Source organism: Penicillium arizonense (genome assembly GCF_001773325.1).
Source record: "Penicillium arizonense strain CBS 141311 chromosome Unknown PENARI_contig003, whole genome shotgun sequence".
Lineage (NCBI taxonomy): Eukaryota > Fungi > Ascomycota > Eurotiomycetes > Eurotiales > Aspergillaceae > Penicillium > Penicillium arizonense.
The window spans coordinates 246,100-1,313,687 of NW_019173280.1; the positions used below are offsets into that span (position 1 = coordinate 246,100).

The 1,067,588-nt window shown below is 49.3% G+C and overlaps 401 protein-coding genes across 401 annotated transcripts in view, besides 4 other annotated features; 197 read left to right on the plus strand and 204 right to left on the minus strand.

Annotated features, from left to right (window-relative positions):
* PENARI_c003G05820 (ribosome biogenesis protein URB2) overlaps positions 1–1,247 on the plus strand; it is a gene marked incomplete at both ends in the record, with an annotated part of 4,505 nt that extends 3,258 nt beyond the window's left edge. Inside the window, one exon of the mRNA XM_022628403.1 lies at positions 1–1,247. This exon is cut by the window's left edge and continues 3,187 nt beyond it. Within this exon, the coding sequence (XP_022491997.1) occupies positions 1–1,247 (1,247 nt within the window).
* Positions 1,248–1,623: 376 nt separating this feature from the next.
* On the minus strand, positions 1,624–3,418 carry PENARI_c003G09239 (copper fist DNA-binding domain-containing protein; the record flags this gene model as incomplete). Its single annotated transcript, XM_022628647.1, has 3 exons — positions 1,624–3,116; positions 3,167–3,327; positions 3,384–3,418. The coding sequence occupies 3 exons, from the start codon at positions 3,416–3,418 to the stop codon at positions 1,624–1,626; spliced, it is 1,689 nt and encodes a 562-aa protein (XP_022491816.1).
* Positions 3,419–3,904: 486 nt separating this feature from the next.
* Positions 3,905–4,890, plus strand: PENARI_c003G11497 (putative mitochondrial outer membrane protein (Sam35); the record flags this gene model as incomplete). The annotated part of the gene is made up of 3 exons (XM_022628797.1): positions 3,905–4,147; positions 4,208–4,447; positions 4,495–4,890. The coding sequence occupies 3 exons, from the start codon at positions 3,905–3,907 to the stop codon at positions 4,888–4,890; spliced, it is 879 nt and encodes a 292-aa protein (XP_022491794.1).
* Positions 4,891–5,764: 874 nt separating this feature from the next.
* Positions 5,765–5,930, minus strand: PENARI_c003G00289 (uncharacterized protein; the record flags this gene model as incomplete). The annotated part of the gene is made up of 2 exons (XM_022628015.1): positions 5,765–5,770; positions 5,826–5,930. The coding sequence occupies 2 exons, from the start codon at positions 5,928–5,930 to the stop codon at positions 5,765–5,767; spliced, it is 111 nt and encodes a 36-aa protein (XP_022491765.1).
* A 702-nt stretch (positions 5,931–6,632) lies between these two features.
* PENARI_c003G02240 (cell division control protein 14) lies at positions 6,633–7,552 on the minus strand (the record flags this gene model as incomplete). Its single annotated transcript, XM_022628158.1, has 2 exons — positions 6,633–7,246; positions 7,303–7,552. The coding sequence occupies 2 exons, from the start codon at positions 7,550–7,552 to the stop codon at positions 6,633–6,635; spliced, it is 864 nt and encodes a 287-aa protein (XP_022491713.1).
* A 686-nt stretch (positions 7,553–8,238) lies between these two features.
* Positions 8,239–9,408, plus strand: PENARI_c003G07664 (FPP/GGPP synthase family protein; the record flags this gene model as incomplete). Its single annotated transcript, XM_022628536.1, has 2 exons — positions 8,239–8,594; positions 8,658–9,408. 2 exons carry the CDS (start codon positions 8,239–8,241, stop codon positions 9,406–9,408), a joined length of 1,107 nt encoding a protein of 368 aa, XP_022491557.1.
* Positions 9,409–9,839: 431 nt separating this feature from the next.
* PENARI_c003G09395 (Smr domain-containing protein) lies at positions 9,840–10,781 on the minus strand (the record flags this gene model as incomplete). Its single annotated transcript, XM_022628660.1, has 4 exons — positions 9,840–10,188; positions 10,244–10,494; positions 10,603–10,703; positions 10,748–10,781. 4 exons carry the CDS (start codon positions 10,779–10,781, stop codon positions 9,840–9,842), a joined length of 735 nt encoding a protein of 244 aa, XP_022491746.1.
* Positions 10,782–12,292: 1,511 nt separating this feature from the next.
* On the plus strand, positions 12,293–13,503 carry gpaA (guanine nucleotide-binding protein subunit alpha gpaA; the record flags this gene model as incomplete). Its single annotated transcript, XM_022628485.1, has 4 exons — positions 12,293–12,410; positions 12,463–12,805; positions 12,855–13,411; positions 13,460–13,503. 4 exons carry the CDS (start codon positions 12,293–12,295, stop codon positions 13,501–13,503), a joined length of 1,062 nt encoding a protein of 353 aa, XP_022491923.1.
* Positions 13,504–14,274: 771 nt separating this feature from the next.
* PENARI_c003G04362 (uncharacterized protein) lies at positions 14,275–15,382 on the minus strand (the record flags this gene model as incomplete). The annotated part of the gene is made up of 2 exons (XM_022628302.1): positions 14,275–15,156; positions 15,227–15,382. 2 exons carry the CDS (start codon positions 15,380–15,382, stop codon positions 14,275–14,277), a joined length of 1,038 nt encoding a protein of 345 aa, XP_022491656.1.
* A 348-nt stretch (positions 15,383–15,730) lies between these two features.
* On the plus strand, positions 15,731–16,528 carry PENARI_c003G00322 (uncharacterized protein; the record flags this gene model as incomplete). Its single annotated transcript, XM_022628020.1, has 2 exons — positions 15,731–16,209; positions 16,258–16,528. The coding sequence occupies 2 exons, from the start codon at positions 15,731–15,733 to the stop codon at positions 16,526–16,528; spliced, it is 750 nt and encodes a 249-aa protein (XP_022491705.1).
* Positions 16,529–17,021: 493 nt separating this feature from the next.
* On the minus strand, positions 17,022–17,516 carry PENARI_c003G08053 (uncharacterized protein; the record flags this gene model as incomplete). The annotated part of the gene is made up of 1 exon (XM_022628565.1): positions 17,022–17,516. The coding sequence occupies one exon, from the start codon at positions 17,514–17,516 to the stop codon at positions 17,022–17,024; it is 495 nt and encodes a 164-aa protein (XP_022491416.1).
* Positions 17,517–18,632: 1,116 nt separating this feature from the next.
* On the minus strand, positions 18,633–20,523 carry PENARI_c003G11563 (acyl--CoA ligase; the record flags this gene model as incomplete). Its single annotated transcript, XM_022628801.1, has 4 exons — positions 18,633–18,858; positions 18,918–19,021; positions 19,084–19,372; positions 19,463–20,523. The coding sequence occupies 4 exons, from the start codon at positions 20,521–20,523 to the stop codon at positions 18,633–18,635; spliced, it is 1,680 nt and encodes a 559-aa protein (XP_022492038.1).
* A 519-nt stretch (positions 20,524–21,042) lies between these two features.
* On the minus strand, positions 21,043–26,641 carry PENARI_c003G06337 (nucleoporin; the record flags this gene model as incomplete). Its single annotated transcript, XM_022628440.1, has 4 exons — positions 21,043–22,401; positions 22,457–25,534; positions 25,585–26,521; positions 26,574–26,641. The coding sequence occupies 4 exons, from the start codon at positions 26,639–26,641 to the stop codon at positions 21,043–21,045; spliced, it is 5,442 nt and encodes a 1,813-aa protein (XP_022492112.1).
* Positions 26,642–27,192: 551 nt separating this feature from the next.
* PENARI_c003G08804 (bifunctional anthranilate synthase/indole-3-glycerol-phosphate synthase) lies at positions 27,193–29,451 on the plus strand (the record flags this gene model as incomplete). The annotated part of the gene is made up of 1 exon (XM_022628612.1): positions 27,193–29,451. The coding sequence occupies one exon, from the start codon at positions 27,193–27,195 to the stop codon at positions 29,449–29,451; it is 2,259 nt and encodes a 752-aa protein (XP_022491789.1).
* A 767-nt stretch (positions 29,452–30,218) lies between these two features.
* Positions 30,219–31,417, plus strand: PENARI_c003G01679 (BRCT domain protein; the record flags this gene model as incomplete). Its single annotated transcript, XM_022628114.1, has 5 exons — positions 30,219–30,396; positions 30,454–30,663; positions 30,728–30,763; positions 30,823–30,929; positions 30,986–31,417. 5 exons carry the CDS (start codon positions 30,219–30,221, stop codon positions 31,415–31,417), a joined length of 963 nt encoding a protein of 320 aa, XP_022491639.1.
* Positions 31,418–32,168: 751 nt separating this feature from the next.
* Positions 32,169–33,092, minus strand: PENARI_c003G11659 (snoRNA-binding rRNA-processing protein IMP4; the record flags this gene model as incomplete). Its single annotated transcript, XM_022628810.1, has 2 exons — positions 32,169–33,038; positions 33,087–33,092. The coding sequence occupies 2 exons, from the start codon at positions 33,090–33,092 to the stop codon at positions 32,169–32,171; spliced, it is 876 nt and encodes a 291-aa protein (XP_022491421.1).
* Positions 33,093–33,529: 437 nt separating this feature from the next.
* Positions 33,530–36,824, plus strand: PENARI_c003G05761 (putative regulator of nonsense transcripts; the record flags this gene model as incomplete). Its single annotated transcript, XM_022628399.1, has 2 exons — positions 33,530–33,753; positions 33,803–36,824. 2 exons carry the CDS (start codon positions 33,530–33,532, stop codon positions 36,822–36,824), a joined length of 3,246 nt encoding a protein of 1,081 aa, XP_022492103.1.
* Positions 36,825–37,536: 712 nt separating this feature from the next.
* On the plus strand, positions 37,537–38,463 carry PENARI_c003G12514 (alpha/beta fold hydrolase; the record flags this gene model as incomplete). The annotated part of the gene is made up of 1 exon (XM_022628861.1): positions 37,537–38,463. One exon carries the CDS (start codon positions 37,537–37,539, stop codon positions 38,461–38,463), a length of 927 nt encoding a protein of 308 aa, XP_022491961.1.
* Positions 38,464–40,210: 1,747 nt separating this feature from the next.
* On the plus strand, positions 40,211–41,598 carry PENARI_c003G05310 (bZIP transcription factor; the record flags this gene model as incomplete). The annotated part of the gene is made up of 2 exons (XM_022628368.1): positions 40,211–40,334; positions 40,388–41,598. The coding sequence occupies 2 exons, from the start codon at positions 40,211–40,213 to the stop codon at positions 41,596–41,598; spliced, it is 1,335 nt and encodes a 444-aa protein (XP_022491871.1).
* A 933-nt stretch (positions 41,599–42,531) lies between these two features.
* PENARI_c003G03678 (DUF4396 domain-containing protein) lies at positions 42,532–42,978 on the minus strand (the record flags this gene model as incomplete). Its single annotated transcript, XM_022628252.1, has 3 exons — positions 42,532–42,539; positions 42,639–42,899; positions 42,966–42,978. 3 exons carry the CDS (start codon positions 42,976–42,978, stop codon positions 42,532–42,534), a joined length of 282 nt encoding a protein of 93 aa, XP_022491702.1.
* Positions 42,979–45,069: 2,091 nt separating this feature from the next.
* Positions 45,070–46,030, plus strand: PENARI_c003G11950 (putative C2H2 transcription factor; the record flags this gene model as incomplete). Its single annotated transcript, XM_022628828.1, has 2 exons — positions 45,070–45,380; positions 45,436–46,030. The coding sequence occupies 2 exons, from the start codon at positions 45,070–45,072 to the stop codon at positions 46,028–46,030; spliced, it is 906 nt and encodes a 301-aa protein (XP_022491541.1).
* A 474-nt stretch (positions 46,031–46,504) lies between these two features.
* PENARI_c003G01816 (uncharacterized protein) lies at positions 46,505–46,878 on the minus strand (the record flags this gene model as incomplete). Its single annotated transcript, XM_022628127.1, has 2 exons — positions 46,505–46,511; positions 46,652–46,878. The coding sequence occupies 2 exons, from the start codon at positions 46,876–46,878 to the stop codon at positions 46,505–46,507; spliced, it is 234 nt and encodes a 77-aa protein (XP_022491287.1).
* A 666-nt stretch (positions 46,879–47,544) lies between these two features.
* On the plus strand, positions 47,545–48,564 carry PENARI_c003G04824 (dual specificity protein phosphatase family protein; the record flags this gene model as incomplete). Its single annotated transcript, XM_022628335.1, has 1 exon — positions 47,545–48,564. The coding sequence occupies one exon, from the start codon at positions 47,545–47,547 to the stop codon at positions 48,562–48,564; it is 1,020 nt and encodes a 339-aa protein (XP_022492081.1).
* Positions 48,565–49,353: 789 nt separating this feature from the next.
* PENARI_c003G10309 (uncharacterized protein) lies at positions 49,354–51,507 on the plus strand (the record flags this gene model as incomplete). The annotated part of the gene is made up of 2 exons (XM_022628722.1): positions 49,354–49,920; positions 49,981–51,507. 2 exons carry the CDS (start codon positions 49,354–49,356, stop codon positions 51,505–51,507), a joined length of 2,094 nt encoding a protein of 697 aa, XP_022491841.1.
* A 564-nt stretch (positions 51,508–52,071) lies between these two features.
* On the plus strand, positions 52,072–54,813 carry PENARI_c003G03538 (putative SNF2 family helicase/ATPase PasG; the record flags this gene model as incomplete). The annotated part of the gene is made up of 4 exons (XM_022628244.1): positions 52,072–52,212; positions 52,284–53,105; positions 53,156–53,909; positions 53,963–54,813. The coding sequence occupies 4 exons, from the start codon at positions 52,072–52,074 to the stop codon at positions 54,811–54,813; spliced, it is 2,568 nt and encodes an 855-aa protein (XP_022491725.1).
* Positions 54,814–55,209: 396 nt separating this feature from the next.
* end3 (cytoskeletal adaptor protein SagA) lies at positions 55,210–56,550 on the minus strand (the record flags this gene model as incomplete). The annotated part of the gene is made up of 3 exons (XM_022628216.1): positions 55,210–55,949; positions 56,009–56,243; positions 56,311–56,550. The coding sequence occupies 3 exons, from the start codon at positions 56,548–56,550 to the stop codon at positions 55,210–55,212; spliced, it is 1,215 nt and encodes a 404-aa protein (XP_022491499.1).
* Positions 56,551–56,882: 332 nt separating this feature from the next.
* On the minus strand, positions 56,883–57,809 carry PENARI_c003G02616 (mitochondrial K+-H+ exchange-related family protein; the record flags this gene model as incomplete). The annotated part of the gene is made up of 3 exons (XM_022628174.1): positions 56,883–57,217; positions 57,268–57,323; positions 57,373–57,809. 3 exons carry the CDS (start codon positions 57,807–57,809, stop codon positions 56,883–56,885), a joined length of 828 nt encoding a protein of 275 aa, XP_022491774.1.
* A 309-nt stretch (positions 57,810–58,118) lies between these two features.
* PENARI_c003G10798 (phospholipase D regulator) lies at positions 58,119–59,269 on the plus strand (the record flags this gene model as incomplete). Its single annotated transcript, XM_022628751.1, has 2 exons — positions 58,119–58,344; positions 58,401–59,269. The coding sequence occupies 2 exons, from the start codon at positions 58,119–58,121 to the stop codon at positions 59,267–59,269; spliced, it is 1,095 nt and encodes a 364-aa protein (XP_022492021.1).
* A 159-nt stretch (positions 59,270–59,428) lies between these two features.
* Positions 59,429–60,037, minus strand: PENARI_c003G06826 (cupin domain-containing protein; the record flags this gene model as incomplete). Its single annotated transcript, XM_022628474.1, has 1 exon — positions 59,429–60,037. One exon carries the CDS (start codon positions 60,035–60,037, stop codon positions 59,429–59,431), a length of 609 nt encoding a protein of 202 aa, XP_022491698.1.
* A 1,078-nt stretch (positions 60,038–61,115) lies between these two features.
* culA (cullin culA) lies at positions 61,116–63,723 on the plus strand (the record flags this gene model as incomplete). The annotated part of the gene is made up of 6 exons (XM_022628062.1): positions 61,116–61,153; positions 61,219–61,288; positions 61,366–61,382; positions 61,445–61,515; positions 61,581–63,478; positions 63,535–63,723. The coding sequence occupies 6 exons, from the start codon at positions 61,116–61,118 to the stop codon at positions 63,721–63,723; spliced, it is 2,283 nt and encodes a 760-aa protein (XP_022491606.1).
* Positions 63,724–64,494: 771 nt separating this feature from the next.
* Positions 64,495–67,513, minus strand: PENARI_c003G00885 (uncharacterized protein; the record flags this gene model as incomplete). The annotated part of the gene is made up of 10 exons (XM_022628061.1): positions 64,495–65,997; positions 66,048–66,185; positions 66,236–66,276; positions 66,328–66,373; positions 66,546–66,625; positions 66,676–66,739; positions 66,803–66,830; positions 66,905–67,147; positions 67,245–67,349; positions 67,458–67,513. 10 exons carry the CDS (start codon positions 67,511–67,513, stop codon positions 64,495–64,497), a joined length of 2,304 nt encoding a protein of 767 aa, XP_022491561.1.
* A 619-nt stretch (positions 67,514–68,132) lies between these two features.
* On the minus strand, positions 68,133–69,682 carry sakA (mitogen-activated protein kinase HOG1; the record flags this gene model as incomplete). Its single annotated transcript, XM_022628357.1, has 9 exons — positions 68,133–68,238; positions 68,287–68,470; positions 68,529–68,607; positions 68,656–69,012; positions 69,064–69,163; positions 69,211–69,254; positions 69,303–69,432; positions 69,509–69,556; positions 69,627–69,682. 9 exons carry the CDS (start codon positions 69,680–69,682, stop codon positions 68,133–68,135), a joined length of 1,104 nt encoding a protein of 367 aa, XP_022491534.1.
* A 1,893-nt stretch (positions 69,683–71,575) lies between these two features.
* Positions 71,576–72,907, plus strand: gpaB (guanine nucleotide-binding protein subunit alpha gpaB; the record flags this gene model as incomplete). Its single annotated transcript, XM_022628447.1, has 6 exons — positions 71,576–71,702; positions 71,757–72,102; positions 72,151–72,279; positions 72,329–72,458; positions 72,509–72,747; positions 72,808–72,907. The coding sequence occupies 6 exons, from the start codon at positions 71,576–71,578 to the stop codon at positions 72,905–72,907; spliced, it is 1,071 nt and encodes a 356-aa protein (XP_022491650.1).
* A 2,460-nt stretch (positions 72,908–75,367) lies between these two features.
* On the plus strand, positions 75,368–78,366 carry glpV (glycogen phosphorylase; the record flags this gene model as incomplete). The annotated part of the gene is made up of 8 exons (XM_022628642.1): positions 75,368–75,546; positions 75,612–75,624; positions 75,672–75,707; positions 75,758–75,819; positions 75,870–75,973; positions 76,021–76,098; positions 76,145–77,910; positions 77,959–78,366. The coding sequence occupies 8 exons, from the start codon at positions 75,368–75,370 to the stop codon at positions 78,364–78,366; spliced, it is 2,646 nt and encodes an 881-aa protein (XP_022491490.1).
* A 323-nt stretch (positions 78,367–78,689) lies between these two features.
* PENARI_c003G06195 (uncharacterized protein) lies at positions 78,690–79,811 on the minus strand (the record flags this gene model as incomplete). The annotated part of the gene is made up of 3 exons (XM_022628429.1): positions 78,690–79,265; positions 79,328–79,653; positions 79,757–79,811. 3 exons carry the CDS (start codon positions 79,809–79,811, stop codon positions 78,690–78,692), a joined length of 957 nt encoding a protein of 318 aa, XP_022491861.1.
* Positions 79,812–80,199: 388 nt separating this feature from the next.
* On the minus strand, positions 80,200–82,506 carry PENARI_c003G10299 (ATP-binding cassette long-chain fatty acid transporter PXA2; the record flags this gene model as incomplete). Its single annotated transcript, XM_022628719.1, has 4 exons — positions 80,200–80,278; positions 80,326–81,223; positions 81,271–81,907; positions 82,000–82,506. The coding sequence occupies 4 exons, from the start codon at positions 82,504–82,506 to the stop codon at positions 80,200–80,202; spliced, it is 2,121 nt and encodes a 706-aa protein (XP_022492122.1).
* A 567-nt stretch (positions 82,507–83,073) lies between these two features.
* PENARI_c003G04390 (putative cell wall biogenesis protein Mhp1) lies at positions 83,074–86,847 on the minus strand (the record flags this gene model as incomplete). The annotated part of the gene is made up of 3 exons (XM_022628305.1): positions 83,074–83,729; positions 83,783–86,710; positions 86,796–86,847. 3 exons carry the CDS (start codon positions 86,845–86,847, stop codon positions 83,074–83,076), a joined length of 3,636 nt encoding a protein of 1,211 aa, XP_022492035.1.
* A 1,825-nt stretch (positions 86,848–88,672) lies between these two features.
* PENARI_c003G08634 (uncharacterized protein) lies at positions 88,673–90,028 on the minus strand (the record flags this gene model as incomplete). The annotated part of the gene is made up of 3 exons (XM_022628603.1): positions 88,673–89,127; positions 89,181–89,235; positions 89,288–90,028. The coding sequence occupies 3 exons, from the start codon at positions 90,026–90,028 to the stop codon at positions 88,673–88,675; spliced, it is 1,251 nt and encodes a 416-aa protein (XP_022491722.1).
* A 475-nt stretch (positions 90,029–90,503) lies between these two features.
* PENARI_c003G01496 (kinetochore subunit FTA4 family protein) lies at positions 90,504–91,700 on the minus strand (the record flags this gene model as incomplete). Its single annotated transcript, XM_022628101.1, has 5 exons — positions 90,504–90,813; positions 90,880–90,942; positions 91,000–91,168; positions 91,258–91,558; positions 91,617–91,700. 5 exons carry the CDS (start codon positions 91,698–91,700, stop codon positions 90,504–90,506), a joined length of 927 nt encoding a protein of 308 aa, XP_022491332.1.
* A 130-nt stretch (positions 91,701–91,830) lies between these two features.
* PENARI_c003G02007 (HAD family hydrolase) lies at positions 91,831–92,665 on the plus strand (the record flags this gene model as incomplete). Its single annotated transcript, XM_022628140.1, has 2 exons — positions 91,831–91,884; positions 91,940–92,665. 2 exons carry the CDS (start codon positions 91,831–91,833, stop codon positions 92,663–92,665), a joined length of 780 nt encoding a protein of 259 aa, XP_022491954.1.
* A 2,024-nt stretch (positions 92,666–94,689) lies between these two features.
* On the plus strand, positions 94,690–95,199 carry PENARI_c003G00591 (uncharacterized protein; the record flags this gene model as incomplete). Its single annotated transcript, XM_022628037.1, has 1 exon — positions 94,690–95,199. One exon carries the CDS (start codon positions 94,690–94,692, stop codon positions 95,197–95,199), a length of 510 nt encoding a protein of 169 aa, XP_022491855.1.
* A 2,968-nt stretch (positions 95,200–98,167) lies between these two features.
* PENARI_c003G07373 (FAD-binding oxidoreductase) lies at positions 98,168–99,914 on the minus strand (the record flags this gene model as incomplete). Its single annotated transcript, XM_022628515.1, has 5 exons — positions 98,168–98,448; positions 98,503–98,711; positions 98,767–99,200; positions 99,257–99,727; positions 99,783–99,914. 5 exons carry the CDS (start codon positions 99,912–99,914, stop codon positions 98,168–98,170), a joined length of 1,527 nt encoding a protein of 508 aa, XP_022492140.1.
* Positions 99,915–102,294: 2,380 nt separating this feature from the next.
* Positions 102,295–104,907, plus strand: PENARI_c003G06387 (uncharacterized protein; the record flags this gene model as incomplete). Its single annotated transcript, XM_022628443.1, has 7 exons — positions 102,295–102,366; positions 102,424–102,500; positions 102,593–102,758; positions 102,820–103,364; positions 103,417–103,520; positions 103,609–104,525; positions 104,746–104,907. The coding sequence occupies 7 exons, from the start codon at positions 102,295–102,297 to the stop codon at positions 104,905–104,907; spliced, it is 2,043 nt and encodes a 680-aa protein (XP_022491551.1).
* Positions 104,908–105,537: 630 nt separating this feature from the next.
* On the plus strand, positions 105,538–106,572 carry PENARI_c003G01150 (aldo/keto reductase; the record flags this gene model as incomplete). Its single annotated transcript, XM_022628080.1, has 1 exon — positions 105,538–106,572. One exon carries the CDS (start codon positions 105,538–105,540, stop codon positions 106,570–106,572), a length of 1,035 nt encoding a protein of 344 aa, XP_022492015.1.
* A 423-nt stretch (positions 106,573–106,995) lies between these two features.
* PENARI_c003G11576 (histidine phosphatase family protein) lies at positions 106,996–107,830 on the plus strand (the record flags this gene model as incomplete). The annotated part of the gene is made up of 2 exons (XM_022628804.1): positions 106,996–107,051; positions 107,104–107,830. The coding sequence occupies 2 exons, from the start codon at positions 106,996–106,998 to the stop codon at positions 107,828–107,830; spliced, it is 783 nt and encodes a 260-aa protein (XP_022491603.1).
* Positions 107,831–107,888: 58 nt separating this feature from the next.
* On the minus strand, positions 107,889–108,367 carry PENARI_c003G00396 (L-rhamnose mutarotase; the record flags this gene model as incomplete). Its single annotated transcript, XM_022628023.1, has 3 exons — positions 107,889–107,972; positions 108,037–108,173; positions 108,238–108,367. The coding sequence occupies 3 exons, from the start codon at positions 108,365–108,367 to the stop codon at positions 107,889–107,891; spliced, it is 351 nt and encodes a 116-aa protein (XP_022492017.1).
* A 998-nt stretch (positions 108,368–109,365) lies between these two features.
* PENARI_c003G09125 (MFS transporter) lies at positions 109,366–111,300 on the minus strand (the record flags this gene model as incomplete). Its single annotated transcript, XM_022628636.1, has 6 exons — positions 109,366–109,373; positions 109,552–109,716; positions 109,776–110,599; positions 110,657–110,932; positions 110,986–111,065; positions 111,127–111,300. The coding sequence occupies 6 exons, from the start codon at positions 111,298–111,300 to the stop codon at positions 109,366–109,368; spliced, it is 1,527 nt and encodes a 508-aa protein (XP_022491883.1).
* A 1,030-nt stretch (positions 111,301–112,330) lies between these two features.
* Positions 112,331–114,135, minus strand: PENARI_c003G10832 (aminotransferase-like domain-containing protein; the record flags this gene model as incomplete). The annotated part of the gene is made up of 4 exons (XM_022628756.1): positions 112,331–112,591; positions 112,683–113,845; positions 113,908–113,941; positions 113,989–114,135. 4 exons carry the CDS (start codon positions 114,133–114,135, stop codon positions 112,331–112,333), a joined length of 1,605 nt encoding a protein of 534 aa, XP_022492003.1.
* Positions 114,136–115,725: 1,590 nt separating this feature from the next.
* On the plus strand, positions 115,726–116,983 carry PENARI_c003G05983 (fungal specific transcription factor domain-containing protein; the record flags this gene model as incomplete). The annotated part of the gene is made up of 3 exons (XM_022628416.1): positions 115,726–116,147; positions 116,202–116,568; positions 116,624–116,983. 3 exons carry the CDS (start codon positions 115,726–115,728, stop codon positions 116,981–116,983), a joined length of 1,149 nt encoding a protein of 382 aa, XP_022491905.1.
* Positions 116,984–117,171: 188 nt separating this feature from the next.
* Positions 117,172–120,813, minus strand: niiA (nitrite reductase niiA; the record flags this gene model as incomplete). Its single annotated transcript, XM_022628261.1, has 8 exons — positions 117,172–118,177; positions 118,229–118,386; positions 118,440–118,912; positions 118,971–119,173; positions 119,224–119,825; positions 119,878–120,417; positions 120,485–120,632; positions 120,692–120,813. The coding sequence occupies 8 exons, from the start codon at positions 120,811–120,813 to the stop codon at positions 117,172–117,174; spliced, it is 3,252 nt and encodes a 1,083-aa protein (XP_022491324.1).
* Positions 120,814–121,380: 567 nt separating this feature from the next.
* On the plus strand, positions 121,381–124,337 carry niaD (nitrate reductase NiaD; the record flags this gene model as incomplete). Its single annotated transcript, XM_022628822.1, has 6 exons — positions 121,381–121,639; positions 121,691–121,790; positions 121,846–122,104; positions 122,174–122,409; positions 122,481–123,394; positions 123,448–124,337. The coding sequence occupies 6 exons, from the start codon at positions 121,381–121,383 to the stop codon at positions 124,335–124,337; spliced, it is 2,658 nt and encodes an 885-aa protein (XP_022491358.1).
* Positions 124,338–124,630: 293 nt separating this feature from the next.
* PENARI_c003G12569 (tubulin gamma complex associated family protein) lies at positions 124,631–127,545 on the minus strand (the record flags this gene model as incomplete). Its single annotated transcript, XM_022628865.1, has 2 exons — positions 124,631–127,371; positions 127,428–127,545. 2 exons carry the CDS (start codon positions 127,543–127,545, stop codon positions 124,631–124,633), a joined length of 2,859 nt encoding a protein of 952 aa, XP_022492108.1.
* A 190-nt stretch (positions 127,546–127,735) lies between these two features.
* On the plus strand, positions 127,736–128,814 carry PENARI_c003G04619 (EAF7 family protein; the record flags this gene model as incomplete). The annotated part of the gene is made up of 4 exons (XM_022628320.1): positions 127,736–127,934; positions 127,993–128,138; positions 128,203–128,404; positions 128,468–128,814. The coding sequence occupies 4 exons, from the start codon at positions 127,736–127,738 to the stop codon at positions 128,812–128,814; spliced, it is 894 nt and encodes a 297-aa protein (XP_022491511.1).
* A 329-nt stretch (positions 128,815–129,143) lies between these two features.
* Positions 129,144–130,617, minus strand: PENARI_c003G05617 (isocitrate dehydrogenase (NAD(+)) IDH2; the record flags this gene model as incomplete). Its single annotated transcript, XM_022628386.1, has 5 exons — positions 129,144–129,935; positions 129,992–130,114; positions 130,167–130,253; positions 130,399–130,464; positions 130,531–130,617. 5 exons carry the CDS (start codon positions 130,615–130,617, stop codon positions 129,144–129,146), a joined length of 1,155 nt encoding a protein of 384 aa, XP_022491381.1.
* Positions 130,618–130,887: 270 nt separating this feature from the next.
* On the plus strand, positions 130,888–134,043 carry PENARI_c003G08121 (exocyst subunit SEC5; the record flags this gene model as incomplete). Its single annotated transcript, XM_022628570.1, has 2 exons — positions 130,888–133,254; positions 133,306–134,043. The coding sequence occupies 2 exons, from the start codon at positions 130,888–130,890 to the stop codon at positions 134,041–134,043; spliced, it is 3,105 nt and encodes a 1,034-aa protein (XP_022492109.1).
* A 131-nt stretch (positions 134,044–134,174) lies between these two features.
* On the minus strand, positions 134,175–134,860 carry PENARI_c003G05892 (uncharacterized protein; the record flags this gene model as incomplete). The annotated part of the gene is made up of 2 exons (XM_022628411.1): positions 134,175–134,677; positions 134,737–134,860. The coding sequence occupies 2 exons, from the start codon at positions 134,858–134,860 to the stop codon at positions 134,175–134,177; spliced, it is 627 nt and encodes a 208-aa protein (XP_022491661.1).
* A 777-nt stretch (positions 134,861–135,637) lies between these two features.
* Positions 135,638–138,058, plus strand: PENARI_c003G02892 (uncharacterized protein; the record flags this gene model as incomplete). The annotated part of the gene is made up of 2 exons (XM_022628195.1): positions 135,638–135,895; positions 136,013–138,058. The coding sequence occupies 2 exons, from the start codon at positions 135,638–135,640 to the stop codon at positions 138,056–138,058; spliced, it is 2,304 nt and encodes a 767-aa protein (XP_022491800.1).
* Positions 138,059–139,621: 1,563 nt separating this feature from the next.
* On the minus strand, positions 139,622–141,423 carry capA (adenylate cyclase-binding protein; the record flags this gene model as incomplete). The annotated part of the gene is made up of 4 exons (XM_022628793.1): positions 139,622–140,600; positions 140,652–140,953; positions 141,006–141,261; positions 141,377–141,423. The coding sequence occupies 4 exons, from the start codon at positions 141,421–141,423 to the stop codon at positions 139,622–139,624; spliced, it is 1,584 nt and encodes a 527-aa protein (XP_022491678.1).
* Positions 141,424–141,780: 357 nt separating this feature from the next.
* PENARI_c003G08750 (uncharacterized protein) lies at positions 141,781–143,065 on the plus strand (the record flags this gene model as incomplete). Its single annotated transcript, XM_022628609.1, has 4 exons — positions 141,781–141,835; positions 141,882–142,142; positions 142,203–142,285; positions 142,334–143,065. The coding sequence occupies 4 exons, from the start codon at positions 141,781–141,783 to the stop codon at positions 143,063–143,065; spliced, it is 1,131 nt and encodes a 376-aa protein (XP_022491521.1).
* A 132-nt stretch (positions 143,066–143,197) lies between these two features.
* Positions 143,198–143,572, minus strand: PENARI_c003G06518 (uncharacterized protein; the record flags this gene model as incomplete). Its single annotated transcript, XM_022628454.1, has 3 exons — positions 143,198–143,255; positions 143,316–143,498; positions 143,550–143,572. The coding sequence occupies 3 exons, from the start codon at positions 143,570–143,572 to the stop codon at positions 143,198–143,200; spliced, it is 264 nt and encodes an 87-aa protein (XP_022491426.1).
* A 281-nt stretch (positions 143,573–143,853) lies between these two features.
* On the plus strand, positions 143,854–145,065 carry PENARI_c003G06457 (mitochondrial 54S ribosomal protein mL44; the record flags this gene model as incomplete). Its single annotated transcript, XM_022628448.1, has 1 exon — positions 143,854–145,065. One exon carries the CDS (start codon positions 143,854–143,856, stop codon positions 145,063–145,065), a length of 1,212 nt encoding a protein of 403 aa, XP_022491649.1.
* A 437-nt stretch (positions 145,066–145,502) lies between these two features.
* On the minus strand, positions 145,503–146,507 carry PENARI_c003G04501 (basic secretory family protein; the record flags this gene model as incomplete). Its single annotated transcript, XM_022628310.1, has 1 exon — positions 145,503–146,507. One exon carries the CDS (start codon positions 146,505–146,507, stop codon positions 145,503–145,505), a length of 1,005 nt encoding a protein of 334 aa, XP_022491280.1.
* Positions 146,508–147,792: 1,285 nt separating this feature from the next.
* Positions 147,793–151,998, plus strand: PENARI_c003G10304 (uncharacterized protein; the record flags this gene model as incomplete). The annotated part of the gene is made up of 5 exons (XM_022628721.1): positions 147,793–148,248; positions 148,302–148,420; positions 148,483–148,691; positions 148,747–149,569; positions 149,622–151,998. 5 exons carry the CDS (start codon positions 147,793–147,795, stop codon positions 151,996–151,998), a joined length of 3,984 nt encoding a protein of 1,327 aa, XP_022491618.1.
* A 1,565-nt stretch (positions 151,999–153,563) lies between these two features.
* Positions 153,564–157,643, plus strand: PENARI_c003G08092 (ABC transporter ATP-binding protein; the record flags this gene model as incomplete). Its single annotated transcript, XM_022628569.1, has 1 exon — positions 153,564–157,643. The coding sequence occupies one exon, from the start codon at positions 153,564–153,566 to the stop codon at positions 157,641–157,643; it is 4,080 nt and encodes a 1,359-aa protein (XP_022491804.1).
* Positions 157,644–158,793: 1,150 nt separating this feature from the next.
* On the plus strand, positions 158,794–159,609 carry PENARI_c003G02236 (uncharacterized protein; the record flags this gene model as incomplete). Its single annotated transcript, XM_022628157.1, has 1 exon — positions 158,794–159,609. The coding sequence occupies one exon, from the start codon at positions 158,794–158,796 to the stop codon at positions 159,607–159,609; it is 816 nt and encodes a 271-aa protein (XP_022492106.1).
* A 1,026-nt stretch (positions 159,610–160,635) lies between these two features.
* On the plus strand, positions 160,636–163,389 carry PENARI_c003G03444 (uncharacterized protein; the record flags this gene model as incomplete). Its single annotated transcript, XM_022628236.1, has 3 exons — positions 160,636–160,752; positions 160,811–161,309; positions 161,366–163,389. 3 exons carry the CDS (start codon positions 160,636–160,638, stop codon positions 163,387–163,389), a joined length of 2,640 nt encoding a protein of 879 aa, XP_022491498.1.
* A 750-nt stretch (positions 163,390–164,139) lies between these two features.
* On the plus strand, positions 164,140–166,266 carry PENARI_c003G09914 (putative flavin-binding monooxygenase; the record flags this gene model as incomplete). The annotated part of the gene is made up of 5 exons (XM_022628694.1): positions 164,140–164,755; positions 164,810–164,916; positions 164,990–165,525; positions 165,593–166,046; positions 166,105–166,266. 5 exons carry the CDS (start codon positions 164,140–164,142, stop codon positions 166,264–166,266), a joined length of 1,875 nt encoding a protein of 624 aa, XP_022491706.1.
* Positions 166,267–167,699: 1,433 nt separating this feature from the next.
* Positions 167,700–170,148, plus strand: PENARI_c003G11086 (Zn(II)2Cys6 transcription factor; the record flags this gene model as incomplete). The annotated part of the gene is made up of 7 exons (XM_022628767.1): positions 167,700–167,920; positions 167,981–168,251; positions 168,308–168,402; positions 168,471–169,051; positions 169,105–169,224; positions 169,286–169,567; positions 169,622–170,148. The coding sequence occupies 7 exons, from the start codon at positions 167,700–167,702 to the stop codon at positions 170,146–170,148; spliced, it is 2,097 nt and encodes a 698-aa protein (XP_022491953.1).
* A 658-nt stretch (positions 170,149–170,806) lies between these two features.
* PENARI_c003G05859 (putative MFS multidrug transporter) lies at positions 170,807–172,758 on the plus strand (the record flags this gene model as incomplete). Its single annotated transcript, XM_022628407.1, has 7 exons — positions 170,807–170,864; positions 170,920–171,077; positions 171,141–171,554; positions 171,617–171,746; positions 171,808–172,050; positions 172,103–172,150; positions 172,202–172,758. The coding sequence occupies 7 exons, from the start codon at positions 170,807–170,809 to the stop codon at positions 172,756–172,758; spliced, it is 1,608 nt and encodes a 535-aa protein (XP_022491477.1).
* Positions 172,759–173,391: 633 nt separating this feature from the next.
* PENARI_c003G06927 (uncharacterized protein) lies at positions 173,392–175,717 on the plus strand (the record flags this gene model as incomplete). The annotated part of the gene is made up of 3 exons (XM_022628480.1): positions 173,392–173,464; positions 173,511–174,798; positions 174,850–175,717. The coding sequence occupies 3 exons, from the start codon at positions 173,392–173,394 to the stop codon at positions 175,715–175,717; spliced, it is 2,229 nt and encodes a 742-aa protein (XP_022492148.1).
* A 1,365-nt stretch (positions 175,718–177,082) lies between these two features.
* Positions 177,083–179,303, minus strand: PENARI_c003G10302 (fungal specific transcription factor domain-containing protein; the record flags this gene model as incomplete). The annotated part of the gene is made up of 3 exons (XM_022628720.1): positions 177,083–178,135; positions 178,197–178,957; positions 179,186–179,303. The coding sequence occupies 3 exons, from the start codon at positions 179,301–179,303 to the stop codon at positions 177,083–177,085; spliced, it is 1,932 nt and encodes a 643-aa protein (XP_022491788.1).
* Positions 179,304–179,957: 654 nt separating this feature from the next.
* Positions 179,958–181,109, minus strand: PENARI_c003G03375 (uncharacterized protein; the record flags this gene model as incomplete). Its single annotated transcript, XM_022628231.1, has 2 exons — positions 179,958–180,491; positions 180,549–181,109. 2 exons carry the CDS (start codon positions 181,107–181,109, stop codon positions 179,958–179,960), a joined length of 1,095 nt encoding a protein of 364 aa, XP_022492008.1.
* Positions 181,110–181,902: 793 nt separating this feature from the next.
* On the minus strand, positions 181,903–182,247 carry PENARI_c003G12053 (uncharacterized protein; the record flags this gene model as incomplete). The annotated part of the gene is made up of 1 exon (XM_022628834.1): positions 181,903–182,247. The coding sequence occupies one exon, from the start codon at positions 182,245–182,247 to the stop codon at positions 181,903–181,905; it is 345 nt and encodes a 114-aa protein (XP_022491388.1).
* Positions 182,248–183,102: 855 nt separating this feature from the next.
* On the minus strand, positions 183,103–184,590 carry PENARI_c003G05132 (putative nucleoside hydrolase; the record flags this gene model as incomplete). The annotated part of the gene is made up of 5 exons (XM_022628359.1): positions 183,103–184,026; positions 184,087–184,121; positions 184,181–184,350; positions 184,403–184,506; positions 184,558–184,590. 5 exons carry the CDS (start codon positions 184,588–184,590, stop codon positions 183,103–183,105), a joined length of 1,266 nt encoding a protein of 421 aa, XP_022491932.1.
* A 1,953-nt stretch (positions 184,591–186,543) lies between these two features.
* On the plus strand, positions 186,544–187,674 carry PENARI_c003G07400 (uncharacterized protein; the record flags this gene model as incomplete). Its single annotated transcript, XM_022628518.1, has 1 exon — positions 186,544–187,674. The coding sequence occupies one exon, from the start codon at positions 186,544–186,546 to the stop codon at positions 187,672–187,674; it is 1,131 nt and encodes a 376-aa protein (XP_022491321.1).
* A 443-nt stretch (positions 187,675–188,117) lies between these two features.
* On the plus strand, positions 188,118–189,357 carry PENARI_c003G03186 (protein ERV29; the record flags this gene model as incomplete). The annotated part of the gene is made up of 5 exons (XM_022628215.1): positions 188,118–188,284; positions 188,417–188,529; positions 188,630–189,123; positions 189,172–189,236; positions 189,285–189,357. 5 exons carry the CDS (start codon positions 188,118–188,120, stop codon positions 189,355–189,357), a joined length of 912 nt encoding a protein of 303 aa, XP_022491956.1.
* A 2,519-nt stretch (positions 189,358–191,876) lies between these two features.
* Positions 191,877–192,947, minus strand: PENARI_c003G07878 (uncharacterized protein; the record flags this gene model as incomplete). The annotated part of the gene is made up of 1 exon (XM_022628553.1): positions 191,877–192,947. The coding sequence occupies one exon, from the start codon at positions 192,945–192,947 to the stop codon at positions 191,877–191,879; it is 1,071 nt and encodes a 356-aa protein (XP_022492126.1).
* Positions 192,948–194,221: 1,274 nt separating this feature from the next.
* On the minus strand, positions 194,222–194,573 carry PENARI_c003G00781 (U6 snRNA-associated Sm-like protein LSm8; the record flags this gene model as incomplete). The annotated part of the gene is made up of 2 exons (XM_022628049.1): positions 194,222–194,493; positions 194,549–194,573. The coding sequence occupies 2 exons, from the start codon at positions 194,571–194,573 to the stop codon at positions 194,222–194,224; spliced, it is 297 nt and encodes a 98-aa protein (XP_022492116.1).
* A 675-nt stretch (positions 194,574–195,248) lies between these two features.
* On the minus strand, positions 195,249–196,583 carry PENARI_c003G08189 (putative proline-rich, actin-associated protein Vrp1; the record flags this gene model as incomplete). Its single annotated transcript, XM_022628572.1, has 2 exons — positions 195,249–196,388; positions 196,464–196,583. 2 exons carry the CDS (start codon positions 196,581–196,583, stop codon positions 195,249–195,251), a joined length of 1,260 nt encoding a protein of 419 aa, XP_022491729.1.
* Positions 196,584–196,792: 209 nt separating this feature from the next.
* Positions 196,793–198,049, plus strand: PENARI_c003G08387 (uncharacterized protein; the record flags this gene model as incomplete). The annotated part of the gene is made up of 1 exon (XM_022628584.1): positions 196,793–198,049. The coding sequence occupies one exon, from the start codon at positions 196,793–196,795 to the stop codon at positions 198,047–198,049; it is 1,257 nt and encodes a 418-aa protein (XP_022491313.1).
* A 335-nt stretch (positions 198,050–198,384) lies between these two features.
* Positions 198,385–199,281, minus strand: PENARI_c003G02187 (60S ribosomal protein uL1; the record flags this gene model as incomplete). The annotated part of the gene is made up of 4 exons (XM_022628154.1): positions 198,385–198,647; positions 198,713–198,906; positions 199,022–199,199; positions 199,263–199,281. 4 exons carry the CDS (start codon positions 199,279–199,281, stop codon positions 198,385–198,387), a joined length of 654 nt encoding a protein of 217 aa, XP_022492053.1.
* A 316-nt stretch (positions 199,282–199,597) lies between these two features.
* On the minus strand, positions 199,598–200,344 carry PENARI_c003G10323 (uncharacterized protein; the record flags this gene model as incomplete). Its single annotated transcript, XM_022628723.1, has 1 exon — positions 199,598–200,344. The coding sequence occupies one exon, from the start codon at positions 200,342–200,344 to the stop codon at positions 199,598–199,600; it is 747 nt and encodes a 248-aa protein (XP_022491754.1).
* Positions 200,345–201,171: 827 nt separating this feature from the next.
* Positions 201,172–201,678, minus strand: PENARI_c003G07767 (uncharacterized protein; the record flags this gene model as incomplete). Its single annotated transcript, XM_022628542.1, has 1 exon — positions 201,172–201,678. One exon carries the CDS (start codon positions 201,676–201,678, stop codon positions 201,172–201,174), a length of 507 nt encoding a protein of 168 aa, XP_022491910.1.
* A 1,378-nt stretch (positions 201,679–203,056) lies between these two features.
* On the plus strand, positions 203,057–205,191 carry PENARI_c003G04302 (uncharacterized protein; the record flags this gene model as incomplete). The annotated part of the gene is made up of 8 exons (XM_022628295.1): positions 203,057–203,299; positions 203,368–203,396; positions 203,452–203,491; positions 203,542–203,824; positions 203,873–203,986; positions 204,040–204,368; positions 204,417–204,812; positions 204,868–205,191. The coding sequence occupies 8 exons, from the start codon at positions 203,057–203,059 to the stop codon at positions 205,189–205,191; spliced, it is 1,758 nt and encodes a 585-aa protein (XP_022491693.1).
* Positions 205,192–205,791: 600 nt separating this feature from the next.
* arfA (putative ADP-ribosylation factor) lies at positions 205,792–206,529 on the plus strand (the record flags this gene model as incomplete). The annotated part of the gene is made up of 4 exons (XM_022628676.1): positions 205,792–205,939; positions 206,012–206,256; positions 206,316–206,381; positions 206,437–206,529. 4 exons carry the CDS (start codon positions 205,792–205,794, stop codon positions 206,527–206,529), a joined length of 552 nt encoding a protein of 183 aa, XP_022491585.1.
* Positions 206,530–207,161: 632 nt separating this feature from the next.
* PENARI_c003G06252 (DUF3405 domain-containing protein) lies at positions 207,162–209,591 on the plus strand (the record flags this gene model as incomplete). Its single annotated transcript, XM_022628433.1, has 1 exon — positions 207,162–209,591. One exon carries the CDS (start codon positions 207,162–207,164, stop codon positions 209,589–209,591), a length of 2,430 nt encoding a protein of 809 aa, XP_022491369.1.
* Positions 209,592–210,518: 927 nt separating this feature from the next.
* On the minus strand, positions 210,519–211,111 carry PENARI_c003G04871 (uncharacterized protein; the record flags this gene model as incomplete). Its single annotated transcript, XM_022628340.1, has 2 exons — positions 210,519–210,551; positions 210,641–211,111. 2 exons carry the CDS (start codon positions 211,109–211,111, stop codon positions 210,519–210,521), a joined length of 504 nt encoding a protein of 167 aa, XP_022491559.1.
* An 872-nt stretch (positions 211,112–211,983) lies between these two features.
* PENARI_c003G12200 (uncharacterized protein) lies at positions 211,984–214,538 on the minus strand (the record flags this gene model as incomplete). The annotated part of the gene is made up of 4 exons (XM_022628844.1): positions 211,984–211,991; positions 212,170–213,965; positions 214,156–214,438; positions 214,514–214,538. The coding sequence occupies 4 exons, from the start codon at positions 214,536–214,538 to the stop codon at positions 211,984–211,986; spliced, it is 2,112 nt and encodes a 703-aa protein (XP_022491405.1).
* A 981-nt stretch (positions 214,539–215,519) lies between these two features.
* PENARI_c003G08704 (uncharacterized protein) lies at positions 215,520–215,837 on the minus strand (the record flags this gene model as incomplete). Its single annotated transcript, XM_022628606.1, has 1 exon — positions 215,520–215,837. One exon carries the CDS (start codon positions 215,835–215,837, stop codon positions 215,520–215,522), a length of 318 nt encoding a protein of 105 aa, XP_022492011.1.
* Positions 215,838–216,495: 658 nt separating this feature from the next.
* Positions 216,496–218,156, minus strand: PENARI_c003G01714 (uncharacterized protein; the record flags this gene model as incomplete). Its single annotated transcript, XM_022628119.1, has 4 exons — positions 216,496–217,138; positions 217,187–217,458; positions 217,513–217,613; positions 217,946–218,156. The coding sequence occupies 4 exons, from the start codon at positions 218,154–218,156 to the stop codon at positions 216,496–216,498; spliced, it is 1,227 nt and encodes a 408-aa protein (XP_022491796.1).
* A 660-nt stretch (positions 218,157–218,816) lies between these two features.
* On the minus strand, positions 218,817–220,193 carry PENARI_c003G04140 (TauD/TfdA family dioxygenase; the record flags this gene model as incomplete). Its single annotated transcript, XM_022628280.1, has 4 exons — positions 218,817–218,973; positions 219,040–219,345; positions 219,398–219,884; positions 219,935–220,193. The coding sequence occupies 4 exons, from the start codon at positions 220,191–220,193 to the stop codon at positions 218,817–218,819; spliced, it is 1,209 nt and encodes a 402-aa protein (XP_022491659.1).
* A 1,200-nt stretch (positions 220,194–221,393) lies between these two features.
* On the plus strand, positions 221,394–223,445 carry PENARI_c003G11232 (fungal specific transcription factor domain-containing protein; the record flags this gene model as incomplete). The annotated part of the gene is made up of 4 exons (XM_022628782.1): positions 221,394–221,527; positions 221,636–221,876; positions 221,939–222,073; positions 222,135–223,445. 4 exons carry the CDS (start codon positions 221,394–221,396, stop codon positions 223,443–223,445), a joined length of 1,821 nt encoding a protein of 606 aa, XP_022491635.1.
* Positions 223,446–223,613: 168 nt separating this feature from the next.
* On the plus strand, positions 223,614–224,754 carry PENARI_c003G08362 (NAD(P)-dependent oxidoreductase; the record flags this gene model as incomplete). The annotated part of the gene is made up of 5 exons (XM_022628580.1): positions 223,614–223,643; positions 223,696–223,884; positions 223,941–224,272; positions 224,336–224,643; positions 224,744–224,754. 5 exons carry the CDS (start codon positions 223,614–223,616, stop codon positions 224,752–224,754), a joined length of 870 nt encoding a protein of 289 aa, XP_022491304.1.
* Positions 224,755–225,115: 361 nt separating this feature from the next.
* On the minus strand, positions 225,116–226,123 carry PENARI_c003G10196 (dihydrodipicolinate synthase family protein; the record flags this gene model as incomplete). Its single annotated transcript, XM_022628715.1, has 2 exons — positions 225,116–225,652; positions 225,728–226,123. The coding sequence occupies 2 exons, from the start codon at positions 226,121–226,123 to the stop codon at positions 225,116–225,118; spliced, it is 933 nt and encodes a 310-aa protein (XP_022491604.1).
* A 286-nt stretch (positions 226,124–226,409) lies between these two features.
* On the plus strand, positions 226,410–227,893 carry PENARI_c003G01340 (uncharacterized protein; the record flags this gene model as incomplete). Its single annotated transcript, XM_022628092.1, has 5 exons — positions 226,410–226,706; positions 226,769–227,243; positions 227,307–227,549; positions 227,615–227,704; positions 227,784–227,893. 5 exons carry the CDS (start codon positions 226,410–226,412, stop codon positions 227,891–227,893), a joined length of 1,215 nt encoding a protein of 404 aa, XP_022491646.1.
* Positions 227,894–228,271: 378 nt separating this feature from the next.
* PENARI_c003G04246 (uncharacterized protein) lies at positions 228,272–229,882 on the plus strand (the record flags this gene model as incomplete). Its single annotated transcript, XM_022628289.1, has 2 exons — positions 228,272–228,639; positions 228,694–229,882. 2 exons carry the CDS (start codon positions 228,272–228,274, stop codon positions 229,880–229,882), a joined length of 1,557 nt encoding a protein of 518 aa, XP_022491838.1.
* A 543-nt stretch (positions 229,883–230,425) lies between these two features.
* PENARI_c003G03931 (uncharacterized protein) lies at positions 230,426–234,714 on the minus strand (the record flags this gene model as incomplete). The annotated part of the gene is made up of 8 exons (XM_022628265.1): positions 230,426–231,246; positions 231,301–231,502; positions 231,558–231,836; positions 231,897–232,003; positions 232,060–233,156; positions 233,210–234,371; positions 234,425–234,610; positions 234,672–234,714. The coding sequence occupies 8 exons, from the start codon at positions 234,712–234,714 to the stop codon at positions 230,426–230,428; spliced, it is 3,897 nt and encodes a 1,298-aa protein (XP_022491414.1).
* A 488-nt stretch (positions 234,715–235,202) lies between these two features.
* On the plus strand, positions 235,203–237,313 carry PENARI_c003G06542 (flavin-containing monooxygenase; the record flags this gene model as incomplete). Its single annotated transcript, XM_022628458.1, has 7 exons — positions 235,203–235,519; positions 235,589–235,801; positions 235,859–236,016; positions 236,070–236,165; positions 236,225–236,361; positions 236,425–236,791; positions 236,850–237,313. 7 exons carry the CDS (start codon positions 235,203–235,205, stop codon positions 237,311–237,313), a joined length of 1,752 nt encoding a protein of 583 aa, XP_022491526.1.
* Positions 237,314–237,931: 618 nt separating this feature from the next.
* Positions 237,932–240,983, minus strand: PENARI_c003G12255 (uncharacterized protein; the record flags this gene model as incomplete). Its single annotated transcript, XM_022628847.1, has 4 exons — positions 237,932–238,692; positions 238,759–239,701; positions 239,754–240,167; positions 240,234–240,983. The coding sequence occupies 4 exons, from the start codon at positions 240,981–240,983 to the stop codon at positions 237,932–237,934; spliced, it is 2,868 nt and encodes a 955-aa protein (XP_022491285.1).
* A 1,724-nt stretch (positions 240,984–242,707) lies between these two features.
* On the plus strand, positions 242,708–244,612 carry PENARI_c003G01801 (uncharacterized protein; the record flags this gene model as incomplete). Its single annotated transcript, XM_022628126.1, has 7 exons — positions 242,708–242,880; positions 242,967–243,160; positions 243,209–243,321; positions 243,627–243,728; positions 243,777–243,936; positions 243,996–244,306; positions 244,361–244,612. 7 exons carry the CDS (start codon positions 242,708–242,710, stop codon positions 244,610–244,612), a joined length of 1,305 nt encoding a protein of 434 aa, XP_022491719.1.
* Positions 244,613–244,962: 350 nt separating this feature from the next.
* Positions 244,963–246,725, minus strand: PENARI_c003G00677 (putative MFS sugar transporter; the record flags this gene model as incomplete). The annotated part of the gene is made up of 5 exons (XM_022628042.1): positions 244,963–245,351; positions 245,422–245,945; positions 246,000–246,237; positions 246,296–246,636; positions 246,688–246,725. 5 exons carry the CDS (start codon positions 246,723–246,725, stop codon positions 244,963–244,965), a joined length of 1,530 nt encoding a protein of 509 aa, XP_022491637.1.
* Positions 246,726–248,776: 2,051 nt separating this feature from the next.
* On the plus strand, positions 248,777–250,956 carry PENARI_c003G12288 (uncharacterized protein; the record flags this gene model as incomplete). The annotated part of the gene is made up of 5 exons (XM_022628849.1): positions 248,777–249,047; positions 249,116–249,706; positions 249,765–250,572; positions 250,637–250,889; positions 250,942–250,956. The coding sequence occupies 5 exons, from the start codon at positions 248,777–248,779 to the stop codon at positions 250,954–250,956; spliced, it is 1,938 nt and encodes a 645-aa protein (XP_022491682.1).
* Positions 250,957–251,871: 915 nt separating this feature from the next.
* Positions 251,872–252,786, minus strand: PENARI_c003G02024 (mitochondrial import receptor subunit TOM22; the record flags this gene model as incomplete). The annotated part of the gene is made up of 3 exons (XM_022628144.1): positions 251,872–251,922; positions 252,138–252,427; positions 252,678–252,786. The coding sequence occupies 3 exons, from the start codon at positions 252,784–252,786 to the stop codon at positions 251,872–251,874; spliced, it is 450 nt and encodes a 149-aa protein (XP_022492092.1).
* A 329-nt stretch (positions 252,787–253,115) lies between these two features.
* Positions 253,116–254,936, minus strand: PENARI_c003G03510 (mitochondrial-processing protease subunit alpha; the record flags this gene model as incomplete). The annotated part of the gene is made up of 2 exons (XM_022628240.1): positions 253,116–254,771; positions 254,835–254,936. The coding sequence occupies 2 exons, from the start codon at positions 254,934–254,936 to the stop codon at positions 253,116–253,118; spliced, it is 1,758 nt and encodes a 585-aa protein (XP_022491688.1).
* Positions 254,937–255,332: 396 nt separating this feature from the next.
* Positions 255,333–257,480, minus strand: PENARI_c003G03449 (acetoacetate--CoA ligase family protein; the record flags this gene model as incomplete). Its single annotated transcript, XM_022628237.1, has 2 exons — positions 255,333–257,183; positions 257,256–257,480. The coding sequence occupies 2 exons, from the start codon at positions 257,478–257,480 to the stop codon at positions 255,333–255,335; spliced, it is 2,076 nt and encodes a 691-aa protein (XP_022491496.1).
* Positions 257,481–258,551: 1,071 nt separating this feature from the next.
* lcb2 (putative serine palmitoyltransferase 2) lies at positions 258,552–260,555 on the plus strand (the record flags this gene model as incomplete). Its single annotated transcript, XM_022628039.1, has 1 exon — positions 258,552–260,555. The coding sequence occupies one exon, from the start codon at positions 258,552–258,554 to the stop codon at positions 260,553–260,555; it is 2,004 nt and encodes a 667-aa protein (XP_022491278.1).
* Positions 260,556–262,257: 1,702 nt separating this feature from the next.
* Positions 262,258–264,226, minus strand: PENARI_c003G09117 (uncharacterized protein; the record flags this gene model as incomplete). The annotated part of the gene is made up of 2 exons (XM_022628634.1): positions 262,258–263,917; positions 264,006–264,226. The coding sequence occupies 2 exons, from the start codon at positions 264,224–264,226 to the stop codon at positions 262,258–262,260; spliced, it is 1,881 nt and encodes a 626-aa protein (XP_022491968.1).
* Positions 264,227–265,300: 1,074 nt separating this feature from the next.
* On the minus strand, positions 265,301–266,620 carry PENARI_c003G02359 (PQ-loop repeat-containing protein; the record flags this gene model as incomplete). The annotated part of the gene is made up of 1 exon (XM_022628164.1): positions 265,301–266,620. One exon carries the CDS (start codon positions 266,618–266,620, stop codon positions 265,301–265,303), a length of 1,320 nt encoding a protein of 439 aa, XP_022491848.1.
* Positions 266,621–268,971: 2,351 nt separating this feature from the next.
* PENARI_c003G11756 (SH3 domain-containing protein) lies at positions 268,972–271,503 on the minus strand (the record flags this gene model as incomplete). Its single annotated transcript, XM_022628816.1, has 7 exons — positions 268,972–270,066; positions 270,118–270,272; positions 270,329–270,698; positions 270,748–270,821; positions 270,869–271,021; positions 271,071–271,409; positions 271,476–271,503. 7 exons carry the CDS (start codon positions 271,501–271,503, stop codon positions 268,972–268,974), a joined length of 2,214 nt encoding a protein of 737 aa, XP_022491858.1.
* An 894-nt stretch (positions 271,504–272,397) lies between these two features.
* On the plus strand, positions 272,398–274,362 carry PENARI_c003G07783 (serine/threonine-protein kinase; the record flags this gene model as incomplete). Its single annotated transcript, XM_022628543.1, has 1 exon — positions 272,398–274,362. One exon carries the CDS (start codon positions 272,398–272,400, stop codon positions 274,360–274,362), a length of 1,965 nt encoding a protein of 654 aa, XP_022492129.1.
* Positions 274,363–275,121: 759 nt separating this feature from the next.
* PENARI_c003G03970 (mitochondrial 54S ribosomal protein uL15m) lies at positions 275,122–276,165 on the minus strand (the record flags this gene model as incomplete). The annotated part of the gene is made up of 2 exons (XM_022628267.1): positions 275,122–275,782; positions 275,858–276,165. 2 exons carry the CDS (start codon positions 276,163–276,165, stop codon positions 275,122–275,124), a joined length of 969 nt encoding a protein of 322 aa, XP_022491345.1.
* Positions 276,166–276,867: 702 nt separating this feature from the next.
* On the minus strand, positions 276,868–278,722 carry PENARI_c003G09656 (uncharacterized protein; the record flags this gene model as incomplete). The annotated part of the gene is made up of 3 exons (XM_022628675.1): positions 276,868–277,955; positions 278,009–278,282; positions 278,336–278,722. 3 exons carry the CDS (start codon positions 278,720–278,722, stop codon positions 276,868–276,870), a joined length of 1,749 nt encoding a protein of 582 aa, XP_022492070.1.
* Positions 278,723–286,826: 8,104 nt separating this feature from the next.
* Positions 286,827–288,685, plus strand: PENARI_c003G04837 (uncharacterized protein; the record flags this gene model as incomplete). The annotated part of the gene is made up of 3 exons (XM_022628337.1): positions 286,827–287,169; positions 287,237–288,547; positions 288,612–288,685. 3 exons carry the CDS (start codon positions 286,827–286,829, stop codon positions 288,683–288,685), a joined length of 1,728 nt encoding a protein of 575 aa, XP_022491621.1.
* A 1,681-nt stretch (positions 288,686–290,366) lies between these two features.
* On the minus strand, positions 290,367–293,226 carry PENARI_c003G04085 (dynamin-related GTPase MGM1; the record flags this gene model as incomplete). The annotated part of the gene is made up of 3 exons (XM_022628274.1): positions 290,367–290,797; positions 290,851–292,869; positions 292,929–293,226. The coding sequence occupies 3 exons, from the start codon at positions 293,224–293,226 to the stop codon at positions 290,367–290,369; spliced, it is 2,748 nt and encodes a 915-aa protein (XP_022491933.1).
* Positions 293,227–293,687: 461 nt separating this feature from the next.
* On the plus strand, positions 293,688–295,002 carry PENARI_c003G11949 (glutamine amidotransferase subunit DUG3; the record flags this gene model as incomplete). The annotated part of the gene is made up of 4 exons (XM_022628827.1): positions 293,688–293,702; positions 293,751–293,846; positions 293,927–294,659; positions 294,713–295,002. 4 exons carry the CDS (start codon positions 293,688–293,690, stop codon positions 295,000–295,002), a joined length of 1,134 nt encoding a protein of 377 aa, XP_022491791.1.
* A 332-nt stretch (positions 295,003–295,334) lies between these two features.
* On the minus strand, positions 295,335–296,105 carry PENARI_c003G02016 (putative alpha/beta hydrolase; the record flags this gene model as incomplete). Its single annotated transcript, XM_022628142.1, has 4 exons — positions 295,335–295,366; positions 295,423–295,723; positions 295,781–295,976; positions 296,035–296,105. The coding sequence occupies 4 exons, from the start codon at positions 296,103–296,105 to the stop codon at positions 295,335–295,337; spliced, it is 600 nt and encodes a 199-aa protein (XP_022491664.1).
* A 1,117-nt stretch (positions 296,106–297,222) lies between these two features.
* PENARI_c003G03486 (esterase/lipase family protein) lies at positions 297,223–298,693 on the plus strand (the record flags this gene model as incomplete). Its single annotated transcript, XM_022628239.1, has 3 exons — positions 297,223–297,264; positions 297,379–297,527; positions 297,583–298,693. 3 exons carry the CDS (start codon positions 297,223–297,225, stop codon positions 298,691–298,693), a joined length of 1,302 nt encoding a protein of 433 aa, XP_022491434.1.
* Positions 298,694–299,815: 1,122 nt separating this feature from the next.
* PENARI_c003G06711 (chitin synthase export chaperone) lies at positions 299,816–300,928 on the minus strand (the record flags this gene model as incomplete). Its single annotated transcript, XM_022628466.1, has 3 exons — positions 299,816–300,001; positions 300,052–300,623; positions 300,691–300,928. The coding sequence occupies 3 exons, from the start codon at positions 300,926–300,928 to the stop codon at positions 299,816–299,818; spliced, it is 996 nt and encodes a 331-aa protein (XP_022491920.1).
* A 7,434-nt stretch (positions 300,929–308,362) lies between these two features.
* Positions 308,363–308,901, minus strand: PENARI_c003G01083 (uncharacterized protein; the record flags this gene model as incomplete). Its single annotated transcript, XM_022628076.1, has 2 exons — positions 308,363–308,370; positions 308,424–308,901. 2 exons carry the CDS (start codon positions 308,899–308,901, stop codon positions 308,363–308,365), a joined length of 486 nt encoding a protein of 161 aa, XP_022492073.1.
* A 2,815-nt stretch (positions 308,902–311,716) lies between these two features.
* On the minus strand, positions 311,717–314,265 carry PENARI_c003G06261 (arrestin family protein; the record flags this gene model as incomplete). Its single annotated transcript, XM_022628435.1, has 3 exons — positions 311,717–312,394; positions 312,449–313,512; positions 313,563–314,265. 3 exons carry the CDS (start codon positions 314,263–314,265, stop codon positions 311,717–311,719), a joined length of 2,445 nt encoding a protein of 814 aa, XP_022492104.1.
* A 2,379-nt stretch (positions 314,266–316,644) lies between these two features.
* Positions 316,645–317,673, minus strand: PENARI_c003G03069 (uncharacterized protein; the record flags this gene model as incomplete). The annotated part of the gene is made up of 3 exons (XM_022628207.1): positions 316,645–317,358; positions 317,439–317,564; positions 317,614–317,673. The coding sequence occupies 3 exons, from the start codon at positions 317,671–317,673 to the stop codon at positions 316,645–316,647; spliced, it is 900 nt and encodes a 299-aa protein (XP_022491909.1).
* Positions 317,674–318,205: 532 nt separating this feature from the next.
* On the plus strand, positions 318,206–319,917 carry PENARI_c003G03875 (uncharacterized protein; the record flags this gene model as incomplete). The annotated part of the gene is made up of 5 exons (XM_022628257.1): positions 318,206–318,568; positions 318,703–318,810; positions 318,861–319,508; positions 319,558–319,687; positions 319,736–319,917. The coding sequence occupies 5 exons, from the start codon at positions 318,206–318,208 to the stop codon at positions 319,915–319,917; spliced, it is 1,431 nt and encodes a 476-aa protein (XP_022492120.1).
* Positions 319,918–320,763: 846 nt separating this feature from the next.
* PENARI_c003G08862 (PIG-Y family protein) lies at positions 320,764–321,927 on the plus strand (the record flags this gene model as incomplete). The annotated part of the gene is made up of 1 exon (XM_022628616.1): positions 320,764–321,927. The coding sequence occupies one exon, from the start codon at positions 320,764–320,766 to the stop codon at positions 321,925–321,927; it is 1,164 nt and encodes a 387-aa protein (XP_022491875.1).
* Positions 321,928–322,137: 210 nt separating this feature from the next.
* On the minus strand, positions 322,138–323,444 carry PENARI_c003G08483 (acyl-CoA thioesterase; the record flags this gene model as incomplete). Its single annotated transcript, XM_022628591.1, has 4 exons — positions 322,138–322,142; positions 322,241–322,506; positions 322,576–323,066; positions 323,181–323,444. The coding sequence occupies 4 exons, from the start codon at positions 323,442–323,444 to the stop codon at positions 322,138–322,140; spliced, it is 1,026 nt and encodes a 341-aa protein (XP_022491357.1).
* Positions 323,445–324,309: 865 nt separating this feature from the next.
* On the minus strand, positions 324,310–324,822 carry PENARI_c003G04035 (mitochondrial 37S ribosomal protein bS6m; the record flags this gene model as incomplete). Its single annotated transcript, XM_022628271.1, has 3 exons — positions 324,310–324,619; positions 324,690–324,721; positions 324,799–324,822. The coding sequence occupies 3 exons, from the start codon at positions 324,820–324,822 to the stop codon at positions 324,310–324,312; spliced, it is 366 nt and encodes a 121-aa protein (XP_022491377.1).
* Positions 324,823–325,037: 215 nt separating this feature from the next.
* On the plus strand, positions 325,038–325,836 carry PENARI_c003G02109 (glycine decarboxylase subunit H; the record flags this gene model as incomplete). The annotated part of the gene is made up of 3 exons (XM_022628149.1): positions 325,038–325,173; positions 325,318–325,380; positions 325,523–325,836. 3 exons carry the CDS (start codon positions 325,038–325,040, stop codon positions 325,834–325,836), a joined length of 513 nt encoding a protein of 170 aa, XP_022491921.1.
* Positions 325,837–326,188: 352 nt separating this feature from the next.
* dscA (ubiquitin-protein ligase dscA) lies at positions 326,189–328,615 on the minus strand (the record flags this gene model as incomplete). The annotated part of the gene is made up of 1 exon (XM_022628713.1): positions 326,189–328,615. The coding sequence occupies one exon, from the start codon at positions 328,613–328,615 to the stop codon at positions 326,189–326,191; it is 2,427 nt and encodes an 808-aa protein (XP_022491833.1).
* A 504-nt stretch (positions 328,616–329,119) lies between these two features.
* Positions 329,120–329,503, minus strand: PENARI_c003G05872 (putative NADH-ubiquinone oxidoreductase 14 kDa subunit; the record flags this gene model as incomplete). The annotated part of the gene is made up of 2 exons (XM_022628409.1): positions 329,120–329,355; positions 329,470–329,503. The coding sequence occupies 2 exons, from the start codon at positions 329,501–329,503 to the stop codon at positions 329,120–329,122; spliced, it is 270 nt and encodes an 89-aa protein (XP_022491509.1).
* A 289-nt stretch (positions 329,504–329,792) lies between these two features.
* On the plus strand, positions 329,793–333,913 carry PENARI_c003G07884 (uncharacterized protein; the record flags this gene model as incomplete). The annotated part of the gene is made up of 7 exons (XM_022628554.1): positions 329,793–330,014; positions 330,078–331,335; positions 331,373–331,650; positions 331,819–332,093; positions 332,277–332,841; positions 332,899–333,064; positions 333,735–333,913. 7 exons carry the CDS (start codon positions 329,793–329,795, stop codon positions 333,911–333,913), a joined length of 2,943 nt encoding a protein of 980 aa, XP_022491560.1.
* Positions 333,914–334,657: 744 nt separating this feature from the next.
* On the minus strand, positions 334,658–336,283 carry PENARI_c003G11260 (guanosine diphosphatase; the record flags this gene model as incomplete). Its single annotated transcript, XM_022628784.1, has 3 exons — positions 334,658–334,715; positions 334,771–336,118; positions 336,169–336,283. The coding sequence occupies 3 exons, from the start codon at positions 336,281–336,283 to the stop codon at positions 334,658–334,660; spliced, it is 1,521 nt and encodes a 506-aa protein (XP_022491289.1).
* Positions 336,284–336,633: 350 nt separating this feature from the next.
* On the plus strand, positions 336,634–337,443 carry PENARI_c003G12102 (putative translation initiation factor IF3; the record flags this gene model as incomplete). The annotated part of the gene is made up of 1 exon (XM_022628835.1): positions 336,634–337,443. One exon carries the CDS (start codon positions 336,634–336,636, stop codon positions 337,441–337,443), a length of 810 nt encoding a protein of 269 aa, XP_022491643.1.
* A 474-nt stretch (positions 337,444–337,917) lies between these two features.
* On the plus strand, positions 337,918–339,416 carry PENARI_c003G04980 (translation elongation factor Tu; the record flags this gene model as incomplete). Its single annotated transcript, XM_022628347.1, has 4 exons — positions 337,918–338,080; positions 338,137–338,165; positions 338,226–338,488; positions 338,549–339,416. The coding sequence occupies 4 exons, from the start codon at positions 337,918–337,920 to the stop codon at positions 339,414–339,416; spliced, it is 1,323 nt and encodes a 440-aa protein (XP_022491281.1).
* Positions 339,417–340,195: 779 nt separating this feature from the next.
* On the plus strand, positions 340,196–342,522 carry PENARI_c003G10639 (uncharacterized protein; the record flags this gene model as incomplete). The annotated part of the gene is made up of 3 exons (XM_022628740.1): positions 340,196–340,265; positions 340,322–340,588; positions 340,643–342,522. 3 exons carry the CDS (start codon positions 340,196–340,198, stop codon positions 342,520–342,522), a joined length of 2,217 nt encoding a protein of 738 aa, XP_022491795.1.
* Positions 342,523–342,935: 413 nt separating this feature from the next.
* Positions 342,936–345,798, plus strand: sey1 (dynamin-like GTPase SEY1; the record flags this gene model as incomplete). The annotated part of the gene is made up of 4 exons (XM_022628258.1): positions 342,936–343,084; positions 343,186–343,635; positions 343,695–345,439; positions 345,503–345,798. The coding sequence occupies 4 exons, from the start codon at positions 342,936–342,938 to the stop codon at positions 345,796–345,798; spliced, it is 2,640 nt and encodes an 879-aa protein (XP_022492119.1).
* Positions 345,799–346,565: 767 nt separating this feature from the next.
* Positions 346,566–347,189, minus strand: PENARI_c003G01921 (uncharacterized protein; the record flags this gene model as incomplete). Its single annotated transcript, XM_022628135.1, has 1 exon — positions 346,566–347,189. One exon carries the CDS (start codon positions 347,187–347,189, stop codon positions 346,566–346,568), a length of 624 nt encoding a protein of 207 aa, XP_022491890.1.
* A 3,783-nt stretch (positions 347,190–350,972) lies between these two features.
* Positions 350,973–353,024, plus strand: PENARI_c003G03878 (uncharacterized protein; the record flags this gene model as incomplete). Its single annotated transcript, XM_022628259.1, has 7 exons — positions 350,973–351,055; positions 351,141–351,598; positions 351,665–352,026; positions 352,080–352,229; positions 352,307–352,530; positions 352,605–352,697; positions 352,781–353,024. 7 exons carry the CDS (start codon positions 350,973–350,975, stop codon positions 353,022–353,024), a joined length of 1,614 nt encoding a protein of 537 aa, XP_022492118.1.
* Positions 353,025–353,500: 476 nt separating this feature from the next.
* On the plus strand, positions 353,501–354,548 carry PENARI_c003G12404 (uncharacterized protein; the record flags this gene model as incomplete). Its single annotated transcript, XM_022628855.1, has 2 exons — positions 353,501–353,708; positions 353,776–354,548. 2 exons carry the CDS (start codon positions 353,501–353,503, stop codon positions 354,546–354,548), a joined length of 981 nt encoding a protein of 326 aa, XP_022491566.1.
* Positions 354,549–355,347: 799 nt separating this feature from the next.
* ccpA lies at positions 355,348–355,816 on the plus strand (the record flags this gene model as incomplete). The annotated part of the gene is made up of 2 exons (XM_022628755.1): positions 355,348–355,362; positions 355,412–355,816. The coding sequence occupies 2 exons, from the start codon at positions 355,348–355,350 to the stop codon at positions 355,814–355,816; spliced, it is 420 nt and encodes a 139-aa protein (XP_022491605.1).
* A 1,463-nt stretch (positions 355,817–357,279) lies between these two features.
* PENARI_c003G08911 (MARVEL domain-containing protein) lies at positions 357,280–357,911 on the plus strand (the record flags this gene model as incomplete). The annotated part of the gene is made up of 3 exons (XM_022628619.1): positions 357,280–357,315; positions 357,366–357,587; positions 357,669–357,911. 3 exons carry the CDS (start codon positions 357,280–357,282, stop codon positions 357,909–357,911), a joined length of 501 nt encoding a protein of 166 aa, XP_022491425.1.
* Positions 357,912–358,656: 745 nt separating this feature from the next.
* Positions 358,657–360,101, minus strand: PENARI_c003G10557 (cation efflux family protein family; the record flags this gene model as incomplete). The annotated part of the gene is made up of 2 exons (XM_022628736.1): positions 358,657–359,727; positions 359,787–360,101. The coding sequence occupies 2 exons, from the start codon at positions 360,099–360,101 to the stop codon at positions 358,657–358,659; spliced, it is 1,386 nt and encodes a 461-aa protein (XP_022491368.1).
* Positions 360,102–361,137: 1,036 nt separating this feature from the next.
* PENARI_c003G03687 (SMP-30/gluconolactonase/LRE family protein) lies at positions 361,138–362,220 on the minus strand (the record flags this gene model as incomplete). Its single annotated transcript, XM_022628253.1, has 1 exon — positions 361,138–362,220. One exon carries the CDS (start codon positions 362,218–362,220, stop codon positions 361,138–361,140), a length of 1,083 nt encoding a protein of 360 aa, XP_022491913.1.
* A 1,214-nt stretch (positions 362,221–363,434) lies between these two features.
* PENARI_c003G01948 (sugar porter family MFS transporter) lies at positions 363,435–365,122 on the plus strand (the record flags this gene model as incomplete). The annotated part of the gene is made up of 5 exons (XM_022628136.1): positions 363,435–363,505; positions 363,564–363,907; positions 363,961–364,697; positions 364,739–364,952; positions 365,001–365,122. 5 exons carry the CDS (start codon positions 363,435–363,437, stop codon positions 365,120–365,122), a joined length of 1,488 nt encoding a protein of 495 aa, XP_022491989.1.
* A 1,851-nt stretch (positions 365,123–366,973) lies between these two features.
* Positions 366,974–367,793, plus strand: PENARI_c003G07200 (SDR family NAD(P)-dependent oxidoreductase; the record flags this gene model as incomplete). The annotated part of the gene is made up of 2 exons (XM_022628506.1): positions 366,974–367,032; positions 367,085–367,793. 2 exons carry the CDS (start codon positions 366,974–366,976, stop codon positions 367,791–367,793), a joined length of 768 nt encoding a protein of 255 aa, XP_022491482.1.
* A 1,542-nt stretch (positions 367,794–369,335) lies between these two features.
* Positions 369,336–371,290, minus strand: PENARI_c003G09099 (amidase; the record flags this gene model as incomplete). The annotated part of the gene is made up of 8 exons (XM_022628633.1): positions 369,336–369,463; positions 369,511–369,895; positions 369,944–370,093; positions 370,150–370,272; positions 370,339–370,457; positions 370,519–370,789; positions 370,837–370,977; positions 371,033–371,290. The coding sequence occupies 8 exons, from the start codon at positions 371,288–371,290 to the stop codon at positions 369,336–369,338; spliced, it is 1,575 nt and encodes a 524-aa protein (XP_022492069.1).
* Positions 371,291–372,742: 1,452 nt separating this feature from the next.
* PENARI_c003G00013 (uncharacterized protein) lies at positions 372,743–372,943 on the plus strand (the record flags this gene model as incomplete). Its single annotated transcript, XM_022627997.1, has 2 exons — positions 372,743–372,763; positions 372,818–372,943. The coding sequence occupies 2 exons, from the start codon at positions 372,743–372,745 to the stop codon at positions 372,941–372,943; spliced, it is 147 nt and encodes a 48-aa protein (XP_022491329.1).
* A 162-nt stretch (positions 372,944–373,105) lies between these two features.
* PENARI_c003G05405 (glutamine synthetase family protein) lies at positions 373,106–374,756 on the minus strand (the record flags this gene model as incomplete). The annotated part of the gene is made up of 5 exons (XM_022628374.1): positions 373,106–373,136; positions 373,189–373,869; positions 373,922–373,974; positions 374,023–374,285; positions 374,396–374,756. The coding sequence occupies 5 exons, from the start codon at positions 374,754–374,756 to the stop codon at positions 373,106–373,108; spliced, it is 1,389 nt and encodes a 462-aa protein (XP_022491409.1).
* Positions 374,757–375,150: 394 nt separating this feature from the next.
* On the plus strand, positions 375,151–377,770 carry PENARI_c003G10804 (uncharacterized protein; the record flags this gene model as incomplete). Its single annotated transcript, XM_022628752.1, has 6 exons — positions 375,151–375,379; positions 375,431–375,654; positions 376,023–376,601; positions 376,655–377,127; positions 377,175–377,598; positions 377,657–377,770. The coding sequence occupies 6 exons, from the start codon at positions 375,151–375,153 to the stop codon at positions 377,768–377,770; spliced, it is 2,043 nt and encodes a 680-aa protein (XP_022491571.1).
* A 745-nt stretch (positions 377,771–378,515) lies between these two features.
* Positions 378,516–380,300, minus strand: PENARI_c003G00126 (fungal specific transcription factor domain-containing protein; the record flags this gene model as incomplete). The annotated part of the gene is made up of 3 exons (XM_022628004.1): positions 378,516–379,325; positions 379,487–379,648; positions 379,719–380,300. 3 exons carry the CDS (start codon positions 380,298–380,300, stop codon positions 378,516–378,518), a joined length of 1,554 nt encoding a protein of 517 aa, XP_022491492.1.
* Positions 380,301–380,463: 163 nt separating this feature from the next.
* PENARI_c003G09607 (uncharacterized protein) lies at positions 380,464–381,202 on the plus strand (the record flags this gene model as incomplete). Its single annotated transcript, XM_022628670.1, has 3 exons — positions 380,464–380,761; positions 380,818–380,922; positions 380,988–381,202. 3 exons carry the CDS (start codon positions 380,464–380,466, stop codon positions 381,200–381,202), a joined length of 618 nt encoding a protein of 205 aa, XP_022492047.1.
* Positions 381,203–383,167: 1,965 nt separating this feature from the next.
* Positions 383,168–383,915, minus strand: PENARI_c003G07118 (pectate lyase; the record flags this gene model as incomplete). Its single annotated transcript, XM_022628499.1, has 4 exons — positions 383,168–383,174; positions 383,219–383,499; positions 383,549–383,685; positions 383,735–383,915. The coding sequence occupies 4 exons, from the start codon at positions 383,913–383,915 to the stop codon at positions 383,168–383,170; spliced, it is 606 nt and encodes a 201-aa protein (XP_022492034.1).
* A 3,730-nt stretch (positions 383,916–387,645) lies between these two features.
* Positions 387,646–388,628, plus strand: PENARI_c003G02961 (oxidoreductase, short-chain dehydrogenase/reductase family; the record flags this gene model as incomplete). The annotated part of the gene is made up of 3 exons (XM_022628201.1): positions 387,646–387,695; positions 387,766–388,314; positions 388,385–388,628. The coding sequence occupies 3 exons, from the start codon at positions 387,646–387,648 to the stop codon at positions 388,626–388,628; spliced, it is 843 nt and encodes a 280-aa protein (XP_022491382.1).
* A 72-nt stretch (positions 388,629–388,700) lies between these two features.
* On the minus strand, positions 388,701–390,164 carry PENARI_c003G07292 (fungal specific transcription factor domain-containing protein; the record flags this gene model as incomplete). Its single annotated transcript, XM_022628511.1, has 3 exons — positions 388,701–389,528; positions 389,578–390,033; positions 390,066–390,164. The coding sequence occupies 3 exons, from the start codon at positions 390,162–390,164 to the stop codon at positions 388,701–388,703; spliced, it is 1,383 nt and encodes a 460-aa protein (XP_022491828.1).
* Positions 390,165–390,462: 298 nt separating this feature from the next.
* PENARI_c003G01881 (uncharacterized protein) lies at positions 390,463–391,962 on the minus strand (the record flags this gene model as incomplete). Its single annotated transcript, XM_022628130.1, has 1 exon — positions 390,463–391,962. One exon carries the CDS (start codon positions 391,960–391,962, stop codon positions 390,463–390,465), a length of 1,500 nt encoding a protein of 499 aa, XP_022491854.1.
* Positions 391,963–393,714: 1,752 nt separating this feature from the next.
* PENARI_c003G08600 (MFS transporter) lies at positions 393,715–395,625 on the plus strand (the record flags this gene model as incomplete). The annotated part of the gene is made up of 3 exons (XM_022628600.1): positions 393,715–394,116; positions 394,178–394,567; positions 394,618–395,625. 3 exons carry the CDS (start codon positions 393,715–393,717, stop codon positions 395,623–395,625), a joined length of 1,800 nt encoding a protein of 599 aa, XP_022491322.1.
* Positions 395,626–396,083: 458 nt separating this feature from the next.
* On the minus strand, positions 396,084–397,435 carry PENARI_c003G09002 (putative acid phosphatase; the record flags this gene model as incomplete). The annotated part of the gene is made up of 3 exons (XM_022628626.1): positions 396,084–396,119; positions 396,173–397,186; positions 397,244–397,435. The coding sequence occupies 3 exons, from the start codon at positions 397,433–397,435 to the stop codon at positions 396,084–396,086; spliced, it is 1,242 nt and encodes a 413-aa protein (XP_022491544.1).
* Positions 397,436–398,884: 1,449 nt separating this feature from the next.
* Positions 398,885–400,133, minus strand: erg6 (sterol 24-C-methyltransferase; the record flags this gene model as incomplete). Its single annotated transcript, XM_022628248.1, has 3 exons — positions 398,885–399,779; positions 399,838–399,872; positions 399,930–400,133. The coding sequence occupies 3 exons, from the start codon at positions 400,131–400,133 to the stop codon at positions 398,885–398,887; spliced, it is 1,134 nt and encodes a 377-aa protein (XP_022491608.1).
* A 388-nt stretch (positions 400,134–400,521) lies between these two features.
* Positions 400,522–401,736, plus strand: slt11 (Pre-mRNA-splicing factor ECM2; the record flags this gene model as incomplete). The annotated part of the gene is made up of 2 exons (XM_022628574.1): positions 400,522–400,659; positions 400,723–401,736. 2 exons carry the CDS (start codon positions 400,522–400,524, stop codon positions 401,734–401,736), a joined length of 1,152 nt encoding a protein of 383 aa, XP_022491364.1.
* Positions 401,737–402,082: 346 nt separating this feature from the next.
* PENARI_c003G05440 (LYR motif-containing protein) lies at positions 402,083–402,585 on the minus strand (the record flags this gene model as incomplete). Its single annotated transcript, XM_022628377.1, has 3 exons — positions 402,083–402,177; positions 402,265–402,441; positions 402,510–402,585. The coding sequence occupies 3 exons, from the start codon at positions 402,583–402,585 to the stop codon at positions 402,083–402,085; spliced, it is 348 nt and encodes a 115-aa protein (XP_022491469.1).
* Positions 402,586–402,809: 224 nt separating this feature from the next.
* Positions 402,810–404,261, plus strand: PENARI_c003G01001 (putative ribosome associated DnaJ chaperone Zuotin; the record flags this gene model as incomplete). The annotated part of the gene is made up of 3 exons (XM_022628072.1): positions 402,810–402,962; positions 403,023–403,163; positions 403,215–404,261. 3 exons carry the CDS (start codon positions 402,810–402,812, stop codon positions 404,259–404,261), a joined length of 1,341 nt encoding a protein of 446 aa, XP_022491309.1.
* Positions 404,262–404,681: 420 nt separating this feature from the next.
* PENARI_c003G12220 (PQ-loop repeat-containing protein) lies at positions 404,682–406,937 on the minus strand (the record flags this gene model as incomplete). Its single annotated transcript, XM_022628845.1, has 7 exons — positions 404,682–404,689; positions 404,751–405,024; positions 405,095–405,298; positions 405,361–405,378; positions 405,432–405,485; positions 405,994–406,362; positions 406,407–406,937. The coding sequence occupies 7 exons, from the start codon at positions 406,935–406,937 to the stop codon at positions 404,682–404,684; spliced, it is 1,458 nt and encodes a 485-aa protein (XP_022491806.1).
* An 897-nt stretch (positions 406,938–407,834) lies between these two features.
* Positions 407,835–408,230, minus strand: PENARI_c003G06624 (NmrA-like family protein; the record flags this gene model as incomplete). Its single annotated transcript, XM_022628463.1, has 3 exons — positions 407,835–407,950; positions 408,005–408,125; positions 408,195–408,230. The coding sequence occupies 3 exons, from the start codon at positions 408,228–408,230 to the stop codon at positions 407,835–407,837; spliced, it is 273 nt and encodes a 90-aa protein (XP_022491992.1).
* A 460-nt stretch (positions 408,231–408,690) lies between these two features.
* Positions 408,691–409,017, plus strand: PENARI_c003G06509 (uncharacterized protein; the record flags this gene model as incomplete). The annotated part of the gene is made up of 1 exon (XM_022628452.1): positions 408,691–409,017. The coding sequence occupies one exon, from the start codon at positions 408,691–408,693 to the stop codon at positions 409,015–409,017; it is 327 nt and encodes a 108-aa protein (XP_022491851.1).
* A 620-nt stretch (positions 409,018–409,637) lies between these two features.
* Positions 409,638–410,615, plus strand: PENARI_c003G12125 (uncharacterized protein; the record flags this gene model as incomplete). Its single annotated transcript, XM_022628837.1, has 2 exons — positions 409,638–409,889; positions 409,965–410,615. The coding sequence occupies 2 exons, from the start codon at positions 409,638–409,640 to the stop codon at positions 410,613–410,615; spliced, it is 903 nt and encodes a 300-aa protein (XP_022491978.1).
* A 298-nt stretch (positions 410,616–410,913) lies between these two features.
* PENARI_c003G10551 (gamma-glutamylcyclotransferase family protein) lies at positions 410,914–411,306 on the minus strand (the record flags this gene model as incomplete). Its single annotated transcript, XM_022628735.1, has 1 exon — positions 410,914–411,306. The coding sequence occupies one exon, from the start codon at positions 411,304–411,306 to the stop codon at positions 410,914–410,916; it is 393 nt and encodes a 130-aa protein (XP_022491327.1).
* An 890-nt stretch (positions 411,307–412,196) lies between these two features.
* On the plus strand, positions 412,197–412,739 carry PENARI_c003G11106 (uncharacterized protein; the record flags this gene model as incomplete). The annotated part of the gene is made up of 1 exon (XM_022628770.1): positions 412,197–412,739. The coding sequence occupies one exon, from the start codon at positions 412,197–412,199 to the stop codon at positions 412,737–412,739; it is 543 nt and encodes a 180-aa protein (XP_022491371.1).
* A 1,423-nt stretch (positions 412,740–414,162) lies between these two features.
* PENARI_c003G04708 (SNG1 family protein) lies at positions 414,163–415,662 on the plus strand (the record flags this gene model as incomplete). The annotated part of the gene is made up of 4 exons (XM_022628325.1): positions 414,163–414,280; positions 414,330–415,415; positions 415,466–415,480; positions 415,643–415,662. The coding sequence occupies 4 exons, from the start codon at positions 414,163–414,165 to the stop codon at positions 415,660–415,662; spliced, it is 1,239 nt and encodes a 412-aa protein (XP_022491771.1).
* A 727-nt stretch (positions 415,663–416,389) lies between these two features.
* Positions 416,390–418,203, plus strand: phoD (phosphate:H+ symporter; the record flags this gene model as incomplete). The annotated part of the gene is made up of 3 exons (XM_022628697.1): positions 416,390–416,910; positions 416,962–417,455; positions 417,506–418,203. The coding sequence occupies 3 exons, from the start codon at positions 416,390–416,392 to the stop codon at positions 418,201–418,203; spliced, it is 1,713 nt and encodes a 570-aa protein (XP_022491306.1).
* Positions 418,204–418,845: 642 nt separating this feature from the next.
* On the plus strand, positions 418,846–419,973 carry PENARI_c003G03315 (uncharacterized protein; the record flags this gene model as incomplete). Its single annotated transcript, XM_022628225.1, has 1 exon — positions 418,846–419,973. One exon carries the CDS (start codon positions 418,846–418,848, stop codon positions 419,971–419,973), a length of 1,128 nt encoding a protein of 375 aa, XP_022492095.1.
* Positions 419,974–422,024: 2,051 nt separating this feature from the next.
* PENARI_c003G09143 (uncharacterized protein) lies at positions 422,025–424,268 on the plus strand (the record flags this gene model as incomplete). Its single annotated transcript, XM_022628638.1, has 10 exons — positions 422,025–422,169; positions 422,226–422,278; positions 422,336–422,608; positions 422,662–422,739; positions 422,792–423,187; positions 423,242–423,272; positions 423,328–423,352; positions 423,444–423,733; positions 423,790–423,875; positions 423,930–424,268. The coding sequence occupies 10 exons, from the start codon at positions 422,025–422,027 to the stop codon at positions 424,266–424,268; spliced, it is 1,716 nt and encodes a 571-aa protein (XP_022491951.1).
* Positions 424,269–424,793: 525 nt separating this feature from the next.
* Positions 424,794–425,249, plus strand: PENARI_c003G02015 (uncharacterized protein; the record flags this gene model as incomplete). The annotated part of the gene is made up of 1 exon (XM_022628141.1): positions 424,794–425,249. The coding sequence occupies one exon, from the start codon at positions 424,794–424,796 to the stop codon at positions 425,247–425,249; it is 456 nt and encodes a 151-aa protein (XP_022491665.1).
* A 671-nt stretch (positions 425,250–425,920) lies between these two features.
* On the plus strand, positions 425,921–427,063 carry PENARI_c003G07847 (uncharacterized protein; the record flags this gene model as incomplete). Its single annotated transcript, XM_022628551.1, has 5 exons — positions 425,921–425,965; positions 426,022–426,337; positions 426,413–426,520; positions 426,592–426,816; positions 426,873–427,063. 5 exons carry the CDS (start codon positions 425,921–425,923, stop codon positions 427,061–427,063), a joined length of 885 nt encoding a protein of 294 aa, XP_022491583.1.
* A 349-nt stretch (positions 427,064–427,412) lies between these two features.
* PENARI_c003G00641 (uncharacterized protein) lies at positions 427,413–429,660 on the plus strand (the record flags this gene model as incomplete). Its single annotated transcript, XM_022628040.1, has 5 exons — positions 427,413–427,516; positions 427,573–427,871; positions 427,930–427,986; positions 428,039–428,837; positions 428,916–429,660. The coding sequence occupies 5 exons, from the start codon at positions 427,413–427,415 to the stop codon at positions 429,658–429,660; spliced, it is 2,004 nt and encodes a 667-aa protein (XP_022492131.1).
* A 2,183-nt stretch (positions 429,661–431,843) lies between these two features.
* PENARI_c003G11877 (GATA-like domain-containing protein) lies at positions 431,844–432,719 on the plus strand (the record flags this gene model as incomplete). The annotated part of the gene is made up of 3 exons (XM_022628823.1): positions 431,844–432,067; positions 432,126–432,345; positions 432,405–432,719. 3 exons carry the CDS (start codon positions 431,844–431,846, stop codon positions 432,717–432,719), a joined length of 759 nt encoding a protein of 252 aa, XP_022491568.1.
* A 1,274-nt stretch (positions 432,720–433,993) lies between these two features.
* Positions 433,994–435,471, minus strand: PENARI_c003G02305 (T6SS phospholipase effector Tle1-like catalytic domain-containing protein; the record flags this gene model as incomplete). The annotated part of the gene is made up of 2 exons (XM_022628160.1): positions 433,994–435,155; positions 435,221–435,471. 2 exons carry the CDS (start codon positions 435,469–435,471, stop codon positions 433,994–433,996), a joined length of 1,413 nt encoding a protein of 470 aa, XP_022491448.1.
* A 2,231-nt stretch (positions 435,472–437,702) lies between these two features.
* On the plus strand, positions 437,703–438,482 carry PENARI_c003G04827 (sugar O-acetyltransferase; the record flags this gene model as incomplete). Its single annotated transcript, XM_022628336.1, has 3 exons — positions 437,703–437,806; positions 437,871–438,107; positions 438,158–438,482. 3 exons carry the CDS (start codon positions 437,703–437,705, stop codon positions 438,480–438,482), a joined length of 666 nt encoding a protein of 221 aa, XP_022492082.1.
* An 858-nt stretch (positions 438,483–439,340) lies between these two features.
* Positions 439,341–440,027, minus strand: PENARI_c003G08007 (uncharacterized protein; the record flags this gene model as incomplete). The annotated part of the gene is made up of 3 exons (XM_022628562.1): positions 439,341–439,565; positions 439,628–439,972; positions 440,022–440,027. 3 exons carry the CDS (start codon positions 440,025–440,027, stop codon positions 439,341–439,343), a joined length of 576 nt encoding a protein of 191 aa, XP_022491810.1.
* A 431-nt stretch (positions 440,028–440,458) lies between these two features.
* PENARI_c003G00456 (T6SS phospholipase effector Tle1-like catalytic domain-containing protein) lies at positions 440,459–442,186 on the minus strand (the record flags this gene model as incomplete). Its single annotated transcript, XM_022628028.1, has 1 exon — positions 440,459–442,186. One exon carries the CDS (start codon positions 442,184–442,186, stop codon positions 440,459–440,461), a length of 1,728 nt encoding a protein of 575 aa, XP_022492080.1.
* A 1,237-nt stretch (positions 442,187–443,423) lies between these two features.
* Positions 443,424–447,150, plus strand: PENARI_c003G02651 (peroxidase/cytochrome P450 family protein; the record flags this gene model as incomplete). Its single annotated transcript, XM_022628176.1, has 8 exons — positions 443,424–443,768; positions 443,838–443,935; positions 444,012–444,253; positions 444,303–445,369; positions 445,467–445,999; positions 446,049–446,703; positions 446,755–447,034; positions 447,089–447,150. The coding sequence occupies 8 exons, from the start codon at positions 443,424–443,426 to the stop codon at positions 447,148–447,150; spliced, it is 3,282 nt and encodes a 1,093-aa protein (XP_022491447.1).
* Positions 447,151–448,288: 1,138 nt separating this feature from the next.
* Positions 448,289–449,446, plus strand: PENARI_c003G06437 (serine hydrolase domain-containing protein; the record flags this gene model as incomplete). Its single annotated transcript, XM_022628444.1, has 1 exon — positions 448,289–449,446. One exon carries the CDS (start codon positions 448,289–448,291, stop codon positions 449,444–449,446), a length of 1,158 nt encoding a protein of 385 aa, XP_022491554.1.
* Positions 449,447–453,524: 4,078 nt separating this feature from the next.
* On the minus strand, positions 453,525–455,435 carry PENARI_c003G00867 (S53 family peptidase; the record flags this gene model as incomplete). The annotated part of the gene is made up of 3 exons (XM_022628058.1): positions 453,525–454,241; positions 454,294–455,264; positions 455,327–455,435. The coding sequence occupies 3 exons, from the start codon at positions 455,433–455,435 to the stop codon at positions 453,525–453,527; spliced, it is 1,797 nt and encodes a 598-aa protein (XP_022491900.1).
* A 1,955-nt stretch (positions 455,436–457,390) lies between these two features.
* Positions 457,391–459,272, minus strand: PENARI_c003G08390 (flavin-containing monooxygenase; the record flags this gene model as incomplete). Its single annotated transcript, XM_022628585.1, has 4 exons — positions 457,391–457,858; positions 457,910–458,632; positions 458,692–459,065; positions 459,113–459,272. The coding sequence occupies 4 exons, from the start codon at positions 459,270–459,272 to the stop codon at positions 457,391–457,393; spliced, it is 1,725 nt and encodes a 574-aa protein (XP_022491783.1).
* Positions 459,273–460,191: 919 nt separating this feature from the next.
* PENARI_c003G02856 (uncharacterized protein) lies at positions 460,192–460,898 on the minus strand (the record flags this gene model as incomplete). Its single annotated transcript, XM_022628193.1, has 2 exons — positions 460,192–460,469; positions 460,550–460,898. The coding sequence occupies 2 exons, from the start codon at positions 460,896–460,898 to the stop codon at positions 460,192–460,194; spliced, it is 627 nt and encodes a 208-aa protein (XP_022491983.1).
* A 1,289-nt stretch (positions 460,899–462,187) lies between these two features.
* On the plus strand, positions 462,188–464,832 carry PENARI_c003G06306 (trehalose-6-phosphate synthase; the record flags this gene model as incomplete). The annotated part of the gene is made up of 3 exons (XM_022628438.1): positions 462,188–462,210; positions 462,268–464,744; positions 464,795–464,832. The coding sequence occupies 3 exons, from the start codon at positions 462,188–462,190 to the stop codon at positions 464,830–464,832; spliced, it is 2,538 nt and encodes an 845-aa protein (XP_022491683.1).
* Positions 464,833–465,933: 1,101 nt separating this feature from the next.
* On the minus strand, positions 465,934–467,642 carry PENARI_c003G04346 (uncharacterized protein; the record flags this gene model as incomplete). Its single annotated transcript, XM_022628301.1, has 2 exons — positions 465,934–467,411; positions 467,489–467,642. The coding sequence occupies 2 exons, from the start codon at positions 467,640–467,642 to the stop codon at positions 465,934–465,936; spliced, it is 1,632 nt and encodes a 543-aa protein (XP_022491625.1).
* A 1,085-nt stretch (positions 467,643–468,727) lies between these two features.
* On the minus strand, positions 468,728–468,889 carry PENARI_c003G01909 (uncharacterized protein; the record flags this gene model as incomplete). Its single annotated transcript, XM_022628134.1, has 2 exons — positions 468,728–468,818; positions 468,843–468,889. The coding sequence occupies 2 exons, from the start codon at positions 468,887–468,889 to the stop codon at positions 468,728–468,730; spliced, it is 138 nt and encodes a 45-aa protein (XP_022491925.1).
* Positions 468,890–470,168: 1,279 nt separating this feature from the next.
* Positions 470,169–471,113, minus strand: PENARI_c003G05723 (uncharacterized protein; the record flags this gene model as incomplete). Its single annotated transcript, XM_022628396.1, has 1 exon — positions 470,169–471,113. One exon carries the CDS (start codon positions 471,111–471,113, stop codon positions 470,169–470,171), a length of 945 nt encoding a protein of 314 aa, XP_022492052.1.
* Positions 471,114–474,611: 3,498 nt separating this feature from the next.
* Positions 474,612–475,136, minus strand: PENARI_c003G03238 (putative dUTPase; the record flags this gene model as incomplete). The annotated part of the gene is made up of 1 exon (XM_022628221.1): positions 474,612–475,136. The coding sequence occupies one exon, from the start codon at positions 475,134–475,136 to the stop codon at positions 474,612–474,614; it is 525 nt and encodes a 174-aa protein (XP_022491960.1).
* Positions 475,137–476,565: 1,429 nt separating this feature from the next.
* Positions 476,566–477,171, plus strand: PENARI_c003G09986 (DUF4334 domain-containing protein; the record flags this gene model as incomplete). The annotated part of the gene is made up of 3 exons (XM_022628698.1): positions 476,566–476,573; positions 476,637–476,913; positions 477,010–477,171. The coding sequence occupies 3 exons, from the start codon at positions 476,566–476,568 to the stop codon at positions 477,169–477,171; spliced, it is 447 nt and encodes a 148-aa protein (XP_022492050.1).
* Positions 477,172–478,539: 1,368 nt separating this feature from the next.
* Positions 478,540–479,153, plus strand: PENARI_c003G04531 (uncharacterized protein; the record flags this gene model as incomplete). Its single annotated transcript, XM_022628313.1, has 3 exons — positions 478,540–478,654; positions 478,721–478,768; positions 478,828–479,153. 3 exons carry the CDS (start codon positions 478,540–478,542, stop codon positions 479,151–479,153), a joined length of 489 nt encoding a protein of 162 aa, XP_022491711.1.
* A 257-nt stretch (positions 479,154–479,410) lies between these two features.
* PENARI_c003G09306 (uncharacterized protein) lies at positions 479,411–480,401 on the minus strand (the record flags this gene model as incomplete). The annotated part of the gene is made up of 2 exons (XM_022628654.1): positions 479,411–480,082; positions 480,141–480,401. The coding sequence occupies 2 exons, from the start codon at positions 480,399–480,401 to the stop codon at positions 479,411–479,413; spliced, it is 933 nt and encodes a 310-aa protein (XP_022491442.1).
* Positions 480,402–481,019: 618 nt separating this feature from the next.
* On the minus strand, positions 481,020–482,279 carry fhpA (flavohemoprotein; the record flags this gene model as incomplete). The annotated part of the gene is made up of 1 exon (XM_022628125.1): positions 481,020–482,279. One exon carries the CDS (start codon positions 482,277–482,279, stop codon positions 481,020–481,022), a length of 1,260 nt encoding a protein of 419 aa, XP_022491476.1.
* A 1,665-nt stretch (positions 482,280–483,944) lies between these two features.
* Positions 483,945–485,023, plus strand: PENARI_c003G08223 (uncharacterized protein; the record flags this gene model as incomplete). Its single annotated transcript, XM_022628573.1, has 3 exons — positions 483,945–484,268; positions 484,316–484,616; positions 484,668–485,023. The coding sequence occupies 3 exons, from the start codon at positions 483,945–483,947 to the stop codon at positions 485,021–485,023; spliced, it is 981 nt and encodes a 326-aa protein (XP_022491363.1).
* A 947-nt stretch (positions 485,024–485,970) lies between these two features.
* PENARI_c003G02688 (putative GABA permease (Uga4)) lies at positions 485,971–488,169 on the plus strand (the record flags this gene model as incomplete). Its single annotated transcript, XM_022628180.1, has 5 exons — positions 485,971–486,052; positions 486,131–486,298; positions 486,781–487,656; positions 487,710–487,907; positions 488,054–488,169. 5 exons carry the CDS (start codon positions 485,971–485,973, stop codon positions 488,167–488,169), a joined length of 1,440 nt encoding a protein of 479 aa, XP_022492090.1.
* A 215-nt stretch (positions 488,170–488,384) lies between these two features.
* Positions 488,385–488,939, minus strand: PENARI_c003G07624 (putative GPI anchored protein; the record flags this gene model as incomplete). The annotated part of the gene is made up of 1 exon (XM_022628534.1): positions 488,385–488,939. The coding sequence occupies one exon, from the start codon at positions 488,937–488,939 to the stop codon at positions 488,385–488,387; it is 555 nt and encodes a 184-aa protein (XP_022491839.1).
* A 1,185-nt stretch (positions 488,940–490,124) lies between these two features.
* Positions 490,125–493,006, minus strand: PENARI_c003G00475 (glycoside hydrolase family 55 protein; the record flags this gene model as incomplete). Its single annotated transcript, XM_022628029.1, has 3 exons — positions 490,125–491,753; positions 491,804–492,455; positions 492,507–493,006. The coding sequence occupies 3 exons, from the start codon at positions 493,004–493,006 to the stop codon at positions 490,125–490,127; spliced, it is 2,781 nt and encodes a 926-aa protein (XP_022492113.1).
* A 1,618-nt stretch (positions 493,007–494,624) lies between these two features.
* Positions 494,625–495,135, minus strand: PENARI_c003G04534 (uncharacterized protein; the record flags this gene model as incomplete). Its single annotated transcript, XM_022628314.1, has 2 exons — positions 494,625–494,868; positions 494,939–495,135. The coding sequence occupies 2 exons, from the start codon at positions 495,133–495,135 to the stop codon at positions 494,625–494,627; spliced, it is 441 nt and encodes a 146-aa protein (XP_022491710.1).
* Positions 495,136–496,818: 1,683 nt separating this feature from the next.
* PENARI_c003G08124 (uncharacterized protein) lies at positions 496,819–498,836 on the plus strand (the record flags this gene model as incomplete). The annotated part of the gene is made up of 5 exons (XM_022628571.1): positions 496,819–497,036; positions 497,124–497,737; positions 497,798–498,050; positions 498,103–498,225; positions 498,275–498,836. 5 exons carry the CDS (start codon positions 496,819–496,821, stop codon positions 498,834–498,836), a joined length of 1,770 nt encoding a protein of 589 aa, XP_022491715.1.
* A 1,702-nt stretch (positions 498,837–500,538) lies between these two features.
* On the minus strand, positions 500,539–501,888 carry PENARI_c003G09948 (MCT family MFS transporter; the record flags this gene model as incomplete). Its single annotated transcript, XM_022628696.1, has 3 exons — positions 500,539–500,545; positions 500,612–501,498; positions 501,562–501,888. 3 exons carry the CDS (start codon positions 501,886–501,888, stop codon positions 500,539–500,541), a joined length of 1,221 nt encoding a protein of 406 aa, XP_022492132.1.
* A 350-nt stretch (positions 501,889–502,238) lies between these two features.
* PENARI_c003G02725 (fungal specific transcription factor domain-containing protein) lies at positions 502,239–504,717 on the plus strand (the record flags this gene model as incomplete). The annotated part of the gene is made up of 4 exons (XM_022628182.1): positions 502,239–502,312; positions 502,445–502,919; positions 502,972–504,588; positions 504,637–504,717. 4 exons carry the CDS (start codon positions 502,239–502,241, stop codon positions 504,715–504,717), a joined length of 2,247 nt encoding a protein of 748 aa, XP_022491736.1.
* Positions 504,718–505,204: 487 nt separating this feature from the next.
* On the plus strand, positions 505,205–507,751 carry PENARI_c003G08978 (threonine/serine exporter family protein; the record flags this gene model as incomplete). Its single annotated transcript, XM_022628625.1, has 1 exon — positions 505,205–507,751. The coding sequence occupies one exon, from the start codon at positions 505,205–505,207 to the stop codon at positions 507,749–507,751; it is 2,547 nt and encodes an 848-aa protein (XP_022491310.1).
* Positions 507,752–509,755: 2,004 nt separating this feature from the next.
* On the plus strand, positions 509,756–510,097 carry PENARI_c003G09603 (uncharacterized protein; the record flags this gene model as incomplete). Its single annotated transcript, XM_022628669.1, has 1 exon — positions 509,756–510,097. One exon carries the CDS (start codon positions 509,756–509,758, stop codon positions 510,095–510,097), a length of 342 nt encoding a protein of 113 aa, XP_022492048.1.
* Positions 510,098–510,594: 497 nt separating this feature from the next.
* Positions 510,595–512,079, minus strand: PENARI_c003G01956 (uncharacterized protein; the record flags this gene model as incomplete). Its single annotated transcript, XM_022628137.1, has 1 exon — positions 510,595–512,079. The coding sequence occupies one exon, from the start codon at positions 512,077–512,079 to the stop codon at positions 510,595–510,597; it is 1,485 nt and encodes a 494-aa protein (XP_022491944.1).
* Positions 512,080–512,479: 400 nt separating this feature from the next.
* On the minus strand, positions 512,480–514,903 carry PENARI_c003G10497 (anoctamin family protein; the record flags this gene model as incomplete). Its single annotated transcript, XM_022628731.1, has 4 exons — positions 512,480–514,207; positions 514,255–514,549; positions 514,612–514,765; positions 514,813–514,903. 4 exons carry the CDS (start codon positions 514,901–514,903, stop codon positions 512,480–512,482), a joined length of 2,268 nt encoding a protein of 755 aa, XP_022491341.1.
* Positions 514,904–517,209: 2,306 nt separating this feature from the next.
* Positions 517,210–518,396, plus strand: PENARI_c003G04329 (magnesium transporter CorA family protein; the record flags this gene model as incomplete). Its single annotated transcript, XM_022628298.1, has 2 exons — positions 517,210–517,745; positions 517,811–518,396. The coding sequence occupies 2 exons, from the start codon at positions 517,210–517,212 to the stop codon at positions 518,394–518,396; spliced, it is 1,122 nt and encodes a 373-aa protein (XP_022491279.1).
* Positions 518,397–519,065: 669 nt separating this feature from the next.
* PENARI_c003G00121 (aromatic acid exporter family protein) lies at positions 519,066–521,949 on the minus strand (the record flags this gene model as incomplete). Its single annotated transcript, XM_022628003.1, has 5 exons — positions 519,066–519,180; positions 519,233–520,041; positions 520,096–520,185; positions 520,238–521,888; positions 521,942–521,949. The coding sequence occupies 5 exons, from the start codon at positions 521,947–521,949 to the stop codon at positions 519,066–519,068; spliced, it is 2,673 nt and encodes an 890-aa protein (XP_022492055.1).
* A 40-nt stretch (positions 521,950–521,989) lies between these two features.
* On the minus strand, positions 521,990–522,467 carry PENARI_c003G02553 (uncharacterized protein; the record flags this gene model as incomplete). The annotated part of the gene is made up of 4 exons (XM_022628170.1): positions 521,990–521,995; positions 522,085–522,214; positions 522,264–522,365; positions 522,418–522,467. The coding sequence occupies 4 exons, from the start codon at positions 522,465–522,467 to the stop codon at positions 521,990–521,992; spliced, it is 288 nt and encodes a 95-aa protein (XP_022491366.1).
* Positions 522,468–524,356: 1,889 nt separating this feature from the next.
* PENARI_c003G07080 (uncharacterized protein) lies at positions 524,357–526,669 on the plus strand (the record flags this gene model as incomplete). Its single annotated transcript, XM_022628496.1, has 4 exons — positions 524,357–524,360; positions 524,436–526,331; positions 526,377–526,563; positions 526,615–526,669. 4 exons carry the CDS (start codon positions 524,357–524,359, stop codon positions 526,667–526,669), a joined length of 2,142 nt encoding a protein of 713 aa, XP_022491686.1.
* Positions 526,670–527,630: 961 nt separating this feature from the next.
* On the plus strand, positions 527,631–528,379 carry PENARI_c003G01450 (WW domain protein; the record flags this gene model as incomplete). The annotated part of the gene is made up of 2 exons (XM_022628097.1): positions 527,631–528,210; positions 528,291–528,379. 2 exons carry the CDS (start codon positions 527,631–527,633, stop codon positions 528,377–528,379), a joined length of 669 nt encoding a protein of 222 aa, XP_022492036.1.
* A 500-nt stretch (positions 528,380–528,879) lies between these two features.
* On the minus strand, positions 528,880–529,408 carry PENARI_c003G11259 (class I SAM-dependent methyltransferase; the record flags this gene model as incomplete). Its single annotated transcript, XM_022628783.1, has 2 exons — positions 528,880–528,884; positions 528,976–529,408. The coding sequence occupies 2 exons, from the start codon at positions 529,406–529,408 to the stop codon at positions 528,880–528,882; spliced, it is 438 nt and encodes a 145-aa protein (XP_022491687.1).
* Positions 529,409–532,529: 3,121 nt separating this feature from the next.
* Positions 532,530–533,219, minus strand: PENARI_c003G01281 (glutathione S-transferase family protein; the record flags this gene model as incomplete). Its single annotated transcript, XM_022628087.1, has 1 exon — positions 532,530–533,219. One exon carries the CDS (start codon positions 533,217–533,219, stop codon positions 532,530–532,532), a length of 690 nt encoding a protein of 229 aa, XP_022491594.1.
* A 2,780-nt stretch (positions 533,220–535,999) lies between these two features.
* Positions 536,000–536,437, minus strand: PENARI_c003G02331 (extracellular guanyl-specific ribonuclease RntA; the record flags this gene model as incomplete). Its single annotated transcript, XM_022628161.1, has 2 exons — positions 536,000–536,374; positions 536,423–536,437. 2 exons carry the CDS (start codon positions 536,435–536,437, stop codon positions 536,000–536,002), a joined length of 390 nt encoding a protein of 129 aa, XP_022491874.1.
* A 1,228-nt stretch (positions 536,438–537,665) lies between these two features.
* Positions 537,666–543,371, minus strand: PENARI_c003G08006 (uncharacterized protein; the record flags this gene model as incomplete). Its single annotated transcript, XM_022628561.1, has 12 exons — positions 537,666–538,072; positions 538,121–538,492; positions 538,546–538,640; positions 538,697–538,876; positions 538,930–539,087; positions 539,150–539,276; positions 539,325–539,436; positions 541,741–541,784; positions 541,845–542,187; positions 542,231–542,604; positions 542,667–543,036; positions 543,080–543,371. The coding sequence occupies 12 exons, from the start codon at positions 543,369–543,371 to the stop codon at positions 537,666–537,668; spliced, it is 2,874 nt and encodes a 957-aa protein (XP_022491809.1).
* A 492-nt stretch (positions 543,372–543,863) lies between these two features.
* PENARI_c003G03525 (uncharacterized protein) lies at positions 543,864–545,104 on the minus strand (the record flags this gene model as incomplete). The annotated part of the gene is made up of 2 exons (XM_022628243.1): positions 543,864–544,044; positions 544,107–545,104. The coding sequence occupies 2 exons, from the start codon at positions 545,102–545,104 to the stop codon at positions 543,864–543,866; spliced, it is 1,179 nt and encodes a 392-aa protein (XP_022491291.1).
* Positions 545,105–546,121: 1,017 nt separating this feature from the next.
* Positions 546,122–547,567, minus strand: PENARI_c003G12037 (putative nuclear envelope protein Brr6; the record flags this gene model as incomplete). The annotated part of the gene is made up of 2 exons (XM_022628832.1): positions 546,122–546,442; positions 546,494–547,567. 2 exons carry the CDS (start codon positions 547,565–547,567, stop codon positions 546,122–546,124), a joined length of 1,395 nt encoding a protein of 464 aa, XP_022491479.1.
* A 325-nt stretch (positions 547,568–547,892) lies between these two features.
* Positions 547,893–548,909, minus strand: cwc26 (putative cell cycle control protein (Cwf26); the record flags this gene model as incomplete). The annotated part of the gene is made up of 1 exon (XM_022628338.1): positions 547,893–548,909. The coding sequence occupies one exon, from the start codon at positions 548,907–548,909 to the stop codon at positions 547,893–547,895; it is 1,017 nt and encodes a 338-aa protein (XP_022491991.1).
* A 204-nt stretch (positions 548,910–549,113) lies between these two features.
* PENARI_c003G09311 (MGMT family protein) lies at positions 549,114–549,691 on the plus strand (the record flags this gene model as incomplete). The annotated part of the gene is made up of 3 exons (XM_022628655.1): positions 549,114–549,228; positions 549,286–549,412; positions 549,541–549,691. 3 exons carry the CDS (start codon positions 549,114–549,116, stop codon positions 549,689–549,691), a joined length of 393 nt encoding a protein of 130 aa, XP_022491870.1.
* Positions 549,692–550,254: 563 nt separating this feature from the next.
* PENARI_c003G07800 (serine/threonine-protein kinase) lies at positions 550,255–552,189 on the minus strand (the record flags this gene model as incomplete). The annotated part of the gene is made up of 5 exons (XM_022628546.1): positions 550,255–550,692; positions 550,738–550,972; positions 551,020–551,092; positions 551,182–551,987; positions 552,035–552,189. 5 exons carry the CDS (start codon positions 552,187–552,189, stop codon positions 550,255–550,257), a joined length of 1,707 nt encoding a protein of 568 aa, XP_022491636.1.
* Positions 552,190–552,798: 609 nt separating this feature from the next.
* Positions 552,799–553,908, plus strand: PENARI_c003G10693 (metallophosphatase domain-containing protein; the record flags this gene model as incomplete). The annotated part of the gene is made up of 1 exon (XM_022628745.1): positions 552,799–553,908. One exon carries the CDS (start codon positions 552,799–552,801, stop codon positions 553,906–553,908), a length of 1,110 nt encoding a protein of 369 aa, XP_022491845.1.
* Positions 553,909–554,714: 806 nt separating this feature from the next.
* Positions 554,715–555,083, plus strand: PENARI_c003G00855 (uncharacterized protein; the record flags this gene model as incomplete). Its single annotated transcript, XM_022628056.1, has 3 exons — positions 554,715–554,811; positions 554,893–554,992; positions 555,053–555,083. 3 exons carry the CDS (start codon positions 554,715–554,717, stop codon positions 555,081–555,083), a joined length of 228 nt encoding a protein of 75 aa, XP_022491422.1.
* Positions 555,084–555,734: 651 nt separating this feature from the next.
* PENARI_c003G11633 (glutathione S-transferase family protein) lies at positions 555,735–556,823 on the minus strand (the record flags this gene model as incomplete). Its single annotated transcript, XM_022628809.1, has 3 exons — positions 555,735–555,740; positions 555,876–556,213; positions 556,268–556,823. The coding sequence occupies 3 exons, from the start codon at positions 556,821–556,823 to the stop codon at positions 555,735–555,737; spliced, it is 900 nt and encodes a 299-aa protein (XP_022492123.1).
* A 1,626-nt stretch (positions 556,824–558,449) lies between these two features.
* On the minus strand, positions 558,450–561,803 carry PENARI_c003G06243 (uncharacterized protein; the record flags this gene model as incomplete). The annotated part of the gene is made up of 4 exons (XM_022628432.1): positions 558,450–558,842; positions 558,950–561,147; positions 561,200–561,461; positions 561,519–561,803. The coding sequence occupies 4 exons, from the start codon at positions 561,801–561,803 to the stop codon at positions 558,450–558,452; spliced, it is 3,138 nt and encodes a 1,045-aa protein (XP_022491836.1).
* A 3,282-nt stretch (positions 561,804–565,085) lies between these two features.
* On the minus strand, positions 565,086–566,441 carry PENARI_c003G07077 (NAD(P)/FAD-dependent oxidoreductase; the record flags this gene model as incomplete). The annotated part of the gene is made up of 3 exons (XM_022628495.1): positions 565,086–565,232; positions 565,287–565,589; positions 565,638–566,441. The coding sequence occupies 3 exons, from the start codon at positions 566,439–566,441 to the stop codon at positions 565,086–565,088; spliced, it is 1,254 nt and encodes a 417-aa protein (XP_022491370.1).
* Positions 566,442–567,157: 716 nt separating this feature from the next.
* PENARI_c003G00937 (uncharacterized protein) lies at positions 567,158–568,462 on the minus strand (the record flags this gene model as incomplete). The annotated part of the gene is made up of 1 exon (XM_022628063.1): positions 567,158–568,462. One exon carries the CDS (start codon positions 568,460–568,462, stop codon positions 567,158–567,160), a length of 1,305 nt encoding a protein of 434 aa, XP_022492041.1.
* Positions 568,463–569,199: 737 nt separating this feature from the next.
* On the minus strand, positions 569,200–570,614 carry PENARI_c003G08392 (MCT family MFS transporter; the record flags this gene model as incomplete). Its single annotated transcript, XM_022628586.1, has 3 exons — positions 569,200–570,159; positions 570,230–570,371; positions 570,430–570,614. The coding sequence occupies 3 exons, from the start codon at positions 570,612–570,614 to the stop codon at positions 569,200–569,202; spliced, it is 1,287 nt and encodes a 428-aa protein (XP_022491782.1).
* Positions 570,615–571,975: 1,361 nt separating this feature from the next.
* PENARI_c003G09159 (MFS transporter/fungal specific transcription factor domain-containing protein) lies at positions 571,976–574,427 on the plus strand (the record flags this gene model as incomplete). The annotated part of the gene is made up of 3 exons (XM_022628640.1): positions 571,976–573,303; positions 573,549–573,798; positions 573,858–574,427. The coding sequence occupies 3 exons, from the start codon at positions 571,976–571,978 to the stop codon at positions 574,425–574,427; spliced, it is 2,148 nt and encodes a 715-aa protein (XP_022491528.1).
* A 1,508-nt stretch (positions 574,428–575,935) lies between these two features.
* On the plus strand, positions 575,936–578,319 carry PENARI_c003G02215 (GMC family oxidoreductase; the record flags this gene model as incomplete). The annotated part of the gene is made up of 7 exons (XM_022628155.1): positions 575,936–576,155; positions 576,211–576,336; positions 576,387–576,630; positions 576,680–577,142; positions 577,198–577,269; positions 577,335–577,704; positions 577,769–578,319. 7 exons carry the CDS (start codon positions 575,936–575,938, stop codon positions 578,317–578,319), a joined length of 2,046 nt encoding a protein of 681 aa, XP_022492076.1.
* A 654-nt stretch (positions 578,320–578,973) lies between these two features.
* Positions 578,974–580,572, minus strand: PENARI_c003G02828 (L-lactate dehydrogenase (cytochrome); the record flags this gene model as incomplete). The annotated part of the gene is made up of 3 exons (XM_022628190.1): positions 578,974–580,050; positions 580,101–580,414; positions 580,467–580,572. The coding sequence occupies 3 exons, from the start codon at positions 580,570–580,572 to the stop codon at positions 578,974–578,976; spliced, it is 1,497 nt and encodes a 498-aa protein (XP_022491464.1).
* Positions 580,573–583,639: 3,067 nt separating this feature from the next.
* PENARI_c003G05791 (putative MFS monosaccharide transporter) lies at positions 583,640–585,314 on the plus strand (the record flags this gene model as incomplete). The annotated part of the gene is made up of 2 exons (XM_022628400.1): positions 583,640–583,733; positions 583,783–585,314. 2 exons carry the CDS (start codon positions 583,640–583,642, stop codon positions 585,312–585,314), a joined length of 1,626 nt encoding a protein of 541 aa, XP_022491431.1.
* A 758-nt stretch (positions 585,315–586,072) lies between these two features.
* On the plus strand, positions 586,073–587,380 carry PENARI_c003G04006 (Rab family GTPase; the record flags this gene model as incomplete). The annotated part of the gene is made up of 3 exons (XM_022628269.1): positions 586,073–586,118; positions 586,278–586,498; positions 586,601–587,380. 3 exons carry the CDS (start codon positions 586,073–586,075, stop codon positions 587,378–587,380), a joined length of 1,047 nt encoding a protein of 348 aa, XP_022491812.1.
* Positions 587,381–588,630: 1,250 nt separating this feature from the next.
* Positions 588,631–592,533, plus strand: PENARI_c003G00136 (DUF3431 domain-containing protein; the record flags this gene model as incomplete). Its single annotated transcript, XM_022628006.1, has 5 exons — positions 588,631–588,676; positions 588,726–590,062; positions 591,375–591,790; positions 591,856–592,425; positions 592,476–592,533. 5 exons carry the CDS (start codon positions 588,631–588,633, stop codon positions 592,531–592,533), a joined length of 2,427 nt encoding a protein of 808 aa, XP_022491620.1.
* A 268-nt stretch (positions 592,534–592,801) lies between these two features.
* PENARI_c003G05944 (uncharacterized protein) lies at positions 592,802–594,186 on the minus strand (the record flags this gene model as incomplete). Its single annotated transcript, XM_022628414.1, has 2 exons — positions 592,802–592,809; positions 593,397–594,186. 2 exons carry the CDS (start codon positions 594,184–594,186, stop codon positions 592,802–592,804), a joined length of 798 nt encoding a protein of 265 aa, XP_022492102.1.
* Positions 594,187–594,374: 188 nt separating this feature from the next.
* Positions 594,375–595,474, minus strand: PENARI_c003G09713 (zinc-binding alcohol dehydrogenase family protein; the record flags this gene model as incomplete). The annotated part of the gene is made up of 2 exons (XM_022628682.1): positions 594,375–595,075; positions 595,138–595,474. The coding sequence occupies 2 exons, from the start codon at positions 595,472–595,474 to the stop codon at positions 594,375–594,377; spliced, it is 1,038 nt and encodes a 345-aa protein (XP_022491393.1).
* Positions 595,475–595,758: 284 nt separating this feature from the next.
* On the minus strand, positions 595,759–596,616 carry PENARI_c003G00873 (putative short chain dehydrogenase; the record flags this gene model as incomplete). The annotated part of the gene is made up of 2 exons (XM_022628059.1): positions 595,759–596,267; positions 596,331–596,616. 2 exons carry the CDS (start codon positions 596,614–596,616, stop codon positions 595,759–595,761), a joined length of 795 nt encoding a protein of 264 aa, XP_022491445.1.
* A 994-nt stretch (positions 596,617–597,610) lies between these two features.
* On the minus strand, positions 597,611–598,567 carry PENARI_c003G11757 (NmrA-like family protein; the record flags this gene model as incomplete). Its single annotated transcript, XM_022628817.1, has 1 exon — positions 597,611–598,567. One exon carries the CDS (start codon positions 598,565–598,567, stop codon positions 597,611–597,613), a length of 957 nt encoding a protein of 318 aa, XP_022491478.1.
* A 2,047-nt stretch (positions 598,568–600,614) lies between these two features.
* PENARI_c003G08534 (zinc-dependent alcohol dehydrogenase family protein) lies at positions 600,615–601,822 on the plus strand (the record flags this gene model as incomplete). The annotated part of the gene is made up of 4 exons (XM_022628594.1): positions 600,615–601,037; positions 601,088–601,169; positions 601,231–601,588; positions 601,645–601,822. The coding sequence occupies 4 exons, from the start codon at positions 600,615–600,617 to the stop codon at positions 601,820–601,822; spliced, it is 1,041 nt and encodes a 346-aa protein (XP_022491460.1).
* Positions 601,823–602,436: 614 nt separating this feature from the next.
* On the plus strand, positions 602,437–604,729 carry PENARI_c003G01269 (sodium:solute symporter family protein; the record flags this gene model as incomplete). Its single annotated transcript, XM_022628086.1, has 4 exons — positions 602,437–602,724; positions 602,776–603,037; positions 603,090–603,367; positions 603,425–604,729. The coding sequence occupies 4 exons, from the start codon at positions 602,437–602,439 to the stop codon at positions 604,727–604,729; spliced, it is 2,133 nt and encodes a 710-aa protein (XP_022491623.1).
* A 343-nt stretch (positions 604,730–605,072) lies between these two features.
* PENARI_c003G06893 (class I SAM-dependent methyltransferase) lies at positions 605,073–605,942 on the plus strand (the record flags this gene model as incomplete). The annotated part of the gene is made up of 1 exon (XM_022628478.1): positions 605,073–605,942. One exon carries the CDS (start codon positions 605,073–605,075, stop codon positions 605,940–605,942), a length of 870 nt encoding a protein of 289 aa, XP_022492043.1.
* Positions 605,943–606,289: 347 nt separating this feature from the next.
* Positions 606,290–607,515, minus strand: PENARI_c003G11630 (amidohydrolase family protein; the record flags this gene model as incomplete). Its single annotated transcript, XM_022628808.1, has 3 exons — positions 606,290–606,439; positions 606,482–607,264; positions 607,507–607,515. 3 exons carry the CDS (start codon positions 607,513–607,515, stop codon positions 606,290–606,292), a joined length of 942 nt encoding a protein of 313 aa, XP_022492124.1.
* A 524-nt stretch (positions 607,516–608,039) lies between these two features.
* Positions 608,040–609,008, plus strand: PENARI_c003G03677 (uncharacterized protein; the record flags this gene model as incomplete). Its single annotated transcript, XM_022628251.1, has 2 exons — positions 608,040–608,317; positions 608,372–609,008. 2 exons carry the CDS (start codon positions 608,040–608,042, stop codon positions 609,006–609,008), a joined length of 915 nt encoding a protein of 304 aa, XP_022491704.1.
* Positions 609,009–609,547: 539 nt separating this feature from the next.
* PENARI_c003G10761 (uncharacterized protein) lies at positions 609,548–610,963 on the plus strand (the record flags this gene model as incomplete). The annotated part of the gene is made up of 1 exon (XM_022628750.1): positions 609,548–610,963. The coding sequence occupies one exon, from the start codon at positions 609,548–609,550 to the stop codon at positions 610,961–610,963; it is 1,416 nt and encodes a 471-aa protein (XP_022491617.1).
* Positions 610,964–612,500: 1,537 nt separating this feature from the next.
* Positions 612,501–616,073, plus strand: PENARI_c003G05398 (MFS transporter; the record flags this gene model as incomplete). The annotated part of the gene is made up of 5 exons (XM_022628371.1): positions 612,501–613,168; positions 613,218–613,525; positions 614,650–615,032; positions 615,153–615,442; positions 615,494–616,073. 5 exons carry the CDS (start codon positions 612,501–612,503, stop codon positions 616,071–616,073), a joined length of 2,229 nt encoding a protein of 742 aa, XP_022491998.1.
* A 205-nt stretch (positions 616,074–616,278) lies between these two features.
* Positions 616,279–616,731, minus strand: PENARI_c003G05833 (uncharacterized protein; the record flags this gene model as incomplete). The annotated part of the gene is made up of 3 exons (XM_022628405.1): positions 616,279–616,389; positions 616,445–616,554; positions 616,614–616,731. 3 exons carry the CDS (start codon positions 616,729–616,731, stop codon positions 616,279–616,281), a joined length of 339 nt encoding a protein of 112 aa, XP_022491565.1.
* Positions 616,732–617,054: 323 nt separating this feature from the next.
* abr2 (laccase abr2) lies at positions 617,055–619,066 on the minus strand (the record flags this gene model as incomplete). The annotated part of the gene is made up of 6 exons (XM_022628704.1): positions 617,055–618,102; positions 618,153–618,275; positions 618,323–618,493; positions 618,543–618,713; positions 618,773–618,828; positions 618,875–619,066. 6 exons carry the CDS (start codon positions 619,064–619,066, stop codon positions 617,055–617,057), a joined length of 1,761 nt encoding a protein of 586 aa, XP_022491886.1.
* Positions 619,067–619,978: 912 nt separating this feature from the next.
* Positions 619,979–620,438, minus strand: PENARI_c003G04712 (cupin domain-containing protein; the record flags this gene model as incomplete). The annotated part of the gene is made up of 2 exons (XM_022628326.1): positions 619,979–620,354; positions 620,413–620,438. The coding sequence occupies 2 exons, from the start codon at positions 620,436–620,438 to the stop codon at positions 619,979–619,981; spliced, it is 402 nt and encodes a 133-aa protein (XP_022491335.1).
* Positions 620,439–622,507: 2,069 nt separating this feature from the next.
* PENARI_c003G00843 (uncharacterized protein) lies at positions 622,508–622,842 on the minus strand (the record flags this gene model as incomplete). The annotated part of the gene is made up of 2 exons (XM_022628054.1): positions 622,508–622,585; positions 622,642–622,842. 2 exons carry the CDS (start codon positions 622,840–622,842, stop codon positions 622,508–622,510), a joined length of 279 nt encoding a protein of 92 aa, XP_022491873.1.
* A 224-nt stretch (positions 622,843–623,066) lies between these two features.
* Positions 623,067–624,942, minus strand: PENARI_c003G06438 (uncharacterized protein; the record flags this gene model as incomplete). Its single annotated transcript, XM_022628445.1, has 5 exons — positions 623,067–624,187; positions 624,241–624,422; positions 624,487–624,614; positions 624,667–624,737; positions 624,789–624,942. The coding sequence occupies 5 exons, from the start codon at positions 624,940–624,942 to the stop codon at positions 623,067–623,069; spliced, it is 1,656 nt and encodes a 551-aa protein (XP_022491552.1).
* Positions 624,943–627,668: 2,726 nt separating this feature from the next.
* PENARI_c003G02954 (FAD-dependent oxidoreductase) lies at positions 627,669–629,206 on the minus strand (the record flags this gene model as incomplete). Its single annotated transcript, XM_022628199.1, has 3 exons — positions 627,669–627,763; positions 627,817–628,505; positions 628,578–629,206. The coding sequence occupies 3 exons, from the start codon at positions 629,204–629,206 to the stop codon at positions 627,669–627,671; spliced, it is 1,413 nt and encodes a 470-aa protein (XP_022491817.1).
* A 409-nt stretch (positions 629,207–629,615) lies between these two features.
* On the minus strand, positions 629,616–630,581 carry PENARI_c003G08243 (uncharacterized protein; the record flags this gene model as incomplete). The annotated part of the gene is made up of 3 exons (XM_022628576.1): positions 629,616–629,623; positions 629,655–630,198; positions 630,249–630,581. The coding sequence occupies 3 exons, from the start codon at positions 630,579–630,581 to the stop codon at positions 629,616–629,618; spliced, it is 885 nt and encodes a 294-aa protein (XP_022491461.1).
* A 970-nt stretch (positions 630,582–631,551) lies between these two features.
* Positions 631,552–632,451, minus strand: PENARI_c003G04755 (palmitoyltransferase YKT6; the record flags this gene model as incomplete). Its single annotated transcript, XM_022628330.1, has 6 exons — positions 631,552–631,587; positions 631,642–631,734; positions 631,788–632,157; positions 632,220–632,243; positions 632,300–632,358; positions 632,431–632,451. 6 exons carry the CDS (start codon positions 632,449–632,451, stop codon positions 631,552–631,554), a joined length of 603 nt encoding a protein of 200 aa, XP_022491403.1.
* Positions 632,452–632,819: 368 nt separating this feature from the next.
* PENARI_c003G09543 (RNA helicase SLH1) lies at positions 632,820–638,852 on the plus strand (the record flags this gene model as incomplete). Its single annotated transcript, XM_022628666.1, has 1 exon — positions 632,820–638,852. One exon carries the CDS (start codon positions 632,820–632,822, stop codon positions 638,850–638,852), a length of 6,033 nt encoding a protein of 2,010 aa, XP_022491483.1.
* A 1,812-nt stretch (positions 638,853–640,664) lies between these two features.
* On the plus strand, positions 640,665–643,168 carry PENARI_c003G07297 (acyl-CoA desaturase; the record flags this gene model as incomplete). The annotated part of the gene is made up of 2 exons (XM_022628513.1): positions 640,665–640,797; positions 642,291–643,168. The coding sequence occupies 2 exons, from the start codon at positions 640,665–640,667 to the stop codon at positions 643,166–643,168; spliced, it is 1,011 nt and encodes a 336-aa protein (XP_022491303.1).
* Positions 643,169–643,814: 646 nt separating this feature from the next.
* On the minus strand, positions 643,815–648,201 carry PENARI_c003G03520 (uncharacterized protein; the record flags this gene model as incomplete). The annotated part of the gene is made up of 4 exons (XM_022628242.1): positions 643,815–644,246; positions 644,306–644,373; positions 646,250–647,321; positions 647,374–648,201. 4 exons carry the CDS (start codon positions 648,199–648,201, stop codon positions 643,815–643,817), a joined length of 2,400 nt encoding a protein of 799 aa, XP_022491290.1.
* Positions 648,202–649,774: 1,573 nt separating this feature from the next.
* On the plus strand, positions 649,775–650,569 carry pfy1 (profilin; the record flags this gene model as incomplete). The annotated part of the gene is made up of 5 exons (XM_022628346.1): positions 649,775–649,802; positions 649,869–649,884; positions 650,037–650,121; positions 650,220–650,354; positions 650,438–650,569. The coding sequence occupies 5 exons, from the start codon at positions 649,775–649,777 to the stop codon at positions 650,567–650,569; spliced, it is 396 nt and encodes a 131-aa protein (XP_022491880.1).
* Positions 650,570–651,128: 559 nt separating this feature from the next.
* PENARI_c003G00685 (uncharacterized protein) lies at positions 651,129–651,812 on the minus strand (the record flags this gene model as incomplete). Its single annotated transcript, XM_022628043.1, has 5 exons — positions 651,129–651,425; positions 651,478–651,493; positions 651,558–651,606; positions 651,662–651,688; positions 651,782–651,812. 5 exons carry the CDS (start codon positions 651,810–651,812, stop codon positions 651,129–651,131), a joined length of 420 nt encoding a protein of 139 aa, XP_022491440.1.
* A 965-nt stretch (positions 651,813–652,777) lies between these two features.
* PENARI_c003G09245 (uncharacterized protein) lies at positions 652,778–653,335 on the minus strand (the record flags this gene model as incomplete). The annotated part of the gene is made up of 1 exon (XM_022628648.1): positions 652,778–653,335. The coding sequence occupies one exon, from the start codon at positions 653,333–653,335 to the stop codon at positions 652,778–652,780; it is 558 nt and encodes a 185-aa protein (XP_022491532.1).
* Positions 653,336–653,489: 154 nt separating this feature from the next.
* PENARI_c003G02074 (DASH complex subunit DAD4) lies at positions 653,490–654,057 on the plus strand (the record flags this gene model as incomplete). Its single annotated transcript, XM_022628148.1, has 5 exons — positions 653,490–653,498; positions 653,690–653,746; positions 653,797–653,841; positions 653,894–653,978; positions 654,029–654,057. The coding sequence occupies 5 exons, from the start codon at positions 653,490–653,492 to the stop codon at positions 654,055–654,057; spliced, it is 225 nt and encodes a 74-aa protein (XP_022491697.1).
* Positions 654,058–654,414: 357 nt separating this feature from the next.
* Positions 654,415–656,837, plus strand: PENARI_c003G04906 (actin-related protein ARP5; the record flags this gene model as incomplete). The annotated part of the gene is made up of 4 exons (XM_022628343.1): positions 654,415–654,607; positions 654,665–654,985; positions 655,039–655,979; positions 656,031–656,837. 4 exons carry the CDS (start codon positions 654,415–654,417, stop codon positions 656,835–656,837), a joined length of 2,262 nt encoding a protein of 753 aa, XP_022491857.1.
* A 1,784-nt stretch (positions 656,838–658,621) lies between these two features.
* PENARI_c003G07146 (MARVEL domain-containing protein) lies at positions 658,622–659,399 on the plus strand (the record flags this gene model as incomplete). Its single annotated transcript, XM_022628502.1, has 4 exons — positions 658,622–658,771; positions 658,838–658,941; positions 659,012–659,134; positions 659,204–659,399. The coding sequence occupies 4 exons, from the start codon at positions 658,622–658,624 to the stop codon at positions 659,397–659,399; spliced, it is 573 nt and encodes a 190-aa protein (XP_022491652.1).
* A 577-nt stretch (positions 659,400–659,976) lies between these two features.
* On the minus strand, positions 659,977–664,421 carry nte1 (lysophospholipase; the record flags this gene model as incomplete). The annotated part of the gene is made up of 2 exons (XM_022628387.1): positions 659,977–664,210; positions 664,267–664,421. 2 exons carry the CDS (start codon positions 664,419–664,421, stop codon positions 659,977–659,979), a joined length of 4,389 nt encoding a protein of 1,462 aa, XP_022491352.1.
* Positions 664,422–665,386: 965 nt separating this feature from the next.
* PENARI_c003G04407 (putative vesicle-mediated transport protein (Imh1)) lies at positions 665,387–669,091 on the plus strand (the record flags this gene model as incomplete). The annotated part of the gene is made up of 3 exons (XM_022628306.1): positions 665,387–665,536; positions 665,587–666,037; positions 666,096–669,091. 3 exons carry the CDS (start codon positions 665,387–665,389, stop codon positions 669,089–669,091), a joined length of 3,597 nt encoding a protein of 1,198 aa, XP_022491486.1.
* A 286-nt stretch (positions 669,092–669,377) lies between these two features.
* PENARI_c003G09995 (GNAT family N-acetyltransferase) lies at positions 669,378–669,988 on the plus strand (the record flags this gene model as incomplete). The annotated part of the gene is made up of 2 exons (XM_022628699.1): positions 669,378–669,459; positions 669,504–669,988. The coding sequence occupies 2 exons, from the start codon at positions 669,378–669,380 to the stop codon at positions 669,986–669,988; spliced, it is 567 nt and encodes a 188-aa protein (XP_022491580.1).
* A 386-nt stretch (positions 669,989–670,374) lies between these two features.
* PENARI_c003G08070 (anoctamin family protein) lies at positions 670,375–672,820 on the plus strand (the record flags this gene model as incomplete). The annotated part of the gene is made up of 5 exons (XM_022628567.1): positions 670,375–670,453; positions 670,526–670,679; positions 670,745–671,033; positions 671,088–671,519; positions 671,564–672,820. 5 exons carry the CDS (start codon positions 670,375–670,377, stop codon positions 672,818–672,820), a joined length of 2,211 nt encoding a protein of 736 aa, XP_022491348.1.
* Positions 672,821–673,617: 797 nt separating this feature from the next.
* On the plus strand, positions 673,618–674,877 carry PENARI_c003G09922 (uncharacterized protein; the record flags this gene model as incomplete). The annotated part of the gene is made up of 4 exons (XM_022628695.1): positions 673,618–673,671; positions 673,895–673,910; positions 674,063–674,331; positions 674,383–674,877. 4 exons carry the CDS (start codon positions 673,618–673,620, stop codon positions 674,875–674,877), a joined length of 834 nt encoding a protein of 277 aa, XP_022491987.1.
* Positions 674,878–675,520: 643 nt separating this feature from the next.
* On the minus strand, positions 675,521–677,358 carry PENARI_c003G02621 (GMC family oxidoreductase; the record flags this gene model as incomplete). The annotated part of the gene is made up of 3 exons (XM_022628175.1): positions 675,521–676,470; positions 676,531–677,247; positions 677,316–677,358. 3 exons carry the CDS (start codon positions 677,356–677,358, stop codon positions 675,521–675,523), a joined length of 1,710 nt encoding a protein of 569 aa, XP_022492000.1.
* Positions 677,359–678,522: 1,164 nt separating this feature from the next.
* Positions 678,523–679,213, minus strand: PENARI_c003G07982 (uncharacterized protein; the record flags this gene model as incomplete). Its single annotated transcript, XM_022628559.1, has 2 exons — positions 678,523–678,772; positions 679,146–679,213. 2 exons carry the CDS (start codon positions 679,211–679,213, stop codon positions 678,523–678,525), a joined length of 318 nt encoding a protein of 105 aa, XP_022491732.1.
* A 948-nt stretch (positions 679,214–680,161) lies between these two features.
* PENARI_c003G07252 (uncharacterized protein) lies at positions 680,162–681,154 on the plus strand (the record flags this gene model as incomplete). The annotated part of the gene is made up of 1 exon (XM_022628509.1): positions 680,162–681,154. The coding sequence occupies one exon, from the start codon at positions 680,162–680,164 to the stop codon at positions 681,152–681,154; it is 993 nt and encodes a 330-aa protein (XP_022492097.1).
* Positions 681,155–682,443: 1,289 nt separating this feature from the next.
* On the plus strand, positions 682,444–683,902 carry PENARI_c003G11137 (M20 family metallopeptidase; the record flags this gene model as incomplete). Its single annotated transcript, XM_022628773.1, has 3 exons — positions 682,444–683,402; positions 683,459–683,598; positions 683,679–683,902. The coding sequence occupies 3 exons, from the start codon at positions 682,444–682,446 to the stop codon at positions 683,900–683,902; spliced, it is 1,323 nt and encodes a 440-aa protein (XP_022491475.1).
* A 715-nt stretch (positions 683,903–684,617) lies between these two features.
* PENARI_c003G03545 (uncharacterized protein) lies at positions 684,618–686,465 on the plus strand (the record flags this gene model as incomplete). The annotated part of the gene is made up of 8 exons (XM_022628246.1): positions 684,618–684,742; positions 684,791–684,884; positions 684,942–685,009; positions 685,062–685,118; positions 685,164–685,322; positions 685,371–685,740; positions 685,794–686,201; positions 686,265–686,465. 8 exons carry the CDS (start codon positions 684,618–684,620, stop codon positions 686,463–686,465), a joined length of 1,482 nt encoding a protein of 493 aa, XP_022491556.1.
* Positions 686,466–686,638: 173 nt separating this feature from the next.
* On the minus strand, positions 686,639–687,668 carry PENARI_c003G10679 (alpha/beta hydrolase; the record flags this gene model as incomplete). The annotated part of the gene is made up of 2 exons (XM_022628743.1): positions 686,639–687,454; positions 687,504–687,668. The coding sequence occupies 2 exons, from the start codon at positions 687,666–687,668 to the stop codon at positions 686,639–686,641; spliced, it is 981 nt and encodes a 326-aa protein (XP_022491859.1).
* Positions 687,669–689,066: 1,398 nt separating this feature from the next.
* Positions 689,067–693,336, plus strand: fphA (putative sensor histidine kinase/response regulator; the record flags this gene model as incomplete). Its single annotated transcript, XM_022628718.1, has 2 exons — positions 689,067–692,957; positions 693,025–693,336. The coding sequence occupies 2 exons, from the start codon at positions 689,067–689,069 to the stop codon at positions 693,334–693,336; spliced, it is 4,203 nt and encodes a 1,400-aa protein (XP_022492037.1).
* Positions 693,337–694,163: 827 nt separating this feature from the next.
* Positions 694,164–695,354, minus strand: PENARI_c003G09281 (uncharacterized protein; the record flags this gene model as incomplete). Its single annotated transcript, XM_022628650.1, has 2 exons — positions 694,164–694,973; positions 695,136–695,354. The coding sequence occupies 2 exons, from the start codon at positions 695,352–695,354 to the stop codon at positions 694,164–694,166; spliced, it is 1,029 nt and encodes a 342-aa protein (XP_022491787.1).
* Positions 695,355–697,696: 2,342 nt separating this feature from the next.
* Positions 697,697–700,087, plus strand: cat2 (bifunctional catalase-peroxidase Cat2; the record flags this gene model as incomplete). Its single annotated transcript, XM_022628342.1, has 3 exons — positions 697,697–697,752; positions 697,839–698,199; positions 698,267–700,087. The coding sequence occupies 3 exons, from the start codon at positions 697,697–697,699 to the stop codon at positions 700,085–700,087; spliced, it is 2,238 nt and encodes a 745-aa protein (XP_022491928.1).
* A 674-nt stretch (positions 700,088–700,761) lies between these two features.
* PENARI_c003G10100 (uncharacterized protein) lies at positions 700,762–704,229 on the plus strand (the record flags this gene model as incomplete). The annotated part of the gene is made up of 1 exon (XM_022628708.1): positions 700,762–704,229. One exon carries the CDS (start codon positions 700,762–700,764, stop codon positions 704,227–704,229), a length of 3,468 nt encoding a protein of 1,155 aa, XP_022491480.1.
* Positions 704,230–704,846: 617 nt separating this feature from the next.
* Positions 704,847–706,109, plus strand: PENARI_c003G00809 (uncharacterized protein; the record flags this gene model as incomplete). The annotated part of the gene is made up of 1 exon (XM_022628051.1): positions 704,847–706,109. The coding sequence occupies one exon, from the start codon at positions 704,847–704,849 to the stop codon at positions 706,107–706,109; it is 1,263 nt and encodes a 420-aa protein (XP_022491819.1).
* A 709-nt stretch (positions 706,110–706,818) lies between these two features.
* On the minus strand, positions 706,819–707,994 carry PENARI_c003G05248 (zinc-dependent alcohol dehydrogenase family protein; the record flags this gene model as incomplete). Its single annotated transcript, XM_022628365.1, has 3 exons — positions 706,819–706,825; positions 706,899–707,024; positions 707,075–707,994. The coding sequence occupies 3 exons, from the start codon at positions 707,992–707,994 to the stop codon at positions 706,819–706,821; spliced, it is 1,053 nt and encodes a 350-aa protein (XP_022491701.1).
* A 330-nt stretch (positions 707,995–708,324) lies between these two features.
* PENARI_c003G10992 (uncharacterized protein) lies at positions 708,325–709,389 on the minus strand (the record flags this gene model as incomplete). The annotated part of the gene is made up of 5 exons (XM_022628760.1): positions 708,325–708,393; positions 708,460–708,577; positions 708,646–708,748; positions 708,875–709,246; positions 709,353–709,389. The coding sequence occupies 5 exons, from the start codon at positions 709,387–709,389 to the stop codon at positions 708,325–708,327; spliced, it is 699 nt and encodes a 232-aa protein (XP_022491943.1).
* Positions 709,390–709,738: 349 nt separating this feature from the next.
* PENARI_c003G07798 (Zn(II)2Cys6 transcription factor domain-containing protein) lies at positions 709,739–711,202 on the plus strand (the record flags this gene model as incomplete). Its single annotated transcript, XM_022628545.1, has 1 exon — positions 709,739–711,202. The coding sequence occupies one exon, from the start codon at positions 709,739–709,741 to the stop codon at positions 711,200–711,202; it is 1,464 nt and encodes a 487-aa protein (XP_022491670.1).
* A 971-nt stretch (positions 711,203–712,173) lies between these two features.
* Positions 712,174–712,633, plus strand: PENARI_c003G02019 (uncharacterized protein; the record flags this gene model as incomplete). The annotated part of the gene is made up of 2 exons (XM_022628143.1): positions 712,174–712,301; positions 712,360–712,633. The coding sequence occupies 2 exons, from the start codon at positions 712,174–712,176 to the stop codon at positions 712,631–712,633; spliced, it is 402 nt and encodes a 133-aa protein (XP_022491666.1).
* Positions 712,634–712,828: 195 nt separating this feature from the next.
* PENARI_c003G12570 (FAD-dependent oxidoreductase) lies at positions 712,829–714,206 on the minus strand (the record flags this gene model as incomplete). The annotated part of the gene is made up of 3 exons (XM_022628866.1): positions 712,829–713,216; positions 713,273–713,651; positions 713,714–714,206. 3 exons carry the CDS (start codon positions 714,204–714,206, stop codon positions 712,829–712,831), a joined length of 1,260 nt encoding a protein of 419 aa, XP_022491990.1.
* A 550-nt stretch (positions 714,207–714,756) lies between these two features.
* On the plus strand, positions 714,757–715,196 carry PENARI_c003G05117 (uncharacterized protein; the record flags this gene model as incomplete). The annotated part of the gene is made up of 2 exons (XM_022628358.1): positions 714,757–715,008; positions 715,080–715,196. The coding sequence occupies 2 exons, from the start codon at positions 714,757–714,759 to the stop codon at positions 715,194–715,196; spliced, it is 369 nt and encodes a 122-aa protein (XP_022491963.1).
* A 1,059-nt stretch (positions 715,197–716,255) lies between these two features.
* Positions 716,256–716,843, plus strand: PENARI_c003G07381 (uncharacterized protein; the record flags this gene model as incomplete). Its single annotated transcript, XM_022628516.1, has 1 exon — positions 716,256–716,843. The coding sequence occupies one exon, from the start codon at positions 716,256–716,258 to the stop codon at positions 716,841–716,843; it is 588 nt and encodes a 195-aa protein (XP_022491631.1).
* Positions 716,844–717,079: 236 nt separating this feature from the next.
* PENARI_c003G05704 (fungal specific transcription factor domain-containing protein) lies at positions 717,080–718,359 on the minus strand (the record flags this gene model as incomplete). The annotated part of the gene is made up of 2 exons (XM_022628393.1): positions 717,080–718,063; positions 718,120–718,359. 2 exons carry the CDS (start codon positions 718,357–718,359, stop codon positions 717,080–717,082), a joined length of 1,224 nt encoding a protein of 407 aa, XP_022492019.1.
* Positions 718,360–719,721: 1,362 nt separating this feature from the next.
* PENARI_c003G01666 (isopenicillin N synthase family dioxygenase) lies at positions 719,722–720,809 on the minus strand (the record flags this gene model as incomplete). The annotated part of the gene is made up of 3 exons (XM_022628111.1): positions 719,722–720,387; positions 720,436–720,600; positions 720,654–720,809. 3 exons carry the CDS (start codon positions 720,807–720,809, stop codon positions 719,722–719,724), a joined length of 987 nt encoding a protein of 328 aa, XP_022492066.1.
* Positions 720,810–722,367: 1,558 nt separating this feature from the next.
* On the plus strand, positions 722,368–724,242 carry PENARI_c003G00408 (uncharacterized protein; the record flags this gene model as incomplete). Its single annotated transcript, XM_022628024.1, has 7 exons — positions 722,368–722,408; positions 722,469–722,716; positions 722,772–722,861; positions 722,916–723,127; positions 723,179–723,653; positions 723,708–723,916; positions 724,009–724,242. 7 exons carry the CDS (start codon positions 722,368–722,370, stop codon positions 724,240–724,242), a joined length of 1,509 nt encoding a protein of 502 aa, XP_022491720.1.
* Positions 724,243–724,956: 714 nt separating this feature from the next.
* On the minus strand, positions 724,957–727,793 carry PENARI_c003G07491 (uncharacterized protein; the record flags this gene model as incomplete). The annotated part of the gene is made up of 5 exons (XM_022628525.1): positions 724,957–725,882; positions 725,966–726,363; positions 726,421–726,470; positions 727,074–727,177; positions 727,241–727,793. The coding sequence occupies 5 exons, from the start codon at positions 727,791–727,793 to the stop codon at positions 724,957–724,959; spliced, it is 2,031 nt and encodes a 676-aa protein (XP_022491784.1).
* A 276-nt stretch (positions 727,794–728,069) lies between these two features.
* On the minus strand, positions 728,070–729,925 carry PENARI_c003G00757 (beta-xylosidase; the record flags this gene model as incomplete). The annotated part of the gene is made up of 4 exons (XM_022628047.1): positions 728,070–728,378; positions 728,435–729,138; positions 729,196–729,603; positions 729,661–729,925. 4 exons carry the CDS (start codon positions 729,923–729,925, stop codon positions 728,070–728,072), a joined length of 1,686 nt encoding a protein of 561 aa, XP_022491507.1.
* A 2,207-nt stretch (positions 729,926–732,132) lies between these two features.
* PENARI_c003G11194 (uncharacterized protein) lies at positions 732,133–734,531 on the plus strand (the record flags this gene model as incomplete). The annotated part of the gene is made up of 8 exons (XM_022628779.1): positions 732,133–732,463; positions 732,512–732,813; positions 732,865–732,939; positions 732,992–733,219; positions 733,278–733,769; positions 733,833–734,137; positions 734,196–734,275; positions 734,359–734,531. The coding sequence occupies 8 exons, from the start codon at positions 732,133–732,135 to the stop codon at positions 734,529–734,531; spliced, it is 1,986 nt and encodes a 661-aa protein (XP_022491967.1).
* A 1,182-nt stretch (positions 734,532–735,713) lies between these two features.
* Positions 735,714–736,655, plus strand: PENARI_c003G05406 (uncharacterized protein; the record flags this gene model as incomplete). The annotated part of the gene is made up of 4 exons (XM_022628375.1): positions 735,714–735,863; positions 735,921–736,300; positions 736,353–736,417; positions 736,474–736,655. 4 exons carry the CDS (start codon positions 735,714–735,716, stop codon positions 736,653–736,655), a joined length of 777 nt encoding a protein of 258 aa, XP_022491410.1.
* A 225-nt stretch (positions 736,656–736,880) lies between these two features.
* Positions 736,881–741,329, plus strand: PENARI_c003G06643 (putative RNA helicase/RNAse III; the record flags this gene model as incomplete). Its single annotated transcript, XM_022628465.1, has 7 exons — positions 736,881–736,979; positions 737,032–737,060; positions 737,114–737,162; positions 737,219–737,471; positions 737,526–737,673; positions 737,734–738,585; positions 738,851–741,329. The coding sequence occupies 7 exons, from the start codon at positions 736,881–736,883 to the stop codon at positions 741,327–741,329; spliced, it is 3,909 nt and encodes a 1,302-aa protein (XP_022492029.1).
* Positions 741,330–743,061: 1,732 nt separating this feature from the next.
* PENARI_c003G07552 (pyrroline-5-carboxylate reductase family protein) lies at positions 743,062–743,962 on the minus strand (the record flags this gene model as incomplete). The annotated part of the gene is made up of 2 exons (XM_022628529.1): positions 743,062–743,354; positions 743,413–743,962. The coding sequence occupies 2 exons, from the start codon at positions 743,960–743,962 to the stop codon at positions 743,062–743,064; spliced, it is 843 nt and encodes a 280-aa protein (XP_022491892.1).
* A 1,032-nt stretch (positions 743,963–744,994) lies between these two features.
* Positions 744,995–746,563, plus strand: PENARI_c003G06953 (glutathione synthetase; the record flags this gene model as incomplete). The annotated part of the gene is made up of 1 exon (XM_022628484.1): positions 744,995–746,563. The coding sequence occupies one exon, from the start codon at positions 744,995–744,997 to the stop codon at positions 746,561–746,563; it is 1,569 nt and encodes a 522-aa protein (XP_022491922.1).
* Positions 746,564–746,725: 162 nt separating this feature from the next.
* Positions 746,726–748,335, minus strand: PENARI_c003G00296 (amidohydrolase; the record flags this gene model as incomplete). Its single annotated transcript, XM_022628017.1, has 5 exons — positions 746,726–747,236; positions 747,299–747,352; positions 747,405–747,611; positions 747,669–747,913; positions 747,964–748,335. The coding sequence occupies 5 exons, from the start codon at positions 748,333–748,335 to the stop codon at positions 746,726–746,728; spliced, it is 1,389 nt and encodes a 462-aa protein (XP_022491298.1).
* Positions 748,336–749,213: 878 nt separating this feature from the next.
* On the minus strand, positions 749,214–751,106 carry PENARI_c003G12126 (uncharacterized protein; the record flags this gene model as incomplete). Its single annotated transcript, XM_022628838.1, has 5 exons — positions 749,214–749,455; positions 749,577–749,788; positions 749,839–750,357; positions 750,407–750,684; positions 750,741–751,106. 5 exons carry the CDS (start codon positions 751,104–751,106, stop codon positions 749,214–749,216), a joined length of 1,617 nt encoding a protein of 538 aa, XP_022491474.1.
* Positions 751,107–751,735: 629 nt separating this feature from the next.
* Positions 751,736–752,839, plus strand: PENARI_c003G09433 (glycoside hydrolase family 88/105 protein; the record flags this gene model as incomplete). Its single annotated transcript, XM_022628662.1, has 1 exon — positions 751,736–752,839. The coding sequence occupies one exon, from the start codon at positions 751,736–751,738 to the stop codon at positions 752,837–752,839; it is 1,104 nt and encodes a 367-aa protein (XP_022492133.1).
* A 242-nt stretch (positions 752,840–753,081) lies between these two features.
* PENARI_c003G04999 (uncharacterized protein) lies at positions 753,082–753,521 on the minus strand (the record flags this gene model as incomplete). Its single annotated transcript, XM_022628350.1, has 2 exons — positions 753,082–753,147; positions 753,204–753,521. The coding sequence occupies 2 exons, from the start codon at positions 753,519–753,521 to the stop codon at positions 753,082–753,084; spliced, it is 384 nt and encodes a 127-aa protein (XP_022491292.1).
* Positions 753,522–755,460: 1,939 nt separating this feature from the next.
* PENARI_c003G10123 (aldehyde dehydrogenase family protein) lies at positions 755,461–756,953 on the plus strand (the record flags this gene model as incomplete). Its single annotated transcript, XM_022628710.1, has 2 exons — positions 755,461–755,490; positions 755,547–756,953. 2 exons carry the CDS (start codon positions 755,461–755,463, stop codon positions 756,951–756,953), a joined length of 1,437 nt encoding a protein of 478 aa, XP_022491586.1.
* Positions 756,954–757,868: 915 nt separating this feature from the next.
* Positions 757,869–759,353, minus strand: PENARI_c003G06465 (uncharacterized protein; the record flags this gene model as incomplete). Its single annotated transcript, XM_022628449.1, has 2 exons — positions 757,869–758,527; positions 758,591–759,353. The coding sequence occupies 2 exons, from the start codon at positions 759,351–759,353 to the stop codon at positions 757,869–757,871; spliced, it is 1,422 nt and encodes a 473-aa protein (XP_022492077.1).
* A 540-nt stretch (positions 759,354–759,893) lies between these two features.
* On the plus strand, positions 759,894–760,507 carry PENARI_c003G03360 (uncharacterized protein; the record flags this gene model as incomplete). The annotated part of the gene is made up of 3 exons (XM_022628229.1): positions 759,894–759,991; positions 760,054–760,149; positions 760,213–760,507. The coding sequence occupies 3 exons, from the start codon at positions 759,894–759,896 to the stop codon at positions 760,505–760,507; spliced, it is 489 nt and encodes a 162-aa protein (XP_022491572.1).
* Positions 760,508–761,290: 783 nt separating this feature from the next.
* On the minus strand, positions 761,291–761,798 carry PENARI_c003G06483 (GNAT family N-acetyltransferase; the record flags this gene model as incomplete). The annotated part of the gene is made up of 2 exons (XM_022628450.1): positions 761,291–761,510; positions 761,650–761,798. The coding sequence occupies 2 exons, from the start codon at positions 761,796–761,798 to the stop codon at positions 761,291–761,293; spliced, it is 369 nt and encodes a 122-aa protein (XP_022491609.1).
* Positions 761,799–762,092: 294 nt separating this feature from the next.
* Positions 762,093–763,482, minus strand: PENARI_c003G02574 (putative endo-1,4-beta-glucanase; the record flags this gene model as incomplete). The annotated part of the gene is made up of 4 exons (XM_022628171.1): positions 762,093–762,485; positions 762,549–762,723; positions 762,777–763,128; positions 763,203–763,482. 4 exons carry the CDS (start codon positions 763,480–763,482, stop codon positions 762,093–762,095), a joined length of 1,200 nt encoding a protein of 399 aa, XP_022491400.1.
* A 1,213-nt stretch (positions 763,483–764,695) lies between these two features.
* On the plus strand, positions 764,696–765,991 carry PENARI_c003G02110 (cobalamin-independent methionine synthase II family protein; the record flags this gene model as incomplete). The annotated part of the gene is made up of 2 exons (XM_022628150.1): positions 764,696–765,178; positions 765,266–765,991. 2 exons carry the CDS (start codon positions 764,696–764,698, stop codon positions 765,989–765,991), a joined length of 1,209 nt encoding a protein of 402 aa, XP_022491494.1.
* Positions 765,992–766,405: 414 nt separating this feature from the next.
* PENARI_c003G04987 (5'/3'-nucleotidase SurE) lies at positions 766,406–767,404 on the plus strand (the record flags this gene model as incomplete). The annotated part of the gene is made up of 3 exons (XM_022628348.1): positions 766,406–766,577; positions 766,625–766,719; positions 766,781–767,404. 3 exons carry the CDS (start codon positions 766,406–766,408, stop codon positions 767,402–767,404), a joined length of 891 nt encoding a protein of 296 aa, XP_022491726.1.
* Positions 767,405–767,909: 505 nt separating this feature from the next.
* PENARI_c003G06844 (NPP1 family protein) lies at positions 767,910–768,823 on the plus strand (the record flags this gene model as incomplete). The annotated part of the gene is made up of 4 exons (XM_022628477.1): positions 767,910–768,133; positions 768,195–768,259; positions 768,329–768,655; positions 768,723–768,823. 4 exons carry the CDS (start codon positions 767,910–767,912, stop codon positions 768,821–768,823), a joined length of 717 nt encoding a protein of 238 aa, XP_022491667.1.
* Positions 768,824–769,936: 1,113 nt separating this feature from the next.
* On the minus strand, positions 769,937–771,703 carry PENARI_c003G08382 (putative MFS transporter; the record flags this gene model as incomplete). Its single annotated transcript, XM_022628582.1, has 2 exons — positions 769,937–770,228; positions 770,286–771,703. 2 exons carry the CDS (start codon positions 771,701–771,703, stop codon positions 769,937–769,939), a joined length of 1,710 nt encoding a protein of 569 aa, XP_022491493.1.
* A 984-nt stretch (positions 771,704–772,687) lies between these two features.
* PENARI_c003G00977 (putative rhamnogalacturonase) lies at positions 772,688–774,488 on the minus strand (the record flags this gene model as incomplete). The annotated part of the gene is made up of 7 exons (XM_022628069.1): positions 772,688–772,776; positions 772,830–773,135; positions 773,189–773,402; positions 773,457–773,591; positions 773,649–773,856; positions 773,919–773,997; positions 774,050–774,488. 7 exons carry the CDS (start codon positions 774,486–774,488, stop codon positions 772,688–772,690), a joined length of 1,470 nt encoding a protein of 489 aa, XP_022491971.1.
* A 600-nt stretch (positions 774,489–775,088) lies between these two features.
* Positions 775,089–776,579, plus strand: PENARI_c003G00272 (sulfatase family protein; the record flags this gene model as incomplete). Its single annotated transcript, XM_022628013.1, has 1 exon — positions 775,089–776,579. The coding sequence occupies one exon, from the start codon at positions 775,089–775,091 to the stop codon at positions 776,577–776,579; it is 1,491 nt and encodes a 496-aa protein (XP_022491455.1).
* Positions 776,580–777,185: 606 nt separating this feature from the next.
* Positions 777,186–778,872, plus strand: PENARI_c003G09010 (ankyrin repeat domain-containing protein; the record flags this gene model as incomplete). Its single annotated transcript, XM_022628628.1, has 2 exons — positions 777,186–778,761; positions 778,841–778,872. The coding sequence occupies 2 exons, from the start codon at positions 777,186–777,188 to the stop codon at positions 778,870–778,872; spliced, it is 1,608 nt and encodes a 535-aa protein (XP_022491282.1).
* Positions 778,873–780,796: 1,924 nt separating this feature from the next.
* Positions 780,797–784,866, plus strand: PENARI_c003G01672 (uncharacterized protein; the record flags this gene model as incomplete). Its single annotated transcript, XM_022628112.1, has 11 exons — positions 780,797–780,899; positions 780,966–781,048; positions 781,101–781,267; positions 781,317–781,402; positions 781,464–781,716; positions 781,785–781,832; positions 781,883–781,964; positions 782,017–782,047; positions 782,106–782,238; positions 782,289–783,592; positions 784,049–784,866. The coding sequence occupies 11 exons, from the start codon at positions 780,797–780,799 to the stop codon at positions 784,864–784,866; spliced, it is 3,108 nt and encodes a 1,035-aa protein (XP_022491703.1).
* A 560-nt stretch (positions 784,867–785,426) lies between these two features.
* Positions 785,427–786,857, plus strand: kat1 (putative 3-ketoacyl-CoA ketothiolase (Kat1); the record flags this gene model as incomplete). Its single annotated transcript, XM_022628102.1, has 4 exons — positions 785,427–785,497; positions 785,550–785,730; positions 785,801–786,377; positions 786,430–786,857. The coding sequence occupies 4 exons, from the start codon at positions 785,427–785,429 to the stop codon at positions 786,855–786,857; spliced, it is 1,257 nt and encodes a 418-aa protein (XP_022491842.1).
* Positions 786,858–787,019: 162 nt separating this feature from the next.
* On the minus strand, positions 787,020–788,063 carry PENARI_c003G09911 (putative zinc metalloproteinase; the record flags this gene model as incomplete). The annotated part of the gene is made up of 1 exon (XM_022628693.1): positions 787,020–788,063. One exon carries the CDS (start codon positions 788,061–788,063, stop codon positions 787,020–787,022), a length of 1,044 nt encoding a protein of 347 aa, XP_022491707.1.
* Positions 788,064–788,918: 855 nt separating this feature from the next.
* On the minus strand, positions 788,919–791,341 carry hsp88 (Hsp70 chaperone Hsp88; the record flags this gene model as incomplete). The annotated part of the gene is made up of 5 exons (XM_022628318.1): positions 788,919–789,206; positions 789,260–789,565; positions 789,617–791,057; positions 791,123–791,154; positions 791,267–791,341. 5 exons carry the CDS (start codon positions 791,339–791,341, stop codon positions 788,919–788,921), a joined length of 2,142 nt encoding a protein of 713 aa, XP_022491644.1.
* A 619-nt stretch (positions 791,342–791,960) lies between these two features.
* Positions 791,961–794,316, minus strand: chsD (chitin synthase D; the record flags this gene model as incomplete). The annotated part of the gene is made up of 3 exons (XM_022628811.1): positions 791,961–793,965; positions 794,045–794,211; positions 794,263–794,316. 3 exons carry the CDS (start codon positions 794,314–794,316, stop codon positions 791,961–791,963), a joined length of 2,226 nt encoding a protein of 741 aa, XP_022491763.1.
* Positions 794,317–795,010: 694 nt separating this feature from the next.
* Positions 795,011–796,296, plus strand: PENARI_c003G06935 (tRNA maturation protein LHP1; the record flags this gene model as incomplete). The annotated part of the gene is made up of 3 exons (XM_022628482.1): positions 795,011–795,328; positions 795,386–796,146; positions 796,203–796,296. The coding sequence occupies 3 exons, from the start codon at positions 795,011–795,013 to the stop codon at positions 796,294–796,296; spliced, it is 1,173 nt and encodes a 390-aa protein (XP_022491283.1).
* A 316-nt stretch (positions 796,297–796,612) lies between these two features.
* PENARI_c003G06281 (Dabb family protein) lies at positions 796,613–797,117 on the minus strand (the record flags this gene model as incomplete). Its single annotated transcript, XM_022628437.1, has 4 exons — positions 796,613–796,673; positions 796,735–796,870; positions 796,938–797,024; positions 797,099–797,117. 4 exons carry the CDS (start codon positions 797,115–797,117, stop codon positions 796,613–796,615), a joined length of 303 nt encoding a protein of 100 aa, XP_022491773.1.
* Positions 797,118–801,139: 4,022 nt separating this feature from the next.
* PENARI_c003G04333 (alpha/beta hydrolase) lies at positions 801,140–802,054 on the plus strand (the record flags this gene model as incomplete). Its single annotated transcript, XM_022628299.1, has 3 exons — positions 801,140–801,197; positions 801,259–801,641; positions 801,698–802,054. The coding sequence occupies 3 exons, from the start codon at positions 801,140–801,142 to the stop codon at positions 802,052–802,054; spliced, it is 798 nt and encodes a 265-aa protein (XP_022491296.1).
* Positions 802,055–802,545: 491 nt separating this feature from the next.
* PENARI_c003G05633 (uncharacterized protein) lies at positions 802,546–804,704 on the minus strand (the record flags this gene model as incomplete). The annotated part of the gene is made up of 8 exons (XM_022628388.1): positions 802,546–802,856; positions 802,924–803,291; positions 803,350–803,709; positions 803,781–803,871; positions 803,922–803,987; positions 804,205–804,338; positions 804,401–804,490; positions 804,661–804,704. 8 exons carry the CDS (start codon positions 804,702–804,704, stop codon positions 802,546–802,548), a joined length of 1,464 nt encoding a protein of 487 aa, XP_022491351.1.
* Positions 804,705–806,732: 2,028 nt separating this feature from the next.
* On the minus strand, positions 806,733–808,058 carry PENARI_c003G06949 (AA9 family lytic polysaccharide monooxygenase; the record flags this gene model as incomplete). Its single annotated transcript, XM_022628483.1, has 1 exon — positions 806,733–808,058. The coding sequence occupies one exon, from the start codon at positions 808,056–808,058 to the stop codon at positions 806,733–806,735; it is 1,326 nt and encodes a 441-aa protein (XP_022491355.1).
* A 2,446-nt stretch (positions 808,059–810,504) lies between these two features.
* Positions 810,505–814,823, plus strand: PENARI_c003G04264 (putative membrane-tethered transcription factor (SPT23); the record flags this gene model as incomplete). Its single annotated transcript, XM_022628291.1, has 3 exons — positions 810,505–811,131; positions 811,182–814,625; positions 814,692–814,823. 3 exons carry the CDS (start codon positions 810,505–810,507, stop codon positions 814,821–814,823), a joined length of 4,203 nt encoding a protein of 1,400 aa, XP_022491808.1.
* Positions 814,824–815,640: 817 nt separating this feature from the next.
* Positions 815,641–817,055, plus strand: PENARI_c003G06520 (alpha-hydroxy acid oxidase; the record flags this gene model as incomplete). Its single annotated transcript, XM_022628455.1, has 7 exons — positions 815,641–815,689; positions 815,823–815,856; positions 815,922–816,024; positions 816,077–816,320; positions 816,383–816,610; positions 816,660–816,913; positions 816,975–817,055. 7 exons carry the CDS (start codon positions 815,641–815,643, stop codon positions 817,053–817,055), a joined length of 993 nt encoding a protein of 330 aa, XP_022491877.1.
* A 611-nt stretch (positions 817,056–817,666) lies between these two features.
* Positions 817,667–822,122, plus strand: PENARI_c003G02665 (putative TMEM1 family protein; the record flags this gene model as incomplete). The annotated part of the gene is made up of 4 exons (XM_022628178.1): positions 817,667–817,703; positions 817,766–820,308; positions 820,357–821,433; positions 821,490–822,122. The coding sequence occupies 4 exons, from the start codon at positions 817,667–817,669 to the stop codon at positions 822,120–822,122; spliced, it is 4,290 nt and encodes a 1,429-aa protein (XP_022491941.1).
* Positions 822,123–823,537: 1,415 nt separating this feature from the next.
* Positions 823,538–825,026, plus strand: PENARI_c003G08331 (oleate delta-12 desaturase odeA; the record flags this gene model as incomplete). Its single annotated transcript, XM_022628579.1, has 2 exons — positions 823,538–824,528; positions 824,611–825,026. 2 exons carry the CDS (start codon positions 823,538–823,540, stop codon positions 825,024–825,026), a joined length of 1,407 nt encoding a protein of 468 aa, XP_022491676.1.
* A 1,240-nt stretch (positions 825,027–826,266) lies between these two features.
* On the minus strand, positions 826,267–828,097 carry PENARI_c003G01468 (putative DNA repair protein (Rad57); the record flags this gene model as incomplete). Its single annotated transcript, XM_022628099.1, has 2 exons — positions 826,267–827,632; positions 827,697–828,097. The coding sequence occupies 2 exons, from the start codon at positions 828,095–828,097 to the stop codon at positions 826,267–826,269; spliced, it is 1,767 nt and encodes a 588-aa protein (XP_022491600.1).
* A 4,035-nt stretch (positions 828,098–832,132) lies between these two features.
* Positions 832,133–833,897, plus strand: veA (sexual development activator VeA; the record flags this gene model as incomplete). Its single annotated transcript, XM_022628709.1, has 2 exons — positions 832,133–832,259; positions 832,312–833,897. 2 exons carry the CDS (start codon positions 832,133–832,135, stop codon positions 833,895–833,897), a joined length of 1,713 nt encoding a protein of 570 aa, XP_022491734.1.
* A 1,340-nt stretch (positions 833,898–835,237) lies between these two features.
* PENARI_c003G06272 (putative nuclear RNA binding protein) lies at positions 835,238–837,412 on the plus strand (the record flags this gene model as incomplete). Its single annotated transcript, XM_022628436.1, has 1 exon — positions 835,238–837,412. One exon carries the CDS (start codon positions 835,238–835,240, stop codon positions 837,410–837,412), a length of 2,175 nt encoding a protein of 724 aa, XP_022491411.1.
* A 469-nt stretch (positions 837,413–837,881) lies between these two features.
* PENARI_c003G00853 (uncharacterized protein) lies at positions 837,882–838,718 on the plus strand (the record flags this gene model as incomplete). Its single annotated transcript, XM_022628055.1, has 1 exon — positions 837,882–838,718. The coding sequence occupies one exon, from the start codon at positions 837,882–837,884 to the stop codon at positions 838,716–838,718; it is 837 nt and encodes a 278-aa protein (XP_022491423.1).
* Positions 838,719–839,008: 290 nt separating this feature from the next.
* PENARI_c003G08065 (putative MFS transporter) lies at positions 839,009–840,616 on the minus strand (the record flags this gene model as incomplete). Its single annotated transcript, XM_022628566.1, has 6 exons — positions 839,009–839,181; positions 839,228–839,282; positions 839,352–839,424; positions 839,475–839,667; positions 839,768–840,297; positions 840,375–840,616. 6 exons carry the CDS (start codon positions 840,614–840,616, stop codon positions 839,009–839,011), a joined length of 1,266 nt encoding a protein of 421 aa, XP_022491896.1.
* Positions 840,617–841,878: 1,262 nt separating this feature from the next.
* PENARI_c003G04478 (glycosyl hydrolase family 79 C-terminal domain-containing protein) lies at positions 841,879–843,558 on the minus strand (the record flags this gene model as incomplete). The annotated part of the gene is made up of 2 exons (XM_022628309.1): positions 841,879–842,684; positions 842,748–843,558. 2 exons carry the CDS (start codon positions 843,556–843,558, stop codon positions 841,879–841,881), a joined length of 1,617 nt encoding a protein of 538 aa, XP_022492014.1.
* Positions 843,559–846,219: 2,661 nt separating this feature from the next.
* PENARI_c003G12477 (uncharacterized protein) lies at positions 846,220–847,555 on the minus strand (the record flags this gene model as incomplete). The annotated part of the gene is made up of 6 exons (XM_022628859.1): positions 846,220–846,260; positions 846,316–846,907; positions 846,976–847,011; positions 847,076–847,220; positions 847,278–847,360; positions 847,421–847,555. 6 exons carry the CDS (start codon positions 847,553–847,555, stop codon positions 846,220–846,222), a joined length of 1,032 nt encoding a protein of 343 aa, XP_022491879.1.
* Positions 847,556–848,418: 863 nt separating this feature from the next.
* PENARI_c003G06727 (uncharacterized protein) lies at positions 848,419–850,334 on the minus strand (the record flags this gene model as incomplete). Its single annotated transcript, XM_022628467.1, has 4 exons — positions 848,419–849,729; positions 849,931–850,177; positions 850,224–850,259; positions 850,312–850,334. 4 exons carry the CDS (start codon positions 850,332–850,334, stop codon positions 848,419–848,421), a joined length of 1,617 nt encoding a protein of 538 aa, XP_022491338.1.
* A 216-nt stretch (positions 850,335–850,550) lies between these two features.
* PENARI_c003G11133 (WD40 repeat domain-containing protein) lies at positions 850,551–851,803 on the plus strand (the record flags this gene model as incomplete). Its single annotated transcript, XM_022628772.1, has 4 exons — positions 850,551–850,591; positions 850,641–850,806; positions 850,856–851,503; positions 851,558–851,803. The coding sequence occupies 4 exons, from the start codon at positions 850,551–850,553 to the stop codon at positions 851,801–851,803; spliced, it is 1,101 nt and encodes a 366-aa protein (XP_022491785.1).
* A 715-nt stretch (positions 851,804–852,518) lies between these two features.
* On the plus strand, positions 852,519–855,014 carry PENARI_c003G05731 (thioredoxin domain-containing protein; the record flags this gene model as incomplete). The annotated part of the gene is made up of 4 exons (XM_022628397.1): positions 852,519–852,614; positions 852,662–852,779; positions 852,829–854,331; positions 854,383–855,014. The coding sequence occupies 4 exons, from the start codon at positions 852,519–852,521 to the stop codon at positions 855,012–855,014; spliced, it is 2,349 nt and encodes a 782-aa protein (XP_022491337.1).
* Positions 855,015–856,645: 1,631 nt separating this feature from the next.
* PENARI_c003G01325 (CAP domain-containing protein) lies at positions 856,646–857,622 on the plus strand (the record flags this gene model as incomplete). Its single annotated transcript, XM_022628089.1, has 2 exons — positions 856,646–857,208; positions 857,268–857,622. The coding sequence occupies 2 exons, from the start codon at positions 856,646–856,648 to the stop codon at positions 857,620–857,622; spliced, it is 918 nt and encodes a 305-aa protein (XP_022491463.1).
* A 1,459-nt stretch (positions 857,623–859,081) lies between these two features.
* Positions 859,082–864,857, plus strand: PENARI_c003G10094 (uncharacterized protein; the record flags this gene model as incomplete). Its single annotated transcript, XM_022628706.1, has 12 exons — positions 859,082–859,514; positions 859,564–859,593; positions 859,646–861,589; positions 861,651–861,719; positions 862,486–862,607; positions 862,693–862,836; positions 862,905–863,287; positions 863,377–863,587; positions 863,656–864,257; positions 864,310–864,341; positions 864,413–864,705; positions 864,774–864,857. 12 exons carry the CDS (start codon positions 859,082–859,084, stop codon positions 864,855–864,857), a joined length of 4,347 nt encoding a protein of 1,448 aa, XP_022491902.1.
* A 993-nt stretch (positions 864,858–865,850) lies between these two features.
* PENARI_c003G00976 (RTA1 domain-containing protein) lies at positions 865,851–867,011 on the minus strand (the record flags this gene model as incomplete). The annotated part of the gene is made up of 4 exons (XM_022628068.1): positions 865,851–865,989; positions 866,053–866,127; positions 866,180–866,660; positions 866,735–867,011. The coding sequence occupies 4 exons, from the start codon at positions 867,009–867,011 to the stop codon at positions 865,851–865,853; spliced, it is 972 nt and encodes a 323-aa protein (XP_022491970.1).
* Positions 867,012–867,558: 547 nt separating this feature from the next.
* PENARI_c003G04739 (uncharacterized protein) lies at positions 867,559–868,131 on the plus strand (the record flags this gene model as incomplete). The annotated part of the gene is made up of 1 exon (XM_022628329.1): positions 867,559–868,131. The coding sequence occupies one exon, from the start codon at positions 867,559–867,561 to the stop codon at positions 868,129–868,131; it is 573 nt and encodes a 190-aa protein (XP_022491367.1).
* Positions 868,132–868,898: 767 nt separating this feature from the next.
* Positions 868,899–869,244, minus strand: PENARI_c003G11441 (SUMO family protein SMT3; the record flags this gene model as incomplete). The annotated part of the gene is made up of 2 exons (XM_022628794.1): positions 868,899–868,958; positions 869,035–869,244. 2 exons carry the CDS (start codon positions 869,242–869,244, stop codon positions 868,899–868,901), a joined length of 270 nt encoding a protein of 89 aa, XP_022491894.1.
* Positions 869,245–870,408: 1,164 nt separating this feature from the next.
* Positions 870,409–873,721, plus strand: PENARI_c003G06526 (nucleoporin Nup84/Nup107 family protein; the record flags this gene model as incomplete). Its single annotated transcript, XM_022628456.1, has 5 exons — positions 870,409–870,468; positions 870,514–870,751; positions 870,800–872,812; positions 872,864–873,170; positions 873,217–873,721. The coding sequence occupies 5 exons, from the start codon at positions 870,409–870,411 to the stop codon at positions 873,719–873,721; spliced, it is 3,123 nt and encodes a 1,040-aa protein (XP_022491876.1).
* A 278-nt stretch (positions 873,722–873,999) lies between these two features.
* PENARI_c003G05837 (putative urea hydro-lyase/cyanamide hydratase) lies at positions 874,000–875,064 on the minus strand (the record flags this gene model as incomplete). Its single annotated transcript, XM_022628406.1, has 2 exons — positions 874,000–874,205; positions 874,419–875,064. 2 exons carry the CDS (start codon positions 875,062–875,064, stop codon positions 874,000–874,002), a joined length of 852 nt encoding a protein of 283 aa, XP_022491564.1.
* Positions 875,065–876,037: 973 nt separating this feature from the next.
* pmcA (putative P-type calcium ATPase) lies at positions 876,038–880,309 on the plus strand (the record flags this gene model as incomplete). The annotated part of the gene is made up of 1 exon (XM_022628079.1): positions 876,038–880,309. One exon carries the CDS (start codon positions 876,038–876,040, stop codon positions 880,307–880,309), a length of 4,272 nt encoding a protein of 1,423 aa, XP_022491950.1.
* Positions 880,310–880,815: 506 nt separating this feature from the next.
* On the plus strand, positions 880,816–882,256 carry PENARI_c003G07600 (uncharacterized protein; the record flags this gene model as incomplete). Its single annotated transcript, XM_022628533.1, has 2 exons — positions 880,816–880,995; positions 881,069–882,256. The coding sequence occupies 2 exons, from the start codon at positions 880,816–880,818 to the stop codon at positions 882,254–882,256; spliced, it is 1,368 nt and encodes a 455-aa protein (XP_022491807.1).
* A 90-nt stretch (positions 882,257–882,346) lies between these two features.
* On the minus strand, positions 882,347–883,846 carry PENARI_c003G09485 (uncharacterized protein; the record flags this gene model as incomplete). Its single annotated transcript, XM_022628664.1, has 3 exons — positions 882,347–882,746; positions 882,886–883,472; positions 883,691–883,846. 3 exons carry the CDS (start codon positions 883,844–883,846, stop codon positions 882,347–882,349), a joined length of 1,143 nt encoding a protein of 380 aa, XP_022491522.1.
* A 575-nt stretch (positions 883,847–884,421) lies between these two features.
* Positions 884,422–886,128, minus strand: PENARI_c003G04105 (uncharacterized protein; the record flags this gene model as incomplete). The annotated part of the gene is made up of 4 exons (XM_022628277.1): positions 884,422–884,556; positions 884,612–885,371; positions 885,419–885,642; positions 885,697–886,128. 4 exons carry the CDS (start codon positions 886,126–886,128, stop codon positions 884,422–884,424), a joined length of 1,551 nt encoding a protein of 516 aa, XP_022491596.1.
* A 3,300-nt stretch (positions 886,129–889,428) lies between these two features.
* PENARI_c003G08552 (tubulin beta chain) lies at positions 889,429–891,238 on the minus strand (the record flags this gene model as incomplete). The annotated part of the gene is made up of 8 exons (XM_022628596.1): positions 889,429–889,462; positions 889,516–890,210; positions 890,260–890,715; positions 890,781–890,835; positions 890,890–890,931; positions 890,999–891,024; positions 891,099–891,122; positions 891,227–891,238. 8 exons carry the CDS (start codon positions 891,236–891,238, stop codon positions 889,429–889,431), a joined length of 1,344 nt encoding a protein of 447 aa, XP_022491545.1.
* Positions 891,239–891,653: 415 nt separating this feature from the next.
* PENARI_c003G03163 (U2 snRNP complex subunit CUS2) lies at positions 891,654–893,122 on the minus strand (the record flags this gene model as incomplete). The annotated part of the gene is made up of 6 exons (XM_022628212.1): positions 891,654–891,824; positions 891,876–892,031; positions 892,087–892,186; positions 892,240–892,658; positions 892,723–892,836; positions 892,931–893,122. 6 exons carry the CDS (start codon positions 893,120–893,122, stop codon positions 891,654–891,656), a joined length of 1,152 nt encoding a protein of 383 aa, XP_022491484.1.
* Positions 893,123–893,853: 731 nt separating this feature from the next.
* On the minus strand, positions 893,854–895,520 carry PENARI_c003G06777 (ammonium permease MEP2; the record flags this gene model as incomplete). Its single annotated transcript, XM_022628470.1, has 5 exons — positions 893,854–894,199; positions 894,254–894,928; positions 894,991–895,245; positions 895,305–895,369; positions 895,437–895,520. The coding sequence occupies 5 exons, from the start codon at positions 895,518–895,520 to the stop codon at positions 893,854–893,856; spliced, it is 1,425 nt and encodes a 474-aa protein (XP_022491740.1).
* Positions 895,521–898,638: 3,118 nt separating this feature from the next.
* sskB (uncharacterized protein) lies at positions 898,639–902,706 on the plus strand (the record flags this gene model as incomplete). The annotated part of the gene is made up of 2 exons (XM_022628035.1): positions 898,639–900,395; positions 900,447–902,706. The coding sequence occupies 2 exons, from the start codon at positions 898,639–898,641 to the stop codon at positions 902,704–902,706; spliced, it is 4,017 nt and encodes a 1,338-aa protein (XP_022492010.1).
* A 3,400-nt stretch (positions 902,707–906,106) lies between these two features.
* PENARI_c003G00356 (GID4/VID24 family protein) lies at positions 906,107–907,232 on the minus strand (the record flags this gene model as incomplete). The annotated part of the gene is made up of 4 exons (XM_022628021.1): positions 906,107–906,173; positions 906,232–906,589; positions 906,656–906,806; positions 906,870–907,232. The coding sequence occupies 4 exons, from the start codon at positions 907,230–907,232 to the stop codon at positions 906,107–906,109; spliced, it is 939 nt and encodes a 312-aa protein (XP_022491307.1).
* An 891-nt stretch (positions 907,233–908,123) lies between these two features.
* Positions 908,124–908,903, minus strand: PENARI_c003G04190 (mago nashi family protein; the record flags this gene model as incomplete). Its single annotated transcript, XM_022628287.1, has 7 exons — positions 908,124–908,138; positions 908,194–908,319; positions 908,379–908,466; positions 908,520–908,583; positions 908,635–908,730; positions 908,780–908,817; positions 908,872–908,903. The coding sequence occupies 7 exons, from the start codon at positions 908,901–908,903 to the stop codon at positions 908,124–908,126; spliced, it is 459 nt and encodes a 152-aa protein (XP_022491300.1).
* A 317-nt stretch (positions 908,904–909,220) lies between these two features.
* On the plus strand, positions 909,221–912,302 carry PENARI_c003G06231 (coatomer subunit beta; the record flags this gene model as incomplete). The annotated part of the gene is made up of 5 exons (XM_022628431.1): positions 909,221–909,525; positions 909,588–910,008; positions 910,061–910,450; positions 910,503–912,108; positions 912,160–912,302. The coding sequence occupies 5 exons, from the start codon at positions 909,221–909,223 to the stop codon at positions 912,300–912,302; spliced, it is 2,865 nt and encodes a 954-aa protein (XP_022491470.1).
* Positions 912,303–912,823: 521 nt separating this feature from the next.
* PENARI_c003G11776 (uncharacterized protein) lies at positions 912,824–914,446 on the plus strand (the record flags this gene model as incomplete). The annotated part of the gene is made up of 3 exons (XM_022628818.1): positions 912,824–912,920; positions 912,976–913,026; positions 913,125–914,446. 3 exons carry the CDS (start codon positions 912,824–912,826, stop codon positions 914,444–914,446), a joined length of 1,470 nt encoding a protein of 489 aa, XP_022491834.1.
* A 378-nt stretch (positions 914,447–914,824) lies between these two features.
* Positions 914,825–915,885, minus strand: PENARI_c003G11182 (ribosomal RNA processing 1 family protein; the record flags this gene model as incomplete). The annotated part of the gene is made up of 3 exons (XM_022628778.1): positions 914,825–915,615; positions 915,673–915,780; positions 915,840–915,885. The coding sequence occupies 3 exons, from the start codon at positions 915,883–915,885 to the stop codon at positions 914,825–914,827; spliced, it is 945 nt and encodes a 314-aa protein (XP_022491748.1).
* A 745-nt stretch (positions 915,886–916,630) lies between these two features.
* Positions 916,631–921,722, plus strand: PENARI_c003G04364 (uncharacterized protein; the record flags this gene model as incomplete). The annotated part of the gene is made up of 11 exons (XM_022628303.1): positions 916,631–917,525; positions 917,574–917,625; positions 917,681–917,697; positions 917,748–918,318; positions 918,371–918,454; positions 918,503–918,562; positions 918,635–918,824; positions 918,882–920,303; positions 920,356–920,759; positions 920,812–921,437; positions 921,499–921,722. 11 exons carry the CDS (start codon positions 916,631–916,633, stop codon positions 921,720–921,722), a joined length of 4,545 nt encoding a protein of 1,514 aa, XP_022491655.1.
* Positions 921,723–923,809: 2,087 nt separating this feature from the next.
* Positions 923,810–926,029, minus strand: PENARI_c003G10488 (uncharacterized protein; the record flags this gene model as incomplete). Its single annotated transcript, XM_022628729.1, has 2 exons — positions 923,810–925,772; positions 925,824–926,029. The coding sequence occupies 2 exons, from the start codon at positions 926,027–926,029 to the stop codon at positions 923,810–923,812; spliced, it is 2,169 nt and encodes a 722-aa protein (XP_022491555.1).
* An 864-nt stretch (positions 926,030–926,893) lies between these two features.
* Positions 926,894–928,690, plus strand: PENARI_c003G09745 (uncharacterized protein; the record flags this gene model as incomplete). Its single annotated transcript, XM_022628685.1, has 1 exon — positions 926,894–928,690. The coding sequence occupies one exon, from the start codon at positions 926,894–926,896 to the stop codon at positions 928,688–928,690; it is 1,797 nt and encodes a 598-aa protein (XP_022491695.1).
* A 539-nt stretch (positions 928,691–929,229) lies between these two features.
* PENARI_c003G03599 (uncharacterized protein) lies at positions 929,230–929,610 on the plus strand (the record flags this gene model as incomplete). The annotated part of the gene is made up of 2 exons (XM_022628247.1): positions 929,230–929,368; positions 929,438–929,610. 2 exons carry the CDS (start codon positions 929,230–929,232, stop codon positions 929,608–929,610), a joined length of 312 nt encoding a protein of 103 aa, XP_022491827.1.
* Positions 929,611–930,379: 769 nt separating this feature from the next.
* PENARI_c003G04180 (glycoside hydrolase family 16 protein) lies at positions 930,380–931,533 on the minus strand (the record flags this gene model as incomplete). The annotated part of the gene is made up of 3 exons (XM_022628285.1): positions 930,380–931,042; positions 931,106–931,380; positions 931,434–931,533. 3 exons carry the CDS (start codon positions 931,531–931,533, stop codon positions 930,380–930,382), a joined length of 1,038 nt encoding a protein of 345 aa, XP_022491731.1.
* Positions 931,534–933,511: 1,978 nt separating this feature from the next.
* PENARI_c003G03126 (uncharacterized protein) lies at positions 933,512–937,993 on the plus strand (the record flags this gene model as incomplete). Its single annotated transcript, XM_022628210.1, has 5 exons — positions 933,512–933,972; positions 934,028–935,388; positions 935,445–935,698; positions 937,720–937,856; positions 937,954–937,993. 5 exons carry the CDS (start codon positions 933,512–933,514, stop codon positions 937,991–937,993), a joined length of 2,253 nt encoding a protein of 750 aa, XP_022492111.1.
* Positions 937,994–940,765: 2,772 nt separating this feature from the next.
* PENARI_c003G08537 (Zn(II)2Cys6 transcription factor) lies at positions 940,766–943,519 on the plus strand (the record flags this gene model as incomplete). Its single annotated transcript, XM_022628595.1, has 4 exons — positions 940,766–940,910; positions 940,992–941,099; positions 941,171–941,562; positions 941,819–943,519. The coding sequence occupies 4 exons, from the start codon at positions 940,766–940,768 to the stop codon at positions 943,517–943,519; spliced, it is 2,346 nt and encodes a 781-aa protein (XP_022491459.1).
* Positions 943,520–943,649: 130 nt separating this feature from the next.
* Positions 943,650–945,251, minus strand: PENARI_c003G06831 (uncharacterized protein; the record flags this gene model as incomplete). The annotated part of the gene is made up of 1 exon (XM_022628475.1): positions 943,650–945,251. One exon carries the CDS (start codon positions 945,249–945,251, stop codon positions 943,650–943,652), a length of 1,602 nt encoding a protein of 533 aa, XP_022492128.1.
* Positions 945,252–945,836: 585 nt separating this feature from the next.
* Positions 945,837–947,829, plus strand: PENARI_c003G04213 (uncharacterized protein; the record flags this gene model as incomplete). The annotated part of the gene is made up of 5 exons (XM_022628288.1): positions 945,837–946,059; positions 946,205–946,683; positions 946,752–946,972; positions 947,031–947,403; positions 947,542–947,829. The coding sequence occupies 5 exons, from the start codon at positions 945,837–945,839 to the stop codon at positions 947,827–947,829; spliced, it is 1,584 nt and encodes a 527-aa protein (XP_022491438.1).
* Positions 947,830–948,168: 339 nt separating this feature from the next.
* Positions 948,169–950,417, plus strand: PENARI_c003G07877 (DUF2264 domain-containing protein; the record flags this gene model as incomplete). The annotated part of the gene is made up of 2 exons (XM_022628552.1): positions 948,169–948,952; positions 949,072–950,417. The coding sequence occupies 2 exons, from the start codon at positions 948,169–948,171 to the stop codon at positions 950,415–950,417; spliced, it is 2,130 nt and encodes a 709-aa protein (XP_022492018.1).
* A 2,120-nt stretch (positions 950,418–952,537) lies between these two features.
* Positions 952,538–952,855, plus strand: PENARI_c003G05652 (uncharacterized protein; the record flags this gene model as incomplete). The annotated part of the gene is made up of 1 exon (XM_022628390.1): positions 952,538–952,855. The coding sequence occupies one exon, from the start codon at positions 952,538–952,540 to the stop codon at positions 952,853–952,855; it is 318 nt and encodes a 105-aa protein (XP_022491317.1).
* Positions 952,856–954,977: 2,122 nt separating this feature from the next.
* On the plus strand, positions 954,978–955,409 carry PENARI_c003G01547 (ankyrin repeat domain-containing protein; the record flags this gene model as incomplete). Its single annotated transcript, XM_022628104.1, has 1 exon — positions 954,978–955,409. One exon carries the CDS (start codon positions 954,978–954,980, stop codon positions 955,407–955,409), a length of 432 nt encoding a protein of 143 aa, XP_022491780.1.
* Positions 955,410–956,298: 889 nt separating this feature from the next.
* Positions 956,299–956,871, minus strand: PENARI_c003G00881 (WD40 repeat domain-containing protein; the record flags this gene model as incomplete). The annotated part of the gene is made up of 2 exons (XM_022628060.1): positions 956,299–956,305; positions 956,459–956,871. 2 exons carry the CDS (start codon positions 956,869–956,871, stop codon positions 956,299–956,301), a joined length of 420 nt encoding a protein of 139 aa, XP_022491681.1.
* A 1,682-nt stretch (positions 956,872–958,553) lies between these two features.
* Positions 958,554–959,270, plus strand: PENARI_c003G08371 (uncharacterized protein; the record flags this gene model as incomplete). The annotated part of the gene is made up of 1 exon (XM_022628581.1): positions 958,554–959,270. One exon carries the CDS (start codon positions 958,554–958,556, stop codon positions 959,268–959,270), a length of 717 nt encoding a protein of 238 aa, XP_022491747.1.
* A 60-nt stretch (positions 959,271–959,330) lies between these two features.
* Positions 959,331–961,601, minus strand: PENARI_c003G06539 (fungal specific transcription factor domain-containing protein; the record flags this gene model as incomplete). Its single annotated transcript, XM_022628457.1, has 6 exons — positions 959,331–960,076; positions 960,132–960,397; positions 960,455–960,643; positions 960,716–961,139; positions 961,354–961,428; positions 961,514–961,601. 6 exons carry the CDS (start codon positions 961,599–961,601, stop codon positions 959,331–959,333), a joined length of 1,788 nt encoding a protein of 595 aa, XP_022491452.1.
* A 1,030-nt stretch (positions 961,602–962,631) lies between these two features.
* Positions 962,632–963,594, minus strand: PENARI_c003G02729 (uncharacterized protein; the record flags this gene model as incomplete). Its single annotated transcript, XM_022628184.1, has 6 exons — positions 962,632–962,635; positions 962,685–962,818; positions 962,880–962,885; positions 962,957–963,258; positions 963,323–963,387; positions 963,449–963,594. The coding sequence occupies 6 exons, from the start codon at positions 963,592–963,594 to the stop codon at positions 962,632–962,634; spliced, it is 657 nt and encodes a 218-aa protein (XP_022491737.1).
* A 508-nt stretch (positions 963,595–964,102) lies between these two features.
* On the minus strand, positions 964,103–965,593 carry PENARI_c003G08326 (uncharacterized protein; the record flags this gene model as incomplete). The annotated part of the gene is made up of 1 exon (XM_022628578.1): positions 964,103–965,593. The coding sequence occupies one exon, from the start codon at positions 965,591–965,593 to the stop codon at positions 964,103–964,105; it is 1,491 nt and encodes a 496-aa protein (XP_022491872.1).
* Positions 965,594–966,889: 1,296 nt separating this feature from the next.
* Positions 966,890–968,485, minus strand: PENARI_c003G11717 (uncharacterized protein; the record flags this gene model as incomplete). Its single annotated transcript, XM_022628814.1, has 1 exon — positions 966,890–968,485. One exon carries the CDS (start codon positions 968,483–968,485, stop codon positions 966,890–966,892), a length of 1,596 nt encoding a protein of 531 aa, XP_022491917.1.
* A 472-nt stretch (positions 968,486–968,957) lies between these two features.
* On the plus strand, positions 968,958–970,612 carry PENARI_c003G02823 (flavin monoamine oxidase family protein; the record flags this gene model as incomplete). The annotated part of the gene is made up of 2 exons (XM_022628188.1): positions 968,958–969,246; positions 969,330–970,612. 2 exons carry the CDS (start codon positions 968,958–968,960, stop codon positions 970,610–970,612), a joined length of 1,572 nt encoding a protein of 523 aa, XP_022491465.1.
* A 1,153-nt stretch (positions 970,613–971,765) lies between these two features.
* On the plus strand, positions 971,766–972,521 carry PENARI_c003G05575 (uncharacterized protein; the record flags this gene model as incomplete). The annotated part of the gene is made up of 3 exons (XM_022628383.1): positions 971,766–971,889; positions 972,077–972,334; positions 972,478–972,521. The coding sequence occupies 3 exons, from the start codon at positions 971,766–971,768 to the stop codon at positions 972,519–972,521; spliced, it is 426 nt and encodes a 141-aa protein (XP_022492063.1).
* A 228-nt stretch (positions 972,522–972,749) lies between these two features.
* On the minus strand, positions 972,750–974,222 carry PENARI_c003G00505 (Zn(II)2Cys6 transcription factor; the record flags this gene model as incomplete). The annotated part of the gene is made up of 1 exon (XM_022628031.1): positions 972,750–974,222. The coding sequence occupies one exon, from the start codon at positions 974,220–974,222 to the stop codon at positions 972,750–972,752; it is 1,473 nt and encodes a 490-aa protein (XP_022491519.1).
* A 245-nt stretch (positions 974,223–974,467) lies between these two features.
* PENARI_c003G10701 (Gfo/Idh/MocA family protein) lies at positions 974,468–975,710 on the minus strand (the record flags this gene model as incomplete). The annotated part of the gene is made up of 3 exons (XM_022628746.1): positions 974,468–974,475; positions 974,526–975,578; positions 975,674–975,710. The coding sequence occupies 3 exons, from the start codon at positions 975,708–975,710 to the stop codon at positions 974,468–974,470; spliced, it is 1,098 nt and encodes a 365-aa protein (XP_022492078.1).
* Positions 975,711–976,906: 1,196 nt separating this feature from the next.
* Positions 976,907–978,807, minus strand: PENARI_c003G05485 (GMC family oxidoreductase; the record flags this gene model as incomplete). The annotated part of the gene is made up of 3 exons (XM_022628378.1): positions 976,907–977,121; positions 977,180–978,394; positions 978,462–978,807. The coding sequence occupies 3 exons, from the start codon at positions 978,805–978,807 to the stop codon at positions 976,907–976,909; spliced, it is 1,776 nt and encodes a 591-aa protein (XP_022491531.1).
* Positions 978,808–979,356: 549 nt separating this feature from the next.
* Positions 979,357–980,310, minus strand: PENARI_c003G09755 (alpha/beta fold hydrolase; the record flags this gene model as incomplete). The annotated part of the gene is made up of 1 exon (XM_022628686.1): positions 979,357–980,310. The coding sequence occupies one exon, from the start codon at positions 980,308–980,310 to the stop codon at positions 979,357–979,359; it is 954 nt and encodes a 317-aa protein (XP_022492125.1).
* Positions 980,311–981,937: 1,627 nt separating this feature from the next.
* Positions 981,938–983,167, minus strand: PENARI_c003G04548 (uncharacterized protein; the record flags this gene model as incomplete). The annotated part of the gene is made up of 2 exons (XM_022628315.1): positions 981,938–982,238; positions 982,293–983,167. 2 exons carry the CDS (start codon positions 983,165–983,167, stop codon positions 981,938–981,940), a joined length of 1,176 nt encoding a protein of 391 aa, XP_022492105.1.
* Positions 983,168–985,052: 1,885 nt separating this feature from the next.
* Positions 985,053–986,436, plus strand: PENARI_c003G12422 (glycoside hydrolase family 28 protein; the record flags this gene model as incomplete). Its single annotated transcript, XM_022628856.1, has 5 exons — positions 985,053–985,304; positions 985,370–985,792; positions 985,853–985,982; positions 986,044–986,128; positions 986,184–986,436. 5 exons carry the CDS (start codon positions 985,053–985,055, stop codon positions 986,434–986,436), a joined length of 1,143 nt encoding a protein of 380 aa, XP_022491764.1.
* Positions 986,437–987,488: 1,052 nt separating this feature from the next.
* PENARI_c003G01696 (NAD(P)/FAD-dependent oxidoreductase) lies at positions 987,489–988,953 on the minus strand (the record flags this gene model as incomplete). The annotated part of the gene is made up of 2 exons (XM_022628117.1): positions 987,489–988,337; positions 988,387–988,953. The coding sequence occupies 2 exons, from the start codon at positions 988,951–988,953 to the stop codon at positions 987,489–987,491; spliced, it is 1,416 nt and encodes a 471-aa protein (XP_022491487.1).
* A 428-nt stretch (positions 988,954–989,381) lies between these two features.
* Positions 989,382–991,058, plus strand: PENARI_c003G01067 (aromatic amino acid and leucine permease; the record flags this gene model as incomplete). Its single annotated transcript, XM_022628075.1, has 1 exon — positions 989,382–991,058. One exon carries the CDS (start codon positions 989,382–989,384, stop codon positions 991,056–991,058), a length of 1,677 nt encoding a protein of 558 aa, XP_022491417.1.
* A 555-nt stretch (positions 991,059–991,613) lies between these two features.
* PENARI_c003G10682 (putative 2-haloalkanoic acid dehalogenase) lies at positions 991,614–992,336 on the plus strand (the record flags this gene model as incomplete). Its single annotated transcript, XM_022628744.1, has 1 exon — positions 991,614–992,336. The coding sequence occupies one exon, from the start codon at positions 991,614–991,616 to the stop codon at positions 992,334–992,336; it is 723 nt and encodes a 240-aa protein (XP_022491384.1).
* Positions 992,337–992,454: 118 nt separating this feature from the next.
* Positions 992,455–995,019, minus strand: PENARI_c003G08921 (fungal specific transcription factor domain-containing protein; the record flags this gene model as incomplete). Its single annotated transcript, XM_022628621.1, has 7 exons — positions 992,455–993,430; positions 993,485–993,655; positions 993,724–994,319; positions 994,380–994,465; positions 994,518–994,759; positions 994,913–994,942; positions 994,991–995,019. 7 exons carry the CDS (start codon positions 995,017–995,019, stop codon positions 992,455–992,457), a joined length of 2,130 nt encoding a protein of 709 aa, XP_022491823.1.
* A 1,200-nt stretch (positions 995,020–996,219) lies between these two features.
* PENARI_c003G04568 (GNAT family N-acetyltransferase) lies at positions 996,220–996,892 on the plus strand (the record flags this gene model as incomplete). The annotated part of the gene is made up of 2 exons (XM_022628317.1): positions 996,220–996,371; positions 996,433–996,892. 2 exons carry the CDS (start codon positions 996,220–996,222, stop codon positions 996,890–996,892), a joined length of 612 nt encoding a protein of 203 aa, XP_022492075.1.
* Positions 996,893–997,127: 235 nt separating this feature from the next.
* On the minus strand, positions 997,128–999,065 carry PENARI_c003G05530 (GMC family oxidoreductase; the record flags this gene model as incomplete). Its single annotated transcript, XM_022628382.1, has 1 exon — positions 997,128–999,065. The coding sequence occupies one exon, from the start codon at positions 999,063–999,065 to the stop codon at positions 997,128–997,130; it is 1,938 nt and encodes a 645-aa protein (XP_022492002.1).
* Positions 999,066–1,000,086: 1,021 nt separating this feature from the next.
* On the minus strand, positions 1,000,087–1,000,901 carry PENARI_c003G12444 (uncharacterized protein; the record flags this gene model as incomplete). Its single annotated transcript, XM_022628858.1, has 3 exons — positions 1,000,087–1,000,160; positions 1,000,546–1,000,818; positions 1,000,865–1,000,901. 3 exons carry the CDS (start codon positions 1,000,899–1,000,901, stop codon positions 1,000,087–1,000,089), a joined length of 384 nt encoding a protein of 127 aa, XP_022491939.1.
* Positions 1,000,902–1,003,346: 2,445 nt separating this feature from the next.
* On the minus strand, positions 1,003,347–1,004,936 carry PENARI_c003G03631 (uncharacterized protein; the record flags this gene model as incomplete). The annotated part of the gene is made up of 1 exon (XM_022628249.1): positions 1,003,347–1,004,936. One exon carries the CDS (start codon positions 1,004,934–1,004,936, stop codon positions 1,003,347–1,003,349), a length of 1,590 nt encoding a protein of 529 aa, XP_022491634.1.
* Positions 1,004,937–1,006,319: 1,383 nt separating this feature from the next.
* PENARI_c003G11035 (type I polyketide synthase) lies at positions 1,006,320–1,013,828 on the minus strand (the record flags this gene model as incomplete). The annotated part of the gene is made up of 8 exons (XM_022628762.1): positions 1,006,320–1,006,471; positions 1,006,531–1,007,203; positions 1,007,262–1,011,598; positions 1,011,671–1,012,598; positions 1,012,660–1,013,022; positions 1,013,076–1,013,344; positions 1,013,406–1,013,550; positions 1,013,619–1,013,828. 8 exons carry the CDS (start codon positions 1,013,826–1,013,828, stop codon positions 1,006,320–1,006,322), a joined length of 7,077 nt encoding a protein of 2,358 aa, XP_022491286.1.
* A 1,460-nt stretch (positions 1,013,829–1,015,288) lies between these two features.
* On the plus strand, positions 1,015,289–1,016,406 carry PENARI_c003G09902 (zinc-binding alcohol dehydrogenase family protein; the record flags this gene model as incomplete). Its single annotated transcript, XM_022628692.1, has 2 exons — positions 1,015,289–1,015,400; positions 1,015,466–1,016,406. The coding sequence occupies 2 exons, from the start codon at positions 1,015,289–1,015,291 to the stop codon at positions 1,016,404–1,016,406; spliced, it is 1,053 nt and encodes a 350-aa protein (XP_022491696.1).
* Positions 1,016,407–1,016,520: 114 nt separating this feature from the next.
* PENARI_c003G12551 (uncharacterized protein) lies at positions 1,016,521–1,017,458 on the minus strand (the record flags this gene model as incomplete). The annotated part of the gene is made up of 3 exons (XM_022628864.1): positions 1,016,521–1,016,638; positions 1,016,719–1,017,299; positions 1,017,357–1,017,458. 3 exons carry the CDS (start codon positions 1,017,456–1,017,458, stop codon positions 1,016,521–1,016,523), a joined length of 801 nt encoding a protein of 266 aa, XP_022492028.1.
* Positions 1,017,459–1,018,914: 1,456 nt separating this feature from the next.
* On the minus strand, positions 1,018,915–1,020,991 carry PENARI_c003G05488 (uncharacterized protein; the record flags this gene model as incomplete). Its single annotated transcript, XM_022628379.1, has 2 exons — positions 1,018,915–1,019,140; positions 1,019,196–1,020,991. 2 exons carry the CDS (start codon positions 1,020,989–1,020,991, stop codon positions 1,018,915–1,018,917), a joined length of 2,022 nt encoding a protein of 673 aa, XP_022491530.1.
* A 2,271-nt stretch (positions 1,020,992–1,023,262) lies between these two features.
* On the minus strand, positions 1,023,263–1,027,604 carry PENARI_c003G07138 (hybrid sensor histidine kinase/response regulator; the record flags this gene model as incomplete). Its single annotated transcript, XM_022628500.1, has 4 exons — positions 1,023,263–1,023,269; positions 1,023,326–1,023,527; positions 1,023,587–1,027,095; positions 1,027,486–1,027,604. 4 exons carry the CDS (start codon positions 1,027,602–1,027,604, stop codon positions 1,023,263–1,023,265), a joined length of 3,837 nt encoding a protein of 1,278 aa, XP_022492058.1.
* Positions 1,027,605–1,028,768: 1,164 nt separating this feature from the next.
* Positions 1,028,769–1,032,758, plus strand: PENARI_c003G00039 (GAF domain-containing hybrid sensor histidine kinase/response regulator; the record flags this gene model as incomplete). The annotated part of the gene is made up of 3 exons (XM_022627999.1): positions 1,028,769–1,028,845; positions 1,028,944–1,032,452; positions 1,032,508–1,032,758. 3 exons carry the CDS (start codon positions 1,028,769–1,028,771, stop codon positions 1,032,756–1,032,758), a joined length of 3,837 nt encoding a protein of 1,278 aa, XP_022491362.1.
* A 707-nt stretch (positions 1,032,759–1,033,465) lies between these two features.
* Positions 1,033,466–1,033,786, minus strand: PENARI_c003G00147 (uncharacterized protein; the record flags this gene model as incomplete). The annotated part of the gene is made up of 3 exons (XM_022628007.1): positions 1,033,466–1,033,482; positions 1,033,537–1,033,720; positions 1,033,772–1,033,786. 3 exons carry the CDS (start codon positions 1,033,784–1,033,786, stop codon positions 1,033,466–1,033,468), a joined length of 216 nt encoding a protein of 71 aa, XP_022492031.1.
* Positions 1,033,787–1,036,321: 2,535 nt separating this feature from the next.
* On the plus strand, positions 1,036,322–1,039,154 carry PENARI_c003G11878 (beta-glucosidase; the record flags this gene model as incomplete). The annotated part of the gene is made up of 7 exons (XM_022628824.1): positions 1,036,322–1,036,403; positions 1,036,460–1,036,708; positions 1,036,771–1,037,128; positions 1,037,190–1,037,545; positions 1,037,605–1,038,263; positions 1,038,319–1,038,710; positions 1,038,779–1,039,154. The coding sequence occupies 7 exons, from the start codon at positions 1,036,322–1,036,324 to the stop codon at positions 1,039,152–1,039,154; spliced, it is 2,472 nt and encodes an 823-aa protein (XP_022491497.1).
* Positions 1,039,155–1,039,320: 166 nt separating this feature from the next.
* On the minus strand, positions 1,039,321–1,041,136 carry PENARI_c003G10856 (fungal specific transcription factor domain-containing protein; the record flags this gene model as incomplete). The annotated part of the gene is made up of 3 exons (XM_022628757.1): positions 1,039,321–1,040,077; positions 1,040,234–1,040,487; positions 1,040,543–1,041,136. The coding sequence occupies 3 exons, from the start codon at positions 1,041,134–1,041,136 to the stop codon at positions 1,039,321–1,039,323; spliced, it is 1,605 nt and encodes a 534-aa protein (XP_022491973.1).
* Positions 1,041,137–1,041,616: 480 nt separating this feature from the next.
* On the plus strand, positions 1,041,617–1,042,865 carry PENARI_c003G10091 (Gfo/Idh/MocA family protein; the record flags this gene model as incomplete). The annotated part of the gene is made up of 3 exons (XM_022628705.1): positions 1,041,617–1,042,103; positions 1,042,174–1,042,453; positions 1,042,511–1,042,865. The coding sequence occupies 3 exons, from the start codon at positions 1,041,617–1,041,619 to the stop codon at positions 1,042,863–1,042,865; spliced, it is 1,122 nt and encodes a 373-aa protein (XP_022491903.1).
* Positions 1,042,866–1,043,205: 340 nt separating this feature from the next.
* PENARI_c003G06071 (Gfo/Idh/MocA family protein) lies at positions 1,043,206–1,044,387 on the plus strand (the record flags this gene model as incomplete). The annotated part of the gene is made up of 3 exons (XM_022628421.1): positions 1,043,206–1,043,251; positions 1,043,303–1,043,662; positions 1,043,726–1,044,387. The coding sequence occupies 3 exons, from the start codon at positions 1,043,206–1,043,208 to the stop codon at positions 1,044,385–1,044,387; spliced, it is 1,068 nt and encodes a 355-aa protein (XP_022491825.1).
* Positions 1,044,388–1,045,053: 666 nt separating this feature from the next.
* On the plus strand, positions 1,045,054–1,046,750 carry PENARI_c003G12197 (uncharacterized protein; the record flags this gene model as incomplete). The annotated part of the gene is made up of 3 exons (XM_022628843.1): positions 1,045,054–1,045,101; positions 1,045,164–1,046,014; positions 1,046,090–1,046,750. The coding sequence occupies 3 exons, from the start codon at positions 1,045,054–1,045,056 to the stop codon at positions 1,046,748–1,046,750; spliced, it is 1,560 nt and encodes a 519-aa protein (XP_022491753.1).
* Positions 1,046,751–1,050,500: 3,750 nt separating this feature from the next.
* On the plus strand, positions 1,050,501–1,053,758 carry kin1 (putative serine/threonine protein kinase Kin1; the record flags this gene model as incomplete). The annotated part of the gene is made up of 3 exons (XM_022628081.1): positions 1,050,501–1,051,070; positions 1,051,130–1,051,757; positions 1,051,816–1,053,758. The coding sequence occupies 3 exons, from the start codon at positions 1,050,501–1,050,503 to the stop codon at positions 1,053,756–1,053,758; spliced, it is 3,141 nt and encodes a 1,046-aa protein (XP_022491543.1).
* Positions 1,053,759–1,053,964: 206 nt separating this feature from the next.
* Positions 1,053,965–1,053,968: a sequence feature (Short protein (PENARI_c003G00946, OGE56110.1) was converted to a misc_feature.).
* A 58-nt stretch (positions 1,053,969–1,054,026) lies between these two features.
* Positions 1,054,027–1,054,070: a sequence feature (Short protein (PENARI_c003G00946, OGE56110.1) was converted to a misc_feature.).
* Positions 1,054,071–1,056,407: 2,337 nt separating this feature from the next.
* Positions 1,056,408–1,058,176, plus strand: clrD (uncharacterized protein; the record flags this gene model as incomplete). The annotated part of the gene is made up of 3 exons (XM_022628459.1): positions 1,056,408–1,056,500; positions 1,056,671–1,057,592; positions 1,057,653–1,058,176. 3 exons carry the CDS (start codon positions 1,056,408–1,056,410, stop codon positions 1,058,174–1,058,176), a joined length of 1,539 nt encoding a protein of 512 aa, XP_022491946.1.
* A 524-nt stretch (positions 1,058,177–1,058,700) lies between these two features.
* Positions 1,058,701–1,058,706: a sequence feature (Short protein (PENARI_c003G06789, OGE56701.1) was converted to a misc_feature.).
* Positions 1,058,707–1,058,769: 63 nt separating this feature from the next.
* Positions 1,058,770–1,058,829: a sequence feature (Short protein (PENARI_c003G06789, OGE56701.1) was converted to a misc_feature.).
* Positions 1,058,830–1,060,160: 1,331 nt separating this feature from the next.
* Positions 1,060,161–1,060,721, minus strand: PENARI_c003G02756 (uncharacterized protein; the record flags this gene model as incomplete). Its single annotated transcript, XM_022628186.1, has 1 exon — positions 1,060,161–1,060,721. The coding sequence occupies one exon, from the start codon at positions 1,060,719–1,060,721 to the stop codon at positions 1,060,161–1,060,163; it is 561 nt and encodes a 186-aa protein (XP_022491406.1).
* Positions 1,060,722–1,061,480: 759 nt separating this feature from the next.
* The window catches only part of cch1 (calcium channel protein CCH1), a gene marked incomplete at both ends in the record, with an annotated part of 6,490 nt that continues 382 nt past the window's right edge, over positions 1,061,481–1,067,588 (minus strand). The window contains 3 exons of the mRNA XM_022628568.1: positions 1,061,481–1,063,246; positions 1,063,299–1,066,320; positions 1,066,381–1,067,588. The exon at positions 1,066,381–1,067,588 is cut by the window's right edge and continues 382 nt beyond it. Coding sequence (XP_022491803.1) covers positions 1,061,481–1,063,246; positions 1,063,299–1,066,320; positions 1,066,381–1,067,588 — 5,996 coding nt within the window. The remainder of the gene's footprint in view (positions 1,063,247–1,063,298; positions 1,066,321–1,066,380) is intronic.

Sequence of the window (1,067,588 nt, forward strand, 5' to 3'; positions counted from 1 at the left end):
ACATGAAATACGTCAAAGACCAGTGCAGGAAGCAGAAGCTGGAAGAGACCATCACTCTCATCAAAACCATTGATGCACTGGAAGACTTCGAGGATCTAGCTACCAACAACATTGAGGTCGAGAAGTTCTTGTCCAAGATCGAAAACTACATGGAAATGTCCATTGATTCAGGGCCGTCCCGTTTGATTCGACGCCGCCTTCTCGCCAGCAAAGGACCTGAGAAGAACATCGCTCAACCAGTCCTTCAATGCGCCGAGACTCTAACCCTCCAGTCTCTCTACGCCGAGGACCAGCAGCTTTTCATCCGAGTCACAACCGAACGGTTCCGCTCTATGCCCATGGAGAAAATCGCCCAGGCAATCTGCGAAGTAAGAGGACTTGGCTTGATTGGTCAGGACGCAGGATACAGACTCCTAGTGATCTATCTCGCCATAGCCTCGATCCCTCCCGTAGAGGATAAAGAGAGCGCCACAGCCAGAGAACTATCCCTCCTCTGCACAGCCCTCGCCGAAGCCATCCCACAGAGCACAAGCATCGACCAATTTTGTTTCGCATCCGAATGCCTGGACCTCCTCCTCCGCACCCACACCCGCAGTCTATCACAATGCAACATCGACGCCATCCTCGCCGCCATCGCCAGCGCCTCCTCCAAGATCGGACCCCAGATCTCCTCTGAATACTCCCCAACAATCTACACCCGCCTCTGCCGACTGATGGGCGTTGTCCTAAGCCTCCAACGCCTAAAGATCGGCGGCCGCTTCCACCTCGTCGTAAACGCCATGCAACGCCTCCTAGGCTGCCTCTTCGCACGCTCCCGCAAGCGCGGCCGCTCAGCTCGCTCCCAAACAACCCTCTCGCAGCCCTTCTGGCTCGCTCCCCTGGAAGCCTCGCACGCAACATACTATACGCGACTCCTCACCTCGCTCTGCGACCCAACGGTGTCGTCCGTGTTACGTCCGCAGCCAGGTGCATCCCGCGAAGCCCTCACGGACCAAACGAAGAAAGCAAAGCGCATTGCCGGGCAGTACCTGCAGTACGTCATCATGGAGTATGCGCAGTGTTCTTTGCGGGGATCGTTGTCGCCGGAAGTTAAGGCTGCCATTATGCCTGGACTGTATTCTGCTTTGGATGTTATGTCGCGGGAGTCTATGCGGGCTCTTAATGCTGCGCTGGATGTCTCTGGTCGGGCTGTGTTCAAGTCGCTTTATGATGACTATGTTAAGTTCGGCAAGTGGAATAAGGCTTGATTTTTTTGGTTGGGAACACTGTCTTTTATGTATACTATTCTATATTTTGTTTAAGAATTATGATATCCCCAATGCATTGATGATCATACAGAATTGGTGCTAGAGATGTAGTGTAGATATCCGTATTAAGATAGGGGATAGAGGGCCATTAGCGCCCAACTAGGTTCAATTGCCTACTCTGTCTGATTGGTGTGTTGGAAGGAAAGAAACCAAGAACAAAATTGTCAGAGTGGGGAAATGACCCGATAATTCCATTCAAACAAGCAATCAAATAGTAGCCGTCTAGGGTAAAATCTAGATAGGGTATCAAGGGAAATCATAAATCATACGGGGTCAAAGTAGGTTAGAGCGGAAAAGAGAAGGGAGAAGAGAACATCTAGATCATCGAAGTCTCCATGGTGCGCGGGCTCAAGCATGGCACAGTCAGATTGTCCAGCACGGGGATTCGTGAAGTCGGAGTAGCAGAACTTGTATGTGGAACATGAGGAGGACCTTGCTGTTGCTCTGATTTTTCCGGGAACGGGTCTTCGGGAATCGGCGTATCCAGAGAGAAGCCGTTGTGGCCGCTATGTGTAAGACAGCCCACGCAACTGCAGTCACTTCCACATTGACAGCTCCCTGTCACGTCGGAGCAAGCGCTTGGTAATCCGACTGGGTATTCCAGAGTGTAGTACTCCGAAGGGTGCATCAATTGATGATTTAAGCTGGGATCAGCCAGAGGGGAGGAGTAGCCGCTGGGCATGGCAGAGTTAGGATCTGAATATCCATCGAACGGGTTGTGCTGGAACGCATGGTCTATGGACGGGGTGCCCTGCATGTAATAGTTGAATGGAACTGGAGGTGTAGACCCCTGGAATGGCGAGGATTGATAAGGGTTGATGGATTCTGGGGTTTTGTCGTCGCCGTTGAAGGTAATCATGGCACCCATCTCTTGAACGTGCTTTCGTGTTGTAGTGTTGAATGGGTGAGCAGCACAACCCAGACACTGACAGTCCTCTCCACAGCGGCAGTCGTGACAAGGGTCATCACTTGCTGCTGCTTGCATGGGGTAAGGTGAATGAGAGTGGTTGAGCATGTAGGGACCCATGGGTGGTTGCGAGATTCCCAAACCGTTCATTGGGTTGTTGTATCCCATCGACGGCTGTGTGGCCACATTGAGTGGGTATCCACCGTTCGAATTTGACGGCTGAGTGTTTGGCGGAGGCATTGCGTTCTGCGAGAACCCATTTTGGAAGATTGGTGCTTGGGAAGGTGGTTGACTCATGGCGGACATGTAGTTCCCATGAGTAGACATCGTCTGGTTCCCCCATGAGGTCATTTCTGGCATGCTGAACGGCATGTACATTTGAATTTGACTATCCCAAGTAGCAGGTTGCTGGGATTGGTGCTTTTCCACATTTGAGTGCTGAGGTTCGGTGGCGGAAGGGCGGGACCCGCAGCAAGACCCTCCATTCTGAGCCGGAGCCGCAGCTGGGGCTGGGGCTGGTGCTGTGGCTGTAGTAGGCGCCTGGGGCTTTGTCGAACAACAGCTAGACACTGGAGGGGACTGTGATGCTTCCCTCGAAGACTCTTTGGGTGATATCGCCGTGTGGTTTTGCGTGGCAGAAGGTCTGTATGAATCTAGCCCAGATTGGGAGAAGTTTGGGAAGTGGTTTGGCGTTCCATCCTCAATCTTGAGATTGTCTGGCATATTTTCCAATGCCCTTGCAATATTTTCAGGTGCTGCTTGCATGGTACTTTGTCTTCTTCCAGACTTTTGAACCTTGCCCGGGGCCGGAGAAGATGTGGAAGCCAGGGTAGGTGGGGACTGAGTTGATTCATTGCCTTCCATAGGAACTTTATACAATGGCCGGCATAGACAGGATGAGCCTGGTGCGGTTAGTACAAGGAGACAAAGGGTATGTAACAAAGATGTCTACCTTTAGGTATCCGGACCATCACGGCATATGTCTTCTGGCAACTACAAGTTCCTTTTGGATGGGGACATTTTGCTAGAGGTCGCCCAGCTTTGGGGACCTTCATCATGAGTCTATCAAAGTGTTGGCATTTCGACGATCGGTGACCTCGAATGCATGGTTCGCTGGTATGACACTTTAGCCTAGCTCTATTCACAATCGAGACGGGATATATTCTTACCAGGACCACTTGGCGCCTTCTTCATCGAGAGGCATACTTGCGACAAGATGTTGGGACCAGGATATTGACCAACGTTGTCAGACGAAGTGATTCGTAATGTCGCAAACGCAGTGGGCAGGCTTAGCGCGTAATCGATACCCCGCGCATGCGATCGCCGTTCTCACCAAAACTGTCAGACCCGCACTTTGCGACGAAATTAAGCCATGTGTCAAAGTGTATGTCAAAATTCTCGAGGGAAGGTCGTATGAGGGAAAAGGTGGAGTCGAGAGCGGAGTGGATATGAGCGTTGCGGAAAAGACCAGGGATACACCATGCGATATCAGAGACAAGACCGAGCAGAGGTAACGAGTCCTCGAGTCCTCGAGTCTGATCTGAGTCTGAGTCTGTATAGATCGCGAAAGGAAAGAAGAAAGAAAAGGTGCGGGGAGACTCGGGGCCTGTTTACGTAATCCTTCCTATTCGGGATCCTGAATTGTTTCGATGACGACCTCGGAGCTTTGTCTCGTCAACTAACCGTCGCAATGCCCCCCAAAGGCCAGGAAGGTGACAGCAGTGCTAGCACCGACAGCAACTCCAATTCCTTCTTTACGGTCCCGGCACCTATCAAGCGCCTCTTCGACAAGTTCCCGTTGACCACCTATCCCGCCAACGAGCTCCCTCAACGCTTTCAGCCGAACACTGCCAACCAGCTGTTCGTTTTCACCGACGCGCGCGGTGCACGACATGGCCGACCTTCCTTCAACCCCCAATGTCTCAAATGGCAGGTTCGTGGCCCAGATGCAAGGGCGCATGGCCGTCGGAAACCATGCTAATGGATGCTCTAGGCCTACCTGAAATTCGTCGGAATCGACTTCGACATCACCGCGTCCAACAACCATGCATCACCCACTGGCGCCCTTCCATTCCTCCTCCCTGCACTTCCGGCAGACACATTGAACCCAATTCCATCACACAAGCTCCAGAAGTGGGCCATTGAACAAGTTCACTGCGAGGAGGAACAGCAACTGAACCTCCGGTTTGAGGTGTATGCCTCGCTGCTGGACCACCGGATACGCCATGCCTGGGTAGGATCGACTTCAAACTCGAAATCAGGACCGACTAACGTATCTAGTTATACATGCTCTACTTGGACAGCGAGAACTTCGACGCCGTCGCCCGCCGACTTTACGTGGAACCCGCAACAACCAACACCGTCGTGCGCGCCGCTCTAAGCCACCAGCTCCAGCAGGCCGCCCGCGACGAGCTCCTCAAAAACTCACGATACATCGACGCCGCCGACCTGGAAGGCGATGCGGGTGGCGCATTCGAGGCGTTATCCACACTACTCGGGGAGGACGAGCACTTCTTCAGCCGACCAAACCCAGGTCTCTTCGATGCCAGCGTTTTCGCATACACGCATCTGATCCTGGACGACACGCTAGGCTGGAAAAAGAACCGGCTGGCACAGCTGCTCAGGGAACATCCCAACCTTGTACAACACCGCGACAGACTACTCAAATTCTTCTAAATGTACCACTACCAGCGACTTGTGAATTCGACGGGATTTTTATTCGAATAATATCCTATTGACCTCCGTCTTATTCGTATCCATTCACGCTGTTTCACTTCTTGCTAAAACAAACCCCAACCCATTTCTTAGCCCTCGCACCCAGCACCTCCCCCAACGCCTCATCAACACCTCTAACCAAAACCCCATCCTGATTACAGCCAACAACATGTTCAAGCTTGAACCCCTCCTCCGCAGCCATAGCCACTACATCCCCAATCTGGTGACAATAACTCGTAGGTTGAATCTTAATCCGAGTCGCCGGATCCGTGAAACCCGCCTGACTGCGCATCCCCATATCAGCATGCATATTAGTAACCAAGAGATATGCACCAGCTCTCATAATTGCCGATGCGGCAGTGAAGAATTGCTGAAGTGGGATATGTTCCGGTACAAGTGTAGATATGACACCCACTGCCCCGGCTGTAGGCTCACGCAAAGAAGCAGGTAACTGCTCCATGGTAGGACATAGAAGATCAAAAATTCCCAACGACACGGCCGGACTTGGATTCTCTGTCCCGATATGCTTTTGAATGGTGGTGCGTGCGACATCCAACATACCGGGTGAAGCATCTAAACCGACGATTTCGAAATGGTCTGCCCCTGCATTTGATTATAAAGCGTCTACCAATGGAATTGTATTCCTGCCAGTTCCACAGCCGAGATCTACGAGGGTTGCTCGAGATGTTCCGGCGGTTGCTGGGACTCGGAAGCGAGCACTGACACGATCGAGGAATTGGGGAAGCAGAGCTCGCATTTCAATCGTATTTTTTCAAGTCGTTGCAGGAAATTCCCATCCGTGTCGTAGACCAAAATATAATTTAGGTATTAGCATTTAATCCTCAAAACGTAAAGCAGATGTTCAGAGCATATAGCATCTAAATATATATACACACCTTCGCCCACTGATCATAAGCCTGAACCGTATCCAAATACCTCGCCGCCTGCCCATCAGCAGCAGAAGACCGATCCGCCAATAATTCCTGAATAGTTTGTGCCATTTCGGATAGTTGTTTTAAGATTGGATACTGTTACCCCCGGCTACAGGGTACTTGCGGGGATATATACAGTGGTTTGGCGCTAATGCTTGTCGCTTCTCCACCCTGTAGGTCGGGTTTGGCTATACACTAAAGTCCGTTTGAGTCAGTAAAGTGACTCATACTCTAAAATCTGTAGATATTGCCTCGAATAGAACGAAATGGAGGTGAGGAAATACACTAATTGGGTGGTTTCCCGGGGAATGGATAAGCTTCGAGGAACCCTGGAACCAGATTGAGATCGAGATCTACATCTACATCTACACTGCATAGACTATGCAAGTATACATCTACATCAATATGGAACATTCTATCATCGAGTGTATATAGCATTGGAAATAGTCACAGAGAAAAATCGTACACAATCATGTCGCCATTAGAGAGACAAGGGAAAAAAGGCCAAAGGCCCAATAGGGAAACACAATTCCAGAATTGGAGTGAGAGATAAAAAAAACAAGCCAAAAGAGAGAGAAACAACAGTCCAGGGAATCCCCGAATAGCCGTACCGGACGGACCAAAGTCAAAGGCTTGCAAAGAAGAAGAGAAAAAAAAAGAAGGGCTAAAGAAGCAAAAGCAGAAAATAAACACCAAAAAACGCAGCGAGCATCGCGCATACTTTTTCGGTCATGACACTGTGAGTCAATCATAGCCATTTCGTGGTACAATTCAATAGACGGTCGCACCAAATGGCGCCGTCTCCTTCAAATCCTCCACCAAATCCTCAACGTTATTTAAATACCTCCCCAGAAGAGCCTGCTTCTCGTCGGTAGTGCGGGTATCCCGATTCATCTTAGCAGCCGCATGCGCAGCACTATGCGCACTGCGCGAGAAAGGCGCATTGGACAATTTACTCGGGCTGCGCTGCAGCCCAGGCGGAGGTGAGATAGGAGCGTGGGTAGGTGTCTCGGGCATGAGGTAGAAGTAGAGGAACTCGACGAGTTTGAGCTTGACTTCACGGGAAGTAGCACGCTGCTTGAAAAGCGAAGTCACGGTTAACAGACCGTCGAGGTCCTCGAAGGTGCGGGTGTTGGCGGGACAGTCTAGGAGGGCGGTGACGAGGGTGAGGAGGGTTGCGGATTGCACAGCTGGGCAGTTGATTGGGTCGAGGAGGTCGAGGAGGAGGTTCATGTAAATCTCGCGGGCGAAGAGGGAGCGCGAGCCTGGGTGGAGGAGGAGCGAGCCTTGGATCAGGTCTAGTGTGCAGACGATGAGCATGTCGTTTGTGCCGTTGCTGCCTCGGCCGAGGAGGTGTTCGAGACAAGAGACGAGGCGCATGGCGACTGGTGGATTGTTAATGAGATTTGTTTGGCTGAGTTTAGTTCGGATGGAAACGTACTGTTCCATTGGAAGCTTTCTTGTAGTTTTGAAAATTCGCGAAAGGCTGGGTCATCGCGTAGATCGGAGAGTGCTTTGGGCACAGGCTGGGGTGTATCGGCCAGACGTGATTTCCGCCGGTCAGACACGGGTTTTGGTTTGGATAGACATATTTGTGCGAGAAGACCCTCGACCTGACGCAGGCCCTTTCGGATCTTGCTGGGCTCGTACGAGGAGAGATAGTCAAACGAGTGCGCCAGCAGAGCCTCCATGAAGATAGATCAGAGTGATAGATAGAAATGATAAACCCCAGGAAAAAACAAAGCAAGCCATCAAGGTCTTATATCAAAGAAGTGTCAGTGGACCCCGATGAGGTCAGTTGGGCCCCTTCGCAGGTAAATAAGCTGCGTTGCCGTGACGACCCCCTAATAACCAAGGAACTCATCACACTTGGTGTGCTTAGCCGCCCAGATCGACTGATGGCGTTAATGACAATCGAGTTTAATTTAATTATAGGAAAAATCCCTGTCTAGTCTAGGCTTTGGCTAGGGAATATAGGGTGAGCTTATGTTTGCCTCGACGGCCACCCCGGTTGCTATGTGAACACTCAACAATATTCATATGCTATCCTTACCTGTTTCCTTGCGTACTCGCAGAGATACTTTAGTTACTCTAGTACATGTGATATATCAAATATCGCCGAGGTCTCTGCATATCAAATGATGTATCTCGGTCTTCTAGTATTCTAAGTTACTACTAACGTTACTACTACTACTACTACTAAACTACAAACACTGCTAAACTACCAACTATTAACTACTATCTAATATCTAATATCTACCATTACTAATGCTATCCCTTCATAAAGTCTGACAAATATGCAGGCATCAAGTGGCTGTCAGTTGTCTCCGCATTCTGCCCCTCCATCTTCCGTCACCCACCATATGATTCAACCACCATGAGTTCAACCAACATGAGTTCACCACCAAGTCCCATCCCCCCTCGCACCAGCTCCATGGGCGCAACAAATGGGGGGAGCCCGTCACACCGACACAGGTCATCAGTAACAGGAGAATCCTCCACGAAACACCGGCGCAACAAGTCCAGTGTCGATGGCACCAAATACAAAGATGGAACGTGGTCGGCCAAGAACGAAAAGATCCTGATAGGACCGTACGACTATATGCATGAGCACCCCGGGAAGGATGTACGACGACAACTCATCCAAGCCTTCAATTCCTGGCTGCAGGTCCCAGCAGAGAGCTTGGTGATCATCACCAAGGTAGTGACCATGTTACACACCGCGTCCCTTCTGTGAGTCACCCTCCAACCTCCAACCTCCACAATCCAAATACTAATCCTGCTCCGCGTATCCAGAATCGATGACGTCGAAGACAACTCCATCCTCCGCCGCGGCATCCCAGTCGCACACAACATCTTCGGCACAGCACAAACAATCAACTCAGCCAACTATGTCTACTTCCTAGCACTACAAGAAGTACAACAACTCAACAACCCACAAGCAATGGACATCTACATAAAAGAAATGCTAAACCTGCACCGCGGACAAGGAATGGACCTCTTCTGGCGGGACACACTCACCTGCCCAACCGAAGACGAATACCTAGAAATGGTAGGCAACAAAACAGGCGGACTATTCCGACTCGCAGTGAAACTCATGCAAGCCGAAAGCAAGACCGGCAAAGACTGCGTAGCGCTGGTGAATGTCATGGGCCTTATCTTCCAGATCTGTGACGATTACCTCAATCTCTCGAATACGGTGTATACGCAGAATAAGGGGCTCTGTGAGGATTTGACCGAGGGCAAGTTCTCATTTCCTATTATTCATAGTATTCGCTCGAACCCATCGAATCATCAGCTGCTTAATATTCTTAAGCAGAAGACGAAGGATGATGAGGTCAAGAGGTATGCTGTGCAGTATATGCAGAGTACTGGCAGTTTTGGGCATACACGGCAGGTTGTGAGTGATTTGAGGGATAAGGCTCTGGGGCTGATTGAAGCTATTGATGAGACGCCGAGGGTTAATGGGGCCGGGGATGGGCAGATGGTGCGTGCTATTGTGGATAAGATTGTCGAGTCGACGTTGTTGGATCCTAGTGCCCATTGATGTGATGGGATGGGGGTGGCTTTGTTGGATATACAGAGTCTCCTGTCATGCTTTGCAATTTGGTTGTATAGCTATGAGGTTACGAAGATATGATTCATGCTACGACACTATTCACCTGGAGTGGAGTAGAGTTGGTGTATGTAGTGGAGTATGAAGTAAATGTGCTCGATAGTATATGATTAATGTAAACGGCTATCAAGTATCAAGAAAAATGCCCTTGTTCACTTCCACGTTCATGGGTATATAACAGTCCCCCATCATGAGTGTGTCCAGGCCGAACCCAGATAATGCATCTGGCAGTCTAAACCGAAAGCAACGGAAAAAAACAGAACAAAGAAAAGTCATCAGACCAATTATCATGCATGCATATACACGTATATCCAAACACCAATATCACACCAATATCACACCAACATACAAGTAGTAACACCTCACATAACAACACAGCAAGCCTTCTCCAGCTTCCGCAGAACCTTGGGCAAGATAGCATTAGCCAACTTCTCAAGCTCGTCAGGCTGGTTCTGGTTCTGGTTCTGGTGCTGCTGGTGTTGCTGGTGTTGCTGGTGACCCTGCTGACCAGGGTACTGGTGCGAACCCTGGTGTCCCTGCTGGTGACCACCATAAGGCGGCATAATTGCCTCTCCACCAGTCAAGTTGACATAAATACGACCAGCATTATCCTCAGTGGCATATTGCAAACCGAGTTCACGGCAGACCTGCTCGACACGGGGCTTGATCTTTTGGACGTGTTGGGCGGAGTGGTTACCCTTGCCGACGATGCTGAAAAGAGTCAGTATCAGTCTCATCCCTTTGATATAAGATGAAGAGAACATACACATGAAGATGACTCTGCCCATGTGACTTGGCATATTTGATACGCTCTTCCAGAATCTCCTCCGCCTCCTCAACAAACTGACCATGCAGATCAATGGTATCATCGGCAACGCGCCCACTGGCGTTATTCTCCCGGAAGATAAACTCAGACGCTTGCTTGTTATACTCCTCCATCTTGCGACCGTGCGCCTTTCCTTCTTCAGAGAGCTGCTTCGCGCCGGCGCCATCACCGCTCGAGTATGCTTCCTTGGACTGCGGTGGGTGTTACGTTAGCCAGGGTCGGTTTAGGTACGTATGTGGTTCGATTCGATTGTTCAATTGCAGTCGCGGGCTGGAATCGAAATCACCGGAATTGCATACCCGAGAGAAACATTGTCCGCGCTTGGAGGCTTCCTGGCGCGCGAGATCGCGGAGTCGATCGTACTCGGCTTCGGCGTCGCTGCTGTTGTCGTGGTTGAAGGCTGGATTGTTAGTTGATGTTTGATTCTCGGGATGCTTGACTTACCCCTCGGGCCCATGTGGGACATTTCGTAAGACATGGTTGCCCCTGATCGCGGTCTCCCAGGCTGTTACAGTACGGAGTAAGTGATAAGGGAAGGGGAAGCTTTGCAGTGGGGCCCCGAAAAATCAGATCGATCTTGGGGATTTCCAAGGTTCGGGTTTTTGCTTATTGCATTCACTTCGGTTGTTATGATTTCTATAGAGTATAGGCTAAGTTATATAATATTACTAAATTGTTAGTTACTATAGCATTACTATAATATTTAATAATATATAATTCATTTACGATATCCCGATTGGTAAACCAGGACGGATCTACGATGTCCAAGGTATAGCCTGAAGATCCACTAAATCCATGGACGCCTCCAGGGCTGTACGGGCGTACCGAGTACGAGTACAGAATGGAGTTCTGTATCTGGAGTAATAGTGTGGAACTCCAAGCCTCTGGTTTACCTTTCCCGAATTCAGGGCAGGCTCAATAGTCTCTCGCAACGCGGTGGAGTATACAGTACAATGCTCATGTATAGAAAACGACTAGAAGCACTAGCCAGTGGGTCAACCAGTGCAGAACTTCAGGAGATGTCCAAGATTTGGCCAGTTCTCCTCCCATGTAACGCTATTGCAGATCGCTGTTTTAAGCAATACGCACACTAAATGTACTGTTATAACTACACTGAAGACAACATGCGACAGCGTCACTACAGAGTACACGTAGATATACAGTGGACTCCACTAGATAGCGATCCACGGATATGCAGCTGCAGTTACATGTACTCCGTACCTGGTACTGTATTGGGTTATCCACTAAAGAAGCCACAAAGAAGTATCAAAGAAGAAACAAAGAACCCCTGGCGCACATGCTTCAGACCGAAACGATCTGAGACGCTGATGTGAGGTCAGACCGAATCAGAGTAAATAGGGGCTGATTGTTTACGGAACTGGCTTGAATTGGCTAGATCTATTCACGTCAGCACATATTACACAGTACAGGCTAACTAACATCATAATGTTCTACTGATTTTATACTCTCAAGTATAAAATACAAACCTCAAAAGGGGGTTGCTCATCAGTCTCCACCTCAACCAATCAGACCAGCTGAATAGTTGTGTACTGGCCTGTACTGGCTGGTAATATATACCCGATACCCGCCTTTCTCGCCCCCAAAACAGCTGTATTGGCAGTGTATTGGCCGCGTATCCCCTTTTGCTGAAACTTCCCAATTTCCCCCTCTAACCCCTTACCTTCATCCTTCTTCTCTCTCTGATCGTCTCTTTCTATTCTTTCCTTTAATCTCTATTGTTTTTGTCCATTTAAGGTGAGTTTTCTGTTTCTTTGCCCTGGGATCTCCTTGCGTCGACACGCTTGCACAGATTCTGAAACGTCTCCTGCTTCTGCTTGTACCACCTGCCCTCGAACCTGAGATCGGAAGAATTTATTTCAGCTTATTTCAGCTTGCTGACAATTGATCAGACCCTCCGTAATCGATCAAAACCCCTGCCTCTCGAGACCCTTTTCACACCGTTGATTGCGCCCACTACAAACCGCCAAAATGGGTTGCGGAATGAGCACTGAGGACAAGGAGGGGAAGGCGCGGAACGAGGAGATTGAGAACCAGCTCAAGCGCGACAAGATGATGCAAAGAAACGAAATCAAGATGCTGCTTCTCGGTATGATATGCATCCTGAGGCTCAGACGCGGAGAACTGACATGCGAATACAGGAGCCGGAGAGTCGGGCAAGTCCACAATCCTCAAGCAGATGAAGCTCATCCACGAGGGTGGATACTCTCGTGACGAGCGCGAATCGTTCAAGGAGATTATCTACAGCAACACCGTCCAGTCCATGCGGGTAATTCTCGAGGCCATGGAGTCCCTGGAGCTTCCCCTGGAGGACGCTCGCAACGAGTACCACGTGCAAACCATCTTCATGCAGCCCGCTCAGATTGAGGGTGACAGCATTCCCCCCGAAGTCGGCACCGCCATTGGCGCTCTCTGGCGCGACACCGGTGTTCAGGAGTGCTTCAAGCGCTCGCGCGAGTACCAGCTGAACGACTCTGCCAAATAGTGAGTTGCAAAGTGCTTGCAGCGCGATGGATTTGGCTAACTTTTTCAGCTACTTTGATTCAATTGAGCGCATCGCCCAACCCGACTACCTTCCCACCGATCAGGATGTCCTCCGTTCCCGTGTCAAGACTACCGGTATCACCGAGACCACATTCATCATCGGAGACCTGACATACCGCATGTTCGACGTTGGTGGTCAGCGTTCCGAGCGTAAGAAGTGGATTCACTGCTTCGAGAATGTCACCACCATTCTCTTCCTGGTCGCCATCTCCGAGTACGACCAGCTGCTCTTCGAAGACGAGACCGTGAACCGTATGCAAGAAGCCTTGACTTTGTTCGACTCCATCTGCAACTCCCGGTGGTTCGTCAAGACCTCGATCATTCTCTTCCTCAACAAGATCGATCGTTTCAAGGAGAAGCTCCCCGTCAGCCCTATGAAGAACTACTTCCCCGACTACGAGGGCGGTGCCGACTACGCCGCGGCTTGCGACTACATCCTCAACCGTTTCGTCTCTCTCAACCAGGCCGAGCAAAAACAGATCTACACTCACTTCACCTGCGCCACTGACACCACCCAGATTCGCTTCGTCATGGCTGCTGTGAACGGTAAGACCCACATCTTCTATAGTAAGAAACATCGCTGACATACCATAGATATCATCATCCAAGAGAACCTCCGTCTCTGTGGTTTGATCTAATGAAACCGTTTCCGTGACGAGTGTCGATAGATCGCATGTTTTCATTAACCGGGGCTGATCGGAACCGCCGGTCAAAAGCCTCGTTTCAAGATCCCGGCGTTGAATTCCTTCTGCTTTGCTTTTCCTTTCTCTCTTCTTCTTGATTCTCCTTTTCCTTTCTCATCTTCTAATTGTCTCATCCTTGACACGATATCTAGCCGGTTTTTGTGTTTTCCTTTGTCACTCCTGATATCCACGACAGAAAACAAGGAGTGCGCGAACTCCACGGGCTCACCCTCCACCCCGTGGTCTTGTTTTCCTCAATCCTTTCTTTTTGTTTGATCCTTTCCTGCCACTTTCTTACCTCTTTCCACTTTTTTCTTTTTTTTTTTAACCTGTCTGATTTGAATGCTGGATATCCTATCATCTTGTGGTGCCCCCTCTTCTTGTTTATCTTGTATGTAACCATACCGTCTTCCCCCATCATTTTCCTTGGTCTCTCGCGTCCGTTGGAAGCCTCGAGCGACCATCTGGGCAAACTAGGCACGGGGAAATGGCAGGATCCGCGGATTTTCATGTCTCCTTCTCATGTGTCATGCCAGGTCGGTCGTTGGGTTATTTTCAGAGTTCAAGAATTGAATCTAGGGTTCTGACTCTTAATTTGTTATGTCAACTCTTACAGTATATCAGTAGATCAGTAGATACTGCCCGCCCCAAACAGAGCCAATACATGTCAAAGTAGTAAGCTTCAAATGGGTATCTATGCACGATGTCAACATCAAGCCATCCGACCTAAAACCTCAACTTAGGCCCAACAAAAACAATCAAAATAGCAACAACCCACAACCCAAAAATCCAAGCATAAAGCATCATCCGCCCCCACCAACCCTTTCCCTCCGTCATCTTCCTCAACAGCCCCATCCTCTTCCCAGCAGCCTCCATAGTCGTACTCGTCCGATCAATCCCAGAAACAGCGCGGTCAAGCGCGGATTTCTCGCCTTCAAGTGTAGACTGGAAAGTCTTCGACGAGGACTTGAGTTGTGAGGCTAGCGTTAACAGGGAACTGGTTAAATCCTCTTGTTCCATTCGATGGGTACTGAGTTCTTTTTCGGTTGCTGGTTTCGATTGGGTATTGGTATTGCTGCTGGTTGTTGTAGCAGTTGGTTTTTCAGACGTAGACGAAGATGTAGAGGTCGGTGTTGCGGATGGAGTATTCACATGCCGATTCCGCAAAGTAGGAAATTGAGACGACGCAGTCGCAGACGTAGGCGTCGGCTCCGTAAGTGTAATACTCGGACCGGACATATCTAAAGACGCCGTCGTTGTTGAACTGCCTTCATCCATCTCATCCCACTGCGGTTCAGTCGTTCGAATCGGTGCGGGTTGGTGCCTGGTCTGCGGAGAAATAGAGGCGATAACCTTCTCTTGGGATATAGGCTTGGAGAATAGCTCCTTCCATTCATCTTCGCCGTCTTGATCTTCTTCGTCGTCTTCCTCATCCTCCTGCTTCACCTGCGCCTTGGCATCCTCTTCGTCGAGAATCGATTGGATCCGCTTGAGGAGTTGTCTATCGCGCGCGATCTCGGCTTGTGCTTCGTGTTTGCGGTCGAGGGGTTTGAGTTGCGGGAGAGCGCGTTCCAGTTGGGTTAGGAGGCTGCGGGCGTATTCCACGTTCTGGGGTTAGGTTAGATATTGACTGAGAGGTATGGGGTAGGGCTGTAGGAGTGGATATGGTTGGACTCACCTTGTTTATGCGCATGCGCTGGTATTCGGATTGTTGGAGGGAGCGCCGGTCTGTGCCTGGGGAGAGGAGGTTGTGTTCGAGGCGGGTGAATAGACGGGCGACATTGAGAAGGGCGAGGTCTGGAGAACCCTCTGTTGGGAATGCTGTAACGGTCATGATTGGAGTCAAGTGTGAAGACGGTAGTACGTAGATGTAGCGTGGTCATGACAGGATGACTCAGCTCAAGACACAGCCCGACAATGGTGGCGAGTCTAGTCCTTTTCCAGCGTCTAGTCCTTCTCCAGCAAATAGACTTCCGTGCTTGAGGTGGGCTACTGGCTAGTGGAAAACACAAATATGCCTAACTAAGGATTGAGGCATAGGCGTGGCGTGTAGGTCACCATATCCTTCGATTCTTTTTTGTATAAATGTACCCCAGCATCCGGTTTTGTACTTAAGTTCCCTGAAACCCAGATGGCTTTCAGTCTTCAGTCTTGTTTCTTATACTTCTTTTATTATACTAAGATGGCTAGTCTCTCCATTGGAGACATTGTTCTCTGCAGTCAAATCGCTTACCGACTCCTCACCGCTGCAACAACAGGTCGGAAGAATGCACCACGCGACATAAGGGAACTCGAGCATACACTATTAGCCTTGAATTTCTCACTTACTCATCTTCAAAAGGCCTCCACTGTGATCTTGTCTAGAAACACAAACCTGGAACCCGATGCTGCCGATATACAAAAACACTTGGGGGTTATGGTTCGCTCGTGCCGCCAAACCCTAGAAGATCTCGAACGAATGACCGCCAAATACCGCGACACTATGAAAGACTTCACTTCAATCCAGAGCATTGATAGTCCTGGCTACGCCTCTCTAGTCACACTCAAGATACAATGGCGGAGATTCATGTGGGACCTCCGAGGGGAGTCATTGACCCGCTATCGACAAAAGCTTGAGACCCATAGTGCTGCAATTAACCTTATGTTGAACACTTGCATATGGTTAGTCCCTGTCCACTATCTCCATATATTATCCTAACAGCATCCCAGGTCCACCGCCGATCGCATCGAGGAAGACAGCAGGCGTCAAGGCCAAAGATTAGAGGAACTACTCCACGAAGCATCCAATTTCAACGGCATATTCTCTCATCTCATGCAGAGTATCCACCTTCCCATCGTATCTCATCGGTACTCAATATCTCCTGTGTCCTCCCCATCCTCGGTGCTATCCGGCTCAACACTGAGGGAGGATGATCCTAGTGAGATATATACTCCAGACAATCATGGCCATATGGTATCCAGTCAGATTAGAGCTCAATAGCCAAGTCTCTCTCGTTTGCAGCACAAGGTTTGACACAATGTTGCAGTGTCAACTGCGTTCCAACCCTGGCATGTTTGTAATGGAGTCTAGGCGTTCTGTGATCTATATTTCAGCCCAATATCCCATTTCCCATTTCTACCTCCATTTTCAAGTCTGTTATATAAGGCATAAAAATTGTTATCACTTTGTCCTAGACCAACGTTCAACATGGGACGTGGGGCATACGATACAACAGGCGTGACAAGTAAGCCACAAATAGATCCACCAATAAAGTCACACGCTATGTAATTAAGGAAAGACTGCATGCACGGGTCATGTCATCATAAGAGAGCAGGAACAATAAAAAATGACAACATAAGGCAATAACCAGGAAAACAGCAAATCAAAGCGAGAATCCCAACAAAAAGCAAAACTGATCACTTGCAAAAATGCCAGCAAAACCACCCATACTTAATCATGAAGGAAGGTGATCCCCCATCCCTATAACTGTCGGCTAATTGTACTCGACAACCACCCGCTTCCAAGTTCGCACACCTTCAAAATCCTCCTCACGCATCTGCTGAACCGACTCATTGCACTTTCGCGCCATTCCCATCGTTTCAGGTGATGCCGTCCGGGAAGAAGCGATGTCATTCATCCCAAAGTTCGAGCTCACACTCTTCTGCTCTCGAGCCTGTGCAGCAAGGGCGCCACTGCTCGGAAAAGGACCCGACTGCGACAGAGGGCGGAGAATATCGCACGCAGAGGCCGGCAGCGCAGCGGAGAAAAAGCCATCGCTCTTTTCCATATTGGAAGAATAGCGCCAGGAGTCCGAATCAGGTCGTGAAGTAGTAGAAGGCAGTCTCCGGCGTCGAATTTTGATATACAGTCGAACAAGAACAAGACTGAGCAGCGAGAAGCTGACCACACACAAAACCGGAAAAGCTAGCCACGCCGTCAGCAGCGGAAGATAGACAGACAGACAGTCAGGAGCAGGGATCAAGCTCATGGCGAGATCGGTGGGATACAGAGAGTACCCAAGGGAAATAAGTTGAACTGACCCCAATAGTAAACCGGGGGGAAACAGCTCAACTTAAAGACGCGGGGCAAAACAAGGCGACCAGGGATCCTCGACAGAGTTTACCGAGTGAGAGGGCCTGGTATTGTTTAATTTGAGACTATACGCGGACACTGCCCGGGATGGCGGCGTATGAGGCGAATAGTGGCGAATGGGGGAGTCAGGGACAGGGGTTGGGCTGGATTAGGTCTATATAAGATCTCGACTACACTAGGGCTAGAAGCCAAGCTAAAGAGACGTAGTTGTGATGCCAATGATCGACGGGACGTATGGCGGGGGCGATGTACTCTGTATGTGTATAGAACAAAGAAACATTACAAAACGAACCACACGGTTCAGAGATTGAACTTTAAAACAGACTCTGCATTACAGTACATTCCTGTAAGGATCAAGGTGACGGATCAGAAACCTTGGAAAAGTGTCTCTAGCAACGAAAGTGTGTGGATAAATTGCCAGCCAGCCCTCTCATCTCAGCTGCCGTTTGACACGCCACCATCGTCTTAGGTATAGTTTAGGGTTAAGAACTATACTGCCTACAGTAAGTAAGCCACTACGCAGACCGCATAGTTCCCTCGATTTGGAATTAACCCGAATAAAAACAGGAAATTCACGATCCCAGAGGCTCGGTTGCGGAGAAAAACCTCCATGTGCTGTCGATCATGACAAAGTTGCATTTCGTCGAGATCGTAGATCGCGACTTTCAGCTGGCGCCTGCTCTTTAGTCTGTAGTTAGGGCCCGCTAAGCGTTCCCGCGCGTCGAATCACAGGGGGAACAGCCCTGCTCGGCTATTATAGGCGCCCCCTTGATGTGGCTAAAGTGGACTAAAGTGAACTAAAGTAAATTCGGGCGTTTTTTCCTTTTCTTTTCGCCCCATCAGGTTTTTAATGGCCTGTCGTGCACTGTTCATGTCCCGACACTGTGGATCTCTCACGGCGGATCTCCTATACTCTCCCGCGGGGTCTTGTAGATACACGATGATCAATATGGACAGTCTACCATTTGTATTTCTGTTTCAACTAACAATTGTAAATATACAAAGAACAATACTAGAGCTTCGCCGCAGGCTTCAATTCCTCCTTAGCCTGCTCACGCAGCTTGTTGCGCAAGATCTTGCCCGATGGATTCTTTGGTATCGCATCGAGGAATACCACTCCGCCTGTAATCCGCTTGAACGCGGAGACCTTGCCCTCCATGAACTGCGTGATATCGTTGGCTGTAGCGGATTGGCCCGGGTTCAGGACAATATATGCCCGAGGACGCTCGTCATTATTACTATTCTTGTTAGAAATGATAGATAGAATGGGAGGCAAATTGCAGACATTGACACTTACATGACTGCTCCGACGACTGCGACGTCTGCTATGGCGGGATGCTCGAGTAGCAGAGCCTCTAGTTCGGCGGGCGCTACTTGGTTGCCCTTGACTTTGATCAATTCCTGCATAAGTTATTGTTAGTTCCGTGTTACTCCCCTCTTCCCTCTGGCTCGCAGGACTATACCTTCATTCGATCCACAACGTGGAATTTCCCCCGATCATCCACATAGGCAATATCACCCGTTCGCAGCCAGCCATCGTCCGTCAGAGTCTCCTTGGTGGCTTTCGCGTTGCGCCAGTAACCCTTCATGATATTCGGCCCCCGCACCCACAGCTCGCCACGCCGGTTACGCTCCAACACCTCAGCACCCTCAGGCGTGACGATCTTCGCCTCACAGTTAGGATTAGGCTCACCGACAGATGCAGAGGTACTGGTCTGCGTCGGATCCCACCCAAGCACAGAACATGTCGCCCTAAAACAAACAATTAGCTCCCAACTTCCATCAAACGAACATGTATATATATGTGAAAGAAAGGGGGAAAAAAAAAAGAAATAAACTCACTCAGTCATCCCCCAGCCCTGCTTAACATTAATCTTCCCAGCAGGCCACAACCCCTCAACAACCTCACAAACCTCCCTCCCAAGCGGCGCAGCCCCACTACCAACAGACTCAACACTAGAAAGATCAAAGTCCTTAACGGCAGGATGTTTAGCCAGCGCAACAACAACGGGCGGCACAAGAATATAATCGGTAATCCGGAACCGCTGCGTATATTCCAGCATGCGCACGAAATCAAACTTGGGCATGATATAAACGGGCGTGGCGCGGTACAGCGCAGCTGCAATAAAGATATTCTGTGCCATTGCATGGTACATAGGCAAAAAGCATAACCAGCGAGCGCGGGTCAGACGAGCCTCGTAATCCGGCTTTAGAGTAGGGAGGTGGCAATATTGGAGCATATTGGCGACGTAGTTCTTGTGGGAGATTTCGACGCCCTTAGGGCGGCCGGTTGTGCCACTTGAGTAGTTGAGAGCTAAAGTGCGAGATGAGAGGGATGGTGTGTCCAGGATATCCCAAGTGAAGGCGGCGCCTTCTTCTGGGTATGCGACGAGGTCGCTCCAGTAGGGGCAGGGACAGTTTGGTGGTGGGGATGTGTGGCCATCGTAGATAGCGTTGTCAAAGGCGAAGACCCGGGATAGAGGGAGATTGGCTTGTTTAGCGGCTTCCAGGCCTGTTTCTAGACTGGCTGTTGCGCAGAGGAGGTATGTAGCGCCGCTGTCTTGGAGTTGGTAGGCGAGTTCTCTGGCTACGAAGGTTGGGTTTGCACCGGTGAAGATGCCACCGGCCATTACTGTACCCATGAAGACTACCGGGAAAAAAAGGTCGTTTCCTGAGAAGAGGAGGACGCGGTCTCCTGGTTGGAGGCCTGCTTTGCGCAGGCCGGCTGCGAGCCGTTGGCTCCAGAGGCGGAAGTCATGGGTTGTTAGGTAGTGGGTTTCTGGGCGGGCTGCTTCTAGGTAGCATTTTTGGGTTTTAGACAGGGCGGCCGTGGGGGATTTGAGGAGGAGAGATGCTAGATGGGTGTCGGGGATGTCAATTGTCCAGCGGGATTTGTAGGGCATCGTGACTTGGCGTGTATAAAGTTGGGATGGATATGTGTGGATAGGCTTATATGCAGTCTAGTAGGAGAGAAAAGAAGTATTTATGGCACTGAGCCCTTCAAATAGGGCTATCCAGCACAATTCGCGTAAATAGTTGATAGTTCATAGTTCCCCCGCATAGTCGGTTATGTATGCGGGGAACCCGAGGCGCTAGTATGGAGCCTCGGTGTTCACACTTATATAGGCTATATATAGTGTGGCTGTTTGCTTTATAAGTGAAAGAAATACTCGAACAGCTTAATGAATCTGTATAGTGGCTATGAATATACCTTGGAAGAACACTGATATAAACCGGGCCGATTGAGCTGGTGATATCATCGGGGGAACTCCGGCTACAGGCTACCCCTACACCAATGAGAATTGGAACAATGCAATAGTTTTATTGAGCTCCGGCATGCATAAAATAATTCATCTGCTACACCCCATCCAGCCCAGGTAATACGGAAATAGTGAAAAAAAGCAAAGGCTATAACGACATGTTCATGAATCCTCCTTGAGACACCCAAGTGCCGCCTTCATCTGATTGACAACCTTCTCCTCCAACCGGTTTTCTGCCCCAGAAGACGAGCTGAGAGGCTTCTTCCGGGTCCATTCAATCTCCTTATCACACGTTGGGACAATGCGAGCCCGCAGAACAGAGCGGCGGCCAAGCAGTTCCTCAATATCTTCCTTGACCTGCATCTTATCCCACTTGAGAGCCTGAATGGCCTGAGTGTCAATTCCAGCACTGGCGCCGGCCTCTCGGTATCGGTCCAGGATGTGGGAGATCAGAGCGAGGGAATTGGCCTCGGAGGCCATGCCAAGCGTTATCCAGTTCGAGGATGGTGCGATGGCGACGCCCGCATGCGCGGTGGAGAATGCGTCCGAGGCACGGGTTAGACGGCCTTCAAACTGGTTCAGGAAAGCGGCAACTTCTGGTGCGGTGCGCATGACACTGTAGAGGAGGTTCAAGCATAGAGGAAGGAAACCTCCAGTCCAGATAGCGAACAGGCGGGGAACTTGATCGAAGGGTCCGAACCCTTGGGTCTGGGAGAGGAGGTTTGTGAGACGGCAGGTAGAGAGCTTCATCAAGACTGCCTCAACGGCCAGGTGTTCTGCGAGCATGGGCAGCGTTGACATCTTGACGAGGATCGAGACACTGTGTTGGGCGTAAACAGGGTCACCTGCCGCGGCTAGTTGATCGGCCCAAGAGAAGAGCGTTGTTGCATGGCGAACAGTCTCGTTCTCCTCAATGTGGTACACGATATGCTCATACAGGCGATCGGCGTTCTTCACTTGCAAGACCGTCTGGAGAATGGCAATGATGATGGAAAAGTCCTTTGTTGTGCACTTTTCAGGCTCGTCGTGCAAATACGTGGTGAGAGTTCTGAAGCCCTGTGCCACAATCGTCTTTACAATTTCCACGATAACCGTCAGATCCGACGAAACCTCGGCCTTCTTGTTGATGACCTCGGGGGCCGCGCGAGAGGGACCGTCCAGGTGGAACTGAAGGGCAAGGAATAGCACATTCAGGAGAGACCGGAAATAATCTGTGTCGTCATGGATCAGAGCATCTTCATACGTCGGGTGCCGGGCTCGCAGTGCATTCCAGGCGATTTCAAGTAGCTGGAAGACCTCGGCACCTCTGGCACCCACCTCAACGAGCAGCTGGAGGAGAGCTTGGGCGAAGTCAACGCGCCTTTGCTTGATTCTTTCAAAGATGGCCTCGGAAGCACTGCTTTCGGTATTGGCGATTAGGCAGTTTTGCGCAACAATTGCCATTGACTTTCGGATTTCGTGATCGGGCATGAAGTCCCTGCAATGCTCGATGGCAAAGAACTTCCAACTGTTGAGAAGATCCTATATCCAGTTAGACACGGCGATGCATGTTAGTGTTATTAGACCAAAGACTTACCACCTGTGCCTCGACAAGAGACAGGTTGATATTGGCGCGCTGGAACTCATCGGCAAACCCACGGTTTCGGCTTCCAGCCCAGGCAAAGTCGTAGGATAGCAGCTTCTCTGCCATACTCAAGTCGTAGTAGTAATCTTGTCCAAGAGTACGAGCTTCGAGGAATGTTCTCTTGAAGTCGTCAATTTTGCAACCCGAGTATCGATTCTCGAAGTTCTTCTTCAAGTTGGCATGCAACGACGAATTGTAAGCGGAAACTTCAACCGCGCCATGAGAAAACCAAGATATCAATGGAATCATAGTTTTGATAAAGCTTCGGTCGTTCACTTCCTTTGCAGAATGCATGTAGACAGCGCAAAGGTCCGCGACAACAGCCGCTATCCGTGTGCTATGGATTTGGTCCGCCACGGGTAATTTGGCGATCTTCAACTTTGAGACGTGGTTGATAATGCTAGTGAAGAACTGGGGATGTTTGCCGAGATGAGGAGTGGCCCACGGCCAGTTTTCTTGTGCACGAGAGACAAATTCGAGCAAGGCCAAAGCCACCTGTGGCTCCAGTTGGTCGATGTGGGACAACTTCTCGAGCGCCATCTGCAGGAAAGGCGCACTTCGCATTCTTAGTCCATCGGAAGAGACCTCCTTCTTCAGAGTCTGACGAGGAGATGCTCCCGTCAAAATGAACACTGCAAGCCACTGCTGGCGCTTGCTGACGAATGTTGACAGAAGCTGCCATATTGCGAGTTGCAAGGATGTATCACCCAAAGGCTTGTCAAGCTGTGATAATACGTCAAGGAACAGGCAGGAGGACTCGGCCCCAAGGTGGCCAACAAGGGATGGTGGCTCGTTGTCTGGAATTGAAGCAGCGCTGGAGACCAAAATCTCGAGCATCGACACAACCGGTAATTTGAATGCATCGTGCAGGGCATAGAGCTTGACAAGAACCGGGCTCGCCTTGAACAACTGTTCCTCCAGAAGGGAGGTAGGCTTCTCAGCCAGTTGCGCTGCCTGCACAAGTCTGATACAAAGCCGCAGTGTTGAATTGACCTGGTTTTCGACTAGGTTGAGGTATCGAAGGTGGAGTGTGGGAGGAGCTTGAAGACCTTCAGTGATCAATCGGAGAATTGGGTTGAAAGTCAGGTCCGTTGTCGACTGAGGTCGCAGCGCATCCAGGATGTAAGCTGCTGAGGTAGAAAAGACACCGGTAACCTTCGAATCCAGCTTGGGACTGTCATTGATCCCATAAGCATAGTACAAAACGCGTTCAAACGATGCAGCAAGCATGGAGTTGACCTTGAACCTTTGTTCAGGTAGGTTGAACCTCCAGCTTCCGTTGCTGTTGAAGATCTCGACCATCACACGGGTGAAATTCAACAAAATGTTTCTCATGACATGAGAAGGAATACCCGCACTCCAATCAGACGCAATTGACGATTTACTTGACACACTGCTCGGGCTCTTCCGCAACACTGCTCGGGATGCCGCATCATCGACGACTGCTTCGACGAAATCGACGCAGCTGACCAGGAACGGATATTCACCAGAGGGAACCTCCATCGCTGAGATAATTGCGCTCATCATGCCACCTTTACCGTCGGACCCAATGAAACTGCTGCGTCCGAGGAATGGCCATACGCGGCTGGGAAGGACCTTGATAAGGGCTTTCATGAAGCCTAAGCATGCCATGGCTGCACTTGAACATTTGGTTGGGTCTCCTCGAGAGCCAATATTCTGCAGGTTGCGCTCGAAAATGTCGAAGACCACTGATATGATGTCGCCCTGCTTAGACAGCCCATCGCTAGCCAATTCCAAAATTCGCTTGCCACTGGTCGCTTCGGTACTTGAAGTCTTAGAATTGGCTATCAGTTCTGTCAAGAGCGCAATGATATCCGTGCCTGTGTCATCGGTCCATCCAGGCGACTGTCCACCATTTTCGCTCCATTCTTCAAGCCAGCTCCCCAAGAAACTCAAGCAGGAGTATTGATGTACCCACTTGATGACCGCTGGTTTCGAATCAGAAATGACCTGGCCAATTGTTTGAGTGGGAAGTTGAGAAGAGCCACTGACAACTAAAGCATTGCTTGATGCTCTCTCGGAATGTTGATGGCGAGATGCAACCTCGAACATTGGGAGGGGTTGAAGCAAAGCCACAAAGTTTGCGTCCTCGTCCTCTCGAATGGTTGCATAGCCTTGGAAATGGGGCTGCATGATCTGCGTGAAGGACTGCATGTTTTCCACCTCGTCTAGGATCTCTGGCAAGCCATCCTCATTCCAACTGTGTCCACTAACAAGAACCCGACAAAGTCGCAGAAAAGGTGAAGTTTCATAAGGGAAACGTGACCGTGCGACATTGAAGATGCTGTCCATCAGAAAGCGGTCTTTGGCAAATACACACTTGGGATCACTGGCGGGCCCTAAAGAATCCAAGTCCCTTAAAAAGCCACTGTCATCGTCATCCAGAATTGCCAGCACGGATTCCACAACATCTGTATACTCCAGATACATAATTGCAAGTCGGATGGAGTCAATGAGGCACAAGCGGATCCACCGGGCTGTCAGGCCATCGTCGACTGCTGACATTGATCCGATCTTTGAAGAGAGGATAGTGATGGTATTGAAAACCGATTCTTTGACTGGATCGGATGTTAAGATAACGATCGATTCCTCGGCAGTGTGTATCGGGGTTCGGGCACAGTCCAACAAGTCTTCCCAAAGCGAGTGTTCTAGGCCTTGGGATGATCCTGCGTGTTGCGTGTTCGATTGGAACGAATCGATGGCTGTGTTAAGCTGCACCTGCTCTCTGGTCTCCTTGTCTTCGGTTGCCAATTCTGCGATAGTATGGAGAATTAAGCCCCACGAAAGTACTGCTGGATTTGCAAGGACGACATCCTCGCACACACCGAGGAAGGTTTCATTGATTTTGGAAAGCTTCTGTTTGGATAAGAAGTACGGTTGCGACGAGTATCCGGAATACTTGCGACTCGTGAGCGACTCAATGACTTCGGGGATCTTAAGGAAGGCCAATGTGGTAAGTGATGCGAAAGCTTGGAGGGGCAGCAGCACTTCCTCTGGTTGCTGACAAGGCTACAAGCGTGTTAGTATGCAAGCTTACACATTATAATTCTGACACTTACCACTTGCTGTGTCTGTAAGAAGCCATATTCGGTCATGAGCTCAAGCCAGGACAGCAGGAGGTCTGCTGTTGGGATTTCCACCGAGGCCGAAAGCTGGTGGAACACAAGTTGCAAGATGTGAACAACTTCTTCCACAATGCTTGTTCTCCAGATGCCTTCAATCTCCTCATTGCTCTCTGCTGCACTCAGCCAACCACCATCACGCCCCAAAGCCGTCAACCGACTGCGTATTGAGGTGATGGATTCCTGGACGAATTGGTTCAATCCTGCACCTGACGATTTGGGCTGGAAAATAGTGGCCCCCAGCTTTTGCAAAGCGAGCTTGCGCTTCGAGCTGGCTGATGAAGTTGAGCCATTGTCCGGAATAAAATCATGCAAGGACAGAGTAAGTAGTTTGCGAAGTGTTTTCAATACATGAGTTGCCTCATAAAGATACAACTCACGCAACCGCAGACGTCTCTGCTCCTCTGTGTCAAATGACGAGATGCCCTCGCCTCGGCCTGTCTGGCTCAGAACAGCGGCCAGGTGGGGGCCGGCCAAAGAGCCACGAAAATTCTCGGTTCCAGTCGCGCTTTGTAGACTCGTCGCCTCCTCGCTAGAGAAGCCGAGGTTGAGGCGCGTCGCTGGGCGGTCCTGCCATTCCAGCACAGCGATCCGAAGAGCAGCGATCTCGTCGATCCCAGCCTTTTCGCTCAACCACAAAGCGTCGGCTTTGATTTCCTGAAGATTGAAGGAGCTTTGGCCATTGGTCTCGACGTGAATAGCAGCAGTTTTGGAATCGAATTCGGATTTGGATTTCGCTGAAGGGGAAGGAAACGGTTTCAAGCTCTCGGAAAGCAGGCGAATGCTGTCGGGGTGTGAAAGAAAGGCGTTGATAGCGCCTCCATCGGCATGGCCTTCAGGGTCGAGGGTGTAAAGAAAAGCTCTTTTCCAGGATCTGCAGCGTGTTAGCATATGCGTATATTATCGTCGGACCAAAGCAGACGCACAAGAGTTGAACGTCCCCGGAGAAGCACTTGTCCAGGGACGGGAAATAGGCCTCCGGGACGGGAGCCATTTGGGGCAATTAGATCATCATAGGATAGAAAGAAAGGGAAGAGCGAGGCGACACCACGGAAGGGCACGAGAGGGTAAAGAAAAGGGTGGAGGGGGAGCGTGGGAAGCTCTTGACTTGAGAGGGAGCTTCAAAAGAATATTCAGCGCGACTGGGTCAACAATCAGGTGCCGACTGGTTGTACGGGCGACTATTGCGGCCACTATGACAATAATATGTAACTGTTGATACTGTGATGATTCAGACAAGATTTTCCCTTCATGAATTGTCAAACTAAATATTAACATTTCTATTCACTTTTTGAACTCTTGTTCCCAAAGCAACATCAATAGAAGTAAAGAAATGCTCATAGCTTATGGCCGCAATTGTTCTCCGTAGCCTATTTGGACTTAATGCCAGGCGGTGAGCGCCGGCATTCAACCCGATATTCTTTCTGAGTCACGTCCATGCGACAGGAACATTTCTGGTCTGATTTGCAAGGAGTCTAGGGTTCTGTGGAAGACCATTTTGACCAATCTATATTCCTAACTCCCAATCCCTCAGCATCCGTGGCTATGGCGGACCTTGTCGACCACTCCCCCCACCATCCCACCAGCGCGGCAAAATTGGCCAGCGCCTCCAATGTCATCCTGATCGATAACTACGACTCATTCACGTGGAACGTCTATCAGTATTTGGTCCTCGAAGGTGCTACCGTGACCGTTTACCGCAATGACCAAGTTACCGTTGAAGACTTGATCGCGAAGAAGCCTACCCAGCTGGTTATCAGTCCCGGCCCCGGCCACCCAGAGACCGATGCAGGAATCAGCAATGCTGCAATCCAATACTTTAGTGGAAAAATTCCTATCTTTGGTGTCTGCATGGGTCAACAGTGTATGATCACTTCATTTGGTGGCAAGGTGGATGTCACCGGCGAAATCCTTCATGGAAAGACCTCAGTATTGAAGCATGACGCCAAGGGTGTCTACCAGGGATTGCCAACTTCGCTCTCGGTCACTCGGTACCACTCTCTCGCCGGAACACTCTCTACCGTCCCTGAGTGCATGGAAGTTACCTCGTGGGCTGAATTGGAGGATGGCAGCGGCAAGAACGTTATTATGGGTGTGAGGCACAAGGAGCTCACCGTGGAGGGCGTTCAATTCCACCCCGAGAGTATTTTGACAGAGTATGGACGTACTATGTTCAGGAACTTCCTCACTCTCACCTCTGGTACTTGGGGCAAACCCCAGACCGCAACTCCCGCAGCACCGGTGGACAAGAAACTCTCTATTTTGGACAAGATCTATGCCCACCGCAGAAATGCTGTTGCCGAGCAGAAGAAGGTCCCTGCATTGCGCCCGGAGGCTCTACAGGCTGCATACGACCTAAACATTGCACCCCCTCAAATTTCATTCCCTGCACGATTGAGGCAATCGGACTATCCACTCTCCCTGATGGCGGAGATCAAGCGTGCATCACCCTCAAAGGGTATCATCTCGGCCGATGTGTGCGCTCCTGCCCAGGCAAGAGAGTATGCCAAGGCTGGAGCTAGCGTCATCTCTGTCCTCACAGAGCCAGAATGGTTCAAGGGCACCATTGATGACTTGCGGGCTGTCCGTCAGAGCTTGGAAGGACTTACTAACCGACCGGCAGTTCTCCGAAAGGAGTTCGTATTCGACGAATATCAGATCTTGGAAGCACGCCTGGCCGGTGCTGATACTGTTCTACTTATTGTGAAGATGTTGGACATCGAGCTCTTGGCCAGACTGTATCATTACTCTCGCAGTCTTGGCATGGAACCTCTGGTTGAAGTGAATACACCCGAGGAAATGAAGATTGCCGTTGATCTTGGTTCCCAAGTGATTGGCGTCAACAACAGAGATCTGACGAGCTTCGAAGTTGACCTCGGAACCACAAGTCGCTTGATGGACCAGGTCCCTGAGAGCACAATTGTGTGTGCTCTCAGTGGAATCCTGGGACCCAAGGATGTGGAATCATATAAGAAAGAAGGTGTCAAGGCAATTCTTGTTGGCGAGGCTTTAATGCGGGCCCAAAATACCTCTGCTTTCGTCGCGGAGCTTCTCGGTGGTTCCGACAAAGATCTTGGCGGTGTCTCGAGCTCTCCATTGGTCAAGATTTGTGGTACTCGTACCGAAGAAGCAGCTGTCGCCGCCATTCAAGCGGGTGCAGACCTCATTGGCATCATCATGGTTCAAGGCCGTTCGCGTCTTGTCCAAGATGATGTGGCCCTTCGCATTTCCCAGGTTATCAAGTCGACACCCCGTCCAGCCAATGTCCCATCACAGCAATCAACAAAAGCTACGCCACTGGAATGGTTCGACCACTCTACTAATGTCTTGCGTCATCCTTCCCGCGCACTTCTTGTGGGTGTTTTCATGGACCAACCGCTGTCATATGTCCTTTCCCAACAACAAAAGTTGGGACTCGACGTTGTGCAACTGCATGGCTCTGAGCCACTGGAATGGGCCAGCTTGATCCCAGTCCCCGTCATCCGCAAATTCGCTCCCGGCGACATTGGCATCGCACGCCGCGCATACCACACTCTTCCCTTGTTGGATTCCGGTGCGGGAGGCTCCGGTGAGCTGCTGGAAGAATCCGGTGTGAAAAAGTCTCTCGATAGTGACGACGGACTGCGCGTCATTTTGGCTGGCGGCTTGAATCCGGACAACGTGGTCGAGACCGTGAAGAAGCTGGGCCAGTCTAGCCAGAAAGTAGTTGCTCTGGATGTCAGCTCAGGCGTCGAGACCAACGGCTCCCAAGATTTGGAGAAAATCCGGGCCTTTGTGAAGGCAGCCAAAAGCATTCGGCAATGATTAAGGAACCATACTTTTCATTTCTCGGTATATTTTTTTTCGGCCTCAATTCCTTACTTCATTTTCAATGCATCATGAATCTATGCTTTAGATGAATACACCATCAGCCATTTCGGTTTTTATATCTTTTCAGTCCACTCTCACTTGCGCTGGTTTGATCATATACCAGTGGAAACCCCAATCCTCATTGTTCTTGTACCAATATGTCCCTTAGTACCTTCCAACATAGTCTTTCTTCGCCGTTCTACTTCGTGCATCGAACCACCGTCGCTATCGCAAAATCTCAACCAACTAGAACCACAGGCAGACCAGCAGCGACTGGAGACAGTCGTCTCAGTCTTCTCAGTCCCTATTGGGATTGCCTCTTCTAGGCGTGTTTCATATCGACTCCATATTCTCGAAGAATACTGAGGCCGTCTGCGTCCTTCTTCGCCTTCGTTCACTTTCACTTGATCTGATATTGCCCCAAGGGGCTTTTCTGACTCTTCCTTCCATCAGGATCGATCGGTGATGCCTAGCATCCTACTTACTCTCTCTACCTCCACCCTTGGCGAACAGTTATTTGCTTTCCTCCAATAAACCGGGCATACAGATCCCAGGAATTATTCGGAGAAGCTGAAAAGTTCTCTTTGCAATACATCTGGGCCTCGCCTTCAATATACATTTTCGAGGACTTTTCGCCCTCAGCACCAGTCCTTCAAGCAGCAGAGACCCAGAACGCTCACGAAAATATCCAACAAATCCACCAGCTTTGGCTGATCTCCACAATGGGGAAGACATTTGCGCGCATTCATGCCGCAATCACAGGCAAGTTTGAGGGTGGCATCGGCGAGAAGATTCCGCAGTGGATACGAGCAAATGGGGGAGAGTTCAGCCGGGACGTCAATCCTCGCGTCACTCATTTGATCACAACGGAAGAAGCCTTCAAGCAAAATGTCGAGCCAGGTATGTTTGTGTCATCGCGAAACCCCGTCGAAGTATTGAGCTAAGAACCGAATACAGTGAAGGATGCGAACAAGCTCGGGATCAAGATCGTCAGCTACGATTGGCTTGATGACTCGCTTTTATCCCTAACTCGCCGGCCCAAGGGTGAGGGACTTTACCTTTTGAAGAATATCGTCAAGGCGGCGGCAAAGAAGGCAAAAGTACCCAAGACACTCAACAAGGTTGCCAAGTCTCAGGCTAAGCCAAAGGCCCCAAAACGTCCTATCGGTATTTTTTGCTCTTACTCTGTTGAAATCCGGTCGGCGAATGCACTGATATTGATATATTATAGTTGATCCATTCATCAAACCCAGAGGCAAAAGAAGAGGTAAGTACTGCTCCGCCATCATATCAAATATCAAGCTAACGTTTATTTGAACCTTTCAGCGGTGCGTCAAGAATACTTTGACAGCTTCACGGGAACCCTCTACAGTGCCACCATGTTCCGCAGAGCTCAACCATCAACCACGGCGAGAGAAAAGTGCCAGCTGACAGTAAGTGATGACCACCATTACAGTGGCAGTAAAGAACCATTACTGATCAATTCAAGGTCTACGAATCACTTTCTGAGCCACACATGTACTCAACATACATCAAATTCAGCCGTACCGGCAAATCCTCCGTCGAGGTCCTGACCCCACCGAGAAACAGCGTCCAGCTCGCTGTCAACATCTTTAAGATGCACTTCAAGATTCATACTGGCAAGGAATGGGAAGACCGGGCTGATGGAAAGATCCTACCACCCAAGAAGGATGCTGATGGAAAATCTTTGCCGGAACATGCTGGTTGGTTCTTCCTTGAGGAACACAGAAGTATTCTCGGCAGCTTCATGATGGGTTCGCAGAACATGGATACTCGTGCAGCGGATGACAAGACTGGAACCAATGCCTTGGCTGAGCAGGGAAAAAGCGATACCTCAGTGGAAGCGATGATCGATCTCGAGGGCGAGGAAGAGGAAGAGCGCTACGGCAACGGAGAATAGGCAGATAGTGGCGCCAGTGGTGAGAAGTCCGAGGAAATGGAGCTTGGGGATGGAGATTTCATCGCGAAGGAGTCTGATCAGGAGGGCGATGGAGCCGCAACCCAGGCCATGATTAAAGTGCTGGTATAGTGCCACTCATGAAGTATTTACATAGCCTCCACGAAGAATGATATTACTAGCTTACAGCCTTTGGGGTTAAAAAGGTACAACAGGGGTCATAATTGTGGTGCCATGAAGTATTGAACGGTCTCTACATGAAACTCTCGAAGCGAGTATACTGTTTACAGAAAGTTTTCACCCTATATTGGCCTCTCTTTTGCCACTCTTTTTTGCCCTTTTTCGAGTGCCTCGGGTTCATCATTTAGGCTCGTGTTTTCCAATCACTAACATTCCAGTAAACCATCCTATACGCCTAAACACGGCCAATCAAGGTCGAGCTACAAAGTATACGTGCACGTGACGTCGACATGGCTCCCTTGGGAACTTAAACCGTCCAAGGTAGCTAGTTTTGCCAGTCGATTTACCGTCAATTAGCGTTGTGGTGTAGATTTGATGCGTTGCATTCCATTTTGGGATCAAAATATATGATCCACATCATTTAAACAGGGTATAAAGACAATAACACAAGAAAGAACCCTTCTAATTGCCCTTTAACACCAGATACGCCAGTCGATCATCAATTTGACGATGTAAGGTTCTGTCTTTTTGACCACCCACGCCACAGACATTGAAGTGATGCGAATATGAAAGATTACAGGTAATCCTTCTTCTTACTGGTTCTTGTGTATTGAGTAAGGGCCCACTCAACATCACCGCTAGAGCCCTTCTCCAAGGTGCCTCCACGGATTTCGAACAGGCGCATAGTCATGCGTGGGCCAACCTCGGCCAGCTCCACATCGCGGTATCCAGTCTTGACAAAGACATGGTGGCGCACCTCGATGTTATCATCCTTGTTCACAAAGCTGACAACACGGTTGCCGACCTTGCCAGTCTCACGGGGCGGGAAGAGATGCTTCAGGATCTGAACAACACGGGCACCCAGCTTAGTGGTGAAACCCTCAAAGACCAGGTGCGGGTAGCTCTCCGACACGGTACCACGAGCAGAATTCGGGATATCTGCGCGCAGAACGACGTTGTGAAGGGAGAAGCTGGCAGTCGGGCCGTGGGGGAGATGTGAAATGGTGAGGGCGGTGGGAGTACCACGGTGCTCGTGGAGGAGGAGCATGTCTGTCAAGGCGGCGGAGGTTGCGCTGGAGACCATATCTCCCAGAACGAGGGTTCCACGGTTGAGACGGATAGCAGTGGGGAGAAGAAGACGGATTTCCTTTGCGAAGGCACCGAGGCGAGCAGAGGGGGAGCGAGAAGTGGTGACCAGAGGACGGGGATCGATAATTCCGGATGTTAAAACGTATTCGTCGTCGATGTCCATCTCAGTGTCGTCTTTTGATTCGTCATATTTGAAGTCCGCTCGAAGAGCCTTATCGTCTGCAATCGTGGGATCCAAAGGCTTTCCAGAAGCCAATGAAGCTTTCAGCTGGGCTCTTTTCTCAGCAATGGAGGCATCGCGGAGCAGCAGAGCTCTCCGGTAGAGATAATCGCGACGTTCGCGGGTTTGACGGCGCTGTAGACAATGAGTATAATGTCAAATTTCCATGCGATGGGTACTTACCAGCATTTTGTCGAGTTGGAGAATGTTGAAGTGAGAGGCGGGTAACTTTTTTTTTCTTAACTCCGGGGCTGCGTCTTTGGCTCGTCTGCGTAGCCGGAGTGGGATCGCACCGATAAAGAATCTGGGTTGCGGAGGGCTTCTCATCTAGACAACCTCACCTCTCTTTTGTTCGAGAGAGCTTGATGTATGAGATCACACAGACTTTCTGATGATATATTGCTAATGCTTACATGTCTAGTTCTCACCCCGCTCCTCTACCCCTCCGGCCCTGACTGCAACCCTCCAAGGACGACCGGATTGTCCTCTACGCTCTTTTATTGCTTACGACTTTCAACTCCTTTTCTTGCTTTCGCTTGCGCTTTCAGTTTTTCAGTTTTTGTTTTGCTTTCGCGCTTCTTTCACTCCGAACCTATCACCGCCAACTTCCCAGATCAGCATTCATAATGAGCTATCGGCCGGAAGATCCCTCAACGGGAGTGGAGATTGATGAGCATGACCAGACTGCACTTGGCCGCGCAAGGCCGAGGCTTCACGACGACGAAGATGAAGGCTCCGATACCTTTGAAGACGACGATATGGAAAGCACAGTGGGTGCGCCAGTGAATGGGAACCAGAAGAACCAAGGACATGGCGATGAAGAAATAGAGCTTCCTGTCCATGCATGCGCGTGAGTCTCGCCTCTCTTCTTTATATGAGATTTTACTAAGATTTAATAGATACTGCGGCATCCATAACCCCAGCAGCGTCGTCAAATGTCTTTCATGTAACAAATGGTTCTGCAGTGCTCGTGGAAACACCTCCTCGTCCCATATTGTCAACCACCTTGTCCGCGCTCGCCATAAAGAAGTTCAGCTTCACCCGGCATCCTCGTTGGGTGATACCATCCTCGAATGCTACAACTGTGGCACCAAGAATGTGTTCTTGCTTGGATTCATCCCCGCCAAATCAGATACAGTGGTTGTGCTTCTTTGTCGTCAGCCCTGTGCCTCTATGCCTTCCTCCAAGGACATGAACTGGGACACTTCACGCTGGCAGCCACTTATCGAGGACCGCTCTTTCCTCCCCTGGTTGGTGGGAGCGCCCACTGATCAAGAACAACTCCGAGCCCGCCACCTCAGCCCACAGGTTATTGCCAAATTGGAAGAAATGTGGAAGGAGAACAGCAATGCGACCCTCGAGGATCTTGAGAAAGCCACCGCAGTAGATGACGAGCCTGCCCCAGTTCTACTTCGCTACGATGATGCCTTCCAGTACCAGAACATATTTGGACCACTCGTTAAGATCGAGGCTGATTACGACCGCAAGTTGAAGGAATCCCAATCTCAAGACGGATTGATCGTGCGCTGGGATCTCGGTCTTAACAACAAGCATCTTGCTAGCTTTGTCCTGCCCAAGCTCGAGCTGGGAGATGTGAAGCTGGCTGTTGGTGATGAGATGCGCCTCAAGTACAACGGTGAACTGCGTCCCAAGTGGGAAGGAGTTGGATACGTTATCAAAATTCCTAACAACCAATCTGATGAGGTGACCATTGAATTGCGCGCCAAGGGCGATCACAAGTCAGTTCCAACCGAATGCACTCACAACTTCATGGCAGACTATGTCTGGAAATCCACTTCCTTCGACCGCATGCAATGCGCCATGAAGACATTTGCCGTTGATGAGATGAGTGTCTCTGGTTACATCTTCCATCGCCTTCTTGGTCATGAAGTTGCGGCTGCTCCCATGAAGACACAGATCCCGAAGAAATTCAGTGTTCCTGGTCTGCCTGATCTGAACGGCAGTCAGATTAACGCAGTGAAGAGTGTTCTGCAGCGCCCCCTCAGTCTGATCCAGGGTCCACCTGGAACTGGTAAGACCGTCACCTCAGCCACCATCATTTATCACCTTGCCAAGATCAACGGAGGTCAAGTGTTGGTTTGCGCTCCATCCAACGTTGCGGTTGACCAGCTTTGCGAACGTATCCACCGAACAGGTCTCAAGACTGTCCGTGTCACTGCCAAATCCCGTGAGGATGTAGAGTCTGCCGTTGGTTTCCTTTCACTGCACGAGCAGGTTCGCATGAACGACAGCAACATTGAACTGGTAAAGCTCAACCAGCTTAAGGCTGAACTCGGTGAGTTGTCTAGCCAGGACGAAAAGCGCCTGAAGCAACTTACCCGGTCTGCCGAGCGCGAAATTCTCACCAACGCGGATGTCATCTGCTGTACTTGTGTGGGTGCAGGCGATCCTCGTCTCTCCAAGGGCAAGTTCCGTACTGTTCTGATTGACGAGTCTACCCAATCCGCCGAGCCGGAGTGCATGATCCCGTTGGTTCTTGGTTGCAAGCAAGTTGTTCTGGTTGGTGATCACCAGCAGCTTGGCCCTGTTATCATGAACAAGAAGGCCGCTAAGGCTGGCTTGAACCAGTCTCTGTTCGAGCGTCTCGTTATTTTGGGCTGCTCTCCTATCCGTTTGAACGTTCAGTACCGCATGCACCCGTGTCTTTCGGAGTTCCCCTCGAACATGTTCTACGAGGGCTCTCTGCAGAACGGTATCACTATTGCTGATCGTGTTCGCCGTGATGTGGACTTCCCCTGGCCCATCATTGATGACCCCATGATGTTCTGGTCCAACCTGGGCAACGAAGAAATCTCCGCCTCGGGAACCTCGTACCTGAACCGTACCGAAGCAACCAATGTTGAGAAAATTGTTACCCGTTTCTTCAAGGCAGGTGTGCAGCCCAAGGACATCGGTATCATTACTCCCTACGAGGGACAGCGTAGCTACATTGTTAGCTCGATGCAGGCAAATGGTACCTTCAAGAAGGAGCACTACAAGGAGATTGAGGTCGCATCTGTCGATGCCTTCCAGGGCCGAGAGAAGGATTACATCATTCTATCTTGTGTGCGTTCCAACGACCACCAAGGTATCGGTTTCCTGAGCGATCCTCGTCGTCTCAATGTCGCCCTTACTCGTGCTCGTTTCGGTCTGGTCATCCTCGGAAACCCTAAGGTTCTCTCTAAGCATCCCCTGTGGAACTGCCTTCTGCAGCACTTCAAGGAACGACACTGTCTCGTCGAAGGACCCTTGTCCAACCTTCAAGAGTCTTTGATCCAATTCAGCCGTCCCAAGCAAGCCTACAGAGGCCCCCAGCGCTTCCAGATGTCTTTCAGCCAGGCTAGCAATGCCCCCAACAGCGCTGTCAATGGGCGCAACGGCCATCGCAATGAGTATCATGACTCTGGATCTGTGGTCGGCTATATCCCCGACGATGTGTCTTCAGTTCACTCATCTGCTCTTGGTGGCGTTGGTCTTCCCTCTGGTTACCCGCCTATGTTCCAAAACTTCGGCGATGGCTGGCCTTCCGTCTCTGGTGGTCGCCGTGCAAACGGTGGCCGAGCGAAGGGGGCTCCAAGTGTGGCTGGAGAGTCCGTCGCTGCCACTGAGTCCGACGTCACCAGCAGCATTGTTGATGGACGTAGCGTTGACCAAGGCGGTGTCAGCCTCGCTGGCCTCAGCATCAACGACATGAACAAGCAGCCCAGTTTGAGCCAATCTGACCGTCTGAAGCGCTATGTGGAGTCTGGTGGACGCGAGCCTTACAGAGCTGGAGTTCCCGACAATGGAAGCATCTTCGGAGGTAGCTCAGCCAGCATTCGCGTGACCCGCGGTGCACCCGGTCAGAACATTCACGATGACGATGACGCTCGCAGTGTCTCCACTGCTTTCGCCAGCCAGGTCGGCGGTAACTACGACTGAGTGAACACCCTCGTATAAAATACGTCTCAGGGCAATCTCCAACAGATTCATTCTCCTATCACTCGGAGAAACAATGTCCGCAATAGCTACCAGGGTTCTTTCCAACAGAGTCTGCCCGCCAGTTTCTTCCATGCCGATCAGAACTTTGGATCGGTGAAACCAGGACTTTTCGGATGCTCATTCTTGGCTTCGCTTAACTGCCAGAAGAGCACCGGTACGTCGGTCGAAGGACAGCCCTGGGTCTGATCCCTCGTCATTGCCACCTCAGTATTCCTACAGAGCGTGACTTTCAGACGGATACGACGATGATCGCCCAGTATTTTTCTGTTCAAGAAATTTACAAGCGTCTCACCCGTCGATTTTCGATGCTCAGTTCAGATAGCCCCGGTAGCAATTACCGGGCGACTCTGCGAATGTTTCCCTGCCCCTTGGCCTTGATTCATACTTGCCACAGTAACTCTATCGCTAAGACTGTCAGGTATCTAGCTCAAACAAAATCAATGCCAATTATCATCCCAATCGTACTCGTATACGTAGATATGAAATCCAATATTTTTACCTCTAATTATCAAAGTACCAAGTGATTCATCGGCTATATAATTTACTCGGTATTCTTAGGGCTAATCCGTTGCCCCGCTTTGGTCCCTTCAGCCCCCTCATACCTCAACATCAAGTCCTGGAATCTCCAAATCAGCCAGCCCGATCAGCCAAGATGGAGACCTCGATGATTTCAATCGGGACACACCGGCTCTCCTACTCAATCACTGGTACCCCGCGAGGCCCCGATGATCCTCTAGTGGTAATCATCCCAGGATCAGGCGATGTCGCCTCCAGCTACACAGCTCTAGAACCACTAGTATCCCAATTCGCCCAAATACTCCTATACGACCGCTCAGGTCTAGGAAAAAGCGAAAGCGGACCGAATCGCATCACGGGAGTTGCATCCGCAATAGAATTACACAGCCTTCTCCAAGCAACTCAACAACAAGGTCCAATAATCCTAGCCGCCCATTCCTACGGTGGTCTCGTCGCAAGAGAATATCTACATCTCCACCCAGAAAGAGTCTGTGGAATGGTTCTCTTCGAAACCGCAACCGAGAACAACCTCGATTTCTTCCAAGTCCCGGATCCGAATATTGCCGCCGTACTAGGTGACCTCAAGTTATCCCAGATCACAGGCTTGCGAGCAGACTCAGTTCTAACCCGAGATCAATGGCGGCAAAGGGCTATGGAGATGGCGCGTGGTGCTGTTACCGGAGAGGCAGAAGCAAATTCTGCTGTGGAAGTTTGCCAGACACTTGGCGAGAAGAAGCAGTTTGAACGACAGGCTTTAGGTGATAAGCCTTTGAGCGTGATACTTTGCAAAAGTGTGACGGAGTATGAACGGATCTTTGAGAAGGGCGTCGAAGCGGGTAATGGGACGACAGCGCAGCAGAGGACGTTTCGGAAATTGTTGGATGGGTGGGAGGTAGCTGCAAGGAGGCTAAGTGAGGAACAGTTGCGGCTTTCTTCGAGAACTCATTTTGTTTATTTGCCAGACTGTGGGCATAATGTTCATCTTATCAGACCTGATGTTGTGGCTGAGGAGATTCGGTGGGTGCTTGATATGCTACGGGACAGAGGTGTTCAGAAGCTTTAAATTTTATCTAGGGCTACCTCGGCATTTTCACCCAGTTGATTTTGTGCGTCAGATAATGCGTCCATGTGCCTACCTGGTGCAAGACCCAAACTTCAAGGAGCGTATACCACTGTCCGTCTCTCGGCATTCGAACACCCCCAAATGGTAGTCTTCTCGTGACCTGGGTTCCGGATCTTTAATACCTATTACCAAGGAGGTCTGCGCTGGGTAAGGAAAAGTTTACATCGAGCAATTCTCTTCATCTAACGAAATCACGTTGTATTTCCTTCCTCCCGAGGTCTGATGTGAATCCGTTCATCCTCTCAATTGATATTCTTTCTTGTTGATGTAAGTGCAAGAACACCACAAGGTCTATCACAGAAGCAATCAATATATTGTTTCTTCCAAGTAATATTCATAACTTTGTTCTGGAACTCATTCATCATCTTCATATCCTCCGCCGCCATCGTAAACAGGAACCTTCCCTAGACCAACTGACGGACAAATCTCATGCATGGAGAAGCAAGTGAGTTGACGAGCCGCTAGGTCATAGAGACTATCAATTTGTACTCTCATGAATCCCCGATAGAGGTTGGCGCAATAGCTATTACTCTCCGAATAGCTAGGATCAATTATTCCCACGAACCCCATCCTACTAACCATGCCCATCGTACTCCCACCCCTCTGAACCTCAGGGTTATCGTAAGCCCGCATAATCGATTGCAAGCAGTTTCTGTCAATAACAAGACATGCCGTAAACCGAGGTACATCATCTCCGACTTCAACCCCTAATGATTCTAAATGTGCGTTGAACTCTGCACGGATCTGGTCCGATGACGCCCCGTCCCAGCGCTCTCGATCTTCAAGAATGACGCTCTTATATGTCTCCTTAATAATAGTTTCGGGGAAAGGGTCTTAGCCCGCGTACCGCTTTCCATCGATGTGATCGATCTCCCAATGGATATAACGGGTAATCTTATCGAGACAAAAGGTCCACACTTCATCTGATTCAGGGGTATAGACAGTGCGATAAATAATAAAACCCCAAGGCCACTTAAAGTTGCCTATAAAGTTCACCGATGTACGATCATCGTCTTTCCACCAGGGCTGCTGAATCCAGCGTGCTCGGCGTTCATCGTGAGAATCATAAACTCCGGATGAGTCCAGCGTTCAGGCCAAGAAGGGTGGTGGAATGACTCGTCGTCCGAGGACGAGTCATTCGCTATGGAAACATCTGGTTGAGACATGGTGATAATTGGTGTGCACAGGGGTGCAATGAGGAAGTTGAGTGAAGTGAGACAAATATTTGGGAAGAAATGAAGGGCGTAGACAAGTGTCTTGGCAAAATTCCTAGACAATTTAAAGAGGTGATTTCGATCCGCTCTGTAAGCGAGACTTGTAGTCCCTTGTATTGAGTTACCAGAGTAGGACTAGTGGCGACTGAGTGTGGATATCGTGGGGAATTTGGCGTTGGATTCTACAAAGCACAAACCTGACGATTCAAAGATATAACTTATACCAAGTACCAAATCTTGTATATTCGTGGGACAAGTCTATTGAGAGTTATCCTCAAGCGTTAATCGAAGTCCGTGCCGACAATTGATCTCCAACGTGCTTGTATTTGGCTGTTGCTGACGTACCCATTTCACAGCCTTGGAGCTTATTCTGACCACACCTCATCTTCTTTTACTCGCCTCGATCGATCGGCCAGACTTGGGCTTCTCATTACGCCAACATATTTCTCGACCAAATTTGGCTCTTTGATACGATGTCATCCCTGACTCAAGGGGACGTGCAACAGAGTGAAAGCGTGGCAAAGGAGAAACGAAAACCCGTCCGTCGCGATCCGGAGAAGAGACGACAACAGAATATCAAGGCTCAGAAAAAATATCGTGAGCTTACGCTTGGTAGTCTCTGAGAGTTCGAGTACTGATTATTTGCTTAGGGGAAAAGCTTCGTGAGCGCCTAAACCATCTCGAGGCACTCGAAGCCTCGCAACGTGGTTCTGTTGAAGAAATACTAGCTGTGAGCACAGCTACATCTCAAGCGACTATAACTGAGGGATCATATATCACTACACAAGACCCATCAATTTATGATACTTCAGTCATATACGCTCCCAGTCTAACCTCAGGGACTCAGGATTTCCATCACATTGTCCCACATTTCGAGGATAACTGGTCAGCATTGAGTACGTGGGACTCCACGGCAACTATTTCACAGTCCGACGGCACCTCAACAGTGCCAAGCATATGGGGATCTGCAACACATACCTTACAATCAGAGAACAATACACCACCATCACTAAGTCCATGGGACACCACAGCACTCTTTTTACGGTCATTCGGCACCCAATCTACAACGGGAGTGTCGGATCCCATAGCCATAACCCACGTCGATCCTTCAGTTGTGATGTGCGAAAAACACAATGACAGCTCAGACCCATACTGGACAACGAACATAGATTGTGGCTGCTCTATTCCACACATCCAAATACGAACACAAGGCCCGGATCCATTTACCCTGAGAGGTTTCCGACTTTTGAGTTTCACACCGACTGCACGTATAGCAGATCCATATGTCAATACCCTTCGGCTCGAAACGGTGTGCACAATCGCAGCATTGTTCAATCTGGGGATGCATATTGGTATTACCCAGGAGATGATATGTGCTGAAGATTGTCGCTCGCCGTTTTACCGCTCCGGCGCGAAGTCTGATCATCCCATTGAAGCAAATACCATTGGCACGGTGAAGGGAATCTTCAAGGCGCTGAAGCCGGATCTGAGACCCAGCAGTGAGCAGATTACCGTCGAGCACCATCCATATATTGATATTCTCCCCTTTCCGACATTGAGGAAGAACCTCATCAGGCACCAACATCTAGAAGAATTTGACGAGGATCAGTTCTTTCTCGATCTTCTGACTGGCTTGGTATGCTGGGGAGGGGCAGGCGTGGGGAGGAGGGATCGAGATCAGTCCACTGGGTTTGCTTCGACAGGTACACCGTGGGATGTCCGCAGTTGGGAAGCTAAAGTGTGGTTTTTGAAGAAGTATTGGACACTGCTAGGTGGAGAAGATGGAGAGCTTGTCCGGCAAAGTGAGTGGTGGCGTGGTATTCGAGGGGAGGACACGCCGACGGAAATTGAAAGCGTATAGCAAGACGAATATTTGGTGTCAGGCAAATCACTCAGTTAGTGAGTCTTACTCTTCAGACCAAAACATTTATAATTTACTTCGACTTTTTCTTGGTCAAAATCACCTTTCTTTCGCCTTTTGACAAAGCCTTGGTGTTCAGCATCGTTTAGACCTCATCCAAAACAAGGATGGAAACTTGGTATAAGCTAGGAATCGAGTTCGAAAACCTACTCACAGCTGATGAATTTCCCCGCCTTGGGCAAGGTGACGAACTGCCTTTTTCTCGATATCTGCATAATCTATTTTGAATATGCTATTGATGTCCTTCCCCAATGGCTCGACGAGACACCCCGGCTGCTCCATCCACGGAATAGCTGGGTGAGTGCATCTCTTGAAGAAAACTCATTGACTGAGTGTTGGGATTGCATCCGTGAATGTAAAACCACTGATAATCTCGTTCAGGTCAAGAACAACAGTTTCAAATACTCTGCTTGGAAATTTTGTCCTCTCTTGAGTTTCCGAGGAGGCCGCTGCAATGCCAAACGGACTATCGAGTTCCGAAGAGCGCCATGGATAACAAGAGCAGATGGGTGTTTGGCATGGGTGGAGTTTGTTGTTTCTTTTATTCATGCCTCCATTTTTCCCAAGGCGAAGTTGGGTCGTTACATGCTTCGTGAATACAAGCTGGGGGTCAGTGGCTTGTTTCAGTACATCACGAGCGTTCCGCTTCCTGGCTGCAATCGCGGGAGTTTGGAAAGGCTTTTGCGGGGAGGCGTGGATCGGTGATTCCTGTGACCCCGTATGATACATGAGAGTGGAATTCCCGTGGCAAGAAAAGTACCAGGTCTTAGACGGGATTACTAGATGAACGAAAAAGGAAGATGAACCTAAACTGATAGAGAGATAGAGAATCAAATATTATCCGCGATAATATCCAAAAGAAGTAATAATACGCTATGAAGCTAGTATACAAAGCTTTTGAAAATAGTCCAATACAGCATACAGGGCACATACCCAGCCACACCACAACTAATGACACGCTTTCCCATACTTTCTCAAACGCAGATAGTTATAAGGCAAAGGCGCCAAATACCCAGCCCCCATCGAGACAACGGCGGCCAACCAGAACTTCGGATCGCCAAAAGCAACCAATCCACCCGTCAAATGATAATCGACAGCATTTTCCGCAATCTCCATGGCCAACATCGAAACCATGCTCATACCCATAGCAGTACGAGTAGCCCTTACCCAAGGAAGCTGGTCAGCCCCACGATGGAGCAGGACTGTCTCGAGGATGATGGAAGTCGTGATACCAGACGCCACTGAGTCGATTGTTAGCAGGGGTCACATTATAAGCGGAATATCTGGATATAGCGAAGGGGGCTCACTCGACATGGCCATGATGCTGCTCATGCCCAGTTCTGGGTAGTAGGTTTGAAGAATCCATAATGCAGCGAAATCGCCAGTTGTACAACCTACCAGACAGCGGAGAGTGTTGATTCCTGCTCGGCGCCAAGTAGATTTGCAGGTCCAGAATGGGAGACGGAGTGTTGACAGGGGGGTTGATGAGGGGTTTGTAATAGGGCTCTGGCTTTTGCAGGTCTTTCCTTCCTGCGGAACATTCGAAGAAGGCTCTTTATGACAAGCTCGTGTAGGACGGATGCTGCTGAAGGGGCGTAGAGCGGCCCAACAAACCCCGGGGCTGCGTACGGTGAAGCGCGAGTGGCGTATTGGATTCATGTTGCGGAAGATTCAAAGATCTATGCACTTTCAAGCAATGGTTTATACAAAACTCGTCGAGACAGAATGAAGCCGTGCTAGGTGGAAAGAGTGGAGCTTGGTTCTGGGCCTGTAGCACAAATGCCGCATTCAAATAATCAGATATGGCATTCCTCGTACAAATATCCCAGTGTGAGTGGAAGTTGAACTCTGGAGCTTAATGATGTTGCAATCGGTGAATCAAAACATGCGAGTTACTATACAATGTGAAGACAGAGTACAAAATGCGAGTTCACCCTTGGACGGCTATCGAGTGGGGCGGGAAGACTAACATCCCATCTCACCCAACAGCGCCATTCACGCATTTAGTACGCTTGGCGTGGGTTCTTTTGCCAAACAGGCTCGGTCTCATGATGGAACATATTGGATGGCTGAGTTTTATGCTTCGTCATGCCGGGCAGTGTACAAAGCAATTTCTTGGAAAAGGAATATCCTACTACATTGTACATGAAACTAGAGATTCTCAAAATAGATAAGCATGAATATAGGGCCTGGTCAAGGCGCTGACATGCAGATCTTGATGCCCAGCCGGAGGCAGTGTTTATTAGGCAGTACTATTCTTCACGACGCACATCCCCCGCTTAGCCAAGAGGGTCTATAGACTCCGCAAGGGATTTTGTAACAGAGTTAGTAGTTTGCATCCGATTCTGAGATGAGCTGCTCTACATTCTATAGGTGCTTCTTCCTTTTAATTGGGTTTCTCGGTGTCTTCTCTGTCTTTTTTTCTGAACTTGGTAACGTTGAGTGTGTTGTTGTCAGAGCTGCAAGATTCAATCTTTTGATTCTCTGGCATAGCCATGATAGCCACGCAATCATTATTCTTTTGCCATCAGAACAACGCCGAATGTTCTGTTCCAATTGTCATCAAGGTCTGCATAGCCGGGTTGACGAGAACGGGCTCTCACTGGATCGCTTCCTGAACATTGCAATGTAAGTGCCTTTTTATAGAAACGCTAGCTGCGTGTACTCGAAAACGAGCCTATTGATCCTTTAAATATTAGATTGTTGCAGCCTAACATCGGGCATAGTGAAGATCCATTGCAGCGCACTGCCCGATGCAGACCGCTTATATAAGAGTCACGTGTACTCACCGCCACACGCCACGATTGCTTCCGATGTTCGAATGTTCCACCAAGCCTTGGGAGTTCGGATGTGAGTGGCGATCCCTGACAGCCGGATGGCTGCCTGACAGGCCCAGGGCTTGATACCTAAACCGGATCCGCCGACTCGGACAACAGGATTGGTAGTAACTATGAGTCACTGCTTGCTAAGCGCCACTGTAGACGTGGGATATCTCCGGCCAAGGGCCGAACAAGGGATTAATAGAAAGGGATTATCCAAGTATCCTGCATATATATATAAGCTCTGGCCAGTGATGATATGTACTTCAGCTGTTCGGCATCTCCGCTACGAAAAAAACAGACAAGATCAAGATCGGCTGCGCCACAGTGGCGTCCGAAAGCACCTGACGCAACCGACCAACGTATAAATAGCCTGACGGATGCCTTGCTACCTGAAAATTTTGGCAACTCCCCATCCTCTGATATACATCCATACCTCGCCCTCTTTCTACCAATTTATTTCAGACCTTTCATAAACAAATCTTCGCACTTTCTTCTTGTCTCAACCATTCAGTCTCTCTGATTTTGTGGTTGTGAATTAAGACGCGTCTTTCCGGTATCTCTCTCAGTGGTGTGGGGTCAACTTCGCGATATGGGCGACGGCTCTGACTATCCTAGTCCAAGAAGTGAGGGTCCTAACGGAGCTCTTGCTGCTTCCATCCTTGCCTCTGCCTCTGAACAATCTCCTCCATCCGCCAGAATGTCTACCCACCACAGATCAAACGACTACGCAATTGCCAAAGTACACAACGAAGGGGGCATGAGCTACCTCGACGCCACGCGCCCACGTCTCTCTGTCCGACGCGCTCGCGATCCCCCCAAAAACTCCGAGGGTCAGATCTTTTGCGACCACCTCGATTGTCAAGCTGCTCCCCCGACGTTCCGCCGTCCTTGTGAATGGAAGTAAGTACAACTCTAGTTTCGTCTCTTGGCGCGTCAAATACTAACTCGGTTGTAGTAAACACATGGACAAGCACGATCGCCCCTACAAATGTTATGAGCCTAACTGCGACAAGATTCAAGGCTTCACATACTCCGGCGGCTTACTACGTCACCAGCGCGAGGTGCACAAGAAGAACACCGATGCCAAGAAGGCCTTGATGTGCCCATACAACGATTGCAACCGCAGCACTGGCAATGGATTCACACGCCAGGAGAACCTGCGCGAGCATCTTCGCCGCCGCCACATGCACAGTGACGAAAACGCCCCGCTTGTCGTGGACATGCCTTGGGACCGCGCAACAGAGCTGGAGGGCGTCGAGGGTGTCGAGGGTGTCCGTGCCCCATCTCTCCCTGTGACTGGTATGAAGCGCCGACACGATTCTCACGACGGTAATCTTCCCGAGACGGACGAGAACGGCACCGATCTCCACCATGAAGTGAAGCGCCTGCGCCGTGAGGTCGAAGAGAAGGATCGCCGCCTGGAGGAGCTGGAGCGAATCGTTGCCGGCCTTCAGCAGGCTATCCCCCAGCAGCCCCCGACTGAGCCCGACCTGCAGCCTCTTTCTCAGCCTCTTTCTCAGCCCACTCCTCAGGCCGCCCCTCCTGTCTAAGCTTGCCCCTTACGGTTCAGACAGTCTACGGGTCGATTTGCATCATGTGGGTGTTTATTGAAGCAAGCAATAACGGGCTTCAAAATAATTTTCTTCTGTTTTTCTTGATATGTGTAGCATTTGGGTTTGGTTTTTCTGGCTCTCCCAGATTGAAGTGTTTGCAAAGGGTCAACTGACCTTTCCTTGTGGCGTTTAACTTGAGTGACGAGTTCATATGGGCCAGGCGGTGTTGTCTTCAGAGGTGGTTTACAGCTTTGTCTCGCCTCATATACCCGGGTATTTGTTTCAATGTATCTTTTATTCTTTCGTTTTATGTTTTACCCATATTGCTTACCCTAGTGTTTTCATACAATCTCCTTAGCTACACTATTGTTTCTCGTAAACACCTGTAGTAAAATTGTCCCCACTCTACTAGGCACTTCCATCTCTGCATCAGGATCCGGGGGTCATACGACGTGACACATGAACTGAACATTAACGACTTCGAGGCATCAAATCTCAGCTCAACAACCGTAGTACAAGGCAGCCAATAACGTAGCACAAGAAGTCGATTCCTCAGGCGCCCAGGCGCCCATCGTATATCTCCAGGCAAACGTTCAGCCACCCCATCGGACCCCTTACCTCGTGGATACCCACGAGGCCCTCACGAGGGCCTTTGACGGGTGCACGGTCATCTCAGAGTGAGATATAGCCCCACTGACATCCACATCGGCATCTAGATGCCCGGCGTTAGGAGACAAGGCCGCTGTTAGGCGGTCGTTCACGGAGCTTGCGGTCTCCCGGCGGCTCACGAGGCACCACATCCAGTCATAGTCATGCCCTCGGGCAGTGGCACTTGAGCCTAGCATGACTCTTTCGCTAAGGTGACAACGCTAGGCTGTGACTCATTATCGCTTGTGTCGTGGCATGCTTGACTCGATGTGAGGCTGATCAACGCGCTGTAACCTGACTAGCTTGTTGGTGTCATGGATATGAGATGTGAGTTTGTCTTTTGTCATTGAGAGTTCAAAGAAAGATCCTATTCTCTGAGTCGACAGTGTAGAGCTCTGTATGCGGAAGTGTAGCCGAGAGGCCGCATCCGATAAGATGTCTTACCTAATCATCACGTTGATCCAGCCTCTCGTTTGCTTTGAAGACAATCCTTGTAGCTTCAACCAAAGGAATTCTGAATAAAGGGGTTTGAAGGGCTTCCGCTTGGGACTGCGGGGGATTTGGACGCACTACGACTCGGGCAATGGTCAGTTGCCCTCAACTCAACATCCGCAACCAACCACCAGACTTCATAGCTCGCTCGCTATATGGCATCAACACTCAACATCTTACAAGTTATAGCCCGAGTGAAGGCAAAGGAGCCCTTGCTTTCAGTTTCAGACCTCTCTTCGTGAACTCAGAGCATATTCCATCATCTGCTGAGCCACCAACACGGCAAGACGTGAAACGAGGTCCAACATTTACATCACCTCATAGGCCGCAGCGCCAACCGCGGCTCCATGGTCGGAATCTCACAAGGCACCATGCCTACTAGCAACTCATATAGGGAAGTCCCAATGTCACAAATGGACCAATCCCACTATATTCGCACGCAAGAATACACATCTACCCCGCGGTATCCGAGCACCAGCTCCCCCGCGTTAAGCAACTTCTACGGATCCAGCGGCGCGGGGGAGACAGACACAGTAATCGTGGACACAAAGTCGCTAGACCGATCAACGCACGAATTCGCCGAAGGCGAGTTCGTCTGCACGAACTTCTTCAACCGCGTCAATCTAGGCGGGTTCACGCGCCGCTTCAACTCCCTCCAATGGAGCTACGAAATGCGCCGGCAGGCGCAGTCCATTCTGCCTTTCTTATCTCTGGGTCCTTCTTCGTGTTTACGGGACCGCGATTACATCCGCAGTCAGGGATTCACGTTACTTCTCGCTATCCGGAATAAGCATTCGGCCCAGGCGCGTCTTGTTTCTGGTGATAAGGCTGCTGCAGAGGTAGGCATCATGGCGGATACGATTGACGTGCTCGATAATCAAGAGTTGATCTCTGCTTTTCCACGTGCTATCCGCCGCATCAATGATCACCTCGCTGGCACAGATACGGATCCTAACTCCATGGCCTCAGAAGACCATCATAAGAGGAAGGTATTGGTGTTCTGTGAATCGGGGAATGAACGTTCAGCCGGTGTTGTCATCGCCTACATCATGGTCATGCTCAATGTCGACGTTGTCGAAGCTATCCACATGATCCAGCAGCGTCGGTTCTGTTCTTCGATCGAGGATCCGATGAAGCGTATCCTGGAGGCCTTTGGCTCGATTTTATCTGCGAAGCGTGATGTCGAGCGGTCTAGGCATGTTGCTGCTCCGCGTGGAGCTGCAACTCTGGCGCCTCCGTCTCCGCCGCAGGTTCTTACGAAGAAGAGGAGTTTCCAGGATCATAGAGATGATGGCCTTGCTCTTGGGGATGGGGAGATGGATGTTGATCAGGAGGATGCTTGGTTTTCTGAGCGGAAGCCGAATGCTCCATTCCAAGACCGCATTGTGTGAGGGGTTGCCCTCGGGTACTCGAGGACATTGATTGTTTACTGGGTGTTGAATGACGGCGTCTTTGCTCTGTTTCTAAGCCAGGAGGACAGAGGCGCTCGGGACCTCTATTGCTGTAAGACTAGCTGAGCCGTGGGTATATTAACCACATTGCTTAGATGGTCTGGCTATATCTTTATTTATGCTTTATTGCTTCATGTCCCTTTCATGCAAATACCCAGCTGCAAATGACCATTGTTATTCTATTGTCTTCAGGTAAAATTTCATTGAAATGGTGTCCATCAGCCACAGGAGTTTGTATCCTCATCCATATAACCTGTATATCAGTATGTGTCTCGATCTATGGCCAAGACGAAAGACGCGGTCAATATCTAAGTCAGTCAAGTATCACGGTGCGCATATGCAGGTTAGTCAGTTCAAACACCCGTCTGGACTTGACCTCAGATACAACCACCGTTGCCTACCATATATTTCCTCTTTCAGACGGGACTTCGCGCTGTCTTCAAATCTCTCGAGGCAAACACTTCCTACGCATTTGTCTCCACCCCACGCCCCATCTCCTTCCCCCCACGCGTAGCCCTATCTCCATCACTTTCAGGCCTCATGCTCAGTTGCTTTCGCATATGACATGAGGCGCATCAGTGCCATCGTAAGTTCCCACCTTTGCGATTGACATCTCTGCGATTGAAAGCCTGACAATCCGAAGTTGCGCAAAGGCCTTCGTGAAAACTGATACAGATTAACCTGACTTTCTCACCTGAAATCCAAACGTTACCACATGCTCACTTCAAAATGAGTGGGATGAAGCTGCGCGACAGCATTCGCGCGCCAGTTCGCTATGGCGATGGCGAAGCCCCGGAGATCCCAACGGCTCGTAACGTGCTGCACATAGGACTCGACGATGGTGATGATGATAACGTGGAACTGAGTGACTCGGGCAGACCGCGTCCACAAACGAAGCGCAACTCAACCACAAAGCCCTTCGACCCCAACATGCCGCCTGCTGCGTTCCCTTCACTTGACAGGCCCCATGCGAACCCACAAGTCCGTCGACTCATCATCAAAATGCCTCAACCACGACGTCACAGTGGTACTGACCTCCCTCCTCCTGCTGCTGCTGCGCCTCAACAGAAACGGAGAGTGACATGGTGTCCCACTACGGTGGATATGGTCCCAATGGATAACCTTGAAAACCATGTCGCCAGCAACAACGATTCGAACCCGGTTTATGTGCGCAACATGGCGATTATGGCTGGTGCAGCCTTGAAGGACCCGTTTGATACTAGCGACGAGGACGAGGACACTGCCATGAGCGACAATGAGAACTTACCTGATCCCACACAGGTACTCCTCAGCAAGGTAAAAGTTTGCGGCTTGTAATGAGATTGACGGAGACTGATGTCAGTGGGGTGATGTTAGATCCCGAACCCAAAATGGAGCGAGTTGAACAATGCACTGCAGGTGGAGATAGTGGACAGGGCGATGAAGACCATGACCTGGAGGACAGTCTGCACCAAGCTCGAGCTGGGACCGGAAGATCGCCAGAAACTTGCAGAATACATGGATACCCGAAACAAGCAAATCGAAAGAGAGAACAAGCGGCTGGAGGAAATGCGGAACAAACAACGCGTGGCGTTGATGAATATTGACAACAGCGACATCAAGATATTCGCTCCACCGCCTCAGCTAGTGCTGCAACGGATAATGCGACAGGCTACGCGAGAGTCACTATTGGATCGGACCATGTACACGGATCTGATGCTGTGCACATCTGGGGATGTTTTGGCAGCCAGACAGTATCTGCATCAACATGGACTTCCTCGCAACTGGGCCGGCGACTGGGGCGATGGCATGATCGAGCTGCGAGAATCCGCAGTCGACTCCCAGGACCCAGATCAATTCGAATGGAAAGACGAACTGAAAGTGACCCCGCCCTTCGACACTGACAAGCGCCGCGTTAACCCAGCAGTGCAGGCTAGAACCGACTTCATCCACGATGTTGGCCTGAGCGGGAGTGGGATCATCGACCCCAGGGCGCTGACACGACACAGTGCTGACCCAAAGCCTATCCAGGACTGGGGTAAATACTCCGGCCACTGTTATCCAGACCCAGCGGACCCAACGGGAATGGACCTGGATTCGAGTCGGACAAACCCTCGACGCCCAGGAATCGTCAAGTTGAAGGTCGGTCGGCAGAGGGCGGCACAGATCCAGCAATACGAGAGAACAGGCACCAAACCCTATGGGTGGCCTGCGTATGGGCCAAGACCATCGCCCATCACTCTTTCCGCGGAAATCGAAACTCCAACCAGGGTGCGTCACAATCCTCTTGGACCTCAGTTCAGCCCCTGGCCCAATACACCGGGTATTCAGCAACACAGTACCCAATACGCGCCTCAACCTCCCACTTCCTTCAGACACAGAATCCCTACCGTCCAAGAGAACAGTCCCTTTAGCAGATCCCTTGGAGGAAACTGGTTCTTCAGAGACCTCGGCTATGCAGAAAGCCAAGCGAGATTCAAACAACGCATGCAGCAAGCACATCTTAGCATGACAGAAAGACAGGGACGCGCTCAAGCCCAGCAATACGACTTCCAACCCAAACCACGCGTTTCGGGCGTTAGCGCTGGAGGCATTCCATACCGACGCACACAGCCCTACGCAGCAGTGCAGAACATTGCAAACGCCCAGGCAATGGTTTCTCGGGCAGTTCCGCAGACCTATCAGTATGACGCTTTCTGGTATGAGCACCAGAGGGCGAGGGCCATAGGTAACGGAAGCGGCGCGATGGACGAGTTTGTTTACAGTGGTCCGATCATCATGCCCGAGGAGGAGGAGGAAGAGGAGGACCCTAGCTTGGCTGATCTGAGCTTGAGCTCTCATACGGAGGCCTCCATTGATGAGATGATGATGGTGTCCACTGATTCATGTTCCCCTTCGCAGTAGAGGGTGGATTCGGATGCGGAATGATTTGAATGATATGGACAATCTTGTCCCCATGTAAGATTAGTTGTGTGTATGAGTAGATGGTTTTTCAAAGAGAGAGAACTTTACAAGTTGCCAGTGCATGTAATTTAGTTGTAGTTGCTCAAGTCAATAGTCAACCTTAATATAAACCTGGTCCGTGCGTCAAACGCGAAAATGCCGCGTTTGAAGGCGGCTGAGTATGCATTGCATTTTCGCCGCACGCTCGTTTGTATCGTTTGAAGTATAGGATTTCTGACTGGGTTTTGGGAAAAAATCGCGAAATTGGGTGTTCGATTCTATTAGCTCTCTCCGCGCCCACGCGAACCACTTTCCTCGCAACCGCTTTGCCCCTTCGCAGTACTCTGTACATGACGTACTTTCACAACCATCGCGATACCTTACACTGCCCATCCTCCATTGATACATCTACTCGATGATATTTGTCCGATACCATCTTTGCGGTTTGCGATGAGTACCTCCTTGACCCCCACCGATTCCCGTGCGGGCACAATGCAACCCGAGTCAACCGTCCCATCGTCCCCCATGACGAGTGCGACGGACGCGGACGAGATTAATCCTCCCAAAGAAGAGGAGGGCCATCAAAAGGAAGAAATGACCGATGGCGAAGATGAGGAGCTGGATAGCAAGGCGAAGGCGTTGATGCACTTGCTGAAGACCAGTTCAGTACGTTGTCCACTGACGCACTCCTGGACGTGACATATTGCAGCCAATCTAACATCGTGTCTTTTCTGCAGGTCTTCGTCGCAATTATGTCGGATAAGATGAAAAAACAGCAGGAAGAGGCTCGCTTGGCTGCAACCAAACAGCGTGAGCAACCCGCAGAAGATAAAAAGAAAGCGAAGGCTGCCCCCGAGCCTCAGCGACGAGCCACACGCACCCGTGCGAACCAGGATTCCACTCCTAAGGGAAAGCCCGCAAGCGACGGAGACAACGGAAAGAAGACAGAGGCGAAACGTGGTCGGCCCAAGCGGGCATCTGCTGCAAATGGCAGCTCGATCTCGAATTACTTCAAGAAAGCCGATGTGGAAGTCACTGAAGACAATCCATCTGTCCAGCAGGCTCTCGAGAAAGCTGCGAATGAATTTGAAGCAAAGCCTACTGCTCTGGGTGAACAAGAGTTGGTTGCTACACAGCAGCCTGGGCTCGTGACTGGTGGCACAATGCGCAAGTACCAACTTGAAGGGTTGGAGTGGCTTAAGTCGTTGTGGATGAACGGACTGTGCGGCATCCTTGCTGATGAGATGGGCCTTGGAAAGACAGTCCAGGCCATTTCCATGATTGCTTTCTTGAAAGAGAAGGAGGTCTCAGGGCCTTTCCTGATCGCCGCGCCATTGAGTACCTTGAGCAACTGGGTTGATGAATTCGCAAGGTGGACTCCAGACATTGAGACGGTTCTTTACCACGGTACCAAGGAAGAGCGAGCCGTCCTTCGAGAACAGCAAATGAAGGTCAAGAATCAGGCGACGATGAACTTCCCTGTTATTTGCACATCATACGATATCTGTATCAATGATCGCAAGTTCCTGTCACAGTACCAATGGCGGTACATTGTTGTTGTATGTTTGTTCGAATGACCCGCACCTTCAAGATGCTAATTGATCTATAGGATGAGGGCCACCGCCTCAAGAATATGGACTGCAAACTGATGCAGGAACTCATGACATACAATTCTGCCAACCGACTGCTCATCACAGGAACCCCCCTGCAGAACAATATTTCCGAATTGTGGTCCCTACTTCACTTCCTTCTGCCTGAACTGTTTAATGACCTTCGCTCTTTCGAGACTTGGTTTGACTTCTCTTCAGTCTTGGACAAGAAGGGTGAGACCGACGATGTTGTCGAGAAAAGGAAGCGCAAACTGGTGTCCAGTATGCATGCAATTTTAAAGCCATTCTTACTTCGGCGTCTCAAGACGGATGTCGAGACATCCCTACCTAAGAAGCGGGAGTACATCCTGTACGCCCCTCTCACCTCCGAGCAGAAGGATCTCTACCGAGAGATCATTACTGGAACTGGGCGCAAGTACCTTGAAGACAAGGCCCTAGAACGTTTGACCAGCAAGAGCGCTAGCTCCACGCGCTCTCAAAGTCTGAAGCGCAAGAGAAGTGGCAGTGAAGAAAGCACTCCATTTAAGAGCATGAAGTCCAGCGAGACTTCCACGCCTGCTCCTGATGGCCCTATCTCCAGCCGAAGCCGTCACCGTCGCGGTAAGCGCCACGAGTACAAAGAGCTCACTGACGGTGAATTCGACGAGACGCTGCGGAAGATGGAGTTGGGACTTGAGGAAGCCCGCGAAGAGGTTCAGCCGAGTGACACTGAGCTCGAGGAGCAGGAACTTGCTCGCAACTTGAAGCTTGCCAGTAAGTCTCGGTTATCAAACATTTGCCCGTTCAATTGCTAATATCGCCTACAGAGAAAGAGATCGGGCAAAAGAAGATGCAGAACCCAGTCCTGCAGGCTCGTCTTGCGTGCAACTCACCCCACAACTTCTACTGGCCCTGGATGGACGAGTCCTCAACGGTGGACGAGACCCTTGTATCAGCGTCCGGCAAGATGCTCCTGCTCGACCGCCTAATCCCCTGCCTCCTCGCGAAGGGTCACAAAATCCTTATTTTTTCGCAATTCAAGACTCAGTTAGATATCATTGAGGAATGGGCCACGGAGCTCCGATCTTGGAAATGCTGCCGCATAGACGGTGCAATCGCCCAAGCAGACCGCCGAGCCCAGATCCAAGATTTCAACACGAAGAATAACCACAAGATCTTCCTACTGAGCACTCGAGCGGGCGGCCAGGGAATTAACTTGACTGCCGCGGATACCGTTATTCTCTTTGACTCGGATTGGAACCCCCAGCAAGACTTACAGGCCCAGGACCGAGCTCATCGTATCGGTCAAACCAAGCCTGTAATAATCTACCGCTTGGCCACCAAGGGTACTGTTGAGCAAACCCTCCTAGAGAAGGCAGATGCAAAGCGTCGCCTGGAACGCCTGGTTATCCAAAAGGGCAAGTTCCGCTCGCTTCTCGATCCCACCGCTACCTCGCAAGATGTCGATGAGCTGCGCCGCGTTCTCGGCGAGAACGAGTTCGAACGGTTCGAAGTCGGCAACGATCCCGAGTCGATTCTCTCTAATGAGGATCTGGAGATTCTCACTGACCGATCTGAGGAGGCTTACGCCCGTGCTGAACAAGGCCTTGACCGTAATGGAGCTGCGTTCGTTGCGGTTGAGACCAAGCGGGACGTTGGGGAGAGCATTCTCTCCTAGGCGTTTGTGGCTGCGGATGGCCAGTTATTGTGGCAATGTACAACATCGTGGCGTGGCGGGTTTTCTATTTGTTATGGAGTAGGATGGGGAGGAGACTTTTGCCTGGATTTGTGAATGGCGTTTGTTCGTGCATGATAGAGTGCATTTGTAAGAGTACATTACATGTATGCATACTGTTCAATACAATGTTTAGATTATTCCAATACACATTTTTGCAATTAGCAAGATGCAAAAGTAATATAATAAAGATCCATTCAGCGCCTGAAGCTCCTCAACAAGGGAATGGCTGTACATGAGAGTTGGAGAACAGAGAAAGCAGGGCAATATGCAGCCAAAAATCCATGGAAAGAAACAATATTAGACCGACGGCATCGCAAGCTCAAACCAAGCAACCGATCACCGCCGAGCCTTCTCATCCTCAATCTGGCTGCGCAGGTCCGAGAGAACATCATGCCGTTGAGACATATGGCTCTTCAACCCCTCAACCTGCTCCCCAACAGTCTTAACATCCTCCCTCAGCCGCTCGAGATCCTGTCCATCCTTTGAACGGCCAGTACCCTCACGCAGCTCGCGCAATTCCCGCTCCTTATATTCCAACAACTGAAGCGCTTCCTTCTTAATAAGAACCCAATTAGGCCGGCCGTCATTCCGCGACCCATTACGTCTCGACTCCGAAGCCTTATTGGCAGAGCTAAGCTTACTCTCCAGCTCCGCCAATTCCCGGCGCAGCCGCACCTTCTCCCATTCCTCGTCTTGGATGGTTTCACTGAAATCCGTCCCCTTGGGCTGGTAAGTACCCTTGCCACCAACCCCCAGCCGGCTTAGGTAAGTGTCACCGAACTTGGCCTTGCGGCCAGTACGTGTCTCAGTGTCGCCATCTGCGCCATAGCGCTGTGCGGGACGGACCTTGTCGACTTGATAGTCGATCTGGTTGTGCTCGAAGGAGGCGCGCAGGGACGCCGGGATGGTGCGCGGGATGCGGAAGCCCTCGTGGCGGTAGTTGAGGATGTGCAGGAAGGCGAGCGTGGCGTCTTTGTTGATTGCGGGAGAGGCGGAGGGGTTAACGAGGTTCCAGGCGGAACGGACGTCCGTGTCGGGGACGTCGAGGGATTCGTAGAGCGGTTGTAGTTGTTGGACTGGGTTTGTTAGGTTAGCCCGATGGGTTCGCTGGGGTTTGTATGGGGGGCTCGCTCACATTCTACTTGGCCGCGGCCGTTCCGGTTGGCGTCGTAGATCTCCGTGTACTTTGTCTTATCATTGGGCTTCATGTACCAGTCGAAGCCGTCCTTCAGGCCCAGTGAATCATCTTCGTCTTCTATCCGCTCGAACTGTTCTTGGCCACTGCTGAGTGCGCGGGTAGCATGGACGAGATGTGACTTGGACTCTGGGACGAGCCAATCTGGAAGGACATTAGGCACTTCTTGTAGTTCCTGTTTGGCGATAAGATGGGTGCGTCAGATTAATCGGGCAATTGGTAAAAGGGGAGGCACGACATACCCCGTTGACTAGGTCGAATACTAAGCGCATTGCAACGCAGAACTCCTCAAAGTCCAGCTCTCCGTCTCCGTCGACATCGGCAATGTCCCAGACCTTCTCGAGCTGGTCATCGCGCAGCCGGCTGTTCCTCAGCACGGAGGCGGCTTGCGAGCTGTTGAGGTGTTTCTGGCCATTTGAGAGTGAGGCAAAGATCTCCCAATAGCGCTCAATCTCCCATTGCTCGATCTTTTTGGCAGACATGGTGAATGGAGCTCCGATGAATAACCGGGGTGGAGGGTGAGGCGGCAACAATGGGGGGAGAGCCGGATTTACCTACTTCCGCCAGGGGCTCTGAGGTCATTGCTATACTTCAGTCTTCAGTGTTGACTACTGTACAGTAAGTCTGCATGATATCTTATTTCTATATTTCTAAGTATAGCACGTGTTCGAATATTTATTTTGTTTTCATTGTATTATGGTACAAGATCTCCCCGGGTATGACAAGAGTTGAGTAGGGGGAATGCTCTAGATATTCTCTTATCCAGACGCAAGTCTATTGATCTTCAGTGAACTGCATGATTAATTCCTTCGCATTATGAGCTCTTCTTCTCATCGTTTTGCTCCGCATTTTTGGCCTTTGCAGCCTCGAGCTGCTCCCTGACCTGGATAATTGCTCGCTCGGCCTCCAACGCGAGCTCTGGCGCCTCTAAGATCGTGGCTAGCTTCTTGGCATCTGACATCTTCAGCAAGATACGATCCTCGCTCTGTTCAATTTCTTCGATGACCTCGGAGTGTGGTGTATCGATCTTGGCACTGTCAAGCGCTCGGGATGCGCGTTTGGCATACAATTGTTCTAACGCGGGGAAAGAGATAGGGTTGAGGAGATTCTTTTCAACGAGGTGTTCGAGGTGTTTTGAGCCATTCAATGCTGCATCTTGTTAGCTTCGCGTCTCAAAATCGACTCGAAGATCAACCAACCGCGCCAATGGGACCAGCCCCGGTAGGCCACATAGAAAAAGGGAATGTTGGGGATCCTGCTGTCTGTCAGTATCTCCTGTCTGTGTTCCATCTGCCTTCACATACACTGGAACCAGTCCAAAGGGTGCGGTAACGGGCGCAAGGAAGAGACTCCACATCATCTTCTTCTTGTGAAGCTCCTGTCTTTCCGTAGCGATAGTGCGCAGCAGACTGGTGATTGTCTCCTGTCGCACTGCGTTCCCCGGGAACAACACATCAATCTTGTTCTCCCCGTGGCTATTATCCAGTCGCTTCTGTGTTTCGAAAGAGGGAATGCTTTTAAGACCCCATTCTTCGTATGGTATCCGTTGCTGGACTCGGTTGCCCCAGGTCACAAGGTGCTTCTTCCACCCTTTTTCAGCTTCCTCCCACTTGGCCCAGGTCTCAGCTGCCTTTGTAGTGACTCGATCGAGGACTGAAAGCTCTTTCGCCATGTCTTTTTGCAGTGGTCGAGCGTAGATGAGGACCCGACTCGTCGAGATCGGGATCAGGAAGAGGCGCATCGCGACGGGGTTTGGCGATAAATGCGCGATCGCAGTTAAGTGTGTAGATGGAATGAATATGAAAAACTCAAGCAGATAGTAGTTCACTGAAGAGCAATGGAATTGTGTGTCGAAACTTTTGTGGGTTAAAGGGATGCGGGAGGTGTAAGCAGGTTTGGAGACGTCATTTCCCTACCCTTTCTCGACTCCCCCAACTTTGACATCGGACATCTTTTGGGGCAATTGGAGCTGGACTCTCAGCACGGGTAGTGATGCGAACCGCTGATTGACGCTTCCCGATCTTCCCGAAAGCTCTCTCCTATACCCGACATGAAGAACGACAGCGCTACAGGGCGTATCTTCAGCGAGAAGTTAGCAGAGAAAATCCCCCGGGCAGTCCCTGAGACATCAACTCCTATACCGGGCCATCTGATCATCGATACCGACTCTGCTGTTCGCAATGGCGGTGATCCACCAACCACATCGGCGCGTATAGACGGCCAGACAGCAGAAGAAGTCGCCCACTCGCAGCGCTCCGCCTTGCGAACTCTACCTGGTAAGCTTTTACTCAATACTTGGATCTGATCACTTGCTAACAATGGGACTGTCTAGCCTGGATTCGATCTGTCGAGATCGAGCAGGACGAAGAAGAAGCTACTGCAACCGACCGTTTACTCCCTTCCCAACCAGGGGACGCATTTGTCGCCCAGCACAACCACTCTCCCTACGCGTCATCCAAACCTCAACGCGCTCGTTCAAATACCAACGGTCTATTCGAAAATGAACCTCTGCCGGCTGAACGTGAGTCCCGCTGGGTGACATTCTCGCGCACCATTCAATACCCCCGGGAGGCAGGCAGAGAGGAAAAACGTGTCTCAGCAGACTGGTTGAACGAAAATCACTGTGATTACTCGCAACCATGGCGCGGTAAGCACCTGGAGGGCGATAGCCCGGAGTATCCGCTACATAGTGGAGGCCGCAGGGAGATTTGGTTCAAGCGCTTCCACAACACACTCCTACGAAGTCCAATAGTACCGATGGTTCTTCGGCTGACTGTTTGGTGCTTCTCGCTCTCTGCGCTGGCTCTAGGTGGTTCAATTCAGCACATGGCTGACAATTTACATCACCCTCAAGGCCCTTCGGCTTTGATGGCAATTATTGTCGACGCGGTCGCTTTAGTTTACCTCGTCTATATCACCTTTGACGAGTATACATCAAAGCCTTTGGGCTTGCGGTCACCCTCGGCCAAAGCACGGCTGATTCTACTTGACATTTTCTTCATCGTCTTTGATTCCGCCAATCTTAGTTTGGCGTTCGCTTCTCTTTCGGAAGTGACGGGCTCCTGTACCGAAGCAGAGGTCAACCAGGAGATCGACCCCCGCAACGATGGGATTTGCGTGCGACAAAAAGCACTCGCATCTGTCCTGCTAATTGCCTTGCTGGCTTGGCTGATGACATTTGCGATAAGTGTTCTCAGGTAAACAACACCCGTATCCCCGGACTGATGTGCTTCACTACTAACACTTGACTAGACTTGTTGAGAGAGTGACACAGTGAAACATGTGTGTTACTGTTCTTGTTTTCTCAAAGTTAACATTTGATTTCTTGCCATATTAGCGATCCTTGCCTTACAAACTTTGCTAGACATGCAGAGCAGGCCCGTCGACACCGTACAGCGGGTCACGTTGGAACCAGGCCACATTATTTATGCTCTGCACCTTCGCTTTCTCGTTTGGTTTCCCATAGCACATATCCCACTGCTTGCCGGGAGGATAGGCGCCGACCATTTGAAACTCCTCCTGGTTCCCATGCAGGTCCTCCAAGAGCCGATGTCCAACTCCCGCAGGAACAATAATCAGATCGCCGCGCTGAACGCTCGGTTCGAATCGCTCGGGATTATCCTCGCCACCAAAGCAAAGACGCGCGCTCCCCGACACGACTCCGAGTACTTCGTGTGTCGTGGAATGGAAATGGGTCTGGCTGTACATGGTATATACCCATTGCGGTATAACTTCAGCCACTTCTTCCAGATGTGCCTCAAGCTCCGCGGATGTAGCGTTGAAAGCTCCGTGGTATATCATGAGTGGTTTGGATTGGATCGATGTATTCGGGATGTTGCGCCATTCTGAAATCTGGCGAATGGTTACGTGGATATTGGACTGTGGGGTTATTGTCATGTTGAAACGGCGATGCATAAGAGAGGAGTTTGGAATAGACAAGCCAGCAGCATGATATTCAAATGACGTCATTGTGGGTCGATATAAGGTTAACGGCGATTTGATACTCCAATCTCCCATCTCCCATCTTCCATCGTCCATCTATAGATTCATAGATCGATATTGGATGGTGTAGAATGTCTATAATCTCTGTGATTAATCTCAAGGCCACTGGTATGGTCTTATCCATACTGACAGCCGTGCCATTGTATAGCGAATCCGCCTGCTCCATGTTATCCTGTACAGGACCTCGATATACAATCCCAGTAACCATATTATACTCTAAAGGCCGGCTGCTCTTGGTTCTATTGTTCCACTTTGGCTATTTCGGGACGTTTCTGATGAACATGAGATTAAACCAGAACTCTACAACATGTAGAACTACTGAACGGACCACAGTTTCCATTTCGGCCCGATAGTGCAGCTTCTGGTTATTTGGGCCACAACCTTGGAAGTCTTTGATCTTACATATCAAAACTTGCTGCCAGAGCCATGAATGTGGATGCCGCAATAGTCCTAGTAAAGAGTGATCTATCATACGAGAGTGACTATACATTTCAGTGCACAAATATGGATTAAATAATATAGGAAAATGTCTGTGGGAGCAATTATAACCATAGACTACCTTGAAAATACCAAATCAAAAAAAACCATACATGCATTCAACACAAATGTTCTAGATGAAGGCGATGATGTAGATTTGGGAAAGCTCCGCCACCTCACCGCCTGCGGCAATAAGCCATCCCCACGCTGGACCTTCTCAGCCTCATCACTCTGCTCCCCTTCATCTACTTGATTTCTTTTCTAAATTTCCCTTCAGATTGACTGGATAGGCTGTATATTCCTGCCATCCTTTGATTTCGCCTTCTCCAACCCCGCTGCGCGCCCCTCCTCCCAAGCGCCGAAGTCATTTGATCACCTCGAAGATCTTTGAGGCGTGACTTGTGGCGCTGCAACCACCTTGAGGTCATTCCATAAGGTGTGTAATTTGCAGTTCGCTACAACGCACGAACTTTTTCTGACTACGCGGTCAAGTTCTCCAACCTCGACTTCCCACCTTGCCTACAAATCCGACCCGACTTCGCCCCTTGCAATCGCGATGTCTCTCACGATGCCGCCGGTGCCCCACAAGGATGACCTCGAATCTACGTGAGTTGATGATAGCAATGGACGGCTGGGGTTCGAATGTGCAGCGTGGGCTAACTTTGTGCTAGGTGGTCTTTTCTTGAAGCGGGGATCGAGAGCGTGATGCTCAACCTGGACGCAGGTATCGATATGAAAACTGTAAGTGGAAGTCCCGGTGTCTCGATCTCTCACATGCCGTATTAAATTATGGAAGCTGACTGGTTCTGCACGTTTAGTACATGGGTCTCTACACGTGTGTCCAAGTTTTGAAACTCCTGGCTTCCATCTGGTACCGTGCTCACAAACTGATTTTAGGGCTGTCCATAACTTCTGCACTTCACAAAAGGCCGTTTCCAGTGGTCAAGGCTTGCAAGCCCAACGTGGGGGTTCGTTTTCCTTTAAATCTCATCAAAATGCCTCGGCTTGCGACCAGCGCTGACCTTTAAACCAGCCCATTTGTTGGGCGAGGAACTCTACAAGCTACTAGGCGAATACCTTTCCCGTCATCTCGCCGAGGTGTATAAGCAATCACAGAGTCACACCGAGGAAGGCCTGCTTGGCTTCTACATCCGCGAGTGGTACCGCTATACGACCGCCGCCAAATATGTCAACCACCTTTTCCGTTACCTCAACCGCCACTGGGTCAAGCGTGAGATCGACGAGGGCAAGAAGAACGTGTTCGATGTGTACACTCTGCACCTGGTCAAGTGGAAGGAGGACTTCTTTGAGAATGTTCATGAGAAGGTCATGGATGCTGTTCTGAATCTGATCGAGAAGCAGCGAAACGGAGAGACCATTGAACAGTCCCAGATCAAGTCTATTGTCGACTCATTTGTATCCCTCGGCCTGGATGAGAATGACAGCTCCAAGTCAACACTCGACGTCTACCGCACATATTTCCAGAAGCCTTTCATCGCCGCTACCAAGACCTACTACGAGAACGAGTCACGGCAGTTCGTCGCAGAGAACAGCGTGGTGGAGTACATGAAGAAGGCCGAGGCTCGTCTTGACGAAGAGAAGTCTCGGGTTGGTCTGTATCTGCATCCTGATGTCACCAAGAGCCTTACCGATACCTGCCTGGATGTGCTTGTCACTGCCCACTCGACCCTGCTGCGCGATGAATTCCAAATCTTGCTCGACAACGAACGCCAAGAGGATTTGGCTCGCATGTACCGACTGCTTTCCCGTATCAAGGAGGGCCTGGACCCTCTGCGTACCACCTTTGAGAACCATGTCAGACGGGCCGGCCTCGCTGCTGTTGAGAGGGTGGCCTCAGATGGAGATAACTTTGAACCCAAATTGTACGTTGATGCTTTGTTGCAGGTCCACACGCGCTACCAGAACCTGGTTGATGATGCTTTCGCTGGTGAATCCGAGTTCGTGCGCTCTCTGGACAACGCTTGCCGCGAATTTGTCAACCGAAACCACATCTGCAAGGTCAGCTCTTCCAAGTCGCCCGAGCTGCTCTCGAAATACACAGATTCGCTACTCAAGAAGGGTTCCAAATCTGCGGAGGAGTCCGAACTTGAGGAGATGCTCTTGCAGGTCATGACTGTCTTCAAGTACATTGAAGACAAGGATGTCTTCCAGAAGTTCTACACGAAGTCCTTGGCCAAGCGGCTGGTCCACACCAGCTCAGTCTCTGATGATGCAGAAACCAGCATGATCAGCAAGCTGAAGGAGGCGTGCGGTTATGAATACACCAATAAACTGCAACGCATGTTCCAGGACATCCAGATCTCCAAGGATCTCAATAACAACTACAAGGACTGGCAGGACAAAGTATTGGATGATGATGATCGCAAGAGACTAGCCGATGCCCAGTTCCAGATCCTAGGAAACGGTTTCTGGCCTCTTAACGCGCCGACAACTCCATTCCTTGCACCGCCCGAGATTGTCAAGACTGCAGAGCGGTTCCAGAAGTTCTACTTTGATAAGCACAGTGGCCGCAGGCTGAGCTGGCTGTGGCAGCTATGCAAGGGCGAAATCAAGGCCAACTACATCAAGAACGCCAAGGTGCCTTACACCTTCCAGGTTTCGACCTATCAAATGGGTATTCTGTTGCTCTTTAACGAGACTGATACTCTTTCCTACACCGATATTGAAAAGGCCACCACCCTGGCCCCCGAAATCCTCGACCCCAACCTCAGTATCTTGTTGAAGGCCAAGGTCCTCATTGCTAGCCCAGAGGGTGCCAAGCCCGAGCCCTCTACCACGTTCACTTTGAACTACAACTTCAAGAACAAGAAAATCAAGGTCAACCTTAACATTCAGATCAAGTCTGAGCAGAAGGTAGAAACTGAGGATACACACAAGACTATAGAAGAGGACCGGAAGCTCCTGCTTCAGGTATGTTCCGATGAACTCACCCTACACCCATTAATCCGTTCTAATAATCCCTTTAGTCCGCTATCGTTCGTATCATGAAATCGCGAAAGAAGATGAAGCACGTCCAGCTGGTACAGGAAGTCATCCAACAAGTCAAGTCTCGCTTCCCACCCAAGATCCCCGATATCAAGAAGAACATCGAGGCCCTCATGGAAAAAGATTATATCGAGCGCATGGACGGCGACGAAATCTCTTACATTGCTTAAACAAACTCGAACTGTCCCTCAATCAACAACATCGCCATCTTGCCTCTTTTCTTTTTCTCTTTTTCTACTGATTCCTATCGTCCCATCCGGACAGCATGTTCCTATACCCCCTTGTCGTTCCCAGCCCGCCGTCCACCAACAGCGAAACGGGGAAAACTCGCACGGGGACATTGATATCCTGCTGATCTAGACTGGGGTAGGTAGTTAACAGCTGGATTAAGGCGGATAGGAGCATAGGCATTTCTCATTGTGTCGATTTATTTTTCATGTTTCCATCTTCATAGCGCTGAGATGACACCTCAATGATGACCTAGTTTTTATTTTTGCTCATTGCTTTTTTGGTCTTTACGGAATCAGAAAAATAGACAAATATTAATTTTTGAATCTAGATTGGTTGCTATTATAATGTCCTACTAGATGTGATCTAAGTTGACTAAGGTATGTATAACGGTGGACGAGTGCGACCTGCTAGCCATAACTCTGGTCAATACATGCTAGCCATCATCATAGATATAATCTTAACAGAAATGAAACCTTGAAGAATAGAGCCGATGAAACGGACTTGATCATCTATATAATAAACAGGAAGGAATCAGGTAGAGGTTTGTTGGTTCGTATACCAAAAATGCAAAAGCGCGTTAACGATGATACAATGCGAATGCGAATGCAAATGCAAATCCCAATGCCAATGCCAGAAAAAAGAACAAATACAAGAACCAATTCCCAGCTCCTCAATCTGAAGCAGTATCCAAGATTGTACATCCGAATTCATTACACATCCCCCTTAACAGGAAGAGCAGTGAACGATCCATCACGCGTATGTCCACCACCAGAAGGAGGCATATCCTCCTTCTGATTCCGACTCTGACTCTGATTCATACCCAACCCAAGACCCTCATTAGGCGTAAGAGCCACGGACGAGAAACCATCCGCATCAAATGTATCCGTGTCTCGCTCGACCTTCTCCTGCGTACGGGTCTGGGGATCACCACCCCGATCCCGATCCTGATCCTCCTTTTCCTCAGCTCCCTCCCCATAAGCCGGGAATCCCTGTGACAAGGGAGACTTGGGGAACGGCACATCAGCAGACTCAGACGTGGACGACTCATCCCTGCGCTGTAATTCGGCGCTGTCGCGCCGTAGGAGGATATTACTCCACCGTTTCCTGCGGCTGACGCTGCGTGTTAGACCGCCTTCGGTGGTGCTATCGATGCTTCCTTCGCTTCTGTGTTGGATTGAGCGGCGACGGCCACGGTCACGGTCTGATTCAGCGATTTCGGTTACGACGGATAATGTTGATGCGGAGGGCGAGGTTATACCCGCTGCTGTGTTTGAGCTCTGGATTGCATTTGCATTTGAGTTTGCGTTTGCGTTGGGATTCGGGCTTGGAGAGGCGCTGCGCTTGTCTTGCCATTCGCGACGTTTTTCGCTCGCCCATGAACCCCACGAGCTGAAATACGCACCTGCTCTTTGGCTTGCTGCGCTGACGGAGGCTTGGGCTTGAGCCATGTCGACTGAAGCGCGAGGGCGGGAGTCGGGGTCCATTGTTGCAGTTGAAGTTGAAGTTGAGGGGGTAGGAGAGGCGGGGGTTTCTTTGTCGATGGATGCGCGTTGGGGTTGGGCTTGTGCTTGTATTGCTTTTTCTTCGTTGCGTTTGCGTTGGGCCTCGCGCATTGACTCGATGTCGGACCAGAAGCTGTTAAAAGCAGCTGTTACTTTCTTTTGGCCGGTTGAGAAGTGGCGGTTCAGGGCTTCGCGGCCTTCGCGGACGCGTTCGTCTAGGTGGAGGTCTGCGACTTGTTGGGAGAGGCGGCGTTGGATGTCCTCCATTGTTAAACCGCCGGCGCTTGGGTGGCGGGGCTCGGTGATTGAGAAGAGGAGGGCGTCGGAAGTGAGGCGAGAGAACATGGCATAGTTGGATGTTGTTTGCCATTGAGTTAGGAATTCCATGTTGAAGTCGATTGCTGGGTCTCCTTCTATGTTGAAGTTCTGTAGTTGGGTTCTGCTGCGGTTGGATTCCCCGGTAGTGCATGAGGAAAGCTCCTCGTGGTATTTCATCGAAGATAACAAGGCCAGCAGGTATTCTTCGAACTGGAGTCGAATGAACTCTTCGGAGCCCATGAAGCCAAGTGTCTTTGGTCTTGAAGGATGCTCCTCATCCCAGGTGTCATTGACGATTTGAGTAAGCAGGTCAATCCAGCGTCTGTCAGCTGCGGAAAGGGCAAGGGCAGTACGCAGAGAAGGGGAGTTGATGACGATACTGTCTTCGTCAAGCTAGTTGCAACTGTCAGATATGGTGTTCCGTGGGGAATAAGGCAACTTACGTTGATTAAAATGTCACTGTAGCGGTCCTTTTGCTGTAGGAGCAGCGAGTTGGTTGAGCCCACCACGTAGGATTTCGTCCCATCATCCGCCAGCAGATCTAGCAGCTGCAGAGGTGTATAGGGGCCGAACATGCTTCCCTGGAGACGAGTTAGCAGAAGCCAGAGAATGCATTCGTTGTACTTCTTACCTTTCCAAAAATCTGTAACGGCAGACCCATGTATGCCAACACTAAAGGGTTAGCAAGCAATTCGCAATCCAACGCCTTGAGATGAACCATACAAGAACTTCTGTCACTCGTCTTGAGAGATGTAGGCTTCTCAACAGTCTGAGAATAGGTATCAAAGGAAGGATCCGCACAGTCCTGGAGACTATTGATGAGGCCGGGTATTAAAGATATAAGAGAAAATTGTATCATGCACAGGCGTTCACAACGCGTTCCAAAGAAAAGCATCTGCATTTATCAGCACTGCTCTGGGGTAAATGACAGGGCCACATACCTTGGGTTGCAACAGCAGTCCCTTGAAGAGAACCAATGTCTGATATTTGAATTCATGAATCATCTCCCGAAGTGAAAGTCCTAGCAGAATCAGCAAAATGTCACATAGCCAGACCAGACAGCATTCTTACCCAAATTTTGATCTTTCGGGCCATCGTCATTCGACAGACTAATCACCAATCCCTCGCGGAATTTCTGAAATCATATTAGCACACCATTCCACCACATCGCTGTAACCGGTCTGTAACCGGTTCATACCTTCAAAATATCAATATCCGAGAAGTCACTAATATCAGCCCCAATTAGCCCCTATCGTTCCACATGCACGGTTCAAGCCATCGCGGGCAATATCCCACATACCATTGCGCAAACCAAGCAGAAGTAACAACAGACAGCTTCTCCCTCAATTGACCAACCCGCTGCGGCGTATCCGTAACAACCACCACAGCCTTTTGTACCGTTGACCGAGTAACATCAGGAGGGCGATTGGTGAGCAGGCTCGAGTCAAGCTGACGAGAACAGGCAATACCAAATAACGAAGTCGCAGGGAGAGTATCCGATTCCTTTCGGCGCAGTGTAAAGTATGAGAATTCCTCAGTCGACCTGCAAATCAACCGGTTAGTTGGTCTGGCGCAAAGTGGGTGCTTCGTTTGGTTGTGGATTGGCCACGGTCAGGGAAAGGGATAAAGGTGGTTCGTACAGATGCGCGCCGTCGGAGAGGGCCATAAATGGTAGCAGGGACCAATCATTTTCGACTGCTGGGTCGGTTCCTTCGTCGGCGATGCAATGTTCAATCTCGGGGCCGCTGCAGATGTCTCAGTCAGTAGGGTTTATTGTGGGGCTGCCAGCGCTTGTTTAAAGTATCAAGTTTCACTTATATGGAGTCCGGGGAATCAAGTGCTCGGTGGCTTACCGTGCATGGTGGAAATCAATCACCAACACAATTGGGTCTTGTTTATGGACAGCCATGGCGCCGGGTCATGGAAGATGGAATCTGGGCAGGAAAGGTAGCTTCAGACGCTTGAGAAGTGATAGCTTGGAAGAGAGGAACTGGTGCTAGGTTGTACTGAGGTTCTTGTCCTCCAAAGCCACAATGTTTCCCATGAAGATGAAGTATCGCAGATCGCGAAACAGGGGAAAATGATATGGTTATCGCGCACGTTGTGACTGGCCGGGGGTGTGGGCGGTGAGTAGCCCCGCCAATCTAACTTGACCCTCAATATCGCCAGTTTATATTGATCACTTAGTTACTTGGTTGTTTAGTTACTTATGTAGTTGTCTAGCTGTTTAATCACTGTTTAGTAGTATTGTAGTAAATTAAATTGCCGAACAAAAAAAGTCAGGTGCCCATCGTTCAAATCAGATCCCCTCATTTCTCCGAATCACCAACCATTTCTGACGACGCCGAATGAGCTATGGACAAATAATTCCAGAAAGACAAAGACAAGGTAGAGAATAAAAATCAAAGATAAAGATAAAACAATGCCGAACTTCACATCTTTTGAAAGATTTATTGAAAGATTTAGGCAGGGGAGATCTGAGACTGATATCAAGGGCAGGGTGTATTATGATGGACACGCAATTATCACTATGCGTATGTCTGAGCGTCGTTACCCTGTACTGCGCCTTCCATCAAAGCCTGACCGGCCTCGTTGCCTTGTTCAATGTTGTGGAAGTCGAGGATCTCGGAGTACCTGAGCAATGTAAGTAAGAGAAAGAGAAGGAGCGAGCGAATCACGTACATCATAATCTTCCAAGTATCCACGGGCAAATCGGCATCATTGAATGACCAATCGAACTTTTCTTGTGCAACAGGCTCATCGGTGGGGTCGTGGTAGGGGGCCAGGTACTCGTGGGCTAATGCGTCGGGGGCTTGAATTCGCTGTTTCGGGTTGAACACCAGCATCTTCTCGAGCAGGTCAACCGCTAGATATACAAGTAAGCGCTTCGTCCAGAACGAATCCATTCCAATCGAGTGACGTACCATCGGCATCAGCGTTCTTGAACTTATTCGCAAGCGGTTGGCGCTCGCGCTTTGGTAGAGACTTGACAAATCGCAGGGTCTGCGTCTTGTTAGCAGTTTTCCGTCCTTCACTGGGATATTCACTTACATTCTCGCTGCAAATGGTTTGAATCACATCATCTGGGGGAGTGCCCAACAGCTCAGTAATGATAGAGAACTGGTTGACATGGTCCTTTCCGGGGAAGAGGGGTTTGCCCTCCAACATCTCGGCGAAAATACAGCCCGCACTCCAGATATCCACCTCAACATCATACTTTTGCCAAGTGAGCATGATCTCGGGCGCTCGGTAGTATCGTGTTGAGACATAACCGGTCATCTGGGGGTCCTGGATGCGAGCCAGGCCGAAGTCGCAAATTTTGAGATCGCAGTTTTCATTTATCAGGATGTTGCTGGGTTTGAGATCCCGGTGAACAACACCGGCGGAGTGCACATATTTCAAGCCACGCTATCAAAAGGTCAGATTCGGATCGGCAGCGGGTTCCCGCGAAAGTCTTACCAAAATTTGGTATAAGAAGTACTGAATGAATTGCTTTTCAAGGGGACGCGAAGTCAGGAGTCGGTGAAGGTCGGTACCAAGAAGTTCGGTGACGAAGTAACTACGGGAATTAGCGTGACGCCCCCACTTTCTGATAACAGATCGTACATGTCTTCCAGAGGCGAAATGAAAATATCGCTCAAGCTGATAATCTGCGCAATGTCAGCATCTCGAATTCACGTAGTACAGGTAGTACAGACGTTTTCGTGGCGGAGATGTTTGAGCAGCTTCAGCTCCCGATAAGTGCGCTTGGATAGAACGGGAGTGCTGAAGGGCTTCATGATCTTCTTGACAGCGACCGGCTGGGCGGTCAATTGGTCTTTCGCAGAACTATCTCGTTGGAATCCCGGTTAGCACGTTCTTAAGCCTCGATATGTAGCCTCGTACGACACAGGATGCAACATACCAGACTAGTCCGAAGGCACCCATTCCCACCGGTTGCAATTCCGTATACCTAAATCAAGAGTCAGCTCTGAACACACTGCGAGAGGACTGCGCGCCTCCCCGCCTGAAGGACTGCGAACCGGCTGGTGATCTCAAAGGTGGTGCCGAAGATCTGGGCACGCACGAATTCCGCCATGATGAAAGAGGGTACGGGTACGGTATTCGTGAGGAAGTCAAGTTAGGAGTCAAAAGAGGGATGAAGCCGAGAAAGGGGCGCAAAGAGCAGAGTGTGTGGGGAAGTGAAAAGCGCAGAAAACAAGGAAGGTATGACGTCCGCTCGGGACCAGGTTTTGGGGCTGACTAAGATCTAGATCTCGCTTTTTATATCTCTTAACTTTCCTGTTCTCGATCATACTCCTATTGGATTTTATGCTCTTATCATCTTTCCTCTCTCTGTCTCTTCCTCTTTATGATATATTGTGTTGCGTTGTTCTGCTCTTCTCTCTCTTCTCTTCTCTCTCAACTTCGCTCCACACCTACGTGGCCTAGACCGGAACAGATCCCGGACTCATTTTCCACCCATTGAGATATGTAGAAAGCCTCAACTTGGACTCAAGATTAATCTGCGCTTAACTGGGTGGTATTTGGGCCACTTCGATCTATAACCCCTCATCTCAATAGAGTCAAGATATACATCTACTGAATCGAAGCTACTCCCCTACCCTACCCCTCCAGGAAGTAATATCCGGTCTGGACCATGTACATCACTCAGCATATCAGATGCACTGCACATGTACACTAAGCCCATTCGGATATGTGTGACGTGGTGGGGCTTGGAATATTTTGACCATGTCATCACCGCTATCTCCCTGGACATATATATTGGGTTGGGCATGGGTGTTTTACAAGAGCCTCCTGAAAATTTAGCCAACTCTTCTAGCTCAACTATACGTTGATATGTTTCGGGACTGTCTCAACCGGTGTTACGGATCTAGCTGAGACCTGTGAAACAAGACCTGCCACGCTACTGCAGGCATGTAACAAAGGCCTTTGAAGGATAAACATGACTGAACAAAGCTGCAGCTGCATTTAAACTCTGGAACTGCCCTTTGTGGTTTCATGTTCCTGTATTGGGACAGAGGGTACTCTGTATATATATATATATCTCGCCCCTGCCCTCTCCCTCTATACTCCCGAGTGTTTGCTTTTTCCGGGTATTACTTGACCTGGTCACAGTGGCGGAATTGACTTCCACTGGGTCAGTGCCCATTCACAGCAAGTTACCGTACAGAGACGAAAAATGACCACAGTTCCATCTCTTACCTGGTATAAATGTGGAGAGACGAGAGACGCTCACCGAACAACCCCGCCAGGATTCAACTGATTGCCTGAGGCAGAAGACCCCGAATTTGCGTCACTCTCTACTAAGAGAATACGGAGGACATCACTCCTTCTTCAGAGATTTTCCAACGAGCTGTTTATAGAAAAAAAGGAAAAAAGACTCTGGGAACGAGGGTGACGCGGCAGCGGTTGAAACCCGTTCAGCCGAATGATCGCTTCGAGTAGACTTTCGTTAGTCGACCAGGGTTGGATCTGACTAGGGAACGTGCCCAACTGTCCCCCCGGGTTTTCCCTTTCCCTTCCCTTACCTATGTCACCTATACCTATGTCCTATAGCTCCTATATCCTAGATCCCATCAAATAGTGTCCCTATACTAAAAATAATACTCGTAATATACCAGGCTAAAGGGTTGATTCCTATACACTACCTGAGTCAGCATCTCCGCAGCATTTCTCGCCCCCTCTCCCGCCCCAGCTATACTCCGTACCTCCTTCCGATCTGGTCGCAATTCTTACCTCACCTGTCACCTCTCAACTGTCACCTTTCACCTCTCACTTACCACTTCTCGCAAAGTACCCTCCCCACACCTCCCTTTACTACTCTCCCGATACTCGCTGGTCGCAGCGATTTTTACTTTGTGAAACTGCCTTCTCCTAAGGCTCCGGCCGTTTGAACCGGCAGACACCGCTCGTGCCGCGCGATTGATGAGTCTAGTGCCTGCTGGCCTGGCACTTTAAGGCGCTCGCGATGGGCTCCTGTTTCAGCTCAGAGTCTGGGGGGGACGCCGAACAGAAGAAACGAAGTCAGATGATCGACCGCAAGCTAGAAGAGGACTCAAGACGACTACGGCGAGAATGCAAAATTCTCCTTTTGGGTAGGCTCTGACGGAAGAGCTGGCTTGGGCCCTGGGCTAACTGGCAAACCGCAGGTTCCGGAGAGAGCGGCAAGTCCACGATCGTGAAACAGATGAAGATTATCCACCAAAATGGCTACACCGTCGAAGAACTGGCACTGTATCGCTTGACGGTCTACAAGAACCTCCTGGATTGCGCCAAAGCGCTCATCGGAGCCTACCACTATCTCCAGCTCGAACCCTCCAGCCAAAAGGTCCAGGATTACATCGCATTCATCGAAGAGTACAACGTGGACCCGGATCCCAACACTACGCTTGATCCGAAAATCGGCGACGCCATCACATATCTCTGGAATGACCCCTGCACATCAACGGTTTTGGAACATCAGAACGAGTTCTACCTGATGGACTCAGCGCCATAGTAAGTGCTTCAACCACGTCTCAGGGATAAATGCTTACATGCGACTAGTTTCTTCGACGAAGCGAAACGAATAACCGCCCCCGACTACATTCCGAACGTCTCAGACGTACTCCGCGCAAGAACGAAAACCACTGGTATCTACGAGACCAGATTCACAATGGGGCAATTGAGCATACAGTACGTGGACCGCAAGACTTGCGATTTGGGACATCCTAACCAGTCACAGCATGTTCGATGTCGGTGGCCAACGCAGTGAGCGAAAGAAATGGATTCACTGCTTCGAGAACGTCACCTCTATCATCTTTTGTGTCGCATTGAGCGAATATGATCAAGTACTGCTCGAAGAGAGCAATCAGGTATGGGACTCCAACTACCGAGTATTCTGGATCGAAGCTGACAATCCTAGAACCGAATGATGGAAAGTTTAGTGCTCTTCGACTCCGTGGTCAACTCTCGATGGTTCATGCGGACAAGTATCATCCTCTTCCTGAATAAGGTCGATCTGTTCCGCCTGAAGCTACCCCGATCGCCCTTGAGCAACTATTTCCCCGATTACTCGGGCGGCAATGACGTGAATCGTGCTGCCAAATACCTGCTCTGGCGATTCAACCAAGTAAATCGAGCACACCTGAACCTCTACCCGCAGTGAGTTTACCCGGCCCTTCGCGATATCTCCATGCATATCTGACCTGTCTTTTTTTCTAGTCTCACCCAGGCCACCGACACAACCAACATTCGCCTGGTCTTTGCAGCAGTCAAAGAAACCATCCTACAGAATGCTCTGAAAGACTCGGGCATTCTATGATCACCTCGCCATCTCCGAGACTCAGTTTCGCGATTAACCTCCCCTCCCGCCTCACAACCTTACGACCATCCCACATCACTTCTCAACGTCGCTTTTGGTGTTATTTGATACCACACTCCCGATTACCCGAACAGCTCCACAACGACCAGTCATACCCTTTTCAATTTCCAACTTCCACACTTCCCTATTCTTGCTTTTGACCAGCTGCAGGCGTTTATGGCGCCTTTCTCGCTTCCAGAACTGATATTTCAGGCACTGGCCCAGGGAAAACCCTTGTTTGGTATCTGCGAGGTGGTATTACTCCTTTCCTAAAGAATCCAATGCCCCATCAGGGGTCTCAATAGCATGCCTGTGAAACCATTCATGGTATCGTCCACCCTGCAATGCTCCTTTCTATTCCTCTTGTATCTCTCCTCTGTCTCTCAATTAGCCCCAAACGAGCGTATTGCCAACCCGAAAAGTCGCCCGATATGTTGGTCTCGACCTTTTAATTTATTTACTCGGATATCCTCATGGGGCTTTTACTAGCTAACCATTGACTCGTTCTTCTCTTCTATTCTTCTATATGTTCGTTATATCTCTTGCTTTTGCCCTTGCTCTGTTCCAGCCTCATTTCCATGCATACCATGGCGGCTCCAATATAATGTGCCATGTTTGCCTCTGATATCTCTCTCCTTCTTCTACCTTTGTCTTGTATTCTCTTTCCTTATTAGCCTATTTACCAACTCGCAGCCAGGAGAGTTTTCTCGCACCGTGCTTTCTGATTTATTTCCCTTCCTTCCGGGTTAGTCCTGCTGTATCCCCTCCAGCTTTTGGTTCTCAACATCCAGACTATCTTTCCTGTTTAGTACTGCAAGAACGGTACTGGGCTTTCCTTGGTCGAAACTATGGCTGGATCCGTTGTTGGCTTGTAGCATACTCATTGTCTGATTATGATTTCTGTTGCACAGTGGGACCGTAGATCGGGGCGTGATATGTCTGGGCAGTGTGCTCTCTTTACTAATAGCCTGGATATCAAATCACTCCCGTTTGGGTTGCCTTTATTCTGGAATGCTGCTCGTTGGTCAGAACCTTTCGTATACAGAAATTCATCAGCTTTTGTCATGTTATGACCTAGTTGCAGGATGAACCACTCAGCGAAGTTTGGTCTCTCACAGTGAAAACAGTCATCCAAATCACCGCAGACCACATGCCCACCCTTCTACAGGCCTATGCCGTCTGTACCTGTGCTCCCAGCCCGAAATATATGCTCGTATTGAAGCAGCCACTGAACTAATTTTCTTCAAGAACAGCCCTGACTAAGACGCAGGCAGTCTCCACCTCGCACCCCCATGCAACCCAGCAGCCACAGACATCATAGCTTAGGCCCAGCCCCGCTAATAAGAGCTGCTTTGCTCAACACCTCTCTTCCATCCCTCGAGGTTATATTACTGTTTGTCTATGCACTCCCCCCGCAGCGAGATCATGCAACCGACCGCGGGGATTGCGACTAACTCAACCAGCAGTAAGACTAAGAAAAGCATGGACATGCAAGTCCACACCATACACTGAGCATATCTTACATACTTCTAAGGAATGTAAGTACATCAAAGTATGTGAGAGAGGCGTGGAGAGAAAGAAAGAGCAGAGAATCATTGATCTACATGGCCCCCTCATATCCGCTCAAAACTACATGTTCCAGACAGCTTAGCTTCCCCAGAAAGCGAATTAGTTAGGAAATGACCGGCGCCAGTGTTGGTTCTAGCTCCCATCCGTGCAGGGGTCTCCCATCTGCGCGTGGACATCATGCGGCATTGGGTATGCAATACGCCTGTATGTGGCGTTCGCGGGGTATGGGTAACAGCTTGGAGGAGGGGAAGGACCGACTGTATGTACATGTTTTGTAGGAATATAAGCTGGATATGGGATATTAGATACATTGGAAAGGGTTATCTTTCCACATGGCGACGAGACAGGTATTTCCGGATGTACTCGGGTAGGGTTTGGGAATCTATAGAGCCGTATTGGGGATGTAGTGATTGTACAGGGCAAGTATACGGGGACAGGGACATGGGAAAGTATCCAAATATGCAGAGGAGAAAAGCAGGGAAATGAACATGGCATGATGAGGAGTATAATACCTATACTACCTATACTACCTATAGCTACGTAGCTGTATACTACTCATTGACGGCACGTCGATAAGCTCAGTACCCGCTCTCCGCATGCGGCGATATAGATATACAGAGTTGATTAATAGTTAATGATTAATTGAATTATAGTAAATTTATTAATTAAATAGCTAGGTAAGTTATTGAGAAATGTCTAAACTAAAAAAAGTAGATGGCCTGACGGGATCCGAGGGTGTCACCAGAGTCATGACTGCATGAACTGCACTTTCCCCTCTTTCCTTTTAACCTCCCTCCCACTCTCTATTCTTTCCTCTCTATTTCCCTTCTACATTCTACATACATCCTCACCATGGCCGAGTCTGAACCCCGTCGCGAGCGGAGACCCTCCGTTGGAGCTCCCATTGCCGACCTTCAAGGTCCCGTCGGCCCCGGATTTAGTCGTCCCAAGCACAAACGCACCTACACTGGTCTGGGACCAGCTGAGATCAAGAGTGTGGAAGCCAGTATCCCTGAACCACTGCGAGAGGCGTGAGTACTTGTTTGTGTTGTATCTTTGTCTTGGATTTGGGGTACTGACCATTGCAACCCTGCAGCTGGAAGAAACATGTATGCAATCAACTCTCGGATTTGACTAATGCTAATCTTCCAATTAGTCCGCAAATGAATTTACGAACAAAGAGGAATTTGAGGTCAGTGCTGGATATTATTCATTATTCGCCTGATCGCTGACACCTTATAGAAAGAGCTTGTACGCCACATCGAGACCACGCTTGCTCGTTCGCTGTACAATTGCGACGAGTTGTAAGTTCACTATACCCTTGGTCATGACTTGGCAATTGATTTGTTTCCAGGGCCGCGTACTCCGGCACTGCGCTCGCTTTCCGTGACCGGTTGATCATCGAGTGGAATAGGACGCAGCAGCGTCAGACTTTCACCGACCAGAAGCGAGTCTACTGTAGGTGCTTAATTACTTGACCAACGTAATTGCTAATCCATTTCCAGATTTGTCTCTTGAGTTCCTCATGGGTCGTGCTTTGGACAATGCTATGCTCAATGTTGGATTGAAAGAGGCCGCTCGAGGTGAGTTGTGCAGCAGTCGTGACATGACAACACTGACACGTACTAGAGGGATTGAGTGATCTCGGCTTCCGAATCGAGGACGTTATCGACCAGGAGCACGATGCGGCTTTGGGCAACGGTGGCCTGGGACGTCTCGCGGCGTGTTTCTTGGACAGCATGGCAACGCTGAACTACCCTGCATGGGGATATGGTCTGCGGTACCGCTATGGTATCTTCAAGCAGGAGATTATCAATGGATACCAGGTGGAAATCCCAGACTACTGGCTTGACAACAACCCTTGGGAGTTCCCACGGCACGAAATCACAGTCGACATTCAATTCTATGGTAATGTGAAGAAGTACCAGGGAGAGAATGGCAAGATCATCCACTCATGGGAGGATGGCGAGATTGTTCGAGCAATTGCATACGATGTCCCCATCCCCGGGTACGGTACCAAGACGACCAACAACCTCCGCTTGTGGTCCAGCAAGGCCAGCAGTGGAGAGTTCGACTTCCAGAAGTTCAACGCTGGAGATTATGAAAGTGCCGTGGCAGACCAACAGAACGCTGAAACAATCTCGGCTGTTCTCTACCCCAACGATAACCTCGAGCGGGGAAAGGAGCTCCGTCTGAAACAGCAGTACTTCTGGTGCGCTGCCTCGCTGTTTGACATTGTCCGGCGATTCAAGAAGACCAAGAGAGCTTGGAGCGAGTTCCCGGATCAAGTTGCGATTCAGCTGAACGACACTCACCCCACACTTGCCATTGTAGAGTTGCAACGCATCTTGATTGACAAGGAAGGTCTGGAATGGGATGAGGCATGGAACATCGTGACCAAGACCTTCGCGTACACCAACCACACCGTTTTGCCCGAAGCCCTGGAGAAGTGGTCTGTTCCACTGATGCAAAACTTGCTCCCTCGGCACTTGCAGATTATCTATGAGGTGAATCTGTATTTCCTGCAATCTGTTGAGAAGCGATTTCCCAAGGACCGGGACATCCTGTCGCGCGTCTCCATTATTGAAGAGTCGCACCCCCAGATGGTGCGCATGGCCTATCTGGCCATCATCGGCTCTCACAAAGTCAACGGTGTAGCTGAGTTGCACTCGGACCTTCTCAAGACCACTCTTTTCAAGGACTTTGTGGAGATCTATGGAGTCGACCGCTTCACCAATGTCACCAACGGCATCACTCCTAGACGTTGGCTGCACCAGGCGAACCCTCGGCTGTCTGCTTTGATTGCGGATAAGCTTGGCAGTTATGATTTCCTGAAGGATCTCACACTTCTTGACAAGATTGAGGCATTTGTTGACGACAAGGCCTTCCGGGAAGAGTGGGCGGAAATCAAACGGGAGAACAAGGCGCGACTTGCCAAGCATATTAAGGCTACTACTGGATTCGACGTGAACCCCAACGCTCTGTTTGATGTGCAGGTGAAGCGTATTCACGAGTACAAGCGCCAGCAGCTCAACATTTTCGGCGTCATTCACCGCTACCTGACCATCAAGGACATGACCGCCGAACAGAAGAAGAAGGTGGTGCCTCGTGTTTCCATCTTTGGAGGCAAGGCTGCTCCAGGATACTGGATGGCGAAGACAATCATCCACCTCATCAACAAGGTGGCCGAGGTTGTGAACAAGGATCCGGAGATTGGTGATCTCTTGAAGGTAATCTTCATCGAGGACTACAACGTCAGCAAGGCCGAGATCATTTGCCCCGCCTCGGATCTCAGCGAGCACATTTCCACCGCCGGTACCGAAGGCAGTGGTACTAGTAACATGAAATTCGTCCTGAACGGAGGTTTGATCATCGGTACCTGTGACGGAGCTAATGTAAGATAATCCCCACATCCCAACCATATCATACTAACCCTAATCTAGATCGAAATCACCCGCGAAATCGGCGAACAGAACATCTTCCTCTTCGGCAATCTCGCCGAAGACGTCGAGGATCTCCGTCACCGACACTTCTACGGCAATTTCAAGCTTGACCCCCAGTTGGAGCGCGTCTTCAACGCAATCAAGGGCAACACATTCGGCGACGCTGGCGACTTCTCCGCCCTCACCAGTTCCATTGAGGAGCACGGCGACTACTACCTCGTCTCAGACGATTTCAACTCCTACATCACCACACACGAGATGGTCGACGAGGCATTCCTCAACAAAGAGGAGTGGCTTGCTAAGTCGATTAGCTCTGTGGCGCGCATGGGCTTCTTCTCGATGGATCGTGTCACTAACGAGTATGCGGATAGCATTTGGAATGTTGAGCCGCTGAATGTTGAGGAGTAGGCTGGTAGTACTACCTACAGTCTCGAGATTGATTTCGTTTGCATGATTTATGGATTCATCAGGACTTTGCATTCACATTGGTATAATCAATTTGGTTTATTTCCTACAACCACAACAACTATCATTAAGAAACCTTGTAATATATCGTATGATTTTATTTTATATTCAATTGATCTATCCAGGACTTCTCTTTGAACAATACCGCCCGGAAGATTCTATCTCTAGACATTATTCATGACAAACATTGAACATATCACCCATCCATGCAGAACAAACAAATAGAATATCAAACCAAACCAGAAACTCAAAACTAAAAAACCAAACTAAGCAGAAGTCTCATCCCCTTCCTGAATAGTCGAAGGCTTATGACCCTGCGGCAAAGCCGAAGTATTCAAAGGCTCCGAAAAGGTCTCGGGCCAAAGGAACATCTTCTCCTCGTTAGAAGGCGTAGCAGCTGTCATAAGCGTCGGAACAGCCTCCTTAGAAGAAATCCGTCGCCACATATTAGCACGAGGGTTATACCGCACCGGTTTACCAACACCACCCGTCTTCTTCTGATCTTCACGCGAAATAGCCTCAACCTCGCGTTTGATATCAGAGAAGGTATCGAAGGGCGTGTAGGGGATACCGTGCTCGATGCAGTGTTCTTCGAGGCGGAGGCCGCGGCGTGCGAAAAGGACGTCTGCTTCGCGGGCGGCGGCTAGGTCGGAGACTCCGTCGCCAATGAAGACGATCAGGGGGATTTCGTCTGGTGTGCATTCTGCTTGGGCTTGTTGGCGGGCTGTGTTTACGCTCATTGCTTTGTCGTGGCCTGATTCGGAGGCGTCGCGCCAGACGGGTTTCCAGGGACTGCCGTCTACTATTTGGACGTCGTTTGCTACGATATCGATTGAGGAAGCCTAGTTTGGTTTTTGTTAGTTTTTTATTTGGATTTGGATTTGGGATTTGGGGTTTGGTTTACCTCTTTCTCGCCGAGGAAGATATCAAGGACTCGCTGCAGGATTGGCTTGAGACCGGCGCTGATGATGTTGAATGGGAAGCCGTTTTCGGCACAGTATAGGTGGAATTCTTGGAAGCCCGGGTCGATTTGGAGGTTCTTTTCCATGACATCGAAGCCGTCGCCGAAGGGGATTGTTAGGGATCCCCACATGTCATCGGAGATGTCACGGAAGGATCGTTCGCCGGTTTTGAATTGCTCTTCTAGTTTGTTGCGGTAGGCGGCACCGCAGCCATGGTGGTCCACTAGGATGTGGCCAGTATCTTGCATGAAGATTGTGCCATCGAAGTCTAGTTATATTTAGCATTGGTACTTTTTTGCGATTGGGTAGGATTGGAGGGTTTTCCCGGATTGGGGTTGGACAGGACAAGGATGGGGGTTAGAGGTTCGTACCAGAGAAGATAATGATCTTTCTCTTTTGATCGACGGGCTGCGCTTGTTGGGTCATTTTATACAGTCTTAGGGAGGAGAGTATGTAACTATAGTGAACTGGAAGTAGAAGGATATGTGAACTATAGGAAAAGGGAAAAATGTGAAGAAACGGATAAGGCAATGTAAGTAGCCGTTCATCCGGACATGTCGTACCTTGGTCAAGTCGTGGCAAACAAGACAGGGACAATGACGTCGGTGAACGACATCAGTGTGGGCCGAGGAAGCGGTGGGTCTTGCCGAGTCTGCAGCCACTGATTGGATAGTTCAGATCCCGAGAGCCGAACTGCCGTCAAGGCATGTCCCGAGAGGATGTGATTGGCTGGAAAGAATGGGGGCTGTCATCTATGAAAATACATCGTACATTTGAACGCTAAGATACAAGTCAAAATAGGGTAAATTAGGGTCTAGATAGCTGTCAACTCGGCGATCCGACGTTGCAGCTCTGGCACCGCTCGTAGCTGCAGGTCCAACTCTTCCTTCTCACTATAACAAAGTCAGCAATGATTAACCACGAATATCGGGTAACTTACTCTTCCAGTTTCAGACGCCGCTCCCAGTCCAGACCGGTAAAGATATAGCCTCCCTCTCCGTCGAACTGCAGGATCTTCTGGTGATATTTCCAGAGGCTGCGTCGATGTGAGACTGTCATCAGTGTGGTGCCCAGCTTTTTGGCCGTCTCATACATGACCTTCTCAATCTCCAAGGTTACTGAGGACGTACACTCATCCAGGATGGCGAACTTGGGCCGGTGGTAGAACAGACGAGCCATGGCAATGCGCTGCTGGAGACCACCAGACAACACATCACGCCACTCTTCCTCTGCATCCCAGCCTCCAGGGCGGTCTACGACGGACGCGATCTCAACCACAGAAAGAATGTCATAGAGATCGGCGTCGGTGATACCCTTGGCACGCATCTCACGAACTCCATCTGGATAGATGACCTGTTGCCGCAGAGTTCCACGGGATAGATATGGTCGCTGTGGGATGTAGAAGATGTCCTGGAAGGGAGGCTTCTTCACTGTTCCTCCGTACACCGGCCAGAGCCCACCCAGGATCCGGAAGAGAGACGATTTACCGCAGCCGTTGGGTCCAACAATCAAGAGATGCTCACCAGGGTGGACAGTGAAGGACAACTTGCGCACCAAGACGTCTCCATTTGGTGATACAATCGGTACGTCGGTGAACTCGATGGCGTCGCTCTCCATGACTTCGCCTCGACCAGACAACACAGCTGCATTCTCCTCGGTAGAGGCAGAGGATACCAGCTTCTTCTCAAATCGACCAGCCAGGAGGTCGTCCATAACTTCCAACAAAGACGAGACACGCGATGTGTAGCCAGCAAGCTCCGAAATCTCCTTGTAGGAGAACATTAAACGGCCAAAGGCATCTGATGAGGAAAGCAACATCCGACGGTTCGTGACAAAGCCTAGTACAATCAGCATAAACACACTAGCCCAGAGGAAACAAACTCACTTTCTGTGTGATCTCCCATACTGTGAGTGGTCTGTCCAGGAATCTTGAAGAAGACAGGCACACTGCAGAGAACCAAACCCAGAGCACCCCAGAAATACTTGATCACAAAATCCTCCATGAACCCATGATACAGTCTCCTGCGCAAAATGCGATTCACATGCTTGATAAGAGTAAAGTACCCCTTATCCAGGGTATCCTTCTCAGCTTCGTGGCCGTGGTATAGAGCCACCTCTTCATTGTAATCGATAAGCCGCGAGTGCAAGAACCGGAACTCACCCTCCAAGCGAGCCTCATCCGCCACGTATTTACCAAATGGCGGAGTCAGCATGCGCATGACGTTGGCTGACAGCTGCACGAGCAGACTCATAATGAACAATCCTTCTCCTCCCACATTCTTTGACAGGGAGTAGTTGTAAATAGCCATATCGAGAATCGGCTTGGCCAAGTTGGAGTATAGTTCAGCCAGACTATCCGAGAAACGAGACACATCGACCGTGACAAGCTGGTCGGGGTTCTTGATGCGGTCGTCCAAGGCGGAGATAGCATAGAAGGTCATATTAGACAGATACTTCTCATGGATATAATCAGTAAGACGCTTGCGATAGCTCAGTGCGAGCTTGCATTGGTGGTATGAGAGCTAAACCGACAAGCGATCAAGTCAGCAAGAAGATCGACCGGTCGCATATGCGATACTAGCCGGATAACTCGACGTTATCACCAACAACTCACCATAGAATTAGTAAAAGTAGCAGGAACAGCGACAATCATCCACCAAACAAGGCCCAGTAAGAAATCCTTCCCCTTACCGCGCACCAAGTTGCTCACGAGTCTTCCATCCAACTCAGCAACATACAAACTGAGTAGGGTGCGCAGGACCAAGAAAACACTATGGCTAACCAGCAAGCGTAGCTCCTTACTCCGCCACCCAGGGATGACGATCTTCAGCAAGCGAAGCAAATGCTTAAAGAACTCGCGGTTGATCTCGACTCGCTTCTTGCGGGGTTGTTCTTCGTCGCCGAGACTGCTGGTGCCGGGCCGTCGGCGGAGCTCGACTTGCTGGGTCGCGGCTTTCTGTTCGGAGATTGCATTATGGATTCGCTTGGCGAGCGCTGCGAAGAGGGCTAGATAGACGGCGCGAGAGATGCGGGTGCGGTGACGGAGGTAGAGAGTTGTTAGGCTCGAGAGGATCTGTTTGATGGAGCGCTCGGGCGGTAGCAGTTTGGACTGAACGGCCATGGCGATGCTGTTGTTACTGTTCAGCCGGAATCTGGGGCATACATGACCGTTCACAATGGGAGTTGGAGAGTTGGTGAGAGTGAGAGGTGAGGAGAGGAATGACGGAGGTCCTGACATGTGATACCCCAGAAACCCGGGGAAGTCCAACCGAGGAACTTCAACTGCCACAATACAACTATAAGTACTCCGTACAACTGTGGGAATAACCCCCAAGTCTCGAGTATACAACGAGATTACAAAACTCGAGCGCAAATTAAATGCTCGAATTTGTCACTTGAATCATTTATTATTAGGATATCCGTGAAACCCGCCCGTTTCAGGCTAAATTGGTACTTGCAGTCGATTACATACATGTGCACATATACAGAATGACAAAATGACGATAAAGTAAAATGCTGGAACAAACTGCCCCCTTGTGTCAGTCATATATACAATAGACTGCAGGCTGTCGGCAGATCAACAAAGACACGCGCATAGGTATGTACAGGTATTGGGAAATAACGTTAAAAGTTCAAGTCGTAAAAAAAATACATAATAAGCTGAGATGATATGACCTAAATGTAAAAGTTAAGGGGACTTGGCCTCTGATTCATCAGAGTCCTTCTTATGTTCTGGGTTGTTTCGAAGCCGAAGACCACTGTTGATCTGGGCAGCGATCTGGGACTGCTTGAAGCGCTCGAATCCTTCGGCATCTTGTCGCTGGACGGCCCAAAGTTCGTCAACGGTGGTGCCGAGTTCCTCGAAGGCCCTGTCGTTTTCGAAGTTGTCGAAATTGGACAAAGACTGCTCGTCGTGGAGACGATCGAGCTTCTGGCGGAGAGCGACGATGTGGGAATCGTCGTTATCTTTGTCTTCGTCGCCAGAGCCGGGGGCGAGGGATGGTTTGAGAAAGTCGCGGCGGAGGTTCTGGCCGATACGATGAATTTGACCTTCCTGGGAGGTCATGGCACGAGAGTGGAGCGAAGTCATGGAGCTGGCGCGGGACAGGCGGACGGCATAGTGGTCGCCATCTTCCTCGTCGGCTCCAGTCTCGTCAAGTTGGCTGTTGTTCAAGTTGCCACCAGTAGCCATGGAACCAGTGCCGTCTTCATTAGAGTGTTGGGAACTAGTATCGGGGGCTGGGACAGCGGGTGCGGTTTGGGGACTGATGCGAGTTTCTGGGTACTCGTCCTCGAAGCGCTGGATCATCCTGTGCAAGGTGACATCCAAGAATTGCAAGCGGCCTGAATGAAGTTAGCATATGACACCAGACCTATTAAACAATTGCCCAACTTACGGTAATTCGCATCATTGCCAGCACGATCCTCACGAATGAGAGCTGACTGAATCCGAGTTCTGATATTCCGGGCCGATTCAAGCAGATTCTTCGACATGTCACGGGGCCGTTTGCTAACAACACTGCGAGACTTGCGGCGCCTGGGAGTTGTAGTGCCACTTGCCGGTGCAGAGTGATCCCCAAGAGCCTCGAGACCCTGCTGGTCCAGATTTCCGAGGCAAACGCCCAATGCCTTGACCACACCTGTACCGCCAATAACATAGTCCTCGTCTGGAGCCACCTCGTCATCCTCGTCACACGGCTCTTCGGAGGGGAAACTATACCCGACAATGTGTTGCAGGATTTCAGGCACAGGAACATCCTTAGCTCCAAGGTGATCGAAAGAGTCGGAAAGCTCTTCCGCAATGGCACCCCCTTCGAGATTTCGTAGCGAGTAGGCCACGATCTGCGATGCCAGGGCTTTGACAACTTCGTTGTTTTCGGCGCTGGGTACATCGATATCGACTGCAATGATGGTTCGTGAAACACGCACAGCGGCCATCATAGACGCATATACAGCACATGCCTCTTCCTGGGCAACAGCATCGGTGGTAGAGGCCAGGTCCTCGATTTGTTGGTTTTCCAGAATATTCAAATGACAAAGACTGGGGCACTCTGGAAGCACCTCGGCAAGACCAATGACATGATCTGGGGTGAGATCGACATCAGCCAAATGGAAGCGCTTCAAAGACGGCATCTTTGGCAAGAAGCGACGGAATGCCCCAAGAGCACTGGGCTGAGCTGAGAATAACTCGCGATTGTGAGAGAAATCGATGAAGCGGAGGTTGTGGATCTGGGCAAGGGCTTGGAGCAGTGGATAGATCACTGACGGGTTCAAGGAACAATCGGCTAGACTCAAAGCCAAGAGTGGCTGCTCAGGCTCAATCGCATTCGTGACAAGATCAAGATCATCCTTGATGGCGTTGCCACCTAGGTCCAGGCCTTCACACTGACCGATCTTGAGATACTCAACCACATGTTCCAATCCCTCTCTCGTCAGACCGTTGTTGGCGAAGCCGAGCCTTCGCAAGCCCATCTTGGTGCTTGCCTGGCAGATTTGTTGGACGGCATCAACCGAAGGATAGCACTCACTCATAAGCAATTCTTCAAGGTGATCACCACCAAAGCGCTCTGCCAGGGCACTAGCGAAGACAGTGCTCACATCAACTGTCTGTGGCTGGGTTTGACCTGGTGCGCCAGAGCCACCGATCGCAATCTGACCACGAGGGAAAGGAATGCCAGACAAATCGATGGCTTTCAAAGATTTAGACAAGTGAATGAAGAGACTAATGTGACGCCATCCTTCTCGTCCAATCTTAGGATTGTTCTTCAAAGAAAGCTTTTCCACAACACCATATCTTTCATGATCCTTAACACCCGGGGACTCGGGTCTTCGAGATCGTCTCCGTCGGTAGCGCATCTGTTCCACTGTCTTGGTAGAAAGCAGACCTGCAAGAATGGCACGCACGGACGCATCCGTTAGTGCGCAATTTTCAAGAATCAACTTGCGGACTGGGACAACAGCAAGCCAATCACTGAAAGTTGTTAGGTCCTGCGATGTCATCGGGAAGTTGCTGAGATCCAGAGCCGCCACTGTACCGGGAGATTCAGCCAATGTTGATGAAGGTTTGGAAATCTCGTCAACCACTCTCTTGAGAACGGGCGTTTCGCGCAGCTGACAGCATCGACGATAGATGCGCACAGGATCGGTTGTCGGGTGGCTTTGCGTTTTGGATCGAGAGACGCCTGGCGGTGATGCTTGAGGTTCCTCCTCGTCATGCTCGGCATCCAGTTGCAATGGTACCGAGCCGTTTGCCACCGCTTGCCGCCGCTTTCTTTCCTTCCGTTCTTTCCGCTCTGCCTCCGACCGTTTCTTTTTCTCTTGCTTCCTTGTTGGATCAGTCCCTTCGCCATTTGGAGCAGATTCGGTAGATGGTTTGGGTGCTGTGGTGTCTTTGGGGGGAGAAGAAGACTGGGTAGCCGCATCGCGTGTAGCCTGAGCAGGAGCCGGTGGAGAAGCATCCTTTTCAGCCAAGGCAGTTTCTGGATGTTTCAAGGCGGCTGCTTCCTCTTTCCCCTTCGACTTGAGATCTGCCTTCTTAGACTTGTGGGTATTAGACTCGGGGAGAGGCTGCCGTAGTTGGTTGGTCGGAGGAGCTTCCTCGTCGTCATCGCGGTGTGATATTCCCGCAATTTCCACGTCCACACAGAAAGCCACACGGTTTAGTTTAGCCTGGTTTAGGTCTGGGACTTTGCATCGGTGTCGATTCTGGTCGATGTTCATCACACGACGCGGGCAGATGGAATCATTGGGATTCAACTTGGGCAAACCACCAGAATTGGACGAAAACTTGCGCAGAGCATTGTGAATAAACGACGCGCCTTTAGGTGATGTCGAATTAAACGGGTTGGAGTCGTCTTTTTTCTCCTCTTCCTTGTCCTTCGGGGAGTAGGCAGCGCCGAACGGATTGTGTGTGTCGAGGGGTGAAGTCGTTTTCGGACTTGCAGGACTAGATTTTAGACTAGATTGCGACGGCGGCGTAGACCCAGACGAGAATTTCGAGCTCAAATTGGATATCCAGGAGTTTCGTCGTCCAATGGGCTTCGGGTCGCTTTTTCGCGAAGCCGGAGATGGCGTGGATGCCTTTTGCTCCTCATTCTTCTCCGCTGGTTGTGGCTTCGATTCTACTTGCGTTATATCGCTCTGAGGGGCTTTCTTCGGCTCCGAGGAAGGGAGAGGGTGTGCCGGTTGCGCCGGGCTACTGTTGGATCGATTTCTCCGGTGCGACTTGGGAGGGGAGGATGCTGGCTGCTCTGTGCCAGCTCCGGGTCCCGGCCTTTCACTAGTCGTAGTCGCCGAATTCACAGACTTCGTGCGAGATAAATGGTCTGAATCAAGTGTCAGAAGTGTTATCTCCAAGGCCTGCCATACCCCGGGTTCGGAGAAATCGCTTGCAAGGAAAGTCGGACGTACCTTTCTGTGAATGATGAAGCCAGCTCACGTCCACGGTCTGAACGCCCTCCATGTTGAGATGACCTCGCTCGATCTTAATGTTCAGAAAGACTGAGTCCGGAGCAGGTGTCGAGGTTGGTCAGCGGTGTGGCGTTGTATGACGGGAGTGACTGAATAGGATCTAAATCGTATGACGCATTATTGACTGTTCCCCCACTTCTCATGGATGATCGCAAGAAGACGGTTTGAAGAGACAAATCAAGTGGACAGTACTAAAACCGCGCCAGAGGACAGCAAATGGAAGTGCCGCAATGATGTGCCGTATGATCTGCGACCGAGGGTTCCGTTATACACCGCTACAGGAAATGACAGCGCATGGCCATTGGGAGTAACGAAGAATGCATAGTGAATCAAGAAAGAAGATTTCCAGAAGGAAAAGCCCAGGAGACTCCGGATGGGGTAGTTTAAGCAATGGAATAAGGTGACATAATAAGGTAATTGGGCCGGGGGGAGGCTCCACTGAGGCACGTGAGCGTCGAGTCCCGTATCATATCCACGTGACCCAGTACGTACTGTATGGTAATTGTGAGGCTCTGTTGGTTACAGGGTCCCCAAGGTAATAGGAGCCTTATATCGATATCGTTAGGATCTATTGGGATGCCATAATATTCTTGTTTAATTAAATTCTTTAGATCTGACTTTGCTCCTGGGATCCAAATGTAGGATTCCCATTCCACTGATCAGCGCTGCTAGTGAGAATTAGCCCTTTATGGCTCAAAATTCTTCTTGTTACAGTGGATCCTGCTCTCACCGATCCTACCTCCCAATGATCGGCTATATCGAATAGATCTCTAGTGAGTGCCCTCGATAAGTGAGACGAGCGCTGACTAGATATTTGCGACACGCATCGCTTTTCTGAGAATCTGAGATGACCTAGCAGGAACGGGGTTCACTGATAGGTATCAGTTAGCGTAAATATATTGTGCATATACCCCTTCCTCCACATCAATTGAACTTGTAGCCCCTTTGGTTGGTGAAGAAATATAACTGTGGATTCGCCAAACTTCAAAATTTACAGTAGGATTCTAAAGACACATCTATAGCAATGTGTACCTCATAATCAATAGAGTGTATCACTTATTCCCTAAGCCCAGCTCAAACATAAATAGGCTGCTTCCCATGCCCGGATTTTGAAATAGACAAAACACCCTTCCTCCGTCTAATAACAAGTACACACCTCCCTCTCTCTCCTCCACCGTATCCAAAATGATGCTCAACACTTGACCATCTTCGCCTCCAACTTAATAATAATAGATAAAGTACGGTATACAGAAATAATTATAACTTACTTATTAGTAGAGTCAAGATACGGTAATGCCAAGATATAAATTTGCTGCTAAGTTACTCAACATCATCCTTCATTGTTATACGTGTATTGAGTTAAGTTACAGTTCACTTTGCAAGATGCGTTTTACAGGGCTGGTCTGACGTTAGAGTTGTTGGTCAACATTGAATATGAACACAAAAGCTCACAACTTACTCGAGCTCTACAACTCAGTCCTATAAGCATCGACCAGCACGGGGGGGGAGCAATGGGTTTTACACTAAGACGGCCGGAGATGACAGGTTGTACCATAAGGTGATTGCATTGTATGAACCATTAATAGCAAATCATTACCTACAGGTACCGGTGTCGAACACACCGAGCCGATGATCATTTGAACGCACAAAAAAGACGGGTATCCGCGATGAAAACGCCTAAAAACGCCTCGCTAGGACCGAGAGTGTCCTGCCGATAAAAAATAAATCGCCTCCGAATGGTATGCGATGAAAGAAACAGTCATCACAGCGTCAAGGGGGATTAAGGCCATTCCGCACATAGCAATGGACCCATCTTCTTACTCCAGACCAGGGATATCCTTGAGATATTCCCAACCGTACTCCTCCTCTTTAGCCTCAGCCTCCATGCCCAGTGCAAAGCGGTAGGCGCGGACTTCATTCTGCAGACCGGAGATGATCTTAGTGGGGAGGTCGTCTTCCTCGCAGCGCAGGCGGTAGGCAGTGCGGATCATTTCGGCACACTTCATGGTTTGTGCATGCCAGTGGTCGCGGTCAAGACGGCTCTCCAGGTGGGCATCGCGCTCGGCTTGAAGGAGATTGTTGTAGTGGCGCTTCTGAGCAAGGTAGTGCATGTTGTTGTTCTGGCAGTAGTTGCGAATCTGCTCGACCATGACTCCCACGGCGGTTTGGAATTCGAGAATCATCTTGTAGTTCTCCTCGCGATGGTGCTTGTGGTTTGCAGATACGGACTTCTCCTTGGCCAAGGCGCGCTCGAGTTCGGCGACGCGGGCAGCTGCTGTCGGTTAGTAATCGCAATGGATGGGGGTTTCAAAAAGGTCTGCGTACTAAGATTTTCGCCGTTCTGGTCACCCGAGCGAGAACTGTCGGCGATGCCATTCTTCTGCGGACGTGTAAGCTCATGTCACAGCCGAATGTTCTCAGATTCCACTTACCATGATCTCCTCCGCGTTGGCAACGATGTTCTTGGTGACATCCCGGTTGTTCTTCAGGACATCACTCAATTCGACGACCATCTCGTAGAGATGATGCAAGTCCATCTGGTGACCAGCGTTCATAGGCATGCCACCCATGCCGCCCATGCCGCCGCCGCCGATCTGAGTGGTGGAGGAAGCGTGGGAAAGGGCGGGAGACGGAGTCTGACGAGGGGGAATATTGGGCACGGCATTGCTATCGCCATAGCCGGTCGAGCCCGCGTAGATGCCAGAGTTGGGAACGTTGCTAGACATGGTAGCGGCGTTCATAGAGATGTCGGCGTTATCGAAAGCACGGTTCAGTTCCTCAAGTGAAGGATCGTTGGGGTTGAAGGTTCGGGGAGTGCCGTTATCCTCGTCGTACCAGGAGGCGTGATTCTGAACGCCTAGGACCTCCGATTGAAACTTCTCAAGGTCACGGCGAGTAACGTGGGTGGAACGACGGCGATGCCCACGCGCGAAAGGCGCCTTGGAAGGGGAGGAAGAAGTGGCACCCTCGATGGTGGCGGATGGGCTGATTTCAGTATCGCTATCGATCGCGTTCTCGGAGCTCTGATCAGATTCACTGGTCGGGGAGCAAGCAACAAGCGTGTTGTGCTGGGGATTCACGCTAGTCCCACATGGGACTAGATCACCACGTGACAAGCCACGTAATGGATGGCGCCCCTCGACCAACTCCCTCATCTTCTCAAGAGCATTCATTTTTAAAAAGAAAATGGTCAATCCTGGGGCCACGAAGAAATGGATAAGACTTGCCCCTCGAGGAACCGGTTTCCCAGTCTGTCAAGTGGGGCAAAGCCTATTTCTTTCTCGACCGACGGAGAACGAGTGTGTAGGTGTAATAGATCAATGACGGTGATTTACACACAGAACGGACCCCAGAACGAGATGCCCTCGATTAATTGGCACGTGCGTCCTATATCAAAATCTAACCTGAACGCCTGTGGCCACATCTAGCACATCCCATTACTTTGGATTTGGTACGAGGCTATATTTGCAAAAGGCACCAGATATATACAAAGGGCATCGGCATCGTAACCAGGACAACGAAGACTACGCATCACAAAACTTCATGCAAGTTCAGAATAAGAAAAAAAGATAGGAGGGTTCAATTGATTCTGTATCGCAACCGCAAGTAAATTCATTGTATGCAATTAGCAAGGGGTATTTCAGTTCGTCAAGTCATATCCATCAAGGCCTCCAATCTCTGAGCAGAGCCCGGTAGCGAGTACTCGTGGGTTTCAGGGATATCGCTGCTTCGTGTCTGCTGTGCAATCCTGCCTCCAACTCTTGCAACCAGAATTCGCATTTTCTCTAATTCTTGAACAAGCTCACCATCCTTGGTGATAAGGTTTGGTTGGATATCTTTTGGGGGGTCTTTGAACGGTTCAAGCAATCGCTGAAGATGCTGTAATTGATCGAGGCGCCGTTGGCGTTGCTGCCGTTGACTATCGAGGCTAGCCAGGCGCTCACGGAGCTGCTGGTATCTGTGCAACTGGTGTCAGGCGGGCGGAACTCCAATAGGAGGAAATCGGAATACATTGCAGACTAACCTTGTATTCTGTTCTTCGCTTGGTTGCTGGCCTTCCAGCTCAACAGGCAGCTTTGTGATGTTCCTAGTTCATGTTGGTCAGACCCTCATTACACTTTGCGTAGAGCCGGCTTCGTCTCACATTTGCCTTGACAAATCTGCGGTCTTTTCAACACCTCGGGCAAAGACCCTCCGACTGCGAGCATCTTGACTGACCGAGGTCCAGTACAGACTTGCAATCTGTTGGGCGACGTGATGTATTGCTTGTGATGAATAAACAACGCGGTTGTGCTGCTTGGCGGCGGCATTCACTATGAAATGGTTAGCCCCATGAACATCCCAGTGAAATAGGATTTGAAGCCCAAAAAAGGCCATGGGGGATTGCGATTGGTGCTCTGACATTTGTGTAGGACATCTTCAATGACCTTGGGGTTCAGATCTCCCTCTTCGGTTTCGGTGGCATAGTTCCGCCAGTCTTCAGGTAGGTCGAGACTCTCGGACAAGATGCGGACTTGAGTCCATATAAAGGCAGATTTCAGCTCAACGATCGTTCGACCTGACTCCATCTCGGGATTGTTAGAGAAACACCATTGAGCCTCGCGCAGAAAGCGCGCCTTATCGATAAGAGGCACGTGACGCCTCCGCAAATGGGATGAAGAGTTGCCATTTGACAACGGGTCATATTCTTTTGAGAACCCTTTCTGGATATATCAAGAGAAAGACCCTTATTATCCATGCAGTCAAAAGTGGACCGATAACGCCTGTCGAGGTGGGGAGCATATCCTCGGTCTGAAGTGCAGCGATCGCCAGTACCTCGGCAATCTGACCGTCTCCAGAGTCCATATTGATTCAAGTAGTTCAGATCCTTCTGAACCCAAGAATTCTAGGCCATTCTACTTTCAGTGTCAGCTTAAATTCAAGCAGCTCTCGCACTTCCTGCCATTACCGCTATTAGCCCTGTTGTTATCTCAAGATGGCAGAGACCAAACGCCCGGTGGGCCTATTGTTCGACATTGGAGGAGTGTGTGTAAGTCAACCACTCGGCCCAAACATCTACAACCTAGTTACTAACTATATTGTAGGTTGTATCGCCATTCCAAGCCATCCTAGACTACGAGATCGCCCAGAATATCCCACCAGGATGGGTCAATTTCAGCATCTCACGAACAAAGCCGAACGGTAGCTGGCATAAGCTGGAGCGGGGCGATATCAAGATGGATGCGGACTTCTTCGCAGGCTTCAATACAGACCTAAGAAACCCTGATCTATGGAGACAATTCCACCAACAACTTCAGACGAAACAAGGCACCAGTTCGACCACCATTCCTCCCCTGCCAACGGTGGATGCCGAATGGCTCTTCTGGGAGATGATGCGGATATCGCGCACTCCAGACCGATATATGTATCCGGCTCTGAAGAAACTCAGAGAGTCTGGTCAATTCTTGATGGGGGCTCTATCCAACACTGTTATATTTCCCGATGGACACGAATACAATAAAGATGTCTCCGGGGTCAAGTCGCAATTCGACTTTTTCATTTCCTCCGCACATTCAGGCCTTCGCAAACCTGATCCGAAGATCTATCAGGTGGCGTTACAGGAAATGGATACTCTAGCTAAGAAGCGGGGACTGCCGGGGACTAACCCCAACGATATCGTCTTTTTTGACGACATCGGGGAGAATCTGAAGGGAGCAAAGAAGGCCGGTATGCGTACGGTCAAGGTCACTCTAGGAAAGTCTCAAGATGCAGTCAAGGAACTAGAGAAGCTCACTGGTCTTCAATTGCTGGAGGACCAGGCACGTCTGTGATGTAAAGGGGAGACTTTGTGTTGAGAAGTCCTAGATGATTATCGAAAATAGGAAGAGTATTCAAATAACTTTCAATAATGGTTATTATTATTTTTTCTGATTTTCCCTTCATTTGTGGTGAATTAATTCCGTTGTGGTGTTGGGGCCATACAAAATCCGATGTTCCCTCGTCGCCGACCACAATTCTGATGGGAGATGCAGCCACGCGCTAAGCGAAAACCCGCACAAATTGGCCCCACGAAATTTTTGTTCTTCTTCCTTGACCATCCCTCAGCACCCTCGACACCGTCAAAATGGTGAGTTGAAACTGGCTGAAAATGCCTTGATCTTTATATCCTCTCCCTTCGGAGCCGGGTCCCTGCAAGCTGCTTCGGCGTGATTTCTGAAGCGTTAATTGCTGACTCGTGATGTCTTCTACAGCCTTTCACCAAGACTGTCAAGAACGACGCCTACTTCAGGTGAGTTATTTCCACACCAGTTTATCCGCTGCGATTTACTAATAAATTTTAGTCGCTACCAGACTAAGTACCGCCGTCGCCGTGAGGGTAAGACCGACTACTATGCTCGCAAGCGCCTGATCACCCAGGCCAAGAACAAGTACAATGCGCCCAAGTACCGCATGGTCGTTCGCTTCACCAACCGCGACATCGTTACCCAGATCGTCTACTCCGAGATCTCCGGTGACAAGGTCCTCGCCGCTGCCTACGCCCACGAGCTCCCCAAGTACGGCATTGACCAGGGTCTGACCAACTGGGCCGCCGCCTACGCCACCGGTCTTCTCCTCGCCCGCCGTGTCCTGAAGAAGCTCAACCTTGACGAGCAGTTCAAGGGTGTTGAGGAGGCCACTGGTGAGCACACCCTCACCGAGGCCGTCGAGACTGAGGACGGTGAGCGCCGCCCCTTCAAGGCCTTCCTTGATGTCGGTCTCGTCCGCACTTCCACCGGTAACCGTGTGTTCGCCGCCATGAAGGGTGCTTCCGACGGTGGTATCTTCATCCCTCACTCCGACCGCCGTTTCCCCGGTTACGACATTGAGGAGGAGACCCTCGATGCCGAGACCCTCAAGAACTACATCGTCGGTGGCCACGTCTCCGAGTACATGGAGAACCTTGCCGATGAGGATGAGGAGCGCTACAAGTCCCAGTTCGTCAAGTACATTGAGAACGAGATCGACGCTGGTGACCTCGAGGAGATCTACACTGATGCCCACAAGGCCATCCGCGAGGATCCCTTCAAGGCTGACGAGAACGCCGGCCCCAAGAAGTCCAAGGCCGAGTGGAAGGCCGAGTCCAAGAAGTACAAGGTCCAGAAGCTCACCCACGCCCAGCGCAAGGCCCGTGTCGAGCAGAAGATCAAGGAGCTCTCCCAGTAAGAGGATCGCTTCTTATCTTTCTCAAAAGTTCCACCAAAATTCAAGAGGGAATTGGCTACTGCCGGCGTTTTTTTCGATGTGATGTAGTTTGACGGATCATGGACATACCACTGTTTTTTTTTACGAGGTTTTTCTGGGAGCAATTAGTTCGGTGTTCATTCAAGGCAATTTCTTTACTCAGTTCTAACTGCTCCCGTCAATGTCCATCAGTCTTGTTCCCTCATGTGCTTCCTTGCATCTGCTTGTAGATGGGACCCGTAGTGTTCGTAAACCCTCTAACCCTCCGTATCTGCTTCAATCCAACAAAGACATGCCATTGATTTATGCCAGTCAAATTGACTCGACATACTCGACATACTCGACATACTCGACATGAAGCGCAGGATGTAACTTAAACATATCATGAAACAAACTGCCCCACCCACGATCCCTGCACTGCCAGCACAGAGTACCTGGTGACCACAGTACAGTAAAGGACAAGAGATCTGGTGTCTCAATAGTTTGCTATCCTCACATCATCCAGGGGGCTGTTAAATAATACAATCATTACAATAGTACCCATGTTCATTATTAATATTCCGGAGACGCTAACAGAAGAATTGGATGATCCCATATCGCTCTCCGCCTATAATCCCAACAACCAACCAACCCCATGAAGAGATATCAGCAACACACACACGCAAGCTGGCACCGAGCCAACGCAGGCAAGCTCGAATGCCCATGGTGTCTTGAGAATCCTTCTTTGCAAGACAATGCCGGTCCCCCAAGCCGACCGCAGTCCAAACTGCGCACGCGGGTGCCAACTCGCAATGGGCACAGCAGAATGGGGACTGTCTCGCCTAGTCTTTCTGTTCGGACTGAGCAACCTGTGAAACATAAACATGAGAATGACAACGAACACGAACACTATGATCATCATTCTTTCCCTGCCGAGGGTCAAGTCGCCGATGCTCAGGTTGAAAGTCAACGTCACACCGCCGACTCTGCTGATGCTGATGCTGCGCATGTTGAGAATGACGTCGCCTCGAACGTGGAAAATGCTAGTCATGTTCATGAGCAGGATGGGCAGAGCTTGAATGGGGCACAGGACGATAGTGCTCTTGTTGCAGACCGCCAGTTCTCTCCTGAGATATCCGATGACCGGACAACTTCTGAGCAATGAATGCTTGTCCAAAGGTGGGTGTCAATTCGTGCATCGATGGTCTTATTAGCCACGTCATTTATATATATATATGCTAATAGGGTCATGATAGTTCCATATCCCAGTGAATTGCTTCCGATGACGTCGAGCCATGTGCGGTTGGGAGAACAAGACCTTTTTTTTTTTTCAATGGATTGGAAAAAAGGAAATTGGTAGTGTTGATTATGTCGAGTATTAGCTATATATATTATAAATGATTGGATAACCTCATGATTGTGCAAATTCTTATGTATCAAACAAAGGAGTCTGAGTGAAGCGAGAATTTCTCATGTTCATATCATTGCAAAAAGAACATGACACCGAAGACAGAAAGAACTGAAAGACCAGTCGTACTCTAGTTGCTAGGAAGCCTACAGGGACGAATCATTGCTAGAACAGGGAAATGTACTGCCAAAGGGATCCTTTCAATAGGGGGGAGGTTACGGGCGATCTTCGGCTTCATAATCAGCTTTGCCTTTTTGAATGGGGTGGTTTCAGGGATACCAATTGCCGTCCTTTGGACCTGCAACCTTGATTCTGGCATCCAGGATGCTGTCAGCATCGCTATTGTTTGTATTGTTCTGTTTATCGTCGGGGTCCCATTTTGGTTCAAATCAAAACCAGAATTTTGCAACGCGTTGCCCGACTTGATCATTCACGGAATGCATCAGACACCTCAGGGGGCCAAATTGGCATTGATACGTTTGACACTTATCGCTACATTCGTTGCTGTGCCTTTGGCACTAATTTGGCCACGCCCACTAACTAGTGGCATCAAGAGTGGACTGACAGTGGGGATTTTGATGCTTGTAGCTTTTTCCCCTGCTAAGTACCTGTTTTTTGTGGGTCTTAAGAGGGTGGCCTTACCCCATTCCCTATTGGTATACGCTTAGTAGTAGCAAAATCTTTTCTGCATTAATGGCTTCTGTTTGAGGACAAAGAACTACAAGCCCGCTTATGCCGATGTCTTTTTAAAATGAAAATTTGAATAACCCGACAGAGACAGAGTGCCCAAAAGAGATTTAGTGGAATATATTGAAACTGATACTTTGTAGCGCAGATATACCATATTTATCGCATATGTCAATACTGCTAGAATTTTAGGTCAAAAAAACCCACTAGGCAATATATTGTCATTGTACCTGTATAGTAAATCAAAATGTTGGAACAACAGCCAATAGCAGAATACAGTCAAGCGGCATGCACTAGTATAGACATGGTTAGCATATTGTGCTCCTCAGCTCGCCCATCATCTGAGATACACTCAAATTACTCAAATTAAACCTCTGAAGATCACTATATGATCCCCTGGAAGTGCCATATTCATTCCTCAAATTAGCATATTATCATCCCCCCAACTGTGTGGGCTCTTTCAACCAAAGGCATCGCAGTCGATTTTAGTTTAGTTCTAAGTACGTTCAAGAGATGCAGTTCGCAATGTGTGCTGACGCGATGCACCGCAATACACAGAGATTCAAAACCAATCTCGTTTATCACCGGCTTTACATGATACTGGTAATAATTGTAATTATCTTGCTGTGTGAGTGAGCCAGAAGAAGTTCATGATCTCCCGCCATTTTCGACTAATTCATCCCCGAAGCCATCTTGCTCGCAGGATGTTCTTCTTCCAACAGTCTTAGAAATGCATATCTGCTGTCGCTAGTATATACAGCAAAAGCGACTCCGATAACTTCATCCCCCAGACAAGTGAGCTCAGCTATTGCACATCCCATCCACAACGTGTCGCAAACTGGAAATGGGACGATGCTTGAAGTGCGAGCGGGATACATAGGATCTGCGTAACGCAGAGCCATCCAGGACGCATTTGCTCCAACAACATAAACGCGTTGGCAAATTTGATTAAGACCGAAAAGACCTCTGTCATCGACAAAACAAGCGTGGAAATTATACCCAACCTTTCAATCTGATCATGATTGCGAATGAGTTCAAGGAAAGAACTGTATTCGATGGACTGATGTAAGTCCCACTCTGGCTAACATATCCATATTCTAATATTCTTGGGACATGGTTATATCGTGGTTGCCTTAATATTTACAGCGGGTGCTGACTTTGCCTTTCGTCTAATTTCCATATTATGGCAACATACAAATAGTAGTTCTACGGCGACAATGGCAGAGACCCACATGGTGCAATCGCAGGACATGCGGGAGTCAGGGCGACGGTGCTGGGATGGGTTTCCATAGCACTGATTGCCTTCATTGGTATCAGGATCCTCGTGATGGAACAGAGTATCAAACGCATTGAAAATTTCGGAGACGACGCCTCCTACACTGTCAAATCCTCCAGTCTAACATCATGACGAGAAGAAGTTCCAGTTTCAGACTTTCATCCATTATTCAGCAACTTCGATCAGGTTCATCGATATTTCTTACAAAGAAATTCCACTCTTTTATCTGACTGGGCAATTCCAAGTGAAGTTTAATAACAAAGAATATTTGATTGGAGAATCGAGAAGCACTTAAAGTCGGCACTTTCCTACTTTCACTAGTAGTAAATCTCGGCCTTCCGTTAACTGTTTTATCGCAATAATACAATTGCCTCTTAAATGTCTCACAGATACACAGATAATTTCCTTCTATCACTTTAGCCACTCGCAAATGGGCGAAAAAGAGGTCAAAAAAAAAAGAAGCAAAAAAATGTATTCCAGTGTAGGCCCTGATGTAGGCTCGAATTCTACAGAGCGTATCAAAGATAATACTGAGTACAGCGCGGACGAGGCTAGTACCGAAGTAGCCCAGCTGTTTATAAGTATTGCGCTCATTTGTAGTTTAATAAAAAGTCAGTGCTTTGGGTCCAATACAGTAATCGTCTTCGTTAACACTGTAATATGAAATCAGGACCGTGTTCTCCTCAATGTAGTGAAGTGACACAAAAAAAGCCCCGAGGACCTCGCTTTCTCTGTCTTGTCCACAGGTATGTACACATTCAGCTAGAGCAGTTTCCTAAAACCTCTCCACAGACCTTTTGAGGTAAAGACACCCTTAGGGTCTACTGCCATTTGAATTTGCTTCAGTCTCTGCATATTCTCTCCACCGTAGCCAGGGAAAACCTCATCAGTCTGTGCTGCTGAGGCATAGTTGATGTAGCGGTATCGGTTTGCAACTCCCAGCTTCTCAGCAGCTGATTTGACCCTTTGAACAGTGTTTTCTGTCATGCTGTTGACAGCGGCATCACCGCTGGCATTGGTCCAAGCCGTAGAAATTAGGATAACTGAAATTAAATCAGTATTTCGCAGTAGCCATGAGACTGGCAGTTATAACTTACGGAAAAGGGGCCCATCTGTGTCAATACCCAGAGCATTACCACCTCTCTGCTTCATGGCCGTAATGGCGTTTTTCTGAATGGGATAGCAAATGAAGTTTGGAGTCAGGCCTTTAACAGACTTGATTTTCTTTACCTCCTCACTGAAAATCTTGAGAGCCTGAGTGAGAAAGGGACGAGATGGCCGCACACTGAGCGTAGCAAACAAATTTCTAGGACCAAGTCAATAAGGAGCCCAGATAAAGACCACTACATAGGATCACTCACCTTGTGACACCCATGGGCTCGGGGCTACCGGTCATATTGCCCATGGTGGCAATCCTTGGGGATCTTGTCAATGGAGTGATTTCATTAATGTTGCTGAAAACTGGCGGGTTCATAATCGGTTTCGCGTAGCGCTGGTTGCCCATCAATGTGAAGTCATCATTTTGAGGGCTGTAGGCATAATAAAAGTCGTAGGCCGTCTCAACATCGCTCGAAAGCTCATCACCAGTCCAAAGGTCGTACACCTGGTCGAGGACTTGTTCGCTTTGATTGTTGTGATAGCTTGTCGCAGCAGTGAAAACTGGACCTTGAGAGAATGTGCGAACGGTGAAGGCAGTGACAATACCGAAATTGTTACCTCCTCCTCGGAGAGCAAAGTAGAGATCAGGATGATCATAATCAGAGACGGTCGTGATAGTACCGTTGGCAAGGACAACCTGAAGTCAGGTCAGTGATTGGTTAACAGAGAAGATTGTAAAACCTAAGAACATACCTCATATTCGAAAACATTATCGAGAGACAAGCCGTACTTGTTGGAGAAGGGCGATGTCCCTCCACCCAGGGTAAACCCGCCGACGCCGACAGTGCCAACCCTTCCACCGACAAAAGAAAGACCGTGAGAATCTAGATCTCGGTACACTTTCGCGGTAGTTGCGCCGCCTCCAACACGCGCTTTGGTGCCGTCTGTCGAGACCTCAACGTTGTTTATTCGGTCAAGGTCTATCGTGACACCGGCCACAGAATTCGAGTCATCCCGATGTCTTGAATGGCCACCACCTTTGACGGCAAAGTTACACCAATGATGAACTAGAATATCTAGCACACGGGCAACTTCATTTGCGTCGGAGGGCTCAACGCGACAAGCCGGGTGAACCTCTTGCTGCTTAGCATCCCAAATGGTGAAATTTTGATCGTTGTCGGGATAATGGAAAGCAGAGCCAAAGGTGGCAGACAGTTGGGTGCACTTTATGACAATGTTAGAATGTTAGAGATTTAAAAAATGCTCAAAAAGTGCCTACCGCTTGGTGGCAGCCTACAGAGACTGTCTCGCTCAATTGACTGCTTCCCTGCTCAGAGGCGCCATGATGCTTTAGACTCACTGCGTTACTCGAGGCAAGCAAAGAGCCTAAGAGTAAGACTCTGCGTAGCATAGTAGATGGAATGAAGTGGAAAGTCAATATAGGATTGAGAATGCTGAATGTCTCGTCACTTCTAGCTTGAAGTCGAGAGGCTGGTTATATCCATTTCAAGAGGCCAGGTGGTGAACTATATAACTTTGGGAATATTTGCCAAGAAAACGCGGAGAGGAAGTTATTCACCAGGAACCCCTCCTCAGAACAAGCCAAGTGAGGCCATGCTAAACCATGACGCGTTGAGAATGCAGGTCCGCAATAGCTCCAGACTTAAAACCCCAAGGTTACAGCAGAAGATCCTCATACCCGTCGGCCGATGCGGGATCCATGTACGAGCATCGGTAGACCTTCTGTAGTTGACTGACAATGTGGGCTATTCTTTGAAATACGACTAGCAGCTTCGAATGGGGGTTCTCGAACCTTAACAGATGTAGATTGACTTGATGCAAGGATCGGCCTTCTGTACATTTCATGGACCCGAGAGCTCTAATATACACCCGGAGCAAGGACCCTGCTAGGCACCATGTAAAGAGCCAAACGGCAAATCAAGGAAGGCAGAGATCGGCACGCACTAACTGCAGATGCAAAAGCACCGGAGTGAAAATGAGTAGCCAACATTTGTATCTGGTGAGGACTAGTGATAACTTCAAAAGTGCTGCTGCCTCTGGTGTGTTTTCAGCGTCAACAAACGCCTCCCCTGGGTTTGATTAATGCTCCGAATTAATTTGAAAACTAAGGATAATCCCTGAGAAATAAGGTATCCGAGTCGTTTCTAAGGTATGGTTTTCACGTTGCAGATTACGCAGCAAATGTTTCGGCCTTGCCATAATAGTCTCATAGGAAGGGCCCTTGGCGACCAAAGTGAAAATATTCTGTGAACTCTGCTATGCGATAGTTTCGGCCGACGTATCAAGGAAATCCCATATAATAGCTTCCTGCATACTTGCTATTGGTTTGCTGCTTTATATGGGTCCTCATCGGCCGACGTGACTTCTTGGCGCTTTTTTGGCTGTTTAATACCTTGAACTGCTAGAGAAATAATTGTACTTATGGCTGTTGATCATTCTAGAATTCCCTTTTCGAGTTTTCGTTTTCTCTTAAAAAATCAGTACGACCAAACGAATAATTCTAAACTGTCATCTGCCGACCTCGAAAAACCAGAAAACAATTCAGCGCTGCCATGTATCTCCTATGGCGTTTGAGCGTCATTTTATTTGCAGAAGAATCCTTTGCGCTCGTTGCAGCGGCGCAAAGTTCTTTTCGAGATATAGTCTCGGCCGACATCTTCCTGTCAACAGTGGAAGGATTAGGCCATTCTACTTCCCGTGGAATGCCCTTGTTATCGAGGTGCTCACTTGACCTGTTTGATCTAAAAAAAATCGACTATAATACGATATTTGACGGTGCCTATGGTTCTGAATTCACAAACGTCATTCTCACTCTCTGCTCTGACGAGGGTATACAAATACCTTGGAAGAGGAATGGTCGATTTGAACCGTCATATCTGGATCAGCTGGCTGAGCAGTGTTGTTCAGATACTATCAATGGGCTTGAAGATGTTTCACTCAGACGGAATCCGTAGGAGTTCCTTCTCCACAGAGGATCTTTTTCCTCTCGGCTTCCGTGTGTTGTATGTTGTTCATTGTTAAGTTTGTTTACAAATGCAAGGGAGAACAGAAACCATAGACAAGACCACAAGATATATGTGGACAAGGGCAAACTTGTTCTTGGTCCTCTATGTACTCTATCTCTTAATATTTCTACAAGAGCCTAACTGATCGTTTTTGATGAATTTGTTCCGTGTTGGAGCTACCCCACCTGGAAACCCGAATGATAACTATCTGATAAACAACGAAGGAGTCAAATCCAAATGTTCCCTTCTTTTAGACAAACACTTCACATAAACTTTTACTTTTTGCATGGAAACTGCTACTAATACATACTCAGTTCAAAGTTCGCCAGATGGTCTAGACATTCTCGGCTAAACCCCGGCTTAACTCCTATGAGCTTCCTTGCGTTCGTTTTCTCCACTTTTCAGTTGCCCGTTGAAGACTTCACGAATCGGCTTGGCGTCACTTGCGGGTGGCGTTGCAAGTACGGCGCAATATTCGTGAAGGAACGCTGGGCGGCGTTACAGTGAGAGCCTAGGTATGTTACACTAAAGTTGTCCACTCACTTTGTTTCAACATGTCAGGTCAGATTTCCGTGCGATAGAAAATACAGCATAAATCGGTAGACCCTGCCAAGTTGAACAAACCTTCCCCAAGGTTCAGGCCATCAAAGATGACTAATACACTGGCCGCCAATTCGCGTCTCGGCGTTGTTCTTCTCGGCGTTGTTCTTCATCTCCCAAGCTTCTCTCTTTTGACCTTACACCGACTTAGTATAGGCATTGACCATGCATCTCTCGGCCGCCAGTCGCAAGCGTCCTGTAACGGCCTGCACAGAATGTCGCCGTAGGAAACAAAAGGTACCCGGCAATTAGATATCTGTCGGGGTACGTTATTGGTCGCTAACTTGTCAATAGTGCGACCGTTTGAGGCCGTGCAACATGTGTACCGGAAGAGATGTTACAGAGAAATGTACATATGATCATTTAGAAAGGTAAGGACTGGTTACAGTCATCTGTAATCGCATTATGCAGTCTCCGTATCAGCGTATGAAGTTTTTCGATTAACGAACTCTCCTAAATGAAGCTCTGATGAAGGATCGACCGTCAGAGCGGAGCTACCATCACCGCAAAGTTCACTGTCCACAGCGGATAATGGCCAGACTTCAACACCGTTTATGGAGCGACCATTTCAAAATCAAATCGGATATGCTCGACCTGGCGGGGAAAACACCCTGTCAGAGTTGTATGAAGTCAGTCTCGAATCCTCTTCCTAGTCGCTGTTCATGACTATGACTGATATAGATGAGACAGGTTATGGGGGACGATAAGGAGCTCCAGGCTTTGAATTCCACAAACATCATGCCTCTACATCCACCGACACTGCGACTCTTCTCAGATCTTTGCGCAAAACTACCTCAGCAGGCAGTCACAAGAGAGCTCATTGAGATTTTCTTCTCGGAGGCCAACTGGTATTTCGCAGTACTCGAAAAGCAATACTTTGAGAAGCTTTACACTTCCTGGTATGCTCTTAGCAACCATCTTATGGCAAATGGACAACCCGGAGGATTGCCACCCGATCTTCTCCACTTCCCAGCACTGATATTTCAGATCCTTGCTGTTGCTTTGCAGTTCGCCCCATTAGACATGCCTTGCCTCCAGTCTTTAGGAGTTGACAGCTTCGCTGCGCGTGACCGTTTATCCGGTAACTTTTCGGAGAGAGGGGTGGCGGCTCTTCGCGTTATGGAAACAGATGGGTCTACATTAACTACTGTGCAGAGTAACTTGATGAGGGCATTATGGCTCAAGAATTCCAGTCGAGGAAGAGAAGCTTGGCACGTACTTGGTGCTGCAATCAGGTAAGATTTGTTGGGCAGTCATAGAAGAATTTTCTAACCCGTTATTCAACAGGATGGCTCAAGATTTGGGACTTCACAAACAATCCAAGATCTTTCAAAAACCACAATCTCCATTGGAAGATACACTCAGTCAACTGTGGTACGACGAGTACAAACGTAGGCTATGGATCAAATTATACTGTTGGGATAGGTTGGGCTCTCCGAACTATGCTACGGCTTTTATTTGTAACATATGCTAACAGAGACAGCCACATGGCGTTCGCTTTGGGCTGGCCGCGAACTATCAATAGCAGTGATTGTACGATCGTGCCACCACTGGACCGCGATATACCGGCAGACCCATCAACAACAGTACCAATGGCTCTATTTCCGCATGAACCGCCCTCATCTTTCACACCCCATCTCTTTCAGTACGCCGTCTGTCAACAGATCCATGAAGCAATGTCACTAGGCGTCCACAAACGCCACCCCGAGAACTACACCTTGGTCGAGACCCTTCATCACCGTATCCTCTCTTTGCTGAGCGGCTTGCCGCCTGTACATAGGCCGGTGAACCCGGACAGATCCTGGGATCTAACCCACGTCCATATTCCCAAACAGCGCCAGCAAATAGCAACTGCCGCCCACTCATTTTTAATGGCCCTCCACAGACCGCATTCGAAGATACGCGTGGCTAGTCGCAACGCTGCTATTGAAGCAGCCTTAGCCACATTGGATGCGCAAGAATGTCTTTTTGATCTCATGGCCACACGGTATTACAGCATCTACGCACTCTCCGTCTATACTGTCGACGCCGCTATTTTCCTCTCCGTCACTATACTCGAATACCCACCCTCGGATCCTGGCCTATCACATCGAATTCAACGTACAATAGAGAAGGCCATACATCGCCTCGAACTGGCGCAGGACAGGGTTTCTTTAGCAAAGTCGGGGTTGCTAATTCTGAAGCTCTGCCACTCAAGAATACAACCCATGACACAGTTTCAGCATAACATGCCCAGAACTACTGTTCAACAACCCTCACAAATACTGGACAGTATATCTTCCGGAGAGACACAGATCGATAATGAGCCTAGCCATTATTTATTCCCAGCACCTGGCATCATGCCAGAATTTGCGACCAGTGGAGTTGACAATGCGGCTATGTTTGACGATATTACGGTATCAAATTTTGACATCGAATCGTGGGTGCAACAGATGAACGAAATGAATGGTCTTGGTTGACCGTTCATCCTGAAAATATTTAAAAAGCCATGTACACTTTCCTGAGAGATTTTTACTTAATTAAAAAATCGACTTCCAACCCCTCTTCTAGGCCAATTCGTTGGCCATTTTCCAGTGACCTTTCAAATGTCCAATGCTAAAGTAATCGTCCTTCAAGCTTGGTGCTACTACTTACATTCAGTTAATGCTCGAAGTCCAGCACAACCTTCGCAGTATCACAGTTGTTGAATCTGGCGAAGGCATCCGGTGCGTCTCCAATATCGATGACATCGCTGACGATGAACCCGAGTCTCGCTTTGGCCGAGGCGACCAGATGTAAAAGCTGTGGTGCAAGATCCAAGGGCCGTGAAATACCAACCCCCTACTGAAATCCGCCGCCCCAAAAGTCCACGAGAGAAAGTTTAGTGTGAGTCTGAATGGTGGAAGCCCGAGATTGACTTGCGATATTGCCGTGCTTATGGCTATAAACACCCACATTGCCCGTGCCGCCATTGGTTGATGTGACTGCTAGCATATTCTGGACGATGATATCCGACTGTATGGTTAGGTTCCAATTTACCTGCTCGAATCCAGCGCAGTCGAGGCTTCGAGCAACGCCATCGGGTTCCAATGCCATTGTCTCCTAGTATCCATCAGACTATGCGGACATAAAAAGTATTATGTGATCCAAGATTGTGTTCGGCCGAAGACCCACGTTGGTGAGTCCAGCAATCCCCATCGGCCGATGTGATGACTTCATTTCCGTTATGTCCGTCGCTCAATTTGTAGCCTCTCATGTCCCATAAGGCAGAGAAGTTTACTGCTATCTCCGATAGGAAAGCTTTTTCATTAACTCCGTTAGCTGCTGAAGATACAAAACCTTTCCCAGTGCTCCCAGTGCTCCAGATTTTACTGACTTGCAAATAATCCACGCCTCTCTTTACTCTCTCCTTTAATCAATCAACCCAACATGAAGTACGTGCAACTTGGCAGCAGCGGTCTCCGCATTGCCCCCATTGGTGTGGGATGCATGAGTTACGGCAACCCCGAGGGCCGTTTCAACTGGTCCATACCGGAAAAAGATGCCCTGCCAGTTTTGAATCATTGCTATGAGTCTGGCCTGAACTTCTTCGACACCGCAAACGCTTACTCCAACGGTATTTCCGAAGAGATCCTGGGCAAGGCGATCAAGGAATACAACTGGCGCCGCGAAAACATCGTCATCGCAACCAAGCTGTGGGCGCCCGTCGGTCGTGGCGACGAGCAGCCCATGGCAATGACAGATGAACAGAAGGACAACTCCGGCTACGTCAACCAGTATGGTTTGAGCCGAAAACACATCTTTGAAAGCATCGATGCCAGTCTGAAGAGGCTCGACCTGCCTTACGTCGACTTGCTCCAGATCCACCGCTTCGACCCAAACACTCCCGTCAAGGAAACAATGGAGGCACTTCATGATGTTGTGAAGTCCGGCAAAGTGCGCTACATTGGTGCTTCATCGATGTGGGCTCATCAGCTCCTTGAGTACCAGTATACCGCTCGCCTCCATGGCTGGACCGAGTTCATCTCGATGCAGAACCTTCACAACGCTATCTACCGCGAGGAGGAACGCGAAATGTACCCTGCCTGTGCCAAGTTTGGGATGGGTGGTATCCCCTGGAGTCCCATCGCGATGGGCTTCCTTGCCCGGCCCTGGCATGAGTTCTCGACCACTTCCCGCGGGGAGGGTCAAGGGCAGGGTTTCCTCGGACAGCCCATGACAGAGGCAGACAAAAACGTCAACGAGCAGATCGAAAAGATCGCCAAAGAGAAGGGTGTATCCATGGCGACTGTGGCAATCGCCTGGTCATTGTCCAAGCCCTTTATCACGGCTCCAATCTTGGGATTGAGTAAGAAAGAGAGAGTTGATGAAGCAGTTCGTGCTATTTCCCTCGAGCTTACCCCCGAGGATTTGAAGAGCATTGATGACCTGTATGAGCCCAAGAAGGTTGTTGGACATTCATGAAGGGGCATGTGTATATAGCTACAAATGTGCATATAGGGGCCCAATGTCGTGTTGACATGCTCGGTCGGCTTTTTGATCTTTCAGCCTTTCCAGAAGATGGATAAAAATCAAGTATTTTTTAAACCTTTGAAGGGAGTAGATGGGGCCTTACTTGCCTGTTTGCCTCTATTTTATCATGGCCTGGGGCTTAGGCCTCCGGCCCCATATAAGTACCTGGCAGATCCAAGTCTCTTCTTGTTTCTAATTTCATGATTCATGTGCTTATGGCTTTGTATGACCGTATGATGTTTGGCCACTAATATTTTATAGCGATCAAAGAAACGTGTAGGTTGACTCCCTAAAACGGCTAGCGCGTTTCTTTGTATGCATCGTCTTCGCGATTTCCCATCTCGCCAGGTTCTCTGAACTGCACTTGACATCGCCATGCGCCTATTTCTCATCCGTCATGGTGAGACCGTGGACAATGTGGCGAAGGTCTGGTAGGTTTACGCGCAATTCCAGATTCTTGCATGCACTGACTTTTCGGGACAGCGCCGGCAACACTGACTCAGCCCTCACCAACCACGGCATGCTGCAAATTGAATCTCTTGGTCGGCATTTTGCCTCCAGCCAAAGTAGAGTCAATACGATATTTGCTTCAGATTTAAGTCGCGCGCGAATCACAGCAGAAGGCATTTGTCGCTTTCAGACACCCCTGCCAAATCAACCACGCATATCGCCCATATTAACTGACAGTTTGCGAGAAAGACACTACGGGAAAATGGAAGGCAAAAAGTGGATTCCTTCTGGTTCAATAGAAGAGAGTGGCATTGAGTCCGATAGGTCTATGATACAACGAGCCAACAATTTCCTCAATGAACATCTTCTTCCATTGATCCTCGATGATCCACACTCGGTCGACAATGTGGTAATCATTGCCCACGGTATCCTCCTCAGAAGACTATGGACTTGCCTCATGGAGCTTGTCAACCCAGCCGATGTTCATACAGCCCCCGAAAAGCAATTTGATCTCGCGGTTGTCGCAAAGCCTGCATGGTCAAACACCGGTGTTACAACGGTTCTCTTACGACAAAACCGGGTAGCCGATTCCCGTCAGCCACACACCCTCTTGCACGGCTGGTCAATAACCATCCTAGATATCGACAACAAGGACCATCTCGCCAATGTCTCTCGCACTCGAGGTGGCATTGGAAGTGCTGCCCACGACGCCAAGCAAAGAAAGGTCGACCGGTTTTTCAAACGAAAGATTTCTCCCTGAAGTTGTGAACCTGAGAATATGTACAGTCTTTTGAAAATCATCATTATGACAGAGCCTTTTATTCCGTGTAAAACACCTCGTCCAATACCTTCCACCAGCCGGGTCCATCTGCACTGCTCACTGCGCCGGGAATGGGGCTGTCCTGGTATCACCGTTTATGTTAGCGTTTTCACCCGTTTCCCTTCATTGTTAATTTTGAGACATACCTGCATTCCGTCGGTCATAGCCCACCACTCCCTGATCTTTGGGTTTGCCCGCATGAGCTCCATATCGCCTTCAAAGTCTGTACCGACATATTTGAATGTAGCGAATAGAGTGCGATCGTTGTCAAAGAAGATTGAGTCTAGTTGATACCAAGAGATCATGTTAGCCTAGATCCAAGTCCCAGTTTTGAGTGTAAAACGTACAGTCTTTGATATTGCAGTCCTTGATCTGTTGAAGGACTTCAGGCCAAACGTTGGCGTGGCATTCCTTGTATGCCGCCACAGCAGAGGGCTTCAGGTGAACAATCTGGGCGATACGACGGACAGGTCCCATTTTTGTGATAGCCTGCGTCAACAATTTAAAAGAAGTGATACATATAAAATACAGATACAAGTCCCCGAAGAAAGAATATTAAATCATCCCACCTCGCACCCCGCGTTCTCGCCGCAGCGTTAACCCGCACTCGGGGTGCACTAACCCGATGTAGTGGAGACCGCTGCCAGAGCCCCATACCCCCAGCATCTTCACCGGCTAGCTCCTATGTGTGCAACCGACCGGCGAGGTTTTAGTAGACCAGCCGCCTCGAGATTTATACATTACTCTAATATCTATCGTGAAGGTGATAACAAACCCGTGCCAACTGATTGATTTTACTGATGGACTCTCAACGCTAATTATATAGACCCTATTACTGAGATAGTAATGTGAATACTGCGCTTTATGAAGTAGCACAAAAATGGCAGTTATAGGCCATAAGTCTTTTCACACCCCCACCTTTGCAGAATACCATTTTAAAACAACTACAACAAGAGGCAGAATGGAGCAACGAATATGCGCCGCTGTTTTCATTCGTGGCAGTATTCATATTATGCTTGTTAGTGATCAGCCAGGGCCGGTGGAAACAGGCTCCGGTCATGTCGATCATCGCAGAAGCTGGCTACGTTGTCACCTATTTGTGACATAGCCCACCAGCTTCAGCTCTCAAGTTGCCAACACCGTCGGCGCCTTCACGATTGGCGTGATAGGCAATCTTTATAGCCGTCTATGGCATGGCCATGCGGCAACATCTATCTTGCCGGGAATCTTTTGTACTAGTGCCATCATGGCTGGCGGCCTCGGGGCCTCTTCTAAGTGGCAAATCTGCTGACGAGACCCGGACAAATGTATCCAGTACAATCAACCATACTGCCTACACAGAGTATGCGGTGGATTCATCCCGGATCTATACAGTGGATCCGGGGTTTGATATAGTGGAAGGATCAATTGGGATAACTGTGGGATCGTTCCTCGCAGAACTACTGATCTATCCGTTTGTAAAAAGACGGAGTGAATTATTCAGCTTCTAGTGCTCACGATGAGTCTATTAGCGATTTGTTTAAGACTTAAGACTCATAGTAGCTACATGGAAACAGAGGGTAGCTCGAAAACTAGATATAACTGCATGACATGTATGAAGTGGAGTTTGACATCGATTCGTTATTAAAAAAAACTTAGTTATTCGCATTAAGACATCTGACTTTTGGGAACAGGGCGGATCCAAGAGACAGCCAAGTTTGCCCCCAAGGATATGACACCGATGATCCACATCGATCGCTCATAGTGAGCTCCATTATATCTAAAAACAATGGCAAAGATAATTCCTCCAAGGTTACCAAAGGCACCAACAATTCCAGAGACGATGCCTATTAATGAAATGTCAGTATGCGAACATGATTTGAAAGAGTGGAACGCAAAGACTTACCATTAGCAAATGGATGAACATGAGGCACAACGGCGAAGTTAGCACCATTGCAGGCCTCAAGGAAGAAAGCCATTCCAGCGATAAGACCGAACATGGCAGACTCCTTCGTCGGATTGGATAATCCGATCGCAAGCTGGAATGCGCCCATAGCGAGTCCCAAAAATGTCAATAAAAGTTTCTTCGACCAGACATTATCAGTAGCCCGGTAAACCAAGTCACCAAAGAGACCACCCATAGGACGGCAGACTACATTCAGCAGCCCGAACATGGCAGCCCATTGACCAGTTTCAGTCTGACCCATGTGTGGGAAGTTCTTCTCATAGTAAGATCCCAGGATTGAGTTGATGGCGAGCTCAGATCCAAACGAGCAGGCATAGGGAATAGCAACGGCCATTGTGGACAGACTCAAAGCCACGTTGAGAGCTTCCTTGCGAGATGGGGCGACGACAGTTTCTTGTTTGAAGATGTTGTCCATCTGTCCTACTGCGGAACTGTCCTTGTCCATAACCTGTGGTGTCTGGGCGCCCTTCTTCTCGATATCTATTGTTGCTGGGTTGTAGGGTGTGGTCATTCCACTGGAGAATGTGCCTGTGTTAAGGTCGACGATGTTCCCATCCAAGGGCGTCGCAGTGCCGCTCGACTCCTTTGCCCAGAGGTGTCTTTCAGACCATTTTCCTGTGGGCGTGTCTTCGCAGAGGAAGAGCATGCACATGGCGACGACGCAGATGATAATGAACGGAACAATGTAGGCGACGCGCCACGCTTTGTGGGAGGGAAGACCGCGGGATTGCATGAGGGAGTCATATATGGCTGGCATCACGAAGCTGAAATATTGCTGTTAGTATGAATATGATTGGATGGTGACTGAAATAAGAACTTACTATGTGATTCCTCCACCTGCATTACCCCATCCTCCGGCCAGGGAGTTGGCTGTACCAACAATCTTCTTGTCGAAGAAACCTGTACACCAGACCTGGCATGGAACAAAAGTTCCTCCTAGGATTCCAACGAAGAATCTTAGAGCAATCAACCCGTTTGCGTTGGTGACAAGACCAGCCATGGCAGTAGGGATTGCTCCACAGAGGAGAAGTCCTACAAAGACCAGGCGTGGACCATAGCGGTCACAAAGTGGTCCTGCCACAAGCCGCACGAGGAGCCTTGATTCAGTCAGCAAGGATCCTTCCTGTGGTATAATTTTTCGGTGACTTACGTGGCGAGGAGTGCAATAATGTTGGAGTTGGCGACTTCTGCTTGCGTCATGTGCAGGTCTTTTTTGATAGTGACTGTCAACTAAAACATTATGTTAGAATTATGATCACGAAGATTTATCATTCTTGCACCATTGACTTACCAGTGGCGGGAATGCATACCATGACAGGAATGCGACCATGAAGCCAACCCATGAGAAGAAGAATACTCGTCCATATTGGTCGAAGGGGTTCAATATAGGAATCGATTTGGCCTTTCGGGTGCTTGGGTTGACCTCCGGTGAGGCAAAAAGAGTCTTGATAAAACTCATTGCCATGTTGAGGAATTCGATGTATAGTTGAGGAAATTTAATTAAGCGACGGGGTCTGGGGCTCAAGGGCCGATATATAAGTTAAAAGTGGCTCGAGTATCTTGATACAGCTTCTTGATTGTTGATTAAGAAGAAAGAAGACCGCTGTGATAATTGATAGAAATCGACGTGAAAACGAAAGTAGATACGAGGAACTATATAATCGTCAGTGATGCTCAGGTCGCGGAGGCATGGTTCTCAGATGACATGCAATAACAACAATCAACGCCATTATCTGTCGCATAGCAGATCGGCAGAATATTGTGGCTAGGCGCTGTCAATAGAAAATGGTTAGTAAAAGGCAACGACCACCCTGATCCGAGTATATCCCGGGTCGCTGATTCGATAAGACATTGTGAATCAAGGCTGTGATGATCCAATGATCCAATGATCACTCACCGGCAGATGTACCGATTGCTCCAGAATTCATTCCTCAAAGTGCCGCGGCAGCCTGTGCTGCAATTGTGGTAGAGATAAGGTGTGTACCCGGAGAACCTATGGTAGTCGGGATGCATAGAATTCCCGAGCCAAGAATAGAGGCAAAAGACAGATAAATCAACTCTATTGTAACTCCGCGGAACACCATAACATATAGCATTGCTAATGCAATAATATTATTACATGACTCCGGGGGTGGAACACTCCACTCCGTCAGGAACCTGGCAGTTGATAAACGCGCGCCCTCTCATTGGACCCTGGGCTGGCTGCGATAGGCACTTGGGGGCAAAGTCAGCCCAGCGGGTCTGAGGATCCCGTCGATCTGGTCTCCGCGGAGATATTTAAACTCGACTGGAGTCTCTATGGGGCTGTCTGAACAATGGTGGACCCTGATGATGACCTAATGTTCAATTCGACCTTGGAACCGTTATCCCAAAGTGGACGAATTAGGGTTTCGGTATAGAATGCGGAACTCGATACCTCGATACTTCTATATTCTTTCATTCATTAAAACGTGAGGTATGTGACAGATCATTTAATCCAAATACTCTTCTGAAATTCATTGGTCAATGTGGTAAGACTGGCGAATCGCCTCGCCAAATCGCTGGATAGCAATACCCATAGCCTCCTCGGTTGCACTTGCATATGTCGCACGGAAGAACATACCTCGTGCCGGCGTGCTTGGTTCAGCTCGGAACCAGGTGCCACGAGCACAGAGGACGTTGTTCTTGATGGCTTGATCAAAGATTCCTCCTTCGATGTCTTCAATTGAGCGGCCGGGATAATCCGGGTGCTGCAACGGATCTAACTTCAGCCAGAGCTATGGGTATATGTCAGCAGTTGTAAATACATTGAGCATGACCATCGAGGGAAGTAGGGGCCAAAGTCTGCCAGCGCGAGGGAAAACTTACGAACATGCCTGTTGTAGGCGGACTCCAACTGACAACAGATTTTGGCAAGTACTTGTCGCAAGCAGCAAGAAGCATGTCTCTCTTCTTAGTATAGCTGTTCTTCAATGAAATCAGCCACTTCAGATAACCTTCATGGCCCCAAGTCTCGTCGAGCAATTTCCAAAGCATGATCTGTGAAACTCCACTAGGTCCCTGGTTGGCAACCTCGGCATGCCGAATGAAACGCTCAATTATTTGCGCACTCGCAGTAACCCATCCCAATCTCGAGCCCGGCACGAGGACCTTCGAGAAGGAATCCATGCGCAGCACTCTGCCATCAACATCGAGACTCAAGTACGACGGCACAAGCCCGGCAAGGAAAGTTTCGACATCCTCGGAGACTTCAGGACTATCAATCTTCTTGCCTTGGTATGGAGGCATTTGAATGAAGTAGTATGGCTCGTCCTCGATGATGAAGATATCGTGTTTCTGGCAGACGGCATAGATGGAACGACGTCGCTGGAGACTCTGAGTCGCGCCGGTTGGGTTCTGTCCCGAGGGAATGGTGTATAAAACATGCGGTTTACGACATCCACGTGACTTCTCATCCCACGAACTGAGAATTTCATCCATGCTGTCCGGAAGGAGTCCTTCATCATCCATTTGAACACCAACCGGCTTAATCCCTTGAGGGAGGAAGGTTTCCAGCGCCGTGGAAAAGCTATACTCTTCGGTAAGAATAGTGTCACCCCTCTCGCGATCACAAAGCATACGAATAGTCTGCTCAAGAGCACCGGTGCTTCCGACTGTCGGGCAGACCTTCCAATCGGCATAGGGCGGGTTGTACACCAGCTCCGTGTGCTCGGTGATGAACCGCATCATCTGAGGAGAACCTGTGGCCTGGCCATAGTTGAGGGCAATGGAAAGATCATACTCGGAGATTCCAGCTTTCACGTCATGCTTCCCGATGCTGACGGTCTGAGTCGTGGGACAATCTGCCGAGGCTAAATCCTTGCTGGGGAAGTCGTGTGGCATGGGCACACGGAAACTCCAGTCATAGAATGGGAAGCACTCGCTGGATGGGAGTCCACCTCCGAGCGAGACCATGTCGGGATTGTTGATGTAACCAGCGGCCTGTTTGAGAATGCATAGCGGCCGGGACAGGCTCTCTTTGCTGAGATGAGCTAGATGTTTCATTAGCCATTGAATGCAACCAGAAAATGATTCTAGAGGCCCAAGTCCTTACAGTCCCAGCATTTGGCGTTTGGCTTATTGGATGCCTTTTGCGTGTCAGAACCAGTTTATAAGATCGAGTCATTCCTCTTACCGGCGCCTTGAAGTTCTCACTGTTGCATACAGCAGCTACACCAGCAACAAGTTTTCCAGCTTCGGTTCTTCTTTCCTGGATGCTGTTCAAGAACTTCCGCTTTTCCATGGCTTCTGTGCCGATAGAGTGGGTCGCAAAAGAAGGCATTGTGGCTTAAATAGAGCAAGACGACCCAAAAAGTAGCAATTGAACGGATCAGGACAACCCCTGGCTTGAACTATTCAAAATAAATTGCTACCTTGAGTGGTATTTAAAAGAAAGAATCCCTTGTGGGAAATGAAATTTCGAGACCCAGCGAGTATCAAAGCCGACAACTGGACTCGAATCCGAGTCTCAAACCCGAGCCTTGTATCGAACCCAACCAGTTCTCATATCTTTTGCGGTGGCGACGAAAGGTAAGGGAATGGAAATTAAATCTTTGTTTTTGTGTAACGTTTTTCGTCATGACCAAAAGTGTGTTTCGTTGCATGAATATATTCAAGTGAACTAGGATAACATTGATTATATGAATGTCGTCACAGGAAACCTGTCAAACTTGATGAAAATAAACGCGTCAGGGCCCGGGCTTCTTACAGACATCTCTGCTGCCTACGGTGAACATCATAACACAATGTAGGCCATATGTAAACGCAGAGAAGGATTTATTGTTGGAAAAGAGCCTCCTGGCACGGGACCTCGGAATTGACGGAAATGATGACTCAGCAAACCCAGTCCCGACATCATTCCCGACGAGTTCCGAGCGACAAAACGCGCTTGTTAATGCGAGATTTGACTGGAGTATCGGTATGCGCTCAAGTATCTCATGTGCATCATGCCGGTAAGATCCAATTTACCGCCCACTTAGTTCCAGAAGCTCATTAATATTAGGAGATCGAAAGTGAAATGCATCCACTCGGGGACAGCGCCATGTCAGAGGTGTCGGAAATCGGAAATTGATGGCTGTGTACTCAGCAGACCGGTAAACAAGACACCTCAAAAGCCCAGGCGCAGGCCTAAGTCTACCAATCATCCCTATGAACGACCAATTCAGCAGGATGCACCCGAGCCGCGTCGGACAAGGCCCTCAGAAGAAGTGGATACTACAGTTCAACCTGATGCATCAAGCCCTGGTCAATGTATAGACAAGTCGACAGTCGACAGACATCTTACCAATATTTCAGGGGATGTCATCTTGAAATCATTGAATGGATTCACTGGGAAACACCCAGAACTTGCAATCCTAAACCATGCAGCTTTTGTCAAAGAATACCAGTCGTCACCAATCCCACCCGAAAGCAAGATTGTACTTGCAGCTATATTGGCTTCATCCAGGTCCCAATTTTCACTTCTCAATCTTCCATGGGTTGATTCGTTGCTACCCAGAGAGCATTATGCCTATTATGCGCATGAGATGCTGTCTGAATGGTCTTTCAAGCCACCAAAGCTCCAGGTTGCACAGGCTCTGTTAATCATGAGTCTTTACGAATGGGGATCCCGAGAATTTCATCGAGCGTGGATCTATTGCGGTACCATTTATCTCAGCCTGCGTAACGAACAATGATCTAACACCGCACAGGAATTGCAATCCGGATCATGCAAGCTCTGAATAGTCTCAGAGTCGCACCTTATCCCCTTGATCCAACACCCCCAAGTCAGCGGGATGCCATCTCAGTTGCGATTGAGAACAGGACATTCTGGGCTTGCTTCATCATAGACCGAATGGTTAGTTCCGGAACCTATAACCCACCTATGCTACCCATGTCAGAAATGGATAAGCTCAAAATAACTCGCCCATTGAGTGCTGTCGAGTTTGCATTTGGACCTTCCGACCTCTCCTCTCAACAAACAGGTCTTGACCCCAGTTTTGCGACTGCACGACACGGACAGACTGCACCTTTGGACATAACGCAATCGTTTGAGGTTCTCGTCGCTGGGTATGATATATGGGCCCACGTAATGACCTTTATTTTCAATGATGGGCGACGCGCACCGGGAATGTGTGCACCGCAGAATTGCCCGTGGGCACTGGAATCACCATGGTCTAAAACGATGCGTCACCTTGAAGAGTGGAGGGCCAGTCAACATCACAGACTCCACTATCCGAACAACAGCGTTGTGGCTCATACCACTTTAGGATGGGGCGAATCTTTCACGTATATCAATTTGCTCTATTACACTTCGTACGAGCAGTATATTACCTAATGCCGGAGATAAATGCTAACGGTGTTTGACAGTACCATCATGCTCCATCGCGAGTATTTTCCTTTCTTACCTACACCGGCATCTGTTCCTAGAGGCCCAGTCGATCAGCCGACCCTCGAGGCGGAAGCACCAGAAGGCTGGTGGGATGAAAGCGCCTCGGTGCTTTTTGGCGCAGCAGAACAGATTGCCAAACTATTGCACGATGCCTCCGACTGTGGATCAGAAATGCTTATCCCATTTGTTGGGTTCTGTGCTTTTTCTGCGGCATATATGAACCTTTATGCCTTCCTATTTCCACAAATGAATCTTGGCCGCAGTCCAGATGCAGAAACTCATCTCAAGTACTGCCTTGCCTATCTTGAAAAATTCAGACATGTGTGGAAGCTTGGTGAAAGTTGGGTCAGTACCGAGTTGTCTCATCTCACTGTTCCAGACTAACGATTGCTACGCAAAGATCGCAACTATCAATCATGCAACCATTTTGTATCAACGGGCAGCATCCGACAAATCACGATACCAAGGAAAGACGCGGAAGGATTTCAATGTTTTGCACCAATCTTTACATGAATTCCGCGTGCCTGATAGATCTGATCAGCATCTCCAGGAGATTGAGGGCGCGGAAGCAACTTCTGTCCCGTTGATTCCTGATCCCGTCCTGGAATCTAATATTGGATCTGATATGCTAGATCTGGACATGCCTCTCAGCAATTTACTGAATGAAGTCAGTACGTATGCTCATGAGCAGGGCATGTGGTCACATTGGTGGCCTCCATTGGACGAGGTCAACCTGGCACCTCACGATATACAGCCATAAAATGCCGGACCTTGTGGAACAGATATACCCCAATCTATGAGGTTGACAAAGCAATATATTGACAAAAGCTGAAAACCAGTCATCATTTTCAATCAAACTATATGACATTTCAAAAGATATCCCAACACCGCCATGCACCAAATGCATTTAATCGCAAAATCTTAAACGATACATCAACCCCCACGCATCTACCAATCAATAGTCTTCGCTGGCTGCACAGCTGGCGCGCGGGAGAGGATATTCCCACTAGAAGCCTTCTTCCCCTTCATCCCCTTGAACTTCTTATCAACCTTATGGAACGGATCCTCGCTCTCATCCTTTCGAATCTTCCATTTCTCTGTTCCCAAAACCCCATCCAACTCCTCAATTGGCGGAAGCTTCATATAAACCCAGCCATCATCCCTCTCCTCAACAGGGAACGTAGCAATATTCATACTCTCATCATTAGAGCACCTGCCAGCCTGCTCGCCATTGAGGTCGAAGTTCCGTTTATGATACGGACACGAGACCCAGTACTTGCCCGCATCATCATCACCGACAAGACCATCGGAGAGAACAAATGCTCGCTTGTGAGGACACATCTGTTGAGTCGCATAGTACTTGCCCTTGATCTTGAAGACGGCAAGTTGTGTATCCCCGCGCTTGACATTAGCCGAGGAAACCTGCGGCGGCTCGTCGGAGAAGTGGTCTGCGCGAACAACTGGTTGCCAGGATACACTTGACCACTGGTGACCTTTGAAATCCTGTTGTTCTGTGGAGTCCTTGGGCCAGTATGTTGGGCGCTGCTGGGATCGTTCTTGGACTACCTCGACTGTCTCGACGGTGTCGTCTGTGTTTGCGAATTGCTGGAAGACTTTGCGACGTTTGGGGTCTTTGACTGTCTCGGTCCATTCGCAGAAGTAGCTATCGACCAGCTCATGCATCTGTCTTTCCATGTCGGCGCATATACCGAGTTTGTCCTCGACGATGACCTCTTTGAGGTAGTGAATTCCGCCAGGCAAGTTCTCGATCCATCGGGCTGTTCGTTGGAGTTTGTCGGCGGTGCGAATGTAGAAGATTAGGTATCGGTCGATAATGGGCATTACCATTTCTGGTGGCACGTCTGTCACGAGAAGCTCGGCGTGTCTGGGCTTTGCGCCTCCGTTGCCTCCGACAAAGATGTTAAACCCTTTTTCGGTTGCGATGAGTCCGAAACTGGTAACTGTTAGTACGAAGCAACCTCATCATCATCTAGGAAGCGCTCACTCTTTGTTTTGGGCCTCTGCGCACTCTCTCACGCAGCCAGACACGGCGCCTTTGAACTTGTGTGGTGCGCGAATACTTTTGTATCGCTCCTCCAGGCGGATCGCCATGCCGACACTGTCACCCACACCAAAGCGACACCATGTGGTTCCAACACAACTCTATAATTTCGAGGTCAGCCAAGTACCATATGAACCGAAGCGCTTTTACGTACCTTGATTGCTCTCAGGGCCTTCGCATATGCATGTCCACTCTCCATGCCAGCATCCACAAGTTCCGTCCAGATATTGAGAAGATCCTGCTTCTTCGCTCCGAACATATCAATTCGTTGAGCTCCAGTGATCTTACAATAGAGACCATATTTCTTCGCCACAGATCCAATGGCAATGAGCTTATCGGCTGTGATTTCTCCACCAGGAACTCGGGGCACCACGGAGAATGTGCCGTTCCTCTGGATGTTGGCAAGAAATTTGTCGTTGGTGTCTTGCAAGTCATTGTAGCCCTTGTCCATAACATGGGGGTTGAACAGACTAGACAGGATGGATCCGATTGCGGGCTTGCACAATTCGCAGCCAAGAGAATCTGGATTCTTTCCGGCGGTTTTCATCACATCGACGAATGTCTTCAGTTGCTTGATCGCCACGATGTTGTATAGGTCGGCTCGTGAGTAGGGGATGTGTGAGCACACTGCGCCAGTTAGCTATGACTGGAGATCCTGTGGGTGTGATATAATGATATAACTTACGGTTATTGGAGATCTCCTGTCCCATGTCCAACATCGTCTTGTTGAAAATTGACTGTACCAGCGGCATGCAACCGCCACATCCTGTGCCAGCCTTGGTACAAGACTTGACCTCCGCGATAGATGTGCAAGTGCCGTTTTTCACATTGTCAACCACGTCGCCTTTGGTCACATTGTGGCAGGAGCAGATCTGCGTGCTATCGTCACTGCGGGTAAAAGTTAGTGCTGATCGTCATATACCAGTACGAATACTCACAGGTCATCTGCATTTTCCTCCCCGCCACTCTGAGCACCAAGGATGAACTGACTTGGTGGGACCTCGAGCTCCTTCTGCAGTTTCACCATCTGGTTCAACTTCAGATAGTCCTTGGTATCTCCGATCATCATGCCACCTAGCAAGAACTTGCCGTCCATGGTAAACAGATACTTCTTGTATACGCCAGCAAAAGGATCTTTGTATGTCAAAGCCTTGACGGGCTCATCGCGTAAAGGTTCTTCAAAGCCAGGAACAGCCGATGGCCGGCGACCAGGGAGGAATTTTGGTCCATCTCTGTCAGCGAAAAAATCACCGAAGCTCGCGACATCGACTCCGAGCAATTTCAGCTTGGTGCTGAGATCCGGTCGTGTGAAGCTTTTCTGTGCCTTTCGAGGGTTCGTGAGGTTGAAGGCAAGCACATCTGCCATTTCAATTCCCGGCGCAATGATTCCGAATGTCTGGTTTTCCCAGCTCGCGCATTCACCGACGGCATAGATACCCGGAACGGAGGTTTGCAGATTCTCATCAATCACGAACCCTCCACGCTCGCCACACTGGATGCCAATCCCACGACCCAGTTCGTCTCGGGGCTGAACACCGATCTTAACATCAATTAGCACTTATTCCAAGATCCAGAGCAAGCGGATAGCATACCGCAAAGCAGATACAACAACAGTCAATCCTCTCCCCGTCCTCAAAGGTGATTCCCACAACATTATTCCCCTCATCCGTATGGACAACCTTCACCCTCTTCTCGTGAAGGACATCAAGTCCTAACTCCCGAATCTTGCGTGTAACCAGCGACCCCGCATCGCCATCAAGCTGTCGCGCCAACACCCATCTATTCCGATCGATCAATTTGACATTCCCGAAGTCTTCCAGGTCAGTCATCGCCTTTGCGGCTTCCAGTCCGAGCAGACCGCCACCGACCGTAACGGCCGTTTTGCCTTTATGCTTGGAAGCGAAGTCAATCAGCCGTTCCAGATCTGAGATCGTGCGGTACACGAAGACACCATTGGCATCGTGGCCTGGTGTTCGTGTAGGAAGGGTTGCGTCGGATCCTGTGGCTAGGACAAGGATATCGTAGGATATTATGTCGCCTGTTGATGTCTGGACGGTTTTGTTTGTGGGGTTTATTTCAGTGACTCTTGTGTTTAGGTGGTGGTCAAAGGCTCGTTCTTTGAATGAGCCGTACTAGTTGATATAGTTCGCAGTTAGGGTGACTGCCTCTTGTTTCCAAATCGGAGAAGTTGATACTAACCCATTCTTTCGGATTCAGGTATAGATCTTCGATCTTGCGGTGTTCGAAGAACGTCGAAAGCCCCACGCGGTTGTACGCTACGTGAGACTCTTCTCCAATAACGACGATATCGTATTTTCGATCTGTGTCTTGTTTGATAACTTTCTCGCTATTGATCGTCGATTGTTAGACGCTGACGCGAACACTTAACGTGGCGACAATCCTTACATGAATGAGATGGCAACCATTCCCAGTCCAACAACAACAATCTTCTCTCTGTGGACATTGTTTGCTGGACTAGGACTGCCGTCAACCGGCTCGCCATGTCGTAGCCCGTCGAGTACAGGCATGATGTATAGTATGCAACTGAAGATAGGAGAAACTACGGAACAGGGCCATAATTCTAGTTTTAAGAAACTGTAATCGCTAACTTTTACAACTGTAATACTGTGACACTCACATTGTACAGACAGATTGAGGCTAATCATGCAATGCCGGGGGAAACAGGAACGTCGATCACAGATAACCGCAGTGGCGTTGGATCTCCGCGGAGGTTCATACTAATCAGGGCTACTGTGATTGGCTACTGTTAGGGCTTGCTTATCTCGACAACACGAGATAACACTCACCACTTGACTATACAATGAGGTTATATTGGCGACTGTCCGCGGAGATGGACGTGTGGCGACTGTGGGGGATTTTCTCTGCTTACCATGTACTGTGACCCTCCAATGGTGCAGCGGTGAATATATGGGTGTTTGCTGGTTGTACGTCTGCAATCTGCGTTTTTGTTACAATTATTCAATCGTTTTTTGTCGAGTGTCTTATTCTCAAATCTAAATACAAAGGCATCATTCTATATCGCCATACTATATCGACAGAAAACAAAGTAGTGCCAGAAGCCTCACAATAGCACCATGGCCACAATCACCACGCAAACAAAACCAGAGGACACAATCCCTTTCAAAAATGGACACATCACAGTGGAAGATATAATTCCAAGTCCAGCAGAGCCAGATATTCCTCTTCCACCACCATCAAAAAATCCCGTCGACATTCTAGATGCGGATAAAAACACACCGGACAACCATGTACCTCGCGACCCACGATTGATTCGATTAACGGGTGTACATCCATTCAACGTCGAGCCGCCGTTGACCGATTTATACAAAGAAGGTATGGCAGCCTTAATATCCTAAGAACCGGCTTAAAGACTAAATCCACAAGGCTTTCTTACATCCCCGGAACTATTCTATGTGCGGAACCACGGGCCAGTGCCCCAAGTTAACGATGTAGATATTCCAAACTGGGAGATCAGTATTGAAGGGTTAGCATAGCCACCTCCATATCTTTATGTCCCAGAGAGCTAACAACTAAATCAGGCTAGTGGAGAAACCCTTAGTCCTCAACTTCCGAGAAGTTCTCCAGAAGTACGACCAGATCACAGCACCGATCACACTCGTCTGTGCTGGAAACAGACGAAAAGAACAAAACACAGTCCGCAAGTCGAAAGGCTTCTCATGGGGTCCAGCGGGTCTCTCGACAGCCTTATTCACGGGTCCCATGATGGCAGATATAATCCGTAGTGCGAAGCCACTCAGAAGTGCAAAGTATGTGTGTATGGAGGGTGCTGACAAGCTGGTGAGACAACCCATCCTACCACTGGGAGAAAGTGTGTCAGACATAGGCTAAGGCTAATATATCCCACAGCCTAATGGCTTCTATGGAACATCAGTCAAATTGAACTGGGCCATGGATCCGAACCGAGGAATTATGCTGGCCCACAAGATGAACGGCGAAGATCTTCGACCTGATCATGGTCGGCCCCTGCGAGCAGTGGTACCGGGTCAAATTGGCGGACGAAGTGTGAAGTGGTTGAAGAAGTTAATTTTGACGGACGCGCCCAGCGATAACTGGTATCATATCAATGATAACCGAGTCCTGCCGTGAGTGTCTTGTTCTTTCGTCATCCACTGCAGTGGTTCGATGGCTGGGGTTATTTGACTGACAATGCCAGAACGATGGTGTCGCCAGAGATGTCTGCTCAGGACCGCAAGTGGTGGACTGATGACCGATATGCCATTTATGATCTCAATGTCAACTCTGTTGCTGCGTATCCTCAGCACGAAGAGGAACTTGATCTAGCCATGGCTGGGCCCACCTATACGGCCAAAGGATATGCGTATGCTGGTGGAGGGCGGAGAATAACAAGAGTTGAAATCTCTCTCGACGGGGGCAAATGTACGAACATCAGCTATGATGATAACCTCAAGGTGGACAAAGCTAATACTTGTGTTTTTCTTCCAGCCTGGCGTCTCTGTGAGATCGAATACGCAGAAGACAAATATCGAAATTTCGAGGGCAACCTATTCGGCGGCAAGGTAGACATGTGGTGGAGGGAAGCAAGTTTCTGCTGGTCCTTCTGGTCTCTAGAGATCCCAGTCTCGGACCTGGAAGCCAGCGATGCAATTCTCGTCCGGGCAGTGGATGAAGCACTTGCTGCCCAGCCACGGGATATGTACTGGTCAGTCTTGGGCATGATGAACAATCCCTGGTTCCGAGTCACAATCACAAAAGAAGGGAACATTCTCAAATTCGAACATCCAACACACCCAAGTAAGGCCGGAGGGTGGATGGAGAAAGTCAAGAAATCCGGTGGCGATTTGCTCAATGGTAATTGGGGTGAGCGGGCTCAAGGCGAGGAACCCGTTGAGCCTGAGCCTGTGAAAGAGATCAATATGAAGAAGGATGGCGTGAGCAGGCAGATTGATTTGCAGGAGTTGAAGGCGAACAGTACGAGTGAGAAGCCCTGGTTTGTTGTGAATGGGGAAGTATACGATGGCACCGGTTTCCTCCTCGGACATCCAGGAGGAGCGATCAGTATCACATCTTCCGCTGGTCTGGATGTATCGGAAGACTTCCTTGCAATCCGTAAGTTACACGGCAAACAGTCTCTATTCATTTCATCGCTAAAGACCTCCCAGACAGTGAAACCGCCAAGGCAATGATGCCCGACTATCATATTGGCACACTAGACAAAGCATCTCTTGAAGCACTCAAGAACAACTCAACATCAGATTCAAACGAGCCACGCCCAGTATTCCTCCAATCCAGAGCATGGACCAAGGCCACACTCACCGAGAAAAGGAATGTATCCTGGGACACGCGGGTCTTCATCTTCGACCTGGAACACGACAAACAAACCCTCGGTCTACCAATCGGTCAACATCTCATGATAAAGCTCCCAGATCCATCTACCAAGGAAGCAATAATCAGATCTTACACGCCAATGTCAGACACGAATCTGGTAGGGAAGATGGAGTTACTCGTGAAGATCTATTTCCCAACAGATACAATCCCAGGAGGAAAAATGTCCCTGGCCATTGATGCCCTCCCCATCGGTTCTGAAATCGACTGCAAGGGCCCGACAGGTCGATTCGAGTACCTCGGCAACGGCCGGGTCGTTATCAGTGGGAAAGAGCGCCAGCTGCGCTCTTTCAAAATGATCTGCGGTGGAACGGGTATCACGCCCATCTTCCAAGTCCTGCGGGCTGTCATGCAGGATAAGGAAGATCCGACGACGTGTGTTGTTCTCGATGGGAATCGATTGGAAGAGGATATCTTGTGTCGAGAGGATCTTGATGCTTATGTTGCGGCTGATAGTCGGAAGTGTACTGTTGTGCATACGCTGACCCAGGGCTCTGATGCCTGGACTGGGCGACGGGGTCGGATATCTGAGGAATTGCTTGCGGAGTATGCTGCGCCTGAAGAGCAGAGTATGGTTTTGATCTGTGGTCCGGGACCTATGGAGAAATCTGCTCGTAAGATTCTTCTTGAAAAGGGCTGGGCGGAGTCGGATCTTCATTTCTTCTAGATTTGGACTATCAGCCGTCTTGTGGGGTATGCATTGGAGCAGGGGTCGTTTGTGTTGATTTGTAAATGATTGGCATGAAAGCCTAGGGTTGAGCATTGAATGGTACGGATATAAAGACATTGGGATTGAATTTGCATAAAGGATTGTATTTGATAGATATTTCGTGGATCGTGAATCATAATGTGGGATTTTTTTCATGGAGAGCTTGCGGTAACAAAATGACCAAGAACAGATCCATGCGATTTTGTACATGTATCACCTCTTCTCAGTCCATGGCGAATGACTCGGTCTGGTTAGTAGTATTCCTTCAGGTCTAATCTCACACGGAGATGCTCAAAGACACTGGTTGGCTCCGTGTGCGACGAAAAGAATGCTCCCGACTTAGCCATAGATTTCGAAGTGGCCTTGCCAGACTCCAAACTGCGCAGATAGCCAACAAACGCAGATGTCTGTTTGCGGAATGTTTGGTACAAGTAGAGAGCAGCTCCTTCGGCCTCGTGACGCAGCCCGCTCCCATCTGCCTTTGATAGTGGACTGAAGGCGAGGATAGTGCCGAAAATCGATTCGAGCAATTTGGCCGCCTGCGCGTGTCGCTTGCTTAGGAAGAACGCAAATAACATCTGGTCAAGCATATCCTCATGGTAGTCGCGAAGTCTTGGTACAGAGTGAGCCGCTTCGATTGTGCCGTCGATATCACCACGGTCAAGACAGTACTCGATTTTGGCGAGTGTCTCTTGGAAGCGTTGCCAGATCGATCCAACGCCAACATGGAAGCAGTAGTCGCTAACTGCTAGAACAAAGTGCTGAGCATCCACTCGGAACTTTTGAAACACGTTTCGTGTGTCTCCTGACAGAGATCCTCGCACAGTCGAGTCACGGACGAGTCCTTTGACAACGGAAACCATACGGAGCAGCCGAAGCAAGTGTTTGAAAAGGCGATCATACTTATCGAGAGACCGCGCAGTAATGATGGCCTCGAGTGCTTCCGGCGGGGTGTATTGTAGACGAAGGAAGTCCAGAGCTTCGATTGAGCTTGGATCCTTGCATTTGTCTATTTCTTCGTTCGATAATTCTCGAATGCCGAAGCTAAGCCCACCCGGCATTTCATTATCTTTTTGATTCTGGCCCTTTTCGGAATCCTCCGCATCTGCGTTACCGAAGTAACAGTCTCCCAGAAGGCCGATTAAAACGAGGCGCAACTCTGAACTGGCTGGTGGCCAAGTGTCTCGACTCCCGAGTCGTAAGCCAGTGTCCACGCCGCTGCGTATAACACCAGCCTTCCTTTCTCCACTTTCCATTTCTGAGTCAAAAAGGGAGTTGGACAGGCGCGACACGAAGGAGCCTTCTCCCAGTAGCTGGAATCGCCATTGTAGATTTAGATTATGTCTCATTTGATGTTCTTTGAAGAGATGGTGTAGGCATGAGTAGTCGATGAGAAGGGCTTGAGACGAGATGATCGGTGCAAGGGAGAGGTGGAGGCCAGATGTCAACTCTGGACCAAAATGGCTTGTCTGCTCAATAGGCTCGGGCTCGAACCTCCGGGCTTTGTCAAGCAGTTGATTGAAAATATCCCTCGAAAGAGCGTTTCGGTTTGTGACAGGCCCCGAGAGGTATTTTTCATCATCTATGTCAAAAAGCTCAAAGGTCCCCTCGATAGCACTTGCGTCCGCCGATTGTTTGGCACCCTGCGTGAGTGCTTCGGATGGAGTGGTTGAAATTGCTGGCTCCCCTCGGTGATATCTCTTGATCTCAGCGCGAAGTTTCGATTCATACTCCTGGGCCTTCGTGTGAATGTGCTCGATGTCAGCCCAGGAAGTCGCACAATGCAGATGAAGATGACCAGCTCGGGAAAGAACATCATGCCGTCCGATAGGATGATTTGGATGTGATCGCTTTAACATTCGAAGGCTTCGACCGCTTTCGAAGATGGATTGCGCTTGATCAGCTGGGACGAACGATGGCATATGGTCTGCTTGAAATTCGTGCTCGATTCGTGCCGGTCCGGTTTTGAACTTGCCAGGTTGATGGATCGCTCGTTCGACAAAGGTTTTACCACCAGTGATTGATTCTTCAAGCGCGGCATCTTCTGGTCGAAGCCCGATCCAACCGTCGATGAATTTGAACCACGGCTCGGTCACTCGAATCACTATCTCATGCAACAGGTTCTCCATCCAGCCAAAACTCTGAGCAAAGGAGGCTGCACGTTGCGTGACAATTGATATGATTTGCGCATCTGAGGAAGCCTTTTGAGCTGTGCCAACAATAGCTGCCAAGGCACCCATCAGATCCCCGCAGCGGTCAAACAGGCCCCTAATTTGCAGCAGTGAGGCGAGTTGTTGTGAATGTCCAAAGATCTGTTGCTCGAGATTAAAGATGATGACAGCTATTGTGCGGCTCAAAGTGAATAAAGCCGACAGTTCTCTGCACTTGGCTGGAGGATCTTGCGCGAACAATCGCATCTGGTGCATATTAGTGCCACATTGTAGCACATATCCAACGACATCATCCAATGCCATAGAGCTGACACCAGAGACCCGAATATCATTTATCTCTTTCTCGAATTGACTCGTGATTTCGTTGTATCGAAAGAAGGCTGACTTCCAACCTAAGCCCAGTCGAAGCAGAGATCTAACGTACACATCCGTTTGAACCAGTCGAGTCGGCGTCTGCCTTTTCATAAGTGTTTGCTTTGCCATCGCTGCATCAAATCCCCTCGCGCCCGATTCACTGAAGTAGGCAGACACTGGCTCTTGAAATGACCTCTCCGTATATTTTTCCCACGATTTCTGCGGGGTGACTTGAGCATCGTCTTCGCGTAACAAGTCCAAGGTCCAAATATTTTTGGATTCTTCGGCTGCAGCTGCTGCAGGGTCAGATGGCGCATCAGACAGGCCGTCTATGGAGGGATTGATGATTGAGTCGGTAGCCGATTCGGGCGGTTCCAAATCGCTTGGAAAGAAGTCGAGCTTCCATAGTGAGGTATTAATCTTCTCTTTTGGTTCGGTAGGTGTCTCAAAGCAAGATCTCGGAATTTCTAAGCAAAAAGCCAATGTTATTGACAGTTCTGAAAGATTTCTGGTTGGGCCTTACCAGGTAGAGTAGCGTTCCACGGTAGAGACTCTAGCGGCTGTAGAGCTTCTACGCTGAACTTGGAGAGCCTCCAGAGACTCTCACTGGAGAACGGATCCAGCTGATCACATTGGTCCATAGCGAGACCATACTCATTGCATGAGAGGTGAACGCGCGAGTCCCGCGACGGAGATGGCTATCGCAGTGCACGGACCCTTGATAACAGAAAGTGCGTCGCCTGCCTCGAAGCTCAACCATCACCTTCGCCCTCCCCTCCAATTCAGCCCAACAGACCTCTTTTGGTCCCTGATTCCAATATCCAAGTCGCAATGCCTCCAAGAAAGAAAACAAAGCGCGCGCATTCGCCCACACCACAAGATGATACGACGGCGCTCTCAAGCGCAGGCACACCCGGATCAAACGACAGCGTCGGCAAACCAGACACAGAGTACGACCTCATCTCAGACCCGTGGACAGACGAGCAAGAAACAGCCCTGCTGAAAGCGATCATAAAATGGAAGCCAGTCGGTGAGTGTAATTGGCGCAACTACTGTGTCGACAGCGCTGCTAACCGTTTCGGTCCCAGGCCTACACAAACACTTTCGGATGCTGGCAATCTCCGATTACCTAAAGAGCCAGGGGTATGCGCCCTCTACGGCGGAACATATGCGGATTCCCGGGATCTGGAAGAAACTTGGTACATTGTACAATCTGGAAGCGCTTGATGAACGTGTAAGTGAAGCTAGATGGCTTGTTCGCGCTCTTCTTCATTTGCTGATGTGTAATGCGCTTTTAGGAAGATTCGGTAATCACCGATGCCAACGAGGACGATGAGGGGTCGAGCGAGATGTACTGTGCGTTCGAGCTACCGTACGATGAATATGGCGATATGATGTTTGAGAGACGGTTAGCCATGGAAGGCTCTTCTTCGCCGGTCACCAGTCGTGCGAGCCGAGCAGGTGAGTCGCGGCGAGGTAGTACAGTCGCCGATACAGATGGTAAGTTTGGGTATCACATGCGTCCGTTGTCTTAAGACCGGGACTGACACCTGTCTCCTATAGAACCACGGTCTTCGCCGGCCCCATCTCGAGGTCGCAACGCCAACCGGAGCGCGCGTACCTCGACAAGGGGAACACGCTCCACTAGACTGCAGGTTGAGATTGGCACAGGGAGCCAAGGCAAGGTATCAGATGAAGGTGGTGATGGCGATTCAGAAGAAGATACCGGTGCAAATGATGAAGACGATGAAGAAGGAGACGAGGTCTCGGATGCCAACAGTGACGAGGAAGAAGGTGATGGCGAGAAGGGGGGTTCTCGCAGCACTCGAGCGCAAACCTCTCGATCCAAAGCTAAGGATAAGAAGCCTTCGGGTGGTACTGCGACGCGCAGGACAGGCCGACGGCGTTAATATGAGTGGGATTTTTTTTTCACTTTTAAGCTTTTATACCTATGGAGTTCGAGGGGCGTTTAATTTTCAGTGAGGTGTACGATTATGCAGGCATCTTGTATACTTTATGGCCTCTGGCATGAGCAACCAATGAATACTCAATCAGCATGCGAACCACCACAGCGGATATATAATCAAGAAGAAAACTTCCGAATTCGCGCAAGAATTAAGCACATCATAGTAACCACAAACGTAGGTATATTTCGATCGCTATAGGTCTAATGTCGTTCGAAGGTACAAAGGGAATAGATCAAAGGGTCATAGTACAGAGGATCGGAGCAGCGACTCGATTACAGGCGCGAAATGATAGCCTGAGCGTACTCGTGGGTCTTGGCCTTACCGCCAAGGTCACCAGTGAGGGCCTTGCCCTCGGCGAGGGTGTCGAAGGTGGCCTTCTGGATGCGGGCAGCGTGGTCGTGGAGACCCATGTGCTGCAGCATCATGATGGAGGACAGGAGCAGAGCAGTGGGGTTAGCGAGTCCTTGGCCAGCAATGTCGGGAGCGGAACCGTGGACGGCCTCGAAGATGGAGCACTCGTCACCAATGTTACCGGAGGGGGTGAGACCGAGACCACCGATGAGACCGGCGCACATGTCAGACAGAATGTCACCGTACAGGTTGGGCATGACAAGGACCTTGTCGTTGTAGGGGGTGGGGTCGGTGACGATCTTCAGGCATGAGTTGTCCAGCAGCTCAGCGTCGAACTCGACGTCGGGGAAGTCCTTGGCGATCTCGCGGGCGGTGTTGAGGAACAGACCGTCGGACATCTTCATGATGGTGGCCTTGTGGACGACGCGGACCTTCTTCTTGTTAATGGACTGCGCGTACTGGAAGGCGAAACGGAGGACACGCTCAGATGCCTCCTTGGTGATAAGCTTGATGCTCTGGACGACACCATCGACGACGACGTGCTCAATGCCGGAGTATTCACCCTCGGTGTTCTCACGGATGAGAACGGTGTCGACGTTGTCGTAGGGGGTCTTGTAGCCAGCAATGGACTTGCAAGGACGCAAGTTGGCGAACAGGTTGAAAGTACGACGGAGAGTCAGGTTCAGGGAGACGTGACCCTTGCCAACGGGGGTCTAGAAACATTGTTTAGTGTCGCAATTCAACTGCAACGTAGGTGGTGTTGACATACAGCGAGGGGACCCTTCAGGGCGACGAAGTTGCGGCGGACAGAGGCAATAGCATCGTCGGGGATGGCGGTCTTGCCGTCCTTCAAGATGGGGGTAACATCAACGGATTCCCACTTGACGGGGGCCTATAATTGATTTAGTGTCTGTTGCAGGGTCGATATGCTGAAAGATCGCTACCTTGGCGGCCTCGAAAATGTCCTTCACGGACTGAGCGATCTCAGGTCCAATACCATCACCCTCAATCAGAGTAACAGTGTACTTGCCCTATTGCAAAGAAAGGATTGACATTAGTATTGTGTACTTTTACGCGCGATCATGGTCATTGGCATCGAATTGTGGTCGGTGTGCGCAACGCGGCTGGCGCCGGCATGCATGAAAAAAAACGGGTTCGGCGGAACAAAAAACGTACATCAGAGCCCTTCTGGCCCTTGAACTTGGCGACGGCCTCCTGGGCAGGGCTGGCGTAGAATCGCACCTAATCAAAACAAGAAACGTCAACCAATTGAAGATTTGCGACTGAAGGCGTAGAGGGGGTTGGTACCTGCGAAATGGGAGCAACAAAGCTGGGAGCCACGCGGGGGAACCGCAGGGTCTGACGAGCAGCAGAGAAATTCCGAGCAGCAAGCATCTTGAACGTCGGGGATGAGGTAAAGATAGAGGTGGTGGGGAGGAGGGAAGAAGGAGAAGGGGAGAAAGAATCAAATCTCTCGGCGCCGCCCCGATCCGACCGGGACTCTGACCGCATTGGTGGTTTGATGTTCCCCCGGGCCGAGTCCACTCTCTATCCGCTGCTCCAGGGTCTTGACAGCTATATCTAATACACTGTACATGTATCTGGAAGCTTGGAGATCTTGATTTCATTGCTCTCTTGTTTCTTGCTTGTTCCACGCCTGGCAACATGGCCGACCTCGACGTCGCGAGCCACTACAACCTCCCTTCAGAGTTCCCCGAAGAATGGCCGGCAGCTCTGGACGAAGCCGATCAGCTTGACGAAGAGCCCCTCCAGAGAGCAGACTCTCGTCCGCGTAAATCGCGATACTTCGCCCTTGAACGCAGTCCCAGTGATTGGAGAAACAACTTTGGTTCACGACGAGGGAAGGAAGGCAGAGACAATGCGCAGAGTGATGAACCCGACCCATTGGGGACAGGCGACAGCGTCCTTCGCATCCTCAAGCAGCGCGGGGTACCCCTAGAGGAGGAAGGTGGCCAGCGATCCCGGTTCCTGCTATCATCGACGTCGTTCTCCCCCGCACTCTTCCTGTCGCAAGTGCATTCCCAGGCATCCATCGAATCGCTCATGGGTGGCTTGGACAACCTCTCGCAATCGATCGATCAAAAGTCCGCGTCGCTGAAAGTATTGGTAGAGGCCAACTTCGAACGTTTCGTCCGCGCCAAGGCAACCATCGATGCCGTCTACACTGAGATGAGGAACCAGGGCATGGAGAAGGAACCAACCCTAGCTCCCCGCAGGTCAGGACACTTCCGGAGCTATTCAGGTCAAAACCGCAGTCCATCACCAGCTCCAGTGGTGACTCCCAAGAAAACGGCGCTCACGAAAGAGAGCGAGTACGGCATGAAGGGTATCCGAGGTCCTTTGGTGGAAGCTTCTGTCAAGGCTGAGGAGGTATGGGGGCCAGCTCTTGGAGGTCGAGAACGAGAACAGGTACTGAAGTCGGTGGTTGAGACGATGGAGAAACACCGTGAAGCCTATGAGATTGGAAGTCTTCTGTCCAAGTCTATCCAACAACGAGATTACGATTCTGTTTTCGAGCAATATACCAGAGCCAGGACGCTCGCCAATGGAGCTAAGAATATCGCAGACCAAGCTTCCAGCACCCGTCGGCAACTGAACGACTCTGAAACGCATACTATCTTGACCATGGGCCGCATGTGGATGGATGTTGACCAACAAATCCAGGATTTCAAACGCGATCTCTGGAGGCGACTTAGTGATGCACCCACTACATCGACCACGAGCACTGCCTCTGGGCCTGTGGAAGAGCATATGGAACTGATCGGGGCTTTGCTGGAACTGGGCGTCGAGGACAACCCTATTTGGACGTGGCTTCAAAGTCGCTATGAATTCCTGAAATCTAAGATCACATTATTCTGTGACCGATGCAAGGTCGAAATTGAAATATTGAGAAGACGACTTGCTGCTGGAGAGAGGCCAACTCCACAGGCTACGGCATCCTACCTTCGCCTGGCACCTCGTGATGGCTCAGCAGATTCGCCGGAGAGACTGGACACTGATCAAGTCATCGAGCTCTGGGAATGTGTACAAGCGTTTTTAACCAGACTTCTTTCGTCGCAGAGCGGTTTACTGGGAGAGGTGTTGGATTTCTGGGAAGTAGCCCAGTCTTTCATCGATGGCAATCGACAACGGCTTCTACCTGTCGGTTTTGAGGGCGAGAGCCGCAAACACCACCGACTCTCAAGCAGCAGCGTCAAGGAGCTGGAGACAGGCGTTGTGGAATTGGTCAACCTTATTCGACAGAACGTCCTGGCCCTCTTCACAGAGCTTCCAACCGAAGATGTCTCCTTGCTCTTTACCCCGGTTCCGGCAAGTCCATCAAGCCCCGAGACAAGAGGCATTACCCCAACAGAATCTCGCTTCAAGCTGGATCCGAAGAACCTACCAATGCCTGCCCCGAAACTGGGAGAGCCCTGGGAGGAGTTTGCCTTCTGGCCGCCGTTCTCCAATTCACTGAGTGGAGTGCATTACTTGAGCAAATTCCTCATCATCTTGGGGACCGCTGCCAGTGAAATGGCGGCCCTACGGCCGGTTGCTAGCGCTGGGAAATCGCATGATCTGCTCAAGTCTCTTGTGAGTGTATCTAGGGAGCGTTGTGCCCGTGTGGCATGCGCTGCTTGGAGCAAAGATGCAGAGATTTGCAAGATGCTAGAAGATTGGACCCGCGATTTGGATAATCGAGATCTAACCAAGATGCCCGGGTTCTTTGTGGCTTTCGAGGGCGCTATCCTTGCAGGCATGCAGAAGATCCTCTATATTTCAGAGGCAATGGCAAAGCCAGGCTCTGTGGATGTTATCACTCAGCCGCCTGCGAAATTGCTTCAAACGGTGCGCTCTCAATTTGTATCAAGTGTCTACAAAGCACTGAGCGGGCTGGTCGAAAATGCTGAGCGTCCGACAAGTGTTGAGGAAGAGAATGAATGGGTCATTGCTCGCCCAGCAATCACGAGTCAAGCCACCGATGCTGCCTTGTCTGTTCTGTCGGCGGATTCTGTAGATTCATGCAACAGGGTAAGTATTGGCGCCGTTTTTATTGCGACCAGATCACTAACCACAAAACAGAACGTCCGAATCCTCCTCACCCTCTCAAATCTCAAGGCCCTACAGGCTGAATATGTTCCACAACTAATCTCCAACTTTGAGACTGCTTTCTCTGTCAAACTAACTGAAGAGGCCAAGACTGTCCGGGACGTACTCAGCCAAATCGAAGACCGACTGTTCCAGTCATATGTCAACCCAACCACCACCATATTAAATGATACCATCACCGCCGGCATTGGATCCCCTGACTGGGTGCCTTCGATCGATCGACCGGAGCAAGTTCGACCCTATGTCTACAACACTATGCTGACCATGGTGCTCGTCCACACCGAGATCTCCACGACCATCCCGTCAACCGTATCGCCGACCACCAACTTGCATGTCTCCAAAGCATCTTCTAAACTCTTGGCCACCGTATTGACACACCTCGTGACGCAAATTTGTTCATCCCTGCTCGAGGCCTTCCGTGCTCGTTCCTCCTTCTCGCTAGCCGCTTTGATGCAAGCAACCCTGGACACGGAGTTCATCGCACAGTCACTATCACAATACGCAACCGAAGAAGCATCAGGCATGCAAAGCCAAATCTACGTCGAGCTAGATGCCCGCACAACAAACGAAGCACGGGTGAACCTCCAATCCGAACTAGGAGAAATGAGAGGCATCCTGAAAAGACTCAGAGACAGGACGAAGGGCGAGTTTGCCTGTTTCAGGAAACGCAGCTCCAATAGTTCCAAGTCCTCCAACACTCTACAGACATAGCGAGACAACAGCTTAACTTAAGTAACGATATATTGAATTCTCCATAAACTTTTTCACTTCCAAACGGGTATCACGAAAACATAGTCCACGCCACATACACATGTAGCTCTCCCTTCCTGAACCACCCCCATCTAATTCTGACCAACCATCCGCTGCACCCGACTCAACAGTGCATTACTCTCCCTCCCCAACCGTCTCTTCCCAAACTGATCCGGCCGCTTCGCGCGAAGCATAGCCTCACGCTCCTTCTGCTTCGCCTCGCGATCCTTCCTCCGAGCCTCAGCAGCCCTCCTCCGCTCCTCAGCAATCTCCATCTCCTTCGAAAAAGCTGATGGCTTAGGTCGACGCTCCCTGGGCCGGCCCTCTCCCCGCGGACGCCGTTCTGGTCTAGGCGCGCGCGCAGGTGCGGGTTCGGGCTCGGGCTCGTTCAACATGGCGATGCGATCTGGGTGAAGTTCCAAAGTGGTAGCCTCTTCGGTGGGCGTTTCATCCTTCTTTTTGGCTTCGGCGTCTTCGTCTACGTAGGTGTCGTAGACGGACTTTTGCGGTGCGTTGGCTTCTTCTTGGGCTTTGATCTTTGCGTAGGCTTTCTTTACTTTGGCTTTTTGGATCAGGTCGTTCTTGATCTTTTGAGCTGTTGCAAAAAGCATGTTAGTCTTGGATATGTCTGGCGGGGGACGCTGGTCTGCTTACTCTTTCGTCGATATGTGCCATCTGGGAGGTTCGCCGGTCCGACGCTGAAGCCCTTGCGCTTCTTGACTGCGGGGGGTTTGGTTGCTGGTGCAGGATCGCCATCGTGTGTGCGTTTCGGTGCCATTTTGGAAGGGTTTGACTGTCAACAGCTGCTGGAGTTGGGGTTGTGTTGTGTTGGACTTCGACGGAGAAGGAAAAAAAAAAGTGGCGATCTCCGCATGGAACTCCGGCCTGACCACGGTCAAAGGTATACAAGACATGTTGAACAACAGAGAGGTATACTATTGTTATGCTACTATTTATCTTACGTTGATGAGATCCAGAAACAATTACAGAATCTACAACTTTTTTTTTTTTTGTTTTTCTTTCCTTTTTTTGGTTGTTTACAAACAATTCTGATCTGCCCATATTATAGTCGCTCCTCACACCTTTCGTCGCTTTCCCTTTCTTCCAACTCACCAACGACTTCGAACTGCTTCATTAAGCCAGTCTGCAGGTATTCTTGCTGCCCGATTCCCATGCTTTGTCCAAAAACAGTCGCAGTTGCATCTCAACGTCACTACGTCACATGACGTCTGAGTCAGGATCTCCATGATCGACGCTCAACGCTCAAAGCCTTTTCTTTTTTTCTTTCTCTTAACTTAAAGATTTCGCAGACTGGGCAGCAATCCAGGCAGTACAGGCAGTACAGGCAGTACCATTGCATGCGACGGAAGTTCATCCCATGACGTGATCTATATAACTGCTGTGTTTTCCTCGCCAATCACTTCAATATACCCGAATCATCCTGCCACACCGCATCCAACTTCCCCGATCGGCTCTCGTTTCAGATGGTGCTCGCCACGTCTCCTGAGATGTCACACTTATCATCCCAGACCTCTTAGTCTGCCCTTATCACGCCATGCCCCTCTTTCGAGATCCGGATCGGCGGCGCCATTATCTATGGTCACCGGACCGTAGTGGACGGGAACAACCAACTACAGGGTCCTCTCAGTCCCTCAATGATCTTCGCCACCAAGATTGCACAGAACCTGTCCCTGACTATACAGAGGCTTCGTTGCAGTCAACGGAATCGGACATGTCAGGACCGTGGGCCAATGATCGGGAGGAGCTCATACATCGTATCAAGGAATCTTCGCCTTGGAGACTTCAACCCTCGGTATGTGGGGCCTTTGCCAGACCTCTCTTGGGATCTACTTCTTGTGTTTCGGGTTTTTGTTGTTGTGTCCCTTTGTCTTCTCCTTCGCTCAGGCCGTGAACTAACATTTATCATTAGTCCACGGACAGGGAAGATGATGACGTCTTCATGCCCCGCAGGTCACAGGAACAGCATCAAACTGTATTCGGGCAACATCAAGAGCCTTCCATCGGAAATCAACATCGCATAGATGAGACGGAGGAACTGGGATCGCCGGCCGATATCCAGCGACCTCGGTCAGCGTTACACTCAGGCGACTTCAGGGAAGGTGCCACAGATCACCATGATCCACCAACGCCCCGACCTCTATTTAAGGAGCGAGACACAGCTTCTCCTTTTGCTCACTTGAGTTCTTCTCCTACGACTCCTTGGTTTGAAGCTCCGGCATTTTCGTCCTTGCGAACCCCAAACACATCAAATCTGCAATCCAATCCGTTCGCCGGGAACACCCGTGCTCGGGCACCTTCGCTGGGTTCGTTCTCGTCAAGTTATGTCCTCAAGGCTCCAACAAGTCCGCTGGTGTATCAAGCAAATAACACGGACCTGGACTTTTCGCCTCGCATCGAGCCCGTGGGTGTTTCGGAGCCTTCAGAGAAAGCGAACCGTCGCCGGACTTTACCGCCAGAGACTTTCGGAAATCTTCAACTTTCCCTGCCAAGCCAACATGCCATGAACATTGGCAGTCCATCCCCGCCCGGGAGGCAGAGGGATTTGTTCGCCAATCAAAACTCTCATCCTCGCCGTTCATTGACTTCAGCCTATAGCCTTCAACTTGCACCGTCACCTGCGGGTCAAGTCCTGCCATCTCATTTTAGAAGGCCATCTCTGAGCGGCGACAACTCGTCTAAACCGCATGCTCCAATGGTAGGGTCTTACGAGGAGTCGATCTTGCGGGGACGGATGTCCATGAATCCTTCCAAGCCGCTGGATTTCACGGCTCAGATCGGTGTACTGGGGAAAGGCAAATGCAAAGGTCATCTCAAGTGCCCGCCACACGTTACGGTGCCTTTCCCAGTTGTCTTTTACAGCTACCCGACTTCAGGCAGCGGACGGTCTATCTCAGATGACAACCCAAGTCCATATGTAGGACAAATTGACCTTGAGAACTCACTTCCTAAAGAGAATGAAAATCCAACTAGACGTCGCAGGCGGCACACAAGTCCAGCAGGGCACCGGGAAGGCATGCCTGCTACAGACGGAGCAAACACTTCCCGAATATCCGAAGCAGACAGCCGTCGCCGCAGAGAAAAGAAGAGCCGCAGGTCCGAATCACCTAAATGCCCTCCGGGAGGGTCCTATCGAATACCGCAGCAAGGCCAGCTACAGATTATAATCAAGAACCCTCACAAAACAGCGGTTAAGCTGTTCTTAGTTCCATATGATCTCAGTGATATGGAGCCTGGTACAAAGACCTTCATTCGGCAACGCAGTTATTCGGCTGGTCCGATCATCGACATGCCGCTCAGTGCACGAAAGAACTTTGGGACCGATCGTCCGGAAGCTTCTTTGAATGCCACGGAAGATCCGCAAGATAAACCGACTTTGCGATACTTGATTCATCTAAATATTTGCTGCCCCGCACGTGGACGCTTTTACCTGCATTCGAGCATCCGGGTGGTATTTGCCAATCGTGTCCCTGATGGCAAAGAGAGGCTGAGGAATGAAATTCAAAATCCTGAGCCTCGCTATAGCCCATACAAACCCTCTCGAGATTCTTCGCAAGCGACGAGCACAAATGCTCGAGGGGCGATTGAGAAAGCATATCGCAGGCGGAGTGTCGGCCAGGGAACAATCCATTCTCTTCGTCCTCATCTGTCGTCACCAGGTGGCCTTCCCTCGCAGCTGGAAGTTCCAACACCTACGGATCTTGACGGTTCCTCCCACCTTAGCCCGCGCTCGCAAACTACTTCTCTGTATCACAAGCTCACCAAAGATGAGGTGGGATATGGGGGCCACCCTTTCATCCCAAGTCAGACTGGCCCGGAAGTTGGGGAGAGCTTGCTTGCCAAAAGACTTCGAGGCCTCGACGTCCATCGAACCGAATCATCCCCAGTAGATGAGCGTCATCCGCGCACACTGGACTTCCGCAATCAATTCCACCCCTCTCATAACCATCATCATTGAACGAGAGCCTAGCGCCTTGCTCTCCTCCTCCTTCTCCTCCTTCTCCCCGTCTTGTACGGATCTCGTTCGGCCACCTCATCGGTATAATAACCATCTCCCACCTCCTTGTATCGTGACTTTGACTTGATATGTAACTCAAACCTTCAATCTACTGCAAGTTTAGAACAGGACAACAAAACCAAAAACATCAAAAGAGAAGAAAACCAACAACTTGACACACCAAAGGCGCACCGGTCTGCAGCCGAACGCTGTTTATACTAACCCACATTATAGCATCGACAACTCTCCACATCCACGCACAAGCGATGAGTGTTTTCATGTCTCCTTTTATCATTTGGACATTTGTTTCTGTTTGCAATGTTCATGCTCTTTTGGTGTATATGGGTTACTCAGGCGCTTGGGCTGTTGACTATCCCCCTTCTTTTTCTTGGTCTTTAACCATATTGGAGGGGGTTTTTTCGGCGTACATATCATCTAGGCTATCTCGGTGAATTTTGGAATCGAGGCTCTTGAATATATAGCATCATCTTAAAAGTAGGTATGTGGACTCTTGGTGTCTATCTCGCTGGTGCTTAACATAAATTCCCTCCTGGATACTATCCTACGAAACATTGCCCAGAATGCAATCTCACAACATTGTGACGTCTAAGATATGAAGCATTCGTTTACTTCCTTTAACTTCTAAAACCTGGTCCCTAGGATATAAATGACCCTTCAATGGCATATCAATCACTATAATCTTTTTACGCACCTCAAAGCCCTCCTACACTCTTCCGAGATCTACTGTACTCCACGTCCGCAAGGGTTGAGAAAATGAAGTTCCTATGGTTCCACCTACTGTATTCGCCAGTAGCGACCTACGGAATATGCCCGACAGGATGCGCAGCAGTCGTCTCTTGTAGGGAACCATATTAGTAGTCACCGCGCCTGATTCCGTACTTGGCTGTAACGCGGCGTTGGGGGATTATCAAACTTGAGAAGGGTTTGTTTCTTTCTGGGCTTGACAGGGGGAAAGTCAGAAGCATTGCGAAAGGACGAAGATGGACAGGAGAGGACAGTCCTGGTAGGTGGTTTCACTCTGAGTTAAGAGGTTAGTTGGTTTTGTTTTGGTGCTATTGGAAGTATTTAATTGTTGATATGATATATGTCTTCTACCTGATTTTCCGAAATACTGTAGGGCGACCCTAAACGGACTGTAGTAATCATAATATGGAATTTTGCCGTTTTTTAAGCCCCTTTTATGTGGTACAAGGTTGGTGGTAGATTTATCTCGATGGTGTTCTGTTAGGGGCCTTTGGCATCGATCTACAAATTAACACATCTCGCTTTCTGTCGCTATCCGGAAAGGAGGTTTCAAATATTCAATCAAAAAGACAAAGAATGGGCATGTCTGAGATCCTGCGATTTCTATCTACAGAGCGCTAGATATAGCAATCAAAAATTATCAAAAGAGTCCAGGCCTAGGACGAAGTACGACTGACTTCTACCAAAGAACAACGCGAATTAAGAATTCTGTAGCCTAGGAAGATTGCCTCTTCCTGGGAACTTGAATTTGAACTCTGCTTAACCAGCGTGCTCCACAATCTCGCTCACCAGCACACCATCCTTGATGTAGCTCTTGAACTGCTCGGGCAGAGGGCACTCCTTAGTGTCATCATCAGTGCCCTCCTTAGGAGGAAGGTTGATGTTGACAGCAGAGGATTTGCTGGTGAAGATCTCAGTGTTGAGACTCTGCTGGCTAAGGTAAATGGTAGCGCCGTCAACCTGATCCAACAGCAGGGTAGGGGCAGTGCCGTCGATCTGGAGAGCGAACTTGGGACACTTGATAACATCAAGGCTGCTGACCAGGGAGTCGACGATTAGAGAGAGGCCATTACAGTTGTCGATGGCGATGGCGTTGGCCTTGTTGGTGACCTTGATGATGGTCTTGTTGCAGCGGGTGATCAGGATAGACTGGTTCTGCTGCGCGGGGATCTCGACGATATCACCGGGGTTGTCGAAGTTCTCGATGAGCCACTTGTTTCCCTCGAGTTCCTTGCGAGGCGGCTTGCGCGTGCGCATGTTCTCGGGCTTAGGCTTCTTGCTAGGTGCAGGAGACTTCCCGCGGGCGGCGCTGGAGCCCTCTGTGACGGTCGAGCCGGCGCGCAGGTTGGGGTTCTTGTGGGTCATCTGTGACTTGTCCACCTTGCGGAGGCTGGAGGTGATAGCCTCGCCCTGGTTGAGCTGGTCGAAAACAGCGCCCATATCTGGAGCCGGAGCTGCAGGGGCGGGAGCGGGAGGAATGCCAGGGGGAGGTGGTGGGGGAGGAGCACCACCACGGGGCACATTGAGAGAAGGCACTGGGGGAGGGGGAGGAGGAGGAGAAAGGGCACCGCCAGCGGGGGAAGCAGGTCCGCCCTTGGCCTGCTTCAAAGCTTCCAGAGCGTCAATTCCGTTCTCGTTGTTCCAAGTCAGGCCCTTGGGGAAGTGCTTCTTGAGGTATTCGGCGAGAGCCTTGAAGTTCTGATAGTAGGCCTTGATGTAGTCGACATGTGTACGGTCCCTGTCAAAACGTCAGCGCATAGATCTTGCGACATATCACCGAGGTACTCACTTGTCCTTGTACTCCTTCAAGACCTTGTTTCCATAGTACTCAATGCCACCAATCATGTCCGCGACGAATTCCGCGGGCTTGCTCTCAAAGAACCAGGCGAGTGCAACAATGCCCTCTGCGACAGCGCTGAGGTGGTTGAAGAGCGGAGACGCACGGTTTGACTCGCGGATGTTGTTAATGCTGTCCGAGGCTTTGTGCAAATCTGTCATCAGCTCTGGGGGCTGGGTATCGGGCTTCTTGGCCTTTGTCACGACGTAAAGATAGGTGCGCTCGGCTTTGAAGGCTTGCAGAACGGCTTTCGACTAGACTGTAGTCAGTAACTACTCGTTGCGAAAAGATACCAGGCGAGCTTACCTGTTCAGCGACCAGACCGCCAATCTTCTCTCCCAGGTTCACAAAGTTCTGAACATCGCCCTTGATCAATGCATCGAAGTCTTCGATCTGAGGCGGGACCGGGGCAGCCACAGGAGCTGCGGGTGGAGGAGGGGTGGGCTTAGGTGGTTCGGGAGTAGCGGGCACCGAAGATGAAGCGCCGCCCATGGACTTGGGTGAGCTGGGGTCATCGAGTGACATCGCCATGTCCTCCAAGCGGGAGGTGGCTGCCTCGAGCCTATAAACCGGAGTGTATTGTCAGTCAAGAATACGGAGGAATTGTCACACAGCTTAGACGGGATTTAAACATGGCTCAATGCGATAGCGACACTGCGCGCAACGAGGGTACATACCGCTTGATGAGGGTGGTGAAATTATGCATATGGCCGCCTGACGCCATGATAGGCAACACGTAGCTCCAACGGTTGAAGCGAAGAGGATGGAGGAAGTGGGTTGGGTGGATAGGAAATGCAGGCAATAAATAGACAATCAAGTCTCCTGCAATTTATCAAAGGCAAGTCGAAGCAACAGGGGAAAGAAAGAAGAAGTTGGAGCTCCTGAAGGTAGGTCCGGGCTCCATACATTACGTATGTACGGTACGAGGCCATTGGCTGACAGAATGATGTTTCGGTGTATCTTTGGTATTCGCATTACGATATGTATCATTGATCCACTTCAGAACTTGATAGACCTTTGTTCCTCTTGTTCTTCTCTGCCATTCTTGTTATAGATCACTTAGAGCCACAGGGATATAGCCATGGCTCAGGGTCAGCATGAGGTCGATTTCTGCACTCTGGGGATGTTCATCCTAGGTATGCTATCTCCGTTCAGTGCGGGACATGGGCTCACACTGTCTAGATGATATTGACTTTGGTGGCTCAAGACCTGGGGTCAAGAACATTCTCGGCGGGGCGGCCTCATTTGCAGTCGTGGGTGCTCGCTTGGTTTCAGGCTCAGAATATGCACAATCCGTGAGCTGGATTGTTGATGTTGGCTCTGATTTCCCTCCTGAGACCCTTGACGTGATCAAATCATGGAATACAGACTGTCTTTTCAGGGAGGATTTCAGTCGATTGACTACGAGGGCCTGGAATGGATATCATCCAAATGAGAAACGAGGTAAGTATCTATGGATGTAATGATATATCCTTAGAATGGAAGTCCTGATTGACCCCGCAGACTTCAAATACTTGACTCCCAAGTTGAGGCTCGAGCCTGAGATGCTATCGGATACTCAAATGTGGTCTAAGACATTCCATATGGTCTGTTCTGCATCCCGTTGTATCTCTATAGTCCAACATGTCTTACAGCGGCGAGAAGAATTGCACAAGGCAGGCAAAGCGCCGTCCACGTTGGATGCCTCCAAGCGGCCCGTCTTTGTCTGGGAGCCCGTTCCTGACCTCTGCACCCCGGAGGAACAAGAGAAGTTCTTCTCTGCAAACCAAGCCGTGGATGTCGTGAGCCCTAACCATATGGAAATTGGTATGATGTTTGATCAACCCGGTTGGACCGAGAACAGTGACGAAAGCCAAAAGCTGGTCCAAAAGATTATAGACTCCGGCATTGGCCATGATGGAAATGGTTTACTGGTTATCAGGGCAGGAAAGGACGGTAGCTACGCTTACTCTAAGATCAGTAAGATCTGGCTCCCGGCATATCACCAACCTGATGCTTCTGGCGCTACGTCTGTGCTTGACCCCACGGGTGCGGGCAACTCGTTCCTAGGTGCACTAGCTCAGGGTATGGTGTCTACAGGCCGAGAGCCATTCCAGGCTATCGATTCTGTTCTATCGCACTCCGAGACCTGGAAAAAGGCCCTCAACTCTTGGGGTAACTTCCAACACCACCCTATGGCACTTATTTGCGCGACCGTTGCAGCAGGCTTTGTGGTGGAACAAATTGGTGTGCCACAGATCGATGTTGATGGAAACGGAAGGGAATTGTGGAATCAGTCTGAATTCACGGAACGGGTCCGCCTGTACACGCAGCGATTATTGAAGACACTTGAGGAGTCTCCTCAGAAACACCTATTGACCAATTGATCAATGGCCGAATGAGGAACGCCGTTTTATTGTCGTACAGCACACAAATGAACAAATAGTAGAAAAACACGAAAAGAAAAGGCTCCGTCTTGGTTCAAGTCCTTCCATAACCGCCAATATCCTGGGTTTTCTTCATGAGTCGTTCTTGGCGGCTTGCTGCTGCTCATGCTCGCGGATCTGCTTACTCCAGCTAAAGTGAGGAAACATGGGTCAGCATCAGAGACAGGGTGATGGGGTCGGGGTGACCAACTATCGGCTGGGGAAGAACCGGCCGGGCTCGGGCATCTTGTCGCGGTATTCGCGCTCGGCGCTGAGGCTGAAGGCAACGGCAGCGACACCGATCACAAAGGCGCCCATGATCGCAGTGTTGGCCCTCCAGTTGGCTGGCTGGGCGTACCAACCACCAGCGGGGGACCAGACTTCCTTGGGGTACCTGTCCGACTCCTATTAGCATCTGGCGGGGTTGTTCGTGGTAAGAACATACGGGATCTTTCCACCTCCACCCATTGTGACGAAGATGCAATTGAAGGGGTTATTGAACGGGGAAAGCGAGCGTAGGGCTAGATAGTTCTTGGAGGTGGAAGCCGAAAGGTCCGTCTCAATCGCAGGTCTGCCGCCAAGCCACTAGAGCCGAAACTGGATTAGCGCGCTCTCACACGACCTGGACATCCCGTGACTGCCGCGACAATTTCTCTTCCTCTCGTTGACGGCCAGTTGATTGCGTTGCGATTCTCCCTCCCCCGGTATAATTTTTCTTTTTTCGTTCCCAATTCCTCACAATCGCCCAGATGAAGAGGCTGCAGCTCCAAAGATGGAGCAGCTCAGTCCTTGGGCCGCGGACTCGGACTGTTAACCGTCTGCATCAACACATGTACGGCCAGCGGTGTCAATCAACCGCATCCCCGATCCAAAATGGTGGTGTCCCTGAAGACTCAATTATCGAGGACTCAGCTCCTTTGGACGAGAAACTGTCGGAAATTGTTCGCCTGTCTCACACTCGTCACTCACAACTCCAATATCCCTCTCCCACAGTCGAAGCAGCTCAACAATCCGCAAAACTTGCTGCCCTCCACGCTCGACTTTACCTTCCCTCCAGATTACCCGTCGAGACGCTTGCACGAACACTAGTTGATGCTTCTGCCGACCCGAACACAAACTTCAACAACACATCACTGGCCACCCTCGGTCATGACCTCCTTTCCTACTACGCCACAGAGCACCTCATCTGCACCTACCCTCGCCTGCCGCTGACTGTGATCTTCGCCGCCATGTACGCATACGCTGGTCCCAAGACTCTCGCTGCCATGGCTAGAGAATGGGGTGTCGAACTGGCCTCCGCGCCAGGTGGAGAGGTCGACCCCGGTCTGTTGCAGTTCCAAAGACTCGAGCCTGGCTCTGAGGTCCCCGAGACCCCAGCTTCTGACACAGTACGGCCATATGAACAACAGTTGAACTGGCGGAAAACGGTGACTTCCAAGGTCTTCTATGATGATGAATTCGGTGACCCGATTAAGGGAACGCCAAACACCACCGCGACTGGCGTCACGACCGAGCAGGCCAGCGCAGAATTTGTTCGTGCAGTCATGGGTGCTATCTACTTGCACGCCGGCCGTGCCGCCGCCAAGCGATTCTTTGAGCAGCACTTCCTTTCACGACATCTCAACATTTCAGAATTGTTTAACTTCCGCAAGCCTGCCCGTGACCTGACCCGGTTGTGCGCGCGCGAGGGCTTCGAGCGTCCAGTTGCCAAGATTATCAGCGAAACTGGTCGTAAGAGCAGACACCCCGTCTTTGTGGTTGGTATCTTCTCCGGCAAGGACAAGCTTGGCGAGGGCGCTGGCGCCAGTCTGATGGAGGGCCGTGAGCGTGCTGCTGTTGCTGCGCTCAAGGGTTGGTACCTCTACAGCCCGCTTTCCGTCCGTGTGCCCAGTGCCATGGAGGAAGCATCCGCTGCTCCCTGGAAGCCCGTCCACGTCGACTTGGGTGAGGTTGTTGTTTAAGGTGTTGGTGCAATGGGATGCCTTGGTTCAAAGGCACGGTAACATATTATTTCATGTCTCTTTTTTGTCATTGCTTTCCTTTTTTTTCCGGTGTGCTATTCTTTCGCATTTCGCATGGGAAGCTGGCCGGCGGTTAAAAAGAGTCATCTATCCTGTCTTCTACATGACTGGACCCTGTACATTATGGGACTCTCAATCCCTTCGATTCATCTGGTGTCTTCTTTTTTCCCAATTTCCCTTACTGTTATATCATGTCTTTTCGTCTGCTACACTCTCCAGTTAAGCTCGGTCAAACGACAGGTGATGAAGTTGGTGTTGGCCCTGTCATTCAAATATAGAAGTGCCCTCAGATATCCATCGAATGCACACCAAAATCATCTAATAATGGTTTTTCTATTCTGCTGTAGATTACCAATTCAGCTAACTTATATCTTCCGTCACTCTGGGTTAACAATCTCATCCTCCCAATTCCCACTACTGCTCCCAGCACATGCTGGATCATCCAAATAACACCCATACTCCTCCCACAAGTCCGCAATCCCTGTCCCAAACAAACCCTTCCAAAACCCAATACGCCTACCCACAGCCTCATCCCGTTCTTCATCCCCCTCACCAACATACCCAACCCTAAGCAACCGATCATTAACCATCCCAACAGCCCCCCTCCCAACCCTCACATCCTCAAGCCAAGCCAAAAAGTAAGCCGTGTGCTGATAGCCCATATCCCACTTCTCAGGCCTCTCATCTTTGGACTGAGGCTTCTTCCAATGGGGCGGCTCAAGCCCAGCCTTCAATCTCACAAAATCCGCAATACCCTCAATCAGACCACCCGGCGGACGAGGTATACCGCCATTATCATCATCTCCATCTCCATCATCGTCTTTATCATCCGAACCTGGTGGAGCAGTATGCTGATAACAGTGAACTAACTCATGCGTAAGAACACCAACTAACTCATGAAGCGGATCATCTTTCGATGTACAATACTGAACATAAGGAAGCGAGACATGGATCTCCTTGTGTGCATCGTCTAGCTCCGTGCCTGTTGTATAAGCCACACCGCTATAATCGCGGAGGAAGACTGTCACGGAGCGAGTCTGGGGAATGCTGGGTGTGAACTGGGGTCTGTGGGGGGGTGGTCTTGATGTATTGGAAGTGCTTGGTTCTGGTGATGTGTATAGGTAATTGATTATGTTGGTCAGGGCTTGGTCTAGTGTTGATCCAATGTCTGGGATGAAGGCGAGGAAGACGCTTGAGGCTGGGTGGCGGAGGTCTTGGATGTGGAGGCGGAGTTTTGGTTTTGGTTGGGGAAGCTTGGTCTTTGTGAGGCTGGTTTGTGTTTGCTTTTCTTCTGTGCTTTTTGGGGGTTGGTGCTCTTGATGTTTGAGGTTGGGGATTGCAGAGGCGGAGGGTTTAGGCGGAGGAGAGCCTGAGGTTCTCATTTTGATGTTGTGGGTTATCATCGATGGTCTAGTTGGTAGTCTTGCAGTTCTTGTCTAGATTGTTGGTTCTTTGAGGAGTGTGGTGAGTGAAGTATGTCCTCCAGGGCTGAATGCGGAGGAAGGTGGGGTTGACTATATGCGGAAGCTGACGGCACAAACTTGATATTCATGAGCGTAAATATCGAGGTTCTGTTTATTTATACTGACCGAAGGTACTCTTAGATCTCCGCCATTTTTGGTCTCTTATGGGGGGGTTTAGATCTAAAATAAGCACCTTACGGTGATCTGCCTCCAAAGTATGATCCACTTTGACGATCTCGTGGGGTTATAATGCAGGGTTTTATGATTTAAATCAATTGTATGTCCTGGAACAAAGCGATTGGATGTGGTTCAGACCGCAAGTTGGTCTTTGAAGTGGATTGGTGAAGTCTTATGTTATTATACAGTGTTTATATATCTTTCACGGGTATCATACTCCGTAAATTGCCTAGAAAACTGTAGACAGGCTTCTATTTCGGATTGAAGGAACATTAATTGATCACTTGTCCCTATATTACTAGAGCAATCCATTCACTCATTTACTCCTAAACAGTACTGTTATAAAATTGTGCATGGCGTTGCCATTGCGACCATTAGTGAGAAAAGTGGTAAACAAACGGTAGAAACAGGATTGGGCCTAAGTTGCGTTCAGCCCAACAGATCTGAGGGTTATTTCGTACACGAGTAAAAGAACTATTACGGAACACAATCTCAACTTCATTTCCAAGGAGTATCATTGTATTCGCACCCCTTTACCCCTACTTGCACCTACTTGTCCCTCGCGCTTATCGGGACGCGCTTATCGCCCCTTGTTTTCCTCCTTCGCAACATCCCACCTGCAACACATCCATCGCTTTGCGCTCTCCAGCTTTGCGCTTCTGTATGTTATCCTTCCCCTTGTGAACTGTTCCTACTTAACGCCTGCGATCCTGTCCCCAATCTCTTCTTCATACCCTGCTCCATCTCCCGCATGTCCGCGCGATTCTCCGTCCTCTGCCTATAAGCCAGTCCATCTGAGCGCATTCATATGATCTGCCCTTATTTCGCGTCACTGTTACCTTGAGACTTTGTGCCATTTGCTCTGGTATTGGAGCCTTGCTAACTTTCCCCCTGGGCAGTGTCAAAGCCGACAACCAAGTCTCCTACCATCCACAGTGGACCCCGATTTATCCGACCACTGCATACAAATTGCGTCCTATTTGCATGACCTGTTCTACCTAGGACGAACCGAGATCTGACTCTCGAAATGGAGGCGAAGGCTTCAGAGCTTTTGGCGGCCTTCAAGAACCCCAACCTGTCTGTTGATTCAAAGGTCGCCTACTTAACTAGTGTCAAGTCCGATATCAAACAAAAAAATGTCCCAGAGGGCGCCATTCCTACAATTTTCGAAACATTGCGCCTCGCCATTAGCTCCCAACATTACTCGGTCTGCGGCGCAGGGTTTTCTACCCTCGGCCACCTCCTGAAGCGCCTCACCATCCAAGATCAGCAGCAATGGATCGTCAACCAAGCTCGCAACTTGTACACCCTCTTGTTAGAACGTCTAAACGATCACAAAGAACGGATCAGAGCCCAGGCTGCGTCAATATTCACCGATCTGTGGCCCGTGGCAGGCAGTGAGGTCGAGTATTATGTTCTAGAGGTCGCATTGATCGGGAAAAACCCTCGAGCCAAGGAAATGAGTATGCTTTGGCTGTCAAATGTAGGTTGATGCACCCAGAAATGCTTGACGTATATTGACTCGCAAATGTGCAGATGACCAAAAGCCATGGCTTGTTATATCGCCAACACGTTCCTTCTCTGGTTGCGTGCTTAGAAGACGCCGACAGTGCCGTTAGAGATACGGCCAAGTTGGTCGTAATCGAGCTATTTCGGTGAGTGATTGCATTCCCTGTGCTTGAGTCATTTTCATCGAATGACTGACCATAAAATCCAGCTCTGGACCGGCGAGAGCAAAATCTGATCTGCAGAAGCAAATCGCGGCCCGCGGAGTGAGAAAATCTATCGCAAATGCTATTCTCACGGCCATAGGCATAGGTTCTGTTGAACCTGAGGCTGCCTCATCTACACGCCCAATTTCTCGCGCTGAACGCCCGATCTCAGTTATGTCATCTCGTTCACACGCCGTGGACCACCCCGAGGATGGTCAGTGACGAATACCTAGAACCTTAGCGTTGACAAATTACTGACTTCTCTACAGAAATGGAGCCCGTTAAGAGCCGCCCAGCCTCAAGGGCCCATCGCGAACGACCGACTGCCCCTTTGGCATCTGCAGAACCACCAACCTATCACCGATTTCAGACGCCGGCTGGTGAGCCACCGGCTCAAAAGCCATTACCTGACGATGATGGTCTGGAGCCATTTGACGTAGCTTCAGCTAGGGATGTTGATGATCTTGTGCGTGACATGCTCCCGTGGTTTGAGGGGAGGGAGTCCGAAGATAACTGGTTAAAGCGTGAAAAGAATGTCATTCTTTTCCGGAGAATTACACGAGGCAATGCGCCGCGTGACTTCACCCAGACCTATATCAATGCCACAAAGACACTCCTTGATGGTATTTTCAAGGTAGTCAATTCCCTTCGAACCACAATGTCTACCAATGGAAGTCTCCTAATCCAGGATATCGCCCGCACATGTGGTCCCAGAATCGACTCGATGGTTGAGATCATCATGCAGAACCTGATGAAGCTCTGCTCAGCGTTGAAAAAGATCGCTGCTCAGAACGGAAATGCAGCCGTTGACGCAGTCATTGGAAATGTATCCTTCAGCATTCGCCTTTTGCAGCATGTATCCTTTGCCTCTCAGGATAAGAATGTTCAGCTGCGTCTATTTGCCACAGGATGGCTCACAACTTTGATCACTCGACAGGCTCACCAGAAGAGCGCGGTTGAACATGGTGGCGGTCTCGATCTCATCGAGAAGGCTATTAAGAAGGGTCTCGCAGATGCCAACCCTGGTGTACGTGAGGCAAGCCGCAGTACCTTCTGGACCTTCTTCTCTGTATGGCCTGAGCGTGCCGATGCGTATGTTACCCCTTATTCTGTCCATATACTTGATTTGCTAACTTGCCTAAAGGATAATGAATTCTCTCGATGCCAAGTCACGGAATTTACTTGAGAAAGATTCGTCGAACCCGAACGGTGGCCCGAGGCCCGCTTCTGTATTGCCTGCGAAGAGCCCCGCCAAGAGTCGTACGGCCCTCCAAGAAGCTATTGCTGCCCGCAAGAAGGGTCAGATGCCTTCTCGTCCAGAGTCAGCTCAACCAGCTTTCCCTGAGGCAAAGCCACAGGCTGCTGCCAAGACTACCCGTACTGTGCCCACCGGTGCTCCCCTCTCTTCTTTGTCATCGGCACCTATGCGACCTGGCATGAAGCCCCGACGGGCAGAGTTGAGTCGTCCTGCAACGGCAGATCCATACGCCCGTCGCCCCGAGTCACGAGCTCAATCTACCAACAACAGCTCTGCCAGTAAACCGCCGACTAGCTCTCCTCGTTCTGTGAGGTCTAAGCCATCGACACCTAACACGAAGCCCCTCGCAGCTCCCCGTATTCGCCCCCATGAGTCGAACCCGAATGGTACGGCGAAGGGTAGACCTAAGAAGCTTGATTTATCAAAATCCAAGTCTCACAACGATCTTGGGGCAGCCAGTCATGCCCGCAGTGATTCGAACGACAGTTTGACCAATCATTCTTCTGCAAGAACTCCTCGAACCCCTCGAACCCCTCGCTATGACAGTCATCTTAGTGCATCTGAAGACCAATATTCGCCAGCCCAAAGCTCGCCAGTATCTGCAGTGTTCGGTAGTCCCCAGTTGTCTGCCTCACAACCTATGCTGCACTCGGCGCCGGATGGCCCTCATGCAAGCTCGGTTCCCGTTGATGAACCGGAGCCAATGGTGCTTGAGGAATATGCTGAGCCTGCTGTTATGCCACCATCACCACGGATTGCCGAGCCAGACGTCGCTGCACCCATTGATCCGCATTTGATTCCTGTCCCTGAATCTGTTTCCAGGCCTCTTCCGGACTCAATGGTCATTTATGAGGATCCTGCCACACCGACAACACCTACGACACCTACTCGGGACCAGAATGAACTATCTGGGAATGCTCACTCAATTGGCCACCTTACGCCTTCAAGATCTTCCATCCCCATGCGTTCTCCCATTCGCCCTCCCGTGCGTTCTCCCGTCCGCCCCGAACAGCCTGAACAGGACGTAACCGAGCCCGAGAACATGTTAGAGGATGCCCCGGCTTCAGTAATGGCATCGGCCAAAAAGCCCACCCCTGATTTGGCACCTAGCCATGACTCGGTTATGAACTCTGAAGCCCGAACTCCATCTCCTACGCGCCGTGCACCGCTTCAACCAAGCCCATCCCCAACAAGGGGCCGTGTTCAGCCAGCAGCTTCCAACATCGTCACCGGGGTTGATTCGATGGATCTTCAAGATCCTCCTGTAGGTTCTCCCGAGACCCATGGCAACGACGAGAATGCAACTCCCCACACGGGCAAGGTTGTAGACTTGCCCGTACCACGATCTGCAGCCAAGCCGACTGCTCTTGAGGAAGTGCCAGTCAATGAAACAACACCCCGCTCCGCCGATGTGAGAGACCGATCTTTCGAAGCAATGTCTCAATCGGTCCTCTCCCACTCAACAACATCCGACGACTCCCCGCGACGCACTCGGAAGTTCAATGACCGTCACCGCAGCCCCAGCCCGCGGTCCAAAGACCCAGTGAACGCGAGGGAGATGATTCACAAAGGCCTTGCCCGTATTGCGTCAAGAACCATGGAGCCCTCAGGATACCGGAAACTGCAAGCACTCTTCCAATACCATGGAGATGAGATCGTGCCTCGCAGCCAGGAATATAATGCGATGCTGGAGTCCTTGCTAGGCGAACTCGAAGCAGTTCCCACCAGCCGTAAGGACCACGACGTTAAGACCCAGGTTCTAGCCACCATCCGGTCCATGCTCCTGCGGACCCGTGAGCACTTCCACCCCTACGATACGCGCGCGATGTTGGCTTTCATTCGGGCCCGCCAACACTACGAGTCCTCATCCCACTTTGTCACCTGCCTGGAGGAAGTGACAGACAAATTAGTCTTCCTGACCCTCCCCCAGACTGCCATCGCTGGTGTCTTGCAGGCACTGGATCTCGGCGACGAAGAAGAAAATGACGAGACTCACCGCTCTATTATTATGGGTCTTAGCACTATCCAGCAGTCTCTCTCCCGTCCCCGAGTTGAAATTGCCGATGACCTGCTAGCCAGCATCGGCGCTGTCGTGATGCAACAACTGGGACACCCCCGACCTGGTGTGCGCAAGAGCGCCACCGAGCTTTGCACATTCCTGAACCTGACCTTTGGCTCAGAGCGTGTGCAGAAGGTCACCCAGCCTCCCCGCGAGGGATCTCTCAACCTTCTTACTTACTTCATGGCTCGCCGATCCCAGTAGAGTCTAGGTTTCTTTGGTTAAGACGAGATATGCGTGACAAAAAATGGCGTGCGGGTGGCGCTAGCCGCGGGGTTTCTGGTTCTTGTTTCGGTTCCCATTCTGTTTGTATGCTTTTTTTCCTGTGTTGTACATATACTGTTCATAATCAAGAGCTTGGAGTTCAAATCACTGTACAAATATCAACGTAGTTGCGGCTTTATCGGCAGTCTGTCCCACGGTACAAAAAGCGTTGACCTACTAGTTGGCTGAGCACAACCTATCACGATGAGAACTGGGCAGGATACTCCACATGACAAAGATGGGACACAACTTAACATACAAAATCGGAAAGACCTACAACAAATGGGTAGCTCAGTCGGAAAGAGCATACCTTGGACTTGCAATGCCTATGAATAATAATACAGGAATCAGGGAGTAATGTTGCATTAACCCATAGCCCCGACCTAAACAACAGGCAACGATCGTCAAATTTATTCCCGCGGTCAGACGTGGACCCTGGTTTTAGTGGAGACACGGCAAATTCCAAGACTCGCACCTTGCGTTTCAAGGTTTTGCTTTGACTGAGTTTTCAATTTTGCACTTTGGCGTGAATCTAATCTGATTGATAAAATGATTGATAAAAGAGGACGCCACATCCGTGAATCTACATCTACGTCTTATAAAGGGATATGGCTAACACAATAAAAGAGCATAATATAACACACTAGGAATAAGCATTCAATTCGCATCCTAGCACAGACTGACAAAACCAGCGTAGCAAGTCACAACCCCTCTAATACCCGTGACCGAACAAACCCTTGAATAAACTTCCACTTCTGCACGCACAAACTTATCAGATGGAGATAAAAAGACAAAGTGGAGGGGGATAGAAAACAGAAAAGGGGTTCTGCCATCCACTGCTCACAACCTCATTGGACGAAAACCCTTCTTATGGATTCGATGGAGAACGTTACAGCACTCTTGCCCTTGGCACGATGCCAGCTCCCAACATTCTCCGAGGCCGGAGGGGCAACACGAGATTGATGACTTCCATTCTGGGAATCGATCTTCGAGGCCTAAGATCCTGTTCCCGCCTTTTGGCGTTCTGAATGGCGGCATTTGGGTGTCGGTTTGCTCCACTTTGCGCGACGGACTTTGATCGGATGTCGGAGTTGGGGAGTTTGCGGGTTTCGTTCCTGGTTTCTTCGCTTGGGCCTTTCCTTTTGGTGGTTGGTGGGATGGGTTCTTGCTTTTCTTGCCCTTTTTCTGTGCCTTTCTGTACTCTATACTTCTTCCTTGTCTTGCGGAGTCGCTGTGCGCTCTGCTTTTTGTTACGGAGTCTCGTTTATGGAATTGCCGAGTTACGTCAATCAATGGACTTTGTTTGAGTGGATCTTTTGTTCTGGCTGTGGGATACCTATTTATTCCCACCGTTAAAGACGGTTGCTAGATCTTGTCGAGTCCGTGGCAGGACCGTTGTTCCGTTGCGTACACTAGCTGGCTAGTGTGAATCAAAGATATGTCGTCAGAGAAAGAAGATATATCAGAGAGGAAGAGGTCCCAAGTGGTATGTCCACGGCCAAAAGATGCCCAAGTATAAAACTGACCATGTCAAGGCGAAGTACTTGAACAAGTGCATTCCCACTAAGCAGGGCCTCGGCAAATTCTTCTCATACACCCGACTCCTTTTCTCCCTCGATTACACAAAGACCGATGTCCTCCTCATCGTAACCGCTGTCTTCTTCGCCGTCGCAGCAGGCATCCCCTTCCCACTCCTCGGTATCGTCTTCGGTGATCTAATAAACGACCTAAACACGGCTACCTGCGTCCCATCCGAAACATCAAATACCGACGTAACAGGCTCAGTACGCACAAAAGTCCTCTACGTGATCTATATTACCATCGCCAATTTCTGCTTTATCTATATCCACTGCAGCTGCTGGAGTTTGATCAGCGAACGCATTGCCCGGCGATACCGTCGCCGCTACTTCGAAAGCGTGATCAGGCAAGAAACGGGCTATATCGAGAGTCTACCAGCCGGAGATGTCGTTTCCAGACTCGTGGGGGATATCGAGGTCGTGCAATCGGGTACCTCGGAGAAAGTCGGTTTGGTCATTTCTACCGTTTCATATTTTGTGACTTCGTATGTCGTTGCGTTCATCAAAGTCCCGCAGATTGCGGGTATGTTGATGTCGGTGGTGCCATGTTTCTTTGCAATGACTTATGTGGGAGGGTATTATATCAAGAAATATGGTGGGCTGATCAGCCAGCGTGCTAATGCTGCTACGTCTATTGCCTCTTCGAGCTTGTCGCATTTGATGCTGGTGCATGCTTTCAACGCGCACGATCGACTAGAAAAGTTGTTTGCGGATTATCTCTCCGAGTCTCGGATAGATGCTCTTAAGAAGGCTGCAACCCATGCTTGCCAGTTGGGATTTCTTTATTTCGTTGCTTACAGCGCCAATGCCTTGGCTTTCTGGGAAGGTGCTCGTTTGATCGCGGACTCGGTGGAAGCTGGCGGGACGGGGGTGTCAGTGGGTGCGGTATATACGGTCATCTTCGTCCTGATTGATGCTTCGTTCATTCTCAGTCAAGTTGCGCCATTTGTTCACGTCTTCGCTTCCGCGGCTGGCGCAGCTGATAGACTACTCGAGGTCATCCATCGTGAATCGAACATTGATGGGACATCCGATTCTGGTGATAAGTCTGCACCTTTCAATTCCGGAGACATCACTTTCCGAGATGTGCACTTCACATACCCGTCTCGCCCGGACGTGCCTGTTCTCAAAGGTGTCGACTTTGCCATTCCGCCTCGGAAACACACTGCAATTGTTGGTCCATCTGGTGGAGGCAAGTCGACCATTGTGGCCCTTTTGGAGCGTTTCTATGATCCCCTGTCTGGAGAAATCTCCATTGGAAACCAAAACTTCCGTGATTTGAACGTGAAGTATCTGAGGGGGAACATTGGCTTCGTACAACAAGAACCATCATTGCTGGACCGCTCAATTCTGGAAAACATCGCCTATGGACTCGTCACCTCTGCAGCTGAACACCACCAATCCTTGGCCCCCTTCATCTTCGATTCCACTCTCCCTGACCTAGTCGCCCAACTTCGCACAGGTCTTTCAGAAAAGAAAGCACTTGAAGGTCATGATCCTAAAGTAGCTGAGATCGTGTCTTTAGTACGACAGGCTGCCACCAGCTCAAATGCTTTGAGCTTCATTGACGCCCTACCACATGGCCTTGCTACAACCGCAGGCTCATCTGGCAACATGCTGAGTGGAGGCCAGAAGCAGCGCATTGCCCTAGCTAGAGCTCTAGTGCGAGAACCCACATTGCTCATCCTCGATGAGGCGACGGCAGCATTGGATTCCACCAGTGAACAATTAATCCAAGAGGCACTGGCCAAGGTGTCGGAACGCGTGACTACTGTTTCAATTGCACACCGTCTCGCCACGGCAAAGGATGCACACAAAATTGTAGTCATCCAAAAAGGCAGAGTGGTTGAAGAAGGACCTCATGCAGAGCTAGTCGCAAAGGGAGGTTCATATGCTGAGATGGTCCGCCTTCAGAATCTTGGGAAGTTGAGCATCGGTACGCTTAAACAGGATCCTATACGCCAAACCAGAGAGACGGCCATTATCGAGACATTGCCAGTGGATAACAAGGAGGCTTTATTGGATATTCTTGGTGCCGATGTCACGGATGAAACTTTGCCTGCATACGAGGGTGTCGTCAAAAAGGAGACCAAAAAAGAACAGAAACGACGCGAGAAAGAGCTCAAGGCAAAGAAAAAGCCCAAGCGCTCGGGTTGGTTCACCACAAAGTTCACTTGGTCTCTACTGCGTCCGAATATGCACTTCATCCTAATTGGCTTTGCGATGTCCGTCATTATCGGTGGTAGCTATTCCGCCGAGGCCGTCATCTTCGGACATACAGTTGGCGCCTTGAGTCCCTGTGGTGGAGCAGACGGTATCCGATCAGGTGGAAGCCTATACGGACTACTATTCTTCATTATGGCTCTGATTGAGCTAGGCGCAAATGTGATCAGCGGCTGTGCATATGGCTGGGCAGCCGACAAGATCCTCTACCGGATCCGAGTCCTGTCACTACGATCTCTCTTGAACCAGACTATGACGTGGCATGGTGATGATGATCGCTCTCCGGGAACTCTCATCACATACATCACCGGTGATGCCACTGCATTGAGCAGCATCACTGGAACAACCATCGGGCTGTTGCTGGCTACTGCCGTCAACTTGGTGGCTGGTATGGTGATATCGTTCGCTATTGCGTGGAAGATTGCTATCGTTCTTCTGCCCACGATCCCTGTGCTCCTGATCGCGGGCATGATGAAGCTACGCACCCAGGCCCAGTTCGCTGAACGACACCAGAAGGCTTTTGCGAAAGCGACAGCCATTACTGTTGAAGCTGTCAGTAACATACGGGCTGTGTCGGCATTTTCCCTGGAGAAACAGTCCTATGCAGTCTATGAACGGGCACTCAAAGCCCCGTACCGCGAGACATTGAAGTCGATTGCCTTTGGCAATGTTTTCCTTGCAACGGCGTTCAGCATTAGCAATCTTGTCTATGCCCTAGCCTACTGGTGGGGTACTCGGCAGATCATCGCTGGACTCTACTCTCAGACTCAATTCTTCATTGTGTTGCCGGCTCTTTTGTTCAGTACCCAGTCTTGCGGACAGATGTTTGCACTTGCACCTGATATCTCCAAGGCTGGACTAGCAGCATCGAACATTGCTGAGCTGCTCACCACCCGATCCAGCGACGAGGAGCTGAACTTTGAGACGAAGGGCCAGAAAGTCGACGTCAATCTTCTTGAAGAGAAGATACCTGACCCCGAAGCAGCACACCCAGAACAGCGCTTGCTCAACTCAACCGAAGCACCTCCAATGATGAGCGGTATCGGTGCCGAGCTCCAAAACGTCCACTTCGAGTATCCCTCCCGACCCGGCCAGCCCGTCCTCCGCGGTCTAAGCCTAAGAATTCAGCCCGGTCAATTTTGCGCCCTCGTCGGCTCCAGCGGCTCTGGTAAATCAACAACATTCGCCATGCTGGAGCGCTTCTACCGTCCAGAGTCCGGTGCAGTAATAATCGACGGTGTCAATATCACCCGGCAACTAGGCACAAAATTCCGTGACGACATTGCACTCGTCCCACAAGAAAACGTCATGTTCGAAGGCACAGTCGCATTCAACATCGGCCTCGGAGCCCGACCCGGCCACCAGCCAACACAAGCCGAAATCGAAGAAGCATGTCACATGGCCAATGTCCACGAAGTGATAATGGCGTTACCTCAAGGATACCAAACGCAATGCAGCCACGACGGAAAACAATTCTCGGGCGGACAGAGACAACGGCTATCAATTGCCCGAGCGCTTGTTCGTCGGCCGCGCATGTTACTTCTCGATGAATCGACCAGTGCGTTAGATGTTGAGTCCGAGAAGAGAATCCAGGAGGCGCTGGCTACGCTTGCTGGTCGTACGACCATCGTTGCTATTGCGCATCGGTTGAATACTATTCATCGGGCTGATTGCATTTATCTTATTGAAGATGGACGTTGTGTTGAGCAGGGGACTCATGATGAGCTTGTTCAGGCTAGTGAGTCTTATCGGACGAATGTTATTCATCAGTCGTTGGAGACTTGATATTTGGGGGTTTTGTGACATTTTGGATTGAAGTTTTGTGTATAGCGTTAGAATGAAAGATCAAATATAGACGAACATATATACGGTTCACACCACTGCTATTGCTCTTCCTGTTCCTCTCATTACTACTCCTCCCCGTTGGCCTCCGCCTTCCCCTTGCCTTTCTCACTGTAAGACAACCTTTTAAGATATTGCGCCATGTTATCGAAAATCCCCCTTTCTGTCCCTCGTAAATCCTCGTGTCCACGGTTCCATGACAGAAATCCTCCCTGGTATGAGAGGTGGTTTAGCAATGCGTTCTTGCCTTTCTCAGACTGCACCATAGCTATGATACGGGCGACACTTGGGGAATGGGCGTGGCGCGTAGTGTATCGACGTTGTCTGGTGTCATTGGTGGTTCGGCGGCGATTGATTCCGCTGGGGCGTTACGACGCCAGCCCTGGTGTAGCTTCGTAGTTCTACTTTTCTGGTTCTAATTCCAAATATCTATGTAGTTCTTTTCTTAGGGACCTTCACCCAAGCTTACTAAATAGGCAGAGTGGTCGTGATACATATAAATAATCACTAGAGACAACTAGACCCAATAATAGGTTTCTCAGATTATAAACATGAGCCATGTTCTTTGAAACCCCTACCGTTATATAATCTATATAGTCAACCCACTATTTCTAAACAACTCGATGATGGGAAAAGGGAAATTGAAAAAAGAGAGGCCAATGAAACGGTATACTCGCTTCGAGGCTTTCGCGTAGAGATCAGTGGTACGTATACTCTTTATGACCCTTGTTGTATCAAACCTGCAATAGAGCGCGTTATATCCTTGAATCCGAGGTTGAGATATATAGAAAACAAAGAATGGCCTTGTTCTTTTGTAAACTTGATGTTCTTCGAACAAAGAACAATAAGACTCGTTGACAATAAGCATTGTCTTGGGATCATCTTTGAATGAACAAGAGCAAAGAGAACGCCTCTTTGAGATCAAATTTAGCCCCGCAGACGACGGATGTGATAGATATATAAGCCCTGGTTTCTCCACAGGAAATAGGATCATATACCTTACTATTTCACTAATTTTACGCAGTGAGCTTCGTTACCCTATACATTTCCGTTCCACAAATAATATATAACCACGTTGACTAAATATTCAACTATGCCACCTCAACCTAAAGTGAAGAAGGACATCAAGCTCCCTATTGAGTTCAACCCCGGCCCTAGAGTACAGCTTCCAACTAGGGTGAATTCCGAAAGAGCCCACGAAGAGGCTTACCGCGCTTGGTATTCTATCCCCTATCAACCTGCGTATCATGGAGATGCCCTGGCAGCCCTAGAAGGAAGATCCACAAAGAGGGCCCCAACGAGGACCATAAAAAGGACTCATGAAAGTACTCGTGAAAAAGCTACAGAGAGGACCCAAGAAAAGGCCCGGACTCCCCAGACACTGTGCCATGTTATGCGACGAGCGATTACTAACTATAAAATCAGAGATCTCTCTTTGCCCAAATTGCTATTTGAACTTCGGCGTGAGAACGGTCCCGTGACAGGGATCAAGGTAGAAGATATGCACAAATTCGTGTGCGCATCACACCTTGTTTGGGAGATGTGCTCTGCGCTCGCACAGAACGGCGACGATCCCAAATGGACAGAAATGTTCAAAATCTGGGAACCGCAGTATGCGGAGGTTAGGGCTCAGATTGCTTCTTGTAAAGGCAAGACTAGGTTCTCTGTTGTTATTCCTCCCCCTCCGGTGGATCTTACAATTGTTGAGCATCGCGCTCATCTTGCTTCTGGATACGAGCGGAAAATATTTGAGTTAGCGGGAACCGAGTTCGCCTATAGCAGTTCCTTGCATCTGTGTGATGATCTGTGCGAGCTTCGCAAATATCTCACTGTCCTTTCAACTCGTCCTAAGTGGGGGTCATTGAGCATCACTTTCCGGCATGAGCCTTGGTTCCCGGAGGGAAGGTGACAAACTAGCCCTAATTGTCTAGCTTTAAATAAGTACTGAACTACACTACGCTTTGATCATTCTGTTCAGCCGTAAGGTCAATACCGTTTTTCTTCAAAGATACATTCGGGTGCTATTCATAGGATAACTCTAAACTTTTATACACGATGGACAGAAGTTAAAAAGATTCTAAAGCAACGAGCTAGAAACACAACGATTGTTCCAAGCATCCTGAAGGCGTCATACTGCGTGCTCTGCCCCGCTCGAACGGGAGAGCCGTGGTACCACTGAATTACTGTAGATTATGGAAAATAGCGAGAGAAAGAGTATGCGGCGCACGCGTAATACAAGTGTGTAGCTTCATGTTAGAACATTGATCATAGGATGAGTTAGTTAGTCAGCTTGCCCTAAGCTAAAGTATACATAGAAAGTCACTTAACTTAGTTATGCATGTACTATGTATATTGGAGCACTCGCCAGTTTCAGCTGCTCTGACATCCAATAAAAGAGCATGGAGAATTGTGCCCATCGAACCTCTGCAAAAGGAGAGAACATTTTACTTGGCGGCCCACGGTTACCACAATGCCGGAACCGAACGGGAGAACACCAAAGAAGGGATAATATGCATCCCTGATGCTTCAGGTTAATATAGGGAAAAATCTCACCGAATTGCATTGACAACATTCTTTACTATGTGGCGCCGTCTACATAACGTTACTCCGTACACATGGTGTTCCCCGGCGACATGTTCATCTCGGCCGTGCCGTGCCTAATCTCCGTGGAGCCACTCATATGTAGAGACCCTTTTTTCGTGGCTTGATCGACAGACCTCAATCGAAGAAGATCGGCGACTATCTACGCCGATCATCTACAATACGAGATCTTAGTGCACAAAAGATCCATTGAAGCATACCATCGGTATATATGGGCGGGTAGGGGTGGTTTTTCATTTTGTTCCGTTCATTCTTTTCCATACTCGTCACTCCTTGATTTACTTCCCAGTCGCTCTTTTCGGATCTTTTTTTTGATCCAGTCATTCTTTTCAATATGGCCCCTGTTTGGTCATGGGTGGGCGCCTTCCTAGCAGCCCTGCCGGTGGCTCTGGCAGGACATGGCGACCCTATTGCCCAAAAATACATCGTCGAGTTTGCTGATTCCAAGACTGTTCGTCTACATATTAGCGCCGCCATGGCAAATTGCATAGATATACTAATTTATACAGTCCTCAACCAGCTTCCTCTCCACACTGAATGCCCACGGCATTCCTGCCAGTCTCAACCATGACTTGTCCTTTGCTCTCTTCCATGGCGGATCTTTCACTTTGCTCGACGACCAGAGCGAGGCTGCCATTGTCAAGCAGATCTCCTCGTGGCCTGTGGTCAAGAAGGTCTCCCCCGTCCGTGAGCTGTACCACCCCAAACGCGACGCTACGAGCGTTGCCCATGGCGCACCCGCCCGCCGTAATCCTCCCTCTCATGGTATCCGACGCCGTGACACGGCAGGTCACGAAGGCAACGATTACCCTCACATCATGACCGGAGTTGACAAGTTGCGCCAGCAGGGCTACCTAGGAACAGGTATTCGCGTAGCAGTTGTTGACTCCGGCGTTGACTACAAGCATCCCGCGCTTGGAGGCTGCTTTGGCAAGGGCTGCCTGGTTGAGTTCGGCTTCAACTTCCTTGACAACACTACTGACCCGTGGGAAGGCCACAGTGGACATGGTATGTTTACCTTCAGGGATGCAGTATATCTGGATCTTTCAGCTGATAGCCCGTAGGTACTCATGTCTCTGGACTGATTGCCGCTCAGCCTAACCCCTACAACTTCACCGGCGTGGCCCCGAATGTGACTCTGGGTCACTACAAGGTCCTTGGAACGCCTTCAGTACACACCGGTACCGACATTGTCGCTGCCGCTTTCAAGATGGCCTACGAGGACAAAGCAGACATCATCTCGGCATCGTTTGGCACGTACAAGGGCTGGAGTGACGAACCGTGGGGACAACTGATCCAGAAATTGGCCGAGGCCGGTCTTCCCTCATTCATTGCAAGTGGCAATGACGGAAGTTTAGGTCTGTTCCTGGCCTCGAATGGCATCGACAACTCCGCCGGCATCGGCATCGGATCCTTCAACAACTTGTATAGTCCCCTGCTGCTGACTGGAGCCTCATATTCCACCCGAAACACCACCAAGGAATTTGGCTGGCAGATCGCGGGTACACACGACTTCAAAAATGGCACCTACTCTCTCTACCCGAGCAGCCTGAATGCATCCGTCGTGGGTGATTCTTGCAAGCCGTGGACGGCAGGCCACCCCGACGTCTCCGACAAGATCGTGCTCATCCGCTATGGTGGCTGCAAAGGCAGTCAGCAGCAGGCCAACGCGGTGAAGGCCGGTGCTAAGAACATCCTGTTTTATAACAATGTACCAGGCACCTATGAGCTCCCCGTTCAGGACCCTGGTCTGGTGGGCCTGGGAATGGTCTCTTCCCAGACTGGCGCGAACTGGGTGAAACTGGTCGCATCTGGAGCCAACGTCACCCTGCACATGACTAGCGAAAAGAACTCCAAACCCTTCTTTACCAATGAGAAAAACCCTCAATCTGGTGGCCAAGTTAGTGATTTCAGTCAGTGGGGCCCCAGCAACGAGCTCCTCCCTGTGACAGCAGCCTCAGGGGTCGGTGGCTTCATGCTGTCGACATGGCCGGTCCTTGAGGGCAGCTACGCCATCGACACCGGTACCTCGATGGCGACCCCCTACGTTGCTGGCTGCATTGCTCTCTTGATGGAGGCTCGCGGCAAGGGCAAAGTGACTCCTGCTGAGATCAAGTCTCTGTTGTCGACCACTTCCACCCCGAATGTGTTCCATGATGGCGTTATAGCCTCACCTTTCCTGGCCTCCGTGGCGCAGCAGGGAGGTGGCCTTATCGATGCCTACAAGCTTGTGCACACCACCACCAAGTTCAATGTAAGCACTATCGCCTTCAACGACACCGAGCATATCGCCCCGGCATATATCCGCATCAACAACACCGCCTCCGAGTCGCGTGTCTACACTGTCAGCCATGTGGGCGCCGCTACCGTCTACGCATTGTCCGACAATAGTTCCATCCCCCAAGTAAACAAGCTCGGCAAATTCGTGGACCGCACAACCGAGGGTGCCTCGCTGAAGTTCAGCTCATCCAGCGTGCGCGTGGCCGCCGGTGGGTCGGCTGTGTTAAAGGTCACTGCCACCCCGCCCAAGGGTCTCATCGCCCGTCGCATCCCCGTCTACAGCGGATTCATCACGTTCAACGGGACCACCACGAATGATTCTTTCTCGGTTCCATACCTGGGCGTTGCCACCGCTATGCGCAACGTGACGATCCTAGATACCACGCAAGGTAGCAATTCTCTCATCGACAGCAGCACCCAACAAGCCGTCCAGGCCAACCACCAGTTCGTCGTGCCGGGCGAGAACGACCCGATAGACCGCGCGAACACCAGCTACCCCATCTTCCAGACCAAGCTTTCCATGGGAACGGATCTGCTCCTCGTCGGCGTCAAGCCCGCCAACAGCCACGCTATTCTCCCAGTGCAGGCTCCCCGGACAGCCCTCCCCCGGAGTGTTGATGGCGTGACTGGCCCAAGCCCCACATCATGGACGGGCGAATTGGCAAACGGATCGTATGTCCCGGCCGGCAATTACTCTTTGGTTGTGCGTGCGCTGAGGATCTTTGGCAACCGCACTAACCCGAGTGATTATCAAACCGTGCGGTCGGTCAATTTTGGGATCACATATGCTCCCCCAGCCAACAATTAGCTATAGAGCTGTTCTAGCAGGTGACGGACCTCAGCATGCCTTTCTATATGCTCAGGCTTTGGCTTTTATTGTCCGTTGGGCAACTTATACATTCGTATCTGTCCTATTGTGAATAGGGGATGGACGGAAGTTATTATCAGTTATATTATTTTCATTACCTGGTTCACAGACTGATCTACCGTACAAGTCGTTCTCTTACCCTAATCTATAATTAGACATCGCGATAAATTGCCTGTTTCCTTCCCTCTATAAGAAAATATGACCTGAAAATCCCGGAAACCCCAGTTCACAGTAGTCTTGGCATTGGCGATTCTGCACGTTACCGACTAAACAAGTATAAACAGCCCTGTGGCGTATCCACAAAGAGTAAAAGTGCCTGAATATACCACATTTAGAAATGATCCAGAACCGATCGCCAGGTATTCCCTTTAGGGCGACAATCAGCTCGGCCGACCTGCTTGGATAGTCTCGGCAGCCATTTCCCCGATCTCCCCACATACTTCGGGGAGGAGTCCGCCCTGACGTTTGTTACTCCACGTTCACGGAGATACGCCGTGGGGTTCGCTTGAGTTGCCAGGAAGCTCCGGCAAAACGGCGAAAAGGAGGGGGTGAGAGGATATAAAAATGGCGAAGGAACCATTGTACGACGCAGAATAAATCATTTCTTACGCGGAGCTATACCGTCGTCGCAACGTCCACCTCCATTGACCACGACACGCACATCCAATACAATATAAGAATCCCCCCAAAATGGCAACAACATTAACAGGTGGAAACCCACACATAATCCAACTCCCAAAAACACCCCCAAACACCCCCTCGGACCCACGCACAATCGCCCAACAATGGCTCTCAACCCTTTCAGCGCAGCTATCGCACCCAGCCACGCTGAACATCGCAGACATATTCCACACAGAGTCCTGGTGGCGCGACATGCTCGCGTTAGATTGGGACATGCGCACCGTGCATACAGCGCCGCAAATCGCAGAATTCCTTAGGCAGCACCAGAGCAAAGCGCAGCTATGCGGATTCCGACTGCAAGACCAGGGCCAGTTCCAGCCGCGCCTGGAACAGGTTGTCTCAGGGCTGAGTTGGGTTTCTTCGATGTTTTTCTTTAAGAGTGCTGTTGGGACTGGGACTGGGATGCTGCGGCTTACGCAGGGTGCTGATGGGGTTTGGAGGGCTTATGCTGTTTATACTTCGTTGCAGGAGTTGGAGGATGCGAGGGAGCCGTTGGGGAAGTTTAGGGCTGAGGGGACGACGGAGTCTATGCCTGGTGGTTTGGCTGGGGGGACTTGGATTGAGAGGAGGGACAGGCAGAGGGAGTTTTTGGATGGGGAGCCGACTACTTTGGTTGTCGGGGCTGGTAAGGGTTGTTTTATTTAATTTAGGGGATTGTTTAATGCTGATACTTGGATAGGTCAGGCTGGTTTGAATATGGGTGCGCGGTTGCAGAGTGTTGGGATATCGTGTCTGATCGTCGATAAGAATGACCGCGTCGGTGATAATTGGCGTAACCGGTACAGGGTGAGTAGAGCGAGAGTTGATGAGGACATCGGAAATATAAGAAAAGAATTGCATACTGATTCTCGACATTCAGACACTGGTTACCCACGATCCAGCCGAATTCACACACATGGCCTACCTGCCTTTCCCACAGAACTGGCCGCAGTTCACACCAAAGGACAAACTGGGCGACTGGTTCGAAGCATATGCGAGCATTATGGAGTTAAATGTCTGGATGAAGACATCCGTGGTCTCAGCAGACTATGACGACGCCATTGCAAAGTGGACAGTAGTTGTTGCTCGCGGTGATGGCTCTCAACGGACGCTGCGTCCTCGTCATATCGTTTGGTGTACTGGTCACTCTGGCGAGGCACGTATTCCCTCGTTCCCCGGCCAGGAGTCCTTCCAGGGCAGGGTATATCATGGCAGTCAGCACCGTGATGCCTCGGAGTCGGATGTCCGGGGAAAGAAGGTGATCGTTGTCGGAACTGGAAACAGTGGCCATGATATTGCGCAGAACTATTACGAAAACGGGGCCGATGTTACCATGCTGCAGCGCAGTGGGACATATGTCCTGACTGCCGATAAGGGTGTCTTCATGATGCATAAAGGAATGCATGAGGATGGCGGGTATGTTCTTCTCGCCTATCTTTGCCTCGGTGAATTGTGCCTTCATGATACTAACGGAATATCCCAGGCCCCCAACTGAAGAATGCGACATCGCTACAGAAAGTCTCCCCTGGCCCGTTCAACTCGCCTTGAGCGTCCACTTGACGAAGCGTATCGCCGAAGCTGAAAAAGATACACTAGACGGGCTCCGCCGCGCCGGCTTCCAACTTGACTTCGGTCCCGACGGCGCCGGTATTGCACGCGCATACTTCACCCGCGGTGGAGGCTACTATATTGATGTGGGATGCAGCCAGCTCATCATCGACGGCAAGATTAAAGTGAAGCACAGCCCAGGCGGCATCAATGGCTTCGGAAATCGGGAGCTACAGTTGGCAGATGGCGACTCCCTCCCAGCAGATATTGTCGTTCTCGCTACCGGATATGATAACATGCGTACGACTGTGCGCAAGGTCTTGGGTGATAAGGTTGCAGACAGATGTTCCGATGTTTGGGACTTGGATGGGGAGGGTGAGGTCAATGCTGTATGTATCCATTTCTTTCTTTTTGTTTCAATGTTTTCTTTGCTAATCCACTTCTTAGATGTGGCGTCCCAGCGGCCATCCGGGCTTCTGGTATCATGGAGGAAATCTGGCGTTGTGCCGTGTTTACTCCAAGTTCCTTGCACTTCAGATCAAGGCTGTTGAGAGTGGCCTGTCTCCTGGAATTAGACAGCAGAGTATGAACAGAGAGGCCAAGATCTAAGATAGTTTCTCTTGAAAACTGGATTTTATAACTTCCCCGAAGCGAGTATGCCGTTTCATGTATTGTTTTCGCCCTGCTTGGCCTCTCATTTTTCCACCTCTTTTTTGCCCATTTTCGAGTGTCTCGGGCTCATCATTAGATTGTATAAAGGAGGGGGAGGAGGGATTGTGAAAGGACTTACGGCCTATGACTGTATGAGATGATTACATATCAGATTACATTAAGAATGGGCGACATTAGAAGGACCCCCATATTTCATAATTGGACCCTAGATAACGGCTTTGTAGCATGAGGGTTTCTACCCCATCAAGATCCGAATAGAGAGTCCTGAAACAACATAGAAGGGGAGGCAGTCTGATAGTAGTGACGTGCTATCTTACTAAATGGCTCTTTGAGGCCTAGGTTCGTTCTTTGCGAGGCACCCACATCCTCCAGTTCCCCGAGGCAAAAGGCTAGTCGGATTAGCCTGTGAGCGAAAGTAATAGGACGGGAAGTGGGTGTGAGATCAGGTATCTGCGAGTCTTCCCCGGAAAGGGAATGGCTGTGCTGATGCGAGGACTGCAGTATCTAAGTGGAGCATTGTGTTGCTTGCCGCCGGTGAGAAAAACCAAGGCGACATGGGGAGCAGGCAAGACTGAATAGAGATATCCGGTGAGCGATGAACCTCTAGAGAGAGTCGTTATTAGCCAATTACCCGTAAGGATGAGCATCCTGTAGCATCAAATGCGAAAGTCTTGATATGCTTTGTTGCCACTGCACTTGAGTTGGGTTCCTCCGCTGCTGGATGAGCTTATGCACCATTTCTTCGACATGCTTAATAGGATGCCCAAATCCTTTGTGGGGATCAAATGTGCTTTCTAGTATCTCCTGGCTTATGCATGGAAAGCCCCGACCTTGACAATACACGCAGGCCGAGTTGGAGACCAGCCCAAACTCACACCTTCGCTTGCGATGCTTGCACTCCCAGCAGCTGAATGTGCCCTTATGCACTTTTCTTCGCTTGAGGCTCGGCTCATCGCTCGCTTTGGTTTGGTCCGTGACTTTTGCTGATAACATTCGGCAGTCTAAGATTGTTCAGGCTGAGACGAATTGTCAAGATTGGGGCCAGAAAGGGGCCATTGACTCTTTTCCCGAGCAAAGCACAATGGTTTTTCAGTCGCTCAGTTTTCCCCATTCAAACCACCAACGGCTTTGATGCTTGGTCTTTGAGGGCATATAGATGAGATGTGGAAGGGCGGAATGTGCCGCCTTCCTAAAATGACAACGCGGGCCGGTAGCACGTGACCGGGGTTTTAGCCACCTCCGGCTAAACCATTTGGCACTTCATGTTGTCAGCGATTCGAGACAGTGAAGAGCTGTTTCAGACATCTTGATCCTCGTGGCTAACCTGTGGAATATTTCTGTTCTGGAAAGCTGTGAAAAACGACGCAAAAATGAGCGAAAGAGGTTCGGAGATCGTCTACCGGGCGGAAAATATTCCGATTCGCTTCTTCAAGGCATGTCGATGGTGCAGGAGACAGAAGATGCGGTGCGATGCGCGCAGTCAAACCCCTTGCTTCCGCTGTCGCTCCACCGGTCGGGACTGCATTCTGGATCCTATTGATGACGGCCGGCGCCGAAGTGACCGTCGGCGGAAGACTACAACCCCCGCGAGGTAGGACCTTGAATAGCATAAACATTGCCGATATGAAGCGAGGCTAATGTATCATTATAGGAGCCAAGTCAATGCTTCTCCAGTTGATCAGCGCACTGGGTATCATACTCCGGCCTCAAGAGACCAAGGATTCTCTCCAGCCACTGTTCACGATGGTGGCTTTGAAACTTCACTTGACTCTTTGCCCGAGTCTACTGGCCTGAAGAGCCTTCAAAGGTCATATACAAGCGACCACAATGGACCAGAACATCAGCAGTTGAGTCCAAATGAAATGATTGCACCTGCATCCGCGGTGCACTCCATGTCAGTGAATCTGCTGGGCTCAAATGATGTAAGTGATGCCTTTTTAGTAATAGGAGAACTTCTATATATTCTGACTGTGTTTAGATATTCATGGACAACTCAAACAAAGGGGATTCCAGAGGCGATGTTGTTGATCGAGGAATCGTCAGTGAGGAGCTCGCTCGCTCGATGTATGACCGGTATGTCAAACATTCGCCTTTCTGAGATGTATTATATTCCAGTGCCTCATAACTGTTATTTGATACAGATTCACAGGGGGCTCAAAGAACTACCTTGGACTTTTTGACCCCATTCGCGACACATTCGACTCTATCCGGTCACGGTCATTGTTTTGCTTTACAGTAATCATATACCTCGCCAGTCGCGCTGTATCTGATCTACGTGGAGATACACATCTGCAGCGTGTTTTGCAAGATGAGGCACAGCGTTTGGCAGAAGACAGTTTCTTCGAGCGACCCACTAAACTTGAAACAGTGCAAGGAATGATTCTCCTGGCAGCTTATTCGGAGAAGACCTGGTTCTCAATCGCCCTCATTCTTCGCACAGCATTGGACTCTGGCTTGGAGAAGTCACTTGACACATTATTATCACAAGAGACTGTCCCCCGGAGCTCTCTCTCCGCTTCTATGGCTGAACGTCAACTCGTATGGCAAACACGAACTTGGCTGATCAGTTTCACCTTGGAATTAGACGTTGCATCTGGCACTGGACGCAAGTCTCGCATTGCCGAGGTCGATGTCTCAAAGCTACGCCGATTCCTTGAATATCCTCTTTCTCTGCCCGGCGACATGCGAACAGTTTGCATCATTGAACTTCATCAGCTACGAGGTAGGCCTATTAACTATATCTTCGTCTTTTGGAAAATGGCTAATCAGAAACAGGCAATTACCGCTTTGCTATTGACAACGTAATGACTGTCGATGAAATCGTTTCAAACAAGCTACCATCCATTATGACCAGACTCCAGGGTTGGTTCGCAGCGTGGGATGAAATCCACAATAGTAAGCATTTTGCGGACATCAACTATATTTGAAATTTGGTCTGACTAAACGTGACGTGAAGATAATGGTTTTCACGAAGGGGCGTTCCAACGCAGTAGCCTGAAGCTTATGTTTAACTACGCCAGAATATTTGTCCTCTGTGCTTCGCTCGCACGGATTCAGAAGCTGCAACCGACATACGCAGACTCGAGCTCTGAAATCCTTGATCAGAATGTTGTTGAACTATGGCGGTCCCTTGCAACGACAATCATGGACCAATTAGGATTTTTGATCAATGAGCCATCCTATCGTTGTCAATTAGCATGGTCCCCGACATATCCGGCTTTGACCATTGCGTTCGTCAGTAAGTCAGCTAATCTCACAGAATTACTCACACACCTTGCTAATATGAGGCTAGCAACATTCGCCCTCCGAATAGCGAGGTGGCGTCCAAATTTAATCAACCAAAATCTCCTACTAGAAAGAGCAGAAAGGATTTGCGATTTCCTGAAACAGCCCCCTTATCCTGACATCCACCGGACAGTCTCAATCTTTGTCAACTACGCACGTGCTCTGATTGCTAGTCAGCGCCCACAGAGCAGCAATGGAACAGACGCGCCCAACATGTCCGATCAAGGTGACGGGCCACATGCGTCGTACTGTGACGGCCCTATGGTTGATGCACCTCCTCCACCAGGAGTGGGTCCCCTCGACGATCGCTACAGGAACGGGCTAAACACCCATACTGATAAGGATTCAAATACGGTCTCAATGCCAAGTGGCGATACATCTGCGGCCAGACCGCCCCTCTCTCGGCTACCCGGCACGATGGAGGCACCAAACTGGACTGTATCAAACTCCATTGCGGATTCATTCGGTCTTTTCGAAGAAGGACAGAACGACATCTTTGATTTCTTACCAATGATGCCGTCGATGCCACAATAGTTATAATTCGTTTGCACATACTTAATTACGATAATTTTTTATACTGAGTTACTTCGGTTCATCAATTTGTGTATCGGGCTACATTGTGTCCTGCCATGCAACTAAAACGTTGTACAGTGGAAATACGTGGCCTGGTATACTAGACCCTGAAATCGGCATCACAAACACCAAATTGGGCCGCCACGCAGTCCAGTTTGATCTTCACATGGAGGTTTTAGTCACACTAGTCCCTAGATCCATTCAAAATACCTGTATAGCGATCAATTCCTGCGTCGGCGCCTCCCGTCCAGGCCCGGGTCCTGACCGGCCCCGCGGGTGGATTGCCCTAAGACCCGGTCCCGGGTCGGCGCCGGCTCACATCGCAAAATTCTCGAAGTATACCACGCTCATTGGCTTGCTGTCTGCTCCAACATGATAAATCGAGGCATTGCGCATGGCCAACGAGTTCTGGCCATGATGAGTCAATGGGTTTTGAAGATTTTTAACTGGGTCCGTCAGTGGCTTTGATGAGGAAAACTTTGTTGTGCTAATATATGTAGCGGTAACATCCTCGTCTACCAAACTTCTGAAATACAAAATAAGATCATACTTTGATTTCAATTGCATGCCTCATCTACCTTGTCATTCATGAGTTGCTTTGTCTGTTTTATGATCTAAGATGGCTATAGAAACCAAACAATCCTTAACAGCTCAAATAGCAGCTATACTTTCCTCAGGTACGACCAACGTACTTTCTGTTAGCTCCTTCCTCATATTTCTGACATACAATAGGCAAGAACCACAAATCTGCTGAGAAACTTAGCCCTCCAACAACACTCGAAAAACATCACAAGGGAGATGGAAATTACTCAATAGTCGAACTGTCACAAGATGAACTCCTTGTCGAGTTCCAAGAGGGCTCACCAGAAAGTCCACCAAACTGGGCATTTGTAAGTACATGTACTCACTATATTATCACCAGAAAGCAAAATAGAAGCTAAGTCGCCAAACAGAACAAAAAGTTTTACAACGCGGTCGTGGCCCTATTTGTGGTTCTCAATAGCGGCATATCATCTGCACTTCCCAGTAATGCAGTCCCCACTATCATGCAAGATTTCAACCAGTCCGGAGACTCGCAAAAGGTGTTACCCACGGCTGTATTCCTCATCGGCTATGTGCTTGGACCTCTTGTTTTCAGTCCATTGAGCGAGACCATTGGGCGGAAACCCGTGCTTGTGTGGTCATTTAGTATTTTTGTCTTGGCGACACTTGGATGTGCTTTTGCACCAAACTGGCCTACTCTTCTTGTTTTTCGATCTATTTGCGGCCTAATGGGTGCTGCGCCTCAGACTGTTATTGGTGGTGTCTATGCAGATATGTTTGTGGATCTGCGGAGTCGGGGTCGGGCTATGGCATCATATATGTCGGTACGTTGTGCGAGCAATATTGATCCAACTTGAAACTCCGAAGGTGCTAACATGAAATATAGGCTGCGAGCTTTGGCCCGATAATAGGGCCTATCATCTCTGGATGCTCTGTCAAATATGGTTGGCGATGGACCTTTCGTATTGACTTGATCTTGACCGGCACTACCTGGTTGGCTCTTCTATTCATGTCGGGTATGAGAATTATTTCGCTATGGGATATGGATTATTGGCTGACTTTGAATCAATCGGACAGAAACATTCACGCCATTCCTTTTGAAGCAGAAGGCCGCTAAACTAAGAAAAGAATCGGGCTTCAATGGATACTTCACAAGACAAGAGCTTGACTTGGACTCAAGTTTTACGACTATGGAGATTATCACTCGTCCTATCACGATGCTTATTACCGAGCCTATTATCCAGTCTACTGCCATCTACATCTCTCTTGCATATAGTCTGGTCTTCTTCTACTTCCAGGCATATCCGATTATTTTCCAAGGTACGCCCGCTGATCAAATGGGTTGATTGGAATACTAACAACAAGGTTGCAGGTGTCTATGGGTTTGACGTGGAGAAAACATCTTTAACATACATTCCAAGTAGGTCCAAATAATAGCCATACTACAAGATATGAAACTAACCAGACACAGTTGGCATCGGAGCCGCATCCTCGGGCATGGTAACTCTCTACTATGACACAATTTATGAGAAAGCCAAAAAGCAAGGGAAAGAATGGACCTCCAGCCCCGAGCTCCATCGACTGCCAATGTCATTCATCGCCGGTCCATGTATTGTCGTCAGCATGTTCTGGCTCGCATGGACAGCAAAGCCAAACATTCACTGGGCCGTGCCTGTGATGTCCGGCTTGGTCTTCGGATTTGGATACCAAATCATTTTCATCTCGCTTCTGACATATGTCACCGATGCCTACGGAATTTATTCGGCCAGTGCATTAGCGGCTTCTGTCATTGTGAGGAGCATTGCTGGTGCGCTGTTCCCGCTGGCTGCAGGTCCGCTTTACAAGTCACTTGGAGTATCATGGGCTACTACTCTACTTGGATTTATTAGTCTGGGTTGCATTCCTATTCCGTTTGCTCTTTTGCATTGGGGTCCCTGGATTCGAAAGAGAAGTCCCTTCTGTCAACGTCTCCTCAAGGATAAGCTGAAAGCAAGTGGATCGAGTACGCCGGTGGAAGTGGAAGTATGAAGGGGTTTGGACGATGGTTCTGTCGCATTGCATCTACGCCTTTCGTATTCTTTTGAGCGTTCTTTTCATTTCGGGTCCTTGGCTCGTTCATTTGCTGCATGGGTTGGGCACTACGGATATAATGACTAATAGAGATTTAATAATGAGGTTCTGTTTGTGTTTTAAGATTTTTCTCAATTCGAGCATTCGAATTCTGCTAACTTACACTTGCTCCGTTATAGGCCTCTCAGGGGCTCAGTCAGTTGAGGAACAATAATTAAACCAATGTCACTCGATACCTTTCTATGGTATTCTCTAATAACTCCATAGCAGTATACCAGTGGATTCGAATGATCACAGAGTTGAACAAAGAGTTGCGATAGGGGTCGGGGGGTTTGCCGCGCCACTAAAACTGCTAATTGTCACTAGGCAGTTCGCTTAGGACCCTGATGAGATTAAAATTGAGGTTTTGTAGGCAGCCAACGGGGGCCAAAACCCCAAGACAGTCTAGATCAAACATTACACTAAAACCTCACCAATCACAGCCTGTTTAGTTGCGGCTCTAACCATTCGCCTGACATGCATCGCAAACGCCTTTAAGAACCGCCGTTCTCTCCTCTGTTCTAATCTGGCCTCCCCTGAGAAGTAGACAAAATGTATTCTCATCTAGAGGCCCCCGGTACCGCCACCACAATCGCCCACTGCAAGGCCCAAGATCTTCCCATCGGTGCGCCATCTCCGCCCACTTCCGCGACACATACTAATTATTGCAGTCGATCGTATTCTTGAGCCTCAAACGATCGTCCACTTCTTGGAATTTGCTCTTGGCCAAACTCCACTCCCAAATGGCACCCAACCAACTGTAGTTCGCTTGACGCAAGAAGAACTCCCATCTATTCAGGCCAACTTCCCCCCAGGCTCAGATGGCAACTCCATCATTCATCGTGTTATGGCGCGAATTGGGTCCGACGAAGATGAAAGGCGCCTTTGTATGATCGGCAAAAACATTCAGTTCTTGAAAACGCGATTGTGGGAGGGCGTCATCCCCATGACCCAACAGCGATGGCAAGAGAAGCAGCTCCACAAGCCTGACCATTTTGACTTCGCCTGTCAGCACCTCACTGCTGTCATAGCTGTGTTTCAGTACCTGAATACTCCGTCTGTCAGAAACTACCTGCGCAGCACATTTAACTTGATCTATGATCATTGGACCGAGGCGGATACTTTGCTCAATCATCGCAGAGCAGAGAGGGGCGAGGAGCGTATTAGTGTCGCCGGTCTCTGGACAACGTATATGGCTGCGCACTTCGAGATGATGACCGAGCGCGCTCACAGATGGGTGACAGTACAGGTGAATGCTCTGCGCACTCCCCTGTTGCATAATCTCAAAGAACACCGGCCATTGAATGAAGATGCTGGGCCGGATCGATTGCAGTGGAGATTCACCGACTCGCTGCATATGTTGTTGCAGATTGCTGCAGATGCAGATTACACCATTATGATTCCCATGGAAGGCTTCAAGGGGTACACCGCTCCTCAGCGGACCGGTCCCAAGGACCTGCATGCGGAGGACTGTCTCAGGCGGGGAAAGGCATACCACGACCGCTTGAAGCTCCTCACTCGCGAGTACGTGGTTAGAGATATCAGGTCATTGAATGTTCCGGGCCCTGGAGGGAGTGGACATCGCAGCTCAACTTCTGGGGAATCATACCACGAGTCAGCCATGGCTCAAATCCAGGGTCAAAACCAATTGAGAAGGGAAATGCGTGGAGCGCCGACTGAGCCTATCCCAAGGGAGCCCTGGATCCCATCCGCTGAGAAGATGATCAAGGCTTCACGAGAAACTAACAGCGATGAAAAATTCGGGATGGCGGTTTATCGGTTAACCTATGGACAGACCGAGACTGAATGGGCGGCATTTGTCAAAAAGCTGGATGCGCACGTCTCTGACTGGGGAAAGGGTCAGACGGGCAGCAGTGCTATCAAGCCACATCTGAAACTCCACTGGTTCGACGGAAAGGATCTTGGTATTCCCGAAGGCGATATAGATGCAGCCAAGAAGTGAGTTATGATGTTAACCCTGTCAACATTCCCAGTCTAACCCTCACCTAGACACTTCAACAGCACAATCAAGAAAGAGGAAGACCCTCAAAACCCAAGAATAGAGACGAGGGCCTTCTTTGCCATTGACTCAGCCTCTTACGCTTCATACACAACCAATTCATATGGTCCCTCAACATCAATGGTTATCCCGGGTGACTTTGCCGGATTCCTTCTGGCCGTTGACCCCGATTTCGATCCAGAAGAGGGCATCGAGCGACCTGATGAGTCACCAGAATACAGCGGTCAAATGCGTGTTTTAGGGAGCCTAATCTGGAGCGATCTGTACTCCTTATTCTCATCTCAAACAGCACAACTCGAAGACTTCTGGCCACTGGCAATGGAACACCCGAATCAGGTGTACGTCGGACCGACAGTACCATGGCAACTATACACATGGAGAAAACAAAGTCAGATGCGCTGGGAGTTGCTACGCGAAGTGGTAAACTACGGGAGACGCAAGATGGGACTCTCAGTACCGCCTCGTCCACCGGTACCGGTACGGGCACCAGAATCTACACCTACACACTCACCAGCACCACCCCCACAACAACCGGAAATGCCAGGAGCTGACCAGAACAATTGTTCTGCTTCGATGAATGCGACGGATCCACCCGAAGAGCGGAGTCCTATTGATGCCGCTCTTCGCACATACATGCTGAGTGAGTTCCGGAGATACTTGCGCGCCAATGGCCAGAATGTCCAGGCAGCCATGGCTACTGAGCTACTCGGCCTACAACCCGGTGAGCAGCCGGATGGGGAGCGCATGCGGCGGCTGGCGGATGAAGAGGAACGGCGGCAGGAGCAGCGGAGGAGAGATGGGTTACCTCAAAGTGATGAGGAACGGGAAGAGTATCAACCTGACTGTCCTTTGCAGTAGGTGTGCTGTTGAAACTCGAGGTTAATGTAAAATATGCCATTCGCTCGTCGTCTGTATCTTTTGGGTGTGGAGATATTGTTTCTCCTGTATTGACATATGTAGCACTTCTACATTAGTGCCATAAGTCTAGAAATTACTTGAGTATTACCGTACAGTTATTATCAATTTAAATTCAAAACATACTGCACGTAAGATATTCAGCTGATCTGGGAAAGATGCCTCTAGATTCTTCCTCGTTCCCTGAGATTTGCCCTTTCCAGCGGAGCGTCTAGCCAGAGGGCCAAAGTACGAAGTCAAGAGAGGCACAATTTACTGTCCGGACAGGACTGGGCTTTAGCTGTCCACTGCACTGACAGCTTATTCCACCAAGGATATGTCCGTGGCGCATTGTTAGACAATACGTCTATGAACGCTGGCTTACGCTTCTCAAAGAAGGATGCCTTGAATTCAAGGTGGTCCCTAGCCACAGCAAGCATACATAATCCGAGCAGAGAGCCATTTCCTTCGGTGTACACGTACCTCTCGCCGAACATGTCATACAACAGTGGGCTATCCACCAAGTGAATCTTGTAGTAAGCTATTGATGATTAGCTGCCTGTGAGAGCGCTAGAAATGGGGGTATATACTTTCTTAACTACCGCTTGGGTTATATGACGATAGGTGTCTGCTCCTGAGCGGCCACGGAATGGTCCAGAAACAGCAGCTTTCAATACATCTGCGGCTGCCGACTATCAGATATTTGACGAACTTCCGTCACAATGTATTGAAAAGCATACCAACGGACAACCAGCCAACAATAGCATCGATCCTTTCCCACCGTGAGAGTTGGCGAGACACTGTAAATTTGAGGATAACATAAGCAATGGCTTCAAGCGAAGATATTCAAGCTCTCGCACAAGTTGAAAGACCGGTTAAGTCGACCAACTAGAAGTTTAAAGAGTGACAAGAAATTACTATAGCAACGTGAGAATACGCTATTTCCTAGCCTTTGCTTCTAGGAACCAGTAGGTAGCAGTGCGATTATCTTCGGAGAATTTGAAAGAGCAGAGACGCAAGATGAGATCAAATAGGCCGATCAGTCTGAGCATTGGGGTGAGCGAGCAGGTTGCTCAGTGAGCTGCTCAGAGTCGCTCTGTGAGTATCGCGACTTTTGTTAAACAGTTCACTGATGTGAAGAATCGACATGGCAAATGTGATTCCCAATAATAATAAATAGTACAATTTACTATCACCAAATATCCTGAACGGGGCCTGTCAAATTTCACAACTTCCCTACAAGGACCGGCATTCCAAATCCCTCATGATACTAGTGGCTATCTCCAGTCATGTAACTCTTTGATTTCTGTTCTATATACAGAAAAGCAATCAAATCTCTCCATTAAGCAAGCCAAGACTCTGCGTCAAATAATTCCAATCAGAATTCTCAATGAAGCTAGGATCCCAAACATTCATATCGAACCCCCCATCCAACCGCATCGCACTACCACCATCACCGTATACAGCAGTATCGTCAGCAACCTGCTGACTTGAATGCAAAGCTTCGTGAGCCTGTCTATTCCGCAAAGCCTTCTCTCTCAACCGTACAATCAGAGGCCACTTCGCGCCGGGATCGGGAATCAATGAATCCTCCTCCGTGATATCAAAGAGCGTATTGACCACCCGCCACGCTCGTTCAACATGTGGTCCGGTAGGACAAACACACAGCGTCCAGAGAATATATGTGAGAGGATGGAATCCCGTGAATGTACTAGTTAACCACCGGAATCCACGCAATAACTCGTCGGTGTGGATTTCCAATCCCAGTTCAATAGCGTTACAGGCCAGATCGAAGGATCCTTGGGAAATGCCGCGATCTAATGACGTTGCCGCAGGACCCTGGGAATGGATTATCTTCTGTCGAATGCAGACTTCTGCCTTTGCAAGGAGGAGTTGTCCGAGGAGGAGTCCAATGCGCTGGATTGGGATATCGGGATCGCCGTGCTTGAGGTATTTCTCATGGATCTCTCTTCTGAAATCGGCGATTGCTCCGCTGGGATCTGTCGATCCTTCCAGGGTGCGCAGCAGCATTGGCCTCTTTCTGTTGACTTCCATTATTATTAGTGAATAGGTCATTTCCGTCCACCGGGACTGGGATTCGACTGGACTTTCATCCAGCCCGGACAAATTTCCGTCATCGATGTTTAAGGGCAGTTCTGTATCTCCGTAGTCGTTTTCGGGGACGCTCAGTCCGTGATCTTCTGCGACTCGGGAATCTGCAGAATGGATGTGCCACCAAAGTCGTCGTCGCAATTCACATTCTAGTTGAGGGAGTTTGAAATGCTTGCCGTCACGTTGTAGACCAATTGACTGCGCAGCTCGCATGGTCATACCCTGTAATGTCCAACCGGATCGACCGCTATTACTGTAGCGGAAACATGTCTATAAACCATCTAGTTAGCCACACACCATCCAACTCAAGAGAACGAACACAACCACTAACCTGATAAATTACCATCGCCTGCAACGAGGTAATAGTAGGAGCATCCAAAAACTCAGACTGATACAACGAAATCTCCATCCCCTGCTGATACTTCCTCAAATCAAATTGCAAACTCTCATTCTGTGTATCATCGGAGATGAAAGCAGTAGTGGCAGCAAAGTAAATAGCAAAAAGCAAAGCACGCACATCTGGCTGCACACTCTCCGGCCGATTAATAGCAGCAAAGATACGTGGCTGCGTCGAGGGGATGTGCAGGACTTTAATTAGGGGATCAACACGGCTAAGGAATGCCTGCCATAGCAGAGTCGCCTGCCATCGACTCGGATATAACTCTTTAAGATCAACCTGAGCCAAGAGCGGATTCGCAATGAGACCCTCTGCACGCAGAACCGGTGGACGGTGCGGACTGCTGTAATCACTTGGCGATCCGATAGCAGATTGGAGTTCTTTTTCTTTGTCTAGAACTCTTGAGAGGAGTGGTTCGTTGATATAGCGGCCGTCTTTGGAGAGGAAGCCTTGATCGGGTGGTCTTGATCTGGCGGCATCCGATTTGTCAATGAACGGCAATGTACTTGTACTTGCGCTTCTACCGGCCGTCGAGTTGGATTTTACATCCGAACTGCCATCTGTTGATCCACGCGGTCGTTCATTGACCATCGCTGCAATGGACCGCTCCAGCTGTTCCAGCCGTGCTGCAACTTCTGTCATACTCTTCTTCGGGGGTTGGCGCTTCACTCGGCTCGGACCAGGGTATTGGCATGCTGTGTTTTGTCGTATGCATCTGCTGCAAGGGGTTGTCCTGTCACATTTTAGTTTGCGCTCGTGGCAGCGTAGGCAGGACCGCTCTACGTTGTAGCGGCGTTGTGGTTCCATCTCGGTGGATGCAGTAGAGAGACTGCCATGTATTGGTTTTTGTCGGTGATTTTTTGTTTGATTCACACAGTATTTGTTTCAATATTCGCGATCAGAACTTGAAGTCTTTCGATTACGGTGGTTCGGCTTTCGGCCGTTGGTGAAGCGCCGAGCGCCGAGTCCAGTTGTGGCCTCAGGTGTCTTTGCTGGCTCTGCAGTATAAATTTCTGATTCTCTGCATTTATTAAGATCCATGTTGAATTTCGATTTAATTGTTGAGGCTCTCTTTACATGTTTTCGACTAAATGCAAGAGACTATTGCGATATGCCGGTTATAAAATAAACCTGAGCAAATTTCTAAGTTGACAACCGTGTTCTAGTTGAAGCAGCTCGCTAAAAGTTGAAGCAGACTGACTATTATAACTAAGATACAATAGCGAGTCCGTCTCAACCAGAACCATATAATGGCTAACATTAGCGGGTCTGCTTCAACTTTTAGAAAGTCCGTTTCCACTAGAGCCCATATTATAACCAAGATTAGCAAGTCCACTTCAACTAGATCACGGTCAAGCGAGTCTGTTGTAGTTCAGGCTTCAACGAAAGAGAAAGAATAAAAGAGGTCTTTATATCGAGCTTCAGTAATAGAGAACAGCTCTATACAAATAATAGAAGAAGCATTGAAAGATTCATTCATTATGTCCATGCTTCTCTCTTCACTGTTCTCCAAATAACAGGTTGACAATCACCGTGACAATCTTCAATATTAATAGAAACTTTGATTTAATCTCCCATAAACCCATATATAAATGCCCAACCTAGTACAAACTCGCTAACCAAACACCAACCCATTCCGATAGTATTAAGGAACGCTATAACCACATAAGAAAAACAAACTCAAAGAAAGGGGGATCATGAAATAAGCAAATCACGAACACTCATTCCCTTCCTCCGCTGCGATTCAGGAAGAACAACAGGAGCAGTCTCAGGCGGGGGAATAAGAGCTGTACCAGCCGAGAAATGCTCATTAATAGAATCAGCCGTCCCCCTCCGATCCCTCGTCAACATAAGCAACGCAGCCGAAGCCTCATGATCAACACCCTGAAGCTCATGCATCTTCTCCTCAGAAGCCCAAATAGGACCTAATGCCGGACTGGGGAGGACAGATACAGTTTCAGGGATTGTTTGTGCAGACGGGATCTGGGTGCGAGGGGAGAAAGAGGGGGATGTATCGGGCATTTGCATGGCTTGATCGAAGCAGACTGGTGATGCGGATGAGGAGTAGGAGTATGTGGATGATGATTCGTGCTGCATTGATTCTGGACCGCCTTCCATGATGAATTCTGGGGACGTGGGGGAAGGTGGGGCGGCCGGGGTACGTGATGGGCCTGCGGTTTTGAGGTCGCGGATGCATTTTTCTAGATAGTTGACGTAGTCGATGCTTGCCTGATGAGGTTTTTAGTGTTATGGTAAGTGAGTTTTATGGAGGAGGCTTGAGCGTACCTGCAGAATGGCTAGCTTATGCATCTCTTGTCCCGTGCATGCGGGAATCATATCCTTCAACGTCCCGAACTCCTCATTCATTTTCGACCGTCGACGCCGCTCAATGAGACTGTGAGCCGTCTTGCGAGCAATCTTCCGTCCTGCAGCACTAGTAGCACTAGGCTGCTTCTTCTTCGAAGTAGTAGTGTTGGCCGCCTCATTGGAATCGTGGGGCGAGCCCTTGCCACTATCCTTCGATTTCGATGAACTCTTTGACGCAGCCGGAGACTTCGGCTTCATCTGAATAATCTTGCGCGTGCGAGTAGGAGGTGGGGGCAAATCAAAGTCCTCAAGCGGACGCTTGATACCATTACCTGAGCGAGCAGCTTGGGAAGCACGCCGGTCAGACAGATCTGGTGATGTAGGTGAAGCAGGCACATAGGACGGATCGGAGCGAGAGGAGCGTCTACTCTCATCTTTTGGGCTCAATGCGGCAGGAGGCAGAGCAAAGACATCGGTGCCCTCGGGCTGGTCTTTGATGATGAACTCGCCAGACATGGCGGGGGTTGGAGGGAAAGACATTTCGAAGAGATGCAGTCGTGTGTAATGGAGAGAAAGGTCAACTGCAAGGGATCCCAGGCTATTATACCGTTCTCGATGCTCATAGAGTGTCGCGTGCTTATTTGCCCACGAGCCACAACGGGCGCCTCTGATTGGTCAAGTGGAGCTCGTGCCTCAGGGAGCAACGGGCATTTGCTGGTTATTTGTGGGGCTCGAGCTTATCACGATGTACTCGGTACTTGCCCCATTAAGGATCCCCTGACTGACTCCCAGGTACTCGGTACAAGACAGGTTGGGGGATCAGAGAGGTAGCCTAGCACGTGCAGTCTCTCTCTTCACTCCTTCTCCTCCTTTTCGTTGAACTTCGGGTCTTTGGTGATCATTTACTGCTCTGAGCTATAGTCGTGGCAACTTCCAGCAACTCGGGGGTTTCAGGGCACATGTGTATCTAATCGGCAGTTTCCTCGACTCTGCTCTCCGAAGTGAGCACATGCACAGTTCCACTCTCAACATGATCTACAATCATATAATAGTAATAATCCCAATTGGCTCAATTCAATGCTTAGAGATAGGAGATATACTATCAACTACAGCCCGCTATTACTTTTCACTAATAAAACAAAGTCCTTCAATCATAGCGCATGTTCCATAAAACTCAGACCATAGGCCCCCTTCTCCCTTTTTGTCTTTTATACACTCAAATACGGAAATTAGCAGGATTGCACTTCTCCGTGCAACCCAAATAAGCCGACCAACTAAACGAACCAGCCAAGTTAGCATCTCCTCGACCCAAATCTAATTAAGAAAGAAAAGCTCACCAGAACGCATCATCATCCGGCACAGCCAGATTACAAGTCTGCGCCTCCAAAGAACAAAGCTCATGACAATGATTAACATTGACATGGTTAATACCATGCGAAGCGGGACGAGTATGAATAGGAGCACGAGCATGCGTAGCATTCTTAGCGGACGCGGTAGAAAGAGGCACTCGACCACGTGTACCAGTACCGGTCCTCGTAGCGTTATGGGCACCGGTTGCATTGGTGGGTACGTGAACTGGGATGCGGATGCCGTGGTATGGTCCTGACAGACGTGGTATTGCGGCTGCTGTGCTGGCGAATGCAGCTGCCGTTATGGTGAGGAGGGTTGTGAAGTGCATTGTGGAGGATAGTAGCGTGCTCAAAAGGTTGGTATAGAGCAGTAACGTTGGAAGTATTGACTTTGATGTCTAAGTGATTGGGTTCGTTTGGTATGAGTCTAGGGTGGCGTCTGCGTTGCTTTATATAGACGTAGCTTTGATGGCTTCCATATTCCGGGGCTGGCTGTCAGGCCTGTTAGGAATTTCCTGGATTGCAGTGTTGCGTATTGGCGTTTTGGGAGGAACTATAGTTGTAGTTGGCACGGGTGATCACTGGGTTACCGCATTCCACATTCCTGGAGAGGTGTTGGCTTTCCTTTCTCTTTTTGGCCTGTTGCTTTACTGTATGTATTAGCAGTCTCTACTATGTACGTGCGAAAATTATAACATACATGTCTGTTGATTAGTATCGATATACTGGTGCGCGATACAAATGGTTGACCATGATAGCGAGCCTCATTTCCATGCGAAGTCGACGTACCACATAGTCCCTACATACCAATGGGTGGCGATCACCAACCCCTAACCCAATAACATTCGCAAAGAGAAAATAGAAACGAAGCTTGACTCAGTTCGGCTTCATAGCATGTGGATCTTGGCTTGATATGACAGGACGACCGGCTAACGGGCACGGATGGTAGTAGAAAAAGTTCCTAGCTTTCATTCCAATTGGTAAAAGATTTCAGGAGGCTGAAAGCTTTTATACCCTTGTATGTGTTCTGTTCATTCTAATTAATCTCCATTTGGATAGTAGTTTCTAGCAAGCTCTAACATTCAGTAATGATCTAACAAAGGATGCATGGTGTGTAGTCGTTTAAATATCAACAAATATATGCATCTATATCTCCCACATGAACAATCCCCATCATAACAGATCTAACTAAACAACCTCTGGATAATAATCTCACCAAAGTTCTCCTCGGCGGGCGACCCATCCATCCTCCAGATACGGTTACCAGCACTCCCACTCAACCAAAGTCCATGATCACTGGAGCTCTCCTCTTCGCCTTCAATACGGTGCCGATTCCGACGATCAATAACACACATGCCGCGAGTCCACTGACCCAGCGTATCAATGCGAATATCCTCAGGCGAGTTCTCAGAAGGAAGCCACTTAGGATCCTCAGCGGTAATCGCATACCAAACACAGACAGGATCATGCATGCTCAGCTGAGCAGCATCGCCCTCATGGCCTCGGTGCAGGCGTTCCAGGGTCTTGAAGGTATGGCCCATGAAAGCGTCGACCCATTCAGCCAGCGGGGATCCACTCGCCAGGAGGGGCGTGATGGCCTTGCGGAATTGGCCACGGGAGAGGTTATGGCGGAGTGTGATATCCAGAGGGAACAGACGCAGGGTAAGTTGGCGGCTGAGCTTTGATGGGTAGGGGGGAAGTTTGCCGTTCTTAGTTGGTGGGACTGTTGTATGTGGGTTTGGCGATGTCAGAGCGAAGACTCGGGCGGCAGCTACAGCGTCTGCGTAGGCATTGAATTCGCCCATTGGTGTTACATTTCCGGGCTGGTTGATTGCGCCACCCATGACAACTACCTCTTTTACTCGGAGGAAAGTTTCGGGGTCTTCCGCTGCAGCCAGAGCCAGGTTCGTGAGTGGGCCGACTGCGACCAAGGTCACCGAGTCCAGCTCGTTGTCACGGAGTACACGGAGGATCTCTTTGTATGCTGGTAGCTTGGATGGTGTGAAGGCACGCTCACTATCGGAGGCTGTGGCAGGTGGAACGCCTGCATGGTCAATGGTGGTGTGGAATAGATGCTCCCAAGCCTCCGTGGGGGTGAGATGTGGGTGCTAGATAGATGTCAGTTCACTTTTCTTGGATTGTATATGAAGATATGGAATTTCACATACACTGGCATGGATACCACCGAGCCCATCGGTTCCGTCTGCAAAAATACGTCAGAAGGGAGGCGCAGAGCTACTTCGCTCAAACAGAGACACATACGGAAGTAATCAGCCAGCATCTTCTGATCCTCGAGGGGATTCTCAGCACCGACGGCGATAATAGGACGGTGGGCTCTCAAGGCGCCGAAACCTTCGGGCCGGCCTTTCTCACGGCGCCACTGCATCTCCCGCTCGATGATGTGGAACATTGAGACAGCATTGCGAAGACAACTAGATTACACTTAGTGAAAAGTCTAGTAGGCGAGTTCCTGTAGAACCTTACTTCTTTACTTCGATATTTCCAAAGGTCAATGAGATGAGCAGAACCTCTACCTCCTCAGGCGTGGCGGAAAGTGCCAGCAAGAGACCGAGGATATCGTCAATGCCCTGCTACAGTTAGTGATAGATCTATCGACTCATAGATCAAAAAGTGCATACCGGGTCGGTGTCGATAATAATCTTCTTTCCCATATTTGAGGTGTTGTTAAAGCTTGGAAGCTTCGAAGTGGGAGCTTATCGGTTATCAGCGGGGTTGGCAGATGCCCCTCGGAGGGGGCAACTATTACATTTATATGATTCTGCGCCTATTGGCCACCTATGCTTAGGGCGGCTCCGGCCCAGGGGTTTAATGGTCTGTGTCAAAGCGTATGAGTCTAAACTTCTCATCCGCCTTCCTTCTTCCCTTTTTTTTTTTTGTGTGTGTGTGTGAAGATATGAATATATATCGCGCTTCTACCCTCGAAACACACGTTCTTAGTTGTCATGATCCGTTAAAAATTGATTATTTGGTTTGTGTTAAATCCGGTGCTCGATGACTGAATTACTATGATAAAACGTTAAGTTGTCTTTTCAAAGTTGCGGCGAAAGTCAAACCCCGACGGAAACCGGGGGTATAGATCTAGCAGCAATATATAGACTACTATGTCACGCAGTTCAAAAGCATGTTCCATCAAACTGATAGTCCAAGATAGTTTCTCTTATAAAAGGCAAATGTTTATAATAAAAGTTGGATAGGGAATCAGAAAAAGCAATATTCCAAGACTCAGGGGTGAAATACACCAAGGTCGGTATACAAAGATGCATTCATGCACCTGGACCCACAAAACGCCCGGGGATAGTCGCTCAGCCTAGAGTCGACTGCTCTCAAGTCACCGTATATCAATGGAGGCTATTCGCGATGCTCTTATATACTCGGCGCTATAATCTACATTCGTCTACGGTCTACCTCTAGATCTCTGTTGCCAGTTAGCTTATACCGAACTACGGACCGTAAATGTCTAGGAAACATGATGGTTGCCTATATCCCTACGCGGATCGCTACACGGGCCCACAAATAGCTTAACCACAGCACGGTTCTTCCAGAGAATGTGCGCTCTCCTCTTGGACATATCGATTCCGGGGCCGGTGTTTGTCTAGTTTGCTCCGGATGTCGGGATTACCTGCACGATATGTACAGGACGCCACTCCATGCAGGTGCATGACGGGGTGACCAATCCAGAGACTCCTGCAATTGTTCTCGGCTGCAGTGGTGGTTGGCCAGGGATGTACTTGGCACTTAGACCTAATATCCGTGCATTCTCTTCGTGACCTCGTGGCCAACGCGAGGGCTTCTGCAAGGGATGGAGAGAGATCCCCTGCCGGAGATCCGTGAAGCTTCGGGAAGACTGTAAACATAGGATGTATGAGAAGGCGGAGAAGGTAAGGCGGAGACGTGGCCTTACAATCATACAGTAACTTACCTGACAGGTGTGGGAGTTGGGAGCCGAGACATATTACAGTACACATACATAACATTAACCATTATAACAATTAAGTTATAGACTGAGTAGGAAATGTGACATGAGAATATATTTAGTCAAGATAGAAAGAACAATTAGTCTAGATTGGCCAAATATCAAGGCCAAGGGCTTGGGAGTGGCCAAATTACCATTACAATACGTGACACGACCCCTTTGGATCACTCTGTCCTTTTCTCGACTCCTCTCCTTTCCCTCTTCCTCACTTCACGTTCTTTTGCGCCATTGCGCTCTTTCTTTCTTGCCATCTGTCTGTTCTCCCAACCGACGTCTCGTTTCCTCTTGACACGGTCCCTGTAGGATTTGACAGCAACAACGCCCCGAGTTGGATTTCCATTTTGGCAATCTGTCCCGGGTCGCATAGTGTCGATCAATTCTCCGGAGCTTTTCATCTGTGAGCTTCACTTTTGACATTGGCGAACACAATTTGGTGAGTTACTGGCGCATTTATCTTAATCTCGAATGCGCATGCTAACACAGTCGCGCGTCCCCAGTTTTCCGTCCCTCCTCCGACTCCTGGTCCTCCATCCTCAACAATCCTCCCCCCTGACAGGCTTCTGTCTGATAGTAAGTTCGAGGCTACCCACTTGCTAGCCTTGATGGTACTGACTGATGAGTGCACAGCACAATGAATCCATACATCAGCTGGGCAATCCTGCTCGTTGTGGCAGGTGGTCTGGGTTGGTACTACACCAATGGCAACACTCCCAAGGCCAAGGCCGTGGTGCGATCTGCCGTCGAGAAGACCGAGTCTACAGTAGCCCCCAAGAAAGCGAAGCGCAAGTCCAAGCCTGCCGAGGCTGCTAAGAAGCCCGAGGTGCAGACCGTGGTCTCCCCTCCCACCACCGAAGATGAGAAGCCCGACGCGGAGATTGATCACAAGGAAATGGCCCGCCGTATGGCCGGCATCAAGACTGGTGCCCCCGCCCAGCCCGCTCCCTCCAAGAGCCAGAAGAAGAAGACAAAGAAGGCTTCTCAGCTCGAGGTCAGCGACACTCGTGCCTCTTCCACCACCGGCGCCGAGGGTGACGATGATCTGTCCCCCGCTCCCTCTCCTCAGGTGAACGCAACTTCCTCCGCCGGCTACGTGTCCGACATGCTCGAGGCTCCCGCCCCCGCCGCCAGCGTTCTCCGTGTTACCGGAAACGTCGAGAACCAGCCTAAGAAGCAGAAGGTCCAGAGCTTCAAGGAAGTGGAGACCAAGAAGCAGCGTCAGAACCGTCTCAAGAACGAGGCTCGCAAGCAGCAGGTCCAGGAGGCTGAGGTGGAGCGCAAGAAGCTTCTCGAGAAGCAGCTGCACACCGCTCGTGAGTCTGAGCGTCGTGAGGCTGCCCGGTCCGCTCCCGCTGCCAACGCTTGGCAAACCCAGGAGAAGAAGAAGCCCGTCACCAACGGTGTTCACGCTGCTGCCGCTCCCGTTGCCCCTGTCGTCCCCGCCTCTACCGTTTTGGACACCTTCGAGGAGCCTGCTCAGCCCAAGAAGTGGGCCCAGAACCTTCCCTCTGAGGAGGAGCAGATGCGCCAGCTTGGCGTTGCCAACGGCGACGACGAATGGACCACTGTCTCCAAGAAGGCCCCCAAGAAGAAGGGTGGCAAGACTGACGAGAGTGTCAGCGAGACCAGCGCCTCGGAGAGCCAGTCCGCCCCCGTGGCCCCTGTCCCTGTTGAGCCGCGCGTGACTGTGACCCCTACCTACCTTCCGGATATCCTTCGTTCCCGCGAGAAGGGTCACCCCTTGGACTCTGACTGGGCCGCGTGATTTTCTATCTCGGCCATGTTCTATCTTCTGAACTGTATTTATTACCCATTGTTTGATTTTTTTTTTGGCGTTTTGTGGGTGTCTCATACACCTTCCCCTCGACCACGAGCGGGCTGGAGGTCGCATTACATGTAACAGCGAATTTGGCGGTATCCTCAAGTTGTGGACCAGGGCCGCGAAAAAGCAGAATTGCGGGATCTGATGTGTATGTTTTGATTCTAGCTATTGCAATGAAACCATCTCTATGCAATAAATGCGCAAGAATGTAGAGAGTCAATAGTATATAATGTTGTGTCGTCACTATGCCTAATGCGGTTTAGCGGCGAGTTCCGGGCATCGTGGCCTGAAGTGGCTTTGTATACAGCTCCACCTTGGTATTTACACCCTCTTTTCTTTCCCAACTCTCTTCACCGACATCTCTCTTTCAATTCTCTACCTACACCATGGCCCAGATCCGTGGCACCGCGGGCTACAACCTCGGTCACCAAAACCCGTTCGGCGGGCCCGGTAGCGCAGATGCCACCAACGACCCTAGTCCGCTCGACGCCATTCGCGAGCAGACAAGCAAGATTGAAGACTGGCTGGACACGATGGCCGACCCAGTGAAGCCGTACGTCTCATCCGCACTCACTCGACTCACTCGACTTGAAATATCCGATTTTTCGCGTCGTGGCTCGAGTCGCGAGAAAGCTCAAAACAAGGGATCCCGAGACATGCACTGACACCGTGTTCTTTTTCTCAGGTACCTCCCTGCTATCGGCCGATTTCTGATTGTTGTCACCTTCATCGAGGACTCGCTGCGCATCCTGACACAATGGAACGACCAGCTCCTCTACCTCCGTGACTTCCGGAAGAGTAAGAACCCTCTGCTCGGACCCTGATCCTGCACGCCTCAAGCCGATGCCCACATACACCATCTAGATTGTGTCTAACGCGATGTTTGCGCTGGTTATAGTTCCCTGGGGTATCACACACACGTTCCTGATTGTCAACGTCATTGCCATGTCTGTTTGCTCGTCCCTCGTCATCGCCCGCAAGCGCACCGAGTACGCCGTGGCTGGTCTGCTGGCTGTTGTTATTACGCAGGGTCTTGGATACGGTCTCATCTTCGACTTGAATTTCTTCCTCCGCAACTTAAGTGTTGTTGGTGGTTTGCTTATGGTCCTGTCCGACTCGTGGGTGCGCAAGAAGTTCGTTCCCGCCGGTTTGCCTCAGCTCGACGAGAAGGATCGCAAGATGTACGTCCAGTTCGCTGGTCGTGTGCTTCTGATCTTCCTGTTCATTGGCTTTGTATTCTCCGGCGAGTGGAGCTTCTGGCGCGTTATTGTCAGTCTGTTCGGTCTCGTTGCTTGCGTCATGGTCATTGTTGGCTTCAAGGCCAAGTGGAGTGCTATCATTCTTGTTGTTCTCTTGAGTTTGTTCAACGTTTTCGTTAACAACTTCTGGACTGTATGTTTCCCTCGAATATTTGCTTGTTTGATTACTGACAATTCCCAGCTGCACGCCCACCACCCTCACAAGGACTTTGCCAAGTACGACTTCTTCCAGATCCTGTCGATTGTGTATGTATTCTCAATCCCAAGCCAAGTCCAATTCTAACAAATCTCCAGTGGTGGTCTGCTCCTCCTGGTCAACATGGGCCCCGGCCAATTGAGCATGGACGAGAAGAAGAAGGTCTACTAGAGTAGAGGGAGGCCGAACACTTTCCCTTTTCTCTATATAACTTACGGATCTCGACAAGCCAACAATCGAAATGAAGGGACGACAGAATAACGGGCGACACAGCTCTGCGGGCTCCGAGCATCTACAGTCTCCCTCGAGCCCTTGATCAGTTGAGGCTTCGTGTCCGTGATAGGCGTTCTTGCATTTGGGATTTTCAGGAGCCGATGAACTCAAATCATCGTGCTCTGTCTATTTTTGTTTCATTTTGAATTTTGCCTCACGGTCTGCTCGAGATCAAAAAGACATGATATGATTGTCTGCCTGCATACGATGTTTTTGCATTTGAACTGCATTTATCACGAACGACAAGTTGAATGGAAGATTTATCCGAGTTTAATGCACTTTGATACATAATAACACTCATCTTGAGTACAAGACGAGGTTAAAACGGCTTGAAAATGTCGAAGCTTGACAATAAGATTATCTCGGGAAATTATATAGGCGACATGACTGTATACCCTAAGATCTACCTCTTCTTCACCATCAACAAAACGCCCTCCCCCTTCCCCTTAACAACCATCTCCTCAGGAACTCCAACCTCAAACACCTCTCAGCCTCCCTCATCAACCTAACAACATCCCCCTCGGTCTCAACCAACCCAGGATTAGCCTCTCGCCATCTGGTAACAGGACTAGCAGTACCCATAGCAACCTGAAAAACGTCCAAACTCTTAGCCCTCTCCCCATGCATCAAAAACTTATTGCCAGCAACCCCAGTATCAATCCCACCCTCAGTCCCCCACTCCATCCGAACAAAAGTCTCCAACTCAAAACGCCCATCCTCACTCACACTCCCACACTCCCAAGGCAAAGGCCAACATAAAGCCCCCTAACAAGCCGATTCCCCTCCCCAATAAACGGCTCAAGCTCCCGCTCCCAGATAGCAGCCATAGCAGCCCGTATCCCGTCAGCATTAGGCATATCATCAGCCAGCCTCTCAACATTCATCGCCCAAATCGCTACCGTGCCACCAGGTCTAAGTAACTGGCCCGCGCGTTCCCAGAACCGAGGTATATCAAACCAGTGAGCAGCCGTAGCGGCAGTGATCAAATCAACACTTCCGTCCTCAATCTCCCATCCCGCCAGATCTGAATCCCTTCCCAAATCCTCAGCATTATCACAATAAAACTCAATCTCATCCCCAGACTCAGTCTATATCCGGGGTTAACCTCATACTTAGATGAGGTGATTTGGGCAATTCCAAGCTTGTTGATTGATATAGGAACCCCAACGTCCCTTGAACACATAGAAGGCAGCATTGGCCTCCCGCCATTAAGTCCTTAGCAATATCAAAAGCATCCAACCCTATATCGCTTCCTAGACCAACCAAAAACATGTACAGCCCTAACAAGAACACTGGACGAAACACCCCCCCGGGGGAGGACTTCGAGTACGAAGGAAGCGAACCCTCAACCATCGAGCCGATCTCACGATGTCACAATCGCAGTCCTACCGGTTCATCTCTGCCACTTCGACGGCTTGTTCATTGGACCCTTTTTGGTTTTCTGTTAAGCAACCTTCCTGTCCTGCTGATGGCGATGGGATCAATATATTGGAGAAATGGATATAAATAAGAATGAAGGATGGCTCTAGTGTTGATTCTAGTGCTCGAAGTCGGGTTTGGGTGGATGTGTTCGAGTAATTAAGAGAGGGAGTTGGTGAATTGGGAAGGAATGTAGAGTTAAAGACTGTAAAAAGAGTACTAGGTTACGAGCTTGTTTGGAAGATGAAATGGAAGCGGGATGAATGTTTCTCTAAATTTCTTAGGTAGCTTTTGTGGATGGCAAGTTTGTATACGGACAATCATATTATAATCCTTATCAAGTGCATCAGTAATTGCACAAACTATTTCAGCATACAGCGTGTTCATTGATACAGAACCCTAGCGCGAGAGACTGCAGCTTGTCGAGCCATGTCTAAGTTCATTACCAACGGAGATAAACAGGGACAACACCCAACATCAACAGTGTAACGAAAAAGGAGAAAAAACATCAATTGGTAGAACGCTATGTACTGGCAACCCAAACAACGAGAGGGAGTGATTATGGTACAAGGAAAAGGAAAAAGATATCTAGGGAAGGGAGTGTAGACGAATCGAAAAGCGAAGTCTGAAAGGCGGGGGAAACAAAAAGATAAGAAAGAATGTGGGAGAAGGATAGGTAGAGAGGATGCTGTCGTGGGAACTGGCCCGCATTTTGGTGTTGTGCAGTTGCGTTGTCCTTTTTTGTACTGGACCGGCCAGGTACGTGCCCAGGTTGAATCTGGGCCTTGACAGCAGAGGGCGTGTAGAATGTGAGACATCAATGTGATCACCCAGCAACGAGGTGTGGATGTGAGGAACCACAGATAGAAGAAGAAAATCAAATGCTCGCTGGTGGTGAATGCTTCAAACGCTGGGTAGTTAAGAACGGTAGGGGAAGCTAAAATAGATATGCGGTTTTTGAGAATGTTGTGTGGTCGGATGGTAGAATGTAAGAGCGATTAGATGTCCATGCTCCAGCGCCAGGGACGGACAGGTTGTAACGAGCCCAGACCGACTTCATCGCGGTCATCTTCGTTGATCTCCAGATGCAGTAGGTGGATATTTTTGTTATCCTTGTGCATTGTTGAAAGCGTTTTGGAGATCTGCGGACGGTAGACCTTGTCATAATCATCCGCGGCTTTCGATTGTGGCCGTGATCTTGGGGTATCAGGGTACTTCCAATCCATACTAGGAGATCGATCATCGGTGTTTGTAGAGAACATAGAGTCTGATCGAGAGTGTAATGTCGGGTCGAAATCATCATTGTCGACACGGAGTCGACTTAAAGATGGTTGGCGTGGTAATTGTTGTTCTGTGGTATCAGACGGCCCATCACCGGGCTTGTTGCTGGTCTCTTCCTTGGCCACGTTCTTCGCGGCCTTGGAACATTGCTCGTCAGCCGCTCCACTAATACTATCACGAGCCGGCACATTAAAACTTTCTTTTCCGGCCATCACTCGGGCACTTGGCGGTGGCTGTAGCATCCATCTTGTTTCAGCCCGGCTGCAAGGTCCACTAACAATGGGTGGATGGAGATCGTTCACGGGAGGCACACGGGCGATGTAGTACTTCGAAGTTTCGTTCGGGTCCGCACGGCCACGACCAGAGAACCCAATGGACGAGCCTTGCACTTCCTGGCCCCAAAGCGGTTCATCTTCTCGCTGGTATCGCATAGATTTCCACTTCTCGCCGAGCGGGTGCATCAAACCACCACTCTTGTCCTTCTTCAGCTGCGAGCTCTGGTCCGTATGCCAGCTATCGGTGCGGTGGTTATTGTTTCGAAGACCACCTCGGCGGGCTGGAGGCCCAGGGCCCAAGGCGATCTCCTCTCGCCAGCCTACATTGGTGCTGAAGGGGGTTGGTTGCGGGAACGGCCGGGGTTGGTCGGTGACGATCTCGGTGCATTTCTCCCTCTCTCGCTGTGCTCGAATGGCGTCCTTCTTACGTTTTCGACGGTCGACACCCTCGGCGCAGGGGGTACAGGTAACGTAGTAGAAGACAGCGGACTGGGCGCCCCGATAGAGCCACATGGCCGACGCGGGGGCGGGGATTCAGAATAGAATTGATTCCTGGCTTATAGGGTAAACAGACACTCACGACGGGCTGTCAGCCCGGGAGAACTGCTGGATTTGACCCGGTATTCGCTCGTTGTGTTGCAGTGATACTATCGGACACATGAGGGCTGAATGGAGCGGATAGGGGGAAAGCCGCGGAAAGGGGAGAGGGGAATTGGAGATCGCCCAGCGATCGTTAAATGAAAAGGTAAGAAATAATTCAAGAGAGAGAGAGTAGGGTGAGAGGGTAAGAAAGGAAGACGAAACGCAATTAGGAGGTTTGAGGGGGGTCGGTTCTTTCTGCCTGGTGTTTCGCCTTTAGTTTCTCCCGAGTAGTCAACGCTGCTTGCAGCCCAACCTATGCATATGTGCTGACCGCTCTGCTTTCTAAGTTAAGTTACTACTAAGTATGGACATGTACAGTAATTTAACTTGCACCAGCTCATATGTACACCTCACATTGCCACCGGAACTGCCCTATTATGTGCCAAGGCACAGGGGCATGCGATCGGGGACGCCAGGAGGGGCTTTAGATTTGAATGCTGACCTGCATTGTGATACGAATGCCCAGAGTACGTCCAGGGTAAATTACTTCTCTTTCGCATTAATTTTTTATCATATAACCCCTGTCCCAAGCCTTGGCGTCTTGCCGCGTGGAGTACAGACGGGATGTAGCCGCAAACGTCTAATCTCCTGAAAAGGAGAGATAGAGAGTAAAAAGATAGAGTAGAAAGATAGAAAGGTAGTGTTTATGCAAGCCCCTAGATGCAATGTAAGATGACATTCTTCCTCGAAGAACGTAGGGGTTTTGGCCCCAACCTCCCGCCTCATACTTGGTGAATGGAGTACAATCCGACCCCTGTTGCCAATCTCTGTGCTCTGTGCTCTGTGCTCTGACCCCTGCAAAGCTCATTTGACCAATGCGAGAATGCCGAGCTCATAGAAAACTCATTTGAAGCCCTGATGTATCTTGGATTGCATCATTGCATGATGTAGCAAAACCGCAGCTCGCAGATCGCCAGAGCGACCAGAGAAAACAATTCAAACGGTGGATCGACATTCAACACCGTACAAGCGCGTAAAGGTCACATCCACGGTGGATGTGCATGACATGCCAAGGGTCTCTCGCAACACCGGCAAACTCCAGGCCCGAGTCATCGCCTCGCTGGATCATTATATCGCATGCAAATGGTTTCCCTCCCAGAACGCCCGAAAATCGACAATCGAAAATATCCTCGTGTAGCGACTGCTCATGCATTCTTTGTGTCCCTGATTACCTCACCCTTCACCTTGGCCCAGTCAATATCACTGTCGATTTTCTCGTCGACTTCACCGCAGATTACCACATTATCTCCGCGGATCAAGTAGAGGCCGTGCTCAATTTGAGATGAGGGCTCGTCATCATCTGGGGTGCGGATGATGCGTTCAATGGTGTTGGAGAGGACGAGGTTGGTCAGTTGGTCAGTTGACAGCAGTGTCCCGAGGAGTGTGCGGCCGTCCACTGTGAGAATGAGGACTTGTTCTGTTTGCGCGGGTTAGCTGTGGAACTCATAGGTTAAGTGGGCTGTAAGACTCACTATTTATGTAGTGGCTGAGGGACATGGTGGGCGGTTAAACAGTGCAGAGGATATCGGTTTGAAGGTCGATTGGATTTAATTATGCACTGCTGGGTCGTGTATCAATCCTTGTGTCAAGCTCGATTGTGCTCCTGCAGCCGGACCTGGGGGGTATCCGTTTTGCGTTGCGTGGGTGAAGAGAAGCCGTCGTTCACTTCACGTTGTCCGTCACTTCGCGCAAAAAGCGTTCGGCCGATATTAAAGGTTTGAAAATGATCGTGTTGTTCTGGAGAAAAGATAAGATAGACTCGGGGAGGTCGCGGAGGTTTGTTGGAGGAGGGTCAAGCTGTCAAAGCTGTGTTCAAAGTCGGCGCCACTTCAATGCGAAATGAGGGCAAAGGCTTAACGGGTATCAAGTTGTAAAGTGGAGTTCGTGTGGACAATAAGATAGTAAAGGAGGATGACACGACTTGCGCAACGGATAGGACTAGTTGGACTTGACTTGGTAGTTTTCCATTGACATCTCCGATTCGATCACGTGCAGAAAGCTTAGCTTGGACTCAGATAGGAAGACTGCTCTACTCCGTGATATATTGCTCACCCAAACAAGTAGAAAGAGGTTGCTACAATAATATGGTTTACACGAAGCTATAAGAAAAATGTATGTGTAGCAATTCACTATGTGTGCACGATATCGCCCGCAATTTCCCATGCACTCGAATCAGCCTCTCAAAGAAGCCAAATCCAACGGCACACTGCTGCCTCTTCCAGCACGGTACCTGCGTTCTCCACCGACAAAAGGCCGTGGCTTGGGCAGCAAACCATCGCCATGGAACTTAAATCGAGTATCTTCTATTCGGACTGCGCCATGTGTTGAGGGACTGCGAGAGCTTGGCGCAGGGGATGATCCACCATTGGTGAGTGTGTAAGCACTGGGATCCAGGGTAGCAAATGGTTCATGAGAGGGAGGGTGAGAGGTAACGGGAGATGGGGCTGAAGGAGGACCACTCGGAGGCGGTGGTGGTGGAGCTCCTGGAGCAGATGATGGAGGTGGTGGAGGAGGCGCTGAAGGTGATTGATGGCCCAGGGCGGAGCGGGCAGCCTGCGCGGCAATTGATGGGGGTGCTGATGGAGGAGGAGGTGGTGGAGGTGTTGATCTAGATGGTGCCGGCGGCGGGGGAGGTGCCCGACTCGCGGGGGCTGCTGGAGGAGGTGGCGGGGGACCGGACGGTTTTCTCGACGCAGGCGGAGGAGGGACCTTGCCTGGTGGTGGGGGAGGAGCGCGCGGAGGTGGCACTTCTGGAGCCTTTGCAGCTGGTGCAGATACCGTAGATGAAGGTCTTGAAGCAGGTCTCGGGGGAGGCTTTTTCAAGCCGGCAACCAAAGGATTGACTGGCGGTGCGGGTGGTGATTCCGTGGATGGTGGAGGGGGTGGTGGCCTAGCCCCAGGAGGTCTGGGTGCTGTTGGAGGTTTAGGTGCCGGGGCAGCAGGCGGTCGTCGCAATTCGCCATCAGACATATATGGCGATTCGCGATTGGCACCTGTATCAACTCCCCCACGACTGCGTAGTTTGGGCATTCCACCTGCAAATAAACCACCTAGTTGAGCTGCAGGTGCACCAGCCCCATCACCTCCCCCGGATACTCCTTCACTGTTGCTTCGCAATCGGTTCGCGGTTTGGCCGGAGGGAACAGGTGGTGCAAGACCAGCCGGGGGTCTCATGCCAGGAACAGGAGGCGCGCCCGCAGGAGGAGGAGCTGCAGAACCCCCTCCTGTCTTGCCTAGTACAGGCGCTGATCGATCATTGGTGACTGCCTTCTTCAGCCTCGCGCCTTTGTGAATATCAGACAAAAGTGCGCCCTATTGTCAACCAGTCAGCCTCCCTTGGCAACAAGAGCCTAATGGCTATATAGATTGAGCTTCCCATCGACTTACCCGATCTTTAGTAACCCCTTTTGGCGGTCTATTTGGGAGGTTTCCTGGAGGGGGCGGCGGGGGACCGCCAAAACCTCCCGGCGGCGGCGGCGGCGGGGGAGGAGGCGGTGGTGGTGGCATGATAGGGAGGAGCAGTGAGAGTATCGGATGGGAGAGATAAGTTCGAGAAGATCAAGATGTAAGGATGGGCAACTTGAGCAGAAAAAACAGTTGTTAGGCAGAGAAGTAAGAAGACGTCAGGGTGTACGGGGAAGTGGACAGCGCCGGGGCGAAGTCTCCGCTTAGAACATCTCCCATCGAAAATCACCTACCAACACCCACTCGCCGCCATGAAAAGAGTCGCCTTAACAGCCCAAAGGGGAGCCCGGCCAAAGGGCTCGATCTGTCAATTGTGTCAATTCTCGACTTCTGCCCGTCGCGGTCTCCCTCTCGAGCGACCAACTCCCGAGAGTCGATCCCAGGCATCCGATCTCCGCCTACAGGAGTCGAAGCGTAGTAGCCGGTTGACCTTGAACTCTCCCTTACTCAATGCGCGCCGATATGCTTCCGCTTCAGCCCAGACGGACCCAAAGGTGGCAATTAAAGAAATCGCGCAGGATGCATCTGCCGTGCACAAATCGGACGCCGTGCCTGCCAACGAGGTAGTGTTAGGATTGCTACAAAGATGTCGACGAGTTGCCGAGTCCCTGGTCTCGCCATCGTATCAAAGCGAGGGGTCATCAACTGGCAAGGGCAATGCGATCTCTTCCCTACTGGACCTGGAGGAGAAGCAAAACGCCGCAAAGAGCAAAGGTCAGGCACAGTCCTCACAACAGCCTGACCCGCAACTCGCAGAGTCGCTCTCACAGATCGCCAATGCACTTATGAAGGATGAGAAGGTCTTCATTTCACCCGAAGCCCTGGAGTGCTACACCGAGACACAGACCCTCCTACGCCGGGCCGAGCACTTCCCTGAGATCTTCCACCTCTACGCCAACAAACCCGTACCAGAGGAGAACAGCTCCCCAGTGAAGTTCATCAAAGCCAACCCGAAGAGCGTCAACAGCGCCATACCCGCTGAGCTAGCCAACAAGGCCCTGGAAGTTGCCATCGCGCAGAAAAACCTGTCGCTAGTATTAGCCATCATCGACAACACCTTCTGCGCACCGGCCTTCCACCGCGCAAAGGTCTTCAAGAAAGCAGGTGTCCCCCTGGTCGGTCTGGCTGCTGCCCCTGCTGCGTGCTACGCCGTGGCATCCTGGGCAGCCACCTTCCAAAACACAATGGATCCAAATGTCGCGACTGGAATCGCGTTCGCTGCGACGCTGGCTTATGTCGGTGGTACTTCGTCCATGGGTATCTTGGCCATTACCACGGCTAATGACCAGATGGAGCGTGTTGTATGGATCCCTGGTATCCCTCTGCGGCAACGGTGGTTGCGTGAGGAGGAACGCGCTGCTATGGATAGAGTTGCTGTTGCGTGGGGTTTCAAGGACCCTTATATGCGTGGTGAAGAGGTTGGTGAGGAGTGGGAGAGTCTGCGTGAGTTTATTGGTATGCGCGGCATGATTCTGGATAAGACGGAACTCATGCAGGGTATGGAGTGATTGGATTACCTGTATGTACCATAGAACCATCTATTTTTATGTAACTAGCAATGTAATGTACAACATTGAATCTACAAGACCACAACTATCATTCCTTTCGCTTTATGATGTCATCCCGCCATTGTGATTGCGGCTGCGAGCACTCTTATGCATATGTTAGCAGAAAGAGTACCGGAATGAGGCGAATTTACGTTTACATTTACAATAGACAATTTACGATATCAAATATTGAGACCAACTATGAGCTTCATATTTTTTTTTCAGTCGTGAGACTAAGACTTAAACCCAGTTCTCAATCTAACTATAAACTCCAGCGCAGCGAAGCGACAGAGCATCTAGTAGACGCGGTGGGGAGGAGACATGGAAGCCTTGATGACAAGGCTGCCAACGTTCTGCCAGCCCTTCTTGAGGAGGGAGACAAGGTAGTTGATGGCGAGCATCAGGTTGGCAACAATGGCCTCCTTCTCCATGTCGACGTTGCCGATGGCAACACCGAGACACAGGACCTTCTTAAGCTGGAACTTGATGGTGGACTTGACGTCGGTAACCTTGGCGGCCATGTCCTCAGCGTGGGAGACGGGGGTGGGGAACTTGCCAGCTGTAGACGGAGTCAGTATGCGAAAATTTTGGATCATTGGTAGGACGAATCGCAGAAAGACATACCCTTGGAGAGACCGGGACCGAGCAGACGGGGAATCTGCTTGATCAGACCCTCGGAAGCGAGGAAAGCATCGTACTTGCGAGCGAGCTTCTTGATGAGCTTCTTGTTCTTGTTGAGCTTCTTCAGGTCGTCAACGGACATGGCATCGAGACCGTGGTGCTTGGCACGATCGAGATCGTGCTGGTCACCAAGAATACTGTAAATCGCTGTTAGCTGCATTATTCGATTATTTTGCTCTGCTATGTCGATATCCGTCGCTTCCGAATTCATGGATGCAAAGAATTTCGATTCGCGGGGTCGGGAAAACGCACCAGATGGCCATCTGAGGACGGGGGACGGTAGGCAGCTTGATGGTACCAGAGAAACGCTTGTCACGCTGGGGGTCGTAGTTCTTCAGACCGATCTGGAGCTCAACGGTCTCGGTGAAGTTACGCTTCTTCTCATTGAGAGAGTAGTTGAGAAGGTTCTCGACATTCTGGCGCACTCCGGCTGTAAGAGACAAGAGCAGTTAGTGGCAAGGTCAAGTACAGTGTAGCAGAGATTCAAACATACCGACTGTGATCTTCGACATGATTGCTACAGTCTTCCAAAAGAAGTTGAAATTCTTATGGTATGGCTCTGCGCTGAATGCTTAAGAAAAGAAATTGTCGAGGGCCGTGAATTTCTCCGCTTGTGGGTGTGGGCTGGCGCTAAACTGGATAAGGCTTAGCGGTGCCCTAAATTTGACGCTGAGTCATCTCTAACATCAGGCAACAAGGCATCAGTCTACTTCGTAACCGTGAGTATAATTTCCTACATCAGACAGTTCAACAGAGAAATTGTCAGTAACCCTTCCTAGTTAGGTCAATTAGATATTCACTGATTACATGCAGTGTACAGCTGTCTATCTATTCATCCATCTGGAGATTAACGTCTCGTACCATCGCCGTGTATGGTGACGAATCCATCACTGACTCTTCCCTCGCCTCAAATCCCACTTGCTCATAGAATAGTTGTGCACTAGTGGCTGCTTGACTGGCCTGAAGGACGATGCTTGCATTCCACGCTCCCAGGTTCTTGGCTTCATCGCGTACATGACCAACTGCGGCTTCTACCAACTGCTGACCGTGACCCTTTCGTCGAGCATGAGGCAAGACAAACATCCCCGCAATGAGATAAACAACATGAGCACCTGAATAATCACGTGGCTTCAGGGCCTGTTGGGGTACGTCTTTTGCTTTAGTGAAAAGATCCCAGGTTTGAGATATTGCATCGCCATCTTGTCTAGACCATATTTCCGGTCCGAGGAGAGTGACTGTGCCCACCCATTCAGTCTGAGGCAAATTTTGAAAGCCCTTTGCTTTTGAGTGGTCACTCCCAGTAGTATCTGGACCTATAGTTTTGCTTGATATCTTATCATTACCGTCAAGGACGGAGACGAACGTCTTGGCAACGGGGTTCTGGATTCGAGATCGCCATATATCCAAAGTGAACTGTGATTCTCGTTCAAATGTGGAAGAAAAGGAGTTTGGATCTGACAAAAGACCTTGGAGTCGGAGGCCCTTGTAATGGTTGGCTATGTCATCGAGATCAGCGGGTGTAGAAAAGGTTTTTGGGAGAAGTATGACTTCTGGTGTACGATGCGAGGAAGACATTGTGCAACTTTTTGATTCGGGTACAGAGAATGCAATATGGACTTCACAAATAGATGTGCGATATTTTCATGTCTTTAACACACGAAATGAGTAACTTTGAAAGTATTAGTGCGGGGTGACTCATAGTTCAATGGTGTGGCTGCGACAGGGAGCTTACTACAAATACGAAAGAGAAATATCGCAATTAATTTTCATGTGAAGGCCTCTACTCGTAACCATTACCCATGATCCTCAAATTGTAGCCTTGAAGCGTGCATCAGGCCGCTCCAAAATGACTATGACAATGCACCTATGCGGGCACAGACGGCATCAAAGTCAAGTCTAGATCCTGCCAATCCCAGATCCGATCAACTGCCCGATATCCCCATTTAAAGTATTGTCTTATCGCAAGTACGCCTACTCAAATAAAAAGAGCACATTGGACCGCAGACATGGTTGCCTACATCGAAAGGTACTATTAATTACAATTGCTTAGACTACCTTGCCTTCGCAATCTGGTCGATGGAGCCGAACGCGTTTAGATTAACCGAGCTTGACCTCCAAGCTGATGCACTGGTCCAAAGCGGGCATCAGAAGCCTGATCTTGTTCATGGCGACAAATAAAGGAAGCGCTTGCATAGCCACAAAATTACGGATCTGGCATGGAAAACCGCCACAATTAGACAGGTGACAAGACCGATTCACAATGAAATAAATAATCAGTCGTTATCAAGATCATCCCTTCTGTTGTCTCTGGATTCTGCTAGTCAAGTTCTGGGTTATAATCTTGCTGCCGGGGATACACATGCCATCCATTTAGAATACGAGGATCAACACCTTCAAGAACATTAAGTCCTGGCAGTTTGGCGTCTTTTTCCACGCGCCAGTTGCTCAACTTGGGTATCGACATCCAGATCAGAGTTGTGGTCGAGATAGGGAGCACCTGGATGCATGGCTTGTCCGCGCCCGTAAATCCGGAGAGACTCAAGGGTAGGCGGGATAAGATCAACCAGATTTAAAGATTTTGAGTCAATGCGGCTCTTGCCGTCTCCTGCACCACGAGCTAGATAGCATAGTGTATGGTCTCCAATAGTTAGATGCTTGAGTTGTGGAAAGTCTTTCAAGGAGACGCGCGGTGGTGGAGGAATTTCTGGTGCGGCTATCTCCCGCAGTTCGTCTGTCCATAGCTCGTCATATTCCTCCTGCTCCTCATTGCCGATCCCTGCATCATCATCAGGTTGATATTCCTCATCATAGAGTTCCTCCTGAGGTGTATAGCCCTCCATATCCAGATTCGTCTCCAGGGTCTGCCCATACATCCAAAGGGACTTAAATATTGGAGTCACGCGTGACATGGGTATATAATCCTCGGGCATACAACGACCCCCAACGGTGTTAGTAAACCTTTCCAAAGTCTTGACAGATTCAATTATACGGCAAAGATCCCAAGTTATCATCGCAGATCGTGTAAAGCTAATCTTGCTGTAGTTGGCGGAGCGGGGAGGAGGCGGTATTCCGGCTTCATTGCTCTACATTGACAGCTTGAAGGCTACCGATTCAAGGGCTGGTAATTTACGAACCATGTCGAGCCGATGAAAATATTCCTCTTCCATATACTCGTTGTGTATGTCAAGGTAATCGTGAGGGTGGAAGCTAATGTTTCAAAACATAAATTTTGGCAGTACATGATGCGGATGGGCGAGCTGGTTGTCCTGCCTTTTGATCCACCATTTTGCTAGGTGAATAGGGCATCTGTAGACTCGGAGCTATTACCGAGTATCGGGTGTAGTTGCGTGCATTGAAGAAATTGAGATTTCATCTGTAAGAATATGCTGAGACCAGAAAGGGTCGTGGGTGATAAAGAGCCGCTGCGGACCGCCCCGCATTCCGTTGGCGATACGTGCGTAGTTCCAAGGTTAGCTCCATACTACAGTATTACTCTTTAGTTTAAACGTGTTTAACTTTTTGATATGTGCATTATGTTATCCTAGCTATGGTACTTAGTGTTTAAGATAAAATTGTTCGGAAATAATAAGCGCCGGACCCAAGATCTAGATCAACACAAGGTCATACTGCATATCAACACAAGCAACAAATAGCTGAGGACTATTAAATTTAATGATATCACTCAAAAAGCGATCAACTGGACACACACAAATATATGCAGATCCTTAGATTCGTCATGCACATCTGACCTACACCTAGCATGGAAGCAATATATATCCATACCAAACACTGAGGTAGTACTAGCTAACCGCTCATCTGACACCCAAACAGTCAAGCTTCAGTCAAGCGGGGCAAGTGACGCAAAACGCAATACAATAGGCCAAAGAATATCTGAAGAAACCCGAACAAACCTAGGTAAAATGAGCTTGACAGAATGTTGGGGCGGATGATCGTGGCGCTTAAGCGTGACCGTCAGCCTCAGATGACTGCGGTTCATTTTAAGACCTGCAAGTCCCCCAATTCCCGTTCCATAACTTGAACTGATATTCTTCTTATTTCCAGGTTTCTTGATTTGTGTTGATTTGACTTAGACCGGCAGGTATATGTACAGTATACTCCTCGTCCGCACGGGACGCTTGTATGACTCTTGCCGTGACCAGCCTTCTCCTCTACACCCTACACCCCGTGACACAACACGACCTGTCTAAATATTGTATGAACTCTGTGTTCTCCTTTATCGAGTCTTCATCTTTTTCAGCGTTTCGCATACTGTGATTTTTCTCCATCATGGCCGAAACTGTGTATTCTCGCGATCCTACAGCGCCCCTGGACTACTACTCCAGTCTGGATGGTGGGGGTCCACTGGTGGATAAATTTAAAGACATCGATGACAAGATCCAGTTTATTACTGCTATGCGCCGACTTGAGGATCCACTGACGGGGAATTTCGTGCTGGATTTTGGGAACGACGATGCGTGGTGTGCGAGCGATTTGAATACGGAGGAGTTCAAATTATTGCTTGGCAAGCCGGTATGCTTCTGATTTGGATCTGCACCCCCTGTGAATATATGAACAGGAGCTGATGGTTTACTTGACAGAGAGCCAAGTGTTTTGGTACACGGTGGATGTAAGCGCTATTGTTACTTTCCCGAGAACGAGTGCTGTCGGGCTGACTGCTACAGTAATATCTGGGCACCAGAGGAACAGAAGGAAACCATTAAGGTGAGAGGCTTCATTTCTATTTTGTGATCAGACCGAGCTAAATTAATCAGGCTATTACTACACACTACGGAGTATCAGAACGACTACAGGGGATGATGTGTACAGAGCCAGTGCGGCCTGCACCACCACCGGCAACGCCATCACCAAAGAAGAGATTCTCACAATCGCGAGACTTCGAGTCCTCAATTCATGAGATTGATGACCCCGAGAATGCGCTTAAGAATATCTCCGACCATGACCAAGCGCATGAGTCTGCATCATTCAAAAACTTGACTTTCGCACAAGTCACCGACCAGATCTGGCATTTTTCGTCTGTGGATCATGGTCCACGATGTGAGTTGGTTCCCCAGACGGGTCGAGATGCATGCTAAACAGAGTTAGACACTTGCATCGGTTATAATACTTTATTTGTGATTCCCAAGATTCCAATGCCGAATGGCAAGGGTCTTCCAGATGGAAAGAGGCTTTGGACTTGGTTAATCCAATGCGATGATGGTATGTGATTTGTGGGATATAACGTGAAGCAGAGTAGGCGCTGACTTGCCCAGGCACGATCGTTTCGATTCAAGAGAACCCGTTCCCAAGACCGGAAGTGATGCCCTTGATAGAGAAAACCAAGCCCGTTCTTGATATCGTGCGCCGAAACGTCCGATTTATCTTTGCCGGCGTGTCAAGACAGCACTTAGCCATGTCGGAAAGCGAGTCGCTAATCACAATCCGGGTACGACATTTCAACGACCTCGGGCCCGACCAAGCCAATATCAAGCAAGAGGATGGACCGAGTTTGCTCTTTTATTATATCTTCGACGACTGGGTATCAAGTTACGGTCTGATTGCGAAGCGGGAGCACAAATACGGCGTTGCGCTCGAGGAACTGGTAAGTAGCGGACGTTAGTAAATGTCGGATATAGCTGACTCTGTGCAGAGAGGCCAGATGCTTGAACGCCCGATCGTGGACCTAGTGAACGAATTGCACTGGTTGGGCCGGCGACTCGCAGTTCTCAAACGGTTATACCAGAGCTACGAACTCATTATGCGACGCCTGCTGCAGCGACAACGTATGCTCCGCGACGAAGCTCGCTCTTTCCACCCCACCGCATTCCCGTATGGTGCCACCTTTGGTGATATGGAGTTTGTCGAATTGCGCCAGTCCAGTCTTGTGAGCAACACCGGTATACCCAGTACCACGGACAAATCAGTGGGGGTGCAGTTGAGCTCGACGGCCGTGGCGCGGTTCGAACGGTTGGTGGATCGTATTAATCTGTATTGTCTGAGCGAGATTGAGAGCTGTCTCAATGAGAAGGAGTCCATGACGTTCCTGGTGAGTATTCCCCGTTTCTCAAATGTCCACATGTGGACCACTGCTGACTCCACAGAACTTCAATTTGATCGCCCTCAAAGACTCGCAAGCCGTTGAGAAACTGACCCGAATCACTATCCTGCTGGCGAAAGCGACCATTTTGTTCCTACCCGTCAGCCTGATGAGTGCATATTTCTCGACGGAACTCAAGGGCGTGAAGGGTGGATACACCAAGACGGATTACTGGGCGAGTTTCGCGGTGATCTTCGTTGTGTCCATTCTGCTGTTGACAGTTTTTGGATATGCTAGCGATACGGTGGAAGGCAGGACTATTTATCGGTCTATGGCGAAGACCTTCTTTCGGACCACACGCAGGAAGATGATGGGGACGGAAAGATGAGGATAAACACCATGACGCGTGTTGTGGGCTGGAACCATGGCTCTTTTTCTGCCCAGACGGTGAGATAAGTTCTCGGCCTTGGGGCCTTGAGGCCTGGGAGCCTGGGAGCCTGGGAGCCTGGGGGTATTTGACTTACGGGCCAACACCGTGTCCTTTTTGATACGCCCCATTCTTAGGCACCTACTTTAGTACAGTAGACAGAATAATAGCTTATTTCGAGGCTGTGTAGATAGGCAGTGATATTGTCTGATTCTCACTCTTTTTTATACTCCCCTGACGTGCTCCCACCTCACAAGGCAGTCAGATTGGGTGACAAAGCCTCCCGCGTATTTCGTAAAACAAAAATACACAATTCCCCCTTAGTCCTTAAGTCTCTTAGTCTTAATCTCTTGACACTTGACTCTCACTCTTGATTCTTCCCCTATCTCTTCCCCATCCACCTTATACCTTTTTCTGCCGGTAAGTGACTCGGTGGCTCGTGCCCGCCCCCCCCTGACCCTCTGACCGACAAGTCCACAACACGTTTTCCAACCCCTCCGCTTTTCCCTTTCAACCATATCCCTTGATATCTGACCTCAACCCAGACGTCCTTCCACAAATATGGGTATCACTTTCTCGCGGCTGTTTGACAGACTATGGGGTCGCAAGGAGATGCGAATCCTGATGGTCGGTCTTGATGCCGCCGGTAAGACCACCATCCTCTACAAGCTCAAGCTTGGTGAAATCGTCACCACCATCCCCACGATCGGTCAGTCCGCCCTTCCACCCGCGCGCTGGGTTCGCATATCCACCCCCGACATTGGAAACTGATTTGGTGCAGGCTTCAACGTCGAGACCGTCGAATACAAGAACATTCAGTTCACCGTGTGGGATGTCGGTGGTCAGGACAAGATCCGTCCTCTGTGGCGCCACTACTTCCAGAACACCCAGGGTATCATCTTCGTGGTCGACAGCAACGATCGGGATCGTATTGTCGAGGCCCGTGAGGAGTTGCAGCGCATGTTGAACGAGGACGAGCTCCGTGACGCTCTCCTCCTGGTCTTCGCCAACAAGCAGGATCTGCCCGTGAGCACCCCCGATTGATTCCCAAATCGATACATCAGACTGATTCCCCGCTTTTCTAGAACGCCATGAGCCCCGCCGAGATCACGCAGCAGCTTGGTCTCCAGAGCCTTACCCGCCGCTCCTGGGTAAGTGATCCATTGTCCCCTATCTCCCTATGGCGACCATCGCTAACCCGTCTAGTTCATCCAATCTACTTGCGCTACCACTGGTGACGGTCTGTACGAGGGTCTCGAATGGCTCGCCGATGCGCTCCGCAAATCCGGACGTGATTAAGCTATAATGCGAACGAGAATCGGGGATGTAGCGAGGAAGACAGAAATCTGCAAATGATGATGACAATGGGGAGTTCTTTGCGAGGCCATGACGTTCTTCGTAGGGGGTGTTCTGCTGGCTTGTTCTCTTCAATGGCCATTTTCCTCCTATGCTATTAGCCTCATTTGTTTTTCCAAAAATTGCTCTCTGTTTTACTTGGTCCAGAGATCTGTACAAGTATGGTAAACCGAATATCGAGGCAATGGCAAATTAGTTCTCCATTTTTAGAAACAAACTATATGCGTAACTCATTCTTGGCATTCCCTGGACTTGTTGTATTTTATAGACAAACATTGACATTGTTAGTATATTTGCTACAGAGTAGACTGCTAGTACACTGCCGGCTGTATTGTGTTGTTCCCCCACTGACGTCGTGGACAGGATACTGGGGTTTGCACACTGGGCCGATTGCCTGGCCGACGATCGCCAACAAGCCCGCCAACATACGCCTCATCGCGTGCATCCTCATTTCCCTTCAACAACCCCCCCTGATTCACGATCCTCCAGTTCTCAATCCCTATATTCGTCACAAGTAACCTCAACTAATTGAGTGGTTCACCTTGTTGTTCAATGTTGACGTCCTGCCTGGCATCATGACCGTCCAGGCGAGGAGGCACTCAGCAGCCTACAAGTCCCCATCACCCTATAGCGCCCGACAAGATACAGATATCGAAAAGCAGCCCACTCTCGGCCGCCACACATACCACCACCACCCGAGCGATGACTCCGACGACGAATCGCTAGACGACGACTCCAACGTCGCAGACTCGTACCCGCCGCCCGTCGTGACCGGCGCAGGTCTCCGTCGTGCCCAAGCAGGTGTCGGCTTTCGCGTGCCCCAGCGCATCATGCGATGGCTGTGCTTCGCTCTCTTCGCTGCGCTCGTCCTCTTCATCCTCACTCTCTTCCGCTTCACTCTCTCTGGCTCCGTGTCACAAGTCGCAGTGGAGCTGCCCAAGGTCGTGGCATCGAAGCCGCCACAATGGGAGAGCTTCCCTTTCCTGTCTCGCTATGAGGGTGGACTGTCATCGCTGGTCTCTCGCAAGGACAATGTCCCTGAGTACCCTGGCGATGGCTCTGAGGAGCTGGCCCTGCGGACGGACCAGAGCGACGAGCAGGAGGAACAGGATGCCAACAAGGTGAACAAGAGAGATCTGAGACTTAGTATGCAGAGCTCTGTGTTCAATCCTTACCCTGATTACCAATCGCCGGAGTACGTGCAAAAATATGGCGAGAAGCGGGAATGCTTCCTCGACAAGGAAAACACACTGCGGGTCCCGTCTGTCCAGAGCTACCCCGGTGTTCCAAAGGGCTTCCCGGAGCCGGCTATGGGCTCGAATACAATGTTGGGTATTCGGGATGACATGTGCTTTGACCGATTTGGTCGCCTGGGCCCTTACGGATTTGGATACGGAGCCAAGAAAGGTGGCTCTGGAGCCGGTTTGGAGGGCCATCGTGATGGTGCTGAGCGTGTGTGGGAAGACGTGCCCCCTGTTGACTTCCGGCCGGTGGATTGGGCTGGTGCGCAGAACCGCTGCCACGCAGCTAACCGCCACCGATTCAATGCGCTACCGGAGCCGCGTCTTGAGCGGTTCGTTTCCATGCCGGTGGGCGTTCCTAAAGTGAATATTCCCGAGCCTGAGGAGGATTCTCGCACGGCGCCGCCCAAGACTGGAGCTGAGAAGTTGCCGCGCACTGCGGTAGTTATTCGCACTTGGCACGACTTTGATTACTCTGCTGAGGATATCATGTACCTGCGCTCTGTGATCTCGGAGCTCTCACTCAACTCTGGTGGCGAGTATACCGTACACTTCTTGGTTCATGTCAAAGATACCAACTTGCAGATCTGGTCGGACGATGAGACTTACCAGCGTGTGCTGCATGATTCCTTGCCTGAGGAGTTCCGTGGCATGGGAACCCTCTGGTCAGAGCCCCAGATGGCACTCATGTACCCCGGTCTGGAAGAAACCAATATGCGCGGTTTGCCAATTCACGGCGTCTACCGCAGCACCTATATGCCCATGCAATACTTCGCCTTCCAACACCCAGAGTACGACTACTTCTGGAACTGGGAGATGGATGCTCGCTACACCGGTCACTGGTACCACCTCTTCGACAAAGTCGGCGAATGGGCTAAGAAGCAGCCACGCAAGGGTCTCTGGGAACGCAATGCCCGCTTCTACGTGCCCTCCGTACATGGCTCGTGGGACGATTTCCGCCAAATGGTCCGTGTGCAGACCGAAATTGGCACCAACTCAAAGAACAACATTTGGAGTGCCATGAAAGAAGGATCCGATAAGGGCAGCCCTCTTCACCAGTCAGGCGACCGATCAATCTGGGGCCCCGAACGTCCCGACGAACGAGACATTTTCGAAGTCGAAGGCGAAGGCATCCCGCCTACAAGCATGGACAAGGACCAATACCAATGGGGCGTTGGCGAAGACGCCGACCTAGTCGTCTTCAACCCCCTCTACGATCCCGAAGGCACAACCTGGATCCTGCGCGATGATGTAACGGGTTACAACCGTGAAAAGGGCATGCCTCCCCGTCGCACGGCAATCATTACCGCCTCGCGTATCTCTCGAAAACTACTCACTACTATGCACCGCGAATGCTCTCTCAAGCGCCACAGCATGTTCTCAGAAATGTGGCCGGCCACAACAGCCCTCCATCATGGCTTCAAGGCCGTCTTCGTTCCGCACGCCGTGTATGTCGACCGCCGCTGGCCGACGCGCTACCTTGAGTCCGTGTTCAACGCCGGCCGGAACGGTGCTTCGGGCGGTGCCCGTACTTCCATCTTCGGTGATCGCGAACACAACTTCCGCGGCACGACATGGTTCTACTCCGCAGGATTCTCACCAAACCTCTGGCGCCGCTGGCTTGGACTGCGAGTTGACAATGATGGCGGAGAGCAGCAGGAGCTTGCAGGCGAGGGGCGGATGTGTCTCCCCCCTATGCTATTGCACCCTGTAAAACAAGTAAATATGATCATTGATGACGGGGAGAAGGCCGAGGACCGATAATAGCCTCGCCTCCCCACCATACCCCAAGTTGCGTCTGGTTCCACACTACCCTACCCTAACTTGTATAATGCCCCCAACTCCCACTCCCACTCCCACTCCCTCCCATCCCTCACAGCGACATATTGTCAGCCACGTTTTGATCTCTTCTCATGTCCGATTTTGGTGCGAAAAAGGCGTTCCATTTGCGGTTATACGGGCCTATCTGGCTCATGATGCATTCCCGATTTTGATCCTCTAGAGTTGAAACTCTACATTGTTGTTGTTGCTGTTACTGTCTTCCGGTTCTAGCAATTAGAGACTTCCTCTAGAATGTGATTGGTCTCATTTCTGCCTAGCACTAAGTTAGGTAGAATGCAGATTCCTCTCGTTTTTCTGTTTTTTTGGTTAACGTTAGATGGATTGGATGGGATTGGTTGATGGACATCCTACGACACTGCCTACTAGGACTTGATTTTTGGTTATAGATTGGATGGTCCTATGCACATAATTCATATTTTTGGGTTCGAGTTTGGTCTCGGTTTTTCGTAATTGTGTAGTCTGGATGATTTGATTTGATTTGATCACTTAGATGAATGATAGAAATGATAGATGTCGTTAGCTAGTAGTTGAATAGATCAGATGCGATATGACATGCAATGCAGTACGCCAGAACAGAACACCATACCCAAATAGCAATGCAGATATAATGTAAAAATCAATAGAAAAGCAGACCCAACCTTCCCAACTAACCATTATCTCGATAAAGTCGGACAAGAAAACCTCACACTATGCCCACTCCTCTTATGCTTCCCACCACTATCACCACCATTCCCATTACCCCCAGAAACAGAAGAAACAACCACACTAGCAGATGGCAACCTCTTCGACACCCCCTTCCTATCCACACCCCCACCACCACCCCCATTAACGCGCGTAGTGGAAACCTCCTCAGAACAAGACCTCATAGACCCCAACGGACTCCTAGCCACAAACTCAGCCGGCGCAAAACAAATCGAACACTCATAAACGCCAGCCTCATCAAGCCCAAACTCAAGACACGTCCTACAAACCCGATGAGCACATTTAGTCAAGAGAACCTCCATAGCCTCGCCATCCCCAACGCACGTATAGCAAAAATGCGTTGGATACTTGATGCGTGGAGATGTCTGGATCATGCGGCGTTCGATTTCGCTGGCTAGTTCTTTTCCTTTCTCCACGCGTGCGCGGAGGAGGTGGACCTTTTTGCGAAGGTTTGCTAAGGTGTGCGGGTTGTAGGGGTTGTCGGCTTGGTTGGTGGTTGATTTGGTGACTGGCACTGGCACTGGCTTATGGAGGGTTGGAACAGGCTCTAGGAACATGACTGGTCGGAAACGTTGTGAGATGGGTCTACTAGCCATGCATTGTTGTTCTAGGAGCCAGCGTCGTCGGATTTGGCGGTTTAGGAGGACTGTGTAGATTATGCTGAGGGCTTGCCAGGCGCGCCATTCGGATATTGGGTCGAGAGGGGTTGGGGTTGGGTCTCTGGTTTGTGATCGGGACATTGAGACAATATCAAGTATATATCAGGTACAAGTAGAAGTAGGTTGAAGTTTTAGTTCAAGTCGTTTGAAGAGGATTGCTGTAGTTGTAGCGAGTATGCGCAACGGCCTCACAACCCTAACTTGACTCCAGTCTGAATCACAATATCGCACCAACTGCACTGGTACCTGAAGCTCCTCTTTTATACATGCAGGGACTATGCAGAAACTCAGCCACAGCCGTCGGAAATCGAAAATATAGTTTCGGCCGGAGCGCAGGTACGAGCCACAGCCCCCGATCTATGTCATACCCCAGACCGAACGTATGCGAGTAAATTGAGTCTTCTTACTGGCTAGATTTTGGACCCTTGGCCACCTTAGCCGAGCGGAGTCTTCCGGCCGATTCTGGCTGTTAGTTATACTCCTATTCCGGTGAGTTGACCCATGGATTGCGGCTCGGTGACACCGGGTTTCCGCCACCTCGGGTGAAGCCGAGGATTTCCCGCACTTTTCTCTTTCGGTTTCTTCTTTGGGTTGCTTTTTTACCCTGTCTTTTTCCTTCGGTTGGGAACTGCTTGGGAAAATTTGTTATCAGATTGCCACTCGGGGAATATAGAGTACTAGCCGCATAAAGCCTAATTATATGGGTGAAGAACTCGGGATCTCGGCTACAATTATGATCATGGATCTAGAAGGAGTTCGCTTAGATGATGTTCCTAAGTTTTTCCTTGTTACGTTTCCCTCGGAGAGCGACTTCAGATCTGGTTGCGGTCTAGACTGAGGTCCGTACCGAGGCTATGGATCTTCACGCCTCGGAGTGGACTATATGTCCGCTGTCTACTTCTCATTTCTTCGTCATTTTGAAAATACTGCCAAGTTGAAATGCAGAGACTCCACTAGTGTTCTACTATCTCTAGCTCTTTTTCGGCAATATATATCCGGACTGGTCTTTGTAATCCTTTACACCAGTCCACATGTGCCAAAACCCAACTTGTGCCAATGTATCATAAGTTATGCACCCTCTCTCACATACACAACCCGTGATGTCAACTTATCAACCCCCTCATTCCCTAACACCCCACTCTCGAACTCGGCATATCGCCAAGATGAAATCGACACTCCCTTGAACCGGAAAGTATACAGACACCTAGTTCCAGAACTCGACCCAAGACTCTTGGCAGCTATCACATACTCCCCCGGAACAGCCTCTTGACCTCTCCTTTCTCGCCACAGAGGCTCCAACTCCAAATTCTGGACAAGTATACCAGCTGACAGTTTGTCTGCCAAGTCAACTGACCAAATTTCGATTCGAGAGGTAGCGGTATCAGACGCTGTCTCGGCCAGGCGCATGATAAACCGTTTTCTTTCCTGCGGGGTTGCATGCTCAATCGGGGTATTCTCCTCGCAGAGATATTCTCTGTCGTATACAGGACTGGTTGGATACCGCGGGTAGAATGTAAGATTCCCAATGAACCCTCCACTCTCAGAAGCATTTGAACCGGCGGTTTGCTTGGTGGATCTCCATGACCCATGCAGAGCACGAAAGATTGCTGATGCGGCAGCCTTTTGTGCTGCGTCATGATGATAGGTTAGACTATCTCGCAAGTCATCCAACGTTCTCACAGCCTCCTTGTTCCAGACAGCGAGGTCTTCGTCTCGATTGGACCGTGTTGTCTCAGTGCCATAAAGATACCGAGCTGGAACAACAGGTCCAGACCGGCTATCACCCGATAGTATAGAACGTTCAATCCCCAAGTCCCTAGCAAAAGACTCCATCAATCCCACATAATCCGCCATAGGAAATTGACCACGAGCAAAATGTGGATCAGCCCGTCTAAGACTCCGAAGTCCTTCCCTCTGATCATGCGTTTGGCAAACAACAGCCTCATCCTGCCCGTACCACAGTTTCCCCAGATATCTCGCTTGCATCTCCATAACACCCCAATAAGGACCACGGTAAAACCCAACAAAACCAACATCTGGAATTTCAGAGCGGACAGTACCCCCTTTATCCAGGATCAAAGGTGAGAAGGGATCTCCTGTGGAGTATTCCAGAGCAGACAATACATCTTCTGGTAACAATGAGAGGGATTTGTAAGGCATAAATCCCGTAGCCATGACAATAGCTGCCACATTATCTATCATCACTGCATCTCCATTGGACAGTATGCACTCGACCGAAGCGAGTTTAGTATCGGGGTTCGATTTTACGGAAACAACCCGGCCCATGGCTGCTTGGATCGTCCCAGCTCGCACGAACTCGGCATAGTCATTTCCTATAGCAACCCACGGTGGCTGGACCTTCTTATCACTATCCTGTGTGAAACCCATATGACCATATCTCTCATAGTCGCTCCCAAGCAAAGTCTGGAAATAGCTGTTGGTCTGGATTGCTTTTTCTTCTGTGATAGGACCTAGCGCGTATTCGATCGAGCCAGGTGGTCGACGGGCTAGATCGTACATTGCCAAGTCCAAGGGTAGGAATGAAGCAGTTTCTTCGGAATCCTGGGGGAGATAGGTTGGGAGAGCCCAGAATGATCTTGAGTGGATGTGGTGGACTTTCGCTGCAGAGGGGTGTATTTGCTCAGTTGATAGTGCGGTTGAGGACTGGTGGAGGGCTACGGCGGATGCAGCTTCGACCCCTGACATGCTGCCGCCGATAATGACGATTTGGCCTTGGGAAGTGACATCCGTGAGATTGTCTCGCTCACGGTGAAGGGTAGAACTGTGAATGACCCGTCCAGGAAATTGATCTAGACCTGGTATATCTGGGATATACTGCTCGGCAAAGTAACCTGAGGCTATAACCAGTAGGTCAAAGTCTTCTGAAAAGACTTTATCATCAGGAGAATCGAAGTATGTCTGATCTCCATGTGCACTAGGTAGCACTGAAATCAGCATCCGCTTCACCACCACGAAGAAAATATCCCACAAACCTTTCCTTCACCCATTGAACAGTCCACTTCAAGGTCTTCCGATCCCTCACCGATCGCTCCGTCCGCACAACTCTATGCCCTAACTTTAACACATCCCGAGGAATATACCGCTCAGCATAACAAGCCAGATACCTACCAACCTGACTAGCCCTCGGAAACAACGGCAAGTCCTCACCAGGGAATACAGACCCCCAAGAAAGATCGGAAAACGCAACGGTAAAACGACTAAGATTCGTCCGCATGCGCAGATCTAATGTACCCGGCGTGCCATCAATCTTGGTATCAGAGGCTGGAAACCCTGCCGGCCATAGACCGCCGATCTCATGTCGGCTGTCAAATATGACTGGGGAGAATGTTCCTTGGGGGAAATTGTGTAGAAGGGTTTTGGCTGTGACTAGACCTGAAGGGCCGGCGCCTGGGTTGGATGAGATGTTAATGTGAGGTTATGAGATCGGGAATGGAATGGCTGTTTTAAGATATTGGAGCTTACCGATTATAGCTACCCTCTTGGTCATTTTGTCTTTACTTGTTTGTAGACGGGCATTCACTGTCTGGGATGTTCGCCCGATGTTGTTGGAGCTGTCGTTGATTAAGTTACCCCGCCTATTGATCCACTCAGTTGGACACATCGTGGGTCTGTTCTTCGCTATACTACGAAGTAGTTATATCCATGTTGGATAGTATGTGTGTGATGTATATATTATCCTTATGCTATTTAGGCACCGTTTTGTGCGTTTGGAAGTACCAATTTGTAAGGTAACATTGTACATTATAAGTTACCGGAAGCAGGGAGGTATACCCCGGCTGTCCGCAACCTTGGCAAGAGGGTCGAGTAACACCTATTTAGTAGCAAACACCTATTTTAGCACCAATCAACCAACTCCTGTGTTAAATGGAGAATAAACCGAAGACAATGATATAAGCCAAGGATCTAGACTGACTTCGGTGTCACTAATACCGACTCCTCCATTTCAAAGGCCTAACACCTTAACTGTCCAGGATATAAGTCATAATAAATCTCATAATATTAACATTATCAAACTGACACCTGTCAGAGTGCATATAATCTAAACCCCCAAAAGAATGTCCCAATAATGCTCAAAACATAGCGAATGGCGTCCCGTCTCGGCATACATACTCCATCCACGTCATGACGTTGACGCCAAGCATAACCCGAAAGGAAGTACCCAGAGGGGAAAGTCGATGATTTACCCCATGAGGCAAGCCAAGATCACTACGGCTTGGGCCCCGAATCGCCAGGGATTGACTTTCTGATCGTATTCTGGGCTCTGGGGTGCGGGGGTTGGTGTTGTGGAGGTGATCGAAACGTCGAGAAAGAGTCTAGCGTATCTTTGTCGCATGTACATGTAGCTCTGTCGCATTCACATTTGCATTCCCACAGCCGAACTCGCATTCTGATGTCCATTCTCGTTCTCACTTTCATTTCCATTCTCATTCTCATTCTCGCTTGAATGGTATGTATGTGTTGGCGACAATCATGATACCCGCTGGAGCCACTCGGTGACTTGGATTTCGGGCGAGTTCAGACTGGGTTTGCAGGCTTCGTTGCATTCTTGTTCTGTGACGAGCGTGTCGACGTTTCGTTCGGTCAGAGGGATCTTGTATTGGTTCTTTTTTCGGAGGAGTTCTTTCTCTGCGAGGGCAGAGGGTGATATCTTGGAGAGGGTATTTCGGAGTCGTTGGATGCCTCCGGAGACAGAGCGTTGGATTGGAGGTGGACCAAATGGATGGTCAACCTTCCAGGGCCCTTCTGAGGGCAGTGACTGCGTGCCTTTCTTGGGAGATCTCGCCATGGTGAACGGGGGTGATCTGGTATAGAGGTGGAGAGGGACTGGCGGCAGCGGGCAGTTTAAGTAGGAATTATTGGCTCTTGGGAGTCTTTCTGGTACTATTTATGCGGGACCTGCGGGGGGCGTGCCTCTCTTTTTATTGGAGCTGGCGAGCCCATGGAGTTTGCGATGCATTAGTCGCCCGCTCCACCTCCTCTTATGGGACAAGGATGTTCGCTATGGAATGCGAATGAGCTTAACTGATCGACTGCTCATAGTTGCTCCGTACGTCGAACGAGAATTCAGTGAAGCCTGCTACGTCATACGTCATGTCGGGAGAAGATGCCGATCCTACTGTAGGGGTGGGGCTTGGCATAAACCTGTTCCACGGAGTATGTCAGGATAGGAGAATCGACCCAGGGAAATGGTCATCTCTGGTCAAATAGAAACTGAAGAAAAACGCCGGACTAATGTCACATTGCTGTCAAACCGCTCTCGTTCGTCGGCATCACCGTCAAAGTCAATTTGTTCCAAAGTTGTCTACTCCATGTGATCAGAATGCCGGGTGAGCCTAAACTAGTGTGATCTAGATGATCTAGCTAGAGTAGAGTTATTATCACACTATCACTGCCAAATCTATACAAATGTATAGCACTTCGACTTTATTGCACCTATATCTATCTCAATAAGTAAACCTGAAACTAGGATGGTCATCTCCAAGATTCTCCAGCTCCTCCCGCGGCCACTGGTATCGATGATCCCTCTTACCCTGCTCACGGAGACGATTCTCACGGTGCAAATAAGTGAAGAAGACAACACACGCCAGACCACAAATCCACACCATACCCAAACTCACACCGAAACCAGTAGCATAGGTTGGAGCCTCCGAATCAAAAAAGACATTGCTGGCAACCAGACCGCCACAATTACCAAATCCGATCTGCATAGCCGACGCAATCGATTGCTTATAATGCCCAGCCATGTTGTTGCTAAGCCAGCCCATTAAAATTGGCTGTGTCATGTATCCTCCGCCGGTGATGGCATACAGGGCAAAATATCGGGCACCAACGGGCACTGACTTCTGGCAGATCAAAATCACATACCCAATTGTGGCGATGATACAGCCTGTCAATGTAAATGCGAATCGATGGCGCAGTCGATCGCTTGCGAAGGCTGTGGCTAGTGCGATCACTGTCGCGACGATGTAAATTGGGATACTCATGACTTGGGCTCGAACGGATGTCCAGCCGAGTTGTTTGAGAATTGTTGGGGTGAAAAAGGACGAAGCGTAGCCAGTGTTTACAATACCAAAGTACATGATCGGCCTGTAGATGTCAATATGTGTTAAACCTGAAACAGGACACAATACTCACCCCAGATAAAGCTTGATATCCGAGAATGTACGCTTGATTGCTGGCTTGTCGAAGCGGTTCATTTGCGCCTCTCCATGGTCATCCGATAGTCTCTGAAGCAGCAGAGCTCGCTCTTGGTCATTCAAAAACGATGCTTTCTCTGGCCAATCCACAATAAGGAACTTGGCAACAATAGCAGCAATGACCGTAACTAGACCTTCTATGATGAAAATCCAGCGCCAGCCGCTAAATCCTGCCACACCATCCATCTGGGCGATAGCATAGGCGAGAAGCTACAAATGATGTTTCAGCTCTGAACGTATCACAACCACACAGGACATACATACTCCACTAACTGCGCCAGCCAGAATGCTAGCACTGAAGAAGACATTCAATCGCCACTGCAATTCATGACGCTTGTAATACATAGCAATCAGATAAATGCAACCTACTACATTAGTGAAGATCAAGTGAGAGATCAAGAGCGACACACCTGGCATGAACCCTGCTTCAAACAACCCCAACAAGAAACGACATGCAACGAGGCCACCGAAACTCTTAGTTACACCTTGGCAGATTGTCACAATTCCTAATATCATTTAAAGTCAGCGCAACCCTCTCTCGGCTCAGTTTGGCTGTTCATACCCCATAAGCACATAATCCCACTCAACCACCACGACGGTGGCACTTTTCTCAAAACGAGATTGCTGGGAACTTCAAAAAGAATATACGGAATAAAGAAGATAAAAAGCGCAATATTATAATCATGGCCTTTCATACCCAGATCTTTCTCTAAACCTTGGAGTCGGGCATTTCCAATATTGATCCGGTCAAGGAAGGCAAGCAAGAAAAGGAACATAAGAATCGGAACAACGTGGATGTCAAGTTTCCAGAGCAGTCGTTTCTCCGCTGAGCGATCCAGCTCTGGTATTGAAGATTGAGACTTGACATCTTCGACTGTTTCATGGTCGCATTCTTTTTCAGGATCCATTTTGGATATGGTAGGGGATAATGATAAAGTGATCCGAGTGGATCCGATATCTCAATGTGTAAGGTTACATCGAGTATAACACACTGCGGAAAGTGAGCTTTTTAAATACAATTTGGCCTGCAGTTGATTGCGCTGTAAAACCGCGTTGACTGGGGAAATCCGGGGTATTGCTGATCTTCCCCCGCACGGCCATCTGGCGCTCATTCCGCCTTTTTCTGTAAAAGTGAGAATTAGTTCCGCTGTAGAGAATGCCAAGAGCGCCCACACATACCTTGGTTGTTATTGGTGTTTGCACGGGCTTGGGAATAGGGTGTCACAATCACATCTGCAAAGTTGGTCCACCTCTAAGCTTCAATATATTGATCTTAATGCAAACAGAGACCCCAGGTTCAAAGCGGGGCTTTTTCCTCATGTTTCCGATACGCTTAGGATACTACTTTGCACTGGGCGAAGTTGTATAGTACAAGTGCGGAACGGTACTCCGGAATGATCATTCCGCATGTTGTTTGCCCCCACCGCAGGATGTGTTTGAACAAACCTACATGAGATATCAAAAAGATACAAACAGCCAATAAGCATGTAGCCGAAGATAATACTGAATAGGTCTAGATCTGCGATTTCAATATTGATCTGACATTCCATGCACTCATGACCTATTGTTCAAGATCCGATATTCCTACGAAGAGCAGGCTCCAAAGGGAAAGTCTGCTCGTCCTCTGCAACATCCTTGAAAACCGTATCCCAGCGATTCTGAAGCTGCCGGGGTGTTTCCCATGCATTTTCAGGGTCTCGCAACCAAAGTCTCAATAGATGACGCCTAATACAATCATGCCGTTAGCAGTGTGATAAGATGCCTCGAGGCGTATAAGAAATTCCAACTCACTCCTGGCCAGGCTCATCTTTGAATCCATTACGAGCATGGAAAATACTGAGGTTATTCACATATTGAACATCACCTTTCTGGAAATCCAGAGAAGCTCTATGCTCTTCCGCCAAGAAGTGCAGCGCGTCGAGTGCCTCGGCTTGAGCTTCTGAGATAGGAGGAATATCCTTTGACCGGGGTTGAGCCAGGAAGCCAGTAAAGTATCTGCGGGCGTATTGAATAAGAACGCGCTCGGGTGTATTTGCCGTAGCAGGCTGATGATACAGCAGAGGGCGGAGAGTATAGGGCTTGGACGGATTGTTGAAACTGGGTATATTAGTTTGCAAGGATTATTGTCTTTTACTTCGGGGGCACTTACCCATCGACTGGCCAGTCCTGAGACAAAGTGTGAATAAGATCCGGTCTCTCCTTAGCCAGGATATTATAGACGTGCCAGCTACTAGACAGGTAGCTCTCGCCTCCTTCCGCGGCTCGGTTGAGACACAGCAGTGAGATGATATCGCCGGCGTCGGTATGGAAAACCTGCTTATCGGCCGTGTTCGAGGGCGCACCGATCTTCTCCCGCTCAGTTGTGCTAGTGAGGTCTTTGATATGTGATATCACAGGCGAAGTGCCGTTGGCCAGTCGGGTATCCTGCTGGCGCCCGCGGATACTTCCGATATGAGACGATACTCCAGTATAGATAATGATATTGTCTTCGCGGGAGTACTCATCGATACGCAGGCCTCGGAGAACGACAAAACCGCGACCAGTGTGGATTTCCTTTGACAAGTCACGCAGTGTGGGTCGAAGAGTAGGAAGAGGGAAGGTTGACTGGTTGATATGTCCCAGAGGAAGGTTGAGAGCTGGTCAAATTAGAAAAAAGCCGATACTGATCATTTGGACAGTTATATACCTTTGAAGCTTTTCAGAGCAGCATCTATTTCATCCAACTCACCATCCTTCAACTGGTAAATCCAATCATCCCGTTTCTCAACATCCTTTCCTTCCCAAACTAGTGGTGATATGAGCTGCTGTGGAAACCCCGCGGGCAAAGAGGTCTGTAGAGTCTCAGTCTCCTTGCGGCGACGTGTACGCTCTTTATATTTCTCGTATTCCGGGTGATACTGAATATCAGGTTGGACGGGTACGGTGATAGTCTCAGTAGCAGACATATTGGATATGTTAATATCGTTCGTAGTGGTCAAAAGTGTGATAAGATGGATAGTCACCGAGAGAGAGAAGTGGCCCTTTAAATGGCGAAGATTGATAAGCCTCACTTAGGTCTTAAATATTTGTGATCGCGACATAGCCGTGTCACTCAACAAAAATGTGTTAGTTATCACGACATCAACCCCGCAAAGCGCGAGATAGCCAGTGAAGTTAGGAAAATTAGTTTACAGCGGGGTCTCAGATATTTGGATAAGAACAATAAATTACAATACCTCTAGCAGAAGTCCTCTAGTTTCTTGAGGCTACTTTTTTTACAAAGTGTTCAAAAACGGCTACGAAGCCGGCGGTAAAAAGAGATGAGATGAAAGGTGAAGCTATCTATGTCTCCCGAGGTAGAACAGTTGTATAAAGGTGCTTCTAGTATATCTCGGTCTATAGCTACGATGGCACCATCTAAACGCGATCGACGCAATGTCGTCTCGGGATTAGCGTCCAATAAATAAGGCAGAAATCGTAGAGCAAAAAGTGAGGGCCTCTCAACACCTCCATCCTCCGACCGACATATTGAAACTTCATATTACAATCTATACAAAATCCAACAAGATGTTCCTTCAATGTTATGAAGTTCAGCTTATCAAGTTAAAGTTGAGGCGGAGAAAACGGCACGTGAGCCCATTAGTCAAGATCGTCTTTCCCCAGCCTCTGTATTCGATCCCCATAAATGAATGAAATGAGTCAAACAACTAGCAACATCTCAGACATGACGAGCGGCAATCGCGTCGACCTGCATCGTCCGTTTCCGTGTGATAAATGCTCTAAAACTTTTACGCGGAGTGTAAGTACCCCAGCTCCTTATCTCCTCTGCCTAGTTCTGACGCCGATCCGATCTGCCGCAGGAGAATCTACAGCGGCATAAGCGTGCACGTAAGTCTGCATGAATTTTCCTTCATAGAAAACCAAATATTGATGCCCTATAAGGTCATGGCGGCGCTTCGCGCAAGGATTTCCAGTGTGGCAGATGTCATGCTCGATTCTCTCGAAGGTCTTGTTTCCACTTTCATGCCTGCCATGCATTGCAATAAAACTGATAATTTTGCAGCGACGTATATAAACGACATGGTGATCGTTGCCGTGCGACAGGATCTCCCATTCAGACATCTCAGCCTCATGTGCCGTGGGAGGGTATGCATACCCCCCCGGCAATGGTCGGCATAACATCACCTTTGACCACCAATTCCAACCCAGCCAAACCTGTCGTGACCGACGAAGCTTTTTGGGAAGAGCACAGTACATTTGCTACTGAATTACCCCAGAGTCTCTCATCTCCCTCGCTGAGGTATGCTTGCCTTGAGCTGATCTGTATTAATTGCGTCCGATGCCGTTCCACAGTAAGGGGACTCATCGATTGAAATGACACGTCTAACAACGGAAACTTAACACACAGTAACCACGCCAATAACGAAGAAACATACGTCAAGCAGTATTTTGAGCATTTCCATCCGTCTTTCCCTCTGTTGCATCGACCTACATTCACTGTATCCTTGACGCCAAAGTTATTGCTGGAGGCCGTTACTGTCATTGGAAGCTTATTTTCTCCCAACTTATATGATCATGTGGAAACGCAAGCCCTCGCACAGTGGCGTCAAGGTATATGGCAAAGTGGACAGGAAGAGCTCCGGCATATGGTATATGATGAGCCTCACTATCGTGTTGTATGAGAGCAACGTTCTAATCGATTTTGAAATAGGTTTCCTTGAATTGCAGTGAGATCAGACAGCCCTGGGTCATGCAAGCGTGGCTTCTCTATATAATCTACGGGGTATACGCAAGCGAAGCAGGCCAATTCCAGACCGTGAAAAAGATGCTACGGCAACTTATCGATGTCAGTATTGTCTTCTGCAATTTCCTTTCCCCCTTTCACCTAGACTTATTTTTTGATATAGGCTGTACGCGAAATTGGTCTGTCCCAACAGGGTATCGCTATGCCAGATGCCCAGTCTTGGATGTACCAACATGATTTCAATTCATCCAGAGATGATTCGCAAACTCTCTATACACGGTGGATGTCCTATATTACCACTGAATCGATGAGACTGTCGCTGTATACTCTAGTCTTCCTGGACTCACACACATTTTCGCCCTGCAACTCTCGGCCGTTGATGTCACCGATGGAACTTGGCTGGGAGCTTCCCTTCCCTATCAATTTGTGGGAAGCCAAAAACTCTGAGATATGGCTTTTGAGATTCAATGAGAACTTTGGACTTTCGACTTTTACAACAGCCAACAGTCTGTTACACGGGCCACGCGGCGTTGGGACCGCCTCTCTGACAATTGCTACTCAGCAACTCATGACCGAAACACCGGACTCGGAACTTTTATCAGCGTTAGAGGCATCCCCCTTTGCCGCTTTTTGCGTTCTGACGAACATGGGTGCTCTTGTGCGGGACTTTACGCGGTGTTACTATCAGATGCCACCCAGTCCATCCGATCCGAATCCATTCCATATACTGACTCAGGCTCAGAATAAACAAGTGCACACGGCAATAGAAGCAATTACGAAGATTGTCAAGAAGCAAGCTTACACTGGTGACAGCCCCCAGTTTCTTCTATGGAGAACGAACGAGCTCTTTATCTCTTCTCTCAAGATCAGCTTATGTCGCCCCGATCAGCTCTTGGTAGGAGGCATTGTGGATAACAGTTTGATAGCTGGGATGGCTGCTTCCACTCACCTGACCCAAGGGAACCTTGTCGCGATCCGACGGTCAGCACCTCTTGTTCTTCATCATGTCGGTGGCGATGAGGGGATTTTGGCTCTTTTGAATGATCTATCTGGCGCATTTTCCAGAATCTCCGGGGAGGAGCAGGATAAAGTGGTCCGCGAAGCACCATGGGTCACCGTGACCAGTTACGGTGTTTTATTATGTATCTGGGGAGCGCTCAAACGCGCAAGCACCGATATCCGACACCACTTGAACACGTTCAACGAACTCCCAAAAACCTCGGAATCCTGCATGTTGATCTTCAACACCCTCATGGAGTCCGCCCTTCTCAATTTCTCCACAGAGAATGATCGGGTGATCCGAGACCCCCGCTTATGGACTATGGATCGAGAGGCTTTCGTTAGTTTGCTCGATGAAGGCGAGTCACTATTTGTCAATTTAATCAAGGCATTCTGTCAGCGAAGATCCGTGTGGGGGATCGGGCCTTCCATGCTGGCTGTGTTGGGCGAAATCCCGGGTACTGGGCCCGAGTGAACCCGTCGTCCGAGCGAGTGGACGGTGGGTACACCAAGTGGAGCTCCACATCCCATTCGGCTCCTTAAGTTCGGTCAACCTTAAATCGCAATCCGTTTTAAACCTGCGAGGAAACTAAAGGCTTCCGGAAAGTTTTGGAATCGAGCAACTGCAATCTAAAGAGCCAGAATGACATCATCGACTCTGAGTGTTGGCTGGGTAGGTTATCATCCCTTATTTGGTCGCTCATTTGCTGACCAGGCGTCAATAGTATGGCCTTGGATCGATGGGGCTGGGAATGTCCCTCAATCTCCAAAAATATCTTCTGAGCAACAATTTGTCGCCACTTCGTTACAGCAACCGCACTTTGTCAAAAGGTGATCGTCTTCGTGATGAAGGAGCCATACCTGAAGAGAAGTTCGAAGATGTCGTCCAAAACTCGGATGTAATTTTTACAATGGTAGGAGGTGCATTTGTTTGTTACAGGATGTGCGCTGTATTGACGAAGACAAATAGATTTCCAATGACGATGTCCTAAAGGAACTAATTAACAAGGCCCTGGTCGCGGGCGATTCATTGAAAGGCAAAATATTTGTAGACACTTCTACTATTCATCCAGAAACGTCAGAATGGGCCACATCGCGCCTAAGTAAACACGGAGCAGCGTTCGTAGCTGCTCCAGTGTTTGGTGCTAGCCCCGTGGCAGCCGCTGGGAAGCTGATCTTCGCGGTAGCCGGACCTGCTATGGCAGTTGAGACAATCAAGTCTCTTATCATGAACGTCATGGGACGTAGCATCATTGATATGGGAGAAGACGTGCGAAAATCCAGCCTCCTCAAAATTTCCGGGTAGGCATCAGCTCAATCTTTGAAGCAAGCATCAACATTGAGCTAATTCATTCCTTTGTCCAGGAATATTCTCGTTATCAGCTTCATGGAAGTGATTGGCGAAGCGCAAGTATTTGCCGAAGTGACGGGGCTTGGCAATCAACAGTTGGAGGAATTTATTGGCAATATGTTTGGTCCCGTGCTCGAGAGCTACTCAAAACGTATTACTACTGGCGCGTATGCACCGCCGCTGGACACGTCTCCCGGGTTTGCAGCCGCCCTTGCAAGCAAAGACATGAACCACGCTCTCTCCATCGCTGCCAGTCATTCAACTCGTCTCCCAACGCTCGAAACTGCATCACATCGTCTTATGTCAGCACGAGAATATGCTGGTGAGTGCTTGGATAGTTCAGCCATGTATGGTACAGGGCGAATGGAAGCGGGCCTGTCATTTTGGAGCGAAAACAGTCGACAGGGAAACTGAGTCTTTAGCTTCTGACTAAATAGAACGTTTATGTGTTTGTACTTAAACTTGATCTAAGGTTCACTCAACGCTTCCTGGCTTGATTCCTTCCCTAAAAATAGAACCAGGCCATGTACGTTGCCTTGCGCGTGAACCAGCTATTGACAGCGTTAAGCTTTGACGCCTGGTTATTGATGTAGCAGTGCTATTTCTACAGACAGCTTAAATTGCTATGTGATTGCAAATTTCACCCCCAAGTCACAGAATTCTCATTGGCAGAATTTAGGATCTTAACCAGATACTATAGACTGTTTCTCATTTTCTTTCTTCTAACTCTTAGATTTCATGTTAACATATTCATTCCAGAATATACAAGTCGCCCCTGCCAATCCCATGCACCTTTACAAACGTTTCTCCAGATCAACCACCTCACTTATCGGAGCCACAATTCCTTGGCTCAAAGTCGAGATTGTTGTGTTCCCTAGTGGTCTGCGTCCCCGGCCCGTACCGTATCCGAAATGATGGGACACGATAGCTTTGACACCCGCAATGCCCACCTTGGTGAGGGCCCAGTCTGCATGACTGAGCTTGGACTGAAGCTGTTGTGCTGCCTGAAGCTCGCCCTTCTCATAGTACCGCAGCACCTCCACATGCAGCTTGGGTACAATATTGGCGAGTGCGGCAATAATCCCGTTCGATCCAGCGACGAGCGCGGGTAGGAAAAAGTCGGACTTTCCACCAAAAGCAGCAAATGATGTCCCTGAAAGTGCTGATGAGACACGTTGGAGCTTTCCAACATTGCCGCAGGTGAGCTTGCACCCGACAACATTTGGATTGGACTCGGCTAGGCGGATGATGGAGTCGGAACTGATGTCGATACCTCCCGTCACGCCAGGGAAGTTGTATATGAGAATAGGAAGCTCGGATTGAGTTGCCACCTGCATTTTCAGGTATTGTTAGACCATCAAAACACGAGAGACGGATTTCTTTTTCAGGATATAGAAAGATCTTACATCATGGAAGAAGCCTTCAATAACGGATGCATTCATGGCTGCAACCCAGTATGCCGGTGGCAACACGAGAGCGAAATTGGCACCGGAAGCTTTAGCCTCTGAGATATAGGATAGCGTTTCCCGCACACTAGGTGCGCCGCAACCGACAATCAACTGCAATCCTGTATAGCCCAGATGGTCAAGGTGGTCGCGGACAGCGCGCACCAGAGTCTTGCGCTCGCTATGATCCAGATGAGGAGCCTCTCCATTGCTTCCCTGAAGCACAATCCCAGCGACCCCGCCTTCGGCCATGCGCTTTGCATGAGCCAAAGTGCTTTGGAGATCGAGGGACTCGTCCTCCTCGAAGAAGGTTACTAGTGGCGTATAGACGCCGAAGTTGGGCTTTGCTGGTGCCATTTCGTTGTGATTTTTGAATGTGAGGATTGAAGAAATGCTGACAGTATTTAGCGCCTGACTGCTATTTATTGCTCCCACCTTTCCTCATATTCATCGAGCTCGACTGGTGATTGTCTTGTCGGTGGAGCTCCACCTCGTTGTCCATCGCCGGGCTCCGCTAGTATTCATTGAAAGGCACATAACGCAATCAAGGCTAATATAACTAACTGCATTGAATTTTTGCTGTTTCCTCCTTTGCTGAATATTCTACTTACATTCAAAAATTACTTACCCCCTGATCGGCACAATGAGCTCTGTTTCTCCTTCGTTTTTCGAGGTCGTGAGCTATACGCCCCCGGACGCTATCTTCGAGCTCACCAAAACATACAATGCGGATCCAGTTGCGCGCAAAGTAAATCTTGGGCAAGGGACATACAAAGACGAAAATGGCAACCCTTGGATCTTGCCCGCAGTGCGATCGGCAAAAGAGAAGATCAAGGACTCCAACCATGAATATCTCCCGATTCTAGGGCTCCCATCATTTCGGACACTGGCTGCGGATTTGGTCTTTGGCAAGCATTCTGCCGCAATCCGGGAAGGCCGAGTGCGTAATATTCATCTTCTTTCAGACGGTCAATCCGGTATTGACTTCTTGGGTTCCTCTAGGTCGCATCCTGTCAAGCTCTGTCCGGTACAGGGGCACTCCACATCGCCGGAACAATGCTTAAGCAGGTGTTAGGTCGCGATACAACCGTGTATATAACCAAGCCTAGCTGGTCGAACCACCGCCAGGTTTTCGAATCAATTGGCTTCGCAGTCCAAGAGATCAATTATTCGTCTAGTGCCGGTGTCGACATGCAATCATTGATCCAAACACTGAACGAGGCAGCCCCAAAGTCCATCTTTGTGTTTCATGCCAGCGCCCATAACCCAAGCGGCTGGGACTGCAGTCCAGCCCAATGGAAACAGATCGGTGCTATTGTGAAGGAACGGCAGCTCTTTCCCCTTTTTGACGCCGCGTACTTGGGATTGACTTCGGGCGACTACGATCGCGATGCATTTGCCATCCGATATTTTGCCGATGAGCTTGGTCTTGAGATCGCCGTATGTCTTTCTTTTGCCAAAAGTATGGGACTATATGGTATGAAGATGATTCTAGTGCTATTCTTTCCCCATCTTATGCTAACCTGTGCTGAATGTTCAGGCGAGCGTGTCGGAATGTGTGCCTTTTCGTCGAATACTCCCACTATCACAGCTGCCGTCGAATCAAGTCTGGCACGAATGATCCGTGCTGAAATCTCTAACCCCCCTGCATTCGGCGCGCGCATCGTAGCTGCGGTTCTGGAAGACGAGGAGCTTTACGCGCAGTGGCGGAAAGATCTCGTCACAATGAGTTCGCGAATCGCAGAAATGCGATGGCAATTATATCAAGGATTGGCTGAACTTCGTACGCTTTCCGTCCTCTCGGTCGCTTTCAGGATTTGATATGGAATACCACTGATGGTTTCTTAGGCACCCCTGGAGACTGGAAGCGCATCACCGAACAAAAAGGGATGTTCTGCATCCTTGGTCTCACCCCGGATCAAGTACACTATTTACAAAGTAAGTGAATGGAAACCAGGTGTTCCGAGGCGCAATTATATTTGGCCTGAGAGGGCTAGCTGACATGTGTCTGACATAGAGGAATACCATATCTATATGGCCGAGAGTTCGAGGGTATCTATTGCGGGGCTCAACGGGTCTAATGTTCGGTATGTCGCCGAATGCATCAATCAGACAGTGAAGCGATAAGATGGATTATCGTTGTCGGTGGACTGTGTCAAGTATCAGATATCATAGATAGTCCCAATGCCGGATAAGTAAATTGATATTTGCATCGGCTATTCCCGGGCGCATAAAGGTTAGGGTTACGTGGAACGCCAACCAATATAAACTTTCGAATAAGAACCTTCTGATAAGCCCGTCCACAAGCGCCAAATGGAGCTCCACCAGAGATATGTCCACCTCCACAAAGTCCGGGGTACAGCTTGGAGCTTGGCCCCTCCCCCATAGGCTATCAAATGCCCTTCCAATAACCCAATATCAGGAGGGGATTTAAAGAGGAAGCCATTGCTTCATGGTTCTGGCATTCCGAGGCACTTTTGTACAGGGTGCATCAACTGAGACAACATGACCACAGTGTCAAACGATATGAAGCTATCCGAAGTTCCATCAAAGCGTGACACGGAGCAAGCGGTCATGGACGTTCAGGATGGAGACCTGAAGCAGCAGGAGATCCGGGACATCGATCCTGCTCTCCAATTCATGGACGCAGAGGAGATTGAATATACTCCCGACGAGGCCAAGAAGGTTTTATCCAAAATCGACCGAGTCCTCATGCCCTTGCTCTGTTGGGTCTATTTGATTCAGTTTGCCGACAAAACATCATTGAACTATGCCTCGCTTATGGGTATTCGGGAAGACACTCATTTGGACCCCCACTCGCAGCAATACAGCTGGGTCTCGAGTATTTTCTATGCTGGATATATTTTTTGGGAGTAAGTCTGTTCTCCTGCTATTATCTTCTACAGGTTGCTAATGTATGAGCTTAGATTCCCCACCACTTATCTGCTTCGCCGTCTGCCCATAGGCAAATACAGCTCAGTCAATATCCTGCTCTGGGGTATCGCACTCGTCTGCCACGCAGCCACTCATAACTATGCGAGCCTACTGTGCGTCCGTTTCTTCCTAGGCGCATTTGAGGCAACCGTAACGCCGGCCTTTGTCTTGTTCACTTCTTGCTGGTATAAAAAAGAGGAACAAGCCAGGCGCATGGGCTTGTGGCTCAGTTGTAACGGATTGGCCCAGCTGCTTATCGGGCCCATCGCATACGGCCTAGCTGGTGTACACGGAACTGCCATCGCTGTCTGGAAAATCCTCTTTTTGGTATTTGGCCTGCCGACTGTCCTAACGGGTATATTATATCTTTGGTACATGCCCGACAATCAAATCCAGGCCCGGTTCTTGAATCATCGCGAGAAGCTTATCGCCATTGATCGCATTCGGGGCAACTTCCAAGGAATCGGCAGTCATACATGGAAATGGCCCCAGTTTTTTGAAGCATTCCGCGACCCGCGCACCTATCTCTACGTGCTATTCTCGCTGCTGATGAATATTCCCAACGGAGGAATCACGACTTTTGGCTCTATCATCATTAGCTCCTTTGGATTTTCCAATCGGATGTCCCTGATTTTGAACATGCCAATGGGCCTCGTGGACATTACTTGTAAACTGGGACTGACCTATCTCTCCGATCGGTTCTTTGATCGCACCCTCTTTGCCATAATCGCCATTATGATCCCCATGATCGGCGGTATCATGATGACTGTGATCCCCCTTGATGCCAAAGCCGCCTTGCTGGTAGGATACTACTTCATCGGTGCCGCTGGAACTGCCTGGTGTCTCGTTATGGTGATGATTTCGAACAACACTCTAGGGTACACCAAGAAAGCGACAGTGAACGGCCTCCAGATCTTGGCCTACGCAGCCGGAAACTGGATCGGTCCTCAAACATTCCGCTCAAAGCAAGCGCCTGAGTATTTCGATGGCAAGCTGATGGTCGCCATCATGTATGCTTTGGCAGGGGTCACCTTGGCAGTAATTCGGGTAATCAACATCGTGGAGAACAAGAGACGCGACCGCAAGGCGATCGAGGACCCTGACACTGCGCATGCTGCCCCTGGCTCTGAATTCCTGGATTTGACTGATTTCGAGCAGCCAGCCTTTCGCTATGTGCTGTGATTTTTTACGCTTGAACAGGGATCGTGGTATCTTTATTATCTTTCATTCGAGGCTTTCCTGGCTGAGCTTGAGGATCCAAGGCGGAATATTTGTTTTCAATCGGAGTGTACCGCGTTAGGACTTGGACTTTTAAGATACTTCTGTGATAGTAGAAACTTCAACCTCCACAGCTTTTGTTTGAAATCTACGTATTCTTCCAATCACTTGTTAGCACAACCTTTCAATAAACCAGGTAGACTTTAGCTATCATGCCAGCCTACTCTCCAGTTTGAACACTATGGGGGCGAAACCTGAGCTCGAAAGCATGCAAGAATGTCTATCATCAACATTCCTCTTCTAGTACATTGGAATAATTCTTGCGTTCAGTCCTGCTGTTTCTTCCACAACTTCCGTCTTTGCTTTTTTTTGGTAAAAGTTCTTAACTTTTGATTAGCTGGAGCCCGACTCTTTTCATGCATATCGAATACTGTTTACCTGGACCCGAGAGAAGGATAATACATTTAGTAAAAGAAATAAATACAAAATGTCTAACTACGTATACTCCTAGACCTCCTCTGCCAAGCTCCGATTGGCGGCCACACTACCGTTGGCGATAGGGACAAACGACGGCATGACCGTTGACTGATCCACGCTAGATTGCTTTGGCTCCCCAGGGACTCCATATCCTCCACCACCAGGGGTTTCAATAACGAACCGGTCCCCAGGTTGGACGCGGATCGAATTTTTACCACCAACGGAGATATGCCGGCCAGCCTTGGTGATCCATGTGTTTTTCCCGCGCTTGCCATCAGCACCGCCTGCCATACCGTAAGGCGCAAAGCTGCGGCGTTCGGAAAGGATGGACACAGACATCGGCAGCCGCAGCTCAACATCTCGGATAACGCCTTCTCCTCCAGGATACATTCCGGCGCCGCCACTCCCGTCACGAAGACTGAAACGACGCAGAATCACCGGATAGCGGCGTTCTAGTGATTCGGGGTCTGTGATGCGCGTGTTGGTCATGTTGGTATGCACGCCGCTTGTGCCAGCCCAGCTGGGGCCTCCACCACTCCCGCCAGCGATGGTTTCATAGTATCCGAACCCATGCTCTCCATCATTGCCGAAGGTGAAATTATTCATGCACCCTTGACTGGCAGCGCAGACCTTGAAGCTCTTGAAAATGACGTCCACGATCCGTTGCGAGGTCAATACGTTACCCGCGCACACTGCGGCTTCGAAGCTCGGCCGCAACAGCGACCTGTCAGGAACGATAATCTGTACAGGTTTGATGCAGCCGTGGTTGAGAGGAATGTCAGAGTTAACCATACAGCGCAAAGCAAAGATGACTGCCGAGTTGCAGATCGCAATTGGGGCATTCCAGTTTCCTACAGTCAATCAGTTATTGAAATTTCAGTGGTGAGCCATTCAGATAAACGTACCATAAACCTCTGGACCCGTTCCTGTAAAGTCAAAGATGGCGGAACCATCTGATGGGTCAATGGTTACTTTGAGCACGATCGGGGTCCCGTCGTCCATGTAGTCTACCGCGGATATCTCTTCTCCATTGCGATCATGGGCAAGACGCTTCAAGAGATTCCGCACGGCGAGCTCAGCCGAGTCTTGAACTGCGCGCATATACATCTGTTTCAGTTAGCCTGGTGGTCCATTATATTCTTGCGTCATCAATGGTAATTACCTGAACTACATCCATAGAATATTCCTGGATTAGTTGGCGCACGAGACGGATGCCACAGTGGTTTGCAGCAACCTGCGCTTTCAGATCAGTGACGTTATCCTGGAAGCATCGGGATCCACTGGAGCCTGGGAAACGCGCAGGCTCTACGCACAACATGCGGTGAAGCTCTTCCTCATCGAAATGGCCAGCGCGCACAAGCAGGTACGAATCAAAGACTGCGCCCTCTTCAGATAATAGCTTTGACAAGGGTGGCATTGAGCCAGGAAGTATGCCCCCGACCTACGGAAGTGTGTTAGTCTATGGATTGCTTGGAGTACTTGGAGCATGGAGAGAACTTACGTCGGCGTGGTGACCGCGCGAAGCGGCCCAAAATATTATGTCCTTTCCATCAGAGTCAAAGACAGGGGTAATGACCGTGAGGTCAGGAAGATGGACACCTCCAAATGCTTCATGATAACGCGTTAGCTGCTGGATCCACTCGTATTTGACTTGAGATACCTACCTGGTGTATTGGAGAGCAAAACATCACCATCCTGCAGCTTGCCCTGCCACTCGGCAATCTGTGATCTGACTGCAAAGGCCATACTCCCGATCATGGCGGGTACATGGGGTGCGTTGGCGACCAAGTCTCCTTCGGGTGTGAAAATCGCACAAGTGAAATCCAACCGCTCTTTAATATTGGCACTGATGCTGACGTTTTGTAAAACGCGTCCCATCTGCTCTGCAATGCCCATAAACCGATGGCGGAAAATGGAAAGTTGAACTGGGTCAATGACCTCTGCACTCGTCAATTTTGGACCTGAGGAGCTCACATCCAGGACCAGTACATCTTGTGTCAATGTCGCCTTTGATTGCGGGCTGACCAAGATTGTCTGGGTTTTGTCAATCACGAAGGCTGGTCCTGAGATCTGGCATCCATCGCTCAAGCTGTCAAAATGGTATACTGGTGTGTTTACCCATCCCATTGGACTGAAGTAAGTGGATTCATATGATTTGGGAACCGGGGCCACTGATCCAGACACGAGTTTGGGAGGGGAATTCAAAGATTTGCCCGAAGGCATTTCAGAGAATACACTGGTGCCAATCGCCCGAACGCGAATAGTGTCAACATACACTGCGCGGTTAGTTGGAGTGAATCCAAATTGCTGATGATGAGCTTTGATGAATTCTTCCCGAGGGTCCCCAGAGCTATCCAGGGAGACCATGATTGAAGTCTCGCTACCATCGTATCTCATATTCAGGAAGCGGCGGGTCTGAACATTGTTAAATGGTTGCATGGACTCATTGCCTCGGGTGGTGTCTGCGAGAATTTCCATGTCTCTGTATATCGTTTTGGACGTAGAGTCGTCAAAGACTTTTGCGCATACCCGCTCTTCCTCATGCACAAGATCTGCCAATCCAATTCCATAGGCAGAGAGGATAGAGGAGTATTTATGGATCAAAACTCTCCCAATACCCAGGGCTTCGGCTATAGCGCAGGCATGTTGACCCCCTGCACCACCAAATGACGCGAGGTGATGCTTTGCAACATCATAGCCCTTGGCTTCGGTCAAACTTCGAATGGGTCCGCACATTGCCGAGTTAGCGACCTGGAGGAAACTGCAAGGAACTTAGTGGCCGAATCTGGTGCTTGTATTCTGGATATTACTCACCCATCCGCTACCTCTGCCCACGTCAGTGATTTACCCGTCTCTTGGTTGATAGTTTGAGTGAGATCCTTGAACTTGGCAAGAACAATCTCTCTGTCCAATGGTTCATTCTCATTAACTCCAAACACCGAGGGAAATTCCCCTGGAAGCAACCGCCCCAGTGCCAGATTTGCATCTGTCACAGTCAAAGGACCTCCTTTACGGTAGCAGGCCGGCCCAGGATTGGAGGTGGCACTTTCAGGACCAACTGACATGAGACCATCTTTCCATGCCAGTATACTTCCTCCACCAGCCGCGATAGTATTCACATTGAGTTGTGGGGCTTGAATCGCGATCCCAGCAGTCGTCGTTTCAAAGATATGATCCAGTTCGCCGTCGTATCGACTAACGTCGGTGCTGGTTCCTCCCATATCAAATCCAATGACAGGGACTTGATCTTCTGCGTCGAAACACGTTTGGGAAAAGCCGATAACACCTCCTGCCGGCCCAGAGAGAATAGAGTGCAGCCCAGAGAGTTTTGACGAGGGCACCAATCCACCATCTGACTGCATGAACTCCAATCGCGTCCCGGACTGGTCGATATTAGGAAAATTCCTTGAGAATTGTTGCAAGTATTGTTCGATGTTTGGAGTCAGGTATGCGTCGACTACCGTGGAATTTCCTCGTGGGACAAGTTTTGGTCGAGGTGAGGTTTGATGTGAGAGAGATATATATTCGAACCCAATCTCGAGCGCCAATTCGCGAATCTGCAACTCATGAGTTGGGAAGATGTAAGAATGCATGAGGCACACCGCCAAGGAGCGGAACCCTTTTTTATATATATCTTGCAGATAAGTCCGAGTACTTGCCAAGTCGATAGGCTGCAGCACTTGAACAACCTCACCAGAGGTACCAATGATCGACTCGACTGGCTCTGGAGATTGCAGCTTCACGGTACGGAGATTTGAGTCACTGCATGCCCCAACCGTCACGCGCTCTTTGACTTCAAAGACGTCTGTGTACAGCGGTTTTGATCGTCGAATTGACAGATCGAACATGTACGGTCGGCTTTGATTGCCAATATACAAGATGTCCTTGAAGCCTTCGGTGACAAGTAAGGCTGTGCGCTCGCCTTTGCGCTCGAGTAGCGCATTAGTTGCAACCGTTGTGCCCATACGGATCCATTCTGTTCAATTAGCACCAAAGTAACCAAACATGGTTCTGAGCGATAACTCTTACCAACATCCTTAAGATCAAGTTCAGAGCCTCTTGGAATTGAAGTTTTATAGTGTATCTCCAAAACGCGACGAATCGCCTCAGTTGGCGCGTCGGCATAGTTCTTCGGGTCGACAGACAAGATCTTCACTAGAATATCGTTCCCGTTGATCACTTTGCAAATACAATCGGTGAAGGTTCCTCCGCGATCTGGTCATACTAGTCAATACTACAGCAGGAGATACACTGAGGGTTGGGGTTCAACTCTCACCAATGGAAATGCGCAACGGCTTCTTGTTGGTACCTTCAGGCATCTTGGATGTGATTACAGGCTCAGTAGAATACAGCAGAATTGGTGGACGAGGTGATCAACAGGCAGAAAGGGGTAAGCGTGTCTATTAGAGGTCTTAGGTGGCTTATCATGATTAAAGTACAAGTCCATGACTAGTTGTAGATTGACGATCATCCACCCCTCTTCGCCCTTCTCTCCGTGGTGGAGATGGTGGAGATGGTGGAGAGGGAAGAGAGCCCTGGAGAGGAAAGTGATAAGGCTGGTGGAGCTCCGCTCCGCCACTCCAGCGACGCGGAGCTCCACCACACCGACGCAGAGCTACAGTTTGGAAGCGCGACTCCAATTGTCCACTATCCATTCTGCAAACTAAGCACAAAATGTAATGAAATACGCGCTAACGGGAAGAATCTCATAAATGCATCAATCCCGCGCCTTTGCATCTCCATGATTTGATGAGCGAAGCACTCTGATCATCTCTCCACTTTATTCATCCTGCTTCTTCTACCCAAAATGGGATCTATCGGTGACTATAATGAGCTCAAGGCGGCCAATGGAGTTGGAAATGGGACTAAGCCTTATGAAATCGTGGAAGAGCCAAGCCGATACCGTCGCAAAATCCGTATCATCGTGATCGGAGCTGGCGCGAGTGCGTTAAACTTTGCCCACGATATCGACACAAGCCCGTTAGATACAGAACTGGTTCTTTATGAAAAGAACCCAGAGATTGGTGGCACTTGGTATGAGAACCGCTACCCCGGATGTGGATGTGACATTCCTTCCGTCAACTATCAGTTCTCATGGGCTCCCTCTCCAGACTGGACCTCCTTGTAAGTGCAGTCAAGTACCCGTCTTATTCGAATAACTAAATGGGCATTCAACTTACCGGGTGTTGGTAGTTACTCGGGTGCACCTGAAATCTTGAAATATTTCAAGGGCATTGCCGACAAGTACGGGCTTCGGAAATATATTCGCCTGGACCACAGGGTGGTAGGTGCGACTTGGGTTGAGCAGGATCAACAGTGGCATGTAAAAATCCAAAAAGGAGATAATCCTGAAGATGTCTTTGAGGACAAAGGTCACATATTGATCAACGCAAGTGGTGTGCTGAAGTGGGTATCCTTTTTTTTTTTTTACGGTTGTAAAATGATGAGACTGACGTACTTCAGCAAATGGAAATGGCCCGCGATCAAGGGCCTGGAAACCTTCCAGGGCCCTAGACTTCATAGTGCACACTGGGACGACAACGTTCAATTGCAGGGGAAACGTGTGGCTGTTATCGGCTCAGGCTCCTCTGCAGTGCAAATCGTTCCGAGCATTCAGCCCAGTGAGTTTCGTTGGTTTAAAGCGCGAAAGGAAGTATATTAACGGCCAATATAGAGGTGTCATCTCTCAAATGCTTCATTCGCAGTGCCTCGTGGGTGACTGCCGGTTTTGGCCAACGGTTTGCAGGAAAAGGGGGATCAAATTTCAAATGTAAGGCTTTCCTCAAGCGGGCCTTATTAAACCTCAACCCGGAATACTGACAATAACAGATAATGAGAAGCAAAAAGAGATACTGCGGAATGACCCTCAGAAATACCTGGCATATCGCAAGAAGATTGAGTCTGAGCTCAACTCCCGTTTCCGATTCATTCTCAATGGATCCGAGGAGCAAGCAAACGCGCGAGCTGTAAGATTCCCGTCTCGACCCAGTACACTTCTAGCCATTCCTGACAAGACAAAAATCTTTTAGTACGCGGAGAAAGATATGCGATCCAAGCTTGCCGGTTGTCCAGAGATCGCAGACTGGATTGTCCCGAAGAATTTTGCAGTGGGCTGCCGACGACCTACACCCGGAAATGGATACCTCGAGGCGCTTTGCAGCGAGAACACCTCGGTTGTCAGTCAATCCATTGAAGAGTTTACCCCCAAGGGCATTAAGACTGCGGACGGGGTTGAGCACGAGGTCGATGTTATCGTGTGTGCTACCGGCTTTGATGTCAGTTGGCGGCCAGCGTACCCGACAATCGGCCGGAAATCTCGTAGTCTGAGTGAAGAGTGGAAGAATGTTCCAAGGACTTACCTTTCCATCACAGTTCCACACTTCCCCAATTACCTCAGTGAGCCCCTCCGCGCCCTCAGCCCTAAAGTGTTGGGATGCTAATTCCGACTGAACAGTCTTCAACGGTCCCTTTGGCCCCTACGGCCACGGAAGTTTCCTTCCAATCACGGAGACCCTATCAAGACACTTCCTCCAAATCCTTGAGAAAATGTCATCGGAAGGTGTGACTTCTTTTGACCCCAAAACTGAGGCGGTTGCGGATTTCTTTGAACACCACCGAAACTTCATGCCTCGTACCGCATGGACATCTCCATGTCGTTCTTGGTTCAAGCAGGGAACGGTCGATGGGGAGGTGATGATGTGGCCGGGCTCGAGAATTCATTTCTTTGAAACCATGAAACAGCCCCGTTGGGAAGATTACAACCTCAGTTATACAACCTCTAATCGGTTTGGCTATCTTGGCAACGGTTTCGCTGCACGCGAGTTCGATGGAAGCGACTTGTCGTGGTATCTGGGTACGATTGACGGGAATGAAAAAGCGCATCTCCCCGACGAGTATTTTGAGGACTTCATGGTTTAGTGGACTCTGGCACAGACAGAATCAAAACACATTTGGGGACATTATTAGCTTCCAAAGCAAGTAAATTTAGACACATTAGCTGTAAAAAGTCTGGCAATAGTTTTGAATGTCTTCCTAATCATCTTCATACATGTGCTTCTATAGCTCTTTCTGATTCCTTGGTGCCTTGGAAATTTTTTCAAATTCCGTGATGTGTTGAGAATGAGACCGTGTATTTATTCTCTTTCTTCGATGGAGGGGAACCGCTTTAGTGTCAGTTGCCCGGAAACTTCGGAAATGTTTTACAGTGTAAGTCAGACTGGAAATCTCTAATACTTGATATGGATATACTCAAACAGAGTTGATACGAAGTAGACCGGCAACTGTCGCCGAGGCTTAACTGTCTTGACTAAATCTGACGAGAGAGACCGTCAGCATGAAAGATTGATGCTGACTTCCTTTCTTCTATCCTTAACTGGCTGTTTGTTTCTCTTCTGTAAAGTGGACACTTGATATAGCCAAAGGAGGACGAAAATTTATTTGATCAGCTCGAACTCTACCAGTGTAAGTAGCGAAGTATATGCAATTCTTTTAGATTTAACTCACAACACATTGTCTTCATGACTTAAGGACAATGGTCTATCGTAATGTCCACTGCTCAACTACATCAGCCAAGCTATCTTCGTCTCCAACATTGCCTGGAAAAATGATCAATGGTAGGTCAGTCCATTTGACCTTCCGTCCTCCTTGATCTTGACTCTTGAAATCTTCCTCCTTCTGGCACCACCAAACGGGAACCCCAGGCGCCGCCTGGCCTAGTACTCTTGCACGTTTTATGGCTATACCAGCTGTCGCTGCATCAGATGATGTCACGCCTCCCTTCGCTAGCAGGTAACGAGGGCAAACGCTCAAGTGGCGGACAATGTGTACCAAGGCATTCGCGGCCAAGTTGTTGATGTCCATGTTCGTTATTTTTTCTGAAGCTTGCGATCCCCAAGAATTGACAGAATCCAGTGTCACAAGATCTCGGCTGGTCATAACCAGCACATCCTTGCCATCTTGGAGGTCTCCAGACGCACATGCAACAATGTCTTGCAACACGGGTGAATGACGAAGCATTGTGGGGATGTCGGGATATTCCTGGAGCTCGATCAATAGGGCTGGCACTTCCACAGTGAGAGTTGTTAAATTGCCCCCTGATCTCTGGATCAATGATTGAACTTGCTTGGTGGACTTGGGAACATAGGAGCCCGCTATAATTAGTCCTCCGGTACGTCTCACAGGTTTGAACGTTGGGATCTGTCTCGGTAAAAGGACGGGTTTTTCTGGGATCGCGAGGCGACTAGATACAAAGCTCGCCCCAGTTCGATAGGCAAAACGGAGTTTGTGCTTTCTGCGGACTGTAACCAAGAAGTAAGTTTGAAAGAACTATATGCCGTAAATGAACCAGAAACAGGGATGCTTACCTTCCAATAACGCCAGGCTGAACATAAGCATATCCTCGGTTTGGACTGCGTTAACGATCAGGATTCCACCTTTAGGCACTAGAAGCAACTTTTGTTCGATTGCGGAAATTCCTCCGAGTCTGATGTCCTCCAATGTGACAGACACTATGTCTTTGCTGGAAAATCGTGATCCTGCTTTTTCACGAACCCACTCTCTGAGATTTGAGGATCTGTATCCAAAGGTTCTATCCTTGGCGAATGGAGTCTTTGCGGCTGGGACCAGGGTATCTCGGTCACCCACATATTGTATGTCGTCGATAGTATAGCGAACACCTGGTCCAAAAAATGGTGCGAGAATCCATGCATCGGGAGAGCCAATCGTATCAATAAGCGATTCGACTTCTTCCAGGAAATGGCCACGCAATGTAGAGTCTCCCCGAAGGACGACTTCGAACTTTTTACCAGTCATATCAGCCGCCCGGGAAACGTTTCGCAGTATTTCACTGACTAGTGTGCGAGCTTCGTTGGGAGGCAATGCGCGACTATTGGTCAAAATGAAAAAGCCTCCACTCTCTGACCGGAACTCTGAGGCCAGAAGATCAACATCCCACATGGTGAGGACATTAATATCGTGGCACGTCTGCGTTCCTGTTGGGTCATCGTCAAGAACAACGAGCTTGAAGTCCTGCTCAGCCCGTAAATGGTCTTGAATACTGCATAGGAGGTTTTCAACATTGTGCTCAAGTTTAGGCAGTTTGGAGAACAATTCCGAGAGAGGAACTGGGTCATATTCGGTAATATGCAAGGGTTCGACAGAAAGATTTGATGTTGTCCATAATTTGAAGAGCGCTGCTTGACCTTCCCCGCCCAGGCCATAGGTCACAGCCTGTTGTAATAGCTGGAATGTAGTAGCTGTGAGTTGAAGAGGATAATTATGTGTTTGGGCGAGGGTCATCACTTCTTTCTGTCGATTTGGTCAGTTACGTCGATCGAAGCTTTGAATAGGAAAGACCTACCAGCTTGTTCCGTGTCTGTGTGATGGTGTTTCCAGATAATAGGTCGCCAGCCAAAATCTTTGAGGCAACATTTTTGAAGGATTCACTAGCACCAGCGGCATTTGAAATAATTGATGTAAGGGTGTTGGTCGAAATGCCGAGTTTCTTTCCGAGGGCCAGAGCTTCAACCGCTGCTAAGGTGTGGACAGTCTCCAGTAACTGGCATATCAATTCAGATGCGCGCGCAGTATCAGGACTCTGGTAATGTGTTGCTTCCGAAACCAGAGATGGAGTTTCTGCTAGAAAAATTCGAACAAGACTCGCATCGTCGTCTTTTTCATATCCCATCCGCGCGGCATATTGATAAAGTCGTTCTGTCGCAGACGCTATATAAAGAGGGAAATCCTGAAGGAGACCTTCCGAGGTCACGATTCGCTGATGTAGGTGTCAGTGGAAGAGACTTAATGCTTCCCTAAGGGTTACTAGGGGTAGAAAGCTTACCATATCCTTAACAAAAATACTGATAGCGGAGTGAGGTGTCCAGTCGTTGGAGAGCATATGAGTTACTCGATTCTCAAACATCCAACTACACGCTGGGCCTTTTAGAACAGTCTCATATAACTCCTTTGTGTTCACTCCCAAGGTTGCAGCTAGCCCCATTGCCTCTGCAGAGACAGCAATATGAATACCGGCAAGGTGCTGGTTGACAAGTTTGACCTTGTTCGCGGCGCCTAGTCCTCCATCAATCTCGTATAGATTCTCGCTCATTGACTTTAAGATTGGCTGAGCGGTATTCAAAACATCCGTCGGGCCCGATGATAGAATGGTCAGCGTTCCTCGAGCGGCACGTATGGTTCCACCGGACACAGGACAATCCAACAACTGTATGTCTGCTCTTTGGAAAACTTGGTGGATGCGGTCCAAAATTCCCACCGGAAACCCTGGAGCAACAGTTGAGCACAATATGACAATCGCGTTCTGTGTCAAGCCAAACACTGCGCCCGTTGTATCGGCGAAAAATGCATCGTCGGTCTGCGCAGAATTCGCAACCATGCAGATAACAACGGACGCCCCTTGAACGCATTCCCTTGGACTAGAAGCGGCTGCACCGCCCATGGCGAGCAGTTTCTCTAGGGCCATGGGATTGACATCGAATCCGGTCACAGCGAAACCGTCGTCGAGCAAGTGTAGGGCCATTCCCATTCCCATGGCACCCAACCCGATGAAGGCAACCCTTTGCTTAGAAGCCATTCTCGTCAAAAGTTTGGCTTGTATATTTCAAGTGTATTGAAGTCGAATTGGAGGAGGTAGATATAACAGTCAGGGCATGCGAAATCCACTGTTCTATTTAGACCTGACGAAGTGACGAGACGTGGCCCCGATCTTTTTCGTTCAACAAGTTTGTCGGGAAATTAGTGGTTTGCCGTACTAAATATCCCATTTTCGCAACCATATCCAAGTCACTAGATCTAATTGCGTACGGTAGAGGCCCCCAGCAAGGGTGTTGACGGGGGAAAGTGAGCTCCACCACTCCACCACTCCACCGTTTCCCGGTCACTCCACCACTCTCTCCCGCCACCGTCCATGTCCCTCACTTTACTACCAGTTCTCATCGACCCGGCATAGACTTGCGCACCGTAGGGAAACAAAATGTGATTTTATTGAAACAACGAGAGAATGATGGCGAAAAAGTACTGGATTTGACTCTGTTGTCTCGCAATTAGCGTATCTCGACGCACCAGAGGCACAAATGTTGTATTCTCTCGATGAGCGCAAGTCTGGTGAATACATTTCAAGTACAGGTTTAGCGCCTTCCAAGGTTGATTCAGTGAGCTCTTCTCAGTGGCGTCCTTTCCTTGATAAATCGTTTTAATTCACTTACAGCGCAGGGCTACACATCAAAATCTGACACAGCCACGGGCTGGCGATTTGCATAGACAATCTATCGAAAACAGAAATAAAATACAAGTCTGGAAAACCTTCTTTGCACAACTCACTGATGACCCAAGCTGCAATAACGAACTTACTTGAACCCGGGATAGCCTTGATCCGCCGCAGGGTTTCACTATCTCCTTCATGCCATTGCCGGAATACAGCCGATGACGAGAGCCATTTGCAGATTCCTGCCAGGTATGAGCCGCGGTGCTTGCGTGTGTTCGGTTTTCCTCTTGGCCGTAAGGAGTCGATTGAAGCCATTCCTGATCTTGATGAGGTCCTCGCCTGGCAAAGGGAGATAGAACCACGTCAATATGCCGAAGTAGAGGTTAGCAGTAGATACTATCGCTAAGTTAAAGGAGTTTTATTCGCATTGAAGACCTCTTGCATGGTTTTCGTTGCTGGAGGTTATGAAGACCCAATTATTGCTCCATTCAAGTGGTACAATTAAAAAGCAAACAAAATGCTCGACCCTAACGCTACGCAGTCGCGGCCCTCGGATGAGCTCGAAATGGAGATTCGAGAGGCCTAGGTGCAGGTCGCAAAGCTGAGACGGCAGTGGCGGCAGAAGAAATATGGTATGTAGAGCTACCTAAGTAGTTGCTCGGATGGATCTCTTTACTGACACCGGGTTATTCCCCCAAAATCTTTGAGTAGGACGCCTTGTGTTGCAAGGGGGCGAGTTTTAAACTGTTCACTAACACCGCTGTTATGTCTATGTTCTTTTGTTCTTTTGTTCTTCGGAATTTTCGATCGTATTATTGTCTTATTGTTACGGCAACTAAAAAAAGGAAAATGTACCTAGTGAATGAGAACGATGAAGAGAGAGGTAAGAAGTATACAACAATGCTATAACCCCTGTAACAGCTAGTCGAGGGGTTCGATACTTAGCAATGTAGTACAACCCCCTCGCATATCTCCATCCAATGGTTGGCTGCGTTGCCCCCATCACGCGCTATCAACGGAAATAGCGTCTTAGCCTTAAATTCTAATTAGATCGTTCTTTATAACTCTAGGAGCTCATATCAACGAGAAACAACATGGCGAAGAATCAAGAGCCTTGTAGTTCAACTCAGCCGTTCATCACTGATGTTTCTGACGAAGATGGACCCAAATCCAGCCCCCTGATTAACGAGTCAAATATCTTGCAAGGGCGCCAGATCGGCGTCTTTGGTGCTATTTCGCTGATTGTCAACAAAATTGTCGGAGCCGGGTATGTCCCATTTGTGTCCTCTTTGGTTGGTTTTTAGAGATACTGACTCCAATGAGAATATTTTCCACTCCTTCTTCTATCTTCAGACTGAGTGGCAGTCCCGGGATGTCCCTCATCCTTTGGGTGATCGCAGGTGCAATATCAACATGCGGGGCAATGGTCATGCTAGAATTCGGCACTATTATCCCTAGATCGGGAGGCATGAAAGTTTACCTTGAACGATCCTTCTCGCCAAAGCTATTGATCACATGCATCTACCTATTTTACTGCGTCTTCCTACGTGAGTACTATTTTCCACGCATTGGTCTATAGCTCTAACAAAACGCAGAGGTATCGTCAGGTAACGCCATAACTTGCGCATCCTATCTTCTCAAAGCTGCTGGCGTTGAGTCAACAACATGGAAGCTTCGAGGCTTAGCAGTTGCCGCTGTTTCCTTTGCAGTGTGTATTCATATCGTTGCCCCACGTGTTGGTCGAGGCTTGCAAGATATAATGAGTGCAATGAAGCTATTTATCCTTCTTTTCATTGTTTGCACTGGTTTTGCCGCACTCGGGGGCCATCTTAACGTCCCAAATCCGCATAATTTTGATTTATCTACATCTTTCCAGGGAACGTCAAAGAACGGTTATAACGTTGGCACGGCATTGCTGGATGCCATCTTTTCGTTTCAGGGATACGATAATATGAACATGGCAAGTACCCTTGCATTACAAGGACGATCGGGTTTTGCTGACCAAGGATATAGGTTCTTTCCGAGGTCAAAAACCCACAAAGGACTCTTCGGATTGCGCTACCTACAGCTATGGGTAGCATTACAGTTCTCTATGTTCTAGCAAACATCGCTTATGTAGGTGGTCTTTTTGCGGTTCTTTTCCATATCTAACTTGCCTTTCAGTTCGCCGGTGTATCAAGAGAGGAGTTTAGAGATTCCGATCTCACCATTGCCGCATCTCTCTTCAACAACGTCTTCGGCGAGTCGGCTGGCGCAAAAGCTCTTCCGGCGATGGTTGCAATATCCGCCATAGGTCACCTTCTAGGAGTCGCTTTCACTGTTCGTAAGTATTACCAGGACAAAATATGATACTGCGAAGCATTTACTCATCTTTAACCATAGCACGAGTGATCCAAGAACTAGCGAAAGATGGCATTATGCCATTCCCAGATATCATCATGCAAAATCGACCTTTCCGAACACCTGTCTGGTGTCTATTAATCCATCTGGCCATGACAACTCTCTTCATCTGTGCCCCTCCCGCAGGTGACGCATTTGAATTTGTTGTCAGTCTCAATTCATATCCGACAGTGTTACTTCTCACCGCTGTCACTATCGGATTGATTAAATTGCGGGTGTCAAAAGAGGAGGATTCGCAGTCTGCTTTTACCGTTCCGTGGGCTGTTATTGCTTTCTATCTAGCTGGAAATATTGTGAGTATCTTTCTCCGTTAACAAAGCTATAATTTCTACTAACTAAATTTTTAGTTTCTTCTTGTCATGCCTTTTGTCCCACCACCAAATGGCAAAGGAAATACCAGCCTTCCCTATTGGCTATCTCCGGTTGTTGCCCTGGCCATTCTCGCGCTAGGCATAATCTACTATGTTGGTCGTTTTGTTTTGCTACCGTGGATCTTCGGATATCAACTTGGCTTCGTTACTGTCGATCTCAGTGATGGATCTCAAGTATCAAGGTATCAGATAATGAGGACCTGGGTGGCTTGCCCGGTCATGAATTAAGCAATTCCATATCTACAACTAGGGTTGTAAGACTTTTCCCGCCTCCGCCTTTGTATGATCTATATGATAAACCCGAGGCACTCGAAAATGCGCAAGAGGTGGAAAAAGAGAGGTCAAAATAAGGCGAAAACAGTGCATGAAATGGTACACTCGCTTCGAGGCTTTCGTAGAGAAACTGCCCAATACTTCATGGCATTGTGTACACATTTATCCTGAACGGTATGATATTTCCGAGAAGCACGGCTAGCGCACTTTCATTAAAGACTAAATGCCGTACATAGCAACAAATCCGGTATCGTTATAACATTTTCGAAACAAACAACCCACCAATAAAGTGGTATTAGACACAATTACTTAGAGCCGACATTCTCAACAGTAACGGCACCAGGCTTTTCGCTTCCCTCGTGAGTCATCTGAACTCCTTTCTGGTGGGCCAGCACCTCCTCTCCTTGAGCAACGTGATTAGCGCCGCCGAACAGGGTATCGATCTCCTCAAGAGAGACCTGTTTGGTCTCTGGGATGAAGAAGAAGACGAATGCGGCAAGTAGGAAGTTGATTCCAGCGAACATATAGAAGGCGAAGAAACCTTCGTTGTCGAGGAAGATGGGGAAGAATTGCTGGACGATGGCATTGGCGACGTTCTGGGTCTGCGAGGCCATTCCCACGGCTTGGGCGCGGACGTTCATTGAGAAAATCTCGGATGTCCAGATCCACACTGTTGCGCCCCAAGACGGCTTGTCTGTTAGGTTGTGTTAGTTGTGTTTCTTTTTTTGAAGATGATGAGATGAAGAGTGGTAGGGTCAACTCACAGAAGAAGATAAACAGGAATAGTAGGAACACAATAGATATACCGACAGGCTCTGATTTCGCTCCGTTGGCAAGAGAAGGGGTTTCGGTTTCGACGGCGGAGACAACAATCATGCAGAGACCCATGCCGATACCACCGACAATCAGAAGGAACTTTCGGCCAAATCGATCGACAATCCATACAGCGTTCAGGGTGAAGATAATTCCAAAAGTGGCGTTCAATGCGTTGATGAGAGCAATCTGGCTGCTGCTAGTGAACACCTTCTGGTAGATCTTGGTGGAATACGAGTTGAGCGAGCCTTGTCCGGTAATTTGCTGGCCGGCGTTAAGGATCAGTGCCAGACCCATACGCTTGCGAAGTGACTTGTCCTTCCAGAGAGCGGAGTAGTTGCCAGAGATAGCTTCCTTCTCGTATTCGATGGCCTCACGGATCTCCAAGAGTTCTTGCTCTACTTCTTCCTCAGTATCACGGACTTTGGAAAGAGCGGCGCGGGCCTGATCGATTTTGTTTCCTCTTTGGATATACCTGTGAATGGTCAGTATTAGATATTACTGACAGAAAGTATGCATTCACACTCACCAACGGGGACTACCAGGGATAGTGGGAAGGAGTATAAGAATCAGCACTGGAACCAGAAGCTGGAAAATGACGACCATCTTCCAGTCCCACTCGCCCAGACTGGCAGTATGCTTGGTGCAGCCGAAGTTGATCCAGAAGCAGATGAATGATCCGACAGAGTAGAACATCTGCCAGAAGGTCATGATCTTACCACGGATCTCGGGCGGTGCCAATTCACCGATATAGATAGGACCGGCGGCTATAAAGACTCGCAGTTAGCTCGTGGACAGTGAATCAAACACAGAAGTAACACTTACTCAGCGCGATACCCTGCCCAATACCAATGATACATCTACCTGCCAAAAAAAGGGCAATGTTGTGTCGAGGCGTAAACGTCTGCATGAATGTGGCAATAATAACCAGCACACAACCAATACCCATTCCAATCTTGCGGCCCAAGAAGTCGGCACAGGGACCACCAAGGAAGAAACCTCCAAAGATGGCGCCGACCGTGTACGCCGTATTAATGGAGCCAATTGTGTTTGCGTTTGGTTTGTTCATCCATGCTACCCAGTTCTTGGACCCTTGGACGGAATTGAAAACAGATGCATCGTAACCGTAAAGCACCATGCATGATGCGGCAACGAGAGAGATGTACCTGCAGCCTGTGTCAGATTTTGACTCATGGATTAAAGCACATTATACTAACCAATTGAAGGCTCTTTTTCTGCTCATTAAAACACCCATCCTGGCGGTTGTGAGTAGGACACTGAAGGAACGGGGCTGATTAAAGAATAGGGTTGAGGTATGTAGTCGATACCCTATGGATAGCACCACACTCCGGCCTTATATGGCAAACAGTGACCCTCGAGTGAAGGGAGAAAGTAGCCAACAAACAATATGAAACTCTAGGGGCGCAGGAGCGGGCCCAGATATATAAGTAATGCTTAGTGCCTTCCGGGGGGCAAAGCCATACCCAGCCCATGTGAGACCTAAAAGCCATGGCATAATCGGACCATCCCCAGAAATCACAACCCCGGACACGCTAAGAGCAATTTGGCATTTTGATAATGGGGTAGCTATTCTCCAGGATCGCTGAGTGGTGGGGTATCTGAAGTCGAACCGCACATGGCAGGGTGTATCTCAGCCCTGGTTCAATTTCGATTGGCTTGAAGCTCCCTAGATTGACTGGTGCGGACCTGGGGTAATGCTGATCTGGGGTTCGAGGATATTTTTCGTGGTTGTTCCGGTGAGATGAATAGTTCGGATTTCCACGAATCGGCGGTCTGGAGAAGGGAGGCTTGGGAGAAAATCGACTCCACCAATAGGGTAAATGGTCAACAAAGCAAGGATAAAAGAACCTGGAAGAATCAAAAGCCAATGCCAAAAACAGGTAAGAGATTATAAGCGAAGCTTGGCTCCAGGACCCATTTGACTCGTTCCCGCGATGAGTTTGAGTTAGGGCTGATTCGCAGTTCTATGTGGTCATGCGATCACCACTTATCCAATGTTTTCCAATTGAGCACGAAATAAGTACGATTAGGATAGACTTGAGGTTTTAAAAGAATGTATACTAATATCGCCCATTCACATTTTCCTGGGAGAATTGTACGCCATCCAAATGGCCAACTCCAACCCTTTTCTAGTCCTTTTTTTGGCCGTTTTTGAGCGGGGTTCCGACAGTCTAATACTAACCTTCCCGGTGCCTAATAAATATACCCACTCCTTCTGTGCCTAGTTAGGATGTATCAGTAAGTTAGTATTAAGAGCTACAACATAGCGAACATAGAGGTAGCTAGAAAGTCAGCTACGTAGCCGTAACTGATTCTATAAACCGAGAATGAAGAGCCATGTTTCGCATGACTTGGATGGATTATGTTTAGAATTTCTATCACGAAACATGCGCTCAAAATGAACTCATATTGCGGTTTCCGATCTATAGCCCTAGAGGTTGGGGACCTATGTAGGCCAAATAGGGCAGATAGATATATAAATGTACTTATATATCCGGCGAGGGCTCTCTATGATTTGTGTACGTCCGCTAATCATATTGCCTGTCTTTGTGGGTAAATTGTAGTGGAAGAGGGCGGTCGGTCCCTAAATGGTTGGACAGCTAGTCGGAAAGAGCGTAAATAATGCATAAAACGGTATACTAGCTTCGATGCTCGTGGATGCCTGCAGGATGTAAGAGACTGTCCGATAATAAAACTGTTTCTTCGTACATGTATATCCGCGTTCTTAAGCTGGGAATACCCGTGATATTTCCCAACTGTACTTCTAATATGGTCAAATGTATGTTGCGCGTTTTTGTATGTGAACTAACCGCAAAAGTCTCCAAGGTTACTTTCTCTCTCAGTAAATGTTAAGATATATATCGCATTTTTTTCGCTGGAAGTATGCGCAAAAGTTTACCAAAGATGCTTCAAATTGACTCATTAGAAAATGTTCAGATGTACATCGCGTGTCTTCTTGCGGGAACTGACCGCAACATTTTCCTAGCAGTACACAATCAATTTCACTCCATAGATTCCGGAAGCCTATGGTAAGTTCCTATAGAAGAACTGACGCGCCCAATAATTGCGACTAGTTGCTGCTTTCTATAATGTTCCCCGTATACTAGAATATTGATCACGTGCTCTCGTGACGCCGTAACGCGCCAGACAAAGTCCCCGCAGTGGCAGCGTTATACCGTACCTCTTTGAACATGGCTGTCGCTTTTTGATATTGCTACATATAAAAGCAACTGGACTGCTCCCGGTCCTCTTCGATCCCGCAAACGCCGAAAACGCCGAAATACGATGGCACCGCGCAAAACGACCAAAAAGCAGACGCGATTGGCCTTTGCTTCGGCCGCGGCACTTTCTGGTGCAGCGAGTCCGGAGCAAAGCAGCCGATATTCCACCCTCCAATACGGCAAACCAAGCTCAGGGACATATCGCGCAAAACCCCACACGATCGAATCCAGCGCAACAGGGACCAAGTCCAACCAGCGAGCAAAGCCCAAGAAACAATCCCGACTTCCCGCCCAAGCTACACAGGCTGCTCCGAAGTTCAGCGGAACAATCAAGAGTGAGCATTTTGTCTATGTCTACAACAGGGCCTGCTTTCAATATTAACCAGATGAATTGCCTATACAGACGAACCAGAACCATCCCTCGATGACGAAATTCCCGTCTCTCAGCGAAAGCGAGGTGCTCGATCGGACGTGCAAGTGGTATTAGACAACGCTCCGTCAAAATTCAACAAGTCCGAGAGTTCGAAGAAATCAGGGCGAGGACTGCAATCTTCGCACAAAGACAGTGCAAACACAGGCATTTCGGAGGAGCTGTCTAGCTCGCGCCAGAAACTGAAGCGCAAGGCCACAAGCTCACCTACCGTGCTAAGCGACTCGGACGAACCAATCATCCCATCGTCTGTCCGGAAGCGCAAGCCTGACCAGGAGGAAAGCACACCGGTTAAACCATGTCAGGAAGAAGATGATGATTCCGACGTACCGATTCGGTCTTCGGCGGTGAAGAGACTCAGACGTGGCCAGGAGCAAAGAATACCGATTGAAACCAGCGGAGAAGAGGATCATGACTCTGATGAACCGATTCGGTCTTCGCCCGTGAAGAGGCTCAGGCGTGCACAAGATATACACACTCCTCAAACCCCAAGAACTGCGCGCAATATTTCGGACCAGGCCAAACTTGATATCGCGGAGGATCTTGAGGACCTCCAAGACTCAGGTATGAGTTGACCGGTGTACGAATATGCTTGAATTATGCTAACGCGAATCATGTATAGCTGTTCGAAAGAGCCGCACACGTGGTCATGTTGCCGAATCTGCCCGAGACAAGAGATTGAAACATCTCGAAACCCTCCGGCGCAGACGAGCCGGTCTGAAAGAAGAGGAAAGCGAGGAGGAATCTGAGGAAGTGTCCGATTCAGACGTACAAGAGGTCGACCAAAATGGCAATCAAATCAGCCCGTCCACTCGCAAAATCAGCTGGCAGCAACATGATGTGGACAGCGACGTGGAATCTGCCATTGCCGCCAACGAAGACCTGGACCGTTACGAAGACGACTTTGTCCTCGAAGACGAGCAGAACGACCTCGGCGTTCCAACCGAGGGCATTCCGCTTGAATTCACCCGACACGCATACAAACAGCCAAAGGACTACTTCCGCGATGTGGTCTACTGGATGGTCCAGAACAAACTCAACCCGGCCTTCCCCCGCTCAGACCCGATGTTCAAGATGGCATTCATGAAACTCGAAGACGAAGTCAAGGGTCGATCTGGCTCCCAGCTCATTTCCTCGGTCTGGAGTCCTCAGTTCATCTATGCCATTCAAGCTCGTCCGTCTATGGATATCACTTCCTATCCCACGGAAGAGGACCATCCATGCGATGCTTGTAGACGTTCTGGTCACCCTGCATCCGCTGATCTAACGCTATACGGCAAAGCCTATTCCCTGGAGACACTGGAGCCGCTGAACGACGACGACAGTGACGAGCAGTCCAAGGAGGATGATGATAACGAGAATGATGGCAACGACCGAGACAGAGATGGTCATATAATTCCACCCGAGGGTACCCATTTCTACCTAGGAAGGTAAGTATCCTCAGCATCGAACAACAATCTTGACACGTCCTGATCCCACTAACCATTTCGATAGAACATGCAAGGGCAGAGCTGAACTTGCACACACCCTCACGCACTGGCGCTACCACCTCAACGAATGGGTTATCGATTATCTCGATGGCATGGGCCATATGGCAGACGACGAGATTCTCAAGCGGAATGATATGAGCGCTAAAAAGAAGACTCGTAATGCCAATGATGTCCTTGATGAGATGGTTGCGGGTGGTATAGTCGATGGGCTTTGGCGCGATTTCCATATCAGTCTCCGGTCTGCGCGCGAAAAAGAGGTGTGTCTTTAATCCGTGGCATTTGAGGCCTGTTTGCTGATCTGGTTTCTAGTCTATTTATGCTTGAGATGGTTCTTATCACATCTGGTTTCACGGTTTCACGGTTTTCATGGTTTTCATGGTTAGAAGAATGTGCATGCTGTTCTACGCTACACATCTTCGAATGGCATTCATATGCCGACATGGATGCGGCCCCTGACTGATTTGTTGGTTGCGCCGCTTCCCTTTGCAAGATTTGGGAGACCAAATCTTTATTTCTTTTGTTCAGCCCCTTTCCTAATGATACCCCCCTTTTCCCTTCCCTTTTCTGTTCATTTTCAGCGTCGGACTTGCTCTAGGTTAGCTTAGAGCTAGCAAGCACATGGTCCCTCGGTTAGCGGTTTCCCTTTGTTTCTACTGCATTGGTAGCTAGCTACCTGGAGCATTGTCCTTTGGCCCAGAGCCATGGATAGTATTCTGGTCTAATTAGTTATCTACATATCAAGGGTCTTCTGCAAATCATTACATATCTAAGAGGAGTTAAGATAACTGCCATGACAAAAACCCCTTCATTTTTCATTACTTAGACATGCAGACGAACAGTAGAGAAGGAAAAAATTGTGTATAGAGAAACAAGAAGGAAGATGTCTGGGGTTGTACAAATACATGCATGCATAAGCTGCCGGAGCCAAAATGTCAAAAGGCATGAGAGATGCGGAGATAGAAAAGAGTCAAAAAACAAAAGGCATGACACACACAAGGTCCGAACAAAGCGAGCCGCGACAAGAAGAGAGCTGGAAGGGCGATGCTCTTGATCGCCCTTCCCGGATCCCTTTGGTTGAGATTTGGCCAGAATGGGATGTGCTCTCGCTGCGTATATACGAGGTTTCCCTGTCGTCCCTGAAAACTGCTTGGCTGTGCTGTTTCCAGACTGTCAACTTTTGACGTTGGAGCTCGGGTCGCAAGGTCTGTTGCCAGTTCCTTTGTTTTCCGTGTTATTAATTTACAGAGTGGGTTGAGCCTGCTTCTCGAGCTCGGCGCCAGGGGTGAGCATCTATTTCATTTTCAGTTAGCAAACCGTTTCATGATCAAAGCCGCAGGAACTTGAGATGAAAATGATTTTCTTCCCATAGTAAAATACTCGAGGCGATTGCACGTGTCATTTGCGCAGATGACACGAATCGAAATCCGAGGCCATCCCGCCAATTCCAGACAACCACCGAAAAATCATAACAAGAAAGACAGAAGAGGACAGATGTGTAAACATACCTCGTTAGCACCCTTGATCATACCCTGCTCACGCTCCATCTGGATGTACTGCTCCTCCTCAGCGTAAGCGAGCGCGAAAGGAACACCGAGCAAGAAAGCGCTGGTGCTGATAACCCAGAGAGCCTTCCCGCTGAAAGACAGGCTAGACTTGGTGAGAGATGTGATGGAGGAAACGGAGTCGGTGATGGTGCGGCGGGCGGAGGGGGGGATGATGTCTTTCAAGGCGGCGACACGCTCGTACAGAGACTCGGCATCGAGCTCGATGTCCTCATCGTTGGAGATCTCGGAGTCTGTGGATCATCGAGGGTCTTGTCAGATAGGTGTTCATTCGCGGGTAGATGTGTTCATTTCCCCAGTTTGGGTCTCGTGTTTGGGAGGGTTTGAAATGGGGGCATTGGGATTGGCAATGGTAATGATGATCGAGAGGGATAAGAACGGAAAAGTCTTCCAGCAGGGATGCAATTGGACATTGTGCAGATGACAATGGCCCGATGCGAGTTTCCGGGGTAGAGGGTATGGGCGTGAATCCGGGATACTAACCAGTGTCTGAGTAGTCCTCGTCATCGTCGGAGACCAGGAGAGCATCGTCCTTTGTGGTGGAGGGCTTCTCGGAGAAGTGCTCATCTTCGACCTCGGTGAGCTTGACCATTTTGGGCGGTGTTGGATAGGGATAACGGAGGGGATCAAGTTGAAGGTGATGGTTGATGATGGAAAGTCTCTCTGCGAATCGTTCCGACTTTTTTGCCGAAAAGCGGCGAGGAGCTTGGACCCACATATAACGATGTCATGTTCGCGTTTCTATGTATTGCATGGACTGTTTCGTGTATTTTCTGTTTATATTTATAAAAAGAGGGGTGTATTCTACAGTGTCGATATTCTGGTCATGCTCTATAATTACATATCATCCTCTAGATGCGACTTCCTACATGACCCATTATATCCGACTACAATCTGGCCTCGAGGCATAGTTGAACCAAATTACCTCCGGCCAAGCTGCCACCGGGAAATCCGCTCCTGGATCTCTTCCCAGGGGAAAGGACGCAGCTTGTAGCCCTCCAGTTCACCTTCCTGCAGTACAACAGTAGGCTGGCCAGTACCCTTGCCATTGTTGTGAACCTGGCCACCAAAGACCTGGCGAGCCACACGGCGGAGATCCTCAACGGTGAGAGCCTCAATCTGCTCGCACATCTCCCGAACGCCGACCTTGCGGCCGTGGACCTGCACCTGGCGTCCAAGGTCCTCCAGCTCGACCATACGAGACTCGAGGTTCATCAGCAGCGACGAGCGGAGCTGGTTCTTCGCGCGGTTGACTTCCTGCGCCTGAAGAGCGGTATATCCAGTGTCCAGAGTCAAGGACTGAAGCTCACGGCACATGACCTCGAGCATCTGGTTTGTGCGGGTGGGACTGCACGAGGCAGAGATTCCGAATATTCCGCTGTCGGTGTAGCTGTGGTTGAAAGCAATGCAGCTCTCGACCCAACCGTGCTGGTTCAGCACGTTGGTGTAAAGTCGCGAGTACATGCCCTTCCCGGGTCCACCAGCGGAGAAAGAGCCACCACCACCGAGGAGGGTCTGGAGGGTAGCGAGGGCATAGATATCAGGCGAGGAGATGGGGAGGGCCTCGAACGCAAGGTGGATGTGACTCAACCGAGGAAGCATGGGGCTCGCTGGTGGGGGAATCGGAGGGAGAGCGATAAAGCCACCAGTATAGTGAGCAGGTTGTCTAAGGTTGAGAGCGGAGGGCTCAACCAGGGACGAGTGAAGAGGCTCGACTGTAGCATGGTTCTTGGAGGAGGAAAGGTGCTTGAGGAAAGGAAGCTTGGACAAAAGCGAGGATTGCGTCGTTTCGGAAGCAGCCGGGCTGCTGATAGTCGATGTGGGTGTGAACTGAGGAACGGTTGGAACCTGGCCCTCCTGGGCAGCCGCTTGGGAGTTGGACAGCGAAGTTTCGATTCCGGAGCCAGAGAGCACGGGGCCCTTGGACTTGCTGGTGTCATTTGCCTTCATGTCTCCAAAGTATTGCTCGGTTAGCTTCACGGCCTCGGCGTGGGGAACTCCGGCAAAAGCGATGACCATGCGGTCCGGGTTGAAGAACACTTCCCGGTAACGCTCCACCACTGCCTTGTTAATCTCGCCTAGTCGTTCCTCGGGACATAGGAGAGGGTTTCCGAGGGTGTTGTTGCTGAAAGCGGTCATGTGCACCAGCTCCGGGAGGATAAGTTCAGGCTTCGCCCAAATCTCGCCAATCTCATACTCCGCCACGGCGAGCTGTTGGAGCACTTCCTCATCGGTGATGAGAGGGTCCCGAATAGTCTCTGCTAGCAGACCGAGTGTTGTAGGAACTGCCGAGTTGAAGCTAGCAGACTGGTACATCAGCGACTCGCGGGACGAGGCGCACTGGATGTTGCCGCCCAGGCCCTCAAGAGTCTCCAGCATATCATCTGCGCTACGAGACTTGGTTGATTTGAAGGCTAAGCGATCCATGATGTGGCTAACACCGCGCAGACTGGCATCTTCATAACGGGATCCGGCATCGACGTAGACTCCGACACCCGCGAAGGGACCCGGTAATGATTCCGTGGCAACGCGTACGCCATTGGGGAGAGTGGTGATTTGTTCAAGGTCGGCAGGATCCTGCAGATAAAAGGTTATATTAGTTATTTTGAGCATAGGTGCAATGTGTAGGCGATTAGTTACCCTGGCCGACTCATTGGCAGTAGAGAAGCTTCTTGACACAGAGCGAGGAGCTCGAGTCAGAGGCTTCGCGGACTCAAGGGCCCGCAATGCTGTGCGGCGCATGATGTCTGAGTATTTACAGGTGTGACAGCCCGCAAAATTGAGATGGCTTGGTACACCTGGTAATTCCGGGGGAGGTGATGTAGATTGTCAGCGAAGAATCGTAATGGAGCCTTGATCCGAAAATGCTTAGATAATCGGTTGTATGATCCTCCAACATCGAATCGATTTTCGTGATATTAATAATAAGTTCGATCCAGATAGTTGAGTATATACTATGACCCCGAGGCTCAATTTCATCTCATAATTTTTTACTCAAGACTTCCCTAGTGCAGGTGCAGCTTGCTTATCAATACGTGAGGTCTCGAATTTACACACGGAGCTATGATGACATTTAGTACCATCGATGATAGAACATAACAATCTCGTCAATTTTGGATCTAAACAGACATCTAATAATTAAGGGTACTCCGAAACCCAGTTCCGGTACCAATCTAGACAAGAAGCATTCGCAACGCTCGCCCCAATCTTAATATTGAGTCCGCACAGAATCTGCTTGACAGCATTCTCAACTTTCTTGCCATTGGACGTTACAGGGATCTCAGGACAGGCATCAATAACACCAGGGACATGTCGGGGACTAAGCTCCTTCCGAATAGTAGCCTGAATGCGAGCGGCAAGGTCCGACGGCATGTCAGACTTGCCGGAAGCAAGACGGACAAACAAAACGACTGTCTCATCTGTATCGATGCCCTCTCGACGGCGACCAATGCATAGAGAATCTTCGACCTCGTCGGCGAAATGCTTGAGGAGAATGTTGTAGATCTCAGCACTGCCAAAACGGACACCAGAGGGCTTAAGGACACCGTCACTGCGGCCCAGCATCACCACGCCGCCAGTCTGGGGGTTCAAGCGCACGTAGTCACCGTGGTGCCAGACTTTGGGCCCGAAGACGTCGAAGTAACTCTTCCGGTACTTCTCCAGGCCAGCCGGCCCGGGTGGCCAGAACATGACTGGTTGGGCGGGAAAAGGTGTAACGCAGACAAGATCGCCAGGCTCGCCGGTTTCACTGATATCATTCCCGGCATAGTCGAATACTGAAATATCCATGCCCAAAGAACGGCATTGGATCTCTCCTTTATAGACGGGGAGAATTGGACATCCAGAGCAGAACAGAGAAAGAATATCTGTGCCACCAGTGATGGAGCCGAGCATGATATCGTGATGAATAGAAGAATAGATATACTCGAAAGTCGACGGCGCCAATGGGGAGCCAGTACTGAATATGGCTCTTAATGACTTGAGCGACACTGGCCGATGGGCATGTTTGCGCGGATTCAAAGCAGCCTGCTCAAGCAAGGAGAGGTATTTGGCAGATGTGCCAAAGTGTGTGATCTGAAGCTCCTCAATCAGTCGAGGCATCGCCATTTCTCCTTTGCCACCTTCAATGTCGAATGGCCGGAATGGTGAGCCATCGTAAAGGACGATTGTTGCACCGCTGGCCAATCCGGAAACTAGCCAGTGCCACATCATCCAGGTGGTTGTTGTGAAGTAGAACAGGCGATCGCCAGGACGGATATCGCAGTGGAGAAGATGCTCCTTCTTGTGCTGTAGTAATGTACCCAAAGATCCATGAACAATCGGCTTGGGGGCACCGGTGGTACCAGATGAGTATAAGATGTAGACCGGATGCTCTGGCTTCAAGCTTGCGAATTCCAGTGGCGCCTGTGAGTTCTGAACATTCGCAAGGAAATCTCCATAGACCATTGACTTCCCGTTGGCAGGCTTCAGGTCATTAAGGTTGACCTCCAATTCCGGGGCAGTCACAAGAAGCACCAATAGCTCCAGATCTGGCAACTCGGAGACAATCTCCCACACCTTGGCGTGCGAGCCATGCACCTTACCATTATAGAGAGAGCCATTGTCAGCAAAGAGGATTTTGGGCTGAATCTGCTTCAAGCGCTCTAGAACTGCATGCACACCGGTATCTGGAGACACCCCAGTCCAATAGGCACCAATCGAGGCTGCGGCCAACATAGCCACCACCGTGTAAACATGGTTGCCTACAAAGCCGGCAACACGATCACCAGACACTATGCCTGCTTCTTTCAGGGCGTTGGCGCATAGCCGAACTCGCTCTCGCAGCTCTTTCCATGTGATTAACTCGCGGGCTGCTTCGGTAGCGCTAATTACTGCCACGGAATTCTCATCCGGCGCACATGCTGGGTAAAGGAGATTCTCGGCAAAATTCAGAGTGCTACCTTCAAAGAATGAAGGTCTGGGGAATAGCACATCTTTTGTGTCCAGCACCTATAGAGAGGGTCAGCATTGTGACACAGTAGGGAGACCTAGTCATTGCGGGGGTTAACAGGTATTACTGACTTGCTGATATGGCTCGTGGGCCTTGATTTTCGTGTAATGCCAAATCTCTTCCCAGAATTGACCTGGTTCAGAGACACTCCAGTTCCAGAGGGTCTGGTAATCATCCAGGGAGAAGCCGTGCTTCTTGTTGACCTTGGTCATAAAATCAAAGATCTGGGTTGACTCCGGAGCAGAGGGCCGCCAAAGCTCTTTCGACTCCGGGTCAAGGCTCTGAATATGAGGCATGATTGAATTGATTGCAGTCGAAATGCCCACAATGTGAAATCAAGCGGGGGACTGAGAATCCTAGTAGACTGAACAGCGAAGTCGTTCAATCAATCTCGAATGCCGTGTAACGATTTATTACCTGTTGAGCAAAGTGGCAACTGGATTCGATGTGATGTATGGATTGAAGCTTGTGATAGGCTTGACAGGGGTTTTCCAAGCTTGACATGCAAAGAGTAAATCCCATGCAGATGCAGATGCCCCAACAGGGGAGGCGGATATAGTCGGGTATTGAGTTACCGATCTCCGCGGCACTTTATCCGCAGTCCACGGATGGGAGTATGAATAGGAGACCTTTCTCTACAGAGGACTCCATACGCATATCGACATTGATATGTCACATTCTATGGTGACAGTAACAGTGACAGTGACAGTTGAAGCCTCAGGTGTCTACTATCTAACGTTTTCGTCCATGAACGTCATTACTATAAGTCAATGTCAAGGTCAATTGGGAAAAATAGAATGAGAAGCTGTTGTCAACTGTCTATTATCTGTTGTCTATTACTATTCACTAACCAGCGCCAACATAGATATAACTTATAGTATACTACAGAATAGTCAGGGGAAGACTCGGAGCCGAAAACTTAGTGTGAAAAATTGCACTTGTATTATTATGTAATAATACCTCCTTACCAGGTAGTCAGCCAATCACTTGCACTATTGCATGTATTCTGTATTTCGCGATTACCAGGAGGCCTTGCAACACGCTCATCTTATTTACCTTGTCAGACTCTCTCCTGACAACTGTGAACCTCACTCAAGTTTCCCTTCGAGATTGGTCTTTTCGTCATTTGAACGTAGGGCTGTTTGCCCCTTGTTCGTTTCTTCCCATTCCACGTGCTTTCCCAGGTTTGCAAGCTCAACCGGAGTCCTCGGATCCCCAAAGTACGTCTGACGCTTTTCGAGTCTCGACTTGAATCTACCTGACGCATCACGCAGACTTGGACGACTAACCGCTGTGTTCAGATAGCCGGTTGTTAGAGATCCTCCCGGTAGTCCCTGCCTCACCTGAGAAACTCGCTGTTTCCTGCGATGCCTCGTCGGTTTAGCAGCAACTCCTCCAACGACACTTCCACCTCGCCGTCCTTTTCGCCTTCTTCGGGAAAGGGCGGTATCTCCAAGGCCACCACGGTCAAGTCCAATCGTCTCTCCCAATTCTTCTCGGTCTCTCCCAAGTCCAAGGAACAGACGCCAAGTGGGCACTCCCAACCTAATACTTCTCCGCCGATCAGTTCGGCATCACTGTCCTTACCGACGATATCGTTATCAACAGCTACAGCGGATAGTCTAAACATGGACGAGCTGCCCAAGACTCTCTTCCAGCCCCCAACTCCGGAGGAGGCCCGTCGGCAGGCCAAGCAACATGCCCAGTTTGGTCAGATCGGTCACCCCAGTCACCGGTACACCAGTCGGCACCCTGGCGGTGACTTCCCGGAGCCGGTGATGGACGAGCCGCCTTATTATTACCTCCTCACCACCTATATCAGCTACCTAATCCTAATTGCTTTCGGACACGTGCGTGATTTCTTCGGCAAGCGTTTCCGGGAAGAGAACTACCGCCACCTCAAGCCTCGCAATGGATACGGTGCCCTCAACAGCGATTTCGACAACTTTTACGTGCGTCGTCTGAAATTGCGTATCAATGACTGCTTCGAACGCCCCATTACCGGTGTTCCCGGCCGAACTGTGACCCTGATCGATCGGGCCACGGATGACCACAACCAGCACTTTTACTTGACCGGCACCACGACCGATACACTGAACTTGAGCTCGTACAACTACCTTGGTTTCGCTCAGTCAGAAGGCCCCTGTGCCGATTTGGCGGAGGAGTCGATCCGGAAATACGGAATCACAGCCCCAAGTACCCGCGCGGAGTCCGGCACCCAGGATATGCACGTTGAAGTCGAGGATTTGGTCGCCAAATTTGTTGGCAAGGAAGCTTCCATGGTTTTCTCCATGGGATTCGGTACCAATGCCACCATTTTCCCCGCCCTCGTCTCCAAGGGTTGTCTCCTGATCTCCGATGAACTCAACCACGCTTCGATCCGTTTCGGTGCTCGTCTCTCCGGTGCATCCATCGCCATGTTCAAGCACAATGACATGCGGGATCTCGAATTACGGCTTCGGGAAGCTATCTCTCAAGGTCAACCTCGCACCCACCGCCCGTGGAAGAAGATTCTGGTTGTGGTCGAGGGTCTGTACTCGATGGAAGGCTCCATGTGCAACCTTCCTAGTCTTGTGGAACTGAAGCGCCGTTACAAGTTCAATCTGTTTGTTGATGAGGCCCACTCCATTGGTGCCATCGGTCCCAATGGTCGCGGTGTCTGTGATTACTTCGGCATCGATACCGCCGAGGTGGATATTCTCATGGGAACACTTACCAAGTCGTTCGGTGCCAACGGTGGATACATTGCCGCAGACAAGGTCATGATTGACCAGCTCCGAGCCACGAACCCTGGTGTCTTCTACGGCGAGTCACCCGCACCGGCAGTTCTTTCCCAGATCGCCTCCGCTCTGCGTATCATCAGCGGTGAGATGGTCCCCGGCCAGGGTGAGGAGCGACTGCAGCGCTTGGCCTTCAACTCGCGATACCTTCGTCTGGGTTTGAAGCGTCTTGGCTTTATAGTGTACGGCCACGACGATTCGCCAATCATCCCTGTTCTGCTCTTCAACCCGGCTAAAATGCCTGCATTCTCCCACGAGATGCTCCGGCGCAAGATCTCCGTTGTTGTTGTCGGCTACCCGGCTACTCCACTAGTTTCATCCCGTGCTCGTTTCTGTGTCTCTGCAGCCCACACCAAGGAGGACCTGGACCGTGTTTTGACTGCCTGTGACGAAATTGGCAATGTCCTCCAGCTGAAGTTCTCCACTGGTATTGCTGGTGGTGCACTCCCTGCCGCCGAACAATCTGCTCCTCCCCCGGAGATGGAGAAGGAATGGCGCCGCAGGCGCTCAGAGCACATCACCCCTCCTCGCTGGCGTATCGAGGATGTCATCCGCCGCGGTGTTCAGGATGTCAAATCCCCCTTGTTTTAATTGACTTGTTACACCTGTCAGTCGACGTGATGTTGTCTTGAGTTGTACAGCTTTGAGATGAGTCTTCAGGCAGAGTTTGCTTCACGAGCGCGGTTGGTGCTGGTCACGCCGTGTCACGGTCATGATTCCATGTGCTCCTTTTTGGTCTTTGGTTGTCTGAGTTCCCGTGCTTTCCATTAGGCTTTTGTCTTATGGCATGCGCACTAAAGCGGGAAATGAAAACTGAACTCAGATGTCTAGAGCCAGAAAAGGGAAAAACCATGAAAAAGCAAAAAGAACCAAAACGGTCATGAGTTACCAAGCAACGAATGGATATGCCTCGTTTCTCCCCACATCATCTTTCCACTCTTGCTCCTTTCCCCTTTCTTGCATCCATACAATTCATCTCGTCCACGTGTCACTACTTTCTTGTCATTGTCCCCCCTTTTAACCTTAAGATATTGCCTAATACTGCCTTGCCTATTCAGCTTCCCACTCTTATGTTTGTGTTCGCATCAGTAGACACAGACCTAGAATCCGGGACTGTCGAGCAGGTATCCCTGCTTCGATGCACATTATGTATAAGTATCATTTCGCATGCAGGGCAAAGGCTGGCTCCTTTTCGCTTCTTGTCTTTTCTTTTTGCTTACCCTTTCTCTCCGTGATCAATGTTTGTCTTCTTTTTGGCTATAGATATGAAATGGGACCACGGACTTTAGGATATATCTAATAAGTTAACGTTATTTTATATGCAGCTTGTACAACAAGGGTCATAAGTCTTTTCACACTCTCACCTTTGTATGATCTAGATGATAAACCCGAGGCACTCAAACACAGGCGAAAAAGAGGTGAAAACATAGCGGCCAAAGTAGGGCGAAAAACAATATATAACGGTACGCTCGCTTCGAGGCTTTCGTATAGATACTGTCTAATACTTCATGGCAGTGTGTACACATTTATGACCGCTGTTGTATGTCCACTCCCCTCTGTTCTGTCGTGATTCTCGAAGTGGAGTTGGAAAATAGTGAATTCAAAGGAAGAGTGTAGATATTAGTTAATGTAATGTCCCCTCGGTAATCGTATTGATAAACAGAAAAACAGCGTACCTGGCATTGTGCTTAGGCTTTGAGATAATGATTCGGGGTTTGTATTTCTGGCTAGATGCTTGTCATAGAAAATCAAGTGAGATCAGGGCAGGCTGGGCCTCTTATGGATGCGGTTACTACATGCATGTCCACTCCAGTGCCTACCTCAACGTGCATAGCGTTATGAAAGCAGTCTACAAGTCTTCTATCATTTGACATGGAATTCTTCATTCTCCACAGACTGAGCTATATACAGTTACGGTTTACGATGCAAGATCCATGCAATACAGCTATTGCCCTTATTCTGTGCAGGTCCCAGCGCGATGATTAGCCGTAAAGTGTATAGAGTGCGAAGGTGTAACTGGTTCTAAGAACTATACAATCTCCCTCTGTGCAACACATGCCTACTTGCTCACCGGGTAGCCCAATATCTCGATGTTGGGTGCTTCTACAATATAGTCACCCCGGGAGTAAGATTTCAGGAGCGTTCATTACATTACCCTAATGACTAAATATCAATATCGATGTTAATATCAGTGTCAATCAATTCATAATTACAGTAATCCAAGCCCAGCCTAAACCAAGCAGGAGGATAGGATGATATTACTCATCTATCCGACACGTTCGAATATATGCACTCAAAGGAAAAGAGCAAAGGCAGCAACAGCGCCAAGGGCACAGACAGCGCCGGAGATGGTACGCGACGAGGCGCCGTTGAATACAGGCGATGGGCTGCTGCTAGCAGTGGTGCTGGCGGTGGTACCGCCGATAAAGCCGGTGATAGTGGTACCGGCATCAGCGCTAGAGCTAGAACCGGCACTAGCACCGACACCGGCAGCACCAGATGGTGTGGCGATGGGCGAGACCTTAGCTGTGGAGGAGATGATGCGGGTCAGGCTTGAGGGAGTGTTGGATCTAGTCGAAGCAGTCAACTCATTCGAACCAGCACCGGCACCCGAGCCAGATCCAGATCCAGAAACACCAGTCTCAATAGCACCGCTAGCACCACCGGTAGCTGGACCGGTAACAGTAACAACAGAGAAGACAGTCGAAGTCCTAGTCTCAGTACCAACAACAACGGTAGTAGTAGCAACAGGAACCGACGTAGTGTGAGCGGCACCAACAGCAGTCGTAGTCGAAGCCGGTACAGCAGTGTTAATACCAACGGGGACAGTAGTAGTTCCGGCAATAAGAGTCTCGGTCTTAACGTGTGTCGTCTTGTCGCGGGCTGGGCAGTTGGTGACAGTGGCTGGGCATTCGGTCACGGTTACGGTTCTTGTTGAGAGGATTGTTGAAGTAGTGTAGAACTCGCCGTTGCCACTGCCACTGCCACTGCCATTACCGTTTCCGTTGCCGTTGCCGTTGCCAGCTGCGCCAGTAGTGTGCGCGTCCACAGCGGTGGTTGTGGTGCTGCTCTCGGCAACAGGGCAGACGGTTGTGGAGACTAGGATTGTCTCTGTGGTAATGTAGGTTGTCTTTTCGGTGGCAGGACAGTTAGTGACAGTTGACGGGCACGCTGTGATGGTCTCAGTGCGGGTCTCAAAGACAGTGGAGGTGGTCACATCCTGGGTAGGAGTTCCGGCAGGCGAGGAGGTGACCTGGGTGGGTGTAGCCTGGCCGGCGCCGGAGGACTGGATATCACTGCTAGAGGCAGTGTTTGCAGGTCCGGTGACGGTGATATGGATGGAAGACGAAGGGGAGGACGAAGGAACAGAAACCGGGATGGTATTAATTCCGCTCGACGAGGATCCGTTGGAGCTGGGCTCAGCGGATGGGGAAGCAACTGGACTGCTGGATACACCAGCACTGGCACTGCTTGACGATCCAGAGTCGTGGGAGCTAGGTGACGTAGAAGAAGACGCAGACGGAGAAACAGGCGTCGAAACAGGCACACTAGAGGCAACAGGAACAGAAGAAGGAGTCTGAGCCGGAGTCGAAACAGCCACCGAAGAAGATGAAGCCGAAGAGCAGACACCTTCTAGAACAATATTATCAACATCGACAACAGTCGACGAGGCATCAGCATTGGGACACTCAATCAGGATCATAACATCAACATTCGAACCATCAGCAGGCCACTCCGTCGAGATGGTCACGAACTCCGGATTAAACGAATGGGTACTGTCATCAACAGTAGCGCCATTAAGCATAATCTCCACATCACAAGTTGACGCTAGGCCATTGGGACCAGTTGTCTGGCGGTAATCCATAGAGAACTTGTAAACCTGTCCGCTGAGCGCACCGGAGATGGCATGGTGCATGAAAGTCTGTGAGCTGACTTGTTCCGAGTTCAAGTGTCTAGATCGAGGACGTTAAGTTAGTATAACATGCATGACCAGCAGGGTTGATATCCATATCCAAGTATGAACATGTATGAGCAACGAACAAATAACCGTTCTGGACACTCCCACCAGGAAGGACTGTCCACGTAGCCCCAGATTCAATATCAGTATCATCGAAGGAGCCATTCTCAATCAAGTTTCCGGATCCGCAGCTCGTCAAAGTAGAAGTAGACGCCACGGCGGCAGGGGTCGTCTGCGGCGAAGTGATAGTAAGAGCAGCAGCTGGCAGGACATGGGCAAGCCACATCAAACGAGCAGGGACCATCATGATTGCGATGGTATGTTTGTAAAAAGTAATCTCAAAACGAATGGACGGGTGCAAAACACCACTACAAGACGGACGACGAGTAAAAACGAAGCGACACGGGGTCGTTGTCCGAATTTGCAATAAGGAATGCCGGAAAAACGGTCCTTGCGGGTCTTTTGACGGGGACTTTATATATAGATGCTAAAAATGCTAGGCAAGTTCTGGGGTGATGCTATGACACTTGTGGTTTTGCCATCGGGCTTAGTGGCGTTGACTCCACTCGGAACGTTAGTCCTGGTCTGTCTGGCAAGTTGTAGCGAGAGTCTTGGCTAATACTGGGTTGGGGTATTGGTTCCTGCATGGCTTTGGCTGGTTCTGGCCGGGGGAATTGGGCTTGTTTCTGTTGTGTGCATCGGGTGGCTGTTGAATGGGGGAAATTGGGGACTCGTGTTGGCCGAGTTAGGGCTTGGGTTTGGGGTGTCAGCGGGCGGCTATATTTCTCTTGTCTCAGTGGCTCGGTTGCTCAGTTGCTCAGGGGCAGTGATTTGGTGGTTTGTCACTATTGCCCATTATAATCCGATTTGAATAAGTTATCTAGAATTAACAAATTGATTGATTTACATCAATTCAAGTTTTCTGGCATTGCGGCGATCAGGAACCGATCGATCCGAGCTCGGCCAAGCTAACCACATCTTGGCCCCATCAGCACTAGGAGAAAATGTCCACTCGCGGACTTGCCCTTCGGCTAACGTTAAGGGTTTTCAATAGTCGGTCTATTTTTGAACGTGCGCTATGGGCATGTCTCGGTCCTAGCCGATGAGAGAATATGATATGTATGCATTGAACCTCAAAACCAAACACCCATAGGAAATCCCCTATCTATGCTATCCAGCCCAAAGAAAAGGCAGACACACTCGATGTAGTAAATCCGAAAACGCCAAATAACTGAGACAAATGATGCCGAACAGGAAAAATAAAGAAAAAAGAGGATCGATTTGATCCAGTCATGTCATCATGCAATGCATCGTGCCTGCTCCACTCTAGAAAGGTGAACAGGGGAAAAGAAAGAAAACATTTATAAAGGAACGTCATTTAGACCGTGCCATACCGGCCACGCTCCGCGCCAAGCAAAGCCTGACCCTCATGCGATCGCGAAAGATCTCTCGACTCCCGCTCTGGTGAAGTGGACGGAATCCAGCCACGCATCCAACCACGAACGCGTTTCCAGCTGCTCCGGCCACGCTTCTGGTCGCCTCCCTCAGTACTAATGAAGCTCTCGTCGTCCTCGGCATCCGGGCCATCGCCGTACATGAGGAATTGAACACCCATGAACCCATCCAGCCCAAGGACACCGAACGCACCAAGGAAGAATGGGAGCGAACGTCCGATCCATTCCCAGCGGTCATTGCCGTGATTATCGGCCCAACCGCCGCCGCCGTACGGCGCGAAATCCGACCAGGCGTTCGGGTTGGTGAGAAGGGAGGTGGAGTAGAACAAGTTTCCGCAGAACGCGGCCATGAAGAGCAAAGGGGAGAGGCCTTCTGTACTCTTGCGCTGGTAGTTCTTGTACAGCTGAGGAGGGCGCGAACCGAGATAGAGGAGTGTTGACATCCAGGAGATGATACGGCCGACAATCTCGAGAATTGTCTCGCTGGATGCGTGGGAGATAGGCGGGTGGGGCGCTTCAGTGGGAGCGGCGTTGGCAACCATAGCGCAAAGAAGCGAGGCGATCAGCATTGTCCGCGGCAGTACGAAAGGTGCACTCTGAGCACTGCTGCCCACTCGTACGGAGCGGCGTGAGGAGCCCAGTTTCTCGTTTGAGTAGGAGGCTGTCTGGTCGGTCGAGCTGAGGGTTGAACCGGTCTGGATACCCATATCCTTTGCTTCGGAAGCCTTGGTGTTCATGTCGACTGCTGCTGGTGTGCGGTGGCTTCCTTCGTGGCCAGGAGGAGATACACCTTGAATGATTTCTCGGCCATCTGAGTCGAAGGGGTGCAATAGCTCGTCATAGGCTCCATTTCGACGAGCTTTCAAGTGGGTGTACCAAAAGAACTGGAATACCATGGTGATGTCAACCAGGACATAGTAGCCTGCTACCACGACCTGCCATCCCGCCTGCCGGGTGAAGAGTGCTCCAACCAGGTTGCTTGCATCCCCTAAACACCAGATCACCAGGAAGAATATGGATAGCCCCGAAGTTGACTGCAGCTGAAAGTTCTTGAATATTTGGGGCAGTTGGGCGAAGAGCCAGGAGACAATGCTGAGGGTTCCGAGAACGGAGGAGATCGCCGCTAGAGGGGTGGGGATGCAGATGTGGAGATGCGAGGAGACGGCGGTCAGGAAGGGCGAAGTCGGTTCACAGTGGTCGGGCAGTGACGCAGAAAGGAGGCTGTGTAATAATGGAGGAAACATGGTCTATGTATGTGTATATCTAATGTCGAGCTGTATCGTGCCGATGTGATGTGCACAGTGTGTGCACAGGGCGGATACGGGGTGAAAGCGATAGGCGATAAGCAATCCGGGGTAGTAGGGAGAGTAGGTGAAAGAGGAAGAGCAGGAAGTACAGTCTAAATCTAAGAGTAAACAAAGCCAAGAAGTAATAAAGGAAGAGAGAGGAGGAACCGGTCACACTGAAGTGTCACGAGAGCTCCCTTATCTCGGGGCTGATCGGATGACTCATGATAAGGGTCCGGGGTCCTATCAGGCGTGGGGAAGTATGTGAATCATGTAAATCGCCCCATTTAGTAACATTACTTGAATACCTAATAGATGAATGTAACATTAAAAGCTTTATATCTGTACGTCATCATTTCTGGCAGATATGAAGGGTTGAATTAGAATAGTATAAATGGATCAGATAAGGAATTTGCTGCCTCCATTAGGGATGTCAACCTTGAAGCATTTGTTTAGTCTCCAAAAAGTCGGCAACCCAAGAGTTCTAAGTATATGTATGACTACTAGTGATGGCTTAACAGGTGATGTAACAACATGGAACTTGGAAGCCAAAAGGTGGTCATAGGGTAACTTGCCCTTTGGCAACTTTTCTATGGCTGTACTCAATCAAACAGTCAATATGTAATTTTGGCTTATAGTGCCCTACTGTTGCTTTTGATATCATAGACAGTGCTGGGGTGACTTCATTCAATATACGAATATCGCATAGAAACTCGATTGGCTAAAGATTTATATCGTGGTCATAACGTTGTAAAACTCCACATATCAAGATACAAAGAACTAACAAATACAAAGACAAAAAGGAGAGTAACAAGAAACAGCAGAAAAATGAGCTCATTGTAGACCGATATCAAGCCCGTCAAGTATCATAAAGCACAACTCATATCCAGACTCGAGGTCTGAATTGCATAACCAAAGAGAAAGAAAAACCATCGAGACGCGAACCATTTCACCACTCAATACTCATCCTCACCCCGATGTCTCGAGTGACTACCATGATGAGAACGAGAATGAGAATGATGCGAATGTCCACTATGCCCACTATGATCACTATTCCTCGAATGACTCCGATGATGATGTTGGTGATGATGATGACCATGTTTTCCATGCCGGTGCTCAGACTCATCATCCCGATCATGTTTCTTATGATCCTTCACCTTATTCTCAAGGAAATTCCCCAGAATCGCACCGCCAATGGCACCAAGCAAGCCATGATCCTTCTTATGGCCGAAGTAATACCCAGCCGCACCACCAGCCAGAGAACTCCCCAGACCACGATCAGTCTCTCTGTCCGAGCCCTCATGTTCATTGTCAGAGCGCTGTCCTCTCATCTCGTCGCGGCGTGTATCATGGTCTGATACGTAGACTGCGGGCGGGTGAGGGCTTGCAGAGGGTGTGTAGCGTGGCTGCTCGGCTGGGTGGTCGTTGCTTGTTTAAGTCAGCATCGAGACATGTATGGATCTATTTGGTCTTGTGTTGGTACTTACTAGTATCCAAAGTTCTCGCCGCTGCGAGCATACGGGTTCGCTGGCGCACCGGGAGCAAGGTAGTTGGGCTGACCAGTAGAAGCGTGACTTCTGGGCGCATAAGGTTCCGCAGCGAGGTTGTACGGGCTGGACTGTGGGGGATAGACATGGCCCTGGTCTTGGGTTGGCTGTGGTTCTGCGGTTCCGTATGGCTGTTGGTATGGATTTGCATTGTGTTGAGACTGATCCTCTGGAGGATAGTAGCTTACGCCGCCCGGGGCGGGCGTGGAGTACGAACTGTATGGGTTGTATGGATCTGCCATGGTTAAAAGGTGAGGTTGGAGTTGTTGGAGAAGGAAATGGTTTATATGTCAGACTGTCTGATGACTAGAGGGGTTATACATCATGGCGCGGCTGACCTGCCCGCACGACCCTCTGGAATGCGCTTGCCCTCCAATGACTTGTCTTTGTCGTAATGTTTATTTATTCTACAAAGGATTGAGATTTGATACGTCATCTTAACAACTGCAGATGACAGAATGAAATGAAGCAGAGAACTAAACACGGATGAGTCGGGGGTATTCCGGTGAAATGAAAATGATGGAAAACATGTAAACAGGGCTGGCCGTGAGGACATTCAGAATCACATCGCTCAACCAAGACGATGGAAAATGCAGAAATTTGCGCCAAGTGGGTGGCAAGGTAAACGAAAAGAAAAGGTGAAAAGAGAGAAGGGCCGGCCAAAAGTGATGCGCCCAGCACATTCAAAAGCCTCCTGGCGGTGCCGCCAAATCAGCGACCCTGGAAATCTATCAACAGAAGTGATGAAACATATACACCCAACTAGGTTGGGTTCTGCATGTTTCGCGCTGAGGCAGAGCTACTGGTGCGTTGTGACATCCAGTTCACAAGCATCTCATCAAGCTGGTTGTTCATTTCCTTAAGTCGCTTGCTTTCCTCCTTGAAGAGTCGACCAGTAATGGGGTGGTCGGGACCAGCAGGAGGAACATTTGATTTGTCATGGACAATGATAAACAAGTCGCGAATGTCGTTTTCTTCGTCCATGTATGATCGTAGACTGGAGTCGCTCCAGGTAGGTGTATCCACGGAAAGAGTGTCCATAGATCCAGGAGTAGCGGTGCTACCCTTGTGGTAATTGGTATCAACTCCGGGCGAGGACGGGGGTGATGGCGGTGAAAGAGACCGCACTCCTTGCGGTGAGGCGTCTAGGGTCAAGCCTGGGGCGCCAACAGGGATGTATCCCTCCACAGGAGAAATATTGACGGGCGACTCGGTCCCATGATCTCTAGATGCAAACTTAGGAGTGAACTTCTGAGGTGGCGATGTGAGAGAGGATGATTCGGTTGCGCGAGAAGATTCACTAGGACCTCTCCATTGCACTTCACTAGATGTGCGTTCAACAGGCGAAGCCAAGGCGTTCTTGGATTCAACAGGAGTGGCAAAGGGATCCCTAGAAAGACTGTGTTGGCTGACAGGAGATGACAGTACAATGTCGCACTCGAAGGCTTCCTCTTCCTGCGAGGTCACCTTTCGGATGGTCTTGTCGCCACTCTGTTTGGTCTCATGCTTGGAATATTCGGCCATTGCAGGGTCCAGCTCCGTGTCAACCTTCATGATCCCTGGATGCTGCTTCTGTAGCTTTTTGTTCGTGTCCTTCTGGGATTGAGGTTGATGTTTGATGGGTCGTTGTTCAGGTGACAAGGACTTTGATGAAATGGACTCCATCGAGGTCTTTGGTTGGGGCGATGTGCACGCGTCTGCCGGAGATTTCTCTCCCTCGTCGACTTCATCTTTGCTCTTTTTCCGCTTGAATAGTCCGCTGAGCATTCCAGGTTTCTTATCCTTTCGCTTCTTGTCCTCCTTGATTTTGTCCTGTGAGTTGGATCCCTTTTCAATGGACTCGAAACTTCCACGAGGCTTTACCAGAGTTAGCATGCTGGTTTTTTGGCCATTTCGTGAAAAACTTACCTCTTTCCACTCGGCCAAGCCACCACCGCCGCCGCCGGATTCATCACGCAGCAAGTTGGGGGTGAGAGAAATCTTCTTGGGCTCGGCTGTGTCGTCTTTGAAGAACGAGTCGGTGTTTCGTACAGTGCCATTTCTGGATCTACTGACAGTGGGTTCTGTTTTGCAAAGTGAGTTTCAAATACCGCCCGAGAACAATAGAGAGCGTTCTTACCTTCCGATTCAAAGAATTCTTCACTTGATGGGCGTCGGTCAGAGATTGAACGCTGTGATTCAGATCTGTCTTGCGAACCCTGGATATCGGTATGTTCTGCTGTCTTCTCTTTCTGTCCCTTGGGGCGGAGTGGTTCGACGACAATATCTTCGCTCTGATCTTGCGCATCTTCCTCTTCTCCGTCGAGGGTCTCATCGTCGTTGAAAAAGTCGCCATGTTCGGAGTCTTCGTCGCTGGAATATTCGACGTCCGATGCTTCAATGTATGTAGGAGGTGCGAAATTGACGTTCTTTGCGTTCCGGCGGCGCATGGCCTTCTTCAAAGGATTCTTCGACTTCTCGTTGTTATCGCCCAACATGGTCGCAGAAAGCTATTAGAATTAGAAGCGGCTTCGAAAACACTCTAATGGCAGCACATACATCCACGTTTCTGTGTTTATTCAATCTGGCCAGTCTTTCGGTTGGCGTTTCGATGTGCTCCGCGGGGAGGTATCCTGTTCGAGTCAATAAAAGCCACATGAAACCGATGAATACGACATACCGATGCTCCCATCCTTCACCACGCGAACCAGCCACCAATAGCTGTTGCTATCATCAAGAAGAACCATAGTATCGCCCTTGGCAGCATTTGCTTGCCCATCGACAGTAGCGACGAAGTTGTGAAGCGCATAAACGAATTCGAAATCGATATCCTCTGTACATCGTCAGCAATGGTCTTCTCAAGAGTCACCGAGATTCCGCACCATCATCAATACTGGGAGAGCTGGATATTTTGTCCATCAAATCGTCGTCCATCAGATCATCACTTTCGCCGTCTGCCAGATCACCGTCTTCGTGGTCGTAGTGGTCTCCGTCCTCATCTTCATCGTCATCGGGCTCGCGATATATGTCCTTTCCATTGCGGTATTCATTGTTCTTGTCGGGTCCACCCTTTATTTCCGACTTCGAATCTTGATCCGCTTGACGGATGGCGAGCTCTTGATGGGGTGCAGGCCGGCCGCTCCCAAGAGGCTCTGGGTGTTCGGGTTGTTTAGAGTGATCTTGTGCAGAGGGCGCATCGTGATCTTGGAGATCCAAGGTATCTAAGAGACATAGCGGTCAGTACTCAACTACGGAACCTGGCTTCGCGACAGACGCATAAAACATACCAGCTCGGATTATCTGGGGTCTTGTCATGTTGCCGCTTAAAACGAGTGTGTTATCGAGGACAATTGAAGTGAAACAAGTGGTGGGTGCAAGGAGTGACTAGCGGTCGAGAAGTATGGAAGTTGAAAGAGAAGCGCCGGACAAACAATGTGCGCGAGTCTCCGGAATTCCTGAATCTCGGAGCGGCACGAGTAACAGGCGGTCAACTATCGGTCAGGGTCACCAAACAGACGTTGAATTGACCTGAAGGAGAGACAGCACCCTTAGAGAATAGTGGGGGCTGGTCTGCGCTGCACGTCCTCAGCACAGGCGGGCGACACGAGGTGGACGCAAAGAAAAAGAATTACTGCCAGAGTGACATCAAGAATGAGACAACAACAAATGAACAAAGAGGTGTCGACGTCAAGTCTGAATAGGGTCTCCTTTCACGTCCCCAGTAACCAAAAGGAGGTGCTTCCAAAACAAGCGCCCCTTGCGCGCGGCTAACCATGGCTCTGTGACCCCTGAAACTGTCCCATTTGGGAATTTAGGGCTTAGGGCCAGAGTATCAGATGAGGTCAGCTGATCTCGGGACTTCCCGGGTGGAACCGTTAAGCTCATTCGCTGCGTCATCATACAACCCGATTTTTCCCAGTCCCCTCCCCAGGTACTTTACCAATACCTCACTTTTGATTCCCTCTGCTATACCTTTATTTGTACCCACTTTGAATCACTTCGACCTTTTTCTTCACATTTGGTCTTACAAACTCTTCATTTCTACCTCTACTGATAGTATCAACCGTTTTGTCCCCACTTCCGACGCTATCACCCCCGCAATATTCGTTTCAAGAAACACACAGCACCGCAGAGGGTTGTATAACCCTCCTGCAGGCCTGTTCAGTGCTCACAACAACCGACATAGCCTTCTCCGTGCCCTGTTAGGGCATGGCGCACACTGAGAGGAACGGACTTGCGCATGGATTGGCAGGCTTGAGGATTGAAACTTCATTTCATCGAAACAACCCCCGATGGGGGAATGAAGATGGGAGGAGAGCGACAGAAGAGGGCGATGGTATCGAGAGCGACCACATCAATGAATCTCATGATTACAACGCGCGTCGCCGCGATACTGATGAAGACCACAGTGTGTTAAGTGATCTCCACTCAGCGACCCCTCCCATTTCTGTCCCTCGCCCAGACGAGCAACCAACGGACAACGATGAAGACTTCCCCCACAAGCCCGACGATATCGAAGGCTCTCCACTCGATAGCTATTTGCAATCCCGTCGACCTTCTATCAGTTTCAACCCGAAGGTCTCTGTGGACTCGGGTAATCAGATCCCTCTGGAGGAGCCACTTTCGACTGGCGATGTGAAGGACCGACCACCGCAACGATTCGAGTCTCGCAGCTCAGGACTCAGAAACGCTCTTTCCCAGGATGACGAGTCCATCGATTCGCAGCACGACTCTTTGAGGAGTTCCAAACGATCGCAGGATCGGGGCTTCCCGACCGGACAATCCCGACCGCAGCCCTTTGTGAAAGCCGAAGATGCTTCAGCCGCGGGAACAGAGCTGGATCATCCGACGTCACTTACGTCGCAATCAACAGTCTCTCCGACTACGAGCGAGCTGCGAACACCGCCCGATGATTCCAACTCGACGATGCTGTCGCCGTTTTGCGTGGCCTCGCCAAATCAATCTTTCCCATCGCCAGAGGATCGCAGCTCCTGGTCCGGGAGCATCATGACCCCTTTCGGAAGTAAGCCTCGCAATTCTGCTCTCGACCGCAGTAGCAGTCTTCGCAATCCTACGCGGCACAGTTCACGACGATCCACTGCCTCCAGTGGGAAATCGCCTGCCAGCATGTTTCTTTCCATGTGGAGCACCCATGAAGAGCCTGCTCCACAGCCCGATGACGAGGGGCAAATGGTTGGAACAGACTATGTCCTTGGAAAGCAAATCGGGTTTGGAGGTTTCAGCACCGTGAAAGAGGCCTATAAGGTTGAAGAGCACGGTGAAACCAAACGACTTGCAGTCAAGATTGTAAAAAAACACATTACAGACCGAAGCGAAAAGGAAAATGATGAAGTACAGGCAGAGTTCGACCACGAAGTGCGAGTCTGGCGGTATCTAAACCACCGGCATATTCTTACGCTCGATGCTGTGTACGAAACAGAATACGCCACGTTTTGCTTCACCAAGTTTGCTATTGGTGGTACACTTTTCGACCTTGTGCGTCAAAACCGATCAGGTCTTGACACACCTCTTGCAAAGAAATACACCTACCAGTTAGCCAGTGCTATTCGCTACCTCCACGAAGATGCCCACGTCGTTCATCGAGACATCAAGCTTGAGAACTGCTTGCTCGATCCCATCGAGGCTGCAGACGGCACAACTTCTTCGACCTTGATACTTTGCGATTTCGGGATGGCAGAATGGATGTCCATCGACGATGGCGGCAACTCCCCGGATCCCTACGACGATGCCGCTGACCGTCCCCCGCCCAAACAAATCGGTCCCGCGGGCTCCAGTACCAGTGTCGCAGGCAGCTTGGAATATGCATCTCCCGAACTACTCCTATCAGAAGACGGGGTGATCCACCCTTCAGTCGACATCTGGGCATTTGGTGTCATCGTCTTCACTGTCGTGGTTGGTTCACGTCCCTTCCAAGATGCATTCGCACCTCGCATCCAAGCAAATATTCTCAGCGGCACCTGGAACCAAGATGCAGTTTATGGTGGAGTTACAGACCCGGCTCGTCGCAAGGGTCGCCAGGATGCTCTCGACCTGATCCGAGGCTGTCTCGAAATGGACATGAACAAGCGCTGGACCATCAGTGACATCATGTCATGCGCTTGGCTACGTGAAGTCGCCGAGACTGAACCCTCCGACACCGTGTGGAAACTATGAACGTCTCCAGTTTCTATCACTCTATACCCAATGTCCCTCTATTCCATCCCTCCACGTCCCATACGCTTCAACAGACTGGGAGTGTCACTTCATCTACATCAATCCCGGTATATATAATGTGATGGCTCCCCATGGTTTACAGGCGCTGTTATTGAGAGTCCTTCGACCACTTATGATACCCATTCGTTTCTTCTTCTTCAAACTGTCAGCATTTGCCGTTATTAACGATCTATTCTCGATATCCATTTTCACAGCGCGTTCTTCATTTTGGGTTCCTTTCTTTTTTTTTGCTTTTTCTATCTCGGGTTAGGTATTGGGTCAGGCATCACGAGACGGACGATTATGATTTTTACATGCGGGATGACACTCATGGCGTTCCTTTTTTTTTCCTGTTCAATTTTTTTTTTATGTGCTGTACTTGTACACGTGCGGGTTCTGTTCTTGCGTTGTACCGCTGGATTTATGTGTTCATTCGATCTGTGAGATATCTGCTTGGGTGGCTGGTCCGTCCTGCTCATAGGAAAGAATGATATGGCTATGCTCGTGCAATCTATACTCTACATGAATAACGAGTCTCTCTAGGCTAGTAGCCCTACTAGGTAAAGAAATAAATGTAAAGACTAAATTTCTAAATTGCATAGCCAAACATATCCAACAGCTATTGATACATATACAAAAATGGGTGTACTCAAAACAGATGCAACATGCACAGTAGACACAGTAGGGAGACAAAAGGCCAAAAGAACCCTATCAAACCATCTACCAGAGTCTGTTCTCCGGCAAGACCTTCTTCTTCGTAACACCAGCAGCAGACTTCCTCTCCTCAGAAGAACGGAAGAATAAACTAGGACCCTCAGAGCCCTTAAGCAAATGACTCAAATAACCGCGATGCGCAGGGTCACGATAGTACTCAATATCCCGACGTTTAGTCGGGTCAGGAAGTCGATACTTGCCAGTAGCAACCTCCAAAACATCAACATCAACAGCCTGAGCTGGAACCCCCTCTCCAGAGGCCTGAGCAGTCTCGGAAGGCTGCGCAGCGCGATAAGCCGCCGCAGCAGCCTCCAACAACCCCTGTGACCCAGACTTCAAATCCCACTGCTCAGAAATAAACGAATGCGTCTCACCAGCCAGAATGCGTCGGATAGAAGAAGCAGTGTAGTAGCGCGTGGTGACAGAACCGCCAAGAGCCTCGATGGCATTGATAGCGGAGGCGGAAGCGCGCGAGGCGACAATGTGAATGGGTTGTTTTAGGGAGTCGCCGCCATCGCCTAGGATTTTGACACCGTCGATTGGGCGGTTAATGCAGCCAGAGCTGTGGAGTTCTTTTACGGTGATTGGGAGGGATGGGTTTAGGCGGCCTTGGTCGATCCAGGATTGGATGCGGTCTAGGTTGACTGTTGCCATGTCGACGGAGAAGCTGGAGGAATCCGACTATATTAGAGGCTGTTGCTATGGGTGGTTAGGGGTTTGGGAAGAGTTGTGCAGGACTTACATGTTGACACCACCACGTTCACCGTGGACGATGATATCCTTCGTCTGACCACCATTGAAGCGAGCGGGGACTTTGCCGTGCTGGCCCTGGCCCTTGTGACCGCGACCGGAGGTCTTACCCTTGCCTGAGGATGGGCCGCGACCTCTCCGGATGCGCTTGTTGTAAGCGGAGGGATTGTCGGAGAGAGAGGCTAGGATTGAGGCATTGCGGGATTGCGGGAGGAGGAAGGCTAGCGGAGAGGATTGTTGGAGGATGGGCCTGGCGGCAAATTGCTGTAGCTGCGATGGCAGCGCCATCAGTCGGGGCATGGTGTGACGATGGTTCTTGGTTGGGTTGGTTTAGGGACGGAGTCTCGAGATTCTCTGTTCCGGTGGGTCATCTTTGTTCCGGTCCCGGGCCCTAACTCTACAGTTTTGATTTGACTTGGCTGTTTGTTCACTTAGGGAAACTCAGGAATTATTGGTCTTTATTGTTGGGTAAAGAGTTTATGCAATTTCATATGCATTAATCTATTAGTGTGTTCAGGTCATTGAGTGGTGACATTTTACCAACGATGACCATGCTTCTACTCCATGATCTATACTTCATTGCGAGAAAGGGGAAAAAAAGCACTGGGTGGTAAAATCTAGTGTCATATGCTCTTAGCTTAGTCTGCGGGGGCAGTAACTAGCAACTCCATGTATGCAAATGCAAGTAGCAAAAAACCGATAATGCTCGAAGGGCACCTCCAGAGAATAAACCAGGACTAACGCCGAATATACCAACCCCGACTGTAAGTGTGTCCGGGGAGGCAAGCAAATCTAAAATGAAACGCCCAAGAGATGCAAGATAGAATCGTGAGAAGCGAAAAGTCAAAGGTGTGTACAGGAGTAGATAGAAAAGACAAGCAAGAGAAGGGGATAAAAAGATGTACAGCGAATGAGAGTTTTTGGTTGGCTTCTCGTCGAGGTCGTAACGCGGTGAAGTCGTAAACAAGGAGATGGGAGTTGTAAAATGAGTGAGGTGAGACGTCAACCAGAGTAACTGGTCGGCGGGTAAATAGGTTGGAGGTAAGGAGCCTGGCTCCACGCGTCAGGCTGGTTATAGGGTAAGAGGCCGGTCTTGCGGGAGGTGTGACCCTTGCCGAGCGGCTGGTAGTGCATGTGGTCAAACGGCACACTGCGCTGCTGCTGGAGGGAGCTTGACGGAGGTGGAATCAACAGGGTGTGGACGGAGCGCACAGGCCGGTAAGGCGAGTTGCGGTTGGCGAGGAAGAATGACGGGGAGAGATGTGTCTGAGGGGTGTGGACGGAGTAGGCGGAAGCAGCTGGTGAAACTGCAGCAGAGGACACGCCGAAGGGGCCCTGGTGGTGTCGGCCCAGGTCGGGAAGCGAAGGCGTGTACATGCCCGATGTCATCGAAGGCACGCTGAGGGGAGGCATCTGCTGCCAGTTCGTAGGCCGGTTGTAGATAGGAGGCATGATAGCAGGGAGTTGAGAAGCCGCATTAGGAGGAAGCGACTGAGGCATCGGATTGGAGGTGGGAAGATGAGGAAGCGGGAGACGAGATGAATTTCCGACCATTTGTGCCACCGGGGCAGAGGTTGGAGTCGGAACTGGAGGCAGAGTAGGCATCGCATTCATGGTCACCGGGACCGTCATACTAGGAGCAGAGGTGGCGGAGGACACTGCAAGCCGCTTAGTTGGGTGCAATTCATCATCCTCATCGCGGCTGCGTTTCCGGGAGCTTCCCATCGCAGGCTGTGGCGGGAGGCTGTATGGCAGTCCGTTCAGAGGCATATACCAGTTGGGTTGCGAGTGGGGGCGGAACGAGTCGGTGCCCGGAGGCGACGGCAACTTGGAGGATGGCGACTGCGACTGCATCCGGGACGGCGATATTTGGAGCATAGGTGCCGATTCGGTAGGCAACATTGACGCTTGGTTGAAGTATTCACCGAACAAACCCAGCTTGGTGTGCCACCGGGCCCATGCAGCCTCCGAGGAGAACAGGTCGTAGCGGATGTTGCTGAGGAACTCGACCTCCATGATGTGAATTTCATGCACAGCAATGCCCGACACCTCAGCCCACGTCTTGTTAGTGTAGGTGTTGTCGTCCAGAACTAGGCTGAGTCAGCATCTCCAATCTCCGGGCGGTGAAGCGATAAGAACTCACATTTATTGCCAAGCATCAACGCAACCGTCATCAAGCGGAACTCGCTGCCTTTCTTGCCTTTGACCCCCGAGTTGAACTTCTTCAGTCGGTAGATAAATAGCAGTGCCAGTAGAATGACATTTTGGCTAACTTGTGTAGTCGATAAAATTGTAGCCACCCATTTCTGAAATCCGGGAGTAGGCATCGCTTCGGCGACCAGGGAAGGCACAGGATGCTGGCGATCTTCGATGGCTTGCAATTTGGAGGTCTTTTCGAACCAGAATAGGCAGGTCATCTAGTGACGATTAGCATGATCTCGCTTGACAAATAAAACTTGTGAATGCTCACCTGAGCTGCAAACTCGGCCAGGTTTCCCTTGCTGTTGTTGATGGACGAGGGTATCCGGAGTTGCGATCCTGATGTATTCGACTTTTTTTGCGCAGTTGGCACCGGGGCTTCCTTAACCGGTGCCGAGTGACTTTGCGGTTTCATAGCGGCCATCATCGATGATGAGATAGAATCGAACGGGCGATGACTGTAGAGGTGGGAAGGCATGCCGTTCGGCTTCCCATATGCAACTGATGGCATGGCATTGTAGGTGACCCCGGTCATGTCGCTGGGAGGTGTAGGTAGACCGTTCCGAAAAGGAACAGTCCAAAAAGCCGAGGTATCCAGGGCCTTGTCCTCAGTCAGGGGGAGAGTTGTAGAAGAGTGGAAGTCGGCAGTTGAAGACATAGGGAAAGAATGGAAGGTCGACACATGTGGTGTTTAATGGCGGTTTTTTTAGGAACCACGATCAAAGCAAATCAAAGGCGGAGAGAGCCGAGTTTTTAGTGACCCATGTTCCTATTCAGTGAGTAGTCCCCCTCAATTGGAATGCAATCAAGGAGAAAAGGGTGTGAATATAGACCAGAGGGGCAGAGTGAATGATGTATATAGAGTGACCACGATAGGCCTAAGGAAGATAAACCAGTAGAGATCCAAGCTCCACAAGGGAAAAATAATAATAAAAAAATTCAAAGCGGAAGCGAAAAATAAAATAAATTGACAAAAATTATAGCAAGTCAAAGCATCATATCCAAGTCCCACCCGGAGAAAGCGAGAGCCAGAGTTTGACCCGGACGCAGGTCCAGGTTGATCCTCCTTTCGTTTGTCCGGTTTGGTCAATCTAGATTGTCTTGGAAAATAAAAGGAAAATGAATTAAAAAAATGTAAGTGGGTGTGCCTAGAAAGGTAGGTGATGTTGACCCCAAAAGCGAGGACTGTGTTCGGAACGACTAGTGAAAATAATATGGAAAAAAGTGAAAATCTGAATTCTAAGTGAAATGAAAGAAGTGAAGTTTCATAGGTTACCAAGAGTGAAGGCCAGAGGTTTAGTACAGTAAATTACGCAAAAAACCGTGTTATGCGAGGTGGGAAGTGCAAGCATGTACGCCTCCGTCCTGCAAAGAAAAAAGGGCTAAAGGGGGGGTGGGAAGAGAAAAGCAAAGGGTAAGGGCACCAATAATGGGAGAAAGAAGATCACTTGAGGCCCAGGCAGGGATAACCGCTAAGAATGGTGCATTCTTATGTAAGAAGGCAAACCGTGTCTGTTATCGCCAATAAGAGGGAAGTATAGGGAATACCGGAATCCACCTCTTAACTCGAGTATTTCCCATGTCCCGTGTACGACCGGAATCCCATGGTTGAGTACCCCCCGACTTCATTCGTCGAATTTCTTGGTTTTATTAGTCTCTATAAGCCGAGGAGGGCAGCTTTGGCCCTGGTTTCACTCCCGACCCATCTAGACAGCCTTACACCTCACGTAAGGTGCTGGATCGGCATAGAATTGGCACACTCCCTCTACATTACTACCTAGACGCATGCAAAGATATACTCTTGCAAACCTTCTCTAGGGATCATCGGACAGTCACTTCCACGCCACCAGTTCACGAAACCAGGCAACGGTTGTAACTCCCAGACTAGTTCTCAAGCCCTTGGCGTTAACCCAGAACCGGGCCAAGGTGAGCAGAATTGGGAAAAAAAGTGGCCTCCACTCTCGGGATTCTGAGCCACCGCCACGGTTTTTCTCGTTTCCAGAACCCCAGATAGGTGGAGCAAAGAGAAGTTGCCAGGTCGGAGTTAACGCGGTGCGAGGACTGGTCACAGTCATACGGATCAAAGGCTTCTGAGTGGCCACATCTCTCTCGCTCTCCTTCTCGCACGTCCTCTGTGGGTCTAGGAAAGGAGTTCAATGGATCCCAATATTTCCTTGCCACGCCGGTTGCGGTACTCGCTTTCGCATTTTCCCAACCCCGACTGCTCCACACACGGCTTTCACCTGTCGCCTGTTGCGGGAGAGTCTGTTCACTCAGATTCATAAAGAAATTGCACTGTAGCAAAAAAAATATATACGAAATTTTCTGCCCTTGGACGGCTTGGAAGGGTCGGAATGAAGTATTCACCTCCCCGCCGCCCCCGATCCTTTCTACCTTTGACTATTGGCGAGTGGAAACACTCTCCTAGCAAGGAAATAACACGACAAATCCCCACGTACTGTAGTCACGGGGCTTCAAACATCCCCGTCCGAATAGCAGTACAAAGTTTCCGGTTTAAAAGCCCAAGTCCCTCGGAGGGGGCTGGGAGAATCCAGCTGAAGCCGATCACTTCCATACATAAGTGGCAGCCTTTCCAACCGGGTTGTTCCGTCTGGACTATCACAAGGATGCTTTTGTGGCTATATTAATTACGCAGTACACCTTCATCATTACACAACGGGCGGGGCTTTGATTCCGCGCTGCGTCCGGCGTCAAGTTCCTCTTTTAAAACTTTTTTGATTATTGTAACCTATCTCATGCGTCAGGGAATAAAAAATCAAGGCAACATTTTGTTACCCGGATATGAACGCCGTGTTCTGTCCCTCTTACCCAGCACGGCTCCTTGCATGTTCCCCCATCCTTGCGGATACATGTAGTAACCGAGCACTACTTGAGATGTAAACGGCATAAACAATAGTCTCACTCCTTATAACCGACCTGTGACTCTCTCTCCCCCTGTTCAATCTATCCTTTCCTGCGCCTACATGTATGTCCTGGCGGCTGCTGCGGATTGTTGCTTCCGAGGCATCGGTTCAAAGACAATTAATGTTCTTCCTGGCGTCACTTGGTCCACTTCTGGAGAAATGGAGAAAACACAAGAGTCAGACTCAAGACTCAGACTCAGACTAGGATCGCCGGGTTGAACATGGATCCTAGTCCCAACAACCTAGGGGTAAACCGACACTCCTCCGCTGATCAGGCCCTTTTCACTTGCTGTGTGGATTATTACCACATTAATTTATCTGACGTAGAGAGCAACCCGTGCTTATACACACCACACGGGGTGGGACTGTTCGTGCGAGACTGCTTGGCACCGATCCATGGATATCTCTATACAATCTCATCTCTCAGGGGTCTACGGAGTACGCCACCGACAATCTCTGAGCCTCGACCCTCAGTGTACAGTCTAGTAACAGCATCGCAAGGGCATATGCAGCTGCAACAACCAGGGCACGGAGCCTTGTGACAAAAACAGGTCATCTCGAGCCATCAGTTGATGCCTTTGAGGCTGATCGCAGATTCGAGACTGTGCTTCAGCCCCGCGCAGGGGCCAAAGGGAAAGGTCAAAGGGGGTGAGATGAGATGAATCCACTCCCCATCCACACCAACAGAGCACAAACTCCTACTAGAACTAGATAACACCGAAATTAGCCTTTGCCCGGATTCGTGTCTGCATTCTGAAAGCGCCCCGAGAGCAACTTTGCACATCGAAATGCATCGTGTTTGCCTTGAACTTTGGCTTTCCCCCGCTTAGGGAACGGTGTAGAGGTTGCAATTACTATGCAGTAGTATACAGTTAGTATAGCATAGTGTGGGGTGATACCTATTACGTCGCCTGCCTCAATGTCTCAAGAGATTATCTCTCTTCTATTCTTATGAGTCTAGAGCGTGGAGCAATATTCGCCAATCAGACGGACTACATTCCTTTCCGGTGTCCGACTGCATAAAAAAAGATTATTCTTCTGCCTTACGGATACAGAGTACACTCGCTATACATTTTGTGGAGTCGCCAACGCGTACAGTATTTCACCCTTGACTTACATCCTCCCGTCTACATCCGGGAACCGCCACAGACTTTCTGTCTTGGTGTTGGGTTTGAGAGAAAAAATAGAACCAAATCTGATCTCACTTTCCATTGATTTGATTTGATTACATTTGATGTGCCCCGTACCGTAACCTGTTTCAGCTACACATTTACAGTACAAGCCGCGCTGTCCCGCCTATAGGAACCGCCTCTCATTCTCCCGCTACAATTCAAGGCCCGGGGTGTCGCAATGCCAGGTACAGACCCGAGGTAAAGCTGGGCTTGTTTCCAACTAGGTGGTAGGTGGTCCGGGGGCTTAACAAAGGTCCAAAGGTCCAAAGGTCCAGAGGCCTCTCTGAATGGAGCCACTTACCCAGACTAGGATATTTTGTCTCTCTTTTTGCCTTGGTGGGGGCGGGTGAGATATGAGATGTGAGATGAATACTCATAACATGTACAAGGAATACATGTGGGATCGCAAGGCGAGGGGCGGATATGCGGCAATTCGAGTTCAAAGAACCTTCACTGTTGATCCATGGATGTGATCGTCATATGTCGGCCGTCATGCACATCTCATACTTCCCGATTTAAATTCCAACAAAGAATCGGGAATGATTCAATGACTTTGATTTGTTTACAATTTATTCTTGATTTGATCCCACCACCTCATCATTCACTGAAACCAAAACCAAAACTCGGTCCAAAAATATTCATGTGGCTGATAACGCCTGTTTTCCATTCAAGGCCGCAGGCGGAGCGCCATCCTTGCCCATAGCCAGGGAACACGGGCCAGTGGCGGGATCCCTTTGGCGTAACCGCCATCCTTTTCGTGTTCCGTCATCTTTCATTTCACTTTTTCGGCACTCGCGGGTTGGGGCAATTACTCTCTATACGATCGCTTTGGCTTTGTTCGAGCCCGGGTTTGGGTATCCGAGGTGGTGAGTGGTGAGCCAATGCTATGTCTGAAACTTGAAACTGGGACTTTGGTGACCGGGGCTGTACTTGGATCAATACAAAACTAATTGTTTTAGATGGCCTCATTGGTTTGTTATTATTTCGGTCTTGGTCCTGGTTTTGGTGTTGGATTTGCCCGGGTTACTTACTGACCAGTATCCGCTCTGGTTCTGATTCAGCTTCTGATTCAGCCTCTGGGTCTAGTTCTAGTGCTAGTTCTGGTTCCGGTTCTGATACTTTGTTTGTCTCGATCTACATATCGAGACCTAATCCCGGACCAAAGGGATTCATTCAGTCACGAAACGCTTTCAACCGTTGTCGTACATCGCACCAAGGACCAGGTCCAGATGTCCTCGGATGAAAGCTGTCAGTTGCATACCGGCCCGGGCTCTCTAGTCAATGGGTAGAAATGCCTCGGAATGCGAGGGCCTGATTGACGATTGACGGTTGACGTTGGTCCGGTGCATTCTCATTCTCATTCGCTTCACTTTCGGACATGCATGTCCATTTACACGTGGAGTCTGAATTTCTCAACTCGCCCGACGGCCAATGAGTATCTTCAATTGGGCGTGGAAAAGAACTTCCGACGCGAAGTGGCTTCCCGTTGACTCGAGACAAATCGAGCGGCTCGGCCTGTCTTCACGGGTACTGGCATGTGAGTCGGGTTTGATATGATCGTGCTCGTTCTCGTGCAGGAGAGCTCTTTAAGGCTCACTCTGGGCCATAGCTCGTTGGAGCCTCGCATTTCCGACCGATGATTGACATCAAGCATCAACAGTCCACAGTCACTGCTGCTTCTGGTGTACATGCATACTCGAACTGGAACAGTACATGGCCTTGGGTTGGATGGAGGCTCTCCGCCAACCAATCCAAACATCCAACGCCCATTACATTCAAATACGCACGCCTAGTGCATATCACTAACTCTCCAGCCAACGTCGCCAATACAAGTCAGAATCAATATATAGTCGCAGGGCAGATTGTTAACATACTCACCCAGCTATACCCCAGAAAACTGTGCGGATACACGGCTCCAAAAGCCGCGGCAATATTCCGGCATTACGATCCAGCCTCCTGGCTACAGCTATACACAATGGAAACATGCATGCTCGGATCCAAATCACTGTATCCCATGAACTGCCCGCATCCTAAACCCGTAAAGGACAGTACTGTAGAGCGAGTGTTTGTATAAGTCCCCCGTCGCACAAGCAAACGCACCCACCTAGGCACAGTCATCTCAAACATGAGCGAGCATAAGCACAAGCATAAGGGGTGCCAAACTCAACCACACAGTAAAACGAAAAACAAGGACTTGGAATGCCGAAACAAGGATCTCCCCCTGCACCAGAATACTGTATGCACGATGTAGAATATAGACTAGACTGCAGCCGAGCGCCGAAGATGTGATATGTGATATCTTGTCCGACACGGAGTCGCCGACAAACTTGCACATCCAATACACATCGAGACCCAGATCCAAATCCAACCCAAACCTAGATCGGTAAATACTGTTGAAGAGCGACAGAGGTGGTGGTACAGTCATAGGCCATAAGTCCTTCATATCTCCACCCGTACATGATATACATGATTAACCTATCATTTTAAACCTCTATAATCGAGGGTCTCAAAAATGGGCGAAAAAGAGGTGATAAAAGAGAGGTCAAAGTAGGGCGAAAACGATGCATAAGACGGTATACTCGCTTCGAGGCTAGGTTTCGTGTAGAGACTTGTCCAATACTTCAAGGCACCGTATACACATTTATGACCCTTGTTGTATTCAAGACTTGAGACAGCTTGTACTAAATCTTACCTGGATAAGAACACACATGAATACACACACTTGTGCCCTCAACCTCAATCAAACAGGGTATGGTATATCAGCAATCAACAATCACCAAACCTAGGACAAACACAAGGACCAATTCTCCCAGCCCTTCAATCTCCAGCTCCCAGCGTGTCTCTGCCTTGCTTACTTGCATACGGTGTAGGCAGACATTAACGCCGTCCCATTTCCAATCCGGCTGAACTGTAACTCGGAGAGGCGGGTAGCACCTGTCATATCTCTCATATCCCATTACTCGTTACTCATGTTCATAGCCATAAAACCCATATATGATGTCGAATATTGCATCCAAGGTTACATTGTACCGTTTGAGGGGGTTTGCTGTTAGCTGCTCTTACTTCGTGGGTTCCGATGTAATCGTTGTCTATATGAGTCTTAGGTATCCGGGTTAGTATATTGTGCTACTGATACTGGGTCATCGTTCTTTTTTCTTTTTTTCCCCTTGCGCTCTGTGTTCTTGATGGCTGGCTGGCTTCAGAGCTCGCGGAGTGTAGGTATACGGTTGCTCTGGATTGGGATATATTAGCTTATGGCTGTTCTTGTTCCTTGTCGTTGTTGCTCGAGATGTGTCCCGGTGATTCCTCGGTAAGATGATGATGTCTTGATGGATATCCTGGTTCCATGGTTGAGACACATCGTTAGAGATGGTGTGTTCATATGGGTGTCTTGCAATGCGTCCACGTCTCATGATCTATTGATGACTCGCGTGTTTGCGCTGATATGAGGATAATACGAACAGATGATATCCCTGGACTAACATCTGATTGGCCGATCGACTGATCGATAGATACTCCAAGCAAAGTTTTAGTATGACATCAATTGATCATGGGCTGGAAAACTTGTTTGAAAATATGTTGATGGATGATTACACCCGCAGAGACGAGTCTACAGTTCCCAGCATTTCGGAGCCCAGTCGCGCAAAGAGATCATTTGCAATGCTACGAGATCTCCCTGTCCATCGGAACCAAGTTTCATCCATACTATACACACTTGCCCGAGTGACATCAACTCACATTACAGGACCCGGCAGAAGACGGTACCACATAGCGGACTATCGGCAGTAGCACCCAATTGACAGTGAAACTGAAGGCGTGTGTCGCCGATTGGGCGTTGCAAAGCCCTACAGAATGACAATCTACCGACTATGGCCGAACATTGCAATAAAGTCAATCCCGGAAGGTTCAGATGGGAGAAATCGGATAGTGACGCAAGTGGATCTTGGATTTCCCCAGATTTTGATTCGCACAATCAGCTCTAGCGCCGGTTGTGGACGGGTGTCAGAGACGGAAATCTATTGTCGTCTGGAAGTGCTCTGTATATTGTTGACCCATCGAAATTGATAGGCGGGTAAACCCGGTAGGGAAAAGGTGGGGGAAGAGATCGTAGGGCTGGGAATATTGTAGTGATGGGGGGTAAGTTAACGTTAATAAGTTTTGAGTCATATACAGTATCTTCATCCCGGGTGTATAATTCACCAAGCGCAAAGTCGCTAGTATTCCCCTATTGGGGATCTTCTCCTCAGCGCGGTTAATTTCTCCTCACCGGGGCTTTGTCCCCTCAGTTCTCCAATTTTCCCTTTTTTTTTTTTTTTTACTTGCCGAGTTTGACACTAATTAGGCAATTTTGCGATATAGCTGTGCTTGGATGCAATCCGCGAAATTATATGTACGTAGTCCAGCTTGTCATCGCACACAAATGAAGCTGTGGTTAGTTAGGTTGGCAGAAAAATCGAAATCGAAGTAAATAGTACCTTGCTTAGCTATAGGAAGCACGCCATTGCGTAGGTACCCAGTACACGGGAGCCCCCTTTGGTCCGGCCACACCGATTCGCCCAAAACAGCAACGCGATCAGATGCTTATCAAAGATTTTTCCTTGATATAGGGAGCTTCTCTTTCTTCACTTCCATCCCTTCTGGTAACATCATTTTTGGTGCTTCCACAATGGCTGGCAGTACGCGAGCAATTCGCTCTCAGATGGCTTCCATCATGCAGCTGTCCTCGGTGTCGCGCCGGTCGATCTCGACATCCTTTCGCGCACCGCTCCAAGCTACCAAGCCTACCTCTATCTCGCGCATCGCTCGCCGTGGCTACGCTGATGCCGCTCCCACTCCTTTGCCCGCCCCGCAGCCCAAGAAGCGCTTCAGAGTCCTCCGCTGGGCCTGGCGTTTGACCTGGCTATCCGCCATTGGTCTGACCGGTGCTGTCGCATACAGCATCCTTGAACTCCGTCAACCTCCCGAGCAGTTCACGCCTGACCCAGAGAAGAAGACTCTGGTCATCCTCGGTATGTTTCAGTTCAATCGCCGATCGAGCCCGGCTGGATTGTCGCTAACGTGAGCTGTTTTTTGCAGGAACTGGCTGGGGATCCGTTTCCCTCTTGAAGAAAATTGATACCGAGAACTACAACGTTGTCGTCGTTTCCCCCCGTAACTACTTCCTGTTCACTCCCCTGCTGCCATCATGTACCACCGGTTTGATCGAGCACCGCTCGATCATGGAGCCTATCCGCAACATCCTACGCCACAAGAAGGCCAGTGTTAAGTTCTACGAAGCCGAAGCCACCAAGATCGATTATGAGAAGCGCGTTGTCTACATCAGTGACGATTCCGAGATCAAGGGTGATATCGCCCATACTGAAGTTCCCTTTGACATGCTCGTGATCGGTGTTGGCGCCGAGAACGCTACTTTTGGTATCCCCGGTGTTCGCGAGAACTCCTGCTTCCTGAAGGAAGTCGGTGACGCTCAGAACATCCGCAGGCGTATTATGGATTGTATCGAGACTGCTTGTTTCAAGGACCAGACCGAGGAGGAGGTCAAGCGCCTGCTGCACATGGTTGTGGTTGGCGGTGGCCCCACTGGTGTCGAGTTCGCCGGTGAGCTCCAGGATTTCTTCAACGACGACCTCAAGAAGTGGATTCCTGAGATCAAGGACAACTTCCACGTCACTCTCGTTGAGGCCCTTCCCAACGTTCTTCCCATGTTCTCCAAGCAACTGATTGACTACACGGAATCCACCTTCAAGGAGGAGGCTATCACTATTCGCGCCAAGACTATGGTCAAGAAGGTTACCGACAAGTACATCCAGGCCGAGGTTACCAAGCCCGATGGATCCAAGGAACTCGAGACTATCCCCTACGGTTTGCTCGTCTGGGCCACCGGTAACGCTGTCCGCAACGTCGTCCGTGACCTCATGAACCAACTCCCCGCCCAAGCCAACTCCCGCCGCGGTCTTGCCGTCAACGAGTACCTCGTTGTGAACGGTACCGAGAACGTCTGGGCCGTCGGTGACTGCGCCATTGCCAACTACGCTCCCACCGCTCAGGTCGCCGGCCAGGAGGGTGCTTTCCTGGGTCGTCTCTTCAACACCATGGCCAAGGCTGAGGCGCTCGAGAAGGAGCTTGAGAAGCTCTCCGAGCGCCAGGCCCTTGCCAAGGGTGAAGAAGAGCGCAACCAGATCTTCGACGAAATCCGTGAGCGCCAGAAGCAGCTCCGCAGAAACAAGCAGATCGGTCCCTTCCAGTACTCGCACCAGGGTAGCTTGGCCTACATTGGTAAGGAGCGTGCCGTGGCCGATATCAGCTGGCTGAGCGGCAACATCGCCAGCGGTGGTACCATGACCTACCTTTTCTGGCGCTCCGCCTACCTGAGCATGTGCTTCAGCAGTAAGTTAAATTCCGTCCAAGTCAACATCTATAACTATAGACTAAACACTAACATTCTGTCTAGCTCGCAACCGTGTCCTGGTCCTCACCGACTGGGTGAAGGCTAAGCTCTTCGGCCGTGATGTCTCCCGGGAGTAAACAACTCCAGTTCCGTCGACCGTCTGTACTATTGCCAAACACCACATTACATTCTCTTTCTTTCGCTTCCCTCATCAGCGGCACGTTAACACCGTGTCTTGCCACGCCACCTCTACTTCTACCACTTCTTTACGCCCCCCCTACACTTGTCTCTCTACTTTCTCTTTGCAACTGCAGCCGTGATAGACTTATCCATTTCCCTGTCTTATTTATCATGACCCTGCCATTGGTGCTAATTCGCCATCTTCGTTTCGCTTTCGGTTTCTTTTCTTGGGGGCTGTACTCTATAGGAATATATAGACTGGGTCTGGAATCGTTGTCTTGAACCTGTTACTCTTATGAACTCCTATATCTCTGTCTTGTCCATGTAGTATCTAGTTCTATGCATCGGCGGGCTTCTATAGGGTTTAGGTATTTAAATTTACTGTATTTAGGCTGATTACTCTCTGGAGTACTGAACAGTCTCTACACGAAAGCTCCGAAGCAAGTAGACCGTTTCATGGATTGCTTTCGTCCTACGTTCGCCTAGGATATCGTTGTGTGAGAGCACATCCGATATCATTAGTATAAGTTCCACTGGAAGTCCGTTCAACGAGTTTGATTTGACAATGACGGACTGATGCCAAAATTTCTTCTAATGTAAGAGACGAATGAGGTAGGAAGTGGCCGACGAAGGCACGAGTGCTGTCGTTTCTGAGCCACGTTTCTTAGAGCCTGGTCAGCCATTATGCTACCCGAGGCGTCTTATAATGTGGATGGCCAGGGTTGTTGCTCGGGCTAAACCCGCGGGCTTGATGTGAAGCTTTGTCGTACTAGAAAGGTTGGGTCAGCCGGTATGTTCTATGTTATCCTAGGCGCCCTGAAATGTAGACGGCAAGTGAATGGCAGCGGTTATTGTTCGGGCTAATTTCTGGAACTCGGCGTAGAGCTTTGTCGTACTTGAATGTTATCTTGGAGACTAAGAAAAAATTCACGGTTGGAAAGTGATAGAAGTGACTGATTAAAAACAGGGAGTAATAACGAGGCATGGAACTCATGGAACCAAAAAGACAACAGTGTCTATGGAATTCGCAATGTTTCTCCCGATGCATCAACCTTATTCTGAGGTCTGTGGCTGGCGTACTATAACAGGGGCCATGTATGTGTATACAGTGCCATGAAGTATTAGACATTTTCTCCCACGAATGCCTCGAAGCGAGTATACCATTTCATGCATTTTACCGCCCTACTTCGGCCTCTCTTCTTTCACCTCTTTTTTTGCCCATTTTCGAGTGCCTTGGGTTAATCATATAGATTATATAAATTATATAAAGGTCGGGTGTAAAAGGACTTACGATCCCTGTTGTATATCATTATCAAGCTACTAATTAAACGGATGAGACCAATTAAAGATTTTGATCAACTAATTGATAGGCTCAAAAGAGGCCTACTGAGTGCCCTAGTACGGGATATGTACATTGACTTCAAATTGTCTAAAGATACACAAGACTACCCCAACAAGAGCGAGAACGGGAACGGGGAGAAAGGGGAGAAAGGGGAGAAAATGGGGAGAGACGAACACGACAAAAAGGGTAATATGAAGACTAGCGAAGAAGGTATCGAAAACTCCAGACAACAGAAAAAGGGTGTATCAGAGAAAGAAAAGGGGAGAAAAGGGTAGAGAAGGCCGGCCATCATTATCTTAGAACAAGCCCCAACGACTCCGTGTTTCCTTGCTAGGGGGTGCACGCTCTGGAGCCCGACTACGGCCGTCGAGTTGTCGGACACTTTCGATCTTCTGTAGAGCCAGTTCCAGCAGCTCTTTCTTGCGGATGATGTCGAGGTGGCGGCGGATACGAGGATCCTCACGGGCAAAGCGTTCGACCTCGGCGTCGGAAAGGTGTCGTCCAAGTCTTGCGTCAAGCTCGCGGGGGAAATTATAGTAGAACTCGGAGAGGAGTTCAACGTTGAGGAAAAGCACGGCCGTTGAAGTGAGCTTGTCTGCTACCACATCCAGGAAGACTTCTGGGCAGTAGTACTTGTTCTTTTGCGTGGCGCATTGCTTGGAACGAACGGCTAGAAGTCTCATCTTGATCAAGTCGGCACGGTCACGTAGGAAGAGGCCCTCTCGCCCTAAGATATGCATGTTAGTATATGTGAATGAACAAGACGGCGGAAAAACTAACCTCTTTCTAATAGGGCAGCACTGAATCCACCGGCGCCACCCTCACCGTTGCCCTCTAGTACAACCTCGCCCTTTCGCACGCGGTCGATGAAAGAGACTACGTCTTTCAGCTTCCGTTTTCCGACAACGTCTTCCACATGCTTCATGGCTGACTCGCAGTGCTTGAGCTCGTCCTTAAGAACCCTGCCCACGTTGTCTCTGCCCTTGGCCCACTCGGAGTCTTCCACTTCGATCTCAAACTTGTATGGCTTTATGCAGTTTTCCACTTGGTCACTGGTGCTAAAAAATCTGTCGTTTAAGATAGAATTGCACGCATCTGTGATTTGCTTGTGGGCGCCGGGGTGGGAGGCGAATGTAGAGGAGGCGAGGAGTTGGTCGACATGGTTGTGGAGAGCATTGGCAACGACAGTGGTAGCCAATCGACCAATTCCAAGTTTTGTTAATGAAGAGGTAGAGGCATCTAGCTTCCGGTGCCAGTAGAGAGACTCGGGGTCAGACTTGGGAAGGTCCTTGAGCGAATCCAGTTCCAGCATAGGAGGGTCTAAGTCTTCAACTGGCTTATTCCAGTAGCGCTGCGCCAGAATATCCATGACCCGCTGGTCCAATTCGGCTTTCAGCATCTCCCGGACCTGGGGTCGGCCAAAGCTTTCCGCAAATGCCTTGAAGGAATGCTTGAAACTGTCAAGGCTCTCGGCCAAGTGAGACTCTGCGCTCAAGGGTCGATCATTATATTGAACCTTGAACTCGTAGGTTGCTTCCTCAAGTTCCTGACTGATGGCATCCCTTGTTCCAGCCAGGCTGGATGCCATGGTTTGCTCGAGAACGTGCATCAGTGTCTTACGTAGCGTCGAGACACCCACCGAGACATCGGAGTGGGGACCAAATTCGCCAGGATGAGAAGAAAAGTAAGCATGTTCGTTCTTGAGAATGGCGCTGGTGATGTTCCCACTGCCTCTGGAGAACAGAGCATTCGTCTGAGGGATGCGGCTGACAACGCCCACGTAACCAAGTCGGAGGGGGTACTTCTTATCAGAGAGAACGTCATGGCCACGTTCTGGGCTCACAAGGTCCATCTTCGTAATCACACCGATAGTCCGTTCACCCCGAGGGTCGACTCGGCGGCTGGCTCGGAGTGCTGTAGAGTTTGCCAAGTCAACGTCGGCGGCCGAGATCGCCAGAATGACATTGGGGGGTTGGATGTATTTATCGCAAAGGTCACTGATCTTTTGCTTAAGCTCCGGGGGTTGGTCATGGCCAGCAACCTGGATATAACCTGGTAGATCGATCATGGAGAGATCAGGAACATTGGGAGAATAAATTGTGAGTTGAATAGGATCGTCTGTGACACAATCCTTTTCGGGGACAGAAAGGTTGAGGTCTGTGAGGGTGCGCTGAATTTGGGTGAAGTCTGTGATCTTGCCGAGTCCTAGAGCTGGGAATTCACCATATTCCGACTGGGCGTTAGGGGTATTGACCAAGGTCAGTTCAATGGGCCGGCGAGTCACCATGTTCGAGCCCTTGGGCAAGAATTCATGACCGACGATGGCTTCGAGAACCGAGCTCTTGCCCGAAGATTGGGATCCGATGACGACGATTGACGGCAATGTAAGTGTGTCGGATTGGCCGATTGTCTGAAGGATGTTTCGAATCTCGATCATCTTGCGCGTGAGAAGCATCATCTGGTCGTCCTCCGCAGCGTCCCTCGCCGGGCGTACGTCTTCCTCTCCTGGTTGATCGTAGCCGAATGCCGAAGTAGTGGCGGCGGCGGCGGCAGCAGCAGTTCCAGCCCGACTTTGTTTCGGTTCCTTGTCCCCACCACCTGACTCGCCCTTTTGAGACTCCTCATCGAGACGGAGGATCTTCTGCAGCCACTCGGGGATATCGAGGTCTTCGGTCGTTTTGCTCCACCCGCGTTGTGTCTGATCCGCCACATCCTGCAGTCCCTGGAACAAAGTCGATGCTGTGTTCCCCGCAGTCTCCGAGGCTTGTTTGAAAACATCCATCGCATAGTTCCCGGCCTCTAAAGAACGTATTAGTCCATGATCCCACCGCAGATAACCTAGTTATTGAGAAACGTACGGGTTGCTTGGTATTGGAAGTAAGCCAGACCCGCGATTGTTGCGCCTCCAAACATCGCCGGAACCCTGACAAGCTTCAATGCCAGCTTGGGAAGCATTCGGGCAAACGAGATTGATCGAACAGCCGGTACATTATGAATGGCATTTGAGCCTACTGGCCATGCGCGTCCTCTGAGAGCAGCTCCACCATCTGCGCGTAGCAGACCTCCAGTCCTCGAGCCTGTATTATGAATATGGCGAGCAAGATGCCCGTTCCGCAAGAGCGGGCCAAGTCGATGGGAGAGGATCCTCCCACTCATTGCGATGGCATTCAAAGATGGAAACAAAAGTGAAGTCTACGGACTACGGACCACTGACATCAAGGATAACAATCCCCGTGACTTGCGTCAGTGGCCGCTTCGTCTCCCGTATAAATTTGAGTCACGTGGCGCATGACGTGATGGGCAAGGGAAGTGATTGTATCCTTTATTGTTGATTTGATAAATTCATTCTTCTTTGTTCTTCATATCTTGAGTTTACGCGCCGTCTCCAACTGTTATTCTGTGGGATTGTGATTGGGCCGCGTAGGCATCTCACCAGTTCCCAACAGTCGGTGACTCTTCATCTCCCACCCCACGAAATCGACTATTGATTGCATTGGACTCACCACAAGCACCCTACTATTTGGAGTATAATAGTGCTACAATTTTGAAAGACTAGGTGCATAGATACGTGGGATTCCACTAAGTATCATTCGATCTGCATTTGATCGACAGCAACCATGTGCCGATTCCTGGTAAGAGCATCTCACCGAGTTCAAGTCCAAAGCTAATGTCTCAAATAGATATACAAAGGACGGAATGAGATCCGGCTCAGCAAGCTGATCACGGAGCCAAGTCATTCGATCCTAACTCAATCTTATGATTCACGTCTGAGACTGGTAGGCTTCCCCGTCAGCTGGATGTCACAGTCGGCCCATTGGAGTGATCAATAGCGCAACCAACTAACACAGAACTTCAGGATAACCGTCGACCTGTCAACGGTGATGGATTTGGTGTGGGCTTCTACACGGATCCCAAGCTTGGACCTGAACCTTGCATCTTTACCTCGACACTTCCCGCATGGAACTGCGAGAATCTTGAACGACTCGCCTCAAAAACGTGTTCGGACCTCATTTTTGCGCACGTGCGAGCAACCACTGAAGGTGCTCTTGCCGAAAACAACTGCCACCCATTCCAACACCAATCCCTGATGTGGATGCACAATGGTGGCATTGGTGGATGGAACTACATCAAGCGCGCACTCGGAAGTTCACTAGCCGACAAGTGGTACCTGGGTGTGAAGGGTGGCACTGATAGCGAATGGGCATTTGCTCTGTTCCTTGACCTGCTAGAGAAAGAAGGAGTAGACCCGAGCTCTGACCCCGGCCCGGAGGGATTTGGACAGGCACGACTTCGTCGCGTTATGATGAAAACCATTGCTCGTATCAACGAAATGGTTCGGGAGATTCCTGAGAAGTATAACGTCACTGGAGTCGAGACTCGGAGTCTCTTGAACTTCGCTGTGACTGATGGCCATACTGTTATCTGCACTCGGTATATCAGCAGTAAGACAGACGAGCCTGCAAGCTTGTATTTCTCTTCTGGCACAAAGTGGAAAGAAGGAGAGACAAAAGGTCACTTCAAGATGGAACGACACGACAAGGGTGCCGATATTGTCTTGGTAGCCAGCGAGCCTATCACTTTCGAACGACGTGAGTACTCCATTGTCTTCAGGCGAATATTGGTCATACTAATCTCGAACCAGACAATTGGGTGTCTGTTCCTACCAACTCTGTTGTAACTATTCACAAACAGACTGTGATGTTACACCCGATTCTTGATGAGTTCTATGACGAGGATCTCAACCACGACCGTTCCTCCTGCTTTGCCGTATCCAAGGGCCTTGTCAGCACTGCTCCTGGCACTACAGTCCCACCACAAAAGTCGACCGAGCCCCGTGGCCCTTCAGCATCAGCCAATGCCATTGGAGGCACTGGTGCTGCCTTGGACGACATTCGGCCCTCGCATGCCACGGAATGTACTGTTTCGCACTAAGTCTGACATAAAGGCGATGTCCTTGTCGTTAAACCCGAGATACAGTCTCAAAATTGCAAGCATTGTCTTAACACGGCGTCGGGAACCAAACATGTTTACAGATCTCTGGTTCAGGTTGGAGTTTATCAGTTGGAATGGAGCGTTCTTGTCCGTGTGATCTTTCGGGAAATATATTTGCATCATCTAAGCCCACAATGTTTCTTTCAATTAAAGTATAGTTTTTGAAACTAATTGGAATCCTTTCCCGTTAGCCAAATATCAATTGTATCATTGAGTTGGTCGAGGTTTGAACGCTGAATCTTAGTATACACGATTGAACCATCCAACGCTTTCTATTCTTCATCCCGTAGGAAATCAACAACAGCTAAGACAAATCAAAAATTAGCTTGCAATCTCGAACCCACTGGACCAATGATTTACCTTTCCTAAATTCTTCAGGACGATCTTGAACAATCCAATGTCCACAATCGATGTCGACGATCTTCGACTGGGGGAAAAGGGACGAGATGAGCGGGAAAGCAGTATCAGGTATATAGTGACTCTGAAGGCCACGGAGAAACAGAGTAGGAGAGTTGAATTTCAAAAACGCGTCCTTGTCCGGGAAATCACCCAGTGGCCCCATCGCCTTCTCTAGGATATCTAGAGGAATGCGTAAATGCAAGTGAGGCTGATCCTTGCTTTTGACAAAGTTGCTTAGGAGCCATAGTCGTACCGATGGCGACTGGTTTTAGCTGTTAGCCATCTTTATGGCAATTGGCAAGCTTGCCATGCAACTTACCGTTTCGTATTCACGGAGAATCGCATCTGCTTCTAGATGAGACTTTACTTTGGCGCCCTCAGCTTTTGCCATTCCTTGAAGATACTTTGGAAAGTATGACTTCAACGGCAAATGTATTGGGCCGTTGTCGATAGCAACGACTTTCGATACGAGGTTTGGATAACGGAGAGCAAGCGTCATGGCTGTTTTTGCACCCCTGAGATCAAAGTTAGCCATGAATCATGGGAATTAAAGCCGAGGTAGAATCTATTCACATTGAGTGGCCAATCACCGCCGGGCGTTCAAGTCCATGGTTTTGGATAAATGACTCAACATCCAGCGCCATGTCGACATAGTTATGGCTGGGGTGATGGCCTGAATCTCCATGGTTTCGTAGATCCTATTCCGGAGTTAGATTTGCCAATGTGATCTGAATGAAACAGTACTAATGTGTAAACATCTCGAGAGAGCTCACTGGCCAATTTTCTGGAGAAAGGGGTTGTTAACACAGAAACACCAGCAATATAGTCCTAGAAATTACCTGCTCACAGGTCTGTTTTCTCTTTTTGATCCAAGGAACCCATGGAGAAATAGGATAGGGGCTCCCTTTCTCTCTTTTTGTACCTCTGCGCCTTTGGGGGAGCTATGCAATTCATAGGCCAGTGGGACTCTTGCTGCCGCAGACCCAGCTAACCCTCGCTTGAACACGATTTGTTTGACGTTGATCTTGAACATGAGACCTAGTGTTAAGTAAAATGGTTATATCAAGGGCTGTGGGAGATTTAAGTGAGTCAACACCTTTGTGATAGTTTTCTAAAGGTTTGGATGCCAACATGCCGAACATCTCGGCAGCTATATATTTCGCCGAAAGTGGGTCACCAAACAAACTCCAGCCTATATATAATCTACATGATGAGCTCCGCATTCGAAAATGGGCAGAAAAGAGGCAAAAAAGACAGGCTAAAGTAGGGCGAAAATAATATTTGAACATTATACTCGTTTCGAGGCTTCCATGTACTGTCCAATACTTCATCAGTGGCATTGTATACACATCTATGACCACAATTGTATATCATCCATTGGACACCGCAGATGATCGAATAATGGCATCGAATTTTGTAATTTGTACTAGCTGATAGGTACCTATCTGATAGTTTGTTTTGACGCTCCAGGTTGGCTCTCTCAGATGTATGAGAGAGCAAGAAGTGGTTGGTGATATATCGGACCATCAAAGGGGCCAGTGATTTTAGAGACCAGAAAGTTCATGGATTCCTTTCATTTAAGCAACAGCAATGGCATTCGACCGCTGTTCGACTGGTCTCATAGTTCATAGTTCGGATAGTCCGAGGTCACGTGAAATCATGACGTAAGGTGACTATCGAATCAACAATCGCATCTCACTTCCTTGTCCATCTTCACTTTCCAAATTATCCCATGGAGATACGCGGCTTGCACATTTCACAATGAGGAAGACATTGCTTCTCGTGTTTATCCACGGCTTCAAGGTATGATCTTCTGCATGCCCATTGTTGACATGATTCCCCGCAAAGGATTCCGCTCTCCGCACCAGCACATGCATTAGACTCTGTCGCAACAACTGGCTGACCACTTGACTCTAGGGTGGTGATGATACGTTTGGCAACTTTCCGGAGCATTTGCGCGTCCTCGCAAGCAAGGCGTTGCCTGCTGTCGATATTGTTACAGCTGTCTACCCCAAGTACGAGACTAAAGGCGACTTGAAAGAATGCGTGGGGAGGTTGCGTGACTGGTAGGATTCCATTTTACTTTCAAAATAAAGCCTTGCTGACTGATTGCTTTTTAAGGCTGCAAGATACTGTGATCGATCTCGAAGTCGCCAACCACACCGCATCGCCCACTGTTGATCCCTCCGTTCATGTTTTTCTGATCGGTCATTCAATGGGAGGAATAGTAGGAGCCGAGGCTTTGCTTTTATTAGCAGCCGAACAACCAATCCCCCACAATCCGACTTCCAATACAGAACCTGGGTCAAGTAAGACCGACCCTGTCGTGGAACCGGGTACATTCATGTTCCCTCATGTCCAAGGAGTCCTTGCTTTCGATACTCCATTCTTAGGTATAGCTCCAGGAGTCGTGTCTTATGGCGCAGAAGAACATTATCGCAATGCTGCCACTGCCTACAACACCTTTTCAGAGGTTGCAGGATTGTTCGGATACGGCGGAAAAAGCAATGCCTCGGACAAGTCGCCTAACCCTGCGCCTCCAAAAGAATCACCCCAAGCGTTGCCTTCAGCTGATGCTGCTGCAACACCTCCCTGGCAGAAATGGGGTCGGTATGCCATGTTTGCCGGCGCGGCTGGTGCTGTTGCTGCTGGTGGTGCAGCTGCCATGTATACCCAGCGACAAAAGCTTACCGACGGGTTTACATGGGTATCATCGCATCTTGAGTTTATCGGCTGTCTTGCGCGTATTCAAGAGCTGCGCCAGCGTCTGGTGCGTCTTTCGTGTGTGAAGGAGGAACGTGGAATTGGTTGCGTGAACTTTTACACATGCCTTGGAAAGGGTGCATCTTCTCTTGTGGAGAACACATCAGCAAGCCAAACATCTTTCAGTCAGAAAATTATTCGATCGAAGAACAGGACGTTCTGTTCATTACCAAAGGAAGTGGAAAATGGAGAGGAGTCTCAAAGCCCAGGGCTTCTCTGGAACAAGGCTGTCAACGATCAAGCCACTGACGAGGTGAATGCGCACATCAACATGTTTTTATCCAAGCAGAACCCTGCGTTCTTTGAGATGCTCAATGAAGCATGCGCGGTCCTGGTGAGGTCAATTGACAAAGGCTGGTACAATTCGTCCACCCAGCCATCCAAGGCCGATCAGTCCAACCAACCAGGCACGAAAGCCAAACCAGATGAGGACTTCATGGATGCTGACGACGTGGTGGTCGTTGACTGAGATCATAAGCACCGATTTGCTGGACTGACAGTTCACCCTTTGTTTTATTGCAATGGAAGGTTCTACATGGAACCTAAGTGATCTCTCTCCTGATCGGCGGGTCATTGCTTAGACTTCGTTCCGCGTGCACTGCATTCCAACACATAACGAATAGCATGCGGAGGAAAACGGTTACTGCGGTAGCAACTTATTCTCCGCAGACAAGCCAAGCCAAGTAACCGCTTTGATTATTCCGCAGCTGTCCAGACCACAGCATAGCTGCCGTGTTCGCAGTCTTCTACCATTCTTAGCAGTCATGCCCGAGATCGTCTCTGGACTCTTCCTTCGGTTGGTGAAGATCCTGCCACTTGTTTCACTTTCTCGATGATCGTCTTTTCCACCGATCCAATCTGGATCTGGATTGACGTGACCCACGAGACTCGGGATTTGCTCGGCCAGACTAGCCGTATACAGCCAGTGAAAGACCAGGGACTTGATACGTGATAACATTTTCAAGTTCAGTCGCGCCTCTTACGCCGCTTTGCATAGCTTGCAGGCATTCCGTGCCTACACCATTCCTGTTCCAGGGTCCAATTTAGGGTGATTGCTAGGGCAGATGAATTGCTCGGTAACTTCTTCCTGACTGGATTTAGCGCTTGGATGACACGGGGATGGGCGAAGTCTGAGACATGGAGAAGACTATCATCTTTCGGAAGACTTCCACCAAATTGCATGATGCAAGACATCGCAAATTACGATACCAATTGATACAGGAAAATAGCGAGATAGAAACCAATTGATTGTGTCTTGTATTCGCTTGCAAGTGGTATTCTAGACCCGCAATAGCCCGTACATTCCTGTCCCCATAACGCTATCGGTCGACCGAAAAACCGGATTGAGATCGCCATGAACCGTGCTCCATCGCCCATCGCCATTGAATACCTTGGAAATCCTGCCCAGATAAATTTTATGTGATTATATAATATGTCGCTATGGCCGAAATAACGCTTTAATGTAGCTAGAAATATTCACTGAAAAGGAAAGAATAAGATATCATGAAGTCAAGGGTCACATGTAAAGTGCAAAATGAAAAGCAAAATGAAAAGCAAAATGAAAAGCAAAATGCAAAGCAAAATGCAAAAATCAGTAGTTGTGAGGGCCGTAATTGGAAGTGCGGTGGTGGTACATGCTGCCTGCATACTCGGAGTTGTTGTCTGGGTAGACAGTGTTTCGACGGTCTTCCTCTGTCAGCAACTCCTTAACTTCCCATGTGTTCGGTTTGACGCCAACGGAGAATTCCAGATCCTCCTTGGTAATGGAGTCCCAGAACTGGAAAACGTCAGTGAAATGTATACCACAAAATCATGAAGCCGGCTTACCTTGTAGATCATCATAACAGCCAGGAGATTGCAGAAAGTAGCGAAGAACAGGCCATCCAGGTAATGCTGGACATTGTTGCAAATGACATCGCTGAATTGGTACAGGAGAACCTGACCAATAATGAAGACCAAGACACCGAAGGAGATGTGCCCGAGTGGCCAGCGGTCATCCAAAGTGTTGGCAACAAGAAGCAGTTGCATGGCCAAGTAAACAGCGATGGAAATAGCGTTTAGCAAGTAGAGCACGACGAACAAGCCGGTTGTATTCTTAGGTCCCATTGAACCCCAGGACTTGAATGTCGCCAGCGAGATCACGAACGACACTGCAAACATGGCTGCGGAGGGGACTCGGATAAGCCATACGGAGAGAGCTGTGCCGTCTTCGTACAGTTGGAAGCCCACGAATCCGTTGACGAGTAGACACGTGCATAGCGCTGATATCAAGCCATTCTGGACGGCCACGAAGTACGGGAAAGGGCCGCTACCCGGAGGAACGACACCTGCATCAATGAGAAGTGAGAATAGGGTGAGGGCAAGATAGATGTAGAAAAAGGTAATGATCTCCTTGCGACCTATCAACATCAAAATGGTTAGCCATGTAAACATGCAGGTGTAGACAGCGGGGTGAGTAAGACTGACCGACAGCTGTGAACTTGGATCTGACATGCAAAATCATGATCACAGTCATGGCAAGGGCGATGATATGCATGAAAGATGCAGCACCCTCGAAAATGATAGTATTGGCGACCTCAATATTCCGCGCATAGCAATTCGATATGATGCCCGTGGACCCGGAGATTGATGACGCCGGGCCGATCAGGGAACACAAAGGGACCGGCGCCTTCTCGCATATCGTATCGAACGAACCGAAACCCATGATGTCTGATGGGATGCCGAGCAGTGCGACAGTAAACGAGTGGATTGCTGTTGCGGGTGGTCACAAAGATTGTCGAGCCGGGACGGCTGGTCTCCACAACGACGGAGGTGGGACGGTGGAGGAGAGAAATGTCGGGATTTACGGTTCCCCCGACAGCAGCGTGGCTCTTCTGCACCCCAGCAAAGCTGTTTCACTCAAATTATCCCTGGGTACGAGCGTCGAAGGTCGGATGGCCCCTTGTTGTCAGGGGAAGCGAGGGGGAAGTGTCTCAGTTTTCGCCATGAATAGATCACGGGGTCTGAAAAGGGTGGACTATTTTTCCGCTACCTAGTTGGGCTTAGCGTACTTGCTGGGCACTTTTTCCCCAGAGCCAAATCGTGCTGAGTCAGCTCGGACACGAACCCGAAGTCGGCAACGCTAGACCGAACGTGAACTAGCTTATGGATGCCACGTGACTAAGATCCAAACTTGACGAACTAGTCGTCCTGAATTCTTTATACAATCTACATTGTTTAACCCGAGGCACTCGAAAATGGGTAAAAAAGAGCTGAAAAAGAGAGGCCAAAGGAGGGCGAAAACAATGCATGGAACGGTACACTCGCTTCGGGGCTTCCGCGTAGAGACTGTCCAATATTTCATGGCACTGTATACATACGACCCCTGTACCAAAATGCGCATGGCAAAATAGTCCAGGGTCAAGAGTTCATTTTGGTGCCTCGGCCAAACTACTTTTAAGAGTCTGACAACGTTACCGATGTACCGTAACCCACCGAACCCGCGAATCCCAAGCTATTTCAGACTATAGTATTTAGTCTCTGTCCCCACATCGCGATAGACTTGCGATTCGATAAGACTAGCACGGCGCTACCCCGTTCAGTGCTGTCTACGGCATTATTATTGGACTGTGGCCTAACGGTCACTGGAGAGATTAAGTATGACCAGGTTTAGCTTGCTTTGGGCCGAAAGCAAAAAAATCTCTTCTTTCCCCTTACTTTTCGTTGGGTTACTGACCCCCCGACTACCGACGCTAAGTACGATTGCAGTTGGACTTGGGACGGAGGACGGACTGTCGAATTAATCGAATTAGACTTGCCCTGCATGTGGATTGACCTTTTGTCCCCACATAACCTGCGACTCGGGCACTTGTCGCACCATCGCCCGGTTTTCTCTCGCGTGTTCCAGGGACTGGCACATAATTTAGTTCACGTAGATCTCCCCTCCCTTATTTACTCAGCTGCCAACTGCCCTAGATGGGCTCACTTCTTCTACCACTACGCAATCTTGCAGAAAACGACAGTTTGATATTAATATTGGAACAGTTCCCGGCAAAGGGCCCATTTCATCACGGACGGTGGATCGCACTAACGTGAGCAATTGCACCACTTGTATGGAACAGACTTGCTGGTGGGTGTATTGTAAAACGATACATGGCCCAATGCCGATGATCGACCTCCGAACGATTCGGAAGTAAGTGAAATGAGTGTCCACTTCGTCATGTTTCAGCTGAGACGTACGTCTCCCGTGGGGCATAGCTTTTCAGATTTCCGATCCTGGAGTATGCCGAACGGCTCTTACGCTGTCCTCATTTGCTCTGATTCGCGGCTAAGTCTTGCGAGATTATTCATCGGTCTCCGTATACTCGGTACATATCACTGAGCATGTTTTACTCTGCATGTACTGTACTACCTTGAGTGACCCTAGATAGTCAATCTCTTTCCTAGAACAGTTTATGGTCCCTTAGCCAAGGCAGCATCTATGTGCCTTTTACGAGTGTCACGGCATGATCTTCATGATGCCTAGAAATTGTCTATTCCTCCTGTTTCGATCGGCCGACTACCCATACAAGGTTAGGTATACAACTAAAATTGATCTCGGCCCCGGTCGGTTAGAGCTATCCCCACCAAACGTGAAGTGGCAAGTTATGTGATGGCGTTACTCCGTATAGAGGCTGAGACCTCAAAGTACTTCATTAATTACCCTTTTTGCCCCCAAAGCCCCGAAGTCAAATAAAATGCCTCAACTGATTGGGGCTTGTAGCCCGCTTGAATGCCCAACGCGTCAAACAGACCCAGCCTGGCATGTACAAGGTTACTATCATGGAACTATCTCGGAAGAATAATACGATCGATTCTCCGTGGTTGCCTGATCCAACAGCAGGACTTGAGACACGAGATCGGAGGAAGCGTACTTTAATCTCATCGAGCTCTCATAGAATGAGACATTTGAGACCGTAATTGCTGTCTCATGCATGAAGATCCCGACTAGCGCCACATGTGAGTTGAAGAAGCATCAACGGCTGCGAGGAACCGTGTCGATCCCTCCCCGGATGTATCATGATGCATCATAGGGAGGTCCCTGATGACTCAAAGATACATCCCCTAACGGTCATACAGATTAAAGCCACGCTTTATGCAAGACCCGCTTGACAAGGATAGGGGGTGATGGTGGGGAGCCGTGCAGTACTATATACTGCATTTTTACCTCTGAATTAAAGTAAATTTCTTCGAGTTCTCGATTTTACTTTTTCATTTTTCGTTTCCGTTTTGATTCTTTTCCATTTTTCCCATTTTTCCCATTTTGTTTTATCTGTTCCCACCATGTCGCCCTCTGGGCATCGAACCCACTCTCCAGAACTACTCTTATATCCTCGAGTCTCTGCGACTCGTTTTTTTAGTTTAGTTTCTTCTCTTGGCTATATACAGATGGAGGACATCCACGTTCATACTCCCGCAGTCCAATCTGTCATACTTCAATTGCATTGAACGCCTACCCTCTTCCTATTGCAACTGGCCCTCCTGACCCAGTCCCTCCGATGGGATCGCAATGTGCAACTATTTCCATATCTATCACGTATATTCCTCCTGCAACCATCCCTCTTTACACTTCGTCCGTATGGAAACGGAGGGAAACAAAGATGTTTGCTGCAAAGACGGGCCCCATGAACGACTTGTCATGATAATTGGCAAATGCGACATTTGCAGCCGCGGAAGATGAAACCTACGATATTGGAGAAATCAAAGTTGAGGGTTTCCCTAAAGTTTCCAACCCGTTTCTTGCCCGTGGTTCCTTGGCGGGGATAACCCTCTCGCAAGGAACTATTCGGGTACAGCCGACCCTCCACATCGCGGCTCTCCAACATTCCAAATCATTGATGTGATCATGATCGTCCTAAAATTCTTTGTTGATTTCGACCCTAAGGTTTGCATTTTGGGGGGGCATTTATCTGGTGTTCAAAGCGGGTTGATTGTATTTTTGTTCCATCGTCTCGTTTAGCGTCAATCTTTTGAATTTTTGGCGCCAAAGGGTAAATGGGTATGGCGTCCACTAAAAGGGAACATTTCTGGTTTTTGGGCCCTTGGTTCCCAGGACAGTCTTCGAAAGCGTTTGGTTTATTTGTTCCAAGATTCCCTGTGTTAATATAACTTCCACTTGATTTTTAAGGACCAAAAGATAGAAATAGTAGGAATGGTACAAGCTGAATTACTAAATCACATGCTTGCTCTGGAATTATGCAGAACGGCTATCTTGTGGCTCTCAACTCCCGAACCACATTGTCTTCTAGATCCAATTCCTTCAGTCTAGATCTCCAGGGGCCGCATGTGCGACGTGGTCGTTGTTTCTTCCATATAGGCCTAGGCCAGGGGGGAAAGAAGGGAGAGGAGGGGGACGCGCCACGGAGAAAAAAAAAAGTTTAAGTTCCATGACGACAGCTACTTCGGAGATACTTCTAGCAATGCTCGGTCCCACACTCTGCAAAAGAATCACTATCTACCCGAATGTCCTCTCGTGCAGTTCCGGTCCGTTAGCAACGGCGCCTCCCCGAGTCCGTGCTTTTTCAAGTATGTATATGGCATGTCACTTTGATGAACCTAATTACTTCATTCGCTGTCTATCAAGCGATAACATAGTGTAGAATACCCTGGGGCCAGTTCCCCAAAGTCAAGCCCGCTTTCTGCACTTCCACGCAATCTCCGATTCTCCGTGAGCTCCGGGGGTTACTGTGCAAGTACGTAAAGCTTCAATGCTATACATAACTCCGGTCCTAAAATATTTCCTACAGCCTTTTCATGTGCTATCAAAAAGTCTCGAGTTTACTTCCCCTTTCATCTACACTTGGAGCGCCAGTACTATCTATGCACCCCTGTAATTTCCCCTGTAATTTCCCTGTTTATCCGGCAAACGGTACTTAAGTCAATCCCGTTGAAAGTCGTTCTATGCAGGATAACCGGTTAAGATAACTTGCAAGGTACCGGGAACGGCAGGGACCATGGAGGGGTAGGGGAATCCATGCAAGTACTGAGACCCCAAAGCGGATAGGCATACGGGGCCCAGAGAATAAGGGCAAGTTAGGGCTTCCCACCTAAAAGACCCGAGGCGGTGGATCAATAAGCGGGACCTCGGGACCATCGGTCGAGCCGAGTGAACGCCAGGTCTCCAGGCCTGGATCGTTTGTAATCAATTTCCGTTACCTACTCTACCAAGGTTTAATTCAGTCGAAACTATAAATCAATCAGTTTGCGTAACCTATGTACAACTTCCCCCCATCTAGTCACGCCATTTCATGTATTTCGGGAAATGAGCCGACTATCTGGGCTTCCTTCTTCCGCGCTAGGGCTGCGCATTTTCTCCATCTTCCCGCATGGACTGCATTTAATCCAGCGCCATTGCGTTGTCCGTTGTTTATTCGTCCAATGGCTGTCTTGGCTGTTTTGTGATCAAATAGAATTGTTAATTGGTCTGACTTGGATGAGCTTGTATGCCGTGTCGGGCACTTATTGGAAAAGGAAACAAGGCAATAGCAGGCTCTAATATTAAAGCGCTTTCTGTTAAGAACTGCAAGTACCTTAACATACTGTATTCTAATTATGCCATCCCTGAAGATTATGGAGGCATGCCGGCGGCTGAATCGGGCAACGGGCACGGATGGTGATCTATTCGAGATATGCCGGGACGTTATTATATTTAATTTGTTTTCAGTTCCCTTTTTTCGTTTTTGTCTCGCGACGATGGCACTTACCGCGCCTGTGATCATGCTATCTTGTTTCCACATGTACCTGATAACGAACTTAGAGGTAGAGGGCCCCTGCGTACCCTACTTTCTGAGCCTGCATGGTTAGGGCTGGACCTCTGAGCTAATATGGCCTGGTGCTTTCACATGTTCCCAACCTTTTACTCTACATGTACGCATGTACACTGCCACCTCGAAATTGTTGAATCGCATGTCTATATCGACACGAGTTGAGACAATCCAAAACATCACGTTGATTGCCGTCTTTTCCAGGTATTGCCCTATTTGTCTAGTGCCAAGCAAAACTGCACTATATGCAATCTACCACTGGGGTATATGACCGAATGCCGGTGTACCCTAGCTCAACAACCGCGGCGCTAAGAGCCACGGCTAATACCTGGTCTGGACACTGACCATCGCTCTACTCAGCCACCGACAGGGACCCCATGTTTCGGGGAAATTGCTCATGGGCTGTTGCTGGCCTTTATAAAATCCGTCCATTCAACCCAGCTGGATAGAAATGGTTCAGGGGTGTAACCGCACTTGATTTTTCAGTTATTTGCTTCTGTAGCTTGCTTGATATTGTGGCGTCAGTGAAATAATTTGGGGATGGAAATCTTGCGATTCGTTGGTATAGCCATCAAACGTTCTTCTAAACTGGGCTAAATTGGCTAACAAGCCATTTATTTAATTCAGTGGAAATTGTTATTATTTCACTTCGGGATTTCATTTGCCTTTACGTATCCGTATTAGGATGGCTTGTATCAGTATAAATTAAAGGATGTCCAGCAATACTCCGTAGTGTTGCAATCAAGGCAACAGTGAAGATACAAATCCTTAAGGATTCAGGTAGCAACAAAGTGGAGTGTACTTTTGGCCTTCCAAACTCCAAACTGATCCCCACTTAAGGCCCAGTTTCAGCTTCACTTGCAGCTTGGCATATAACTTGCCAACTCCACGTTCTGCACCTCTCCCATTAGATCTGATTCCGTGATGGGTCTGATGCGAACCTTATTTGGGCAATATCAAAAGCTACAAGCCACTTCAACACAGTAAGCTTCAACCATAACTCTTGATAGAGCACATCCACACCACCATTCAGCCATAATCTGGTTCCAGCACCACATTTTGCCGCAAATCGAGTTTTCGGGTGGAGTCCCGAAGCCACAACCGTTTACCCACCTTTCCAAGAGGGGCCGGTCATACGTAACCTCGAAATCAATAGCAAATAGAAATGAGTGCGAACAAATCCCGGTATACGTCCGACTCGGAGTTCGGATAGCCTGACGGCAGTTGTTCCAAGCCGTCTATCAATTGTCTTGTCTAGCACGGAGATGGGCCCGCACCTATCTCCTTTCGAATTGACATCATAATCTAACTGCCGTTCGTATAGCTGGGCACGGGTAAATAGATGTAGATCATTTCATCATCTGCCAAGTCGATCACTGTTTTGGATTTTGAATTCTGATTTAGCCGAGTATCTAGTCTAGTGCTCTAAGTCCCCTTTTGCCCCCACAATTTGTGGAAGGGTCTATCCCGTGTCTTCGTCACGTCACGTCACATCCACTATAGTATTTCATTGAGGGAATACGCAAGCTGTTCAAGGATCCGTCATGGATATATTCCATGTATATGGCGGGAACAAGGAAAATAGATAGCGCAGGAAATATTCCTATTCGATGGATTGCGAGCGAATCAGATAATTAAATTAATATGCAAGTTTTTGGATAGGAGCCGGCTCCAAATATCCCTTATGGAATCTCTAATATCGGATGATCTAGCATAAACCTCTGATTGTCTGGATATAAATGCCGGCATTAGTCTTACATATACATCACGGGGTACCCGTGGACATGTATGTGTTCTGTGGCAGTCCGACGATCGGTTTCCTTTTCTAGGTCTTCGCTTCGGAAGGGTGGGCACGGCTGGGTTTTATGAAAGGGTTTTCAGTTTCTTGTGTTTGGCGTGGGGGATTCTTGCGGGATATGATGTGGCATCTTCGATCTTTTGTATTTTCGCAGCTTGGGTTGGTAGAACGATTAATTGCAGAGTCTGTAGAGAACGGTAGTGGGAAGGCTACTGTGGACATTACTGTCTAGGCGCGGTTTGAATGATTTGGACCGCGGTACATTAAAACAACAACACATTATAATTTTAGCAGAAAATTTCGAAAGTAGCTATAGGCAGTAGATAACAGACTCCAGCAGTAGATAATGGACAATGCCTTCACTCTGGATATCATAAAGCAAAACAGGTGAAACAACCAAACAAACGATACAAGATACGAAATTGACGCAGGTACAAACATAGAAAACAAACCACCACGCCACCTAATCTATCCCTAAAACCTCACTTCAGGCCTAATAAAAAGCGCCTTCCGCACAAAAGGCGGTGGAAGCGGACTATACCGAATCGGACCCTGCTTTCTAGGGCCCTTTATAAGAGAAGGAAACGACAAGGGCGATGCTGGCAGATCAATATGCAAACTGAGAATAGAAGAAACCCTCTTCCGATCAAAGGTTTGGCTTTTTCCACTGCCTGATTTGGATGCGAGTGTTGAAACTGATGGTGTTGGGGTGTGGGTTGGTGTTTGTTGATAGGAGACTGTTATTAGGCTAGTGAGGTAGTGGAATGTTTCTTCTTCCTCGGCTGGTTCGACTTCGGCCTCTTCGGAGGTATGTGTAGAGGGTTCTTCATTGGATTGATGTTCGTTGTTGGCGTTGTTGCTCACTGTAGCTGCCAGGGCAGCTGGTCGGTTGACAAGTATCTCCGTTTCGTTTTCGTTGCAATGAGATGGTATTGGGTGGGAGGAGAAAGTAACATTTGGGAGCCTGGATCTAGGGCTTTGGCCCTGGTTCTCGAGGTTTCGTCTGTTGTTCTCCTCGAAAGTTGAAGTTGTACAGGGTGTTTTTCCGGAGTTCGACCCCCGTTTTCGATACCAGAGCTTTCGCAAAAGGAAGGACATGATGAGGTGTATAGACTGATAGAAGCAATAATTAGCACTATGATCAGGAATTTCAGAGACTTCACTCACAACTTGAATCAAGGCGAAGAATATACCTTGACGAGAATAATCTTACAATGTTGAACTAGTCTCTCAAGCCCAACTATATATCTAAACAGTCTACTCCACAAAGCCTCGGCCCAAACCAACACTACAACCCAAACAAGCACGAATCCGCCAAACACCGAAAAGAAATTAAAATCGAACCGAATCTGAAACACCAACCCAACATGCATACAGTATACCTTTCCAAGAACAATTCCCTGACTACCGGATAATTCGAGTGTCAGCCAAAATTAAGTTTACAGTAATCAGGAACAGGAACAGGAACAGAAACCCAAACACAAACCACGGTCTCCTGCCTCTCTGGTCAACATGCAGCGGGGGCACATGCAAGTTCCCTACTCAATATTCCAAACCGCAATTATTTCAATATCCTCTAAAACCGTTAGATCTTTGTGGGGTGATAGATCCAATACCGGGATGGAAAACAAACGGATAGATAGACGTCAAAACATACTCGCGGATCATCCCGTACATAGATCCTAGCTATCGATTGAGTTCAATTAGGTTTAGGCTACCCTTTAGCCTTTGTAGATCAGGGGATTGGAGTGGGTGGATCGGATCGGAGAGTTGGAGCTGGTTTGGAATTGGGCCAGGCTTTGATTACTTTCGGGGATTATGGTCTGAGATTATAGTCTGGCTGTTTGAATTTGGAAACTGGGGATCATAGTAGGTTATACTGCATATATACCTTTGATAAGATGTCGTGGTTTATTCACGTTCAAGTAAGCTAAGCGTGAGTTGAGAATGCATCATTGAACATATATATACTCCGTAGATATAGGATGTAGTAATAAAAATAAATCACTGAGTCTTCGGATCCCGAACCATGCAGTACAACTAAACAAANAAAAAAAAAAAAAAAAGAAAATAGGTTAGCCAACATCCCAGATTAACCCCCAAACCAAAAGAAAGGAAAAGGAAAAGAAAAAGAAACATACCATACAAGCATCTCCCCCATCCCGACACTCCATCTCCAACGCCATCTCAAACCCCATGCGCTGATAGATAGCAACATTAGGCACATTCTTCGAACTCTCAAGATAACACCTCCTCCCCTCCTCATCCGCACGTTTAGTAACAGCCTCAAACAACATCCTCCCAACGCCCTTCCCCTGCGCATCCGGACTAACAGCAACAATATTACAGAAATAGTAACCCAGCGGATCATTCCAGATCTGTTTCTGCGCTTCTGCCTGCCGCTCTTTCCAGATCCAGTACCTGTTCGTGCGCAGCCCGCCGCGGCCTAGGTATCGAATGTTGTTTGCTATTTGGGAGAGGGTTAGAGTCCAGTTTTGGACGGTGCTGGTCCATGTTTCCGGGGTTGAGGCTGGGTTTGGGGGGAGCCAGCAGGATACGCCTAGGATTTGCTTTGTGGTGGAGGATGGTGGCTCTGTTTCTTTGGCGACGTGGAAAATTGCATTTTTGATTCCCCAGCGACAACGTGCAGCGAGGGAATCGTAGTTTCTTTGTTTGTTGAACTGGATATTGTTTTCTCTCTGGGATGTAACACGGCTGGTTTGAACCAGGACGCGTTACAGAGAGAGAGGGGTGTTAGTCTTTTTGTTTCTGATTCAAGAGTATATCCGATACACGTATACATGTAAATTGTAGACACACACAAACTGAATACAAAACTGCATTCCCTCTCCCCTCTAGTAACAGTAACAGTACATACCTTATCCTCATCAAAAACCCACTTGAAATATGGATCGTCAGTGAAAGCCTGCTGAATCACCTCGATAGCGCCAGGGATATCCGCCTCCGTGAGGGGGACGACTTCAATGGCCATACTGAGAGGCTCAGAGAAGTAGAGGATGGAACGTGAAATGTGGGAATGTGGAAGCCTGGATATGGATAGGATATTGGCAAGTATTGAGATTGCGATTGTGAGAGATAGGCGAATGTCGCTACGGGAAGATGCCCCGCGGTCAATGTTGATAAGGGATTGTCTCTGCTAAATCTGTTCCGGTTTGTACTGGGATTATTAGATTTGGGTGTTGTCATGTTGGGGATTTTGTTTGATGGGGGATTATAGGATTGTAGCATACCCTGTAATGGATATAGAAGGTTGAGCCAATCAGTGGTCTTGAGCGGGGTGGGCTATAGATCCTGCAGGAAGAGCCTAGGCGGAGAGGGGGCCGGAGGGGGGTAGGAGTGGGGGACGCAGATTGGTTGAAGTTTGTGTTCAAAGAGAAAGGATTTAAGAAGAAGAGAGAGTAGAGCAGCAGAAGAAACAGAAATCGAAAAGAAAGCCGAGAGAAAAGTGAAGATTGAATGTGGGGAGATCTAAACCGGGGAAGGCAGTTGGATGCGGCGCTTATCGCTGACACATCTGACCCTCATCTACTATCTACTATCTATTGCCTACACTGAGCAGTTGAAAAGATCTAAAATGGAACGCCTTTTGTCCGCATGAATATCAACAACTCATAACCCAATGGTAAAAACCCAACCCACAGGCAGATCTATAGATGAGATAGCTGACCTTAAGCCCTCCAGACACCAAAATATCCAAATCCCAAAAGAGAAAAGACCAAAATCCCAAAATTCCGATATAAACAAAACGATCATAACATAACTTCATTCAGAATTCGTGACAGTTTTGATAGAAATCAGCCTAGGTGCTGATACAATGTAAATCATGATTCTTGATTGAAGATCTCAAGTATCCAAGACCCCGAATCAAGATATCAAGTGAAGGGTGCGTGAATTACTGGAAATAATCCTCGATACGCACCCATTCACGCGGAACATCCATACTGCGATTAACACGGCCACCAGGCGTAAGAGGGACATCGACACGACCCCGTCCCCGATCATCATCCTCATGCTCCTCGTAGAACGATAACCGCGAGAAGTAATCTTCAAGCACACTCTCGCGATCGCCATCGCCGACGATAGTGGTGTATTCCGGCGGGGGAGTAATAAGCGGCGGAGGAGGGGGTACATCCTCAAAGGGCGGGGGAGCATAAGACGGGGCGCGGAGAAGATGCATCGGTCTAGGCGGGTTAAGCCCGCGGTCCAGGCCTGGGTTGGCGAGGTGGGCCTGTGGGGGCCTGGCGAGACCGCCCGAGCCGTTGGTGAAACTGCGGGCGAAGGTGTGCCCCGTTGAGCCGCGGCGGGCAAGATTTGGGTTGCTATCTTCGCGGTCGGAGATTGAGGGGGTTGGAATTCTATCGCGGGGCGCGGGGGGTGCGCCTGGGCAGCCGCATTCGAATTCTTGGGCTGGGGGTTCCGGGTCGGTGGCAGGGTTGGTGTAGGCTGGGAGGTAGATGTTTGCTTGGGTTGCTTTGCAGGAGAGGATGTGGAAGGGCGAATCGATGGAGATTTCGAAGTGGCGACGTTTTGTGGGGTCTCTTTCGTCGACCTTGGAGAGGCGGAGGACGATCTGGGTTTGTTAGTATGGGTGAGAGGTGGTGTGGAATGGGGATGGGTTGCTTACCTTGATCCAGTGGTTGATCTGGATGTTTTCGTATGTTGTGTCGAAGTGGAGGCGCTGGCCTTCATCACGGCCCTTCATTTCGTGGCAGCTTGGGAGTTGCACATTGAATTCCATTTCAGTCGGACCGACGCCGGAGTCGTTGGATAGATTGCCCAGCAGATTCGTTCGGTTTCGATCCACGATCTCCTCGCCTCTTGCGGCGGCTGCGCGGTGATCCCAGTCGATGCCGCCGCCTGCAGTGACACGCATGGAGCTACCGGGGTATGTGCTCACACTAGACGAGTCGGCGCGTTTCTCAAACAGCAGAACCTTCTTCGCTGGTTGCAAGCGATGGACACTCTTGTCTGCAGTCCAGTGCTGAATGTTCTCCGTCACGTACACCTTGATGCGGTGACATTCCACTTTCGCGAGTGGTGTCAACTTGAACGCAATCGGGATCTGCGAGCCCAACGGGAACGACTTTCCTGAGATGACAATGTCATAATGTAGTTGGTCCTCCCAGTTCCGTGAGATCGCAATCGGCTCGACTTGTTCCAGCGATCCCTCGGCCGGAGTGCGGATCACTGGAATCTCCATGGTGCCCAGAAGGTTGGGTCGGAACGCGCCTGATCGTTCTACCATCGCTTCCAGGTCATAACGTACAGATCCAAGATCTGTTTTGATCGTCTCGGGCAATGAGCCGTCGATGGGGAACTCGAAGCTGTAGAGATAATCGCCCACAGGGAACATGCGGTAGTTGCGCTGAGGCTGGGGTTGGGTGGTCGGGGGCTCATTCCTGCTGAAACTGCGCGAGTGGCCGCGATTCGTCTGCAGGGAGAGGCGCTTGGTTTCTCGGCTGGTAGGTGGAGCGAGAGTAGTGACGGAGCTTCGGTTGGAGAAGAGCTCTCGAGTTGACATGGTCACTACATCCTTGCCTGGTACGGCTGATATCGGTTTGGCGTGCTGGTAGTAATGCGCGCCGTAATCATTCTGCATGAGAGCGGTATCGCCGTGGTTAAAGTAGATCACGCCGTGAGTGACAAGATCCTTCTTATCGTGAAAATGAATCTTCTTGGGCGGGATGCCTGCACAAGGGTTAGTTGATATCGAGACGTGCAGTGAGGTCTGGACATACCATCTGGCCAGTCGGTCTGGGCATGGCCGCGGAAACAGATCGAGATCTTCTTGATCTTAATGCACTTGGTCACTTTCAAATGTAGTTGTCCACGTAAAATAGCGGACTTTTTACTACTCGGGTCATGCTGGTCATAACCCTGCAAATAAAGCACCGGCTCTGTCAGAGCGATGCCGACAGAAATCCCACTGCCAGTAGCAACAATCTTCTCATTATGTAAGGGCGTAAATGGTGTGGTCAAATCAGACGACGAGACATCCTGATCCGACACAGTCCGGGGCATCACGTCCGTAGTGGAGGAGGATTCGGAACGCATATCGGGATCCAAGTCGACCGATGTCGGTGGGGAGGAAGCGATGATAATCTCCGAGACTGGTCGTACACCACGCGGGGTAAGGCGTAGTGAAGGCGCCTGGACTCCAGACGAGCGCAAGCGAAGGAACCGCTTCGCGTTTTCACGTGGCCCCGCCAGCTTTCTGAGGATCGAGTCCCTGCGACTCTGTTTCGGGAAGGTTACCTCGCGGGAGAGGGAATCGAGGGAATCGAAGCACACGGTCTGGCGACGAGCCGACCGGGATGGTAGAAAATTGGAGATGGTTTCCGTTAACGAGGGCGTTCCTGTGAAGTTCGAGTGGGTTGGACTAGTTGTTGCTGACCGCGAGCTCAACTGCGCGGGCAGCGGGAGGACGTTAGCTCCCATCATCTTGCAGGGTTGGGCATCGTGAAAGGAAGAGATGGGAATCCCATCTCATAGTCCCAGAGGAAGGGAGTTCTAGGAATGTTGACAAAGACTCACCTTTGTGAAACCTGTCCCCCTTGTGTCCCTTCAAAGTAAGGAGTAAAAAGAAGCCCTGGAATTCTTGGGGTGTGGACTTCATAAGCGGTCCCAGATCATCCCGCAGATCCTTTTAGATGCAGGACTTGGCCGTGAGGGGGAATAATTGTGGTTTTCTTTGGCAAATGCCTCCAACTATAGTAGAAGAGTATAAAAAGCAAAAGAGGCGAACTATTAAAAAAGCCAAAGGTGCCCCGATCCACGGGATGGGCCCAAGACAATGACAACACCATTAACAAAGCCACGGCTCATTTCCGGCGATCCGATCCATTGGGCTCTCTGGAGAGATTCTCCGTATAAAGCGGATCGAACGGCCTTTAGTCCCTCAAATCTTCTAACCATACGGTACTAATGCTCATTCTATGTAGGTAATGTATTCACGGCATTCACGGCATCTACGGCATCTACGGGTAGTTCGGGTAGAAGTCTGCGGGGATGATCAATTGTAATATCCTTATATACAACCAGGCTATGATACTTCAGTTATGTGGTATAAATCCTCAGGTGGGAACTGTATTCTCGGAAATATAAGTCTCTACTTAATCGTAGGTATGATCTAAGAGTACGCGCAATACTGGTCACATGGATCAGCCATCAGCCACTGGAGGAACCTTCCTCGGGAAAGTCTGGCGATCCATACATGGACATGTGCAGTAATTCATACCCTTCAACGTCTTATAATATTCATTATATGCACTTCTACACTCCTTAACCTAGGCATACATTACATGACGACACGCATGTGCTTGACAACTGTTGAACTCGAGTAGTACCTAGAATAGGTAGTCCCGTGCCGATGACCTCATCAGCCATGGGCATGAGGCTAACTTAACTAACAACTTTAACTCCTCACACTGACAAGACAACGGGCCAGAATTAGAGGTCAAACCCCCGTCTGTGCCCCAGTTCTGGATTTCCTGATAGCCAATTTCCCCTGCCCTGATTTGGATTCTCCAGGTGTGCCGATCTTCAATCGGGCCTGCCTCTTACGTCATTGGGGTTCTTAACACCGCTTTTTGGCTCCGAATACCTTATTCTTTAAGGGGAGCTTAGCATTAGAGTTATTGGCGCAGTTCGCGCTTGGTTGTCATTTCCATGTGAGCTTTACAGCAGTTTCAACCTTGGTCAAAGTCGAGAGTGCCCAGGTGCCCAGGTGCCTAGGTGGGACTTCGGCTTGTGCCTAGCCTTGAGCTTTGAGTATTGTTATTTGCCGTGTCCTTTTCACGAGTATGTATACTCCATACAACGGCCCCATTCATATTCTCTGACTTGGAGATGGAGAGCTAGCACAGCCACAAGCCTGCTGGTAAAGGAAAAGGTACTTTACCTATGTCATAGGGCGTAAAGTAGAGTTTGCTATCCCCAGTGACAGGCAACGGTGTACATCTATGTGCCTTGCCATATCTCGGGTTGCAAAACACGCTAGAAGCAGAGAATGTTCCAGCTCCGTGTAAATGGGTACTAGTGGCTTGTTTATTTCAATGACTCCGCTGTTGATGCTGCCTGAAGGCAGGAGGAGGCACACGAGATGGAGCTGCAAACGTTCACATTGATACATTGAACATACTCCGGACCTGGAAGCCTCGAATTTATTTTTGCAATCCCCATTGATGGCTAATGGATATGCGGTTCACATAGCGTGCTAACCTGCGATGATCTTTCGTAAGCGCGTCTGTATCTCAAAACACGATTTGGGCCATCAAGCATTGCAAGGCCAAAACATTGGTCAGGTTACTCAGACGGTGACCTAGAGGTTACATACGGGAATATGATACACCGGGTCCGTGTCAACTTAGAAAATTGAAAGGACATGTGTACGTTACATTGTAAGCATGCCAAATTGTGGGCTCATAATTATTGGCAACATCCGTTAGATGACACATCCACTGTAACCGGTGCTAGTAGTGACTATTGAATTTTGTACTTTTATTGCCTGATCAGTGCATATGTTCCACAAGCCTACCTATATGTAGTAACGTTAAGTGCAGTAGTGAACATTAGTTTGTGTGACCTTAGGTAACAGAACTATGAGACATCCTACACATAATGTACGGAGTACCCTCCTCCAAATTACGTGTCATAGACACGAGATATGCTTGAGATCACTAGTGCCGGATGCAACTGTGCAGATCGCAGGAGACTATTTCCCCACAAGCGGCACCGGCTATTGCTAATCTGCATCTCCGGCAGTGTACATGTAGAATTCACCTCATCACCACCATCTATCATCTATCACATACCGTCGGATTAATTGAACCAATTGTCATCCAGCTCATTGACATTCATCAGACTATCCCCCTCAAGCTGATTGAAGTCGCCGCCATTTTCTCCGAAATTATCTGTGTCCATGAACAGGTCGTCAAAGTTAGATTCGGCCGGTGCCATGAAATCATCCGTAGCATTGCCTTGTAGGAAATTGTCATCCCCTTCGGTCTTTTGCAGTTCCATGTCGAATGCACCGCCACCGGTGGAGGCGGTGGCTTCCATGGGCTGTGATGTGACCGGCTTCTCGGTGGCTCCCGTGGCGCCCGCGCCGGCAAAGTTGGATCCTGACAGGAACGCTTGATTTCCCATGTCGTTATCGTTGAAGTCGAGACTGAGGTCGAAGTCGTTGGTGCCGCCCGTGTCGTTGAGAACCGAGTCGAAGTTGAGATCCTCGTTGGTGCCGGGAAATGCTGAGTCAGGTGCTTTGCTGTCGCTTTCTTTTTTGACGACTACGTGGTCATCCTGGATGTCGGGTTTGGTTTCTGGGGCTGGCTGGTTCACAGGAATCCCCTCCTCTAGCTTAAGTGCCGGTTGCTCAAGCTCCGTGCCGGACTCTACTTTCTCAACTAGGGGTTGAGCTTCAGGTTCCACTTTCTGGTTGACATCGCTCATAGCCACATCTTCGATGGGCTGAGGAACAGCGCTGGTCGCCTTGAGAGCCTCGTAGTCTTTCTCCAAGAATGCCTTGGCGATGAACTGTGGATGGTTAGCGAGGAAAAAGCAAAAATTGACTTGGAATGCATGGAGTCACGGGAGCAAGCTCCGATGTCACTCACAATTTGCTCTGACAGGTTATCCAGGGCATTTTGGAAGCTGTCATGGTAGAAAGGGATGGATCGCTGTACATGGGCTCTGGACGTCATGGAACCCGACTTACGAAACACACGACCGGTGTCAAGGAGCTAGAGAGTGTCAAGCTGTGTGTATTGAGAGACATGTTTGAGCACTTACCGTGCGCTCTATGATACTTGAGAGGTCCCCAAGGGACTGTGGATCAGCAAAGCCAGCCATGTGTAGAGTGGCAGTGATATATAGAAGTGATAGAAGGAAGAGTGATAGAAGAGAAGTCGTGCGGCTAATCCCGTTGGGGTTTGGTGTCCTCCCCCCACCCCTAGCGGCTAAGTCTCCCTTTACTCTTCTCTTTTCTTTCTTCTTCATCTCTCCATCTTTTTTTCCTTTTCTGTTTCTTTTTCTTGTTCCTTCTAGGTTTCTTTCCTAGTTTGTTGGGTCTTCCCTCCTTACCCTCCGATCGTATCATCTCCGTCACGGGCTCTCGGTGTCTCCTAGCACTGTTTATACCCGTTCTTTGTTTAGCTTCATCTTTGATCGGCCTGTTCCCCTTAATTCCCATCCTTTATACTATACTTTCCGGTCTTGCTTGCGATTGTGGGTTTCAGCGAAGCTTCTGGATTGTCTCAAAACGCCCCGAATTTGACAGATCGCCAACCGGGACCCCCCAGTCTGACATTTAATCCCGACCACCTGCCTCATTCGCTTCCTCTGATCGCCTTTGGAATATCTTCGATTTCTCCAAGAAGTCACAATGGCTGAAAACGCTCAGGCATCGGCTGCTTCTCTGCCACAGCCTCCTGCTGTCAATCAACAGTACGATGCTGCTCAAGGCAACGGCCAGGGCCCCCCATCTCACATGCCCCCGCCCCCGCGTCCCCCTGTGATCATTCCCCAGAATACCAATCCGATCCCGACCGCCATGTCCCCCATGTCCGGAAGCAATATGATGTCTCCTACAAGCGCTGGAGGCTACGTGCGCCGAGCCGCCCCCGAACCGAACAAGAGAGCTCTCTACGTGGGTGGACTGGATCCAAGGGTGACTGAGGACATCTTGAAGCAAATCTTTGAAACCACAGGCCACGTGCTCAGCGTGAAGATCATTCCGGACAAGAATGTGAGTCCTCCTGACGGGCATCCCCTGCATCGTGCATCCCCCGTGTGCACCGATAATACTCCGTGGTACTCCACCAGCTGTTGTCTTTTCTCCGGCAGAAAACATAATCGGTATCTGACCTTGTTGTTTTCTAGGGCCAATTCACCACCAAGGGCCACAACTATGGTTTCGTGGAGTTTGACGACCCCGGTGCCGCTGAGAGAGCCATGCAGACCCTGAACGGCCGCCGGATTCACCAATCGGTGAGTTCCCTTTATTCCGGTAATCTGGCTTTGTTCTGACTGATTTGAAGGAAATCCGCGTCAACTGGGCCTACCAATCCAACAGCACCAACAAGGAGGATACCTCTAACCACTTCCACATCTTCGTCGGCGACTTGAGCAATGAGGTAAACGACGAGGTACTGTCACAGGCCTTCTCTGCTTTCGGTTCAGTATCGGAAGCCCGTGTGATGTGGGACATGAAGACTGGTCGCTCTCGTGGATACGGATTTGTCGCTTTCCGCGATCGCGCTGAGGCTGACAAGGCTCTCACTTCCATGGACGGTGAATGGCTCGGCTCTCGTGCCATCCGCTGCAACTGGGCCAACCAGAAGGGTCAGCCTTCGATCTCTCAGCAGCAGGCTATGGCTGCCATGGGCATGACTCCCACCACTCCTTTCGGTCACCACCACTTCCCTACTCACGGCATCCAGAGCTACGACATGGTGGCTCAGCAGACTCCTCAGTGGCAGACTACCTGCTATGTCGGCAACCTCACTCCTTATACTTCCCAAAACGACTTGGTTCCGCTCTTCCAGAACTTCGGTTATGTTCTTGAGACTCGTCTCCAGGCTGACCGTGGCTTTGCATTCGTGAAGATGGATTCGCATGAGAACGCTGCCTCTGCAATCTGCCAGCTGAACGGCTATAATGTCAACGGTCGTCCGTTGAAATGCAGCGTAAGTTACTAATGTTCCGGCGTGTTTTTGCGTTTACTAACAGTCACAGTGGGGCAAGGATCGCCCTCCGACCGGCCAGTACGACACCTTCTCTCCCCAGCAAGCCAACGCCGGGTTCAACAACAGCCCTGCTGGATTCTTCCCCCAGTACGGTGGTCCCCCGAACCCTATGAACCAAGGTTAGCCTGCCACCTCCCTTCCGTCTGAACTGTTACTGACAAGAATAGGTCCTGCCCCTGCTGGTCGAGGCTGGGACCAACAAGCCAACAACTTCACCGGTCCCGCCATGCCTGGTCAGGGTTATCCCCAGGCAGGTAACGCCGGAGGCTACGGCCGTGGCCAGCCCATGTCCCCTTCCGGCAACTGGGACCAGTCCAACAACAACTTCAACGGAGGCTACCAGGCGTAGCTCGGTTCTTCGTGAACAGGTTGCAGTCGGGTTACTCGGCTTTCGCTAACAGAACCAAGTTGTCTTAACAAGTTTTTGCTTCTTGTCTTTCTCTCTCCATAGCACCTCTACAATTCCCCATCTCCGTTGATATTTCTTTCTTTATTTCTCTTTATTTCAAATTGTCTCTTGAGTGGATTTTCAAGCGAGCAAACTGCTTTTGTCTGAAACGGAATTTGTGTCTTGCGCACCAATACCCCAAGTCCACTGTGTTGATTTCGATCTTTTTCATCTTTCTTTCCATTAAGCGTGCCTTGCGATCAAGGGTTCCTTGGACTTTTTGGCTATGCTCTCAAATAAAAGCGCCTCCCTACTCTCTCACCGCGTATTTGGACTGTTTGATTTTTCTAGTTCATCATTCGAGTACATGTATTTTACTTTGTGATTTTGTCAGTCTTTTGATACTATCGAAAGATGAGCTATGGATGACATGGAATATCCGTATATGCTGTGATGAATTTCCTTGCGTGACACCTTTGGCGTTTTAGCCCAGATACCAATTTGGTTTTTCTGTTTAGATGTTTGGATTCTGTTTCTAGCATGCATTGCATTGCATTGGCCATAGGCCATGTTTCTTGATGTGTACTGCGAGTATTGCCCAACTCTATCGTACATGTAGTTATAACACTGTCCCAATAAATGTAGTGGTAACTGACCTGCAGTAGTGCAGGTGGATTTGGTGCCTGACAAAGTAGGCCACATCATACAGCTACTTCTCACCGTATACATACAGTATACAACTTCCACTCAAAGCCCCTGAAACGAAGCATTCCCCAGATTGTGGATTGACGGCAACTTCCCGTACCAATGGAAGCCAACAATGCGGACCTGCCGCCGTCCGACGGTTCACCCAATCGCCGATCCAGCCACAAACGCAGCCTCTCAGCCTCTCTACTCGCACGACTCTCCTTCCTCACCCCCGTGGACCTCCAATCCAGCATGCCAACAAACGAGAGCGGACAAAGCAATGCAACCAACAGCGGAAGCACAAGCACAAGCAGCCGCGCAATGTCCGCCGCGCTCGCGCAACGCCGCACGCGCCGCCGCCGTGGCTCACTCCGGAAAACAGCACTACTAGGCCCAAGACTAGAATCACGAGAAAAAAGAACGTCAACCTCCACCAAAATTGCAGCCGATTCAAGTCGCGCAGACACCGCCACATCCACATCTACCTCCATATCCGGTCTCCCCAGCGATCCCGATCACTTCCAACACTCCTCCCTAAAAGACCACCAACCCTCCGCAGAACATGGCCCCAAATCCTACCCGCGCGCCAGCATCGACGACGATGCAGACGCAGACCTGGGCTTCTTCCACAATAATAATACACTGAAAACTGCTCGGCCGCCGCTAACACGGCGGCGGCAGAGCGTCGCGCGGCAGACACTGCACGGCGAGGAAACAGCCACAGACGACGAGGACCTGGTTTCGTTCCCGCGCCTGGGTTCAAATTCAATCATGACGTCCGGAACTGGGAGTGGGACGGGGACAAGTCCGAAAACCACTGCTGCCGCCGCTGGTCTACACATCTCCACGCAAACGCAGTCGTCCAGCCCGGACGCATTCTACCCACTTGCACCACAATCCGAAACAGCATACAGAACCGTCCACAGACCGAAGTCTTCACCGCTAGCTTCGAATCCCGTCGAGATGAAGAATAATGGTAATAGTGCGGATGTTGACTGGGACTACTCGGAGACGGAGTGGTGGGGGTGGATTATATTGATTGTGACGTGGTTGGTATTTGTTGTTGGTATTGGGAGTTGCTTTGAGGTTTGGAGTTGGGCTTGGGATGTTGGTGAGACACCGTATGCGCCGCCGGAATTGGAGGATGATCCTACGTTGCCCATTGTTGGGTATTATCCTGCGCTTATTATTCTTACCGCTGTTATGTCTTGGGTTTGGGTCGTTGTTGCTTGGGTTGGGATGAAGTATTTCAAGCATGCTAATATCTCCGGGGAAGATATTTGAGTGGTCTGGGGTTTGTTTTGTGCTGTCTTGTTTGTTAAAACTATACCCTTGTCTTTTTTAGCGATATATATATCATACTCGGTTACCTCTATGGGCCTCATTAATCGAAGAGCTGCTTTTGCAGATTGATTTCATGATCCAATGTCTATAGAACTGGATAACAGGTCGAATAAAGGCCAATGCCTGGTTTAATGGTATCCATCTAGCTATCTAGTCTAAAAAGCACCAGGTATATACAAGACAAACTACCTAGCCATGTAACAAAAACATCACAAATTCGACTCCGTCGCCAACCGTCTCAGTCTCAACATACTATCTTGCAAAGAAGTCGCAATCAACGAACCATCAGGACCCCAAAGGAAACTCTCATGCACCGCCCGATTCTCCGCAGCCCTAGGCGTCCATCCCTCCTGCACAAACCACTTCATTGGTAACTCCTCATTCCCATTCCCATTTCCAGTCCCAGTCCCAGCACCAATCTTCCCCCAATCGACCATCCTCAACGCCTCCCCATGCAAATGAACAATAACAGTAAGCGTCAAACTAGCCATCTCACTCCAAGCCCGAATTCCCAACGCCCTAGGAATAAGCAACAAAGAATTCTTATCACTAGAATACATATGCGCACACACATAAAGATTATCATACTCACCCGCCTCCTCCCTCTCCCTAACAACCTTCCACCCAACATCCCCATCAACCTCAGGCGACCCCTTAAGCCGATACTGCGTAAGCTGCCGATACCGCTCAGGCTCCTCCTTAACCAACGCTGAACCATTGAAAGACCCCATATCAGTCTTACGCACGTCTAGCCCGGGGAATGGCCGTTCGGTTATATTGCCACGTCGGACATTCTCAATCCACCAGTCTGCATCGACGCTTGGACTTAGGGGTTGGTCTTCTGCGGGCTTGGATGTGAGGATCGAATTGAAGCGTGTTTGTGCTGATGAGGGCTGGTGGTTGAATAGACTTTGTTTTTCATCGCGCTTGAAGCTGCAGATGGCTGTGAAGCAGATCTTGCCGTTTTGGCGGGCGTCGATGGAGCGCGTGCTGTACATGTACCCATCGCGGATGTGTCGGACTGCATATGTATATGGTGTGTCTAGTTTTCCGGGGAGGATGAATGTGCCTGTCATATCCTGGTTTGTGGGGTTAGTTTTGCTTGCGCTCGTGTTTATGTTTCTTGGGTAGCATTGGCTTTTTTCTTCTGCTTTTCGGGGATTTGGCTTTGACCTTGAATTGTAGGAACTTACATGGATTACAAGTCCCCGTTCGACAGTCTTTGACGCTGCGTATGCGGCTTGCGCATAGACATGTCCGCCGAATGAGCGCGTGCCCTCGCCAGGAGGAAATGGCGCTGCCAGAGAGCGGAACCTTTCGATTTTGTCTGGCCCAGCTGAGTCTTCGGACGAGATGTATGTTGTCTCGAGTCGTTCTAATGCCATCAATTCAACGAAGGAATGCGGGGACGCCGGTTCGTCACTGGCATTGCCTGGGGCCCCGTGTTGTGGAGACATAGGGCAAAAAGACTCGAATTTACGATCTGTTAGATCTTTTGATTTCAACTTGGGGGTTAAAGTTTTCCGAGATGCTCCTATGAGGTGTTGAGGTGCGGCCCGGTGATGGTACCTGTACCTGTCCGATCAAGGATGTCCTGAGTGATCGGCGTGAATGTTGTTCACTAAAGTGCGGGGATGTACACCACTTGCTTTGACTGGTACGCCTGATAGTGCGAACTGAGCTGAATTGATACCGAGTGTTGGGAAAGGAGATTGAAGTAGACGTATGGGATTTGATACCTCGGACGGGTATGGCCGATACCTCGGCTTGTTAGTCACGCGGCACAACCCTAAGGATGTCGAATGTGATATTTGAGGGCTGAGATATGTTAAAGGACATACAGGTGTATGGGACTGATGGCTTTTAAAACACTTCAGTGTACCTAGGGGACATGGCTGCGTGTTTGAAATTAGTTAACCGTGATTGGTTATGTGGAGGCGTTCAAGAGCCTTAGCGCTATAAGTATTGAGATCCTCGTTTCTATATAACGTTAGCGAAAGGACTCTTTCAGCTGACGATAAGCTTTATCTGAAGATACTGGTAAAAGCCCACGAGGTGTGGAAAAGCCGTGGAAAAGATGCGTCCAGCACACTTTTATATATGCCGACAGAATCTATGTTACTCAAAGCAACACAAAGAGTTGTAGATCAAACTGGTATTTTGTACAGTATACGCCAATCGCGCTGATAGTGTCGAGTGGTAATCCCAATGCCCGTGCAATAATGATACAAAAACAAACAATAATGCAAAAAGAAAACCAAATCCACGCTCCAAAATCTGTTATCGACAGCCGAACAAACGTCGGACAAAGAATTATGCCGATTAGATGGTGTCGCTGATCTGGCGAATGTTGTTCCACCCAACCTTGCCCTCGACATTCTTAATCTCCTCAAGCTTGTCGCCCAGCTTAACCACGGAGAAGTTGATCATACGGGGGTCGAGACCGAGAGTCCGGCGAACATTGGACTGGACAGTGCCGGAGGCATCGAAGCGCATGATAAAGTGGTGACCCTCAGAGTATCGGGCCTGATGTTTTGTGGTGACTCGGGGCAAGCGGAAGGCTCCCCAGTTGGTGAAGCCGCGGACAACACCGCCGGAGCGGATGACCTGGGCACCGGCATTACGGGCAATCCTGCAGGGAGAATATTAGTATTCGAGATGACCGATTGATGGAGACCGCGATGGGGTTGATTCAGACGTACTCTCGCACCTCGTTGAGGCTGCCCGGGCGGACCTACAAGCAGAGCGCTGGTTAGCAAATTCAAATAATAATATGGAGACAGGTGCGCAATTCTCGAGAAAACAACGTACAATGGCAATCAGCTCGTACAACATGGTGCAAACCCGATGAGAGACAGAAATGAAGCAATTGAAGCCACGCAAAATCCAACAAGGTTCGGCCGGCTTATCAGTTCTTGGCATTCCTTATCGGAGCCAATGCGTCAACGAAACTCCGCCGGGGAAGCTCCTCTCTCTTCCTTTCCTACTTAAACTCTCTCCTCTTCCCATTTTTCCCTTTCCAACCCTTCAATCCCTTCAATCCCTCCAAAATGTCTTCCGTCGCTCGCGCCGTCCGCCCCTTCGCTTCTCGCGTCCTTGCCCAGAAGCCTCTGGCTCCCGCCTGCCGGGCTTCGCCCGCTTTCCGTTTCCCGCGGGGAACCAGGAGCTTCTCCCAGAGCCCTCTCTGTGAGTATTGTGTGCCCCCAATGCTGTCCAGGAGGGTATACAAGATACTCCGGCTGGCGATGAAGCATCACAATGCTTGATATGTACCCTCCGGGGCTATATGATGTCACATTTGACTAACGGCGCATCAATTCGCATTTCTAGCCCAGCTGAAGAAGTACACCGAGTCGCACGAGTGGATTGAGTTGGCCGACGGCGGCAAGACTGGTTAGTTGGGCCTCTCCCTTGTCAATTGGACACATACCCTCGCCCTCGACCACACTTGGTTCGAAGCGGCGCATGTATATTATACTGTCCACTATCATATATGAATAGCGGGGTAGCTAACATACCATTCCACCCTCTCCAGCCAAGATCGGTATCACCGACTACGCCGCCCACTCCCTGGGTGATGTCGTCTACGTCGAGCTCCCCGAGGAGGATCTCGAGATCGCGGCCGGCGAGCCCGTCGGTGCCGTCGAGTCCGTCAAGTCTGCTTCCGATGTTCTCTCCCCCGTTGCTGGCAAGGTCATCCGTGGTAACAGCATCCTCGAGGATAAGGCTAAGACCATCAACGAGAGTCCCGAGGGTGAGGGCTGGATTGCTGAGATTGAGGTTGCTGATGCTGCTGAGCTTGAGGCGCTTCTTGATGAGGCTGCTTACAAGGCTACCATTGATGCTTAGATTTGTATTTGTGTAGACGAGACAAGTGATATATAATGCTTGCTTGCCGTTTGATGTGGTTGGAACTTATTCCTTTTTACTTTTTTATTTGTCATGTTATGTTTTGTTGTTGCTTGACAATGGCTGGTTTCCTTCAACGAAAGCGTTTAGACTTGTCGATTCCTCTGTGGATTGGCCTACTGTTCAACAAGATTCTGTTCAAAGCAAATTACTTTTTATCTTTTTTTTGTAAACTTGTGAGTTATACATTTATATCGATGTGTGTATAGATCTCGAACACCGTAATCTTATAAAGTGGATTAATATACCAATGAGTATGGACCATTTAATGGGAACATTACAATCATCACATCTATACAGGAGGGATAGTGTCCCGACAGATAGGACACTGAAGTCGAAGTCTCATCCAGCTTTCCAAACAAGCAGTGTGGAAGATATGCCGACAGGGGGTAACCATGTAAGCACGACGACTCAAGATGCTCGAAGCCCCATCAGCGACACTGGTCCCACCAGAAGTGGAAGGCGCAGGAAGAACAGGAACCTCGATATCCTGCATGCAAATCGCACAATCGAACATAGCCTTCTTCCGATCTTTTCGCTGCTTATCCTTATCATCATCCTTGAAATCGCTGACCAGATCTCGCTCATCAGCCCGCAGTGATGCAATCGATAACATGCCACCGCCAGCTTCGAGATCTTCATCTGTACCGGAAAGATCACGCAGCGTGGGATGGTAGTCGTATGCAGGTGGCACCCAGCCTCGCGGTACAAAGAAGCGCGGACCGAGAATGTCCTGGCTGGCTAGGATCCAGGCCTGGATCCAGACCCATCCGGTCATGACGAAGGCGCTTGTCCAGTCGGGTCGGATGAAGAGCACGTTTCCGCGGGCTGTGAGGAAGTACAGGAATGGGAAGAGGCGCAGGATACTCTGGCCGATCACAAAGTCCCAGCGGAGCGCCTTGCGGCAGTTTCGCATTGCGTTGCGGTAAATCTGCGGGACCCAGAATGAGAGGTAGACTGCTGCCAGGAAGCGTGTGTAGATCGAGCCGAGGCGTCTTGGTAGGAGGAAGGCCCAGACGGATAGGATGAGCATGCCGAACAGTGCAAAATAGAATCTTGCGTACATCGCCCCTACATCGCTGCGTATTTGTCTTGGAGTTGGGGGCGTGGTTCGGGTGGGCGCCGGTGGTTCTGTCTCGTCATCCGGAGCATCTTGATCAGGTGGTAAGATGACCGGGGTAGCCCCCGAGTCTCGTACCGCGGCAGCAGTCGCGGGCAAAGGCAAAGTTCCTGGCCGTGTAGTGGGCGCTGCTGGATTGGGCGCACGATCTTGTTCACGCCTTTCCGGCTCCTGCACTGCCCATATCTCCATCATGAACTTCATTCCAATATAACTTACAGAGAGGAACGCCAAAAATGATGCAGTAGTCAGAACCAAGAATGAGATGGCTGCGTAGAGTTCCAGGACAATGAAAGCCAAGACAAATGCATCGCCGAGCGCCATCAATGCGATGGTATAGAAACTGACCCGACTCCGTGTGGAAGGAGTCGAGGCTTCTTTGATTTGGCGCAGGAGTAGGCTAATTTGTGCAACAAATACACCGGAAACCACGAAAACGAGGCGAGCTGCGTATTTATTGTACTCTTCGCTTTTGGGTCCGGACAAATATAGCGTATCAGTCGGAGGGAAGTCGGGTGTTCCCTTGCTTTCAAGTATGTATCCACAGTCTGGGGAGAAGACGACAGCAGACATGACCATCAGAGGAGGATCTGGAATCGGTGCACCCATGGGGTATCTGAGCTCCTGTTCCATGCGCTCCAGTAATAATCGGTCAGCCGCAGCATCACCGACCATAACAGGATGCTGCTGTAGGTAAATGATATGTTCACATTTCGGCGCGGGGAACTCGATTTGCTCTGTTCCTGCCAGAGAAGGCCAAGGGAATAGTGTCGGAGGTCGATTCTGCTTCTCCGAGATAGCGTCCGAGAGCGACTTGAGAAGAAGGTCATGGGACAAGTTGTATGAGTCGGCGGACAGCATGAAATGTGGCAGCGAAAAGATGCCCCCAAATTTCTCGCTTGAGGTAGTCAACACGATGCTTCCGGTGTCAGGGAAGTGTATACCGAATAACGAGAGGTACCAGGTACTTCCCCAGAAGTCCTCACTCTCAACGGTCAAACTCGCCCTCATTTCTCTTGCAAGACCATCGCCCATTTGAAGCTCCTCGCCACCTCCCTCTTCAATATCGAAGTAAAAGGTACCCCCGTTGCCAGTGATATTGCGACTGAACTCATGAGTGAAGTATTCATGTTCTTCGGCGATGGCAGTGACGTTCAGAGTTGTACGGCGAGGCGGATCTTCAATCCGTCGTACCCAGTCTCCTCTTAGCTTTCCTGTCGAGTTGCGATATACGGGAAGGAGAAGCTTGGTCAAGTTCAGGGTAGGCGAGACAGTGGGGTCTTCTATACCACCTGGAGCTTCCAATCCGGCATTTGAAATGGCGGACTGCAACTGGTGGCGAGCACGGTCTTTGACCTGCGGGAACAGGTCCCATGCGTAGCTATCGTTACTTCTCAGCCCCTCAAAAGGAAGCCATCGCTCGGCCGGTGGATCGAAGTCGCCATATCTCGACCCATTCAATAGACGAAGTGCATGTCGCTCGCGGTCAAGCTCGCGCTGCCGTTCCCGGTCCTCATTAACCAATGGGGGTCTAGACTGGGAGCTAAGGAGGAGGTAGAAAACCAGCAGGAAAAAGAAGAAGGAGCCGCGGTTATCCATTGATGCCACGGGGTGCCGGCATTGGACTCTTCAAAGACAGACAACGGTAAGCATTGCGAGAAAGAAAAAAAGAGACCCAGAAAGGGCCAGGGTGCGCGACTAAGTTCTAGACCTGAAGTAAGACGGGAAAAAACCAATGAATGACGAGCGCAATAAGTAGATGTGCTTCCGGGATGGAGTTGATGATGTAGTCGACCCGGGGTCTGGGCGGGTACCGCTCTCTGCTGACTCAGTTTGCCTGAGACACAAATATAAACCTTGGAACTGCTCTATGATGCAAGTACCCCGGAATTTACACCCAGGAAAGAGAGAAAAGACAGACAGAATGAGGAATCTATTCCTAAAAATAATTTTGAAAAGACACAAGGAGTGCCATTGCACCCGTGACAAGAATTGCTCACTAGATGCGAAGACCCGAATGCTGATATCAAACCGGTTGAATTTTGGTACAAATAGAAAAACGCATACACACAAAAACCATGTCCATTACAAAGGACTGCTGCTTTATGAGGCAGCAGCCAGGACACCCTCGCTCTCTTCGCGCTGGTCCCTCCGTCGACGCTTCTCGAGAATGGCCTCGCGGCGCTGTGCAAGCATCTTCAATTGTCTGCTCTCAACACCCTGCATCCAATAGCCGAAGCTACCACCGACACCAGCAAAAAGAGGGTAGACCCAGAGGGACTCCTTGGCGAGAATAGGACGCATCTCGATACCGAGTTGCCAAAGGCGGACGGCGATGCCTGTGGGAAGGATGAAGTTAGCTCACATGGTCTTAATTCCCCGTAGCATGGCATTAAAATAATAAAGGATGCTGCGATAGATTATCGAAAGTCGGAGAGGGGCAAATCACGTACCGAAGCCGCTCCAGAAGAGCACCTTGTGAACCATGATCACGGGTGGGCGCGGGCAGGTGGTTGTAATTTGCGGGCCGGGGGAGTTCCGTCTCAAAAGGTAGACGTGGCGATTGGGTGGATTGAGTAATTCAACACCACAGTGGCCAGATTGAATGGAGGCGGAGTTATAATGTTGCTGTCGCAATAGACCAGGAGAGACGAGGTTGAAGCAAATCAGCGGGCCGGAGTTCCCAATCACGGAACAACCATTCTTCCGGTACCTAGGTTATCGCTTATCGCACGCGACCTGAATCTCTCTTCAGGCTTGTCTTCAAGCTGTCATTATGGCTTCTGAGATGGATTCTTCTCAGGCCTTAGAGGCTGATGCCTCTACGAATAAACGGCCTATTGATATCGAAACCATGGGGCGCAAGAAATTCAAGACTGAGGACCTGCCCTTTACTCCCGTGCAGCATGCTGCCATGGATAAACTCCGCCATGCGTTCAAGAAGAAGGGCTATTTCGATCTTGTTCGCAAGCAGCTCTGGACCGGCTTCAATGAGGGTGTATGATTATTTCCATTACCTGTATCGCGCATCCATTTCTACGTTGCTAAATCTTTTTGGCAGGAACCCAGGACCATGTTTACCAATGAACTGCTCGCGCTCGCCGAATCAGAAATTGATCGTGAACCCGCCCTGCTTTCTCGCGAGAGAGGAAAAGCCGCGACATTGATCGAAGGAGCTGTTGATCGTGGTGATGTCTATAAGAATGTGGAGAACTCAATCGACCAGCTTGCACTAAAACACGCCGACTTTATCCTCGAATCCCTCCGCGAAATCCGCCGCCAAGAAGTTGGAGATGAAGTTGCTATGCGCGAACTCGAGTCAGGAAACAAGACCGATGCGGAATACGATGCCCTTGTGAAAATCGACCGTGATAGGCGGGAGAAAATATGGCAGGAAGAGAAGCGCAAGGAGATGGAGCTCGAGGAAGAGCAGCAAAGGATCAAGGATGAAGAGCTCCGCAAGAAGCGCGAACTTGACCGGCAGAAGGAAGACGAAGACAGGGCTCGAAGAAAGGAAATCGATGAACAGAGACGAGCTGACCGTGAACGCCTGCGCGAGGAACAACGAACGCTCGATGACCAGCGAGAAAGAGAACGACAAGAAAGATACGAGCGGCGGAGGCGAGAAGACCGGGATAGGGACCGCTACTGGGACCGTGATCGCAGTCGCACTCGCGACAGGGAACGTTTCCGTGATCGTTCTCCTGACTATCGCCCGGACCGCGGCATGTCTCCTCGGCTCCGGGACGTGAAACGAGAGAAGTCCATCGCTTCAAAGGATCCGACCCCAGCTCCAGTGGACGAAAAGTCATTGGAGGAGGCTGCTCTGCAAATGCTCCTGAAAGAAGGCGAAGAACTCGCGGCCAAGGCTCGAATGAAGCCAGAGTTTGATTTCGAAGAGGCTGAAGCCATTGAAAATGGCCTGAAACCGGCGTCAGCAGCGGCCAAGAGTGCCAATGACAAGTACTCCAATACCTCAACCAGAGCGGCCAGCCCATCCCGCCATTCCGAAGCAAGGCGCGGCTCAACTACAGATCGCCGGGAGCCGTCTCGGCATCTGATGCGTGATCGGAGCCGTAGTCGCTCGCGCCGACGACGCACATCTCTGTTTGACCGCCGTGACCGGTCCCGGGACTCTGTGAGATCCCGTGACCGTGACATGGATTTGCGCCGTGGTTACCGTGACTTCCGAGATAATCGGCCTGATGATAGAAGCTACAGACCGAATCGTCGGAGCCGTAGCCGTTCCGTGGTCCGGCGTGATCGAGCACAGTCTAAAGACCGTGACCGGGATACTGACCGTCGCCCTGACCGTAGCCGTGAGCGAGAACGAGAATATGAAACATACCGTCCCAGGCGACGAAGCCGACCTTCTCGTTCACCTGTTCGTCGAGGTTCGCGCAGCCGTCGCTCGCGAAGCCGTTCTCGGTCTCGCCCTCGAGTCCGGGCTCGAGACCGTTCTCGATCCCGTTCTAGGTCCGTCCGACGGCGTTCGCGTTCTCGGCGTCGCTCTCCTTCCCCCACTCTGGACATCGACCGCTACGTGCCTTCCACGAGCAACCGAAGCAAGTCACCTAGGCGCCGGGTCCGAACCCCAGAGAGAGAACGAGAGCGAGATCAGCGACCACGAATGGGTGATATTGACCGTTACATGCCGCCCTCTGAACGAGATGATGATGCGGCTCCCATAAAGGAGGAAGACGTTGAGGCAGTCGCAGAAAAGGAGATAAAGAAGGAACCAGAAGATGAAAAAGAAAAGGAAAAGCCAAAGCCAAAGCCAAAGCAAAAGGAAAAGGACACAGAAGATCGTCGACCTCGCCGACGAAGTCCAAGCCGTCGAAGAAGCCGCAGTCGCAGACGAAGTCCTAGTCGCAGGCGGAGTCCCAGTCGCAGGCGGAGTCCTAGTCGCAGGCCTAGTCCTAGTCGCAGAAGAGATCGCAGTCGCCGAAGGAGCCCTAGTCGTCGACGCAGCCGAAGCCGTCGCAGAAGTCCAATTCGTCGGCGCAGTCGTAGTGGAAGGAGGAACAGGAGCTGATGCCCTGCGCAATTATGTTTGTAATATTAATACCAGAACTGTGTATGATTATGGAAATGAGAATACTTGCCATGTCTAAATGTCTCTACGTGCTGTCCATAGAAGATAAGCTTATCGCTTATCGCTTGTCGGTGCTCCACCAAAAAAGTTGAACTCAAACCCAACTTCTCTTCGCTTCGTCTTTTACACAACTGTCAGACTGGCATATACTATCACGTCTAATAGGCTCAAGATCGATCCTTCCATCCATGATCCCAGTTCAGTGCAACACGACCACCTAGAAATCTCTGATCCCCGGCGACAAACCTCCCCAAACACACGAACCATGCAAAAAGAAACACAAAAACCAGAGGCAGCAAAGAGCCAAACCTCGAACAAGCCATCAAAAACAATGAACCTAACAGATCGCACCGCCCGCCGCCAACGCGCCTCATACCCGCCCTCAGACTCAGACCCAACCTCATCCTCGGGCTCCTCGTCAGAAGACTCCAGCGAAAGCGAAAGCGGAAACGAAGACGAGCACCACTCCGACCAAGAAATGCGCGACGAACCCAGAGCCACAGCAGCAAACCCAGCCGATCCCTCCTCATCACTACCGCATATCGGCGGCCGACCCAAACCGCGCATACACCGCATGAAGGGCGATTCGGAGCTCTTATCGCGGCTTAATGCTTTCTTGCCGAAGATGAAGAATGCGAATGAGGATTTGCAGAAGGAGATCGAGGCTGGGAGGGTTGGGGATCTTGTTCTTGATAATGCCGATGAGAGTGGGGAGCAGTATATTGAGATGGTATAATTCCTTCGTTATCTGTTTTGCTTAAGGACTTTACTAATGGGAAGATTGTAGGATCTTGGACTTGGTGTCTTGGAAGAAAAGAAGGAGGGTGACTCGTCTAGTGAGGATGAGGATGAGGATGATCGCGAAGATGCGAAGACTGGTTCTGGTGCTGCTGGGAATACATCTCAAGAGCTGAAGGACTCTGATATCATTGGAAAGCTTATGGGAGGTAAGGGTAAGAAGACCGAGACGGATAAACCGTCTATTGAGGAGATGACGGAGTAAGATGCTGTCTGATGTGGCTTGCAATGTCTCAGATATTGATTCGGATGTGTGGTACTTACTGTACTGATTCATTTACGGCGATTTACCGGCTTGTCATTTTTTATTTGCATATGGGCTACATGTTGTCATCTTTAGCGTCTTGATATTTTGCTTTTTTTGAACCACCCATGTGAAGAAACTCCTGAAGGTTACCAGCAGTTGAAAGCCGCTGCTGACGAAGGCGGAATACCTCCTTATGATCAATTCTTGGAATCCTAGAAAATGGTCAATATGTGACAAAAGTTACAAAAAGTTACCAATGTCTATAAGTTCGTCCATGAGCCGTTACCAAGATCCAAGTTGAAGCCCTGGGACAGAGTTTGGAAAAACACTGTTGTCACTCCCACTGCCACTCCTACCCCGACAAACTCTTCTGCAACAGTATGTTGATAGGGCTGTCATTTACAACGCTGAGAACGTCTCGTGTCGAGAGAACGTCACGGCTCAGTAGCACTCAGTAACGATCAGTAGCAACCTATCAGGGCTATTGTTGTGTTATAGTGTTCTATATTGAACACCCCAAACCCCCAGTGAGATCACTTGCTTTGGTGCTGGCGTCGGATGTGCCACTAACTGCATAGATGAGGTCCGCCACGGCCTCCGCTGGACAGAGCAAACCTCTCCCAAGACTTACACCCAGGCTCTTGACAAAGGAATGCGAAATGCGTTATTGCACGGGTCGTATGGAATCCTCAGCGACCTGTTCACCGAGGAAAACGCTCTTGTGGACGTTCTTACTCCCCAAGACCTATTCTCCTAGGGCTCATTGCCTCTTTGGTCAATCGTCATTGAATGGGGTGGATCATCAACCAGCGCGGCCTATTCTTTGGTCGTCAACGTTTACGACTTCTCCACCTGGCGTGTAAGAAGTTCGATCTCGTACGCTGGTATCTAGATCACGCGGCCAAGTTGGGCAACGGGCAAGGACCGGATTCAGACCATCCCCCCGTTCTCCAATCCGTGGCTGAGCGTGGGAGCGTCAACATCTATAAGTTGCTCCAGAGATTCGGGCCTCGTCTTGGTCCGCGCGACTTACGCCTCGTCGCTCGGCGAGACGGTATCAATTGCTATGAGATGCATTGGGGGTGCTTCGACATTTCCTTGATGGGTTAGGTCGAGATGCCAATTCTTTTATTGAGGACGGGTGGGGATGACTGCTTCTTTATTCTATCGGGCTAGAGGTGTCGGGGGAAGATCAGATGGCTCGCATCTTGCTTTGACGGCGAGCAGACCCCCTATTGGGAGCATGGCGGTTTTGACTTCGCAGCTTGGGGTCTCAGTTTCTTTTTTCACATCTATAGAAGTGGCTCCAAATCAATTACTGCAAACATGAAACATCGATACATTCCTATGCAACCGCCAGTAAATCAAGTCTAGATAAGACATGGAAGAGAAGACAAAAACGGACATATCGCGGATCTCTATATATGCATGAACCCATCATACACTATGACCGAATGACATTATTAAAAGAAGATAATTTTGCGTGACGCCGTGGGTTTGTTTAGGACACTTCCTTGATGCGGCAGGTCCAGCCGGATTCCTTGGACAGGAGGGGCAAGCTGCAGGAAATGCAAGTCAGTATATGCTGGGAAAGTAAGAGTGGGATTAACTAACCTCGCACCAAGACACCAGCCCAGCTCGTTGTTCTTGATCTTCTTGGCAATCTTGACCTCGCGGGACAAGGGCATCTCGTAACCAGTGTGGAGCAGAGCCATCATGAAGTTGAGGTCCAAGCACCATTCAGGGCGATCGCGAAGCTCGGTAAGAGCGTTTTCCACGCCCTTGAAGGCACCCCAGCTGCCCTCGCCGGCACAGACCGTGTTGGTCAGCTCGTGAAGCTCGTTGAGAGTGAAAGACTCGGGCATGCCCAGAGGAGCCGTGCGGTCGTAGAAGTAGGAGAAGATGAAAACGTCCTCCCGAGAGAAGGTCTTCGCGAGAGAGGGCTGGTGGACACCGTTGAAAGAGCAAGGGGAAAGCTTGCACTCGCCGCTCTTCTTGAGAATCTTTTCGGCGAGAGCACGGCACTGAGGGGCCATGGACTTGTCTTTAGGTCCAACCATCTTGAGCTCGGGATTGGGTCCCAGAGGGTGGTCGGCGGGGAGCTTGAATTTGACATCGCGCCACATTCCAGGTCCAATACAAGGGTTCGGAATAGGTTCTTTCGCCCAGGACAGGTCGTTAGGGTTGTTAGCCAGCATATTTTCCACAACCACCATGTGAATGGCTTCGCGGGCAGTCATCAGACCGTATCCAAGGTGAGAGTGTTGGTACAGCTCGAAATCACGGCCGCCAAAGCTGAGGTCGTACTTGTGATCACCGGGCGCGAGGTGCTCAGGCATACCACCAGTCTTGCTCTTCTCATAGGTGGGCTGGAAGACAATCTGAGTGGAACCGCCACCCAAGTCGAAAACAGCGGCAGTAGGAGTCTCGTCAGGGCCACCAATCTTGCCGAGCAAGTAGTTGGCTGTGATCCAAGCATAGACACCTTCGTCCTTGCCATCCATGATCTCGACACCGCCCTTCTCCTTGGAGACGACTGGGAAGGGATAGGCAGTCTCTAGGCGGCGGCGGACGGCATCCAGGATTTTGCCGCTCATTTCATCACCCAAAAGACGAAGTCCAGCCGTAGCCTTGACGGCAATCGGAGAGCAGGACTTGTACTCATCGGGAACCGACTTCAAAGCGACCTCCATAAGAGGGTCCAGACTGTGGGCAGCGCCTTCAGCGTCTTCTTTGAAAGAGCTGAGACCGGAGCTAGAACCTTCCACCTTCTTGGTTTGCTCAAAAACCTCATTTTCAAGTTCCGGGGTAGAGCCGCAGTTGTTGAATCGGTAGACGTGAATACGAGACCCGGTGCTACCAGCATCGATCATAAGGGCATATTGAATCAGCGGCTTGGACGGGTCGGAGGACTTGGTACATTTCGTGGTCGACGACACGCCGCTGCTTGAAGGCGGTTGCTCTGCAGGACAATCAGTTATGTGAAGCGACTAGCGCATGGGAAATACATACCGTGAGTAAAGCTAGAAGTAGCAGGCTTAGACGGGGAAAGCCACACCAACACCATGAAGATGAAGGCGATGATAGCCCCCGTCTTCAGATACCGCGATCTTTGGCTTTGTGCCATGTTGGCTTGTTCTTCAGTTCGATTGATGTGGACCGACTGAGAGACGGATCCGTTGCTCTGAGGGGAGCGTTGACGGGCGATTGAATCAAGGTGGAGTTTGTTGTCTTGTTTGTCGACTCCAGTCGACATGCGAGCAAATGGTCGAATATAGTGACAGGTGGCGAATGTCCAAGGACGATGAAAGAACGACCGGACGGTTTAATAAAGAGGGAAAGAAAACAAGCAAGCGAACATTGATCCTCCAGAAACACCAAGCCGGGCCAGAAAGAATAGGTGGAGAGATGTTCAGGGAAAATTGTCAGGAGAAAGGAGATCCAAGGGTTTCAGGGCTGTGGCGCAGATGTGGCTGAATGCGGTTCCCCGATGCCCCGATATCTTCCCTATTCGTCACTCCTCACTTGACTCTTTGGCCTTCCACTCTCAATATTCTACGATCTTCCTACGCACTTCTTCAGAATTCTCCTGCTACAAACATGGGCCACACTCGCGGCCTCGTGTCGTCCGCCCAGGCCTTGCGCCAGATCTTCGTTACACCTGGCCGTATCTCCAGAGCTGGTATTCTTCCCAATACTCTGCGAAATGGGGTCCAGATTCGATTCTTCCAACAGTCACATTTCCTATCCCTCCGCGAATACCGCCCACCCATCCAACTGCCCCCGAAAAACGAGGCTATTACTGCAAGATTCATACAACTGGTCAACGAAGAAGGCAATCTAGAAGCCCCAACTAGACTCGAAGAGGTCCTTCAGTCCTTCGACCACAAAGATCATTTCCTTATGCAGGTTCAACCCGCAAAAGGTGATCAACTTCCGGTGTGCAAAGTCTTCAACAAGAAGGAAGTGCGGGCAACCGAAAAGGCCAAGGCCAAAGCGTCACGAGCAACCAAGAGTTCAGTGAAGTCAATCGAGTTGAACTGGGCCATCGATGCCCATGATCTGTCACACCGGTTGAAACAGCTCACAACCTTTTTGGACAAAGGTCGGAGGGTGGAGGTCATTTTGACTGCAAAACGGCACAAGCGCAAGGCAACGGTAGATGAGATCAAGCATGTCATGCAGAGAGTACTCAACACTGTGAGAGAGGCTGGTGCTATTCAGACCAAGGCGATGGAGGGTGAACCTGGAAAGCAGGTTACCTTCACCGTGCAGAAGGACAATTAGGAGGACTGGACATTGTGTATATTATGTGGAACTGGAGTGTACAAGATATAAGCTGCATAGCACTGCTCTGAATAGAGCTTTCGTTTAATATATAACAGCTCTTCAATAACTTCCAAGGTTGACAGCTGAACTTGACTGATAATGTCCATATGGCATGACGTAGATACACGCGCATTGCCCGGTACTCTATAAAGCCATACATTGGGAAAAGCCCTCATATACAGGACATAGCTCAAAATAACTGTCTATTCCAACTCCATTGCGCTCCTTTGCATCTCTTTAGCCCATCTACTTCCTGATGACGGCGAAACCTCCGCAATTCCAGCATCCTGATTGGCCGATGACTAAGCACCTCCCTGAATCCGCCGTCTGACTAAAAAATTTGGTGTTGATCTGGGCTTCTTCTCTTCCATCTTTACATCTGTTTCTTCTTGCCTTTCTTTTTCTTCCATCGTTTTTGTCAATTGAACCAAGATGTCGAGCATCTCCCGTTCATTGAACCTTTTGGCGCGTACCAGCCGGTCTTCCCTGCTGCGCCCAACTGCCGTCAACCCCGTCCACCATGTCTTCAGCAACAAGGTGGCCGCCCGTGGCCTGGCTACTGCTTTCGAGCGTAACAAGCCCCATGTGAACATTGGTAAGGCGAATGTCATTGCGCGTGACTGGACTTGATGCTAAGATATTCCTATCCAGGTACCATTGGTCACGTCGATCACGGCAAGGTAAGCCATTCGCGACTTCTTCCGACAGCTTCGCCATCGAATCTAACCCATGCGCCATAGACCACCCTGACTGCCGCCATCACTAAGCACCAGGCCTCCAAGGGTCTTGCCAACTTCCTCGAGTATGCCGCCATTGACAAGGCTCCCGAAGAGCGCAAGCGTGGTATCACTATCTCGACTGCTCACATTGAGTTTGCGACTGAGGACCGTCACTACGCGCACGTCGACTGCCCCGGTCACGCCGATTACATTAAGAACATGATCACTGGTGCTGCCAACATGGATGGTGCCATTGTCGTCGTTGCTGCCTCTGACGGTCAGATGTATGGGCCCCATGGTCTATAGCAATTGGATGGAAGTGGGCTAATGAAATCGCACAACAGGCCCCAGACTCGTGAACACTTGCTGCTTGCCCGCCAGGTCGGTGTCCAGAAGATTGTTGTGTTCGTCAACAAGGTCGATGCCGTTGAGGACCCCGAGATGCTTGAGCTCGTCGAGCTTGAGATGCGTGAGCTTCTCTCCACCTACGGCTTCGAGGGTGAGGAGACCCCTATCATCTTCGGCTCTGCCCTCTGTGCCCTCGAGAACCGCCGCCCCGACATCGGTACCGAGCAGATCGACAAGCTCATGAAGGCTGTCGACACCTGGATCCCCACCCCTGAGCGTGACATGGACAAGCCTTTCCTCATGTCCATTGAGGAAGTCTTCTCCATTCCCGGCCGTGGTACCGTCGTCTCTGGACGTGTCGAGCGTGGTCTCCTGAAGAAGGATACCGAAGTCGAGATTGTCGGCGCTACCAACGACGGTAACCCCATCAAGACCAAGGTTACCGACATTGAGACCTTCAAGAAGTCCTGTGACGAGTCCCGTGCTGGTGACAACTCTGGTCTCCTCCTCCGTGGTGTCCGCCGTGAGGATCTCCGCCGTGGTATGGTTGTTGCTGCTCCGCAGAGCACCAAGGCCAGCAACAAGTTCCTGGTCTCCATGTACGTTCTGACCGAGGCTGAGGGTGGTCGCCGTACTGGCTTCGGCGCCAACTACCGTCCCCAGGTCTACATCCGTACTGCCGATGAAGCCGGTGACCTCAGCTTCCCCGATGGCGATCTCTCCAGGCGTGTCATGCCCGGTGACAACGTCGAGATGATCCTCAAGACCCACCACCCCGTCGCTGCCGAGAGCGGTCAGCGCTTCAACATCCGTGAGGGTGGCCGCACCGTCGCCACTGGTTTGATCACCCGTGTCGTCGAGTAAATGGTCCCTTCACGCACCCCTGGTCGGAATTCCTGACCCTTGTATTATGAAACCCTTTTCTTCCATCATGTTTGTTAGGCACCTTATATTTCACAGCGCGGGAATCATCGATCTGTACGAGGATCCGGCGGTAATCCGGAGTTTTCGATTGAATCTTGTCCATGTACCTCTACTATCTTGGAATGTAGTCAGATTTTCTCCTATATTCTCCACTCCCGTGAAAATGTATTCAGACTCAATTTCTCAAAGTTCAGCTTGTCCATTCAATCAATATCCAGTAGGCAGTGAAGTCTTCGCTGGCCCCGTCTTAGTTTTGTCAGTACGCCAATGTAGAAGAGCGACTCCAATCTGTCACTCTCATAAACAAGGAAAACAATAACAATTATAGCCCCAATCCAGTTTTAATCAAAGAATCAGACAACAGAGTCGGTTTTATAGATCGCCCGACTTATACGGAGGTAAGCAGACGCTGCATCCGATTGGCTCGGACGAATCGTTGACCGCACCACTTCGGCCGAACTTGACGGACGAGCATCTATAGGCAACGACCCAACACGTACGTCTTTCTAGAATACTCTGACTCTTTGACACTGATTACATAGCTGCAGGTCTGATATCTGACTTCTTTCTTTTTTGCTTCCTTGCTTTGCTCTGGAGAACGGATAATAGTGACTTGCCACCATGCTATGACGAGCTGCAAATATCTCTTATCTGATCCATGTTATGACCTGCAGCTAATACACACATCTATTGCAAATTGAACTTTATAAGTCACAGTCATGGACGACTGGGCTGATCAAGGACCCCCGCGCAAGAGGATGAGGAAGGGGACTAAGAGCTGCACCGAGTGTATGTGCCAAAGCGACATTGCTTCTCATCCCATTGCTGATAATGACTATTTATAGGTCGGCGGCGCAAGATCCGATGCACATTCCACCCAGACCGCCCCGGAGTCTGCAATGAATGTCGATCCAGAGGGACGAAATGTATCGACCAAGAGCACACTGTTATTACCCCTCCACTATCAGGGTCCCAGTTCTCCCAAGGAGAGCAACCATACAGCCTCCGGGAACGAGTTGCACAACTGGAACATCTTGTGGAGGGTTTGACCAAACGAGTAGATCAACGGAGCTCGCGCACTCCGTCTAGTGAGCGTCATGAGCCAACCCAGTGTTAGTATATCTTGGGCGTGTATGGAACCACACCACATCGCTAACATTACCCAGCGATAAAATGTCCGGGTATGACAGAAACATGTCCCCTCGAAGCCGAGTCAGACGAACTAGGCCCATCCAGTGACCAGATCCGAAATGCGCCGGTTCTGCAACTTTTCGACAACTACCTCGTGAGCCGTCACGAGGACTCGTCGAATAACGATAAATTCGCCGGCGTCAAGGATATGTCGCCCAAAGCGCGTGCCGTGCGTGCAGAACTTCTGTCTATGCTTCCTCCAACACCAGACGTGAACAAAATCATCAACGCGTCCTTCCACTGGTTCGTGTGGCAAGATCATTTCCCAGAGTTATTCAACCGAAGGGATAAGAGGCTTGTCGTTCTTGACAATTGCAACGAAGCTCTTGTGGCACCCGCCGAAGTCGCAAAGGCACTCCTGTGTCTTTGCATTAGTGCGATTCATGCCCCGGAAGACTTCGATTTCCAGGTTTTGACTGAGCCATTTGATCCTCAGGTATTCTATGATCGATGCGTCACCGCGGTGGACCGTTTGATTGTCCGCGACGATGATTTTGCGGCTACACTACCAGGGATTGAATGCCAGATGTTGCTTTCCAAGCTGCATTTGACCGAAGGCCGGCTTCGAAAAGCTTGGCTGGTGAATCGCCGAGCGATCGAATTTGCCCACCTGGCTGGAATGCATCTATCAACCAAGGTTCCTAGGCCAGGAGATTCACTATATGAACGGCGCCTCAAGATTTGGTGTTCGCTGGCGACATCAGACAGATCTCTCAGTCTCATTCTTGGCTTGCCTTACGGCGTCGCTGAGGGCTTCTTCTTACCGCAGGTTGAGCAACGTCTCAATACGAATATTGCAGCTCCAGAGGCATACTTGCTCCGTATTGGTATAATCACAGGACACATGGTGGACAGAATGCAAGATCCATCCAATATGTCTCTCGAAGCAACGATGCGACTGGATCAAGAACTACAGGACTCCTGGAAATCCATGCCCAATCATCTCCGCAGTGCGGATCCTTCTCCGGGAGAGAAAAGGGAGCATTACCTCGAAAGGGTTCCACTGCAATTTATGCTCAAACTACTCCGTGCTCTTCTCCATCTTCCTCTGATGCTACAATCACCCCACAAACCTCAATTCAGACCCTGTCATACCATCGCGATCGAGTCTGCACGAGAAGGCTTGATGCTGTACAAGGTGCTCCGATCGACAAGCAAACCATACATGTGCAAAATGATGGATTTCATGGCATTCACGCTCTGCATGCTTCTGATCGTTCATCTGCATGGTTACTCTGATGAATCGCCGGACCATAGCACAGAGCAAGACGAAAAAGACTGGGGGCTGGTAGAAAAGGTTGTCGAAATTCTTCGTCGAGCGGCAACAGAACCTGGAGGCTCCGTTGCCGTCGAGTCCGCAAATATTCTGGGTGCCATCTTTGATACTAGGGGGATCAAGCCAGACTGGGGCAACATGACAAGCTGCAAAATCACTGTGCCCTACTTTGGCACTATCACAGTGGGCGCAGGAACAAAATTTTTCAAGGGTTCTGCCAAAAACAAAGACCCGGAATTCACTATACCAAATACAGCGGGAACAGATGCCTCTTACCCCAGACAGAATCCCTGTGTGCCGTACACGCCGCCCATTTCTGACCCAGAAGGTCCCTCGACCGCCAACACTGAGGCCCTAGATGACGACAACCTCACACCGTCCTTGGGGCCTGGGTATCCCGATGAATCTTGGCTTCCAAGGGGAGAGCCACCGGCAAACCCGTTTGTTGGCTTGGAAGTCAACGCGTTTAGTGGATTGTTTGATGATTTCGGCCAGTACATGTGGCCTAATCCTAATGTTGATCTTGGACTTGATCAGGGCTGGAACCTGAACTGGTACGATGGAGTGCCGCCTCAATAATTTAGATACCCCTTCATGTATATAGAGCGTGGCTGTATATTATGATGAACAAACGATCTCCCATCTACTCCGCGCATGGAAACTCCTCAAGAATAGATAACTAGGAACAAACCAACTGGAAGGTGTTTATTAACTAAAAACAATTTAACAAACTCAAAACTTAACATAGATATTATCCCCATATCGAATCTCCAGATGACTTCACACGCCACCGGGTTATGTAATGTTTTCCCCAGCAACGACCTCGGGACCTCAATGACCTCGTGAAACAGCCTTGTGATTCTTCCTATTCCACACGTTTCGTCCTTTTTTCTTTGTGTTCGTTTAGATCCTCCCGTATTTGCTCTAACATCTCTGGCTACCCGGAGTTGACTCCTTCCTCACCACATAGCACAGGGAGCAATAGATCGACCATGTCTGAACGACGCCCCTCAGGGTTAGAACGAAGCCCAACAGCGCCATCTGTCCTGTCCAATGGACACTTTGCCTCGATCGGTGGCGACGGCGACACCACATCCTACGAGCATGGCGTGCAGGTCATTGATGAGAATAAGGAGTTCAAGTACGGCCACCTACGCCTAGACCCAGTCCCCCTCAAATGCGCTTGGCCAGCACCACGATCCCCATGATCTTTCGTCTCCCATACTAATCTCATCCCTATAGTCCCAACTTGTCCAAATATTTGACTCTCGAAAATGTCACGCCGGCCGGCTTCAACTACCACCTCATCTCCGTGTTCGGGTCGCAGTCCACCGGAAAGTCAACACTGCTCAATCAGCTTTTCGGCACCGAGTTCTCAGTGATGTCCGAGCTGGAGAGAAGGCAAACAACAAAGGGTATCTGGCTGTCGAACAATAAAAAGCAAGGCGAGGCCGGCGCGGAGGAGCGCATGGCGGATAACATCCTGGTTATGGATGTGGAGGGTACGGATGGCCGCGAGAGAGGCGAGGATCAGGACTTTGAGCGCAAGAGTGCGCTTTTTGCGCTGGCAACGAGTGAGGTTCTCATTGTCAATATCTGGGAACACCAGGTTGGCTTGTACCAGGGTGCCAACATGGGATTGTTGAAGACTGTCTTTGAAGTCAACCTGCAGCTTTTCCTGAAGGATAAACAGTATGTGGCATTTGACTTGGCCTATGTTATGTCCGATCTAGGCGCTAATCAGCTTGCAGTACTACCCACCGCTCTCTCCTTTTCTTCGTCATTCGTGATTTCATCGGCACGACACCGCTCAAGAACCTCCAGAAGACATTATTGGAAGACCTGTCCCGTCTGTGGGCGACGATTTCGAAGCCTGCTGGGTTAGAGAACTCCACGATCCATGATTACTTTGACTTCCAATTCTACGGGCTTCCGCATAAGGGATACCAGCCAGATCAGTTTGTAACAGAGGCAAAGAAGCTTGGCTTGCGCTTCCGGGAGGGACACCGAGATCCTAAGAGGGATGCGCTTAAGGGCGAGTTCTCCGAAGGAGGTGTTTTCCTACCTGAATACCACCGTCGCATCCCAGCTGATGGATTCTCGCATTATGCGGAGGGCATTTGGGATCAAATTGTCAACAATAAAGACTTGGACTTGCCAACCCAGCAGGAGCTGCTTGCCCAGTTCCGTTGCGACGAGATTCTGCGCGAAGTGATGATTGGCTTTGATGAGGCGATCGTCGCATTTGAAGATAAGCAGGCCGAGGCCGTCCGCCTTGGTGCACCAGAGGTCCTTGGTGGACTGGGTGTCGCCATGCGCGGTGCTCGCTCGAAGACCCTGAAGAGCTTCCAGACAGAAGCTAGCCGGTACCACAAGGGTGTTTACCAGCGCAAGAGTGCCGAGCTTGAGAACAAGGTCGATACCCGCCTCAAGGCCCTGTTCCACGGTCAGCTTTCGGCAGCCCACAAGTCCGGAATCCGCGAATTCAGCGAATCAGTCTCTGCTGCTGTGAAGGATGGCCAGAAGAAGGGTGGTAGCTATGACTTTGCCGAGATTGTCACTCGGGAAGCCCAGGGCTCGATGGAGAAGTTTGAAGAGGTTGCCCGCTCTACATTGGTTGAGGGTGCCAAGTGGAGTGACTACAAGCAAGAGCTGGCTCTTTATCAGAAGGAGCTGTCTGAGGTCAGTGCCCGACTCCGCCGTGATGAGATGAGACGTTTGGCTACCCGCGTCGAGCGCTGGGTGCAATCTCGCCTGGGTGAATCGGTTGGCCTTGAGTTCAATGCACTTGGATCTGGAAGAGCTGGTAGTGGCGCTCCTGAGAACGGAGAGAAGCCTACTGAGAAGGCTTTCTGGGATCGGATCTGGAACCTGTTCGAGGAGACTGTTCTCGATGCCGAACGACGGTTCACAGACCGTGCGAGCAGCTTCGACGCTAGCCTCGATGAGGTCGATGTCGGACTCTGGCGTCTGCGCCGCAAGTCGTGGGGTGTTCTCCGTGCCAAGATCGACGAGGAAATGATTGAGGGGAACCTGCTCCTCAAGCTCCGTGAGAACTTTGAGGACAAGTTCCGCTACGATGAGGAAGGCGTGCCGCGCATCTGGCGCCCAACTGATGATATCGAAGGCATTTACACCCGTGCTCGCGAGTCCACCTTGACTGTGATTCCTCTTCTGTCTCGATTCCGCTTGGAAAAGACCTCCGCCCCTCCCCCGCTTGACCGATGGATCGGACACACCCCTAGCACCGCAACATCCGCGGACGAGGAGGACCTGCCACCAATCGGTGGTGTAGACGAAGACGAGGGCAAGAGTCTGGAAGAGGAGATGACCATCCTCAGCGACTCAAAGCGCCAAGAACTAACCGTGCGCTTCAAGAAGACCGCAGACGGCGTCTACGTCGAAGCCAAGCGCAGTGCTATCGGCGGTATGACACAAGTGCCATTGTATTTCTACGGTCTGCTCCTAGCCCTGGGCTGGAACGAGATCTGGGCTGGTAAGTCCTTCTTCACAACCACATGTCCCCACACCTATGTACTATACTAACAAACCCCCCTAGTCCTCCGCAACCCAGCCTACTTCATCCTCCTATTCGTCTGCGCCATCGGCGCATACATAACCTACCAGCTCAACCTCTGGGGCCCTATGCTCAAGATGACGGAAGCCGCCTCCCAGCAAGCCCTGGAAGAAGGCAAGCGTCGCTTGCGTGAGTTCCTCGAGTCCTCCGATACGGGCCGCCAGGCTATTGCCATGTCGGCCGGAGAGCGTGGTACCGGCCATAAAGAGGATGGGTATGAGATGTCGGATTTGAAGAAGGGTGGCTCGAAGGCCGGTGATGATGTGGATGATATGTAAATTTCTTTTTCTTGCTGTGCTGCTTGTCCTAGCGATCACCCTGTATTTTACACGTACTTTTCTGGGTAGTTCCTATATGCACCTCCATTATACTCACTGCTATCATGACCTTAATGCAGGGACATGAACTTTCTTCTGAAGGCGCCGAAGACGGAGTCCATCAGAATTCTATTTCTCGTTCTACCTTCGTTTTGCTTATGAAGTAGAATCAACCACTACATACCTATGGAAATACAAAAGGCAGAGTCTCAAAACACCAACAAGTGGTCTAGTTCCTTCTGGGAATGCATCTCCACACAAAGACATGTGGATCCTGCTGATCTCTACCTACATCCCTATGAAACCTGACCAACAAATCACCAACAAATCATCTAGGCCTACTGGCATCGTGTTGCCCGTGAGCCCATTTACGGAGAACCGCCTCTCGTCTCGAAGCCCTTTAATGATGAAACGCCGCGAGATCCGTCAATGCTTTGGCATTAGTGGCTCCAGCTTCAACGATTGTATAGGGGCCTGATTTGCCCGTGCTGTTTTCTCTTCCAGCAGGAGAAGGAGATGGAGGCGCAATATACCCGTCCCCAATTGGGCTATCAGGCTCCTGCAGTGATGGAATATCCTCAGTGAGCTCTGGAGTGCGTATTTATTTTTCATTGATTTTAGTATTCTCCTCCCCGTGGGGCAGATTGGGTTGTATATATAGACTATATTGCTTAGATAACACAAAAATCATAAAGGCCTAATGGTAGGGCTAGCGGGGGAACCATGCTCTACAGCGCAAGAGCGAGAACGAAAACGCCGGCTGCACCGGCCACGCCCATAGCAACACCGCCGCTAGGTGCAGGGGCACCACCAGTTGACTTTGCGGATGAGGCAGAAGCTGACGCAGCGCTCGAGCTGGAGCCAGAACCGGAGCTCGAAGCGGTGGCCGAGGAGGAGTCGGGCGAAGTGGTCTGGGCGGCATTTGAAGCAGTCTGGCTGACAGACTGCCCAGTAACCGTAACGCTAGACCCCGTCTCGGACGCGGTGTCTTGGGTAGTCGCTGGGACGCCAATAATCTGGGCATCGAAATTCGAGGTAGCCCACGCCTTGACACTGTTGGGCAGGTCATTGAACCAAGCTGGGAAAGTCCCAGCCGCAGCAGCACTCACGACGGAGGAGCGGAAAGTGGGATCCGTTAGAATTTCGTCCTGCCATGAGTACGGGATGGCTGTCTCCATGACCGCCAACACTGAGCTGGGGATCGCAGCAATCAAAGCAGCGGCAGAGGCAGAGGCAGCCAAGGCGTCGGAATTAATCTCGGTGCCAATTGAGTCTGCGGTGGCCGTAGTATCTGGAGCAGGGGTAGCCAGCGCCGAGGCTGCGAAGAGAAGAGCGGCGAAAAACTTGTGCATGGTGATAGTTCGCAATAAAGCGAAGGATAGAAGTGCGCAGAAGAAAAGAGTTAGGCTTGACAAAAAGGGGAAAAAAAGGAAATCAACTAAGCGTTAAATTTCTGGGATAAGAAGGCTTAAGTACGTCTCATCTCGGTAAAAGATACATCTGCCCCTAGAATTGCCGGGGCCCTGGATTTTGGAAGGGTCCGTGGCTTCGATCCAGCGCTGGACAAGCAACCCAGACCGAGAACGCCATGACTACCTGGCGCCACAAAGGGGCCAAAGTTCGCTGGCTCGTATCGCCGGCCTGATCGGGGAAAGTCCCGAATACTGTAAAATTATGCTCCAGCGATGCTAAGCTCATGGCACCGTTACAACTTAAAAGGATGCGAGGCCCTCACATTGGACTTCGTGGACGGCAAACATCGAAGTTGTATCGTTTATATCAGCGTCGAAATTACGGCCCCCTTTTTCTCTTATCTCCGCACCCGTCACTTTTTGCGTGCAATCCAGACTGGCAGCTTTGATAAAAAAAGTTATTCACTGGGGAGCGATTCATGCATCACTATGCATGCCAAGTCTGGGGTTGATGGGCTATATAGACTATGTCCACGGTGTTTGATCTTAACGAGTGCGAATGATTGATGGAAACTGGGAAACAGACGTGTAAGCAAGCCAGACAAGCCTTATTACCCCCCTTACACCTTCTTCTATCGAGGCGCAGCGACGTCGCAAGTCTAACCACCTCGCTAATCTGAAGCTGTCGGTATTGCTTGGTAAAAGCTTATATTTCGATTACCGACCCACGCATTCTAGTCATCGCCATCTGTCACAATATTCTCATTATTTCCCCAGCTATGTTAGAAATCGTGCTATTCTGTCTCTGGTTAATCTACAACCACTGGTTCCAGAAAAAGTATTCCCTATACAACCATAATATAATAGCTATTCTTTATGCCATTATCGCAGGATTCCGCCAAGAATATGGCCAGGGGTAGAGTAATCATAATAGGCATAGTGCAAAATAGAGTTTGGGAAACTGATTTCGAGCGCGTCTGTAGCTTGACCTAATTTCGGTGCTATATTGCGCGGAGATTCTAGCAACTCTCAGTAGTGGTGCTGAGAGGGTAAGGAGGGACACAGAGGTAGAAGTGTAAAGGAGCAAGGTATGAAGTAACGGTACTATACGTAAAGCAGTTGTTTTGGAATTAAAATGGAAAAGGATCTTGTCTTATTAAAGATACTTTTTACGCCGGATTTAAAAATAGATTAGCGTGGCTTCGGGTACAAACAGAGAAACAAAGCGTGAGTGTCCCGGGGGGGATAATATGTTTTCGAATTCTCCTATAACCAAACGTATTCGGCCGTAATCTATTATTGATGAAAGACGAAGGGAGAGGATGAATTCTCAGCATCCAGTCTTCAGGGCGAGCTGGAAGCCCAAGCCCTTCTCAGCCCTCCGTCGCCCTTCGTACTCGTCAAATCCGCCAACCCCACAGTCCAAAGACAAACCTCTCCGCCAAATCTCAACCACCTACTCCATCATCGCTGCTAGATCTCTGTCATTCTATAGAAGTGCTTACCGGTGTCAAGCCCTTCAACTGGCCCAAAATGGCCTCAGCCGAACCGCTCCTCAATCAAGCCGTGACCGTAACGCAGTCATTGTCAAGATGTCTACGTTAGGCATTACCTTAATTTTCACGTTCCTTTAAATAAAGATACAGCCGGACGTACACAGCTGTCGCTCAGCCCGCTCACGTCACGAAGGATAAAATTTGGATATTTGTTTTGATGACTAGAGCCACGAAAAAGGAAGCCTAACATCACGAGCGGCGACAAGGCCATGGCAGGCCCCGGCGAGGCTCCTAAGTTCGTTCCAGGAAGTGGTACACTCTAGTTATACGTACAAGGATACATATAGTTGTGGTAGCCTGCATATCGCTTCGGCGAGGGGTCAGGGTAAATGAGTCCACACACACACATACACACTGTCATAACGGCGATTCTGAGAAATCCAATAGAGCAAGGCCATACGGCCATCATTCCTTAGACATGCTCATTCAGATGAGCGTTCCCTCTTCAATTTCTATCAATTTATAACCGTCAGCGCGGGGTTCGGTACGATTTTAAATACCACGGAGACGCGTACGAAGGGTTAATTGGGGTATATTGAAATGGCCAGCTACTTCGCGAATGGAAGGAATTTCTTGCTTTTTAATAGCCTAAGCCGGTAATAAAAGCCTGCCTTCTTAACCAGTTAAATTTCGAGAGGACTGAGTAAGAATTGGTAGCACAGTGAGTGGTTGAACAAGGAAGGTCTAATTAATTGACGCGTTTTACGATATATGCGGAACTTGGTAGTGAATTACGTTGGGGCTAACAGACAAGGCCTAAAACCTAACGCAAAGATTGCCAGCCAGTAGGGCTTTTCGGTAAAGGTGTGGTATGAGGGACTTTGGAATAGACCTGCTATGTGCACTTTACATCTAGTACTGACAGTTGTAATTTCTAGAAAGGAGCTCGCGTGGTTAATATGCGGATATTGTAGAGTATAATGCATAAAAATCCCGATGTCAGCTTTTGTTTTGCTCTGGCGATGCCCATCATATGATTTCAGCTTCGCTCTGGGAATCGGCTACAGTCATGGCGATAAGCCCGTTCACGCCCCACATGTATACAAACAACTACTATTCGAAGCACTCGAAAATGGGGAGAAAAGTGGTGAAACCAGAGAGGTCAAAGTAGAGCGAAAATAATGCATAAAACGGTATGCACGCTACGAGGATTTTTGTAGAGACTATCCAATACTTCATCTGTGGCACTGTGTACACACTTATGACCCTTGTTGATATGCACACATCGTTTGTGCAGTTCAAAAGCCCAGGGGAAGATTTCAGGCTCACTGCTATGAAAGATAGGTTCTAAGTTATAACAAACTGTTCAGACAACAATATGCTGCGTAGCACCAGATCATGATTGGAGAAAATCCATTACCCGTGTCTCAGAGACAATACATACTTGATTTGGACATCCCGAGTCTTGGCCGTGATACTTCTGCGCACGACCGTGGGGTTATGACGTATTATTCGGGTCGGGCAACTCTTTATCTTCTCGGCGTGTGTATGTGCGTGTCTCCATCTTTCCCAAACTCCACATTCGCGGGGTTAAATGTAACTTATTTGGTAACTTACATGTACTAGTTACATTCGGGGTTTCTCCTGTGACGCCATGGTTGTCCCGGATCTTAGTCCCTGCCCCCCTGACTAGCCAATGGAATCATGAATCTGCCAGCGGAATCAGGGAAATACCTGGCTAGCGCTTACGAGTTGTGTGCCTCTCCCGCTGCCGGGCGCCATCATCTACTCTTATTTCGACGCCTGGTAGCATTTGGTTGGACAAAAGGGTATAGATCTAGGCGGGACATATATTTCTAAGGGCGAGATACAAATCTCCCAGGCTTATACATGCGTAATCCATGTGTTTGTGCCCCGTAGAGACGCCTGGGGCCAAAATATATGCCGAGAGTATATGATGTTGCTAACCCAACATGGCAAACCCGACTAGCACTTACAATGTATAGTCTGATTAGTCGATTAGTCGATTTATTGTAGTCCCATAGGTTGAAGTTACCTTCACATGTCCATAAAAGCTCCAAGACTTGCCCAGGAAACCCAAGACTCATGTTTACTCCCTCCCTTGCCACTAAAGTCCTTGACGAGTCTTATAGTCCTTGTCGCTCCTTAGCTTGTCTTGTCACCTCTTGGCCTATCCTACCAACAATTGGCAACTGGCTTCGTCGCTATGTTAGGCATCCCGAGATATTTCGGCCTCCGCGGCAATGCACTCAACTTGGCAATTAGTTGGATTGCCGGGCTTGATTTCCTGTTCGTTACATATTTCACATGTTCAAACCGAAACACAGACATAGCGCAAAACAAGCCACTAACTATCCTATCATCTGTCTTCTAGACTCTTCGGATACGACCAAGGCGTAACAGGCGGCCTACTCGATCTAGAATCTTTCATAAAATACTTCCCAGATATAAACGATAAAGCAGAAGGAATCAGCGACGCCGAATCAAAAGCACGATCAACATACCAAGGAATAACCGTCGCAGCCTACAATCTAGGATGTTTCCTAGGTGCAGTGTTCACCATTTTCGTGGGAAATCCCCTCGGCCGTCGAAAGACCATATTTTACGGCTCTATCATCATGACTATCGGCGCGCTGTTACAATGCACTTCATATGACCTGCCGCAGTTCGTTGTAGGGCGCATTGTTACAGGCTGGGGTAATGGGATGAATACTTCTACTGTTCCGACTTGGCAGTCTGAGACGGCGCAGGCTCATGCGCGTGGCAGGTTGGTTATGATTGAGGGGATGTTAATCACGGCTGGGATTATGATCAGTTATTGGATTAACTATGGTGTGTCCATGGACTCTAAGAACTTTGATTCTTGATTCCAAGGTGGCTAATGACTAACCACTATAGGCATGGCATGGATCGGCGACAACGAAGTCTCATGGCGTTTCCCGCTCGCATTCCAAATCGTCTTTGCCCTAATTATCTTCTCCGCTATTCTTAATCTTCCTGAATCTCCTCGCTGGCTGCTAATGCAAGGTCGGGAGGAAGATGCGCTTCAGGTTCTGGAAGCTTTGAACGATAAACATCGCGAAGATCCGTTCATCAAGAATGAATTCGAGTCGGTTAAGCTGACTGTCTTGGAGATGTCCAAGGGCTCTTATGCTAGTCTGTTCAAGATGTCCGAGTACCGCGAGTTCCACAGAGTGGTGCTTGCATATGTCAATCAGATGTTCCAGCAAATCTCTGGTATTAATCTGATTACATACTATGTGCGTCGTCTATGGTATAGGTTTCCCTTTTCTGTTGATACTGACTTGTGCAGGCACCACTTCTATTCCAAGATATTGGTCTTGGTCATAACAACTACCCTAAATTGTTGGCAGCTTGCAACGGGACGGAATACTTCCTAGCGTCGCTGGTTCCCATTTTCATTATTGAGAGGATTGGTCGACGCAAGCTGATGCTTTTCGGAGTAAGACGATTTCATTCTTCTTTCACTTTAGTGCTATATCTGTCATACTGGCGTGACTAACGACAAACCTGTAATAGGCAGCCGGCATGTCACTTTCTATGGTTGCACTAGCCGTTTCACTGCAACAGTTACAAAAGAGCCAGGCAGAAGGCAAAGGAAATACAGCTGGTCCCGCACAAGCGGTGTTCCTCTTCGTATTCAATACCTTCTTTGCTATCGGCTGGCTAGGCATGACTTGGCTTTATCCCGCTGAAATTGTGCCACTGAGGATTCGAGCGCCAACGAATGCCTTGTCTACGAGGTGAGTGCAAACAACATTAATCCTGATCTCTCGTATCGCGAAAGGGCTACCGCTAAAATATTTTCTGTTTCCAGTGGCAACTGGATCTTCAACTTCATGGTTGTGATGATCACACCTGTGGCATTTGCAAACATTCAGTGGAGGACCTACGTAATCTTCGCCGTTATGTAAGTTTTTATTCATCTCGAGCCCCCAATTTGTTTTTCTATCTTTTCCTTAGATGGAGTACCAAGCTAAATAATATTTCCAGAAATGCCGCTATTTTCCCGGTGGTATACTTCTTCTACCCAGAGACGCGATATCGCTCGCTGGAAGAGATGGACGACATCTTCAAGAAATCAAGCAATGTGTTCGATGTCGTGTCGATATCTCTCAACGAGCCGCACCGATATGATAAGGACGGTCAGCTTAAGCCGGAGTATATCGACGGTGTTATGCAGCGAAAGAGTGTACATGATGAGCAGAAAGTCGAGCATTCGGAGGGCTCCTCTTGAGACAATATTTGACGTTTTTTGTTGACTGGTGCTGAATGTAATCTAGGTGACGGTAATACTGCCGTCTCGAGAAGTGATCGACTCCCGGAGTACAGGGTGAGTTAGTCACCCCGCTGCCCTGAGCGACTCACGGAGCGACCCTAAGCGTTGAAAACAAGGAACAAGTTGACAAGCTTCTACTGGGTCCACTGCTTAGAATTGAGCATCACGCAGAGACAAGAACTGTTTTGTTATATTCTCTGAGTATAGATATTGATTAATCGGACCCTGTTTTTCATGTGGTGATTCACCTATAGTACCTGCGCTTTGAAATGATGATCCAGGTACAAAAGGGCTTGTCAACGCGCTCCGATAAAGACGTCCATAGTATTGCGGGGTCACACCCGCGTCAACGGATTTGCTCCGAGTGGGGGTTGGTTATAAAGCTTCTTTCTTCCACATTTCGATCCTTTTGTTATTACTTCACCCGATACATCATGTCCGGCATCCCCAATCTCCCAGAGACATACGATGATCTCCCCGACAAGCGTCGCTTCTGGCCTGGAGCCCCAGGCTCGGAGGAAGAAGGTCTTGGAATGCTCCGACTTCTCACTCCAAAAATAGTTGCACAGGCTGCGCAGTCCCAAATCCAGACCGGCGAGCGAGTATGCCTAAACTGGAATATGGAGAATCTAAGCCCACCAGGTAAACAACACACCAAGAATAGAACGAGGTCCCATGGGAGAGCTCATATTCAACCAATGTAAAACAGGATTCGGCCGCAAACCATTCGAACACCGTGTAAAATGGGTCGCAGAGGGCGTTGCATTCGACGACGAGTACCACTTCAACCCACAACAATCATCCCAGTGGGATGGATTGCGACATCACAACGCACCGGCGCCAACACCGGAAAACAAAGACCTACGCGTATTCTACGGCGGCACAACGGCCGCTGAGATCCAAGATGAGAACTCGTCGCGCATTGGAATCGGGCACTGGGCAAAGAAAGGCATAGCCGGTCGCGGCGTGTTAATCGACTACGTCTCATACGCGAAGAAAAAGGGCATCAGTATTAACGCGCTTACACGCCAGATGATCTCGCTGGACGAAGTACTGGAGATAGCGCGCGACAGCAACATCGAGTTTCAGAAGGGGGATATCTTCTTTTTGCGAGTTGGATTGCCGGGGACGTGGGAGGGTATGTCGGGCGAAGAGCGATTGGCATATTCTCAGCAGGGAATGCCGCAGCATGCGGGGATTGAGCAAAGTGAGCGGGTCCTGAGGTTCATCTGGGATAATCACTTTGCGGCGGTTGCTTCTGATGCAGTTAGTTTTGAGGTTTTTCCTCCTCTTAACCCTGACTTTGATTTGCATCATCATCTGCTGGCTGGGTGGGGTGTCCCTATTGGGGAGATGTTTGACTTGGAGGATTTGGCTGCGACGTGTGAGCGTTTGGGTCGTTGGAGTTTCTTTATTTCGAGTAGTCCGTTGAATTGCTCTAGAGGTGTGTCTAGCCCGCCTAATTGTATGGCTATTTTCTAGATAGTTGGGGTATAGCTGAGCCATTGGGAATAACAGACTCGAATCCTTACTATATTCAAATCAGGTCGTTGGGGGTCATTAATATACATTTGTCAAATGCATACCCAAATCCACATGTACCCTCTTTACCTAACTAATGTAGGAAAAGGCTTGTTGTACTTTCCACAAAACAGTGGACAGCAGATTGGAAAACAGCAGGCCGAAAGAGTAAAAGTGACACAATCGCGTGACCATTATGAGGAGTCTATGGAGGTCAAGACAGCATAGTAGGTGATAGCCCACTGTGAAAGTCCCCACCAATATTATAAGCAAGACTGGCAAATACAAGTTGGCTGCGTTCTCCAGCCTTCATTCGTTCCATCCCTTGGGCATTGGGCCACCGGATATGTTAAAGTGCTACGTATCCCGGTTTGAAAATAAAGATTTATCCACGGCAGAGAGATCTTGGCCTCGACCCTTGTTAAAGACCCTGTGGTCCATTCTCAAGAGAAATTTGTTGTCAACACTGTGCCTTGGTGATCGACGCATACCAACCGTTTCTGCTCTCACCCCTCAATATTTTCCTCTCATTGCTCCTATTACAAGTAGGCGCTCTACATTCCACATACCTTAAATGGTTGTTATTCTGCCCACCAAAAACTATGTTTACCTTAAACAAGGAGCGTCGCGTTCCACCCCTGCTTGGGAAGTACTTAAACGCCGTGGGACGCATTTACGTACTCCCTTGAATGACACGTCTAACGCCTTTCCTAGCCGGAGAATTACTTTCTTTACAAAAGACTCACAATTTTTGACCAAAATGCACTTCTCCAAGGTAAACTCAGCAAATACACCGACATATATACGTCACTAACAAAGCCTAGACCCTCGCCACCGTGGCCACGTTTGCCATGAGCGCCTATGCCGCCCTGCCCGTCGCCAGCGTTGATTTCCAATCCTGGGAATCCTGCGACGTCGGCGCCCAGGTTTCCGGCCAGCCCAAATTCGTTGCCCGTGTCACGGCTACCCCATTGACATGCGACAAGACCCCCGTCAACCCTGACTGGAGCATCGACAACTACTCCTTTAGCGCCAAGCTCGACACCAAGGACGCCGCCTACTGCCACGGCGTTATCATCTGGAACAATGATGGCTGCTCCGGCAAGCCCACCACTTTCCTTCCCTTCGACGACAGCCCCTTCGCTGTGGGCAAGTGTCTCCCCGACATTCTGGACCCTGGCTATGTTTCCTTCAAGCTTGCTTGCGACTTCCCTGGCGCCCCATTCTAGATTTGATTAGTATCTAGTGATGATGGTCGGGATTGCTGATTGGATTCTATGAAGGTCGTGGATTGGCGATGGATACATACTTTTCCTTTATAGTGTCCTTCTCTCCTTTGTGTTTCTAATAAATCTTTAATCCGAGGATGTATCAATGGTATATGGCTGTCCCTTAATTAAAATCAATATCTGACGCCCGCTTCTGCTCCTGCGTTGTGCTATGAATGCGTCGATTCCCGTATACTTCACTTTTAGGTTGGATGATGAGACGACGACTTGTTGTTAGATAGTCAATAAAAGAGCTTATTAGAAGTTTATGCACTGCTTTTTTACTTCTATCCTATAAAGCTCAATCTAATACAGACGATATATATCGACATAGAACTTGACCATAATTGTACTCAGGTCTTGAATATATACCTCAGCGTTAACCATTTTTTCGGTTATCCATCATATTTTCCGATTTGAGTTTTTCAAAAGTCAGGTCGAAGATCTATTCGGGAAATTGAGATAAGCTAATACCTAAACTAAAGGGCAAATAAGCAGCCAAATATCCCTTGGCATGAGGTAAAATAGCCCCCAAACTTTGCTCTAACAAATTGCCGCAATTGGAACCGTGAAATGTAAACTGGCCGTGCAAACATTTCTCAATTAATTGCCTAGGTGCACACTCGCGTAATTCTCGCACTGGAGGTTTCCATGTTCAACAATAGCCGCTATGCCTCAGATTAGTACGTTGGCGCCGGGTAAACCAAAAAAAGGGATTTAAGCAAAGAAACGCCTTGCGAAGGCACCCTAAGATCTACAGGACTGACTATAAATAAGTACTTAGCGGTATGATACACCTGTTAAATATCCCAGTGCATGTCGAGACAGTTGGGGGCGGTTCGTGCCGTCTCATACCTGTGGGGCACAGGGTTGAGCCACCCACGGCCTCTACACCGGTTTCATATTGGCCGATGTTGTTTATATTTTGCTTATTTCTATTCAAATACAGCTACATAGTGACTTGAATCAATATTAGAAGAATAACTCCCAGGAAATTGCGCTAGGGAGTGCCTCAATTCCGCTTGAATCTCTCTGCGAAGATCCCCTACCAGGAAGAGGTGTGAGTTTGGCCCCCTTATGCCTGGGTGGAAGATAATTAAACATTTGCAAACATGTCGACATCTAATTGGCCCCAAAATAGCCTGATGCTCTACCTGCAGCAGCTAGCGCAGACCCCCGGCCCCATGGCCCCAGTCAATAAATGACTATTTTTGAATACCGTAATGAGGCTCTAATATGTACACCGTGGTACTTCTAGGGCTATGCTAGACGGGCTGTGAGCCACGGTAAACAGGGAAAACGGTTGAAGCTATGTTAGTTCTCATTTCACTTGGAGATAAATTTGCTGCTACACCCACAAGCTTTTCACCCAGATTCACTTCCTCTATACTTCACAAGCTGTTACTCACCTATAATCTTCCAACATGAGATTGGTTACTTCAGCCTGTCGGTTCTTCCAGGTAAAGTGAGCTGACCTAGGTATTTTGGCCATCTGTTAATATTAATAAAGCTCATCTTCACTATCGTCGTCCTCGGCCTCTCAATCACTCTCGCCAAAGGCCAACAACTCGGCTCAGTGCCCTCTGAAACAAGCTATGGCGCTTTCTCTGGTGGTATCGGTGTACTTGCTGCACTGATTGGCACCGTCGCTATCCATATTGACTCGTTGGATGGGATCGTCACCTGGGTCCTCGACGGCGTTTCCGCCCTAGCATTGCTTGCTGCCGGTATCGTAAGTCTGGATTATTGAAAAGCATCGCACTTAGTGGTTGCCACATCAAGGAGTAATAGCTGACGAAATATTCCATCTTAGATCTTCGCCGTTCGCCTTCACGGAACGAGCTGCTCCGACCCGGATACCTTGTTTGGAAATGTGCTGCTCAGCGGCGGCTGTATCACAACCAACGACGGAATATATACTGGCTGTTATTGGGATGAGAAGCACCTGAAGTCTAGGTGTACCTCTGCTACTGCAGATACCGCGTTCATGTTCTTGGGCTTTATCATGTGTATCGGTGTGCTGATTGCGTCTTTCATCTTCCGCAACAAGCGCTAGATTGAAGCCATGATTGGATTCTTTATATTCTGTCCTGCCCTATACTGAAGCCCAACTTAACTTGTGTTGCTACTTCCTTCTCGATGGCCGCACAGCTCGAATATACCCCCCATATGAGATATAATGATATGACACAGCGGTGGATTTTGGTTCAATTTGCGTAACGATTCTGCGGACGGTTAATACTGCCGAATGAACTTATTTTTCAAGTTCCAAACCTCTTAAACAGAAGTACAGCAGGGGTTCTAGATGTGTATACGGTGAAGTATGGACAGTCTCTACAAGATTGAGTGCCTCCGGTTGGAGTGGTCAATCATGTTAGACTATGTAAACCTTGAAAGCCGAAGGTGTGAAAGGATGTATGGCCTATGACTGTAGACACAACTGATTCCAACCTGTGCTCAGATAGAGATAACCTATTATAACCGCGTATTAGATAGAATATCAACTGAAGCTTTGCTTTTGAATACTCTTTGTGATGAGCCTTCTTCATCTCATTCCTAATTTGTCCTGCAAAGAGTGAAAATAGAGAAGAGATGAGGACCTTTGTCGCCTGCACGAAAAATACAGTATAAAGCATTTTCCAAACGTATCAACCAACTGGTCGCAGGCTAGCCAAATAATCAATGTTGAGTACTGAAAAGGAAACGCTCATAATATACAGGAGGATGCTGTAGTACGTAGATATGGCTAACCCAAAAAAAAAAGCAGCAGCCATGAGAAGCAAAGAAAAGTTAAAAAAAGATCATGCACGCTCGATAGTGAATTGCAAAGAAACCTCCCATTTCTGGCCACCAGTGCCATATCCACCACCAAGTCTGTTCCGAATCAAGCTAGAGATCTTCTCACGCAGCCGAGCAAGATTATCCTCAGTTCCAGTAACCCGCAACTTGAGATTGGCCATGCATAGCCCGTAATGGACCTGCCAAAAACGGGCGTCATCGATGCCAAATACAGCTGGGTCGGCTTCAATATCCTTGATCACATCGGAGACGCCTTGGCCGGAGTAGGACATCAGAAGCATAGAACCAAGAGTCTTCACCAAGCGCACTCCCATGAAACACATCGAAAATGCGATAGTTCCGGATAAAAGCTTATCGAGCCAATCGTAGATCCGGATCGAGACCAGAGGCAACAACAACAGCAGTGTTGAGCATGAAAGAGTCAAGAAATGAGATGGGTTGCTCAGAACCGACGGGAGAGACTCAATGTATGCAAAGCGCATAGCCTTCCCAATGCGAGCATGGTTCTTGAGTCCAATTGCCGAGACAAGCGTGGAAGAGATCGCCAACACGGCAGTGATATCCACACTACCCAGCGAAACACGGTCATGCTCATGCAAATGATGAGGCTCATGGCCCGCCTTCTCAAGGAAATGCTGCAGATTATGCGAGATAAGGTCCAGCCCCATAAACAAGAGGAGAACGCACATGGCGAACCCAGCCAGGACTTCAGCACGTTCCAGACCGAATGGGTGGCGGATACTTGATCTCTTCCACACTTCGAAATTACCCAACACATCCACTGCAACGCATAACAGGGCTCCGAGTGAATCGAATAGGATTAAGTGTGATAATGCTGTCATGGCTAAGGAACCGTGCGCTGTCCAGAGGGTGTACGCCGCAACGAACATGTGGCAGACACTCCACCAGAACCGGGTCTTTTGGTCTTTTGACATGCTGGCTCGGCATTCTTTAAGTGTTGGCATTGGGAGGGAGTTTGGGAGGGCTAGGGGGGCGCGAGGGGGAGGCTCGAGGAAGATCTGGTGTGAGATGCTACTGTGCTTGTACTTGTGGCCGCGACGTTGTCCAATGTTCTGAAAGAGAATTGATTAGTATCTTCCTATTCAGATAGTGGAATTGGGATTGGATTCACCGATTTCACTACTGGGCTCTTGGCCATAACAGTAGTATTGAAATTGAACGGCCCCGCCGCAGTCGTGTCGCTGGAGCCATTTTCGATCGGCGACACTGCGTCTTCGGGCGCAGGACTTAAGTTGAAAGATGATTTCGTAGGGCTTAAACGGTCTTTGCTCCCGACGTCCATCACACCCTTTGGGAATGAGGCATTGAGTGGCGACAGGGAATCGCGATCGATGGGTATCCCTGAGTTGATCTCGGAGGCATGTTGATCATCCGCTGGCGGGGTGGGGGTGCGCGGGGGAATGGGGAGCGGGAGGTTCGAAGCCATCGCGCTGGCTTTGCGAACACGGTTTCGTTATGTGATAGCTGCTATATACACATGGGAAGGTTGAGGCGAGGGTGATGAACCCCCCGGATGATCCCCGGTGTTTCTGTCGATCCCATCACGTGATAGATCTAAACATTTAGCGTGTTCCCATATAGACAGGATAATAGTTTGTAATTCCACCTCTTCTTCCCTTATCCATCGAAAATTCATCATGGGGATTTGTGATTGTGTTCATTTCAAAAGCTCCCTATCTCGTTCCTTCACAGCCTTACTCTGGGAAGCACTTCGAACCGTCACTTAGAATGTTTCGTCGGCTTCAGTTCCGCGTACTCTGCTAGTGACCACGTAAGTCACATATGGCAAAACGCACGAGGGAAAAGATAGCCACTAGAGATCCGAAAGCAGCCTGGCCAACAGCTTCATAACACATGGTCTTGTAGTATGGAAAGTGAGCCTCTCTGTCAAAAATCTCAAAGGAGTGTTGAAAACCGTGGACGGAGCTGGCAATGTAGCTTTCAACGAGAAGAACCAACCCAGGGCAAATTGGAGGCAGCCAAAGTGATCCAGCACGTGGTTCTTCTTTAGATCCTGTTACACTGTATCAGTGAAATTGAGAACACGTCCTTCCTCAACATGGAATGGGTTGTTCGTATACTCAAGTTCTGAGTCGGGACCTTCGATTCATGGCGATATCTAAGAGGAAGTACCGCAAAGCTGTCACACTTTGTCTAAGAGATGATATACTGGGAAGGCAGACTAGGAAAAGCGATCTCTCTGGATGATGCTAACGAAAAAGAGAATCTAAGAAAAAGATCCCAAGATCAAAGAGAAAGCAATCGAGAGTCAGGTGTTTTGACTTGCTCAGTCATAATTTACGAGATTACTTACAAGACTAAGTAATTTTGTGTACAAAGACAAAAATGACTCAGTATGTAGAGAATTTGGTTGACAGCCTGAATGGACTAAGAGCAGATACTATGTTCTAACCTTTGCCCTGCATGACAGACTAAAAGCTGCTGTTGCTAGCTATCATTGCTTATATACCGAGAAGTGCCCCCTTAACCTCCTCACCGTCCAACTGTATCTTGAGCAGTTTGGTCTCATTGCAAGCGTATATAGCGCCCTTTTCGCCGAAACAAAAGTTAGAAACCCCACCGGGTATATTAATAGTGCCTATCAACACACCACTAGGGTCCCAGACCTCGATGCCGTCAGTACAACCAGCATAGACATTGCCATGGGTATCGCATTTGATTCCGTCCGGTACTTTTCCCGGGGCATAAGCGAAAACCCGGCGATTTGCCAAGAATGGTTCAGAGCAGCCCTTTTTAAGGACAACATCGAACGCATAGATGTGTGAAGGACCGGTCTGGAGCAGCGGCACTGATGACGAGCCGTGGACTGCGCCTGTATCTGTCACGTACAGAGTATCGAGTTCCGGTGAAAAGCATAAGCCATTTGGTCGAGCAAATCCGTCTGCAACAGCTCGGACAGATCCCTTCCTAGGATCGTAGCGGTATACGTGGTTTGGCAACTGCGGTGGAGGTCGAATGCCCTGATGAAAGCCATATGGAGGGTCTGTAAACCAAATAGACCGGTCATGGGGATGGACGATCACGTCGTTGACAGAATTGAACGGGATTCCATGGAACGATTCGATCACAGTTTCAAAGACTGTATCACCACTGGCAACGGATGGAACCGCAAGTTTGATAATCCCTGATGGATCTTTCGGGTCCCTCGAGCCCTGTGCGCAAAGAAGGATGTTTTCCGAGTCAAAATTGACACCACCGTTTAGCATTGCACCAGTAATAGTTGGGAATGTGATATTCTCAACTTCGGTCACGTGTGGTCCGGTGACGAGATTCGGCTCAGCATCGTAGACCCTGGTGAGCTTGACAAGCTTGTTGGCAGTTGCTGGGTTCGCTTGGTCGGAAGTAGTGGCCAACTGATTTGAAGTCACGAAGACGCTGCGTGTGGGTGCATGGTAAATACACGCTTCATGGTAAAGAGGTAAATCACCTCCATCCGCCAGAATGGAAACTTGAGGGTTGGCACCTAAAATCTTGTCGAAATTTGAGGGTTGATGTTTATGAAAGTTGACTTGGATGTTGGCCATAGCGAACAACCTTTGCGGGGATTCAGAGTACTCTCAATGTTTTGCACTAAAATTATTGAAATCGTTCTTCTCATGTATACAGAAATTCAGCATCATAATCATTATTATGACCCGAGCGGCTATGCATATGCTTGGCTAACATTAAGGAAAAAAAAATGAGAACTCGAGTTGGGCTGAAACTCAAATCCATAAGCAATAGCCGTTTGTTGGATTAACTCAATTGCCGACATACATTATCCATCCAAATCGGTAATCGGTAGGCAATATAATGTGCCAACTTACCCCGCGTTTTAAGACAAGACCCAATCAGTCCCAGCAGTGAGACATGCGTGAAGCTTATCTCCAGAGTTTATCCATGGACTATAAAAGCTTGATTTATAGCTCTAGGTGCGACAAACTACCTGGTCTCTCGATCTCTCCGCATAACATTTCAGAGCAGTTGGCAGGATAAATGTATATCGATGTAGATTCTATCGGTAAAAGCTCTGATGTTCTCAGGGGTTGCTCTGCTCATCTTAACAATGCCATGGCATTTTGCTGTTTCGGCAATTGCAGGTCATTGGTGCGAAGTTAGTTTGATGGCTTGATGCCCCAGACTTTAACACCATTGTGGCTCGTATGCCACACTCCAGATCCGAACGTCTGCAAAGTTGGTTTCCTGCCACAATAACTTGTCGGTCGAAACAATATTGCCGAAGGGAACCAAGAAGTATGGTCTAAGCAAAGTTTGACGCCACCCCCGGTATTGCTGGCCTTCGAAATGGCTCTAGAACACCCAAAGAAGCCGGAGATTATTTATCCCCGACTCTTATCTTCTATTCAACCCAGTTCAGTCAATTGCCGATATAATGATGTCTAGCGGCCCGCTATCGGTGACTGAAATGATAGCATTTGGCACTAAACCTACACCTTGGCACTCTGTGGGGAGACCAGTTATCTATGCGGTCAGGTGTCTAAGGCGAAGGTTTGCGCCCTGCTCGTATAGTATAGGGCTTCAGTTTGAATTTTCGACCTCAACGGGCCCAAACAACTAATGTAGCCGAAGACTTATTTCCCGTAACAGGACACTATATTAGGATGTACATTTCTCGGCATTTCGCTGCTAAAGCAGTTCACTAAGCTACTACATTCCGCGACAAACTTTTAGTGACTTTCTCCGAGTTGTATTTAACAATTTGTGATATACACTGCATCACTCGCACCGGAGCTACAGCATGAAACTACAAGGAAATAACCTCTTTGCTGCCGTGACGGCGTTGACGGCGCTTGGTTTCATGCAGATTGGGTACGTCAATGGGAGCTTGGCTTTGCAGGTTTCAATAGACATGATTGACCAGATATAGGTATGACAATGGCCTCATGGGAGGCCTCGTGAACCAAAGTGCGTTCAATAAGACATTCGATTCGCCTAATTCGACCATGGTTGGCCTTATTGTTTCTATCATGGAGGTCGGCGCATTTTTTGGGAGTATATGTACTGCGTTCATAGGCGAAAACATTGGACGCAAGAAAAGTATTGCTATCGGTGTCGTCACCCTGATCGTCGGATCAGTTCTACAAGCTACAGCTTATCATCGAGCGCACCTCATCGTCGGACGGATTGTCTCTGGCATTGGCCTTGGCATGGTGAACTCGACAGTCCCAGTAATGCAGGCCGAGTTTGCTCCGAAGGCTTCCCGGGGATTGTGTATGTGCTACCGTCTGCCAAATACCGCGATACTGAATACTGACATGGAACAGTTGTCTGTATGCAACTATCCACCCTTAATTTTGGAATTCTCTTAGTGTATTGGATTGATTACGGCTTCTCCGCACAAACCGCTAGCTACTCCTGGCGTGTACCCGTTATCCTCCAGTGCGCATTTCTTTTCCCTATGCTTGTACTACTGCTCCTTGTGGACGAGACCCCGCGGTGGCTTGCAGCCCATGACTACCATGACGAAGCATTGGATGTCCTTCGCCGATTAAATCATGGAAAGATGCCCGACTCTGATATACTAGCCCTCCATGAAGATATCGTTCGCACTGTTGCCGTTGAAAAGGCTATCGGAGCTGGATCTTGGAAAGACCTTCTCAAGAATGATAAGATCCAGAGTCAGAGGCGATTCTTCATTGCGTGTGCCATTCAGATATTCCAGCAACTAGGCGGAATCAACGCTATCATTTACTACTCTGGGACATTGTTTGAGAAGTCTGTTGGATTCTCAGCGCATATGTCTAGCTTGATGTCGGGCTTTCTGCAAACATGGTTCTTTGTCGCCTCCTTTATTCCATGGTTTCTCATTGATCGCATCGGTCGACGTCCACTATTGTTGTCGATGGTTTCAGTCATGGCCGCTGTGATGGTTGTGCAGACGGCTCTCATTTACCAGGTTCAGAATAGTACGGCCATCGCTCACCAGTGTGGCATTGCAGCAGCAGCAATGCTTTTCATATTCCAAGGGGCGTTCACTATTGGTTTTCAAGCAACTGTTTGGGTAAGTCTACCTCAGACGCAGTAACTGTTCTAGCTAACCAGTTCTTCAAGGTCTATCCATCAGAGATCCTACCTTTACGGCTGCGGCAACGTGGATCGTCAATAAGTACAGCCGCCAATTGGATTTGCAATTATCTTATTGTACAGATAACGCCACCAGCAATCAGCAATATTGGCTGGAAGACCTACATTATCTTCGCTGTATTGAATACTCTCTGGGTCCCCATAATCTATCTCTTCTTCCCAGAGACCAAAGGTCAGAAAATGTGTTATGATTTCTGGACCAATGCTAACAAAAGACTAGGCCTTCAGCTTGAAGATGTTGACCGACTCTTCGCAGGTGATGACGAGCATGTGGCAGCGGAATTGTTTGCTGCCAAGCCTGCTGTGGAGTACGCTGAAATGGCGGGGAAAGAAGCGGCTTAGCTTTGCAATGTACAGTATGTACTCGTCACATGAGGAGGATAACAGGAATCTCTGTTATGTACTCGCGATCACCTTGTGTACCTGACGGTAGGCTGCAATTTTTTGTGTTCAAAGCTCGGAACGGCTTTATGTTACTTGTCTTTGCAGTCAGTTCGTCTTATTATTTTGCCTTAAATGTCAGATGCGCCATTAGTTTATTGAAGGTTCCCGGCAGATGCCAAGCCAAAATGCATCAACCTGTCTTGGTGTCACGGTCTGTACTGTATCCGGCCAATTGGAGATATCAATGACTCTGTATTTTATTTACCCCTATTTCACACTATTTATGGGTCTATTCTAGTTACACAAGTTATGCCATCGGTTGCATAAACCGCACCTCGGTAATGCTGTCGTTCCCAGCTGTAAAGGGGCAAAGGCCTTCGGTAAAAGGTATTTACCTTCTAGATCGAGCGCCCTTTCTCTTCTGCTTCTCATATGTGACCTAATCGCTTACTCCTTTCCGGAGAAGTGCAGCCGATTACATCGTATTTTTGTAAGCGTTTAACGTCAGCTTTATGCAGACTCGGAGGGGTTCGAGACCTCACACAAAGTAGCGATTTAATAAATGAAGCTTACTTTTGTAACTTCATATATTTTGAAGGCGTTTTTGGCTCCCATTCCTTACCCTGGCCCAAAGAATTGAAGGAGGTGGGGGTGGGTTTGCTGTTCGAAGACAAATATCAAACCTTAAGATCAGTCGATCGGGTCAAAAGGGCATTAAGCCGGCTGCTCCAAAGGCAATTTTTTAATAAGATGGGATTGAAAAGGGCTGGGTTCGTGCGGAAGGGCAGGCGTAGAGTAAGTCTAGTTTGTCAATATGGTTGATCCCGTTCCGTATCTTGATTATAACCATCCGACCTTAATAACGCTTTAAGGCCGCAAATCAGCCGATATCAAATATAATACCGGCGTTCGCAAATTTCGTCAAACTTTGGTGTTAATTGACTTTCGTGGCTGTCGGGTATCGAGAGTCGGAACTTCCCCTTCGTACGAGAAATGGTCGACGAATTAAACAGCTTTTCGAGCCAATGAAGGCCAATTTTATTAAACGCTACCCCTTCAAATCTCCAATTATTCGGGATGTTATCGAACCATGTTCCGATTGTTGCGAGAGGGTGGTGGCTTTGTATAGACAACACTTCTTTGTTCACACGCCCAGCTCTTGTGAGTTGTGCTCGATAGAGAAATCCATTGAGTTGGAGAATCATGGGCTAAAACTCAAACTTTTAGTAGAAGCTGACTGGACTGTATAAACAGAATATTTTGGATCCTTAGTTACTAATAACAAATAGTTTAAGCATTTTCTTCGTTTACTGACAAATTATGTTTTTGGCATGAATCATCGCTTTTGACGCTTTGACACTCAAACTGAGTAAATAGACGATTTGTTGAAGGTTGGTGGGTTGGGGGGGAGGCTATTTTTCTTCTGAAGTTTATCGGCATTAGAACCATGTCTCCGCGCACACGGCGGTTGAATTATGGTGGTAGGTCCTATTCCAGAATACTTGTATGATATTAGTCGAGCTGGCGAGAAGTCACTCCATGAAATGCCGATTGGTCATCGCATTAGCCGTCACACGCAATTTAGCTTTGTTTTGGGGGGCCGCCCGGTAGGGGGGAGGGAGACATGGACAGACCGCAAATCCCATGCTGACAACGGCAATTATTGGTGGATAGCTTAGAAAAAGGGTGAGGAAAAGCTTTCATAGAGTGGCCGCATTTCCCAAAGGTGCCGGAGCCGGCCATACAAAACGATACTTATTCAGTTTTCTTCCCTGTCTTCGTTCCACACCTGGGACAAGTAAAGCAGACATGGTTCTCAACAACGACCTCAATGGAAGACTTGCCTTAATTACGGGTGCTTCAGGAGGGTAATGTTCTCGTTCATTCATATAATGCTCGTCGCTAACAACTTGCCAAAAGCATTGGAGCAGCTTGCGCCCGTGATCTGTTCGCTCATGGGGCACATCTAGCATTGACATATTCCACAAATAAATCAGCTGTCGAAGCCCTCATTGACGAGCTGAAAACGCAAGACCCATCCCGTCGGGTCACGTCTCATAAAGTGGATGTCGGCAATGCGGATGATATTGCAACCCTTTATGAACAAATCCAATCGCTTCACGAGCAGTCTGGACCGGATATCCTGATTTCAAACGCAGGCTACGGCAAACGAATTTCAAACATTGTCGACATCTCGCTCGAAGAATTTCAAAAGATGATACAAGTCAATCTTTTGTCCTCCTTCCTGCTGTCTAAGCTCGCTGTCCCATACATGGTCTCTCAACAGTGGGGAAGAATCATCTTTATGTCATCGATTGCGGGAATCGGGGGCGGAATAAATGGTTGTCATTACGCTGCTAGCAAGGCTGGGCTCACTGGCATGATGAAGAACTTAGCTACTAAACTGGCTCAGGACGGGGTCACGGTTAATGATGTGGCACCGGCGATGATTGGTGATACCGGAATGATCCCAAACGCCAAATCCCTAGAAGGGACATCTGGAGATGTGTCCAACATTCCGGTGGGTCGGTTAGGTACACCGCAGGAATGTGCTAATGTGGTAACGATGCTCTGCAAGACCGGTTATATGACTGGACAAAGTATTCTGCTTGCTGGCGGTTTGAAATGACAGATAGCTTACACCGCTACGACGGGGCTTGGTTGGAATTCTCTTTTGTCTTTTACTTATAGCCACATCGAAATCTTTTGAGACCTAAGAAACGTCTTGTACCTACTATGAGGATGATTGGTTCCACTTACGGTCGTTATCTAACGCAATTTTGATAAGCTTTACTGAAGCCTTTGGTATGCTTGGTATTTCTTTTAGACGCACTGTTCTCGCGCAATAATGCGGTGAAAACTCCATTTGTCTTTGTTCATATACTACTAGGTTCTTGCTAATTGTGCTCTCTTGCCAACTGTGGACCTCCGAGTTGAGATTTGTAAAATGATACTTTAGAAGAAACCTCAGTTGCGCGAAAAGAGAGCAATAACGTTCAAAATAGGAGGAATTTGGCGCAACTAACTCTGGATTCGGCTTTGTGATTGGGGAGGCGATGAAATAAGAGAAGGGAAATCTAATACAGGCAACTTCAAAGGACCTATTTACGTTTTCAAAATGAGGAAGGTGTCAAAATGGATTATAGCCAAGTGCTTCATTGATGTTTCTTTATCACAAAAACCACTTGAGAATCTTTGACCCACCCGCAAGGCTTTCTATCGGAATAAGCTCATACGACACGGCTCCGCTACACAACGTCTTTGCTCCCTGCGGGAGTCCTCTCGTGCGTGTCGGGCTCCTAGAGTAGATTTCCAAATAGCTGAGTATTGACAAGGTATTAGTGCGTAACCTACTGCAAATGGCGGAGGATCCGATACGCTCTGGAGCAAATATTACTGCGGCCTGAAAGGTCTTTCATACGGATGACCGTGTTTTCAATCACCTCCCGCAAAGAGTCCAAGTCGTATGTTGAGTCAATTACCGATGATACATCTTGAAGACACGAATTGAGGGCCACAGCAGCGTGGAGTACTTTCAGACTTGTCACCCCACTGAGTAACCGGAGATAATTTCGCAGTAGCGGAGCTTCCTACAGCCCTGTGGATAGATATCAAGGCTTTACTAGAGCTGTTGCATATTCCCCTGGATGTCGGAAGAAACAAAGGTGATATAGAATGGTGGAAAGGTCGGTGTAAAAGGAGGTAGAGATGATGTGCGTAAGTCTGCAAACGTACCAATATGCGTAGCTAGTAGAATCCAAAATGCTTGGGGAGCCGTCGACCATATAAGTCAAGTCCCATTGTTTTTGTTCCTTGGCTATCGCTCTATCGATTTCAAGCATTAAATGTTGATGCAGCCGCGAACGGCCCGATATATGACGACAGATCTCAGTAGAAAGCCGGAAAAGCCGAACCTTGTCCAGCATGACCGACAGTTGCGTAGGCTCGCCACGACTAGACGGATGCAAATTGCTTGATATCAGAATCATTGACATTGGCAGGTAAGGAGAACTTGATGGCGAGAAGATATGACATATCAACATCCCGAAATAGCATGCCCTGATACGTATGTAATGTTAAGAGTCCAGCGTCGCCATCTTTCTGTCTCAATGGGGCTTAGGCCCACATTACACCCAATGCGATGCCAATGTCCGCTAACTCCCTTGCCACTTTACTGTGTTACCTCGTTCCCAAGTAGTCGCCCTACTTCTTCGGCAATACACATCACTCTCTCCTCGGTCAATCGCCTTCCTATGATCTGCACTGCCACCGGTGCGCCATGATACTCTGCCGGGTCATCTGATACGCCGTTAGTATTTGTCTTTTATAGAAGCCGTGTTACTTACATTCAGCCTGCACAGTCTCGTCAATATCTGACAACGGCTTCAACTTCTCGTTTTTGATATCGATAGCCTTGTCAGCATACGTGACTGGTACCACGACGCTAGTAAAATCGAGAATGTTGATAGCACTGGCGTATCCGTAATACTTGAATTGATTATGTCGGATAGCCGCGGTAGGCGTAATAGGAGCAATGATAGCATCTAGCTCTTTGTCTAGCTCCTTTTCAAATTGACGGATTTTGGAAAGATATTCGCATTGGTAGTCCCATTTCTGAAGCTGCACATCCCAAAGTTCATTGACGTTCATCTTTGGCAGGTTTGGGCTCACTAGATCGGCGATATTCGGGATCGCTGGCTCTCCAGAAGCTTTGAGAACACCGAATATATCCTAAGGAGTATCAGTGGCCGTCTTTCCTAAGTATATTAAAAGACTTACAGTTCCCCCGTCAGATGCGTAGATGCGATTGGCAAGACTAACACCATGTGCATGCTTGTAAGGTTCCCAAGGATGGACTGTATGCCCAGCTTCACTGAGCTTATCGACAACAGTTTGAACTGCTCGTAGAACCGGTGGATGAGGCAGAACCTGTGAGAGCGGGTAAGCGGTCTTGCAAAAGTTTGTTGACAAAGAGAAAAGCTTACGTTGCCGTCACATGAATAGTAGCCTAGAGTCAATCCGCTGGAGGATATCTTGGCCTTGATAGCCTCCTCTTCGTCTCTTCGCCACGGCATTGGAATAACCTTTGAGTCGTAGGACCAAGGTTCCTGAGAGAGAACAGATGTAACAAAGAGTCGCATGTCAGCTACGGAATGGGCAAGTGGTCCACATACGCTGTGGATGGTCTCTTGCCCTTCCATGCTGTTGGCCATCTTAGCGTAGGGAAGACGGCCATGACTAGGTCGGAGACCGTAAAGGAAATTAAAGGCTGCCGGAACTCGTATCGAGCCACCTGGTTGTTCCTTTCAGCTTTTTATCAAACATAAAAGAAGGCTCAAGTTGCATCTACTCACCAATGTCAGTTCCAACCCCTATCACACCACCACGCAATGCGACGATAGCACCCTCTCCCCCGGAGCTCCCTCCACAAGACCAGTTCTTGTTCCGAGGATTCGTGGTACGGCCATGGATGTTATTGATAGTCTCGCACACCATCAGACTTTGGGGTACGGAGGTCTTGACGTATAGTACCGCACCAGCGTTGAGAAGCATGGTCGTAAGGACAGAATTATCTTTATCTTTCTTTCCAATCCAAGAAACGTAACCCATAGTAGTGTCAAGACCCTGTTCTCATTAGCTGTAGTCCATGATAGTTGTATAGATTGACTTACCTTTACGCGGAGTTGGTCTTTCAATGAAATGGGCAGTCCGTGCAATGGCCCGATTGGCTTCTTGTGCTCTGCAAGGTAACCATCCAGATACTGCGCTCTGGCTAGCGCTATATCTGGGAAAAACTCATGAATGCAATTTGTCTGTAGTGGATTAACAATTCTTGTTTTTCATAGCTTCGTAGGGCACTCGACTCACCAACTGATGCGCCAGCGCGGCTCTCTTGCAAAAAGCCCTGGTGACCGCAACCGAGGTAAGCTTTCCAGTAGCTAGCTTTTGAACCAACTCTGTAGCTGAGTATTCAGTAATAACCAGTTCTTCCAGTGTGAGGTGTCCACTCGTCCTTGGGAATGACATGACAGAGCCGTCAGCGGGGTGAGTTTTGATGCGCCATTCTGGAGGAATCGACGCCTCAAGGTCACTCCTCTTCTTCGTTGCGAGGGATTCCCAGTCCATATCGGAATTATAAGCTGATGGATAGGCAGGCGGATGCTATTGCTATTGAAAGAAAAGGGAAGGAACATATAAATAGCTTGAAATTCTTATGCGGGGTCTGTCCAGTAACTGACCGGGGTTTGAGTTCCCCCGGGGTTTGTGTCCCCCAAAAACTGAACGTAACAAGCTAGGAACGGATGGAAGTAGCCGAATGGATTAGCGTTGAGATAGGAAAACAGTACGATACCGCGTGTAGACATGAGACAGGTACTTAAATCATTTCCTATCAAGTCATTGCGGGGCATTCCTTTAAGGTTTCACTTAGTATTAACTCTCCAGTATTCCTCATGATTTTCAGAGCTGGTTTGCGCTAGTTAAGCATTCTCCCTTACCGGCAATTGCTAACCGTTCGGTCGGATGCCAGTTCACTCCCATATCATGTCGCAACCCACGGGAGCGTAAGACTAAATTGTATAGTGCCCTGTGCGCATTACTTCTAAAGATACAAATCGAGATACTCGCGGTAGGTAGTCTGGAACTAGTGAGAAACTCGCATCCACGTCGCGTTCAAAGGTCGCAATGTTGTTGCACATCACACCCATAATTTAGAGTGTCGGCAATGCTCGCAACTAGTGAACGCGTTCTGGTTTCGGCGATAAGATTCAGATATTACTCTCGGCCCAATCCATCGCGCCAATTGAGAGGTTCCGGTCGTCCGAACAGCATGTGGAGTCCGATACGTATTAATAACTGGGGATGGGGATAACGAGATTTATCTCCGGTCTCCAGTTTTAGATAACCGAGTGGTTATTAAACAGCCCTTCCGTACTTCGTAGTAGAAACACTGGTTCTAGAAGAGCCCTGACCTGTTACATCCTAGGATAAATCCGTAACATATTGTGAAAATTAGAAACACGGCTGGGTTAATTAACCTTAATATCACAACAAGGAGATACAATTTTAGACTCTATTCGATGAGTGGACTGATATACGGCAATGGATGGATATGGATCTGATCACTTGGGTAGGGATGCGTCTTCGATTTCTAGGCTCCCTGCTAAAGTTGCCAGATTCTGGATGGAGCTTTCATCGTCTTTGCAACTTGGTCGATTATTCACACAAGGATATTGTAGAGCGTAGTCATCTTGCACGAGGTTACTCCGGTAGAGCGTGTTGCGAGGGGTAAATAAGCCAAGTTCTGTAGTTTAATTGACAATTCGATTCATGCATTCATGTTTTAGGCCCAAATAAAGCAGAGCCTTTTTGAGGGCCGTATTTGGTGATCATTGACCACGACTTTCAGGTATAATCAGTTCGTCCAACGCGCTCTTTCCCTCTCTTTCCCGCTCTCTCTCTCTTCTATTTCTACTCTGGACCTCGGCTGCAACCTACAAGATGCACATCCATGTTTCCTCTATCATTTTAATCCATATGTGTATATTCGCAAACATCCGGTAGTATTTGCCCACGATCATGACGACCAATATCTGCCAAGTATGCTCTAACTTAACCCACTTCGATATTAACAACACGAGATAAGATTATTAGCATATCGCCTATAATGCCTACGGCGGTAACCTCGTCGCTAGCACTAGCGATAATAACGCGCTTCATTCTTTATCGCTTCGTATGGAATCTGATGATGTCATCGCTACCTCTAAGGAGTGCAATTAGGTGAGATCGATCAAATATTTATATTCTAGCTTTTAGCTTTTAGGTAGAAACATTGACGCTACTAGAAACGAATATAACCAAATTATTCTTACAGAATTCGAGCTCCAGGACATCCACGATTGACAAAACTCTGTTGGTTGTGGTATAACTTAATGTACAGATTTAAACTATTTCAATGTACCGTTTGATCTCCCTATAAATAAGTTAGCGTTGCATCAGTAAGCACCATGAATTTTCCAACTTACCAATCAGTGACAGCCTCCCTCCACTGACCCAGCTCATGCTGTCTCGTAGCAGTGAAGAAGTCCACAAACTCTGAATCCAAAATCTCACGAGCAATGCTGTTAGGTGCCGAGAACCGATCCAAAGCCTTGTCCAAAGTGTTGGGCAGCAGCTCTGGACGAGGGTCCCCCGACTTGCGCGCTGACATAGGCGGGACCTTGATTTCAAGCTTCTTCTGCACGCCCCTCCAGCCAGCTGCGAGAATGACGCTGAGAGCGTAGTGAGGATGTAAGTCCGCACCAGGGATACGGACTTCAAAGCGTGTGGCACCCGGTTTGCAGACTGGTGGTGTGATTAGACGAATTGAGGCAATTCGGTCCTCGAGTCCCCAGCTGATGTGTACTGGTGCCCAGTAGTTCTCGACAAGACGCTTGTATGAGTTGACGGTAGGGGCAAACAGCGGCATGATATCTGGGAGGGCGTCTAGGAGACCGGCGAGGAAGTGGCGACCTGTGTCGGAGAGGTGGGCAATGTCTGACCACTGAGGGTTGGCTTCGGGGGTCTCGCGCGCAAAGAGGTTCTTACCCTCTTTGTCGGCGAGGGAGATGTGAATGTGTCCTGAGCTGCCAGGCATGCCATGCATGGGCTTAGCCATGAAGCAGGGTGTGACTCCATGATCCATTCCCAATGACTTGGTGAGGAGTCTGTCTCTTGTTAGTCATGGTTAGAAAATATAATTGGATTGGTAGCACCCACTTAAACATTGCAACCTTGTCGGCCATTTCACTAATCTCTGAAACCTTCAGGGCCTGTGAAATGTCAGAAAAAGTCTCTTATATTTTGGAAGGGCAACATACAGCTTCGTACACACCGGGCCCGCCCTCAGTGTGCCACCCTTCAATGCCGCAATTGACCTGCGCAGCAGTGTTGAAAATATCATAGAAATACTTCTTGTTGGCAACAGGGCGTGTTGAGCTGTAGCAGAACATGCCAGCTGTGATGGGTCGAAGGGCACTGGGGGCGTTCTTCTCCAGGAAGGAAGCCAGATTGGGGTGGTTGGAACCGGCGCTGCCATATCCGTCTTCGGAGGGAGTCTGGAAGTTCATGAACTCGAGTTCAACTATAATTGTTAGAGTACGTCAACCTGCATGCAGTAACCGTGCATCTCACCTCCAGCCAGAGCTCGAATTCCCTCCCCTCCAAGCCGATCACACAAACTCCTCAACATACTCCTTCCATCGGCCAATACCGGATCAGTATCGTTGAGGAAGCGCACAAGGAAGAATGGAATATTCTCCTCCCATGGCAGACGTCGGAATGAGTTCAGGTCTGGAATGGCGAGGAAATCCGCATAACCTGACTCTGGGGGCGCGACGCGTGCTTCGGTTGTCCACATCATATCATGCATATCCCAGCCGAAGAGGGCAGAACTGAAGCCAAAGCCCTTTTCTGCGATACCGAGGAACTTCTCCTTGGCCATGACCTTGCCACGGAGGACACCATCGCTGTCAATGCCGGCGACCTTGACCTTGATGTCGTCGGCGAGAAGAGTGGGGAGGGATTCAACGGTGATCATGGTGGGTGTAATCATTTTGAGAACTTGTGAGAATCAATTGAAGAAAACTGAAGAGAAACAGATCTCCCACTTGCCACCATGGCTCTATTATACAATTGCGCGAATTGCGGGCCATTGGGGATGCTGCGGGTCAAGCTTGTGGTTGTCATTAATCCCGCGCATCTTTGGTCAACGATAATCCCCGCGGTAGAGAAAGCGCGCACCATGTCGTGCAAGTGATCATCGGCAGAGGGTCACCGGTGAAGCTATGGCCATCGGATAATGTCGCGACGGAGATGCTCCGCGGTCCGCGCTGTGGAGTTGGGGTAGCGCGCTTATCGTGCCGTTATCGGGCAAGTATTCAAAAGTTGGACTTCAAAGCATTCCACAGTTTACCTGATTGTTTCAGTCACAATTCTGTATACACACAATGTCAAACCATCTTCGTGTCGCTGTTCTCGTGTGTGACACTCCAATTCAGCCAGTCCTCGAGCAATATGGCGACTACTATGCTATCTTCCAAGCTCTGATGAAGCAAGGCTTCAAAGACTTGGAGTTATCAGAGGATATTGATGTGGAATTCAGCGGTTACCATGTGGTAAACAATCCTGAGTTCCCTGAGCTGCAAGACTACGATGCCTTGCTCATGACCGGAAGCAGTGAGGTCTCCTTGCAAATATAAACCTGGATTCTAGCTGACTGGTTATTAGAACATGATGCCTGGGCCAAGGATGACTGGATCGTCGATCTCACGAGCTACGTGAAGAGTGTGTTTGAGGCGAACAAGCCCGTCGTTGGCATCTGCTTCGGACACCAGATTCTCGCACGAGCACTCGGGGCCAAAGTGGGAAGAAGTGAAATCGGATGGGAGATCTCTGTGGAGGAGCTCAATTTGACCGATACCGGGAAAAGGTTGTTTGGAAAGGACACACTGGTACGTGATAAACTCCACTGTAATGTAGTGGCCTAACACGGCGAATGGATATAGTCCATCCAGCAAATGCATCGAGATATTGTCTTCGATATCCCGGCTGGCTGCACCAACCTTGCGACAAGTCCGATTTGCGGGGTCCAGGGTCTTTACTTGCCAAAGCGGGTGTTGTCGGTGCAGGGGCATCCTGAGTTTCACGAAGGAATCATGTCTAGTTTGCTAGAAGTGAGGCATGCAAGCGGTTTATTTAATGATGAATTGTATAAGGATGGGTTGTCGCGCGTGGGGAATCCCCATGATGGGCGATTGATAGCGAAGGCAATGGCGAAGTTCATTGTGGAGGCGCAAAGTAGCGAGTCATAATAAAACAGAACGTTATTACACCCAAGATAAGCCACCAAGTCAAGGCCCAGTCCCGACAGATCAAGAGTCGGATCTACAACTGCCCGGGACCACCCAAGACCGCGGTACGACCTCCGCGCTATAAAGCCCACCACACCCGTCACCCACCACCCACTCCCTTCCATTCTCCAACTTCCATCCTCACAATGTCTAACCAAATTCGTACCATTTCTCCCTCCACACACGAGGTCATCTTTGACCAACCTGGCACTTCACTCGAAGAAGCCATCCAAGTCGCTGCAAAGTCAAAGAAAGCCTTTGAAACTTGGCGTACTTCTTCATTGGAAGATAGAAAGAGTATCGTGAAGCGAGCATTGGATATTGTCGCAAAGAACCGCGATGAATTATCTAAAGACCTTACCACCCAAATGGGCCGGCCCATTAGATACTGTGCAGCAGAGATCAACACGATGCGTCTCCGGGCTGAATACTTGATGGAAATCGCTGAAGAGAGTCTCTCAGATTTGCCTGGTCGGCCTGAAGCTGGTTTCCGGAGGGTGGTGAAGCGTGTCCCCGTTGGGCCGGTCTTGATTGCAGGCACTTGGAATGTGAGTCAATAATACCCTGCATCTACCTAGAGTCACCGCTAACTAGTCTGTAGTACCCTTTCTTGACTACAATCAGCGCACTCGTGCCCGCTCTTTTGGCTGGTAACAGTGTCATCTTCCGACCTTCGCCTCAGACCCCACTCTTTGGAAACCGAATGTTGGAGATCTTCACAGAGGCCGGACTTCCCCTTCACGTTCTCCAGGTCATCCATATCGGAAATCTAGATGTTCTCGATCAAGTGGTGCAAATTCCTCAGATCCAGTCTGTTTCTTTCACCGGCTCAACTGCAGGCGGTATCAGATTGAGAGAGGCAACCGCCCGCCATATCAAGCCTGTTAATCTCGAGCTTGGTGGAAATGACGCTGCCTATGTTCGGGAAGATGTCGATGTTAAGAATGTCGCGGAAAACCTTGTAGATGGGGCTATTTTCAACTCCGGACAGAGCTGCTGCTCCATCGAGCGGGTGTATGTGCACGAGAAGGTTTATGATGCCTTTGTTAGTGCGGTGCAGGACGAGCTGAAATCGTGAGTATGATAACCCTCGATAGGAATAATGTTAACATGCAACGCAGTTATAAACTCGGTGATCCCCACGACCAGAGCACAACCACTGGCCCGGTCATCTCAGCCCAAGCTGTGAAGAATATTAGTGCCCACGTCCAGGATGCTTTAGACAAGGGAGCTGTCAACTCGACACCTGAGAACGTTAGCTTCCAGGTGGCCAGCAACCCCCAAACACAGAAAGGAAACTTTATCGCTCCTATCGTGCTGACTGGTGTTAACCACACGATGGCTACGATGAAAGAAGAAACCTTTGGTCCCGTTATGCCTATCATGAAGGTATCCAGTGACGATGAAGCCGTGGCCCTCATGAATGATAGTGACTACGGTTTGACCGCCAGTGTCTGGACGAAGGATATGGCTCGTGGAGAGGAGCTGATTGAGCGTCTTGAGGCTGGTACGGTGTTCATTAACCGCTGTGATTATCCGTCTCCGGTAAGAAGGCCCAATTAACCCATATTATGAATATCCTGAAGCTAACCTCTGGGTCTAGGACCTTGCTTGGACTGGTTGGAAGCAGTCGGGGTTGGGTTGCACCCTTGGTCCCCGGGGCTATGATGGTTTCACCAAGCTGAAAAGCTACCATATGAAGGATGCCTCGGCTTGAATCGCTAGTTCTGAATATGCTGGGATATGTACCTAGAAGCGAAATTTTGGTTCAAAGGAATGAATTATGTGCCTGCAGATATGACCGTAACAAACGACCACCCTTTAGTCTCCTCGATATAGATATCCTGTCGGAGTATACCGTAGAGATTTGGTAGGCTAATTTAATTATCAATGTATAGTTCTTGTCGCACTTAGACAGCATAAAGACGTCGGATATAAGCATTATAAGCACTCCTAATAGGCTTAGCGTGATCGAGGAAGCTGTAGTGTGAAGAATGCAGCCATGTCTTGGCAGAGTATATATTTACGTGCCAAAATTGTCGAATTGGGTCTGTAATCGTTGTCGAACGCAGAGGGTGAGATAGTTATCGTGTTAGAGCCAGGTCCACACCGTTCCCAGACCTGGTTGTTGATGCGGGTTATTGAGAGAGCCTGGTCAAGAGGGTGACATGCTAAATGCTCTAGTCTATATATATGCCACCGTCTTGGCTAGCGCGGCGTTGTCAGGTTGGATCAATATGAACTCTCATCTCTTAAAGGCCCTCCATGCCCAGAGATTGAGATTGACCTCCCAGACCTCCATCTTTCTACATCCTCACCATCTTATACCCATTATGCAGGGATGGCCAAGCCACATAAGCTTTCATCGTATTGTAGATGAAATCAAAAAAATTGATTGTATTATACAAAATACAGAAAGCAACCACGGAGGGGTATCCAAACTTTAACTCTCGCTGCGGGGTTTACCCGAAAATATCATCGAAATGTAACATGTCAGTAGCCGCCATACCGACATCTCCTAATAGACTGAACAATTCTGAATCTGGCGTGGGGAGCTCGTCAAACAAGGTCCCTTCACCCAAGGGTTCCCCTTGATAGACGATGTTGCGGGTGATTTCCTTGCGATTGAACACGGGCGCCGATGTCTTAGACTGTGACGCCTCGCTAATTCCAGCAATCTTTTCCAATAACTCCAACGTGCTCCAAATCTTCCGATCCAAGTCTTTGACACAGTTCTGTAAGTTGTGCAGTATATTAATCGCAGTCTGAAAGGGCTTGCTACACATCGATCCGTATTCTTCTGGACGATGTGAGACAATAAAGAGCATGATGGATAGAGACGCTAGAGGCAGTTTGACCGCCGTCGGCAACAAGAGTGGGCTGATTTCACCAGCATCAGCCATTTTACAATGTAGATCGACCGACTTCGCAGCAGCCGTCAAGAGAGATTTGGCTGACGCTGGATGGGAGATAAGATCCCGTAGCGAACCGAAGGCGCCGATCTGTGTGAGGATTTTGATGTGGTGCACGCGAAGGTGGCAGAAGTGTTTCAGTCCAGTCTGTAACCATGCTGGTGGCATTATGATTGGCTCTAGAGACACAAAGTCCTCTGTGGGTATTCTGTCAACGACTTTCTGTAATTGAAAGGTGAGGAATTCAATCCGTTCGGCGTTATTCTTTGACTGTGATGACGGAGCGTTGACGAGAGTCCATATCTCGGAGAGGTTACTGTCCAAGGAGATCATAGTTGATAGATAAGATCCTTGTGGTTCCTGGACCAAGAGATGTCAGCTGTAAGAACGTAGCCACCCAGAGCGTAATGTGCTGATAGAGAGCCATACTATCCTAAGTACAGAGAGGCCTCGAGGTCTCTGTCATGAAGTGTCCACGGCATACCCGAATAGAAGCTGCATTTCCTGTCTATGCGATACACACAAGCAAGCAGGCGCTTCCAGTCGATAATTCGCTGTGGATGCGCCTTGGCAACTTCAAAGAACTTTTCTCGATGTAGACCGAGCTCGAGACACAATCTGGCGGCGACACCAGACATCCGCCATGCTTTGACGGGTCTTTGCTTGAGATCTAAATAGATTGACTGCGTTGTAGCGGAAGATTCCCTTTCGTTAGCGGTGTCAGTGTGTTTGAAGACAGGCGTAATGGCTCACCAGCAGAGTTGCCATGACCTCAACCTGAGGCTTCTCTTGATCGAAACAAGAGTCTACACTCCACGCCAATTGGGCTTCGAGGTCAAAGGCTAGGGGGTTCTGTGTGTCACCTCTTATAAGCAAGGCGATTGCTGAAACTGCTTTTGTGAGCTCTATATCGATCATATCCAGCTTGGAAGTAGCTCCGGTCGCAGCATGCGTCAAATGTGAAAAGATGGCGTCGAGAGCTCCATAGCCCAGTTCCAGGCTGACGCAAGGATAGATAGGATAGACCTCGTCCTTGAATATTGTAAAGAGCTGAGTGACCTTCTCGTGACCAAGTTCCAAGACGGGTCGTGCGGCTTGCAGTAAAGTGATCAAATCATCGGGGTATTTCGATTCGTCATCAACGACCGAATGATGCCCACTTGCCGAGTCTTGAGGAGGTGTGAGGTCCCTTGCTCTCAAAGCGTCCTGCGTGAGGTTCAAGGTGTACTGAAAATCCGTATGAGAGAGGGGTTTGCTCGGTCGAGGAAGCTCATCGCTGCAGTGTCTTCGTTGTAGGTAGGCCCCGCGTGGATGAACCAGGCCAAAGCGCCCCATCGATTGCTGCATTTGTTCACAAATCCTATTCATTCGCAAGACCGTGGATTCCACCCATGAATCTATTTGGAAGATCATTATCCGGCCCGCGCTGGTCCTCTTTTTACCACCAGTCCTCTGGTCCACGGTATCTTTCGGGATAGGAATCGGGATCTTCGTCATCATGGGCACCACAGCCGCAACGGCTTTCTCACAGGTTTACCATTTTGCAACCTGGCAAGTGGGAATGGTTTGGATTGCAGGCATTGTGGGTAACATTCTAGGAGTACCCTTTGGTGGTTATTTCTCGGATTGGGTAGCCAACCGCGCAACCACGAAGAATGGCGGAGTCCGCGAGCCAGAGATGCGTCTTCCCGCCGTGAGCGTCGCTATGATTACCTATCCTGCAGCACTTCTTCTCTACGGCCTGGGGATCAATTACAAAGCGCATTGGATGGTGCCTATATCGGGCATATTCTTGTGTAAGAACTTTCGTCCAGTCCATTTCAATGGGAGCTTGCTGATTTTGGAGCTATAGTTTCGTTTGGAAGTAGTGCTGCGATCGGCATTAGTGTGGTCTATACAATCGACTGTTACAGGCCGATTGCTGAGGAGGTTGTGGTGAGCCAAGTTGCCTTCAAATGTGGGTTATTCGCTTCTCTCCCTAAGGATTCTAAAAACATTGATGCTGACCGACGAGCGTTCTAGCCATCATCACGTTCCTCATGTCCTTCTACGCTAACCCATGGGTCAATCGTGACGGCTATGCAGGAGCATTTAGTGCCATGGCAGCGCTGAGTTTCGTCGTCTTGGCTATGTGGATTCCCTTGTACATCTGGGGTAAGCGAATTCGCCGTGCTACTCTCAAAGGGCGTGTCATGCGATACGTCCACTGGGCTGTGGACCGAGAAACTGGCGAGTAGGCATTTCTCTCAGTATGCGGGTGCATTTCCAACAACTTGCTGTGGGCAAAAAGCTACTGCCTGCCGTTTTTTCTTTTCTTTTTTTTTAAAAAAAAAGAAAAGAAAAAAGAAAAAAGAAAATGTTCACGGCGACCCCTCAAGAAGATCCCGAAGTTTCCCTATGCTGCCTGTCTTATATTTAACACTCAATCTCTGTTCGCTATACCAAATTGATAGGCAGAAAACTCTGAGATTGAAGGATGATCCATTCTCTGTCGGAGGCTATGTAAGCTATGGAAGCACTTGGAAACTAGGTCTGCTTAGGCCCTACCTAAACCCGCGGGACTTTTTAGAGATCTGGTCCTAAGTAGACTGCGACTGTTAAGACCCTCATCGACAGGTTGCCTAAGCATTGCCTGAGGAACAAGGATTGGGACGTCTCTATAAACTTTGAGGCACACTAACTGCCCCGCGAGGCCTAGGGCATTAATGGAACGCTCACATAACCTGACTGTCTAATAAAAGCCTCATTTAGGACAAATTAAGAGCTCAAGCTGATCTTCCTACCAAGGTCAGCGATTGATCTTTCTATTATCACCAAGTCACTCTTTCTTATTACACTTTATTATTCGAGTCCATCCTGCTCCTTCAGTACCTGGTAGGGTCAAACTTATAAACGTTCTACTAGTGTCTATTCCTCATGACCTTATCAAGCGCCGGTCCATGGCGCCCCGTTCAATCGCAACCGCGGGCTAAAATCCGATACATCGAGTGACGCATTTGATCTATTCTTAAGACAAGGAAAAGCTGAAACTGAGACATGAGCAGTTATTCAACCAAGCCCTCCTTGATGTCTCGCAATAATTGCCTTCTTAAACCAGCTTCGAGCAAAATTACAAGTTACTTTTCAGAAAGAAAGCCCGCTATCAATGGGAGAAATGTACGTATCCAGAATGTAAAGCCATTTCAATACTAATGCAACCGAAACTCATACGGAAAACTTGAATTATATATATATTCTTTGGTATTGAACTGTATGGTATAAGAAATCATACAATAGGGATCATTCTATAGAAGCCTAGGGGTTATTGGGCTAGTAAAACAAATGATAGTTCACTATATATACGTTAATAGTAGTTAGTATAAAGCTACTAGAGCTATATTACACTAAGCTTAGCTTATAAAAGAGACTCTAAAGTACGTATTCTCTGAAAGTACTTGGTGCTACGGGATTCATCATTATAAAAATCGTAAATAGCCCCTCTCTATCCTAGCTCAGCCGGAAGAAAATATTTTATATAAAGCCGGGGAAAAAAGGGAACTGACCTTTTAAAGGGAATAAAGGCCCTATACGAGCCCTTCTTATAGAAACGATTGAATTTATAAGAAGGGGCCCTAACGAAACTGTAAAGCGTATGTGGTATTTAAGAGACGAGTTCCTACAGTTAGCTAGTAAGTTATTAGGAACGAGAAATATAGAGTACTATCGGTATTTTAGAGAATGGTTCAGAATTAGAAAGGAACTGGGAAACAGAGCTTCCGGCAAGCGGGAAAGCAGTAGTCCAAATTACCTCTGCAAACTATACTATATCCTCGCAGGTCCCTACACCATCAGGATGCTTAAAACGGAACGTTCGATGGATAGGACGATCAGTTAAGAAGTGTGGCATGCAGATTTACTGTTTATGAGTGATTAACGGGTTTTAGGGGATTTTCGGTGTTTTCCGACATAGTTCTTATGACATTGATAGCTAGTCTGAAGGGGATTCCTGCCGGGGGGCCGCCGGGATGGTGTGATGGCCTTCCTTATCTGTTTGCCCACGACCCAGCCTCATATTCGTGCTTCCTCCGTCTTAATAGCCAGTGATCAATATCCATGCTTCTTTCCCCCTTCCTTGATCAATTTGGACTTAGCAAGAAGAAAGAGACGACTGCCCCTTACACGAAGCAGTCGTTGTCAGCTTCGGGCTCTCTCTTTTCTCTGATTTATCCACTCCCTCAAACTCCTGGCACACATGCTTGACGCTGGATCCACACGTGTTGCTCACATCTGACGTATCGCCGTAGTTGGAGTTGATTCCCACCAACGTTTCCACGCCCTTGGCCTTGACGTTCTTGATCACCACTTTCCGTGGACTTTTACTCTTGTTGCTACTGCAGTTGCCGCATGATCGATACAGCTTGCCTGCATTCACCACAGTGAATCCATCGATGGTGACGGTTCCTTTGCCGTTGTGCTGCACCACCTTGTCTTTGGCCTCTTGAGCGCCTCCACCTTTGATGAGTGCATTTCCGGTTCCGAGGATGGAAATGGCGTCCTATAGGGGGCACATTAGCACTAGTAGACCAAATAGGCATGGTACTCACTTCGCAGACATCACGGAACCAGACGTTGGTTAGCGTGCAGGATCCTTTGCAGTGGATGCCTTCGAGTTGGTTCTTTCCAATGATCACGTTGCTCAGGGATGCTCCATTTTCCAAGATGAACACGGCACTCTCGTCGCCTATTCAATTAGCTCCGTCTATTTTGACACATTTCTTATGTAGACATACCGGTATCATCATCGCTGTTGCAGGCTCGACCACGATCGTACTCCCGATTGCCCAGATCAATACTGCCTTTGATCACACTGGGAGAAGGCAAAGAGACAATACTACCCACACGAGAGGGAATGTTGAGTGTCTGAGCACTGGCAATGCCAATGAGACAGAGGATGATAGCGCTGGAATGCATTTTGCTCAGTTGATGGTTGATCAAATCGAGGGCCAACGAGGGGCCTTTTATACCTCTGGAGACCAAAACAATACAGGACTTACTGTCTCAGTCCCATATATTGCCGCAGGACTCCTCAATATCCGTGAAGAAATTTGACGACCTCTGACTGGATGGGTTCGATGCATTACCCCACGACTCCCACTAGTTCTGCAGGGTCCAGGTCCCAATAGGTCCCAATTTGGCCTGGATGCATTCTATCTGTACCTTTTCGTGGGAAAATAAGACAATTCCTAACATCTGATTTTCCGTCTTGGCTCACACTCGTTTCATTGCGTTGTCTAGCCAATACCAAGGCACATTTATAGTGAAAATGCCAAAAGCCAAGATTCCTAAACATTGGCATTGTGGCTGTGCCTGCAAACTTGAAACTATCTGCGCAATTACAAGATCCACCAACCAAAAAAAATTTCATGATAATCTGCGTCGCTGGCATCTAAGGCCCCTTGGAATTATCATCATTTTCTTTTCGAATCGACCACGGATGTCCCAATTCCTCAATCCAAATTTCGGACTATTTTGTCGTATTCTGCAGTCCTCGCCTGGGCCTCGCCCGTTTAGCAAGCTTTCATAGATATCACAGGAGTTTGTTAATCTGGAGTGGTAAGGCTGCGGGAGGGAAATGACTGCCTTCATGGCTAGGGGGAGAGAGAGAAGCTATGGAGAAGCTATGGAGACAGATATGACGGCCATCCATAGATAGTCCTGTCTATATAGCTAGAGCCAGACTTATTCCCTTATTGAGGGATCCGGTCTTAAAACCAACTGGAGTTCATACCTTCAACTCACCGTACCGGCCCCTATTTTGTGAGGACGCCAAAAATGGCCCTAAGTGCTAGCACCCATTGGTCGGGAGACGATGGGGACGTTAGCTTGCTTGGATGGCTATAAAACCGCCACATGTCCCTTCTCGTTTCACTTGCTTGTCGGACCTTAGTAGGATTTGATTTTGACGGTCCCTGCCATTTCAGCTTTGTCTATCTTTGCTTGGCCTCTGCGTCTTGATTCCTTCCTGTCAACTCTGCCTTCGGTCGTTCTTTTCTCATCAACAACTTACAGTATGGGCCAACCCAATCCATAAGATGAGTCGCAATCAGAGGCAGACCCAAGCTGGACTGATCTGGAAGTACCAGATTCTCCAATTCTTGCCTTGGGCTCCAACGTCCTCCGCCCCCCAAAAAAGTCCTGGCTTCCTGGCAGATGACAGCGAATCTGAATGATGACACTGACGAGGAGCTTTACTAACGCAAGACATAGGTACTGCCGAGACAAGGCTACTGGAATCGATGCACTACCCAAATGGAATAAACCACAAAGAAGAGGCCCTTATTCGCGTGATGCCCAATGAAGTGCCTAGAATAGAAGTTTGGCTAGGACTGTCAGCGCCTGAGAGGTATCAAAAGCCTAGCGCTCTTGAGGCCGGTTGGAAGGCTTTTCCGGGCTATTAACCGAAAATAGCCCGAAGTGGCATTAGCCAGGAGTATAGTGAAGATATCCCCTCGCACACCATACCGCGAGAGTATTGAGCTAATTATAGACTAACGAATTCGAAGTCTTGTAAATAAATATGGGCACAATTTTTATGGTTTGCTGAGTACTGTTTTTCCACTACAATACATAAGCAATTTTCGGCGGAGGTCTAAACTGTCGCAGCATAGTCTGCCTGTCCGCCAAGTATACGCATGAATGCCATCTATCGATTTGCACGAATAACAATATTCTGTTGCTCACTAAGTGTCCGATCTCCTATCGCGATGCATAGGTGGAGCGTCCCGAAATATGAAAAGTCCTGTCGTACTAGGCAGGTTGGATGATATTTCAATGCGCGATTACCGCAATTAGAATGAAGGACATAGCTAGAGGATAAGCAAAGTAGAGGCCCAAAATTCAATGTATATCAAGCAATCGGGACATGGGAATCACCTCGTAGCGAACCTCTGGTCTTGAGGATGTTTTCATATATTTTTCTAAATAGTATAGATTTTTATGGAGGTATCGTATCCGTCGCCTGGACTCTTGGAATTGTCATGGCAGTCATCGAGGAAGGGGAATTGTTTTCAAGGCAGCCGACAGCAACTCCGTCAATGTCACCTATAAACAGTACGATGATATAAGGCTGGGTGATATGCCGGAGACTATCACCAAAAACATGGCAGAGGCGCCCAGGTAAAGCATGCTCAACGCATGAAACGGGGTATCTAGTGATTGACTCAAGCATTGTCCCAAGCGAACCGCCTTTGTCCCCCTACCTCGGGCACCATTTTCATGAATGATCCCATATTTTACAATATAAAAGATCTTTTAGTAAAATTTTCTTACGATGCGGGTAAGTTTCCTGCCTCATGCTCCTTCTAATGGTGGTATCTAATGCTAGAGCTAGGGCCGACCCACCAGCACCACCGCACAAGGGCAGACACAAACTCCGCTCAGAGATATTCAATACTTCAGTCTCTTGACACCGCGATGCATGAGGTGCGGGGTGGTACACTGGAGTCTTCTAATGTTCAACGTAATAAATTGACTTCTTCCAGTGAGCTGTAGTGACCAGCGTAGCACGGCCAACCAAGAATATGGCATTGAGGGTCAAGTTTACATAAACTCCCAGAGGACTAAATAGGTATACACACGGGTATACAGTTTTTCTTTCTCCCTGTCAATATGACAGGTCTACAGACTTGTAATAAACCTAAAGCTCTCGGGCTTGTAGTTTAATGTGTGGTCATGGAGTAAGAGGTTATGTGCAATATAATTGCCTGCCATGATACCTCTGGTGATCAGTTGCAGTGTTAAGACAGATGGGCCTCGGGCACACATACCATGGGCTTCTAACTCCTAAAACATATACGATGGCCGGTGTTCACCACTTAGGCTTTTCTACTTGGCAGCAGAACCATTTCAGGGGCCATAGCATTCTCATCCACAGCGTCGATATGTATGTATGTCCATGTCTTTATGACCTAGCTCCGAAACACATACCTGTAGAGAGATATCAGGAACTCACCGTCTGAGCCTGGTCTGGTATCTACGTAGTCAGCATAACTCTGAGTCCAATGGAGAAATGCGGCAACAGCTAAGACTGGTAAGTCCTATGAAAACAAACTACGTAGAGACACCTAGGTACTACAGTAGATATACATAAAAGCAATTAACCACCCAGATACGCCATAAGGAACACACAGACACATAACTATCTATCAAATGTTCCATAACTAGTCTCCCCTCCACCAATAATATTTGCCCCACAGCGCGCGGTCCCGGACCGCGCTGCCCCAGACCGCGCCAAAAATACGCGCACCAGTTCCCGAAAGAAGTTCATGCAGTTAAGGCAATTTACCTAACAGCTAAAAGCTACCCCTCGACCCCGCAGCGCGTGTACATATGCTGTAGCTCACCGCGCCGCCGGCTATCGTGCGGGGCAGACAGAGCGCGATAGAGCTTCACGGGGAAGAACCCGAGACCGCGGGTTTATGTGAAGAATCACACCCGTGATATTATCGGGTTCCAGAGTGAGGGTCTTGTGATAACGTGTGGTTATCTGGTTCGATTGAAATGTGGGGTGTGTAAGCTGGTGAGCTATAAATTTAAGAAATGGAGGGTCCTTAGTCTTTAGTTTTATTATCTTCGTCAATTTAATTTATCCTCTTCTTTACTCCTTCAAATTTAATTCCACACTATCATCATCACTATCAAAATGGTTGGCAGACTCGAAGGCAAGAACGCCATTGTCACCGGCGCAGCTGGGTACGTATAACTTCCCTTACCTTCAATAGCCACCTATAGCCAAAGCTACGCTAACAAGCCCCCCAAACAGCGGCATCGGCCTCGAAACAACAATCCTCATGCTCCGTGAAGGTGCCTCAGTCCTAATGACCGATATAAACGAGTCAACCCTGGCAACCGCCCTAACAAAAGTAAACACCATCGTGCCCGCCTCCAGCCGCACCGGCAGAGTCGAAACAAAAGCAGTGGACGTATCCTCAGAATCTCAGATCGAAGCCGCAATTGCACACCTGGACTCCTGGGGCGGCCTGGACGTGATCTTCAACAATGCGGGCATCATGCACCCCAAGGACGGCGATGCCGAGGAGTGTCCGGAGGATATCTGGGACCGCACGATGAACATCAACGTCAAGGGCGTGTGGTTCGGGTCGAAGCATGCTGTGCGCAGTTTCCGGAAGCATGGCAAGAAGCGCGCTTCTGTTATTAATACTGCTAGTATGGTTGCGCTTGTTGGGGCTGCTACGCCGCAGTTGGCGTATACCGCTAGTAAGGGGGCTGTCCTTGCTATGACGCGTGAGTTGGCTATTGTTCATGCTCGGGAGGGTTTCAGGTTTAATTCGCTTTGTCCGGCGCCTCTTAAGTATGTTGTTTTACTTTCCCCCCCTTTCCTGGTGGTATATTGGTGATGATGGGACTGACGGGTTTCATAGCACGCCGCTTTTGCAGGATTGGCTTGGTGATGATAAGGAGAAGCGGTTCCGTCGTGAGGTTCACTTCCCCAGTGGACGGTTCGGAGAGGCTATTGAGCAGGCGCATGCGGTTGTGTTCCTCGCTAGTGATGAGAGCAGCTTTGTCAACGCGACTGACTTTGTTGTTGATGGCGGTTTGACCAAGGCTTATGTTACGCCTGAGGGACCTGCGACGGAGGCACCGAAGAACTTGGCTCAGTCATAGATTATAGATGGTAGATTTGGAATGCGCTTTGCTAGTTTGTACATAATATAAGGAACAGAATGACGATCAACATCATGCGAATGAAATCCAAATCTGGTTTTGCTGCATTGCCCGACAAATATTCCATGGCCCGGCTTCGGACATGGGCAGCAGCCACATAGCCTCGAGAAGAAGTAACGTGCGATGCATATTTCCAAGCCCGAAGCATTCGGTCATGGCGGTTAACCGCGCTCTAAGTTGGGCTTGCTGGTCCGGAGCGACGAGACACGAACCTACTACAGCGATGGGCCAACAAAGGCCCGAGTTGATGCGCTCGTTGGGTGATAGCTCACTCAGGTATGACATGGCCTCTGTGACTGCATTTTCAAGCAACCCTCTGTAGATTCCATCAGGCGTATGTCGGAATCCCTCAAGGGAGGTGTATAAATAGATGAGAATAGCCTGTTGGAAAATCAAGCCAGCGACATGGACCTCCGGCCCGACAGAAGGATAAGGCGACCAGCGCAAAACCTGAGCTTGGATAGAGGCGAACATCGCGAAATCATCAGCTGTAGGAACGGGAGTTTGTGCATCATCCATGATCCACTGTCGGCCGAGATCGAAAATGCATGGGATCAGCAGCAAAAGTTCCAGCCAGCAGCCGCATAGATTGCCCACGTATTGGGTGCGCAGTAGTTCTCGCGACCGTTCTTCCAGATCGAGGTTCAGGAAGAGTTGGCCACTAAACCGTGCATCGATTGAGATCATGCTCACGGTCGCAGTGTAGGTGTAATATTCGATGACGAAATCTTTCAAATCTCGCGGAACGGCAGAGTCACTCTGTGCAAGTAGTTTGACCAGTAATGAATTTGCCGCGGATAGATGGTCAAATATCGTCCCGTTCATGTCTCCTTTTGCTGTCTGTTCCTTATCAGCTCAGTCGAACACTTCGTAGGATGACAATTCCTACCTCAGTAAAACACATCAGAAGCGCTCCCACTAGAAGCATTAATGGATTAGATTCTTTTCCATCAATGAAATCCGTAACTCCCCGACGGAAATGTTGTAAAGCCTTGGTATAGTGACTGTGGGCAATAGTGTCGGACTCATCTCGCGATCGAAACGCGCGGTGAGCGGCACTTTGCGTAATAACCAACTGCAACAGCAAATCACTAGAAAATGCCAGCGGAACAATCTGTACAAGAAATGGATTTACAGGCGTTGAACCATTCGCCATACAGTCGGCCGTCGTAGCCAAATAATGACTAAGAAGCTGATAGGACTCGGCATCGTAACCAGGCAACAACGACAAGCTGCGCGGTAACACATTTCGCATTGAGAAAGCCGCCACAAGCGAGTCCCCAGTGGGAGTCCCTGAGATCGGGCGTTGGGGACTGGTCTCAACAGGCAGCGCGGGCTCTTCCAGCTGGTCAGCGTCAGCGCTGGCAGACTGCGCACTCGACGAGACAGATCCCGCTCGCGACAAAGGACTTCCAGGTAAGACTTGGTCAGGCGATTCAATGCTTTGCAAAGGACTCGGGCGGCGGTTTGTTGCATTTTGAGTGCTGGTGTTATTAGGCGCGGAACCTCGCCTGCCAGGCACATTGGCTGGCCACTGGCAGTCTAAGTGATTCCGTCGGCACCCGCCACAAATTGGGCGTGTTTCATCGCATTTCTTCTTGCGTCGTCGACAGGTCCAACACCCTGTGCGCACTCGGACTATTCGCTGTACACGTTCCGGCATGGGAGATGTGAGAGGGAAATGGGAGGCGATAACAAGATGTGGGGTAACGCCCGGAGGCAACTCAGGTTTCGATTTTGGGGGTATATGCGACAACTTCAACTACGCTCTAATTTACAGCATTTCCAACACTAGGCTATTACACTTTGTCACGAATTCCTTCGCCTCACTTTCATCGTGCCAGGCATCGTTATACGCAGCACTCAATGACATACGACCGCGGAATGTGCCCAAGTATAGACCCAATCCGGTTCCGAGTTCGTCGCCAGTCACCCATGGGTCATCTAGTTCGAAGCGACCATGCGTTGGAGAGAGAATAGTTTCAATCACGCCCAGACTGGCGATTGAAGCGGATGGTGCATGGTTTGGCGGAGGAACTGGAGGATCTTCCGTTCCCGGGGGATACGGGGGAGTAGAAAGAGACCAATACGAGGGAACTAGACGGATGTGTTCCTTGTCATCTCGCATAGTAATGTAGTAGTCTTTTACATGCTTGACTGTTTCTGCGAACTCTGACTTCTTTTCTTCGATTGTTGGATCGGAGTCTCCGAGAGCTGGCACCATCAAGTCAATTGCAAGACTCTGGCCAGAGACAGAGTGGTACACAGAGGCAGCATGCTCCGGTGTATTATATGGTTGCCTGCATTGACCGCGCTCGTTGATTGGAGAGTAGCTGATGTATCTCACTCTTCGCTCCTTGGGCTGTCGCGTCTGCAAGTCACGAACAATAATTGCGATTGCTGCATGGTATACATGCGTGATGCTAGCATCAAGTTTCTTGCTCGCCGCCAACAAGCGTTGAGTCTGCTCTTTGCTAAGAGTCAGCGAGACTCGCTTGTGGCACCCTGGGACGGTCGGACCCGATTGATGAGGAATTTGAGCAATCTCAGCTTCCTCAAGAAGAGAAGCATTTCTATCCAAGATACCTTTGAGCGTAGCATCTTGCTCGGGAATGTCGAGATCTGGGATCGAAGCGGCAGTCTTCAACGGCGGACTGAGATTCTTCCATTCATCCCGGAAATCAGGAATGCGGAACATCTTTGGGCGATCCAAAGCCTCAGATGCATATTTGAAAAGATTGTTCAGGAGATGGAGCGACCCAATACCGTCAATAATATCATGATGCGAGCGGAGAACGAGGTCAGCTTGGAAGTGGTCGTCGGCTGGCGCACGTTTGACAAGGAACAAGGTCGGCAGCTTGGGCACCGGGGCGTTCGAATTGCACCATTCCTGGCCGAACTGGCAATTGGAAATAACCTGGAATGTGTTTTTCAGCCAGGTGGATTCCCCCTCATCACAAAAAGTTTCATAGACTTTATGGCATTTCTTCGCGTCGTGATTGTACTCGACCCAGGATGCGATGGTGGGATGATCGTATCGCAGTCGCAACCATGCTATCCGCAGTGCATTGAGAACGCGACCTTCGCTTGTTTTGGAGATGGAATCGGTCGCAATGGAGAAAGAAACATGAGCGGTCAAGGCGAAAAAGACACGGCCGCTTCCTTGGAACCGTTTTGCCAGCGTGGTATAGAACTGTTCGACCTCGTCAACATCGCGCTCCCACCTTCCAGGCTTCGTTTGCCTCCAGGTAAAGGGTTCATATGGTGGCTCCATGGTATACAGTGTCTGAGGGAATAGTGAGTCTTGGAAATTGCACCTGAGAGTGTTGACGCCCCTTAAATCATTTATGACGCAAACACAAGGCTTAGACGGCATCCTAACACTCCCGAGTCCCACCTACCAAGTTTCCCTGCCCGCCGATGCTTGGCTTCGTTTGTATCCATTGTTGGGACACCATTGAGAGGCTTGACCGCAAAGTTTGGGCACATGTGCTTGCCATTTGTGTAACTTTGTCAAAGTTAAGAAGCTACAATAATCTCAATCTCAGTCACAATGCTTGGGTGGTTGCCCGAGATTAGGGATATCCAGTGTCATGCCAACCCACTTAAAATAAATGTTCTCCGGGTCTCTAAAGCTCATTAAATGCACCCCGCAATATTGATCGGGTTCAAGGTACAAGCCCCGCTGAACATTCCCGCTGCCCGCAATTGACGGGGAAAAAGCAATACAACGCTGGGCAATATGCTTCACGTCAGTCTAATTTCATCCATGGATATTCTCTAGGGTTTGTTGTGCAGTCTATTTCCAGGTTCCCCGCATTTCATGAGATCATAGGGTACGGTGTTCGGAACTTGCCGAAATGGTATGTTCGCCTACATAGGACGCTCTTATTATGAAATATTTCTTACCTCTTAACCTTCATTTGACTGCTTAGATTTGGATAAAAATAGAGCATCAGGTCCATCACCGCGTAAGTCAACATCAACAAAATATTCCAACGCCTGCAATGCTTCAGCCTATCACACCTGCGCTGGCTAGGGTCCCCTACAATGAGTTCAAGGATGTGCTCCAGCTTCGGGATCTCCATATCAGGCAACTTGTTGTCCCATCATGAATGAAGTTCTCACCACCCGTGATCATATAACTATAGCTGAATGAAGGTACAAACTACAGCCCTTTTGTCCTTCCCATCCAGGTCGTGCGTTACCTTGATCACAGCGGTACATGTTCCATTATGCATTTCTTTAAAGCGAATTCTGATCACCCAGAAAATACATGATTCTCCATATATGAATTGAACTATACCGGACTTTTTCGATAAGGTATATTGACTCAAATGTCGAATTCGCTTTTAATCACTTTATCACGTTAGCAGCTCATGACATGCATAACTTCTGTGAACAAACCGGCGGTCCACAGAGAAACATCAGCATCGGACCTCCGAAATCAGCGGAGGACCCGACGGGAAATTGAGGCAGACACCGGCGATACCAGCGGACATAAAATCCCCGCCCACAAGCTTATAAAGCAACCGGCCAATCATAGATATCCCGGAGCCGGGATTATGTCTGGACTAAGCACCAAAGGAGGCCACAACCATGCCGATCCCTCACACGTGACCTGTGTGCCGAAAACCCGATAATTGACACCTGAGGCCACACGTCCGTCTGCAGCCACTTTCGTCCCACGACGGTTCAAGCCGCCCAATGCGAGGAAATTTTGTGACATGAGAGGGGCAAACGGGTATCAGGTCGTGTCAAGCTTTGACTGTGGGCCAATAGCAGCATGCGATATTGCAAATTGGAGGTCTCCGCTCTGTTAAGTCCTTTATTATCGCCGGTATCCAGGTTTCCTCAGAGGATTTATGCCTGGGCCAAAGTGTTTTCCGATTTCCGATATAAATAGACGTCCCGTGATGTTTGGTCCCTTTTTTTGACTTCTGCTAGCTCAGTGTCGTGTGCCTTTCAATGAATATTCTAGTCTGCTCACTTCTATTGCTTTGAATAAGTTACATGAGGTTGCAACATGTCTCAAGATAATAAAGAATCTGGTCCGGCCAGGTCCCGGTCGACGTCGATATCAAGTTCGGATTCGGATTCCCGTGTATCAAGGACGAGATCTCCCTCGCGCAGTTTGGCCGGCTCTCTCAGGACGAGACTGAGGTCTTTGTCAAACCCTGGGTTGGCACAGGTCGACCGGGTCTATTCCGGGAGACATATGAACGATCAATCTGTCTACCACAGTGATGGATCTAACGACGATGAATCAACACTCGAAGCTGAAGAGAGGTCCGATACGATTCAGGAAGTGAGGAACGGCGTTGTGAACGAACGTGATCTTGATTTGGAAAAGGGCGATGCTCAACAACCTGAGCTTGAGAAATCCAGGACGGAAAAGTCGAATCGGTCGCGCCATGATCCGAAATTGGTATGTTGGCAGTGTTGCTTTGCCAGGCCCGATATCTTCTATTAGAAGCTAACAATCGCAGGTAACCTGGGAGGGTCCTGAAGACCCAGACAATCCTAAGAACTGGAGTCCTAAGAAGAAGTGGGCAGCTACTATTACAGTATCACTATTCACGTTTATCTCCCCGGTTTCTTCTTCGATGGTTGCGCCAGCTCTCACATCGCTCGCTGCCGACTTCAACGTTACGGACCAGGTTGTCTCCCAACTCATGCTGTCAATCTTCGTCCTAGCCTACGCTGTAGGCCCGCTATTCCTTGGTCCTCTCTCGGAAATTTACGGTCGAACAATCGTTCTCCAACTTGCCAATCTTTTCTTCCTAGTCTTTAACATCGGATGTGCGGTTTCAAAGAACAAGGTTCAAATGATCGTTTGTCGTTTCTTCGCTGGACTAGGAGGAAGTGCCCCACTCGCCGTAAGTCTTATCCCTTCTACCATCCCATATACCCTCCTAATACCCTTCAGATTGGCGGCGGCGTCCTCTCAGACTGCTTCCGCGCTGAAGAACGCGGAAAAGGCATCGCAATCTACAGCCTAGCACCCCTCCTAGGCCCAGCCCTAGGCCCAATCGCGGGAGGCTTCATCGCCGAAAACACAACATGGCGCTGGGTCTTCTACTCAACATCAATAGTAGACGGCCTAATCCAAGTAATGGGCCTCTTCTTCCTGCGCGAAAGCTACGGCCCCAAAATCCTACTCGACCGAGCAGTCCGCATCCGCAAAGAAACAGGCGACGACTCCTACCAAACAGAAGCAGAGCGCCAAAAGAAGACTCTCCCACAAGTTCTCCGCGGCTCACTAGTCAGACCATTCAAACTCCTCCTCACCCAACCAATCGTCCAAGTCCTCGCCCTATTTATGGCCTACATCTACGGTATCATGTACCTCGTCCTTTCGACATTCCCTTCCCTCTGGACAAGTCCAGAATATTACAACGAGTCCATCGGCATAGGCGGCTTGAACTACATCTCACTAGGTCTAGGCTTCTGGCTCGGTTCCCAGATCTGCGCACCCCTTAATGACAGAATCTACCGCCGTCTCAAAGCTCGCAACAATGGCATCGGAAAGCCAGAGTTCCGCGTTCCGCTCCTATTCGTCGGTGCCTTTTTCATCCCTTCTGGTTTGTTCATATATGGCTGGACAGCGCAGAAACATTGCCATTGGATCGCGCCTAATATCGGCGCTGTGCTCTTTGGTACTGGTACTATCGTTGCTTTCCAGTGTATCCAGACCTATATGGTTGATACATATACGCGTTTTGCGGCTAGTGCCCTTGCAGCAGGTGCGTTTTTGCGGTCGTTGGCTGGATTTGGCTTTCCGCTTTTCGCGCCGTATATGTATAATGCATTGCATTATGGTTGGGGAAATAGTTTGCTTGCTTTTTTGGCTATTGCCATTGGAGCTCCTGCGCCTGTATTTTTGTGGAAGTTTGGCGAGATTTTGCGGAAGAAGAGTACTTATGCTGCTGGATAAGCTCGATACGTCGACATTAAGTGTGATTTGAGGTCCTTTCTGCATTTATGGATAAGCATTTGTGTGAGCGTTTTGTTAAAAGTTACCAGTGAGATACATCTAATTTATATTTACTATCAGCTCGGTAGTCCAAGTGACATGAATCATCGCATTGTGCCCAAATATGTCATAATGACAAGAACAAATCTCTTTTTCTTCGAGATACAGTCTCAGGTAGGCATATAAGTTCCAACTCATGTAATCAATTGATATATCCGGTGGAGGCCTGCTAAGGCAGACGCGTAAGTCCAGTGTATGGACTTTAAACACTGTGGAATCCTAAGTTCTAGGAAAAGAGTCCCATCAAATAGTCTATCAACATGGTATTCATTCAATATTTTAGAAACATGGACTAAAAGGTGCAGATGTACAGATGAAGCAGTAATAGCGGCCCAACGTAGGTCTTAACAGTCAATTATTTACGCGGTGATACCGGACTCCGTCTTGCCTTGCTTCTATTCAATCGTTAGCAGAAATTCAATGCAAAGAGAAAAGGGAATTATCATACCAGAGTACGGTGGTATTTGATACCAAGGTTCAGACCTGTGGCCGAGTCATATGGCACAGGGCTGGTGTAGTTGAAAGTAGGCTCAAGACCGTGGTAAGTCTTCTTAACGACGTCGGCAATGCCGTGGCCAGCAGAGCACTTGCCCTTGACAGTAGGGATAGCCCACTTGGGGGAGTAGTCGTTGACAGACAGAGGGCCAGGGTAGGTCTCGTTGAGGTAGGCATTGGTGGTGTCAACCTCCCAATTGACGTATCCGGTCTTCTCGGCAACCAGCTTGAGCAGGTTGGCACCGCAATCCCAGCGACCGAGCGAAGGGAGACCCCAGTTAGCAGACAGGGAGGCGATGATGGAGTAGTGGGTGTAGAAGGTGTCATCGGTAGTGCCCCGAAGGTGCTCGGGGACGGCACCACCAAGGAGGACACTGTAGACGCGGTTAGGGACGGAGTAGTTGCCCACCTCGTCGAAGGTGAGGAGGACCAGGTTGTCCTTGGTGAAGTAATCGTTCTTGAGCAGGGGAGAAAGGAAACGATTGGCCCATTCACCGGCAAAGGTGACGTTGGTGTCGTGGGCATCGTTGGTCATGTTCGGGGTAATGAACATGTGCTGGGGAAGACGGTGGTGCTCAAGGTCTTCGTAGAAGGTGGTGAAGTTCTTGATCTGGCGGGGACGCACGGCGTCGTTGGTGACGGAGTCGAACAGGACCAGTGGGTTGTGCTTCCGCACGTACTGGTTAGGACCGCTGAGTGGGTACCGGAAGCCCTGGTAGCCGGCATAGGGTAAGTCTTCCTGGTATTCACCCCAGGCAATGTGCTTGGTGTCGAACAGATCGGCAATGGTTGAGACATTGGCGGGGATCTGGTTAAAGTTGTCATTGTCCATGCCAAAGTTGTCACCACCGGCGGCGGCGCAATAGTTTGGCTCCGAGGGGTGGGTGACGGCAAAGTAGTTGGTCAATAGGATACCCTCCTTGGCAATGTTGGCCAGGTTCTCATCCAGAGCGGCAGTATCATAGTCCTAGAAAATGTAAGCACATGAACACATTCCATGAATGGAATGCTGGGCAGGGCATACGGTATTCTCAAGCCAGATGTCCACGAAACGGTCAAAGGCCAAACCCTTCACGTTGGATACAGGCGAGTAAGGCAAGGCTGTCGCACGAGCGGCATCAATCTCCGCCTGAGTTGGGTTCTGCTCAGTGATAGTCTTGGCCGCGCCGAGGGCCAGAGCCCCGATGAAAGCGAGAAGAGTCTGCTTGGTGAACATGACGACCAGAGATCGTTGGCGAGTTGTACAGACGATGCGATGAGACAGGAAATACAAGAGCAGATCGGGCGGCACACGCGATCTTATAGCTGCGACAATGTAGCATTCTCGGCCGGAAATGTTGGAAGCGAGATTTGACGGGCAATTCCGCCCTGGAATGTGAGGCACATGGACAGTTCAGTGACCACGTTTCGATCGGCGCAGGGCTCACTGGCTGCAGTTCCCCTCGTTCTCTAGCCTGAAAGAGTCAAGGCCACTCGAGTTGACGGAGTGGGTTACTTGCGCACATATTGCAGTCACCTGGTTGGTCAGGTGAACCCCGGTACCTGGGCCGCCGAGGCACGTTGTTGGCGCCTGGGCGTTGACTGGCTGCTTGGTATTCTCCACTGTCAGTCATATAACGCGTCGCCATTACCGATGTCACTCTATAAGGACGAAAGAAGCTTTTAGGACTCTAACGGAGGCAACTTTCGATCTCGGCTTTTGGGGTTTGTAAGCTGCACGGACTATCTGTATTACCTTGGCAAAGAAGGTATCAACTGATGCCTTATTTCTCAGATGGATATGAGTGAGCAAACTTATACAGGATCGTCAATTAATCGCGTGGTTAACTTAAAACTGTGATGTAATAAGACATCGTACAGTCTTTGGTCGGTATCTAGGTGTCTGTTCGATTCCGCACCTTCCGAGGATTAACGCTTTTGCCGTGCTGCATCTGATTCTCAAGCTTTTCAGCAGAGGTTCCTTGTCTGTGAGATGTAGAAGTCGGTTTCAGCTGTTTTAGAGGCTTTAATTCAAATAGCTCGGCTATTAGTCGATTTTTTCTTGTTGCAGTTCAAAAAACCATAGTAGTCCTCAGATATACCTTGACTCAATGTTATAATATCTTCCATTTGGATAGCGCGGTACGCATCGAAGTAATATCTCCAGTAATAGATGCTCTATGCACAACATTCTGGTTGTTCAATTGTTCAATGGCTTAATTTATCGCTTTGGCAGGCTTACATTACCAAAGTGTGGCTTCGGGCTGGGAGCAAACATTTGAATACGGTCACCCTTACCGTCTGCACTACAACTCAAGGCAGGGAATGAGAACAGAAGAATCTATTAGCGAAATAAATTATAAATGATATTAACGCAGAATATCCGTCCCTTGTTCGTTATTCTTGACTCAATGACTATTACATAGCTATCTTGACAGGTAAAAGAAACAATAGAAAGAGAAAGGAAAATCAATAATCACCATCTATCAGGAGAACGCGGCAGGTGGCTCGTTCTCTACCAATACTGGGTCAGAAGTGAGCCAAGAAAAAGGTGCCCCGGTGTCATATGAATGAAAACGAGGAAGAAATTGTAAAAGGATGAGCGGCAGAAGAGAGACACCAGGGGCGAACGTGCACGCCGAGGGTAATATTTTGTACAAAAGAATCACAAACGCCGGTCAAGCATTTACTCGGGCTTCTTGCCAACCATGAGGTACATGGGGGTGAAGAGGTTCTTCTGGGCACCCTCAACCAGACAGTCACCGGCCAGGGCCAGGCTGTCGGCGGTCTTCTGGGAGCCCCGGGGGAACAGACCGATCTTCTCACCGGCACCCACGAAGCGGTGGGCAAGACCACGACCCCACCAGGTCATGCGGGCAATGGTGAAGAAGTCCCAGATCGAACCCATGTGCTTAAAGGAGCCCGCCAGCGGGTAGTACCAGGGAATGGGGTCGGGACGAGCAGCTAGATCCTCGTGGTGGGTGATGTTGAAGCCGGCGTTCTTCATAGCTTCGAGACCCTCGGAGATCTTAACCATATTGGAGATACCGTCACCCTGCTCGATACCGAGACGGATCCGGCGGTGCTCGGCGTCATCGTTGTTGTACTCATCAGTCATGAGCCACTCGTAGACGGCGAAAGTACCACCGGGCTTTAGGACACGGAAGATCTCGCTGTAGACACCGACGAGCTCGGGGGCGTGGACGGTAGCCTCAATAGCGTAGACAGCGTCGAAGCTGTTGTCGGGGAACTTCATCTGCATGAAATCACCCTTGACAAAGGCCATCTTGTCGGAGAGACCCTGCTTCTCGGCGTAGTGGATGGCGCGGTCGATCTGGTAGTCGTTGTTGTTCAGACCGGTAACGTGGGCACCGGTGAACTTGACCATCTCGCGAGCGGGACCACCGACACCACAGCCAACATCCAGAACCTTCATGTTCTCTGTGATACCAGCCTGGAGGGCGAGGTAGTGCTCGTGGCGGGCAATGGCCTGGAGGAAAGGCTCACCGTATGCGAAACGGCAGAAGTGGAAGGAAGAACCCCAGCCATACTCATAGAAGTCGGTGGCCAGGTTGTAGTAGCTGGAACAAGTTTATCAGTATCGAGTGTCGATCAACGGACAAGGGTTTAAAAACTTACTGTCGGGTCAAGGTAGCGTATTCAGCTTTGCGAGCCTATCGCACATGGGATGTTAGCCACATAGTCAATGCCTTGCGATTCGGAATTCATACCTCACGAATCTCGGGGGTCTCATCGGCGGCAGCCTTGTTGTCCCAGTGCTTGAAGTACTCGTCGACAGCAGCCTTTTGCGCAGCGGCGTCCTTACCGCGCAGGGCAGCGAGACCACCCTGGGCCTTGGCAGACTTGCCATGGAGGACCTTGTTGAAGGCAGCGTCACGCGCGACGTCCTCACGTTCGAGAGCAGAAGGGGCCATTGTGAAGAATTGCGAAGATTAAAAGGGGTAGAAATAGAACAAAAAGGGTCAATTTCCAAGGGAAAGACGACGGCACACCAATTAAACGGGAGGTACCAAGAAGAGAAGGGAAAGAGCAGGTAGTGAAGTAGAGCGACTGGAGAAGGTAAAGGGGGGGGAAATAAATACAGTCGAATCCGAAGCAACTTTTTGACAATCACCCACGGACCCCCTGAGACCTGGGGTGGCCACACTCTTTTGTCGGCGGGAGTTGGCAGTTCCGGGCTGTGGCGGTGCCGGACTGGCCAGTTTCCGGGCACGTGACTTACACCAGCCACACGCCACTTCAATCTTGATAATCCATCCTCTCTCAGACCACTTCTCGGACACCAACTCTATCGCTTCCGTCATGCCTCCCCAAATTAAGCATGACCTGAATCGCTCGGGATGGGAGTCTACCGACTTCCCGTCCGTCTGCGAGAACTGCCTTCCCGAGAATCCATACGTGCAGATGATTAAGGAAGACCATGGCGCAGAATGCAAGATTGTAAGTTTTTTGGTGCTCACCCTCCAAGCTACGCTTGAGCTCATACTGACTGCTTCCGGATAGTGCACACGCCCATTCACCGTTTTCCGCTGGAAGGCCGATCGGACATCGCGCCAAAAGCGATCTATTATCTGCCTGACATGCGCGCGCCTGAAGAACTGCTGCCAATGCTGCATGCTCGATCTTTCGTTCGGTCTGCCCATTGTCGTCCGTGATGCGGCCCTCAAGATGGTTGCCCCGGGTCCGGAAAGCTCCATCAACCGTGAATTCTACGCGCAAAACCACGAGAAGGAAATTGAAGAAGGCCGCGGTGCCATCGAAGAATATGAAAAGACCGACGACAAAGCTCGCGAGCTGTTGCGCCGCCTCGCCAACAGTGAACCATACTATCGCAAGCCACGCCGGATCGAGGGACCTGCCGAAGGAGAGGAAGGGGAGCAGTCGACATCGACGGAGCAACCCCGAACAAACAGTCGGTATGGAAATGGTCCCGGTCCTATTCGCACCAGTGAAAGCCGCGTCGGCAACCGCCTTCCAGGCCGTGGAGGCCGTGGTGGTGGTGGTCGCGGTGGTCGTCCATTCCCCAGCACCGCACAGCTGCCGCCCTCGGCTGAGGACATTCTTCCTCCTGCGGACCCCAATGTCCTTTCTCTATTTGTCACAGGCGTGGAGGACGACCTTCCCGAACACACCCTGCGCACGTTCTTTAGCAAATTTGGTCAGCTCCGATCTCTGATTTGCTCTCATCGCTCCCACTGTGCCTTCATTAACTACGTCACTCGTGCGGATGCCGAAGCCGCGGCAGCCCACTGCCAGGGAAAAGCCGTCATCGAAGGCTGCCCACTCCGTGTCCGCTGGGGTAAGCCTAAGTCTCTTGACAACTTGGATCGCGAGGAGAGAATGAAGAACGCCCGCGAGGGCCGCCAGACTGTGGGATCTGTTGGCAAGGGAAAGCAAACCGACAGACGAGCTGTGACAGCAGGAGAGAGCGCGGGCCAGGAACATCAACGGACCCACGTTGTCGCACCACCGCCTGGATCCAGCGAGGTCCAGTACGCCAGTATGAATGGCGACTGAACATAACCGCTGAACGAAAGTCGCAGAATTTTGCCATTGCTCAGATTGAGGTTGCATGTAACTTAGGTTCGGAGCGGGAGTTAACAAGGATTGGGCTTATTTTATGCAGATCTATGTACTTAAATCAAAAATACCCCGGGGACGCCAATGATAATAAAAGAGTCGGGTATCTTATTATACATGTCCGGTCACTGTCCTAGCTTTATCTGTAGATCCATATGCCTTGGCTTCCACATAGGCAATTAGAGAATAGGCTTTACCCAGACGCCTGGTAGACGTCTTTCTGGACGCTTGGTAGACTCGGAGATTTCGCTTGAACCAAGCAAGATGACACTGTATCTGTCATTCATGAGGAACAAGCCTTGTGGATCTTCACATCCTGCCCGCCAACTTTAATGGAGTCGTTATCACCGCGTTCGATCTGTTCGTGGATGTTGAGTTCTGTGGCAATTGCTGGGTTAGCCATCAATTGACCCCCTAAACCGCAGAGACCCTGGCGGTTAGATCTCAAGTCATGTATGTACATACCCCACTTCGCATTCTCATCATCCTTCTCCCTCGAGCCTTGCACGATGTTGTGGCGCAGAATGTTGGCAACCTCGATCGCATGGTTGATTTGCATGCCAGTATCGACGGCCGGACGGCGGTTCTTCTCGAAGGTCTGGCGGGCTTCCTGGCGAGCAGCAAGGAGAACGGGAAGGTCGTCTTCAAATAAGTTGTTAGTAAAAGGGAAAGAGTATGCCGAAATGGCACATCATGTTGGGCAAACGAACTGTGGAAGACAACGCGGGTAGCGCGGAGGAGTTGGCGATAGGCGCTCTTAGCGGAGACGGCGGTTGCGGTGGACATTATGAGTCGCTGGATTTCACCACAAAGAAAATATACAGAGGTAATGTATGCAACAGAAAGAAGAGAAGCGTGGCGCCCAAGTCTTGAATCTCCGGATCGTCCAACCCGTGATTGGTCAGAGAGGCGGCGATTCGGGGCAGAAAAAAAAGGTATGCAAAAAAATCAACGCGGGACATTCAAGGCACTCCACACACAAATTGGGACCATCGCCAATACCGTCAACAATGGCCTCTGTTCAAGTTGTCAACGCTACTCTCCCTACCCTGCCTCAGGGCTGGGCTGGTGAGAAGGACTTTAAGATTGTTGGTGCCCTCTCTGGTGCCACTCAGCGCAACGTGGAGCCTGTTGGCCCGCACTTCCTGGCTCACGCCCGCAGAGTAAGTTCTGCTTCATTATTTTACTGTTGTTTTGTCTGCTCAGAGCTAAAAGCCGTATAGAAGCGCAACAACCGCACTTTCTCCGAGGATGAGCGTATCCAGGCCCAGCACAACGTTAAGAAGACTGAGGTCGAGGAGGATGATGACATCTCCGAGGATGAGGATCCCATGATGCTCGCCCGTGAGGCCAAGGACTGGAAGGTTCGTATCTCAACAATTCTGATCTTATAAATGTATTCTAACTTTCTACAGGGCCAAGATCACTACGCCGTTCTCGGTCTATCCAAGCACCGTTACCGTGCTACCCCCGATCAGATCAAGCGGGCCCACCGCAAGAAGGTTCTGCGTCACCACCCCGACAAGAAGGCTGCCATGGGCAAGAGCGATGAGAACGACAGCTTCTTCAAGTGTATCCAGAAGGCCACCGATCTGCTTCTGGACCCCACCCGCCGTCGCCAGTTCGACTCCGTCGATGAGGCCGCTGAGGTTGAGCCTCCTACCAAGAAGCTGACCGGCAGCAAGTTCTACAAGGCCTGGGGCCCCGTCTTCGAGGCCGAGGGTCGTTTCTCCAACAAGCAGCCCGTGCCCCAGCTCGGTGACGAAAACAGCACCCAGGAGCACGTCGAGACCTTCTACAACTTCTGGTACAACCTCGACAGCTGGAGGACCTTCGAGTACCTCGATGAGGATGTGCCCGATGATGGAGAGAGCCGTGACCAGAAGCGTCATGTTGAGAAGAAGAACGCCAACGCCCGCCGCAAGCGTAAGACTGAGGACACCGTCCGTCTGCGTGAGTTGGTTGACGAGTGTCTCGCTTCCGATGAGCGTATTAAGAAGTTCAAACAGCAGGCTCGTGCCGGCAAGGACGCTAAGCGTCTTGCCAAGGAGGCTGAGATCAAGCGCCTGAAGGAGGAGAAGGAGAAGGCCAAGGCCGACGAGGAGCAGCGCAAGAAGGACGCCGAGGAGGCTGCCAAGGCTGACCGTGAGAAGAACAAGAAAGCCAAGGAGGCCGCCAAGAACGCTTCCAAGAAGAACAAGCGTATCCTCAAGAGCTCCGTCAAGGACGTTAACTACTTCGCCGCCTCCGGTGAGCCCACTGCCGCTCAGGTCGACGGTGTCCTTACCGATGTCGACCTCATCATGGCCAAGATTGACGTTGATGAGCTCGCTGTTCTCGCCGAGAAGCTCACCATCGCTGGCAAGGACGGTGCTGCCGTCAAGTCTGCCTGGGCTGGTGAGGCCAAGCGCCTTGTTGACGCTGGCAAGCTGAAGGACGGCGAGGCCAAGGCCTTTGCTTAAATTCTTTGCCTACTATATAGATGAAGGGTAGCCTTTGGCTTTCCTGGTCATGAATATTCACGCCACATAGAGTAGAAAAATGTTTGGGACTCTCAATTTCAATCCATCTTGATCTATGATCATTTCAAGATTGTACTTTTCTTTCGGTTCATATATTCTAGTACCGATGGATCTTCATACGTAACATCGGCATTTCACGATGAGTTCTGCCATGCTCTTCTTTCCACAACCTGAGATCCAGATGCAGTCCTAAACACAGACGTTGACGATGGCATCGGATGTAGAGACACCGGCTCCCGATCAAGAGCGCGCTTGCTGGATCGCTTCTTGATCCAAGGGAAGAGGTTGAAAATACCCCCACAGATAAATATACCAATCCACAAAACCAATTCCGTGCCATAAATGATTATCCCTAGAACATCAATAGACTGCCCAAATACTAAACACAGAGTCAGCAAGTACCTCTTCAACTTGAAAGCTTGAACTTACAAACAGAGACCAGGGAGAACAAATCCCCAGCAGCATCAATCCCAACAAAGATAAAGCTAATCCCCCGAACAGTCCGGTGAACATAGATATCCCAATAATGCCTTAGAACACCGGCGGCAAGCAGACAAGCACTCAAAACGGCCATAAGAATAAGAGGCCACTCAAGCCCCTGATCCTTTGCAGCGCGCAAAGCAAAAACAAGCCCTACTTCAATACCACCTAGTATCAGAAGCAGGGAAGTAACCGCAGCACTGCATTTCACGATCGAGTATTTCTAACCCAGAGTTAACGTTAGTTAATAAAGTCAGAATAAACCAATAGACAAATTAACACATATAACCTACCTTCCCATAATACAAACACTGAGCCCAGGTAATCAAACTCAAAGTAGTTAATATCTGAGGCTGAACCCGAAGCGCAATATTAAATTCTTCAACAATGTTGTACACGCCCAGTGGAACCCCCGCCGAGGCCCATAATAGCATCATGGATCCTTGGAGGCCTTCGGTATCATGTCTCCTGTAATTGATGATAATCTGAGGGAGAAGCTGGTGAATATACATGTAAGTGTGTGCCACTTATGTTTGTGTCCAAATTGGGGATTACATACCTGGATCGACCAGCAAACCTTACACGGGACGTGTTAGCTGGGGGTTGACAGGGGGTGGGTTGTCGGCATACCGCGCCCAGAGTGCCGAGCACATTTTCGGCTACTGGGTTGTTCATCTCCAGGGACTAAGTGATGTATATGTATAAGGAAATGGAGGATATCCGTATCTGATACGGATGGACGATTCACAACACGTGAATTCGTTGTGGGTCTTGTTTCCTGGAATTCTTATTGGTTCACTCTATATATTGTCCACCCAGAGCATGACAAGTTTTACGCCCTGCGAAACATATGATGTTGGTATAGGCATGCTTATGAGGTGATATACTAATATAGGGAATGTTTCTGCTTGTTAGGGAATTTAAATAAGCCGAACGGGTGTTTGTAGCTTAAATACTAGTAGGACTCACGGCTACCTCTTGCTGTTGACCGATCCGTTTTGCTAGCACACATTGCCCAGATATTTCTATATTGGAACACAAAAGCTCTTCCTTGTAGTCAATACCCACGGAACTTGGTCTTCTCATATTCTCTCCTGTATCAGAAAAGCGAGCGAGGCAGATTTTCTTCATATTCAAACTCTTTGGGGATGACCAGTGCACCCAGGCAAGCAACAAAACGATCAAAATTCACCGGATTGTTGCTAGCCACGAGAGTGTAGAAGTTGCCGCTGTTCAAAGTAATCGAGCAATGCTGGAAGTATCCCTGGAGGATAGCCGCCATATCGTCAAGAGTGACCTGGTTTTGACTCATAGTAACAAGGACGTCCTTTCCTTTCGCGGCGACCTCACTACTACTGAAGTACCGCGCTTTGAATCCGTAATCCTTCTGTAACTCACGTCTCTCATATTCGTCTATGTCTGCATGTCGGAACTTCTCAACGAAAACGAAAATACCGTCCTCCTTCAGAGACTGGACGACAAACCCAACTTGTTCGTCGCGATTTGGCGAGTACATCTGAAACGTCGTATCTTCGACGATGATGTCGAATCCGGAAGCAAACTTGGCAAGGTCATCGCGAGAATTCACCACTTCGTCCGTCAGACGGTGGAAAGGCCCATGGAAGAAGGTGGCGTGGGCGGATCTCCGTTAATCGCAAAATTGAGTGCGCTCATCTCATTAGGGCTGCAGCAGAGGGCTTCCACGCTCCCTTCAGAAAATTCGGCGACAGAGCGTGCCATGCTACTGTCACCGGTACCGACAGAGCGATACAGAAGTGGACGGCTAGGCACTTGCTGGCTGTAGTGAATAACTGCATTTCCCAGCCGGCAGTTTTCCTCAATCCGATAGGGAATACTGGCATAATAGTGGTTTACGAAAAGCGAAGATTGCTTAATGGTATTAAAGACCTCCAGGAACTGAGCGAAACGCTCGCCATTTTGCTCCAGCAATGCTTTGTCGAACAATCTTTTGTCGACTTCTGGGTTCTTGATTGTCCGCCCGGTCTGACCCCGGGCTGTGGATTCGAACCAGTTGAGAAGTTGGTTTATGCGGGGAGCAGAGTTGCACTCGTCGCAGAACGAGGTGAAGTCTCGCTTCGTTGTGGTAGGAAGTACTTGTGAGGCGATGGCTGCCATATCCAAAGAGAGTATCTAGAAACAAAGATGAGGGCGTTTCTGAAAAGGGTCATAAACTGGAAGCTATTGATGGGGACACTGTCCTTTATGAACTTTGGCCTGGTGCGGCGGCGGGGGGTCAGTCTATATCATAAATGAAGTATCCATGTTCTCGACCAGGGCTGTACTCTGTATACTCTTGCAGTTGACAATGTTTTACTCGTGGAAGACAGATCGGCGTTTGGGCCTCTATCCTGCAGGCTCTCTATCCACTTTTACTAAGCTATTGAGAAATGGCATGGGCTTCATGCACGATACCTCACAGGCCTAGATCAATCACGAAGCTGATACACCCCGCATTTTCCCCTGCGCTGCGAGCGAAGCCAATTCATACGTATAGTGAACCATTGCGCAATACCTATGCAGGGGCTTAACGTTAGTCATCAGCAAACATACATGTTTCAGTGACAAATTGCAAGGTGTACTTACGTATTTTACCGAGCTCGCGAGAGGCACAAATGATTCCGAATGGACATATCTCAACAGGCGGCGTAGTTAAGTGGCCGTGAGCCACCTTTGGCATTGGTATGCGAGATCTCATGCAGGAACGTTCTCTATTGCTGACCTAGGAACGCTAACAGCTAGCTGAAGATACCAGAGTTTCTGGGAAGATATTAGGGCATAGGGAATTTAGATCCGTTTTTTGTCTTATGTAGCAGCCGCTCAGAATCTCAATCGCAAGAAAAAAGAACTTAATAAACCCGCTTTCCATACTGGACCCATGTCGATCAATTATAGTCTTGCACCAAACATAAGATCTTGGCCGAGCCTGAGGTGCGGGGAACAAGTATGCTGCATATGATCTATGGACATGTTGATTTCGTGCAGATGCTGTAGGTCGCCTGTCTCAGTTGCAGATTACTGTCTCTCAGTAGATGCGCTGATGCGGATACGACTCTCCAGGCTAAGCTTGACACCATAGACAGTTTCGAAAGACTGAGCAATTTCGCGGATTATAGCGCGCCGACCAAGGACTATGGAGGAGTGTTAGAAAGCAAAGGACAAGTAGTCAATAGTGTTTCATTTACATTGCATGATTCCAGATGCACCAGCATCTACCGAAAGAGCTGCGGTAAACTCTGCAGCATTGTCATAAGTAGTCCCTTCCATAACCTCATCACCCCGACTCCAAAAGCGGAAGGTGTTTGTCTAAGGATCAAAGATGTTGAAAAACGGACTGAAGATGGTCTCAATCAATGAGAATGTGACACCCTGTACCTGCTTGGCCCCAAGTTGGGCCTTGACCTGGATCATGAGTCTTTGGGGAATAGCTCGACAAGCTTGAGCTTGGTGTAAGCTAGGGCCCAGTCACTTCTAGGCACCGACTAAGACTTTCTGTCTATCGACCATGAGCTTGTAATTGCCCGAGTATGAGACTCGAATGAAATTCCGCCGTAGGTGGCAAAGTCGTGTGTGAAGGCCACATCGGGATTAAAATAGACGCCATGACATGCAGGAATAAAATCCGACTTGGAAGCAAGCGGCGATGACCCCCGAATACTGGAGGAGCCTTGGAAATCGGTAACGCTTAATAATACGGTACTCGCCCCTTGTTCCTTGCACCAGTTTGACTTCCCTGGGCCGTGGATCCACCGGTCCTCCCGAGCCCCGGGCCGCAACGCGATTGTGGGTTGCGTTCTGGTCGGTACATATACTTAATTTCCTATCACTTCGGAGGCGACGCGTGCCTTTTGCATTCTCTCCTCCATCCAGGATGCCACTAAATCTGCCATACCCGCAGCTCCGCGGCTTTTCGTCCAAGTTCGACAAGCTCGAGCTGTATTGGGGCCGGCCCATCCCCGCCCATAAGCGGCGATTGATCCCGACCTCGGGTAGCTATCCAAAGAGGTTCGATGTGGGCAGCACTCGCGCTGGCGTTAAGCCCGTCGGCAACATTCAGCCGGACTTGGTCATCGTCGCGTCAAATACCCCACCCCCAGCATTAGGTGCGCAGTCTTCACTAAGAATGAATTCCTGTGCTGCTTCTGTGACTGTCAGCCGCAAGCTTATACGCCGAACCAATGGTGCTGGACTACGATGAGTGACTATATTAACAAGTCGGTACGTTAGCTGGGTATGTCTAGCGGATCAACATCAAGTCTAAGGCGAGTACCGGTTTTCTTCGGCAGCGAGATGAGTGTCGCAGATAGATTAATTGACAGGTGACAAAACTGAGAGAGAGGGAGAGAAGAAGACAAAAAGAAGACAAAGAAAAGAAGATGGTTTATCAATTTTCCTTTCAGATGTAGGTACAGGTATATATCTAGGGACCCACATCGACTAGAACAAACAAGAGACCAAAAGTGAAGCAAGAAGTGAGCAAACCGCACCTTAGGCAAGCGTATCCTGACAGAGACATCTAAGGCATCACAACCAGTACTCATTTGTCCTCAAGAAAGAAGCACTTAAACTTTCCAGTATGAAGTGGGTCCTGACGGTGGATTACCAAGACCCCACTTCGGCATTAAAATCACTAGCGCCCGAACCGTCACTCAGGGATGACGTGCGTCGGGTCTCGGACTTCGCTCTCGGACTTCGTGGATTTGAAAGCCCCGCGCTTATTGTCAGGAGTACAGTTTTCTATGTCAAAGGTAGGGATAAGAATAATATAAAAAGGTACTGGTCGCACTGCGTGTTTCTGCATACTCAATATTTATCAAAATGTCTACTATTCTCGTTATAGGAGCCACTGGCAAACAAGGTGGCTCACTAATCAAAAATCTCCTTAGCAAGAATGCGCCTTTCCAAATTCTGGCCGTCACCCGCAACATTCAGTCTCCCTCCGCGCAAAAGTTGTTACAGCAGTCATCCAAGATCAGTCTCGTACAAGGCGATCTAGACCACCCCGCAGAGCTATTCAAGAATGCACGGGATCTGACCAGCGAGCCAATATGGGGTGTTTTCAGTGTCCAAGTACGAACAGCCCATTTCATATCCATTTCTTCTACTCTCAGTAGGAAGCATTATGCTAACAACCGATTACTGAAGGTTGCAATTGGAAACGGCGCTTCGGAAGAGCCCCAAGGAAAATCAATCATTGACGAATCAATCAAACACGGCGTCAAGCATTTCGTCTACAGCTCAGTTGATCGTGGCGGTGCCAAATCCACAGACAACCCAACCCAAGTCCCGCACTTCATCAACAAACACAATATAGAGAAACACCTATTGGAAAATACGAAGGATGGCAATATGGATTGGACGATTCTACGCCCGACTGCTTTCTACGATAATCTCACGCCAGACTTCTTCGGCAAAATCTTTACCACGGCTTACGAAATGGTCCTCAAGGGGCAACCGTTGCAGATGATTGGGGTGAGCGATATCGGCGCTGTTGCGGCAGAGGTCTTTATGAATGTGGATGCGTATAAAGGACGTGCTATCTCACTGGCAGGTGACGAATTGACGTATGCTCAGTTTAAGCACATCTTTGAGAAGAGGACCGGGCAGACGCTGCCTACTACTTGGAGACCACTCGCTGCGTTGTTCATGGCGGTGGTCAAAGATATGGGGTATATGTATAAGTGGTTTCATGATGAGGGATTTGGCGCTGATGTGGAAGAGGTCAAGAAGATCCATCCTGGTCTCAAGGACTTTGAGACTTGGCTGGAAACTGAGAGTGCGTTTGTGAAACAATAAACGGCACTGTTATTTGGTCCACTGGACGAAGTGTGGCTTTGATCAGAAGAGTATTTAATATTGATATTGACGTCTTAATAAGCAAGTTAATGTATTTCTGTGCCTCGTGACATGTACCAGGGGAGATCCAACGGAGCGAAATAGTAGAGACATAGCAAAGCAAAACAGATGGCAGAAATTACACGATGAAAAAAAAAATATAAACGCTGCTTCGGTTCGCAAAAAACAATATCAATGCACGTTACGATGCATGACCCAGGAAGGTAGTTTAGATATCGATGAGTGGGCCTCAACAAAGCTAGAAACCTTCCTGATTCAGTTTCCAATCTTTCAAATCAAATGTCCCAGCACGAAGCGATGAAAATTCTCCGTTCCAAACGAATGTTTTCCCGCTGACCCGACCTCTACCATCGAGATCAATAATGCAATCTTGGAGCTCATAGGCACCACTCTCATAAGCGGTCTCATAAGCGATCAGACTATCTCGTTCCTTGCTCGTCCGAACCTCAAACGCCATGCCGCGAATGACGTCTTTTGGCGATCCACGCACTAGAGCCGGGTATTCTCCCCACATCTTGCAGTCCCAGCCAACGATTTTCGCCGAGTGGAGTTCATGCCAGCCTGGGTTTTCTAGGATTTTGGCGAGCTTGGGACGGTCCATGAGGCTACCGTAGAAGAAGTAATATTCCATTTTGAAGGTTGTTCTAGTTTGTATTTAGGTGGTTTGGAAGGTGAGTTAGAACTGGGGAGTGTGGATGTAGTGACTCAGAATGGGATTAAACCTCAGGGCCCGATGCTCAAAAGGGTCTTATGATGGATAATGATACAATGGAATGGTCGTTACTGAGTCAAAAATGTAACTTTTTTTTTTGCTGCATTTCGCATAGTATCGTGAGGATACCAAGGTTCGACTTCACCTGACAATACCTTGCCGATCCTCGGAATAACAGTCGACGCGACCGGGAAGCCGATAAGTCATCCCACGTGTAGGAACGATCTATCGATCTGAAATCTTTTAATAATTTAAAATTGTGGGTACACTGGTAAAGACAAGATAAACTGGACCATGGTAGATGTCAATCAAAACAAGAGAAACAAGATTGCATGTCGATCGCAACAAAAATTTCACTTCGCCGATCGCTCAGATGGCAGCCGCATGGTTGCCACTTGATTTTTGCCCAGCCACCCCGAGATCATATGTTTTTCCCCCCCGAACAGAAATAGAAATTTAGTGAAAGAACTGGTGAGTTAGAGCGACAGGACCCTGCCACAGATCATTCCCAGGCCACCGATGCCCTCCCTGATGGAGGGTACGTACGCGTCTGCGTAAGACCGCGCTCCCCACCTCCCCAAAATAGTATAAATGATCGTCGTCCGGGATGAGGTCATTGGGAATGAACCGTTGTCGGGGCTCGTCGTCAACGTTGTTGCTATGCTTAAGCGTAATCACACGAGAGAGTGCGGAGAAGGAATTTATGTATATGCATGTCAGAAAATGCGCAGGGCCAAGGCCAAGTATACGTATGCCCAAGAACGTAATGTTAATCGGTGGCTGAAACCGAAAAGGGACCGGAACCCAAAATGTCTGTGGATCCACACAGTATATTAAACTGGAGACTGGTCCCTGGGATCGTCGACTCATACTTAAAGACTCCAGACCCTGTTCTGATCTCTGATCTCTGTGTTCTATATTTCCTACAAGGCCAGGCCTCCATCCACATTCGTTCAAGCAACTACTACCACTCCACCAACATGTTGCCCTCCTCTCTCCGCCTGTGCTTCCTAGCCGCAACCCTCTTCCTCATCAACATGACAGCGGCCTTCCCCCTTATCAGCCGCGAAGTCGAATGGTCCTTCACGCTTTTCCCGACCTCCTCTTGCAACGGAACCGGCGACCCCCACGCCGGCTCCGGGAGTACAGGCTGTCGCGCAGACCTCAACAGCGTCGCCTCCGCCTACACCCTCCACTCCGTCGCCGAGGGCTGTCGCATCGAATTCTTCGATAACACAATGTGCGACGAGACCGAGCTCTCCGATGTCGCTGGCCAGATCACTTCCACCAACACCTGCCGGATGGCCGGTCCCCGACGCCGGTACGGCTCCTACCAGGTGACCTGCGAGTGAATGCATACGATACACTTCTACGGACACACATGAATAGTGTCATTTAAAAGATCAAGCTGGCCTTGGATGCATTGCGCGATTACAAGCAATTCTTTTTTTTTTTTTTTGGCTTCGTTGTTTACGTCAGACATTCATTGATCCCTCGGGCGCGGAATATAGAATTTTAATGATACCCTTTAGACAAATGAAACGAATTAACGATCTTCATTCCATCATCGTGTCTGCGCTTTTCTCCATATTACGCTCTCAGCGCTGGAGACCTGTCTTGAGGATGTCGATCACTGTGGTCTGTGTGTTCAGGGATGCGCCATCTCTCTCACCGGCACTGGAGGTCTATGCGGCCAGGAGATAGCGCGATAGGGGCAGGGATTGCTCCGTACGCGTATACTTTCCCCTCATTTTTATCCCCTCGATTTGATGTACAGATCAAATCAACTACTTGTATGCACGGATCGCCCCCTGTAAGCTTACTGCAGGGTCGGCCGTTTGAAACGGGGACACGCAAGGGCGGGCAACCTGATACATGTACACCGGGGGCTAGTACCCGGGCGTGCAGGGATGATTGGTCCCTGAGAATAGCCAAACGCTTAATTTACTAGGGTTCCCGCACTTAATGTGAATCAGGCTATGTTGCATTGTGGTTGGGTTGGGCTGGATTGCTTCATTTGCAGCTTGGTCCTTGCATTTTATAAACTCTTTGCAAAGGGTCTGATATTGACTTGAGAATTACGGCGATAGGCCATACGTCCGTTCAGATCTCCATTTTTAAACAACTACAACCAGTGGCGCTCGGAATTGGGAAAAAGGTGGTGAAAAACGAGAGGCCAAAGTAGGGCGAAAACAATGTATGAAACAGTATACTCGTGTCGGCTATTCCATACTTCATGGCACTGAATGCACATTTATGACCCTTGTTGTAGCACCAATCGTATGCCCCAAGTCCTGAAGACTTTTACGGTACCATATCGGGAAACTTTCCCGAAGATCAAATGCAGCCCTCTGTCGTTTCTTGTGCTTTTGGGGCGGCACGTCTACCTGTCCTAGTAGCTTCGTCGGTCGCTACCCTAAAACTATCATTCATAGAATTGTTTAAAGCGTTAAACGCTCGAATGATCGGGCAATTCATACTTGGTCGTTGTGCTCAATCGCCAGTCCTCCGAAATTGGACGGATATATATACACTTTCCGGCATACGGGGCTTAGCCTCTCAGATATACTATAGAGAACTATCCTTAAAGAAATTCGTGTACAATTTTCTTTTGTTCAATAAGATCTGCTAATCCCTAGGAGATAAGCCAGGGACTTTCCCGAAGTGGAATACCCGTACTACATCGCCGGAAACGGTCGACGCATAGCGACGTCGTGGCATCACTATTCATATGGACCTTCCGCAAATTTTCACCTATTCACCTTCGAGCCCAACATGACTGCCAAAATCGAAGCATTGGAAGGCGACGAAATTCCCCCGGCGCCCGTCTCATTCTTCGATTCATCTTTGAAGGAGACGCGACAGCGGGTATTCTACCAATGGGCGCGCACCCGTGAGTAAAGTTAATGCAGAGAATGCAAGGGATACTAACCCGACTCCAGTATTCATCCTCTGCCTCTTCATCTTTGTCGTTCTTTCTCTCTTCTGGGGCTCCCAATACAGCACTGAAGCCAAATACCCAGCACTGAATGTCTTTGTCGTTGACTTTGATGGCCAAGTCGATCCCTATCGCACCAATGACACCATCGTCGGCCCTGCAGTGACATATGTCACCAAGAAAATCCTGGCCTCCGACAATCGTCACCTTGGATACACGATCAAATCGCCCGCCGACTTCAACAATGATCCCTGGGCCGTCCGTCAAGCCGTCTACGACGAGGACGCCTTTGCCGCCGTAATCGTCAACCCAAACGCGACGACCCTGCTCCGTGCCGCTGTCTCCAACGGCAACACCAGCTACGATCCCTTCGGTGCAATTGAAACAATCATCATCTCTGGCCGCGACCAAATCACCTACTACATGTACATCGACCCGGACTTGTCAATCCTACAGGGTATGGTTACAGCGGAGTTCGGCCCACGGTGGGTCCAGCACCTAATCTCACAGTCGACGACCAATCTATCAACCGTCCCCCCGCAAGTGATCAACCCGGGAATTGGCTTTACGAACGTCGATCTCCGCCCCTTCACGCCGGCCGTTTCCGAGCCTGCCGTGACGATCGGCTTGATCTACCTGATCATCATTGCATTCTTCAATTTCCCGTTCTTGATGCCGATCCATGCGCAGTTCATGAAGCCGGGCAGTCATCCCCCGCTGAAGGTGGCGCACTGGATCGTCTGGCGTATAGCATCGGCTCTTGTGACGTACTTCTTCCTCTCGCTGTCCTACTCGCTTGTGTCTCTGGCTTTCCGGATTCCGTTTAGTAACTCGCCAGTCCCGGATACGCTATCTGCGAATAATCCGAATACATACGGTCGTGGCTCATTTGTTGTCTTTTGGATGTTGAATTGGGTGGGTATGGCGGCGTTGGGACTGCCGTGCGAGAATATGGCCATGGTCTTAGGCTTCCCGTGGAGTTCGCTCTTCCTTATCTTTTGGGTTATTACCAATGTTGCTACTGCGTTCTATCCTATTGAGTTGGCATCTGCGTTTTATCGCTGGGGTTTGGCTTGGCCTTTGCATCGCAGTAAGTTTTCGTTCTCCGGTCTGATTGGGGCTGGGCTGACTTTGACACAGTTGTTGAGGCGTTGCGTACGATCTTGTTTGGTACACATTCGCGTATCGGATTGGACTTTGCGGTTCTTTTCGTTTGGGTCGCTGTTTCTTTGGCCCTTTATCCCTTTGCGACTTATATCATGCGGTGGAAGATGAAGCGCGGACTTTGAGATTGTTACTAATATACTGATTGAATAGACGCCCATGCTCGGGTGTGAAAAGTTTTAATGGAATGCTTGATATTGATAGGGTTGCGGTATAGATCCAAAATGACGTAGTGAGCTAGTCCTTGTACACTTTCGTCTTGTTCCAGGTACATCTATGTGCAAGCATTTACATTCTGAATAATCCCAAAGGAGACGCTCTAGATCAACCATTAAAGCCACAAGTAAAACTCCGGAATCAAATGTGTAAACCCGGATATTTGGAACGGTACAGCCGGTCTGATGTCTCCATGACATATCTCACTGCCCAGTTGCCGGATATTCCCAGGTTTATTTCCTGAGATTGCCCAGTTATTCACACATTGCGTGGGACAAGGCTGTATCTGAGACTCCATTATCCTCCGAAATGAACACAAGAGCACACGATCATGGGAGCTCCGGCATCAATATCCGAGACTGGTAGAGTCCCGTGGTCCCTGACAGTCAGGGACAAACCAAAGCGAAGCACAACCACCAATTCGTGTGCTGTTCCCCATGTGCTCGATCCTGACCTTCTCATTTGCTGAATCAATTTAATGCACGATCCCAATATGTACCTGCTCAGCCCTACAGATTTGCTGCAGGTGTCAGGTACCTGTAGGGCAGGCTTGTTTGGGCTGTAGTCGTCATGCCCTTTCCGATGACCATCTCTCTTCCTTCTTGCTTTTCTCCTTTTCTTCTCTCGTTCTGATTCATCTCTCATCTCAGACACGATCGGCTTTGAACCTCAAATTTCTGCGCTATGGAAGCTCCTCGTGAAACCGTCGCGATGGAAGCTGATCCCTTCAATGACCAAGCTCGTGCTGAGGAAGCTCGCGAACGTCGTTACCGTGCCCTGGCAAAGATCGACGAAGCTCCCTTCGGCTGGCAGCATCTCCGCGCCATCGTTGTTGCAGGCGTCGGTTTCTTTACTGACAGTTATGACATCTTCGCCATCAATCTGGCTGTCGGCATGCTGGGTGTCGTCTACTGGCAGGGCGAACACAAAGGCAAGATCCCCTCCGCTGCCGACACTGCTATCAAGGTCTCGACTTCTGGTGGAACTGTCATCGGTCAGTTGTTTTTCGGTTGGCTTGCGGATCGTATTGGCCGCAAGCGCATGTATGGCATTGAGTTGATGGTCATTATCATGGCTACGCTTGCTCAAGCTCTGTCGTCTGCCTCTGTTGCTGTCTCCATCGCTGGTCTTCTCGTCTTCTGGCGTGTCATCATGGGAATTGGCATCGGTGGTGATTATCCTCTTTCTTCGGTTATTACCTCTGAGTAAGTTGTGCGAGGCCCAAGAGGAATATAAGCGACTGACTTCCTGAATAGGTTTGCGACTACCAAATGGCGTGGTGCCATGATGGGTGCCGTCTTCGCCATGCAAGGATTTGGACAATTCGCTGCTGCTATCATTGCTTTGATTGTCACTGCTGGCTTCAAGGAATCCCTGGAGTCTGCCAAAGATGTTGGTCACTGCACCGGTGCCTGTCAGATGGCAGTTGACAAGATGTGGCGAGTGATCATCGGATTCGGAGCAGTACCTGCCTGTTTCGCCCTTTACTACCGCCTCACTATTCCCGAGTCTCCCCGATTCACTTTCGACGTCCAACATGATCTTGTAAAGGCCGATGAAGATGTCAATGCCTATCTCGGGGGCCGAAGTGAAGGCCATCCTGATGAGATTGATCGTGCCCGCATCCTGCACGGTAACACATTTGCACCTCCTAAGGCGGGTTTGCGAGACTTCGTTCACCACTTCAGTCAGTGGGAGCATGGCAAGGTTCTCCTTGGTACTGCTGGATCGTGGTTCTTCCTGGACGTCGGTAAGTTTGACTCCACGGGTATGAATTTGACATAGGCTAACTCTTTGTAGCCTTCTATGGCCTGGGTCTCAACAACTCCATTATTCTCTCGGCTATTGGCTGGACTGGAGGCAAGAATGTCTACGAGGTCTTTTATCGCAACGCAGTGGGCAACCTGATCCTGATCTGTGCCGGCGCAATCCCCGGTTACTGGGTCACCGTTGCAACTGTGGACACCCTCGGCCGCAAGCCCATTCAGCTAATGGGATTCGGAATGCTCACAATCCTATTCATCATCATCGGATTTGCCTACAATAAATTGATCCACACCCACAACGGCCTTCTCGCGCTGTATGTCATTGCCCAGTTCTTTTTCAACTTCGGACCCAATGCCACTACATTCATTGTACCTGGCGAATGCTTCCCTACCCGCTATCGATCTACCTCGCACGGAATCAGTGCTGCGACTGGTAAGGTCGGAGCAATCATCGCACAGTGTGTTTTCGGTCCCCTCGTTCACCACGGCGCAAAGAAGCCCGACGATTCGCCTTGGCTCAACCACGTTATGCAGATCTTCTCCCTGTTCATGCTCTGTGGCTTTGCTACTTCTTGGTTGATCCCCGAGACCAAGCGTCAGACTTTGGAGGTTCTCTCTGGTGAGCCGGACTCATCTGCTCCCGTCAGCCCGTATGTCTTCGCCAAGGACGAGGGCAAAGATGACCACCTGACTCCACATGCCATCACTACCTCGACTGTTCACGTTGGCTAGAGTTGTCGGCGACGATACGCTAGAGAGTGAAGTGGTGCCTGATCACTACTCTTGAAAGTGTATCTTTGTCCCTTTTGAAACCTGCAGTCCCTACATGACTGGCTTATTGACTGCTAATCGTCGGTCTTGTGCTGAGATCTGCGAGTTCTATGATTTTTCCCTGCTGCTTCTCAGCAAAAATAGTCACTAATACAAATTGTATTGCTGGTGAAAATTTTCAAACAACGTAGATGTTATTTACTGTAGTTTGGACGCATGATGTAACAGACCGGCTCATATCTACGTATTATATCCTTCGGAGGATTATGAAGCTGTAATCTCGTCCCAGGAAATGAGAGACTTTCCTACTTTAGCTTTTGAGGTTTCACGTGCTCGTACACTCAGTGAGAAAAGTGATTCATTTTCTGGCTTCTTTTTTTCTCTCTCTCTCTCTTTTCTGGCAACAATCACTTTGGATTCCAATGATCCCCATTTCATTTTCCGACATCTTTGTTTATTGACTGGACTATCTCGAGGCTCACTACGTGACCTCGTTCCAAACTACACATGGCACGTGTGTGTCATTCACAATTCCAACGAGAGAAAGAAACCATTGCTGCGCGGAAGTCTCATCGCATGCAAGACATGTCCAACACTGCCAACATGCCACCAGATCCAGCGATTCTCGCTTCAGTGAGTGGATGCGCAAAGACTGAAGTACCTCGACTGGCCAACCGAGTTTCCAATAAGCAGGTCGACAGTCAAGAAGACAAAAAGGAGATACCCTCCCTGGCCACAATACGCATCAACACGTCAACAACTGACGCGGAATCGAACAACACCATCCAAGTCTCACGCGTAACGACCTCGCTTGCAACGGAGAAAGAAGACCTCGTCGGAGCATTGAAACTCATCGCAGAATCCATCGCCCAACAACGCCAAGTTGCCGCCCGGTCGATTATACATCACTGGCTCAGCTGGGTTGTGATGGGGATAGTCTTCGCCGGCATCTTCTTCGTTATGTACAACGATCCCTCCGATTGCGGCCGTATAATCTTGACCTGCACCGGGGCTCTGATGGTCGGGCTCCTTCTTACAAGAAATTCTGTGGCCGGGTATCTCGATCTAGCCGAAAACACTGGAACATGGAAGTGGCTGTACGGTCCAGATGAAAGTGAGAATATTCGGAGTGCAGAAAAGTGGAGAAATTATCGCCCGCCGAAGAAACACCAGCTTGCCATTGAGAATGCTTACGATATTGTTGTGATCGTTCGATACCAAAGCGCTGTCATTGCTACCCTCGTTCTCAGAGTCGTGCGCTGTGACCAACCAAATTCCAAGTCGGATATTCAGAGCACCGCATCGCAACGACCGATAGGACAGAACCATGCTGCTTTCATCCGCGCATTGACCGTCGCATATCGGTACAGATACCTTGGACTTGGAGGTGCTCTTCTTCGTGTTGCTGTTATGATGCGTGAAAAAAACAACTGGAAATCGATCGAATTCGCTGATCGACACGCAATGTCGCCGCAGGTGCTCCCTAAGCACTTCATCTTCTCTTCTAGCGGGCTAGCCAGGGCGTGGGTGGATCGTCTTCGGGATATGGTTTTAGAGTACCAACAAGGCTCCGCCGAATTTCCTTGGCTCCTGGATGAGGACCATAAGGCCCGCGATGGAAGGTTGCCCCCGTACCTACAGCTCGACGTTCAATTTGAGAAATTGAAAGCGGCCCAGATTTCGGGGGAGCTGTTGTCGTCGTATTCCAACTATCCTAGTGAGCACTGGTGAAGGCTTCCAAGTGCTCTTGAGAAATACTGCTTAACATTCTGATGAGTGCCTAGCTGTTCAGCGGGGGTAAAATGTATCAACGTGCCAAAAACCCATTCAATGCTCGCTCTTTTGTTTCGTCCTAATTTTTCTAGAAATTCCACTGCTTTCTGGTCGCTTCAAGTCCCTCGACATAGTTTCCGAATAATGCAACCTCAAATGTAGTGACAAACCCATGCTCAGCTTTGTCGATATGACGGTTATAGTAGCCATGTTTTAGCTAAATTCGATACGATATACTCTTAAAATAATATTACACGAACTTATATACCTTCGTATTCGTCTTGTCTTTTATAGCCGATATTAAGAGGCTATTTTACGGTGTTAAAAAAGGTATATTCCGACCTAGTAGATTCGTAGATAAAGCTTAGTATAAGTCGAATCGATAAATACGACTTTCTTACAGCTTATCCTTAGGTACACCATCGCGGCCTATTAGCGTAATATTCCTATTATGGTTACTTCTTTGCCCGGTCGGTTTACTGGTGCTTTGGTCTTTTATAGGAATGTTGGGGCTTGGGGCAAGCTTGCTGTTTGGAGGCTTCTATGGGGGGTTTTGAGTGGTGCTGCGCTTGTTTGGGAATTGTATTTATAGATGGAGGGGTCTAGGTGAGGGAGTCAGTACTACAGCTATATAATATTGAATGTAATCAATCTATCCCACTCCATAAGTGTTTACGTGGATGAACGAATTGATTAATTCCGGATACTAGCAGTGTGTTAATGCCAAGGGAGAACTGGATGCTAAGATTCATCCTTAGAGCAAGCAACATGCATCGACGTGGATACCACCGACGTAGTCCAAGCATTTCCAAAACCAAGCAGCCAATACAACAGCCTCAAAAGGAGCCGAATACCCGGCAAGCCAGAAAAGAACGTGTAAGCACTGCACGCCAAGAGACACCAGACCATAACCCGCGACCGACCAATTTCCGACCCCCCAAGCCGAGAATCCCCGGACCAGCTTTTCTGGCTCAATCCTGGGGAACTGGAGAAACGCGACCCATAACATCAAGAACTTTTATCCATGCCCCGAGAACACCACACCACAACCGGCTAATTTGGTGCTGACCTTGGTCGTGCGGTTGCTGAATGGTAGGCTTGCCGGCAATAGGAGGACCCGTCCGAAGCCGATTCGCGTAGGCTTGAGCTTGGCTGCGGGAGGGGCAGTGTGGCGTGTGGATAGAGGCAGGGGGTTATCAGGCTAAACCGGGTGAATTCAGCCCGTGGCTTGGGGGGTGGGGATTTTGGGCTGGTTTGGGCTGGTTAAACCGGGTGTTTTGGGTTGTGGCTTGGGGTTACTTGTGAAGGTATGTGTACCTATATTATATACAACCTTGACATTATTTCAGGCAATATAATATGGCAAATAAAGAGAGTGATGCATGATGAATGAAGCATCTCCAGATTTCGAAACGCGCGGGGTCCGGGGGTCTCCATATGAAGATTGTGGGGCTAATCCTTCTCTTGTCCGAGTTGATGTCAAGAGAATACCCGATGTTAAGCCGGCTGAATGGTCTGCTGAAGCAATTTATATGGGATGCCAGTTCTGGATGCTGGATCGAATCGCGAGATCCAGCCAGCATACTTTCAAGCCACACTATGTGTATACTGTACAGCACTTCCATTTAGCCAACCGTGTCTCGGCCTCTAAATATCCACGGCTAAATCCTCGACTCGCATCGCGCACGGCCCATCGATGTTGCAACTCTCGTGCCGTCTCATCGAAAGGCCGGGTAGTTGGGCCACGCCCAAGAACGAACGCGCCACGAAGCTTAGTCGCCAATGGGCTGATACCTCCATTTTGTTTTCCCCATGGGGCTAAGGTCCCGGGGGATAGTTGGCCCTCATTATCCGTAGTACCCGGTCGAATAAATAACATGCAGATCCCCATGCAGACAACGTGCAGGCCATTCTTCTCTGCTTCTTTGTCACTCAACCCGAATCCGTTTTCCCACGTGGTGCGGATATTATCCTGTTTTATATAACTTCCGTCGGCCTTTTGATTCATCATGGCTCCCCTTCCTCAGGGCGAGTCGGCCATCTCGGCCAAGCGCGCTGAGCTGTCCGGAAAGGGCGGCTTCAAGGGTCTTATCAGTAACAAGAAGACTACCTCTATTGGGCTGTTCGCGTCGCTGGGTGGTTTGGTGTATGGATGTAAGTAGATGATGCTTCGGTGACAGAGTTGGGAATAGTATCTGACCGCGATGCAGACAACCAGGGAATGTTCGCCCAGGTTTTGACAATGAAGTCGTTCCAGATAGCTGTACGTCAATTCCTGGATTTGCAGCCCTGCATCTGCTAACAGAAGTTTCTCGCGCAGACCCATAACTATGCTGCACAAACGGGTATCGAGCAGGGAATGCTGACATCTATTTTGGAACTTGGTGCCTGGGTGGGAACCCTTTTCAACGGATATCTCGCCGACGCACTAGGCCGTCGTGTCACAGTTCTCGTCGCCGTGGTAGTATTCTGCGTCGGTGTCATTGTTCAAGCGTGCACGGTAAACAAGGACTTCGTACTCGGCGGACGATTCGTGACTGGTTTGGGTGTTGGTAGCTTGAGTATGATTGTGCCGCTGTACAATGCCGAGTTAGTGAGTAGGCCTCAGGAATCACGGAATCGAAAGCGAAAGCTGACAACTGCAAGGCACCACCAGAAATCCGAGGATCCCTCGTCGCCGTGCAGCAACTCGCCATCACCTTTGGAATTATGATCAGCTTCTGGGTATGTATACTGACAACCTCTGTCGTGAGATCTTCAGCCCTGACGTTTCCAGATCGGTTATGGAACAAATTATATTGGCGGAACTGGTGAAACACAATCAGATGCTGCATGGCTGGTCCCAGTCTGCATCCAAATCCTCCCAGCTCTTGTACTGGCTGCTGGCATGATGATGTTCATGCCTCAGTCGCCGCGTCACCTGATGAATACCGGCCGCGAGGAAGAGTGCCTTACGACCCTGGCTCGCTTGCGTGGCACATCTGAGGATGATCTCCTTGTTCGAATTGAACATCTTGAGATCAAGAGTTTGTATCTTTTTGAACGTGAGGTAGCTGCTGAGAAGTACCCCAATTATCAGGATGGGTCCTTCTCCAGTCGTTTCAAGATCGGTTTCTACGACTATCTCTCCTTGGTCACCAACAAGTCCCTCTTTAAGCGTACTGCTACTGCTGTATGTTTGCCCTTCAACGTGGGTATGTCTTGACTCGTGCTGATGGTATCATAGTGCATGATCATGGTGTTTCAACAGTGGAATGGTAGGACAACCAAGGCTCTCCCCTTTGAACTTGTTACTGATGTCATATCGTTTAGGCATCAACGCTATCAACTACTACGCGTAAGTCCTTGACAATCCGAAGATGGGACGGGACACCATGGATCCCACATTCCTTGAAGAATGACAGTGCAGCAGTGCTAACATCATGAAGACCCTATATCTTCAAAGATATGGGTCTAGGCGGCAATACCGTTTCGCTGCTTGCAACCGGTGTAGTTGGCATCGTGGAATTCCTCTTCACAATCCCTGCCGTCCTTTGGGTCGATCAGATTGGACGTAAAAAGATCCTCATCGCTGGAGCGATCGGAATGGCCTCGTGTCACTTCATCGTCGCCGGTATCATTGGAGCCTACCAGCACACATTCGACACGCATAAAGCTGCTGGCTGGGTTGCGATAGTCTTCGTTTGGATTTTCGTCATCAACTTTGCCTATTCCTGGGGTATGTCTGGATTTCTTCGCTGCGGTGGAACATTGCTGACCGTCATCTCACCGCAGGACCTGTCGCTTGGATTGTCACTTCTGAGGTATTTCCGCTCAGCATGCGTGCCAAGGGTGTTAGTCTTGGTGGAAGCAGTAACTGGGTAAGTTGCACAGCATATGCACATGTTCGTCGGAGCTAACGGTGTACCCCGTAGTTGAACAACTTCGCTGTTGGTACCGCTACATCTCCATTCCTGGAGAAGAGTAATTTTGGGGCGTTCATTTTCTTTGGATGCATCACTAGTATTGCTGTGGTGTACGTCATTTTCTTAGTCCCCGAGACCAAAGGTCGAACTCTTGAGGAGATGGACGAATTATTCGGGACGACTGGTGTGGCGGCTGCGGATAATGAACGCAAGGTTCGGATCGAGAGGGAAATTGGCCTCCTTGCTCTCGTGGGCATGGAGCCTGCAGACGAGAAGCGTGAGATCGCAGAGAGCAGGGCAGAGTTCTCAAACCACGAAGAAGACGTCGTCGCCGACTTGAAGAATTGAGCGGCCGTCAAAGTTTTATACTGGCTGTAGGGCTGATCGACATGTTCGCTCTCCAAACCGAGAACCGAACGCTGTCAGGGTTTGATCGACAGTAAGTCGACATGATACCCGCATAAATAGTTGTGCTTTACATGTGAACTCTCAATCTTAGCCGTTTATACTTTATGTGAAGTACTACTCCCTGACTATTCTTTTGTGCATGCGTGATACATATCACATGCGGCCATATAATGATCTGTCAGACCAGAAAACAGTCAAGCTAGGCAAACCTTTTCCGGGGTCACTTTCTATGTATAGCAGTGGAGACTGGGCTCGCTCCGACCAGTCAGATCGATCGTCAGGCACTATTGTCTTACTTGACCCTGCAATAGATTAACTCTGGATCCTGGCAATTTGTTTGTTTCGATTCTTTTTATTCGAGCCATCCCATCATCGCAATTTTCTCTTTCTTCCACCTACTTAGATCCAGTTCCTCAAACCAGCACCTCAGCTACACCCGCATCCACATCCACACCTACAACCAAAATGTCCACCACCACAACCTCAGTCAGCGCAACCAACACTGCCAGCTGCGGCGGCAGCGTCTGGCAAATCCCAACAACAGACGCCGCCTGCGCCGCCATCATCAGCGGCAACGTCACCGACGTGATGGACCAGTGCTGCAAGGACGCTTCCCCCCGCAAGTACGACAACGACTGCGGCATCTACTGCCTCGCCCAAGGCCAGGATATCGGCACCCTCCAGTCCTGCATCACCAGCAAAAGCGGCAACTACCACGACGTCTTCTGTAACACTTCTCGTCAGAATGCGACCGCCACTGCTGCTGCCACTAAGACTTCTTCTACATCCTCCGGCACTACCGGTACTTCAACTTCGACTTCGACCCACAATGCTGCTGTTGCGAACCAACCCGTGTCCAAGTCTGGGCTTGGCCTTGTGGCTTTGATGTTTGCGTCGGCTTTCATGGCAGCATTTTCTTAAATTAGTTTTTGTGCTTCGATGGCTTTGGATGACTTGTGCTGATTTTTCATGAGCGGGTCAGCGACCGAGCTTTGCATCCTGTGGGCTTGGCTTCATTTTTCTGGTGTATAACTAGCATTGCGCATACATAATGAATTGTTACTGGGTATCAGTAGTATTTTTCACCTGGCACTAATCGTTCAAATTTGTAGAAGATCATCAAGGCATTGGCCAATGAACGCTTTGGATATTTCCAAGGTTGAGCGTCCTGAATCCGGGGAACCCTTGTATAAATTGCGGCTTTGGAGAGAACTTCTCTTGCCGCACTTCAAGTATCAGTGTACTTTGTACTTTCCTGTTAGTTGAAGATTGAATAATGACGATTGAATAACCAAAGCGTTAACTTCACAGCATGAAAACTATATATCCCTAATCCGCCAGATTTCCCCTGAATTCGCCTAAGGTGCTTGAAGTAGGCTATTCAGTGCAATATAATTCATAATAAATGTACGCGTTCATCGATAAAACCAAATTTGTCAGTGTTGAAACTCAGCGAAGGAAAAGGAACATCTGGAGACCCAGTGACGTCATGAATCCCCGCTGTGCTTACGGATCACACAGTTCGCCTTTGCGAACCCCTCTAGGCCATTCACGCAAAGTATCACTTGTAAACAAACAAAAATCTGAACGCAATGGCTACACAAACTGTCATCGCAACTGGCACATCGTCGGGCTTAGTAAGAACCCAACTCAGCAATCAATCAGCCAACCTCTTAACCAAATTCCACGACAGGGATTCGAAGCTATCAAACAGCTACTGGAAGAGAAGCAGCAGTCTTATAACTTCATACTTGGTGCCCGGGACACGGCAGGAACACAGGCCGCATATGATGCCTTGAAGTTCGACACTGCAAAGCACTCTGTTGATATCTTGCCCCTCGATCTCTCTGATCTGCGTAGTGTCCAATCATTTGCGAAGCAAGCTCTGAGTCAGTTGGGCCAAAAAAAGCTTGACTCTCTGTTCCTTGTTGCTGGCACGCTGGACAGTGCTGATGGGCCTGGTCCTCATGGTTCGCAGTGGTGTGAATCATATGTGGTGAACCACTTGGGTATGTTGCTCTTCGATCTATCATCCGGGTTCGTTTCAACGGTCGAACTCCTGCTAACTTACGAAAAAAATGCAGCTCAGCACTATTTGATTCATCTCCTGGCTGACACCCTGGCTGCCTCGCAATCGCGCCTTGCTATTGTATCTTCCGGTGCAATCCGTGGTGTGAGAGGAAATGATCCCTGTAAGTCAAGCCCAAGATCCCCAAAATCCCTCACCTGAGAGCAAATATTAATGGCGGATTTCCTTTTTCAGCCACACTCGATGTAGATCTAAGAGCAGGCTCCGGTGCAAGCGCACGAGTGGTCTACAGTGCCTCAAAGTTCGCCCAGCTTCTAGGCGCCCACTACTGGCGTCGCCAGCTTCCAACTTGCACGGTTGTAGCTGTATCACCTGGTCTGATTCCCAACACTAAGCTTGCGCAACACCCAAGCTTAAGATTGACCATGGACATGCCCGACGCCAAGAGCGTGCCAGAGGGTAAGTGAATGCAAATCTGAATTGCTGGTTGATACAAAATAGCTAACGGTTTACAGGTGCCCAAAATATTCTCCGCGCTCTCAAGACTCAGGATCTGCCCAGTGATCCTCAGCAGATTTTTCTGACGAGCTGGGGTGAGTGGTGGCCGACGGATGTTTATGCCACCAGTCTTGATCACGCTTTGCAGGATAAATGGTGCTTGAGCAAGGCGGATATTGAGAATACCGAACCTGTCTTCAAGGAGTAAAACTGCATCACAAACGTTTGATCTGCTGAGACACTTCGATAATTGTGCAGTTTGTTCAGATGGGGCCGAAATGTAACTAAAACCAGGTACCTATACATACACAATGATTCAATCTTGAGACTTAACCCATTTTTCCGTCACACTATATCCCGGCGAATCAACGTTCTCTTCGGCGGAAGATCTACGCTCGTTGGATCTCCTGGCTTCCGGTTAGGGTAATTCTCCGGTGACAACTCCGCATGTAAAACAATATGAACCCCGCAAATGAAGGTAAGCCCGAAATAAATGACGCACGATATAAAACAATGCCTCTCCAGTTAATACTGAAGAGAGACAAGGCTGAAGAACAATGTTGCTCAACAAACTATCATTGGCCTTGCTGCCTTTCGGTACCAATGCCGCCATATTGAAGCCGCGACTTGATGATGGAGTAGCAGGTACACCTCCAATGGGGTCAGTACCTAGCTGGATTAATTGTATTTGGAATAGCTAAACTAACACCACTACAGATGGAACACCTACAATCACTATTCGTGTTCCCCGAATGAGAAAATTGTACGTTCAAACGCGAAAGCCTTGGTTGACCTCGGCTTGAAGAAACTCGGTTACCGCTACGTGACAACTGATTGCGGGTGGACGGTTGCTAATCGCCTAGCAAATGGATCTTTAACTTGGAATGAAACGCTGTTTCCAAGCGGATTTCCTGCTCTTGGAGAGTACATCCATGGCTTGGGTTTGCTATTTGGTGTCTATGAGGATGCCGGTATTAAAACTTGTACAACGGGGATTGAGCAGGCTGGCAGTCTGGGTATGCATATTCCGGACGAATTTTAAGTTCTCTGGGGCTCGCTAATACCACTGTGCAGATCATGAGGAACAGGATGCTGCGACTTTCATGTCCTGGAATGTCGACTCGCTGAAATGTATAGGACCAGTACCTTACAAACAACGTCCGATAGACTGACCGTGGAGTAGATGACAACTGCTATTCTGACGAAACCACTGGATACCCAAACACAAACTACGCGCCTAGCATTTCGCCGCGCCTCAGGTACGCAAACATGACTAAAGCGCTGGCTGCCCAGAGCCGCAAAGTCCTCTTCCAAATCTGCGAATGGGGTCTCGACTTTCCCGCACTCTGGGCACCATCCCTGGGTCACACATGGCGTATCGGCAACGACATCATTCCAGCATGGCGAAGTATCTTCCGAACACTCAACCAAGCAGTACCGCAGACATCCTTCGCAGGACGTGGCCAATGGCCCGACCTCGATATGCTGGAAGTTGGAAACAACGTCTTCACAACACCTGAAGAGCAAACCCACTTCTCAATGTGGGCTATTCTGAAAAGTCCGCTCGTGATCGGGGCTGCGTTGAAGGATGACTTGACGCAGATCAGCGGTGCCTCGCTTTCGGTTCTCTCGAACAAAGATGTTATTGCCTTTAACCAGGATTCTCTTGGCCAAAGTGCGAGTCTTCGGCGTCGTTGGACCGAACAGGCATATGAGGTGTGGAGTGGGCCCTTGTCCGGAGGCAGAACTGTTGTTGCGTTGATTAACTGGGCCAATGAAGCGCGGGATTTGACCTTGAACCTTCCGGATGTTGGCCTTCAGACTGCAGGAACTGCGAAGGACATCTGGAAGGGCAAGACCGTCAGCAATGTGAAGACATCCTATTCTAGCTCCGTTGAGGCTCACGGTGTGATGCTTCTGGAGTTGCGGGATACTACCCCAGCGGGTGTGTACCCAAGCTCGAAATTTGGAATTCGGAACGGGTGAGTAGCTGCACTGCGCTGAAGTTGCAGCTTTGACACTGTTAAATTGGTATTAGTTACTGACTTCAGCAACTACAGTAACACAATTACATTCAATTCCATCTATGCGAACACGACTAGCACCAATCATACCGTCTCTATCGTGTTTTCTAGTGCAGCAACTACGACTGGAAGCCTTCAATTACAGTCATCTTCAGATACAAAATCAATCAGCATTCCAGTCGGCAAGTCTGCCAAAAGCGTCTCCTCACCCCTTTCTCTTGTGGCAGGATCATTGAACGAGATTACAATTCAGTCCACCACCTCAATCGATTCCATTCGCATCGAGTCTCCGTCCAGCACATACTACCCCTGTACTTCGTTTACCCTGAGCGGTTCCGCAGCCCTTGCAAAATGTGGTACAGGCTTCTGTCTTCCAGTCGGATCCAAGATTGGATACATCGACGGAAAATCGACCGCTCGCGCCAGCGTCCACGCAACTGTATCTACACTCGGCACCACCAACGCAACGTCGAAATATCTGGAAGTTGACTTCATCAACAATGACATTGCTCTAGCGACTAGTTGGGGCTTCGGGTCGAACACAAGAAACATGACAATCACTCTGAACGGTGGAGACCCCGTCCGACTGGAAGTCCCTTTGACTGGTCGTCACAGTGAGCTCTTTGGGCCGGGATTGGGTTGGTGGGATAGCTCGACAATGGGGATCGTAGTTGACGGTTGGAAGAATGGTGATAATGAGGTTATCATTGGCAACGTGGCGGCTGGGAATGTGTTCCAGTCTTATGGTGCGGACTTCGTGGGTCTTCGGCTTTATAATTGATGATCTCGTGCCGGATGATTGGAACCTTGTGGATTCAACAGTTTCATAAGCAAACACAGCAGCATAAACTACATCTTGATCAATTGTATATCTTTCGAAATCGAAGATAAAATTGAGACACACCGGTGAGCCCACGCGCCCTCAAGGCTGCTTATAATTCAGTGATGTTCCCTACAGCACGAACAATTTCATACCCCTTTTTACGGATCCCAAGCAAAAATATATGAAATTCACATTCAAGTCGGTTTTAGGATGTGGTATACTCTAAATGTACGTATATGGGATACATATAGTGCCCTGAAACGAAGGAACGGAGTGAAAGGGGGTATTAACCGCACCCGGGTAGAAGGAAGAGTTGTCTCAGCAGTGTGCGACTCACCACTATTAAGGGATCAACCAGGAAATATTGTTGTGATACAAGGCTAGTGCAGATCAGGAACGAAGCCGCATCATCAGAAATAATTCCTCCACAATGTATACGAAGAACCGAGTTGATTTCCAATCAACTTAGACCTCACGTTATACATAGTCTCTAGTACTCCCTTAGAAGTAACAGAACAATTAATCATTCTTCAGGATTACAACAAATACATTAAAATAAAATAAAGCGGTGTGTATCATGGATCTCAGTCAGAATCGCAGACTTTTGAACGGAGCACCCGGGCTTCCAAGAAAGGGACAGGCGAGCAAAACGACCGCGGCAGCTCTAACGAAGAGTATGAACGGGTCAGAGTCCCCTCATGTACGAGCAGGAGATCCGGAACGATGGGGTATATTATTTCCTGTGATGCTTTCATGATTAAATGATCGCCGCCAGGAGGAGATAAAGAGGTATGCACTCGGAAGGCTGGAGGGGAGCTGATAGCGAGACCGCAGATAACGTCGTGGAGCCACCAATTCCTTCCGAAGGCGGCGCGTATTGGCCAACCCATGATATCAAATCACGTCATCAATCAGCGATTAACGGCCTTCGAATCCCAGCGGCCCTTAGAAATTCTAGATATGGAGGTTTTAGGGTTATAGATACGACGTTGCGTTCAATGGCGTCAGTAGAACGGCCGTAGCCCCGACAGAAGGCAGGCAGCGGAGCGCTTTGAGGCGAGTCTGTCGGGACGAAAAATAAATTGTAATATTCGCATTTCCAGTTGACCACTGACTCGTATTCAGCATTTCAGCAAATATCCTCTGAGACCACAACTGAAGGGACTTTACCTGTCAGGGAACAGACTATGGGTTATAGAAGGGAGGGGGTTGTCGCAAAGCGACTAGGTAATTCAATCGGAGTTAAGGGGCTACGAGGTTTTACTAAAAGCCTTTTCTGCCTTAATTTACATTCGCGTCCGTGAGAAAGTTTATGATGTATTTTTATCCAAAAAACAGATAGTACTAAACACCAGGCTCAATTACTAACCTCAAGTATTTGCACATCTTGTCAAAAATGCCGCCTCCTCCTATTTTAAGCCTAGTATGAACTGTCATAATCGATCCGGTGTGCTCAGTTCTTATCTCTAACGGTCCTAAACAAAGCAACCTCAGTCGCGGGACATACCTGTAGCATAGGCGATGTTGGATGTTCATTGGCGGCTCTTTTTGCCATCCCTGGATAGCATTGCCTGACGTAAGACCTTTTCCTCATTCATATATGCTCTTCCCGACCAACCCAGACTAGCTTGAAGCTGTCATGTCATGGTTCAAGCTTTTAAATCCGTCTAGCAGGAGACATTCATTTCTTCTTGCCATGTTGTACAGCATATAACTTACGTTAACTAGGGGACATGTGTCGTTGGCATCTAACTTCGCAGTATTTCGCCTGCCATTGTCTGGAAAAGGATAGCATAATGTAGAGCTAGACCCTGAAACCTTGCTTTGCGTTGTACCAGTCAATTATTTACAATATCCCGAAAGCGGTAAAATAACCAAGACATTGGCTGGTAAAATGCTTTATCGCTGTGGCTAAAGTCTAAAATGTACCGGGAGCGGGAAAATCCGATTTAACCTACAGAGCTGATGTGACGTTCTGCTTGCGTTAAAGAACCGAGTAGGTGAACATCGCGAGAGCTTGATCTTAGAAGCATTTAAATTTGAACTGCAGCGCCACTTCTTCGCAGTAAGAACCGACTTTTTCAATCTGCCTTATACTTTCTTTTCTATCATCCCTTCCAAGAGGAAGTCAGCCCTGCATAATGCCATCTGCGTTCGACGATCTCTCAATAGAAGATGAACCCACTCAGAATGCCGACTATCTATCCACGGCTTGGAAACTAGAAGACGCCCGAGCTACTAAAAATTACATCCACAAGCGACGAGCAACGATACCGAACTTCAAGCGGCTAGAAAATGCTCTCTGGAGGGCATGGACACAACAGGAGCAGAAGATCCCATGTTTTTCACCGGTACTGCTTCGATGGTAAGAATCAATGACCAAGTTTGAACGCAATCGATAATAATTTCTCTTACCTTTATAGGGACAAAGAAAGCGATACAACTTGGCTCTTCGGGCCCCACAAATCCTTCTCCGCCGAGCTATCGGGCGCTTCTCCTCGATTAGAATCAAGCGCTTTCACACTCTCTGGGTCTTCTGAGAAGGATTTTACTTCTGTGGAAACCGGTGATCAACTTCTTAGCAAAAAGAGCATATTACTCTCTCCACAGCGTCGTCAAATACAAATATCACTCGAAGACAAGGTACGTCTTTATTTTGAAACATCTCCTGACCGTAAACTAAAGCTCTTCCAAATATGTAGTCTGGCGTATCTCGAAAACATCGTTCCCGCGAACTTTCTAACCGAGTCCGCTTTAACGACGAGGTTCAACAAGTCCTATATATTCCAGAAACCGTTTACAGCTATACCAATTTCCTACCTATTTATGAGGCGCAAGAAAGTATCACGATAGATGCGGAGATCTATCATTTGCGAATGTTTCTGGATTATCAGTCGCGGGATCAACACCATGTTGCCACTGCCACCAACGCATTCCAAGCTACAGAGGGTTCTTACCACCCCCCTTTCCTCTCAGTATCTGACTTCTACATCGATGATGACGCTGCGCTTCAATAGATTCTGCTAGCAGCCGAATTCCAGAGTGAAGTCTAACGTCGAAGGCTGCAGACTTAGTTCTATTTCGACCATGTCGGGCAATAAAAGCACAAAAGTTGAGTAGGAATCACTGAGATATAACGGAAAAGTCACTTATGCCAGGCTTTACATTGACTATAGTTCATATTCGAATGTACCGATCTATCATCTTAGCACCCAATTGTGACAACAGTGAAGCCCAGATCAGTCCATTGTATCCCTGCACCACCCCTTCCAATTCTCATAATTCAGCGCCTTCGGCGATGTACTTTCTACGGGGTGGAAATGGTGTCACAAAAATTGATACCAACGTTGAGCATGTAACACCAACACCATGTGAACCCCCGTCCACACAAGATATTTATCTGAGCCATGTTGATCGCATTACTTCAATAGTGGGACTGGGTTAAATTTAGTCAGATCTAGTCCAAAGTTCGTTTCTCAATCGGCCACATTAATTATCAAGTAGTGACGGTTATCTCATGATTAGGAGGCTGAGAAGGGGCGGTCACGTCTTACTGAGGACCCGTCGTGGAGGTTTTCAATCAATAGCAAGGCGTAGCTTTCTCGAGTACAGCAATGTGATGTATCGTAAACAGACCAAGTAAACTTTCTCAGTATTAGCCAGGGGAAATTTTCCAAGGGTGACTTTGGCCAAACTTGGAATAGGGAACATACACGGGGTGATTCCAGGAGCTGCTTTTCTCGCAAAATATCGGACACATTTTCCATTGCGGTCGACCTAAAGGAAAGGAGTAGTGCTTCAACTTGAAACATTTTATCGAGTAAATGCCTATACGGATTGCCACTGAGGCAGCGGGTAATGGCAAAGGCATCTGGCACAACTCAGTATTAGCTGAGTCGAGTCGTTCATTGAAAATTCAGTCTTCGTGAGAAGAGTACATAGTAAATATAACCTTTACAGTACCCGGAGAGATTGACCAGCTTCATCTTTCTGCCTCCCACTCTTTACTTTGTTCAACTGTTCCATCGAACGGCACCAGCCTCACCTTTTTACGTTCGGTAAATATATTCTTGCAGACACAAAATGCCTCTTAATACTGCCGAGGCCGTTATTCGGATGTGTCTCGTCATTCTCTTCCTTATAGTGTCAACACCAGGGTCATTTTATATTTTGTGAAACGCAAATATAGTCAAGCATGTGGAAGCTGTGTTTCAAAATAATACACCAATAATGAAAGTTGCCACCTATAACCCCCGAATTCCACGTTAGCTTCACTTCTGACGGGCAACCTCTACTGCAGTAATTCCCATTTCTCATATGATTTTGAAGGATACCGTTGTTCAAAAATATCTCCGAGGTTCTCAATGGATTCCCCGATGTCTGGGTCAAAACTGCGAAAATCGTAGACGGTTGCATCCTGGTCTGGTACAAACCGATCCCGTAGGTCAAAGAAAAGCTGATAGATTGCAGAGATTTTCCATCTCGTGCCTCGCAAAGCTCTCACGATGTCCAAGATAAACGATCCAAAGGGCGCATAGTAAAGTATGTTGCCATACACGTCACCGTCCCCTACTTGGTGAGGTCTGTCTCGGATATTGTCGGTCACATCCCGAATAAATTGGTCAATCTCCGGAACGACCTGATACGCAGCCTGCGGCTGGGGATTATGAGCGCGAACGGCGAGCAGCATCCATCGCAAGGCAAAGTCTGCAAGTACATGGTTCGGCTCAATGATTCTGCTGGCAAATCCCCAGCGCGCCAGGAATTTCTCCAGCTTCCCTCCCCCAAACTCTCGTAGAAATCTGAATCTCTGACGACCAAGGTCATAATGAACACCAGGAAGCCACTCTTGCCTCGTGATGCCGAAATTTTCCCAGTCTGATTTGTGCCTATTCTCATTTCGGCTAACCAAACAAGGTTGGAATGCATAGAGCCGGTCATGGAGTGACACAGCGTGGTATACATTCTCGACTGCTGTGGAAATATTTTGATCGTAAAAGGCTGGCCACTCCAGGCCCATACCTCCAGTAAAATCCGGTAATCCCAGGCTACCAACAGTGTCGAAGAGTCCCATGAATTTTATGGGTGGAATGAACCTTGGCGCCCTGGGATTGGCTTCATCACCGATAAATGGCCAGGATTTGGACTGCCTGAAGAGTTTTGATTGGGGAGAATGTGGTTTGTCAATAGGATAATGGGAACGATAGATATCGTATACAGCTTCGCAAAGTAGGTGGGTTTGCTGCATATCAATAGCCCCGTCTACATTTACTGGTTTGATAACCCCGCAGTTGTTAATCATACCAGCAACAGCTCTCACCAAGTAGGCACCTCGAGAGAGGCCGAACATCCAGATTTCATGATCTGGATATGTATAATTTTTGACAATGAATTCATAAACTTCAATGCACTGACGGGCAATGTCCTGCGCGGTGATACCATTGAAGACGTAACTATACAGGGTAAGCAATTGTCATGATCATGCTGATATACATAGAAGGTTAGAAGGGGTACATACTCTAAAAGCGAGCTCCCAAGGCCCACGCCTTCAACGTAGCAAACCCGATCAGAGACTTGGTGCACAGCAGTATCATCTTGGAACTTGCCCCAAATTCTTTCGGCCAACTTATAAATATTAGTTTCAGTGCCCGTCTCCCGACCACACCAAGTGCCGTCACAGAGGATGATAAGAGGCTTTGTGGGCTTCTCGGCAGGAACAGCGCGCCTCAGAGTCGTTGACATTTCTAGCTGTGAGGGCTCACCAGACATAAGGATCTGTTCTAGTACAATTGCATCTTGGCTTGTTGGTGAGGTATAAATATTATATCGAGTTTATTGCAAGTGTCATGGTCTAGGCCCCGACCGGATATATCGGACGGGCGCCGTTTGCGGATAATAACCAGGGTCAGATGGGACGACGATCAAGCCGCTGAAGTAAGTTTGACCTTATTTCGTTCTTGGCACAGCAACGAATCACGAGTAGGTCACAAGTCTAGGCATGCTTGTAATGTTTACAAATCCGCGGGATTTTGTGGATGGAGCCGCAGCCTAGGTGGTGACGATGGCGCTTACTCCGACTCACAGTCTCCTTATTCTAGATCTAGGCTAGGGATTCCGGGGGGCGACCATCGTCGGGCGACGGCCGATCGGAGCGGGAGCACGCACCGAGGACGAATCAGCGACGAGAGAACTGTCCCCAGGGGCTCGTTGCCATTAACAATCGGGTATAAGGGTGACCAACCCCATGGGATAGGCCGACGGAAGAACCAAGCACCCCGGCCTCCACCATTACGCCTCCTTTTCATGTGGTCATGGCAAGCTTTAATTATATTAATTACATTGTCTCCTGATTCCTCGTCCTGGACATTAGACGTCCCTATTCGCGGAGGTATCGCGTACTATATGCTGAATTAGGGGCCTTAACGTGTGCGCTTCCAGCTGGCAAGGCTTGCAAGGCATTAACTACCTCGACCAATACTCTGAACCCATACTGATTGTGGACGTTAAAAATGATGCGCATGACGTCGATGCGCCGAACGCGGAGCAGTTTAAGCTTAAGGCTAGTGGATACTCCAGGCTCATATGGCGGGATCTTTCGACCGTCTGGACCTCCGACCATCTAGACCGAAGTAAGCTTTCGGAACAAAGTAGTGGGCAAAATCAGGCTGTGTATTAAAAAAAATGCGAACGTCGCTGGCTGGGAATTAGCAGTACGGCACGGCCAAAGGGAGTTGTTCATAAAAGGATGCATTAATCCTGATAAACAGGATCAGGATTGCTATTTTAGTCAGTACTATGGAAATACAGAATGATCGCTGGTGCTTGAGCGGTCTATACCGGGATTTAAAATTGATTGTATGTGACACCTACCATCACTTCCCCACCCTAAAGCCAACAACCAACCTATGCCTCTGTCCTCCCGCATCCTACCATGTCCCCACCGCAATCAACACCAAAACACACGAACCTGTCTCACCCATCAAAGCCACGCTCACAGTTGAAGAGCTTCACCGCCGTTTCCACAATCAACCGTCACTATTTCAGCTCGAGAATAGGGTAAGAAACCGCCTAATCGAACCCGCAACAAACCTGCATCTGCAAGAGAGTTGTTGTCCAGATTCTTAAACCCGGCATACCGGCGTTCTCACGGTTCCTAGCAGAAATGCAGCCAAACTCCGACAGTTGCTGCCCGTCCCATTCACAAATATTCTAGCAATTATTTGCTTTACGAAAATGCTCTCTGCAAATTCGCTAGCACCAAGATCCCTAGCAGAACTATATATGATGTCGCAGATTATCATACAATTTAGCTTGTTCATTCAGCCTTAGTGAGGGGCCCTTTCGGTCCAAAGCGCACAACATATGTGCTGGATAATTATCTCGACTATGTGTTGCAGAGTGAAGCAATATGCGATAGGTTGCACAACACGCTTCCGGGTTATGTCACTTGACGTTACATTCCATGATACTTACTATGTTGTTACTCACTTCCACTATGTAATAGCGATGGGTGCTGTGTTTGCATTACTCCGTGGTTGATACTTCCGAATGCCTAAAATATTATGTTTAGGTTACGATCAATTTCATTTCTGAATTTAATTTGTTGGTGTAAATTTAACATTCTTCCCTAAGGGCTCATCCTCTAGATACAAAATACGTAGAGAACGGATGTAGACACGGTGTATTGAATTCCAATCTGCACGAGAATCGCGCTATCCTCCGGGCCGCAGGACCGCGAAACCGAGACTGTCCCCTCAGCATGTTCGTATTCCGGCAATGGCTCCGTGTCATGTTGGCCAATTAGCTAAAATGTGCGGTGTTACAAATCATCCTATTGGACAATTAACTCTGCTAATCGAGGTGTTGAAGCTATTAGAGGAGATAAGTAGCAAGATAGAGCATATAAATTGAGCATCTGCTTCGCGAGGACGCCTTATTATGAGGGTCACAAAAACCCTCACGAGACAAAGAATAAGTAATCAAAGTCACCCTGGGACAATATGATTCCCAAAACAGACAAGGACAGCGAGGCAATGAATAAGGCTCGAAATCTCCGAGGCGTTTGCTGGGGAGAAGAATATCAGCGGATGATAAGTGGCATGTTGTATGTTGTTTATCTTTTCTGGCTCCGTCCAAAGACTAACTATTGCCTCGCCTCCTGAGCGTAGATATACTCCCCTAGCACCAGATCTCATAGAGGGTCGGTCGCGAGCAAGGCAGCTCACTGGAGAGTTCAACGCATCTCTTTACGGAGATGTCACATCAGAAAAGACCTCTCACCGGAGAGAAATCATCCTCAAGAATCTTTTCGGTCGCACGGGGCACAGTATCTACATTGAACCTCCTCTCTTTGTCGACTATGGATGTAATATCAGTGTAGGCGAGAGCTTTTATGCCAACTTCCAGTACGTGCCATATCCCGACTGGAAATATCACTAAAGTCTCCGCTGTCTAGCCTTACCATTCTCGACTGTGGGTTGGTCTCGATTGGGAACAATGTGGAAATCGGCCCGAATGTCAGTATCATCACCGGGGAGCACCACACCATGATTGAAGAGCGGAGAGCACATCGAGGATATGAATTTACAAGGGGTGTTGTTATTGGAGATGACTGCTGGATCGGTGCTGGTGTTATCATTTTGGCCGGTGTTACTATTGGCTCGGGCTGCTCGATTGGCGCCGGCTCTGTCGTGAAGGCACAAATTCCGCCTTTTAGTATTGCAGTTGGAGTTCCTGCGCGGGTGATCCGTTCAGCTCAACAAGAGTCAACTGTTGAGTAGCTTGAGATATTAAATATTCAGCTTTTTAGCTCTCTCTGCGACCCTCTTGCAATCCGTGGCTCGTTGTACAACCGGAACCCGTGAACTCGCGTGTGCTGGTGAGCCGATTGTGGCCTACCCGAACAAATGTGGAGGATTTCGCCGCATTTTCAGCCGCGTTTTGTGTCAATCTCTCTACAACTCTCCACTTGATGATGAATGGGCGGTAGGATAGACTAGTGACGCGTTTCAAGGGCCTGCGATGCATATAAGTGCCGCAAAGTCCGCTGCAATGGCTAGTCCCGATGCAAGCAGTGTATGCACGTCGGCCTACGTTGTACTTATGCTTCAATACCAACATCACGATCTCGTAAGCGAGCACTAGCTAGGGGTTCCGTCATCGCCGAGTGGAGGACACTCAGTTGTCAATCAAGTCAAGAATGCCAACCGGAAGGGACACTCTCCTCACGCGTGGTATCCGTATCCATACCGACCTCGATTGTCTCGCACCCCAATTCGAGCTTCTTCCACGAGTTCTTACACGAATACAAACGATATGTGTACCAATGAGTCCGGTCATCCCAGCAAGCGAGGTCCAAGACATGATATCGAAGATGGATTACAGCCGTGACGCCGCCTCATTCGTGTATATTTTTGCTGCGGTAACGCTCAACCTGACACGAGGTGAGCCCGTACAAGAGGCACCCGCGACACGCGAGCGCATCGCGACATTGCTAACCGTTACGGGTACGATAACTGCCTGACGAGGCTGTGCGGCCTCTGATTGGCTAGATATGTCGAGAAATCGTTTTTACCAAGAAAGAATTGTTTCATCCTCAACTGGTAAACTTCGCATTTCTTCTATCCTACCACGCTCATCTACTGTTGTTCGCCCACAAATCCCATCGCCTGTTTTCGTTCGTCGCGGGTATAGTCTTCCTGAGTATATCCCGTATCTTTCGAGAACGTAGGCTCAGCATTGCCCGCTGACAACCAAATCGACTCCTTATCATGGCATATGGGAGTGGTAACAAGTGAGGTGTACGAGAATTGGTTCTGTTTAGCGAAGTGCGTGAGTCCAGCTCCCCTAAGCGTTCGATCGACCTGCAGGGCAGACGAGGTATTGACTTTCCCGCGTTGTTCTGCTGGAACTTGAACTTGCAGACCGCCGCGTCTCCAGTCATCGTAGTTTGCGACGCAAATTTCGTTGCAGCCGTCGACTTGATTGATTCCATCTTCGACTTGGCCACTCCATGCCAGGCACTCTGCACTTGCTCAATAAGGTCTAGATGCTTGTCAATCCAATAGCACCATAGCGTGCGCAATCCCCATTGCTTGATGTATCGGGGAGCCTTGGGCTTCCCGAGCGCCCTGCCCGGGGGAGGGTTCTGGACGTATTGCCTCATGTATTCGCGGTCGAACTCATCGGAGATTAACTCGATATCCTGACTGGGCTTCGTCCATTTATCGCTGAGGGCTTTGAGGTAGTCGAAGACTTTGGCACTCTGGTCCTGTGTTAGTGGGAGAAGGTCACGGCTAGGTAGAAATAAGAGATCTTACAATCATGATCTGGTCTGCCAGAGCCTTCTCGGTGGGGCTTTTTGGAATACTGGCTTATTTGCCCTTCGGGAATGGCCTTCTTCCGGCCGTTAGGCTTGTAATGGTAGAGCACCAGTAGGTCTTGTTAGTGCTGTTCCCAGGACGTCCGCCGTTTGCTCGACCCAGTTCTTGTTGGGCCGTTGTTTCTACACCATGTCATTCCGCCACTGGGACCTGTACGGCGTCTGTTAGTCCATGTCCGACCATTTGCTTACTTCTAATAAAGTGACACATACCTCCGAATACTGCATTGCACCAAGTGGAATCAGGGCGCGTCTAGTCTTTAGGGAGGGGCAAGTTTGATCTTCAGCCGCGCGTACTTAAGAGACAAGAAAGAGCAAGCCGCCTCATCAGACATGCACCAGTAGCAATCCCCATTCACCGGACAAATATTCCGATTAATGCACACTAACAGGTTGGGCCTCGGCATCCTTGCGGATGTAAGTTTCTCGCACTTGACACCCTGCATATCGAGACACATTCCACGCCCCAATGCCATACTCCTGCGGGGCCTTCTGTACGCCTCGTCCCCCGCCTCCAATGATCAGATTCCCCGGTCGATATTCGGGATTGGTTTGCAACCGTCGAATGGCTGATACGTGGACCTGTGCATCAGGGGGGATGTCGCGCGTTTCTCCTCGTGGCAGCGGCCACCTAATAGGTTTCCAGGTCCCATCGGCCCGTAGGTCCATGCGCCGGAACGGCATCCACTCCATCAATTTCCAGGATAGGACCGAGCTCAATGGTAGACCGTTACCAATTTTCAGGCAGTCGTGAAGCTGTCCACCAGTGCTTGAGAGCCGCAAGGCCTCTTCAAACTGCGGATCAGCCACGAACTCGCGCTTTTGGGCCTTCCTTTCTGTTCTATCGCTGGTATCTTGCTCCTCTCCGCTGGACATGCCACCAGCTAGCTTCCTAGCTTCTAGAGATCCATCCCAGCAGTGGAATTGCTTTAGCTTCGCCCGCTTGAACCGAAGGCCCGCTCGTTGGGCTTCCTGCACCATCCAGACTAGCGGAGCGTGGCTTAATGCCCACTCCTCGCTGTCGTCAAGCATCCACCCCCCACCGATGTCAGCGTGCGCCCCGGGAAACCAAACCTCCTCAATGTCCTGCGGCGAATCTCGGTCATCTTCATCGGAACTGGGATCGTTGTCGCCACCAAAATGAGTGGATGTGGCCTCGGAGGGGCATGATTCACTTTCGGTTGCTGCTGAAGTTGTTGGACCAGCGGAGTCACCTGCCTCATGATGCGGCCTGGCACGATATTGTCGTCGCTCGCATGCGTGACTGGGGTCATTAGCCGACCCCCGACGTTTAGTCGCGTGGGTTGGCCGGTAAGTCGAATATTCCGGACCCGGTTTCTGCTGCGCAGTGTTCCCCGGTGCTCCATCTGGGGCTTGAACGTCATTTGTATGATCATTAGGCCAGCTATGGTGACGTGTGTGGATTCCATGTCGCTGGAGATGCTGCCGGAGTCGCGTGTGTCGGGACGCCCCTCTAGGTTTGACCTCGGAGATCAGATCCTGGCGGAACTTGGCCCGACGCTCGTCGATACCCACTGCGTGCCGGATGACCCTTGCTGATGTCTTAGCGGTATATGGAAACTTGCTGCGTTGCAACCACGGGTTTTCAAATCGGGGGATGCTGTTCACGGTGTCAAACAGACCGAGGAACTGAATCTGCGTGACCGGCCGGCTGAATGTCTCCCGGAAGGCCGTCATGTATTCGAAGTGATTCTCTTTCCCCTTGTCGTTCGATGTAGACTCGCTGCGCCGTTGCTGCCACTTGGCGAATGTCTTCCACGCAAATCGCACCAGCTCCTCATTGCCCATTTCCACTAGGCCCACAGAGTCTAGCATCTCAGCCAGAAAGCGTGCGACGTAGGCGCCTCGGCTGAAGCCAAAAAAGTACAACTCATCTCCCGGAGAGTAATATCGCATAAGAAACTTGTAGCCGCCCATGACATGGTCGGCAAAGGTCGAACCAACGGCGGCATCTTTGACTTTGAGATAGGCCGATTTTAGCTTCTCCAGCCGGCCCTTGCTCGAGAGCGACTGCGAGCTCACATAGGTCCCAATGCCGGGTTGGTAGTAATGGCACTGCTCGCAATCACTTCGGTCCAGCATCTTCACGCGATGAGTGTTACAGCAAATACCCACAGGGTTGTTGGTCACTTACCCGAAAGATCTTTAACACGTTGCTGTCCGACTCATCGCCTTGGAATTTGTTCCCCGTGCCATCAAAGCAGAGTATAAACTGTTTGGGGGTCTTGCTAAGTTCGGATTGCACCATATCGGTTGTTTTGATTCTTCTTCTTTTTTATGAAAATCTGTTTGATCGTGGGATGCACGGGGAAAGGTCAGACCTCGTCGCGCATGTCAGACCTCAGGAGCGAAATATATCCACTAATGGTACTTGTACGGGTTAGACACAGAAACTTAGGTGGACAGACAATCTGAGATGGTATGGAATACACTCTGTGCATGATCTCTTTGACGTCAACTGAGCTCACCAGTGGATGTGAGCCACGGTTTGATGGTCCGACGGACTGACAAAGTTAGTCCCAGCCATGCTCGGTGTGAGGAATGAAGTAACGACGTACCTATAATAAGGTAACGTATTCCATGCGAGTGATGCACGCAAGCGGTTGTCAGTCAGATACGCAGAGTAAATGTAATGAACGACAACCTTATATCTCAACAACAACGTCCCTATTTGATTTCATATTCACTCGATAGCTGTTGCTAAGACTTTTTAACGATATATATCAATTTTAAGGCGATCAAATTGCGCAATTATAAAAATTTTCTAAACTCTAGTGAGGCTAGATATCACATGAAAACCATTCAATCCACAAGGAAACGCCTGTATAGACCACTGTTGTCGAGATATCAAGATGTAATTTAACCCATTTACTATGTGTATCTGACTGAGTCACTCGCATTGTGAAATACGTTAGGGAGTGTAGCTCGGATCCCTCGAAGGTTACCGGGGCTTCCGCGCGGTACAAATTAAGGTTGAAATAAGGTTGTGCCACTGCCATGGCTTCACTCAATAAACTTAGAAGGACCGCGTTCCATGTTTTGCCTGTCGATCAGTATGTAACTACTCTGCATGCGTATAGGGATTATCGGGTGATGTCAATTTGACATCCTACAGACAATGTAGCGGTTGTGGTCGAGGCAACGCAGGACGGGTGGGCCGTCTGGGGCTGAGGCGGTTTGCAGAGCTAAAAATGGAATAAAGCCTAGTTATTTCACCCTAATCTTACTGCTTCGATCGAACATGCTTCAGAAAAGGTCTTACCAGAATAACGTTATTCGCGACACAGCCTCAGCAATCTAGTCACAGACACCTACCAAGATGAAACTGGACACCAAAACAATCAGCAAGGCGGGTTCCTCACATGTCTCTGAAACTAGAGAGCAGAGGGAGGCCCCGAGAGCAGAGCACCCAGAAAGGATGGAAAATGAACCAGCTGCAAAGTCATCGTCCAAATTCAAGGAAGCCAGAGAAGTCATTCACGCCGCTCGCCGTCCTCTCCCCACAGAGACCGGCGACGGAAGCTACATCGAGGATGAACCCAGCAGCGGCCTTTGGAAGGACCTACGCAGTCTTGGAATTAAGGATGCGAGCACGCTCGCGTCTTTCCTCGAGAACAAAGTGACTGGCCAGCACATAGATGACAAGACGATGCTCATGGAGCGTGTTATCCAGGCGAGTTTTATGCGCAGTCCTACAGATCCAACACTGACCTGCTGACTTTCTTTCTTGCAGCTGGTTAGCAGACTCCCAGATGGGTCCAAAAGCCGGACAAAGCTCACAAACGTGTTTCTCAACGAACTCTGGGACTCTCTCCCTCACCCCCCACTGGCGTAAGTATCCTGACTATCTTGACGCAGAGCCGATATGGCCGCGATTGGTACGTGTCTTGGACTGAAGTAAGTGCAGATATGTTGGAGAGAAGTACGCATACCGGAGTGCAAATGGCGCTCATAATAATCCTACGCTTCCCTTGCTAGGAGCAGCACGGACGGAATATGCTCGCACCATCCGCCCTGAGACGATTCGGCTGCCCAATCTCCCAGACCCGGGGCTGATCTTTGATAGCTTGTTCGCTCGAGAGGAATTCACGCCTCATCCGAACAAGGTCTCGAGCATCTTCTTCACCTGGGCTTCGCTGGTGATCCATGGTATGAACAGTTCATCACGTAGAGCCCAACAAATGATAACCCCAGACAGACATATTCCAAACAGACCGCAAAGATGAAAATATCAACAACACTTCCTCCTACCTGGATTTATCCATTCTGTATGGAGACATTGAAGAAGAGCAGAATAAGATCCGAACGTTCAACGACGGCAAGTTGAAACCGGACTGCTTTTCGGAGCCTCGATTACAGGCGCTACCAGCGGCATGTGGCGTGATTCTAGTTATGCTGAACCGGTTCCACAATGATGTCGTGGGCCAGCTCGCGCAGATAAACGAAAGTGGTCGGTTTACGAAGCCACAAGACGATCAGCTATCGGCGGCAGAGGCCAAGAAAGCGTGGGCCAAGTACGACAACGATCTGTTCCAAACCGGGAGGCTCATTACCTGTGGCCTCTATATCAACATCACCCTCTACGACTACCTTCGTACTATTGTTAACTTGAACCGCACTAACAGTACCTGGTGCTTGGATCCCCGTGTTCGGATGGGCGAGACTGAGGTGACCCCTTCTGGACTCGGGAACCAATGCTCCGTAGAATTTAACCTAGCATACCGCTGGCACAGTACTATTAGCCAGGAGGATGAGCAGTGGACAGAAGAGGCATACGAGCACTTGGTCGGGAAGCCCGGAGATGAGGCATCCGTGGATGAACTTCTTAGTGCCCTGGGCGAGTACGGAAGAAACCTAAATCCTGACCCTTCCAAACGGACATTCGCCCAGCTAGAGCGACAGGCAGATGGGAAATTTAGAGACGAGGAGCTGGTGATGATTTTGACAGATGCGATCGAGAGTGTGTCCGGATCCTTCGGGGCGCGCAATGTGCCTAAGGTGTTGCGGGCGGTAGAGATTCTCGGCATAGAACAGGCACGGCGATGGAATGTCGGATCCCTGAACGAATTCCGCAAATTCTTTGACTTGAAGCCGTATCGAAGCTTCGAGGAAATCAATTCTGACCCGGAAATTGCAGATTGCCTTCGGCACCTGTACGAAAAGCCCGACTATGTGGAGCTATATCCTGGCATCGTGGCGGAAGAGGCTAAGGAGCCTATGGTCCCCGGGGTGGGAATTGCGCCAGGATACACTGTTTCACGCGCCGTATTATCGGACGCGGTCGCCTTAGTTCGAGGAGATAGGTTTTACACCGTATTATATTCTGGCACCACTTGGAAGGAACGAAGCTGATTGTGCCTAGGTGGATTACAATGCTAGGAACCTGACCAACTGGGGCTTTACTGAATCTCACTACGATCTGGACGTTAACCAAGGCTGTGTGTTTTACAAGCTAGCCTTACGTGCATTCCCAAATTGGTTCAAATCCGATTCGATATATGCCCACTACCCTATGACTATCCCTGCCGAGAATCAAGTTATCATGGAAAGTCTGGGGCGGGAGCAGGATTACTCCTGGGATCGCCCTGCTTTCATACCGCCCCGGACGACTATCTTTGAGTACTCCAACGTTCGTCACATCCTCAGTGATCAGGAGGCTTTCCATTCCACCTGGGGCGAGGCGACTGGCTACATCTTCGGCGATGGAGGTTACGATTTTATGCTTTCCGGCGATACTTTCTTCCATGCTGGTCAGCGACAGAATATGTGCAAGTCGCTATATGTTGGCCAGTGGCATAAGCACGTCAAAGAGTTCTACATTGCGACGACGGAGCGGCTCTTGAAGGAGAAGTCTTGCCGACTGGGGCGGGCAAATCAGGTTGATATCACGCGCGAGTGAGTATCCATTCCCCTGAGGACTTATGGTTTCCTAACCAGTACATAGTGTCGGAAATCTGGCACATGTTCACTTTGCTGCAAATATCTTCTCGCTCCCCCTTAAATCAGAAAAGCATCCCGATGGAATCTTCACAGAGCACGAGATGTACCAGATCATGGCTGTCATCTTCACGGCAATTTTCTTTGACGTTGATCCAGCCAAGTCGTTTGGCCTGCGTCACAAGGCACGAGCCGCTGCCCAAAAGCTTGGTAAAATTGTCGAGGCGAATGTGAAGAATACGCAGTCGTCTAGGATGCTCTCATACTTTTTTGACAGCTTCAGCACCAATCCCTATCCGCTTGTGGAGTATGGCATACATATGATCCAGCGCCTCCTGGAAACCGGGTTGGGTCCATCCGAGATTACCTATTCCCAGATACTGCCCACAGCGGTCGCCATGGTGCCCAATCAAGCTCAGGTCTTCACGCAGATCATCGACTACTATCTTTCCGACGAAGGCCAAAAGCACCTTGTCCCTATTAACCGCATTGCCAAGGAAGACTCCCTTGAATCAGATGACAAGCTCTTGCGGTACTGCATGGAGGCGATCCGTCTTCATGGAATATTTGGCTCGTATCGTGAAGCGAAGACCAACGTCACTTTGAAGGATCAAGGCCGCCGCTTGAATATCAAACCGGCCGAGAAGGTGTTTGTTAGTTTTGTGAGCTCTACACATACGCGCACAACTCTGGTGCATACTGACTGATTTCAGGTGGATGCAAATCGGGACCCGGATGCTTTCCCAGATCCAGATAGCGTCCGTCTCGACCGCCCTATGGAGTCCTATATTCATTATGGTGTAGGCCCCCACACCTGTCTGGGCAAAGAGGCCAGCAAGGTTGCTTTAACAGCCATGCTTCGCGTGGTGGGGCGGCTGGAAAATCTTCGCCGGGCCCCTGGACCCCAAGGCCAGTTGAAGAAAATCCCCCGCCCGAACAACTTCTACAGCTATATGTTGGAGGACGAAACGGGATTTTATGCTTTCCCGATGAGTACGTTGCGGAAGGATTCAATTAGTAGTAACCTTGCTGACTTTCAATTTGTAGCGTTCAAAGTACACTTTGATGGCCCGGTCTCAAACTCGACAGATGATACTGGTGCTTATTGAGACGATTGTCCTTCGCGCCAACGAGGAACGAAGTCCTATGTCAATAGTGAACTATAGCACTGGGGCCTTCTTGTCGGGCAAAGTAGCATCGATCTAGGGAATAGGCATTGACTGGTTATTCGGATCTTCTGAACTTTTGTACAAGCCACTATTTATGATAGTTATTAGTTAAAAGTTCGCTAGCTTCTCAAAGACTACACACGTAGCTCTCTTATTTTTTTTCCGGTTGATTGAATTACTTTTAGAGCAAGCCAAACCTTGTAGACCTAGAAATTCACAACTCTCTTTGGTACCTTTCCAAACAAATTTCGTAGTCCGTAGACTTGATCATGTACCAGTAAACCCATATTCTGATTTGCAAAGATTGTCAAAGTGCTCGAACCAGCCTTCATCCCATAGAGATACATGCAATGTACAAAGAAACGGGTATAAGTTATTTCACTCTCCACCTCTGTATGCCACCTCTCTTCTGACTCCACAATTACTCCCAGTGTGCCATTTGCATCTCTTATACTGCACCCAGGGAGCCCAGGTAAAAGGAAGCATGCAAATCAGTAGGCGATTCACATATCTTGGGGATCGCTAGTTTCCCCGCTCCGCCCTCATCCGAGGATGAACCGCTAGAAAAAGTTCTTACACTCTCTAGTTAGTAAGGTTGTTCCTTACATCCATAACAGCCCTAGGAACGAAAGTAAGTCGAACGGATCTCTTGACGCCTTTGTTCAAGTACAGTTGACCCACAAAATGATAGTACGCCCGTCGGTAATATAGTCTTCAATCAGCTTTCGGATAATATCCTGTGGACTGGGCATGCCTATGAAGCCCAGTAGACTAACTATAAACAGCATATGCAGGCTGGTTCCCGGTCAGATTTGTAGCCTTCCCGAGGTCCCCTAGACCATGGGGCTAGCTGATGTTCTCATCTCCAATTGCGAGTCAATCCGGGGTGTCCCCCACAATCAGCACTAAGCTCCAAGAGGATCACCCGGGCACTGCGTACAAATATGGAGTCACCGGGTTGTCATAAGTCCCCCAATGCAGTAAATATTCTCCTCGGTCACTGAAACCCATTGAAAGCTTCAAATATCTACATCCATCCACCATAGACCACCCAAATCCGAGGCGACAAACCCCCACAATGGCTGACACATACGGTTCCTGTGACCCCGCATTCACCCGCGTCCGCGATCTTCTGCAAGAAAGACTCGTCACAGGAGAAGAACTCGGTGCCTCAATCTGTGTCAATATTGATGGAAAGAACATCGTCGATATTTGGGGCGGTCATGCCGACGCCGCCAAGTCCCGCCCATGGGAAAAAGACACTTTGACCGTTGTCTGGTCATGCAGCAAAGTAGTCACTGCCCTGGCAGCTCTGACCCTCGTTGACCGCGGCCTGCTGGACGTGGAAGAGAGAGTATCAAAGTACTGGCCGGAGTTTGCCGCCAACGGCAAGGAAGACGTCAGAGTGTGGCACATCCTCAGCCACTCCTCTGGCGTTCCCCAATGGGACAAACCAATCACAATGGAGTTCATGTACGACACGAAAGCTTCGACTGATGCGCTCGCTCAGCAGGCTCCTTGGTTCAAGGCTGGTGAGGTGTCGGCCTACCAACTGGTGAACCATGGACATTTGATCGGTGAATTGGTGCGGCGCGTTAGCGGCAAGCCGTTGAAGCAGTTTATTGCCGATGAGATTGCTGGTCCGTTGGGCGCGGACTTCAGACTCGGTGTGCCAGAGGAAGACTGGCCGCGTACTGCGGATATCATTGCTCCTGCTGTGGATATGCCAGAGGGCCTCGACCCGCAAAGCGTTTTGGCCAGAGCGTTCATCAATCTTACCCCGAAGGCTGAAGACTCTATGACCCCGGGCTTCAGGGGTACTGAGGCTGGCGGCGTGAATGGGTTTGGAAATGCGCGTTCGCTCGCTCGGATTGGTTCAATTGTGTCCTTGAAAGGAACAGTCGATGGGAAGCAGTATCTTGCGCCTAAGACTATTGACCAGATGATCCAGGAACGAATTCGTGGTATCGATCTGGTGTTGTACCTGAACCTCAGAATCGGTCTTGGAGTCGGCCTTCCGGTGCCGGAGAGCGTCACCTTCATCCCCGAAGGAAATATCTGCTTCTGGGGAGGTTGGGGGGGATCTTTCCTGGCCATGGATCTAGATCGCCGGATGACCATCGCTTATGCCATGAATAAAATGGGGCCAGGCATTTTGGGCAACGAGAACTGCAAGGCTTACATCGACGCGATTTATGAAATCATGGCAACCAAGGAGCCTTCTGCATCCCTATGATGTACATACTGTAGTAGGGGAACTGCTGACTGCATGAAGTGGCGGTCTATCGGATTATTCAGCATTTTGTGATGTATAAGACTTCCTCTGCGTAGCATAGCAATACAGAGACGCCTTCTCTTCTAGACCACCCCTATGTGTTTTCCCCTCCTATAGTCCCACTACCCCTAGTGGCCGACCTGTTCGCAGACAGACAGGCAGAGGCGGGTCTCCCTACGTGTTCCCCTTTCCAATACGTATTTTTATTCTGCACAAGTTCAACAGATGATTTTGGATATATAACGAAACGAAACCCCCGAGATCATGTCAAACGGTACAGCAATGTCCGAGGTAGACCGTGTGGCCTTGGCTCATTTCATTGCGATCTCCCTATCCGGTTCGATCTAGATCTTCGAGAAGCCTCGGGTCTCCACGGCGGTAGCGGGTTCGGGTCGACCATTTCCAATTCCTGCAGACTCTCCAAGCTCATTGTTTTTAAGGCCTCCGCGAGCGGGATCCGGGCGTGCGATCCGAGGTGGTATCTTCATTTCTGGGCACGGGAAATGCCACTCCGTATTGGGTGCCACTGCGGAAAAGGGTTGAATCACATCCCGCACTGCTTTCGAGCGATTACGAATCCCTTCCCGCATTTACATCTCAAGGGGAAGGAAGAAAATGATTACATTAATGGGGAGGTATATCTGGTCGTGAAGATGAGAGTGAGAGAGCTGGCCAAAACAACACTGTTGCCATCTGATATAGACGTCGCCAAAACCAGCAAATGGGTTGGATGATTTTGGGTCGAGATGGGAAACCCACAATCCCATATGGGGCCCCATATTGGTCGACAAATAGCGCAAACATAGGAAGACTCGTGACTGCATAATTTATGCATCTCTAGGCTGTATTTCCTTTTTATCTTACAGGCAGATACTCCGCGGGATAATGCAATTGTAGGATGAGGCATCTAGTGCAGACATGGATGGTTCCATTGTCTTCCAGAGCGAATTGATCTTTACTTCGACGACACAAGACTCAATCTTTACTGGACAGACAGAGGAGAGCTGCCTTTTGGAAATTCCTTGAATGAGCTGTCGTTTCACTCTTCAGTTTTGACTTCAGGTGGTCAGACCCAGCATCGGATCCTCGCACGAAACTTTCATGAGCCAATGGGGCTAGTAGTTAACTCCATGCAAAGGTGTGCCTATGTGGCTGAGCTAGGAGGGAGCGTGTACAAGTGCGATTTAGTCGGAGGTGGCAAAGAAAGTATGTATCATGATGAAGGTTGGGCGTTGAGTGGGATTACTAGATCCCGTTTGTGATGGTATTCATCGTTTGTTCCAAGGTTTTGATATAGAGTACGGGACCATTATTATAATATGATAGTAAATGCATCCATATCTCGGCGTACGCTTCTGGAATTACTAGCAATTGTAGAAGATGGGCCTGTTTGGCCAACCTTGGAGAGTAGATCTTGTTGGCGGAGAACCTGATCGAGAAGTATATTCGCAGTGTTTTGTCCTGATCCACACCGCTGCGGCGAAGAATTTCGTTCTGGTTGACTATGGCTGTGCTCCCCATCTCTGCGATCTCTATCTTTCTTCCGTGGCACCGAACAACCATCTCGAAGATCATGGGCTTTTGGTTGAACCTAGGTATAAAGCGCCTCTTCTCAGTCCTCGAACTTTTCCCTTTGGCATCTCCCTGATTCAAGTTCGGTTTGGATTTCACTTGAAATGGTTGAGCGAGTTGATCACGTGCTTTTGTTTGGTCCCACGTATAAAGCGCCTTTGCCTGGTCTTCCACTTCTTCTCTTTCACATTCTCTCAAACTGATGGCATCCTCCACCAGGACCAGGAACCCTCAACGCCCTCAGCACCCTTTGCACCTTCATTATTAAACCTTGCAGCGACCTTTCACAGGTAACCAGGTTTTGTCCTCACATACACAAAAGGCGCTTTCTTCTGACAATAACAGTTCAACTCCAAAAATGCATCAGCATTGAAACGCATCACGTGAGTTTCCATGCACACACGTCTTCCACCACAGATGAGAGGTTTTGTCAACTCGAGTCCATCTTGACCTTAACCATTTATGCTTTGTGGGTTCCCCATTAGCTCAATTCATCAAGCAATTATCAAAACAAGGATCCTGACCATCTTCTAGGAGCTAGGATCTTTCGAAGGATTAACACACCCACTCCTTCCATTACTTTTAGCAAAGTCGTCGCTCCTTCGCAGGAGATATTTTCACCAGCTGATCATTCGTATCGCCTTGGCCAATGAATGAATGTATGGAACTCGGAAAAGTTTGTCATATTCTGGATCTGGGACGGGGCCAATGCAAGCCTCTCCACTGGTAGGCATATTGAAAGCCGCATTGCCGTGCCAGGAACGATGCTTTTGAGAGTACTCGGAGACTCGATAGAATGATCTCTATACTACATCTGGATTCGAGCATTGGCGATCCAAACCGACATGTGGCGTCTCCCATCTCCCCGTTCCAACAGATCATCGACGTCTTTGGAACGTCTTTCGTCTGGCTGGTCTCCGCCAGCTTTTTTTATTAGTCAACCAAACACATGCGCTGATTCCTACTTACATTTTCTATGTACACATGTGTTGTCTCATTGCAAACAGAGCAGGCATTATTTCCTTCCATCTGACGTAGCCTGCACTGGAGGTCTGTCGTGTTGGGAGTTTCGTTGTGATGAAAGCAACGGCACGGAATCCAGCGGCAAGTGCGATCGGTACTGATTTGATATCATGCGCACTGATCTAAGATGGTTGTGCACTATTTCCTTTCCTGGTTCACTTGGCTAATATCTCGCAGTCGAAAATAGTTGAGGGCTCGAACCGTCACGTGCAGATGTCTCCCAACTCCTCGGTCCGAACCACACCTCAAAGCATAACCGAGGATGCTATAGAAATCCAAGCAATCAACTTAGCTGCTGAAGCTTGGATTGATAGTAATGGGATGAAGGGACAGGCTGGGATACCGGACCTCTGTTGGCAACTTCTCGGTCGTCGGGAGGAGGCCCGATTGATAGTCGGGACATTCACCAAGGAGTTCAATATGCCATCAACCGTCGAGTGGAGAGATATAGCTTGGGCATTCAGCCTCGCTCAGCATATTCGCATCAGTCAGAAGAGAAAGGGAGAACATACTTGAGCATGATTTCTCCTTCGTCGACCAATGATGGGATATTGGATGAAGCAGGATGTGAACTCTTTACACGACGGTTGAAGGGATATCGAATTCATTGGTGAATGTCCAAATTACTGATCTGTTCGCTTCTCGATGCTTGGGGAATGCCAAGAGAGCCTGATGCCTTCAAAAGTCAGGCCGAGGTGAAGGACCTGTGTCTAGATTACCTCCCTCGATAGATCCGCTGGATTTGGGATTTTCCGATATGATTTGAGGAACTCAAAATGAAAATTGAAATTCCTTGAAAATTCCTATCCTACTTTGGTATTCTGTTTCCTTAGTATGTCTTTATCCTAGGTGCGTAAAACCAGGGGTTTGGTCTTTGGGGGATGCTAGAATATGTATTGACTGCTAGTTTTGACGCACTTGGGTTTTCTAATATTACTTCCGTTGCGATTATGAGCTCTTTGTGGGTACTTCCGTGACAAAAGAGCTGCAAGTATAAACGGGGTACAATGTTGTTGGATGTGGATTACTTCCATTCAGAAGCTTCGTTATTCAGGCGCCTTGGCGCTTAGAGCTACACGAGATCGAAATTCTAGAAGTAACTTATACTTGATCATAGGCGAAAGGAAAAACTAGTTGTGATAATGCCAGCAGATCTGATGACCATAACACGAGACGGGGAGACCAGCTAGACCATTTTTCCAAGACTCACCGAACAGGATTGTCAGCCGGCGACTAGGATAAATTTCCGGCAAAGAGAAATGAAGGCATGTCGCATGGTGAAATATGATTATATCTTCATAGTATGGTAATTGGAATCTATATGCATAGAACTGGTGTGCATGCACAACCGAAGTTTTCATCGGAAAGGAATCAATCATAACCTGACACCCAAAAAAGCAAAACACAGCAACAGCATGCAAGACCCATCAATAAGCCAGACGCTCTAAGCAACCTTGGACATTGCACCAAAGTTAGGAGTACCTAAACCGGAAACCGGGTCCCAGCCCTTCGTCGCGTTCCAGCTGGCACCGGCCACAGCGGGTCCACCGTTATTGGGGCCACCAAAGCGGCCCTTACCATCACAGCCGGTGCTACCGCCGTCGACAATATCATTGAGGGCGGCGCTGGCAGTGGAGTATAGCCAGGGGTTAAGGAAGCCCATGGGGGGCTTGTCGCTGTTGATACGGCCGTCGTTGAGGAGAGCAATGACGCCAGCGAATGTAGGTGCGGAAGCGGATGTACCGTCGACGCTTCTCAACGACCCCCGTTCGAATATAGCGTACTTTTGGCCTTGGGCTGAGACATCGGGGAATGCCCGGCCATTGGGGTTGAACAGACCGGACCAGGTGTCACCAAGGCCCTTGAGGTACGAGCCCACGGCTTCTTCTTGGTACTTGGGGCGGTCCCAGAGATCAGAGAAGCCGCCGGAGGAGAAGTACACGGCCTTTTCGGGCGCGGTACCGGTAGTCGCTCCGACGGAGGTAACCCATGGGCAAGAGGCTGGGAACTGGGGCGGGAAGTGGGTTGCGTTTCTGTTGTCGTTGGTTTGGCAGGCGGCGCCGACCCCCGAATCACCAGATGAGAAGATGACAGAGACACCTCGGCTACCAAGCTGCGAGTACAAGTTGCAGACTGTGCGAGCGTACGTCTCAGGGACACTCTGTGAAGATGTTAGGCGCTGTAGTGGTAGTGGAGAATAGATAGATTCGTACCTGCTCATCCTCGCCATAGGAGGTAGAGATGACCTGCGGCAAGTCCTTGTTGTCCAGCTTGAGCACGTTCTGGAGGAAGTCGAGGTACGGCTCGTTGTTGTTGTTATTGGGGTCGGGCTGGTCGAGGTCGGGAACCAGTTTGCCACGACCACCAGTGCTAAACTCAATAACAGGAACAGGAGAGCTAACTCCCACAATGTACTGCAGATCGAGGTTGGCCTCGGTGCTGTCACCGCTGCCTCCCTGGACGTTGCCGCCACCATTGAATTGGACGACGGAGAAGTTTTGACCTTGAGCATAAGAAGCGATGTTCTTCTCGAACATGGCCAGGTCGGAGTATTGAGCGTACTGCTCGAGGTAACTGGCGAAGCCAATCTTGTTGCCGTTACTGCTATTGGCCTTGTAGTCACCGATGTTATAGATGTCCTTAAGACATTGTGGGGTGATGATGCTGTTGCAGTCCGGGGAAACGGACTGGGCAGCCATGCGGAAAGCCTCGTCGGTCTCTTTTGTCTGGCTGTGGAGAGTGTTTCGATTGGCGTGAATCTGCCCGAAGCGAGTAGTAGGCTGGATCATATTGACATGGGACATAAGAGCGTCCGGAACGGAATACTCTAGGGTGCGGAGGCGCTCAATGTGTCTGGCATTGCTGACGTAGTACTGGAAGTTAGCTGCCAGCAGCTCGTTTGCCGTTTCTACGGTGGTGTGGAACGTCATCCAGTCTGCATCCTGCTCGATCTGAGTGATGCCAGCGCTCTCGAGCCATTCACGGATCGAGTCAGCGGACTCAGCGCTCGGTTGCAGCATGCGCTTCATTTCCTCGTGGGTCTGGAAATGCTTTCCATAATTGGGGTGGTCGGGAGTGGACATGTCCATGACAGCCTCCTCAAACCCAGCGGCATCGCCCTGTGCCAAAGCAATTTGTAGTTTCAATGACTGGTTGGCACGCGGGGTGCGGGAATACCTCCATCCTATGTTGGGTCAGTTGGTTCCCGTCGTCGATTTTATTTTGAACCGATGCATTGAAACTCACCCTGGGGCACAGCCCTCAGGCTCTCGAAAACGTCAGCTGCAGTAGAGGAGGCGAGAAGCGAAACGACCGCGAGCGATAATGCCCGACTGTTCCAAAGGGATGCAATCATGGTTACAAGAGCGAATGTGTACTCCCTACCAAACACCGATAGGGACCTCTATCAAGCGAATGTAGAATAGACAAAGTATAAATACTTAGCGACACGAGGGGATCAACTGTAAAGGAGGGGTAATGGTGAATTTCTTATTTATTATGGTTGCATTGGCGGGGGGAGAATGAGCCAGGAATGTTGGAGACTCCCGACTCTAACATTGGAAGAGCGATTATTCACGACGATCGTGCGTCACTGATCCCTTGTCCCTGTGGACCCTTGTGGCGGATGTCCGTCGGGTTAAGGGTTAGCGAGCTTGTTCTAAATGGTTCGATGCCGGAATTTGATCTCGGACTCCTGCTGGCTGCCGCATGGTTGCAGCTGCGGCCGATACTCCGTTGCGCCCGAGGCAATTCATGACGTTCCTAAATAGTCAGTGATGTGATCGGTATGGAGAAGATCTCTATCCCATTGTTACGGAGGCACCGGGGCTCCGACGATCGGCAGGGGCAGACCCACACACTTGACGCAAGGTCAACAATGTAAGGAGGCGCAGCCGTTCAGGGTAAACTCCATGAAGGCCAGGCCCTGGTTGAAATTGCATCTGCTCCACACAAAACCGTTGTCTCATCGCATCCAACAGCTCTTGGCTCCTTGGGGAGATGGGCGATACATGTACATGTAATCTCCAATGCACCCCTGCCAAGAAGTGGGCGGTGTTGGCATGGTGATCATGCACCATTGGAACAACTAACAGCCAATCAAGCTATGTACCTGACCGGCTGAGGATGTAGCGCCCATATCTGTGGCGTTTAGTATCCTGGAATCAATCTCAAGATTCAGATGCGTCTTGCATACAAACAGTCGTGCATGTTATTCGCATCGTGAAAGGCTGGAGGCTGGGATTTTGCCAATTCGCATATGTGCGATCCCAGCCCAGCAATTTTCACGGGAACTTGATGTGGCTGGGATAACTTGGTCGGGACTGGATATTGAGAGGCTGTCCATCCAGCCTTGCCTTTCATGGTAGAAATGAGTTGGGTCAGAATGTGCCTGACTCGTGGATGTGAAGAGATGGGCAATGTATGCAGATAACAACTATCACGGGCGCACATGACGGTTCCCATTCACTCCGAGTTGTATTTCAGTGGTTATGCGCTGTTTGAGTCGAATAATACCCTTGACTTGGACAGAAGTTGCTTCGACGTCGTTGGGTTGGCAGAAAGGGTCACGTTTTTGGATTAGTGACCGCCCAAACTACATAGAATGTCTGCTTTCGTCTATGATAGGGGGATTTCCCTACTATGACGCGTTAATAGCATCAATCGCTTTAAATATCGAGTAGAAGACGCCAAATCATCTCAACCGAAATGAATAGTTGTATTGCTAGTATATATCTCTCGAACATCCAGTTTAACCGCTTCCAACAAGACATCTCAGACTCGTCTCGCCATTTTATACGGCTAACGTAACTATCAACCCGCATCAATCAAACCAGATGCATCCCAATTGAAGATGCCACATAAAGTGGCACGTCGGCCGAAAGGTTCCTCGGGGGAGAAGGATGGAATTTGGCCACCCTCGGTGGACTTCATGTGAATGTGCCAAATTCGGAGAGAGCACATTTTCCGAGAAGCTGAAGCAAGAAGCAACCTATGTAGTTGAACATCCTATCAACATTCTTTGGACAACATTTACTTATCTTTTGCACGCATCCACGGTCAACATGGATCGCACTAGTTGCCTTTCAGTGCCTCATCTTCCAGCCCTTATATAAATAATCATCTGGCTACAGTCCGGCGAATGGGTTACGCACTTATGCTTCATGATACCATACATCAGGTGTTTCAATTTCTCTGCTGGAGCTTAGAATATGACAAACGCATCTTACTTGCGGTCCATTTGTAATCACCGAGTGCCCAACTTTGCCACTGGACGAGAAAAAACATTTCGTTTACGCCATTGAATTCCGCTCAACGTTTAACTATGTCAAATCCCTCCTCCAAATTGTCCAGGGCCTTTCGAATCTCAGCGACATAAGCAGGGATACCACCAGAGTAGCATACTGGTTCATAAACCTTGCCAGGGATGCTACCACCCATGTATGTTGATCTCGTCGTGGGAAAGAGAGTTCTGTCGTTGAGCTCAACGATATGCTTCTTCCATTCATCAGCTGCCTCGACCTTGGGGTTGATGTACTTGATGCCATTGGCCTCGATTTTGGTAATAGCGTCGGCGATCCACCGGCCCTGCACGGCAACTGACGTCGGACCATTACTCAGAAGCGTCGGACCTTGCGGGCCATAGATGTGGAACATGTTGGGGTAGCCGCTGATAGTCATGCCGAGGTAGGTCTTTGCGCCGGGGATCCATTCATCGTCGAGCTTGGCACCGTCAATGCTCTCCAGACCGAGCTGGGTCATGACGCCGGTGACAACATCCTGTGACTGTTATTTTTCTATCATCTTTTGGTTGTATCAAGCGGAGCTTACGAATCCAGTTGCGACAGCGATGACATCAAACTCATGGTGAGTTCCGTCCTCCAGGGTGATGCCGGTCTCGGTAAACTCCTTGATCGGGTTATCCTTGATGTCGACTAGATCCACTGACTCCCGGTTGAACTGCTCGTAATAGTTCTGCTCTAAACATGGCCGTTTAATACCAAAGTAGTGCGGCATTTCCCACGGAGCAAGCAGCTCCCTCAGCCTAGGGTCGCCAATACGAGCACGGGTTTTCGTGGCCCAGAACTTGTACGACTCTTTGTTGGCTTTCGGATTGAACAAGTTATCCTTATACAAGGCAACCCAATAGCGGAAGCCACCTTCCTTCCAAACACTCTCGTAGAACGCCTCGCGCTCCTCCGGGGTATCGTCAAATGTGTTACGCTCGCACCAGTCATATGTGAAGCCAGCGAAGCTAGTCTCACGAAACCGGAACAGCTCTGGGTAGCAGGGCTTGATGCGCTCTTGCTCCTGGACGGTGAGATTGCGCTTACGCATTGGAACGGCGAGATTAGGAGTTCGCTGGAAGACTTTCAGCTCGCCCGCCTCAGGGCCCCAGGCTTGCGTGATTTGCACACCCGAGGCACCAGTGCCGATGATAGCACAGCGCTTATTCGCTACGCTGATATTTTTGTCGGGCCAGAAAGACGAGTGGTGCACGATGCCCTTGAACTCGTCCATACCGGACCATGGGGGAATATAACGTTTGGCGGCCTAAACGCTTCATCAGTAGATGTGCAGTTGAATGAGGGAATGAGGGATGCGATACTCACAAAACCGGTTCCGAGAACAAGGTATTTGGCCTTGGCCGTCCGATCATCTGCAGTTTTGATGTTCCATTTCCCCTCTTCCGTATCGAACTTGGCCCCGACAACCACGGTGTTGAAAGAGCAGTCCTTCTTGAGACCAATTACCTTGTCGACATGGTCAAAGTAAGCACGCAGGTCTTTGTAGTCAGGGTAGTTGCTGGGCCAGTTCCATGTCTTGTATACCTCGGGCCAAGAGAACTCGTATTCCGGAACTTCGGAGTCGACGCCGGCGCCAGGATAGCAGTTCCATCTCCAGGTGCCACCCAGATCGTGGCCTGCCTCGAAAATGACCGTTTTCAGGCCGCGATCGCGGAGGGTCTTGAGCATGAATACACCGGCTATTTAGTTAGCAGGGAGACAATGCATGTAAGGTATACCGACTTACCAAAACCTGCACCCACGACCAAAGCATCGACCTCGAGGTTTTCGACATATGGTCCGGACTTATCGGCGTGGAATACCGAGTAATCAGTGAGCTCGGTGCTAAACTTCTTAAACCTGTTAGGCATCCTAGGCATAGAGGCTGTCTCTCTGGATCTATCCATCTTGGAGATTTAAACGATCACGTGTTGCACTTCTTGTAGTACTCGGAGGATTAGAGTTTGAGATGACTTTCAGAACTTTTCGTTTTTCGGACAGCTCCAAATTATATTGTATTTGATACATATATTCCTGCTGAGGTGAGCGTTGGCTTCGAAAATATCACAAGATACCCGCAACCTTGTCAATTCAATCCAGTGTACGTTCCCCACGTGTCACTGATGTACTGCAGCTACCATTGATTGGATCCCCTCGGGCACTAGTTGCGGTTAATCCCGTCCCGTCCGCAATCCAGAGATGTTCCGTTCCGCAGCGTTTGCGCAAACCGCGAGGCAAACTAGGGGATTTGCAGGGAAGGGAAACCAATTTCAACAGTGCTTTTGAGCCTGTCGCTAAACAAGACTCGATTTCAGTCTCCCAGGACCCTTGCTTTCAGCCAGAGTACTCCATACCCACAATACCCCGCACGATCTCTCGCTTTTCCTCGTATAGACTATGCATCTCGATGCGCAAGTGCCTTCGCATCTCCGTCAGATCATAGACAAGACCTGCGAAGGTCAAAAGTCCGGTATCCCAGGCCACGGTTGTGGTCGTCGGCAAAGATGGGAACAAACTACTCGCTCACTCTGCCAGGAAGAATGTACAGACTCTTGCAGATATCGGATTCTTGTCTACTACGCAGAGCCCTGAAAGATTAAGTTAGTCGGATTCGACCAGGGCTGGGAATTTGGCGGCTTTTAATAGGTCTCGACGTCAGTGACTGTTCGGTCTGCAGGTTTCAATACCCCCTCTAGATCAAAGGCCTTGCTTTCATGTAGTAAACTGTCAGCTATTTGCATAGACACGAATAAAATCCCCCCTATGTTAATCAATCTTGCACAAGTATTTCATCACTTCAAGGTTTTCGTGATCTCGATACGACTGTCAATCCCCCTTCATCAGCCCTAGAGCTCCCCGGTGAAGCTTGACGGTCATCTCATTCCCAACGTCAGCACGGAACTTGTTCAGATCCGACTCGAGCTCCAGCTTCTTCATGCGATCGCACGTTAATTGTTCATATTTATCTTCACGCAGCTCGTTTCCATTTGAAGTCAAGCTCATAGTTCCATCCACCTTACGAATGACTCGGAACCAATACTCGACTGAGTGAGCCATGTCCTCACGACTCAATTCTCCTCCACCAATTTCCGCGACCCCTTGGACTACTGACCAGCATGAATTCAGTACCTCCGGTCACAAGGAAGACTGAAGACGACATAGATGACAAGAGAAAGACACCCACTGGGTGGGAAGAAGCTAAAAGCATGATCAAATTTTGCATCATCAGGCTCGTTCAACACCCGACGCTCCTTTCCCGTGTTCTGTGCGTATGCGCTGGTCACCACTACCGGGGACCATGTATAAGCCTCAAGAATTCGCTGTGAGTACCACTTTGCTGCCGTGCGCTCGCTAAAGCCGCCATTGATCGTCGCACATATTGAAACGGCCACAGAGAGTGCGTCGGTGAGAGCTAGATGCACGCCGGACGGGAAAGGGGGCTCAATGAAGCACCTAGCATCTCCGATAATGCGGATATAGGGACTGGCGTAGTATGAGGCGCTGTGAGACCAGTCGATGGCCGATTTTGACATCCTAGAGGAGTGTGGCATTGTCCAGCAGTTCGGAAAGCATTGGGGCGTCCCTTACGTGCTGCAATTGGTGATTGCGAGGAGTGAGCTTTCCAATGTCAACCTGAGTTGTTCATACAGTTCAAGGCTTTTTCACCTGTCTTCTGTGCTACCCGGCCGTCGAATCAGTTACGCATCTGAACGTTCCGCACTTGTTTCGTACTAAACAATGTACTGCTGAAAACATATTAGTTTGTACATATGGTATTATTGACATGCACTGCGTACCTGATGGTAGGCAGTTACCCTTGCAGTTTGTTCACGCTTGATTGCCAGCTATACGTGGAATGTTTTTTTGGCCAGCAATATACCTCAGGGCTGTTAGGTTCAATGCTGGAAATGCATACATTTACCGGGTAAATTAATCACTCCGTGTACCGAAGCCAAACTTAAACAGTTGATGAAACATTTGCGTACTTAAGCCAGTTTAAACAGACAGTTCAACCCGCTGATTTTGTTATTTTATAGCACCAGAGTAAGCAAAAAAAGAAATTACTCATAAATAATAGTTAACCTTGCGCCACACCTAAATCTAAATATCTAGTACATGCATATTGACCACACAGGTCAGTTGTTTTAAGGAGGAGGGTGAGATGGATACATGAGCCGTTCATATCGCAGCTCCTCTACCGGAAAACATATTGCAGATGTCTCAAGGTGTGATAACAAATTAGTATGAGAAAACACAGTGGTATGATGGCATCCTCTTACTTTAGTTGTAATCTGATCACATTGTGAATTATTTCCCACTTTGGCACTTCCCCTTAGTCGTGAATTATAACTATCCCGCAAATTTTAAGCCCTCGTCAATTTAGGTCTATTTTATTGTATCTATTCCTCTAGGCTTAAAGAGAGCAAAGTGTTTCTTAGTGTCGGTTTCGGTTCTGGAATGTGAGCAAGGTATTTAGCATTAGGACATTACAAGTATTATTCAATTGCAGTGGACACGCACGTGCTGCTCAGCAGGGGATTGAGACTAAACTAGACCGAAGGGCTTGAATTACCACTCCTGGAAATAGTAATCCCCATTCTCACTTAGTCCATAATGACGTAGTCTAAGATGAAGAAAATATATCATGTACCGGGCTGGGGAACCACTATTCGGGCTCCACGGATACAAGAAAATGACGTGTTTCTTACACTTATAACCAAAACTCACAGTGTCTTTGTATATTACATCTACATATTGTGAACTTCTTGACTCCTTATAATTGAAACATCTCCAACCAGCCTGAGTCTTGATAAGCGCTACTATGACAGTTTTCGTCGTGTCTCTGTATGTGGTCATGAGCTTTTACCTCCGCGCATACTGACATTCATCACCATAATCTAGTTTTCTTCCTTACACTGTGACCCGCCAAATTGATTCATGCGGGTCCTCTCAAGTTCAATCACCAGCCCCCGCCCGCCTGCCGCAATGCCTCAGCACACTACCGAGTAGACGTGACGGCGGCTGCGGAAGTGATACGACACTAAAAGGAGATAACTTGTCCCCTGGTGCTACCACGGACAACGAGCGCATATTTACCTCCGACCCGCCCCTTCGAGCAAGAAAGGGTGTGGGTTATCCGTTTCCCCCAAAGCCGCGGTCGGATAATTGGCCACGCACAAAAGGGGAGCCTCAATGGAGTGTTATTACTGCAAAAAAAGGAAATGACGGATTAGTGGACGCCATACGCTCCGCTGCGCACGTTGGCTATCTCAATGACACAATGTGGGTGGGCACGCTCGGAATACAAACGGACTCAATAGAGTATTGCGATCGGACGGCCATTGAGCGGAAACTGAAAGATGAGTATGAATCTCTGGCCGTGTTTGTTTGCGACCGTGACTTTGACGGGCACTACACGCACTTTTGCAAAACCATTCTCTGGCCGATCTTCCATTATCAGGTGCCCGACAGCCCAAAGAATAAAGCCTACCAGGACTGCTCTTGGGCCTACTACGTGAGTGTCAACCAGGCTTTTACGGAATGTATCGCCAGAAATTGGAAGAGGGGCGATTCCATCTGGGTGCAGGATTATCACTTGATGCTGGTCCCAGCCATGCTCCGAAAATTACTCCCCGACGCCCATATCGGATTTTTTCTTCATTCTGCTTTCCCATCCTCTGAAGTTTTCAGGTGCTTGGCCATGCGCAAGGAGCTCCTTGAAGGCATGCTCGGTGCTGATTTGATCGGCTTTCAAGTAACCGAGTACTCCGGTCATTTTCTCCGGGCGTGCGGTAGAGTCCTTTCCGTGGAAGCTACCGACGCAGGGATTCAGTTAGAAGATCGTTTCATAAAGGTGGGCACATTTCCTATTGGCATTGATCCAACCTCTTGGGACCGACGCAGGGAGTCAGCCGATATCAGACACTGGATGGACAACATCTCAACTGCGCACCGGGGAAAGCGGCTCATCGTCTCCTGTGACAAGATAGACGCCGTTGGAGGGATCCGTCAGAAGCTGTTAAGCTATGAGCATTTCCTTAATATATACCCAGAATGGGCGAATCAGGTTGTTCTGATACAAGTTGCTACTAGCAGCACTCAGCAGCCTGAGCTAGAAGCGAGTATATCCGACATTGCAATGCGAATCAACTCCATCTATGCAACTCTCGACCATCAGCCCTTAGTATTTCTCAAGCAGGATCTTATGTTTCCGCAGTACCTTGCGCTCATCACAGCGGCAGACGTTTTGATGATCACTAGCCTTCGAGAAGGAATGAATTTGATCAGCCACGAATTCGTTTACTGTCAAGACGGCCGCTTTAATAACAAGGGGTACGGTTCATTGATTCTCAGCGAGTTCACCGGTAGCGCATCCTTATTTAGTAATCATGCGCTTTTGGTCAACCCATGGAACGTCCATCAATGCGCAGAAGCGATGCATACGGCGTTGATCCGAGACCCGAGGGAACGAAAGAAGGATTGGGAGCAGCTTCACCAATTAGTACTCGACAATTCAGCAACTAATTGGGTTAAGTCTTTCAAAGAAAGTATGGCTTGTGTCTGCCACAAGCAGTTATCGCACCGAAGAATGACAAAGCCATGTCTCTCCATCGCTAGTCTCAAAGAGCGGTATCGACAGGCATGCCGCCGCATGATGTTTATCCAATACGAAGGCGCATTAGCACCCTGGGGTTCCCCGAATAACGTCTTCCTTGCCACACCACAACGTACAATCACGATCTTGACCGACCTGATAGACGATGCTGCCAACGATGTTTACGTGATGAGCTCGCGAATGCCGGAGGAACTAGAGAGACAATTCTGTCATGTCATTGGTGTGGGATTGATCGCCGAAAATGGGTGCTTTTTGCGTAAACCGCACACAAATGAGTGGATCCAGCTAGTGGACCAGGCATATACTGATGTCTGGAAAGACGGGCCTTCGCATATCCTGACATATTTTCAGGAGCGGATGGAAGGAAGCTGGGTTGAAACCCGCCACTACTCGCTCGTCTTTCACTATGGGTCGGTGGCCGACAGAGAAATGGCTAGGCGTCTTACAGCTGAGTGTGCCGATCAGATTAACGATGCTTGTGAGAGCCAGGGCATCCACGCCGTTATCTTTGATAGTGCTATGATAGTGGAGCCCATAAACACAAAGAAGGCTCTCGCGGCGGAAGTGGTGTGGCGCTATGTGGAAAGCTCCAACAATCCGAAGTTTGACTTCTTGCTGACCATCGGTGTTAACCGCGAGGATGAACATCTGTTCGGGTGGGCCAACGAGCTAGAGCGCACCGGAGTAGTCGATTATACCATGACAGTGACCATAGGCTCACACAGTGCGGAGGCCAAGACCACGTTGACACAAGGGGTGACAGGTAGGTCGCGCCATTCTATGAAGGGCCATTTGGCTGCTAACGTTAACCAGGTGTTTTGGATTGCTTGCAGCAGCTGGCCTCCTGCTAGGGCAACCGCTCGGTATTGTTGCAGGAAAGGCAACAGAAATAGCTTCGATGAAATGCGCGCAGCAAACGCTTTTTATTATGGCCAGGGATAGTTACGAACGAGCTGGCCTTTCATTCGACGATTGTCAAAACAAACCTATGGCTCACTAAAGCGAGAGAAAAATTCCTCAAATGGTCACCAACCGAACGTACGATCTTAGCGCTCTTGGCAGCACCGCAAAATGCGGTTGTGAATCAAAGAATATAGTCATCTAGCATCAATTTCTACAGACATTCTCAAAATCAGCTTGACTAATACACGCTGAGTAATCTCTCTTCCAGCCCACCACCATCTAGGAGCTTGACACCGTCCAGCACCTACCACCAGCACAGTACATTCCTCCGGGGATAGAGATGTTGACCCGAGTGAAATAAGGGCACTATCAGTCAGAATCTGAGACAATGTGGTAGAGTTAAGGCCCAAAGCTTGCTAAGATTCTCTGTTTTTCAGACCAATGTCATAAAGGATCTCCGTGTAAATTTGTTTTGCGCCTGTTGTGTGTATACATGATCCGCCCTGAGAATAAATACTTCGTGCACACTTAACCTGCTGGCCTCATTGGCGGCTTTGAGATACACCCATCTCGTTCTCAAAAAGCAAAAAAAGTGTATTTATCGTCGCACCTTTATTTTTGCTACAGCTAGCCTGCATCTATACCTACAGATAAGGAAGAACTAGATTTGATGTCTTGTTTTTGAATACATCTGTATCCAGAAGTCCGAAATTAGAAAAGATACACACCCCATTGTTCGTTGCTACACAATATTCTCCACGGACGATCTCTTTAGTTCAGAAAAGCCGGTATACCAACATGCAAATCGACGCCATCGGAAATTGAAACTCGGTCAATAAGCTAGACAGCGGATACTACGTGCAGTTCCGCAGACGATTGGCGAACTACATGTACAGGCCACAAGGGTCCCTTCGGTCTTCAATATGTGCGACCCTAGTAATACCTTGCGCTGATTTTATATTGTCTATGCGACCACATATATTAAGAAACATAAGAAGTGTGCGTATGTACATGCTTGAACAAGGTTCCAAATATCAAAGAATGAACAATTATTTCTCCTCAACCACGGTTGGAGCCTGGACAACAGGCCGATCCTCTGCCCCAGGCTCATTGAGCTCCAAGTGGTGAGCGTAGACCATAGAAGCGATGGAATCTTCCGTCTGGAGGTAAGTCCGGCTACCCTGGATGAACCAGAAAGCAAGCGCAATAACCAACATGACTCCAAATACCGCAATAGCGAAGTTCATATCACTGGGTGCTGGGTTCGGAGCACCGGGGAAAAGGAAGAAGATGGTGGTGATGATGCAGTAGATGATACTGACCCAGTTCAACAATGGGCCAATGCGACCGAGCTTGAATGGGCCGGGCGGTAGCTTCTCGCGACCAGTCACCAATAGTGCCAGGATGGGCATGGCATAGGAGACTGTCAGAGCGATGGTACTGACACTCAGGATGGCCTCCAGCACTGTGTTGGCGAAGAGGTAGAGAATGCCGACGAGACCGATGATGACTCCCTGGCCCCAGAGAGCCCGGGCTGGAACTTGCCACACTGGGTCGACGTGGCTGAAGTACTTGCTGAAGGGCACGCCGCCATCACGGGAAAAGCCCCAAGACAGACGAGAAGCAGTTGTAAGAACACTAATGCCCTGGCCCAGTCCATTGAAGATGAAGAGGGAAATGAGGACGGCGGCGCCCTTCTGACCGACTGTTTCGAGCATCAGCTCAATAAAGGGCAGGTCGGCGTTGAGAACACTGTCCACATCCTGGATGCAGAACAGACAGACCACCATGAAGATGAATCCAGTCACGGCGCCAAAGAGGACAGCCATCCAGATGACACGGGGTGCGTTCTTCCGTGGTGCAGGAATTTCTTCAACCATATGAATGACCGAATCAAACGCGGTCAATCCATATGCAGCCTGCACCAGACCGGTAAACCAAACCACACCATCGCTCCAGCCAGTCTCATTCTTCCAAGCTCCAAAAGCGAAGGAAGGTGGCTGGAAAGACAAATTGGCCTTGGTACCGACCGAGATGAGCAGAGTAAGAGAGAGAACGATAAACAAGCCGAAAAACCACACTCCGACGAAGTTGTTAAGCCAAGGAAGAATCTTCTCCTTGCGACAACTCACCACGTTGATGAGAGTCAACACAAAGACGACGCCGATGTATACGACGAAGTTGAGCCAGCCCTTGTTGGCTCCATCCCACTCCGGATTAAACATGGTCTTCATGCCCAGCAGGAATTCAGTCATAAAGGCGACTTGCGACGCAGTCAATGTCCACCATCCAAAGGTGTTGATCCAGGCGCACATATACGAAACAAAGCGGCCGAGTGGTGTATTCCAAAGTCGATACACCCAATAGGCCTGGCCGAGAGCAGTGGGCATGCTGCTAGTCAACTCGCCCAGCGAGAGCGCCACGCAAAGATTGCACACCGTGACCAGCACCAGACCCCAAAGAATAGTGATAGCACCGCCATTGGTAAGGCCGCTACTGAGATCCTGAGCGAAGGTTGAATATGTTCCTGCGAAAGGGGGTCAGCGCAATTCCAATGTACCCCGGTGGCGAAGGGGTCTTTCGCAATTGAGCGAGCGAACGTACCGAGAACACAGAATGCCAGCGCTAGCATACTCCACATATCGAACTTGCGGGTCAGGGCCTGGGAATGGCCCAGGGCAGCGAGATCCTGTGCATCTTGCACATTCTGATCCGTCAGAGGCGGCTTAAGGGGTTGTGAATTGGACTCTAAATCCATCCCGAGGTGTGATTCAGCCGGAGGTAATAAAGATCAGTTGAATGGGCAAGCAGGTAGGAAATGCGCCCATTTTCTGCCAAAGGGATGAACAAGAACAGGGGATATGGCGAGGATATGAATTCTATATAGCTTGAGCGCTGGCGTTTTGGCGTTGACCACCCCCTCACAAAATCAGGGTAAATACGGAGACATAGATAAAGCTGGGGGATTGATTAAGCCAATAACGTGTGTGCTGGGAACTGAGTCAACGGAGTCAACGGATTGTATCAAAACCATTGGTCATGGATTGGAGAGGTGTTGATAATAGAAACGATCATCGCCTGTCGAGTTTTCCGTGGTTTTTGCGGGGAGTGTGTGTTCGCCTCGGTAGGACCTCCTACAGTGGGCCTTCGACCATGGATGCGCTCCACAGATAGGTCTCTTTGACGTTTAACGGATGTTCTAGTAAGAGAATTGGATTTAGCCCTGAAGATGCTTTGTAGCTGCCAATTAAGAGTGGCTTTTGCCACATGGCATAGTTAGTATATGGGCTCCGACCGTACAGTACTACCAACACTTCAACTATTTCTTACCAATATATCCAAAGTCCAAATGTTATCGCCCCTAACTACTTCGCAGTAGACAGAGCAATTCGTCATCTATTCCGCTATCTCATTCTCTAGCTTCAACTGAAGCAACAAAGAGAAGTGGTTGGATCATCAGTGGCGACCTGACCCAAAAGGGAAAGTCCATGCGTGATAAGACGATAGGCGGCACTTAGTCCGCGGCTCTATACTTGGGGGCGTCAGGGATGAGGTTAAGCTCGTGTAAACCAACGCCATAATAGAATGTCTACATATCTCTTTCTGCCGAGATACTAGATCCATCGTGTGGAGTCAATTGCTGATTCCGACGCCGGCAACCATAGCATATCCAAGGAACTTCACTTGCTGTGATATCAAGTGGACACCAATCAATGTGGATAGAATGGAGCTTCCAGGTTAGCATTCGGGGATCATACAAATCAGTACAGCAATGCAATTGACGTCGATGATCCCTTCATCTAAAGAAAGGGGATAGACGAGACGACAGAATCGATGCATCACTCAGGCAGCAGTTTTGAGTTCTGTCCGGCAAACGGAGGCGTCAGGGTCCACTTCATTCGAAAGCCGTCGTAACGAGAACTCGACAAACGGACTAGGTTTGCGTCCGTCTCCTCACTTGGGCGTAGCCGCAGGCTGAGGCGTTGAATAGTAGGGCTGCGGCATTTTGTATACATAGAGCTTATGAGGTCCGTCATTGGCCTGCGTCGCCGTGTCTCGGTGATTTGAGTCTCCTTCTCCTTCCTTTTATAGTGATAAGGTATGTTTGGGATCGGAACTTGCGATCGAACGGCTAAGACCCCGCGAGATCCGGGGTATTCAGCCCGCATCATTCTCGTGGCGACTCTCTCGTGACAGACCGACAAACCGACAAGCTCGCTGTCACTAGCATCTTCTGAAAGTCAATTCATCATGAGGTAAACACGTGTTGAGAAGAGCACGGGGGAAGGCAGATCACAAGGATAGTCAGGCACGATGCAACATCCTATCCCCAATTGGGTATTTTGAGCCTGATCCATCCTGATAGGGCCAACAAGCTTAATGGATAGATTCTCAAAGCCTTCTAGCCTGTTGTTCCTCCTTTAATGCATCTTTGGGCCACTTGGCTAATGGGCGGACTAAAGTCCGCAGTTTGCCCCCTGCGTCGGTGGTAGGCCATCTCCGGGTGTTTCTGATGTCCCTATGCCCTGACCGGAAATTATCAATCAAGGAATGACATGAGAAGATGACCAACGGCTAACATCGTTCTTGTCCTGCTTTCCTCCCTATCTTGTTATTCAAGTCCGCGTCTCCATGAGAGGTAACACGTTTTCCCTTATCTTGGCTCACCGGGCTGAAATCTACCTGCATCTGCGGAGCATCGACAAGTTCCGAACTGGACCAGGCGTGGTGATAAGGCCATGAGGTGAAACACACTTGAACTGAAGCATGAGGCAAGTCCCTGTGGTAACAACTGATTAGCATTCAGGTACAAGAGTGCCAACGGAGCTTACGTCTTCTGTCATATACACCAAACCCACCGAGGGCAACTATTTCCAAATCAGGATGCGGACAATACACCAAAAGAACGCGAGAAAGTGGAGAGATTGAGCAGGATGAACCATCCGAGTCTTGGCAATTATATTAATGCTTTAGACACTATCCAAGATGAGTTCCCGAGCGTGTAGGGGAATCACAAGAACACAAAACACTTTTGTTTGTCGCCAGGACCCGAAAACCATGCAATAGAGATGGGAGAGGACCATATTGAAGCCCAGTCACAACACCACATCCGAGCGCCTCCCAGCCAGATCAAAAATAAAAAGGAAAAAGGCAAACAAAACGCCGACCGGGAACTTGTTGCCCGATTCTTCTAAAGGTACACGTCACGGTCATGAGAACAAGTGTTGATACTTGAGAAACACGGCAACAGATTGCTGTGGCATGATGTGCATTGCGCACATGATCATGCTCGAGGGTGCTTGGGGTGGCGCCACATGCCGCCCGGTAGCATATTCTGCTTGAGCATCGCCAGCTCCTTGTGCAGGGCCTGGTTTTCCTGCTGGATGCTGTCGATGTAGGAGAGTGCGTTAGAGAGGATCTCTGATTTCTTAAGAGAACCAGCACCGGCCTTGGGGGTGTGTTTTTGCACGCCGGCTGGTGAGATGGCCTGCTCCAAGGAGACGAATTTGGCATTCATGTTGGTGCGGTAGCGCTTTTCGATGATGTTGTGTGCGGCACGCTTGGCGGCGTTCCGCATCTGCGGGTCTTGGCTGCCTGAGGAGCGGTTCGAGTCTCGGGAGAAGCTGCGGGTTTTGCGGCTGGATGTGGGGGTGGGCTTGGATGATTGTGATGTCTCGGCTTCCTCTTTGATATTGGGGCTTGATGACCATCTTGTTGAGGTGCGGCTCTTCTGGGGTTGAGACTGGTAGGTCGGGTCACAGCTTTGGTTTGGTGACTGGGTCTCGAACGCGGTGGAGTCCGTTGATGGGCGTGCGGCATTGGATGGCCATGTTTGATCGTCACTATCAAGTTCCTTGAAGAGGTCAGCCTTGTGGTATAGTATAGGTTGGGAGGTAGTGAGACATACTGATGAAAGCGAGGCGTTGTCTTCGGGCATCGGCATGGAGAACCCGCTGATCTCCGGTGATGCAGCAAACGGATCAACAAAGAGGTCCTTCGAGTCGAGATCATTCAGGCTGTCGGCGAAGTCGAAGGGCACGGACTCCATGTCATTGGGGTTGAGGGCAAACAGGTCGATGGCACTATCGTAGGTCCAGTTGGCGGCGAGGGGATCAGGCTTGAAGAAATCAACGGGTCGAGACTGAGGACTCAGATTCAGTTGTTGGCTGAGGTAGGTCCCTTCATCCATGGAGAGATTGGGGATCTCATTGGATCGGTTGCAAGCCATGATGCACATCCTGAAGGATCATACGTTGAGGAAAAAGTGGCGGTGGGAGTATAATATGGCGATGATACTATATAAAGGAAGAATCGAAGAGGGAAGATTCAGATCAAATAAATAAGGAATAGATTACCATGGAACAGAGTTAAGTTTCGGCTGCTGCGGTTTATATATAAACAGTCTCCCCTGACAGCGGGGGGGCAGACCCGGAACAGATTACGACCCATTGTGTACGAGTTGGCCGAAGCGATTGACCTGTGATGTCAGGCCCTACAGAACCTGTCCCATAACAGGCGTAGTTCCGGCAAGTCTGCCCGGTCAAGTCGAGCCGAAGTCACCCCAGGCCAGATCTCTAACGGCCGGATCCGACAGACCAGTCATTCTGCTTAGAAAAATCAACGTGTTGCGTGAAACCGTTGAAGAATTCCGCTGGCCGCGACGGGGCACAATAAAGTGGATGCGGATCAGCGGGCTGGACTTCGCCAAGCCCCCGTCGGCCGAGTCTCGGAGCCGGCACTATTTATGTACAATATAGGGATACTTGTATTGTACCTCTTGTACCTTTGTCTCCTTCTTTTGTTTAAATTGTCATGCTGCCCTACACGTAGTAGATTTGAGCACGCTGGCTGCCTTCAATTCAGCACTGTCTGGTCATATACCACCCTATAACTTACAGTGCACATGAGCTAACCGGTACAAGCCTCTACTGGGCCTTCTTGACGGACGTCACAATCCGAATGGTTTTTCTTAACTCTGGGATTATTTCGCCTTTTGGATCCATTCAAAGTGAGCTATGTCTACTATATGCAAACTTTTGTAAGAAAGCGCTAATTCTCAATCGTGCGAGGTCCGAAATATATATTGAAGACAGACAAGTAATATTCTCATTTCGCAGCGCGTCGTACTCACCCCAGGTCTTTCCAACTGATATATCAAAATTTAGGATTCTTTAGAAGAGAAGAATGCATTTAAAATGGCAACAGCATAACGCCCTGCCTTCTCCGATAGTCGTCTCGCATACTAAAAAGCTGCTCCTCCCAGAAAGCTATATAAGTTTTGCGGGAATTGCTGGATGACTGCATTTGCCACAGAATGGTAGTAGTCTTCAACAAAGAAAGGGGTCGGTCAGAATGAATTATATCATGCACTTCACGGATTTGGGCAGATCTAATTAACTCCTGCTTCGATAGATACCGCCAATCCCCAATTATATGTTACTTATTGGACACAGAAGTCCGGAGTATAGAATCTTATTCGACAAGGTAACTGAAACCTGTAGATCCCAAGGAGAGTATGCTTGTCATTGAAACGACATCCGCAATATGCGCGAGAGTCCATGGAAATGATCGTGGGGCGGCTCCCGGGTTGCAGTCTCAATCAATAATTCTAGATACAGCTCTCGACAGACCTACAGCATTCGTACCTATTTGCATGGAGCCGATAGATCTGATACTGATTCCGTCAATTCCAAGCGAGCGCGTTCCCCCCCTTTCCCACCCCCGGACAGGGAAAGGTTCCTCGCACAATGCCAGTAAGTGGCCCATTCAATAATATGATATCACTGTTTACCGCCTGAGCCAATAATGGACGACGCTGAAGAGAAGTTGGCCATTTGAGAGACAAAAGAGGACGAGTCGTGGATATTGGACCTCTCTTCGAAGCATATAGAAAAATCGTGTTTATTGTCCTTTCCTTTGTATCCTTCTTCATTGTACGCTTTAATCTCAACTCTTAAGTAGGGTCACTTTGCTCCTTTATCTACGCGGCTGGAATAGTAACTTGCGGAATCTGGAGGTCGATACCAAAAGAACATCAAAGAATATGGTAAACACTCTGTGTTTCATGGTATCATGAGCAAAGTAATCAAGGACCATTGTCTTCATTCTGAGATCTACGCAGTTGCTTAACTTCTGACTGTCATAAAGCGGCAGCAGCAAACGTAGGGAGATCTCTGAATCGGGTATAGCTAAAACATATTCGTATCGTCTTGAAATTAGTACATTTGCACATCTATATCCGGCTTCGTGCCTTAACTTGTTTTACCCCTGGCGGTAAAATTTATACCCTGTTCCAACGGTTTTGCTGATTGCCTGCCTCACTATACTGCGAAGATCACCTGTAGGCTGTCCTGTTTGGTACGTTAATCTCTGCAGAACAACACTACAGCTGTACTTTTGATGTCACAAGTGGCTGCAATATATTTCGTCACACACATATTTCATCACAGACAGATTTGTTGAGACATATCATATCCGACCTATCGCCGAGACATAGTTATGACGGAAGAACCCAGAAAGCCACTAGTCATAAGCCACAGTATAAAATTTGTACAAAACCAAGGAAGTATAATGATTCAACATCACAAATCTCATCTGACAGCTAAATAAGGCAAACATTTGTATATCTGCACTGCCGCTTGTAACAAAATCCACGAGTAATACGCATACAGTACTTTTGTCAGGGAGGATCCGAAATAGTTTTCTACTTGCCTTCAATCAATGAAAAAGCCTTCAAAATAATGCTTTAGTGTGTCATGGATACTAGACGTGGTCTAGTTCCCTCGACGGACCGCTGTGTCGTCCAGTCGCAAGGCGAGTAATTCGTGATTACTTACTTCCTCCCTAAAGGAGAGTTGGGGTGGGGTGACTCGGACCATCTTTTTCCTTTGTCTCCTGTTACTCGAGATCCCGATGTCTACCGATATCTGCGATAATACCCCGGTGCTTATTCGAGTTTTCACTCTATTTACGAACTGCATACGGAAACCATTTCTCGACTTTGACGTCCGGTGAAAAACTCGGTACCTACATGTATGGCATGAGGTCCAGAGATCTCATGATCCTCAATAATCTTGGTTTTCAGATCCGATTCCAGATTTCCGGTCCGCAATTCAGATCCAGGGGATACGACTCCCATAGGATCTTGGTTAATCATTTTAATTACCGCATTCATTTTTAGTCCTTGTGACTCGAAGACCATGCTGTCTTCCTAACTAACATATTCACACACAACCTTCAGATCCCTGCCAACTCCAAAATCTGGACCTGTCGATGCCCTATTCCGGAGCATCTAGACCGTTGATGCAGAGTTACTCTGCAGGCTACCCGTTACCCCTGTGACATGCCTTGCTTCAAGATCCATGAAGAATGTCAGTCCACCCGGCAAGCCCAGATCCAGAGGTGGAGAAATAACGGGCGCTAAACCCGCCAGCTGCACGAAATACATGGGTCTTGCCTTGGTTTTACTGCCGAGTATCTTTCCCCGGACCACGGTTCTCGGCGGCGCGATCTTCGTCGGCAGCTAGGGGTGGCTATATGCTAGAGCAGCTAGCCCTATACGGATCTCGAGACCTAGAGGGGGATAAAGTATGTTCAACCCTGGGCGAATTATTCTGTCTAACATAGCGTTCAAATTTGTGTGACTTCTGGCTTCAAGATATGCTGTGTTTAGGTTTCACGATCCGAAGAATCAGGTGGTTCCAACATTCTATATGTTATGCAATCTTTACACTTGTTTCGTCCCATCACGCCCAACACTGCTCGTCGAGGACTGATAAACACCGCTGTATCCCACGACGGTTTCCCCCAATTCCTCAAATACAATCTGTGCTAGCTTGGCATTGTGGTGAAGAACTACCCCATGAGGATTTTTGACTTCCATCAAAGCCCCCAAGGCACCTTCATATCCAGCATCGACCACACCAGCAGCAATTCCCACACCGGACCTCCATAGTGACGATCGAGGGAAAACATTCCCCATACAATTCCGTGGAACATGAACGGTTTCGTTGAAATCGATTAAGTAGGCGCCTGGTTGTAGGGTGATTATGTGGTTGGCTTCGTCAAAAGGCAGGCTAGACGTTTTGGCAGCCTGACGCTTAGTGTTGTCAAAGTCAATGGTAGCTGATGAGGTCCATCTAGAAACTTGGCGTAAAGTAAGATCGATACCGCATGGCTGTTGCTGCTGAGTGACATGTCCTAGGTTACGCACCAAATGGCGGCTGACAACTTCGAGTCCGCTGAGAATCATGGCGTGGTCTCGGCGTTTGTTGCTGGTTCCAAGATATCGAGTCGAAAAGCTTGTCTGGTATTGATGGCAAACGCAAAATGTTGTTAGGTTGCGAGAAGTGAACATGGACTGTTCAAAGCCCCTGGTCCTGCCCACACCGCCTCATGGGGTGCTTCGACCTCCAACCTATGTTTCTCCTTACTTGTGATGAGCCCATACTGAAAACCAATCCCTAACTGAAAGCAGTGTGTGTTGAACAATTCTAGGCCTGAATGGGGCTCGAGGCAGGGCGATATACGTTATAATCAAATGACATATCTCGTCCAATGACTGAGAACTGGCAGTATGTACCCTTGGCCTTCATGACTGAATTTCAGGGTTGAGCGACTTCAGATGACTACAAACCGCTGAGGTTGTGTATTTGGCAGTGCCACCAATCTTATACACCAGATATTGTTAATCTCAACAACCCACGCGATACCCCGCAAGATATGTAGAATTACATGCTGGCCAGCCCCCGATCCTATCCCAGGCTTAGCGAATCGCCAATGGCGCCCACGACTGCGGTTTGCATTCCCATTCCCAGCAGATACATGTACTCAGATACTCAACCCACCTAGTCTGCCATAGATATCCATCTTATTGGATGATATCCATTGCGGAAAAGCGGTGGGCTGACTTAAGGCTGATGCGAGATGATCTGCAAGCCCTATGACGCAGATTGTGGAACAATGAAGCTTATCGCTCCAAGATCAGACGAAAGGCCATACACTCGATGTAGTTAGCTGCCTAGATTAAATAATTCCGGCAAGGATTTGCTATGGGGCACGATCTGAGTTTACAGCTCGGTGTTCTCCGGCACACCCACCTCCCCCCCCCAAAGGAAAACATACCTCTGCATGTGCCTTTCATGGGAAATCTGTGATCTCCAAGTGGTGCTCTGCTTCAGTGGGACCCTCGGACATGGGGATCGGGCACAAGGCTGTCGTGGGTACCACTCCGCAGGTCCTCGGTACATATCTAGTGGATTGTATAGGTGTGGTTTCCCTTATCACTTCTTAAATATGTGTCTCCAGATGAGATCACCAAAACTTAATAGGTCGATAGGCCATTCTTTACGTCTATTTCACCTGTTTACCATATGCGTGAGGACGCATTGAGAATTCCGATCGTCGAAAACTAGATTCCGTCCCCCACCATTCTTTTACCGTCACCAATGAAGAACTACGTGGTCAGGTCATAATAGGCTTGCCACAGTGGTCAGATCAAATCTCGTTAAAGCTAAATGACGCACAATTTGCTGCGAACACATATTGCTTTCTTTCCGGGGGCCAAAATCATAAAGCCCTCGTGTATCTCGCATTAGTTTTTCCTCGTCAGCATTGAATAGTGAAAACCATCATTGACCCCTTCAAACCTTTCTATATTACAGTTGCATTAAACAACAAACATGTCTCTGTATGCTTCCCGTCCAAGTACCCTAGCTAATCAAGGCACTAATAAAAGACCACCCACATCTAGCTCCCCAGAACAGCACTATGAGCAACTTGTCGCTGGCAAGAACCTCTCCGGCGACGACGTCCAAGCTGCCTTTGACAATCTCCAGCCTATCAAGCCTGAGCACTTCTTCGGGACATGGAAAGGAGCCAATGTGAACACCGGCCACCCCACCGAGGAAAAGCTCACTGGCATGAACTGGGCTGGCAAGACATTCCGCTCGACGGAGGATGTTGATCCCATCGAGGTCTACCAGGAAAACGGCGAAAGAGTGTGGAATCCAGACTGGGGACATGCTCGGGTAAGTTGACACTTGGCTTCTGTCACCTTTGATATTGCATATCTACTGCTTTTCATGGATGATGTGGATCAGGGCTAATATCACTCCGCTCTACAGCTTCGCCAGATTGAGTGGAAAGGGAAAGTTTCTACTGCTATGATTTATGATGATGTCCCTATCATCGATTACTTCCGCTATGTTAAGGAGGATATGATTGCTGGCGCCATGGATGCGAAGATTGCTCCCGGTGGCACCTATTACTTTTACTTGTACAAGTGAGGCGTGGTGTGAGCTGTCCTCCCTAGTTCCTAATATATTACCGTCGTGACATTGGAGGCCCTCCTTTATTGACATGGAAAGACATTGGATGAATAATATATTTCGGTCGAAGTTTTCGAGTTTGCATAACAACTCCCCGAGAAGACAAATGATGAATCTTGCTGCCTCTCTGAATGTCGTAGCTATAACATTATTGGGGCAGTGTAATGTTTTATTTATGGGAACATTAACAATTCTAAACAACTATGGCGCCTGTTCTGCAAGTGGACATTGATCTTCAAGCGCCCGCAGCTCGGCTAAATACTGTAGAGAGTCTCGGAATTGGTTCTACCCTCGGCCGGTTCAGTTCACCGCTCTTATTGCAACTTCCTTTCGCGTTTTCATCACCAGTCCAGGTGGAAAATGCATTTTTCATTCATCTTGTAGTAGTGAGTTATCTCAAACTATGCCTCCTAGCGCCTCTCAGAAGCCAATGAGATATACCTGGCAACATGACGTCAGAGGCTTTGTTCAGCAATATATGAAGTTCAAAAAGAGTTTGCCTACTGGATCCGACCCAAGATTCCAACTACCCCTGTTACCCTCAACAAGTTCTCTGTTTTGTTGATAGCAGCATACATGACAGAATACCGGGGATTTTCATACAGTAACCGGATTTTTCAAACAACTAGAACCTGGAAATCAATAGCAGGGGAAGGTTCCCCGACATAACGGCGACCAATTTTTGGGCCGACGCCTTGTAGTGAATCATTAATGAAGCCATAATTGCCCCGGGTGGACAAATCAGACATTTCTCGGAAGACACGGAAGCTAAGAATAGGATTGGACTCCAAAAGGGAATCCCCCGAACTGATGCCCACTCAAATCTGAAGATCGTCAGTGGGCTTACTCCCGTAACGGGGGGATTGGATCCACTCTTCGGGTTAAAACACGCCCGAAGCTTGGCTTGGCTCGAAAATGCTGGGTACTCAGGGGTTTTGTATGGCAGTCAGGGTTTTGTAACTAGATATGTAGCTTCAATTGCGGTCGGAAGAGACCCCTTCTGCTTTGAGGTGGTATTTTGTAACCCAATATTTAGATAGAGCCCGACAAGAGCCCTGACGCCATCTGCCGTACAAATCATGTATTCTGCCGCTATGAGGGATTGCAAGACATGTTTCGGTCTCTCGACCAATAAGAGAATAAGCCAAAGGATTTTAAAGTTAGCCACCTTATTTTAAAATGGAAGAGGGTCAACTTCGTCACCTCAACAAGTCTAAGCATGTCTTAAGTCGTATCAAGCTCCCTTTCTCTGGGGTATAAGAATCACCAATTCCCTCCGTATAGTCTCCTTGTTATTCAGAATCAACCAAATCTTCCACTTTGAAAATGAAATTATCCATCGCTGCTATCACCGGCTTCGTCAGCGCCATCAGCGCCGCCACCCTTCCCTCGGCCTTCACTCTGGTTGCTGAGGGCGGCAAGACCGTTCTGACCGACGGCCGTACGTTCAATTCGTCCCCCCCAACATTCAAAAATTGAAAGCCAAAATACTAACAATGGTGACCAGAGTACGCTTTCATCGGTGCCAACACCACTGACCACGAGATCCTGATCCGTAAGTTCATCAGCCACCCCGGGTTCCACTGCAAGCAATATCCTGACACACCTCTTTAGTCCGTGGCGGCAGCCCCAACGGTCTCGTCTCCTTCACCTCCAAGGACGCTGTCCCCACCGCTTTCCAGAACCTCTATATCGTTGAGGATTCTGTTTCTCCCCTCGGCCTGACCCTTCCCCACTCCGGTGCCGTTCCCCAGGGTGGCAATACCACCGGCTTCGGTGTTAACGACAAGGGCCTCTTCACTCACGGTGGCAAGGCTTGGTTCTCTGTTGACGGCTACAGCCAGAACCCCATTCAGGAGATCTACTGGTACGGTGCTCACAACGCCGAGTACCGCTCCGAGCAGCTCTACGTTAAGGAGCTTAAGAACTACTCCGCTTAAATAAGTACTGAGCAGTGCTAGCTTGAGTTAACGAGGGCTTGACGAGGGCTTTGGTAAAATTTCCTTGTTTGTTTTGATGAAGTTTCTGTGATAAGAGGCTTCTTTCACTCCTTCATGATTACTGCAATTGCACATACATGTATCACATACCAATTCTAGTGACACCGAACCTGCAGAGTTCCGGACCGTTTTATACTTCATTCTCATGCAGTTACCTGATCCTTCTACCTGTATAACTATGCCACAGCCTCAAGAGCTCATTTGATCATTGCCTTGATTGTGGTCTCAAAACTTTCCGGCTCACGCCCCAAAATTTTGCCAAGGGCAGGTGACACAACAGCAGTCTCGCCCAGTTTGATAGCCTCCCAGGCAGTAGTCCACTCCTTCGAAAGATTGACTCCGTGGTAAGTAAGGAAATCAGCATTTTGAGGAAGAGCAGCATATTCATCCGCAGAAATCTCCCGAATTTTGATAGATTTCCCAATAGCCCGACCCAATATATCGACTGTCTCAGCAAGGGATATCTCGCGTGGCCCCGAAAGAAGCACGCGCTGATCCAAATATTGGAACTTCGCGGGGTCGTTGGTATACGACACGATTAATCTTGCAGTAGCTTCGCCCAACTCATCACGCTTTGCCCACGCGACACCAGGTCCGCCTCCAGAGTGAGGAATCATGATCTCATCTGTAGGGTTCTGTAGATCGAACCAAGTTGTGTAAATCGGGAATGACTCAGAGTAGATACCTGCACGAACGGAGGTGTATGTGAAATCCCCTGGATGGGAATCTAAGTACTTTTCTGTCTCCAGGTGCGCGCCCATTACGTGGGCAACACTTTTGTCGCTAAGGTTACCGCCGAATGCAAGCGACGAGTAGAAGATGTGCTTGAGACCACTCTTGGATGCAGCATCGATTGCACGTTTGTGGGACTGTTTTCTCGTTAGGTGGATTTGTCAATATTCCTCCTTGGAAGTGTTTTTAGTTTACCTTCGCTCGGTGCTCAATTTCAATGGATGCATATGATATCAACATCAAGGTATCTACGCCTTCGAAGGCTGTCTGTAATGTCGATGGGTCGTCGTAGTCCGCCCGGCGTACTGTGGCACCCTCTTTCTTGAAATCATCTAATCTCTCAGGATGCCGAGCGATGAGAATAAGTTGTGACGCTGGGAGCAGCTCCGAAAGGTGGTTCAAAATGCTTGTTCCGAGAGCGCCGGATGCTGGAAAGAGGCCGATCTTGGCACCCATTTTGGGCAGTAGGATATAAAATGGGAATGTGATACTGGATATCCTTTCTTGTTTTATTTACCCAAATATTCAAAATGAGGCGGGGTATCCACTCGGGTTATATATCACAATAGTAAGGCTATTCCCCTGAGTTGGGAAGGTGGGCCAGGAGCTCCTGATGTCGAAACCGACTTGCTTAGTAATGGCATCCGGTTTGCCGTTCGATCAAGTCCGAAGTCCGAAGACGGTTTGGGATCATTTGAGATCAACAGTTCATTTCAAGGCCAATAATGAACAAAGAAGCATGTACTTCGACCTCCTTACATGGGCCCCATCATAAATATGTCATCCACCCCGTGTGCACCACAGCTGGGCAGAATTCCTTTTATTCTACATAGTCAACTAGTGCGAGTCAATGCCTGATACCCGAGCTTGTTCTCCACTCGAATAAACAACCCAAGCTCCTGCTTTCCTTTTTTTATTTTTATTAGAAGCTATTGTAATTTATCATGCACTGATTGTCCATCGTGGGAAGCAAGTGATTGTCTAACGTGTTGTATTCATCAATCATAATATGAATTATAAAGGAGCTGAGATATGTACTGTCTAACGCCAATTCAAAACAATTCTATGCAATGCTTAGTGAGGCACACCTCCAGTGCCAAACAACTCCATCTTGATCCGGTCAGAGCTAACACCCTGGCCCTTAAGACTCGATTCCATATCCGTCATGAACTTCTCTGGTCCACAGATGTAGTACTCGGTTTTAGCGTCATCAAGGAACAAATCCTCCTGTTTAACCTTGTCTAGATTCACCCGTCCAACGTGGTGATAGTCCACGCCTTCCTTCTCTCCCTCGGAAGGGTGAGTTGTGAAGAAGGTGGCGTTCAAATTGGGATACTTCTTCGTGAGGGAAGCAATGTGCTCACTGAACGCGCGTGCGCCTGATGTCCGTGCCCCGTGCACAAAGTGAAGCTTGCGAGCGGAGGGCGCCTTTGATGTCAAGGTATTCAAAATCGAAGTGAGCGGAGTAAGACCCACACCGGCGGAGATCAACACAACCGGATGAGCAGGCTCCGCCTCTGTGGTCGAAAGGAAGAAATCACCATAAGGATGCGAAACTTGCAATGTATCGCCTTTGTTGAGAGTATCGTGCAGCACATTCGAAATATAACCAGGGTGAGCGGAAACAGCAGGATCAGCCGAGTCGATACCAGCCTCCTTCTTCACACTGATACGGTAGTAGTCCGATCGAGGCTTGTCACTGAGCGAGTACTGTCGAGCTTGCGTATACTTGAGAGCCGGGACGTATGTCTGAACGGAGATATACTGGCCAGGCTGGAAGCCTGGCAAAGGCTTGCCATCGACAGGTGCGAGATAGAAGGAGGTGATCTCGTCGGACTCTTTGATCTTATCGGCGATTTTAAAGTCGCGCCAGTCAGTCCAACCCTCGCTTTGCTCGTACAGCTGCTTCTCGCGACCGATCATGATATCGGCGAGCTGCCAGTATGCGGCTCCCCATGCGTCGTGGATCTCTGGGGTCAATGCTGCTCCGAGGACCTCGCCCATTGCTTCGAGGAGGTACTTGCCAACGATTTTGTAGTCGTCGGGCTTGATGTAGAGTGAGGCATGCTTGTTGCAGATCAATTCGACTGCGGAGCTGAGAGCTCCCAGATCATCGATGTGCGAGGCGTAGGCGTAGAGTGCGCCGGCTAGGGCACGGGGCTGATGGCCGTTGACTTGGTTGGGGGTGTTGAAGACGGTGTTCAATTCAGGGTGGGCTTCGAGCATGTTGCGATAGAAGACTGTTGTGATAGTGTTTCCGTGCTCGACCAGAACGGGTACAGTTGCCTTAATTAGGACAATTTGGTCCGCCGTCATTCCAGCAATGGAACCCATGGTGAATAAGTAGCTTGGATCTGTGATGTTCGAGGCGAAATGCGAGGTGATATTTTAGTCGTAGATACTAAGTCAATTGATTTGAGTAGTCAAATTGTGTTCGTTCAAATTGAGAATAGTAATTAACTCCATGTCGTTGGCTGCGTAGCTATTTATACTAGTCTACGCCGTAGACTGAAACGTTAGCTTCGGTGATCGGGAAAAAAAAAAAAGAAAAAGAAAAAGAAACACCCGTAGAATCCCCGAGAATGTGTCTGGCATGATTTCTGGACGGTGCGATTCGTGCCGAAAAGATCAAACATCTCCGCGGAGAAGAGGATATTGCGGATATTGCGCAGAACGGGATGTTTCAATGTTCGCGAAGATTTATCCGCGGCTGCCACTGCAAATTATCTGGGGCATTTTGGTATGATGGACCAATTTCTACTTTGAGACACTTAAAATTTATGTCCATAACATGTTCTTTAAAAACATATAAGTTAGTTCAAATGATATGATTGTGGATCTGCTGTCAAAGCGCCGATCACACAGGATCCCGCAACGGCATGTAGTTCGTCGCAGATAAGCCTCAAATGCAATCTTCAAGTTTAAAGTTGGGAGATATCAAGAAACTGGGAGAACAGGGTATAGTCTCCTTGATGTACTATTGTCACATCGCTAAAAGCTCATCACACGCCGTCCGTCCAATCCCGGCGAGTCAGGCCATAGACGAGAATAAGCCGGCGTGGATCGGCCACCCCGGGTTTGTCCAATAACACTCGCACGATTACTATACATCGGTACAATGCCGAGTTTGTCTTGGCAGTTCGGGGCATACTGAAGTAGTCCGTTTCTCGTGACTAAAAAAAACCTTAGAACCTGGGTGTTCACATGGATCCACACAGGAAGCAAACTGAGTGCGCGGGGGTTTAACCGTTTTGGGATTCCTTGCTCGAGAGTCGACGGAAACAACATCGAGCATTCAAATTGAAAGCGTGTCAATTGATCATTTAGCAGATCCCATCGTCTTCCAGATCTCACAGGTGTCAGTTAATCATCTGTGCAATACGGACGGTGAACTCCAAGCCGCCAAACCTTAATGAGCTCTATGAGTCGTTGATTAATCGCCAATTTCATACCAATTGAAGGGCCTGCCCAATGACAGCTTCCTGGAGAAGGCGGGGTCAGTCAATGCCGATTATGAGTGGAAGAGTCTATTGAAGACTCTCGTGGTTCGTCGGAGGTCTAGACAATCGGTGTCGCCGTTTTCGGAAGGCCGGGTGGTCCCGTCCCGTAACAGTAGCTTGTTTACTCCTAATAAGCCTTGGAGGGCTCAATCGCACATGCTGACCTCACCATTCGACATCTATACATCCATGGACAACTCAACGCCACAACCCGTTCAAGGTGGACGCCCTGGCCAAGACGACCAATTGGTGTAGAATAAGCGAGTTCAATGGCTGTGTCCCCAGTTTGACCCCGATCGATGATACATGGACTGGCCTGGCAGGCGTAGGCAGTAGTGACGTCTGCCATATGCAAAAGTGGTACAGTATATAGGTCTCATGATGGAAGAATGGGTGGAATAAAGGAAATGCTCTCACTCTGACAATATTTTCTGCCGTATCTTGTCCTCTCGGCTCTTGACTTTCTTTAGTCTATCCCTCAATTCCATCTTCATTCACGATGCGGTTCAGGAAGCGCCAATCCGCTGATGTCTCGACACTTGGGGGGCCGCCGGGTTCCAACGGACGCGGCCAATTGCCTATGCTTCAGTTGCCGGACAAGCTGCGATACAACTTGCTGTGTGTGATGGGCGAGTTCGTGGGAACTTTCTTGTTTCTTTTCTTCTCTTTTGCTGGTACCCAGGTCTCGAATACCCCCATGCCGGCGCCTGGGTCGCCGCCCAATACTTCGAATCTGCTGTACTCGTCGCTTGCTTTCGGTTTCTCATTGACTGTCAATGTCTGGGCATTCTTCCGGGTGACTGGCGGTCTCTTCAATCCAGCGGTATGAAAGCGACAATAAATTGGATAATGGTAGCTGACAATTAACAGGTGACTCTCGCACTTTGTGTCACTGGCGGCATGCCCCCTTTACGTGGGTTGTTTGTTTTCCCAGCTCAACTGGTCGCTGGAATTGCAGCCGCTGGTGTAGTGAGCGCACTATTCCCAGGACCGCTGAACTGTGCAACTCGTCTGGGTGGTGGAACGTCCATTTCGCAGGGTCTCTTCATTGAGATGTTCCTCACCGCGCAACTGGTGATCGTCATTATCATGCTAGCGGTTGTGAAGCACAAGTCCACCTACTTGGCCCCAGTAGGAATCGGTCTGGCATTCTTCGTGGCGGAACTGATCGGTTAGTACTATGGCTCCTCTTTACCCCCACTCACCTAACACTCCATTCCAGGTGATTATTATACCGGAGGATCCTTGAACCCGGCGCGCTCCCTGGGACCCGATGTAATTAACCGCACATTCCCCGGATATCACTGGATCTACTGGGTCGGCCCTCTGCTCGGTTCCCTCCTCGCCTCTGCCTTCTATCACCTCCTGTGCTTCGTACGCTGGGAGAATATCAACCCTGGTCAGGATTACAACGAGCAGGAGTATAGGGCGAGAAAGGAGTCAATGGCTCCTTCGGAGAGAACCATGACCGACCAGGTTCATTCCGATGATGTTCCTGAGCAGAGCCAGCCTGGTCGGGAGATCCCTCCTGAGCAGCGCCAGCCTAGTCGGGAGATCCATCCTGATCAGCAGGTTTAGTGGGGCGTTGTCGGCCACAGATTGTCATCTTGCAGTTAGCTTGTCTGTCTGCAGGTAGTATTGATCATTGATGATGTGGGCTCATTTGTCGGATAGGTAATTTCACTGCTATGTACAGAGCTGAAGAGGGGCATGTATGTCTGTGATAATAAGTCTGAGGATGGCGAACAGCATTTACATGCCGTCTGCATTTTTCCTTCGAAAATTCTTAGGGGAGATAATTGTCCATGAATATTAATGGCCGGACGAGATCGAAATAAATATTCATTCTGGAACAGAAGAAACAAATGTTGACATCAGCCTGGGAGAGCAATGGGGCAAACCCGTAAGCACAGACTAAGATGTGAAATTTGAGTCACCGCACACCTCCAGTGGCGCTGATTAACAAATTGTTTCCACGCAAATGGCGTGAATGGAAATCAGTCACAGCCTTGTCATTCCAGGCAAATTGAGCCGAGCATGCACTGCGAGGTGCGTACTACGACACGTAGTGTGCGCTGAGATCTGACAGCATGCTGCCGTCAGACCGTATCCAAAGACTTCGGGAGTGAACAAACAACGCAAATCAACAGCCACCCGTTCAGACCTCCAGGATGCCAAAGAGTCGCGAGGATGAAGTGGAACTGAATCGTGGCCATGCATCAATCCCCCATGCCGCAAGGGGCGTGGAATCCCCAACTGATTCGCCAATCTGACAGCATAGCAGACCCTCCCACTCCTCTTTTCTGCAGGAACAACTGCATCAATTATTGGCGGAGTCTCATGAAGGAAGGATAGATAATTGGCTATTTCAGAGTTGGGCCCAGAAGAGTATTTGCGAGATCCACATCCCTGGCCCTTGTGAATGCCTCGACTGCAGCTTGCCTTTACATTATGGTATTAAAGCAACCATAATCCGCGTCATGTCGGTCCGCGATCAACCAGATACAACCTGAGTCGAGTCCCAAATGGACACCAAGACTACCGACCCCGATTTGGTCGCGTCGACTGACGCGTCGAGCACTGATCCCGCCGACGTGCAACTGCTAGGTAAGAAGCGTTAATTCAGTATGCTCCTTTTTTGCGGGGAAACCCGGTCGGGATCTTAGTTACTGATCCTCTGTCTAGCCCGTATGGGCTACAAGCAGGAACTCCGCCGACAATATTCCACGCTGCAGGTGTTTGCCATTGCATTTAGTATTATGGGCTTGGTACCCTCGATTGCGTCGACACTCTCGTTTTCTCTGCCGGCAGGTCCAGTGGGCATGGTTTGGGTATGGGACCAATCGCATATTGGTTAGTGCGCTCAATTGACTGGCTTTTGCGACACAGGGATGGTTTACGGCGAGTTTGTTCATCTTGTTGGTCGGGCTGGCGATGGTATATCCCGGTTGTGGATCTGATCTCCGTTGAACTATGGAGCTAACATCCGCCAGGCCGATCTTGCTTCTGCGATGCCCACGGCTGGAGGGCTCTATTTTTGGACTCATTATTTTGCTGGACGCCAATGGAAGAACCCGCTTAGCTTTCTGATAGGGTACAGCAATACACTGGGCCTAATTGGAGGGATGTGCTCCGTTGACTGTGAGGATGATCATTGCATATTTCCGTCGCTGTCAATCACTCTGCTTACCTTCCTCGCGGTGTAGATACCCTCGCCCTCATGATCCTCTCCTGTATATCGATCGCACGAGGAGACGGATGGTCCGCCTCACGCGGTGTCATTTATGCTGTTTTTATCGGACTGATCCTTTTACATGGAATCTGCGCCTCCCTAGGTGGCCGGTTTATGCCAAAGATCCAGATATTTTGCATCTACATCAATGTCGCGCTCGTCGTTGCGACAGTGATAGCACTCCCAGTTGGAAAGGTCACCCGCGGCGGATCTCTCAACTCAGCTCATTTCGTCTACCGCCATATTGACAATGAAACAACCTGGCCAACCGGATGGGCATTTATGCTCTCGTGGCTAGCCCCAATATGGTCTATCGGATCATTCGATTCATGCGTGCATATGAGCGAGGAAGCTCTGCACGCTGCCAAAGCCGTACCTCTCGGAATTATTTGGTCGGCTGGCTCTGCAATCGTACTTGGGTTTTTGGTTCTCTCTATCATCGCGGCCACTATGAATCCGAAAGTGAACATAACATTGAATACAGGTTTTGGTCAGCCAATGGCTCAGATTTATTATGATGCGCTAGGCAGAGATGGTGCTTTGGTATTTGTGGCTATACTCTGCTTCACTCAATTCCTCATTGGCCTGAGCTTGATAGTTGCAGCTTCTCGTCAGGCATGGGCCTTTTCTCGCGATGGTGCACTTCCGTTCTCTGTTTTCTTCCGACATGTAAGTAAGCGGATTAAGTACCAGCCTATTCGCGTCATTTGCGGTATCGTGATCGTCTGCCTTGTGTTGGGCTTGCTGTCCTTGATCAACTCAGCTGCTGCCAATGCTCTCTTCTCGCTTTTTGTCGCGAGTAATTACCTCTCATGGGGCACACCGATATTTTGTCGCCTGGTCTGGGGCCAGGATCGCTTTCGCCCAGGCGAGTTCTATACTGGCCGATTTAGCAAACCGATTGCATGTGTGGCTGTTGCCTACCTGCTCTTTGGTGTTGTTCTATCTATGTTCCCAACCGAGGGTCCCAACCCATCTCGTATGTCACGTCCCATCATACAGATGATACAATGGCTGACTCTGATTTTATAGCATCGAATATGAATTACACCATCGTCATCAATGGCTTTGTCTGGGCTGGCTGCATGATATACTACTTTATCTTTGCGCGACACTGGTATACTGGACCACAGATGACTGTTGGTGAGAATGCGTCTACCCTTTCGAATAATACTATCGGTTCCTCGCTGGCTGCCGGTCTCAATGGAAATGGACCTGCCGCTGACGGTCGTAAGGAGGATTGAATCGTCCTCGTTATATTAATATAATGCGTCTCCTTACATGTTTGATATCCATGATACTTAAATTGTAACAACCCTCATTTGGCCCTCGATCGTGGCTTGGGATCCAACACAATCAATGCATCTCAACGGCAGCCGCAGCCGGGTTTGACCTCCTTAGCGCAGGGCCCACGCGACCCGGTATCGGCATCGATGACTATAATCTCGGCAAAGGCATCGATAGTCCAAAACTGCACGTTTACGAGGAATGATGAAACTCCAATGCGATATAGGTTGATTGCAATGTACCGAATGTACGATAGGGGGATATATGTACAAGTTTACAAAAAAAAAACGCCCGCATTAACCTGCTTTTCCCAGATGCGAGCCAGCAAGATGTAAATAAATAGTCAAGGAAAGTCGTCAATGATCAAGAGCAGCCGCTCAAGATAGAACCCGAAAAATAGAATCGTCGAGTATCAGTGTTTTACAGGGCAACCATAAAACCCAGGACACCAGCCATACCAGCGGCGGCAGCGCCGATAGCGGTAGGGCGAGCGAAGGCACCGTTGCCAGAAGTGGAGGAAGAGCCAGTAGCAGACCCGCTGGAAGAGCCAGTAGAAGAGGCGTCACTAGAGGAGCCGGTGGTAGTAGTCATGGTGGTGGACAGGGTAGCGGTGGCTGAGCCCTCGGAGTTGGTCAGGGTGTGGCCAGTGACCCAGGTTGAAGCCTGGCTACGAGCGTCACTTGCACGGCTGGCGGCATCAGAGCCGATGGAGCTGGCCTCGCTCTCGGCAGCAGTGGCGGCTGCGCCAGCAGCACCGGTCAGGGTTGAGACGGCGGCGGCACCACCGGTGTGCACTGCGTTGGCGATGGAGGTGGCTTCAGATGCGGCCTCAGAGCCGATCGACTGGCCGTCGGCCTTGGCGGTTGAGTAAACGCCTTCGGCTCCGGTGATGATGTCGTTGATGTTGTCGCCGACGTCTGGGGAGGCCATGGCGGCAGTGGCCAGGAAGAGGGCGGAGAAGATGGAGAACTTCATTGTCGATATGTAAAGAGGATTGGTATATAGATTGAGGAGTGAGGTTTGGCTTGGAGGTGGGTGATGAAGAATTGAGTTTGAGATTCAATGGATGATAGTCAGATAATCTGGGGGAAAGGGGACTCTTTATAAAATTTCGATGGAGCAGCTCCTGTCCCAAGTTATTGATAGAAACAGCGGAGTTTAATTGCGACTAGTTGGCTAGGCAGCCGAATGAGACAGTGGCAACATGACCTCAGCCTTGTGAATAGCAATTCTCACGTCGATCGCAGGGTCCGCTCAAGGATAGGGGACCAGTGCTGAGCTGGGAAAATGCATGAGATGGCCCGCCATGCAATTTTGGGTAAGCCCATCGTCATTTCGGGGCCCACCGAGTAATATGGGCGCAGCGATGGGGCTGTTTGGGCCCGTTTCATCGTCCCGGGACAAGACCGGCAAGATCTAGCCTGAATAGTCTTGCATGAGCTTGTACTGTACCTGCTTCCATGTACCCCATGCGATGCAGCACAGCCAACACCGTTTTAGAAATTCTCACCTTCGGTATTTGGCTGCCTTTCCCGTGCCAACAACTTGCCGGGACCCCCGGCAGTCCCACAGAGCCCCCTGAGTATTTGGTGTGCACCGGGGAACGTCTCCGCTGATCAGCTGTCCACAAGCTGCGTGAGTGGTTGACCACGAGTGAGTATTTCCGATACGGTGGGTCAACCCAGGCAGGTTGGATAAATCGGGCTTGGCGTCCGTAATGGTCGAAGGTAATAATTTGCTATTAAGGAGCCTTCAATACCGTTGTGATTGCTCTCGTTTGAGAGACGCCAAGACTTGAGGTGACGCGTTCCTGTTTTGGAACTGTTATTTGCAAGGGCAGGGAAGGGCTGACCTGTATCATGATTCGTCGTGGATTAAGTGGCGCGATGCTCGGAACCCGTGGATTGGAGCATGAGGCGCATGATCACGTGACTGTGGCGACGTTCGATATAAAAAGAAACAGGGAAAAGGGTTGAACGGTACACGTCATGGAGTATACATCCTACATGGTACTTGCTATTGCTTGCCATGCAAAACTATGGTGCCTAGTTCTTTACACTCAGGGTTGTATTGATGAATCTTCATATTAATAATTAATCTAGCTAAGTGTACAGCAAAATGCATATGTCCAAATGATGCAGGAAAACGCCACGTTCAATATCAAGTCGTGAACTGGCCGTAAACCTGAATTATAGCTTCCCACCCACCCTTATGATTGGATTCACGCGGGTTGGTCTTATTATCGAGAACCATCACATCCGTCATACGCGTGCTGATTGAGTACCAGACCAGGTTTGTTGGGCTGTTCGTCACTCGCATCATGTTGGATTGGCAATTACCACTGCAGGGCTCGTTATACCGACCGTTCCAATAGCCATCGAAGAAGGCCCAGGCTGCCGAATTGTATAGCGCGACATCAGATCCTCCGTCCACGTTTGTTGCCAATGCAGTACGGCATTTCTGGTCCTCTGTGGCGCACCACGAGAAATCAGGGTCACCGTATTTCGGTTCCGCTGCCCAGGGTGCTGGTGCAGCCTCGTACTCGCCCTGGCCCTGCATATATGGAGTCTCTGTTTGCAGAAGCCCGGCGAAGACGTTCTTCGCGTTGTGGAAGTTATAGTTATACAACCAGTGGTGCTCAGAACCAGTGCCAGTGAGCCATGTGCCTTTGGTTGCTTCGACCAAGATACCACGGCCTGTGGAGATGATGGTCAGGATGGACTCGCTGTCTAGGTTGTGATCGGCCGTCCAGCCCCAGAAGTTCTCGATGTATGCAGATGACGACTCGGTCAGGTGCATCACCATGAAGGCAGCCATGCAGTTCTTGGGGTCTTGCGACGTGCAGGCACCAGAGATACTGGTTTCGGCTGTACCACCAACGGTAGCCATGGTGTTCCATAGACCAACTTCACCTGGCTCGTTGCCTGCGGCATTGATCTCAATAAGCTTGGCACCAGGTAGGATCTCTCCGACAGAGAATCGCATATCCTGGATCTCAATAAGACCAACGTCGCCTGGGTTGCCAAGCTTAACAACTGCTCTCGGATTGCTGACATCTTTGAAGTTGTCACCGTATCCAGAGATTACAGGCCATGCTTCTCCCACAATGCGAGTTCCGACTGGAACGAAGATCGTATCAGACACGCGGTAGATACCGAAAGGGATGAAGGTCACTTTGCAAGATTCGGCATTCTCAGCCAAAATAGCGTTGAGTGCCTTGGTATCGTCGGTTTTACCGTCTCCCTTGACTGTGTATCCTGGGACAGTCTTCACGTTGACAATGTCGGCAGAGTGATAGTCTTGATAGGTAGGTTGTGCTTTGGTGAAGAACTTATCGCCGACAAGGAGCTGAGGAGAGCGCTCAGTGCGCCACTCGACACCAGCCTCATATTTCGTGGGAACGACTGTACCCCAGACCCATGTTTCGATATGAGAGGTAGCAGCCAATGCCACTTGTCCTGCTGTATCGACTGCAATAGCATTTTGGCTATTGTGCTTGAGGTTCTGAATGAGGAACTGGCTGTTCTGGTTGCCATGGTCTCGGGACGAGTCATAGAATCTGATTACAGGGCCGTTGTTCGTGGATAACGAGTCGAGAAGCACCAAACTGCCCAAGCCGTTGCCGGTCATGTCAATACCAGTGCCACAACTATCGAACGTGGCACCTTGAAGAAGTACTGTCCACCCGCCTATAGCATGGAACCCAGTTTTACATGCTTGGAAATAGATATTTTTGAAGTTCACCTGCTGGTTCGAGTTTCTGATTCCAACAGCTCCGCCAATAATGTCCTGGTTTATGTTAACTTGCTTCTGTCTTCAGGCGATCCGGATTTACTTACCACATCAGTTACAGCAATCGTGGAACCGGCTTTCAAATCAATACCAGTGTGGCCAGTTGATTGCGGTGGCATGCGGATCTTGACGTTTGTCAATCCAGAACCCTGCGCAACTCCCCACTGGAGAGCGGTAAATCCACGGCTCGGGTCGAGGGCAGTGGTGTCCAAGATGACGTTCTTGAGAAGCATTGCAAAGCTTGTCTCGGGTGCGCCGTTTTTCTCGTCGTACCCCATAATGAGATGGTCACCTTTGAAACCTGGAGCGGCCTTGAGGATAGGAGGGTTCAACGGGTTTCCGACGATGATGGTTCCAACCGTCAGACTAAGAGTGCTACCCAGTCTATACTCACCCCCGGGAAGATAAACCTCAGCGGGATAGCGGGTAACACCATGACCCTTTCGGCTGCCGCCAGCGCCATCGTCGTCGATTGCCTTTTGCAGCTTGGCAGTTTGATCTCCAGAGCCATCGTTGACAACTGAATAGTCCATGACATTACGGAACACTGGATACCGTTCCGTCGAGTTAACAAATGGGGCAATACCTGCTCCCTGATTATTGTGGTCTTGATCATCGAGCCAGAAGACTTCCGGCGACTTGGCCGCAGGGCCGGCGCATGTCTTTGTTGCAGGAGCGAAGACTGGATGAATTACGGACCTGAAGGTGTGGTTAGCTATGAATAAGCCGCAGTGCGAAATATAAACATACGTGGCTGGCGCGGCGATGCCGTGCCCTGTCGGCGAGGGGGCTCCCTTTGAAGAATTGGGTTTTGCTGATGGCACGCTAGTTGTTGGAGATGTACTCGCTAGCGTTGTGTGATCCGCGGGCTTCGTCCGTACGATGTTGGATGTTATTGATGACACGCTAGTTGTTGCAGACGCACTCGCCAACGTTGTGTGATCCGTGGGCTTCGTCCGTACGATGCTGGATGTTGCTGATGAAACACAGGTATCCTTTGCCGACCTCGTTACCGGCAACGATGAAGAATTCGGAACCCAGTCCACGGACGTCGTTGAAGTTGGCGGCGCACCAGTCAGTCCTGCCAACGAAGATGCCAGAGCCCAGTCAAAGAACGGAACCGATCCATCTGCCGATGGGGCAGCGATACGCGGCGATTCAGACGAGCGAACCAAGTGAAGAGGAATAGTAGCACTGAATGCCGTTGAAACAACAGCTGCAACTGCGGCACAAGATAACAGACCCCGCATATTCAATTCTTGACCGTGATCTCGGCCCTGAACAGTACACAAAAGCAGTAACAGGAAGAAGGATAGAACGGTTGAGAATTAGAAATACCTTTCAAACAAATGTCAGACTAAGCAACTGTCACCATGCAAGACATGTTGGTATGGGCGGATCAAAATAACTTGTATCTGGAATGTTTGCGTGGTTGTCGTCACATACTAACTGGCCGGGCGAAAAAGCCAGGATGTTGATCTGCGCCCCCTTGCAAGTCCAGGGAGTAAGAGGCCTGTTAGATAACGAAACAATTAGAGTATCTTTGTTTGCTGCGATATCTCGCCAATTCTATTCTATTTTTTTATCTAATGATAAGGTGACGTCTAGTGTTTTTACAAGTCCAATGTCGGGTTGTAGACGTCGCTGTTGTGGTTTTTCCTAAATGGGACTGGTAGCGTCCCCCAAACTATGCCATTGTTAACCCCCAAGATTCACATCTCAGATCAGATAGTTTCAATTAATATCAGCATCAAATTAGTCTGCTGAGTTATCGCTCACTTAGCTTTTGACTGAAAATGATCTAATAACATTAAAAGGCGGGTAGAGCGTCAAACGTTTTACCGTAATCGCACTTGACCGAGTTGTCAATATATATATCTTCGACAACCATGCTTAAGCACTGCAACTCTTTTTGTAAGAGATGGCCAATAGTGTTTCTTGGAAAGCAGACATGCTTTATATATTTACTCAATTCCCGCTAATCGTTGGTTATCATCGAGCTAGTATGTTGCGAGATACCTTTAACATTAGTGCCATTAACTTATTCACTTCGATGTTGAAAGTAGCGCCAAGACCTCAGGACCTTTCGCAGCCCAGACACGCATGGTAGCAGTTTATCATCTACATAATGGGCCCACCGCGTTACCCCTTGCGTTTCCTAGACTCAATGGTGTTGTTGTCTCAGTAGCGTTCCGCGCTTCCCTCACATACCAACGGTAACGACGCAACGGCGAACATGCTCCCAGTTCTAAATAATCATGTTCAAAATTATCGATGAGACCACCTCAATACCCCTGTACCTGCCCACGAAAGGCGCTAAGTTACTAACTGATGCTGACATGAATTTCAGCCCACTCACTTCCGAGGATCAGGAGCCCAGGCCTCACTACTTGATGAAGTGGAACATCACCTGAGGTCGGAAAAAAACGCAAAAGGAGGAAACATTCAATAGATACGAAGCTTTAGATGATTTGAATAATAAATGGCAACGGTGTCCTACTATGTCTAGCCCCTTTTAAACCTGATTTAATTCATCGGCCTATCGAGGAGCCTGTAAAGAGATCTCCTATGTGGAGAAATGATACATATTTAAAGGAATACTGTAGAATATATTTCCAGATAACGCATGAAATTCACGGTCGAGTTATAGGTTGTCAGTGAAAACAACAAATTGTGCAAAAGCCACCTTTTTTCAATAACGACGATAACAATGGCGAGTCAGCTAATCACAAGGGGCTCGGCATGAGGTTTCTCTTGGTGATTGATAGCTTTATGTGGCCATTTGGTGTTACCTGCAATAGAAAGCTATCTCGGAAGTGTATCCGTAAGTCATTCTTTTCTTGCAGCACCAGGTAGTACTTCATGCCCCTAAACATTCATGGTGAGCACATCGGTATAGCCACAGCGAATCAGAACTTGATCTTCGGGGTTTTCAACGCAAGTCCACTTGGTCCCAGACTCGAGCGAGACCTGACCCTTCTCAGCGATCGGGCCAGAAACTCGCTCAAGCTCCAAAGTGAATCTGTGGAAGTCAACAGCGCCGTCGGGGAATCGAATGTAGTATTGACCGTTGTTGCATCGGGCGCTTTGTTTCGGCGAAGCTCCGTAGCTCCTGTAATACCATAGATACCAATTAGCCTTCGTGCATGTCAAGCTGGAAGCTTACTTTAGATTGATCTTACCAGATCAAGTTACAATCGGTGGGAGTGTCATCTGGGTAGTTCGGATCAATCACCACGAAATGCATAGTAGCAGAGGAATAGGTTGTTGCCGAGGCCCTGAAATCGCTAATTGAGATGGAATTTTCGCGCTTGGAGTTGGCTGGAGCGGCGAAAACCGAGCTGGCGGCGAGGAGAAGAGACGCGGCGACGAAGTTCATGATGTTGGTTGAATTTAGTAATGAGGTATTTGAAATATATTTAAGAATGATCTTTGAGCTATGCTGGATGATTCCCCAGAACTGCGAAGGCACACGCTTTTATGGCCTTGGTGGACGGCCGTTGCTGTCCTTCTTAGGCATCCAATATCTAAAATGTTTCAACAACAGCGACACAAACTAAGTCAACAATCGTGTCTAACCTGAACAATTGGTAGTCAGTAGTCGAGGCTGAGCAACACAAGATGAAACATTGCTGTGAGTTTGACGTATCCCATTTAACCATCAGTCCTGGATATGTATGTAAGGCGAACCATCTGTCCAGGGATTGGATGAAAGCTTCAGATTCTATTTCAAGGCAAAACGGTTGCAGACGCCTCATATAAGGCCTCCCAGTCATCAGGCCTTTGATGCTGACAGGCTTAAACCCGAATGTAGATCTTTGCTTTATACGGAGTAGGCATGACCCTTGTTGAAAAGCAAATTTCGATTCTCGACGCGTCCGAAAGTAGCATCCGGAGATGAACGCTCCCACATCATTATTGTCTCTCATATTGTTATAATCACGAAGTGAAGTGATTTTGAAAAGTGCTTTAGTTTAAGAAGACAACATCTGAACATGCGGGGTCTTTAACATTGTTCAACGATGGATCTGGTGGAAGGAATATCTTGTTACTTTGTCGGCTGAAAAGAAAGTAGGTCGACCACGGAAGAGATTAGATCTCTCAGTGGCATGACAGGTGATCATCGGCCCGCAGGTCCGGTGGATTTGAACAATTGATATACAGGACTAACGATATTTGCCGCATGAACCGCCGTCTGCCGCCTAAAAATCCTACCAGGCAGGCACCTCGGAGCAGCGCGTTGCCGAAAAAGAAATTAGGTGTGTGAGAATCTCAACATTGATGATCTCTGCCTACTCGAGCGTGGTGGTTCCTTGGCGCCTGTCTTGGCCTGGTCTTAACCGAAGGTGTTGCGGGCTGCCCCAAGATCAAAAGATCAATTGCCGCTCTGATAAGATTGAATTTCCATGGCATCCAATCCAAGGTAAGGTGAGACTCTAAAATTTACGTCAAAGGTTTGATCTATATGATATGTGGATTGACCTTAATCCTCGAAGCGGTAACGGACCTCTTAGTAATTTGACGCACATCCAGCCCCATGAACTTGTTTGAATGGACTGTCCGCCAAGTAGACCACGTCTTGTTTGATTAGCGACATCGGATTTATTCGCGCAATCCCCGATGCTGTAACGCCTAGTGCCGAACTTGAAGGCCTTGAACGCCGGATCATTTCGGTTGTCTCTTTCCAGTATGCTGGCCGTCCTGATATTGTCGGTTAGAGTGACCTACAGCCATAACTTCCGAATTTGATGCACAAGCTAATCAGTGAGGGGGTTGTTAGAAGGGTGTCGGATGTTGCCGTCTCTTTTGGGCAGCTTACGGATGGCCAGTGGGGCCAAACTCTCACAGCACACTAGGGCCAGTTGAATATTGCTGATTGGACCAGAATATTATCAGATCATCTGATAGGAGGTGGTTCAATCTCGCTTTGGTATGCGGAAAGACCCTGAAATTTCCCCTACATAATTTCTTCAACTGCCCTGTGCATTTCTGCCGGGTCTTTGAAACAAATTTTTCGAAACATATCTCATCGATCAACCAGAATTTGTCTTTCTGTTGGATTATGGAGAAGACAACTGCTGTTGACCAGGTCATACCGGCCAGCGGCATCAATCATGATGCCGAGAGAGCCATGGAGTTAGACCAGGCCCGGAATGACCGCTCTGATGATAAGGTCGGCATTTCTGATGCAGATTCAGCTGAGTTCCAGGGTGGTGTCCAGCGAGTGCGAGCCATCACCGCCTCTTGGTCTACCGAAACACTCATTCTGATGTTTATTCTGTAAGTCTGAATCCTCGATTTCGGGAAATCCTCACTTGGTCTTCTATCTTCTACCTAGACAAGATCTAATCTTATTTGGGCATACAGACTCTACCTCGTGTCGTTCGTCGATGCGCTCTTATCCTCGGTCCAGAGTTCTCTGAATCCTTACATTACTTCATCGTTCGAGAGTCATGGTCTACTCCCGGTTGTTAGCGTTGTTTCTACCATTCTAGGTGGTTCTTCCAAACTTACTCTGGCCAAGATCATCGACATCTGGGGTCGTGTAGAGGGATTTTTGTTCATGCTTCTCATCATCGTTGTCGGCCTGATCATGAAGGCTACGTGTACAAGCATGGAGATGTATACCGCGGCACACACTCTATACTGGGTGGGTCACATCGGTATAACTTATGTCGTTGAAATCATGTTGGCCGACATGACCACTCTGAAAAACCGTATGATCATGCTCGGTATCAACGGCACACCAGGTATTGCTACCACATTTGCCGGTCCCAAAATCGCGGCTCTTTTTTATGCCAATCTCAACTTCCGTTGGGCATTTGGTGCCTTTTGTATCATACTGGTCGGAGTTTGTATCCCCGTGGCTGTTGTGATGCTATTTATGCAGCGCAAGGCCGAGAAAACCGGCATGTTGCAAAATGAGCGTTCTGGGCGGTCATGGTGGCAATCAATTTCTCATTACTTTGTTCAATTCGATGGTGCGTATCACAAATCTAATTTTGGCGTCAGGCTCACGCTAATAATTGACCATTGTACAGTGATTGGAATCATCTTGATCACCGCAGTTTTTTCTCTTATCCTACTCCCCTTCAGCATTGATTCGTATGCCCCGAAAGGCTGGGCAAGTGGATATATCATCGCCATGGAAGCCCTGGGCGTTGCTTGTATTCCTGCATTCTATTTTTGGGAGAGATACTTTTCGCCCGTCCAGTTCCTCCCTTGGAAGTATTTGAAGGAACCAACAATCATTGGCTCATCGCTACTTTACGGCGTTATGTTCATCTCAACCTAGTAAGTCCTTCATATTTACCCGAGCCAAAGCAACGCACTGACAATAAATAAGTACATGGAACACCTACTTCGGCTCCTACCTCCAAGTTGTCAACAGACTGGATATCACCACCGCCAATTACGTGCTGAACGCTTACTCCCTAACATCGTTCATCTTCAGTCCCATTTTCGGCCTGTAGTTATCACCCTTGTAGGTTCCTTGGACCAAACGCTAATATGACCAGGTTGATCCGCTTCACTGGAGAGTTCCGATGGACCGCAATGGCCGGAATCCCAATCTTCCTTCTAGGCACCGGCCTCCTGATTCCCTACCGCCAACCCGGCACCGGCGTCGGCACCTTAACAATGACACAAATTCTTGTCGGACTGGGCTCTTGTATTTTCACCGTGTGTGGCCAGATCGCCATCATGGCAAGTGTCAGTCACCAAGAAGTTGCGGTTGTCATGGCCATCTGGGGCCTTTTTGGCTCTATCGGTGCAGCCGTCGGTTCTGCAGTCGCTGGTGGCATGTGGAATAACATGTTGGAGAAGGAACTGTTCAACAGACTCCCTGAAGACGCCAAGAGCCAGGCCGCAAGCATCTACGCCAATTTGGTGACGCAGATGTCGTACGCAGATGAAACTCCGGAGCGGAACGCTATTGTTGGCGCTTACGGTGATGTCCAGCGGAGGATGGTTATCGTTGGAGTCTGCATCACTCCTCTGTGCATTCTTTGCACTTGTTTCTGGCGCAACGTCAATGTGAAGAAGCTCTTCAAGGAGCAGACTTCCGGAACTATCTGGTAGAGGGAATTACTCACATAGAAAGGTGTAATGGGAGACCTGCGAGACGGTGATGGATAGATCTCTGATCGTTGTTTTGATTCAAATTTTTCATGTCAGATCCTGAAGGTGATACTCAAGGTGAATGAATAACAAGATTGTCAATTCATAGTCATGGTTAAATGCTCTCATTTATAAATTCCACTTATATTTGTCGATTTCTAAATTCGACAATTTCCCCTTTACATTCTACTAGTTTCCAAAATAGACATAAACGGCGTCGAGCGGATTTGCTTACAGTAAGCTCTAGGTGCACAGAGAGGCAAACCATTGGTATTATCAATACCAATATCCATGATCTTTGGGCAATGAGCGCAAAGTACGACTATATTCTAGGTATCCCTCCGGGTGCTCCTTAAGAGCAACCAAATTTGCCTCATACTCCCCTAGATTGAATATTCGCTGCTCTTCCTCGGTTCCCTCCCTCCTCCCTTTCCAATGGTATTCACCCGCATAGTCTACCATTCTGTGAATTATGAGTTCATGCAGAAAGGACCCGCCGCAAAAAGGATAATCCACTTTCTCGGCCTGTGGATAGAGGCGCCGAAGCGCAAATGCGGGATATATACCGTTACCCCAGGGTACTGAAACTCCAACTTTGACCGAAACATTATCCGAGATTTCTTTCAGATGCAGGCGCCAGTTGTAATAGTCCCAATTTTCCTCTGGAATATCCCAGTCTTCGTGTGTAACTGGACATAATAAGCCTGTAAAATGCCGAAGAACACCCCAACGATCTATGCCACAGAACTGACGATTCTGACACTCTGCTAATACTGCCACGACATCTCCTAACAGGAGAGAGCCGCTAGTAGATTCCATGATGTAATTACTATCAAGATCATTAGCCAGGGATATTCAAGATAAAGGGAGAATTTACTATGACTGATCACTGGAATAGTCACTAAAACACTCAACCTCTATGCATCGGCAGGGAGGCTGTGTGGCTAGCATAGTGGTCCATGATCCAGGTTTATCATAGATGCGCTTTGTCAAATCGAAATCTCCTTGCTCTTGCTCCGGAGGGTCGGTATATATCTGTGTTGAGATGCCTAGCCTATGAAACGCAGGATTCAATTTGAATGTTTGCGGACTATCCGGCTGTTGACGAAAACCTTTGTCGTGAGGTCGATACCAGCAGGCTTGCTGAAGTGCGGGAGAATTTTGAATAACGTTTTTCCATCCGCGGCAAACTCGTTGCGCCCGAATTACTTCGTCGAGGGAATTCAATTGCAGGATTATGTGCTCAAGGATCTCACATATACCAAGCGCACGCTCAATAGACGACTCCATTTTAAGAATTTCGCAAGTTTTCGCTTTGATTGTTTTCAGGCTGCACGTGAGGCTTTTGCAATTGAAGGGAAATGCAGGTTATGGGCGAACTTCTAAAATCTCTACACACACTAAAGTGAGTCAGAATCTTCTTGATTACGATTCACCATCGTACTAAAAGTCTGCCAAGAATAGGGCAAGACATAGAGTAGCCATAATAGGTGTAGCGTATTATGGAAGATGATACTCGACAGTATGGAAAATGTCTTGGCTTCCAAATTTCCGCAATTTCCAGATAAAGCGGAGATTTGTCTAAAATTTATTCGTAATTATTCACATATATGACCTTTTCACTTAATGACAATCGGTCAAGTGCCTGCTTCTCAAACATCCACTATACCCTGCCAAGGAGACCTTGAGCGGTTGTAGTCTTGGTCGCAAGAGCAATTAATCCTCCCACTACAGACATTGCTCCACTGAAGATCGAAACCTCCAAAAATCCGCCATACTTGTTGAGCAGCGCACCATTGACTGGAGGCCCGATCAAAGCAGCAAGAGAGGCAACCCCCATTCCCGTGCCCAAGTATGTTCCGATAGCCCGAGGATCTAGGATAACAATTGAAAATGCGGCAGAGGAACCAGATATGATTGTTCCCGACCAAAACCCAAAAGCGATCGAATACACGATCAGAGCCGGGGTTGATTCAGCCTTGTTCATGCAAAAAATGATGATCCCGGTGAGGATACCGCCCATGCTCAGAACGTTCAATCGACCAAACCTATCTGCCAGAACACCCGGGATGACACGCCCAAAGGTCGAAGCAGCGTTGAGAATTGCGAGTAGATACGAGGCAAGAGTTGCATCCATCCCTCTTGATACCGCGTATGTTGGGATGTAGAAAAGTGGAGTGAACAGTCCGAGAAACATGAAGAAGATTGCGGTGACCAGGAGTGAAAAATTGGGACTTTTGAATGCCGATACAAGGAAGAATGTTGTTTTGCGTGGTGGGAGTCGAGATTTGACAGCGAGGCATGAGAAGACCAGGAGTGGAGTGATCACGAACCCGATGATCCGAACTGACCATCCGAACCCAAGGGATGTGCTGTTCAGCATCTTCGACAGGGCTATAGGGATCACTACACCACCTATGGAGGATCCAGAAACTGCCGCTCCCAAAGCAGCGGCGATATTCTTGTCGAAATGTTGGATAACTGCTGCCATTGCTGGGAATTGCAAAAGACCCATGGAAGTGCCCAGAAGAACACCTTGCGCGAGCATGAACTGCCAGTATTGCTTGCATAGACTTGTCATCATCATAGCAAAAAGATACATTATTGCGGCCGGCCGAATAACCTTTTTCTGTGTCAGTACCCATGGTCTCACCAGCCTTCACGACTTGAAGATCGAAGAACATACCCAAGCTCCATATCGATCAAACAACGGTCCCCCGAGAGCACCTGCCGCGAATTGAAGAAAGGCTGCCAGGGACCCAATCCATGCAACCTTATCCGCGGACTCATTTTTCAGTTGGTGTGAAAGATAGTATTCCTCAAATATGCCAAATGAGTTGGCGAACCCTAATGCCGAGAAGAAGATGCATGCAGTTCCTGCTGTAACAAGCCATGCCTGGAGACCACCATCCGGTGCTTTTTCAATAACTTCCTTCTCGCTGCTCTCCGTCGAGGGGATAGGATCAGTAGCAACTTCCTGCGTAGCCTCGATGTCGGATTCGTTAGCACTCATGCTTAATATATATTGAGCTGATGTCAAAAGAGATAAGAAAGTTGATATCAAGATGGTATTGTGGATACCCTATTTATTATTCAGGACCTACTACTGAAATGAGAGAGAATCGTGCATCTTTATAAGCCTCCAAGATACTAAAGGCCGTTTCTCTAAATTGTATACATATCACCGATCGTGAGGCGGAGAATTGCAGACGAGACGGACCAAAGGCGCAATTCCCGAGAATGTAAGACGGAGAATCCGCGGTGGTGGGGAAGGAGTCATCTCTAGCCCCCTGCCGGTTTTTCACCGATGAATATATTCATTTGGGGTCTTTCCCTTTTTGTGCGTTCAAATATGACTCAATCATGGATGATGGAAGCCCACTGTTGAGCGCGATGTCGACGTCCGGACTGAATCCTCGGCGTAGAAGGCCGCCTGTGTAAGTGCCAAGCCACGACTCATAGTTTCGCGCTAACATTGAGAAAAGGTCATGTACGCTTTGCAGGCGGAGAAAGATCAAATGCAACAGAGAGGCACCCTGCAGTAATTGTCTTCGAGCTAAGAATAAGAGTTGCATCTATGAGAATTCAGCTCAACCGCTTCGGCGGCTTGGTAATGAACCAACGTTTCAGCTGAATTCAGCCCAGGAATATCACGAACCTCAAAACTCGTTTTCTGTGTGGCGATCTTCAGCCCCAACTCAAGAGCGTACGCCACAGACTGGGTTGTCGCAACCCACAGCTACCAGCTCAATCGCAGCTTCAACTCCATCCAGCCACTCATCTACTCGAGAGGTTGAGTTCCTCAGGAGCAAGATCAGAGAACTTGAGGAGCAACTATCCAAGGCAGCAGGAACCCCAACCCAGTCCACTGCTCCTACTCCAACCTCCGACATTGAAACCACGACTTCTCAATTAGCGGGCACTTTCCACGTTCATAATGAGAACCTCCCTTCTAACCATGGAGAAAGCCAGGTCATTAGCCGCACTTTTTGGCATAAAACGCGACTGTATGGTCAGAGTCATTGGATTGGGGGCATCTCATTGGTAGATCGCTTTTATTGTCCAAATCATGAATTCTTGACTGACCAAGTATTAGCTTCGTGAACTGGCTGAGTCAATTGAGCCATACCTTTTAAAAGAGGGATCTAAAGCTGTGTCTGGCTTGCAAAAATGTAAATATCTGGGCAAGATGATCAAATCACAGCGTGCTCCTCAATGGCCAGTACCAGTTACGCCAGATCTGCCTACAAGAGATGTTTGTGACACTCTTGTTGATTGTTACCTCCGAACTGTGGAAAGAATTTACCGGGTCGTGCATATCCCGACATTCAGAAAAGAATACGCAAAGATATGGCCGTCAGAAACCCAACCTGATGCAATGTTTCTGGTTCAGCTCAAGCTCGTGCTTGCTATTGGAACGATTACCTATGATGAAGATTTCTCGCTACGTTCTTGGGCTACGCACTCGATTTATGAGGCTCAAACATGGGCCTCCGAGCCAGAATTCAAGTCCCGACTTGCCATTCCATTTTTGCAGATTCAGATCCTGCTACTAATAGCTCGAGAACTCATTGGCGTGGACGGAAGGATGGTCTGGGTGTCAGCTGGAGCATTGATGCGAACGGCTATGTATATGGGGCTGCACCGAGATCCCGCATGTATACCAAAAATGTCTAGATATGCGTCGGAGATGCGCCGAAGGTTGTGGAACACCATTCTGGAAATATGTCTGCAGTCCAGTATGGAGTCCGGAGGTCTTCCACTCATCTCTGTGGATGACTTTGACACAGAGGCACCGGGAAACTTTGAGGACGACCAGCTTGAGATGGAGGATTGCACCTCTCATCCAGAGAGCAAATTCACCTCGGTCTCAATAGCGATCGCGCTCCGAAAGATGTTTCCGATTCGTCTTGCCATTGCAAAGTCTCTCAACGATGTGCGTTGCCAAAGCTCTTATGAAGAAACGCTTCGCCTTGACGCAAAACTCAGATCTTGTTACAAAGAGATGTGCCGGACTCTTCGCGAGTATATCTCGAGATCCGCGCAAAATTCGCTTTCAAGATTTGAGCTTCTTGTGCTGGACTTCATTATGCGTCGGTATCTCTTGTCTATTCATATCCCTTTCTTTGGCCCGTCCTTGCATGAGACAGCCTATGCCTTTTCTCGAAATGTCGTCGTTGAAACTGCGCTCAAACTATTTACCTCGGCCCACAGATCTCATGCTTCGCGCGCGGGATCGTCATTGAATACGGACAAGTCACCTGGCGAAACTGAGTTCTCCCGGCTGGTGGTAAACGGATCTGGTTTCTTCCGCACAGCGCCCATGAACGCATGTTTCCTAATATCAGTTGAGATAAGAACAAGGATAGAGGAAGAGGAGAGCTTGGATGTCTTGAATATACGGCCTGACCTGCTGGCAGTAATGCATGACGCGAAAGCCTTGAACTTGCGATGTATAGAGGTTGGAGAAACAAACACCAAGGGCTACTTGTTCATGTCTCTCGCCCTAGCACAAATTGATGCTCTAAGGCGAGGCGCCACGAAAGAGGAGACTCCATTGTTACTAATAAAAGCTGCTGAAGATGCGGAAGAGGATTGCTTATCAATTCTAGAGCATTTTGCAGCCAAGGGTCAGAATGAGAAAAACGGAGATGGGCTTGATTCTTCCTCTACAAATCCACTTCCTGAAATGGTAGGAGATTGGGACTTCATGGTTAGTGGAAATTTCATTCCTTCATTTTTGCCCCACTGACTCATTTAGATGGCTGATGATAATTTGGACTTTCCGGATCTCGAACCCGTGAGCTGGATGATGAGTGGAATACCATATGGGATCCCCTAAATAAGCCCGACACTTTTTTCGAAATCCCGTGGCAGGTCTCTTCATCTACCAAAGAAGCAATACTGGCTCCATAGTTTGGGATCTACGCGATCAGCTGGATATATGAGTTCTGCAATCCGACTCTAGAAGTGTCTCGATCCTTATCTAGATATCGTGGAAGAGAATTCCGATGAGGAATCACGGAAATCGAAAAATGACTCACGAGTGGCAAGAATGGCTCTAATTTCCGTTTGATGCAATGTGCCAAGTAACACCTGCAATCCGATTTGAAGCGATTGCCGACCATGGTTCGTAGGTAAATGAAGGGATACTACGACATACCTCGGGCAAGTCTCCGTTAGCTCATAGCCACCGCACCATGAAAACCTGAGAACTTCAAATCTAAGAGAAAGCTGTCGACTGAGCAGAACTCTGATCTTTGAATGTTATTTGATTTGAAAGCCCGTGTCTCGATGTTGGCGAAACAGTGAACTCAGTCGACTTCTTCATGTCAGCAGCCTTTTCCATCAGCAGTTTCAACAAGGACTCGGATCCAGAAAAAGCAAATTCATCAGAGGACAGGCAGGATGCGCCACGGAGCAGTCTGCAGGACTCGGATCCAGACAAAGCAAATTCATCCGAGGATAAGCATGATGCGCCACAGAGCAGTCCGCAGCAACAACAGCCAGCGCTTCATGTCCGATTTCGATGCGATGGGACGCCACAAGAAATCGGGCGTAACCCGCCTGCAGAAAGCCCACAACAAGAATGGGCACACTCTCAGCGGCAGGGAGAAGCTCACAGACCGACAGCTCCGTATGCGCACGAGTCGGAAGATATCGCCGACACCCCACAGCAAGATCGTGCTCTTGAATCCGGCCAGCCTCAGGGCGCCCGAGGTCTCGACACCATAAATAACGCAACAAAAGCAGAAAACGAGAAGGAAGAGCCTGAAGTCCCTCAACGAAAAGGACTGAAAGAGCGATGGCGATATGCAACGCAAACCCTCAGAATGAAAGCCGGCATGTTGGGAGATCGCATGGGTCGCCCAGCGTCGGAGGGGGATGATCTATCATCGGGGAAATACAGAGCCGACTGGGCAACTGGGGGCGCCCCTGCGCTATCAGACTTCACAGATGATAAACACAAGTCTGATGAAGAAAAGTTAGGAAATCAAGCAGCTAGCAGCTCTGAGGCACACCGTCTTGTGCGAGATTTGACCCAGGACCATTCCCAGAAACGTCGGAAAGGACGCGGAAGACCATATCCACATGCTGGCACCGAATTCCAAGACGAGGAAAACCCTACTGGTGCAGATGCAAGCTTGCGATATCGGTCTGGAGGCGGTGGCATCCTGTCGCAGTTGATAAAATTGAATGGCGGCCAGCAAGCTGGCCAGCAACAAGATGTTGGAACCGTATCTCGGAGATCTACCGACTCCTCGGTTGCCTCATCAACGAGTACAGCATCTGGAACTCCAAAAAAAGGTAAACCACCAAAGTGGTACAAAAAGCCTGCAAACACTTCGACGTCGACGCTGATCGGTGGCGGCGAGGGGGCTTATAGCGGTGCAAGCACGCCCGTTTCCAGCGAAGTTCTATCTGCAGCCTCAAAGCGACGCGGCCAGGGAGGTGGCGGTGATAAGCCGGGTTCAAATATGCGACTCGAGGATGAAATCCGAGTGACGATCCACATTGCTGAGATCATCTGTCGCCAGCGGTATATCATACAGCTCTGTCGGTGTTTAATGTCTTTCGGAGCGCCCACCCATAGACTGGAGGAATATATGCAAATGACTTCCAAGGTGCTTGAGGTCGACAGCCAGTTTCTTTACTTGCCAGGCTGCATGGTCATGTCATTCGATGATCCGTCTACTCGCACGACAGAAGTGAAACTTGTCCGTGTGGCCCAGGGTGTTGATCTGGCCCGTCTATCAGAAACTCACCTCATCTACAAAAATGTGATTCATGACGTGATCGGTATAGAGGAAGCAGTACAGGAACTGGACAGTATCATGAAGAAAAGCCCTCGTTATCCTAAATGGATGATTGTGTTGGTTTACGGCCTGGCCACTGCTACTGTGGGACCATTTGCTTTTAATGCCAGACCAATCGACATGCCGATCATCTTTATCAATGGTCTTCTTGTTGGACTAATGCAGCATGTTGCTGCGCCTCGGTCGGTACTATATTCTAACGTCTTCGAAGTCACATCGACTGTCTTGACGTCGTTCCTGGCTCGAGCCTTCGGCAGCATTCCACGTGCTGTTGTGGATGGCAAGCGAGAATATATCTTTTGTTTTTCCGCCATTGCACAAGCCTCTATCGCATTGATACTACCGGGATTCCTAGTACTCTGTGCTAGCCTGGAACTTCAATCTCATCAAATTATCGCCGGGTCAATCCGCATGGTATATGCGCTCCTGTTTTCCTTGTTCATCGGCTATGGAATCACCGTTGGCACAACAGTCTACGGTCTTATGGATAACGGCGCCGTATCTGAAACGTCGTGCTCAAAACAAGGGGCTTTTCAAAACCCCTATGTCCAACGGTTTCCGTTCGTAACGATCATGACCGTCTGGCTCCTGATCATCAATCAAGGCAAATGGAAACAGCTCCCACCAATGACTGTCATCGCTTTGTCTGGGTATATCAGCAATTATTTCAGTACCAAAAAGCTGGGATCCAACTCGCAAGTTGCGAACACAGTGGGCGCATTCACTATCGGGATTATGGGCAATCTATACAGCCGCCTCTGGCATGGCCACGCTGCAACCGCTATTCTTCCCGGAATCTTTATCCTCGTCCCCTCTGGACTCGCCGCGACGGGCTCTCTCATTACAGGGGTCCAATCAGCCGACGAAATTCGCAAAAACGTCTCCCAGCATGGTGGCGCTAGCTCTACACCCGGGGCGGGCCTGTCATCTAGCAGCTCTGTTTTCAGCTTGGGTTTTGGAATGATTCAAGTTGCGATCGGTATTACCATTGGTTTGTTTATATCCGCATTGATCGTTTATCCATATGGCAAGCCTCGGAGTGGGCTGTTCAGTTTCTAGACTGTTTGTCTCCGGGATGCTCAATTTGTCAATATTTCAGTTCCGTACCTAAGAAGTCAAACCTGGTGTACTGTATAGTCGCTGTGCTTCTAAAAAAATATTACATACTTCTTTCATTTTTTTTCGGTTCCTCCATTGACGAGTCCACTTTTGGGTCTGGCTTCCGTCGGGCCAGCCAAGCCCGCCACCAACACCGCAAGGAATAGCTAGCCCATGCTATCAAGTGCTGCATCCTTGTTCGATCCCGGAGCCTCGTGTTGCCGCAGTATCATGCAGAGATAAAATTTCTGAGACCTTAGTAACCAGATCAGGGTTAAGATTAAATGATCTTACGTTTTCTGAATACGAAACAGCGCTCGGCATAATTTAACCTTCAACCTTCTTGGCCCCTCGCCAAAAACAGACAAGAGATACAGAATACGCCTCTGCAGACATCAATCCTTACCGGAAATTCATGCAATAGCTTTGGGGGGGTATTGGCGCTATATCTCGCTAAAAAGAAGACCGCACCATTTTCGTGACCACTCGTGATACCCCCAGAATCCCGGCGACTCTCATTCCTTTTTTCCAACACTAGAACGGTTAGCTCAGACTTATTGTAGCATTATCTACATCAAGAGCTGTGGAGGCCGCTAAATGCCATAGATCAGGATTGGATGTGCAGATGAACAACGCCGGCTCCGGCTATGCAACACCCTAGATGCAGACCTAGAATAGGCACACCTGGTCTACGCTTCTAATACTAGAACGTGTTGGGGTGATACAGAAATTTGTAGGGCTAGGTATCCATTGGTACTGGTGGCAAGGCTGTGGATGTCAGTAAGGTTGGAGCAGCAGTCCTTGAATTGTTCTATTTTCCCGTGTAGCTGAGCCAAGATACCGACTAACTTGGATTCATATGCAGGGCCTCCAACAAATCTGCAGTCAAGACTATCTGTGAGACATACCCCACCCCTCCCCTTGCCTTAACGTGCGTAATTTGATGGCTGAGTTGCAGACTCGATTGTAAATCATCTATTGGTAGGGATTGGGTTAGCATCGGGATCATGTGGCAGGACCTTCCCGCCAGTTACTATGCAGTGATTAGACCTAGGTGCATCCAGATCTATAATCGTGCAGCAACAAAAACGAGGCAGAAAGCAACCATTCGCACAATCCCAATTCAAAATAACAGCCATTCCCCAAAAAGACACTTCCAAACGCTGCCAATAGCTTGAAATACCCAACATCCCCTCCCCGCCAACGAAAAGCCCTAAATCTGAAACCCTGCATGCATCAACACCCGCCAAGTCTGCCAAGAGTAAAGGACACCGAATCAAGCACAAAGGCAAAAACAGTCATATTCACACACCGCTAGCGCCAGGACATAAGTAATCAATCACATCTCTCAATACTCAAGATCTCGATTCCCAGATCGAAAGGTCGCAAGTGCCCCAGAAGCCAATCCACTTCTATACCTCAACTCCACAACAACCACGGGTTCCTTGGCGATCACCCGCATATATGCACGCCGATACGACGTGGCTGAGGCTTGGACTGTCGGTATGTGAGGGGGGAGTTTGTGTTGGATGTTACCCTACACTGCTCCCCGCATAATAAAGCAGGGGTTGTGATCCCTGTTCTCGTATTTTGCTCGGGGTAGACAAGAATCTTCCTATATGTGTGTTCTTGGCCGTGACTAAGGGATCGGGGATAATCCGGGGCGTTGCTATACTGGGATTAGAGTTGGATTTTTTGTTACACTGGAGAAGAGAAATACGAGGTGTGTAGGACTCTGAATGGAGGGATTGATTGCCGGTTCCTATATTTTTGGGCGTTCGTTGGGGCTGAGGTGTTTTGTGAGGGAATTGTGACCGTGACGTGGTGGGAGTATGTGAGTTAGTGTTTGACACGAGGCAAACGCCGAGAGTCCTAGATGCCGAATAGAACACATGGAGAGACAATGAGAAGTTGACGGTCTATACTTACAATCGAAGTATAAATATCCCTTCAAATCCCTCTCAAATGCGAACCATCTATCAATCCAAGTTCTCTCTATCAAACCAACCTACAAATTCTACCTCAACCACAATCACAACAACCACCACAACACTACCGAAATCCAGAATGAAGACCAATATCCTTATCCTCCTGGCTACACTGACAGCCAGCGTCATGGCCACCCCAACCGCCAATGCGGAAGCCAGCGAAATCTTCGAACGCTCCGGCAGCTGTTACCACCCCAGCTCATGCAGCCGTTCCTGGGCTGGGAAGTGCGAGGATTACTGTGGTAGCCGCGGTTTCTCGCATATGACCGGTGACGGCTGTGGATGGCTTGCTAAGAAGTGTTGCTGTAGCAAGTCGTAAATGCCTACACTGAATCTCTTTCGTACTGGGATTGAGGGTGTGGGACGATGAACTACGAACTCTGGGCAAAGGGAATGGGGAGAGGGGAGGAGGTACGGTACATTGTGTTGGATGAAATGCAGGCGTATCTCGGATGTCTACGAAATGAAGATGAGAAATGCATTGATATGATATGATATGATCTACCGTCAAGTACAGATACGGCTTCTCAGGCCAACCGGACTGGTGTTATAAGATACCCGAAAGTAAATGTCTAATGGATGAATTGAAAAATAAGCAAAGGATGCCGAGTCAAACTCTGGCGTTCCTTATCTATGAGGAAGAAAACACACAATCGGTATCGCATTGCAATGATGCAACCCAACAAAAAGACTTCGCCAGCGACCAGCCGCCAGCATGATTTGATACTCAACGTCAACAGCCAGGAGGGAGACAACAGAAAGTGGCGCGAATGAGGAAACGTGGAATCAATTCCGGCTCATGAGAAGAAAATTAAATTAGGCACGGTCTATTGTATCGGCTTCATGCTTTGTAGTCGTAGCTTTCATCTGATCCTGCCAGACGGCGAAGCCGAGCAATTCAAGGAGGTGGCGTTCACGGTATATGAACATGCAGATGCCGGTAGTTTGCAAGAAATGTTTTGCGTGGGTGAGGAGGATTTCGTTATGAGATGTGGAGAGGGTGTAGAGGGTGTCGAGGGAGATGGTAATTTGATCTGGGGATTCAGAGATGACAGGGACCTCAGCCAGGAGGTGGCGGGTCTTTTTATCACGGGATAATGAGTCACAGTATGTATCCAGCATGCGTTCGCGGGCGATGAATTTGAGAATAGAGTCCAGGGAGCCGAGTTCGACGATTGCTTGGGGAAGGGAGGTTTCCGGTTCGGCGAGACCGCGTTGCATCAAGACCACGTATTCCAGGTCCTCGATCAGTGGGGTCAGTTGTATACTGGCTGGAGAGGACAAGCCCAAGACAGGGCGGTCGTATCCAAGCTTTTTGCGCCAAAAGTAATTGCACAGAATCAGGGATATGATGCATGGGATGAGGACGATATATCCCCACCAACGCTCGGCAGTGACCATAGATGCAGCACCAGCAACAAGACCATTCAGGCCGTTGATACTAGCATGCCATTGGAAGCGACGGAAACGGGTATGCAGACGGCGACGGATATCATCACTTGGTTCGCGAGCATAGACAGCAGCGTCATGCATACGGAAACGATGGATCAAAAAGCCCGACCAGATGGCATTTAATAGACCAAACAACGCGGCGAGACCATTTCCAATATACCCAGAGAGCAGATTACTGGCCTTGTAAACCCGGGGGTTTGCACCGCCAATCGCCATCAGCGTACCAATGCCAACGAGCACCGCACCAAAGCCCATCAACACATCCATAACGATTCGATCCACAACCTCCGTTCCAAGCTCACGGAATCCAACACTAATCCGACTATCAATCAATTGAGCCAGCTCAGCATTCTTATCATGATACTGCCGCAACCGCTGCAAATGAGCCCGCTCCGCCCGGAGCAGCTTGACATTCCGCCAGCTGAGGCGGTAATCCTGGATAGCAACGAACATCATGCCTAGGGCGAGTGTCCCACCAATACCCATCAGCACGGCAGCGAACTTCGGAACGGGGACCTCATTCCAGACATTTGCAGCGAAGTCGCCTGCATTCGCTAGCTCGAGGTATCCCACGCTGGCCAGTAAGCTGTTCCTGAATTGGGATTGGTGGAGCAGGCGAAATCGGCCTCTTCGTCGGACTAGGGTCACCTGGTCTCGGATTGCTTCGAAGGATTCCTGCCGTGTGATGTCACTGGCTTCGCGGATGAGTTTCGGGACCACCGGTGGTGCGGACTCGGCTGGTGAGAGGGAACCTAATTCCATTGCCCTCGCTTTGTCAGGCGTGAACTGGGAGAGGCGTGTTGGTGTGGCTGTGATGAGAGTGTCGGAAGAGTCGGTAGGGGTTGCCATTGTGAGAGTTTTAAGCCAGTGACCTTGGGATGGGAGGTTCACATGACGCTGTCCATTCCCATGCTTTGTACAACCGCTTGAGGGAGTTGGAGAGGAGACGGAGGTAGAGACAGAGAGAGAAAGAAAGGAGAGCAAAGAGAGAGGCTAAGAAAGATAAAGAGAAAAGAAGACACGCAAGCGGGAAGACCGGGGTACCAACGAAAGCCAAGGCGTCCCTGTGGAGCCAGCCCTGTAGGGCTGAAGATCTCCACGGACTTTTGTTAATGCGCACATTTGGAAATTAGGCCCCACGAACTAGTGGTCTGTTTATTTTACTGGCTGTTTATCGTCTATGCGTAGATGTCCAGGGGTAGGCAGCAACAATAGAGTCTCAAATTGTGGTCTAATAATACATATGTTGCTACGCTTCTTTCGATAGTTTCAGATTATCGGCTGCTTTAGGTGTGAGAGCTCGGATCAGCTTGACGCCTGCGTCCGCCGCCATATCACGGGATTGTCCACTCCAGAATTCGGCTTCCCGGTCGGATCCGCGAAGGACATCATCCTCTGGTACGTCTTTGGTAGGAGAGGGCGTTCCGTCGGGCGAAGGCTCCTTTTCAGTGGAGCCGTACACATTCACCCGCTCGTTGAAGCGCACACGCGGACGAAGTCGGCCATTTGGTGAGCCCTGGGAGCCAGAGCTAGATGACCCAGATCTTGCTAGGCTCGCAGCGAAATAATTCTTGCGAACGGCGTACCGGCGGGCCTCTTCCCGTCGGATGGTGTCAGAGAAGATCTTCTCGAGGGCCACGGAAGCTGTGAACCGCATTCCCAAGTAGGCTTGCTCCGCAATAAAAACGGTCAACAGGAGCGATGACAGACGTACCTCGTGGATCGGCCCCCGATAGACGTGCACGATCGCTGCGGTCGAGAGAGTGCCCAGCCAAGCCATGAAATCCAGTCCAAGCAGACAAGGACCGATGGAGTCCGCCCGGATTGGGGGCGGGCGCTGGCATTCCAGGGTGAGTTTGAAAAAGTCACCTCGCAGTTCGAGCCAGTTGTTCAGCAAGAAGCCCAATGGAACAAGTGGCCAGGCGACGCCAAAAAGTGCCAGATATCCGAATTGCACACACATTTCCAAGATATCTTCCTCGACGTTGTACTCTTCTGCATCAGCCTCGCTACGCAGCCGGGTCATAAATGCTGCCTCCTCTGGCGGGTCGATCAGCAAAAGATCGGTGGCATTGGAATAACTCCGCTTGCGCCCATATCTTGCCTTGCGATCGCGGTAGTTGCGCCATTTCTGCCATAAGGTGTGCTTCACATATGGCAAAATGATTTCCTCCCCAAAGCTCAAGACTTGGGCTGTCATGGAAAGATAAATGACCTCCTGCTGGAAGCGGCTCGTGTCTACTTCGAACTCCTTTTGTCCATTGAGCAAGGCGGCCTTGTACCCTGTCCTTCGGAGAATGTCCAGGTGTGGGACAATCAAGCTTCCAAAGGGAACGTAGACGTAGGCAGTCAGTATCGTCGGTAAGAAAGCTGTGATGAAGTTCATCACAAAGGTCTTCTGCGTCTGGGCAAGATCGTATTGGTCCTGCGTTCGGTAATTCTCGTAGTCGGTGAGGCGAGTCGCGATGTTGGTGAGGAATGAGGTGATGGCAGGTAATGAGAGCGAAAAGAGGATGGTCGGTACGAATTCAAGGTAGCTCTTGAATGGGCCGTCGTACACCTCGGAGATGAACACTTCCGACGCAAAAGACGCGACAATCAAGGCTCCAAGGGCCACACTCGCGACTGACGCAAAGGGAACCAAGAGCAACTGTCGCGAGAACTGCTTCCAGCCTGGGAAGACGTGCTTGATTTGTCCACTAATGGGATCTTTGACCTCCTTCTCCCAGACATACTGCTTCCGATTGACCTTTAATCTGCCAACACCCTTGACATCCCATCGTTGACTCAAATCGGCCTCCCGGACCTTCCAGTACTCGACAAACACAATGCACCAGACACATAGCACAGTTCCGTAAACAATGGAATACGGTCCCAAATATACCCATCCAACGATGCCCAGTACGGCAGGCACGACGAGAAATAGAGAATAGCAATGAATGAATGCGTAGTAGAAAGCGACCTGCAGATATTCAGCCTGGGGTCATTACGGCCACCTCGGAATGAGCAAAGAGCGAATTTTACCTTCTCGCCAAAGAGCGCTCGAATCGCATCCAAATCCTGGCTCGTTAAGATAGTCTTCCGACTCCAATTCCGCAGCATGTCCCTGCAAGCCTCCTGATCATGCAATGGAAAGGAGGCAGTGACACGCTCCCATTTTCCAAAACCTGGCGTGATCCCAGCACCACCGATCTTCTTTTGCCAGGTGACAGCATGGTAAACTGAGCGAATCTCCTCGGACGGGGTTTCGGCGTCAGCGACAGCTGTCTCATCGCCGTCCGGTAACGTGTGGGTAATCCCGAACAGCCAATCTTTAATTCTGTAATGCCATCAGCCATTTATCTTCATAACACCCATGTATCCACGCTTTATATCCCTCACCTCGACTGATGTACTAAATTCCCCAGATGGTCTCGCGGTACCCGAATACACACCAATAGCGCAGTGCCGTGGCCGTGGCGTACCTGGACCCGAAGACCAGCTTCGCTCAAATCGTGGATGAGGGCTCGGAACTCGGTGATGGCTTGGGCTTGGTCTGGGGTTGTTAGTGAGATGGCCAAGGAATATGCAAACTTTCTTTACCGATTTCGCCAAACTCATATTGCAGAACCCAATCCACGCCTAGGTTGTCCTGTTCGTCTTCTTCGTCCTTCTGCCCCGCGAGCCAAGACATGTTGAGGGTCGGAGGGGAAGGTGTGTGAAAGTCGCAGGAGGAAGAAATGTGGGGGAAAGTGACCACAGTAATTAATTATTACCAGTTGCTATAATTACCAGCAGGTACAACTTCAGGGTATTTCGTCTATCCCCGCCGATCTCACAGTATGAACCTGGTCACGGGTACTGCCAGGAATCTCCATCTTCTTTCTCTCCTTTCTCCTTTTCCTCTTATTTTCTTTCTTCCTTTATCCCCCCTGAGAACAACCTCAATCATCAAGTTACACAATTACGATCGCCAATACCATTGAAAATGGCCGGCATGTCCGGCCCTGATCCGGTTCCAAGGCGCGTCACTAGGCTCCACGGGCCAAGCTTCAGCCCTACGGGGTAGGTTTTCCCAATAACCCGATTTGCCACTGACAGGCAGCAATTTGAGATCGCCAATTCTATTTACCGTACTCCTTGCTGATGTCCAAAGACTATATTTTAAGGAGCCAAGGTCCAAGACTCACAGTTTGCGACCGTGCAGGAAATGAGGCTGGCTCAAACTCCAGAATTCGATGCCTACAGGTCTGTCCCCACTCTCGACGTGTTCGCCACTTCGGATTGGCGGGAATTGGCCCTTGGCCTTGCTTTGCAGGGCTGGAAGCAGGCGAGATGCGGGACTGAAGGTGGTGGGGGATGGATTGGCATTGTCGGTGAAAGACACGGGCGCGAACTGTTTGAGACTGTCGATTCGATTTTAAAATCCACCCTGTATTGCTGACAAAAATAGGAGTGACTTGGCAGGAGAAATGTTGAGGCCAAAATGCTGCTGCCTGACATGGGGCGCCAAGCCCATTCGAATTCGATTTTTATTACATTTTTCACCAAATGCTCGGACTAATCCCTTTTCATTTATTGGGCCCCAGTTATGCGGTCAGCGGGAATTTCTATATTCTTGCCAAGAGTGGAGGTCGGAAATTGGATCCGTGATGGCAATTCTCGTCCAAGTCCCAACCAATTGGCACAGGCATCAGCATTTACGAATGTCGGCTTGCCACTGTCGATACTCAAAATGGTGTAGCCCAAGATGTTTCGGCATGACCCGTGCATGGCTGTATATCCGGTGCTTCCATTAGTCGCTTGTATATATGGGGAAGCCGCGCTGCCACCGGTCCCATGAGTGAAACGGAATGAGTTGACCATTATTGAAGTCAATTGATTTGACTTGTGCCACGTTAATCTATCCAATTCTCATCTCCATTCCTGACTATCCAACTTGACTGAACCGGTCATCCTCGTACTTGGCGTCTTGGCTCTATGCTGGAGTCAGCCATCGAGATCATGGCTCGTCGATTTCTTCGCGAGCAGAATATCACCCTCGGGTTGAGCCTGGTGCTCTTTGTCTTTATGTTCTTGCCCACGTTCCTCATTCTCGTGGCGGTCATCCTCTTCTTTGGGCTGGCCTGGCCGCGACTCCGCGGTTCGAATGCCCTGGACCGCGAACAAGGGGTTAAAGATCGGCAGCCGGGGGCTAAACAAGTATCATAATGGTATAGTAATGCGCTCTGCACGGTGTTAGGGTGAATGAGTTGACTGACTGAGTTGAAGGTGTCACACGGGGTGTGTCTTTATATTGAGCGTTATTACGGAGTCTTTGGGGACATTTACGACAACATCTTGTTATTGTTTCGCATTGATGGATTGAAACTGTATTCATTCTGGTTTATACATGTTTTACTGTAAGATTAATGAAGCTCCATTTTTTCAATGAGTTTCTGGAGTCCCACGATTCGAGATATGAAGATCTCGAACGATATAGGGGATCTACTGCACATAAGTCAAGATCAGCCCCAGATCATTCGAGAATAGCCTCAAAACCTGGGGACCTTGTAGAACGTCGATGCCTAACTCGGAACCGCCGTTCCGGAACCAAACTATCATACTTTCTGGGCAAGCGGTCGAACCCGCTCACCTTTTGAGTCATTGGCTGCAAATTTTCAACCCGAGTCCACCTGCTACATAGCGCATGGAGCTAACGGGTAGGGCTGGCACGCGTTTCACGTGTTAGGTCATATTGTTTTCTCTCCCGGGCATTTTCAGTTCCTTCCTCCACACCCTGGACCACCCTATGACCATCACCAGATACCCCCTATTACACCTCTCCTCGAGATTCACTCCAGGAGAACTAGAATGGGCTGAGCAGATCACATTCCTTCATGAGAGTGCGAATACACAAAGGGAACGCACTCCACCAAGAAACCTATTTCTGATGGCACCAGATCACCGGTCTAGCCACCGCACACCAACCAACCTTTCTCAAAGACAGAGATAGCAAAGATGGAAACCCCACAGGAAAAGAAGGCAATGCTGGAACACTCCCCGCCTGACCGGTTCAGCTTCTTCTCGTCCCAGACGAAGGAGGTCACCACCTCGTCGACCTGGGACGCTCTTTTCCCAGAAGGAAATCTCGATCATATGACCCAGGAGAAGCAAAAGGGTCGTCCAGATCCCAACCAGCCCATCTGGTGGATTGATATCTGTGATGCCAGCGAGGGAGACGTTGATGTCGTTGCCCAGGCGTTGTCCATTCATCCCTTGACGGCAGAGGATATTGCTATCCGTGAGCCTCGGGAGAAAGTCGACGTGTTCAAGAACTACTATCTGATCTCATTTCAGACTTTGGTTTCTAGCGCGACTAAACAAGAACGGCCTGGCATTCCCGTCTCCGCTGCGCTGTATATTCTCGTCTTTCAGTATGGTGTCGTCACTTTTTCACCTAGTGGCTCTGGACATGTTACTCGGGCTAGAGACCGAGTTCGCAAGATGCACGATCCGTCCATTTTGACGAGTGACTGGGTCTGTTATGCAATGATGTACGTCGCCCTTCCAACCTCCCTTCAGGTACGACCCATGACTAGGAAAACTAACATCCATTCAGCGACGACATAATCGACAGCTTCGAGCCCTTCACCCGGGCAGCAGAACAAGAATCCGAAGCAATCGAAGACCAAGTCTTCATCGCCCGCATTGACGACGCAAAAGAACTCATCCCACAAGTCGACTTTCTCCGCAAGAGGATCACCCACATCATCCGCTGCCTCCACGGCAAAGTCGACGTCCTAAACGGCTTCGTCAAGCGCTGCCAGTCACCCGACAAGCACCCCGTTTTCCCGGATGGAGATCTACTCCTCTACCTCGGTGACGTGCAGGACCATCTCGTCACGACACTGTCTTCTCTCGGACACATCGATGAGATCATCGGTCGGTCCCAGGCGAACTGTCTGGCACAGTTGAGCGCTACCAATCTGCGTCTTAGTTTGACTATTAATTCCGGATTGAGTAAGGTTACCCTCCTGGCTACTATTTTCGTGCCCTGTCATCTTGTTACTGGTATGTGGGGAATGAATGTTCCTGTCCCTGGCCAGGAGGCCCATGGGCTTGGGTGGTTCTTTGGTATTGTTGGTGTATTTGCTGCTTTTATGGTTATTTGTGTTGCTATGGCTGCGAGGTATAAACTTTTGTAGATGATTGTTTATGGTTAGATACTGGTTTATCGTTGGGTAGATTTATGGGTAAGAGTGCCATTCTAGAACATATTCATTCGTGACATTTATCATACTTATCTTGTCATCGTCACTTCCTATACATCTGGCTGCTTGAGTTAGTTCAAATGTATCTAATGTTCGATGTACATTCACGAGGGATTTTCCAGGGTCGTTTATTAGTAGGCCACAGGACCAATATTAGACAAAGACCTCTGCTCAATCCCTAGGTAATATCTCCGACTCGCAGCTGCTCTCGTATCAGCGCTGTAAGCACTTTTATCGGTGTTATCGGCGGTACGTTCGACTGAGTTGCGCAATGTAAAAGTCATTCGTCCCCACATGCGGCTGCGTAGATCCGATTTGGACATCATGGCTAATGGTAGACCTTTTTGCGCCCTTCTTTCACCGCTATAAACTGTTGCTGATTACCAAAACCGAGTTGCGGCCGCAATCAGGATATGATGGCAGAGACCAATGTCTTGTTTTTTACCCGGTCTTGGTGGCTAGCACTATATTGCTCGCCCTTTACTACTTTTCGATCACTTAGTAAAACTAAGCACGCCTAAGAGCACCCTCACTAGAAAGTACGTAGGCTCATAGAATTTGATCTGGTCAACATATTTACACCTTGAGGCTGTACATAGAAATCTACTGCTGGTCTTCCCGGCCAGAACGAGAAATAAGCCTCGAAGACTCAGCATACCTCTCCGTCTGCCTCACATAAAAGTCAAATTTAATCTCCCCAACCAGCTTCTTCACATTCCTAAAACAAAGTCAGCAAAACCAACACCACAAGGGATTAGAGTAACACTCACCCAATCAAATCCTTCAAACTGAAGCTAACAACCGACCTCAAAACCTCAAGCGTAACAAAGGCCGAAAAAGCCGGATCCTCAATATGCCGAATACTAAGTAACTCCCCATCAATTCTCTGCATCTGCCTAGCAAGAGGAAAGGAATCCGGTGTAGACAAGTAAGGCGGCAGCGGCTGGCCATTCGAAATTGCCGCAGACAGATGACACAGTAATGAGGTGATGCGATGAGAATTGAAATCATCCGATTTCAACGCTATCTCAGCCAACCGCCCCATCCACTGATCGTCATCATCCTGACCAGAAGTCTCGGAATCAACAGCTAACTCCTCCAAACTCTGCGTCGTATGCGCCATAAGCGACATACTTGTCAAGATTCGCTGGATCTCAGCAATGATACTATCATACGTCTCCTTCGGGAACTTGCCACCGATGGGCGGCTCGTAAGTACTAAAGTGGCTATGAGCACGGAGACCGGTGAGGAGCATCATTTCCTCTTTGAACAGTTTGTGCCGGGAGGATTGGAGGTTATGTGCTGGGGAGGATTTGTCTTGGATGGGCCCTAGTTCGTTGTTGAGCCATAGTTCGATGGTGGAGTGCATGCAGCTGTAGAATTTTGCTAGGACGAAGAGGCTTCGGCCGAGGAGTTTGCGGAGTTGGGATTTCGCTGTTATCGGGTACGGGAATATTACCCAGAAAAAGGAGATTGTGCAACCTGCTGCTACGGCAGCTAGTTTGTAGGGGCCGAAGAGGTAAATTGGGTAGTATGGTTGGCCGTTTGAGGTTGCTTCTGGCAAGCCAAGTTTTCGGAACTTGGTAACTTAGTTCTTGGTTCTCTTGGGCTAGGTAGATGGGTAGGATAATACCTGTAGCTCGTAGCCGACGATCACGTTCAAGGTGACGATGGAGATGACGCATGCTCCGAAGTATTGGGGTACTTTGATGTAGAAGTAGTACTGCTGAAGTTAGTATAGTTCATCTCGGTGTGTACAAGGTGAATATACATACCCCGAATACATTGGCTAGATAGAGGAAGACTATCACACCAGCAGTCTTGCCATCAACGATGTACCAAACAATCAAACTGAGAACAAGTGAGATCGTCGTCGCAATAATCCGAGCAACAAAACCAAACATGGTCTGTCCACTTGTCGGATTCATTCCAATAACGATAACAATCATAGCCCAGATACATCTCTGCCGAATGAAAAAGCCCTGAGTCTGATGCAAGAAGGCAAGGATCCCGACAGAAAATGAAGCAGCAGCAACGCGGAACCCAAACGCGCTTTGATCGGACTTGATGACGTGGGAAATGGTACGTAATATCATACTTCCTTTCTCCCAGATATTTTCGGGTGGGAGGTGCTCGGGATCTGGAAACCTTGTAGGTTGATTACGTTGGATACCCGAGGGATCGACATTCGATGATTGTCTGCTCGCCGACGGAGTTTCAGATTCTTTCTTGTCAGAGCCTAGGGAGAGCCATGCTCGAATGGACTTTTGTTTAGGGAAGATAAGTCGGTTGCGCTTCATAGTCCCATCGGTATGCTTGCTATTGGCGAATTGCACCAACTGCAGCGTCGCGTTCAACATGTCATCTTGTAGATGGCCCATGTACAGGATCAAGAAGAATTCCTGCCGGACATCTGGATCAGCCGCGATAAAACGCGGCTTCGACTCTGTGGAAGCGTCGGCAACAGACTTTTCAGCAGCAGAAAATGCTTCAAGTGAAGCCAGAGCCTGGGGCAAGTGTTTCCGACGAGAATAATAGCTGTGTAACTCCTGCTCGAATCGCGCGGGAAAACCAGGCTGCAGCGGTGATAGAGTTTGACCCCTTGCTTCTTCATCATGAGGCTTTTTTTGCTTGTCCAAATGTTTAGGCTTGATAAGCTCCAGTGCCAACAAGAAATAGTGGAGACCATGCTGCACAAGCTCCGAAGAATGGATGATTCGTTCATGAAGTGTTTCTACCACCTTTTGGATTTCAGAGTGTTTCAATTCCCCTTCTTCTAGAGCGTCGAGATCGCCGGCTTCCTCGTCACGCGTCTCATTCTTGACTATTGACTCCAGAATCTCCGGCAACATCGACATTCCAGACAAGGGAAGAAGAAGATTTCCGAAGAGACGTGCGATGGCACTGAGGTCTTCCGCGGACAACTTCCCCCATGCAATCTCACTCTTGGAATAGAAGAGATCGGCGTGCAGTTTGTTGTGCAGGCCATTGAGTTTCGCCATTGCCCCCTGCAGCTTCTTCTCTTTGGCTTGCAGATCATCTTCATCATCGTCCTGCACATCCCGTGTGCTTTTGTAGGTCCGCGCTCGTCGAAGGAGACCTGAACCTTTGAACAGGTGTGTTTCCGAGCTATCTTCAACAAATGATATCTGGGCTTGAAGGAGTGCCTCAACTGATGCTGCGTAGCCCTTGAGATCATGGAACATATCGCCTCTGCTGGTGATGGGAAGGATAAGCAATGAAACACCAGTTGCAATAGCAAATCCAATCATAAACCCCTTCAGTAATCGAGCCACGAAATCCAAACCTGCGGCTAGCGAAGTGAATGTTCCCGCACGGGTAATCGTAACAGAAGCAAAAATGGAGAAAGCGACCATGGGATCCTGAAGCTCCATTGGCTTTAGAGCACGAAGCGCGTTTGCGCCCCTAACAGCAGTGTTAGCATCATCAATATTCTCGGGAGACACACTTCATCGTACCAGATCATGAATATAAGCCATATCGCAGCTACCGCGCAGGCATCACTACTATAACTGTCCCTCGCATCGGGGGCAGTATTATTTTCTCTTGCTTTCACGGCACAGAATACAGCAAGACAACACAGTGATGCGGAGACACATACTGATATCAAGTCGAAGAACATGATTTTGATGAATTTGGCACGAGGCATGAGCGCCTGCGACAGAACTGATATCAAGGCGGAGAGGTAGCCAATTGTCGTGGTGATGTTGGATATCGCATCACTTTGGTAACTGTAATGATATAAGTATGGGTATTACCATGATACGGCGGGAAGCGTACATGGCGATGGTGATAGTTGGTGCCAAGGCGCCTTTCAACATCATGAGCATAGTCCGGGAGTCCAGCTCCAACTTGGACCACCATGTTGATGGATTTAGTCGGCTGTGCAATGGATTAGCGTGCGGGGTTTAGAGGAATAGCAGTGTTTGTTTACCTCAGGATCCCAGGCTGAGACAGCTTGGGCACATTTTCAGCCGTTGTCATTCTGCTCGTCTAGTGGCCTGCTGCCCGGTATCCAGATATATATATCCGACCAAAAGGTTCAGTGGGAGGCAGCAAAAGGGAAACACAGAGCCAATTCTCCATGGAAGAAGAAGAGGAAGTAAAATTTCAAGGTAGATCAATTAGACTATCGGATGCGTCTGCATGCGGATCGGGTTGCCGTTGGACCCATGCCGAGCCAAGTGCCGACAGCGGGAGGAACAAATGGGCGTCGAACTCAGATATTTAGATCGATTTCAAGATATGCTAGTCTCATATAAGAGAAACCGTATTGTCTTGCGGCGTTGCCTCCTAAGAAGTCAAAATGAGCGCCGGTCGGATCAGTCCGGAGAAGGCACGTGATGTGATAGTTGAGTATAAATGCAATAAATGCAATAAATGCAATATATCTCTAACATTGTATCCTGCATAGCTAAATTAATGATTGGAGTTCATTAATCTACAAGCTATTAGTTACTAGTATAGTGGCCCTGTTCTTAGGGAAGTCGCGCTATGTTTGATATAGGACTTGTGGCTGTCAAATAGCGGAGTAGATATTTTCCGCTTAGGAAGATCGCTCTTCGATCGCTCTACGATGGGCGGGCGATTCTTTGATTTTCCGCAGTTTTAATCGATAAGAAACAATACGCGACTGTGTGTTTATAGCTGATAGATATTATGTTATTTGTTCTCTAAATCCAAATCAGGGAAATAGTCTCTAGTATCCCAGGTCAGGGTTCAATGGTAGAAATTACATGAACATACCAACAATGACATATTATGTCTTTCTTTAAGCCAGAAGTCACATTTCTTTTATGCAAGATCTCGCGATAAACGTTACGCAATTCAAATGTCCTACGCTTCACATTCAGGCAGCCATTGTGAGAGGCCTGGCGTGGCTCGCCATAACAAGATCGATTTCGTTACGATGCATCTTGCTGGGCAGGAGCAGGTTGTTCCAGAAATAGATCGTTGAACATGAATCCACCAGTCTCAACTGTGATCCTGAGTCAGTGTGTAGAACCAACTGTGGCTACCCTGACACAGCCACAAGCCACAAAAATGGTGCGGAGTTATGGGGCTTCCAAGGTGATGGGCGCGGTAAAGTGAAGCGGAATGAAGCGGGAGTTGCGTATGCAGAGCGGGTGCATCTGAAAGCGAGATGCATAAGTGAGCTCATTACAGACAAATGAGGTACAACAGACACCAGCCAAAGGACCGTGGCAACCAGCGTATCACAAGCACAAGACACTAATTCTCATTTGTGGTCCTGGAGATGTGCTGGAGATCTGAACAAGCCTATCTTGCGGGAATTTGAGACATTCTCCCGAATCGGACTCGGGTTGAAATGCACCGCAGTAACGCAGTTGTGATAGGTCTCGAGCGATTCCCGATAGGCAAAACATGAGCCAATAATGGTCTCGACGGGGATGGCAGTAGCCAGCGTAGACCAATAATGTCGGGTTGGATGTCAAACATTGTCCTTGGTGGAGTCAGATTTGCCGTCCATCAATCTTGGCATCCTTATAGGGAGAATAATCGAGAACGCGTCATGAGCCATGCTGTCTTACTCGAGTGGCCTTTCCATTGATGTGTGCCCTGCGTTGACATCATGCTAGGGGGTGACGAGAATGCCAATTCTGGTTGTCGGCGTGTACTCGTCAACACATTCTTTATCAAGATCATCAAGGATCCACCATGGAGACCAAGACACAATGAAACTTCGTGTGTGGCGCGCTTGTTGAATAAAAGTGGGAAATGTCCGCGCCAAGATGCCAAGCTCATAAATAAGTCTGGTCCCCCCTAATCCACCACTTAACAGCTCTCTCCTTCACTCACTTCTTTCCAAAGGCTTCTTGCCTTCTTTCATCTGTGTTTTGTCCCTGTAATACATGCGTAAGTTGTGCTGTATAGCTATCTATAGCTGTCTTATTCCGACTCCACCGCAACTAACCACGCTCGCTTCTATAGACCGGATTCGCTCGTGGGCGAAAGCTCACGCATCCTCTCGCGGCCTGACAGATCAGCCCTCCCAACAGGCCGACGTACCTACCGAGAAACCTCCCCCTGAAAATGGACAAGTGAATGTCCCTGTGGAGGACCCTACTCCAGGGTCTGACACAGAACCCAACTCAAAGCCGGGTCTTCTGATTCGTATGCGAAATGGATCCGGCCGGTTTTACAACCACACCAAGGATGCCCTGTGCCACAGCTGGGTGAATGTGCTGCTGGTCTTCGTGCCGGTCGGCATCGCCGTCGAGGCCGTCGGCCTCAACCCAGCCATTATCTTCGCGATGAACGCAGTGGCCATCATCCCCCTGGCAGGACTGCTCAGTCACGCCACGGAGAGTGTCGCCAGCCGTCTTGGTGATACAATTGGAGCTCTGATCAACGTGACTTTCGGAAACGCAGTAGAGTTGATCATCTTCATCATCGCCCTGGTCAAGAATGAGATTCGCATCGTCCAAGCTTCTCTACTTGGTTCTATTTTGGCCAATCTGCTGTTGATCATGGGTATGGCGTTCTTGTGTGGTGGTCTCCGCTTCCAGGAACAGATCTACAACAGCACTGTGACCCAAATGAGTGCTTGTCTTCTCAGTTTGAGTGTGATGAGTCTTCTTCTGCCGACTGCTTTCCACGCGTCGTGGTCAGATAATGGCGACGCCGACCATGAGACCCTAAAGGTCAGCCGTGGCACTAGTGTTGTTCTGCTATTGGTGTACATTCTGTACATCGTCTTCCAGCTGAAGTCCCATTCATATCTCTACGCCAGCATTCCCCAGGCTATCATTGACGAAGAATCCCATCCCGGTGTTCTCGCGGAGTTCATGAACAGCTCTTCGGAATCCTCGTCAAGCTCTAGTGAAGAATCCGATGATACTACGACATCATGGACTACCGCCAAGCGTATTAAGAGAGCTATGAAGTACCGCAGACACCGCAAGTCAAGCACCAGCTCCAAGGGCACAACCTCTCGCCAGTCCTTCCAGAAGAAAGCAATGGCCTCGACTTCTAACGAAAACCAAAGCTCCATTGGCAATTCGATCGCTAGCAACGAGCATGCCATTGAACTTGGTGATGAATTTCACTATGACGGTGATAATGACGTGCAGGAGTCTGCCATTCGCTCCCGTGACTTTGGTATCGCTCTTGACCGTATGGATAGTGGAACAAGCCAAAAATCGAAGCGTGACCGCAAGAAGCGCAAGGCACTAAAGGCAGAGAGGAAGGCAGAAAGGAAGGCCGAGCGGAAGGCACAGAAAGAGGCCACCCACAGTGCTCCCTCCAAGGGGCCCCAACAGACCATGAAAGGCTTCTCGTCTGCTCCTACATTTGCCGGCGTTGAAGGCGCCGGAGAGGATCCCCAGAAACGCCGTTCTCCCTTCGGCCCGATCCCCTCTTTGCTCTCAAATACTGTTTTCAGCTCTCAGTCGCCGGCTATGTCCCCTCGAGTCGGAGCTGCTCGCCCTGGTCTTTCCCGCAGTAACTCGCTCCCTGCTCACATCAACCGTCCTCCCCCTGCCGGCAACGCGGTTCAATTCGCACGCGGTGCCTCTCGTCTCACTGACTCGGCTGAGCCCCCTGCGCCAGACGCTCCAGCCAAATCCCAGGAACCTGAAATGTCTCGGACTGCTGCCGTCGTTATGCTTCTGTTGTCTACTGGCTTGGTTGCTGTTTGTGCCGAATTCTTGGTTGACGCCATTCCTGAGATGATCACAAGCTCCAACGTCAGTGAGGCCTTTATCGGTCTCATTATCCTGCCGATCGTCGGTAACGCAGCAGAGCACGTTACCGCTGTCAGTGTCGCTACAAAGAACAAGATGGACTTGTCAATTGGTGTGTCGGTTGGTAGCAGTATTCAAATTGGTACGTCCTACATCTCTAATTCAAACTGAATCCTAACTTTTCCAGCTATCTTCGTCACTCCCCTGGTCGTTATCCTGGGATGGTGTATGGATAAGGACATGTCTCTCTACTTCACCCTGTTTGAGACCATCTGTCTGTTTGTCACCACCTTCGTGGTCAACTTCCTTGTTCTGGACGGCCGAAGCAATTACCTTGAAGGTGTGCTATTGATTGCCGCCTATATCATTATTGCGTAAGTATTTCTGTTTTCCTCTTGATGAGCTCTCACTAACCTAGTTCTTAGTTTGTCTGCTTTCTTCTATCCAGACAGCGATGCCGCCAGTACAATCGCAGGCTAAATTACATAGCCTAGCCTGGCTACTGACTTCCGTTCGCCGTGCGTCCATGCTCTAAGGCAGCGCCCCAAGTTAGTAGTTTGTGATCGAGTTCGGAAATCGCGCCCGCATGGTTGATATTTCCCACGGGTGTTCTCGCTCGCAATTTTACGTTTCATGAGGTTATTACAATTACTCAATACATTTATTTATGGGAAATGGCTAGCGCCCCTACTCCCGACCCCGCATGCATTATATCTCCATCGCATTTGAAACCACTGCGACTCCGTCTCGTATATGTAGTTCCCCTCTCTAGCCACGTGTGTAACAATTAGTGGCTGTGCTATATAGACTAAGCCACCTAGTGGCTGGGTATACACTAGCGCGGATTATCTGCATCTTTTTCTCTCAGTTGTTCTCTTCCGCAACCACTAAGTGACTTCTCCACTGCAGGTGGGGTGCAATCGGTCTCCCCCTATTCTCTCATTCCCCTATTCTACTGAGAAATCTCTAGGGGTCAGGGATGTATATGTCTAACCGTCAAGGTTCAGGAACCAAAATAGAGAGTGGAGTTGGCCGATCAGGAGTTGATCATGTAAAACTCCTATGTAGCCAATATGTGCCCTATGATGACACTTAACACTTGGCATGCTTACACTTGTATCGAATCATTCAGGACAGCCCTGCAAGGCGCGAAATTCCCAATTTGGCCGGGCCACAAGCCACTACTGGGGCTCAGGAAGTTGATATCGCATCTGCCTAGAGGGATTAAATGCCGTCAACCACAGCGCTAACTGACATCTGGTGGGTACATCTGTCTCGGTCCTTTCGGTTCTGAGCGGAACTGTTGATGTCTACTACAAATAAATTGTTTAATTGTTTTCTTTCGCTTCCCCATAAAGAGGCCTCACTCCCCTCCTTCTCTCCTCTCTCTTCCTTCCTCTCCCTCTCTTCTCTCTCACCGTCAACTCTCTCTCAATTCATCATGTCGTACGCCCCGCCTTATGGTGACCCATACGGCCGCCCACCAGCCGACCCCTACGGTCGTCCACCATCAGACGCACCTCCCTACCAACAGCCCTACGCGCCATACGGCGCACCACCCGCAGACCCGTATGCTCGACCCCCCTCAGACAGACCGCCCTATGAACGTGGTCCCTACAGCGCCCCTCCACCAGGCGCCCGCCCCCCACCAGGCCCCCCACCTCCACTTCCAGCCGGCTGGCACCAGGAATGGGAGCCAAGCACCCGCCGCGCCTTCTGGGTAGAGGACGCCACTGGCCGCTCGCAGTGGGAGACACCTTATGCCCAGCCTGCCTATTCGGGCTACAATGATGGCTCCCGCAGCGTTCCTCCCCCCGAGCCTCAGGGTGGTTATTATGCGCCGCCTCCGGGCCCGCCTCCTGTCAACTACGATAACCGTCCTTCTGGTGGTGGTTACTATGATCCTCAGCAGCAGGTCGAGCCTGAGAAGAAGAAGAGTAATACTGGCAAGTATCTTGCTATGGGTGCTGCTGGTTTGGCTGTTGGTGGTCTTGCTGGTGCTTATCTTGAACATGAGCACGGTATGTTTGATTCTGTTGCTTTGGGTTCAATTGGACTTGCTTGTTGTTCTACCTCGAGTTTGATGCTAATGGGTTTATAGATGAGGATGAGGAGCGCTCGGACCTCGAGGAAGCATATGAGGAAGGTCGTCGTGACGAGGCCTACGAGGATGACTATGGCAGTGACTAGAGGTCTCATTTTGAAGATTGACAGTTGCTTGAGCAACCCATATTCTTTACTTCATTCTTTACAACTTCTTCATTGCTAGGACTGCATTTCGCGAAGGCGATCAATAGGGTTTACATCGATACTACATTTACCATTGCATTCCTTCAAGACGTCGTCTCATCCATACTTTACTTTACTCAATCTTAACAGACGGACATATAAACTCCCATCAATCAACACCCAACACCCTCACTTCCAACACAAGATCTCCCCATGCAACAACCCAAACCAAGCATCCTGATCATCCACAAACGCCCTCCACCCCTGCGCAATAACATCCAAATCCGCAACTCCCGCAAACCCCTCCTCGACAACCCTCTTCGCAAACCCAGACTCCCTAGCCCGTCCTTCCATAGACCCACCCCAATACGCCCTCTCCTCATCACTCCCAAAACACCAAGCCCCAGCACTTCTCCTAACATCCCCCCTCCTAAATCCAGCCTCAAAAGCCCAAACATGAATCATGCTTCCAGGATGCGGATGTCCCCCACTAGCCCGCTGCATCCCCTCCGTAACCTCTCTCCATTTGGCAATCCCCTCATTCTCAGGGTACCAACTCAACACCGCAGACTCCCGACAAGAAACAATACCGCCTCTCTTCACAACCCTCCTCATCTCCCGTAATGCCAGCACCGGGTCCGCAATGTGCTGCAGCACCTGATGCGCGTGCACGATGTCGAAGGATCCATCTTCGAATGGGAGGGCGTGGATATCGCCTTCTTGGAAGGTTATGTTCGTTACACCTTCTGCTTGCGCGAGGGCGCGTGCTCCAGATAACGGGTCGGAGACGTATTCTACGCCCGTGACGGAGCCGCCTGGGACGAGTTTGGCTAGTGAGACGCTTATTGAGCCTGGCCCGCAGCCCACGTCTAGGATCTTGTGCGTTGGTTGGATGTGTGGGATTAGATGGGGCGCTGAGTTTTGGGCTGTACGCCAGCTGTGGGTTTGAAGAACAGATTTTGAGTGGTCTGTTGTGTAGACTTGGGGCATACTGGTGGTTTGCTGGTTGATGTGATTTGGTTGTTGCTTTAGTTTGGTTGGAGTGGTTCTTATGTTTGAATGGGCTGTTTTGGACAAGTTGTATTGTTTGCGTTGAGATTTGCTTTTGATCGAAGCAATTGTTTTGACTCAATGGGTGTTGAGAAGAGTGGATTTGGAGTTGCTTGCCGGGGGCTTTTATAGTTGCGGGGAGGAATTGGGTTTGGTTCGGAGTTCCGAGGTGGCGATCTTTTCCAACTATTTCTATGTATAGCCCCATGGATGTCATTATTTCAATGCAAAAATTGCTATATATTTAGTTGAAATTAATTTACTCTCTCGCTTTCTATGACTGATGGTAATACCCTCAAGTCTTCACACAAGGGCGAGTATCTAGAACAATATCGGACTTGGTAGAGCTATTCGGGAACTTCATATTCAACTAGAAGCATACTCACCTTATGTTCATATAACTATAATAAGTGCAAATTCGCCAGTAATCTTATAAATGGTCATGCTACGTGCAGTCTCAATTCAAATGTAAATCAGCTTCGCTCTGCTCTCATACAATCATGAGGTCATGTGCTATCACCTGACCGCCCGGATACAGCACTATAATGATTAGCTACTTTCATCCTACATATATCTCACCTCGCTTCGCATGAATGAAGCGAACCGCAGCTTCTTCGCGACCACGATGAAGCGGGTTAGCTCCTCCTCGGAAGAAGAGCTGTTCTCAGTGCGAAAAGTCGAAAGTGAGATGTGATCTGGCAATGCCCACTTGCTCACGTTGCAAGACTCGGAAAACAAATTGCCAATATCCTGCTGTTGTTGGGCCAAAACATAATGCATATTCCCACCATGAAGTTTCATCGAGTATTCCAGTCACAGAGGATATTCCATCTATCTCAGCCGAGATTGGTTCCGCAGGAGAAACATTTAAGATCCCAGCGATCTGTTTGACCAACCCGGACACGTCAACAGACATGGATTTTGAACATCTGGACCTGGTTCCAATGGCAAATGCAGATGAAATTCTTGATCGCTGGACGCGTCCTTACCTCAACATGTCGACAGCCTCAGTACCTAAAGCTTTCCCGCCTTACACCATCCAATACATTACTCGTATCCTGAAATCCTACGTCTCCGGCACAATATATATTAGCAATTCCCGCTGGCCCTTGGACGATCAGCGTTCAATCTCTTACTACAATACAATATTATATCCGCTACCGTTTGGGACGGACGGACTCTACCTCCCTTATCCATATCCAGCGGTAATTGTATTTCACCACCTATATTCCTAGAATTGCATGACCCTATAAGAATGTTTCGTAGTATTTCAGTTAGTACACAATCAATTTAGTGAGCCTAAGACAGGCGAGAAGAAGGGGTGCCGTAGGCGGGGTCTCCTCCGTATCCGTAGCCTATTTTTCCCCGAGAGGGGACCGGCGGAATTTTGGAATGTCGTTATGCGAGTAAGTAGATAGTTTAATACAACTATAGGTCTTTTTCAATTGGAATTGCGCTCTGTCCACACAGTGAAACTTATTTCCGCATAGTAATTCTCAAGAAAAACCTAGCGTTAGAAGTGATGTATGTACGCGATGATCATATCTATTACTCCTAAGGTCATCTATAGGAAATCAATGTTTTAAGTTTTTCAATTCTCCAAAGTGATATGATGACGCTTGCTCCTTGTCTTACTGGGGTAGATGCTCAGCACCTACCCTCGCATATTTTATTCTCGTGTCAAACAAATTGCATATCCTTCCTTTCAAACCAATCGAAGAAGCTTGTTCGAACCCAATAGCCCAGTTTTCTGTCTGTTCTTATGTCGTCCGATAATCCATTCTTGGATGTATTTTCTTCAATGCTGCGCCAGACGCGGGATTCAGCACCCCGGTTGTGATCCCAGTCACCCTCTTCAAAGATCCCACCAGTTTCCTTTGCTCGGTCCAGACACAATTCGAATGCTGCCGGAGATGGAAAAATCGAAAAATCACATCCCTGTTGAGCAAGAGTGCGATATAGCTCATCCGCTCGGTAAAGTACTTTCTCAAGCCGAGCCATTATAGCGTCGCGATCTTGCTCTGCTTCGGCCCTAGATAAACTTATACTTCGATCGACCCAAAGCACAAGCATAATATGCTTGCAGTAAAGAAAATGCGTTTGTAATAGGGTAATAATAGCATCGTATACCCCCCATGATACATCGAGTTCTGAAGAGGTCTTGCGGCAGCTGGTAGTTGGATAAAGGTGTGGAAGATTGCAGTAGATTACCACAGAACTTGTGCCAAATTGCCTTTCAGCGGATACGATGTCCACATCATTAAAATACCTGAAGAGCCTAGAGTCCGATCAGAGGGAACACCTCGATCGAGCTTCTGCAGGTCTTGGGAAACTCACTTCATTCGTAATCGATTTAAAATCCTGAAGACACCGCCATTTCCGGACAACGTGGGGTGTAAAGCACACGTAATTTGACTGCTGATAAGTGTCGGTTGCTGGTGTTGAGCATTCTCTCCATTGCCGGTGAATGGGTCTGTTAGAGCAGCCCAGGACGTTTTGCTGTTTGAGTTCTGCTCTAGGCATTCCACATTCAGCTGGATAAACCCAGAATTGTACGGATATAGACATCTTTTGCCATGTGCCCGATGTCGGAAACCTGACATGGTATAGGAATGAGAAGAAAACTTGAGCAAGAAGCGGCAACGGAAGCCGTAGTTAGCCTGGACTAAAATTACTGTGCCTTTCCTAATTAGGTAAGGCGTGCGCCGGGGGTGTCATTTTAACACTACAGTGGAGTTCTCGTAAGTTCTTCATAGCGACGAGACTGAAGTTTGAGTCAAGCAAAGATGTTATTATTTATAATTGCTGGCAGCTACAGCGCAACCTGTTGCCAAACCCACTCCAAAGTATCAGTTGATGCCGAACGTCGCACATCGCTGACGTCTTTGTTTGAGATGTTTCTAGCGCAAACTATCAACACTAGGCGAGGCAAACTGGGAAGAAATAGAATGTATAGATAGTTCATACTAGTTCGCATATCATAGCCTCTCACTAAATACACATGCTGAATATACGGTCCCCCACGAACTATCATCCATCACTAGTGCTCCATCTCAGCCATCTAAACCGTATCGAGAACAGCCTTAATAGGCTCCCTAGCAATCAAACGCTCAAGCCACTCTTTGGCATGAGGGAACTCCTCCGCCTTGAATCCATCCTCAGCAAGGTGGCTGTTAAGAATACGCTGCCAAGCAACGAACGCCACGTCAGCGTACGACAGCTTATTTCCAACTAGCCACGGCCCATCACCGAGACTCTTCTGGTGAGCTTCCTTCTGCTTAGCAAGCCATTTGTCCAGCACGCCAGTGACACGCTTGGCCTCATTGACATAGCGTTCCACAGCAGTGGGGACCTTCTCGGCGTGGTAGACTTTGAACCAGATAGCCTGGCCGTAGTAAGGGCCTTGGCCGGAGATCTGGAGATGGAGGAATGAGCGTGCAAGCTCGGCTTCAGCGCTGCGGGGCGTGAAGCTCAGCTTGCGGGGCTCTTGGGCGTCATAGCGGTCAATTAGATATTCGATGATGGCGCCACTCTCCCAGATGGTCAGGTCGGTGTTTGGGTCGTGGATTGAGGGCACACGTCCGTTAGGGTTGACGGCTTCGTATTCGGCGCCCTTGACCTCGGACATCTCGACTGGGACAGTTTCCCAGGGGAGTTCGAGGAGGGTGAGGATGAGGGCGGCTTTCAGAGGGTTGGGGTGGGGGGCGGGAGGCCCTCCGTAGAGCTTAATGGGCTTAAGAGTGGAGGCCATTGTCAGGGCTTGTTGATATGTTTTGAAGTGTTTTGAAGTGTTGGTGTGGTATGTTGACCATGCTATGTGAACTTGATCTTGCTTTATACTTGCTTTATACCTCATTACATCTCCACTTCAGCTCTTCCTGTGGGTCCCGTTGTGTTCTACTTGGCATTATTAATCCGACTGATTACACATGTGGCATCATATTTCCAAGGCTTGGCTTATTCATCTGGGGCAGCTCGGGCTTTTCGGGGGCCGAGCCTGCCAAGTGAGATCGAATACACTCACGCTTTGTTTCTCTACACGAAACCACTCTAAACATATATAGATTAGTGTTGAGATCACATGACCTTGGTGGTCATGTGACTCTTGATGATCTATAACGTGTCCTCGGAGGTCGAAGCTTCTCTCCTTCCCTGTCCGTTTTCCAACCAATAAATTGCTATTATTGCTTGCTTCTGTCCTGCCTGTCAAGAACTAGGCGGAAAATAAAGAACAGAACATTTCTAAACTCCAGAACGACCGCTTTGCGTATAATATTGTATTCTACACGAGACTCCTATACACTTCTACCTCACTGCCATTCCATACCCTGACATCCATCCTTCTCAGCACGACTATCTGACAACTGCTAAATATTGCACCGACATTACCCCTGTCAAAGCTACGCCTTATTAGTTTTATGATACAAGCCAACCACGAATGCAGTGAACGGACGATCAAACATATTCGCAGGAACTTCCGACTGCTCGGAGACGTCCAATCCCTCCCCTCCTCCCCCCTCCAACCCGTATCAGTCGGAGGCGAAGCATAATACAAGTCATACTAGAAGCGCTCTGTGACCATCTGCTAGAAAAGCCATATCTGTACCTCAAGATGACTATCTGTCTGTTGGATGAATTCCAGATGCTAGCACACAACCTCTATCATTAGGACGACCCTCGTATCCAGAGGCTGGTTAAAAAAAAAGACCGCCCGACAGGGTGCTAAAGAGCACAATGCCGATTTATCTTCACAACCTCTCCGAATTTGAGTCGCCCCACCTCATTTACTTTGATGAATCTAGATGTGATAAGCGGATTGGGGTCCGACGTATAAATTTATTAATAAGCTTAATTATAGCACAATAAAAATTCGCTTAACATTTTGTATAATTTCGTTAGTTGACATCTAGACGAGCGCACGCAAGCTAATGAACCGGCTAACGATATACGAGTTTAGAGATGTTCACCATTCTTATTGTAGTCGTTGTCTAGGAAGCCTCGAATTAATAATAGGAAACAAATTTTGAACCTCACTTTGTCTAATTAATTCACATATTCAGATGTGTATTTCTCCGATAATTTCCGTCGCTGCCCAATGAGCCAGGTGCCTCCACTGTGGTGACAATACTGGCCATGTCGATTTCAGAATAGCCGTAGCCCATCCCTCAAAGCACCATATGTGCGTTAGACGGTGCAAGACAACACAGTAAAAACAGAGGTTCACTAGTGCCATCGGCTCCCGTTCCTGCATTCTTTCTAAGAATCGTCGAGGACACCTTATTGCCCAGCAACATGCAGCATTCGTAAGAACGTGGTCTCGCTAAACTGTACTTAGGGCATCTTCCAATACGGTAATCGTTACTTGGTATACAGCAGTACCGTGGCCGGATTCTGGGTGCCGTAGGCGGTGTTTGCACTATAAAGTTGATTCACGGCCAACCGAACTTAATCTGGCAGTGGGGTTGAACATTCCAGTTCGACCAAGGCTGAGTCAAAAATAGGACTGAAATTGCTCTCCTGGATTGAAGGTCCGGAGACTTTCAGAACATGTTGCACGCCCTCTAATAACATGAGCACCTGGAATAAATTATTCACAGATGAAGATGGATTAATGGCGTTTTCTAGGCGCAGGAAGCCAAAGTAGAGTATAGTAAGGATACTCGGAACATGCAAATATTGCTTTGGCATATCTCGGCTGATATCACCGAGGCTTTTATGCCATTATGAATATTGTGGTCCGCAGTACGGCAGAGTAATGTGGCCGTCGGCTCAAACCGAGTTTTCCCCATACATAGTGAGAAGTGGTTGGTCTTGATAATACTATTAGTATCAAGCAATGATATGGGAAACCTTCTGTGATATAGTTCAATAGTTTTCATGTTATTGTTTTGCTCTCATGCAATACAAATCTTAGGTAGTCAAGGTAACAATGTGATCACGCGACCCCGCACCTGTCACATCACATCCCCGTACACGACCTCGTATAAATAGAGCAGCCCAGCTGCGCACTCACTTCCCCTTCTTCATATCCCACGTGAGTAACATCTCCCTCCCAACCACTTTTCGCACCTCGTTACAATATTGATATCTGACTACTTACTAAATGACAACCTATCAACCTCCAACCAAAACTTTGCAACACGCGACACGCGCCGTCCTACCTCACGCAAAATCAATAGCGCATTTTATGAACCCTTCAATCAACACTTCAGGCATTATAATGGAACCTCTGTGTACTGCATTATTACATCGCTCCTGTTCAGTCCTCACGTATTACCTAGCCCTCTCATGGGTATCAAACACCGACGACGACAAGCTCCCACGTCAACGCAGATGTGCGGGTGTCGATTGTTGTTTACCTCTAGATACCCAAAGCAACGGATTCCTTTACAGCATGTTGACATCTTGCCCTATATGTCAACATGATAAGTCGGTCTCCTACAATACTCAGCATCATACTCCAATCACAATCCTGACACGTCCTGAATATTATTTAAAGCAAGAATCAAACTATTCAAATTCACCTAAAATCTAAGTACACTCAACAAAGTTGTTCCCACTAGCTCCAGTATGCGTAATAACACCAGCAAGCTGGTTGTTCGTGTTAAAGATAACACGGTCCGCACCCGGTGAGCCACCAGAGTAAATGCTGCCACTGCTAAGAATGGGGAACTCGTAGTATGTTCCCGAGACAGGGAAGACGAAGCCCTCATAGTCGTGGTATACGTGCGGGTATGAGGATGCAGTGCTGCCTTCGGAGTACAGGTCATATCCAGCATTTCGGGCGGCAGCGACCGCGCTGCTGCTGTAGCAGTGGGAACCGCAGGTTGAGGCGCAGGCACGGGCCTCGATGTCCAGGGGCGCACCGAGAGTGCTGGAGATGAAGACGGCCGCGAGGGCGAAGAGCTGGGATGGTGTTAGTCGGTTATATTGCTGAGAAATGGGGCATGTTACCTTGGTGTACTGCATCGTGGGATTGGATATAGGTGGAGATTTATAGGGGGATTCTTCAAACTGCTCGGCTGGCTCTGAGATGTTCTTGCCTGCTGGAGTTCAATGCTGCTGGGGATATAGCTTGTTTATATAGACCTTGCCGGCGGAGCTGGAGACTTCTCCGATACTTCAATTAATCCAATACCGAAGCGAAGCATCTGCTTCATGCAGCGTTACATTCCCTAGATTGAAACATAAACCATCCCATTGGTGAGAGGTTATGCTTACACAATTTATTCCCGAGTTAATTGAAGTCTTTCCGAGTTAGGAATCTCCGCCGATCTGCAAAACCGGAGTATAATAACGGAGCGAAGGAACAAAAGACATCCGATTGGTCTAATGAACACAACGTGAAGAATTGGGCGATGATAGGGTTTCTGGAAATGCTCGCGCGCTATTCGAAAAGTGATCGACACGTTTCCGGGCGCTATTTAGTTAGTTAGACCCTTACTAGACTCATGCAGCTCAGATTAGCGTAGGGGATTCTCTCCTCTTTATCGGGCCAATGGGATCACTTGCTGCAGGCCACGATGTTGATCTAGCGGCCAGTTCTTCAGCGCCTACTGTGGGGTTAAGCACCGGGCTGTCGGCATCTGCTAAAAATCGGGTTTCGAATGAGGAAAGTGCGATTATAGAGCTTCACGTCCGGGAATATACTCCACAGAATACAGATCCTTCGAGCTAGGCCGGCCATATTATCTTTTTCGTAATTTGCATAAAGTGCTTTCCCCTCATTTCGTTCCGCCCGCCGACGGTTTCCGTGCTGATCTCGAGAAGTATATCATTTGGATCGACTCGGGAGTGCCCGATGGATACCAATTGGACTGTATGGCTCATGAGCACCACCTACTCTATTTCGCTTTTGCCTTGGCGGGCTGTTCTATCTATAGTTCTTATCACATAGACTTGGTATTATTGGGAATAGAATTTAAATAGCATAATGCGAATGTAGACGGTCGGGTACAACAGGGGTCATAAATGTGTATACAGTGCCCTAAAGTATTGAGCAGTTTCTACACGACAGCCTCTAAGCGAGTGTACTGCTCCATGGATCTTTTTGCCCTACTTTAGCCTCTCTTTTTTCACCTCTTTTTTTGGGGATCTTCGAGTGCCTCCGGTCAATCATGTAGATTGTATAAAGGTTGGGGTGTACAAGGGCTTCCGGCCTGTGACTGTATGATCCACGGCAAGGGATAAGCTCAGCTTACCCAATAACTATAGAATAAATGCGAGCCCACCAGCTCTTCGTTTTCTTGAGAGTCTCAATCTCCTCGGACTCAACAACCTCTCTCCTCCCTGTCCAAATATCCATATCCTCCAGTCGCACCAGTTTCGTCTTGTTCCAAAACTTGTAAGCAATGACGAATAACACAAACACCGGTAGCAAGATATAGTTGATCACAAAATCGGTCGAGCTGAAGGGGTTCAGGAAACATGTGTATCCTTGGAAGAAAATCAAAAAGACATTTGCTGCCAACGAAAGGTAGGTTCCCCAGGGATAGAAAATCGCTTGGTATGGGAGCCTTGATGGGTCTTGACCTTGCACAACAAGTGCTTGGCGGAAGCGAATATGTGCAATCCCAATCACTGACCAGACGATGAAAGTAGCCACTATACTTGATTAGAGTTACTCAATCCAGCTTGTAAATGGCAGCTTACCTCCTGAAAGTGTAATCAAGGCTGAGTAAACCTTGCCAGCACTAGATGATTGTCCCAAGAATACAATGCAAGCAAAGATATTGGTAAATATCAAGCCAGCCCAAGGAACTCCCAGCTTATTCGTACGACCAATAAACCTTGGTGCTTTTCCATTGCGGGACATGAAAAGGAGTGTCCGCGATGCCACATATAGAGAGCTGTTGCCAGCTGAAATGACACTGATCACGATGAGGGCATTGATGAGGTGGGCAGCCGGTAAAATACCGGCATCTTGCAATGAAATCGTCAACGGAGAACTGGCTGTCTTGGACGTAGATCCCAAAAGCCTGTGGTCATTCCATGGGATGAGGATTCCAATAAAGAATATAGTTCCTAACCAGAGATCAGCAGGTACCACCTTTGTCTTTTTGCCCACGTATACTTACCGACGTAGAAAATCAAGATGCGCCAAAATACCTGCTTGATTGCCTTCGGGACTGCTTTCGCAGGATTCGCAGACTCTCCAGCAGTGATGCCAACCCTATATTATCGTTAGCTTCAATCGCATGATCGGCTATTGTAACACTCGGAACCCACATCTCAGTCCCAGCATATAGTGTTCCAGCAACCACAAACGTTTTCGCCACGCCATTGATCGAATCCGCAAATGCCCCGGGATCATGCCAGTATGTAAAACCAATAGTGCGAGGCCCAATTCCGCCTGTGCTGATGCAAATCGCGAGAATGAAGAAGACGATTAACGCCAAGACCTTGATGCTGCGAACGATTAGCCCAATCTGCCTGTTTCAGTCAATCATTCGGCAACTTACAGAGACAACCAGAACTCCATTTCTCCATATGCCAGAATCCCAAGATTGGACAGGGTAAGGAACATCACCCAGAAGATGAGAATCCAAGCCCATTGCGGTACAGCATCCGTCCAATATCCAATAACAAGCGAGATGGCGTTATATTCGTTTGCAAGGACCTTCAGAGCAACCAGATGAGCATGCGATCAACTCCATAGCCCATTCAACAACAGATCCATACCGTGACCCACAAATACCAGTATGCCCAACCAAGCGCAAACGCAAGCGAGTCGTCAATAAATCGTTCTGCGTATTCAGTGAACGAACCGGTAACAGGAATCAAGGTCGCCATCTCTCCCAGTGATTGCCTGTACTCATCAGCATCCTTCCAAAACCAGCGCATGTGCCCTAATTACATGACGAAGAAGACGATGATGCCCACAAGTGAAAAGCTGATTAGAGCCCCTGCGGGCCCACCCTCGTGCAGCGCATTGCCCGAACTGACCAGTAACCCGGGGCCGATGATGCCTGTGAGAAAAATCAGCCAACGCCCCCAGAAAAACAAATTGTGGTTGCATGCGGCGGGTGTCGTACCTCCGATCGCGATCATTTGCAAGTGTCTCGACTTGAGCTGGCGCTTCAATGGCGCTGCTAGGGGGTCGTTTGCTATCTCTTCATCTGTGCGGTGCCTATCTTCTCCTGTCCCTGTCCCTATTCTTTTTGCTATGTCATCTTTGACGGGTCCTCTGTATGTGACTGCGGTATCGCCTTTGTCTGTCATTTGCGGGTATAATTTGTCCTATAATCATAGGACAATAATCAAGTCGGAGTAGCAGCTCAGCTGAATGAGGAAAATGAAGAGAATTTGCTCTCCAGGAGTGGTTGTCACTGGGATTCCCCCGCGGGGCTTGGAAGTGAGGATTTTCGGCCTGTCATTTGCTGCCGATGTCGTGATAAGCTGCGGGCGCATCGTTACCAGGTGGGCCCCATGGCGTTGCGCTTGGAGACGATCATTTGGAGGAAGGGTGGATGATTCAATGGGAAGGTATTTTCCGAGTATAGGATTGATGTAGGAGAGGAATATTGGCTGAATATTTGTGCGTGTTTGTTTGCCTGCAGGTGACCTTCACGCGACCGCGTTGGTATAGACGCGTGACAAAAGTTGGCGCCAATTGAGCATCGTACAGTTGCTCAAAAGAGAGGCGACTACAGTACATAGTAGATGCATCCAACAACATCCATGTCAGCTGTGCTTGTCTCCTGTGTCTACATGTACATGTGTGTACCTGGTACCTGGATCGGTGCACGGACTACGCCACGTGGGGCTAAAAATAAAGTTATCAACTACATGAATGAACCGACGCATGCATTATTGGAGAAATCACATTCAACGAGAACAGGAATAATATGGATACACTGGAAGGAACAGACATGGTGGGATAAACGGGCTCAGACAGGTGTAGTTGGTCTTCAGAGTGAGTCAGTAGCTCTCTTGTATCTTCATAGCCCCCCACAGTCTTCAAAAGGAAACAACTTGTCAAGGAAACTAGAGAAATGAGGAATAAAATTGCATTTTAGAACCGAGTACCAGTACATGGGGAATGGGAACAGGAAATAGGAATGAGGCAGACATATGTTGTGAAAAGAAAACCGCTCAGAGTGTAGTAAATCAAAGTCCTCAAAGCAGTAAAGGCTTTTAGGTCTCATCGTAGTGTCATCAGCACGGTGTTCTCGGGATTGAACAGAGGGAAAGTGGGAAAGGTGAAATGAGGAATTGGAATGAAGCAAACGAGGGTTGTGACATTAAATGCTCAGACAATGTGGGTAGTAGTAAGAGAAGGTCATCAGAATGATCAGATCTGTTCTCTTTGGTCATCCTAGCCCCACAGCCCACGAAAACCAAAAGATCCAAGGGGAAAAAGCGGGAAAAATAGAGGAAAAAGGCGAAGTGTCACAGGAAAATAGAACACAGGAAAGGGAAGAGAGAAGTCAGGTCAGTAACACAAGAGTCAGCAACACAGGAGAGAGAAGTAGAAAGGAAAGACAAGAGGCAGCAGCACAGGAGAGTGAACAGAGGAGTCAACACAAGTCAGCAACACAGGAGAAGTAGAAAGGAAAGACAAGAGACAATATCGAACAGGAAAGGGAAAGGAAGAAAATGAGGCAGAAGACAGATGATTTCAGAAAAAAGCTTGGAGGAGAGAGAAGAAGAAGCAGAGGAAGAGAAATTCGAGGCAATTTATAGACGCGAGGGTTCAGATGGCAGCGCGCAGCTCAAATGGCGCGGTCTCATTGGTTCAACACGAATGACGAGGCCGGGGGATGCCGAAAAAGGGAAGTACGGGGTAGTGAAATTAGGCTTGAGAGGGTTAGAGGTACCGAATTTTGGGGTGGTGCCCTCGTTGGGGCCGGGGCTACATTAGGACGAAAATTCATCGAGCTCTCCTGCGTGCAGATAGTGTTCGCCATCGATCAAACTACAAGGGCCGCTTTATAGTAGTATCTAGATCTTATATCTGACGCTTCACAACCGTATCTGATGCTGTGCGTGGGTGGTTGATGAAATAACGCAGCGTGGTTGATAGGGTATCGCGCAATTGCGCGCTGAAAAGTTCCACTATACATCTGATTTTCGCTTGGAACGCTGCATTGTTTTTAGAAATGCATCCGGGCATGTGATACACGGTTCTAACGCGTCTTTCTTGGGGATTCGATCATGATATTTCAATTTCAGCTTTAGCCTACTACGAGTATAAGATATTGAGTCCAAATCGCATCCTCCCAGCTTCATCCGCGAGGGAAACAATCAACAAGGATCTCCAGGTCTCCTACAGCGGTAGGACAACTTGTCGGTGAAAGTCTGACCCCATTTTGCACTAGCAAGAGGTTAATAACAAACAATCGCAGCTCGATCACAGAGAATAGAGTCGACATACCTCGTGTTCGTGTTGATGAAGTCCCGAAGACGCTCATACTTCTTTTTACGCTCCTCTGGGCTCAAATTGATCGCTGCAAAGATAGCCTCGGACATCTCAGTGATATTGGCTGGATGGAATGGAATACTACCTTCGGACATGAACGACGCCGCGCCGGCGAACTCAGAGAGGACGAGCACACCATGACGCTCTTGCTGGCAGGCAACGTACTCGAAAGACACGAGGTTCATTCCATCCCGTGTGGATGTGAGAAGACATACATCTGCTACAGAATACAATGCTGCGAGCTCGTTGAATGGGACGGAGCGATGCATGTAAAGCAGCGGAGTACCCTCGGGGGTGGCTAGCCGGTCAGTATGGCTCCAATCGCAGGGCAAAAGACTAACCATGCTTCCCGTTGATCTTTCCGGCCAGGGTACATAATTCGCGTTCGAGCTCCTGATACTCCTTCACGTCCTCGCGACTCGGCACGGCAACTTGGATAAGAATGACCTTGTTTTCGAGTTCAGGGTGGTCATCTAGGAAAGCGTCGAAGCCTTTCAGTTTCTGGGTGAGACCTTTAATGTGATCGAGTCTGTCGACGCCGACGATGACCTTGACACCCTTGTATCTATCTTTCAACTTGCGGATACGTTCCTGGACTTCTGGCTTCGCCAGGGTCTCTGTGAATTTCTGGGGGTCAATGCCGACAATGAACTTGTCTATACAGACTAGGCGATTCTTATATTGGATTTGGTTCCCAATCTCGGTGCGTGCACCGCTGGCGAGGTATCAGGGTGTGTTGTTACATTGGTTCGGGGAAGAATTAGGCCTGACACTCACAGGAGACTAGCGCAGGTGTCGATGAAATTCTGCTTATACTCGTCGGTGTGGAAGCCAATCAGATCGCATGACAAGAGACCTTCGATAAGGTGTTTTCGGACTGGAAGGTTTCTCCAGAAGTCTCCTGCGGGAAAGGGCGTGTGGAGGGAGAACCCAATGGCGCAGGATTTACCCTGTTCTTGCAAGCGGTTACGGAGAAGCTCGGGCAACAACATGAGATGGTAGTCGTGGACCCAAATTAGGGTTCCGCTTTTTGCTGCGTCGGCTATAGCATCGGCGAACAATTCGTTTACTCGTCTATATGCTTGCCATGGTGTATCGTCGAAGCTTACACCAGACTGGTAATGGAGGATCGGCCAGAGGATACGGTCTGTAGGTTAGTGATGCTGCAATTATATGATCAGAAGGCTTACTCGAGAATCCATTATAGTGTTCCTGTGACAATGTCTTGTCCAGGAATATGGGGATCGCGTTGTGCTCTTCCAAACTCTTGGTCACTTCCTCCCTGTCTGCCGGGTCTTTGAGTTCAATTCCGGGCCAGCCAAACCACTGGAACCGGGTGGACTTTGTTAGTCCTGAGAGAGAGGTGACAAGGCCACCACTCGAGAGCGATGATTCAAATCCTCCTTCTACTCGTTTGATGGACAGGGGAAGGCGGTTCGAAACAATGATGAGGTTACTCTTGGGATCGTTTGTTGGCTCCATACCTGTATGCAAAATGGAACTTCTATACCTTGCAAATTATGCTTGTAGAAACGGTATCAAAAGGCATACGAAATTGGGACCTGGGGCTATATCAAATATTTAAAAACTGAAAGGCGAGAGATTGCCTGCAGCCACATCTTGCCCCAGAAATGGCAAATGGCAAATGGCAATTTACGTCAGTGTGAATTTCAGTCTGTCTCGACCTTTGTTGTCTATGTTTCTTTGGTGACGGGTTGGACTGAGCTAATAGATTTATCATTCTAGAAATATTTTGGTTCGATGTTATTTTCTCCCTTTCGCCCTTATAGCGTGGTATATATAGGCGGGAGACGACGCCCATCAACTACCGACTCGTTCTAAATTACTTCCAATGAATGATTAATAAGAGTGGGGTTGAACTTGAATTTTTTTGATATTTACTGATTAATTCATGATTTGTTGCTTATTTTGTTTCATAGATGTCGTCATGGCCATGTCAGGGCATCCACAGCCCTAAACGCCTGTCGCCTCCATCTGCTTTTCCGATTTGCCTCTTTGCTTCTGCAGAAATTTGACAGCAATGAAACAACTCAATCCAGCTGCGTATGCACACCCAGCAAAAGCAATCAAACCCCAATACGCTCCCTGACAGCGGTGGATGATCTCGCCAGCAATCGGAACTCCGGTCAATGCTCTAATCGAAAATTAGCCATACAACTCAGAAAGATAAAATGCGAGTACACATGGAAGACTTACCCAAAGCTGACGATGGTATACACAGTTGTATAGTACCTCCCATAATTCTCAACGGGACACAACTCTCCCACGCAAACGGGGACAAGACTGATGTTACTCCCGCTCGCAAATCCAAACACAACAGAGAAGATAATGACAGCCACAACGTTTCCGTCTGCAGGCATCCAAATGCCCAAAACAGCAATCAAACAAAGAATGTTCGTCGAAATCAATGTATTGAAGCGACCAATGTGGTCGGCCACAATACCAGGAAGCCAACGTCCAGGAAACGAGCCCGCATTCAAAAAGACAACCATCAGATACGACAACTTGGGAGAGATACCACTCGCAATCGAATACGAAGCAATATACTCAAGCGGAATGAAGAAACCCCATTCAATAAAGAAAACACCACTAGTCGTCAAAGCAAGCACAGGATCCTTGAGAATAGTAAGATCAGGCAGGAATGCCTTAAGCGACGGCGCGGACGAAACCTTTGGCGGGAAATTGGCACGAACAAGCAAACAACCAGGAATGAGCAGAATCAACGTGATAAGCCCAACAACACGACTGGCCCAAGCAAATCCAATCCTTGGAGCAAGATTCTCCAAAACCAAAGGAAAGATCACACCGCCAATACTCCCACCCGCCAAAGCAAGCCCAGTAGCAGCCCCACGCCTCTTTATAAAGAAATGGCCAATACTCGCAACAGGCACAATGAAAATAAACGACGTCCCCATTCCACCCAGGATTCCAATGACAATAAGGAAATGCCAATACTCAGAACAAAAGCCCATCAAGACAAAAGCCAGAACGAGCAGACTGGATCCCAGCCACATCAGCAAGCGCGGACCCTTGATATCGAATATCGGGCCGATCTGGATACCGCAGAAGAAGACGAGGAAGTTGTAGATGCCAAATATCCAGCCGATCTGTCCTTCGCCTATGTGGGAGAGTTGGTGTGTTGAGATCCAGGCTTGGTAGATACCGATGCTGTTCATTAGACCCAGGCCCCCCATTATTGCGCTGAAACTGCCTGCCACGACGAGGTTGCCTGTTAGGCCTCCTTCTGGGCACGAGGCTGGGCTGTCGATTTTCGGTTCGTGGTGCATTCTTTTGGAATTGGGTTGGAGTTGGAGTTGGTTTATGCAAATAGATGTATGGATGAGGGCTATGCAATTGATAGAATAGATGGATGAAAGAAGGGTGTATATGGTACTTTTGAAAAGATCTCTATAAACAAGTCAATGTATGGATATAACGCCCGCCTTTAACTGTTCTACTTAGTGGATAACTGCAAATTTTCACCAAGTCTTTTCCTTTGTCCTCGGCCATTGTCAATGCATCTAAGGCGTGGTTGACATTTGACGTGCAGTGGGACCGAACTGATAAAATCGCCGAGGACTGTGTGAAGATCGGGACCGGGACTTTGTTGTCAGGGGACATGCAGGCCCGTTAACGGATGGGCAAATCAGCGTGTGCTATATTTCGTCTTGTAGGTATTGTATCGGAAGATACTCGGGTCGCCCCGTGGCAAAGGCGATCTATGGGTTGTGGCGGCCGATGGCCGATGGCCGAGCCATCCGGCGGACGTGGGGCGACACTGCATCGGCGAACCTAGTTACAGACTATACGGAATGAGTCAAATACACGCAGAAGGCTTTGTAAATGCATGTGAATAGACGATCGGCCCAATAGAACTAGAACTGGAAAGAATCTCATCGGCACATTTGAGGCAGGTTGTTCGCCGAGCTATTTGTGGGAATTGTATGATACAATCATGTTCTGTTTCATATGAAATTTTAGCCGGGGAAATGTGGTGAAAAATGACAGGATAGAGGCTCATATAGCTCTCAGAGATATCAAATTGAAGAATTACAAGAAACGAAATAACCATGACAATGGTATACAGTCCATAAAACAAAACAAAATCCAACCAACCCCGAACCCAGCAATTCTGCCGGTTATGCTGCCGAAACCAAACAATGTAAACCAAGACGCCATACCAAGACCAGACCTAGATGTCAAGCTGTGGTCTATGCAAACCTGCGCTTGGTAGGACTCGGTGTCCGGAGGTGCTGCTCACGATCACGGCTGCGCTCGGTGACAAAGTCCATAGACTTGGTATTCTCAAGCAGCATGGGCGGGTCTTGTTTCTCGCCGTAGTTCATGTCTTGGGTTTGCCGAGGGTCTTGTCCGTAGTACCCAAAGGCGGGGTTGTGGTGTAGCTGTGGATGCATGGGCTGCGGTTGTGGGGGGTGCTGTTCGTAGTGCTGTTGCTGGAGACGGTGTCTGAATGAGCGGAATGACCAGTTGCTGACAACTGTGACTGTGGAAATCGTAGCCAGGAAGAATAACTAGGCATATGGTTAGCATAGTCCACACAGTCGAGGCAGAAGGGTACTCACAATCGCCTTCCAGCTGATAGGGTCAATGAAGCTATTGATGATAATCGCCATTGTATGCGCCGAGACTTTGGCACGGCCAACCTTTGCCGGGTCTCGATTCATGCACCGTTCCCAGTTCTCGCAGATTGTCTCTAGGGCCGGGGCCCGACTAGGTCGGCCGCAGTCATTGTCGACGTAGCTCTTCGTGCATACCGCCATATCGGCCAAGATTGTATCGGACATTTCTTGCGCGGCCTGCTCAAATTCACCGCGGATCGCTGACACAAACCCGAACACGACGTACACGGCCAGAGAAAACAGAGATAAGTTGACCACCAGCTGGGCCCACCATGACAGGATGGCGGGAACATTCGGGTGTGCCTCGAGCATGCTGAAGAATTCGGACCAGGTTGATACCCGCGATCCTTGTAGTTCTGCCTCTTGTTGTCTTCCTTTCTTCGCGGCTTTTCCTGTCCTGTTTTCTCTGCTGTTGGGTTGGTCTAGCTCGCTCTCGTCGTCGCTTTCGATTCGTACTGTTCGGCCAAGTTCCTGATCCCTTCTCCGCCGCTTCTGTACCCTATTTTGAATGGCGTTTGAGTGGTGGGTCAATCGTGGGATCCCCCCTCGCCCTGGACTAGACCGGCCAAGGAAGCTGAAATGTGAGCTTGACTTCCCCGTCTTGGAGGGCTGATCAGGCGTATCCTCATTGTCTGCGCATTCCGGTGATGACATGTTCTCCGGGCCAGAAGAGAAATCGACTTCGAATTTCCGCGGTGTCGTGAAAGCAGGCTGGCCGAATTTGGCCTTCGGCGAGAGAGGTGCGGATTGTCGGGGTTGAGTGAAGAGGAAGGGCTGGGAGTTTGGTTGGCGGAGAGAAGGCAGCTGTGGCTTCGCGGGAGAATCGAATACACTGTGTGTTCCTGGGGGCTTGTCAGAGGGATTGATCTTGCGTGGAGTGACATCGTTCGGGCCATCTCCGGTGAAATACGAACGTTTCTTGTCGTGTGCGCCTAGATTGAAGGGCGAGTTGGGATCGACTGGGCCTCTGGATTGCCATTCAAAGTCCATTGGACTTTCTGCCGTTCGCCTGTCCATGTTTGCGACCAGTGTGGGAGCGGGTGAGGTTGGAGAGCGGGTAAGTTTTTGTTTGGGGTAAACATCCAACCGCAACCTTGGCAACTGGCCCTATACAGTAGACACAATAGGTCAATATGGTTCATGTTTTTTTTTTATTCTCAACAAATTATTTGAATCAAATAAAGGAGTATTCGGGGTAGCTCTACTAGTTATACAGCCAGATCAAAATTATACTCTAGACAAAGGGTCAAACTACTCTACGAAAGAATACTACTCGGACCAAAAACTGTAGAAACCATCCTGCATGAGGTGACCAGCACCAACAGAAACATTAAACAGACATTTATTCATCCATCTGCCACTGATAATCCAAAGCCTCAAACCGGCTCTTCTTATTCCTCGCCGCAAACCACTCCTTCTCAAACCCAGTAGACCGATCGACCCCATCCCACCGATGTCCAGGCCGAATGCCATACCGATTCGGCTGAAAGGCACCCCGATACAACGGTTTCCCAGAAACACTAGACCCAGCATCCGGCCGCGACGTAAGGAACTCCGCGGCAGGATCATTCCATCGCTCCCGCGCCCGGAGTTCATCATTCATAATATCATCATCGATCGTCCGTGCCACAGGCATAGACTTGACATTTTGCAGTTCCTGTCTCCGCTCTTCACGCTGCTGTCGCTGTACATCGCCCATGAGAGCCTCGCGCGCTTGTTCTTCCTTCTCGCGCTTTTCCTCCTCGGCGCGGCGTGCTTCAGCGCGTTTCATTGCGACGTTGATGATCCGTCCGGACGCGTCACGGTAGATTGTTTCCTGGGTCTTTTCGTTCGAGGCAGTCGGATCGCGGTATAGTGCCTCTTCGGCTTTGCGCCTTTTTTCTTGCGCTTTTACCATGGCTGCTGTCTGGGCGGCTGTTTGGAGACCGCCTCGAGCACCGGATTCCATTCGCGCGCCGTCTTCGCCTTCATCTTCCTCTTCGATTGTTGGGCCGTCATCTTCTTCGGCGTCTTGTTGGGCTGTTCGTTCCGCGGCTGCTGAGGCGAGGATTGCGTCTGCGGCTGCTTGTTCGCTTTGTTCGCCTGGCGCTGGTCCGCCGATTGTTTTCCAGCTTGACTGCTTTGCGCGGCGAAATTCGGCGCTTTTGGCCGATCGCTCGATGTACGGGCTGTCTTCATCGTCTTCTTTGCTTTTGCCTAGTGAGGCGCGAATGTCGGGTGGGTCATCGTCTGCGATGATGAGGCCGGAGCCGGCTGTGTCGACGGCTTTGGTCTTCTTGCGCTTCTTCTTTGGTCGCTCCGTTGCCGGGTCGGCTGTGAGGTAGTTCTTTGCTAGGTATTCGGCGAGTGAGCCTGGCATGATCTCGTGGGGTTGTGTGTATGTCGGTGTAGAAGTGTAGGTTGAGCTCAGTGATTTATCGATTGATACCCGGAGGAATGTTTCCCCGAACTGTATGCTGCCTAGCGCCATTCTATGTCACAGAGTCTCTCTTGATCTGTGGGAATGTGAGAAGAGTCTTTGGCATTTATTCTGTAATCCTTTCTTGTTCTCTTCAAAGACATAATGCCTCGCTCAGAAGAAGCAGAGTGGTGGGCAAATGCGGTCTACGAGGCTATCCAAGAGGTCCCCCGGGGCAAAGTCACAAGCTATGGTCACATCGCACGTCTACTTGGCGAACGTACGGGCTAATTCCCATTAAATGTGTCTATATACTAACACCGTCCCGTTGAAATAGCCCAGCGCCCTCGTCAAGTCGGAGTTTGCCTAAAGGTTCTCCCAGCGGCAGAGTCCGGCCAACACTTCAACTCAAGCAATGTACCCTGGCAGCGGGTAATCAACTCAAAAGGAATGATCTCGCATCGGTAAGTGCATGTTTCAATCCTATGACCTTGCCTCAACCCAAGTTTGGTCACTCCGCCACGCTTCCAACACATGTTCATGTTCATGTACATGTATAGCCTGTTTAAACCACTGGCTAACAACAACGCAGTGGACCCGGCAGTGCAGGCCGCCAAGCCGAAGCCCTCGCAGAAGAAGGTGTGGAAGTTACTACTGACAGCATGGGGGAGATGTACGTTGATTTCTCGCGATATGGATGGTTTCCAGACCACCTCCCCAGCGAGACGAGCCAGCAATCATGACACAACGCGTAGATCGGGCATCCATGCATTATCCCTGGATTTGAATCAATGAACACTGTTTGCAGCGACATGCATATCTTTAAATCTTATTCACTCTTCGGGTCAGGTGGAAAGAGATGATGTAACGAACGAATATCGAATCCGTAGATTGGGACTTGTCTGGAATCTAGAATAGAGATGACATCGTACATGGAGGAGAGTAACGCACTAATGAGGCAACCTGTCCATGGTCTGGATAGTAAAGGGAAGGGTCTATAAGGAAAAATGAGAGGGAAGGGAGGTCAGACGGGAAGGGGAGGTCAAAAGCGCGGAGAGGGGTCATGAGCATACGAAAAACAAGCGCATCCAACCAACTACCAAGCTGAACCCAAAGAGTAGAAAGAAAGAGAAGAGAAAGAATGGAAAAAGAAGAGTGAAAGCACATAGAACCAACCAGCATCAATCCGTAAATGGAAAAGAAAAAAGATCGTTAAAACTCACATCATTGCCATAAGGGCATATCCGCAGAAAATCAGAAGAGTTTCCATCTAGACTAAAGAAATTGGAACAGGAGACCAGACATTTCATCGCTTCTTGACCTCAGTAGCCCAGCCTTCAATGCCCTCTCCGCGGGTTCCAGGGGGAATGCCTAGATCAATCCCATCCATCCCTGGTGTGTCCTTCATCCACTCATGAGACGACATTCCACCGGCATTGGCACGTTTCTCTGGTGACAGATCCAGCATGGGTAGTAGGAGTTCACTGATGCGCATGCTTTCTTCCATCGAGTAGTGGTACTTTTCTCTGAGGACATCGGGCAGGGCCCAGTGGCGGAGTCGATGAATGTTGCGCAGCTCACCCTTGCGATTGAAGATATCTTGGGACCATTTTCCAGACAGGCAGAGAGATTTGGGGAAGGGACCGAGGAGTTCAATGATCTGGGCAATGTGGTCGTCGTCTTTGCCATACTTGGTCCCTGATTGTGGGTCAAACAGGTAGTCTCCGGTGATCAATTCAAAGACCTGGACAGTTAGATATGTTCGCTTGGGATAGTGCATGTCACTTACCATGCATGCCATGCTCCACACGTCGGTACTCGCGCCCCATTTAGAACCCAGGATGACCTCGGGTGAACGGTATTGGCGGGTTTGAATGTCGTTGGTGAAGTGGTGGCCGACCCAGCATGCGTTGCCTAGATCAGCGATTTTGACGGAGATGATGTTGGCGTCAATTTCTTCTTCTGTGGACTTAGTAGAACCTTTATCAAGAGAAATACCAGACACTTCTCGCTCCAGAAGATCACTGCAGAAGTTAGACGGCTGAGAGAGACAGTGGGGGTAGGGACGTACGCGGTCTTCTCGCGCTGGTACTGCTTCTCATCTTCTTCCTTGACGCCGAGCAGCTCTTTCATTGACGGGGTATCTGCAGGTACCGAATGAGTGTGAGTATGTGCATGTAGGCGTAACAGGAGGCGCAACAGAGGCGCAAGAGAAGGCGTAGCCAAAACTGACCTGTGTTTTCGTTGACGATCTGGCTGAGACTGCTATGGGAGTTGGACGAGCTATGTTTGAAGTCAAAGCTGCTAAAGCTGGTGTTGAGAGGACTAGGCAACGGCTGACTGCCGGTGATCAAGGTGCGCCGCCGTCTACGGCCATTCCGGTTGTCCTCTTTGGCTTCCTTCTTCGCTTCCTCCTTGACATGCGCCTTGACGATCTGCTCGACGTCGCCAATCTCGATCAACACATTCTCCGGCTTGAGATCTGTATGGATGATCCCACACTCGCGGTGCATATAATCTAGGCCCAACAGCACCTGCTTTGTGATTTGCTTGACGAGCGGCATCGGGATACCACGATGGTTCCAGCGCTTGATCAATCCCAACAAGTTCTCGCCAAGGACTTCAAACACCATGCAGACATGGACACCATTCGGTCCCTTGTGTTCAAACGAGTCCAACAAACTGACGACATGCTTCCGACCGGGGTGGGATGGTTTCGCTTGCACGATTCGGTTGAGGAGCTTGATCTCATCGATCGCGGTTTCGGTGTAGTGTGCGGCCGACCGAACGACCTTCAGCGCAACGTGTTTTCCGGTCGTGGTATCTCTTGACAACCAAACCGTAGAGAAATGGCCCCAACCGAGCTTGCGCACCACCACATAGCGGCCATTGTTGTATGTTTCGCCCACCGCGACCGGGTGGTATCCGCCCTTGCAGTAATCCTCAGAGTCTTCTTCCTCGGCAGTGGCCTCGAGTTCTTCGCCCGACGACGCAGACGACGAGCGCGATCCGGATCTGGAGTTTGGAGCGGCACCGGTGCTGGGAAGAGTTAGCATGGGCCAGCCCATCATGAAAACATCACATACGATTCAGTGGGGGTTCCTTCATTGGTGACGATGGGCTTCAAATCAGTGCCCTTTCTCCTTTTCTTGCCGCCATTGCCATTGGCAGCTGAAGCAGCGACACTTGCCATTTGTTTGCCCTTGTTGAGCATTGCTTTGGTAAGATCGACTCCCTCCATGGTGTGGAGATTTGAGAGGGAGAGGCGGGGCACGGCTTTTGGTTGGCTCTGTAGGAGGGCGGTGGATGAGTCTACACCGTCAAATATACTATGTGTGATATCCAGGTGGTGATAGCTGATAGTTGACAGTAGTCGACAGTAGCTGATAGTAGACAGTAGACAAGTAGTTGGTGTGTTGTCGACGGTTGACAGTTGATAGTCGACAGGACAGTCGACGTGGGAGATGACGTCCAGCACTCGTTGGGCAATCCGGTCGTTACCTATTAGGTATCAATCGCGAGATGATCAAAATCGAGAGAAGAGAGGTATGTCCAGATGAAAGTCCCAAGATTGTCTCGGAAGTAACTCTCTTCCGCAAGCAGCCAGGTGGTGGCGAATACGCATCGAGTAGAAAATAAATAGCCTATAGCGTGATGACGAAGAACTTCATCACGTAGTATTTTATTATTTTATATGCTGCGTTGGCTGTTGGGTTACTTCCTGCATACATCGTTGACTGCTCCATATACCTAGGTATATATTCTGCCAGTTATGCCTGACCTTTGCATCTCCTGATGTCACAGATGACTTTAGCTCCGACGCATCTCGAACTTCACGTTTACAACCACCATGGGCCCCTTCGATCGTCGCCCAATCCCTGACTACTTCATCGCCTCGCCACTGGTAGCCTTACTCTATCCAGTTCACCAAACTCTCCTCCGTCTTCGCGGATCACCTCGTCTCCCTCCACCAGACGCCCGCCCAATCCGCGTAGTCTGCATCTCAGACACCCACACTCTAGAATGGCCCGACATACCTGATGGAGACCTGCTCATCCACGCCGGTGACCTCAGCAACGATGGCTCCGCGCGCGAGATCCAAGCCAACGTCGACTGGCTCCGAAGCCTTCCACACCCGCACAAGATCGCCATCGGCGGCAACCACGACAGCTACTTCGACGTACGCTCACGCCGAGAAGAAGACAAAGAAGAGCCAACCTCAACCGGCGCCCCCTTCGCCGCAGTCTCCTCATCCACCGCCTCAATCCACTCCCTCAACGACCCAAGCGCCTCCCACATCGACTGGGGCGACATCCACTACCTCCAACATTCCGCCGTAACCCTCACCTTCCCAGGCTCCTCAGCAGCAACCCCAACAACACCCCTCAACAGCACACGCCCACGCTCCCTAACAATCTACGGCGCGCCCCAAATACCCGCCATCGTCCCCTTCGGCCCCGAACACGCCTTCACCTACCCACCCCAACACGACGCCTGGTCGGGCACCGTCCCCCAAGAAACAGACATCCTAGTCACCCACACCCCGCCCCAATCCCATCTCGACCTATCCCCCATCTACTCGACCGGCTGTCCAAACCTCCTCGCGGAATCCTGGCGCGTGCGCCCAGCCCTGCACGTCTTCGGCCACGTCCACGAGTCTTCCGGTCAGGAACCGATCTTCTGGGACGAGGCCCAGCGCGCCTGGGAACGGCTCTGTGCGTCGCGCCGCCCTCGCGCAAGATATGGTCGCTTGGCTTCGTTGGCGGGTTTCCTGCGTGATTTGTTCGATCTGTCTGGTTGGGCGGATGCGGCTCGTGTGGTGGTCTATGGCATTCTAGGGGTGGTCTGGGCTCATGTTTGGGGAGGGGAGAATCGCGGTGGTGGGTGGATGGTGAATGCTGCTTGCATGTATAGCAGTAGTGGTAGGTTGGGGAACCCACCTAGGGTTTTTAATTTGTAATTCTTGTTCAGCGTGCATAGCGTGTGGGTTTCGGCTCTTTATCATACCACACGCCCCATATAATGCTTGGGCTGTTTACTCTGGGGGATTCGATTATGCTGAGCATTTACTCGCAAGCTCCAAGGTGTTGCAGTACCCAGCGGAGTTGTTGACCTGCTTAGTATAGCAAGCAAATAGTTATAATTTCAAAAGTATATAATCGATCGAAGGGCGACGAATTAGAACCCAAAGCTTATGAAAGACACATGTAGATGGTGATATAAGTTAACAGCTGTATTCCAGCCGAGGCCTGGCTAAATGAGATCGCGTCTTTTCGTCTCTGCAAGCAACATGCTTCTTGAGCTACTCCGGGTATTTCCACTGTGATCCATGGATAATAACAATAGCTAGCTAACCTAAGCTTGTCAGTAATAGGTCAAACCCCCTAGTCAGTGGCTGCAGACACAAAAGAGGAAATATAAATTGCACCAAACCATCCACCAACATTGTTAACTGATTGGCCCTCAAAGCCAGGCTATAAAACCCAACAGTCCAATCCCCTCGCCAAAGCAACCCCAAACATGTGCAAATGAAGTTGCATACAGTAGCGCTAGTATATATCCACCCCAAGCAGTGGTTCGCAAATAGATAGCGTGTGGGTAAGTATTGGCGCCGAGAGATTTGACTTTCAAAGAGGGGGGTAGGGTAGGGGGGTAAGGGCTGTGCAAGCTAGCCTGGGTATATAAACTGACTATCCCCTCGCGATCGATCTTGATCTTACTTTACACAGCCCTATCAACTCTATTCTACTTCCTCACCTCATCACCATGGATTTCCTCAAGAACGCTGCCGAAAAGGCCACCGGCGGAAGTGAGCACAAGGAGGAGAACAACAACCAGCAAAATGACGACTATGTTGACAAGGGTATGTGATGTGGCTTGTTTCATTTAATTATGTTCTATATCCACTGTTGTGGACATGGACTAATATGATATCATATTTTAGCCTTCGCTATGGGTGTGAAGAAGTCTGGTTACAGCCTCGACCGCAGCACCCAGGAGAAGGTCACTGATGGTGTCCGCGACGCTTTCGAGAAGGCTACTGGGTATGTGCTTTTGTTTTTTTTCTTTTTGCTGGTTGCTGCTAACTGGATATTTCGTTGTAGCAAGAAGCTTTCTGAGAATATCTCCAACTAGAGTAGGACTTAGCATACCAGATATGAATTTGATATGAGTGAATGTATATGCTCCTATATAGACAGAATTTGTCTACCGTGTAGGGGCTTTCCTATCTGGGCTGCCGCCGCTTTTTCAGGGCGCTCAGGCTTAGGATGCTACATCTACTCAGTGATCACGCTCAATTCAGTCACGTGTATGATGACTAATCCCAGTCGTGATCAGACTACTCCTCGGGCATGCCAAGTGCGTGCTCCGGGATCGCTCAGTGAGTGCTCAGTGATCCCTTGGTAATGCTTAATGAGCAGCCCTGATTTGTCCAACTCAATCTAGACCATATCCAATAGAGAAAAACACCACAGGGCCATTTATTCTGTGATGGTTAGTGCGTTGACGATATTTTGGGCTTCCTTCGTTTTCTGGAGGATCCCTTTGTCCCCAAAATAATGTGTCATGTCTATCAGGCGTAAAGAAGGCGGAGAATGCCATCCAATTAGGGCTATCGGATAGCCTGGTCAAAATCCTTGTTCTTTTAAGTATGGCGGGCGACTCGAGCTCGAAATATTAGCTATATAAGGACACTATATCCCTATAAACTAGCTATTTTATTATCTTAGACTTCTTTCTTTCTATTAAGCTGCTTCTATAGCTAGCAGTCGAGTAAGGTGGCTTCTAAGGCTGATGTGATAATTAACTGACAAAAGAATGCTCCGATGATGACTATCAGGTAGCCCTTTCTAAAGCAAATCCCCATCGCGGTGCATGAAGTCTAATCCCCCGTGTTGTAGATGTGACTTCTGTTGTAATAACTACCTCGTGTGATGTCAGAGCCGAAAGCCTACCCAAGTCCCTGTTTATTGAACGAGAGAAAGCCGATTCGTCGGTGCGCCACAAAGCAACATTTTGCCCTTTCTTTAGAAGGGTAGGATCATGTTCGACATCACCCTCGGGCTCGACAAAATCGCTTTCGATTATCAAATTGGCAGCATCTGGACCGGCGAGAGACTCTGGTTTTGGGCCTTGGATATTCGCAGCATCCAACACTCCCCTGTATCGCTTAAGATAGCCAAATGTCTTTGGGAATTCATCCAAGAAAAAATGTTCCGGGAGAGCCCCTGGCATGCCGAGAATCCAATCCAGAGCAAACGCGGCTTAACGATGGTCAGTCTGTTCTTTCATAACTGTCAGAAAACCGGCCAACTTACTATGGATATCTGCAAGTCCAGGGTTATCGGTAGATAGGACCCAATGCCTATCATCGGAGAAAAGACTCTCCAGAAAATTGAAATGTGTTCTAAGGTTTACCAAAGAAAGTGGTCGCCCTTTCTCCTGAGCTTCGACACTGATTTCAGAGTCCCAGCACTGTCGCCTGTCCTTTACCATCTGCTCATTATCCAGGAAGGCGGGGGGTAAAGAACCGATAATCGATGGCATGACTGCATTTTCAATCCATTTTTCGAGCGTCTTCTCCAAAGCTCGTGACGTTGGATCTCTTGCGCCTAACGTATTCCCGGGAAAAAGTTGCTCAAGCTTCTCCAACATAAGGACAGTGTCGAAGTATATATCTCGTCCGATCGCAAGGACAGGGATCCGGCGGTAATGAATGTTAAGACCCGCCAGATCAGGACGCGGCATGACACCTGGTTGAATGCATTCGTGATAGGAGATTCCGCGAAGGGCAAGGTATGCGGTGATTTTGGCAGCCCATAGCGATCCAGGGTAATGGAATAAGACGATCGGGTGTTGATTAACTGCGGCCATCGTGAATCAAGAAAGAAAGATGAACAATTTCAAGATCAATCATCAACGAAGAGAAAATCCGTGTTGAGAGGAAGAGCGGTGGTGGTCCTTGTCACCATGATCGTCGGTTACCCGGATCCCGTGGCGGATTCTTAAAACCCGGGATCCGAGAACACTCTTCCCGTGCTCCGGCATCCGAGTGAATACCCTTTGCTGATGGATTACATGTAACTTATCACCCTGCCAAACATGTAACGCCGGTAATTGCAAAAATTACGGACCGTGACTAATCCGATTATGTACATATCGAACTCGGCCTTCGTTTCGACTATATTGATCATCATCCATACTAACCACACACAGCATGACCTGCCAAAACCTGTACGTCGCTTTTCCAGCCACTGTTTCGCGCAGGCTAGATGGGAAAGCGCTCGGCACTGATCGCAACGCAAGATCACGCACTCGTTTGCTTGTTCCTCATCCTCGGCCAAACAAAACACACAGTGGATGTCGTCGACCTTTTATTTAAGCTGAGATTCTAGAGCGTCAGAGCGTCAAGTCTTGAACACCAGTCCAGATATAGTGACCGACGACAGAATAGCTCAGCTGGTCGAGCCGGCGAAATGTTCCATGCAACACTGTTCACTCGCAGCATTACGACAGTGGCAAATGGATTAATTGGTTGCACTGGCTCGGAGCTGGTTGAAAGGGGCACCGGCGAGTCTTGTCTGATCCCGCGACGAGGTGGCGGCTGGTGAAGGGCCAGCGTTGAAGCGGCTAGGTTGCGCCACATTTTCAGGATTGATAGAAATGTAGGAAATTAAGGCACGTCGGGAAGGAAGTAGATCCAATACCTACCTTGCGTATTTTCGACTTACGACTGTAGCAAATGGCCGCGCACCCGTATAAAGGGATAATTCGTAAAAGCATAGATGATGTATCACAAACTAATGCTTAGCCCTACTTAAATACTGTACAATGGTTGGCTAAAATTCCTAGATGTCCATGGACATTTTGAGCATGCCCATGGACTGTCCATGGCGATGCCTGTGCACTGTGTACAATAATGTAGAAAGATTGATTGTTTGTGAGTTTTTTGGAGGCTCCGCCAATTGGGAGCTCCTGGTTCGCTTGACGACGGGAGTGGCAGTGTAAGTAATGCCTGGTTGTGACTGTCAAGGAAAGACAGGCGATGGAGGGTCATCGTTGCCTGTCCTGCCTTCGATGAGTAGCATCAGTCGGGTCCTTTCTTTCATCGAACTCGACATCACGGGAAAAGAATGTCTTTCCAGAATACACCTCATAAAGCTTGTCTTTGTAGATCGCTTCGTACAATGTCTCTGAGGAATTGATATGGTGCGCGAAGCTTCAAATGTTAATCAAGTGTTGCTTACAACGAAAGCAACTCCTTAGAATTCATACCACTGGTAGAGTTCCGTACACATCTAGACAGTCTTCTACGATGGCATCAACGAAGACAATAATCGTCAGGAACTGGCTCAGCACTACGATCCATATTCACATTCGTCATCAAAGCCTATCAAATCATTATAATCATCAGGCCTCAACGTGTGGATGATGGCTGACCTTAGTTAACAAGAAAGGATTGATCAAATTGAGCCCATTCGGAATTCTGCTTGTTCTAGCCTAAAAGCCCCACTGCTTCAGCCAGTTCCCCATCAAAGCAGCATCGATTGGTGCGAGACTACGCATCGTCTGGCTGGCCTCCTGACATCTCGTAGTCTCCGCAGGAGGATTTGGAGGACCCTGCTTCCCTATCAGTCCTCGGAAGAAATCAATGATTTTCAGTGCCGGTTTATCCTGGAGGTCAGATTCGGTGGGATTGCTAAACCCTTCAAGGGATTCCAGCCAGCTATTCAGATCGACAGGATCGACCGCGTAGTACTTTTGAATAGTGGGAATTAAAGTCTTCCAAGATGCGTCCGAAGGGTTGACGAGATGGAAAGCCGCACAACGCAGTGAAATCTCTGTACTCTGTCGGGATTGGGTGATTTCGACAATAATTTTGGCGAGCGAGTCCTTTTTAAATAATAAATCAGCGGCTGCCAAACAAAGGTTTGGGCTCGGATATTCTTTGTCTGAGTTTGGGGTGGAGTTGTTTAGTTATGGCTGAGGGTTGAACGTACCACTGGAATCCAATCTACTGGCATGGTTCCCAAGCTATTGGGGACTTGCTGGAGTGTCTTCGAGGTTGCTACGAGAGAGGGCAGCCACTCCTGCTTATTCCAGAGACCCTTTTCAGCAGTTGGTCCTCCAATCTGACCAACTCGGTAAATGCTGGTCGGCACTCCTGAACGGGCAGACGCAATTGCACAGATACGCTCAGAAACATATTTAGACTCTCCATATCCCTGCCGCGTGGCCACATCCGGATCTTCTAGCGGGATTTCTGGGACGGAGGGGCCGTGCTTTTGGCTCCAGGCTCCGATAGTCGAGAAAGACGAAATGAAATGGAGATGTGGTTTGTTGGTGCTTTCCATGCAAAAGTCGACCAACCGGCGGACGCCTTGGATATGGGTATCCTCGAAGGCCTCCACTTTGTGGTTGAAGTTGACCTTCCATGCATTGTGGATGATGGTACTGACCGACTTCTTTAGTTTCTCATACACCTGGTCTGGGAGGCCAAGTTTTTCGGAACCAAATCTGGCCGGAAAAATTTCAACACGGGAAACGAAATTTGGAGGTATCTCAAGCCCCTTTCCTTCGAAACCTTTCAATTGCCTCGTTTCAGCATCGTCTGACCGATTAAGGCAGTAAATCTTCGAGATAGTAGGATCTTTGGTAAGTTCGCTCAGGATGTAGTTCCCCAATGATCCAGTGGAGCCTGTTAGAATAACGGCACGGTTGCCATCTCTTCTGAATTCAGTAACTCGAGTTTGGGGCAGATCTTTGGTGTATTTCTCAACAAGCGCGGCAATCCTCGCACGTCTTCGTGAGTCGTCATCGGTTCCCATATCAACACCGGTTTCGTCACCATGCGCAAGACAGTAAATATATTCCGATAATTGCTTAACCGATGGATAGGAGTATAGTTTTTGACTGTCAATTGCTTGAAAATCACTCTCAGGTCGGAGAGAACGAACGGCTCCTCGCAGGGTCTTGCCGAGCTGAAGGGTCTGCAGCGAGTCCAGGCCCATGGCAAAAATGTCGCTCGTCTCTCCAACATGGTCGACTGAGAGCAAGCCGGACACGATGGACTGGATGTATCGCATGATATCCTCCAGGGATGCTTTTTGAGGAATTACACCCAGGTATTCTTCGTCCGAAAGGGCATATATGGCATCGATCTCTTCCGCATAATCCTTGACCACAGCTTGACGTTGAATGGAGCCCTTAGGGGTGGTTTTGAAAGGCTTGGCTCTCGAGGCTAGTCCAATTTTGGTTTTCAAAACCCGTGCATGGCTAGGTGCAATCTCGTTTGCTTTTTGGACAGTTGGCCAAATCTCATCAATGAAGAAACTCAAGGAGGATGACTCATCCCACTGATGCCAGACTGGTTCGATGAGCAGAGCGGATTGGAATCGGCCTTGGCCGACAACAAGAGCTCTAGACACAAGACGGTGGCCGTCAAGGACCTTCTCCATTTCGATCGGGTTAAATTTCTCGCCGTTGCTGAGCACGATAACATCGTCAAGACGCCCTTTGTATCGCCATAAACTGGGCTTTGTGGGGTGTTGAACGAAAAGATCCTTCGTTCGATATTCCTGGATATCAGGATAGGTGTGAAAAATGCAGTGGTAATCACGGTTTTCTCCCTTTTGAAGCACCAGCTCGTATGTTCCGTCCATGATGTGCTGCATGTCAACCCCATATGCCGGATTCCACTCGAAATACTGCCAGTCAGCTTTGTCACTGACTACTAAATTGGCAACAAACCCAGCTTCACTGGAACCCATGCCTGTTTGGAAATCAATATCCTTGCATAGCATATCACCAACATCCTTCGACAGCGGCGCGCCTGCAAAAAGGATCATTTCAAACCGCTTGAGCGTATCCAACCCTTTTTGGGTTGAGGCCAACTCTTCGATGAGAGACGGTGTGAGTATTGCCATTTCTGGGGCGTTTTCATCCAGAATGCGAGCCAACAGATCCACTGTCATTGGCTTTTCTGGACTTAGAACAAAAGGGATGTTGTGAAAGATGGATTGTGTAGGTAAATAGAGACCCATCAGGTGAAAGAACGGAGCCATCGTGAAGAAAGATTTGCCTTCTCTGGCTGGACTCATCAACGCGCTACCACACCTGCCTGGTGGAACTGGTAGAGAAGGCAGGTTGTCCATGACACTCCAAAACCCGTTTGTCAAGTAAACCGGTTTCGGAAGCCCTAATAGGTGTCAATGCCAGATAACGAGTAGATATTCTTCCTTATCACTAACCGGATGTTCCTGAACTATGAATGATGACCAACGGATCATTCTCCACATCTCCAAATCGCTTTTTGTAGAAATATATTTCCACGCCATTGTCAAACATTTCCCACAGCCCAGGTATCTCCCATCCTTGGATGTCTTTCTGTCTCTGTTGGAGACCTTGGACTTGTGTCCGTCTCTCAACGCTATATACGAATTTGAAGCATGCCGTTTTGCTGAGGACGTGTAGGAATGCGGTTTCGGAATTCCTTGGGGAAGGTAACAGGGCCTTCATGGAATATTAAAAAACGCGATATTATAACAGGTGATATTCGTGTCCACTCACCACATGTCCAGTCTTCATGCATGCCAGTACGAATATCATATAGCGGATGTCATTTGCACCCATGTAAGCCAAGGGCTCAGATTTTTTGTGCAGGCAAACGGTTCTCTCGATCCACCAGGCTGCGTAGTTCACCGCCCCGGCAAGATCTTTGAATGTGATATTCCGCCACCCTGCAGAGATATCAGAGGAAATGGGGTGCACACAGAAAAGCTGTTTTGGTCTGCGTTCCGCCAGCTCATCGACAACACGGCACAGCAGTCGGTTCTGGAGGCCTATAGAACCCATGATGCTTTGGTTGTTTGGCAGGAGATTCACCTGTGGAAGTGGGAAGCTGCAAGCTGATATATTCGTGTGAACGTGTAATTGACTTGTAATGGAACGGAGGTAGAACAGAAACGTTTATATATAGTCAGACAGCCACGCTGTTCATCTTCTCTATTTATTATAGCTAGGCCTTTTTTATGCATTTTATGCATTTTATGAACTTATAATTATTCGGAATGCAATATATGTATTGCCAAGAAGACGAGATGTAGCATGGCCGATCATTCTATGCTGATCCCTCAGAGAAATGTGCGCCCGATATTGTTCAAAACCGCGGACATCCAATTTATGACGTTATACAATTTAATATGAAGGAAGCATTTTCCGGCATCGACCACCCATCAGACCGATGCAGCATTCATAAGGTTTCCCAGGGGCTAAGTAGAGCTGGTGAGCATAGATAGATCTACTCGATTTGGCTATAGTGCCTGCGGTGGCATCCCGGAAAAGTCAGAGCAACCCATTTCGTGTAGATTTTCGCTGGAAAGTGTATAGATAGACTTTTTGCTGGAACCCGCTGTTCTTGTGTGCTATGGAATTCCTGAACCGCGGATTCTGAGACGGTGTAGAAGGCCGCCAACCTGTTCCGCATGCATATGCCTCATTTATACATTTTATGGTTTTCATAATTGCATAATTATTGTAAAGCTTAAATGCCTCCTGCCCCTCTCATGCAAAAGGAGCACAGGAAAATGTCTCGGTCAGGGGAAATCCGCGAGATAATCCGGGACCCTAGACCTCGACATTTCCCATTTAAATTTCCCATGGACCAACATCATTGGAAAATCTGACAAAGGTGGATTTTGTCAAGACCGAAAGATGTACGCAATCCGGCCTAAAAAGGTAATATTTACATTATTTTGCATTATTGTGGGAAATGGGAATGGGTTCTGGGTGTGAACAGAGTCTTCCTAATGGGGGTGCTTGTGAAATGAGACAAGAATACAATCAGAATCTTCGTCGACATTATGGCTATGTATAAACATATTCGATATCCGTATCCGCCTCCCAGATCACGGCGAATAATATTCGACTCCGAATTTGGCGATATTCGTATCCGCGGCAGATATCCGATTTTCAGTCGCATGTATTTCTAAATAGGAAATGACTACTAATTCGCAACCTCTGCTCTAAATATAGCTAGTCCCGCCACGGCTGTTGATGAAACAGCCGTCGAAGTCTACACGGGCACTATCGGAGATCAAATACGATATGTAGGAATTCAGCAGAACGAAAAAGCCTCCTTTGGCCCCTGTTGAGCTTCCTTCCTATTTATACAACCGCTTAATCTACTGCCTACTCTGTGCTCTAGAGTTACCTTCCTCTATTACCGATTGTCATGGAAACCCACGGCAAGCGTCAAACTACGTCGCATTGAACGATGGTTACGATAGTGAGGCTTCGCCTGAGGACCGGTTATCAGGTCCGAACCCTGGACTATCAACTCTACCGGACCTTGATACCTTCCTTGATATCCCTGACCTCGTGATCAACCCTTACGAATCTTTATCACAATCTCTTCCTACTCAATAGGCTCGACAGCTGCCGATTCCTCGATTGTTTCGTATGCCTCCGAGGCCATGCAAAAGCCGAAGAAGGAAGGATGATTTTGGCCTTACTTCAATCAGGTTTAGGTTCCTCGTGAGTGGTATATAACGAAATATAAGAAACGGAAGCTGATAGATACGGATATTCAATGCTCTATCGTGAACTAAGATACCGACAAGCAATATGGCTGGATGACAACAGATTCAAAGAGGCAGGAACTACTAGCAACCTGACACTCCACCTCTCACGCAAGCATTCTATATATCCCCCAAGTATCTCAATTCCTAAGTAAGTTAAAAAGCCAATGGGTACTCTTTTTACCATATGGGGGAACAGAGAGGAAGAGAAACTTACTTGCCAGCAACAGCTAGAGAAGGATATCATTCGCTAGATTGTCGTTGATAAACAACTATTTTCAACAATTAAATCTCTAGCTTTCTAGCAGATATTCCTTAATATCCTAGGTGTCGCGCTTCCATTTACTTCTCGACATACCCTCAGGCAGCGGCTAATGGACGACTTCAATCTACAACGCGCTCAATTGAAAGAGGGACTTCGGGTCACTTACAAAACAATCACCTTATCTCTGGACGAATCTCTCTACGTAGTAAAAATATAATCCTCCTTGAATTCCCTTCTAATTCGGCCATTTTGAATACCGAATACGCAGATATGAACCGGCTGGCACGACCCGGGGCTTAGCCATTGTCCCACCGTCAAAGGCCAAATTGACTCATCACCTGGACATTCAAGTTCTCGGGTTAGAAGCCATGCACAGGGACTGTTCCTCAGTTACTGCAGAAACTATGGGTAGTTCGAAATATTCGCAAAGAAGCAGTCATTGGCCCGATAAATCGCATTTTTGTATCCAAGTAGGTGTTTGATCAGCTTGCTAAGTGCTTTGTCCATTATGGAGTAATAATGCACTGGTGAGGAGTTGGCTTCCAAGTTAGGAGGGATATAAATTCGCCGAATTCGCAGCAAAGACTGCATGCTTTGATGCACAATGGGTTGTAAAGGTCTAGTAGAGAAATGTAGATGGCAGGTCGTGTTCGTGATAAGGCGCAGAAGAGGTTCAGTCCATGCGGGACTACACTTTGATACTGGTTGAGAGAGTCTACCATCTGTCTTGCTCAGATCACGGACAGACAGTAGTCTCTGCGGTGGTAGGCGGTGGTAGGCGGTGGTTCGAACAATGACGTCGGTAGCGGAGCGATATCTGTAGGGCATAAGGGTAGCCATTCTCGTGCTTTCTTTTTTTTTGGTACGGGGTGAAAGGGACAGACCTCGGCAAGAATCGCGTCTATCCAATGTACCTCCCTGAACACTCCTTGAGGCCCATGTAGAGGGAAATTAAACTGATCCTAGTAAAGTCGAATAAAGTTGTGGTGGCGAGTGATGAGTTCGAAGCTGCTGGTTTCGTTTGACTCAAGTACTCCAGGCTGAGGGAGACATGGTTGAAAACTCCGCAATCACTGCAATTATACATATGCTCTGGAAGTAGTACTATTCAAGGAACCGAACTGAACCATGTTCTTGTTAGTGCAGGGTTGTTTTTTGAAGAACAAGACCACTCAGGCAAACGCGTTAATGTACTGAAATGCAAGGAACATGACACAGAAGAACCTGAGTATAACTAGTCAGCCTCCATTGAGGACCACCTCTAGATATAACACGCCGTCTAACTTCACTTCATCACTGAGCCGCTTCCCAGACCTCATCCAAGAATGGCGTTGCCCCCATCATTTTCCAGCAAGATTCAGACTTCAACGCGATTTCCTTCGACTTGGAGGTCAGAAGCATGTCTCTCAGGCCGTCTGTAAGGTAGACTGCATTTTTATCCTGTACTAGTCAGCTGCCTGTACGTTGCAAAACCCGGTCAATGTGGCCACTTACCAATCCAAGTGTCAACTCTATGCCGCCTTCCATCAACATATTGGAGTGATACATGGTGAGAGATTGGCCTTGAATCGCGCGGAGGATGTTATTGCTCACAAACTCTGCTTGTCGTATGGCAGAGCGAGCGTTCTTGGGACCGGTGGACGCAACGATGTCACCAGCTGCGTAGATATTGCTGAACCTGTCGTCCGCAATCTGCAATGAAGACTTCACCTTCACAAAGCCGCCCGAGGGTGAGACAGCATCGGGGCAAAGCTCAGCGATGATATCCGACGCAGCCTTTTGGCCAGTGCATCGAACCTTAGGGCGGATAAGCCTCCATCCAGAATGCCAATAAGGTTTACATACCAATAAATCACAGGGGATCGCTGCCCCCGTCCCCAACACCACACTCGCGTCATCCTTGCCATGAGTTTGGATCCGCTCGCCTAGGATCACGCGTACACCGAGCCCTTCCAAGGCCTCTAGCGCAACGTCATGGACCTTCGTTCCAAAGTTGTTCAGCAGTGTCTTCCGCGAATGGACCAACGTCACATTTTTATGAGGGTTGACGCTCTTGACATCCGTAGCAAGTTCGACGCCAGCAGGTCCCCCGCCCACTACCACCATATCATTCGCGTTCCGGATCCGATTTTGCAAGTTTTGCAGGGCCTTGATTCCTTCGTTCTTCTCATTCACATTGAGCCTAGAGGGAGAACTTGCGTGGGAGCCCGTTGCAAGAACGAGGAACTCATAGTCTAGTTTGACTCCACTTTGTAGCAAGATCGTGCGCGGGCCTACCTCTTGGACGGTATCCTGTATCATCCGCCAGCTCCCTTTAGGTGCTCCTTTGAAATAGGGCCCGTAGGGGATGAACGCTTTGTGTTCGTGTCCGTTGACCACCGAGAAACGGGGGAACACCCATGTGAACTGAAAATGCGAGCTTTTTTCGATCACGACGACTTGGTAACCGGTCGGCACAGAGTTAGCCAGCAGTTTAGCGGTGTGGTATCCCGCAAAGGAAGCTCCGATGATCACAATGTTTTTAGGAGAATCCACCGGATTGTAACGGTAACGATGGATCATGGAGGCGACTTTTTGGTTGATGGCATTGCCAACAGCAACGAAGACTACTCCCACGAACTTGAATACGAGGATCGTGGAGTTGATCATTTTTTTGATGCAAATCCATGTTCAGGGATGTGCGGTTTTATGAGACTCATTTAACAATGTTGCTTCGTAACCATTCTTGGCATATAGATGTCCGAAGAGTTCGGCCGAGCCACGTTGGTTATCTCCGTCGAGATTAACGAAAGCCGAGCATCCGAAGCCTAAAACACTCTATTATTTACTTGTATAATTTTTTATTAGTTCTTCGTTTGTTGCTGCTGACTATCAATTCTGTCTTTATGGTCAATGGTACTTTATCATATATGTAAAATGGAGCCCGTACTATGTGAAGCAACACTTCCTTCACAAAATTGAAGCCCAACGACGTACACGTGAGATGGATTGTGAATCATGGGGAGAGAATAATCGAGCAAAGAATAATAAGTATTATCAACCAATCCACGTTGAGCTACTGGTGACCCAGGATCTGAGCGAGATACGGCAAGTGTTTTATGGAAGACTACCTACTTGTGTGGTATGCGCCGGGACGAAGCCTGCTTGAAATACCGAGTCTACTATGCGGATAATGACTTGTCATAACAAGCTCGAGTATTTATTTTGTGGAAAAGAATTGGCTAAAATACAATGCGCAGGATGCCCAAAAGCCATGCGAGAAAGCTAGCCCCATTCGGCACCTGAGTGCTTGCTGTCGAGCTGCGATCACTCCAAACAAGATTCTAAATTGTCTATGTCAAGCCCGCCGATCTTTTCACCCAGACTCAGCGAGTCTTTTTAGCAATGGCAGACTCAGGTCTCCCCTGAGTAGGAATAGCCAACTCCTCATAGTATGGCAGGTCCCATGAATTCTGTTCGCGCAGAAACCATTGCGCAACTGCATCAATGCCTAGCAACGCAGCCAGCCACAAGATCAAGTGCATCACAGAAATGCCCCATTGGGTCTCTGGGGCTACAATGTTTGGCATGCCGGGTCCCAGCGTTTGTACCTCTGTCATGAAGGGCCGGAATTTTCTTTCGTACTCGCTCAAAGCATGAAAAAGAGGGTCCTTCAGACCATCAGAAAATTCAAGACAACCACAGTACTTGGCAATCTCCCCTGCCAATACATAGGCACCGGTAAGGCCCGATGTGGTACCCATACCTGTGGCTGGAGATGGGCAATAAGCAGCATCCCCGACAAGGACCACCCGACCACGAGACCATGAGTTCAGCCTCACCTGTCCCACCTCCTGGGAGTAGAAGTCGTTTGCCGCCTCATCATTCAGCATATCACGGATTATTCGCGGTGTTTTCCAAGCAGCATCGGCGAAGAGTTCAGCCCAGGCTTTCTTTTGCTCGTCGATGTCGCTCTTCTTGACATTATCCAATTTGTCCGAAGCAGTGCAGTAGCCGAGATATGCCTGGATCGTGTCCGGGGCATGTCTTCGAGTGAAAACAAAACGTTTTCCTGGAGCGTTGTAAAGGGTGCTCATGTATTCATCTCCTTCCTCTCGAGGAATTGTGAAGTATGCGATGTATAGGTTGAGAAAGTGGAACGGATCTGGGGCGTTGGGTTCGAGCATCATCCTCCGAGTACGCGATCCTTGCCCGTCCGCACCGACCAAAAGATGGAATTGATCCTCCTTTCCATCTGAGAATTTTACGCTGACTGAGTCGGCACCTTGTTCAAAACTGTCGACGTGTACACCGAATATGTACTTGACACGGGCCTTGCCAACATTGTACAACATGCGGCAGAGGTCTCCTCTCATGATCTCGTATTCAGTTGTGAAACTCTGTAATCCCTCACCCGACGTGTTGACTGGGTAGAAAGCCTTCTGTTTTCCGTGGTCATCGACGAACTGCATGCCCGCCTCCTTGATGCTTTGGGAGCGGAAAAGGTCCTCGAGGCCCATACGCTTCATGACTGGGATACCGGGGCCCCGTAGATCGAGCTGCTGCCCGCTGGCACGGAGGCTAGGGAATCGTTCGACGACTGTAACATCGTGGCCAAGTTTTGAAAGCCAAAAAGCGAGGGCAGGACCGGCAATGCCTCCACCGCAGATGAGGACTTTCAGGGGTGCCATAGCGTGAGAGGAAGGACTAAATGAGCAGTAGGCACAATGGTTGACTCAATTGACAGTTGACTCAAGTGACAGCTGTATAGTGCTGTCACGTCGTAGTACCGCAGGTAGTGTTGGTGTGTTCTCTCCAAAGTCGGTACAGCTGGTTTAAATAAAAGAAAACATCGGGTGGCTTTCTTCCGAGCTGGCATGGTCGATATCTCCGTCGTTACGGCCGGTGATCCAACGACGTGACATCATCTCCGAGAGGTGTATTAAATGGCTCGGTCAAGGAGAAAACATGAACCAATGGCAATTCTGGACTTATTGCAAGCGGAGTTCTCGGGGGTAGGAGCATCGGGGTTATGGCCCTCGGGCTGTTGAAGATCGGAACATGAAGTTTTCTCTGTTCGGGCAATCAATCAATTAATCAAAGTTAATGTTAAATTAAACCTGTTGTTTTTCTCTTCGGTTACTATCGTCGCCCTTTGGCTGAGCCATGTCATTAAATCAATACAATGTCAGATCGTCTCTATTAGACCGAGTAATTCTTGGCTCTAAAACAATAATTTGATGTCCTTCAAGTTTTGATAAGGCTCAGGTAGGAAACTATATTCTTTCGTTCAGTATGCCCAAAGTTTTGATTTCGAATACAGTCAATAATTATTTTAATCACAAAGATAGAAGCAGTCTATATATACATGGGTTGTTCGGGATTTGGCAGCAATCACTTTAGTATGCTTATGCAGACTTTCCCAATCTCAAATTCGGGCCAATGGATTTTTTTCCATCGTCAGCTTTGTCACAAAAGCCAACGCCGCACCAACCAGAGTCGAAACTCCGCTGAAGATGGCCGCCTGCGTATAACTGTTGTAGTGATCGATCAGCGCACCTGTAATCGGTGTTCCCGTTAGGCCAGCCACTGAAATGACAGCCATCCCCATACCGAGGTAAGTACCGATGTAACTGGGTGTGGGCGAAAGATGCGCGATGCAAGGGGACATCAGGGAGACGATCGCCCCCGAGAAGAATCCGTAAAGGGCAGCAAAGACGATAATGGCTGCGTTTGATTTGACAGCGATCCAGCAAAGGAGGAGGACTCCCGTCGATGAACCAAAGAAGCAGATTGTGTTGAACCGCCCCAATTTGTCCGCCAGCACACCAGGTAGGAGTCGACCGAAGACCGAACTGGCGTTGAGAATAGGAAGAATGTAGGAAGACAAGTTGGCGCTCATTCCCTGTGCGATGGCATATTCCGTCAGATAGAAGAACGGTGTGAACACGCCCCAGATCATTAGGAACATCCCGGCCAAAAACAAGGAGTAAGCGACTTGTTTGAAAGCAGAAGGCATCAGGATTTTGCCTTTTCGTGGGGGTAGACGTGGTCGAACTGTAGCCAACGACAAGGACAACATCGCTAACATGATAAATCCAATGATCCGCACTGTCCAACCGAAGCCCAAGGACTCGTTCTCAAACATTTTGCTCAATGCGATCGGGAAGATTACTCCTCCCAGCGAAGAGCCAGTGACAGTTATTCCAAGTGCAGCACCTCTCTTCGCTTGGAAATAATGGCTGACTGCGGCCATTGCCGGCGAAAACATGATACCACAAGTTAGTCCGCCAAGAATACCCTGTGCCAGCATGAATTGATAATATTCCTTGCCAAGGGAGGTCATCATAACGGAGAATATAAACGCGATCGCGGCGGGCCATATGACCTATCATTGTTGCAAATCGTTAGATTGTTGAATTAATACACTTCATAAGTCGGAATGCGAAAGTAATTACCTTTGCGCCATATTTGTCAAACAAAGGACCTCCCACTATTCCCCCGCCGAGCAAGAGGCAGGTCTGTACAGATCCTATCCATGCAACTGTGGATGCAGACTCGCTTATGAGTTGATGCGTTGAGTAGTAGTTTTGGTAGACGCTATATCGACGAACAAATTAGTGATAGTTCTGCTAGTTGTTACACCGATGACACTTACCCATATGCATTCAAATAGCCAAAGGTGCAAAAGGAGATGCAGAAGGCTCCAGCAACAACACTCCATGCACGAAGTCCACCTTCCGGGAAGGTGACTTGCGGCTGCTCTGCTTTGGCTTCTTCTGTACTACCAAAGCTACCTTCCTGGACAATCGCATTGTCCCTGTTATCCGTAGGGGTCTGCATGATATTGGTTACAGTTCCAAGGAAAGTGAAAGGTAACGCAAGTTGAATCAATAACGGTGGATAAAATGAAGTAGAAAAGAACTTTCTTTGCGCATCGTCCAATGCTTTTAATATTCCACATATTCCAGTCAATCAAATTTTGCAAGCTCGGACAACTCGGGAAATTGCAGTTAGTCCGAGTCCAAAATTGAAGCCCGCCGAAAACTCCGCTCAGTGATATGGAAACATACTTTGACCATCGCCGCATCCTTCGGAGATAAATGGGGGCGAACAGAATATCGGTAAATTGTGGAGCAGCATGCTCTTTTGTGATTCGCAGGTCTGAACCTGTTCCGGAGATACTGGATAATAGTTAACGACTCTTTCTTAGGTAATCCCCCGTCCGGACTTTTCATATCCTTGACGACACATCGTTACCTCCGAGTTATGATAACGAATCTTTACCATTTACCATTGTTCGAGCCTACGAATAATGTTTCCGAGGCCATTACCCGGGAAACGCCGTCGTCCAGCCCTGGCTTGTGCTCCATGCCGGCTCCGTAAGGTCAAATGTGACCGGAATAGTCCCTGCGGGCAGTGTGCACGACGTAACTCCGACTTGTGTACCTACCCAGGAGATGGCCGGACAACGATAAACGAGAAGAAAAGCCGAAGGCCAGAATTTTCCGTTGCGGCTGAAGTTAGTAGAGGAGACGCGCCCCCCTTGAACCAATCCCAGTCTCCTGACTATATCGCCGGCCAAAGGGCTCCCGGAGACACCACAGGTGGAGCTGAGACGGGTTTAACTGTGAGAGCCGGAGGCTCTCACCAACCACACAATACGTTCCCCACCAGCCACAAAACGACGGAATCTCCACAAGATTCATCTGCACCTGGTCCAATCTTGGGTACCGTATCGAAGACAAGAATATTTGGTCATGGCCATTGGATGAGCACATTTCATATGGTATGCGCACATTTACTCTGTTTCATATTGTTCCTTTGCCGTTGCTGATGAACATCGCGAATGAAAATAGGCAGAAAGACTGCCAAACTTGGATCCCATAACCCATATAGGACCCATGACACCTGAACAAACAAGTGACAGTCAAATTCCCGGGATCTCAGACGTGTTGCAGAAATGCAAACAGCTCGCTCGCGACATCAAATCACAACGCCCTAGTCGAGGTCCACTGCCCGCCGGCATATATCCAACCTTCCCCGATCCTGCGGTGACGAACCAATTGGTGCAAATATACTTCGATTCTTTCGAATCATGTTTGCGGATACTTCATTTTCCATCATTTCGAGCAGAGTACGAGGGCTATATGAAGGATCCGGGAACTGCAAAGACCTCCTTTGTGGTGATCCTTATACTAGTGATGTCTAATGCAAGTTCCTTGATTGAAGATGCCGGCTTGCAGCGGGAATTGCGCGCCAAATCCCGCAGCTGGATTCATGTCGCTCAAAGTTGGGTCTCTGCACCCATTGAAAAAGATCGCCTCTCAATAGAGGGACTACAAATTTATTGTTTGCTTCTTCTCGCTCGCCAGGTGAATTGTGTCGGAGCAGATTTAGTCTGGATCTCAGCTGGCTCATTGATGCGCATGGCGATACAAATGGGATTGCATCAAGACCCCGACCACCTAGGAGGAATGGCGCGGCTACAAAAGGAGATGCGAAGAAGACTTTGGTACACAATTTTGGAGCTCAATGTGCAGGCTGCTTTGGACTCAGGCATGCGTCCCATGGTCACTGGTGATGATTTTAACACCCGGCCGCCTTCAAATATCAACGACGAAGATTTGGACAACGAAATGCAGCGGGAGTCCTCTAAGGAAATGTCTTCAACGCCAACGCGGGCTTCATTCCAGTGTCTATTGGCCGCATCCGTGCTTTTAAGGCTGGAGGCTGCTAGGGTCATCAATGCGTTGAAGGAGGAGCCTCCATATGATCGCGTTGTTCGTCTCGGAGAGGAGTTAGCGTCGGTTTGTCGCAATGCGACTGTCTCCATTAATCACCACAGGTCGGTTGCCAAGGACCTGTGGCCGACAGAATTTCCATATAGCTGGTGTGACCATTTTCACCGTCGATTCCTGTTGTGCCTCCACCTTCCTTATGCAGTCAAAGCCGCGCACAATCCGATAAACAGCTACTCGTCAAAGGCAGGCCTCGATGCCGCGCTTTATCTAGTCTCACTGCTTGACGACGAGATATACCGTCGCCTACTGCTTGTTGGTGGAGGCATGTTTCGAGATATTTTGACGTCTGGCGCTATGTTGATATTTTTGGAATTAATCACACAGCTGGAAAACGAGAGCTCTGCATTTTTGAAGAAACGCAATCAGGCACGCAGGGAGCCGCTCTTGGAAGACGCGAGGAACCTCGTTCAGTATGCCCAGGATAGACTTTGGTATGGCGAGACAAACGTGAAGGGCTATGTGTTTGTGAGTATGGCTATGGGCCAAGTGGATGCCATGCTCAGCAACTCGTCAACCAAAGATGCTATTGTCAAGTCTGCAAGCGAGAGTCTCGTAGTCTGCCATGACATACTGAGATCCACAGCTGCTAACTTACTCTCAAGAGTTACTATGGATCCCAATGTGGCATGCGGGATAGGCGATGACGCATTGGCAATCCCCATTATTGATGATATCAATTTCGACTTTATGAACGATGGAAACATGGACTTTGGACTTGCAAGCTCTTGGTTTGTACGACAATGGGAGGATAAAGTATGGTCCTAATCTTTTTATTCGGCCCAGTGGACGAGGGGGTGAGTAAAAGACAGGATCTCTGCCCCAAATCAAAATACCCCAAAGTCTCGGGCGAATATTCTAAGCACTCCAAACGGGCTCTAGTACTTTGGTGCCCTGGATTCGTTGCGCTCAAGAGGCATTTGAAAGAGGAAGTGGCCTGTGCAATTTGAGCATCTGCGTGGTACCTAGTCATCAGCGTCGCCATCTTCGAGATCGGATCTGCGGTTTGCGGATCCGCACCTAATATGGACGCCCTCATCGTGGGCCGTGTTCTTTGTGGTATCGGTGGATCTGGACTATACTGTGGTGTGATCACACTTCTGGCAGCCACCACCACACTACAAGAGCGGCCAATGTATGTAGCCAGCACCGGTATGACTTGGGGTCTCGGCATGGTCCTCGGCCCAATTGTGGGAAAAGGCTTCAGCCAGGCTCTGTCGGCTGGCGTTGGGCTTTCCTATCCGGTGTCATGGCTATCTCTTTTGGTGGCTTGACCTGGGCCTAGGCAAGCGGGAACATCATCGGCTTGTTCGTCTGCTCAGGTGTGCTGTTCATTTTGCTCCAGCAGGCCTTCACTATCGGTACCACCGTTACCCGGCGGATTGTGCCAGTAGAGTTGTTCAAGTCCCGCACGATGCTCTTCGTTTTTGCCTGCACATCGGCAGCCGGTACAGCTTGTTTCGTCCCCGTTTACTTCGTTCCACTCTTCTTCCAGTTCACCCGAGGCGATGGTGCGCTTGACGCCAGTGTTGGGCTGCTGACTTTCATTACTCCTTGCATCGTCATGATCTGTGTCAATGTCGGCGTTATGTCTGCATATGGTCTATATATGCCATGGTACACCATTGGAGGCGCTCTCGTGCTCACTGGTGGCGCCCTTTTCTACACCGTCGGTGTTGACACAAGCGCTGCCTATATCTACGGATACAGCGTCCTTACCGGCCTTGGCACTGGAATGTATCTCCAAGCCTCGTTCTCGGTTGCTCAAGCTTCTGTCGCCCTTGATATGGTGGCTAGTGCCTCAAGATTCATCACCTGTGCCTTTGGCGATAGTAGTGCCAACGACCTGGGCTGAGAGACGGCTCGGCGAACAGGGCAAGGTCATCGGAAAATGGAGCGTTGCGTTTAGCCGAGGGCCCCGCGTGCATTGGAACGAACAAACCCTACTTAGGATTGCACTGTGTGCTTGTTTATCTTTTTTCGCAGTTTGAGTTCGAGCTGCCGGACGCGCCAGGTAGAGATCTGATGTGGGTGGATCGTTTTGTCGCCACAAATACAGAGGACGTCAAGGTCCGAGTGCTGAAGAATCGATGGGCCTGAGCGTCTAGTCGAGGCTTGGAGTTATTGCAATTGGCAGATGGTAACTGTTAGCATAATCTAAGTTCCAAGCCCAATGTCCAAAATCAGATCTATAACATCATCTCGGCTTTGCTACAGTCGACTCTCGATATCTCCACCTCATAAAGCTCCACTCATTCGGATACACCACGCATTTTTTCTTTTTTGCCGTTTTCCCACACAAAAGGGGCCGTAACAACACACTTATATTGTGCGACGGATTTTGGTGCTTAGTCACCGTAGATTGAGTAGTTAATTAAAGTAAAAGATCCTAACCCTTCCATTGGCATGATGTTCAGGGAGCGATTTCATTGCTTATATAAGACTCAGGGGCATGCTCAGTTTTACTCAGTGAGCGAAAAGCGGTAAGGGGCGAGCAACTAAAATGGAACGGGAAAAGCCTTATCCTGACTATATGTCAATAATTCTATCGACAGTGTACCGTATGCACATGGACAGTATGTAACTGTAGGTCGTGGGGCAAAGGAGGAGGATGGTCAAGACGATTCGCACGCCTCAGCCACAGCCCAAGTTGTGATTGCGATCGTCCGCAGTTAAGCCTATCTGGGTGGAACATACCCAACTTTTGAGATTCGATCGATGGTTGCTAGGCACTATCACATGTGTTATTGGAGGTATCAGACTCATCGGCTTTTATTGCTGAATGAACTTTTCCAATGTGGACCCTGGCAACCTTGGAACACTCCATGTGACAACATTGGAGTGTACTGGTATTGGTTGTATTGATAGGTAGGGAAAACTCTCAGTCTCGATCCCTGGTAAATATTCGTCACTGTTTCAGGTACGCTCCGTTGTGAGACATCGAAAACATGGAAGAGAGTGAGACGCAATGAAAATTGTTGGTTAAACAATGTGGAGCGATAGGGGCACCCGAGATCTTATTTGTGCCGGGTCTATTATGGGGTCCTCGAGAGTCCCACTGGCCCTATCGTCGCCTAACTTATTTACCAGTAATTGCATTACCCAGAACCTGTTCTCGCCGAAACAAAGCACCAAACTGACCGCGCCTGGCTGTACTGCAGCCCCATCACCTTACTAGTGGGAAATAGTGGGAAATAAAGTGTGTGTTGTCGGTAGACTGTATAGGATAAGATCTTAGCTGTCGACCCACACCGAACTAAACTTGAGACTGTGCACAAGCTTTTTCAATGGTTCAGTGTTTCCTGGTACTGTAGTTAAAAGGATCGTGATCGCCAATGTCACTTACATCCTTCGCTCTCAACCATGTGGCGCCAATTCCAGACTTTCGGGATAGCCCTTGCGGCTGTTCCCCTCAGCCACGCGTTGTCGCCGCGCACGGATATCAATGATACCTATGACTTTGTTGTTGTCGGTGGTGGTCAGGCTGGTCTCGTTCTTGGTGGTCGTCTGTCCGAGGATACCAATCACACTGTCCTGGTGCTTGAATCTGGTGGTAATGGCGATGAGTATCGTGAGCGTATTGGTGTGTATCTGCTGTCCTATCTGAGAGGGGGTTTGACTTGACTTACACTGCGAAGATACCCCTGCGTATTCGTACTTTGATTCTCTCTGGACGACTCCCTTGAATTGGATGTTCTACACCAATCCCCAGCCTAATGCTTACAATCGTGAAATCTACTGGCCTCGTGGCAAGGTCCTTGGGGGTTTGTTCATTCTCCTTCATCACAGAGTCAGATATTAACTCTGGATACAGGGAGTTCCGCCATCAACGGGCTGTACATGACCCGACCCGGCAAAGAGGAAATCAACGCCTGGAAGGATATGCTCGGCGACATGGCTGGTGCTGAGAACTGGTCCTGGGACTCGTTCTATGCCGCCATGAAGAAAAGTGAAACTTTCGTGCCTCCAACCGACGATGTGGCCAAAGAGGCAGGCATTACATGGAATGCCTCGACACACGGCACTGACGGACCTATCCGTATGGGTTATCCTGGCTTGTACGTCCATTTCTCACTGTGAAGGTTCCAAATGCTAACACTCACCCAGCACATTCCCCGAAGTCGGCTATTGGTCGACATCGTTAGACAACATGGGCATTGCTATTTCCGAGAATATGTACGGTGGTGACACCTTCGGTGCCGAGGTCTCAACTTCCTGCATCAATCCATCGAACTGGACCCGGTCCTACAGTCGTTCTGGTTATCTCGACCCGCTGCCTGATAGGCGTAACTACGATGTTCTGGCCAACGCCCATGTTACACGCCTTGTCTTTGACAAGTCTTCTTCTTCGGATAATCTCACTGCAAGAGCTGTCGAGTACACCATGGACAATGGAACGACGACATTATCGGTCAAGGTGAAGAAGGAAGTCATCTTGGCTGGTGGTACTATCGGCAGCCCTGCTGTCCTCCTCCACAGTGGTGTCGGACCGAAGGACGTTCTCTCTGGTGCAGGTGTAGACCTTGTATCTGAACTCCCCGGTGTCGGACAGCACCTGCAAGATCATTTCGTGAGTGAAAACTACTCCATCTTCTCCTCCACCATGAACTAACTCAGACAAACAGAGTGCCACAATTAAATACAGCACAGATGCAGACACAGCAGGCTCAATCTACTACGACAACGGCGCGGATAAGGTAAGTCCAGTCGCATACAAGCATACATCAACCCACCGAATGCATCCCACTAACAAAAAGACCAGAACGCCACCCTCTTCAACTCATACGTCGACTCAGCAATCGCCTACGTAAACGCCACAGGCCTGTACGGCAGCAAAGTCAGCGACGAAGAAACAAGCATCCTCTCCCAACTAAACACCTACAAACCAAACACAACCTACGACGCCGGCGTCATAGCCGGCTACGAAACAATCTACAACACAACCGCCAAAACAATCTTCAACAGCCCAGTCGGCCAAATCGAACTCCTCTTCATGAACAGCGACAGCAACGGCGACATCGGCATCACAGCCGCCCTACAACACCCCTACAGCCATGGTCGGATCTACATCAATTCCTCAGACCCGATGGATTACCCGGTTATCGATCCGAATTATCTGGCTAATCCAGCTGGTATGTTTCATCCACCACCCCTCACACAGCAACCCTAAACTTACAAATGGAACCAAACAAATAGACCCCCAAATCCTCCTCCAAGGCCTAAAACTAGCCCGCAAACTTGGCCAAACAACCCCCCTGGCATCAAGCCTAACAAACGAAACCTCCCCGGGAACAGCAATCCAAAGCGACGAAGACTGGCTCGACTGGCTCCGCAAGGAAGCAAGCACAGAATTCCACCCGTCATCTTCATGCGCCATGTTACCACGCGAGAAGGGCGGCGTGGTCGATGCCAAGCTGCGCGTTTACGGACTTGCTAATGTGCGCGTTGCGGATGCCAGTGTTCCGCCTATTGCGTTGTCGACGCATCTTATGGCGTCGACCTATGGTGTTGCTGAGCTTGCTAGTGCGTTGATTCGGGATTATTGGAATGGGCTTGGTGATGGGGATGGGGATGGCGGCAGGGGTGAGGTTAGTCCTGCTTTTAGTGCGCAGTCGAGTACTGTCTCTGCAGCTGCGGCGGCGCAGACGACGAAGAAGAATGGGGGTGTGACAATTGCTGGTGGTGGTTGGGCTGGTTTGATGGTTGGGGGGTTGCATGTTGTTTTTGGTATGGGGCTTTTTGCCTAGGGTGAGTATCGTACTGCGTGGTGTCGGTTTCCTCCCTCTTTCGTTTCTTGTCGATGCTGGCTATACATCGGCTTTAGCCTTTCTGGACATTTTCATAAGGCGCTTTGGGTTTTTAATGGACATGATGGATTATTGGTGGATATTCGTGACTAACTTGTTACATGGAATGGCTCTGTATCTAATATCTAGATGAATTTATGATTGGAAATATGATATTGTCGAATGTACGAACTGAAAATATACCTTGATATACATACTGTTCGCTTGAATTGTGTCGTCCGAGTTAACAGGGCATCTATTACTCTGCCATCTCAAGCTGCGGAGACTGCCCAATTGATTATTTTCATCTTCAGATCTGCCAACACGTTTTTCTTGGATTCGCGTCTCTATCGCAACAGTAATTATTTTGTTTCAGGGTGGAATATGTCTTTGGTCTGGGGCCCGGGCAGGGATATATATTGCGATTGAAGCGAGTACCCCAACATATATTTCCACTCATCCTGATAAAGCCTGCTGAAATTACACGCAATTTTTACTTCCTTCAACAAGTAACATTGTATACACTGCATGGGTATATATATACATCGATGTATATGAACAAACGGTGCGATCAAACAACCGAGCACCAACCCCGATCAATCCAACTAAGTCTATCTACAACTTAGGCTTCTCGTTAAACCTCGGAGCCTCAAGAGGATCATAAGCCCCGAGCCCAAGGGTGTCAGAAGGAACAAAACCAGTATGCCCGTTGAGCAAACCACGAGTATCAAGCAGCGAAGGATTCAGATCCTCAACGCGCGTAGCCCCAATCAACCGCATATTCATCTCCATCTCATCCTTAAGCAACTGCATAGCACGATCAACACCCTCAAGGCCATAAGCCGACATAGCAAACAAGAACGGGCGCCCAATACCAACACCCTTAGCACCAAGACAAAGTGCCTTAAGGATATCCGTTGCGCGACGCACACCACCGTCAACATAGACCTCGATGCGCTTTTCCCAGCCGCGCTCGCGGAGCGCCGGCATCACCTCGGCTAGCACTTCAATGCCCGACCGGGCTGTTTCGAGCTGGCGACCGCCGTGGTTGGAGAGCACGACACCGTCGCAGCCGGCCTCGACGGCGCGGAGGACATCCTCGACACACTGCACACCCTTGAGAACGATGGGCATTTTGGTGATTGATTTGAACCAGGGAATATCCTTCCAGGAGAGGGCTGGGTCGATGAAGGAGGAGATGGCGCGCGCGGCGCCCTGTGAGCGGTCGATGTTGTCGCCGCCGGATTGGACGTTCGAGCCTGCGTCGGAGAATTTGGAGCGCATATCTTTCTCGCGGCGGCCGAGTTGGGGCGCGTCGACTGTTATGAAGAGGCCCTTGCAGCCACGCTTTTCGGCGTGCTCGACGATCTTGCGGGTGATTTCGCGGTCTTTGTTGACGTATAACTGTAGCCATTGGACTTGATCGCCTTGCTTTGCGTCGACGATTTCGTCGAAGGAGCATGAGGCCAATGTTGGAATCATTTGCACTACGTTGTGCGCGTGTGCTGCTTTTGTGAGGACAACTTCGCCTTCTGGGTGGCCTAGTTTGCCGAGGGCTGTTGCCGTTACGTAGAAGGGTATGGAGCATTTTGTGCCCAGCATCGTTGTAGTCATGTCGATGTTCTCTACGTCCACGAGAATGCGGGGGCGGAACCAGATCTTGTGGAATGCGGCGTGGTTCTCGCGCATTGTCTGTGGGGGTTAGCTGGCTACCTTGTAGATGTGGTGTTGGGTGAACGTACGATTTCATCATCTGCTCCGCTAGAGTAGTATGCCCATGCGGTCTTCTTCATGACCCTGCGTGCGACTGCTTCGAAGTCCATCAGGTTGTAGCATGCGGCGAGCGACGGCATCCGGCTGATGCGCTCCTGGCGATCGGTCTCCTCTGGGTCAACCGCCTTTTCTTCCTGCTCGACGGTCGACATGTCGACTTCGCCAAGGTGTTTTGAGTGGTCCAGGTACTTGTCCAGGGTGTCGGGTGGGTGGATGGGGTCGAACTCTTCGGTCGCATCTTTGCCGGCATACTTGAGGATGATCTTTTGGCCACCAGGGTGTTCTGGTTATGTTAGTGTTAGTGCATGAATGAGCAGCAGAAGCGATGTGCATACCAGGGAGGAACTCTGTTACATCGTAGGCTTTGCCGTGGACGATCACCCAGCACGAGTCCTTGGAGTTGTGCTCGGCAACCGAGGCACCTGTGAGTTTGCCTGCCATGACTGAAAATAGGAATTGAGAGATGATGACAGACTATTGCATAGAGGAGGAAGAAGTATTAAAAGGAAAGAGAAGTGGCATTGAAAAGACGTCCTCTAGACCTCGGGCTAAAGGTGTCCGGGGACGAAAAGTTGCGGGGAGATTTCTCGGCCGACTCGGGTCATTGGCCCACCGCCCAACAGCTACAGGTGTATTGTTAAGCAGTCAAGTTGGCAGTGGCAGTCAGTCTGAAGAGCTTGTGACATTGGAAGATCGGAAGAGGTCAAATGTCTTCGCCAGAGCACACAGTGAGACGTAATCGGCAAAGGGCCTCGGCATCTACATGCACGTTCCAGCCAGTAGCGATGAAGGCATTACATCTCCATCTCCGGACATATTTACCCCGGGAATATCCAATTTTGACCGCATTCAGCTTCTAGAAAGATGTAAATAGAACGATCGCATTCCTGCAAGAAAGAAGGGAGTTGGAATGCAACGCAGGGAAGGAAAGGCGAGGCATGTTGGCCTGAGGCATACACATGTGATACTATCACGTGACACCATCCTGGCCACCCGACACAACTAACATCCATGTCAATATATCTTCAGGATTATATTAACTCGAGCCAAGCAAAACTGACATTGGAGTGTGCTATCAAATGGTGGATCAGACAGCAGGACAGATCAAGCAACCTTGGCAAACGCCACTGTCGATCCCACATTAAGCTTCTCAAAACCAGGTTTTGAAATTTGAACGGCAGAGAGAGGAAGGGCAAAACGCAGGTCCAAGTGGCCATCCGCGAGGGAGAGTCATATCGGCATCTAGAATAACACAATAACACCGACCATCCACTCATAAATCAACCCCTCACAAGAAGTCCTTGGAGATGCCGGCGCCTCCGATCCTCCGCCCATCACCCACATCTCCGCGGCTCCGCCTCTCCATGGCACGAACCCCTTTGCCATCATAGCCACTGACGTATAGCGTTACTCTAACCGCACGTCCAAGTATCTGAGCATGTACATTTCAAACAATGCGATAGATCTGGGACGCCACTGAGATGTGGGAACCGGATCGGTAGATAGCTGTGGCCAGTATTGAGATCATTCAAAAGTTAAACGCACTAGCACTCAGGAACCACTCTTTCTGGGTAGCCTATCTGATCCCACACCGCAATATTAAAGATTCCTTTGAACCACGGGGGCTTCATCCAGAGCTCGGTGTCTACACTTCGCCCCCAAGGGGCCTTTTGCACCGAATCATGTACTGCCGGAAAGGATGTCCCAAACATTATTCTCAAAGGATCTGAATGACGTCTCTGGGATCGACCATCGACCGGCACGGGTGAGACGGGGCGAGCTGCACATTAGTATCAACGGACATGCACAGTGACATCGTTTCCACTAATCTGCGAGTAAGCGACAGAAACCCCTCAACACCCCGGTCTGATTCGAGATAACGAGATCACAGCCGCATCTCTCCGAAAGATGGCCCCAGGTTCTCCTGAATTGTGGACATCTTGACGCGCAACACGGGGTCTAGTTACTAAAGACCTACGGTAAAGCGTTCTGCCCTTTTGCAAGACGTATCTCGCGCTTTCGGGTGTATTGTGGAAAAAGATATAGTGCATCGAACCACCAACACCGAGAAAAAAGAAAATACAATAATTTAGTTGCCTGGTAGCGATTCTCGCCATCCTTTTCGAGAAAACTTCGAATGCGCCGGGATGTGGTTCAACGACATCATTGCGGAGTCCACCCAAAAAATCTCTTTACATATTGAATCCATTTTTTGAGACATGACGTGGGTCGGGAAAAAATATCAGATTTTTCTTTTTTTTTGATACAATTTATGTGTCACCTAATTCGTCAGGTTGGGCTGAAAGTCGACTAAGATTTATAACAAAAAGAAGAGAAGTAATTGTGGTTGATAACTCTTGGCATGCATTAGCAGCATAATTTGATTGTTTTCGGCATGATGCATACTTGAGTACAAGGGAATAGGGGTGACATGAGAACAGGAGAACACGTTTATATAGACTATCACCTATAACCTACCTGGGTAATCCCCGCGCTGGTTATTGCGTAAGAAAAAAGGAGGGGAATAGACGCGGAGAGAGGAAAAAGCAAGGAGAGCACTGTTCAGGTTGTTTATGCACATTCTATACAAGGCAGGACTGCATGCCGATCAACACGGTCGAGGCTATCCCTTTTAGCGTGCCGCTAGTGTCCACGCATTCGCTCTTTTGATGCACTCGGGACACCAACGGCTTCCCGAGTCCGTATGTGCTACCGCCGAGACTTGGCGGGCTCCGTCGCATGCGATCCCGAGTGTTGTCCGTGTAAGGTCGCAGTACCACCTACGTAGAGGTTGGGTTGTCCAGAAATTCGATCGGTTTATCCGAGCGGAATTTGGACTATTGACTAATATTGGTGTTCGGCTAGCTTTCCTTTTTCCGCATTTTAGCAGCAAGGTCGGCAATATGTTCGCCCTTGCCGCCTGCCCTATATGTACTATACTAAGAGAGAGAAAAAAAGCAAAAATTGTTATTCGGTGTACTCCAATACTCTGTACCACTGGCCACTGTCCACTTAAGAAAACCAATCATAAAATCCATTATAGAGTCGACCCTCTAAAAATTTCCTACTCTCCAGTGATATTCGCCAACTGATGTCATCAGGGACGCAAACTACCGCTGCACCGCTGTGGGTCGGGAAGAAATGCTTAACACGCCATTATTGATGCATCCGGTAGGCTTGTCTCCACCCTCGCCTATGATTCGGTCGACCATCTGCGCCTTGGGTGGAGTGGGTTTGGGTGACGCTGTCGGCTTCGTTATTCGCATATGTCCCTTCTCACGGGGAAAGTGTACTATGGAGTAGGACACGCCCCACGATGCATCTCCTTGCCACTTTCGTCAATTGCGAGACATTCAAATATCTCTCTCCCTCCCCCCGGGGTTTCTCCTTTTTCCCTTCTCCGCGTGTCTCCTCTTTATCTCCAACCTTTGCCACTCCCACGTGAAGCCATAGTCCTCGATTCTTAGGACTTGTATAGGATTTCGTTCATCTCTTCACATCTTTCATCATGGCGCCGAAATATGCTGGCATGTCCGGCAGGCCCCTGTCGTTGACGGTGTCGACCATCGCCACTATGGGTTTCTTGCTGTTCGGTTATGATCGTATGTTGGTCTGTTCTATATCATATACACAGATGCTAACTATTCACAGAGGGTGTCATGTCTGGTATCATTGACTCTTCTGCTTTCGCCAAATTCCTTCCCATCACCGCTGGCGACTCTGTCATGCAGGCTCTGGTTACTGCCGTGTATGAGTTGGGTTGCCTGGTTGGTGCTATGTTCGCTCTGTTCACTGGTGACAGGATGGGTCGTCGTCTCATGATCATCGCTGGTGCCACCGTTATGATCGTTGGTGTCATTATCCAGGTTGCTGCCGTTGACGGCCATGGTGCTACCGCTCAGTTCTTTGTCGGCCGTATCATCACTGGTATTGGCAACGGCATGAACACGTCGACTATCCCTACCTATCAGGCTGAGTGCTCTCGCAGCACCAACCGTGGTCTGCTCATCTGTATTGAGGGTGGTACCATCGCCATCGGTACTATGATTGCCTACTGGATTGACTTCGGTGCCTCTTACGGTCCCGACGACCTTGTTTGGCGTTTCCCCATTGCCTTCCAGATTGTCTTCGGTGTTATTATCATCGTTGGAATGTGGTACCTCCCCGACTCTCCTCGTTACCTCATCTCCAAGGGTAAGGTCCACGAGGGTGAGTATGTCCTGGCTGCTCTTGGTGGCTACGAGATCGACGCCCACGAGACCCAGATCCAGAAACAGCTTGTCATCGAGTCTATTGAGGCTGCTGGAGTTGCCGACGGTGCTGGATACTCTGACCTCCTGACTGGTGGCAAGACCCAGCACCTCCGCCGTATGCTTATCGGTTCCTCTTCCCAGATCGCCCAGCAGCTGTCTGGTTGCAACGCTGTCATCTACTACCTGCCCGTTCTCCTGAGACAATCCCTGGGCGAGGAGGAGAGAATGTCCATGATCATCGGTGGTGTTAATATGATCGTTTACGCCATCTTCGCTACCTTCTCCTGGTTCTTCATTGAGAAGATTGGTCGCCGCAAGCTCTTCATCGGTGGTATGACTGGCCAGATGGTGTCCATGATTATCGTCTTCGGTTGCTTGATCCCCGGCGGCCCCGGACCTTCCAAGGGAGCCGTCTTCGGTCTGTTCCTGTACATTGCCTTCTTCGGTGCTTCCATCCTGCCCCTGCCCTGGTTGTACCCAGCCGAGATCTCGCCCCTGCGCACTCGTGCCAAGGCCAACGCCGTCTCGACCTGCTCTAACTGGCTGTTCAACTTCACTGTTGTCATGATCACTCCCGTCATGGTCGCCAACATCAAGTGGGGAACCTACCTGTTCTTCGCCGTCATGAACGCCATCTTCATTCCCCCCATGATTCTGTTCTACCCCGAGACCGCTGGCCGCAGTCTGGAGGAGATCGATATCATCTTCGCCAAGGGCTACTGCGAGAACATGAGCTACGTCCGCGCTGCCAAGGAACTCCCCAAGCTCACCGACGACGAGATCGAAGCCAAGGCCATCGAGTACGGCTTCGAGTCCAGCCGGCGCACTGGCGATCTCGAGAAGAGTGGCGAGAAGCCTTCTCCCCGCAGCGACTCCAGCGATGGTGTTGCCAACGGTCACCAGGAGACCTACGCCGAGCCCCGCTCTTAAGCGGTTGCTTCCTAGGCGTGACAGCGCTGTGCGCTGCCATTTCTTAACGTTATGGTTGTGCTGTTCTCCTTCCATCTTAACCCGTGGTTTGGGTGAGACCAGATTCACATCCTTTTCTTTTTCTTTATTATCATCTTATTTCCTTTTGATCTTATATACCCATTGTTTCTGGCCTGGAGGATGAACACCCTGGCCCTGGTTGCCGGTGACTAATCCTGTCTGCATTCCTTGGATCTGAAGTGCAGAGCTCTTGTGTTGATGATTTCATGTCTTTGTTATGACCTAAAATGGTTCGGTCGGCATGGGAATTATCGCGATTCATGTATATGCGCTTTGTATGACTACAGTACCAATTCATGGATCCACCACATTACTTCAAACTGTAGATCGTAAATAGTAAGCTTTATGAATGTCTCATTTATAAATATTCCTTATATTATAATAGTCCCTGCATGTGTCAAACGGCCTGAGTTTAAAAGTGACTCATGCAAGGCAGTGCTTCCTCGCATGAGGCTCAGATCTCATCTCCAGCAAGGAGGAACCACTCACAGCGCAGAACCGCACTATACATGTAGCTTACAGTCAAAACTATTCTGGATAACTTCCAAGACATAAACTTCCCAGCTGACCGATCGGCTGATCCCGGCCGACCAAGTTTCCCTCCTTATCTTCTCCCTTTCATTCACCTCACCACCTCACTCTCGCTGGTGCAATACCATGCCCATTCAACCAACCAGCCCCCACATTCTGAATGCGCCATGAGTTCGAGTCTCGAGGCCAAGATCGTCGTCCTCGGCGCGCAAGGTACGTCCCTGTCCTTTCCTGCAAAGGGATGTGGATGTGGGTGTGGATCTTGTCTACCAGACAAGCTACAAGTAACTTATATGCGATGCACTATATCCCCACATACTATCTACACTGCTATCTACTATGGCATATAATCTAACACTAACGCCAATCCAGGTGTAGGCAAAACCTCCCTCGTGGAGCGCTATGTCCGAAACGCCTTTAACCCCGCAACAGCCTCAACAGTCGGCGCGTCGTTTGTCACAAAGCGCGTCCTGGACCATACCTCGGACACCATCGTCCGACTCCAGATCTGGGATACAGCCGGGCAAGAGCGATTCCGCAGTATCTCACGTCTCTATTATCGCGGCGCGCACGCGTGCCTGCTTTGCTATGATGTCAGTGATCTTTCCCCACTTTTGACATGACCTCCTTTGTTCTACATAACCCATCATGTAACTATACAAAAGCAAGACAACCAAAACTAACACATGTCATAGATCACAGATGAATCCAGCTTCCAAGAAATGGCCGGCTGGCTGCGCGAACTACGCAAGAATATCGGCACAGGCGAAGACAATCTAGACCCGCTAGTCATCCATGTGGTTGGAACGAAATCCGATATCGTTACCATGGATCCCAGTCGCCGACGCATCCCGTTCGAACGCACAATCGCGTATGTAGCCGAACAACTTTATCCCACACAAGCATCTACACCGCCGGCTACGGCAACAAGTGGCGGGATGAGTATGGGACTGGGATTCAGCACGAGTGTGTTTGGCGGTAATGGGGGGAGCAACAATACAAATACCAACACAAACACAAACACGAATATCAATACGAATATGAATGGCAGCGGGGGCATCTCATCAACAGCCCTACAAAGCCCAGATTCAAAACGCAGTTCTGCGTTCTGGGGACAGGAAATTGGCTGGGATTGTTGTCATGAGATTAGTGCCAAAGATGGGGAGGGCATTGATGAGGTTTTCCGGGTTATTACTCGGAAGTTGGTTGAGCAAAGGAATAAACGTGATACGGAGCTTGCGCTTTCGATTGCGGGGACGCCTATGACTGCTGGTGGTGTCTCTGCTGGCCCGTTTAGTCCAGGTTTTGTGGACGGCACGGGGAGTTTTCGGTTAGGGGTTGGGGATAAGAGGAGGAGTTGGTTGGGTCTAGCTTCGCCTTCTGCTGGGATTGGAAATGGGAGTGGGAATGGGAACGAGAATGGGGAGGAGGTGCAGATTATGCAGAATGCGAAGGGGAAGGGGAGATGTTGTTGATTTGATTGTTGATACTGGCGTGGGTTGGCATGTACTTGTCTATTTTTGCATCAGTGCTAGGTTGGCGTTTGAGGGTTTGTGTGATTAACGGTGGGACGTTCGTGTCTGGATGGGTTTATGTGCTTTTCTGTTTGTCTATGTCTTCTGCTACTCACGGTAATATTTCGGACATCTTGAATGATATATGACTATCACGTTATCGGTTCGGGTTTATCAATATAGTACTATCGCATACAAGAAGGACATAGTCTACTCGACCTATTGACTGCTAAGTCAATGATATTTGATGTTTTCAATTCATGGCTCATCGAGCTGACCAAGGCTTTTGATATTTAATCTTGTTTGGCAAAGATGAGATATAAGTGTTTCGCTGGCAGTGTGAGAACAAGGCAATGTAACCCACTGCGCCCTATAAGGCTATGCAGACATTCATTGAGAGTGGCTCGCTAGATAATGTTCTAGAACGCTGATTCTTTGGAATGAATGTGTGCTATGCGATGGCAATTTGATTAACCAAACATATGGATAAAAGCTATTTAGCCGAGGACAGAATCTCGAGAATAGCTATCCATAAAAACATCTGCCTCTTTTGTATTGTTTACCTACGTAATCGGATGATCCATAGATCTGTGGAACCAGTGGAGTCGAACCCGGCTATACTGCAGATCCCACTTTGTTATGGTTATACAGGTACAAGGTATATCCGAGCTTTATATTATGCTCATTGTGTTCTTCAATCTCCGACCTCGGTGCCTTGATAACACCAATCACCTCCCCTGCACCCGTGAGCACCCTGTGATAGGTCTCAATCCCTATCGCTCAGCCTCACCCCCTCTTCTCGCTTGCCGGGACATTTACTTCCCAATCAGTTAGCGAAAAGTTTACCTAGTAAGTAGGCACTGAAGCGAGGTAAGGACCGTGCTTTTGCTAGCAGATTACTCCGACTTCCGATACTCCGTACATGCCCAGGTATAGGTAGGCACTGCCCTATTTTCAATCCAGCCTGCTGACGCACTGAGTCAAAGCTAGGCGATACGGTTCTTGCTTCTTCTCTTCCCTGAGTAATCTGTGTCCCTGTTCTAGGCTTCTTTTTTCCTTTTTATCCCTGTATTTCTTGACTTTTCTAAGCTTTCTCTCCAACATTGGCCATCATATACCACTCTATCGGCTGCCATTTTCCCGATCGGAACGGTCAGCGAGACTCCTGTCATAACTCAACCCTATCCACCCCTCCCCCGTCCCCGGTTATAATGTCGGGGGTGGAGGTGATTGCAGTCGTAGCCTGCGTAGCAGCCGGTATATCCCCCATCCCCTTTATAATCTTCACCTAAGCTAAGAATCAAAGTCGTATCGGCCTACAACGATGGCAGCCGCATGTTCACAGCAATCCGCAAAAAATGGCACGAGCGCCGCCGCCAACCCGACCAGTCGACTCGGGATCTGGAATGGTCACTCGCACGAGGCCACCACGAGATCCTATCTCAGTATAATAGACACCACCAAGAACTAGGTCGACTATACGCAGAAGGCGACTCGATCGCTCGCGAACAGATGAAGGATATCATTATCACACTTCAAGGTGCATTGCTGAGACATCTCCGCGAAGCACAGGAGCAAGGCTCCAGCTTAGATCTGATGGCGCTACAGATGGAGTCTGAGCAAGGCCGTGTTCGGACCCTCGTTATTCTGGGTGATCTTTACCAGCGACTGGCAAGGGCGTCGCCTATTCCGCCTACCCTCTCGATGACTTTTGATCCTACGTATGTGAGAAGTCAGTACATGTATGGGGCCTACCTTCCTAATGACCCGGACCGATTCTCGCCATCCCCTACCCGGGAGCCGATGTATCTGTCTGGTGGGTATCCAGTTTCATCGGGGGCGTTCCTGCTCGAGGGGTTGTCTGCGTCGCCTACAGATACGCTGGGTGCGTCTGGCATTTTCGAGACGAGTCCATCATCTCGGAGACGATCGTCGGGGTTCGGGTCGGCTGTTAGTAGCATGGGAAGTATGTTCTCTCGATCTCCGCGCGGGAGCAGGTCTTCTTTCCCATCCTCTGCACCTGAGCCTGGGTTCCTTGCCCAGCCAGGCTTCTGCCACACCGTCTCGCCATCAACACCAGAGCCAGTAGCAGAATTGCCAGTACCGGAAACACCAGTGCGGTCACCACGAAGACCCAACCTCCGCCTAAGCCCAGTCGAAGATGACAATCTTTGGGGAGAACAATGGAAACGCGAAATAGCAGATTCAGACGACGACGAAATCAGCGATACATACCATCCCCAGCTCAAAGACGAACCACCAAACCATCACCTATCCCCAATAACCGCAAACATAATATCAATGCACCCACGCCGCCAATCCCTCCCACCCCCATCAATAGCCTCAACAGACTCAACCCCCTCAAACCCCTCGACAACCTCAACCTCCTCACATACAACCCTCTCCCCAGCCCCCTCCTCCCAACCCACCGGCCCAAAATGGTCCCCAAGCAAAACAAACAACTACCTCGGCTTTTGCAAAGGCGCCTGGAAAGTGCACACAGGCTTCCGCGGCTTCAAAATCCACACAGAACCTGGAAGTGGCTACTACACGCAGGTGTCCTGGCTGCGCTGCGTGAAATGCGCCTTTGAAGGTCCCATGGCTGCCAAGTGCAGTAGCACTAACCCGCAATTCGACGATTCCGTGCGCGTCCACTCACCCACGAGGATCCGATATCGCTGGGAGTTCCTAGCTAAATCGCATGTTCCTTGTAAGCGGGATTCGGCGGTGTCTTTTTCGCCTGTTGCACCGCGGGGTGCGTTTTGTTGTATGTTTTGTTGTGTGGAGGTTCGCGGGTCCACTGGTGTTTATGGGAATTTGGATACCTTTATGGCGCATTTGGGCGAGGTGCATCGGTTTGTTGGGGCGCGTGCGTTGGCGCTTTTGCCTACTAGTACTAAGTGTGTTTTTGGGAGGGTTGCGGGTGATGGGGAGTATTTTGATGTTAATATTTGTTGATGGAGGGCGATTGGTGGATTGAGGGAGGGGGGTTAGTGCGAGTTACCATTTCCTTTTTTTCCAGTCGGTTGAGCTTGGCTTGGCTTGGTTTGTGCTTTGCTCTGTGCTGCTTTTTGGACTGGATTGGCGTTTATACCCTTGGTGTTAGGGTGTTCGGTGTATACATATACTTTGTGAACTTATAGAGAGGATCAAAATCCCGGGTTTATCCGTTTGGCCCGAATACTCGGATCGCTTATCCCTGGTTTGATTATGATACTAGTTTCTTTTGGCCAATACCGAGACTGATGTCTATGTGGAGATTATCTATGTGTTAGGATCTCGTCTATCACTTGGCGTATCAATCCAGGGTCGTAGTGACATCAGTGTCAACCAATCCACGCGAATATATAATCGCCGTGGCATCCCCTGCATACAAGCATGACGAAGCAAAGAAAAACATGGAGGCCCTTGCAGTGGAGAAATATCCCAGATGAAGGCCCAGATAGGGGGTCGGCGATGCCGATCCCTGATTTAGTCCAGACGGGACCCGTGGATCAGTTTGAGATTAAAGGGTCTGCTTACTGCGAAGAATGACCGACGGGGAAGGTGTGAGACTGACTACTCTGTAGGTAACTATATGTAGTTAGATATAACGTTACCCCTGAATGGAGAACCCTGCAGCAGACAAGCCTTAACCAAGTCTCTTCCCATATTAATTACAGTGTAAAGGTACCTGGCCTACCGTAGTCAGTCCACCAATCGGCGATCAGCACAGATAACCTGTGACGCTAACCCCAAACGGAGAAAGTGTGACCCTCGATGCTGTCCCTTTTTTTTATGATCGTCTTCTGTTCAATGCCCTCAGGACACTACCTGGGCACTTTCATCTGACATCTGTCGCATTCCTCCGTTGATCGACATCCCTTCGTCCCTGGTCTCGTGACGTGTGATCCCGAAAAATACCCCGGCCTCCACATGGGGCGGTGCTGATTACTTTAAGATTGCGCTGTTTTAGACTCTGGCTTGGTGGCTTCTTCATTTCTCGGACTTTTTCCCTCCTCTCCTCTCACCCTCTATACACCCCCTCCCTCCGTCCCGAGGACCGCGTTATGCCATGAGGCTGTCACTACGCATCGGTGCGGCTCTCGCCCTCATCATTATTACCCTTGTGCTCGTCAACCGCAGTTTAAAGCCCGAAGCTCAATCCCTCAAAGATCTATGGCGATTCGATACCGCCGCATTCCGGACAGCCCTAAAGCCCAAACAGCCCGAAGAAGACCCATCGGCTCGCCGGAAATGGCGGGTCGCGTCGGATAACAAGCCTGCTTTGGTCTACCAGACCACCCAGATCGAGGTGCCGAATCAGGGTGCCTTGGTCATGGCCAAGTTGAAGGCCGAGGACACATCATGGGCCTCAGGCGAATTGTCAGAGTAAGTACAACGCATTGCGTGTTTTCCCGAAACGAATTGCAATTGACCGGCTCTGGTTTCTGCAGATGGCGCAGCGTTATCTATACCGTCGACGATACAAATGCCCCGATACATACCCCCAAGAACAAGGGCAAGGAGTCTCTCGCCTACCTCCAATACCTAGTTGACCACTACGACGACCTTCCTGAGACAGTTGTCTTCCTCCACGCCCACCGCGACGGTCTCCCCGCCGGATGGCACATTGATACCATGGAGTATAGCAATGTGGATTCGGTTCGCGCGTTGCAGAGAGAGTTTGTTCAGCAACAAGGATTCGTCAACTTGCGATGCCAATTGTCACCTGGATGCCCCGATGCTATCCAGCCCTTCCGCCAACCCCCGAAGTACGAGAACCCCGGTGAACAATATTACGCGACAGCCTGGAAGTCGTTGTTCCCCAACGAGAAGATTCCTGAACAGATCGCCGCGCCATGCTGTTCCCAGTTCGCTGTTTCCCGCGGCCAGATCCTCCAACGCCCTCGTTCCGACTACCAGCGCATGTACGACTGGGTCATGAACAACGACCTGCCAGATGACGCGACCGCCAACATTATGGAATACACTTGGCACATTATTTTCGGCAGAGATCCAGTCTTGTAAGTACTCCCCGAGGCAGGAGCTTGTCCATATACTAACATAATACCAGCTGCCCCGACCTCTTCCAATGCTACGGTGACGTCTACGGCGAGGAAGTCGTTTGGTAAATTTAACCCTTCAATCCACATCCACTTCCTAAGAGCAAATTGCTCTCCTGTATCAACGACAACCCTTCTTCTTCTTAGCCAGCACTTGCTGGATTCCCTAACCAGAGGGACAACCAATGGCAACTGGAACGCGAACAGTGCCAATGCCACTTGATGAATCGTTTCGATGTTTATTTTCCGTCGGGGGATTGTACATGTTTTGAAAGAAGTTATGCCGACATTGGCTTCGGCTATTCAGACATCAGCGACTTGTTTTATCTCGCTTGGTTTACATGTCTTCAAGTTAGCGTTAGTGAGACATGCCTTTCGTGCCGCGGCACTTGTGTACATTTTACTTTTACCCTTTTTTTTTTTTGGAAAACAGCTATCATTTCAACTTGAACTTCCTGCCTGGGCTAGCATACCTGTATCGTTTATATGTTATGCATCACCCCTCCCATGCGCAACCATCTGCCTCGCACCCTCATCCCACCGATACATCCCTCCATCCCCAACATTATAATGGTAATAATTATCCGTCCCGCCTGGCACAACAGCCCGCCGAAACGTAATGTTAATCCGACCCTTCGTCGCTTCCCCGGCTTTCCCTTTCCGCTTGGGTATACTATGTAACCAATGCGCCTGCGTAGGCCCCCGCATAACAACCATATCGCCCGAACCAAGATTCATCTTGATCTGCTGTTGTGTCTGTAACTGCGTTGGTGGAACACTGCCAGCATTCAAACCGTGATTGGATCCTCGGGTTGTACAAGTATCCATCTGCATCCCACCCCCAGATCCCATTCCAAATGCATGTACAGGTCTCGTATTCCCGTTCCCAACAGGCGCATAAGGCTTATGCTTCATCAAAAAGTCCCTCTCACCACCCAACGACAAAGAAGCAATATTAGGCTCGACGCCGAGAAACCGCTCGTCGTCCGAGTGGAAGGCTATACTGTCCTCGCCGCTGGCGTAGTAATTCACAAGACAGAAATTATAGCTTTCTTTCACGTTTGTGTCTTTCTCCACTTGCCGCCGGAGGATATCCAGACAGGGTGGGATAGGCCGGGGCGTTTGTTTGTATTTGTGTTTTGGCGGTTGGAGGTTCGTTTTGGAGTCTAGGAGGATGAGGTTGAGGTCGTGACTGTTGTTGTTGTCGCCATTCAAGTCTGAATTTGGATCAGACTTGGATTTGGTATGCTTGTGCTTGTTCTTATCTTCGACAAATATCCCCGTCTCATCAACGCCGAAAACAGTCGTGAAGCGAGGCGTGTTTATCTGCGTCTCTGTATCGCCTCTTCGTGCTTTATATTGAACGCGGTAGAAGGGGAGTTCGCGACGGAGGAATTTGAAGAGTTCATTTGCTGTTTCTTTTGGTATGTACGGTTGGAAATGGAGGAGGTCGAGGTGTGGTTGGTTTTTTTGTTCGCGGGGTGCTCGGGCTGGTGTTGCATGTTCTAGGCCGACTTGGATATGTGTGGGTAGGTTTGCTATTGGGATTGGGTAGCTTGGGTGTGTGCTTGGGGGAATTGGTTCTTCTAAGGGTGTGGTTTGGGGTGGTGGTGAGGTTTTGAGGGTTGGTTGGGCTTCTTCGTTTTTGGGACGTTTTGGTGTTGAATTTGAGGGTGTGTTGGTTGATAGTTTGAAGAATGCATCTAGAGTCCGTTTTGCCATTGTTGCTTGGGATTTGGAGGTGATTGTAGAATTATGAACTGAGACGCGACGGGATCTGGAAAAGAGCAGGTGATGTCATTCCGTGCAGTGCTTCGATCTATACAATTTCCCGATTTGGCTTGGCGTGACGTACTTGGACTTTGTTCAGGTGCATATATAGCTAGCATTAGTTATGAAGACATGCTAATCTACAGCAACACACCTTCCGTCTCTCCAATCCTCACAACATATTTAACAGCAGATGCCTTACCAGCCTCCAAATCCTTCAATGCCCCTTCAACACCTCCCAGTCCACCCTTCCGCACTTCATACGGGTGCCCAGAGAACCAACCCTGCGCCAAACCGCGTCCAATAAACTGGAAAAATGCAGCCCCGAACTCCTTATCACCAAGGGCCTTTCCCTCAGCTGGAGGCATATGAACAGACCCGACCATTGTGCGACGGATTGCAATGCCATCAGCAGCCTCGTCACTTGGAGTAGGCAAAACGGTCGTAATAGCTCCAGGCTTCGTCAACGCAGCACCTAAGTTGACATGGCTTCCCTTCTGAGACACAGCATCATAGGCATAGTGCACGGGCGCGCCATTGGCAGCAGCCCTGATCTTCGAGCGGACGGCGTCGTCGCCTTCACGGTAGTCGACGACGGTGTCTCCTTTCGATGGTTCGAGGAGATCCTCGACGAAAGGTGCGCCCTTGCCTGCTACAGCGATGATTGGGTGGATGTTGGATAACTTGGCGAATTTAATGGCGAATGCGCCCACTGCACTGGCGCCGCCGTATACAACTAGCGGGGTGGGTTTTCCAGCTGGGCTCCAGGGTAGAGGGAGCTTCAGCTCTTGGTACAAGCCCAAAGCTGCAGTCATTGCTGCAAGGGGGATGGTAGCAGCCTCTGCTCGAAGTGGTTAGTTGGGGCTTTAAGCGAACTCCATCTGGATCACGATCTCGTCATACCTTCAAAGCTGGTCTTCTCGGTGAGATGGAAAGTAGTATGTTCCCACGCAATGGCATATTCGGCATAACTTCCATGAGGACTCATCATCTCGTGGAACGCCGCTACTTTATCGCCCTTGCGGAACTTCTGGACTCCTTCGCCGACCGCCTCCACGTAACCTGCGATATCATCGCCTTGGTTTATGACGTTGTCGGGCTGCCATTTAGGGACTTTCCAGTCCTTTGGGTTTGTGCCGGATACCACAACTTTGATTAGGACTTGGCCCGGCTGGGGAGTTGGGATTTCGACGTCGCGGATTGTGACCGCGACGGTCTGGTCGATGATGGCTTCTTTCATTGTGGGAGTGTATGTAATTGTATTGAAAGTTGATTGTGGAATATTGTACAGAGTACGACTAGATTCCTGCTCTTAAACCTCCCAAGGTCGTCACCCTCTTGATTTGTAATCGCAAATTATTAATGGAGTTATGCTGGAGCTTCCGCGCATAAATGAAGTCATTCACAGTGGGTCTTCGCGGGGTTGAACTGCGCCTGGTTGATCTAGGAATTGTCACAATTGTACTTGAACTCCCATTCATAAACTAACCTCGTCCATAAAGAGATAGGTAGATAGTATATCCGTCACCATGCCATAACCCCAGACCTCGCCACAAGCTTCCCAGTCGACGAATCCCTCTCACCCTCAACAACCATCTTCAAGAATTCCCCACCAATACTGGGATGCTTCGCCCCCATAGCCTTGGCTTTCTCCGGAATCCCTCCAAGATTAGTAGCAAGCATCCCCGGCCCAACAGCCCAGACTTTGACCCCATCAGCCTTGAGCTTATGATTCCAATCCAGCATCAGCATGTTTAGAGCAGTCTTGCTGCAGCGATATCCGATAGTCTCGAAGTCGATTTTCTTCGGCCAACCTGCTGGTTGAGGAGGTGTTGGAAAGTAGGATTCACTGGCTTGGTTTATGGCAGACAGACCAGCGACGAAGATCAGACGGGGGTCTGCCGACTTGAGCAGGAGGGGCATGAATGTCGCTGTCATCACATTCGTGCCTGCCACGTTGACGTCGTATGCTTTGTTGAAGCATTCACGAAGAGAGACTTTACCATCTGTGTACTCAATATCGAAGGTTGCTCCTGGGTGGTGTTAGTGTATTACTTCGCTTGGTATGCGTTGAGATAAAGAGACCCGGTACTTACCAGCATTGTTGATTAGGACATCAATGTGACCATGACTTGCCTCAACTTGCTTGAACGCAGTCTCAATAGACTCATCGCACGTAAGGTCGATCTGGACAGGTTCAACGGTGTTGGCTGCACCGGGGCATTCGCTGTACAGAGTCTCGATCGCTGCATTGGCTTTATCCAGGGATCGACTACCCATCAAGATATGATATGGCTTGTCGGACCCAAACAGCGCTTTGACTGTCTCATAGCCGATTCCACCATTACCGCCGGTCACAGTTACGATCTTTCGCAACGCCATTTTGATCTGTCGTTTATTGTTAGAGCTGTGTTGCTACGTCCCTCTTTTATAGCCGAGTTAATATTCAGTGGAAGTATTCAGAAGTTATTTTCCAAACTCCGATACAGCCGGTGATCCTCAGTGTTGTATAATAGCCCTCTGTTGTCACGGAGATAAGCGTGGCTACGCGGAGATAGATGGCTGCGCCCCAAGCACTCGGATTTTGGACCTTTGCACTTCTTGAATGCCGTTAACTATACAGAATGACAATTTCACATTTATCCTAGGCAGCTATTTTGACCGATAAATATCTGTACGAATGTGATGAAACCCTTTCATCTGTTTGGCTGTCTTGATGTCAACAGACTTATGACACATTTAGACTTTGCCAGAAGCCTGCTGAATTTATCTGGTATATGAAATGTTAGAATAATGCCTACATTTATTATGCTACGGTAGCTTAGGGAGATAACCATGTGACTTTTTATAGCACGGATCTGTCCGTCCTCTAAGCGTTTCTAAATAAATAGAGCCAAAATATTCCAGTAAGACACTTCGCGTCACCTTATCGTGCGACTCTAGAATCAATTACGCTGCACGTAAGAGAGTTAGAATGTACCAAAGAAATGGGCCAAAATAGATGTTTGTGATCTTAATCATTTTGATCGTCTGTTCCGACCGGTTATTGGAGACAACACTGCTACGCCAAGTCGACGGCGATTCGAGCTGAGTGCCATCGTCAAAGAGAATACCAAATCCAACCATCGGCCGCTCGAGCTGGTTTTGAGCTCTACGTACGGATAAAGTGGAAAGGTTTATAAGTGCCCAGCTTCGGTACACTCAACACGCAGTTTCATACCGAACGGTCATTACTTTGCTGGAACTGACTTCCTTGATTGTGGATTGTTTTTTGCTTATCAGACAGACTCAATCATTAACATCTTTCCTATATCCCTAGTACAAGGTAGTGGATTCGTCCCCTGGAACCCGTTGTTCTTTCCAACATATGCTTTCCTTAACCATCCAGTAAAGTCTTCAAGATATCAGCAGGTGTACGCTTTGGAGCAGCAAGCTGCAGGATCTCCTTGCTGGTTGTAGAAGTCGAGCATTTCCCTTCCCAAGCTGTCTCGGCGCCCCGCTTGCTTGAGTAGATGACGTTCTTCGATTGCTTCGTTGCCGCATATTGGTACTCATACAGCATGTCGATAAACGAGACGTCTTTGTAGGTAACATCCTTGACGGGCGTACCGATGTGCTGCTCTATCATGTCGACGACCTGCTTTCCAGTAATATCCACGGGTCCATTGAGAACGTATTTGGCCTTGTTGTGGACGGAGGTGTCATCCTGAGACAAGAGATGAGCTGCAATGATACCAACCTCGTCAGGGTCGATAATGCCGACGGGTGCATCCTCTGACAGCATCAGCCGAAGGGTATCCTGCTCGCCAGTCTTGCGGTATTTCTTGATGAACTCCGCAGCAGGGGACATGATGAGTGGCGTGAAGACGTTCGGCTGAAGAGACGTCCACTGCAAGTTGTTGAACTGGGCTGAGCCGAGGAGAGCCTCGATGGCCCAGTGTTGGCGTGGATAGTAGGCAGGGCAATCTGGGCGAACATTCGCAGCAGTAGTCGAAATTCGAACAACATACTTGACGCCGGCACTGAGGGCGTTGACGTGGAAGGTCGACTCCTCGGCAAATTGGTTGGGTTCATTGTGGGGTGCAATGAATGCTCTGGCAACTTGGTGTTCGCGGAGCCAGTCGGCGGTGATTTCAACCCAGTTCTGTTCGATCACTTCAACTCCGGGTAGCTTGGCAAGCTCTTGGGCCACTGGACTGTGCGAGGAGCGGGTAAGAGCAATGATGCGATGCCCGGACAAAGTGCTGCTTGATTGAAGCAACTTTGGCAATGTCTGAGCGACAGCTCGACCGGTGTTGCCAGTGGCGCCGACGATGAGAATGGAAGGAGTCATACTTTCGAAGTATGAAATATATAGTTCACACTGAGCTGTGGGCCAAATCTCAGGGGCTTTGCTAGATACTTATACCTTAGGGTTGGGATGGTGATTAATGAATAGTAATCCAAAAATTAGGAATCAATAAGGGTATATGGGAGTTCGAGAGTCATGATTCGCTTCGCAGAATTCTACCGGCCTCCCGCTGGCCGCCCGCCGGCATCCCACTGAGCAAACTACAATCTACACTTGACTGTACCCTTTCCATTACTTTTTGCTCACTTTTACTGCGAGAAAAAGTCCCTGCGTTAGTATACCACTGTCTTTGCTTTTCACATACCGTCCGCGCAATTTTCGTCTCAAAGTGTGTCTCAGACCTTCGTCATACGTTAGCGGTGGGGAGGCCGGCCGGTGGGAGGCCAAGGAGTCACTTTGCAACCCGAACACCCACGCAAAGCTCAGCGAGGCCCACTCTTCATTCCATTTCCAGGCAATTTCTATAAAAAAAAGGGGTTGATAGGGCCAGTTTTACTGATGGAAGGGTTCGGCAGCAAAATCGAGTTCCCTCATAGTTCTTCGGACCCTTCCGGATACGCATCTGACGCGTTTAGGTGTCAATTTCCTGGGTGCAATGCTAGGTACCGGCGTAAGGAGCATCTCAACCGCCATGAAGGATCAAAACATGCCCAGCAGCAGGTCTTTGTCTGTTCCACCTGTGGTCGGGAATTTGGACGAAGGTATTCACGTGCTTACACTCATCCTCGGACAAGACCAACTCTGATTATAGAACGTCCATTTTAGTGATACGCTTCGACGCCATGTTCAAAAACAGCACAAGATAACAGAGCCTCTGAGTCGTGCGCGCCGAGCTTGTGCGAGTTGCCATGCTGGCAAGACTCGGTGCGAAGGTGGCGTGCCGTGTGAGGAGTGTGTTCGTCGCAACATTCAATGTTCTCTTCAAGATCATGCTGGTATCGCTGAAGGGCAACATACCGGTTCATTAACCCCACCTTCCTCATCTCCAAACCTTGAACAGACACAGTCATATTATTGGGAGAAGAGGAAGCAGTGCGTTGATCGTTATTTTGAGGTATTCCATCCGCGTTGGCCTTTCATTCATCGGGGATCATTCGATGTACGCCAAGAAATACCACTACTTCTGCAATCAATGGTGGCTATAGGCGTGTGGGTATCAGGAGACCAGTCCGCGCAGTCTGCGGCGATGGAGCTTCATGACAAACTTGACTTTGCTATTCGAGATCAAAGGGTATGCCGGATCACCAGTTCACAATGTACGCTGTACATGATTTGCTGACGTGTAAACCATAGGAGAAATGGGATGCCTCAGAAGTAGAGGGGGCCTGCAGCGCCTGCTTCTGGCCAATAGCGACATACCAGGCTATCCTACTACATATTATCTTCTCTGTTGTTATGAAAAGCGAAGGTGTTGTCAACCTCGACCTCAAAGCGTCTATCTCCGATGCGGATTTAGCGTTACTCAAATCACTTGTTGGAAGCTGTCGAAGGCTGGGGATGTTCTTTTACCCGAGCATGCTTGCAAGGTATAAAGAAGCTGACCTGCCCTCATTTGTCTGGGTTGGTATTGAGGAAGTCAAGCGATTCAATATAGCACTGTATAAGTTCTGTGCGAAATTGAGCAGCTCTAATCGGGAGGACAGGCCATTGCTACCTGCGAGCGAACTTCAATTCCCTCTCCCAAGCAATAATCCCTTGTGGAATTCAGTTGAGAGAGATGAATGGGAAGCTAATTGGAAGGAAGAGCATATGGTCCCCTTGAACGATGACTTTCAGGGGAAGTGGATTTCAAAGTTTGCAGATGTATTGGAATTTCTTGGGTTATAACTATCAAATCTTTCAATGAACCGAGCGCTGGTGGGATACCGGTGGGATGCCAGGTGGGAGGCCGATGAGTGGGAGGCCGGCAGGCATACAATGCTGTTATTAATCATAGATATCCAGGAGTTCTTGAATCTATAAATTCGACCATAGGCTCAACAATCATTGTAGACATTCTTCAAACACCCTTACTGTGAATATTTGTACGATGGCACTCCCCAAGACCTACAGAGCCTTCCGGCACAGCAAGGGCAACACGCCCACAACACTTGATTTGGCCACAGAGGAGCTTCCGTCCTCCCTGAAGTCCAACGAAGTATTGATTCGCATCCATGCCGTGTCCCTGAATTACAGAGACGTGGCAATGATGCACGGGACGTACCCGGTTAAGATTATCGAGCGATGTATCCCTGCATCCGATTGCGCCGCTGAGGTCGTCGGAATTGGATCTGAGGTTCATGATTTCCAAATCGGAGATCGAGTTGCGCCTATATTTGACTTGAACAATATCGACGGCACAGAAGAAGAGAGATTGGTGCTGGGAGGGGATGTCGATGGAGTATTGTGTGAATACGCGGTTTTTGACCGAAATGTCTTATTCCATTTGCCCAAGCACCTTTCTTGGGAAGAGGTTAGCATGTTTGAAAACATGATGACGCTTAAAAACTGAGTTCTTGACAGGCTGCTTGTATCACTTGCGCAGGAGTAACAGCGTGGAATGCGCTGGATATGCCTCGATCCAAAGGCACTGCTCTTCTCCAAGGTGAAATCGAATCCATATTAAATCACCATGAAACATAATAACAATCTCCATTTACGTTCAGGCACTGGTGGAGTGAGCATGTTCAGTCTACTGATATGCTTGGGCGCTGGTATCCGTCCCATCATCACCTCGTCCTCGGACCAAAAGCTCGATCTGGCAAAGGCCATTGGGGGCTCGGATGCTGTTGATACTATCAACTACCGAGACCATCCTCAGTGGGAGGAGGACGCACTTCGTTTTACCAACGGACGAGGTGTTGATGTTGTTGTCGACAACGTTGGGCCTTCCTCGATTGCCCAAAGCCTCTCCTCTCTTGCCAGAAGAGGGACTGTTTCCTTGGTCGGGTTCTTGGGAGGATTTGATGTAGATCGCTTCCCCGATACAGTCACCCCTACTTTGCTGAAGAGCGCTACTATTAGGTAACTTGCCCCTGTCACCCATGATCATAGAAGTACTAACCGCATTGTTCTTCTAGAGGGATCAGTGTTGGCTCCAAAATTGACCATCAAACCTTGTGCGACTTCCTGTCAGAGAAGGATATTGGTCTAAGACCCATCATGGATAGTGTGACGTTTTCTTTTGAAGAATCGCAGGCGGCGTTTGATCACCTTTGGGATGCGAATCATATGGGCAAAGTTGTGATCAAACTGTGAAGGATTTTAGCCTTACCTTCGAGAGAACATAGGAATTGGACCCTTTTTAGAAAGATTCTTCAATTTTGTTTTGTGAAAACATGAGATCTCAATACTTACAAAACTGGTCCCCAGCCGACTAGTATTATACCAAGACCAACCGTATCAATTGGAAGTTTCCGAGGTTATGCTGTTAATAAAATGTTGATTTATATCGGCCGACAGATTGGAATCCCTGCTCCTGTTGTGGAGTAACGCAGTGACCCTTTTGCTCGCGATAGCAAGTGATTTTCTCGCCATCGGGTGATGATGGCACGCAATCCGACCAACATCCCCCTCATATTCAAACATAATTCGCAACTTCCACTCACGTTGACGTTCGAATAGACTTGTTTCCAACCCTTTTAGCTGTTTTTATCCTAGTTTTCCCGTATAACGCAATTGCGAACATGGACGACGTGAGAAGCACCCACCACATGGCAACTGATTATTTCGCAATGTCCCGAAGAATTTCAATTGGCTGCAGATTCGACAAGAAAATTCTGGGCATTCAAGATATGATGGAATCTACAGACTTTAAATATTCCTCGGCCCTGCACATTTGACCTTGGCTTTTCTCAGCATAGCCAAGCATCATGTCTAACACGATAGATACGGCCAAGCTGGCGCTGATCTCCCAAGGAGCGGCCTATGGCCTGCTTATTGGGCTTGGCGTTGTCTTTTGTGGTGTTATTCTCATCGCAGTCAAGGTTCAAAAAGCGTATCTGGCGGAGGATTCTGGAAAATCTGAAATGTTCATGGTCGCCAATCGATCTGTTGGCACGGGTTTAACTGCATCTGCGGTTTTCTCGTCATGGATGTGGATTAATGAGACAGTTTTGGCGGCTGCGATGTGCTATAGATATGGACTTGCAGTTCCTTTGGTATGTCGCTCTGGATTTTGGATCCTGCGTTCACGACTGACAAATGTTTAGTGGTGGGGATCTGGCCTTTGTTTCCAGATCGCGTTGATGGCCGCACTTGGCGTAATGGCCAAGATCCGAGTGCCATATGCTCATACCTCCCTTGAGATCGTGCGTATGCGATATGGCAAGATCGGACATCTTGTGTTTGTCGTGCTCAATCTTGTGAACAACGTTTTTGGTTGCGCTTCCATGATCATGACCGGATCCCAGTTGATCTACGGGGTATCTGGAATGCACTTCGTCGCAGCTACTATCCTCATCCCACTTGGAGGTGAGTTTGCCCTGATATCGAAACTTGCCATCAAATACTAAACGCGCTACAGTGGTCCTCTATACAGCAGTGGGTGGTCTGAAGGCTACCTTCCTGACAGACTTCTTACACACGGCGATTGCATTGATCCTCATCATTTACTTTACGATTGCCGTTCTGACCAACAAAGAGGTCGGTGGACTGGGCGGCCTGTATGATAAGGTCGTAGCGACAGCTGGAGAGAATTATATCCCCGGGAACTATGAGGGCTCTCTACTCACATTTAAGTCCAAGAACGCCATTATCTGGGGATTGATTCTCAAGTTCGGAAACCTGGCCCTCGTTGTCATGGTAAGTAGCTCCTAATTCCATGCCAAAGCACACCCGAGGCTGACATTTATCAATCAGGATACCGCGTTCTGGCAAAAATCATTCGCAACCGAAGTGCAGGCCACAGTGCCAGGATATAATATTGCTGCGCTGGCCGTGTTTGGTATTCCATGGGGCCTCGGAACAGTCCTTGGATTAACTGCCCGAGCAATCCACAACACTCCAATCTTCCCGACATACCCTGGTGCTCTCACTTCCACGGAAGTCAGCATGGGAATGGTTATGCCATACACGATCAAGGCACTGATTGGAGACAAAGGCATAATCGGGTTCTTCTTCCTGCTGTTCATGGCCCTGACCAGCACGATCTCGTCGTCCATGATCGCTGTCAGCAGTATCCTCTCATATGATCTCTACAAGACCTACCTCAATCCGAAGGTAACAGATAAACAGCTTGTCCGGGTCAGTCATTTGACTGTGGTAATCCACGGCGTCTTTATCACCGGGATTTCGATCGCGATGAACTATGGAGGCGCGAACATGACCTGGATCAATTATTTGCGACCGATCATCTCATGCCCTGGAATCCTACCGCTTATTTTCACTTTGTTCTGGTCTCGTCAAACCAGATTGGCTGCAATTGTCTCTCCTGTTCTTGGCTTTTTCACTGGTCTTGCCGTCTGGCTCGCAACAGCCAAGTCAATGTATGGTGCTGTTGATATCGCCGCCACTTCAAATAACTACCCTGCCCTCTACGCCGCTATCGCATCTTTCTTCTCGCCGGCCCTGTACTCAGTTATTTTGTCGCTTTACCGACCTTCCACATTTGACTGGAGGGAATTCCTGCGCATTGAGCTTGCAGATGAGGCTCAAATCCATGCGGCGTCAGACACAAGCACGCTGAATGAAAGCAGCGAGGAGGAGCAGACAGACGAAAAGCGTGTCACTGGGTCTGTGAAACCGGTTGCCCATGGACCTTCGGAGGCCAACGCTGACCCCGAACATATTGGCGCCAGCGAGAAGAATGCTCCGTCGGCTATTTCATCGCCTGGCTCACTTGAGATTAGCTTGGACAATATCCAACATCCATTCGACGACGCAACTCTGAAAGAGCTATATCGATGGCTGAAAATCGCCTGCTATATGTTTGTGGCTATTGTGTTGGTCACATTTGTTGCTTGGCCACTTCCTCTCTACCGTGACTATATTTTCACAAAACCATTCTTTTCGGGGTGGGTAACGGTGTCAATCATCTGGCAATTCGGCGCATTTGGCGCTGTTGTCATTTATCCACTGTATGATGGACGCCGCGAAATTGCCACTGGCGCTAGAGGTATTTGGACCTCCTCGTTAGAGTACTTCGGCAAGAGACGAGCAGCCTAGTATTATGGCAGAGCCGCGGTTGGACACAAGTTCTATAGATAGCTTTAGATAATAGAGTTGATCGGAGTTTTTATGACTCGAAGAATAAATTATGCACTGCAACATAACAGTCGGGGACCAAATCGGGATGACCCGCCATACCTCGTAATTTGCCTACTGTAGGAATTTTCCCCAGAGCCACCTTAGCCTGTTAAATTTTTGTTTGCTAAATATCCTCAGCGAACCGTTTTTTCCTTTTCTTGTTCTCACGCAGCTGCTACATTTCACCAGTCTCACCGACACCAAGTGATCATTCTTCGTCTCGCTGACTTCATTTACAACCTTGAGATCGATCGACCCCACAATGTCTGCTCAGTCTCAAAACATTTACGATAACCCAGAGTTTTTCTCTGCCTACGGAGACCTTCCCCGATCCAAACATGGGATTTCGGCTGCGCCAGAATGGCCCGTTATTTGGAATATGATCTTGAACGACGCACCCTCCACCACTGACAATACAAACGACAACCTCAACGGCAAAGAAATCCTCGATCTAGGATGTGGGTATGGCTGGTTCACTCGATGGGCCCGAGACAACGGCGCTGCATCTATCAAAGCAGTCGACATTTCTCAGAAAATGATCCACCGCGCTAAAGAGTTCGAGGTGGAGGCTGCTCTTACCAAACTGAATCGAGGTGATTCAGTCTCCGATACGAAAGTCACATTTGAAATCAGCGATCTAGAGAGTATCACCCTCAGCAGCGAATCAGAGGAGGGACAGTATGACCTAGTTCACAGCTCTCTCACCTTTCACTACATTGAAGATCTGGGACGGTTATTTCGCGAGATCTACGCCTCCTTGAGAAAGACGTCTGCAAATGGACAAAGAGGGAAACTGGTGTTCTCTGTTGAACATCCCATCTGTACCGCACCCATTCACCCAGGGCCAGACTGGAGAGTGATCCAGGATGCATCGAAAGACCATAAAGTTTGGCCGTTGAACTCCTATGGTGAGGAGGGATTGCGCTTAACAAATTGGCTTGGTATAGAGGGGGTCAGGAAGTACCACCGGACTGTCGAGACATATGTGACGCTATTGTTGGAGAGTGGGTTCGCATTGACAGCACTCAAGGACTGGTCACCATCAAAAGAGGATGTGGCAGAAGAGCCGGCGTGGGAAATCGAAAGGCATCGTCCGTATTTCTTGCTTATTTCTGCCGAAGTTAGAGGATAGACTCGGTGACAGTTTACAGGCCGCAAACACAATCTTGAAATGGCAACAACTTACATGAGTGACACTTCAACTAGTAATTGTGTTGATGTATATGCGTCATAGTCCCGTAAACCACAAGAGGATGATGAATTCCGTCTCCAAGCTGAATCGGTTTGGTTATGGATAGCCGAAAGATACACAGAGGCTGGACCACTTGACTTGTTATAGATGTTCTCTGATTGATACAAGACTTCCGGTCAAGAATGGCAAAGACTAGGTGTTGGATATAAATTTACGCCCATCGGTGGATAGGCGGGTTATGAAATTGATGTACGAAAGGTTTGATATTTGCAATTAAACAATGAATCTCAGAATTTGGATGGATCTTGTAACCGCGGAATCAACTGTAGTGCATTAACGTAGTTGATACGATCCCGCAACTCTTGACTCATCTCATACTTCTCCAGGTCTTCCAAAAATGCAGGATATGCCGTAATGGGTGCGTATGGGAAGTCACTCTATGCGAAGTTGTCAGTAGTTTGCTAATTACACAAATGTACCTCATCGGAATGGACACTGACTCCATATAGTATATGATCATGCGGAATCATCTTAAGCGCGAGGTCAAGCACGCCCGGAGAAGACGACAACGCTAAATCAAAATGAAAGCTGCGGAAATCTTCCATAACCTGCGCATGCGTGGTTCCCATGCGATGAGCGGCTACAAAGTCTGGCGCTTTACGCATAGGCGTCGCAACACGCGTAATCAGGTATGGTAAGGCGCCGCCGGCGTGTGACAGAATAACCTTAGTATCTGGGAATTTGCGACGTGTACCCTGGATGATCATATCCATAGCAGAGCGTGTTGTCTCATGTGGGTAGTCGATAGCAGGCTGTGGCAGTAGCGGGTTCACAGGATTCGTGTCGACTGGGTGGGTCGGATGCACGAAAACAACACATTTACGGCGATTAAGCTCTGCCCATATCGGCTCCAGCAAGGGATGCCCAAGATACGTATTACCCGACCCATACCGGGTGAAGAGTGTGACGCAATCCGCATGTAACGTATCGAGAGCGTAGGCAATCTCAGTGAGCGCGGCTTCTGTGTCGAGGAGACTGGGAAGCGACGCAAAAAAGCCAAAGCGTGAGGGCTCCTCCTCTCGCAGCTTGGCTCCATAATCGTTAAGTCTTCGTGCTAGATCAAAGGAGGCTGATCCTTCCAGGATGCAGGGGCCCGGAGCCGTCACAGAGAGTATCGCAGTTTTCACGCCCAGCCTTTTCATGAGTAATTTGGACTGCATCGGAGTCCATGTTGGAGTAGGCCGCCCACTGGAGCCTGCATACTATTTACCAATTGCTAGAAAATAAAGTCTCTACCGCCTCGAATTGGCTTAGGAGCCCATTAATTAGTAGCCCATTAATCACTTGATGCGGAAGAGCTTCGAGCCATATCGGCAAGCCCGAGTTACGAAGGCAGCAGTGGCTTCAGTTGAGGCGCAGGGCCATGCGGCTACGCTAGTCCCGATTCAGTATGCAGTAGGTACTGCGAAAAATTAGAAGTGGGTCTTTCCTTGCAGCCAGCTACAGCGGCCATATTGGCCTGGGTCTTAATGAATGTGACTGGTTAAAATTCGAACTTGATATGAGTGCTGTATCATCGGAACTAATATTACTTCACATAGTCAAATGTCAAATACTCATTTATATGTGCTGTCCATCTACAAAAGCATTGGGGATGCCCAGTAGATAGACCGGCTATGTTTCGGTGGCCGCAACAGTTGTCTATAGGCGAGGCGCTGAACCTAATTGGGCTAGGAGTGCGACGAGACAACAGGGGCCCGGATGCTATTGGTCCCCATCTACTAAACCTACAGGAGTAAGCAGCCTTGCAAAAAAGATGCAGATCCACAATCTTATATTTTCACGGGGCGTGTGGCTCTGACCTTGGATTTGACCGCACAGCCTTAAGAAGCTTAGGAGTCCTATTTGGGATATGAATGCGAGCTGACGGACATAGGTAGTTAAATAGCAGCCCAATGCCCATGAATTGAATATCATACAAGACCAAAGCAGTTGAATCAAAGTCTATAATCGTCACTCATCTCTTCATCGGCCATCATGATCGACTATCGGCATGGGATTTCAATCCTAGACATCATCGTTTACATTCCAACCTTCTTCCTCGCCCTTTGGATGGCATTTCACCATGGATTCAAAAAGAGTTCCGGCTGGTACTTCTTTGTTGTTTTCTCTCTTGCACGCATTATTGGTGCAGCATGCTATCTGGCCACACTAAGTGCGCCTTCCAATATCAGTCTTTATATTACATGGGCTGTCTGCACGTCGCTTGGGATATCACCATTGATCCTAGCCTGCATAGGTCTTTTATCGCGAGCGTGAGTAGCGTTCGACTTATTTAATTACTTGGCAGTGACTGATTGTCTTTCTAGAAACGACTCCATAATGCGAAAGACAGCCAAGCCTCTCTCCCCCCTGCTCTTCCGAGCCGTCAGTCTTCTTTCGCTAGTTGCCTTGGTTGTGAGCATCGTCGGAACTACCGAAAATAGCGATATCACTCACGGCCTGGTAAATACCAAGACACAGGTTGCTCTGATTCTCTTTTTGATCACCTGGTTTGGGGCGTGCATCCTACTCCTCCTCGTTGCAAATCGTTCCCATAGCATCGAAGACGGAGAACATCGCCTACTCCTCGCAGTTGGAATCTCACTTCCTTTGATCCTCGTTCGACTGATCTACTCATTTATCTACTCTTTCGGACACAAATCTGACTTCAGCATGCTTTCGGGAAATGTCACGGTTCAGCTGGTGATGTCTGTTTTGGAAGAGATTGTTATTGTTCTCGTGTGTCTAGGAATTGGTCTCACACTCCAAGTGCGACCAAGTCCGGAGTACTCACACCAGCCTAGCGTTTCCGATCGACAGAGTGACGCGATTGAAATGGAAAGTGGTGGCTATCAGGAAAATCAATCTCGCAGGAGGCAAACCCCACGGCCCAAGCGTCGAGGTGGTCCTCTGACCAAACTGGTGATGTTCATCGTGGATGAGATTAACGACAGGAGGAAGTGACGGAATGGTTGAATGGTTTTGTATTAGAAGATGGAGGCCCGGTTTCAAATAAGCGGAGTGATGTTGTTGGATATTAAGATATATTTTTTGGGCCATAGAGCAGGAGCTTAATAGATACATTGATTTTGAAATATGTATTTAATATTCTTATTTGTAGGGTTCTTAAAGTCAGTTGTTTTCCCTTTTGCTATTGGTGAGATCGAGCACGCTACCAAGTCTTACAACGATATATTGAACATCCCAAAGAACCCCTCCATTATTCTTATTTTTTTTAACTTAGTAACGTTTACTTCTTAAGAGGTATATAGCATATCTCCAATAAATTCCGTTGGAAAATGTTCCTTTTTTCATAGTTAAATCCATGACGTCAGGACTGAGCTTCGCTCCAGGCAGAAGCGGCAAAGGGCGAAAAAAAGTAGCCTGCACCAAACAAGAAGATCCTTATCCTGCGATACATCAGACGTTGAATCTGCCAATGGATATCTCAACTCAACTCCCGTGGGGATCCTTCCAATCATACTGCTGAAGGCATCGCCCTGATGGATCCCAGCACAGGGTCTCCCCTGTTCATTGCCCAAGAGGCGCTGTGCTACTACCCGATCAGCACAATATACAACTCATGTCCCCGGTACCTTTTCTATGCTCTCATTCTGGCAAGCTGTGTAACCCGATGGACTGGATGGCTGGCGGACGTGTTTCTGGGCGCTGCAGCGACATATGCAGGGACGGCAGCCATCCAAGCCTTCATTCTCGTTTCCAGTCAACAAAAGCCACAGGAACCTAGTCTCATCACTATTCCGTTTATATCCTCAAACACAAGTCTCAGGAAGGACTTTTCTCAACTGGTCACGGAAACGGACCATCTCACGCTTGCACCTGCCTCTTTGGAGTTGGATGCCGATGCCGTTCTTGCTATTGTCGTTACTGGTTACCTGGTGTTCCTACCCCTCCAAAGCTGGTCGCGAGTCTTGACTCATGATCGAGCGCGCAACCTTCTGTTTTATCTCTGGAATATCCTCATGCTGGCGGGCTCGATCTGTGCTCTGGTCTATGCCGCGAAAGTACCAAATACTCCGCGGCAGTACATGTTTTGCTATCCCGACATCCCACCGTATAGTGACACCTCAAGTGACGGTTGGCAGGACTCCTGGAGGACTTCGACTTGGAATAACAGTGTGTGGGAGACATTCTCGAACGTCTCACGCTTTGGCCAAATTGGGGATATCTGCTATAACCCCTGCTTCAATACTAGCCAGATTCTACGACAACAAAGCTCCTTGCACTCAGCTACTGTAACAGAAGATGACTCCGCAGCGCCATCATCCCATGGATTCTGGAACAAAATCCTTTACTCGAAGCGGTACATCTACAGTCTCATCATCCTATGTCTCGTTCTCAACTGCCTACTGCTGGTCTTCAGGTTTCTCCCATACAAATCGCGAATCCCCTCTTCTCAGATCGTAGTTATCTGCAAAAGTCGACGGAAAATTTGGAACGACTTCAAAGAAGATGTTCGCAATGGAGTGAAACGCCCAGTAAACGAGAAACCCGGAAATGAAGAGGGCGGGACTGCAACACCTGTCGCCAAGCAACCCTCACACTTGCGACGACTGCGGCCTTTCCTCACCTGGCAGTTTCTTAAGGCGTTTTTGCATGTTTCAGTTGACGCTGGGATTCTTTTCGGCATTTTCTTCAGTATGATTATTAGCCCATTCACTATCGTCGCATTCGTCGTGTGGGTTGAGTGGACTCTATACAACGACGGCCCATCACAGGAGAGTCCACAACAGGTTGGACAGTGGGCGTACCTGGTTTCGATTGCGCTTCTCGTCATCTCCGCTGGGATTTTAACACTAAAGTATCGACTCGCCTCATCCACGGAGTTGGACAATGAGATCGATGCTCTGCGAAAGCACTTGAGTGATCTGGAGGAGAAGAGAGAGGCCCGATCATAGTCAGGGGAAATTTGAGGCCAGTTGACTGGGAGATGATCAATGAAATTAGACTTACCAAAAACACCCAATAGATACCTTCCACTGCGATGCTTTGCTTCGGTGGAAGCGGCTCTGCTTCAGCCTTCAGTTGGCCAATAATTGGGATTTTAAGTGAAATCTCCTTTGCCGTGGGACAGGACAACTTGACAGGACAACTTTCTTTGTTTACTCTGGCAGCCCTCCCATATTCGCCGGGATAGCTTACCGTAATTGGGTATTACTTCGAATGGATTGAAGCAGCTTGGTCCCCCAAGCCAGCCCCCTTTTGGCACCAACTACGCGTTGCTTTTGTCTTTGGCCGATTCTACTGATCTCTTTCAAAATTTGCGAACGCCAAAATGATAAAAGTAATATTATTACAGACAGAGCTAAATTATGTTGGTTGATTGATTGACTATCCCAGATACCGAAAGCATGGGCGCAAGGCTTTCGAGCTTTTGCATCCGATACTGCAGTTGCCAACGCAGATAGTGGCGTGAGTTGAGATATAACCCGCAGGAACGCGAGACTTTCACATGATAGAACTTCTGACGTATCAGCAGCAGAGGATCTAATGAAAGAAACCCATGTTGCATCTAAGCGATGGCCAAACCTTGATAGCCGATCACTTGGCAAATGTGCGGGGGTGGGCCTCGTCCCCAAATAGGAAAAGAGACATGAAGCTAACCCTGCAACTGTTACGAATCAAGGTCAATGCTTCCTTCTTTTCATGAAAATGGGACATTCGATTCGAGGAGAGGCTTCCAAACACGGCTGGGATTTCCTTATCGACTGTTATTGCATCACGTCCCGATTGTGTTACATTTTACAATAATCCTCGGCACTGACCGTTCCCCGCCCTAGGGGTTGCATATGGGGTTCTTTATCTACTGATATTTTGTTGTATCGTGTGCGGGTTTTCATTTTGTCTTTACCCCTGAGTGCAGACTGAAGATGGCCACACAGAACAAACCCAGCTTAGAATGTGTGGAAGACATCTCTCGTGTTAGCACAAGCGAGAACAAGTCGTACATTCCACTATGGCAATCTATCAAGAAATGGCCAAGGATCGTGGGATATTGTCTCGCCCTAAGTTCGGCGATTCTGCTCTACGGATATGACCTCGTTATCGTGGGAACGGTGGCCGCGATGCCTCAATTTCAGTATCCCTCCCAACCCTTGGTTTGACACAGCCAGGACCTTGCTCACACACAGCAGGCTCATTTTCGGACAGGAGCTCAACGGCAAATACATAATACCGTCTATGTGGCTCTCCCTTTGGAACGTATCGAGTTGCATTGGCATGATGATTGGTTCCATTCTCGGTGGCTATTATCAAGATCGCCGCGGTCGTCGCTTGACCCTTGCGATAGGTAGCTTCCTTTCTGCAATTGCCATTGCGATATGCTATATTTCCGATCTACCCGATAGCATCGAATCGCGTCGAGGGGTTTTCTTCGCGGGTAAACTCTTTCAAGGGATCTGCATTGGGATTCTTCTGTGCGTTACGCAGACATATATGTCTGAAGTTCTCCCAGTGGTCCTGAGAGGACCTATTATTGCATTTTATCCGATCTTTACACTTCTTGGACAACTAGTCGGGTCTATCGTGGTCTACACTTCGCTCAAGCACAAAGGCCCCGAATCCTATCGTATCTGCTTTGCGTCGCAGTGGCCATTTTCAGCTGTGCCCTTTGTACTGGCGGCCATTTTACCAGAGAGTCCGACTTGGCTTTTGAGGAAAGGAAGAACGGAGGCAGCTTTGAAAGCACAGAAGAAACTTAACACGGCAAGAATTGACTCGCAGGCTGTTATTGAAGAGTTACAGGCCTCTATTTTAGCCGAACAGGAGGAGAAGAACACGCACAGATACATTGACTGCTTCAGAGGAGTCAATATACGGAGGACCTTGATTGTTGCTTTCGCAAGTCTGCTGCCGCAGATGTTTGGATTGCAGTTACTGGCAAACGCCTCCTATTTCATGCAGATCGTGGGCATGAGTTCGACAAATAGTCTAATCTTTTTGATTTTGGGCATTGGACTAGGTTTGATTGCGAATGTGATCAGCCTATGGACTTTGAATGCTTTTGGTAGAAGGTCTCTCATATTGGGAACTCTGGGTGCTGCCATGGTACTATGGCTAGCGATGGGAATTGCAGGATGCTTCAGCGGTACCGTGATGATCTGGTAGGAATCCGCCATCAATGTTTGGAAAGTTAGTCTAACTTAATAACAGGTACACATCTATCACCATGATGGTGGTGACCATGGTCTCTGGTCTTGGAACGTGGCCTGCAGCGCATGTTGTCGCATCGGAGACTTCGTCGCTACAACTCCGAGCCAAAGCCCAAGGTATTGGATGGTTTACCTCGGGTGTTGGCACAGGGGTATTCGCTATCATCTTGCCATATATCTACAACGCAGATGAAGGAAACCTGCGCGCCAAGACCGGATTCGTTATGGCTGGATTTGCTGCGGTCGGAATCATCATTTCGTGGCTCGCTGTCCCGGAGATGAAAGGTCGGACCCCTATGGAGATTGATCGTATGTTTGCTTTGAAACTACCGACTCGGGCGTTCAAGCTTTGGAATAGCGATGTTTCTGTTGCGAAAGAGACTGAAGAGTCTAGTCGGCCGCCTCAAACATGATCCTTCTACATATGTGGGTGCCTTCGTCGTTGATATTGATCTCACCTGCTCTTCTTGCCCGCGTTAAGTTAATATAGCTGCTACGAATGCTTTATCTTCAATACTGTAACGCTTTCCACCTCCCAGTTTTGTATCTCCGTCCATCCACTGTACCTAAAGTGGAGCTCCTAGCTCCAGCTTGATCTATCACCGGTCGCTAATTACCCTCCGACTAACAAGACAACACGAACTTTCCCAAGATTCCTGTACATTACGGAGTATTTAGTCATTGTGTGTGTGACACGATAGGAGGTAATGGAAGCCCATGTGCAACTACATTTCTGCAGATCATGTAGTTATATAATTAAGCGTGCATAATGCATTGGACATCTAGAAACTTGCAATGTGTCGGGCCCCAAAGCGCGGATCTGATACGGCGTTCTTAGGAAGCGGGGCGACAGCCGTATGACTAATCTGCGATTGATTCCCCAAAGCTGACTCTTTTCTACACTACTCTCGGTTTAACGCATATTATTCACTGCAATTCTCCTTTCCTATGATAAATGGCTGATACTCCGGTAAGGAAGAGCTCGGCGAGACCCGCGACGAGAAACTCACTATCTTGTGCACAATGCCGCTATAAGCATCTGCGTTGCGACGGCTGCAAACCAATATGCTCACGCTGTGAGACGGAGACAAAACAGTGCATTTATCCTCCTTCGCGACGGCGTGGGAACCCAAAAGCAAAGCAGCCGACATATACGCTTGAAAATCCAGTCCATGAGAGCTCTGTTGAGTCGTCGTTGGACAGTCATTTTCAAACATCTAATCCCTCTTCATCATCTTCGATTGCTGCTACCGGGGAAACTGAAGCATATTTCAATTTGAACTCTCAATATTTGGGCCTATACTATGAGTCATTTCACGAGGCACACCCTTGCGTCCTGCCACTGCATGTGTTGAAGCAACGACTCACTGATCCGGCAATCCAGCCCCTTCTTCGGGTGTTGTGCTATGTTGGGTCAATTTTTGACAGTTCAGGCCCGTCTGAATTGTGGTACCAGCGTGCCCAAGAAGCAGTGAGTGAAATTCGCATGGCAACTCGGTCTCTCACTGCATTTGATGTTCAAGCTGTACTTCTCTATTCTATCGTCGTTTATTGGTGCAATGAGCCAGACCGAGGCGTCGAGCTACTTGATGAAGCGATCCGCATGGCAGTATCCATCGGAATGAATAGGAAGGAATTCTCTCAGACCTATGGGCATGGCGACTCGTTCCTTGAGGAAAGCTTGCGACGAACTTGGTGGGTGATCTACATCACCGACGCCCACATCGCCGGCAGCACACACACATATCCATTCCGAACCAGTAGCATTGATATAACTACAGACCTTCCCTGCGAGGAAGATGAATATGAAAGTGGAGTAAGTGAACCCCTCCACATGTTTATCTCTATTTGCTACTTAAATGTTAAGGACAAACAACTTGTGCCGTTGGATGCATTACCTCTGCCTTGCCAGCTCTCTAACTGACAGTTGTATCAGAACATCCCACCGCCAAGATCAATAGAGGATTATGAGAACCGTGAATTTTGCACCGAGGAAGACACTGAATTTTCGTCCTATGCAGAGCTCATTGGTCTGACATGGGGAGTTGATCGGGCTTTATCGCCGGGGAGTACGACAGACCCTCAACTCTACATTGCCATGGCTTCCGCCTCTGACACCAGCATCCGAGCTTGGTACAGCCTTCTTTCTCCATCGAAGAGAGAGCCCATTCGGCCTGATGGATCCATTGATGAAGTGATGTTCAAGGCATTATTCATCATGCACACGTCAGTTACCTATTGCTTCACCTTTACATTACATTTCTGACATTTGCCTAGGTACAACATTGAGATTCACCGACCGCTGTCCGCATTAACGCACAGCGCAATTGAGTCTGTCTCGCGCTGTGCTCCCAGGGCGCCATCAGAGCAACTGAAATGCAACAACGCAAAAGAAAAAGACCTTCACACCCTCAAATGCACGAAGGCTATAGACAGCATCGACGAACTGTTGACTCTGCCAACCAACATGAAATCACACTCTCCGTTCATAATTTGCATGATTGCCAATGTGACCATCGCACATCTATCAGCTTGTCGATTTATCTACCATGGCCAGAGATTATCCCAGAGCCGCGAGAAGATTCGTTTGGCGATGGGCACTTTGAAACGTCTTAGTGAGCACTGGGTTTTGGGCAAGCGGACATACCGTGAAATCGGGATCATTGCTCGAGAGCTATTATCACTGGCGAAAAATACCCCTGTTGGTTTGGGGGGCGTTGGCTTATCTTTGCCAGATCCACCATCTATTGGTATTCCTGCTTCAGATATGCTACCGGACGGAAATTTCGACTTTTGTTCCTTTTTTGATTCGGCTACATCTGGACTCAGTGAGCCTAGCTTGCAATTCATTTTGTGACGGCTGTTACCAATATATAACATATCCCTTCTCCTTCTCTAAATTGTCCTAAATCGATCGTCTATTTAGTACGGCGACTGGAGTTTGACGGGGCTAAAATGTCCTTCAATTATTGCAGACTAACGAATCGCCACGTAGATAAAAGCACATGCAATCACCAAAATATCTGTGCGCCAAGTTCCATTTTGAGGGTGATGAACAATCTTCACATCTCATCCAACTCGGGCTCCCGGTCTGGCTCGTCGGCAGGCTTGGCTGGTCGTTTCTTCCCCACTGGTATCTTCCCCCGAACGCTGTCGTATATCTCTTCCATCGTCTATCAATCAAATGGTCAATGTCGAAAGATACAGGATGCATGGGAATATACTAACGGGATGGTATGATTCCTCCACGCCTGGATTTTTGTTTCTCCGCTTGAGGATTTCTTCTTTCAAAGGAGAGTCCTCGAAGTCATCCGGGAATGAGGCACCGACGTTCACCGCTAATGAAGTATGTCAGATGTTGTGCAACCAACAGGTTGAATCAATACAGCAACCATACGCTCATCGTTCCCCTTAGGCTGAGACTCAGCCTTCCCATGCACCGAGGCTCTTGTAAGTCTAGGGAGATAGGAAGCGGAAGATCTGGCAAAATATCGTTTGATAAGAGCGTATTCCATCGTGCTTGAAAGGTGTACTTGTGCAACTACTGATTCTTGACGTTCCGTTAAGACTTCTTTAAAAAAGACAGCTCAGGCGATATCCATGGCTATAATTACGATGATGATGTCAGTCCCGTTACCTTCTGGATTCTGAACTCGTATATCACCGAATAAGTCGAGAGCCATTCACCAAACAAATAATGATGACGTCAGCGGTGTTCTCATTCGTGACCAGGTTGGATGGGTGGCAGATGATTATATTCGACCAGCCAATTAGAAAGAAAGAAACCGCATATATTAAGGACAGGATAGGAAATGATAAGAATACAAAGTCAGGTAAACTACAGATACTGAGCGGGAACTTGAGGCCAAGCATCTATGCCATCCAACAACACAAGGCCCATACCCGAAGAGAGGTGTGTCTCCATATGGCAATGCAAAAGGAATGGGCCCGGGTTCACAACCTGGTACCGAATAGCGATCCAGGCTTCCCCGTTCGGCGCGGTCACAAATGTATCCCGATACACAGGCGTGTTGAAGAAGCTGTCCGGGCTGCTGTTTCGTGCTTCCGCGATAGATCCCCACGCAAACTTCCCCATTCCACTCCCAATCAAAAATGCCTTGTTTGAGTGCTTGTGCATCGGGTGCGGTGGCTGAAGTTTGGTTGGCTCTGGGATGGCAAGCTGGAACACAATATCTACCCAGGTGCCATTCCGCGTCTCAATCTTGAGGGAAGAATCCAAGCCAGGTGCTTGTGGGTTGAGAATAACTGGCTCCATTTGGTTCAGATTGGCTGGTAAAAATGATGTTCCGTCCAAAGTCCATTCCCAGGATGATTTGATCCGTCCGAGGGTTAGGAGATGGAAATCATCGGCGTAATCCGCAGGTAGGATAGGAGGGTATGGCGGCAGGGTTGTTGTGTCAAGCGGGATCACAGCAGCTGTGGTGTTGCTGCCACCATAGTCGATGTATGGCGTCGATTCCCGCTTGTTTTGCTCGCCACCCTTGTAGGAGAGTGTAGCAAAGCCAGAGATGACCTGGTTATTGTGACCAGCGACACGGATGGTGTAGCTGCCAGCTTCCTTGTCCAATTTGACCATGGCGGAGTAACGCTCTCCATTGTAAATGGAGACCTGATGGGCAAGTTGCGGCTCAATGTAGCGTCCATCAACCTCGTATATGTACATCGGGTGCTCATCGATGGAGAAGATGAGAGATTTGAGACTTGCTGCACTGATGAAGTTGAAACTGGCCCATTTAGCTTCAGGTGCCACTTCAAAGACGGAGGTTGGACCATCGCTAGGTGTACATCCGGAGTTCATCCCCTCAGGAAGTAACTCTGGGTGGTGCTCCCAATCACCTTGGAGGGCCCGCAGGAATGGATCGCATCTAGCTAATATTAAACTCTCTGCAGTCGGTCTAGCAAGGTAAAGACTCACCCTTTGTCCGTCAAACTCTCATTTACGACCGCTCTGACCGGGGCGGGCTGGAGGTTTGTCAAATATTCAGGGTCTTTGCAGTATATGGAGCCTGCACCATCGATGAGAATGCTATCTGAGCAACTGGTCTTGTAAGCATCGCGCTCTTTCTCTCATACTTGGAGCCTTACAAGATATCATAGCCCGTTTTTTTCAGGACATCCATGTATTCATCGGATGGGAGATGGTCCCAGTCAGACAGCATTACCAACTGGGCATCATGCGCAGCATTGGTCATGGCTGCAATATCGGCGGGGTCGTCCGAGATCATTGCAAATGGTGACTCTCGGTTGGCAGACGGGCTGGTTCTTTGATTAGAACTGCAATGAAGAAATGCTGCTGCATACGCACCGAATACGAATGGCACCATAGAGACCATCCATCATTCTATCCTTGTCATGAGCATGGTACCAGTATGTACCATACGTCGTCGCTTGCCACTGGTACCGATACTTTCCACCGGGCTTGATGGCCCATTGAGATAGACCTGATACTCCGTCCGCCCATGGGGTGTTGGTTTGCCTGGTGTAGTTTAGTATTCTCCAGTTCTCTGGTAGGTTTCTTGCCGAAGGAGGCCTTACTCAATGCCATGGAAATGGACAGATGTATTGAATGGCAAGTTGTTGGTCACATCTATCTATTTCTCTCAGCATGTGAGATAAACAGAGCACTATCAGACTCACTATGATTTCATCTCCTTCATCCAAAATCAACGGCGGACCTGGAAACCGATCATTCACGAAGATCATCTCCCTCTCCACCCCGTTCGGTGCGCCCCTCTGCCATGTAAGGTCGAGATTATAATGAACTTGGGCTGCCTCAATCAGGGCAGCGGCGCCCATCAAGGTCAGGAACAGCGACTTCGTTTGTGTCATTTTCTGTAAGCTAGATGGGTTTGAACCCAATATTGACGCAAAATAAATTCTCCGCCAGAGTTGCGTCTCGAAAATCCCTGCCAGCCGGCCTTATAATCAGACCGTGTTGAACTCCTTCATAGTTGCCAAGCCCACATTCCTCCCCTCAGCATAACAGCGGGCCCTTGCATTGAACATTGTTGCCAACCACGAGAACTTGATCTCTGATTTGAGTCTGGATCATAACACTGATCTCATTCGTTGAATGTGTGTCTCAGTCGATATACCCGCGGGTATTACTGAGGCCAGGTAAAAACGTCGTTTAAAGGTGGAATGACTGTTATATCAGCCGTGGTAGTTCGCGATGTCACTGCAATAGGTCGAGGTCATCAAATTTTGGAGAAGAAGGGTGAGTCAGGATTTTGATTGCTTTTGTGCTGAAAGTAACGAAGGCGTAGCAAAGAAGGATCTGGCCGGTGTCCCTATTTGTTTCGCCGGGTTAATTTATCGTCTGGAATGTGGTGCAAGGGAGGACCAGAACACAAAGCGCCAGAATGGCAGGAGTAGTTTTTCATCATTTAACGTCATATGTGGCTTCACTTTTGTCGCTCTCACTGCTAAGAACTGCTGATGATGGTGGCTGAATCGTCTATGTGCAAAGATAGCACACTAACCTGTTTAGGAATGGCGCCCAAGGAGGACATAAACATTGCGTTTTGGCGGCCCGAACCCTTCCAACAGTACTTTGTTATGGAGAATAGTAGAGTATTAATTGATTTCCTTTCACAAAAGCATGATGCAGCTCGAAAAATATTCATATTTTCTTACTACCTAACTATTTGGATACATAGTCGTGGCACGCATTCACTGTGTCACCCTCATCACGTATAGGAACTATAAAGTATAGTTTCGTCACGGCTGGGGAGTCAATGTTCATGCCACAGGTCTATACTCCTCATCAATCTGGATGAGAGCAGCGATCCCATCCCTCTCAAAGGCATCGGTATCCGTCACCATGGTAGCGATCAGGGTTGCCGGCTCAGTTTTGCTGGCGTTATCGCTGATGCGATGATGGCATCCAGGCGCCTCGAACCAGCTTCCTCCCTTGGGAAACGTCTTCATTGGATCGTTGTTCATCTTGTTTAGGAGGAAGCCCTCCAGAACATAGGCTCCCACGTTGGCGCCGCCGTGTCGGTGAGGAGGGGTAGAGCCATGGGGAGGGAATTCGACGCGTAGGCTGACGATGGACTTGTTTGGGATGCCTACGAGTCGATAGGAGTAGACGATCTCGATAGCTGGCATGGGACGGCTAAGCCAATATCAGCTTGTCCTTCAATTTGTCAGCTTGCTTGGTCCTCCAATCTCACCTAGGGTCGTAGGTAGGTTCCTGCATTTTCAAAGAGGTTTTGGGTGGTTTTCAAACGTTGAGATATAAATGTTCTTGCTGTTCTGTGCTGAATTGAACTGTTCAAATCTAGACTTGGTGGAAGTCTTTAGAGATATATATAGTTGAACAGTCGCCTAACACAATGTAGTACAAGTGAACTTGTAGCCACTTCTTGATTAGCTTGTCTGGAACAGATAATTCCGTATAGCCTACAATGTGTCAAAGTTTCGGATGTCTTTTGTTGGGAACATTACTGAGACATGATGATGTTACGATGCCATAGTTCACCCGATGCAGATAGGCTATCAATAGGCTATCAACTGACAGCCTACGTACCTTCGGCCCGAGCCATCTACGACACCTACCCAGGGCCCCAAAAGTTCGCAAAACTATACAAAAAAATAATCTAATACTGCAAGTGAATGTTACGTTCTGCGCCCAAAAACAACTTGGCGTTCTTAGCGGGTATAGCCCAAGTGGTGGTGTCACTCCCGTTCCGGGGTTTTCTGCCTATTGCTGCAGCGGTAGCACTGACTTAAGATACTTCTACTGCTCTTTATACATTCTACAAATCTGTACCAAGCCAATCCCCAGAAAACTTTGAATTCCGTAAGAACCCGATCACAACGCATCAATTCAAGAATTATAATTTCACACCGCCACAATGACCGACCTTCTAATTCAGTCTGTGATATTTGTGAAATGCCCAGGAAAAGCGCAAGTCGTGAACGACTTATCTATTCCTTCACCTAATATCGGTCAACTCCTAGTCCGGACACATGCTGTCGCCATAAACCCATGCGATTGGATGACCCTGGATACCTTTGCGAGACCAGGCTCCGGAACGGGATACGATTTCTCTGGCGAAGTCGTCCAGATTGGAGGAGTTCATGCTCGGTGGTCCGTAGGGGACCATGTAGCTGGATTTTTGCATGGTTGTAAGCCTCACTTAATTTCTCATAGGCCAGAATAACTGCAGTACCAAATTCTTCCTCAGGTCATGCGGCAAACTAAAGCATTGGGGCTTTTCGCCAATATTTGAATTTAGACGCAGAACTTGTCGTACGCTTGCAACTCAAATCCCATTTGAGGATGCGTCAACACTCGGCATGGGCATCCACTGCGGCACAGGCTTCGTATCAAGTTTTGGCACTCCCTTTACCAAAGGTAGATCCGACATCAACAAGTCAGACGATTTTGATATATGGGGGAAGCACTGCAACAGGGAGTCTTGCGATTCGATTTGCGAAACTGTAGATATCGGATCTTCGGATTGTGACCTACGCTAACGACTTATTCTTAGAGCTGGGCTTCGAGTGTCACAACATTCTCTAGTCAGAATATAGCATGGATTCAATCACTTAGACCTGATGAGATAGTCGACTACAAAAGCACAGATGCCGTCCAGCAATTTCATTACTTGGTGCGCGAACCAGAGTTATCATTGATCTTGGATTGTGTGGCTGACCAAGATATTGACAAGTTTTGCTACAAATGCTTCACCCCACAGAACGCAACTACTCAATCGTCGGAATACGTCTATTCTTCATTAATGCCAGTAACAAATGCCCCCACTATGGCAGATCCTTTACCTGTTTCTACGATACGGAGCACATGGAACTTCGTGTATACTTGCTTTGGGCGACGATTCACTCGCATGGGCAAGACTTTGGAGCATTCTGTTGAGATAAAGCATACATGACTGCTTTCTACTGCCAATTCGAGACGCTACCCGCGAATATCAAGGTGCGCCCTATGCCTCACGAGATCATGGCAGGTGGATTGCAAGGTGTGTTGGAAGGTATTTCTCTCAGCTGGGAAAGTTCGTGCGAAGAAGGTGGTTTATCCCATTTCACAAGACGTTCGGTCGTTCGACTGTACTAAGCAATTCTGGATTTGATGCGTTAACTTATTCGTTTGATTTTCGCATATAGAACTACTGCCAAGGAGCTAATACAACACCCGTTATTATTCTAAGACCAAGGTTAGACGCCAGAATCATTCTGCGTCACATCATCACCGTCCACATAGCTCTTCCAGTAAGTGGAATTCATCTGAGCGTAGTCAGTCTCGATCTATGATTCACGCTCGAGTATCTGGACAGCAAATCCTTCAGAGGTGTGCCAGGCGATGTGGCAGTGCATAAGCCACGCCTATAGAAAAAAGAAATTAGCAAAGTTTATTCAAACTTTCTTAACGGTAGACTTACACCAGGATTGTTAGTCTTGATTGCAATGACCAAGTAGCCACTAGCTGGCATCATTGCGACATCTCGTCGCGGCGCATCCACCAGCGTGAGACTGTTGGGATTTGAGGAGTCAAATTCGCCATAACCGGAGCCCAGGACCCAAAAGTCGTGACCGTGCAGATGCATCGGGTGGTCTTGGGCGAAAGGAGAATGGAAAGCCATGTGCCCGTAGCATGGTAATAATTGAGCAACGGATATGTGTTTGGGCATACTAGTTATTTGGTCTACGCTTTCTTAAAGAAATAAATGATTGTTTCTCGAAATGGCTCCTAGAATTGAAATAATTGCTTGATCGGTACAAGGCATGTTATAATAATTAGGCAGATATGGTATTTCATACGCAGTACACCACACACGCTCGAAGCCCACAATCGAAAAACCTAGACTTAGATAATAGAGCGCACAACCCGCAAAGGAGCAGCCTTGAACCACTCTCCCCAGGTGGCATATTCGACTTTCGGTGGAAGGTCAACATCCAGTGCACCATCACGTATGCCACTAACAATATCTATCTTATCGACAGAGAGGAACCATCCACCACGGTCCAGCTTCGGGTCTTTGTTTAGCTTGGTGTAGATCAACCAAACTACAAACAGGAAGATGACAAGAGGTGCAGCGAGATAGTTCTCAAAGAATCCCTGTGCATCTTTTGGGGCAACAGAAACGTAAAACTCGGCAACGAGACACAAAATGTTAAGCGACAGACCGATCCAACTTCCAATAACGCCAAATGGAGCCGCATATGCGAGTTCCCTTGCCGTGTGTCCATTGGCCTTCCAGGCGGAGCGGAAGCGGATGTGTGCGAGACAGATACTTCCCCAGATGAAGAAGTTTGAGATACCAGACAAGGCAAGAAGCCAGTTAAAGATGGTACTTCCGGTTGATGCCTCGTTAATGAAAGCGAGGAATCCAAAGGCGATCTGTAGAAGAATGCAGTAGAGAGGGCGCCCTCCCTTGTCAATGTATGCCATGAATTTTGGCGCCATGCCCCGTGCAGCTAGAGCTTGGAGAGTCCGACTTGATCCATAGGTTGCAGAGTTGGCGACACTGATGACTGAAATAGTGATAATCGCATTCATGACAGAGGGCAGACCAGAGATACCAGCATTCTTGATTGAGACGACAAAAGGCGAGGCCTTGGTGTTGGCGCCCGAGGCTCCGAGCAGCCATTCGGCGTTTGAAGGCACAATCAAGCCAATAACGAATGTTCCGAGGACATAGAAGATCATAATACGCCAGAAGACCTGTTTCGTCGCTTTGGGGATGGACTTGGCTGGGTTTGCGGCCTCGGCAGCAGCGAGACCAGCCATCTCTGTTCCACCGAAGGCAAACGCAGCTGTAACAAAGACTGAGCAAAAGCCCTTGAAGTCCGTGAACGCGCCTGGGTCACGCCAGTATTTGGCTCCGATATAGCCTCCCTTTGGTGCACCGCCGCAGTCGATAACGATTCCGAGGATAATGAATCCGATCACTGCAATGATTTTGATCATTCCAAGGACGAATTCAACTGTAAATTGTAGTTAATATCGGTTGCATCCAGGGAGTCATGACTTGTCTTACCTTCTCCATAACCTCGAACGCCGAATATTTGGATGGAAGAGAGCACAACCAGGAACACTGCTATCCATATACCAACATTTAAGTCGTCTCGCCAATACTGAATGGTTAAACTAGCAGCCGTGAGTTCGAAGGGAAGAATAATAAGCCATCCGATAGCATAATCCCAGCCAACCGCGAAGCCCCTATTATGATAGTAAGATCGATCGTTAGCCTCTGTGATTGTGAGTGGATGCTTGGAGTACCAACCAGGCTGGACTAATGAACTGGACACAGTATGTGAAGAAAGCACCGTTGACAGGGTATAGCACGGCCAATTCTCCCAGTGCTTGAACTGTGAGAAGAAGCATTCCTCCAACAATCAAATAACAAAGCAGCTGATTGGGTTTTGTCAGTGACTATCGTGCGTAAGAATTGTGGTCAACATACCAAAGAGCCAGGCCCGCCCGTTCGCAATGCACTCCCGGTACTAACGAACAGACCAGCACCAATAGCACCACCTAGTCAATTAAGTCACCATTTGAACTCAGATACATTAGACTATCACATACCGACGGCAATCATCTGCATGTGACGATTCTTGAGATTTCTCTTCAAAGGATTGATCTCGCCGACCGGCTTATCTTCATCGGCTGAAGGGAGACTGTCGGCTTGGTCAACGGCCACAGCTGCTTTCTTCTCGATATCCATCTCTGTGGCAGTCATATTGGCTGAACTTATGGCACTTGCCTGTTACAGACAAAAACGGCTGAGGTAGGAAAGCCACTGGGGAGGGGGGAGGCTGACAATATATACATATTCGACAGCACAGGGACGTGAATGCCATGATAGACATGATACCATTACAGCAGCTCGTGGCGTTCGCCCCCGATCCCATACAGCAAGGAGAAGATAAGACTCCCAAGAAATTAACCAATCACAGTGGGTGCCAAGAGATATTGTTTAAGCTTAGCTTAGACGCCACTTTTGAGGATAGAGTATTTACCCCCGTGTAGACTTGCGTATTATTGGATATACCTCTGCGCTTCCGTTTATACTTCGGACGGGTCCTCTGCTTTAGGGACCTGGGCCGGACGATACGTGCTAAAATAAACAAAATATAGCGATAATAGTCCGGCCCTAGATAAGAACTGCACACTCCGGACCTCCCGGTTTAAGTGGACCACAAGGGAGCAGGGTTAATATGTATGACCTGGGGTCTTGAGTTCCAATTGTGCCGTGTATTTGAACATCCATCCCGTTATCTACCGAAAGAGCTCATAGTTCCAATGACACTCGGTCCCCTAGCGGAACATAGCACTCCAAGCAGAGTATCAGCAGTGCCCATGTCGTGAATTTAGTGGTTACCACAATCATAGGAGCCGCGAGGCGTCTTCTGGAAGGAATTTCGCTTCTTACGAGCCAAGCTGAATCCTAATGCTGGAAATCCTAATGGTGGACTGTGCGGTGATAACATGGTGTGATCTTATCACGGACCAATGCTATCCCTGAAACGATCAAATTTCCTCAGCCAGGGTTACAGAAGTATATTTTCCAAAACCCAGGGGCGCTAGACTGGGAATTTGCCACTTTTCCAAGGAAATATAAGCCGATGCATTGAGAGAGGGAAGCACGGGATCACTTCTGGCTACCCGCCTCGGTACGCCCACTCAATAGAGACATAAATAAAGTTCACCAATGAGATACGGGATGAAGGTCCACTAAATCCGAATAAATATTAGCGTCAGGAATATGGTGCGCACTTACGCTAACGGAGAGGATTATAATGATATTAACTATTTTCCTGCGGACCTAGGCTCTTCATCTCTTTAGGATGCAATCTATGTTTTCCTTTCCTTTGCTAGTTGTACTATCACCAGGGAAAAATGGGACCGAAATGCTGTGATTGCTAGTGAAGCTGTGGAGCTGGTCTGGCTTTGAGGGGTTTTAGTTACATTGCGGCAGCTAGAAGCGTCTACTTCAACTCTGTTTTGTTTAGTCTCTCATTCATTAAAAAAAAAGCACGTGCTCATACCTAGACATATTATAGAAAAGTTGTGCTGTCCTCGTGGATAGAGGAGAGATAGAAATACGCCCTTACTAACTCTCTATATTAGTATACTATACATCCGTTACTTGGTGGATTATATCGTAACCTTCTTGGCATTATGTGATCGTATCAAATTTTGCACCAAGCATCCGTCTATATAATGTCGGTAACGTAGTCTATCTGAGCAACAGTACGAAAAAGGTCAAAGCTCGCTTGTAGTGTCCGAAATAATCCGCTGACTATCTGCGAGGCAAACTTCATGTACAATGACGAGCCATGAAACCCACCTGCCTGAAATTAGGCTCCTACAATTAATAACTCTACTAAGAAGCACTCCGGAGAAACTGGAGTTAGGCGTTGCAAGAGATCGACAGGAACCAAAATACTCTATGATTAGTTCAGCTCGGCGGCGGAACTAGGTCTCGTTTCGGTCACTATTACATGAAGACCAACTTTACGCTGGTTGATGACTATTTGGCAATAGGTATTTCCCTCATTTTGCGCATCCTTTCATATTAAGCTCCAATTTCTCTCATGTGTGCGGTAGAAGATCAGGCTACGCGACTGAGCCGTAGCTGTAAGATAACATGGGAAGTTGAACTGGCGCGCTGCATCATGAATGACGAGTATTATCGCAGTCTTGCATATGATTTGTATCTATAATTAGACAGTTCTTGGCTACAACTGACCTACCAAGGTAGCATGGTGGGTGATTCCAGATGATACGGTATGCGCGGGCATTCCACTCGCCTGGGTGGTTCTCTGGGTTTGCCTATGTTATTGGAGCTTTGAAAGTTGATCTTCAAATTGAGCCCCCATCAGTCATCGAGTATAAAATTTGGAATGGCCAGGTTAAAGCCCGTGAATCTGCATCTCAGCGTGAGGGAATTCAGCCGTGGCCCATTTGAGGGTACAGAAGGGCACACGCCCGGGGGTCGGTTTGGTCAGGTGGGATCTCCGGTAGCTCTCCAAGCATTCGTTGAAGTGCCTTGGAATGTTGGAAAGATTGACTTTGTTGAGTGGGATGTTTATGGAAATACAAAGGTTTATCCCAATGGACTTCGGGAGCACCCAGCACAATGGTCAATCTAAATGTCACTCACACTTAAATGAAGCCTATGTATCCATCCCAAGCATCAGAGTTGCATCTAATCGATTCGGAGAGATAAGTCCTATTCCCTGGCATACAACCTAGGCCGTGGAGGGTCGTTGTTAAAGGATAAAGACATTGTCTCGGGGTCCTAGCTAAGCCGTAAATTTTGCCCACCTCCAGAGCAAGGCTTTTCTAAGGGTAATTTTAGGCAGAGAAATAGATTTTAGATTACAGCAAGAGAGCAGTAGACATGAAGTGCATTCACAAACATCAACCCCTATCCGTCTGTAGAAACTTCGAGTTCTTGCTTTATTTCCCACTAGCCAGGACTTGCCCAACTTGCTCGGCGATGTTGTAATTTGTAACCTTGCGAATCTGGCTGGTCATGAGGGCAGGGAAGAATCCTAGCAAATATTGTTAGCATGGTTCACAGAGTACTTCGAGAGTTCAATCTCACCCATAAGCTTCATGAAGGTGTACATCGAATATTCCTGGAACAATCCCATGTGACGCTTTGTGTTTTGGGTTTTTTGGGCAAATTCCAAGATATTTCTTACACGTGGCTGTCGCAAAGAGGTATATTGTTGTGCGGCTGCTCGAATGGCCTCTTTCTGGCTCTCTGGCGACATCTGAGTATCATTTTCACCACCCCTGTGGAGATAATGAGCCAAAAATAGAACGAAGGCTTCGACATCCTCCAATGCCTGCGAAGAGCCCTGTCCTGAGCTTGGTGGTAGTGCATGTGCTGCATCGCCAACGAGAACTACCCCATCTCGCTCCCATGTTGGAAGTGCAGGAGAAGTCCACGTTGGATACATGTTCTCCACGTGAAGTGATTGAATGATCTTTTGAACAACAGGGTCCTTCCAGTTCGCGTGTCGCTCACGAAGCTGCCGAGTAACATCCGTCATGTCTAGGGTTTTGCGGTCTGGGCATTCTTCGATCTCGTAGGTAGACCACCAAGCGAGTGATTCCCCGGGCTCAGAAACGTGATATGGCGAGTCGCGATTAACAGCAGTCTTTGCGCTCTCAGAGTAGAAATAACCGAAGAAACCATTGCCACCGAAGATGAAGTTCATCGATCCTTTTTCGACAAGTCCTTTGACATCGGCCGCAGGAATGAATCCACCGACACCAACGAGACCCCTTCGGCAAAGGTGAGCAATGACTTTACTCTAAAGCCCGTTGGAAAGAGGGGAATAAGAAGGGCTCACTTACTCGTAATGGGGAGGATATGGGTCTTCTTTGGCATGTGGGAAGAGGGCCCGCTTGGCGGTACTCTGGACACCGTCTGCACCGATGACCAGATCAGCTTCCACTGAGGGAGTGCCGTCGGCAAAGTAAATAACATTTCTCCCTTCGGGGCTGGCAACCACTTCCGATATTCTTTTGTTGATAATGTGCTCGTCTGGAATCCTTGATCGCAGCGCCTGCCAGAAGAAATGACGGCTAGTCGCCACCATGTACATATGTTCAGGATTGTCAACGTCGTTATCCGATGGAGCAGTTTCCATTGTGACAAGTCGCCATCCATTTTTATTTTTCATATTGGAGGTGGCTGTGACATATCCACCGCGAACAACGTCCTTCAACAAATTCTCATCAAGGCGCCTGAGAACATTCAGTCCGTTGGGGCCAACGGCGAGTCCACCTCCAACGAGAAGGGTCGAAGAATGTGTGTATTCGTCTTTTCTTTGATCCGCTGTCACATCCAAGTTTGTGCTGTATGCCTCATAGATAATGATCTCATGCGCTTCATCAGACCCAGAAGGGTTTAGAAGATGCTTTCGCAACTCCAGATATGCTGCACATCCAGCGATGCCAGCTCCGATGATAATAATCTTCATGGTTATAGCGCAGGTAGTAATACGGGTTCGAAATAGAAGAAGGCAATCGAAATTCAAGAGCAGTTCGAAGGCAAGGTCTTATAACACCGAATAGAGTTCAAGCATTATGCGGGTCCGCAAAGCTAGCCTGATTTGGCCTAGAGCAATAATTAAATTATGGGTCCACGGGTCTGGATCACGGGACTTGCAAGCTTGCTCCATTAGTGCAACAATAGATCTCGATAATGTCAATTTGATGGATCTCGGATCTTTTTAGATGTTGCCACATGGTGATCAAATATGTAGGATGCAACATGCGCAAATAATTCTTTGGATCTTGCTGAAGAGCATTTTGGTTCGTTGTCGTCGCTTTTTTCATAAGCATTTGGTGTCGGATGTATATCTTCCTGGATGGGAGGATTCCAAATGCTCATAATCCTTAAAGGAAATCCCAACATTAGCGATCCACGACCAGAAGATGGGCCGGGAACTGCTGCAATGAATTCTTTGGCTGATAAGATTGACTGCGCATGTCGCTGGATGCGTTCCTCGTATAGATAGGCACATGTTGATGACAGGAAAAGAAGCCGAAGGGCTATCAGATTTGCCGAGTCATACACCGAGCCCAGAGCAGCTGTAGGCATATCTGTGTGATAGAGCAGGGGGAAATGACTGGGGTCGTATGGGTCCTCATTTGTATGCTTTTTGTTGGCGTTCATCCATTCGTCTGCAGGTGCTTCAACTGGACTCAGCATGGAGATACATTGCGACCACCATTTGTAGAGTTGGAATATGATGTCCAGTACCATGGTGTTGAGCCTTCCCCGCAACCAATCATCCGTATTGGTTGTTGCTGTTATAATCTTGTCTGCGACTGAAAGGCACGGGAGTAATCGGAATAGGATATCGATAAGCTCGTCAAATGCAGTTTTTGGATGTATCTGAAAAGGTATATTTGTCCATTCAGGTAACGCAAAGGCGTGCTGCTCATTGCGATATATTGAGGCAACAAACTTTTTCAGTTAGCAACCCGTCGCAAAGGCGGAAGGAACGTTAAACCCACTGTTAGAAGTCTGAGATGACGAAAAAGCTGGTGCAAAAACCCGTTGCGGCAACTTTCGGGCCCACCTGCCTCAAGCATCTTCGATGCACCCTTGACATGCTGAACCCAGGCGTCTCCGGATGTACCAGCGAGATGCTCGAAGTGGATAAGCATTACAGTAGCACATATCACATCACCAGTGAAGTGGGAAGAGGCTTGTGATAGTAGGCCATGTAAGCCCCGTAGAGCCCTTGAGTACCATTTGCACGCTTCTGCTTGAATGGAAGAATCCTGTGACAAAGTGCCATAGAAAAACATGGAACTTGCTCGAATGGAATCTTGTACCAGACTCATCTTGGGTGCAACGGTGAATACAACAAGTTGATCCAGCCAGGTCGGCGGTTGTCTAGTAGATACCGGTGCTTTGAACCCAAACGATTCAATAAAATGGGATACAAACAGACGATCAAATATATTAGCGCGACTCGGTTGGTAACCAGTTAGAGGCGAAGAGCGCCAGAGTCTATCAAACTCCAGAAGGCTGTTCCTGGAAACCTGCTGAGAAACATGCTGAGACGTTTGGCCAAGTGATGTTGGCCTAGCAATGGAGCTCGCCCGTGGTTCGGCTGGCGCAGAATGAACGAAGAATGCACCTCTTCGAGCACCTGAACAGCGCAGACCTTTCTTCGCGCATGATATACATCGTGGAAAGGCTTCATCGCACTGAAAGGAGATATAGTTAAGTTCAACACAACATAGTTTGGTTTGGAAGAAAGCACCTTTAGTTTGCGCTGACGACATTCGTAGCAGCCCTTGCTTCTGCCTGAAACGTTCACCATGTTGCACCTAGCACAGGGAATGTCGCACAGGTCACATTGAAGGCAATGTGATTTATTTGTGCTGTGGGTCAAGGGGTTTGTAATGGATGAAGTTGATTCCGAGATCTTGATCCAGGACACGATGTTCATAACGTAATCCGCCTATGAACCCGAGTCCGCCACTCGAGGCATCGGCCTTTGACCTTATATCCCATTGGAGATTTGCGTAGTCGCCTTCCGTGGTAGAAGCGCTTAGTACAGAGAAACCATCGTACTTACGTCTAATTAAGATTATGCTCACAATTCATGGCAAATTCTATGGCGAAAGGGAATGACTGTACAAAAACAGGAGACAATAGAACATCCACATTAATGAGGGCTTCATTTCGACATCAACAAATGAAACCTAGTATAGCTGCAAGCATGCATCTTTTCAATGTCTGATCACGCATAAAGTAAAATTCAACAGAGGCATAACCGTCTTCGCTATCCATTCAACGCCCACCTTACATCAAAACGCAGCATGAGTTCTGTTTCTTGGCCTACATTCATCAGATTAGTATAGATCCAACAATGCATAGTTTTGAGGCACAAACCTGGGTATAGAACATTTTGCTCTGGGCTGAAAGTCCATCACTCTTGGCAACCAACGAATCAATCTTTTCGCCGCGCTCCAGAACACTCTCGATCTAGAGGATATTAGACTGACGGAAAGTTATCCATATGGGTTGTGGGAGCATACCGTCTTGTGGAGGACAATTTTGGTCTCATCAAGCTCCTGCTGGATCTTCATGATGCTGTCTGCCTGGGTGGGATCCTGGTACTTGATGATGTATTCCTTAAGAGCCGGCAGAGGGCAAGCATTCTCGCGGAGAGCAGGATCCGAGAACGAGGTCCGAGGGTGTTTGGCAAGGAATTCATCCACAATCTTGCCAAGAAGTTGGTGGGCGACCAAGGCAGGATAGTCACCATCGGTGACGATGATACCGGCAACACCCTCTGTGCGACCGTAGGCGTGGAATGTGTAGGCCTTCTCCTCAATATCCTGTCGTTGTCCGGCCTTTGTCTTCTCTGCGACAGTTCGGTTGAAGAGCATCAAGAATTCATCGTAGCTGGTGGCGTGGTGGGGTTAGTGACATGTACGTTTCGGACCCAGTGAGACTGGCGAACCTACTTCTGACGAGTAAAGCGCGAAAAGCTGTGTGTTATTAGTAAAGGTTCTGTACACTGTGCGGAAGGCTGTGAATGACATACCTGCTGAGGTCCTTTTCCCCGCATAGCTGAAGAGCCGGAGTGGTATCGTTCCGGAAAACCTGTTAAGTATAGGCGTCAGCACCACATGAAGCCTTCTATTGACAAAGTCAAGACTGTGAACTGAGACATACGCCCATGTAAAGGATCTTCATTGTGACTTCGAAGATCGGTCGACCACAAAAGAATAGGGAGGCAAGTGAGGTGTCGGCGATGGTGGGGCCCTGGGGCGTAGCTATTTATCGGACAGTGACCTGATATCGCAAGGCCAGGCAGACGTGAGCACAAAGTCAGCGGTGAAGTTGGAGGTGGCGAAGCAAGATGAGTGAGCTTGAAACAGGGTCCCTGAGTCCGATAACAATGATGCGGCCTCCGCATTGTCGCCTCAGGCCTGAGCTGTACACCGCTCTTGTCATGCGACCGGCCAAGCCCTGCGGCCCTGCCCTATGACTACTTTCGGCTTCTCCCCTCATTCTCCGTTGCTTTGTCTCTGGCAAAACAAAACATCAGTTCGTCCTTCACCATGGATAATATCTCGGCCACCGAGTCGCAGTGGCTGTCGCAGCTGGCAGCCATGCGTCAGGCCATCGCTGACCTGAAGCTCCCCCAAGAGCTTCCCCAAGAATCGATCGGCTATGGAAGTGATATTGATCTGGATATTGACGACGACTATTCCTCCCCCGGAACAATCGATGACGTGTGGGATATAATCAGCTCGGACGATGAAACCTCTGACGACTTGGATGGGCTCGACGGGTTCAACGAATTCCTTATCGAACAAGAATCCCCCTACAACCGATCATGGCTGGAAGATAAGTGCCAGGACTTGGCCATTCGAAACTCAAGCATGGATGCGACAGAGTTATGCCAGCAAATCATCACCACCTTGGCTGCCGACAGCGACGACGAGGAACTACAAATGTCTCTCGCTGAAATTGTTGGATTTGATGATCTGGATCTGGTTATTGAACTTATTGCTCACAGAGGGGAGGTCTTGTCCGACAAGGGACCCCGCCTGGAATCGCAGACAGATGGACTTATGGCTGGAAGGCTTCAAACTAGAGCGGAGAGAGAACATGCATTGCGCCAACGCGACTTTGAACATAAGAACGCGGCGCTGATGCCAGCACAAAGCCGGTCAGAGCCTGCCTACCCACATGTTTTCAAACAGCACACTTCTGGGAATCTTCTTTCTGCCAGTGGCAAGAAATACGGGCTGCCTCTGGGTAGCAAGCAGATTGAGGAACCAAAGTACACCGAGTTCGAGATCCCAGCTACGAAAGTCGGAACCCTAGGAAAAGGCCAGAAATTGGTTGAGATTGCTAGCATGGATGGCCTGTGTCGCGGCACTTTCAAGGGTTACAAAACTCTGAATCGTATGCAGAGCTTGCTCTACGATGTCGCTTACAAAACCAACGAGAACATGCTGATTTGCGCTCCCACCGGTGCGGGTAAGACTGATGCCGCCATGTTGACTGTTCTCAGCGTCGTTGGAAAGAACACCTTTCCCAATCCCCTGGAAGTCCCTGAAGCAACTGAGTTCACGGTTCAAGTCGACGACTTCAAAATTGTATACGTGGCTCCGATGAAGGCTTTGGCCGCCGAAGTGACAGAGAAGCTAGGAAAGCGGCTAGCCTGGCTGGGTATCAACGTCCGCGAACTGACTGGTGATATGCAGTTGACCAAGCGCGAGATTGTTGATACCCAGATCATTGTCACCACCCCTGAGAAATGGGATGTCGTGACACGGAAAAGTACTGGAGACACTGAACTCGTCCAGAAGGTTCGCCTGCTCATCATTGATGAAGTTCACATGTTGCACGACGAGCGAGGAGCGGTCATTGAATCTTTGGTCGCTCGTACCCAACGTCAGGTTGAAAGCACGCAGTCGTTGATTCGTATCGTCGGTCTATCAGCTACGCTTCCGAATTACACTGATGTTGCGGACTTCTTGAAAGTGAACAAGATGGCCGGCATGTTCTTCTTCGATTCCTCATTCCGACCAGTACCTTTGGAGCAACACTTCATCGGTGTCAAAGGGAAGCCAGGCTCTAAGCAGTCCCGTGAGAACATTGATGGTGTAGCTTACGAAAAGGTTCGCGACATGTTAGAGAGAGGTCATCAAGTGATGGTCTTCGTGCATTCCCGTAAGGATACCGTCATGACCGCCAGGATGCTCAAGCAGCTGGCTGCCGAGGAAGGCCGTGAAGACTTGTTCAGCTGCCATGATCACGAAAACTATTCCAACGCCCTTCGTGACATGAAACATGCGAAGGCGCGCGAATTGCGAGACCTGTTTGCAAGTGGCTTTGGAACGCATCATGCAGGAATGACCCGCAGTGATCGGAACTTGATGGAGCGAATGTTTTCAGAGGGTCTGATCAAGGTTCTTTGCTGTACTGCGACATTGGCATGGGGTGTCAACCTTCCAGCTGCCGCTGTAGTCATCAAGGGTACCCAGTTGTACAATCCCCAAGAGGGCAAATTCATCGACCTGAGCATTCTCGATGTCATGCAGATCTTTGGTCGTGCAGGTCGTCCCCAGTTCCAAGACACTGGTATCGGTTTTATTTGTACTACTCACGACAAGCTAAATCACTATCTCTCTGCAGTCACTGCACAACAGCCAATCGAATCTCGCTTCTCCAGTCGGCTGGTGGATAACTTGAACGCTGAGATCTCGCTCGGAACTGTCACATCTGTTCCTGAGGCAGTGCAGTGGCTCGGCTACTCATACCTCTTTGTGCGTATGAAACGTGAGCCACGCAACTATGGAATCGAGTATGCTGAGCTACGCGATGACCCGATGTTGGTCCAAAGACGTCGGCAGTTGATTATCCAAGCTGCGCAGGTGTTGCAGAAGAGCCAGATGATCATCTTCAACGACAAGACGGAAGATCTCAAAGCCAAGGATGTCGGTCGCATTGCAAGTCAATATTACGTTCTGCAGACTAGTGTCGAGATCTTCAACGATATGATGCGTCCTCGATCTGGCGAAGCAGACGTGCTCAAGATGATCAGTATGAGTGGTGAATTTGACAACATTCAATCCCGAGACAGCGAGTCGAAGGAGCTGCAGAGACTTAGAGATGAAGTTGCACAAACTGAAGTGGCCGGTGGAAATGATACACCACATGCGAAGACGAATCTCCTATTGCAGTCTTACATCTCTCGTGCCAAGATCGAGGACTTTGCTTTGGCATCGGACACTGGATATGTTGCACAGAATGCGGCACGTATCTGTCGTGCCCTTTTCATGATTGCACTGAATCGTCGCTGGGGTTATCAATGCCAGGTTCTTCTGTCTCTTTGTAAATCGATCGAGAAGCAGATTTGGCCATTTGATCACCCATTCAGGCAGTTTGATTTGCCTCAGCCAGTCCTTCGAAATCTGGACGACAAACTGCCTACTACCTCAATCGAATCTATGAGAGAAATGGAGCCTGCTGAGATTGGGCAGCTTGTTCACAACCACCGAATGGGGAACACATTGTCCAAGCTCTTGGACAACTTTCCTACTCTTAGCGTCGAAACTGAGATCGCTCCTCTTAATCGCGACGTTCTTCGTATTCGGCTGTCCATCTATCCAGAGTTCACTTGGAACGACCGTCACCATGGCGCATCCGAGTCTTTCTGGGTCTGGGTGGAAAATTCCGAAACATCGGAAATTTACCACCATGAGTACTTCATCCTCAGCCGGAAGAAGCTTTACGATGACCATGAACTCAACTTTACCATTCCGCTCTCTGACCCGCTGCCGAGCCAAATCTACATTCGTCTGATTTCTGACCGTTGGCTCGGTGCTGAGACTGTTACCCCGGTTTCATTCCAGCATTTGATTCGCCCAGACACAGAGAGTGTGTATACGGACCTCCTCAACCTTCAGCCACTGCCTGTTTCGGCTCTGAAGAATCCCATCCTGGAAGAACTGTATGGGCAGCGTTTCCAGTTCTTCAACCCCATGCAAACGCAAATCTTCCATCTACTATATCACACACCGGCCAATGTTCTCCTTGGCTCTCCTACTGGTAGTGGAAAGACTGTGGCAGCCGAGTTGGCCATGTGGTGGGCCTTCCGCGAGAAACCTGGCTCCAAGGTCGTTTACATTGCACCTATGAAAGCCCTTGTCCGTGAGCGTGTTCAAGATTGGCGCAAACGTCTCACTGGACCGATGGGGCTGAAGCTTGTCGAGTTGACTGGTGACAACACACCTGATACCCGCACTATCCGCGATGCCGACATCATTATCACCACGCCTGAGAAGTGGGACGGTATCTCGCGTAGTTGGCAGACCCGTGACTACGTCAGGAAGGTCAGCCTTGTCATCATTGACGAAATCCACCTGCTGGGTGGAGACCGTGGCCCAATTTTGGAGATCATTGTCTCCCGAATGAACTACATTGCCTCTCAATCTAAGGGATCCGTTCGCCTCATGGGCATGTCCACTGCGTGTGCAAATGCCAGTGATTTGGCCAATTGGCTTGGTGTCAAAGACGGTCTGTACAACTTCCGCCATTCAGTTCGTCCTGTGCCCCTCGAAGTCTTCATCGATGGATTCCCCGAGCAGCGTGGTTTCTGTCCTCTCATGCAGTCAATGAACCGCCCGACATTCCTGGCGATCAAGAACCACTCGCCAGAGAAGCCGGTGATTGTCTTTGTTGCTTCCCGTCGACAGACCCGTCTCACTGCCAAGGATCTGATCAATTACTGTGGTATGGAGGACAATCCTCGTCGCTTCGTGCGCATGTCCGAAGACGATCTAGAGTTGAACCTTGCACGAGTGAAGGACGACGCTCTGAGAGAAGCTCTCAACTTTGGCATTGGTTTGCATCACGCTGGTCTAGTCGAGTCCGACCGTCAGCTAGCAGAGGAACTCTTTGCCAACAACAAGATCCAGATCCTTGTTGCTACCAGCACCCTTGCGTGGGGTGTTAACCTTCCCGCGCATCTTGTCGTTGTCAAAGGCACACAGTTCTTCGACGCAAAGATCGAAGGCTATCGTGACATGGACTTGACTGATGTCCTGCAAATGCTGGGTCGCGCCGGTCGTCCGCAGTTCGATACTTCCGGTATCGCACGAATCTTCACTCAGGACTCCAAGAAGGCTTTCTATAAGCACTTCCTTCACACTGGTTTCCCGGTGGAGTCGACCTTGCACAAGGTTCTTGACAACCATTTGGGTGCGGAGGTGTCCGCTGGCACTATCGGTACGCAACAGGATGCATTGGACTACTTGACCTGGACTTTCTTCTTCCGTCGCCTGCACAAGAATCCATCTTATTACGGTCTGGAGATCTCGGCTGAGGAGCAGAACACCATGGCAGCACAGGCCACTGCGCAAGAGTTCATGATAGAGCTCGTTGGGAAGTCGCTTAACGACCTCGCCGAGTCGTCCTGTGTTCTTGTGGACTCCGCCACTGGTGAAGTTGATTCTACTCCTTTTGGCAAGATCATGAGTTACTACTATCTATCCCACAAGACGATTCGGTACCTCATGTCCCACGCCAAGCGTGATCCGACCTTCCAAGATGTCCTGAGCTGGATGTGTTCTGCAACTGAATTTGACGAACTGCCCGTCCGTCACAATGAAGATCTGATCAATGCTGAACTAGCTCAGAACTTGCCTCTGTCAATCGACTGTATGGGCGACGTGCCTCTGTGGGATCCGCATACGAAGGCCTTCTTGCTCCTGCAAGCATACATGTCACGCATTGACCTTCCAATCGCGGACTACGTCGGTGACCAGACATCTGTGCTCGACCAAGGCATTCGTATCATCCAGGCATCCATCGACGTCATGGCCGAGCTCGGCTATCTTCCCGCTTGTCAGATGCTGATGACACTGCTTCAATGTATCAAGTCAGCTCGCTGGCCAGAAGACCACCCGCTCTCCATCATGCCGGGCGTTGGTACTGAGAAGCCACCACAAGGTCTCCCAGGCACTCTAGTCTCGCTCTCATCGCAGCCCACCGGCGCAGTTGTCGCTCTGGTCAAGAAGCTGCAACTCCCGTTCAACTTCACTCGTGCTGCTTCCCAACTTCCCCAGCTTTCCGTCTCAGTCTCGAGTGTTTCTGAAAGGGGTATGACCGTGTCACTGGCACGACGGAACGCCCCCACAAACCCCGAATGCAGAATCTACGCACCTCGCTTCCCTAAGCCGCAGACCGAAGGCTTCTTCTTGATTGTCTGCAGCGCGACACCGAATGGCGGCGATGGTGAACTCCTTGGACTAAAGCGTGTATCCTGGCCTCCAGTCGCCAAGCGCAATGGAAACGGAAATGGCAAGGGCAACTCCGGTGCTGGATCCAGTCGCGGTGGACCTTCTAACGACAAGGACAAGAGTGGATTGACCGTTCGCTCTTCTGTCAAATTCCCCGAAGGCATTCTCGCACAATCCTCCTCGGCTACAACTGCCAACAAGGCCCGCGTCAATATCAAGGTCATTAGTGACTCGTACGTTGGAATGGTCTGGACAGTCTCCAATGTGGAAGTCGATCTTGACAGTGGCATTGAGACCCAGCTCGTTGCAGAGTCAAGCGTTCCTACAAAGGAATGAGAATATATCTTAGAAACTCATGATCAAAGCACATATCAAACACTATGTACATAAATGCATCAAATTCCATGGTCAAGAGAAACATTAAACCACTTCCTCAGAGCCATAAACCTCCCTTCATCATCCTCAAAAGAATCAACAATCCTAGTCCTCCCACCCATGTTCAACTTCACAACATTATTGACCATCATAACTTTCCCAACCACAAAAACATCACCATCTCCCACAACCCCGTTCCCCTCAGAAATACTCAACCCCCTATCTTCCCCATTCCTCAAAAACCTCACAACAACGAACCTCCTCTTCTGTACCGCATCCCAACTAGTAAACCGATTTATAACCTCAAAATCATCCTGGAAAAACTCCAACTCCGCGAACGAATAGAAAGAATTCCACGGCTTCTCAACACCATTGCGATACTGATATATCCACACTTTCTGCTCTGGCCTCGTCTGCTTCGGCATGGTATCGTATACCAGACGGACTTGCTGTGGTCCTAGATTCTGAGTGATTTGTCCCGGTATCAGGGGTAGTGGGCTTGTTGCTCCGTCTCCGCCGAATGCTGCGTCGACGTGGTATTCTTGGCCTGTTGGGAGGCGTGTTATGTTTACTATGTGTGTCCTAGTTATAGTAAGTACTAATGTCAGAACCAATGTCGATTTCGAACCCAATATATGCTGTGGTTTGTTCTTTTTGTCTGTTTGTTCTTACCATCCTTTAAACTCCCCCTGCGGTATCCCATCAACCCTCTCCCGATTCCGGACACCAGTCATATAAACCGAAAACCCAAGACCGCGAAGTATATGATGGAAGAAGATGCTAACTTCGAGACAGTATCCTCCTCTACCGGACGGAACTGTATCTCTATGGCCCATGAGTTTGGTGTAGATTTTCTCCGGCTGGATCTCCGCTAATTGCGTAGCGGAGTAGTGGCATGTTAGATTGTCGTATGGGAAACGGGTGATCTGGCAGCGGAAAAGGTCTTTTAGTGCTTGTTCTGTTTTGGGAAAGGCTTGGGGGTTGGTGAGGTATGCTGTGTATCTTTCTGGGAGGGCGATGTAGCGTATGTATTTTGTTATTTGGGTTTGTGTGTAGGCTGATGGTGGGTTTGAGGTTTCCATTTTGTTCGTCTGGAGATAGAGAACATGCGAATTGGTTCGACAGTTCATGCAGTTCTATTTAAATGTTGGGTTGATATTGCGCCCCTGCTGTGTGACTCATCCCTGGGAATCTACAACTCGGCATGCGAAAGCAATGGATTTGCTTGGAACCTGCGTGGTCAAACAGGATCAAGTTTCAGGCACCCACTCATCCTGACACTATATCCAATGACAATACGCTGCTGCAATGGGCTTAGCAAATAAAGATAGTAAGTCAAAATACGTATATCCGTTTTGCACGGTCCTTGTTGATTGGATCGGGACAAACGTGCTTGATCAATGGTTCTAACTATAAAAGTCTTTTTGTGTCAGGAAAGAACTCGGCCAAGCGGGTAGACTTGAAATTCTCCAGAATAGCCTCTATGCAGGTGGAAAGGTTCGCAAGACGGGCCAGAAACGAAAGGCTGGGAAGGGAAGTTAGCTCGACGCCATTGTATGACACACCTGAGCCAGAAAAGAGGCCGTACGGCTCTGCAGCAGGACTCACGAACAGTCTGGGCAACACGGACAAGGGAAATAATCTCAGTACCAAAAGGCAGGACATCGACGGTCAGGACACCAACCTCCTGAGTTCCAGAGACCTCAGCAATTATGCAAGCAAAAGATCTGACGAAAGTCAGCCGTCCCCAAAATTGAGCAAATTCTATACTAAATGGCTAAAAAAGACATTGAGCCTACGGAGTTTAAGAACCTGGACGACACATACATTGGAAAGCTTGAGGCTGCTGCTTTCGTTTATATGCATGACCTGAAGAAGGCAGGCTTTCATGTGGATGACGATATTGGTATCTAGGTTGAGAATATCGATCAAAAGAGTTCGGTTATCGAAGTCTATGAAGTGGGCATTTATCTCAGCAATGATGAACCTAGTCTCAGAACCCGTTCACATAAACAATTTTCCTTTCTATCGCTGGCGATGCGGGGACATTGCATATGTTCCACAAGATGATACTCTTATCGCGAAATTGACTGTCCGAGAGAACATTCTTTTCTCAGCTCGCATCCGGATTGGCAATTTATGTAGTCCCGAGGATCTCGAAATGTATGTGGATAGTCTGATCTCTGCCTTGGGACTTGACAACTCAAACTATGAGAAACTTATCAAAGAGAGTATTAGAAATAAGGATGATTCTTTTTTTTATAATGTTAATCCGCGTATTAGGATATTTTTACCGAAAAACCGAAACTATATACCTTTTGCATGCGAGCCATATGCAAACATACCTGAAAAAAGCAATTTTTACTTCGCAAGGTTGAGTCTGTCCCACACAATTCTCGCAGTCCTATTCCTAGATCTGCTCATCTCCAATTCTACCAAGAAATAGCAATCTTAATCACCGCTGGAGCAGGCCCTGCTAAGGCCTATGAGCCATGAGTTTGCATTGAGGGAGAAATTCAGACCTACTCGTCACGAGGACAGACTTATACTCATGAATCCTCGTACCACAGACCTAAGCTTTGTTGAGGGGTTGAAGCATAAAACCTAAATTTTCATCTAGTGAACTATGATGCTGGCATCGTTCCAATGCAAACTTGAAGCTATAGAGGTTACGTAGAATGTCGTGCCAGACCGCTAGTATTTAGCTATCCAAATTTTGTAGCATACATATCCTTGGTTTTCACTCCTTGCATATATGTGAAGTATTGGGTCTGTCCAGAATTCCTTATCATACAGATTCACTTTCCAATGAAGAAATGCAATGCGCTATGGCGTATCATATGCTGTGAGACATCATCACAAATGAACCCGAATAAAGTAGGGTAGTGAAGAAGTTTATTCTACATAAGATAACCCAAAGATCTCGCTTTTGACTTTCTCCTGACCCAAGTCACAGACCCCGCACGATGGCAGCTCAATCCAACTCTTCCCGGTCTGCATACACCTCCTCCACGCCGTCTTGGCTTTATTACTATCAGAATTTACACTTGTTACATTTCACCATTCTCGTCACATTTCTAGGAGTCTTGGGTTTATCTGTTCCCAGGGTACACTTGAGCCTCAAAACAGCTCTCTTGGCATGCGTGCTACATTTAATGGGATTCCTCGGAATCACAGCCGGTTAGTTCGCCAGATTTACGACCCCCAGCAGTATGAGAATCTCGGAAATCTGATTTTCATTTTGCTTTGCAGGATACCATCGTCTGTGGACCCATAAATCATACGATGCCTCACTTCCACTTAGGGTCTATTTGGCAATCGTTGGGGGGGCACAATTACAATGGTCAATTGTCGAATGGGTAACACACCATCGTGCTCATCACTGGTATACTGATACAGACAAAGACCCCCAAGATGCAACAAAGGGCTTCTTCTTTCGCCATATGGGCTGGCTCCTTGCATACAAGCCTCAAACGTGGGGTTCTGTCAATATCTCGGACCTCATGGAAGATCCCGTGGTCCGATGGCAACAAAAGAATTATTTGATCATTTTTGTGCTTGGCGGTCTTGGTTTACCGACCTTTATTGCTCACATCGGATGGAATGATTGGCAAGGAGGCCTAGTTTATGCTGGGTTCCTTCGTGTTTTCCTCTCCCTACAAGTGGTATTCTTCTCAGGTGCTCTCATGCACGCCGATTGGGCAGGCGAAAAGACCTATTCAGACAAGAATAGTTCAGTGAACATGTCGTTCATTTCAATTCTGAATAACGGAGAAGGAAATCACAATTTCCATCATACGTTCCCAAGCGACTATCGCAACGGAGTGCAGTGGTACAATATCGACCTATCCAAGTGGATGATTTTGCTGTGGTGCCAGCTTGGCCTTGCAAGAAACCCAGTAACGGTGACTGGATTTGAAATTGAGAGAGCGCGCCGGCGGCAAGAAAGAAGAAATAGGCATGGGGGGACCGTTGAGTATGTGGATGAGGACCACGAGGACCTTTCAACCCTTCCAGTGATGCAGTGGACCGAATACATTGAGCAGGCTAACACTGGTCGTTGTCTGGTGTGCATCAATGGCGTGATACATGATATATCTGATTTCATGGGAGAACATCCTGGGGGGAGAGATTTGTTGCATCAAGTCCTGGCGGACGATGGGACTTCTGCGTTCTATAATGGCTCTCATGATCACTCCAGTCATGCCAAAAATGTTTTGGCAGGAATGCGTATTGCTGTTCTTGAAGGTTCGCCGCCAACGAATCCGCGTGGTTAGTAATTGCAGATAGACATGTTCGAAAGACCACTATAGTCCATGCTGTTTGTCTGGGGACTCGAAGAGAGAGATGCATTGAACTCCTAGATGCAATTTCGCTTGCGTTCCTCTTGCCGCTGGACCAATGCACACTGTTATCGGCTAGGACTTTACCGGAATGATAAAATTAACGAACCATACATGCGCAACTAGCCTCTACCTTCTTTGCTGAATGGACGGTCGGTGTCCAAACCATCCACCTCATTACGAATGTGCCGCAAGTCAAGCATAGTACCCAGTGGTCTCTTGTGTAGTAGAAATTTATTTACTATATCATACTACGTTAATCCGTGCCAATGCGTACCAATGGGACAGTTGAAGCAGATATTCTATCATTCCCGAAATATTGCATCGCTCCTTTTGAATAACACCGCAGCACCGATTATTCAAGGTGGCGTTAGTTTATGAGATATGACGTTGAACATCACCTAAAGTCCATCCATAGCGAGAGCGATCTGACATTTCAGCAGAAGACGACCCAGTCAAATACAGACCGAGAATCTCCCACGTATTGACAAATTCAATTTGGTCTCTACCGTAAAAGTCAAGCAACACCAATGAGTCCGGAACTTGGGGAGCAGAAAATTAAAATCGCCAGGTCGATAGTCTATTTTTTGGGACGCTTGGCTCGTTTCAGATATGAGTGCCGGAACAAGCCCATGAAAAGATATGTCAGTGGAATTAAATAGAGAGTCGTTAAACAAACCGCCAATGCCTCTCCACTGCTCTTTAGACAGGGAATCCTCTGGACTTGAAAGTGACCTCGAAGATGTTGGAGGTGGGGACTAACCCCATGACCCCCTAGAGCGCTAGGCACCGTTGGCATAGAATATGAGGCATCCTTGCTTTCAGAAATTGTTGACGGTAGTCCTCCAGCAAGACCTCCGGGGCGATAGATCAGGGTATCGTACTCAATAAAGAGATAGCCCCAGATGAGGGCACCACCGACGAGGAATTGTGCAATTTCAAGAGCCGTCAAAATCTGTTTGATGAAGCCGAAGACCGGAAAACCAAGGGATGTCCAAGCAAAGTACGAGTACTGAGACAATGGAATTAGGATTCAGCTCCAAGAACAAATTTTGAGTAGAGGGCACATACCACTAAAGCGTGAATCGCCGAGTTAAAGAAAACACCGACCAGGAAGGGAGGTGACGCAAATCGGGCTCCTGCCCACGCACAAAGTATTATACCGCTGTGGTGATAAACTTGTAGGATCGAGCTTCTTTTTCCCTTTGCGAGTGTAATCAAAGTGTCGACCACTTGGTAGAATTTCAATATGTAGAGAGTCCATGCGAAATAGACAAATCCATCGTTATATAAACAGCCCAAGCCGGGTGGGATTGAAGGTTGGACACCTGCCTTTCCTTCAAGAACGTTGAGATTCGGAAGCTTGTCTGGGGCAGTGACGCGGCAAAGAATATCTGCCACATTAACCAGAAAATTTGGTTCTGTTGTCGATGGCCAGCATTTCATCAATGAATGACACAGGCCATAAAATGCACACCCGGAAATGAAAGCTAGGGAAATATTGTGCAACACCACTAGATATTTGAAAACCGATGTTTTCGCAAAGCTCCAAGGCCTATTTTTTCGACCGTCATTCACGCGGTTAAGATATATGACCGAAATCAGATACACGGTAGCTATTGTGGCGGGAGCCTTGATGTCGACAAGGGCGTGAAACAGTGAAGGCGGGATTGTGAATAGTTGAAGCCATGTTGAATCATGCGGCGGTCTAGGTGGAAATTGCACTGGGGCGTCATCAAAAGGCCAGCTGAAGAGCTCTGGAGGTGGTAGCCGAGCATAAATAGAGAGTCTTTGAATGACCATTTCCGTGGTAATGAACGATATATGTAGGGTGTGTGATGATAATTTCCCTTGGGCTAGAGAAGAACACCATGAGTTGTATTTATATGGGATAAGATAGATTATACATGTTCTACATACCTCAGGGACAATCACATAGTAGGACTAAGACAGGATTCCATTGGCTTACCCACTCCTCAACAGGATATAAGTGACGGGTCACAAAATAAGCAAAAAAGGATAATTGAAGCCCGGTCGCTATTGCTGAAGGTCAACGAAGTGCGTGTGATGTGTACAACGAAATTTCAATAATGACAATAATAATATCATCAGACGGTGTAGCTCGAATTTTCAAGGATTCATAGGCCTGTGTGGATATTCAAGCACCTTGCCTTCCTCAAACATGCACTGATCATTTCCTATAAAGACAGCCCGTCCCCCATGGAGAGCTTGTCTGCCCGACAAGTCAGCAGTAAGGGAGGTAGACAAGCATGATCGCAGCATCGAGATCGTAGAGGTCGAGTTGCAAACCGACTTTCTTTGTCAAAGCATGCAACCTTTCATGCTCGACTGCCGTAAGCGCATAACCAACAATTCCTTCGTGAAAAAAGAACGTAAATTGATTCAAACCTTCAGCAGCCTTGCATAATAATAACTGTACATTATAGCAGGCTGTACAGTTGTTCAAGCCGGCTGTGGGATTAAGTGGTACACAAATAATTTCTTAATTTTCTTATTTTTTTTAGAGGTCTATTCGAAATAGTGGAAACAAGGTCTCGCACATAGAGGGCATGGTAGTTTCACACAACTTCTATAATAGGTTTACTATCCTAGGTTCAACCAGGAAGGTTGTAGCGCTAAGTCGAGGTTGGTTTCCTTGTATGGAATTAAGTTTGTAAGGAATTGGCTGCTGTTTGTTCCCTCTCTTTTCTGGAACAGGTATGCGCATTCGAGATGTAGTTATATAAATCACCACCACTCGAACCAAATGATAGTGCTTGGTATAAAGATCATACATATGCGATATTAGATAGATATATACAAACAGAATAGTGAAAGCTGAAAAGGAGATATACACAAGGAATGGAGTATGCCAAAGGGGAATCAGAATATAAGCAAGAAAAACAATGGAATAAAGGAAGATAAAAGAAGGGCAAAAAGGAAAAGAATAAGAAGTGAAAAAGAATGACACAAACAAGAATCAGAAAGACTCGATTCGCAATTCCTGCGACACACCAGGCCGATGACCCCGATGAGCATCCATAATCTGCGGCGTCAAGACTCTCCTCTGCACAAACCTCTCATCAGGATCGAAATGTTCAACCTTGGCCCCGATAGGAACAAGCATCTGGCGCTTTCCCCTAGAAACCGATATCGAGCGAGCAATCGAGACCTCAACTCGCGGAATTGTCCGAGGTGGTTCCTGCTCTAACTCGGGCTCTTCATGTTCATTGATTTCAATGGCACCATCGGCATCCGCAAAGGGCAGGCGCGTGGAATCTGCTGGGGAAATGCCCAATCTCGTCGCTGGGGAGGCTGAAGCTGGGGACATGATTCGGTCGATCTTTTGGTGGGTGGCATTTAGTGTTGATGGTGGGCTTAGAGATGTGCCGCTTGTGGTATTGTCTTTGGCTGGGGGTTGTGGTCGAGCCTCAGTTTGGACTCGGAGACGTGGTCGGGCCGGGTGGTCTTGTTTGTGGTTGTCTGGTCTGTGGTCGACACGGTGATGTGTGCTCTGCTTCTGTGGGTTCTGTGGGGAGGCCACCTGAGGTGGCCTTTGCCCTGTCTGCGGTTGAGAGTCTTTTCTTGGTGGATGTGTAATCTTCCATGGCTGTTGATCCTGCTTTGGGTGAACAGGGTGAGCACTTTTTTGCTGTTTTGCGAACGAGTTTGATCGAGACTTCTGCGGCGACAGAATGTTCTTCGGTGGTTGAACAATTCGCTGCTGGTGGGAAGCCTGTGGCTCATGCTTGATTGCGGGAAGAGGTTTATCTAGGCTGCTAGATGATCGCGGGGTATTTGAACTCGAGCGCTCATTTAATCTCGGAATAAGAGGTGACTCGAATAAAGACGTGCTGTTGATGTTCGAGCTGTTGCGAGAGTGGTTTGCCGATGCCTTAGACGGACTTTCGACAGGCAACGTATTGGACCTGATTAGAGGGCCTGGGCCGCGAGAGAAGTTCTGCGTGCCGAGTAACTGAGCCGCCTTGGACGGCTGTGAGCTCGGGAATAAGGTGAAGCTAGATCTCGCGGGCGACGTTGCCCGGCGTTGCGGCATTGGAGGTGGCACAGGCGCTTTCAGAAATCCCTATATCATATCAGTAAGTTTTATATCACGACATATTTCGGATAAGCCCTACATTTGCGTCCGGGACACGGAGATTGTCCAATGTCTTTGCCCTTCTGGCCAGCAGTGAAGGTCTCTCGTTCTTGTTGACAACGTCGCTGAACATGACACTATATCGCTCCATTTGGATATCCGGGATGTCGACACTCAGCAAGGGCCTTTGAACGGGTGGTTCCTCTGGAGGCGCTTTCCTCCCGCTCAGTGAAAATTTCCGAGGACGTGGAGGGCTTTGATTAATGCCGCCCATGATTGCCTTAGGGTCTACCTCAAAAGCCGGCCACTCTTCCAAAGAATTATTCCTTTCCTTGGGCTTGTTGGACTTCTCGGGTTGCTGAGCCAAGCTTCCATGTAGTTGATTTGATGGCGATGTAAGTGTATTCTTTGCCTTGAACAGTCCCCCAATCTTCTTCCACTTGCTCTGTTTGTAAGCTTGGGGGCTTTGTGTCATTCGCTCTGGCTCGAAGATTGCTGTATCGAACCGAGGCGGCGGTAAAGGTTCATCTTCGTTGATCATGCCGGGGCTACCCAGTGCAACTCCTATCATATACTGCTCGGTCGGTCCGTTGCTAGATGGAATGACTTCATCCGGTGGCGATGTCACTTGAAAGTCGAAATTCGCACCAGGGCCTGGCGGTGGTCTTCTAAACCACCCCTCTACTGGAGAGGGTTGTCGGAAGTCCCATTGTCCAACAATCCCAGCCCGGGTTAGACGTTTTGAAGGGTGATCGTCAAGATTGCGAAGGTCGTTCCGGGGCAAGGCGTCGCTATAGGTCAACACGGGAAATGATATGGTCTCGGTGGGTTGGGTGCGAGACGTGACTGTTGTCGTGCCTCTCGCCATCTCTTATGGGTATACTGGGATCCAGCCGGTATGCAATAGAAGATAAATAGTAAGAAGTATAACAAGTTCAGTCGATTAAAATATGACCCCAGACCTTAGTAGTAGGGAAGGAAAAGCCTTCCAGAAGGCGAAACAAAACCAAAGAAAACAAATAACGAAACCGCAGGAAAGACGGATATTAAAGAGAGCAATTAGCGGCAATAGAGTCAGGGTGGAGCCAACAATAACGATGGACTCTGTAGATGAGACAAATATCAGCCCAAGTACTTAATGTCGTGCCGAGCCCAGATTGGCGCACGATGCCACATCTGAGGCATGTCTAGTCTGGGGCCAAACCGGACCAACAAGCGATCAGAGACGGGATCAGAGACGGGATCAGAGACGGATCAGAGACAGGGTTGGGACCACAGACAGGGCCAAAGACCAGGGGCCAGAGAAGTGACGGTCAGACGCCGCAAAAATCTCTAGAATTCGAGGGGCGCCTCAGCGCTAACATCGTTAGCATCGGGGCTCGTGTGTGATGCTTATTTCGCACCAGACGAATGGGCGTGTTCGGTCGCGGATTGGTTAGCTCGCTAACACGTTGGCCGGAACCAACGAGAGCTCCGCATCGGCCGAAGGACGCGGGCGTGTTTCACTTATGAAACGACTGGTATGATTCAGGGGGCCTCAATATTTGGGCTGTTGCGCACAATGCATCAAATCTGTGTGGCTGCATTGGGCTGGTTTTGAGTTCCTTCAGCAGCCATTTCTCAGAGACAGGGACTTTCAGCTGACGACTTGACTCATGTCTGGGTCAACTCCAGGCAGTGTGATGCCAAGACTTACTCTGATGCCAATGAGTATCTGTCTGCGCCTTGGCCCCCTATGTGGTGAGGTAAGTCCTGGAGCGGTAACTTATCACGGCATCTCGTACCCCTTTGAGCTTTGAGAGGGGATGAAACTCTTAGCGAAGTCCTGTAAATCCCCCTGCACTTGATGAGATGGATATTTTAAATTCCCAGGGATGAAGATCTTCCACGTGCCTGGGCACGTGTGATTTAGGCGCCCAGGCAGAAGGATCGACTGAAGCTACAGTTCATGTACGTACTATAGCTCACGTTATAAGGGAACTATGCAGATGCAGGTCTTTATAGCTGTATGTCATAGTCTTCAGTTGCTCAAGCTGCTCAACTTAGCTTGGCTTTAGCTGTGGAGGTCTCTCCCACCGCTACTTTGTATACCTTACCGAGTTACCACCTTGCCTACAGAATAGTACATACAAATACCCTGAACATCAAAGCTGAAGACCAGTAAATACCGACAATGCAAGAACTGCCCTGTAGACAACCTTGGCATTAAGCATAACCATATGTTAGCCACAGTGTACATGTAAAAGACGGTTGATCGTCATATGGCGGGGCTCCTCTCCCGACCGCCAAACACCGTTTCCCCCCACTTCTCTCTTCTCCCACAAGCTCTCCTTTTCTGTATATTCGACTCAGCTGTGCCTCTCTCTGGTCTCTCTCTACTCTCTATCTCTGTCTAAACATCCCAGCGTTACTCTCTTACCCCCACCCCCTTCACTATCATCATGGGTGCCCACTCAGAAGTTTGGCAAGGTATGAATCACCTATACATCCGACTCTTCTTCCACTCTGCTAACATTTCTATCTTCGATACAACAGGCTACGTCGACTCCAGGTACATTTCCACTCATCCTCACCCTGACATAGTCCTCAACATATTCCCATAACCCCTTCCGCGGACCTCAACGGGCCTCAACGGACCGCAATGGACCGATTCATCAACACCGTTTCCACGCGTGCAGTATGCTGACGACCTCGTTCTCACAGCCTCATGGGCTCGGGTCAATTCGACAAGGCCGGTATCCTCGCCGCTGACTTCTCCGGTCTCGAGGCCGCCTCCCCCGGTTTCACTGTAAGCTCCCAACACTCCCCCAATTCCTATTGTGTTATGCGGGGTGGGGGTCACAGCATCGGAAGAAACGTCGCTAACACAACTGGCTCCCGATACAGCTCTCCCAGGAGGAAATCAACTCCCTGATCTCCGCCTACACCTCCAGCGACAACGCATTCGCCAACGGTATCTCCGTCGGTGGTGACAAGTTCGTTGTTATCAGGGCCGACGAGCGCAGTGTATACGGCAAGAAGGTATGGCATTCTGCTTCTGCTTCTGCTTCTGGGTACATACGCCAAATCCTAGGACGCGTGCTAATACATTTTTTTCCGTGCAGGGTAAGGAGGGCATCATCGTCGTCCGCGCCTCGGCTTGCACCATGATCGCCCACCACGGTGAGAGCGTCCAGACCACCAACGCCGCAACCGTCGTTGAGAACCTCGTCGACTACATCAACAACCCTCAATAGATTGTTTTTAAAAGCAGCACTGCTAGCAATGATAACTGAATGATATGATGAGAGAGAAAGGGGCTTGTGAAGAATAGGAATGAAGGAGCCTTTGAATATTCCCCAAACACACCACTCCACTTGCACTTGCTGGATGATGAATCGCTTCTGAATGTTGCCGTTAATGACCTGGCTTTTGCTGCTTTTCTTTGCTTCTGTCTCGGTGCGCCATGTTTGGCGTAGACGGGACCATGCACAGGCCATGGAAATGTGCAACGCTGATCGTATGCACAATGTAATTGTCTATCTCTAACATGCATATTAACTGATTTTCCAGCTGTTGGCTTTCAACGCTAGCGTTCACAGGGTCATTATTAATTACATAAAGCTTGAGTTGGCCGTAGTGTATCGTGTCATCCCACGTCGCATGTACATGTACAATGTACTCGCACTCATCCTCGGACATTGACTTCGTAGTCGACGGCGTACCAGCGTAAAGGCAAGTCGAGGTACCCAAGATAGATGCGGCGGGACATTAATCGCGGCCTAGTCCGAGTAGTGTAGTGATATGCACACACGGTTATACAGGGAGTTCGGCATTGCTCCTCCCACCAGCAAGAACCTCCAGACCGCGCTGGATATAAGGTCCGATAACAGGGATGTTGCCAGCGAATTGCCCGATGGTAACGAGGAAATCTCCGAAGAGAATGAACAGGCCGTACAATTCAATCAGGAACCCGGTCAAGGGCCAGCGGAAGAGGATGAGGAGGATACCGGCGGCGAAGGCGGCTGTTCCCTTGAGTTTCTGGGGGCGGGTGAAGAAGACCAATGTTTTTTGGACGCCGATGATGAGGGTCAGGCCGATCAGGAAGAGGATCTAGGGGGTGTTAGTGGCGTTTGTGTGTGTTTTGGTGGATAGTGTGGCGTACATTTCCCATGGCGAGTCTGTTGAGCAGGTTGTGTTAGTGAACAGTTCTTTGTAGTATAGCATGTAGGGGAATAGACGTACAATGACCGGTCGAAGAACATCAACACTCCTCCAAAGAAGAACAATCCTCCTGATTTTTGTTAGCTTTTGGTCTTGTTGGTTTGTTTGGCACGCGACACTCGTACCTGCTGAACAGAAGATCACACCGATCTCTGTGAGATAAATTAGCAAGTATTCTCTCTTTTGCCATGTGTATTTCTGACGAAATAGACATTAGAACAAGGATAGTGACGAATGCGACTGACTCTGGTTCTCTGTTAACCACATGCTAGGCATCTTTGTTATCGGGTAGACTGTCGAAATTACGTGGCACTAAGGGGTGCGCAAATCGTCTCGGTATAATAATGCGAGGTTTGCGACAATTGTCACTGGGGTTTGACAGATTCAGATCGTATTTGTTGGTTGTAGATTAGGGGCAGGAGAAGATGCCAGGCAGACGTTTGCGGTAGGACAAAAGCGGGTGGCGTGTTGGCGAGGTTCGTATAGTGGAAAAGAACGAGTTCTTCAGAAGCCGCAGGCGATATCTGAACAACACAATCCTTTTCAACTCGTGCAGCAAAATTCGGGAAATAGTCACAGGCGCAGGTAAACAGAGGCAGTGCGACGCTCAAATCGCCATTTTCTGCCCGCGCCAAGACCAAGGACGGCAGGCGGTGATAGCTGGGGCCTTTTGTCGCTGATCGAACTGTCGAGTTTTCTCTTCCTCTCATGTCTTCAAAATCAGACAGGCTTACAATTGAGTCTCTAATGATGTGATTCTTTCATGTGCACAGCTTGAATTGCTTTAATTATTCGATCTAACTCTCCACAGCTCGACATAATGTCCATTAAAAGGCAGAGATGAACCCGATACTCTCATCTTCCTATCATAACCCACCCCCCTATTGCACATACTACATGCATGTATTACATGCCACGCCGCGACGACAGTCTCTTCGGATTCTGTAACTGGTACCCTATCCCATGGGGTGTCGGTAATAGTCGAGTGCTCTGCACAAGGCGAAGATCGACTCATTTGATCACGAATAAGCCGGAGCGCTTTCTTGAACCTGTCTCGAGAGGGGCACGGTGGGGTGGAAAGGGCTTGACTGTGTTGGTCGTACATAACATTTCGTAGCGACTTGTCGTTTCTCGTATCTAGTTCAATTGATTAGCTGGGATCGGATATTGCGTCTTCTCTTAACGTACCCGTATTTGGATGGTTGTTCGTTTAGAAATTGACTGATTGGTATACCACTCCATTACTTCAGGATGGTGTGAGCTCCACGGGCCTCAAGGTAGTTCTCGGGAACACCCTGTGCCAGAGACCGGATCACCTTGTAGATCTCCTTATCGTGATACCGCAGGCGGGTCTTGGGATCTGTGTAGGGCCCCTTCAGTCCTGTGATGTCGCAGTAATGTTGTTGGTAGGCTGGGTTCAGCGAGGGGGCCGACTCAATGTTCGTGTAGGTCACAGCAGGCCCGCTTGGGAGTCCCGCCCGGGCGTTCCTTTCCAAGACGAGGGTCGACAGGTTCTGGGTAGCCTGGGAGAGGTTCGGTGTAACGACTTCGGCCGGGGTTAGCTCGCTATCGGTGGCGGATGTACCAAAGCCTGGTGTGGTTGCGCCCGAGTTGGCTTGAGTGGCCAACACTGAAGCTTCCTTTCGGGAAGCCTCAGAGACGATCTGCTTCACGTTCTTGTTGCGGCGCTGGGAGGGCTTCCAGTGTGGGTTGCGGAAGGGCTTAGGGCCAACTGAAATATCGAGGGTGTTCAACAGGCGCTGATGAGCTTCATCATTGGCGGGATTGGGGGGAGGCATGGTGAAAGATGAAGGTGTTGGTCTGCTAAATTGAGATGTCGGGTCGAGGAAGCTGTTGCGAAGCTAGCTTGTGGATGGGATTGTGTAGAATAACGGTGATTTGGTTAATAAAACTTTGACAGCTCTATATATGACGGTGCCTTCGTGATCACAGATGTACACGGTAAGTTACGAAGGAAGCATCCCGGGAAGTCTGTATAGCTGCACGTGACCGTATCCGTGATTCAAGTCCAAACAAACACACTCACGTCTGCCATCAACACCCCATTTTAACTTCTGAGCCATGGTATGTGGTGTCTGCTTGATTTCACATGAAAGACTCTTATACAACTCGGGATGTTAACTTATTTCTAGGAGAGTCCCCACGAGCACCAGCAGACCGTTCTGCTTTCTCGTATCATCACCAACGTTGTATGTCACAACTCCTCTGAGAGAAGAGGCTGTACTAAACCCATGAGTAGGAGAAACTCAATGAATCCGTTATGGTCATGAACAAAGCGCTTCAGGTATGTCTTTTTGCCTTCATTATACAGTAATAATACTAATCCATGGCTATAGGAAGTGAACATCCAGAATATGAACGTCGAGCTTGTCGCGCAGATGTTCAAAAACTACCAGTCTAATGTTCTCTTCCATTTAGAAGGTAATTTACAGCATTCCTATATGGCACGTCTTTACTAACATATCTGATAGCCACGGAGAACCTCAAAGACCCCTCGTGAGGGTGGCTCTAGTAACGAAGAAATGCAAATAGTCAATGATACCAGTCTGATACCAAGTTACTATACTTAGCTCATGTCGCAGTTTTAATTCGAGTAGAGACGTAGAGGCGTGGAGATAGATGCACTGTATACACACCCGCCTTCCCTTGGCGGTCACTCGGCCAAACTTCAATCAACTGCGTTTGTCCCGTTTCGCGATCTTCCTCAATTACCCCGGCCACGGTCATTCTTTATATATTCATTCTCCCCCCTTCATTTCCTTTCTCGACTGCCATGCAGTGAACCCCTCTCCACAGTTGATCCCGTTTCCCCGACTTCGATAGCTCCTGGTTTGCGGCCGGAGCCACGCTGCCCGCCATGACGATTACCGCCATAAATAACCTCTTGCCCGCGCGGGTCACCGTCAATCCGACTGAAAAGCGATCCGAGAAGCCGCCTCCTCAGCTTCATAGCGTCCAAGAATGGCCCTTCAAGGGTTACCAACCTCCGCAGCCTGAGGGATATCAGCAAAGCCGCGCCCATCCCGACAGCGCCATCGTAATTGACAATGGTAAGTGCATTGATCTAGTCTATACGGGCAATTGATAACTAACACCCTGTCGCGCAGGCTCTCATCTAGTCAAGGCCGGTTGGTCTTTCGACAAGAACCCCAGATTCGCCATACCTCCCGTCATGAGCCGATACCGTGATCGCAAGCTCAACCGTCAATGCCAGTTCGTCGGATATGATGCCTACGTCGATGCGACGACACGAGGACAGCTGCGCTATGGTTTCGACCCCGGCTCCAGTGTGGTCGGTAACTGGGATGTGATGGAAGGCGTGCTGGACTACCTGTTCATGAAGCTCGGCGTGGACGGCTCTGATGGGGGCGTCGGTCGCCCGATCTTGATGACGGAGCCGATTGCGAATCTGGGATACCCCAGGAAGAGTATGTGTCATTAAATATTGGTACGATGTGAATTGATACTAACGCACCTCCAGTGATGAACGAGATCCTCTTCGAATGCTACTCTGCGCCCTCGGTTGCCTACGGTATCGACTCGCTTTTCTCCTACCGCTATAACAACGGCACGGACGGTCTGATTGTGGACTCGTCGCATACTTCTACCCATGTCATTCCTGTTATGAACTCGAAACCTATGCTCTCGAGCAGCTCTCGCCTCAACTGGGGTGGACTGCAGAGCTCTGAATATCTCATGAAGCTCATGAAGCTCAAATACCCAACATTCCCGACCCGTTTGACCGATGCCCAGATGGAGGAATTGAAGCAGAAGCACTGCTATATCTCGCAGGACTATGCTAAGGAGTTGAATGGGTACCTCGACTGGACCGGACTGGAGGACCGTGATCGCGTTATCCAATATCCCTTCACGGAGCAAGTTGTGCAGGAGAAGACAGAAGAACAGATCGCGCAGGCTCTAGAGCGCAAGAAGGAGGCTGGCCGGCGTCTGCAAGACCAGGCCGCAAAGATGCGCCTGGAAAAACTGGTGAAGAAGGAGGAAGAGCTTGAGTACTGGAAGCAACTGCAGGATAACCTCGCCTCCGAAACTAAGAAAGAAATTCGTCGCATCCTGGAAGCCGAAGATTTGAAGGACGAGGCCCAGCTGGAGCGAATGATTCGCGACCTGGAGAAATCCATCAAGCGTTCGCGCAACAAGGACCTCGGCATTGAAGAAACCGAAGAACAGCCTGAGGAAATGACATTCCCCATGCTCGATATTCCAGACGACCAGCTTGATGAGGCTGGCCTGAAAGAGAAGCGCCACCAGCGTCTCATGAAGTCCAACGTCGATGCTCGAGCTCGTGCCAAGGAAGAGAAGGAGCGTGAAAAGGCTCGTCGGGAGGAGTTGGAGCGTCTTGACCGCGAGCAACGTGAGAACAACTTTGAGACCTGGGTTTCGCAGCGCCGAAACAATCGTCAGGTATGAGTGGACAACGACTACGTGTTACATTCATATGCTAACATCTATTAGATTATTCTACAAAGAATCAAGGACCGTGATCGCATGACAGCAGATCTCGGAAACCGCAAGTCTCTGGCCAGCCAGATGCGCATGAAGACACTAGCCAACCTGGCATCCGACGGTCCCAAGAAGCGGCGCCGCGGTGGAGATGACGATGACTTTGGTGCCAATGACAACGACTGGAGTGTGTACCGCGACGTTGCAACAGGCGACCAAAGTGAGGATGAAGAAGAGGAGGATCTTGGCAGTATGCTGAATGCAGTCGAAAACGAGCTGCTCGAGTACGATCCCGACTTCACCGAAAACCACACTCTCGCCGCCCAGTCTGACTGGACCAAGAGTCTCGTCCACGCATTCCTCCGCGGACCTTGGCCATTTGACCCAGAGAGCCAGCGGGAGGCACACCAACTGCACCTCAACGTCGAGCGCATCCGCGTGCCGGAGGTTGTCTTCCAGCCCTCCATCGCCGGCGTTGACCAAGCCGGTCTTATCGAGATCGCAGCCGATATCATCAACCAGCGCTACTCTGACCCAGCCGATCAATCCCGTCTCCTAAAAGACGTGTTTTTGACTGGTGGAAACACCCTCTTCACTGGCTTTGATGAGCGCTTCCGCAAGGAATTCCGTAGCTTCCTCCCCATCGATGCCACACTCAATGTACGCAAAGCGACGGACCCGGTCTTCGATGCCTGGAAGGGTGCTGCGCAGTGGGCTTCTGGTGGCGATCTTGGCCGTTCCTCGGTTACCCGCCAGGAGTATATGGAGAAGGGTAGTGAGTACCTCAAGGAGCATGACCTCGGCAACGCTATGTGGTGAAGATGAATGGTCAAATCACCTGGCGCACTGGAGTCCAATGGTTTGTTTATCCGGCGTGGACTGGGGCTTGTTTATCTGGTATTTAGAAGATGTTATGTAGAGCTCGGCAAAAGCATGCGAATTCCTAAGTCGCTTTTCTTCTATCTGTTTTTCTCTATCCTTGATCTTCAGCTGTTTAGGGCAAGTGAATTATCAGCTCAGAGTAATGTGAGTGGAATGATTTCCCCATTTCCCCGTCTAACGTAGACTTGAAGGGCTATAGCTTTCAAGACATGTACGATGTAGAGGGAAGCAAACAAGTGATCAATAGTATTGATTATTATCACATTGGTTCTCTGTGGGTTCTGCTCTTAGTCTGACTATGACATCCGCTCAGTGCAAGTTTACCTATAGTCGACCTTGGACATCACCCCAACAACTGACAATTGTGGGCATCACTCGTTCCCGAAACAACCATATTCAATGTAATAGCAAGGGGTGATTAATATTGACTCTCAGTAAGACAACCTCCTTACATCTACCAAACCCGATTAAAGTTGAACCAAGACATTCGCATGGTATCTGGGGTAGCCCGTGCCAAAAGATCGACAGAAAGTGAAGCCACAAACAAGCATGGCCTGACCAAAAGTACTTTCAATCTCGGCTAAGTCGGAAGACTCTCGCAGCACAGTCCACAGCATGATCGACAGGTGCGTCGCACGAGCGAATGCCATCTACTGCAGCTATGACACGACATCGTGTCGAGATCCAGTGGCATTCGACTACGATTTATAATCATCAACAATCCGTTCAATGCTCGTCTCGCGAGTCAGTGTGAGAAACTTCTCTGTCGTTTTTGCTAGTGTACAGTATGTCTGAGTTCAGGGATGCCACCATCCCTGGAATCGACCCGGTTTCATTGCACAAACAAAACACAAAACCTTTAATAAGGCTGAAGCCACTGTCGATCATGGTCTATGCAGGGAGGACCCCGCTATTGAGTGCTAGCGCAGATGATAGTCTAACTCTTTTCCGTGTCTTGTTGTTTTTTTCTTGTTTTTGACTTCGTCGCTAGTGCATGGTGGTGTGATATACTTCGCCCTCCACCGACCCCATTGGCGAGTGTTTAGTCAATCATGAGACTATGACCGCCTTGAAAGCAGATCTTCCGCAGACTACCGATGGCATTTAGTTTTCTTGGCTCTATCTGCAATGATGCCAATTGATATGAGGTATCTCCTTGCGCACGAGGACATTATATGCCGATCCCTTACCAAGTTAGTATATCTATTCCTAGACATACATCGGCGAGAAAGCAGATTGAACTGTGACATGTTGGTGATTTGGATAGCTACACAAAGCCGGAGAGATAGTAATTAGAGCACACTATTGCCAAATGAAGTGCCAAAGATACTAGTGAAGACTGGGAAGGTCGAAATTAAAAATCAGCCCAGGCAACGCTATGTGGTATGATTCTGACTTCATGCAGAGACCGCCATGACGCATCTGGGGAAACGCCCGGATATCCCTCTCTGTTTCCTTACCGGGCTTGACCAGGGCCAGACATTGAACCTTGTTGCATTGATCGCTTGTTTGTTTTTTCGTGTCTGTCTGCATGTTGCTGTGACCCACACCACTTCCACGATCTATAAAGTCTTGTCTGGTCTTCGGTCTGAGACTTGATTCCTTTATTAGTTATTGTCATACAAACCTGCCCTCATCTTGCATTGCTTTCTAGCGGCCTATAACCACTTGCATATCACCTTCACCTACAAGATTGAACTTCCTTCAATTATACCAACACAATGCTCTTCTCATCAGCTATCGCCCGGCCTTTGCAGCTGGCCACTCGCACCCTGCAGTGGATTAGTGCTGTCATTGTCATGGGCTTGACTTCATGGTTCATCAGCTACGGCCGTCCCCATGGCACACATATGCTCTACCAGGAGGTCATTGTAAGTGATATATCACACGCAAAGTCGCCATAACTAGCAAATTGACCGAGCTAATACCTAAATCAGGCCGTTCTCTCTGTCGTCTTCTTCATCCCCGCTTTCATCTCCCCATTCCTCCCATCAGCCCTGAGCAAGTTCGTGCTCCTGATCGATGTCGTCTTCTCCTACCTGTACGTATACACCTCCAATCCAGCCACAACGACAGGACCATCCCAACAGAATCTAACATAAACCTTCTAGCTGGTTAACCGCCTTCATCTTCGCCGCCCAAGACTACAGCTCAAGATGGTGCTACTTCACCCTTCCATCAGGCATCGGTTGCCAATACAAGAAGGCTAACGAGGCATTCATCTTCCTTGCCTTGTAAGCGTTCCTTTCCTCCTCTCACTAAATGTGTCCTGCAAAATTCACATAGCTAACTCTCTCCCCTAGCATCTTCACCTTCTTCGGCATGTTCCTCGAAGTTGCCGCTCTCTGGGCCTACCGCAAAGAGACCAACCCTAACGCTCGCACCACTGCCGCCGAGGAGAAGATCGAGACTGGAAACCGTATGCCTCTTGATGCACCTGCCCCGGGTACCGGTCCGGCTCCTGGTGTTGCTACGACTACTCATGCTGGAGCTGTTTAAGGGGTTTCTTTTTGTTTGTTTACTAGCTACGCCTGTTGATATATAGCCTCTTAGTTTGGGTGGGGGAGGCTATGGGCTGGGTTATAATGGGGTTGGGTTTTTAATATCTTGGTTTCTTTTCTTCTTCTGGATTGGACATATGGTGTTTTTGGGAGAGTTAGGTTGCTCGGTGAAGTTGATATATTGTTGGGTTGACTATCTATACTCGTCCCTGGTTGGGGCGTTTTCTTTCGTTTTTAACATTATTTAGTATTGTTCTAATAAGTGAATGATTCTATATCATTCCGTGTCTCTTGCGTCTTGCGACATTTTATGTTAAAAGGATATAGTTTTCTCATACATGGCGTAATAAGCCATATATAAACACGCCAAATCTTCGGTTTTCAGCAATACTAACTTATTCTATTAGTCTACCTAGTCATTTACAATAGACGCTTACAATAGACGTTAGATATACAGTAGAGTAACATAAGCAAAACACAATCGCTATCTCGTGCAATCAGAAAAGGTGACCAGCACCGGGAACGAAGCGAAACATATGCAGTGTTGAACGGCAACAGTCAATCAATCAATCCAATCAGATACTGGCACGGCGAGGCGCCATAGTCCGCTGCAATTTGCGCTTTTCCTCTGTTTCCTCGGGAATAGGGAGCGAGCCTTCGTTTCTCAAGGTGTCGAGGTACTCTTTGCCGAACTTATAACCGACCTGGTAGATTTCGTCAAACTTGCCAAAGTCCAGAGTCCCATATGGATCGATGGGCGGGCGCATGTACAGACATCCAGGCATGTTCTTGGCGCGCTCGAGATTGTCGATAGATGAGACGTAGGCCAGTCGAGCTTGGATTTCGGAGAGCGTTGGTGGGTTTGGAAGCGATGAGAAGGGATTCCACCGGTTGAGCATTGACCAGAAGCCTGAAAGCGAGTCTCCATAGCCCTGGGGAGTGGTATCGTCGATTGATCCGACGTCAACTGCGAAAATGACGTCTGCACCGAGACTCTTCATGTGTGCCACAGTCAGATTATCAATGTAGCCACCGTCCAGGAGCATACTGCCTTCATCGCAAATTGGAGGGATGAGACCGGCCAGTGACATTGACGCCCGGACATACCGCCAGACATAGCCGGAGGAATGGTACTCAATGCGGGATCGACTGATGTTGGTTGTGTTGCAGTAGAATTCCAACCAGAAATCTTCAATCTGGCTATCTCCGAAGGTCTTGAAGATTCCACGATTGAACTCATGTCCTGTTGTGTACGACACAGTGGGGTAGGTCAGGTCCAGTGCAAACCGCCACATACTACCCATGCGGCCGGAGAACTTCTTTGCTCGTCCGTACATGGGCACAACATCAGCATCACGCGCGTACAGAGCTCCAATGAAAGAGCCGATCGACGTGCCACCGATGATGTCAATTGGGATTCCGGCCTCCTCAAGTGCCTTGATCACGCCGACCTGCGAGATACCACGTGCTCCTCCTCCTCCTAACACAAGACCAACGGACTTGCCGCACAGACGACGAGCTAGACGATGGAAGTCGCCCTTGAATGGGGTTTGTGGGGAGTAGAGCGGCGTCTGCTGAGCACGACGAGAAGTGTACTTCTGGATCTCGGCTTGCAGAATCTGGACGCGCTGCTTGAGCACAGTGCCGAACTTTTTGGTTGGAGGGTGCGATGGTTCGTTGGTTGAGTGGAACGCCATTTGGATGTGGTGATGGCCACCATTGATCCAGACGCGGTTCTTGAGCCATTTTCGCGTCAGACCAGGTGAGCAGTACCGCTCCGCGTGCAAAAGCACCAGTTCTTTGCGAGCTGTGGTTTTCATGCCCAGTAGGAACCGTTCGTATTCACCGATGGTCGGAGAGGACTCTGCAAGGCCCACCAAAAGGATGGAGTCGGCTTGCGCGATGCAGGTTTGAGTCCATGGTGCGTTTACATTGGTGTCAGCGATGTAGAGCACCATTCCATACTTCTCTTCAAGATCAGCCAGATATTGCGATAGTTTGAGCTTGCCCATTTTGCTGAAGGCATGGCGTCCCAGGTGATTCAGAATCGCAGCTTGGTTGAGGGATGTCACGCCACGGGTCACACCAATTTGGTGCAAAGCCTGGAGAAGCCGGTTGCCAAATTCAACGACGGGGACACCAGCCATTACAGGGAGAATAGCCACCGTGCGGAGGTTCATTGTTGAGGTAGCAGTCTGGACACCAGCAGTATGTCCTTGTTCCATACCCTTCTCAGACAGTGGGTGCTCGACCAAGTCACGCATCCGCTGGGCAATGAGCTTAGATACCTGAATTGTGATTCCCGGATGCTCCTGCGCAAGGCTGTTGAACAGAGATCGGGGGAACTTGGCTAATTCGGTTTCCCGAATAGCGTGCAAGGTAGACGGTCTGGTAGACTCGGTCATAACCTCGAGTTCACCGACACTCTCACCCTGACCATGTTCGCCAATGACCGTCATCTTGCCATTTGCGCCTTCCAGCACAGACCTGAGACGGCCATTCAGAACAAGATAAATGGCATCACTTTCGTCCCCTTGGTGGTAGATGACCTCTCCTGCGCTGACCTGCACCCACTCAAGTGCGAAATCAATGTGGAGCAGCAAGCGCGGCAGAAGTCTGGTAAGCCGCTTCGCCAGGGTCAGTAGGGCGGTAGGGTGTCTGTCTGCGATTCTCTCGAGCGAAGCACGGGGAAGGAATCCCACATAGACATCTGTCTTGGCTACAACGTCCGTGTAGGAGCGGTATGATGCAAGAGCACCAACATATCCCTGTATACCACCAGGCTTAATCAGGTACAGCGATTTCCGAGACTGTCCCTTCCGTCGAGAGTCATTGCCGCCTGTTGCACCAGAGGCTCGCGACGATCCTGTGGTAGTGCGTCTCAAGTTGGGAAAGAGCTCTTCTTGCGCCTGGGAGGCGTATCCGTGGGAGGTGCCAATCAGGACATCATCGCGCTCGTCCATGGGGATACCCACATCCAAGAAACCGTCGATCACATAGTAGAGACCAGGGTGACGCTCACCCTGCTCTACCAGAACTGAGCCTTGTGGGAAATAGACCACCTCGATATCGTGGCGAAGCTCCTCCCGAAGGTTGATGACAGGTGAAGTTCCTCCCGCGCTTGTAACTGACATGGACATCATGGATTCACTTTCGCCGTCTCCAGACGCTTCATATGGATCAATAAAGCCAAATGCATTGGAAAACACAGCCTTCTGGCGACGAGAGTCATAGGAAAGAAGTCTCGGCGACGCATCACCGGAGTGAGTACCCTTGCGCATGGTATCGCGCGTACTTTCCGTCAGTCCAATGCCCTTCATGATGCAATCCAAAATCGATTCACGGAACAAACCGTCTTCGTCAATTGAGTCTTTGCGCTGGAACGTCGAAGGCCGCATAGGACCAGGGAGAAATTGGGGCTGCTCTCTCTCGGTGAGAGGGGTTTGGAAGCGTTGTGCCAGATGGTCATATCGCGGTCCGAACCGAGAAAGTTGAATGGTCGATAAAAGATCTCCAGGACTCACACCCGCGGAGTCCCTGTCAGAAAATGCCAGTGGCGATCTTATTGGCGTTAAAGACGCAATAGGGCGTTCGTTGGAGACCTTGGCTTGCAAGACGGCCTCCTTTCTGAGAGTACTGCTTGACCGTCTGCGGCCAACATGTGGATTGTGGAGAGCGATTCCTTTGCCGACTTCCTCGGGCCCCAACCTATCCCGCTCTCTAGTGAATTTATCCTTCAAACGATCCAGGGCGCTTCCTCGGAGGTTATTGGGAAGGTCCCAAGTGGTAAATTTGCCCATTTGACGTTCAATGTCCAGGACATCAGTGGTCAGGCCGAGGTATGAATGTGCTGTAGCAAATGTGACCCGCTGGAGACGGGTCAGAATAACCTGGACAATGTGCGATGTCGCCCGTGGGTAAACTCGTGTGAGCCGGCGGAATGCGCTCGCTGGGATGATAGCGATGGTTGTGTCCACCGTGGCCCGGGCCACAATGTCTGGATGGACCGACTTGCGGCGCTTCTTCTTGGCCTTGTGCTCTTGCTTTGGGCCTTGGTCGGGGATCTGCTTAGGAATGGCACGACTTTCTCCGAGATTCAGCGGAGGCACCGGTGGTAGCGTATCAATCGGACCGTGGAGTGGAGAGGTCACATCCCCGGTGTCTCGCACTGTAGACCTGGGGCTTTCGACAATCCCAGTGGTAGGGCTGAAAGGGAAGGCATCGGGAACAGGGGTGTTGCCTCGGGTAGGGGTCGATACCATAGAATTATGGCTTTGCGAGTTGCGAAGCTCGATATCTTCGGTAAACAGCTGGAGAATGGAGAACAGTGACGACATAGACGCGCCGTTCTTGACCTCTGTGAGGAGCTGGTAACCCTGTCGGCCATGGACATGGTGATCCTCCTCGTCCGACGTCACGTCGTCCATATACAGGTTCTCTTGCGAACCGGGCTTTGCTGGTCGCGTTGATTTCACGAAGATCTGAACCATTCCATCCACAACCAAGCAGAATCCCTTCTCTTCTTCCAGCATGAGTGTCTCTCCCGCGATTAGCTTCCTTGTCTGCATTGTCCGGGTCAGCTCGTGGAACACGGGTCGCTCGAGGTATCCGAAGACTTTGATAGCGCTGAGGAATTCATCTAGGTAATTCGCAAGACCGGGTTTGGAGTCGCCTTCTTGGATATCGGGGAACAAGTCGATCTCGGGTTCTTTGCGCTGGGGCTCTGGCGGCAGGCGGCTGTACATGTTCAGGAACCGATAGCGAATGAACCAGCTGACGGTCGATACCAGGGCGAGCACTATCAACATTCTAGGTGTCATGGTCAGCTTCTCGTCTCAAGGAGTCAAGCCTAGGTATAGACTTACAGGGTGGTGAAGTTCATAGTGAACGTCAGGCTCATGGAAAAGAGCGTAAAGAGCCATGTGGGCAGCGTGATGGTCGAAAAGGTAATAACCCAGTACAATACGCTTGGGATGGTCTGTAAGACAAAGGTAAACACCCATCCAATCCACCCCGCCATGGTCGCGGGAGCTGGAGGGAACAGCGGGTATGAGAGAGAGCTGGTAGGTGCAGGGTTAGAGCTTGACAAGTCCAAAGCGAGAGAGGGGGCTAAGCCAGCCATTGTCTAGTGGAGCTCAAGCCTAACAAGGCTTCCTTGGAAATTGAGCCTAACCAAAGCCAAAGCAAAACATCGGAAACGTGCGGGCGCTGTGAACGGTGGATGGAGAGTTGCATTAGCGTTCAACATTCCCGTGATAGACGGTGTTGATCAGCTGATATCTATAATTTCTATACTTCATATTTATAACTGTTGTAACTTCTTTTTATTATCACAACAGTTCATATACATAAACGGATACGGTGTAAGAACTGTTGTCTCCCCACAGTGATGTAATAGGCTACTTACTAGTGAAGCCTCTAACCTTGGAAGTGCCTGGGACATTCTAGCCTAGCCTATGATGAACATGTAATTTCTCATTCTTTCCTTCCACATGAACTATATTGATCACTTTCTGAAGTTCACCTTAAAGAATGATATTTTGTATGGCTTCAGTCACTTTCTTTTTCCTTCTTTGTTTGACCTGTCTGTTAAAGGCCTCTTTCAATGCTCATACATGCGAGAACACTTGATATAATCTAGACAACGGTACTTCATAACTTATAAATCTAAGTCTAATAGTACAGATAATCAGATAATGTAGAAATTCAACATGGATAATTTAATTTTGAGTTCGAAAGTTTTGTGCCTGGGTGGTCCTCATACTTAGCGCCTCAATGTTAAGCTATATATATTTCATTCTCGCTGTTGAATACAGAAACCTCAATTTTTTTTTTCCGTTGGCAACTCGATTTAATTGCTAAAGGACAGCCTTGAATTTCAAAGTATAGCTAGATTGCATAAAAATCAAGTAGACAGTACTGTATTCCTCTCAAGCTAAGTTATAGATAGAACCGAGTATAGACGGTCAGCCGAGCCCCTTCCACATGGCAGTTCCGCCTTGGCCTTCCAAACCAATGCTCCCCCTCACTCCCTTACGAGGCCATCTACTCATTCTCCTCTTGTATTTGGTCGACGTCCTTACTCTTGCGTTTGTTTTGGTAGAGTTGGTTCATCGATCCGCGGCGATGTTTCAGGTACTGTTTTTCCGACCTGGCGCCTTGCGTCCAACTAACACTATTGCCAGCGCCTCCGCGACGCCATCGACTCTCGCATCGCAGAGGAACAAGCCCGCCAAAAGTCCGCCCAAGATTCCATCTCCCGCTCCAATTCCTCGCGCCGTCCACCCACCCGCAACCTCTCCCCGAGTCGGCGCACCCGCCCAAGACGCAACACAGGCACTCCCATCAGAGGACCCGACCCCAAGGAATTCGAGGCGGAATTCACCATCGGGGACGACGATGAGTCCAGCCGGTCTGCTACTCCCCAAGTTGACACACCAGAAGCTGCCTCGGAAGTGAGCGCGGCCAACGAAGGCGAGTCTGCAGAGATGGAGGGCAAAACACCTGCGGAATCGTCTGAGAAAGAGGCCACCGGTGCCCAGGATGCTGACTCTTCCAAGGACTCTTCAACTGACCTTCCACCCGATGTCCGGGCTAAGCTCCGCAGACTCGATAAGCTCGAGGCGCGATACCATGGTACGTAACTGCCTGTTCAGGAAACCGCGCACGCGAGACTCACTGCAAGCGCACATAGATTTGCTCAAGGCATACCGCATGGCGCACTCCCGCGTCCTCTCCATCGAGCCCTTCGAGGCTGCTCTGCGCGAAAACACTCCTCTCACCTCGATTGGCGAACCCAAGGCTTTCACCGAGTACCTTAACCAAACGGCCCTGAAAAGCGACATGGTGATGGAGGAGCTGAAGCGTGTCACCGGCGAAAGGGAAGACTACAAAAAAAAGATGGAGGAAGCGCAGAAGTCTACCAAGGAGGCTTTGGATGAGGTTACCGGGCTCAAGAAGGAGAAGCAGGAGAAGCCTGAGGCTAGCGCGGACAAGGGATCAGATGGGACGGAGGAGACTAGCGAGGAGTTCTTCTCATTTGATAACGAAGTTCCCCGTCTAGAGGGCGAACTCAAGGAGAAGCAAGAGGAGGTCGACAACCTCAAGACTGAGGTGGAAAAGCTCAAGCGCGACATGTCTGTCACCCGTGAGTCGACCGAGGGCATGGTACAGAACCTTGAGACAGCTACTCGCGAGCTTGTTGAGTTGCGCGAAACCAAGGACAAGTTGGATGCTGAGATTGAAATTCTCAAAACATCCAACAAGGCTGATAATGCCAATGTCGATGACTTGAAGGCGAAGCTTGCCACAGCCGAATCTTCTATTGAGTCAATAACGACTGAGGTTGAGAAGCTCAAGTCGCAGCTCAAGGAAAAGAGTGAAGAAATCGAAAAGCTCCAGAACCATGCTTCTGAGAAGGCCGAGCCAGACTCGGAGCTCGTTTCCCAATTGGAAACAACCAAGGAGGAGAAGAAGGCTGGCGAGAAGAAGCTGGTCGTGCTCCAGGGCTTGGTTGACGGCCTTCGATCTCAACTTAAGGAAACCGAATCGACCGTCTCAGACCTGAAGACGGAGATTGGCCAGAAGTCGGAAAGCTCTACCAAGCTTCAGAAGATTATTGACTTTGTGGACGAGAACCTGAAGGACAACACTACGTGGCAATCTGCCAAGGAGAAACTTTCCGCTGGAGAAAAGGCCGATTTCGACGAGATCCGAAAGAGTCTGGCACCAGCCAAGGGATACGAACCAGCCCCTCCTGCCTCTACTCCTGCTACTGCTGAAGAAGAGACCCAGCCTGCTCCAGCAGCTACTGGAGCCGGTGGCGGTGGTGGAAAGAAGAAGAACAAAAAGAAGAAGAAGGGCGGCAAGACCGAGGAACTGCCCAAGCCAGCCGAGGCAGTCCCTCCAGAGCAACCGGCCCAGGAGAAGGCTGCTCAAGAGACCGCTGCTCCAGCTTCCGACGAACTCACTGAACTCAGGTCCAAGCTGGAGTCGTTGACGCAACAATTGTCGGAGAAGGAGGCGGCCATTGATCGCTTGAGTGCCAAGCTGAAGGGCGAAGACAATCTTAAGGAGGAGATTGAGTCTCTGCGCGATGACCTTGTCAACATAGGCCAGGAACACGTCGCAGCTAAGGACAAGATCAAGGAGCTTTCCGCAGAGAAGACTGCCCTTGAAGAAACTATCACCAAGCTCGAGAAAGAACTGGTCGACCTTCGCACTAGCAATGCTTCGACCTCAGCTGACTCTGAGAAGATCCATACCTCTCTGAAGGAGGAGTTTGAGAGCCTCAAAGTTCGCTCGGCAACTCTGGAGACCGATCTTTCTGCCGCCCAGCAGCTGGCTGCCACTCGGTTCAAGGACCTCACAGACCTACGCGAGACTCTTCAGAAGGTTCAGCCCGAGCTGCGAAACCTGCGTGCTGAGTCTTCGGAGCTGAAGACCTTGAAGGAAACTCTTACCAGCAAGAACTCCGAATTGAAGGCCCTCGAGGGCAAGCACGAGGATTTGCGTGCCGAGCTGAAGACCGCTAAGTCGAAGATCTCAGAGCGGGACACAGAAGTGGGCACCCTAAACAAGAAGATCAGACAGGAGACCGACAGCCGTTTGAAGGCTGAGGAGAAATTCAGCGTTGCTCAGTCCGAACTGCGCGCCTCCGAAAGCAAAAAGCAAGATGCTATCAATGCCAGGGATAAGACTAGTGCTGATCTCTCCAAGGCCCAAGATGGATTGAAGAGTACTCGTGCCAGGATGCGCGAGATGGATGATCAGATCTCCCAGCTGAACAAGGAGCTTGCTGGTCTCCGGGAAGAGATCCAGCTGAAGACGGCGCAGCACAGCAGCGCCCAGAGTCTGATGAACAGTATGCGTGATCAAACCTCGGAGGTGGCAATGCAGATGAAGGAGGCCCGTGAACGATGCGAGAGCCTGGAGGAAGAACTGGCTGACGCTCATCGTCTGCTGAGCGAACGGACCCGCGAAGGCGAGACTATGCGCCGACTGCTCAATGACATTGAGGGTCGTTCAGAGTCCAAGGTGCGTGACTTTAAGGAACGCATGGAGGCCGCTATCGAGGAGCGGGACCGCGCCGAAGACGAAGCTAGTAGCCAAGGCCGACGCCGTGCCCGGGAAATGGAAGAGCTGAAGGCCAAGGTCCGCGAGGCTGAGCGAGCACTTCGCACAGCCGAAGAGGACAAAGAGGAGCTGGAGCAATCCCAAAAGGATTGGCGTCGCCGCCGTGACGAGTTGGAGTCTATCTCCGAACAGTCATCACAAGAAGTGATCGAGATTCGCCAGGCCATGGCTGGTCTGCGCGATGCACTCGACGAAAGTGAGAAGCAGGTGCGTGACCTTGAAAAGGACAAGGCAGAGCTGCGCCGCTCCGTCGAAGAGACCAACGCCCGGCTGGAGAAGCTACGGAAATCCCACAAGACCCTTGGAGAGGACGTTCGTCTACGTGGGTCCCCGTCCGGTCGACAGTCTTCACGATCGTCCATCGATTCTGGCTCTCGCCGGGGAATTGCGTCCCCTTCCGCTAGAAGCGAGACACCCGTTGGTCCACCCAGCAATGCATCCATCGACTACATGTACTTGAAGAATGTCCTCCTCCAATTCCTGGAGCAAAAGGACAAGAACTATCAGAAACAGCTGATTCCTGTCCTGGGAATGTTGCTGCATTTCGACCGGTAAGCTTTACATTATACCCCTTGATGTAACAAATCACTAACTGCAGTATAGAACGGACGAACAAAAGTGGATGTCGGCGATCATGTCCAAATAATATACCCATAGGTGTATGCCCATCTGTACCATAATAACTGTAGAGAATCATAACGTTCCTATTCCTATATTCTTATATTCCTTGGTAGCGGAGTTCCATTGGATCCAGATCCCCAGTGGGTCAAATCCCTCCCCAGACGTAGCTGTCAAAATTTCCTCTACAGAAATGGACTTCATACCTGCATTCTCCAACACCATGGCCGACCAACCCACCATCCGCCTGGCAACGCCAGAGGGCAAGTCAACCTCCATCACCTCACCCTCGCCCTCACCAACCCGTCCCCAACCCAATCACCCCAACCCCAAACTAACACCCCACCAGACGTCCCCCTAATCCTCCAATTCATCTGCGAACTAGCCGACTACGAAAAAGCCCTCCACGAAGTCGAAGCAACAGAAGAGTCCCTCCTATCAACCCTCTCCTTCCCAGACACACCCCCCAAACGCGGCGCCGTCTACACTGCCCTGATAACCCCCCCTCCATCCCCGACAAACGCCTCCCCAACCCCCGTCGGCATGGCCCTCTACTTCTACAACTACTCGACGTGGCGCTCCGCACCGGGAATCTACCTGGAGGATCTATATGTGCAGCCGAGCGCGCGCGGCCACGGGTATGGGTTTAAGTTGTTGAAGTATTTGGCGAAGCAGGTGCTCGAGGTGTCGGGGCGCAGGCTCGAGTGGAGTGTGCTTACTTGGAATGAGCCCAGTATTCGGTTTTATGAGCAGGTTGGGGCTAAAGGGATGGATGAATGGATGAAGATGATGGTTGAAGGGGATGCTTTGACCAAGTTGGCGGAGGGGGCGTAGGGACCGTAGGGGGAGAGGGTTTTCGGGGTGGCCTGGAGACACCATAAAAGTACTTGTGCATGTACAAAATGTGTGGTCTTTTAAATGCGTGGGATGGCGTATGATATTCGATCTGTGTATTCTCGATCGAGGGGTCTGTAGAGCGCAGTGGAGCTATGCGATCATGAAAATAAATGTTGTGGAACAGCCAAAAGCCTGAAAATCCACGTCATTCCACATAAATCTCGTATAATAAACTCCTGTACAAGTATATTAACGTGTGAACTGCAAGCCTGACGCACCTGGTCAGGCTTCGCCCCAGCTAAGCCTTTTGTGACGTCGTCCGTCGACCCGCTGATCACCTCGATTTTCGACTTTCGACTTTCTTCTTCATCCACCACCCTAGGATGACCGCAAACACAGAGAATTCCCAGGAGGTGAACCTCCAAGTGGACTATGTAATCCACTACAGCTTCGGGGGCACAGGTAAGCTGAAGCAAGCTCCGATATGCAGTGGGGGACACATTCCATTCTAACATACCCTCCCCCGAATACCAGATAAACTACAAGCCATTGAACAGCTCGAGAAGCTACTCCAGTCACTCGCCAAAGTTGGTCTTCAGGCAGAGGTCCGTCAAGGCGATGAGGTGTCCTTACTGGTCTTTGTGAAAGCTTCTGAGAAGCACTTGAAGCGGGCGGTTTATCGGTCGCGGTGAGTGACGTCGCTTTATTGTGAGATCGTGTATATTCGCGCCCAGTGCTAATGTTGTATCTCAGTGTACGCGACTGGCTTTATGGTATTCGCAATGCTGAGCCTACACGGTCCAATTCGACGGAGCCTCAGACTGAGGCCGAGCGTCTGCGGGTTATTCACCAAATGATGACGCTTCCTGAGGAAGAGGGCGGTGCGAATATTACGCCTGGTCATGGCCAATGGAAGAATGTCTCTGCTATATTCCCGCTTCATGATATTGAGACGAATAATAAGTGGATGAGGGAGTGGAGTAAAAAGACTTTCCTTTCTGAGGATGATTTGGATCAGATCAGGAATAAGTTTGGTGAAAGTGTATGTGCAGAGTTGGAGTTGGGGTTGAGAATGCTAGGCTAACGTTGATTGCAGGTTGGATTCTACTTCTCTTTCCTGCAGTCTTACTTCCGGTTCCTGATCTTCCCCGCTGTTTTTGGATTCTCGTGCTGGTTCCTTCTTGGCGGTTTCTCCATAATCTATACTGTGGTGAACTGTCTTTGGTGTATTATTTTCGTGGAATATTGGAAGCGCCAGGAGGTGGATCTGAGCTGCAGATGGGAGACCAAGAATGTTTCCGCTGTCCGAACTAAGCGGCGAGAGTTCAAGCCCGAGAAGGAGGTCTGCGATCAGAGTACTGGTGAGGTGCATGGTGTCTTCCCGGCAACTAAGCGTATGCAACGACAGCTGCTTCAGATCCCATTTGCCCTGCTTGCGGCAATTGCTCTGGGTGCTATCATTGCAACTTGCTTTGCTATTGAGATCTTCATCTCGGAGCTTTATAATGGGCCTTTGAAGACATACTTGGTTAGTTGATCCCACTAGTTGCTGAACCCAAGCTTACTTTTTAGATCTTCATTCCGACCATTCTTGTCTCGGCGCTCGTTCCAACTATGAGTGCTATCTTATCATCGATTGCAACCAAGCTCAATGATTACGAGAACCACGAGACGAGCAACGCATATGATGTGGCACTGACCCAGAAGGTCTTCGTGATCAACTTTATAACGTCATATCTTCCAATCTTCCTGACTGCCTTCGTCTACGTGCCATTCGCCAGTCTAATTGTTCCTTACCTCGATGTCTTCCACTTGACAGTCCGTCCTTTCGTGTCCAAGGAACATGCCATATCAAAGCAATCGCACTTCCAGATCGACCCTGCTCGCCTCCGCAACCAGGTTATCTATTTTACCGTCACGGCCCAGATTGTCGGCTTTGCTATGGAGACTATTGTTCCCTATATCAAGCAACACGCACTTCGCAAATATAAGAAGTATAACAAGGAGCGCAATGGCAAGGCAGAGCGCAGCGACGACAAAGAATCCCCCGAGAGACCTGTTGTGTCTTATGACGACCCCGCCGAGGAAGTGAAATTCCTCACGCGCGTGCGCAACGAGGTTGAGCTTTCCGAGTACGATGTAACGGACGATCTGCGCGAGATGTGTATTCAGTTCGGATACCTAGCACTGTTCTCACCCATATGGCCACTCGTCCCGCTCTCCTTCTTCGTGAACAATTGGGTAGAGCTACGGTCCGACTTCTTCAAGATCTGCATGGAATTCCGCCGCCCAGTTCCACTACGAACCGACACAATCGGACCGTGGCTGGATAGCCTCGGATTCCTCTCGTGGGTAGGAAGCATCACCAGCGCAGCACTAGTCTACATGTTCAGCGGCAATGCCCAGCACGGACCAAACGGCGAGCCCACAGATATCAAGGGCTGGGCCTTACTCCTAACAATCTTCTTCTCGGAACACCTCTACCTAATCGTGCGGTATGCCGTCCGGGCTGCCATGGCCCGCCTGGAACCACCAAACTCCCGCAAAGAACGTGGCGAGCGATACCTCATGCGCAAGCGGTATCTGGAATCCACACTGCACGCGGAGACAGATGATGACAAAGATGAAAGCGAAGGGATCTACATCCCTGAGTCATCTGAGATCTCTCGTGCTTCTCTCGAGGATGATGCCCGGCACGCGTCCTTGCATGGTGTCGACCCGGCAGATCGGTTCTGGATGCACCAGCAGGGCTGGGCGGAGTCAGCCAAGATTGGTGCTGGGATTATCCAGGCTCAGCCTGTCAAGGGTGCCGTTAAAAAGCAGCAGTAGAGGTGACAGCGTGTTATGCAGCCTGACTATGTACAGCATAAGCGGCTGACTGTTGGTGCCGGGTACGAGACCACGCTTGATTTGTAGCCTTTCATTTTTCAGCTTCATGTACAGAGTATAGTATCTGATGGTTTAATCTGTGGCAAGTGGGTTTTTTACGTTATATCTGCTCCAGTACAGACTGTGTGTAGCTATTAGGAACCACACTCCAAGTATATTGGTATATACTTAGAAAAACTCGATAAAAAGCGATTGGAATAGGATGGTGATCTGTGTACATGCCCATGGAAAACTTTGAGGCCTCAGGCTGCAGTGCCGAGATAATCATGACGTAGCGCTGACTCGGGATTAAGTAATCCCGGACCTCGAATTCCGGATGCAGGCGGAATGTGCAGTCAGCGAGTGAAAGGCGACGATGAGCTGAATGGCTGATTGGAAGACAATGTTCACAGTTGTAACCAGTTGTAATCAAGCCCAATCACGACATTCAGCCTATCAATACGTACTACTCTGTAGAAAAAGAGGAAAAAGCATAACCTCACCGCCTTCCCAGTCCGAGGTTCGCTTACCAACCCCTTACATAAAGCGCGGGATCGCCCTCTGACTCAGATTCCTTAAGTAATCCCTCTCCTCCCTCCAACCTGCTTACAGCATCGGATCTGTAACTGCTTACCTCATTGCCCTGCATCTCGATATCATTAGCAAAGAAGCCCATTTTCGCTCGCAATTCGTGTTGGATTGGATCGTATCGTGCAGAGTCACTGCCCGATTCCTTCTCCCACAGCTCGCCTCGATCCATGCAGCCTGCACTTGCACCAGCGCCGCATCCAAGCATGCAGACCTCTGCTCAGGTAAGCAGCCTATCTTGTACGCGTTTGTCATCAGATCTATATCCAGATCCCCCGCGTCATGGCTTACTGCGTCGTGTACAACGGGCGGCTATGGGATTAAGTGTTTCCTGTTGTTCCGACCGTTCGCGGTAAACCCCGCGACGCGTTGTGTTTCTCCAAGTCCTGCCGCGTCTCCCGAGTCCTTGTGTCTGTTATTGTCTTCAATGCTAACTATTTACTATAGGACCATGCGGACCAGGGTACGTTTAAGTTCCCATTTCTATCTTTGTTATGCCGTGGTTTCGTGGTTTCGTGGTTTCAGGGCAAGCGCTGTTAAGCACGCCACGCCGACCTGATACAACTTTCGCCTCCCATATATTGCTTTCCTACAAGCTAACATGTACCTGTTTAGTCCTGCATGATCAGCTTCTAGCTGCCCAGCACCACCTTCAGGGTGGCCGCCCTCAGGGCGCCCCTGGTCAGCAGCAGCAACTCCAGCCCAACACTGCTAGCCCTCGCGACCAGCCAAACATTGATCCCGCCATCTCGGGCTCCATGCTTGGTGCTCCCCAAACCCCTACCCAGCCTCAGGGATCTCCTCCCTCTGACGGTGGCTCCAAGAGCTACGGCAAGCGTGAGCTGTCTACCTCCAAGCGCGCTGCCCAGAACCGTGCCGCCCAGGTGTGTCTCGCTTGATATCCTGCCCGAACTCTCATACTAACCATTCAACAGCGTGCATTCCGTCAGCGCAAGGAAACTTATATCCGCAAGCTCGAGGAAGAAGTCAAGAACATTGAGACCTTCAAAGACACAGTGAAGCAACTGGCCGGCGAGAACTATCAGCTCCGCGAGTACATCATCAACTTGCAATCCCGCCTCCTGGAATCCCAAGGCGAAGTCCCCGAGCTGCCAGCAAACATCGACCTGACGCAGTCTCGCACCGCCGAGATAGCCCTCGCCGCAGCCGGAGTCCAAACCACCGGTTCCTCCTCTGTACCGCCCTCCGGCCCGCAGCAGGGCCAGCAACAGACCAGCGTGACAGACGACATGAACTCGCTGAACCGCATCGCCGTCGCAGGCCTGGGCATGCGCAAGCACCCGGACGAGGGCAACTTCCTCGGCAACAACTTCCAGCAGAACAAGCGCGTGCGCACCGACGACAGCCAGGGCGACGGCTCGGACCCTGTAGGCAAGCCGGAGACCCACGGTCTTCCAATGGTGAACTAAATCATCTATCTTCATCTTCACCACTTGCCTGCCAAGTTCACGCGTTTGATTGCCAACTTTCTTGCGATCGCTTTTCGATACCCGCGCCCTATTTGTCTTTCCTGCCTGTTATCTAGCCCCGGTGGTACATTTTCTATTCTCCTTATAAGGGCCCACCCTCTCTCATGTGCCTAGCTGGGTCTCTCGGCTTTTTCATTTTTCTTGCTGTTATCGTTCTCTTTGTTCTTTGCGTAATGGTGTGTGGCGCGAACTTTGGTTTCATCGTCTCAATTCGAACCCATTCGGTGGGTCGGTGGTGTTCTAAGATTTTTTGACCTTTTTCTTTTGATGGTGTTGTGTTCGTGAGTGGAGTATTTTTAAGCATATGTTTCATACCTTCAATGCAACTATCTTTTATTTAGTTTGAATTAGTGCAATGACATTATTCTTTGCAAATATAGCTGTAGAGACAAGTAGGTTCTGGTGTTAGATAAGCATGGCTATTGTAGACTCTGTTTACAAGAGCTGATGTTTACATGAGAGAAGTAAAGAGCATCCACCATAAATGAACATACCCTGGGCATAATTACATGGCAGTATATTCCAAGCCGGTCCCTCCAAACAAGACCCAAAACAGAACTCCAACTTATAACTTCCCAACAACTTACTGATCAAGCCCATACTCCCTAACCAAAACATCAGCAGCAGTAGCCCCAGTAACATAAGCCGTAGCCTGCGTATGATTATTAGTCAAAACAGGAACAACACTCATATCAGCAACGCGCAATCCCTGCACACCCATAACCTTAAAGCTGCGATCCACAACAGCCTCCTTATCACCAGTCCTACCCATCTTAGCAGTCCCAGTCATATGCCAGCTTGACGACAAGAAATCCTTCCAGAATGTCAAAATATCCTCATCTGAGTCAGATGCCGGCCCAATAAGCGTCGACACCGTATCCTTTGCGAACGTCGGTGCCCGCGACACTTCCAGCAAGTGTCGATAAATCTCAATGCATGCGCGCCGGTCGAAGGGGTCTTCCAGGAAGCGGGGGTTGAATAGGAGGGGCGTATTAGGGTCGGATGATTGAAGCGTTACCTCGCCGCGGGATTGTGCGTTCATCATGAATGCGGCTAGGCCGACGTAGCTGTAATCATCCTTGAACATGTCCGGCGCGAAGAAGTGCATAGGGATGTGGGTGAGCATTTCGTAGTGGGGGATTGTGTCGCGGTTCATGAAATCCTGTACGTCTTGCGGTAGGGCGGCGAATTCGGGGGAGCTGGTTATTCGGTCGGATTTGAACCAGCCTGTGCCTAGTTGGCAGCCGTAGCGGGTCCATTGACCTGTGTTTGTTTCTTCCCATTGTTTCATGGCGCCTTCCATTGCGGTGGGGTTTAGGAAGAAGGTGTTTCGGTCTGTTGTTTCTGGTTTGCGGGCTAGGATTAGGGGTACGAAGTAGTGGTCTCGTAGGCCTTTTCCTAGGGCTGGGAGGTCTTGGATTACCGGGATGTTGTATTTGTGAAGGTCGTCTGCTGGGCCGATTCCTGAGTGCATGAGGATTTTGGGTGTGTCTAGCGATCCGGCGGAGAGGATTACATCTCGGGATGCAAAGTCTGGGAGTTGTTAGATGTTTGGGATGGATGGACGTTGGGGTGGTGAATTGGGGGATGTACACTTCTTGTTGCCGGTATCAACACCAACAGCCGTCTTTCCATCCAATATCACCCGCTGTACAGGGCTGTCCGTGACAATCGATAGATTACCAGGGGCATCAACAAGTAGATCAGCAGCAGTAGTACGCTTCCCCTGCCCAGCAGAGTTGATAGTAAGCGCCATACCAAGGGGGTTCCCAGAATTATGATCGAAATTGCGCTGATACCCAGCTTCCTCAAAAGCGTCAAGCACAGTCGACAGATCATCCTCCCAGTTCTCAGCATATCCAATGCGCAAACCACCAGTCTGACCATGGTCAGCCGCAACGGTGTTGGCATACTTCTGATGCTCAGGACGAACAATGGTACCATTGAAGGCCTCAAGGTCCTTGAACCGCGTCTGCATCTGCTTCCAGCCAAAAGTCTCATCGTCGACTCCCGCAGCCCATTCGTCATAGTCGTCCTTTGCGCCCACGGTGAACACTCCGAAGTTAATCGCTGATCCGCCTCCTAGTCCCTTGCCACGGGAGTAGTCCAGTTCGCGGCCGTTGCAGTGTTCCTGGGGTGTGGTCTTGTAGCCCCAGTTTAGGCCCTGCTCCTCCATGTAGGTTGTCCAGCGCTTTCCGTCGACGCGCAGTCGTCGATCGTCATTGCGTCCGCCGGCTTCGAGGAGGAGGACATGGGGTCTTTGGGCTGATTTCGCGAGACCGGCGGCTAGAGTGCAGCCGGCTGGTCCAGCTACTCAAAGGGGTTGTGAGTTATGAGTTTGGGAGACCATATAGCAAGCTTGGGTGGTATATGGGTACCTCCAACGACAATAAAGTCGTACTTCTTCTCTGCAGATCCCATGTTCAATGAAATTCAGGTATATACTGTAGTCAAAGGAAAAATAATCGACAGTCTAAGGGTCACTGGAGACAAGCCGATTATAACAATTTCACATAGAGGACAGTCTCGCACTAGCACTGAAACCCCTCTTTGTCCAGCACATCGCTGCAAGCCACGAACTGCCGCAGTGGAGAAACTCACACGAGGTTCTCCTAAACTACTGAATCTGGGTGAAGTGGCCCAGAAAGCGTTTGCACCACTGGAGGTCGATCATCGGTGTGCAAGGATGAAGTCACTCGCTGATTGTCCGCTGTCTTTTTGAAAGTCTGAATGGTGCTCCATAGTAATGACTGCTTAAATAAGGCATTGGACCCGACTGATTTGCCAATTTGGGTTGGAGGCGCAGGGATTATGCATGATGCTTATGGTGTAAGGTGTAAGATATGCGAGACTGGTAACGGACACGTACCGCCGATCGCAATAGTGCACTTTCAAGGTTCCTATGGATTGGAGGTGGATTATAAAGGAGCTCGGGTGGGGCCCGAGATTACTGAGATTCGAGGAGGTCTGGGGATTTTGGTACGATCTGTTGTGGACAGTAGAGTTGAGGCTCTGGTGGTGGGTACCGCTGGTCAATTTGTCAGGGTAGAAAGCCTTTCGGTCAGGTATAATTTGGTAAGAGGTACAGACGTACGTACTTGTATATGTATACTCTAGGGCACAATTTCAATTGAGGCTAAGATTCAACAATGCGTATATCTAACGTCCTGTCTTGGCTGAAGTGGTGTGAGCTGGAAGCGGTGTACGAGAGATACTGCCGGACCAAGATCTAAACATAATCGGCTCCGAATAGTCGGGATTTGGCTCGTTCTTATATGAACCTGTCCGAATTCATCTTCTATGTGAAACTCCGAGGTTAGATGGATTGGACCCAGTTAAAAATGAAACTGGCATTGTAGAAATGCGGGGAGGTGGGTTAGCAGACTAGGGTTGTAAAACCGTAAGCTAATTGAGCCCCATGCATTAACGTTAGTGGCCTACCAGGACAAGGCTGCCCAATGCGTCAACAAGTGTCACCTGGTTCCGAAACTCGGTAGTAGATCATGGCCTGGATGTGTAAATCAGGATCCGAGTATTGACCTTGCAGAACGCCAACTTCTCATACAGCTCGGCGACTTGAGGACTCTATTCAAACCCCACGGGTGCGCGTTCACGCTGTGCCTGCTGCAAGCCCCATTCCATTAATTGCTTATCGATGCCGCATTGCTGAAACAGTGTCGACAGCGTGGGCGTCCAGGTACCAAATATCTGGACAGGGCAGACAGCAGAAACAGCTTGGTGCCGAGGAGTCGTAAAGTTCAAGTCGACGGGGATCGATACTGCGGTCAGGGCAGGTAAATTCTGGGTACAATTCTTCCAGTCCAGGGAGTGTTCGCTCCAGAATTGCATATACCGATGTTAGCAGAAAATGCAGACGGGATGTGGTCAGTATGCGACAATGAGTCCTTTTGCCAGACTACTGCGTCGTCTCCGCTCTCCCATCTGATTCAAGCAGTGTATCCTGTGTATCCACAGATCAGCATCAGCTTCAGTGTGTTCTCCATTCTCATTCTCCACTGCGACGAGAATCATAGACCCCGGAGCCACGGATCGCCTTTTGAGATACAGTAGCGGAGGAAGGAATAGCGAAAGTCTCGGGTGATGCTCGTGTCGCCGTGGACATATTCAGGCAAAAAGTCCTCCAGCATGGCCTGCGCCAGATCTGCAATGCCGGGGAGATCCTGAGCACATGCAAACCGAAGACATACAGGAGACAAGCTGTTGGTGTTCCTGGATTCACCAGTGAGGCAGCGTGGTGGGTGTGGTCTGTGCCCATGAGGGGGGAACCCTGTCGCCTCCACATCAGTGGGTTAGCGTAGGAACCTCGGCAATTGATTTCTATTTTCGTAGCCGCTTTGAAACCCTTGAAACAGTTGGCAATAGTTTCAAGGCAACAGGCAAAGTGAGTGTAGAGAACACATTGTTTGACCACTGTTTGACGGTTTCGTTAGTTCAAATCCCGAGACTTCGTTGTCAAAAACCTGTAAAGGCTCGAGAGTGGCAATTGAGTTGAGATATGCGGGCCCGTTACCTCAAGAAATCAAAGTTCAACTAGAACAGGGAATGAGCCTCAGCTTTGACGATCAACTTTGCCAATACGGCTAAGACTGTTAAAAGGCGAAAAGAAAGGAAAGTTTAGCGGCACGTGCCCAGAGCGATTCCTTCCGGGGAAGCGGGAAAAGTCGTTCCCTTGCATCTTTTCCCCAACCTCCATTTTCTGCTGGAACTTTTCCTTCTTACTATTGCTCTCTGTGAGGCCCATTGCCTGTCCGGGTCAATTGGTAATCTCGCTTTGCCCCAGGTGGCGACTGTGGCTGGGTTTTCCTCGGTCTTTCCTCATTTTATTTCTTTTACACCTCATCCGCATCCCATGCGAGGTCCCGAGTCCCTGGTCTCATAACCGCCCTCGGACACTTCCCACTCCACACAGTTACATCCGCCGACATTCTTCGGAAACCGACAACTGCGCGACGATCCGATCCCACCGACCTCAACAACCCGCGGATTTCCTCTGGACCCTTCGAATTGGCGCTCGATTGCAACACACATGCTACAATATTTGCGCGCATGGTCTTTCGATCTGGAGTGACTATGATGCCTCTAGAGTCGGCCCGCTGGAACAAACTACGTGCATAGTCGAGGATCTCACAAAGTGGGGCGCGCAACATTCTCTGATCAGGATACTTTCTTGTATACCTAGCCAGGCTCAGTCGGCGCGCCGATAATGACCAACCTGTCCGAGCCTCCGGACGGGATCCATGGGTATCATGGCAACAATTTAGCTGTGCGGACGTTGATGATTGTCTTCACATCCATTGCATTATACAACTCCATCGAACTGTTCATATTGCTATTTTTGACCTTCCAATCCTACCGGGGCCTCTACTTTTGGACACTTTTGCTGTCTGTTGTGCTTGGTGTGATTCCCCACGCCATTGGCTACCTGCTGGAATTCTTTTCCTTGGCACCATTATGGTTTTCCTTGACTCTGTCCACCATTGGCTTTTACGTCTTGGTACCAGGGCAATCGGTGGTCCTTTACTCGCGCCTGCATTTGGTGGTTCAGAGTTCCAAAGTTCTTCGTTTTGTGCTCTGGCTCATCATCATTGATGCGGTTATTCTTTTAATACCAACAACCGTTCTTACATTTTGTACCGCGTACGTTGCCAAGCCGGCAATGATTCGCGGATACAATGTCATGGAGCGGATGCAATTGGCCTGGTTCTGCGCGCAGGAAATGGTCATCTCAGGAATCTACATCATCGAAACCGTCAAACTCCTCAAGATGATGCCAGACAAGGACCGACGACGAACTCGCATCATGTACGAGTTGCTGGCTATCAATTTGGTCATTATCTTGCTTGACATTTGTCTACTGGTCGTAGAGTATATTGGCTTCTACTCGCTGCAGACGACTTTGAAACCTATGGTCTACAGCATCAAGCTGAAGCTTGAGTTTGGCGTGCTTGGAAAGCTCGTCTCGGTCGTACAAAACCAAAAATCACAGCCCAATTCGTCCGAGCACGAGGAGTATCCAGGTTTCGTGGATCCCACTCAATTCACGACGGATGTTACCCACGCTGCTCCCCGGGAATCGCGATCACGAGGACGGAGGGGATGGAATTCGAATACGATTTCCATGGAGAGCTTGCCCATGTCCGAGCGTCGAATTCGTCCATCCACGCAATCGACCGATGGCAGTGCTCAGCCAACATGAGAGCTGGCTCGAGAATATGCATTTCACATCTTTATTTTCAGGCTATAATCATCCGCTGGGCGATAATAGCAAAGCCATTAGCTTTCATCTTTTTCGCCACCCATGAAAACTTTGACTGCCAATCTCAAGTTTGAGTTGGTTTGGCCACCTAGCATTTGCTCTCATTGCACCTCACATCTGAGTTGTGCCAACGCCCCCCACCGGCCCAATTCCAAACCCGGAATACTCATCCTCTAGGCCATCTTGCTTTTTTTGCCTGCGCAATGTTAGCAAACCAAAAATGAGATGCTCTCATCTCTGCATTCCGGCTTATGATTCGAGCAACCTTGCCGTCTCACTGCTGTAAGGGTCTCGAAGGTATAGGCGTTAGCATTACCTCGAACGGCTTGCGTGATATTTTGTACGAATGGTTCATATTCGGCATTGAGGAGCGAACTCGAGAATCACAATATCAGACTACCAGAACAGGTAGTGAGATCATGGACCCGTTTCGGTCTCGATGCCGAGTATGAAACATTCGTGCAAAACATTACGCAAGCTTTTCGGGGTAGTGCTAATGCCTATACCTTCGAGACCGTTACAGCAGAGAAACGGCAAGGGTTGCACATTATCTGTGGTTCAACCATACCACTGCAAAAGTCATTCTGCCCGATTCGGAAGGATTGTGGCCGTCATATATGCCAGATGTATATTGGCAATGACATAATATAATGCGGTCTATCGACACCCATGATTCTCACGATGTATAATACCTAAAAAAATTACCGCGTTACCATGATATATTATCACTTGAAATATTGGAGCCAACACAAAAGAATAGTAGAAGATAGAACTTGCTCGCATTGATAGTCGACAGCCACGATATCGATGGAATCAGCAGTATGACTGGATTCCAGTTTTGTATGGCTCTGAAGGAGTACCTGGATGCTCCTACTCACCCAGAAAAGTACAAGAAGAGCCTACCAGGTGGCGAAATGCATGATGCCATCGTGAGCTTCCAGAGTACCGAGTATCACGGGGAAGATGAATAGAATCTGCCGATTAAAATGCCGGTCTTGGATCAACGCCATATCTATATTGCATATATGTGTCTCACACCGTATCAGGTCGGCAATCTGCGGGGGTAGCCGAGATACGAAACTACGCCGTTGTAACTCTGTTTTCTCCACTGCGGAATGACAACTTATCTACGGAGTTCGGAAGGAGATTCCTTCCTCAGCTAACTCTGGTTATATCTCTTCTATTACTCGATTCTATTATCGAGCTTACTCCATTCAACCCAATTGACAATGTTGACAGTGCAAGAGCAAACGGAAATCATCCAGAAGGTGCGCGGAGCACTGAACCAGTATGAAGCCAAGCTCAGCGAGATCAACCAGAAGGCAAGTACTATACCACCCATAAGACAAATAGTCAATATTGACAAGCAACAGATCTGGTCAGACCCCGAACTAGCATTCAAAGAATACAACGCCCACAACAACATCTGCACGTTCTTCGAATCCCTCAACGATGACAATGGCTACAAAATCACCCGGCAAGCCTATGGCATCGAAACAGCCCTAGAAATAACCTACAAACAAGGCCACGGAGGCCGCACCGTAGCCTTCAACGCAGAATACGACGCCCTGCCCGGAATGGGCCACGCCTGCGGCCACAACCTAATAGCAACAAGCAGCATCGCGGCCTTCCTCGCAACAGTGGAGACAATGAAAGCGCTCTATAGCAAGAACAGAACAACAAGCACAAGCTACGAAGTCCGCCTCTTCGGCACACCGGCCGAAGAAGGCGGCGGCGGAAAACTTCTCCTAATCAACGCCGGCGCCTACAAATCCGTTGACGCCTGTTTCATGGTCCACCCATTCCCAATCCTGTCTGGCGCGCCGGATCTGCTCAGTTCGAGCTCTTGTACCGGGCAATACCTCGCGAATGATAAGATACAGGTGACATACACGGGCAAGCCGGCTCATGCGTCTGCGGCGCCGTGGGAGGGGGTGAACGCGCTTGATGCGGTTGTTTCGGCTTATGTAGGGATTTCGATGTTGAGGCAGCAGATCAAGCCGACGGACAAGATCCATGGGGTTGTGCTGAGGGGTGGGGAGAGGCCGAATGTTATTCCTGCTTCGACTACTGTGGAGTATTATGTTCGGTCGGGGAGTGTGAAGGAGTTGAGGCCTTTGACGGAGAAGGTGGTCAAGTGTTTCGAGGCGGCTGCTACTGCTACTGGGTGTACGGTTGAATTTGAATGGTATGTATTATATTGGTGGTGGTGGTTGCGGTGATGCTTGCTAACAGCTGCTGTAGGGAGGCTTCGTATAAGGATATGAAGATCAATAAGCCTATCTGTGATAGCTATGTCTCTGCTATGAATGCTATGGGACATAGTGCTATCTTTGATGCTGCGGGACAGGAGGGTGGGCTCAGTGGGGGATCCACTGATATGGGTGGGTGCAGAGTAGCCCTGCAGGGTTTTGTTCTACTGTCTAGGATGTCCACTTGCTGACAACTGTTTTTTTTTATCTAGGCAACGTCTCCTACGAAGTCCCGAGCTTCCATGGCGGCTTTTACATAGCCACGGACGGCGTCAATCATACGCCACAGTTTACGGCAGGCGCGGGTTCGGAGGAGGGCTTCAAGCGCAGCTTGCATTGTGCTGCGGGAATGGCGGTGGTGGCTTGCCGGAATCTAGTTGATGATAGCTTTGCGAAGGCTGTGGAGTCTGATTTTCGCAAAGATAATACGCTGTAGATCCATTGAGATAAACTAGACTCCGTATTATGGGTCAATATGGATCGTGCTATAGATTGAATGGAGAATGTCGACTTTGGTTCTGGGCCAAAATGGATCAAGTTTTACTCCGTAGCTGAGTGGAAACAAGTTACTTTTTTTTCTACATCTACGACTCATGTGGAGCATATAAAAATCAGTCGCCACAGCTCCCATTTGTAATGCAATGGCGGAACACCGCGGTGCGGGCTTCACAAAAAGGGGCGAGATAACACTAAGATATCTGACATCCCCGCATAAAAATTGCCGAGCTGAGTATCCGCCGAGTATCCGCTGAGAGGAGAAGTGGATGCACAGTGGGTGCATCTAAACTCTCTCGGACTCGGCTACAACCCGATAAGAACTATGGGTTGCCGAGCAGGTGCAGCTGATTGGCACTCTCGCCAAGTCCCCATTCTACCTCCACGATTTCAATCGGGAAATACAGATCTACATTCAAAACATAAGCAGAAAACTGAACTGACCCGTTGGTAAAGGCTCCTCCCCCCCTGGGCCCACCGCGGAACGTAGCCCGAGGATCTGGACTGGTAGGTTTAAGCGAGTTCAAATCCATGGCTTTTTTCCTGTCATAAGTAAGACCCGTGGGCTTGCGTGATCTGCACCTTTTTTTGTATTAGCGCTCTTGTGTCATTTTGCATTTGCTTGTACACGTACGATGCAGGTGAACGATTCTAATATGGATGAGAAGGGCTTAAAGGGGGATGGTGAGTCTGTTGGCCGGGACTTTGACTTGGGTCAGGTTCTTGCTGTTCAGGCGACGCCTGAAGAGGAGAGGAAATTGTTGTGGAAACTTGATCTTTTGTGAGTATCTTGTTGGGCTTTAGGATGGCAGTTTCTAACTTGTTACAGTTTGATCCCATTGATGGGGATTGCGTACTTCCTTCAGTTCTTGGATAAACTTGCGCTCAGTCAAGCTACATTGTTCGGTTTACGACAAGACTTGGTATGCAATCTTATACTGGCCGTCCTTTCTCAATTGGGTGTTCATTAACCATCATAGAACATGCACGGCAATGAATACTCATGGGCCTCTGCAATCTTTTATTTCGGCTATTTCGCCTGGAGCTGGTAGGATTCGGAGTGTTCTGGGATGCAAAGGACGATCACTGACTCTAAACAGGCCGAGTTCTTATATTATCGTCCGTCTCCCTATTGGAAAATACCTCGCAGTTTCAGTGTATGTCCTTCCCTCACGACCAAGAATAAGCACTGACAATGTTAGATTCCTATGGGGTGGTATCATGATGTGCCACGCAGCCTGCTCAAACTGGGCCGGGCTTATGACAGTCCGATTTTTCCTAGGTGTTGGAGAAGCCGCCATTGCACCAGGCTTTACATTGATCATAGGAATGTTCTACCGACGTGAAGAACAGCCCCTCCGGTAAGCCCTAGCTCCTTGTCGCATGATTCAATTTCTAACAGCTTTTAGGCAATCTGCCTGGTTCTTCGGAAACTGCGTGGCGCTTTTATTCGGTGCCTTGATCGCCTACGGCATCGGAAACATCAACACAAACGCCATCGAACACTGGAAACTATTGTTCCTTATCTTCGGTGCCATCACCTCCGCCTACGGCATCGTCCTTCTCTTCTTGCTCCCAGACTCCCCCGCTACAGCTATCTTCCTCAAACCACACGAGCGCGCCATTGCCGTAAAGCGAACATTGAAAAACAAGACTGGAGTCATGGATACTGGTGTATTCAAGTGGTCGCAGGCCGCTCAAGCCCTAACAGATCCCCAAACCTGGTTCTTGGTTCTGTGGTCATTCACTACCAACCTAGCGAACGGTGGTCTCACGAGTGTGCGTATCATTCTCTATATTACACCCATGCCGTATACTTATTCTCATCACAGTTTACATCGATTATCATTGCCGGTTTCGGATTCTCCGATCTCAAGGCACTGGTTATGCAAATGCCCCAAGGTGGTGCCCAGATTGTTTTTTTGATCCTTACTTCGACTGTGGCGACTTTTGTGCCATCCTCCCGTATTTTGGGGATGGTTCTTAACATCATTGTTGCTGTTATTGGAACTATTCTCATTTGGAAGCTTAACGACGACAACCTAGCCGGACGAATGGTTGGCTTGACCTTATCTTGTGTTTTCGCTATTAATTTGCCTATCTCATTGAGTATTGTTACCTCGAATGTGGCTGGTTTCTCTAAGAAGAGTGTCACGGGTTCGTTGATTTTCATCGCGTACTGTGTTGGAAATATTGTTGGTCCTCAGTTTTTCCTGTCTTCGGAGGAGCCTGCATACCCGGTAAGTGGATATATCTCTTGATTTGACAAATGGCGAGAACTTAACTGACATCTTATTTTCTAGACTGGAATCAAAGCTTCTATGTCAGGATTGGTGCTGAGCATCTTCTTCCTCTTGTGCTTGTACTTCTACTACACGTACGAGAATCGTAGGCGGGACAAGCTCTATGGCTCTCCTGAGGAGATGACCGTGGGTGCTGAGCTGCAGGATGAACTGTCTAACAAGACGGATCGCGAGATTGAGAGTTTCAGATATCTGCTATGAGATACTAATGAGAAACTTATATTAAATTAACGAACTTGATTCATCAAGAGAAATATTCATTAAGTCCACCAATCATCAAGATAGAATGTGCAGAATAGAGTAACCATGCTGTCGTAGCCTCAAAGCAGGAAAAGCAGCTACACTGTCTCAGGATCAAAAAATATTTGGGGGGACTATTCCAACCAAGTATTAATCGCAACCCGCAAAGCATCACCTAGCCACTTCTCCTTAAATGACGTATCAACATCAAACCCATGCCCACCAGGCCGAAGGCAGAGAACCAAGTTCTCAGCACCCTGTTTCCCTCTCAAAGTGGCCTTCGCCTTGTTCATAAACCTCTCACTAACCTCCGCTAGAACATCATCATCATCAGTCCCATGAATGATAACCAATCCACCACGGGGCAATTTTGTCTCAGGATAGTCCAATCGTTCCAATTGAAACAATTTCTCCCGATAAGGCGAGCCTTCAGAGCCCCGTGTATAAAACTCCGGACCTCTCCGATGACAAGAAATTGCAAATTGCAAACGGGCACGCCGCACCTCCAAATCAGACGATTCAACATATCCAGGACTGAGGCCCGCGAGATACTCATCAATGTACGAAGACGGCACCTCGGCATTCATGGCATTCACCGAAGGGTGATACGTAGCCGGCGGATCCCAGCTGAGTTGCGGATAAGTAGCCGTCCCAGCGCGAAGCTGGTCCGGGTAGGAAAGTGTGAGGTAGATGCTCAAAATTCCACCTGCGGAGTCTCCGGCGGCAAGGACACGATCAAGATCAAGACCAATTTGGTGTGGAGAAAGGATCTTCGTAAGGGCTTCGGAATGGAGCCATGTCCAGAAGTCGTCGACGTCTTCTAGAATTTGGACTCCTGTTGCTTCGGGGAGGAGGCGGTAGTTTGGTGAGATTATTACTGCGTTGTGAGCTTCCGCTAGCTCTAGGAGCCATTTTGGGAACCAGTCTGCGTAGATTGAGTCTCCTCTTGACTGTATCTTTGTTAAGATGTTGTGTATTTGCTGGGGTGAAGTAACATACCAAGCCTCCACCGTGGAATCGAGCAATGACGGGATTTTTTCTGGTTGTATCCAGAGACTTGGGGGTCAGAATATCTGCCCGTATATCATGACCATCTACTGTTTTGTAGATAGTCTGGATGATGTTGAAGTTGTTGAACTTCTGACCGAATCTGGCTGCAGTCATCTTTGCGGGGTAAAAATGGTGTTGATAGAGCTGGGACTCTGATGACCACAATAGATGCGGAAAGTGATTTGAGCTGATACATTTTTCAAAGTCTTGATGACCATAAGCCTACTTATAGATGCTCGTATCCAATGTTTGCATACATGTGAGGCCGACAAAGTGGATCCAATGACAATGCAAACAAGACATGCGGGAAGGACATTGGCCAAGAATGTGTTTGCAGCAAGACCAAACTATAGTTTGTGCTGTTTGACTTTGTTTTCCATCTCCAGGTATTGAGCAGTCTATTACCAATGCTGCTATTTTTGGGTCACGTTTTAGGGTACAAATGTAAGTTAAAATATCGAAGGGCATTGCGTGCAAATTGAAGCATCATGGACAATGGCAGTACTGGAGCTGGTCACACATACCTCTCCCTTGTCTTATATGCAAAGCATGCCTCATAAAAATTGTTTCTAGTACCCCGACTCGCTTATAAATTACGAATTGACTATGTTCATGGTCGGTACGATGTATTGTCTGCCGATTTACCAGAAACTGTTACAGTTAACTACATGGATATCACCTTAGTTTCAACCATCTCAATCTTAAGTCATAGGGGCAATATGACGTTAGAATGTTCATGACAATGTGGCACTCGTCAATAAAGACATATAGCTATGTCATTTCGCCAGTAAACATGCATCTTTCTCGATGACTCTCCAAGGTACTATAACATTTACAAACAAGGATGATTCTATGACATCATGCAGTACTCGGGTATGTCATTGGTACCCGTAACCAGGTACCAGTACTTCCATTAATATGGGAGACTTCGGCTAAAGGCATGTATCAGTACATGGTCTCAGCCACTGATGGCCCTCAAGTCCACAGCTTTTTACCCTTTTAAGCTCTTGGTTGAAATTTGTTCCCCACGGCCTTTCCACCAGTCAATGCTGAGAATTCTCCGGTTCGCTTGGAGCGCCCAACCATGTGCAGCATGGAAGCTCGCGCCTAGGGCCACCCGCTGTGGAGGCCCTTTTGACAGGCGCCTATCATTACTTCATACACATTAATTTACTGGTCTATTTCTGCGTTTCACCGCATTTGCTGCCCCTCCATAGGCTTCTGGTTATCTCTTGTCTTCTCTCCGGATCGTCGTACGCCCAACCTGTCGGGTTCGATCTCTGATTGCGGGGACTTGTCCACTTAGGTGGCTTCTATACCTCGCCTTATGAACACCGGGTACACTCTCCTTCCTCGGCTCCGAGAGTCCGTTTCCTTTGGAATCTTGTGTCTCTCGCCATAAAAGGCGGAACCCTCCGCTTCCCTCCCCCGGAATTGAGTTTGTACTTCACACAACCCTCAAATCTCACTGAGACACCCGATCGGAACAAGCTATCGGACTGCACGGCCCCGATGGCATCACCAGCGCCCGATAAGATCGGGCCGGGATCCCCGCGAAAAAGATCTGAAAGTATTGCAACAGGGTCATTGAGGTCGGAGGACATGCGCCCAGAGATCAGGGACCGAGCACAATCCGTTACCCAAAATGAAAGCCAACCACCGAGCACCGGCTTCGACGCTGCCGACCGTGTCTTCCCCATTCGGTCATTCGTTTCGATCGACCCTAAGCCCGTAACACACCATGCGACTACCGCGCAGGCGCGGGCGGCACGTTCGCCAACGCGAGAAGGGGCCCGAGAATACTCATTCATCGACGAAGATACGTGGAATCAACTACAGTCACAACCTCCCTCCAATGCGGAAGCGAGTGGACCGACCATACCCACCGATATTGAACGCCATGAGACACACGAGGTAGACGACAGCACGGAGCTTGCAGCACATTCGATGGCATCTGAGGTTATCCAGCACCCCGATATCTATGCCAAACCCACAAGCGATAGCAACTCCGCCACCGGTTCTACCGCCTACCCAGGCGCGCACACCACGCCCAGTGACGAACAGGGCCATTACACCGCTCGCTTCAAACATGTCATGACAGAGAATGGTCATGCTGTGATAACAGGACGGGATGGAAAGGCATTCCAATATTGTGAAGATGAACCAATTCGCATCCCAGGTGCGATTCAAAGTTTTGGAGTTATGCTTGCTTTGCGAGAGGAATCGCCCAATCAGCTTGTGGTGCGTGTGGTGAGCGAAAACTCGGCCGATTTCTTCGGTCATTCGCCCAAGGAACTATTCGAGTTGGAGAATTTCTGCGAGATCATGCACGAAGACCAGGCAGATAACCTACTGGATCATATCGACTTCATTCGTGATGATGCTTACGACCTCACCATCGATGGACCGGAAGTGTTTTCCTTGGACATTCGTACGCCATCGGGGGAGACCCGTCGATTCTGGTGCGCAGTTCATGTTTGCCAAACGCAAAAGGATCTGATCATTTGCGAATTTGAGCTGGAGGATGACGAGATTAACCCATTAAATGTCGCGGGTACTACTACCCCGGCTTCTCCAACAGATACTTTGGGCGTCAACCCAACCCCAGAGCAATTGGCTGAAAGCACAATCAACATCAGCCAACCTCTGCGCGTTCTTCGCAAGGCCCGTCGGAGGAGGGGTGAAGCAGCCTCGATGGAAGTTTTTAGCATCTTAACACAAATCCAGGAGCAGCTGGCTCGGGCAAATCATTTGGATCAATTGTTGAATACCACTGCCGGATTGGTGAAGGAGCTGACCGGCTTTCACCGAGTCTTGATTTATCAGTTCGACAGCAGTTGGAATGGCATGGTAGTTGCGGAACTGGTTGATCCTAATGTCACGATCGATCTCTATAAGGGCCTTCATTTCCCTGCATCTGACATTCCCGCGCAGGCGAGAGAACTATACAAGATCAACAAAGTGAGGTTATTGTATGATCGTGACCAAGTCACGTCTCGCCTCGTTTGTCGCACTTTGGAAGACCTCGAAACCCCTCTCGACATGACACATGCTTTTTTGAGAGCAATGTCGCCCATTCACGTGAAGTATCTGGCTCACATGAAGGTCCGGTCTTCAATGTCTATCAGCGTCAATGCTTTCAACAATCTATGGGGCTTGATCTCCTGCCATAGCTACGGTACCGCGGGAATGCGTGTTTCGTTCCCAATTCGCAAAATGTGCCGGCTTCTTGGTGATTGCGTATCACGGAACATCGAGAGGCTTTCTTATGCCTCTCGCCTGCAGGCACGGAAGCTGATTAACACTGTACCGACTGAGGCCAATCCGTCCGGTTACATCATTGCGTCCTCGGATGATCTGCTTCAACTTTTCGATGCAGATTATGGTGTTTTGTCGATCCGAGACGAGACCAAGATTCTCGGCGATAACAACCACTCCCAGGAACTGCTTGCACTGCTGGAGTATCTCCGCCTACGTCAGATGAACTCAGTGCTTGCATCGCATGATATCACCAAGGACTTCCCTGACCTGCATTACGCCCCGGGATTGAAGGCCATCTCGGGACTATTATATGTCCCACTTTCCGCCGCTGGCAGTGACTTCATCGTTTTCTTTCGTCGCGGACAACTCACGGAGATTAAATGGGCTGGTAATCCATATGAAATTGCCAAGCGGAAAAAGACCGCGGGGTATTTGGAACCGCGTGAAAGTTTCAAGGCATGGCAGGAGACAGTCCTGTCCCAGAGTCGCGAATGGACGGACACGGACGTTGAGACAGCTGCAGTTCTATGCCTTGTGTATGGTAAATTCATCAAAGTCTGGCGTCAGAAGGAGGCTGCTATGCAAAATTCACAACTCACTCGACTGCTGCTGGCCAACTCCGCGCATGAGGTTCGCACACCCTTGAATGCTATCATCAACTATCTTGAGATTGCCCTCGAGGGTGCGCTCGATGCAGACATCCGCGAGAGTCTGACCAAATCTCATTCGGCTTCTAAATCCCTTATCTATGTTATCAACGATCTACTGGATTTGACAAACACTGAGAAAGGACAGGCGTTGATCAAAGATGAAAGCTTTGACCTTGAAGCCACTTTCAAGGAGGCCTCCGACATGCTCTCCGGTGAGGCCAAGCGGAAGAACATCTCCTACACCGTGTCAGTCCATCCGGGTATACCTCACTCGGTGCTCGGAGATCAACGGCGTGTCCGCCAAGTCTTGTCAAACGTGATTTCGAATGCAATTCAAAATACCGCCTCGGGTGCTGTTACTACCGAGATGTGGCGGTCGGCGAACCAGAGCCTCCCAGGTTATGTGGCAGTTGAGGTTATAGTTGTCGACACAGGGTGCGGAATGTCGGAGAAGAAGCTGGAGTCTCTGTTCCACGAGCTTGAACAAGTTTCCACCGATGAAACGTACTATCCCGAGGACGAGCCAGAACCAGAGCAGTCAGACTCGCCCAAACAACCAAAGAAACGTGTCTTGGGTCTTGGCCTTGCCCTGGCGGCAAGAATTGTTCACAACATGCAAGGACAGCTTGGTGTTAGATCAGAAGAAGGAAAAGGTAGCCGATTCAAGATTTTGTTACAATTCAAGTTGCCAGAAGGGGCCTCCCCTGACAGCATTGCTTCCGCGGGCCCTGTTGCTCCCCCGACTTCTGTGCTCCCTGACAAGGAATACAGGCTAATTGGTGGGGCATACGAGGCTCGCGAGAGTGACCGTGATCCAAGAAGAAGAAGCACGGAAAGTCTGAACAGTGGCGGCAGCTCTCGCAGTGGGAAGAGCCAGGCCGACCGTCTCATTAGCGCCATGCAAGAACCAGCTTTACCCACGAGAAGTACGAGTCATGGCTCAGACGTCAAACCGCCTGATCTTCGACAGCTCAAAATGGGCAGTCCCATTAGTGCGAGCAGCCATGTTCAGTCTTTAACGTCGCCGGTAGCGATACAAGACCCGAAGCGATCAAGTTTGACAGAGCACCGAGCCAACCTCTCTTCCGCCTCATATACGCCGCCGATTATGTTGCAACCGCCGGTAACACAACCTCCGCCGGGCCTGGAGAACATCACGGACTCGGGAGTACCGATGAGTGCTTTGCGAATATCCCAGCAATCTGCAAACACGATACCGCCCCATCTGCAGCGTGTTGAAGATCATTCCTATTTCCCCCGCGCCAAAAATATCACAGGAACATCACAGCGTTCAACGGACGCTACCGCATCTAAACCAACAAACGTCTCACCTGATTATGAGCTGCTGCACGTACTAGTTGCGGAGGATGACCCGGTCAATAGCAAGATCGTGTCAAAACGTTTGACTAAGCTTGGTCATACTGTACACTTAACCGGCAACGGTGAAGCCTGTGCCACTGCTTTTGGCTTAACCACCGAACCCTTTGATGTGGTGCTGATGGATATACAAGCAAGTCTAATCTTCTAGTGCCGTTTTTACTCATGCTAACTATGCGCAGATGCCGATCGTCGATGGCATCGAAGCCACAAAGATGATTCGCGACTTCGAGATTAAGACTCCCAAGAGTGCGCTTTCCGACAAAGCGAGAAAGGGCAACAACCGTGCGCCGATCTTTGCAGTATCAGCTTCTTTACTTGAGAAAGAAAAGGATAAATACACCGATGCCGGATTTGATGGCTGGGTCATGAAGCCAATCAACTTTGCTCGGCTGAATGTACTTTTCAGCGGCCTCTGTGACCCCGAGGCCCGACGAGAAGCCACCTATAAGCCTGGTGAATGGGAGAATGGTGGATGGTTTGAGTCACATTAGATCCAGATCTAGCGGTTCACGTCCAAAGCCGATACTCCGTGTCAATTCGGGCGCCATTCATCCCCCTCACTCGTTTCCGTGTCGGTCTATTTCATCTATCATACACTTCCCTGTGTCCTTTATGCGGTGAATGAACCTCCCTATACTCGTTCCACTCTTCCCGATATGCATCTGTCTCATTTCACTCCCTACGATACCTACAAACTTCAATTTTCTCAACGGAGAGGGTTGATCAATTTCATGATATACTTCTGCATTCTCGTTTATGTTATTATGCATGTTTGCAGGCCCCGGTACACGAATGGGCCTGCGGGGTTTGCTCTATTGGCGTTCCTTCATGGTTCAATCGGGTCGGGAAAATATACAGATACCCTATTTGACGTTCTACATTTGTGTCTTGTTGGTTCTACAATCTGTCAAGTTCAGATTTCTGTTTAACACTCACAAGTCTTCTTTTCTCTCTCAATTCATGTATATATACATTTGAATCCTATACGTCGAAGGATATCTAATCCTCTGGACCCAATGCAGAGAAGAAACGAGTATACCGTTCCTTACATTGTTTTTGCCCTACTCTAGCCTATGACTGTATGTATATCACGGAGCCAGTTCCATTCCATTATAAAGAAAGTTCATATCTTAACTGAACAAAAATCGACAAAACCACCAAACAGGTCAAAACGACCAGGGTATAAAACGAAACAAGAGGACCGCCCGGTAATGGATCGACTGCCAAGAACAATCGACTCCTATAGTGAAGTATATACAACCAACCACTAAGAAAGCGATTCCCTAGGGAAACTCATGCTTGCCCTCACTTTTCAAATTCAACGAGATTCAACCAACCTCATCTCAACGGTCGACCGGGTATCAGACGAGCGCTCCTGCAACCGCCCATCCATATGCAACTGCCCAATCGAATTCTCCGACGCCGAACTAGTCTCCCTCAAAGCCTCATGAAAATCATAAGTACTACTCCTCTTCGAACGAGGCAACCCAGTAGGACTAACGGCACCCCCAAACCGTGGCGAAGCCTGCGCCTCCAAATCCATTTCCATTTCCACATCCTGCGCGCGTGGACCGCCCCTCGCAAGCAAATCGAAGATATTAATATCACTCGACACACGCGGACTATCATTTCCAGGGCGACAAACACAAGGATAAGTCCTCGTAAGCTCGCGCAGCTTTGACAAGATAAAAAACTCAAGCTTGAGCTTGACACTGTATACAACAGTCTTGTAACTAACAGTGATAAAATGCATCTTGAATTCCGTAACGACGAGGGTGGTGTTCAGGCCGACGACGATCACATTTATAATGATGAGTTGGTAGATGACGCTTCGGCCTGCACGGCCTTTCATGGCGAAGATGGGTTTTAGGGCGCGCAGTGCCTCGCGGATGTAGATACCGCTTATTATCATGTCTTGAATTGCGAAGCCGGGGACTTGGACCCTGTCGAAGATTGCAGCGGGCGTTGCGCATTTTGGGTTGTTGCCTAGGTTTTGGCACAAGAAGAGGGCTGTCATTGGGACGCTTAGGATGCTGAAGTTTGCTAGTATCATCCAGAGGACCCAGCGGATGTGGCTGATGTCTGAGACGACGAGGTGGAGGCGGGAGTAGAGGACTACTGCTTGGCCCTGGCGGGGAGGAGGGTTTGGTTAGTATGGGTTGGTTGTGGATGTGTGGATGCATTGTTTGCTGTTGTCTAGGGGAAGTGTACATACTTGGACCATGCAGTACCACCCGAGCACGAATGGTATGGCCATTGATATATTCGATGCTTTTGAAATATATCTCACTTGTGCAGTGATTCCGTGCACGACTATTCCCCACGCTGCGATTTGCATGCTCCAGAAGTAAAGGCCCCGATAGCGCTTGAACTGGTTGAGCGTCGACAAGGCAACTTCCAGAGCCATGAACGAACCAATAGCGAACATGGAGATGATTTCGACTACAGTGATATCACCCATCAAGATATTGCCGACCTCTGGAGGCAGACTGCTCATGAGGGTATCCATACTGAGAGCGGGAAACCATACGGAAGAAACAACCGATCGGAAATGAGACGGGATATATGGGATATGAGATATGGGGGAGGTCTGCGGCAACGCAGGTCCATCAGGGAGCATGGAGGGTCTTGAACCCCTCATCTTATGGTGTGACAGGACGGGATAAAGTTGTCGATGGCAGGGTTAGTATCGAGGCAGCCACCAGCACATCGAGTCATGAACCCTCCCCTATTAATGGGAGTTAAGCCTCCCGCAACAGTGCCTACGATAGTAAATGACAAAAGTGGAGTCCGATCTTGTGATCCAGTAGGGTATTGAGGTGAGTTTGTCTCCAGAAATGGTCGCGCATGGGGATTGCAAATCCACTATCGGTGGGAATCATATTTGAGCATTTTAATGCAGTTGGGTGTTCATCCATGGACGTGCCCCGTTAACTATCTCCTAACTTTCTGTTGGATCGGTTATCTATTGGATGGAGCGAACGAATCGAGGGAGCCCCTAACAGGGATGCTTGGGAATCAAACAAAGAAAGTACTCGCACGTATCAACTGTGGCGCTTCCGGTAGCGGCTAGGCCTAGCCCTTGGCTAGGAGATGTGACAGCTGAGTCTTTGTTCTTTCATTGTCAGTGTAGTCTGTTGCTCATTTGACAGAAGTAGAGTGGATGTGTAGATGTTGACGTTTATACATCCACGTCGCACGAGCCGCGGAGGCTTGGCATGGACTCGGAGGAAACGAATAGGCACGGGGCGATTAATGGACTAAGCGTGAGGATTATGCAAGATGTTATGCGTGATGAAGTCATGCATTGCCTTTAACTTCGAAGTAGTAGTTAGTGGGCTAGGTCTTGGCCGTTGAGCCAGCACGGTATCTGTCACTCGTGAAGACCAATCGCCGAGCTGCAAACGTCCAACTGATGAACTTGAGGCGAAAAAAAAGGTACTGTGGTGTGTAATGGCGCCTAAATCGCCTCTCACTGCAGAACAGTGAAGGGTGACACGTATGTCGAGCTTAAGAGCAAAGTTCACACTGAAACGGGGTAACATATATTATTAGACTGGAATGACAGACACGCGGCGGTCAACACGAAGCATGATGAATCGCGCCAGACAGATGTAGCAAGCCGAAAAGGGAACATCGGCGGTGTCTTGAATATAGTACCTAGGAGATGAAAGAAACACAAGACAATACATACCTAGGGCGCCTCAATATAGATAAAAAGACCTGCTAAGAGGCGTACTAAGAGCACACACGCCATTGGAGATATTTGGATCACCTGATCGGCATCAAGCGGCCGCGAAGCCGTTCCGACAAGAGCTCATTTTCACAAACGCGCCACATGCAAAGCTCCTTTCGTTTTGACGCTCGAGAGCCACGAGAAAGTTTCTCGGTAGTTCTCCGACCGGCGGAAAGAAAAGATAGATAGGCTCTGTGGTGGCCGTGTACCCCCTGCGAGTGTCGGCGACTTATACTTCAGGGGTCGCATGATAAATGATAAACCATTGTTCAGGAGTGGTAATCAACAGGATATCGACATTAAGATTGAGCTTCAGTCGATCAAAAAAGCGAAGTTTATTTGGTATAGATCACCCCGGGGAGGAGGAGTCAGGGAACAACCAACCGGAGCTGTCAGACCGCCAAGGAACCTCGGAATTGTCCATTGGCATCAGTCATATGATGTGATACTAAGACGGATAGCTTCTAGTACATAGAGCTATGCGACCGTAGACAAACAGCTCGTCGGAATAGGTTGAGATTCGTTATTCAAGACGTGATGAAGTGTCAAACACGCCCTCTTCTAATGACTAGTCTGTTTTCTGACATGATGTTACCAATGATATATCTGGAATGATCCGAGACATTGCCGTGGAAGTAATTGCCTATTCCGGATTGGAGGTAACATGGCTAGAACTCGGTTATTAGTGAGATGGCCTGAGGAACATTCGAATTCACGCCGACCAATGAACCTGGCACATTTGCAATATGTCGTGAATGTCTAGAAATGGCGATTTTGTCAGCTCTGTAGCTTGCTAATAAAGACTTCCATCGAACGTCGGAACCCGTCGCACCTCGGCGCACTCCGCCAATAAAATTACCGCCAGGCTGATCAACTCACGTAAGGACATACAAGACTTCCCCGCACCCCAGACCGAGCTGCTTCGTGAGTTGTGCCAATAGAGAGGTGCAGAGTCCAGACTTAGCGTATTTGTTAAGCTGTAAGGTCGGTCGTGGAGAGAGTAATATCCCGTTCGTTATTGGGTCGGAAACGGCAGGCAAATTATTTAAACTGCGGGGAACCCATCCCTGGCCGCTTTTTTTCTCTTCTTCACTCAACAATCATATTAATTCATCATGGGTGAATGTCCGGTTGCACACAAGAAGAGTAATGTGGCGGGTGGCGGTACTCGGTATGGTCCCCTTTCTGTAGTGGCGAAATTCAAGCTTGACGCCACTCCCATTTATCTGGGGTGCATGAGAGGCTGATTGTATACAGAAACACTGACTGGTGGCCGAATGCCTTGAAGCTCGGCATCCTCCGCCAGCACACCGATGCCACAAATCCCCAAGGCAAGGATTTCGATTATGCCGCTGCTTTCAAGACCCTCGACTACTGGGGCCTCAAGAAGGATCTCCATGCTCTCATGACCAGCTCCAACGATATCTGGCCTGCTGATTTCGGCCATTATGGCGGTCTTTTCATTCGTATGGCTTGGCACAGCGCCGGTACTTACCGTGTTTTCGATGGCCGTGGCGGTGGTGGCCAGGGCCAGCAAAGATTTGCTCCCCTCAACTCGTGGCCCGACAACGTTTCTCTGGACAAGGCCCGCCGTCTCTTGTGGCCTATCAAGCAGAAGGTGAGCAATTAAACACTCAGAGGAGCATAAGAAAGACCTTAAACCTTGGTACTAATACAATATATAGTATGGCAACAAAATCTCATGGGCTGATCTTCTGCTCCTGACTGGCAATGTCGCTCTGGAGTCCATGGGTTTCAAGACCTTTGGATTCGCTGGTGGCCGCCCTGATGTCTGGGAAGCTGATGAGTCAGTGTACTGGGGTAGCGAGAATGTCTGGTTCACCAACGAGGCTCGCTACGAGGCTGAAACTCCCGAGGAGAAGGCCAAGCAGAGTGACATTAAGACTCGCGACCCCGAGGACCCGCTAGCTGCGGTCGTCATGGGCTTGATTTATGTCAACCCGGAGGGTCCAGATGGAAATCCCGATCCCATTGCCGCTGCCCGCGATATCCGTATCACCTTCGGCCGCATGGCCATGAACGACGAGGAGACCGTCGCCCTGATTGCTGGTGGCCACACCTTCGGAAAGACCCACGGTGCTGCCCCCGCCGACAATGTTGGCAAGGAACCTGAGGCTGCTGGTATTGAGCAGCAGGGTCTGGGATGGAGCAACGCCTACGGTTCTGGAAAGGGTGCTGATACCATCACCAGTGGTTTGGAAGTGACCTGGACCAAGACTCCCACTAAGTGGAGCCACGACTTCCTCGAGTACCTGTTCAAGTTCGACTGGGAGCTCACCAAGTCTCCGGCTGGTGCTAACCAGTGGGTTGCCAAGAATGCCGGTGATATCATTCCCGATGCCTACGACGCAAACAAGAAGCACAAGCCTCACATGCTGACCACCGATCTCGCTCTGCGCTTCGACCCCACCTATGAGAAGATCTCTCGTCGCTTCCTCGAGAACCCCGACCAGCTTGCCGATGCATTCTCCCGTGCTTGGTTCAAGCTGCTGCACCGTGACATGGGTCCTCGTGCCCGCTGGTTGGGTCCTGAGATCCCCAAGGAGGTCCTCCTCTGGGAAGACTCCGTCCCCTCCCCCACCTATGCTCTGATCGACAACGGCGATATCTTTAACCTGAAGAACGAGATCCTCTCATCCGGTGTTGAGCCTACCAAGTTCATTTCTACTGCTTGGGCTTCCGCTTCCACTTTCCGTGGCGGTGACAAGCGCGGTGGTGCCAACGGTGCTCACATTCGTCTCGCCCCCCAGAAGGATTGGGATGTCAATAACCCCGCCCAGCTCCGCGAAGTCCTCAGCGTCCTGGAGAAGATCCAGAGCCGCTTCAACAGCGCTCAGGCCGGCGAGAAGCGCGTCTCCATCGCTGATCTGATCGTTCTCGCCGGGTCCGCCGCTCTCGAGAAGTCCTCAGGTATTCCAGTGCCATTCATTCCCGGCCGCAACGACGCCACCCAGGAACACACCGACGTCGAGTCCTTCCAATGGCTCCGACCCTTCGCCGACGGCTTCCGCAACTACGGTAACTCCACCCGCCGCGTGCGCACCGAGCAGCTCCTCATCGACAAGGCTCAGCAGCTGACCCTCTCCGCCCCCGAACTGACCGTCCTCGTCGGAGGTCTCCGAACCCTGAACGCCAACTGGGACGGCTCCGCCCACGGCGTCTTCACCTCCCGCCCCGGCCAGCTCAGCAACGACTTCTTCGTCAACCTGCTTGACATGAACACCGTCTGGAAGCCCACCGGCGCTGACAGTGAATACTTCGAGGGCTTCGACCGCAAGACCGGCGCCAAGAAGTGGTCCGCTACCCGCGTGGATCTCATCTTCGGTCACCACGCCGAGCTCCGTGCCCTTGCTGAGCTGTACGGTAGCTTCGATGCCCTTGATAAGTTCAAGAAGGACTTCGTTGCTGCTTGGGACAAGGTTATGAACTTGGACCGTTATGATATCCCTACATTCCCTGCTGTCACTGGTCGTCCTCGCCTGTGAAGTATGAGTTGATTTATGATTTAGTGTTCCATAGTGTTACTTTAGCTGAATTGATATTCCAAAATTGTTCCACTCATATATGGTTACTCCAATACCCCGTGCTTAGTCAATTCTATGATAGAGAAAGAGGTCGCCAGTTCATATTCACACCTTGACTGTCAGGCAACAACCTGCGGTCTTGGCGCCTCGTCAACGCCTAATGCCATTGGGGACGATGTCTTTGGCGCTCTTAAACGAATCCGTCTCTATTTATAAAGCTAGTTACCAAATACATCCCTGTACTTGAGCAAACAGGCAAATATACAACATGGCCAGCCATGGCATTTTCACCCACGCAGCCCACCGGCCCCCTATGAAAACAACGCTACGCGTGACACTAACATAACATAACGAAAAAAAGGGAACTCCCGCGTTAAGCGAAATGACCACAGCAGGTTTCACTCTTCATCAAGTATCGTGAACAACTACGCTTTTCTCCAGACCATCCGACCTTCAGAGGGGATTCCAACCAATTACCAAGAAAGAATTGGAGAACCTCTTGTCAAACCCTTTCGTAGATCCTACCGGCTGAGCGCCGTGCGGGACCTCTGGACTCTGTCTCGGAATTTAAAGAGCTGCATCGCTTGCGATTGTGATTATTCGCATCCGCATCAAATTGTTATCAACGAGACAGCATGCAGAATCAGGATAGCCCATTTAGGGGGCCGATGGATCATGGATCGAAGGCTAATATTTCTGATGCCTCTACTGAACCGCACACTCAGATTGGCAGTCATCCTGAGAAGTCAGCGAATCGCGGTTCGAGGGGTATGGATGCGCTTTTTGGATTAAAGCCGAGCACGGATACACCGCCAGCCTTTGTGGCTCGGTCTTCGCATACTGGTGGACTCTTTGGATCATCGGCAAGGACAGCACAACATAGCGCATTGTTCGGACCATCAGCGGGAACAGCGAATCCGATGCCAAACCCTTTCACGGCCGATATGCCTGGGCTGCAGCAAGAAGGCGTGCCTTTTGGATCACCAGCAACCACAGTGTCAAATCCTCCTCGGCCCCTGCCAAGTGGTGGGCTTTTCGGGCCGTCACCGAGCACTGCGCCTACGCCTACTACATATGCTGCTCCTAAAGGTGGGGGTCTCTTTGGGACTGGGCTTTTCGGGCCCTCACCGAGCACTGTGCCAACGTCTACTACATATGCTACCCCTCAAGGTGGGGGCCTCTTTGGGACGTGGAACAGTGAACCGAAGCCTCCCATTGAGCAAAAGAATCGTGGGTTTTACGGACCGCCAAAGACAAATATGCCAGGCCCCGGTCGATTTATGGGTGGTGTACCCTTTAGTGAAGTGGTTCATTCAAACGTGCCCAGCAAGCCACAGACACTCCTTCAGGCCATCAACCTCAACGCGATTGACTCAGTTCAAGAATTGCTGCCTTTCGCCAATTCACGAGAACTTGATGAAGGAATGGATGCTGTGGCAAGCAAAGGAGATGTAGCTATCATGAAGTTGCTTCTGAATTCCTCCCATGTGAACGTGGACTGTACCTCCAATGACACTCCTCTCTTCCGCGCAGCGCTTGGGCATCACCTTGAAGCAATGAAGTTACTTCTGGACCACGGCGCTGATCCAAATAAAGGGTCCAGAGGGTTGCGATCCCGAGGCTGCATTATGGTCGTCATTCCTAGAGAGTTATCTACGCCATTGCATGCAGTTGCGGGATTTGACACTCTAACGGGTGTCAATACACGCCCTGCATCCACGAAGCCAGCAGAGACCCAAAAGCGCGCCCAAGAGTGTTGTCAATTGCTTCTGGATGCTGGCTGCGACCCAAATATTCGGGGCTATGATGGTAACACGCCTCTCCATTTCTGTGCAGGCAGTAACCTCGCCATGGTGGCGGAGACGCTTTTAAAGCATGGCGCAGACCCCTTTCCTGCCAATAATGCGGGTCTCATCCCTCTCGCACTAGTTCAACCTCTAGTTCAGCCAGGTGCGGATAGCGACAGTATGGCCATGATTCAGCTTTTCACGAAACTTGGACGAAGAATGGATACAGCTTGTGGGACTGATGGAAGCACCCCTCTCCACCATCAGTTCCGATCCCGGCATGATATGGATCTGGGCCTTTTAGCCCCTTATGTGACTGATTGGAGTGTTGCCAATAACAAGGGAGAAACTGTCTTGCATCAAATTATGAGCTGGACACCTTTGCCGGCATACAGAATGGTGGCAGATTTGATCAAATTGGGGGCCGATGTTCGATGCAAAGACAATCAAGGCATTCAGCCGATACATCTTATCATAAGTCGCTATGATCCCAAGCTTTGTCTAGGCCAAGGGCCTATAATTCGGCTTCTTCTCGGTGCAGGAGCCAACCTGGATGCAAAAGACTCTCAAGGCAGAACTCCTTTACATCATTTGATTATAAAAACAAGCAAGAAAACCGATGGACATGGAGTTGTCTGCGATTTCGTGAGAGAATTTCATCCTGACATCCACGCTGTCGATAACGATGGAAATGGTGTGCTCCATTTTGTGGTACGGGAAGGGCCATTAGGCTTCACGAACCATCCCGGTCTATGGCCACCTGCAATGCTGACAGGGTTGGTGCATTTGGGCGCCGATCCACTTCTCGTCAATCATTCTGGTGAAACTCTGATGCATATCCTGATGAGCTGCAATTACACAAAAGCTGGAAACCTCCCACACAACATCCTTCAATTGTTGTTTGACTACGGAATTCCAAGTACACACGAAGACAAAGATGGAAACACCCCTCTACACACTCTTTGCTCAACACGATTGAACTCAAACAGCTCTGACTGGCCAAACGACGAAGGCATTGAGCTCTTACTTTCCTCTGGTAATCTCGATTTCCTCCAATTGCCAAACAGCGCGGGTGTAGAGCCAATCCATCTCGCTGCTGCCAATTCAAAATCTCTTGTGACGAAGCTCGTCGCCAGAGGTGTTTCAACTTCCAACCAAACATCGTTGAAGCGAAATGTTTTGCACTTTGCTGCATCAGCACGGGAGGCCAACAATATTGGTCTGCTTATCGACGACTGTCGAGGAAAGCTCACCTTGGGCTCGCTTCTCAACCAACGCGATTATAACGGCCATACACCCCTCCACGAAGCTTGCCAATCCGGGTCTATGGAATGTGTGCGTCTTCTTGTTGGAGCTAGGGCGGAACTTGACGTCCAAGATAATACCGGCGCCACACCTCTGGATCTATGTCACAATCTCATTGACCAAGTTGAAGAAGCTAGCGTCAACCTTTTGGAGAATCAACACAACCGAGCGAGCCTCTTCCAAGATACTCGTATCTGTTGTGGACCCAACTCGCAACCGAATGATGCTGGCCAGATGATGGAAATAATCTGCTTCCTCGAACAAGCCATGGGCGACGAACCGCAATTAAGGGGAGATTACGATCTTGACGTTGGTAGGCTTCCATTCCACTACCCATTGTCGCGTGTCACATCTATATTTCTTCGAGGGCATTATGGAGTTATCAAGAAATGCATCGAGTCAGGCATCGCATTTCCTCTTGGTTCTGGAATCTCCGGATCAGTTCACAAATCCCAACAGAAAAGTACCGACCTGCTTTCCCAGCTAGTCCTTGGCGGATATGTCTTTCTGTTTGACATTATCGCTGAATCGCTTAAGGACAAAGAATGGCTACATGGTCTGAGTGGAGTACCCCCATACCTCTTCACTGCAGCCACAAGAAGTGAACCAAATATGGAAATACTACGTCTACTGGTGGAGAAATATGGCGCCAATGTCAATGCAAAAGGACAGCTCTGGAATTGTATCTGGGGTTATCATGACTATGGTGCCCTGCATATGCTGGCTAGGGGTTACAACTGGTGGCAGAATGGAGCAGTGCAATATTTGCTGGAGAAGGGTTCTGACCCAAATCTGAAGGATGGTTATGGGAGGACACCACTGCGGTTGGCTGTGATTAGCCTGATTAACGGTGCTCCTTTTAGCAAGGATATTATTAGGTCTTTGCTGGAAAAGGGCGCTGACCCAAATCTTGCAGATGATCAGGGTCTTGGGCCTTTGGATGAGGAAATTTGTGACTCTGAGGTTGTTGATCTTCTCAACAAGGCGGGAAAGGGATCCGTGCTAATCTAGGTGGAGCTATCTGCAATATGGACCTGCGGTCAGCTTAGGAAGTTTTGCACGGATGCTGAATCTCTAACCGTATATTGTTGCGGTTGAGCAGCATCCCTACGCAGCTCTTCATTGTGTGTATATGCAACAGGGGTCATCAGCCCTCTCACACCTCTCCCTCTGTATTAACTATATGATCAGCCCGAAGCACTCGAAAGTAGGCAAAAAAGAGCTGAAAAAGAGAGGCCAAGTAGGGCGGAAACAACGCATGAAACGGTATACTCGCTTCGAGGCTTTCGTGCAGAAGGTGTCCAATATTTCATGGCACTGTGTACACATTAATGTCCGCTGCTGTATTTGCCTCCTAAGTTTCATCTCCTGCTTACATAGCTCGCTATATAGCTTTGACCCCATATTGTCTCAATATGCAACATTCCCGACCGTAAGCAATACGAAGTAACCTCAGCCTGAACTTTTATATGATGTCAGATGTAAACAAGTAATCCCGTAAAACAGCGGGATTGTGCGCAAATGTCCGCAAATCAGCTGGTTTAGTCTCAACTGACACAAACTATTTAAAAAGAACCCTCTTTGTTACGCAACTCTCGAGTTCACTTTTCTCCCACGGACGCAGCAGAATGGCACCTCTGAAAGTTCTCATCGTTGGCGGAGGCGTTGCAGGCCCCGCTCTGGCCTTCTGGCTATCTCGTATTGGGCATCAAGTCGTCGTCGTTGAACGTTTCCCCGCCTTGAGAGCCTTAGGCGCCCAAATCGATCTTCGGGGACAAGGTATCGAAGTTGCTAAGCGCATGGGGCTTATTGAGGCCATTCGAAGCAAACTTGTCGACGAGGAGGGGATGTCCTTCGTCGATACGAATGGAAAAGTCAAAGGAACCATTCTGGCCAATAAGTCCGGGAAAGGAGCACAATCTCTGACCTCTGAGTATGAGATCATGCGAGGAGATCTTGTTCGAATTTTCTATGAAGCAACAAAAGACAGAGTGCAATATATCTTTGGCAAAACGGTTGATCGCTTCACACAGGATGACGAGAAAGTCACCGCGCAGTTCTCGGATGGCACAACCGACACGTTTGATATTCTCGTTGGAGCCGATGGCCAGGGCTCACGAATCCGAAAAGATATCTTACCCCCTGATGCCCCGGATCCGTATCGCCCACTGGGGTTGCACATGGCTTACTGGTTCATTCCTCGAGACGAAACTGACAGTAGCATTTGCAGCTCCTACCTCAGCCCCGGCGGCCGAATGATCATGCGAAGAAGCCACAGTGCCACCGAATCGAATGTGTGTTTCTTCCTGAGATCGGCCTCCGATGAATTGCGAAGTATCCCAAGAGCATCAATCGAACAACAAAAGGAGTTCTGGACGCAGAAATTCCGCGGCGCGGGATGGCAAACTGACCGCTTCCTGGAGGGCATGAAGACGACTGAAAATTGGTTTTGTCTAGATCTCGTCCAAATCAGAACAGACACCTGGCATTCAGGCCGGGTTGTACTTCTCGGTGATGCGGCGCATTGCCCTTCTCCACTGACTGGCATGGGAACTACCAGCAGCTTAGTGGGAGCATATGTTCTGGCTGGCGAGATTGCGCGCAGTAGCGATGATCTGTCTCGGGCATTCACATCCTATGACGGGAAACTTCGACCGTTGATCAATGAGGCTCAGGATGTCAACCTGTTGTTGCTGAGATTGGCTGTTCCGGACTCCCAGTGGGCGATCGCTATTATCCACTTTATCTTTGGGATCGTTTGCTTCCTTCGGATACCTGACCTTATATCCCGTTTCTCGAATGATAGAGACGGAGGCTGGAAATTGCCTGATTATCCAGAGCTGGGACTCGGTGATGAAACTGCTGCGCCCAGAGGTCACGGACCGCTATGAAAACAGATGCCTTTTCTTCACAAAATGTATGCAGTTTTGGTTGATGGCTCTGCCCCTTTAAGGCTTCTTCGAACGGCAAATTTCTTCTGAATATCCACTACTTTTTTAGTATCCTAGTTCCTTTCTTGTAGATCATTGAACCTTCGGTATGCGAAGTCGTGGATTATATGATCCCTGTGATTCCCAGTCGGTCAACGTCGTTGATTCGAACCTCCAGTTCGTAAATATGCCCGATCTGCCCCGCGCGTTCCTCCACGTCTCTGATCCAAGCATCGTTATTCCACGTGGTTACTGCGATACGTTAACGAAACATACTAAATTGCAACATACCAGTGTGGCATCGAACAGCTTGACAACGTGGTCGGTTGCATTGACCGTACCATGCTCGACGACATTACACCAATCTGGCTTTGTACTTTGACGCCATTCCTCACCCTGACCTCGTTTGGAATACCCAAAGTGACTATGAAGCTGCTTTGGAAATCGATTGAATCCTTGGTGAACTGACAATAAAGCTGAGCTTGAATTTCAGTCCCAGAGGTTGGGAATCGCTGTTTTGCTTTCTTTTTTCTTTTTACTCTCTTGATACCTGCGCGTTAATCTTTTTTAAAAAAACGTTTAGCATCTCTTTCAAGTGCAACACGATTGTTGCTCATCCAGAATTCAATTTCAACTTTTATGTGCTTCATGTAGCATCAATCCATCGCATTTATAATCTATATAGTCATGTATATACCGATCTAAAGGCGGAGGACTATCTTTCCAATCTGTTTACCCTGCCAGACATACTCGATAGCATCATCAGCCTGCTCGAATGGGAAAACCTTATCAATTAGATCATTGAGTGGTGTTTGGGCTGCCTCGAGAGCAGCGCAAAAGTCTTCCATATCGAACTTGGAACCAGCATTTATGCCCCTATCTTACATTAGTTTTCGCTGTCTGACGGTCGAGTAACAATATCTCACCTGAGATTGATTCTCCTGTCAATGATAGTTGGGACCAGTTCCCGTAGGTCATTGGGGTCCTGTTTAGAAAGATATCCGACCTGACTGACCACACCACCGCGTCGAGTACACCTCAGACTCTTGACCAAGGACCCGGTTCCGCCATTCTCAACAACGATATCGACACCAGTGCCTCCGGTAAGCTTCATAACTTCCCGATCCCAGTCAGGTATCTTGGAGTAGTTGACAGTCAAAATTGGTGGATGCGAGAATTTTTCTTTCATTTGCTGAAGCTTCGCGTCACTCGAGGAAGTCAAAATCACTCGAAGACCTGCAGCCCTTGCAAGCTTGAGTGCGAAAACACTGACACCACCGGTTCCTAACTCGTCAGCGATAATCCGGGCCCAGATACAGATATGCATACCTTGAATCAACACGGTCTGGCCAATACTCATGCCCTTCAACGCCGACCAAGCAGTGACACCCGCGCAAGGGATTATACAAGCATCGACCCAGTCGAGGTAGGTTGGTAGTTTGCATAAAACGCGCTCGTCAAAAATGATATGATCTGCCATGACCCCATCCTCATCTGCTGCCAGCCACGACCGTTTCACCTCACGTCCAGAAATATTCTCCGTGTCCGTGATAGGCCCGACCCGATCACCCACTACCAAGGACTTTACCTTCTCGCCGACGGCAATAATCTCACCCGCTGCGTCATTACACAGGATACCGTTGGGAATTATTGGCCAAGGGTTTCCGCCGTTCGCGATGTTCGCATCGCGGTAGTTGAGACCCACAGCGTGAACCTTGATCAAGACGGCTGTTGGTGAGAGTGGCAGTTGGAGCGCTTCCTGTACAAGCTTGACTTTGGGCGTGCCGGGAGTATAGTCGTCAGTGCGCCGGAAGGCGCGACGTTGGGTCACTGTTGGGCTTGGCATTTTTGCTTTGAATAAATTTGATTGATGGTGAACAAAATATTTTAAGAGACTCTATACACAGGATGTGTGTAGTTTCTTCGTTTCAATTACTGGACGCTTAATTGCTAATCCTCGGATGTACCGACGTCATATTGCAGGGATAAATAACGATCGGGATTGGTCCCGACGTCTACTCTACATGAGGCCTGGGGACAGCCGATATATCCTGCCTTGTACATTCCCGCCGGGGAGTAATCGGGATGTTCTGAGTTCAGTAAGGTTATGAGACTCAACTGTACAAGAATCCGACTATACCCCGCGTATTTTCCCACGATGTTAACTGCTCATCTTCTACCATGCCAACTCAGAGCCATCATGGTCGAGGAACTTCCCGCTCATCTTCGCAGTCGCACCATCAATCTGTTAATTTCCCAGTCAGTCGCTTCAACCACATTCATATCTCCGTCTTCACTCGACCACACATACCACTTTCTTTATTGCACGCGCACTTTCTTCGGGAGGGGCAAAGGACACTGAAGATAGATCGAACCCTAAACTCTTTGAGAGCTCGAGACCATCCCGAGCCATATCAGTGTCCACATTTCTATACGGGAAATGTAATTAGCAAACTTCACCCCCAACAGGTGATGCTTCAACATGAAAAATACGCACCCGGGATTTTGTGCCCAAATGATCACATCCTTATTGTCTAGCGCCAGCCATTTGAAAAGGAAATTAGCTAGAGCCTTGCTCGCTCCGTACGCGGGGATAGGCACTTAATGTGGAGGTACGAAGTCAGCGCAGTCCCTCAAAGTAAGTGTTTGGATACAAAGCCAGCATTCTACCTCGGAAGTAGTTAATCTGACAAGACCCACCGACTTAGTGTTGGGATATTACGTACTGAAGTTGTACATGGCCGTCAAACTTCCGCCGGCGCTCGAGATCAAGACAAATTTCGCTTTGTTCTCCGCACTGGAAGAGCGTAAAAGAGAGAGCACAGCTTTGAATAGCTCGAACGGGCCATATGCGTTCACGTCAATGTACTTTTGGAGCTCAACGACGGATGCTTCAACCAGACTGATGGTCGGCCCAGAGATGCCAGCATTTGCAATGACAATGTCGAGAGCACCAATGTTGTGCCTCTTCAACGTTTCTATAGCGGCGGCTATAGAGTCTGCAGACGTTATCTCAAGCTTGACGATTAACAGGCTAGATCCCGAGGCCTTAGGAAGAGCAGACAGAGACTCGGAGTTGGATAGGTCGCGGACCGTCGCTATCACCGTAGTGTTTGGAGTAGATAGGTATGTGGCTACGAGTCCTTTGCCAAGTCCTGTGAAAATGATGAGAGGGGCATAAGAAAGAGGGTCAAAGGTGCATACCGCGGTTTCCACCCGTGATCAGGATGGTGGTAGGCATATTTAATTCGACGCTAGATAGAGTAGATGCTAGGTAGTGGAAAATAATATAGGCTGAAGCAGAAGGGTCTGACGGTAGACGACTTGGGAATGAGACTTCAGTGCTGAGCAAGATGAGGGCAATGAATGGCTGTGGTGGCCTTTATAGACATCTACTCTATTGTGAATCCTCTCGCCTCCCTTTACTTTCTGCCTCGAAAAGCCCCCGCGCCATCGATCACGGGACAGTTATATCTCCGATTCAAACTGCGCATTTACATGCGCATATGTGGATGTAGAGAAAGATTGATAGGATATCCCGCTCGGAACGTTGAATTGCTGTGTCAGGTGTGGGACCCAATTCAAGGTAGATGACCAATAGGGCTTGCGGACACCAGCTATCTCGCACTGTTTGTGTGCAACTTTGCGGCCAAGGCCCAACCGCCGCTAGCGGAGGAAGCTTAAAATCCCGCGCCACGCCGCGAAACTCCGCAACATTACCTCATCACCTCTACTCGAGTACGGACTTCACCAACTCCGCAGACGACCTACGATGGAAAGTTTTTGCTACGATGCCCCCGTCACGCCGGAAGTCTTGTCTTGCATGCGCTCAGTCCAAGCGGAAATGCGATAAAGGACTACCCAAATGCCAACGTTGCCTTGCAAAGAAGACTGACTGCGAATATAACGACCGATATCCCGACCGATTGCGGCAAACTACCGAAAGAAATGTAGAAGAAAATGCTGCCTTTGCGGACCCCTTTGCGGGGCCCTTTGCGGAGGAACTGTCCGGTGATTGGCAACTGCAACGGAGTCCCGCGCTACCGGCAGCGGCAACACTCTCGCCCTGCATGAATGATGCATTCTTCAACGTTGGCAATAATCCGTTCAGCATGGCAAGCATACCGCAAGATTGTTTCCTCAGCTCTGCTGTCATCGAAGATATCGTCGCTCAGCAATACCCAACCGATATCGGGCAGATTAGCACGGATACAACTGCACAGGCTCGCGTAGAGTTTGCAGCAAGGAGGTTAGCTGTGGTTCCGAAAACGTTTTGCGAATCAGGGCAAACGATGTTCATCCACCGTCTCTTATTCCAAGAAAGAACCCCTCCGGCTTTACAGGATGCGCTCAGCGCTTGCGCTCTGTATTACTTGAAAAACACAGAGAATCAGGGACTAGTATTCCGCAACTTGGAGCACAGACGGCAACAGCTGATCGCCAACACTGATCCGCTCCGCGCCTCCAAGATGGATCTCCTTGAAGCGCTGCAAGCGCTGATTTTATACCAGATAATAAGACTGTTGGACGGTGACATTCGCCTTAGGGCCCAAGCAGAAGCGGACGAGCCAGTTCTCATAATGTGGGCGGCACACCTTAGGTCACGCACGCGTCAAGTGCAGCCTTCTCCATTGGCTCCAGCTGAAGCGCGACTTCTGCCGGGAAGCACTTTTACGGACTGGCAGCGCTGGCTGATCGAGGAGAGTAGCCGACGGACTGTAATAACAGCGTTTATGTTGAAAGGAGTATACGATTTCTTGAAACTCGGCTACGACACAGTTCCAGACCTGCGAATGAGCTTCACGGCCCAAACCGCGCTTTGGAATTCGCAGTCAGAAATCAGTTGGCGGAAAGCACAAAGCGAGAGGGAGCGGCTCGAAGTGCGGGTGACGCATTGGGACGAGGCAATAGCAAAGGCGAAGCCAGGTGATTTAGAGGAGCTCGGTGTACTGATAATGGCCATGTTAAAGGGGATAGAGGCCACCGGGGAATGGTTGGGACACAGCCACATTATTAAATATGGTTTAGAGGGAGCGGAGTACGGTTCGTTATGAAGTCTTTCTGGATTGAAGATATACATTTTGTGACGGGTTAGATCCCAGCTTTTTATCAGTGAAACATTCGGTTGTTTGCCATCATGTAACGAAAAGGCTATTGTTCGCGTTAACAATAAGAACCGCACAATAGGTATTTCACAAACTGGCTGTCACAGATGTGAGGTGCTTCCAGGGGCACATAAGCCCTTCCTTCCCCATAGTTAGCTCTCTATCCAAGAAAACTCAGTCATCATCGTCTTGTCGCAGCCACCAGCAGATAAGAGCCCCTTTGTGTTCAGGGGCGGCCTGGTTTCACGCTTTCGGGGCGGTAGGAAGTCCCTTTGCACTAACACGCCTTTTTGATGGGGAATGAGTAAGTGAATGCCCAAAATAAATATCCTTCAATTTCAAAAATCCGTTACCTTCCAACAGACGTCGCACCCAGTCCGCACTATCGGATGGTCGGGAAGTTTGCATTTCCACTTCGACTGGACGCGCACTAGGCATGATTTTCGGCGTGAAGAAAACACTACGGCGCGTTATTTCCGTTGTCGGTGGCACGAGTTTTGTAAATTGCTTACCATGGTAACACATTCGCCCCTCTTGAAAGAATTGCGCGTGATCGGTAAGGTTGCGGAGCTTGACGGCATAAAAGAATAGATATACTCCGCTGGCTGTCGGATGTTGAGAGCTAACACGAAAAAAGCGAAGTCAAATCTTAGAACTGCCCAATCGTGATTGTCGAAACTCCGCAAATCCGCAGACGCTAGCGGACCTCAGGGAACGGGAACGGTTGCAGGTCAAAGCGACCAAGAGGAAAATGTCTAGGATTCTGGAAGCTAATGGGCATAAAATACGGACCATACCTCCCAACTTGCGACTCCAATCACACTCTTTAGCCAGCCCTCCACGTTATACACAATCATTTCGTAAGTGTCCAACACAATTATTACCATGGCGATGTGCTCACAACATCCAAGCAACATAAAATGTCGGCCCAACAGCAAACTCTCAGTCAGTGGGTGACACAGATCAACGATACTTTGTTCATCCAACCGAACGACGAAATCGCCATCAAGGCTCTCCATGAGCAAGTCGATCCAAGCTTAGTAGTCAGGTACGCTGCCCTAGCTCGTACATCTTCAGAAGTACAGCTGACCCAGCCACACCGCCAGAATCAACCACAACGTCTACAGCTACGACCAATTCAAAACAGGCCTCCAATACGCCCGTAGTTCCAGTACATCGATCCAAGATGACTTTTCTGTGATACTCCAATGGGAGAACCCGGAGAAACCAGACGGCGTGGTGGCGGTTTTTAGTAAATGGACGTCCAAGGACAAGAAAACGGGCAAGGAGACCAAGAAGTCCAATGTTATTCTCTGGGAGGTCAAGTGGATTGGTGGCAAAAGGAAGCTTACGGGGCAGACTGAGGTGGAGTCTATGTAAGGGCAAGTCTTGCGTCAAGAGGACTAGCAATGTTGTGAGGGCTTGTGGAAACTCATTTCTTCACCAAAGAGCGATGCAAATGACGCAACTTCGTTCGTTTCGTTTCGATACTTCAATTTATAAATTATATCCAGATTTTCCTAACACATAGTGAATGAAGCAAGAATAGATCGAAGTCCCAACCGCAGAGTGTATTTAAAATTGGATCATCTCTACCCCAGCATCAATTCGTCGTAGGCACTCTTTTATGCCAGGATAGGTCCAGTTGTATTTCGCAAACGAATAAATATCTTCAGCAGATCTCCTTTCAATCGACTTCCTCGTATTGTTCTGAATTTGAGCAGCACGCGGCCTTCTGACTCGGTCAAAATCCCGAAGGATCTGCGCTACATCATAAGATGGGAAGTTTATTTCGCTAAATAGACGCAAACCTTCGGCATCCTCAACAGCCTGCGTTCCTCCTTGGCCTTGATGGGGCGTCATTGGATGTGCAGCATCACCGATCAGGACAGTACGGCCTTTGATATACGTTGGGAGCGGGTCTTGATCTCGAAGTTGCCAAAGTTTAATATCCGTTGCGTATCTATAAATGAACCAGTAAGCAAGAGATCTTTTTTGGTTGAGAAAAAAATGGCGTACTTGAAATACTGGACAATTGCAGGAGGGAAGTCGGTAAATAGAGAAATAAGCTCTTCCCTATCGCCTGCTGCAGACCAAGACTCGCTTGTCGCCTCTTTAAGGGACATGTCAGGCACGATGCAGACAAAGTTCAGTATTTCGAAATTTCGACATGGGTACATCACTACAGACCGATTGGTTTGATCGAATGCAAGCACCATATTCAGACAGGCCGATTTGGTGGGGTCTAGGAGATCAGGCACCGCACCACCGTTCTTGTTTTTGATCTCCTCTGCAAGCAGAGTGAAGCGGAAAGCAGACATCCCAGACGGGCGGGCCGTTGACAAAGCAGCATCTCCCACAACGAGGGGGCGAATTCGAGACTTGATCCCATCGGCAGCTATTTTGTAGGCAGAAGATTAGAAAACAAGATCCTCACTGAGGGGAATCTGAAACGGGGACACTTGCCTATTACGAGATGGGCAGTGATCACCTCGCCACTGGCGAGAGTTAAGACACCTTGATCAACGTCCACATTCACGACCTCTGCTCCATATCGGATTGTGGCCGGGGCTCCCCCTATTTTAAGGTCATCGGATGACGCAGTGGCAAGCCGAAGAAATTCGTCGCGGAGGTCCGCACGGTGATTGAACAGCCAGTCAGCCCCGTACTCTTCAACGCACTTCATGTCGGACTCCAACTTGAGCTCCCCTTGTTTGTTCCATGTCAGGGTTCTGCCGACAGGCAACGATCCGACGCGAGTCCGATCAAACCCTAACTGCTCCAGGATCTTTACACCATTTGGGCCGATATTAATGGCGGCGCCAACCTCGATGGCTGTCTTACCCCGCTCGTAGATGGTAACATCATGATGCTCTCGAAGAACTCGCGCTGCCAAAGTCCCGGCCAAGCCCCCACCTACAATGGCAACCTGGAGTCTCGAAGGGGAGTTCATCGTGGCCCTGTTGCAGTGCCTCGAGGACATAAACAGAATGGAGGAGTTATACACTGGGTAGAAATTGATTCACAGGAATTTAAGCAAGTTATTTGGTACCTGACATAATCCAATGAAAATCAACTACACCAGTTAACGAATGCCCCATCACCGCAAGTGATGCATCGGCCCCACGTCCGTCCGAACCCACTGCCCCCGCGCTCTTCCGGACTAACTAGCCTAGTTTTCCCCACCGCCACCGGGTAGGCCCTTCAGCCCTGCGTCCACACAAACAGACTGCTCCCGATGCCAAGTCGATTCGGTCCCCCACCAACCCCCTACGCTCTTCACCCTTCCCTTGAGGACTTGACCCCTTGGATTGGGACTATAGGTCAGCTACCATGCGATAGGGAAGCTATATATAGAGGAGCAAGCGACCTTCGCTAGTATTTTCATTGCCCGGACTGCAAACTCGGCGGGCGTTCGACAATTCATATCTCAACAGACCCTACTTCTTTCCCTCCAGATACTTCTCGCCAGCCTTTCCAGTTTCCATGTAATGAAAAGAACCATGTCTTCTTCGTTGTCAAAACTGGATGATAGCATCTTAGATATCCAGGATTCGCAGTCAGAACACTTCCATTATGTCATGAGCGTGACGTTAAAAGAACTGCTGGCTCCCATTATATGCTACTCTCCTGCGCCACCGTACTCGGTACTGTTTTATGCAGCCATCAAACCGGAGAAACTTGCTGCTGGATGGTGGACAAGCGACTTTACGGTGCGCTTCGCCATGTTTGGAGTTCCTACATCAGCTGGAGAGGTTGAAGAGAACCTTTTGAACCAAAGCAAGAAACAGGTTGACGATCAAAGATGCTACTAACTCCTAAACAGGCCCTCGAGAAGTTTGCTGCTACGGTCGACAAGATGGACGGAGATCCCCCTGCATGCGGACAGTACGGTCTTTTCAAGATACTTCGGTGTCCAGACGAGATGGGCATCACAGATTGAAGTGCGTTGAACATGAAATGACCCCCTCGACGTCCCCCGCAGGATCACTTTCAGTAATTTCTGAGGCTGTAACAAAGCCGAAAGCATCTTCCCACATCTCATTTCGCAATCTTTTTTCTGTGCGTACTATTCGATATTTTCCGTCATGCACCAAAATTTCTTTTTTTTTTCCCATTCTCTTCTGCTTTCAGTTTTTTTTGGTTTTGCTTTTAGTTCTAGGTTCTCACCCGTAGCATCTAAGGTCACGAGTGTAAGATTATACTTCATATCATCTTTCCAGTCCTCTGCGTTCTATTGCTACCTTTGCATTCTATGTCCGATTATGCAGGAGTCAGATATCAGTCAACATTCGATCTAACAGGGGTCCCAAATATGTACATAGTGTCACAAAGTATTGACAGTTTCTACCCCAAAGCCTCGAAGCGAGTGTACCGCTTTATATATTGTTTTCGCCCTACTTTGGCCTTTACTTTTCCGCCTCTTTTTCGCCCACTTTCGAGTGCCTCGGGTTGAACATACATATTATCTATAGGTGGAGGAGTGAAAGGACTTACGTTGCCTGTTATATCATAATAACTACCGATCACATCAAGGTCAAGGTCAAGGTCTTTCCACGCTAGCCTTTTCTCGACACTTGTTTTCCTCGTTGTTCTTCTTCAGTCTATCTTTGCACTGCTTCTTATCTCAAAATACTCTCACTCTGGCGTCCCTTAGTCACCATTATCAGGCATCTCGTAAACCGCAAGGCTTTCTCTATATGAGAATACTCTTGTGGTTGTAAACCAATCTTTCTTCTACCCGCTTCCACTCCTTGCCACTCATCTACCATCACCGCCGTCATTTCTGACCGATCATTGCATAGAGCCGCTCTGTGGTTCCTTTCATCATTCCTCGGTACCACAATCTTTACTATTGCGACTACCCTCGCTATGCTCTAAGCCATTACCTTCATCACAACTTAAGCGAAGTTCAAACCACTGTTCTGAACGAATCCTGCTTTGTGAACCCCGCCCTTTTCAATCAACTTCGTCTCACAATCTTCATTGAGTTGAAGGAATCATGTCACCTCCGCCGCCTGCGACGCTGATCTCCGATATCCCGGACTCACTATCAGAGACTGACCCCACTGCAATGACTAAAACTTTTATGCATCTTTGGGCTGAGTTCGGATGGTTCGAGGGTACATCAAAGTACCCTAAATTGTCTCACGCCGTTCTGCAAATGGAAAGACTGTACGCAGGATGGTATAGGAACGAGACAGCAACATCCTTTGTCATGTCCGGGCTTAATCCATCGGCTTCAGCTTTCAAGTCGCTCCTTAGTAACCTGGACGAGAACAGCCTTGGTCCTATCCATGATGCATTCGAGTTTGTGGAAGGGCTTCCAAAACTCAAACTGTGGATTGGTGAGGTGTCCACATACGATGATTATCTACACTCAGTGTGCAAACTTCTTTTCGACTATTTTACTGAGGTTCAGAAAGAGGGAGTGGATCCGGAGTGGAAGGATTTTTCCGTTCGTCATCAAAAGCAATTTCTACGACTCGAAAAAAATACTGAGGTTGAGAAAGAGGGAATTCCTCTGGGCTGGATAGATTCTGCTGGTCGTCATCAGAATGAATTCCGACGACGAATGGGTATCCTCTAGGCTCTAACACAGCCGAGGGCAGTCTGGCACATGTCAATGCGCATTCCTATTGCCGCGTTTGCTATTTGAAATCCCGCGTTGTGTTCTGCATTTGAAGTTTTTCTTGTTTTCAGTCATACCACGTTTGCTATTGCCTTTGCTTTTGCCCGTGGACAATGCCACAGGCATTATTTGTCTCCTTAGCTCGGGATCGGGGACTTGCTATGCAGTGAATGAAATTGATCCCATGAAATTCTTTATACACAAGTAAACTTAATATTCCCTTCCCTTAAAATATCCGGCCAACTAAAGATCTCCCCATGAAGCCCCGCCTTAGACCTCTTAGTCCAGATTGTCTCGAATATTTGCTTTGCCACTGATGCATACACTAATGCAGTAGTCGCAAAGCAGTAGTCAAACCAGGAAGAAAAGAAAAGCTGCAAGTCTGGCTCCACTGCTTCACACGCAGCAATAAATGCAGGCCATATGAGTGCAGCGCTGCTACCATCCTTCGAGTGGATTTCGTCTTGTTGGATCTTTATCAAGTAGGTGCGCATGGAAGCTACTTTGCATTGAAGCATTGCAGGGTCGACTTCATATATTCTGCGATAGAAGAAGATGAGGAGAGACATGGACATTGCTTGGGCTGTTGTGGACTTGTCATTCTGCAGGAAGTGGTTGTCGTGGGACTGGGTGTCTCCAGTTGTTGAAGAAGATATCAACGTGTTGATAGCTTTCTCAATAGCTTTTGCTCGTATCCAGAACTCCTTCAAGCTTAGTCGCTCTTCTTGGTTCCCATTGCACGTTGTTGACAGGTCGCGCTCGTTGGCAAGTCGAATTACTTGGGATAGAAGCATGAGGAATAGCTCGTCGACTCCGTACACTGTTGGAAACAGTGTGGAGCTCCAGCGGCCTGGGATTGCAAGGTGGAGATCCCGCTGTCCCATCTCCGGATCCTTTTCCTCGGTCATTGCGTCTGCGGAAAAAGCTAGGTTGGGAGATATTCGGAAGTCTCCTTCATATATTGTACCGTCAACTGTTCCTTCGCTAGTTTCAAGTGGTCGTTTGTTTAAGATGTCGGCGACACAGGTTGTTTCGGCCATGATTCTCATAAATGCATAGCAGTGATGTAGTGCTCGTTTCTTTGGAGACAGCTTTGGCCGACTCAATCCTCTGATACGAATAAATTTTTCGGTTTGAATGAGATAGGCACGTCGCTTGTCTGGGTCTCCTTTGAACATCTGCACCAGCGAGAATGTGTTAGCCCATTCAAGTACAGCGTTTATGGGTGCCATACAAATGCGTTTGAAAGACTCAGAATGGCCATCAAAATCTCCTTGTACTTGCTCGTCTTAGTAGTCGACAAGCATGTTTCTTCCATGCATTTTTGAAAGTGACATTGAGCACGTCTCAGGTACATCTCGCCAGATGCCTTCCAATTACCCTGACAAGCAGTGTTGTTACCGAGATGAAAGGCACTTGTGCTCAACACTGCATTCAGCAAGGCGAGTCTCACGTGCTTGATTGACCCATTCATTGTTAATTCTCCCATTGTTGTGACTGCGCATGGGATCACTAAGCCCATCCATGGTGTCTCCTGGCCACGTCGCAGGGGAGATATCAGTGGGACGATCCGGTCTTTGTAATGTGATAGGAGAGTCCAGCCTTCGATGTTTCCCCCATAGACGTCGATTCGTGGTTCGGGTTGTGGCTCGAACGGACAGATATATCTGTCTTCCAACTGCAATAGATCGGGTTCTTGCGCCATCCAATTGTCATTTACACTCGGTTCTTGCACCACAAGATCGTCAAAGTCCAGCCCATCCCCTCTTAATATCTCCGCAAGCTCCTTGTCCCGTTCCTGTGAAGGCAAGGACAAATTGTCGACTTCAAAAGGACTTGACTCGATCAGTTCTGTATGTGGCAATCTGAGTGCCCCGAATGGTCCTCGGAAAAGTGACAACGGTAACTGAGTATCTCCGCGAAGGCCGAAACTTTCCAACTCAGATAGTGCTTTATTGATATTTTTATTCGGTGCGGAGCGAGCGACTTTTTCACTCATGGCATGGCGCTCGGTATCTTGTGAATGGGCATCAGAGGAGATTTTGTATTCAAGAAACTTTGGGTGCAAACCTGTGAAAATTGACTGCCGATGCCTCGCTGCATTCTCCGCACTGAAACCTCGAACATCTTCTTGATCGTTAATGAATTTTAGTTGGATATGATGTTTTGTTTCAGAACAGTTTGTGTCTGTGGGTATCATCAATTCCGACCAAAAGGCGCTGTGATCAGTGTCGAGCCCTACTTGTGGTAGCCATGCTAGTAGATCTGGGGAACCATCCATATTGAACTCGGGAAGTTAGATTCAACGAGTAAATTAAGATCGAAGGTGGCATGTTCAATTCTCTGAGCTCTTGGTGTTGACGGTGGTTCCTTCACCCCGCCTCTGTGCCTCATCAGTGATAGCCGAAATAGGCATGCAACTCCGAAAAAGGTCAATAACAACTATTGAACCAAGTCTGATAATTTATTGAGTTGAAATTCAATAAATTCAGCCTTTGTGTTCAATCGGTTTCTTTTATCCCGATATGGTCAAGATGATGAGTGTCGCAATCCGCTCGGAACCACTTTCCCCCTGTACTTATCACACAACCCTTCGCCGTCAGCCACCGATATGTTAAATAAACACAGAAGGATTACTATTCCAAAATCTCTTGTTGGTCGGTGGCAATACCAGACACTGCCATTGCTAAAACTACTCCCTAGAAACACGGTAATCATCGAATGACTTTGTTCAATCATTCTAAAATAACTAATACAATCTCATTCGCAAAATATACAAACAAAAAGTGATAGCAATCAAGGTACCGTAAGAATAATATCAAATGGATGCCACGCCTCAGGAGAAGAGCTTAGCGATCCGAAGGTTGTTATAGTCCCAGGCTGTAATGTCTTCATATTTGCAGGGAGTGGCAGATGTGATAAATTCCTTCAGCGGGAACAACGATGAGAGGCGGTTTGGCTTGGCGAAGTAGGCAATGGAATAGCGCTCCGGGATCATCTCGTCAGATCCCACTTTCACTGTGGGGGGATACGTCACACGATGGCATGCAGCTCGGAATGTATCATTGGTGAGACGTTGCAGCGAATCACCGATATTGAGAATAATCTCCGACTTTCCACCCGACTCAACGCCGTGGAAGGTTCCCAGATTTGTCTGATCCTCGACTTGGAGACCTCCTGTTGAATCTTGGAATAGCATGGTGATTGTACCAAAGTCTGTGTGCTCCGCGATTCGTGTGGCCGATCCGTCGGCGAGCTCAGAGGCGGGGATGGCTGGGTAGTGAAGGAGCCGGAACTCGTTCTCAGCCTTGTTGTGCAGTGCTCTGAGATCGGCGGCTGAGATCTTGAGAGCTTTGGCTAGCGCGTCGAGAATTTCGAGTTCGACCTCGAAACAGCTTGTGTAGAATTCTTCCATGAATGCACGGAATCCAGGTAGCTTTTCATCGGCTATCCAAATGTTATCTACCAGGTCATCGTAGGCAGAGCCGATATCCAACGTTTCCTGTCATGTCAACAAGATTCTTACCGGTTAGTACGCGGCCACAGTTACCTTAATATCCCGGACAGATTTTCCCTGAGCAAGCCCTTTCTCGTAGCCACTGATGCTCCCGACTGATTCCTGTCCGACAAAGCTGTATCCGCGGTTGGGATTGGCTTGTGGTGGGTGTTTGGCAGTCATCTTGTCCTCCAATGAAAGATCGAAGAATCGTCGGGTCTATGATAAAACTCAGTGACGGCAATATCATTCTCACAAACTAGCATACGTACATAGTCAAAGAGCTGAGAAATGAGATCTTCTGGAAGACCATGGTTCTTCACCTTGGCCACTCCTCGAGTCTTCAATGTCTTTAGCAGGGTGGCTGAAACGGCCTCGCTTTCCTCGGAGGTTCCCTTGAGCAAGGACAAATCAATAGCTTCGGACATAATGTTGGTGGTGGTGTCGAAAATGGGTTGATATGGAAAGGAAATATGAGGCTTGACTGGGTTCTTTTATTTTCCCCTGAGATCTTGTTATAGATTGGACGTGACTTTGACTGGATATTGTACACGATATACATTGAAGAGCTCATCTAAACTAGGTTGAAGCAGTAACTCGTTTCGGAAAGTAATACTAATGTGAAACATATCCTACCTTATCGTCTATTAATTACCTACGGCTTTTGAACACGAAGTCCAAGGACTGCCATAGTCAACAAGACGTATAAGTTCCCAAAGGGGGAGTACATGCACGGACCCCAAGATCGCCTTCCTAAACAATGTGTCGTCCAATGAGACGCGCGCCTGAGTGGATCACCTTCCTCTTCCATTCTTCTCAGTCCTCTCAATTCTAAATTCAATGAAGAAGGTGATATCGCTCCATGCAAAAAGAGGCATATGACGGATTATCGCCCAGTAAATAGAAACTTATGTTATCTACTGATGCGTTCATTGAAGGTTTGCCTCCCCAACTTCTAAATCCGCCGTAAGATTCAGTGCTGCAATGAGTCTGATAATGGAGTGATATTTACTTCAGGATAAATCAAACTTTCCATTTCAATGCCACGTTGTACATTCAATAGTTTGCATGAAGCCTAGATCCAGACAGTCATTCTTTTGAATGAATGGGAACCTGGAATGCGTTCCGAGCCTTGAGATATGGAATGTGCATGTTTGCTGCACGACGATTTACGGTGGCTCGAGTCGATGGAAAACCCTCAGTGAACCTGGTCCTTGCAGGTACAAAATTTGCTCAAAATGCCGCGATTTCCCCAATGTGAACCTACCAAGGCCCATATTTAACAGCATTTTGTGGTGGCCATGGTCGACACGGCCATTGAAGGGCCTCCCCAGCGATACGAGCCTTAGCATGGCGTGACCTTTTTCAGCACTCTATTAAGAGATTAGATTGACCATCTCGGATCTGGCCCGACACGCCCAATTCTGTAATCATCCTTGAATCTAACTTAAATTCCCTAGGGCTTATCTCGATGCTACTGTTAGCATCCCGAAATTAATCAAGTTTTTGATTGGAGCATATATACAGAAAATGGCGTCGTTTGAGACATCACGTGAAACTCCATCCCATGCACAATCCCTTTGGTCTATTCAGCTACACGGAGGCGTAAGGAGGCGGATACAAGGGCCCAGTGCCTGGAATGCGGTGAGTGGGGCCGACAGCTGAGGCTCGAGTGGCTATTGGCAAGACTCCTATCTCAGTGGAAGACCTGCCTCCCTGGATACCCGTCTATCTAGATTATCCTTTTACCTCTTCGATGTTGGTCGGTGGGACACTATATAAGGACAAATTCCCCGGCAGATATTTGGCTTGTCATCACCTCAAATATTTTATATACGAAATACAAGCTACTTACAGTTATGTCTGACTTCGACTTATCGCCAAATTCGTACAAACAGAAAGAAACCGTTCAAAATGAAATCGATTCCTTGCAACCGACGGCTAGCTGCGGCGAAGCCCGTATAGGAGAGGTAGAGGAGAGCAGGAATGGACAATTCCACCGTTCCTTCTCGCCGCGTCAGGTTCATGTGAGAATTCTGTGGAGGGTCTTGGACAGTCCTTCCGTTTGAAAGCGTCTCACTATCTAGGAAGATCATCTCTTTAGGATCCAATATCGGTAGCGGAGTTTTCATTGCCACTGGAAAAGCCCTTGCCACAGGAGGCCCGGGTAATATGGTCATCGCCTATACTATTGTCTGCACCAGTGTTTGGGCTGTTCTGCAGTCTTTGTCTGAAATGACAATCGCATTCCCGGTATCCGGAAACTACATCGACTATGCTGATCGTTGGGTTGACCCTGCTTTGGCTTTTGGTGCTGGATTTGCAGAGTGGCTAGGTATGTGATTACTTCTTTCGGAGGTCTCAACGGGATGTTACACTGACGAGAGCAGGATGGACAGCAATCGTTGCCTCCGAAGCAGGGTTCTTCAATGTCTTAGTTCAATACTGGTCGGAAGGATCTATGCCACTGGCTGCTACTAGTAAGAAACCCTCCGCCCTAGATGTGAGCATTTACTTACTCTCTTATCTCCAAGTCTCCATCTTTCTCTTCGCCTGCTTGGTCATCTTCACTCTCCCAAATAAAGTCTTTGCTTGGTTCGAATACGTGACGTCGCTTATCAAGATTGTGGTTTTTCTCATCATCATTGTCCTTTCTCTGGCACTGGTACTGGGTGCTGGCCCCAACGGCTATATGCACCACGGAGACACTTGGAAAACTCTACCCGCATTCCTCAACGGCTTCTCTGTACGTTGTGCGCCAGCCAAAACTTGAGATATTCCTTGTTAATAAGCCTAGGGCTTTGCAAACTGTGCCCTCCTCGCTGTATGGGCCGTCGGTGACCAAGTTTTCATCGGTATCATGGGAGGCGAAGCCGAAAGCCCACGTTTCTCAATGGGACACGCCACAAAGCTCGTTCCATTCCGAGTCAACTTCATCTACGTGATCAGTGTTGTATTCATTACACTTCTCGTTCCATCGGATGACGATCGCCTCCTAGGTGGTAGTGGAGTTGCAGCTTCGCCTTTCATCATCGCAGTCCAGGACTCCGGGATTCCTGGAATTTCTTCTCTCTTGAATGCTGGAATGATATGCGGTGTTATTGCGGTTGCGGCGGAGGCCGTCTATCTCTCATCTAGGGTGTTGAGAACTATGGCTCATCAAAAGCTTATCTGGGAAGGTCTTGCCCGTGTGGACGTTAGAGGACGCCCGAGACTCGCCTTGATTGTCACTTCGATCGTGGCGGTTTTACTGTCATATATTCAGATTGCAGGTAAGTCGTCACCGTCTCGTCACCACAAAGGGGTGATATGCTTATACATAGTAGCTGGTGGCCTGACCGTTTTGAACTGGCTCATTGCGATCACAAGTGCCTCATTCTTCGCTAATTGGATAATTATCTGCTTCGTCAACTGGAAGTTCCACCGTGCGCTTAAGGCACAGAATGACCCGCTATTTACAGAGCTCTATGCATGGAAGTCATCACTGTGGCCCCTTGCACCGGTATGGCTTACGCTAATCTCGTTATTCCTATTGGTATGCTGTATATTCTTGGGAGTTAAGCCTCCAGTGAGTTTCGTAATCTCGTTTAGCAGAAGTGACAGGAGTTGGTCACTAACATCTAACAGGGTGGCAATGGGTTCGCCGTATCGAACTTCTTCCAGAATATCCTTGGACTCCTGTTAATTTTCGGCTTCACTATCGGGTACAAGATCATTTTCAGAACACCTTGGCGAAATCCAAAAACTGCGGATCTAAGTACTGGTCGACGATCCTTGAGCGCTGATGAGATTTCTATGCTGGATAACTACTACAGACAACCTCCATGGAGGAGGTTCCTTACCTATGTACAGCTATGGTAGTGAAACCGGAGCTCCCAAGCTTGCAATGAGTTATAATGCCTACTGTTAGTCTATATGAGTAGACTAAAACACTGATACCAGCTAGATAATCTATATCTCCTCTGTCTCTCTCTCACACTCGCTCCACTCTGCCAACAGGATTCATGTGATCCGCTGGGTCCTGCATTGGCTCAGTACTCTCTCTGAAATCCCCATCGATGATGTTATCCCGGGGCGGGTGAGCATCTTTACTACTCTATAAAATTGAAGCCCTTTGCTACGAACATGAAGTTTATAAGCCCGGCAACGATACTATAACATGGGTTGTAAATGAGTACAGAATGCCATGGCGTATTGGACAGTTTCTACACGAAAGCCTCGAAGCCAGTTTACCGTTTCGTTGATCATTTTTGCCCTACTTTGGCCTCTCTTTCTTCAACTCATTTGCGTCCAATGTTGAGTGCCTCCAGTTAATTACCTAGATCATATAGAGGTAGGGTTCTGAAAGCTGATCTGGTCTGTGACCGTACGGACTGCAACAGGAGCACTGATAATAGTAATTGAACTACTTAACAAAAAAAAGACTCATGTCCCATATTCATACACACAGGATAGATAAAAAGAACGAGCATAGGTTCCAGAAGACGATGCTCCGTTTATACTCAGAACCACAGTAATTCATGTAGTAAAATGTGATTATGGGAACGAAATACCAATTTGTTCAGTCAAGTGGTGTCATTCTTCTGGTTCAACTTTGCGCCAAGCGGTCGATACCGGACGCCTCCGAGAAATGATGTTCGGACTTTCAGAATCCAGCTCTCTGCGCAGCTGTTTATCAACTTCTTTCTGGCCGATGCGTTGCTCTTCCACTTCAGCCTGACGAGATTGTCGGAGAGAATCTGCTTCTTGGCTAACACGAGCTCCTTCTTGTTGGAAGGACCGCAGGAGCTGCAGGCGGACCTCGTTGATTCCGAGCGACGGGCGAGAAGTCCCATATCGGGTGATTTCAGTTGTATCTGCGTTTGGAGTACCGAAGGACTCGAAGTGAGAGTAAAGATTTGCATAAGCTTCCTTGACAGGGCCATTTTCCATAGCGTTGATTTTGGGTTCAATCTCGCCGAGCCCTTCCACGTAGCTTATCGCGCCACGCACCGCGCTGGAATCCTCTTCCGACTTGATATCCCGAAGAATAGCCTGGACCTTTGGTGACAGTTTCTTCAGCGCATCCCTGAGTGAATTGATCTCCGCGGATGACAGACTGTTTTCGATGACACTAGTTGCGACCTCGTTCTGTGACCAGTCTAGACGAAGTTTTTCCATATTTCCCATAGTAACATGCATATCCCAGTCATAAGGTGGGTGCTCGACATCTGCCAGGTTTACCCAGAGCTCCCTGAAGGTGCTAGTCTCGTTGGGTTGCGTAGTAGATGGTCTGGGGAGCATAGTTTCAACTGTTTGGATGTGCTCCGTCCTCGTGGCATTCATATTCGGAGAGGGTGATCCGTCAGAAGATAGATATTCGGGCCCGTCGTTGGAATCCTGTCGCTTGCGCTTGTTTGGGTTTGTCGAGATAGTTTGTCGTGTTGCTTGGTTGTCGAACGCGTCCTGGGCAACGCCAAGCGAGGATTGGCTGTTACTGCTGCTCCTTGTTTTGTGATGATCTGTAGTGGCATTTCCAGCCAAAAGGCGGAGAAAGTCAGTATAGATACCTTCAGGCATTCTGTGTTTATAAGGTTTGACACACAAAGGCTGCATATTCGGCGTTTGCCATTCCTCTGGCAATTGGCGCAAGCGCCATCGAGGAAACCAGGAAGCACTTTGCATCCAGGCCAAGGACCTTGTCCTCGTTGACAGCAGGTACATTCAGTTTTTGCCTCAAATCCAACGACCTGGACGAGCGCAGACGCCACAAATCTCAAATTCCCAAGCCTGCGATGAGTCTCCTCCACGGTCTGGAGCCGCGTTTGTAGTTCTCGCTGGGGTGATTTGGTCTGCAGCTCCTGAACTAGACCAGCTCCTTTGGTCCATTCCGTTGAAAGTAGATAATGGGCCCACACGTCGGGTGGTATGTCTTCTTCGTTATGTCCAATCAATGTGGGAGCACCTGGCGGGATGCGTCGCGACCGATTTGGGTTCGACATTCTGAAGGAGATCAAGGCGTTAGCTTGGTTTGCAAAATCTGGGGAACAGCCATCCCACGTGAAGTAATAGCCGACGTGGCTTAGATCATATGGGCAGAGCTTAGATGCCTATCAAGTTAGCAAAGCAGGACTTGACAGACTGGTGGGCCCTGTTGATTCTTTTGCGTGTGTGAAAGCTGGACTGAGGATGGAAGGAGGGTGTATGGTGAGAGAATGAGAAGGTTTGACTGGAGAGGTGGGTAAGACAGAATGAGCAAGCCAAGTTTGATCTGTTGTTCCCCATAGAATATTCTCACACCCACCAGATAGAATACTACAATATTGGCCACATAGTAGAATCACTTATTGAATACAAGATAAATTGTCAATAGTTATTCACGGGTACGTTCTTGCCCATTAGTCTTGCTCCTCCTTCTTCATTCCACAGAGACGCTTCGTCTTTCTCTCCCCACAATTGATCTTTTGACATCGAGATAGCAGTGAATATAGCCACCCTATCTCGCACTCATGCTGTAGCGGCTCTGTCCATAAGCCTTTCATTTATACCGCTGGGCGGGTGATATTTGCAGATATCCGCATTTAGCCTAGCATGTTTTGAGTTAGGGTTCCAGACACAATCTTCTTGCGTAAAGCATGGAAGCCAATTTCAAATATAGCTGGTAACCAAAGGACAGGCCTTCACTCCTTCCACTCCGCTCTACCCAGCCTGACAATATCAGCCTGTCCCAAAGCCCAAAATTCGGAGGGTGCTTTGCCTTCTTCGGCGATTCGGGCTGCAGCTACAGCAGCTCTGCCAATAATAGTCTGATCCTGACCTGCTCATAATAAATCAGCGTTCCGTAATCCAAGACATCCACATGCACCTGGTTGTCTCATACCGATTCGATCCTGGAGACCCTGTCCCAACTTGTTAAGGCTCCCCACGATGCTCTCAAAGAATGCAGCTTTGGGTTTTTCTCTCCCGAGAATCATTCCCGGCCTCAGGATAATCGCGTGGTCGAAACCCAGTTCCTTGATGGCATCCTCCACACCAACTTTCATTTTCGAGTAAGGGACACGACTAGACAGGAAGCCTCTGGTCCCTGCACTAGAAATAAAGACATAAGTCTTCACCCCCGCTGCCTTGGCAGCTTTGGCATTTTCGATACATAAGTCATGATCGATCTTCCACTGATTCTGGATCCCGCCAGCTGCAGCTCGGGTGGTGCCAACTGCGTTGAAAACCACCGACGGTTTGGGAGTCAAGGAGCCTATCATATCACCCCATTTCGAGTTGTCACTTTCTTGCAGAGCCTCAAGCTTTGGAGACTGGGTGTTTGGGATTCTTCGTGACACCGTCTTGACGAAGGAGAACGTGTCCGAGGCGAGAAGCGTTGCCAGGATTTGCGAGCCCACCGCCCCAGTGGAGCCGAAGACAGCTGCTGTCGCCATTCTAGATAGCTATAGGTTCGGGATATCTGAGCACAGCTCTGCCTCCAACACTCTTGACGTCGTCATGCCGACCGATGATGTACGCCACGTGACGAGCCGATGGGAGAGCGCCCCCACAAGAGCTCCCGCCCCACATCTCGCCTCGGGCCTTTTATTATCCGTAGTCCGAACAGCTGGCGGAGATTACGCGGCGTTTTGCCCGCTGCTAAGAGGACCTACGAGCCAGGTTCACAAAGTCAAGTGCCTCATCGATTGTTTGATTCGAACTACAACTGATCACCACTTATCATAGTCGGGAATGTTTTCCTCAAAGTATGTCTCCGTCACCCTGGAAAATCCCACTTCTGGGGCATGCGGCGGCCAAGGTTTCCCCGTACCAGTCGCGAAAACAGCAAAGCTGGTGCCCTCAAAAACAAACCAATTGGTAGGGGCAAATGCCAACCAAGACGATGACAGTTCTTTCAGCCAATATTTTGTACCGTTCATCCCCAAGCTGTATCCGAGGGTGTAAGAAAGCGGTTGGGCGCGAATGTGAAGCGTCAGATCAGACGGAATGGTTGACGAGTTCAGTTTCACTTGGTCGTACTAAATTATGATCGATTATTAGCACACAAGGGTACAAAGAGGGATTGAGTAATTACCTCGACTGTGCCGTTCATCATCAGTCTAGTAAAGATGCACATTCCCGTGCTGTTGACACAGCCAGAGACTGCAATATCCTGATGTTGAAGTTCGCTCAAATAAGCGCTGATACCGATTGTCTCTCCGTATCCAAGGCCCGACTTGGTTGGAAGGAGCTGCGCACTGAAAGTCATATTCAATGATTTCTGCTTCCGCAAAATAGCCGCCGGGGTATCTCTGTCACTCAGGCCGAACACGTTTGGTTTGAAAGTGATTCCATTGGCGCCATTCTTTTTGATCTCGAAGTTCTGCGTGTAAGGGATCCGAAGCTGATACCATGAAGGATCAAGATTTGCGCGATCAAAGTTATCCGTGAAAGGCTTTGGTGGTGACACCTGGTCCGTGGTGTTGCCGAACGATTGGCTGAGTCGAATTGGCTCTCCTCCATTGACAATAGGCCATCCATCCTTCCATTGGACAGGAGCAAGGAAGCTTTCTCGTCCAAGCGGGGATGTGCCATTGGTCTTTCTCCGGGCCAAAAATACTGCATAGCTCTCTCCCTCTGGAGTATCAAAAAGTGTGGCATGACCAGTCGACTGTACTGTGAGGTTGTCATATCCGTATGCACCGTTGAACAAAATCGGGTTGTTTGGCGCTGCTTCCCAGGGACCTTCAGGGGAAGTGGAACGTGCGATAGTAGCTCGATGAAGGTCATCCGTACCCCCTATACAAGTTAGACTGAATGAAACATGAATCCTTCCTATTATGGACCGTAACTTACCCTCAGCGATAAGGAGATAATACCATTGGTCGCGTCTGAACATCTTTGGGCCCTCAGGTCTGGAACTTGAAGTATGCGGCAACGTCCCATTCCATAAAGAACGATACTCGCCGACACACCGACCACTGTCCACGTCAACTTCGCATTGATAGATTCCCCAAATCCTGTCCGCGTTATTGTTTGGAGCCATGAAGTTCAAATAAACCTTCTGCGTAGCTTGGTCCTGAAACAAAGAAGGGTCGATACCCCATGCGTCACCCCAAACAGGATCAGACCATGTCTTCAGATCGCGGGAAGACACCCACATAACACGGGGCCATACCCGTGCAACTGGATCATAGGTCCACCTTGTCATTGATGCCATATAGTATTTGCCATTAACAAGTGACAATGTGGGAGCCCATGTACCTGTCAGCCTGTTTAGATTATAAGATTCCCTCGGTCGCAGGGTATGGATGAACCTACCAGCACCCGTCGGTACGCCATATAGTTGAGCCTGACTGGGTTTTGTGAAAGCATGCGAGTAAAGCTCCCAGTTGGCGAGATCCTTTGACTTGTAAATTGGAGTACTAGGCCAGTACTCGAAGGACGAAGTCGCGATGAAATATTCATCACCGACACGAATGACCGAGGGATCAGGATTCCATCCTGTTATAATAGGGTTTTTGATCGCAAGGGCTGCCAACACCCAAAGTTGTATGATAATTACTCGGTCGAGGAGCCACCTCATGATGAGCCAAATTGCAATGGTAAGACGCCGATAGATCTAGCGCTGTAGGTGCACGAGACTTATCTGTACTGCATGAAGTTCCCCCAACCGGGTCCTGAGTTCAACTCGTCAACCTAGCCGACGTGATGCCACGGACGAGGATAGCCCTTTAATCTGAATGTATCCCCTAAGCCGGCGAAAAATGGCATTACTCCGTCGAATCATAGCTTCCAACTTGCCGGCCGTTCTCCGGCACATATCCCCAGTTGGAATTTCAGGGCCGGGACGTGTCCGTGAATTATCCCGGCAGTTTCCCCGTGGGGTACAACGGGGAATTCTCAAAAGTCAAACTACCAAAGGAAGATCGCTATTGGCCAGTGGAGAACAACATTTCTACCGTGTTTTGGACAACGGGGGCTGCTTGGAGTATATTTTCTTTGATAGAGGATTGAAGAATACAGGTCTTTTAACCGAGAATATCGAGCCCTTTTTTTATGGCCAGGCCAATTGCCGGTGTGAGGGTCTAAAAACTAGATTCCATGGGAGAGGTTAACGCAAGTCAATGTGCTTGTCTCACATACAACTCATCCCAGAATGGAGTCGCAGGGGCGCAATTCTTTGATATGCTTGAGAGCCAGGGTTTCACGATCGAGCAAAATAGCTCTCTCATGTTTCCACTCTCCGCTCTTTCCTCTCTTATCACTCAGGTTGGTCAACGGCAAAAGCTAAATCAGGCGCGATTCGTCCTTGCAGCCGATGCAGCCCCAGAGATAGAATCTCTCTTGCAAAAAAGTCTGTGATGAGTGTTCCACTACAGGGAGGATCGAAATCAGTTTCACCATTTACTCACAGAGATTCTTTCTCGAACCATCTTTGGAAAAACGCTATACCTATTGCGGTTACTCTGCCCCTAAACCCTTTCTTGGCAGTATTTCAGTACAGACGTAAATAACAGCTAAAATAGCTTCTGTATTAGACTTGTAAGGTCTCCAGGGATTCTAGAATGTTGATTCAGCAAACAAGCCAAATAGACGAATGCCTGGTCGTTTGGAGACGTGGCAGGAATTCGAATCCCCATTATGCCACCCCTTGCCCTCTACTGCGAACGAGCGAGTTGTGTAGAGATGTATTAGTGGGTAATGCTTCTTTGCTTCTTGTAATAAGCTCGGCCTTATGCTCCCCATGACTTTAGCATTATATGCATTATTAGGCATGTCGAACCCACTGCTGGCGGCAGCCACTTACGCCAACAGACCTTTAGCGATCGATCGTGTGTAGATATGAGCGGCAGCCATTACCACGATGATTACATCTTTCAGCCTTTCAGCCCCAACTGCTTAAACCATGGAACATGATTCACGATATTCCCCACCTAACCCGGGATACTGTACATAGGTACCTGATGACCATGTCCTTTCTGGTCGGGGCGGTTTTAGCTTAACTCCGGTGTCAGCGTCCAAGAAAGGCCACCCGCACTAAACCAGATTGGACATGGATCGCGTTGAATTTATGTTAATTTATGTGGAGATAGACCAATTATGAGGTACTAAAGGTGTAAAATGGGTGGGCAAGCAATTCAGATTGTCCCTTCTCCAAAATTTGGAGTCATGTTCGGAAACTTGCAATTACTTTCGGAGAGTAGCGCGTCGGGTACGCTGCGTATGTGCCGATCTACAGGGTCCGCTCCACAAATGCCTTGAAAGATGAAGGACCCTGATAAGAGGAGAATCGGTCTTCATGGGGACATGATGGATTAGGCTACGGGCATGTTCGTCCTACGGAAGTCGTTGGCCGTCGCTGTAATGTGCTGCCATAAAATAGAACTGCTAGATGTGTGCAGGCTATGGTATCCTGCCAACCACGAAGGAATGTTTCATAACTTATGGTCTGCCGACTTGGAGTTTGGATCTTAAGTTATCAAAAAACAAATTTGGAGCTATGCAGGAGCCCCTTATCATACAGGCAGCCGCCAAGAAGCTTTATTTTCCGAAGGTATACCCACTTATCTGAGAAAAGATAGGGATTGAGATATGACAAACAGGTGCTAGGCGATATGTTCAATATCATATGGCGAAGCTATGATTGGGGTCTATCTGATTGGGGTCAGTTCAGCACGGATTTCTAAGGCTGGCCATGTTCTTCTAAACATAGGGACTTAGGAATATATTAAGAAGCTTTGGACCCTACAAGCAAGACTACGTTGGTGAAACCCAGTCCCTTCATCAAAAATGGAGCAGTTTATTAAACGGTTGGGGTTGTTCCTAACCTTCTCCATCGCGGCATTCATTGGCCTGTTCGCAGCGCCAGTAGTGTCAAGGTCAGCGCATGGTAGAGTTACGGAGCTTAATGGCATACCGTATTATGTTGGTGATGTTGCAGTATCTCAGATGCTGGATCTGCCAGCCTCCATCTTGAACGAGGTAGACCAAGGTGATGTCGACGTATTCCCATTGACAATCATCTCGAGCAAGGCATATATTTTCAATGGCATCGAGCTGAACAAAACGATCTCCGACTTTGTGCGCGGAGATGACGTTTTTAGTCCTGCATTTCTCAAAGGTCAGTCTCCACGGTTCCAGCAAAGAATAAGTACTGATACTCCGCCAGTGACCTACATCTCCTACGAGGGGAAGAAACACAACCCTTCAATTGAAAAACACTCAATTCATCTAGAATTGGAAGGAAAGAAGGATGCAAACATTGTTGTCTCGCCAGAGTACTCTCACGGCGGAGGTGCAGCGACAGCGCGCCTCACAAAGAACCTCCCAAAGGGCCCCTACTTTGTGTCCACAAAGACTGGTAAAATTTTCAAGGCTTATCGTCTGTACGAAGATAGCAATTTGGCCTTCCTGGAACCCGCTATCAGCGACGAAGAAGGTGGGTTTTTGCGCCTAATGGCTACGTCGGGGGTAAGACTATTGGACCCCTTTTTCAAACAACAACTTACTAATACAATGCAGAGTGTGCTTGGACACAGCGTAGCTGTGCCCTCGAGATTATACTTTACACCGACTCCTGAGAAACCTCTGGCTGGCGTATGTCGCTCAATATATCCCGATCTCAACATCTACTAATAACTAGTGATAGCTGCGCCTCGGTGTCAAAGATATTTATCACGTCAAGGGTATTGCTACTAGTGGTGGGAACCGAGCGTACTACTCGCTTTACGGCACCCAAAATGCAACTGGGAGTGCTATTCAAAGACTCATCGACCAAGGTGCTCTCTTTGTCGGAAAGATGGGTACTGTTCAATTTGCCAACGGAGACGAACCAACGGCTGACTGGGTTGACTTTCACTGCCCATTCAATGCCCGAGTGAGTAGTGTAGTGATAACTTATTTCTCGATCAGTATTCTAATATCTGAGTCCTCAGGGAGACGGCTATCTAGACCCCAGTGGCTCATCAACCGGTCCGGGCGCCGGAATGGGTGCATATGAGTGGCTGGATATTGCCGTTGGAAGCGACACAGGCGGCTCGATGCGCGGACCAGCGGGCGCCAACGGTCTCTTCGGAAATCGCCCAACTGTCGGAGCTATTGGTCTGGATCACGTTATTCCTCTCTGCTCCGGACTTGACACTGCAGGCGTTTTTGCTCGCAGTGCAGAGCTATGGTCTCGGGTCGCTCATGCGTGGTACAAGGATTTCATCGCCTACCATTCCTATCCGAAGACTCTTTGGTACCCAGAGACATCTTTCACACCGGAGGCAATCAACAACAGCCATGCGTCAGCCCTTATCGAGAAGTTCGTGACCAACGTTGAGGATTTCTTGGGAGTCACCCGCACCCGAGTGAACTTGGATGCTGCTTGGAACGCGACTCGACCTGCAAATGCCACCTCGACTTTGGAAGATATGCTTCACTATGTGTGTCTCGAGATCTTCGTCGAATTCCATTTGGTGACGGAACTAATGATTGCGATTCAATAGACATATGGAACCCTCGTCACCGTCTACCAATGGCTTAATCTAGGCAAACCCTTCTTCGACGATTACTCCGAAGAGCACGACGGCCGAACGCCTTATATTAACCCAAATCCCCTGTTGCGATGGCACTTGGGTCAACAGTCCGGATCATCTGGATTTGACGTGGCCTGGCACAATAAGACCCTTTTCCACGATTGGTGGAACGCGGCTGAGGGATTCGGAGCTCCCGATAATGAGACTTGCTCCAAGGCAATCTACCTCTATCCTAATAGCTATGGATCGATCAGATACCGTGATGAATATACTAGGTTTGTCAGACAAATTGATAGGTGAAATTTGCTTTAAGATACTAATAATGAACCTTAGCGGCCCACTGGCCCCGTACTGGGGGATGAGCGATAGCAATATCGCCGTATTTGCAGGAGTTCCGGATCTGGTTGTTCCAAGTATGTGGTTGTTTCTTGAACTTCAAGACTTCAAATGATGGAGCAATGTGATGATGACGCTGACGCTTGCTCACTTAATTCAGTTGGCGAGGTCCCATACAACAGCACGAAGAGCGGAAAGACCGAGTATACGCCAGTCACAGTGAGTTTGGTTGCGGCTCGCGGCTGTGATCTTATGGTTGCAAATATGGTCAAAGAGATGGAGGCTCGTGGAATCTTAAAGCCTGTTGCAACCGGGCCTAGACTGTATCCGTGAATTTAAACCTGCGATGTATGTAACAGGGGAATAGAAGAACAGGAACATCCAGGGTGTTGTTTAGCAATCTGTGTATTTTCTAACATGAGGCCATTCCTAAGAAAATAGAAACCAAAAATATGGCGGACCACTATTGATGGTTGACAGCAACAGCAACAGCAAAAGCTCATAAAGATATTTGGACAGCACAAGTGGTGCAATTAGCCCCTAGATTTGCAGCGGTAAGATGCTCTTATTAGTCTGCGCGAGGAGCTCTCTCCGCGATGGGACCCCACGAGGAAAATTCCCTGAATTTTGCACTCATCGCTGCATCACCAAGTACCTTGCACGGTCTGCCAAAGTAACTGGATATTCCTAATGCTACAGTGTGGTATCTGACTCCACCAACGAGCCCAAAAGTCCCTCTTTTTCAAACTTGGCTGGCAAGATGCAATGAGGGCCACATGATAGAGGTAGTTTGTTGATCAGACAATACCAAGCTTTTAGGCTTCGCCTCCTCGCCTTGATCACGAGTAAATTGATTGCTACTTGATCGACTTGGAATAGAACATCTTCAGCAGCCAAAGGTTTCCTATCATCTGATTGTGATGGCGAGTGAGTGAGGAAGTAGATCTGGATGGCGTGGTGAAAGGCAAAAAGATGCAGCTTCATAAGTCGCTCCGTTAACTGCGCGTCCATTGATCTTTTGCAAGCTGACATAAAACCAGGGCCACGGGGTGGGATCCACGGAACCACCTTTGAAGCTTTGACGGAACCAAGGTCCAGCCTGATTGGCGTGGAAGATACTTCAAATCAAAATACAAATGACATCAACATTTTTCGACGTACAAATCTACAGTTTGAACGCCACTTCTTGCTTCGCCTACTGCCTTCTGCCAAAGAGTTTTCACGAAAGCAAGTTATGAGCCATCCCCGACGGTATTAACGTCTACGGATCTGATATACCACCCGGGATGTATCGCTGAACTGGGGACGAAAGAGACATGCCCGATCAAACAGATCACTGGAAAATTGTTTTGATTGTCGTGCCAATCGTTGCGACAAGTACAGCGACTGCATTTTATCTGTTGCGGATTTACTCCCGCATCAAGGTCCTCCGTGGATTGCGGGCTGAAGACATATTGATGGGAGCAGGTCTCATTTGCACCTATGGTGTAGCGAGCTGCATAGTATATTGTGAGTATGTGCCCAGAGGCCGGGACGCTTAAGGTTTCACGTTTCACCATACAACCAGGTCTTTCTAACAGCGTTATTGTAGCCGCCTTCCATGGAATCTGGGTTGGAGGCAGTATTTGGAGTTTACCAGCAGAGGAGCGCCTGAACATCACCCTAGTAAGCTCCTCGTATCCCATCGCATGATATAGCAAAATCTAACATTTGTTCGTTTAGAGCAACTGGATCTTGACCAAATTTTGGCCACCCGCCCAGGTTTTCGTTAAGGTCTCCATCGTTATCTTGCTTCGCAAGCTCCTCGGTGCCGTCACTTGGTTCCGACGAGCTGCTACTGCAGTTATTGTATTTGTGGTTGCATGGGGAATTACAGGACTTATAGGAAACATCTTTCAATGCTGGCCTGTTCAGTATTTCTGGATCAAGCACATTGAGGGCCATTGTATGGAAGGGCAAACGACGTTCTTCATCATCATTGGCAGTTTATCGACCGTGGAAAACGTCGTCATTGTTCTATTACCTCTTCCAGTGGTCTGGAGGCTTCAAATGCCTCTCCAAGAGAAGATAGAACTGACATTTCTGTTTACAGTGGGCTTCCTGTGAGTCGATGCTACCTCTTTTGGATATTGTCACTAATAGTGAGCTACACAGAGTTTGTGTCTTCAGTGTATTGCGTATAATCCAGCTTAAGAACTATCACACTGATGATCTCACCTGTGAGTACCGCGAAGGAAACAGAATTGAACTTGAACTAATTTATCTGCGGATACAGACGGCAGCGCACTGTCATTGGTTTTCGCAATTCTTGAATTGAACACGGCTATAATTTGCGGTTCGCTCATAGTAATGAAACCCGTCTTCCGCTCATGTGTTGAAACACTTCGACGGGGTATCACCAAGTTAACCGGCTGGTCAACTTCTGACAGCTCTGGAAGTGCAGGACATGAATCATGAATATAGTCCCAGTTTTATGATTTGGTAAATGCTTCTAATAACTAAGAGACTGCCATGTGAGGCTCATACTCGTGCCGCTCGACGCTGATTGGTCTAACGCCATAACGGCTAGCGGCCGCGCTAGCGCCCCCACCAAACAACTCTCTCATCTTCTTCTCGTCCGCGCCATATTGATGTTCTGCGACCATATTCTGGCCTTTCGTCACAAGGGTGACTTTTTTAACCATGGCCTTGACAGGCGCGGGGGGTGGCGCTGCCTACCGGCCGCGCGAATACCAGCTGGAGATGCTTGACGCTAGCCGCAAAGAGAACATCATTATCGCGGTATGCTTGTTTGCCCGAGTTTTGATCACAATGAAATACTAACTTGAGATAGATGGATACCGGCAGTGGCAAGACCCATATGTATGCCCATTTGTCGCTACATTCTTGAAGAAACGCCCGTCTAACTTGGTTAGTGCCGTTCTGCGCATGCTCATCGAGCTTGAAACCTGCTCTCCAGACAAGGTGATTCGTTCGGATTATTTATTCCCATAGCTCTGCCATACTGATACAATCCACAGATGATCTGGTTTCTTGTGCCGACAGTGGCTCTGGCTTTGCAACAGCATGAGGTTATCAGTCGGCAAATTCCATCTGTCAAGACCAAAGTTTTGACTGGCTTGGACAATGTTGAGTTGTGGACAGAGCAGTCTATCTGGAATGAGGTACTCCAGGATGTTCGAGTGGCTGTCGCAACCCATGCCATTCTTTCAGATGCTCTTACCCATGGCTTTGTTAAAATGTCTCAGATTGCCCTCCTTGTCTTCGACGAAGGTATGTTCAAGCTTGCAACCATTGGCACAGTTACCTATCTAATATGTACCATAGCGCACCATTGCATGAGACATCATCCAGCAAACAAAATCATGCAGAATCATTATCATCCAATTCTGAAGAACTCGGGACCTGCTGCTGTACCTCAAATCTTGGGGCTAACTGCCAGTCCAATCGTTCGGTCGGATCCAAAAGAGCTTGAGTAAATATACCCTCTGAGCGAATGATGTATTGGGTTGGAGTTGCTGACCTTCAACTGTAGAATGATTGAAGCCAACTTGAACGCAGTTTGCAAGACCCCAAAAGTCCATCGCTCCGAATTGTTGGAAAATACCCACCATCCTCAGCTAGAGCGTATTGATTACTATCCGTGCATTGAAGATAACTACGGCCACGGTAGCAGATTTATTCAACCCCTGCTCCAATGCTATATGTCCTACAACATACAAGAGGACCCTTACATCGAGGCGCTCCGCGAAGAAGGAAAAACATTGGAATTACAAAAGGTCCTAGAATCAGGCAAGACGTACTGCAACGAGCAGCTGAGGAAGTTCGTGGAAGGCAGCCGCCACATCTACGAAGAGTTGGGTGGCGCGGCAGTCGATTACTACATAGGTGCTTCGATTGACCACTTCCGAAATTCAATCAATGATGCTAGCGCACTGTTAGATTGCAGCCAGTTGGAGAAGGTACATCTTTTGGAATTGCTGGATGGGATGCCTCTCAGAGACATGAGCATCCATGAAGCCAATCAATCCTCCCATAAACTGGAGAAAGTGATTGAATTTTTGGTAAAAGTGGACCAACCTGAGTTCTCAGGTTTGATTTTTGTCAAACGGAGAGCAACTGTCAGTGTGTTGGCCCGTATGCTGTCCATACTTCCAGCAACACAGAATCGCTTTCAGTGTGCTGCGTATGTTGGGTGGTCTACAAACAGACACCGCAAAGAATCCCTCGGCGACTTACTCCATCGAGATATGCAACGAGACACTCTTGATGAGTTCAAGGCAGGACGCAAGAACCTGATTGTCACGACCGATGTTCTCGAAGAAGGGATAGACATGAGTTCCTGCAGCTTCGTCATTTGTTTTGACAAGCCCGGCAACGTGAAGTCGTTTGTACAGCGGAGGGGTCGTGCTCGGCATCAGAAATCAACATACGCTATGATGATCTCGAGGGACGACATGGCATTGGATTTACCAAAGTGGGTTGCGTTGGAGCAAGCAATGATTCAGGCATACCAGGATGATCAGAGGTTGCGCAGAGAAGCTTTGCAACTGGAAAGTATCGACGAAATAGTCTCTGAAAGGCTTTTCATCGAAAAAACACAGCAAGTATTTGATGCTGTTTCTTAAGGTCTTCGCTAACCCTTGTTGTAGTGCCGTATTGACGGCCAACGAAGCAATCCAGCATTTGCACCATTTCTGCTCCGTCTTGCCAGTCGATGAGTACGTCGATAATCGTCCGTTATTCTCATTTGAAGAGAATATTTCAGGTCTGAAGCGAGCCACGGTCACTCTCCCAAGCTCTGTTCACCCCGCCGTGAGGCGAACCCAGGGAAGGAAGTGGTGGCTTACAGAGCGCGCAGCCCGAAAAGAGACTGCATTCCACGCTTATCGAGCTCTGTATGAGTATGGATTGGTCAACGACAACCTTCTGCCACTGACCAGAAAGGCAGAGCTCAGATTCAGCGATAAAGAGACTCTGCCCTCTATGGTGGATGCTTTGGAACAATATGACCCGCTCGTCGACATTGCACACGGGTGGACTTCAGGTAAGCTTTACGAGACACGCCTGCGCGTGGATCGTGATGGCTCCGTAGATCCAAATCTAGCAATCTCCATGATTTTGCCGATCCTGATGCCGATGCCAAGTCCCATTACTCTTTACTTGGAGGTTGAGACTACTTTATTCCTATCGTTTGATCAACCGGTGCCAGTGGTCGATGCCTCAGCACAAACGCTGAATGAAATGAGAAAGACAACCGCGCTCTACCTTCAAGCGCCTAGCTCGCGGGAGCGGGGACCAGAGCGAGACTTCCTCGTCCTCTTCGCTCCTAGCGTCCCATGCCAACAATTGCAGGAATGGCTGAATTGCCATGATGGAAGAGAATCATCCTTGGACCTGTATCACCAAGGCAATGTACCTTCAGGCATCATTCGCGATCACGGAAAATTCACCGAGCCACGCACATTTGTCAGATGGATTGTCCCCAGCCAGATCACCAAATCAACCCCGGTCGAGGTGGAATGTCGGCCACTTCCCAGGCGTCGTAATTTACTCCAGATGCGCGCCGTCAATATGGATGATGGAGATGCAGATTCAGTGAAGAAGCTGTACACCATGCCTGCAGCCGCTGTTACCGTTGACAAGCTACCTCTCAGGCAGGCAATCTTCGGCCTTTTCATATCTGCCATCCTCGACCGTCTCCAGGCCTCATTAGTAGCCCATCGACTGAATGACACCATTCTTAAGGGTGTAGGAATCAGAGACATCAGCCATGTCATCACGGCAATCAGCACGCCCATCGCACAGGCCACCACCAATTACCAGCGTTACGAATTCTTCGGTGATTCAGTGCTCAAGTTCACAGTTAGCTGCCAGCTCTTTTTCCGAAACACCAACTGGCACGAAGGGTATCTCTCCGAGAGCCGAGACAAGCTCATCCAAAACAGCCGCCTCGCCCGTGCAGCCCTAGACACCGGAATCGACATGTTCATCCTAACAGACCGATTCACACCACGCAGATGGACCGCCCCATTAATCTCAGCCAAAAAAGCCCAACCAACAACCAAACGGCGCATGTCAACAAAAGTCCTAGCAGACGTAATCGAATCCCTAATCGGCGCAGCATACATGGACGGCGGAATCCACAAAGCCCAAGCCTGCCTCCACAGATTCCTCCCAGAAATAACCCTCTTCACAAGCGAAATCTCCCCAGCAATCGTGCCCGCCGGCAAAGGCGTCAGCAACCTCATAGACGAACACCGCCTCGCAAAGCTAATCGGCTACACATTCAACGACCCAAAGCTCCTAACGGAAGCCCTCACCCACCCATCCTGCGAATACGACCTCTCAACCCAATCCTACCAACGGCTAGAATTCCTCGGCGACGCCGTACTCGACATGGTCGTCATGGCAGTCTTCCCAAACCACCCGGTAAAAATGGACCAAGGCGCCATGACCATCCTCAAACACTCCGTAGTCAATGCGAATCTGCTCGCATTCCTGTGTATGGATTTGGCTGTATACGAGGACTCTCCCAGCGAGCCCCAGTTCGCAACAGATGGGAGGTTCAGCCATGCGCCCCGGTCCGACCAGATCCATCTCTGGCTCTTCCTCCGTTCTCACGGTCCGAATATCACAGATGCGCGCGAGGCTTGTGTGCAGCGGTATCATGCGCTCCGGGATCAGATCCATCATGCGCTGAACCATGAGGCCGAGTACCCGTGGGAATTATTCGCGCGTCTAGCGGCCGACAAGTTCTTCTCTGATATCATTGAGAGTGTACTCGGTGCTATGTTTGTTGACTCAGGTGGGAACCTAGACGTTTGCAATTCATTCATCGAACGACTCGGGTTGTTATCCTATGTGCGGCGAGTTATCGCCGATGGAGTCAATGTCGTGCATCCGCGGAACATTGCGCAGTCTATGGTGAAGGGTGCGGGCACATTGGTGTTCAAGAAGAAGAGGATCGAGGTTAAGGGGCAGCCGGCTACGTATCGGTGTTCGGCTATTGTGAATAAGACTGAGATTGCGCTCGTGGAGGGTTATGCTTCGGCTGAGGAAGCTGAGGTTAAGGTTGCTCTGGATGTGATTGAGCGTCTGAAGGTGAATCCTTTGGTTGAAGCGTCATGATGTTATGATGGATAATCGGTCTCCGCATTGTGGTTCCTTGATATGGTTGATGATTTGACTTGCACTGCGAGGGGCCAGGGAGTATTTTGGATAGCATTCGTTTTAGTTCGAGAATTGATTTGCCTGATGTGGCATATATGAGAATACACGGGTTGTTTCGAAGCTAGAAACCTAGCTGTACTAAAGTTAAGTCGCTAAGTATTTTACTACTTCGCCTTGTTCCCTTTTCCACCACGCTTAGAACGTCGCACAGGCTCGGTGGTGGGTTCCTCGTCCAGTTCACGCGCGTCCGCATCTGATCCACCAGATTCCGCCTGCTCACCCTCACTCGAAGGGACCATGACCGCCTCATCCACACTCTCAGACGACTGAGGATCCGCATCGGCCTTCGACACGGGCTCCCAAGTTCCCTCGGCTGGCGCGGTCTCCTGACGCAAGCTAGTGAGCATCTGGCTGGTTTCGCTCTCACTTCCATTCCAGGCGCCACAGCTTCCACAACGCCAGCGGCCGAGCTCTTCCGGTGTCTTGATCCCGGGGGGTGCTTGGCCGTTTACAAGCCGGCAGCTGGTGCAAATCATCGCCATCCGGTTGCGAGGTTGGGTTTCATCTTCGCCAAGGAGGACATCCAGGAGACGGTCGTACCAGTGCGGTTGCTCGATACCTTGGCCGTTGTTGTTCGAGTATGCGTTGGGTGCGAATTCGGCCTGTTCGGCTGGGGATTGGGGGTAAGGGGAAGGGGCGAACGATGGTTGCTGGGGTTGCGGGGTGCCGTGGGCTAGCTCCTGCGGAGGGGATGGAGGTCGAGGTGGTGGCGCATTGTTCGGGGTTTGAGGGGAGGAAGGGGAACGTCGGATGTTGGCGGTGGGTGGTGGTGGGAGACCAGTGCGGGCGAAGGGTTGTTGTGGCTGCTGGGCAGGCTTGCCTTTCTCGCCGGCTCCCTTCGGATTGGGTGACGGCTTGGGAGACTCGCCGCCGTATTTCTCCAGTAGTTGCTGGGTGGAGTTGTACTTGGTGGCAACCTTCAGCTTCTCGATTGTCTGCTCGCGCTGCTTGTGGAGGTCGTCAAGGTGGCGTTGGAGACGGTTGATGCGGTAGTTGAAAGCCTTGGAGCTTATGGTCCGAACTGCATAGATCCTATATAAAAAGTAGATGTCAGCATCGTTCGTAGGTACGGAATGACGGAGCACGTAGGAGCACATACAGGACTGGCCCACCCCCGATAGCTCCGTATTCCTTGACTCCCCAGCTTTCCCATCCCAATATCAAGGCAAGGATGATGGTATAGAATAAATAGGCGAACGTCGAATAAAGCGTCCAGAGGGCTTTGAAGCGCCGCGAGGATTGCCGTTGTTGGTCCAGTCGCGTGGTCGCCTGGGCGATCTTTGTCGACAGCGAAGATAGGGTCTTCTCGAAAGAAGCCGCTGAGTTGTCATCGCCCTAGACTATGTCAGTGATGGCTGCCAATTTGAACTGATATCTGAGGCCAAAACTCACCTTCCAGGGCCAAAAGGACACCATGTTCACATACTTGACTCCGGAGAAAGAAGCTCAGCTTCGTGCGGAAGGCGATAGCGCGCACGGGCCACCTTAGCTTTCGAGAAGCGATCTACGAAAGTTCAATGTCCAGCTTAATTGAGGTGGATTTGGAGTTGATGGTCATTGATTTGATCTTCATGAAGCGTTGAGAATAGCGTTACAAAAGGTCTAGCTGTGTAATTCCAAAACACCGATTTTATTGTTTTCCCAGCTCGGCAGACCGCGCAGTCGCAGCCTGGACAGACTTGTCGACAATCTCCTTGAAGTTGAGAGACTCGAAGCTCATGAGGGCAGCATGTGTAGTGCCGTTGGGGCTAGTGACATTCTTGCGCAGCTGGCTAGGGCTGTCGGCGCTCTCAACCAGCATCTTACCCGCACCAAGACAGGTCTGCGTGGCAAGGCGCGTGGCCTGTTCTTCGGGCAAACCAAGAGCAGTAGCACTTGCAACAAGGTGCTCAACCATAGCAAAGAAGTAGGCAGGGCCGGATCCTAACAGGGTCAGTTGGGTATGAATTTGGAGATTACGGGGCAGACGTAGGAAACTCACCGGACAAGCCAGTAACAACATCGAGCAGGTCTTCACGTTCAACCCACTCAGTTGCCTTGCTGACACTTCCGAGCATAGCATTGACAAGCTCCTTCTCAGCCGGGGTGACATCATCGCTGGCGTAAACACCCGAAGCACCCTCGCTGACCAGCGCGGGGGTGTTGGGCATGACGCGAACAGTGTGGGCGGTACGTCCATCGCTTGACTTGAGCCAGGCCTTCAGGCTGTCGAGGGTAATACCGGCGGCAATGCTGGCCACCACGGGCAATGACTCGCGCGGCGACCAAGCGGCACCAAGCTCCTCGCACACGCCCTTTGTGACCTGCGGCTTGACGGCAATGATAATAAGGTCGGCATCGCCACCCGCCTCGACGTTGGAGGTGGTGGTGCGCACACCCAGGGCGGCCATTTTCTCGCGATTGACATCCCACGGCTCGGAGACGCAGATGTTCTGCTTGTTGACGCCCTTGCTAACCAGACCGCCGATAATGGCGGCGGCCATGTTGCCACCGCCGATGAAGGCCAATTTGCTCTCTTGAAGGGACGGCATTGTGATTGTGAGTAACAGATGAGTGTCTTGGAAGAGTTGAATGTCAAGGAACCTCCCGCACTTATGTAAAGTGTGTAAAGTGGTGGGGCAACGTCTTATCGCTCACCGGCCCGGGAACTCTGACTCTTCCCTCCTCGTTATAGTAGCACTTCTAATGTATTTGTACTCTGTAGTTCTTGCTCAATTGATTCTTGCTGGCATTTTGCAATCTGACGGTGGATCCTTCTTTGGGTCCAGCATGTAATGACCCTCTATGCCCCTAAGTTGCTCGGGTATCTTCACTCCATGTACCGCAATCGCGCGATCATAGATAATCCATAGGTGAAGCACTGTTATTCCACTATCTAACATATTCTCAATATAATAGTTGCCAGCACATGATCCTATAACAACGCAAACAAACCCGGCGACGAAGACCGCGGGGAAGTACTCCCCCAGATTTACCCAGGCCCGGCCCGGGGGAGCTGTCATGCCGGCCCATAATATAGATGCAGGACAATCGTGAGAAACTCAAAAATATTATCTACTTTGGTACTGATTAAGCCATAAGAAACACAGTATTATCACAGTACAAGTTTCTATTGTCAAATTCCCTTGACCCGGCTTATTTATATTCTTCTGTACTTATTTCCGGGTACATCGCCGGATCTGTTGGAGAAAGTGCGGGGATCCGTATCTACAGTACCGCAGGGAATTGGAATCCCGGGGATTTTGCTCGGCTATGCTTCCGACTGTTGAGTGAGACACTTTCGATGAACTGAGGCATCTTGCTCTACGAGTCAAGGTTATATACTAAGCTCATTTAATACCTCTGCACGCCACACGCAAGCCTTTGGGCGGCGGCCCACAAGCCGCTGGGGCCGCCCCATCAGTTACGACAACAGGTCATTTCTCTCGAATCCGCCTTCTTCTATCTTCACTCCACCGATATAAGCCATTTATTCCCTTTAAACAGCACTGCATCAAACCTACAAACCTACAATCCATTTCTAATTGTGGTCAATTTCACTTCAATACGTACTACACCAAATAATGGCCTCACGAAGCATCGACACGAGATATTTCGAGTCAAGCGAAGATCAGATGACGAACCTACTCGACCAAATAAAAGACTGGCAAATAAACCATGGGTTTCTCTTGAAACTGATGCCATCAGAAGAGGACCACAGCGTACTGTCGTACCCAGTAAGCGTCAGTGTATTTCCAACAGCGTTTCCACGAACACAGTTCAACCGTGCAATCGATCTGCAAAAAGTATACAACGAGCTCTACAGTGCCATTGCCGAAGATGAGAAGTGGCTCTACAGCGTCACGAAAGACCTCATCCCCGTTGAGCCCCTTGCGCGTGCATTGTGGGGGATTTACGAAGAGACCAAAAAGGCGGGGATCGTCCAGAACATCTCAGCTGGGATCTTTCGCTCTGATTACATGCTTCATCTCAATGATAATGACGAAAGTATATCAGTATCTCCCCGGTCTATCTTTGAAAGTAGTCTGAAGCAAGTCGAGTTCAATGCCTTTTCATGTGCGGGTGGGAGTCATGCGAACAGAGTCGCTGATATGCATCGCTACCTGACCCGCATTGGGGAATATGATCTTGGTCAAGAGCAGCGTGGAAAAGAGAAGATTGAGATGAAGTCTTTGCCACCGAACAATAACATTGGAGGCATCGCGTCTTGTCTGGCATCAGCTCATGCTGTCTATGGTTCACCAAAGTCCCGATCAGCACAACAAACCGCCGTTCTATTCATCGTGCAACCTAACAATTTCAACATTGCAGACGAAAGGCCGATAGAATATGCCCTATGGGATCGAGACGAGCCGGTTCCTGCATATAGACTCAACTGGGGAGACATCCTCCGAGACACGTCGCTTACGGATAGCCGTCAGTTATTGTTTCATCCTCCATGGATGAAATCAAAGTCACCTGTGGAAATTTCGGTTGTTTATATGAGGGCCGGCTACGAAACGCATGAATACGATGTTACAGGCTGCCAAGCACGTCTACAACTTGAAAAGTCGACTGCTATCAAGTGTCCCTCTATTCTCTCCCATATATCTACATTCAAGAAGGTGCAACAAGCACTAACTGCACCTGGTGCCCTTGAGCGCTTTTTGTCTGCTGAAAAGGCAGCTGCTGTTAGGGCGACCTTCGTTCCTGTCTATCCTCTCGATGAATCTCCTGCTGGATTGCATGCTCGGAAATTGGCTACTGACCCTAAGGAATCGGCACGTTTTATTCTGAAGCCATCCCTGGAGGGCGGCGGACATAATATCTATGGTGACGAAATTCCCGACTTTTTATCATCTGTTTCTCATCCTGAATGGTCGTCGTATATTCTGATGGAACGCATCATGCCGCCAATTTTGCAGAATGTGCTCATGGGACCAGCTGGTGTTTACGAAGGAGAGGTGGTGTCAGAGCTCGGTATCTTCGGTTCTACTCTATGGCAAAAATGCACTGACTCCGAGCGTCGTTGCGAGGTCCTCGAGAATTCGACAGCCGGGTGGTCCTTCAAGACCAAGTACTCCGAAATTGATGAAATGAGTGTAGTCAAAGGATACGGGTGCTTTGACACGCCTCGATTAATGGAGGATTAATCTGACTCTGAGTGCAATATATTCAACTACTGAAATCAAAAACTATCGATCAATCGATCTACGTAGACACAAAGCAACGAAAGCAATAAGTCAAACGAGCTATCCCACCTACCTTTACCTGTACCCGAAACATGGGCATTCCCTAATCGAGAACTTAATGCTTCACTCCACAGGCCAGATAGGCTGAACCCGGCCATCCAAACCAGCCCGCTTCACAACCTCTTTGCTCCTCTTCTGCGCCTCACGCACAATCTCTTGCTCATCCATGGTAACAAGCTCTCCATTATTCACGACAACCTTTCCATCAACAACAACAAGCTCAACATCCCGCCCAGTAGCAGTATACACAACCGCACTGACAGGGTTGAACCAAGGCTGCAAGTGGATTTTCCGCATATCGATAGCGACAAAGTCAGCCTTCTTCCCGATGTTGAGACTGCCGATTTTGTCATCAAGACCTAGAGCCTTGGCGCCGTTGATAGTCGCCATTTCCAGGACGGATTCGGCAGGGACGACGGTTGGGTCTTGAGTTGCGCCTTTGTGGATGATTGCTGCGAGCTTCATCTCTTGGAGGAGATCGCACGTGTTGTTGCATGGGGCTCCGTCTGTTCCTAGGCCGATGTTTACCTTTGCACGCTGGAGATCGGGGACTCTGCATAATCCAGATGCGAGCCTTGAAAATGATATTATTAGCACCGGTACGATATAGGACATTTTAGATACTGCAGTACTCACTTTGCATTGGATGTCGGGCAATGGGCGACGTGGGTTCCCGAGGCAGCGAGAAGTCTTCATGTTCTTAGCAACCATCTTGTCACTCTTTTCATTCGGGGTAACTTACTTGATATCCGAATCGTCCAGATGGACCATGTGAGCGAGAACGGTGGACTCACCCAGCAGACCAACCGAGTCGCAATACGACATAGGGGTATGCGAGACCGAGGCGAAGAAGTCGCGGTCGGCCTTCACCTCGGCGCAATGCATAGTGATCGGAATGCCTTTCTCTTTGGAGATAGTAGTCATCTCCTTGTACAGAGCATCGGAAACTCTGCTCAAATTAGCAACTGGCACACAAAGAATCACATAGCCATTGGATTCATCATACCCGCCAGGCGTCCTAGCCCCAAACCAGACACAAATCCGATCATTGGCAGCCCCATTCCACTTCTCCCACATATCGACCGTCCCCAAAAGCGACATCTCACGGTCCTCAACGAGACCAGGATGCATAGCCCAAGCATCATCCTTAGCATACCTAGGAATATCCATAACAATTTTGCCCAGACATCCCCGAATCCCACTCTCCTCAACAGCCCGAGCAAGCCCATCAAACCCGTACCGATCAGCGAACTGCGCGAAATCAGTCGAACAACAGGGATTTCTAAAGGGGTGATAATTACCATGCTCTCCAAGAAACAAGTCGTACCAGACTTGAGCATCTCCCCAATACTCAATCGCGCGGCGGCATACCCATCCTCCGCCGTGAAGTTGCCCTGCAGAACCCAGATCCGCTCGCAGAGCCAGGAAACGAGTTCCAGGTCATCGGCTGTACCGCGTAGCAGGGTTTGCGCCGTGTGCATGTGCGTCGAGATCAATCCCGGCACGATGATCCGACCGGTTAGGTCTGTTTCTTCTTCGTTGGGGTATTTTTCCTTTAGATCTTTTGTTTTGCCAATATCGGCTATTTTGTCGGCGACTACGTGGATTGCGCCGTCTTCGAATATGGTACGGTTTGAGTCCATTGTCACGATTGTTGCGTGTGTGTATAGCATGTTGGGTGGTGTTGGGTGGTTCTTGATGAAGGGGGTTGCTGGGTTAGTGTTTTGGGGTTTTCTTAATCACAGACTTGATTGTTTGAATGTCGATGTGGATTCTCGGTGGGATTTATCAATTGGATTGACTGACTGTCACGTACTTTGGGGGAATTGCAAGTTGAGGCGGAGACCGCCGATAGGCGATCCGCAATTGAGGGGATTTGATAAGATATCTCCCGAACTTTCCTATTGTATTATTGTTCTAGGATGCTAATTGCTTCTGACGTCTGTATTTCCTTGAGGGGTAGCTAGAAGTTATGTAAAATTTTTAGCCAATCTCAATTCTTGTGGAGAATTCCAGGGTCTTGTGTGAAATCTCGTTATGCTAAGTGTGGGGTACAGGATAGGGTACTAAATGAGAAGAGAAGACAAAATAAAGGAAAAGAAGCACTTGTTAGACCCGTACCATTGATCTAAGTGACATAGGCATGGAGAAGACCAGGAAATTAGATTGGTAAGGCGTACCATAGAGTCTACGATGCTTTACGAAGTACACAGGGGTCACAAATGTGTGCACAGCGCCAGGAAGTATTGGACAGTTCCTACACGAAAGCCTGGAAGTGAGTATAGCGTTTTATGCATTGTTTTGGCCCTACTTTGGCCTCTCACTTTTCACCTCTTTTTCGCCCATTTTGGAGTGCCTCGGGTTAATCGTATAGATTGTAAAAAGGCGGGGCCGAGAGGACTATGGCCTATGACAGTACCCCCGAAAACGACCAGACCGATATCGGCAAGCCTGTACATCATAGCATTTGACCCAGAAAAAAACAGTAAAAATCATCCATATAACCCCAGACTGCCACATATATCGATCCCAAACAAATTATCAAAGGTATCTAATAAACATATCGGAAGTTCATGTTCTCCTGATCTGTCTTATCCTCGAAAGCGTGGATCAGGTTAGGATCAGCAGCACTAAGTCCAGACTCAGCCAAGAGCTTATCCTTCTTGGCGTTCTGGCGCTTGAGATAGAACCGGAGGTAGATGACAGCGGAGACCATGCAGGAGTAGCAGGCGAGGTGGACACTCCAGGCAATGTGGTACCGCGGGGCATCTCTGTCAAGGAATACTTGAGGGCCTGGGTATCGTTAGTATAATTCAGACCATCTGTGACCTGAGGCACTCGAATATGGGCAAAAGATAATAGGCGACAAAAGAGAGACCAAAATAGGGATCCTTGGAAAGGAATAGTAGCTTACCAATTGCATTTCCAGCGGCCCACGAGATGAAGGTTGCTGCAACAACGGTGGCCTTCTTGGTTTGTCCGGCGATGTTTCGGGAGACCATTGACAAGGTGAGGGTCTGAGCTGACCAGAAAGACATTGTGATGTAGTAACTGATGAGAAGGCCGACCTTGGTGGATAGGGTGGTGTTCTTAACGGTCATCAAGACGATTGTTCCAATGAACGATCTGTAACACGTTAGTATGTATTCAGCGGAAGCAAAGAGGGAGGAACATACGGAATGATGAAACCCAGCATCACTAGCAAGTTCTGGTTGTACTTCTTGACCAACCAAGCAGACGACAACAGAATGACAATAATATATGCACCCAGCACCATAGCAAGCAACTGAGTCTGCAGGGTAGTAAACTTGAAACTCTTGATGATGATAGTGAAGAATGCACCGAGTCCACTAGTAGGAAGCGTCGTGAACATCTGCACGGCACAGTAGCACCACATCTGAGGATCACGTAGGGCCTCCCACATCTGATACGCACGGAACTGTCTGTTCTGGATACCAGTCTGGTTGGAACGCAGACGCTCGACCATGAGGCGCTTGTCCTCCTCGGTGAAGCACTTCGCACGCATGGGCGAATCGGGCATGTACCAGATGACGAAGAGTCCCCAGATTACGGAGATGCATCCGTAGGTGAGGAAAAGGGCTTGCCAGGACTTGATGACTTTGTCTGCGCCAATTAGGGTGAAGCAGTAGGCCAGGAGACCGCCGACGATCTGTTGGGCACCGTTCATCATGTACCTAATTCAGTTAGATGATGATCAATCTTTTGCTCGTGCTTTTAACGTACCAGTATGTCACGGTAGCTGCTTGCTCCTCTCTTTTATACCACATGGATGACAGTGTAACGAAGATAGGCTGACAACAGGCCTCAAAGATACCTAGCAAGGTACGGACTGTGACCAATCCGGCGAAGTTGTGGCAAGCAGCGTGAAGGGCCAGAATCGTACCCCAGAGGCAAATGTTGATACCAAGGTACTTGCCAATTGGGACTCGTTGGATGATCCAGTTGGTCGGGTATTCGACCGTGAGAACAGCGATGTAAATACAGGTAGTCAACCAGGAGTACTAATTCAACGAGCAAGTTAGGATAGTAAGCCGAATGCATGCTCAAATCCACATACCTTTTGTCCATTCTCCAAGTGTGCATCCGTCTTGATGCCCATGATAGCAGAGAAAGACATGGTTCCCTTATCCAAAGCTTGCAGGAAATACGTGCAGATCATAATGACCAGAACACGACGATCAATCAAACGCTTGAGACGCTTGTCGGTCTCTGCATCAATTTCCACCGCCACATCAGCAGCATATGCTCGAATTTCCTTGTCGACACGGCTAACATCCATGTTATCCTTCCGCAAGTCATCGCCTGAGAGAACCTGCTCGACATGGGAAATGTCCTGCTTGCTCTGGTACTCGCCCATCTCGACCTGATGTTGAACGGGAGCAGTCTCAATCCCCTGGTAGGGTTGATCCTTGCCTTCAGCCATGATGAAAGAATATTTAGTGTACCAAGGCAGTACACGGGGTATAGGGACACTGGGATTCCAGAAGGAGCCAGTCCTCCTTATAATGGCGGCACCGTTTCGCCCGGACCGTGCATACTTCTATCCTAACCACATTCAACACATTAGCCGAGAAGGTTAAATAGTGATGTGGCTTGAATTTGCTTTCACCATACTTTCAACCGTAATTCAAGCACGGTGGCTGTCGGTGTCTTTCCCCGGAATTGCTTGGCAAGGGATAGACTAAGGTTCCCCGCTGGAGAGTCCGGGGAAGCACTTCCCGAGCTGAGAACCTTGCGACTCGCTTAAGCGGGTGGAGACTGCGGCAATCCCCATTGACGAGTCTCCAGTGGCCGTTTGATGGTCTCCGAGACACGTGAAGGGGCAACGACTCGGGCATCTCTCACCCGAAAGGAGCTTGGCTCGCGCGGGGAAGAGATGTGGCGCGCAACTCCACAGCTCATTAGTGGAAGAACTCTTTAACACCAGCAGTTATTAGGACTCCCGGGCCTGGCGTTCAGCTTTTTTTTATTTCGCGCCCGTCAATGAGAAAACACTTGGCAGTCTGATTCGTCAGTCAATAAACACATTCACCAACACCCCAACATCTCACCATGGCGTCTCCCAAACCCTCGGGCCCTGAAATCCACAAGGCCGTCAACCTACTAATCGACAACTTGGTCAACATCAAAGACGAAACGGGCAAATTCCTCCTTCCGCTCCCAGACGGACGCATCATCGACACCAAGTCATGGCACGGCTGGGAATGGACTCACGGCATCGGCCTGTACGGCGTGTGGAAGTACTACGAGCTGACAGGTGACGAAAGATTACTGAAGATAATCGAAGACTGGTTCGCCGCCCGATTCGCAGAAGGCGGAACAACAAAGAACATCAACACCATGGCAGTCTTCCTCACACTGGCATACGTCTACGAGAAAACCGGCAATGTCACATATCTCCCCTGGCTCGACGCCTGGGCTGAATGGGCCATGCACGAACTGCCTCGCACGCGCTACGGGGGTATGCAGCATATCACATATATCACGGAGAACTACCAGCAACTCTGGGATGATACTTTGATGATGACCGTCATGCCGCTGGCGAAGATCGGCAAGCTCCTCAACAGACCGGAATACATTGAGGAGGCCAAGAAGCAGTTCCTTACTCATATCAAGTATCTGTTTGATACCAAGACCGGTCTGTGGTTCCACGGATGGACTTTTGAAGATGGTGGTCACAATTTCGCCGATGCGCGCTGGGCTCGTGGAAACAGCTGGGTGACAATTGTCATTCCGGAGATCATTGAGTTGCTCGACTTGCAGCCCAATGACCCTATTCGTCTCCACTTGATTGATACCCTTGAAGCCCAGTGCGAGGCCCTCCTGCGTCTGCAGTCTCCGTCCGGCGCGTGGCACACTCTCCTCGACCACCCTGATTCATACGTCGAGGCATCTGCAACTGCTGGATTTGCCTATGGCATCCTCAAAGCTGTTCGAAAACGCTACATTGGCCCCCAGTACCGCGCCGTGGCAGAGAAGGCCATCATTGCTGTGATGGGCCATATAGATGAGCGGGGTGAATTACAGAATACTAGCTTCGGTACTGGGATGGGTGACTGCCTTGACTTTTATAAGCAGATTCCGTTGACGTCTATGCCTTATGGTCAGGCTATGGCCATTATGGCTTTGGGTGAGGCCTTGCGTGGTCTGCTATGAGTGATGCTTGATTGGTTGAGTTACGTTTTTGTATCATGACTTGCCTCATAGAAGTGTATATAGTTGTTACTTAGATAGATGACGGTTCATAGATAATGAAATCAAGATTGATGAAATATGTACAGTTTGCATAGGTAAAGGACTTCAGCCTGGCGGGGATTCAAATCATATTATACATTTAAGCAAAAAGGGATATCCATACTCTGCTTCATAGCTCGTGATGTTGTGTTGTACAGCGTAACTTAGTAGACACGATGAGCGCGACTTCCACGTCCATCCGTGCCATGCATGCGACGGGTTCCGGCAGCCTGGATCCGATACATGTTAGCTTTGTTCACAAGTTACTAAGTGGAATTGCTCTCACCTTGACAGCTGGACGGTGTGTCAACGACCCCTTCAACTTCAACATGGCACCCGAGACCTTGTCACCGAGACTTGCCTTGCGGCGGTGGTGGTGGGTAGGTGCGGTACGGGTGGTTGTTGCTCCATAGCCACGTCCATGGTGACCGTGATGACCGTGGTGACCATGTGTGGAATGCGTGGCATGCGTGGCATGTGTGTTGGGTTGGACGGTGGTTGTAGTCTTGACAGTGCGCGATCTCGCATTGCGTCCCTTGAGACGGGTCATCAATGTTGGTTTGCTGGTACGAGTGACAGTAGCATTGCGACGGCGGTGAAACATTTTGATATATTGGAGATGGATCTCAGGATCTTAAAATGATAAAGTTGGTAGAAGGATATATAGTGCTTGTTGATTGTGTTGGTTGAATATATATTTCGAATCCCCCACCGGCCAACAAGCTCTTTAAATAAACAAATCTCACTCATCACACAGCGTGTAACCTGCTCTCTGCTCAACGTACGCCAAGCACCAAGTTGCCTTCCAACAAGAGAGATAAGAATTGTTGACAGAAGAGGCGCTCAACCGGGACGTCATCCGAAGGACGATCATCGTGAATATACCCACTCAGCACACTGTCGCCACCATGCAAGGGTCTTGCTAGAAATAGCTACACAAGCTATTGGTAGGCTGCTAGTCGTGATCGACATGGATTGCAGGGATATAAATTAAAACTACGTGTGGATGATGGCCGTTGGAAAGTATGGGATGATGTCATATGTCATGCTGGTCTGTGCTTACAAAGAGTGCTTCTTCTTTCTTCTTCTCTTCTACACACATATCTACCCAAGCAGGTTGGCGTAGCCGAGACAGCTGTTCGAGAGTAACACCGTGAAATGGAACACTTGTCTCAGCGGAAGCTCGATGATGCCTTCGGTGTGATAGCGTCACACATCCGCGGTGCGACCTCAGCTTGGCGGCGACCATGTTTAGATAACTCTCAGATTTGATTGTGATCACTCGATTGGGGGACCTTCTTTCACGAACTGATAAAGACGATATACCAGTGAACGGAAAGCGCAGTCCAGCTTGGACCCATTGTCGAAGAGCTTACCTGCAGTAAGCAGCCACATGCCTGCGTGGCATGGCTAAACAAGTACCGCTTTGACATGCGCAGTGTCTGGAATGCCGAAGCAGCACACCAATTCACTTGGTATTGGGATTACGAAGCAGACAAAGATTACAAATGGACTCACTCCTGAGAATCCCTGCCCCCCGCACTTTGCCAAGGTCCCAGTAAGCTCGATTGGGGTTAAGCATCGTGAGTGGTGCTGAAGATAGCCATGCATTTAACGTATTTCAGTGGGCCACACAAGCGAGTGGGCCACCTACCGCGAATCGCGTCAATTTAAATGCATTTATCTCAACCAAAACGCTATTAAATCCAATGAGCTAAAAATGAGGTCTATCTGGACAGGCATTTCTCTTATGACCTTGAATTCCACATTCTCCGCACTTCGGTAAGGCCCTCGGACGTGGCTGTAAATATGCGTCTTGCCTCACAGGATACTTCTGCTAAAACTGCTTACTCCGGCTGCATTACTAAGGTAGAGACCTCTAAAACTGAGGATTGGATGCCTTTTCACGAAGTTTGTACCCAATTCTCGCCGACCGAATGAACCGGGGTAGATCCACGCGACGCGAGTAATAAATCTGCCATTTCTCGTACGAAAGAAGGTCGAGAGGGTGCTCCACGAGAGTCTATAGAGAGAATCCATTTTTGAAGAGATTCCTCAACTTCTGTCAATTTATGGCTATTTGCGCGTGTAAGGCGGCGTTGTAAGGTTGAACGGGCCACTTGAAAGTGACGTACTGCTTCGCGTATAGAAGTGATTTCTTGCTTCTTAATAGCCTGGATAGCTAATAAGACCCTACCCTCCTGCTCTACTAAATTTCGAGAGGATTGAGTACGAATTGGTGGCATGGCAGGTGGTTGAAGAAGGAAGGTCTAACTTATTGACGGTTTCGCGGTAGGTGGCCCGCTCGCTTGTGTGGCCCACTCGCATGTGGAATACGTTACCATTTCTGGGCATAGTACAGCTTTACGTGGCTTGGACTCTGCAGCAGGATCCGATGCTACTTGTCGTATTCGGGAGTGTATCGCGGGGTGCAAATAATGTTATAAAGTCAGCCTCAATCCGTGAGATTCAACTTCTTCACTAGTCTCCCGTTTTGAATATCAAATATTAAAGATACACAATCTGGAACTTAATCTGCCAACATGACGGTATCCGAGCCATTGGACTTTACAGTAAGCCTCTCACACGCGCTTACTCAAGAGCTGTCTACTAACCTATATCGCAACAGACCTATTTCAATGTCATTAACAACCAACTGACTTCGACTTCACAAACACGACACGGAGTCAACCCCGCCAACACTCAACCCAACCCACCCGTCCCAGTCTCAACCCAAGATGATCTTGACAAGGCTGTGAAATCCGCCAGAGCAGCCTTCAAGTCCTGGTCCAAGACATCCTTCGATGAGCGTCGAAAAGCCCTGCTCGCCTGGGCCGATGCTATCGACGCCAATGCAGACGGCTTCGCAAAGACCCTAACAATGGAGCAGGGCAAGCCTTTGACACAAGCAACCGTCGAAGTTGGATTGACGGGCATCTGGACCCGCGGCCTTAGCTCAATCGAAATCAAGGGGAATGTCATCGAAGAAACCGATGATCGTAAGGTCATTCAGCGTTATACACCAATGGGCGTGGTGGGGGCCATCGTCCCCTGGAACTACCCCGTTCTGCTGGCCGTGGGCAAGATCGTTTCTGCTGTGTATACCGGAAACACCGTTATCGTGAAACCGTCTCCATTCACACCATACTGTGACTTGAAACTTGTGGAGTTGGCAACCCGATTCTTCCCCCCTGGAGTTGTGCAGTGTCTCAGCGGTGACGACTCCCTCGGCCCCATGGTCACCGAACACCCAGGCATCGACAAGATCAGTTTCACCGGCTCGATCATAACAGGAAAGCGGGTGATGGCATCCTGCGCGAGGACACTCAAGCGAGTAACCCTCGAACTAGGCGGAAACGACCCCGCAATCATCTGCGAAGACGTCGATATCGACACCATAATCCCAAAGATCGGTAACCTCTCCTACCTCTGCAGTTCCCAAATCTGCATGATGATCAAGCGACTCTACGTCCACGAAAAGATCTACGACGAATTCCTCGACAAGCTAGTCACATTCGTGAAAACATTGAAGGTGGGCGAAGGCACCGAATCAGACGTCTTCTTCGGACCCGTCCAGAATGAAATGCAATTCAAAAAAGCCAAAGATCTCTTCAGCTCGATCACAACGGAGAATCTCAAGGCTGCCCTAGGTGGATCCATCGAATCGTCCCCTGGATATTTCATTCACCCCACTATCATCGATAATCCCCCCGAATTATCGCGAGTCGTGCAAGAGGAGGCTTTCGCGCCTATTCTACCTATTATGAAATGGTCCGATGAGGATGACGTGGTTGAGCGTGCGAATGCGTTGGAGACTGGCTTGGGGTCGTCGGTTTGGTCGAAGGATTTCGAGAGGGCTACTCGCATTGCGGATCAGCTTCAGTCTGGCTCTGTTTGGGTTAATAACCACTTTGATCTCTTGCCTACTGCGCCGTTTGGTGGGCATAAGCAGAGTGGTTTGGGTGTTGAATGGGGTTTGACTGGGTTGCTTGGGTATTGTAATTCGCAGACTCAGTGGCTTAAGAAGAGCTTTTAGGTTGGGGTTTGTGGTATATAGCTGGCTCTGCCAATTCGATGGTTTATTGTGTAGTTCCATGGCTTTGGTGACTGATCCGGACATGTATATCTGGTTAATTCACGGGGTCTTCGTTGTCCCTTCTTCACAACCTTCAAATCTCCTTTGGATCTGCATAGCTATCCGCACTTTTGCACGTAGCAGATGGGGGAAGGTGTGGGCCAAGTCAAGCTTATGCCGCGGACTGTGGTGGGGATGGGTGGCTGTGTGTATCTATCGAGTGATGTGTTCGCTGGAGGCTGAGTTAGTGCGTGGTGAGAGATACCCATTGCAGGGATGCTGCTGGTAATACCTTATGCCTTGGCTTGGGCAGCGATTATATTCGAGAGTGCGTTCAGCCATCAGCCGCGGAAGTTGGAAACAGCATTGAAGTACTCATGCTGCAGAGGGTTGAATACATAACAGAATATTTTGACGATGATGGGCTATGAGATTAAATGGAAAAGTAACCAGCCCGGGTATACTCTTCGAAATAGAAAAGAATGTTTACATTACACCGCACTCGGCAGCAATTGAGAAGGGAGCTCATTAGTTCCATTTCGCTTTGATGAAAAGGTGTATTTTCATAAGTTTGAACAAATAGAAATGGAAAAGCAAAGAGGCTCGGGCTGCGGTGCTGCGATCCGGTCCTTCTCCTTGGGAGCCAAAGCTCAGCGCTCTCTTGAAAGACGTAACAAAGTTGTCAACAAAATAAAAGCCGTAACCCATAGCGTATGCCCATACCTAAGTACGCGAGAGTCTAGAGACACACTATGGATGCGACCAACCAGGGTATCAGGCGCGTAAACAGGTTGAAAGGTAAGAAGAAACGAGGGCCGGGGGAAATCAAGTGAAAACAGCAGTGTAGCAAGTGCACATGAAATCGAGGATCGAGCTTCAACAGTGATAGATCTCCAAGATAGCTTTGAACGAAGGGTCCTGCAGGAGCTGTGTTGCGGTCAGACGTTCCTCGGGGGAAAAAGTAAACATTCGAGTCATGAGAGAGCGTGCATGTTCCCGCTCGATTGGATCAGCATCTGGTAGATCCGTTTCAATTGTTGATGCAAGCGAAAACTCTGGATCAGGACGTCGATCTTGATCGTACCAGGAGTCCTCGGCGTCGGTGCAAAGGCCCTTCCAATGGCGGGGAAGTGGGCCTAAAGAATTGACCAGGCCAAATAAGGCGCCACGCCCAAGGTGAGGGAAAGGGTGAAAACCGGTGTAAAGCTCTGCAAAGAGAATCATGTAACTCCACATGTCGCAGGCGAAGCTTGGATCCTGGTTATGGAGCCGCTCTGGGGAGCAATGCAGATCAGGCGGAAAGCCCTCTTTAGGCTCGTCATCAATCTTCATTGCTAGACCAAAGTCCGCGAGATAGAAATCTTCTGTGCGTAGATCACTCGGGACTTCAATCTCATTAACAAGCTCTCCTTCCTTCCAGAGGTCCCTACACGGTATGGCTTTCTTGAATGGCCGACCGAGTGCTTTATATTTGGCGCTTCGTGTGAGGCCACGAAGAGAAGCCATCCCCCACATACAGTTCCTATCAGTCAAATCTGTAAAGTAGTTAGTTGAATGCCAGCCAGTAGTTGGCATACTTCATGTTATGGGCCACTCACCCCGGTGAACAATTCCAGCCTTGTGCAGGCTTTCCAAGGCCATCAGTAGTTGCTTGGCGGCTGACATTCGAGAGGAGAAAGGGATGCGATCTCGATAATAAAAGTCCATAGACGGGCCTCTCAAGGGTAACACGAGAACTCTGTGATCACATTCATTTCCGGGTAATAGGAAAGTTGCCAGGTATGTCACAAGATGGGACGGATCCTGGACATTTCGATTGATTTCATCGTGGATGCTGATTTCGCTATCTCCTGATTCACCTGAACACATAACTTTGAGGGCGACATCTGTCTCGTCCTGAAGGTCGTATGCCATCCAAACAGTGGAGAATCCGCCATGCCCAAGCTTATTTTCGACACGGTATCTCTCATTTAACACTTCCCCAACGCAAACGGGATAAAAGACATGTGGGTTGTCCTTCGGATCGTAGTTGTCCTCGGACTCAGCGTTGATACGACATCGTTCCCGCGAAGTGCGTGCAAAGTCACCGAAGTCTTCCGGATCAGAGTATGTATTGTTGCTTGTATCTGCATCTGCATCTGTGTTGGGTGAAGTAGCCGTTGGAAAGTCGTTGGTTTCATATGTCTTCCAGGGCACGTCAAGCCATTGAATTTGGACATCGTCGTCCGAGTTCGCAATATCACTGAAGCTTGCCCCATCATCTTCCGCGGAGCTCTGTGGGATTGTTGTCGTTTCTGTCTCATTTGGGATATCATTAACATCATTTCCACTCCGCTCCATCGGAGGGGAGTCTGCATCCATGTCGGATGGGTTGATCGTGGGATTGTCCATGGAGCAAGCCGTGCTGTCGTGAGATGGTTGGCCACGAAAAGTGCCTGAAGGGGGGAGGAGGATGGATGAGAAACAAAGGATGTCCCAAAAATCAAAACGGGTGGTTGTTTGGCCAATCTCATGTGACCGTATATGACCTCTGAAGCTGCCTTCCTGATCAGGCAATTGACAAACATCGTCTTGATCCTCAGCTGTCGCTTTATTTTTACCCTCTGCTTTAGCCATTGTTGGGCGTTAAATAGTATGGTTATATTGGATATTATCGTATTCATTATAGTTACTGAATAGACTATTAAGAACAATACTGAATACAATATACTATTGAAGATGAGCTATATTGTCGATTCGCGAGTGCTCACTTTCAAACTTGGACTTTATATATGATCTTGAGTCCCCTTTCTCTCGCTTTCTCTCTTTCCTTCTTCAATCTTACCCATCACCGTCGACATTCATTGGCATTTCTTCTATCATTCTCAAGATTTCATCAAACGTTTTATCATTCCTTCAATCATGGATGATCCGTATTGGGATCCGTACTGGGCCACCGAACTCCGCGGCGACCAGATCGACTACCCTAACAGTCTCCCCGCCAATATACTTCTGGATTTGTCCGAGCCATCGAGCTAGAATGGGACCCCAAGGCTGAAAGCAGCCTGAATCGAGCAGTCAGAACATATCGCATTCGTTATGAGAAGCTCAAGGCTATGACCGAACATTACGCATACCAAGTTGCCGACGAACGCAACAAGAGCTATGTTCTCATTATGTAAGTTATTTCTCCATCGATGGTGGCTTTGTTCAGTATCCTAACATTTGGCTGGTTTCCCAGTGGCTCATTTCACGAAAGCAAGACCACCACCCGCCGAGGCCAGAAAACAACCAAGCCTGACGGCTGTCACTTCACTGTCAACCTGGAGCCTGGTGAGGAATCGGTTCATGTGTACTACAATCTCCACGTTCCCGACAACCGCCAATACGAGTGGGTTGGCCAAAGCGTCGTTCCAGCACTGAAGCAGGGCGAAACGCACCGGCGCATTGACCCCTTGCAATGCAAAGGTCGCTGGGTGTTTGACGGACAGCACATGGTGGACCCTTATGCTCTTGCGTCGGGAAGTCGCCATTGAACTTTCCCAATTCGGGGGCTCAGGCCTCATCGTCCGAACTCGAGGGATGTGTTTGCTTTCCCCAGGTTCGGTTCATGAGCCCATGCCTTCTTCTATTTGACAGTCCTATGTGTTTCCATTCAATATTTTGCTGTTTTCCTATGCGTTTTCTAATATCTGTGTTTCACTCAAGGTAAGGAATTGTAACCCATGGTCAATAGATAGACCTGCCAGTATATAACTCTGGTCCCTTAGATAAATCTGACAGGACAAGGTTCCGACATGTCTGTCTCTTTGGACATATCTCCACCAACCCGCTTTCCCCGGCCAATCAGTCCGAGGAATCTGGAAAAAGAAGTCGGGGGCTCGGGGTTGGAGAACCCGAATGTGGAGAATATGAGGCTTGACAGCTGCTTGCTGATGTGGTGTGCGGCATCCCTTGGGCATTTCTCGACGGGCCGACGGGACATGCTGACCTGTAGCGTGGTTGGATTGGGTGCTCAGGTTTCACGTTGCACGGCCTGTGGCGAGGTCGGCTTCCCCACGCTCGGGATAGTGGACGCCGAGGTAGACCTGGGGGTCATCTGTGGAACTGATACGGAGGTGAATGGGCATTTGTAATGCGATGATTTCAATGTGATGCGCTGATCAGAGACGTTTTTCTTTGCAGAATGTTCTTGATTTCTTGATGTGACTTCCTCGCCAAGCCCGTCTCTACACCTGGGCACCTATATTTACATCTTGTTTTGGCATGGTGTAGTATATCCAATGACGATACTAACATTTGTAGGACTTGCAATTCTATCATTTCAATATCATGCCGAGTGACTCTGGCGCACTCTCCACAAACCCATTCTTCACATACAAAGGTCGACCCGGCCCATCAGCCAACAACGAAACATAAGGCTCGCCATCTGCCGGAGCATCCTGTTTGATCTTCGCGAGCAAAGCCTTGAGAACAGCATCTCCGAGTCCCCTCTTCTGGTGGTCCGGGTGAACGGCCATGTCCGCAATATGGAAATACCTTGATGACATTTAGTTCAGATTCAGGAACAGTCTCAACATATCAAGGACAGTACCAGCCGCCATCTCCTATAATTCTCCCCATGCCAACTGGCTTTGGATCCGAGCCATTCTCTTCAAAGGTGATATAGCATCCATACCAGCTCCCTGTTGGGATTGCTGCAGCCTGGGATGGAGTCTTTGGCGATAATCCTGCAGCGGAGCGGAGATGGACGTATTCAGGGACTGAAGGGAACCCGTCATGAAGAATGTATCCCGGGGGGAGACTTTCCTTATCTGATGAAACCATTTCGACACTTTGCATACGGATCTCAAATGGGCAATGTTGAGTTGAGGTTCTGCGGGGGACCATCCCTGTTTTCTTGGCATAACCAATTGGGGCTCGCTGGGCGGAGATTGCCGCCGTTTCATGGCTCGGATTGCTTAGCGCCTACCACTATACGCCATACACGGAGTTGTCCCATTACACGTTCAATTCCATAATTTCGATGAAAGTATACAATATGCAAACCATTCGCTTGCTTATTTCACGTTTCGAGTATATGGTCCAGCGACAACCCCCTCCGTGCACGTTATACCCCACTCAAGCGGCTGTAGGAACACACTGCGAATAGTAGGGATTCATCGAGGAGCAGGTGGCTTGAGTATTGCAGGCCGTCGCCCCACTCCAGTCGTTTCCTCCGCACTGACCATATACAGACTGGGTCGCGCCGCTTCCTGCAGAAGCGGTGGGTGTGGTGGTACTCGCGTGGATGGTGGTCGAAGTGGTGGTTGCTAGCGTCGTAGGCACCGCAGTTGTGGGATTGACTGTAATGACAGATGAAGTTGTGGATGCGCTGCCTGTCGCAGTAGTTTGGGTTTGGGTTGCAGTGCCTGCACTGCCTGATCCATTGATAGGCGTTCCGGAGGCTGTGATTGCGGATGTTGCTTGTATGATTGAGACTGCACCACTGTACAATGTGGGACCTGGGACGACCTATTGTTCAAGGGGAAGTCGGATCAGCTTTGTGTGGCATGGTGAAAGTGAGAAGAGACTCACGTATGTTGACAGAGAAGTATAGATGTTGACCAAGATGCCGGCATCAGTTGGACTGTACAGTGCGGTACCGAGGACACCGGCTGGAACATCGTTTCCAGATCCAGTAACCTGTAGATTAAAACACTGGGGATAGTTCTGAGCACCTCCCTGCTCGCCAGCGCTGTGGAGGGCAATCCTGGATAGATGAGTCAGTACATGTCATTATCAAGAGCCAGGAAATACACGTACAGCTCATGTCGCAAAACATAGTATCCAGGCACGATAGTGGGAGGAATCTCAACCATCCACGAGGATCCTTGAGCAATAAGTTGGTCGTCACCCCAGGTTCCAGGTACGGTGGTATCATCCACCAGTCCGACACCATCAATCTTAAAGAACTTGAGCGAGGTTTTGTCGACGGTCTCGCAGCCTGCTGAGCCACAGTTTGCCAGGTAATCGATGACCGGGCCGTGGTGTGTCCCAGGCCAGTCAGTCCATTGAAGGAAGACCTTGTCACCCGCAGCTACCACAGCGTGTCCCTTGGCGTTGGTTGCATTGACATGACAGATGATATCGGAGGTAGTATATTGATCTAGGTCTACTGGTCAGAGAATGGTCATACTGTGAGGTCCCGCGCAATACAGGGAAGGTGAGATGGTGCAATAGCATACTTACCTGGCGAGATGAAACCATTGGCGGTATTTGGAGTCCCCCATGCCACGACAGTGGGCGGCGAATCTGTGTAAGGATAACTGTTGATGTCCCAGCCTCCGAATGAGACACCGTTGATCACGATGTTGGTGATATGGCCATGGCCTGCGACCAGCGCAGAGAATAGGGTGTGTGCAAGGAGTGTCTTGTACATTGCTGTGGTAGCGGAGTATGAAAAAGGGCTGTCGAGTTGCAATAGTTTGCCTGGTAGAGTAGACTTGATGTCGACATGGCGGGAGACCATATATATAGGCAAACAAAGAAGTGGGTTCATCTGAGTGCATGTTCTACATCAGGACAGGTCCGGATTCCCAACCGCCATAGAGTGAAACCTGAAAGCCCAAAGAGCGCAACACATGTGAGCCACGGGGCTGTATGCCTGACTCCGTGTCGAGTTAACTTCGGATCCAAGTCCATTGACATTTAATTACAAGGAGTTTGTTCCGAAACAGCCCTAAAAGAAACAGACATGTCAGGCGCCCTTGGCATGTGGTATTTATCCGGTTGAACAGTACTAAGCGGGGCTTCCCAAGCTTTTAACTACGCGGCATTTATTCATATTAAAGTATCTGTACTTCCATTTGGTATTATGAATATGTGGGAAATGGGCAAAAGAACGTCCAAAAAAGTTCCAAAAAACGCCCAAAGAAACAGATGGCAGGCACCCTTTACATATCCAATTTATCTAGATAGGACCGCAATTACATACTGGCTACTCTATCTATTAGTCATGACTTATAGTTTCTTACCTTTAGACGTAGATATAGACAACACCCACAATATTAGAGGGTAAATTATAAGAACAAGCGCTTATTGAGAAACTTCGAGGCAAATGGGGTATCGGCGTATAACTTATGCAGATCAAAAAAGTACACCGATAACTCTCGCCCTCGAGATTCTTGCCGGAGAACTGTTTCCCTCCCATTCCGGATCGTGATATCTTCCTTGACCACTTTGCTAATGAGCCTGTGAGAGGGAAAGAGAGAGCGAGAGAAATAAGAGTAATTATGTAAAGTCCAAGTTACAACTGACCGCTCACGAATAATAATCGACAATACAAGTCATCTTTAATGATATGTTCAGTATCCGTATTGGACTTAGTAGTCCATTCGGTACTTATAATAGGCAGGGAAGTACTAATATAAGTTATACAAAACCTTTGACACACAATAATCGGCAAAAAGGAGGTGACGAAAGACGACGAGGGTGGAGTCCGTCGACTTCCTACAGTAGCGGAGAAGGAAGAATCGATGGGTCGTGAATAGTATCATAATATATAGGACATGAACAAAAAAGCATGCAAAGAAACGTCCAAATAAACCCACTTACAACTCTGTTGTGCGCTCGGGGCTCCCTCACCCCGCTCCTCCCCACATGTACAGTCCATAGTCTGCAGACTATAAAAGCGTCCCCGACGTCATAAGTTCAGATACCCAAGTTCCCAAATTACAATAAATATGTCACCCCCCTTCCGTGCAGAGCAAATCGGCTCTCTCATGCGCCCACCTGATCTTCTAGCTGCACGTTCAGCCGCCGGCGCGACAACCTCATACTCCAAAATCTCAGATGAACTGCATCGCGCAACCGAGGTAGCCATTGGACGGGTTGTCAGCAAGCAAGTAGAGCTAGGAATAAGGCCTATCACGTCAGGGGAATATGGGCGCGACAAGTTCTACTCCGGATTCTTTGAACAGCTCGAAGGAATGCAGGTTGTCAAGGATATCCCTGTTGTAGATGGATTTCGAACAGGGTTTCCCACCGTCACGGTGCTGCAGAGGCTTGGTGTTTCAACGCGGGACTCCGTAGTTGCTGTGGATAAAATACGTCATGTGGAGAGTGCTTACTTGTCCGAATGGAAGGCTTTGAGTGCTCTTCTTCCGCCGGCCAGGTGGAGGGAGTGTAAGTTGACTATGCCACCTATCACTCATATTCATATGCAGGTATGTACATGTACACGTACATAGCTCTTCCTTTTGTGAGGAGATCATGAGTATAGTGTCTGTGCCTCACTGAATCATGCAATGCAGATGGTCGTCGGGACAGCCTACAGCGCAAGCGCATACTCCTGTGATGAGGAATACTTCCAAGATCTAGCAGCAGCCTATGCAGCCGAATGGCAGATCCTGTATGATGGAGGTCTGCGCTCGATTCAAATCGACGACCCATGTCTTCTATTCTTTGTCTCCGAAGAATTCAGATCCGGATGCTCGACCGACGGAGTCGACCCGGACGCCTTGTTGGACCAGTATATCTGGGCACATAACCTCTGCCTCGCTGGAAAGCCGAAAGACCTTCACGTGGGCATTCATCTCTGTCGCGGTAACATGGTCGGATCTACACATATCATAAGCGGCTCGTATGAACGCATCGCCAAAAGGATATTCAGCAGGCTAAACTACGATACTTACTACCTTGAGTATGACACCGAGCGAGCAGGGGACTTTCAACCACTTCGGCATTTGCCTATTGGGAAGAATGTCGTGCTTGGCGTTGTGTCGACCAAGAAGGCTGATTTAGAGGATATCGAGGAAATGGTTGCTCGTGTTTATGCTGCTGCTGAGATTATCGCGCGTGGACAGAATCGCACTGTGGCTGACGTTGTTGATACTTCTCTTGGTGTTAGTCCGCAGTGTGGATTTGCTAGTATGAGCCAAGGAGGGGGCGAGGGGATGTCGATGGACTTGATGTGGAAGAAGTTGGTTCTCGTGAAGGAGTTGGCTCATCGGATCTGGGGTGAGAATCAGGGTGCCTGAGCAGCGGACAGTAACTTGTCGTATCTTCGTCATATTTTACCCAATATTCCAAATTCTTTCTCTTAATTTGCGTTGGTCGAGTATGGGTGGTGTTCTACTGTGAAAGTCGAAAGTATTCAAACATCTCCAGGGCTGGAAGATGTGATCACATAAGCAAATAAGCCTCATCCTGGAATCCTTGAACGTGAACCCAAATGACCGTTGACAGCATGTAATTTATCTCTCTCTCTCCCCTCACATTCAGGGGTTTCGTTTTCACATTCGAACCGAGCAGTTTTGAGTGGAGACAAGTCCACAGCAAGAAGCGTTTGATCACGGCAACGATCGGCGGGTCCGCGTATGAGCCGTGCCATCCGAGATATATAAGACCCGGGTTGTTGCGATCTTCGCGCATCAACGCTCACAGACTTAGCCATGCGGTTTGGCGTTCTTGCCCTTTTGCCCCTGGCAGCTCAGGCGGTCAACATCATCTCATCCAACGACGATGGCTGGGCCGAGGTCAATATCCGCGCAATGTTTGAGTCGCTAGGAGGCGCGGGACATTCAGTTGTGGTATCTGCCCCGGCTGAAAACCAGAGTGGCACGGGTATGTGATGCGCATCCCTAGATTCCGCTGTTATTGACAAATTGCAGGATCCCGACAGAAGACCCCGACAAACTTGACGAAGCCATGCGAGTTCAACAGCTGCCCATCTGGGAGTCCGGCTGTGGGATATAATGCCTCGGAGGTTGGTCTCTCGCCATTCAAACGACGTCCAATTCCGAACATACATACTAACTCAATCAAAGCCTCGCCTCGGCTATGTTAACAGCTACCCAGCAACCTCGATGAAATACGGCATCGAGTCGCGCGCCCCGGAGTTCTTCGATGGGCCCCCAGACCTAGCAGTCGCAGGCCCCAATGTCGGCAACAACATTGGCGTCGCAGTATATTTTTCCGGCACAGCAGGCGCCACCACCTACGCCGCCAGCGCCGGTATCCCCGCAATTGCATTCTCCGGAGCCACCGGATCGCAGACATCCTGGAACGTGTCACGGCCAAACTACAGCGATGTCTACGCCGATCTCGCAACTAACCTCACCAACCACGTTGTAGCCGCTGGAAAGCCGTACCTGCCAGACGGTATCTGGCTAAATGTCAACTTCGGATCAGTCTCTGATTCCAAGTGCACTAACCCACAAGAGTTCTCCTTCGTCCTGTCCCGCATTCATGTCGCTGTCCCGCTCATTACACCCCATGATGTGACCACGTGCGGAGACACCAGACTGCCAAGTGAAATTGATGTCTCTCTGGCCTCAGGGTGCTGGGCGAGTGTTTCAGTTGGCCTGGCAAGCTCGAAGAGCGACGCCAATGCGACGATGCAGGGGGTAGTTTTGCAGAAACTAGGCAATTTGCTGACCTGTCTGCCGTGATTGGCGCGAAAAATTCCACTAGAGCAGGAACGTGCAGCCCAAGTTCCTTCACAATTCCCACGTGTTGTAAATAGCCCTCCTCAGCGTAGTGCAGATAATCATAAGAGAGGTCCCTGTCTGTCCGGGTATATTAAACTCCACCACATAGTTCAAAAATAACCACAGCCTAACTCCATTTAAGTATATCCACGCGTCCGGAGAAAAACAAAGAGATAACGAATCACCACTCATGTCGATCGCACGCCCACCTGAGACATGACCGTCGATCACATCTAATTCCGCAGATGAAAGTGGATCTAACATCCGCGTCTATACTCCATCAGGGCTGAAGACCGGTTCCACCGAACTTCGCTTCTTCCAGCAACCGGACGCTACGGAGATACTATGGAACCATGGCCCGCTCGACGAACGGTGGATATATAAGATAATCGCAGAAGCTTCATGTTTGGGGTATCCTGACATCGCCTTCTTCTGCCTTTGCCTTGCACACGCCAACCCTTACAGTATGATTTCCCATCTGCTTGCTGGGCTCGCAGCCTTCTCTGTGGCGCACGCCTCTCCCCATGCCCTTTCTCGCCGTGGAACTGTCGCGTCTGATGAGATTGTTGGGTTGCCGCAGACTGTGCCCAGTGGGACAGTCGGGGAGGTTTATCTAGCTTACCAGCCGGATTTGTATGTTGTCAATGGATGTGTTCCGTTCCCTGGTGTTGATGCGGCGGGTAATACCAAGTTAGTTGCATTCCTGGTCTTTTATTCATTATTTTGTTGCTCTAACAGAGTATAAAATCAGCGCTGGTCTTAAGCCGACAGGTGGTTCCTCCGATGGTTGTAGCAGCAGCACCGGTCAAATATATGGTGAGCGTCTTCCTAAACACAGATTGTCGAACATGAATCATTCTAAACAACGTTTTTTGTGCTGAATAGTCAGAGCAAGCACCTCAGGCGACTACTACGCCCTAATGTACTCATGGTACTTCCCCAAAGACGAACCATCAACAGGAATCGGCCACCGGCACGACTGGGAAGGCGTCATTGTCTGGCTGAAAGATTCCACGACGATTTCAGCTTCTAACGTCGTCGCTGTTTGTCCTTCTGCTCACGGCGGCTGGGATTGCAGTACTGATGGCTTCACGCTTCATGGCACTGCTTCCCTGATCAAGTATGAGTCTATTTGGCCTGTTGATCATAGTTGTGGTCTTACGAGTACTGTTGGTGGGACTCAGCCACTTGTTGCTTGGGAGTCTATGTCAAGTAAGTCCTTTATTCTGGAGAGGAGTCTTTAGGATATAGTTGCGCTGACGCTTTTTCCTCTTTGTAGCTGTTGTTCAGGATGCGCTGGATACTACAGACTTTGGATCTGGGAATGTTCCGTTCAATGAGAATAACTTTGCTAATAATTTGGCGAATGCTACTTTCTAAGGACTGGTTCCGAGGTGAAGTCGCATGGGAACTTGGACTTTGGTTGGGCGGCCATATTACTTTTGGACTGTGGAAATGTATATACAGCAGGGGTCATAAATGTGTATATACTGCCATGAAGTATTGAACAGTCTCTACGCGAAAGCCTCGAAGCGAGTATACCGTAGCATATATTGTTTCTGCCCTACTTTGGCCTCTCTTTTGTCACCTTTTTCTTTTCTTTTTCTTTTTTTTTTTTTTTGCCTCAGTGTCTGCAAGTTTTCGAGACTTCCTATTAAACTGACCACTATAATTGACCTTGATTTCTCTTCCTCTCTTTCCTTCTTCTCTCACCATCCACCACCAGATGACCAAAGTGGTCATACTGTATGTCTTTGGTAATGTTGATGTCTAGTGTCCTAACATCTAGTGACCTAACAGTGAATTTCTTAGTGGTTCCCTCCATGATTACACTATCTATCATGCCACCAAATTGAAGTCCATGGATATTTCCGTCAGCTTTTCGATCCCGGGTCAACACAAGTCCCGCATATACCTCGAAGTCGACGATCCTCTTACCGTGAAGGTGGAGGGAGTAGCTGTGGAACACGTTCAAACTCGACGCATAGTTTTCTGCAAGCAAACCTGGGTGGAAAACCCGGAGATATGCAATGGCCGATATATGTTTGACAGAGTTAATATGGTTATCTCAAATTATCCCGCGCGCTGCCCCTTCCACTGGTGAACTAGCCAACGGACCTTCACTTTAAAGCTTTTCCTGAAAAGTCATGCTTCTACCTTATCCGCTTGCTTTCTAATTTTTTGCTCTTACTCCATGCGCTTGCCGTTTACGTGTTTTCTATATGTGGGTAAATCGTGTAGATACATAAATGTTGGGGTATGAAAGAGCTTCTGGCCTATGACTGTCCGAGGCCCTGTAATCTATAGTATGGAGAAACGTGGCAGCTGAGAGCACTGTCTAGTGATAATGTTCTAGGAATATTGTAAGGCGAAGGATGAATCGACTGTATAGTATATGTTGAAATGATCTCTGGTCCCTATCGGAGCTACCTGGATCGACGCCTGCCATGTATCCTTCAGGGTGGTGCACTCTTCGGTGTACCGACCTTCGCATTAACTATCGAATTGGAAATCCAACCGCTTATTACCTTGATCGGTAGTCGTTTGTAGATACGTCGCCTTCTCTTCAGCCGTCAATTTTTCCCACTGCGTTTTCTTCCACCGGTTTCTGGCCACATAGTATGCCTTTGCCAAGATATATGCGACAATAGTAGCAATATTGATAGTGATGAGTTGGGAGTTTCCTCGGCGATAGAGGGGCTTGTCGTCTTTGCGATAGATATTTGAGGAGGCAATACCAGAGAGCTGGATAGTTATGTTGTAAAGGGCGGCTGAAACGGTTCTCCTACAAGGGGGATCAGTATTCAAAGAAGTTCAGTAACAAATGATTAGGAGTACTTACGTTCTCACGGCATTACTGAGCCGGGAGCACCATCCGACATGTGCTGCATGTGGGTTCGGCCATCCTAACAGAATGAATGTCACCGCATAGAGGCCCCAATTCGACAGCGATCCGGACGAGGTATAAAGCACGATGAGAAGTGGGAGACTCCAGATCTGGGTAAGTAGACCAATGATTGAAATTTGGTGAAAGCGCTCTGTTAACTCAGTTACCAGGACAAGGTTGATAGCCCCAAACACCGTGACGGGGATTGTTAATAACGTTGTTTGGAAAGTGCCGAATCCAATGGCTTTGAGCGATAGCGTGAGATAGGTCTTTGGTGAAGAAGTCGGGATCTCAAACAGCATCCCGATGACATAGATCGGCCATAAGTCATAATCCTTCAAGCTCTGCCATAACATTCCAAGGGAAAGCGCTTCACGGTTATGCATGTCTCCCTTTGAAGGGTCATCCCGCAGGACACGGTTCACGATAATCTTCTCTTCTCTTTCAGTGAAGTAACCTTTCGGATTCCACCAGGTCTTTGTCTGTGTAGGACCCGGGACCAAGAACAAGAAACTCAAGAATCCGATCACAATACTGATCAGAGCCTCGATTAGGAACAACCATCGCCAACCCTCGCGGCCATCCACTCCACGCATGTGCAGGACACCATAGGCGATGAAAGAGGCAATCACACCAGACATGGAGTCCACAAACCAGAACATCGCAAGACGGAAAGGCATCTCCGTTTTGGTGTAGAAATAAGACAAATATAGGATTGAATCAGGGATGAAACCACCCATGAAAAGACCGATGAAGAATCTGCAAGCAAAGAAGCCCGCCCGATTATGCATGAAGAATTGACCACCCGAGGCCAAAGACCACAAAATGATCTGGAAAGGAATCCAGCGATCTGGACCCAATCTTTTACCGAGCATCTGGGAAGGAATCTCGGCAACGAGGAATCCAACACGGTACATGTTCTGGGCGTTGTTGTAGTCATTCGTAGTAATCTTCAAGTCATCCAAGAGATTATCAGCAGCAGCATTGCCAAGGTTGCCTCGATCGAGGTTCAACCCAAAGAACATGACAAGAATCCAGACCAAGATCTTCAGGTCGGTTTTGCGTCGCACGGACGTCTCCTCGCGGTGCGTCCATCTTTCTTTGATGTCGAATCTGTGCAGATTCTCATAGTCGGGCTTGGGCAGGTAGAATTCCCCAAGCAATGGATCATCGAAGACACTTCGAACAGTGGCAATTGCATCAGGGTCGACTTTGCGTTTCCGCGAAAAGAGAGCAGAGAATAGAGACTGGGACTCGCGAGGCTGCTCTGGCTCTGCAAGTGTGGCCAGAGCTTCCTCCTTCGAATGGTAGTCTTCACTATCCTGAGGCTCAGAGTATGAGACCGGCGGCTCCTTTGAGGATCTCGATTCCATGACTTTCTAACACACCTTCGGTGCAGTATATAATGAACGCGATGCGAATGAGGTTGGAAGGACAAAGGCGATGTCATAATAAGAAGTACAGCGACATCGTCCGTTATATACCAAGTTTTTCTCGAGAAAATATTTTCTATTCCAAGATACCATGTCAAAAGGCCGTAAAGAATACGTGCTCTGTCAAAACCATGATGCGATTCACGCCAACTGACTGGAGGCAGGGACTCCGATCGAGGAGATAACGAATCATCCTCTCAGGTAGACAAAGACGCCTTCTCAATCTAAATAGGCTGAATTGGTAAATACTAGAGAAGAAAGGCCAAGCAAGTTGTAGTAGGAACGGTTTTCTTGGTCAATAGAAACAAGCCTTGTTATTTAGCCGATTCTTTCGCCATGTAAGCGCCGATGGCATCAACCGTTCCCTAATCGAAGCAATCAGCGGTGAACGCATGCAACCTCGCAGTGTTACATTGGTGGAAGATTTTTATTGTTCAATATATCTGGCTTTCAGGGTTTCTGGCATGACTGAGGGACCCGACGCCGCCGTAAATACCGACATGAATTTTTGCTCAGATCCATCGGCCTTGGCACACTACCTTCAATTAGCCGTATGACTCCGAGTTTAAACCTACACTTGTTCCGACTGTCGTCCGAGTGCCAAGGAATAATTGTCTTGGAAAAGCTTTGTGGAACGTCCCGAGTCTGGAATCACTTGCCAGGTAGGTATATGGATTGACAGTTCTTCAACTAAGGGAGGAAATGGTTTTTGGAGAAGTATTTAACATTTCTTACATTTCAATCAAGACTAAGATACCCATTTCGATGTTACATTGAGTTCTATGTAAATTGCTATATCTAGATTTCCCCCAACCACCTCAAACCCTCATACCAATCATCCCTTGCATCCACAACAAAGCAAGTCTTTCCGAGCTTCTTTCAGACAGTCCCCCAGGTATAAATCTATTCTTTTTCTCTTCTCATTTAGAAACTCCCCCAGTAATGTAAATCATAGTCCACTCCACCAGGGCGCCAAAGGGGAGCAGGACTATACACGGGGATAGGAGATGCAGCTATCAACGCGTATGTTAGTCACATTTTGTAAGTTCTGGGGTGCTCAGCTTACTGCCATAGCCGGTACTAGGTGCAGCCCATGTCGGAGTGCTTGGGGTTTTCCATCCAGTTGGGGATGCGGTAATTGTATATGTGCTAGTGTAAGTATGAGGAGATTGGCCCGAATTCAGGGACGCAATGCCGTTATTGGGCCCGTAACTGTTGTCCCCAGTTCCAAAAATGTTGCTAATCTTGTTGACAACCGAGGTACCTGTTTCAGTCCAAATGCTGAAGTCCTCGACTGTGACATTCGTTGCATACGTGAGGTCGTTTGCAATAAGGTACAGTGGAGGGCGTTTTACACCATCAGCAACGGAGCCTAGGTATTTTGTCAGTCTATCACTGCCCACAAAATGTTAGAAGTGAACCCACCAGAGAAGTTCCGGAAAACTAGGTTACTCAATGCGACAGCACCAGTGTCGGGCTCGAAAGTGTTTTGCCAATACTGATTGATATCCAACCCATACAAACTTCCGAGAGAACGGAAATTGGAGAACGTGATGTTGGTGACGTATCCAGATCCCCCAGGATATGTCTTGATAAATGCAATGTTGTTGCCTTGGATAACGCTGATATTACGTGCTTCCTGTAGTAAGTCAGTCCCTAAGAGATTTTCGGTATTAATTGAAAGAGAACACACGATGTTGGAGATCTCAGCAGACACATTCAAGCTGCCGATGGAGATTCCAGACCCAACCTGGTTGCAGACCAAATTCTCAACCAAAGCATGATGAGACGGGCTCTTCACTGAAACGCATTCATCGCGATTTGTGACCTATATTAACGGTTCAGCTTCAGAACTAGGTTCAGCACCATGCTCTCCAGGTCATACCTCATTGTCATGGATGTGATAGTTCGTGCCAATAGCATCAATGCCATCGTAACTGCCCAGGTTTCCTCCTCGAATCGTGAGATGATAGGCTTCCACGTTGACAGCGAAATCGAGAATAATATGAAACTTGGGACTGTCGACAAGGATCAAGTCATGTACCGAGGCATTTTTTGGAGAAATCAGACGTATGAGGCGAGGGCGATCAGTGCTAGAAATTCACACCTTCCAGTTAGATGTAGCTTTGTCTCGAAGAAATGCAAGTTTCCTTACTTGTTGAGGTTCCGGTAAATATATCCTTGTCCCTGGAAAGCGCCCTTGCCATTCGAAGAATAAAACTCGAAATCCACAGCTGTCTCTCGATGTCAGAGTTTGCTATTTGCATAAAGAGTGATTACACTCACCATTGACGATAACAAGAACATCTAACAAAAACTTTTGGTCACCCTCTCCATTGATGGTGGCATTGATGATGTCTCTGCCGGCAAATCCTTGGAGTACCAACTCACGCTCAATTGTCCAGTCTCCTCCATATGCAGCAGTAATCAATCCATCCAGTTGGAAAGCCCAATTCGTACCATTACTGAGCGTAACACCTCGCTTGATCAAATATTCACCTTCCGGTACAATGAGACGGCTTCCTGGATTTTTGCGGACGCATTCGGAAAACACAGTTTCTAGTGCAGTCGATATATCGGTGCTATTATCCGCGACACCGCCATAATCGAGGATGTTGCACTCGATGTTTTTGTTCTCGAGGGCTGTTGTAGGGCCTACGGGGCCTGTCAATTGACCAGCGGCGATACCCGACAGCAGGGGAAGGAAGAGAAGGGATATCTTCATCTTCTGGCAATGGAAAAGTAACTTATGGTTGTAACTCTGCGACTGTTGTACATTTGGATCTATTTAAGCGGAATTGTCAGAATTCCAGGTCTGAGGAATTACGCCAGGTCGTTTCTAATAGTTCTGTTGAGCAGCATAATATGTTATACCGAAGGCGCCATAATTCACCCACCCAATCACCCGAGATGGGATAAGGAAAATGGTTTTATTCGAAATGTCTGTTTTGCATTATAGATCGTGTTTGATTCAGACTGAGTTCATTGTACAGTACTAATTTCCGCGATCAAAAGGGTAGACGCTAGCCAATAGGAAATAGTTATAGAGAATGACAACATTTTTAATTAATATTCGGTTAAACACCTTGGAAGCTAACGGAGGCTAATTGTTCTTGACTCATTTGCGATGAAGCACATCATCTCTCTAGCAGATCGCGCTGACACCGAAATTGAACAAAGAGGGTTAGGCTTGATCTGAAGTAAATGCACCAATAGAACAAAGTGTTTGATAGCAGGTCCCTTGAAATTTATCTTTATTTGTTCGAATTTCCCAAAGCTACTGATAAGAGAATTTCGAGTCGTACTTTCAGTGACTCGGTTGAAAATGTCAGGCAAGAAGAACATCCTGTTGATGGTCGCCGATGACCTCGGCAAGCAGCTCGGTTGTTATGGAGCTTCAACTATTCAAACCCCGAACATCGATCAGCTAGCGGGACAAGGCACGCGGTTTGAGTACGCCTTTGCGAGTACTGCTTCTTGCAGTGGGAGTCGCTCTGTTATTTACACAGGTCTACACACTCATCAAAATGGCCAATATGGACTTGCCAGTCACCGCCATCACTTCGTTACATTTGATCACGTCCAGACGGCGCCTCAGCTGTTGAATCAACGTGGATATCGGACCGGAATCTTGGGCAAAATCCATGTCGGACCCTCCGCAGTCTATCCCTGGGAAGTGAAAAAAGAGAGTGAAACGAGGGATGTTGCCGTTATCGCTGATCAAGCGAGGGACTTCTTCCAGGATTCGCAATCCGATGGGAGACCTTTCTTCCTGACGATTGGTTTCCATGATCCCCACCGCGATCGCACGAGAGGCGGCTTTGGAAATGACCAGGTGTACGACTCTCGAATCCAGACGGGGAACTATAATCCAGATGATGTCGAAATCCCACCATTCATCAACGACTCTCCCGGTACCCGGTTTGAGCTGGCCGAGTACTACAACTCCATCCACCGGCTTGATCAAGGCGTTGGGTTTGTTTTGGATGCCCTGACAAAAGCCGGTGTTGCGGATTCGACTTTGGTGATCTTCATCAGCGATAACGGACCGCCTTTTATCAATTCGAAAACTACCCTGTTCGACGCGGGTGTCCGGCTTCCTCTGATTATCAAGCATCCTGATATCAAGCCCGCTGTGAATGGTGACATGGTTTCATATATCGATATATTGCCTACCTTGCTCGACTATGTAGGCCATCCTGGTGCAGTCGATCCGGCTAAGAAACGACTAGGTCGCTCATTGCTTCCTGTTCTTGGCAGTAACGTGAGGCTCTCAGACTGGAACCAAGTTTTTGGCTCGCATACGTTCCATGAGGTGACAAATTACTGGCCAACGCGATTCATTCGGGACCGACGCTACAAATACCACCGCAACCTCGCATGGCGTTTAGACTTCCCATTTGCTGCTGATCTCTACGGGTCTCTTTCCTGGGAAGATATTCGCAACTCAGCAGACAACGAAATCACAATCGGCGGACGCAAGCTCAAGGATTATTTCTTCCGAGCGCCGGAAGAGCTATTTGATTTGGAGAACGATCCAAATGAAGTCAACAATATCGCAAAAGACCCAGAGTATTCTGCTGTATTGGATGATTTGAGAGGGAAGTTGGAAGAGTGGCAACGTCGGACGGAGGATCCTTGGTTGTATCGGGATGGCGTTTCAACCTGGTTTATTCGATACCATTTTCCAGCTGGGCTGAAGGTTCCGGATCGATTGGACTTTGATATTGACCGGCCAGGAAATCGAAATGAGAAGCCCTTTGACGGGAATGGACCTTGGGGTGCTGAGGTGGATGATTCCAAGAACGTGGCTTAGAAAGTTATAGACTGATCTTAGTGATTAAATGATATTCTTTCGGAAAGTGGAAGCAGTCACATTAATGGAGAGCTGTGGTTACTACAACAAAAGATATGTCAGATTCGAAGAGAAGGAGCCACAGCTTTAGTCTTTACACCGCCTATGTGTTTGGATAGTTTGCAGCTTATTGGAAGGTAAGCATAACCTAACGTTAAAATACATAGCCAGAATTGTGGGTTTTGGGGAGCATAGTAACAATGAAATCCAGCGGGCAGTACTGCCACGAACAGAATCTAGTTACAGTCATAAGTTACTTATTTTCGACGAGTAAGTCTCAGCCCCGAGAGCAGAGAAACAAATCACTAAATTGTCCTTCTATCCCTAGTTTTGTCAAATTATATCTAGAGGCCGTTATTCCGCCGGACATCAGAACTTGTAGGGCTTTCCTCGAGTGGGTTGTAAGAGAAATGGACGGTCGGATCGAAGAAAGGCCCTCTTCGTCCTTTTTTCTTCCCTCTCCGTTCTTCCAACTCCCCCTTTTTTCGCACTTTCTCTTTTTTCACGAATGAACGGCTGATATAAGAAGGGAAACAAGCCAAGAGAGAAGAAAGAGAGTAAATTATCATGGCAGAGAGCAATTCTCCTACCTCGAGCCACTTGGAGCTTCCGGAATCCCCCTCTCAAATCATCGGCAGGCGCAGAAACCGACTTGTGAACATCATCAAGCAAAATGATATCTCTCACCTCCGTCAGTTTATTGCCTCGTGCTCTCCCGAGGATGTGATTGCCCCTGGGACACCCTACTTGGAGGACACCTTATTCAGTGCAGCCTCGTACGGCAGCTCTGAGGCTCTTCACATCCTCTTGGAGGTGTACACTGCAGCCCCAGAAATTGTTAAAGAGCTCAATCCCAATTTCCACCTGCTGCTCGACGCATGTGGTGCAGCAAATATTGATGTCGTGCGTTTCATCTTGGACAGCCATGACGATCCAGAGAATCCGTTACCGCTCGGAACGGTGGAGTTGCATCAGAGAGATGACTCCGGAGATACGCCGATTCTCGCAGCTGCGAGGTCGCTGATATATCTTGACAAAGACGCCGACGAAGTGGAAGATGAGGGCCTTCATCGGAATGAGTGGATTCGGAATCGGATTGCGCGAAGCCATCAGTTGATCAATTTTCTTCTCGACCAGGGCTGTTCAGCGACGGATGTTATTCCCCCTTTGCCGAATGATCTCTCCTCTTGGGGAAATCAGGTTCAAGACAGTGTGCTTGGGCTTGCTGTGTCAAGGGGTAATGGTCCATTAATTCAACGGCTCATTGATTCCGGTGCCGATATCTACCTCAAACATCAACACCTTCATCATGCCAGAGTACCACTTCAGTCTAGTACCACAAACACTCACACGCATGATGTGACTACGCTCCATCTAGCAAGCTTATTCTACAATTCTGATGCTGTTAAATTGCTCTTGGATCATCAAAATCATAAGACCAACGGCAACCCTGACCTGGCTTCCTCCTGTGACAGTGATGGGCGGCTTCCATTACACTGGGCAGCTAGCGGCCGTGGAGAGACTGATTGTAGACTCCTGGATAAGCAGCTTAGAATCACAAAAACCCTTCGGCTGCTCCTCGACCATGATTCTACTAGTATCAACCTCGTTGACAACACTGGATTCACGCCCCTACACTATGCTGCTATAAGCCACGCTAGGTGCGGTTGCAGCCAGTATGCTGAGCTTGCTATCCGCAATTTACTCGAATACAAGGCTGACCCTCGCATCCCCGATGGCTCGGGCCGTACCATCCTACATCTACTAGGGTATCACACCCATCAGAGCGACCCTATCAACACTATGCTCTTAGACTCAATCTTGTCACACGGTACCAATATCAACCATACCGAGAACAACGGGAAAACAGCGTTACACGTCTTTGCTCAGAATCTGCGACAGGTCTCAGCGGCAAAGTTCTTAATTGAGCATGGAGCGGATTTCAGGGCTCGGAACACTCTCCGCGAAACACCCTTCCATGCGGCAGCGCGAGGGTTTTTGAATGATCATGCACGCCGTGATGGGAGAGATAAGGAAGTGACAACCGCGAACAAGATCAGACTTCAGGATGAGATGATGCGTGCTCTGAACAGTGCTGCTGGGGAAGATGCCGCTATGTTGATGACCCAACCAAATGCGGAGGGTAAAACTCCGCGAGACTTGTTGGAGGAGACCAGAAATAGGTGGCAGGGAATAGCGCAGCCCATATCCGGCCCTGAAAGAGGCAGAGGCAGAGGCAGAGGGCAGCCAGTAGGAGCATAATCACAGATGAAGCATACCTCATAAAAGTGGCCATCGTAGCACTTGTTACAATTCTTCTCTCATATCTGATTTGGTATGCCCGATCCACGAATATTTAATTCTCTCTTGTTTAATTTCGGAATTTGCGCCAGATTTCAAGGCTTTGAGTCGAGGATGCTGGGCATAGTCTTTCATACTCCGCCGTTATCTGACCAAAGCGCATCTTTAGCAAGATTTGGGGCCGGAGCCATATACATGGAGCCCTATTTGAAGGTGACTTTCGTTTCAAATAACTGGCTCGTGCTTTTTACTGTACCAAAGAGATACTAGAAATGAACCTTTAGGTGAAAGAAAAACAACATAGCTTGGGTTCATGTCCTGTAGATGGGATTTATCAGACAAAGAACGGATGATGAGAATCCATTATAGGAAGTTTCGGAAATCTACGTGGAGCTTCCATTCTTCGTTAAAGCTAGATTGGATCTCCGAGTGTGTCATTGATCTCGCTATGAACATAGGTACAGACTAGTTCTGAATGAGAGACCGAGACTCAAAGGGGCCTAGCTTCTACAATGACACATTTTCATATTTGTAAAAGGTAGAGAGCAAAGTGAATAAAATAATGTAACTGGAGTGAGTTGAGACATCAACGAACGCCCACGAAGCGCTAGCTCTTGACTATGGTTGTTGTGGCCCATAAATATATAAAAATTTCAACTGTTGGGATTAAATAGCTAACGTTAGTAGCGGGTTGTGGGGAGCCTTTGGATATACATGTATCGCACTTCATAGAACCCAAAGCAGATGAATATACAAAGTACTTACAAAGTGGATTTTGTCCCTGCACAACTGATCGTTGATTAGAATATACATAGGGGAATACGAATACGACCCGCTTATTCAAATATTGTGAACGGGCAGAACGTTACAAGCGGTATACAGATGTACGACTAGTAATGCCATTCGCAGCCGAATTCTTCCAACCTCGCTTTAGGTATGCAAACGGGTGGATAATGTAAAGCCGAGAGAGAAACAAAGAGCAAATGAAAATCGGCAGTGAAAGCAATCTAACAACAAAGAACCAACACAATCATTCCAAGACATGCAGTTTCACTGCTAGGCAGAGTATACAACCTTGGAAGTCTAGCCAACATTGGTGAGCTTCCGATCAGAGAGCAGAAAATGACGATAGTCGCCAAGAATATGCAATGCGACCTCCTACCCCCGCGGCTTTAGCCGAGGCTATACCAGGAGCACTGGGAGACTAATATTGGTAATACAGCCGATGGATCATTGAACAAGATGTATGCTCTCACTCTCTTGGCTGTACACAAAGCTTTGCGGTGTACATAAACGGACCACGGTAGTTCCATCAGCCGGACGCTCAGGCACTACTTCCACCGAAGTTCTACCGAGCATTAAACGGATACGGTGTACCCGATTGGCCTTTAGGACGCCCCTCAAGCGACTTTGTCACCAGCTAGGAAAGCTTAAGCTTAGCGGGATTGAAGATGTGGAGGGGTAATACTAGCCATAAAGGATCCCGAGGGCATGAGCACTAAATCTATGGGGTCCATAACACATTTAGGTTTGACTATATCCATTAGCTCCTCTCTGCCCGTGGGGAAGTTGTATCCATGTATTATACCTGCGCCTGCAAGGGATATTTGCGGGGAAGGCGGGGAAGTTCGGTATAGATCATATACACACGCCAAGGCATTAAGCCACGGTGGTAATCAGGGAACAAACAAATGAAGATGCGCTGATTTATTGTATTAGCGTCTTGGTGTCCAGCATACATACGTCGTGTCGGCAGTTGAGGCATCGGCTGTACTCCGAGCATCCCATGATGATGATCGTATATTAAGCAAGTTCTCCCTTCTGGTTAGGGTAGAACAATTCTTCAGGCTCGGGTTATATTACACCATATCCTCAATATGAGGTTCCTTGCTTTCAGCGCTTGCATTGCAAGCGTTACGGCCGATGTTATCACGTCCGACAGTCACTTTTATGGTCAAAGTCCGCCTGTGTATCCGTCACGTAAGTCACTTGCCATACTATACCAAGTATAACTAGTCATATATGCTAACCTTTCTTTCTTCTTAGCTAGTGGGACTGGGACTGGAGACTGGGCAGAGTCATACACCAAGGCAAAAGCGTTTGTCGCCCAGTTGTCACTTGAAGAAAAGGTATCCTAACTACCACCCCGCGGGTAATTATCAAACAAACTAACAAATTAAGTCAAACCTTACTTTCGGCGCTTCCACGACTGAGAATGGGTGCTCTGGTTTCATTCCAGCTATCTCACGACTCGGATTCCCCGGACTTTGTCTCTCGGATGCCGGAAATGGACTTCGATCTACTGATCTAGTCAATGGGTATCCGGCCGGACTAAGTGTTGGTGCAAGGTAAGATATACCTGGCACATACAAACTGTTTCTTCGCTAAACTCAGCAGTTGGAACCGGAAACTCACGACCCAACGAGCACACTTCATGGCCGGCGAGTTTAAAGCGAAAGGTGTCAATATTGCCCTCGGTCCAGGTAAGCATCTTCATGAATAACATAGCTTCGTAATTTGCGTTACTGACAGATGTGATTATAGTTGTTGGCCCTCTCGGTCGCGTCGCTCGTAATGGTCGAAACTGGGAAGGGTTCAGTAATGACCCATATCTAAGCGGTGTCCTTGCTGCCGACACCGTCACAGCATTCAACAAACGTGGTGTGATGACCAGTCTCAAGCACTACATTATGAACGAGCAAGAGACAAATCGGAACCCTGTTACTGGTAGCACCCCTCAGACCGAGGCGGTTTCGTCGAATGTGGATGATAAGACGATTCATGAATTATACCTATGGTGCGTTGTAAATATCTAACAAACGATCCAAGTGATACTCTTGCTAATGTTAATCTATTCATCATTAGGCCTTTCCAAGATGCCATCAAGGCAGGCTCTGTGAATATCATGTGCAGGTGAGACGAATTTACTTCGTGATTATTCGTGGCTGACAATTCGCCTACAGTTATAACCGAATCAACAACTCATATGGCTGTGCCAACAGCAAGACTCTCAATGGGCTTCTTAAGACGGAGCTTGGTTTCCAGGTATCTACTCGGATTATCTTTTGGTGTTGTAGTAGAAAAGCTGACCGTTTAGGGATTTGTGGTTACTGATTGGACTGCGCAACGTAAGCGATTACTCTAAACCCAGGTATTTCTCATTCATCTCACTAACTTTGTATACAGACAGCGGAGTTGCCAGCGCTTTGGCCGGTCTTGATATGGTCATGCCTGACACTAAATACTGGGGTGACAATCTGACTACTGCAATCAACAACGGCTCTGTTCCGGAGAGTCGATTGAATGATATGGCCACTCGGTATGTTTTGAACCCTATATTGAAAACGTATAGAAACTGACATCACTCAGTATTCTTGCTGCATGGTACTATCTGGGTCAAGATAGCAGCATTCCCGAACCTGGAGCTGGAATGCCCTATTCTGTCATTACACCACACAAGAGAGTGGACGCAAGAGACCCAGCTGCTCGCCCTGTTATCCTACAAGGTGCAGTTGAAGGCCATGTTCTTGTGAAGAATAATCATGCATTGCCCCTCAAAAAGCCACAGGTCCTGTCCGTCTTCGGGTACTCCGCCGCAACCTATAAAGCATCAGTCCCATCTACCAGTGGATTCGGATCGTGGGGACTCGGTTACGAAAGCACTGATGTCCAGCAAATTATGGCTGCAATTGGACTTAATGAAGGACAATCAGTTGAGCTTCAGTCTATTGCGATCAACGGTACGATCATCATGGGCGGTGGTTCTGGTGCAACAACGCCCACCTATGTCTCTGGTCCTCTCGACGCCCTTACAAACCGAGCTATGAAAGATAACTCGGCCCTGTTTTGGGATGTCGAAAGTCCAGCACCTGAAGGTGTCCCCGCTTCGGATGCTTGCTTGGTCTTCATCAATGCGTGGGCATCTGAAGGATATGACAGACCTGGTGTTTATGATGATTATTCTGACAACTTGGTCCTTTCTGTCGCTGATCAGTGTGGCAACACGATTGTCGTGATCCACAACGCGGGAGTCCGTCTCGTTGACAATTTCGCTGATCATCCTAATGTCACTGCTATTGTCTATGCCCATACACCAGGCCAGGATTCCGGTGCTGCCACAGTTGCATTGCTCTACGGTGATGAGAACTTCTCTGGTAAGATGCCGTACTCTGTTCCGAAGAATATCAGTGACTATGGCGCGCTACTTGACCCCAGTCTCCCAGAGGGTGACTATGTCAACTATCCTCAGAGCGACTTTTCTGAGGGTATCTTCATCGACTACCGCGACTTTGAGTCCAGAAATATCACACCTAGATATGAGTTTGGGTTCGGTCTATCGTATACTTCGTTTGAATATGGCTCGCTTTCTGTTACCAAGACCAAGAAGGCAAACAATGCCGCCAGATATCCTTCTGGGGCTATTGAGCAGGGTGGACAAGTTGATCTGTGGGATGTTCTCGCCCGGGTCAAATTCACAGTGAAAAACACTGGCCCAGTGGCTGGAAAGGAAGCTGCGCAGCTTTATATCGACACTCCTTCCGGTGTCAAGCAGCTCCGCGGCTTTGAGAAAGTCTCACTGAATGCGGGCGAGAAAGATTCCGTCACATTGGCCTTGACTCGTCGGGATCTGAGTGAGTGGGATGTTGTGGCTCAGAAGTGGCGGTTGGTGAGTGGTAAGATTGGGGTCTACGTTGGTGCAAGTTTGAAGGACTTGAGGCTTCAAGGAACATTGCATCTGTAATCTCGATTATTGAGAGGAAATACAACTATTGTGGCAGTATATAGCATTTCCCACTATCTAGGATTTGCGAAGAGTTTGAAATATCATTTTTCTCGATTACCAACACCGTATTCATCCAGCCCTGTTAATCAAACAATGTTGGCTGCGTGAAGTTGGTAGTTTGTGTCATCACCCTTGTCCTTTGAACCCGGTCGGACTTAAGACGTAATGTCCGAGAGACTGCATTCCTTGCGGCGGATTCAAGCACTCTAGGGAGAACACGCAAGCTTTTTAGATGCGTTTCTGTGGTACAAAAGGCTGATTGATCATTGGGGTCATATCTCTCATTCATCAAACTCAACCTAGACAACAATCATGAGTACCCAACTAACCATCGTCCTCATCACAGGTGCAAACCGAGGCATTGGTTACGAAGTTGCCAAGCTCCTCCTCTCCTCACAAGACAATTATTACATTCTTCTCGGTTCCCGAGATGCAGGACGTGGTGCTAAAGCCGCCGCAGAATTGGATCCCACCGGCGCATCAGTGGAACCAGTCACTATTGATGTAAGCGACGACGCTTCCATCGAGCTAGCAGCACAGCATATCGCCTCAAAGCATGGACACCTCGATGTGCTCGTAAATAATGCGGGCATCAACACCGAGCTCGACGTCCTCCTGCAGCAGCAAAAGAAGCAAGAACAGGGCGACCTCGGGGCAACACCGGACTTTGCGAAGCTGCGAGAAGAAATAAAATCACAAGGGACTGAGAAATCCAACCTTGCCCAGCTTCGGAAACTCTACCGCGATGCATACGAAGTCAACGTCTTCGGCGCAGCAGCAACAACCGAGGCCTTCAAACCCCTTCTTGCGAAAGCCGTAGCCTCACCACCTCGCATTGTCTTCGTTTCTTCTCACACGGGGTCGATGGGTCTGCGGAGTGAACCATCATCTGGGATCTGGGAGAAGCTTCGCAGCCCTTCATTCCCGACCTACCGCAGCACCAAGGCCGCTCTGAATATGCTGACGCTACATTATGCGGCACTGTTCGAAGAACAGGGGTGGAAGGTTAATGCCTCGGCTCCGAATCTGACTGCCACGCATTTCTCGCGCGGGATTGGACGACCTGCGTCTGAATCTGCTGTTAATATTGTGCGGTTGGCGACTTTGTCGGTTGATGGGGAGACTGGGACGTATTCTGATGAGAATGGGACTGTGCCGTGGTAGTTATAGGTATAGGATAGGATCATAGTAGTTAATGTCCTTCGTTTAGCATTTTGATTACGTTGCTCTGAAACATGGATGTTGTTCTTTAAGAGCTCAACCCGAAATTTGCCTAGGCATTGTGACGTTGGAAAGTCAATAAAAGGACGTTAAATCCCGGATATGTAGAATGTACCTGTCATTAGTATGTGGTGTAGGCCAGTCCGGAGGTAGTGGGTACTTACCGGCCGAATAGCAAAATGAGCCTCGGCACACTCGGGCTACAGAGCGATGCGGAGATCTTCTCTCATACTTCTTCTCTTCCTGCCCACTCAACTTGACTTCATCATTAACATCCTTGCATAATCAGTAAGTCACTCTTCCTCTCATCCCAGAGCAGATCCCTTGGTCTTCTTGTCTCGGCCTGCGATCCTGGAAGTGAAGCTCGCGTTGAAGCTTCCCCGCAATAACCTTGAAAGATCTGAACATTCACTGTCATACACCAGCACTACAAAAGTCCGGGGGTTAAGCAACAAATTCAACTAACCTTGCAAACCGCTCTAGTCTTTCTTTCATAATTCACCATGGCCGCAGACCGTCTTAGCTCGCTCCTGAGCCACCTTAAGCCCGCCTCCGCCAGCGGCCTCAACGCTATGTAAGTTCAAATAACCTCGGCAGGGATATATGGGCCTAACATACTTCCGAAGCACCCAAAAGAATCCCGACGATGTCGTTATCACACTTGCTCTCCGCACACCCCTCACCAAGGCACGCAAGGGTGGGTTCAAGGACACAGAGCTTGATTTCATCATCTACGCTCTCCTCAAGGAAACCCTGGCCAAGTCCCAGATCGACCCTGCCCTGATCGAAGATGTCTGTCTCGGCAATGTATGTCCCATCAACCTCCCACCATGCTGAACCCCTGCATCACATTTCAACCATCTAACCACCAAACCAGGTCAGCGAAGCCAAGGCCGCCTACATGGTCCGCGCCGCCGCCCTAGCAGCCGGAATCCCCCACACAGCCGGCGCCTCCTCAGTAAACCGCTTCTGCTCGTCAGGTTTGAAAGCCGTCCAGGACATCGCAAATCAGATCCAGCTCGGCGCCATCGACATCGGAGTCGCCATGGGCGCCGAGTTGATGTCCGCCGCCGGCGATCGCCTCGAGAAGCCGTTCAGCGAGGAGGTCCTGCGTAACCAGGAAGCCGCCGACTGCATGCAACCCATGGGTCAGACGTCCGAGAACGTTGGCAAGGACTTTGATATCCCGCGTGAGCAGCAGGACCGGTATGCAGCAGAGTCATTCCGTCGTGCTGAGGCTGCGCAGAAGGCTGGCTGGTTCGATGATGAGATTGCTCCCATCACTGTTAAGGTGAAGGATCCTAAGACTGGGGAGGTTAAGGAGGTTACTCTTACTCGGGATGATGGTATTCGTCCAGGGACTACGTTCGAGTCGTTGTCTAAGATTCGTCCTGCGTTCCCGCAGTTTGGTGATAAGTCTACGGGTGGAAACTCTAGTCAGGTTACTGATGGTGGTATGTTTTGTCCTCGTTAAAGAGTCGGTCAATTTCTAACTCATTCGACTAGCTGCCTCTGTTCTCTTGATGCGTCGCTCAAAGGCCATTGAGCTGAACCAGCCTATCCTCGCCAAGTTCTGCGGTGCTACCGTCGCTGGTGTGCCGCCTCGCGTTATGGGTATTGGCCCAACTGCCGCCATTCCCAAGCTGCTGAGCAAGTTCCAGCTTGACAAGAATGACATTGACATCTATGAGATCAACGAGGCTTTTGCTTCTATGGCTGTCTACTGTGTCAAGACCCTTGGTCTTGACCATGCCAAAGTCAACCCCCGTGGCGGTGCCATCGCCCTCGGCCACCCACTGGGCGCGACGGGTGCACGTCAAATCGCTACCATTCTGAGCGAGGCTCGTCGGACAAAGAGCAAGATTCTGGTTACTAGCATGTGTATTGGTACTGGACAGGGTATGGCTGGTCTGTTTGTAAACGAGCAGGTTTGAACATGGAGGTCTTAAATTCGGTTAAATATGCGACAAAACAAATCTGATGTACAAAGAATGAATATTAACCAACGAATATTAAACAATCCAATGGTCTCATATGTAAATGCAAAAGGTCATAAATCATCATGAAAGGAGTAAATATCCCAAAAACAAGTGGCATCACGTAGCATCATCCTGCTTCCCAGTTCTCTCCTCCTTCTTCATCCTCTCCTCAGCAGCCCTAGCCATAATCTCCCTCCTGGACTCAGCACCAGACGCCCCAGCCCCAGCCCTCCTCCCAGCCTCATCCTCCCTCAACCCACCAAGCACAAACTCACCCCCAGTCCACCCACACTCATCAACATACTCTCCCTCCCCACCCTGCACACTCTCCCAATCACGCGGATTATAAAACTCCTGCCCAGAAACACTATGACCACCAGACTTCCAATCCCCACTCTCAACCTCCTTCTCAATCTGCGCCGTCAAATTCCAAAAATCGCGATCATGAGGCCCAAACACACAATGCGCCAGCTCATGACAAAGCGTCTTCCGAATAGTTCGATAATCGCGATATCCATCATACGCATCCGTCCGCAGCCGCAATTCAATAACCTCGCCCTTATTCCGGTTTAGACCCAGCGTCCGAGATTCGCTGGTTGTATGTTCTGCCGGGTTCATCTCCGTCAAGAGCGGGACGGAGAATTTGTGTTTGGCCATTGCGGTGCGAATGCCTGGGTCGTCGCGGAGGCGTTTGAGGAAGTCGAGTGAGCGGTCTGGGTTCGGTAGGTAGGAGAGTGGGAGGAGACGGTGGAAGGTGTAGTTGTTGCTTGAGGATGAGAGGGTGTGCACGCCGCTTGCGCGGGTTGTGGTGGCTGGTTTGTTGCGTCTTGCTGCTGCCAGGTGCGTTGCTCGCGCTTCTTGGCGGCGTCTTTCGCTGGCGGATTGTTCGTGTAGGTCGGCGATTGCTTGGGCTGGGGTGCCGAGCAGGGTGATTTTGAATTTTGGGGATGTTGTCTGGAGGATGCTGTCTAGCCGTGTTGGGGGGAACGGCGCTTTTTGCATTCCTGGCTTTGGGGCTATTAGGAGCTTTTGGTTGTCTGTTGGGATGTTGAGGGTGCTCTCTATTTCGGTGGATAGGTCTTGTAGTGTTGCTGATGATGGGAGGGTGAAGGTATGCGGGGTACCATGGTGGTGAACGGTTAGCTCCATCGAGGCTTCCATCTTGATGTCGCGAACTGGGTATTGAAAAGGCAGAGTTGAACTGGGAGAAGTAGAAAGGTGAGTAGTTTGCGACAGGGTAAAGCTTATACGTCCCGAATAGGCAGGCGCTGAGGCGAATTCGACGCGGTTCCACGGCGATAGCTTGGTCAGCACGGAGATAAGGACCACGTGAAATTATTTCCTGTGGCCTCAGGTCTCAGGCCACGAATATCAGATGTCCCGTCAAATGTTCAACGACCATAGGTCGAGTCGCCACATTTAGTCAGGTCAGAGGATTATCAGGTTGCCAGATTAATAATACAGCTTCTTCACTGGAGGATACTAGATTTAAATAGGCCAATAAGCTTCACCGGGTCTTGCTGATATAATTCTCACATCATTGGCCACGAGGCTCAGATGTGTTACTGCTGTCGCCTTGCTGGCTGTTCATTGTCTAAGCAATCGATCCAACGAATAGGGGACGAAGACGCTGAAGATGCCACAAATGTTGTAGACTGCGCTTACTTCTTGATCCGAATAAATAAATTTGCAAAGCAAATTGTTGAAGACAAAGGCGTTGAGTATATTCATCTATTCATAAGCGTCCAAGGAAAAAAAGGAACGATCTACAACATAACCGTTTGCCATTAAGAACAAAAAAATAATCAACCATGTTGTTCGTTGAGTTGATCGAGTCTAGTCCGTAAAAATCTGTGAAAAGTTCTTTTCGTCATACCGCGCCAACGCCCATCTCAGGATCAATGGAAGCAACAAAAGGCCATGATCCGAGTATGACACGCCGGCGCGGGTTCCCATTTCCATTCCCATAACCAGGTCCAAACGTAAGAAAATCAGTGATCAATTATGTCATCTGATTTACTGCTTGTCCTCGGCGGGAGCGTCCTTCATCTCGGAGTCAGCCTCAGCGTACTTCCGGGCGTTCTCCTCGTTCTGGGCTGCGGCGTCCTCGGTGGCCTTCTGGGCAGCGAGCTCGGCGCGGCGCTTGGAGGCGGCGGCCTCCTCGGCCTTACGGATAACCTCGCGCTCGGCCTCGACCTTCTCCTTGTAGCGCTGGATTATGGGGCCGGCGATGAAGCGGATTTCGTCCATCTTGGCGATGTAGATGGACTTGGTGGTGTCGTCACCATCCTCATAGAGCCAGTCCTGGAAAAGAGTCAGTATATAAGTTGTTGATAGAATGATATATGTAAACTCACCTCGGTGGCGCTGAGCTTGGCACGGAGCTTCTCCTTCTCCTCGTCACTGGCGAATTCAGAGTAAACGCCGTCGATCTTGTCACGGAGTTCGTAGATTGAGGCCTCGAGCTCGTTCTTCTTCTCGTCGGTCTCGGCAACAAGCTTGTCCTCCATGTACATAGAGTTCTCGCGCTCGGTCCAGGCAGCCTTGACGGACTCGTCGAAGCCGCCGGTGGCGGAGGCGATGGGGAGGTCGCCCTTGCGGACCTGCTTCTTGACCTTGCGGGTCTTCTTGGGCTGCTCCTCCTTCTCGTCGGTGTCCATAGCCTGGAAATGGTCAGTACAGCTGCTACGTGTGTGGGATCAGATAACACTTACATCACCCTCCTTCTTTTCCTCCTCGACGGGCTCCTCAACCTCCATATCCTCAACGTAGTATCCAGACTCAACATTCAGGATACCGTGCAAGTTAAGGCGGGCCTTGAGCTTGCAGATCATGAAGTCGTTGTTGGCATCAGCCTGGACACCCTTGACGGAGAAACGGCCGATCCAGGGGTTAACCTTGCCGGGCATGGTCTCGGCCTGGGTGTAACGAGCCTCGAGGTCGAAGGGTTGCTTGCGGTAGAAGGTGAGGATCTTAGTAGAGGGCATGACGTTGCCACGGCTGAAGACGGTAAGGCTGGTGTCCTCATCGGGGATCTCGGGGGACTGCTCCCAGGTGAAGTCGATGGGGTAGTTAACAATATCGTGAACGGAGAAGTCACGGACACGGAAAACGGGGGAGAGGGTAGCACAGCTGAAGGCACAGCCACGAGCAATGGCCTCATCCTGGTTCAGGGTGAAGGAGAGGGTCTTTCCGAAGTAGTTGGTGAGGGTCTCCTTGATGGCGGGGACACGAGTGCAGCCACCGACCATCTCGATTTGGTCGATGTCAGCGGCGGTGAGCTTGGCCTCGGCGAGCGCCTGTTCAATGGGGACAGTCAGACGCTCAAGGAGGGGCTTGACCATGGACTCAAGCTCGTCACGTTTGATCATAGCGCGGACATCGGTGTCCTCCATCAGGGACTCGATGTTAATGGGTGCCTGGGGGTTGGCCGACAGGACCTTCTTGAGCTTCTCAGCGGCGACGAGGGTACGGGCCCAGGCCTTGGGGTGGGTGCGGATGTCGACCTTGAACTTCTCCTTGAACTCATCGGCAAGGTGCTCGGTCAGGGCCTTGTCGAAGTTACGACCACCGAAGTGACGGTCATAGGTGGTGGACTTGACGTTGAGCTCACCCTTGCGGAACTCAACAATGGAGCAAGTATAGTCACTGTAACCAATGTCGATAAACATGACGCGGCGGGGCTTCTCCTCGGGGCCGGGGAGGTCCAGCTTGGTGATACCCCAACCGAGAGCGGTGGCGGTGGTGTCGTTGATGAGACGGAGGACGTTCAGACCGGCAATGTCACCGGCGTCAATCATGGCGCGGCGCTGCACATCGGTGAACCAGGCGGGAACGCTGACGGTGCAGTCGGAGACGGGAAGGCGCAACTCCTTGGAGGTGATGTCCTTGATCTTGCCAAGGAACATGGCGACCAACTGAGTGGCTGTGAACTTCTCCTTCTTGCCGAGGTAGTTAACCTCGACACCGGCCTGGCCATCGACGTCGACCAGAGGTGCTGTGTTGTATTCCTGCTCAATGGCGACATCGGGGTCGTTGAAAGAGCGGCCGATCAGGCGCTTGAGAGAGCCGATGGTGTTCTTCAGGTTGGAGATCTCACCACCCTTGGCGGCCTCTCCGATGTGTCTGCTGCGGGCAGTGAAGGCAACGAGGGAGCTAGAATAAATAGTTAGTCCTCCATTTGCAAATGTATCATGGCGGGACTTCGGAATAGAACTCACGGTGTCTGACGATTGGAAACCTCATTGGCAATCTAAAACATCAAAGGTCAGGTTAGCGCCAGGTCTTCATGTACTGTGCATGGGGTCTCGATCATCTGGACAGAAAATCGCGAACCCGCATTGGGAACGTGGGGCAGTACGCACAATGTCAATACCCTTGTTACGGGCAACACCAATCTTGGTGCTCTGCGCACCCAAATCTATACCGACGACACTCATTGTGGTAGAAAGTAGTGAGGGATGTGAGGGGAGGTGGTGGAAGGATGGAGGTTCAAGAGAGAAAAGGAGCGAGAAGTCGGAGGGGAGAATTTGCACGCCACTCCACTATTATTGGAGGGGCGATGGCCAAGTTGTCAAGCGGTCTGTCAAAAAGGTAAAAAATAAAAAAAGTATGGGGTATTTTAGGGGTATAAAGTAAGGCAAAATCTTTCAAAATAACAAAACCTCCAACATTCAGCGATCTACCTAGACTACATATAACTACCATCAGCACTTGGTGTTTTCACATCGAACCTTCTGGCGGCTGCTGGACTAACCCACCTTCACCGCCCTGGTACCCGGCAGAATGTGGAAAATCTGGTCACCGCTCTCAGCTACATCATAGCCCTACGAGAATGTGTCTACTCTATTGTTTGATATCTGGGATGAATGTTGATGTGAGAGTGGATAGGCACCACTAAGAGAATTGCCAACACAATGCCTATAATAAGAATAGTGGCTGGAAATACATGAGAGAACAAGGCAAACGTGTGGAACTGAGAAGAAAAAAAAAAAAAAAAACTGACGTCAGGTAGAAGAATATCATACGGTGGGCCATGTTGTCCGGGCTATCTTCGCCTCACTTCTGGTTAAAGACTTCGTCACCCGGAGCGATGTTCTCGAGGCGGTTCATCTGGTAGACTTGCGCCGGCACCTCAAGCTCATATCGTTCAGACCCGGATGCCATAGACTGAATAGCATCTTCGTCATCTCCAGTACCAAAAGGGTTATCTAGGTTATGGGTACTTATTGTGCCCGTTGATGCCCGACCTTGGCGGGCATAATAGAGTTTCTTCTGGTCCTCCTCACTCATCAGGAGGTTGTCCACGTCTTGTGGCATCTGCACGAATCCGGAGCGACAATCTGACGATGCGCTAAGCACTGATTCCGTCGAATAGCAAAGGCGAGGTGGTAGCTGACACTCAGGATCTTCCATGGCATTGACTATCCGCGCTAGCGCAGGCCCGGGTCCGGCAGTGTTGACATAGAAGCCATCTAGAAGTTGCTCCGCCGGTGCAAATCGTCCTTCCACTTTCTCTGATGGCCGGATGGGGACCGATGTCCGTCGTACTTGGTTGCTGCGGAATGTGTCGACATCCACATTGAGCTCATCGCCTTGTTGCCTCGCCCGTTCAGCTGCTTCCGCCGGTGTGGTATGGTCGTCCGCCGTTGCAGCATCGGCCCGTGGTCCTCCCCATGTTCGCTGACCGGCTGTGAAAATCCCGTACACCATGTAGATCCAGTTGAAGAATGGATTCACGAGGAACATGATTGGGTACAGCCAGGCCTTGTATCGCTTGAGTCGGAGGCCAAAGTACAGCATGAGCAGATAATTCAACCCGAGAGAAACGCCCATGAAGCCGACAGGGAGATCATTTGCCTTTTTCGATGTTGTGAGAAGTGCAATGATCATGATGAAAAACAGCAGTGCCGTCGTGCGGATCGTGTTTTGCATGAAGCGAACGAGACACAGCAGTGGATACCGCACCCATAGCCGGATATCCGTGATCATGCAAACCTCGTTAGTGATAAATCCCAGGAACCATCGCCGACGTTGTTTCAACAGACTGCTAAAGTCCTGAACGGCCTCGGTTTTGCAAAAGGCGCTCGTGCACAGTTGAATCTGATATCGCTCCTTCGCACCAATCATGAAGAGGTGAGTGAGCCAGCGGTCTTCCCCAAGATGACATTTCCCATAATCAAAGAGATCGTCACATTGTTCCGCCTTGTCTGAAAAATAGTATTTGGCCATTTTGCGAAAGGCTGAGAAACGTAGAATTGTGAGAGCGCCGGGAAGGCAGGTCACAGCACCGCAGGCAGACTCGACAGAGCGCTCAAAGAGCTGACCATGGATGTATTCCATGTCCTGAAGAACTGTAAGCAGGTTGTTCTTGTTCGTTGTTGAGGTGATGATCCCCGTCATGGCCAGCATGTTGTGCTTGCTCCCAGGTTTGAGCTCCATGTCATACATGAAGTTTTGCAAGCAGACCCGATCAAGTATACAGTCAGAATCTATGAAGAGCAAGAAAAGGTTATCATGCCGTCTCAAATACTCTGCATACACTTTATCGATCAGCTTGAAGGTATGCTTTTGGCAATGTCTCTTCCCGCCGTGCTTGAAACGCGAGACAGTGATTCGGGCGCCTTTGTAAATAACGTCGATGCTCTGTGGATAGCTTTCCAGGGAGATCGGGATCCCCAGATGGTGAAGCACTCGAAGATATGGCTCGTCCACAGTACCACCATCATAGGAAAGGAAGACATGGATGCAATTGGCGGGGTAATCGCAATCAACCACCGAGTCGATTGCTTTGATTAAGACTGCTGGCTCCTCCTTGTACACAGGCATCACAACCACGGTCTTGGGGGCAGTCCGATCATCAAGAACACGTTTGATCTTCTTCGCTCTCCCCAGTGAATTAGTAGCCAGGCCATAAACACAGAAAAGCCATGGCCCAACGAGCAGGATTGAAAAGGCCCAAAATGCGAATATTTGAAATCCATGGACCATTCCATGGGGCAACCACACGGTGACTTGTGGTGGCAGCGGGAGGGTAACAATCATGACGGGAAGAAAGGAAAACCTATGAGACTCTTTGGTTAGTTATTTGTCTCCAAAGTCATGCAATATGTATCCAATCTCTCCATCTTCTGGAAACTTACCGCGTCGCCGAGAACAAAATGATCATCACGACAGCAAGCACCTTGATGCTCCAATGGTCCGCCTTACGATAAACCTTCACCAGGCAATATAAAAAAGCACACAGCCAGAGAATCCATTCGAAAACTGCTGCCAGCATGAGTGGCCCGACAATGCAGAGGTATATGATCTGTTCGAGGATGGTCAGGAAGGTCTCACGGCCTCAAGAGGGTGAACATACATCTTGCGCCGGCCAACCCTCCTTGTCCGACGAGACTCTCTGTGCTGGAACCATTTTCAGCTACTGTCAGAGAATGGCAATGTGTCAATTGCTCCGTAGCCTTGGATAAAATGCACGTTGAGACAGAGGTTTGCTATGCGGTCACTGGTTCTGCGACCATGTCTGACTCGCAGAACGGATGGATGATCAGGAAGAATATTGTTGAATATGCTGGTGTAATCTGATGTGTGTGAGAGAAGACAAAGAAAGTTGGAATGAAGACGAGAACGTGACTGCATGTCTATGTAGGCAGGCGCGATGGACTCGACTCTTGAGCGGTGAGAACGGCTCAACTATCCATGGCGAGATAACTCTATGATGTTACTTTCTTCTCTCTTAACTCCTTCAACCCTCAACTCATCTCGTTCCTCAAAACGACTATATTGTACATCGTATAGATCTGCGGACATGTCGGACTGCCTAAGTGGGACAGAATCCACTAGGCCCTATGCGGTCTAGCCTAATGCCTCAGGCCGCATCAAAGCTCCTAAAAAAAATTCCAGATTCTCCCCGCCGATTGTACTCGATTCATCCCATTCTCCCATTCTGTTCTGGTTAAGATATTCGGCGCATTGATCATATACTACGACTTATCACGCGCAGACCCCTACCTTCCCCATCTGACTCATCCTTGCGCTTGAGTCACCTCGGCTACTCACCTGCTTCCTGCCTACCACTTCAAACACAACAGTCGCATCCAAAATTCGCAATGGCTGAGGAACAGAAGACCCCCGTTGCCAACGTTGAGGCAGAGAAGGACGTCCAGAATGTGCTCGCTGAGCTGAAGGAGGGCGCCGCTTCCGAAAAGCCCGTTGAGGACGCCGACGAGGCTCGCATTGTCGCTGAAGCTGCCAAGCTCGGTGAGAAGTCGGAGCAGTCGGAGGAGAAGGCTTCTGCTAAGCCTGAGCGCGAGACCCGTAACTTCCAGCGCGGTGGCCGCTTCGGTCGTGGTGGTGCCCGCAACAACGCCAAGTTCGATCCCTCCACCCAGGAGGAAACCGACGACCCGGTGCAGATCCGCAAGCAGGTGCGATCAAACCAATATTTTTGTCTCATTTGAACATTACTAACGCGCAAACTATAGGTTGAGTTCTACTTTTCCGACTCCAACCTCCCCATGGACAAGTTCCTGCTCTCCAAGGTCGGCGGCAGCGCCAACAACGCTGTCCCCCTTGAGCTCCTGCACTCCTTCAAGCGCATGCGCCGCTTCCAACCTTTCAGCGCTATCGTTGAGGCTCTCAAGACCGCCGAGACTGTCGAGCTGACCGACAACGACACTGCCGTCAAGCGCAAGGTTCCTCTCCCCGAGTCGGTTAACGAGCACGACTCCAGCGCCGTCAAGGTGTACGAGGATGCCACCATGGCCCGCAGCATCTACGTCAAGGGCTTCGGTTTCGGAGAGGAGGAGCCCACCACTCAGCTTGATATCGAGGCTCTCTTTGCCCCCTACGGCCCCGTCAACGCCATCCGTCTCCGCCGCCTGAACAACGACCGTACCTTCAAGGGTTCCGTCTTCGTTGAATTCGCTGATGAGGAGAAGCAGAAGGCCTTCCTCGCTCTCGAGGAGAAGCCCCAGTACAAGGGCAAGGAGCTCACCTACAAGAGCAAGAAGGACTACTGCGACGAGAAGGTCGAGCAAATCAAGGCTGGCAATGTCTACCCCAGCCAGGGCCGCAACAACAACAACTCTCGTGGTGGCCGTGGTGGTCGTGGTCGCGGCGGTCGTGGCCGTGGCCGTGGCGGTCGGGATGGCGGCGACCGCAAGGAGCGCGACTGGCGTGATCGCCGCTCCGAGGACCAGAAGAACGGCTTCCAGGCTCCTCGTGAGGCCCAGAAGGATTCTCGGTAAGTTAACCTGATCTGATGCTCGCCGTGAGAGATTCTATACTAACTAATTGCAGTGGTGTCCCCGTGGTGCAGAGCACCCAGAAGCGCTCCCGCGAGGACGAAGGCGGCAACGACCAGCCCGCCAAGAAGATTGATGCCAAGGAGTAAGGAATCTCCTTGCCTTCCCATTATTGTTTCTCTGGTATCAGTTGGCGGGACATAAAAGTATTGCGGATAGGAAATCCGGCCGGCCGCATTTGACAGGTTTTTCTTAGAGGTGAACTTTGATACGGCGTTATGTGTTTTATTTTTATGAGCATCCACGCGTTGGCAAGACCCAGGCAATTACAATAAACTGAGGTCAAAGTCTGAAATGTACAAACGAGATTTGTGATGACACTACTCGACGACTTTCCATTCCCACTAATCTGTAGCATTGCATCTCATCCTGCAATGGACACATACATCCTGGTCAAATTGCAACCTAGAACTCAAGGTCATAGGCTAGGGTATCATCACAAAGCTCCTCGCGCATTTTGTGAACCCTACACAGTGTCAGCACAGCAACTTACACCACAGACGAAATAACGTTATCAGGCAACATACTCCAAATGAGCAGGATGCACAGCATAAGTAGCAATATGCTCCGGCGTCTCCAAAACAGCAACAATCCCCATGTCGAAGCCCTTAGCGCGGGGGAGGCTAATCGGCAATGGGGGACCACTCTTAATGGACAGCAGACCTATTGAGTGATATTCATCAATACATGTACCAGCTTCAACGGCTCGCTTCTGGGATATCTTGCTAACCTGGGATTTTCCCAACCATTCCCTGGCATATCTCTCGCCAGGCTCCGATTTGAGCGGGGGTAACGCCGGGCTTGAGGCGGAAGAGGACTTGATGTGTATTGGTTAGTGTTGCTAGTTCCTTTGTAGGTGAATTGTAGATATATAAGTTATCTGGTACTTACCAACGTGATAGACAGGCATTTTGATTGATTGATGAGGATGGTTGTTTTGGCCAGGTCTTACAACTATGATGATGGGGTGGGGGATCATCGGCGGATGTCCGATGGTCCGAAGTATATATATCCGCCTCGGGGTTGATGCATTTCCGATTCAGAAAGTGCTCACTCTTGTGAGGATCGAAGAACGGCGGAGAATATGGTGGCCTATTGTCACTTTGGACCGGTTTGCCATTATCCTACTTCAACCCTTTAGGTGCTAGTATCTTGCCTACCGTGTCTATGAAACTCACTACCGGTGTGCTAGAGAGGAATCAGACTTGGCTGAGGGTGTAAAGAGTCTACGTGAGATGTTCCTAATTGTCAACGTACGTTGGAATGTGGCGGGCGTTTACCTTCAGCTGCCAGAGGCACGAGCGGCGATTTATTTACAAGCCTGAGTTGGATCGAACGCAGATTGGGTTCTTAGCAGTATCGATACATTATTTTATGCCCACTTGACTTGGCATTTCATTTTCCGTCTCTTTTTTTGGTATTTTCTAGTGATGAGTAAGAGCATGACAATAGCTGTCGTATCGATTTAAAAGAAGTCCTAAGAAGACCTCAAAACTGATAATTTATTCATTGAGAGAGATTTGACGGTCATTTTACAGATTGAGTTCAAGTATGTGGCTCAACTGGCGTTAGGGCTATGTTCACAGGATGGAATGATAACAATATATAAGAGTTTAGTTTGATTATACACGGTGGATTTAACTACATGAAAAGTAGCATGAAAAATAGCAACCCGGAAGAAGAGAAAAAGATGTGTGCAGCTTATAGCTCTGAATCATAACGGAGCTCGGGGTTTTGGTGTGGGCCCGATTATTTTGTCGTCACTTCAACTTCTTCAAGGGTTCCCTTCACTCGCTCCTCTTTGCAGCTGGCGCTGCTTTCATCCTATTCCTACATATCTCCGACTAGAATACTTGCCTCCCCCTGCCAACCATGTTCAAAAAGAAACCTACAGTGAATAACCCGTCTCCCCGCACTACCCCTCCATCGGAGCTTGCTGAACCCGCACCCTCAGCGCGATACAAACACAAGCATACTGACATGGCATAGATCAAAAACTTAGCGCCTCTACGGTCATCTGACCGGAGGAAAATCGCGGATCAGATCATCAAGGAATACCAAATCTCCATCCCCTCAACTTCCGCCGAAGATCCAGCCTCTACCACCTCCCCAAACCTGACATCGATCAGGAATGCACTTCTCCCCGATAACTCGCTCACCGCCCGATTCACAACAACGGCCGGTCCAGACCTTCGAGAGCTCACAGGCATCGTGTATGTCGGCGCGCATCCCGACGGCGAAGAGCGAGTGCTATGGTTCAAGCTGGAGCATGGCCCGGGAGCCGACAAGCGACTCTACCCCACCGTCTACACACTATGGCATAACCCGAATCTGGTCCCTTTGCTCTACACTCCGGGATTCGTGATGGGAAAGCTACATGGTGGGGCTGACCTTATGACGCCTGGTCTTGCGAATGAACCACCATTCCCCGCAAGGGCAGTCAAGGGTGCTGTTGTTGCGGTCGCGAGCGTGGATAAACACACTGTGCCTCTCTTTGTAGGAATCTGTGAAATCGATATCTCGGCGCTGGGGGAGGTGCAAGGTACAAAGGGCTCGGCGGTTCGTGGATTGCATTGGGAGGGGGATGAGCTTTGGGCTTGGAGCTCTTCATCACGACCGGGCCGTGCAGCTCCGGAATACCTGGAGGGCTGGGACGAGGATGAGACTGAAGAGCTCGAGGATGGTGTTGAAGCGTTGACAGTTGAGGGAACTGGAGGCGCAGAAGAGATCGAGGAGACTCCAAAGGATGAACCTTCTTTAGCAGAGGAGGCTAGCCCCGAAGAGCCGGAGCCAACGACGAAGGGTGAGTTTACGCTGGATGATAACTGTGGACTTAACTCTGACAAAGAACAGATATTGATGATGCTTTCGTCAATGCCTTTGTTTACGCTCTCTACAAGCTCAAACAGGACAATCCCTCGGCCAACAACCATGGCCTGTCACTGCCAATCTCACCCTCAGCTTTAATAGCTAACTTCACCACCCCTTACCTACCAATCTATACTGCTCAGCAGGCCCAGTTTTACAACATCAAAAAGACAAGCTGGAAAAATGTCAAAAAGTTCATCAAGCATCTGGACAAAACGAAGCTCGTCAAATCCAAGGACCGCAACGGCCAGGAAACAGTGATTCTTGATGTCGACTTTGATGATCATCGTGTTGAGCGTTTCGTTCCATACAGACTACCCTCAAAGAATGCTCTCGAGAACAGCAAGCCTTCCGCATCAGAGGGGAAGAAGCCCGCAGCTACCGATGGCGGTGATCCCTCAGTGGGACAGACGATCAGTGTACAAAATCTCTATCGCCCATCAGGAAAGTTGATCCCAACCATCTTCCCCGCGCTTTCCGCCAGCAACCCAACCAACTTCTACAAATACTCCGATATCTCTACCCACTTGGATCAGTACTTGCAATCGCAAGATCCTCCAATTATCTCTCGGGAAAACCGACGTATCATCACCATCAATCCTTTCCTCGCCAATACGATCTTCACCTCATCCTCCACTGAAGACAAAGGGACGCTTGCACGTGGGAAGGTCACCCGCGACGGTCTTTTGAAGCGTATTGCTGAAGACAGAACCCTTCTCCAGCCGCATTACCTCATTTTGAAGAATAGCCAAACTATTGCAGATGTCAAACCTAAAGCAGGCACTGCTCCGAAGGTCACTGTCACCCTCGAGAAGCGCACAGGCTCGAAGACTGTCACGAAGGTTATGAACTTGGAAATCTTTGGTGTGATCCCTAGTCTTCTATCACAGGAACTTCAGAAGAAGTGTGCTGGCAGTACTAGCGTGGCGCAGGCTACAGGAGCACCCAAGGGTGTTATGGAAGTCCTGGTCCAAGGCGATCAGCGAAAGGCGATTGAAACAGCCCTTGGACGCCGTGGGCTGAAGACTCAGTGGATAGAAGTGGTTGACAAGACCAAGAAAAAGAAGAACTGATTTGTTCGAGTATGAAAACATAACCCTTGACAGGCAAGATTACTATACAAATGAAAGTCCAACTACGTAAGTGGGCTCATGCTCTGCATACACCAAGATAGCCAGCCCATAAGTTCCTGATAAGTTTATATCGACACAGCGTACATCACAAAAGAAAAAAATACCATCATGCCCGTCACTAAGTTAGGAAGGTATGTTGATGACGAGGAAGGGTGGTTGATCTATCTCCCATGAATGCATTGTACAACCACACCAAAGAAGCCATGAGCCTTGCGAGATCGGAAGGACTTCCCTCCAAGTTCTGCCCGGGATTTGTGCAACCGGTTCCCGTTCATGACTCGTAACAGAGGCAAAAGTATGACAGAGCCTCAACGTAAAGCCAATGCCAGCTTTCATAAACCATCCACAGATTTGCACAACTGAGACAGAGATTTTTCTGCCTTCACTTTTCAAAACAGTCACCAGACAGATGTCATGGCTACTGAGATCCGATATTCTTTCTGATTTATTTATCAAATCGAGAAGATATCTATGGATGTAAACAAACCCCATGGCGAATAGCATAGCCTGAATGTAAATACGTGCCAATCGATGATCATCTCATAAGTCGATACCATTTCTAGCCTGCTGCACATACTTGTTTTTCATAATTGATCTTTCTATGATGAAATCAGTAACCACCATTGACACAGATTACATTGATTGGATTCTCTGCACCTATCGCAAGGCTGATGCATAGCCTGCATTGATGCCAGTCCTATCATTTCAACGTCATTGGGTGTGGACTGTCTACATGTATGTGTCACCCAAGATTGGTTGGTACCTACTAGCAAGGTAAGTATACGGCAGTCATGAGAAAGATTAAGTGCAAATTATGTGGAGTAGACATATATTTGGACGTGACTCTGTAACAACCTTGGAACTGAGATATCCAATTTCTAAAACCGTGGTCATATCTATTACTACACATTTCTGGTACCAGCCTACCATCATGCCGACCAAAGCATATAAATCAACTCCCTCATGCGCCAAAGTCTTGATGCTACACGGTGCGTTGTACCCTATCTATACCTTGTCTTTAAAGTCATGTCTAACATAGAAACCATCTAGGACATGGCCAATCTGGCCATTTCTTCCGATGCAAGACTCGATTCCTGCAACCAAAGGCAAAGCAAATTGTGCTCAACGCTCTACAGCAGAATCCAACTCATGACCCCGTCGATGTCGTCGAGTTCCACTATCCTTCAGGGAAGCTTCCTGCCAACCCAGATCAATCCCGAGAAGAAAGCAACTTCATGTGGGCATGGGGATACGGTAATATTGACGAAGATCGTATCCAAGGCCTTGAGAAGTCTATTCAAAATATCTTCCAGTACATGGAAAAGTATGGCCCTTTCATCGGAGTCATGGGATTTTCGACAGGCGCGTGCATTGCTGCTATCATTACTTCGCTTTTGGAGAAGAGGAAGTCGCTTTGCAACATCGAGTTTAACGTAAGTGCAGTCGCCGAGACACCTGTGATAATGACGATTGATTTAAATTGAAATAGACCAACCATCCTCCCTTCGAGTTTGCGGTGTCCTTTTCTGGATTTACACTTGCTAATCCATTCTACGACCCAATATACAGCCAGATTACCACGCCATTTCTTCATGTTATAGGTACCCTGGACACGATGATTCAGCAATACCAATCTTCAAGACTCCAAGAATGTTGCAAGAATTCGTTCACGCACTACTTTTGGGGGGCACACTATGTACCTCGCTCTGAGGAATTTCTGGGAGCCTTAGGTAGATTTTCCGAGGAGATGTTGGCTCTTAAAGGGGATAATAAATGGCAACTTGAAGGTGACCAGGAGGAGGCTTGGGAAGACTGTGAGGATTGGGAGGATTCCAAGGTACTTTAGGATTCGTGCTTTGTATATCGTGTTTGTTTTATCGTCAAGCTTGATCTACGTTCTGTTTGTTGTCTCAGCCCAGACTCCTTGCGTGACAATGAAGAGCAGACTATTATAAATGGCTTATTGTAAATGTACGAGCCAACAAATCGACGGTCTCGCGGATGAGTTATGTGTGTATCAAACTCAATCGGGTAGTGAGACCATGAACATCAGATAGATCTCTAACCTTGCCTACTAAAAGCTGGAGGGATTTTGTTGGTCTCAAACATTTCATCTAGACACAACCATGAATCACATCGGAAACCAATGTCATCCAACAAGGCTGCAGATTACGAGAGTAGATAAAAGATAACTTAGACTAATTTATTGATAACATAATCCCGGAATAAATAAAAAAAGCAACGCTCTTTGTAATATGAACACCGCAGCCTGAGTGTCTATGATCAAAATACATCGAACGGGGCACCTGCATCTTTTACAAAAGGGTGTTGGCTTGACTATGTGGCAACGTATTGCCGCCCACGCTTAAAGATCAACAAGGATGCTGGAACTTGCAAGGCAGCAAAGGCAATCATAGCCTGAAACTGTACCGTATAGCTCTGGGCAAAGACGGTTCCTGCTGCCTTTTGAACCTTCTCTGGCAGGGTATCTAAAACACCAGCTCTTTCGATGACTTGATTGACCTGATCGGAGGGCAAATTATCGGGCAAATCGCTTTTGAGTTTCCCATAGAGGATGTTTGACGCAATGGCTAATCCAATCGCTCCGCCTAGGAATCGAGCTTGATTGAGAGCTCCCGTAGCCGTAGCTATGAGACATAAAGTTAGCAGAGTAATAAAGCCTCATCGGCTAAGAAGAAAAGAATTGGCTCGCACCTAAGTCTCTCGCTTCGACAATAAATGGCACAGCCAATGTCAAAATACCGATTGTAATTCCCACACCGGCACCAGCGATGGCTTCAAATCCATATCCCTTTGCAGGGTAAGATGAGTTCTCTGGGAGGGTTGTTAAAAGCGCCATGCCAATGGTGTGTAGCATAGATCCAATCAGCGAGAAGTAAACCACAGGTATTCGGAGTTTGCGGCTCGCTAGACATGTTACCATAGTAGCCACTGTTGCAACTGCGGCATATGGTATGATGTGAACACCAGCATCAAGGGGCTCGAGCCTGGTGATGAGCTGGAATCTTTGGGCCAGGTAGACGATGACTACATTCCAAGGGCAGCCGCAAAGGAAGTTGGTGCTGTAGCGGACCAAGTGTCAGCCAACATTCATAAAGAGATGTCTTTAACTTGACTTACGCCAACATTCCCATCCATGCTTTATTGTGGAAGAACCGCTTCGGAAATATCGGTTTCAGACCCGGTAGGTAACCAGGCATAAACCACTCCCATGCAAAGAATGCAACCCACATAACCCCAGAAAGAACTATCAAGGCAATGGCAGTTCCCGAAGACCAATCGAACTCAATATTTGTTTCGTTTAATACCGTGACCAGCAGAAGAGATGCACCCAGTAGCAGGAAGGAGCCTAGCGCATCGAGGCTTTGGAAGAGGGAATAGCTTGGTATTAGGGCAGATAATGGCTGTGGGTTTATGGTTCCAAAGTCCGAAGGCATTGCAATGATTAACATGAGGACTGCCAATCCTCCTGGTGGGAGGCTGTTTCGTAAAACTTTGAGTTAGCTTTCCTCCTTGGACAAATTAAAGATGGATCCTTCTATATAACTCACTTCAGATAAAAGGCCCACCTCCATGCCGAGTTCTCCGCCACAAGACCACCGAAAATGGGGCCAGTCAAGGACGCGAGCGCAATAGTAACAGCTAGTAAGGCGCCATAAAATGGAACCTTTGGTTTCGGAACCAGCTCATACATACATAAAATGGCAAGCGAGTAAATTCCTGCACCTCCTGCACCTTGTAGTGACCGAAATATGATCCTAATAGCATATCAGGTTGATGCCTTCACGATGTGAGACTCACTTACAAGTGGTTCATTTTTTGAGACAATCCGCATCCGAGAGAAAATGCCAAAAAGACAACAAGTGCAGCAACGAATGTTCTCTTGCGTCCAATAATATTGCTTATTTTGGTCCATATTGGCATGAAAGCTAGATCATTAGAATCTCAAACATTGTAGTTGGCGTCGGTACCCACCAGTGTATGTTGTCAAGAAGCCCGTAACAACCCAACTTGTTTTCTTGAAGCCGTCGAGATCATTTGTGATACTGACAAGCGAGGTGCTCACAATTGTCACTTCGAGGTTGACCAGATAGAGGCCGATGAGAAGACTAAATTGTAAAAATTCTGATCAGTGACGGATCTATAGCAAAAGGAGTGAAACATTATGTACCCTATTGTAATTACCCATAGCCTCCAACCTGTAGGATAATCGATCTGAATATCAGACCCATCCTCAAATAGGCGCCGATCCCGGGTAGCGCTATTGTCGTCGTTAGTTTTCTTTTCCATTCTGATATGCGATCTTTCAGCAAGTAGTATATTACAAAGGAATTTACCAGAAGACGAAAATATTTATACACATATCATTGAAATTGTTGATCTTGAATTCTCAACAAGAACATTACGCCATAGTTCTGTTTGGAGACAAACTTCCACAAAAGGCTAAGCACATCTTGTGCAACTGCATCCGGCATTTCAGGTGTCTAGCCCTGGGGAAGGGAAGCCCGGGATGACGCCCTATGAACGCCAATTACAGTGATAAGAAGGGGCTAGCCTCGAGACTTGATGTTATGTGTTACAAGGCGAAACTACCGACATTCCAGTCACGGTATCTGCTACGTATCCGTGCATGAAGGGCTAGAGATATCAGATCACCCAGATGACAAATCATACAGAATACAATCTTTGAAGACTCAAGTTAAATATGGCAATTGCCTTACAAATCCGATATTAATTAGGAATAAACTCATTAAACCATTGCTCTCGGACCTAGTCAGGACTCTGCAGGATATCAAGGACTAAAATTAGTTATATTCCGCAATCTTATATCAAGGGTGATTTTAGTGTTCTCATTGGGTCAGCTTGGTGTAACAACGACCAAACCCCGAGATTTTGCATGAACGTAAGGAACTCCATAATAGGTATTTCTTGCATGGGAGCCATATGAGCCATGTTCACGTCATTGACTGGTCTTCGTCTTGCATAGTTTTGCATTGCCTTGAAAGCTTGAAAAGAACCCCCTTGACTTCAAGTGTGTAACGCTGGTCATTCCCATGGATGATCTTCATCGGCGCACTCAACGTCAGAATGCGTAGTAGCGGAATTGGCACATATAACGACACCACCAAGATACTGCATGTTGTGAGCCGGAAGTGGGTTTGAGTATACTATCAACAAGCGTTTCCGGTGCTAATCTGTCACAACCTGTTTCGAGGGCGGAGTATGATACCTCCCCCCCATGTCTGCAACTGTTCTCGAAATGACTGCTCATCAAGTAGATCGTTCTGTCAATTGAAGTCGGAGAAAGATGTCTGGATCAGTATGTCGATGCAGGCTTGTGAAGGTAACTGGCGGACTAATTGCTTGTACTTTAGGCCGACATGACCGGGAAGCTGGGTTTGGTTTGATATATTCAAGCTGCCAAATTCGGTGTTTTCACCTTCGTGCAGCTCTGCGGATCGTAAAAGGCTCACGGAGTTGTAGTTGCCTCGGCTGGAATATTCCAATCCTTAATCTGGCCCTGTATCCCGTTGGCCAATTACGGCCCTGGTCTAGCAGATGGACTTGGCTCTATCGTATCAGTGCGGGTACTAGTCTCTGTAGAGTGTGTTATGGATGGGTAGTCATTCGGCTCAGCACTGTAAAAGCAAAGATTCTGTAGTCGCCAATCAGACTCAAGATCATCTTTGTGGCTAGAGGTAGTTATACCTGCTTCCCTCGTTTGACGCAGTTCAAATATGGATACTGGCGGTCGCACTAATTGAAATTTAGTACTTGCTTTGTTGAGGCATGCCCAGGGTTTTTACTTTTTGTTTACGCCGGTGGCATTCAGCACATGAAATGACAGTCCTCTTCCGTTTCTGTGGTCTATGCTGTTCTGATGATGAGCTGAACATGTTCTGGTTGCTTGTCTGATATTCGCTGGCTTTGTTGCCTCGCTAATCAGCCAATGTGATATCAGGCAATTCTAGACATGGATACATACCTTGCACGTTTTTGATTCGACCCGATGACATTGTTTGTGTTCGGGCTTATTGTAAATTGACCTTCTAGATATCCTTAAGGTGTGTAGGTCAACTGATCTAAGAGAAGATCGATAGTTCAAGGGCAGTATAATACGAGGTTGACAGCCTTAGCACCCATACTTCAGGCACCAAGGCGCCAACTTCCGATGTCCATATAATGATCTCGACTCTACGAAGAGAAGAAGGCAAAATTGAGCAGTCCAGCAATTCCATTCATGAAAGAAAATGATGAAAGAAACCCGAGTAAGCGAGTTTCTCGTCTCCTAAAAGAAAAGGAGGAAAAAGAAAGAAAGGCAAAGAAAATCAGTAACACGGTGTTGTTACATGCTGTCCTCCCAGAAATCACAAGCCAGACAAGATACCCGATCCGAATGCCAACCTGATTCCAAAAAGCAACAAATCATACTAAAAGAAACTGATATATAGACATGAACGTGAGAACATCCATCTTTATACATCTACTGTCGGTGGGCGCTTTTAGATAGACAGGTCACGGGCGTGCACCTTCTTGTCAGAGACAAGCCACTTCAGGGTAGAGCGGATGACGCTGACGAGCTGGTCGGCGCTCAGGGAGCTGAGGTAGGAAGAGTAGTCCGAGGTGGAGGTGGTGGTGGAGCTGGATCCCGAGGAGCTGGAGCCCGAGGAGCTGGTGCTGGAGGTGGGGACAGGCACAGCGGCAGCGGTGGTGGCGGTAGCCTCGGCGGAGGACTCGTTATCAGCGGCGGGGGCGGCGCTCTGGACAGACTGGCCAGGGGCGGTAACAGTGGCGGCGCTGACGGTCTGGATTGCAGGCTGGTCAGTAACCTGAGCAGTAGCATAATCGGTCACAGTGGCATCGGAGGGAGCGCCGAAGGGAGCGGCCTCAGTCGCACTGGGCTTGGAGATGGAGGGAATGGAAGGAGTGGCGCTGTGGGAGGGACGCTTGGTGCGGCTGTAGGCTGGGTGCGAGAACGAAGAGCTCGCGATGGGGATGGCACTCACGCTAGAGGTCGCGGCGGTAGTGGCAGCGGCAGTGGTAGCAGCGGCAGTGGTAGCGGCGCCGGAGCCGGAGCCGGAGGAGGCGCCAGTGTACAGAGCAGGACCGGGGATGGTGTAGGAGCTCATTGAGGTGTAGATGTTGACCAGAATGCCGGGGTCGGTGTTCTTGTACAGAGCGGTACCGAGAGTACCGCTGGGCTTATCGCTGCCACCGCCGGTGACCTTCACGTTGAGACACTGGGGGTAGTTCTGGGCGCCGTTGGAATTGCCGGCGGAGTGCAGGCCGATGATCTCGTGACGGAGGACGTAGTTGCCGGAAGCGATGGCACTGGGGATAGTGACAGTGCGGCTGTTATTGGCGGCGATGAGCTGGTCGGAAGCCCACTTGCCGGGGACAGAGCTGTCGTCAATCAGGCCACCCTCGTCGATCTTGAAGAACTCCAGAGTGGTCTTGTCGACGGAGGAGCAGTCACCGTTACAGTTAGCCAGGTAGGTGATGACGGGACCGTGGTGGCTCTCGGGCCAGTCAGTCCACTGGAGCTCAACGGAGCCACCAGCCTTGACCTCGGCGGAGATGGCACCGGGAGTGGCATCCTTGTGACAGATAATGTCAGAGCTGGAGTAGGAGGAGCCGTCGACGAAGCCGTTGTCGGTGGCTTTCTCTGCCCATCCAATGTTCTCGGGAACACTGCTCATGTAGTTGTAGGTGTCAACGAGGAAACCAGTGTAGTAGGTGCCGTCAACAACAGCACCAGAAACGTAGCCGTGGCCAGCGACCATGGAGGCCGAGGCGAGGACGAGACCAGCAATTTTAGACACAGACATCTTGAAGAAGTTGTGATGAAAAGAACGCACAGCGTTTGGATCGTAGGATCAAAGAGGAAGAGAAAAGAATGCAAAGGGGACTTCAGTCAATGAAGTCAACCCAAAAAGAGAGCGGAAGGTACTGGACCTTGGAAAGAATGGAATGCAAAGGACTGATGGATTGGGAAATCAACTCAGACGGTGATGCCAGGGCCTTATATGTTCGTCCTCGTCGGCATCATAGCTCTTTTCGGTATGGGAGGAGCCGCACCGTTTCCCCTGCCAAGAGAAGCCCATCACGGAGCACACCAATAGTTCAGGTATTTCTGGTATGGCATAGGTTTCCGCCGCTCTGCTTCGGCGCCCATAGGTGGAGAATCTTCAGCGACTGAGACACCAGCAGCTCCGTGGTGAGAGATAGATGAAGCAAATTGATCTCTAACGCGCTGGGTGTTCTCATGATGCGCTAAAAAGAAAATTAATTAAGGTATGCCCCATCGGACAAATGAAAGGAGGGCGTTTGACACTGAGCCCTGCTCTAGTTGGTGCCTGTCGATCCCTGGGCGGTTGTCTGCGACACACCAAGTTTCATTCTGACAGTGCCTAGGGCATTTGCTCCCCTATTTGGAAGTGATCGATCACTGAATCAATTGACATCTCCGCCATGCCAAGAAGCAATCCGAGCTCCTGCGCTTCGGAATAATCTCGTTGAATTCCAGGAAAAGCTTGGTCAATAGAATCATGATTCAGGCGACATTTCTCCACTAGGTAGTCGGGCAGGCCTAGGCTGTCTAAAGTACTGATCAAGTTGAAACAGGGAGAAGTTGTGATGGGAAAGTACTACGAGGTGGCAGAATCGAATATCTGGGCCCGGGCCACTCAACGGCTTTTTTCTCCTTTACAATCCAACCGGTTGATTTCACCTTTCAGATCTCAAAGTCTACGCCTGTTTTCTCCGAGTCGAAGAACTTTTAGCTAGCCCCTTTGGCTGAGGGGTATCGGCGCTTATCCGCATTTATTCTGAAACACCCGGCACACCGACCCGCACGGAGTCCGAGAGCGGCCTTTGACCTGCATCGGTGACAGCGGGCTTCAACTCGGAGACGTTAATCTTATCCAGGGGCTTACGGCTAGCTTCTTGCACATTGAGCCTGGAGTTGAGGACTGAGGCGCTAATCGTTTATTTCCCAGATTGAAGCCAAGAGATTAAACATTATTCAAAAGACCAAGTGCATGCTGACTGCGATGTCTTGCCATGCCTGGAATATCTCGCTTCCAAGAAACCTTGGACATAGGCTAAGATATATTCTAGGCACGCCTTTCACAAATTCAACGGGGGACAGTGCGCATCACTATCCGGGCAATCACCCATGCAAATCTAGATGCACCGAATGGAATGTCAGTCTCACCCGTGTGGCTGTCCGCTGAACTCGATCTCAATCTGCAGGCTCGCCTCCAAGGTCACGATAATCCCTCGGGTATGTCTTTGACCCGATCTCTACATATACAGATTGCGCCATATACGGGATGTGCCATGTTGAGGGCTGTGCGCAACTACGCCGACATGGGCTCGGAAGATCATGGCGATCATATCCACGTAATGTGTAGTAGGGGTTGATAAGGTGGTCATCCAAGGTGTACTGCAGCTAACTGGGTTACTCAATGGTCGGACAGCCGATAGCGGCAACACTTGGCAAGGGCATGATAGCCCGACGTCTGTGGGGTACTTGGCAAAATACGTGATGCATGTATTCCGAGCAGTCGGGTCATTCCCAGAAGGGCCCGCTACGTTGAAGAGAAAAGAGAGGGCCAACAAGAAAGAATGTGCGGTGACACAAGGAAGAGGTTGGAATGGCTGGAAGTATGTAGAGAGATGGAGAGAAGGAGAAGATCAGTGATGCTGTCAAACGGCAGTTGACCAATCAGAGACGGAGCACAGCGTATTATGTGTACCGAATTGGTCACCGCTTTTGGTGCCTGAGGTGTTGACCTTATAGTAGTTCAAAGATAACATTTCAACGTCGAGTCATCCTGTTTTTGGTTATTCTGACTTTGCTAAACCGATTATATTCAGCTCTTCATTGCCCGATATTCATATAACCTTATATAATCCCACACTGGCGGAGATCCTCTATTGGCGTTCTGCCGGGCCGGATCGGCACTCACAGTTTTCCCGCTCTCCTTTCCTCCACAAGTCCAGGCAGTGACTTCCCCCAAACAACCAACCCCATATCTCACCACTTCCAACCCCTCGTGCGCAGGGCCATGGTCTCTGGGGACTGGTCCTGTTAGAATCCGTGTCAGCATTATATCTCGTGTCCCGCACGCGAGTCAGCCTCCGGGAACGGTGAAGGTGGCGGGTGAATTCAACTCCTGTGACTTTCGAGATTCAATTTGAGAACAGCGAAGCATGGGACCATCGCAGGCACCCTCTTTACCCGCATTCCCTTCCTTGGACCCGGTCATCATGGACGACGACATGGAGTCCACCTTCCGCAACGCCAACATGGACTTCCTCGACCCAACAAACCTCGAAATGTCGACTGAAAGCGCTGGCGGAGACTTTGATGATTTGTTTGCCCGGGCGACTACTTCCCGTCCGAACGGTGCCTCGGGGCCCTCGAAACCATACCATGATCAAAACCCCCTGAGGCAGGTGTCTGCTTTTGCAGCAGACTCGCCAGTCGAATCGCCTGATGATTCGAGTCGCAGTTCTTCGTCCGAATCCCCGCGAAATCACGTACGACAAACCTCGATTGCGTCTACAAACTCCGCCGCTCATAGTGAGAATCCCATGGTTTCTATCAACTACTCAGATGACTGGATGCGCCCGGAATTATCGTCTGTCAAGGAGGAATCACCGTTCAATATTGAGCCTTCGTTTCCTATGGATGGCGGATTTTCCATGGATCCCGACATCGAGGTCAGCAACAAGGCGATGGATGCGGCCTTTGATTTTGAAAGTGCGGCCAGCAGCCCCAGTCCATTGAAGTCAGACCATGCCTCACTACCGAGACCGCAAAAACGCCCCAAATCTCAGCTCTGGAGTCCCTCGAGTAACCACGCTGGGCTTTCATCCGATGCTGCACCCCCGGTGAGTCACCGAATCTCTGCTTTTGTCGAAACAACGCTAATATGTCCCAGGTTCATCCGCCGGGATCCCCGTTCTTCGCTTTTGGACTCAATGGCCAGTCACCGTACTCAAACAACATGCATCATGATTTGGAAGGGTCGGTTCCGCAATGGGGTGGACAGTCGCCTTCATCGATTCTAGAAGAAAGTTTCGGAGGCATCAATATGAACCGGCAATCGCCTCTCAACGCCTCCCTTTCGCCCAGCATGAATTTCGGTTCACCTGCAGCATACCCGTTCCCTGTCAACTTCTCTTCCTCCCCAGGGCAGCCTCCGACGAACTCCGCTACTCCCCTGCAAACCGTTCTTACGGTGCATCCAACTTCCCTCAAATCGCGTGTCGAAACTCAGATCCCAATCCGGTTGACCCTCTCTCCACTTCCCGCTGGCGTTAAGAAACTCCGTCTTCCCTCGCACACCATCTCGAAACTCAAATTTCTCGCTCCTCCTGCCACCGAACCCCTCAACGATACCCTCCAATTACACACAAGTCTCGTTTGCACAAGCGCTATGCAGGATCGAGAAAAGATGAAGCGGGCATTCGCAAGGACAAGGGGTGGGCATTACCAACCCACTTCGGATGATGAACGTCCGTTAGACGGAGGCGACGTGAAGATCTGCAGCGGATGTATTCAGCGAGAACGCAAACGTGCCTCCCGAAAGAAGCAACGGAAGCCCGAAGAGGACGAGCTGTTCCAGAAGGATGAGGAGAAGCGGGTCATCGTCTTCAACACGAGCGAAATCAAGGAGTGGACGGAGCCATCGAAGAACCCCAATGGCAGCTATGGTGACATGGCATCAGTACCGCCAGGATCTATGCAGGTGGAGTTGCCCATGCGAATCGCTTGTTACTGTCGGCACCAAAACGAAAAGCTCGGATTCCAGGTCATCTTCACTGTTAAAGATCACGCGGACAATGTGGTTGCTCAGGCCATCACCAATTCGATTATGATCACCGACGACCACAAGACGCAGGCTCCTTCGGCACCCGTGCTAACAGGTCCTTCACCCTCGCTTGCTGATGGGACACAACTTCCAGGTGTCGGAGTGTTCCCCTCAGGGCAAAACCTCGAGAACGGGAAGAGTCCTTTCGCTGCGCCTCAATCACCGACCGATCTGCAAGGTCTTCAGCAAAGGTTCAACTCTCAATATCAACTCACGCCTAGTTCATTTGCGGCTCAAGGTTCAGCAAATGGGACCCCCGCGAGCTCGCAACCATCTCGAAGCCTTTCTAGAGGAGCTTCACCATCTGAGCTCCAAGGACCCCAAAGCAAACGACGCAAACACAGCAGCTCCGGAAGGCTGCCATCAGAACTGACGATGACACGTCTTGAGACCCCTCAATCATCCGCGTCAGCAATGAACAATGCCGCACAACTCGCAGCTGCTCGTGGTTATGCTTCGCCAACGGAACGGCCCTTCGTCACACCGTCTTCCATGAACGGCCAGTATGGAAACGGCCCCCCGACTCCCAACCAAAGCAATGACAACAACCCCTTCTTCAATCCCACTCCTGCCCAGCGACAGAGCTTGGATAGTCTGGCTCAAGTCCCCATGGGGTCTGCGCCTAACTCCGCCCATCCTAGTCGTCCCGGGACACCGGGTGGCTCAAATCGCAATGGCTTCCAGGATCCAAACCTTGCTCTCGCGCTTGGTGCGAACTCATCAAGCCAGGTTTGGCCTCCCCTCAACAACGCTCCCAATCGATTGCCATCGGTCATACACAAGCTGGTGCCTGCCGAGGGCTCAATCACAGGAGGTACTGAAGTTACTTTGCTAGGTAGCGGATTTTATCCTGGTATGGAGGTTGTTTTTGGTGACACCCTCGCAACAACCACCACATTTTGGGGTGACAAGTGTCTCAACTGCCTGACTCCTCCTGCTCTTCAGCCGGGGTTGGTGTCAGTAGTCTTCAAGCACGAGCACCCGACGTTTGGTCAAATTCAGCAGCCTCAGCCCCTTATGCCGAAGCAGCAGCTGTTCTTCCGCTATGTGGATGACCGTGAACTTCAAATGTACCGGTTGGCACTCAACATCCTTGGTCAGAAGTTGGGTAGCCAGGCGGACGCATTCCAAACGGCTCAGCAGATTATGGGCAGCGATCCAAATGCCTTCTTCAACATGCAGGGTGACATGCAAGGCAACTCCTCTGGTGGTCAGCAGCGTCAAGTCCCCGGACTTGAAAACCAGGGCAAGCATAGCGATCTTGACTCCAAGATGCTGACCTATTTGGAATTCATTGATCTGGACGACAGCCCACGTTCCCCGCGGTACAACGCTCGCAGTGCAACAGGACAGAGTCTTCTCCACTTCGCTGCTTCTTTGGGGCTGACTAGGTTTGTTGCTGGGCTTTTGGCCCGGGGTGCCAACCCTGATGTTCAGGACAACACCGGCAACGCGCCTATGCATCTGGCTGCACTTAATGGCCATGCTCATATCGTCAATCGTCTGCGTCTGGCCGGTGCCAACGCCAATGCCCGCAGCGTCCGTGGCTTCACTGCCGCTGACCTGGCGACAACCCTTGCAACACACCAAGCTGCCCTTCTTCCGTCCCGTCACCACCGGTCTCGCAGTGTTGGCTCCCTCACATCCCGCCGCCGGCATAGTAGTTCAGCTTCGCTCAGCTCTATGTGGGAGGTTTCATCGGCTTCTGGCTCTCTTGGTCATGCTGTTGACGATTCAGAGGACCTTGACGATGAGGATGATTCCAGCGATGATTCCGACTCTAACTCTCTCCACTTCACCTCTTCTCGTCGTTCAAGTATGCATCAAGATGTCATCCCTCCTGTCATAGATACCAGCGAACAAAACGCTGCGCCTGGCCATGCGCGAGGCTTCGCTCCGCCGGCCCCTCTAGTCGCCTGGCGTGATCAGCTGGCTATCCAAATCAATCAATTCCAACACAGCGTGGCGAATGCCTGGCCCACCATTCCGGCTCTACCCCAGATGCCTGCAATGCCTGCAATGCCTGCAATGCCTGCAATACCCGCAATCCCTGCCCTTCCGGACTATCAAGGCCAAGGAATGATGCGCCGCATCACCAACCTTGTTCCTCACCGACCTGCCGCTCGCGATGGCTGGTGGGATTACCTCAAGGGTAACTCGGCACCAAGCCCAACCCAACCACCGTCATACGATGAGCTGTACCCTCACCCAGAGCACAATGCCGAAGAGTCTGACATGAAGAAGTCATCTCTCCTTCGCGCCGCAACCGAGGCAGCTCTGGATCAACACTTTGAGGCCCAAAGCGAGTTCCAAAGCAATGCTACTACCGTGGCATCATCATCATTTGCGTCAGCTTCTGTTCCCGCCTTGGCTCAGACAGACAAGGAAGAGCTCAAGGAGGTTACGATTGGACGCAAGGTCATCTCGCGTGAGCAACAGAAGCATCTCCGAGAACAACAGGCCCGACGAATGAAGGGTCTAGGCAGCGACCGCAACCTCTACTTCATTTGGGTAAGCAACTGCACCCCCTTTTTACCTTCCATACTGTTCTCGTTCATAACTAACGTATCTAACTAGATTCCCCTTCTTCTTTTGGTTATCTGCGCGTGGGTACGCAATTACGTACCCGGAATCTGGCAAGGCGTCACGGACAGCTTTGAATTTGTGAAGGCTCGCTCTACACAGCGGGCTGTGGAAATGGGCATTTAGGTTACCGGTAGTATTTTTTTCTTTTTTTCTTTGTGCTCTCCCCTACTTTTTTGGGTCATATATCTCTATGGCGTTGTCTCTGAGCGACTGCACTTTTATAACTTAAACCGTTGGATTGTCTGTTATCTCTTTTTTTTCCTTTGTCTCCTTTCTGTTTATAATGACGCGGCATGACTATGTTGCACCTCTTAGTGGCATCCAAATGTACACATCTAGTATAAGACTTGTTTTACCTCTCATTTCTGTTATTTTCTTGCTACTGCTGTGGGTGCTCCACTCTAGAAAAGCATTGTGGGCAGTATTTAGGACAGTTATGCTGTTATAGCTTGTTATGCAGTTCTTTATAGACGCAACGCCGGTTGGTACCTAGAAATATATTAGTATTTAATTGCCAGTAGACATTTTCCTATCAAATTCGCCGGCCTTCGTTATTCCGCATTAGATTGAACCCTTCTATCCGTAATCCTAATCTTCTATGGTGCTCTGGGCTGTATGGACTAATACGGGTTCACGAGCAACAGGCACATGTAACGCCTACTGTTAGCACGATTCCTGGTATGCTTCCAAAGGATACTTCAAGTCTATCCACCTAACATTAATTGCTGTATTGTAGGCATGTCTCTAACAATGCACTGATGTTGCTCGGGTTCATCCGAGAGGTGCCCTAATTTCCCCGCACTGATAGGGACAAGCCGAGTCTCACCTCCAATGGTTACTCTCAGTCTCAAAGTATGGTAAGAATTTGTGCGTAAGTGGGATGAGCCTTGCTAGAAGTTGCGTCTTTATAAGCCTGTTTCCCCTATCTGATAGAGTAATAATGATTCATTCCTTCCTGCAACGAATGTCCAATTTTACCAAGAGACATGGTATCACCAAATTCAGAATCAATTCTCACAATTGCAGATCTACGGGATGCTGCTTCCTCAAAGCTACCAAAGAAATTTCGAGGCAAGTTGCATCATTTCTTCCTATGTTAGTCTTCGCTCACACATTAGCCAGATTACTACAATGAAGGGGCTGGGGATATGATCACGTATGTATATTAGCCATCACTAGAGATATGATAGAGAATACATACATCCTAAGCTGACAATATAGCCTCCGTGACAATGAGAAAGCGTTTGACCGGTTCAAGATTCGACCACGCATTCTTTCTGATGTGTCTAGTGTTGACACATCTACAACCATCTTGGGTGAAAAGGTAAGCTTTTGGCCCTTCAAGTAGTTTTGCTAATCCCAATCAATGAGCCTAGGTCTCCTTGCCGATAGGATTCTCACCAGCAGCGATGCATGGTCTGGCGCACCCAGACGGCGAAAAAGCTACCTCTCGCGCGGCCAGTACCTTGAATATTCCAATGGGCCTATCAACATATTCAACGGTATTATTGGAAGATGTCATTGTCGAGCGTCAGCAAGGCCAGAAGAACCCTTATGCATTTCAGCTGAGCGTGGTCAAGGATCGAGACGTGACTCTTCAATGGATAAAGCGAGCTGAAAGTGAGGCATTTTTCCCGAATCAAAGTATATGTCCTCTAATGATTGCGTCCTTTCTTGACTAGATTGTGGATACAAGGCTATCTTTATGACTGTTGATGCGCCAGTTCTGGGAAATCGCCTAGGCGAGAGACGAAATAAATTCGAGCTCCCTCCCCATCTATCTCTTCCAAATTTGCCAGCTGATAGGGGTCGCTCCCATCATTACTCTGGTCGTGATGCCAGTAGTTCGTGGGACACGACTATACCATGGATCAAGGCGAATACAAACTTGGAAATTTGGCTAAAAGGCAGTGAGTGTAATTTTTAGGTATATAAACACTGTGATGCTAATCAGATCAGTCTACTGTCCAGATGACGTCTTGAAAGCAATTCATTACGGACTTGATGGTGTGATCATCTCAAACCATGGAGGACGACAATTAGATGGTGTTCCAGCAACAATCGACGCCTTAGCTGAATGTGCTCCGGTGGCAAAAGGTCGCATTAAAATAGCGATTGATAGTGGAATTCGCCGGGGGGCGGATATATTTCGGGCTTTGGCTTTGGGTGCAGATTTCTGCTTTATTGGAAGAATTCCTATTTGGGGCCTTGCGGTAGGTGGTACCTAGTGATAAAGGTCACTGATTTAAGCTAACGAGCATGATGTACCTACAGTATGATGGACAAAACGGAGTTGAGCTTGCGGTGAAAATCCTCGAGGAAGAGCTTCGCACCACTATGGCACTTGCAGGGTGAGCAATCCCGTTGATTATTCCACAATCTGTTACTTACTATGAGAAAGTTGTGCTTCATTGAATGAGATCTCTAGACATCATTTGTCGGTGATTGGAGCAAATGGGCTCTTGAGTAAACTTTGAGTGTAGGTCAGGTATTCTATAGTTACCTTAAAATTGACATCGTAACGTTGACTTTTTATACTTACCTTCGTATTGAGTTAGTTCATACCCTATTATCGTATGTTTTATTGTACATATTTTACCCGATTGAGTGACTATACCATCACTCCGTAAGGCTGTTATATTGTTTTAGACAACTTTACCTACGCAAGCACTAGCAAGGATTAAATGATTGCATGAGAGATGTCCCTTTGAAACAGACAAATTGTAACTAAGCGCCGTATCTTTTATTAAATTGAATCTGAACATCAGCCTCGGGTTGCTCTCATACTTGTTAAGGAGAATGCCAAGACGCGGCCGTGCGTCGCAGTCAACACATGTCTCCGAACACCTCACCCCGCGACATTTCTCCGAGCTCATTGGAGTCGCGTGAAAGCTCCCTTATTCTTTCAATTTCGAGCGGAATGCCCCGGAGATAATCGGTCACTTCCCGAACTCGCCTGGGAAATCATGGACCCTTCACAGGCAGCTTCAAGCAATGTAACGGGTACGATCACGAACCGTGTATGATTGAGACAAAAGCTCGTACTAACCAAGACCAACTCACAGTTGAATACACGGATCCCTCGGGCCTGTTTCCGCTTGTAAAACCAGTTATCGAAGCAAAACTACCACTAAAGAACCTCCACTGGAAATCACCAACGCGCCCCGTACGGTCAATCGAGTCGCTCCGCATTGGCTTCACGCCCGCGCAAGAATCGAACGAGCGAAAGTCCTCTAGCGATGCTGTTCCAGGCGCAGTCACCCACCGCCGGCATCAGATCCCCGGTTTACGGCAAACACCATACCTGAAAGTTTACCTCCTCCGCTGCGACGACAACGAGACCTACAAGGCGACGGCACGACGGAACCTGCGTGAATGGATTAAAGCCAATGCATCATCCCAAAGCTCGCAATATGCGACTACCAGCCAGGAAAAGCACGATGCGTTCGAGTGGTTGATCCTACACGTGGTGCCGGATGGTGACGCTGCGGAGAAGGCAGCCGCATCTACCTCCAAATGGGGCCGAGGCTCAAGTACGGTGCTGGAGAAGGCGAAAGCCGACTTCAATGGGTCGTCCAAGTCTGCTGTAGACCGGGTGGCTCAATTGCGTCTTCCAAAGCAGGGGACCAAGTCCCCTGAATTGGCTGAGCAATTGGAGGACCTGATTGATAAGATGAAGAATGGCATTTTGGCATCTTTCGATCTTCGTGTGGCCCAATATGAGGAAGACATCAAGGAGAAAGACTCTCAGCGTAGTCTGCCTGGGTGGAACTTTTGCACGTTCTTCATCCTTAAAGAAGGTCTGGCCCGGGGTTTCGAGAATGTGGGCCTCTTCGAAGATGCATTGGCCGGGTATGATGAGCTGGCAGTTGGTTTGGATGCAGCTATCCGAGATCAACTCGAGGGAAGTGGTGATCAGCATGGTGGTGCACTCTTGACAATCAGTAAGAACTGGACAGAGATGGCCAAGAAGGCATTGGAGACTGGTGCTTCCGAGGAAAGCAATGCCAGTCCATTCTCAGAGCTTCAGCCGGATGAATTTCCCCTCAACGCCAATAAGATGCCTTACCGGGAAATGATCCTAGCAAGCGACATCTCCATCTTCGACTTCCGCACATACATCTTCGCTCGGCAACTGACTCTACTACTCCGAGCTGCACGCGCGCCCTCGCTTCTTGGGAGTGAGACTGCGGCAGACGGCAAGTCAGGCAAAACGGACAAGAAAAAGCCCGAAAATCTCATTCTGCTATCTGAGATTTGTAGAAGATCGACAGAATTCATCGGTCTGGCTGCGCGTACGCTCCGCTTTGATCTCGAATCCGGGCTGGCGGACGTAGTCCATGATGACAAGGCCGATGTTATCAACAACCTCGTTTCCTCGTGGGCATTCTCAGCAGCTTTCCAGATATTGAGTCAGACCTTCACGCCGACTCTCAGTTTGCCCGAGTCTTCTCTGCATGCCGTCGCCCAAAGCAGTGAAGCGGCCGCTGCCACGGCTGCGGATGCACAAGCCAACGTACCTCGTCGCACAAGCTCACTTATAGGCCCGGCGGGTGGCCGCCCTGGTCGACCAGTAACTCAGGATATTTCTGATAATGTGGGCTTGCTGCAGCGTCGTTCCACTATGGACCATCCTAAACCTGCGCCTGTTCCTACACAAAAGACCGGTTCTGAACAGTTGTCATCCGGCAGAGCGGAGTTGCTCTTACTTGCACGACGCTCGCTGGAAGAAATTGCTCGGAGACGGGGTTGGGCTGAAAAGTGGAACGATCTTGGTCTTCTCTTTGATGACCAATATCGTTCTGGGGCGAGTGCTTTGGCCGAGGTCTCATTAGATGACGATACTTCCAAGCCAGAGGCAGAGTCCAAATCCAAGCAGTCATCGCTTGTAGGCATTGAACTTCCTGGTCTCAAAGCTGCATTGGTTTCAAAAGATGCGTTCTTATTGGTCTACGAGGACCTTACAGACCGATTGATCCGTCACCACATGGCAGCCAATCGCGTCAATTCCGCCGAATCAGCCCTCGCTGAAATCGCCATCCTACGATACCGGCAGAAGGATTACGAGGCAGCAGCTTCTTATTTCCATCGGATGGCTCCATTCTATGGCACCAAATTATGGGTTATCTTGGAGGGGAGTATGTTGGAACTCCATGCTCGATGCCTGAAGGAACTCAAGCGGAACGAAGACTATGTTCGCATGATGCTACGGTTACTTTCCAAATTTGCTTCATATGTGCAGGCGCAATTGTCAGTGAGGGAGAAGACCCTAGTCAATTCGATTCCGTCGACTGAGCAGGAATTGTTGGATGGGCATGTCAGTGATCTGTTTGAGGCGTCTGGAGCTCTTCAGAAAGATATTCCGGCTTCTTTGGCAGACTTCTTCGCCGATCTTAAGGTCGACCCAGCTATTCGATTGTTTGATAATCGGGATGGTTTCCAGATTCAACTATCCCTGCGGTTCTTGCTAGGCCAGCAGATTGAAGTCGATTCTCTCAAGGCTCGTCTAGTTAGCGCAAACACCTCCCAGAACTCCGAACATTGGATTGAGAGCTCTGCTAAGTTCGTGGTGAAGTCATCATCGACGCAGATTCTGATAGACTCTTCGGTGAGTACTTCGTTTGACCTTTGCTGTTGATAACTAACACATGACCAGACCACACTGCAAGGCAAATACTTCGTCGACCGTCTCGAGCTAAGGGCCGGCAACCTTGTCTTCCATTTCAACAGCGGACAGGACTCTTCGCTCCCTGTTGGCTTCCGGGAAACGGAAGATGCAGAGGAAGCGGATGAGCGTCCATACATTTATTGTTACCCTCCAGCGGATGGCCTCCAGGCGAAGATTGTATCGCCACACTTGATCAATCTAGAATCGATGCGTACGCTCGAGCTGGAACTTGATAGCGGACGAAATGATATCAAGAGCGGCACAATTCGCGTCCGACCAGCCACTGCAGGTCTGCGGCTACGTCTCACAGAGACAGAAGTTGTGGATGGAAAACTCGAGGTGGACGCCAACTCTGAGTCTGGTATCATCGAGTTCACGCAATTGGCGGCACATTCATTCGTCCGGCTCCGCATTCCCTACACCGTGGAAGAGGCATTTACAACACTCTCAGCGCGAGTAGAGATTGGATACGAGACCGAGCAAGGCCGATTTGCTTCGTCTTCATCATTCAATGTTCTTTCTACGCTGCCGATCTCAGTCAATGTTCAGGATATCTTCAAGGACGAGCTGTTGTTCTCGCGGTTCACCATCAGTCCTGCCATTCAGATTCCACTCCGTATCACAAACTGCAGTTTGCCCAGCTCCGACATTTACAACGTGGAATCCGGTATCAATGGTCCTGTCGCCCTTGACGTCTTTCCAAAGCAGCCTGCCTCACTTCTCTACAAGATCCGCCCCAATGAAGGCGATGCTGCTAAATCAGCCCCTCGCAGCCTGCGTCTTAGCATTGATTTCACCTGTGTGGACGATGAATGCCTCGATGCAATTGAGAAGCGGTTCGCTGCCTCAATAAACTCGAGCCCATTCCGCCAGTACGCAGCGTTGCTTACGTCGCATATGGTCAGCAACTTCCGCGCGCAGTTGACCACCCATGATATGGAGGCCATTGGACTCATCCGGGAGGCAGACATGCTACCGTACCAGAGCCTGCGATGGGATGACTTACTAGGAGCACTGAAGGAACCCGCCGATGGTGTGCGACAGTGGCTAAAGGAATGGCACAAGGTAAGACACATCCCAAACTACCATCCCTCCTCCTATACTATACTAACATCCAACAGACCAACCCAGTCATCCACCTCCCCAGCCAACCAACAATCCCAACCCGACGCATAATAATCCCAGTCGACGTCCCAGAGATCCAAGTAGTCCACACAGCAGAACTTCAACCAAACCTCCAACCAGGACCGTCAACCCACGCCGCCGTCGGCCAAATGATAACAGCCGAACTAATCATCAGCCACACGCGGCGCTGGTCCTCCCCCGCAACCCGCGAAACCGCAGACCAACCCCTCGAATGCTCCTACGAGCTACACGCCAACCCAGACCAATGGCAAATCGGCGGTCGGCGCCGCGGAAACTTCCTCGCCCACGACGGCGAATCAACCCGCTTCACCGTTCTCCTTTTACCCCAAAAACCCGGTCATCTCCTCCTCCCAGGTCTGGAGATTCGTACTTTCTTCCCGGCCCCGGCGCAGACGCAGGCTCAGCTGCCTACTTCGCCTCCTGCGGCGGATCCGGCTGCCCCGTCTCGCCGCTCGGTTCCCTGTGAGGTTGATTATCGGAATCATGGGGAGGCGATCCTTGTTCTTCCTGATTTGAGGAAGACTACGGTTAGTCTTAGTGCTTCTGGGGGTCATGCTGGTGCTGGGTCGTGGTTGATTGATTCGGAGCGGAGGGCTGAGGTTAGTTGATGGGTGATGGTGGTGGGGGTGGTGATAGTGTGATTGGTGTATGTATAGTGCTGTAGATCTACGAGTGATGAACCATTCATATCCATGTCCAATTATCCCAACATCCATGTCCATGTGTCCCCCATACACATGGTTCCCTTGTATAGTGGATCCGATAAGATCTTATCTAAGGTGGCGAACCTAAGAAATTTAAAGATGTTTGCACTGTTTGTGTCTGTGTTATTTTCACTTGTGGGGCCCAACAAAATCCCAACAAGCGCTTTGGGATACGTTTTTTACCCCTTGCTCTTCCATTGTCCATTATCTTTGCTGTTATTCTTATATTCTATATTGTCTGTATACTCAAGTATAAACTCACCGTGTTTCTATCTCATCATATAAAAACAACCCAATCTGTTGAGTAGTATAACTACAGTATCACGAAGTATAACTTAACTGTGGATACTCCATACATCGTACAAGAGTTGGGAATCGAAAATGGTATCACATGCTTACGGAGCGAACGGAGGGAGTATACGGAGCCCAGACCAAACTAAAGCAACACTTGCCACATTGCATTGGCAAAATCACTCGCAGGCCAATCCGCTCACGTCGAAAGGGTACACAAGGACGACCCGAGGTATGTCGATCGATCCACATGTGCTGGTGACGGGCTCACCGTCAAGGGGGCGCATGTGAAGCGGTAATAGGTCAAAGTCAAAGGCAAAGTCCGCTACTGTAGTCAAGATAAGTCAGGCCACCGATTCATCTCCGAGAAAAATAAAATTCCAAATAAAAAAATCAAGTGACAATTGAAATTTACAAGAGGCAAAAGTGTTGGGGCCCCGAATGGGTTTAGGTAAGGAAGGCGGTGGCTCCGTGAAGAACCCCCTTCGAGAATGTACGGAGTTGCCGTACTGGAGGGAATACTGAGAAGTGGGAAAAATTGGTGTATCAGCTGTAGAGCTGAAGTGGCGTTGCTGAATTGTGAGATCTCGCCAGTTAGAAGTCTGTAAAGTCGGCACATGGAGTCCAAAAGAAAAGATCGACTCTCGAGGAGTTCGTGCAGATGGTTTGACGGGGTGAAATTGCAATACCACAAAATACAGTCCCGCCCATAGTGAAGACTGCGGGGAGGTATTGAAAAATACACCCACCCCCTTCCCATTTTATCCTTTGCTTTCCTTTTTCTCTTCAGTTGTCAATTGTCAGCTCTCTCGTTGGTCTTTGGGGTGCTTTGTGTTTTGCTGGTTTATTAACCCCTCGTTTTCCTTTCTCTGGTGCCTTTCTAGATCTTAATCTCGTGAGTGAGCCCGCTGGACGCTAGCTGAACATTGTCTGACTGTCCCCAGCATTTGTCCCCGACGCTTTTGCTTTTGGGTTAAAGGGAATCTTCCTTTCATTGTCGTTCCTATATACCGTCAATAACTTCAGCAATGTCGTCCACTGCTGTCCCCAAGCGCGTTGCGCTTCATCGCAACCCCACCGAGTCCTCCGCGGCCAGCTCGGTCTCACCCTCACCTTTCGACAGCCCGCGCCAGTCGCCCTCGTCGACCTCTCTGTCGTCCATGGCCTCGGAAATGGAGGCCAGCAAGATGCTCGACACATATGGCAACGAGTTCAAGATCCCCGACTATACCATCAAGCAGATCCGCGATGCCATCCCCGCTCACTGCTTCCACCGCTCCGCTGCGACCAGTCTGTACTATGTCTTCCGTGACATGGCCATCCTGGCCTCGGTCTTTTACCTTTTCCACAACTATGTCACCCCTCAGACAGTGCCTTTCCTCCCCGCCCGCGTGGCCCTCTGGACCGTGTACACCATCGTCCAGGGTCTCGTCGGCACCGGCGTGTGGGTTCTCGCCCACGAGTGCGGCCACCAGGCCTTTTCCCCCTCCAAGGTCCTGAACGACACCGTCGGCTGGATCTGCCACTCCCTCCTGCTGGTCCCGTACTTCTCGTGGAAGATCTCCCACGGAAAGCACCACAAGGCCACTGGCAACCTCGCCCGTGACATGGTCTTCGTCCCCAAGACCCGTGAGCAGTACGCCTCCCGCGTCGGCCGCACCCTGCACGAGCTCGGCGAGCTCATGGAGGAGACCCCCATCCTGACTGCCTCCAACCTCCTGCTCCAGCAGCTGTTCGGATGGCCCATGTACCTCCTCACCAACGTCACCGGCCACAACAACCACGCCAAGCAGCCGGAGGGCCGCGGCAAGGGCAAGTCCAACGGCTGGTTCGGTGGTGTCAACCACTTCAACCCTGCCAGCCCTCTGTACGAGGCCAAGGACGCCAAGCTGATTGCCCTGAGTGACCTTGGTCTCTTCCTCACCGGCACCGCCCTGTACTTCATCGGCAGCAACTTCGGCTGGCTCAACCTGCTGGTCTGGTACGGTATCCCATACCTGTGGGTAAACCACTGGCTCGGTAAGTTTTCTTGTGAGTGGTGTCTTGTGTGACACCACTCCCACATCCTAGAAAGAGAATATTAGCTAACAACTCTCATCAGTTGCCATCACCTTCCTCCAGCACACCGATCCCTCCCTCCCCCACTACCAACCCGAAGTCTGGAACTTCGCCCGCGGCGCCGCTGCAACCATCGACCGCGACTTCGGCTTCGTTGGCCGCCACATCTTCCACGGCATCATCGAAACCCACGTGCTGCACCACTACGTCAGCAACATCCCCTTCTACAACGCCGACGAGGCCAGCGATGCCATCAAGGACGTCATGGGCGATCACTATCGCACCGAAGCCCACACCGGCTGGACTGGTTTCTTCAAGGCCCTCTGGACCTCCGCCCGCGTCTGCCACTTCGTCGAGCCCACTGAGGGTGCCACCGGTGAGAGCCAGGGTGTGCTCTTCTACCGTAACACCAACGGTATTGGTGTTCCTCCTTCCAAGATGACTGCCAAGGCTCAATAGAAAGTTCCTTGTTAGTTCGTTGGTTGCTTGTTTCGTTTTTGGTTTTGACTTCGGGTGTGTATGACTCCCTCCCGCTGGGTGTTTTCACTCCCTTCCTCTCTTTCCACTTTTATCTCCATCGCATTTCGGATTTGATTGCTGCTTTTCGATATCTTGTGTATACTTCTTGCGTTGCGCAGATACACGGATACATCGAGATTCCTTTGTGAGATTTCGCGAAACATAGATCGAGTTTGATGGTTTCTTTCATATCTCTGCTGTCGTGAATGTCATGTTTTGTTTAGATTGATCGTCTCGTTTCGAGCTGGAGGTGGAAGAGGAGCAGGAGGCGGAGGCATGTCTGGATGAAGATCAGAATAAACAAGAAGAAAAGAGATGTTTTGATGGCGAAAGACGTGATGATCTTGTTGATATAGAGAACTATGTTTCTCTTTGTTGTTCACCTATCTCATTGTGATTAATTGAAGCGTGTTATCTTTCTCTTCCTCTGCAAGCACATCCTTCATCGTATTCCTGTGTCAAGGGTAGACATACTCAAGCCTTGGTGCATGTCATTCATTTGAGATGGGACACCGGACAAGTCATAGTTCGACTCGATCCTGTGCTTGTCTTTAGTCAAGCACCTGTTAATCTGCAGTTCAGTCCAGGTTCTTCATCCACGAAGGGTTCTGAAAGATAAACAGAAGTGAGGGAAATAGGGTCAGCAGTGCAGAGGCAACAGAGTTAACGTTAGTGCAAGGCTGTGCTGTGCCAAGTGTGAATGATCGTCAACCGTTGCAGGTCTCTTGTCCACCTGCTAGTCATTCAAAGGTTTTGCTCAAGCAGACACGGAGTAAACTGCAATATAGTGTCGAAGTATGATTCCAGTGTAGATTGAAAGATCCATGTGAGACCTCTGCATATCTGCGAGCATGGAAAAGAAAAAGAAATGTTCGAAGCCCAGGGATGAAGAAAGCGACGTCACAGCCGTTGGACAAAACCTGGTTTTTGCGGGGTCGACTCGTTTCCGCCACTTGCCGGGCCCGCCTTTCTAATCAAGTACATGTATAGGGAATAACTTTATGTGTATAACATTTACTTGTTTGAATTGTTATTGTATATGTGAATAAGTAGGGTATATGGTATATCACAGTTTGCTATGCTCCGGGCTCAAAATGCATCTCAACAAAAATATCAGAGACTTTAGATGAAAGTATGACCATGACCATGACCATCAGATCGTATATCAGCAGTAGATGAATCATTCTGCGTAGCTGACACTCCGCAGTCCGCCGGCCCAGATCTCGAAATCTACCTCGTCGGTCGGTGGCCCGGTTGGTCTGCCAGGTGGAGTTTGTGGTAAGGGATACTCTTCTTCTTCTGTTGGTCCAGCTGTCCAAGGCGAAAAGACTAGTTTCATCGTTCTCCTTGTGACACGATCGGGAATGTGGTTGAGATCTTGGTCCTGGGAGCCCGGAGCTGTTCTATCCTGGGAATCAAGCTGGGGATCAAGCTGGGGATCAAGCTGGGAATCAGGGCTTGCTCTATCCCTGAAATCTGGAGCGGGGATATCTCTCGGCTCGACATCTTGGTCGATGTTTGGTTGATCCTGAGAAGACCTGAGAAACTCAGATGCCGAAATAGGCTTTTCGTCTGTACTTTCTGGCTCGGTGGCTTCTTCTGTTTCCGGTGTAAATGCCAGATATGCACCTGCAGCAACCCTTGGCGCAGATTCCTCCTTCTTCAGCGCAATGCGACAAGCAATCTGGCTCGACCAGAATAGTCCCATGGCTGGGTTTTTTAGGGATGTATGAGGTGAGAAATCATCGCCCCAGCCAGTGAAGAATCGTTCCTGGAGGTTGACACTCATGGCTTGTTCAAGTGTGAGGTCGGTGTCACAATGCGACTTTTGGAATGCATCTTCATCGTCATACCCATATAATTGAGATGACGGGATGGCAGAGGATGAAGGTGGGTCTTGAGAATCGGAAGGTGGTTGCTGAGTAGTTTCAAAGTCGATATTGACTGGCTGAGACATTGGAGGCTGGGACACTGGATGCTGTGACATTGCAACGGGGAAGTCAACGTCTTCTTCCGTTTGGCTCGGCACGTCTGATTGTGTCGAGGGATCTTCGTCAGTATCTGGGTCGTCCGGTATGTCAGGCATGTCGAAGCGATCAGACACTTGGTTCGCGACCACGATTGCTATGTCTTCTTCGACAGCAAGGTTGCGTAACATGTGGCCTAGTTTTGCAAGCTCGTTTGAGCGTGTAGCCAGGGCTATGGCGTCGGTAGATGAATGTTCGGCGCGGTAGTTTGAGGTTATTGAGTCGATAATTACTAAACCGATGTTGTAGCGTTGGATTGCAACAGGTAGCTGATAGTTCAGGATGTGATCTTGTGCTTCCAGGTCCATGGCGTTTATGGATAGAATATCTTCGAGCGAGGGCGCTTCCTCGGCCGGCAAGGTGGAGAGTATGGGGTGGCATTCTATGAGCTGGGAAAGCCGTGGCGTAGATAATGGATGCTCAGTCGAGATGTATAATGAGCGTCGTCGTAGACCATACGGTTTGGGCAGCTGAACAGCTAGACAGAGACTCATGAGGAATTGGGTCTTGCCGCTTCCACTAGGTGCGCAAAACGTCAGACCCAACTGGCCAACTGACGTAGAGATCGAGGTCTGCTACATACCTCTCACCCGTGACTTCGACAATATATCCCGTTGGGACGCCGCCTCCCAGCAGGTCATCCATCGCAAGGTCCAGGGTGCTGATCGTGTTCCATTCTGACGTCGTGCGGTTGGTCGCAGGGCCAAGAGTTAGACTTGCTGGGCGTATACTGGAATCCGGCTCTTCATCTGAATCTTCTATGATTGGCTCGGAATCTTTGAGGCCAATGTCGGCATGCAGGGCCTCGATAACGCGGTCGCAGAGCCGCCGAATGTCTGCGGGGGGAACATGGGCGCGTTTCGCGATTTCGAGATATTCGATGGTCAGAAGGTCGACGGTGGTGATTTTGGTCCGCTCGAGGGCTGGGAGAAGGTGCTGGTATGGTTTTGTTTTGAAGCCAGGTAGGACTGTTAGTAGATCCATAGGAGTGACAGGAGGAGAGTCACGGCGTGGTCGTGTCGCGATTGTTCATGGTCTCCGGACCAATCACGGGCGTTGGGGTCAGCGGAATTGGAGGTTCACATTTATTTTTCACGTTTATTCTATGAGGGATTGGGAATTCTCTATGTTTCTGATGTTCAGGTTTGCTTGGAGCTCTGACAGTTTACTCGTATGGTAAGATTTTCTAATCCTTATTATATTTTTCTTACGGCGGGGGCCATAAGCGTGTACACAGTGCCACGAAGTATTGGACAGTCTCTACACGAAAGCCTCAAGCAAGTCTACCGCTACATGCAATGCTTTCGCCCTACTTTGGCCTCTCTTTCTTCACCTTTTTTGTCCTTTCTCGAGTGCCTCAAATTGTAGTGGTTTATATACAAGCGGGGGAGTGAAAGGATTTATCCCCCATACTTGTAGATGATATCCTTAATGGATGCTCTAAATATGTATTTCCTGTTAAATAACCACTAAAATTAGGTTTAAAAAGACAATACAAGGTTTGCTTGATCATTATCCAAACCCATTAGCTTGTGCGTACTACCTGAGAAATCTCGATGATTTATATATTTCTGTGTTGCCGGACTTGACCGATAAAACTTAACACAGTAGTATGAACAGAGCCATATCCTTTGCACAATCGAATACTGTAGGCTTTTCAAGTACATCAAACAACCCATTAAATTGAATGCTTATAGCAGAGACACCCTCGCAGTACTTAATGCAAGAGCACATCTCACGCTCTATAACGTCAGAAATGGCTTGCTTACAATTTCCCAAACGAGCTAGTATATCCAACCTTAGCTTGATCAACTCATTCCACACCAGTAGTCACTTATACTTTCAAGTGATTGTGTTCTGAGACCAGTGTATCACATGGATTTTCCCGATTAGGAAGGTTATAAGACCAAGTTGAGCCAAGAGAGATTCTGATGCAAATCACTGGGGTTTCTACTACGGATGTCGCTTCAACACATTTGGAAAGAGTCTATGTTGATATAGTCAACTGCTATCAATAGAACCCACGAATGTCTCCTTTCCAGGCAGCTGGGTCGGGTAGATCATGCGAATTCTAACTTACACTTTGGGTGGATTGACCATTACTTGTAAAGTCAGTTACACTTAGCTTGTACAAGTCAGTACAAGTCCATGTACATACCTTTGTCCTGTAAGGTATGGAGGTGGATAAAGGTGGCTTGGCTGATTTCCGCTCACGATCGGACCATTCGAGTTAGGAAAAGACAGAAAACATCCATTTTAGATAAACTTCAGTGATAAAATCAAGCTCGAGTACATGTATCTAAATCATGTTGTTCTACCTCGGCAGATATCGGCTGACTCGTACTCATCAACTGCAGTAGACAGTACAGTACATGTAAACCGACGACCTCTGGAACGCCAAATCGCTGATCTGCTATACTGTACGGAGTAAGTACTTGACGTCGAGTCCATGGGGGCCAAGGTCTGATTCGTGGCTTACAGGGATCTAAAAATTCCACGTGGCAACGTCAGGATCCAACTAGCGGTCTGATCATTCGCCTAGCTCGAAAGATAGGGTCATTTTTGACAGGTCGCATTTCCTGCAAGGACGTCTATCGTGGAAATAAAGTCGTCCCGAGTGCCAGGTATTCGGTCAACATATATGTACTCTCAAGCCATTTAACCGTGAGAGTATTCGGCAATGGCTTGCATTGCTTGATCAGAATTATTATTGTGAAATGTAATGTACACTGTGTACAGTACAGTCGCGTACTTTTCAGCTCACTCAAGACAAAACGCCGCAACAAACATACCTGCAGTAGCGGCCCAGCCACGGAAATTAATCCAATCCGTTGCCCCCATTTGCGAGTCAGTGCCGTACTTGTCCCAGTCCCAGTCCTGTAATTGCGAACTGTCTCGCGTAGCCTGATGCGACCGCTGTATCTTCCAGTGTTATCTATACACCCAACTCCCACTAGTTTAGCCGCAAAAAGAAGCTTCGCAACCTCGACCCGATTGCTAGCTATTTTGACGCAGTCGCCCGTCCAAGGACCATGTCGCGAACAAAGAGGTGACCCCGGGCCAAGGCACTACCTGCCCAGTTCAACAGGGGCTTCGGAGCCGACATGGATGTTAGGGTCGAGGGTTAGGGTGTAGAATTTCCGACCAGTAATCATCTACTCGTCATCGCACTTGCATGTAGTTCATATGTACCATAGATGAGACTCCTGCCCGAAAGAGACATTCGGCTATTGCAGATATGGACTAGGGCTGGGGGCGGATATCTCACATGTACACAGTGTCTAGAACTATACCCAGTAGAGAGTACTCCGTACTTCGTTCGTTACTAGGTGCTGTAGGTTGAATCCTGGGATACACCGTTCCTTGGAAGATTCACTTGCCAAGAGGCTACTGATGCGCTATAGTGATTCCTTCTGGAAGCGATTTCAAATGAGTTACTATCACCTGTTCTGGAAATCCATGTGGTTAGGTCGGGGTTCACGGTCCAGGGCAGACATGATTCAAGGATGATTACAATAATCTTCTCAGCTTGCAAATGGTAATGATAGTCGGATTATCATTGTATCATAGCCATTGTAAATGCACGGAAAAAGCAAGGGTGGTATGATGTCCAACTACAACTTACTGTATACTTATTGTGCTGCAACTGTACATCAAGGACTTCGAAGCCGATAGTAGCCTTGTGCTTGTATTGTACGCTGTACTCTGAAACGAACTTGGGTAAATTAACACAAAGCAGGCAAACAGGCAAACAGGCAAACAGGAAAAGTCAATCGAGACATGATCAAGTTGCGTAGATCCAGTGCAGACCAGTGCAGACGATCATGGCGCCACGAAGATATCGCATGCAACTGCGTTAAGTATGTCGGGTAATAAGCATAAACTCCGAATGATGGCTTTTGTTTTCCGAGTATTTCATGGGTATGAGTTCTTATGCAGTATAGCAATATGGGAAACCTTACAGTAGAGCTAATGCAGAAGCCCTCATCCGAGTTCCCCGGCGAGTCAATGTTTCGGATATCATCTATACCATACGGTACAGTATCGCAAACGGTTAAACGGCCTGGAATTGGGAAGATCTCGTATATCATCTGCAGGCCTCAATTTGTAGTGTCTAATTCTATGAACTAAGGCAACCAGGTTGTCTAGGGCTATATAATACAGTACAATGATCAATGATATCACAGTAAGAAGTATGAAGTACTACAGTAAATCACCGTCAGAAATCACCGGTGCCGGGATCTCGACTTGCAGATCAAATCCACGGTCGAGCTAGTATTGGTTCAGGTTACCGGAGCGGCTCCTACCAGAAACCGTCTAGTCAGCCTCATATTCTGATTGGTAAACCTACGGAGGGTATGACAGAATCATGTTAAATGGCAGATGTTTCCATGGATACGAGCGAGCTTCTTTAAGCCCTAGAACAAAGCAGGATTGGACAGGGACAGTACCTAAGGGGTACATGGAGTTCTATAGAATAAAGGTGCGGATAGGGGTCTCCGGTCCGTTGGGCTGGGATCCTGTGGGTAACGTTAACGTGGAATGACTACATTACTGAAAAGATGATCTACTGGAAATAAGCATGTATTCCATGTTTATATGATATCTAACGTTATTTCATATTTATATTTTTATGTTTAGTCTGTACAGAGAGGAAGTAAAATACACTTCGAATACCATACGAGGCCATACCACGGCCCACTAGTGTCACTGTCTCCCCCTCTCTTTCTCTTTTCATCTACCTGATTTTCATCTCGTATGTCTGCGAACTTGATCTGACCGTCTGATTTTCCTGACAGGAGAGAGGTCAGCTGGAAGGGGGGAATTACGCTGAACCCCCCTAATTTCGATACTGGAAACTGGATTTGGATTGTGGGCCGGATTGTACGTCGCGCACCAAGAATCAACGAAATCGCCATCGCACTCGGACGTGTTGTTGATATCGCGCCCGGCAGAATAACTGGGGATCACCGGAAATAACAGTGTCAATCCGCGAAAATGGCGACCAGACCATCCATCATGCCGCCTCACAATGAGACCGAACACTCGGTCAGCAGGGTTACTCGAGAAGGCAAACAGCTCACGTACAAATTGAGCGTGATGCAGCAGCCAGAGCGAGCCAGAGCCTGTGGCGCAGGAGCAAAGTGTAAGCAGAAAGGAATCGAGCCGTGGTCGCGTTCGCTGAACATCTCGTATAGCATCTGCCGACCGTCGCCCTGTTGATCCTCCGCCCGTTGTCGAGCTGCGTATCTTCGAGTCCGATCCCAACAATGAAGCCCACCAGACAGACATTACTTTTGCCTACAATGCGAACTTCTTCCTCTACGCAACCTTGGACACTGCACGTCCTATCGCCCACGGGCGGGTATCTGGACCACCATCGTGCCCAGTCTTGACAGGTGTGCCAGTCGCCGGCATCGCGTACCTCGACCGTCCCTCGCAAGCAGGTTACTTCATCTTCCCGGATTTGTCAGTGCGCCATGAAGGCCGGTATCGTTTGAACTTTCACCTATATGAAGAGATCAAGGACGCCAAAGATACCGATAGAGACTCGAATCTCCCTCTGCCTAACCAAGTTGCTCCTGTCGGCGGAGCGAAGCAAGATTCGCCGCATGCATTCCTGCATTTCCGTCTCGAGGTCAAGTCAGTACCATTCACAGTCTACAGTGCGAAAAAGTTCCCGGGCCTGGCAACTAGCACCTCCTTAAGCCGCATCATTGCCGAGCAGGGTTGCCGTGTTCGTATTCGCCGTGATGTGCGCATGAGACGCCGGGGAGACAAGCGAGAGGAAGATTACGAATTCGACGAAGAACGCACCGGTGTATATGCACGACCTACAGATCGATTCTCGACACCTGATCGTTACGCTGCTGCGATGGACCGTCCTCGATCAAATAGCAACGGCAGCGTGGTTGAATCGCCATATGGGTTTGTTCCACCGGATCGACGACCCTCTGCGCCAGATTATGGCTTCCAGTGCCCGCAACCATATCAGCGACCTATGCCACCCGCACCTATGTCCCACTCCCAAACACCTTCATATCAGTCACACCTTTCATTCGGCTCTACACCAACTCATTACCCGGCTCCGCACATGCCTCCTACACCTCCGCCAGTTGTACCAGCAGGAATGTATTCTCCGCAACATACATATGCGCAAATTCGACACCCATCAAATGCCTCAGAGTATGAAGGGACGCCCGGTGGGTATCCCATGGCACCTCGAATGCCCGAGCAACGAATGGGCTATCCTAAGCCGTCTGTGACTTCTTACCACATAGAACCGCCTAAAGCACAACCGTACATGGACCCTCGCATGGAACCGCCAAAAGCACAACCTTACATGGATCCCCGCATGGAAACTCGCATGCCCGACCCCAATCTCTACCACCCAATGCCACAAGCAGCAGTGTCACGCACTCAAACCCCGAGCATGGTATCAGCATTGGCGCCTCTGAAGGCCCCACCCAACGAATTTACCAACCAGGTTGTTCCCTCTGTAGAATGCACGTCTCCAAGCCCAGGATACGACAACGTTTCGGGGAAGCGCATGCTGTACCAGACTGGTCCAGCATACGGAAAACGGTCCCATGAAGATTCCTTTGGCCTTGATGAACGTTCGATGCAGAATGGTATGCGGCCAGATGCTGAGCCTTACCCTGCTGCCGTCTATCGCGATTACGCTGCAGAGAGTCGGGCTGCATTGATGGCTGAAATGGGCATCGAAATGTCATACAAGCGTGCCAACGGCAGAACTGTACAGAAAGCCCCTCCGCCAACTTGAGATTGACGTGGATTTGCTGAATGGCATTGAGCATGACTTATTCGCATTGGGCTTGTCACGATGACTAGAACCAGTCAATGGACCGGATCCTGACACGGCATTTATCTGTATATGACTTTTTTTCTCGACTTCACTGCTGGATTTTGAGCCCTAGACATCTCGATGCATTGCGCAGCTATCTCTTCAGGAACATGCTTCTTGTTTCTTTTCAAGTCTCTTTTCAAGTTCGATCATTCGCGCGAATACCCTTCAGTCAACATTTATATTCCCTCGGGGCTTGGCTCTGCTTTTCCTTCGACTACCTTGGCCCAATTGTGATCCCTTCCAATCGCATCATTCCTGGGAACTACATCATTCCTCTCTCGCTATATGTAAGAGCAAGGCACCCGGTTCCTTTCATCCCCGAGCCGTACGATCGGGGAAATTCCCTCCCTTCCCCGATTTGGACCCCAACTGGGATGTTTACGATCTACAGGGAGTTTTCGGTCCCTAGGCTTGATCTATTTTTCCCTTTATGTTATGGGATGGTCTTATGTGATGTTCAAAAGGGCGGCACAGTGTTTATTTGTCCAATTTCCAGCGATCATTGTTTCTGGGACGTACTTTTATGGACAGTCAGAGCGGGTCTCATTATGAAACTGCATTGAGACGTCGCGGTATTGGGCTCCCTTGCTTTGAACCCTCGAAGGCCTAATCTACTCTTTACATCGGCGTCTGGCATGCCCCTGATACCTAGCATTGTTAGCTCAATCAATCCTTTGCACAAATCCAGCAGAATGCACATGAGTCTGTGGACTTGGAAAGTAAACAGTATCGACATTCCTCACAAGCACATGTCTGAGACACGCGGACTTATCGAATCCCCGCAAGGTATAACTTACTACGTAGATGAACAATAATATGCCAATAATTTAGTGGACATTCTATATTTTCTTCTTGTAGCGGGTACTTGGTAAACAGTGAACGAAGTGCGGGAGACTCGGGTACCCAGTACCACAACAAACTTCCCCCTTGGTAAGTGCGGAGTATGTAAACAAACCAGTACTTTGTTCGTCTATCCCAAACACCTTTCTCTTTCTTGCCTTTCAAGTATCCTACCTCTCTCCTCAGCATCCTTTTTCTATGCTACAGCCCTTTCTCCCAGTTTCGCGATATCTCCCCCTCAACAAGGGCGCGCGGAGCAGGGATGCCAAAGGACGCCCCCACCGCAAAGGTATGGCATCCAGTATCCTCCTTGCCCGAATCCCCACGGAAGGGATCGTTCCAGGCGCACCAGCATAAGAAGAAACGAAACTGACCACCCTGCGCCACTCCAGATAACCCGCGAGACCAAGTCCAAAATGGACCTTGACCCAAGCCCCGCGCAGCGCTCCTCGCGCAAACACCTGCGCTCCAGTGAAGACGACAACTACGATTGGAGCTCGGACGTGTCTGGCCAATTCGACGACGCCGAAGAGGTTGACCAGGACGAACATCGCTCGCTCACGGCAAACCTGGCCAAACGCCGCAAGTCCAATGATTGGCCTTTGCCTGATGAAGCTGCAGAGTATGGTTCTGCGTCCCATGACGGTGCCAATGATCGCCGCACCAACCGCAGCGATAACGGCAATCTGAGTGCTAGCAATACTAGACCTGCATACAAGGCCTCGCCGCGCGCTTCACCGCGTGCTTCGCCTCGCGGGTCGTTGGCTTCGCTGCGCGCTCGACATGCCGCTGCTACTTCTTCTAGTCCCCGTCATCGGCGTGGTCGAACATCCCGTTTTGTGGAGGCGAATATGAATGATAGTGTCAGTGAGAAACCGCCTAGCATTTACTTCCGTGATCAGAAGCCCGCTGGGCAGAACCGCTCGTCTGGTATATTCCGATTTGGAAAGGCCATTGCGTCGGCCTTTAATCCATTTGGTGGATGGGGCAAGAATTCTGAGGAGTCGTCCAATAAGTCGCCGCAAAAGGATGTTATCAACCAGGCTGAGGCTGCTTATGCCGAATTGAAGAAGGTTGGCTACAAGGGTACCAATAAGGGTTCATACACCCAGCCTCATTGTGTCAATACGTCTCATGCCGACCAGACCTGGCAGGCCATTCAAGAGAAGATGGAGAATGGCTCGCCTGTGAAAGAGTCAAGCCGTCATTCTGTTGACCGTGGAGATCGTGCTGTGCCCTCTCGCTCTGACTCTTCGGCTTCTAAACGCTCCTCTTTCCAGGATCTGCGTACGACCTTCTTTAACAGACCACATGAATCGCCTTCTACTGCTCCTACGGTCTACTGTGATAGAACGTCGGACGAGTCTGAGCCTACTGGTCTTCGCAAGCAACCTTCACGTCGGGAGCTCTCGCGCCAAGCCAAGCTACTCAAGAAAGTCAGCAACCTCGAGGAGAAATTGCTTCGTGCTCGGCGGGAGCTTCGTGATTTGACCGGCAATGAGGAGCGGACACCAGCACCTACACCATATTCCAAGCCTCTCAATGCCGAGATGGATCCCGCATCGTTCCCACGGAAGTTCGTTCCTGGGGCTCTTCCTACTCTCCCGTCGGAGAGACTTCTGGATCAACAAGCAGAAGCGTCCGGGTCTGATGAGACCAGAGTGACAGTGACAGCCCTGCCTGCCATGGAGGACCGAGAAAGTTTCTCATTCGAAAAGCCCCGCCCAGCTCAAATCCCGGCTGCGGCCAGAACTCCAAGGCGCCGCTCAAAAGAGCCACGGCCGTTGTCAATGGGTAAGAACAGCTCTTCCCGTAAACGGAAGTCACCCATTCCTGAATCAGTCGATAGTCGGAACCCTCCTCAACCCAGTCCGACGGACTGCGACACCAACCTCGAACTCGAATCCGAATTCGACGAATTGATCGACTTCGATCTCCTCAGTCCCCCGGGTAAAGTGAAATGGCAAAAATCCGAAGCCGGCGAAAGCCCAGGCTCGGCCAAGCGCAAGCAAGCCATCGACAACGCCGCTCTCACGGCGATCCCAGAAACCGTCGAAACAGACAGCGGCACAGACCGCAACACAACCAACAAAAGGTCTCCCTCTGTCCAATCCCGAAGAGTCTCCACGGCCAATCGCTCACCAAATTCAAAGCCCTCAACCCCCCTCCACATGAGACAGAGTCAGTCAAAACTGCGCTTAGAGTCAGCCGCCTCAGACCGGACTGATATCTGGTTCTCGCCTCTGCCCACCACCCCAACAAACCAATCCGACTCCCACCGCGCCTTCTACCTCCAGTCCCATCGCACCCTCAATCCAGACCGTAGCCCACGCCCTTCTCCTTCCAAACCACCTCCCGGATATCAGAGAGGCTATGGCTACGGTCTGACTCGCAACGAGGACGTCCCTCCCGTGCCACCCCTCCCAAAGGAACTGCGCTCGAATGCTGCTAAAGTCACTAAGAACAAGTCACCTACTAAGAGACCGGTCTCTTACTCTGCGCAGCCTTCTGCCCTTCTCTCGCCTGAACCGGGCTCTGTTCGTCTTCTTGGTGGTCTTGAGGATTACCAGTGGCCTGAGGATATCTTTTGAAGGGGATCTTTCTTCTATCGCTGGCGTTTTGTCTGATTAGCGTGTTCTCTCTTCCCCGTGGATTTCATGGATTTTCATGGATTTGCAAGGTTGTTCGTGTACGGGTGTAGGTGGATATGGTTTTCTGAGTGATGTTACGATGTAATGACGGTTTATACCCTGGCGTTTTGGGTGTGTTGACTTTCAATTGAATTCGAATTGAACTGTTCCAATCGAAATGTGTATTACCCTACCCAATAATGTAATAATGTAACTATCCAACGGCTATTAGCATATTTCGCCACGGAGTTTTCCCGCGCCGCACGGGACCGTCGGTCGAACCCGAGCAATCGGCCAACGCCGGGAATTGTTAAATATGCGGGGCTTATCGCTACACTTTCAACTTCGCCTTTCACTTTTCCCTCCATTCTCTCTCGCTTTATTCAATTGACTCTCCAAACCCTCAGTTGAACCCGCCACAGCCCTCACAATGTCCGACAAGAAGATCGGTGCCTACTACGCACCAACCGGTGGCCTCCCACCCCAAACCCAACTCCTAACCGACCGCGCCATGTTCACCGAAGCCTACACAGTAATCCCAAAAGGCACCTTCAGCGACATAGTAACAAGCTTCCTCCCATTCTGGGACAAGACCCGACTATGGGTAATCGCCCGCCCACTCTCCGGGTTCGCGGAAACATTCTCGCAATACATCATGGAAGTCCAACCCGGCGGCGGCAGTGACCGCGCCGAACTAGACGACGCCGCGCAAGGCGTTCTCTTCGTCGTAGAAGGCGAAATCACCATCACACTCGCTGGCAAGGACCACACCCTTACCGAGGGAGGCTACGCATACCTCCCGCCCAAGAGCGGCTGGACACTTCGCAATAATGGCGCGCAGACTGCGCGCTTCCATTGGGTTCGGAAGGCATATGAGGCTGTTGAGGGTCTTGACTACCCGACGCCGCTTTTCTTGAATGAGAAGGAAATTGCGCCTACTGTTATGCCGGATACTAATGGGGCGTGGGCTACGACGAGATTTGTGGATCCGTCTGATTTGCGTCATGATATGCATGTTACTATTGTTACTTTTGAGCCTGGTGGTGTTATTCCTTTTGCTGAGACTCATGTTATGGAGCATGGGCTTTATGTCCTGGAGGGTAAGGCTGTGTACCGTCTTAACCAGGATTGGGTGGAGGTTGAGGCGGGTGATTTCATGTGGTTGCGCGCTTTCTGTCCGCAGGCTTGTTATGCTGGTGGTCCCGGGAAATTCCGTTATCTGCTTTATAAGGATGTGAACCGTCATATGAAGTTGTCGAGGCCGTGAAGGTAGAATGGGAGATTGTGGGAAGATTCTTTTCTTTTCTTTTGTTTTAAAAAGGTTTCCGCCTAGATTGCATATGTATATAGCCACACATAAACCAAAATCTATTTCTTATCTGCATATGCGTGGAATCGTGCCTTGGGTCTCGAGATATAGAGAGGCAATTTACCCGGAGTACAGTAGGAGCCAGACATCAAAGACTTCCTTAAAACCTTCTACTTTAGCATTGATATATGATAACAATCATTGAACTACATTGAACTACCATTCACAGACCATCACCCGCCAGCCTCTTAATCCCGATGCAACTCAGCATCCTTCGGCAAAATCAACCAACTCAATCCCGACGCACCAATCAATCCAACAAGCATAGGCTGTAGAACCTGCACGCCAACCCTAGTGGCAATGATACCAGTCAAAGCAGGGAAGACAGAGCCACCAATTTGGCCGAAGACGAAGACGAATGCTGTTTTTGTTAGAAATCTGGAAGAGATGAAATTCGCGTGGCTTACCGATAGCGGAAGACTGAAGTTCTGGTGGGAAGATCTTTGTGCCTACTGATATACCCTAGTTATCAAACATTAGCTAACTTAGTGGTTATTCACATATATGGGTGAAGGTATTGGAAGAACAAACCGTTGCAAAGAATGGACCCATAAAGAGACCGAGTAAGCTGACTGCTACTGCTTCGGTGATGATATTCGGGACACTGCTTTAGATCAGTACATCGAGTCATAAATAGAAAGAGGCGATACACACAGCCAAAATATCAACTGCAATCCCAAGCAGAGCACAGCGTAAATGAAGATCATCCGCCGCTCTCCAAACCGATGCGTGGGCTCTGCCAAAAGAAGCCGTCCAAGAAATGCACCGCCATAAAAGCCAGCCGGCACATAACCCATTTGTTTGACGTCGCCATCGCGGACATTGACGAGGTACTCGACCATCCAACCTAGCAAGCTCAGCAAATGCAAACGAACAACCAGCAATCAAAGGAGAAGTCATACCTCCAGCAGTAATACTAGCCCCCAAAAAGAAAAAGAAAAACAAACTCAACAGCCAAACCCCAGAAATAGAAAGCGTTTCCTTAATCTCCTTCAACGCACCCCCACTAGCATTCCTCTCCCTCCGCTCCCTCCTCCGACTAGAAGTCAAAGCAGAAGCCATACGATCCCGAAACGAAGCACCAACAAGCGCAAGATTGGCAATCCCCACCCCAAGCGGGAAGACATAAAACAGATACCACTTCGAATCCACATTCGCCGACGCAACCCCCGTCGCCACAAACGGTCCTACTAAACACCCAGCCATATACATGGCATGGATAAATCCAAGATACCGGTGGGCGCCGTGCAAGGAAGCAACGAATGTATTGGCGTGCGTATCATTGTAGGCTTGGCCCAGACTGGCGAGGAAGAATGTTACCGCAAATAGCCCGAATGGGGGTAGCCAGACTCGCAGGACGTGTGCTAGAATTTGGATGGCGGCGCCTAGGCAGAGGATTGGGCCTAGGTCTAGGTATTGGGTCATTGTGCTGTTTGTTAGGGCTGCGACGAGCCAGCCGAAGAAGGTTGTGCCGTATCTGGGAGTTGTTAGTATAAATGGACTTTTGGAGGGAGGGCGTTTGGGTTGTTGTGATATGTTTGTAGGTTGACTTACAGTACAGCTACCATGTCAGTGCTGATATCGTAAGAGCGGATCACATAGGGAAGTATCGATCCTAGACTTCCGTCGTTGACTCCCGCCACGAAGAAGGATAATCCTGCGCTGAGGATCTTGGGATACATCCATTTTACTTCCGGGGGACTTTGGTCTTGGGTGCTCTCATTTTCGTTTGTGTTGGCTTCGGTATGAGGTGTTGGTTGGAGTACGATTGTCTCTGTTTGTGTTTGTGTGCTCATGGTGATGACATAGAACGTGAAATGAGATGTGTTGGGTAGAGTCGAGTACCAATGAGAAGATGTCTAAGACTTTTGAGTCTTGGGTAGGATATACAGAGTGAAGCAGATGAGAATGCGGGTTTATTTGCAGCTGCTTAGAAATTCAAAGTCGGAGAAAGTGACGTGGAGTTACATCTGCGGAGACCCCACGCTTTTCTTGGCCCGGAGTTTAGCCGAACTATATTACTATACTTCCATTACGCGGATCCCATCCAGGTAATTGCCATAGATTCACGGACCTTTTTTTAGGTGTAAGTCTGGGAATTTAGTATCGGAATTGAGAATAAAAATACTGTGATTGGGCCTGCTATTGAAACACTTGAATTGCTTCAGGGAGCTCGAACTCAGATGGCCGCCGAGTTTACTACTGTCTACGACTTATTTGAAGATAACAAGCAGACTACTCCGCCCATTCTACTTGCTGAGAAGTAGCTTTAAACGATTGTTGAAGCTTGGAATGATTCGAAGGTCTACGGTATGTCTATTGTCATTCCGCACCATGCAAGTGGGTGGTGCTGACCGGCTTCGTAGCGGATGACTATACCCAGCATGCCTTTATGACCACTGACCCGAGGAAACACACCGTCCGGCTTATCTGGACCAACTGAATGCTCGATCAAAGTAGGGGGCGGGCATATTCGCACTTCATTTTCTCACCTCTCCCGTTGGGAAGCAAATATCGATTCTGGAAATGCACGCCTTATACATGCTTGCACGGGGGCATACATATACGTATGACGAGAAGCAATGGTGATACGGAGCGGCAGGGATTATGGGCAGACTCCTTCAGCAACTCCCTAGATAAATGTAAATGACGGCGGCGGGTGTTTTTATCAATGCATTTCGGGTACGATGTCATGATTGAGAAAGGCTATTAGTGGTTTGCATCGGACCTTGTATATGCTAGACGAATGGAATAGCCGTTCCGAGATGACTAGTCTCTGCCTTCGCCCCTTATTATACGCTACTAAGCGAGGACCTTGATCCTATAACAAGAGGAAGACACAGTTCAGTAAAAGGCTTAGCTACCACTATTTACTCCGCTAGCTCATCGTACGAGGGCCTATGGCGCTTTTAAGAGTGGGGATAGTATGAATCATGTCTTTATGTTGGTGATTTATATTGTTCTATTAGATTATTAATATTGTTTAGAATGTGTGTTTCAGTGTTTAAGAAAAAGTATTAAGGATAGTTAATAAACCATCCAGATGATTAGATTAATCTCAGTGAAGAAGGTCCAAAAGGCTAACATCCTGATCAAAATACACAGTAATCGCCTCACTATCAAGCACCGAGACAGTCCCGTGACCGTTTTCAACAGTGACCTCCTCCTGCACCATAGAACCGTAAACAAAATGCCCTTTACCCCCATCAACAGTATGAGACCACTGCTCCCCAGCCCAAGTAACATTATCTTCATGACCACCAAGATCAAAGCCCATCGCCGAAGTACCTTTCTCAGCGTGCAATCTCCGAGCATGCAACGACCCGACGCCAGCATCAACATTCAGAATAACCTCAGCACTACCACGGTCATCTTTGGAATTATGATCCCACTGCTTCAGATTGACAAGTGCAACACGCGCCAGCTTCCCTGATTGGAGATTGTACATTGCAAATGCACTAAAGAACTGCGGAGTGCCGGGTACGTCAATCTCAATGACCTTCCCAAGGGAGTCACCCTTGCCCACGAAGTCTGTGATAAACGCGGCAGAAGGGAAAACACCCTGCACAGAAGGTCCGCTGGTTTGTGGGCCCATATCATTGGGAACCCAGAATGAATGCGTTGCCTCTGGGCGCATGGTGTTAGAAACGCGTTTCACGCCGCGTGCCATTGCTGTCAGGTGGAAGTCGACTGCCCACAGAGCTGCACCAAATGCGCCGGCAAAGCTAATCGGAGGATCTCCTAGGGCGCACCCGAGTTCGGAGATCACGAAGCCAATGTTGCTGTCGGCTTTGTGGATGTATTCAATGCCCCTTCTCATTTTGGGGAAGCGTTCCGCGATGGCGTGGTGGTTCATGAGGCGATCTTTTATGATGATGTTAGTCTATATCCCCCAGAACGTAAGTTTAAAACATATATGATACATACCCTGCAGCGCCTGTGAATCATATTTGCCCCCCTCATCGGCCTGGTAGTAATGCTGCGCAGCATACTTGCCATATCCATTTGCATTGAGCTCGTTCTGGAAGACCTTCCGCAAGCCAAAGTCCTCCCCGTCCCCATCACGCTGTTTGATCACCGTCCACCCGATATCTCCCAGCTCAAAGATACGTCTATCTTCACCCTCCAAGCCCAATTGCTCAATCGTCCGATTCTCAATCTTCAGCGCCCTATCAACATACTGTTTCACACCGTATGAGTAGTAGTCCGGTTCATTCCCCAATGCAATGGCATTAACACGCTCTTTTCCAAGGGCACGATAAGCCTGCTGAACAAACTCCATCGAATTAGGAATCCAATCCTCATCTTTGCTGTCAGGTCTAACAGGGATCATAGGAGCCTGGATGGTCATGGTTGTGCTCTGGAACCGCTTGAAGGTATCGAAATAGCCACGGCCAAGGACAAATATATCTTCGCTTGAGTATGGACACGAAGGACCACTAGCGCAGTGAGCTGGTTCGTCTTGTGTTAGGTTGACCTGCACCAGGTCACCACTTGTGCCGCCGATACGGATGATTAAGGGCTTGCTCATGCGCGAGCTGATGGAGTTGATTATGTTTTCTGAGAAGTCGGTGTCGAATTGGGGGAAGAAGGCGGTTTCGAAGCCGAAGCTGAAGAAGTCGGCTGGGACGTGGTAGGCCTTTTCCGGGGCATTCTTTTGGATTGTGAGGTTGTACTGTTGGGTATCTGCCTGTGCTAGAGTCGTAAATAGAACAGCTGTTGCTATTGAGGATAACATCCTTTGGGTCTGTCTGAGGTTTGAATTTGAAATGATTTTTGGGAGATATTATGGGCTGCCATGCCAGTCTCTATACTTATACTTTGGATGTACAGTACACCACTGGGGGTCTGCCCTGTCCATATAATTGACCCACATGGATAAGGAGAAGTTGGGGGGGAATCCCGTATCAGGGATGACAAGTGCCTGGGGTATGTTCTCCTGCATCGGTCTCGTCAGTCGTGTGTTGACGGGGTTAATGTGGACCGTCGATACTTAGTTTGGTAGTAGGTCATGCGTATAACGGGGCTCAAGGCATCACTTTTCAGTAGACCCGATTTTATTTTGATTGAAATATGGGACGATACGCCGCGCGTTGTCATGATCTGCGAACTTGCATACATGTTCTGTATCCTGAATAATGCCTGGCAAATCTTGGCTTTCCCTTTCCGTTTTAGGGCTCGCCCCTTGCCACTCGGGAGAGAGCTTGTTCTCTGATCGAAGGATCATCGATCGATCTTCTCACTTCTTTCCGCCGAAGTATTCAACCATGTCTGCCTATAATATCCTTCAAAAGGGACATCCTAACCGGAGCGTAACCCCTACCCCAATACCAAACCAGATGCTCTCCTTGGTTCACCCCTTAGAAAAACTTCACGACGACCAACAATTACGACAAATCCTTGATCACTCTTTCTCTCTTTTTGACGATTGCGATATCCGCCATCTCTCCGGGGCGATGGTTGATGCCCTAAAGTCAAACAAGATCTGTCTTGTAAAGGAACTACTCCGTCGTAATCTGCCTATGTCACCAATTTATGTACTCGAAGCTGTTAAGGCTAAGGCAAAAGACATCTTAACAAGCTTCTTTATAACCTCCTGGGATATTAACAAGCCAATGGATAGAATGACTTCCCCCGCTCCCGGTTCTTGCGTGATTCAACCCATTCTATTCTAAAGGTATCAATTAGGTGACATTCGTTTACTTCTAGCAATGCACTCGGGGACCGGGTAATGACCATATGGCTTCTTTATCCTGGCGCCAATTCCAACATACGATGCGATATCGATTAAACACCCTCTCTCGCCGTCAAATATGCCGATCTATCAATCATTCATCTTCTTCTATATTGTGGCGGTGATGTTAGGAAAGGTCAGCTTGTGCATACTGCGATTTACCGAAAGTCCGAAAGCCTCGAAGTGGTCAAAACCCTTAAAGAGAAGGGTGCTCCGTTCGATTTTCTCTGGTACGAAGACTATCAAGCTTCTTATGACATGTTTCCTTTCAAGAGGGAAACTTCATTACATACGGCAGTGGCTCTTAAAAGAGACGACGTTATTAGATACCTGGTCAGCAAAGGAGCAAATGTGAACATTGGAAATAACAAGGACAAAATGGCCATGTAGTGTGCAGATGAGGACACCAGCAGCCAAATCATGCAAGGTCTCCTGAGCCGAAGTGTCTTGCACGCATCTTTGTGACTTCATTCACCCTCTTGGACGACGAATGGATTCTTGTTAGAATGAATCTAATGGGGTTAGTTGTATGTCCGCATACTGGGACCATAGTGGAGGTCGGGTGCTTAGTTTACATGTAGATCAAAAATAACTTAGCTTACCGTGGAGTAAGTTGACTCCATATGACTCGTATACTTGAAGATCATAAGTTTGGCCCCGGCACCGACCAGGCTGGATCATCCCTGAGGTGGAACATCGCCTCGAAATTATTACATGTACATGTGTTGTACTCCGTAGATCAAATTGATGTGTACTCCAGAGCTTCGAGTTAGCTCAGTGGCAAGTTTACGAAAGAAAAATACACTTTTCTGAGACCATTCCCTGATCAGATCGAGAAGCCGACAATCCCGGCTCTCACCACCTTACACATGACAATCGGTCCGTTACTATAAACGCAGGGTGGAGAAAGGAATTGCCGATCTATATCCACTTTGCTTCATTTTTGTGAAAATCGGTCAATCTTTTGCCTCGATGATGTGGCCTCGCTTGCAAATCATTGAAGGCAAACAAGAGGGGATTCAATGAAGTCATTTACTATTGGATTTTCTCGATCCGATTGTACTTTTTCTGTTGTGAAAATCAAGATGTATAATGTCAATCGGGACGAACAAAATATATGACATCAACATCCTCAGGGGTGATTCATTGAATGCTTTAGGGGCGTTCAAGAAAGGCATCGATCGCACCAGCGGTTGATACCTACTGCAGTGTGCTTTCACGGCCCTAATACTTTTCTTTTATACAGTTCATATGTTTAATGTTGGGTTTGCAGATCATGGGGAAGCTTAATCAGAGCTTGAGATGATTGAGGGTATGATAGCTGCAACTATTGTGCTCATCTGAATGAAAGGGAAAGCTTATGCGAAACTGAAAATACGGGCACACTCCATGCAGTGATGCCTTTTAGCTGTTTAAATAGGTACAGTAGCCAGAGTATTGCTAGTGAACATCTTCCTATCGATGTAGCACTCAAAAACGGACAAAGGATAAGTGAAGAAAGCGACGGAAAACTAGAGCGAATATAATGCATTGAAAGGTTATACTCGCGCCGAGGATATATTTTGTGTAGATACTGTCCAAGACTTCATGAGTGACACTTGATACACATATGACCCTTGTTGTATAAACATCCACAAAAGCACAACCAGAAGAGCATGCCTCCATTCAAAGAATAGCAGTAGCATTCGCATGCGACCCAACACCACCTATAACCCAATTAGCAAACCAACCAAAAAACTCAAGAAAAGAAAAGGAACATACCAGGCATATTAGCCGGAGCACTAGTAACAAAAAACGACCACTTCCCCCTCTCCCGACACAAGGTAGCCAACCTCTCCAAATCCCACATCTCGCCAATAGGAACACCCCAAAGCGCCAACAAACTCTGGTGCAAATAATCATGCTTCGGAACCGGCCACACCTCAAAAGTTGGCGAGTCCCCAGCAACAGCAGCAAAATAGCAATCATGTAACCAATCCCGCACAGCCTGCTCGCGCGCCACTCCTGCAAAACATAGGTCCTCGTGGGACCGTGTTGCTGCCGCATAGCGTTCCTCTGAGCTGAGTTCGTGGTACTTGTCTACGAAGCCCGAGCGGATGAGGAGGATGTCTCCGATGCGGATGTCGCCGCCTTGTGATTGGGGGCGGAGATCGAGGCCTTGGGAGGTTGCGCAGGCTTTTAGGTCGGATAGGGTTATGCTGTGGTTGGTGTAGGGGTTGTAGGGTTTGTTATGTGTTTGGGAGTAGTGATAGTAGTCTAGGAGGATTCCTCGGCCGGCTATGCCGTGGTTTGCCCAGTGGTGGATGCTGCAGCGGTGGTTTGCTGCTGGGCCTAGGAAGTCGGTGCTTCTGGCCTGGTTTAGGTCAGGGTTGAGTTGGTGAATGGGGGTTTGGGATAAGGATGGAGTTGGAGCATACATACCCCGTTGTAGAACAACTTGCTGTCAATGTGGGAGAACTAGGACAGCATGTTAGATCAAAGGTGTGTAATGTAGTAAATTGATCTGAATTCGACAACTTACATGCCTAAATCCATCCCATTGCGTCCCACTCTGCGTGTTCATGGTATATGTATCATCATAGGAGATATCCGGAGCGATTGTCTTGATATTATGCTGGAATACCTCGCGGTCAAAAGCAGGTTTTTCAGGTACCGTGAGAGGAAGGCTGAGCAGTATACACTGTGAGTAAAGCAATATTGCCTATGATATCGGTTGTACTTACTCCAGTCGAACCATTTCGCCAGTCTCAATCTCAGCAGTAGAAGCCTTCACCCGCTGCGGTGTCAATAGATTTAATCTACCCAACTAGTATTCAATCAGTTGCAAGGAAACAGAGAGTAGGTGTGAATAATAGCAATAACCAACCTCATCATCTTCCCCCCAGACCCAAGCAGCGCCTTCCGGCGCACCAGCTAATTTCGGAAGATCTTTGATTGAAGGAAACTGCGTGTTGTTCGGATTCCAGGGTAATTGGTCTGGGATTTGGATCGAAGGAGGCATTTTGGGGTTATTGCTAGGCGGTTTGTTGTCAATATGGCTTGAGATGGCGGAAAGCCGGGAAGAACTGCGAGATACCATAATAAAAGTCGGTGGTGGGGTTACGATCTGGATCCTGGATTTTAAACTATATTATATCGAGTTCCAAGGTGGGCTTTGTTTGAGAGGGGTTTATATGGACTGAAACTGAGTATATTGAAGCCGAGGATAGGTCTGAATCCCGAGGCTAAGTTCGGGTCTACATTTATTCTAGGGGTTGCGGGGGATGTTCAGGCTGATACATAGCGAGATTGATATGTTTCGGTGGAAAGCCGGGGGATGCGGAGAGAGCAGTTTTCCCCACAATGACGTGTAGCGTATGGGGAAGCTTGGAGTTACAGTGGTTCAAAGTGTACAACACTTGCGTAGGCCAATTGGCCTCGTTTTTTGCCATTTTCATTTGAAGGGAGTTTCCCCCAGATGGTATACACACACAACGATGTCTGCCTCGCCAGTGGCGGGCTCGAATCTGCTCCATATGGAGGTTCGTGGTCCATCTGCCACTTTCTGCACAAAACATGAGGGAAATAGCCGCCCGATCCGGGGATTTCAGGAAAGACGCTGCAGGAAGGGTATGCGTGACAGAGAGAAGAAAAGAAAACTAAACAAAAAATGAAGGAACACCCATAATTGCCGGTTCGCAAAAGTTATTGTATGGCCATCCCAGTATGCTCCCCAAAGCCCAGATCCCATTGCGCCGAAGACAAGAAAACGATTCAAGACGACTCAACCGTGAGTATTCGTTTCGGTTGTTTGTCTTGCCACTCCTAAATATCAAAAGACATAGCAATCATCGCTGAAAGGACATGAGAAAAGTGAGGATCCGTTTAGCCCTGGGAAGGCACACCAGTGGACTCGGGCTGAGTCCGGCCTCCACGGCCACGACCGTAGCCACGGCTGTATCCACCGCGACCACGTCCGTAGCCACGGCCACGGCCACGTCCGCGGTAATTGGGCCGGTAGCCATCAACGCTGCCTTGTCCGAAGGTCTCCATGTTGCGCTTCTCCTCCTCGCCGCGCCACTCACGACCACCAACGCGCGCGGTGTTCTCTTCGCGGTCACGAGCTTCACTCGAGATGTTGTCGAAGAAGGATGAGCGGCTGTACATGCTGTTGGTGGAAGCGGCCGCAGCGTGGTGGGCAGTATCCTGAGATTCCACCTCCTCGGCATGAGCCTCGGCCTCGGCGGCAGGGACTCCAGTAGCAATAGCCTCCTTGACCAAATCCTGCTTGTTGAACTTGGCATTGGCGGTTTCGAAATCGTAGTCGGACTGGGGGACTTCGATCTTCTTGTGCTGTTGGTGCTGGATGTGGTGACGAGCACCTCCGCGGCCACCACGAGGGTGTTGGTGCTGGTGCTGGTGCTGGTGCTGATGGTTCTGGTGACCTCCGCGACCACCGCGAGCGCTATCATAAGGACGCATGTTGTTCATCTGCTGTGCAAGAGCATCCACTGGTGCGTCGGGCTGCTTCTGAGAACCGGGCTGTGGCAGCTTTGCCATAGCAGCAGCGACAGCAGCAGTGGCAGCAGCGGTAGCATCGGTGATGGGCTGGTTGTTGGCGCGAGGAGCGGGGGCAGCCTTTGGAGCCGCGATCGGAATAGCAGGCATCACTCGACCACTCTTGTGGGGGATAGGTGCGGGGGCCGAGCCGACAGAAGCTTGGACTTCAGCCACAGACGGCTTAGACTCGACCGGTGGGGGCGGGGCATTCTGAGCGGCAGGAGTTGCGTTTCGGCTGCTGGGCTTGCTGGTGACCTTATCTCCAGCGGGAAGTTCAGAGGTGGGCTTCGGGGCGGGGGCAACACCTGGAGGGCCGGGGCGCTGAGGACCAGGCTGCTGACCAGGGGCCATGGGCATCGGAGGAGCGAATTGGCCGGGACCAGGAGGGAAACCATGACCAGGGGGAGGGTACCACCCAGGAGGAGCACCATAAGGAGGGAAACCAGGTCCAGGAGGGAAAGGAGGAGGGGGTCCGAAACGTTGGCCATAAGGTGGGTAAAAGCCCTGTTGGAATTGGGGCTGCTGGGGATAGCCGGGAGGTGTCTGACCGGCACCTTGAGGTGGCTGGGGAGGGCCCTGAGGAACACTCTGGGGCCCTGACTCGGGTCCTTGGCCAGGAACGGGTCGTTGCATGCCCTGTTTCACAGTTAGCACAGGTACGCATAACATGAATGCCCCAGGGCAAAGTGAGATTGATCATCAGAAGGAAGGCAACGGAAAGCTCTACACGGTTTTGCGCATTCAGAACAGGTCTGTGAGTTTACATCCGAAATCTTTCATCACTTGATCAATTGGCCAATAGGCCAGAGTTGTAGGATTCATTGGAGGTTGACTTACGCCAAGAATCGCAGGGTCGTCGGGTACGCGTGGCGCCTCTGGCTGTGGTGCCTCCTTCTGCTCCTCTGAAGCGATGCTGATATCCTTCACATCACTGCCACGGAAGACGATATATTCGTAGACGCTGGTGGAAGGGGGAACCTCCTCTGCGGGGTTACCCCGGCGTCCCTCAGAGCCAAATGACATAACATTCTCGAGAGCTATCGTCGAGGCTTCGGGGTTGATTTCGTGGAGTGTGCCGACATAGCTAAACCATTAGCTCGAGTCATAGATGGCAAACGTAGGAGACTCACCGAATGTCGCTCTTTGAGATCAGGTTGAAACGCTGACTGCCAGGTGTTAACTCCCTCATTACCCCAGAACCTCCGAGTGCGGACTGACCCAATGAGATGGTTCATCTCCATGATTGAGAACTGCGCGACGTCGCGCGGGGGAACGAAAAGTATTAACGGTGACGAGACTGAAGATGAGATAGGGCGATGTTGCGAAGAGAGAAGCGCGTAGAAGAGCAAAATCTGTGGTTTTGTGGTGGATTCGGGCTACGGCGGACTGCGCGAGCTCGGGTAGCAGTTTGACGAGGCATTGGCGGGGGGAGTTTGATAGCATCAACGACAACAACAATGACCACTTCTTCCAATCGAGATCATTTCTTTCAGACATCGTGAGTTACTGTCTGTGGAGTGTATAGTCAATACTAATTGATTCTGTAGCGCTTCCCTGGAGGAGCAGGAGCGGAAAGATGCAAAGTCTCAGAATATCAACGGGAATCCCATCCGCTTGCAGGGAAAGATCCTAGCAGTCCATTCAGACCCATTGAACAATGGTTCAATTTATGTGGCGCAAAGTAATGGCGCTGTGAGAAGGATCATCCTTGCTGTACGTGTAGCTCTAATCGCAGATCATTACCAATTCTCACCTTCTACAGACAGGAGAAACCGCCAAAGTGTTTACAGGGCCGATGGCTCCTGTGACAAGTCTTTGTGTGAGCCCCGATGGAAAGCTCCTGTTTGCCGGGTGCTGGGACAAGGCTGTCTGGAGCTGGGATACGGCCTCAGGCCAACCCCGCCGGAAGTACGAAGGCCACGCCGACTTTGTCCGCTCAATTACCAGTGCGAGGCTCCGTGGAGAGGACCTGCTTATTACTGGTGGTGCTGATGCACAAGTTCTGGTTTTCAAAATCGCGACTGGTGAGCGCATTGAGACCTTCAAGGGCCACACTCGAGGCATCCAAGACCTTGCCGTCGACCCTGAATCGGAGAGTACTAAACCCATTGTATTCAGCGCGGGTAGTGATCGGGAAATCCGCCAGTTCAGCATCTTTGATAGCAGCAATGTCCCTGATCCTCTGCTTCCTCATGAGACCAGCGTTTACAAGCTCTTCTTCGACAACGATGGTGACCTCTGGACTGCTTCGGCCGACAAGACTGCCAAATGTCTGGTTCGTGAGGATGGGTGGAAGGCTAATATGACCCTGGAGCATCCCGATTTCGTGCGCGATGTTGTCATCCATGAAACCGGAGGCTGGGTCGTGACCGCGTGTCGCGATGAAGAGGTTCGAGTGTGGAATCGATCGGTAAGTGCTTTCTTCTTTCTCGGCGATCGTTTTGGAATATGCTGACCGATACAGACCGGCGAACTCTATCATACTTTCTCTGGTCATTTCGAAGAGGTAACTGGTCTCGTTCTCGTTGGATCAACCGTTGTCAGCGTGGGTATCGATGCAACTATCCGCCAATGGTCCCTTCGACCTGATGAGCTTCAGAAGGCTGTTGAGTTGGCCAAGAAGCCCGTGGTCGAGGAGGAAGATCCGAAGACGGAATCCATGCTCACTGAGGAAGAAGAACGGGAGTTGGCCGAACTCATGGATGATTAGATGGTTTGATACCCATTTTGTTTTGAATATTTGCGTACTTGGAAAACTATGTGCATAAATGTTACCATGTTAGAAAGCTGTCGTCTTTAGGTTTGATCACAGATCACAGGTACGACGCTGTACAAAAAACGACCCGATTTGATGCGGCATGATTCTTAAGCTGTGAAACTTATAATATCGGCTGCGGCTGCATGTCATTCGTCTAAGTCTTATCTATATACATAATCTGTACGAAATATCAAGATGTATGCATGTTCATTATCGCTGTAAGGTGGCCACAGACATCACTATCCGGCTTTGACATGGCCAGAGCTCATATTGTTTCAATTTGATGATGTGAGCTATAGCAATTATACACACATACATCTTGAATAAAACTACCCTCTGATTTATAACTCCAAACCGAATAATCTCCTCTGAACTACCGCGTATTGCCCACGTGACCTCCCTGATGCAGCTATGACGCACATGGCCGATCTCCCGCGTTCCCTCGACCTTCGCCCCAACCCCGCCTATGGCGCTTGCTGTTTCTTTACCCCCCCAGTCTTTTTATCACGCTATATACCTTATTCCATTCCAATCATACGTGGGGCACAGGTAACCTACTCCGCGGTATTGCCGGATCCCGTTAGTTATCCCTCTTGAGCTGCGGCCTAACGACCATTTGAGTCTCCCACGGTGGAAAAAGTCTCGATAACTGTACCACCCCGTCACCATGGCATCCTCGGGTGTTCATTCACATCCCCGCCATGAGGTGCCCGAAACAGGGCCCAAAATGGTTAATCGCTTGGAGCAGAGCAGATCTCCTTATGTGAGTGTGTCTTCGAGAGGTACTTGCGCCACACTGACAGATTACAGGTCCGAGGACACTCGAACAACCCGGTAGCGTGGCAGATGTGGGACGCGGAAGCTATGGAGCTTGCCAAGAAGCATAACCGACTAATCTTCCTTAGCATCGGGTACTCTGCGTGTCACTGTGAGTTCTGCTCTAGGTACTGGCGTAGGGGCGTTCTAACATTGTACAGGGTGCCATGTTATGGAGAAGGAATCATTCATGTCACCGGAGGTGGCGTCAATTTTGAATGAGTCTTTCGTCCCGATCAAGGTCGATCGCGAAGAGCGTCCAGACATTGATGACATCTACATGAACTATGTCCAGGCCACCACGGGCTCTGGTGGCTGGCCTTTGAATGTCTTCTTGACTCCAAACCTGGAACCAGTCTTTGGTGGTACTTACTGGCAAGGCCCGAATTCACACACTTTCATGGGCCCCGATGCCATTGGCTTCGTTGAGATTTTGGAGAAGCTGAGAGATGTCTGGCAGACACAACAGCAACGCTGTCTTGATAGTGCCAAGGAGATTACCAAGCAGCTGAGGGAATTCGCCGAGGAAGGGACACACTCCCACGGAGAGCGTGAGGTTGACGAGGATATGGACATTGAGCTTCTAGAGGAAGCCTATCAGCATTTCGCATCTCGATATGACTCGATCAATGGCGGATTTGGCCGCGCACCCAAGTTTCCTACTCCCTCCAATCTCAGCTTCCTTCTCCGACTCGGTGCCTACCCGGCCCAGGTTAAGGATATTGTAGGGCAAGATGAGTGTGAACAAGCCACCGCCATGGCCGTCACCACATTGGTGAACATGGCTCGCGGTGGAATCCGGGATCACCTCGGTCATGGATATGCCCGCTACAGTGTGACGACGGATTGGAGTCTCCCTCATTTCGAGAAGATGCTCTACGACCAAGCCCAGCTTTTGGACGTCTATGTGGATGCATTCCGGTTGACTCACGATCCTGAACTTCTTGGTGCTGTGTATGATCTTGCTGCCTACTTGACTACAACGCCCCTGCAATCGCCCACTGGAGGATTCTTCTCTTCCGAAGATGCGGACAGCTACCCAAGTCCCAACGACACAGAAAAGCGCGAAGGTGCCTTCTATGTCTGGTCATTCAAGGAATTGACTCAAGTTCTTGGTCCTCGAGATGGCCCCGTCTGCGCACAACACTGGGGCGTCCTCCCCGATGGGAACGTCGCGCCCGAGTACGACCCACACGACGAATTCATGAACCAAAATGTGTTATCCATTCGGGCCACACCAAGCAAGCTTGCCAAAGACTTTGGTCTCAGCGAGGAAGAAGTGGTCAAGATCATCAAGACTGGCAAGCAGAAGCTGCATGACTACCGCGAACGAACACGCGGACATCCAGACCTAGACGACAAGATCGTTGTGGCATGGAACGGTCTGGCAATCGGGGCGCTCGCCAAGTGCAGCGTTCTCTTTGAGGAGATTGAGAGCTCCAAGGCTGTCCAGTGCCGGGAGGCTGCAGCACGTGCGATCAGCTTCATCAAGGAGAACCTCTTCGATAAGGCCTCAGGGCAGCTCTGGCGCATATACCGTGATGGAAGCCGCGGGGATACCCCCGGCTTCGCCGATGATTACGCATACTTGACGAGCGGCCTGCTTGACATGTACGAGGCTACTTTTGATGACAGCTATCTTCAATTTGCCGAGCGACTGCAAAGTAAGAAAGATCTTGTTTTTTTGGATCGCATTGGCTGACATTTTGATACAGAATACTTGAACGAATACTTCCTGGCCGAATCAGGCTCTACCTCTACCGGATACTACAGCACCTCGTCAGTCGCCACCCCCGGCATGCCCGGCCCACTCCTTCGCCTGAAGACCGGCACCGAATCTGCTACACCCTCTGTGAACGGCGTCATTGCAAGGAATCTTCTGCGCTTGGCAGCACTCGTCGAGGATGAGAGCTACCGGTCCCTAGCTCGACAGACCTGCAATTCCTTCGCGGTGGAAATTATTCAGCATCCATTCCTATTCGTCGGGCTACTGGATGTGATCGTGGGCCTTCAGATCGGCACTCGCACCGTGACAGGCGTTTTCTCTACTGCCGAACTCTCTTCCAACCATGGCGACAGCCCCCTTGGCCGTACCGAAGAACCCCTGTCGGCACGCGACCTGATCAAGCGACGGGTCCGGGCCAAGGCTGGCATGGCAGTGTCCTCATCTATCGTAGTGACCTCGCTTATCGACATCCGTCCCACTCATTTGAAAGACTTTGTCGGTAACCAGTCCTTCTGGCTCAAGTCACGCAACCCGCTCTTCAAAGAACTGAAGGCCGCCGAGCCAGCCAAGAATTACCTCATGATCTGTGAGGCGGGAAAATGCACGATAGCTGACCTATAGCGACGTATGCCATGATTTACTTGGTTGCGTGGGTAATTTCAGGGGTTTGTGGCGTTCTTGCCGTTTGGTCCTTTTGTATACATGCAATGTAGGTTGTATTGAAATTTGAGATCAGGTCTCACGCCCTACATCTGGACCCTGTGGCGGTCTCGAAATGACGTCGCAACTAGTAAAATGGCAGAAAATCGATCATCTAGGTCGATCTACGATCTACATGTATGGCAATGGCCACAGGGTATGGGTACGGTGACGTTTCGGATACACTTTAGGCACCTGTCTCACCCGGGGGTCCCCGGCAACTAACGCCTAACGCTGGAAGTTCCAAGGCTGATGCGAAATTACCGTATGTTACCGGGTTTGATTGGTTGCATTTTCAACGATCGCAATATTGTGTGCGTCGGGTATGTTTCCAATGCACCCAATTTTTCATATCCACCAGGGACGATCCATGGACATTATTGGGGCACGGCTGAACTCAATAAACAGGAAACTGATAAGTTACGATAAGTTACATGCGCTATTGGAAATGTACTTATATTGTGCTTGTACGTGGGAAAAGCGGGCTATTCATCTACTGACATTATGCAAGTTTGGAACCGAAACAAAATACAATCTCGTGGCTGAAACGTCGGCAACGGGGAATTAATCTATCTCAGATCAGCCCGTGCAGTCGAATGGGACCAGACTCAAAGCCAAGTTATTTAGTGGGCGTTGGGCGGTGGGTCTGTGTCGTCTTGTTTGGCGTCTATACTTACTATGATTGGCCCACTTAGGGCAGACTGAAACTGTTCCTGGCAAGGGTTTATGCTCCTCGTCTCCATCACGGTGTTTGATGTCCCGATCTCGATGGGGTTTCTTTTCTTCTTGGTGACATTTTACTGTCCATGGAACTTCCACGGTATTTTCTCTTACTTTTCATTGTTCTTTTCAGGTGTCCACTTGCAACCTTTAGTACGCGCGGCTAGTAGGGACTCTATATAGCGCTAGCGGGAGGGAGGGTCCAGGGGCCCATCACCCTCTTTAATACTCTTTAATACACAGATCCTTAATATCTTTCTATGGAAATTAGCAGGCCAGATTCATCTCTCTCGGAGAATATTTGATTAAGGTCCATGGATCCAGCCTTCTGACCCATACACCAATTGTGTGGGAATATCAGACGCGTTGGAATGTAGTAAGGGATGTGCCAGGCTTGAGGGTGGCCGGGCAAGGTATGTACAATGTCAAGAGGTTGGAGAGATGTCACTGGCATGAACGAAAGCAATAAGTAGTAGAGAGTGCCAATTTGCGTTAAGAAAAGAAGTTCGAAGTTCGAACAATAAGATAGTCCTTAGCATCCTCATCTCATGAAACTAATTTGCGACATTCGCACGGCCCCACCCTCCCCTTTCTACATTTACTCTCGTCCTCCCTCTCTTCTCCCCTTCCTCCACGCTTCACTCTTTTCAGCCTATACGTCCTCTCTTTCTCTTCGCTCTTTGAAGAAAGAAGGTGTCTAGGCCCGTCATTCCTTAAGCGCCTATCTGAAACACTCCTTTTGTCAACAGTCGATCTGTTTGACCCTATCCGACCTCAATCGCAACTTCCTGGGGAAGTCTCTTTGCATCTTTGATCTGTGATCCACGACAAATATGCGTTCTGCTTTGCTCTTCGCCGCTATGGCGGCTGGCGCATGCGCCAAGGTCATTGAGAAGGATGTTTACGTGACCGACTGGACCACCACCACCGTCACCAAGACCGTCACTGCCTGGCCCACCAGCACCGCAGCCACTCAAGTTCTGGTCAAGGAGGACACCATTGACTCCCAGCCTTCCGTCCCCACCGATAACGCCCTGCCCACCGTCGACCTCTCCAAGAAGTCCACCGTGACCGAATCCGCTACCCAGGAGGCCGCGGCTGCCACTCAGGACGCCGTCGAGCAGGCCCCTGCTCCAACCGCTGGCGCCACCACCTGGTACTCGACCTCTTACTGGACTGAGGGTGGAGCTGCCGCGACCACCGAAGCTCCTACCTCCCTGGCTACCACCACTTCCGCCGCCTCTACCGCTACTCCCACCAATGCCTACCAGGAGGCCATCCTATACAACCACAACGTCCACCGCAGCAACCACTCTGCCAACTCTGTGACCTGGTCTGGATCCCTCGCGTCCAGCGCCCGTACTCTTGCCGCCAAGTGTGTTTACCAGCATGACACGTGAGTATCCCTGTATCCCGTTCTCCGATTGTTCAACAATACTGACATTTCATCCCTAGTTCCATTGATGGCGGTGGCTACGGTCAGAACATTGGATACGGTGTTGAGGAGGCCTCTATCGGTGAGATGATCACCAACCTGATGTACAACGACGAGATGATGTACTTCGCCGAACTCTACGGTACCGCCAGCCCCGACATGACCAACTTCGACGCTTGGGGCCACTTCTCCCAGATCGTCTGGAAGGGCACTGAGGAAGTTGGCTGCGCCACCGTCATCTGCGAATCGCTCGGCAACGCCGGCGGCTCCAACGTACCGTTCACCGTGTGCAACTACTCGCCCCCCGGTAACTACGACGGCGAGTACGCCACCAACGTCCTGGCTCCCCAGGGCGCTGCTATTTACACTGCCTAAGTGACTCGGGATGCATGACTGTTCATCTGGAGGAATCACACGTCCGAAATTTGTTTATATGTGGAGTTTGTGCTCTGATCTCCTCGGACCATATACCCTACCATTCCAACTCTCGCCCTTATTCCTCCGTGGCAGTGCTCCGCTTCGCTTATCTTGATCTTTTGTATTCTTTCCCTTCTTGATTATGTGCATGTCTAGTCCGGGCGATCTCGCTCGTGGCACTTCCAGGAGAGCATCAGTCCGTATCCCTCGAGGCTGGGGTTGCTAGTTGGACCCCATACTGTATGTATGCACGCGTGTCTGGCTTTCCTGGAAAGGCATGCAGATACCGTTCAATTGTGAATATTCTTGACATCTTGTCTCCCCCGCAATGTGTTGCGGTTCATTCTGTGGATATCAAAATCTCCGGCGTCTTTTTTTGCAAGCGTGATGTACTCCGTATGGCCAAGCGTGATCATTTTTCTCAACAATACTGGATGTAATGTTTCAATTGTAGTAACTGTAGCTCTGTTGTAGTTGTTAGATTCAGATCACGTGACAGCTCTCCCCGCGTCTCCCTTCGCCCGAAACGTCATCGGCCTTCCGATAATTTCAATCCGGAGTGAATTTGGGTACTTTGACTGTTGGAGGTATTGCTGTATTTGTACGAAGCTACTCGACCTTCACATAACAGAGAATCCTCACTTCATTCATCCCATTGATATTCAACCCCCACCCACAAGCTAAAGCTTCTACCTTGCAGTTACCCTGCAGGGTACATGTCAGATTAGGTGAGTGTTCGTGCGCCCCATCTCATACCGCCCTATGGATTCCTCCCGAACCGCCGGGGATGATGACAGCCCACTCCAGCTTCCACTCTTAGAGGAAACTCTTCAAGCTGCTCTCTCTGTCTTTCTTACGGGATCACAAGAACCGCTCCGAGCAAATCAAATCTAAAATGTCCACGAGTCCCGCTGATATCATCTGACCGCAGAGCCAAGCTCATCCGTTTCTCCGGCGCTATCCTTGCGCTTGTCCACTGTCAGTCCACACCCGGTCAACACCCGGTGAGTGACGGCTGCTTTGCTGTTCGCAGTAAGTCCTTCTGTCCCTCCCCTTAGGTCCGAGGATCCACCCTCTGCCCTCCATCCTCTATCATTTGCATATTTATTGCCTTGTCCTCTCCGTCTCGGGTACCTTACTTCTATTGCTTTCATTCCACTCTACCTATACATTACTCTATACACCTCTTGCTCTTGTCACTTGTCACTTGTCACTTGCCACTTGCGCTTGCACATGCACATGACATAGTCTCAATGCCATCCTACTACCTCCAAGACTGCCACTACTTCTACCGCACTGCCCTACGCCTCCTGTCAATCCCCACCGTCCTCGCTAGTCACTACGCCTAGTCTGGTTTTATCTAGCGTTCACTTGATTCTCCCATTTTGATATTGTGTTGGAATACCCATCTAACAACATGTCTTACTCGCAAACGGCAGTCCGTTTCTTTACAACACCCAAACCACTGGGCGATGCCATGAACGCCGACCCAAACTCAAAGATGACCGAGTCCAACGCCCAGCCCCAGTCTGAGGGCCAGAGCCAGGCCCATACGGTCGTAAAACCGAATGTATCGACCACGGGACCCTCATCAGAGGTTGCAGAACTGCACAAGCCGAAGAGCCAGGGCTTGACTTTTGCGAACCAGGATTCCTTGCCTAAGCTGCCTATTCCTGATCTTGAGGATACCTGTCGCAGACATATTGATGCGCTGCAGGCCCTGCAGGGTCCCAGGGAGCATGAGGATACCAAGGCTGCTGTACGGGATTTCTTGAAGAATGACGGGCCGATCTTGCAGGAGAAGTTGAAGACTTATGCGGGGTCGAAGACGAGTTATATTGAGCAGTTCTGTGAGTTCTGGTGTGAGATTGATATGGGACAAATGCTGATTCATGGCAGGGTATGATTCATATTTGAACTTTGATAATCGTAAGACGAGTTCCCCTATCTTTCAGATGAGGATATCATCTAACGTCTGCAGCTGTTGTTCTCAACCTCAATCCATTCTTTCTTTTGGAAGATGACCCGACGCCCGCTAGAAACCATCAGGTGACTCGCGCTGCATCTTTGGTTATTTCAGCCTTGGCGTTTGTTCGGGCTGTGCGCCGGGAAGAGTTGCCTCCTGATACTGTGCGAGGAATTCCGCTCTGCATGTATCAGTACTCTCGCCTTTTTGGAACCGCTCGTCTTCCCACGGAGAATGGATGTGTCATCAGCCAGTATCCCTCAGCCAAGCACTTGGCTGTTATGTGTCGCGGCCAGTTCTACTGGTTTGACGTGCTGGATGATAACAGTGACTTGATCATGAGCGAGAAGGATATCTCGGTTAACCTGCAGGTTATTATTGAAGACGCTTCGCAGACACCTATTCACCACGCAGCAAAGGGCGCTTTGGGTGTTCTCAGTACGGAGAACCGAAAGATTTGGTCCGGGTTGCGGGATATCATGACCAAAGATCCGAGTTCCAACAACGCCGAGTGCTTGAATATCGTCGATACCGCGCTTTTCGTTCTGTGTCTTGATGACACGGAGCCATCTACCACAGCTGCGCTCTGTGCCAACATGCTCTGCGGTACAAGTGAAGTAATCAAGGGTGTCCAAGTCGGAACCTGCACCAACCGGTGGTATGACAAGCTCCAGATCATAGTGTGCAAAAACGGCAGCGCGGGTATCAACTTCGAGCACACTGGCGTAGACGGGCACACAGTTCTCCGCTTCGCCAGCGATGTGTACACCGACACGATCCTGCGCTTCGCCAAAACTATCAACGGTCAAGCCCCAAGCCTTTGGACAACAAGCAGTCCCGACCCAGCAAAGCGTGACCCACGCAGCTTTGGCAACGTTAGCACCACACCCCGCAAGCTAGAATGGGACATGACGCCCGAGCTAAACATCGCCCTCCGCTTTGCTGAATCCCACCTCTCCGACCTCCTCGGCCAGCACGAATTCCAAGTCCTCGACTTCGAAGGCTATGGTAAGAACTTCATCACCTCAATGGGCTTCTCGCCCGATGCCTTTGTCCAAATGGCCTTCCAAGCTGCCTACTACGGCCTCTACGGCCGGGTAGAGAACACCTACGAACCCGCCATGACAAAGATGTTCCTCCACGGCCGGACAGAAGCAGTGCGCACCGTCACACCGGAAAGCGTGAACTTCGTCAAAGCCTTCTGGGGCGAGAACGCAGCCGAACAAAAGGTTGACGCCCTCCGCGCCGCAACCCAAAAGCACACCGCCATGACAAAAGACTGTTCCAAAGGCCAAGGCCAAGACCGACATCTCTACGCCCTCTACTGCCTCTGGCAACGCTCCTTCGACGAAGGCCTCTTCCTCGACGCAGGCTCAACAGGCGGATACTCAAGCCCAGGCGAAGCCTCCTCGTCCCCAAGACCTGAGTCACCCAAACTCTCCTCCGAACCACCCTACTCAGACGATGGCATGTCTTCACCGAGCGGAAGCAGCACCCGCTACCGCACAACAACAGCGCCCACACCGGCAATCTTCAGTGACGCAGGCTGGGACAAGATAAACAACACTGTCCTATCAACCTCGAACTGCGGAAACCCATGCCTACGACACTTCGGCTTTGGTCCTACATCCGCTGACGGTTTCGGAATCGGGTATATCATCAAAGATGATTCGATTTCTTTCTGTGCTTCGTCTAAACATCGCCAGACGTCCCGTCTTATGCATACCCTTGAATCTTACCTCTTTGAGATTCGGAAGTTGTTGCGCGCTACTAATCGCAAGACTACGAGCCCGCGTACCAGCCGCGCCCGTGAGACGGAGGCTTTGGCTGATGATTTGCAGTCTGAGTCGAATAGACGGGGGAGGCTTGTTCGTCCTGGAGGTGGTGATAGGGCTGGTGTTGATACGCCTACTTCTGCGGCGGATAGTGGGTACATGGAGGATGATGGGATGGGTGGATGTAAGTTTTCTTCTTTATTTGGGTGTTCTGCGGGACTTTACTGACTGAGTTTTTTTAATAGATGGTTTCTTCGATGCTGGTATGCTTCTTCATGCTTTGAAGGGCCTTAATGCCGAGCGGGAATCGCGTGGTGAGAAGCCGGCTAGGAGACGGTTTGTTGGGAAAAAGCTTCATCTTAATGAATATTGATGTTGGTAGGAAATTTAGTGATAGTAGTATTTCTTCGCATCTAGTCACATATCTAGCCGTGTTTGGATGATTTATGACTTGAAGATATATGAAGCAGCCAGAATCTATGTTCAAAGCCTTACTTTTTTGACGCCGAATGGAGACATCCTCAACTTAAACACTTGGACGGTAAACAATCCATCCAAATCAATCAAAGATAAAAAGAAATAAACAAATACTGTATCCAGCATAAAATATCCCCAGTATAAACTCCCATATACCAACTCTCGGCAAACAGTGGAAAAAGCCCAAGCTCCGACACCGGCTTAGCCGACGTAGCCGTCTTAATCACAAAACGCCGTCTTAACCCCATACCCCATATCCCCCTCACATCACCCATACATCCCCAATTACACATTGCATGCATAAATCCCAAAAAAACGAAGCCAGTTGAAGGTGTACAAATCCCTAACCCACCACTCCCAATGCCCTTCCAACCCCTCCCAAAGCGCCCGTCCGCCCTAACACTATGGCGCACATCCCTAACAAGACGACACTTCACAACCACCCGACGCGTCGACAACTACGCGGATACATTACCGAATCTAAAGATTGGTGCACATACTAGGGTCCTCTTCCAGGGGTTTACGGGTAAACATCCTATCCAATCCCAATTCGCTATAACACAAAAATAACTCATGGAATACACTGCTAACACCGCAAAAAAGGGAAACAAGCAACAGCCAACGTCAAGGAATCCCTAGAATGGGGGACGAAGATTGTCGGTGGCGTCAAGCCAGGTGTCGAAGGTGAACATTTGGGATTACCAGTTTTTCCGTCTGTTAGAGTGGTAGGTTATATTATACTACACTATTTGATTTGTTGATTTCTTGATTTTTGATGATATAATGTCATATAACTAACTCCTTATCCAGGCACAAGAAAGAGCAAAACCAGATGCATCAGCCATCTACGTCCCAGGCGCACAAACCGCCCAAGCAATCGAGGAAGCCATCGAAGCGGAGATTCCGCTTGTTGTTGCTGTTGCGGAACATGTTCCTATCCATGATATTCTTCGGGTATGAAAACGTTAACTTGCTCTCCCTCCCCCAGTGATGCGCTGTGTCTTTCTAACACATTCAAACAGATCCACTCAATACTAAAAACCCAGTCCAAAACCCGCCTTGTAGGCGCCAACTGCCCAGGCATAATATCCGCCATAGGAAAATGTCGCATAGGCTTCCAGCCACTGCCCTGCTTCGCACCGGGGAATGTAGGCATAGTGGCTAAATCGGGGACATTGAGTTACGAGACCGTTGCGTCGACGACGCGCGCGGGACTGGGCCAGAGTCTTTGTATTAGTATGGGTGGGGATGTACTTGCGGGTACTAACTTTGTTGATGGGTTGAGGATCTTTGAGGATGATCCTGATACTGAGGGAATTATTTTGGTTGGGGAGATTGGGGGCACGGCGGAGTTGGATGCTGCAGAGTGGATTAGGGGGTATCGGGCTAGGGTGAGGGATCCTAAGTATGTCGTTCTCTTCTCTTCTTTGGTGGTATCTTTGATTTTCGTGGAGGGTTTGATGGGATGGTTTGCTGATGTTTGTGTTTGTGCAGGCCTATTATGGCGCTTGTTGGTGGGCGTGAGGCTCCTCCTGGTCGCATTATGGGCCATGCTGGGGCTTGGGCTGCACCTGGTGAACCTGATGCTGAGACCAAATATCGTGCACTTGAGCGTGCTGGCGCGGTTATGGTTGATCATCCCGAGAAGTTTGGTGCTGGGATGAAGGCGTTGTTGAACAGTCGGGCTAGTCGCCCGGGAATGGGTGTGAGTTCTTTTCTTTTCTTTTCTGCGTCGAGTCTATCCGAGATGTTGATATACTAACATGGCGACAGTCAATCGCTGGAGTAGGCTCCCAAAGGCGAGGTTTGCATACTATGAGACGAGTAGCTCCAGTCTTGAGATCGATTCCCAACCAAAAACGCGGTCTATACATCAAGCAGTTTCAGGCATTTGATCTCCTCAAGCAGAAGTCCGTCCCAGTCAATGAAACGTCTTCTGACTCTGATTTCTCTGTCTCTATTGCTGTTGATCGAACAGCTTTATCTCCATGCATCATTGCATCACCGACTGCTGAGTTTGACCCGACAAAGTCGCGCAAGTTTCCTTTCCCGTACACCCAAGCCGAGTTTGATGGAAGCCCTATTATTGCCGACGCTGCTTCGCACTTGGGTTTGTCGGCTTCTGGTAATGAGAAGCTTGCCGGCTTGGTGCAATCCCTTTGGGAAATCTATAAGGAGAAAGAAGCCTTCGTTCTGGAGACACGGGTTGGTATCTCTGCTGGTGGATCACCGGAAGTCCACGGTGCTCGGTTTGGATTCGATGATGCGGCATATCGCAGCTCAGGTCGTCAGGAGGGAATTCACAAGTTGAGAAATACTTCCGAGGAGGTTCCGGAAGAAGTTGAAGCTGAGAAGGATGGCATTGTCTATGTCAAGTAAGTCGACACATAATGACAGATACTTGCATATTCTGACAGAGAGAAACAGGCTGGAAGGTGAAGGCAGCGTTGGCACGCTAGGTAAGTCACGCACCACTTTACGCCCATCTAACCCAGGTATTCACGTTCAATGAACTAACAGCATCCCCCAGTAAACGGAGCCGGCCTCGCCATGAATACAGTAGACGCCCTAACAATACACGGCGGTCACTGTGCCAACTTCCTTGACACAGGTGGCAAAGCCACATCCGAAACAGTCAAATCATCATTCCGAGTAATCTGCTCTGATGCGCGCGTCAAAGCGATCTTCGTCAACATCTTCGGGGGATTAACTCGCTGCGATATGATTGCCGAGGGGATCATTTTGGCGTTCCGGGACCTGAATATGCAGGTTCCTGTTGTTGTGCGATTGCGTGGTACAAATGAGGAATTGGGGCAGAAGATGGTATGTGTTGGCTTGTTACTTGGTGGCTCTTGGTCCTTAGTTGTCCTGTTGCTAACTGGTGGTTGTAGATTGCGGAGAGTGGGCTCCCTTTGCATGCTTTTGATGGGTTTGAGGAGGCTGCGAAGAAGGTTGTTGCTTTGGCTAGGGGGTAGGGGTTGGTGTTTTAGAATGATGTATATACAGGTGTAGATCGGGTCTAGTATAGACTTCTGCGCATTCAGTTCCAGTATATGGAAATCTTGGTGAGGATATTCGATGAGCCTCTCCTCGCATGCGACAGACCATTAGTAATTGCGAGAATCGTCGGCTCGACATAGAAGTGGTGGTTACACCTACGCCAATACATATCCGACAGGTTGTGCACGAAAAAAAAAAAAAAAAAAAAGCAAGAAAAGCTACAATCTTTTTACCAAAGTCTAATTTGTACCAGCTTAAATACCACTCTAATATGTACAATATCTATCCAGCCAATATATTGTAGCTGTTAACCTAGGAATCGAATTTAGGTTCAGCGTTCTGTATATGACTATTTGGAACATAATATCAAAGATGGCCGAATATCCCATCAACCAGCCAAGTGGTCGAGCAGTAACTCGGTCATTCAATCTTCCTTGGTCTAGTGGTGATGATTTCCGCTTGTCATTAAAACCGATAAGCGCGGGAGACCGGGGTTCGATTCCCCGAGGGAGAGTTTCTTTTTTTTGCACTTCTTTTTTTGACCACCATGAGGCACTTTGCTTTTATCACTCAGTATTCTTTTGTTGTTTAATCTGGGGCAAAAAAAGGAAGGAAACCCAGAAGCGCCCTTTCTAAAAATATGATGTTGGTTATAATACAACAGGTGTCAGCCACTGGTGAAGTATTAGTAGTTTCTACACAAAAGCCGAGTTTTCCGTTTCCTATAGTTTTTTTGCCCTACTTTGACCTCTCTTGCTTCACCTCTTTTTTGCCTATTTTCGAGTGCCTCGGGTTAAAGTTGTTTGACAATGGTGGGTTAATGATAGAGTCCTTATGGCCTATGAGTAACACACCCCATCTAGCTTCCATAAAGTCCTACAGATAGTTTCCCAAAATCCGCACCAGTAACCTGGTCTTCCTCGAACAGGCCATCAGATCATCAAGTTTAGTCTTACATGTCAATCTCATCAAAAGAATTCTTTCTCTCTATGCTCTAGGTCCTTGAGGTCTAGCACAGATCCGTCCTCATTGAGCCCTCTGCGCATCTCTTTGAAAAGATACCCAGGATGAGCAATGCACAGTGCAACAACAGCCGCAACGCACATGCTAAAATACGAGACCCGTTAGCATATTCGGCATTAAAACAATATACACCCCACGCCGACTTACGCAGATTCAAAAAGAGTGAAGCTAAACTCGTCCTGCATGATGTCGTTCTTCCACCCACCGGCCATCTCTACAACACTGCAGACAAATCAGCAAGTGCAAATTGCAAAAGGGTGTCCAAGGAACTCACCGGTAGACACAACGGATATAAGTAGTAGCAAATGCAATAGCAATGCCCCAGAAGAACGACCAAAACTTCTGACTTTTCCAAACCCTCTGAGCCTCAAAAGTCAACTCCTCTTTCGGGGCACCTTTGATGCGCAAAAGGAAGTGGGCTGACCCCAATCCAAAGACCGTCAGAGTGATCACCTGCCAGACAATCCCAGCCATCATGATATCGCTGCCCATGTCGATCTTGCTAGCTGTCTTGGCTGTAGCTGAAATGCCACCGCCAGCACCTTGAAGAACCAGAGAGATGATATCACAGGTGACAAATATATAGGGATACCATTTCGCCCGTATAAGCGAATATTGCGATCCCAATACAGTCACTTTATGCTTCAGTGTCAGGTATATAGCAGCAGACCAGAAAGCGGGTGCGAGCGTCAGCGTGCAAATCTGCATTTGGAATCCGATTGATGAGTACGGGTTCTGGTTGAGGAGTATACGACCTATATAGCCTGTTTGCCTGGTGAGTCTTTGGTTCCATTGCTAACTTTAACACAAGGAAACGATATTAGCGTACCAATCACTTCGGTTAACGCCCCGAGAATGACAGAAATGCTGAACGACCATAGACGCCATCTAATCATCTGGGCTAGCTGGACCAGACAGCAAATGAAGAATATGACACAGAATTCGACGGTTGTGGAATAATTTGGGGCATATCCGTAGATCGTTCCTTCCACTGGACATTCTGGCGTCACCTCTTTGCAGGCGTAAGTTGCAGCGCGAGTCGTCAACATTGATTTGAGGTAGTGGAAAGTAACAGTTCTGATAGGAAGGGGATTATCCTCTGCCATTTTGTTCTACTCTGCAGCGAGGACTGCGTGTATAAGTAATTTAAACAAAAAATGACAGAGAGTGTGGCCGATGAACATATTCGGTTTCATACTCATCGAAACAGGCATAAAGACAAGTTTTTGAAAAAGAAACTTCACTAATTATGGACAGGGCGTTCGAACAAAAGCCTCCCTGAAACTCGAGCAAGGATCACAACCCCCTTGGCGACAAGGTACATATTCGCGTAAATGAATGATGACAGGGTGAAGTCCTGCAGAACCTCAATTTTCACGCCCTGTTCCAGGAAAATGCTAAGCATCTAGTGTGTTTCACAAGACAAGTCCCCAATGATAGACCCGAGGTATACTCCCGAGGCATACCTGCATCCTCAGGCAGAAACACCCGAAGTGGTCTAGCCCTTCTCCACGATCGACCATGTCACTGACGCCATGTTCTATTTCGAGTGTCTGGATCTATATATATTCGCTCATTCCCACAACCCCATTCAAAATCCCCCTTTCTCCCAATTCCTACGTGCTACACCCACCAATTCCAACCTCACACATTATGTCCGACACAGGCGCCGAGCTCCAATCCGCCCTTCGCAACCTATCCATTGGCGAAAAAGGGTCCATTCCGGAAATCGCCCGACCAACAAAGAAAGCCGCAGGGCCTAGCACGAGAAAACCAATCACCAAGAAGCCAAAACCAGTCGCAGACTCCTGGGAAGACGAGGCAGACTCAGACTCAGAAGCAGAGCCGGAATCGGAACAAGACGTCCAACCCCGCCCCGAATACGCCGCCCTCTCGCCAACTCTCAGCGCAGGAGAGGGACCTCTCGACCCGCCTCCAACACCTATATCCCCACAAACATCCAATCCATGGGGTGCCAGTGCTAGAGCATCATCGCCCGCCTCGAAGGATGGACCTGCTCGGCGGCCTGAGAAGCAGACTGCTGTTGCGTCGCGGTTGATTGCTGGTGCGTTGGGGATCCGGGCGCCGAAGAGAACAGAGGAGCAGAGAGCTTATGATCGGTCTGTTAAGGAGCAGGAGATTCGGCGCCGGAAGAAGGAGAAGGAGGAGGAGGCTAAGGCCCAGGAAGAGAACGAGAAGGCGAAGAATGCTGTGTGGGATAATTAGGTTTAGCTTGAGGGCATCTTGGTTGTATTACAATATTGGGCTTTCTTTATGTATGTGTGTATTTTCACTGGGGTTGGGTTGTTGATATCTGTGGGTTTCCGGCTGGTCCGTTGGAGAGCTCGGTGGGTATTTCTTTGCTGTTTCGTGTTTCAGGTGGTGGGATATTTGGATTGCCATGTATAGGTAGATATTTCTGTCTAGCTGGGCGGGAAGACGGGAAGACTTAATACTAATGCTTTCATTATCTGGACTCTGGAATCGATTGACTGATAGCTTGTTGGCGGAACACGCTTAAGCATAAGCACGACATAGATCGTGACGCGCTGGATTGGTCAAATCCTTCCAGATATGGCGGATTTAGCATGGAAGGCTGTCAGGCTGCGATTCATGCATGTCATTGAGCTTTCTTAAGTAAACGGGAAAGGGAAGCCCCCACCCACGATTCCCATTGCTATCCTCCTTGGTCGCGTGATGGCCTGAAGGTGACGACAGGCGAAGTAAGCCAGGTCGACCTTAGAACTTACGTCGTAATTTGTCTATTAGAATTGGAAGCGATACAAGATAAGTAAAGTTGCACTACAATCTAAACAGATTGAGTGACTTTTGTAGATTCGTGTCTCATAAAAAAGCCATGTAACTCCCTTCCCTGGGCCATGAATGAAACATCTATCAAGAACCCGTAATCAGCTCATGTCACCCCTCCCTCATCCGTGGGAACCACATTATCAACCGCGTCCTGGCAACTCGAGATGCACAGAGTGAGATGTTTAGCAACCTCCAATCTGCTCCTGGTGGACCTCCAGGGTATCGCCGTCGGCCATGTCAAGCTGTTTGCAGTGGTTAGTTCAAGATCTCAAAAACCCAACATGACAAAAAAGAAGAAAAAAATGGAAAGGACCGTACGGTTTCGGGGGAGTCCTCAGGACGGACTCGGGTACCGTCAAACAGGAAGCGGACAGTTGAAATCTGCTTTCCCTGACGTTCGCAGAACGCATCCATCAGCTTCTTGAGCTGGGTGGTCCGCTTGATCTTAAAAAAGACCTCATTGTTGTTATCCGTGACCTTAATGTTCAGGTGTTCGGTGGGTGGCGCGCCGCCTTCCTTGTCAGACATTTTGGCTGATATTTGTTAGATGACTGATTTTGCAGACGCGACGTGGCGACAAGCCAGGAGGCTCACCTGAGTGGTAATGCTTGTGAAATGAGAATAGTGCGGGGTCTTGAAAGCGAGTCTGTCTGGAGTGTCGGAGGATGGTTAGAAGAGAAATTCAAAGAGGAAAGAGATGATGAGACAAGGACGAAGGACTCACTCGGTAGACTGGAGCAGTGGACGGTAGTGAAGAGGGCAAGTTGAAGTTGGAGAGAAGAGAGAGAGATCAGCGGCAGAATAGCGCCTCGCCCCCACGGCTTTAAAGCGGTGAGATTATTTTGCCATGCGGATTCCGGCTCACACTGCTTTCATCGTTCAACATACAGTTTGTCTTTGAAGCATTCCATTATGGTATGAGATGTCACTAAGAACTTCACAAATAGATACTGAGAAGCTGTAGGGGAACTTAAAACAAGATCTGTCTCATGAACCACCCTGTCACCCGCGCGCTGTATGTCTCCTGAAGCCTTACTGATACCCTGGCCTTGCTAACAATGCCAGTGCGCCATCCAAGGTATCTGAGAACTAGTCCAGACATATGACGACAGTCTCTAACCGAAGCTAGATTGCTTGACCAAGAATTCGTTTAAGGAGGACAAGTGCCAGGCACAGGTCGACGCTTTATACGAATGCTGCAATGCCTTTTACCAGGACCGAGGAGACCAGGCGTCGACCGTCAGCTGCCCCAAGGCCAATTTGCTGCGTCTGAAGATGAGACAGCGAGCACAGGCAGCAGAGGGCAAAAATTAGATCCCTGTAGACTACAATGTACATAAAGAGTTGCCTCCACAGGCATGTCACAATTCCCTTGCTGTCTGAGCTCCCATATAGAGGAAACCAGGCTAATTGAAGAACTGCAATTGTTCTAAGACAATCTTGAGCACGCAGAGAGGCCTCAAGGACCTGAACGAAAATTGAGCTTTCGTTCCGAGACTCTAATGAAAGCCTAATGACATTTGTGGAAGAAAAAAGAAGAAGAAGAACGGCGGAGGAGAAAATTCGATGAAATAGGTTCTCTATTGGCGCTAATCTACATTGGGGTTAGTCCGCCAACGCGCCCAAAAACCAAAAGAGACAAACACACGGCAATTCCTCAGAGCTTCTCTCTCCCTTGTCACGCCTCTCATCATGGCGCCCTTAACTCGTTCCGCTCGAACTGCTTCCTCGGGGGGTAACCTGTTCTCACAGGTATGTCTCATGTCTTTTTTCTTTGACTTCGCTGATCTGTTATAGGCATTGCCTCCTCCTAGGCAGAATGAGATCATCAGTGTTGAGGAGGAAGAGGACCAAAGCGGACCCTTTGACGAGAATGAAGGGTCAGAGGGTGAAGAACCAACATCCGAAGATCAGGATGAGGACATGGATGAAGACATGGATGGCGTGAATGATGAGGAATCGGAGACCGGCTCTGAGGAGTCGGAACCTGAGCCTGCTCTGCAGTCTGTTTACGAAATCCCGGGCAAGGGACAAGGTTGGTTTACACATAAACATTCGAATGACATCCACTGATGGATCGCAGATACCCCGCTGTTTACAGCCGCGGGCGCCCAAGAAGCACTGCATCCCCTTCGCCGAACCGCCGACCGCGTCACTCGTCAAATTGAAGCATTCGCCGACAAGCTCGATCAGTTCAAGCGCAAAAATACCACCGACGATTTCCAGAATGTCCAGGCAGCTTACAAACTGGTGGAGAGCTACCGCGATCTTGCGAAAGACGCCATCAAAGAAATTCAGACACAGCAAATCACCAACCGACACCGGGCGAGCTATCGAGCAAGCGATGTGAAATCTCACGAGCAAATCCAGCGATTGCAACTCGAGGTTGATACCTGGCGTCTTCTGCTTAACCTGATCAGTATCGATGATCCTGCCAGTCGGGCTAGCTTCAAGGAAGGCCGCCAGACAGCTTTCCAGAACCTCCACCGCTACTCATCTGATCGCGAGATCTGGGAGGAGTTTTTGAACGCCGATCAGTATGGTCTCGAATGTGTTGTTGCTATGCGATGGCTAGAGGAGACCTCGAAGACCAGTACACAGGATTTTGATGATTTGATCGCGCAAATGGAGGCGCGCTCGGAAAGGGGCCAGGGATTATGGTCGCATGGCTGGCTTTACACCAAGGAGGCGATCAAGGGTCATAAGCGACTACGCGCATGGCCACAGCCTCTTGAGCCGAATGACCCGGGCATCGCGCGCTCGCTTTTGAGCACCGAGGAACAGAAGCCACTGGTCACACAACTCGATCCCGATGCTCTTACTCGACAGAAGCACGGTTTGGAAAAGCAGGATGAGATCTACGAACGCGCCACCTGGGTGACTTGTTGGAAGATGCTGAGACAAGGCGAGAACTGGACGAAGATTCGTGAATGGGCAGAGGGCCGTTTAGAAGGATGGAGAGCTGTCAGCTTGTGTGGTTCTAGCGTGGATGATAATGCGCCCAAGACTCGGTTTCCAATCGATGATGGTCACACGCGACTGATGAATAGTCGGGCGCACGATTCATGGCGCACCGCTTGCGCAGCCCTGACACGCAGCCCTAACACTGATGACTTCCAGCGGGCAGTCTATTCGCTACTTTCTGGCGAGACTGATGCTGCCTCCAGTGTCTGCCGCAGCTGGGACGACCACCTCTACGTGTATTTCAACAGTGTCGTGCTCCAACGCTACCGGGGATTCTGCACGCAATTCCAGCGCAAACTCAGTCTCTCACCCAGCACCCCTGTATCATTCACACCGGAAGCGCCTGGTCATGCCGACCTCCAGAAGTTCCTGGTATACCTCAGAGGCGTTGAACGGATCAGCGGCGAAGCGCGCAATCCATTCCGCAACATCCAAGCCGCCATTCTCAGCAAGGGCTACGACTCTTTCTTCCCGGCCCTAGCTCAAGCTGTCTCGCAGCTTAGTGCCGACAAATATGGCAAGGCATCCATTGTTCCAGAGCTTGCGCATAGTCCTGTGGACGAATCGTTCCTCATTGCTGCCGATGACGAGGAGGCTCTCAGGATCGCTACACATACTTACATTGTGGCCAGCTCGATGACCTATGCTCGCGCAGACACCCATTTCTTCGAACAGGCGTCAGTGATCATTGCTGGATACATTGCCACCCTGGAAGAAAAGTGCCTATTCGACCTCATTCCACTTTACGTGTCTCTTCTTCCTACTGAGATGGCCAATAGTGTCTTCTCTAAAATTCTTATTGAGATCATCGACCCCGAAGAGAAAATGCAGCAGGTCCGACTCATGCGGAGATATGGAATCGACGTTGAAGCCGTTCTTGAAGTTCAATGGTCGTGGTTGAGCGCCGATGTTCCCACAATCGATCACTCCAGAGACGTCACTGGGTATTCAAGAGTGGTGCGACGACCTGACGGTCTTCGAGCGCTGGTGTCACCAAAGACCGATTTGATTGGCACTTCTGTCGCCGATGAAGACGAGAAGATGATCCGTAGTCTGGAGTGGTTCCGCGCCGTTGACGGTCAATGGGACAAGATTTGTGAGCTCGGCGCTTGGCTGTATCGCAAATTCTTCGGTATGTTGTGTTATTCTCTCTTTCAATTCCCAGCTAACTGACAATTATCAGTTGCTGATAAGCTTGCCGCTGCTCGCGAGTTGAGCCTCCGTATGCGATTGTCTGATATCTCGATTGAAAAGTTCGGCTCCGATATCATTTCAATACCCCCACAAGAGAATCCTGTTGAGGCGTCCACGCCAACCAGCCCGTCTAAGTCCAAGAGAAACAGCCTTCACAGGCGCAGCACCTCCAACTCTAGCAACTTTGGACTGGTGGCAGCATGGTACCAATGCCAGCGGATGTCTGATCTAGAGGTTTTGACCCTCGGATTTGATACAGTGGAACAGTTTGCTCAGATTCACGAGCAGATCTCTAAGTAAGTACTCTCCCATGTTATCTAAATACAAAGCTAACCAGCGCAGGACTAGACGTCGACGTGACTCGGGTGCCGTCACCGACATGACCGATGAAATGCATGATTGTGTGACTGCAATGGAGGACTATTTGGGACTAGTGGTCAGCGACGACTGGCTCGTCACATCTACCGATGCCGACGAAGAAAAAGACTACGATAAAATCCGAACTACCTACCTCCCAGAACTGGTCCTCGACTACCACAACGCCATGCACTACGCCAGCCACTGCCTTGAGAGACACGACCTGCTGACCCAGTGTATGATCGTATCGGTCTGGGTCGCAAACTTCAAGCACCTGACCGACGCCTTCACCAAGTCCCGACGCATGGCCGAGCTCGTTGATGCACTGGCATTGTCCAGTAAGGCGATGGTCAATCGGAATCTCGAGTTCCAGCTGTCCAATAAAAAGAAGGACCACCACTTTGAGAAGGGCCAGGAATTGAAGATCTGGGACGTTGAGATCCCCCAGAAAGAAGGTGAAACTCGGCTTCATAATCTCCCGGAGATGTGAGAGCGTCAATATGTTCTGTGTACATTAGCATGGTCCTGTCTTTTTTATGGCGAGGTTTTGATATCTGAATGAATGGCAGGACAGGGTTTTACAATTATGACAGGTCCTTAAATCTTTACGTCAATCGGATATCGCCTTTGAATGCAGCATCGTCTTCAATTCATCAATTTGATTGGAATTATCAGTATCATCCCTCCATTAGCTTTTCCTGTTGATCAGTATTTGCAAACACAAAACACAAAACATGAAATGCAAACCTAGAACTTTTTCCCAATAGATCACTCGTAAGGCTCCATCAACGAATTCCCAAGCACTTTCTCCGAAAATTCCTTACCCAACGCAGTACTATGAGCCCAAGGCTTCAAATCAATCTCCGACTGAACAGTAGCAGCAAAACAACGACTCCAGCGCATCCGCGGGAAATGCACACAAACATCCTTGATAGTATCAGCATGAACGAGATCAGCATAGGCGCCGGTATTATCTAAAAAGGTGTACAGATGAGGATCAGCGCACAGATCAAAACACAAGGTTAAGTTAAGGGTGAAATTTCGAAACACGGGATAGCAGAGAACAATATGACGTATCAAACGGAGATGGATACGCATATCCCGTCAAATAGTAAAGAATCATTCAAGCCTTGGCTTGGCTTGAACTGTAAACAAAGGAGAAAAAGGAGAAGATGTACAACACTTACCAAAGATCGTCGCCAATTGCAATAGCTGCCCCACAACCGTAATCTTGCCTACATGGCACAAATCCTGATGCCGGATAATCGCCTCCGCCACACTCTCCGCTTGTTCACGAGGGGCCGTAGCGTTGGCATTAGTAGCGGTTGTAGTATCAGTAGCAGTCGCAGCAGCACCGCTGGCAATAGCGCTGGCACCAATATCAATCCCAGTTCCAGTCCCAATCTCCACCCTCTCCCTATCATCAACATCCTGCAAAACCCTCAAAGCAAGCATCCCCCCAAAAAACTCAAAACTCAACCTAGTAGCACGTAGATTCTCCTTCGTTGTCCCAATATCATGCAACACACACGCAAGGAAGTAAGTCTCATGATCGAAATCCCAGTCCGGGAATGAACGTGCTGGGAAGCGGTATTGTTTTATTGCTAGGCCGTAGTGGTATACGCGCATAGAGTGGTTGTATGTTTCTTCTGCTAGGTGGTGGCGTGCGTATGCGTTTATGCGTTGGGCTAGTGGGGTGTTTGGGATTGGTGTTTCTTGGACAGGGATTGGGCCTGGGGGGTGGGTTGGGGGTGGGTTGTTTGGTGAAGTGAGTAGGGCATCGGCTGAGGCTGGGACGGCGGTGAGGCCATACATGTATTTGTTGTTGGACATGTTTGGGTTGTGATGTGGTGTGATGTGGATGAGGTCTAAGTGTTGGGTGGGTTGCGTGGCTGTGTAGTTGGAGATGGAGATAGAACCGATGATATCAGATTTGCGTTATCTACTTTGTTACCTCTACACCTTGGTTTTGGGTTTTATAACGGATGCTAGATTTGCAGAGATATAAGGCTTCAACTTAAGCTTGTCTAATTCTTAAGTTATTTCTATTTGCTACTAGGCATAATCCAAAAGATTCACTTTAGGTGCTCAGGGGGGTTCCCGGTAACATACATTAGAAGGGTAATTATTTCTGTTTCGGGAACAATTTCCTCTGAGGTTACATGATCTCATGTCTTGGGCATCACTAGAATAAAGTGTGTCGATCTCCCCATAAGTTACAGAGGAAACGGGAAACGTCACCACTCACATTAATAATTTAGCTCCAATTTTCAGACTAGCATAATATGTGTGCAAGTGTCAACGAGTGCATAGGCGCCTAGACTTCATATAATTCACATTATTCATTAGTTGACCCCCGTCGACTCCGTAATTTAATCCGCCCCTATTGGAGGCTTGGCAGAGTGAGGCAGTGCAGGCGCTATAGAGCTTGGTATTTGCCATTCGGCAAACAATGCCTGACCATTGAAAACTCTGACAGTAGGTAATCAGAGAGTAATCAAGTGTAAATAATTAGTTAGACAGTTAAAATATAGCATAATTAAGCTGTACTTACTAGCTACTTACTAGCTACGTAGTGTAGAGTTGAGCTGGGGCTGTGCTGTGGAGATGCGGGAGGATTAAGTGATAAATCATAGATCGAGACCGGTGTGGACCGCAGGGGTTGTCATATCTCCTTTCTCTTTTCTTTCCTTGCCTCTTAAGTTCCTCCACTTACTGTACTCTCCCTTACACGGGCTCTGGCTTATTCCATCTCATGAGCCTATCAACAGCTCCACTGTCGCGTGAACCGCGCTCGGATTGAACCATGTCCGATTCACGCCCTGATGAGCCGACTCAACAGTCGGCTCCCCTACGTCGAGAGCGCGCGCCAACGATCACCATCGATACCTCGGCCGTGAACTCCTCAGAACCCTCCCATCCCCCGTCCCAAGTCGCGGGAGCTCCCCATCCATCCATCCAGACCTACACAGAACATGCCCACAGCGACACGAGTGCCCTGCTGAACAACGGCAGCGTCTCCCCAACAGACATGCGGTCTCCAGCCTCACTCCGCTCGAATGCCTCTTCTGAAGGTCGGGATCACGAGAACCGCCCAACATCCCCACACAACATCTCCTCGCCCAAGACCAAGGTACCCGAGACACACTCGAACTTCCTCTCCGTGCCCGGAACCCGGTCCCGAGGCAACTCCCTCGAGTCAGAGGATACAAGCCAGACATCGAGCACCTACGGCGGGGAGACGTACGTGACCTCAACATCGCGCGGATCAAGGTCTGACCTGATCAAGAACCACAACGTGGACGTGGACGATGAAGACGCGTTGAAGCCAGACCCCGGCCGGGAGTCCGAGTTCGAGGTCGAAGATAACAAGTTCGCCTTCTCGCCTGGCCAGCTGAACAAGCTGCTCAACCCGAAGAGCTTCGGCGCGTTCCGTGCACTGGGTGGCTTGCGCGGTCTGGAAAAGGGGCTGCGGACTGATGTCCGAAGTGGGCTGAGCGTGGATGAGACAACCCTCGATGGGTCGGTTAGCTTCGACGCTGCTGTCTCACCTGAGCAGACGCCCAAATCTGTTTCTCCGAATCAGTCGCCACCAGCTGCTACCGAAGACTCGGTTAAAGGTGGAGAGGATTATACCGATCGACGACGGATATTCGGTGACAATAAGCTGCCGGAGCGGAAATTGAAATCGATCTGGGAGCTAGCTTGGATTGCGTACAATGACAAGGTCTTAATCTTATTGACCGTTGCGGCTGTTATTTCCCTTGCTGTGGGTATTCCGCAGTCGCTTCATCCAGCAAATCCGGATGAACCTGGTGTTGAATGGGTGGAGGGTCTGGCGATTCTAGTGGCCATTATCATTGTGGTTACAGTCGGCGCAGCGAATGATTGGCAAAAGGAACGGCAATTCGCGAAACTCAACAAGAAGAAAGAGAACCGGCAGGTTAAGGTCACTCGGTCTGGCCGGATAGAAGAAATTTCGATTCACAATGTTTTGGTTGGCGACGTGATGCTTTTGGAGCCGGGTGATATGGTCCCCGTCGATGGTATTTTTATCGAAGGCCACAACCTCAAGTGTGACGAATCTTCGGCAACTGGTGAGTCTGATGTTCTCAGAAAGACTCCCGCCGAAGAAGTCTATCGGACGATCGAGCACCATGAAGATCTGAAGAAGATGGATCCTTTCATCATTTCCGGTGCCAAGGTGTCCGAGGGCGTTGGTACCTTTTTGGTTACTGCTACTGGAACGAACTCGACTCATGGTCGGACGATGATGTCCCTTCAAGAGGAGGGTGAGACAACTCCTTTGCAGACTAAGCTCAACGTGCTGGCTGAGTACATCGCCAAACTCGGTCTCGCATCGGGTCTCCTACTCTTTGTGGTTCTGTTCATCAAATTCCTGGTCCGGCTCAAGGACATTGAGGGTGGCGCAGACGCCAAGGGTCAAGACTTCTTGCAGATTTTCATTGTGGCCGTTACTATCGTCGTCGTCGCTGTGCCGGAGGGTCTACCACTGGCTGTCACGCTCGCTCTCGCCTTTGCAACAACACGAATGATCAAGGACAACAATTTGGTTCGCTTTCTCAAAGCCTGTGAAACTATGGGAGGTGCCACCACGATCTGTTCTGATAAAACGGGAACTTTGACGGAAAATAAAATGACGGCAGTAGCTGCAACTTTGGGTACTTCTTCGCGCTTTGGAAAGTACTCTGGTGTTTCACCGGAAGACTCGTCTGAGATTTCTCCGCAAGAATTTGTGTCTACGCTGTCTGATTCTGTGAAGGATGTTTTGCTCCAGTCAATCGTCTATAACTCCACCGCCTTCGAAGGCGAAGTTGAAGGAGTGAAGACATTCATTGGTTCCAAAACCGAGACTGCTCTCTTGACTTTCGCCAGGGATCACCTTGGAATGGGGGTCCTCGGCGAAGAGAAGGCCAACGGCAAGATGGTGCAGATGTACCCATTCGATTCTGGACGGAAATGCATGGCAGTAGTGATGCAGCTGGAAAACGGCAAATACCGAATGCTCGTCAAGGGCGCTGCTGAAATCCTGATCTCCCACTCGACACGCATCGTACGTGATCCGACTGACGCTCTGTCTGAGGCTCCCCTCTCCGAGGAGAACAAGACAACACTGGATACCATCATGACCAACTACGCCTCACGCTCTCTCCGCTGCATTGCCCTCGTCTACCGTGACTTCGAGCAGTGGCCACCCCGCGGAGCCCCGACATTGGAAACCGACCGCAACCAGGCTGTCTTTGAGCCTATCTTCAAGGACATGGCAGTGCTGGGCATCTTCGGTATTCAGGACCCTCTCCGAGCAGGCGTTTCGGATGCCGTGCACAGATGCCAGCGTGCTGGTGTGTTTGTCCGCATGGTCACTGGTGACAACATCATTACCGCCAAGGCTATTGCCCAGGAGTGTGGTATCTACACGCCTGGTGGTATCGCCATTGAAGGACCCAAGTTCCGCAAGCTGAGCACTCGTCAAATGAATCAGATTATTCCCAGGCTTCAGGTCATCGCCCGGTCTAGTCCAGAAGATAAGAAGATTCTCGTGAATCAGCTCAAGAAGCTTGGCGAGACTGTTGCTGTGACTGGTGATGGAACCAACGATGCTCAGGCTCTCAAGAATGCTGATGTCGGTTTTGCTATGGGTATCACTGGTACTGAAGTTGCCAAGGAGGCATCTGATATTATTCTTATGGATGACAACTTTGCATCTATCGTCAAGGCCATGGCTTGGGGTCGTACTGTCAGCGATGCTGTCAAGAAGTTCCTTCAGTTCCAGATCACAGTCAACATCACTGCCGTTATCCTGACCTTCGTCTCTGCTGTCGCTAGTGATAATGAGGATTCCGTGCTTAGTGCAGTTCAGCTGTTGTGGGTTAACTTGATTATGGATACTTTTGCTGCTCTTGCTTTGGCAACGGATCCTCCAACGCCGACTGTGCTCGACCGCAGGCCCGAATCGAAATCTGACCCGCTGATTACTCTGACCATGTGGAAGATGATCATCGGACAGTCCATCTACCAACTTGTTGTGACGTTCGTTCTGAATTTTGCTGGAGACACAATATTCTCGTGGGATCACGAACACATGCAGACCGTGGTGTTCAACACCTTTGTCTTCATGCAGATTTTCAACCAGTACAACTCCCGTCGTATCGACAATAAGCTCAACATCATGGAGCGTGTCTGGAAAAACCAATGGTTCATCGGCATTCAGCTCATCATCATCGGAGGCCAAGTCCTAATCATCTTCGTCGGTGGCGCCGCTTTCTCCGTCAAGCGACTCGACCAAGGCTCCCAGTGGGCTGTCAGTCTCGTCCTTGGCGCTATCTCTCTCCCCATCGCCGTAATAATCCGTCTAATCCCAGACGAATTCATCAGCCGACTCATCCCTCACTTCTGGTCCCGCGACAAGGGCCCCGAAGTAGTCGTCTCCGACGAAGACCGCAACTACGAATGGAACCCAGCCTTGGAAGAAATCCGCGACCAGCTCGCTTTCATCAAGCGCGTCCGCGGCGGCCGTCTCCGCCACATCCGCCACAAGCTGCAACACCCGCAGGACTTGCTTCCCCGGTCCCGCAGTGGCTCACGTTCAAGGGACTCTTCCTCCCCACCTACGCCAAACGGCGACAACGACAATGACAGCCCAACTCCGCAACCCCTCACCCCAGAGTCCCGCTCCAGACGCAATACCCGCTCCCGATCAAACTCGACCTTCGGCCCTGCCGCCGCCATGGCCGGTATCGTCGCTGGCAGTATTGCGGGATGGTCTCCCATCGAGCGTGGACATGGCGAAGCTGACTCGATCACTTTCCCCACTACGGGTGGTCCTCATGGTGGTTTGGATAGAGAGCCGGGCATTGAAGTGCATCCGGATACAGATGCCAATGATCAGCTCTTGAACGAGTACTCTGCTACCTCCAAAATCCCGCCAAGTCAGAACCCGGATCTTACTCCGTTCTTTGAACATGCTCCGCCGGAGCGCGCGCCTTCTAGCCGTGGCCGTCGTTCGATGTCTCAGCAGTCGAGATCTAGTCACAGCCAGTCGCAGTCGCAGGTGTAAATACTGTACCTGATTGAGCCTCTCCCTTTCTCCCTATCTCTATCCTCCATACCCTTTCCCTCATTCTCTCCGCCATGTTGGACTTGTAATTTTCATTATGTCTTTTCATTCTCCTTGTTGATTTGACTTGACACTGATTTCGGTGCACGAAAGGGCTGTGGCGCAACGCTTTTGGTTGTTCAAAACTATGCATAGACTCCGCTTGGGATTCTTACTATCATTTGCATGTTGGTTGGGCCTGATTTGGCTGGCCCTTTTGCTTTTCAAGGCGTATATGTAGGCGCCACTTAGCATACTTTTTTCCTTTTTAATTGTTCAATTCAAAATTCTCTGAACATATGCTTCATCATTCTTTTTTCATTTTTTCACCGGTGTCCATCTCAGTAGACTTGACCGCGGAATTCACCGCGCGGAGTTGACATCCTCCGCCCCACATATCTATAAGTACATCAACCTGAACCTCCGCTCTTCATGCTTCACTTCTTCCATTCACTCACATCTTCACCATGGCAACCTTTCCCTCCCAAGCAGAATTGCAACAATTCTACATCGGCAAAGACATCAAAGATGTCCCCAAACCAGCAGCAATCCTGGACGTAGCAATAATCCGCCGTCACTGCGAAACAATGCTCCAGACAGTAAAAACCCTCAACGTCGGCTTCAGAGCTCACGTCAAAACCCACAAGGTAAACAATCCCCAATCTCAAACATAAACATAACCCCCCCCCCCACCACCATCAGCCTAACATACAACCCCAGACACCGGAAATCGCCAAACTCCAAATCGGCAACAACCCAATAGCAAACTTCATAGCCTCAACACCCCTAGAGATCGAAACAATGATCCCCCTCCTGCAATCCCTCCAAAAAACCCGACCAACAAACATCCTCTACGGCATCCCCCTAGTCCCCTCCCAAATACCGCGCCTAGCAAAAATAGCAAAAAAACTAGGCCCAAACTCCCTCTCCCTAATGATCGACCACCCAGACCAACTCCCCTTCCTAGCAGATTTCGCCAGGGAAGCAGGGAGTCCAGCAAATATCTTCGTCAAAGTCGATACGGGATATCACCGCGCCGGCTTGCCACCATCATCTCTTAACAAGAACGGTCTCCTTGAGAAAATCTCCGCGGCTGAAGCTGCTGGTACTGCATTCTTACTTGGTTTATATTCACACAGCAGTCTCAGTTATAATGGCTCAACACCGCAAATTGCAATGAGCCATTTAATCGCTGAGATTAGGGGATGCAAAGATGCCCTGGAGAGCAATGCCCATCTCCTCCTGAAAGAAAAGAAACGGGAATTGGTTATTAGCGTCGGGGCTACGCCGCAGGTTGTTTCTTCGCAGAATTTGCTGCGTGATGATTCTTGTGTTGAAGCGCGTGAACTGCGTTCTCTGCTGAAGGATCCGGATCTGAATGTTGAGTTGCATGCGGGTGTTTATCCGATACTGGATATGCAGCAGGTTTCTACGAATGCTGTTGCTGGCCTTGGTGGGATTGAGGATGAGATTGCGCTCTCGGTTTTGGCGGAGGTCTGTAGTGTTTATAATGATGGCGAGCGGGAGAGGGCTGAGGCGCTTGTTGCTGCTGGGACGTTGGCGCTTGGAAGGGAGCCTTGTGGGGGTTATGATGGGTGGGGAGTTGTTTCGTCTTGGAGGAGGGGTGGGGATGGGGATGGGGATGGCAGGTTGGTTGTTCAGAGGATTAGCCAGGAGCATGCTATTGTTGCTTGGGAGGGTGGGCTTGGATTGGAGAAGATTCCGTTGAGGGTTGGGCAGGTTGTTAAGATTTATCCGAATCATGCTTGTGTTACGGGGGCTTATTATGGGTGGTATTTTGTTGTTGATTCTGATTTGGATGGGGAGGCTGCGAGGGTTGTTGATGTTTGGGTTAGGGCTAGGGGGTGTGCGATTACGGATCCGTTGTTGGATCCAAGGAGTATCTGATATGTGTTTGTGTTGAAGTTGATACATGCCTTGTCCTATGATATTCTCTCTCTCTCTCTCTCTGGTATTTGTTACAACCTAATCACCAACTCAATGGAAAGGACATTTTCCAGTCCGATAGTCCTTCATTTGACCCATAAATTCCTCCAACTCCTTCCTCCCCTTCCCCTCAAACCTCTTCGGCCCAAGATCCGGAATACTATACCCAGCAGGCGAATACTTATCACCCTCATCACCAGGGACAGGTCTTCCAAGAGCCCAGGTCAACCACGCTGTCGGGCCCCAGCGGTTCCAGAGCGTCGGCTTGACGTAGTACGGTGCCGCTTCCCATTTTGTCAGGAAGTACCGCTCAAACTCATCTGGCTCTTCGGTAAATGATTGATAGCGCAGGATGTGTGGTCTTGGGGGCATTAGGTGGCGGAGGAATAGCTTGCGGGTTGTTAGGAGGATTGAGAAGATCGTACTCCAGAATGGGGTTGGGGGATCGTAGCTTTTTGTTAGTTGCATTGTTAGTTGCTGGGTTGATATCGATGGATATGATATAGACCCGGTCGATGGCCATGCATATATCCATGATAGACCAGATGATGGCGGAAACGAAAGGGGGTTGGGGGTTGCATAAAACTCACAGCATAGCCCTCCTCAATCTCTCATCCATCATAAACGAAACAAACTGCAACCCCACAGAATGCATCACCGTCGGCAGCATATAAACCAACACAGCAGTCGTCTGATCCGCAACCTCGCGATTCTTGACATGGGGAACCATACAACGAGCCTCATACTCCTCGCACCATTCATCGATCTCCTCAATCCACTGAATACCATCACGGAACCCACTCTTCCCAGAAGGCAGCGGATCATAACTAATATCAAGAGCATCACCAGCACTCTTCCAAAATGTCCCAATAGCACACCGTTCCATCTCACTCAAAGAACGCCACTCAAACCGGTCAATAAACCGGATAGGTTGCAGAGCGAATAATCCTAGCGTGTAGAGCATATCCTCTTCGAGGATTTGGCCAGAGGCTCTATACCCGCGATGTAGGAACCTGGTACGCGCGAGACCGAGGAAAGCGCGCTTGGATGTTGGGTTGTTGCCGACCATTTCTTGGACAAGCGCGCTTGTGTCTGTGTAGCGTTTCAGGGATGTTACTGGGTTAGAGAATTGGCTTGTTTTTGTTAGGAGGGTTGAGATTGTCGGGATGCCGTAGGTCTTTTTTGTAGATTTAGTATATGTTGGATCAAAGTTTTTAACTGGTTTACTGGATCAATTGTTCATACCCTGAATAAGGCGAATTGGAGGGACTTGATGAAAATGAATGGGAATTCAAGTTGCGCGATTTGTTTTTGGATTTGAAAGGCGTGTTCGTCGGTCATTTTGGACATAGAGGCTCGGGTTGGGTAGGGATATTGTTTTGTGAGATTTCGTACGCGTCGGTTACGTAGCGTGCTTGCTAATACTGGCCAGGCGAGGAGGAGGCATAGCATGTAGGTGAGGAGCTTGTGCTGGGATGTGAGAGTTTTGACAGCCTCTGATAGAGGTGATCCCTGCGACACCAATATGGTGTTGTCCGTGGTGTCGGTCATGTTGGATGCGACGAAAATTTGTGGAGGAGGACTTTGCCCGCAGTCTCCAGGGTTGTGTTGAGGTTGAAGTCCAAGTAGAGGAGGGAAAGTTAAAGTCGGTGTAACGTTGGAAAGTGATCGGCGTTCATAGATCTCCCAAACACAGTCAAATGGAGGATGTTTGATATTTGCCACTGTTATAGGACCTGATCCGACAAGTCTACAGTCACTTCATAAATATTGGATAAATAATGAGGATATAAATCTACAGTCTTTGGTGTGGGAAGCGACCGGAGTTTTCGGATATACGGAACGCCATGCATATGCCTCCGACGATCGACCAACAGTAATGAAGATATTGATTATTAGGAGGGCCATGGGGGCGTAGGTGCATGACTGAGACTGATATGTTTTTTTTATTAGACCATTAACCGAAACCGCTTCAAAATCACAAGATATGAATGTATTTAAACAATTAGAGAGCCCTGTGCAGCTTGAATCATCCCACGCTCTTTATACTTTCCCCACTATATACTCTTTGATCTGACAGCGGTATCTTCACCCCCGACTCACTGTTCATTATTTTCAACCTTCACTTAGCGACCGATATACCGCAGCTCCAATGCCCGCAAGGGTGGGAAGGACAGCATTGTAAAGCCTGCGGCCAGCCAGAGACCCAAGTCAGCCCCATCAGTGAGCCTCGCGATTGGGCCTGTATAATATGCTTGAGACTAGAGTCATAGTTTAGCATTATACAGTTCAGCGGGACTTGGAAACACAACATACCATGCCTACAATCGCACCAGCCCATCCAACAAAGAAAGAAACACTCGCCGCAAGCCCCATGGGCAGTTGAGCACGAGTATTCCAAGCAGACCAATCGTATCCTTTCCGCCGACGGAAAATAGCATCCTCTTGCACGACAATCACAAAGAAGATGACAACCCAGTATCCAATGAGAGGCAAGAAGGATTTGAAGACTTCGTAAAGAGAGTTGCGACCTCCCATCGCGCACGCAGCGTAGACAACCGTGGCGAGAGTCGTAGAGATAGGTCGTGGGATCTTGCCGAGGAACCCACCGAGCATTTGCAAGTTCATGCCCATGGAGTAAGCCCCTGGAGTGTTATTCGCGACCAAGGCAAGAACGTTGATCACAGCGCAGACTTTACCAAAACCGCCCAGACTGTCGTAGGCTGTCATCAGCACGCCGCCGGGGCCGGTGCCATATTTGTTAGAATAGTATGCTGAGCTCGCTATAACAGTGCCTAGTCCCATGCCAACAAGGAGAGTGATAGACATGGCCTGGGCGGAACCGAGGACGGTCACCAGGAACGTTCGCCAGCGCTTCATATGGGGTGGATAGTAGACGTAATAGTCTGCGGCGAGGGGAGCCCATGCGAGAGCAATAGACAGAATTAGAGAGAAGAAGGTGATGCGCTTGGCGCTGAGAGACTCTGGCGAGGCTGTTTGGATATTGAAGTCGAAGTGAGGTCCTGCTGAGCCCAGCATGACGCAGATTACCATGAGCTGGGGTAGCCAAGCAACTCTGCAGTCTGGTTAGTTTGTGCTGGGGCGCATGTATGTGGCTCTTACCGTTCATATATTTGGAAGATGCGCATGCCGAATAGTGCCATGACCAAGCTTGAGCCTGCGATGATAATGATGCCAACTATGACTGATAAATGGCCACCGGAGACCATTGATAGGATCTGGCCACCGACGACACTGTTCACCATGCTGTACCCGATATTGGTGAAGACGTTGAGGGCACAACAAACTTTGCTTGGATAGTAGCCCATGAAGTAGCGGGCCACGATCTGTCGAAGTGATTAGTACTCGATCTTGCAAACACATATGACAGATCCACATACCAAGGTTCGGTTTCCACTTCTAGGACCCCATGTACTCATATAACCAATAGTGGAAGTACCGACTATACACCCAAAAATGGCACATAAAGCCGCATCTTTGAAGCTGAGACCTAGGACAAGTGTGCCCATCGACCCGACGACAATATTATTTGTAGCAAGTGTCATACTAAACCACATGAGCATCATGTGCAGCGAAGTTGACGGCGTAACTTCCTCCCGCTTTTCAAGGGGAACAGGCTCAATGCCCCTGCTCTCCATACCCTTTAAGCCAGCAAGACATCGCTGGAACATTGATTGGGGCGGCTGAATCTCAAGTTTTTCGACAACTGTAGCATCGGAGGAGCTGTTGGAGGCGCTTTTATTGAGTTCAAACTGAGCTACGCTCTCAATGGACGGTGTGCTGTAGGCCTTTTCGACATCTTCAGGCTTCATTCTTGAAAGGAGAGAGTTGGCGTCGAGGCAAGTTGGTAACAATCCGTTAATGGAACCCTTTGATCCGTTCATAAACAGAGCAACTTGGGCTCGCAAAGAACTTGGCGGTATATACTGGATGTCGCAAATCTACAGCTATACAAAGATCAGAGAGAAAGAGAATCACCGGTGTAACGTGAGGAGGAGGGGAGCTCTGGCATGATAGATATAGGGAAAATGCTCCCAAGGCCAGTGCGTCGTCCTCCTCAGGCTGTTGGACCTGACATCACCCTGTCTTGCCAGTCGGGTGTACGACCCCAGGGACCCGGAAATGGGCATTCCTCAGCAATCAAGGCACCGAGAAGCTCATTAGCCAATAGGGAATACAAGAATCACATCAAACATAGACCCGGATTACTCCCCGGTGAACACGGTCCATAGCTCATGAACTAATCATCTGGTATCAAGCATCATCCCAGATTCAAATAGCATCATATCCAAACACCCCCAAGCACTTCATCGTAGGGTATCATAAGAATGGTAGGTGACAACTGTTCACCCTGTGCCCGTGATCCGCGCAATACTTCCATATGAGGTAAGTAGCATACTGGAAAGCTCCGACTATGCATCCTGCGGAATGCTAGCAAGGGCGGCTTTCTAATGATCTTATACGATGCTCAGATTTGTGAACCAGGTCTGCGGGGCGAGGGTGATCTACTAAAGCTCCGCTCTGCTTCCGCGAAAAATGTCTTCTAGTTGTCCTGTGATTGATCCGAAGAACTATCCACCATCTTTTTTGTGGTGATTCGCTCCAGATGGTGTGAGAGAGGTCTGAGGGAAGGGGTTAACACCGAGTAGTCTTTCTATTGGTTTACTTTGCTATTGTTCATAATTTGGCTTGGAGAACTCGCTTGTCATCGGCGTTACCCTATAGCCCTCCCGGGGAACACTGGATCTTTACTTCGTAAAGTATATTATTGCATGAATGCTTAAACATATGAACCGCAGACATTCCCGCTACATCCTGTTGCTCATAGCGTTAATTGTAGATCTCGGACATTTGTGAGATCCCTAATTATGCATACTACGTAGCGCCTCTACCTCAGATATGTTTCCGCAGGTTTTACAGCCAAGCTTTCCTCCCGTTGACCCACAAGCCGGAATCCGTGATCGTGAAGCCGAGACAGTCCCATTTTTACCGCGACAAAATGTGCGACTTAAAGAGATGCCGATTCTCCTAAGTGTTATTTTCCCTTTCGGGTAAAGTCAACATTTTTATTGCCGAGTTTATGACGCGTTCTCCACATGAGCTACTTGTAGTTCGAGTATGCTTAACTTATCTGCTATTCATATCTTCTAGGGTTAGCTCCACATCAAAACAACTCCAGGACGTTGTCAGTATGAGAGATTTGTTATTATCTGCGACGATAGACATAGGATCGGGAGTAAGTTGAGTGCTGCCTTGATTATATAGTTGGGGATTCTCAAGGCTATTTAGACTTTTTGTTGGTCTATGCTTTATCTGCAATGTATGTAGCTCCAGTTCGAATAGGATGATCCGGTTTGTAATGTATTAGTACTCTCTTCGTACGGATAATAATAGCTATTAATGATGTCAAGCTGGTGAACATCAAATTAGATGATGTTGGATGATGGACATGATGTTAGAATAGGTTCTCTTATGACGGAATGAAGAGGTTATTAGTCCCATGTGAAAACGAAGAAGTCTTCAGCGCACGTCCTACCTAGGCATATATCTGAAGAAAGACGAAATAAAGAAGTTGTTAATATCAATTGACCTTTACATTGTCCTATTTAACTCTACCTGTTTAGGCCAAGAAACTTTGGAAACTGTTCATATATAATCGGACCTTACTCGTCCCTTGGGAAAGAATTTCTGTTCGAATACGTCCAACAGAGTCGTCCTCAAGCCTCAAAGCAAATCAGCTCGGCGCATAGCTATAAAATTCCCTGTAATACGTGTGATTAGATTGTTCACTCTAAATTTCTTTTATATTAAATACCGAATGGGCTTTCTAAAAAGCTAATCGCCTAGTCCGTTTTCTTCCTACTCGAGGTGTAGCAGTCTAGGTTCCTGTGGGGAAGAAGATAAGTCCTTAAGTCTGTCTGGGATAATATTCTGACGAGGGCTAAATGAGGAAGGCGTGTATTGCGGCTGAAGAGCAATCGAGGTAGCTTAGAGAAGGTGTATATAAAGAATCCTAGTTCGTGGGGTTAGAATAATGAGCCTTTCAATCCTCTAGGCATCCAATGAGGCTTCAGTGATTAAGATTTTGATGAAGAGTGTTTTGATGTTGTTTCTCTTGGCTGTCTGATTTATGCAGTGGTAAATGCTTCCGAAGGTTTAAGTACGTTTCAACTTCTTCACCTATCCTTTCAACACTCACAACAAAAGCCATCCTACATCCTTCACCAAGCTTGAATTTGAAAGAGTACGCCACCCAAGTCATCATTGAAGCCGAGTCACAAGCTGGGGCAACAACAGTGCCAGGCAGCTCCTCGTGTGACCTCGGCAGCGTCACCCCTTTCAACAAATCAAGTCGAGCCTGAAAATGACATATCAACAAATCAAAATGTCAGCGCCGGCCCCGAAGACCTCTGAGAGTGATAACGAAGGCCAATATCAGAACGTGAAAGTCTGGGGTACCTCCGTCGGGAAACTAGATGAGGAACTTTGGGACTGTGAACACCTAGCCATCAAGTAGAAGGTCTAAATGATAGTCTAGCCTAATTTGAAAGAGCCGAATCTATATATACCTACTTGAAAACTATATCCATGGATCTTACCTGAAGTCATTAGGGCAAGACACGTTATTCTACTAGGACGTACTATGCCATATCATCACCTGGGCACCTTCTCGCGGTTGACGTTTTCTTCGTTGAGTAGATAAGGCAGTATAAAATCGAATTACAATGCCCAGGACCAGGAATATTCGATGCTGTGTTTCCATGCTTCCATATCCCGGTGTATACAAAACAAGAAGACGTAGTGAAGGACGGAACTAAAACATAACCAAAATCACTGAGCCAAACCATAGCAACTCAACATACATACTACATCCAAGGATTAGACTACAGATTAAGATGTGGAAAGTCATATTGCCAATTGCTTTTCCACTATGTGCTATTCTGGAGGGATCGAACAAATCACCCAAGCCGAGTAGGAAGATAGACAGAAAAAATGTAAATTAGGAGCGCTCAAACAAATTGGATTCGGGGCGCAAGCCCACAAAGCCGGTCCGAATGGTAGAGAATGTAGGCTTGACAAGGGTATTATGAACAAATCTCAGGGAGACTTATTTAGACCTCCTCGTCGACAACGTCCTCAGCGAGGCTAGAAAGAATAGTTAGCGGTAATTCGCATTTAAAAGGGACGGGGATGCTTACTACTCCTCCTCGCCCTCGGAGATGGAGGCCTCCTGGTACTGCTGGTACTCGGAGACAAGGTCGTTCATGTTGCTCTCAGCCTCAGTGAACTCCATCTCGTCCATACCCTCACCAGTGTACCAGTGCAAGAAAGCCTTGCGACGGAACATAGCAGTGAACTGGTCACCGATACGCTTGAAGAGCTCCTGGATGGAGGTGGAGTTTCCGACGAAGGTGGAAGACATCTTGAGGCCACGAGGGGGAACGGAGCACAGAGCGGTCTGGACGTTGTTGGGGATCCACTCAACGAAGTAGCTCTGGTTCTTGTTCTGGATGTTGCGCATCTGGTCCTCAACCTCCTTCATGGAGACCTTACCGCGGAAGAGAGCAGAGCAGGTGAGGTAACGGCCGTTACGGAAGTCGGAAGCAGCCATCATGTTCTTGGGGTCGAACATCTGCTGGGTCAACTCGGGAACGCTGACCTGGCGGTACTGGTAGCCGCTGCGGCTGGTCAGGGGAGCGAAGCCGACCATGAAGAAGTGCAGACGGGGGAAGGGCACCATGTTGACGGCGAGCTTGCGGAGGTCGGAGTTGAGCTGGCCGGGGAAACGAAGGGAGGTGGTCACACCGGACATGACGGCGGAGACGAGGTGGTTCAGGTCACCGTACGAGGGCTGGGACAGCTTGAGGGTACGCATGCAGATGTCGTACAGAGCCTAAATTTCGTCAGTAATGAGCCATTGCTGGTTCCCACGCATTGCATACCTCGTTATCGATACAGAAGGTCTCGTCGGAGTGCTCAACGAGCTGGTGGATGGAGAGGGTGGCGTTGTAAGGCTCAACAACGGTGTCGGAAACCTTGGGAGAAGGAACGACGGAGAAGGTGGCCATCATACGGTCGGGGAACTCCTCACGGATCTTGGAAATCAGGAGTGTGCCCATACCGGCACCAGTACCACCACCGAGGGAGTGGGTGATCTGGAAACCTTGGAGGCAGTCACAAGATTCGGCCTCACGGCGGACGACATCGATGACCTGGTCAACGAGCTCGGCACCCTCAGTGTAGTGACCCTTAGCCCAGTTGTTACCAGCACCGGACTGACCGAAGACGAAGTTGTCGGGGCGGAAAAGCTTGCCGAAAGGACCGGAGCGGACAGCGTCCATGGTGCCGGGCTCCAAGTCGACGAGGACGGCACGGGGAACATACTTGTCACCGTGGGCCTGAGGGGTCAAAACATACTAGTCAGATAATGCTTAAGCAACCAATTATAACATATTGTACTCACATGGTTGAAGTAGACGTTCATGCGCTCGAGCTGGAGGTCGGAGGTACCGTTGTACCTAACAAGATATCAGCTGCCCAATCCACCACAAGAAATCCCACATTGAACTTACTGTCCATCGCCATCGAGACCGTGCTCACCGGAGATGGTTTGCCTGTAATCCAGTCAGAAAATTGTGAACCAATGACGCGAAAAAAGTTTCAATATATGTCTGCACGTACCAGAAAGCGGCACCAATTTGGTTACCCTGTCATCCAAGTCCAATTTAGTCCCAATCCAAAAGCCGTTCGCAAAGGTATCCATCGTCAAGGTCGAACTTACACACTGGCCGGTTTGGAGGTGAACCTATGGAGCATTGGGGGTTAGCAAAAGATCTGTTTAGAACGGGTGGGGGTGGTTCAGGGGAAAGAAAACAAAAGACATAAACGCGTCTATTGGGGACCACATACAATCTCACGCATCTTGAAGGTGAATCCGTAGGAAAATAGGGGGAGTATCGACTGGAGAGGATAGGGAGAAGGAGAAAGAGAGAGGATGGGTTGAGCGGTGTGTGTGGGATCAACAAGTCAACAACTGATGGGTTCAGGGGGGGGATGCCTGATTGGGCATAGCTCCATCACGGGACTTCGGGGGAGGTGCGAACCACACTTCACTTTTCTTTGGGCGCGTGGAGGACAACAACAACTCTTCGTTTACACTACGCTTATACTACACTTGCACCGTCATACTCTTTCAGTGCTTCATTGTCACTCTTACACTATTGTACATCGGGTATTCGCTTAGAAATTTGCAGACATTAACCTCACTTCACCTCACCACACCGCACCTCCCCGCACCTCACCGCACCTTCCTATCTCATCCTCTTCACTTGTACGTTCACTTGCCCTCGAGAAAATCTCCGAATCGGTCAAGACGCTTCTGCTCCTCTGCCTCGGTATCAATTCCCTCGAGGGCATCGCGTTGGGTGCCAGACCTGCGGTATCTCTCACGGCTGGTTTGGACGTAGGCGACAACTTCGAGACCGCTGAACTTGCGACCAGAAAAGGCCTGGAATATGATTAGTAGCTGTAATGATCCAGATCAAAAATAATAGCATACCTCGACACAATTGCGGGCAGCAGCTGGATCCTTAAAACGGACAGTGACCACCCCCTCGGGCTCAAGGTCGTAAAGCACAGTGTTGGTAACCTCGCCAAACTTTTCACACTCATTGCGGATATCCTCTTTGATTTCAAGAATGGCAGCTGGGTCGTCCTATAATTCATGTCAGCGAGGACTCAGTCATCCATTACACGGATGGGTAACCCACATCCAGTTCCTTAAGCGTGAACATGTGCTTCAAAGTGACCATGTGGGCATACTTGTTGTAGACTTGGCCCTCCTCTTCGGAATCCCAGCAGCCGAGTTTCCTGTACAAAGGAAGTCAGCATAGCATCCCCGAAGTTGAACGCTGATCACATACTCGTTGAATCGCTTTGCGCGCTCTGCAATTTTTCGCTGATCCGTCTTGGACCTGGTCGACTGCTTTTGGTTCTGATCCGGCTGATTCGCCTCATCACTCTTCCAGGCAGCATCGGCGGCCTGGACTCGCATCGGACCATCGGGCCCGGTGACACCATAACGGAAATCCGTCTCATCGAGCATCTGGATCGCAATGTCTACCGACTCAGACCGGAAGTACACGACCAGGGCGTCGCCCTTGAAGTTACCAGCTTCATCCTCGTACATCTTGATCCGAGGCTTTCCGGTGTCGATCTCCTCAGTGATGAGTCCGAACTTCTTGAAAACAGTATTGATTTCCTCCATGGTCGCGTCGAGGGGGATTGAGGTGACATAAACGGCGCAGTTCACGCGGGGCTTCTTCTGCTTCGGCTCATTGGCCTGGAAAGGGAGAAAGTTCTTTCGTTAGCGTCAACCCAAGAAAAGCGAAATCTGCGACTCTTACCGCGTCATGGTTCTGCTTTTTGCGCTTGCGATCCCGGGGGTGAGCGGGCTCAGTCTCGTCGACGCCTTCGACCTTGTAGGCCTCCTGCTGCTGGCGCAAGAGCTCCTCGTCGATCTAGAAGGAACGTCGAATTAGCACCAAGAACGTCATGAGCAACCCAAGCTGGCATTCGGCCGCCGCCAGGGAGCAAGAGAAGGGGCCTACATACCGACTCGACCCAGCGCTTGATACCGGTATCCCAGAGGAACTCACGGTCATCATCAGTCTCCAGAATGTACTGGTTGTCAAGCTTGGAGAAAGACACGCGCGGATCCTTATCGAACTCCGACGGATCAGTAGGGAAGCTGCCCGCAGGCACGGAGCCTGCACGGCTCGCAGTTTCAGAGGTTCCCGAGTCCATTTTGACAAATGACTGGTTGAATGAGGTTTTTGGGACAAAACAAATGGGTATGGGATTATTCAATTCCGCGGAGGTGGAGAAGAATGGCGGAAGTTATTTGGCGGGGCGGGATTTCGGAATATCACTGAGCGCGGAGCGGCACATGTGACAGCTCCGGGCGGGCCCACTTTGACCAACGACTCAGTCAACTGGCAGGTACCTAATCAGGAAGGCACCACCCTGGGTATGGACACCAGTCTTGCCCACGTGGCCATCTTAATTTATTCATGCACACTGGGAAATTAGGCGACATGCTGTATGCATATACATACGTAGACTTGCCATCAACATCCCGTGAAGACAAGTTGGGCCATGCAACAGCGAATACCACCTACATGTATAGCGAATAAAAATCTGTGCAATAGTTACTTTGGCTATAAGCAAGATTTACTAGATATACAGAATCCTTTGTGCTTTTTATATCTACTTGTTCCTCTGAAAGGCTTTTTTTTGATTAGTGATATTTGGGTATCAGAAATATGCTAACAAAGTGAAGAATGGAATACCCTTTATCCAGAAGAATATCCTAAAAGGAACCTGCAATTTTAAAGAAAACACCACACCGAAAATGAAACCGGTAGAAAGAAAAGGCGAAAAGAGAAAGGAAAATGACCACAAATGATAGAAAGAGGCAAACAGCCCGAGTATTAAGTATTAAGGAACAAGTCAGCCCAAAAGAACGAACATGCTGATTAGGCCTTGGTGTCAATGGTTGCGTCCTCTCCGGTGGGAGTCATGGTGCGCTTGGAGCTAGTCTCCGCGGCCTCCACGCCGTTGACAACGTCACGGCGGATCTCGACGTAGTCGTAAGCGAACTCGCCAATCTCGGCATCGTCAATACCCATGATCTCATCTTCCTCAGGGGCACGAAGGCTGAGGCCGGGGATGAGGTTAATCAGGAAGAGGATGAGGCAGGTTCCGAAGAAGGAGTAGGCAAAGCCAGACACGGAGTCGGCAAGCTGGTAGCCGAGCTGGACCCAGTGGTGGTTAATCCAGCCACCGGCAATCTCAGTACCGTCAAGAGCGGCAATGTAGTTTCTGGAGAGACTGTTAGCTTATAGTTCAGCGTGGTCAAGATAGAGTGCAACTTACGCAGCGAAGAGACCGGTCAGGAGGTTTCCAACAAGACCACCAATGGTGTGGACAGCAAAGATATCGAGGGCATCGTCAATGCCAATGAGGAATTTGAGCTTGGTAGCGTAGTTGCAGGCAACGGCACCAACAACACCAAAGATAAACGCAGCCCAGGGAGTGACAAAGCCAGAGCCAGGAGTAATGGCAACAAGACCAGCAATGACACCAGAGCAGAAGCCAACGGTAGACCACTTGCGCTCCAGACGGTAGTCGAGCAAACACCAGGTCACACCTCCGACAGATGCGGCAAGGTTAGTGACAACGGCGGCCATGACAGCGCGGAGGTTAGCCGAGAGAGCAGAGCCAGCATTGAAACCGAACCATCCAACCCAGAGGAAGACTGTGCCAATGACGACGTGCGTGACATTGTGAGGGCGGTAGTTGAGCTCGTGGGTTCCGTGACCGCGACGCTTGCCCAGCATCAAGGAGTAGGCCAGGGCAGCAGATCCGGAAGCAATGTGGACGGGGGTACCACCGGCATAGTCAAGACCTCCGAGCTTGTATACCCAGCCCGCCGGGTTCCATGTCCAGCAGGCAATGGGGTCGTAGATGATGGTGGTCCAGATGAACATGAAGATAATACAGGGGAGCATGCGGCCACGCTCGGCGACAGCACCGACTGCGAGAGCCACACTAATTGCGAAGATATTGTCAGTGTGATTTCTTTTGCGGTTTTGACGTTGTGTGATACTCACGTAATGGCAGCGAACATGCCCTGGAAGATGGCGAACAGAAGGTCGGGAACCTTGCTGCTTCCAACAGATGGAGCAGCCAGAACGTTGCGGAAGCCGAAGTTCTCGAGATCACCGATATATTTACCAGCTGAGTGGGAAAAGGCCAGCGAATAACCCCAGAAGAACCATTGGAATGAAACTACTCCGACCGACATTATAGACAGCCATATCAGGGAGAGGGCAGACTTTCGTCGAGCGAGACCAGAGTAGAAGAATCTATGAGAATGCAGTTAGTGAATGTTCTCCTGAAATGAGGAAATATAATCAATTCATACCCAACTCCAGGAATCATAAGCAGCACAAGGGCTGATGAGGTGATTACCCATGCGATATCTCCAGACTACATTATCATTATTAGTTGACAGTTCCACTGGCTGTGTGTGATAGGCTGAATAATAGCTGCGTACACTGTAAAACATGTTCAAGTCCTCAGTGAGCGAGTCACCACCGGTGGCAATGGTGCCATTGTACTCAACCGGATACGCCGACATAGTGAAGGCTGTGTACCACAGAAGAGATAAGGGTACGAGTTATCTGCAGTGAAGTGACACAGATCTCAACAATCCAAGATCTAGAAAGAGGAAGGGCGGGATAAAAAAAGATCCTGTTCAAGCACCTGGCTGAATAAAAGGAGAGAAAAGTGATATGTCTACCCTGCAGGGACACGAGATAATTAAATAACAGACCGGAATTGCTCCACACAAAGCTACCAGACCATCGATCTTAGTTCCGATAGCGGGAGCCGGTTATTATGATTTATGAAATGATTCATCTGATCAGACTGATAGCAGTAGCCAAGTCAGCCCACTGAGCCATGTCTGGGTCTATGGGCGGGGCCCCGTACGTACTCCCTAGTCTTTAACCGGGGGAATACGGGTCCGTTTCACATACATTCACGGGCATATACTTCTAGTCTTCTTTGAGATACGGAGTAGTATACTTAGCATAAGATCTGTGGCATTGTTTACACAGAATTGTATGCCTGTTTGCTCTGCTGCTTCTGTCTAGGAACTATAACCCCCTGACGGAAGAATGCATCTCGGAGAACATGTAAGCATTAGGCCCCGATAAGCAGGGGAGGATAATAAAGTGATAGACAGATTGGGTCATTTCAGTGACGAGAGTAATAGGGAAGAAATCGACATTGCAGGGCTGACAGTGGTCCACGACTGGCTGTAGATATGACCAAACTGGCCAATCAGAGCCATTTGCTTATCTCGACTTAGGGCTTCCAGGCTTGGTTACTTGTACATCGCTTAACCCGCAATACAATTCGCTCTACTTCCTTATTGTCAAGCCATGAATGCTCCAAAATTAGAATTAGATGCCTATAGGATTCCAGTCGAACCATCCTACCTTGCCGTGGAAGGTGAAGCTGTAGGCCATTGGGGCTCTTATCATAGCCATCCCGTCAGCCAATCAACGTGCAATATACCTTATCAGAGCTAGAGACCGGACTATGCGAGGGATATATTATTCTTATTATCGAGCTTTCCGCCAGCTCACGGTTCTTGTTTCGGAGTGCGCCTCGTAATATCAAGAGCCTGCCATGGATACGAATGCTCGGATATTAAATTGGTGTAATTTCCAAGGTATTATGCATAGAAGATACTGAGTGCGCCATGTACAGTGCTGTACATGGTTCTAGCATATGCCCGACTAACACCGACACCTGTCTCCCGGTACTGTCCCGGTTCCACACGGATTGAACAGAGAACGCATGGGGGCGAAAGACTAAAGCCTTCCATGCGGTTTGGGGGCTTGAGTCAAGATAAGCATGTTGTCTCCCATTGGCGGGGCCGCTCTTCGGCATCCCGGGTCTTAGCGCCCCGGGCCCGCGGAAACTGTAGTACATGCATGGTATGGAGAATACTCTGATATGCATCTCATTACGCTATTGATACTCCTGGCTTCCTATTAATAGTAATAGTATAGTGGAATATTGATCACCGTAGCCAAGTATTTCGCAAGTCATGATGTGTGCTTTGCATGAAAATAGTTTTCGATCATATGCACAGTGCAGTCTGCAGTATCCATTCAGAAACAACGAAGTCGTCATTGCGTGAATTCAGTCCGTGCAGATCTTCTCCAGGGCCCCAGTCAACTGTCAGTTAATCGACCCTTGAGCTCAAATCGGATCCACTGATCGACGGCCTTCAAGATCGTCGACGATCAAGCGTGGATGCAAAGCCCTTCTAGTCAGGGGTAGTTCTTCTAAATTTATAAATCGTAAGACGTAGTGACGTTTACATGGTGTGGGCACATGATGACATGTACTCGTAAATTAAGTTTAATGTAGTTTATACAGTACGTAGTAGAGATGCATGCTGTATGAAGTGTACTTCTAGACTAGTCAATCTAGTAATCTCAAGCGTTCTACATGTTGAAGACTATTGCCAAAATTGCTTTTTTAGATTCACATTGGTTGCTTCGATGAGCAGATCATCCCATCCTTCGATAAGCATGAGGTACTTGTCCATCTCCTTCTGGTCTTAGATCATCAAAACAATGGAGCTATTAGATAGGCTTTTTGACGCATGAATGATCGTTTTTTGTATCAATGGTTTTTTTTCGGAGCAAACCCTGTGCTCTTTGCACCTTGCTATTCTGTTCGATCTGCATTCAGTGATCGCCACGGATGCGAGTCAAGCCACATTTGGGAAATATACACCACCACTTGCCAGTACAATGGGCCTGTCGTATTCCCTTGCTTTGCCAACGCAGTCCATTAACCTGATACATGCTGGTCCGTCTCATCGCGAGGAAGACATAACATTATCATCAGTCGCAACCTAGATGAATGGAACCTTGGGTCAATCCACAACGCTGTTTGGTGGTGGATCGCCATGCCAGCCTTGGATAGTTTGCTTTTTTAGTAGTTTACTGGCCTTGCTCGCCAGGTAATCGGCAACCAATCAGTAGGCATACAGCTACCATACAGATCCCTGTTTGTGCTGCTTTCTCTTGCTTAAGCAAAGAGTCCTGTCAGCGTATCTCGGAGGAGACGCCATATCCCTGCTAGAAAATCACATCATTAGGTAGACCCAGCGATCAGCATCAGCCGGCAGTCGCGGACTATTAAGACACGCTTTTTCCATTTCAAAAAAGATGCGCCCAGAGCATCCAGTCCCAGAACACATGTTTTATAGAAATAATCTGCCTACATATCAAAGCTCTAGATTTATATTATAGTCCACCCCGACGTTTGGTCACCTGTCCTGGGCGCAAATCCAATCAGTTTGAACGAATGGCATTGGAATAAAACATCGCTGTGACACTTTATGAGCTCTGTGCAAAACAAGGCCAAGGGCCAAAACAAGGAAATCTCTGTTTCAAAAGTACGTGGCTGTAGCATATAATGAGACAGGTTCATTTCAAGACTGGCCGCGTAGACTGGGGCTTGGACCTAATATAAATGCTGGACAGACATTGAACCACGTAGGAACTAAGTATCGAACAGGAAAAGATACTCGGCAGATCGGAAGGTCAGTGGTGGGCGGCGGGGAAGATCCCTGACATCCGGCCGTTTTCCGCCACAACTGCACCGCCACACACGCCCCTATCACTTCGCAAGCTCCAACCCCGACGTGATCACCACACATATCCACCATGGAGCACCCGGACATCCCCAGTCCTGATTCAGATGGCTCAGGGTCCTCTGATGAGTACCCTCCCCAGTATCCCAGGGCCAACTCATCATTCGGAGAGATTCCTGAAGGCGCAATCCAAACGCCTGCCACGACCATCACGTCTTCCCCTCCAAATCATTCCCAGGGTCTCGCCTCATGGCCTAGTACCCCGTCAACACGACCACGGGGCGCTAGTGTTGGCGTTGCCTCTATTCTCGACAAGTCTGATGGCCTTTCCATGGCCGGCGACCCACGACTTCAGCGTCCGTCCGTCCCTGTACGAACTCCCTCCCACACCTATGCCCCGCAACGGCGACCACCACAGTACATAAGCCTTCAAGAAGACCGTCAACGATCTTCATCAGCCAAACGCGGAACCCGGCGCGATCCGAACGCGCAATACCGAGCCCAAGAGAAAGCCTACGTTCAGCGGATTCGAGCGAACCCACAAGCTTGGTATCATCATTTCAAAGACGCGCAGACAAACAGCATGATAGAGGGAGACGCCGATCTAGAAGACCCTTCTCCCTCATCAGAGGTAGCCTTCGAAGATGATTCCTACGACCCCGATACCCAGCTCTTCCTTGCGGATGATAACCTACCGACGACGGAAGAACTCAAGCATCCCAAGAACCAGGAGCGACTTGAGTGGCATTCAATGTTGGCATCAGTGCTGAAAGGCGATGTGGTGAAACAAGAGAAGCAGCGGTTGATTGGGTCCGCGGAATCCAAACGGTCAGCGGCCCAAAGCTATGCTCTTTGGATTGGGGTTCGGGCAAGGACATGCGGCCGAAGTCTTCCTCTTCAGCGAAAACTGATTGAGGACGCTCGGTCGCGTCTTGGCCCCGTTATCGAGGATATCATCAGTTTCCAGATTAAAGGCGAGACTGAGATTGGTAAACCCCCGAGAAAACAGGTCGAGGATGTTGTGGAAAAGGTCGAGCGGTGCGAGGTTCTTTACTCCTCTCACAAAGAGATGGAAATTGCGAATCCCCGTGTCGCTTCCGAGGAGTTCGTCTCCAGTCGCGCCGCTATCTTTTCGTGGCACAACATCACGGCCTTGATCAACACCGAGCTGGCTGTGTTGCAGAGCTGGGTTGGAAATGAGGCTCTCGACTTCAGCCAGCCCAGGGTCAAGTCTGCCAAGAACGACCTTTCAGATGGCTCCTCCTTCCTGGATCGCATTATGAAGGAAGATGGCCTGAAGACTCTCCAGGATGAGGACGGCATGCTTCTTAGAATACTTGCGGTCATTCAGAAAGCAAAGAGTACTCTGATTGAGAACGCAGAAGCGTTTGCGGCGCGTCATTTGCCGCCATATATCGAGGAACTGTTAACTCTGATTAACTTCCCCTCCCGGCTTATCCAGGAGATCATTCGAGTCCGTCTGTCCTATGCCAAGAACATGAAAGATCCGGCTCAACAGGCTCCGATCCTGATCGACCAGATGATTTCCCAGTTTCAGATTCTGATGAAGGTTGCGGTTGATATTAAGTTCCGTTACCTTGATGTCTCGAGGCCAGAACCTGGCTGGGACTTGCCACCATGTGTCGACGAGAACTTCGATAACTCAGTATTGGATGCCATGAAATACTATTTTCGATTGCTCAACTGGAAATTGAACGCCAACAAGAATACCTTCAAAGAAGCCGAAATCTTGGAACAGGAATGGGGATATTCCTACGATATCGGCCGCCGTCTCGACGGTGGAGATATCGAGGTCGCTGAACAGTTCAGGTATGTTTCCCATCGTTAGTATTACTCACTACTCGCGCTGACAAACCAAAGTGCTTTGACTGCGAGATCACTGCAACGTCTCATGATTCATTTCGAACGCGAACTAGTACCGAGACCTCAGGAAACCGTGTCGGACATGGACAAGCGATACAAGAGTATCTTGGATTCAACGCGTATTCGCCAACGCAAGCTGTATCGATTCTCCAAGTTCTTGTGCCAGCTTTTCGAAAATGCTTCCGAATACAACATCACCACCGACATAGCATATGATTTCTTCGAGGCACTCTTAATCTCCGACCACTTCCTCGTTACTTCCTCCGCAGCTGGTGGTCAGAAAGGAGTTTATTTAGTTGCGCATCCTGCTTTGTGGAACCGTCCTGTTGACATCCAGGCCATTCTATCTACTTCATTCAAGGAAGATGACACGGCCGAGGATGTCCACACCCCATATGTCCTGGTCATCCGCCCTGAAAGACCTCTTGCGTGGGCAGGCAAGCAAATGCAAGTAGATTTTTTGGAGCACCCAACCGATGTGCGGCTGGGCAAGCTGCGTCTAGTTGTCGAAGGCATGCAGGAACGCCTGCAAAATGCTCGGATGGAATTATCGCGACTCACGGGAATTCAGCTTGATATGGTTATCGAACAGCGTGCCAATCTTGGTCGTGTCAACGTGGAGTTGAACAAAATCAAAAAAATCTCTTTCAAGCTGTCCATGACTATCATGGATAGTGTGGCTGTCATCAAAGACCAGCTGCGAGAGATCAAGTGGGAGAACAACGATTTGATTCAGGCCTGTTATGCATTTGCAACTGAGTTCGGCAAACGGTCCTCCAATTATGTTGACGCCAACAGACGCGCGATGAACAGCGCTCGGTTGGTGGAGTTGTCTCTTGACTGGGTCTCGTTCGTCTGTGATGAGTGCGATGCTGCAGACCGAAAGACTTTCAAGTGGGCTGTCGCTGCTCTTGAATTCGCGATGGCGATTACATCCAGCCGGCATCTTCTGTCCATGGATGAGGACCAGTTCAGCAGCCTCAGATTGAAGGTTGCAGGGTGTATGTCTCTCCTTATTTCCCACTTCGATATTATGGGTGCTCGCTCCTCGCTCGCAGCAAAGAACGAGAAACGCATGGAAGAGCGCAATGGTGCCCGACAGATTGGCGCTGGCCGGATCACCAGTGACGAAGAAGCGTCAAAGCTTGTTCGTGACACATGGCATGCCCGTGTTTTGGAGATTGAAGAGCGAAGAATCGAGGAAGATGCCAAGCGCCAAGCTCTAGGACGAGTGCTGGAAGGATCTAATGAGGCTGATCGATCTCTCACGGTTCTTTCTTCATCTGCCACAAATGTCACTTTGCGTTGGCAGCAGGGCCAGTTCATCGGAGGAGGTACATTTGGTTCCGTCTATGTGGCCATCAACTTGGACAGCAATTATTTGATGGCTGTCAAGGAGATTCGTCTTCAAGACCCGCAACTCATCCCCAAGATCGCCCAGCAAATTCGAGACGAAATGGGCGTACTTGAGGTGCTCGATCATCCTAATATTGTCTCCTACCATGGCATTGAGGTGCATCGTGACAAGGTTTACATCTTCATGGAGTACTGTTCCGGTGGTTCGCTTGCTAGCTTACTGGAGCACGGCCGCATCGAGGACGAAACAGTCATCATGGTTTATGCACTCCAACTCCTGGAGGGTCTCGCTTATCTCCATGAAGCCCGCATTGTGCATCGAGACATCAAGCCCGAAAACATTCTGCTTGATCACAACGGTGTCATCAAATACGTTGACTTTGGTGCCGCCAAGATCATTGCCCGCTCAGGCCGGACAGTTGTCCCCAATGAAGGCCCAGTGGGTGGTGGTCACAAAGACCCCATGCTGAACAAAGAGCCAACGCGCAAGAATCAAAAGACAACCACCGGAACTCCTATGTACATGTCCCCCGAAGTCATTCGCGGCGACGCCTCAGACCTGGCCAACCGCCAAGGAGCCGTGGACATCTGGTCTCTAGGCTGTGTGGTTCTGGAAATGGCCACAGGCCGTCGTCCATGGTCCACCCTAGACAACGAGTGGGCGATCATGTACAATATCGCGCAAGGCAAGCAGCCGGCGCTTCCATCCAGCGACCAACTCAGCGACATGGGCATTGACTTCGTGCGCCGCTGCTTCGAATGCGATCCCAGTCGCCGCCCGACCGCCGCCGAACTCCTGCAGCACGAATGGATCGTTTCCATCCGCCAACAGGTCGTCATGGAACCCCCCACCCCGGGCAGCGAATACAGCAGCAGTGGCAGCTCTACTAATGGTCGCTAAGGCTCCACATACCTGTGACCTCTCTCTTCTGCGACTCTCTTTTTCTACGCTGTTGTCATCTGCTTTCACGAGACAACTTCCGAACTTTGCTTATCATGGAACCTAAAAGCGTTTCACTTTTTCCCAAGCCAAACCACACTCGCTCGATCTCGCCATTTTCGAATGGCGTCGCATGTGATACCCCTGCTCGCTTCTTTTTGTTGTTTTGTCATGTCATATCATGATCCCTCAGCTCATAACGCCGTCTCATAATTACGGTCCTATTTTATTTATGCCTTGGACCGCACATCTACGCATTCCGGTTTTTTGTTTATTCTTGTCTTTTGTTATTTGCGTACGATTTCTTGTTCTGGGCGTCGGTTTTTGTGGCGTCCTTTTGTCACTTGTTGTATGACACTCGGATGTAAACGAATTAGGAGTTGTCTTTAGTGTATGTGCTTTTCATTGCATCGTTCTTTTGGCATATCTAGCATATACTGTTACCCCTTTGGGTTTCACTCTATCAATATATTTCATATAGGCTGGAAATTTCGTGGTCTCTTCTAGTTTCAAAGTTCTCTCTGGTAAAGGGTCGGCTTTTTTTCGAGCATTATACATTTAGATGCCTGTACCGGCTAGCCGGACCTTACTACAATAAGGGTCAGTTGTGTGTATACAGTGCCACTGGTGAAGTATACGACGACAGACATGGCAAATTTGAGAAAGACACAGGAGAAGAGTTCAAAGTAGTGAGAAGGACGAGGTGTGAGAGCGGGGATAGTGTGAAGTGGCCGTGGAGAGAACGGAATATCTACAGTTTTGGCGCTTGGTCCTCTCTATCCTAATGAGAGGCGACTAAATTTGAACTGAGTGTGTTTTTCCTATTAATACAGTTAAAGCCATGAAATGAGTCGTTGTTTAACGCGCCAACGGAATTCGAATGAAGTCTTTGCCGCCAAACTTAAGCGCTAGATCGCTTAGCGCTGAGGCCGAGTCTACGTATTGTACACTTCTCAAACAAGCCCATGTTGATGTAAAACTAACCAAGCAGGGACTGAGAAAAGAAAGAAAAAAGAGTAGCCAATACATACAGACTTACTAGCCGCCCATGGCCGGCCGTCAGACCCTGCCCAGCCCGGTACTTCATCCTGAAGTAAGCGAATCGTTCTTTTCTGCTAATCGATAGGATGAGCGTAAATAGCATGAATAATGAGGCAATACTAATCTATACTTGCATATATTCCTCATCTATTTACAGTTCATCGTGCATTGTCTAACTCAACGGACGTGTATCAGTTGGTGGCTATATGGAAGCTGGAAAGGTATAAGAATTGAGGCATTCACAACATCCTACTTCAACGATCCAACCCCAACCTCGAGTACTATCTTCTTCATCATTCTTGATCATTAGGCTCTTTAATCATGGCCCCGTTCAGCTCGAAGAAGAGGGTAAAGCCGCTCCCACATGACAAGCCACTTGACCTGCGCATTCCAGTAGTAAGTATTTATTTCATACAGTATTATAGAATCCAGTCTCTTCAGTGTACTCTTCTTAATAATAATGACCTGGGTTTGTTGACTAACTTATACCAGGGCTATGGGGTCGGCCCATTCAAGCCAATTTCGAGAAAGGACAACGCTACGGACACGACTTTATCCAACGAAAGGATATCGAGGAGTATATGCAAAATACACCATCTCCTTGCCCAACTGCCCCACCCTTCACAATAGACGCCCCAACCGGACCACGTCCAAAGAGATCCCAGAACTAGAACCAAGTCATCCCACCAGCCGGCCACTTTACTGAGTACCCGACAGTGAAGGACTTCCCTTATGACAACCAGAGAAAGGAGGTTGGATATACAAAGATCAGAACGCCTAAAGGCAAATTGGGCGAGAAAGTAGTTCAACCAGGGTGTATTCGCACCGTTACCGACTAACACAAGGTCATCCGAAGCGTTCTATACCATCCAGTTCCAACGAATGGCAAGAAAACAAGCGGCAATTTCATTCCCGCTCAGGACGTATACAGATCACGAACTTTTGGCGGACTTGGCTCTTAAAGGAGTGCATTTGACTTCTCCTCAGCGTTCAACACTCCTGCTTATGTTTTCTTTTCTTTTGTATTCTTCTGGTTGCTATATGTTGAACTGCGGCGCCATCTACTGCTTCCATCTTCTGGCGTCTTCTGGCAGTGTTGATCATATGTTGCTCCGTTTCCTTTGACCTGTGGGCGAGGTTTCAGGCGAAGGTTTACAAGCTAGGACAATTGGGTGTATGTTAAAACTTTTGTGTATGCAGGGCGTATTGAAAGCATATACTTTTCTTATCTATAGCTTGAAATTAGTATGCTGTCCGGTTTGGCAAGATAATTATCCAAATCGAGCAATAAATTAGCCTATTGCACGATCCAAAGCCCTTCGCAGCCACACTACATGACCTGTGCTATATCAATTCATTTAAAAAGGAACTCCCAGGCTTGATGGAATATCCAAGCTTTCATGTATCCATCTCTTGCCTAAATGGAATATGATGTGGACATCGTTGCCTATGCAATGTACAAGCTATTAAGCTTGGTTCAAGTACGCACTGAGGGCGAAATCATGGCTTCGATCGCGTGACTCTTTTTCAGTAGAACAGAAGCTTACGAAACGCAATTGAATACGCGGGTTTTGAAGCTCGAGAACGTGAATATCCACTGCGCAGGGGGATAGAGTAGCGAGCTTTTGTACCATTGGAATTAGGGTTCGGGAAACGATCAAAGAGTGCTCTTAGAGCAATATCCATATGTACTATGCAATTGTGAATATCGCTGCCAAAGAGCGGAAATTTTTCCAAACCGGACACAAGTCAATTGGGCGGATGTCCAAAGAGGAGATACTAACAGACTAAGTTAAGAAGGAATAAAGGATGACAATAAACGAACAAGAATATAAGAGATTATAACTCCAAGTTGAGGGTGTGAGGGAACCAGAACCAGGTTGCCAGAGGGCCGCCAGAGGCGGGAAGAAAACGCCGTTTCATAGATCACGATATCATGAGACATAAGGGACAATTTGAGGCAGATTGTATCCAGGTCGCTTTTGCAGCGTCGGAAAAGGGAAAGCCTTGAATCTTCGTAGGGTGTGTGGAAACAAAGGGATCTTCGACATGTGGGTAGGAGATAAGGGACGAGACAGTGAGTAGGAGATACGGGACGAGACGGTGGGTATTTGAGAAAAAGCAACCAGGGTAGACGGCGAGAGGGGAGCTTCAGACATCCATATTTCACGAGCGACATGGGGCCAGGAAGCACTGCATAGACAAGGTATATCATGGATAAAAGAAGAAGATGTGGGGTCTGAGTGTAAACATCAAACATTGGCTCAGAAGTGAGGGGTGGTAATTATAATGGGTGCGCCAGCAATCGAGTTCACCGTGTTTAACGGAATTCGAGTGCTGGCGCGCATCCACGATCTTCGACATGCTTGAGTTCGAGTTGTTGGAATCTGCGACAGGAGCAGCGTTAGTTAAACAAGTATTTTGTGATTAGGGTTATTTGCTTACCGCTCGCTCTTTGCGTGGAAGTATACACCGCTGACAGTTCCTTCGATCTGATTGAAACAGATGTAGTAGAAACCTTCAAAGCTGGCTCCTGAAATCGTCCTCACGCGATGGTCGGGAACGAGAAAAGATTCTTTCCATCTCATGAAAATATGCTCACGCTGGGCAAAGTTACGGTATGTGAAATCCGCTTTTTTGGCTTGTTTTGCTAGTGGACGCCAAGCAGGAAACCGGGACCAGTGGTGCAGGTCTGTCTTTTCCGAAGCGCCCCAGTCCTCATTGCGAGTCTGGAAGGTGTGTTTGGTACCAATTATTTCCCCTTCAAAAAATGTGGTCAAAGTAGGATGATCCTCTGTGAGACCTGTGCAAAAAAATGTAAGTTAGGATAGGTCCCATGCAGGTCCCCCGGTGCACGCGAATCACGAACCTTGTATGCGGAGATAGCCGCAAAGATAGGACTCCGCCATATCCACGTGCTTAATTTCAACATCGACATTGTAAACCTGCCGATCTGATTGTTGTGTTCCAACAAATTTACTTCCGGAGCGCAGAAAGGATGATGTGTGATTTGGCAGGAGCTATGGCAATCGTCAGTATACAATTGGGTGGCGACCCGATTGTCAGTCAGGTTGACAACGTACCCGAACGTTTGAGAATTCCCAGTCGAGCAGTGATGAGTTTGTTGGCAATGTTGGTGTCTGGCTACGGATGCAGGATGATTCTGCAGGAGAACTAGACCTCACGGGTGCAGTGTATTCGTCCGCGCCCGTCAGCTTCTTCTCCACCTTCAGTGGCTCCGTTGCCAAGAGAGTGCTACCATCGTCGGAACGACTCAATACGGATGGTGCGATGGCGCTTTCGGGTGAAAGAGCATCAAAGGGTTCGATGCCAGAATCAGTAGGATCTGGCGAGTCACGCCAGGCTGAAATCCGATCTGGCTCTGGTGGACAAGTACGGGTGGAGATCACCTCGGCGATCGAAGCGTTGTCACTCGGAGTCGGCATTGCGGATTAAAGGAGAGGAGGCAACATCGAACCGAAAGAAAGCAACTCCAAAAAGGAAAAACGAGATGAAAGTCAGAGTTGAAGATTGGGTCTTTTAAAGACGGGGCCCGGGAATGGGGTCAAATGGGGTCATGCGAGCGCACAGCGGGGGAGGCTACTGGGTGGCTTTGCGGCCACTCGAGGTATATTGGGCCCGACCGCCTTTATCACCGCCTTGGCTGAAGTATATACTGCGTAAGCTGACTTGTCTGCTGAATCGACTCCCGAAATGGGAGAAGGGACGACAGTGTGAGGGTCTTGGGAAAGGATAGAATCGGACAGGAAATGTGTATATGACAACTCTGGCAGGGCACTGGACGTCAAGTGTCAGAAGCGGTGGGGAACTGCCAGGTATTCTGCCGGACAGACCCGACTTTGTATGCCTTGGCCGCTAAACACAACCGTAAGAGTCGCGGATAACGCGCCAGTAGTTCTGGCATGCATTATTGCTGATCATTCCGTGGAATTAATTGGTGGGTAGTAGTAGTGCTTTTTCCAATTTATTTTAGAGAATATATTCTGCCATATGTGTTACCTATATTATAGATAAAAAGGAGGTATTTGGTCGCAGCAACTCAATTACATTGCGTCATTGCAGCTTTTAGGGCGTTTTCCTTGCAGGCGACTCGTCAATTCTACTTTGAAGCTAGTTCAGGCCTCTAAACACTGACTTACTGCATTGGCAAATGCTCAGGCTGCATATTGATGTGAAAATCCAATGTTTGGGTGGTATCAATTCCATTGTTTCGCTATGGCTTGAATTCGCACTTTGAAAAAATCCTCAACGCCTGGTGAGTATCATTAGACAAAACCCCTAATTGTTCATCAAGTTTGGTTTCAATCGCTCAACCCTTAGATTGGCTTGATCTGTATCACAAATGGTCAAAATACTGATTTAAATATAGGACGAGAGGGAAAATACCTTGAAGTGGAGAGAGATCAGCGAGAAAATAAGGGCCTTCAGGTCCTGCACAAGGTAGTAGAACACTCGCAGGCCATCGGGGTCATCCGAATCGGTCACGTCGGCCAGCGAGCCGATCTTCGCGGTCTGTAATGTCGAGTCAGTCATATGCGATTGCTTCCACTCGTGTTTCAGACGCGGCATACCTCGAAGGAAATGTGCTCATTTCCAATCCGGATCTCGAGCTCCTGGCGCCCATCCTTGTTCTTATGGGGCCACTTGGAGTCGTCCTCCCTAGGCGGAGTCAGCTCGCATGTTCCTCTCGGGGTATCAATGGGACAGCGTACTTCAGGACTTCGCTCTCCTTGATGATGCGCTTCACTTCCGCGATCGTGGCAGCGCTCACGCACACTGCAACATTATCAGCTTATGTCCGCTCGTCTTGTCGATCCCCGCACTCACTTTCTTTGCGGATCAGGGAGTCGTTGCGGTAGTTCGAGTTGTTCGCATATCGTACGGCGGCACTGCTACCCTCACCAATTGTGCGGAGGTCAAACTCTAGTGGAAGTCAGTAAAGTCCAACAGAATGGTTAGCTTGTAGACTTACCTAGGAACTCGTGCCCGAACCGCCCAGAGTGACCTGAGCTGTGAAGAGTGTCAGCAGCCGAGGAAACCCGGGCTTATATATTCCATGCTTACTAGTATCGTAGGTAAAAAGGCTCATTCGACATGTTTGCAATGGTGTGGGAGAAGTGAGGTCGACGTCGAAAGTGCCCGAGTGGAAAAGCGGCGGAGCTTAGTCATCCACACAGACGGGGCCAGATTAAGGGACAAGTTGACCCTCTCCGTTGCGCATCATAACTCTTTAATGATTTCAAGGGCGAGGGGTGTTGGTTTACACTAATTGCTTGTTCTTGACTCCTACCCGGACTCCTATCTCCGGGAGATTTATCCTTTGTGTATGTTGCCAACAATGCTGATGTGGCCCCAAAACAACCCCAGAACTGACAACTTGCAGCTCTCCTTCGTTACTCCCTAATCCACCACCATGGCGTCGTTCCTCGAAAACACCTACAGTTTGGTCCATCTGGACAACACTGCAGACCAGCCGACCGTGCAGGAGCTGAAATTGCAGCTGGAGAAGGGCAATGATGAGACCAAGTTGGAAACCATGCGGACGATTATCACGATCATGCTCAATGGCGATCCGATGCCGCAAATCCTTATGCACATCATTCGCTTTGTTATGCCGTCTAAGAGCAAGCCGTTGAAGAAGCTGCTATATTTCTTCTATGAAATTTGCCCGAAGCACGACTCCACCGGCAAGCTCAAGCAGGAGATGATCTTGGTCTGGTAAGGGTGCCTCCAGGCATTGCGTGTTGGTCTCTTTGGTCTAACACTTTTTGGCTCTCCAGTAACGGTATTCGCAACGACCTTCAACACCCGAACGAATATATCCGAGGAAACACCCTTCGATTCCTTTGCAAACTCCGCGAATCGGAACTCATCGAGCCCCTCCTTTCCTCTGCGCGTTCGTGTCTGGAACACCGCCACGCCTATGTGCGCAAGAACGCAGTCTGGGCCGTGGCTTCTATCTTCCAGCACTCCGAGCCCCTCATTCCCGATGCGCCGGAGCTGATCCAGACTTTCCTCGAGGGCGAGACCGACAGCACCTGCAAGCGCAATGCCTTCGCGGCGCTCATGTCCATCAGCCACCAAAAGGCACTCGAGTATCTGCGCACCACATTCGACACTATTCCCAACACAGATGAGCTGCTCCAGCTAGCAGAGTTGGAGTTCCTCCGGAAAGACGCAGTACAGAACACTCAGAACAAGGTGGGTTGGAGAAATCGAAGCTGTTATCTCAGGCATTACTAACGGAGAATAGTCACGATACTTGAAACTCATGCTCGAGCTCCTCGATGCCTCTACAAGTACTGTTGTTTACGAAGCCGCCACGTCTCTTACCGCCCTCACCAGCAATCCCGTCGCCGTTAAAGCTGCCGCGAGTAAGCTGATTGAGCTCGCCATCCGGGAAGCGGACAACAACGTGAAGCTTATCTGTTTGGACCGCGTGGACCAACTGAGAATTCGCAATGAGGGTGTCCTGGATGACTTGACCATGGAGGCCCTGCGTGTTCTCACCAGCCCTGACATCGATGTCCGGAGAAAGGCTCTCAGCCTTGCCATGGAGATGGTCTCCAGCAAGAACGTTGAAGAAATCATCATGCTCCTCAAGAAGGAACTAGCCAAGACCGTCGACGAACAATATGAACAGGTAGGTTGTGCAACCAATTTGCACATCCCAGTAGTGCTAACTCTTCCTATAGAATAGCGAGTACCGTCAACTCCTGGTGCAGTCAATACACTCTTGCGCCATCAAGTTCTCCGAAATTGCTGCAAGCGTGGTCGATCTACTGATGGATTTCATTGCCGACTTCAACAACAACTCCGCCGTCGATGTGATTTCATTTGTGAAGGAGGTTGTCGAGAAGTTCCCCGACCTACGCGGGTCGATCGTGGACCGCTTGGTCTCGACGTTGAGCGAGGTTCGGGCTGGAAAGGTTTACCGCGGAGTTCTGTGGGTTGTTGGTGAATACTCTCTGGAGGAGAAGGATATTCGCGAGGCTTGGAAGCGGATCAGAACCAGCCTCGGTGAAATCCCTATCCTGGCATCCGAACAGCGTCTCCTGGACGAGGTTCCTGATGATAATGCCCTACTTCTGGAACAGGCCAACGGCGCCAAGGCCGCGCCTACCGGATCTCGAAAGGTGCTCGCAGATGGAACATATGCAACCGAGAGTGCTCTCACCAGCCAGTCGGCAGCTGCTGCTCGCCTAGAAGCCGTCAAGGCCGCACAGAAGCCCCCTCTGCGTCAACTTATTTTGGATGGCGACTACTACCTGGCGACTGTTCTCTCTTCGACTTTGACCAAGTTGGTTATGCGCCATTCCGAGGTCTCTCAAGACACTGCCCGTACCAATGCTCTCCGTGCCGAGGCCATGCTGATCATGATTTCGATCCTTCGTGTTGGCCAATCTCACTTCGTCAAGGCTCCCATTGATGAAGATTCCGTCGACCGTATCATGACCTGTGTGCGCTCTCTGGCTGAGTTCTCCGAGAAGAAGGAGCTAGAGGTTTCTTTCCTGCAGGACACCCGGAAGGCGTTCCGCGCCATGGTCCAGGTTGAGGATAAGAAGCGGGCTGCCAAGGAGGCCGTGGAGAAGGCTAAGACCGCTGTGCAGATTGACGACGCCATCCCGATCCGTCAGTTCACCAAGAAGAACACCGTCGAGGGTGCTGAAGAGATCGAGCTTGATCTTGTTAAGGCCACCGGTGGTGACTCGACCGTAGAGAACGTCGCTTCGAAGCTCAGCCGGGTGGTGCAGCTGACCGGTTTCTCCGACTCAGTCTATGCCGAAGCCTATGTCACCGTACACCAATTTGACATTGTCCTCGATGTGCTGTTGGTCAACCAGACCACTGAGACCCTGCAGAACCTCTCCGTGGAGTTCGCAACCCTAGGTGACCTCAAGGTTGTTGAGCGGCCATCCACCAACAACCTCGGCCCCCGTGACTTCCTCAACGTCCAGGCTACAGTGAAGGTTTCCTCAACGGACACCGGTGTCATCTTCGGTAACATCGTCTACGACGGCGCCAGCTCCACTGAGACCCACGTGGTAATCCTCAACGACATCCATGCCGACATCATGGACTACATCCAGCCTGCCCACTGCACCGAGACCCAGTTCCGGACCATGTGGACCGAGTTCGAGTGGGAGAACAAGGTCAACATCAACTCCAAGGCCAAGACTCTCCGCGAATTCCTCAAGCAGTTGATGGAGAGCACTAACATGGCTTGCCTGACACCTGATGCTTCCCTCAAGGGCGACTGCCGATTCTTGAGTGCTAACTTGTATGCCCGCAGTGTATTCGGTATGTTTCTATTCCCCTGAGATATCTACACAGCAACTAACCATGACCTAGGCGAGGATGCACTGGCCAACCTGAGTATCGAGAAAGAGGGAGACGATGGGCCAATTACTGGCTTTGTTCGGATAAGAAGTCGCTCACAGGGCCTAGCACTGAGCTTGGGCTCTCTGAAGGGCCTCAAGGCGGCGACTGCATAAGTCGATGTTTTTCCAGCGGTTTGCGGTCTATGATTTTCGTTCCTCTTTTCTTCATTTTGCCTTGTCTTCTGTTCCCCATGTTCATTTCTCGAGACAAATTGTTCACTTATAGTCTCTTTATTGTAGATGAGATGGAGGTCTCATCGGGAGTAGTGGATAGAGAACAATGGTTTTGATCTTCATAAATGTGTATCCTGCAGGGCTACTTAGGTAGATATATAAGCACTAGTAAGTTGGCTAACAGTTGATAGTAATCATACATCTCTGTACATGGGTCCCTTGAGGACTGGGACTTATTTCAACAGTTATAGACCGTAAATTATATACATCTCAATGAAATAAACCTGTCTTCTATAAAGCATCCCTCGCAATAGGGGAATTTCCAATTGGGCCTCAGCTGCAGGGACGGGCCCACCGGACCTCCGCGGCTCCCGATGCTAGCTGCATATCTTTGTTACTTGCAACATATTGTTACTCCCCCTCAACTCCCTATAATGATTTAAATCCCTCTATCATCAAAAATGTCAACCGCAGACACTGCACAAGATGCACACGACTCAACAGTGACAGTCGACTCGGTGTCACTAACACTGGGCACTGATTCCCTCCTCATAGTCGGTACATTGCGCCACCCCATAACCAGCTCTTTGCCCATGACTGACACACTCTCCAGACGACCGCTCAGCTCGTCCAAACCGTCACTGCTGCGGATTATTCAAGTCAGGTAAGAAACAGCTGCACAGGCCAACCCACAGCCCCTCTCACGCCCTCTGATCGGCGCGAACCTCCCTGTAACTAGTTCTAACCTCGGTCCCGATACAGCGCCCCAAACCACGCACGCCATCTCACTATACAACGTTCTCGGCGCTGAAGTCACAGCCTCGAACCTCGTTATCGCCTACGCGCAGCCGGCCGGCAAGGACGATGTAGCCGTCGCGACGGTTCAATACCCCGTCGTCGAAAAAGAGAAGAAGCTCGTTGAGGCGTGGGTTGGGAAATTGATCGATTCCGCTTATGGCAAGGCAATTCGCGGGAAGAGACTGAAGGTCCTGGTTAATCCCTTTGGTGGCAAGGGCACTGCGGCGAGTTTGTACCAGAGGTATGCGGCCCCGGTCTTTGCGGCTGCCAAGTGTCAGGTTGATGTGCAGAGTACTGAGCACCGTGGTCATGCTATTGATATTGCGGAGAAGCTTGATGTCGATGCGTATGATGCCATTGTTTGTTGCTCTGGTGATGGGTTGCCGTATGAGGTTTTCAATGGCTTGGGTAAGCGGCCCGATGCTCGGACGGCGCTGGTGAAGACTGCTATTGCTTTGCTTCCTTGTGGTTCTGGCAACGGAATGACGTGGAATGCTTTTGGGACTGGTAGTGTCTCCATTGCGGCGCTGGCTATTGTCAAGGGATTGAGGACGCCGCTCGATTTGGTTTCCATCTCGCAGAAGAATTCGCGCACGCTCTCTTTCCTCTCGCAGTCTTTTGGTATCGTTGCTGAGTCGGATTTGGCTACTGAGAATATCCGGTGGATGGGTGCTCAGCGTTTCACATACGGCTTCTTGGTTCGCTTGATGCGGCAGACGATATGGCCGTGCGATCTAGCCGTCAAGGTGGAGATTGGAGACAAGGAGGCGATCAAGGAGCACTATGCTACCTGGTCCACACGCCCTGAGGAGTCTGATGTCGACATCAAACGTCTTGAGGCTGCAGCACAGTCACCAGAACTACCAGAGCTCAAATACGGTTCAGTCACAGACGACGTACCTAGCGACTGGCAAGTTGTTCCGGGTGAAACGATGGGCAATTTCTATGCAGGAAACATGGCAATTATGTCGAAGGACACAAACATGTTCCCAGCTACCCTACCCGACGACGGACTCATGGACGTGGTGACCATTGACGGCAGAGTTAGTCGTGGCACCGCGATCACAATGATGAACGAGATCCCCAGTGGACGCTTCTTCGACATGCCAGAGCTCAATATCCGCAAAGCATCTGCGTACCGTCTAGTGCCTCACCAGAAGGAAGGATATATCAGCATTGACGGTGAACGTGTGCCCTTCGAAGCGTTCCAGGCTGAGGTTCACCAAGGGCTCGGTACGATTCTCACCAAGTCGGACCGCATCTACGAAGCAGAAGGACCTCGATAATTCCTTTTGTTAAGTTTGCATACTGAGCGTCGAAGGAGCTGCTGAATGCCGTATTGTTTCTATCGGCTGTTATATATACGCTCGATGCTTTCCCATGTCTTTGCATCCACTCAGTGATACCCTAGCGCAAAAGACTTGGTGTTTTGTTGATATGTTAACTTGTATTAGACAATTGGTGCTCTGTGGTCAGACTGTATATTATAACAGAATAAAACAGACATGTCAATGCATTTTCGAGGTCTTGTACTCCGTAGACCCGAAGATCTACTATTACACCAACTTCGACTCCAACATCGTGATTGGTATGGTATAATCGCTACCACGCTGTGCAATGAATTCATTTTGTTTTTACACAATCCCATACATACGACAAGGCATCTACTCATCACCAAAACCACCCCACTCCTCCTCCTCACTATCATCCTCCTCAGACTCTCTCGTCCGAACACCCCACTCAACCAGGCGGTCATCATCCAAAGCCTCAGCGGCCCTCGTACGAACAGGCTTGTAAGGACTCTCAGTGCGGAGCTTCTCCAGCGGCCGCAAGATAAGCTCCATAGGAATTTCACCCTTAATCTTCCGCTTAGGAGTCTCTTCATCACCCTCTTCCTCAAACTCAAGAACCTTCTCCAACTCATCAACCCAGATATCGATAAGATGGTAACGCAGCCCATCAGGCCCATGGGGCATAGGCACGAAATTAGGATCGCCCTCGTCCTTCGGCTGATCAGGATCATAGTTCAGAGGGCAAAGAGGACCTTCCTCGATAATGGAGATATAAGCCGCCAGATCGGGGAATCTGGTCTCGTCGTCTTCGCCGTTGGTCTTGTCGTCTTCGGTGGCGGGCTCGGCCTCGGCCTGTGTCTGCTTCTTCTGCTTCTTGCCGCGGCCTTGCTTGGCGGCATCTTCGCGCTTGCGCTTTTTCCCGTCGGGCTTTGTTGATGTGTTCTTCACTAGGAGCTCGAATGCAACGCCTACGTAGCAACGGATCAGGAAGAGGTACTTGTCCAACCGGAGACGGTCTAGTGAGTGGAAATCTCGGCCGATGGTGATCCAGAAGGCGCGCAAGAAGCGGTGCAGGGTTTCTTTGGGGAGGGTTGGGACGAGGGAGTAGGAGAGTGCGCGGGCGAGGGCTTGTTGTGTGAGGGGTCGGTCGGAGTGGTAGAAGCCTGGTAACTATTAGATTTCTGTGGTGTTTGTTTAACAGGTCTCTTGGATTTCCTTACAGAAGAACAGTCCCTTCCACAGCTTGAGGAGGTCGATGAGGGTCAGATCGGTGCGTGAGCGCAGGAACTGAGTGAGAGACTCGAGGGCCTTGTCGCGGACCTTTCGGTCTGAAGAGAAGAAACTTGATTAGTTTCGCGCTTCTCATTTGCATAGAATGACCACATACCACTGGAGCCAAGCTCCCTCACAAAGGGAGTTTTTTGGCCGTCCATAGTAAATTTCTATAGAATCGGCGATTGAGGCAGTTTTGATGTTGGAGGGAGGGCAGTGGCTGATCTCTAGAAAGGTATAAGGAGAATACCTTTAGAGATATCTGTTCAAGGGAATCAATTCCAAACTCGAGATCGAACTGTCTTGGAGAGCGGAGACTGCGATAAATTATTTTTTTTCCTTCGCGATAGGTGTTTGCACTGTTTGTTGGAGGAGCTACATTGCGGGCGGTGATTGGCTGACTGTTGTGGCCTGAGGCCGCCGGACGACATTGCTCTACTATGAAGACATCAGACTACGCTTATACTTCACTTCTTACTACTCATTTCCCATGCTTGGATAGACCCTTCATAGGAGCCAATATAAATGTTTTATATTCGAAATCCGTCAGATACTAATACATGTAACATCTTGACTTGCCATTGCTGCATCCGGCTTCCCCGGGTTCCATCGTTAGAACCACAGAACCACAGCCGTGGTGTTGACATCACGACTACTAATTTTGCCAAATAAGATCACAGAATCCCTGGGTAAACACTTCCTATTTTGGGACAGGGGCCTGGATGCTACACAGAAATTTTCTATAAGCTAATTAATCCGCCGAGATGTCCAGGACTTTAGGATTACATCTATGGTTCATTTCCTCTGGATTTTATGCTTTGGAGGTCAATAATTTATGTTAACCCTACGTTTTTATTGCTTCCGAGGACATACTGGTAGGGGTTTCATTAATCAAATTCATCTATCATGGCGCAGCAAGAGGAAGACCACGAGGCCATCGAGCCTACCTCTTCCCAGCACGACGGCCACGAACCACAGTCAAGCTCTGATTCCTCTCCAGAAGTTACTTCTGCCGAATCAAGGCGCCATGGGGTGGTGTTTGACTATATCCGCCCTGAGGACCGCGCAGAACTTTCTCGCATCGCATCAAACTTCCCTCGGCACCGTGCCAGCGACTCTGGCATATCTGGAATGACAAATGTCGAACGCAAAGACACTCTCGAAGATGTCCAGCTAGGAGACCCAGTCCTCGATCCTACAAGCGACCAGTTTGACCATTACAAGTGGGCTCGTATGATGCTGAAGCTGATGGACAAAGAAGGTGTTCCCGTCCGCAAATCAACCGGTGTGGTTTGGGAGAACCTCAACATCTCTGGCTCAGGAGCTGCATTGCAGTACCAGAAAAATGTTGGATCGGTCCCGTTGGCGCCGTTCCGGCCTCAGGAATACCTTTCTTGCGGGCGCCGTGCGCCGCAGAAAAAGATTCTGCGCAATTTTGATGGTGTTCTGGAGAGCAGCGAGCTGTTGATTGTGCTTGGGCGTCCTGGGAGTGGTTGCTCAACTTTCCTTAAAACAATTTCTGGTGAGCTACACGGGTTGAAGCTGGACAAGGAGTCGGATATCCAATACAATGGCATTCCTATGGAGAAGATGCACAAGGAATTCAAAGGAGAAGTCCTCTACAACCAGGAGGTTGATAAACACTTTCCTCATCTCACTGTCGGCCAGACGCTTGAGTTTGCTGCTGCTGCTAGAACTCCTGAACATCGGCTGAATGGGATCAGTCGGACATGTTACGCGAAGCATATCACTCAGGTGGCCATGGCTGTGTTGGGGTTGAGTCATACATACAACACCAAGGGTATGTTGAGATTTGGATCCGAAATGATTAAGCTAAATGTCTCTACAGTTGGAGATGACTACATTCGCGGAGTATCTGGAGGTGAGCGAAAGCGAGTCAGGTATGTAACCCTCAAATTATCTATACAGAACCCAGATGCTGACCTTCACATTTAGTATTGCTGAGATGGCCCGTAAGTTGTAGCTACTATCCATTGCTCATCCTAAGCTAATGTTCATTTAGTTTCTGGAGCCCCAGTTGCAGCATGGGATAACAGTACCCGAGGCTTGGACTCCGCCAGTGCCTTGGAGTTTGCCAAATCACTCAGAGTATCCGCAAACCTGATTGGCAGCTGCCACGCAGTTGCAATCTACCAAGCCTCGCAGGCAATCTATGATATCTTCGACAAGGTCATTGTCTTGTATGAGGGCCGAGAAATCTTTTTCGGCCCTTGTAATCAAGCCAAAGACTATTTCTTGGATATGGGCTGGGAGTGTCCTGCGCGCCAAACCACCGGTGATTTCCTGACCTCTGTCACAAACCCACAGGAGCGCACCGCTCGTGAAGGGATGGAGAGCAAAGTTCCTCGCACTCCTGACGAATTTGAGAAGTACTGGAAAAGCAGTTCTCATTATGCTGCACTTCAGAAACATATTTCTCAATACCGAGAGGAGTATCCGCTTGGAGGAGAGGCTGAAAGGAGCTTCAATGAAACGAAGAGACTGCGGCAGGCAAAGCATGTTCGGCCCAAGAGTCCATATGTCATTTCGATTTCGATGCAGGTCAAGCTTTGTACGAAGAGAGCTTACCAACGGTTTGTCTCAGGCGTTTGACTTCGATGTGATCACAATTGACACTATCTCTAGAATTTGGAATGACAAGCCTTCCACGATGACAACTGTCATCGGACGTATAGCTATGTCCTTGATTATTGGATCGATTTATTTTGGGTAAGTCTATGCATGGTGGGATTTCTGGCATGTTGCTTATTCGCACAGAACCCCCAACGCATCGGCAGGATTTCAAAGTAAAGGCGCAGCACTTTTCTTCTCCGTTCTGTGAGTACTCCTTGGGATCCTTAGGTCTATCAGGTGGAAATATCCAGTATCCAGACTAACGATTTTATGCAGAATGAATGCCCTCATCAGTATCACGGAGATCAACTCTCTCTACGATCAGCGACCAATTGTCGAGAAGCAAGCATCCTACGCCTTTGTCCATCCATTTACAGAATCACTAGGAGGAATCGTCGCCGATATACCTGTCAAATTTGTATCAGCCGTGGTGTTCAACATCATTTTCTACTTTTTGGCCGGTCTAGTAAGTGGAAGACAATCCCCAATCTTCCAATTTGAACCGAATTGACCAAATATACAGCGATATGAGCCCTCGCAATTCTTCATATTCTTTCTCTTCACTTTCCTGAGCACTCTCGCAATGTCAGGTGTATTCCGAACATTGGCAGCATCCACAAAAACCCTTGCACAGGCCATGTCCTTCGCTGGAGTGATAGTCCTAGCAATCGTCATCTACACTGGCTTTGTGATCACCGTGCCTGAAATGGTTGTTTGGTTTAGCTGGATTCGATGGATCAATCCAGTCTATTACACCTTCGAAGCATTGATTGCAAACGAGTTCCATGGCCGTCGCTTTACATGTTCACGGTTTATCCCTGCTTACCCCAGTCTCACTGGTGATTCATTTATATGTGCCGTGCGAGGTGCTGTGGCGGGAGAACGGACCGTGTCCGGTGATGCCTACATTGAATCTCAGTATAGGTATACCTATGCGCATGAATGGCGCAATTTGGGGATCTTGATTGGGTTTTGGATCTTCTTTATATCCCTGTATCTGCTTGCCTCGGAGCTTAATTCGTCTACCTCTTCGAAAGCTGAGTTCTTGGTTTTCCGTCGAGGCCATGTTCCCGCTCATCTGCGACACCTTAAGAATGGCGAAGGAAGCACCGGCTCAGCGGAGATCAAGCAGGAAAAGCATTCAGAAGCCGACAAAGGCACTTCTGCCATTCCAGCTCAGCATGATATCTTCACCTGGAGAAATGTCTGCTATGACATCCCAGTCAAAGGGGGCGAACGGCGTCTACTGGATAATGTCTCTGGCTGGGTCAAGCCCGGCACATTAACAGCTCTGATGGGTGTATCGGGTGCCGGGAAAACGACCCTGCTTGATGTTCTGGCTAAACGGGTCTCTATTGGTGTTGTTACCGGGGATATGCTGGTTAACGGAAAAGCCCTCGATACCAGTTTCCAGAGGAAAACCGGCTATGTTCAGCAACAAGACTTGCACCTTCCGACGGATACTGTCAGGGAGGCACTTCGGTTCAGTGCTTTGTTGCGCCAGCCTAAGACTGTTTCCAAGAAAGAAAAATACGATTTCGTCGAAGAGGTCATCGACATGCTTGGTATGCAGGATTTCTCAGATGCCATCGTCGGCACACCTGGAGAAGGATTGAACGTTGAGCAGAGGAAGTTGTTGACAATTGGAGTCGAGTTGGCTGCAAAGCCTGCTCTTCTTATTTTCCTCGATGAGCCTACTAGTGGACTGGACTCGCAAAGCTCATGGGCTATCTGCGCTTTCTTGCGAAAGCTCGCTGAACATGGCCAGGCGGTTTTATCGACGATTCACCAGCCCAGTGCACTGCTTTTCCAACAATTTGATCGTCTTCTGTTCCTCGCCAAGGGAGGAAGAACTGTCTACTTCGGTGAAATCGGAGACCAATCCCGGACTCTCCTGGACTACTTCGAGGGCAATGGAGCCAGGACTTGTACTTCACAGGAAAACGTAAGACCGAACTTCCTCGATCTTCGAGTCACACTCACTAATAAATAACCAGCCTGCGGAATATATGCTTGAAATCATCGGCGCCGGCGCATCTGGAAAGTCAACCCAAGACTGGGTTCAGGTATGGAATCAAAGCCAAGAAGCCAAAGACGTCCAAGCCGAGATCGACCGCATCCACGATGAGCGAGCCGCAGCAAACTCCAGCGAAGAAGGTGAATCCCAGATAGGTGAATACGCAATGCCATTTACCTCACAGCTATGGCAAGTCACCTACCGATCATTCCAGGGTTTCTGGCGTGAACCATCCTACGTTTGGGCAAAGATCATGCTGGCAACGATGTCCGGGCTATTCATCGGATTCACCTTCTTCAAGCCAGACCTTTCTTTACAGGGACTCCAGGATGTCTTGTTCAGCGCTTTTATGCTAACCTCAATCTTCTCAACGCTCGTGCAACAGTATGCAACCTGCTCCATAAACTTTTCAAATCAAACTAACACTTGTCTCCAGGATCATGCCCAAATTCGTAGTCCAGCGTTCCCTCTACGAAGTACGCGAACGTCCCTCAAAAGCATACTCCTGGGGCGCATTCCTGATAGCAAACGTCATCGTCGAAATCCCATATCAAATCTTCATTGGAGTCATCAGCTGGGCATGCTACTACTACCCGATCTATGGCTCAACCCAAGCCTCCCAGCGCCAGGGCTTGATGCTACTATTCGTGGTTCAGTTCTACATTTTCACGTCTACTTTCGCATCCCTGGTGATCTCGTCCCTACCCGACGCCGAAACGGGGGGTACCATTGCCACACTCTTGTTTATCATGGCCTTGACCTTCAACGGTGTTATGCAGCCGCCGAACGCCCTTCCCGGGTTCTGGATCTTCATGTACCGTGTCTCGCCGCTGACATATCTGATTGCTGGCATTACAGCAACGGGTTTGCATGCTCGTCAGGTCCATTGTGCGGATGCTGAGCTTAGTGTCTTCAATCCCCCTGCTGGGTTGTCGTGTGGTGCGTACCTTGATCCGTATGTTCGGGCTGCTGGTGGTCAGCTCTATAATCCTACTGCTATGAGTGGATGTCAGTACTGTCAGCTGCAGAATGCGGATCAGTATCTGTCTTCCAGTAATATCTGTAAGTTTTTCTCTATACGTTTCTTCTTTTTTGTTGGCTCTGGTACTGACCTGGTTAATAGTCTACAGTGAACGCTGGCGCAATTTCGGTCTCGGCTGGGCCTATATCGGTTTCAATGTGATTGGCACTGTTCTGCTCTACTACATGTTCCGTGTTAAGCATTACAACCCCACCTCGTTGGTGCGCGGTATTGGACAAGGCGCTTCGTTCTTGTGTCGGGTCTTTAAGCGTCGCTCTGGACAGACGCCCAAGGGCAAGGAGGCGGATAATGGTCGGCTGGTTTGATCAGTCTTGTATTTTATTTGATGGAATTTGAGTAGTCTCTTGAAGCATATTCAATTCATCTGAGTATGCCATTCAACCTTGTCATAATATAGATTGGCTGCGTGACGTTGGAATAGTTGATATTCATTCATCTTCGTCAATTGACTTTAGATGCTACATAAACCAATGGTGTCGAGAGCATTGCAATATCATGATACATATAAGACTCGTTGCGAATCGTTTCATAGAACGCAGACGTCATGTCATGGATCAGTCTGCTTTCGTATTAAAGAAGGATAGGTAATCTGAAAGAGTGGATGCTGAAGTAAATGGAACTTGACATGTCAGGTGGAGTTGAAGTTAAAGACAAGGGGTATTGTGCAACAAGATCAGAAAAAAGGAAGAAACGCCAGAACGCTAGAGATCCAAGACAAATAGAAAGGTGGAAGGAAAACAGACACAAAAGAAACAGGCCAGAGCAGACCTGTATCCAAGAGAACGGCCCTCAGCAGCCCTAGGATCACCGTCGAACACCGGACCCGTTAGGTGAAACGACCAAAGCGTTAACAACATGGCCAATCTTCCAACCTTGATCAAGCAAAGGCTGCTGCTCCTTGAGCAAATGACCAAGATAAGCAATCCGGACGCGCGCATTGTCCGCAAGCTACAACACAATTAGCATCATATCCCAAACCGCACCCAAGCACCCAAGACTCACCTCAGCCTCCTGGTGCACCTTCCTCGCTAAAAAGCCAACAGTCTGCCCCTTCCCCACAGAAAGCACCAAATCAGGTCCATCACGATCACTCAATCTTGCAATCACGCGGATCAAATCACGCTCACTCGTCTTCCCTTTCTCATCCCTCCGGCGCTCAATATCCCGCTCAATCAACTCATCCCCAGAAGCATCATCCGTAGCAAGCTTCCCATCCCGAAGCCCGTCATCATCCAGGTCATCATCCTCATCTTCATCCTCATCCTCATCCTCATCATGGCCATCCCCCCTTTCTGAAACAGTCGCATCCGTATCTGCCGTCACGACCATATTCTCGGGATCACTAACAATACACTGCGGAAGCCGATAAAGCACCCCCTGCTGATCATAGCACCCCTCACACAGATCACCGGTGGGGACCGTAACGCCCGCTGCATCGACGATACTCTGCGCGGTAGCCAGATCGCCCGCGCGCATGAGCGATATAGCGCTCGCGACTGCGGCCCAGACCTCCGGGCGGCCTGTTACGCGCGTTTCGAAGAACTCGGTGCGTTCGCGGTCTAGCTGGGCGCGTGTCCAGGTTCGTCGTTTGCTGTGCCAGACATGGTTGCGCACCGGTTCGTTGTAGTGCTCATTTAGGGGGAGGTTTGGGGCGCGTCTGCTTCGTCGGTTTGTTCTTCTTGCTGTTGGGGTTGCGGGGGTTGTGCCATTGCGGTTTGTTGAGCTCGTGTGGTTTTGGGTGTGTTGGTGGTTGTAGGTATACGGCGAGTCTTGTTGGTCGTCATCTGGCGACGGCACGGAGGAGCAGCAGCCCTGTTTTGAGAGGTTTTTTGTTAGTTTTGTCTTTGTGGTTCTGATTTGGTGGTCTTGGAGCTGGGGTAGAGCTGGGGATCGGTCTGGTTGTGAAGGGCGCTGGTCGCGTGACGTTCGATAGGTGCCAAGCAATAGGATTTGTGCTTAGATAGATTGCAGGGGGTTGAGGATGTTGAAAACAGGGACACTCTTACCATCTTGCATGTCAAGAGCCTCCATAAGCTGGGGGGAGTGTCGAGAGGGGAGAATGACGGAACTAAATTAGAGCAGAGCACAGACCGCAAGGATGACTTCAAGAGGGGAACCAGGTGGAGTAGGGAGAGTCAGCGATTTAAGGAGAATACGAGAGAAACAACGGAAATTAGAAGATTTAGGCGATTTAGGAAGACAAAGAGGGACCTTGGAAGTATGGAAGGGTACATTCCAAGCACAGGTTAATCGCGCATCTCGTCTACTCTATACTGTGTCACCGTGGGCCTCAAATGATCGACAATGCTTAGTTTGTAAGCTTTGACCACAACGGTCTATAAATATTTACATATATAACTTATCTAATATGTTTTGATAAGTTATGTTCTATTTATTCATCTTCATCGTCACTTCCAAAAATAGCCTTAAAAACTGCATCACCAGGCCTCTCTGCCTCCAGGGCATCGTTGCGCTCTGGTTCAACTGCCGGACGTGGCGGCTCAGCAATAGATTGGCCAGTGGCACCAGGAATATGACCTAGCGACTCCATGAGGAGCTGGTTCATGACATCTTGCGAAATCAACTCCTTGGGTTTAGTGCTAGGTCCAGTGTCAGCTTGGTATCCGGCGGACTGGAACCGTGTGCCTGGTTGATACTCGGATGCGCCGGGTCGTTCACCGGGATCAAGCTGTACATGTGCCGGAAGTTTCACGTTGAAACGCTTGCACAGTAGACGTGATGGATAAAATGATATGGTGCTTCGAGTCATTTGGCCGAACATGCCAATCTTGGCAGCTGCCACTGCTGGATTATCAGGCTTCTCGGCGGGTCGACTAAGGACAGAATCGGTTGAGTCGGGTGCATCGGAGGCGACCTTGGGCGCGGAGGATGCTGAGGTGAAGCGGGAGGCCATGACTCCAGACATAGGTTTGAAGACTTCTGCAGCTCGGCCGAACTCTTGCATCTCATTGACCCATTCATCGGTGTTGGACCCTTCGACCCGTTCTGGGAGGGTATCACGGAGCCCTGCACTAACTTCAAGGAAGACCCGGTAGCGGGCGCGCTTCTTCTCGTCTTCTGAATAGGGCATCCACCCACTCACGGCCCGATTTAAAGCTTGAACGGCAATCTGCTTGTCGAGCTTCGGAACGAGGTCCCAGAGGTCCTTGCGCCTCTGTGATTCGGGAACCTCGTATCCCTTGGGTGCCTTTTCTCCCAAAGCTGGAGGTAAGTTTTGGTTGCCAGTAAGTTTGGCGATTCGATCTCGCGCCTCAGGTGTCATCCAATCAAAGATGGATTTCCCGGGCAGTTGAGCCTCACCCAGAAGGGCTGCTCTAGATGTCGGGTTGAGTGATGAGGCTTTGGCGGCATCAGCTGTTGACATGTAGCTCGAGTCGTCCGGTTTCGTAGATGAGGGCTCCTTGGCTGATGTCCAGCCCTCTGGTATTACTGGGGGATCGTAGCGCTTCTCGCTGGAAATCGACAAGCCCGACATGCCCTCAGCAAGAACGAATCCATCCAGCGGTAGACGCCCATCCCGACATTTCCTGAATCCTCCGGTTCCCCGTGAAGCTGCCAATTTCTTCGAAATAAACACCGGCTTTGAATTGAGGAGAGGGTTGGATGATGCGATTGTTGGTTTTCCATCCTCTGATTTGCCCTTCTTCTTCTTCTTTTTGTCTCCTCCGATAGTCTTGTTATATGAGATCTGCGGGCCCAAGGAATAAGGGTCCTCGTCGTCTGATCCGGTGTCATTAAGGACTCCAACCCCGAACCCACCCCGCCGTGAGTTCTTTGGCTTGGAGGGCTGGGATTTCCCTTGAATGGCTAATCGCCCACCAAAGAAGGAGTCCGAATCATCGTCATCATTGGTTTGTTTGGGCGTATGCGAATCGGATAGACGCGATTCACCTTCGAACCCAAGACCTTTCCGGTCGGTCTTGCGCACAAAGGCAACCAATGCCGGGTTTTCAGGCGCGAAGAGATATGTCTGCTCGGCATCTCCGCCCGATGCACCAGTCTCCTCTAACCTGGCCTTGCGACGAACTTTAGGACCGATTCCTTGGCCCTCGCGCCATCCCATCTTTTTCAGAAGCTTCACTCCCTTGGTCTCGCCCCCAGTTTTCAAAATATCCATGAACCCTGCTCTCCGTGTGGCGTCATGCTCAGTCGATCCGAATCCGGCAAAGTCATCCGCAGTCTGGAGTTTCCTAGAGTCTTCCTGTTCCCGCAGATCGTCCTCGTCCATATAATCCTCAGGTCGTTGCTGCTGCGCCTTCTCGGCGCGATTCTGCCGAGACGATACGAAGGTCGCGGGAGTCCATCCTTCTTTCGATCCGACGGAGTTGAAATACCTAGATAGTGTCAGCGATTGCGCCGAGCTCATGGGTATTGGAGAAGCTCACCCCGCGCTGAATCCACCTGTGAATGCACCGTGCAGGCGCTTCCTCCCCCGTTCATCGGTCACCTCCTGTTTCCATATTGGTACGAAGGAGCCATCATCGCGGACGCTCTCATCGAGTGGTGGTAGCGGAGTTCCATAGAAGGCATATGGTGATTGCTGTGATTGAAGTTCGGCCTCGAGCGTGGCGCGATTACGTTTGGTTGCCATGGCTATCGAGCCAAGAGAGTATCGCCCATTGAAAGAGACCACGGCATTTGCGAAATGCGAAAGTTGATATGTTGGACAGCTCTTGCTCTGAGCTGTCCAAGGTCCATTGTTGGCCTGAGGCTTTAATTACATAATACACGAGTCAGCAATATCCCGTGACCCTGGGTCCCGTGATTTGGCCTATGGAGAAAAGTTTAAATTTGTTAATGTTCGCCGATCACTTCAGCTGCCTTCACTTAGTTCTTTCTCTCTCTTATATTTACTGTCTTCTGTTTATTTACTATTTATTAGGATGTCATATACAGAATAGGCATATTTCTTTATCTTCGCAAATCGAGAAAAGAAGCATCTTTTCAGACGTTGAGACTAGCGTGGTCCACTCAACACGAGGTCGAATGAATCGTCCTTGTCGCCCTATCTACCCCTGTTGTTCATATATTCTCGGCCCGATCACCTTTAATTCTTTCGATATACATGGTTATAGAAATATAAAGATTCGCAGTTCTCAGATACACCTAGCAATTTACGTTGTCTAGAAACAATACATGTAAGAATGGCGATTTAGCCTCTGCTGTAAAAGGCTAGGCCCTTGGCGCGGGCTTGGTCTACATTAAGGGGGCAATGGCTTCTTTTTTTTCTGACCCCACTGTCTTCCTCATGTCTCCGTAGTCTCTACTCTGCCTTGCGCTTTCAGGTCTGCACCCCGGAGCCAAAATCCGGGGGATTTCTTCCAGGATGCTGTGTTTCACCCGCAATCGCAGAACCTATTACCTGCTGGTGGCCTGCGCGGCGACATCAATATGTTTGATCAACCTGTTCTTCCTCACTAAGACAGTGGACAACACCCGCTTGGGCGGGTTCACCATGTTTGCGAAGCCAAAGCCTGTGGGGGAGTATGCCCACGATGGACACCCCATCGTCAGTCTCATGCGGGAGGCCAACCGCCAATGGCTGGCATACGATAACAGTCGCTCTACGAATTTCCGCCGGACAGTGACCAAATACCGTGAGACATATGGGCGACACCCACCACCAGGCTTTAAAGAGTGGTACATGTTTGCGCGCAAGAAGAACGCGCACAATGTGGACGACTTCCAGCAGATCACTGGCGACTTGCGACCCTTCTGGGCGTTGCCTCCAGCCGAGATTCGCAAAATGGCAGCCAAGCTCCAAAACAGCGATGGAATTGCTGGGGTACGTATCCGCAACCATGAAGTTTCTATCGACATTGAAGATTGGCGGCCGGAGACGCTGCGGGATTCGATCGAACGCATCGCCAAGTATCTCCCAGATATGGATATTGCGCTCAATCTGATGGACCAGCCTCGAGTCATGGTATCCTACAACGACACGCAGGAATATCTCCGCATCGAGGCGCTAACCAGAAGTCTGCCGATCGATGCTCAAGATCAATTCACTTCGGGTATGGATCATCTGTATGAAAAAGATTCCACCGTCGAGGGTGTGGATCCAGAATGGTTTTCAATCGCAGGACAGCCATACATGAACTTCGCCAGTGAATCCTGTCCGCCTGATTCCCCTGCTCGTGCCAACATCACGACCGAGGATGCTAATAAGCTATACAAGTCGCCGTCGGCTGGCTTCATCACTAATTTCACCGCTTCCTCGGATCTGTGCACGGTCGGTCCTGTTCTCGGAGACAAGCATGGATTTTTGTTCTCAGCTTCCAGCAATGTTATTTCAAGGAAGTTGCTCCCGGTCTTCAGCGAGTGCAAGGTCAGCGTGAACAATGACATCTTGTTCCCCGCAAACATGTACTTCATGAAGGACAAGCGGTATGTCTACAATTCACGACATGATTACGAATGGGAGTACAAGTCCGACACTCTCCTCTGGCGCGGCGTCACCTCTGGGGGTGTCCAACTCGTTGATAATTGGCATCAGTTGCATCGTCAACGCTTCGTCCAGATCGCCAACAGCACCGAGATGGAATCACGAACAGTCCCAATCCTCACTGAGAACAGCGTGAAGCAGTATCAAAACTTCTCAGATTTTAACCCCAGTAACTTTTCATTGGACCACTTCGATGTCGGCTTCACTGAAGCTTGGGGCTGCATTCCCAACTGTTCATTCTACGACGACGTCTGGACATACAAGGAACCCAAAGACTTCAGCCAGCAATTCAAAGCAAAGTACCTAGTCGATATCGACGGACACAGCTTCTCTGGCCGCTGGCGTGCCTTCCACCTCAGCAAATCCCTAGGCATCAAAGCCACCATATTCCGTGAATGGCACGACTCGCGACTCTTTGCCTGGCGCCATTTCGTTCCGATGGACAATCGCTACGATGACCTATACGCATTGATGACCTATTTTATTGGTCTGGGCAACTCCTCGTCCAGCGCATTGCCCGCGTCCAGCGCATTTCCCGCGTCCAGAGAGCCATACGTGCAAAGCCACGACTTCGAGGCTGAGGTGATTGCCGCTCAGAGTCGGGAATGGGCGCAGCAGGCATTGCGCAATGAAGATCTTGACATTTATCTGTATCTTCTTCTACTTGAATACGGTCGCATTACAGACGATAATCGCGATGGCATTGGGTACAGTGGCGACGGAAGCGAACTGGACCACTTTGATGCTCAACACCCTTTTTCTATGCCGATACAGATGGTCGTTGGTGATCATCCTGATACCCCTTGAACATGTTCTTTTTCTTCTTCTTTGCACATAAATTCTTGTTGTACACTTTCATTCATCTTGACTGATCTACTGTTGTGTATACCAGGCATCGAACTATGTTTAATGAGCAAAACATTCATTCTTCTCATCGGGCTCTATCAATTCTACAACTAAAAAGTAGCGTAGCATCATATAATAACTATTGATACTTTAGCAGGGAACCCTTCACGTTTGTATAGTGTGTCCGTGACCAACACTAAAATTAGGAATGACAGGGATAAGCCGCAACGACGATCCCGCCCTGGCCACATGATACGCAAGCTCTCTCCTACACAGGTTGCACTAAATGGCATCAATAGCAAGACAGAGTCTCATGACTCGCATTCGTCTAGGGAGACTGGAAACTTTCACGTCTTCGTATCCAAGACCACAAACAACTCTACGTTTCAGCGCTAGAATGACGGCATACGCCTTTCCGCTTCTTACTCTTGGGTATTTTGTTTTAGAGCAAGATTGCTGATTGAGATATGTAGGCAATTGATCTCCTCGGGTTCGACGGAATGTTCTATGCTAACGAGAACGCCGGCGATCTCTATGAGGCAACTCATCTCGCTGAAATCATTTCTGTTCTGGATCCACCGCCTGCTGAGTTCCTTGCGCTGAACCCTGAAATCGCTGCTAGTTTCTGGGACGAAACTGGTATGTTCTTTTTTTCAGTCTTTGTAATTTCTGTGTTATGCGACGAAATGCTGATAGTTGTCTCTCCAGGCAAGTGGAAGGGCATTGTACTCATACGTGAAAATGTGACGATTGAATCCTTGGAGGGTCAGATGGGGCTACCTCTTGGCTTTGTCAAGTTCCAACGAAGAACTTTGACTTGGATGCCAGATGAGAGGGCAACAGCTAAAGAGCTCTTAGAGGATCCTTGGCTGAAAGGTTGAACACTCCCAGGGTTCGGGTTGTATTATAGTTAGTTAGCTGCATGGAAACTCTCTACTTAGCCAAATGCTGTCAGCTTCAGGAAACCAATCTAGCAAGTAGATGGACTAAATATGAGCATCTTGTACACTAAAAATGAGACGGTCCCCGGTAGCGTGGGACTAATCTCCTGTATGCCACCGACAGGAGACATCAAAGGCGCCAATTGAGGTCGAGGAAACGAAAACAAAAAAAGAATTTGATGTGCATCATCCGTGAATCGAACACGGGCCTCGTCGATGGCAACGACGAATTCTACCACTAGACCAATGATGCTAGTTGATGTGTGGATTAAGCCAGTTGTGCTACCTGAGCAGAATTTGCTAGCGCCGTTTTTGGTGGGTCGCCACGTTTTACATTTGGGATTTTCTTTGGTCTTCTAACATTCTAAAACAAAATTTTCGATTTGTTGCTATTCAATTCAAGTAATTCATAACCTATGGACTATTTAGGAGTATATTTTTGACTTTTATGAAGCTGGTGGGCATGTTCATTGCACTAGGATCGCACATGGCTGGAATTGCGCCAAAATATATAGCCGACAGTGGGCCCAATCATTACTTGAAGAAACAAGTCTAAAGATGAAGTTGGCAATAGAACAAGCGTTGGACAGCAAATCTAAATCAAGCACATAATTCAGGAAGGAATGTCATTAAAAGAAAAAAAATTGTAATCATAGCTCTATACACACATCCCACTCACAAACATACATCCATAACAAAACCAGTCCCCCTAATACTGCACAAGTCCAGCAACAAGAGAGACAGCAGCAATAACAAAGACAGAAGTGTAGTACGAAGCTGACGCACCAGACACAACACTAACAGAAGAAGCAGCAGAAGCAGCCGACGACGATGAGGAAGCAGCAGTAGAAGAAGACCCCACAGCAGTAGAAGAAGCCGTAACAGACACCGAACCAGTGCTTGAGCTCGTGGCCAAATTAGAGGAAATATTAGTCCCATTAATAGCCTTGATGCTTGTATAAGCACCGGTCTTATCGGTGTACTTGTACGCCTGGGCGGGGTTGTAGTTGATGATATCGACCGACTCAACGTACATCGAGAAGGGTCCCTCGGTGTAATCGGTCTCGCCGCCGGCCCATTCAATTGTGCCTTCGGAGTTGTCTGGGTCTCCGCCGGCCCAGATGCCGATGCGGATGCGCATGGGTGTCTGGGGGAAGTTCTTGCCGTTTACGGCGTCAGCGTATTCCAGGGTACGGACTACGTCGCCGTCGAGCAGCCATTGAATACGCTCGCTTGTCCAGTCAATTGAATAGGTGTGGAAGGTTTCTTCTGGGGTGGTGACGGTTACAGTTGTGCCGCGGTCGTAGGAGGTTGTGTTTCCTTTGCCGAAGTAGTCGGTTTGGATTTCGGTGCTATAGGTGCTGATTTGTTCCTGTGAGATGGGTTAGTGGGTGTTGCTTTTGGTAGTGGTGTGATATAGGAGTGAGGGACTTACCCAGTCGATCTCGTCGAGGTCGTCGGATTCGAGGATCCAGGTGCTGATGATACCAGTACCATTGGCGGCTCTCATCTTGACGTCGACATGGCCGAAGAAGATGTAGAATTCACTCTCGATTGTGGGGGCGTCACCCTGTTCCGAGACGGTGAACTTGGCTCCTAGGTCGGTGCTTGTCACGGTGCCGGCAGTGGTGTTCCAGCGGCCCAGGGAGCCGGAAGTAAAGTCGGTGTTGAGACGGTACTTATTAAGACCGGTATCCGCAGAGCAAGTCTCTGCGAGGCAATTGTCAGCGTTGTACTAGTAACGACTTGGATCTAATGCATACTATTGAGAGGATTGCAGCTGGTAGTAGTCTGGGCAGCACTGAGCTGAGCAGTCGCAGCCAGGGCGATAGCAGCCCACTGGTAGTAAGACTTGAAAACCATAGTGGAGTTGATACTATGAACGAAAGACGAAGTATACGGGGTGAACAAGAAAGAACAAAAAAAGAGCGATCCTCCGAGGGTTATAGGCAACAAGGGACAATAGATATATAAACATGATTCGTTGTTCGTTTTATTCTTAGATGTTGCGTGTCAAACCCGATCTGTTGCCCCCCGACCTTGGATCATCACCTCCACATACGACGCAGATGGCAGATAACCCATTGGGAAATTGCCATTGCGATTGGCTCCGATGCCAGGAACCGTGGTGGAGCAAAGTAAATTCTGATCAGTAGCGATGTTATATTTTATTGCTGTACTGACCAGAAAAGCTTGGATGGGGATGACGGGGCCAGCTTGCGTGGTTGGCCCCAACTTACGAACTAGCGGGCAGGGCTACGTACACCCGTGAGAATCTTTTTTCCGCCAATATTTTCTCAATGTTAATGGATCTGTGTTATCTGTGGGGAGTACGGAGTAGAATGTAGAGGAATTGTTGTGCGACACAATCTAGATGTACGCCAATTGAATTGTCAGGTAGGGTTGACGAAGATCAATGTACATAACGTTAACTTTACCTCGGTCTCGGGTACAATGTTATTTTTCAGCCAAATTGCGGTGTCTGATCTTCGGTTCGGCCTAGAATTCCTTTCTTGATGTCTGAGCTGGTCTCTAATTGGAAAATATGACCTATCAAATCCAAGTCGGCCCATACATTTACTCTACCGTAACAGTGTGCGAGTTTATCTGTCATTAATTTATCCTGACCTCTCGCCGAAACGACATACTGGCTACGGGCACCACAACCACATTGGTCCATGTGCTTAATTAACAAGGAACAAATTGTCTCTCTCCAATGCCATCCCTCATTAACAAGAGGAAGAGAAAAAAAACCAAAAACATACAACAGTAAGGATTCGCTAGTGGTCACCCACCTAACTACTAACTTACCGGCGTGTGGCTTAAGTACGGCTGAGCGGACGGGAAGCCCTGTTCTCCACACCCTATGGTCGTATGTACTTATCAAGTTATGATAAGGTAATCATATAGAACTTACTATCCCTATCTACGGTGTTAGGTTGTGCGCGACCAAGGGTGAGAATCACCCATGTCGCGCGACCACTGCACTAATACCCTCGGCTGAGCGAGAGTAGAATATCATTAGGCCATAAGACCCCGTCTAAAATAGCCAGTCTCTTGGCTACTACACACAGCTCCTCATGGAATGACTTTCGACTGGGTCAACGGAGTGATTTCCGAATACTAGATCCCTACGGAGCAGACTACGAGTTCCAAACATTCAACGGGTATATAGAACGAACGGCGACTCGCGACAAACGCATTGACTATCTCAATTCAAGTACAACAATATTGGACTGTGTCCGCTTCAAGTCCTCCGATCTCTCGGCGCTTAAGCCATAGCAACAAGTTAAGGCAAGGTTATCCAAAATGTCGGTAAGACTGACTTTTATATTGCCTTGGGTGACGTGCCCCAAGCAGCATGAAACCAGTTATTAACACGTGATTATTACTGCGTTGCCTACCCCAACCTTAAGAGCCCCAGAGCTTGTTTAAAAGATGACCAACAGCAGCTTAGTAGATTCGACAAAGTACTAACTCGCTCTCAGCCTAGTGGTTGGTGGTTTATGATCAACACAGTGAGGTCAAGGGTAAATGAAATGCAGACAGACACAAGCACACTAACAAACTGTTCAGGGGGGAATTATATTAGCCATTTCAAGTGTACTAATGCACGATGTTGTAACAGTTCCAAGAGGGGAACCTTCGGAAAATTGCTGAAGCCGTAAGATTGCCAATCCCACTAAGGTTATTTAGGGAGGACCTGTTGAGGCTCTACCAGCCGTGCACTGCCCCGCGGCTGGTGCTCGGCATCTTCGTCCCCTCGTACACCAGCTTCCTCCCTTCGTCATCCTTCAACCATGAGTCACCATATCTGTCAATTTCATAGTCCTGAAACACAATGTCTGGGCTTGAAGTTGTCGGGGTCGTTGCCAGCACTTTCCAACTCGCAGAGATTGGAATCAAACTCTCGGTCAAGCTTTGTTCTTTTTACCGCCAGATCAAAGATGCCGATCAGTCGGCACAGCGTCTTGCAAGTGACGTCTCACTCACTTGCAGTATCTTACATCAGTTAGGAAAGGTCTTGGAACAGGACAGCCAGACAAAACTTTGCTCTCAGCAGGCGTTTCTGACAGCCCAGGAAGTCTTGGAGGAATGCGAGAGAATCTTTCAGCAAATAGACGAAGCAATTCAGAAGAAAGATCCGGGTTCTGGTAAAAGCAAATGGGAACGTCGCACACGAAGGCTTACCATTGTGATACTTGGGCCCGATCTTGAAGTGTTGAATTCCCACCTCGACAAGTTAAAATCGACCATGTTGCTGATGCTGAATGTGATTATGTATGCAAGAGAGATCAACCGGTATGTCCATCTCGAGTATCCCGGGAGATCCACATTGTTAAGTGCCACTTGGTAGGACATCCGATCATGCTTCGCTCCAATGTCAACGCCAGTTGATTGAAACGCTTCTCCGTGAGAAAGCCGAAACTGAGGCTAGATTGAAAGAACTCATCAATGTGGCCAATACCCGGTCAGATTGCGATAGAGAGGGTACATTGTCGTCTTCAACACTGGGCGCGCAACCTGGCATGGCAGTATGGCAGCAACCTTCAACCGGAAATGAAATTGATAAGTATTATGATCTTGTCAAAAGTCTGCTCAATGAAATCGACGAATGTCGAACAAGTCTTCAACAAGATAGACATTTGAGGATTAGAGATGGGGTGGTGAATGTTCACAAAGTTGAACTTGCCATATTTCAACAATCCCATGGAGAGGCAGCGGTACAAGCTTTTGACAGTCCCTTCTTCAATATTTGCAACCCAGATATGGACAGCTCTTTCACATCAAAGCCGAACTCCAACATGCCCCCTCAAAAGATTGAGCCGTCAACAAGACGGTCTACCTTTTCCTTGGAAAGGTGCCATTCGCTTGAGCGCAGCTCCTTGCCTGTTATCCGCCGGGTCTCCACCAGTAACTTGAATCTTGAGACCACTCATAAAACGTCCAGGAATCACTACGAATACCGCGAATACTCTAACCTTGAGCATGGAGACCCTACTGGAGAAATGTTCATCAACCAGCCCAGCAGGGAACGTGGAAGAAATTCAGCATCCGCAGCAGACCGTCATGAGACTTGTATCCCCTTGTCTGCGTCTGATCTTCACCCTGTGATCAGCTCGGATGGAACTCCCTCTCCGAGTCCCTTTCATTCCACTTCTAATCAATATCTGGTCCCACATTCTTCACATTCGTCTCATCGTAGGCACCGCCGAATGTATAGCACGGACTATGCCAGTGATACCAGTCGTTTGGACCAACGCAATAGGTTCCACCATCACTCTCCTCAGCAATATCAGCCGTATGCTTCGAGTGGGCGTCGTCGAGACCCTGCCTATGAGGTATTGAAGAAGGGCGATGATGTTGACTCCTACAACGCCTACTCCTACACTACACCGCGGGAGCAGTTTGACAGAGACTACCCTGTCAAGCCGCGCCATTCTACAACGAGGAGCTCGCTTGATCGGCCTCTCAGCATGAATGTGATGGACGAGCATCCCCAGGCTCCACCCAGTCCAGACTTCAGGAGAAATTCGCTGTCCGTTCGTCCTCGCAAATCGAACAACTCATCCACCGAGGCCGAGAAAGTAAAGATGAGCCCGGAGCCGCTGAAGCAACCAAAGGGCCCCTGGACAAAAGAAACAAAGAGGCCTCTTAATTATTTGCCCCCACGCGTGTCTAGCAATTCAATGCTGGAGACTAAGCATGATATCCAAAGTAAGTGGTGCGGCTAGCTTGGGTTTTTTGATCAAAAAGTAACAGACACTTCTTAGACAACCAGCAGAAGCAAGACACCCGAGGAGGACTTTGGGATGAAGATAATCATTACGGAGATACTCCCGGGGGCAAATTTTCAGCTGACGGCGACGTTGAAAAAGACGATAGAAATGAGGATGAATCGATGGAGGCTGACACACCATCCCCAGAACAGAAAGCACTTGATTTTAGCAATTCAAAAAAGGAGGCCACCTCCTCTGGCAAAGAAGGTCCCAAGGAGCATGTTGCGTGGGATACTTTGGAAGATCTGGTACTTTTCTGGACGATGCTTCCACGAGATATGATTCAGCTATAAGAAGAAACACGAGGTAGAAGTTTTAAAACGCTCCAGGCAATGCCTTCTTCGTATCTACACCACCCGCCATCACTTGGTGACCGAGTACGAGATATAGATCCCGACTATAACAGGATCTTGACGTGAATAGTCGAAACACAAGGAAAAGTTCGACATGTAGCTAGGCAGCAATTCGCTATTTCAAGTGCTGTACCAGATAGGGTGGGTATGTTCCCCCAAGCCCATGATGGAGGGAAACTCGACGCCTCTCTATCCTGCCCTGATGGTTCCACAACCATAAACCACTGCGGTTTCCTATTTAGGGCCCTAAGAAAAACCATTTTCATCTAAAGTCAAGGCCATAGCATATATTAAGCTGCTAGTGCAGACTAATAGATTACTGTTATTTAACCTTTGTCTTAGTCACAATCATATCCAAACTTCCGTATAACCCAATTTAGGCCGAAGACTCCAAGCCGAGAATAACAATGGTTCCGCCTATGTCGTCCGTTTGTCTCACGGAAAAAAGAGGAGGCCGCAAGACCAGAGATCCCAAGAAGAAGAAGAAGAAGAATGACAAGAATGGATAAGAGAAACACCGCCAATATATTGAGCAAGACAATGGGATAGGCGGTCGGAAAAGCATCCACGTCTTGTCGCTGTGTGCCAGGGGTTGTATATGCCCTCAGGGCAATGGAGGCGTTGCTACCGGCTGCGCCATAGTTGTTCACCAAACCCACAGGGTGCGACGAACAAGCTGTGTCCAACGTAATCGAAGGACCGCTCTATCCGAAGAAATCGCTGATGCGCCCACTTTAAAAGCCCTTAGGGTTCCAATGGCGGAAAAGCATTTACATCAGCGGAACCCACGTTACTCTCGTAATCGGCCGACCCAACCCCAAGATAGCAGCCTACGTTCGTCTCCTGTGTGCTCTTCGAGGGAATGCCATAGTACCCTGCCGATTCCACTGCTTTGTAAGCGACCTGCAATGCTAAGTTAGTCTTTGCTCTGGGTCCATTGACTTTGCCTCTCGACCGGAGATTTCAAAGAAGCGATCGTTAAAGGCATCAGCATTAGACAAGGAGTTTCCCCAAAAGGCAGGCAGCTTGGGCTCCCTCTTTAGATCTGCCGGATCAAAGCGGCTGGGAGACAGAGTTTTAAGGGCTGCTTTCCCGGTACTGATTAGGTTCCAGAATTTTTCTCTAGTGATTCTGTTTACGGGAACCGACAGGCCATCCTAACCTCCTAACCACGGCGATTTCTTTAAGTAGGCCCGGGGCTGACTTGGCGATGGTGAGGGACCGTGGGATATAAGATTCGGAACCGATAGTAGTGTAGCGAGGGCTATTTAGATGATTATCAATAACTGTTCGCCTTAAGTTTGATACTAGTGTGTACGCTTGTAAAGAATGAGGTCTATAGCGACGTCGTGTTGCGACCCCGTCACGATGAGTTCTAGGTCTAAGGTCGACCGGAGTGGCAGACGCAGGCCAGTGGCCGTGGGCAATTGTAGGCCGGGAGTTTAGTCGCACATTTCTTTCTATTGCTAGGCAGCATATGTACGCTTAAGGTGGTGGTAAGAGCCATTGAGGCCGATTGTGGTCGTAGGGGTACAATTATCTCCTAGACGATCCGTCAAGTACTCTAGATCTCGACGTGGAAGAGTGATAGTAAGTGTGCGGTCGTCGGTGATACATAAGATATATGCCTAGGTAGTATTAATTAACAGTGTACTTAAGTGCGCTTTAGTATATTGCGACATACTCTAGGAAGCAGATCTAGGGTGCTCTCGAGAACCGCTCGGTCTAAATAGTACTAGTAGCGGATAGAGATAGTAGTTACACGGTCCGCCCAATCAGAAGAGGCGTCTTCTATATCTATAACAAGGCCGATGTATACGGCAATACGAATGGCATTTATAGCGTAGTGCTTAAAGTCATGCTATGTAGTTGTTGCCGTAACTACGGCGGACAGAAACCTAACGCAGAAACCCTAGGCTACTATATCCGACGATGTGCACTGCCAGTGGACACCGCCAGACCTTAACCACTTGAATCCCTCTAGTCACAGCAACTCCTCCCACTGCATCTCTGTCCGCTCCGTGCCAGCTACCATGACCGTCATGGTCAAATCGTACGCAGTGGGGTGTGGATGTGCGAGCGCCCGAGGAGCGATATGATCGTTCCCAACTCGTCGATCTTGCGTGCTTTCCCCACTTGACCGAGATTAGAGCAGCGACAGACTCCGAGACCCACACTTCTACTAAGTAGTGATATAACGGCCCACGGTAACAAATAATTCGTTTTTATCATGTCGAATGCCTCACGGAATCTGATGAGAGATGGGGGTATTACGTCGTGATATTACACAATGCCTGATTAGGTTGTAGCTATACACCTAGTCAAACTCTCGTGTATCCACGTCACTATGCAGCCTGGCCATCTTACGTGATCGTACCCAGGCCTTATAAGGAGATATGCAAGACTCCATCTTTCTTTCCCTTGATGTATTATAATCCGTTATTTTCTTATGAATCACCCTCGACTCTGTTCATAGGGAAACGAGGTTTCCTACATTTACCAAATATCCAAGAATTAACAACTTGGTGAACCTATCGTCGCGATGGCTACGGAAAAGGCAGCCGTGAAGATCTACAGGGGAAACTGCCACTGTGGAGAATTCATATTTAACGTCAAGGCAGCGGAACTGAATTCTGTGACAGAGTGCAATTGCAGCATCTGTTTCAAAAAAGGCTACCTTTGGTTCAATCCTTCAGAGCCTATGACTATCATTAAAGGCGATGGATCACTTAAAGAATACACCTTCGGTCACGGAAGGATGGTCCATATGGTATGTGGTTCAATTGCTATCTACCAGGAATGAAAATATTCGCTCCAGTTATCGCATTACAAGCCGGCTTTAGTGACTGACTAAGATGCAGTTCTGCCGAATATGTGCAACGCCTCTGATGGCTCGCGCGGGACATAATGTTATTATTAATGTAAGTATGACCAATTTCATATTATAATATGCATGAGATCCTCAGCATCGTCTATAGGCTCGAGTTATCCAAGGCTTGGACTGTTGGAAACTTAAAGTCGACAAGTAAGTCTTACTGAGTTTTATCACGCGAAAACCTCTCACGCTAGCTCAGATTTGACGGCCAAAATGCTCACACTGGTTATACCTATATCCCCCCTGTTTTTACAGGGCCGGAGCCTTCTGCTGCCGTAGAAGGTGGGAAGCTATACAAAGGGAGCTGCCATTGCGGTGCTGTTACTATCGCCATTAAAGTCAAACCGCTAGACAGCTCCTACACCGACAAAATATTAGAATGCAATTGCAGTATTTGCCAGCGGGTAAGCAAAAAGCGTTATAGTTAAGTTGAAATTGCTATTCGTCGAAAAGGAGGCTAACTCACCATCTCAGGGTGGATACGTGTGGGTCTATACAACTACAGACCAAGTCTCAGTCCAAGGCAGGGAAAGTCTGTCATACTACACCTTTGGAACGCATAACCTACGCAAAGCATTCTGTACAGAGTGTGGAGTGCAAATCCTGAACGAAGTCAATCCGCTGACGGACAAGGAAGTGGCAGCGTTGTCAACGGAAGGTAAATCCATACGCGCCATTGTCCTTAACTACCGGTCAGTTACGCTCCGAGCATTGAATAATTTTGATTTGGGATCTATCAAGGTTGGAAAAAATGACGGTTGGAGTCTACTGAAGCCATACATCAATCCATAAAGCGATCTAGGTTATGTAGTGAATGTTCAATGTACTTTAAGGTTTCGAGATTGCTCTACACGTAAATAGCTTTAGTGAGTCATCCATAGCTACGGATATCTGGCGGACCTGACTTACGCCAATAACTAGATTTATGGTAAATATTGTTTTGAAATTGAACTTTCTACGTATATTAAGCATTATCAGTTTGGCCACGAAATTCTCACATGACGTTAGGCAATTTTAGGCTGAAGTACCTCTTCGCATAGGTAAAGCCCTAAATAATACGCATGCAAGTCCTCAATTATCCCCTCATCTGACCCAGATATTTTCTGAGATAGCCTCCCCAGGGCCGAATTCCTTCGAGAAAAAATCCTTTGTACCTGCACATTTTGAAGTTACGATGGACGAAAATACGGGAGTTACAAAAACGTCTTTTTCTGACTGTAGTAAATGGAATGAACATGAAGTGAACGGGTTTCCTTAGAACGCTGACATATGCAGTGACAATACGTGTTATGATACCAGTGTCAGCTCTTCACCCGCGTGGACAACACTTGCAGGCCTAGGAGTTCGCTATATAGGGGTTCACTAGCAACTAGCTCGTAGAAAAGACTTTTTGTTAGCGGTCAGCTTCGATAGATATATTTTGTTGAGATCCATGCATGAATAGACGGTTTATACCAGGTAAATTAGGCATGAATCAGTCAGCGTAGATCCTTCCATGGAGAGTATAGATCAGGGGAAGTTTCTCTCTCACTTATATAGTCTCTCTCTCTATGAGAGAGAGATCAGACTTGAACAATCTCAGCATCTTGACGTATATGCTTCCCCAGTATCATTGTACCTATTATTTCAACATATATATCTATGTATAACTTCAATTCTCTTCACCGTATCTTCGCCAGTTTATAATATTGATCTAGGTAGACTAAATCATTCCTTGCTTTTCGTTTTATGTGTTAATACGTAGTATTAAAATTAGCTAGCTTTCTATAGCAGCCTATATCTTCTCTGATTTAACCTCTTATCTTTATCAAATAAAGAATGCGGTTACAATTTTGGTTTCTCTTTCAGTCAATCTGTCTACATTTCTTATTTTCGGCGTGATTGAGAGCGAATAGAGGGTGTGGCGGGCGGTTGATTGGATGAGCCCATTCCTGGGCAAGCGGGGGTTTCGTCGGCTCTCGGGCTATCTCATGCGGGCTTCGGTGGAGCTACGATGGAGAAAGAATAAAGGAACTCCTCACACTTTTATGCACCCCAGAATTGATCTCGCGTACCCAAAGCTGGTACGAGAATACCCGTTTAGCAGAATGTCGGCATCTGTGACCAATCATACCCACCATGCCGAGGAAAACAGCAAGCTGCCAGAGCTCTCGGTTGCCTGTAGTAACTGTCGCAACCGCAAACTGCGCTGCTCCAGGGAAACACCCGCATGTCAACACTGCCGCAAAACTGGTCAGCTAGTACATCCATGTTTCCTCTGTCTCCTAAGACAGAACCACTTCTTACAATGTCGCTAATTCGACTCCGGTATAGGGAGCGACTGCGTGTATGATCCCAAACGGTCCAAGCCGGGGATTAAACCTGGGGCTATTGAAAATTTACACCGACGGCTAGGTATGATAATGAAGAGTGCTGCTGCTGGTGAATGTAGAGTTACGTCCACTCGGTATGCTTGTTAGGGTTGCAGACGAGGCTCACATGTCCGCCGCTAGATCGCCTGGAAGATTTTGTTATCGACCGACTGGGAGACGATACGCCAGACGAGTCCAACCGACAAACACAGCCGAGTGCAGACGAGTCTACGGCAAGTTCTGTTCTGTCTGCACTGGCACGGGAGCTTCAGAGATTCAGCGACAAGCCGGCAACCGGGGCCGCTGATCGCCCAGCTAAACGACAACGGTTGGACGACCGCATCGGCCCTTCTCATTCTTCGCTGTCGGATGTGGATCGCCGTTTGGTACTTGATTTTCTCAATCCGAACACGATTGAAGATGTTTTGCAGACATACTTCAAGCATATACACCCTTGGATCCCTCTCGTACACGAGACCAACTTGCGTCGGCGACTTCTCGACACAAAAAACAGATCAAAGCTTGACGTCTTGGTGCGAGCCATGATATTAGTATCCGGGAGATATATACAGCGGCACGAGGCCGTATCTGACATCTCCCTGGCTAATCTGACTACAGAGCAGGCCAGGAGTCTGGTTGTTTCGACTTCGATGGATTGCTTGAGCGTTGAAAATCTTCAGGCACTCGTAATTTGTGTGCTTAATGATGTGAGATTTTCCTATTCTAGTCATATACACTTACCACGAGATATTACACATTCTGAATCATGTCAACTAATTTAGCCTTCAGATTGGAAGTGGGGTGGGGGTAAAGGCATGGTCCCTAGTTGGATCACTGACTCGGACTGTCGAATATTTGAAACTGACAGTCGAAGACGAGGAGTTCCGAGGCCGTACGTCGATTTCAAGACCGTTTATATCTCTCTCCCGTCCGGAGAGCTGGGTCGAGGCAGAGGAGCGACGCCGTGTGTTCTGGAACGTATTCAACTTCGACCGGTTTTGCTCCGTGGCAATGGGCTGGAACACTAGCCTCACCTCGGACGATGTGCACCGTCGTCTTCCTTGCGATGGAGTCTATTGGAGAAGGGATAAACCCAATGTTACAGCCTTTTTTGGCATCTGGGACAAGTCAGCAGCGCGGATGGGGAATCCCATCGCCTTTCCTCCGGCCCATTACGTGTCTCCGCAAGGTACGGTGGTCAATGACGCCCCTGAACAGAGTCCGAACAACGCCAGCGGCTCTGTTTCATCGCCGGAAGATCCCCTGATGGAGGCTGTTGGGGCTTTCGCCTACCGCATCGAAGCAACCGAGTCGCTGAGCCGCGTCATGACTTACTTCCTACAACAAAAGGTCGACATGCACCGTCCAGAGAACGTCACCAGCTGGCTCACACGGTTCAAGGAACTCGACCTGCGCCTTGTTCACTGGAAGATGCTCCTTCCAAAGAAGTGGAAAGCCGCCAACCCTACCAACACCACTGTCAGGCCCCACGACACGGCCAATCAGAACGGCCCACCTAGTGGCAGTGGAGAAGCGACGGAACTAGAGGTCGACGCCAAACGCGAAACAGTAGTGATGGACCCAAATCTCACACTGGCACACATCACTCACAATGCTTCCATGATTCTCTTACATCAACCTATCGCGTTTCCACCCCACGACTGGACTTTCCGCAGCCGCTTGCCCAGCGGTTGCTCTGCAGAGACCTGTCAGCAGGCGGCTGTTGAAATTGCCACTATCACTGAACAATACCTTAAAGTGTCTCCGGCAACGTTCCCCGTCTATCCCCAGTTTTCATTCTGCGTGTATGTGGCAGCCCGACTCCTGCTAGCCTACGGGACCTACTACGGTGGAGAGAGCACTGCTCTGTACTCCAAATCCGATGTCGATGACAGGTTTTGGACGCTAGTCCGAAGCCTAGATGAAATGTCGCGTCGATGGAACGGGAACGTGGTGGTGCCAGAGACCACGACTTTGACCAAGGATCTGGCGGCAAAATACGCGTTAAAACTGAGAGAGATGAACGATATGTGCATGCAGGGCTTGGGCTACAGAATAAGTGTCTTGGATTACACGCAAGATATCGACCATTGCAGCAGTAAGACCGACCCTATTGTAGGAGATCCAGTTCCTGAGTCAACTCCAAATGGCTTGACTCAACAACCATATCAACACCTGCAGGCACAGCCAGCGCACAACTTTCAAGGTGGTGGAAGGCCCGCGGAGAGCCAGCCAAACGGGGACCTCATCAATGCGGCACCGGCCATGGCGTTACCCTGGCCTTCATCCCCATTACAACTCCCCAGGAATCCTAACGACCACCACCAGACAATGTATGGGAAAGAAACGTACTCTCCAGGGAGAGATCAAGCGCCCTGCGACCTGAGTGCTATTTCACAGGTGTTGCTGGGCCATCAATTTATGGATTTGGACCGGATCATCAGTTTCGACAACGGAATGTTCAGTGCCAATCTAGACCAATCTTGGTGAAGGGTCATTGAAGGGACAATTATACTACATTAAATAGTATATACCTCCGTGTACCCTGGGCCGGTACTATGGGTTATGTGGAAGTCTAATATCTAATTATGTGCCTGTTTCTTAGCAATACTGCACGGTTCTACACTAAGCCCATCCGCATCAGCTCGTTTCCAAATCTCACCAAGTAGTAATCACCATACACCAGGCCATGATTCGCATACCGCCTCCTCGCATTCTCATTGTTGTTAGCCGTCCCATGCTTAAGGATCGCATCGAACCGCTTTCCCGGCACAAGGTCTTCCACAGCCAGACCCTCTTTCAACTCCCCGCCAGAGACAAACCGAAACCGTGCAGTCTCCCCCGCCAGTGAATAGTCCAGCGTGCCTCTCATCAAATCCACTGCTGCGTCAAAAAACCTCGCTGCAAGCATCTTCTCTCTCTCCGCAATCAGCGCCTGCGACAGCACGAGCAACCCATTCGCCGCGATGGCTGCCGCGCTGGAATCCCGCACCACCTCCTCGCCCTCACTCTCAATCGGGGCATCAAAGTCCCATGGTGGGGAAGTGTACTGCGACTTCCCACCTCCAGGACCCCGCGCAACAGGGTGCGTCTCCAACCTATGGAGAAAATACTCCGCCGTCCCGCACGCCACATTCAGGAACTCCCTGTCCCCGGTCCATGAGTATGTCTGTGCATACCCTAGTATTGCCCACGCCTGACCGCGAGCCCAGGTGGACCCGTCCCCGTACCCCTGCGCTGTCATACGACGCTTGATGGCGCCAGTCTTTGGGTCGATACAGGTGACGTGGTTGGTTGAGTATAGCTGGCCATTATACCTTCCGAGCGTGGGTTGTGGAAGAGGGGGCTCCGGACGCAGGTGGGTGCGTATCACAGTGCGGGCATGGGCGACGGCCATCTCTGCGAGTTGTCTGGAGGAACTATGAGCGGCGGCATAGAAGAGTAGATCGAGATTGCACAAGGAATCGATGATTACGATAAGATTGGTACTCATATCCGTGATCCGCGTGTCCTTCCTGATCAAAAGATCCCAGCTGCGGATAGCCTTTGCAGAGGCAACGTACCTCGTTGCCAGGCTGTTGGCCGCCCGGACAATAGATGCCAGGCTGCGGGAGTTGCCAAAGAGCTCCCAATCCTTGCGCAGAGCAGGCATGACAATGAAGCCTATGTCGTGTGTGTCCGTCCTGCTGGCCATGTCGTGCAACGGCTCCGACCATTTTTCACACATGGCGCGGAGCTGGTCTCGTCTCTCCTGTGGCGATGAACCAAGGAAGCATTCAGCGGACTTGGGATAGCGGGTTGTTCTTTCAAGCAGCTCGTACAAGGTCCCGGGGAAGAAGCCACAGGTCCAGAAGTCTGCCTCACGGAGATGGTAGAGGCTTGGCTTCTCGCCATGCTGAGGATTCTGGGGCACGTATTCGGGAAATACGCGAGGGAACTTCATTGCACGTTCCTCGGGTGTCGCTCCAGCGCTAGGGAGAGACTCAAATGCGACCCGCCAGACCTTCGCCATAATGTTCTCGACAAAGAGCTCTGCAAGATGCTCCCTTAAATTTGAGGAATCCACATCTAGATGAGGGGCTTCGGTAGTTTCACCGACAGAAGTGACCTTATTGGATAAGGCTGCGTGAGGTGAAGGGGTGGATATTGAGAATAACGCCTTGGAAGCCTCTTGACGGGACATCAACCCATGGGGGTTTGTGATTGTTGCTGTAACAGGCATCCTTGCGCAGTCTGTTTTCTGAGAAAGGAACTTTGGGGGTAACTCCTGCCAACGGAATCTAAATAGAATTGCCGGTAGCGCGTCGATGTCAGTGCTAGCTCCAGGTCTTTTATGGAATCTATAAATGCGATTGTCGGTCCCGCCGCTGTACATTAACCGACGTTCAATAGGCTTAGGTAAAGCCCAATGCTCCACGCTGTGCTTGTACCATGTCATTCCCGACGCCAATCATCCGACAAAGGCCACTAATGCAGCATGACTGTCGTCCTTCTGTAAAGGTAAAATCCTCCGGCATATAGCTGGATCGCCCGAAGTCCGCGGCTTTTCCCCCGAGGCACTAAGCAACAAGAACCCCACCCGTGTCTTTCTGCACAACTGACCCAGCGTTTGGACGTTTTTGTCGGCCATAAATTGTCTTCAAACTTCAATCTCGTATCGCTTTCCTTTACCCCCGAATGCTGGCGTCTATATAGATGCAGTAGCATCCAGGTCGAGGTCTAGCAGTGACCCAGTGTTCACTGACCACAGTTATTCTTTCCTTTGGATCTGAACATAGCCTCAGAAAGAATACGACTCTAGCATAATATGGCCAATGGAAACAGGGTGGCCCCGCCGCCTACCGCCGACGAGCCCTCCGACACAGAAAAAGCCCCTGTCGTGAGCTCCTCCACCAATCGGCCACCAGCTCCCTCGCTGTGGAAGGCATGGAAATATATCTTCGATTGGTACCCGAGCCACTATTCGGATGAGGAGCGCAGGCTTCTGCGCAAGCTGGACTGCTTCATTATGCCGCTGTGCTGTCTGATGTGTGAGTATTCATTCCCCTTTTAACCACCCCGAACAAAGCGGGCCATGAAAGAGAATGCATGGATTCAGCGAATGAACGATCATCCATCTTCAGACAGAAGAAGTATTAGAGAAGGTAACCGCATACTAACGCTGACGATATCTAGTTTTCATCAAATGGCTTGATCAAGGCAACACCAATAACGCCTATGTTTCGGGCATGAAGGAGGAGCTCCACCTGAACGGGAACCAGTATTCCCTGTTCGGGACGTTCTATAATATAGGATATCTCCTCTTTGAGATCCCATCCATGATGCTGATCTCTCGACCGAGCCTGTCCCGCTACTATCCGCCGACCATGGAGCTTCTCTGGGGAATTGTGACCTTTTGCCAGGCACGCATGCGCAACGAGCACGATATCTTTGGTATCCGGTTCCTGCTAGGTGTGCTCGAGACCCCAGCGTCCTCGGGCAGCATCTACATTCTGACCTCATGGTACCGCGCCGACGAGGTTTTCAAAAGAGCGGGAGTGTGGTACGTGAGTAGCAACGTCGGCTCAATGTTCGGAGGATATCTGCAAGCTGCCGCGTACACCAATCTGAATGGTGTCTTGGGTATGGACGGCTGGCGCTGGTTGTTCATCATAGTGGGTATTCGATGGCTCCCTTTTCTGACGACAAAATAGTGATGAGGAACTTACGTTTTGCCACACAGGACGGTATCATTAGCGTTCCAATTGCAATTGCTGGGTTCTTCCTTTTCCCCGGCATCCCGCAAAGCCCCCGAGTCTGGTGGCTCACCGAGCGGGACCAGCAACTTGCACGCGCCCGAATGGGCGATGATGGCGTCAAGGAGAGCACGAAGATAGGAAAGCGCATGCTCAAGCGCGTGTTTACGCACTGGCATTTCTACATCGCTATCACGACTTACATCTGGTAAGCCCCTAGGCGTAGTGTTTTACGGGGCCGAACTGACTCTTGAGGTAATCTCTAGCTTTCAGTGTACCAGCTATGTTGGCGGGCAAATGGCGCTGTGGCTGAAATACGAGGCGGAACAACACGGCACTTACACCATCCCGGAGATCAACACAATCCCAACTGGTGTTCAGGGAGTCGCTATTGTGACCGGCATCCTTTCGACCTCTCTTTGCATGGTCTACCCGATCTGGACCACCTTTACGTTCGCAACTGCAGTTCTCCTCTTTTGCAATGTCGTTCTTCTTGTGTGGGACATTCCAGTTGGGCTTCATTTCACGGCCTACTATCTTTTGGGAATGACCTCTTGCATTACTCCAATCCTGTTTCCTTGGGTTAACATGATCATGAAGGACGATGCCGAAGCTAGAGCCTTCACGACGGGAGCGATGGTGAGTTTAGAGTTTCCTTTTTTTTAAGTTCCATTTTTCTTTTGTTTCTTTTCTTTGCTATTCCCTTTCCTTTGGCCCTAAGATTTCTCCGAGTTAGCAGAGTTAGCACTAACCTCAGTTTGTTTTCATAATTAACAGATGACCTGCGGCTGGATCTTCTTCTCCTTCTACCCAATCACGGCCTTCCCCGTTCTCGAGGCGCCCAAGTGGCGCAAGGGCTTTACCGTCAACACAGTTTTGACTGTCGCTTACTGGTGCCTGTTTATGTTGGGACAGTACCTGTGGACGCGAGAGCTGAAGCGACGCCAAAGCCAGGAGGTTGTCGAAGGAGGCATGGTTGAGACAGAGAAGGAGGCCGAACTGAGCGCGTCAAGCAACCATGTGGAAACCACAAACAAGGATGAGATTAAGGCTGAGAGAGTGTGAACAGAGGAAGTAAATGAAGTTAATGTGGCAAGGCTGAGAAATGTGGCTTGAACGGTTGATGAGTGTTCTAGTAAACTTTTATCCTCAATCGTCATCAAATCCTGGAGTACTGTTAATTCGTCGCTCTAGTTGTTTTTGAGCCGCGTAAATTCAGAGTAGAACATGAAGAATACAATCACCCGAAATGCATACATTGTCCCGAAGACCGAGAGCAGACTTGGCACCAAATGGACTATAAGTGCCCGGAGGCCCCAACCCGCCTTGAAACCTCTAATTTCCCTACGAATATCCAACTCTCAATCTAGCCACGCACTTGGAAGACTAGGCAAAACTCCAACCATGGCCGCACTCCCAGGCTTCACGGACAACCCATTTCGGACCCGCTCTGACCTCGTACGGGCCAGCGCTGCCCTGCTAAAGCCGCTGGAGCAGCACAAGTCCCCCCAAAAGGCCTTTATCAAACTCTCCACAGGCACCGCGGCGGGGTTTGATGAGGTCTCCGCCCAACTCGAGGGCTTTGCACGGCCGCTCTGGGCCATCGCGAGCCTCCTTGCTCCCGCAAGTAATGCAGATAGCCTTGGCCTTGACGTGGACTCATGGGTCTGCGGCTTACGAGCTGGCACAAACCCAGCATCTTCGGAGTACTGGGGTGATCTGGGCGACTTCGACCAGCGCATGGTGGAAATGGAGAGCATCGCGTATGCGCTGCTGATGGCCCCTGCCGCATTTTTGTCTGGGATGGACGCGATGGCCCGGGAAAATCTAGAAAGGTGGCTGCGCCGAATAAATGGACGGAAAATGCCCGAGAACAACTGGCGCTGGTTTCGCGTGTTGGTCAATCTGGCGCTGGGGTCCCAGGACGAGGATGTTGTGGCCCAGGACTTGAACATGCTGGACTCGTTCGATCTTGGTGAGGGATGGAGTAGCGATGGGCTCTGGGGTAATGAGAGGAAACAGGCTGATTATTACTCGGGAAGCTTCGCAATCCAGTTTGCACGGATGCTATATGTGAGGTGTATGGAGGATAGGGGCTTGGCTTCCGAAGACCAGAGTAGAGTTGAGAGGTATAAGCTGGAGGCACGACAGTTTGCGTCGGGGTTCTGGAGATATTTTGATGTGGATGGTATGTCGGCCTATAAAACATTCTCATCTCTCCACTATCTACACATTTGCCACTGGATTCTCTACACCTGAATCCGAGACGTATATTTCCGGAACAAGTACTGACTTTGTGACTTCTAGGAAGTGCCATCCCGTTTGGGCGGAGCTTGACGTACCGGTTCGCGTTCGCGGCATTCTGGTCCGCAGTCGCCATCGCCGGGGTACAGCTTGACGCACCACTCAACAACATCGGCGTGGTCAAGGGTCTCCTTCTCCGCCATCTACGCTGGTGGAGTAAGCAGCCTGGCATCTTCAACACTGATGGTACCATCAATATCGGCTATACCTATCCAAACATGTTCCTTAGCGAGAACTACAATTCACCGCAGTCCGTATACTGGTGTTTGAAATCATTCACCGTCCTTTGTCTACCTGACAGCCACTCTTTCTGGACAGCAAAAGAATTACCGCACCCACTTGCTGCCCGCCTTTCGCCTGCCCAGCCACTACTCGATGAAGTCAAACTCCTCTGGCCGCCCCGACATATTCTATGCAGCGGACGCAGCCACCACTTTCTGCTCTCATCGGGCCAAGGAACCACGAAGGCCCACCGCGCCAGAGAGGCAAAGTACGGCAAGATGGCGTACTCGTCCTTCTTTGGATTCAGCGTCCCCAGTGGCACACTGCTGGAGCAGATGGCTCCGGACAGCACGCTGACTGTCAGTCTCGATGACGGCGACGCATGGATTGTGCGTGCAAATCCGTTCAATGTACGGGATCGGCAGATCTCGATCCTCACTTCCGAAGCGGCTGCTGGGATGGGAACGGTAGCGAGAACCGTGCCGGCTCTTGTTAGTACCTGGAGACCCAAGAAGGCAATAGAATTCGAGGTCCAAACTACCCTAATTCCCGCATTGGAACTGTGGTCAGGATGGCACTTCCGTATACACAAGGTGAGGTGGTCACCGGCAGCCATCGTACCTGGGCCCATCAGGTTAGTTGACGCAGGCTTTGCGGCTTCTGGTGCGACAAGAACGGGCCTGTTGTGTCCAGAGAGAGATTTGGAGAGGCTGTTGGATCAGGATGCTGCTGCGGTGGAAGCATGGGGGAAAGACGAACAGAGGTGCTTGATCCTCTCGGATGGTAGCGCCAGTGGTGTTGTCAATCTACAAAGGGATTTGATGTTTGCGCCGCGTTCAGGAGGTGGCAGGCTTGCGACCGAAAGTCAGGCATTACTGCTGCGAGCAGATGCAAATACTAATTTAATCATGCAAAGGACCTTGATACCTGCAGTTCAGAGCACACTGGTCGCGGAGGCCGAGAGCAAATCTGCGGCAGAGATGTGGTTAGCGACGGGGGTATTCGCAGTTTCGAAGACATCGTGTATTGACGTGACGGAGTGTCAGAAATTGTGGTTAAAAAGACCAAAAATCCAGGTGACAGCAAAGCCAGGGGAAGAAGATGAGATCCGAGTTATGCTATACTGAGATTGGGTGCTTATTCGTTTTGTTAAACAAAAAAGCAACAAAAATTGTTGGAATAAGGGGTACGATGATACTAGGGAAGCATATACGTCAAGACGCTGAGATTGTTTAAGTCTGACTTCTCTCTTATTGAGAGAGAGACCCTATATAAATGAGAGAAACTTCCCCTGATCTATACTCTTCATGGAAGGATCTACGCTGACTGAATCATGCCTGATATACCTGGTATAAATCGTCTATTCATGCATGGATCTTAACAATCTCCTCACGGAATATCTCAAGCCGGAATCAAAGTATCAGTTAGGTACTTATCACCCTAGCTTAGGTAGATTTACGAGGGACATCTATTATTTTATCACCCCTTCTTACCCCGTTCTCACCTCTGTTACCTCGGTCTCCAGAATTCCCTCCTATATCACCCACACTCACCCTAAGACAGTTATTTTCGCCATTTTAATTTTCAAGGTGCCTGGATAATTGGCCACGAAGAGCAAAAAAACAAAAACATACAACAGTAAGGATTCGCTAGTGGTCACCCACCTAACTACTAACTTACCGGCGTGTGGCTTAAGTACGGCTGAGCGGACGGGAAGCCCTGTTCTCCACACCCTATGGTCGTATGTACCTTATTCGGCATAGAAAGGACTTATATAGGACTTAGACTTACGTAGGCTACATAGATCGCAGAAGATTCACCCGTGGTTATATATCCAACCACTTAGCGGCGTGTGGGTTATGTGCGGCTAGTAGTCGGGTGGGTGTCACTCGGGTGAGTTTAGGGTGAGAAGGGTGAGAAGGGTGAGTGCGCTATAGACGGGGTGAGAATCAGGGTAAGAATCACCCAAGTTACACGACCACTACACTGACTCCCTCAGCTGAACGAAAACAGAATGTTATTGGATTCAACCCCTCCATCTGAAACACTCGACATCTTGGCATCTGCATATAACCACAATTAGAAGCATCATACAACCAGTTTTCTTTAAGGCATCTTCAACTCTATAGTCTGCCTCGTCTGCCTTACGTTGTAAATAATTGAGCTCTGATAGTATTGGGATGGTCAAGTCGCACCAGTAACTAGCTCAAAGAAGGTAGATCTTGGGATAGACCTCAACATAGCTGTTTATTGTTAACAAGTCCAGCATACCTAGGATACAGTAAACGAGCGAAAACAAGCAAACGAGCCAGAGAGATGATACTAGAACCAATGCTGTATCAGTAGAATGATCAAACATTAGCTTCCAGGCTACGGGGCGGCCATTTAGCCACCCTCAACCCCCCATCTCCCATCTTCTACAGTACAGTATACGGCACAATGAGGCGGCACAGGCCCAGCTGCTGAAGGCGTAGAGTAGTGTGTATTAGCGATTTCAATAATTTTCCAGATCCACTCAATCGTACATGTAATTTCTAAGCGCAACCGAGTAGATCATAAAGTTACTCTCTCCGGAGCTGTGCTTCTTGATTTTGCCTTGAATGATACCGAGAAAGCTCAAGGCCTGATAAATGGACCGTGCGTATAAAGGTCCTATGGTTTCTTCTGGCTTTCAAGGAACTCGACATGACCTGAAGATGATGCTGGAGCGTTGTTTCTTTCTCTATCATTGTCGTATCCAGGTGCAGCCCTACCCATACTTCTTCTGCGATAGTCTGACAAAAACACAAGCAAAGTTCAGTCAGGTTCGGAAGTTGACTGAAAGCACCTGAAAGCATACAGTACTTCCGGAAAATTGGTGTCACCACCACCTACACTCTGTCACTGTTTTTTGTCCAAGGTGATGCCAAGAAGTCTTAATTGGGATATTCGTCGGAATATCAATTCTCTGATTTATCATCAATACAGAGAGTAACGAAGATAAATTACATACCTGTGTCTCATAAAATGTATGAGCGACCTGTGGTACAGTGACAGTCCCATAAATTTGGACACCCCCTAATGTGGGGCTACTCTTACCGCCTGATCCGTCCGCCTCTAGACCCCTCATGGGTACTCTGGATGCTTAGGCAGTTTGCGCACATCGAATGACACAAAAAGTTGCCTTCTGACATCGCAACGCAGGATCTGATCATTAAATTTATCTAGATTATCATCCCTCAGCTTAACGTGCTACGGACTTGTTACTATGGCCGATCCACTGTCAATTGCCGCTAGAGTTGCAGGATTGCTCTCACTTGGAATCCAAGTTACCCAATCTTTAACTGAATTTTACTCTTCGGTCAAGGACCAAGCTACTGATGTATTCAATATCGTGCGGAACCTTGAAGATCTTCTGAGTATCTTCCGAACTCTGCATGTCGCAATACAAGAGCGCCGATCTCGGCCCGGCGAACAAGAGCTACACCAAACTGTCAACACTGCAGTTCAAAACTGTAAAACAATTATCAAGGAACTTCAGGATGAATGCCTTAAATTCCAGAAGGGCCAAACTACGGGTTTCTAGGGCTAGGTTCAACTCGCGCGGCGTCGCGTAGCCTATCTATTCAGAAAAAGCACTTTACAGAAGCTCGAAGAAGACATTGGCGAGATACGTGAACATTTATCCTTTGCGCTGGAAGTGTTACAGCTCAGAAGCAACACCTCTCTTGAGGATGGAATACAAGAGCTTAGTTCACTCCTTAGAAGGATTAATGCAACTCAGTTCTCCTCGTCGATTCGTGGTTGGCTAATGGCCCTAGATGCGACAGAGAATCACAACGCCGTATGCGCGAAGCGTTATACAAGCACAGGGCTGTGGTTTCTTAGGAGCCATAGTTTTGCCAATTGGCTAATCGAGCGCAATTCCTTCCTTTAGATTAATGGATTCGCCGGATGTGGCAAGTTAGTCCTATGCTCAACAGTGATTCAACACATATCCCGCGAGACGCGGGATAGGCATAGCGTGGGAATCGCTTTTTTTTATTTTTCCTTCAACGACCACTCAAAACAGAGCGGATCTGGCATGCTACGTGCATTGTTGTTGCAGTTGTCAGCTCAACTATAGGGTGCGGAAAGGGAGTTAGAACAGCTACATATGTCATATAAGTCTGGCACTCCTCCCATGGAAGCCCTCCTAGCCTATATCAAACGTATTCTACACAGGTTTAGTGACTACTACATATTGATTGACGCCATCGATGAAAGTCCCCGAGACCGTGAAAGAGAAGGCGTTCTGAAGGTTTTACAAACAATACGGAATTGGTCTTTACCTAGTCTTCACCTTATGGTGACAAGCCGCGATGAGCTTGATATTCGCAAATCTTTGAATCCTTCTCTAGATCAGAACATTGTGATGAAAAACTCAGATATCGACAAAGATATAGTCAATTTTGTTTCCTATCAACTCGCCAACGAGCCAGAGCTACGGAGATAGAAAGCGCGTCACGGGGATATTGAAGCCAAGTTAACTACAATGGCAGGTGGTGTGTGAGTCTTGTCCGTGGCTCTCGAAAGAAATAGTATTTTCTAATCCTGAATATTTCAGATTCCGATATGTTAAATGTCAATTCACTGCCCTGAAACGGGCGCGCAATCGCAACTAGCTCGACGAATGCTTGCGCTCTCTACCCCGTGGGCTGGACGAAACATATGAGCGAATCCTATGCAATATCGACGAAATGTACGTTGAAGACGTACGGCGGATTTTGACCTTACTTTGTTTTTCTACTAGGCCGGTCACTGTGGATGAGCTGATTGAGGCACATGCTATTGATCTCAGTGATCCGCCACACCTTAATCGTGAGGGCCGATCGTATGAGCTGGAAGATCTGGTGGACATTTGTCTTGGACTTGTGGAGGTCTTGGTGGTTGAAGATGATAGTGGATGGCCGACTTCTATTGGTCGCATAGCGTATTTCTCTGTGTAGGAGTACCTACAGTCAAGCCGTATCATCCATCAAAAAGCTGCGAGGTTCGCAATTCGACCTAGACCCGGAAACGCAGAGATTGCCCAGATCTGTTTGGTCTATCTCTTAGAGCCGATGCTATTTGCCGAAGATTTTGATGAAACCAAATTGAAGCATATACCGCTGACCCGCTTTTCCGCTATGCATTGGTATTATCACTTCACAAATTGTGGTGAGCAAAAGTCTAGGGTTGAAGGATTAGTGTTGCGGTTATTCTAGGATGAGACAAACTCCTTCGTGACATGGGTACGTCTATTCGATACGGATTGGCCGCAGAATGCGGGCGTTGACATGCAGCGTCGTAAAGTTGATATGGCTTCGCCCGTGTACTACGCATCCTTATTAGGTCTTGATTCCATCCTATACCATATTACAACAGTTACTATGGATGGTACATCATCTGAAAAGGTGAATAAAAGAGGCGGACAATTGGGGAGCCCAATTCAGGCTGTATCTTATGGTGGCCATCAAGAGTGTGTGCAGATACTGCTGGATCGCGGTGCCAACGTGGACGGTGAGGGCGGAGTATACGGTAGTGCACTCGAGGCCGCGTCTTTTGAAGGCCAAGAGAAGATTATACAGATACTACTCAATTGCTGTGCAAATGTCAACCTCAAAAGCGGAATATATGGCAGTGCACTCTCGGCCGCCTGTTACGGCGGCTATAGATAGGTGGTGCGGATGCTGCTCGACCACGGCGTAGACGTCAATATTGAGGGCGGAATATTCGGTAGCGCGCTCCAGGCCGCATCCTATGGTGGCCAAGAAAATTTGGTGCAGATTCTGCTCCATTGTGGTACCAAAGCCAACTCCCAGGGCGGAAGATTCGGTAGCGCACTAGAGGTCGCGTCTTCTGGTGGCCACGAAAAAGTAGTGCAAATATTGTTGGATTATAATGCTGACGTCAACGCGGATGACGGACCATACGGCGGTGCACTCCCGGCCGCATCTTCTAGAGGCCACGAAAAAGTGGTACAAATACTGCTGGATCATGGTGCTGACATCAACGCCGAGGGCGGATTTGACGGTAACGCACTCCAGGCTGCATTTTCTAAAGGCCATGAAAAGGTGGTGCAGATACTGCTAGATCGCGGTGCCAGTAGTCAACTCTGAGAATGGAGACCGAGATAGCGCATTTTCAGATCGCATCTTGTAGAGCCCACGAGAGCATGGGTATAAATGCCACCACCAAAGCTGATTACTAGTCACCAGATCAGAAGAAAGAAAAGTTTCACCTCAAAGATACAATTCGGCTTTTCGAGTGGATTTCTCACGGGGCTTCTAGCATAATCAGCGTGATGTTTTGTGGGCGTCCAGTTTTGACGGGCGGAGCTGTCTGATGCTACGGATTAGCCGCAGTTTAGACCGGATCCTGATGATGACGCGCTTGCTGTAGCCAACAGCTTCACTGAAGCTACTTCAGCCATTTAGGAGGTAGTTATTTCGCCATTGTTCAACGCATCATGGATCAACACTAAGTGTAGATTTGGCTAGGCTGGGAGCCATGGGTGATATACAGTAGTTCCGGAAATCGGTTTCACCACCTACACTCTTTCATTGTTTCTCTAAACCTAATGCCAAGATCCGATAGTCTATGTTCAAAAGACGGCCGAATAGTAATGTTCCTTGCCATGCTTCATACCGTATGTTATTATACCTAGCATGTGATATCACGTCTAGTACCTGCATGATAATGCTTGGTGATCAGATATATCGGAAATATTATGGCACATTCCACCTGCATAATAGAGCCCTATAAATTTCCTATTCCTCCCAGACCTATTTCTTTTATAAAGAGATTAAAAAATAGAGAAAGGAATGGAAATCAGAACCATTAACACCTGCTATACACGAAAGCCTATAATTGAAACGCGCCCTGATGCGTGTCCTAGGGCAAGTATACCACCATTAATGGCAGAACACGTCGGTCGCGACTTTGCAGGAAGCCATAGGACTTTTTCGCTATTAAATGCTATCCACTGCCCTTGATCGATCAAGATGTTTAGGTCCTTGTGAGTCGGACCGTAAGTATGATTGTCACACCTAGACTGAACCTGAACCTCAACCTGGTAAGCCCCCAAGTTTGTGTGTATATATAAACCGTCTGGTGAAAATTTGAGGGTAGTGGTAAATCCTCCAACCGACAATGACATGCGCAGCACCCGGTCGCCGAGTCCCAAAACCGCACGGTCTTATCGTCAGAGGCAGACGTCAGCAGCCGGCTGTCAGGCGAGAAGGTCATCGAAGTAACCAAATCTAAATGGCCCTCGAGAGTCTGGTATAGAACCCCGGTCACTGAGTCCCAGAGCCGCATAGTATGATCGTGAGAGGCAGACGCTAGCAGCCGGTTATCAGGCCGATAGGAAGAGGCGGAGCAGCTCTTTGTGTAGGTCATAGAGACTCGTAAGACGAAACTCGGCGCCCACCATCCCGACACGCTAACGAGCATGGCCAACCTAGCGTCGACGTATAAGAAGTAGGGCCGATGGGAAGAGGCGGAGCGGCTTAACGTGTAGGTCTTAGAGACTCGCAAGACGAAACTCGGCGCGGACCATCCCGACACGCTGATGAGCATGGCCAACCTAGCTTTCGCGTGTAAATCTATAGGCCAGCATGCTAAAGCAATCGATCTGCTTCGAACCTGCGTGGTCAAGCTACAACGACTTTTAGGCCCAACTCATCCTCACACTATCTCGAATCACTATATGCTGGTGGAATGGGAAACTGTCACGATCTGTACTGTATCCGGCCAATTGGAGATGTCAATGACTCTGTATTTCATTACCCCTATTTCCTGCTATTTATTCGGCAATTTCTAATTACATAATTGGGTCCGGATAACTTAACGTTAACTTAACTAACAGTTATATCATATACCCGAAGCCATTCGGATCATCTATAGACCCGGTTTCAGGCAGTATTCGTAAGATAATTGCGACAAGATCTTTAGGGAACATAGTCTTGAACGCGACGAGAAAGAAAAAAATTACGACAAGCCGGAATTAAAGCCCTAGTCAGCTACTTATCACCCTGGCATAGGTAGATGTGCATACGTATCTATCATCTTGTCACCCCTTCTCACCCCGTTCTCACCCCGTTCTCACCTCTGTCACCTCGGTCTCCGGAGTTCTCACCCATATCACCCACACTCACCCTAAGACAAATTTTTTCGCCATTTTAATTTTCAAGGCGCCTTGAAAATTGGCCGCGTACTATATGTGGCTTAAGTACGGCTGAGCGGACGGGAAGCCCTGTTCTCCACACCCTATAGTCGTATGTACATCATTCGGCATAGAAAGGACTTATATAGGACTTAGACTTACGTAGGCTTCATAGATCGCAGAAGATTGACTCGTGGTTATATATCCAACCACTTAGCGGCGTGTGGGTTGTGTGCGGCTAGTAGTTGGGTGGGTGTCGCTCGGGTGAGTTTAGGGTAAGAAGGGTGAGAAGGGTGGTGCGCTATAGATAGGGTGAGAATCAGGGTAAGAATCACTCAAGTTGCGCGATCATTGCATTGACCCCCTTAGCTAAAGAATAGCAGAATGTTATTGGATTATACTCCTCCACCTAAAACACTCGATATCTTAGCATCTGTATACAACCACAACTAGAAGCATTATACAACTAGGTTTCTTTATGGTATCTTCAACCTTGTAGGCTGCCTCGTCTGCCTTACGTTTTCAATATAATTGAGCTCTGATATTATTGGGATGGTTAAGTCGCACTAGTTACTTGTCGCGGAACCCCCAGAACTCATGCATGGATTTCTCGCAATCACAGTGGATCTGTTAGGGCCCTGCGAGGTCCTAGTGTAGCAGTAGGAATACGGGAAGTAGAGTCTATCGGCAAACGTATGTGTAGGAGAAAGCGCTCGGAGCGGACCACAGGTCGACTCTAATAGTTGTCAAGTGTGTATCAGTCAAGCCGATTTCGAGAATAGCTGTACGAAACGTCGAGGGAGAAATTGTACGTTGACGGGATATGATCTCATCATGGCCTGTAACGCAACCCCCTAGAATCTTCCACTATGCATTTAAAAATCGAGAAACCACGGACACGGTTCTTGAGTTTACCTCGTTGCCCGTGCCAAGAATGTCGACCACGGAGGACGGGATCCTTCAAACAGCCCGCTCCGCGATTATGGCATCCGGAAAATGGCAGTATTTAAGCGCTAGTAGACACGGCCAACAGTATTAAATATCAAACAAACATCATTTGATACTCAATACTCCTACCAAAAGGATTGCTACCAAGATGGCTCCGATCCACGTTGGCTGCCCGCTCTTCGATTACCAGACGATCGACATCATTGGACCATGCGATCTGCTCAATTCCGCGAGTGAGAGGCTCCTGAAGGGTATCAATTACTACGCCCCCGTGGATCCGAAACTTCTGGCAAAGGCGCCCGAATTCGTGTTCCACCATATCGGAGAGACCATGGAGCCGGTGCACCTGCATACAAGCTCTCTAACAGTGGTGCCTACGATCGCGGTGGACGACGTCCCCGAATTGGATATCCTCATCGTCGGTGGCGATAACCCTGCGGAAAGCAAGCTTCCTCCGAAATTGCAGGACCTCATTCGCCGCCATGCTGCCTCCGGAAAGTTACTGTTCACGATCTGCACCGGAGCCGCGGTTGTTGCAGCCACCGGCGCTCTAGACGGCAGGAGGGCCACAGTCAATAACGTCGAGTACAATTGGATTAAGAAGAGATACCCGAATGTCAAGTGGACAAAGGAGAAGAAGTGGATTGTTGACCGCAACATTTGGACTGGGAGTGGAGCTGTGGCCGGAATGGATATGGTCGCCCACTGGATCAAAGAGACTTATGGGCTGGACATTCTTATTCAGGCGGCATTGTCGCTTGATTATGAACCGCGGGATGTTGACGGACTTTACAATGTTCTGCCCCAGCGATACGATTCGACTGGAAACAAGGTCTCCACCCATGTCTTTCCCGACGAGATCTGAGGCATTTCTATGCTGAAATTGCAGTTTCGCGGATTTGAGGTCTGGAGCATGGGTCTCTTGTCAAAACTCTAAAGATGATGAACCTGTCATGCTAGAAAGTGTATCCATCAAAAAAATATCACCCCAAAGCTTCTCATCTTCTATTCTCTGGACTTCCGTAGTAATAGCGCTTTGTAGTGTGGGTAGATCCTGAGCCTGGGCGACGTGACGGCTCGAATACCGCACTGCAGGGCAGCGGCGCAGCCCTTGAACAGATGAGGCTGTGTTATTAAAACCGTTAAGCTCGTGATGAGCATGGAGGCTATCACGAGCCTGTGCGAGATCCTCTTTTGCCAATACATAGGAAGCTCTAACACTTCCCATGATCTCGGGCAGCCTCGAAAAGAGGCTCTTGGTGGGTATTTGCCTATCCGGCAATGGCTTAATAACCTGTAAATGAGACAACAGTTTATCAATATATTCTTGTAGATCCACAGTTTGCTGTGCAATCTCCACGTCCCACTGGGGTACTTCTGGCAGTCCCACGGACAACCTGTACAGCACAAAGACAGTTAGAACAACCTGACACCACGCAGAATATGGTAAGCTATTTTGCTCGGTAGCGGGAAGGGCGAAAAATGAATCGAGATATTCTTTCGTAGAGCTGACGCATTTGATCAAGTTGCTGATGACCATTGGATGTGCAGATAAGATGGTAAATTCTTCCTGCGCCTTTGGAGATGGAGGTCTTCTCTGCCCGTAGCAATATACCAAGCCCATTTCTTGAATCCGAATCTTGGCGGCATAATAGCCGTTGATCAGCAACACTAGGAATTTTATGTCAGCTAAATGAGAAGCCCCCAGACCTTGAGAAATTCCTACCCTTGTTGCGAAGATCAGTCGATAGGGACGACCACCATTCTTCTAACCACGTCGTGAATCGTCCAGCATGGATGTGCAACCGAGGGCTATGAATGCCTTCTGACCGGAGAGTCTCGCAGACTTCCTCAGTGAACTGTAGCACCTTTGTCATTGGGTATATCAAGAGGTCTGTCTCAGATTTTGGTTGTTGCTGCAGCATCATCGCGCATCGAAGCATGTCCTTATGAAATTGGAGATTGTTGGGCTTCCCCGAAGTCATTGCTATTCTATTAAAGTCAGCTCAAGCCTATTAGCGCTTATCCAGATAGGGCATGGCATCTTACATGTTAGACATGTAATAGCAGCCTAGATAAGCACGGCATGCTTCCCGGATATAAGTATCACTCAGCTCGGTTCGCAGCTCAACCAGGTCGGCAGCCTCTTGATCGAGGCGAAGGTCAATGACCATGCTGATTGCGATTTGTAAGTACTGGTATGCTTGCTGACTTCCTGGAACAAAGTGGAAATGGAACCTGACATTGGTCAGCTTGCTAGTGCCTCTGAGGCCGACAAAATAGAAGGTAACGTGGGAACTGAGATCTTACCAGGCAAGGTGGACAAGTAATCCCTGGAGCAGGTCTAGATCCTTCTCACCAGCCACGACAACCCGCTGGCTGAGGGATTCTTTAAATTGTCTGATCAGAGCGTCTTGAAGATGACAGTATTCCGAGGAAGCAGCAGCAACAGCTGCAAGTAATAGGAAAGGCCGGTCTTCAGCCATTGATGCAGCAGTACAGGAGTATGGAAGCCGCACAAATGGAAAGTAGGACGCCATGCCGCGGAACCTGTCTAAAAGATACTCGAGGACGACAGGACTGAGTCCCAAGTCGGTGATCCACGCGGCGTCCGTGGCAGTGGATAAGTCCCACGGATTTTCTAGGGTATTTTCAGTGGTATTCTGGTTTTCGCTTGACTCCGGGCATTCGCCCACTTCAGAATTAGGCAGGTACTCTTGGCTCATCCATTCAGCTGTTCGATGTGGCCTGTCGCTAGAATATTCGGGAATGGCAGGCGGCCCAAAATCGGTATCAACCGGGGGTTGGACTCCACAAAAGGGAGCGCTCGAGCGCGAAAGAAGACCGATGATATTGGTGAGCTTGGACTCAAGCTCGACCAGTCGGCTTCATCCCCTCCCTATCAGCAAAACTGACCTGTTGCCTGGAGAGCTCTTAGGGTCACTTACGGTTTCCCTCGTTGCGAAACTCGAGCTCGCTGTTTCGGCTCTGGAAATACGCATTGAGAGTTGGATCTGGCACATCTACTCAAATTAGCGTGAGATGAAGAATACGGTCAGGGATGTGACGCGCACTTAGTACAAGGCTGTCCCCCTCCGGGTCGAATACATTTCACCTTGAGGACACGGCATTTTCCGCACGCAGCTGTCGCTTTCTTCCGCTGACGAGATGAGTCCATCAGGATTGCGTTATCCATCGTCAGTAGGCTCGAAAAATGAGGGGCTTCTATGTGCTACGACGTTTAAAAACATAAAATCAGGCATTTCGGCTGACAAATCCACACCCTGCCCCTCATCTGAGCACCTCCGAATCATCTGGCCGCGTGAGATTTCACAATACCTACATTATGTAACATATTGAACTGTAGCCTGAATTAATGCCATAGTGTCTTGATGTGGCTGTGTGGTAAACTTCGACAATTAGATTACAGTAACCGGTCGATGGCGGACCTACCCGCAGGAGGCCCGAAGCCCTTCGCATGCCACAAACACCCAAGAAACGCACGCCAGCTTCTTGGTTAGAGATTTCCAGTAGCTGTATTCTAGTAGCCAATTTTGATGAACCTGAAGAGCCAATTTAGGTCATTTCAGATATCGTTAGGTCGACGCTAGTGGCCAACTTTAACGGCTATTTTGAGTGAATCCATTCCTTCAATTTAGGTCAATCTATGTCGGCGATCTTGTCGTGTGGGCATTTGATCTTCCACCCGTCTTTGCACTCCATGGTTCTCTCAATGAATATGTATCAGTAGTAAGCCCATTTTCTAGTCGGAGTGGCTATTCTAACTATTTCTTTATCAACTCTTTTCGGCTACTTAATTTTACGATTTTCCACAAGTTGTCATTCCATCGGCTACTATTTCACCATCTATTATGGCACTAGCTACCGGGTAAAGGGACCCATGAACAACCAAACGTAAGCAATGGTTATTAGCAAAGTTCATAACAGAAACATACATATTTTAAATTTACAGTCACTCACCCAAATTTACGGTGATGATCATCCGAGGGATTCCCCGAGGAGGTTACTAGTAGGTTAACTAGGAGATTAACCAGGAGATCATGCCCTCGGAGCCTATCTCTCTGCAGCGGCGGCGGTTGGTGAAGGAGAAGCAAGACAGGGGGGAGGAGAAACGACAGGAACTGAAACGGACTTAAGTGAAAGTATGAGAGTGGCTGATCGAGGTGAGAATCCTCGCCCTATGCTCACCCGCTCTCACCCTGTTCTCACCTCTATTACCCCAGTCTCCAAAGTCCTCGCCCATATCACCCACACTCACCCTAAGATCAAATCCGACGCCATTTTAGGGCTCAGGGCGCATTGATCGATTAAATAATCCGTGAAATTGCTAATTGGTAGCCAAGGATCCAGGAGACGTTGCCGATACAGATTCAAGAAACACTCATTGCAGAACTACGCCCAGTTAGTAGACAACCTCAATGGCACTGATGTACTTCATAGGGAGTTCACATACCAATTCCTTGTCATATATATTAGTTAGAGCGGACATGTCATCACGGATAGCACCGATATCAAAATCCGGATCGGCACATTGGGCGCAACTGTGCTGTTGTCATCACCATCGGTGAAGCACATTGTTGGATCCCAACGAATATAGTCACTTCCTTGCCATGTCTGAGAGTCCAAGAAACACCAATTTGATGGACTGTCCTTCATGCATACAAGATCAGAATGGTAGGTAAATATCAGTGGCAGCGCTCTCGCCTTGACCACGACATTGCCCTGGATTGTGGTCTCTTCTGCACAGACTGTTGCAACATTATCCTTCCAGGAACTCAGGGACGAGACACAGTCTGTGGTGCAGAGGTTCTCTACCTCAGCAGTCGTCCAGACTTTATTTATTAGCTTCGCTTCTTCGTTGGCAGACAACAACATGTTTGGACACAGCAGGCTTACAGTGGATGTCTGCCCCGTGCCCTACTAGGCCAATAGCGGTTTCATTGCAAGGAACGGTGGTGTTCCTGTTGAGGTGTTAAAGGGGTACGACATTTCAGGGAGACGGAACCAGAGGCAAGTACTCACAGTGCTGCAAGACACGTACTACTCAGAGAGAGCCCAGCAATCAAGGCGTCTGAATCATAGTTTTTGTACAGCGCAAAATCGGCCGCAACCCAAGTTGTCCATGCCGTAAGCAGGACAAAACAGAGTCTCAAGAAGGAGAATAACATTTTGTCCATTGGGTAGGCAAGGAGCTATGATACTCGAATTGCTCTTTGCACGAGGATGGATTCGACGGCATGAGGAACAGGAATGTCGGGGCACTTTTCTCTCTTCCTCTCCTCTTCACGAAGGGCTGCTTGAAGTGCCCCTCCTCGATGACCACGCCATCATTTATCCTGCCCGCTTCCCCTTGCATGATACAGGTACTAGGAATTTCGGGCAATTTGGAAGTTGTGCCTTGTGACTGCGGACTTGGTTCGCTTCCTGTCAGCCTGCACAAGGATACCAGAGATGAGGTGGCGGCTTACTCGGGATATCTCGTTCATTGAGTCACCGGGCCAGTCTCCTGCAGCCAATGGCCGAGGCGACATGCGAAATCTCTGATGCCTTCCGGAGAACTAAGAAGTAGTAGTTCAACAATTGCTGACACTGTGCGGCCTGTGCCTGACATAGTATCCCCGCAGAATAGAGCGTAGAAATCGTCTCCGGATTGAAGGCGGGATGGCACTGGGATATCTACCATGTGGGAGGGATATAATAATCCCCCCAACGGTCCGACTCAGCATCTCTGAAAGTATCGATAGTACCTTCTACCCCTTCCGGCCCAACAGACCAGACGCCTCCTTCAACCAGCTTGCGCCAACAATCCAACAAACGCTCCAGCCGCTGAGGGCGGTAGTAGTCACCACCAAAAGGCTTGAATCCATGCTGAAAGAGGTCTGCAACGCTTTCCCTATCAACAAGCTCCCCATCGCTTCTTCGTGCGCCTACGCTCCTGCCCCAACCATCATTGAAGGTGAACGGGAGCAACAGCCGAAATCCCTCCTCGGCCGTGTCAAGACCGTTTCTCTCCACTGCCGCAGTATACAGGCCTGCAGGGACGCGAGACGGTGTGTGCGTATCGGTGGAGTTTGAATAGAAGTCCGCCAATAAAAATGGACTTGTTGTTCTCGTGAGCTGGACAGGACGCTGGTCTCCGCTGTCGGCGGGGAAAAGGCACACTGGCGGTACGGTGTGCTGAGAGTGGGGCAATACGGTGAATGGCTGTGCTGCCACAAACCCAGACGAGTCAGCTGGGGGCAGGAGAAGGCCCGGAGCTATGTAGTGGAACCAGGGCCGTCTCGCGCGCGTCAGAAGCAAACGTGCAAAGGAAGGATCGGGCACCGAAGCGGCGTCCAGGACAGTTGATGTGACCAGTGGCTCTGGATTGTCCGCATCAGTCCCGGAAATGGGGCTGATCAGTGATGGTGGGTTTGGCAGCTGCGAGATGCGCGCCTCGATGGCTTGACACAGCCGATCCCACGCGCCGACACACGTAGTAACCTGGGCTTCGCTATAGGGCCGCCACTCCCAGGGCCCGATCTTCTCGAAGTCGAATAGGGCTGGCTCTTTATGAGGCGAAGCCACAACTTTTCCAAGATGAATAAGGTCAATCCAGTGGGAGAGCAGTGTCTCTAGTGGATTCCAAACGTCTGGATGATCCTCAACTGGAAACCCGTAGTCATAGGCATCAAGATGCATGAAGATCGCGACGCGATGGAAGCGTTGGTGGTAGATAACACCGCCACCACTGCCCTCAGCCGATAAGCCCGTGGCGACAGGGCACAAGCGCACCAGGCTGTCAGCCGGTTGGTCTTGAAGATCAGCTACAAATTCCTCAATAAGTCTGTTTGGCGTAGAGAGTCCCCATGTGAAAATAGAGAGTGGCGGGGGCAACTCGTCAGGACTATCACTAGGAGGTATCATAGCGGTGTCAAGGAAAGCCACCAGTGACGGATCAAGCCTTGGACGAAGAGCCTCAGCTTCAGCACCGAAGGCCGTGAAAAAGTTGGTGCTGTTGCCATTCAGAGTTGCCAGCGGACGGCCTTCAGCGAGCCAGGCATATTGGACCAGGTAGTTGTGTAGAGCTGCACATCGTTGGTAATCCATCCCTTCGACATAATCTCGTGGAGGGTTATCTGGCCTGACAAGCAAGCTGGTGATGTCCGGAAGTTGAGAAACATCCATTGAGATGAAATCGGAGTGTGTGGCTGTCAAAGGGGTATAACTATATCACAGCCTCTATTCAAAACACTGAGGACCAGATTAGAACCCTCGCTCATCAATAAAGGACAATGTGCAAAGAACTGAATCTATTAGGAAGAGTTGAGTGCGGTTGGTGTACGGAATCAGAGGGCAGCCCTACTAATCTAGACTATGAGCTGGCTCAGCGCGGTCGTACCCAAGGGCACGTGATCCTTGTGAGGATAGTGCTCCAACACCATTAGTACCCGATATTGGACGCGCATAACTCGGTTGAGAATGATACTCGATTTTGATATCACGGAGGGATACTGTAGCGTATCATGTGATTAGGATTGGAGAGAGCATCTCCGTGTCCGACATGGCCACTGCATGTAACCCTAATCTAGCTTTGTTTACCTTCGTAAATACAGCGATATTCGAAATTAGATATACCAAGATCCCTTGCACGGATTTATTCCCGAACCCTAACGTGAAACATGCTAACCCAATTACCGTGTAACATAATCTTCAAAGAGTTCTGCAGTCAAAGAAAGCCTACTGCTGAATTAATGATAAAAGCGAGGTCAGACTGCGCTTTTATAGTGGTTGTTGAGGAGCCAAACGGGTTTGTCCCATATTTTTTTTATGACTTCATTTGCATGCATTTCTACAAAAGCCATAACGGAGTAGATGCTCGTCGACATTTCATACAATACCATAGTAGTAAAGGGACAATCAATCACAGTGAATCTGTAGATCACTTGTGGTTCTGTATCTCCACTATATGCAATAAAGCCTCACAAAGATCACGATCTTCCATGAATGAACGTGAGTCCGTCGGTCTCTTCATCGGTGTTACTGTATGGAAAAGCGGCACAACGGACTATTGATTACAGTATGGTACTGGTATGTACATGCATTGCGCACCATTGAGATCTTGCAGCCAGATCCTTGCTTAAAGCAAGACGTGCCTCGCGATCGAAAAATCTCTCTAAGGCCTATCCCTACTTATTTATCACGGGAATGTTCCTACAGAGCCTGAAATCCACTAACAACTTTAGGGAATTGTGACTGCAAAGTGGTAGTTGGGGAGCACGAAAGGGAACAAAAGGCTAAATTCGAGCAGAGATGGGCCCAAGTCCCGATGAACGTCTCCAGGAAGGAAGCAATTTGATTAATTATACATAGATATTGACAGACATGCATATAAGCAGATAACGTAAATAGAGGATATAGAAAGGGGATATAAAAAAACAGAGTTAAACAACAAGCACGAATTACGGAAACCCAGATATCCAACTAGGCGGGACCATCACGGATCCGGAGAAAAGTCTCATATTGCTTCCGAGTGAGCTGGCGACACCTCTTGCCCCAGTAGATCATAGGGATAGTGGTCATAATAAAGAAGAAGCTCAGCACACCAATCGCAACAAAAACCTGGGCCAAGGTCTGCGCATCCATCCAGTACCCAGCGGAGAAAGTGAAGATACAGCCGATGGTGTTATTAATAACAGACACCCCCACCATACCTTCCAGAACCATGTCCGGATACGCGTCCATAAGATACGCCATGCTGAGATCACCCGCACAGCCCCAGCCAAAGCCGATGAATCCCAGTCCGACGTACGGCCACGGCCAGTTCCAGCCTTTGTCTGAACCGATACCAAACAACATGAGTCCCGTCGGGCCGATGAACGCCACTGGCAGGAGGAGCCAAAGACGCATTTCGGCCTCGAAGATGCCGTTGTTGCGTTTGGCCATCCAGAGCACGAAGAAGTCACTGAACCATCCGCCGTAGATACAGCCCAGGAGCGCGCCGATTAGGGTCGGCACGTTCATGATGCCTACAGCAGCGTCTGTGTAGAACCAGGGTGCTCCGTACCAGTTGTCCTCTTCGACGGTGAGGTAGAAGGTCAACCAGGCATCCTGGGCGCCCCACTGCAGTCCCGAGTAGAGGACTGCCGGGAAGGAGAAGACGCGCAGAGTATGAAGCAGACGACGGCAGTACTGCTTAAAACCCGTGCCGACCAAGGTTGGCGAGGGTGTGATCAAGGCGATGCGCTGGAAGTACGTTTTCCCTTTCTGCTGACCGCATTCCTCGTCGAGTACAGTAGATGATGTGGCCTGCACTTTGGCGATTCCTTTTTCCTTTCCGTCCAGCGGAAGGTCAGTTGGTTCGCCCGGGGGAGTACGCGGCGCATCATGTCCTTGAATAGGGTTCTTCCGATCGAAGGATGTCTCCTCCAATCCGAAGAAGAACAAGACCAGCAAAAAGCCGGAGATAATCACAGCGAGCCAACCGACCCATCGCCAGCCAAACGCTTGACTGTCAACAATGAAGCCGGCAACCAAGGGACCAGTAAAAGTACCGATGCTGGTCGCCAGGACGTACAAGCCGAGCACGAGACCTCTCCGGTGCTGAAAGAACAGATCGGAGAGCGACAACTGGGCCAGCGCTTCGGCGCATGACTCGGCTGCACCGACGAACAGCTGACTTCCGATATTATCCCCGGATGTTTGCACCCGGGCCAACCAGATCGAGCCAACGATCGTCGACAGCAGACAAATCATGTACGAGATGCGTCTCCCATACAGGAAAGGTGCAGGGCCAAGTAGCAACGTGGTGTACCCAATACCCACAAACAAGACCCCGGCAGCAACGTTGATTTGGTCCCAGCTGATCCCCAGCTCGACGTTCATGCCGTTGCCAGCCGTCCCCGCATCGTTCGAGGTGGCCGCAGTAAACGCGACGATCAACAGGACCAGGAACGCATGCCAGTACCGTCTCCATGTGCTCCAATTCAGTGGGTCGTCTGGTGAGTCGGTCGGCGTGGGAATCAGTGTGATCTCACCGTTGGCGGTGGAGATGCGTTCAGTCCCGTTGAGAACTTCCATGTCAAGGCGACCAGAGCGAACTCTGATCCAGAAACTGGGCCAGGGGCAGTCATGCACGCATTTTAATATATTTATGTTGGGCTAAGAAGAAGAAAACAAAGTGAAGAAATTGGGCTGATAAGAAATTTGATGTGGAGCGAAGATAAGAGGGCTAAGCAATGCGTAGACCTACTGGAACCGACTAGCTTCATTTCTGCATCCAACCAGCCAACAGCCCTATATCTACATATCTACATATCTACACTTCTACACTATATTTGCATCTGCCAATATCTCCTTATGTCGGTACTTATGCCGATAAGCGCATATTCAAGGCCCGGCTGGACGTGCCTATTTCAGCTTAATCCCTTGGCGCATTTCAGCCCCCTTATATCTCCCGACTTCACTCCCCAAATCTTACTCTCGGACCTCAACATCCTTGTGTACTCTTCCAAAACTTCTTTAAAGCCGAATGTCAACTTGTCAGCTCAGAATGGCCCAATCTTTCCACATCGCTTCTCCGCTCTCGGGCAGTAGTCCCATAAAACCAAGTAATTGTGGCTCCGACCTGGTTGCACCTTTCGCAACTCCGCAGGAGTCGAAAACATGTGCAGCGAGGTCGGAGCGCAAGAAGGTGATTGTGGTAGGTGCAGGAATCTCTGGTCTGCGCGCCGCCGCCGTTCTGCACCGTCACGGCTGTGAAGTCGTGGTGCTCGAGGCGCGCGATCGCATTGGTGGAAGAATCTTGACCAGCAGAACAGGTGACCGTGTTCGAGACATCGGTACGATCACGACTGTTCACAACAAATTCGCCCAGATAGAAGAAAAGAAAAGGATGGAATGTACTGACTGGGTTTACACATAGGTGCCGCGTGGATGCACGAAACCTCCCAGAACAGTCTGGTGAAGCTGATCCCTCAGCTGAATATTCCTTATTACTATGACGATGGCCTCCCGTTGTATTTCACCCGGGAAGGGCGAGCTGGATCCCAGTTCAAAGCTAAGAAAGTCGCCGACGAGTTCGCCGACTACTGCGAGTGGTTTTACGAAACAAACCCCGAGGCCGAGGACCGTCCGGTCCATGAGTTTGCTAAAGAGTTTGTGCTGCAGCACAAGCTCATTACCGAGGATGAGCGCGACTGGGCGCCGCAGGCTGTCCGCGAGGTGGAATTGTGGATTGGAACCAGTACCGACCAAGCCTCGGCCAAGCATCTGTCTTATTTTATTACAGAGCGCAATTTGTATATGAAAGGTGGCTATGATCGGATCGTGGACTGGACTGCCGAGCCTCTTCGCAAAGATCCGAACATCATCCGACTCAACCACCATGTCGAGAACGTCGCGTGGAGTGAATCGGGCGATGAACCAGCTCGCATCCGGTACAAGGATGCTGCTGGGAATTTCGGCTTCGTTGAGGGTGATGCAGTGGTGATGACTAGCCCACTGGGCGTCTACCATCATAACCTCATCTCCTTCAACCCGCCCTTGCCGAGTGACATCCAAGAGGGCATGTCCAGGTTCAGCTACGGCGCCCTGGGCAAAGTGTTTTTCGAATTCGTTGACGTCTTCTGGTCCAAGGACAACGACCAGTTCGTCTTCTATCCCTCTCCACCAGAAGAGTCGGAGGCGTCGTCCGGCTCCTCCGTGAAATCCAGCACGAGCATGAACTCCATCGGGGAGAAAGACAATATCCTCAACTACGCGACCGTGACAATCAACCTGTGGATTATGACGGGCGGCAAGGAGCTGTGTGTGCAGATTGCGGAGCCTCTGACGCAGCGCATCGAGGCCATGCAGGATTTGAAGGAGATCTATCAGTTTTTTGAACCGCTGTTCAAGCTGTTCCGCACGGAGCCTTATAAGGCTCTGCCCCGTCTGGTCAATGTTGAAACTACACATTGGACCCAGGACCCGTTGGCTGGGTTTGGGACTTACTCGGCTGACAAGGTTGGGGATGATCCGCAGCTGCTTATCAATGCCTTTGAGAATCATAAGGGTAGTCGTTTGCAGTTTGCTGGTGAACATTGTACTCTTGTTGCTAATGGCTGTGTTCATGGTGCTTTCAAGACGGGTGAAACCGCTGCTACCAATTTGCTTCAGAGCCTTGGCATTCCGTTTAGTGATGATGAGGTCGCTGAGTTGAAGTGAGTGCTTTCCATCCTTGGGGAATTGGATTGGGCATTTGGGCCCTAGAGGTTCAGCTACAGTGGCTATTTAGATACATTTAGTACTAAGTCAGTAGTACTCTTGGCATATTTCGGCATAATTTCATATCAGTTCTATGAATTACATTTTGGAGATGCCTTCCTTCTGGGTAATTAGGAAGTGGAAAACACGCACGGAGCCACTGTTGGGCATTCCTGGTATAGATCTGCCTAATGCTCCACTTTCGCTATTCAGCTACCCTGAAGGTGTGAGTTTCAGCGGTAAATCCCTCAAATGGAGCCAGTGGAAATGAAGCGGAAATCCCGAGTCCCCGAAATGTTTCACGGTTAGTTTTGAGTTCGTTATCTGTCGTAGTTCCTCTATGATCAGACCCAGTCACACAGAATGCTGAGATATTGCTCCACCACTAAGCTTCATCAACTGAAAGAAGAATCAAATTCAATTAGCCTAAGATATACCAAACAACGTAGCTAAACAGACGGAAAATACAGTATTGCTGGCCACAAAGAACCACGGGTCGAGCCGAAGTGGCGTGCAAACCTTGTGGAAGCTTGGCTTTAGCAACTTGGATGCTTGTGCTCCCTTTGGAAGTATCTTCAGAAGCATTCATTTGAAGTCTTCTAGGAATGCCTCCCCATCGCTGGTATGATCAACGAAGGTGTAAGCAACTAAAGCAGCAAACAACAGCCCCAGGGGGCCAAGACCCTGTGGGGGCCGAAAGACGAAGACTTTGACATTGCAAGATATGCAACTCTGATCAATATGAACGCTTGAAGAATTCAAAGCTATATCCGTCTTGAGTATATCTCCGTCTTGAGTATATCTCCGTCTTGAGTACATCTCGAGTTCCAAACGTGATATTTGCCTTTATTGCCATGTTAAACCATCAATCTCATCGCTGGTGATGATCGACATACAGTATTCCAAAGACAGAAAAACGCCAAGTTCACTGCGCCCGGTCATCAGTAGCTCAGGTCTGGGCAAAATGAGGCTGAGAGTTTCTTCAAATTCCCAAATAGGGGGCTTTTCTGATATGTTGTCCCCGGCCTGGAAACAGCAGATGCATTGAGACGTCCCACAAACAAGCCCACATACTTCACCCCGAGTCAGAGTCAACTGGTCTCCCAGCGTCAAGATGGCCAACTGCACCTGGCAAGATGGCCGAATCTTCGGCGATCCCCTTGCACCATGCGGACCACTGAATACCACCAACCCCGTGGCAGCTTGCTGCGCTGTCGGAGACGTCTGTCTTTCAGATGGTATCTGCCACACGACCAAATCGCTCGCGGGCGGAACGAGTTTCTATACAGCTGCTTGTTCCAATGGGGGGAATTACACAGATCCCAGATACGCGAGTATCTGTCCTGATCGTTGTGGTATGCCGAACACGCAGAATCACCCGAAGATATAAGCTCGTATGCGGCTAACCACTTTCTTTGTATACAGGAAACGATATACTACCTGATATAAAATACCAAAGTGATTCAACGTGGGTATGTTGCGGCACTGACGCAGAAGGGAATCGAGACTGCGAACATCCAACAGATGAGAAATTCGGCGCGGCGGATAAATCGGCGCTCGTTACTCTTTGGACAGCCGGTGTATCGACGCCTACTTCGGCTATCGTGTCTTCGACTGCGTTGGGTACATCAAGTGCATCGGGTACTCCTACACAGACCGCTGAGCCGGCATCATCTTCGGATGGTGGGTTATCTACAGGGGCGAAGGCTGGGATCGGGGTTGGGGTAGGGGTTGGGGCTATTGCTGTGTTACTGATTGCGGTGCTTTTTGTCTTGAGAAGGAGGAAGCATGCGCGGATCGCGAATGTTGAGTGTGAGGATCATCAGTCGGCGCCTTTGAGTGGCTTACCTCAGGGATTGCCGCCTTCTGAATTGCCTGGGGAGAATAAGGCTTCTCGTTCGCGGATTGAGCTACAGTAATGTGATAGACGAAGGGGAGATGTATTCTTGTCATTTCAGGGGCATATAGACCTTTTGTGCATCTGTTTTACTTACATATTCCTTAATGCTAACATAAATATTAATCATCTGCTTCTCCTCATTCATTGCGCAAAATACTAGATACCTGAAACGCATTATATTTATTGTTATAGAAGTGACTAGGGTGGCATCGCAACATGAAGATGTGTATCAACCAAATCAAACAAAGTGCCCTCGAATCCAGACTCTCGTGAAGACCTGACAAGCTTCACGAATTCCTGAAGCCGCGACGCACTTGAGCTTTGGACAGCGAACGAAGCCAAACGTTCCAAGAGATCTTCTCCAGGACCTTTTATCTCGAACATGGCCATTGTCAACGGGAATACTACCGGTAGAGCGGTAGTTTCCTTAGCCGACGATTTGGCAAAGAATGCCAACTCGGCAAAGATGTTATTTGCCAATTTTTGCGCTCCGGCATGTTCAACTCCGAGCGGATGCCGCAGCCGGTGAATGAGCAATAAAGCTGCTAGGCGGTAGACATTTGCCTGCGTCACCATTGCGAGAACCGCATGCTGGCCGTAATTTTCGAAAATATGAGCAGGCGTTTTGGGCCGCCAATATTGAAGGGCTTCCTCGATATCATCCAGTCGATCATAAATTGCAGAATGTGATTCGGATCCAGCCTCAAAAACATTCCTCTTCAAAGTGTGGCTGCACTCGCAGATATCGTAGAGGTGAGGCAGAAGAGTTGCGCACAGACCAGCATAGCGGTCAACAATTATGCGCCGTTGGGGATGAAGGCGTATAATAGGGATTTCACGATGGATCAGGCACTCCACCGTGTCGATCAGAATAGGAGTCATAGTTATTGTGTCCATGATTGGGAATTGTATTAATCGCGGAAGCCATTTTTTCGTGGACATGAGCGCGCTCCGGACGATTGAGTGGGCCGTATTCGAATATGGTGCTGTGAGCACGTTGAACACGTACATAGTCTGGCCCAGAAAAAGCGCGCATGCCGCGTCGTAATCGTGTGAGATCTTTACACTTCGCAATCGTTGCAATCCTATTGCTGCTTTGCACATATCGGGCTCGCCGCGACGCATGACAAGCGATCTCTGGTAGCTTGTCATCAGGCCCAGAAAGGCCAAGTAGCCTTCTGTCAGGGTGGGGGCCGAAAGACATAACAAAGCATAGACGGTCTTTTGAGACTCGGGAATGAAGCTGGAGCCCAGCATGAAAGGTAGGTGGATGACTGAGAACTGTTCCACATCCAGCACGGTGCGCAACGCGTCTGATGTGGATTGGAGGTTGAGGGTTGAGGCGAGCAATTTTTCCGGTGCTATCACCACGGCACCTGTAGATTCGGGTGTCCATGATGCTTCAGTTACATTGGTTAGTGAGGTCGACATCGACCGTCGGCTGGACACGGTAGATGAGGCATGGCTGTCGCTCGCCACGGACTCGACGCTGGAGACCTGCGTTCCCCCCACAGGGGTCTTTGGAGAGAGACGCCGGCTCACGCGCTTGTTGCGACGCAAGATGGAGCATGGTAACTTTAGGCGAATGCATCTGGTGCACGCTGGGTTATCAGTCGCAATGGCGCATTTCTCCTTACTCAAGCGGCAGCGGTCGCAGGCCTTCACCACCATGGTCTCGGGACGCTAACCCTTCAAACAGAGTATCCCAGAAGACGCCGACTGTTGTAGATCTGGGGAGGGAAGGTATGAAGAGGGAATAGGTTTTCCCCGCTTTCCCCAGAGTTGACCGAGAGCCGAGAGATCAACGCGTAGACTTTCCACTTTTGGGATAGCTTCTATATTTGAGAACGTAGACGGCTTTATATGTACTTGGAGACTTGATGAATAGGCTATAGTAATATAATTGTCAGAGCTATTTATATGACTTTACTTGTTGGCAACTTGAAGAATGGATTATATAGATCGACTATTCACCCGGATAGGTCGTGTTGCCCTGGCGTCGGATCTCGTCCATGATATCCATCATATATATGGTTTCCGCCCATGGCATGACTGTGCTCTCCTTACGGCCCTCAAGAATGTCAAGTGCCGTATTCTCAGCCTCGTGAACAAAGCCGCGTCCCAATGTTGCGAACTCATACTTCTTCCCTTGACAAGCCTCCCTCGGGAAAAACGCACGATCGGGATTTCCTTCTTGCTTCGACCATACAGTAAAGGACTCAGGCGCAGAAGGTGTTCTTCCCTCGATCTCAATATACCCATTGGTGCCGTGTATAACAGCAAAGACTTCGCCGGGGGCACCAAGAGCTTTCGTGGTTGAAGTAACAATGCCTTGCTGACCGGTTGAGGCATAATGCAAGATGGTACTCGTAGTGATCTCAATCCCTTCTTCATGGGTCTGTGCAGCCAAGATTCGTGGCATTTCGGACTGATCAGGTGTTTTACCTCCCAGTGCCATTCGCGCCCAGGTAAGCGAATAGACACCAATATCCAATAAAGACCCCGCACCGAGCGTGAGATCACGGTATCGGGAGGTACTTGGAAGCGAGGCAATATCCACACCCGAGGCAAAATCGGAGAAGACCCGGAAGACATCTCCAATGATCTTTTCTTCGTGGAGGAGTCGCTGGAGTTCGATGAAAATCGGTCGGTGACGAAGCCACATGGCTTCTGCGACGTAAACGTTCTTTTCACGAGCAGCTGCAAAAATCTCCCTAGATTGCTTTGCATTCAATGTGAATGATTTCTCGCACAAGACATTCTTACCCGCGGAGATGGCTTGCATGCAATCGCGGAAATGAAATCCGTGGGGAGTACCAATGTAAACAATGTCCACATTGGCATCGCGATAGACTTCCTCATAAGTGTCATATACCCGTGGGCTTTGTCCTTTGCAGTATGTTTTCACGAAGTCTTGACCCCTTTGAGCGTTTGACGTGCCGATGGCTTGGATAACATGTTCCACTTTAGAGTCTTCTCTTTCGAGAAAAAGGTCACCCACGAACCATGAGGATATCATGCCGGTCGCTTGACAGAAAAGTTAGGTTTCAACACATCAACAATGCCCGAAGAGCGCAACCGAGAATGCCTTTAATTCTGAACTTGAGCAGAGGGAGACTTACTGATAATACCCCAACGAACAGTAGGACGGCTAGGCATGATGGCTAAACTGAGTCTTTTTCGCTTAATGAATTGACAAGTATCTCGTACAGTGAAGACCACAACAGATAGTAGAATGCCCTTGAAGCTCTCGTAGTATGCAACAGACGCAGTATAAGTGGGCAGCCTTACAATATGCGACTGAGGATGTTAAATATCGATCTGCTCTCAATACTCGAAGAGGGCCGGGTATAGATCGAGCTACTTTGGTGACAAACGCCGGAAACAAGGGCCCGATGCCCGTTGTCTAGCCTCTTGTCGAATAAACTGCATGGCTAACACAAAAAAGCATCACGATTGACTCTTCTACCAGCAGCTATATGTGATATCCAAGCTTCACATTACTGAATTCTATACTTATACCAATAGAATATGATATACCTTTCTTTAACGACTCAAGTCGGTGTTAGCCGGGGAAAGCCCAACCCCGCATCCCTCGGGATTCCCCGGGCTTAGCCGGGGATCCCCATCTCCCCTCTCTCCGGTACTTCCATGCCAAGCTTTAACCAAAGAACGGCTGATTGTACCTAGAAATAATTCCAAGGAGTATACACCTGTAGGCCATGTAATCCAACATGGCTCAGTATTTCCTCCCGTGGTATCAATGACTCAGCCATAAAACCTGTTACCAGAACATCGGCAGTTGAATAGCCGAGAAACCTCGGGAACTAGAATCCGCGTTGTACTGTATACTGCAGTACATATAGTCGTGGAGAATATTCCGAGTTGGAGATGAACATAGCCAGGTAAATTTAGAAACAGGTGGATTGAGCCAATTCGTTAAGCCTACTGGCATGAAAGACGATATCCGTAGACACCTAGGGGGTTATTATTATCCTGGCGCACTCTTGTGTTCATTTTTACCCCTTGTAGTTGTGCCAAGTATGGAGAATGCGATGGTGCTTTTAGCCTACATTTTTCTAAAAAGAGATTCAAGCGTGGGGCTTCTCTCGTGCCCAATATGTTTTCACCAAAGCTACTACTGATACGCCTCTCATCTCATTAGATCCCCACAAACAGGAACTGTAGTACAAAGTCCTAAATGTCGCCATAAAATCCCTTCCCTCTCAAGTCATACATCATAGCAGCCATAGAATATATCTCAAACCCAAATCCGTCTATATGTACACCAGGACAATATCATCGCGATCACGTACCCAAATCGTTTCCTCGTGTGATGTCTGAACCGTAACGCTCTAGAATATATATCTCTTTTTGATCAGATCTGACGCCATTTCAGCAACAGCGTAGAGGGTACTTGTCAAGTGACCACAGAGCTGGAATGGTAAAACAGAAGCATCAATGACGCGGACGTTCTTGGTTCCGTAGACTTTGAGCTCAGGGCTTACCACGCCTCCCTTGTCTCGCGGAAGCATGCTAGCCGTACCAACCGGGTGGAAGTTTGATCGATCTAAAGAAGAGTTAGCTATTCGTCTAGGCCGTGAGCACGATATGGAATAGATACTTACAGTTTGACTTAACCCAACTGCGCCATGTAGAGTCTGACGCATTCTCAGAAACACGATCTAATCCCGGAGCAAACTCCTCGCCGACAAATTGACTGAGAGGAGCGGTTCCAAATGCCTTGCGAATGAACTTGGCCATTTCGGCTTGAGCATCAAGATCCTGCTCAAACCTAAAATAGTTCGGGTTGATAGAAGCTGGCTTGAAGCTATCGGCAGATTGAATGTGAATACTCCCTCTTGAGAAAGGGAGCAGAGGCCAGTATTCACTGGAGAACGAGTGTCCAATGGGAAGGAAGACTATCTCTGCATAGGGAACTCGTGATTTGAAGATCAGGTCGTGCTGGAGTTGAAATGCCTCCAAAAGATGGGCTTCTTGAACAGCGCCGTTTGAGGAGTTAGAGACGGCCTTTGCGTAATCCTCGAGGCTGGATTTGATAGATGAAGCAATTCCGGAAACACGGTTCCCGTATATTTGCTCAGCTGACGGAAGCGCGGAGAAAGTTGGTCCACCGATCCAGAATTCCTCTCCTGCGTAGGAGAGACCATTGTTTGTTTGATCTTGCAAGTTCTCACCGACTGTGGGAAGATTAACCTTGACAGGAATATTATGCTTGTCAAGGATATCTGGATTTCCGATGCCCGACAGCTCCAGTATCACGGATGATTTCAAAGAGCCAGCCGACAAGATGACCTCCTTCGAGGCATATATTACTTCATTCCCGTCGGGGCCAGTAACTTCCACCCCAATCGCGACAGCCAGATCATCTGAGTTGTTGTCCCAGACGATCTTTTTCGCTAGGGTGTTCGAGATAATCTTGAGATTATGGCGGTTTTCAAAAGGCCAAAAGTAAGCTCGAGCAGCATCTTCCCGAATGTTGGCATCTCTGTCGACAGTATTTGGATGTGACGTGAGTCCCACCATATTGCCACCATTAACGTCGCGATTGTAGGGAACACCTAGTTCAGAGAAGGTTTCGTCAAGTATAGGAAGCACACTGCCATTGGTCATCATCTTAGGCCAACCGACCTTCAATGGGCCTCTCTCCCCATGGTAGCCGATATAGTAGTCGGCGCCATCACCAATTTTATCTGAAGTTGGCACCTGGAACCCTTCTGATTTTTGGTAGTATGGGAAGAGGGTCCTCCAATTCCAACCCTTATTTCCAACCTTCTCCCAAAGATCGATTTGAACCGTTTCAGCCCGAGTGTACGACATTCCTGTTGGATGAAGCAAAAATTAGCATAAATAGACGGTGATATCCATAGACATATGGACAAAGCTCACCGTTGATAGCGCTCGTCCCACCAATGGCCTTTCCAGCACGCATAATTTGCTGCTTACCGCCAGCATATGTCTGATTCTCAGTCAAGTAGGCCCAGTCGATCTTCGTTCCAAAGCTTCGACCGTAGCCTGTCACGTCAGTAACATTAGCATTGCCAAAGACAGAATCCCCGGCTTCAATGACAGCCACGGTGTAACCTTTCATCTCCGATAACCTGTTTGCAACAACCAACCCACTTGTACCTCCGCCAACAATAACAAAGTCATATCGTGAGGCTGAACCATCTTGGTTCCTCCCTTCCGCTGCACCTAGTAGAAGTATCCCGAAAGCAAGGGTGTACACATGCATTTTGATGAAGATCGTGTGTGGGGAAAGAAGAAAGGATCATCCCCTTGCAAAGAGGAGACCTTTTTTAAACAAATGCCAACGTGGAAAGTAAACAGAATGCCCGACGGGGCCAATTATTCAGCTCCCCCAGTGACCCATGACGACGACTGGAATGTGGGCCTCATGCCTCAAGAATGTTCTGTACAATTTATCTTAGCCTGCTACACACTACGGTGCCTAGGCAACATTTGCTTCTACGTGTAAAGTAAAATGGGAAAAAAAAAAAAAGAGTAAGTTGAGCCGGATTTAAATCGGGCCTCGCTATCTTCCACGTGAGCGTTTCTCGGTTTACTTCTTGGAATAACATTATCTGGCAGAGGCTTCTTATTTTGGTTGCACACACTTTCCACTTACTATCCCATTGTTGAGGGTCTTCTTAACTTTTAGTTGAAGTCATATCCCGCTTCTGTTCTTTACCCATTAGTATAAACCCACATTATATCCACCCTCAACCTCTACATCTGGCCAAAGCAACCTTGGGAAGTGGACAAGACATAGATTGATTAGTATCTACAGGCTCGCTTCCCAAATAGCAAGAATCTCACTGGTAATCAATTCTGGCTCGGTAGCCATGACTGCATGTCCACTGTTGGTGGCCTGAACAAAACGGCTATTCCCCGACAAGCGCAATTGCTGCATCTGCAGATCACGATCGAAAATGTCAAGTCGATTTGTGAGAAACTCGTTCATTTCCTGCAAATTCTCTTGACGACCGCTGCCACTTTCCTGGGCTGCCATTACCAGACGTTCAAGGTCGCGACGTGAGTCGCCTCGAATCACGGTGACCGGGCGCATTTCCAGCGGACATGTATCCAACTGCCTCTTTTCTCTCAACGCAGCAGAGCTTTCAAGCAAGAGCGCCCCCTCTTTCTCAAATGTACGCGCCGAGGTTGGGAGACCTTCGTCTATTCGGATACGACTCAGCTCTTCCTGGGTGAAGGCATTCTCGTGTAGTAGCCCGATGACATCTAAATAGTCTCGTTCACCACATAGCGCTCGAATGATATGGAACGGAATGCGAAGCTGGGGATGTGTATTTTCCTGGTTGGCATCGACAAACACCATTCCGGCTATCGCACCTGCACCTGCCGCAGCGAGAAACTCACGTATGAGGATGCCTCCATAGGAGTGGCCGACCAGGATGTATGGCGGGCTGATATTGGCGGCTTGGAGGGTATCAAGTAGCTCAGTGGCCACGTTGACTGCGCTGCGCGGTGTTTTAGACTCTGGGCTATGTCCATACCCAGCACGATCATAAGCGTAGCTGCGGATACGAGGATCTAGCAACCGTTGCACCGCCGCCCAGCAGGCGCCAGTCTCTCCGAGTCCAGCCTCAAAGATGACGACCGGGTGCTTGGGCTGTCTCGGTGCGCCTCTGGTAAATACAAATAATCCCCCTCCGTTGGGTCTCTCGATAATACCTTCTCGTGCCTCGCATTGCTCCCAGTTGCTGCTGAAGGTCATGTTAAAGGTAGAGATGGTAACTCTGGAATATGGATATTCTGGGAGGGAGGAAACTGAGGTCAGTTCCAGATCTTTCGGGGACGTTGGAACAGCAAAGGTGGTACCACCTTGTGACAAAGACAAATGGTGGTACCAGGAGTCTGTGCCATCCCTGTTCCTGTTGGTAACTACACTCTGTATTGGCCACGTGCTGACTGGCGTTCTCCCCCCTCTGTTAGTTTTACTGGTGTCGTGTCATACGTGGGAGAGCCAGTCTTACATGTGAATAGGTGAATCCTTTTTTGGTACTCAGTATGGTTCAAGCTTGTCTGCCCTTTGGGAGTCTAAAGGATACGAACACTATATTCAAGCATATCGGTGGGCTAGAGCTTTGATACGTTTCCTCCGAAGCTGAGTACGTGGGTAGTCAGAGTCTCTCATTTATGCAGCTTCTAGTGGCATATAATTTCACACGTAGCGAACAGAATCGGCAAATAGAATCTGGATATATCGAATCACTTCAGACAATTCGGGCGCATCACTCTATACAATCACGGTGTGCCCTTTACAAAGGCCCGAGCGAACCTTAGAAGTCATCTGAATGTGGGGCACGGACAACCAATGACCGGTTACCGAATAATGGAATGGAATGGTTCGAAATAAAAAAAAGAAAAACAAAAAAATTCCGGTGGGCCGGAGTCGAACCGGCGACATTCAGATTACAATGGTCAATTACAGTCTGACGCCATAAACCAACTAGACGACCGCCGGATGGTTGTGATGAGGGCCCCGAATTTAGCATTGATGACTGGAGATCCCACGAGTACAATTTAGGCCTGATTAATCTGGCACCAGCTTTCGTCTTGCACGCACCAGGGGACATAAAGCGTCTTCATGAATACAATCTCCTCATAAATAACCTACTAGTCAATCAGAGATTCTTTCAGTCTCAATCATTTATCATAGTCTCATGTAATTGAATATATGATGAAATATGTTGGTAGCTGGTAGCACCGAGCAAGGCTTCGGATATATATATTCCAACGCAATAATCTTCAAGCCCATAAGACGAATACCCAGCAATCAAATTTCAAGGGTATTAAACCTAATAGATCTTCCACTAGTACATATAGCAGTAGTCTGAATTATCTTGGCCTGTGAGGCCATGGAATACCAAATTATAGAAGATCCTACTCAACTCTTCGGCTCTGGACCGATTCCGAGTCATGAGAATGACCTGGGTTAGGATGAAGAGACCAACGCAAGCAGCAGAAATCACGACATGGACGAGGAAATAATGTAGATACTGAGGGGTACCTTTTTGTCGAAGGGAGCTCCTGAAGTGACTATCGCATCACTCTATAGCGAACCTATGACAATGAAATTACTTCTACCTACTAAAGTGAGAGTAACTCATCCATTCTCTATTACCTTGTCATATGCATCTAGTCACCCAACTACCGCCATGACAACTCAAGATACTTATACATGAACGCCAAAACATAAAGTTAAAATAAAATGCAAGGCCAAGAAAATCCCAACAGTGCCTTCTGGCTCTCACTACACCAGGAAAACTTTTTTTGGTTATTTAAAGGAATCCTGGACAGCAAAAACCAAGTAACAGTAATAGAATAGAGCGGTCCCCATATTAAAGTCGATAGAGAAGAGTTCCAAAGCCGAGACCATCGAATCCCCCTGAGCTAGTGCCATAGTTTCCACCACCACCCTCAACACCACCCGTGGAGTTTGAGTTCACCATGTCGCGATAGGCATCGGTCCACGAAGAGTTGAGACCTTTCAACTGCCCATAGTGAGCTGAAAGAAGTTCAAATCCAGGACGAATACTTCCACATGAAGCGTTCGAGATAAGAGTCTGATTTCCCTGGTAGCTCTGGTATAGTGTGTAGGGAACGTCGGAGCCGACATTGTATTTGGCGACGTATTCGGCGCTGGGAAATATGGTTAGATAAAGGCATGATAAGTTCAGATGCAGTTGCGCTCACGAATTCAGAATCTGGTTTTCATACTCGGCAAACAGATCGATGCCCTGGTTATACGCCTGCTGGGCAATCACACCCCAAAGCATCATATCCAGTGTAGCATGACCTTGGTCCCGACCAGCCTCCTGGCCCTGGGTCAAGATCTTGCCGGAGCCAGACTCGGTGTAATTGGCGATACCGAATACAGGTAGAGCCCCGTTGGATGGCCCTGTGCGGACGTAGTTGACAGCATAGTCGAACATGGTTTGATTATCAGTGAAGATACCAATGGCGAGAAGGGACGCTAGGTTGCACAGGTCCCAGTTGGCATAGTAGTGGTAATAATCTTGCCCATTGTGTTCTTCCAAGAACCGAGTATTCATTGATGCAAAGACATTGGTCAACATAGTCCCTGTCAGGGTTTTGTTATCGCTCGCCCAGCCGGAATAATCGCGCATGAACTCGGCTGCATTGGCCATCTGGTATCCGTACAAGCCGGAAGCTAAGAACTTGTCGCTGGTACCTTCAATGTCCGTGAGCGATGCGGCCCACGAGCTAAGGATATTGACTGCAGCATCAGCGTAGCTCGTGTCTTTGGTGACTAGCCAGCGAATCGCGAGTTGATACGCAGCTGCGGTATCCCGATAGAGAGACGGATAGTTCTCAGAGTCCACCCCATTGTACCCGCGATAGACAGTTTCTTTTGGAGTGGGCGTGTAGGATGATTGTGCATACGAGCTGGAAGTCAACAAGGTCCATGTCGAATTCCAAGGCTCATCCGCGTTAGCCACATGAGTCCGGATGCGCTCGAAATCCTCTGTGGTATGCAGCGCACCGGGGTGGACAAAGGTGGCGGTCACAGCAGTGGAGAGAGAAAGTATAGAAAAGAGAGAACGCATTTTGAACGAACGCGATAGCAGATGTGTCAAATGCACAATTCGAGAGGTTTAATCTCGGGCGCTTGCACTAGGAAAACATCCAGCATGTATTTAAATTTCCATGTTTAAACTCTGCAGGAGCCAAGAAGCCATGAGACACTCCTATATGGAGTCACTGCTCGAATGTGCAAGTGATCGGCGGATTTAATTGCACTGGAGTACTCTAGAGCTGTCGTTGTTTCATGTTGACGGCACGGTTAAGATCGCTCCGACCTGCGACAGAGGTTTCTTGTTGTGATTATGCTTAATGTCGAAGAGCCCGAACCCGAGTCCGAGGATATAGTCTGTAGATTTGCGAGGACTCGAGTTCCAAAACACTGGACCTGCGTTGTACGAGGCTTGAGTGCATGCGGAGGAATTGGCGGAGCGGAGGAGCTGTCGGAGTAGGCCTAGTTGGACGCTTTGCTTGCCAAACATATCGCGCCGATCAACAAGGGGACTGCTGGATTTAGGATTGAAGCCAGTCGAGTTCGGGAGAAAGATGAAATTCTCCCGTTTGTGCCACTGACTGCCTTCGCGATGTTGCCCGAAGACGGCCCCTGCAGAGAAATGAACTGCCTAGATCCTGTATATTCTGCTTGAGATATTAACCATGACTAGGCTTTGTGGGCTGAAAGAAGAATAAGAAATGGACAAGAAATTTCTACGAGGGAAAGGAATCTAACTAATGTTGGTTAACTAAGCCTGTTCGAAACAAGGTGCCTGAAATGCCAGGCATCAAACTCAACAAAAAACCAACTTAATCTTTTCGCATAATAAAGTGAAAAGAATACATGTAACTTATCAGATGAACTTACAATGTGTACAGACAAGATGATATGCGGATATAGTAATCTCCGTAGAAGAGTCTGGTTCCCACAGGTGGAAACATCCGGCTTCGTGGAATCCGTTTTCTCTAGTGTGCTGCACAGTAGCAAACGGCACACTTACCCGGCGTTTTAAGAAGCTTCGTGCAATATTAATTAGCTTACTGATCGGCAATTAATTTATATTCGCTTGGTTTCGGGAGAGAATTTACCCATCTTTCTGCTATGGTTTCGGAGTATTGACGAGCTATTGGGAGACAACACAGTTGTCCACCGCACCACGAGTTCATTCGCTGTTATCGTTAGGTTTATGGCTCCAAATCACTTCGATTAAGGAATGACTTCATGCAATCAGTTTTATGTGGATGGATGACGCGGCGGAATACTAAAATGTCAAGGAGACAGGGGTTATCCTGTGTGACGCGTTCACGCCGGGTGTATAGTACACAGGTCGTTTATAGCTAGGTTGAAATGTGGCGCTGGGATGGTTGTCGCTTTAGTTTGTACTTAGGACTTTGGTAAACAATTTGTAGGAAAAATACATCCCGGGATCGGCGTCTAAATACATGAGATAGGTCATCCAGGTGAGTAGTTCGCGGAAGTGGTTATCGAATAGTTCTGCGAATTGGAAGCTCTCGCATATGTCGAAGCATTGTGGCACTGCTTAGCCATGAGACAAGAAACATCGAACGTTTGACCCCAGCGGAGACATTCCTCCCATTGGCTGTTCTTAGTTTATTTCCTCACAAAGATCCTCCGGATACGCTAAAATATGACGCCCCTGATGCTTGAAATTATCCTCAGCTTATACAGTGTCATTGTGCACCAATGAGAGACATAGAGAGAGGAGATGACCCCAGCAATTGGAGGATAAAACATATGTTACTGCTTATACTAAAACGCTCCTTATAAAATAGATGAGGGATAGTCTAGACCAGAGGCCATATATCGAAAATGTGTTATAAAGGCGTGGAAATCCAAACACCAGGATAAAAATCCAAAGACTACAGCTCGCAGGACTCCCAGAAAAAAGCACCACAATGTCCAGAATTCTCGGGTCCCTTGCACTTGCTACGTTGGCAGTGTCCACTATAGCATCCCCAGTCGCCGAGCCCGCCATTACTGAGGCTCCAAGCCTTGCCAAAAGGGCCAGCAGCTGCACCTTCTCTGGATCCAGTGGTGCCGCGAGTGCGAGCAAGTCTCAAAAGTCATGCTCAACTATTGTCCTCTCGGATGTTGCTGTGCCTTCCGGAACAACCCTCGATCTCAGTGATCTAGAGGATGAGACTACTGTGAGAATGACCATTCACGCATGCTTCCTCTTTTTTGAATCTTAATTCTAACTACATGATGATAGGTTATCTTTGAGGGCGAGACAACTTGGGGATACGAGGAATGGGATGGTCCTCTCCTCCAAATCAAGGGCACTGGAATCAACATCCAGGGTGCCAGTGGCGCTAAGCTGAACCCCGACGGATCCCGCTGGTGGGACGGAGAGGGAAGCAACGGTGGCGTGACGAAGCCCAAGTTCTTCTACGCCCACGATCTCAGCTCGTCCACCATTACCGATCTCTATATTGAGAACACTCCCGTTCAGGCGGTCAGCATCAACGGATGTGATGGATTGACTATCACTGATATGACCATCAACAATGAGGCCGGTGACTCCGCCGGCGGTCACAACACCGACGGCTTCGATATTGGTTCTAGCAGCAATGTGGTCATCTCCGGTGCCACTGTCTACAACCAAGACGACTGTGTTGCAGTCAACTCTGGAACCGTATGTGCTCAAAATAATTCTAAAACTTATTACCAGTTCTGGAGCTAACATCTTTACTAGGATATCACTTTCGAGAACGGTGTTTGCTCTGGTGGCCATGGTCTTTCCATTGGATCTGTCGGTGGAAGATCGGACAACACCGTTGAGACTGTCACCTTCAAGGGATCTACAGTCAAGAACTCTGTTAACGGTAAGAGAAAAAGATATCTATTGACCCTGTGAAAATTCCAAGACTAACGCCAGAATTATAGGTATTCGCATCAAGGCCAAGGAAGATGAGACCGGGACAATCAAGGGCGTGACATACAGCGACATTACCCTGAGCTCCATTTCCGAGTAAGCTCTACACAATTTCTTGTTTATCATTACAAACGCTAATGGTAATTCGCAGCTATGGAATTCTCATCGAGCAGAACTATGATGGTGGTGACCTCGACGGCGGCACCCCTTCCACCGGTATCCCTATCACCGATCTCACTATTGAGAACATCACCGGAACCGACGCTGTTGACTCCGATGGATACAACATTGTAATTGAATGCGGTGACGGATCTTGCTCCGACTGGACCTGGTCCGATGTGACTGTAACTGGTGGCAAGACTTACAGCTGCGAGAATGTTCCTAGCGGTGCTAGCTGCTCCTAAGTACAGCACTGAGCGTAATGATTGATTTCAGTTAACACGATGAAGTCGTGTTGCAGATTGTGGCGATTTTGAAGTTCGGATAACTTGTGGTCATTTCTGCTTGAAGAGAAAATTAGCGAGTAGTACAATGTATATTATAAGTCACTTTCGACTGAGAAATTATCTGATTTTTGAAATTCCTAATGGATTTAAAGACGGCGATAGTTTGCCAATTATCACATAGTTACACCTAGCACTCTAAGACTAGCTAAGCATATATCATACCAAGGACAAAAATCACCTTTTCATAGTCACCCGCCCCAGGTATGGGAGAAGACCAGTCCGTCATCATCAACTCCCATGTGCTTTGCTTTTCAGCCTTGCCCTCTAGACAAGGGATTCAATTAAATGGAACACACAGCTGCAGCCGAGTCTAATCTCGAATCCTCGCAAGCTCCTCAAATGACCAAGCACCTCATCTAACCTGTGACTGTACGCACACAAACATTTTCGCTGTTGGACGTTGTAGGTGGGGTGTGGGATTTTATATGCATCTAGGCGTGGTATATTTGAAATGCTTTGTTGCCCTTAGTGTCTGCACAGAATTAGCAAATGAATAATTGTTCACGACCTGCCGAGGACGCGAGGCTCTTCTTGGCCTTGCTGGTTTACTTCCACGGCATGAATTGCGCTCTCGACGTAGATTATTTATTGCGATAATTTTACACAACAGGGGTGATAAGTTTTTTTATACTGCCACCTTTATATAATCTATATGATTAACCCAAAGCACTTTAAAATGGGTAAAAAGGAGGTTAAGAAAGAGAGGCCAAAGTAGGGCGAAAAAATTGTATGAAATGGTGTACTCGTTTTAAGGCTTTCGTGTAAACTGTCCTTAACTTCATGGCACTATGCACATATTTATGACCCCTGTTGTAGTTTTCTTCTAAATAGCCTAGCATTCTCGACATGGTTCGGACCATGAATCAATCTTAACAATCTCAGGAGTAGGGAAAAAAGAAATAGAAAAGTTTCTATGTGGGTCATAAATTACATGTTCGCGGTTTCACATCTCAAGGCCTAGTCGCAGCAAAGCTACCAGTACCAATAATATCACCATCTTCTTCCCTTCCAGCCTGTGCACGATCAATACGGAACTGACTTGTCTGGAATAGGCGAGGCATGGTAGTATCCTCAAAAGAAACACCCTTAGAAACCATCTTGGCAAGTTCCTTCGCCGCCAGCCAAATCACCGGCATACCATGACCGTTAAAGCCAGCCAGAATGAACTGACCCTCCTTTTGTGGAACATGTCCAATATGAGGATTAGAATCGTATGAATAGCCCATGACGCCAGTCCAGATCTTGTCAACCTTAGCCCCAGTCTCCTCCCAACCGCGGTACGTGCGTTGCATGTAGTTGTCATAGTAGTCTTTCGCGGAATCAATCAGGACACTATCGTCTACGTTGTCATACCATTGGCTCTTGTGCGGGCGGAAGACGTTCGCAGCGCCACCCACAATGATGCTGCCATCGGCTCGAGGGACGAAATACGAGAGTGTGTTGTCTTCTGCTCGGTTGATATATGAGTTGTTGAGGAGTGGTGGTGTGACTCCTTCGGGGACGGTGATGCGACAGCAAATCCCCTTGCAGGGGATGATGTTCTTAGCGTATTCTGGGAGCAGTCCTGAAACATAGGCGTTGTTGGCGTGAATCACATTCCCTGCGTGCATCTTGCCTCTAGGTGTCTCCACAATGAAGCCACCTTGTGGGTCCGAGGTTATAGAGGTGACCGGAGTATGTGTTTGTAGGTTTACTCCTGCTGCAAGAAGGTCCTTGACGAGGTGCATGATGAATTTGAAAGGCCACATTGTGCCGGCAGTGAAGCTTGCGCAGGCCTTGGCACCCTTGACGCCGCAGATCTAGGGGACGTTAGTATATTTTTAGTTGAGCTATGACAAAATCACATACCCCTTCGACTTGCTCGCCGGTATAGAAAACAGCATCTTCCATGTACTCAAAGTCTGCAGCGACCATCCTATCATAGACGACCTTGGCTTTCTTGGCAGACTCCTCGTTACACCAGACATCGACTGACCGCGCAAGAGTAAAATCACAATCAATCTTTTCTTGCTCGATAATCTTCTTCAGAGCACGAAGATTGGCTATCTCAAACTCGGCAATCTCTGCTCCTGCTCTATCGCCTGCCCGGTCCATATACGTGAGGATGTGGCCATAAAAATCAGGTCTGCAGTGGCCACCGTTGCGGCCAGTTGCCCCCGAACACGCGCCCCGAGCTTCCAGTATCGCGATAGACTTGGAGGCGTCGCCATCCTTGACAAGATGGTACGCTGCACTCACACCTGCATATCCTGCACCTATGATCACGATGTCACTGTGTTCGGGTAGCTGTTCAGTCGACCGATGGTCACTGAGTTCATCACGAGCTGTTTGCCAGAAGCATTCGCCAGGGGTATGGGTCGGGAGACACTTGGACGTGCCGGCAGTGGGAGCGGTGGTTCCGTTTGAGATAGCCATGGTGAGTATATGGTGAAAGAAGCTCGCTACAGTTGTCTTATAGAAGATAGAGTTTATGCCGGTGACCGGACCTGCAGGTCTGATAAGATAAGACCGGGCCGATATTTCCCGAAAGGGCAACTCACCGGGATCCACTGATGGCCACCTCCGCACTTGAGGACCATTTGCGCCCTCAGCGCTTGGAATCCTTTTTACGTTTTTTAACTCTCTCTTTTGGGGCTAAAACTTCATTATCGATAATGCCGGTATTGATCCGGTTCCATCTACCAACGATATCCTGCCAATTTCAAATAAGCTCTTGATAAGCTTCTAAAGGTTATGGTCCGTGCAGGGTAGAAACGGAAGCATGCCTAAAAGTACAAAAATTGACGTGTGGCTCCTAATTTTCGGTAATTAATCTTTGTCAACTTGATTTCCGTTCATCAAGTATGTCACCTTCTACGATCTATACATTTGGGAACGATAATGGCATTGATGCCTTAACGCCCTCCGAAAAGAATATCTCCAAGCACGAGACCGAAATGGGAAAAACACACGATGTGGAGAACGCTGCTGGCCAGTTGGACGAGATCAATGAGTTCAAGCAGGGTCTGCACCAGCGCCATATTCAGATGATTGCCCTCGCTGGCACAGTCGGCACCGGTCTCTTTCTCAGTTCAGGACGAGCAATTGTCTATGCTGGCCCGCTGGGTGCATTTCTTGCATACACCGTCATTGGCCTCACTGTCTCGAGTGTCGTATGGGGTGTTGGAGAAATGGGTGCCTTGGCCCCTCTCAATGGTGGTGTGATTCGATATGCGGAAATCTTCTGTGATCCTGCTCTAGCGTTCGCCAATGGATGGAACCAAGTATATTCCTACATTGTCTCGATTCCCTCCGAAATTGTTGCTGCCGCCGTTATTATCGAATTTTGGACAACTATCAACAACGCCATTTGGATCACCATCTTTGGTTTGTTGATGCTGAGTACCGCTTTGATATTCGTCCGAGTATATGGAGAACTGGAGTTCGGTTTTTCCATTTTGAAAATCATGCTCATAATTGGAATCAACATCATGGCTCTGGTGATTACATGTGGTGGAGCCCCAAACCACAAATCCATTGGCTTCGCCTACTGGAAAGCACCTTATGGACCTATGGTTCAGTACTTAGGGCTTCCTGGTGCGCTGGGTAGATTCCTAGGATTCTGGAAAACATTTGACAACGCTTTATACGCCTATTCCGGAATCGAAAATATCACTGTCGCAGCTGCCGAAACCCGTTGCCCTCGCCAGTCTATTCCCATGGCTGCCAGACGCATCTTTATCCGGATTTTGCTCTTCTACGTGATCACCATCTTCATGGTCGGCCTGGTCGTCGCATCGACTAATAAAGATCTGCTCGGCTCAACAGGCACCGCTGCCCAGTCACCATTTGTGATTGCCGCTCGCGATGCCGGTATCAAGGTTGTGCCCTCCATTATCAACGCCGTCGTCCTCACCTCAGCATGGTCCTCGGGCAACTCCAACATGCTTGGTGGATCTCGTATTCTCTACGGAATGGCATCTCAAGGTCATGCACCCGCCGTTTTCAAGCGTATCAATCGCTTCGGCATCCCTTACGTCGCTGTCTCTCTTTACGGCGTATTCATGGCCCTGGGATATATGACTCTGTCCAGCTCAGCAAGCAATGTCTTTACATGGCTGCAAGACCTCGTCTCGATTTCCACCTTGGTCAACTGGATCTGCATTTGTGTTGTCTACCTGCGATTCCTCTACGGATGCAAGAAGCAGGGAATCGACCGCCACACGGAGCTTCCGTGGGCTGCACCATTCCAGCCCTACACCACTTGGGTTTCTTTGGTTGTGTTCATTCTTCTTTTCTTTACAGGAGGATTTACTACCTTTATGAACGGGCGTTGGAGCACTGAGACGTTCATCTCCTCATACTTCAACCTTCCCTTCATCGTGATAGTATACTTTTCCTACAAGTTCTGGATGAAGACCAAGATCATTCCGCTGGCGGAAATCCCCATTCGCCCTTTCATCGAAAGCTATCAGAATAACCCTGAGCCGGAGCCCAAGCCCAAGCGGGGTCTCAACAAGCTTAATATCTTGTGGTCTTGAATTGTTGTACTGTTAGTGTTCTGTAGTGAATCGATATTCTTTTCCATCCTTTCTAAATCTGCATTCTACATCGTAACCTTACTATTTCGTTTCCTATTTCCTCCTATAGAGGACAAATGAATCTGAATGACCAGAAGCCTTGTCTTGTCTATCTCTGTAGTCGCTACATAGTAAAAGGAAGTGACATGGAAATGGAGCGTCAAGATAGGATATCGGCAAGTGTGTCACGGCAAGACATGGTTACATATCAAGATACACCTCAGAGTGATACACCTTAGTGATACAACTTAGAGCGGTCCAATGAGGGCGTACCGGGCCGGGCCTACCCGATCAGGAATAGTACGCTAGGCAAGTGAGCCATGGAACGCAAGCCGGTGCGGGGAGACTGCGATAAGAAGATATCAATTGATCAATTGACACATTTGACGAGTTTATAACCGGAAGTCAATTGACTCGCTATCTTTCCCAGGTCTATTATCGATCTGATATCCAGCCCTTTCTTACTGTTGCCCACAAGATCGCAACACCTCCTCCCTGCGAATACCACCTCCCACCATGACGAACCAAAAACACGTTGTTTTCGATGTCGTCGGCACTTGTGTCTCCTTCGACGCGTTCTACAACTGTATCAACCGCGTCATCGGCGAAAAACTCCTCGCAAAAAACATCACCGCCCGCTCCTTCGGCTTTGCCTGGATGACAGCCGCCGAGCTCGAATTCACCTTCCTCTCAATCTCAGAGCGCTACCGGCCCTACAAAGAAGTTATCACAGCCCTCTTCTACCGATCTCTATACATGTGCGGAGTCGAGTCCCCAAGGACCTTTGCGACAGACGCAGAGCGCGACCAGTGTGTGCAGGGATATTCAGAGCTGGAACTCCGATCCGGAACAAGAGATTGTTTCGCCAAATTGAGAGACGCCGGTTTCACCGTTTGGTGTCTGACGACCGGCGATACGAAGCGTGTTCGCGGGTATTTCGAGCGTGCTGGTGTTGATATGCCGCTTGAGAACTTTATTAGCTGTGATACGCAAGGACTAGCGAAACCAGCTTTGGCGGCGTATCGGCCTGCTCTGGCGAAGTTTGCGGATGATGATGTGAAGTGGTTTGCCGCTGCGCATATGTGGGATGTGTCGGCTGCGGTTAAGGTTGGGTTCCGGGGTGCGTATTGTACGATATATGAACAGGAGTCTTGTGAGGAGATTTTTGATACTAAGATGGAGGTTATGGCGGATACGTTACCCGATATGGCTGAGAGGATTGTGGCTGCTTCGGTTTGATTGTATTTGTTTTCAATATATTGTACATGGTAGACTCGAACGGGGATATATGGTTGCAAAATCGACAGAAATATCAAGCATAACTCATGAGGGCATAGTCTCTTTCACCTCCTGTTTCTCACCCTGCTCCATAGTGTGGGTTTGTTAGAAAATGCTCTAACACTTGCGCCTCGGTGTAGGTCGGCCATCCAACCGACGGTGATAGATTCTCGGTGCCGAATATAGACATTTGAATCATAGGATCAAAGGCATTGAACAGGTCATTGTCAGGTTCAGGCATGCAGTCCTGGTGGTTACTAAAGCCAGTAATATCACCAATTTGTAAAGCCGCCGTTGAAACGTGACTAGGAGAAGGGTCTGGTGCTGACCCAGAGTAACCCGGTTTTCCTTTCTCTGCCAAATGTGCTCCCCAGTTCTTGAAAGCCTCGTAATCAGACATTGTATTCTGCTGGCTTTCGCCCTGACGCGCATTTTGCGCTCCAGTATGCAGCCGAGCAAGAGCACGTTCCAGCGACTCGATCAACGACACCTCCGACCGAGCAGATTCGCCAGCAGCAGACATTTCCCGGATCATATCCAAGCCTTCATATAACGACTTGCGGAATTGTTCGGAGAAATTCTGGATCGAGTAGGCGATTAACACGAGCAGTGAGGCCCGGCACGAACTGTACTCGATATACGAGGCTCGTGCAAGGCCTAGCCCGCTATCTCGCAATATTTGACAGATATCCAGTGCTTCGGTGGCTGCTTGGATACAGTCATGGATCAGGTCATTTCGACCTGTTATGGATTTCTGGGATCCACCATCGGTTGACCGGGGCTGATTCTCGATTGCGTCGGAATGGGCTGGTGAGCTTGTGTTGGAGTGTGGGTTTTCTTGTTTGAGGAGGAATGGTCTGCCGACGAACATTCGCACCAGACAGTATTCTAGTTTTAGGTGCATCGCGGAGCGAATATGTTCGGGTTGCTGGGCTCGTACGGTCACGACATCATTTGGGAGAGAGTCCCACCAATTCATCAGAGCGCTTTTTGTTGTTAGCAAGCGGGAGACAATCTTGGATATCTCTTGTTTTTGGCAATTTCGCAGGAGGTTGCTAATATTTGTTAGCCCCGAGGTGCCAACAAGGAGGGGACGATCAATATCTCACATCTCATGGAAGGTGTCTTCAAGGAAATGAACTAGCTGAATTGAGATCTCTGCTCGAGTGATGCTTTCTGGGTAGTCTTGTGGCTGGAAAATTGCTTGATAGAGAGGAATATTTGCATCCACATCCGACCGAAGTACCGAAAGAGGTCGACCGTGAAAGATAGATATCTTCCTGAATTGACATTAGCAAAAACTGTGCATATCTTGCATGTAGACAAACTGTACCTCTCCAATACATACGCCGTCCACCAAACCCGATTGCGAGTTTCAACCATGGAGCGGGTAAATGCATCGTTTTTGCATTTCCGATGCATACCATTCTGCATTCCAAGGCGCATGGCAAGGTTGATATATATGAATCCTAATCCAGACGCATCAACAGGCAGCGCATAATAGCCAAAAAGTAAGCAAGCCTGTACACTTTCGAGTGAGGCGATCTCAATGATCTCAGGTAGTAGGCGGATAGCGTGTTGATAGAACGTAGCGCCAACATCATCCTCTGAAAATGTTGATCCCGACGCGCTCGTCGAAGCTTGCCCAAGGGATTCAAGATGGGCGTATTGTGTTCCAATAGCAAAGACCGACAAAACAATGGCAACGGTGACTTCTGCTCCTTTGTGGGAAAAGCAGTCGGGGTTATTGTATAATAGGTCGACTTTTGAAAGGACCCATGATTCCTGCACTAAAAAGTAATGGGTCTCTGAGTACTTGAAGAATAGTTTCACCAAAAAATTTGCAATGTATGGAGGAGGGAAAGATGCGATTGCCGCCGATAGGTGATTATTTGAGGGGCGTAAGTGATGGGCGCGTGGAAAGTTCGAGGCATGATCAGGATCCTGCAAGTGCTTTCTGTATCAGCCAACGAGATACAGTGACGTTTAGAATAAAATCCATACTCGGGTATCCGGCTCCTTTATTTGGCTTTGTATGTGACTTTTAATGCGCATGGAGAAATTCCAATATGAGAATTCCCCGGAAAAGTCTGAAGTCAGTTAGCTTGCATCCACCATAAAAATCGAGATTGGTTGACGAACGGGTTGTGGTATCACCAACTGGTTCCATTGTGCACGCCTCATCGTCTATACCCAATCCCTCAACATCTTTAGGGTCGGAGGAAATTGCGCCTTTAGCATGGTAATCGGCGTCAAGCGCTTCTGCCAATTTTCCCAGACTCTTCGTATCGAAAGAGATCCCTTCTATCGTACGCTTTAGAATACGCTCCATATACCTGGAGCGCTCGATCAATTCTGAAAATTCAGATCTCCCAGCTCTGTCTCTAATCATTGTTAGATAGGCCCGGTGGTAGAAGGTGATGGCATCTTACCTCGGAATGTAAGGACGGAACTCGCGATTCCTCGGCACTAGGCCTTTAAATGTACATACTCTCTGAAAATGAGAGCACCTCCTGCAAGGAGCTCCACCTTCACACTTCTCCTTCAGCCTTCGGCACTCGTCGCATCTGAGTTATGTTAGACGACCTTGTCATTGTGGAAGTATCATCACGTACGCTCGGGCCGCGCGTTTGCGGTGTTCCATGGTCACTTCTCAGTACTGTGTCTCGTATGAAAGAAGCAAAAATGATACGAAAAGAGAGTGGAATCATGACGGATACATAAACTGTGGGGTCAACCCCGTGACGCGGAGAAGATAAGGCACCAACCAATCAACGCCGCCGAATGTATGTCAACCAGTGGATAGGCAAATGTCTTGATAACGAGGGAATACTTCTATGTTGATGATTCCGTGAGAATTATTTTCGTTATGAAGACTTGACAAGAATGGGGATGGTCAATGGGGGAGCAAAAGAGCATACGACGCCAAAAGCGACGGTACATATCGGGACACTCCGACAGCCGAGTGGCTCGCATTGCTGACAAGTTTAGCAGAATTACATTAAGTATATATCTACTACCTAGCATCAAAGGGCGGCATGAAAGTCTCTTACGCAAGATAGCAACCTACCACGAACAGAACCTTGAATTCAGCAGATAGCAAAATGATTGGAGAAACCCAGCCACCATAGAGTAACACGGAAGAAATTATATTGTCTTGACTGCGAAATTCAATTCTAAGTAGCCGATTGTACTTCTCTATCGTGACCAATGCCATGCCCTAGGCCACACAAGCCAGGATCATGGCACGGCGGATTGTCTAGTCAATAGCCTGGATTGGAATATTCAAAGTTTGAGAAGCTGGAATGTCCATAATTGGCTGCCACTAAGTTAATAGAAGAGTGCGGTCGATCTAAGCTTAACTTGTCTTACTTTGAGATCCCGGCTTATTGGCATGTTGATTTGCTCTAACTACCTTCCAAGTGTAACTATACAAGTAAGTGCGCAAAACCCAGTGAGTCATCCTGCGGATTATCCTAAATCCCCAAGTCCTATGTCTATATAGGTATAGACGGACGGGTTGAAATGCGTGATTCGGGGAATGTCTTCATTGCGCTCAAGGGGCTTTATTTTCTGCTTTTCTCCGAAATCACTCACCTGTATCAACCAGCCAATTCGATCATTCTGTCTACCTTCCCAATATCTATTATATTCAAAACAAAGTCGAACAACGATGATTCAATCGGGGTCCGAGACTTGCCTAGCCATACGGGGATTTATGACCAATTAGAAGTTCCCGCTTCACCTTCGTATCCGCTTCCTTGACTACATCTTCATCTTCACGTGTCTTTCTCTTTCTCTTTTCTTTTCCCTTCAATTTATTCAAGCAAAATACATACCAAACATGGACACTCTGCCTGAGCAACCGGTTTATGTGATTGTTCCGTCACCGGGACCTTCATTTGAAAGCGACCGACTCCGCCTCCGTCCAGTCACCGACTCTGATGCCCCCGCATTGTTCGCAGTTCGTTCCCGATGGGAAGTTGCGCAGATGAAGTATGTTTTAATTTTTTTTTAGATCTCAATTCAACCAGAATTTTCAGGCTAACTGAAGTAGCCATCCTAAAATACCTTTAAAATCCATTGAAGAAACTCGTCAATGGATGTTGACGAAAGTATTCACCCAGGGCCCAGCCGATGTCATTGGCCGCTCATTTCATTATGCCATCTTGGATAAGTCTATTCCAGAGTCACAGGAGCGGCTAATTGGTTCTGTGAGTATCAGTGCCGTAGACCCTTTTCCTGAGATCGGGTATGCGTTGCTCCCCGAGTCTTGGGGCAAGGGCTATATGACGGAAGCACTAAACATGTTGTTGAAAATGTGGTGGGAGCTTCCAAGAAGGAGCATTGAAGGGGGTCCACAACCAGGGGAGCAGGAGAAGGTCTTCGCTCTTTGTGAGACACAGAATGTTGGAAGCTCCGGGGTACTGAGAAAGTGTGGGTTCAAGTTTGTCAGTGAATATCGACATGAGCAGGATAAGCTTGATGTCTGGAGCCTGGAAAAGCCTCGAATATGAAATGAGAAATTGCTAATTCAATTTGGTGTAATATGGAACTCACAACTCCACCAAGTCAGAAGAACACTCTCAACTTGGTACAATGATGTTAACATGGATACTTGCTCAGATAATTACCAGATGCTTCTGGTTGGCGGAAGTAGATTATATTCTATGTACAAATGATAGACCCAAACGTATCCTTCCCTCACGTCTTATCTATCATCCTCAATCCCGAGCGCAATACCAGATATACTCATGCGCTTGCCTTAACTGCGTCTAGAATCACATCGGCCGCCTTCTCAGCCACCATGTAAGTCGAGACGGCGGTGAAAGTTCCTGGGATACGAGGGTACACTGAGGCATCGACGACACGAAGTCCTGTGACACCCCGCACCTGGAAATTCGAATCAAGCACAGCCATAGGATCACTATCTGTTCCGATAGGACACGTGCATGACGCGTGATGACCCCACGCGGTGTTCTTGATATAATCATGGATCTCTTCCTCGGTCTGGACATCGTCACCAGGAAGTACTTCAGACACTTCAACCAGCTGACGGTCAAAGGCACCACGGGCAACGCCAATAGCCTCAGTAATTGCCTGTAAGTCTTTCTCATAATCTCCACTGCCGGTATCGAAAGAGTTGAAAACAATCTCGGGCATGTCAAGTGGATCAGCCGAGCGAAGAGTCACAGATCCGGCTTGGTTGCGTGGGTGTGCCTTAAGAACCGCCCAGGAGAACCAATCATGGCGCTCAGTAATGTTGATACTGTATCCTGGGAAATAGCCACGGAAGTTGATTGGTCCGCCAAACACAAAGACGTCGTAGCTGTCATCTGCAGTGACGGAACTCTTATAAAACATTGCGGCTGCAAATCCGTCAGACGAATAGACCCCACGACCACCCAATCCATTCTTTTCCCAGCGCTCCAGGCAAGGATCACTACCGTGATCAAAGGTGCATCCGTCAAGTGCTGTCCAGTTATTGGGAATGTGACCCTGCACAGCGGTCTCATAGTGGTCCTGGAGATTGGTGCCGACACCAGGAAGGTCGGAGATCACTTTGATTCCAAATTTGCGCAGCTCGTCTGCCGGTCCCACCCCGCTCAGCTTGAGAATTTGAGGTGAGTTATAGGTACCTCCAGCGACGATGACTTCGCGCGAGGCTTTAACAGAGCCGGCGGTGCCGCTCCCGGCGTTGTTAGAGCGTGGGCTGGCGCGGTAAAGGTATTGGCCGTCGAGAAATTCCACGCCCGAAGCCCGCGGCGGACTAACAGACTCGTCAAAAGTTACCTTGGTAACATAGCAATTGGTCCGAACATCGAGAGGGTATCTCTTAGACCCGTCCTTGTTAGTGGCATCGCGCACAGCAGTGATAAACTCGCGAGGACCATTGCGACTATTGCCGTCCGAGGAAATCGGAATCTGGTAGTATCCCGGAGTGGTGTCACGGAGCTTAGAGTCCTGGTTTGCATCGCCAACAAGCAGTGTGCCTAGGTTGAAAACAGTGTTGGTCACATTGCCCAAAGAGAAAGCTCCACCCAAGAGCAGGCTCAAAAGCTCAGGGTCTCCCAATACGATGCTCAGAGGCGCAGTTTCAGTTCCCAGCCAGCCGTCATAGCCGTGGCCTTTAGCTAGCGGGAGGAGGTAGTTATTGTTCTCCATTCGCTTGAAATACTTGCGCATGTTGTCTGGTGACCATGAACTATCTCCGGTGAGTGTGGCGAGGTATTCGAAGTCGGACTCGTGTGGATAGACGGCGACCATAGCATTGTGGGCAGTGCAGCCACCAAGAGTCCCGGTACGGGGGTATAATGTGCCTTTCATGGTTGAACCCTCTGGCGGGTTTAGTCCGGTATACTCGCCGCCATCCGGAGTCTCGTATGTGGTCTTGTAGTCCAGGGCCTGTCGGTCGTTGTCTGCATAGTGACGGACAAAGAAGTTCCATGCCATAGCTTCATCTTCGGATGCCTTGGCAGAGAAGGCCGGCACAGTGTAGTTGACGTTGTGACCCTGGTCATCGCCGGCTTCAATCAGCAATGTCTTGTGGCCGGCAAGTGCAAGTCGAGCAGCCAGCGGGCCTCCTCCGGCCCCTGAACCCACGACGACATATTCGTAGCCTGTTAGCTCAACAGCCTTGACGAGGCCTACAGAGGCTGCGGCCAGCCCAAGGAGTCGGCTAATATACATGGCTTATAAAATTCCGGAGCAAAAAGTTGGAAGACCGAAGATCTCATCTAACCATTTCTCCACCTCGAGCTTGTCTATATAACTCATTGGTAGCATTCAGCCAACCCCACTGCACGTTGTATGCAAGAACCGAGGTGTTCAAATTCTGACATTTCGAGCACGACGATCGCACTTTTTTGGGCATGAGTAAATCAATAGTTCTATAGTTGCGAGGATCTCAATAGGGATCGACCTGGAATTGCCAGAAGAAGAAGATTTTCGAAGACTATTCGCGGGGTCACTGCATGCATACGAGACCAAGTGGATCTTGGCGATGAAATCTGATCCAGAAGGTCGCGAGCAATCATCAACATTGGTTATTTGTATGGAAAAGACGTAATTACTTGAATGAGTGAATAAAATCTCCAGTTTTTTTTTATTGTTGAAACAATCCATATTGTAATATTCAACGGCTCTGGCTAGGTTTAGGACTCGTTTCACCCCTGTTCTTTGTTGTGGATTGAAGCCCCACTAAAGGGGCTTCGGCTCGAAAAGATATTGGGCGAGAGGACGGGTGTACATGTATACTGTAATCCTGCTCTGCCTTTTATCACGGGGCATTATGTTTGTAATGCCCTGTGCTCTTGTTGAATCACAACTCGCCTGTCGTGGGCTTGGCATAATGCCAGCCGGGATTTGCTTCGATCGGTCGTCGCACTTCCACCGAGGAAAACTCCAATTGAATGTCATTGTGACTAGAGAGCATTCGCGCTCAATGTGATGGATGAAGCAGATGGCAGCTCACATTGCACCCAACCAATCAAACGACGATTGGATAAGCGCACAACGTTCGTTCTTCAAAATTTTAGATAGCACGAAAGATCTCCACGAAAACCGAGATAACGCCTTGAAATGGTATTCTTGTGACTCCGAAAAGATAGGATTATAAAATATCCCTGCGCCTCAGATATGCACCATCTGTCAGTTGCAAGTGATCACGGTCCGATGTCCGTCTGGTTCATGCCTCCTGGTCTGATTGGTGTCAAAACCTTTCCGGAAGCCAGAGGTCCGCACCATCCGTAGTTATCGCAACGACATTGTTCATAATTAGGACATCTGGATGTTGTTAGTACTCCGGCACCAAAAGCATTGTTTCCCGGAAGATGAACCACTCACTCAATTGCTTCCATACCAAACACCACATGCCATAGGCTTTCAAAAACCCAACCAACGGCATAACTATCTATTAGCCGTGCACTTGCCCCATCCACCCAATCCATCATGTGAACATAATCGCTCTTTGGTCGTCGCCGAATTTGGGTTCGACTTACCGCGAACTGGGCACAACAGGGTGCCCCGATCGAATCCGGAACTACCACGTTCATTCCAAAGAGCTCCCGATATATTCGTGCAAAGTGTGCGCGGGCATCGCCGGCTTTAATGTCGGATTTCGTGGGGTTGTTTGGCGAAACATGACTTGGACAGCCCGGAGAATGCATACAGCGCAGGTTCAGGTATCCCTTTGCTTCCACGGCTTCGGGGCGCAGGTTTTGCAGTATTGTACTTGTCTTGGGCCCAAACAAGTCGTTGTGTCGTTGCTTTTCGTCCGCGTGAATGAAGATCGAGTATGGGGGTAGGTCGTCATAGTAGTCAATAACGTAGGAGAGGTACGCGGAGACTTCGCGACCGCGACGAGAATGTGCAAGATGTAGATCCAGTTCGGGCCGTTTGTCAGTGGAGTAAATAAAAGCAGTGGTGTCATTACTGAGAACGGCTTTCTTGTTAGCACGCCTGAGGAACAAGCCATAGCTGTCACGTACTGTTGCTTGAGGTATTTCCAAAGCCACCGCACGTCATCTGAGCGTATTTTTGGTATAACGACGCCTACATTCGTGGAATGAGCGTTATAGTTCTTGGTCCTCTGAACCAGCTCAAATTGCGCTTTTTTACGTGCTACCCTGTTGGCTAATGATTCCATCCTGATTAGCGTCCAATAACAATGGAATAAAAAACATCTTTCACTCCAAAATGGCGGCCGCGGGGGACAAACCAGTTGGATAATTGCGAACTCCCGTTATCAAAAGGAATGCGATCACAATGATCAAGCATCCCGATGTAAAAGGCCGGTGCCTGATCCGTGAGATTAAGGATCTCCCGATATGCCTCCGATGACTATGGCTGTGAGATCTGTGTCTGTTTCGATCGAGGATTCCACTCTTCATGATGGGATTTTCCTGCGCGGCAGGGCATGATGGAGAGAAAGAGAAAGAAATATTTCTTTTCTGACTAGCGCTTAGATCCCTCAATAATTAGCCTGGAGGCAGACGCAGGCTACCTGCGCAGGCTAGCTCAAGTCATCGTCCAATGGGAGGCATGGAAACCCCTAAACCTCGCCCCAGGCTTCGATCCGGATTAACGTTACAATTCTGGATAGACATGTTTTGGGGGCCTAACTCTTCAGCATGCTCTTCTTGCCCTGTTGCATTTGATAGATGACTCAGTCAAGAATAAAATTTCATGCACACAAGAGACCCGACCGTACGTGATGTCTAGATGAACCTGAAAAGTACAGTAGACAACGTTACATGGGAAATTGATTGCTACAGAACCTCAGGGAAATGAGGCTGCGTGTCTCACACTAGGCCAGATTTCATTGGTGTGGAAATTGCGCCAAGAATAAATCCCCTTGGCTTGTTATTTTGGAATGAAATCCATAGAACCAATCACTTGGCAAATTGACGTTTTCATTTCCATTTGCAGCTCTGGAAATCCTCCACAATACGGAGTACTTACGGATTAATCAAGTTCACCACACCGCGTGCCGCATGTCAATACCAAGCCGACATCAAAAACGGAGCTTCAAATGCCAATTATGACATCTCTTCAAATTCACTGAGCCAAGGTTCCGCGGAGTGGAGCTTCGGGAGTCGGAAGCGGTACCAAGATGCAAGCTATTGTCGCCGTGTTAAGTCATACTGTAGGGCACGGCGTCAACATTGCGCGCATTAGCCGGTAGCGGACGCGAATGTCTTGCACCTGGATAATCCTTGATACTGCGCTACAGTATTTCTTTGTGCTAAAGCCACCGGAACAGCCCGCGCGCCATGCGGGTGAACAGCCCTCTATGTGCATTGATCTCGGTCTGTGGAGGGCATCGCATTTCGTAAAGGAGCCTCTCTTATAATAATAGAATGAAGAAAGAAAAAGCGATATTTTCCAGGGTCTTGGATTGCCTCCTCTCCCTTTTGCAGTTGGTTCAGGCTCTTTGGTACACTTTTTGTGAATCAGCCTCAATTTGCTACAGTATCATGATGGCATGGCTAATGACAGATAGGTACCAAAATATATGGCGACAGTGTTTATTGAGGCAGTTATGAGACATGGCTCTTTTGGATGAAGCGGTGTTTTTATAATGTCACAGCCACCCTCAGGCCACAACAATGTAGCCTGGCAAAGGGCGGTACAATTTTCACCAAGCGTTATGGGAAGTCACTGTTTGGTCGGAACCATAAATTCAAGTATTAAAGAGAAAACCCGGTTATCGCCATTTCTTGTCGGCAATGATGCATGATTCGTCATTCTCAGGTAAGGCACGACAGTTCCTGACCTTTCGTGAAGCTCGGTCGCCTCCATAGGTGACTGTTCAAATAAGGTTATATCCTTCCTCTGGCTAACATTAGGATCTGCCGTGGGCAGATCGGGCGGGGCTGCGGTGATTGCTAGCCAATATGCACTTCTTTCATGATATCCGATCTTCGAAATGTCTGAACATCCGGGTATTACCGCCATCAAGTCTTGGATCTTCACGCAGCCAGTTTCAATGTTGGCCCATGGTGTGAGCAGTCCACCAGGTGGATTAGCTTTAGGGCCGCCTACTGTACGTAATTGACGATATCCCCCATCAAGGGGAGCGTGCTGCGCAGGGCCGGTCGCTACATTCTCAGAGCAGAAGTGTACGCAACTAGAGTGCTCGAGCGATTGATTGATAGGCCCCTGAGATGTTTTCGATAGGACCCTATAGGGCAGGGCACTGCTCTTTTAAGGGACAGCGAAGCAGTGTTTCAGTTGAGTAGCGATGAATAACACCGGGTCGTTCATTTTGTCGGGCCGTCTGGTCCAGCTAGTAAATGATTCTATAGCCATTAAACACAGTATCCAAAAAAAAGGGATCATTAAAATATATTCATTCACTAGGGTGATTGTTGTAAACTAAAGGAGCTGCATATGGCTTTCGTATATACGTTGCGTAAACAGAAATATTATAAACCGCCCAAAGAGAAAATCAAAACGTAAGAACGTATATCATGAATCAAAGATCGGGCCATAAGCCGGGATCCCTTGAGATTCGAAATCGTAAACAATTTTTTGGGTCATCGAAGGGTTGCTAATCACGAACACTGCCTCCGCGTTAAACTCCCTGTATTGCTGGCGCACCATAGGGATCATGTCAATGCGGCCCATCAGAGATGTATCCCAGATGATTGGATCAGGGCCCATCTTATGAACGAGATCAATAACATCTTGGCCGTATGTCTTTTCCGGGGTACGTGTCTGCCAGATAACCTTGATGGCAGGTCGGTTTTCATCGCCAAGGAATCCTAGGCAGGGTCCAATGCCGGAACCTGTGGTCACAATGATAATGCGGTTGAAGAGACGTAGACCGTAGCCAACGCCGCGCATCAGTGAACCCCGTTTCCAGAGCTCCTTTGGTGGGTTCTCGATAGTATCGGCGGTCCAATCTCCTGCCTTTGATACCACAATTGAGAAGCTTCTCCTGTGGCCCTTTTTGAATTGGGCAGATTGTCGACCAGGGGCGGGCCCGTGCTCTGGAGCGGGCTCCGGTGTAGGCTCTTCAACAGGCTCTGGGATGGGATCTGGGAAGCCGGCGAAGCTGTGCCAGTCGCGGAGAGGGTTCTTCGTGACTTGAATACCCTTCGCGAAGCTGATTGGCGTGTGGTTGAAGGACAATCGCACGGCGTGTGAAGAGAGAGGCTCGGGTTCCACTGGTACCTTTCGCAGTAGGAGCCATGGGTGGACTACGGCCACAATGGCCGCAATCAAAAGCCAGAATGCGGGCAGAGTAACGAGGAAGTAGCCCATGGTCTGCTTCTGTGCTGTACTGACTTCATGGGCAAACAGCATGAGAAGGGCAACAAAGAGGGCTAGAATAAGCCATGAGGTGAAGCGGTGGGTGAGCTCGAAGTAATCGTGCATCTTTCTGCGGAACGAGGGATATGCCACGACTACCATCACGAACAACAGGAAAAGAATGATGTAGGCGATAGCAATCGGCGCAGCCGTGAAAGTGACACTCGACAATGCGCTAATGGGAGATGATGTCCAATATAGTTTTGAAACCATAGCAACAAATCCAATGTACCAGATTAATGATGCAACACCACAGCCACTATGGACACCGCCGTAATGGGCCGCTTTAGCTGCCATGCGGCGCAAGCAAAGTGGTGCTGACCTAGGTAGCGAACAGACAACCCTATAGATGCCGTTGATAACCATTGGGTGTCGGGCGAGACCACACGCCACCAAGTTCACAGCAGTGGCATCCACCAGTGCCACGAGCTGTCGATTGGAGACCATCACATAGACGAAGCATGCTAAATTTGCGCACATGACAAAAGTGAAGAGCCGTCGATAGACAGTAAAGACAGCATATCTGAAGTGCGCAAAATGCTTCCGTCGAGGTTCGGTGGCCTTCTGAGCCTCCAAATCACTTAGGTCGACAGAGGTGTGGCCACTTCGGAGTTCCTTAGAAGAGTAGTCGTCCACAAGCTTTCCGTGGTCCGAGAAAATGGTCCCTACGGAATTGGAGTTGTTGTGGACTACCCTTGCTGGGTGTTTCGGCATGGCCACACCGTTCTTCTCTGGGTCTGCCATGGCTGAAGGCAATGAGCAGGGACGAAGAGGAACGAAGGTGTGCGGAATTGAATGCGGAAAGGGAGTAAATTTTTTGTGGGAGATCAAGAAAGGTCATGCGCCAGCGCCATAGCCAGATCAGAATTTCGGAAAGTTCCTCGCAAGAACCCATAGTTCCCGGTTTGCATGGCAAAGAGGGTCCCATATCCCGTAGCTAAGATGGCTCCACGGTGTGGATATGCATTGCCCTAGAAACATAGTGTCCAGAAGACACGGCCCTGGCACCAATGACTTTACCTGCAGTAGTTACTTTGCCGCTGATCATAGCGCCAGCTGGGTCCATTGACCACAGTCCAGCCAAAAGATCGACAATCTTCCCCTCATTGTACATCTTGGCCGGCCGCATGTCTTATTGGCTTTGAGCTGAATTTTCACAAATTCGGAGAACCTCGGGATCGCCCTGATGTACCTCGACAGACCCCGAGTCACCGACTCCTCCCAATTTGTGAGACCTTGGCGCCGAATATTTCCCGTTGACGAAAAAAAGGGCGAAGGGAGAGCTCGGTACTGAATTTTGTCCAAACGTGAGACTATACAGTACATGTAGCAATCGGTGTCAAATGCCGATATTCCGTGCGGCAGCAAGGGAGATCATTCTCGTGGAAAATATGCAGCCCACCCGTGCCGGTCAAAAGTACAAAGCTTCTCTAGCATCACGGTTTGCTTTCCCATTCGCTTCGAAAGATCTCCGAGATCCTTTCAGGGGACCACATCGTACAGTGTCCGGCCACTGACGGCCGAATGGCGAGAAAAGACACCGGTGAGCTGAGCTCTGTTACTCTGATGAACTGATCGCCCCGATCTGTCATTGACGCGAGGTTAGTTCGGTGGAGCGAAGTCGCGTACTCTGCCGCTTATACGTTCACCGCCAACGAACCGCGTCTTCCTTCCCACGCCCCTTTTACTATACTCCGTTCTTGATCTGCATCTGCTTTTGCACCTGCATAGCTCCGAATCCTCTGAGGCTGAGCGGCATCCCGACTGGCTTGTGAGGCGGCCAAGGGAGTGACGGGCATATCCCGAGATCCACCAGTTCCACCGTGGAAGCTGACGATAGGCCATCACTGTGGACCTTCGTGCATAGTTCACGAACTATTGGGGGCACTGGGGCCTAACATTTCATGACGCGGTATTGTAAGTAATATACATCATTTTACATATTTGACATCGCCAATACTCTTACATAGGATCAACACAAGAGACAGGGGCTAAGACACGGAAAGTCGAACACGAGAATAGTCAGTGAATCTCAAGGGTATTAAACATTGTTTTAAAATACGAATTAATAAAGTCTATCATTATTAAACAGTTTCCTAATCATCCAGGCTAGACGGCACTATTGCTTCAGCTCGATTCGGAGACAAAAGAGCTAGCTGAGGCGATCTTCCTTGCTAATGCCTTGGTCGGTTGTGATCCAAGGAATTCGAAAGAGGATAATTCAGCCCCCAATTCACGTGAGACCCAGTTCTGCACGTCTGTAGCTTTGAGGGAATCCACTAGAGAGTATAGTTAGTAAACGGAAAGATCACGGTGGCAGGGTATCATGGAGACATACCACCCAAGGCAGACAATGGTAAATCCGGGTCAATAGAATCAGCTGTCGTAGCCATTGCATGTGCCAGATATTCACTGAGAGCGTCGACGACAATCTGAGCTGCCGCATCAACGGAGCCAGACTCCTTCAGCAAAGTACTGGTGAGGATTTCGGTTGTCTCGTTTTGTTCAACAGCCAGGGCAAGCCTGTGGTCGAACTTTCGATCGAAAAGCCACGCGGAAGGAGCACTTTTGCGTGACAGGGAGTCGGTCATGCCAGCTACAATTTGGGGAGGCAGAGAGAGCTTGCTGTTGATGATCACGCGCAGCAAGGTCTGAAGCTCGTGCGTCATGATTTCTGTGCCCTCAAGGTGCTTGTAGCGGCGGCGGCGCTGCTCTTGATCTTCGTTGATATCACTGAGACCACTGGCATCTGGGACGAGGCCAATGTTGATGGAATGGCCGGGAAGGCCATTGCCTCGTCGCCATTCCATGAGAGCATCAATGAAACCATTTCCAGCAGAGTAGTTAGCTTGGCCCATATTTCCAATGACACTCGCGACGGATGATAGCGCCACGAAGAATTTCAAGCTTTCTTGCTTGGAGAAGAGATGGTGCAAGTTCAATGTCCCGCGAACCTTGGACTCAGTCGATTGGGTCCAATCATCAAACGACATGTTTTCGAACATTGTATCCTGCAGATTGAAACGACTCAGCTGGTGTAAAGAAATAGATAAGATCACAGTGGGTTACCTTAAGGACTGTTGTGCACTGAATCACACCTCCGACTGTCCACCTTTTGTTGCGAATCTTTGATTCAAGATGATCAATGTCTCCTCTCCTGGAAATATCACAGCGTACCACATCGATGCTGCATCCGCGACCACGAAGCCGATCAAGGGCGAGCTGCTGATCATGCTGAACCCCACCAGATCTGCCCAGGAATACCAAATGGCGGGCTCCAGACAGTACTAAAGTCTCAGCAAGCGCAAGGCCAAGATTTCCTAGTCCACCAGCCAGTATGTAGGTCTGATCCGCCGGCAAAGCAGCAAGCTCTGGAAGTGGGAGCACGATTGGAACTTGACCCGGAGCCTGAAGGTCCACTATGGCTCGGGTATCAGTCTCTTTGCAATACCTCAGAGCTGCCTGTACATCAGCAACAGGGAAAGTAGCGTAGGGCTCTACACGCTCCAGCATTTTGTGCTTCTTCATGAAGTCGATGACGTGCCTAACCGAGGCGTGAAGGCTACCAGGCTTCTCTGAGAATGTTCTTTGCAGTTTTGGCGAGGAGAAAGTGCAACCACTTTCAATAAAGCTCTCTGGCAAAGCACTCAACTTCATATCGCTGGACAAGTTGATATACTGGCCGCCTTGGACCAAGCATCTTGCCGCAACCCGGCCCGAATATCCGCCCAGGAAGCCTATGGCAGCTTCAACACCACTTCCGTTGGTCAGCCGAGATACACTTGCTTCCAGGCTGCCGTGTATACCAAGGATCCGATCCTGTAGACTTGGGTAGCGCGAGGAGAGAATATCAGAAGTATTTTGGGAATCAGTAGCCACGATAACATGCATATCCATGGCAAGCGCGTAGTCAATCATGGCTCGAAGAGTTTGGCTGATTGACCCAACCAAAAGGACAGAGGAATTTGAGCGCAGGTGACCAACTTCGGTGAGGATTTGATACGCGTTGAGATACGCGAGAGGAGTTGAGATCGCCTGTGCGAGATCTGTGTTTGCTGGTATTCTGATAGTGTCGCTCTCCGGCACGCGAATCTTCGTGGAAAGCCCAGATTTTGCCGAGGACAGCGTCAGAACCTTGTCACCAACGTTGAGATCGTTCACCCCAGATCCAATGCGGGTGACCTTTCCAGAAACTTCAATCATTGGGAGAACAGTCTCTGGCGTCTTGCCCAGTTCACCATTCAGGTCAAAAATTGTGGCCATCTCAACCTTGATCTCGGCATGATCTGGTGGAAGTTGCCCTTCGGGAACTTGTTGCTCCGTCCAGTGCGCACGGTTTGTGTCCTTGATCGTCAATTCAAGGGGTCTCGGGTCCAGTGCCAGATCTGCTAGCACAGGCTTGGGGCCATTGACCAGTGTCTGCATAGCCTCATCCACTGCAGATGTCTCAAGGACACGTGGGATCAAAAGTCGACCATTGGAGAGACGATACTCCATGTCTGGACGGCGTGAGTTTTGCTGCGTGGTAAGCTGCATAACCTGCAAAATTCCACAAGCTAATCCGAATTGGTCTTGCAAATCTTCGGCATCCACAAGCAGCTGTGGAATAGTAGTATTCCAATGCTCGTTGCGAAGTGTTCGCAGAAGACCGCCCGTTGCACCTGATCCTATGTTTTCAACGCCTCCTTGACCCCAGAATGGTGAGATCCAAAGAACGTATTGTGCACGGATTAGCTCTTGGAGATGTCTCAGATCATCGGCCGCCCACTCGGATACCCAGGGGCCGGCCAAATCCAGCAACGAAATCACAGTCTTATTTTCCAATGCAGGTACCTGGTCTAATCCAACAGAGACTAGGCGAACATTATGGGTGGCGAAGATCTTCTCAAGGTGGTCAAACACGGGGAAAGAGTTGGACTTGTCTGTTGGACTCAAGATATAGATCTCCGAGTCTGTGGCCCATTGGACGGGCGTCTTGCGTGTGATGACAAAGTTGCGATCCTCAGTCATACTGTGGATGTCCAGACCATTGACTCGCTGTAACGTCTCGACTGCAGATTCGATATTCTCATCCGAGACGCGCATTGCTGCGAAGCCTCCATGTTCAAGAATGGTGGGAAGGAGCGAAGCAATCGCTTGTAGGGTTTTGCCTTCCCACAGACTGAGCTCGTCGATAACGACAAGATCAAATGTCTGTTCGGCAAGAGATGAGGATGGAAGTTCACCAAGTGCATTGAGGGGCACAACCTGAGTTCCCACGAGGTTCTTCTGGGTATGGTTCTTCTCTTCATCCTTGGAGCCACACAAGGCAACCGTGAGCTTTCCTAGACATGGCCGCTTTCCGGCACCTGGTGCCATCTCCAGGTCTTCGACCCACGAATAACTTGTGTTCGCGGTCGTTATCAACGCCTTGACATCTCCGTTTGTATGACACATGCGCTTGATCCAGTCTCCCAGCTGCAAATCGCTGGTTTCCACAACCGTTCCTTTGTTGCCGTCAGACGGGGTTCGACCAGTGACGATGGGTGACTCCAAGTGTTCATCCCAAACAATGGAAGAATATCTGCTGTCAGAGGTGACTTCCTCTTGCTTTTGCGAGTTGGGGTTAAAGGGAAGTCGGCCAAGGTGAACACCTTCGAATGTGATCCAGGGCTGTGTCCAGGAAGGATCTGACGCAATACACCTAGATCGGGACTTGCCATCTCGCCACTGAGTTTCGGTGTGGACAGCAAACTGCTCACCTGATTGTGGCTGGAAGGCATCGGCGATATAGATATGGTCCACTCCGACGGGGATGTTGGCGTTGCTGCTCGACAGAGCCTCGGAACAAGATAGAAGGGCAGACTGGAAGAGGCAATCAAGTGTTGTGGGATGAATGAAACTGGGCGTCTCCACTTCGTAGGGCATTGCTTGCTTTGTTTCTGTGACAACACCAGATAGCCACAGACGGGGCTCTGATTCACAGAATGAGACGCCTGTGATAGTCTTGAAGGAAGGGCCGACTGTCAGTCCTCCGGTGTGAGATAACCATTGGTAGGCCTGCCCAATATCGGCCTTTCGCGCACTTGACTGTGTTTCCTTGATGCGCGCCACAGCGGCTTCCCAGTTTGCAGTAAGTTCATCATCTTCTCGGTTCTCGTATCGCATAGTGAATGCACCCTTCGCGTGTTGAATCCAGGATCCCCCAGATGGAAGAGAGAAGATACCAAAATTATACCAGCCCGGTATTCCTGGGTGAGGGGAGACCTGAAGAACGGTTTCCAGGCCTCGGTCTTCCTCGGGAATCACCACTCCGCGCATAAAGCGAACGTCCTGGAACTCGATTCCTCTCACCTTGGCTTGATCATCGGCGAGCTGCCGTGCCGCCTCAGTGGCCATCACAAGCATACCCGCAGCTGGGAAAACAATCGACCCAGCCACGACGTGATCGGCCATCCAAGGATTCTCTGACAGGCGCAAGAAGTTCCTCCACCGTGGCTCCAAGGCATTTTGGTAGTCCAGGGGAGCACCCAAAATATCATGACGCGGATGTTTGCGCTGTCTCAGCTGTGCTGTCTCCAGCGGCTCGTGCCAAAATGATGTTTGGTGATTCCAAGGATATGAAGGCAGATCAGAAACCACTGTTGGCGTTGTGCTATCAACACTACTGTTGACCGCAGCGAGGTTTACATCATGTCCTGTGCTCCAAAGAGAGCCAGCAGTTTCGAGCGACGTTCGCAAAGCGTGTTGGTTACGCGACACCAACGAGTGATATGGGAGAGATGCCATGCTCGCGTTGACAGATTTCAAGATCTGAGTGACTGGTCCCTTGAGCACTGCGTGAGGGCCAATCTCAACCAGGGAGGTCCATTTGATAGGGACCGGCCGACGGCGAGCCTTGTTAGACTCGCTAAGGTTTGCGAGTTGCGAGACTGCGGCGGTAAATTCAACCGAGCTGACCATGTTTCGTACCCAATATGATCCACCAAGCTCGGCAGAATGGACACGCTCCTTTGTGACGGATGAAAGCATGGGAATCGAGCCATTGTGTCGATCTTCCGGCTTGATGCAATCGATGGCATTTCCAACTACCTCAACTAACTCTTCCATATGAGGGGAGTGATAAGCTGTGTCAATGCGCAGCTTTCGGGCAAAGTGACCATCCTTCTGTAGCCTTACTTCAAGCTGGTCAATGAGGTCCACGTCACCTGAAAGTGTTGTACTGGCAGGACTGTTAACGCAGGCAACAACGACCGATCTCGGTGGAAGTTCATCGAGATACTTCTGTGCGTCTGCTGCCGAGATTCCAGTAGCGAGCATACCTCCCCGTTTGTCACTCTCAGCAATCTGCTGCGAAAAGAAGCCGCGGAACCATGCGACTCGCATGGCATCTGCGTGGGAAAGATACCCAGCAGCATAGGCGGCAGCTATAGGGTACATTCATGTCAGCTACTGGTTCCAATTGGAATTGCAAGCAAGTGCATGGTAGGGTCACATACCAATCTCACCACTGGAGTGTCCAACAACTGCGTTGGGATAAACGGACCAGCTGGCCAAAAGATCAACCAACGCAATCTGCAAGGAACAAGTTATAGGCTGGCTGCGATCAGGTCGGTTGATACGGCTATCCTTTGCTTCGGCTCGAATCTCCTCAACAATGTTGAAGGGACATCCCATAGATGAAAGAATCTCTTGTGAACGCGCCATGCTTTCTTTGAAGACTGCGGTCCTCAAGAGCTCACGGCCCATGCCGGCCCACTGGCCACCCTGACCAGTGAAAACAAAGGCAATTCGCGTGTGAACCTTGCGACTGGCTCGAGCAAACTTGGGAAGGCCCTTTTCCAGGATCTCCCCAAGCTGATCCCCTGTGTTGGCAACTGCAAAGCTGCGGAAGCCCAATTGGGAACGGCGATTCAGCATAGTATGCGCAAGATCTTTCATTGGGATCTCTTGCTCAGCCTTTTGCTGACGTTGGACGAAGCTGCTCCAATTTTGACCCAGTCGGTCAATGCCAGCTTGGTCAAAAGTAGAGAAAACCACAACACGCGGAGGAGGCTCTCTGTCTTCATCATTTCCCCTGAGGGCTTCTTTGGTGCTTTCAATGATGACGTGCGCATTTGATCCACCGAATCCAAATGAGTTAATACTGGCCCGTTGTGGCAGATGATCTGGCCAAGGTATCGTTTTGTCGCTCAGGCGCAAACGCCAATCGTCGAGACGGATCTTAGGGTTAATGTTTTTGAAGCCGGCATTTGGTACTAATGTGGCCTTTTCCAAACAGAGAACGACCTTGATCAAACTAGCCACACCTGCAGCTCCTTCAGTGTGACCGAGGTTTGTCTTCACGGAGCCTACGTATATCGGCTCATCGGTTGCTGACCTTGCCTCCCCCAAAGTCATCCCAACAGCAGACAGCTCTATGGGATCCTATAAAATCAGTTTAGAGATTGAAACCCCACGTGGGTGTTGACAGGGATGGTTAACTTACTCCGACCGGAGTACCAGTCCCATGTGCTTCGAAGTATGCAGTATCTTTCATTGAAATTCCGTGCCGCTCATATGTCGAACGGATCAAGTTGGCTTGTGATGTCGGGCTTGGCAAGGTAATTCCAGGCGTACGACCATCCTGGTTAATCCCTGTACCGCGGATGACGGCTCGAATGTTGTCTCCGTCGGCCAAAGCCGCACTGAGAGGCTTTAAAAGCACTGCGCCAATACCTTCTCCTCGGCCATATCCATTTGCAGACTCATCGAATGAGTGACTTGTGCCATCTGGACTCATCATATGCATGTAGGAGAGCCTTTGTGTGAAATTAGGGTGTAAAATTAGGCTGGCTCCGGTCACTAGTGCCTATAACTCCAATTGTAAGCTCGACTCAGACTGGGTAAGAGGCTAGTACGTACCATTCCGCACTCGCCAGAACGTAGAGACTGGGCTGCTAGATGCACCGCAGTCAAACTTGAGGAACACGCAGTGTCCATCATGATACTGGGGCCTTGGAGATCGAAGAACCATGACAAACGATTTGCCAGCATAGTCCTTCCATTTCCAGTTGCCGAGTTATGAGGCATATCATAAATATCTCTAGTTGATAATAGCTCATAATCATTGGTCATTGACCCGGAATACACTGCTGTGTTACTCCCTGGAAGTGAGTCGATTGGAATACCGCCTGTCATGCCAATCTTAGCTCGTTTGGTCTTCCTGCGATTTCAGGTATGGATCTGACTGACCGTTCTCAAAAGTTTCATATGCAACCTCGAGCAGCAAACGCTGTGCTGGGTCCATTCCCGCTGCCTCCTTGGCGGTAATAGAGAAGAAGGGTGCATCAAAGCGGGAGGGATCTTCTTCTAGGAAGAATCCGCTGTCATGATTGATCTAATCATCTGTCAGCTCGAGTAATTCCGAGAATAATGACTATGTAGGTCTCAACGGGGAATACATACCGCGCCTTTGCGATCATGACTCGGATGATGCCAGGCAGAAGCTTCATATCGGCTTGAGGGAATAGTTCCGTGTCCAGTACGTCCCTCACATAGCATCTGCCAGAAATCCTCGACGGATGTTGCACCTCCAGAAAAGCGACACCCGATTCCGATGACTGCAATTCCCTCCATTTCTGGGTTGGGCGAGGTCGCGGTCGGTCGGCCGGGCATCTTGTAAGCGTCAAATAAATTATAGATAAGGTTGTTGAGGTCGGAGAGTTGGGAGGCTGTGGGGTATTATACTCGGAGTTGCGCTACTCAGCTGGCCTCGGCAAGCCCTTGTTTCACTCAGGCCATGAATCGTAGTGTAGAAGCTAGTGACATAAGTGCGGGAAGCTTCGCAGTTCACATGCATGTTTTACTGGCTATCTAGCAAGCGGAGAACGTGTGTGGAGCCCCAAATCTCTCCAAACAGCGCTATATAACTTGTGTCTTCACTCCGGTGAGACTCCATCCATGCAATTCAAACTCTACAGTTCTGCTAAATGTCTTGAGTTGATTGATTATAATTGATTTTAAGTACTGGGTATATAGATACAATAAACTTCTGGTTCAACTTCGAAAAACCTACCCGGAGGTACGGTTGAGGGTGAACCCATAACAAATTACCAAGTGGGGAATGCGACGAACCGGATCGCCAGTGCGCAAAGGTACAGCGGAAGTCAAGGCTATCTAGACCGTGCAATACACGGAGTTGCACAGAGAAAGTGTCGATAGTGGAGGATGTATTGAGACAGGGGCTTACCAGTCTCGGTCATTGTATTTCAAGATCACCGTAATGCAAATTAGGGGTAATGATCTTCATAGAATGCATGCTCCATCAGCCATGGCTCCACACTCGTGGCCTGGAGTGCACCGAGCCAATCTTATCTGCCATAGCTGACGATCGCTAGTACAGGAATATTTGTTGGTGAGATCCTAAAATCACATTCCGCAGTGGGGAACGATCACTTCCCAGCCCCTGATTGAGGCCGATCCCACCTTTCCGGACTCCCGGTAGATACTTGTTTTTCCTCGAGTTCAGGAAGAAAATTGGGACTTCGGGGAGCTTTTTGTTTGTGTTTTCCCTGTATGAGTTAGACAAAGTTTCGGCCCTAAGGACCCTGGGCCGCTCTCACCCCTTACTCCGGCCCGCGGGCTTGAACGGCTTGAACGGCTTGAACGTGGCGGCACGGAGGATTTGCCTATTGTGCAGTCGCCAAAGGACCATGGCCGATGAAGTCTAGCCTTTTAAGCTTCCATATCAGTCCTTCTCATGCTATTACCTGACTTTAGAACAACCCGGGGTGGACTTGCACCCACTCTTCCCCCCACATCGATCACCCACTACGAACTATCCATGTACGAAATATCTCGACTATCTTACTCAGATGGGGAAATCACACTAACCAGACAGACCCCACACCGCCCACCAAAGTCAATGGTTCGATTTAGCCCCATTGAAGGTGGGTATTGGAGTTTCCATTTCGCTAGACCGGAATGTCTGGGTCATCCCCAAATCCTTTGCAAAGACACCAAAATAGGCCCTACATATGTTAGAGTTTACTACTTAGACCATTTACCTTGGCAAATACGTCGGCCTTCTGTCTTATCTCTCACCGTCCTCTCCCCTATCACGACATACATTGAATATGATTACTCAGAGTGCCATCATCGTTCAGGAACCAGGTCGAGCAATACTGAGCGAAGATGTTCGGCTTCCGGAGCTGCCAGATAATTACATTCTGGTCAAAACAAAAGCTGGTATTTCTTTCTCTGGCTGGGGTTTACTCCCTTCTTCCGTCCGCAGTAACTAAGATACCAACTAGTGGCTTTGAATCCCACAGACTGGCGTCACATCGACTTTGTGCCATGTAAAGGGGCCGTAGTTGGCTGCGATTATGCTGGAATAGTGGAGGCCGTCGGTCCACAGGTCAAAAAGGCATTCAAGAAAGGTGATCGCGTGGCCGGATTTGTTCATGGCAGCAACGCAGTCCGTCCCAATGGCGGCGCATTCGCCGAATATGTGATTGCCAAGGGTGATATACAAATTCACATCCCGAAAACCATGAGTTTCGAGGCTGCTGCCACCTTCGGTGTTGGTTTGACAACCGTTGGTCAAAATCTTTATCAGAGCATGGAGCTGCCCTTCCCTGGTGACGATTCCGGTGAACTAGAAGACGCCAATATCCTAATATACGGAGGAGCAACAGCCACCGGTACGCTTGCTATTCAATTGGCAAAGTTGTCTGGACTACGAGTGGTGACGACATGCTCTGAAGCCAATCGCAGCTTAATGTTTGAGCTTGGGGCACACGCTGTCTTCGATTATCATGATCCTCAGGTTGGTGAACAAATCAGGGAGGATACTGATGATGCCCTGGAGTTTGTTCTTGATACAATTTCTACTCCCCAATCGGCTGCCATCTGCAGTGCTGCCATCTCTTCTGCGGGAGGTTGTTACAATGCCCTGCTAGATGTCCGATCAGCACGAGATGATGTTGACTCACATGTCTCAATGGCGTACGATGTACTGGGGGAGCCCTACCGCATGGGAACACAAGAAACCTCTCCTGATGCCAGCAATTTCGAGTTCGGAATTAAATGGTGGGCCGCAGCGCAGAAACTCCTGGAAGAGCGACGCATTCTTCCCCATCCATATCAAGTGAAACCAGGAGGCTTGGCCGGAGCTTTGGATGGTCTCCAGATGCTACGGGAAGGCAAAGTCCGAGCGTCTAAGCTAGTCTATCTGCTTAATGAGTCCGAGTGATATTTATGAGATAAAGCAATTGAATATCACCGGAACACAGATCAACTCAATCATTATGATTATTATTGGATAGACTAGTCAACTCATCAAGGTTCATCATACTCCACCTACCAACTACTTGGTTGCCTTCTCCAAATCGGCTGCCCACAAGGCCGCGCCAACAGTATTCGTGAATGAAAACAAAATCGAGGCAAATGGTACCATTTCCAATACACACGATGCGATGCCGAGTCTAAAATACTGGTCAGTATATTCGAAAAAGAGAAAATAGCCAAAAAGAGTGAACGAATGCAAAGCGAAAAGCCCACTCACCCTGTGTATGCTCCCCGCTTGCTCGCCACCCATTCCTCGCACTGCTGAGAGTTCCAACCCTTCAGTTGAAAATACCTGGCATGGAACCCCGGTCCAATTCTCTTTCCCTGCACAAAGATGTACAACATCGTCCCGACCACAGGGATCAGGTTCAGTGGCAAGTAGAGCAGAGATCGCAGCAGCGCCCGTGGTTTCATACGCGCAAGCGGCCGACTGAACATCTTCCCTAGTCTGGCGACTGCATCCATTCCTCCCGAACGAGGTTTGATTTGGCGTCCTTGTGCAACAAGAGGTTCCTGGTCGCGGGCAACGAGAGTACCATCAAAGGTGTCAATGAGGGCGTCTTCTACAAAGAAGGCGCGTGATAGAAAGTTTGTGATGGCGGAGCTTTCGCCGAGGACGAGTATCGCGGCGGAAATGGCGGCTAGCGGGCCACTGGTGAAGGCCATGATCGCAATCTGAGGCACGTATGTGAAGAAAAACATCACGCTTGTAACACCTACTCCGAGTGTGATGGTCTGTCCGGCGCGGGAGATGAAGGGACCCCAGAGCTCTTTGTGTGTTCCGAAGAATATGATCCCCTAAAGAGTTCCGTCATTAGTGGCCTAGAGCAAGCGCATGTTGGGTCATCTGCTCACCTTCAAGGGATACAGGTATGCCCCAGACATGATAATATCCTGGACAACAGCCCGTGCTGTTTGAGCCTCGGCCACTACAGCATCTTGAACTTTTCCCGACATTTTGAAGTTTGAGTCCGAGGGGGAAGAGAGACAAAGATGTCAAGATGTCATGAGGAGCTCGACGCGAAAATAGACACGTGACGTCATTCTTACAACATTAGACAACTCAACTATATAAGTTATAGCTAGGTATAACATATAAGTTAATACATTATATGATAGAATGTGAGGACCTAATGGAGGCCATAATAATTTGGAGGCCACGCCCACCTTTCTACTAACTTTGCACGGTAGCCAATACTAATTGATACCAAGATCGTAGTGATGGTTTGGCTATACTCCATACTTCCACAGCATTGGAAGACCGTCATCACCAGGTGCAGCGCCATTTGCAATCAGGGAGCTAGGAGCTCTTTGGGATCTGGAATGGTAGTTTATGAAAGGGGGTTAGTTTTAACAAAGAAAATGATTTGGCATCACAGTCCGGAGTATCCAGCTGAGCGGCAAGAGCGAATCCAGCCGAGCAAAGGCTTGTTCAATCCCCAAGTTAAGGGTCTTTGTTTGGGATACGCAGAACTTGACCCACACGTCTCATGCTTTTCAGCCACAAAAGCTGGTGAATCGGCCTGTTCGCCGCCTGCATCCGGACCAGGGTTTCCCCAGTGCCACTTCAATAATGTGCCCCATAGCGTCGCGTGGCTGCCTTGGGGACAAACAGGTTCAAGCGCCTCCAGCAGAGACTAGCTCACAGACTAGCTTCTAGCAAAGAATCGGGACTTTCGCTTATGGTCCCAATCAGAGCCTATGGTGGCCCAGATCGCTTCGAAATGCCCTAAGCTTCGGCTGTGATGTCTATCCCTCGGAGGTATCGACGTTGTCTACGGAGTATATGAAGCTATAATTCCACCCGTCCCATCTGTCTTTACTACTGCTCCTCGTCGCTTTGTAATTTATCACGTGGAAGTCTTGACTGTTGCTGGCATTAGCTTGCGTAAGCCCCACGTCGGCCCTACTGTCCCTTCCCGTGTGATACCACCCTGTCGTGATCCGGGCTTTATGGTCTTCTATCAAACATGTATTCTGGGTTCGAATATTGGTTCTCTACAAGTTAGCTCCTTGGATCATTGGCTGATTTTCTCAGCATTGGGATGGTTATGAACGCGAGTTGAATATTCAATTTCATTCAGCGAATTGACTAGGCTGGGCCTTTTTGTAATTAGTCTCTTTCCTGATGGGTTTGGCTTCTCATCCATAACAGATTGCTAAGCTCATAGGTATTATGAGGCTAAATTTTTGATAGGTGTAGGAGGCGGGGACGAAAGATCTTCATTTCTATACACTCCAAAAGTCCAAAGTCCGAAATTCCACATGGTTTCTATCAGTAGTCATCAATAAATTAAAACAAACATGACGCGCACGAGGGTATGCGATATATTAAAACAAGCACACATAACAGGAAAGCCACCAAAAAAGTATTCAACTGAGCACCAGGCTCTAGAAAGGAACAACCATCGCATCAAAGGAGTTCTGCTGATGCATCGAGAGAAATGCCACGGATATCACGGTCAGGACCATGGATGAACCGGGAATACGGAGAATCATGGTCCAGGGGGCCATAGGAATGACCACTTGGAATGATATCAGGATATGGTTCCGGGATGATAGTGAGTTCACAAACTCTTGTCTCATCTCCGACCTGATCTTCACCAGTTGCGACTTGGAAGATGTGATTTGATGTTGACCTGCGGGCCACTGTCGTAGAGCAACAATTGCCCGGTCAACACCATCACCACTCACTGCACCTTGAGGTCATCGGCATATCCAAGGAATTCCCTCCGGTCATCGCAAACCCGAGCATACTCCAGAAGCAGTCGATAGACGTAAATCTGCATATCCTCTCTTCGAAGGACCTTCTCACCCCAGCTCTTGCCAGCAAGAGCGATCTTGCGGGCGACATCATCATGGCCATTAAGGAAATAGTCCATGAGCCCATATACGTCCAAGTAGGTGGTATCCATCGGAACGAAGTGCACCCATGGAATGAGACGTGTGTCATGCCATTCATTATAGATTGTCGATTTGATCGGGAGAGAAGTGGAGAGCAGGAAGCCTCGATACCGGCCGCTGAAGGAGTTTCCATCCAGATCGGGCATGTACTTGTAGTTATACATCGTCTTCATGGGCATCCCAGGCATCGTTTCGTAATATGTATCCATGTAGGGACAGTGCGGGTCCGAACAGAACAGATGCATGAAGCCCGTTTCGGTGCGTCCGTCAAGGAGCTGTGTGAGAGAGATGTTCGGGCTGAATCCGTAGTCTTTGTAGTTGGGGAGTTTGAAGTTCGCTCCGTGGTACCCGTCTTCCTCGGCCTTTTGCACTGAGGTCGAGTTCATCATTGATAGGAATCGATGTCTTTGGAAGCCGAACCAGTTGTCTTCGTGAGTGTGGCCTCCAGTGGCAGCACCGCGCCATACAATCTTGTCATATTTCTTTTCCCAGGCTCCGCCGTGGTTCTTTTCTCCTCCGGAGTAAAAGTCGTTGTCGGCCCAATACATCGCTGGGGGAAGCAGGATCTCATTATTCATGGGTAGCTTGGACCCACCGAACAGTGGGAGCAGCTTGTGCGAGGTCGATACTGACACCGGCGCAATGAAGGTGCCATGTAACGCCTGAAGCTCCGGGCGCACACAGGCATCTTTAGCCAAGGTGAAATTTGAGACATAGCCGTGGTATGAAATTCTGTTGAAGTTTTCAAATTCCCAGGGAGGGGTGGTAAAGTTGATACGGGCGATGTCGCTGTTTCGTGCTGGGCTGCCTTCCGGACATCCAACACGGGCCATAGACCAATATCCCCCTTCGCCAGGAACTCCGAATTCGGGGTCGAAGGGTTCCAGCGTCTCTTTATCCCACTTTGACAGAGACATATACTCGGATACGACATCCTTTGCGTCCAAGATGGTCTTACTCGATCTCTCCTTATCCATGTACTCGTTGATTGTCTCCCAGGGAACAACAAGACGGGTCTCATCCATAACGTTTATCGGCATGTCGAGGTCCGGAAGGCGATCCTGAAGTGTTTCGACCAAACTGTGCCAGATATCCATCCAAGGTCTCTGTTCGTCGGTGACTATTTTCGCAACTCTGTCGCGGAGAACAATGCGAGTGGGGACACTTCTTGTTTGCCGGCGCAATTCCTTCGGTTCGATGGCCCAGTATGGGGAGAGGTCATGGTATATTTGGTCGAAAAATTCCTCGATAATTAGGGCATTTTTCGACTTCGCGAATTTAAACCACTCCGCAAATCCGGGCGGAGGGTGACGCCCATGGCGTGATCGGTACCGTTTGGCAGCGGATGCAAGGTCGCCAGACTCGTTTGCCAACAAACCTTCTAGTTCGGCCTCTGCAGTTTCAATCAAAGCATCAATGGGGTGGCTACCTCTGGGGGAGGCATCTCCAATCGGACCGGTTTTCACGTGGGTGATCTGGGAGTCGGGGGAGTCACGCCATAGATAGAAGAGACCGAGAATTGTAAAGACTGACAGCGCAATCGTGTAGATTGGCCGGGAGGCAAATCTGGCTATAAGATTATGCATCCTGAGATTCGGTGAAGGGAATCCTGGAGCCGGTCGAATTTAGGGGATCTAAGTTGGTTTAGATCATACCGGGATTTTATAGTACCAGAGCTTGCAATAGCGCGGCGACTGAGGTAGAGAAGAGGGTAGAGAAGAGTCACCAGTTCACAGGCAGTAACCCCTACTCTGGAGAGATAAGAGAAAGAAAAAGAAGGCAAAGAACTGGGTATCTCTCAAAACTGGCTTTAATAATCTAACCCGCATCGGGCAAGGCGTGGGGCCCGGTTTAAGTTGTCATCTCCGCGTTCATCCCGGAACGCCACAATTTTTTTGCTTTCTTTAACGTTAATATGTACAACTTCCTATAAAAGTATCATTCTATATGCTTCCCTTTACTGTTAAAAATCATCAAGAGAAATTATTGGACGCCAAGACTATTCGCGGGGTTGCGACTATCGCAATCCCTCGTAGTGCTTTGAGCCTATCATGCGGCTTGACCCGTTCATAACGTGCTCCTCTTTTTGTGGGCCAAGACCCTGCCGTACCCACTTTTACCACTTTGCCACTTCGCCAGCTTAATCTTTCTATGCCCGTTATTTCTATAGATTTGAATTGCAGGGTCTTAACAAATAAAAGACTCAATAGGGTCAATAAGCCCAAAGAGTAAACAGCATACACAGAGTCATTACCTGCTTATGGATAAGCTTGCAAGTTCCGCTTCCGCTTCCGGATGCTCCAAGTCCAACTCACCTTGGAAATTCTTAGGTGCATTGGACAATGTTCTAGTTTAGTATATACAAGACCTCATACATACAGGGATCAAAACACTTTTAAGGTGAGTGAGGATAAATAGTGATGGTGTGAGATGCACATTAGTGTTAGTTATCACCCAGCCATTATATATCCTCAACGTCTCTAAATGATGTTACATTTTGTCATCTTTTTCTAGCCATTATTAATGAACAACCTCAGCCCTAACTAGAGATATTGTTTTACAAGTTAAGCAGTTGGAGTCAAGCTGAAATTTTTCTTTAATTGAACAACTGTCGGCGGTTCTGCTGGCATTCACCGCCTGCCTAATATGACTGTATGCGCTGCAGGACTCCGTCCGCCTAGCTAAGACTGAATATCACCAGTTTCCTCGCTCCTTCTCTGTCGAGACTAACTAATCCTATAGTTTTGATAGTAAGCATTTGGCAACCTTCCTAAGACCCATAAATGATTCACAAGCAAAGGTTGTAAACATGGCCCTATAAACTTCACTATCATTGATATGCGTATTTGCCAGAGGGCCACTTATACTCCCATTATCACGATAGGCACATCGATAGTGAGGGCTTCGCTGGTGGGATTTTTGCAACTGAGCATGCTTGCATCCTCCTCATGTTCCTTTAAATAGTGCGAAGGCCGATTTGAATGCCATCTTGTCCTCGATTTCGACTTTTCTCGTCCATTTAGGTTGGGTGTGTCTTAGGTGTTCATGAAGAATGCAGTAGAAAAAATAGCAACAAAACCAATCAGATAATATCTTGGGTATCGACATTAGGACAGTCGGTAGAGAGAATCCTTGAAAAGTTGGCAGATACATAAAACTCCTTATAGAAGCGTCTCAGATGGAATTTTCGAGGAGGCTGAGCAGAATAAATACAGACACCCGCCCTTTCGCCGCCCTTTGTTGACGAGGCTAAATGTATAGTAGTGGAAGGTCGCCATTTATGGGCTTATATAAAAATTGGTTTCCCGGAAGGGCCGAGATCGGTCATGGTAGATCTTTTCTTCCACGTACACTAGTTAATGAGGACATACTAGGGAGAGACTTGATGGGAATCCGGGAATGGCCCCCACATCTAGGACTACACATTTCTTGATGAGCGAAGAACCAGCTTATCGCAACTTAATGGCTGAGAAACCTTTAATTGAGGTTTTCCGGTATTTATAGAAAGTATACTAATGGTCTAATCATCTGAATGTCTTAAGGCTATGGATTGATGCTCTAGCAATAGGTAATCTGTGCCGCTTCCTAACCCTTGGATGCATGCAGTCGATATAGGTTGTCTGGTTCTGTTCAGTAATACCCCGAAGGGATAATACCCGATCACTGAGACAAGCCGATTCACGGCGTAATACGGCCATAATTATAATCAAGGCCGAATTAGGTTTCTGTAAGTGAGATGTCGCAGATGGTACGGCCATGTGGGCTTTCTTATCATTGGGCCTAGTCATCATATTCAGCTGCAAGCATACCCAGATTCTATGATATTCATATTATAATCTCTACAAGCTGGTCACAGCCTATACTCTTACATGATTTCTAGCGCATCTGCCGACTATTTCGCGATTCTTTGCAATAAAGACCGTAACTCCTGCCGGTTGACCGGTTTCGCCAGGAATACATCCATCCCAGACGCAAAGGCCTCTTTCTGAGCATCAACGTTGTCTAACGCTGTCAAGGCCACTATGGTTGTCGGGTCCCACGGCGGATTTGATGACTTATGAGCATTCCGATATTGTCTTTCAAAACGACGAATTTCTCGAGTAGCTTCGAGACCGTTCATAACTGGCATTGAGATGTCTTCATCGATTAGAACGTGTTGAAATAGATGGAGTTTTGCATACCTATGATGACTGCTGCAAACTTTCCAGAGTGGGCCCGGAAAGTCTGTACAGCCTCAAGTCCATTTGTTGCCGTCATGATATTCCAGCCCTCTTTCTTTGCATAAGCAACCAGAATTTGCAGATTTATTTGGTTATCATCAACCAGTAAAACTGATAACTCATCGTTGACTGTATCTTTTGCTGCGATGGATGGCGGAGCTCCTTCAGCGATACGTGTAGGGCTTTTGATTCGGTCATCGTGATCATATTTGAGGCGTTCCTCCTCTGAGGATCCCGTAGTATCTAACATTGGTCGTTTGCCGAGTTTCATTCTCTCATTGGGCGGGTCCCTGGGCCCTACATCGAGCGGAATTTTTGACGAGTTTGGCATTTCGACCCAGTGAGTTGGCTTATTGGCCTCAGGATCCCGACCATCTAGCCGAAGAATACAAAGACTCAACGCTTTGGCTAGTTTGCGAGGTCCACATGGCTGACTTATATATTCGATAATGGATTCTCGCTTTTGATTCGCTGCACGCGCGAACATGTTATGCGCCTTTTCAGGAGACTCGCAAATAACAATGAGGGGCGAAACGTCACAATCTTTTCCATCGATGATGGAGCCGATATCTGACACTTGGTTTTGCTCTTCATCTGGGCTGTCGAGATCTGTTTGGACCGCCATGTAAAAGTCACAAGGGTCGTTGTTATCTGCAGGAGACACCCGTTTGACAGTCAAGTTGAACCAGTCTTGGCATAAATGCTCCAGAGATTTGTAGAGAGTAATGTCCCGCGGTGACACAAGTGATGAAGCAAACCCTAACAAGCCAATGGTTTTGCCCTGCGCCCATTTTCTTATCTCTCTGTAAGACTCGTTTGATGAAGCACCATCCGACTTATCTTTTTCGGGGGCAACGTTCAAAGGCACCTCAATTGATATTTCTGTGCCATGGCCTTTTTCAGAAGAGACTTCAATAGAGCCACCAATAGAGACGAGCGCTTGGCGGACGATGCTGAGACCGAGTCCACTTCCAGGGGCTAGTCCATCCTCTTGCGAAAAAGGGGTGAATAGGCCGTCCCGAAGGTATTCCGCGCTAATGCCCTGGCCAGTGTCTTTGACAGTCAGGGTGACCAAGCATTGGCTATCCAGCCCCTCGGAGGCTGTGGAACCCGCAGAACTATCACTCATCCGGCGATTGTGGGGAGCTGTCTTCAGTCCCACATAAATGAAGCCCGAAGGGGTGTACTTCAGTGCATTGCCAAAAACATTCATCAGAATGCGTCGCCAACAACCAGCGCTTGTGAGAAAGGCCCATTCTTCAGCCTCTTGAATGTCGAGTATAATAGTCACCTGCTTTGTTGGCAGGGAGATGGACATGGAAGATTCGTTGTTGGTCACCTTCTGAGGCTGAGCCCGCGGGTGATGGTAAAAGCTATGACCAGCAAAAACACTCTCCGCTACCTCTTCAAGAACGGAATCAAGCTGCACAGGGCCGTAGGCCCTTTCACTGCTGTTTGGTGCGTTGCGCTGGAGCTTTGCCGGTTTCAGACCCGGCACATCAATTTGCTTCTCGTGATTCGCATACGCTTCCCCTGAGTCAGATTTGAACTTCTTCATGTAGGTGAAGTCGAGTAAATGGTTGATGGTGTCCAAAAGCGTCCGCCCGCACGACTCAATTGTATGTACCATGCCTTGCTGAAGCATATTCATGGCCGTGTCGCTGAGAATATCCGCAGTTCCCAATATTCCATGGAGAGGGCTTCTCAGCTCATGTGAGATGTTGCTGAGCAGGTCTGTTTTGGCTTTCTCCGCCATTTCAGCATCAGATCGATGGATTTCTGCCATGACACTATTTCCAAAAGCGCGAAGATATGTGAGTTCTATTTCGGGAGTGAAGACGCGTTCTGGAGATTTTGTCCAGATGAACATCCCAGAAAGCCACCTAGCTTTGTGGGAATCCCACAAAGGTAAAAAGATGATGCTTCTGGCCCCTTGAAGGACTTTAACCAGGGCATTGGCATTTTGCGTGTCGTGAGGCTTCCGCCTTCTCTTTTTCCTTTCCGAGCCTGGATTCATCTCGGAGCTGCGGGAGGTATTACCACCGCTACTGTCATCAGACAGTAATCCGTTTTCATTGTAGTTGAAGATCTTCCCATGTGGGTATCGACCCAATAGGGCCTTCAACAATGAATCACCCATTGCATAATTGTGGCCCGGCTTACCATGATCAATGCTAGAGGATGTTGACGTTGAGAAGCCTAGCATTCGGCAAGTGGTGATATCTTTGTTTCCAATGCCCGAGGCGAAGGGATGCATGGGTCTTGGCGGGCTTCCGGAGTCTGCACTTTCATCGCCGCTTGTTGTTGCGCCGTGTGCCCACGCTTCACGCGCTTTTTGGAATTCATCCTGATCAAGCTCTCCAAACGACTCAACTCTTGCATCAAGGAAAACAACCCCTTCCACCTCGATAGACTCTCGGATCAAGTTTGCCGCCCGGGAGAAGATCTTCTCGAAAGCAGATGGGACAGTTTCCTCTGGTGCGTCGTCAATTGAAACAGAGCTTTTGAGCGTCGCCTTATTTTGCTGACTCGCTTGGTCCGAATTTGGTTGATTCGGAATCAATCTTGAATCGGTTCCACTTGATGAATGGGTTGCTGAAGTTGTCGTAGGCTTGACCTCAGAATCGGGATCCTTCCGGATAGTGTTCGAAAGAGCGGGTTTTGAAGAGACTTTGGCAGAGGAGCGGTGAGGAAGTTGCTGAGATTCGGGGCTATCCTGGACGTCTTGTATATCCTGTTGCCGCTTGTTCAATTTGCCCTCCACGGCCTCTCCAGATTGCCGTGTTGCAGTGTCTTGCTCGTTCGCCTCAAGCCATGAACCCTGAAGCGTAGCCTTGCCCTCAACGAAGCTCCCCAAGCCAACTATCATTCTTTCTGTTTGATGATGTCGACTTTTGGATTGCACCATGCTCAAATGTTCCATGACAGTCTCTGCCATGTCCTTCATAAACAATACGGATGACTCGTCGAGTCCCGTTTTCCTGGGACTTTTATCCATGACGCAGTATGACCCGATTGTAATTCCTCTAGGGCTGACAATGGGTACTCCAGCATAGAATCTTACCCCAGAAAGATTGTCAGCTAATTTGGATTGCTTGAAACGGCGATTGTCCCTTATGTCTGGTATCACTAAAACACTGCCCCCAGCAATTGCCGGACCATCTGAAAGCTCCGATAGTGGCAGAGCTGCAACGTCTTGACAGATGCCCTTTTCCTTCGGCAAGAGACAGCATCCTAACAACAAGCTGTCACAATGGCGATCCAACGGCGTTCCACTGGCCTCCGCAAGAATATATTGATGAGTAGGACCGAAGAGCGAAATCATGGCCGTCTGAGCGCCCAGCGTCATGGCGCCCAATTGGGCGAAGGCCGTTAAGGCACGGTCTTTCGAAACAAATGCAGAGAACGTATTTTGTCCAGCATTGTCAAATGGAGCATATTGGTACCCTGAGTGACCTTGTGGTAGATATCTCTTGCCCGATCAGTACACGAATGACTTGCGCACAAAGCATTCGGATCACTCCAAATGGAGACATACCTGTAGAATTCCCTTTCCTTTGCAAGACTGTAGTAGGGTGACTGTTTTTCGTGTAACGAATTCATTTTTTGAATATAATGATGCCCTGCCATAATCAAAGTAATTGGCCAAAAAGAATAATTTATAATAGAGACAATCCTTCTTGGCAACCAATGATATCATATCGACACCTACGTCATTGCCGTCTAGGTGGACCGACTAAGTGAAGCCAATCAGTGTCCCCCAAAAAAGTGGGTTTTTTTCAGAACTTGAGACTCTCCTCTGCATCGAGCTGTATATCTCGTTACCGAGCATCGGTTATTAAAGTGTGACAATCACCTACGTAGTAGATTGTTCTTCCAGCGTGGGCTCCTTGTCACGGCTGGTGACGAGAGCCACTGGCGACTCGAGTTCGGAAAGTGTAGCATCATTTCGCGAGCGGCTCCAGGCGATCATATCCATTGGTACATAGCATGTGCCCGCTATTAGGATGCCTATAACTGCTGGGAGCATATCCAGCGACGTTTCGGTCAACGGCGGGATCCTGGCGCGTGGCGCTACACCGGCCGAATAATAGGGCCCAATTGACATGGAGAGAGGCGTTGCGCAAAGCCGCATACGTGAGAGTTCTTACCACTCCGCTGCAATTTTGTCGGGAGCTTTCACACAACGGTGGCATCAAGAGGCTTAGAGGCATACATCTCATCCATCTTTCGAGTTGTCAGATAAGAGATGGATGGATCTAAGGAGCGGCCCAGTTGGTCGGAGAAGTCCCTACATAGAAACAGCATTTCCCCCTTCGCTCCGTAAATCGCCATTGCTGATTTCACCATTGGTTGGAACCCAAGTTTGTAGGCACGACGGAATATCGTCAAGCAAGTATTTTAGACTGTGGAGGCGATCCTGGAAATAAGATATTTCTATGTTGGGGCTTTTGGCTCTAACACGGGGACATGGCTCATCCGTCGTTATGTCTGGGCAGGGATTCCCTAATGGCAGCCCAAAACACTCGTGAATGGAGGATAAAGCCCGTCACCAGACAAGGCCTAGTTGAGGTAGAAGTCACATGCATGGGATGACAGATCTGCTCGAAGAGAAGATTTAGATGCGTGCAACGTTCCGAATTCCGAAACACAGCATATACAGCCGATGTTCTACAACGCAAGGACGCGATATCACCGCCTTTCTCAAGTAGAATGGTAAGCAGAAAAGTGTTGATTAGGTAAGGATCGGCGTGGTTCGCACTGGATGTAAATGGAGTATAGAGTATAGAGCCAGGGATAAGCTATATAGGAATATTATAACATCTATTGTATCACATGGAATGTCACAGGGATAAAACAAACAGAGCAAAGAATCTTCCTGTTAGATGTCAAGACTTCGATCGGACCAATAATCAAGAACTCCCTCGATCATTTGAGTGGCTTCAAGCCACCACTTATCGAAAGCCACCACTTATCTAATCCCTTCGAACTTTCTCTCCACCCCCCGCTCCCACACCTCACATTTTTGAAGCCCTCTCAATGACTCCGTCCTGCTTTCTTTCCGAGGGAGACTTCGAGGAAAGAAAGCGCATATGTTTATAGCACTACCGCATGCGCATGATTGTTTCGACTCTCAGGCGCAATGTCGCGTCCAGCCTCGTTACGGGACGCCCCGTACCAAACCAGCTTTGGTACATCAAACGAGCGTGAATTCTATAAGTAACTCTACCAGATTCTCTTGCATCTAGATCGTACCCGACTGCGCAATCAACCTCTGCCAAACGCCAGTAGGCTAATCATACAACCTGCTTCCACAGGTACTTACCGCCGTACCATTTGAAAGCGCACGCCCTTCACCATATCGGTCCCATTACTCCGTCGAAGGAATTTGTCGCTCGATCGTCGGTGGACCCCGTTCTGACGGCGTTTGCCCAACTGGGTACTTTGCGACTCGATGCCCAACGCACCCTGATTTCACTATTCAGTCGAAACGAGCAGCACATTCTTACCGAAGCCACCCGAACCCTAAGCCTACAAGATGACACCGACCACAATTGCCAGGATGAGCTTTGGCTCGGTAGCTGCACGGTGTCATACGATCGCAGTTTCTGCAGATCTGTTATGAAGCCGGTTGCAAATGCGCAAACCCCTAGTGACCGAGTCTTCGTCGTGCCAGATCTCACACAAGATGATGAGTTCAAGGACCACCCCGATGTCACATCGTTCCCGAATGTTCGATTCTTAGCTTCTAGCCCTATCATCAGCCCAAAGGGTATCGTGATAGGTGCCTACACGGTTCTCGACGATAAACCACACGGTCCTTTGGATACCAGTTTGCTGAAGTTCCTGGCTGATGTAGGGGCCACTGTCATGAATTATTTGGAAACATGCCGGGCGAGAAGTCAACATCTCCGAAGTGAGCGTATGATTGTTGGACTTGGGAGCTATCTTGAGGGGAAAGGCAGTTTGCGCAACTCGTGGCTCATCGAAACCGATGACCCTCGAATCCAGGCTGACACAAATGACACATCCGAGGGCCATATCAATCAAGAACAACAGGAGAAGCAAATTTCCCAGGACGTGCATTTGGCCATGGCACGAAATGCCCCGTCTAGTCATCTGCCTTTCCATCCGTATAACCTTCATATTCCCCGGAATCAGAGGCCTCAGCCCAATGAGGAGAGTCATCAGCCGGTGGTCAAGATAGATACCAGCAAACGAGATGCCAAGGCCCAATTCAAGCTCGACCAGACATCCAGGGCAGCCATCACAGTTGGCGATGAGCGAAAATCACCGAGAGAAGATTATGCAGCCAAGGTGAAGGAAACCTTTTCTCGTGCGGCCAACCTCATTCGCGAGAGTATCGAAGTTGAAGCGGTTGTCTTTTTCGATGCCCAGTTTCGCTCTCAAGAGTCTTTGGTCAACCATGCGAAGTCTGACACTGAGAGTAGTGGTCTCGAGAGCTCTTTTTATTCCTCGAGTGAGGATGAGTCCAGATATCAAGAAGCGCTTGGACAGGAGGATCTTCTGGGTGTAAATCAAGACGCCCCTGCTGGCAAAAACACGTCAAACCCCTGCCAGATACTTGGGTTCTCAACGTCAAGTGCGTCCAGCGTCAGCGAAGAATCGAACGAAAATAACCAAATCGCATTATCAGAGTCTTTCCTCGGGGGACTCCTGCACCGTTATCCGCGAGGAAAGATTTTCAACTTTGGCGAAAAAGGCACAATTTCTTCCGATGATACCAGCGATGGTGTTTTTAAAAGATTCTTCCGGCGCACTGGGGGCAAGAAGTATAAAAAAACACGGAAAGCTTTAGTACGCCAGGATGCCGAAGCGCTTCTTCAACTCGCGCCCGATTCTCGAAGCATCGTTTTCTCGCCATTGTGGGATTCACACAAAGGAAGATGGTACTCAGGAAGTCTTACGTGGACACGAGCCCCCCATCGTGTGTTCACACCCAATGAGGAATTAGCTTTTCTACTGGCATTCGGAAACAGTGTTATGGCTGAAGTACATCGGCTCGGTGCCCACTTTTCCGAGCGGGCAAAGTCAGATCTACTTGCAGGACTCAGTCATGAGCTTAGGTCTCCTCTTCACGGCATTTTCGGTACTGCGGAGCTCCTCAATGATACTGTGATCGACGCGCTACAGCGTGGTTTCGTTCATACCATCGGGGCCTGTGCATTTACACTCTTGGGTTCAATCAACCAACTTCTTGAGTATGCCAGCATAAATGATGTTCGGCCAAACTCCCTCGCTAGAACGCCTGGTGGAAGCCAACCTAAACCTTTCTCGGGGCGCAGTTCCGCCGATGAGAGTCCAAGCTATGGGAAGGTCGATGTTGACTCCTATGTTGAACTCGATGCTGCCGTGGAAGACGCCGTAGAAACAGTCTTTGCGGGCTTTTCTTTCTTCGACAGCTCACGCTCTCCTCTTCGGGGCGTTGCCGGCTTCTCATCACCAACCAAACCATATATCTCCCAGGGGGGAGTTAAGGTGATCCTAGATATTGATTCTGCAAAGAGTTGGAAATTTTCAACTCGGCCCGGCGCTTGGCATGTGATCCTAACGAATATCTTCGGGAATGCCCTCAAGTTTACTCAAAGCGGGTACATCCATGTCTCCTTGAAGGCAGCCCCAGCCGAATTTGGAACGAATGGTGAGGCCACACGGTCAAAGGTCACGGTGACCATCAAAGACACTGGATGTGGTATTGGCCCAGACTATCTCAACAACGGCTTGTTTACTGCTTTTTCCCAAGAAGATAGCATGACAACTGGTAATGGACTTGGGCTCAACATCACCCGTCGAATAGTATCCTCACTTGGGGGCAGCATCCAGGTCAACTCTGAGAAGGATATCGGCACTGAAGTTATCACGACCGTGGCTCTCGATCACTTCTTCGAGCCTGATCCTTTGGATGACCTCGATACTCGCCCCCCTGTACCAATGACAAAAGCACTTGTTCAGGGTAAAGCCATTGGTGTGTTAGGTCTAGGGACATCTCACTTGGACAGTGCACTTTGTTCATCCTTGCAAATGCTCTGTCGAGATTGGTTCGGCATGAATGTTTCCTTGGTTGTCCCGTCGCAGACACAATTCGACCATTGTGACTTCTACATTTCGCCCCATGAATTCCTAGATCTTGGGAATTTAGAGATCAAGCCTATTGCCCCTGGTCCAAATACCCGGTCCACTTCTCCTGTCATAATCATATGCTCATCTCCAAGCATTGCGCATTCGATGTCTGCGAGCGCCCAGAGGCGAGGAGATACAGAGGTCCTTGAGTTTATTAGCCAGCCATGTGGGCCACGCAAGTTGGCAAATACATTGGAAATTTGCATCAAGCGTCAACAGCAACGGCTTGATTCTGCGAGTGGTACAATTAGAAGACGACCAAGGCCAGCCGAGTCTTCATCCACCGACGATGACCTTGAAGGGAATTCGCTTCTCAGCACGCCAACCAGCGGTTTCAGCGAAGAGCCTAAGATTGAAATAAAAGACCGCGCACTTCTTTCCAACCAGGCCTTGAAGAGTATCCCTACGCCGCAAATTTTATCTCCAGGTGATGTGGATGGCCCATATATGTCTCCAGTTGCTGCGGAAGAAGACCTGTTTGTCGCAAAAGTACTTGATACAGGATCCGAGCCTCGGCCGATTCCTCCGATGACTGTCCTTCTTGTGGATGACAATGATATCAACCTACGGCTCTTGGTAGCGTTCATGAAAAAATTGAAATGTGACTACGCGCTTGCACAAAATGGAGAAGAAGCTCTGGACTTCTTCAAGGCAAATGCCTCCAATATCGGCATTATCGTTATGGGTAAGTCATAAGTCAATTCATACAGTACTCCTTTGGAAACTAATAATTTCAATAGATATCTCCATGCCGATCATGGACGGCCTCGTAGCCACACGGCGAATCCGTGAGTTTGAGAAGTCGTTGGCAAACAAGGACCGTGTCACGATTGTCGCTCTTACTGGCCTCGCGCAAGCCGACGTGCAACGCGATGCTACGGGATCTGGTATGGATTTGTTCCTGACAAAACCCGTGCGGTTGGACAGTCTAGTACCAATCATCAAGGGCATACTACCTATAACCCATCCCATATGGGAAGGTCAGAAGTGATCCATGCGTTCAGCTCCACGTTACATTTCGTAACGATTGAATTGGCCGTATCTTTTCCCGGTACCCTTCTGTAACTTAGCGAAACGAATTCCTGTCACTACACTTGTACATATATACACTCAACCATGTAGTCACATACGATTACTACATGTACAAAATATTTCATCCGAAACACTCGCTCCTTATGAAGCAGTTGTACATTTAAATAGAAAGATATGAGGGTCATGATACAGTGGGATTGTTAAATGTGTGGATAGCTTGTCAAAGTACAGTCATATTCGAAATCACTCTTGCGACTTAACGTTTATTCCCGAACCCTAACTTGAGACACTAATCTACATTCGGTATAGCCGTAGATCCCCCTTGTATCTTCCGGCTCTGTGTCATCTCTACAACAGGATGGCAGTAAGAGGTCTGGCGACTGTCCAAGTATCTTAAGCGGCACAGCATATACATTTGTGGCCTCGTTTTATGATACCGGACTACTATAAGGCAATCAAGCTCATCAAGTTTGTTGCAGCAGATGCTGTTTTCTGCCTCTTTCGCATTGAGATTAAAGATGAAAGTGATTTCAGCGTCAAAAAGACCTTGGTGGTATTATTTCGCTATTTACATAAAGTCATCAAGAGCAAGCCCATAATAGCGAACGTGGCTCGCCACATTAAGCAATAGATCGATAGGTATCACGGGTATTGAACGCGGTACATTTAGTTCTTAGAAGCTTCTGCAATGTTGTTAGTTCTAAAACCAATGATAGCATCGGGATCAATCGACATACCCTTGTGGACATCGGCCTTGGTGTTGTGGGTGAACTCGTCCTTCTTGTCGACAGCGGCATCCTTAGCGGCGCTGGCCCGGGTGGTGACGTTGGCATCGTTGTCCTTAGCGACATTCTTGTTTGCCTCCTTGGAAGCCTGAGCGCCAGTACCCTGGACGGTCTCAGCGACGTAGTTGGCGGCGTTCTATACAATGGTTAGTATATTAAGAACTTTAGAATCTTGGGATCCACGAACCTTGACAGTCTCCATTGCGAAAGAGTTTAAAGTTTAGTTTGTTCGTTTGAGGTGTTGTAGATTGATTGTGATTGAATTGGATGAGAAAGAAAAGTGAGAGGCGACAGACCAGGGCTATTTATATTGAAGAGAAGAGCGATGATGTCATTACGTCATCGTTGGACGAGCCCGGATCATTCAAGTTTCTGCAACCAAGTTTAGCCCTTAGCACCAAAAACCTTGGAACTATACGAAAAGTGGCTGTATCCCCAGAACGACAGGCTTCAAGATGCCTGACATCACTTGAAATTATCTGCATGTGACCAGTGCCCCTTGCAAGTGCTTTTGATTCGCGGCTCGGAACCCAGCAGTAAGGTTAACATCGAACATTCTATTGTTCCCGATTAAATCAATAGCACTTGGACTAATTTGTAGGCGCGCGTATACGTCCCTCCCTTATTGTCTAGGCCTAAGCTACGAGGCCCCAGATTGTGCCCAGAGCTCTCCAGACCCACAAATCCGGCCGAACATGTATGACGTGTGTGAGGAACAGTGCAAACCTGTCACCAAGTTTCCCAAGTCTGTTGCGAAAAGACTCGCTAATTTCCATGGAAGAAGCTATGCGGTCATTGCCGGCTTAGAATGCTGAAGAATCTCATAGAACATCTGTCAATGGGACAAAATGTGAAATGTGTGTACCAACACGCCCTGTATTACAATATGAGTCAACTTTTTTGTTCACTTCAATCTACTGTCGACCGCAAATCTGAATGAAACATAGATATATCATAAGACTGCATCACATCACTTGGTTCTTTGAATTTCATAGCCGTCTGAAAAAAGGAAAGGGCGAGAATTTCTGTCGGCCCCTGAATCCCAACCAGGATGTATGAAAAACGCCGCACACGACTAGATGCAATGTGGCTGTGTCACTAGCAAGATTGAAGCCAAAGTGACCCTGCATTTTGAGCTTAATCCTGCTTACAAGGAACGCAGGCACAGTAGGCTAGTCCAGATCTATGCAAGTTCATACATAACTAGCGCCACAGTCCCTAGGTGGGTCCATGACGTCGGCTCCAACTTCCTTATGTGCCGAGGTCGAGAACCCCTGAAGATATCTGAAGGCTTGATGTAATAGGAGCTTTATAGTCGTAGCATAATAGGTAACATAATAGGAATACAGCCGTGGATGCTGCCCCAGCCCGTTCACTGCTTTTCCATCTTCTGGTTGTACAGATCACTTTCCCTTTTTCTTTTTTAAATAAATAATCGAAGCCCTTTCTCGATCGCATCTAGGATAATTTCTACAGAAGAGGGCCCGGAATTTCCAAACATCCGGCTAGATACGCACCAGTGAAGTACCTTTGTCTACTTTCCCGTCCAAATATGTTCAAGTCGAACGAAAACTCCTATTCAAACTGCTTCCCACCTTACCTCATCCAATGCATCTCACACTAGACAGTGTCAAATAGTTGATTAGAAGAAGAACACACTTTGTATCCTAGTCTACTGGACGGTTAGATAGACTGCCTAAGGTCGAGATTTTTGGAGCATTTGTGTCTTTTTCATGAACTTGCCTTGGCTTATTCTCTCTTATTCTTCCTTTTGGGTAGTCGTATTTTCTCTATCACTCTTTAGCATCGATTGCATTGTCATTTACCCATTTGAAACGTTCATGCCGAGACATCCATGGATAGATAGCCTTGGATGTACACGTCAGGCCCGCAATAAGTATATGGTCCCTTATTAGGTACACTGCGCTGCTAGAACAAGCTCCGAATCTAGGTCAGCGTCAGGGCTAGTCCGTTCCCACGGCGCGACAGAGACCATCCATTCAACCCGGCGGCTATTTGCAGATGCCAAGAGACCGAGCTGAGGAGGTAGGTGGTCCAAGAAAACCATACTCTCGTTCAGCTGGGAAGCCAATTTATTTTCATACAGCCCCTTCGGCTAAAGTAGTCTGCAAGGCTATCGCGCCATCTGGGGTTGAGTTTCCACGGTGTAATTAAAACCACAGCAATTGAGATTTTGTTGAACGCATGAAATAATTTTGGGTTTTTTTTTTACCTCCCTTGCTTAATCAATCCCAAAAATAGCAATAAATATATTTATTTTTCATTCCCACTACCCTCGTTATTCCATCGTTTCGGCTTTATTTTCTTTGATCCTTTCCCGATTCAATGCGGAAACACGCTAGTCTGTGTTCCTTATAGTCTATCTCAAGACCTCGGTAGGTACTAGAAGACCAAGTGGGAAATTGGTCGAAGGATTCCGTCCCCAGAGTTATCATTCAAAGCTTTATTTCCTCAGCAAAGTTGCCAATAGAGCTAAAGCAAGCCTAGATATTGAGGTTCTCTAGATCCGGTGCACGGACTGCCCCACACGGGGAGTGTCGGGGTTGGGGAGCTATCCTTAAACATAGATTGGCACAGATAAATAAAGGTCTAGAGAATAGAATCTTCGAATTGTTTAAAGGACTTGGCTTTGAAGTATCTATTAACTACAAGGCAACAAATCAGCCAAAACAGCAGAATTCCGAGCTGCAGTATTCACACGTATAAGCTCGTGACGATGTTAGAAACGAAGCCCGAGATCAATATCGACTTTATTCTGGAAAATGCGACCCTGGCAGAGAAATCAAACCTCCTTGCAGGTTGGTGCTTTTTATTCATTTCTAAATTGGGTTGATCACTGAGCTCGAACTCTTAGGACATGACTTTTGGCACACAACGCCCTTGCCCAACTACAATGTTCCATCGATCCGAATGTCCGATGGGCCCAATGGGATCAGAGGCACTAAATTCTTCAATGGTGTCCCAGCAGCATGTTTGCCATGTGGAACAGGACTGGGAGCAACCTGGGACACAGGCCTAATCCAAGAAGCTGGAATTCTCATTGGCAAGGAAGCCAAAGCCAAAGGTGCAGCCATTTGGCTAGGGCCGACCATGAACATACAAAGTAAGAGCAAATCAAGCAGTTATCGATGGATTCAATCAAAGTATTGACAATATCGCGAATAGGATCTCCCCTTGGTGGTCGAGGCTTCGAATCATTCTCGGAAGATCCTCATCTGTCCGGTATGCTAGCAGCAGCCATTATCCAGGGTGTTCAGAGCGAAGGGGTGGTCGCAACTCCAAAACACTTTGTTTGTAACGATCAAGAGGAGCACCGAAGAGGCTTAGAGACGATTGTCACCGACCGCGCATTGCGAGAGATATATCTGAAGCCATTCCAGTTGGCACTGGCGCAGAGTAATCCCCATGCGATCATGACTGCTTACAACAAGCTCAATGGAAAATTGTGTTCGCAAAGCCCTGAGTTGCTACAACGAATTTTGCGCGAGGAATGGGGTTTTGAAGGAGCTACGATCAGCGACTGGTATAATCATGCCTCGAGCCCTGCCATAGACAAGCGTGCAAGCTAACCTCAAAATCAACAGGTACGGCACCTACTCCACTAGCGAGTCAGTGGTCGCCGGGCTTGACATCGAGATGCCGGGTCCACCACAATGGAGAGGTAGGCTATTGTCAGCGGCAGTCTCTGCAATGGCTCTTCCAATGCGCACAGTTGATACTCGAGTCCGAAGCGTTCTCGAACTGGTCAAACGGGCTAGCGAATGCGAGGTATCAGACGAAGAGAGTATTCGCGACACCCCGGAAGATCGAAGCGTTCTTCGTCGTCTGGCATCTGAAAGCATCGTTTTGTTAAAAAATGACGATGCAATGCTTCCTTGGGTGGAGACCGAAAGTGTAGGTGTAATTGGTGTTCATTCCAAAGCTGCAACCTACTGCGGAGGTGAGATATTCTTTGTTTTGGTACCTTGCCAAACTGCCAAACTGACTGAGATTCTATAGGTGGATCTGCCAAACTGAGTCCCTATTATGTTGTGACACCAATGGAGGGGCTACAATCTTACGTGCAAAACATCGAATACTGTCCCGGCGCCTATGGTCATCAACTTCAACCACTGTTGGGACCGTATGTGAAGACGAGCCCAGGGATCATGGTAACCTTCTACAATGATCCTCACACATCGCCCGATCGAACAGCATTGGAAGTAGTAAATGTTGCCGATTCATCGTTTCAGCTACTGGATTATAAGCCACCAGGTGCCAACCCGGTTTTCTATGCCTCCATGACAGGGTATCTCACCCCCGAGAAGACGGGCGTGTGGGACTTTGGGGTTATGTGCCACGGCACCGCGCTTTTATACATCAATGACAAGCTCGTGATTGATAATTGCACCCAGCAACGAGCGGGAGGGTCATTCTTTGGGAGCGGAACGGTGGAAGAACTTGGGTTTGTCGAACTTCGGAAAGGCACGACATATGATTTCCGCCTGGAGTGGGGCAATGGACGCACCTCGACGCTTCAAAGACTTGGTGCTACTACACTGTCAAATGGCGGTGCTCGCTTGGGCGGGTGTCCAAGAATTGATGCAAAGCTGGCTATCGATGAAGCAGTTCAGATGGCGAAAAGCCAGAAACACATCGTCATCTTTACTGGTCTCAATGTAAGTTGCATGTCCCTTTTCTCCGAGCAGACATAGGATGTTAAATGTCTTCCAGCAAGATATCGAGAGCGAGGGTTACGATCGACAATCAATGGACCTGCCCGGGCACACCAATACTTTGATTGATGCAGTCCTTGACGCTAATCCCAATGCAATCGTGGTCATTCAATCTGGAACACCAGTGGCGATGCCTTGGGCTTCCAAAGCAAAGGCTGTCATTCAAGCCTGGTATGGTGGCAATGAACTGGGAAACGCGATCGCGGACGTCATATTTGGCAAGGTGAATCCGAGCGGAAAATTGCCCATGACATTCCCAAAAGTGGTGCAAGACAACCCTGCCTTTCTCAACTTCAACGCCAATGATGGCAGAGTGTTATATGGCGAGGATATTTTCGTTGGATATCGATTCTATGAAAAGATGGAGAAGGAGCCACAGTTCGCATTTGGGTAAGATACTCCAAATCATGTAGCATGGGTGTTAGTCACCAGTTGTTTCGCAAACTAAATGACTACAGTTACGGTTTGTCGTATACAACTTTTGAGCTATCAGATCTGGAAGTCTCTTCATCGGATGTCCACCTTATCGTCCAGAACACTGGCACTCGACAGGGTGCAGAGGTGGTTCAGGTTTACGTTGCCCCGGTACAGTCTGACACCTGCCGCCCGGTTAAGGAACTAAAAGCATTTTCCAAGGTTGATCTAGGACCAGGAGAAGCAACAAAAGTCAGAATGAGTCTTGACCGGAACGCCACCAGCTATTGGAGTGAAACCCAGGACGCATGGGTTTCTGAAAAGGGGGAGTACGACGTCTTCGTCGGCACCTCGAGTGATCAAATCATATTGACAACTCGATTCACACAAGAGAAAACTGCTGTTTGGCATGGTTTGTAGCCGTGAGAAGGGCTGATGACTGGCACGATCGCAAATTGTTGACCGCCTGAGGCTCTCAGGCCTCCAGGACCTTCCCGTTTTGGTTGAGTAGATCGAATATCATCCATCTCTTCCAGCTATTCTCTTTCTGTAATGTCGATACAAACCCCGAAGAGAGACGGTTTGGTCAGTAGCGCGACTGTTCTTGCTCTAGCTGCTCCTTTGTGTGATCGTACACCATGCGGAGAATTTGGCCGAGAGGCTGGAGATCAGCGGCCTCTTGTCCCCAGAATTCAATAACCGTCAACGCGGTTTCTACACACGCGAACCAATCATTTGGCATGACCAATTTCCCGCTCTTGGCCGCAGCAACTATTGCCATCGCGCACCGAAATGCTCCTCGGGCCACAAACCAACTGCCATGGTGTCGATGCTGGATGGCGGTTTCCAAAATATTCGTCCGACATGCCTCCACGCAGCGTTGCGCTAGCTCGGAAATGACTTGAGGTTGAGTCTCATGGCAATGTAATACCCGGAACAAGAAGGGTTTGAAGAGACATTCTTGCATCTGAAGCAATCGCCGATGGATGAAATAAGGTAATTCGCGGTCTCCGATATTCTCTTGTGAATAGTGTAGCCAAGGAGGCAGATTGGTGTCTGTCATAACCAGCTGCCGGTCAAGTTCTAATGCGATGCGAGCCATGTCATTTGGAGAGGTCTGAAGCCAGTGTCGATCTGACTCTTCCGCATAGAATGAATTGAGTATACGATCTAGAATCGCTCTTTGTGAAATATCCGTTAGATAGTAATACCAGCTTTCTTCCAGCGGGAAGATTGTGGGGACGTCCTCATCCCTGGTTTCATGTGGTGGCATTGGCAACTCTTCGGTCAAGTTCCAGCTAGGTGTTTTTAGAGGCGTGAGATTGATCTCCGTGCGAATTTCCCTGCAATTGAACCTGATCAGTGTCTTTTCAACCTAGCAAAATGGGTAAAATTATGGGTAAAATTACCGTTCTGATTTAAAACATGACCAATGCAACCGTTGTTCCAGGTTTCGTGTTTCATTGCTTTCAAGTTTTGGATCTCTTGATTTGAAATACAACTGCATGCTGCTACAGGCGGCATGGAAAGAGTGCCAGGCTACCAACGGACGCAGTGTATACATTTCATAAACACCTGACAGGAACGTGGTCTGCAGGTACTCCAACGAGGCGGTGTCAAGTAGGCCGATGCGCTTTCGGGCGGCGGTATAATAGACATCTGCCAAAGAAAGATCGGGTTCGACAGTCTTCACGTTCGTCACGGGAATTCGCTGGAATGGTTGAGAGATAATACCCAATGCACATGCCATGAGCTGAAGACCCATTAGTTCGTGGATAGTATGCAATGGCCTGGATGCGTTCACTTACGGTCACGCTGGTGGGTCCGTCCCATCCTAGCCCATTCTCTGCAATATCGCGGACATGTTGGCTGAGCAGAGTGTGGTCGACAACGGGATTTTTGGTGTGCACATTGATTAGAAATTGGTCAACATAGGAAGAGATATGCTCCTCGACAATGCCTTGCGACCTCAGATGACTCTGCTGTGAGGCTTTTACCCGGCCGACAAATAGGGCGTCCCGCTTTCGATTATATTGAATTTCATCGAATATCGGCCACTCGAGGATTCGACACGAGATATCACAACGCGACGGGATTTCTTGCAAGTCCGCGTGAGCTGTCCATGGACGGACCGCGCTACTCTGAATATGGTCACTCGTGACCGGCACATCGGACGGGCTAGAATCTACTGGTGGGTCGGATTTGGCCTTTTCCACTAGGGAGATCATGTAGTCCATCTTCTCGAGCAAAGCCAATGCGGCGGGGTCAAATCTGGGCCGGTAAGCTTCCCCCAAGGGGCGTAGGCAGTGGACTGGGGTCTCACGAGGAATAGTCCGTCTCTGGGGCTTGGTAGACGCATGAGCCGCCGATGTTCGCACAGAATCCACACGTGGGGCGGACATTGTCGCATTTCGTTTTACGGCGTCGGCATAGCTGGCAGGCCGTTACGGCTCGTTTCCGGGGATAGGACATGGTCTGGGTGTTGGGCGGCACTGCTCGTTTTTTGCATCGGGCTGATCCCGCCGTTGATTTCTCCATGTGGACGTATCCGGAGGACCTTAACCTCTCTTATCTGCCGTGACTTGGTGCCTAGTGGCTGAATTGGCGCGGATTGATGCAAGAGATGCAGGAGGCAAGTGGGACGGGGAGTGTCGGGACAGAGGAATCCCCAGTCACGATTCCCCACTATCCTGATCTAACCCGATCGGATGGAGGAGTTCACCACACTACATAGCAACTGCATGTTGCTAATGAGTTGTTAATGATGTAAAAAAATAAAAAGGAGACCTACAGCTGATTTTTTGTTACTCTTTCGCCTTTCTTTTTCTTCTACCATTCTCCCCCTCCGTTGCCCTTCTTCCCTCTCATTAGACGACACAACTATGTTACTTTCTGCACCAGTGTCACGCAAAGTCCGTGTTGGCCTCATCGGCTGCGGAGAGATTGCGCAGGTGGTACATATTCCTACCTTGAACTTTCTCTCCGATCTCTTCCAAATCACATATCTCTGTGATGTCTCCCGCACCTCGCTCGAGCACTGCAAATCCAAGGTGATTGGCCAGAAAGAACCGGCGACTACAACCAATCCCGAAGAATTGTGCGCATCTCCAGAAGTTGAAGTGGTATTTGTCATTAACAGTGACGAGTACCACGCCCTTCATGGAATCCTCGCCTTGAAATATAACAAACACGTCTTTATTGAGAAGCCTATGTCGCTCAATGATCGCGATGCGGATGCAATCATTGCGGCCGAAAAGGCGTCTGAAGGATGCGTGATGGTGGGATACATGAGAAGATATGCCCCAGCATTTCAAGATGCAATCCGTGAGATCGGCGGAATGGAAAAGATTCTCTACGCTCGCGTGAGAGGTACGTTGAGGGTCTCTGCCGTTCCTGGTTGTCAGCAAAGACAAAGAGCTAATCAAATGCACGCCAATAGACATCATCGGGCCGAATTCCACATTTGTGGATCAGTCCGGGACCTTTCCCAAAAAAGCATCAGATTTCGCAGCGGCAGATGTAGAGGATCGCACGGCACGCGCAACAAAGATTGTCGCGCAAGGGATGCAGGTGGAGGCAGGCGTGAATAGCTCCGATGTTCCTCCACGAATCTGGAGGGCCCTAGGAGGCCTCGGATCACACGATCTGAGTCTGATGCGAGAAGCCCTGGGCATGCCGTCGGGCGTGGTAGGCGCCTATTTGAAGCCGCCGTTCTGGAGGTAGGCGTGAATCCCACAAGACGAGGGGTAATAACTCAGTGACTAACAGACAAATAGTGCGATCTTTGAATATCCGACCTTCTCGGTAACCTATGAATCTGGCTTGGACTCTGTGCCGCGCTTTGATGCTCACATCGAAGTATATAGCGCGACCAAGACCGTTCGCGTTCAGTACGACTCGCCTTACATCAAGGGATTGCCCATCACCATGCACGTGCAGGAGGATATTAACGGAGGACTCAGAGAGTGTGTGATTCGCAAGACCTATGAAGATCCGTACACAATAGAGATGAAAGAATTGTATCAGATGGTGGTCGACGGAAAAGCAATCAAAACGACTGCCGAAGACGCGAAGAAGGACCTTGAAATCTTTAGAATGCTGGTGCGATCAGCAGCCAAGAATGCTAAATGAGTGATAAAATACCAAATAGAACACATTAAGCAAAGGGAATTTAACTCACGATCATGATGGTGCCAGATATCCCGGGGGACTCAATACAAATGTAAGCCTGATGAGTATTGAGCCAATCGGAATTTAATTCTTCATGGCCTGGGTAAGTAATTATTTGAAATTGATCTATGTAAGCTCGGAAAATGCGCCCCCCCCCCCCAACAACCAACCTAAGCATACATATAGGATCCAGTCCCCAACTAATGACCCTACAATCTCTTTTCTCCTTCATACATGAAAGCTGAACCCCATATCCTCATCCGATCTTCAAGTACTCTTTTGATATATGTTATATCACACTATGTCGCATGAACTGCAAAAGCCGATCCTCCGATGGGGCATCATTGGTACAATCCCAGATTTCAGTAATGTCTAGTACAATGTCTGATGCATTCTAGGAACTGGCCTCATTTCATCCTGGTTTGTGAGTGACATGGTTGTCCCACGGGCAGACGCGACCGCAAAGCATATCATTCAAGCGATCGGATCATCCTCGGAGGAAAAGGGTCGGGCATTCGCCCAAAAGTTTGGGGGTGACGCAACTCCATCTATCTACGGCAGCTATGATGCGGTCTATGCAGACCCGGAGGTTGATATTGTCTATATTGGAATCCCACACGCGTTCCACAAAGACGCCTGTCTGAAAGCGATCAGCCATAGGAAGCATGTTCTTTGCGAGAAGCCCTTTACCTTGAACGAGCAGGAGGCGCAGGAAGTTTTTGATGCAGCCAAGAAGAAGGGAGTTTTTGTGATGGAAGGTAAGGCGCATGTTCACTTCCACTTTATGTCTTCACGGATGGCTCTACTAAATCTCTACGTAGCGATGTGGACCCGATTCATGCCATTGACTGAGCAACTTCTACGATTGGTCCATCAAGAGAAGAGGATCGGTGATGTGCATCGCGTATTCTGTGACTTTGGTATGCTCATGGATCTTGACAGCTTGCCTGCTACTTCGCGTCTGAAGGACCCGGCATTGGGAGCAGGAACTCTGCTCGATATCGGGGTGTATTCCCTGACATGGGGATTGCTGGGACTGGACGAGGGCATCGCCAGCGCAGCCTTGACCCCACAGGTGTTTTCGGCGCAGAGTATCAGCGAGGGTATTGACGTTACAACCTCGATTGTGCTGCACTACCCACAGAACGGTCGCCAGGGTATTCTCACGTCGTCCATGAAAGCCAAGTCGGACCCAGTGTTCGCTCGGATCGAGGGATCGAAAGGCACTGTTTTCATCGAAGGAATTGCTCCGTCTCTGCCACGCCGGTTTACGGTCGTTTTCAATGACGCTGCTGCAGAGCGCCAGATTTATGATGCTCCCCCGAAGGTGGGGAAAGGATTCTTCTATGAAGCCGACGCGGTGGCAAACGATATTGTCGCGGGGCGAGTGGAAAATGCCACCATGCCCTGGGACGAGACGCTCCGGGTGCTCGCCCTGATGGATGGCATCCGCGCTAGGGGTGTTGGCCAGGCTTCAAAATGAGTTCAATAATTTCCACCGTGTCCGACTTGCGATTCATAAATTCATATATCCATAAATTCCAGAATTTTACTTTTGTATATGAAACGAAGGGCTTTCATAGAAGCTTTCTAAAAATCGCGTGATATTGAAATGCTTGGCAGTTGATCTGGAGCTGAAAATCAACTGCGATGGGGAAGAAAAGCGGCTGAAATTTCCCTACAATGCATAATCTGCGCGGCTATTTCCTGCCCTGGGGGCTTGCAAAGCTTCTGTTGAACCACACAGCGCAAAGTTTATTCAGACTATTATGTGAAGAGATAAATTAACGAGGCGTTCATCCAAGCCACAGACTGGCCGATGGATGGATGGAGTGGGTACGAGTCAGGCCGCCATGGCTTTTTGTATCCCCGACACTCCCCGTTTCCCTTTTTTGGCTTTTTCTTCGGCAGTGGATGATTCGGCTTTGCGGGATTACCCCACAGGACAGCTCGCTTCCCACTGACAGAATCTGGGGTTTGTCGAGACAGCCCTGGAGGCCTACGGTCACGCCCCCAGTTTCGTAATTTACCTGTTCATTGAACCTTGGAGTACAAAATCTCGTTGATCCCGAGGAGATGATGGCTGCTCAATTCCTTTCATCTGCGCTTGAAAAAAGCTCGACCACATTACCGCACCGAATCGCTCACGATGACCAAGGATACTCATAGGAATGTGATGGGAAACGGCCTTCGCGCGGTGGGTGCCCTCTCATTCTTTCTGCTCATGTCACAGCCTGATCCTGAACTAACACTGGCTAGGTCCTCCCACCCGATCAAAAGCATTGGTGGCAAGTACCGCATTTGATCAAGCTGAACTGCTTGATCGGCGGTCTGCTGCTTTTTTCTAGCACGGTGGGCTATGACAGCTCGCTGATGACTGGTTTGCAGTCCTTGTCGTCATGGGTAGACTTCATGGAAACGCCCTCGGGGGCCTGGCTTGGATTTATCAGCGCTATACAGTCCCTGGGGTCGATGCTGGGTTTACCTATTCAAGCCTGGGGAGCCAACAAGTTTGGCCGCAAGCCGTGCGTGTTGGTGGGCTATTTCTTCCTCTTTCTCGGCGTTGGTATTCAAGTTGGCGCGCATAGTCCAGCAATGTTTATTGCGTCTCGTTTCTTTATCGGGATCGCCGGCGGCTGGTTCCAAGCTGCCATCATCCTCCTCGCCGAGATTGCCTACCCCACGCACCGTTCCAGACTCACTGCGATGTACCATTGCCAATACTACATTGGCTCCACACTCTCCGCGTGGCTGGTGTTTGGTTGCCGGAACATAAATTCGATGTGGGCGTGGAAAGTCCCCTCCTTGTGTCAGATTGTATTTCCCTTGCTGGCACTCCCTGTGGTAGTCCTGTGTCCCGAGTCCCCCCGCTGGATGATCAGTCAAGACCGCCACGAAGAGGCCCGCTCTTTTCTCGTCAAGTACCATGCGGGTGGGGATGAGGCTGCACCACTCGTTGCCTTTCAAATGGATGAAATTACCAGATCGATCATCATGGAACGGGAAAGCAAGAATTCCACATCCTGGCTCGATATGCTTCGGACCAAGGGTAATCGGCACCGATTGTTTATCAGTCTTACCCTAGGAACTTTTGCCCAGTGGAATGGAATGTATGTCACTGACAAGAAAGCGAAGCGTCTCTCTCATTCTTGGTTTGGTTCTTGCTAATGCTCTCCTCTAACCAGTGGCATCGTCTCCTACTACCTCACCCTTATCCTCAAGACAATCGGCATCACTTCGGTCACGCAACAAACTCTCATCAATGGATTCCTTCAGGTGTGGAATCTTGTCATGGCCGTGGTTGGCTCTATGCTGGTCGACGTCGCCGGGCGTCGCACACTCTTCCTATTGTCCACCTGCATCATGCTTGTGAGCTACATTATCATTACAGGCCTCTCAGCGACCTTTGCCCACAGTCATGTGAGTAGCGTTGGCACCGCAGTGATCCCCTTCCTCTTTCTCTATTACGGCGGCTACGACATCGCCTTTACACCCCTAGTCATGGCATATCCTGCGGAAATCTGGCCGTTCGCACTACGCGCCAAGGGTGTCGCTTTGACTTCGGTCAGCACATATCTGGCCTTGCTCTTCAATCAGTTTGTCAATCCCATCGCACTGGACTCCATTGCCTGGAAATATTACATCATATATATCTGTCTGCTGCTGGTTATTATGGGTACCATCTACTTCACATATCCTGAGACCCGGGGATACTCACTCGAGGAGATTGCGGTTGTTTTCGACGGCGACGATGCCAGCATGACGGCTGTGGCGGAATTGCGGAAGGAGGCTGAATCGAACAAGAAGGAGATAGAACATGTGGAAAGCTCCCCAAAGGGTATTTAATTATACGCATGCCTTTGTATCTTATTCCCGGCTGCGAGGTAGCAAGTCCCCGTGTTGTGATTTTTCATCCTGTCTTTAGCTAGTATCTTTCTCTAGCAGATCCAGAGTTCACTCCATGGAATCCAAACAAGTTCTTCTCACTCGTTGTCCGACTTGCTTACCCGAGCCCCGGATACCCTAATAACTATCACACTAGGTTTTAGTCTATAAACAAGTTCCTCAATCCTTACGTCTGTTTCTATAATCGAGGTAGCGCTAAGCTCATTACAGAAGACATCGTCTAGTACCTGGTCGATCTTCTCACAATTTGATTTTGAGAATTTCAGAGGAGGTTTGATGTATCACGAGATTATTATAGAGTCTTCCCACTGTTAATTGGTCGGCAAAAGCGGGAACCTATAGTTATCGTCCAAAAGGGTACTCGTACGACGTTATTACGTAGTAAAATAATTAGTATTGTGGAATGATAAAATATGCTACTAATGCCGCAAAAGTATCCCTAACTGATACTACGAAAGAGATGGATTTTATGGAAATTCTGTTGACGTGGTCATAACCGCACCGCGTATAAGAAGGCTAGCTATATCCTTCAATAGAGGTCAACATTGGCATTGTATAAAGAGACTATTATTCACCTACCACACGGTAAGAGATTTTAATTCAGTCACATCCAAGAGATTAACTAAAAAATCACTGAAAGCTACCACGAAGTATGCACTTTCTCATAAGCATATTCTTGCTTTCGTTATCATCCGTTGCTGCCTCAAGTTTGAAAGATTTACTAACACAATGTCTCAAGGAATTCGGATCGAATAATTGTGACACCAAAGAAACAATCTTGAACGCCGGCAAAATATTTTGCAAGCTGCTTTGGGTCCCGAAAACTTAGACGATGTCTATAATACGCCACGCAAAGATTATTTATTCTAGGGGCTTATGGCTACACAATTGGGTGCGGAGCTGCCGTACGGTGCTTTCCGATGGGTGATAAGTGGTCAAAAAGTAAGCGTCCTTTACACTGACCACTGAAGAACGTTATCTAGAAAAAATCAAGGAAATTGTTTCTCGATGTTTTGGGAAGAGAGATGGTGGTTATATGTGAAACCTATGGTAGGGAGGCAGGTATATTCTAGAGACTACAAAGAAGTAAGAAATAGAGAGAAAACTAGTTGTGCTAATTGAGGCTCGGAAAAAAAAAAATAGGACGGAGGATAGGGAGAGAGGGAGAGAGAGAAGAGAGTAGAACATAAAAAACTATCTACCCTAGATCCTATCACATAATCTCTCAACATATAATGTAGGTTGAATTTTGCGAAACCACTTAGGAATCGTGAAGCGTCAGAGGGATTAGTGAAAATATGTACAGCAGAGTTCGAAAACAGTTTACCCTATTAGGCACACACGCTTCGTTTCTCGGCTCGTACCCAAAACGGGGCTTAGCTTATTCTAGACTAGCTGTAAGTAAAAGTAGTTTCTGAATGGATGTTAATTTACCACTTAGCTAAATAGAGACTGTACCCGTTTCGGGTACGAGCCGAGAAAGAAAGTGTGTGTCACTAAGGGGTAAACTGTTTTCGAATTCTACTGTATCGCTGTTTGTATGACTTTCCTTTGAGCTCCTTCACATTTCATCATTCTACGTGTAAGTATCAGAATTGCATATTCGGACTCGAAAGGCACTAACTAGATCCTTGCAATATACCTTCCAAGGGCTTTATTGTTGCGGGCCTAGAGCTGCCAGAGCCCGAGACTCCAAATGGGGATCCCGTCGAACAGCTACACAAGGTTGAGCTCGCCCATCAGTGGGACCGAATCTGCCTCAATAAAAGCTGGATACAATCCACCTGGAAGCAATTCACCATGCTATCGAGGCGAAAGACAAGGAAAAGGCCCTCGAGATTGAGAAAACCATTGCGCAGGACTCTCAATATGAGCCTGTTCGTGCGGCAGTACGCAACACAGATGGCGGAGAGATTTCAAACAAAGTGCCTTGGATCCTAGGACTGCTATTCACGACTACGGAATTGGCCTTAATATGTTTCTGAACATGTGGTAGAATCTGATTTTGGTATCAATCTTGAAAGACAATGGCATATGCTGATTTTGTAATAGGAGCCCTGCCATATCGTTCTCAGCCCTTGTAGGGCAGTTGCTAGTCTTCCAATCGGTTGTTTCTAGGCCAAGACGATGCCTATCAAGATATTCAATACACTCGGTTTTCAATAGACGCTGAACCCTGGCCACTTCACAATCAAAGAACATGTAGTCGTCACAGTAACTCCTTAGGTCATGATTCCCTCGTCGTGAAAGACCTGATCTCATGTTTTTAGATCATGGCAAAGTAAGTAGGAAGCTCTCATTTGCTTAAGCCCATCATTAACCAGCATACAGCGTGTCGCGTGGTTAGGCTTATTCTACCGATGCTCTCATGCCACTATAAGCAAATCGTAAGCGCATTCTTTGTTCACTAGATGTCTCCATTAAGTGACACATTCTACAGCATTTGACAACCTGAAGATTACGTGGGGCTTTCGGCTTCTGTTTACCATGAGCAATCAGCTAGTCGGTATGTCATTGGCTGGCGTGTTTCGTCGGTTTCTGGTTTGGTGAGCCTAAGCTTTCCCCATCGAAATCGTTACGCTTACGATTCGAGGCCTGCTGCATTGGTGTGGCCCATTCAATTTCAATTCCCGATTACCTCCTTGTTCCATGCGCTTCATGACCACAGTGGCTCTGATATCTCTGAGACAAATGGGTGGAGTATCTCACGGTACCGACACTTCCTCTATGCGTAGGGTGGTGCGTTTGTCTGGTATTGGTAGGGCTCTCAGATCCGACCGGGATACCCCTGCTCAGACTTTTACGAAATTATAGGATAGCTGGGGTTTTATGGCAAGGACTCTCTGTAATTGCTTTTGTCACCTGTAAATGGTCCCGTTGAGCCTTTGAATCCTGACCATTGACACTTTTCCCTACGGGGATCCGACCCCATTATGTGATTTTGAACCAGTTGTTTGAGGATTCACTTGACTATTACATTCAATTAGACGTGAATTCTATATGGTTGATGATATGATCAAATAGCCCAGTAGTCACGCAGAATATCAGATAGGCGACGCTCTCTTTCGACAAATCGGCAGTCCCTCTCCCTAACCGCCTTGGAGAAAGCGTAGTATTTGTATTACTTGGGTAGTGCCTTGGAGAAAGTCACCCCGCATGTTGTTAAGACTAATTCGAATTTGCAAGGTGCTCTATATACTAAAATAACGATTGTAGTGTTTGTATACTTCTCGGATATTTATAGTTCAGATCACGTGTGGATGACAAACAGTCTGGGGCTCCCACATGTGTAGCTTGGTGGTTACGTGGACACTGGAGCACATGGCTAAATGTACCTAAGTGGTAGCCTGGAGAGTCCCTGAAAAGTAAACAAGAAAATACTTTAGTATCGCATTAAAAAAAAAGGGGCGATTTTCCCGTGGAACCCAGCCTCAGACATAATTTGGGTATCAACTTGAGAGCTTAGTTACCGAAGGGCCATCTCCGCAATCCAACCCACTTCTTCCCCCCATCTCCATCCTCGTCTCTTCTTCTCTCTCTTCCCTTTTCATCTTCGCATTTGCATTCCAACTTCCCTCTCTACACTTGAAGTCATCCTTGTGCTTGGGCCCCGAGCCCTGGCTGCGGCTTCTCTTTGCTCCCCCGCTCATTCCTTTGACCGCTCCAACCGCTCAACTTTGATCACCCACGATGTCTGCTCCGACACCTAAAGTACCGACGGTGGTCCGAAGCCATTCGACCTCATCTCGCCCATCCCGAGCGCCATCGGATCTTCCCCATCGGACACGGAGTGTAGCGGTCCGTCCATCCAACACATCCCAGCCCCCTGCACAAACCCAGTACTCGCATTCGAAAACCGCATCCCATGACCGACGTCCTCCCTCGAATCATGCTGCACTGGACAGCGTAGCTCGTCGCGACTTTGAGGCATCCAATGTCGCGCGGATGCCCTCTCGCCGGGAAGCGTCCTCAGAACGGTCTCAGGAACGCCCCTCAACTGCTCGAACCGAAACTACCCGAAGGCACCAGAGACAACCGTCATCGCAACGTCAAAGAGATAGTTCCGATATGTCACCGGCTGCTGCTACCCAGGAGCCGACGCAGCCTGCGACCGGAACAAATGCCCCCGCAGCTGCCGCGGCGCCTCGGCGTCGGACCACGATCACAACGCCAACGGGGCAGTGGGCTCTCGGTAAAACGATAGGTGCCGGAAGTATGGGCAAGGTCAAATTAGCGAAAAATACCGAAACTGGAGAACAGGTATGTGCATCCAATTTAGCAAGTTTCAATCATCAACGCAGTACTGACATCGGTCGCAGGTTGCCGTCAAAATCGTCCCACGACTCTCGACAGAGGAACACCGCACTAGCCGCGAAACAGAAAGAGCCGACCGCTCTAAGGAGATTCGAACTGCTAGAGAGGCCGCAATTGTCAGCCTGGTGAACCACCCATACATCTGCGGGATGCGGGACGTGGTTCGAACATCATACCACTGGTACATGCTCTTTGAATATGTCAATGGTGGCCAGATGCTGGATTACATTATCTCCCACGGCAAATTGAAGGAGAAGCAGGCGCGGAAGTTCGCACGCCAGATCGCCAGCGCATTAGATTATTGCCACCGCAACAGCATCGTGCATCGCGATTTGAAGATTGAGAACATTCTGATCAGCAAGACCGGTGATATCAAAATCATTGATTTCGGCCTCAGTAACCTTTTCTCCCCGCGAAGTCTCTTGAAGACGTTCTGCGGCAGTCTGTATTTCGCAGCCCCAGAATTGCTTCAGGCCAGACAATACACCGGCCCGGAGGTGGACGTGTGGAGCTTTGGCATTGTGCTTTATGTCTTGGTTTGCGGAAAGGTGCCTTTCGACGATCAAAGCATGCCCCAGCTGCATGCCAAAATCAAGAAAGGTGTCGTGGAATATCCTCCAGGTCTCACTGCAGGTTAGTAAAGCTCGAAATGCGTCCTTCACTTGCTCTCCTCGCTAACCATATCTCGCAGAATGCCGCCACATCATCTCCCGCATGTTAGTCACCGACCCGAAGCAGCGCGCCAGTTTGGCCGAAATCATGACCCATCCCTGGATGAACAAGGGTTTCAACTCCCCTCCAGAGAATTACCTCCCCCACCGCGAGCCTTTGCAGTTGCCCCTGGACCAAGAAGTTATCGAAAAGATGACTGGCTTCGATTTCGGCTCTCCAGAATATATTAAATCCCAGTTAACCAAGGTCTTGGAGTCGGAGGACTACCAGCACGCTCTTAGGCTCAACTTCCGTGAACAACAACCCGCCCCCAACTATGCGGAGCGCAAACGCGGAGTATTCGATTTCTACAAACGACGAAACTCTGCAGCCAGTCGCGATACTCTCTCCGCACCTTCGGCTGAGGCGGTGCAGCTGGGAAATGACCCCTTGAACGCTTACAGTCCCCTGATCTCCACATACCATCTAGTCAAAGAAAAGCTTGATCGGGAACGCTCTGAGGCACGGCCTGGAGCCCTTGGTCTTCGTCAGGCTCCTAGTGAGGTCCAAGTGCCTGATTTACAGGCCCCGGAAGCCGCCCACACGAACCAGTACCAGTTGCCAGGAGACAAGGATACAGGGAGACGATCCCGCCCACGGGCCCGCACCCATGGCGAGGACGAGGTCTCAGAGGGAATGAAGGGTCTTCATTCCTCTTCCCCATCAGCACACGCAGTCCAAGTATCGCATCACGACACACCAGCAAAGAAGGAAAGCACCGCTGCTGGTCTCTTGAGACGCTTCAGCACTCGCAGAACCAAAGATCGCAGCCGTGATGTTGAACGTGAACGGACGAGCACCCCCAACACACCCACACTCAACGTCCAACCCCCGGCCGATTCGGCATCTCCAATCAATCGTGGCTTCAGTGTCCGAAGGACCCGGCGGGCGGAGCCTTCCCCAGGTGGTGTTTCTTCAAATAGCAGCCAACAACAGCAGGATCTTTTGACAGCCCCTGGCTCGGCGGATCGTAGCGCCAGGTCCAACAAATTCTTGGAAAGATCCGCCAGTGTCAATTCGGCTGACTACCGAACCCGAAGAGCTGCACGGAGGAGTGATGCTGATGCAATTGACGTTGCCACAGATCGCCAGCCACCTTCGACCAGTGGCTCTGATCAGGTTGGTCCGAATAATCAGAAGGATGTTGCTGGTGGGAGGACCGGTGGACGCACACACACGGCACGCACCATGTCCCTTGGCCACGCCCGACGGGAAAGTATCCAGGCGCGCCGGGCTCGGCGGGAAGCAACTCGGGAGGCCAATGTCCCCGAGGAGACCGATGCAGACATCTCTGGCGCAGGTACCGCGCTGGAGAGCGCCAACGAAGGAGAAGATCTGTCCAAACCGGTGTATCTCAAGGGTCTTTTCAGTGTTTCAACCACCAGCAGCAAGCCTTTGCCCCTCATTCGGGCCGACATTATCCGTGTCTTGAAACAGCTGGCCGTTGAATATGTCGAGATCAAGGGCGGTTTCAGCTGCCGCCACGCCCCCAGCATCGACCTCGACAAAGTGGTTGATGTAGCCCCGCCTAGCCCAGACAGGCAGGGTCAAGTCTCTGGACACCGCCGCCGCATCAGCTTCGGCGGACTGCTTGGCCACGACGAAAGCCAAAACGACACCCGCACTGGGTCCTCCAAACTTCGTCGGGCTCAAGCAGCACCGGATCGCAGTTTCACCACAAACTCGGACGCGTCGGATGAATTTGTTGCACGGGATCAGCACCAAGTCGGCGAACGAGTCGTTGGCGAAACCACCACCCGTGTGCAGAGCGACACTGGAGAGAACCTAGTCCTCCGATTCGAGATTCTGATTGTGAAGGTTCCTCTCTTCTCATTGCATGGTATTCAGTTCAAGAAGGTTTCTGGCGGCATGTGGCAATACCGCGAGATGGCGAAGAAGATTCTCGATGCATTGAGGCTGTAGCCGGTTCTATCTGGTATAGATTCCTCGGCTGAAGATCGCATTGCTTGATGAGACTGTATCTGTGCTTCTGACACCCTCTTGTCGATTTATTTTTTCTTACATCCATCCATGACGCATCCGCACGAGCATTCGTTAGCTTTGTCCTGTTATTATTGCATGTCTAGCTTTCCCTTTTCCCCTTTACCATTTTTTTATGGAGAGGTCATTTATCTTCATTAGCCCTGTTTGTGTTTTATGTTGTGTTTTGTGTTTTGCACTTACTGCTCACCTATTCCGATACTCGTTGACCCAGATCTGCTCTTCGGTCTTCATGGTGGATATTAGACTTGAGTCAAAAAGAATTTGTGGATGCTAGCGTTTTTCCTTGTTCATCCATGTCATCTGTTGGTTGTTATCAGGCTTCGGGGGACGGTGTGGTGCCTTTTTGAACATTGATCATAAAGTTTATGTCGTCGCTACCGGTACAAATGGTTGCATACGTTTTACGGCTTCAAGGCTTTTTTCCACAATTTGTAGACACGCGTGGTTCCGATAATAAGTAGGAGGCTGTTTTATGACTTTATGACTAGGCGAGGTTGATATAAGGAAAGTGGTAGACAGGCTCTAGGACGGACAAGATTTGGCCCTAGGGCCTCTACAAAATTCGAGCCGGAAATTAAGAGAACCCCAACCTGGCATTTGTGAAATATTATAGGTAAGTTAGTAACTGTCCTAGTCAATCAACAGCGAATTGTCCTAGACCGTTAATATAGGTCAACTGCCATTTCTATTGTCTATGCACCATGACAATGTCTCTTAAGTACCAAAATAAGTCGAATACAATCCCAACGAACTCTAAGATCCGAAGTGAACATACGTAAGCTTAAAATGAATGGCACGAGATTTGTTGAACCACGGAGACAGAAACACTCACATTCGGGCGTGGAATACCTACCCGTCGGGGCCCAAAAGAAAAGTTGCTGTAGGCACGCCTAGGGACCACACTGTATATCATTGGGGGAGTACCGCCGGGGAGTACCGCCAGTGAGCACCGCGGGGGCCGCCGGGCAGAAGGGGGGGCGCGCGAGAATTTGCACCGTCCAGTTGACCGCGTCCCTTGGCCGGACACACCAACACCAGTCAGTGTATCTAGGCCGGAAAGCAACCACGCCAGTAGATCTCAATACCAATGATTGTCTAAATCGTTAGGATAGATTATTTCAATGGGAATACAGTTGAAATTTATTCTTTTATATCTTAGAGCTTCGAGTTATTAGGTGAAAGAGGTTTGACCTGCACTCCCTACGCGAACAGCGCGTAGGAATAGGGTATAGCACTATAGTGCTATACCCTATTCCTTTTCTCAGGGCGTCCAGAGCCTTTATAAAGAACGCAGCTAATGACCTCATTTTTCATTACTAATCTTGCGTATGTCACGTGACCAAAAATTAATTCCTCTTTTCGTCCTCAAACGACTGTTTTGGCAGTTTTCAAGAATTTGAAAGTATTTTAGGAGAGGAACTGAAAAGCTACATTTTTTGAATTCAAATTAAATCCGGAAAGAATCGATATAATATACTGAGTAATAGATATATCGCGATGGTGATTGGTTCCGCTATTTCACGTGATCGTGTGCCAAGAATCTCCTTGAAAGATCTCGCCGCTCCGGTTATCTAAACTTCAACCTCTCTTAGGCTTTTAATGACGAGGGTTATTTCAATGAAAATTAGTACCATCGGTCGCGGGCGCCTGACTCTGTATTTCGATCTCCTTTTAGGCTTGCTGGTGGCCTGTTTGTCACGTAGACCTGGCTGCGACCCTCCATTTGAACTCACCAAGAAAATTATGCATGCATAAACCACCCTAAATAGGAAATAACCAGCTTATAAATCATGATTTATACACGTTTATGTAAAATTGAGGGTCCCGGGTCCGGATCCTCTTGAGGGTCACAGCCAGGTCTACTGTTGTGACCAGACAATCAATACAATCCGCAGGAGGCCATGGGCACCTTTTTGTTATCTTTTCGGGGGGAATCCGTCCCCACGTTTTTGACACCCTTGTGGCCCAATCAAAAACCGGCAACTAAAATGGCCCTCGCCAGCTCTGGCACCACAACTTCGAGATTTGAGGGAAATTTTTGAATATTTTGCTTATTTAATTGGTCTATTATTCAATAATGAAAATTCTATTAAACTAAATCAAAATTTAAGCTTATTGTGAGGCTTTTAGTAGCTAGGGTAGGGTCTAGTAGGAATGCTGATTCAGGTGGGTCTCCCGTAGCCGGCGATATCAATCCGTCGACTCGTCAAACCTTCACCTCTTCAACCCTCAAACCCCCTCAAACTTCTTTTCTCTCTCCCATCCCACCAAAACGTCCTATTTCCTTCAACGTTGCTTTATTTTAACCGGAAGGTCGTGAAGCTTCTGACCTGCCCATTTTTACGCGTCCCCGGGCGTGAATTTTACCCTATCGTTTGATACTTGGCCTAGGCCTAGGATCCCCACGCTTCGAACTCTCGGTTTCTCTAACTTTGCACTTCCAACTATTCTATTCCCTTTGCTGCCTGGAAGGACCTCTCGTTAATCGTTTTTCGGGCTTCTCCCGACGCGTCTCTGTCCCTTTTTTGGGCCTATCATCAGCCCTGTTCTCGGGCTCGAGAGATCGGGATGTCGTCTCGCACACCGTTTGGCCAACCGGCTAATCACCAGGTGATCATTGACCTGACTGGGGACAATGAGAATGAGACCGAAAACATTGCAGTAAGTGCTTCTCCTTTTTGTGTCCTAAGCCCCTTTGTCTTTGTTCTGCCCCACATATCCCGCCGTCCTGCCAAGAGTTTTTGATATCTTAACAAAGACACTCGTTACACGTATCGACTTCGCGAAAATAAGGCCGTCTGTTTTGATCATTTGCTAACACCCGCTTCTAGCCTGGCACAAATGCTATCAACCAGCTTAAAGAAGATGCAATTTCTGAAGCACCTTTAGCCGCCACCCTAACTCACCGGATGCCAGTACTGCCAACAAAGAGAAAAAGCCTAGCAAGCTCTGAGCAGTCTGATGCTTCTGACAGTGATGTCCCGCACAAATTTCTGCACCGGGTACCTCGCGTCTCGCATGCTCACCCCACTACACCCACCCCTCCACCTATGCCCAAGTCTCAGTCGCAATTCAGCGTGGTGATTCCTTCGCCAACTTCAACTCAAAAGCGACTGAATGCTGTGGCGGAGCGGAACGCAATTAAGGGAACAAATGAGCAGATCTTCCCAATAGACGCAGAAGAACGGAGAGTCGCTCAGGCAGCATACCCTAAGTCGCGGGCACCAATCGACCGCCGTTCTACCCCGTTGTCCTTCATCTCTAAAACAAACAAACCACTTAACCTCTCACCCACTACCTCGAAACAGCACCTTACCGATATCCGAGCTAATCTTGAGAAGAAGCTCGGCCAAATCAATGGGCCACCAGTCACCACTGCAGTGCAAAGCCCCAAACTTCTTGCCAAGCTAGCCGACAACTTTGAATTCACGAATGATTACATTGACCGCCCAGGTGTCGTTCGCGTTCAGAAAGAATACAATTATGGCTGTGCCTGCGTTGGGAGCTGTGACACTTCCTCATGTGGCTGTCTAGATCAAGAAAAGGATAGCGAAGACCGAATCGTTCCTTATGGGATTTCTTCCGCCGACCCTAAGTTAATTGTGGCGTCCCGTGAGTTCCTTAGCCGTAAGGCTATGATTATGGAGTGCAACTCACTCTGCGGTTGCAATGGTAAGGGATGCTGGAACCACGTCGTCCAGAAGGGAAGGACCGTTCAGCTTCAAATTTTTGACGCCGGATCACGAGGTTTTGGTAAGACCTATCTTGAACTCTTTTATTTCGTCCTATGTATACTAACAATAATTGGCTTAGGCCTCCGTTCACCTGACCCGATTGTTACCGGACAGTTCATCGATCGTTACCTTGGCGAAGTTATCACTAAGGACGAGGCCGATGACCGTGAGAACCTTACTGAAGGGTCCCACAACCAATCATACCTCTTCTCGTTGGACTGGTATGTCGACGACGATGACAGCGAGGAACAAATGAATGTCATTGATGGGCGCAAGTTTGGATCGGTTACTCGCTTCATCAATCATTCTTGCAACCCCAACTGCAAGATTATTCCGGTGCAGACTACCTCCCACGCCGATAACAAAGTGTACACCCTTGCATTTTTCGCCCTTCGGGACATTCCCGCCGGCACCGAACTGACCTTCGATTACAACCCGGTGTCCGAGGAGAGCGACGACAGTGACGACAGCGATAACAGTTCCGAAGACGGCATGGGACGGAAGAAGCTGGAACCTGAGGCGGTCCGATGCCTCTGTGGAGAGACCAACTGCCGCGGGCAGCTCTGGCCCAACAAACGCAAAAGCCAAAACACCAAGCCTTAAGGGGATCATGCCCTCAAACTGCCTATCGTCTCGCGATATTTCATTCTCGCATTCTCGGCGTTAAGCGATTCGGTTTTTTTTCACTCACGATACATAGCATTGAATGACCCTGATGATCAGAATACTGTACGAATAGCATTACTTGTCTGATTAGGCATCTAAGGGGCATCTACGGCGTTTTTGCCTTGGAATCCCTTTCCTGCCGCTTATGTTTGAGCCCATAACTTCGGTGAATATGTACGATTAGAAATGCAAATATCAAATACCACATCTATTACTTCACAACCAAGCTAGAAAATTTGCACTCTCGCTTTACTTATAGAATCGAAAATATCGTCTACCGATAGGCATGGAATATGTGTCGACGGGGATGGCATCTGCTACCGTTAAACCTCCCGTCAACCGGTGAGTTAGGCAGCCCCGGGAGTGCCTTGGGGTGGGATATGAAAGCACATCTACATGCGTTATAGATAGCCCGCCAGCAGCCCTGACAGCTCTGAATACAAGGAGACAGCGTTACCCGACTATATCTATGGCCAACCGGTCAATGGCACCAACCTATCAAAGAAATAAACCGGCGGGAAGCAACCAACCGGCGGGAAGCAGCCAACGGGCGGGATGAATTCAACGGACATAATCAAGCCACCGGGCATGGTGAAGCCAGCCGGTGAGAAGTGGTCAACCAGTATAAAAACATCCACTTGCGTTAGATTATCAAGCATATCAAAGGGTCCGGACCGCATTAATGGTTAGTAAGGCACTGGCTATTGACCGGTTGTACAAAGGCCATATTTGATGTTACTGCGGCCTTTCATATCAAAACGTGGTGAATCATATACCGTTTCATACAATTAGACAACCCAATCCCTATATATGCTTACCGGAATAAGTACAGCACGTAAGCCGTGTAAGCACCTGGAGGTGGGGGTGATGTACCCCTATGCACCACCGTGGTCTTAGGGTAGTACCGTGGTTCGCTACCCGACTTTATATCAAAGCAATGCATAGTTGCTGATAACTGCTTCAACGGGCCAGTAGTAAAATACTTACCCCCTAGGACGAAGATTTGGCCGTTATATGTCATGAAGGGTCTGCATAACGCAACAACGTCTCCTCGGTATACATAGAGCCGAAGATGAGATGGCCCCTCCGGTATAGAAGTAAGGCCCGCCTTGGCTATTAGACTAAGCCAAGTAGGTACATAAAATATTAGTTTATATGGAAAGGAAATATTCAGGTGAACTTTGGCAATGTTATTATTAATCCGAAAAGCTTGATCTTTGGGTACGTCGGGCCACAGCGTTCGAGACGAGACATACGAACAGGAGACCTGCGCTGAAGCTCGACAAAGTATACAACAGTAGCATTTTTTTAGAGAACTGAAGAATGAACTATACTAGATTTGAAGACCCATCCTACCTTGCTGTGCGCACTTAGCGTATAAAAATACATTACATGGCATCTCATTATGGTCATACTGGTAGGAATGGCACCGTTTGGGAGTGCTGTTATACGATCGAAAATATCCCATTCTAAGAAGTGTCTTCATTGGAATGAATGAATAAACTAGCAGAGACTTGATTTTCAAACGGCCTAGCTATCTCATTGTGCTGTCTCACTAGTGCCTATCCAATCGCATAGGCACAGGCAAGGTATATATATACGTACACCGGTAAGCCACGAGAACACAACTAGGCAGACAAACCATTAAATATAGGTATATTGGGCAGCCATTAGCAGCAAGGGCTCAAACCTTGTATCATAGTTAAAAAAAAAATACAGTCTTTGTCATATATTTCCAGTAACAAGCCACTATACAACGTTCTATCTCACATTCTTGTCCGCAAGCGGAACCCCTAACTCCGGAACCCCAACAAGATGCCATATTCACTTCCGCAAAATAAGATAAGAGCAAAAAGAATTAAAAGTAAGATCAAACAGGATAGAGTATCACAACTTCAAGAGAAATAAAAAGAAAAGAAGATCAAGCGCGGCCCTCCATAACCTCAAAGATGCCACCCATGACAAAACGGGGCTGTACCTCCCCGACCCGCCCCTGCAGATCCACCGGCCGCGGCTCCATCAATCCCAACCCCTGCCGCTCAATGGAATCCCCATCACAACGCGATCGCTCCTCGCTCAGCGCCATATCGATGGCAGAGGGTCGGCGACGTACAACCATCATCGACGAACGACCCCGCAGGACTGCACAGGGTAGCACGCTCACGCCGGTGGTATTGTGGGCTGCATTGTGGAGCGGAATGTCGGAGGTGGGGTGTGGGTGCGAGGTGTGGACTGGTGATTTCTCGTCTGAGTGAGGATCGCGGAAGGTGTGTGTGTGTGATTTGGAGGGGTGGAAGGAGAGGTTGAAGAGGTGGTGGGGGGAGCTGTGTGGTGGCGAGTGTCGCAGGGAGGTTGGAGAGGAGGGTGGCGATGTGGTGGTTGAGCTTGGTGGGCTTGAGGCTTCGCTGCCTGGTGATTTGGAGTCACGGGAGCGGCGGAAGGATGTGCTCAGTGCGAGGAAGGGCGACGGTAGGTGGTGCATCTCGTGGTTGGTTTTGTGGAATGTGAGGCTTTTCGGAGATAGCGATGTGGCTATGTGCCTATGTCATAATAGAACGAGAGGTGGTTTCAGGAGGTACTTGGAGTCGAGAAGAAGTTGGGAATCTCTTGGAATTTATGAATGTCAGGTCGAAATTGACTGCAAGGACTGTGCTGCAGGGAGAGTTGAGACACGGATTGAACGCGGCCGACGCATGCGGATGAATGCAATTGTCCCTGCAAACGGGAACCAGACGGAGTTTCCATGTGGATTTCCATATGGATTTCCTTCGGATTAGTCTATGAATGCGATTGTCTCCTTAGAGAGAGAGAATATTAACAATTGCTTGAGAAATGATGCTCCTGTCAACTATTGCCTCTTTGGGCGATTTCAATATCCAATATTAACTAGTCCGACCCACTTGACTCAGCCATGCAAGTCCACGATTTTCATACATACCAAGAATAATATAGTGATATAATGATAGTCAATAGTGTAGTTCTAAGGGCTTCATAATATAAAAGCATGGGATCTCACGCCGCTGCCATGCAAAAATCTCCCAAGGGGAGTAGTATACAGCAAGAAAACCATAGTTGGAGAAAGAAAAAAGCGCCACAGAGAGGAAAAGCCCCAGTGTATCCAAAGGGGATGCCAAAAAGAATGTTCAAAAACCAAAACCCTTCATCCAATACATCTATACCGCTCCAATCTACTCATTTCGTGAAAACATCAACATTTCCATGGATCATCATACCCAATATTCTAATCAGACGATCGGTCGCCGGGTCGCCGTTGCGTGAAACTTCGCCGGAGACTCTCGCCCCAGGCGGAGTTATCCAACGAATTCATAACTCCTTGAACATTCATGATGCTATTCTGACGCGAACGCGTGACAGAAGAAGACTCGAGCGTTTCGTGAGTGTCGAATGAGACGCGATCCCCATACATGTGCTGCGGAGTGCGGGAGGGGCTGATGCTTGACCAATCCCTCGTTGGCGTGCTGGCTCCAGACGCTCGCCCGATCAAATTGGTGTCGATGCGAGGCAGAGTTCCGTGGCGCGCTGCCGGGCTGGACTCTGCTCGTCGGTGGAGAGAGACCGGCGAGAGCATGGGGGTGATATTGGTATCAAATTCTGGTTGGGTTTGTGGGGTCATTGCTCCAGAACCGGGTTCATCGTGCTCGTCATGCTCGTCGACTGGGTCATCGACAAAGATCTCGGGCACGGTGAATGTTGGGATCATGCTCATCCGGCCAGACTTCTTGCGCTCAACCTGGCGACGGAATTGACGAGACCAGTACAGGGTATCAAAAAAGCCGACGACGGTGTTTCGACGGACAGCCTCCTCCACACGCTGCAACCGTGCCCGGCGGCGCAAGAATTCTTCTAAACGTAAACTCTTGCTGTCACTGATCACATTGTGATGAGCGAGAATCATCAGGCACTGGTGGAAGGAGATGCCGCGATCAGGGTCCGCTGATACCAGAACTTCTTCGTAGAAAGTATTCAACCGCTCACGCCTTTCTCGGATAGTTTGCACGGGGATTTTTGATATGATCCGAGAAAGCTCGTCGAGATCCACACCGGCCGCGACACGCGAGGTTGGTCGAATAGGCGGCCGTGACTCATGCAACGAAACCATCGAATTTCTTGCAAGCGAAGCCATTGAGTTTCTGTGAGGCTCGACTCGGCATCGTTCAAGGATGCTCCCAACCGAGAACTCACCCTCGTAAATCCGTGTTGCAAAGACACCAGACAATTCTCCCAGAAGGCGAGGGAACTGCTCCTTTGAGATAAACCCAGTTCCATCTGGATCGTACGTGGCCCACGCCTGCTTGAATCGGCGAATCTCCTCGCGACTAATCGCGTATAGCCCGCTGCTCCGCTGGTAGACATAGGAGAAACTCTCGAAGATAAGAGAGACAAACAGCGAGACAAAGATATACATACTGATCAAGTTCCAGGAGATGAAGAGAGACCGGGCCCATCCCGGACTTCCGCAGTCATCGTCGAGGAAGTTGGAGTCGTATGTGCAAAAGGGCGGGGCCATGGTAGCAAAGTCCTCCATGAGTTCGTTCCAACCCTCTCCACAACTGGCTCGAAATAGCAAAATGAGAGACTTGGGCACATCGCGGAAATTGATGTTGTGATCCTCGTTTTCGCCAAACTTGGTAAGGCCAAATGCTTGGTTCATCGCAATGCCATACACCAAGAACAGCACGAACCAGGTGGCCAGAAGATTGCCAATCACAGAAAGACTGGCTGCAGCTGTCTTGAAGAGCTGGTCAAGCTGGTTGTTTCGTGGAATAAGCAGCAAAGCAACGGACACGAGGAAGAGCTTGTTGAGCTCAACCACGGCATGTCTTTGATTGTAAGCAATATCCAAGATAGAGGTGATGAAAGCGCCAGGAACAGCTATAAGAGAAAATAGGTCCCATGAGCTTCGGCTGAATCGATGCCATCCAAGGCCAATCAGCCGTATCATAACATTTCCTGCGTAAACAAACATGAAAGCAAAGAATATAATACCTGTATCAATCAGTCAAATGCGCCAACAAATCAAATTAAGCAAGAAACTCACTGCGAACCAGTTCCCACCAAGCAGGTTCGGGGTAATACTCCAGCACTAGCAAAAGCAAGTGGAGGCAAAGAATCGAAGTCACGAATGTCGCCCATCGGCCATGCTTCTTGACTGCAATCCGGTAACACCACAGCCGCAATTTCTTGTTCTTGTCGTCAAACGAGCGCTTCGAGGGCGACACCTGTCGTAGAAGCTTGCGCAATTCCAACCAGGAACGTTGTTCGGCAGTCAAGAACGCAACACCAGTCTGTTCTGTGTAGTTACGCATGAACACAGACACAAACAGCGTCAGGACAAACACAGCTCCAAGCAAGTTGAATACAACGAAGAACAATCCGTTCTCTGGCGCAATCATACCTTGCGGCTGCATCATCTTTCCAGTAATGCCCATCGCGCTTTCTTGCACATCAATCCAACCCTCCTGAGATACAATCTGGAACAGAATGAAGAGAGAGTCGCCAAAATTATCGAAGTCGTAGTATGCGTTCTCTACAGCGCGTGGGGAGAGAACGTCCCAGTTGTAAGGCGAATTGGCGAATTCGCCAACACAATTAGTCAGATTTCCAACGAAATTACCGTCACTGCAGCTCATCATCTGCCCGTTGAAAAGGTTGACACCATAGATGGCAAAGGGAATCAAGAAACTCATGGAGACGGCCGCCGCAGCCACGACCTTCCATCCTCCAACAATGATGACAGAGTGGAAAGTGTCTTTGGCGCTGTCACTAACATTCAACAGACGCAGAGCCCTCAGTGCTTTGAAGGCACCAATAGCCCTGGAGACACTCCAGTCGTTTCGGAGCGACCCGCCGACACTGACCCAAAGGGTGACTAACACAATGCCGTCGATGAAGCCCCAGGAGCTTCGGAAGAATGCGTTCGGCGTCCAGAAGAAGCCATCGGCGACGACCTTGATCGTGGCTTCGATAGAGAACACAACAGCAAAGCCAAGATCAGTATAGACGAACCAATTGCGATCAGTGCGGAAATACTCCCGCTGGTACAGTGGCGTTGTGATGCAAGCAAGAAGCACCATTGCGACAATTGCTGCGTAAATGAAAGCTGAGAAGGCATACCACACTGGTTTGTAAGGATCGACGCCCTCCACTCGTTGGTGACCACGTCCTGGACCAACAATGCGCTGGCAGAGTCTTCGAACAAAATGGTCTGGGGAGAATATGAACAGCGATTTGTTGTAGTTGGGATGCTTCACTAGGAACTCTCGCTGGTCCCGCTTTCTCTGTTCTGCTGCAGTAACAACTTCTCTTGCCATGGTTCTCGGATCCAATTCCTCGTAGGCGCGGGAGAACTTCAACTTTGAGTAGAAAGGGTTCGGTTCCCGACGCATGACGAGTGTGCTGGCCTTGGTCCACATGAGTGAGATCCAGCCGGGTTGAACGGTATCCTGAGCAGCTCCTTCATTCATTGCACTGTCTCTTCGTGTGCCCTTTGGTCGTTCATCCTGCTTGCTCTCCTCTTCGTCCAAAAACTCGTGCACCACGGCATCCTTGAGCAACATTTCCAATGCTGCAGGACCGTGATCGAGTGGATCCTTATACCGGGCTGAATCTCGGCCCAGACGGAAGATCTTCGAAAGGGCCAAAGTTCCTTGAGGTGCTCCGTGAACTTGTTTCTGTTCCAGGAATGCTCTGACTTGATGCAGTCGCTTCTCATCCTCTGACACATCGAAGCTCTCCTGAATGACAGCAATGAACATGTTTAGAATGATGAAGTTCGCAACGATGAACCAAAGGATAATAAACGCCGCCGAGATCCAAGCGGTATTGAAGTCGGTAGTGTATGCAGTGGCATTATAAAGGATAACGGTCCAATTCTCACTTGAAAGGATTTGGTACATTCCCAAAAACGAGTTGTAAATGTTTCCAAATGTGATCAAGATCGTGCCACCACCTTCATCTTCGGATGGTATCTGGCTTCGGAAAAGCTGTGTTGCAAAGATGGCAGCGAGGAAAGTCATCAAGAATAGGAAGAAGATAAGGTTAAGCAGACCGACGGTGTTACGGAAGACCACCATGATCAACTTTCTTGTCACAGAGAATGCCAGAACGACCCGGTAGACCCGTAGGATCTGGAAGAGAGTGAGAACTGTGTATGCGCGGCCTGAGTTCCTGATGGGCGGCAGTTGGATGATGCAGGTAATTATAACAAGCAAGAAGTCCGTCAGATTACGGCGCCTGTGATGAAAAACTCTCCAATCCGAGGCAAAACGCAGGATAATCTCAACAAGGAAAACGAGAGTGACCACAGTCTCGGTGGTATCGATGAATTTGGCACGGCTGGCGGACATAGACGAGCTTCTAAGCGCTTGCACAATGAGGTCAAAAATGATGATACAGACCCAAACCCACTCAGTTTGGTCATAGATACGCTTGAGGGGACTGATTTTGCGAGTTGTTGTTTCATCTTCCTCGACAACATCTATTTTTTGAACGGCAAAAGCACTGCGCTTGCTCTCTTCTCGGATCACCTGGAATGAGTGCGTGATAACAGCGACCAGCAGGTTCACCAACCAGAGACTCAAAATGACAAGACCGCAGGCAAAGAATAGAGCTGCCGCGAGGTAGTCACTGTCAGTGGTGTAGTACAACAGATCAGTAAAGGTATTGGAACTCATGATCACGAATACCATTTCCAATGAGTGTAGAATGTTGTCGAAGCCGAATGTTCCCTTGTACGGATTGCCACCTTCCATGCATATGGAACCCTGTGGACAAAGGTATCCTTTAGGGTCGAATCCTGAGTCCAGCCCTGTAGAGTCAAGCCATGGCATTTTTTCTCCGGTCGTGTTGTTGAGATATCCACCGCAAAACTGCAGTGTATCCCATGCGTTATTCAATGTGAAATTGCTCTTACCCTCGGGATCAATCCAAACACAAGTTCTCCGGAAACTGGATTTGAAGCTCTGGATGCCAATGATAGCAAATAGAAGCCAGAAGAAACCAATCAAGAATGCAACATGTACGAGGAGAGGAGCTGCTCGTTTGAGACTTCGAAGAATAACCTAAAGCCCAGTAGTCAGTATCTCATTTGCCATGATGTCGCAATAAGAAAGAAGGCTTACCGAAGTGCCGTTGGTCATGGCAAGCAGACGCAAGATACGAAGGCAGCTCAGCATGCGGAAAATGTACAATTGGCGCGTTTTCTCCACGCCCGACAATGTAAGGAAAAAAGATACCCAAAAGGCGACCACTGCTACAAAGTCCAGGCGATTGAAAGAGTGTCGGAGAAATGCACGGTGGGCAAGTCTAACGCGGCGTTTATGTGAAGGGTCATCGAGGACTTCAGGATCTAATCCATTCATCCCTGTGAATGTTCGCAGAATCGAGGCTTGCGGTTCGGCTGGTAGCATGGAAGCTTTCTTGGTGGTAGCCTGTCGATGCGGCGTGATCAGGTTCTTGCCCTTCTCCGCTATCGCTTTCCTGACGCCGAGAGTGCGATTCAATGTGCTGTACTCAACGGGATTGAAGATAAATCCAGACACCAAGATTTTGGCACCTATCTCAAGTGTATATATGATGAAAATGACAAGGAAAACGTAATCGAGGTTGCTGCTTCCCCATTCCACTGAATTTGGATAATTAGGAAGCGCGTCTTCAACAGTCAACAAGATGGTCTGGATGACGATGACGATCAAAATGACGGGCTCCATAAACGAATGGACCAGGATATCACACAGCCAGAGTCGAAGGGGATGGTCTGGTCCAAATAGCCCAAGCGACCTGCCTCTGAACGGGTTATTTCGATCCCTCCATAGTCTGCTTGAGGAACGCTTCTCTCTAGCAGTTGGAGTTTCCTGTTGAGGAACGTCTTCAAAGGCCATCATCGCAGGCAGAACCGGAGGTCCGTCCATTCGTGCATTCTTATTAGATTCCTCCCTCTCAATCGACTGCTGTACAACTTCCGGTTCGTTACTCAAGTTGACCACACGCTGCGACATGGATTTCACCATGGAACTAGCGCGCTGCAGAGCTCCTCCGGAGGTGGAGGGAGACAGCGAACGCGACCGATCACGAGCACTGCTACCACGACGACTTCCCAATCCATCCTCCAAGTGAGGGAGATCGTCGCCCAGCCGTGAACCGCCGAACTGAAAAGAGTGACCACCAGTGTCGCTGCTCCGCCGTCCCTCCGTGCCCGCGGCTCCGCTGATCGGCTGTAGGTATCGAGGGTCTGTCAGGCCAGCCCTATCATCATCGTCCGCGGGTATATGGTATTCGTGGGGGTCGTGGGGATCGTAAGGGTCTAGAGGCACAACATCGAGATCGGAAG